General features: G+C 41.5%; 1 protein-coding gene, 4 non-coding genes and 1 pseudogene across 7 annotated transcripts; 2 read left to right on the top strand and 4 right to left on the bottom strand.

Annotated features, from left to right (window-relative positions):
* Positions 1–116851: 116851 nt before the first annotated feature.
* Positions 116852–116954, bottom strand: LOC116280106 (U6 spliceosomal RNA). Its single transcript, XR_004189441.1, has one exon. It is a non-coding gene; the product is annotated as a U6 spliceosomal RNA (small nuclear RNA).
* Positions 116955–157887: 40933 nt separating this feature from the next.
* CTNND2 (catenin delta 2) lies at positions 157888–1033820 on the bottom strand. 3 transcript variants are annotated; one of them, XM_015251739.3, is made up of 23 exons: positions 1033689–1033820; positions 888174–888310; positions 719558–719670; positions 574819–574853; positions 574310–574426; positions 558463–558638; positions 543224–543788; positions 521053–521247; positions 510195–510450; positions 403025–403157; positions 369253–369466; positions 327404–327587; positions 295175–295292; positions 289917–290102; positions 275728–275901; positions 263458–263532; positions 262282–262432; positions 211958–212168; positions 197945–198029; positions 176110–176236; positions 171897–172028; positions 166438–166511; positions 157888–159060 (listed from the first exon to the last, which is right to left on the bottom strand). In XM_015251739.3, exons 1-23 carry the CDS (start codon positions 1033723–1033725, stop codon positions 158800–158802), a joined length of 3756 nt encoding a protein of 1251 aa, XP_015107225.2. In that variant the 5' UTR covers positions 1033726–1033820; the 3' UTR covers positions 157888–158799. The 3 variants fall into 3 exon arrangements, with proteins under 3 accessions (XP_015107225.2, XP_072814949.1, XP_015107229.2); XM_072958848.1 differs by lacking the exon at positions 263458–263532; XM_015251743.3 differs by lacking the exons at positions 263458–263532; positions 888174–888310; positions 1033689–1033820 and adding an exon at positions 747520–747814.
* On the bottom strand, positions 206219–206344 carry LOC116280134 (small nucleolar RNA SNORA77). Its single transcript, XR_004189465.2, has one exon. It is a non-coding gene; the product is annotated as a small nucleolar RNA SNORA77 (small nucleolar RNA).
* LOC116280119 (U6 spliceosomal RNA) lies at positions 450859–450965 on the bottom strand. Its single transcript, XR_004189453.2, has one exon. It is a non-coding gene; the product is annotated as a U6 spliceosomal RNA (small nuclear RNA).
* LOC102542026 (large ribosomal subunit protein eL21-like) lies at positions 807901–808470 on the top strand (annotated as a pseudogene).
* On the top strand, positions 984808–984884 carry TRNAD-AUC (transfer RNA aspartic acid (anticodon AUC)). Its single transcript has one exon. It is a non-coding gene; the product is annotated as a tRNA-Asp (tRNA).
* Positions 1033821–1117981: the final 84161 nt, after the last annotated feature.

Raw genomic sequence — 1117981 nt, 5'->3', positions numbered from 1 at the left:
GCTCATACTTGGGGCGACCAATTAAGTACGGAAGTGAGACCCCGGGACCGACCAGGGGCCCAAGAACAGCAGGGATTTGTTAAAATATGCTACAGATGGAAGAGCCTTCCCCTCTCCCCTCAAGCGGGATGGAAGGACAGCTCAGTGACACCTGGAAACATGCAGAGTTCTTGCAAGGTTGCGTCTGTGCCCCCTCTGCCGTTTCCTTATCACAATCGGTCTTGATTCTGTCCAAAGCTGACCCTTTGGTCTTGCCCTGGATTGCATCCCTCCCGCCTCCTCGAGCGCATTGCTAAATTAGGGTTCAGACATGCTCAATGCCTTTAGAAAAGGAAATTCCACAACCTTTCTTGGGTGTACATCTACCTTTGACAACACAAGTGCTCAAAGAACGTCTCCCCACCTCTCATTCCTCAACCCGGCTGTCATCCAGCTCCGCAGAGGCTGAACCAACCAGGGAAGTCCTTTCGTCAAGGTCATTCGTGACCTCCATGCTGCCCAGTCCAATGGCCACTCTTCCACTCTCACCCTACTTGACCTAGCTGACCATCCGTCTCCTCCTCAGGGATGCCACATCACTGCCCTGACATCCCACGTTTGGGCTGGATGCTTGGCTGCTAACTCAGTCAGGTTGGCTGGCTTCTCTTCTAGATTTCTAAACACTTGGGTATCCCAAGGCTCAGCGCCGGTGCTCTTCTCTGTCTAGCCTGTGTCAGTGGTCACATGCAGGCCGGTGGGTATGAGTATCATCTGTATGTTTAAAGATGCTTAATCTGCAAACCCATTTCTCTACCACTGCCCCTCTGTTAAGCTCCAGACTCACATCGCACCACCCCCTTGACCTCCCTACCTGGGTGTATAACTCAGCGCTGCCCAACTCTTTGCATCATGGCACACATAAAAATATGCATAGTATCCACTGATCTGCGGCTTCCTCCCCACATTTCAGTAGCACTATTAATGGGGTATCTGTTGGCCAGGCGGCAATCATGATATAGTTGTCATTGTCTTACATTCACATCAAAACTTGCAGACAGGTGTCAGCAGGTTAGATGAAAATCTGAAATCAATAGTGAAACACTTTTAAAAGAGGCTCCATCACTATCATTCCTGATAGCACAGAGTGAGGAAATCCACAGACGTTCCTGATTTGGATTCTAAGTAGAAAGAAGCTTTAAGTATACCTAACCAAATTCATTGTCTGAATATTTTTCTTTTTGTGTGTGCTCGGGAGTGCTATATGGCTAAAAACTTATGTCTGAAGTCTAACCATTTATAAGAAGTATGAAATGAAAATTCTAGGTTAGAAAAAGTTGTGTTATAGTTTAATTGGCAGTATTTTTTCCTGAGTGGTACAGAAAGTCACATATTAAGAGTGAGGGCATCTTAGATCTAGTGACCTATGCATTGCTGGGGAACCCAGAGGGTAGAAGAAAGAGCTGTCTGAGGAAGGAATCAATCTACTTAAGGGCCCTGGAGGCTGCACTGAGGCCTGAGAGAATCCATATCTTTGCCTGAGTCCTGTACTGGGGTCACACAGATCAAGACACTCTGGTTTAAGAGCCATGCCTAGTTTTACATGTAAAGCAAAACTGATTCCCTATAGACACCTTCTCATTTAGAGCAGAATCCAAACTGCTCATTACAACGTGGAGTCCCTGCGTAATCAACGGAGAAAACACTGTTGTTTGAAGAACTTAGCTTGAAGAAACAAACCTCTTGGAAAAAAATCTCTTATTTCCCAGCCTCCCTTGCAGCCAGGGGGGTCAAGAGACAGTTCTGACCATTGAAGTGGAAGTGGAATTGGGGTTTCTGGGGGAAATTTCTGTATTCTTGATATGAGGACCACCCTTCCTCCTGGTGACTTCATTGTTCATACCATCTTGAATTCGGACAGAAGGTGGAAGGTAGAGCAATATCATGTTGCATCCAGGAGGCAACCACAGGCGTGAAAGTCATACTCTAAGGATGGCAGAGCAGGAAGATGGAAGGAAGTGGGACTTTGAGGTTCTCTGGGGGCCCTGCAGAGCAGTGGTCCCTGCCTCCAGGTTGCTTGGTTGTGTGGAATACAAACCCCTACTAGATCGGGTCCCTGTGGTTCATGTCTTTACATGCAGCCAAATGTAACCCCTACCATGTCCTGGGTGATGGGCCCAGCCTGCCCCCGCGAACTCATCTCTCACAGCTCCTCTGGCCACACTGGCCTTTCTGATGCTTCTCAGATGGGACAAACAAATCCTTCCCTTTGGGCCTTAACAGTAGCTGTTCCCTTGCCTGACAGCCTCCTCCAGCTTCTTGCATGGCTAACTCCTTCTCATTCTGGAATCAGCTTTGGAAGTGTCTGTTCTAACCACCAGATCTGAGGAAGCCAGCCCGGCACTTGACTCTCATCACTTTGTCTTCATCCTCATTCAAAATTTGTCCTCTCTCTGGGCCTGACTTTTTCTCTTCTAACTAGCAGTGGTTAGGTGTCACCACCACAAGGAGAGAGGTCTCTTCCATCTTGTCCACAGTGTCGCCAGCCCCCAAAACCAGAATGGGCACAGAAGAGGCATTCAGTAGATATTCTACCCCGTAATTGTGGAGCAAAGATACATTTGATTTCTCACAACTGATACGTAAATGAAAAGCAGCAAATGAGGTCTACACAGAGAATGAAAAATATACTCAGTATGTAGGTAACACTACATGGCCACTAATCTTTTCTGATACTTACTTTGACTCATAAGCACGTTCGTGTGTGTGTGTATCCAGCCCCACCGGTCGTAGATTTTTATGCAGACACACACACTCAATAACATTAGAATTGCTGAGTGAATAATCTTATAAACTCACTATAACTCTGGGAGTAAGACAGGTTGACCCATTTTTACCAAGAAAAACAAAAGCCAACAAACAAAAGGGAGGAGAAAGGATGTTAGACTTATGTGGGACACAACTCTGTTCAGAGTGCACACTGGGACCAGAAGCCAGATTTTTAAGCCCCAATCCCGTTTTCCCCCACTACTGGTTGCCTTCTCAAGCAGAGTTTTGGGAGCTGTTTCCCCTTCTCTAAGAAGGCTGTTTTGTAATCTCAAATGATGCTGGGAAAAAAAAAAAGGCACTGAATGAAGACACGACTTGATGTGACTGCTGTAATCTAGAACAAGAATTAAGAAGCAGAAAATGCACATTCGCTTCTCCGTGTGTATGTTTTGTAACCTTGGCTCTGTCCCTGAAACTTTCTGAGCCTCAGTTTCCTTATCTGCAAGCTGGAGATGTGAACAAGGACTTCCCTCGGGACTGGTGTGAGAATCTAGGACCACACGCCCACAGAGCTCTGCATTGCCCCGTCAGCTCTCTATGAGATCCTGAGACACAAGGGCTTCTCTGCCCTCATTGATGGAGGAACTGAGCCTGTAAAAGGCCAAGCACAGAGAATGGTAGCTAATGCGGGGACACCAGCTCTCGCCAGCGTCCTGGTCACACACTGGGAAGTGCTTTGTAAACCATGATATACTATAGAATGTACCGTCATTATTGCAGACTGAGGTTTCATTAGCATTCACGAAATACAAGAGTTGTCCCAGGGTGTATTAAAACAGCTCTGCCTATCAGTCAGTCTGGCGAGCCCTGCTTTCTTATCCTGGGCTGGCCCACATGTTCTGTCTTCTTGTACTGTTGTGTGATGGATGAGAATTTTTATATTCTTCCTCACGACAAGGATTTCTCTTCCATTGTTGATACTGCTCGGAAAGAGAGGGCAGCAGCCATTCTCCACTTTGTAACATCCAGGATGTTTTCTTATGACGTTATGGGAGGTTTAAATAATATTAATTTAAATATAATTTGTTTGACACCCACAAGGACACATACAATATTTGAAGGAGATGTGCGTGTTCCAAAGTCAAATACAAATGATAGACAATACACACACACACACACACACACACTAGGAATCCTTCAGGTTTTTATTGGGCTTCAGCTTGTCAGTCAGTCACAGGGTAACTGAGAAGCATTTTGAGGCATTTTTCAAAAGTAATTCAATAGCTGATAAAGGACATGGGGGTTAATTTTAGTCATATACCAGGTTACCCTTTAGCTAAGGATATTTGAAGGAAAAAAATAACCAGGCTGAATCATGGCAAAATTGTCCTCTTATCTTTATTTGGAAGTTAGAAAATAGAAACTGCAAAAAAGATGAGGGCGCTGCAACCGTGAATACTGATTTCCCACAGAATTGCAAATGCTGCCGGAGTTATTTATGAAAAGTGTATTTCAGCAGAGAAATGGGGGTGGAGGGTAGGGATAATTTTATTTCTGGCTCTTACACTGAGTCGTTACTCGACCTTGTGCAAGCCATTTCCACGTTCTGTGATTATGGTTCCATACTGGAGGCAATAACATGGATCTTACGCAGGAATTCAAATAGTTATTCAATATTGTGTCTTAGCATTTATCTCCTTGTGTAACATTTCTTACAAGGGTATATGAATTGCTATAAGTTTGAAAAATAAACATGACAAAGGAATCAAGAATAAAGATGCTTTTCGCAAGATAAAATCATCTCAAGGGAGTCTGAAGTCAGAAATTGAGGAACAACAAATTTTGGTAGCTATTTTTTTTCTTTCTTTCTTTCTTTCTTTTAAATCTATTAAGGATTCAGTGGTATTAGGACTTTTTTTTTTAAACCCTTCTCCCTGTTAATTTTTGTGTGTGTGTGAAAGGCCCTTCCGATGCGAATATGCGGTACTTAGAGAGCTTAAATGACAGGCGACTAACAGAAGGACATTGAGGTGTTACTCCTGCCTCTTCCGGCCCAGGCGTCTCTGTTCAGCTCTCCACGTGGGGTCAGTCTGAGAAGGGGAATCTATAAATGACTGAGCACTGGTCTTGGGGTCTTTCCACCGAGGTCTCTCGACTCAGCCCGATTACACATTAAATGTGCAACATCGGGGAAGCGCCATTCGCCCCGAGTCCCGGCACCCTCACCTGAAAGTGGGGGTGACAGCCCAGCCTCTAGCTCGTTCACAGGAGGTGTACGTGTGAGCGTTTGAAAACACGTGGTCAACTTTAAAGGAGTAAACACAAGTCTACCCAAAGCACATTCCTTGTTAGAGATTTTAGAGAAGCAGCCAAGTACACGTTTATTTTCAAATACAAGGCAGATGATGAATGTTCTAGAACAGAAAGGAGACTCCCACTGGCTTGTGGGTGGGTAGGAATGGTGGTAATGAGCAGGTTTTCAGGGATGGGGAGTAGGGAATTGAGCCTTTCTGGTTGACAGGAGGTGGGAGGAGGGCGTTCCACACAGAGGAGAAGCAGAGAAGCACAGAAGGACGATAGCAGTTCACGTGCCAAGACAGTGATTTGTCCGCTCTGACTTGGGGGTGGGATATGCGTGGAAAGGTAACAGAGGACTGGAAGGTCAAGTTTAAGGTTTAAGGTCCGGCTGAAGAAAGACAGCTGGATTCTCACCTCTGCCTCTGCATTCAGTCTCTTGCAACATCACATCATGTAGGCTCTGGAAAATTTCCTTGTATGCTTGAGAGAATAAGAGTGGAAAAAAGCAAATAACATTTCAGTATTACTTTAAAAAAAAAGTTTTGACCTCATAGACCGCTTGAATGAGTCTAGAGAATTTCCAGGGTTCACTGGACCACACTTTGACAACTGCCATTCTTTAGACACTTATTTAAGAATAAGAATAAAAAATATTTGGATTAAAAAACAACTACCGCACTGTAGCCAGTGGTGACGTCAGCCTTACAACTGGCTAGGACTGAGATGCCAGGTGGTATTGCCCCAGCGGTGGCCCAGGGCAGCAGGTGGACGCTCAGGGGCTCGCCTCTTCCAGGCTGACTCACTGGCGCTGGGCCAGCTGGGTCAGATGGGAGGGAGGCACGAGGTTGGCCTCCAGAATGACCACAGCAGCCCCCACTGTCTGAGCTTCCCCACTCACCACAGCTGTTTCTGGATCCACAAAGCTTACATGCTGTGCTGTTTGTCTTCAAATAGGCAGTTTGAGCAATTTTAGAGTTTTGATAGTGTTGTTGACATCATTTTTCAAAAGGGCTGCTTTCACAGGCTTAAAAAATTGAGCTGTAATTGATATATAACATTATATGAATTTAAGATATAGAGTGTGTCAATGTCATACATTTATACATGCAATATGATCACCACTTAGCATTAGCTAACATCTCTAACATGCCACATAGTTATCATTTCTTTTTTTGTGGTGAGAACAGTTAAAATCTAGTCTCTTAGCAACTCTGAAGTTTATAGTACAGTATTGTGGACTATAATCACTATCCTGTGCATTAGATCTCTGAGACTTATTTATATACTAGTTTCAAGCTTGTACATTAAACGTCTGTCCCATCCCCTATCCCCCCACTGCCAGCCCCTGGTAACCACCAATTCTACTCTCAGTTTTTATGAGTTCACCTTTTTTTAAAGACCACATATAAGTGATATCATACAGTAATTGTCTTTCTCTGCTTGAATTATCTCACTTAGCATAATGCTTTTCAGATCTATCCTATTCAAAATACCATCAAAAACAATAAAATACTTAGGGATAAATTTAACCAAGGAAGTAAAAGATCTGTACAATGAAAAGTATGAGACTTTCATGAAAGAAATCGAATGACACAAACAAATAGAAAGATATCCCACGTTCATGGATTAGAGGGATCAATATTAAGATGTCCACACTACACGAAGTGATCTGTGGATTCGATGCAATTCCCATCAAAATTGTAATGGCATTTCCAACAGAACTGGAAAACACAATTCACAGGCTTTTAAGTGAGGAACGGCAAAAGTCTCAAACACGAAGTTGTTGGCCATGTTTTTCCTGCCAAAGCTGCACGTTATGCCCTCTCTCGGTAGACCATATGAATGTTTTGACTACTTTCAGGAAATACTTTCTATGAATACAATGTATATACTTTGGAAAACCTAAATAACAGCTTCCCAATAATCCAGCCACCAGCATTAGACTACCACTACTCTTTGTCTGTCCCTCCAGGCTTCCAGAAAAAAATAGATAAGGATTTTTTTTTAAACTATCTCATAGATTGTCCCTCACTTTATGTTTGTCTGATGTTTCTCTCACTGTTAAACAGGGGTTATGGGTCTTGGGAAAGAAGGCTATAGAAGTGAAGTGCCATTTTCATCACATTTTCATCAAGGGTACATGCTATCAATCATCACTGAAGATATTAACTTTGATCACCTCACTGATAGAAGGGGTTTTAAATATGGTTATTTTATTGACTTAAGTTAATTTGTTTGTGAGTTCAGCTCTTCGCTAGGAATCAGTGTGTACACAGGCTACAATTTTGATATCATAACTCTGAAGCTGCCTGATAATTGACAAGAGTCTCTATTAATAAGCACATACCTGGCCATGATGCTGGAAGATAATCTTTGGGCTCTTCCCATCTCAGTTTTATTCTCGCTCACAGCGCTGGGCTTAGAGATGGCAAATAATTTCCTTTACAAATTTAAAGCCTATTTTCCCTGCTGAAATTATCTGGGTTTCTTTTTAAGCCATCGTTTTTTTTTTTCTTGTCCAAGTGATTTCACATAATTGATTAATTATTCCATTCAGGCTGAAGTGTCTGTGTGTGACTTTGCCGCCTATAGAAGGCTGAAAATCATGACTTCAGTCAGCATTCTAGTTCTTACCGTGTTTGCAGAAAAGCCAGCTCTGTTCTTGCTCAATTTTTAGGAAAAGGTCCGAGCTTGGGAAACACGATGGCTGTTAACAAATCCCAAGACCATTTTTCAAGTTTGGAGGGACCCTCTGGGGCGCCATTCAGAGCTGTTCACTAACATAAATTAATAAATTGCCATTGGTCATGGAAAAGATAAAAGAAAATATAGAAGCTTCAGTAGCTTGCTGGAAACTTAGAACATGACTATTCACCTCCTTAACAAAGAACTGTGGAGTATTGGGTAAAGAAAAGCTATGCTTAAGCTGGTCCTTGCAGGGCGCCCAGAAGAGGTAAAACCTGACATGACATGGGACACAATATGGCAGAGGAACCGCCGGGCGGGGCTTGGGTTTGGCTTCTTTACCGCTCCCCTATCTCTTAAGGATGCTATTCTTCCTTCTTCTCCTCTCCTCCCCTCTCCCCAAACTTCTCTCCTCCCCCCACCTTTTTTTTTTCCAGAAAGAGAAACCAGCTTTGAGTATTTATTGGAATATTGCAGAATCCTGGAAGAATTCCTGGAATTAAGGAGAAGGCTCCTGCGGGCTCAGGAAGGAACATGGAGGCTCTAGAAATACCAATAACTGATCTTCTGTCTCTAAAACGCTGCCGGAGGAGGACTCCCTGCCATCATTCATTTCGTGTGTCTTCTTGGCTAGGCCACAGCACCCAGATGTTTCCTCAAACATTCTTCTAGATATTTCTGTGAAGGCATCTTTAAAATGAGGTTACTGTTTAAATCAGTACACTCTGAGCAAAGCAGGTTACCTTCCATAATGTGAATGGGCCTCATCCTACCAGCTGAAGTCCTTAATAGAAAAGAGACTGATCTTGGAAGAAGAAGGAATTCTGCCAGCAGACAGATCACCTTCAAACTTGGACTGTAGTTCTTCCCTGGGTCTCCAGCTTGCTGGTCTACCCTGCAGATTTCTTATTTATAAATATGTGTGGGTATATATATATATGTGTGTGTGTGTGTATGTGTGTGTATATATATAGAGAGAGAGAAATAAAAAATTGCATTTTTTAATAAGTTGGAACCCTGCAGAGTTGTCAGCCCCCATGATTACATGAGCCAGTCCCTTAAAAGAACTCTGTTCCTCTCTCTCTCTCAGTCCATCTAGATAGACTTGGATATGCATATGGATATGGGAATAGATGTAGCTACATCCCCTGTGGGTTCTGTTTCTCTGGAGAACCCTGACTAATACACGAAGCACAGCTGTTCTCAGTCACTGGCTCTCCACCCAAGGTTCGATTCAAGGCGGGTACAGGTAGAGGCTGTGCTTAGCGCACGTGAGGGCCTGGGTTCAATGGGTTAACTTCCGTTAAAAAATAAATAAGTAAACCTAACTGCCTCCCCACCCCACCCCTCAAAAAAAGATTCGATTCAGAGAGCGTGCGACATCCTCAGACCGCTTGAACTTAGGTTCTGTGCTCTTGTTGATGGAAAGCAAAATGCACAGCTTGAGTTGTGAGCTTCAGTTTTATTCAGGGACCTAACTGAGGACTGTGGCCCAAGAACAGCCCCTCAGCAGCTCGGAGGGGACTGCACTGAGGAGATGGGGGAGAAGCCAGTATGCACCTGAGTTTTGGCTGGGGAATACATGCAGTCAAGCACACACTCAGGAAAAGGTAACTGCTCGTCACTGGGAACAGATACCTCAGTTAATGATTTTAGTGCTTTTCTGCATATGAGAAGATGCAAGGAGGGGGGTTCATGAAAATTCTCCCCGAAATATACATCTAACTATCTGAGGGTCTTGTTTTCCTGAAGGACAGGGAGCCTCATCCTGTTTTTTGCCCTGAGTTCCTTTCAAGGGGCTCTGTTGTTCAGTGACTGCAGTGGCTGATGACTTGGTCCTTGTAGAACTGGGTGGTGGGCAACATTCTTTGTTTTACACTCTCAGTGACCTTTCTGGGTGCTGATAAGTCAGCTTGAGTGGATGGGACATTTACAACCAGTGAGCTAAACAAAGGAGGAGCTCTGTTAACTGACTAATCAGGCTGAGAAGATCTCAAGTAGCATAAATTTGACGAGGCTCTGTTATCCATCATACAACGTTACTGATCCTCTCTGTCTGGGTTTTCTGGAATTTGATGACAAGAGATAAGGACACTCCTGTTACCCACTGTTTACTCCCTGGGGAATGTTCTCCTTTAACCTCATCCTTTGTCTAACACCAAGTTGTAAAACATGTTTAAGAGAATTGCATCAGGTCCTAAACCTGCACCCAGTAAGAAACAGTGTTAGTTCAAAAATCATACCTACCGTTTATAACTCAGGCTGCAAAATGACCTCGCTGGCCTTCTATCAATTTAACTCTCTGCCATGGATTGTACATCTTGTAGAAAATCGTTCACTTGTTGGAAGATTCTCAGACCCCGAGGTCTCGTTTTTCTCCTTTCACACTTGCAGACTGCATGTAAATAAAAAGCACCTCCTCTAATGGGTTCATGACACACATGGAAGTTTTGCTCTTCCTCCTTCTCCCCACAGCCACCCCTTTTCTGACACTGCCCTGCCGGCCTTTCTGATGCTGAAATCTGCCTGTCCCACGAGACACAGTGTTCACTCCAGGCTCTCCATCGACTGCCCTAGGCTCTCTGCTTTCTCCCTGGGGCTCTTTCCCAACATTTCCAGCTTTCACGTGCATGGCTGGGGAACTGAGTGGTCCTTGAGAGCCCAGCAGCTGAGAGACAAAAAGGAACCCCATCTTTATCAACCCGTCCCACGAGGTGGTCCTGATAGACGTATGCTGGCCCCAAGCCTCCCTCTTGGAGCCCCTGTCCTTCTTACCACCCTATGGTTATAATGACAGGAGGTCGGAGGCACCGTTAGCTACCCCACTCTGAGGGTCAGTCTAGAAATCTGAAGACTAGGAAGGGGTTAATTAGCTTCAAGACTTTATTTTATTCAATGGATGCTTTTGAGGACCTACCCTGTGCCAGACACTTTTCTAGAAATTGAAGGTAAGTCCTCAGCTTTCTTAGCGCTTTTATTCTAGATGACTGGAGGCTGAGATTGTGTGTGGTGACAAGTGACAGACACAGGCTTCTGATAGTCTCCTCTGAAACAAACTGAAACACAGTCTCACTCCCCAGTTTCTGAAGCTCTGTGATGTTAATACGCTGTGCTGTTTCTGCACAAATACCGAATAAAGAGTTCCTTGGGACACATTTTAAAAGAGAAAATTCAGGTGTCGTGGTATTTCTGGTTCTCTGTTTATGTCAGGCAAGTCCCTTCAGGAAGAAACTTCGCGGCTGGAGGGACTGTCTTGCACGCACTTTATCCCTTTCAGGGGTTGCCCAGACCCCAGGGTCCAGGGCAGGTCTGGTAGAGAGCGTCTTTCCCCCTCTGGAGCAGGGGTGGACAAACTACAGCCCATGAACCAAGTCCAGCCACTGGTTTTTTAAATAAAATTTTACTGACAGGCAGCTACGTGCATTCATCTACGTGTTGTCTGCAATGCTTTCATGCTGCAGTGGCAGACTCAAGTAGCTGCAGCAGATCTGGTAGGGGCTCAGAGCCCAAATATTTATTATTTAACCCTTTACAGAGAGTCGGCAGACTCCTTTAGAACAATGGTTCTCAAAGTGTGGTCCCTGGACCAGTAGCAACTACATCACCTGAGACCTTGGAAAGAAATGGAAGCTCCCTCCCTCCTCTAGATCCACTCGATCAGAAACTCTGGGGTGGGGCAGTTTAGTGAGTTCCCCAGGAGATTCTGATTCACGCTAAAGTTGGAGAACCACTGAACATATAATTTTTTCATGTAATTTTTAGGGAAACTACCAGGAAGTCAGAACCCCGAAGCAGGTTTTGAATTCCTGATGTCTCCTTGTTTTTTCTCGCGATTGCTAGGAAAGTGACAGTTGCCTACTGAGATGCACTGGCTGCGGCATTTTAAGAGAAACTGTGTGTGATGGCATTAATGATTAAGAATTGTGTTCACTGCAGAAAGGATCATTAACTGAGTTTATAACACTTACGGGGGCTAATATTTAGCTCATTGATTTATGAACATCACATCAATGTCCCTTTTAAAAGTTGAATCTCTTTAAATTAATTTTTGATTACAGTTGAGAAGACATTGACTGATCATGTGTATTAGTGCTCTGTGATCACAGGCAGCTCCCCACATCATCCCAAGGAGGCTGTGGATGGGCTGATTTACAGATTCCCCGTGGAAGACACGAGAAAGGGAGGGAGACGGCTGTGCCCCTCCTGCTGCAGGTAAGTTGTGACACCGCCTCTTAGGCTGCTGACTCTTGTCCAGCATCGCCCTCCTCCAGAGAGGAAACAAACCTGCATGTGGGCACACTGAGTTTAAATGTTTGGGATTTCTGAAATGCAGTGCGAATGATGAAATGGAAGGGAGCCTTTAGTCCGCCGTTTGGAATAATGCATTTCCCTGGATACAGGGACGAATTAGGAGCAATGAGATTCCCTCATACATCCTTGAACTTGTGACAGTCCTGATCCTTGCTTCCAGGCACCCACACCTGAAAAATCTTCATGACCCGGCCTCTTCTCTCCCTTCTCTTTAGATTAGTAAGTACTGCCGTGAGCTTTTTCTTTTACTTATGTTACCTGTATCTTCCAAGCAGATGGGATCTCTACAGCCAGCACAATGTTCCTTTGTTGTCTCATCAACTAAAGGACATGAGCGGTATTGCTGTTCTAGCTGATTAGGTGGAAGTTCACGATGAGGGCGGCCAAGGGAAAAGACCAGGTAATTTCAGGTCTTCCTACGCGTATCCCATGGATTCGGAGGCTAGCACGTTGCTCTGGGGCTGGGCAAGACGTTTCAGGTGAGTCCTCACCTATTTTTATGCACAGACCTCATGTCATAGCTCATTGAGGAAAACGGCTTCATGTATATGCACCGGCCAGTGTTTATATAAAACAAAACAGCAGAAAATGCCCGCTTTGTATTGAGCTGCTATTTCTTTCTTTGTAAATGAAACTATGGCGTATCACAAATATGAGTTTGGACTTCGCAAAAATCTACACTTTGCTCCATCTTCACTCGGGGGAGCAGTCCCCGAGCGCTGGCAGCTCCCCGCACCTGCTGTCTGGCCGAGAAGCTGTGAGCAACAGGCCAGGAACAGTTGCAGCTGCCCCAGCGTCGCCCCAGCCGGATCCGCGCAGCCCCACTGCCGCTAGGAACCCCGGCAGCTGCTTGGGTGACCACCTGCTCCAGGGGCCGCTCCATGACTGTCAGCTGGAGCTTCCGGGCAGCGGGGGCGGGACTCTGCTGTCAGGGCTGCTTGGATCTGGAGGGAAGCTGATTCTGGAAAAGACAAACCAGTTCAACTTGTATTCTTTATCTTTCTTCTCTCATTTTCATCTGCAGAATCTTGAAATGAAGATACTTTCTGAATTAGGTCCTACGCTTAGAACAACACAGACACGGACACCTGGACATCCATGCAGACACACTCGTGTGCACACACACCTTCTTTCTCGTGTTTGCTTCATGTGGGTAGTAAACACAGCTAAAGAATGTGTGTGTGTTTTATTATTTTTTTAAATCGAAGTACAGTTGATTTACAATGCTGTGCTAGTTTCAAGTATATAGCAAAGTGATTCAGTTATCCATATCCATCTATATATGTATTATTTTGAGATCATTTTCCATTTTAGGTAAAGAATACTTTGAAGCTTGTCCATCCAGTTGGTCTAAACCAATCATCACTCATATTTTGGGGATGCTTTTAAAAGACAGATTTGGGGTCCTGTCCTGACCTTGTTGAATCCGTCTCTGGTGGCGGCACCCAGGAGTCTGCGTTTATGACAGATAACAGTTTGGTTGTGACCATCGCCACCTCCGACAAGAGGCCACACATGTTCGGTGAGTGGGGACCTGTTTTAGTCTGCCCCATGCTGCTGTAACAAAGTACCCCAAGCTAGGGGGCTTAAAAGACAGGCATTTATTGTCTCAGAGTGCTGAGGCCAGAAGTGCAAAATCAAGAGACCTGCGGGGCTGTTTCCTTCTGAGGGCTGTGCGGAAAGGTCAGTTCCAGGCCTCTCTCCGTGGCTTGTAGGCGACCGTCTTCTCCCTGTGTCTCCCCCCATTGTCTCCCCCCATGTCTGTCTGTTTCCTAATCTCCCTTTTTTATAAAGACATTCTGATGTCATATTGGACTGGGGGCCTCTGTAACGACCTCATTTCAATTTGATTATCTCCATAAAGATGCTGTGTCCAAGTAAAGTCACAGTCTGAGGTTCTGGGGGTCAGGACTCTAACGTATCTCTTTGGGGGGGGAACACAATTCAGCCTCTAACAGGACCCCTTCACGTCATAGGTGGCTATGCTGAGAATATTCCATGAGAATAAAGTGATCGCAGCTGACGTTATTGGGTGCTTATTAAATGTTTGATGTGCGTTATTCAACTTTAACCTTCACAGCAAACTTTGAAGAAGATGCTATTATGTTTCCCAATTTAGAGATGCTAAAACTGAGGCTTCAAGAAATTGGATAAGTTGTCCAGGACCTCACGACTAGCAGATGGCAGGGGAGGGCCCAGCCATGCTTTTCCCTACTATGCATTCGATTGTCATAAAGTTCTAACTGTTACAAGAGCCCCCTCTCATTTATTCAGCATGCTTCCCTAGCTCGTTGGTCTCACTCTGTTGTCCTTTTGTAGCCAGAGTGTCCGTATTCTTTCCTCATCATCAGATGCTTGCAGACGGTTTCTAGGCCTGTTCAAGCCCTCATTTTCCCAGGGTACCCACCCCTGTTCTGTCCTGGGGTGACGTGCCCTGCCTCCTCTGACCACAGTGGCCCATCCCCTCGGACCCTCCAGCTTGCTGATGAGCATCTTAAACGTGCTTTCCTCAGTGTAAACTGGAATTGTACACAAGCCTGCTCTAAACGTGCTGGCCTATTTGCTCAGAGTGAACAAAAATCTCCCAGTTACGTGTGCTTGGTATTCCATCAAGACGGATCATGCAGTTTCTGTTCCTTCCACATAAGTATGTCAGAACAGAGGCTAAGCATACATTGCAGGCCAGAACTCAGTGTGTATGTCAACCTGAAGGACATACTTCCACTGTCTAGCCCAGGGCAAAGCTACACACTGAGGCATGTGAGCCCAGTGTTCCAGGCAGTGCGAGGGCCCTGCTGCTGGGCCCCTGCCTGGGGTTTCCCGCTCACAGGGCGGTGCCAGCCCCACACTCTCCCTTACGCAGGCTGCTCGCAGCGAGCAGGCCGGCAGCTGGGTCTGCCCGTCAGCGTGCTGGTTCCTTCCCCTCCCCTCCGTGTACCTGTAACCAGCAAGGACTTTCCTTCTCTCCGTCTCATCCTCTGACTTTAGTTTATGTAGCTGCCCCATAGGTCACTTTAGAATTCAAGAGATGGTCACTGTCCCGGTCCACGGTTTCATACTCGGCTTATTGACCATGGAGGAAATTGACATCAGCAGACTGTGTGGGGCCATTCCCGCCGGGTTGGCTCAGCATCTGCTATGGGACAAATGCCTCCTCTTGGCCCTCCCTCGCTCCCTCCTTCCCTTGCAAACAGTGATGGGCTCCGGCTCCAAGCATTGTTCTGGATCCTGGGGACCCTGGAGTTGAACAAGACAAAGTTCCTGCTCTCAGGGACGTACGCCTGGTGCCAAACACGTAAATCCATGAAGTATATTCGGGTTGTGATAACTGCAATGATGGAAGTAAAACAGTCTAATGAGGTGTGTGTGTGTATGAGTGTGGGTGTGTGTATGCATGTGTGTCTGTGTGTGTTTGTGTGTTTGTCTCCTTCTCCCAGGTTCCTCCAGAGCTAAACCTTCCAGCTTCTAATCGCGCTTTCTTAGCAGAGCTATGTCCTCCCGACACGGCTGAGGTCAGCACCCGCTCACCTGTCTCATTCTCCATCATTTGCCAGGGGAGGTTCTGCAAACTGAGTTTTGAATTCACTCAAGTGCTGGAATTAAAATTAGTAAATATGCAATCAACCAACTTACAACTACAAGTGCCGATGTCCTTGCTGAGCCAGGCACGACTCTGGACGTGGGATATGGCACGACCTCTCTGAAGCCACCTTTGTTTTGTGAGAGTGGGCGGAAGCACAGCAGAGCCCCAGAGCAAATGTGGGTCGGCCTTTGATTCCTGTTCCCCTGCCCTTTCATCTCCTCAGCCTGCCCCCGTCCACCTTTAGGCCACGTCATCTTGGATTCTCTCCACTGACCAAAACAAGAGAAGAGTGGCTATCATTTATTTATGGTTAGATGGGCAATCAGGGTCAGGGGTACCAGGCCTGGGACCCGCTATCCAGAAATCAACATGGTGTGTTTTTCTGTAGCCTCAACAGTTCTTATCCCTGAGGACCTTGAGCGTGGCCAGGCGAGCTGTAGGTCAGGGGCCCTGCAGGTCATCACACAAGGAAAGAGGAGCCGTGAGGCTAGCCCCGGCCCTGCCTATGTCGGCGAGGCTTGGACGAGGCAGCCAGGGGTGGGATTCATATCAGAATATACACTGTCTTTCCAAGGCTGGCAGAAGGCCCTCAAATCTGGTGAAGAAGCGAAGGCTCTTACCAGGCCCCTTGTTCTCCTGAGGCTTTTCAGACAGACAGAGCTGCCAGCTGTGCTGAATGTCCCAGACCCCCTACTCGAGCTTCAACTAAAGTGAAAATTCTCACAGGCTGGTTCTTTCTTCCTCTTTCTCCCTCCTTCCTTTCCTCCCCCACCCCTTTTTTTAAAAAACATTTTAGGCAATTAATCTCATATTGTGGAGTGGAAGGCTGTCGTCTCTTTAAAGGCTACTTCAGACATGAGCAGACTAATATGCCTGTTTCCTGGACAGGGGGCCGAGGTCTGGTGCTACTCTGAGCCCGGTCTCCAGGTCACCCTGAAATCCTGCTCTGGGCGGAGCAATCCTCAGGGCACCTGCCCAGGCTGCCCCGGAGCAGCCACCGGATGCAGGTCAGGTTACCTTGTGTACCTGCTTCCAGGCTGCCGACCACGGGGCCCAAGCACGGGCGGAGGCATCCAGGTTCCCCCAGCTGCAGCCGCAGGCCCGGGGTCCACCGCTCCTTGGAGTTCTGCCCTGTGAGGGGGCCCCTCCTTCCCGGCTTTCCCCACTGGCTCCTTCCCTTTGCTGCCTTCACAGAAGCTGGGGCTTCGCTCCGTCCCTCCTCCCCTTCCTTTAGCCTGTGTTCTTCCCTCCTTCTGTGCAAAGATTTCCAGCTCTGCAGAGCTCATTTCCTGTGTCCCTCCTGTCCATCTTCTGGACCAAGTCTCTGCCTAGGTTCCTCCATGTACAGTGAGGCAGAGGCGACATCATTCCCGTTGCTTTGGACTTTTGGCCAAAATCGGAAGCAGGAAGCCAGAAGTGGGAAGTGGGAAGAGTTGTTTGTGCTGCTTCAGGATTCCTTCCTTTGGGGTCCAGGAAACTTCAGCCTGGCTGTGGCCAGTGGGACTAGAGATGCGGAGAATCCTGACCTTGGGGCTGAACGGTAGAGAATATTTAGGAAACTTGTTGACCAGGATACTGATTTCAGCTACATTAACAACGTGAAATAAGAAAAAATATCAGGGAGCTGTTGTAGAAATAGTCAATAACCATTATTCAAATGAACGACTTACTATCTATGCCTACTTTTCACAGGATGAACACTTATGCACATTACAAAGAAGTCTGCTTAGCTTTGAGGCAAGTTTTCTTCAATTACAAAGTCAAATCTGGCTCAGACATGTCCCACCTTCCTGGTGTGTTGCTTGGGTAGCATGGTCTACAATCTAACCAGAGGGGAACAAGGTATAGCTCAGTGGAAGAGCACGTGCTTAACGTGCACAGGGTCCTGGGTTCAGTCCCTGGAACCTCCATTAAATATAAACAAACAAACAAACAAACAAAGAACCTGATCCCTCCCCTCTCCACACACACACACACACACAAATCAAATCCAACTAGAGAAACACTGGCCTGTAATGAACACGGAGTGGACACCCTGCTGTGGACTTTTTATGAAACAGGCTATTTGTGTTTCCTCCTTTCCAAAGTTGATGTGTCATGGAAAAATTTGAGCATGAATAAAAATTTCCTGCCGTGTAGTATTTCAAAGGCCCTCTAAGATCCAGCTCTAAAACGTGCTCTCTTAAAGGGGGTGGTACTGCCCTCAGTGGGGTAAAACATCACACTCCGTATACATCATTTATACAGCTTTTATGTACAAAGCACAGATATATACATATAATACATAAGTAGATATACAGTATGTCTTTAATATTAAAATTTCTTTGAGGAGTGATTAGGACAAAAGTGTCTAAAAAGACTTTTTTGGGGGAGTGGGGGGTGATGATGAAAAAAAGGTTGAGAAACACTACTCTAAGTGGATGCTTTTGTGAAGGTTTCTATTTTAAAAGATTACTTCTTAATTAATTTTTAAAATAGAAACCCAGATTTTCAGATCTTGAGCTGCTTAAAGCAAAACAGATCTAGGAAGTCACTTACTGCTAGAAGGCAGCATTCATCCACCTTAGCCCCTGCACAGAGGCCCCCGGGAGAGTCTTCCACTGGGGAAATCCATGCCATGGTATTATAAAATAATAAGGCTGCTTATTGTCCACAGCTTGTAAAAGCAGTCTCATTATAATTTTATAGCCAGATCTCTTTGGTAATAATAGTACTGATAATTACAACACTGTATTTCATCAAACCAGGACTCAGCTGATTGTAAGATGTGCTATTAAAATTTGACACAATGCTAGGATGCTGTAGGCTAGGATGCACTGAAGAAATGTTAAAATGTGCATTGTAGGATCAATGAAATGTGGAAATGATCGCTGACGACCACTGAGCCTTCATCATGTGCCTGGCATATTTCATCGACTACTTTCAACAGTGATGCTATGATATATGATGATACTTAACTCTATTTTTCAAATGAAGACAGCTGAGATTCAGAGAGGTTAAGTTACTTACCAGGGATTGCACAGCTCTAAAATGGTGGAAGAAGGGATCAACTCGAGGACCCCAGGATGCTCATGCCTCAGCCTTCTGAGGACCACGAGGCTTTATCTTTCCCTGTTCTATCTCCTCCATTAACCTGGAAAGGTAGATTCACCTTAGTTCTTTTGATGTACGAGTTGCCAGAAAAGTGCACAAAATAGAATGCTTGTATCTTTCAAATTCATGAAGGAGAAATTCTTTTTAAAGGAATGCTCTGGGAAGAATGCTTTGGTAAGGTGGCATTCCAGTGCCGTCCTGACCTAACTTACCTTGGACTTGGGTTTTGTCCTGACTCCTCCCGACTCCCACGGTGGGACAGTGGCTGGAAGTTCACCTTTCTGGGTCCTGGTGTCCAGGCATCAGTCCTGAAGTTTGTGCCTCATAAATCCAGACTCTGATAGTCCAGCAGTGTCATTAATAAACTCCTGACGGATGAGATAGTAAACACACACTTCCAACAGGTTTATAGATTTCCACTTGGGATTTCTGCCCGTGGTGGTGGTGGGGTCCTGTTTTTATCTTTCCTTTGCCTTTGTTTGAAATGCTCTTCTGTAAGGGATCTTGGCTACCTGGAGTATATTTAGCTCATTCCGCTGGGACACTTCCTTAATGGTATAGAGATAACCAGTTGTATAGTTTATATCGGAATGGAGGATTTTGCCTCCCTCAAGAACATTATAATCTTAACTTACTGTTTGAGGCTCCATTGCTTTTGGGTAAATACAAAAATGTGTTTTCTCTTCCCTATTCCAGCGAGTAATTTTTCAAATGGACTGTAACTGAAGCTTCCTGTGTTTGCATTGCGAGTCATCTCAAGTTTACATTCAGAAAACCTAATAAAAATCGGAGCTGCAAACAATTGGGCAAAAGCAGAGGAATGAAAAGAAGATTTTGAGGGGGATTCTGCCCAACAATGGCACAAGGCTGTCGCTTGCAGAAGGACTTAAGCTTTTTCTCAGGAGGGGGGAGTCTGACTGTGTCCACCCTGAGGAGTCCCTCCAGAGGGTTCAGACGACCCTGAATCCTTCATGCAAAGCTACCCTGTACATCTGAGGCCGAGAATCCTTCCGCCTGACCTTAGGTAGATTGGGGTGCCTTTCCAGTAAGTTCTTCTTTTCTGACTTCATGTGAGATAAAGCTGTTTGAAGTTATTTTAAACCCAAACAGACAAAAATTTCCTAAGAGGTGATGTCTCCCTGAGCTTACTCAGTAATATTTATTCTGCCAATTCCTGGACAGAAAAAAAAAATTCTGCCTACATTCACTATACATTTTGGCAAAAGTCAGTAGAAAGTTTCTTTTTCCCCTACAATTTCTCCTTGGTTTTAGTTTACTTGAGTACATACTGTCAGTTGAACAAATAAACTCTGGCCAGTATCTCGGCTAGCGTTGCAGTGCTGTTTCCTGCTCGGGTTTGGTATCATCGCCTTGTAACTGGGAAGCCATTCCTGTGTTCACAAGACCTGCGATTCCCTGGCACGTGAGCGCCTGAGCTCGCCGCAGCTGATCCTAGACGTCTCTTCCCGACCACGCGTCTAGTGATGTGACATCGGTGCTTGAAACTGGTCTCCACGGAGTACTTACACCACGGACATTGGCAAGCCCTATGGAGCATGGCCTCCCTCTGCTCCCTGGGGCCTTCTGTTGCATGCTTACAGCTCTCCCGTTTCTGTGGCTGTCAAATCTCAGGGGCGCAAGTCCTAGAAGACAAAGAGTCACCATTGAGGGAACCTGGTTTGGGGCGTCACCAACAGATGAGATGGACATGCCTCCTGCCGCTGCCCATGCCGCCGCCCAGCGGACGTTGTGTGTGTGCACACCTCTGTGTGTGTGTGTGCGTGTGTGTGCACACGTGTTAACCAAGTCCAAGCTCATACTGCTCACCACAGGACAGGCCAATAAATCGAGAGACAAGTTGCCGGGGCAAGGAATAGCGACTTTATTTGGAAAACCAGCAGACCAAGAAGATGGTGGACTAGTGTTCCAAAGGACTACCTTGCCTGAGTTAGAGTTCAGGCTTCTTTTACACTAAAAGGGGAGGGAGTAAAGTCAAACATTTCCTGGTTCCAGTCAGTCCCCGGAGGGGATGTGTTAATGTCTCCCTTCCGTCATTCACATGTGGGCCTGGTCAGGATGTTTCCTACGAGCTAAACAAATGTATTTTAGCTTAATGCTCCTTACCTGGGAGGCAGGGTTCCCAGAGATGGGTTATTATGTATAATTTAGGCTTAAAGGCAACATCTTTTTAGAGATGTACAGGCACTAGAATACAAAGGGGAAAGTAAAGAAACAGATCCAGTACGGAGTCCAGTTTGTTCCTCCCCATCACACACGTGCACCCGTGTATGAGCCTCTGTGTGTGTGAGTGGGCAGCCCCTGACCTCCTGCACAGTGTCTCTTTCCTTCTCACTCCCTTTCCCTCCCACTTGGGCCCGTCAGAACTGGTTGGGCATTCATTAGCCATGCAGACGGGCTGCTCAGAGCCAGACATGGCCTTGAAGAATGATTCTCTAGAATATGAGACTGGGGGAAACCCCTGTCACATCCTCCCCCTTCTGTCCTCTGCTCCTTCCTGCCCGTTAAACTGAACATTCAGGGACCTCTAAACAGGAGAAGACGTGCCGGCTGGGAGGCTGGCCGGGAATGAGGGAGGACAAGATCTGATGCCGCCTGTCCTCCGGGCAGCAGAGGGGCGCCTGGTCTGGCCATGTGTCAGAACCTCCGCTTCTCTAGGCTCCTCCTGCGGGGCCTCCTCCTCTTCCTACCACTGAAAACTCAGATTGACCTCAGGCGCCCGAACCTTCATGCAGCTCTTGGCTTTTGTCTGACCTCTGTTGCTGCTGCGTAGGCCATTTGGGGTGGAGATCTGAGTCACCACGCAGAGTGAGAGATGCTGGCCGGAGCCCCAGCCTCCTTTTTGCATCTTGGAGCTGAGCTGCAGCAGCCCTTACAAGCTCTTATGATTTGTCTGCATTTGTCTACGATCCTTGTGCATTAGAGATACCTTAAACCTCACGAGGATCCACTGGGATAGGTCACTCCTATTCCTATTTCATGGGTGGGGTGACTGAGGTTCTAAGACATGAAGTAACTTGTCCAAAATCTCACAGCCAGCAAGTGTCAGAGGCAGAATCAAAGGCAGGCGGAAGTCCCAGACCCTCAGTCTCTAGTATCTCTAGTCCATCTCTCAAGGGCCAGAAGCAGCTCTTCAGTGGATCTGCCAGTTTCTATGGCTCTCTCCTCCACCAGTTTTGTATTTCAGATGTAACCATAGCAATGCTGCTTTCCCAGGCCAGCAGGGGAATCCACTTCTGCAGGGACCTTAGGTCTCCTTGCACTGCACGCCCTGAAGTTGCTGGACCCAGGAGAAGGCTGCCTGCTCAGACTCCTCAAGCAAGGCTGGAGGAGGGGGTCCATCCCTCCATCCGTCCATCCAGCCCCTTGCCCTTTCCCAGGGGGGAAACTGGAGCCCAGCAAGCAGAGATTTGCCCAAGGCAGGGCGTGGACTTCACGCTCAACCAAGCTGGCTCAGGCTGGTCCTGGATGCTTCCTTGACCTCAGGGGCCATTGTGGGCTCTGCTGGGAGGTGGGGGGGTGGGTGCACGAGAACCCTTGGAAGGTGACAGGGGATCACCCACGGCCCCTGGGAGGAGCTATAGAAGAACCTCAGGGCCTGTCTAAGCAGAGACGCAAAAATGTCCCAGGTGAGTGGTGGGGCCACGGAAGGCCACAAAGAGTGGACATTAGTGCTGTGATCACGAAACCCGTGGCTGCTGGGACCCCGCCTTTTGTCCCTGCCACCCACCCCTACCTCGCCACCCCGACCGTAACCTCTCAGAACCATCTCAGGGTTAGAGGGAGATTTTTACTTCCAAGGTGATGCGTTCCTAAGTAGGTGCTCAAAGTGTCTGGTAACCGATGAATGAAGCAAAGAGGAATGAACAATGGCAGTGTTGACGGCGCACCTGCTCCGCGGTCGTCCTTGGCTTCCTTTTCCGGCTCACGCTGCTCCCAGCGAGTGGAACCCCAGCCCTGACCAAACAAAGCCTCAGTCATATCCCTTTTCTTAACTGGAATCGCGTGTTCGTCTGAGCACGGCTGTCAGTGCTGCCTGCCTGGGGGAGGGGACTACGCTGGAATTTTACAAGTTAATGAATTCTATATTTTTTCAATTTTTAGCAGGATCTCCAGGCTGATTCCTGGAGCAACAGTTGTTCTAAAGATAGCCATTTTTATTAAAAAAAAAAACTCTTTATAATGGAAAAATGGCACTGACATCACTGGATTCACAGAGAGGTGTCTGTTTGTCCCACTTGTTTACTGTTGGTAGGTGTGAGATCAAGCTGGCTTGCCACTAGTCCATAAAAAATGTGACTATTGGTATTCAGATAATTACAGAAATATATTCAGAATAACATAGTTCAGATGCTGAATTTTCCCAACAGTTCGTTTTAGTTTTAAATAGAAGAATGTCAAGCTTCAAAATACTCTGTAGTTCTGAGGGGGCTGGTTGGAAATAATGATGCTTTTTGTGTAACAGAACATGTGGAAGAGAGATCCTGTTCTCCTTTGCTTCAGTAGAAGAGGCGTTCTCGAGCAGAACAGCTCAGATGAACCTGCCGTCTGCCCTCTGCATCGGGGTTCTCAAAAGTGTCCTGAATAAAACTCAATAACACATCTCAGAATGTTCTGAGGTGTACTTGTAGGTGTAAGGATGACACACAACAATGTGTGTAAAGCTCCCTCCCCAGGCGAGCGTGATCTGCATCCGGATATGATCACCGTTCCAGACCCCCCAGATAGCATTGCGCCCCGAGGTGCTAATAGCCCTGACCGTGACCGGAGCCATTGTCCTTGGTTTAGTCTTCATTTTTTTAAGTGTAGGGATTGCTACCCTCACTCATGCAGAAATACCCCCTTGACCTGGTCATCGCCACAGATGTCTCAGCGGGCGCTTTTCTATTGATGCCGCCCAGTGTGCATTCATGGGTCTTAGGACCGACCTGTAATTAGTTGTAGGATTAAGGCAATCTTACAAACAGATTTCTCCCAGCCCTCAAAATTCAACCCATGTAAGGATCTCCGTTCTTCACCCCTCCCTCTTCCAAGCCTCTTGCCGTGTGACTTTTCAGTTCTGCTTATCCAAAGGTGACACAGAACCTTGTGGCCCTCGCTGGTGTAAAGAATGCGTGGGTGAGGCCAGGTGGCAGGGCTGCGCTCGGGCCTCTAGAAGCCCCACGCACTTCTGATCCCTCTCACACGTCTCTGTTTTGCTATGAGAACGTGGCTAGGCTAGCGCGTTTGAGGATGAAAGGCCATATGTGGTACAGCCAAGTTGTCCCAGCCCAAGGCCATCCTAGACCAGCCCACCTCAGGCACCCTGCCTGCTACTTGAAGGCACATGAGTGTGGCAAACCAAGGACACTCAAGCTCGGCCCAGCTAAATCAGAAATGACATATGATTGTAGTTTTAAGGCACAAGATTTGGGGGCATTTCTGTAACTGCAGGACCCAATGGGACCTTCCTGGGTTGGACACTCCCCACCCTGCCATGTCCTCCACTTGCTTCCTGTCTGTAGAAAAACTTTAGCCTCCTAGGCCTCCTCAAGTTTCAAAGAATAAATTTGATTAGAGAAGTGAGAAAATGCAGAAAAGAAAAGGTAGTCAAGCAAGACAAAATAATAACAGTTCAGCCATTAAGCCACGTCAAGGGCCTTTAGTTCCTCCGTAAGAGCTAGAGATAATGCTCTGAGCCACATGCTTTGAGCTGTGTTGCAGACCCCCACCAGGTGGGATAAGTGAACTGTGCGCTGCTAGACCCAGAAGTCTGATGATACTGCCTCCCACTGACCTCATCACCAACCAATCAGAAGAATCCACGAGCTGATCACACACCCCACAACCCCCTCCCTCACCTTGTCTTTAAAAACCTTACTCTGGAAGCCACTGGGGAGTTTGGGTCTCTTGAGCACTAGCTGCCCGGACGCCTTGCTTGGCACCTGCAGTGAGTGCTGCGCTTTCCTTCTTCACAACCTGGGGTCAGTAGATTGGCTTTACTGCGTGTGGGCAAGGGGACCGCAGTTTGGTTTGTTACTTGTCAATAACTGATACACCTGGAACACAGTAAGCGTCTGCAAGCATGGCTAACATTTTTAGCTTTTTAAATTCAGCTCATCAGGTAAGTCTTGGCTCCACCATTGAGAGCTGCCCTTCCTGCAGGACCCTCCTCTCCAGCCCTGGTTTGCCGCAGCTCTCGTGCTAAGCACGTGTATCAGTCAGCTTCACAGACAGTGAACAACCTCCACCCCCTGCTTTCACTTCCCAATACAGAGTTCAAGAGAAAAAAAAAAAAAAAACCAAAGGGCTTCCTCCTAGTGGGAGAAAGGGCGGGTATATTAAATTCCCGGAGCCACACTAAATTTACACAAAAATTACAAAATGAGAGGTAACTTGGTTCCAGGTACTGCTGTTTGGCATTAATTTGACCTCCCTTTATTTATTTCTTTTTTTTTAATTTATTATTTTGTTTGTGGGGTCTTTTTTGTTTTGTTTTGTTTTTCTTGGGGGCGGTAATTAGGTTTATTTATTTAGTTAGTTATTTTAATGGAGGGACTGGGGATTGAACCCAGGACCTCCTAAGCATGTGCTCTACCACTGAGCTACACCCACACCCCATTTCTTTTAAGCAGAGGCAGGAACATCAGTCCTCATCCTCACAGTTGTCCCAGGCAAGGCCCCAAACGCTGAGCACAAAGGGAAGACAGAGTGAAAACATGTGAAACAGAATCAAATTAGATGGAGAGCAACTGTCTAATTCGGGGTTTGATTTCTGCTAGTGCCAGATACCTGCCCTTTGACCTCGGCCCAGCAAGTCATCCTGTCTAAATGTGTTTCTTCTGTAAAATAGGAGTCGTTTTGTCTGCTCTACTTATCTCACACCTTGTTGCGAGGACTGAATTAGATGGCCTGTTGAAATGCTTTGTAAACTATGGAGAACTCTGTGGTGCAATGTGAGGCACTGTCGTGGTTGCTCCTGTTTCAGGTCCAGCGGGGAGACCAGATCTGGGAAGACTGGCAGACGGCCCAGGGTGGTGGGGCGGGGAGGCTGACTTGTCTCTTTATCAGCAGATAACGTGGGCAAAGCATTGTGACTCACATTGGAAAAGAAGTCTGGCGAACACAAAGGAAATAGTCTGGAGAGAGCTGACGAGCCCACAGTTGGAATTTTGCTTTGAGGTTTAGAAACATGAGCACCAGGATGCCGAAAGCATTGGAAAGAGTCCAGGGAAAAGCCACATGAGTCGCTCCAGACAGAAGGGCCAGCTTGGGAGGGAGCTGGCATGAGATGTGTGAGCTTTGGCTCCCAGAAAATTGCACTTGTTTTCCCAGGTTCTTCTAAGAGGCGGCTGTTTCAGGGATGTGTAACTTGCTCTGGGGTGGGGAGTGCTGGTGTACAGAGCCCTGCACAGGACGTCCTAACTCCACCCCTCGTCTGGGTGAAGAAGACAGAGACGCACCAGAGGAAGAGGAGCCGATCTTCTCCCACAGGGACCAAAGGGAGTTATGCTAGTTAGGGTACTTTTGGCTGCAATGACAGACAGCTAACCAGGGTAAGGTCATTTCTTACCCTTAAAAAGAGGTCCTGAAATAGCCCAGTACCAGGACTGGTTAAAACAGCAGCTCAGAATCATCTATGACTCAGTTTATTCCACCTTCCCTCTCTGCTACTCTTGGGGGCTTGGCTTGTCCTTTTAAGCTGGCTTTCAAAGAGGGATCCTACGACTATCAGCATGCCGCGAGGTGACAGCGTCTCCACCCCTCTGTGAGAGCAGGAAATAATTTCCCAGATATTTCCCACAGATTCCTCCTCCCAGTGCACTTGTCATGACTGCGTCCTTTTTCCAAACCTAAGTCAGTCACCCACAAGGGGAGTAAAGTGGCAGTGACTGGCTCAGACCAGTCACGATTCTCCCTGGAACTTGAGACAGCCTGGTCCACAGAAGAGCAAGACCTTCCAATCCCTCAGCATCGTTGGGATTCTGATGGCAGGCGAGGAGGCAAGGCCTGCTGGGCATCCGCCAAGGACAGCTGCACCCCTCTGGTCCACGTGACTCATGGATGAGGCTCTTCAAAATGGGACATGTAACAGACAGGACGCTGTCAGTGCGAGAGAACAGCCAACACGTGCCGGGCAGTTGCTCTGCACCAGGTGGGGTGGTCAGCACTTTATAGACGTTATCTCAGTCAGTCATCTCCCCTTTGGGAGAAGAGGACTGGAACTTGAGTAGCCAGATCTCCTTGGAAGTGTCCAAGGTGCATCCTTCTTACATCAAATTGCTCTCTCTAAGCAGCTGTTTTGTTGTCGTTCTGGTACATTTCATCTTCTCTTTCTAGCAGCTGACCTCACCTTTGACCACTGGGATTTCTCCCCTGGGTTGTTTCCTTGGATGTTGTCCTCAAAGTACATGCCCAGGGCTCAGGGAGACAGTCCAATGATATAAAAAGCCAGCCCAGAAGGGAAAGTCCTTTGAGGTTCCACTATTACTTATTATGTTTGATTATTTTGAACTGGCATTTTTTTAAAAAGAATTTTTTTAAAAAGCCACGCAAGATAAAAGCACTGTTGCAAAATGCCTCCAACACTAGTCCCTGCTCAAATCTTCTCTCCCGCCGCTCCATTCTTCCCGGCCTATTTATTGATGAGCTATTATATGCAAAGGTCCACGCAAGTTTCAAGCCGGCTCGTGGAGTTTCATGGTGCTTCACGATGTTACCTGTGGCTCCTTCCTTTCCCACTTCACCAACATCTGTCAGTGCCAAGTCCTAAGTGCCCATCTTCACACAACTTCCTCAGGCCATCCTCCTCTATCCATTCTTTGTTTCTCACTGGACCCATAGTGCTGGCCTCCAGGGGCCTCCCAGTCTCCACTGCCTTCTTGCTCTGTTTGTCTCCATCCTCCCTGAGGGTATTTATTGCGTAGACTACATTATGGGCTAAACTCTGCCCGCCACCCCCATTCCTATGTTGAAGTCCTAACGCGGAGCATCTCTGAATGTGATTGTATTTGAAGATAAGGCCTTTAAAGAGGTGGTTAAGTTAAAATGAAGCCATTAGGGTGGCCATAATCCAATATGACTGCTGTCCTTGTAAGGACGAGAGGAGATTGGGGCACAGACATGTGCACGCAGGGAAGACCTTGTGAAGAAACCTAAGAGAAGATGGCTGTCTGAAGCCAGAGAGGGACCCAGGAAGGAGGACACAGAAGAAACCAACCCTGCTGCCACCCTGATCTTGGACTTCCAGCCTCCAGAAGGGTGAGACAATAAACTCCCGTTGTTTTAGCTGCGTATTGTGTGGTGCTTCCTAAGGAATCCCTAGGAAATGAATACAGACCACCGATGATCAAGTCACTCATTTATTCAAAAACTTTTTAATGGCTTCTAGTTTCTTTTTGTTAGTTTTAATTCTATTTTATTTTTCAGTTTTCAGTTTTATTGGGTGGAATTGTTACAGTTTGACTGCACATATACAGTATATTGCATGTAAATACATATACACAATAAACTGCATCTATTTTTAAGATTTACATCTATGTACTGTTCATTGTTTCTAAGAACGTTTAAAGCTTTAACTTTTTAAACTTAGATAGTTATCAAAGGAAAAAAGCCAACCCCAAATAAGAATTAATTCAAAAAGATACATACACCCTGCCATTAACAGCAACGTTCTTTAAAATGCCACAATATGGAAGCATCCTAAGGGCACATCAATTGAGGAATGGATAAAGAAGACGCAGCATATATATACGGAATGCAATGCAACTCACCCATAAGAAAGAAGGATGTTTTGCCATTTGGAACGGCTTCTAGTTTCTTAACTAAGGCAGACTTCCTCCCTGAGGCCTCATAATCTGAAGCTAACCTGCCTGTACTGTCTTCACTGTTTATCTGTCTGCCCTCTGTGTCTGGCTCACACTGGGCTGGTTTCCAGGCAGTGAACATGGCCTGGGACTTCCTGCCTCTGTGCCTCGAAACACACAGGTTGTTCTCTTCATGAGAAATGTTTCTGCATTCCCATGCCGTGGTCCTCCCACCTCTAATTGTTCAAGTCACGTCCAGTTCTCAAACCCAGCCTGCACGCCAGCTTCTTCATAAAGCCACGTGCTCTCCCAAACCCACAACTCAGTGGGAGCATGCTGTCCCTGCCCTGCACTGCTTTGCAAAATCCTAGAGACAGGCCTCGTCTTCTGCCCCGTGTTCTACTTGGGTGTATTCCTGACCGCCATCCCACGTGACCGTGAAATTCTCAAGCACAGCTTCTACGTCTTGTCCATCTTGTCATCTTCAATCTAGGATGGGTAGACAAGTAGAATAAAGATGAATGAGGGGGGAGAGTATAGCTCGAGTGCTAGAGCACATGCCTAGTATCCTGGGCTCAACCCCCAGGACCTCCTTTAAAAATAAATAAACCTAATTACGCCCCTCCTCTCATCAAACCCCTCCCCCCCCAAAAAAAGATGAATGGGATAAAATGACAGGCCATGTTAAAAAACAGGGTCAAAAGTAGACCAAAAAAATTGAAGACAATACCCATTAAAAAATTAGAAACAGGAAAGAGGAATCCAAGTTGTGTCAGTTCCGGGACGACCCAGAGGAGAACGTGAAACTCTGGGTGGCAGAGACCCTGAGCGGGAGAAAGACTTCACTACTTCACCGGCTTGTGCAGCTGTATTTTAAAATAGAGGCTACTCAGGATGGAATTTAGCCTGAACATTCTGGAATATTTTCTTAAAGAAAAACATTGGATCTCTGGAGACAACTCCACTGAAGCTTTGCGTCGGAAAGCTGGCCGGATGGGGGTGGATTCTGTAGTCTTTTTACTCCGGAGTTAACTTGCTTTTGAGGTGCTTTATAGTGTGTGAGAGCAGGAGCGTTCAGCAGGGAGCAGGCTTCCGAGTGCAGGTCTCCGGCCTTAAAACCATCTGCTATGAACACACACGGAAACCGTTACGTGGGGACCTGCTGAAGTACGCTAAGAGGAAAGGTGATTTACGTCATCTCTCCCTTCCCATTTGCTTTTTGGGCTGTCGTTAGAGTGAGGAACCTAATCAGAGATTAAAAGAAAATAAGAAAAACAAAAATATTACCTCTCCTCCAAAATGCCTGCAAAATAAGGGAAAAAATACTTGCTTCTTATCACTGCAAGAGAAAACTGAGACATGAAACCATTAGCAATGTGAAATCTAGTGGGGAAACGGGTCCTTTTTACCCCTAGTGACTCTCGAAGCAGTAATAGTTCCCCTCTTTTCCTTTTCTTCCTTTTCCCTCTCCTTTGTCGCACACGTGAGGCTTGCTGACGAGGACTGTGAAGAGGCTCTGTAGTGATCCGCAGGCATCCCCAACACGGGGGCACATTAAAATGCATCCAGGAGCCCTGTAAGTGGGGGAGGAGCGTCACGGAGCTTTGTTCCCTCCCTGGGGAATAAAATGTGCTGTTGTTCCTGGGGCTCTGAGTTGTAGCTCAGTGGAGAAGGCGGGGACTTCATGTCCCTGGAGCCTCCCTGATGGTGTTGGATTTCTGGGGTGCCCCAGTGTCCCAGCTGTCAGAGGTTTCAGGGAGGGTGGATGTCAACCTGGAGACATGGAGATGGGCTAGGACCTGCCTCTGTGCTGAGAAGGGGTGGTGGGTACCGGAAGGACCTCCAGCCACCCAGATACTAAGTGTCTTACGTCAGGTGCTAAGTGTCTCACATCAGGCTCCCCAGAAGCAGAGCCTGGGACAGAGACATTATGCTAGGGGTTTATTGAGGCAGGTGTGGAAGGATCAGGAGAGGACGGGTGGGGTGTGTGTGTGTTTGTGGGGAGCAAGTAAGAATGTGGCTCCCTTGGAGACCAGCCTGATTCCACGGGGAGCTCCAGAGCATGAACTGTACCACACAGTTGGTCCCTTTAGAGGCAAGTGGGCTGGACTTCTGTATCATGTGTGGTCACTGATCACTGGTCATGGGGTAGGGACAGGACAACTTCTACTAGGGCAAGAAGAATGCCTTATGAGAGGGGCCAGTGGTGAGTTACCAGCCGTATTAGTCTGCTCAGGCTACTGTGACAAACTCCCACACACCGGGGCTTAAACAACATACATTTATTGTCTCACGCTCTGGAGGCCAGAAGTCCAAAATCATGATGCCAGCAGGGTTGGTTCTGACTGAGGGCTGTGAGGGAGAGTCTGCTCCAGGCCTCTCTCCTTGGCTTGCAGATGCCCTCTTCTCCCCGAGTCCCCTTATCTGTCTTCCCTCCGTGTGCACCTGTGTCCAATCAGGAGGGGGACCTTTCTATGGGAACATCCGTCATACTGGGTTAGCTGCCCTCCACCCTCCATGACTTCATTTTAACTTGATTACCTCTGAACGGACCCTATGTCTAATAGTCAGAAACATGAGGTGCTGGGGGTTAGAACTACACCATAGGAATTTTGGGGGTGGCACAATTCAACCCATAACACCAGCCAGCATTTTTCAGCAGCGGGGAGCTGGGTGCACCTACCAGCTGGGAAAGAGACCAGGGCAGGGCACCACCAGCTTCCACGCCTGAAAAGCAAGCACTCATAACCACTGGTTTCTTCTGGCACCTTCTTCTTCTTGAAGAGGACTAAAGGTTGTAAAGCACCAAGATCTTAGCCCAGATTTGTTCTGGAAAAGCCCCTGTCTGCACAAAGACACTGTGCAACGCAGGAAAGTGGAAAACCTGGAGAGAAGGCAGAAGTGAGGGGAAAGGAGAAAGCTTTTTTGATAAGAAAAACATATATTAAGTTTCATGTCACATTATCAATATTTACAGCAGCAATATATTTACTGAAAACAATTGAAGATTTCTTCGAAGCTGTTTTTGCCTTAGGAGTTGTCAATGGAGAGGTATAGTCGGAAATGTGTTTTAACAACTTTTGAAAGAGTTCCTTTGTGTGGTTATGCTATCAACTGGATACCATTTAAGTTCGCTCTGTTCATTTTAATTTTGATTTTCAGGGATTTTTTAAAAGTTAATTTTGTTTTATAACTAGGTTCTAAAATTAAATCTACAGAATAAGATGTATTAAAGAATACTATCTCCTCTATTCTATTCCTCTTTCTTTCTATAGGCAACCACTAACATGAAAAAAACCTCTTCTATCATTAAACAATTTTTAATCAAATTCCTATATGTATTCACATCCCTTTTTTTCTTAGCCTACCATAATTACTACTATCCACCTTGATTTTTCCATTTGGTCATAAATCCTAGAGATCACTTCATAATGGAAATCTTCATTCATTTTTTTTAATAGCTGCATAGTACCCTAGTATTTTGGAGATGTACCCCAGTTAATTTACCTTTCAGCTACCTGATGGACATTTGGGTTATCCCAAGTTTTGTGCATTCTCACAAATAATGCTGCAATAAATAGCCTTTTGAGTACAGGGTTTCAAGTCTTTGTCAGTCAATCAAAGATTTGAAAACCTGTATTCAAGGGGCCAGTCCTTGAGTTAGGTCCAGAAGTGGGATGGCTAGACAGTGTAAAAGAGAAACACATGGTGTCAAATTTTGGATTTTTACCAATCCATTAATTCATTAGGGATTGCAAAAAGGTGAAATTTAAACTCCATAATTCTTCATGCATTGGCTGGAACAGTTCAGTTAAGAGAAAGTTCCTTTTACCACCTCTTGGATTATACTGAAGGACAGTCCATTTAGGGAAGGTAGGATAGATGCTTGATTCTTCCTTTTTTCTCACTGATTTTCACAATCATGAGTTGGTTTGCAGGCATCTTCCAGAGAGAACAATGAAGACTTTTAATTTCTTGCCTGTATGTTTAATTATGAACATATGGATTTAACTATATTTGATGTGTTTCAGACCAATGGTATCTTGGAAGAATCTTAATTTGCATTTCCCTTATTATAAGTAATCTTTCCATTTGTTTAAAAGTCAGTCCATTTATTTTCCCATAAACCATCTATTCACATTTCCAGATTAATTTCTGGTAGAGTTGTTGGCTTTTTTCTTCTTTATTTTTAGAAACTCCTTCCAAATTAGGTTCATTGCCTGTCTGATGTGTGACATTTTTTCCTTAGTGTCATTTGTCTTTCTACTTTGCTTATGATTTTTTTTGCCATAAAAATGTTTTTCTTGTAATCAAATTAATCTTTTCATTTTTTGCATTTAGATTTCAAGTCACAATTAGGAAAGTTTTACTCACTCTGAGAGTAAAGGGGAATTAACCCATATTCTCTTCTAGCATCTTATAATTTTTTAACATTTAAACATGTATCATTTGCTGATGTACTCCATCAGTAAAGATTCCATTTTACTTTTTCCATGATAGCTATGCAGTTATCCCAATGCCACCTATAAAAAAGTTCATCTTTTCCCTACTGGCTTAAGATGTAGTCTTCACTGTACACAAACTTTTTCATATTCATGTGAATTTATTTCTGGATTTTTTATACTGTACCATGCTTGTCTGTTCATGAACCAATACAAATCCTTTTAAATTAAAGATGCTTTAGGCTCCTGTGATGCAATGGATAGCTCATTGAGCTTCTAAATTAGAGATGATTTATAGTGTGTTTTGGTGTCTGACATCCAGCCACCCTCCCTTCTCCCCTATTCCTGTTATTTTTCAGGATGTTATGCTTGCTTGTTTGTTATTCCAAACGAACTCTACAATCAACCTCTCTGGCCCAGACGAAAAAACAGATTTTAAAGTTTAGCTTGCATTAAATTTATACACTGGCTGAGAAGTGATTCTGATTTTGATCCCGAGTCTTCCAACCCAAGAACGTGGAGCATCCCATTTATTCAAGCCTATTTTTGTGTCTTTCAGGGGTGTTTTAACAATTTTCTTCGTATGGGTTTCAGACACTCCTTTGTAAGACTTATGCCTAAGTGTTTTCTTCTCTTTTTCACAATCATAAATACAACCTTCTTTTATATCTTACTAGTTTTTTGTTTATTGTATATAATGGGTATTTATTTTTCTTTGTTGATTGAAAAAAAATCGCTACCTTATTAAATTCTTCTATTAGCCTAGTAGCTTTTCCTTTTGATTCTTTTGAGTTTTCCGGATATGTAATCATGAAGTGAAGATTTTTTTTTTATATTAGTAACTTTGAAAAAATGTTTGAAATCTGAATCTTTGAGAAAGTATGCCTCTTGGGAAACACTGAGTGGAATAAATGCAGTTACCACAACTTGCTGGTAGGTACTGGGAAAAATACTTGCAAGGGAAGAAAAACAGAGCTTTTCAGGTACTCAGTCTGGCATCTGAGTTGTAAAGCTGGAGACAGCACTGCAGAAATGTGTACTTAACAGTCTTTCTCGCTCTCCTTTCTCTGAAGCTCTTCCTTCTGTCTCCCTTGCTCCACTTCCCTGTGTGTTAACACTTCCCGCAGTGCAGATCCAAGCATCTTTCCACCTTTTAAGGCTCTTCTTGTACCTGCTCTTTACTCCGGGGCCTGTGTCTCTTACTCATTTTATCACTATTTTTTTTTTTGGTTTTAAAAATATTACATAAAATATTTCACTATATACGTTTACAGTTTTGTTCTGAAAAAGACTGATTTTTGTGTCTAATGTAAAGCACACAATACATAGCTTAGCTTTTCTTGACGATCTTGGATAGTAAGAATACAGTCGTTCCTCCGTATCCTCGGAGGGGCTGGTTCCAGGAGCCCCCGAGGGTACCAGAATCCCAGGGTGCTCTAGTTTCTTATATAAAACTGCCCAGTGCAAAGAATAACATTGACCCTCCCTATGTGCGAGTTTTGCATTTGCAGATTCAACACCGTGGAGGGCCGACTGTGATGGTGAAAATCTCCGTCTAGTAGACTGCTCCTATGTGCCAGATACTGTGCCAGGAACTCATCTTTTTACTCAAATGCTTATTAAGTGCCAAGCACCATTCAAAGTGTTGTGGATAAAGTCCATGAATTCTCAGCCCTCACTGAGCTTACGGTCCAGGAGGAAAACAGAAAATAAATGAAGGAAATCAACAAAATATACAGGGCCTATCTCAGCTCTTCTCTACTCAGAAGGAGAGGTTGAGGCTAGAGTGGAGAGAATGTTCTCATAAAGACATTGGCTTTTACCTGGCAGGAGATGGGAAGGCACTGGAGGGGGGTTTTGGGACAGAGGAATGATAGAACCTGATTTATATTTTCACCAGATCACGACAACGCTCCAAGGCAGTAATTCAGGCTCAAGAAATAGGATAATGTCCTGATGGTCATACAGAGCGAAGGTGGTAGAGCCAAAGATTTGCCCCCAGGTGCTGTTGCTCTTAAGTCCTTGCTCAGTCTACTAGGGGTATTTCCTTCTAAATATATTAATTGCAACACTTTTATTCTATGTGCCTTTTTTATGCCTCCTTTATGCCTACACATTTCTGCTTGATGGAGAGTTAAGCTGTGTTGTGTCTGTTTTCTTTCACTCATTCCAAAAATATTTATTTACTCCCCGCTGTGTGCATGGCACCGTATAAATTCTACTGCAGGAAATAAAAGAGGTGGAAGACAAGGTCCATACTCCTGAAAAGTTTACAGACAAGCTCTAAAGAGAAGACAGGTTTGTATTTATTTAAATCCAATGATTTTTACTTTTTGGGGGGGGTCTTATTTTATTTACTCACCTAAAATAACACTGCTATTTCCTTTTAAAGAACAGCCCATCTGAGAACTGGAAGCAGACAAAATATGGGGTTCCCTCTTCGATTTTATAGATTTTTGTCTTCCAGCTTGACTGTTCAGTTAGTACATTAAAGGATGACTCCTTCCCTCTCCAACCCTAAGCCTTGCAAACCTGGTCTGTGATCAGAAGACCCAGCTGTGCACTTGCTATTTGTCGCCTCATTGCCAGGAATAAAGACTCAGCAGTGATCCCTGCTCAACTGGCAATGCTGCCAGTGACACCTGAAGCCAAGTAAAACCCAGCTCTGGGCTACAAAAACATGAGCAATATTGGTGTCAGTTTCTGAAATTTATTCTGAAATAACAGTTATCTTTTATATGAACTAGTTGAAAATTTCCACCCAGAATAAAATACTGGAAACATGCAGAATTTAGCCTGCCACATAGTTTGCACCAATTATGAAAAAATTAGAACTCTTTTTTATTGGTAGTAGTTGAATTTAACTATGGATCTACCAAAAAGTATACAAGCATAAGAATCTAGTTTTTTTCAATTCTCATATCACTTTGTCACTAAAAATATATTTTTACTGTCAATTCCCATTTAGATTCAATTTTGTGTGTGTGCAAAGTGTGTATTCAAAGGAAAGTAGTATAGTAGATTGTGCTACTAGAAGGATGGAGGGTTCGATGGGTAGTCTATTTACTACAACATCTCTTCCAATGAGAAGAGCCCCAGTTCTACCCCAAACCATCACCCACTTTCAGATTTCCTATTACCTCTGTATGTGTGTGTCAGTGGCAAAATAGTAGTGATAGAAGAAACAACAGAGCAGAACTAAATGCAGGGAAAATACCATTTTCCCCATCGCACCACCTTTGAAGTCAAGGTGTTTCTTACATTTGATGTATCTTAGATTTGAGGAAATGTAGTTACCAGTTGCTGGCATGCAAGAGTCTTAATGCCGGCCAGTTGGTTGAATGCATTCATGTCTGTTTCAGCTTGGAATCCCTGCCATCCCAGTAGAGTGTCTAACACACTCATAGCAGGCTCTCAAGTGTTTATTACTGAAGACAAATACTGAAGAAATAACACTGAAGAATTCTGGAAGACCAGGAACTTTAGAGAACACTGGTAGCTAATTTAATCAGTGACAGTGGAGGGCCCCTTTCAAGATTAGATTGCCCCATCCAAATTCTTATTTATCAAATATGGTCTTCCATGCACTGTCTGTGGCCTCTGCATTGAGCAGTGCAGAATCAAAGGTATCCATGAAAGTGTTCCCAAGTCCCCTGCACTCTGAAAGTCTTGCAGTTACTCCCTTTGAGCTTTTGAAAGACCCCAAGTATGATGACCCCTGAGAAACCAGCTGGTTTCCAGGACCACTGACAGTGAGAAGATACCTTGGATTCTATCAAACCTAAGCATGGCATGGAGATGACTCCTAGGGGTCTTCAGGTTGTTGCCTCCCCAAAATATCTTCTGAGTGCCTCTCATGTGCACCAGGGATGCAGTGGTGAGCAAGGCAGATGAGGTCTCTGATCCAATGGAACTGATGTTCTAGACTGCTGGCATTAGTGTGTGTAAAAGTGTTAGTGCAATGGCCGGCATTCAGTAGATGTGCCATGAGTGTTAGTGTCCTGTCTTTCCTGATAGAGTTCACCTGCTAGAAAGGGCAGTGAAGCCCTGCATCTGCCCATCCACACTCTCAACTAGCTCTTCATCCCCTGGTATTGTTTTCTTGCAGCAAAACTTCTGCCTTGGTGAACTAGAAAAAGACATGTGGTTGCTACGAATGGGAGACTAGCTTGAGGAAGCCACAGCAGACGTCCGTGTGTGTTAGAGTCTAGGAAAGTGTTCCCAATCCTTTAAGAAAATCATTACTTGGCTCAGTGCAAGCTAATTGCATTTGTTCAGTCATTGTGAAAATGGATGCAGATGGGATGCAGAAGCTAAGAAATACCCCACTGTTAAATCACAAATAAAGCCACTTGCTCAGGGGACACTGTTGCCCGAGATGAGGTTTTCACCAAGAAGTGGGAAATTGCTCAGTAAATTTCTCTTTTCTGCTTAAGTGACTCTTTTAATTAATTTTCACTGACCTACTCCTCCTTTCACACAAAAGGTGTGAACAGATAAAGCATTGGTCTTGTTGACAGTACCTTCCAAGGTCAAAGAGAAAAAGTGAGAGTGACAAAGTTGTTCTGGCTTCGGTCTGGGACAAAGCTTTGTTGGGATCTGCAGCTTTGATGATGAGTGTGGTGGAGACAATCCTGTCCTATTATCTTCTTATTTCTATGTTGGTGTGATAAGAGCTTACTTTTTAAGTAAAATGCCATGTTGGGGTTAATGACCCCAAAAAATGAGAATCAAATTTGAATGGGAAGAAGTGTACAGCATTATGATAAAAACATGTGCGAACTCTCTATTTAAGGGGGACAGGTTAAAACCCCAGCATAGATCTTCTATCTCTTAAAGCCGTCCTTTCTATTGGTTTGATTAAATGATGCCATCTTGTTCTCTTTTCACTAGTAATTAAACACAAAGGTGTGGTGTCATTTTTGTAATTTGCTTCCATGTGGTAGAAATTCTGATTGGTTTCAGAATTTGGGGACAGACATTAATCCTGATTATTAGAGGAGCAAATGTTCTAGAAAACTTGTTCACTAACCTTATCTCCTCTATGGAAACTTAACAGTGGCCTGAAGGAAAATGTCCTATTGAAGGTCTAAGATTATAGCCTCAAGTTGCCCAATCTCCAGGACACACAAGCATATGGAGATTATTTGAGAAGGATGGGATTAATAGTAGGCAGCTGGGAAGGAATAATATTGAGAGTCAAATATCTGGGCCTAGAGCCCCCTGCCCAACCTGCCAGTTGGCTGGTCGGCCAGTTGGTTAGTCAACCACGTAGGTGAAGGGACTTGCTGGAGTTGCCACAGCCAGTCAGTGCAGTACCGTGTTAAGAATCTAGGTCTCCCAAACTGGCCAGGGCTGTTTCCACCTTTAAGAGGGAACATTATACTCATTCCTCTTAGATATCCTGCAGGTCCTGGAATGAAAGAACCTTGGAAGTCTCGTTAAATCTTACATTTGTTTGCAGGTCAGGTTTTATGAACTACATTCCATCTCTGGTGATTTGGTTTCCAGTTCCAAATAGAAAGTAAGGCAGATGTCAAGCTTCTCATGTTAGGACCAGGGGATCATGGTTTCCTACAGCTTCCTTAAGGCGCCAGGGCCTTCCATCAACAAAAAGAAGGCTCTTTGCTATGATTATAGAGAACGATAAACACGGCAGTGCAGATACTGCAGGCATCCTGTTTTCATTTCTTTTGGATACATACCCAGCAGCAGGATTTCCGACTCATATGGCAGCTCTATTTTTAATTGTTTGAGGGTAATATGGATGGTCCTAGAGGACATGGTGTTAGTGAAATAAATTAGACTGAGAAAGACAAATACTGTATGATGTCACTTACATGTGGAATCTAAAAAAGCCAAACTCATAGAAACAGAATGGAATGGTGGTTACCAGGGGCTGGGGAATGGGAGAAATGGAGGGGATGCTGGTCAAAAAGTGCAGACTTCCGCTTAGAAGATGAGTGAGTTCTGGGGCTCTCATCCACAGCTGTGGTTACAGAAAGCAATGCTGTGCCACTGGCAATACCTGAAAGTTACTAAGAGAGTGGGTCTTAGACGTTCTCATCACAGGGGGAAAAAAGAAATGCCATGATGGAGACATTAGCTCCCACTGTGGGGGGTCACCACATTGCAGTATATAAACGTATCAAATCAACACATTGTATTCCTTAAACTTACACAATGTGTATGTCATTTATATCTCAATAAAGTTGGAAAAAGACTTCATAACAATTTATTGTAGTATCTGAAAGCACTGAGGCTAAGGCTCCTATGACTTGGGTAACTAACCATTCTAGTTTGCCTAGAATGAAGGAATTTCCCAGGAAACTGGAACTTTCCAGTGCTAAAACTGGGAAAATTCTAGACATCCTGGAAGGAGACGCCCAATGGATCTGTGTCAGGAAGGAACTCTATACATTGCAAAGCTGAAACACACACACACACACACACACACACACATAGGATTCACAGGTCTGACCTTGGAATATTTGCCACTTTGTTAGCATCCTGGATCACAAAAAGATAAAAAGCTTTCTTTTCCATGCCGATAGTGGTCATGCAAACATAGCAAACATTCCTAAAACCCGTTGGACTTTCTGCAGAAATGTGGCCAGCACCGACCCCACAGATCAGGATGGGCAAGGATTCTCTGTCTGCCCAGGAAAGCAGCATCATGACGGGAAGCAGAGTAGCTACCACGGGCAGACTAAGTTGATTTTCCATAAAAAAGGCTAAAATTACAAAGAAGATGGTGCTGAGACTTGAATGAGGTGAGCCCAATTGCAGATCTAAGGGAATGCTGGCTAGTAAGAGGTGCGAGCATTTTGAACTGGGAAGAGCTAAGAAGAGAAAGGGCCAAGTGATCCCATTCTAAGCTGCATCTTTTCTTTTATGCTGAAGACAACAAAAGCTTGTGATTATGGTTTTTTTAAAGATAAAAAGATTATAAAAAATATTTTGGCTAAAATCCAATTCGTTTGCATATATATAAATGTCTGTAATATAATTTGAAAATGATGATGGTTTTTGTCCTGTTGACCCCATGAGACGGGCAGCTTCCAAGTTTCTGAAGTGAAATGGAAATTTTGTCATTATTTATGCTTTTCAGTGTCTTTAACGATTCAGCAAAGGGTGATGACAGACTCCCCAGATCGCAGCACGCCTAAAAATTCTTTCTTCCCAAGCAGCAAAGACCATCTGTTTTTAAACTGTGAAGGAGCCGCTGACACTTTATTAAGCTGTTGCTTTACCTAAATTGCAGTTATCTAAAGTGACACTTCCCCTCCACTCCTGCTTCCCAAAGTGCAGAAACCAGAACTCCTCCTTATTTGGCAAATTGCGTGTGGCTGTTCCTCCACTTGATGAGTACACAGAGTCAATATTTTTGTTTCATTTTAAAGCATCACAGAGTGTGGCTGCATTTCTTGGATATTCGCTTTTTCTTCCTCTGTTTTGGGGTTTTTTTTTTTCACTTCTTTCCTGCTGTAAGAAGTGGATACACTGAAAATTCTATTTCTAGCAGGAGGAAGAAACCCATATTTGGAGGAAGACTCATTTACTGGTTATTTTAAATCATTTGTTGATCACACCTGATCATCTGTGGACTTACTGGTTGTTGCAAATCTCAGAATGATACAGACCAAGAGAATCTAGATTTGATTACTTGCCTCTTCAGTAAAGAAAACTCCTTCCTGAAATTGCAGCTCCTTTCTCTTTTTTCTGGCTTTCTGTTTTCCCTGCAGATCAGTCTACTTCGATCGGGGCTGTGACTTTTATCAGCCTCTCGCCTACCCATGTGGATGAACATTTCACATGCAGTGAGAGTTGCTTTAAGCGTCACTGTGTGGCTGAGCCTCTAGATCTAAAAGGAACATCTGTTAGGAACAATTCTCAAAAGAATCATCAGATTCTAGAGTCGGAGTCTCAGTTTCATGTCTTTGGTACTTGTTCATGTGTTTTTATTTGACATCTTTTCTCAGTTTACTTTCAGCCGCTGCGTTCAGAAGAAAAATGAGAGGTGTCAAATAAAGCGGTGCGGGAGGAGCAGAGAAGATAAACACTCTGCGTCTCTAAAGAGTTGGAGACTTCCCTTCTCGACCCTGAGCTTCATTATTTCCTTTTCATCTCTCTACTGGTCAAAGCCCACACTCACTGTGCTGGTGGTGGAGACCTTAACTGTGGTGGCGGTGGGGGATGCCACAGGTAAGACAATGAGCAGGAAGGACGTGGAGGCAGAGTTCTGGGGACCTGGGCATGTGCAGGGTGAGGCTAGGGGTCTGGGACAGAACCCAGGAAATCTCATGGAGCAGAGGACGCAGATTTCCAAGAGAAGGAGAGTGCTGTTGCACACAGAGTGCTTGGGGGTGTAGGAGTGCGGGTGAGCGAGATGCTGGAATTCAGTAGTACAAAGAGCATCAAGACTGTCCGCTGGAGGAACCAGGGGCCAGCAAAGCGAAGAGCCCCCAAACTATCCCAGCCAAGCCAGTGGACTTCTTACTGTTTGTTCCTAATCGTCATGAAGCCTGACTAACTCTTAAGTACAGTAGGTCAGATTTAGCTAGCAGCAAGGTTTACTTGTCTGCAATAGAATAGTCTGCACACACTTAGCACGTGGACGTGCAGAGAGACGTGTGCAGAGCTTCCCAAACGTGTGAACCCCGGGGGATGTACTTTGCAGACTTAGGCTCCAGTGGCAAGAAGATTCTTCACATGTCCAGGTCCCCAGAACTCTGCGCCCATATCCTGTCCTCCTGGGCCTCTCTCTGGGAAGGAATGGGATTAAGAGATGGGAAGCGCAGGGGAGGAGGAGAGGAGGCAGCCCCCTACATTTCCTCTTTTGAGCCAAACTGCCAGACTTTCTGAAATGCTTCCAGCCAGATTGTCCACAGGAGAAGGCACAGCAAGGGCTGAGAGGACATCCTTGTGCACAGCAAACCTCTTCTCTTGGCTTTGTCTGAAACTCCGTTCATCTGGACTGCTGTCCACTCAGAGACCTGCTAAATAACTATAATGGCGGGCAATAGGTTGGTATAAAAGTCTTCCTGACAAGGTGCAAATGATGGAGTCAGACCCATCCTGCTTTAATAAGGGAGAGGAAAATAAAGACGCTGCCCTGACAAAAAGGGGGAGAGGAGAAAAGCTAGAGATTCTAGGGGTCTCTGTTAAACTACAGGGATTTAACTGTTTTCTCTTGATCTGGACTGGTTTATCGAAGTTCAAGGCAAAGGTGACCTGGAAGGTCAGCTAGTTCGATACAGTCACTTCACAAGGGAGGAGCACTTGTCCCCAGAGGTTAACGTCCTGTCACGGGTCATCGAGCCGGTCGATAGGAGAAGTGGGTCTAGGACTAGGTCTCTGGATTTGCAATCCTGAGTTTTTTCATTGAAACAGGTTATTTCCAATGTCCACGAGGGCACAGTGAAAACCGTGGGGCATATTCCCTGCCAAAGCTCTGCGTAGAAGTAACTTAGCAGAGATGAGAGGGTGGAGGGTAATGAGCTGGGAACCTTAAACAAGGACTGGAGAGCAGCCTGGTCCTGTCTCCTATTTCTACCTCCTCCTGCACATCCTCCCCCAGGATCCTGCGTCTGCAGCTCCCCTGGGGGCTCAATGTGACCTTATCTGCAAACTTCCAAGTTTAGTTCTGGTCTAAATTTGATTATTTGGGAGATACTTATTATATTTGAATTTTTTTTAAATTCTGATTTGCTGTGAACAATTGTATTCTGCTTTGTCTTCCCCACTCCTCTTTTTTCTGAGGTTCTTTTGTTAGGACCCATTTTTCAAATTCAGATGGAATCTGAGGGGTAGACTTTGACCGCTGACCTTCTCAAACTCAAACACAGGAAGGGGCCAGGGCTCATTTTGCAGTTTGCAGAATTTCACTGACTCTCTCAGATTTTAGCCTGGCTCTTGCTCAAGTCTGAGCTGGGATCTGCCAAGTCCGGAGCCCACCTATTTTCAATGTACGCACAGAGTTCTCTGCTAGGGAAAGAGCGAGGAACCGGTTCCAACCTTTCCTGACGCAGCCCTTCAGCCAGTTGTGTGTGGAGTTCTATACGCACCCCTGCTCTCAGAGGTACCAGGTCTTTGCAGTGGGAATCAGTCTGCTTTCGGGTTTTGTCACTGTTAGCTTAGGGTTTAGCTTTCTCTGGGTTAAACATTAATTACTAGTATTTTATCACTGCACCCCCTCTCCCATTCCATCCGTCCTTTTGGGTTTCTGCCTCCTTTCCTTTCCTTTCCTTTCCTTTCCTTTCCTTTCCTTTCCTTTCCTTTCCTTTCCTTTCCTTTCCTTTCCTTTCCTTTCCTTTCCTTTCCTTTCCTTTCCTTTCCTTTCCTTTCCTTTCCTTTCCTTTCCTTTCCTTTTTACCACTATCACTTATGGGAAATTTTCAGGAAAGAGGATGACAGATGTTTATATTCAAGGTACCACGTCTAACTAGAAACTCCCTTGAAAAAAATGCCTCGTTGCCTCTCTCTGTGCTACATGTTGGATAATTTGTTTAGATCTAGAGCTTTCAGCTGGCTAATTCTCACATCAGTTTTGTCTAATCTGCTATTTAACCTAATCACCGAGTTTTTAATTTTAACGGACCTATTTTTCTCCTCCACATGTCCAGTGTTAGCTGTTAGAAGGCCCTTCATCTCTCCCTCCCCCGTGTCGTCTTGCTCTTTCATTAGGATCATTTTCCTTGATGTTTCTGTTACTCCTTTTAACAGGCGTCCTTTACAGTCTCTTCATGACTTTGCTAGCCTCTCAAGCCTCTGAGTGGGCTACTTCTGTCTTCTTCCTTTCCTTCTGTGGTTGTGATCATTGAATGCCAGTATGGTGAACCGTTTCCTCTTCTGTTTTTAATTTTTGATAATGAGCTCATGTTTAGTGATTTCTTTCATTCTGCGGGAGGCCCTTGCGCCCCGAGTTAGAGAAGTGTCCCTAAAGAGGGTTTTTGCACCTGCTTCCACCGGGAACCACAGGGGTTCACTTGTTTGGGATATTTTGTTGTTATTTGTTGAGATCCCTGTATTCTTGGCATAGTGTAAGTTCAGAGTCCACATCTATGCTTTGTACAAAATTACTGTTTTGATTTCTCACTGGAAACTTTAATATTGTTTTTCACCCAGATCCCCAGGCAGAGATCAGTCTCCTTGCCACTTTCTTGGGCCAGTAGGAAGATAGTTTTTTTTGCTGTTTCTGCTGGTTATTCAGCCCTGGATTCTCTGCTTTGACCACCTTCTTTCTACACACTAGTTTCTGATGCCAGGGCTGGGATTCTGCAAACCACAGTTCTCTTTTGCCATCTGGCTTTCTCTCAGCTTTTGCCAATAGGGGGCTCAGATTGAGAATGGGAGGCAGAAGGAGAGAGAAGAGACTTCCTGTTTGCTTACTATTCCTGAAGCATCACTTTGGCAACAGTTCATCATCCTAATGATGGCAGTGCCTCTTAATTTCTAGCTTCTTACACCACCAGGGTCAGCCTCACCCCTAGAAACACCAGTACCAGCTGGGTTGCACTCCTTCCTTAGAGCTCTGGGTCTTAGGTCTGCAAGTTCCCTCCTCCAAAGTTCTAGGTTCTAATAGCCCCACTCCTGAGCAAGAACATATGGCCCAGACCAATAACCATGTGTTAAACGGCTTCTAAGGTGGCTCCCAAGCGTCCCTGTCTCCTGGTATTCATGCCCTTGTAGAATTCCCACCCCTTGAGCATGAGCTGGACCTAATAAACAAATAGAATGTAGCAAAAATGGTGGGATGCTATCTGAGTTTGGTTACAGTAAGATTCTGGCTTCCATCTTTCCTACCCTCTCTCACTGTCTCGCTTGCTTCTTGTGATGGAAGCTTGTTGCCGTATCACGAGCTGCCCTAGAGGGTGACCCAGTGGGGCAGATCTGAGGGAGGTCAACAGTGAACTGAAGCCTTCAGGCCAGTGGCTCCTGAGGATCGGAATCCTGCCAACAGCCACACGAGTGAGCTTGGAAGCAAACCCACCCCCCGATGTTACCCTGATTTCAGCCTGAGGAGGGACCCTGAGTCAGAGGGCTCGGCAAAGCCGCATCCAGTTGCCTGACCTGCAGAAGCTGTGAGATAACGAGTGGGTGTTGTTTTAAGCTGAGAGGCTTTGGAGTGATTTGTTACACAGCCATAGATAATTCATCCGGCTCCACTTCCGATAATAACAGTGACTTTTTGATGGAGGCAGAAGGCTTCCAAAGGTGCTGGGTTTATGTAGGCCTAGCAGATCTAGTTACCTCCAGCTCCCCAGGGTCTAAACCGCAACACCTCTCCCCACGTGGGCATTAAAGCCCTGGCCCCCGGCTGGTAGGGCCCTTGTCCAAACGTGCATCTTAAGACATCATCTCTCTGCGTGAGCTCCCTGTTAGTTTCTGCCAGCACCAGAGAATTTCCCCTACGTTTGAACTTGACTATGTACCTTTTAAACAGTTTGTAATATTTGCCCAGGATTTCTCTGTATTTGAGGAAGAAATGGACATCCCCAGTCCTCTCTACTGCCAGAAATCCAAAGTCAAGCGGAAGACTCTGGATATCCACACATAAAATCAGGAAATCTCTGTATTTTAATTCTCCGCATTTAAACAGATTGAGCTTTACCAGTTGCTAAAACACAAACTCTAGTTCATAATATGAATGGTCTCCCAGGATGAATGCCATTAGGGCAATCTGGTAGCTTAATTGCTTCCTCCCTGATGACTTATGGCTTGGAACAGCTAGGAAAGTAGGGTATCAAAACAAATACTTGAAGGCCAAGGATAAAATATGTTAATAATTAGTAACAGCTAGAAGCAAAGTTAATTCTCAGTGGGCCCTTAATGCCAGCTATTTAATGCAAATTAACAAATGGCATTTTAATGTAAAGGACTTGAAAGCTAATATTCTAATTTTCTAAGTAAGATCAATAATTCAACAAACAATAATGTTTGAAGGAAGGAATTTAGAATGAGAGCGATAACTTTATTTCAGAGATAAGTGAAATGCTACGTGAAGTTTATATTTGTGGATCCCAAATTAGACCAAATTAGAGTTCTGTGCCACGTGCATTGGAAGGAAAGGCTCATAAAAGTGAAAAGTGCAAGCAATAGCTGATCAGAAAGTGGTAAAATTGGTCTTATAACACTAGATAATGAAGCCATCTTTTATTTCTTTGAAGGCTTATGAAGGATAATTCTGAATGAAAATGTTGCTGCTTTGAATTCTTCGATCTTGTGTTTTAGATGAAAGTTTAATAAATGAATAGTGAAACAGCATTCTGATTTCTGGTACCCAGTTGCTCTGGATGAATCATTTTGCCTTAAAGTATAAAAACACATCACTGTATTCAGACTGCAGCCTCACTGTGGCCAGGAGTGACATTATTTTTGTGACTAGTTTGTATAAGATGCCGAAAAAAATACCACTCAAGGCCGAGAACCTCCGTGGGTGTAGTCCCTTGCAGTCAACAAACATATTCCTACATTTCCTCTCGTGACCCTTAAAACAAGCTTGTATGATAGCTATTCTTAGCCTCATTTGACAGATGAGGGAATTAGTAAATGATGATTTGCCTGGGGTTGTACAACTTGCAAATGCAGAATTTCTCCCTGGACCTCCAGGTCATCACCATGTTCAGAGTGATGTCCGTTGTGCCCCCTCCCCACGCAGCTCCTTCAAATGTGTCTGCATTTTTACCTCTGTAGTGGCTGGTAAAGCCAAGCAAGCAGCCTCTGTTATCATTCTGCAGTGTTTTAAAGCACGCTGGCCCCTCCAGCTGTCCTGTCCTAGCGTTTGTTTGCAGTGCTTTATTTTGAATTTGTTCTTTATCAGACAGAGTTCTAATGCAACTTTAATGATAGTGGACCGTAAACACCTTCTGTGGCAAGTTCTATACTCTTCTGAGCTGCGTGTAATTTTTTTCACCTCAACTGAAAAAAAGAAAAACTTTTCTTGCCGTATATCATAGTACAGTAAAATTCCACCCAATAAATGTTCAACAATGGAACACAGCCATGTATTCAGGTTTTGAGCAAGGAACAAAAAGCTTCCAGCCCTCCAGAAACCCCTCATGTTTCCACTCACTCCCTCAAAGTTAATCACTCCCTCAGAAGTTAATCACTGGGCTGACTTCTAATGGCATAAATGGGCTTTGCCTATTTTTATGCTTCTTCTGTATGAAATCTCTTGTGTTTCTAGCTCCTCTTCCTCAGGAGTATGTTTGGGAGCCTCATCCATGTTGTAGAATGCAGACGTAGGATGTTCATTCTCAATGCCGCATAATATTCCACCACATGGATTTTTATTATCTTCCTACAATATTATTATATATAAAATATTATAATAGAGTAGGCAACTAATATAATAGACAAATATTCTAGAATAGCTGTATTTATCCATTCTACAGTTGTTGGGCATTTGGGTGGTTTCCAGTTTGGGGCTATTACTAATAGTCTTCATCTAAACATTCTACAATTTTTTTTTGATGAACATAGGTACAAAGTTTCTGGGGAAGATATGACCCAATATTTGAATCACATTTGATATTCTTCCACCAGCAGAAATAAAAATATATACTGAATATAATTTCCCATCTATATGTTTCATGTTGATAATCTAAATCGTAATTCATGGAAAGTCAAGATCTCTGATAGCAAATATATGTCATTCACTTAGACTTCACCAATTTAAAATTTGTAATCATTTAGACTGGAACTCAACTGATATTTCTCTTGTTTAGCAAACATTTTCTTCAAAGTTTATGTTGATATTTCAATACAGAAGGATAACTTTCAAATTCAAACACAATCATCACTCTAGAAACCACATTTTTGCTCATAACTCATAGGGTGATTGCAAATGGGTCTCAGGAAGAAATAAAAGCAAGGTATCCCAGGAAATATTTTTTGCAATAATAAACTTTTTTAGTAGGCCTGAATTGGCGATACTTTAATAGACAATTTCTTGTATAAATAATTCTACATTCTATCATTCCAAATGATCTGACCTAGATGTGGCTCTGCCCTAGGTGAATAAATCTAGCTTGTGTACAATCACAGAACACTTCTCTGCATGTAGAACTTTTCCCCAGTTACTCAAGAAGGGCACAAGTAATAAGGTAGTTCTGATCATGTTGAAATATTCATTGAGCAATTTGTGCCTGGAAGCCCTGGTGTAAACTGTAAAGTGCTCTATCAGGAGTAGTTACTAGTGATTGTTACAGACAGGTCCTCTCCCCTCTGCATCATTCTTTCCTAAATGCTTCTTCTGCAGAGTTACAAAGATGGAGTTGGGTCATTTCTAACTAATCTCCCTAAACTTCCCTTCTTTTTGTCTTTCTTTATTATCCAGCCCCTTGACTTAATTTTTTTTGACTAAGCCAGACTCCCAATACTCCTACCGCCTCCTAAGGATAAAGCTTTTCTCCATCTGCTACACATGAGTTGGGAGACGTGCTTATTGGGGAAAGTACCTGGTGCCCTGGGAGTATAGGAGAGGAGCATTAAAGCTGCTCTGGGGGAAAGCGGAGAGAACCGGGGGGAGGAAGGGCATCGGGGAAGGTATTTCCAGATGGCATGATCTTTAGACCAAGAACCTGAATGGTGGGTATGTGTGAGGTTGTGTGTTTGGAGCAGAAAGAGCTGTGCTTATGACACCTCAGAAGAGCCAGGCAGTGATTCTTCTCATTGGCTGCATGTCGGAATGCCCTGGTATAGCAGATATCTGCAATGACAGTGATGCTGTGTAACAAGTAACCACATAACCACAGTGGTGCACAGCAATTAGTGATGGTTGCCTGTGCCCCTGAGGTGGTTGGAAACAACTCTGCCAGGTATAATTTAGGAAAATTAATCACAGTCTTACAAACCCATGTCCACAGCCAAGGACTACGTGCCCTGCAGGAAGCACAGCAGGGGAGAAGGCTGGCTTTGGAGTCACACACTTGAGTGCAAAGCCTGACTCCCACATCCGGGATGCATGGTCCTGGGCAGGCTATTTACGTACCTTATCTGTGAAATGGGAATAGAAATAACAGCCACCTTGGAGAATTGTTCTGAAGGTTAACTCGAGATAATACATGAGAAAGCTGGGCACACAGCCTGGGCCACAGTTAGCACTCAGTAAGTGGTGGTCTGAGGCTATGCCAAGTTGGAGAGTGAAACTATTCATTGCTCTTTATTAAGCTTTTCTCTGTAAGTTCTTTAGAGAATTGGTCATTGAGAACAGTATCAATAACATCATAAAGAGCATTAAAATTCACAAACTGCCTTCACATACCTTCTTTGATCAACATAATAATCTGGGTGGTAAATAAGGATGAGAAAATTGAGGTTCAGAAATGTTAAAAGTTTCATGCAAAGTTATTCAGCTAATATAGCTCACAGATGGAATCCATCTCCTGGCTGGGTTGTAATCATATGCCAGATGTTCAAATAGCTAAGTTTAGAGAGTGAAACTCCAGAAATGCACATGCTAACTTTCCCTTCAAAATCCCCCACAAAAAAGTGTGGGGTGCAGAATGAGACAAGCTGGGTTCACGTCCTGACTGCCCGAAGGACGTCAGAAGCTCGGAGGAGGTAATGTAGGGGGAATGACTTTCTGTATTGCAATGTACCACGTCATTCATTCTGAAAATGTGGTCCAGCTGTGTTTGTTCTAGTCTTAGCCGACCGACATGACATGGCTTACATCACAACTTTTAACTTCTTAAAGGTTTGCAAAGAAAATTTGAAGTTTCATATATAAAGAAAGATAGACTTAAGAAAAAAACCTATTATTTTATTATATTTTATCCATTACTTTGACTTCTTAAATGTGATTAGTCTTTTTTTATTGCTGTATATTTGATTTACAATGTTGTGTTAGTTTCTCGAGAACAGCAAAGTGATTCAGTTATACACGTATATATTCTCCTTCATATTCTTTTTCATGATGGTTTATTATAATATACAGAATTTTGTTCCCTGTGCTGTACAGTAGGACCCTGCTGTCTGTCTATTCTGTATGTGGTACTTTGTATCTGCTGACCTCAAGCTCCCGATTTATCCCTACTCCCACCTCCCACTTCCCCTTTGGAAACCGCAAGGTTGTTTTCTACATCTGTGAGTTTCTTCCTGTTTTGAAAGGAGCTCGCAGATATAGAAAGGTAGACGTTTTTAATGACATAAGTCAACAAACGTTTGGAAGGAGCCATTTTTCTGGCTCAAGGTATCCTTGCTGAACTATGACAAGTGCTTGCCGCAGTAATTGGGCTTCGTGCCGCTTCAGGTTGGGGTCAGGGTGGAGCCAATTAAAGACTCACATTTTATTAGAAGACTTCCTTTCTTTCTCAAATTATTGAGAGAGAGAGAGTGTACAAGACAGTGAGAGGCCATGCGTCCCTTCCACATTCTGAATTCTAACCTTCCTGCCAGTGGAAGCCCCAGTCCTCCCTCTCTGTCTCACCTCCTCTATTCACTGTAGGCGGCAGGGGTCTTTTCTTCTTACCAACGCCTGTCATTTCCTAGCGGAGCGGCACCTGTGACACTTCCGTGCTAGCACCAGGCAATGAGCAGGCGCTGTATTTTTAGGTAACAGTTACAGTAGTATATTGAGCACTTACTTTATGCCAAGTATTGTCCTAAGCATCTTACTCAAAAAAGCTCATTTAACCTTAAAACGCTCCATTAACTAGGCAAGAATTTGAAAATATAAATGGAAATGTTTTCACTTCCTAACACTATTTTAAAGGGCTTTGAGCCTTACTGTGTTCTTTTGGGGTGGTGAGTGGAGGAGTGATGAGTTGAACCTTGGATGTGTAGGCGTAGGGTAAATGTTTAAAAAAAATTTTTTTTTCTTTTTTGTGGAGGGAGGTAATTAGATTTATTTATTTATTTTTAATGGAGGTACTGGGGATTGACCCCAGGACCTCATGCTTGCTAAGCATAGCACTCTGCCACTGAACTACACCTTCCCCGCTGAGGGTAAGTATTAAGTGATAAATTTACCAAAGAAAGAAAACGTTTCCCATCTTCACCATCCCATTTCATTCACAACATTTTATTATAAAATTTTTCAAATATACAGAAAGTGAGAAGAATGGGGAGAATAGCACAATAGGATCTAAACTTTAAGCTCAACAATTGCAAATATTATATATGTATATATGTGTGTGTGTATACAGATGGTGTTTACTGAATCATTTGAAAGTTAGTTGCCAATATCTTGACATTTCATCCCTAAGTACTACAGCACGCATCTCCTTAAAATGAGGGTAATCACTTACATAACCACAGTACTGCTATCATAGACAAGAAAATTAACAATCACGTTGAATATGGCTTGTCTTTCTCTATTTGACCAACAAAAAGACAATAGAGAAAAACATTCTGAATTTGAATTCTAACAATCTAGTATTCTAGATGATCTGCAAATATTATAGTCTTTCTTCTTCCTTGGAAAGCATTTGATGCTTTGATGGGGAGAAAGACCATTTGTTAATACTTTGAAAATTGGAATTCACTCTTTTAATAAGGCAAATATGGACATGCCCATGGTGTGATTCGGAAAATTAAGACTGAAAGTTATAAATAAATAGTTTTGTGTCTATAGATTAGAACCCTGGTCCCCACCGTCCCCCCGACCTCCACACAGCCCAAGTAAACTTAGGGCCAATCAACGATTCGCAAATGCAGCCTTTAACCAAGGGATTTACCAGTTTAATGAACAAGAAATCATACACAAGTCCAAAATGTAACAGTTAATAGACGGGACTTCAACATCCATTTTTGGACTGTTCACCAGCTAAGGATCCAATTACAGCGGTGAGCTAGTGACAGATTACGGCTTTCTTTTTCCATTTATGAAATAAATCACTATTTTTGCTGACCACAGAAAAGTGTAACTTTAAGAATCTTGAAAAAAATAACTTGTAAACATTGCTTCATATTTATTTCCTCCAAGCCAACGAGCGCTGCAAGTCTTCTCCTGTTTTTTTTTTTTAATTTAATTTTACTTTCTTATTTGTAAGGGGAGATCATTAGGGCTATTTATTTATTCACAATTAGTTTTTTTTTTTAATGGCGGTTCTGGGGTTTGAACCCAGGACCCAGTGCATGCTAAGCAGGTGCTCTACCACTGAGCTATACCCTCCCCAGTGAGACTTCTTTTGTTGATACAGTTTTCTAATATGCTAGAATTTCCTCCAAGTATTTGATTATATTTAAGTTGCCTGACAATTTTGCTTGAACAACAGGAGATTTCTTTTTTTTTATTTTGATAATAATGATTAATATTAGCTTATCTCTGACAGAGGTAATGTTTGCTTCTTTGTTGCTCAGGTATGGAACTGTATTTGGCCATTCCTAGTTATTATGGGTAGAGGAAAATGTTATGTAATATCTTATACAAGAATATATAAGTAAGCAAGAAATATTTAATAATCATATTGTGTTAATATTGGAGAATGTATGAGTTTTTGCTGATGGAGAGATGGGTAGTAATGACAGCAGAAGTGTTCCAAAAGAAAACAACAGTCTTTGCTAAGATGCTTCCATAAGATGTGAAAGTTAGAAAGTAGCAACTAGATTTTAAGTGCTCTTAAAATATCTGATACAAAACCAGGCTGCTATGGGGTGAACTGCGCTCCCTTCCCGGCCAAAATGACATGTTGAAGTTCTAAGCCCAGTATCTGAGAATGTGGTCTTTTTTTTAGAAATAGGGTCTTTACAGAGGTAATTAAGTGAAAATGAGGTCACTAGGATGGATGCTAATAAATTATAGCCAGTGTCCTTATAAAAAGAGACACACACACACACAGGGAGAACGTCATGCAAAGATGAAGGCAGAGATCAAGATGATGCTTCTACAAGCCAAGGGACAGCAAAGATTGACAGCAAGTCACCAGATGCCAGGAGGGAGACCTGGACCAGGTTCTCCCTCACAGCCTCAGAAGCAACCAACTCTACTGGCACCTTGATCTCAGACTTCCAGTCTCTGGAGCTGTGAGACAGTAAGTCTGTTGTTTAAGTCGCCCAGACTGTGGTACTGGGTTACTGCAGCCCTAGGAGACCCATACCCAGGCCAAGTTTGGACTGTGAGGTGTGATGGACATTTATTGTTTTTGCCCCCAGCATTCTCTCCTTGCCCTGTGGGAACCTTTGTCCCGAGTCTCTGATGCTGCATTTCTGAGGCCATCTTATTCCATGTGTAAGCCAATCAGCACATTTCATTCTTCTGAACAGAGTGATTGGCTTCCTGATGGTCACATGGCACCAATCCCACCCATCGTGGCTAAGGGTATTCAATTCCCAGGTTTTTGCTGTTATCAGGGAAGTAGACTTGCTTTTCCTGTTGGCAGAATGTGTGGAAGGATGACGCGGCTGAAACTGGCAGGTATCTTGCGAACACACAGGGTCTGAGCATGGACCCAATATCAAGGAAGCAGCACCAAGAAATCCAGAGATAGCACTTTATCCCGGTGAAATTACTTGATTTGAGCCTGGATCAAACTATACCTGAGGCAAGAGCTCCCTCTGGATTCTTCAGTCTTGTGAGCAAATAAATTCCTTTTCCCTTTCTTAAGCTGATTTGAGTTAAGGTTTTTGTCACTTGCAGCAGAAAGAATCATAACTAATACAGTGATGGAAAGTTGGGTTTGAGGAAAGGTGTCAGGCGATCTATAAGATGAAGAGGCTGAGTTACAAACAGAGACAGGTTCTAAAACTCCAGCAGGTACGCTTTCTCCTTTCTTTGAAATCGTAAAACACTTTGCTTGCACAATTGATATGACATATATCACATGTTGCCTTGAATTGCAATTACACTTCTTGTATGGTGGGTACAAATTTCATAACCATAAAACTCCCGTGTGCAGACGTGAAACTTTCTTTATCGTTTTATAATTGAGCTTAATTTACTCAAAAGCCTTCATTTCTGCTCATGGCAGAGAACTTAATCTTGCCGATTCCAGGCAATTCTGTCAGTTCTACTTGAAAATTCAGTATCTTTTAAGGGGAAATACATGGTTAATTCAGGCTTTCTAATCCCTTTAACCCCCTCCTTTCCCTGGGGTGGGGTATCTATGTTCCAGTAAGCGTGGCCAGGACCTCTGTGACTGACCCAGTGAGCTGGGCTGTCAACACTGCTGGTGCTGTTGTCACCCAGGTCTTAGCTCAGCTTCTGGAAGCTCAGCCTGGCCCTGCATCTAGTCCCCAGCTCGGCGGCCACGGGGTCCCGTATGGCAGGGCACAGTCTTCTCCCCACCACGCATCCTGCCTCTCAATTCTTAGCTCTTCTCGGCTCCCTAGGCCAACTTTGGGGGCTCCCTTTTCTGCGCTCCCAGGACCAGCCCATGTGGCTCAGGACACTTGAGGAGTCAGCTCCCCACTAGATGTTCAGACAAGTCTGCCCTGCTCTGGGGCTGGGACCCTATAGGGGAGGAGGGAGCTTGGTTCAAGAGGGGCCTCAGAGCCACGCCCTCCCCTCCCAGGCTTGCTGTCCCCTCCGGAGCTCCGCGGCCCCTGCCCAGGAAAGGCTGTCTATCCGCTCCTATTCTGGGGACAAGCTCTCTGCTCTGAGTTCCCCCAGGCTGGGCTCTGGATGTTCCTCGGAACAATAACGAAAGCTTTTCCTCCCTCACCTGTCTGGATCTTACAAAGGACACGCGGGGTTTCCAAGACCACGCCTCTGCCCTGGATTCCCAGGGGTTCGCCCCGGAGCTTCCCAAGGCAGAGTCTGGTGACTTGGAAGGGCTACCGTTTTGGGGCTAGCTCTGCCCTGCAGCCTCACAGCCTGGTGTCGGTGGAGGAAGGCTTGCAGGGCCCAAAGAAAACGAAGAGGCAGAACTCCTGGAAAGGAAAAGCGCCTGGGAACTATTTCACAGCGGGATCTGGCGCCGCGAGCATCATGGCTGTTCCTCCAGGCACAAAAGGTGCCTGGACTGGCTCCCCCTGTGGGACAGTCATTGGTTACCGCCCTTGCTGGCACTTTGACACTCTTTCAAGGGCCAAACTCCACCCACTCGACTGAGAAACAGACCAGCAGAAGGAACTTTCCGGGCTGCTTGAATGTTCTTTTTCTTTAGGTCAATTGGCCCATAGTGATGACTGATCTTTCCGTCTTCCAAAGTTGGCTTTAGCACTGTTGGCAACTTCCTGCTCAAGGGAGGGACACTGAATTCCCTGGAGGTTGGCTGGGGGCGTGGTGGCCCCTGCAATATGCTAGCTCAACCTCAGGGTTGTGAGCTGAATTCTGTTCCCCTCAAAAGCTATGTTGAAGTCCTAGCCTTTGACACCTGTGAAAACGACCTTGTTTGGAAATAAAGTCCTTGCAGATGTAAGTAATCAAGGATGGAGATGAATGATATCAGATTAGGGTGCCCCACCCCCACATTCAGTGACTGGTGTCCTTATAGGAAGAGAAGAGGACACAGGCACACAGGGAGAAGGACATGCGTTGATGGTGGCTGAGACTAGAGTGATAGGTCTCCTAACCAGGGAGCACCGAGGGCTGCTGGGTCCAGAACCTAGGAAGAGGCGAGGAAGGATTCGTCCCGAGAGCCTTGGGTGGGAGAACGGCCCTGCCAACACCTTGATCTGGAGCTTCTAGCTTCCAGACTCGGGAGAAAGTTTCTGTTGTTGAAAACACCCAATGTTTGCTCCTTTGTTACAGCAGCCCTGGAAAAGGAGTCCACCCAGGACCCACTGCCGTCACCTCGGGCCTGGGGCCAGACATCCTGAAGGCTTGTGACATTCAGGGAACTGAGGGGGCTAGAGAGAAGTGACCCGTCCTAGGTCCCCTTTGCCACACTGGTTCCCCTGCTGCTCTGAGTCTGGGCTGCCAGTGGCTCAGAACTGCTCTCTTCTCTGAGAATTGTCCCCCTGCCCAGGGAACAGAAGCTGCTGCACGCCAGGAGGCCTGGCCACATCCCTGGTGGGGAGGGCAGCCCACAGCCGCCCGACGACATGCGGACAAAAGCGGCTCTCCCGGCGTCGGGCGGGCCCGGCTCTGGGCATTATTTGTGCTCCCAGTTCTCGGTGGGGTCAGGATGAAGGCTCTGCCGGAGACCACGCCCCTGTTTGCTTCTCTCCCTGGTCCTCCTCCTCTCATCCTTTCTGCAAAGTGTTGCGCCCCTTCCTCCAGGTGCCGTTCTCTGCCTGTTTCAGGCTCGGCTTCCAGGGAGGCTGATCTGAGGCACTTGGATCCTGACTCCTGCGGGGCGGAGACTTCCTTCTCTGGAGGCCCATCCCGGGCTGGACAAGGCACAGACTGGGGCAGGGTCTCACACGCTGGCTCTAGGGACCAGCTCAAGAGCTCATTTAAACACAGCATCCTGGGCCTAACTCCAGAGATTCTGACAGTATGTCTGGGGTGGAGCCTGAGAACCGGCATTTCTAACAGGCTCCCAGGTGCTTGCATTTCTTGCTGGTCAGGGACCACACGCTGAGACTCGCGGGCCTAGGATCGCATCACATTTGGTCGAGACTGATGGCTTGAGAGGGCGAGCGTGCTAGGAGAGGTTTGCAGAAATTAATTTGCACGTGGGATTTTTGAGCCTCGGCAAAGAATGGAAAAAGGTTGTGTGATGGGTTGAGGGCTGAAGAAGCCAATCGAGAGTGTTCCTGAGGGCTGGTCAGCCCCTCTGTCTGGGCGTTGGCTCACAGGAGTGAACAGCTGTGGGCAGAAGCCCTGGGACTGTCGACCTGGAGGTCTTATGGGACAGAGGGCTCCCCAAAGCCATTCTCTTGGGCAGAAGAGACAAAGCTTGGCTCAGAAAAGAGGGGGTCATTCTCTTGTGTGCGCGTATGTCTGAGTGTGCACCTACGTGTGTGTGCGCGCACGTGTGTGTGATACACACGCCGTCACGGCTTGTGGAGTGCTTCTGCTTTGCCTGAGCGAGGCAGAGCCAGCAGCCAGCAGCCAGCAGCGGCTCCCAACACAAGGCCCAGGCCACCCCACCCGACACACACACAGAGCATCATTTCTATTTGAATTCTTCCTTCTTCTGTGCAGCAATCTGCTTCTGTAGGAGAGCCCCCCCCCCCCCCCCGTTTGGGGTTCTGGGCAACTGGGGGGTTGCTGCTTCCAACCTCGCTCTCCCGCCCAGCAGAGCCAGGGTTTCATCCGGCTCTGCCTCTTCCGTGTCGGTTACATGGAGGGAAGTTTTGTGTCTCCTCCGCTTTCGTGTTCTTCTCGCCTCTGTGATCATTTGTTTCTGCGGCTCCAGAGATTCCACTTCGCCGACGGGGGATCTGAATTCCGCTGATTCTTTGTTCGCAGACAAACCTGGGCCCAGAGCAGCCACCCCTCTGCAGCCTACACGTTGTTTGCGCAGCGCCATCTGCCGGCAGGTGGCAGGGTGGCCATCCTTCCCGTTTCATAACAGATTTGAGGAGCGCGGCAAGCGCTGACCCCTCCCGTGCGCCGTCCCCTCGCACAGTCACACAGAGAGGCTTTCGGTTCCGGGGTTGAGTTCATCACATCCCTATTTCCGGCGAGTTCTCATCACTGTCTGAGCTGTTCCTTTTCCACCAGCCCCCTCTCCCCTTTGCTACCTCCAGAGGTGTTTACATCTGCACTAGATGCCAAAGTGCCCCACCTGGACCCCGTCCCAGGTGGTGTGCCTGACCCCCACTGCTGCGTGCTGGCTGCTGACAGCCCCAGCTGCCCTGTCTCCGGATGGTGACACTCGCTTTTACAGCAGGAAGCCTCCTGGATGGGAATTCACACGCCCCCAGGGTGGAGGGACCCCAGCCCAAGACTGTCTGCTAGAGGGTACAGAAGGCCAGCCGCTTGCCCCAAGCTGGGGTCCACGCTGGGATGTGCCTCATACCCCACAGCTCCAGGGCGTTTTTCTAGACTTTCTTTAAGCCCACTCACTCCCTGGCGGAGCTTCTTTCCCTTGCTTTTGTGTGTGTGTGTGTGTGTGTGTGTGTGACTTGCTTTATTGCAGCACCAGCTTTATTGCTCTGGTCTGGAACCAAACTTGCACTGTCTGTGAGGTGTGCTGTACTCTGCTTATTAGCCTTCCTTTGGGAACCAGATAGTTTTATTATCGTTGTTTTTTTTTTTAATTGAAGTATAGTTGATTTACAATATTATATTAGTCTCAAGTGTACAGCATAGTGATTCAGTATTTTTACAGTTTATACTCCATTAAAGTTATTATAAGATAATGACTATAATTCCCTTTGCTAGACAATATATCCTTTTTGCTTATCTATTTTGTACATAGTAGTTTGTATTTCTTAATCCCACACCCCTAAAATGTCCCTCCCAACTTCCCTCTCATCACTTGTAATCACTGGCTTATTTTCGATATCTATGAGTCTGTTTCTGTTTTGCTGTATACATTCATTTTTTTAGATTCCACACATAAGCGATAACATACAATATTTGTTTTTCTGTCTGACTTCTTACTTCATTAAGTATACTATTCTCTAGGTCCATCCATATCATCACAAATGGCAGAATTTCATTCTTTTTTATGGCTGAGTAATTTCATTGTATGTGTACACACACACACACACACACACACACACCCACACCCCCCACATCTTCTTTATCCAGTCATCTGCTAATGGATACTTCAGTTGCTTCCATATTTTGGCTATTGAAAATAGTGCTGCAAAGGAAAATATAAACAAAACAAAAAGACAACCTACAGAATGGGAGAAAATATTTGCAAATGATGTGACTGACAAGGGCTTAAGTTCCAGAGTACTGAATTACTTTGCTGTATGCCAGAAACTAACATAACATTGTAAACCAACTATACTTCAATTAAGAAGTAAATAAATAAAAAATAAAGTAATCTGCAATCAGTGACACCTTTACTTTTTCCTTTCCGGTTTGGATTCCTTTTATTTCTTTTTCTTGTCTGATTGCTGTGGCAAGGACTTTCAATACTGTGTTAAATAGAAGTGGCAAGGGTTGGGCCTGAGATGGCCCTGTCTCCTTTAAGCATTTGTTTTTCCCTTTCTCCACACTGTGACACTTGCCCCAGAAGTGGGGAGTGCTGAAGCAAGTGAGGCCCACGTGGGCTCTTGGCTCCTATCAGCCATGGAGGTCCAGTGCATTGCCTGTGCAGGCATCCACAGCTCTGTTCAGACACAGCCTTGGGTGCAAGTCCCCTTTGTTCCTCACAGCCAATCAGCCTCCAGCCTCTGCTACCCCCATCCTGTTGTGGAATCATTCTGCAGGACAGGTGGAGCCGATGTGGCCTTTCAGCATATATCATGGGGCTGAGCTCTGGTGGAGCAGACACCGTCAGAGATCTGGGTGGCTTTTGAGGTGCTGCTTAAGTAAGTAGCCAACACCATCCTATACAAGCTCCGCTGTGGGACTGGGCCACTTCTGCATCCCATAGTCAGGTCTTTTCCCAGATTCAGTGCTGCAGCATGATGTGGAATGAGCGGGGCTGGAACATTCTCTCGCCAGGGCTGGGTGCCTGGGGAGGTGGTTGCAGGAAACCTGGCAGCCACTAGAGCAGACCTTTCTGCCCTTTCTTGCCCTACCTTGGGGGCAAGTCTTTTTTGTGAGCAGAGTCCAGGTTTTCCAGAGCCATTATATTAGTCCCAGCAGTGCTCCAACCAACCAAGAGTGTTTGTCCAATCTGTGGCTCGAACTGCTCACTCCCCAGGTTGGATCTCCACTCCAGGGTAATCTCCCTTTTCTTCTGCATCCCCTCCCAGGGGCACAGATCCCAATCTAATTGCTTTTCCTCTTTCCATACTTGATTTTGTGTGTATCTTGCTTGCAGCCTTGTTGTACAGAAGTCTCATGTCAGTCACCAGTTTGATTCATTGAATTGTTCCACACATGGATGTATTTTGATGTGTTTGTGGGTGGAATCAAAAATTCCTCATCCTCTTACTCTTCTTTATCTGAATCTCTGCCCTCTTCTGCTTTCTCACCCTCCTTCTCCTGAAAGCCCCTCCTCAAAGCAACAAAGACATATGTTTTTAGTTTTGTTTTTCTTTATTTTTTTTTAATAGAGGTAGTGAGGATTGAACCCAGGATCTTGTGCATGCTAAGCACGTGCTCTACCACTGAGCTATTCCCACCACCCACCAAGCACCATAGACATTGGGCTCTTGTCTCGGGCTCTGCTTCTAGCGGCCTGGATTTAGATGGTGTCTGCACAGAATGTGTGGTGTTGCTGTGTGTGTGTGTGTGTGTGTGTGTGTGTGTGTGTGTGTGTGTGTGTGAGCTGACTTGGAGAGTGTCTCCTACGAACTTGTCCTTTCACCTGGTCTGCTGTCTCGCTCGGCCCTGTGCGCACTCTGCTGTGTGTGCCACCACATTTTCCCGGCCACTTCCCAGCTGAGAATGCTTTGATTGTCTCTTCTTCCACGTGGCCACAGGCAAGACCTTGGTGGACATCCTTGTTCGTGGTCTTGGGATGGGTGCGACCATTTCTCTGGATGGACAGATGGGAGTGGATTCTGAGCCACAGACTCAGCTTCACGGAGTCCTACACACGGCTGCCCTGGGTCTCACTGGTTCCCCAAGAGCTGCCTACACCCGGCAGCAACACACAAGTGTTCCCATCTCCCCGTATCTCCAGCACTGGGGAGGGGCTCCCCTTCCGTCTTTGTCATTCTGATGCCGGTTTGCCATCACTGTTTTGTTTTCCTCTCCACTGCCGGCAGCTTTCAGCACCTCTGCCTGTACTTTGTTGGCTATTGGTGCCCCCGGCACCCCCTCTCCAGCCTTTTTCAAACCATCTACTATATTTTTAATTTAAAGAACTTTGTTGTTTTATACAATTAAACTAGCTTCTCTGAGTGGCCGTCTGTCTCTTTTCCTTGTTTGTGACACCCTTCACCGGGCGAAAGCCCTTAAGTGCTGCTGCCTTACGCTCCCGTTGTCACAGGGAGATTCCGATGAAACAGCTCATCTATATTTGACTTGCTTTTTATTGCAGTCCTCCAACCAGGATGCAGGCATGAGTCCACAGGGACCTGGGTTAAGGGACATTAGAGTTATGGAGGCCTTTTTTCACACAAAATCATGCTCACTTTTCATTCTGAATCCTGATCCAGCCTCGGCACCCTGGCCCTTTCTTCCATGAGCTCCAGATCTTTTTCTGGAGCTTTTCGGTCCCTCGTGAACAAGGACCGCAGTGGGCCACCCCTGAACCCTGGAAATGCCTCGATGCCCTTGAGCTGCACAGAAAACACGCTCACATGCCACCCCGGTCCCCACACTACAACGTAAACAATATAAGCGTGTTCCTCGACAGACCCTCCTGAGAGGACATTTTCATCTTTGTGCATCTCAGTAGGTCCCCAGTCACACACTGTCGCTCTTACAGTAAGCGAACAGCATTACAGCAAATGCTCAGGTGGATACAAAACGCAGAACAGTGTGACCCACATTCCGTGAGCTGAGAAGCAAGGTGTGGGGTCCTTTGGGGACTCCTGGTAGGATCTCAGCAGATGATTAGGTGCCCTGGTAAGTCGATGCTCTGAGGAAGGAGAATTGAAGGGATGACCGTGGCTTCCCTATGAGTACTTACGAGGACCCCGCGGGGTGGGGCCCCGAGGGAGTGTGCACAGATCCGGGGCCTCTTTTGTCTTTGAACAGGTAGTTCTTCTTAAGGCTCAAACCTTAGAAAATGTCCAAAATGTCCCTGAGCTCGGTGCTCTTGAGTTCCAGCTTGTAAGGAAAGTCTCTGCGAGTAGAATATCTCAGGTCATGGAGAGGACCCGCCTGCTGTCCTTGAAACGTGATGACTCCAACCCGATGACACGAAAGTAAAGGCTTCTTCTGGCCTTTCAGCAGCACGTCTCTGGCACGTTGGTCTTTCTGGCCCCGTATCTTCGATCTCCAACTAACGCTTACTCCCATCCCCCCTCTTCCAGGTAGCTGCCCCCACGCCCCGCTGTGTGCTGATTATGACGGTGAATCCCAGTAGGGGTCGTTCCTCTCCTTTTTATATAGTCAAGGTGCATCTGTTTGAAGGCAGGCAAGAATTTGATTACCCATATTAGGACTCCAGTGACGCTTAACAAGGGAAGTCCACAGGTTCTGGGATGCCCCCTTGCTCCTCTGATTCACTGGCATTGTCACTCTCCTGAATTCAACACGGAAAAGAGGTAATTTTGTACCAGTGTGATGCTCCAAATAGTTGAGCACCAACCTATTAGTTGTGTAGGCATGTTTTATAGGTTTCTTAATAAAAATGGGAGTTTGTACCCAACTAAACCACACACTCTTCTAATATTGGAAATTTTAAGTCCACCTTTACCGTAACTGCGTTAGGGTTGGTAAAGGTTAGTAGCCTGGCAGCACTTTTTTTTCAGGGCCACGCTGTTTTTTTTCTTCTACTCTTCTAGGTTGTTGCGGACTGACTCGAGAGTGATTCTCCTCCCAGGGCTGTTCTTAGCAAAGTAAGTAAATTTACACAATCTGAAAGAACCCAGGGCTTCTTGAGGAAAGTGTCTTCTGTAAAACCCAGGAGGTCCGCTAAAATGCAGACCCCTGGGTCTTGGATTTCCTGTGTTGAGGGTGATGTGGAGATCTGCATTTTAGCAAGCATTTCAGGATGGTTTGAGTACAATTAGATCAAAATCTATTAATTCTCTGCTGTGTTCCAAGTTAATTCATGTGTTATCTCATTTAATTCTGTAACTGCCTGTATGGGAGGTATTTCTAACCTTATTTTATAGGTTTGGCAATGAATGTTTATGATCATGAGCTGTCTTGAATCCTGGGGTGCTTGTAAGAGGTGAAACAAACTTTTCAAATCTGTGTCTGTCCATCTTCAAAGCCCTCAGCCTTAAGAATAAAATCTACAGGTGAGTTGGGAAGAAGAGAAGAAGCAGTTTGCTCTTCAAGGCAAGAAGGAGTTTCAGGCATAAGACTGAGTGTTAAGGACAGCTTTGCTTCCTTCACCCGAAAAACTGAGGATTCCCAGAGCAAGAACCTTGCTGATAATCTGTATCTGTCAGGAGAGGCTTAGTTAGCTGCTCTGACAAACACCCCCCCCCACCGCCAGAATAGTGAAATCACAAAGGCTGATTCCTCACTCATGCTCCATGTCCATTGTGGGTTTATAGGGAGGTTTGGCTCAACATAGTCATTCAGGGACCTGCAACATAGCATTGCTGCTCTGGAAAACTTCCATTTACTGTGAGTGAGAGAAAAAAGCACTCAGGAGGGTCTTGAACTGGCAGTCACATGCTCCTGCCCAGACGTGATACTTGTCACTTCTGTTCAGAACCTGTTTATCAGAGGCAGTCACCTGGCCTACTCACGTGCATGTGAGAACCAGGAACCACACCCTACTGTGTTCCCAGAAGCACTAATGACTAGTTATGACCACGCCAGAGCCCCTATTTGGGTAGGGAGTAGGGTGAGGCAGTGAGGTGGAGTCATTAAAATTATAATATTTTATTCATCATGAATTTTTTTTCACATTTGTTTTTATTTTTGAAAAGATTGCATTAAGAAATTAGTTATCTTGATGACTGAGTTTTTTTGGAGCACTCCATGAAATTTTATAGCAAGTCTCATCCTTGATATAAATAGAGGATAAAACATATCAGAATTTTGTTTCCTTTTTTTTTTTTCTTTATCCAATCATCTGTTGATGGACATTTAGGCTGTGGTATATTTATACAATGGAATACTATTCAGCCATAAAAACTGACAACATAACGCCATTTGCAGCAACATGGATGCTCCTGGAGAATGTCATTCTAAGTGAAGTAAACCAGAAAGAGAAAGAAAAATACCATATGAGATCGCTCATATGTGGAATCTAAAGAAAAACCAAGCATAAACACAAAACAGAAACAGACTCATAGACATAGAATACAAACTTGTGGTTGCCAAGGGGGCAGGGACAGACTGGAATTTCAAAAGGTAGAATAGAGAAACAAGATTATACTGTATAGCACAGGGAAATACATACAAGATCTTATGGTAGAAAAAAATGTGACAATGAATATATATATGTTCATGTATAACTGAAAAAGTGTGCTCTGCGCTGGAATTTGACACAACATTGTAAACTGACTATAACTCAATAAAAAAAGTTAAAAAATAAAATAAAATAAAAATTTTGTTTCCACATTAAAGCCCTAGAAAAAAGCAAGATTTATCACTAAATTAAAATGTTTGCAATATTTAGAAGTAAGAGTATAGTTAACATCTACATAAATATTGACAGAGAAAGAAAATAGTGAGAAACACACTCTTAGATTGAAGAGAAAACGCAAAGGTCAGTTGGAGACTGGGGTTTCCAAGGTCCAGGCTCTTTGTCCTCATTGTGTAGAAAATCTTTTTCTGTTCAGTTTCCCCAGTGACCTTCCAAGTACATTATGAAGACGGTTAAATCCCGCATCCCAGAACCTCAAGGTTTTCAGTGATTGGGCTAAGGTTAATCATTGTGAATTGAATGAAACAGCTTATTCAAGTAAAATCGATTGAAATCTTAATGAGCAAAAATGGAAATTTTGGCCACCAGTCTTCACTTTCTTTCCTGAGGAACACTGTTGTGTAAGATTTTTTTGAAATACTACTATAAGCCCATGGAAGTTACTATAAGACGTTAAAGAAACTGATTTTGGTAAAGACCCAGGAAGGATATTTTCCATTTATGGAGCTGTAGACATATAGCAATTTCACTTACTTTGATACTTGGTGTGATTTTTCTTTTAACCAATGTCTTCTAAATTTTGTACCTACGTGGATTTCACATGGATGTGAATCTATAAAATTGACCCGGATTCTCTCTCAGCAGTAGAATTGATCTCCTTTTCCCTCTGTGCCTTGTAAAATACATCTGTGAACTTTCTGATGAAATTGAAAAGAGAACTTCTTCAAAGACCTGAACTATTTGCTAAATGTGTTTCCACTTTGAACAGCAGTAGAATGAACACCTAAATGTGGGGTGAAAGTAAGAGCATCTTCTTGACCGTGACTTTGCTTTAATCTTCGGTATTTCACATTCTGTAGGAAACCCCTTCATTCCTGGAGCATCCCCACAATGGATACGATCGCTACGTAATCATCTATGAAAATAAGAAAAGCCCAGGTGTTTGAGAAGCTCTCTTTACAAGATTCTTGACGCTCAATGTGTCATTCTCTGGAGAACGGTCTTTGTTATCTGAAATCGAGTTTTCTTAAGCACTCATTCCTAGGGTTCTTTTCTGCATCTCCGGAAGATTGCCTTGACAAACAATTTTTTCTACAGCTAGAAGTCGCTTAGCGCTACATTAGTAAGTCACAGCTAGTGGGCTGCCTTTTCCCCATTGCCTCCCTGGCGATAATTAGGGTCACAGACAGATTCATTAATATCCGTTCCCTAGGATCAGACTTACTAACAGGGAGCCCTGAGGGCTTATGGAGAAAAAGTCATTAAAATTGTAATGATGAGTCTTACTCTAGAAGGATATTCCTTCCAGGTAAAGGAAGAGCACAAAAGAATAAGTTCCCGACTTGGGTTACCAGTTATCAGGGAATGTGTCACTGACACCTGGACAGGGTTTTGAAGGATGAGCAGGAGTTCTTTAGGAGGGAGGACCCTCTTCCTGCTCTGTGAGCCCATGATCAGAGACTTGGCATTTCACAGCTAAGGTTAACCTGTGACCTTCAGATGACGGCCCCGGGGCCCTGTTTTCCCTTGTTCTTAAACAGATAGAAATGTTTGGATGTTTATGTCGCCCCTGCTTCCCACAAGGATGGCTCCTAGTACAAAAGCCAGCTTCCTCTGCTAATCGATGGATAAGCCCTAAGGTACAATGTGTGCTTCAGAGCCCCTCTTGGAATCAGATGGAGTCTGGGACGCTACCTGAAATTGCATCTTTGCTTGGCTTCTGCAGCTCCCTGACTCCACCCACCCAATGATGGGCATCTGGGGCAACACACCTCCATGGACCCCTTGTGCCTGAATCCTGGGAGAAGCACGCCTCAGATGGTGTCTAATCAGCTGCTGCTTCAGAGATCATAAATATTAAATCAGATGAATTTGTACTGCACGTGAAAATAATTCCTGAAGCGTAAAGTGTTTGACTGTGTTAGTGATTTCATTATATTCTCACTTTAAAAAAAAAAATTCTCACTCTCTAGTTGTCTTCTAAAGCTGGCCTTGAGAAACCACTGTTAGCATTGCCTTCTCCTCCTACTGGCTCAACAGTCCCCTTAATAACTTTCCACGTGGCGGGAGCAAGGGCACCAACGTGAATAGATTACTCAGATCTACACGACAGACCCTCCCTTTACTGTCTTGGATTCACAGCTTTCACTTGGCCCGTTGGGGTTTCTCTAGGGCTTGTATCTCAGCATTTTGCTCACTACTGCAGGGTTATTCATTTCATAAACCCACCTCCTAAACCCAATAAAACACAATTTCTTCAAAGCAGCCTTTTGTTCTCATTCTGTGAATATGGAAAAAAAAAAAGGTGGGAAATCATGAACTTCTTATCTCGGAGACTTATTTCATCTTTTTAGCTCTGGCGCTCAGAGAGCAGGGGCTGAGTCAGACAGAGCCTCTCTGCTCTTTCTGGAGTCTCCCACCAATTACGTTAACATCCAGGCTGCTGTCGCGTGTGGCTGGGGGCCGGCCACGGGCTTGATTTACTGCTCTCCTTCGCTGAAGCCCATTTGCCCCGGGCTCAATAAGCCATAAAAAATAGCTCCTCTGCCAGCCTGACAGCCCCTGCTCTTGAGGAATAAAGTCAATGGGAAAACCCGCAACAGGATGGTCCATTCGTGTTTGACTCTGTTTATCTGGAGGAATAATCATCAGAATTAGTGACCCATTTTAGGGAAAGGTAGGTAGAAACTCAAGGAATTGATAGAATTTCCCTCGGTTTAACATAACAAATCCCCTAAACTTCCCTCCCTCCCTCCCTTCCTTCTTTCCTTCCTTCCTATCTTGAAACTGATGACAGCTTTGTAATCGGTGGGGAGTTTGGTGTGACTTCAGAAATGAACTTACAAAAATTAAAAAAATAAATTGGCAGCACAACTCCGTCTTTCATAAAAGCTATTCTGTGCCACCGCCTACCTCCTGGGAGGCGGGAGTGCTGAAGGCTCGCGTTTTCCGGAGAGGACCAAAGCGCTGGTCTTTCAACTGCAAACCACCTGACTTTGGGCAAATTGAATCCCGTGCATCTCAGTTGTCTCGGACGCAGATAGGCGCCTAGTGTGCGTCCCATGCTGGGTGGTGGAAAGGAAAGAGATGAGGTTCCAGCGTGGAAACTAGCACATCCCGACTGCTGGATAAATGACTGTCGTGATTGCCACTGTTAGACACACTTGCATACACAAAGCAGCTAGGGCTGGGAAAAGGAAAGAAGAAGGAAATCTTTGGGGGAAAATGGGATTTCTTTAAAAATGTAGTCTTGGAAGAGGCACTGACATGATTTCTTTGAGACTGTGGTTGGAGAGACCTGCATGTGTGGATGTGGGTGGGTGGGGGGGTGGGGGTGACCAGCAAGAGTGAGATCAGAGGGTCTTGATTGTTCTGATGGCCTGTACCACCTCCAGGTGTCATGAGTCAACAGTTCAGGGGTGTTGGGGCGACCCCCCCCTCGGATACATGGACTTCCCCCTAGCGATATGCCCAGCTGAATTGGACCAGGGGGTGGGAGCCAACATTAACAACAGCTGTTTCATCTCAGACACAGCTTCCTCTGCAATTCTGTTCCTCCTCCTCTTCCTTCTCCCTTCCTTTTTGTATAACCCCCTAGTTTAGGGAACTGTTCTATTGTAGAAAGTAGAGTCAGCTAGTGCTCATTGGAGCATGTTAAGCAGGCAGTCTTCCTGAGGCCAAGGATACAAGTTTGTTGCTGTTTGTTTTCTTCTTTTCCTTTCATCTATCTATCTATCTATCTATCTATCTATCTATCTATCTATCTATCTATCTACCTACCTACCTATCTAGTTCTATCCTGTCTGCAGTCAGAGATTGGTACTTGAAAATGCAGATTATGTGACGTGGTCCTGTCTGAGGATTTAGGGTGAGTTTTGTTTGTTTGTTCTTGGTCTTGTTTTTGTTTTATTTATTTATTTTTTTGTGAGTCTTGATGTCTTGAGCTGGAGGCAAGAATAAAGACCTGAAAAGATGAAAGGATACCAGAGAAGGAGCTTTGTTCCTTGACGGAAGCCACGTTAAAATGAAAACTTGTGCCTAAGCATTGTTGACATGTGCATGTTCTGATCCTCGTGCTGGATGCCAGAAGTGAATTACTGGCAGAGTGAATTTCTTGGCAAATTTCTCCCTCTTTAACTCCACCTGACACATACGTCCATACTTCCCTTTTATAAAAATCTGAACCTTTCCAAAAGGGGATGTCATGGAAACTCACAGGTCCTCATTCTTTAGGGAGAATTTTTCAAATATTAAAAACTCAGGAAAGAGAGAGAGAGAGAGATGATTTCAAAATTAATCACCAAGAAAATGGTAAAAATTCACCACTAGAAAGCTAGGAAGTCTGGCTTTTTAAGCCTCTCTCTTTCCTAGATTCAACTTAAAAAAAAGAGGAAAAAAATGGTACTTGGAATCTACAAGCTAAATTGGGAGGGAAATCCTAGAGCATTTACACACCCCACTCGCTGCACTTGAGAGCATATTTTGAATAAATGTAGGTATTGCATCTCTGGATAAATTTACATTAGTGTAAAAGATCATTTAGGGTAACTGTCACCACTGGGCAATCATTAGCACTCCTCCAATTAATCTATTCTATGAAGTTAAGAATCATTTTAGGAATACACACTTGCTTAATTCACACATATGTGAAAATTTTGCCACTTATTTCTCATTAAGTCATAGTGAAAAGGTGATAAACCGAGGAGATCTCAGTGCGAGCCCAGAGGTGATTTTAGTTGATATTAAAAAACAGCCTCTTTAAGACCCGCGTTTACTAACAATCGACTGCATCACAGATGTTAGCGGAGGTCTGATCTGGGGTTACAGCCAGGGTGTGTGTGTTGATTTATGAGCCTGTGTTGGATTGTCTCCTGAGCAGAGCAATTGTATTCAGCTGAAAAATTCAATCTCAAAATTCCAAAACTTCCTACCCAGAGTCCACTAAATGTCACTGGTGGAGGTAATGGGCCATACAAATAAAATTCCTGTGGTGGAAACGTGGGCAAGCCTGGTCCATGACTTTAGTTTACATTAGATGCTTGGGTTCTCCACATGGCAAGGCTCTGTCTGCTGACATAGTCATGTCTAGCCAAGAGTGGACTTTCTCTTTCCCACGTTGGAAAATCTTATGTATTAATTTCCTATAAATGTTGTTAGTCCCACAAATGTGGTGGCTTAAAGTGATGCAAATGTATTCTTTTATTTTTAAATTTATTTTTATTAATTGTTTAATTTTTTATTGACATCTAGCCAGTTCACAATGTTGTGTCAATTTCTGGTGTCCAGTATAATGTTTTATTCATTTGTGTGCATATATATATATATTCCTTTTCATAATGGGTTACTCCAAGATATTGAATATAGTTCCCTGTGCTCTGCAGAAGAAACTTGTTGTTCATCTATTTTATATATAGCAGTGTGTATTCTCTGCTGGGTCTAGAGGCCAGACGTCTGAAATGGGTTTCAGAGGGCTGCAACCGAGGTGTTGGCAGGACTGCACTCCACCTGGGAGTTCCCAGGGGAAGAGTCCGCTTCTTTGCCTTTTTCAGCTTCTAGTGGCCACTTACAGTTCCTCTGCTTGTGGCCTCAAGGCTCCTTCCTTTATCTTCCAAGTGCATCACCAACCCTGCTTCTGCCCAATCTCCCTCTGCTTTTCTCTTTTAAGGAAACGTGTGATTACCTTCAGAGCACACTCAGCTAGTCCAGATCATACCCCATCTCATGATCCTTAACTTAGTCTCTTCTGCTCCTGAAGGTACATTCACAAGGGCCTGGATTAGAAGCTGCCTATCTTTGAGGGCCATTTTTCTGCCCACCACATCTTCTGATGCAAATTATTAAATTTGACGAGAATCACCACTGTATCCTTTTTTTAAAAAAAAAAGTAATTATAGAACATTTTACATCTTATTTAATTAAATCTTTTAAACTAAGAAAATAATATGCTCGTGGTAAAGAAATTCAAGCAGTGCAAAGTGTGCGCAGTGAAATATGAGCTGGCCTTCCACCCCTGGCGAGGGTGGCCTCGGTGGCCAGGTGTCACCTTACTCCTGCCCGAGTCCCTTCCCCAGAGTTAACCATTTACCTGTTTCCACAACGTTTCCACAGATGTACTACACACTTTTAACATACGGAAAATTCTATACATGTTGTTCTGTCCTTGAAGTTTCCGATTCCTTTATCTTGGCATTCTTTCCTCATTAACACACCCAATTTCATTTTATTTCTTTTAACTGTTGTGTGATATTCTGTTGAATGGAGGTAACATAATTTATTTAAGCATTTCTTTTTTAAAACAATTAAACATTTAGATTATTTCCAGGATTCCCTCTGCCATCACAGTGTCATCTACAGTATTGTATGCATATTTCTTTCCATATAGATCAGTGTTGGTTTTTCTTATTGCAGAATAGCATTCCATTGTATAAACATATCACAATTAGCTTATTCTTTTTTTGTTGATAGACATCTGATTGTTTCCACTTTTTGGCTATTATGAATAAAGCTGTGATAAAAATGCGAACATAAACCTTTGTGTGAACATATTTTCGTTTCTCTTTGGAGCATGCTAGGAGTACTGGAATTGTCGCCTTGTGGAGTTTGTGTGTGGCCAACTTCAGTAAATTCCGTTCATGGAAGAAATTTTCCCACATTAAGGTATGGGGAAGTCATTCCGGCTTCTACCTGATTTAACTTGAGCTTTAGGCTAATCAAAACAGCCTGTTTGTGGCCTATTGCATGTGCATTGTACATCTGCTTTAACCATTAAAGAAAAGAATGCATTTAAGACTCAAAATGGAGTAACTGTGGTTCAGGCATTCAAAATGGACTGGGTGGCCACTGTGGACATGGTTTCAGACACATTCCTGTATTACTGAGAACTTGAATTTTCTGAACTGCATCAGACTCAAGGACTCCACCAGCCTTTCTCAAAACACTGTCTGCTCCCAGCTGCCAGCTGCAACCTTATGGTCTCAAAGTCTTCCCTTGTAACGGCAAACACTTTGGACCCCAACAAATCCTTGCTTAGCCAGCCTCCTCACTTCTTGCCAGCTCTAATCCTAACTCGTGACAAACAACTTACGTAACTTTGTGTTTTTTTGCCTGTATAAGCCTCCCGCATTTTTAAGTCTGGTGGGACGCACTTCAAGCGCTTACTGACGCTGCGTCTCCTGAGCTGCAGTCCTCAGTTTGGCTCAGATAAAAGTCTTCTCTGTTGCTCTTATAGATTGTTCATTGACGCTGTCAAATAGTTTTCAGAGGTGGCTGGAATGAATTCACTCACCTCCCAGCGCTGTGTGGGAGTCCCGACCGTTCTACATTCTTGGCGTCCGTGCTGGCCATTCTGGTGGGTGTGTGATAGTATTTTATACTTTCAGTTAGCATTTCCCCCATCACGAATGAGTTTTGAATGACGTTTCATATGTTCACTGGCCGCTTGGTGCTCCTCTTAATGAATGAGTTCGCCTGTTCACATCTTTTTCTTACTGTTCTGTCGGTTCGCCTGTCTGGTCCTCACTGATTCGCAGGAGTTCTTCACACAGTCTGGATACAACTTCTTTATCAGGATCTGCATTGGAAATATTACCTCCCTCTCTGTGAGTTCTTATTCACTCTCTTAATGTTGACCTTCCACAGACCAAAGTTTTTCATTTCAATCTCTTCCAATTTCCCAAACTTTTCCTTGATGGTCAGTGTGTTTTTGTGTTACTTTATGAAATCTTTGCTATTCCGAGATCAGATGAATAATCTCTTACGCGATTTTCTGGGTACACAACCACCTGAAATGGGTTTTCTGTGTGTGTGTATGTAGAGTCTGAGGGCCTAAGATTCATTTTTTAGAAGTATGACTATTCAATTGACCTAGCACCAATTATAGAAAGGATCACCTTTTTCTCATCACTCGACTTCACCTCTGTCATAAATCAAGTGAATGCACATGGGGAAGTCTGCTTCTGTATCTTCTATTCCGTTTCACTGTTTGTCATTTGATTTAGGAAAAATAAAGAATTGTGACTTTTTTTTGCATCTGAGTGCCTTGGAGCAAATGTGTGCCATTAGGAAAATTCTGTTGTGGTCAGAGTATGTGTAAAGTGTATTCTGAGTGCTCTTCTTCCCGTCAGTAAGATCAAGTGCTTAAGTTAATCATAATTAGATTCCCCTATCCTTTTTCCGGGTCTTAGGAGGAAGTAAGCCAGTAACAGGTTAGGGGTAGAAAGTCCCATGAGAGGTTCAGCTGGAGAGAAATTCAGGGGAGCCTGTTTCAGGAAGGATGAACTTCCTCCGGTGGGTGTTGGCCTGTTTCCACAGCATTCCTCTTCCCACTGGGTCTCATCCTGTCTCTCCCCGGCTCAGGATAACCTTGATGTTTCTCCAAGTCCTCTTCAGACCCCATATGCTCATTTCTGTCTGGGCTCCCACCGGGCCCCCTCCCAGGATGGCCTCCCCACTGCTTTTGGTCTTTACAAGGCTTTTCCACAGTCTGATGTCTTTCAGAAAGTCTCTCCTAATCCTATCAGCCCTTCCTGACCTTCCTCGCCTCTGAACCCTGCATCTGCTATTATTTCTGAATCGCTTGTTTTGGCCTTTGTATCATGACTAAATATGACGGAGGTTCTTGTCTCTCAAGCTGGAAGCCCAGCTCTGCGGGAAATCAAAGTCCCTTTTTGACTCAAACCAGGTGCCCAATAACTATTGCATCTGAGATGGAGGGAAGAAGGGGCCTGGAGGGCAGTGCAGTGGAGGGCAGCCGGGAGGGACCTGCCCTGGGATGCTGAGAAGCAGGAGGGCCTGCTGCCTCTAGGGGACTCAGAATCCCCTGCCCCACATTGGATGCCTGGTGGTCCTAGTCCCCAACTGTCCTAAACCCTTGATTCATGTTTCCAAATATTTGAATCAGAAAAGATGCCAGCTCTCACACTGGGCAGAGCGGGTCATGGTCAAGGCATGGGGAAGGACACGTCACTCCTTCTGAGTCAGAACTTTGTTTTGTTTTTTAGCTGAAAACAGAAGCATTGCTGACATTCTCCTTCCCAGCTGAGAGCAAGCCTGCGACCAAGGAGACTGTCAGACTCTGGGGGACAGGCCGACACTGTCTCCGGGCCGCTCACAGCCGCGTCATCCGCATAGACAAACCCGCACACCTGCTGGATGAGACGTCCCCTAAATGGATGTCACGCAGCGTCAGTGTGCTGGGCCTTCGGTGCACCGTCATGATGAACTGCACGTGCCGGCTGACGTACTAGAAGAAGCTGTTGGGTGCCGGTAAAGAGGGACAAATATGGAAAGATGTTCCGGTTGTTTGGGGATTTTTGTTGCTTGCTGGTGACAGGTGTTTTTGGAATATTGTCCCCAGGTCTTGACAGATGTTCTCCACTTAATTTCCCCGAGGCTTCTGGCAGAATGGCAGGAGTGATCTGTAGTCTGTTTTCCCTTCTTTAAAAACATTTCCGGAGACTTGGAAAGTTGAGAAAAATAAATGTTGCCAGCCCAGTCTCCTCTTATTTGGTGACTTCTAACAAGGGTGCAGTCCAAAAAAAAAAAAACCTGATCTGGCTTTGGGGATCCCCTGGGATCATCTGTAGTTGGATGTCTGCTAAGCATGGGTCTGCTGTCTGCTATAGGGACATTCCAAGGAACCCATTAACCATTTTCTCCTCAATGTCCCTTGGGTCCCAAGCAGAAGTGAGTAGGAGAGTCATGTGGCAAAACGCATTTCTGATAACAAACCTCAGGGCTCAATTGTCTGAGCCTCCAGTTCTCCCCAGTGCTCTGTGCATGGGGAGGTACTTCACCCCATGGGGACCCCAGGCTCTGCAGGGCTTCTTTTTTTATTAAAATATAGTTGATTTCCAATGTCTGTTAGTTGCTGGTGTATGGCAAAGTGATTCAGAGATACACTTTTTCATTGTAGATTGTTATAAGCTATTGAATATAGTTCCCTGTGCTGTACAGTAGGACCTTGTTGTTTATCTATTTTATATATAGTAGTTTATATCTGTTAATCCCAAACTCCTAATTTATTCCATCCCACCTTCCCCTTTCATAACCATGAGTTTTATTTTCCATGTTTGTGAGTCTGTTTCCATTTTGTAAATAAGTTCATTTGTATCATTTTTTTAGGTTCCATATATCAGTGACATCATGTGATATTTGTCTTTCTTTGTCTGACTTGTTTCACTTAATATGACCATCTCTAGGTCCATCCATGTTGCTGTAAATGGCATTATTTCATTCTTTTTTATGGCTGAGTAGTATTCCATTGTATATATGTGTGTGTCTATATATCTATATCTATATGTGCATGTATATCCCAGCTTCTTTATCCATCATCTGTCCCTGGACATGCTCAGGGTGGTCTACCAAGTGGTGGCATGAGTATGTGACTAACAAAAGTAGGCCCTCAGAGGATGCTGCCTGTCCTTAAAAGCAGAAAAAGGGGTCTTTCAGGGAAGGGAGAGGCTGATTGGAGTTGGGCCAAATTTGTGATATCACAGTTCCAGAATGGTGGACACAACAAGGTAAGAGGTCTGAAGCAACCTGGGAGAGGAAATGAATGTTCTGTAAGCCCTGCAGATGAACTGCTGTTTCTCCAAGTAAAGGGTTCCTACCTTGGTGAGAACCAGCTGAGAAGTCCATTGTTGGGATTTACGGATTTTCAGGAAGTTCCTGAAACAACAATAGAGTATCTCACAAACTGATCTTCCTGGGCAAGACTTTTCCAGAAAAGTGAAGTCCTGCTAATGTGGAGTGTTGAATAGTAAAGTCGTATTAGTGGGAAGCTCTGGGCTGAAGAGGGTTCCAGGTCTCACATGCTTTTCTTACAATTCTACTATCTAGGGGGAGGGAGGGGTTATTTATCTGGTCCTTGGTTACTTAAGAAACATGGAGGAAGGGAGGAACGGCCAAGGAAGATAGTGGGGATTTGGTATATGGGAAGATAGTGGATTTACGACTCCAGTGAGATGGAGACATGGGCTGACACAAACAAGGCAGTGGGATTTATGACCCTGATAAGGAGGAGACGGGTGCCGAGACAAGGCAGCCTGAGCTGCGGTGAGGCTGGTCCCTCCCCAGGGCTGCCAGCTGTGCTGAGGCAAACACGGCAGGAAAGGGAGTGCTTCCTCTTTTTTGAGGGCTTGCAGGTGGACGTCTGAGAGCCCAGAAATGGGGGTCCCAGGGCCTCAGCAGGCAACAGTTGGCACTGCACTTTACAATCCTTTTCTCATTTTAATTTTCACAGTAACCTTGTAAAACAGATATAATTCCCATCAATTGCTTGAGGAGACTGAGGCTCACTGAGACTCAAAGACAATAAGTCACTTGCACAGCCAGGAAGTGATGGGGCCAGGACAGGATCCCAAGTCCGGTGGGGTCCAGCCCCACATCGGGCGCCATGCAGCCCCTGCTGAGGCATCACAGAGGCCACCCCGCGGGCCAGGCTCCTGCCCTGTGTCCCCAGCACTGCCTGCTGTACTACATCCCTTGGCTCTTCCTGGGGAACGTTGAGAGTCTGTTGGATGAGTGACTTGCTCTCTGGAGCCATTCATCCTGGTATGGCTCACACTGGGTTTCCTTGGCTGGGGTTCTTTTCAAAATCCAGTTTTCAACAAGTCATGCTGCTTGAAAACCCTTCAGAGCTCCCCTCACCCCTGGGCCACGTCCAGAGTCCCCAGCACGATTTGGAATAGAAAGCCGGACGGAGCATGTGGGCGTCTGTGAAGGGATCAGCAGTGGCATAATGGCTTTAAGCCGAAAATGTTTGGGTTGTAGCAAATGCAGAAAGAAACCTTATCTGAACTTCCTTTATGTATTAAATCAGAGATTCCTAAGAATTCAGCTTGCATAAAGCCCCTTCTGAGGCAGTCTCCAGTTGTGTGGACGACTGGCCTTGGACACCGTGATAGCCTAGACAATTATGTAAATGAGCCTCATCAGGATCTTCCATCTTTTCCCACTGAAGCTGTGCCCTCCTCACCCCTGCTTGACCCCCCATTAAGCTGGCATATAAACCCTTACCCCTGGCTGTCTGGGAAGCCACTCCTGCACGCACGTGAAATAATCTTTTCTTGTACTTATCTGTCTGTGGTCATTTAATTTACAGACCCCTGACCACTCGAACATTGGTTGATACGGGAAACGTTTTCCTCCCGACAGAAGGAAATGAAAAATCCACTGGGATGGTATGACAATGACAATATGGTTGTACTGAGGGTAAAAAAACACAGAATTCACTCAGGGAGTGATGGATGTTGCCTGTGAATCGCCCTGTCCTATGCAGACCCTCCATTTTCATTGCCACCATGGACCACTCATCACTCTTTGACTACAAAACTTAACTATGCTTTTTCTCATACTGGTCCCTCTTCTTAAGAAGCTCCAAACCTTTTTCTCTGCTAAGAGATCTCCTCTGACAACATGTGAGGACTTTATCTTGAAGTCTTCTGCATTTGTACTGCCTTCTGCCAGACAGAATCAAGCACTCTTGACTGTGTGCCCTTAACAGTGTAATCATACACTCGCCCAGTCTTTGTGTACTTACCCACCTTCATTCATCTGTTTAGCCATCTCTCCTTTCTTTCATGTATCCATTGGGCCATCCATTTACTTATTTTTCCATTCATCCATACATCTGTTCATCCAACACTCTTTCAGGGGGAGAATATAGCTCAGCGGGAGAGCGCTGTGCTTAGCATCACAAGATCCTGGGTTCAATCCCCAGTACCTCTATTAAGAAATAAATAAGTTACCCCACTCCCCCCAAAAAATTTTTTAAAAATCAACTTCACCCAACACTTTTTCCATTATTCATAGAAGAAATATTTATTTAAATCCCTATATATGCCTAACCTTGGTTCAATCTTTGCATTGAACAGAGAGATTTCATTCTATTCCAAGGCCAAGGAGTAGACAGCCAATTCCAGAAAACACCTAGAAAGGGTGGCTTTTAGTCCCACGCTGGGTTTTCTGTTGGATTGGTGCAACCTGTCCTCATGACCAGCTCAGGTTCCTTGTCTTCTTGACTAAGGTGGAAGCTGAGAGAGAAATGTTCAGTTTGAATTTTGGATTAAGAATCCAGGAATTCTGGGTCCTGCTTCCTCTGGCCTAGAGAACACCCAGCAGAAGTGCAGTGAAGGCAGAGAAAGAGGGTTATAAATGTGGAGCATCCTGTATGTTTCATCACTAAACTGATAGTCAGTTGCCTTTCTTTGTAGTCTCAAGAACAATGGGAGTCTGGTAAGATGGAATGAGAGCCAGAAAACTTTAGAAGTGACACCAAGCAATCAGACATGGAAAAAAACAACCCGGGGGCCTGGGCGTTTCGAACTCGGAGTCCTTCTTTGGCTGTTTTCCATCATGGAGACAAAGAGAGCATGACACGGTTTTCGACTCTGCTTTAAAATTTTTCTATAGGAAGGGGACCCCACTCTAACTCAAAAGGTGACACCCTAACGACTATGCCCCTCATAAAACATTCACTGGCTCCTGTTACCACTGAGCACACCGGGAAGGTCCTGCCGCACAGCAGGACTCGAGTTTCTTTTCCACTCATTTCCCAGCTCCCGGTGGGAACTGGGTCTTCACGGTTATTGAGAATTCAAGGCCCCATCTTCATGGCAACAATTTCAGCCTATATTACCAGACCTCAGCGTTTACTCTAAAAGGCAGGCATTTTTCCTTGTCGAGGAATCAGGATCCTTTCCTCTGCCTCTGGCACCCGGTACTTACAGCCTGCAAACGAGTGATGTACGGCTCATTTTGCCGCCTCCACGGAGGCCGGCTCATCTGACGATTCCATTCATTAGATGTGGAGTGAGAGAAATGCCCACTTCATTTTCTTTGTGTCCGCTACCTTATTTTCCCTCTTTTGGTCTGAAGAGAACCAATAAACCTTCTATCTTCAAATTTTCAGAGGACTGCTTTCCACCTAGCTGCTTCTCAAATGCTTTTAAATGGAAAAAAGAGCTGAAAACAGGCTGCTGTTGGGGTGATCTGCAAGCTCTGAAATTACTGTTTTTCTGCTTCGCAGGCTCAGTGATTGACAGTACCGTCTCCCAGATAGTCAACCAGTTGGCTCTGGCTGGGATGGCACCGTTCACAATTACTTGAGTCTCTTTTCTTTTTTTTGGTCAGTTTTTACTGAATGAAAACTAGAATTAATTTTTCATGGGCTAATGGTTTTGCACAGCTACGGTGTAACTGCCAAGTTTATGGACTCTGCAAATAACATTTACTCTCTCTCTCCCCCTTTTTTAATTCTTCCTTCCCTGGTCTCTCTAGAGTTTTAGTTTTTCATGCTTTTAGCCCTTTCTCATATCTGGTTTATTCTGATAAGAGCAGATTAACTAGCCAGCCTGGAGTAAGAGAAAGCTCTTGGCAGACGAGGTCCAGTGGTCCCAGTAAGTGACTCTGCATTGGCCTGGAGCCACGGTTGGAGCACGATCTCCTCTGTGCCCTAGCTGTGTCCGCAGGAGGAAGCCACTGACCTAAGGCCTCTGTAGTCCATTGTCCCTCCCTGTAGATCATGGCTTCTCAGCCTTGGCTCTCTTGATATTTTGTCCTGAAATAATTCTTTGTTATGGTGGGGCTGGGGATGGAGGCGTGGATGCTATCCTGTTCATTGTAAGATGTTCAGCAGCATTCCTGACTTTCATCCACTGCTTCCCCAGAGGTGACAACCAAAGATGCCTTCAGACATTGCCAGATGTCCCCTGTGGGGGGAGCAGATTGCTCTCAGAACCATGACTATGGATACCCTACCTTGTGCTCCTTGAGTGGAAGTTCCCAGAGAGCGTTGGGATAAACGAGAGAAAAGGAAGAGGAGAAGGGGAGGAATGTGAAAGTAGACGGGCCCCGGGGCACTGCCGTCTCGGCTGAGAACCCAGACTAACGACTTTACTGGTCGCCAACCCTGGCTGCGTGTTAAAATCACCCAGAGAGCTTTAAAAAACACCGTCTGTCTGAGCGCAGCCCCGATCCTGAATCAGTTGGTGTGAGGTTATGCGCAACATCTGTGTCTTCTTCTCAAGTTCCTCGGGCGACTAGCGTGATGCTGAGGCCGAGAACCACGGGGCGGGGCGGGCTCTGCCCTGCGCAGCTGGCTTTACAGTTTGCAGCCCCCAGCGCGTGGCCGCTCTGTGGCTGTGCTGTTGAGACATCTGCTTTGCCTTCCCGATACATGTGCCACCGTCACCAAGCGGGAGACCGAGCATCACAAGTGGCTCGTGTGCCCCACCCGCCCCTCACTCCTCCTTCCCTGCCTAGGGGTCTCCCTTTTGCTCAGATCAAGCACACACAGACTCATCTGCTAGCAAAGAACGTGAAGGAGACCCTCTGGGTAACACAGAAGAAGCCCACTTGGGACAGCACGCGGTTCTGCTGTTTTCACTGGTTTAGCCTTTTTTTTTTTATAGTTAATTGAAAGGGGTCCCTAAGTGGCCCACACGGAACTGGTAATGCCCAAAACTAAATGATACTTACTGAGAAAAATTCAGGGAAAGAAAAAAGAAAGTCACAAAGAATGGGCTGAATGGACAAGGGGTAGAGAAGGCGGGATCCAAGATGGTGGCTTGAAAGTGCAATTCCATGGGGGCATTTCCCTCAAAGAAGAAAGTAAAGAGACATAAACCAGGGCTTCTGGGCAGGGATGAGGAGGCACCCAGTTCCTGTGAAGGAGAAAGCCATGGAGCTGACTCAGCTGGGGCCAGAAGCAGAGGGACGGATCCTGAGTCAGGAAGGGGAGAGGTCACCTCTTTCAGAGGTCCCTAGGAGGCAGAGGCAAGACGTGACTGGACCTAGAAGATGGAGTAGGGGTGGCTGGTGAACAAATACTTGACTTCAGGAGGGAGGGTGTTACCCCCGGAGGTAGGGGACAAACGGAATTTCCTGGAAGGGATGCTCAGCAAAGTTTAAACTTGCTAAGGAAGAGAGACGGATGGAAAACATCCTGTGTTATGGTCTCTGCACAGAACCTAGCAAGTGCTCAGCTGTTTCTCAGGCTGAGAAGCTGAATATGTTAGATGACTACATCATAAAAAGTGTAAATCCCCAAAGTCTGGCACCTGATATGCCTTGTTGTTAGAGCAAGAGGACTGCAAGATTCAGAAAGCAAGAGACAACGAGAGGGACAGGGAGCCAAGAATGACATCGATGATCGTGAAAATACAAAGAGTTCTAATGAGTATTCAATTAACCCCCCCCCCCCCCAGCAAAAATGGGTAAGAAGAAACAGAAGAACTGAAAATAGTTGGGACAAATAGTAAAATGGAAGTTCTGAATCCCATCAGATCTAAAATTATGCTAAGTGGAAATGGATTAAACACTCCAATTAAGAGGGAGAGGTTGTCAGAACAGAGAAAAAAACAAAACCCCACCCAGGATGCAAGATATTCTTTAAACATAAAGATATTGATAGATTGAAAGTGATTGGATGTTAAAAGATGTACTGAGTAAATGGCATAAGCAGACTGGAGTAGCTACATTCATCTCAGATAACAGACATAACAACCAAAAGTATTACCAGAGTTAAAGGGGGATGTTTCATAATGATAAGGGGTTAATTAATCCAGAATGTATATGCCTCCAAACAATCATAAATGTATATGCTCCAAACCACATATCTTCAAACTAAAAATACACTTGACTAATTGAAAGCAAAAATTATATCATGGTATTATGGGATTCACAATGTACATAAATGCAAAATTATGACAACTGTAGCATATAGGAAGGGGGACAGAGATCAATCAACCTCTAAGTTTGCAAGATTCTTTTATTTCACGTGAAGTGGTATAATATTAACAGTAAGTCAGCTGTGAAAGGATAAAGATGCACGATCTGAACCCCATAACACCCACTTAAAAATACAAAGTGCAATAGCTAAAAAAGAAAAACCAATAGCTATATTAAAATGAAATTCTAAAAAATATTTATTCAACCCAGAAATACACACACACTCCCATTCCATGTATATTGCTTTGGGATGATGGAATCTACCTACCTGTGTGAAAGGCCATCTTTCGTGAAGGTTAGTGTTTCCTTAGTTTCTCTGGTTATAAAGTGTTGTCACAATGAGTTGTAATTTTGGCAAATTCGTAGCCATCATAAACCGCTGCTCTCATCCAAGCGTACTTCTTTCTGTAGCTAAGTTAGGAAGTCTTTCCCTGTGTGGCTTGTTCTGGTTTATGGATTTTGTGGGGGTCTAGTTTTATCAAGAAGCATTCAGCTTTCAGATCCAGGTCTTAATAGAAAGTAACCCCATTACCTTCTCCCTTTCCTGAAGATTTCCATAAGAGTTCCTAGAATTCTGAGATTTCCTGGATGAATGTGAGTCCTACCAAAGAGAAATCTAATCACCATTAATATTTTTAATATCAGTAAAAGAAAAAGGAGTCAGGTCCACTGGGGACAAACTATCTCTCTCACACACACATGCACAGTCATTTGATGTCTTTGTGTGATCGTGTCTTTGGATCTGGTCATCATTTCATGAGCATCGTCCTGGGTGGTATGAGATGCAGCCAGATGGAACACGTGTCCCGCTGGCTCGCAGAGACCTCCTTCTGTGAACTCCTATTAACTGTGGGCTCTCTACAGCCTGCATTTGTGCAGTTGACTTCTTTAGACTCAGTCAGGTCTCCACATTTGTCTCATTAATGTCATCTTGCAACTTCCAAGAGCAATTAAAAAAAATAGCTCTTGCCATCTGATAAGTGTGCAGAAAATGATTGCTGAATGAATATTTGAATTGGATTTTTAAAAATCCAAACCATTTAACAAAACCCTTTGGACTGGCCTCTGGATTCAGATAAATATAGCTGAATTTAACAAATATGTGAAGGTATTTGCTGAAAGTGCACCTGGCTGTCCGTATCTGTGGGTTCTGCATTCTCCGATTTAACTAGCCTTGGACTGAAAATATTTGGGGAAAAAAGTTCCAGAAAACTCCAAAAAGCAAAACTTGAATTTGCCATATGCCAGCCAACAATTTGCATAGCATTTACATTGTTATTTACAGCTATTGACAGAGCATTTACATTTTAATAGGTATCATAAGTAATCTAGAAATGATTTAAAGTACACAGGAGGATACCAGTAGGTTATATGCAAATCCCAATCGATTTTATACGATACTTGAGCATTCTCAAAGTGAGGGCTGGTGTTCTGGAACCAGTGTCCCCCAGACACTGAGGGAGGACTGTATCAGGAGAGGCAGGGTCTTCCTGGTCCTGAAGGACACTGTAATTCAATAGGAGTGTGGACATGCGAAAAGGACTAACAGAAAAATAACCATTATAGTTGAGTATTAAGTGAAGGAAACAATTATGAATGGGAAAGCAAAACAGATAGGGGCGGGTGAGGTCTCCCAGGGTAGACAACTCTAGAAGAATGAGTAGCATTTTAACAGAGGGAGTTGGATGAGGTAGAGAAGACAGTATAGTCAAAGTCACAGAGATGAGAACCACAGGAAAGTGGTCCAGGCTCAGTAAGCAGCAGAGCTGGGTCAGTACATGAAGGTCACCTTGGAGATTCACAGGAGGTAAGACCAGAGCAGAGTTTCTGGAGGATTCTGAAAACTGCGTTTGACCTATTTGTATATAATTTGCTCCACAATAAGAAATTATTGGCTATTTTTAAGCTGGGCTGTAGGAAGATGGATCTGGAAGCAGTTTGTGGTGGAGGAATGAAAGACTGGAGGGGTTGAAAACGAAATTGAGGTGTTGTACCTGAGCTGGCTTCTCTTTTGTCCACGTGAAAGGATTTCTGCTTGGAGTGGGGTGATCACGTTTCTTCCTCACCTGGTTTCCTGAGGAGAGGACGTCCACCTTGAATGATGAAAAACAACTTGGAGAGTCAAAAGGTCAGACTCAGCCCTTACCATGTTGAGAGCTTTCAAGAGGTGATAAACACTCAGGAAAGAGAATCTAAATGGTCTGCTTCAGTGAAGGGAACCTCAAATTGTTAATTCCTAAAAAATCACACATTCCCTGTATATACAGTTGCTTCCTTGCTGGTCACCAGTGGGATGGTATATTTTCTCAAGTCTCTTTCTTTCTGTTTTATTCACAAAGATTTATTGAAACTTACCATGTGCCAAACACTGTATCAGAATTTGAGATATTCTATTTAGTCCATTTTTAAAACATCAATTACCTAAGATGATTATTATTACATACTCAATAATATACCCTGTAATTCTTATTATTGTCACTTCACTTGTGAGAAAACTGAGGCTCAGAGATGGTAAGTAACTTTTGCAAAGTCACACAGCCAGAACAAAGCTGAGATCTGGTTTCCAATATCCTGTCTGGGCATATTAAATATACAAAACACCATTTAATATTTTCCAGTTAGCAAGAGATGCTACTTCCTAGAACTTTAGATAAATTGCATCAATTCTCACAACCACCTGTTATTAAGTATCATGCCAAACTGAGGTGCAGAGAGGTGGAATGACTTGCCTAAATTCTCTTAACTAGTAACTGGGGGAGCTGGGTTGAATTCTCAGTCAGTGGGGGAGAGTGGACACTGGAATTTGGGTCTGTCTAATCCAAAGTGCATGTGTTAAATGTGTTTGAAGGGGATTCTGTTGATCCTCACCTCCTCAACAATTCCTCCGAGGCCTTTTGAGCACTTACTATGTGCTAGACACTCTATGTGCTCTCCTATTTAATCCTGAACCCTGGGAGCTAGCATTCTTCTCCTTTCACAGAGTAGGAATCACATCTCAGAGTGAAGAAGTTATTTACCAGGCTTGTTTGCTATTAAGTGATGAGAAGTTTAATATCCAAGTATGTCTGATGCTAAATACTGCTTCGTACAAGAATCCATTTCTCCCTGGAAGACCCATGCTTCCCCAGTGTTCCCCTCAGTTCTGCATTTTATTCCTATGAGCTGGACTCAAGGAGGGGGCTTCCCGGGTGCCTGACTTTCTCCTCAGACCCTCTCCAGCAGCCTCTCCTCACGGAGAACTGTGTGGCAGAGTTCCCATGTTAAATGTACCACGTCGTGGCTAAAATACAAAACCATTGAAACTAAACCTACAGCAACTACATTGTGAAAATGTTTATTCCATAGTGTTAAGTGGGGAAAGCAGGATGAAAAAAGTTCTGCATAAAAATAGAAATGCGTATGCACAGAACTGGGGGGAAGCACACAGACATGAAGAGAGTGAGGACAGTGGCATCATGGGTGATTTTCTTTTCCATTTTTGAAATTGTCTTTAGTGTTGTTGTGTGTTTTTGGAGGGAGGGAGGGAATTTGCTATTGGCATGCCACATACTCACACTGTATCAACCACAAGTGCATGGTGAGTTTTCACAAACTGAGTACGCTGGTGCAGCAAACACCCAGATGGAGAAATGGGTCATTGTCAGGACCCCAGAAGTCCCACTCGTGCTCCCGTTCCATCTCACTCTGTGTTTTCATGTAAAGTTAGGAAAACCTATTCTCTGAGCACATATGGGCCGTTCATGACCATGTACCAAGAAGATCTTGGGAGGTGGCAGAAATCCAAGGAAGAGGTGGGCTGGTCCTCTGAGCCGGTAAGCACTGAGCATCCGTGGGGCTCCCAATTCATCATCATCTTTACTCCAGAAATAGCTGTGGTAAGGATGGGTCATTCAGTTCAGGAACAGGAACTCAGTATCCCACCCAACCAGAAACTGGAAGAGACAGGCTGGCATCTGCCGGGGGATGTTAAGGGGCTCTGAAGAGCATATAGAAATACCCAACTCACTGACGTCTGAGGGTCCACTGGGGTCCAAACTCCAGAGCTGGCAGCGCACAGATGCCGAGGGACCTTCAACCCAGGGAGAAGCGGCTCGAGAACGTGGTTCAGAGAATTTGAACAGACCAGAGAGAAACAGTTGAAGGACAAGGGCACGGCTGTCCAGGGCCTGGAGCCCAGGGGAGTTAGATTCCTCCAGGTGGCGTGATCATACAATACCCAAAAGATTGGGGAAGAAGGGGTTGAGCCCGGGAGACGAGGTCTTGGATTATACAGGAAAGTGTGTGAGAGACATATTGGAACTACCCCCACTCCCCATGAGCAGCACTCTAATTGATAAAGAGCTATTATAGGCTGGATTGTGTCCCCTTCAACATCCATATGTTGAAACCCTAGCCCCCAATGTGACTATATTTGCAATAAGGTCTTTGAAGAGATAATTAAGGTTAAATGAGGTCATAAGTGTGGGGCCCTCATTCACTAGGACTGGTGTCCTTACAAGAAGAGGAAGGGGCAGCAGGGGTCCACCTGCACAGGGGAGAGGCCACGTGAGGACAGAGAGAAGGTGGCCGTCCGCAAGCCAAGGAGGGAGCCCTCAGGGGGATCCAAACCTGTCGACACTTTGATCTTGGGCTTCCAGCCTCCGGCCTGTGAGAAATAAATTTCTGTGGTGCAAGGCCCCCGGTCTGTGGATTTTGTCCTGGCAGTCTGAGCCGACTAACACAGGAGCCCTGTGTATTTTTACTGATGTTTCTAAGAGTCTGTTGTTTGATCTTTGTCCTCTTTGCTTTCACCAGGTACAGACGGTAAACCGAAGGCAGAGTTACTGTATCAATTTTCACACTATCATTTTCATATCTCACTTGTCTGGAAAAATTTTAAAGTAGAGTAAGATTTATTCCCCAAGTAAAAACTTTGCAATACCACAGTCTGGATGTTTACACTGGCTTACTCAGGCAGACACCTGTTTAGACCTTGGATATAATTTTTTAATTGAATAATTGAACCATTGATCTTGAGCAAAAAACATACAAGCTTCAGAGCTGGTTTTTTTTTTTAAACAATAAATGCATTCACATCTCTGTTTTTAAAAACACCATGGCTGTTTGAAAGACTGGAACACCAAATACACACTTATTGGCTGTATGATTTGGGATAAGGCATTCTGAATTTCTCTGAAACCCACTTTTCTGAGCTATCAAATAATAGGTATACTGCAGGGTTGTGATTGAGATGAACAATAATGTGTGTAAAATGTTTGGCAAAGAGCTCAGGGGAGCTGTGGTGTAGCTGGCTACTGCTGTTGCCTTGAGACAGGATGAAAAGGAAGATTTTGCAAGACCTGGGATGCGGGGGAGCTGCCCGGGCTGGGCAGTTCCAGGCTGGGCAGTCCCAGGCCTGGGCCGCTTTCCCTGGGGGCTTTGTCACGCAGCCAGAGAAGCAGAACGAAGCTTGGCTGAAGCCGCCTCTGGTGACTCTGGGCTTGTCTTGTTGGTGCTGCTGGTCAGGGCTATTACTTGTGCTATAAGTTGGTTTGTGGGGGAAACCAGAGGCCAGGAGCCCTCAGCTGCTCCTACAACTAAAAGTGAAAGCAGGGTTGACACGGAGGTGAGCTCGCACACAGCTGTGCGCTAAGGCAGCACTTGCGTGAGCCCGTGGTCATTGCCGATGGCTTTGGCTCTGCTCTGACTTCATCGGCTCAAGAAATGAAGACAGGATGGTTGGGACGGGGCCCTTCTGAGGTGGGCCCAGGGGAGGACGGGTCAGGGTGCCTGGCTCGTGGACTGGCACTGGTTTATGATGGCCCACAGCAGGGACAGGGGTGCTGGGGGAAGAACATGCCTGTTCATGTTGGCCAACAAGGCAAGACTGTTGGTTGTGGCCAGATGACAAAGCAGTATTTTCTGGTTTTGAATCTTGGTAGGCAAGAGCCTAAATGTCCTTCTTGGTGTCCCCAAATTCCTTTGATGCTTGTCCTGTCACTTATTGGAACCGATATAGGGTCCTACCACCAATTCCTGCCGGTGGCACTGTCTTACTCTCTTTTCCTTGTCTTAATCCCTTGGTACAATGCTCCCCTCTTGTCAATGGTCCCCAATCCTGAAGACACAAGGGGTTGCCTGGAGGACTCATTTAAAGTGCCCCTACCTGAGCTCCACCCCAAGAAGACCTGTTTCCGAAGGCCCAGTGGGTGATCATCAACCTTCCTAGAAAACAAAATCTTGCACCAATGAAAACAGTTCACGGATTGGGTGCGGGGTAAGCTGGAGGTCTCAGCCACCATTTTCTGGGCAGTGTGGGAGGGATTCATAGACAAGCCAGACAACGTGGCTCTTTCTCAAGCTCTGTGGATTAAGGCGCTAATCTTTGGGGTAGAGATGGTCCGTCACAGGGACATCCATGATCATTCTTGGGTGTCATTCTGTGTTTGTGCATCATATACCCCACCCCCTACTCCCAGTGGCCCAGGGCACTAGGAAGTAGAAACCCAGGAAAATGTAGTGATAAGATGAAGGATGAAGGACTGGTAACACTCCATCCATTCATTTTGGATGGAAATGAGAGTTAAGAGAAATTCCTTTAAGAGTAAGCTGAGGAAATTCTCATTCATAGTAACAATAATAATTAATAATAATAATAATAATAATAATAATAATAATAAACAGCTTAGTGTTTTCTACTTTACTTTCTGTACTGAGCAGTAAAAGGCAATAGGGAGGCAGTGAAGCATGATTTTGATAATCCTGGCAGCCTCCCCAGCTCCCAAATAGCTCTCCACCTAGCCTGGTATCATCCTAGAAATCCCAATACTAAATACTCTACTGTCATTAACAGTGTCTCTTTATCCACTTAAATAAACCCCTTGTGTGATTTAGGGCAGAAGGACCCCCATGCCAGTGAACTGGCTCCTACAGACCGGTTTCCTCGTCTCCATAAGCGGCAGAAATCCAGGGATCCTAGTATGTGAAATTCCAATTCCAGCTCTCAGACTTCCCCAGCACCTGGAAATAGCTCGAAACCGCAGGTCTTGATTCTATTTTGGAGTCTGTGATTACCACAAAATGATACAAAACAGGATCTGTTCCTAGACATAACCTCCTTTCACAAAGTGAGCGGCTGAAGGTTTCTGCGGCCGCGTCTCGGCCAGGCAGTGTGGGATCTGTGCGCTGCAGGCGTCTTACTTACTCTTGCAGGAGGCCAGTGTGTTTTATTTCATACGACACACGTGACACTCTCCCTTCCTTAACTGAGTCTCCACACCCCCCACACACTGTCTTCTTATTTTTATTTTTTAACTCGAAGGAATACTGTGTTCCCGGCTCTCCTCACAGCCACGCGGGAGGAACGGCAGCACGCTCGAGGACAGAGGTGGCTGTCAATACATTCTGGATAACAAGCACACAGCTCAACCCGGGGCTCCCTCGGGAAAATAGAGGGGTGGAAGCCAAAATACCAGGCTGGGCAGGTTCGAGGAGGGGCAGCTCAGCTCACCCATCACACAGACATTAAAAATAAAATTAGGCTGGATCTCCTGTGATTCCCCAGCTAGGCAGAAGCCAAATAAATGGAACATACTAGCCTTAAGCTCGAATGATCTGTCTCCAAAGAATGGCCTCTCTCCTTCCTCCTGATTGCAGAGTCCTCCCCAAAGGTCCCACTCTCATGTGTTCGGAGCTGAGGCGGGGAGGGTCCGAGCTCCTGTCCCTCGGGCCCCTGTGGACAAGTACAGCAGCCCGTGTGATTGTCCTCAGGCCGTCAGGGCTCCGTCAGGAGGGTCGGTTCCAGGGCTTATTTTGGGAATGGTGCTGGGGAGTTATTGAGCAAGCGCGGGTAATTGCACGTCCAGTGGGGAGGTCGAGCACCGATTTGTGCCTGAGGTCCTAGGATGTCACAGGTAGAGCCTGGCCCTGCCTAGTTTCAAGGTCCAGCCCTGCCACTTACTGACACTCACAACCTCTTGGTACCTCTGCTACTCCAAAAGCGGAGGGGAAAAGACCCCAGTTCTTGTCATACCCGAAATAAAAGAATTCAGACGGGAGACAGAGCGCTGTGCGGCGAAAGATGTTAAAGGTTTTATTCAGCAAAGGGAAAGTACGGCTCCAAGAATGGAGGCAGGCTGATCCCAGGGCAGGGAGCAGTGCTCTTTGTTCGCCTCTTTCTCTCACCCCCTTGCGTAGAGGTGGTCTTTTGATTGATGGCTCTTGCCCCTGGAGGGCTTAGTCATGCTTGTCCCCTTTTGTGCACGTCCTCACCTATGGTGCATACAGAAAAAACTCACGGTGAAGGGGCGCCTAAACCACAATGCTAATTATAGTACAATGAGCATGGGGTCACGTCCAGTTAGATCCTTGTCGCTACCGCGCAGCTGTGACCGACAGGTTCTAACATGTTTCTTGTTGGCACTCATTTAAAGGAAGTAAAACCCCTTTATGCTGACGGTGGACACATCGCCATCTTCTGGACCATCCTGCCTCTTCTCCAGCTTATCTGCCTGGTGCTTACACTTATCTAACTACCTAACACCTCAGTTTGCTCACCTGTAGAATGGGGGTCAGGTAGAATCCACCGTATGGATTCATTGGGAGGCTTAAGGGAGTTAATGCACAGAAAGTCTGAGATGAGACTCTGAGCTGAGCACAGAGATGTCATAACGTTCAGTTGCTAATGTTATGTTGACCATTTTAGAGACCCTGCACCCCATTTTATTGAGAGGTGACATGATTCAGTGAGGTAAGACCCTGGGGATCTGCAGCCCAGCATCCACTCCATCCAGATATTCTGTTATATTCTGTTAAAGTGGAGGCACGTCCCCCAGCCTTCTGGGTCCCATGTTGATCTGTAAGCTGAGGGTGATGATGCCTGGCTTATGTGTGGCTTTCTGTGAAGATAACATTAGATGCAAAATGTCCGTGGTTCTTAGCGGCTCCAACGTGTTATAATTTTTCTACTCTTAGTCTCTGAGTCATCTTTCTTTTCTTCCTGCCAAGTGGATCAAATCCAATTCCGGCATCAAATTGGACTGCAGAAGGTCGAACCCTGAGATGTTTACTCATTGAACTGCACTTCCATCCAGCTCACTGGGCCTAGCATCTTCTGGGTTATTAGAAATCTCGTCAGTTTATTACAGAATCTCATTCTAAGTTGACGTGGTTCCACGTGGCATCTCTGATGTGACATATTATCAAACATCAAATACGTTTCTTGTCACGCTCTGACACAATGTGTGGTTACTTGCTATTTATTGGTGGGTGGTAATACACCTCTCCTCCCTGCTCTGGAGTGGAAACTATTTATTTTAGGGATTTGAGGGGCTGAGGTGGAGAATGGAGTCAGAGCTGGAGATCAGAGCTGCCTTTTCCTGGAGACGGTGGTAGATATCCATGTTTGCAGCAGGACCATTGGCTGAGCCGAGCAAAATGAAGAAAGAGGAAAAAGTGGCATGCTATGCAGACCCCAGCTTACATTATGCCCACGCAGGGGAAGAGAAGCACCCAAAACTGCTGATACAGCCCAGAGTGCCCTGCGCCAACCGTGGGGGGCCGTATTTGCTCAGACTCAGGTTGGTTTGAGCTCATCTGGTGAGGATTACATCCCCCACCAGGGCCAACATAGTGCCTTCTCTCTCTCCTGCGTAGCTAATTCCCTCAGGTCTCTGTCCCTGTCTTGTTTTGTTCAAACTACATCTTTTTCCCTCCTCAGCAAACTAGAGTGGAGTTGACAAGAAGTTCTGATAATTACTCCCTGAACAATAAATCACCCTGCGGCTGAACTGTGTTAAGTCCACATGGGGCGTGAGTGTGTTTCAAGGGAAACTCTCTCAAGACAAATGGCAGCAGGGCTGTGATTACAGCTGAAAAGGACAGGCCGGAGGGGCTGTTTCCAGCCTAGTGCTGACTGCCGGGCTGGCGGGGGTTTTCCAGGACAGCCACTGTGAGGCTGCTGGGCAGAGGGGGGCGTTTGCCCCTCGCTCCGCTCCGTTTGTCCATGGGAGATATAAAGGGAAGAAGCCCAGGAAGGAGGGTTTCCAGTTTTCACTCCTTCCTTCACTCACTGATCTGTCAGACCCACGCTGCCATTCGGGCAGCCCGGCCGCGGTGGGCGACCAGTGTTCACCGCCGGCCTCCGTCTCATGGGTCTGTGTCCACTGCCTGGGCTGAACCAGATGTTCACTACTGTGAACATCGCCCCATTAAGCCAATTTGGCTGAGCATCTGCTATTCTCTGAGCACGATGGAAAGCCCTGGAAATATAAAAATGAATGTCCTGGTGCTTGTCCTCAAGGAATATACAAATGAGTCGGGGAACACAGCTGCTTAAAGGCAAAAAAGACCCCTAAATTTGATATAAGTAGAAGAAGCACCAGGATGCAGTGTCTGAAGAACTGAGGGAGGCTTTCTAGAGCAGGACAGGGTGAGTGGGGCTTTGAGGGAAAGAGAAGGAGACCCCGACTCACCAGAAAGTGTGGTCCATTTGGGACACGGCAGCGTCCGGTGTGGGTACATGGGGGAGGAGCGGAGCCCCTTGAGAAGTGCCTGGAGATGTGGCGAGTAGCCTGAGAGTTGGAACTGATTCTCACAATTCCTTTGCTAACATTTTTAAGCAGCAGTGTGACAAGATCATATTCGTAACTCAGAAAGCCCTCAGTAGCTTGAGAGTAAAATACCAGAAGGGCCAAGAGAGGGAGACCAGTTAGAACACACCACTCACTCATGCATTCGTCCGACAAATAGTTTTGAATGCCTGCTATGTGGCGAGGTGACAAGCCAGAAGCTGGGAAGAGAGTAATGACCCAAACAGCTCACTGTTGAACAGGAGAAGTGGGTTTAAATAAACAGACACCAAAATGAGCATATATTTACAAACCGCAGTAAGCGCTGTGAATGGAATGCCATGGTGCCATATACTAACGTGGGGGAGGGGCTTGGTTTCAATGGGTGATCAAGGGAAGTCCTTCTTCAAGAAGAAGCATTTGTTCTGAGGCCAAGTGGATGAATAGGATTCATTTGGCTACTCTGCAAAGCAAGACTAGGAGCAGGAAAACCTGTTGGAAAGCCAAGTCAGTCATCCCTGGCAGGGAAGAGCTGGTGGCGCGGGAAACGTGGGGAAGAGAGCTGATTTGAGCTGTGTTTTGGAGGTAAAGCCGGCAGGACTGCTTCGGCCTGGGTGAGAAGAGGAAAGACTGTGGATCAGTTCAGCGGGGGGTGTCGCGGTTTTGAAGGAGAAAGGCATCCGCGAGGCCTGATGATGGATGGCGTGGAGGGGGGTCAGGAAGAGTAGCACCTGGGCTGATTTCTGGTTTCTGGCTCAGTAACTTGGATGGACAGAAGCACGAGGAAGCGTAAATGGGAGTGGGGCTGACGATTGCTTCAGCCCTAATGTGAATGAAAAATACTGCTGCCATATCAGTAAACAAAGGATATTGCAGCCTTCAAGCCATCACATTGCAGCCGCCCAAGGGTACAGCCTGAAGGGACTCAGAACAGAGGCTACTGGCCCTCGACAGCTAAGGTGCACAGCAAAGGAATGATGTCAGGGAGCCCAGACTCCTGCATCTCCTTATACAGAGGAAAGCGCTGAATTCCTTCACTTGAGACGTCTGGTTTTCTTTAATTAACAGTAATCTTTCGATGTTCCGACTACCTGATCTTTGTTGCAAAACCTCCTATTTATCTTGGCTCCTCCCCTACCTCTTCAGAGCAGTCCCTTAGAGCGATCTGAGAGGCCGTCTTCCGGGCTAAGTCCTCAGAAAGTTCACAGAATAAAACATAATTCTCAACTTTTTGGTGGTGCATTTTTTCCAGTTGACGCTAAGATGTGTCTGAGATGCCCATGGCACATGCAGAGATATGTCTGCATGTAAGGCCTGGGCCGGAAATTGTAGCGCATATAAAAACGAAAGTAAGAGCGTCGAGGAGTTCAGCCAGAATGTGTGCAGGGTTTGGGCAAAACCACTGCGGACCCAGGCAACTGAAACAGGAACCAGTCCTGTGGTGCTGAGTGCCACCCTTTCATCAAACATGAAGACAAGAGCAAGGCAAGAATGGTGACAAATTAAAACCTGCATCTTGTTTTCTTTCTTTACTCCCCAAGTGACTCAGATTTAGGGGACAGTCTCAATTTAGTGCAATTTCATTTTTTTCGTTGAAGACCCATTACCCAATCAGCCATGGTTATCTCTGGGGAATGAGACTGGGGAGGGATGGTTGAGGAGAAAATTTTTCCTTCTAATGTTATAAAATTCTTTGTTTTTAAAAAACGTTGTTTTGCAGGGACCAAATATTGTTTATTTCTTATATAAACAAGGGGTAATTAGAGGACTTAAAAATACTTGATTACAATATGATTGGGATTCCCCTCATATGTTAAACAAAACTTATCTGCCACAAAACTTAAAAGTGTATACCGCTATTAGACTTTTCATATGAATAAATTCGTATAGAAGAAAAGAAATTGCTTCCCCCCAACATGGGAGGTTCAGTTCCTGGATCAGCCACTACTGGTACTTTGGAGGTGACAGACAGGCAAAGACACTCAGACACTGAACAGCAGCTCTCCAGGGTCCCTGCCCACAGCCCAGCTTGTTTGGGGTCATCCCAGAAATGGATTGGAACTTCTTCTCAATATGTAGAGGGGTTTCTCTTGTTGACAAATGCACAGCCGAGAAGTTGCGAATCATGTTTTATTCGGCAGACTTGCTGAGGACTTAAGCCCAGAAGACAGCCTCTGAGAGCACTCTGAGGGACTGCTCTGAACTGGTAAGGGAGGAACCAGGGGAGATGGGAGATTATGCAGCAAAAGCTTTTCTATGCGCAGGAAGATGCAAGAGTCCGGGCTCCTTGAATTTTTTCCTTTCATATGCACCTCGCCATCCAGGGCCAGTATCCTGTTCTTTCCCCTCCTGAATGCCCTCAGGGTGCAGGGGTCCTGGCGTGTGATTGCAGTGGCTGAGGGCTTGATAGCAGCAGCATCCTTTGTTGATATAGCGGGGGACATCTTTCATCCATACTCTGAAGCCACAGATTACGGAATTCTCTGGGCGACAATGGGTTGAGTGGAAGTAGAGGGGACCAGTGAGAAGTCTTGCAAACAGCTACCACTGCTGGGATGCCGGCTCGTCTTGGACCTGTGCATGTCTGCTGCACACTGATGGTGCATTTGCCAATATTTCCCTGCTGTCTCTGTGTGTGTGAGTGGCCCACTGAGAAACAAGAGAAGGGCCCATGCCCTGCGTATGTCATGGTTTTTTCCCTAATGAAATCTGGGGAACAGCTAGGTCTCTTCTTTAACGCAGGATGATGTTCACGACTCAAGGAAACTTACCTGCCAGACTCATCTCTCTGGCTCTGCTTAGGTTGGTGGTTGTTTTCTGCCTGGGGTCAAGGATTGTTTTGATTCTTTCATTCCTTCTACAAATTAAGGGAGAATGTGACAAGATTGTGGCTGATTACAGAGATCCTTCTGCTATGGTTAACACTCAGTAACATTCTTAGAGAAAGACAAGATGTGCTAACGAGATTCTTTCAAAAAGCGCAATAAAAGGCGTTTTTGCAGAAAGGAACTCAAGAGCTGGGTTCACCATTGAATAAAAGAGGTGAGAGCAGCAGGTGGCGGTCAGCCTGCATTCAACTGGAATCCAGAGTTCTCAGATGTGACTGGTGATGATCCTCTGTTTTAGTTCAATTGTGCGTTTTGTTCTTAAAAAAAAAGGAAAAACCAAAGAAGGCACTTTAAAAGAAGATCAGGGTAAGAGAAAGGAATTGGATCCAATGAGAGCTGGCTTGTCTCTTTGAGACATCTGCTTGTTCTGTCATCCTGCGGTATCCGGCACAACCACCGGACTTGTGGACTAGTAGTGAGAGGAGCACTGATGAAGCAAGTGAGGCAGGAGAAATCCAGGCAGTTGGTTGACTGATTTTTTGTGCATCTGTGCCTTACCCATTCGATTTGTCATCCTTGATGTGCATGAATAAGTTACAAACGTCTCTACCATCTGTGTGGCACCGCACTGGAAAACTGAGGGAGAAAAGGAAAATAAATCAAAGTATATGTTCTTTCCTTCATCTAATAAAGAGATACATTCACCCAAAATAACTTTCAGACACTTCTGAAGCTATTTCAAATGAAGTGAGCTGCTTAGAAATTGAAAGAGGTAAATTTAGAAGAGCAGACAGGGAGAAAACTTAGATTTTCTTTATTTTATGATTGCATGCAAGAGTCAAGCGTTATGCCCTCACTCCTAAGAGACGAGTAGGTTGCATTGGGTAAGGTCAATTGAATGTGTAAAGCATTAATCCCCTATTTCTTATGATCCCATATTAGTGCCACCTTGTGGGATCCTGAATCCACAAAATCTTGCTCAGGGTATCGCCAGCTCTGGAAACCTCAAGGTCCTGGTCTTCTGTGATGACCGATTCCTGGGGCACCAGCCTGGGCGAGCACAGGTCCAGTCATTGCTGCAGACACTTCCTGGGTGTCTTCTGTCTGGCAAGCAATCTGTTGGATGCTGCAGGTTCAGATTTTCCTCCATGCACCCATTTCACTAGACCACGCGAATTTTCTAAATTATACTCACTTAAACTGCTTCTGATTCTGCTCAGTTACAGGAAACTCCATTCTTCTCCCCAAGAACATCTGGGAAGCCCAGGAATTTCTTAGCTTCCCCCCAGTCTTTCTTAATTAGCCACCAGGCTAGCCATCATGTATCTCATGCCCATCATGCAATCTGCCCCGTCCACGGTCTACACTGGTTCTTCCGCAAGTTACCTCCACCTGTCCCGAGAGCTTCTCTCTGGCTACTGCCGCCTTTCCCTCTTCCTCAGTCTCCCACACATTGTGACTTTCAATCAGCCTTTACTGAAGCTGCAGGTGCCAGGCCACTACCCACACATACCCTCTTTTGAGGCCACCACTCAAGTATCCTTCCCTGCCCCCAGGATCTCTGTCATCCAGCTTGGTTGACAGTGGCTACTTCTACTCCCTTCAAAGGAACTCCTCAACCCCGGCCCTTCTTTGAGTGATTTTACCTGATGGTCCCCTAAAAGAAATTTCACTGAAACTTGATAATCCATTATGAACATTTCCCCAAGCCTGAGTTATTTAACCTAAAATGACACCATGAGTAGGACGTCAGCCTGGATGTTTCTCAGCCAAGCCCAGCATGGCCCCCTTTTATAACCTTTCTTTTAGCTTCAGGTGAAGCCTGATCCTGTTCAGATATCCTCAGGCTTGTAGCTCCCAATGGCCAGGAACAGCATACTTGAGCTGGAACACCAGCACGTACTCATATGAGCCCCTCTGCAGGACCAGTGATGGTCAGCTCAAGGAAGTCTGAATCCATGCAGAGGAAGGAACTCTTCCAAAGGAGCAGTAACATCTGCTGAGACTGAGTTCAACTAAAATCACCAACAAACTCACCTCCAAAGAGAGCAGTTGGACATCTCCTTGTAAAGCAGTTGTCATCCAGGACTTCACAGTGATAGGGGACATGCTTTGTGTTTGTATAACCAGAAGATGCTTTGGGAAGGTTGCCCTGGGACAAAGGACTGCAATGTCTCAAAAGTAGATTCATGTTGGGATCTCCTTCAAAACAGAGAATTTCTTAGTCTTCTCATGTCAGCCTCTCAAGAGCCCCGACTATGAATTCTTGGTTAGAGGTTGCAAATGACCGGCCCAGGCAGGGATCCAGTGGGTTCATGTGTTTGACCACTCCCAGCCTGCTTCACCTACCCGCATATCTGGTGTGAACCCTGATCTGGGTGACTAAGTCATAGGTGCTGCCCTCAGGGGTTCTGGGTCAAGGGGGTGGAGTCCCCAGGGAGTGGGCCATCCACTGATGCCCACTGGAGCATTAGCCTCCCATCCTCCAGCAAATGTTGCCAAATCCTCCTCCTTGACTCTTTCTGTTCTGCTTTGGGAGCCATCAAAATAATAGCCCTTATGGTCATGGCCAAGCCTTGGTTGCTTACCCATTGCCATCACCCTTGGCCAAGCACTGACCTTGCCTGGGCAATTGACCTTTGCTGTTGTTGGCACCAGCCCCTCTTTCCCTCTTGCCACTGTGCCACTGTATCCACCTGTGCTGGACTAGGCAGGGCTGCCCCCTTGGCCAAGATGTCCCCGCTCTTCTGAGCACTCCCTTCCCTCCACCAGAACAAGTTACAGAAAGTTGCCCTCCCCACCATTTTAGTATTTTCCCACTTGACCCCCGAGGACCTGGAGCTGGGAAAAGTGGTGGGGTCTGCTCTGAGCCCGGATGAGACAGATCTCAGCCCTGTCCCTTTGGAACTCTTGATACATTTATTTAGAGAATTAGGGAAAATGCCAGCAGAGAGCCACACGGGGGTTCAAGTTGTTCCCATGTTGTATCCTCATCAGCCAACGTATCAGTTGGTGCCTCTTTCAAAGCACGTTGTCATGTTCTGTTTTTGGCAAGATTCTTGCCCGAGTCTTGTGTCATCTCCAAACAGCCTCACGAATCACCTTGTGGCTTTGGTCCCCAGAGCAGTACAAGCTAACTGCTGCATTCTGCGAGAAGCGTGGGGTACAGTATCGGTATTTGGCCTGCCCTTACAGTCCTGGAGTCACTTACTTAGGTACTTTCCCCTGAAGGAGCCCTTATCGTAAATCTGTGCACTAGGCCAAGTGGTAAGGAGGGTGCAAGTAAGTTTGAGACATGGTTCCTATCTTCTTGTAGTTTCTGACCCAGATGGCCAAGTTCACAATGGATGTGCCTCCACCCTCACTAGCTGTGCGACCTTGGGCAAATCTTTGAAAGCCTCTGGGCCTCAGCTTCCTCAGTAAATGGAGACTGAAAACACCTGTCATGTGTGTGTCTGTGAATTACTGGGCTGAGCAGGTTCAGATCAGTCAATATCGAGAGCAGAACTGGACTAAAGAGGGCAACATGTTAGGTTCTCCAGGGCGGTCTCAGGATGGACTTCTTAACCACCCGAGGTGGCCATCACAAGCGTGCTGTCTTGACCTCCAGGGAGCCCACGGCCCTGCAGTCATGCGAGCTCAGTCCTGGTGGGTCTCAGTGGAGCTGCTTCAATGACATCATGGAAGTCACCCTCATCCCCCGAAATGCCATTAAAAAAAAAAAACCAACAGACAAAATGACAATGCAGAGGGGTCCTGGATTTGGGTTGGGCACCTGCTACCTGCAGAGCGCCTTGTGTTCTTCTCAGAAGGGTGGACAGGTGAGGAGGGCACCGTCCCTGTCCTCACTGAGGTGGACTCTTTGTTGAGGATGCATCCCTCATGCGAGGCAGTCAATCAAAAGAGAAAGAAAAGTAGTGAGGGGGTGAGTGGGGGCACCTGGAATCCTAAACTCTGGGCTTCCATCCTGGAGCATGGCTGCTGTGTTCTCCCACATTAGTTTTGGGTTTATGAGAAGAAAAATAATTCTCCTGAGCCTTGGAACAGAGGGGACATGACAGGTGCTCAAGTGAGGGCACTAGACAGGAAGTGCTATCACACTGTGTCCTCAAATTCAAGATATATGGACCCTAGAAAAAATTTTGACCCTCTGGGGTTGACTTTAACTATTTTTATTATAAAGCTATTTAAATATAAATATAAAACAGAGCATAAATTTTTTAGGCTTATAACATAGCATATTTATAAATTATATATGAACTAAACTATGAAATCAATAACACTCACATCTAATTTAATTTTCTTTGATGGGTGATGTTTTCCTGAAATGAAATTACTTACAATGGATTTAAGAATAGATGTTTGGCTCCTCCTTGTCAATTTGTCTTAGGACTTTCTCCAGGATGGGCCTGCATTTGAGTGACTGTCATTGTGAATGGTCTGCTGCATGGTGGTTAAAATCAGGGACGTTAAAGTCTGAGGTAGTGGTCCCTGTCCTTATCTGTAAAATGAGGATGAAATGGTACTGCTTACCTATTAGAGTTTAAAGAATGAAAGGATGTGATGTATGTAACATATCAATAAACGATGTACATAAAGTACTTAGAATAGTGTCTGGTACAGAGTATTAAGTAAATGCACTGTTAGTGTCAATTATGATTTCTAAATATTCCTTTTTAATTACGATCTCATTTTATTTATTTTAATTTTTAAAAATCAAATTTTTAATTTGGAATGATTTTAGGAAAGTTGGAAAGACAAGACAGACTTTCCCATATACCCATTACCTAGTTTCTCTTAGTGTCAGCTTCTTACACTGCCATGTGTTGGAACTAAGAAACCAGCATTGGTACTTTACTAATAACTGAACTCCAGACTTTGTCCATATGGCACCAGTTTTTACACTAATGTCCTTTTTGTTTCCAAGATTCCACATTCCATTCAGACTCCTCTTGTCTATGGCAATTTCTCAGTAGGCATGGAGTATTTAAAAAAAAACATGATTATATGAGCTCACTTTATTTTTTAAATTTTTTTCAATTTTTTAATTGAAGTATAGTCAGTTTGCAATGTTTTGTCAATTTCTGGTGAACAGCATAGTGTTTCAGTCATACATGTACACACATATATTCCTTCTCATATTCTTTTTCACTATAAGTTACTACAAGATACTGAATATTGTTCCCTGTTCTATACAGAAGAAACCTGTTGTTTATCTCTTTTATATACAGTAGTTAGTATCTGCAAATTTCAAACTCCCAATTTGTACCTTCCCATCCCCTTTCCCCCTTGGTAACCATAAGTTTATTCTCTATGTCTGTGAGTCTGTTTCTGTTTGGTAAATTAAGTTCATTTGTGTCTTTTTTTTAGATGTCATATGGTGTTTTTCTTTCTCTTTCTGGCTTACTTCACTTAGAATGATGATCTTCAGTTCCATCCATGTTACTGCGAATGCGGTTATTTTATTTTTTTTGTGGCTGAGTAGTATTCCATTGCATAAATACACCACAACTTCTTTATCCAGTCATCTGTTGATGGACATTTAGGTTGTTTCCATGTCTTGGCTATTGTAAATGGTGTTGCTATGAACACTGGGGTGCATGTATATTTTCAAATTCCAGATATATGCCCAGGAGTGGGATTGCTGGATCATAGGGTAAGTCTATTTTTAGTTTTTCGAGAAATCTCCATACTGTTTCCATAAATGGCTGCACCAACTACATTCTCACCAACAGAGTAGGAGGGTTTGCTTTTCTCCAGACCCTCTCCAGCATTTATATGATCTCATTTTACATCAATGATGCATTATGTTGATAAACCAGTGAACAAAAACAGCCCCCCTAAACATAATGATGAAAATTAAACATATCATTGAGTAAAAAAAGTCATCATTGCACTTTTGCCTCTGTGCTCATTGCCCTGAATTGTCCCAAACGGTGAACCTGACTCGCTTCTCTCCCCATGTGTCTCTGTTTAAACTCCTGTAAAATCTCCACAGTCTGCTGCCGGGGGCTTTGACCTTCACCTTGCACAGACGTAAACACAAAAACAGCTGCACAGCCTGGTAGCGTGTGGTCCTATGTCGTCATCATCCAGATAGTGATAACAGTGCTTTTTAAAAGATGATACATATCTTAAGAACATAAAATTCTATAGAACTTAGACCCTGTTTGAAATGCATTGTCTTAATAAACAACAGACAATGTTGTTTGGAGAAAATAGCCAAGGCCGTTGAAATAGCACCCAAGAGCCATCCCAGTGCCTGGGAGCAAGCTGAGCCCTTGATGAATGGTATTTTTTAACCCTCATAATGTGCCTACTGTGGGGATATCTTTACAGTGGGAAATTGAGGTTTAGAGATTAATTTGCCAAGTGCCACTGAAGGAAATGGAAGAACCATATTCTCCAGGTCGTAGCCTGCAGTGTCCCTGCTCTCACCCATCATGTCTTCCCTGGGAAGGACGTGGAAGAAGGAACACTTGGTTGGGAACAGAGATGATCTTGGGTTTTTATTTAAAAATAATTTACCTTTTAAGCTTTTCTGGGGGAATGGGTGGTAATTAGGTTTATTTGTTTATTTATTTTTTAACTGAGGGACTGGGGATTGAACCCAGGACCTTATGCCTGCTAAACATGTGCTCTACCACTGAGCATACCCTCCCCTCAATCTTAGTTTCAAAGAACAAAGCAAACCTGTAGCCTCTGCCGTTCTGGGCCTTGGCCTGCCGGCAGGTGGGGCACCGTGTTACCCCACAGCACTGGGCAGAAGAAAGCAAACTCTCCGATTTTTTAAAAAACACCTTTCATCCAATCCTTCCTCCTTCCTCCCGCCTCAATCCCCTCCTCTGGTAATCCCAAATCAGACCTCCTTTTCTATGAGTTTGTCTGTCTGTTTTTTGAAGTATAGTTGACCTACAGCATTATGTCAGTCCCTGTTATACAACGTGGTGATTCGACATTTCTGTGTATTACAAAATGATCACCACTGTCAGTCGGTTAGCATCTGTCTTCACCAAACTGATAATCACTGTGCATAGAAATAGATAAAAAACAAAATTCATCCCTACAGCACAGGGAACTATATTCAATGTCTTGTAATAACCTTTAGTAAAAAAGAATATGAAAACGAATATATGTATGTATGTGCATGCCTGGGATATTTTGCTGTACACCAGAAACTGACACATTGTAACTGATGATACTTAATAAAAAAAAAATTAAAAAAAAAAACAAAGGGAGAAGGAGAAGCTGATTATCTTAATGCCGTTATGAGTGCATCTGATACTAATTCAGGCTCAAAGAGGATCACAGTCAGTGTTCCAGAAATACATGTTGAAAAGTGATAATGAACCTCCAGTTACAGGAAGCTGGGATCATGGCATCATTTCTCAGAATTCCTAAAACAGCAAGACAAAGGCTTTTTGTGACTACGGACTGGGAACATTTACAAAGTGATAACAGCCATTGTATTACTGCAAATCAAAGCTGTGTTAAAAACAATATGAGGCTGCTTTAAAAAGTTAAGGATGACTTACATCCGTCTGGCTCCACTAGGGCCTCAAAAGCCGCTGTTCAGAATTTCCCCCAGGTTGACTTTGCTGCTATGACTGAGAAATTGGATATTTTACTCCTCTGCCTCAAACTTTTCCAATGAATAATCTCAATTGACCTCTACTGTCTACCTGAAGACAGGAACTCATCAGTATTAAGAAAGAAATATGAGCTTTGTTCTGGTCGCCTTCTTAAAATTCTGCTGTAAGGAAAACTATTTTTATTTTATCTTTTCTTCCCCTAAAATCTCTCTGTTAGTTCTCCTTTCTTTGCAAGAACGTAGCTAGTCACTCTCAGGCTCTGTGACCGGCTGGAAATACACTGTTAACCTTATCAAGTTTGTCATAACTCAGAAGATTGGCAATTTCTCCTCATTCTGATTTCTTTAACTTGAATAATCATAAAAGGATGGCTGGGAAGTGGTTTTATTTTATTGAGAAAGGGTCTGAAAAAAAATTCTGATTTCCACAAATAAAACACACATCGTGTAGCTGATGGCTGAATATGTCTTCAGTTTATGCAAGAATGATTTTAGCTGCAGCAGGAGAACCGTCTGGCTGTGGGACGCTGTAACTGCAGCGGTTGTAAGACAGTGTCGTCCTTGGATCTTAGTCCTCAAGACGGAAAGAATATCACGGAAAAGGGAAAATTAAGGAAACTGTCAAAGACAAACCCAACACCCCCAACCTCAAAATCCATGCTTTTCTTGGAGAGTTCTTTCCTGTCATGAAGAAACATAATTTGTCGGCTCTATGAATTGTTCTAGAATGAAGCTTCTGTCTTCTTTCCTGATGTTTGTTCAACCTTGTTATTACCAATGGGGAGAACACGTGTGAGAAAATTGGACAACCTGCCTCATTTCAAAACGTGGAGGCAAACACCCTCCACGCACTGTCAGCAGGTAAAACACAGCAGTGTATTTTTTAAAAAATGTCAAAGTTCGGACTCCAGGAATGTAAGCGTGGTCTAATGTGAGAAAAGCTATTAATATAGTACATCCTTTGAATACATTAAATGAGAAAAATTGTATGATTATCTTCATAGGTCAAAAATAATGTTTATACCAGGCCTCAAATTGTCCATAAAATAGATGATAAGACACTTTGTGGTAAGATGTGAGGTATAAAACACAACACACACATTTTATACACACGTGCTAATCACATGTATGTGCACATAACACAGTCACATGTATGTGCGCATCATATTATGCACACGACAGTCACATGTATGGGCAATCAGTTATACACATCAACCATAATTATGTTCACATCATATACACATGCTGATCACGAGTATCTGTACCCTGCATTATACACACACACACACTCACGTGTATGTGTGCCTCGTTTCTCACTTTCAAGTCACACAAGCCTTATCACTGCATCAGAGCAATCGCCAGTATCATGTTTGAAGGTGAACCATTAGAACGGACCACTTTTATCACCATCACTCAGCGTTGTTCTGGAAGTGCTACTTAATGAAATTAGATAGAAATTTTATTTTATTTGTTTTTTATTTATTTTATTTTATTGAAGTATATTTGGTTTACAGTGTTGTGTAGAGACAAATTTTAAGCCAGGGTCTATACCCTGGTCAGACAAAGGCAGTTCTTATTTTCAGGTGCTACGATTATCTACCTGGAAAACCCAGTAAAACCCAGTGGAAAAACTCTTGCAAACAACAAGATAACTGAATAAGCTGTCTGGTTACAAAATGAGCACACAAAAAGCAATGGGATTTTCACTCAGAAATTAGTATAAAATACTGCAGACACAGAAGAGCATGAGAAAACTGCAGAAGCACCTGTGTACCCACCATCTGGCTTCACAGATGAAAAGCTGCTGATACAGTTGAAGTCCTTTGTATTCCCCTCCTGAGCACATCTTTGCCTCAGAGGTAATCTGCATTGTGAATTGGACGTGTGTCATTTTCATACAGTTCTTAATAGCAGCGTAACGTCTTCTGCTGCGCTTTGCAGACACTGGTTTTTACAAAAGGTTTGTGGCAACCCTGTGTCCTCAGATGATGGTTAGCATTTGTAAACAATATTTATTAATTAAGATATAGGTGTTGTTTTTTAGACATAATGCTATCACATGCTTAATAGACTACGGTATAGTATAAGCATAACTTTTATATGCACTGGGAAACCATAAAATTTGTATGACTCATTTGATTGTGGTGGTCTGGAATCATATCCACAATCTCTCTGAGGTAAGCCTATGATTTTATTAAATATATATGTACTTGTAAATTCCATCACTGTTTGATGCCCATCAAAATGGCATCTTACTGATGTCCATTGACAAATGACTGGATAAAGAAGCTGTGGTATATTTATACAATGGAACATTACTCAGCCATAAAAAGAATAAAATAATGTCATTTGCAGCAACGTGGGTGGATCTGGAGATTGTCATTCTAAGTGAAGTAAGCCAGAAAGAGAGAGAAACATGACATCACTTATATGTGGACTCTTAAAAAAAAAGTCAAACAAACTTGTTTATAAAACAGAAACAGCCTCACAGACATAGAAAACAAACTTATGGTTACCAGGAGAGGAAGAGGGTGGAAAGTGATAAATTGGGAGTTTGAGATTTACAGACACTAACTACTGTATATAAAATAGATAAACAAAAATTTCATACTGTATAGCACAGGGAACTATATTCAATATCTTGTAGTAACTTATGGTGAAAAAGAATATGAAAACGAATATATGTATGCTCATGTATGACTGAAGCATTGTGCTATAGACCAGAAATTGACACAACATTGTAAACTGACTATAGCTCAAAAAATGTATATATACAAAATAATGGCATCCTACTGAAAGAGTTCTTCCTCGACTCACCAGTCTGGTCAGTCTCACGTTTGCAGGGCTCACCTGAGTGGGTATGTGGGACTCCCACACACGCGTCTCATTGTTTTGTGTTCTAGCGTATGTACAGAGCTCTCCTTATCTCATCTTTTGCTGTCATGAACATTCGCATACATGTTCCTTTTCACAAACGTGAGTGTTTTTCCAGACCCAGGGGATTTCTAGAGCACATACCAGGAACTGGGTAAATCAATGTCTTCATCTTTTTTAGACAGAACCCAGTTGCACTCAATTCCTTTTTGAACCAGAAGCATATACAAGTTTTCACTGTTTTGTATATCCTTTCAAACATTTCTTTTTATCAATAAATTTTTTTCACTATATCAATGATAAGTAGAAAATATAATGGATATAAAATATCCATTAACAATAACAATGATAAAATTGTTAGGAATAAAATGAACAAGTCATACGGGGCAGGAATTATGTGAAGAAAACTAAAACACTTGTAAACAAGAATACAAAGTCTTGAGTAAATAAAGAGTGATGGATACATCTTCTTTAGCTGCAAAGACCTTAAAGTGGAGAGATGAAATTTTTATCTAAATTATTCTATAAGTTCAAAACCTAAGGTCATTTCTCCCTAGGTATTTAAAAATAATATATATGAGAAAGTAGCCATGGTTTGTCTTAGAAAAGAAATGTGTAAGGAGGTGAAACTAGTCCTGCCAGATTTTAAATTATTTTCTTACACATTTAAAACAGTACAGTGATTGCAGAAAAAGACTCAAGTATGTATGAAAAAATACCATCTCAGTTATTGGAGAAAAGATCTATTTTATAAATGTTAATCGGCATTTTTGGCTAACTAAAAATAAGCAAATGGATCCCCACTTCACAGTTTACACACACACTTCACCTATTGCGTTTTTTCTCAGGTCTGCATGCACTTGAGAATTACCCCGGAGACTTTGAAAAACAACAGTGCCCAGGCACATCTCAGATCATTTATATCAATGCATCGAGCTAAGGGAATTAGGCATCTTTTGCCATATTTCCAGTTCCGCTTTAGAATCACTTTGCATTTGAACATCCCACAGTCAGTGAGAGAGACTGCCCAACAAAGTTTCCCATTTGACGGCTGGTGATACTGGGGAGGGAGGCTAAGTGAGTGTCAGTGTCATTAGTGGCCATTTCATTAGCTGATTTTTATGGGTATTGTTAGTTATGGCATTTACTTTCTTTCAAAATATTTTGATTAGGAGGAATCAGGTAATAAACTTAAGAAATATATATATATATATATATATATATACACACATACACACACACACATATATATATGTAAAATCTGGAAGGCAATGTAGTACATTAATATTAGTTTTTGCTGGGAAAAGGAATAGCTGGTCATATTTTCTTTCTGCTTTTAACAGCTTTTGCCATGAGCATATATAACTTTCACTGCCAGAATAAAACCCAAATGGATCTGTTTTTGTTAAAAAAAAAAAAAAGAGGGTATGGAAAAACAGTACAGCGGTTCCTCAAAAAATTAAAAGTAGAATTACCATACGATCCATCAATTCCTCTTCTGGGTATATATTCAAAAGAATTGAAAGTAGGGTCTCAAAGAGACATTTGTCCCCCCACGTGCACAGCAGCACGATTCATATGGTCAAAAGGAGGAAGCCTCCCAAAGGTCCATCAACAGATGGATAAATAAAATGTGGTCACTGTATGCAATGGAGTATTATTCAACTTAAAAAAAAATTCAGACACGTGCTACCATGTGGATAAACCTTGAGAACCTTACACTCAGTGAAATAAGACAGGACAAAATACGGAATGAGTCGAGTTACGTGAGTTACCTAGAGCAGTCAAACTCACAGAAACTGAAAGTAGGATGGTGTTTGCCTGGGGCTGTTGGCAGGAGGAGTGAGGAAGCCACGTCTAATGGGTACAGAGTTTCAGTTCAGCAAGATAAGAAGTGCTGGAGAGTGCAGCACAGCATGAATGCACCACACTGTGGAACTGTGCACTTAAAAATGGTTGAGATGGTAAATTTTACCTTATGTGCACTCTATCACAATTAAAAATCTGAAAAAGAAAGTAAAAAGGGGAATGCTAGCTAGCTGTGTTTCTGGGAAGTGACTGCCTGAAGGTCGAGCTGACACGGGGACGTGGGGACCCTGCAGATGTCCTCTGAAGGTCACCTTTACCTTTGTGAATCTGTAAAATGTTAGAATTCTTTCCTCACCCTCAAAAAGAATTCAGTGAATTAAAAGGATTTTCATAACATGATTCGTAACTTGTATTTTGAGTTTAAACCAAGGGTACTTCAAGAACCTCATATGAATACAAGTTTTCAGATTTTGGCAAGTTCAGTGAGAAGGAAAAATGGGTTTTTGGATTCATTTTTAATGTAATCTGTTTTTCCAGTCTCTGGTGTACAGTGTGATTCATTTCAAAGGGGCTCTATTTCAGGCAATGTGGCTTTAAGTAGGACTTACACAAGATGAAGCCACTGCATCTAATTTATCATTCGGGAACCCAAACTTTGTAATTATGTGGCCAATCATTTCCAATCATGAGTCAGCTGTGAGTCTAAATAGAGGAGTTCACCCACTGCAATTATGTAAGTTCCTCTTATTGCAAAGGTTGTAATTACTTGGACAGGCCTCATCACTGGCTCCCTTTCAAGTTTCAGAGGAAACTTCTCTTTGAGATATGCAGCCGTACCTCCAGGCTCCACAGTCAGCCTAACTCCGTCATGGGTGGACCCATCAGGACCAGAAGCACGATGGACCTTCCCACCACGACATGAGGATAAGGCTCCTCATCATGGTACCCGGAGTGTAGACAGTATTCAGCTGCAGCTCTTCAAGAAAGGCATCCCCAAGGGGCCAGGCTCCAGTCTGGAGGTTTGGGAGCTTCGTACTAGTCAGGCATAAGCAACCCACGTTTTGTAGATTATAGGTTCATGTTTGTTTGTGTTTTTTTTTTTCAAGTCAGTTACTGAAACTTCAAAAGTAATACATGCTCTTAGTAAAAATTCAACCGCTCCAGAAGAGTCCAAAGTCAAATTAAAACTTTTCCCACCCTTCCTTCTAACTGCCCATGATGCAGTCATCACAAACAATGAGGTGCTTTTTCTCCCATATCTTTTCTTTGCTTCTACAAGCATATATATGAGTATTCATTTTATGTTTATCTTATTATACTAAATGCAGTATTTATTCATTTGCTTTTTCATCTGACCACATCACAGGCATCGCCTATGAACTGAATGTTTGTCTCCCCAAAAACCATATGTTGAAGCCCTAATCACCACTGGGATGCTATTTGGAGATGAGGCCCATTAGAGGTAATTGGGTTTAGATAAGTTCTTGAGGGTGGGGCCCCAGCAATGGGACCAGTGCACTTACAGGGAGATGAAGGGACAAGAGCTTTCTCTTACCAGCACGTGAGGTCACAGAAGGCAGCTGTGTGTGCACCCGGAGGAGGGCCCTCACCATGGACCTGACCATGCTGGCCCCCGATCTCGGACTTCCAACCTCTACAACTCCAGGCAATAAATGTCTAAGCCACTCAGTCTATGGTAATGTGCTATAGCAGTCAGAACCACGACAGCATCCTTTGAGTGTAATATATTTAGTTGATCTTATTCTTAAAAGGTGAACAGTAGCTCCTGGCAGGGAGGTTCCATGGTGCATTGAGCCATTTGGGTTTTGAAGGATTTGTTGGCAGTCTGCCATTTCAGACAACACTGCAACAATGAACTTTTGCCCCCGACACACTCCAAAATTTCCTTAACTAAAAGAAACTTAACTGCTAAACTACAAGAACTCTCACTTGGAGAGTTTAGAGAAATAAAGAAAAATGATGGTGTGGCACGTACTGACAATGATGATGAGGATGGTGCTAACACTGACCCTGACCTACATCTGGGACACACTGCTGTGGCCGTTCAGTTATTCATGGCTGGTGTTCATTCTGACTGCTCAGTGTCTGTGCTAATCTGGTTGTAAAATATTTGTAATATCACCCCTGAAAATATATCTTCCATTTATTTTAATTGGGCACAGTGGTCTCATCTGAGGCTAATAAACTCCAGATAGAAGGCACTGTTATCACTTTCATTTTACAGATAAGGAAACTGAGGCTCAAAGATTGAGTCACTTGCCCAAGTAAGTCACAGGGCAGCCCAGGCTGGTTGACCATATGCCATTGTTTGGTACAGCAGAGGATGTGTTTAGTAGTTAGAAAAACTGCACAGGGAAAAGTGACTTGGAGAACAAGTTTAAATTCTAACAGTAATCCAGGGGACAGGGAGGACATCTCGGGCAGGGACTAGACCAAGCCTCTGTGCTGAGAACGAGAAAGTGCTGCCTAGCTGGTTTTCTTAGTTGAGAAGATAAGTGTGGGGGACTTTGGGACTCTGGTCCAAACCTGCTTCCCTGAACCTATTTCTCACCACTGTACTCAGCCCCGCTGGACTGTAGTGTCCACTGCTCCACATACACACTTAAAACTGCCAACTGAAATAAAATCGCATAATGTGAAGGGTGTGAGTTAGGTTTTATTTGGGCAAAATGAGGACTATGGACCAGGAGACAGCATCTCAGATTGCTCTGAGGAACTGCTCCAAAGAGGTGGGGGGAAGGTCAGTATACACGTGATTTTAGCGAATGGGGGGCACATGCAGTCAAGCACACGTTTAAGCAGAGGCTCGCTGCTAGTCACAAGGAGCAGGTGTCCCCGTGAAGCATTTTAGTGCTTTTCTGCATATGAGGAGACACAAGAATTTGGGCTCATAAAATCTTCTCCTGAAAACATCTATCTGAAGGCCTGTTCTGCCAGCTTTCCCCAGAGCACAGAGCACCTCCTTCCTGACCTCCACCCTGAACGCCTTTCAGGCGAGGTTGCAGGTCAGTGGCTTGTGATTTAATCCTTATAGAGGTAGATGGCAAGTGCCAATGTGATTGAATCCCTGAGGAGGGAAATGGCAAGCGCCAGTTTTTAGTTGGCAACACTTACTATTGTTGGCCACACTGGCCCTTTTTGTAAATGTTTGTCTGCCTACCTTTTAGTCACCTTTCAAAACATATTCAAAACACGGTACCCTGCACAGCGCTCAGAGCATCCTCAGAGCCAGGACCAGGCTCTTCCTCTTGATGCCCTTTCGGTCTGATGTTTGTCCCTCTCCTAAAGCACTGATGATTTTGATCTTACATGACAGTTATCTGTGTCCATGTGTTGGAGCAGGCTAGATAGCTAGATATGAGCAGACAAAGGATGGGCACGGGCTAAATGGCAGGAAACCACACATCTTGTAAACAACAGGGGTCTTTGGGGAGAAAAAGAGAAGCCAGGAACCTCTCGGCTGATAAGAAGTCACATTTTGGGATGACAAGTGCCCTGGAGGCAAAGAAAGGTGGGAAAAAGCAGGAATCTCCAGTGTCTGAATGTAACCTCTTGCTCATTATGCTCTCATCACAATAAAATTTGCCTTGCGGGTTCAAAGTACCATCATGCACCGAGGCCAGAACACTTCCAATCCAGACTAAAACAGACAAAACTCCCTTCTCCCCTTGGGAAGGCGGTGTTGGGATGAAAATCAGGGAATATGACCCCAAGCTCCTCCCTCCCCAGTGACTATCCCACCCATTCATTTTTACACCCTCTGTAACCAGCTTGCCAAAGAAACTCAGGGCAGCCGCTCACCTGAGTCGGCCTGCGCCCCCGTTGAGGGTGTACCATCCAGCCCTTAAAAAATCCTCACTTTACGTGCTTCACCTCTGCGTCCTGTCTCTGAATTCTTTCTGTGATGAAGCAACCTAATTGCCGGCAGCACACATTTTAAGGCACTTACTCTGTTGTGAGCTCCTGTCTTGTTCCTCTTTGTTTCACTCATAGAACGTTAGCCCTCACACACACTGCAAGTTCACAGCAATGACTGGTCTATATATTTCTGAGTAAAGGAAAGTAAGTCTGAAAGGAAATCTCAGACACAAAATGTAGGGGTAGACCCCCCCATCTTTGGACTTAGGCAAACTCCCAGTTACTGGGAGTTACTGTTGCTTTTTAATCAAAGGTAATAAATGCAACTGTCAGTGACGTAATTATTCTGATAGTGGTGCACAAGGTGAATTAAAAAAAAATTCTATTGCCTACATGGAGTTGAGCAATGGGATTAGAGAAGAATCATTGTATTGGAAAGTATTTAGAATATATACGGTTTAGAGAAAGTGACCAGGAGGACTGGGCAAGGGGACTGCCTTCAAGGCAGGAGGCTGAGACCCAGCAGCAGGTTGGAAAGAAGAGAGAAGAGGTGATGACGACTTAAAGTCAGAGTATAGGAAACTGGGACGGAGAAAAGAGGGAGACGGATTCTATGCTTTACATACTACACTGCTAACCCTTGGTGTTGTGTGGAGACATGTGACACATTTTTCTGGGGAGTTTATTTTGAGCAAAGTTTAGGAAAAATACATTTTTATTCTATTAAAGTCATACATACCTTAGGAGCATGAAATGTTAATATAAAATACTAGGCTACAAAAAAAGAACACTAAATTAGAAAAATTCAGAGTTGGGCCATTTTATGTTCCAAACTCAGACACCAGGGATTACAAGTTCACTGTGTTCTGCAGTGAGAGTGTGGGGGGCGGGCAGCATTTGAACATGCCACACTGACCCTGAGTCAAGGCTGAGACGTCCAGGGGGAGATGCCCAGAGCACAGGGGAAATGGGGAAGCAGGAAAAGGCCAGTGGAGGCCCTTTACCAAGAAAGGTGTGTTATTTTGATAAATAAACATATATTTAGTCTTTGTCCGGGTCCCTGGCACAGAGCTCCTAAAACTCGTGGAATTTCCTAAGCTGTGAGAGCTATCAAGGTGTCTTCTGTTATGTTAATGAGGCGACGATGGAGAAGCCTCTGGGTAACCTACTGATGGCTGGTTGCCAGTAGACAACCAGTCCTGTGGCTGGAGGGTTGGAACTTTCAGTCCGCCCTTGACCTCTGCGGAGAGAAGAGGAGGTAGAGATTAAGCTCAATTACCAATGGCCCATGATTTAACCCTTCATGCCTGTGTAATGAAACCACCATAATCCCCAAAAGGACAGGATTTAGAGAGCTTCAAGGTAGGTGAACTCGTGGGGGTGCTGGGAGATCGGTGGCTGGAGAGGGCTTGAAAACGCTGCACCAGCCTCCATCCCAGACATCCATTCCATCTGGCTGTCCCCGAGTTCCTTTTACACCCAACCAGTGATCTAGTAAATCAGATATTCTCCGAGTTCTATGAGCTACTCTAGCAAATTACTCAAACCCAAGGAGGGGAGGTAGGAAACTCTGGACTATGGTTAGTTGATCAGAAGTGCAGGTGACAACCTGGACTTGAGATTGGCATCTCAAGTGCGGGAGGGGACAGTCTTGTAGACCTGAGCTCTTCACCTCTGGGATTTGATGCTGTCTCTAGGTAGATAGTGTCAGAATTGAGTTCATTGTTTGGTGGGGTTGGACAAAACACACTGGAGTGGGTCCAAAGAAACTCTCTCTAATAAAGTCCTCGCATGTTACGCCTGCCCTGGCATCAGCTGCTCAGAGGACCTGAGTGTACATTTCCTTTATTGAGTTCCCCAAAGTCTTGTCTTAGCCAGAATGAGCAGGTCCAATTCCTTCTACAACTCCTCATATTTACTCCTCATGTATCAGTCATTCAACAAATACATAATCGCCAACGTACCAAGCATGGCTGGATTAGCTTGGTTCTTTCCCTGAATGCCACCTGTCTCGACTCCATTGCTCCTAAAAGGTCCGCCTAAAAGCGAACCCAGTCCTCAAGCACAGTCAGGCAGGTCGTGTCAGGAAAGAACACTCACCCTCCTTGTTCAGGATGGATGACTTCCCTTCGGGCATAGTAATGCTGTGTGTGCTCACAGGGTGCTGCCTTTTACTGTGATTTCACTGTTGACTTGAAATCTTGGATTTTTTCTTTCCCACTTGCTCCAGTGGATTCATGTCTTCTTATCCTGCATTTGAGCAATTGCTCTTTTGGAGAGATGGGGCTCATATTTATTCACAGGACAGCCCGTAGGTTAGCCCAGCCTGTGGTCTTATCCTGATGTGGTCCCCTTGGTCCTGACTTGGATATTAAGCTAATGGCTCACACCCACGGGTTGATGAGCAGGCTTTGTATTTCTGCATCCCTGGGCAGGCCTAGTGAAAAGTGGTTGGTAAACTGAGCGGGAAGCACAGTAGAGTCTATCTCCTAATTTTGATTTTTCTATAGGAAACTTGTTTTTCTGTTCATTGCGCCAGCGGCAGTGGGAATGGTTAGACGTCCTGCTGGCAAGAGGTGTTGGGTGAGCTCACTGTGAATTTTTATGAAGACAATGACGTTTTTAGAAGGCTGCAGATGAAACACTGGAGAAATGTGTTCTTTCACAGATGACTGAGTCTGACCATGCTTGTGTGTTTTTTTAAATTCAATACAAGTTTCACAAGGTCATGGGTTCAGTCCCCAATACCTCCACTAAATAAAATAAATAAATAAATAAATAAATAAATAAATAAATAAATAAATAAATAAATAAATAAATCTATCTCTCTATCTAACTATCTTCCCCTCAAAAAATTCAATACAAATTTAAAAATTTTTTAAATTGAATTATAGCCAGTTACAATGTGTCAATTTCTGGTTACAGCATAATGTCCCAGTCATGCATTTACATACATATGTTCGTTTTCATATTTTAAAAGTTCAATTTTTTAATATCTGAATTAAAAATTCTAATCCATTGCCAAAGAGGAAAAAGTTCCCTTACGTTCAGGAAAAGCTAAATAAAGGTCTTTGATGTAGTTATAAGACAGGAGGGAAGCAGGCAGGGCACAGCCACTAAAAGAATGACATAGCAATGAGCACCGAGATGGCGGAAGACCCAACTCCCAATGGACCTTGAGCTTCAATATTCACTCATTGAAATACCATAGCTGCTCAATGCTCCTCCCACAGGTACCCGGACAGTTTTAAGGCTGACCATAAAAGATCAAAGGGTGGGCATGGCCCATTTTCTGGGAATCCCACCACCTTTCCCACGTGGTTGGAGTCATCTTCGCGCTTATTAGCACACGAAGTTACCAAGCCCATAAAAACTAGCAACACCGCGCCCGTGGCCACCGTCCCTTCCGAGTGAGACGGACCGCACGCTATGGAGAGTGTGTCCACTTCTACTTTAAACTGAACACCCAACCCCCGCACCTCCTGGCCTTTCCCTTGCCTTCTGGAGCAGCCTGCACTCTGTGTCTGGAGTATGGATCTCTCTGAATAAATCTACCTTTACTCAACTGTGGCTCGTTCTTCAATTCTTTCCTGCATGAAGCCAAGGACCCACACTTGGCAGAACATGTCCCGGGGACATGGCTATCCTCTCGCCTGCATTTTTTCCTGTATTGGCTATTAACTTATAGGTCTGCTCTATCTCTGAGCTTTAGCAGGGTGTTAGCAAATAGCAACCAACAAGCCATCAGACGATTCTGCCTCATTATGTGGGAGACTGGCACAGCAGAGAGGGTACAGGGAACACATGACATCAAGCAGCCACGTGATCCTGGACAAGCCTCCCTGGGCCTCAGTTTCTCCAGTGGCTCCTTTGTCTATTTCTTAGGGTTGTGGTAAGAATTAAATAACATATTGGATGTAAAAGTACTTTACAAACTGCAACCAGCCATTCAAATGTCAAGCGTTATTTAGAAACTCCAGAAACACCTAACTTATTCAGAGTCCCCACTCCCTCATCCTTAATTGACACCTGGGGTTACAAAAGAGTGTCTTAAATGGCATGTTCAGCTCAGGTAACAGAGAAGACGAAAAGAAGAAAATTCCAATTGAAGACAAAGAAGTGATTGGCAATGGAAAGAAAAAGTGACAAGAATGAACAATCGGAAGCTCTTGGCTTCACCATCTTATGTGTCAGGAATCTGAACGCTGGAAAGTCTCTTTGAAGGTGTTTCGCTGAGACAAAGAGGAAGAGCGTTGGGTAGTAGGGACAATGGCCAGACTTGATGTTTCTCTTCCTGATGTTCAAATAAACTCTGCTGCTTTCCGTTCCCCTTGGACTTGGTTGGTTTATTGTCCCCAAAGCTCACTAATTTAAATTGCTTACTCATTACTTATCCCTGAAACACCTACACGAAACTTTAACAGCTGAAGTGCCTGCAAAGAAAAGGTTCCGGATAAAAGGGGACAAGGCACAGGGTGCATGTAAACAAAGAGATGAAGCTGACACGTAGAGAAGGATCAGGGCCATACGAGCGATTTGCCCGTGGGCCTCTGGCACCCATTGCTCTGCATGAAATGATCATCTGTCCGCAGGCCTGTACTCTCCCACTAGAGACCCCGAGAGTCTGGGAGGAGAGCACAGGAAAAGCATATATTCAATTCAAACGGTGAAAGCTGTAATTTAAGTGTGTCTCTCCCCTTTCTCTAACTGCAGGGAGGATGGAAGAAAAGTGGGACAGGGTGAGTAATAAATACATTCGCAAAGCAAATGCCTTCATCACAACACATATCATATTTTGACAAGTTTTACAGGCTCCGAGCTACGGAATGGTGCAAAGGTCTCATTTGTCATTCTGTTGACTTTAATTAGGCTCACAAGTTTGACAATTTATTGCTATTAACAGTATTATTTTCTAAAGCCACTATTCTTAACAGTTAAGTTCCTCCAAACTCGCCTAGCTCAACTTCACACATTTTGAGAGAAGATACAAGCATATATTTTTGTGACAGTTTCAAGCACCAAGTCATCAGAGTGGCCATAATAAGATAGCGTAGAGTAATATCATATAAAAGGTTCTTTATAAAATGGCTCTTTCAGAAATTCATAAAACATTTGAAAATGAGCCAAAAGGTTTCAGACTATGGAGACAGTTTTTCGAGCTCATTTTTAAGTGGAAATCTCCTTCTTCATGCTTTTGTTTGTTTTTTCTGGGAGTTCTTTCTCATCTTCTTAATGTTTACACATGGATGCTTTTTGGATACGTGGACTTAATACACGATCACTTAACACCCACCGTGTTTTCCCAACTGGGGCCACTGAGCATGTTCAACTGCCGTGAAACAAGACTAGAGTGCCTTGTCACCAACATTGTCTGTTCATGCTGAGCCAGATGGTGTGCAATTCTAATTTAAAAAGGGGTTCAGAATGGGACATGAATAATATCATTAGGAGGGGAATCCAGAGCATAAAATTTCTTCAGATCATGTGAAAAAGAATTCAGCTTTACCATGCTTTGCTTTCAGGTATTGTGACAGTAGAGCTGACATAGGCAGTGGAAAGAAAATTCAATATGTGTCTCCTATTGAAGAATAATCTGATTATTAACAAAGACGACAGGTCGCTGAGAGTAAAGTGAGTCTACTTTCCTATGTCTGTAGATGTCTGATGGAGTTGGAGATGCTAGAAAGGCTGAACTTCCTTCTCCTCTACTGTGTTTCTTATCATGTTGCTAATGCACTGCTTTCTAGGGTACCAGCTGAGACTTACTGGTCTCTCTTACTCTGAACAGTGTCTGTCTTTATACCCTTTTGTGGAATAAGGCGATACACAAGCAAAACATCTGTGGTTTGTTCTGGGAGCTCAGGAGATAGAGAGGTCTGTGCTCCTCTGAGCATGTATGAAGGAACAGCCAGAATCTTGGAAGAGACTGAACTTAGAAGGCACCATGTCATGGGACTGACTGTATTTTTGCCAATTCAAAGATCTTGTTTGGGGAAACTGGTCATAGAAAGAGAATTTCTGCACAGGTTTTGTTTTTTTCTTGTTAGATGAGACCTGTAGGGAATAAACAACAAGGATTCAAATAAATCTTTGGCTGAAGTAGCCAGTTGCCAACATGATGAGATTGGAGGCATTTTTCGGATCCCAGGTCTCCTGTCTGACTCACCACAGGGCCTGCAATCATCTTCGTTCTCCCTCTCTTGGCATAAGTAGTGATTAGCAATCCAGCTTCTACATTGGAGTCATGTGGAGAGAAATTTTGAAAATACTGTTATCTCGGTTCCACCCTGGACTTATTCAATCAGACCTCTACAGGTGAGGGTATAGACATTTTTTTAATTTAAATTTTTAATTGAAGTATAGTCAGTTACAATGTGTCAATTTCTGGGGTACAGCATAATGCCCCAGTCATACATATATATATACATACTCATTTTCATATTCTTTTTCACTAAAGGTTATTACAAGATATTGAATACAGTTCCCTGTGCTATAAAGAAGAAATTTTTTAAAATCTATTTTTATATATAGTAGTTAATATCTGCAAATCTTGAACAAAAATATGGAATGTTTCACGAATTTGCGTGTCATCCTCGCTCAGGGGCCATACTAATCTTCTCTGTGTCGTTCCAATTTTAGTACGTGTGCTGTGAAAGCAAGCATGACATTTGATACTGTTTTTAGAGTACTTTAGGTGATTCTAATGTGCAGACAGGTCTGAGAACTATTAGGTCATTTGCTTAATCTCTTTTGTTAAACAGAACCATTGTCTGGCAGAGGAAACACGTGATGTCACACTAAGTTATCAAAATCATTTGCACCTTTGCTGGAAGCATCCAGCAGGAGATGAGCCTAGGGCTGGGACAGGCGGTTGAGGTTGATGAAAAGTGAACAGGAAAGTGAACAGAGGAAGATGCCAGTGATTCTGGTATGTCAGAGGGGCTAGAACATCAAGGTGAAAATCAGCGCTGATGATAAAGCAGATTTGAAAAGAGAGGGAGAGAAGGCCTGTGGAGACATAATTCATTTATTTCACACTTTTGCTAGGGCCAGCTAAGTACTGGAACAGGAAATGGGGTTGGGGAATGAAGAAAGGAAGATTAATCTAGTACTTCCTGGTTCAGAGGTCAGATGATGCAGTTCATTGCGGAGGCTGAAAAAGCCATGGGCAATTAGTCTCAATTGCTTGTGGTTGTTTGCTTGTGGTTATACCACCTAGAGAAAACCACCCAGGATCTTTTTTTATTTTCAAGGGAATGAGCAGTCATCATTAGTCTACTATAGTCCAGTAGCAAAAAAGAAATTTTCTTTTTGCTTAAAGTAAAGCTCTTCTTAAAAAATGTTTTTTGGAGTATGGTCCTCAATTTTACAGTTCTGTGTAGCTAAACCATTTTAGGAGTCATTCAATGCAGGTTGGCAATTTATTTCACAAAATACAACAGCGCTCAATTGTAATGCCAAGTTGAAATGAAGGGTTCTGTGGACCCTGGTAACAGCTAAAAATCACGAAGTGTAGTCATAAGCAGCATGAAGCCAAAAGCTAAAATATAAAGAGTCCTGTTCTCCTGATGAGGAATTTTAGAAAATTAGGACTGTGTATTTCGATAATGCGTGTGATTGCAGATAAATTTTTTATAATGTCAACTCAACGAGTTCTAGGTTTCATCTGTTTATATTTCTCCAAAATATAGGGTAGGTCATTGAAAGTAGTGATTTAAAAGTGCATCTTTTAAAAATTAGCATCTCTGAAATCAGGATATGTCTTAAAATAAACAGGGTCTTATATTAGAAGAAATAGGGTTGCCCTGCTGGGACTTACCAATCTCCCCTTTGCTCCATGTGCAGGAACCATTATTTCCAAATGCTGTGACATATCCTTTTCATTGACTTCTGGTGGTAGCATTTCTTGGATGCAAGGATGCTGGACCCTGATTCTTCAGAGGATAACAGCTGCCCTGGGTCCTGTGTTCTTGACCTTTGCCTTGATATACATGCCATCCCTTGGTCTTCACGGCACATGTGTGAAGAGTAGCCCTGGACTGAAGATGTCCCCAGGTCATGGCAGGGAGAGACCAGATGACTCTCATGGAAGTGCTCTTCAAAGAATGCAGTTGAACTCCTTTTTATGTTTCAGAAACACTTTACTCTGCCTCAATTTAAAAGTTTAGAATTCTGTTAATGTTGAGGACACAAGATATAAAAGGCTTTCCTGGGAAATTTCCCTTTGTGGCCATCAGCTTCTGTTTGGTCACTATGATGGGACCATTTCTCTTGCTAAGACAGTCTGCCCATTATTTGATAGATAGCAAGTTCTCCCCAAGAAAGCATACATATTATTTAGCTTAAAAGGAGTCTATGTGTTCCCAAGGTTATCGGCTTCCTGGGGGCCATCTTCCTTGCAATTATCAAATGCCCAGAATTCAGGATTTCATGCTGCATGACTGTGGGAGTCCTGTCCCTCCCTTAAATATTGTGGAGGAATCCTGGGAGAGCTTGCTTCCTTTTTGTTTCACTTCTTATTTCCTAGTCCACATGCTTCTGACCACATCCCTTATTTTCCATGTGCTGTCTTGGTGCTCCTCTCCAGGCTGTTGTAGCTCTCTCAGATTCACTCCATCTCACATTTGAACACTGATCCTTCCTTAATCCCCCCGTCAGGGCATCACTGGGGCAGTGGTGTTTAAAAAACCTCACTGAAGCTTTACGGGTGATATAAAGGGATTAGCATTCAGGAAGGACAACTTAAAATTGGATGCCAAGCCTTGCTACTCCTATAGTCCATCAGGCCCCTACAGGCTGTCTCCCTCTTTCTCTCCATGGGCTGCCATTTTGCAAGGCCCAATTCTCCTGCTTAAAGTCCTGTTCATCATTTCCTCTTCTCCCTGAGTCCCCAGGGCCACAGTTACCCCCACTCCCTTCTTCCCCCGACTTGCATCATAAAAGTATCTCAAAGATGTTTACAATGAAGTTAGCATTTCACATAAATAAGCAGAAAAGGTTATCATCTTTGTTTGAAGGATTGCATCCCAAAGTTCAAGGCTAGCACAAGGATGACAAATAGGTACTTGCCTTAAAATTATTCAAAGAAGTCAAGTAGGAAGCTTTTCCCAAGAACAAATTCTATCTTTACCTTTACAAGCAGAGGAAAGACATTTCTGGCATTGTAACCAAATACCAATGTGTTCCCAGTTCAGATTGTCAAAAGTTCAGAAACACTGGGGTCTGGTATGGGGCTTACCAACTGCAGGCTCTGTGTACTTCAATATTATGTTAATATTATCAATATAATTATTATATAATTATATTACTATATCATGTTAACATATTAGTATTTCATTAAATTAATGTGACTATATTTACTATTAGATTAAATTTAAAGAGAGCTCTTATTTTGACTTGAAATAGTCTTCCCATTATTTGCCACATTTTAATTCTAGGTTTGCTTTATGAAATTAGGATTAGAACAAGTCAATCCCTTTTCTACATTAAAATATGATGAGGAGACTCTAGTCTCTTCAAGTCTTTTCAAGAAATTTAACCTAATGCTGTCACACAGGGCTTTGGGCTATTTGACACTTCGGTCACTAATCAAGAAAATGGAAACAGTTCAAATTAGGATTTGGGAATAATCAGAATCTTAGAAGCGAGGTCGTCTGTGGCCAGTTTATTGATATTCCTTTTACAATGTCCTTGAAAATGTAGAACTTTTTGTTAAAAAAAAATTAAAGATCTATTTCCTGAAGAATTCTACTGCAGTCTCGTAAAGCTCATACCACAACCTTTATCCCTTAACTTTGATAAAGGAAAAAAAGAGATGCCTAAACTATAGCTTAGTAAAAGTTATTATAGTGCTTTCACATGATTTTGAACTATCTGAAATTTGTAAGATGTAAATAAAAGATTTTATGATTTTTCCTAGCTTGAAAAAGACTGCAGGTCCATAGGCTTAGGTAAATACACAATAAAAAAGGGATGCCTATGGATCATTTATACATGTGCTTAATGTTTTAAACTGTGGGGTTTTCTATTTATTTTTTGTTTAGTGATTTTTAGCTAAAATTGACCATATATCTTTTAAGTTTGATGTTTTGAATTTTGTTGAGATGTTCTTTATAATACAGCATATGGGCATTTTTGGTAAATATTTCTCACGTGTTTACTACAAAGTTATGAATAATGTAAGATAGTGTAGTGTAGTGTTGTTTATATGACAACTACTTCGTATTTGTTCATCATGTTGTTCCTATCTCTGTATCCTTTGGTCCCCTCATGTGTATTATCCGTACCTAAGAGATGTTGTTAAAAATCTCTATGATTGCACATTTGTTCATTTTTCCTTTTAGTTTTGTCAATTTTTGCTTTATATATTTTGAAGCTATGTTATCAGGTGCATACTATTTGTTTTATCTTCCTGTTGAATTGATCTCTTTTTTCATAAAAATGCCTCTTTTTATCTCTAGTAGCATCTTATTTTAAAAAACTACTTTAGTACTAATATACCAACAACAGCTTTTGGAGTAGGGGTCAATATTTATTTGGTCTGTTTTTTTCTGTCCTTTTCTTTCAACTGTTGTATGTTCCTATGTATCAAGTTAATCTCGTAAACGATATTAGTTAGGTTTTGTTTTCTTAATGCAGTCATAATATTTTTTCATGGAAGTATTTGATCATTTTGCATTTAATATAATTACTGATATATTTTAATTTATGACTACCACTTTCTATTTGTTTTCTATTTGTCCCAGCTGTTTATGTTTCTTTTCCTGTCCTTTCTTGAGTATTTTGAAATTTTCATGTATTTTTATTATTCTGTTATATTCTTTATCAATTTTCTAGTTATATGTTTTCTACTATTATTTTATTCTCACTCTAATGATTACAAGGTGCATCCTTAATTTATTAAAGTCTAAAATAACTTAGTAGTAACAAATTAGTAGTACTGTATTAGTCTACTTCCTGGACAATGAAAGCACATCAGAAAACTTTAACTTTTAACATTTGTGACATAATTATCTTTTGTATTATTGTTATTGTATATTTAATTTTACTTGTATTTTAAACTTTATAAGACCTCATTGTTATTGCTTTATTCAGTTAGTTTTCATTTGTATTTCTTCACATTTTATACTTTTTACCTTTTATTTTTTCCTACATTTCCATACTTTAGGCCAAGATTATATTTCCTCTACCTGAAAAAAAATTCCTTTCAGGTTAATACAAGTCTTTTGGTGAAAAGCATTTATTTTATCCTCAATTTTGAAGGATATTTTCATTGGGTGTTGAATTCTATAGTGAGAATTACTTTCTTTCATTACTTTAAATATGCCACTACATTGTGTTTTGGCTTCAGTCAATTACATTGAGAAGTCAATTGTCCATCTTCTTATTTTGGGAAGATAATATGTTTTTTCCATTCTCTAGCTGCCTTTAAGATTTTTTCATTGTCTTTGGTTTTCAGCTGTGATGTGCTTAAATGTACTTTTCTATGTCTTTTTATTGCTTTTATATATATATTTTAAATCTGTTTGATTTCTTTATCAGCTTCAGAGAACTCTCAGCTATTACTTCTTCAAACATTACTTCTGTCCTATTCTCTCTCTCCTCCATTTCTGAGCTTTGTTATACATATGATAGGCCTTTTCATCTGGTCACATATTTCTAATGTTATTATCCCCTTTTCTGTTATTTTCTCTTTTTTCATCTCTGTGCTTCTGTCTGGACATTTTTTAAATGACATGTCTTCTAAATCACTAATTCTCTTTCTAGCTCTGTGTCATCTTCTGTTGAACTTCATCTGTTTTGATCATAGTTTCAGTTAATGTATTTTTCAGATCTAGAATTTCTATTTGGTTTTTATTTGCATAGATTTCATTTCTCTGATGAAGTTCTCCAAATGATCATCTATTTTCTTGAAACCTGTTAATAACAAAGTCCAGGCATCTTAACTTCCCTTAACTTGGATCACCTGTGGATATATTTCTATTGTATTTTGTTCTCTTTGTCCTGCCTTTCGATATACCCTATCTCATGATATACCTCCTAAATTTTTATTGAGTGATGGAAATTCACATATATTTATACACATTATGAGAAATTGTAGAGGCTCTGGATAATGTTACTTTCCCCTGGAGAGGTTTTCCTTTCACTTCTGATAGGCAATGAGAGTAGGAACACACCACTTTTAGCCAACTGAGGATTGAATTGACTAGTCTAATTGATCAGTCTTTGTAAGGTCTGGTGTATTTCTGGGTATAGTCCATCAGGGATCCCAACTGAATAGTTCCAATATTTTCTAGGACCTCACCACTTTGTCAGGGATTCAGTTCTAATTTTTATCTCCCCAACAGTATATCAATAGCTTTATTCAGTTTCTTACCTTTTGTAAGAGGTTTTGTTTTGTTCTGTATTTTTTGTCATCTTAGTTCCGCACATTTTTTGGCTGCACATCTCACAATCAGAGAATGTTTATTTTGTTTTTTTATCGCCTTAGTTCTGCACAATTTTTGGCTGCACATCTCACAGTGAGAGAATGTTTTGAGGGAAAAGTGGCTCAGACTATTGTGTTTAGTTTCCTTTACTTTCCTTCACTCCAGAATCTTAGTCTCTCAAGTACTGGCTTCTTCAGTAGCCCTGTGTATCAAACCTCCTTCTCCTTCCTCATGTAAAGATGACAGTAACTGAATTTAGGGTCTCCTGTAAATCTAGGATGATCTCATCCTGAGATTCTTAATTACATCTGCAAAGAATTTATTTCCAAATAAGGTCACAGTCACAAGTATGTGGGGTTAGAAATTAGACATATCTTTTAGGGGGATATTCTTCAATCCATTGCACTCACACAAAAGTTTAGCAAATGACAAGACAACTATGTCAACAAATATGCCATCTTGTGCTGTGTTGGAAGAGCATGGTGTGTGCCTAAGAATTCCACCCTCCTCAGATTGTCTATAACAACTTGAAAGTTTCTGATAGGAAATGTGCTAGATAATAGTTCACTTCTTAGCGAGATTAGTTTAACTAGGAGGCTGCTCTCACATCAGCTGGAGGAACGTCTTCAGCCTCATCTGCTGAAGACAGGTGGTTCCTCACAGGGCTGAATGTGTTCCCCCACCTGCTGCACGGAGCAGTGATTTCATCCAAGAGGGAAATACACAGGCAAGCCCCAGGCCTGGCTGAACAGCAAAAGCCAACCTCCTGCTCTATCTCTTATGAACACCTTCTGCTATGGGTTAACCTGCGTCCTTCCAAAATTCTTATGTTGAAATCCTAACCACCAGTACCTGAGAAGGTAACTTTATTCGGAGACAGGATGTTTACAGAGGTAACCAAGTTAAAATGAGTCATTAGGGTGGGCCATAATCCAATATGACTGGTGTCCTTATAAAAAGGGGACATTTGGAGACAGACACGCACACAGGGAGAATAAACAGTGTGTGAAGATGAAGGCAGAGATGGAGGTGATGCTTCTACAAGTCAAGGACCATGAAGGATTGCTAGCAAACCACCAGAAGCTGGGGGAAGGTATGGAATGGATTCTTCCTCAGAGTCCTCATATGAAACCAACCCTGATGACATCTTGATCTTGAACTTTTGGCCTTCAGAGCTGTAAGCCAATAAATTTATGTTGTTTGAACTACCCAATTTGTAGTACAGTTGACCTTTAAATAATGCGAGGGTTAAGGGTGCTGACCCTCCACATATTCGAAAATCCACATATAACTTTAGAATTGGCTTTTCATATCCATAGTTGTACATCTTTGGATTCAACCAGATGCAGGTTGTATAGTACCGCAACATGTATTTACTGAAAAAAATCCACGTATGAGTGGGTTCACAGCAGTTCTCACCATGTTGTTCAAGGGTCAACTGTACTTCACGATGGCAGCTCTGGGAAAGGAATCATACTTACATTTACCTTTTTCTATTTCTAAGAGTAATCCATTTTTTTTTCTCATCAGAATGAATGATACGGCAAAGTAATAAATGTTCAGAAATGTATAGGAAGAGCTGTATTTCCCCCTCTGTACATCTTTCAGTCATTCAGGTTTATTTTTCTGATACAGCAGCATGTTATCATTGTTGACATGATGCTAGGGACTTGCCAGGTGCTATTATTCTACTGACTGTCACCCAAACATGTGGTTCTCACACCTCCCCACAAGGAAGGAAGTGCTTCATGGTGCATTTGTAATTCTGGAGGTTAAGAAATTCTACCAGGTTTGAAATGAGGGAATTTTGCACAGTTCAGGTCATAAATTAAATTACCAAAACACTCCAAAGCAATCTCTTACTGCCAAAGATAGGTTTGCCAGTAGAGAGGTAAATAATTAAAACAATCCAAATCTTGATATGTTATTTATTGAAAATCGGATTCAGGCAAGGCTTGCAGTGGGTTATAGTTGCTCCCAGAATAAATGACAAAGTGAGTGTGCTATCTGTCATTCCTGAAAGTTAATAAACTATAGTTGTGAAAGAGCTGACATGGAGATTCAGAAGAAGGAGGCACAGAACTGGAGATCTACTTGTGACACCATGGTGGAGTTAGAAGTGTACATCACTGCACATGATCAGTTCCTTCATATACAATAAAAAGCTGCAAAGACCTTTCAGGGAGTCTTTTATCTGCACTGAGATTTCAGGACCTGATGTGTCTCTGTTACTTTCAATGATTACCTCAGTTCCAACGTCTGTTTGGAGTATGGACAGCCATGATCAAGGAAAAATCGGAAATTGAGGATCAGGAAGACTGGGAATCAGGGGAAACTTTCCTCTCACTATTTCATTTCCTCTATTTTATTTTATTTTGGGGGGTGGAGAGGGAGGAACTTAATTTTTTTTTAAGTGGACAACAAAAGGACCGTAAGATCATTTTGAGAATTCAGGAGTTAGGGTGTTGGATTATGCCTGATGGGGGTTCCAGAGCCCACTTGCAAATAATGACCAAAAAAGCCTGGTGAAACTATTGGTGCCATACTGACTTGACGAGAAACAAGCCAGTTTCTGAGACCTGAGGGGACTGGACGTGTTGGCACAGCGCTGCCTCAGGCAACAGGGACACTCCCTCAAGAGGGTCGGCTCCGGGACTCCGCCCTGCCTCTCTCCCAAGCTTTTTCTGAAGGAGGTGCGCTTCCCTCTGTGGTGGACACATCTTTCAACTCAAGCACAGAGAACCCAGAACGATATAAAACTGTCCCTCTGTGTCACTCACCCATTCCATCTCCATCTAGATAATGATTTGCTGTAAGCATTTTAACATAATTTCAATCATTACATGTTTTCCTACGTTGTATCTGGTGACGCCGGGCCAGTGGCTAACAATTCCTCGCCGGTCCTTAATCACACCTTTTAGCCGAAGATAGGCTTTGTCTCTCAACTTGCCTTAGGCTAGAGTGCATTTTGCTTGTTCAGTTTCCTCTCATGCTGCTAGTTAGGCTAGGCTGCAAATCCTGACAAATGATATTATTCTAGAAAAAAATGTCTTGAGAGGCAAAACGGAACCTAAGCCTGAAAGCATCCTCGCTGTTAACCATCCTTTACACCTGTGGGTTCCCTGATCTTCAGGAAAGTTAAAACAGAGGACTTGTGTTTACAACTTCAGGGCTCCATCTGAAAGCCCATCGCTAGAACAATGCAAACATCCTGTTCTTATGCTAATTTCTGTGCCCGCACGCGGAGTGGCCCCCATACTAAGTCTGCGGTAACTCCTACATGTCAAAAATATTCTCCATTTAAGTAACAGTTTAAACTGCCATATCAAAAATTATTTGGAATTCAGAACTAAATTGAAAGATCCCCTTTTAGGGAGAGGGTATAGCTCAGTGGTAGAGCACATGCTTAGCATGGACAAGGTCTTAGGTTCAATCCTTAGTACCTCCGTCCAAAAAATTAAATAAATGCATAAACCTAATTATCTCCTCCCCCCAAATACAAAGATGAAAGTAATTTTTAAAAATAAGAAAAAATCCCTTTTTAAGGGTGGTAAAATATTTTTGTTCTTTTTAACTCAAAAGTTGATGAAGTAACTTTTAGATGAGGTTTCTAAGACAAAAACCAAACCAATCATCTTCCAGTCTTTTCATGGTCACCATTTTAAAAATTCTAAAAGTTCTTCCAGACCTTTGTCCATACACATGCCTGTTAACACAACTATAGCCTGTAATCATGGTCTATTTATTTCTTTATAATTTTTCACTTTTTTACTTAATATGATTAAAATTTCACTTAATATGATTAAGTGAAAAACAAACATTTTTCTGTATTTCAAGGTAGGCATCTTAATAACATTTTGTAATCAGGGAAGAATCTGCACATTTCTCCGTGCAGCCGCACCATCATTTACTAGAATGAACATTTCCCATGCTTTTCACCCCAAGCCATCTCTCTCTTGCTTCCAGGGTTGATACTGCTCCACAGAGCCACTTCCCACTGACGTGGCCCCCACCCCACCGCCAGGGAATTGCCTTCGTGGACTGTGCTCCCTGGACTGACGCAGGGGCCTGGGTGTTCCTGGGGGCTCTCTCCGTGTGTTGTCATCTCCCTTTACAAAATGCTGTGTCTGTTTACAACGTACTATGGTGGAAAGTTTTAGCGTGTTTTCTGTCTCTTGTGCGATGGCTCTGTGATGGAATATGTTCTTTCTCTTCCTCTTTTCACTCCATACCTCTTTTTCTCTCCCATATTTGGAAAAACCCCCACTTACCTCTCTGATGACTGCTCTGGATCGAGACCAAAAGGATGCCTGTCCGGGGCAGTGGGGCAGGGGCCAGTGTCCACTGGGATGGGTGGAGGGGGCGAGCCCTCACTTGCATTGTGTGATGCAAAATTCTCAGGCTTCCTGTGGAATCATCAGTAAAATCTCATTGCTCACTAAGTACAGTCACTTTTCTTTTTGAGAAATGTAAGCACTGAATACAACTCTAGGTTGGCACCAGGTGACCCTAAGGGACAACAGCCACATCTGGTCCTGTGGATACATGTCCAGGACCACTAGCCCACTCCAACCCACGACCATTCCAGGGTCAACAGTGCTGGCACCATGGGAGACTCTGTACTTTGAATTTATTATTATTCTCATGAAATATTTCCCTTTGTTTCTCTACTATTTGCTCACATTTAAGTTCATTCAATGGACATTTACTGAGTCCTTGCTGTGCATTAGACACTGAAGGGATGACAAAGAGAAAGGTAACTAATGTCTGTATTTTTCTTTAGAGCTTAAAAATGAAGTCGCATATATTAATTTCTCAGATACAAAATGGGCTCTGTCCTCAAATAAATTATGGCGACATAAGAAAAATACCTTGGGTACCTGAATTCAGGAGTTTGAGCAAAATGAAACAGTGTCAAGGGGTGTAGGTATGAACCTTGCCAGAGAGCAGGCTTTTAAACGAACAGGGGACAGTTGTGCAAAATGGCGGAATGGATTAGTATTCCCAATGCCTGACAATAATGAAGGGATTCCGAATGAATGGCCATGTATTTTTTAATAGACTGAGACAAATAGTCTATTCAGAAAAATGAAGAATCAAAATGACTGGCAGCTTTGCTTGCTTATTTTTGTCCTTTTTAAAATTTACTTCTTTATGGAGAGGAGGGTGGTGATGGCAAACCACAGGAGTGACGGGCGCTTGGGGCCACGGGTCTGCTCTGGGGCTGCCACAGACGCTTCTGTCTGGATTTGCTGCCATGGCCTGCGGCAAAGCAAGTCTGTAATTTTCGCTCTGGAAATAGTGTTCAGTTCAAGGTAAGTGAAAAAAAAAATGTGAGCATCTGTCTCTTCTGAATAAGTTCCGCTTTTGACAAACGTTTCTTCACAATTTTGTTGTTCAGATGCGCTAGGCCTGCAGACGGCTACATAAAAGTCCTTGATGTGAACTCTTACATTAAACCCCTCTGGAAGTTCATGATGAAATGAAGGCAGTCTAGTAAAGGCATCTATTCACTGGTACTTAGGACACAAAGAATTTTTTTTTTTTGGCATCACAAATGAGACAGAACATTCCATGACAATTTTCTGTGTAATTGTGAGAATGCTGTATTTCGATTTTGGAATCTGCACGAGATGCCGGTCGCAGGCTCTCAGACAGAACCCAGGGGAAGCAGACATCCCAGGGAGGGCTTTGGAATTGCTCGGCTGCCTGGAAGTCCACGAAAAATCTTCATCACAACCAGCTCTGGCAATTCACAGAAGATTTTTCAAATTCAGAGAAACTGAATCTGTTGAACATAAAAAAGGAAGAACAAAATTTACTCCTCTGTAGAGGCGATCATGCTCCTATTTACAATGTAAAGGAAATGCCAGTTATGCGTTCTGTGTCAGCCCTTTAGAATTCTTCCAGCTCCACTAAACCAGCGGGGAGAACAATAAAAGCAATCAGCCACGAGGTTTGTTTTGCTAAGTTGTCCCTCCTGCCCCACATCCATGCAGTCACACATCAGCAAAAAGGGACAGTGCCAGATTCCTCGTTAGCATTTGTTTATGTTTGCAAAGCAGCTGACACACAGTCATTGAGCACCAAGGATGCACTGGACACCATGCTGGGGCCACCGTGCTGCCCACAAATGCCAGAGCCTCCGCCTTCACGGAGTCTACAGAGTGACAACCCTTGTCCTGCCTGTAATGGATAATTAAACAACTTCATTTTGTGTGATGAGTTTAATGATCATCTAGGTACCAAGCTCTCCTCTGCTTTTGGCACAGCCAGGTGGGGCACGGAGTGACCAGTGGGCAGGGGCTGCTCTTTCTGGCCAGAGAAACCTCTGGTGGTCTCTCTTTTTTCCATGCATTGCTTGGTGCCATTCAAGTGTCATCATTTCTCTGGGTGTCATGGTATGAGTGTTGGAAAGCACCATGGAGGAGGATGGATCCCTGGAGGAGAGGATGATGAATACAAGTCTTCAAGCTCAAGAAAGAAAATTTTAGGCAGAGGCTAGAGTATATGAGAAAGTATGGAGAGCAGCTGTATTGTGACATCAGGGCAACAGTTAGTGTTTGGTACAGCTGGAGAGAAGGGTGGGGGAAGCAAGGAGGATGGGACAGGTGAGGGCAGAGGCATGAAGAGCTTTGTAAGGTGCTTCATCTCCCTCCCAAAGTCCGGGCAGAGCCCTTGAAAGATCATAAGCAGGGGCATGACTCCATCTGGTCTGCTACAGGGAGGACGTGGAGGATGGGAACGGGCCAGCATGTGAGCTGAGCGAGCATCTTGGGAGGGTTTGTGAAGATCCAGTGGAGACGTGATACAGGCTCCAACCAAAGCAAAACAATTGTTAGTCACAGAATCTTTTGCAAATTGCACAGTGAGCTGTAAAAGCTGACTTTAAAACACGCTGGAGGAGATTTCCTCTTTGAATTGAAGATCTGTAACTACCAATTAGGGCAAATGAATGTATTATTATTGATTCTTAAATTTTAGGCCACAAAGAAATCATGACATGAAGTTATGAGAATTACAGCCAAATTTAAAGAAATCTTCTGTGTTGTTGTTGTTTTTTAATAGGGTGGAATTGGCTCAAAGGAGGATGCATCTCTGAATCTATTTAGAAATTTCTTATATAGATATTGTCAGAGGTGGTTTGACAATAAAACTAGGAGAAAGGAAGAGGTGACCTCATTGTTTCTGCCTTAATTCCTAAAGTGTGATGGTTAATCTCATACCTGGGTATTTGTGCCTCAGCCACCAGCCTCCTAGCTATTTCCCTTCAGTCTTTGGAAACCAGTGATTCCAATGTGACAGACTGAAGTTCATGCATCCCCACTGAGACCCGGTACACTGCCAATGTGCAGACGTGTGTAAAGGCGTTATGTGAAGACTCTTCTGGAACGTTTATGTTCCGAAAGGTAAGGCTTGGGTCACAGTATATTTCATTCTGAACCTTGCTGTAGGAGAATTTTGCTGAGTCCTAGTGAATGTCTCAAATACAAGAAAGCAAATGTCCTTAGTTTGGTAGTATTTGGAATTTTCATGCCCAGTCATGGTACCCAAAGAGGGCTGCCCAAGAAGAGATATTTGGCCTTGACTTTGATGTACGTATTGTCTCACCCATAATAGTGCTTGAAGGGAGTGGTGGTGTGTTCTCTTTAAGAATCACATGGGGTCTCTGGGAATCACATGGGGTCTCTGGGAATCACATGGTGTCAATTCCTCTACGCACAGAGGCTAAAATGGGACTTACTTGAGAAGAGGATGGACGTCGTGACTTAGATATTTTCCAGCCCTATTATTCCATTTTTTCATGAGCCTTTTATTCTGCATCCAATAGAATAAGGTTTTTGAGAATGAGCTTTTGAAATTAATATGTTAGATATTGCTAGAAGCTCTTTGAATAACGAGATGTTTTATTTCAAGAGCCAGGAATGAAGCACTCAGCAGCATATTACTTCCAGGTGAAGTCGCGGCACTACGACAATTGTTACTCTTACAGTAACTTGAAGGCGGTTGTAATTCTGAACTAATTAGACGGTGCAAATGGAGACTTGTCATTTACATTTTTCTCCTGGCACGTATTGCTCATCCTTTTTGGCTTTTGGCATAATCAGTACTTCAGTCACAGTTTAAAGAAAGGGGTACATCTTGGAGGTGGATTAAACCAAGGCTTAGTTTCTTTGCCTCAACAATGAAATGTGCCCTCTTTAAGTGAAACTCATAACCAGTGATGGGGTTTGAAATCGTCTCTGGATCAAGAGGTAAGTGCTAAGTACAGGAATGAGTCAACTCTCATTTGGCTTTTGGGAGATATGCTAATTCTTCCCTGGAGAAAGACATTTTCTCATGGAGACAACTTTGGATGTGGGCTTTGGAGAATTACAGCCGGGGCTGAGGGGGGTGGAAAGAACATCTGTAACAGAGGAAGCAAGAGGGGAAAGAGTGTACAATGTGAGGCTGTTTGATATTTATTTCTTCACCAAAGATTTATTGTGGTCTGTCATATGCCAGATACTCTTCTAAGCTCTGGGCACAGCAGCAATTAAATGGACAAGTTCCCAATTTCCTGGAGGTCCAAAATGTTAGGACAGTGATCACGGGAGAACGGAAACAAATAGAGTGATCTCTACAATGTCTCCAAAATGTTAATCAGTATCACACAGCTGACATTGGACAGGTGGGAGGTGTCATGGGTCCAAAGGAAGAAAGCCATGACACGCTGGGCCAAGGAGCTGGGGCCCTAGTCTGCAGAGCTGGAGCTGACAGGTAATCCCCCCATTAAATGGCACCGTGGCCCTGGCTTTTGTGATAGCAGAATCTCAGTCCTCCAAATGTGCCCAGTTACTGCTGGAAGCAAGGCTCTCGACGTGCCTCTCGTGTGTCTGCACGGGTTTTCCACAGCCCTCGCCATGCCATCTTCACCCTGTTCTTCCTTTCTAGTTATGGCTCGCAGCTGCCCACACCGTGGCCCACCTCGTTCTTAGGAAAGGCTGTTCCCTGGCATCACCTCAGTCTTTGCCGAGATGGGGGAGGAGCCGGGAAGGTGGCAGTCGGGGGCTATGATTGCTCCTGAAGTTTCCATTCATCGGGACATGCCAACAGGGCTGGTTTCCCTGAAGAGGTGGCTCAAGACCCCCGATGCAGAAACTGTTAGCTCCCTTCCCAGATGGCCTCTTTATTTGCCGTTCCAGGACACACTGGTGGAGCCCCATCGGGCACAGCTTGAGAGCTTTCTCTTGGCTTACCTGCACAGGTCAGAAATCCTGGGCATAGGCACCGCAGGGGCATCCCGCAGCCGAAGATGGGTGGGAGTAGAGGATGAATACCCCAGTTTCTTGTCCATGTAAGTATTTTGCTCTGTAAGTTCTAGCAGCTTTGGCTTCCTTGGGCTCCAATCTTGGTCTTCTCAGCTCAGGGAGACTGCTTATTTGGGTTCCCCCTTCCTGGACGGCAGCCCGGACACCCTCCAGGCAGTCAGCTGGCACAGCTGCAGAGATTTCCTCTTCATTTCCCTGCTCCCGTGACCACGGTCCTGAACTGCCTATTGTCCTTGTTTCATTTATGTTGTCCAGTTTCCTACTTACTTAAGAGTAAATCCATTCCCTAGTACTCCATCATGGTTAGCAGCAGAAGTCCTTCGTGTCAGCAGTTAGTGAAGAAAGCATAGTCTTTCAACAGAAGGTGCTGGAACAACGGACTGTCCCCATGGGAAAAGCTGGGCTTTGACTCCTACCTTCCAAGATGAAAAAAAACCCAAACAAACAAAATAAAAAACAAACTCAACTTGATGTGGATCAAACCCCCAAATGTAATAGCTAAAACTATAAAACACTGAGAAGAAACACAGGAGAAAAAATCAACATATCCTTGGAGCAGGCAGAGATTTCCAGAATTTGTAAAGCACTCTTATGACTGAGACAAACAACCTATTAAAATAAAGGTAAAATATTTCATCTGTCTCTTTAAAGAAAGAAAAAAGACACTGTAGGAGGGAAGAAGGACATGAAAAGTTGCTCTCAACATCATTATTCATCAGGGTGAAACAAATTAAAACCACAATGAGATATTACTACGCACACATTAAAAGGCTAAAGTTTGAAAACTGATAGTCTCACGTGTTGGTGAGGATGTGGTACAGTTGGACCTCTCAGATATTTCTGGTAGGTAAGTACACCAGCAACCTTTTAAGAAAACAGTTTGGCAGTTTCTTATAAAGTTCTATATGTACTTATTTTTTAACCTTAGAATTCCACTCCTAGGCATTTACCCAAAAAGAAAGAAGATACGTATTTACCACCTCCCACCAAAATCCCAAGTCTGCAATGTGCATAAATGTCTTCTTCATAATGGCCCCAAAATGGCTTTCAAGAACTGGATGGATAAATAAATCGTGGTGTGTCCTTACAGTAGAACACCACTCAGAACCAGAAGGAATGAAATATATGTACCTGTGTTAAAAAGACAAACAAAGCTAAACAAAGGCCATAGTTCGAAGATATCGCTAAGATAACCACCCTGATTTTCCCAAAAGACTGACTCTGACCTTCACCAGCAAGATGGCGAGCCAGTGGGCAGCTCCTCCCCTTGGAGGGGCGGGACTAGATCTGGCATGTTCTCCAATCCCCACCCCCAACCCCACTCCAGCCCCTGCCTCTGATGCTACCTGCCCCCAAGCTGGGGCAGGGGACAGCAGAAATGTCCTGCAGCATGTGGGCTGGGGTCTCCCCCACACCCATGAGGAACTGAATTTGAATTGAAATTAGTTTAGATGTGGAAACACTGTTACATTTCTTGCACACTGGAGATTATGGACCGAGGTAACTCATCCCTCTATGGCCTGGTGTGCTGGCACCGGGGATTTGGGTGGACTGTGGAAGGACGGGCCTTCTACAGTCACTGTCCTTCTAGTTCTGCAGGAGAAAGTGAGACAGGAGGGCCCTGGCTCCTGGGATGAGTTACAGTATAGACTCTTGTGCGGCTATTTCCAGAGCTCTACACCCCACATCAAGGAGACATGGGAGATCGGGAGGAGGTTCAAGGTCTGGGGAGAGAAGATCAAGACTTCTTTAGCAACCCCCAGGTTGCACAGGGATTATGAATTCTCTCAGACCTGTAAGCTTACTTAGTGCCTAACTAAATGAAAGACACATAGAGGTGTTTTGTAAGTGGGGATCTGACAGGATTTGAACAATACTCCAGTGTCTTTTGGATTGTTTTTCTACATCCAACTTAATTCCCATTCAAAGCTCAGTGTACTTCAAGTCCACAGAGATAGAACTGCTTGCACGAGAATGTTGGCTCAAACTGTTACTATCCCTCTCAAGCCAACATTAGTATCAGAAAATCCAGTTATTTACCTCTGCCCTCCATCTCTCAGCCATCCAGTTGGTATCACCAACAGTGATGGAGGAAGGAAGGCAGTGAAGAGTGAACTGAGGGAGCGGTGAGTACAAAAGTCAAGATTGGAAAGAGGCTGGAATGCCTGTGTAGACAGCCCTTCACAAAACAGACAGACTCTCACACCCATAGAAAACAAACTTATGGTTACCGGGGAGAAAGGGGGTGGGAAGGGGTAAATCAGGAGTTTGAGATTTGCAGATACTAACTAACACACATAAAATAGATAAACAAAAAATTCATACTGTATAGCACAGGGAGCTATATTCAATATTTTGTAGTAATTAATGGTGAAAAAGAATATGAAAATGAATATATGTATGTGTGACTGAAGCATTGTGCTGTATGCCAGAACTTGATACAACATTGTAAACTGACTGTACTTCAATAAAAAATATATATATACACATTTTAAAAAAAGAAAAATTAAGAGGCTGGAATGAAAAAGAAGGTGGGTCTTTCTGGAACTGAGGAAGAGTGAAGATAAAGGCTGCTGGTTTAAGAGGAACTAAATTGTGGTAAATCTTCGGGTCAGTCTCAGAAAGGGTCACATGTTTTCCTCATAGGTGCTTTTCCTGGCCACCCCTCCAATCTAAAACTCATTTTCATGGGGCCATATTCTTTCCTTCCTTCCTTCCTTCCTTCCTCCCTCCCTCCCTCCCTCCCTTCCTTCCTTCTTAAAAAAGAAGAGAAGCATGTCACTCTCCTGCAATGGAAGAGGAAAGAGACAGGGCTGCGGAAGAACTTGGTTTAATTATCAGGCCACGTCAGGTATTTCAATGTTCCTGCATCAGCAATTCTGAGTACGTCGTCGCTTTTCTCACCAGAAGCTATTTTTTAATTAAGTTAAAGCTGTCCGCTGTCTCACTGTTGATTTTCTTTTTTAAAAAGTCGTGCCAGAACTTCCTGTAAGCAGCGTCAGAATAGCCTCTTATCACGTTTAGGGCGGCAGTCATTCGGCAAAGATTTGCTGAGCCTGTGGGACTCTCACAACCAAAATGATCTTAATGGTGTTTTAATGTCTGAACTCCTCTGTTCTTATGTGTGAGGTTACCAACTGGATAAAAGAAATGGCTTTGACATTCTGGTGGTTACTGGAGTTTGGAAAATGCCCCTGAAGGGTGGAAGGTTTGTGAGGTTTTCTGTACCAAATGAGAAACAGTTAAACCACCGAACCTGCATTGATATCCACAATGCATTAGGGCTTTTTTTTTTTGGTCTGTTCATAAATACATTGATACATTGTTGAGTGAATGGTTATGTTAGAAGAAATAAAGATCTTCTGGATCGCCATATCCCAAAAATTAAGAAACAGTTTTAAAAAACTGTTCATAGTTTATAATAAGAGAAATGTGTCTTCAAAGGAAAGGTTTGCATCCCCCAAAGAGAGGCTTAGTAGTATTCTGGGACTATTTGAAAAGACTTCACGTAAGATGTATTTATTATTTTACAGAGTCTTATAAAACACCCTGTTCACAGAATAGAGGTCATTTTTATTGGTATTACCTCTACGTATGATTTCTGATCAATGGTTTGAGTGAAATGGAGAATGAGTCAAAAGAAGTTAACTAAAGTGTTAAATCATCGTTTTTTCAGACTTTTACCTTGCTTAACATCTCTGCTACATCAGGGGCTCAAGAACCATCACCTGGCCAACTTCTCTGTCAAATGCTGCCCCAAATCTCATAAGCTTCCCTTTCAATTAAATAGTAGTACAATTCCTTGCTGGTTAGTTTCTTGGACAAGTCCAAGTCTTTTCTAAGAGTTAGATAATTTCTCTGCAGAGACCCACCTCATTATTTTTGTGTAACCTGTCCATTATTGCAATAACTTCCCTCCTCCTGACAATTATGTAGCACACTTTTGTGTCATCACATTTACTGGGCACCCTCAATTCTGTGCCAGGCAGTGGGTCAGAAGCTCAAGACACTAAAATGCCCAGGGTGGACCTCAAGTTGCCTTTTGTTTTGGAAACAGCAAAGCAAACCCATGATTATGATACACAGTGAGGAAGACATAATAGAGTTAGCAGCAGGTGCTATGAGAAGGGACAGGGGTCCACATCAGATCACAGCATCGTGGAACCCTTCCCCAGGGCAATGGTGTTAAGTCTGAGCCTTAAGGGATTCATGGGAGTTGAACGGTGGCGATGAGCATTCCGGATATGGAGGACAGTGGGTCGTGAAGACTTTGTGTCGTGGCCAACTGTTTCGGGTGGCTGTAAGGACAAGTATGCTAGAATGTTTCAGGACCTACTGCGGAGGCAGTTTCTGATTGGGAAGAGTTTTGACATTCAAATTTGATGCTGAAAGTTCTCAGAAAGGAATTGAAAGGCAGAGCAGCACTATGAGATGATTAACGTTGCAGAGGAATAGATCTGGCCCAAGTGTGGAATTTAGGTTAGAGGGGGCGCATTCTAGAGAAAGGGGAGCCAATGAGGCTGCTGTTTCAGGAGCCCAAGTGAGAAGAAATAAGGGCCTGATAAAAGCAGAAACTGGGGAGGAAAGGAAAGTGTGGAACTGAGGAATATCAAGGCAACTGAACTGGTTAATGATACGAGCAGAGGAGTGAGGCAGAAGGATTTATTTACAATGACCATCACTGCTGCCTGGGGGGTGGGGCCATCCTTTGCACAGGGGGATGTAGACACGGGGAGGCTAATGGAGGTTTGGTGGAGAATGAACCCATGTGTACCTCTGTGAGGTCCACGGGAGAAGTTAGGAAGGCAGTCTCACATTTCAGTCTGGACCTTGGGGCGCTGATCTTGACCAGAGATCTGAACTTGTAGGTACTCAGCAAACAGCTGATGGTTCAGATCATTGATTTACATAAAGGGAGGGCACAGAGCAAGAAGAGGAGACATTGAGGATGATCAGCATTAGGGAGTGAATGGAGGAGGAAGAATCCAAGGCAACACCAGGAAAGGAGCTGTCAGGGAGATGGAGGGAGGGCTGGAATTTTCCAGAACCTTCACTTCTCATCCCAAATGAATTGCCGTGGAGCTGACGTGCCTCTCTCCACCACTGCCAGCTCCATTTTCTTTCCACTTGTGAATTCCTCAAGAAGGGTAGAACTATTTCCTTTCATCATTCAAGTCCCCAGATTCGGCTAAATTCTTACAATGACAGGCCCCGTCTCTCAGGGACCTAATGAATTACTGGGCTCCGTGCTTCACTACTTCTTTTGGTTCTATGTCCTAAAGAAAGGCTACTTCTTTTAAGACTTGGGATATTATTAAAATTCCCTTCTACAGAAACAAACTAAACCTACCAACTTCTGATCACAGATACTTTAAAAGAATGGTGCAAAGTTTAGAGAAAATTTGAATAAATAAAAACACTTGGCTACAGTTAAGATATCTTTCATTAACATATAATTTTTGTCAGTCACTACTCAGCCTATTACATGTTTTCACACAAGTTTATGAAGAACTAATTTACTCTGGTATGATTTTATTCCTCAGCACTTGTCCTTTATTGAAAGACCCTAAATCAGTTTTTCCAAGTCTCAATGCCCCTATAACTTTTCTTTTGCTTTCATTTGCTTCCATTTGCTTCCATTTTTACTGTATCAGGGGAGCTCTGATTACACTGTATTGCAAACTCTTTGAGGTCATTCTCTTTTGTACTTACCCAATTCTTTCTATTGGAAATGACCAATAAATATATAATATGATGATTTGATTGCTTATAACTTATCAGGGGAATGGTCAGTTGGCTCTCCTGAGAGTCCAGCTCTTTCTTTGCTAACTGGTTCATTTTTAGACCCAGCAGTAATGAAATAACAAAATCAGATACTAAGATATGTTGGTTTATAGGAACATCTCAAGAAGGGTCTCTTTTTAATAAAAAAGGAGCTTGACATAAATTTTACTAATAGTTACTTGTTTTTTTCTCTCACTGGCTATTTTAAAAAGTCATGTAATGTTAACCATCATCTTTGAAACCCACTGTTTTTGGATACGCAGAAGGAAACTCACCCTTCAAACACCTTTGACCTGAACAGAATGAATTGAATAAAATTTTAAATAGAGATATAAAAATATCTCCCATTAATAATTAATATATTTTAATATCTTCTAGGTAAATTTTTAGTTGAAATAAGCCTGTAAGAGAAAAGGAGATCTAGTGGGCCCAGACAGGATAGAGTGTGCATTAGCTTCCTGTTGCTACTGTAACAAATGAGCACAAATGGAGTGGGTGAAAATGGCGCAAGTTGACGATCATCTTCCAGTTCTGGAGATGAGATGCCTGCAGCAAGTCCCACAGGGATGGAATGTGTCGGTAGGAGTGCATTCCTTCCAGAGGCTTTAGGGGGGAATCCATTCCCTTCTCTTTTCTAGCTTCTGGAAGCCGAGTGGATTCTCCATGTCTCTCCTCTCATGCCTTGCCCTTTTGCACGTGCCTTATTCTGACTCAGTCGTTTTAAAAGAACCGAAGCAGGAGTGATGATTATATGCCTTTAATATATCAGGGGAATATACAGCCTGTACCTAATAACTTGAGCTCTCAATTCTGGATGAGTTATGAGACAAGATAGGAGACGATACAAGGGATCGTGACAGCCTGAAAAATGCCCCACTGTGCATCGGCAGCGGGCGAGGTAAGTAGCATTACTCTGCGTCTCCCTTGAGGTCCCAGAGCAAATGCATTTTATTGATTTTCATGCTTAAAAGCCTCATCTGTTCAAGTAGCATATTTAGTGTTACAAGTACAACTGAGATCAGTTAAAACTCCCACAGGCAAAATGAGTCCCACAATATATTTTAAAAGTAGTATTAAATTGGGTAGCTCTGCAAGTTTATTTATAAATTAGTTGACTTCTCAGTTACCCTGTTTCTCTCTTGTAGTAAATGATGTAAGTGCTCTGGTCCACTTTCAGGACAATCACTCTTCAAATCCCACAGAAACTTGAGGCTGGAAAATTTTCTTCCCACCGTGATGATTTGGAAGTGTTCATTCATTTGCAAAAGTTCCTATGGAAATGAGAAAAACCTCCATGAATACGTTTTTTAAAAGTCATTTAAATCCAAATTGAGAGATGCTTGTCCCATGACTGATAAATATTTCTAGAACCAGTCAATCTCTATTCATCTGTTATTCCCAAAGATTGTTCCAAGCGCAATGTGACGGGTTCCCCCCATCTCCCCTTTCCTGCTCTTTCTGACTCTGCTTACCCCTATTCCCACTTCATTTGGTGCTCAGTGTTGCTGTGAAGTTCCCTGACCTTCAAAGCCCCCGACACAGAGCCTCACCTGGCTTTCCACCCTTACTGCTCCACTCCCTTCCAGTATCTTCCATGAAGCTTGGGAGATCTTCTCTTGAGAGCAATGTCATCAGTTTCCTTCCAGTTGTCACACTGGTTCTTGTGACAGTATCTTGTTCTGGAATTCTCTCTGGGCTGGCTGGAAACACAGCAGTTTCCCTAGACTCCTTTAGAACACAAGTTTCCTAGCATGTAATAGTTGTCACATGAAAGACATGTTCAGTTGCCAAGTAAACCTTGGAAATTTATAATGCAGGTTGGCATGTATGAAAGCAAAATGCCCCAAATATCTTGGCTAATGTTGTTCAGTCCTTCCCATCATTTAAAATAAAAGATATTTTAAAATGATCTGTCTTCCTCAGGGATGAGCAGGCAGTAAAGCAATTTGGGGAGAATCAGCACAAAATGAAGCAGAAAAGTTACTCAGCTGGGTATCGGGAGAATTTTAACAGCAAGTCCTGGAAAATGTAACTGTGACTTTGGCAGAAGGAGGGAAATTATAGGTTCATTTATTTAAAAACTTAAGATTAGTTTCACCTAATTGTCTATCAACAGATGAATGGATAACAATGTATTATATACATATGATGGAATACTACTCAGCCACAAAAAAGAATAACATTTCTATTTGCAGCAACATTGATGGACTTGGAGGGCATTATGTTAAGTGAAATAAGTCAGACAGTGAAAGACAAATACTATATGATATCACTTATATGTGGAATAAAAAAAATACAACAAACTGGTGAATATAACACAAAAGAAGCAGACTCATAGATCTAGAGAACAAACTAGTGGTTACCAGTGGGGAGAAGGATGAGGGAGGAGCATACATGGGTAGGGGACTAAGAGGTACCAACTATTAGGTATGAAATAAGCTACAAGGCTATATTGTATAACACCGGGAACCTAGCCAATATTTTATAATAACTGTAAATGAAGTATAACCTTTAAAAATTGTGAATCACTGTATTGTTCACCTGTAACTTATATAATAAAGAAAAAAAAAAGGTCAGACTTGCTTCAGGTAGGGTTTGGCCCTTCAACAGCAAGTTACAAGAAAATCATCTCAAACTGAAGCAGAAAAAGGGGGGTTTTTGCTTCACCTACTAAAATTCTCAAGGTGACTTGGCCAAGGCATTCTAACGTGGCCGTTGGAGCCTGGTGTGTCTCCATCTCCTGGCTGAGCCTCTTTGGCTTCATTCTCAGGGCTCCATGTGGTGGCCCCTGACCACAGCTGACTCTTATTCTCATTACTGCTAGGGAGTAGCAGGAAGTCTTTTTGCACATCACTGATTCTGATTTGGTGACGTGATCATTCAGAACCAATCATAGTGACTCAGGAGATACCATACTCTGATTGGTCAGATCTGAGTCCCGGTCCGGGGGAAGGGCCAACTCCCTTCCCAGTGCATAGGTCAGAGGGCGTGGAAGATAGTGGTGCCCAGGGGAAAATTGTGTCATTATTACCCAAAGCAGAATGAGTGGGTACTTAGCCGCCAGAACCCAACAAACATCCCCTGCAACAGAACAGAAAACATCAGCCAGCATGTATCTTGGTCTCTATGTATTTAAAGCAATTCCATTTCACAGATGAGTAGAGTCTTAGGGCTCAGGAGATAGTCAAGATGCCTGCAGTTATCACACAATGCAGGAGAAAGATGTTCCTAGGATGTGGAGCAAAGTTTACCTTCTGAAAACATAACCATCCAAAATGCACCTTATAGAGTGAGTCAGAGATGTGTTCCTTACCAGGCTGACTTCCTTAAGGGTTAAGGACATTATTTCAATCTCCCCACCACTTAGCATAATGCTTGGTGCAGAACGGCTGGGGAGAAGAACGTATCTGACTGAGTTAATTAGTACATTTGTAGAAGGGACTCAAGGGATGATCGTTTTAAAAAGTATGTCCTAGGATGCTTGGGATGCTCTGCCCAGTTAAAAGGTGCACAGTTTTTGGACCACATGGTACAAATTGAGAAAATCTGTAGCCTAAGAGCTATTCCTTAACATGTCTGAAGACTGTGTGAAAATAAGTGTATTGGTCTTGGAGGAGTCTAGGGAGGGAGGACCAGGCAAGAACTTTTAGGATCCATGGGAGACAAGCCCTGTTCAATTTAACTTTGTGCATCTTCCTTCTCTCCTGTATCCAGCCCACAAGTTCACGTACCCTTGGCCTTCCCATTCTTCAGCTCCTCAACTCAGCCAGGTTCTGCTCCCCTCCCTGCTCTGGGCAGTGTGCTGCTGCGCTTCTGGGCTCACCGTGTTTCCTTCCACTCATGGACCAGAATCTTGTGCAGCTCTTTGTCCCAACCTTTGCTGCGTATATTTTGCCTAGTCTTCTAGTTGCTTAAGACGGGAGGGTGAACCTGGCTCCTGTTGCTCCATCTCGGCCTGTGCATTTGAATACTTTGTGTCTGGCTGGGAAGGAGGTCAGGTCTAAGGAGGACACATGGGATGGACAGGAGAAGCGGAGGAGCTGATTGGCTACAGAGTTCTGACTGGATGTCCTCCTCACCTCTCCTCCTGGTTCGCTGATGAAGGAAAATGGGTAGACGTAATTTTTAAAAAATGTAACTATAGTTGATTTACTGCACCGTGTTATATTCAGGTGGACAGCTTCAGATTCTTTTCCATTATAGGTTATTACAAGACACTGAATATATCTCTGTGCTGTATGGTAGGTCCTTATTGTTTATTCGTTTTTTATATAGTGGCTGTTTCTGTTAAGCTCATACTTCTGCTTTATTCCCCATCTCTGCCACCTCTCTGTTTGGTAACCATAAGTTTGTTTTCTATGTCTGTTTTGTAAATAAGTTCATTTGTGTCTTTTTTACATTCCACATACAAGTGATATCATATAATATTTGTCTTTCTCTGCCTGACTTACTTCACTTAGTATGATCATCTCTAGGTCCACCCATGTTGTGTGTATGTATATATCTTCTTTACCCAGTCAGCTGTCAATGGACACTTAGGTTGCTTCCCTGTCTCGGCTGTCGTATATAGTGCTGCCGTGAACACTGGAGCGCATGTATTCCTTCAAATTAGAGTTTTCTCTGGTTACATGCCCAGGAGTGGGATTTCTGGATCATATGGTAACTCTATTTTTAGTTTTTTAAGAGCAGATGTAATTTTAATCCCCAAGGATGTCCTACTGGCGTTTGCCATGTTTTCTGGAACTGCAGCACTGTTAGGGCATCTTCGCTTGGACTGAGTCCAGCCTTCCCCAGGCAGAGACTGGAGCTTTTAGGTTCTGAGCTGTCTTTGAGGCATCACTGCAAAATGTGACCTGAGTTCAACCCACCAGCCGCACCGCTGGGTATTTTTATTAAGAAGTAAGTGGCTCAAGGAGGGAGGCTCTGGGCAGAATCCATTCTTCCAGAGCGGGTGGCTTCACAGCTGTCAGGCAAGATCCCTGCCTGGGATACAGAAGCAGCAGGGGTAGGTGACACCAGGACTGGTCCCTCTGTGCCCAGAGGTAGCGGCAAAATCATGGGTTCCTCATCAGGCAGCCCCATGGCTGGATTTTCTGCGCTGTGTCTGGAGTCTGACCCTCAGTTCTGTTTCACCAGCCCTCCCAGCAATCCTGTAACAATCTCCTTTTTCTCCTCCATCAGCCAGAATCAACTGCCCTTGTTTGGACAACTCATTGTCTTGGTTGTATTATTCTTTGACTGAGTGGAGGATTATAACCAAAGATACTCACAAAAAAATCAGATATCACTTTATCCATAAAAAGGAAAAGCTAAATTCAAATACCTTCTTCCAAGTAGTTCAGAGTCCTTTCTTACAAGCCCTCTATGTGTGTCATGGACCAATCTCCAAGACCAGAAAAAAGTGAAGGCATTACTTACTTCGGGTCTTATCTCTTGCTCTTGTCAACTGTATTAATGTTCCTGTTTGAAGTCAAATCTCCTGGTAGGCCAGTGATTGTTACGAGATATTTTAACACCCTGTGTCCGCCCAACACAAATCATGCATTTTCTGAGCAAGGCTCCAGGCTTTAGCAACATTTCTGTAGATGGTCATTTGTAACCAAGGTATAGGATGTATTCAGTTGACAAATGGCTTTCTCTAACAGGAGATTTAGAAACAGCATCTGGATTCATTAGTTTTATAATTTCACATTCCTTTACATTCATAAGTTAAACATGTACCCACTACACTTGTAATTCATTCTTTTGAAAGATGAGCACACGTGGCGTGGGGCAGAGACGAGGGCCATTTTTATAGATAATTGCCGACGCTTTTAAAGCCGCGTGGGTAGTGGTAGCTGATAGTGGAAATCCTGATAAACTCTTAAGTATGTCAACTGAACCGGGATGCTAGCAGAGAACGCAGCTCCCAGGAGTCAGCTAGGCAAGATGTGGTCACGGAAGACAGGAGATGCTGTTTTAATAAAGTACCATTGACTCTTTGTCTTTTTAACAGAAAATAACCTATTGCTGGCCTGAAATTGAAAACATATCACTTGGAGTTTCTGGTGGGAATTGCTTAGAGCAGAGCTGTACATTCAAATGTCTGAATGGTACACTTCACTCATCTCCAGGAGTGACTTAGAGAGATTTGTGTGGACAGGCAAGAAGCTACATTGCTGTGCAAACCTTTTAAAGGGTATGAGAGAGAATTAAAAAAAAATCAACAAGCAAGTAAATGGATGCGCTGTGGATGGAACAGGTAAAACACTGACTGGCTGTTGTTTAACTTTGCAGGAAATTGAGGGTGTTTTAAAAATAGTGTCTAAATTCAAAACCAAGCCATTATAAGAAATGAAGGCTTTGTTGAGCTTTTGGTTGTGTGGGAAGCAAAACTGTGGATATCAGAGAGTCACTTTGCTGGAAGGGACCTTAGAGGTCCACTTAGTGCAATTCTCCTATTTTGCCATTGGAAGAAACTGAGGCTCTGACAAGAAAGGGGCCTGCCCAAGGTCACTGGTTAGGTAGTAAGACAGTGAAAGTTTAGAAGGCCACATCATAAGGACAGAGCACGGGGCAAGGTTAAGATTAGGATGCTGATACCTTGATAATGTGTCCGTGGTGATGAGTAAAAATCTGGGAGACATTTGCAAGCTAAGGATCCTGGCTCCTCCAAGCTGCAAACAGCAAGCTGAGCAGTGTTTGCCACGGATACAACTGTTGGACTCTGAAAAGTCGTCTCGGTTTCCAGGTTTCCATATCCCCGAAGGGGATCTCACCTACTGAACGTGGGACCTGAATGAAGCCCGGCAAGGTCAGGTTTATGTCCCTGAGAGGCACTCAGTTCCTTCAGTGCCGAATCAAGATGCAAAAAGGCAGGACTGAAACAAACAAGGTGAAATCCGTGTGCGATTAAAAAGATCAAACGCACAGATGCAAAGAGAGAAGTCCTGATGAATGTAACTCACATTTGCAAGAACAAAAACAACAAATAAAGATGACCTAGAATGTTAACGGATTCAAGCTTAGGATGCACCCAGGGTGTGATTTGACTGTTGAATAAACTAAAAGAAAATTTAAGGCTTAGTGTCCAAGAGACCTAGAGGAAGGAGCTTACAGGGGGAATAGACCTAAGTTGAGTTTAGGAGGGAACTTTCTTGCTACTTATTGGGTTAGGTAGGGCTGTCTTAACTTGGTGTGCTTCCCTGGAAGGGTGTGAACATCTGGGTGAACGTTTGTTGGGGATGCTGTAAACAAGGTACTGCTTTGGACTAGATGGCCCTCAAGTCCCACTATATGTGTCCAAAGGCCAGCATAGCTCTCCAAATCCCATCACTTACTGTGTGACCTTGGAGAAGTCATTTAACCTCTCTGAGCCTCTCTTTCCTTGGCTGTAAGATCAAATTTTTTTTAATATTTTAAAGGGCATTTTAATATTAGAATTAAAAAAAAACCAGAGTTTAAGAAATGCATGCTGAAGCTCTTAGTGTGGTGCTTGGTACATGATAATTTTTAAGCAGTTTGTGTCTTCAGAGCTTTCTGTCATTTATCTATAATAACTCATTCAGGGATGAGCATGTGACCCCGTAACGACTAATGAGATATCTTGAGACTGTTGCTGAGGCTTCTTGCAGTTATTCTTGCTTAATGGATTTAAAGCTGAGAAGGTAAACTTTCTGGGGATTTTATGACATCTACACCTGGTTATTACAGCCAGGACAGCTGGAGTCAGAGCTGAGAGAGAGAGGAACAGATCCACGGTGACTTTATCTGACCCCTGAATCCAGCCATGCCTGAAGCCTGCTGACTTCTGGACTTTTCAGTGACGTGAGTAGATTAATTCCACTTTGTTTACTGCAGTCTGGGTCAAGTTTCTGCCACATGCAACCAAAAAATTGTGACAGATGTGGTCCTCGAAAGAGACATCCTCACATTTTTATAAGTTTATTATTACTGCTTAATGTGAACATGCAACCTGGCAGCTACTACTTTCTTCCATGCAGGGAGCTATGGAGCCACTGAAAGCACTGCCTTGCTTGATCATCTCTGCTAAGAGCCCAGTGCAGCTGACTTTGATATGTCAAAGACACGTTGACCTGAAAAGTTTGCTTGTTATTTTTAGCAACTCTTAACTTAGAGTTAGTACCCTTAAAACCACAGCTGCTGCTGCTTTAGTTCCCCGTCTCGCTGCCAAAAGCCTGATCAATAAAGAATACCTAGAATGTCTTCAAACTTAATTTAGCATCTGGCCTGAGGAGGTGAATGCCAAGTCTGGGTCTCACAGCAAGCAAAAGTTGGAACCCAAACAGAAATGCAGAGGAATGCATAGTCACTGTAGATCCACGGGAGCTTGCTTTCTTTCTCTTTCTTTGTCTTCCTTCCTTCCTCCTTCCTCCTTCCTTCCTTCCTTTCTTTTTCTTTTCTTTTCTTTTCTTTTCTTTTCTTTTCTTTTCTTTTCTTTTCTTTTCTTTTCTTTTCTTTTCTTTCTTTCTTTCTTTCTTTCTTTCTTTCTTTCTTTCTTTCCTTCTTTCCTTCTTTCCTTCTTTCTTTCTTTCTTTCTTTCTTTCTTTCTTTCTTTCTTTCTTTCTTTCCTTCTTTCCTTCTTTCTTTCCTTCCTTCTTTCTTTCTTTCTTTCTTTCTTTCTTTCTTTCTTTCTTTCTTTCTTTCTTTCTTTCTTTCTTTCTTTCTTTCTTTTTTTCTTTCTTTCTTTCTTTCTTTCCTTCTTTCTTTCTGTTGCGTTGCTGCCAACATCTGCTTACTAATTAAGTTAACTTTGTTAAAACTTGCTAGAAATTGGGTTAAAGCTGAAATGTCATGACACCAAAACCATGGTGCCAGCATGGACAAGATTGTCGGAGACACTGGCTCTTTCTGATGTCAGCTTATCTTATTGGCCTCTGGAATTGTCATGAACTCAGAGAAAAGAGGTGGATCTGCTGATGAACTGGAATCTGAAGGCTGCTGTCCAAGGTTCTGGAGAAGAGCGTTAGGGTCCTATTGGTTTCTGTAGATGTCAGTCATCCAATGCCGGTATCTTTCCCAGAGGAGAAGCCTCTTCCCTCTTTTGGTGCTGGAGGTAGCGAAGCATGTACGAGGTCCTGGGTTCAATTCCCACTACCTCCATTAAAGTAAATACATAAATAAAACCTAATCCTTCACCACCACCAAATGAATTTGAAATATCAAATGGGTGCTGTCTTTACAGTGATTATACATCTGTGACATCCACTTACATCTACATTATATTCGAGCATGTGTTATGTTGAACTAAAAAGTCTGTGTCCAAATTTTCTCCTGTTTTAAGGACACTGGTCATACCTGATTAGGGTCCACCCTAGTGACCTTGTTTTAATATAATCACCTTTAAACACTCTAGTCTCAAAATAAGATTGCATTTGAAGTACTGGGGTTTGGGGCTTCAATATGTGAATGGCGGGGGCGTATTTCAGCCCCTAACAACCCGTTTCACATTTTGGTGCTGAGTAAGCAAATGATATGCCCTTCTTTGTTGACATATTTCTTTCTCTGAAAGCTCTGGTTATCTTTCAAGGGATGTTTAGACATGAGATAGCAGGGCCATGAGGCAAAGCCAGAAGGAGACCTCAGAATCATGGTTCAGTTCAGAAAGTGTGGACCTGCATGAATGGTTAGGGGGGATTCGTGGGGTGTTGAGGCAAAAGCCTCTTGCCATCCTCCCTTAGAGGATCCCAGTTTGTAGGGATTTCTAGACATTTATGCCTTGACTTCACTTACGCTGGAACGTTCATCCATCTCTGTGATCAGCAGACCAGGTTGCAAATAAGCCTGTCTCTTTGTATGAGACAAAAATATAAGAGGCTTCATTATAATTGTCATTCCAGTTACTGAGCAGAATTTACTATAAACTACATTAATTAACTCAGGAGGAATCCTTTCACAATGTATACGTATATTAAATCTTCACACTGTACACTTTAAATATCTTACAGTTTTGTTAATTATATCCCGGAAAAGCTGGTAAAATATTTAGACATTGATTGACCTTTTGTTACTTGAGGGCTTTCCTTTCCTCCCATTTCCTGTTCCTTTTGTTTTATTTGGATTTAATCTGTTCCTACCCCTCCTACCTCAAGATGCATGAATATTATTAATTAATGTAAATAAATTTAGCAAAAGAAATCTGTTTATTTTAAATCAGAAATAGATATGAGAATTGCCACTGTTCAGGGATTCTGGAGGTGCATAACAATAGGAAATACATGAGTTTAATTCCCCAATTCACCCCACAAAGAATTTAATATAATCTAGATTACTTTAGGGTCTTATTCTAGGAATTTAGATATCAATACAGCAAGAAGATATTTTAAAATTGTGTTTTGTTTGTTTGTTTTTGTTTTCTGCATGAACTCTGACGGTCCTGTAGTGGAAGCCAGATGTTGTAGACAGAATACAGGCCTCCCAAAGATGTCTGCATCCTAATCTCCAGAACAGGTGAATCTGTTACCTTCCATGGCACAATGGACTTCATTGATGTGATTAAGTTAAAGAGCGGGTGATAGGGAGATTTTCAATGTAATCACAAGCATTCTTATAAGGGAAAGAGGGAGGCAGGAGACCGAGATTAAGAGAGGGAGACAGACACAGATCTGAACGAAGATGCTGTCCTTCTGAGTTAAAGATGGTGCCAAGGAATACAGGTGACCTATAGAAGCTGCAAAGAGCAAAGAAACAGAGTTTCCCTTAAAATCCCTAAAAGGATCAAAACTCTGTTGACCCATCTTGGATGTCTGACCTCCAGAAATAATAATTTTCTGTGTTTTTTAAACTACTGCATGTGTGATTTGTTGTAACAGCTGTCCGAACCTAATGCATTAGGGAACTCCACGTACTGAAGCAGCCAGAAGTAACGACGTAACATTACCGCTGGGTAGCGGGGACATGTGCCTCAACACGCCCAAGGTTGGGGACCGTGTTTTACTTCTTCATTTTTCTAAAATAAGACATGCCACAGCTGTCACTTTTATGGCTGCTTTCTCTCCTCTGGGCTGTGGCAGAATCTGACATAAAATGTCCAACAAAATGGGCAACCCAGGTTCTCAGTCTATCCCTGCTCCCGCTGCTGCTGGCCCTGCTCTGGGTGAGGGCAGGGAGATGCTCTCCAATCTATGAATCTCTCTTCTGCACAGCTCTGTGCCCTCCGGGCTTCAGCTTGGAGCCCTTCCCTTCCTCTGTCCTCCACAGAAACTGCAGCCCTGCTGACTGCTCTTCTCCCAACTCAACTGCTCCCACCTGGCACCCCTCCTGTCCATCTCTCCTTCCGGGGCAGGGCATTTGCTCCTACTACCCCTGCTGGACACCTGCAGGGATGACGGCCAGCACTGCCCTCCAGCCCTGGGAAAAGAGTCTCCTTCACTCAGGACTGCCGCCTTAGAAAGTGATCCATGCTCATACACAGCACTGCTTTCCTTGCTGTGTCTGTTTTCCAAGAATTTTTGTATCTCTTATATGGTAACTTCCATCAATGTTGGTGAATGAGTGAACACTAATAACCTACATTTGGACGGCAGAGCACAGTAATAAAAGCAGTCAGAAGTGGTGTGCCGAGTGGGCCTGCATCAGCTCGGAGGCCAGAGGACTGAGCATTCAGGAATTTGCAAGGTGATTGTTAAATATAGCTATTATCAAGTATCAAATTATATAGATACTTAACAATTAAGTGAATTATTTTGAAAATAACAGTAATAAATGCTCAGAACCCATCACAGCCTAATTATTTCACTACATTTCACTGCGACTTAAGCTCTTGAGGTTTTAAAAACTATTTATGTCTATTTTACATGTATCCTGGAAATAATACAGGGGTGTGTTACTGAGCACCACTTTCAACTCTGCATTTAGTCACATCATATTGGCAGCTGGAAATCGGTCATGGTGTGTGCACTTACAGCACAGAAACTGGCAAACGTTATAAATCAAGGAGTTTTTCTTTTGTTTCTACATATAAAAATATAAAACCACACCTATAATAATTAAGATTAAGATAATTTTACCATTATGTATACCACTATATATAACCACTTATATAATAATTAAGATTAATCAAGTAATAAATTCTTGATCCTTTTTACTTTTCTGTAAAGCATTCTTTAGAAAAATAATGGCAGAATAGAAGGTCAAATTGGGGTTGCCAGATAAAATACAAGATGCCCAGTTATATTTTCAGATAATAAAGAAAAAATTGTTAGTGTAAATATGTTCCAAGTATTGCATGGGACATACTTATATTTTTTAAAAAATTGGCTATTTCACTGAAATTTAATTTTAACTGGATGATCTGTATTTTTATTTGCTGAATCTGGTGATCTTAATTAGATATTCTTTCTTTACATATTATCAAAATGGGACGATGCCTTGCCATAGTCTTTGTGAATTATTAAAAAACATAGCTCTGTCTTTCAAACTTACTAGGGTCAAAATTAATTACATAAAAATGCTTATCATGACCCGGTAACTGGACTAGTGACTGCACTCCCAGTGAACTTCCACTCAGAAGGGACTGCCAATCTCCTCTTTGACTTTTTAGACATCTTTGGAATAAAACAAGAGAACCATAAAAAAGCATAGGTTTCCCTGTCCTTTCATATCCATTCCTTAATGCTGTTTACTACTCTTTCCTCCTAGGTCCTCACAGCACACTCCCGGTGCCATAGCACTTCGGGCGCCAGTTCTGTTACTGCCAACAGCTTCTTTTTGACTTGGAGGCATTCCCGTTCTGAAGCTACACACTCCCAAAGACAACCTGGCTCAGAAGAAAGCTGTATCAATCAATATTCAATCCATCAGATCTGTGTTACTCAGGGTTTTCAACCTTTTAATCATCTTTCATTTGTACTCGGATATAGATCATGAGCATATGAAGAAGGTAATGGCTTAAGAGCCTAAAATTACTCCAATATTAGTAGTATATTGAGGCAATAACATGGCTTCAGACCCATTCAGTTATGAATCCACAGTATACATTACAGATAGTAAAAAGAATCAGGTAGGATGGTGACTAGGGAAAGTATTTACAGAATGCCTTGCTGCTTATCAGAATTAGTGTTGGGGCTATGTTCTTTGTAATGTATTTTCCTAAATCTTCAGAAAAGCATGTTCCTATTCTGAGGACACGATGACGTGAATATATAATTCTTTACCTTGAGATTTCTTTCATCAATCCAGCCCTCTGTTACTTCCTAGGAAAAGGCAAAGGAGAGTCTCTAGAATGTGAGTATGAGTGCTTAACAACTGCTCATTTTGGAATATTCTGGGGGAATTAAGTGCTTCTCAAGTGCTTTCAGAAGAGAATGATTTTAGGGCAGCAGAGTACCCTTGTAAGCCAAAGGGAATGTGGCCCGTGCTTATGCACATGGGTTAAAAATAACCCCTTTTACGTGCACAGCATCTCATTAATTTCCTAGTGTTTTATTTGTCCTCTTTGTCCTGCTTGCCACCAGGGAGGCTCATATTATAACCTTCACCTATTTTTAGGATGAGGGGAGTAAGGTGCAGCGACATCACATTGCTAGCAAATGTTGAAAAATTGAGGCTTTTCACCTCTAGACCATAATATGGGATACTTCCTGCAGGAAAGGTGGTTTGAGCTGTGGCTTCAGAGAGGATTAGGAGTCTGCAAAGAAAAGGGGTCTTGGGGAGAGGACAGCAGGATCCCCTAGTATCCACCTTTTACTCTGGACCCGGTGGAACTTCAAGCGCAGCGAGGAGGGGTGTCTGCTGATCCCCAGAGGAGCCTCCTCACCACACGTCTGCCTCTTGCAACATTCTCCCTGGATCTACCCTCAGCATGTGTGACTTAAAGTGTCCACAATGGAGGGGAATTTCTTTGCCAGTAAGATTTTTCTTGCTTCATCTCATTGCTGGGCTTCCAGCCACCCACACTCACATCTCAGAGGGACGTTTAGGCCCCTTCATCATTCCTCGTGCAGCTGCCAATTGCTATGAATTTTACATCTGTACCACTTCACATTAGATTAGTTTTAGCTACAATTCTCCTGGCTCAGATTATTATGTGTTTTCTGGGTCATTATTCTCAAACTTTGATGTTCCTACAAATCACTTAGGAATTATGTGAAAATGCAGATTCTGTATTTTCAATACATTTCTAGGTGATGTTGATGTTTCTGGTCTCCAGATTATATTTTGAACAACAAGGTTCTAGATTATTGAAATGATCTCAGGAGTAATCTTTCTCTAGGCCAGTGGTTCTCCAAGTGTGGTCCCCAGACAAGCAACACCAACATCACTCAGGAACTTGTTAGAAATGCAAACTCTTGTTGAGGGCCAGCCCTGCCTAATCTGAAACTCTATTCTTGAACCAATTGTCCAGGTGATGTGCTCCAGGTGATTCTAGTTGTAAAGTTTGAGAACCACGGAGCTAACGTTTACCTTTACAACCACCATATGCACCCCAGCATTTTAGTAAAGATGCTGTGAATAATCGTCAGTGTTTCCACAATATGGCTGTCAAGGGCCTCAGAATTTCCCGCTAGCCTGACTCCTCTTTCTCTCTACCCTCTTCCTGTTCCTAATTTTAGAGGTATATTTGTTGCATGCTCTTCCCTCTTCATTCCCTATGATTTAACATCAACATTCTTCTTTTTCTTACAGCACCTCCCTTATTGCTCATTGAAAGTCTGTCTGTTCTTTGAGGTCTAGTCAAACACTTTCTCCTCTGAGTTGTGCTCCTAGGCCATCAGCTGGGAGTGCATATCTTTTCTTCCTCATCCTTAGTTGTGGCCAGCACATTGTGCATGGTATTAGAACAATGATTCTCAGCTGGGTCCAGTTTTGCCGCCCACCCCCTGGGGACCTTTGGCAATATCTGGAGGTGGTTTTGATTGTCCCAGATCAGGCGGTAGTGCTGTAGGGATCCAGAGCGCAGAGACCAGGGATGCGGCCCAGAATCCTGCAAAGCACAAGACAGCATGCCATCCCTGCCCCCAAACAAAGAATTACAGAGTTATCCAGCCCCGAAGTCAATAGTGCACTAGGGCGATATGAGACTTGTGTCTTCTCCAGTGGCTGTTGTCAGCAGCGCCCTGGGTCAGGTCTTCCTCGTGAATGCACGTTCGTATGGAGTAGCAGGCACTTGATAAAGCTTTTGTCTTCAGTTTACTGAGGAACCGAGCAGCCAAATATTGTACAGTTTAAAAATCTGTGAAGCTAATGTGGTCATGGTGGAAACTTGGGTCAAGAGTTCCATCGTCTTGATGGAGACTCAAACCCTTGACTTAGAACTCCGCTTTCACTCTTTCCGAACGTGCTCAGGGAGCTGGGAATGGAGAGTTTCCGTCATTGCGTGTTTGTTTTCTACTTCATCCTCAGTGGCTGATGAGACGTTAGGTGCAGCCCAGTTCCTTATTATCAAACTGGTGAAGAGACTGGAGGTCCAGTTCCTGCCTTGCCAGTCATGACCTGAGTGTTTGCCTTAATTCTTTGGTTTGGAAAATAACATGTTTGTTTCTTGGGATTGTTCTAGCTGTCGTTTGTAAGTGACTAGAGATCTCAGTTTCTTGATTTCTTAAGGCCAAGGACTGCCCAGCGTGTCCCAGATTCTCCTTACTGTTTAATTCTTCAGAGTCTAAAGTGGTATGTTTCACTGAGATGAGGTGAGGTGCATAAGGTCCTCTCGCCTGGAGAGCCCTCACGGAGGGAGGGAGACCAGCGTATGAACATCCTGACCTGGGACCACGCCACCTTCCCTTTGAAAAGACAGAATCATTGGGCAGGCAGGAAGTCTGTTCTAAACACACACCAGCTCACTCGTACGATATCCCTGGGGCAAACCAAACTCTGAAGTTCTCAAATTTTAGAAGGTAATTCAGGTGTGCACAGTAAGCTACATTTACCCTGAGCTGCATCTCGGCAGCCCCTGGGGGCCACATGCAGTACGTATGAGAAACAGCTGGGTAGCCACACCAGGCGTGAAAAATAAAGATGCCTGAGGGCGTGACATCAGTTCAGGTTTTGCCATCATGTGAGCCACATCTTTGGTTTAGAGATTTGGGGGTTTTATAGGGACCCAGAGTTGATGATAGGGTAGAGGTCAGTTAGGTCTTTGTTTGTGTGAATGTGCATTTTATTTTATTAACATAAACACTATTTTGCTTGGGTAGGTAGCTAGGAGTCAAACTGCTGCATCACTGTGTATTTAGTTTTAGTAGATACTGCCAAATAGTTTTCCGAGGTGGTTAAATCACTTTGTATTCCACCAGCAAATTATGAGTTTCATTTGCTCCACATCCTTGTCAACACTTGGTATTGTCTTCCTTTTTCATTTTAGCCATGCTGGTAGGTATATGTATTTTTATATTTTGAAATTTTGAAGAAAAAAAATCTAGGCCATTTCAGGAATTTAACATGAGAAACTTAAAAATACAGAGTTAGGTAGCTTCACAGAGGGTTAACTACTAATTCGTAGCCTGATTTATTTATTTCTTAATGAATAAGTCTTGATTTATTTCTGAAAAAAAACTTTTGTTTTTTTTATTTGAAGTATAGTTGATTTACAATGTTGTGTTAGATTCAGGTGTACAGCAAAGTGATTCAGTTATATATATATGTATGTCTATATATTCTTTTTCAGGTTCTTTTCCATTATAGGTTACTACAAGATACTGAATGTAATTCCCTGTGCTGTATAGTAGGTCCTTGTTGTTTATCTATTTTACATACATAGTCTTGATTAGATGGTTGCTCAACATGACTTTGGGTCATAATGTCCTGAACACAGCCTGAAACTCAATGTTCGGGTGCTGAGGAGGGCAGCAGGGCCCAAGGGAACCTCTGGGGGAAAGCCGTGTTGGATGTCAGCAGACACAGGTGCAGGGCTGGCTGCCCTCCTGGGCCTCCTCCATTGCTTCATTTACGATTTTCTTTGTCGTATGGAGGCTCCAGGGTGGACCTGTGGTCTTGAGATAAAGACTAGGCTGGTGAGGTTAGGTTTCCATCAACCACCTGGCCACGGCCTTTCTTTCCCTTGGGCTGTAGAAGGTGGCGGTGAGCTGAGTCATTTCTGGGTTTGGTTGGTGAGACACAGAGAAGCCTGGAAGGAATCACTTGTAAACAGCACTTTCTCAGACAGGAGTCAACTTCCTTGACTCCTTAGTGAAAATACCATGTCTTCAAACAGCCAAACCCTACTTGTCAGGGACACAGCTCTCAGATACAGGGGGACAGTATCAGTCAGTACAGAAAAGCTGCAGTCAGAGGAACAAAGCTGACCAAATAAATGTATATAAATATACTGAATATAAACACTGGCTTTTTTTTCATAGTAGCTTTCTGTAATGCTGGAGTCTTATTAGCAAGAAATGGCTCATCACTCATTCACCTTCACCTAGTTAGCACCAAGTATGATGTGACGTCTTGTGTCACCCTAATTCTTATAAAATTGTCTGATAGCTTATTGTCTAACTCATGACTGACAATGAGGATTACAGTAGTAATGTGTGGTATTAAAATTGAATCAATATTAAAAATCTTATTTAATGTTATTCATAGTGATATAGTTTGTGTTCCTTAAATAGGTCCTGGTGATGGTAGCTCTCAAGTGAAAAAAAAAAGGATCTTTTTTTCATACCTAGTGTTTGAATTTCACACTCTATTAAATGCATTGGGTGTATGTGTGTCCACCATAAAGACTGAGAGGAGAAAGAAATTTTCTCCCCTTTTTCTCTCATCTCCTCTGAAAAACACCATTCCCTTCTCAGTAGACAATCCAAGATCTGGAGGCTCTTGTAGACCCAAGAGGCAGCCACTCAGGGGTCACACCTGGTAACCTTAGCACAATGAAAGCAAAAGCAATGTTTCTTGCCTCTTTGGGCTTCTATCCAATACACTCATGTTGTGAATAAATCATCACCTGCTGATCAAACTTTATTGCCAAGGACGTGTTGAGGGTGGGGGACTTTAAGGCATTCCGCAGTGCAGATTAAACTTCATCTGTCATCTCTCTATTGAACTATCTGTTAGAGCAGGCAGGTAGGTAGATATGAGCAGAGAAAGGGGGACAGGGGCCAAATGGCAGAAAACTACACATCTTGTGAACAATGAGGGGTCCTTGGACAGATCAAGAAAAGCAGAAACCTCCAGACTGATACAAAATCAGACATTCTGGGTTAACAAGCGTCCTGGAGGCAGACAAAGAAAGGTGGGACAAGACAGGGATCTCCACCATCTGAATATAATCTTTTTTGCTCATTATGATGACCTCATCTGACTTCCTGATCAAGACTAAATAAGGACAAAAATTCCCCCCCCACCACTTCCCCCCAGGAAGGTGAAGCTGGGATGAAAATCAGGAAAGATGACCCCAAACCCTTTCCCACCAAGGAATATTCTGCCCATTCATTTTTATAACCATATAACCAGCTTGCCAAAGAAACTTGGGGCAGTGACCCACCTGGGTCTCCCCGCTCTTCCCTTGAGAGTGTATCATCTATCCCTTAATAAATCGTTGCTTTGCTTTCTTGACTTCTGTGTCTTCTTTCTGAATTATTTCTTCAATTAGACAAGAACCTGCTCTCCAACAGCATATCTGTTATCTGTCTGTCTATCTATATCTATCATCTATCATCTGTCATTTCTCTCTCCCTACTTACGTGTGTGTGTGTGTGTGTGTGTGTATGAAAGGATAAAAGGATTGGCTTGAATAACTATGAACACTTTTAATTTACTTTCTTCTAGCTCTACCTCTGACTCCAGTAGCTCCTGGCTGAATTAGTTCACTGCACAATGTGCCCTCTCTCAAAGAATCACAGGCAGAGGAGACATCCTTGGTCTTCAAGGGCTGCAAATGTGAGGCATGCACAGACTCAAAGTCATAGACGAGATATAACATGACTGCTAGGAGAGGGACTTTTTGACACAACCATTAATTTCCCCCTGTACAAGCCAAGCCGGGGAATGAATCTTACTATTGATTTTTGGAAAAATTTACATCAGCTATTCGGTTATAGACAAGTCATGTTGATACCACATCGCTGCCTTGATGAACTTTACCATTTCATTCTATGACAGGAATGAAGTGGAAACATTGTCCATCGATGATACATACTTATCTCTCAGTACTGGGGCTGGAGTGTTCCTCCAGTCCGAGGAATCCGGAAAGGCGTATTCTGATAGTAAATAGTGCAACAAGATCCAACTTGTAAGTAACTGTAGGACAGCTCATATGAAAATTTCTGTCTATTGCTCTGTTCTAGAAATTAGCTTTTCATTTGCACAAATGTGCATGAACAAGAAATCTTCCGATTGTTGTTAAATTTGGAGAAAGAACCATTAATTTTAGACTTTGAGCTGAATTGAACTATGTAGAGTGAAGGGGAGAAAGTTTTAAAGGAAGATGGCAGCCAATTTCTTTTGTTATTGAATTTTTTATTTTTTCAAGAACAGTTAACATTTACTAGGCACCTATTGGCCTCAGTCACTTGCATCTAAAGAGCAAAGCTAATTTACCCACAGCCCGTGTTCTTTTGAATGGTTAGCCTTACTTCTTAGTTCTGTTAACCACTATTCTAACATTAGCTTCAAGTTCAATTTTAATCATCTAATCCATTATTGTTTACTGCTCCCTGCCACATGAACAAAAAAGTTTGGGGGGAGTAAGGCGAGCAGTTTACATTTTCTGTGGATAGTTCAAGTAATTGGCCCCAATGTGAAATTATCCAGTTGGCCATGGTTTCTCATGTTCTGAGGGCATAAAACATGGAAGGAAATGGGCCTACAGAAAGAGTTGGTATCCAAGAATGTGTGAATGGGTGAAGGTCCTATAACTTTACTTCAGCTGGCCTAATATCCTGAGTCACTAGATGGTCAGAAGAATAGATTGAGTACAAAAGCAACAAACTGATGTATATTTATACTAAAAACCAAAAACAAAGTTTGTACAAGATGAACAGCAAATGAAGTCGTTTCTATCAAAATAAGATCTCACACAGGTCATTTTTACACATACAGGGACACACACCCACACACGCACAGACACACGAGCAAGAATGTGTGTTTTGTAAGATAGGTCCTTGGAAACAGACATTCTTAGCAAATATGGATGACAGATCAATTGTAATTTATTTTCTTTTAACACTGTATCATCATAAAGAAAACTGGTATAAATGAAAAAATCTATTTCAAATATCTACATCTAAAATTTTAGGCAGTGAAAAAGCACTTTGTTGACAAGGAGTGTGGAATGATGTATGTTAATTGTCAGAAACTGCTGAATACCTTGCTTAGTTGCCACAAACAAAGTCACATATCAGAACGAACAATACTGCTAAATATTCCTTTTTTTCCCCATTTTTTTTCTGTTAAAACATACTGGGAGAAAGAAAAGAAAGGAAAAAAAACCCTGGAAATCCATACATCTTTCAAAAGTTTGAAATTGAAGCAATATTTAGAACCATAGATGAGGAAACGCCGCGGCATTGGTGTAATATACACAACGCGCTTTTCTTCTTTAATCTGTAATGTACATCAAATACTTTACAACAATGCATTAACAAAAGGCAAGAAACGTCTTGCTGTACAGAGGAACCCCAATGCAACTTGAAGCCTAGAATCACAACGGATGAAGGGAGTAAACAAAGCGTGAGAAGCCGTCCCTCTAAAGTGTGTGAACTACGCTGCCTCTGTGCTTATAACCCTCGCGCCCGTCACCCCGACCGCCTCCTGTGCTGCCTTCAGCCACATTCGGTGTAAAGCACTTTTTAGACTCTACAGCCTGCCCTACAAAAGTGTCGCGTGATGTCAGATTTAGGATCACTTTAGCTTTCTACTGACTTTCAAGTTAACTTTCAATTCATTTAGCATTCTAAAATAGCTCTGAGTATTTCCTTACTGGTTATCATAGCCTTCCTATGGAACAGGCTTTAACAAACTAAATTTGCAGGGAAAAAAAAAAAAAAGCAATGTCTGTGGTCTGCATGCACATGCACTGTTCCCGGCGCCGCGTGCCTCCCTGCTCACACCCAGGAGTCGGGGGAGGCCGGGTAGTGGCTCGTTTCATAGTTCAGTTCACTGTAGGGACGGGCAGCGGAGTAGAAGTCGACGTAGTTGCCGGTGGACTTGAGTCCCAGGTGCATGGTGTACTCGCTGGCGGGAGGGCGGTGGTGGACCTGGTCCTCGAAGAAGGACTCGTCATAGTTTCTCGTGGAATTTGGAAACGGCTGGTAGGTCTCGTAATCTTTTCTGCTGGGCTCCTGGGGGACTGGCTGTGCTGAAACCTGCCCGGGAAGGAAGATCCACCAGGAGTTAGTGTCTTTTCCCTTGATCCTCCCTCCCACTACTGGATGCTCCCAACCCTCCCTTGAAGTCAAGGTGCAGGCAGTCCCCCAGGCATTCACTGGCACCACACTTCTCCGGAGACTGCCAACTGCTCAGTGACTTTCCTTTTTAAAGTTGGTTCCTGAGTCCATGTGCTATCATTCTAGACGATCTTATTTTTTCAATTATTATGGTAACGTATACATAACATAAAATTTACCATTTTGATAATTTTAAGTGTATAATTCAGTGGCATTAAATACCTTCTTCGCACATGCAACTGTCACCACTATCCACACTTTCAGAACTTTTTCACCATCCAAAATAAAAACTCTTGTCTCCCATGAGTAACTCCTCATTCCCCTCTTTTCTCAGATTGTGGCAACCATCATTCTGTTCTCTGTCTCTACAAATTTGACTAGTCTAGGTACCTTATATAAGTGGAATAATACAGTATTCATCCTTTTGTGTCTGGCTTCTTTCATTTCGCATAATGTCCTCAAATCAAGGTTCATCCATGTTGTAGCATGTGACCGATTTTCCTCCCTTTTTAAGGCCGAGTAATATTCCATTGTATGGAGAGACCACATGTGTTTCCGCGCTCGTCCGCTGATGACACTGGGTTGTTCCCACCTTTTGACTATTGTGAATAATGCTGCTATGAACATGGTGCACCAGTATCTGTTTTAGTCCCTGCTTTCAATTTTGGGGGGTTATGTACCAAGAAGTGGAATTGCTGGATCTGATGGGAATTCTACATTTAACTTTTTGAGAAATTGCCAAAGCAGTTGTGACAGCTGAACCATCTGACTAGATAATCTCTTTTAAATTAAAGAGGCGCACACCAGACGCTACAGAACACGAGGAGTTTATATTCACCCTTCCTGCGCCTCCCCATCACATCTAGGTGCTGGAAGCCCAGGCAGAGAGAAAGTGAAGCCGTGCACGGTCCAAGGGCCCTTTGGGTATCTTCCCGCCAGCACAGAGGGAGGGCTGAGATCGATACCTCTCTGCAGGATGGAGGCTTCTGAGTAGTGAGGGCCATCCCATCACACCTGCCCAAGTGACCAGGTACCACAGCCGTAGAAGGATACACAGAGAATCACATAATAAGAATAGGGAACCCTCTCCAAATAGTCTACCCTCTGGAGGACCAAAACGTTTCCTAACTGGGTTCAATTAAGAATAATGTGGGATGTTGAAGCCTTTGGTTAGGGGAGAGGGGTCTTCAGAATTGTCTGATGTCCTCAGCGCACTTCAGTGCTCCCTGTTCTCGCTCCTGTCCTCTGCAGGTTACTGTCTGATGGAGGGGGCCTTGAGGGGCTCAAGGGGTCACAGGAGCCTTCAGGGTACATGAAGTGTAGAATTAGTTCCCTCTGCCTGGCCTGAAGGACAGGAACACAAAGAATGTTCACAGCTGATCATTAGCATTTGTATGTGGGAGCCTGGCTATCCCTCTCTCCCCACTGCCTCCGGGGCCCCTTCCTACACACCACGCCCCGACAGCGAGGACACCCACCAAGGCATGGGGTGAGGGCCATCCCTCTAGACAGTGCGTGGTGACATCCACAGAACTCCTCACGTGCAATGCCTCCGGGCGGGGAGGTCTGCTGGGAGTGATGGAACACTCCTGCATAAGCGCAGTTTGATCGCTTTCCAGCAGATCCGGTAATTCTGTGTTAATGTAACTAAGGTTCAGCGTGGAAACATCTTCTAGTGATTGGTCTGAGTTAACCGATAATGATTTGTAATTAGCACGCTGTGTGTAAATGGACGCATCTAACAGCCTGCCCATAATTCTTCTCTCAAGGGAGTGAAACTCCCTCTTTACTATGTCACTGATGCACCCTCGTCATCGACCTGCTCTTCAAAGAGGTGGTGAGCTTCATCACAGCTGCTGTCCAGGACGTCCCACACTTCCAGTTAGTGGTGGCTGAATGCGTGAGGTTTCTGTCTACCTGTCAAAGTCCACAGAGCGCAAACGTGCGTTAACCATGAGCCCAGGCGTGAGGGGGACACCGAGGGCTGCACTCCAACGTTGCTGAGCCCAGGGCTCCCCGAGTGCTGGGATAGGCTAGAGGGCCCTTTGCCATTCTTTGGAGAACAGAGTGCTCTGTTGAACCTCTCCACTCCAACCGGTGCTGCTACCCACATGAAAAGCACACAGAGGGTGAGAGCTGGGAGGTCTGGAAAAATTACACAGGGAGGGAACTAGAATTTACTGTTTCTATTTCAGTGGGCATTATTATATTTAACATTTAACAAATTCTTTTTTGTCTAATCTGTATATGTCTATATAGGTATGTATCTCTACATATATGTATGTGTGTTTCTGTCTATCTATAGCTATCCATCCATCCATCCATCCATCATCTACTTATTTATCTATCTCCTTCTCTCCCTCCCTCCCTTTCTCTCTTTCTTTCTTCCCATCAATTATCCACCTAGCTCCCACTTTAGAGATGAAGAAACTGAAGGTCAGAGAAGTTAAGACACTTCTGTAGGATGCCACGGCTAGTGGTGGTGTGAGGCTGGGATGTAAATGCAAATCTGGCTGACTCCAAAGTCCACCTTTCCGAGACACGAGCACAGACTCAGTTGAGTGGACTCCAGACTCTGTGATAAGAAGGGAGGCCGGTGGACAAAGGAGACCAAGACGAGATCTTGAGCCCTTCTCTGTGCTGCTCTCGGTGGCCAGAGGAGGCAGTGCCGGAGCTTGGACGGTCTTCTGGGGAAGGTACTTACAAGACTTGTGGTCTCCTCCATGGTGGCTGGTGGCCCTGCTTTGCTTTGCTTTGCTTTGTTTTGGTTTCCTTCCTTCCTTCCTCCCTCCCTCCCTCTCTCTCCCTCCCTCCGTCTCTCTCTCTCTTTCTTTCTTCCTTTCTTCCTTCTTTCTTCCTTTCTTCCTTCCTTTCTTCCTCTCTTTCTTTCTTTCTTTCTCTCTCTCTCTCTCTCTTTCTTTCTTTCTTTCTTTCTTTCTTTCTTTCTTTCTTTCTTTCTTTCTTTCTTTCTTTCTTCCTTCCTTCCTTCCTTCCTTCCTTCCTTCCTTCCTTCCTTCCTTCCTCTCTCTCTCTCTTCCTTCCTTCCTTCTTTCTCTCTCTCTCTTTTTTTTCTTTTTGCACAACCTGTTTCAAATTTCTTACTGTTCTCTCTGGTGGGTGGATGTTTTGGGGTTGGGCACAAGCTTATTTTAGTCTCTTATCTTGGGGAATTGCCTCCTTCAGTTCATCTGTATTGTTCATAAAAGTCCCATATCAACCCCTTCCAAGGCTGAGTTCCGCTGTTCTGGGAGTTTGTGGAAACAAACTACCCAGGATGGGCTGATGGTGGCACAGCTGTGCTTGAAGGAAATAGATTTGCTCGCTGGCCTGGCAGTATGGACACTGGCTGGTAAGATGCATTCATAGTGGAGACATGTTGGGCAGGTTTCATAATTTGCCCTAAGAGAATATCTGACAGTGTTCAAAATTAGGCAAATGAAATGCTCCCAAATACAAGGAGCTAAAATAAATGCATTTTTTCTTAACATGGCACAGAAAACCAGACCTCTGTGAAGGAAGTGGAACAATGCCCCTATACAGCAGTGGTGATTCTGAATCTGAGTGTCCGCTGCGGTCTGGAGAAGCCCTGGCCCATCCGAGGAGCCTGAGGCTGCTGCCTGCTTTGGCTTAAGGCAGCGACCTCTCTGGGAAGGGTGGGTATGACCAGCCGGCTCGCAGCACCATCGCTGGGGTCCGCGATTTTGGTGATTTGTCCTGTGGCACCCGCTCATGTAAAAGTCATCCTTGCTGAACGTTTTCCTCAGTAGTAGAATGTTTAGTTTAAGTTAGGAATGACAGTGCCCCTTCTCCATCTCCCTACTCTGTAGCACAATGACAGAAGACTTCTTTGTGATTCCTCACCAAAGACTCAGGGCGTCACTGTACAATGAAGAAGGCCGTGTGGTCAGGCTTGGTGGTTCTCAAAGTGTGGTCCCCGGCAGGAGCAACCGCGGCTGTTAGAGGTACAAGTTATTGGGCCTCACCCCAGACATACTGAATCACAAATTCTGGGCTTGGGGTCCAGTATTCTGTGTTTAACATCCTTCCTGGGGATTCTGACTCACGCTCGGATAGATCTGAGGACCCTGATACAGAGGAGGGCACGTAGAACGGGAGGGCAGAAGAACCAGGCTGGAGTCTGTCTCTCTAGCTTCTTAAGGTGACTGGGGACAAACCCTCACCCTCCTTGAACCCCGATTTCCCCAGCTCTGGGGCTAATTTTACCCACCCTGCCCCCGACAGCAGGACTGAGGACACCAATGAGGAACTTGAGGTGCTGTTTTTGTTGTCATCAGTAATAATTTGAATACTGGTCAACGAAACACCAATCCCTCTGTTTCAAGATTATGAACAAAAATCCTATTGCCAGCAGGACACCGTTAAATATGCTATTTTTCTTTATCAGTACAGGACGTACTGGTGGCCGTTCAGTAGGCGTTTTGGAGCGTTTAAGTACTTAACTCTTAAAATAATGTCTGTGACCCGCTAACCCCAAACATAAAAACCAAGTATTGCCCAACTAGAAGGGGACCAAATTGCCAACTCTTTTGAACCCTAATTTCCCACTATTGGTTGTTTCTTCTAGGAGTCCTTAAGCTTGAGAATTCATTGAAATTGAGACTCGGGTGGCAGGTAGTCATGCGGAGGGTGTCACAGCTGAGTGGACCCTGGACTGCCTTTCTGCTGAGACAGGGAAAGCCTGGCTCACAGCTCTTGCCCTGGCCACCCTCTTGCTCGGCCGTGCCTCCAGGGCTGTTGCTTTATTTTCAGATCTCTTGTCTTTCACCTTGGCCCAGAGATCCCTCTGAAACTGGTTTCCCTTGGGGAATCACTTCTTCTCTAGAATGAATCTCTATCCATCCTCCTCTGCAAAGCCTAAGGTCCAGCTTTGACACCGAAACTAAATGGACTCCAGGACATCCCTCCTGGTTAAAATTTTCAAGCTGGCCTGATACTGAGAGGCTGTGAGGTGACTTTTGACCCAGGAAAGTTCCAAAAACAAAAGCCACCAGGGACAGCCGAACGTGCTCCCACGGGCAGAGAATCCAGATCACAGAAACTGTTTACAAGGTCGTCTCCAGAACCACTGAACTAGAAGGGGACCAAACTGCCAGCTCTTTTGAAAGGTTAGGATGGTCTTACGTCACTGAATTCCCAAGAGGGAAAGCTGCAGGTAGGGTCAAAGCTTACTCCAATCAGAGTCCCAAATAAGTCAAATGCTTTATCTCTTCTTCCCAAGTCACTGGAGTATTATAATGATTCCGGGGGGATTTTTTTAGGTTAAAAAATTTTCTCTTTGGTGGACATTTAAAAAAAACGTTTCTTGGTATTAGGATGGAGTTGCCTGCCCAGTTGCCCCCTTCCCTTCACTGGACCAGCTCAGGAAATGATGACGGTGCAGAGCTCTGGCCGTGGGGCTCAGCTCTGTCAGGAGCCTGCCTGTAAGGTGTCCCCTGTGCTGACAAGTGGCTCAGAGCTTGTCCTCCATCCAGACTTGGTCTCAGCACATTCGCCTGGGACACTATGGCCTTGATGTTTCACACTGAGGTGGAGCTGAGAACATTCTGGGGCATCCTGGGAAGAAGGCGGTGCTCACCCTCACGGCAGGGAGGCCATCTCAGTGCATTGATTCTAATGTTCTTAAATGCTCAGAATAGGCTGGGGTAAAAAGAATGTGCCTCTTGGAACCATTATGGACTGTCCTTGAAGTCTAGATTGCAAGCAGTCCTTTGGAATCCATTGCAGCCGCACTGTGGGATGCCAGGACCCCTGGGCCACACCAGGGTGCTCCTTCACTGCCAGCAGTAGCGGGATTCCCTGGAGACAGAGACTGATGTAGAACAGGAGGATTCTGGTGATGAGCTTCTCTTAATCTATGGAAACTAAAGACCCCTCTTACACTCTTGGATGCAAAACTAGGGTCCTGTCACATCCTGGCAATGTCTGTAAGAGCTTGAGATGGTTGGCTCCCTGTACGTGATATTTGCTAAAAGAAAACACATCGGTTTCCATGATCAGCGTCGGCATTTCCATTTTCCTTTATGTCTGGCAGGCACGTGGACCTCTGAATAGCTTGGGGCCACCCCCAGGGACCTCCTGTCTGGAGCTCATGCTCCTGTGTATGTATTCACCGGCTTCTCTGCTTTTAGCAAAACACCAGCACTGTGTCCTCCCCCTTCCTCCCTTAGAAATAGTCCTGTACCAGTCATTCCACCTGCTGCAAGGGAGTTTCTTTTCTTTTCAAAGATGCTGCCCTGCTGGGTGGCAAGAACTCTTCAGGAACAGCACATTTCCCTTCTGTGTTTACTTTCATCTGTTCACTGCGATCAAACAAACAGCTTCCAGGTTTATCTTTTCAGTACAACTTTCCGGACGTACGGCGGAAATCTACAGCACCTGCAGAAGCCAGTCCTGGTAACAGTGATCAGGAGTCAACGGTTATAAAGAATGTCAGTCTTTCTGGGATGATTGCCATGGGGAAGGAAAAGCATGAAGTGGTCGATCAATAAAGGAGCAGAGGCTGTGCCCTTTTGCTTTTATGGTTCCTGTAGAACCACAAGGAAAACGAGCCTTCTACGAATATTTGCTAAATAAAACATACACACAAACACAGATCGATTCGTTAAGTATCTACTGGCCGAGGCCCCTCACATGTGAATGTGCACACGAATCACCCAGACAGCTTGATAAAATGCCTCTCTGATGGAGAAGACCCTGAAAGGGTTAGGGTTAGGGTTAGGGGTCAGTGAAACATCTCTTCTGAGTTTCTAACAAGCCCCCAGGTGATTTGGTCGCTGCTGGTTCCACCACTAGCCTGGGCAGCGAGGCACAGCGCGATGCCTTCTATTCTGTAGTTCACGCTGAGCTCGGTGTGTCCGTCTTATTGGTAATTGCCGTGGATAATAAATGCTCTCTTCCGAATGAGGACTAGCTGGGTTACAGGAGCTACTTAATCCATGTTTAGTAATTACACAACTTGTCTAGTAACCAGCATCTTACATTTGTGAATTTGGGGCTTTCTTTCAGGTTTTGCATCCCAGTAGAAAACTTGCTTTCTACCAACAGATAAAGCACATGGTTGTGGTGAAATCAAAGACTGTTGTCAAATTTGAGGCTGCTCTGATGACTGCCACTGACCACGTGTACACTGTGTCACATGTGAGCCAAGAGCAGCAGGCAATGCTATTTTTTCAGGTTTTCACATGTTAAAATAGAAGCCAGCGTGTTTTGTACAGCCCCGAGATATTTCACAAGTCAAAGGGGAACACAGGTGCAAACATGCTGCCTCTCCTTTACCTGGTTGTGTTTGATGTCTTCAGCGGGCGCACCATATGAATTCCTGTACAAAGTGGAAATTCCAGTATTCTGAGCTGAAAGCAAAACGGAAACAAAAGTATCAGCAACGGAAGCAAGACGTCAAGGGAGGAAGGATGGTTCCTGGAGCCTCGTGGACCATGCCACATGGAAGAAATGCCCTGGCCCCGAACACTTCGCTGTACATACAGTGATTAAGAAAGGAGAACAGTTATTCTATAAAATTCCCTGAACGTGTCAGCCTCTTGCAGTAATGTTCAGCCTATAGACAGCGTCAGGGCAGGTGCAGTGGACAGACGGTCATCCTGCCGGCTCCACTGCCTTCTGTGCTGGTGAAAACTGAGGGATAATAAAAGCTTGTCCCCTGCATTGAAGCATGCAGGCATCCAGACTAGCCGCTTAGTTTTTAGCTGGAGAAGGACAAGGATGAAATTTCTAATTTGGGCACACAGAAGTGCTTGATTACCTCTGAGACAGTTCATTTCTCAAAGGCCTGAAGGATGGGCAGGAAGCAGCGCCTGCCTTTGCCCTGCGTGTCTGGGCGGCTGCAGCTCTGGAATCCTGTTCAGCACAGAGACGGAAGCCCCCCACTCTGTCCCGTGACCAGCCCGGGGTCTGGAGGAAAGGAAGAAAGGTCTCCTCTAGTTGCCAGCAGCTTCCAAAGTCCTGGGAAAGGTGCCCGCCTGCCAGCGTTCTCGCCTGTAGCCCTCGAGCCTCCTGCAGTAGGCCCAGAGGGAGGGCCAGGGCAAGACTCCCGCAGAGCTGCTAAAGGGCGTGGTTTAAGAAAGCTCTGGAAAATACTGCCGAGGGTCATCGGGTCTAAAACACTCTAGATATCAAGAAAACTTCTCGTTTGCTTCCAGTATCTATGGGATCATGAAATAGGAGAACACACCAACTATTCTCACACAGATACAGGCCACTCTAGACACCAAGTCAGTATAATCTCTCATTCCACCCATGATTGTTACTAAAAGCACATCATAGCTGGGCAATAAAACTCCTCTTGGGAAATTTTGCTTAGAACGGAGAGCTGAGAGCCCATTTTCCATTTAAAAGACCACTCTTGCAGACTCTGGCTGTAAGCACATCACTTCTGTCTCCGCATTACTGTGGAAACTCCCATCCCTTGCCTGGGCCACCACGGTACCGTCCTCCTCAACAGCCTGGCTTCCACGCTGCCCAACCCCGACCCTGCGTCCATCTCGCTCCCAACAGCTGAGGGATCATCTCACTAGACAGACTGGATTATGCCCCTCCAGCGCCCTGCCCGCCGTGATTATGGTAAAAGTCAAGCGCCCGTTACGGTCCCTGAGGCTCCGTGGGATCGGGCCTCTGCCTGACTTCCTGCGGCATCTCGGGCTCTTCTTCCCTCGTGCAGGGAGCTCTGGCTGTGCTGGCCCTCCTTCCCGGCTTGAGCGTCCACGTTCGCTTCACCGCAGGGACGGTGGACTTGGCTGATTCTTCTGCCTGGAACTTGCTTCCTCGGACTCTGCACTGCCTCTCCTTGCTGGTATTCGAGTTTCAGCTCAAATGTCTCCCCTCTGACCATGTTAGTTAGGGTAACCCCGCCCACCTGGCGCCCTTTACCTCGTTGCCCCGTTTGTTTCCTCCGTCACATTCAACGCCCGGTGCTGTTACCTTCAGCAAGTTTGTTCTATTGTTTACCGTGTGTGTTACCCCCCTTCACCTGCGAGACAAGCAGCTCCACGAGGACAGAGATGGCGTGTCCTGCCGCCTCTGCAGGCTTCCCCAGCACCTGGGACAGTGCCCGGCCTTGGGGGGTGCTCAGAGTGAATGCTTTACTTGCTGAGTGAATGAATGAATGAGTCAGCCTTAGAAAGATCTGCCTTCAGAACTAGAATTCTAATGCTGATGGAAGATGTCACTTCAAGGACAAGGTGAAGTGTTTCCCCCGTTACTCAGAATAACATGCATTTTTTTTGATAGAATGTGATTATAGCCTTGGCCTCCCTCCCCGCCGTGCTTGTGGCTTCTGAGCTAAAAATGTTTCTGCTGGAAGTTTTCTCCTCCTGCTCTTTGGTGCACTTCGCCTATTTAAAGGAGACTGTGGAGCTGAGATTGAACCTGTGGCCTTTGCAGACACAGGAAGCTGATGTCTTCACGGATGCTCTGCCCCCTGTACGTCCGCCCTAAGAGTAGACTCAGAGAAATGCCTTTCTGTTTTTGTCTAGGCCCCAATTTCCGACTGAATCAACATACTGAAGATTAAAATGGCTTTAAAAGGCATAAGAGAGACACTGACAAAGACAGAATAGACCACTGGGTGGAAAGGCATTTGGGAAGCTCAGCTGGGAGGGCAAATTCCCCAGGTGAATTTTCAAGTCAGGCTGTGGAGCCGCCGGGCTCACACGCCCTCCTGTCACACGTGCTTCTGAACACATCGTGTTCCTGAGGATTCACGACCCCCAGAAGCTCTGTAATGGCCCTGCATGCCTGAATGAACAGCTGATGCGGGCTTTCTGAGGGCTCCTCGGCGGCAGAGAAACGCTACGGAGAGAAGACATTTTAAGAGACTCCATCTAAGCTAGAAAGTGAATACAAAAAAGATAGGTGGGGGTGGTGGGGGGGAAGACTGGAATAAAAATCTCAAAAGATCTGTATTTCTAAGAGCTCGAGAAGGAGATTATGACCCAAGCAAGGACCTGCTTTTCACTTCAAAGCTTTTGCAAGTTGCATTCTGAGGGCGAAAGTCTCTCATGGTTTTCCCATAGCAGAGGGAGTGCTTCCTTTGGGGGACACGGTAGGCCATCCTCTGATGCCTGAGAAGCAAGGAAGATGGCAGTTTTTCAGCTATTTTTCAATGTGCTGAACTTTAAGTGTCCCCTGTTTTGGTGAGTGAGGAAAAGTACTGCTTTTGATGCGGAAGTCAGAAGAAATTTGATCTGAGAGTAAACGCTTGTATCATGGGCATTTGCTGAAGTGCTGCAGAGTAGGGGCTGCAATCCATCATTCTCATTCCCATGTGGAATGTCTGCTTCCACTCGGCTTGGCTCCGGACTTGCTCATACTGCCGCAGAAGGGGGCAAACACACCCACCGGTCTCACCGCCAACACCATTATCTCTGCCACCCGCACTCCTAATACCCCTCCCATCACCACCTCCTCCATCACCACCTCCATCACCTCCACCATCACCTCCTCCATTACCACCATCGTCTCCTCCATCACCACCACCATCACCACAATCACCACCACCATCACCTCCATCACCACCACCACCATCGTCTCCTCCATCACCACCACTATCACAATCACCACCACCATCACCTCCATCAGCACCACCATCAATCCACCACCATCATCTCCTCCATCACCAGCACCAGCCCCATCACCAGCACCACCAGCACCATCACTGTGAGAATAACAACTAACTTTTACACGGAACTCGTCGGCTTACAGGGAACCTTCCTGTATAAAAATATTATTCAGTAACAATCTCAATGTTCTTCTAAGCTTGCCACCTGACTGATAGTGGAGTTTTGAATTGTATGTTGAAGTAAGTTAGAGAAAAGCATTTAAACCTCTAAGTAAGTTTGAAAAAATTACACAGATCTCAATATGGGGGCTGTCAAGGTCCCTTCCATTTACTAGGAAGATTAAATATCTGGAAACATGCTAGATTTTATTTTTTATTTTGTGATGCGTGTAGGGCCTGATCATGTAGCATTGGAACTATTTCAGCATAAACACACCCACACTGAAAAGCCTCCTGAATAATTCTACTTGGTAAGAGAGTTACAGAGAAAAGATAAACTTAAATAATAACAATACAGTCTATTTCACAATTACTCTTGTAATTATATTTTCAATTTCTCTTCCCAGCCTGCCGGTGATGTGGCTACCTAGGGCGGTAATAATCGAGAAATGAATGGGTCAGGTGAATTTGGTGTCACCATGGCTCCGGAATAATCAGTACAAATTGGATTCTAAATGGCTCAACACTAGGGACTCGTTATTCAGATTCATAACCTTCTTTGTTCGTGTTCGTCTACAACGGGGGCAACATTTACGGGGGAACTAGAACCCGAGCATGAGAGCCCTAAGGTGTGTCCCACACGATGAGCTCAGCTTTCCCACAGGCATGGGGTGAGGCGTTGCCTGGTGGAGGGAGTGTGCACTGAGCTGGGGGTGGGGACCACAAGCACCTGTTTGCAATGTTTCTCTTTACGCAGCCAGGTAGAGGCACCACGGAAAACACTGCCTCCGAGGTCAACACAGTTACCATTAGAGAAATGTATCGTAGACATCCTGGGCCTGGAAGGCATCTTAATGTATCACCCAGTTTGTCTGTTTTACTTCCCTGCAGGTCTACGTCTAAACAATATCAGAGAAATGCACTTTCTGCCTTTAAGATTCTCCTGATAAGAGGGTCTCAGTGTCGTTAAGGTTTGTACCCCTTATGTACCCCAGTTTTATGAATGCCCTAATCTGGCCCTGTTCTGTTGAAGTCCTCATGGCCTATTTTTCAGGCGGGCCCATCTCCACATCCCTGTGGCAAAGGAGGGTGTGGCGCCCCCCTTCAGAGGTCCTGACAGTTCTGGCAGCGGCTTTCAAGGTGTAATTCCCCCTACATCAACACCGCCAGGCCCTGCTTCTCGGAGGAGGGGCAAGCCAGGATGGGAGGGAGGAGTGTGGGGAGCCTGGAGGGGACGATGACTGTGGACATCGAGCCCCACCCCAAGGAGAGCTGCGGAGAGTGCGAGGAGAGCTGAGGGCAAGGCTGGCTATCAGGCAGGCTGGGCTGGGCACGCTCGGTGGCAAGGGTGCCAGTTTTGGCCTCCATAGAATCCCAGCTGATGAGAGAGGAGAGACAATGGGTGTGTGTGTGTGGAGGGGAGGATGAAGGGCATGAAAGGTCAATGGCTCCTTAGGGAAACTGAGGTCTGCGTTTCTAATGAATCTTCCAGGGAGTTAGTCTGTCAAGGCAAAAGGTTGGTTTCATGTCAAGAGGAGAAAACACCTCAATAGCAGGTCTACGAATCTCCTGAAGCCCTCTTGCCTGGCTCCTCTCCCTTCCTTTTCTCATCCTCTTTCTCTTCCCCCTTCCTAATGGGCAAAGCATGGTTCCATGGCACCTGCTGCCCTGGGTTACGCCAATGAAGACGAAATCTCTGGTGGCCTCTTCCTCTAACTTGAGAGACTGTCATGAGCCGGGCAAGGGAGAAGGAAAGGGGAAGGGAAAGAAAGACTGAGGAGAAAGTGTATGTAGAGAACATTTTCTCTTAGCGATTTCAGGAATAAGACGCTCCACTGTGACACTGCTGGCTTCATCCCCTCATCTCCAGTCCCTGGGCATCTTGGCCGTCAGCCCTACGAGCTGCCAAGCATGGCTGAAGCCCCAGGTGCCAGCCCTCCGCCCTGTCCCAGGACAGGTCACCAGCCCGGAGGAGGACTGACCCGCACACGGCTGAGCTCACCTGTCATGGTGTCTTTCCTGGAAGTGTGTTCTCCTTTAGGTCCGTGGTAAGTGGCGTTGCTGCCAGTGGACTCATAGTCCGTTTTCCTTTCTTTGAGGCTGATCATTTCCCGAGGTGAAGCTGGGGCACTTGCTACGTAAAGAAATCGAAAGGGTGACTTTCAGCATCTCATGCCACAGCACGCGGAGCTTTTCACACAAACAGTAAAGTCAGAAGTGCACCTGGCTCGGCAAATATCACCATGTGCACGCGCACCTGCCAGGTTTCACCTTTGTTCCTTTGTCCCTGGTCTTTCCCCTCCTGCCCTTCCTCCATGTCACCTGGAGCTTTACAGTTAAGGGGACACACACTTGGAGGCAGGGAACTAAGTACGGGCTGTATCCTGGGGCCATCTGCCTTAGACAGACATCCTTGTGGGCATGTGACCCACTCAAGGTGTACGGGACAGTTTTAAGAATGAGATCCATCTTGGTTTCTGTGTTTCTCTTTCTCTCTCTTTTCTTTGCTTTCCCCTCCCTCCCTTTTCTTCCTTCTTTCCTTCTTCCTTCCTTCTTTAAACTTTAGATATGTTTCAGAGGTGCTATTATGGATATCGAAGAACCCCGATTAAAAGAGATGCAGCTTTACTTAAATATTGAGTCTTGCTGAAACTGCCCTAAAGGGAGGCAGAGGAAGCAAGTCTCCCCAGAGAAAGATTTGTGGGACCAAAATCACTCTGTCTGCCAAGGTCTCCCTTAGCCTGCAGGGGGTGGGCCGGGGGCACGCCCTTCTCCTGAGGCATACCCTTGCCCCAGCTCAAATGCCCCAACCGTCTCTCACACACACCTTGCACCCTGGCCACAAGCTGCCTGTCGGACCTGGGGAATGAGCCCGTTCAACCCTGTGTTTTCATTTCTAAAATGATGGGTCGTAATTAGAGGATTCCCCTGGGAATTCCATGATTCTTTAATATACTGGTGCCAGAACAGAGAAAAATCTGAATTTGGAGGTAAGGAAGCAAACAAGAAGAGGTCTGGTTTTCTTAGAAGAGTGGGTGGATCGGGAGCAACTCAACGGCCCTGCCAATGCAGATGTCGGGGGGAGTGGAGGGGAAGCGTGTGTGCGCAGCGGGGCAGCGAGCCGTGCGGCCCTCCCACTGCTGTCCTCACACCGCCCGCCAGGCTCCTCAGGGATGCCACCCACATCCCAAGCTTGGCCAACTGCATCTCTCTCAGTCTGAGCTTGGGCGTGGTTCCCTTCTGCCCAAGCCCTCCCCAGCTTCCGTGCTTCATGAACTTATGTAACCTTTAGACTCATCTGAGAACCTGGGGATTTCAAAATCCCATCCCAGACCATTTGAATCTGAATTTTCAGTGGATGGGCCTCGTAGTCCAAGCATCCTTGGTGATTATTAAGGCTGGGCAATCTCTGGGGAACTCTAATTGTTAGGATAAAGCTCTCTTCCCTTTGTTAGTACCCAAGCCCCCCTCCGATCAAGCCTTGGTTTACCTTTCAGCTCATCACTCACCCCCTTGGCGGGGTCCCCGGCTCCAGCCCCTCGGCCTGCTCACTCCCTGTCTGAGTCACTTGATTCATGTCATCAAACTTAGCATCTTCTATGTGCAGAGCCCCGTGCCAGGCAGCGGGGACAGAAACACGAGTCACAGCACACTTGCTGAACTTGAGAAGCTCTTAATCGGGTGAGGAAATGAAGCCAGAATAAGAGGCAGGTGGCTCAGCGGATGTCACAGCCAAGTGCTGGGATGGTAACAGAGGGGCCTTTGCCCATCCTGTCCTGAAAGGCCCCCTGCCCACCTCTCAGACCTGTCCAGTGAAATCGAGGCTCACTGCTCAGCTCTTGAAACCCTCGGAGGCTTCCAATCCTGGCTGCCCTTCAGAATTAATTACCTGGAATACTTAAAAAATATACTGACGCTTGAACCACACCCCCTCTCTGCTCTAACCAGTTGGACCAGAAACTCTGGGTGTAAATCCAATGGAAAGACAGGGAAGAAATCTGCAGTTGCTCCACGTGACTCAGCTGGGCCTGGCTTCGGTTCCATGTGTTCTCAGAGCATGGGCTGCGCCTCGCTCCCTCCACCCTCTGCCCTGTCTCCTCTCTTGTCTCTTCATCCTCCTCTCCAGAGAAGGTCGCCTCCTGCCCTCGCTCCTCTGCTCCTAGGTCTTCTGTATAGGGCTGGCCCTTTAGGAGTCACTGCCAGGCAATCACGAAGGGACATTTTGGAGCCTCTTGACCAAAGCTGTTAAAGTTAGAACCTAATCTGGCACAGATGGTGGGGCTCACTAAGCTACGTCGCGTGTAGAATTATCTCCTGAGACGTCAAACGTGGGGGTCCGAGTCTCCGGTAAACCAGGACGCTACTCCTGGAAAAATCAAGCCACACAAGAGCCTCAGGTGTCTCTGATGTGCCTCGCCCAGGAACCAGCAGGCAGCGCCCCAGCTGCGTGGCGGGGGTGCTGACAGCCTGAAACGGGGCTACTTCTCCTTCTGGGTGTCCTCCAGCTTTCCATCATTCTGTCTTCCTAACACTGACTGGTTCTTCATAACTGGAGCTTTGAAAAAGACACCATCCTTGTGTTTAACAGACTCACTGCTCTTTATCTTTTTAAGAATTACGGAGATAAGACGTGTAAAGGCCCCTCCACGCCGCTGAGGCAGGTGGAGGTTTCTCCAAGTACTTGGGGGGGTCCTAGTTCTCGTTCAGTGTGGGGCCAAATGTTTCAAGCACCACGCTACAGATAAAAGCTTTCATGGGGCTGGGAGAGTGCCACGTATTTCAGTCAAATATCACCATTCACATTTCATTCCCCCATCGTTCGACAGTAAAGTGTGGTGTCAAGTTTTATGACAAACGTCCTCCAAGGCAGACAGGTCACCCTGCTGGGGCGTCTTCTGTACCATGTCCTCTAAGATGCAGTTCCAGAAAATACTGTTTCCTCTGCAGGAGGAGGACAGCGGGGAGCAAGGAGAAATCTTTCTGAAATCAAAGCCTCTGTCAGTGTGTGTGTGTGTGTGTGTGTGTGTGTGTGTGTGTGTGTGTGGTATACATATATTTATCCATCCTTCCTTCTCATAGTAAAAACCAAAATGCAGACATCAAGAAAAGAGTTTTAAAAACTTACACATTAAATAAAATAACAATAAAATCTATGCCACTTGTGTGCTCAATGACGTGCTCATATTCTGCCTTTCATTATTTGTTTAATCTTTGCTATTACATAATGTGAATGGAAAAGGGCGTAAAAATCAGGTATCTTTACAAATAGATAAGAAAAGTTAGTTCAAAATTTAAGCGTGATGGGGAAGGGTGTAGCTCAAGTGTAGAGTGCGCACGTAGCATGCACAAGGTCCCGGGTTCAACCCCCAGTCCCTCCATTTAAAAATAAATAAATAAACAGACCTAATTACCACCGCCCCCCCAAAATTTTAAGCAATGAGACAAGGGAAGAGGGGCAACATAAGGGCAGGGGGTTAGGAGGTATAAACTATTATGTATAAAATAAGCCACAAGAAAATATTGCACAACACAGAATATAGTTAATATTCTCTAACAACTATTAACGGAGTATGGTCTTTAAAAACTGTGAATCACTATATTGTGCACTTGTAACTTATACAATATTTTACATCAACTATACTTCAATTCAAATTTTTTTAAAGAATGAGAAAAAATTTTAAAAAACGAATTAAATGATTTAAAAGTTACAGCTGGTTGTAATATAAATGCATGAATGATTTATCTGCTGGTGTACAGGTAATAATAAAATGCAAATCAGGTGTGGAACAGAAATGGAAGTCTCAATGACAGGCTTCAAATGTGTGTCATTCACAGGGAGGAAAGGGCACGCCTTCTCTGCCCTGCTGTGTTACCCCAATTATAAACAATAAAACGCAGCCCAGACTATCTTAAGTTGGAGACAACGTCCATGGAAAAGCCTGACTCGCAGTCACTTGGTGGTTTTATGTACTCTTGTGTCTCCCTGAACGCAGGTCCAGGATGCGCATTTGACGCGTAAGACACCTGCTAGACACGTTTAGAAATCTGTTAGAAAGTAGCTCGCTCTGAGTCTGTGTAAACATAACACAAAGTCGCCACCACTACAGAAGGAAAAGACGGCCATCTGATACTTCTAGCAAATGTCCTCTTCTCCGTGGGGTGAGCTAAGGGGCTGGGGAGGGGGGCTTGGACCCAAGGGAGGCGGCACCTCTTACCTGAGCGGTTGTTGGGAGACACGCGCACAGGGGAGATGGAGGGCGTGCGGGAGGAGGAGTAGGGTCTTTGCCGATCCCTCTCGATCGTTGAAGACGAGGCTACGAAGTGATACTGGGACCATCCATCCTGCAACAGACAGCATGCTCCTGTTTAGTGGGGAAGGCAGAGCGATTCCTCGCCTCCTGACGTCGAAGTTCCAAGCATTTGAATTTGCAAAACATTTCTCCAATCTGTCAAGAGAGATCTTGGATCTCTGTTCCGTCATCCAGGTTAACAGCGAGGAGCGCGAATGGAGACCCACCTCCTGCTGCTCCCTCCAGACAGCCTGACAGGGGGTAGACCTGCCTGCCTCCCCAGGTGAGGAATAAATGGTCTCTCTGAAAATCTGCTTTGGCCTGAGGATTTCATTTAAATGAAAATATGATACTCAGAATGACCCTGAAATTGTCTATTTTTGGCCTGCCTGGCTCCAGCTATCTGGACTCTTACTCTTTTGTTCCTGGGACTGATCTGCTAGTGATCATAATGCCGAGAAGCACCCTCCCTTCCACTCTGTTCCCCTTACGTTGTTCCAAGCCTCCTCCTCTGCCTCTAATGCCCCACCCCCACTGGTCCAAGGCCTTCAGCATGACTGTCCCTGAGGATTTGCACCTGGGTTGCCATGTCCCTTAATTTCCCCTGGAATTATATTTTCAATTTAGAGCATATTCAGAACGCATCCTGTTAACTAATCCTCCATTCGCCTTCCCATATCTGCTTAATATATGAAAAGCATATATGCTATTTTTCATTGTGAAAATCACCGAAATAGATTATGGGTCATTTTGCGAATTTAGAAAGCACTGAAAAAAAATAAAAATAGCCAATGAATCCACCCTTCTCCTCCCTGGAGAACTCAGGTTAAGCCGTCACGGAATTTCCTTCCAGTCCTTTTTCTTTTTTAACTCGTTTATTTTTATCAAAGCAACGTGCGAAACAGTACTGACATTATAGCAAGGGAAAGCAGACACCGCCTCGGCCCTAATTCCTGCCTCACAGGGCGGCCGTTTCCAACTCCACAGGCTGCTTCTTTTACTGATAATACCTAGGCTTCTAAGGGACTCAAGGCTCCACAAAGAATCACTACAAATACAAATAGATGAAAGTTAATGAAGAACAAAATTCATACTCATTTCATATTTGTGTCTTTCTTTATCTAATTCTCATTGTTCCTATTCTAGTCGACTGGCAGGATAAAGCCAAGATTAGAAGAAAGCGATTTTAAAAGCTAGTGCTTACTGAATACTTACTATGTGGCAAGATTTTCTTAACAATCCCATGGGCTGGATACTATTATGAGCCCCATTTTACAGAGGAAGCATCTGAGCTTTAGAAAGTAAATGGATCAAAGTCAAACAGTAAACAAGCAAAGAATCATGTTAATACTAAAATGTGGCAGGCTGATGAATACTTGAAGCATAAAGCAAAACGGGGGGACTGAGGGGTGTGGGGGGAGGGGAGACTGTTGGCCTCGCTAGTTGATGGCGTGTGGTTGGGCAAGTGCCCTGGGAACAGTTAATGTTGTGGCAGGGACCCGGCAGACGACGAGAAGCCAGACACTGAAGACACAGGCTAGGGCTCCCAAGTCAAGAGGAGAGCAGATGTGAGGCTGTGGGGTGGGATGGGGCTTGGCTCATGTGGGAGCAACAGAAAGTTCCTGTGACTGAAGACGAGGGGGGACCAGGAAGACAAGGAGCCTTCTGGGTGTCTAGGACAGTTTGGGGACAGTAGAATAGAAACAGGGTGACTGGTTAAGAAGCTATTCTACGAGAGACTGAGGATATGACCCTGGCTTGGGTGGCGGCTGGTGGTGAGTCATGGGCAGATTTGGCATCTCTGTTGCAAGGCCTTGCTGATGTCTCTGCTGTTGGATGCGGGAGAGATGAGGCAGGCCTGACCCTCATGCTGCTGGTGTGACCATGGGGACTGGGGGTGCCATTGACTGACACTGAGGACACTGGAAGATAAGTGTTCCTAGGAAGTGAGATCAATACTGCCACGTGGGACATGTTGGGTTAGAGATGCCTGTTGGCAAAGACGGAGGATAAAGGAGAATCTGAAAATTGGAATTTCAGGAGTGACGTCAGAGCTAGAGGTAAAATTTTGGGAGTTCGGTACACAGACATCATTTAAAGCTAAAAGAAGGGATGGAAGCTTTGCACATGAACACAAATAGAGGAAAGCAGAGGACACAGGGCTAAGCCCTGGGTCACTCCAATATTTAGAGGGTGTGGGGAGCAGGAGAAAATTCAAATGAGACGGAGAAGGAACAGAGTGAGCTGGGAGCAGAACCAGAAGGGTGTGATGTCGGGCGAGATCAGAAAAGGAGATGCATTAGGGAGCAGAAGGCTGAATGATAAGGGGGACCAAGAACAGACCACTGGTCTTGGGAAGATGTTAATCAACGTGAAGGGGACAAGAGTCCTTTCTTTGGTCAGGTTGGTAAATCTCTGACTCAGCTAGGCTCCAAAGATAGCAAGAATTGATAAAGGGGGAATGGTGAGCACAGACAGCCTTTGGCAAAGGCTTATTTATTAAGGGGAGCAGAGAAATGGGGCTTGAAGAGATAGAACAACCGGGAGATGTTTTAATATATCACCGGGAAGAGATTGCGGCATTTTGGATGCTGATGGGAATGACTCAATATAGAGGAGGAAAAACCGGTGATGCAGGAGAAAAAGAAAAATTTCTTAAGAAAGGAGAGGTTGATAGGATTCAGTGAACAGTAGGGTCATTGGCCATGGAAACAGGAGGGAAGGCAGACAGGCTGAACAGCCACAGACGCAGCGAGGAGATGGGTTGATCTGGTGACGGGATGATGAGGACGTCCTGTTCTGTTTTCTTACATTTTTGGGAGGGTGGTGGCGGTGAGAAGTGAGGTCATCTGCTGAGGATGAGACAGAGTTGGAGTTTAGAGGCTGGAAGAGGAGAGAGGAAGGGAGGGAAGGGGAAAGGAGAGAGGAAGAAGAGAAAGTGTGAAACGATTCTTGAGGTAAGTGGGAGCAAGTTGACCTTGGCCAGGTGGTCCAGGGGCCAGGTGCTGAGAGGAGACTGGAGGCTTGTGGCAATGAATTCAAAACGAGAAGGCTGGTCACCAGGGTGGCTTGTATTCCCCCAGCTACATTCAGCTGCTCTGGGGGCAGGAATTGGGTAGATGGAAGTGGTTGGGGTTGGTCAGGGAAATAAGTTGGAAGGAGACAAGGACAAGGGAGTGCAAAGGGCAGGTGGGGGAAACCCACAGAGTCTATGGTGGGCAGAGAGGAAGGTGAAGATGTGGGGAGGGGATGGAGGATCCACAAAGCGTCACAGACTGTGGGGGTGGGGGCACATCACAGATGCTAGGGGTTTCCTCGAGGGAGGAGAGAGGAGAACTTTCTGGAAAGAGCAGAGGAGCAAGGAGGACACCTACTCCACCTCCCAGCCTAGTGAGGTGGGGGAGGGGTGGGAAGCGAACCGGCCACCACTTGAGAGGGCTGCAGGGGGTCGGGGGGGCTGTCCTCAGATGTCAGAGCAACAAGACTAAAAACGAAGGTGTGGGTGGTAGAGATGGGGGATTTAAAGGGGGAGAGGACGGGAGGGAGTAGGGAGAGGTGGACTACTGGGGTAGATTACTGGTCATTTAGAGCCTCTGAGTGAGAAGAGTCCAGAAACAAAGGCCGACCCAGGCGTCTTGGGCAGTTGGTGGTGACGGAGGTGAGGAGGGACTAAGAGCAAACAGCCACCACCTCCTGAGGGGAAGGCGGGAGCCGTGGGAAGAGGCAGGGGCCAGGGCGGGAGGCGAGAACGGACAGTCTCTGCTGGAGCTCTGAGCATCTCCCTTCAGTCCTCCGGGGGCGCGGCCGCGGCAAGGACAGGGGAGGGGCAATCTTCTAAAAGCACGTCTCGCGTTTCCGAAGTGCAAGGACCCGTGACGCAGGTATGGGAACAATTTAAAAAAGTGTTTGAAAAAGATATTCCTTTCTTTTGAAGGGAATGCTCTGTTGACAGCAAAAATCCTTAAATACGACCAAACAGAGGCAGGTCATTTTACGTCTGCCTCACTTGCAGTTTAGAAGGTTTACTTTGGGTGGGTGGGGTTCCAGGCAGTGGCCCAGGAAGTGGCGACTTCTCTGGTCGTGAATGAGTAATGATAATCCGTATGTCATTAAAGGAAGGCAAGGTATTTCACAATAGGAATATCGGCTAATGCCTGATGGGTGTTCTGAGACCCAGGAGACACCAGACGTGAATGAGGCTCGACTCTCAGTCCGGTTTTACTTGGCGAGTAGCGCTGGGTTAGCCAGCATCTCACTCTTACCCAGGTGACCGGAGATGTTTGCTCGGCAGTTCAGGATTCAGGATGCTTAGATTCCGTTGGGACCACGCAAATATTTACATCCCTGGAAGTGTCAGGAGAGTGGATGTAATAATAAAACTGCTTATGAAGGAATGAACTCATAAAAAGCACCAAAAAAAGCTTTCAAATCCTTCATGAGACCCATTTCTGAGAATGCAGACGTGTGACAGAATGAGTCTCTACAGGTGACTTGCCTGTGGGTGGTGGGATTAGCGCACACCTGGGGATGATAAGGAGTGTGTTAGAGGCACCGAGGGGGCTGCCAGGAGCCCGACCCCTCTGCTTCGGGCCAGTGATTACACGCATGCGCACAGGATCTCTGACTGGGGGATGAGGGCGGGGCTTAGGGAACGGCGCAGCGTGGAAACCCAGTTAAGGGTCTGGATTAGAGCAGTTTCCTGAGCCACAGCTTGGGAGATCCTGGAGGAGCAAGGAGAGGTAGCTGGTTATCTCCATCTCTATCCCTCCCTTTATGGACTGATGCACAGTGAAAGGTGTGATGATCAAAACAAAGAACTCCAAAACTGCTACATTCACCTGTGCCTGCAAGGGACCTCAGTTTTAATTCTGACGGCACCTACCTCCAAACATAACCGGGAACAATATAACCTTTTTTCAGTTATGCTGAATAACTACTCGAAGATGGATCTCATGACCGACCCTCTCCATCTTTCGCTGCACTGAAAGTTTTAGTCATTTAACGGAAAAAAAAATGGTTTTCTTTCTAAAGAAGAAGGAACATGAAGGTATATTTTCTCCAGGATAGTTACTGCAACACTCACATTTCTTTTATCCAACTAGCCGTGGACATACTTGTCATCTAGGCAACGTGCAATCAATTTAATTATTCATTTATTACCACTGTCACTCAGAAAGACTTGAAAGTGGCTTACACAAACACACACAATTTGGGTACAGAGTTGTTAAATCATTATTTGCCTCTTTGATCACTATTTTTTCTTCTTGACATTTTAACTCATTATAGACCAGAGGCTCTTCCCTGAATTCTATGCTATTGAGTGCTTAACCGCAGTGCCCCTTCACATCATACCTTTGTCTTCTAGGGGTTAGAGAAGAAAGCTCAGGGAAAGAAACAGAGAGACGAATAGTCACAGGAACTAGGGTAGGGCTGTTAGCCCTTAGATGATAAAGAACTCCTTTAACGTCCATCTTTCACCTCCAGCAGAATGACCGCAAAGCTGTGCCCTTCAGCTCCAGACCCAGCCAAGCTGTCAAAAATGTGATATGAGATCTGCACCTCAAATTGCCTTTTATTTTTAACACATTAAACTTAAAACTGGAGGTTGTTAAATTGTTCCAAGTATAGGGAGATAGACATTCAAGAGAAGAGGAGTTCAAAGTCATTGAACTTTAAATTGCCACCAGAAATAATCTGATTTTCTTTATCTCACCCTCTTACTGTCCTTCTACCAGTTTCAGCTTCTGTGTGAAAGTTTCCGGCGTGTTTCTTTATGAAATTGTTTTATTCCCTAAAGCTACTCTTATCCACATCAGTATTTTCAATGGTCCAGAGAATGTGAGAATCAAGGTCACGTTCTTCACAGCCTCACGACCATTATGGGTCCTCATGGTTTGTCTACTTGGCGGTTGCTCTATTTCCTACAGACCTTCCCCTGAAGTATTTTGAGGTCCCTGAATTTATAACCATCTCCATCATATATATATATTTGTTTATCATCATAGAGATATGTATTTCTATTCTACCATCCCATAAACATCTCCAAGAAGACTGTTACTAGAGAGATTTCCACTAACAGAGCTCAGATGAAGGTCTTTCAGACCAGTCTACACAAGGTTAGTACAACACACACTCGCCCCATAGCCTCTTATTCTGGAAACTCTGCGGGACAGTCCATTCAGATCAGCACGTGCATTTGTTAGGTCTGTGTGCAAAGGATGAGCTAAAGCTATTTGTCAAGGCTCAAAACTGCTTTCACTCTGGGTCTCTGTTGATGGAGAGGTCGAATTAGACAGGTGTCCGAATCAGCCCTTCGCTCCCAGTGAGAACCCAGTCTCTCCCAATGACTGGTAAGCTCTGTCTCAGTTTCTGTCCCATAAATTAAGGGCAAAAAGACTCAGTCACCTTGGGGAATTTACAACAGAGTCCTGCCTGTGCCTCAGGCTCTGAGCTTCTGTTTAAATTGCTCTGAGTAGGGTCTGGGCCTTGGTATTTTCAAAAGCCCCCAGGTGACGCTAGTGAACAGCCTGGCTGGGAACTTGGAGGGTCTCTGCGACAGTGGCTGGCGGGGACTAACAGGGATACAGAATACATTTTAAAGGGCTAAATCCTAGGAGATCCGTCGGTCTCTGACTCTATTTGGGAAAGTCAGATAAGGCATTCTCAAGGCTGATGTCTACAGGAACAAAAAGAGGAGCAACCTCAGAGCAGAGGGACCCTAAACCTACCCCCGCCCCCAACTGAGCCCCAGTCATGCCTGATTACCCAGCCAGCACCACATGATTCGATTTCACAGTCGACACCTTTGACCAGGCAGCTCCATGACCAGACACAGTACCTTCTCTGTTTCTGCCTGTCACATCTTCCTCCTCCTGCTCAGTTTTGTGCTAGGTAAACAGGAGGCAGGCCGCACGTGTTCATTAAGTCACTATTGCTAAATGAATTCTACCTCTGAGGTCTGGGAAAGCTTTCAGCAACGCTGCTACAGTTTTCTTTGTCAGCTATGAACAAAATGCTATGACATCACACTTTGGTCTGTTGCAAGCTTATCTGTCCGCCCAGCTGTGAGGCAGGGCCGGGCTTGTTTAATTCCAAAGCCCTGGTCTCTAGCACCATACCTGCAACACGGAGGTGCCTGATACACACCGGTCAGATTTGATTTAAGATGACTGCATTCATTATTGTAAATGCAACGATAAGCGATGTCATTGTCTTTACTGCTAACTCTACAGTTAACGAACGAAGGTTATCAGAGCCTTACAATTTTTTTTTTCAGTCTAGCTTAGAGCAACCTCACCAGTGTCACCTGCTGCAACTGGTGTATCAGTCCTTTACGACATACTCACTGCTGGGCTGCAGGCAGGGTTAGTTTAGCTAAAATGGCACCTACGAAAAAGAAAAGAAAAAGATAAAAGTAGCCTATGGCTTGCCTGCTCCATTTGAAATGGTAAATTCTCTCAGCTCCCCATGTTTCAATGTGAGGTATACAAAGCTGCCTCCTCTTTAACCAATCTTGTAAATAATCTTGGAGCATCATTCCACCTGCCACATCTGGCCCTGGATCAGCGCTGAGTCCACCCACAGCTCTCGGAGCACGTACCTCGCACACCCCAGCCCTTTCACCAATCTCTACCGCTTCCTGCATCCTGCAGCTCAGGAAACATAAGCACCTGTCCACAGCAGATACACTCACTTCTCCCCAGACATGATCGTTAGCAGAGCCAGGAGAAAAGGAGAAGGGGGAGACAGGTACATTTCTCATTAGATATGCTCCCATCTCCTTTAGGTGGGGTTCAGGGGCCCACACCTGCCACTTGGTGTGGACTGTGCCCACGAGACCGAATGGGCCAGTTTCTGGAGGGGTCATCTTGTGGGAACATCACTGGGCAGGGAACACTGATGAACAGAGTCACTGCTCCGGAGAGGGAGCAGGGTGCCGTGTGTGCCAGCAGGAGGTGTGCAGAGCCTGTGGGTGTGAGGGAATGAAATGGAGCCACGTGGGAGTGTGCCCAGAATTCCTCCTCCCCCGACGGCCAGAGAGCGTCCTGTCACTGCCCGCAGAGCCGGGAGTGAGCCCCGCCCCCCAGGGCTGGATCAGAGGAGCATGGGGAAGGATGTTGCCAGCTGGAAGAGGAGGGAGAAGAGATTAGGGAGAGAACTTGTTCAGTCTGTGTAATAAAGAGCTTAGAGCAGAAGTGGAGAGGAAGAGTAAATATCTCAAGGGCTGTTTGGAGGATCTGGTGACTAGAGAGGCTAGAGAAAAGGGGTTGAGCACCAAACCCTCGTCAACCTGCTTTAGGAGGTGATACTAACAGGGTGTGGGATTTCAGGTTACTGACGCTGTGATCCTGAGCTTGGAAAGAGGCTCCCTTTAGTGACTAGACAACGATGGGGTGGAAAGTGACAACGCCCATGAATATTTATAGCTGTGATGATGAGCTAAATGGTGAGGCTTCCACTTGCAGTTCTGCTTCCAAAGTGAGTTGTGGAAGTTTTATCTTCTATACTTCAAATTTAGATGTAACAAATCTCTTCTAATGATAAGTGACATCTGTGACTTGGACAAAAGTTTCAATAAATAATTAACCTTGAAAATGGAGAATAGTTGTTCCTTCCACTGAGGATATTAGTTGGAACCCAACATATATACAAGGACACCATCCGCCAGTATGTTTTTCCTCCCTTTGAAAACATCTCTGGAACTTCCTTCATTGGATAAGATTAAGTTGGCATCTAAACAAGAATTTCTCAGTAGGCATAAAAAGACTATTTAGTTCTGAAGTAACAAATGCAAGTTTTTTGCGTAAGCTGTCCTTGAAGGCTCTCGGCCCATAAAGCTTGTCAATTCTCATTTGCTGTGAGTGACTTGAGATGCAGAGGAAGCGTGCTGAAAATCCTTGGGGCTTTTAGCAACTCAAGTTCATCCACTTATTCAACCTAGAACACATACAGCTTGTACCTGCCGTCACCACGGGACCGTGTCAGGAACCTGTTTTTCAAAGAAAAGTTAAAACCTGAATTGTTGCCATCCCCTGAACCAGCGAAGACATTGCTCACTTGTGGAAAACCTGATCGCTCAAAATTGTGCCAGTTTTCCAGTCATTTTTTAGTGGAATAAACCTATCGATGTAATCACATGAAGCAGAGACAGAAAAGATTCCACATTAGTGGTAATTATACAAACATCCTCCTTCTTTCAATAATAGGTATTATAGAGAGAAAAAAACGGAAATAGAGTATTCAGCCTGAGTGACGGAAGACAAAGCCCGATTTTGCGTGTCACTGAAACCGCAAGTCCTCTTTGCTACCATAAAACAAGCTTCCATCTCTTTTTAAGGTAAACTGTTTGTTAAAGATTCATTAGAATTAATTCCATCAACAATTCCAAAAGCTATTAGAGTTAAATATTTACACCAAATCTTAAGGGCCAAAGGGGAGTATTTACCATTTAATGCAGAAATAAATACCACCTGGCAGGCCGGTTACTTTCATTAGCTCGTTTCAGCTCCGGTGCGTCTAACGAAATTTAATTGAATTGATTTGGGTACTTAAAGGTACAGTACACGTAAGGGTGAGAGTCTTCTATAGTACTGTCTTTTAAAAGCAAATATTGAGTAAATCCATTTCAGGAATTCAATTTACTGCCATTGGACTAATTCTAAAAAACTGGTATCACTGAGAAGATTTGACAAACTGGAAGCAAACTGATACAATTTGGTTGAAGAAAGTATACCATTGTGAACTACTGGTACCAAACAGAATGCAGAAAACCACTGGGGAAATGGACCTACGACCAGCTCAGGCCTTTTGTTTCCCTGGTGTCACTCTGGTGGCCTTAAGACCAAGCTCTGCAGTGGACGACGTTTAACAATGGCCTCTGTTCTAATCAGTGCTGCAAAGTTAAATTTGGGGTGAAACTGAACCAAGTCCGGTCTTCAGGTTTACAAATCCAAGTCCGGCTTTCAGTACTGAAGACATTCTGACATATGAAAAGCCAGGTATTTTAGATCTATATCCATCAGAGGCCAATAAGTTCAAAGCTCACCCTGGGTCCCAACTGCAAAATCTGCACACCCTACACTGCTTCTGAATGTCTCAGACCATGGAAATGGAAGCAGAACCACTGAATGTGCCCTCTGTTAAGCTTAAACTCTGGGGTGGCTACGTTGTTGGATTTGTTTAATAAACGTTAAAAAGTACCTAGCACTGTGCTGAGCACAGGGCAATGAGAACAGAGAGTCAGGCATGGCTCCTGAGGGGAAGGTAAAGGGGAGATGGGTATTTAAAATAGGATTACATTACCTCACATCACATTTCTGGTAAGAGCCATGAAGCAAATGTACAAGTTATGAAGGATTTTTACTAGCCTTAGAGAGATGGAGAGGCTGGTTTCTTTGAGGAAGTGACAGTTAAACTGAGATGGAAATAACCAGGCTTGGCAGGAGAGAAGGGAAGGCATTCTTGGCTGAGGAATGAACCTTTGCCCGTGCCATGCAAAGGCACTGAGGTTGACACTCTTGTGCCTGCAAGGAAGAGCAGGGGGAACTAGGAGGCCAATGTGGCTGAAACAATGTGATTGAGGGAGGTCAGCTTAGAGAGGTGTGTCGGGCTCTATCTTGAGAGGAATTGGAAGCTAATGAGGAATTTTAATCAGGAGACTGACATGGTTAGATCTGGATTTTTTAAGAGTGTGTTCTGAATGCTTAAGGGAAAAGAGACTGAGGTTGGTGAAGGAGGTTCCGTAAAACCAATCAGGCAGCAATTGCTCTAGGACTAGGGGCAGGTGATGGTGAAAATGAAGATGGGGGAGGAAGCTGGATTTGAGAGATATTCAGACAATAGAATCCACAGGGCTTGGTGCTAAATGGAGTGAGATCAGGAAGAGGGAGGTATGAACTGGGTAACTCCTGGATTTCTGGAAAGAACCACTGGGCGGACTAGGTGCTGTTTACTGAGATGGGCAACAATGGAGGGAGGATGGATTTGGGGGAGATATTGAGAGCTACATGTTAGATGTGTGGGCTGTCAGAGCCTGTGAGCTATTTCAGTGGAGATGTCGCATTGGTGGTTGTGTATGTATAAGCTTAGAGTTCAGGAGTGAGGACCACATAGAGAAGTAAATGCAGATGCCAGTGGCCTTCAAATGTACTTAAAAGCCATAGGGTAGATGAGATCATCTCCACTAGAGGATATAGGGCGAAAAGCAAAGTTGCGTCAGGGAAGACCAGGAGTCTGCAAAGAAGACTGAGATGGAGTCTTGCAAGGTCAGAGAAGACCCGGGGGAGAGCGGTAGCTGAGAAGCCTGGAGGAGATCATGTAAGGGAGGAGGATGTGGCCAGGACTGCTAACTGGTCTCCCAAGTTCATTTCCTTTTCTTCCTGGACACACACCTAGACTACACGTCCCAACTTCCCTCGCAGTTTTGTACGGCCGTGTGATAGAGATCCAGCCAATGGACCAGGAGGTGATGCACTTGTGCTGTTGCCGAGTATGTGGCAGGCGGAGTCACAGCAGAGGAAGGAGTCTGGGTTCCCTGCTGTCTCCGTGGAGAAGAGCTGACCTGCCCGCACGAACACCTGACCATGATGGTTGCAGGAAGATAAACTTCTACTGAGTTGGATCATTTGGTGTTAAGGTCTGCCTGTTACAGCTGGGAGCCCTCCCTGACTAACACAGAGGATGGGAATGGCTGAAACCTGCGGTTAGGAGCAATTTCAAAGGAGGTGTTAGGACAGACACCACATCTGACTGCAGCATGAAATGGAAAGTAGTGCATGAAACTTGAACTTTCTAGAAACTTAACTGTGAAAGGCAGAGCACGTGAGGGCAGAAAGTGGTGGGGCGGGAGATGGAGGAGGATGGCTGGTGGGGGACATTGCTTTTTTCTTCTGTAAGCTAGAAGCACAAAGAGAATGAGTATCTATCGGAAAAGAATGAAAGACCAGTGGGAGAGGCTGAAACAAGAGGAAAACTGATACGGTTAGGTTCTCACTCAAAGAAAATGACTAAACAAGAAACCTGGATGATAAATAGAAAAAAATGTATATTTTAGAATAGAACCAAATATAAGCATAAAATAAAATAATCAAGAAATAACTGTTAAGCAAACAACCCAATCCAAAAATGAGCAGAAGGACCTAAACAAGACATTCTCCAGTGAAGACATATGCTTGGCCAATAAGCACATGAAACCATGCTCAATATTGGTAATGATCAGAGAAATGCAAATCAAAACTACAGTGAGGTATCACCTCACACCAGTCAGAATGGCCATCATTCAAAAGTCCACAAATGATAAATGCTAGAGAGGGTGTGGAGAAAAGGGACCCCTCCTGCACTGCTGGTGGGAATGCAGTTTGGTGCAGCCAATACAGAGAACAGTATGGAGATTCCTCAAAAGTGAGAACAGACTTACCATACAATCCAGCAATCCCACTCCTGGGCATATGCCCAGAGGGAACCTTAATTCAAAAAGACACCTGCACCCCAATGTTCATAGCAGCACTATTTACAACAGCCGAGGCATGGAAACAACCTAAATGTCCATTGACAGATGACTGGATAAAGATGTGGTATATTTATACAATGGAATACTACTCAGCCATAAAAAATTAAAAGATAATGCCATTTGCAGCACCATGGATGAACCTGGAGATGACCATACTAAGTAAGTCAGACAGAGAAAGACAAATATCATGATTATCACTTATATGTGGAATCTAAAAAAGAATATAAATCAACTTATTGACAAAATAGAAATAGACTCACAGACATAGAAAACAAAGATGGTTACCAAAGGGGAAAGGGGCAGAGGAGGGATCAGTTAAAGGTATGGGATTAACAGATACACACTATTATATATAAAATAGATAAACAAGGACCTACTGTACAGCACAGGGAACTATATTTAATATCATGTAATAACCTATAATAGAAAAGAATCTGAAAAAGATATATATATACACATACATATATATAACTGAATCACTTTGCTGTACACTTGAAACTAACACAACATTGTAAATCAAATTATACTTAAAACAAAAAAAGTTTTCTTAGTTTCTGATTCAATCCTTTTCCCCTGCCGTTTGTCTCTGGGGTATTTTTGGAGGTTTTGATTTAAAATGCTACGGGTGAAGCCTCGTGGGAGAGGAACACTTCAGCTGGATGCTGCTCAGCAGGATTCTCCCCCAACTTGGAGATCCAGCTCAACAACAGCTATAACTTAGTCACTTCTTGTTTAGCAACTGCCATGTGCATCGATTTCCACTTTTGTACAATTGATTTTTGCTTCTGTTCTCACTTGTGCCTTTGTTTTCGGACAGATATCATATGATGAGTGTCTGAGACTCGTCTTGGAGAGGTCGAGACCTCTCATAAAGGAAGAGCCGATTTGTCGATACTAAAATCAACGTGCAAACGCCCAGATTTATGGAGGAGACAGTATCATAGCTGAGTTTAACCTCAGCCTTTTTGTTTCCTACCCCAGCTTGACATCCACTGATTTAGAAAAGAAAGAACTCAAGTTGCTACAATTCTAAGTCTCCAGGGCACTGGACTTGGGTTTTTTAAGAGTTTGGCCCAAAGTCTGCACGTCCTTCCAGTCATCTCTTGGCGAAGAATTTTCTGGCACAGCAGAACGATGAATTCATCCCTGGTAAGCAATTTCCTTGATAAAACGACAGCTCTCCATTCAGTCACTTAATTTATTTCTACAGAGGATTTACTGCTTTTCCATCACCCTCTTAGATCCTCGCCAAGTAAAGTAATCTATTAATTCTCAAAATGGCAACATGCTTGCCCTTCTTGCTGCAAAGCTTAGAGATCAAGATTTTGAACTTTGACCCTGTTATATGTTTGTTTCCTCAACAATATTTCAGAATACTGTTCTAGTTCTCACTGTGGTCCAGTGTTGATTTTTCAAGTGTCCAGCAGGTGAGTGAGCAGGACTTCAGGTCAAGGGGTCAGGACTACTGGCTCCTCTCCTCCAGGACAGAGCCAGTCTCCTGGACACAGTAAAAGACAACACAAGGGCTGTGTCCATCCTCTCACCCACTGCTACTTCTCCCACTCCATCTCAGGATGTGTCTGTGCCTCGGAGGATGGAGCAGATTCCTTGTGCCTGATGCTCCACCATTTCCTGTAGAGCCATCACCCTGAGAAGGGTTCCCTCAGTGTCACACAGGATGGCCTGGGATGACTCCAGGTTGCTTTTGTGGCTTTTCTCAGAGCCTTCAAGAGTGGCCTGGAGTTCCTAAGGGCCAGGGCAGAGGGGCCTCACCCGCTGAGCCACTGAGATCCAGAGACTAGCACTTGTCCAAAGGTGTAGATGGGAGCTGGGGAAGGACCAAAAGCTGCTGTCCTGAGCTGGCATGTTCACCCTGGGAGCCTTGGAATGTGTCCTATGTAAGGCAGATGTCATAGGAGTTGGCAGGGGACCTCCCAGCTGGCACCTTGATTGAGGGGCCAACCACGGCCAGGTAGGAATTAATCACCAGCCAGAGCAACGTTCAGACACACTGGTTGTCATTCTTTAGTAAGAAGTTATTTTTCCCCAATGTGAGAGCAAACATGAAGATCTTATTTGCGTTTCTAATAATTAAACATTAACATAGAATTATTTAACTAGAATTGAAGGAAGATTTTGATTCAAAGCCTAAGAATCATGTGCTAAATCTTGTTCCAATGGGCCGCAGTGATAAACACGCTCACACTGTAAGTCACTGCTCTGCAAATAACGTGAAAGCCAGACAGGCCACACAAATTTTAACACCAAAGCCCGTTACGGAATTTGTGTTTAGGAAGCTCCACTTGAATTGATCTTGGAACTAAGGTCTCATGAAGACCAGCAGTGATCTGCACTGGCTGGGACTGAGATCCACTTCAATCTGCCTTGCCATTAAGCTGCATTGAAAGCCCTCACAGACACTGGTAGCCAAGAGGGGAATTTAGAAGTTTGTCAAGCAGAGAAATCAAAGGAACTACGAACTGTAATTTTTAAAAATGTTAAACCATCTCCATTATTTTTGCCAGAGGTATAGATATGCTTTATTTAACTGATTTCATTGACTTCATTTCTCTTTCTTGCACGTCATCACCCAGTCTCTTTCGGGGAGCATTTGTTCATTTTGCATAATATACACTTATGGTTTCCCCTCACTCAGAATCCTGTTCATTAGAAGTACTTATTCATTGTGCTAGAGTTGGAGGCAAGTCTCATTGCAATCTCTAGGAAGAAGTGACATGGAATGTAAGTTTGTTATACTAATCTTCTCCCAGTTAATATCTGAACCAAAAAAGAAAAGTCTTCTATATGAGTAAAAATAAATCTTATCTAGTTATTAAATTTTACAGCACCACTATGCTGCAAAAAGTTTAGCTGTTGGTTCAAGCTATTTATGATACTTAAAAGCCATTCTTTGAAAATTTGAATGTGAAATTTTTACTCATCTAAACCAAACTGCCCTACAATTATTTCTAATTCATAAGGAATGACCTTGATTCAGACCTGGGGAGGAGGCCAGAAAGGTGAATTTCAGGGGAGGTGATATTAAGAAAATGTTCAGGGAGGCAGGTGGGTGGAGGGTGGGATGGCTAGGTACAGCTGGCGGCTGAGTGCAGGCAGACGGATGAAACAGCAAGGCTGAGGCTGCTTCTGAAAGGTCTCGTGGGCTGTGCTAAGACGTTTGGGTTCCTTCCTGAGGGCAACACGAGTCATTGAGAGGTGCAGCTCCAAGGAATCATTTAATCAGATTTGCTTTTTAGAAAGCTCACCCTGGCTGCCCTTTGGCGAAAGGACAGGAGAGGAGGAAGCCCGCAGGTACAGGGCCCAGTTAGGGTCTGTGGCAAAATCCAGAAGATGGAGACAGCTGCTCAAGGCCGTGACCATGGAAAGAAGTGGAGGGAGGCAGGAGTCTGGGGTTTTCTGGTCAGTTGGATGCCGATAATATGAAGGAGAGGAAAGAGCCAGGGGTGGTCCCTGGGGACTGGCTCGGGTGACAGCTGGAGGGCTGTGCTGGTCACTGATCAGAGAGTGCAGGAGGAGGAGCCGAATCCAGGAAAAGTGGGCCCATGTGAGGTGCTATGGGCATCTGAATTGGTTACCTAACTAGTGGCTAGATAATGAAGAGAGGTTGGGGCTAGAGAGAGAGATTCAGGCGACCACCACGTGTGGCTGGTAACTGCACCCAGGGAAGAGTTACAGACACCCCGGAAGAGGCGGTGTGTGAGATGAGAAAGATCTGGACACAGGACCCTGTGGGACAGCAACATTTAGGGAGCGAACAGGAAGACCAGCCCACAAAGGATCGAGAAGGAGCAACCAGAGACCCTGAGGTGACCCAGGGGACGGTGATGTCACGGGAACCCGGAGAAGACTAATTTGGTGAGAGATGCTGTCTTACCACAACATTTTCAGATTATAAACATACAACATACACAACAGGCTTCTTATCGGAGGAACGTGACGTATTTACTAAGCCAGAGCCTGACCTCACATCTTCTTATTCCAATGCTAGACTTCTCCATGATCCTCAACCCAGTGAGCATGTCTTCAGCATCCTCGACCTGCCACGTACACAAATTCTGCACCAAAATGGAATAAAAGCATTCAGACCACTTCCAAAACCATGACGGCTTTCATTGTCACTAACGGCCTTCCGACAAAGCCCTATGTTCGTAGTTTGGTTTACCTAAAACCTGCCCTGCGAAAGTGGTCTCTCCAGGGCTCTGTACACATTGCTGATGGTGCTGACAGACACGGACGCTTAGCAGGAAGACTGGGGGAAGGGGGCACTGGATTAGGTATCAAGCAGCTGGAAGATGGCAGGGTGGAGAAACCAAGAAGAAAGGGAAGTGTGAAAATGTAGGTAGAGGTGGACAACGATGATAATGATAACAAAGTGGAAACTTAGGATCCAGATGTCCCGCTGCCTGTGGACAGGGTGGCAAGGAGCACTTGTAGCCAAACGGCATGAAAAATGCTCTAGAATTAACAGCAGTAACTCCCATTGGTATATGAGTCTCCAGTTGACAAAGCTCTTGGATGACTGATGTCTCATTCGAGATCAAGAGCAACCCAGTGAGGCAAGTGTACGGCGTTGACCTCACTGGTGAGGAAACCAAGGGATGGAGTGGGACTGATGGAGAGATGCCTGCAGTCTCCATGAGAAGGTGTGGAAGTTCTCTGATGCAAGGGCTGAGGAAAGTTGCAGACTCTGCCACACAGAGCAGAAGGAAGGCATCATGAAGACCCACTGCAGACCACTGAGGAGGTGACTCGCTTTTCTGGAGACTCTATGTCAGGAACCTGCTCGTCTGGTTCAGACATCTGGACACAAAATGACCCCGGCAGATCTCTGAGCTTTACCTGTGAGGCCTGGGGAATCAAAGATCTGCCCCTGCCCCTCCAAGGACTGCGCCCCAGGGCTGCCAAAGTCAACTGCTACACCCAGGGCAGAGAGGCTCAAGTGACTTGTCCAAGGTCATGCTGCTGGTAAGTGGCAGGGCTGTGCCTTCACCCTCTGGCCGTTTGAGTCTAAGTCAGATGCTCTTTGTGTGTCACCAAATAGGATGATGAGCGATGCAGGCACTCATCTGCTCCCATGCTCCATGATTTAAGTTGAGTGCCCAGCCCCAGGGACGTTCAGTCTCACCCTCCTTCTTCTCCTTCAAATAAACTTGGAAGACTGTATTCACTTTGGGGTGCTACATTACTGGAGAGAGGTTGACAAATTTGCATGCATGTGGAAAAATATGACAGCAATGGTGAAGGTGGTGGAAACGTTAATATTACAACTGAGCTTGAGTTATAATAATAATAAATGCTGCTATGCCCACAGCTGAGGACGGATGACCTTGCGGAGACATGCTAGCTGACTTCGAAAACAGCAAGGCTGTCACAGAGAAGAGAAATTAGACATCTCAGAATGGGGTTGGAGGGCCGAAGTTGCAGATAAGGAGCTCTTTGTTTAATGTAAGTAAGAAGGTCTGACAAATCACAGCCACCCTACAGTGCAATGATGTGCCCCATGAGGGAGTGACTGCAATGACAGTTAAGATATTTGAACTGAAGGAAATGACTACCGGAGCTGGTATCACCTTTCTTCTTTCAGTAAGACAACTTCCTTCCTCTTGTCACACGTTTTAGCAGGGATCGTGGCTACTCACTTTTCCTATCCTCCCTCGCAGTGGGGTAGCTGAGTGTGGCATATGCCTGAGTTCTTGGTCCTGGGAGGGGAACAGGACTTTGGTACCTTTTGCATCACTCGCTTCAAAAAACGTCACTTGCCCTCACTTTTCCTCTCTCTCGTCTTATGGGCTGGTGTGACAGAGGAAGAGCCAGGGAGCTTTGTCCACACAGGCAAGGACAACACTGTAGCACAAGGCAGAGCAACAAGATGTGCCCCAGGGTCACCTGCTGACCCTGGACCACAAGGCTAACCAGGTACGGTTCCAAGAGGGAAAGAGATACTGGTTTAGCTTGAGCCTCCATAGTTTTGAGTCTCCCTGTTAAGAGTGGTTTAGCCGGTGTCCCAACCAAAATAACTCTCTCTTGGAGATGAACGTATGACTCAGGTATTATATAAGTGTTTGTGAGCAATGATTTCTGTAATCTTATAATTCTGCATCCCCCCAACAAACTTGTCTCCTGTCTTCCAAAACCAGTTGTCCCGACAGTCCCTACCATAGTCAAACATCATCACTCCATTGTGTCCATGACCTCATTTTTATAAAGTACCAAGGTTCAAAAAAGTCAAGAATTGTTGTCTCCCACTTTCTTTTATCCCTTTATCAAGTCTGTTCCCAAGGCTCATCTTCTTTTCCTTTAAAGAAAACATCCTCTGCAAAAATACAGATGATAAAGAAACTTTAAAGTTCTCTTTGTGGTTATTTAAACTTAAAGATTGGTTTAAAAAAAAAGTGATGCATTATTTAGCCTGCGTGTGATAACATTCTCCTGCAATTGTTTATTTTCCCTTAGGGGAGAAAAATCAGAAGCCTGGCCTTACTAAAGTTGAAAGTTTGGATAACAAACGTGTTTTGGCTCAAAAATGCATCAGGAATCCAACATAATTTTGTTATTTGGTCCACACACCCAGCCAGAAGAATATTCTGGTTTATTAAGTGCATCTCTCTCTAAGTATAATAAAGTAGTCAAATTGATGAAATGTGATTCTTGCCTCTGCGCTTGGGTCCTAGGAGGAAATAAGCCAGTGACAGATGGACCTCTAATTCTGTCCCATAGATAGATATGCCATTTTTATTTCAATTTCCATCTCTCCAGCTCGTGTTTTTCCTCTTATTTATAATGCCCTTTCCTCTTACCTCCTAATTCATGCAAACTCTATAGATTCTTCAAGATTTTGCTCTATAATTTTCCTTCTCTTAATTTATCCAGTAAATCTGTCGTATATGACTCTGAACCTAAGGTAGTTGCCAATAACTGGTCCATATTTCATTTTTATCCACAGTAGCTGCTCCATGTCTCATGTTTTCTTTGAAACCCTTCCTTTTCTAGATGTTCAATACACAGATTTGAAGCATGGATAATTAAAAGATACGGATCAGGCATTTTTTCCTAATGATATATAAATTGTCAGTGAAGAGCAAGATAGAAATCTATTGCCCCGCTGATGGGAAGCAATTCATAAGGATGAATGAATTTGGTTTTCCCACCAGAAGACTTTACAAAAAGAAAAGCTTTTGTGAATTTTGAGCTTTGCTATTAGCAGTACTTATACTGAGCATAAAGGTTCTCATTTCATTTCATAACTGCATAATTTGGAAATTACTCAGAACAGCTCTTCCTCAATCTTTTAAAATCAGGGGTCAACTAAAAACATCACCCTTAAGTTTCTCCAGCCTGTCTTTCTTGAATCTCCTCACACGAAACACATTTTAAATCCTTGTTAGCTCTTGAGTTTTAGCTCCATTAAATTTCTGTCAACACATTCTTTTTTTTTTCATGGAAATAGACAATTACAGTTTCTGTACACCACTATCAACACAGAAAAAAAAATGAAGATGGAAAACTACTATTCAACAAATAACTCGTAAAGTCTCTCAAAGCAGTTTCCCTTCAATGCACAGACGTACGAGAAGGCGTATTTCAGCAAAGGAATGCTCCGCGTCCGAGGGAAAGTGGCGTTTATTTGAGGCCGTAATATTTCATCGGGCTTCTGGAGCCACTGATTCAGAACGAACAGCTCCTTTCTAATTTATAGCGTGTTCGTCATGTCTGGCTGCCTGTTTAGCTGAAGGAGCCCGTCCTGGGAGAGAATTCATTTGGCTCCTGGAGGAGTCCAAGGAGGGACTAAGTAGGGATGCTGGGATAGGCACTTCAAGCAAAACAGACTGGAACTCAAACCATCTTAGATCAAGGGCTTATTTTAACCGGCAAGATACTTAGGAAAGGATCTCATCCATCCACAATACTCCTCTAGCCCCTATTTTTGCAGTGCTTCAGCTTACACATACTTCCCCCTAGGAACAGGAAAATCTCAAAAGGGAAATACATGGGCTGCACTTTATAAACTAAAGTGCAAAGTAATGAATGCTTAAGGGAAACAGAGAGGCTTGGGGAAATCGAGAAACAGACTATAACTTAGTGGAATATTTACTGTTTCCCACTGGCTTAGAAAAAGACAAATTTTCCCTCTGGCAAGGTGGATCTCATCCCCTCGGATGTGAGCCTCCTGCTGTGGCCCCACCTCCCCATCCCAAGACTGGTTGGCTGGAGATGAAGGCGGACTGACTTTAGGCTCCCGCTCCTCCTCCGAGCAGGCAGCCAGGGGCTGCAAGGAGGTGCTCTGGGAGGTTGTTGATGGAAGCCCTTTCTGAAGGGCTTTCTGAATTCTTACAGAGAGCGGTGCCTAAGCTGCTCTCTCTGCCCACCAGTGATGTTCTCTGCCCCTAGATGTTATCTTAGATCTCTCCTGGGATCACCCATTGTGTAAACGACTCACAGTTGCTGATCTGAGAACAACAAAAGGACAACTTCTGAGAGACAATATTAAAGAATTCTCCCCTCCCATCCAAGAAAGAAAAGTTACGCATCCTTTTTAGCAGCATTTAGAAATGAAGTGTAGAATTAAAATTTCTAGATGTGACCTTTTTCTCTTAAGGTTTTACTTTTAAATCATTTTGGGGATGAAGTCTCCTTTGAAACATATGATATAAATACCTGCCTGCCTCGGGAGAGTCTACTGGACCAACGCCTGGCCTCTTGCTGTGATCCATGGCATCATTAGGGGCATTGACCCTTCACCCCGGGCAGTAACTAGGTCAGGGTCTCGGGCTAGGGACACGGGTCAGGCCGTCGGGTCTCTCCCAGTGCTTCTGGGCTGTAATATTTCTCAACCTCCTGAGCCGCTTTTTATATTTATTTTGTGTCTCATGTCCACAATTACTTCAATTACTTATTGACTCTTGTTGATGCTTTTCTTGTGTGTGCAAAACCCCTCTGCTCATTAATTGAGACGCTCAGAAGGACAGGCTGATTTTCTGTGGGGTGAGACTGTGATTACAGGTCTGTCCAATCTGGAAAGTTCACAGATCTGAGCTTATATGCACGGGGTGCTTAGTGACCCTTTTCTTCTGCTTCTTCATTTGTTCTTTTGTTTCAGTTGGGTTTCAATTACTCAGACTATTGGGTGAGTGCCTTTCATATCTATGACACAACTTGTTGGGACCAAATGCTGGACCTTTGGGCTCAGAGCCTGTATGTCACTCACAAACCAAGAGGGTAGAGAAACCTTACCTTTTTGTAGAGACTCCTCAGATCTCGGTACTGCCACATGCTGTTTAGGACCTGAGATGCGGCCTTGACCACCTTTGGAGAGTGTCTGATAAAGACAAGACAGGACAGGGAACTGTATTCAATTTCCTGTAATGAGTTATAATGGAAAATAATCTGAAAACATGTATATATATATATATATATATATATATATATATATATATATATATATATATATATACACACACACACACACACAAATGTATGTATGTGGATAACTTGAATTGCTTTGCTGTACACCTGAAACTAACATGGTAAATCGACTACACTTCAAAAAAAAAAGAATTAGCAAAATAAAACAAAATAAAATTTAAAAAAAGACAGGACACGCAAGATGGTGAGTGGGACAGCTGGGCTTCAAATTGACCCTGACTTGTCAGGAAACAGCCAGTATAAAACAAATAAAAGCCTCTTGGCTTTTCTGGCTCTTTTCCTTTGTCCAGCCTGGACAGAGCAGGGGATGGTTGTAACCAGTCTCCAGCCTCATTCTCACACCCCCCACCCCCAGCCCCACGAGGGTAAGAGACAGGAATGCATTACAATTTGGCAAAGAATTTTCAAAGTGCAAACCGAAGAGCATGGCATTGAGTCAGAATGCAGATTTAGTGTTTGACCACAAAATAGAACAGAAAGAAGAGAAAAACAACCAATGACCAGGAAGGGCCAGATTGGGGGTTTTGATGGCAGTGTGGTTTATTTAAGCTGTTCACATCCTCAGATGAAGCACAGGAGTGTGTGCAGTGTTGGCTCCAGGGGCCTGAGGGATCGCAGGGAGCTGCTCTCCACGCCCAAGCACAAGAGATGGCGGGGAAGGCTGACGTGCACACACACCGCACACGTGCCTCTCACGTTCACACACAGGAATGCGCATTGACGAGCATCTATAAATAAAACCCTTCAAACAATTAAAGTTCTGTCCTCTGGGCCATAGTGACAAACTAAAGAGTCGCATAAACCTTTGGACTAGTGTTTATCTTTTTTTTTTTTTTCCCAGGCATGGCTTTGAAATCCCCATGAAACTATAAGTAAGTATCTTTTGGTTAGTGCCAAGCTGCATCACAAAACAGACACCAGGTCAATAAATCTGTGCCAGTTTAATTCGATCAAATTTTTGGAAGTCACTTTGACTCGTGGTGAGGGGAAATATTAACTATCTACAGAGCCTTTGTTTCAATGGGCTGGTTCCAACTGCACAACTCCAGGGCCTGCTGGTGACTTTGGCCTATCTCAAGGGCTGGCACACTTTTTCTATAAAGGGTCAGATAACAAATACTCTTGGATTTGTGGGCCATATGGCCTCGGTCACAGCTACTCAACTCTGCCATTGCAGGACTGGAGGAGTCATAAATAATACATAAATGGATGGGTGGCTGTGTTTTCCATTCCAACGTTATTTCCACGAATGGGTGGGATCTGGCCTGTGGGTTGCAGTTTGCTGACTCCTGGTCTGTGTGGTGACTCCGGGCAGGACATAACCATTCATGAGGACTCCAATGTGAAGTCCACCTCTGAAACTGACCCGTGGTGCAGTGACTCATAGATCCCTTGAAGAGAATATCGGAACTGAGGTCAAAAATGCTTTTGACATAAAACGGCCTTTGAGATGGAAAGTGAGCAGATGGTAGGCTGGGATCAGGCTGACATTGGATTTGAGAGCCAGAGTAAACGGATATGTGAGAACATGAATTCTGTAATGAAATTATGGGATGCTATTACATAGTCAATGAAATGACTGCTAATTTCCTGGGTCTTCACATTTGCAATGTAGATCAACTACATTTAAGGTTTCTTCATCCATTTACTTGCTGGAAACAGCAACAGTCAGTATTACTATTGCTGACTTGGAATTCAATTTGGGCTGTGTTTGAAAACCTGTTAGTTATATCACATACTTTTACAAGAAAAAAATTAAGCATTCTTGTAAATTTCAATTTTTTTCCTCTATGAGAGACAAGCTATATTCAAGTAACATACATATTTTCTTTTACTAAAATGTCAGTTGCTACATGATATCACATTTATGCTGGTATCGTGGTCGAAATGTAATATGAAATTCTTTTGACTTAGAGAATTTTAGGTCATCTCATGGATACAGATCGAGGCACACTTTATTCTTTTTAAAAATTGAATTATAATTGAGCTACAGCACTACGTGAGTTCCTGCTGATCTGATATTTGTATATATTATAACATGACCACAACAATAACTCTAGTTCCGTCTGTCACTATACAGTTATTACAATATTATGGACTCTATTGCACATGCTGTACATTTCAACCCTATGGTTCATTTATTTTGCAACTGGACTTTTCTATCTCTTAACCTCCCTCACCAGTTTAGCTCAACCCCACATCCCTCTCTCCTCTGGCAACCACTTTTTTGTTCCCTGTATCTATGAGTCTCTTTCTGTTTTTTTATGTTTGTTCTTCTGTTTTGTTTTTTAGATTCTGCATCTAAGTGAATATGGTATCTGTCTATCTCTGACATTGCACTTAGCATATCTTCTACATCCATCCATACTGTTGCAAATGCCAGGGTTCTTTTTTATTATTTTTTATGGCCAAGTAATATTCTGTTGTATATATATACCACATCTTCATTATCCATTCATCTATTGATGAGCACTTAGGGTGTTTCCATGTATTTCCTACTGTAAATAATGCTGCAATGAACACTGAAGTGCATTTAAGTTGTTCACATCCTCTAATTAGTGTTTTTGCTTTCTTTGAAAAATATCCAGAACTGGAATTACTGGGTTGTATGGTAGTTCTACTTTTAATTTTTTGAGGAACCTCCATACTGTTTTCCACAGTGACTGTACCAACAGTGCATGAAGGCTCCTTTTTTTCCCCATATCCTTGCTGACACTTGTTATTTCTTGTCCTCTTGATAATAGCCATTCTGACAGGTGGGAGGTGATATCTCACTGTGGTTTTGATTTGCATTTCCCTGATGATTAATTATGTTGAGCATCTTTTCACGTGTCTGTTGGCCATCTGTATGGCTTCTTTGGAAAAATGCCTATTCAGGTCTTATGCCTAGTTTTTAATTGGGTTGAGTTTTTTTTTTTTGATACTGAGTTGTATGAGCTGTTTATATATTTTGGATATAATTCCCTTATTGGTCATATCATTTACAAATATTTTCTTCCATTCAGTAGGTTGCCTTTTCATTTTGTCTGTAGTTTCCTTTGCTGTGTAAAGGCTTTTAGGTTTAATTAGGTCCCATTTGTTTATTTTTGCTTTAGTTTCCTTTGTTTGAGAAGATACAACCCCTAAATATTGCTACTTCTTACAAACAAAGAGTGTTCTGCTTGTGTTTTCTGCTGGTAGTTTTAGGTTTCTGGTCTTGTATTTAGATCTTTAATGAATTTTGAGCTTAGTTTTGTATATGGCATGAAAAAGCAGTCCAGTTTGATTCTTTAGCACATAGCTGTCCAGTCAGTTTTCCTAACACCATTTATGGAAGAGGCTGTCTTTTCCCCATTATATATTCTTGCCTCTCTTGTCGTAGATTAATTGCCCATACGTGCGTGGGTTTATTTTTGGTCTCTCTATTCTGTTCCATTGATTTATGTGTCTTTTTTGCGTCAGTACCATACTGTTTTGATTACTGTGACTTTGTAGTATAGCCTGATGACAGACTGTGTAATACCTCCAGCTTTGTCCTTTATTCTCAAGATTGCTTGGGCTTTGGGGATCTTTTTGTAGCTCCACATAAATTTAAGTATTATTTGTTCTAGTTCTGTTAAAAATATTGTGGGTATTTTCTTAGGGATTGCATTAAATCTGTAGATTGCTTTGTATGAATTCTTCCAATCCATGAACACAAGATATCTTTCGATTTCCTTGTATTATCTTCAATTTCCTTCATCAGTTTTATAAATTTCAGAGCACAGGTCTTTCACCTCAGTTAAGTTTATTCCTAGGTGTTTTATACGTGTTGATGTGATTTTAAATGGGATTATTTTCTTGATTTCTGATATTTCATTATTAGTGTATAGAAAAGCAGCAGATCTGGTATATTAATCCTTATTACTTCTAATAGTTTTGGGGTGGGGCTTTTTAGGGTTTTCTATATATAGTATTATGTCATCTGCAAATAGTGACCATTTACATCTTCCCTTCCAATTTGTATGCTTTCTATTTCTTTTTCTTGTTGAATGCTGTGGCTAAGGCTTCCAATACCAGGTTAAATAGAAGTGGTAAGAGTGGGCATCTTTGTTTTGTTCCTAATTTTAGAGGAAAAATTTTCAGCTTTTCACCATTGAGTATCATATTACCTGTGGGCATATACCCATTTTGATGAACGGTTTTATCATAAATGGATGTTGAATTTTTTCAAATGCTTTTTCTGTGTCTATTGAGGTGATTGTATGCTTTTTATCCTTCATTTTGTTAACATGGTGTATCACGTTGATTAATTTGTTGAACCATTCTTGCATTCCTGTGATAAATCCCACCTGACTGTGGTGTATGATTCTTTTTATATATTGTTGAATTTAGTTTGCTTTATATTTTGTTGAGGATTTCTGCATCTAAATTCATCAGATATATTGGCTAGTAATTTTCTTTCTTTCTTTCTTTCTCTTTCTCTCTCTCTTTTGTTTTTGGTATCTTTTCTGGTTTTGGTATCAGGGTAAGAGTAGCTCACAGAATGAATCTGGGAGTGTTCCATCTTTTTCATGTTTTGGAATAATTTGAGAAGGATAGGTATCAGCTCTTCTTCACATGTTTGGTAGAATTCCACTGTGAAACAGTCCTGGACTGTTGTTTGCTGGGAATTTTTTGATTATTGATTCAGTTTCACTACTAGTGACTGGCCTGTTCAGATGATCTATTTCATACTGATTCAGTTTCAGAAGACTGTATGTTTCCAGGAATTTATGCATTTCTTCTAGGTTTTCCAATTTGTTGGCATATAACTGTTTGTTAGTATTCTCTTATGATTTTCTGTATCTTGATGTCATTGGTTGTACTTTTCCCTCTTTCATTTCTTATTTCGTTTATTTGGCCACTTTCTCTTTCTTAATGGGCCTAGTTAAAGGCTTGTCATTTTATTTATCTTTTCAAAAAACAGCTCTTGGTTTCATTAATCTTTTTTGGTTTTTATTTTATTTATTTCTGCTCTGATCGTCATTATTTCCCTCCTTCTGCTGACTTTGGGCTTTGTTCATTATTCTTTTCTTAGTTCCTTTACATGGTAGGGTAGATTGTTTATTTGATATTATTCTTATTTCTCGAGGTAAGCTTGTATCACTATAAACCTCCCTCTTGGAACTGCTTTTGCTGCATCCCATAGATTTTGGAAGTTGTGCTTTTAAGTTTTTAAGTTCATTTGTCTTGGGATATTTTCTGGTTTCTTTTTTGATTTCTTTCTTGACTGTTTGGCTTTTTAGCAGCATGTTATTTAGTCTCCACGTGTTTGTTTTCCCCATTTTTCTTTCTGCAATTAATTTCTAGTTTCATAGTGTTGTGGTTGGAAGATACTTGATATAATTTCTATCCTTTTAAATATGTTGAGATGTATTTTGTAGCCTAGCATGTAATCTATGTGCACTTGAAAAGAACATTTATTCTGCTGTTTTGGAATTGAATGTCCTGTAGATATCTATTAAGTCCAACTGGTCTAATGTGTCATTTAAGGCCACTCTTACTGATTTTCTGCCTGGATGATCTGTCCATTGATGTAAGTGGGGTGTTAAAGTCCCCGACTATTATTGTATTATTGTCTTTCTCCCTTTAAGTCTAGTAATAATTACTTTATATAATTAGGTGCTCCTATATTGGGTGCATATACGTTAATGAATGTTATATCCTCTTCTTGTATTGATCCCTTTATCATTATATAATGCCCTCCTTTGTCTTTTGTTACAGACATTGTTTTAAAGTCTACTTTGTCTGATATGAGGATTGCTATCCCAGCTTTCCTTTCATTTCCATTTGCAAGGAATATCTTTTCCATCCTCTCACTTTGTCTCTGTGTGCTGTTACCTCTAACGTGAGGTTTTTGTAGGCAGCATATAGATTTTTTTTCTTTAATCCTATCAGCCACTCTGTATCTTTTGATTGGAACAGTCTATTGACATGTAAAGTGATTATTGTTAGGTATGTACTTATTGCCGATTGTTACTTGTTTACTGGTTGTTTTTATAGGTCTTCTGTGTTCTTTTACTCTTCTTGTAGTCACTTCTCTTGTGGTTTAGTGATATTCTTCAGTACTATGTTTGTATTACTTTCTGTCTAGTTTTTGTGTATTTATTGTGGGTTTTTGGTGAGTGGTTACCATGTGCTTCATATATGTTGACCTATAATTATATCTACTTGTTTTAAATTGATATTCACTTAAGCTCAAACACATTCTAAATGATTTACATTTTTTACTCCCTTCATCCATGTTTGATGCTTTTGATGTTATATTTTACATTTTCATGACTGTTCCTTAAATGTTTATTGTAGTTACAGTTGAATTCAAAATTTTTGTCTTTTAATCATTGTACTGGCTTATTTAAGTAGTTGATCCTCAGTCCTTTCTATGTATTTGCCTTTCCTAGTCGGATTTTCCTTTTCCTATAGATTCCAACTTCTTTTCCACTTAGAGAAGACCCTTTATCATTTCTTTTATTATAGGTTTAGTACTGATGAACTCTTTTAGCTTTTGCTTGTCTCAGAAGTTCTTTATCTCTCCTTCTGTCTAAATGATAACTGTGCTGTGCAGAGTATCCTCTGTTGTAGGGTTTTTCCTTTCAGTACTTTAAATATATCATGCTACCTTCCTTCTGGCCTGCAAAGTTTCTGCAGAAAAATCAGCTGATAGCCTTATGGGAGTTCCCTTGTATGTGACTCTTTTTCTCTTGCTGCCTTTAGAATTCTCTTTTTAACTTTTACCACTTTGACTATGGTATGCCTTGGTGTGGGTCCCTTTGGGTTTATCTTGTTTGGGACTCTCTGTGATTCCTGTATTTGGATTTGTTTCTTTCTTCAGCTTTGGGAAGTTTTCAGCCATAGTTTCTTCAAATATATTTTCTACCCCTTTATCTCTCTCCTCCTTCTGGGATCTCTGCAATGCAAATGTTAGTATGCTTGATATTGTCTCACAGGTCACTTAAACTATCCTCATTTAAAAAATTTGTTCTTCTTTTTGCTGTTCTGATTGGGTGATTTCCATTTTTCTATCTTCCAGATCACTTGTGCATTCTTCTGTATCATCTAGTCTACTGTTATTTCCTTCCAGTATATTTTTCATTTCAGTCATTATTTTCCTCACATCTGACTGGTTATTTTTTATATTTTCTAGTTCCTTGTTAAATTTCTTGCTGTGTTCATCTACTCTCTTCCCATGTTCAGTTAGCATTCTTATTAATATTGCTTTGAACTCTTTATATGGTAAATTATTTATCTCTTTTTCATTAGGGTATTTTAAGGGTCTTTTCTTGTGCTTTCACTTGAAACATACTCTTCTGTCTTCGTTTTGTTTAGCTTTCTCTGTCTCTATGAGATTAGATTAAACAGTTACCTTTCCTGGTCTTGGGTGGGAGCATCCCTATGTAATCTGCATGTATTCAGTGGATTTGGTGGGAGAGCTGTATCTGAAGTGAGCATGGATCACTTCTTCCCCTGGGGTGTGCTGGCAGCTACCACCTTGTTGGGAGGTATGGCTGGAGATGGAAGAATCAGAGCCAGAGCCAGGTGTGAACCAGGGCTTCTCCTGTGCTCAGTGGTGGTTTCCACCCTATCAGGGACTGGGCCCAGGCCCCAAAGTTCCATTCCCTCTGAGTGTGCCCACTCTTTGGCAATGGTGGCCTCTGCCCTAGTGGAGAGCAGTGCTGGAGCAAGAGGGACTGGAGCAGGTGGCCAGTATGGGCTGGGGCACACTCTGTGACAGTTCCAGTGAGCTGGTCAGAGCCCCAGATGGTTTTCAATCTGTTGCCTCTGTGTTTATGCTGTTAATGGCTGCGTTTGCTCTGTTCACAGGCAGGGTCAGGTCTGAGCTGGCTCCATTCTAAGTGTGTGTACTCTTCTTGGCAACGGCACCTTCACTCTAGTGGAGAGCAGCACTGGAGCAAGAGGGGCTGGCACAGGTTCCCAGTGTGGGCTGTGGTGGCCTTGGGAAACCAGTAAGAGCCCCAGTTTTCAAGCTGTTTCCGCTAGCTGTTCCCAGGAGTAAGCAAGTTTGTGCATGTGCTGTTTTTCTTTTTTTTCCACTTTTAAATACAAACAATTTTTTTTTTTTTACCCCATGTATCAGGGTTGTTGCATTGCCCTTGAAAGGTCAAAGCAGTCACAGTGCCCTGGAACATTCTTGTGGTAGACAGAAAAATTACCTGCCCAGGACTGTGGCTAGGTGCAGAGTGAGTCTGCGAGTACACAATGCTCTTAACAAGCAAAGTCTCAGTTTCTTACAGCCCTCCTGTAAGTCCCACTAGTGTTCGAACCAGCAAAGGGGACTTGTCTTCCCAGTGTCAGATCCCAGGCCTGGAGTGCCCCATATGTGGCTCAAACCCATCATTCCCCAGAGAGGATCCCTGAGGCTGTGATATCTCTCTCCTCTTCTGTGTCCCTTGCTAAGGGGACAGTTCCTGACCCGATCACATCTCCTCCCTTCCTATCAGACTCTGTGTGCATCTTTCTCTACAGAGTTGGTTGTAAAAGCCTTTCTGCCTGTCTCCAGGTTGTTTTCAGTGAGAGCTGTTCCACATGTAGATGTTTTAATGTGTTTATGGGTGGAGGTGAGTTCAGTGTCTTCCTACTCCACTATCCTTATCTCCCTCCTTCACATTTAGTATTTTTGACTTCGTATTTTATATCTTTTTTGTTTTGTGTATCCCTTAACTACTTATTATGATTTTTACTATCTTTGTTTTTTAACCTTCTTACTAGCTTTATAAGTAGTTTATCTCTACAGTTACTGTATATTTGCCTTTATCAGTGAGATTTTTCCTTCGGCAATGTTCATATTTCTAGCTGTGGTCTTTTCTTTTCCACTTAGAGATGTACTGTTGACATTTCTTATAAAGCCAGTTTAGTAGTGCTGAATTCTTTCGGCTTTTGGCTTTTGGCTTTTGGCTTTAAAACTCTTTCTCTCTCCATCAAATCTGAATGACAGCTTTGGTGGGCAGAGTATTCTTGGTTTGTTGGGTTTTTTCCCTTTCATTGCTTTGAATATATCATGCCACTCCCTTCTAGCCTGAAAAATTTCTGCTGAAAAGTCATCTGAGAGTCTAATGGGAATTCTTTTGCATTTAATTAGTTGCTTTCCCCTGCTGCTTTTAAGATTCTCTTTTTATCCTTAATTTTTGCCATTTTAATTACAGTGTATCTTAGTGTGGACGTCTTGGGGTTCATCTTGTTTGGGACTCTCTTGACTTCCTGGATTAGGATGTCTGTTTTCTTTCCCAGGCTAGGTAAGTTTCAGCTATTATTCCTTCAGATAAGTTTCTCACCCCTTTCTCTCTCCTCTCTTTTCCTTCTGGAAACCTACAATGCGAATGTTAGTATGCTTGATGTTGTTCCAAAGGTATTTTGAACTATCCTCATTTTAAAAATTTCTTTGATCTCTTCAGCTCAGATGATTTCCATTACCCTTTCTTCCAGTTTGCTGATCCACTCTTCTGTATCATCGAATTTACTGTTGATTCTTTCTAGTGTATTTTTTATTTTAGTTACTGTATTCTTCAGGTGTATTTGCTTCTTCTTTATATTTTCTAATGTTTGTTAAAGGTCTCACTGTGTTCATCCATTCTTCTCCTGAGCATCCTTACAATCATTATCTTGAACTTTTTGTTGGGTAGATTGTTTATCTCCACTTAGTTCTTCTTCCGGGGTTTTATTTGGTTCTTTTATTCGGAACATATTCCTCTGTCGTCTCATTTTGCTTACTTCTCTGTTTTCATTTCCATGTATCATGTAGGTCTGTTACATTTCCTGATCTTGGAGGAGTTGCCTTATGTAAGAGATGTCCTGTGGGGCCCAGCAACATACTCTTCCTCTGAACACCAGACCTATATGCTCTAGGGGCACACACTTTGTGAGCCCTTCTTTTCTAGTGGGGCTGACTACTGTGGTGTGTTGGTAGCTGGGGCTGGTCCCTGGCCTGGCTGGCTGCCAGGCTCTGCCTGGTGTGGAGGCTGCTGGCCTGCTGGTGGGTGGGGCTATGCCCTGGCACAGCTGGCTGATCCTCCCAGGACTGGGGCTGACTGGATGGTAGGCAAGTAAGCCTCTGGCACTAATAGACTAAGGGAGGACTCCAAAATCATGCTTGCTAGCTCCAGTGTCCTTGTGGGAGAACTAGCTCCCCCAAATGGCTGCTGCTAGCATCTCTGCCCTCAGGGGGATTCTCAGTTGCCTCTTGCCTCCCTGAGATGCTCTCCAAGATCAGTAAGTGGGTTTGACCCAGGCTCTTCTCAAATGACTGCCTCTGTGCTCAGTTTCGGAGTGCGTGAGATTTTGCGTGAGCCTTTTAAGAGCAGAGTCTGTGTTTCCTACAGCCTCCGGCTCTCCCATCCGGGGGCTTGTCCTCCTGGTGCTGGAGAGCCCAAGGCTCCTTGGGGAGAACCTTTGCAGCTGTGATTATCCTCACATGCTGTTCTTATATAATCAACACTGAACAAAGATTAAATGCTATGTTTCGCTGTGTTTATCACTGCTAGCTAGATATACGTCTATGACAAAAGTCAAGCAACTCTAGAGGAACATATATTAATATTCAGCAACGATAATAGAGTTGAAACATATTTAGTATGCAAAAATTCCTCTGACACAGTGTAATTTTTTTGTACTTCTTGCTTAGTTACAAAATAGAGAGAGACTGTGAATGTGTAATGAATAGCAGCTTTTAACCTCTCAGTTAAAATGCCAATACATCACAGTGTTATAAAAACTTATGAAGGTCAAAGAAACATTACTTTGTTCTTAGACTTTCATTTTGATTCATCCACTAGACCGGTCCCATGCAACGTCTACTTGAAAAACTGTAACTTTTGATTGAAGGACTTGAACAATTGAGTGCTTCTAACGTGACAAGTGTTTATAACCTCAGCCACAAAACACAATTCCTTACTGACAAGTAACAGTTGAGATTGTTAATGGCTTTTCTGTTTTAAGACAAAATACGGTGACACATTCAACCCTGTTTCCTATATAACTATTAAAATTTGAAAAAACACAAATGTACTTTTGAAATAGATGGACATGACAAAATGTTCATAATGGGTGTTTAAAATCATGTGAAAAGAATAAGTTATCAAGACTTCAAACTAGTAAGTATAATACTTCTATGAGTCATGAATGATTACACAATGTCTGATCTTCACCAGAGTTGTCAAACTGGGGGTGGCTGAGAATTTCAGTTGGTGCAATTCACTGTGGGTGTTCAGCAGGGCTATTCCAGCAACAGGATTCAGAACAACAGTTCCAATGGTTGTATTGGCAAGACATAGTGAATTATATGGGTCAAACACACTGTGATTGGCAACTTGCCAGACTGACTCACTATCATGGCTTCTTTAAGCTTGTGTGTATATAGAAATAAAACATATAAATACATAAAATGGAGAATCATAGCTACACATGTTTTTTCATCTGTGTTTTCTCATGCTATTGCAAATTCAAAGTTTGAATAATTTTGGAGGGGGGAAGGCAAGTTTGCAAGCATTTTATAAAGTAACTAGAGCAAACTGATACTCCTCCCTTTTCAATGATTAAATCAACTCCAATTCTGAAAACTCTATTTTCCATAAAGCATTCCTATTTTATTAATATGTCTGGAAGGCCATGGGACTCTCAGTGCTACCAGCATGACAGATTTGAGTGACAAACGGTGAGTTTAGTGCTAAGATCCAGAGAAATTCTTCTGGATTCATTCTGTTTTAAGAGCAGTGCTTTAAGAAAAGCAATAATCACACTGAAGTGTAGGTGGGAGATGAAGATATCCCCAGTCATAAAATATTTGTTTTGATCCCCAAATTAGTCATTATATAGAAAAGAGATAAACCCCATAAAAGAATGGATGAGACTGATGAAGCAGGAGACCTGTATCTGGGAAGATGCTTGACTCAAACCAGTTCAATACTTCTTATTAATAAATACATAAATCCAGATTGTTAACATTGGGGAAAAAAAGATAAAGAAAAAAATGATATGAAAGAAGTAACTATTCCATAAAGAAATTTTCAGTCAATTTAAAGGATTTTTATGAGATTATCTGTAGTGAAAGGAACTTCCCATTAACAGTAATCCAAATGGGAACAGACTTAACAGGACCATGTTTTGGACTGGCAACGTGGATGTATACTATTTCATAGATGGTTTTCTCAAGTGAGTTTTTAATTAGTTTAACCAAATAATTTTCTTTGACCATGGGACTGAAAAAAAAAAACCCAGCTTTTCTCTTTAAGGCTCATTTTGTGATGCTTACTGTAATAGGGACGGTCACACAGTTGGAAGGAATTAATATGTGCCAAGCCACCTCCCAAAGCTCTACAGTCTTACAACTCAGAGAATATACTTTATTCTTTGAACGTCTCATGACTGTAGATAAATATACCAGAGTGTTTTTGTGGATTATAGTTTTATTGTGTGTGCATGTGTGTTTGCTTAAGAAAAGCATCAACATACTAACTCTTAATGCTCAAAACAGGGAAGCATTTCAGTTAGAGATTCCAACAGGTCTTCTCAAGCTATATAAATAAGAAAACTATGTGGTTTCCTGCCTATGTAGAAGAGCATGTTATTGTAAGTACAGTTTTATAAGGTATAATTCTAGCCAACAGTCTACACTGCACAATTATTACATGGGTCCAATGGGGTTTCCCTACTTGATATAGAAAAGTATTCGGATCCCAATACTGAATTGTTGATTGAGCCTATTTGGAGGTCTCAGGGTGCTTAAAAAGAAGCCCTGAGATTCCTTTTGTAATGCAATGGTAATACCCTGAATTAAATGAAATGAGAGTATTTCCAAAAAGTCTCAAAGTGCATCGCTCACAGCCTTTAGTAACAAAAGAAAAATTATTTAGCATTTAGATGTAAAGGAATGAGGGGGGCAGAAAATGAAAAGTCAAGAAGTAGACCCTTGATAACAAAAGGTTTACCCTTTTAATCTTATTTGATTACATTGAGGGACTTCCAGGAGACGAAGTTTAATTAAGGTTAGTGAATGTTTTTGTGAAATTGACAGCTCGCTGATACACTGACACTCTGGCTTGTGAAGATTTGTTCTGGTTGCATACAGTTAAGATAGCACTGATTCTTCAATCAAACCTGGGACATTCCTCTTTGTGGTGGCGCGGTTACTTTGACAGGACCCTCATCTCTCTTTATTCCGTTGGCATAAAAACCCTCCTTCCTCTCTGCCCATCATTCCCTCTGCCTGCGAAATTTCTATTCAGCCTTCAGGGTTTGATTATTACTTGTTCCAGGAAGTATTTTAAGACAGCCCCTCCCTCAGTTTTGGATTGGAAAGCATGGGCATAGTGACTTGTTAAATGATCCGTCCCATACGCACAGGTGGTGAGGGAGGGTGCTGGGTTAGCACCGAGTTCCCTCTGACTCCACACACCCCCTGTGTGATGACTCGCTGGGCAGAACAAAAGGATGTAGATACACCGTCAACACTTGGACTTGTAACCACTGAGGAACAACTGCCACAAAATACCTTCATGTATCCAGGTTGCCTCTCCCACACTGGAGGAACACCCTAGTCACTAGACTGGACGCTGGATTGGCAAGTCTATGTTACCAACATCACAGGAGCCACCAAGTCATGAGTTATTTCTCAAATCAAAATTATCAGTAAAATCAGCTTTCCTTGTGCGGTGGGATGATAGCATCTGCTATTCTCCTTCTCTTGATTATGCAAGGGCTTTCCAGCAGTGTTCAACAGTGTTATCTGTTACCAGGGGACGTCAGGGGCACACTTAGAACCAATTCTACCAAAACCAATTCTATGTGACACGCTGTCACCGGCTGACTTACTTGTCTCCTTTGCTTTTGGAGATGCCGACCAACTTCTCGATGCCGCCGGCATCCCGTAAGGCCTTGGCGTTCTCCATGTTCTTGGTGATCACTTCGTGCAGGGTGCAGCAGACCGCTGTCACCGTGTCGTCCGACATGGCCTTGCTCGCCGCGTTGTTGCTGTTGTTCCCACCCGGGAGCCTGTGGACCAGGTCTCGCATGGCGTACTTGCCTTTGGCAAAGAAAACGAAGGGAAGAGTTGAAGTGTGGCCAAAACGGAGAAAGAGGGCAGAGGGAGAGGTGGGGACGGGAGGCAAAAAGAGAACACAGGAAGCCACGTTAGTGCAGCGCAGTCTGTTCCCCGTCGCTGAATGTTCTCCATGTGGACACACACACAGGGAAGACAGTACTTCCTCCTGGGGGATGCGTGGACTGTTGGTGCTGGGAGGATGCGGGATTGACTCTCCGGGCAAGTTATTTCATGCCTCTAAGCCTCAGCTTTTTAAATTGTAAAACAAGAACGATAATGGTGCCCACCTTACAAGGTTATTGTGAGGATTAAAGGAGTGAATGTGTGGGAAGCATTTAACACATGGTGATGTCCGTGGACTCAAGACCCAGTAGAAGTTAGCTGGAAGTAGGCTCCTGCTTGCTCTTCACCAAAGTCAAGAAAACATACGGTAATTCTAACATCACCTCAAAAATGCCCTGAATGGAGGTATGCTGGGACGTGTATTATTTAACAAATAAAAGTCAAAACACAAAAATGTATGCATGTATGACATCTGCATTCTGGTCCCTATAAAGCAAAGAGAAACTGTTAAAGGAGGGGAGAAAAGCTTGACAAATAATAGATAAAACTAGGGGCCCTCTGACATGGGGTAACTGGATGATCTGCTTGTCTCTCTGATGGGGATGCTATTGAATGATCCTATCATATCACATTTACTAATTTGACGTTTTACTTCCTGTGGGAAAAAATTAAATAAAATACAATTTGTCTCCTTAATTTGCTTTATCCTTATTCATCATGCTACTCCCAATGACAGAGGTGCTTCCAGTGACATCTTTATGGAGTAATGGAGTGCTTTACTTTGCAAAGCAACATAAGCGTTACCAATAACCCTGCAAGACAATTAATCCATCCCACCTGCAGATTCCAATGCTGTTCCATTAATTTACTTCTGGAACTAGGTAAATGAGTGCCTGTAGCAAAGTTGGCTGTTCTTAAATGTTTCGGGTGGAATTGGCACATGTCCAAAGGTAAATTCCTTCCTTGTCTCCCATTCCCCAAGTAGACATATTTAGGTAGCTCCTGAAAGCCATTTGAAATATTTTTCTTCCACACATGTCTCTAAAGGATAACTTCTTTTGCTGTCTAATTCTCTGGCACGTGACACTTGAGGGCCGGAAATGGAGCCCCATGGGCGGAGGCAATGCATCTTGATTCCAGGGAGGAAGAAAGAAAACATAACCTTTGTAATTTTGGTACCTGCTCTTATCCCATGTTTAAGAGGCTTATTTTAGCTTGGACAGAAAAAGAATGCTGATGTCTAAATTACTACAATAAGAGTGTCATCATTCACTTGATGACAGCTGAGAAATGTCTGACAAAAATGCTTTGCCTGAAAACCCCCAAATGTAGCATATTTATTTTCCAATGACAGCATGGAAAACAGACTGGAGATCCTTCGTACAAGAGTAGTCTTCTGAGCAACTTGCTTTATCTATTTATCATTAAATCACACTCAATTCTGGCTAAGAGTTTCGTTTTGTTGAGCTCAGCACACTGGCGACTTAATCATTAAATGCCACAAACCACTGTCAGACACACTTGAATTCATTGATGCGAGAAGACGGGTGGGTCCTTCTTTAGCAGGGAAGTGATGGAGGAAGGAAACAGTAAATCCTTTCAATCATCGTGCACACGGGAGCACTCCCACTCCTTAATGAGCACAGAAGACTGGTTTTGCAACCTTGGATGTTGTCAAGATTGAGAACAAAAACAAGGAGAGGGAGAGAATTCGGCTGCAGCTTTTTTTTTTTTTTAAGATTTTGTTATCTTCCTTAAAAAAAATTATGACAGATATAGTATCACAGCTTCCCAACTCGTGAGCCCTGAATGAGAGACAAGGTGTCTCCACAGGGTCCAGGCGGCAGAAACCACCACTTCCCCAGAGCAGCCTTTTCGACTTGCCCCAGGGCGTGGTACCAATACCATCGTTTTCCACGCGCACCACAGCCTGGAAAAGAGCAGGAGTCACTGTCGTATACACGGGCACAGGGACATGAAAGGTGCCTAGGGCTCGGCGGTGCTTTGGGAGGTGATGGTGTGGGTTGGGATGCTACGTGGATGCAGAGGACATCATAAAAGCACAGGTCTCACCCGACGGTTGAGCCTGGCATGACACTGAAGAGCTTCCCATCACAGGACGAACTGCTGAGGCTTGAGAAAGGGGCAATGGCACCACGGACCACTGCAGACCGGGGACCACTCCCTCTTCCTCTGGATTTAACTTGGTTTAAAAACAAAGTAACTGATCTGACACAGACCAAAAGCCATAGAGTGACTCCTGCTGGTGATACCACCTAGCGGGGTGACTAATATTTCAGGACAAAAACAAGGACTCACGACTGCAAAGAGTTGGCCATGAGGGGACCGGAGGCAGGAGAGCAGCCATGATGGGGAATCTCAGACAAGGCTTGGAGTCCAGTGAAACGCTGGAAAGAGGATTCTGAAATTTCTAGCTGGGACAATGAGGTGGGTAGTGAAAACCAAGTGAATCCTAAAGGTTTAATAATAATGGACATGTTGGGTTTCTATTTTCCTTTTCCACACAAAGAAAAACATGCATAATTAGTAAACATTAGATGGGAGAATCACACTGCAAAAATCTCATGGGAGACAACAAGCAGGTCATCGGGTTCAAAAGACACTTTGATTTGTGAAAACAAAGTGACTGCCTTGCCCTGCCTCCATCTGGAATAGGTATTTTTCCCATTATCCATTCTCACTGCATCCTGTGCTACAACAGAAAAGCACAACGCTCCCTGAGATGAAAACAAAACAAACAACAGCTCCGCCGCCACTACCAACCAAAAAGGTCACCCTGTCTCGCTCAAATTCTCAACGGGAATGAATCCTTGGACCACTTCTTCTAAGTTACTTAGTCTATAAGCAAAACAATTTTACCTCTGACTTTTGCAATTCTGATATAACTACTGGAGATATTGCATTAAAAACCCCTACTGTTTCTATCAATACAGACCAACTGTAACTTTGTGACTTTGCTACCATTCCTCCCCTGTGTGTTTGTAAACTGCACGTAAAAACGATTTTCTCTATATGTTTCTTTTTGGGAGTCTTTACATTTAGAGTTGGGCACAGGAAGGTGTGTGGACAGACTCAGGAGAGCTAACAAACTGTGCTGCCCCAGAAGGGGTCTCCTTGTAGAGTTCTTGTGGGATGCCTGCGCTCGGGTGGCAGCTTGACTCTTGCAGACTACGCCTGTTTCTGTGTTGCTTGTTTATATCTGTTCCGATTTCTATTTCAGGACTAAGCCTATTTCTGGTATTGATTTGTGTGCCGCCACTTGGTTCCCCCATTGGTGGCAGCAATATTGAGTGGCGGTTTTCTGGTCTAACCACCTGTGTGCTCCTGAGTCCCTTCCCATGCTGATGTTACATCACTCTGAATCACTGATACCGTCCTCTGTATAGCTGGCCTTTGCGATGCAACATGGCAAACTCAAGTCTCTCAACCCAGCTTTAGAGAAGAGATATTTAAAAAAAAAAGTGTCAGCTGGGATGGAGAACAGCCCTGCATGAGGAACATTGTGCCTCCTTCATCTGTGAGGCCTTGGTACCTTCTTGGCTTCCCTGTTTCTGGAGCTGTTAAAACTGACCTCTGAGTTTTCGCTAAGATGCTCTAAATTAATTTTTTCCTTTTTTTTATGGTCTTAAAAAAACGCATAGTAGAAATTCACCATCTTATCCATTTGAAGTGGGCAGTTCAGGGATATTAAGTAAACTCATACTGCTGTGCAACCATCACCACCGTGTAGCTCCAGAACTCTTTTCCTCTTGCAAAACTGAAACTCTTTTAAACCATTAAATAACTCCCCGTCCCTCCAGCCCCCTACAACCAACATTCTACTTTCCATCTCTATGATTTTGACTACTCTACCCAACTCCATACAAGTGGAATCATATAGTGTATGTCTTTATTTTGCTTAGCATAATGTCTTCACGTTTCATCCATACTGTAGAAAATACCAGAATTTCCTTGCTTTTTAAGTCTGAATGACATCCCATTGTATGCACATCCATTCATCTACCGGTGGGCACTTGGGTTGCTTCTTCACTTTAGTCATTGTGAATATCTAGTTATTCTATGAACAGAGGGGTACAATATCCTTTCTTTTTCAATCTACGTGTCTTTGGATCTAAAGTGAGTCTCTTGTAGGCAGCATATAGTTGGATTGTGTTTTTTTTTTTCCATTCTGCCAACCTCTGACTTTTGATTGGAGAGCTTAATCCCTTGATATTGAAAATAATTATTTTAAGGAGGAGTTACTTGTGTTGTTTTGCTATTTGTTTTCTAAATGCCTTGTAACATTTTTTGCCCCTCATTTCCTACATTACTGTCTCTTTCGTGTTTGATTTTTTTTAAGTGAAATGTTTCAACTCCCTTCTCATCTCCTTTTGTGTGTATTTTGTAACTATTTTCTTTGTGGTTGCCGTGTGGATTACATTTAATATCCTAAAGTTATGACACTGCAATTTAAATTTACACCAGCTTAACTTCAATAACATACAAAGAACTCTGTTCATTCATAGCTCTACCCCCACCCTTTTAAATTATGGATGTCACAAAATTACATCTTTGTATGTTGTGTTCAAAAAAGATAAAATAATAATTTTTTAATGCATTGGTCTCTTAAAGTATATAGAACAGAAAATATGGAGTTTTAAGCCAAAGGTACAATAATACTAGCTTTTAGACTAATAATTTTTTACAAAGGCATTATTCTCTTGAATCATGTTTAAAAAAAAGGAGAATCACAAACTGTGGTTGCAATAATACTAGCTTTTATAATTACCATACATTTACCTTCACTGAGATCTCTATTTCTTTAATATGACTTCTGGTTACTGTCCTTTATTTCAAATTGCAAGATTACCTTTACTTGCGGGGCAGGTCTAGTGATGCTAAACTCCCCCAGCGTTCGTTTACCTGGGGATGTCTTGATTTCTCCTTTGTTTTTGAAAGACAGTTTGGCCAAATACAGGATTCTTGGTTGACAGTTTTTCTCTTTTAGCGCTTTGAAAAGACAGCCCATTGCTTTCTGGCTTCCAAAGTTTCTGATGAGAAATCTGCTTCTATCTCATTGAGGATCCCTTGTATTTGATGAGTCACTTCTCTTCTGCTGCTTTCAAAGTTCACTCTACCTGTCTTTGGACAGTTTGTCTCAGTGTGGGTCTCTTTGATTTATCCTACTCAGAATCTGTTGAGCTTCTTGAATGTTTATATTCATGTTTTTCATTAAATTTGGGAAGTCTTCAGGCATTATGTCTTCAAATAATCTCTGTCCCTTTCTTTCTTCTGGGACTTCAAGTATGCAGTTTGCCTGATAATGACTCACAGATTCCTTAGGCTCTGTTCATTTTTCTTTAATTTGTTTCCTTTCTATCCCTTGGACGTGATCATTTTAATTGCCCTATTTTCAACTTCACTGATTCTTCTGCCTGCTCAAATCTTCCCTGAAATCCATTAGCGAATTTTTCATTTCAATTATCAAAATTTTCAGCTCTAGAATTTCTGTTTTGTTTTCTTTTAAGTTTCTTATCTCTTTAATGATATTTCCATTTTATTCACACGTTTACTTGCTTAACTTTCTCCATGTCTTCTTTGAGTTCTCGGAGCATCTTTCCAAATGGCATCAGTTCTGCCCTTTGGTCTTTCTCAGGGACAGTTCCTGCTGGTTTATTTTTCTCCTCTGGATGGGCAACACTTCCCTATTTCTTTGTATCCACAGTGATTTTGTTGTTGTTGAAAACTGAACATTGACATCTAACAATGGAGTAACCCTGGAAATCAAATTCTTCCCCCTCTCCTTCCCTGGGTTTGCTAGTTTTTGTTTTTAATTGTCGGAGGATGTCTGTGTGCTAAGGTGAAAACTTAAGGCCTCTTCAGGTCTTTTCTGAAACCCATGCCTCTCCCTGAGCATGCATGGTCATTTTCTAAATTTCCCCATGTATGCATTTACTTTTGAATGTCCTCGTCTTTAAGGTCTGGCTCCCAAAAGGGGGAAAAGAGAACAACGAAAGGGGAGTGAAGGACACCAATCCTTTAACTTCCCTGGAAGTCACTTCAGCCGAAGGGTGAGGGGTTTTCAAGTAGGAGTGTGTGAACAGTGACTGCCTCCACTATCAGTAGCAACAATCTGAACACAGAGCCCCAACATTTGGAAGACAGAGTCCTTACTGCCCACCCTGGTTCCCACCAGCTGCATACAAGCTGCTTGGTGAGCACATGTTTAGCTGCCTGCCAAGGGGCTGGGAGTGAGGAATGGGTAGCTGCTACTGTGCTAAGAGCTGAAAATGACCAAAATTAACCATAATTTACCATCCAAGCTGTCCCTTGACAGTTGCAAGCCTTCATTCGACTCAAGTTTCAAAATAGTTACATTGGACAGATTGGGCCAGTGAGACTGCAGTCTGTGCGGGGGGTCAGATTCCTGAATTCTCTTCCCACTCTGAATTTACACTGATCAGTGGTTGAAGATGTAAAAGCGAGGCACTGATTTTCTCGTGATTGTGTATCTATAGGAAAATGTGAAAAGAGCCTTTAGCTCCTTTGCCCAAGGAAAATCTTTAGTCCTTACTAGCGATCAGCAGTGCAACACTCTGTGCGGAGTCACAGCTCTTTCTGCAATGCTCTTAGCTCCTTTTCCTCATTCCTTTGTCTTTTTGGAAAAGCTTGGAGCTTAATGTTTCATAAAATCTACCACTTTGAGGACATCTAATACAAACAGCTTATCATAAAAGGGGAGAAAGCCTATGCCAAAAAAAAATCTATATTTTAAAACTGGTTTATGTGGCTTTTAGACCAAAGAGGTGACACATTCACTATGGCATTGCTTGGTTATTGAGAAGGTTTGAATGTCTGTTTACATGGGAAAATTTGGAACTAAGCTGCACTCATTTTCTGTCTTTAGGCAATAAGAACTTATATTTTGTGTCCCCTGACAGCCCTTTTTGAAATTGCCTTCTCCAAATCTATACCCCATAGTCAAACTAATAAAACTTTAAAAAATGTTTTACATCTAAACCATCTTTCGTGTTTCCCAGACTGCTGCTGGGTAACATCAAAGAGTTTTTCTTTATCATCTTATGAAATAAGGGATGTTAGGAATAATTAGGTTATGTTTGGTATTCTACAGATTTTTATTTGGTTTATTACTATTGTAAGAGCTGTCCTATTTATCAAGCCTCCAACAACAAAAAAAAGACCTGGCAAATGAAAAAAAGAGAAACTCAACCTCCACTTAATGATGACAAGTCTTGTGATGATGCTCCAGAAGTTACGGATCTTTCAGTTTGGTTGGAAGCAACCTCCCTTTCATGTTAGAGGCTGGCGCAATAACGGCCAAAAGTTTTTAAAAGGAAGATTCCATTTCTAGGCTTAAAAGAGCCTTTTCAGTTGGTGGGAATCCTAACATACTCTTGATGGGATAAATTAAAAGATCCTGGTGAGTTTTCAGTGCCCTCACTGTCTGTAATATATACTTACTATAATGGTAGTCACTGACTACCTTCTCATAAAACTAAACTTGTCTCCATTTGGATATGATTGGTTGTGATGAGTAAATAATCAGAGCAATTCTGCCTTATCATTAACAAGTGGTATCTGATTTTCTCTCCCACTCTCCCAAAGACCCCGCCGGGGCCACAGATCAGTAATTGGGTCTGTTGGAAGAAACATCAAAAGAGCCTGATTAAAGAACTCTAATAGGAACCCTTAACGCTTGGTACAATGGAAAACAGGCTCTTGGTTACAGGCCTCCCTGCAAAGGTGATATCCTTACAGCAAAGGCGCATCTTTCAGACGACCGAGGGATGGCGTCAGGGCTCCAGAACTCATTCACTTTGGGAATCTGCACTGCCAACTAACCCAAGATCAAGAGAGCAAGGATTAATTACTTAGACTTAATGAAACAAATTTACTTGAGGTTAGTTTTCTATTTTGAATTGGGCACGTTACAAAGTCCTTCTTTCCATTGCCTCTGTCTTTAATGCTTGATGTAACAGGTTATGCTTATAACAACGAAGTGAAACATTCTTTAAGTGGAATCTTGTTCTAGTTAATCCTTCAGAACTCAGGAAAAAAGGAAAATTCTTCAAATAGATAAGATAATAAGCTCTCAGGAAAAATTCATCATCATCATCACCATCATCATTATCCTGTTTAACAACATATGTTGCTTGGTCCTCCCTACACAACTTAAAACAGTACTTAAATAATACTAAAAAAAAAAAAAAAAGTCCTGGCTAACCTGTTTATCTTCTTTAACCATAGAATTTTATAGATCGAACTATAGTCTGTCTTCCCTTCTACTAGGACATCACTGAAAAAATTAAATCTGTATCCATGACCATGCCACAGAGGCCACATTTAAAGGCAAATATAGTTTAATTACATATGATAAGCCCATTAAAAAGCAAGGAGACCCTATGTGTGGGACTAGTGCCCACAGCATCCTCCCAGGACACTGGCCTGACTCGTCTTGTGTGGCCTACGGTAGCCTAGCCCTCCAGGCAGCATGGCCAGGAGTATTGAAAGTTGGGGCCCAGAGAGATGGAACAACCCCTGCGTCCCAGGTAACGGACGTGAGGCTGCCAGTGCTGGGTCACTGATCCCAGTAGATGAGGCGAAAGGGAGTAAAATATTTCTATGACACAAAGGAACCAAAATGACCAACCTAGGATCTACAAGCAAAACAAAAGTTAACTTTCGAGCTTTATTATCACATCGGTCTGGTTTTGGTAACCGTGTTCAGAGGACTTTATGAATGAGTTTACCTATGTCTGTATAACTGGTCAAATTTGGAAACCATCAAATTAACAGTCACAAACAAGAAAACTGCTAAACAAACACCAGCGGTTAAAACTGCATCTGAGGGGCAGAACGTCAGCATCAGGAGGGCCCATGAAGGAAAACCGGTACCTTGTTTTGCCTTCTTCCTGACTGCCTGCACATCATGTGCTCATCACAGCCCAGAGTCAGGAAAACAGAACAAAACAAGACAGCAGCCCAGGGAAACAAATCAAGAAAAGAAAAAAACAAAACACAGTCCTAGTCCCAAATAATGAATCTTCGAGTAATCTTCTAGCAGCTACTGACTCCCAAACCAACTTTATCTCTGATGTTTGCAACCCCGATACGTGACAGCCAGCAGATTATCTTGTGAGAAAACTGCCGTTTGTCCCCCATGAACTGACTAACCATGGTGAATTTGTGCTTTTTTATTTTAAATGGGGAAGGCTGTCTCTTCTTAGGTCTGGATCCCTTGCAAAATTTGTAGTAAATATCTCTTTCTCTTGATGCTTCTGTCTGTCTACCTCCCTTTCACAGACTGGAAAATGGCTGTGGTTTGATCATGTCAGCCCCTTCTTCCCAGAATGGGACCCATTCATCTCCACACCTGCCCCTTTGCTTCCGCTGGATTCAAATAAATATTTAATGAGCTGCATTAATTTTTTAAAAAATGAACCTTCTTTTATGTTCCTTCTAGTTGCTTTAATTGATTAATGATTTATCTAAATAGAAAGAGAGAAGGGGAGAGAGAGGGACAGTCAGGGTAAGAAGGGAGGCTGGGAATCAGCGGTTGCTGCGGGCAGAGGCTGACACAAATGCTGGGAGAGACACTCAAGTTCCTTATGCTCCTTCTAATGACCGTGACTTGAAAAAGCACGCACGACCTTATGACACATATCAGAACCTCTCTCACATGCCTGAATTGGTAAGCAGTCGGTCTGAGAAAATGATTCAAACTGTAATTCAACCCTCTGAATAGAAATCATATTGAGGAAAGCAAATCTTACAGGTTCGCGGTATATGCTATTCAGTCCTTCCAAGAGTTACCACGTCCAAATAAATAACCTGTTCCATCTGTTTGGAAGACAAAAGGGATTGTATTTTTCAGCACCTTGAGATCTTACGCAGAAGATTTCACTGAATTACACTCTGAGAAATTCTCACATTGTTGAAGTGTCAAGAAGTAAGGGAATGAGTAGAAATACGGAGGAGAAGGTGGCTAAGATACGCATATTTAATTTGTCTAAGAATCACTCTAAAAATAAAAACCACAGTTAATTAACAGGAGGCTTGCTGAAGCACCTTTTTGAACTGGAAACAAATGGATTTTTGAGAAATATTGAAAATGAGGCAAGTAACTGGTATAATACATTTTAACGGGATTTAAATCACTTGATTAAATATTAACCATGATAGCAAAAAATTATTATCTCAATTCACTGCTTAATTTTAGCAGAAAGGAAGTAAAGGTGAAAATTTAAACACCGATTCCAGCTTCAGGGGAGAAACCTACAAAGGCTTATTATTTTTAGGTCCAGATTGCTATCTAACAAAGATCCAAAACTCCCCTGGGATGAACATTTCAATGGTGTGTCTGAGACAGATGAGGTTGGTATTTCTGTAAGAAAAGTTTGTTTTCAGGGGTAGAATCGGAAATTAGTCCTCTGGCTAGATATCAGCACATCTGGATAATGGTCGTGCACTGATTAATGCAAAGAGTCTGATGAAGAAGTGCAACATTGTATTCCATGTTCTCACTTTCTCAAACTGACCTACCCCTCTGCCAAAATAAAAAGTAGTCTCCACAAAGGGCACAAAGAGAGGGAATCAGCTAGAGGTCTTCTTCATATATTACTACTCATAGTTTACGTTACGGAGTGCTTTACCTTTTTCAAGAAAATTCACTTCTGTTTCAGTTTCTGCTTTGCACCTCCCCAGGGGTACAGAAAAGGCAGGTACCATTTCCAATTTACATACAGACAGATGCAGTCTAAAGAGATTAAATGGTGTGTGTGAGGCTGCAGGACTATCTCTTGGCTTTGGTATCTTTCTGTGAGTCTCTTGGCCAGAAACTTCTCTCTCCCACCAGCCCTCCTCACTCCCACCTCTGAGCTCTTTTCAAAGGTATAATCTGTCCTGCCTGTAAGACACCTACCCCAAAGCTCACTGATTCGGACGACACGTTCACTGAAGTTGCACCTAATCAGCTTGCGTGTGTAACTGATCTTTCCAACAATAATATAAACAGGACAGGATGGCATCTAATAACCTTACACTTCCTGATAAATGAATAAACAATTTACTGAGCTCTCTGACTACACAATGTGAGATGCAACCACAGCGCTGTGATGAGAATGCATTCACATTTATTATCCTGCTGCGGTCGTCACCTACCTCTGTGACAGGTCCCTGGAACACCAGTTCGACAGGATGCTGTATTCTAAGGGTTTCACTGTAGCACGTGTGTGGGAAATGCCGCACTTGACACTCGGAGGCTTACAATGTATGGCAGCAAAGCGAAGGCCCTTCCCAGTCCGACAGTTACACAAAATGCAACCACTTGGTGAACTGAGTTTAACCTCGAGTTTCCCAAATTTATCTGAAAAGAGGACCCTTTCTGGGCATGACACCCATTCTCCTCCCAGAGGACTGGGGTCTGGGGGCCTCACTCGGGGTGGTCCTGCTGGATGAGGGCAGCTGCATTTCTGCTCGTGTTACTATTATTCTTCCATGTCACCGAATACCCACACATCTGTCCCACCAAAGACATCCTAGCTTCACAGCAACCTGACTTACTGTGGATGAAACTCAGAAGTGCTCTGCCCATGCCAAGGACAGCTGGAGAGAATGCATGGTAGGTAGTGCATTTTTAAGCACTGGCTGTTAGGAGTTGCTCACTGTAAACACACCTTGTTCCTAAATGCATCAGGCTTTTTCTGACTTCATACATTCACCCCTTACCCCCATTCTTTGCTCACAGAGGACTTCGTAAACCAGAGAGATAAATGTCACAGAAGAAGGATATATGGTTATCCGCCTATAATTCCACGTTCCTCATCAACCAGTGAGTTGCTTATGGAAGAATCCCCAGGGCAGGTTCTCAAATAGAGGAAGTTCATAGACGGAAATTCACTTAATGTTATGTCCCAAGCTGATTTTCTTCCTAGGACCTGCCAGCCAAGTCAAGTGCTGGTTTCCACTAGGCAGTTCTGATTTATGTTACTGAACTGAGCTTTGGATACCAGTGGGTCTTATCTGGATTTGGGGGACTGGCTCCCCAAGGTCTGATTTTGTTTCTATAAACCCTGGGCATGAAAGATCCACCTTCACAGTTGAAATAAATGTCAGAGAGCAGGTAACTCGAGGTAGTGTGGGGTCGACTGAAGCCATCAATCCATCTAACCTTCTAACACACATCATGGACACTAAATTATATGCCAGGGGCCTGAACTTATTCCATATCTTATAAACCCCCCGTCTCCCTTATGCTGAGGAAATAATCTCCTTCTCTAGATACAAGACGGTGTAGAGCAGTTCTCACTAACAAAAGTGATCATTCCTTTTCTTTAAGAAAAAAATCTTCTCTTCATTTGTCCTACTTTGAGATTGATTTTTAAGTCTTTATTTATATAACTCAATGTCTAGGTCAAAGATTATTTTTTAGTTTCTGTCCATATGTAACTTTTTTTTAGAATAAAGAAATGTGGTATCTTTTATATTTTTGATAGTAGGAAGAATGCCAATTTTGGTTTGAGGTTCCTTATTGGAACCCAAAGATAATGACAAATCATTTTAATAAAAATGGGTTGTGTTTTAGATATTTCTCCAAATTCCCTGGCTAGTGAAAAACACTCCTCCTGTGAACTAAAAAATATATTGGGCTATAGAACATTGCTTGTTTCTTTATTAAGTAACCACAGTGGATCTTTCATATGAAATTGTCAGCATTATTAATGTATCTAGAATTCTACTGTTTATATATTGTAGGTTTCTGTGCGTGTACAACTAAAACTTAAGGGATTTACACTTTTATGAATTTAAAACTCTGGTAAGTGTGTTTGTGCTATACTAAAATAAAATCAACAACTCATAATTATGTGGACAATCCACAAGGTGATAGACAGAAAAAAGATAAGGTATGATGATAATGAATAAAAAGAGGCCAAGTAGATACAAAAGCAGAAGCAAAAAATGAGCCCAGAGAACCAGAAATGGACCAAAGTTGATTTCCACCAGTCCTACTCGATCAAAATGACTAAATATTAGCTCTGAGCCCAGCTGACGACACATTCATTACAAGCAACATTTAATATTGCAAAATTCTAGGAAAAGAAAAAAAAACTGGACAGTCCTTTGGCAGTTTCTTTATTGTAAAGGGATTTCACTTGGAGCAAAGGAGGAAGATACACTGAACAGAAGAGACTGTAAGGAAGATTAAAACAAGGTAGGAAAATATTAGACAGAGTTTTGGTAGATCAGTTGCCCCCAAGCCCAGCAGAACAGCTGGTGGTTGAGTTTTCTTACCTAAAGAGTTGCAGTTTTTGAAAACAGGAAGCATGCACTTGTCTCAGGCAGAAGAGAGAGGGGGTCTGTCTGAGAGTGACCTGCACACTCGAGTGACGGCAGCCTCTGCCCTGCGGGGATCTGACTATCCTGGCTGGCTGCTCTCACCGCGGTGTGGTCTGCTGGTGGGAGGGCCACCTCCTCGGTAGGAATGACTTCTTCCCAGTGTCAACTTCTAGAACGGACACTGCAGGCATAGCCCTGGCGCTCTGTCAAGCTGATTCAGCATGATCGAAAAGAATCACCCAGGAGCCTACACTCTGGTCTACAAACAGTTAATGATTATAATGCAATGATGGTGGTCAGCAACGTCAAAACAAACCCCAAATCTATGCAAATCCAAACCAAGCATCGAGCAAAAACAACTGGGAGTCTTCGCGTGATCGAAATGCTTTCTGCGTGCCGCGTGTAGTCCAGGGTGGCATCTCTGCTACCTTATTTTCAAAGTCAATAGGAACGCAGAGTATGCTTCCAGGAATGTGCGGGCCGTCAGCTCTTCTGAAAGGGTGATGATTCGGTGGTGCTACTCTGGCCTAACTTAGTGCCACTAACTACCTGGAGATCTCACAGCAGCTCCTTTCCTTCCAGGGACAAATGGCAAAGGCCAAGTACAGGAGCTGCAAGGTGGGCGGGGCCTGGAATTAACAGCCTTATTCAAGGAAGGGAAACCGTGACCTGGGAGAGGGCAGAGAGCCATCTGGCGCTCCTGCTCGTCCTCAGGGAAGTCAGGCCAGAGCCCAGCTGGAGAGGAATTCGGGACTTCAGGGAGGTGTCCCCTTAGCCACCGTGGGTGATGCTCAGGTGTCGGAAATCTATTTCTATCAGAAATTTATTTTCTCACAGTTCTTGAGGCCAGAAGTCTGAAATCAAGGTGTTGGCAGGGCCCAGCTCCTTCAAGGCTCCAGGAGAGCCTCTTCCAGCTTCTGGTGGCTCCTGGCATTTACCGACTCATGGCTGCGTCACCCTAGTCTCCGCCTCCATCTTCCCAGGGCCATCTCCTCTGTGTGTCTGTGTCATCTCCAACTCTGCCAAGTGACACTTGTCACTGATTTAGGGCCCGCCTGAGTAGTTGTGATCATCTCATCCCAAGATCCTTTACTTAATTACATCTGCAGAGATTCTTTTTCCAAATAAGGTCACATTCAGACATTGTGAGGATTTGAATGTAGATCTGTATTTTGAGGAGCCACCATTCAACTCACTGCTCCCTCCTTTGCTTCTCCTTGCCCTTTATTTTTCTTGAAGAATATTCTTTCTCTTCTCTGTCATCTCTTCTTTCCTTCCTTCTTTAGTTGGAGACTCGGGACTGTCACCCTTGTGGGTTCTAACCAAGAAAATTAAGTGGCTGACCCCATCCCCATCCTGTGGTGAAGGGCAGATTGGCTGCTTGCTTAGCAGCTAGTGTGGCCATTTTGGGTGGAATGGGGTGAAAATGGGAATGGTGCTGGTTACGAGTGGAACTGTGTATCTATCTCCCCCCACCCCTTGCCCATTCATAAGTTGAGGTCCTAACCCTCCTTTACTCCAGAATGTGGCCTTCTTTGGAGATGGAGTCATTGTAGATGCCATTATTCAAGATGAGGTCATACTGGAACAGGGTAGGTCTCTAATCTGGTGTGACTGGAGTCCTTAGAAAAAGGAGAAATTTGGAGACAGACACACACATAGGGAGAACACTGTGCAAAGATGAAGGCAGACCATTGACAGAGGACAGGATAAAGAAGCTGTGGTATATTTATACAACGGAATACTACTCAGCCATAAAAAATTAAAACAATGCCATTTGCAGCAACCTGGATGGACCTTGAGATGGTCATACTAAGTGAAGTAAGCCAGAAAGAGAAAGAAAAATACCACATGGTATCACTTATATGTGGAATCTTAGAAAGAAAGAAAGAAAGAAAGAAAGAAAGAAAGAAAGAAAGAAAGAAAGAAAGAAAGAAAGAAAGAAAGAGAGAAAGAGAAAGAAAGAAAGAAAGAAAGAAAGAAAGAAAGAAAGAAAGAAAGAGAAAGAAAGAAAGAAAGAAAGAAAGAAAGAAAGAGAAAGAAAGAAAGAAAGAAAGAAAGAAAGAGAAAGAAAGAAAGAAAGAGAGAAAGAGAGAAAGAGAAAGAAAGAAAGAAAGAAAGAAAGAGAGAAAGAGAGAAAGAGAAAGAAAGAAAGAAAGAAAGAAAGAAAGAAAGAAAGAAAGAAAGAAAGAAAGAAAGACAGACACTAAGGAACTTACCTGCAAAACAGAAACAGACTCACAGAAATAGTAAACAAACTATGGTGACTGGAGGGAAAGGGGGTGGGAAGGGATAAATTGGGAGTTCAAGATTTGCAAATACTAATTACTATATATAAAATAGATAAACAACAAGTTTCTACTGTATAGCACAGGGAACTGTATTGAGTATCTCATAGCAACTTATAATGGAAAAGAATATGAAAACAAATATTTCTGTTACAAATAGTTAAAAACATAAAGATGAAGACAGAGATCAAGGTGATGGTTCTACAAGCCAAGAGATGCCTCTGATGGCCAGCAAACACCAGGAGCTAGGGGAGAGACTGGACCACATTCTCCCTCCTGGTCTCAGAAGGAACCAGCCCCGCTGACACCGTCTGGACTCCAGAACCACGAGGCAGTAAATATGTTTTCTTTAATCTCCCAGTTAGCAGCACTTTGTTACAGCAGCCGCAGCAAATGAACCCACTGGGCAACATCTGGGTTTAGGTCCATGTTTGGAGCGGCTTCTTTGAAGAGGAGACCACAAATAACCGTTACCTATCTTTCACTTTATTTGGCAAAATTCATGTTTCCTTCGTCGTATGTGATCCCATGTAATCTGCCACTTCACTGTCAGCACGCTCGGAAACCCCCTTGAAGGACCTCCCCAGCTTCTAGGTCTCTAAGATCGGTGTTTAAGACAAAGTAAGCAAAAGGAAACACACATCCCTTAAATGAAAAGGACGACGTTTCAGCCCGTGTCGTCGGCTGCGATCGTCGCTGTCGTTACCACTGGACTCTGCTTCGTCCGACTTTGTTAGAAGGAAGACTCTCTCTGTGTCCCTCAGAGCCAGCTGTGCAGACCCAGCTCATGGTGCAAAGACAAACTCAAGACCAATTTCTCTAGAAAGTCCTGAACAGCAACAGAAAGCCTGGGTGTTTGCGTGGGGATAACCTCCAACGTTGCCGGGAACAGAGAATCAAGTTGCAATTCTGTCCTAAGCTACTCCTCTCGACGGAGTCTCCTCAGGGATTTCAGGAGCGTTAGGCGGACAGACTGCATTACAGCTAAGACCTCTGTGGGGAAGGCTGTGCTTCTCCTAGGGAAGCAGGTGACTGCAACAAGGCCATTATCCACCAAGGGGTTTCTTGTCTACCTGGTAACAGGTGCAGATCTGGGTATATGGAGAATTTGGGAAGCATACGTCGATACTGTGACTTCGTGCACTGGGAGGTCAGTAAAAACAAAAAACACTGCACTAAGCGACGCACCGTCCAATCTCTCCGTCTAAACAGCAGCCATGAGCAAACCCACCCACCCTCAACCAACGCAAACACCAGCCCCACATCCCAAACCAGCCCTTAAAACTGAAGCCTAAGCTCTTCCCCAAGTGAAGGCAGTTGCTTTCAGAGATTTGAATGATCTCAAATGTTAGTCCTAAATTTAGCGTTATGTTGTTTTATTTTTACCATAAAAATCTTACATGCATGTATTTTTTGGGGAGTAATGCATTTAGTTGCCAGGGAAACTAAAAAGGTCTATGCAGGGTGAGAGAAATGGTTCAGAGAGAACTGGCACAGAAGTGCTTCTGGACTGTTCTCTCATGGTGCAGTCACCTGCCCACGAGTGCTCATCATACCCTCTTGAGCCACGGACCTCCCCACCCTGCACGGCTTCTGGGGTGAGCCTGCAGGCAGAGGAGGGTGTGCTGACTCAAGCATGGATGAGACGACACAGTGCAATCATTAATAGGGGTCGAACCTGTGCTATTTCCAGTTAATGTCATCTGGTACCAAAAGCAGTGCTTTGGTGGGTTTCCTAGTCTTGGTGGTTTTCAGAATTATAAGACAGGAGCTAATAATGCTGCTGGGGAGGGATTGGATGTCTCAGGTTCTCAGGGCTTTGCAGGAGATGTCTGCACTGAACCCAGAGCCAGCATCTTCAGCGTGGGCACTATTACTACTTGGGCTGGACCACGCTTTGTTGTGGGGGGCTGTCCTGTGCGCTGCAGGGTGGCCAGTGGCATCCCTGACTTCCACACACTAGATGCCAGTAGCAAATCCCCTACACCAAAAACAAAATTGTCTCCAGACTTTTCCAAATATTGCTCAGGTGGGAGGGGGAAGCTGTCCCTGGTTGAGAACTGTTGCTCTAGAGTCACAATGAGGGGGTCTCTGTCCTCTTGGCTGCTGTAACAAAATGCCACAGATTTGGTGACTTAAACAATAGGCATTTGTTTCTCACAGAACCTGAGGATGGAAAGTTCAAGATCAAGGTGCTGGGAGACTGGGTTCCTGGTGTTCCAGGCTTGTCGATAGCACTTTCCCTGTGTGCTCACACGGCCTTTTCTAGGTGCACGTGTGTCTTCTTCTCATAAGGGCACTAATCCCACCCGGAGGGGCTCACCCTCCTGACCTCATCCTACACATCACCTTCCAGAGGTCCCGCCTCCAAATACCACCACACTGAGGGTTTTAGAGCTTCACCATATGGACTGGGGGTGCAGTGCCTAAACATTCACCTCATCACACCAGGTAACTACTAGAAATGGGTGAATGTAAGTCACTCTCTGAAAGTCATGAGACAGTTGTATCAAGTTGCTCTTCTTTTCACTGAGGTCTCCCCGAGTCTATTCTGTACTCCTCACTTTGCCGCAGCCACCTCGGAAGCCTCCGGAACATCTTGCCTCATGGACTTTGTGTGATTAGAAGGGCAGACGAGGATATGATTTGGTGTAACTGACATAATACAAATTGCTTGTCAACTTTCCTCTCTCCCTTGTCTGAAGAGTGCAATATAAGAAAAATAAATGTCTAAACATGCATTGGCATGGACGGTGTACTAACTTTCTACCTGATGAATGAAAACGTAAGACTTGTCAAGTGTGTTGGAAGAACCCCCTTGCTCACCAGTGGCAAGGAAATCGTGCCCTCCCCAAGGAGACCGCCGGGAGCCCTTGAGTTTACACCACTCACCAGGCGTATTTACCATCTACCTGTGCATCACGGATGCGGAAGCATGTGCTCATCCTTTATCTACAAGACTGCCTGAAATTCCTGCAAGTCTGCAAATACTTTCCATTTTCCAGACATCCAACCAGTAAACGGCCTGTGTTCAATAAATAACTGGTTTCAAAACCACACGTGCAAAAGTTACGCAAAGAGTGCTTTTTCCTTAAGCAGGAATTACCTTACCGTTTATCTCTCCTGGTACTTAGTTATTTCTCTTTAATATTAAATTTGTAAGCCACAAGCTATTTATTCTCTGTTTTAGTGAAGATACACACTGTTTTTCCCTGTGTGATTACAGACTAGAGTTAACAAATAATAATGGAAGCATTTCCAGTGCCGGGCTCACAGTAGGGCCCAACAAAAGTTCAACGAAAAAATCTAATGTGTTTAAGAAAGCATCTCCTCAGTAATCTCTTCTTAGCGATTTGTTTTGTAAACAGCTTGGACAGTAGAATTCTGTATGTTTTATTAGCCCATGGAGTTTTAACTGAATGCCTTTTTTCCTTCCTTCCCTACTAATCTCTGATCTACTTCTTTCTTCTTTTTCCACCCAGATCTGTTGGTCCCTAGATCTTTTGACCAAAAATTCATGAACACTTCTTTGCAAGAAACATACTTAGGAGTGTCCACCGACTCAGGGCCCAGTGGAAAATAGATCCAAGGAGACAACAAGATATGTTAAATCTTTCCCCCTGGCTAACTCTCTGGTTCTTAGATATTTCTTACAATTAGTGCCCACTGCTGCAGACTGGCCTAAGTGTTTGATATCGAAGGGAGAAAAAAACCTTTTGGTAGATAATTTACTCCATGTTCTCTGGTTATATTTAGCTTTATTCTAACTGTAACTAAAATTTATTTTAAAGTAAGGTATTTTTACAAAACAGAAACAGATTCATAGACATAGAATAGAAACTTGTGGTTGCCAAGGGGGCAGGGGGTGGGAAGGGACAGACTGGGATTTCAAAATGCAGAATAGATAAACAAGAGTAGACTGTGTAGCACAGGGAAATATATACAAGATCTTGTGGTAGCTCACAGAGAAAAAAAATGTGACAATGAATATATATATATATATATATATATATATATATGTTCATATATAACTGAAAAATTGTGCTCTACACTGGAATTTGACACAACATTGTAAAATGCCTATAACTCAATAAAAAGTGTTTTAAAAAAATAAAGTTAAGTAATTTTAAAAATCAGAGCCCTGTTACCTTGTAACTTTTACATATATCCCCACTGAGAGACCAAATATACAAATGGACAGTGGCCAGGCCATGTATAAAAATGGAACCTTGATCCACAACCTGCAGCCACCTTCCCAGGACACCAGCCCCTTATCTACAGTAAACCCAGGAAGCCAGCCTGCTCTAAGTCAGACTTACAGGAAAGTCACATTGTCTCCAGTGACAATCCAGGAAGCTAAATAATAACTTCTGTAACAACTGTCCCCAAATAGCTAGTACTTGATGAATAACTGGCAGCTTCCCTAATTTAAGGACCAACTTAAAACTAACCAGAGAAAGCCAATTGGTTAATGAACCCCTAACCAATCATACAGGATGCCCCACTTCTTTTAGCCCTCCTCCAATTTCCCCAGGCCCACAGACTCCCATCAGGGCCCACCGGAAGCCTCCCCTTTTCTCCACTATGAAGTGCTCCCTCTCCCTTGCCTGCCTGTGAGTCTCTGCTAAACACAAGTGATGGTGGTTGACTCCCCGGATAGAGGGAGCTCAGAACAGACAGCCTCTGCTTTTTCCATTGGGTTGGTCTTTGCTCATTTCTGCACCACCCACCCCACCAGCATGAGCAGGTGTGCATTCTTGAGCAGACTGCCCACACTGGCTGGTGGCCTTCCCTCCCAAAGGTCTCAAGGAGGCTCTTTATTTTAAAAATGCTGCCAACTCTAACAACATCTGCCCAATGGCTATGAGCGCCGGGGGGCATCCCTGAAGAGCAGAATGTGCAGAGAGATACAGGAGCGAACGGAAATGGGAGGGAATTCTGGACGGGACAAAAGCCATCAGCTACACTGCAATTCCGCCAGGACAACGAGCGTGTGAGCAGTGGACCCGTACTCCCTGGTTAACTTCACTCATCACGGTGGGGAGTGGAGCCGAACTGACAAGAACCGTGGCCCTGACGGACGGGAGCTTCAACCACCCAGTGAGCCACTGGTTCAGTCTCCTGCGTTTGGAATTTCTCTTGCATGTCCACCTCTAGTGGAAAGAACATGAGAAACAGAAAAATGCAGGCCTTTGACACTTACAAGTCTGTAGGATATATGAAGATGTTCTGACACTAGGAGATCGGAATTGTGAAAGACGTTTTATGAGAACTGAGACATTGCCCTCTGCTTTTATAGAATTCAAGGTGTTTTTAGCTACAGATTCGGTAATGTCTGTTCTCTATGAATTTAAAGCATGAATACCGATTGTTGGTTCATTCAACAAATATTTATTGACAGTGTGAGATTTTCTTGGCCTTGGATTTTTTTAGAAGGCAAACAGAAGTGTCATGATCAGACCTGTGTCCCAAAGCAACTGACAATAAACTTCTTAATAAATTTTACTTAAAAAACACTCAATTTTTGCTCATTGTTTCTTCCCGACTTAAAGCTGTGCATTTAATAAATCTTGTCACCCCATTACGTTTATTTTCTGTGAACTCCCGCAGCACATAAAGTGTGCATTGTACCTGGATATCTGTGTGAAGTGTGCTTTCTTGAGCCAGGGTTTGGTTTCGAGCTGAAGCAGTCCCACTCCCTGAGAGCAGAGACCCCCATCACACTTTTCATGCCTACTTGGGAGGGAGTAATTGAGTGTGGCGGGAGAGATGAGGACACTGGAGCTCAAAAGCTGTTAAAGTTAAATAAAAATGAATTTTGGATCATTGATAGCTTTGTGTTACCTGAACTTCTATTTCATCTCCATGTCATCTGGCTAACTGTCCACAACGAAAGAGATGCAGGTACCCTTTTGGGCCACAGAGAACCCTCTGCCCCCGACTCTCAACTCCTCGCCATCGCTTCCTGCGCACACATAGCGTGGACAGGGAGAATTCATGTGTGGCTGACTGTCTCATGAATGTCACTTAATTATCTCACTGTTCTCCTAACAGCACCTTGGCTGTTCAACAAGGAAATTCTGGGAAACACCCATGAGGTCTTCCATGGAAAGCATCAACAGTCTGTGCCTGTGAAGCAAGCCCTGAATTCCTGTTTCTACCAATCCCGAGCTGCGGCAAGTCTCAGCATCAAAAGACCGCCTCATCAAGAGCTTCAACTACATCTGACACCTCCTCCCCACCCCAAGGCACTGACAAGGCTGCGCTGAGCGGTGCTGTCCCTTCCCACGATGAGCAATGAACTCAGCTTTGTTTTAGCAGCAGGTTGTGCCTGACTGTGAGATTTGGGGGAGCCAGCACTGACGCCACTGAGGACCATTTTTTTCTCAAGAGAAACTCAAGTGAGAAAGAGCATTTGAAGTAACAAGCCTTGTGTTCTTCTCCTTACTAGATATACTGTAAAGAACTGCTGGGTGACAGTTGAGGTTTGTCCGTTTTCATTAAGAAGGTGGTATTTTTGGTCTGTGCTTGTAACGCTTTCTTTCCCCACCATGAGTTGATTTATTTCTTCTTATTTAGGATAAACCAGCCCCAAGTAGGGCAACAGCTAGTTTAGTTTCAGATTTAATCAGCCTCTTTTAACGATATGACTGAATGTAGGCAGTTTTCTGGAAGTTTCAAAGAGAAATTAGACTAGGAAAAGGATGCTCAGCATGGTTTGCTGTAAGCTGGCTGCCAGGCCAGCTTAATCTCAGATGACTAATCGATTTGGTCTCATTTGAAGCTTAAAGTAAAGGTGCTTTCCTTTTTTTTCTTTTCTAATAATTTCTTTCCAGGCTTTGATGTTTTTGTAAGTGGAGGCAAGCTTATCAGAGAAGTTTCAGAGGGGAAAAAAAAGAAGCCTTAAATGGTGCCAGGAGTGAAATAGACGAATTTCAGTGTCTGTAGGAAGAGGCTGAGCTCTTTGGTACAAAGCGCAGCATACTCCGTACCAAAGAAGGAATTCAGCCACCCTGGATAATGCACTCAGATCCTCCTTGAGAATCCTCATCTCAAAGGATTTGCCTAAAAATGTACTTTTTACCTGAGTTTTTTTTTAACTTTTTATTGAAGTATAGTCAATTTACAATGTTGTGTTAGTTTCTGGGTTACAGCACAGTGATTCAGTTTTATATATATATATATATATATATATATATATATATATATATATATATATATCTCCCCTTTCATATTATTTTTCATTATAGGTTATTACAAGGTATTAAATATAGTTCCCTGCGCTCCACAGTAGGACCTTGTTGTTTATCTATGTTACATATATAAGTTAAATTGGGAGTTTAGAATTTGCAGACACTTGCTGAGATTTTTCTGGCTTCATTGGAGACACCACGCAATGGCCCCTTTTGGTACACGACGTAGACAATTCAGAGACAGTGGCACATCAAAGAGAGGCTCGGACGGAACCCCTTGGAGAGGGTACTTGTGCCAAGTCACAAGTATATTGGATTTGCCACTCTGTCTTCGCGTGTCTGAATCTGAGGCAAGCTTGTTTTGGTAATTAAAGCATGGCCTTCTTGGCAGCTTTTTCCTCTCGAACTTAGGGAATAACAAAGCAGGCTCTTTTTCTTTATCAAACTCCACACATGTGCAGGGCGACATAGTTATGGGTGCTTGGGATTCCAGCTACTTGTGCCGTTTGCAGATTGTTCTTTATTGCCAACACTTTCCCTTAGTTACCAGAGGGCTTCGCAGAAGAATAGAGACATGATGGCCAAATAGAGTCTTAGTGAAAGGAGTACGTTTCTTATTGGGAAAAACAATTTCAAGCATCTGCATAAAGAAGACTTGTGCCGGTAATAAAACGAAAAATGGGGTTTGGAGGAAAGGCCTCATCTCAACAGATCACCTTAAATATACTGAGAGTTTTTAGTCTCTCACAGAACAGAGACACTGGATAAAAACCTTTGCCTGGGAGCCTCCACGGAACCAAGGGAGACCCGCGCCAGAGCAGAACAGGACAGTTACTACTAGCTAGAACTAGCGCTCCTGCTATTGCCATGAGGCATAAGACTGATGATCATCAGTGAACATTAATTCAGGGCCCGCCGAGCTCCAAGCGTGGCTCTGAGTACTCTGTAGGTTTCATTTACATTTCAAGGCTGTTGTATGAGGTCAACGCTATTCTGTCGAACATGAAGCATCAAAGGCACAGAGAAGGTAAGTAACCTGCCCAAGTGCACAGCACCCACCACTGAGCCAGAGGCGAAAGGCCAGCAAGGGGAAAAGATACCAAAAGGAACATCAGAGATGCCAAGGGAGGGGGCACGAGAGACACATCCCACTACGTTCATCAGGGGTTCCCGGCAAACCGCGCCTCATGGTTCCAGCCCACGTGCTTCACCTCTCAGCCCCCAACCTCACCGCTCTTCCCAGTCCTCGCCCCCAACCCCAGGCAGCACACCTTCCTCCCTCTTCCCCTTGAAAAGAGCACTTGCCCTGGCCTGGCGCTGCTGCGGGTGAAGTTGGTAAAATCTGAAGGCTTGCGACACGGTGGACACGTTTCAGGGTCTTCACAACGACTCAGGGTCTTTGCAGGAGGACCACTTACTTTTCCGTATTATAACAACGTCCTCACGAGGAGCTGCTTGCCCCGCGCTAAGAGGTTTCAGATAAGCTCTGTGTTTACATGCATCCAAAGAGTAGTTGTATTTCCCTCCTATAGAATTGCCCGCTTGTTTTCGTTCAGTACTTTTCACGTACTCTCTGATGGCAAACAGCAGACTGAGAGCTTCGACGCGGCTTCCGAGAACAACGCGTGGCTTCCCGACAGCCCTTCGCCGGCTGAAGCTTTAACAAACGGGAACGGTCAGATTTTCCACCTGCCACGTGAGTGCTTGCTTGAGGTCCGGCAAGACCTAAATCACTTCTTTCACATCCTAGGCTTGATTAAGGAATGAACAAAGCAAAAAGTCTGCGAAAAGAGGGTCAAGGACCTCGGAACTCCAGCCACAGAGTGAGGCTTTCTAGACAAATACTCTCGGGATCTTAAAAGGACCCAGCGGAAAGGCATGAAGAGCATTTTAAACCGGAGACGTCTGAGATACAGCAGATGCCGGAAAAAGCCTTTTCTGAGCTCCTCTTATCTGACTAAAGTCAGGGCTTTCTGAGAAGGAAGACGCCACAAATCCTCCGGCCCGGGAGCTTCCAGGCAAGGAGACGGGCCGTCAGCACTGTGAGGAGCAACTGCGTAACCAGACTTCACAGAAGCTGCTCTGCCCTCCAGCTGTCCCCCTGGAAGCCCCGTGCCCCGCTCCTTCCCACTGTTAAGCTGGTACACAAACCACTACCCTTGGCTGTTCGGTGAATCACTCAGATGCTGAGTATCCCGCAGGCATGTGAATAAACTCTGTCTTTTCTCCTGCGACCCTATTGTAACAAGTAACCTGCACCCCCGCCCCCCGCCCCTGCCCACTAAGACTAAGTTAGTAGCAAAAGTGTTCCCCTCAGCAGTCTGATGCGAAGCCAGGAGCTGGGTGTTGCTCCTCTGTCCGGCACATGCACGGCTCCTGGTCGCCGGTGCTGGGTTGTTCCAGAGGTTCGCTGGGCTTGGTGGTATTGTACTAAGTGGCCTTTCGCTTTAGAGGAAGAAAACACATTTAAGGGGGAGCAGAGGTTAGAGAGATTGAGCTGCTGTTGGCCTACACGTGAGAGCATTGTGAATGGTGATGTGTGACGGGGACCATGGTGGGAATGTCACAGCCACCTGGCCAGACACGGTCGGCTAGTGGTGGGATGTCTGTGGATGCTGAAGCCAGAGGAGGCCGACCTGCAGTAGCAAGTTGGCTTTGAGCTGGTTTCCTGGCTGCAGAAAGAGTCGGCTGCCATGGTCACAGCCCACACGGGCTCTTAGATACACCAGCTCTTGTGGATTGAGTCCTAAGCTGGGACCTCAGGCCACAGAGCTGGGGCAGGGCTGTCTTCCATCATTGGGCCTTTGCTAGGTACATGCTGGAATCAAAATTCGATGTTTCAGCAACAAGTTTCCTTTCTGAGAATAAATCTCCCCCGTCTCAATACTATTAGTGAATCTTCTTTTGAGAACCTAAATAAAGGACATCGTGGAATCGCAGTCCCTAGCACGATGCCTTGAAAATGGCAATTACTCAGTGAATGTTCACTGACTGAGTTAACTTCATTGCTAAAGAAATATTGACAGATCAGATGTAGAATAAATATATTTCAATGAACCTGGGAAAAATGTAGTTTTATTCCCAGGTTTAGTGTTATAGAACCTGAAAGAGTTCAGACGACTTATTTCCAAATAATGACGTTTCTCCTCCAAGTTGCTTATGTATCTTAAATTTGTGGGTTCTTTGCGCAATCTTCATGGCCCTTGAGTCTTCTGAAGGTGCTAATACTTTCTGTAAATAATAATTCAGAGTTCTGTAAGAAGTAGCCGAGTGAGAGTGAGAAGGGCAGGATGCGTTCATAGGAGGAAACGCTGGCCTAGTGAGAGCTAGCACAGTACAATGTATTTGATGCTCCACCTTGATCAGTATCAAAATTTCCCATGAAGCTTTGGAGACATAGAGATGCTCAGGCTCCAGGCCAGAGACTCAGACTTACGAGGCCTGGGGTCAAGTCAGGACATGTGCTGTTGTGAGTATTTCCAAAGGTGATTCCACGTTGAGCCTTTTCCACTTAATCGCTGTGTGTGGAATCCCCACCTTGTGCTGTGTTGCTGTGACATATGTGTATCTACATAACCATGACCATCCTTTAACCTGTGTTATAGAAGATCATATGCCTTCACCCATATCCTCCAACTCATGTCCCTAAGTTTGGGGCAGCCTTCCCAGGATGCCAGCAAAACCAGAAAACAGCCTCACTGATGGAGCAGCTAGGAGACCAGAGGAAACTGGAAGCCGACAGGAAGAATACTGATGGTTTCATGGGATGGGTTGTGTGGCTCCTCAGTGCTACACAGCCGGCTCTCAGTTATGAGCAAACAAATACACACGCTCTGCTGGGAATTTGAAAGCAGAACTACCATGATTTTCCATTTCCCGTGAGTCACATCAATCTCTAAAAATGGCCTGGGACAAAAATCACATTGCTTATGAAAACTCTGGTGGCACAGAAAGATCCAGTGACACATAAGATTAAGAAAATCGTTCAGCCATAGCCAACTAAAATTCAAATGAATGGAAAAAAGTATTCAATTTATAAGAAAAAATATTACAGCAAGTCTCTGCTTCCAATATCTATATCTACATCCCTATCTATCTGTCTGTCTATCTGTCTATATCTATCTACCAACAGACTAGTAATTTTGTTGAGCCTTACTTAGGACTGCAAAAGAAGGAGGAAATAAAATATTTTTTTCCTGCAAAATAAGGCAAGCTTATACAAGGTGTCTCTAAGGGTTCTCTATCAATTAGATTTATATCTCCTGGAAGCGTCTCCCTCACTGCAGGCTATCCTCACTTCTAAACGTTTGACAAAGTCTCCTGCCAAGACCTGTACACTGCTGAAAAATGGGAGACAGGTTCACTACCAGAGCACTTGTCTGAGCGATGTCAAGGGAAGGTAGCTACCCCTGCTGTGTTTACAAATGCACCAGCAAAGGAGCGTTTCCATACATTTTCATTATACTATACCCCACAGATAAACAACTTGGCATCTCACATATAGACCCTTAAAAACAATTTCTGCCACATGGAAAACTGAACAAGACAGAGTGACTAAGGGATGCTGTTCTGTTCGTCAGGATCCATCAGTTCCCAGAAGCACTATAATGAGGGATGACTACACACACACACAAGTTACCTGACAGATGAGACTTTCAGTAGTAAAATGTGACTATGCAGCATAATGAGCCTTCAGGAACTGAAAGGAAAACAAATAGCCAACAAGAGAGTCTGGACCGGAGGATGGAAACCCAGACTGCTCATCGACCTCACCTCACTGACCCTCTCCCCACCCCAACGCCATACTGTCTCCTGGGCGGGATCAACAGGAATGACGTAGTGTGTGAATAAGCTGTTGCTCACTTTCCTTAAACCAAGAAAACAAACTTAAAAGTGCTCCACGGTAAGCCCTACAGATAATTCTAAAATCACTGGAACACCTGTGGTCTTACACTTTTTAGTAGCACTCATGAAAGAAACAACATGATGTCTTTCTTGTTTGCTTTATTCATAGGAAAAAAAAAAGAATAAAATTATGTAAGAAACCTATCTTTGGTTAATGAGCCAAGACATGCTTGTCTACCTGTGGCTAGGCATCTGATTTTAAGATTAGGCTTCCTGTCGCTGTCTCTGTATTTAGAGAGTTAAAATAATTGGACCATGACTTTAAATATCTTTTTTTTTCCTCCCACTGATGATGCACCAATTCATACATTAGTCCTGAGCATCAAATCCATTTCTCCCATTTTCTGTTGCACATCTCCTCTTTTGTATGTAACAGACATTTCAAACTTTCAATCCAAAACCGAACTCCTGATTCTATCAGCCTGTGTCCTCTGTCCTTTTACCATTTGTAACATTTTGCACTCCATCCATCAGCAAGTCCTTCAGAAATACCTTTCCCACCCCTTCTGCTACAGCTCTGGGCCAGCAGAGCGGGATCTCCTTCCCAGACTCCTGAAATCACTCACTCACTGACCTTCTTGCTTTCCTGCAGTCTCATCTCCAACTAGCAGCCAGAGGGGACTTCAAGAACTGTGTATCCCATCACGCTCTGCCCAACCCGCATCTTCAGACTCCTCGTCTAGGCTTAAAGTCTTCCCTCACTCACCATCACCATCCCCGACCGTGTCTGCCTCATTAACCAGCAGCAAAACACTGACCTCACCGTTTCAGGCACGCGCCAAGCTGCCTCCTGCTGCAGGGTTTTTGCTTTGCTGCTCCCTTTGCCCAGAAAGCTCTTTCTCCAGAAGGCTTAGCACCTGGCTCTCGTCCACCATTCAGGATTCCACTGGGTGTCAACCCCTCGGAGAAGCCTTTTCTGACCACCCGCCCAACATCCTCCCCACGTTGTTACACTCTCATCCATTAAGTGATTCTATTCACACCCAAATCAGAAAGTGACTATTGTTTGCTTCCTGTTGAAACTGTTTCCATCATTTTATCATATGCTCCAAGACACAGACACTTTCATGCTCTGCTGGGATTAGCACCCACTGGACACTCAATACTCATCAAATTCATGAAAGAAAGAATAAATGTATGCTGTACACCAGAAACTGACACATTGTAACTGGGTAGACTTCAATTAAAAAAAAAAGAATGAATGAATGAGGAGGTAATTAATTCCACATTTTCAAAGTCAACAGACAAGGAGAAAATTATGCTAACCTCTTGAAATATCCAGCTATTTCTTCGTACAAGATCTTGGCAACTGTATTAAACAATCACATTAGACGTTTATGGTATGAGAGCTGAATTGTGGCGCTTCCACTCTGAAAGCAGGACTTCCTTATGTTTAATTAGTCCCTAGGAAGTTTGAAATACTCTGCTCATTGTCTCCATAATGATACTTTCCACATAGATAAGAAATTATGATCTAGCATAAAATTCGCACTGTAGTCTTAATTAGCTTCAAATGTTATCCTTAAATCTTGCCTGGTGTTTCTTACCACACAGTTGGCTGCTTTTCTTTACGTGGTAAAGCTCCCCCGGGCACTGCAGCTCAAAAATGGTACGTGCGGAAACAGCTTGTGCAAACCCAGCTAATGCATCAGAGACGCACATTCAACGAACGTCAACCCCTGGCCACGTGGGAGCAACGGGAAGGTCATCCCGGGAGTTCTGGGGGCAGTGGCCTCCAAACCGGGCCCTGTGTGCCCTGGGACTTCATGAACATTCGCCGAGGGAATGCTGAGCTTGGGGTTTTCAAGGAATCCATTTCCAGAGTCTCAGCTTTCCCATGCCCTCTTACAATAAACCTGATCTGCCTGGAGACCTGTTGTGTGCATATTCGCAGCTTCCCCGTCTCGCTGTACAGAACCCAGTCCACTTCCTCCCTGCTCCCAAGTGGCAGGCGTTCTCTGAGACCAAACCAAGGGTCTTGCACAGGGTTAGTGTCTGCGTTGAAAAGGAAACAACTCTAATGATGGGCAGTTCATCTTTTTTTTTTCCCCAAAGAGGCAAAAATAATATTTTATTCAAAAATAAAACTGACACATCCCTCTTTCAAATATACCTAAGAAATCTGAACACCATAGCGTTTTAATAGCCACCATCATCCTTTTCAATAATATGTAAGTTCTTCATTAATGTTAGAAATATAATTACTGTTGCTTCTTGAACATGTGGCCATTCCACATTCCCCAAGAACTGCACCCTGACTGATGTATTCTGTGCTTAGAAGCCTCTTATTGAACATTCTTTCTGCATCCTTGGCAGCAGTTTATATTCCCAAAGAAGTTTCCCCTTCTTTACCTTCTCCAACATTGAAGGAGAACCTGCTCAGATCATCACCGACAGATAACTAAAAATAACTTCTGATGGTGGATCCCAGTGAGAATTTGAAATAAAACATGTAAGAAGTTGAAATAATCAGGTGGCATTGCTATGAAGAAAGATTTTTTATTCCCTTCACCTTATCTATGTAAGTGATGTTTCTTGGTATTTAAATCTATAAACACACAAAAAGATGACAATAGAATGATACTGAATCTTATTCATTCAAACTGTAAGTAATACTCTTTTTTGAATATTTGAGTTGATTGGGATAAAAGGGCCCATCACCTAAGGAATTCATTTCAAATATAATTTTACTTTTTATATTTAAAAATTTTAATCAAGATGTATGATACAGACGTTTTGATCAATTGTACCTAGGAATAACTACAGTAATAACAATGTGTAAGACAATTTTAACTTAAAGCCTAATATAAGGAATATTTTAACAATAAACTTTAATTTGTATATATTTTGTTTGCAGAAAGAATGTTCAGTAAGAGACGTTTAAGCAAAGAACACCTCGGTCAGGGTGAAATTCGTGGGAAATGTGGAATGGCCACATGTTCGAGAAGCAACAGAAATTGTATGTCATTTTTAACATTAATGAATAACTCACTTTCATGTCATTTAAAAGGATGATGGTAGACATTAAACATTATGGTATTCAGATTTTTTAGGTGTATTTAAAAGAAGGATGTGTCAGTTTTATTTTTGAAATGCCCCACAGGGAACTACATCCTTGGTAACAGTTTACAGGGAACTACATTCTTGGCAACAGTTTATATTTAAAAGTGTGATTCTCTGCAGTAAAATAAACCATCAATGAAATGAATAGGTAACCTACAGAATGGAGGAAAATACTTGCAAATTATGTATCTGATAAGGAGTTGTTATCTAAAATATATAAAGAACTCACACAACAACTAAAAAAAAAAACTCCATACAATCAGATTAAAAATGATCTGAACAGACATTTTTCCAAAGAAGACACCCAAATGGCCAATGGATGCAGGAAAAGATGCTCAACTTCACTAATAATCAGGAAAATGCAAATTAAAACCATAATGAGACATTCCCTCCCACCTGTTAGAATGGTTAGTAACAGAAAGACAAGTGTTGGGGAGGATGTGGAGGAAAAGGGGCCCTGTGCACTGCTGGTGGGAATGTAAACTGGTACAGCCACATGGAAAATGGTATGGAGGTTCCTTAAAAATTAAAAAGATAATTATCATACGATCCAGCAATTCCACTTCTGGCTATTTAAGGGGAAGAAAATCACTGTCTCAGAAAGATACCTGCACCTCCATGGTCATTGCAGCATTATTTATGACAGCCGGTACACAGGAGCAACCTAAGTGTTGGTGGATGAATGGATCAAGAAAATGTGATACACATGATGGAATATTACTCAGCCATAAAAAGAAGCAAATTCTGTCGCATGGATGGACTTTGAGGGCATTACAAAAAGTAAAATCAGTCAGAGAAAGACAATCACTGTATGATCTCACTTACATGTGAAATCTAAAAAAAAAAAACAACCCAGAGAACAGATTGGTGGTTGCCAGAGGTGGGGGCATCGGGGAAATGGATGAAGGGGTCACAAGGTACAAACATCTAGTTATAAGATGAGTAAGTCCTGGAGATATAAAAAAACATGAGAGGGATTAAATAGTTCTCTAAAAAGGAAAAATAAATGGCAGAGCCCTGCATCAGTAGTTCTATTAATAATTTGCAATCACTGATTTATCAATAAACAGACCCCTCCTCCAGCCTGTGTGATCAAACCTGTCAAGGTGATTACCAGGCACGAGAGGAGATCAGACCCAGGAAATGCCAGGAGCAGCGGGAAAACAGAATAAAATGACTTCAGAACTTCAAGGACAAGAGAATAGACTATCCTCATACCCTGTTGCCCCTCCAGGTAATGACCCTGGCTTGATTCAGTTATGGGGCTAATCTTGTATTACTGCTCTTTTTTATTGAGATATGGTTGACGTACAATATTATGTAAGGTACAGGTGTGCAACATAGTGAGTTACAATTTTTAAAGGTCATACTCCATTCACAGTTATTATAAAATATTGGCTGTTGTCCCTGTGTTGTGCAATATATCCTTGTAGCTTATTTATTTTATGGGGCTATCCTTCTGCACGTATTTGAACTCTCTCTTTTCTATGTTTAAAATAAGGAATCTCACAGGTCCCTAAATATAAAAAGAAAACTGAGCAGAGACTAAGTAACTGGCGTAGTTTGTGATAGGCCCTGAACCTGAGATTCCCAAACAAAACAGGCTGGCTCCCACCACCCACGGGTGGGAAGGGAGAAGAGTCCACAGATGAGAAGAGACAGCCTTGACAGGAAGCATGGGGGTCACCAGAAGATGGGTCTCCAGGACGGCAGAGTCCATCCCACAGCCCTGCCCGGCCTTCCTCCGCCTCCCTCCCCATCACACGTGGTGGGGATTCCTGGAATCGGTCACCTGCTCTCTCAGACACGTGACCACAGGGGCCAGTAGCTGCCTGAACCCCCTTCCCCAGGCTTTGTCAGTTCCATTGTTAGGCAGTTAGATAGGAATGAGCACCGGGCAAGGAGAGTGGACTGGGGAGGGAATAATCCAGAAGATAATGGTACACCTGTGCTCAGAATAAGGGGCTTCAGAGAGTTTTACTTTCTCTAAATGAGTGCCAGCAAAGAGAAAACCAGACAGAACCGGACAGCTGCGACTGCGCAGTAGAGAGATGGACCTGAGCTGACCTGACTCATTATGATGTAACTAGCCCCGTGGTTTAGACCGCAGTGGGCTTTTCTATCCACACTGTGCGCAAGGACATGCACAGGAAGGAAAAGGTTATATAACCTACACGTGCCACTCAAATGATGTCAGCTATCAAGTTAGCTTACGGCAGCCCCTAGGCAACCACACAAAAGACACGGGGACTGGGAGGGGCGATGGGGGTCGCTGTTTTCCTCTTTTGGATCAGCCCGCCTTTAGTTCCTGAAGCTGTACTTTTGCTTTGCTAATAAAATCCTTAATTACACAACTCTTTCGTCTCCTGTCTGAATTCTTCTTTTTCGGGCAAGGTAAGAACCGAGGCCTTTTTTCCCTTTCTGCGGTAACACAATGATCTAAAATCAAACTGCTCTTATCAAAGCAAACCAGAGGTGCAGTATTCTTCCTAAAAGTGCAGCAGCATACTTAGAGAGGCAGGTAATGAAGTCATCACGTCAAGAGTCAAGTCTGGATCCATTTCAAATCCACTGGCTGGACTGGCGGATTTGTTGTCTAGTTAGGCTAACCGGCATTCTGGGTAGTTGCTGCTTGTTTACTCCGCATCCAGTTGAACCGGGGCCCTCAGCTGCCTTCCAGAGCCCCTGGGAGCAGGTGGCTTGCAGACGAAGCAGTGGGGCCACACCGCGGGTGCTACTGTCATTAGTACTGTCTCCTGTCGGCAGTTTTCCTCCACTTCCCCAACACTGCTCTCCAAGCATCACTCTCATTCCAAACCCCCATGTCCTCCGCTCCATCCCAGCCTACAGTCAGCCAGCGCAGTTGGGTTGATCACGGTGAGACAGGAGGGAAGTGGGCAGGGCGCAGCCATTCAAGGAATGACAGCAATTAACACCAAAATGGCAGAAGATTCAACCCCCACTGGGCCTTGAGGATTAAGATGGCAGGAGATTTGACTTCTAGTAGACCTTGAGCTTCATTATACGCCCATTATAATATATTAACATGGTGAATAACATGCCCATAGGTGCCATGACAGCTCCAAGGCTAACCACAAAAGGTCAAAGAGTGGGCGGTGGATCGATTCCTGGGAATCCCAGCCCCTGCCCCAGGGTAGCTGCAATATTCCTCCCACTTGTAAGCATGGAGTACCGAGCCCATAAAAACTGGCAACACCACGCCTCGTGGCCACCTTTCTTGTTCCCTCCTCTTCGGAGACAGCCACAGTCTGTCTATGGAGTGTGTACCTACTTTTACTTTAACCTGAGCACCCAACCCCCACACCTCATGGCCTTTCTCTTGCCTTTTGAAGCAGCCCACACTCTATGCAGTATATATCTCTAAATAAATCTGCCTTTACTCAACTGTGGCTTGCTCTTGAGTTCGCTCCTGCGTGAAGCCAAGGACCCACACTTGGCAGGGCACGTCCCAGGGTCTCAACCGAGATCTGGGACACGCCATCCTCATGCCCCATATCCATTTTTCCTGCGTCACTGGGAGCCAGCTGGGAAACCAAAAAGCAGCGTGGCTAGACGTGCTGTCTTCAGTCAACGTGGGAAGAAGACAAAACCTGACTCAGTCTGTCCCTTCCCATCTGCACCTAATCACCATGGATGCAATCATGTTGACTCGTCTGAGGTCACTGACCCGTTTACGATGGGCTTTGTTGCAAGTTGTACTTAATTACTGAATACTCAGCATTCATTGTTTGCTGCTCATAGATCGTTACTATCCAACTGAGCAGCACAGGCACATGCTTACCGTTTAAAATGTTGATCCAGGGAGGCCCTGTACTTTGCAATTCAAATATGTTTAGCTAGTTCTAGTCCTTTGCTTAATGGGAAGTAGGTAGCTGAACAGCTCCTCTATTCCCCCCTGTGATGATGCTTCAGAAACAATACCCTCTTCTTCATTCAACAAATACCTCTGTCAATATTCATCACCGACCCTGCCTCTTTTTATTCACTACCTCTTCTCCCCCAGTCTGGACCAATAGTGAGAACTGGTGAGAACGGGGTACAATTCCAGTACTGCTCCTCTGGGTGAGTGTCACAGCTAAGGTGATGCTTAACGCTAGGATATACAGTATCAGGGCAAGTGAGGAATGTTCAATGAGGCCAACAAAATTACTCCTTGGGTATTCTCACTGTCTGACATTGCTTAGGTCAGTAGATTAGCATCCTGCCAAAAAAAAGGTCATACGTTCGATCCTCAAGGCAATCTCGCTGTAGCCGGTGAAGCCTCCACACCAAACCTCCAGGACTCCAGATTCAGAAGCACCTTAAAGCACACCCCGCCTAGCATCACCTCTGCACACCAAAAACACACTTTTGAAACCATTCAGGCCTAGGTATACGGTAGCAGCGAGAACAGTATATCTGGGAAGTGATAAGTGGCTTTAGTTCAAGAGAAGCAGCTCTCAGAAAGGTAAAGCTAATACCGCCCGCTTCTGTTGAAGGATGGTTGTGAGGCAGGGTTATGTCTCGAAGTATTAACTTGTATATTTTGTTTATTTTGCTTCTGCTTCGCTTGCTCATTGGTACCCTGAGGAATTTTTTTTCCTTCCTTAACCCACACCCAGGAAGAGACACAATCTCAGAGGATCCACGGGCCTGAGTAGTAGCGGGAACATCTGGATGCTGCTTGAAGAATCAGTTTCAGGTTCCAAAGATCAGCTGAGTCCAGAGCCGTGGGAAGGTGTACCGGGGGAGGAGCAGGGCCTCCAGGGCTCCCATCTAAGCCTGCCGGACACTGGCAGGCTTCCCAGGTGCTGGGGAACTCAGCCACCCTGAGTGGGGAAGGACGTGTCAACGGGAAATGCCGCCTCCATCAGAACAATTCAGACGGTCTCAGTAGCCTTCCCAGCACTGAACTCTACTGTCAGTCTTAGACTTGCATTTGATGCTTTCAATAAGCTTTTTATGAGACAGGAGGGAAGGGAGCAGGACACACCACTGAAGGAATGACACAGCCACTGAGGACAGGACAAACTGCTGAGAACCAAGAGGGCAGAAGATTCAACTTCCAGTAGACCTAGAGCCTCAGGGCACACCCACAGGCGCCATGACAGCTCCTAGCTGTCCATAAAAGGTCAAAAAGTAGGCGGGGCCCAATTCCTGGAAGTCCCCACCCCTTCCCCAAAGTAGCTGGAATAAGCCTCTTACTGGTCAGCATATGAAATTACTAGGCCCACAGAAGCTAACAGCCCCGCGTCTCATGGTCGCGCTCTCTCCTGCCTCCTGAGGCAGCCCGCAGGCACTCTGTCTATGGAGTGTGTGTCTCCCGGAATAAACTTACTTTCACTTTACTGTGCCTCACTCTTGAATTCCTTCCTGCACGAGGCAAGAATTTATTTTCTGGCAACATTTACACTCGTCCTCTTGACTAAATTAGTCTTTAAACATAAGGAGCTTTATTAAGTGGACAGGTAAAGTCAGAACCCTTTGCCAGACTGAAGAGACTCAAGACAGCTTCATGAAAGTGTGTGTTATGAAAGATGATTCTTAAACAGGCAGCTAATGCCCACTTGATATTCCTACTATGTATAAATACATTTGCAAGAATTCCTGCTTTGTTTTGACTGTAGATACCAATGCCATTAACGGCAGTGTCAATGGAAATCAGCTGTTTCAAAGTCGTTACCCATCATGTACAATAACGTAAGGAGGAAGTCTGAATCAGAGTGATTTCTGGAGAAAATTTCTGTGTCTGTCGCAATCAAAGAAATGGAATATTTCAGAGAAAAATACTCACAGAAAATAATGACTTCACATTTAGACTGTAGTCATTATAAAAAATTTCAAAATTGGCAGAAGGCAGTTTTCCAGGAGACTAGCAGGCTATTTTTGTTTATGATGGGCCATACAGAGCTCTAAAGCAGCAGTTCTCAACCTTGGCTAGATATTACAGGCCCCCAGGGAGCTTAAAAATAAGTGCTAATAATTGAGCATCTCAGGGGATGGGTTTGGGCAATTCCAATATACAACTGAATCAAGAATCGTGTTCTAAAAAAATGTTTCTCATCTGCTTTGGTTTACATATGAAAAATAAGGCATGGAGCTCTATTTTTAGGGGCGTAGTGGAGGTGGTGTTCAAGGTGAGGAAGGAGGTTGAGGGTAGGTCCGTATATCTCATTTGTCCAACATGCTATGCTATAAGTTATTGCTGCAAACCAATTTTGAATGATTAGGAAAATCTACAAATGACAATGAGAATCTGGTTGCTGAAACCACAATATTATGACTCCAACCTATTGTGCATTCGAATAAAAGCTAGTAAGTATCTGCCAGACGCCAGAACAGCCCCGTTCTGGGGGTTCCAGTGGCAAATGATAAAGACACTTCCCTTGCTCCTCTGGAGCTCAGAACACCTAGCAGAATGGTGCAACACCTCCCCGGGGCTGTCATCACATTCACATGCTGCCAGGCATTCTCAGGATTCTCAAAAGAAGCACAAAAAGAGAAAACAGAGAAAGATGCTTTTCTTGTTCCTAAAGAGCTATCAGCTCGGCCGAGGAGATGACACTATTACATCTGAAGCATCATGCACTCACATGGGTCTTGTATACAGTATTTCTTATGTGCTAAACTTGGGGGGATACATTGATAAATATGAAAGCGTTCGAACAGAGCACAAAGTTAAAGAGTTCTCAGGGAAGCTTTGTAAAAGGGTGGAACCTGAATTTGTCTTGGAGGATGGGTAAGGAGTGGGTAGGAAAGGAGGTGAAAGAGCAACTGTGGGGAGTGCGGGACAGAGCAGCTGAAGTCGGGGGAGAAGGTAAGGGCAGGGACAGCTGGGAAGGCAGCCCAACGGGAAGGACGGCTGTGAACTCAGAAACAGTAAGTATTGCTAAGTATTGAGGCTGGATAGAAACAGTGACAGTAAAATGATTTAAGGTCTGGAAAATGTACATGGTGCAGGGATCTGAACATCTCCTTTGACTCAGAAACTGATCACTGGGCTGTGATGCACAGAGAAATCTCTGGAATCTGTAGGTGCTCAGCTTCCAAGCCCAACTGTAGGTTGAATACTGATCACGCTTGAATTTGAATTCAGGGGTAAAAACTGAATTTAAGTGAAGCCCAGAGAGCTAAAATATGTCCTAGATGGACTCAGCCCTCCACCGTAGCCACCCGATAGAAGAAATGGGGTGTCTTTTTTTGGAGGTATGTCTTATCTACTTCAGTCAATTCTAGTATTTTAACACACAATGTCTAGCATAAATAACAAATCACAAGACATGCAGAGAAGTAGGAAAATGTGGCCAAAAATTAGGAGGAATGATAGTCAATACAGGCAAATTTCACAAGTTATCCAGACATTAAGATAAGCAGACAAGGGTTTTATCTGTGAATATGTGTGTTAAATATCTAGTGGAGAAATGGACAACATGCAAGATGAAAAATGAACAAATTCAGCAGAGAAAGGGACACTATAAGAAGAACCAAATGGAAGTGCAGGACTGGAAAATACAAGGTCAGACACACAGGCTTTATATGATGGGCTTCACAGAAGACTGACCCAGGGCAGAGCCTTGAGGCAGAGTGGAAGAGAAAGAGCCAAGGGAAAGAAAGAGAAGAAGGAAAACTAGGAAAGTTTTAGAAACCAAGATACATGACTACTTCAGATGCTTCTGGACAGTTCCAGTATGATTAGAAGAGAGACCCGCCCTTACTAGGAAGCATGGAGACTCCGGAAGGGGCCTTAATACCAACTGTTTTATTGAAGAAAAAAATCAGGCAGCAGAGTTCATTTTGTGTCATTCACATTATGAAAAACACTGCATATTCCTCAATTGGAGGACTTCACGAAGACCAGGGTGGCAGATTTTGGGGTGGAAGCTCAGGAAGGGTGAGAAGGACAAAGCAACCGGGTAGGAAGCCACGGGCATGACCTGGACCCACCACGCTTCAGGCTGAAACTGAAAAGTGAAACACCCATGGAGAGTAAGGAAGTCAAGAAACTCCCTGAAGAAGTATCAGCAAGACTTTGTGATGGATTGGCTGTCTAAGGATGAAGAAAAGAAAGAAAGAAAAAAACAAACAAAGTGTCTATCCATTTCTGTCACTGGAAAAACGGGGGCAAGTGAAAACCCAGCGTTTGGGTTAATCTTTGGGGAGTGAAAAAGAGGGTAACTTGAAAGTTCAACCTTTGAGTTTCAGATAAAATGACAGAGTGCAGATGACCCTTACTGGGCTGTGCAGGTGGGAGGCCTGTCTTGGGCAGAAGTTCTAAATTGTTTCTTCAGCATGGCACATATAGAAAATCCTAGTACCTGTAATGTGTCCTGGGGGCTACAGATCCAGGTGCTTGCTCCCCAAGCCTTCCTGAGGGCTGAGGGCATCAGAGTTTCAGCACACGTGTGACCCATTTGTGGTACACTGTGTGGGGAACGCTGGTCTAAGGAAGTGAACTGAGGCCTGTTCTCTGCGGTGTGCCCTGTGGACCTGGGACATAGTGGCACTCCATAACTATTTACTCGTGAGAGAAGCCTGTGGGTCATCTCTCACACCCTCTATTCTAACATTTTAAGAGAAATAAGGTCACTAAATAGACATTTCTCCAAAGAAGCTATACAGATGGCCAACAGACACATGAAAAGATGTTCCACATCACTAATTATTAGACAAATGCAAAGCAAAACTACAATGAGGTGTCCCCTCACACTGGTCAGAATGGCCACCATCACAAAGTCTATAAATAATAAATGCTGGAGAGGGTGTGGAGAAAACGGGACCCTTCTACACTGTTGGTGGGAATGTAATTTGGCGCAGCCACCATGGAGAACAGTATGGAGGTTCCTTAAAAAACTAAAAATAGACTTATGATCCAGCAATCCCACTCCTGGGCATATATCCACAAAAGATGAAAACTCTAATTCGAAAAGGCACATGCACTCCAATATTCACAGCAACACCACTTAAAATAGCCAAGACATGGAAGCAGCCTAAATTGCTTGATAAAGATGAATGGATAAAGAAGCTATGTTACATATGTACACACAACACCACTCAGCCATAAGAAAGAATGAAATAATGTCATTTGCAGCAACATAGATGGACCTAGAGATTATCATACTTAGTGAAGTCAATCAGAGAAAGACAACGATTATATGGTATCACTCATGTGTGGAATCTAAAAAATGATACCAATAGACTTACTTACAAAACAGAAACAGACTCACAAGACATAGAAAACAAACTTGCATTTAGCAAAGGGGAAGATGGGGGAGGGATAAATTAGGAATATGGGATTATCAGACACACACGACTGTATATAAAGTAGATTAAAAAACCAGGTCCTACTGTATAGCAAAGAGGACTATATTCAATACCTTATAATAACCTATAATGGGAAAGAATCTGAAAAAAATATATATATAATGGAATCACTTTGCTGTACACCTGAAACGAACACAATATTGTAAACCAGTTGTACTTCAATGAAAAAAACAGATTAGCAAGCTCCCAACCCCCACAAAAACAGCAAGGAGGCCACTTGAAGTAGACCTGCCTCTCACACAGACACTGGGCATTGTCAGTCTGCGGAGGTAATAGTCAGTTCAAAAGTTTAACACTATTTTCCATTTCACAGCTGTGACTTTCCTTTCTGATGGGTAAATTAAATGATTCAGGTCTGCAAGTGAGGACCATGAGAATTTCTTATCGTTCGATCTGTCTTGCACGCTGAATACCGTCTACTGTTGATGCTGGAATATGAGTGACTTAATTAAAAGCAACACGTTGCGCATTACCATGTGCCCGCACCAGCCTGGTCTGTAGGAGCTCCAGTCCAGTGGTCTGCATTAAACAAGAAGGATGAGGCACCTTGGGATTCCAAGGACATTATGTGCTTTAAGAAACAAGTCACTCGTCTTTTTATCATTCTACTCCAAGGCCATTATTTGACCTGACATCATTCAAAGACATTATAATACACAAAACTGAATAGGGAAATTTCATTTTAAATTTGGAAAAAACAGGTTTTTCTCACAGGCAGTACATTTTCAAGAATTTTCTTCGTTATTAAGAGAAGAAATCTCTGAATTTCAGCTAAGCGTCTCCAAAGAACTTGTAGGACACTTTGATGAGAGGCTGCTGGGAACTGCTTGGTTCTTTGCTTCACCTCTCCTCTTTGATCCCAGTCTGGAAGGATGGACAGATGAGCTTTTTCCTTCTCAGAGCATCTCAAGAAGCAGCTTGCTGCTTCTCAAGGGATCTTACTTGTGTCACCTCACAGACTGGCAACCAAGCTCCTGGCTGCAGGCAAAGCCCCTGCTAGTGGGGCTGTACCTCCAGGTCCCCAGCTCTTCTGGGGCTTGCTGTGAACCCCCAGTTCTTCCCTGCCCTGAATTCCCTCAAAATCCAGCATAATAAATGCAATCAAGCAATTCTCCAATGAGGACATATGAGTGACCAATAGGCATATGAAAAAATGCTCAATATCACTAACTATCAGAGAAATGCAAGTCAAAACTACAATGAGGTACTAACTCACACCAGTCAGAACGGCCATCATTCAAAACTGCACAAATGATAAATGCTGGAGAGGCTGTGGAGAAAAGGGAACCCTCCTACACTGTTGGTGGGAATGTAGTTTGGTGCAGCCATTGTGGAAAACAGTATGGGGATTCCTCAAAAGACTAGAAATAGACTTAACATATGACCCAGCAATCCCACTCCTGGGCATATATCCAGACGGAACTCTAATTCAAAAAGACACCTGCACCCCAATGTTTATAGCAACACTATTTACCACAGCCAAGACATGGAAACAACCTAAATGTCCATGGGCAGATGACTGGATAAAGAAGTTGTGGTATATTTATACAATGGAATATTACTCAGCCATAAAAACCGACAACATAATGCCATTTGCAGCAACATGGACGGCCCTGGAGAACATCATTCTAAGTGAAGTTAAGCCAGAAAGAGAAAGAAAAACACCATATGAGATCACTCATATGTAGAATCTAAAAAATAAAAGGACAAATGGACTTATATATAAAACAGAAACAGACTCACAGACATAGAATACAGACTTGTGGCTGCCAGGGGGGAGGGGGGTGGAAAAGGAGAAACTGAGAGTTTGAGATTTGCAGATACTGACAGGTATATATAAAATAGATAAACAAGTTCATACTGTATAGCACAGGGAAATATATTCAATATCTTGTAGTAGCTTATGGTGAAAAAGAATATGAAAATTAATGTATGTATGTTCATGTATGACTAAAGCATTGTGCGGTACACCAGAAATTCACACAACATTGTCAACTGACTACCCCTCAATCAAAAAAGAAAATAAATAAATAAATGCAATCACACAAGAGGCAGAGTGGCTAAAAGAGTATTCATTTTTAAACTTTTAAGCTATTTTCTAATCCATTATTTGTACTTTCAGAAAGCAAAGATAACAATTTATTCCCACATGATTAAAACTACCCCCCACCCCACCTTTGGCAAGCGGAGAACATGACAGTTAACATGTAAAAGGAATACAATTTAAAAAGTATTATCCTGCTAAAATCCTGTACTCTATTTTTTTTTTGATACTCCAAGTCTTTTTTTTTTAATTCTGATTTTTTATTGAAGTGTACTTGACCTACAGTGTTAGTTTCAGGTGTACAGCAAAGCAATTCAGTTATACATATACATACGTGTGTGTGTATATATTATTTTCAATTCCTTTTCCATTACCTTTTTTCTATTTTAGATTCTCAAGATCTGCGGTATCTGAGAGAGCCCTTTCATTTCTTATGCCTTCTCTTCTTTAAAGCTCTTCTTCTGAAACTGTTGGAGCAGGCATCAAAGACATACCTGAACAGACCAAGTAAAGTTAGGTGTTTTCTCTTCCTCTATTTTCTCTGAGGTCTTTAAGCAGAGGTCCTCAAATCCGAGTCAACTGGAAATTTCCTAGTCAGTTTTGCCTTTCCCGCACGTGGAGGATTTCCAAGGGGCGAATCGTTAAGTCTCGTTTAAGAAAATAATTATCGGCTCTTCAACTTATTTACAACTTCCCCTTCCAAGGAATTCTTATCTGCCAGACCCAGCTGCCAACATTCCTCCACAGGTGTCTGAAGTTAATTAACGAGGAACCCACGTCTCCGCTGGGAAGGGAGGCTCTCGGGTCTGGGAGATGAGGGCTCTAAAGCAGGGATCTAATCCGAAGACACCGAGTTCTGGACAAAGCACCCAGCTTTCCGGCTGCCTAGAATTCGGCTTGTGAAATCAAGTTATTAAAGCAAGCCAGCAAAGACTGCGCCAATAAATCACCTTGTCTGGGAAACCAGGCTTCTTTTAAAAATACTAATTGAAATTGCATGTGTTTTAATTAAAACAACAGCTGTCAAGGTCTTGAAGAAACATATTTTGAAACGCTGAGAAGGTATGTCTCCAAAGTGTTCTCAAACTTACTTTAAAAAGTGAGCCTTACACATTCCCAGAAATAAAAATACCAAGTGGCCTCCCCAGGTTGCACTGAGGTTTCCAGGACCTCCAGTCTGGGCATGGCTGGGATTCCCCAGGGTCAAAAACATAGATACAGAAGATGCCCACGGTGCTGTGTGATGAGTGGCTTATGAGACGTCTGCCCTCCAGAATGGGGTACCCACATCCCAGGGGATTTTGCCACATGTAAGCCACCAGCAAGAGATGAGAAAATAATAACACAGCCTGATGGAGGCATCATATGTTTTTAGAACCCTCTGGTCTCCAGTTTTGCTAGGAGACACCGAGTGCAAAGTGATTCCGAAGACAGAGGGGATGATGGCCAGGATGCGCTTCATTCCCACACCAAAGAATTTAGGCAAACGTTGAGGATTGCTCTCCTGCCGAACATTTGGAATACGGCTTCCTGGAAATGCAGACACAGGCTTAGGTATCTGTCTGTTCCCCCAGAGAACACAGTCTCACAGAGAATTGGGTAGAACGTATCCCGAAGTTTGTATGATCAGTGTTGCCAAGTCCAGAATTCCATGGATACACAGCTCAGAAATTCAGCTGTGAGGTCACTAAATAAAAGAGAACAGCCAGGAGAGCAGCCTTTCCCCCGCCAGTTCTCCAAAGGAAAACACATTTCTCACCAAGTAAAGTTCTGGCACAGGGTGGGGGTGGGGGGAAGGGGTGCCTGTCATTCCATTATCATCATCTTTTTCTTTATTCTGCCCTTATTTTCACTAAAAGACAGAACATTTTTATGTCATTCTTTAAATACAACTGGCAACCACTTTCTATAAAGAGTCATTTAAAGACGAATGACCAGATAAAGTCTTTCATCTGAATATTTAAAACAGATCGTGGCAAGAGAAAAAGCTAGGAAGGGAATGCCCTCCCTGTCCACCCCTTCTCCCCAGGATGAATGAAAGTGATGATCTGAAAACCTTGAGAGGGGAGAGAAATAGCATCGGATTTTCCTGGGCAAAAAAACTACCCTTCCTTTGTTCGTGATTTCATGAATACGGGAAAGTACGAGACGTGCACTGCCAGGTGCACCTGGAGATCTGGGGCTCCCTCCTCTTCCGTCTCTCCTGGGGGACAGCTGTGCTTGGGAGCCAGCAGACTTCCCTGGGACACAGCCCTTCCGGGTGCCAGAAAGAGTCGGGTTCTGTCTGGTGCTCCTTTTGAGGCTGGAGTGGGTTGAAAGGGTGTTGCTCGGGTAGAAAAGAAGCTCAGCTGTAAAGAAGGCCAGCCCGATGCCAAGAACGGGTCATATCCTACGAATGTACAAGGTACCAGACAACGATCCTCGCAGATCATTCCCAATATGGTGACCCCACCTCCAGAAGATCACAGAGCACAGGAAGAGGGTCACGTGTGGCAGAGGGGACGTGGCTAAAGGACTGAGATGAGCAGGGGGGGGGCCAGGTTCATGGAGCCGTGGAAGGTCCTTCACTTCAGTCCAGGTTGGGGAGCAGGGTAGCTGGGAGGGTGCTTCCAGCAGCCCAGGCCTGGCTCTCCTGCCAGAAAGTGTGGCGAGCGGCCACCACCCGGGAAAGCGAAGGGAGGGTGCTCTGTGAGCTCTGCCAAAACCACCTGCAGGAGTGCAGTGGCTCTGCCCACCCTTGGCAACTATCGGGGCACATACAGAACACATTACCATTTCCGACCCAATCCCAAACCTCTTCCAAAGTAGCAGCAGAATGAGATTAACTGGAGTCCTGGGTTTCTGGCAGCAACTAAGCTGTCTTTTCTTCCTGTCTTCCCTGGATGCTATGGAAAGAGGCTGAAACAGACACCCCCTCTACTCCCCTCTCCCTGTGCAGGACTCCCCAGACCTCTCCTAGATCTGTTCTCCAGCATAAATAACCCGTGTTACTCACCCATCAGAGAACAGTTCAGCACATGTGTACTGCTAGGCACTGCAGGACATAAAAGCAAACAGGGTACCTGGTTCCTGCCTGTTATCTCACTGAGGGAAGATGCAATACCTCCACACATAAAAGTGAAAGACAACGCAAGAATAACAATACACAATGGGAATCTAAGATACATGAAAAGATTTCTTATCAAGTAGGTACTACCCTCCTCCTGAGTTCAAGGAGCAGCCTTCATCAGGAGGATCACCCTGAGCTGGGCTCTGAATGATGTGTGGGAGGTCAGTAGGTGCAGAGATGGAAGAGCCTGCCAGAGAGGGAGACAGCCTGGGCAAAGGTTTGTGAGTGGGGACCTTGGTGCAAAACCCGGTCTGGCTGAAGAATTCATCAAGAAGAGTGGCGAGAGATAAGAGTTTGGTGACACCACCCAGGGTCTCTCCTGCCCAGTGTGTCTATGTGCTTTAAGTTGTTTATTTTGTTAGAGTTTTTTGTTTGTTTGTTGGCAGAGAGGATGGGAATTTGGCAAAATAAATACCTGCCATCTTCATCAGGAGCTGTCAAGGGCTGAAATGGATGGCATTTTGGTAAACTTATTAGAGCAATACAATATTGTTTGTTCTTTCCTCTGAAGCTAATTACTACCATTAAAAAAAAAAGAAAACCTTTCTGAATGATGAAATAACACTTTACTCAGAAGGATAATTAACATTTTGGGAAGGTTGCAAAGAAATGTATGGATGTGCGTGAATCTGGACCCACTGCACCATGTCGCCTAGAAGGACACGGAGATCCACCTGCAGGGCACTTACCACCTGAATGCAGAGACAAACACAGAGCAGCCCAGGTGGGAGAACAAAGAGAGGCAGAGTCCGTGGCGTTTCTCTTGGTGCTACTGTCTGATCTTCATTAGAGCAGATGGGGTCGAGTAATTGCTGTTCAACAGCTTACTTGGACTTTTCCTTCACAATGTTGTCCAAGGATGACCCATCCCTTTATCACATTGGGGCAGCTGCCCCTCCCACCACCCCTAACTGAAAGAATGATCTAAGAAGAGCTGTAATATAAACTGGACCCTGGACCAGCAAGGGAAACAACTGGATTCCTTCTGAAATTCTGCGTGTCTGCATGCAGCTAGCAAACTGAAGCAGGAAAGTGAACTGGGTTTTTCTCACGATTTTCTTTTTTAAAACAAAGTCCTCCTCTTTAGTGTTTAATTTGCTTACTTACTGTTTTGCTGATTTGGAGTTCATTATAAGATGAGGAACAGGCTAGAAAAAAATTAATTCAGTTATTCATTCAGCATTGAGTCCCCGGTGGGGATCAGATGTCGTTCCAGGTGCGTGATCTACATCAATAAACACACGAGACGGGACTTCCTGCCCTTAATGGGTTGACATTCCAGTGCGTGGAGATGGACCAGAAACAAGATAAGTAATATGTTATACATCAGAAGGTGATTAGTGCTATGGAGAACAATGAAGCAGAAAAGGAGGTAGAATTTTAAGAATGTCACCAGAAAAGGCTGAACTGAGAAAGTAACACTTGAGTAAAGAACTGAAGGTAGGGGAGAACTGACCATCTGGGCATCTGGAGGAAAAGGATTCCAGGCAGAGGGAGCAGCACATTCAAAGGCCCTGAGGCAGGATTGCGGCTCACGTCATAAAGGAACCGCAGTGACCCAGTGGCCACAGAAAACTTAATGCTGGTGAGAAAGGAGGTGAGGTTGGAGAGGGAATGGAGAGCTGGATCGTATAGCACCGTGTCTGCTATGCAAAGACTTAATTTTACACTGAGGAGTGACAAGAGATGTGCTGTTACTAAGGTTTCAACAGGACCACTCTGGCTGCTGCGTTGAGAGGAGATGATAGGGAGTGAGGGTAGAAGCAGGGAGACTAGGGAAGGGCTATGGTCATAACCCACGTGAGAGATGACGGGGTTTGGGGGGACAAGGCAATGAAGATGAGAAGTGTCAGGTTCTGGGAAAATGCAGAAGGAAGACCAGATTCGTTGACGGTTTGGATAGGAGGGTGAAGAACTGCGGGAACGACGAAGTTCTGATCCCGGACCACCGCAAGCACAAGTCGCCGTGGGGAAGACTGCGGAAGGACTGGGTCTGGGGGAGAAGATAAGGAACTCAGTTCCGGAGATGCCTGCTGGACGTCCAGTGGAGGTGCTGGACAGACGGTCAGATGCAGAGATGTGGTACTCACAAGAGGTATCTACAGAAGAGTTTCCAGAATACAGATGATCATTAACACCAGAAAACCATATGAGGTCACCAAAGCTTTGACTGAGAGTTAACCAAAGAGAAAAGTCCAAGTTTAATTTTTTTTTCTTAGTTCAAAGTCATTGCAGCCTTCTTTTCAATATACAAAGTTCTGGAGAGCATCTTCCTATAAAACATCACTACTTGGATATAATATTTAGAGCAAAAGAGTGAGCAAAGGTCACATTTCCTTCCTCCTGGATAGAATAGGCTAGTGTGGTTTTGCTCAATTCTGCTTTTCTCATTCAAGAAAAAAGTTATTGATTCTGTAAAGCCCATGACGTGGATATTTTCACTCCTGTTTTTAAACGGCTGGCTCCGTTTCCTGCCTGGTGACATTTGATAGTAAAGGCTTCATCTGGCATGGGCTCCAAACGTTCCTGTCCTGGAGGGAGCACAAGATAACAGGCTTCCCAGAAAGAAGAGATGCCTGGAAGCCAGAAAAGCAATCAATAGTTCCCTATTTTGTTATATTTTAATCCACCAAGAGAAATAAAACACACAAACGCACAACACCTAGCAGCTCGTGCCCAGGCAGCAGCCTGATTAGCTATTGATTTTTCCTCCATTTATCGTGAAGCCATAGGATTTTATGGGAAGCCCCAGCGCCCTGCTGTCTGAGTCAACTCTGCAAGGAAAAGGAAAGCGGACAGGGAGAGAGCTAATGGCCTAGTTTAAATATACAAAAATCCACTAACAACATTTAAATTAAATTCAAACTAAGTATAAATGTAAAATTGTGAGTTTATTTCATGCCTCCTGACGTACTGCGAGGATCATTAAATGCACACAAATAACTGCATTTATTAGACACAGGTTTGAAATCTGGTCCCTGTGAATAAATAAACGGCTTGGACACCTGCAAATGCTTCGGTTTTTACAGAAGGACAGGACGGGCGCTGTGAGATGGCAGGAGGAAAAGCGGCTGCGCCCCAGACCTCAGGGCTCGGTAGCCACGCTCAGAAATCGACCGCTATCGACGCGTGAAATCCGGCCCCACGCCTGAGATTCCGACTGCCCCAGGAACGGAGTCTGCCTCTTTGCCCACTCGTCCCTGCCTTCTGCAGACCCCCCAGAGGCTGCAGAGCCTGACCCACTGAAGCGGGGTCCAGCTCCTGCTGCCTGACCTCGCTGACGTCCATTACCTGCAGTCAAGCGTGCCAGCCTCCGTGCGCACTGACCAGCCACCCTACTGGAAGCATCTCTTCCGTCCCAGCAGGACACTGGTCTGTGGGGAGGCCTGTGCCTCTCCCAGGGCAGGGCAGGTCCCTGTGGTTCATCGGTTCTCCAGGCATCAATCAGCCTTGGCCTGGGTGGGCATCTTCCCCGCTACAGAGGAAGGAACCAGAAGGCTTCTCTGACCTGGGCTCCCACCATTCAGTCTGCACCGGGCATGTGATGCCACTGGCTTGTTCCCAGGCCCCCTTTTGGAGGTGGAGGGTGGGGGTGCTACCTGCAAAAGGTGCTCCTTCCGCTTAGACGTTCTTCCCCCCCAAACAGCCACATGGCCCATTCGCACCTCCTCCAAGTCTTTGCTCAAATGCCACCCTCCCAACGACTCCCATCGCGACCTTCACTTCTGACTTAAAATCGTAACACCTTATGCTAAGTGAAGGAAGCCAGACACAACGGTTCACACAGTATATGATTCCACTTGTATGAAATATTCAGAATAGGAAAGTCCATGGAACCAAAAGCAGACAGGTGGCTGCCGGGCGCTGGGGGAGGGGGCAAGGGGGGTGACTACTTAATGGAGACAGGGCTTTCCTTAGGGTGAAATGTTCTGGAACTTGACATAGGTGATGGCTGTGCAACATTACAAAAATACTAAATGCCACCAAAACCGTATATTTAAAAATGGTTAATTTTATGTTATGTGAATTTCACCTCAATGGGAAAAATATCACAGCCTCCCCAGATACAGGCTGCCTGACCAGCTCATTTCCCCCACAGAACGTTTCCAACACACCAGGGGATCCACGTGTGTATTTTGCTGGTTGTACATCTCCCCTCTCCAGAGCCTGAACTCCACGAGGGCAAGGCCCCCTGTCTGCTCTGCTCACTGGTGTCATCTCTGGGCCCAGAACAGGCCTGGAAGGAAGTAGGTCATAGACAAACATCTGTTCCATAAACAGACAACGCACGATCTCTTTAATGCTTCATCCCTAAAAGATCTTCCCTGTTTCTTGAATATCAAACCAAAGGGAGATGATTCTTTAAGAAATAGGATTAAGGAGCCAGGATTGTCTAATCCAAAGTAAATTTTAAAACAGAGAGGGGAAGGAAAGTGGCACATAATCCCGTTCGCAACGTGGAAAACAAACAAGCTGCCTGACGGGGACCTAGAGGATCAGGACGACGGTGCCCCGTGCTGAGCACGGTGCTCGTTTTTAATTTGCAAGGATTAGAAACGTCAACAAACATCGCATTTCCCTCTACATTCTAAAAGATGAGTCAGCGCCTTGGATTCACGCTAGACGAACTGGGAAAACAAGGCTCTCACACGAGCACTGCTTCTGCAGGTGCCTCCCTGCTCTGCAGGCGGATTCAACCACAGGAAGTACTTCCATTTAAACGCGGAGGCGCGGGGAGCGGGGGAGAACGTACCGATGAGCTCCTTATTCCTGACGTCCAAGGCCATGTTCCGCAGCGCCGTGGCCACGGCGCACACCACGCGGTCATTATCTATTCGGAGCAGCTCCACAAGGATGGGCAGGCCTTTCTCTTTCCGGACAGCAGCTCGGATATATACTGACCACTGCAAAGAGAGGGAAGGCCAACACCTTAGCAGCTGATGCGGGAACACGCAACGAGCGAACCGCACGGGCGGGCTGTCAGACGGCCGTCCGCGGGAGCCAAGACGCTTGAGTTATCAAGACCTCGTTGTCGGATGGGTTGAGTGGGTTAGACGTGTATTTAAACATTTTAACTTTATTTCTGCCTTCAACACAGGATAAAGGTTTCAGGGTTGATCGGTTAAGCGCATTTCATTTCTCTGATGCCAGCATTCTCGGTCCACGCATTGGAAAGCCATTTGTGTGATGATTATAGTTGATACTTTAAGATACGGAGGTTTGGGACGGGAAGAACTGGTTACTCACAGTAAGAGGAATTTTTTTTAAAAATCCTGGAAAAAGTAGAAAACGATAAAAAGGTAGAATCTTGGTGATTTTTTAAAAAAGAGACTTGAATTTCGGGGGGCGGGGACAGTGATGAGTTGCCAAAAGTACTGTCGGTAAGTTGTTCGCTGAGGAGTTCCGAGGAAATGAGTCATAAAGTGGGAGGGGCGAGGAGATAAATATGACATTGAAAATCAAGAGTGAAAAATTTTTAAAATTTGAAATGTATTATACATAGGGCCATCATTCAATGTCTGCTTTAGAAAGCAAGCAGTTTGGTTTGGGGCTGGCAGTTGTTGGCCTTGGGAGAACACACCTCACGCTTCCTGTGGAAATGGACCTGCGATACCAGGCTGAGAGCGCATCCGGGCTCATTTACCGGGATGCAGGCAGGCTCAGATTTTCCAGGCGCTTGCACACACGCTTTACTCTCTGGTACAGTGCTCCAGGGAAGAGTGTGCACCATAACAGTCAACCAATACGAGGGTCTGAGCTGTTGCAATTTCATGTATGATCTTAGAAAATTAAATTCATAACACGAGGTTCTGGATTCTGTGGCAGAGTCCTCCTGGGGACCAGCAAAGGTGGATTGAGTCCCCACCCCTCCCCCCAAGTCCCTCCCCCCTTCCCCCATTGGGACAGGCACCCCAGAGCTGGCTCTCACCTGTGGCAGGCAGGGAGCCCCCTCTGGCAGTGAACGTAGGGCATACGCCATGCCTGCCACATCCTCAGCCCAGCCCTGCACGAAATATGAGATTAAGAAAACACACAACTTCATCCTGTCCTACGTTTGAAGTCACATTCACATAGTTTCACACCATCAGCTCACACCATATGCCTTTTCTCCTGCCCCCCACTCGGTGCCTTAAGCTCTACGAAGCCTGAGGGGGAGGGGAAGCAGAGGGAACTCATGAGAGCATCTCTTGACGGCAATGAATTATTTCACCGCCCCAATCTCAGGGAGCAAAGAAAGGGATGGTCAGAAAGTCTGAGACGTGGAAAGACCTCAAGGTTTGGAAGCTGCTTATTGAAATTCAGCTGTCTCGATGGGACACCATTTTCTGAGGGAGGTAGCGGCTTCAGGAAGACATTCAAAACCTCTGTCACATCCACTGGAAATTTCACTGGCAACCTGACATGCTGAGACAGGATTTTCATCTACCTCCTCCACTACTTGTGAACCTCTGGTCTCCAGTGCCCAGAAGAAACTAGACACCTGCGCTCCTGCAGCCCATTCATTGTTGGGGTTCTTCCCTAAATCTAAGGAGGGAAGCTAGAAAAAGAAGAAAGTGGAAATTGGAGCGTGGGGTCAACGTTCACATACTGTAAGAGGAACATCAATGATACATTCTCACACTGGGGAACATTTTGGACCTTTTGAGAGACCAGAGGGGATGTTCTTGGGAACTCGGACAGGCTGAAGCATGGGCCCAGAGATGACCTCCTTCCCGGAACCACCTCATCCCAGACCCCAGGTGCTGGCTTGTACAACAGTGATCTCTTCTAATTACCAAATTCCTGGGAAAGCAACATTATTATTCCTACTTTAAAGATGAGGAAGTCTAGACACAAAGGCATTAAACCACCTGCCCACAGGTGTCACCTGTGCTCCTGGCCCCCAGTCCTCTGACCCTGTCTGCTTTCTGTGATGCTGGCAAGATCTCCTCCTCTGCCATCATCTCATTCTCTCTTGTCTCAACCTCTGTGCTCAGTCTCCCAGAAACTGCCTTGCCCTCCCCTGCATCCTTCCACACATGGACTGAGGAGAACCTGCCCGTGTCTGAAATGAACCAAGAAGAGTAGGCGTTCATGTAGGTTTTCCTCCTTACAAGCCTAGCTACTTTTACCCCTCCATGTTGGATGGAAAGATGATTTGGGGTTTGGAAAATGATGAGAATCCTTCTGCTTTGCTGAGAACTGATTTGAGAGTAACAAAAAATGGCTATGCATGGCCAAAAACGTGTAGGAGTTAAAGACACACCTTTCTGGTATGAGCGAATGGCCAACAGTGATGTGTTCTGCCTGAGTGGAAAGTGAAAACCAGATGATGGGTTTGATCTTCTGTTACTGATGCATCCAGAATAACCTTTATTTTGAAACTTCTAGCTGTGGGTGTTTGTGTGTGTATGGAAATCCCCAATATGAGCTCAGACATATGACAATTCAGAATAAATTATTTACATTTCATTCAGAAGACGTGGCAAGTTTCCAATGTTTCCTTGACACGCAAGGATATACAATAGTGATGCTTTTCAAGCGGCAGCCGAGCAGTCTTGGAGTCGGCTTCATGTGACTCACACGTGAACCTGTGCGTAACCCAGCAACAAAGAGTAAAAAGCAGCACAGAGGCTGAAAGAGAGAAAAGCATGATCCAGACAAAGGTGTCTGGGAAATGGGGACTGTGTCCAGGTGCACTCAACACAGGAGCGCGAGGCTCACGTGGAGCTGTTCCCACAGAGACGTGAGTTGCCGTGGAGACCACCGCACCCCCTGGGGAGATCAGCAAAGTCTATGAGTTGCCAAGAGTTCTGTAACTGAAACAAAAGTAGAAGTATTTCTGGCATAAAAGTAGATGAAGAAGAGAGAAAAGTGTACCTGAACTCATCATGCTTGAGGTGGAAATCTTTGGACACAACTTTGTGCAAATAGAATGACAGCACTGTGTACTGAGCCCACCAGCGAGGAGGGAAGGGACAAGCGGGTGTGGACCAGGATGGCTTTAAAAAGAAAGGTCCATGAGCTGAAGACAGGATGATTCATAATTCAAAAGGAGGAGAAGGAAGAGAAGGAAGAGGAATGGGAGGGGTGGTGACAAAGAAGAGACCGAAGAGGAGGAAGAGGAGGAAGGGGAGGAGGAGGATCTGGTCCAGGAGGAAACAGTACAGAAACATAACTCAAATTGTTCCTGGTGAGATGTTTTCCCAGTGAGGACCTCAGGAGAGTTAAGAGACCTCAAAATAACCTCAGCTAAAATACACCTAACACTTCAAGCAAATGTCAGGTGCTGCTCTAATTTCACTATCTGTTCTAACTCATTTAGTCCGCGTCTCAATCCTATTGAGGGGCACTACTGTTACTCCCATTTTACAGATGAGAAAAGGGAGGTGCACTAAGGTTGCACAGCCTGTAGACGCTTAACCAGGCCTTGAACCCAGGGAGCAGTGTCTCAGAGTTGGTGTGGTCGGCCATTATTCTCATATGCCTCTCAGAAAGGCAGTGTAAGCTATGACAATCTCCACTCACAGTGGATCTAAGCCCTTACAAATTCACCAGTTCATCTTGGTATAACAATTCATGCGTTAATCTTCCAGTAAGCCCTGGGGCACTCCTCTAGCCTCCTGAGTTAAAGACCTTTCTAGTTCTGGACGTTTCAATTTGGTCTCGAGAATAATTTGCCAGGATGTAGTAGACCTGAGGTAAGAAGTCTGGAACGGATGGCTTCTATTTGCATGTGACGAGGCAACAATTCAAAACGATAAATCCTATTCCTTTTCCTCCTTGTCCATGGCTCTTCCTGGAGAGAGGCTCCACCACTTCCAAGGAAGGGATGTCAGGATGGGACAGATAAGGAAGCAACAGACGTTCAGTGTTTAGGGCTGGGAGGTACAGACGCAGGTGAAAGGTGGGAGATACTTGAAAGGGGATGAGGACAGAAGACAATATGCCTCCTCCTCTGAGTCCACACAGAGCCTCCAAGCAGCGGACAGAAGCGATCCAGGCTGGAGAAGAAGCAGGAGATGTGTGAGCATGTGGGGGGCTGCCACCCGAAGCGCCCCTGCACACGTCCTCCTCTGTGTGTGAAGGGATGGTGATAAAAATCCCCCTGGAAGATAGAAGAGCAGAGAGTTGACAGAAGCTCCACTGCCCTCCCTGGACACCAGCGCTGGCTGCGCAAGACTCAGAAGTGCCCCGCACCGTCATGGAGTGGGGGCCACACGGTGGGAAGTCATGGCAGCATGACTTGCTGGGCAGAAGAGGATTCCTGTGGCCCCAGTGTGGCACGGGGCAGCCCCTGAGTGTTTCTGTGGTCTTGAGTGGGTGGGCTGTGTGAGTTAGCCAGGAAAAAGGCTGAGGACCCAGAGTGGCAGGAGGGTTCATTGGCCAGGTGGTTGGGACCCATCAGAATGGCGAGTGTGGATTGTGCCTGCCCAGGTTAAGGAGAGGATGTGGCTGTATCTCACCAGAGCTCAATAGTGAGGAAGGCAGGTGTGGATCAGGAGAGCACCTTGGACCAGAAATGGTCCAATCATCAATTGCCCTATTCCAGATGGGAACCCAGTGGGATGAGGAGGCTTGTCCTGGGCAAGAGGCAGCAGAGGAAAGAAATGATTCCAGACAGAAGTGAACCCCCAGTCTCCATCCCCTGCAAGGATGTGCCTGTAAGACAGCCAAGTTTAATACCAACCACCAGGGGCAGGAGAAGATGATGGCTGACCAATATAAATGTGGCCAAGTTTTAAGCCTTGAGGGACTGGGAAATAGCTGAATTTGTTTGAGTTCGCTGGAAAGTGTTTATGTGATTTTTTTTCTTCTTTTCCTTTTTTGCATCAGGCAAAACAAGGGCTCCAAGATGACTTTCAATAGAGGATATTTCTGGTTATGGATCTGCTCTGTTTTCTGCTTCCTGCTGGTGAGTGATGACTAGCTTTGGAAGTCACATCTTGAAGATGGCAGAACAGTTATTAGCCTGGGTGAATTAAGTTATGGAGGGGAGCTTCCTTCCTCACACACCTGATATAGTTATCTGCTGTATCAGAGGAAATAGCTTCTACCTCTCATCTCCTTTGAGTCCTTGTGTATTTGGGGGTCTTTTTGTTATAGCAGCTAGCATTCCTCTAAATAACGAGATATGTTAGTGCGTTAAAGTGAACTCTGATCATTGACTCCCAGAAGGAAGGTTTTAGCTAGTGATCTTGGAAGTAGGCTTCCTCATCCCTAATCTCCTCCTTGTAAAAGTGCCCCCTGGGACACCTTTGTGCCTTGTGTGTATGTATATATATATATATGTATATATATATATATATATATATATATATTCTCAGGTATATACTCCTAGTATAAAATTTATTGTGTTTTTTTTCTTTACTTTTTAGTTACATGTTTATTACACTGGAAGGTACCTGAGGGAAGTTACCAACTCATATTCATCTCTATGTCAACTGTCTTCTAATTTCTGGCTCACAGCTGGAGATTAAAAACGCTAAACTGGCGAAAGGAAATGTCAGGTTGGTTTCGAGTACCAAGTGCATATTATTTAAGAACAACGTTCGCCACTGAAAGGAACGATATATAAAGGATCAAAGCCACTGCAATGAAAGATAGGGCCAGCAAATTCTAACCACTTCCACAAAAGTGCAGTCAGGGTCTGAAGTGGCCACACATTTCTTTGGTCATTTTTCCATAGCCAAACTCATCCCTTAATTCTGTGGTCCCTGTGTGTTGGGACAGAACTTTTGCGCAGGGCTTATGAGTATTTGCTCGTCTTCAGGGCTGGAAGAGCAGAATACTGAGTGGCATGTCCTGGGCCACCATAGCTCTGATCATGTTGGGACAATTAAACTGAAGTTTCGATGTCAGAATTTCTCTGTGACCTACTGCTCAGGTAATTAACCGTGCTAGTTTCCAGGCTAGCCCACGTCTTAAACTGGGCTCAGAAAGGACTTTTTTTTCTACAGATAGTTTTACAGCTGTTCTAGGTATCCTGAAGAGTATCCTGTAAAACAGGTTGTACCTGCTAGACACCAAAGCAAAGTCAACTTTATACATGATTGGGTCCAACAGGTTTAAAGATGCTGCCTCATTGTCTTCTCACTGGCATTGTTGCTGCTGAAAAATCAGCTGTCATCCTTAACTTTATATGGAACTTGTCTTTCTTCTCTGGTTGTTTTTAAGATTTTCTCTTTATTACTAATTTTGAGCTATTTGATTGTGCGGCACTTTGGTGTAGTTTCTTCATATTTCTTTTGCTTGGGGTTCCTTGAGCTGCTTAGATCCGTGAGTTTGCAGTTTTCATTAAACTTGAAAAATCTAAAACCATTTGGAAATTTTTCAACCATTATTTCTTCAAATATGTTTTTTTTCTTGTTATCTTTCTCTTTTCTCTCTCCTCTCCTTTGAGGATTCTAATTGTACATGTATCAGGCCACTTGGGGGTCACTGATGATCTGTAGTTTTTTCCTTCCTTTTTAAAAAAAAATCTGAGTTTCATTTTGTATAGTTTCCATTGCCATCTTTAAATTCATTAATCTTTTCTTCAGCAATGTCTAACCTGCTGTTAATCCCATTCCATATGTTTTTCATTTGACATTTTATTTTCAAATCTAGAAATTTTATTTGTTTTTAAGTATATTTTCCACATTTCTAATGAACTTTTTGAACACATGGAATACAGTTACCATAACTGCTTGTCTTCTCTCTTTGTTGATTCTAAATTGGTTTTGAATGATTGATTTTTCTCATGAATCACATTTTCCTGTGCATTTGCTGGTAGGATTATTTCAATTGGATGCCAGACATTCTTCATTTTAATGTGTAGAGTGATGGGTATTTTCATATCCCTATAGGTATTTTTAAATTTTGTTCGAGGATGCAGTTAATTTACTTGGAAACTGTTGATCCTTCTGGGTCTTACTTTTAAGACTGGATAGGAAAGATTAGTGCATATTTAGTCCAGGGCTAATTACACCTCAGTGCTGAGGCAAGACCCTGCTGAGTACTCTACCCAGTGATTCATGAATGATGAAGTTTTCCTATCTGGGAAACTTGGGAATGTACACTATGCCCATCCCTATGTGAGTGCCAAGTTTCATTTTGTCTAATAATTTTGGGAGGTTTTTTTTGGCCTTGAGTATTTCCTTCACATGCAAGCAGTGAGAGTTCTCTGCTGAGTATTTGAGGGGGATCTACTGCACATTTCTAAGGTTCTGTGTGTGGCTTTCTGCTCTTTGAAGCTCTGTCCTGTGAGCTTTAATCACCTTGGTCTCCCCAGATTCCCAGGTCCATCTCCTTAGCTCAGAGTGTTTTTTTTTTTAAAGAACCTCCTGGGTTCCTAATCCTTGTGCCGTGGTCTGGAAACTCTCAAGGCAGTGAGCTGGGACAGTCATAGAGCTCACCATGCTTATTTCCTGTTTCTCAGGAATCATTGTTCTTGTTTGAATAATGCTTAGTGTTTCACAAACCATTGTTCCGTGTATTTCTCTGGTGTGTTGCTGCTGTTGTCATTGCTACTTAAAGGGTCCTGGTACTCCGTCTTGGCTGGAAGTGGACATCCCTCAGGTTTAGCTATTTCTACAATTTCAGAATATAATTCTGTAACTTAGGGCTCTGTTATTCAATGACAATGATGGAAATAGTGCCGAACTATCCAAAAATGGGCTTACTCTCTTGTCAGTTTGGGTGCACATGACAGTTGTAAGGCAGGGGCAGCCCTAGCTATCAGCCCTGCTTACCAGGGTCTTACAGGAACCACTGAGTATTGTGTGATTAGAACCAGTGACCTGGTTGTGACCTGCTCCTCTCCACCTCCTCCTGAGGCCAGGCCCCTCCTTGCCTGGTCTCAGGCTGGTCATCATGTCTGACTGACTGTACTGACTCCAGGAGCCTGCTGATCGGGCAGAGTCCTCAGATAACCTCTGCGTTTATTCTGGCCCAATTTCTACCCCATTAGGCATGCTGCTTCATGTCCTATTTTCATCATAATCTTTCAGAACTTTGTTTCTTTGCCTTTAAAACTTATACTTTATATCACACTGTTAACTAGGACAGAGATATTTGTCTCAGATGTTAAAACATGATTTTTACTTTTATTTGCTTCATTCCACTAATCTGCCCTGGTCCATTTTTACACGCTACACTAATTGCTAACCTACACTAAATTCAATGCCCTTCTCAAGGCTGTTGTCCCTGTCCCTGGGGACAAGTCTCAAATTTCCCAGTTCTCTTATTTTTTATTCATTGGGGCCACATGGCCAGAGATTCTGTTTCTTTCTTCACTAAATTTATATTGCTATCATGTTGCTTCATTAAATATTAACAGATTAATATCCAAGTATCTCTTTACTCTATCTCACTCTAACATAAATGGGTAAATAATAGACTTTCTGAGAATAGTCACATTTTAGGGAGAAAACTGACTATACAAAGATATTTAAAATGATGGCTTAATAGCAAGTATAGATTTATTTCTAAGATAGTTCAAATCCTGGGTTTTCACACGTTCAATTACAATAAAAATAACCCATAAATGGGAGTTGAAAGAGCATTCATTTCCATTTTGGAAATTTTCAAACTGCTATATCCAACTGTTTTAATATTCTGTGACAAACAAAATCATTGTACTGTTAATGAGAAAAAGGTAACTGAAGTCCGTGTTAGCTATGAAAAACATTTCACTATGCTTCTCCCATTATGTTTTCTGATGCTCATAAACCAAGTAATGAGTGTTTTAAAGTTTAAAAAGTGTTTAGGGCCATTATGATGATCTAGTTTGCTAGTCAATTTGTCACAGAATAAGAGTGTGCATGATCTTCTCATAAAGAAAAGTTATTGTTTGAGACGATGAGGTCTATAAAAAGCTCTCTCCATGCAAAATTCTGGTGTTTTACCTTCACATTTCTGCTTTTGTTTGGGTCATAAAAGTTAAGGACACTTAAAAATGCCACTAAATTTCAACAGTTGCTATACAAACACATTCTTCGGACTCTAGCTTTCAGATGATAACACTGTTCTCGTGAAATTCGATGCCGCTGTGTGTCCTAAGTAAATCTTTTGATTATTTTTTCCCCTTAAGTCATGGTTTTTTAGAGTAAGGATTTCTTTGCTTGGTTTTGGTACAAGTTATTCACAATCTTTAAAAAAATTATAACTATTTATCAGTGTTTGGCTTAATGACATTCCTTTCAAAACTCACTCCTATAGATCATCTATCTTCCCTTTCCACATGTTCTGTTACCTTTTAATATGGTAGATTAATAAATTTTACAAAAGATGATGATAATGTGATTGGCCTTTATGCATGCTTGTGCATTTGTGTTTTGATAAGAAAACTCTTACGTAAGTATATATATTTATAACTATGCACAAATATGCCGTAACAGCTCTCTGCCCTGCCTGAGGGCAATTCCTTTTGTCTAGAGTTATCAGGAAAGCCAGTGCTTCTTGTAAATAAGGTTGACATCCTGTGAGTCAAAATTCTACTGTAACTATTGGGACAAAAGTCTTTCTAAAATGCTTTCTGTCTTCTGAAATTACTAGTAATAATTTAGTATTTTCTTGATGACAGAAGGTCAGCATTATGACAGTCAGTTATCAGAACATATGAAACAGCCGAAACACTGAATGGCCTCCGGTATCTTTTCTTTCTTGCATCCTTGTATTTCCTTTCTCTGACTCTTCTATTTTTTCACTTTGCCATCTATTCTCCCTTCTTATGGCAGATCTGTGGGCCTGCCTACAAGAGTAACTCCTTGCATTCTGTAATTTGTTGCCTGAAGTTTGACGTGGACTGGGAAATCTGATGGTTACACTTTGTCTAGAATACAGAAAAGCTTTTGTGATGTTGATGTCATCCACTGCAGACCTTCTACCTCTTTCTAAGTAGTCTCTACTCTATTAGTAGTAGAAAAATTTACCAAATCAATGCTTCTGGATATATGGGGGTGATTATATACTGAGGATAACTGTGCTGAACTAATGTTCAGGTTTCTGCACTGAAAACAGTCAGCAAGATATTACTGCTAGAAAATACTGAGAATTTTTATCAGACTTCTTCCATAATAACCCAAAACAAGAGAGAATTTTTGAATATCAAAATAGTATAAATTAGTATAAAATAGTATAAATTAAAAATTCATTGTTGAATTACTCCAAACCCCTAAGAACCCAGACATATCTCAGCAGCTCTCCCAGCTGACCTGGTTACCTTGACACAAAGCCTGTGTCTTTAATGACCAATATGAAGAGAAAGTTCAATTTTGCAGAACTGTAGAACTGGGCAAGGTCATCAAAATCTGCAGTGTGCAAAGCATTGATGAGTCTGGAAACTGAAAAGGAAACAGATCTCCCACAACCCCTTTCTATCAATTTTATCTTCTATCGACTACATAGTCCCATCTGAGTCAAAGAACCAAATAATGAATCATAAAACATGACCATCGGAATATGGCCTGGTCATAACAAGCGCTATTAATTGCTTAATGACAGACAGATCATATAGATATAAAAGACTGTTATCTGCAAGAGAGGCCCCTGGACATAGACACTACCAGTTCAGTGTTCATGGTTCATAGTTAAATGCTCGTGCTTGAGCACTATTGCTCAGCCAAGCATAGTGCTGAGCAGTGGGGTACAAAGAAATAAATGGAACTTGGTTTCTGCCCTCAGAGGCCTTACAGTGCAGATTCTTTTTACATTCCTAGTGACTCGACAAGAATTCACATGAATAAGTGAATAATTGTGACACTGATCCTTGAATTTTTTCAAGGATGTGGTATTGAGATGTGATGCACACTTGATACATACATGTCTTCTTTCTTTGGTTGCTTTTGAGATTTTCTCTTTACTACTGATGTTGAGGGATTTGATTATAATGTACCTTGGTATAATTTTTTTCATGTTTCTGGTAGAGTTTCTTGAGTTGCTTAGATGTGTGAGTTTGTGGTTTTCATCACATTTGGAAAGTTTTCAACCATTACTTCTTGAAATAGGTTTTCTCATCTCTTCCCCCTTTTTCTCTCATCTTGTTTGGGGACTCCATTTACACACACATCAGGCCACTTGAAGCTCAATGATGCACTGTTACTTTTTTTTTTCTTTTTTTCTCTGTGTTTCATTTTGTATAGTTTTCAGCTGCTGTCTTTCAGTTCACTAATCTTTTCTTTTGTGATGTCTAATCTGTTAATCCCATTCCTTGGGGCATTTTTCATTTAGACATTGTATTTTAAACTCTAGAAGTTCTATTTGTGTCTTTATAAATTTTCCATGTTTCTAATTATCTTTTTGAACATATAGAATATAGATTTTAACTTTTAAAGCAAAAGTTGAAGACTTACATTCAAAATCTTCTATAGCTCAAAGACATTTTTCCATTTTTAAATTGTTCTAATAGGAATTTAAGTATTTCTCACGGAAAATAATAATTTGTTAAAAACAATAAAAAGATGGCAAACTTGTTTTGCCACCGTCTAGATGGCTTTGCACCTCAAGTCAGACTCAGGACTGAAACCCCGAGCCTACCTTCCCACCCCCTTCTACTTGGTCCTCCAAGGCCAGGGAGCTGGGTGGGGACGTGCAGCATCTTCGTACTGTTGGGTATATACCGTGACAACCCCTTGGCCCATGACATCCTGCTCCCATCTTTGCATCCAGTGTTGTCTCTGATCTGTATGATGTGGGGTGAAGCAGTCATGATCTTCTCTGTTTAAAGATGACACATCTGAGACACACTGAAGGGCTATCATTTTCCCACAAAGCTTAGAAAAGTTAGAGTCAAGGTTTGAATTATGATCAGAGTCAAAGCCTCCTAACTTTCGAGGGAGGTTAATTCTAAGGGCTAGTTCAAGAAAGTGATTTCCGTTACTATCTCTTTCCTAGTTCTGTCAGGCTATAATCTAGGATTCTGCCTGGGAAAACTCTACTTTTGAAGCTCTTCTCTGGTCAAAAGCATGAGACAAACTCACTTCAGGCCCAGCCCAATGTGAATTCTTAAGGCACAACATTAGTGATGCCTCTTGGGTAGCGAGGGAAAGGGATAATTACGTTCATTCCTAAGACTCTCAAGAGAAGGGATGGGCCTGCCATGCGTTAGTAAGTAGCCAGCTCCTGGGAAGTAATGCCAGGGCTGGGCCCCAAGGGCTGGGATGTCACCCTCACCAAAGAAGGCAGTGCTGCAGTGAAGACTGTAGCAATGGAAGGAAGATGGCAGAGAGAGAGAGAAGTGGCAAGGGGCAGATACTGAAAGGTATAAAAGGAAGGGAAGGTACTGTTACATGGCAGTACTGCCCCCAGTATGTGTGGTACCCGTGGTACTGAGCTTCTGAGAATTATCTGTAGCTTTGTGTCTATACTGCTATCATTCTGAAGAAAATGAATGTTATAGAGTGGTTTATGAATATGTCAAACCTCAAGCATTGATATGATATGAATGAGAAATGGCAAGCAGAGGTCCAAATTCCCTCTCAGTATTTCCCCCACATGCCTTCATTCTTCTAAGAGGTTGCACTCCCTTATGCAGTAAGGGATATTAGTTTATGTAACTCTTAGTGATCAAACTCAAGACTTCTTTGCTATCATGAATCCCTTTCCATCCAAAAACATGGCTATAGAAATTTTCGATGAGAACCAATCAGGAACAGTGTGTGTTTCTAAAGACCCCCCCACCCCCCCAGAAAAAGACCTTCCTAATCGCCTTCCCAGTCATATATTTGCTTTACTTTAGCATTTTGCCCCAAAGAACTAATACTACTGTTCTTCTCTGTAAACCCATAATTATAAAATGCAAGAGGTTCTTTTCCTTTGGGGACAGGACCGGCTACAGCATTACAGGATTCACATGGGTTTTCATACGAGATGTTCGGGTATTAGCTCACTTAGCTGTCAATGACAGTGCTTTGAAAAGCCTCAGCATGTCCCAGGGTCCCTTAAAAATGAAGCAGCTCAGTTACACAAACAGCATGGAAAACCTATCACAGCATTTCAATGACTATACGTACATCTATTCTCATGTGACTCATAGTGATCTTTGAGGACCCCTGAGCCCTTAGCTAGAATTTTTAAAAGAAATACCTTTCTAAGTGCAACAGTTCACTGTAACTGGTCTTTCTCTAACATCCTCAGCAACTGTATTAGAATTGTCCTTCTCAAAATTGGACTTCTCTTATTTTCTAAGGACGTTCTCATAATTCCAGATTTCTTTTTTATTGTAACGAACTAGTCATACCTTCCAGCTCCCTGCAGCCAAGTTCTGCAGGGCGCCTGCTGCCCCTTCCAGCGTGTCTGCATTTGAGCACTCAGAGAGCAGTGTGAGGTAGGGTTTGACTATGGATGGGTGCCACAGCATCTGGATCCCTTTTGGTGGTTCTGCACAGTCTGGAAGAGGTCCTACTCCATCCCACTGGTGGAAGAGAAATGAGAGAGTAAACATCTTTAACAACTTTACACTCCCCAATATTGCCTTCTGCAAACATCAAAGACGAAAACAAAAGCAGGGTGTTGTAACATTTGGCGAATGTCTACTGGAGGTAGGGTACTGCCTCAGCAGTCCAGGGACCACCAAAAATGGGAGAGCCATCCCTGCCCACCAGGAGCTTATGATGGAGGGTGGAGAGGGTTGGGGCACATACATAAGTGAGTGTAACTGGTAGTAGAATGGAGAATGATTCTAGCACACTGCTATAGGAAGGAAGAAGGACTGGTTAATTCTGATTAGCTGAAGATCAAGGCAGCATATTTTACAGTTAAATACATTCTATAGGCAGAGCATAGCAGTTACGGTAGTAACTATAACTATCAAATAGTAATGATCAGATGCCTTCACTTCTCATGCATAAGTGTGAACTGTGATAAATTCCTGTATCACTTGCAAAATACATGTTTTGCCATTACATCTATGGGCATCAAACAAATGACTGAATGGACAAAAAAGAGAAAACTGTTATGGTTTATTACATACATTGACATGAGCTATAGGCAAATTTTGATCCTACAGAAATTCTGATGTTTGGTTTGAATTGAATCTAATGAATAATAGGAGACTATGTAACTAAAAATTAATTACACACACATTTTAAATTATGGCTTCTTATTCACAAAGAAGACCTTTAAAAATGATAGTTATAAAGATCACATAGCAATTTGGATAAATATTTAAGATGAAAGTTAAATAAACAAAGCAGGATACAAAGGAGTCTGGGGCTTGTGTTTTATACCAAGTAAAATGCACCATAAAAAAGTCATAATAATAAACATTTATTAATAAAATTGTTTATGGCTTTCACTTTTTCTAAATTTCTTATTTCTTGTTCTATTATTCTTATAATTTAAAGAATATTGAAAGTTTCAATAATGATCCTGATCTTTGATCACACACAGCCTTTTTCCTTCATTAAAAATAAAGGCAATGAGTACACTGAGGGTAGAAATAAAGTAACATGTTTAGAATAAATATTCCCATATCCATTTTTGACAAAAATCATAGTAAAACAAAATAATTACTTTATAATATTAGGATGGGGATATTAAGTTATTTAACTGCTTATTTTTATCTATTAATGATTATGTAAAGTACTGTCTAAATGTCATATATACTAAGCTTTTTCACAGATACTTTACATGCATATATGTACATGTGTGTATGTATATATGTCTGTATACATATGAAAACAAAATTATATTTCAGAATCTGTGTAAGTTTCTTAGTTCTGAAAATTTACCTGGAAGAAAATATAGGCTTATGTCATATCCTTGTAAGAAAAATAAAAGTGTCGATAGAAAATAATGTAAAGTTATTTAACAGTCACAAGTAATTTCAAGAATTTTGTCATTTATTTTCCAAGAGAAAAATTTAAAAAATCTCGTCTTCTTTTTCTCAATTATAATACAGCTTAGCTCAAGTCGAGGCTGAAGCTCAGGGATGGATGACATCCCATGGATGGGTGATGCACGTCCCACAAAAGGTCATTTTCAATGAGAGTGTCACTCAATCTCAACTTTATAACAAGGACACTCAGCGTAGGAATCTTCCTGTTCTTTCAACTGAAGCTACTTCTAAACTGTTCAAAGATGACTTTGCACCTGTGCATGGCCTATCAATGAAACCAGTACATCTCTTTAAAAAAAAAAAAAAAACCCGACGGTTTAAAGTGAACCAGACCCATCACATTGCTCCTGGTTCGTTATTTGAGACTGGCTCACTGCACTGGATAGAAAAACAGCACCAGGAAAAGAGAACAGTCATTGCATGGGTTTGTTGACTTTGATGCTGAAGCAGGAGTAATACTGGTTACTCAGAGGAAACTAGCTTGGGGTACAGACTCTATCTGCTAGTGCAAAGGGAAGTGAAAAGTTACTTCTTTTTTCCAATTTTTTATTTTGTCAACTCCTTAAAATTTTTAAGCTATCATTTTCATATAAAGATTTAGAACCTAACATGGATGAAATTCCCCTCTCATGTAAGAGCCCACATAGCAGTTGGAGGTACAGCGTAGCAGTAGTGGCGTGCCCATTACATGTGACAGACAAACTACAAAAAGAGCAAAAAGAAAAAAAGCTATATTATCATCTGCTGGGTTTCATCTTGTTCTTTTTTCCTTAACCTCTGCGCAGTAAAGCAAGATAAATGGCTAAAGCAGTAGACAATTTTCTTCAGTTTGACATGTGATCTATGTAGCTCTTAAATATCTTTTATTACAATCATTTCTTAGTGGCTACAGAGAGAATCTGAAGGAAATAAAAGGAAAACTGGTGTGAATATGGATAATCTTTGATGACAACAAGAGAAGAAGTTCAAAGGGGATTCTCTGCTATTTCAGAATGTTGATGGCGCCCTGACACGTCAATCCAGAAGAAAAAGAACTGTTTCAAAGCCAGTCACTGTCTTCGCTTTTATCTGAGTACTTTATTCAAACTTCTATTAATAGGGAAAGAAGTAGCAACTATCCATTAAAAAATAGATTTTTATCACCTATGAAAGACCAGAAATCTTCTTTAAGAGTTGTGCCAACACACTTGATGTCACGTTGCCCAATGAATCACGGTCAACAGGAATATAGGGCAACGGTGACACCAGGATGAGACTGACATCATGAAACAGTTCTGCACGTGCAACTTTTGATGCTAACCTCCTTCTAGAGTGAGGATCCACGAGAACTCATGAGATATGCAACTCTTTTACCAAATGGAAATACATCATTTATAAGTTTAAATATAAGGTTCATTTATCCTAAAATTTCTTCAAAACTGGCACGTGGGTTGAAGGGAAGTGACAGCTAAATCTTTAACACAGTCACAACACTGATCACCCAACTATTTGGTCCTAAGAACAAAGAACTAAATTTACAAATAAGCTTTATGCAAACTGTGCTTGTTTTGAATAAATCTTGAGGGCATATTACTAAAAATTCTCTAAGAACTTGAAATATGAAAATAACATGTAAAGAAATAATACCTAAGTGCTATGTCTGGAGAGAGAATTTCCTATGTAATAAAGACAAGGTATAACCCTGGAAATATTTTCAGGAAACCAACAGGGGCAACACTAGCAGAGTATTTTTTGGTTATATTATCTGCATTATTGCCAAGTTGTGATATACAGACACACAAAAATCAGGCAGAAATTAGACAAAAGGGAAGCAAAAGAAAAAGGAGAAAGGCATTTGTGGTTTAAAAAAGTTTTATTCCAGCTTGGGGGGAATTTTTGTGAAAATATCCCTTTCTCCTCACAGTTTTACTCCTCATGCTTGAGAGTTAAATACATGTTCCTTAATTTTGTGCATATTTTAATTTTTTGTCTGTTAAATTTTAACAAATAAAACTTGCAGAAGTTCTAGCAGCTCTTGATACTTAACATTATTAGTTAAATGTTCAAATTATACTTTGTGCCAGTCATTCATGGCTTTAAACAGGAGAAAAACAGCTGATGATTTATTTCTAGCATTAAAACTCCTCTTATTCATTGTTGTATTTATAGGAATTTAGAATTTACACATATATTTAGAGTTCATGAGATTAAGGATAGAGTGGGTTATCCCAGAGGTTTTTTTAGATTTTTTTTTTATTGAATAAATAATTTGCATTGAATGTTTGTGCCTGCCCTGTGAGAGCTTAACCCCTACTGTGATGGTATTCAAAGGTGAAGCCTTTGGGAGGTAACTGGTTTTAGATGAGGTCATGAGGGTGGAGCCCTTTGATGGGATTAGTGCCCTTATAAGGGGATGAAGGGACCAGAGCTTTCTCCTTTTGCCACGTAGAGACACAGCAAAAAGATGGCCATCTGGAAATCAGAAAAGAGGCTGTTAAGGGACACCAACTCTGCTGGTCCCTTGGACTTCCAGCCTCCAGAATTGTGGGAAATAAACGTCTGTTGCATAAGCACCTGGTCTCGGGCATTTTGTTTCAGCGGCCCGAGCTGAGCAAGACGGTAATCACAGTGAACGCTAAGCACATCCCGGGTTAGGAAGACCCTCTGGCTATGCCACGACTTTCCTGCTATGGTGCTCTCCTGAGGGCAGGCTGGCCAGTGTCTGCAGCACAGTTACGTAACAATAGACTGATTTGCCATCCTGAGCAGTGACACACTCAACAACATGTTACCAGCGCTTTTCCTTACTGGCTTCAAGTGTATGACTGTGCGACTCATACCAATAAATCAAATTAGGGAACCGTTTGTATCATTTACTTCCTAAAATTGTTAGAATTGAAAGCTTGTATTCTCTCTCTAAGAAGGTAACACTCAAGTCTCTTTATAAAGGAAGAGAGTAACGTGCTCCCGTGTTGGAAGCCAAGGGGATGCTGAAATTTGGAGGTGATGCTTTTTGACGTGGTCATGTTCAGGGAAGGACACACACTGGCCAGGCTAAGAAATGTCTGCTTAGGAAGGAAATCGCATGGTCGTGGGAATGGACTCAATGTACGGGTTTTTAAAAAAAGCAAAAAAAAAAAAGCCTTTCTTTAGACTTGATTTTAGTACTTTTGCTTCTCCTTATGGTTTGAATTCTATTTAAAAGATTCCTATCTTGGTTTGAGAATGGAATAGTAGAAGCCACTGTTCCTTAGACAAGAAGAGTGTGACTTTGGGATCAAAATCAGAAAGATCAAAAACCAGAGAGTAAAGGTGTTCGGACACTTGACAAAGAGACCGTGTAGTGAGGGTCTTCGAGGGCAGCAGCTCCCAAAACGACTCCAATTACTACATCCTTAAAGCCCCTCCTGAACAAGGCGAGTTAAGGGGGGAATGTCAGCCCCTCCCTCTGATGGAGCTTACAACTGCCCCAGTCTCTGTTTCCAAGGCACTGGGCTGGGTACCATGGAGATGCTAACAAGACGTTCTCACCTACACGGAAGAAGGATTTACACTTTCGGAGGCGTGCTAAAATACCCAGCTCCGTCTCACACGTGTCACACCCGTTCCAGTCTCCATACAGAAAAGAGCTTTCACTGCTCCATCTTTGCAACACAAACAGAAGAGGCCTCTTCACCAGGCCGTGCATCTCTACCGCCAGATTTCTCTACCGATGAGAGAGCAGGAGCGTCACGACGTGAGTGCAGGCCAACTTTGCCTTTTAAGGAATTTCAGTGAAATCGACAACAGGCCAGAGACATTGCAAGAGGAAGGGAGTGGATCTGCAGCGACAGGAGAACGTTCTGATTTTCGCATCCCACCCTTGCCTCCCAACTGAAGCTGCACATCACAAAACGCAAGAAGAGAAGACAGCCCTGAAAGGGCAAACTGTCAGACGTCGGTCCTTCCTGCAGGGCTGGGCTTAACTCGGCCGCAGTGGGTACTAAGTACTTTAAAAAGCAACAACCTAAACACAGTCCATCCACTGTCGGCCACTTTGGCGTGACTTGGTTTGCACAGCAGTTACGAACTGGTTTTCCCCTTTCGGTGCTTCACTATCACTTCCAGCTAACTGGGGGAGGAGGTGGGGAGGAGAGGAGGGGAGGCAGGAAATTGAAATAATGGCTGTTAAAAAAGAAAAACAAGCAACTGTAAAAAGACGAAAGAGAAATTAGTTTCGTGTTGATTCTTGGGAATTTTGAAGAAAAGGGTAGCCTGGGTGGCTAAATTCCCCAGGGAGCTGTTCAGAAGACTGACTAGAGGGCGGCTGAGCCCGCGGGGAGAGCAGGCAGAGGTGACGGACAATGAGCTGCATTCACCTGACGCACGTCTCCAGGCTCTCCTCGTAGAAGACACGGGGAATTCTGCACTTGCGAGATTAGAAAGCTGCATTAAAGGAGAAGCCGGCTGTGGTGTTTTCTGAACAAGGCACAGGACAAAAGCGATTCAGGGGTAGCCTTGCGGACTCACCCCTTGGCTGCGTGGGCACGTGTCCCTCAGGAGGAGGCCAGAGGGAGGCTGGGGACGCTGCCCGCTCCAGAGACTGGCACAAGGAGGCTGCTGTGCCGTGCCCCTCCGAGCAGTGCTCCCGGGGCTGGTCCACATCACCGGGCTCGCCTGCTCCTTCCCCAAGTCGTCCTGATGGAACCAACTTGAACGCCTCTAATGCTTGTGCAGGATCCTTTCTGCTCCTAACTTCTCACCTACGCCTGGGGAAACCTAGGTTTTGACCTGCCCTGTGACCTGCCTTTTAAAGGGGCTCTGTCCCTGACTCGCCAGCCTCCTTCAGGTAGTCCTATAGTATAGCTCCTTTATATCTTTGGTGATACATCCCTCAACGGCAGTCTAATACAGTGGTTTTCAACTGGGGCGATTTTAACCCCCAAGGGGACAACTGGCAATGTCTGGACACACTTTTGGTTGTCACAACCAGGGGAGGGGGTGCCACTGATTGGCATCTTACTGGGTAGAGGCCAGGGATGCTGATAAATTTCCCACAGTGCACAGGACAGCCCCCCACAACAGGAACTTACCCAGCTCAAAATGTCAACAGTGCCAAGGTCGAGAAATCCTGGTCTAGTCCTGTAAGACACAGGGTATCACTGACAGATGGCGTGAAGGACTGAATGCTAAAATGTAAACACCAACTAAATGGGCCACCAAAAATAAGAGTTTTGAAGCCTGTAAACTCACTGAACGTAGAAGAACAGCATTTCTAGGTGCTGGTATGTGTTTTAGGTGGGAGGTGGGGAAGAGGCAGAAGATGCTCTTTCATGGGGCGTGGCAGAGAAGAGCCACCGCACAAAAACGTGCAGCTGCGATCTTCGCGGGCACGTGCGATCTGTGGCTTTGAGGACGTGAAATATCATGTCTTAAGTCACCAAGCTCCTGGCATATGGTGAGGTGAGATCAGAGCGAGACAATACTGCGCCCGCCATGAGGGATGAGCCACAGCTGAAACAAGCAGATGGTTAGAAAGGAGATGGTACTGAGCAGCCAGAGAGAAAGTACGGTTACTAATGAGAAAATGAAAACTGCCTGGAAGAAAGAAAAACAACCTGTGATATTAGGAAATGAGGATTTAAAAGCAGCAAGAATGTCCCAAAGGGCAGATCCATCAAGTGATAATAAACCAAATCAACATGTGCTCTCACTGTCGCCGGCGCCCAGACTGATTAAGACAAATGCTGGCTTCTGTCGCCAAAGCCTTAAAAGTATTCGTTGGTCTTGATATTTTACTTTAAAGAATTTATCCTTGGGAAGTGATTAAGGACGTGGGTGAGATTTAGGCATACAGATGTTTATTGCGATTTAGTTAAACTTTGGAAGCAACCTAATTTTCTGATAATCGGGGACTAGTTCACACAACACAGAGGATCTCCTATGATGGAATTCTTGGTGGCCCTTCTGCATCCTGGTGTCAATGACTATTTACTGGCAAGGAAAGCGGTCACGCAGAGCCAAGTGATACACGGTCTACAGCAGCATGCAGAGTGAGGCCAAGGGGTGTCTGCGCCCACACCTGGGCTTCCCTTCAGTGCTGCACAGTCACCCGGCTGCAGGTCCTCAGGGGCTGCCCAGTCTGCAAAGAATTTGCAAGCAGTGAAGTGAATAAAAGTTGGTCTTTTTTTTTATTACTATGGATAGATAGTTCTAAACAATTCCAGTGATAAAATATCCCTCCTCACAGGGGTGGGGAGCTCCTACTGCACCCCCTTCATAAGCCGCTGTACCCCTTTCCCTTTGGCGAAGAGAATGCCCAAGGTTCACCGAGGGTCATGGTTGTCCAACAAAGGCACTGCATTTCCCAGTGCCCCGTGCAGCTCAGCTGCCAACGTGTCCCGTACACACTGGGGGTGTGTGAGCAAGTGATGGGTGCAGCGTTTAAGGGCATCCTACAGGAAAGGGGACTCCCCTCCACGCTCTGCTCCATTTCTGCTCCTGGGCTGCGGATGTGAAGAGCCGTCTTTGTCCCATGAGGAGGACGGCAGCATCTTAAAGACGAGAGCGTGGATCTAAGGAGCCTCGGGGGACACTTCAGACCAGGGCCGCCAGTGGCACCGACTTTCAGATTAATGGGAAACACACTTATCTACTCGCTCGCTACCAACTTGTTTATTTGATATGGGCCCTAACTCATGCTCTAACCCATGCAGTGTAAGTGTATTTTGAAAAGTTAAACAAAGCTCTGCTTAAATACAGAGAAAGGGCGCTGGAAGGAATCAGACCCAGCTGTAAATGGTTATGCAGTCTGTCTACAGGGAAGGTGGCGGAGGGGAGGGTGTTACTGTCTTCCTGTAGCTTACTGCTATTTTACTCACATTATTTACACGTCACGTGTGTGTGTGTGTGTGTGTGTGTATAAAAATATATATATTTATAATTAACATCTCTTTTGTCTCAAATTAGGAGAAACATTTAAAATTTAAGTAAGTTTAAAATTCAAATCTCCAACGTACTGATTTAAACTAGCAATCAAATTCATTTTTGTGCCCTGGGATTTTGATTGTTATTTAGTCTCAGAGTCTCACGCCCGTGCCAACAGCAACCACGTGACACAGTGTGCAACGTGTGAGGCTCCTCTAGAGGTGACACTCAATACAAAACCCTGAAAACCCAAGGGAAATTTTGGGGGATGGGATTTCATGGCATCTAATCCCATTTCTGTATGTTGTATGCTAACCCCTTCAGAACAAAGCATTTTTCAGTCTGGCATGATCAAAGCACTGCTTCTCCAGGGATACTTTGAGATACACACATACACCCTTGTTCACATGAATTGCAAGCTCGCAGATGATTATCGTGATACAGAATGTGCACCAGGTTTGGCGGCAATAGCAGACTCAGGATGTAATAAAACGCAGCACTGCCGCTGAGAAGCCAGAGAGCAGCTTGAACCATAAATGGAAAGAGAAGGACCATGGAGGATTCTTGGCTCAGGGTGGCCTTTGAAGGCAAAGCGTCACCAAGAAGAAAGTGGCTGAGGCTGGGACCAGTCACAGCTCTGAACACTTACTGGAAACTACCCCCCAGCAAGAGCTAGAGGCCCCTGTGGACCACAGACTGGCCACCACTCAGCACAGCTGGTGCCGGGCGCTGGGCTAGACATCAAAGACAGAAAGAAGACCCACACAGTCCTTCTTAGTAAATTCTCTCTCACGGGAGAGCAATTGATGTGAAAACTCCTGATGTGACAGACGCTAGAGGAGAAGTTTAAATAAAATCATGCGGACGTAGATTAGAGAGGGACTAACTTTCTACTCGGGGGGAATCTCGGAAGGGCGGAGGTGATGTTTTACTTGGCTCTGAAGGGGATTCTCCTAGTAGTGGAAGGAGAGGAGGAGAAGGCCGGGCGGAGGAGTAGCTCGAGGCAAAGTCCAGGGCTGGCCTGCGGGACGCTGGGATGGGCCAGGGAGAGGGCCTGGCGCGTCCGCTAAGACATGTCCATCCTCACGGAAGAAACAGGGGCCTGAAAGCCCATTACTGTTGGTTTCGTGGGTAAAATGCCACGCTGTTTCCCTAAGTGAGACTTCCCACTAACCTGTGCATTTGACATCAACAGTCTAGAAAAGAGTAGTAATACTTGCTCTTAAATTGAGCCCAGGAGAGAGAAAGCCTACCATATAAAAATGCAGACCAGAATCATCTTTGAATTTGGATAGGTTTACGTCCTCACCCACGTGGATACGTGTCTATCCATGCTTGAATGAAAACATTCACGGGGATATTCAAGCAGAAGAGAGATTCTGCGTTCTAGGGGATCCTGCTGGTTTTAGCTCCGTTTTTCTCTGTGGGCTTCTCTGTACACAGTCAGGTTCCCACAGAGTAGGTACTGAAGGCCCAGGTCTGCTTTGGTCAGCAGCCAGTGGTATCCTGCCACTTCACATCCACGTTTAAGCACCACGGATCCCAGGACACCCTCGCAGGAATCTTGGCCATATCCCAAATCGAAAAACAAACCAGCAAAGATGCGTATTTCTACAGAAGGTGGAAAAGTAAATCAATCAAATTTATCTACTTCTGTTTCCCTGGACCTCGCCCTTCAGATTGCCACCGCTGCCGTGCTGCGCCAGGCTGCTGGCCCAAAGCCCTGTGGGGGGCGGGATGGGAGCGCAGTGAGGACCTGCTGGGTGAGATGAGCCTCTTGGCAAGACATGCAGACTGCTCTGGGGGAGGTTCTGCTTGAAAGAGCCAGAGAAACCAGTAATTTCTTATAATTCAGCAGTAGGCACTGAGCACCAAATCAGCAATTAATGAATCTGCAAAGTCCTTTTAGACCAGAGCATGATGCATAGCAGCGCCCGATCCATCCACACACAGGCGTTTACAGCCTGATGGTTCCAGTACCTTTCAATAGCAATCATTTCGTGAAATAAGAGTACGAATGAAGTATATCTTTGTATCATATATTTTCTTGAATTATCCCTATGAAGGATTTAAAAGAAAAAGGTTTTAAGATTTTTATTATAACGAAACCGGACTTGCAGAGTGTTACGGTATTTTCCTCAGGCACGGAATACCAATGCCGAAGGTGGAAGTCAACATAAATTTCTGGATTGCAGCAAGTGCAATCATTAAACCAATTATGATTTTTATGACTTTTGATTCCTGGTAAAATCTCTGGCTCCTCTGTCCTGGGAAGCATCCATTGAGGATTAGGTAACTTTTCATGTTGCATAGCGTCTCATGCCTGTCTCTGAGGCATCTCAAATTTAAGAGAAGAAAATGTATCCACGTGTCTAAACAAACACTGACTTGGTCAGTTAGTAGCTTTTTGAACATTATTTTTTTGAATAATACTTGAAAAGATTACAAATGCAATGCACATTGTAGGAAGTGTGTAAATAGACAAGTACACGAAGCATCAGTCACTGTCTCCTGTCTTTGATCATGCCTACGTCTACATACAGGCCTGTTTTTATATTTCTTTCTTCACCACACTCAGTATCATACACTTTCCCTCATCACCACCCATTCTTTAAAAACCTGACTTTACAAGCAGTAAAGATAACCAGGAGATGGATGGTACCTGACCATTTTCATGGCTGTAAACCTAGAACTCCTCTGTTTACGGCTTCATTAAGCTTGACACTGAATTCCCTGGCACTTCAAAATAGTTTCGTACTATGTTAGAGCACAGCTTGAAACCCTTTTAAAAAAACTATCATTTGGCTGAAATAACTCTGAAGCTCCTTTTAAACAACAAAGTTCCATAGTATTTTAACTGAGGGTAGTTTCAGCAAAACTTTCTTAAAGAAATTCTTCTTTTTCTCTCATAAAAGAGTATTGTAAGAAAGAAATGGGGCAAACAAATCACATAAAGTTTCATTGAGGCTTTTGGTGAAAAATCATAAAATTTTATTTATCACTTTACCTTACTCGACTTAGAAAAGAGTTCATTGATGTCATCAAATTTGATTTGAAGTACAGCGTTCTACGGTGGGAAATCGCTCACCGTGACGTTTCATGGAGGCAGCTAACACCTCGAAAGAAGGGCTATATCATGAATGCTGTCTTCTGATCTGTGACTTCTCTGAACCCAGTCAAATCCTAATCTCACCTGTCATTTAAAAGATTTCAAGCCAGGTCACGCTGCGGCAGAGTTGGAGAAAGGGTTTGGTGTCTGGGCAGATCTCACAAAATGAGACACCAGTGAGACACAGGAGCCATCAGAAGGATGTGTTTCAGGATCCAAGCAACAGACTGGAGAGAAACTCTTGAAATCAGAGTGTATTCATCTAGGTTTCAAGTTTGCCTTTCTTTTCTTTTCTTTCTCCTTCCTTCTCCCTTCCTCCCTCCCTTCTTCCTCCCTCTCTCCCTCTCTCTCTTTCTCTCTCTCCACCTCTCCCTCTCTTTCTTTTTTTGCCAAGGCTAATTTGTATGAATGGAATTTCATGAATCTGCCTTCCAAAGCTGCCTGGGCCCATCACGGAGGCTCTGAGTCCTCAGGTGGCAGGGGAGACTCGGATGATGATCACTAGGCACCACGTTCCCACCCTCAGGCCCGTCTTCCTTCCCACCTCACTGCGCTGGCTCACCTTCCAGGATGAAGCGGTGCAGGGACTGGGCCCCATGGTATAAGCACTGCCAAAGGAGACCATGAGAAGAACCCATGTACCTCTGTTAGGCATCTTTCATTTGTTTGATACTGAGAATGTTTAGAACCCACAATAGTCTGGCGCCCCTAAGGTCCTGAACTTAGGGTGGGAGCACTGAGGTGGTCCAACGCCTGGCACAGAGGAGCTGCTGGCTGACCGAGGCCTTCCTCGGTGGGAGGCTTCTAAGTGGCTGAATTAAGCACCATGGCTCAGTCCTCCGAAAAGGTTCCTGTGATGCAGGGAGAGACGGAAAACATGGAGCACTGCGCCTTGACCAAGAGACAGAGCAGGGCTGGGGATTCACTTCTCAGAGTGGAAGGTCACCGTCCAAGAGACACCAAGCCGGTATCTCCTAAATTCTGGGCGTGTTTAAGCTGGAACACACGGACCCAGAGGCTGAAGAGAGACCTGGAGCAGCCCTCAAGGACCACCTACAGCTCAAGAACCAGAAACCACAAATATGCTACCCGTGGTGTGTTTAGGTCAAACGCAGGAATTATACTTAATTATAATGTATAATGCAGGAATTATACTTAAAGACACATTCCCATAAATCCTTATCCTAAATAAAATAGTTCCTTTAACCGTCCCTCAAAGTAAAGCTATTTCTAAAATAGTTTAGAAAACAAGTGCTCTGTAACCTAAACAGATTGAATTTTGACTTAAAAACCTGGCAAGACAGAGCGCTGGGAACTCCGTCCTGCTTTCTCAGTCGTCCGCTCCGATGACAGTCGGATCTGGGGTCTGTGCGGCCCTCAGCAGTTGGACATACGACCACAGCGGCCAGAGGAAAGCTGGACATATGGCCACAGTGACCAGGGCAAGGCTGGCGGGAGAACCACCGCGCCCAGAGGAGATGGGGAGACCTCAGGAGCGGGGATTCCTGGCAGCGGCAGGGCGGGTGCTTTTTCGCTTTACTCCCTTACCTGGGGGCCTGATGGGTGAGCGGTTCCGCCTCCCAGAGCCTCCCAGGGAGAGGGGTGGAGGCTGCTCTGATTCTGCCAAGGCTGAGCCGCAGCTTCGGGGCCTTCACTGCAGGGCCACCTACTTACAGCTGCTTGAGGTAAAGGCCGCTGCATCGTGAACAGGCCTCTCCGGCGGGACAGCTTTCTGAATTCATCGAACTGTCCCCCAGAGCCAAGCATCTAACGTCATTCTGTTGGAAGGGCTGGGAATTCTCAGACTGCTACCCCCGTTTTCCAACAAGAAGTGCGAGGTCGCATATCCACAAGTTCCAAAACGAGCTATAAAATACGTGTTATTTACAAAACAGAAACAGGCTCACAGACATGGAAAACAGATGTATGGTTACCGGGGGGAAGGGGTGGGAAGGGATCAACTGGGAGTTTGAGATTTGCAGATACTAACTACTTCATACAAAACAGATGAACAATCAAGGCCCTACTGTGGAGCCCAGGGAACTTCACTCAGTATCTTGCAGTAACCTACAGTGACAAGGAATACACGTGCATCCAAGTACGGCTGAAACACGATGCTCTACACCAGAAACTGACAACATTGTAAACTGACTCGACAGGGAAAAAATATACGTGTTGGGTTTCTGTGCCTCTCTCCTCCGTTTCCCCTCTCAGGCCGCACCTATTCTGTGCCTTTGTACCACCTGCAAGGCACCCGCTTGCTCCCCACCGGAACCTCAATAAATGTGAGTCAACACAAAGAATCAGCACCTGCGTCTGACTTGACTGTGAGCTGGCACCCGAGAGCCTGCCGGCGACTCTAGTGGCTCTTTCCTTCTGAAATTTCCTATCTTGGTTTGGCTGTAGAACCAGAGGGGAATCACTGAGTGTTCCACTGTCTCAGCTGTGAAATCCCCACGGAGAAGCTATGCAGACGCATCCCTGCCTTTACGGCGTGTTGGAAAGCCAGAGCCCTGCGCCCGTGTTTGCAGACGGAGCGTTCGCGCAGCTGCGAGGGAAGGGGTAAGTGCATGCAGCTGAGAGTCACCCACGTCACCTGGTCTTGGGATTTCTTCTTCTTCTTCTTCTTGCCCCAGCACCCGGAGCTCTCCGCGTCTTTGCCGTTGGCCTCCCCACAGAGCAGCCCGTCCAGCTCATCCGTGCCCACGTGCTGTCCCTGAGACGTTTCCGCTGCCAGCCGGTACGACAGGTTCCTTAAAATGCACACACAGTTTTCCACGGTCTGGAGAGGCCAGAAAAAAAAAAAAAAGGAAGAGGAATGAATGAAAACTAGCCAGCACTCCTCCACCCGGAAAAGCAATCAATCTTCACGCACACGTTTTTCTCTGGATGCGTTTAGCCGGGGCCCCTAAAGAAGTCTCCCTTGACAGCTGCGGTGGAAAGAGTTTAGAGACGCTTGGAAAAGTCCTGAGACCTTATCTTCCCCTCAAAGAAACTACTTATGAACAATAGTTACTTTTATGAACAGCTGTCACTGTTGACTGAAGTTCACTTGTGAGTGAGGGAGAACCCACAACCACAGGAGGCCCTGGAGGCGGCCCACTCCCGGACCACTGCCGCCTGGGGATGAGGGCTCAACATCACCAAAAGTACGGATAACGGGACTTCCGTCAGCTCTGGGAGGGCGACACTAACGCTGACCGTCTGCCAGGGCACTTTCTGGGAGTAAAATGGGGCAAGGGCGGCAAACCGGGCCGTCCCAGGCAAGCCAGCGTCCGTGGCCACCAGGGATGCTGCGGATCCTCCTTGCCACGGCTGGTGCTCCCGTTTCCTTCGCGTGGGGGCTGAACGGTGGTTAAGGACACACGTCATACAGCTGAACGCCTGTGGAGCCTCAGGCCTCTGACTGCCGCTGTGTGACTCGGACGGCGCTCCCGATGTCTCTGTGCCTGAGTAACGCCCTCTGTAAGGTGACCCTAACAGTGCTCACGTCTTACGATGCTGTGTGGTTTAGGGGATTTAAAGTGTTCACGTGCGGTGGGCAGAATAAAGCTCCCCACCCCAAAGACGTTCACATCTTAATCTCCAGAACCTGTGAATGCGTTAGGTTATGTGGTGGGGGAGAGTTGACCTTCAGATGGCACGGCTGGGAGGGGACCACGCAGTCGGGCCCAGTGGACTGGACGGAGATCCAGATGGGCCCATGTAATCATGAGGGTCCTATAAGCAAAAGGGGGAGGCAGAAGAGTTAGGGTGAAACAGTGTGGGAAGGACACGACCTGCCATTGCTGGCTTTAGAGATGGAAGAAGGGGCCATGAGCCACGGAATGTGGGCGGCCTTCTAGAAGTTGTAAAAGACAAGGAAACAGATGCTTCCTAAGAGCATGCAGAAGGGATGCAGCTCTGTCCACACACAGATTTTAGCCCAGCAAGACCCATTTTGGACTCCCGATCTCCAAAACGGTAAGATAATAAATCTGTGCTTTTAAGTCACCATGTCTGTGGCTATGGAAACTAACCCACTGTGTACATACAAAGCAGAGTGCCCGGCACACAGTAAGTGCTTTACGAGGACACATCGTTAACAGTAGGGGAGGCAGTACCACTGGGAGGGCCAGGGCTTGTGACCTGGAGCTAATCCGTCCGTGATGGAGTCCTGGCTCCTCCATTTAATGAGCTGTGTGACCTTGGCCAAAGTACTAAATCTCTCTGTGCTTCTATTTCCTCCCAAAGACCCCACTGCCAAATTGGAGATTAGCTCTCAACATATGAATTTTGGGGGAAACAAACATTCAGTCCAATGCATCAACCTTTTGATTTTTGCTGGAATTTGAGGAACTGAAGGAAGAAGAAAAAAAAATACCTAACTTTCAAAAAGGATAACATAATGGTGGAAAAAAAAAACTGAACTGAACTAAGTTTTATTTTTAAAAGCACACCAACTTGGCTATCATTTTTAGTGACCAACTGTGCAAACAGCCACCACTCAAGGCAGGGGACATTGTTCCATTTTACAGATGAAGGAAACAAGACTGGAAGCCATCAGAGACTCATAGCAGAATGTACCATTTCTCTCTTGTCCTGGGTTGGGACTGGAAGGGGGTGGGGGCTGCCAGGGTACAGATCCTGCACTGCTCCCACCTACAACTGGAATTTGGTAAAAGGCAGCAGATGTCTTTGACTTGACTCCTGGGGGCATGAAAATCAACCAGAAAAACCAGTTTTCAAGGTATATTTCTGGAGCCTTTGCCGTTCCAGACCTTGTCAGCTTTTCAAGGTTTCATGGGCTGCTAATCCCACAGGCTTTGAGTCAACTTGATTTTCTATTTCAAGCGTCCTCTCGGCATCAAAAAAGAACCGACATGAAAGCAGGTAAGCACAGGACGATGCATGAGACAGAGAAAAGTCTCTCACTGGAAGGAAAATGTTATGGCATAAGTCAGAACGATTTTTAAATCAGCTCAAACTGATTTTTCTTACATCAAAGACTTGGGAGAATAAACTTCTTTCTCATCCTGCTGTTTGTCCTCCCTGGGGGCACATCCATGCCTCTAGTTTAACAAATGACTACTGGGGAACAAATCTGCAGGTTCGAGAAATGCTCTATCATCTACCTGTGGCTGGGGGATGATCTGCAGAGAAGACGGATGGGGAGAGAGAAAGCGGCGGTGGGGGGTCGGGGGAGGAGGAGAAGAGGTGGTTTAGAGGGAAGGATGTGGGGGGGGTGTTCCCAGGAACCGAACTCATCTCTCTCCTTCAGCTTGTTTTAGGAGAATTACCAAGTCAAGCGCTTTTCTCCGAAGGGTACGGAAAAAAAAAAAAAAAAAAAGACCAGCGCCCGTCTTTCGTGGCGACACCAGCAGAAGGCGCATGGCAGCTGTTGGTTTTGGTTTCCATATCCATTGCTGTCACCAGAGCTTTCAGCAGCTCCTCTTGGTCACCAGGGTCATTTTGATTCCTTATTTTCTATTAGAAAGGGCTAATTTGGAAGCTGTCTGTAGAATGTGCCACCATATGTTACCCATTCAACAAACTGTCCCAATTATGGGAGCCGAGCTGAGGGCGTGCACGGCATCCAGGCTCTTTTACTCATTAACTTCGCTGGCCCCGGAGACAGCGTGCACTCACATTCTTCCCGCCTCTAACTTGTCGTCGTGAAAGCTCCGAAGTGGCCGAGCACAGGGCTGAGTGGAAAATAACAGGACAATAATAATACGTTTAAAACTGAACAGCACATTCTGGCCTGCAGAGCACCGCCGGGCGGTTAATCACATTTGGTTCTTTCACCAGCTACGAGGATCCTCCTCGTCTCCAAGGGGAGGTTGCTCGGGTCCTGCCTCTGGTCGCTGGGAGGGGGAGAAAGCACATCTGTCAGCATGGTCCTAATTTTTCCAGTTGACTCTTTGGTGGAAAACGTGGACACTAAGACAGAGGGTCTCCAAGCTCCGCCAAGAGTCTGAGGAGTCTGGTCATCCAAGGCATCAGAAAACAGCATGTGTGCCTCACAGCACTTTGATTTTGGACCACACTCTTGGAGGCTGCCTAACCCACCACACTAGTGGTGCGGGCACTTGGCCAAGGCAAGAGAAAGTTGACTCTTCTTTTATTTTCAACTGCAAGGCCCAGGCAGTATTCTCGCTTGCTTGGTCTCCATCACAGTAAGAGGCTTCAGGTCCCCTGCCTTAGTCTTTACCACTCGGAATATTAAGATCCTTGGCAGCTTCTGTGAAATACGAATTACTTTCAGCAGCTTTTTAAAAACTAAATCCCATGTCTGTTGTGTTAACAGGTATCTGTATATACTCAAGACATCTTCTTGACTGGTTGCCTCTTTAGGGACTTAATTTTCCTGTCAATGATATGAAAAGGTCTACAATGGCTGTTAAGGCTTTTACAAGAGAGGTTGATTCAGTCTTTTATAGAATATTTCACTTTTGCAATTGATAACATGTACACAGTAAATGAATGGATGCGAATGGAACTGAGTGGCAGTGTCAAGATGACAGTGTTCGTAACTGGACTGACCTCGTCTTAAAAGGGCTGGCGTCCCAGCAGAGATCATGGATTCCGATCTTTAGGGAGTACGGCTCAGGAATCAGTAACTTCCTAAACTTTTCAGTCACTCTAATGTGTAGTGAAGATTGAGAAGTGCCATGCGAAATCATCCCCATGCCATTAGCAACTAAATGAATAAAATCAGTCTTGTTTGTTCTTTATCTGACCTGCCAACTCAATTACATTATTCTGTATTCTCGATTGGAGTCCACTGTAAAGCTGGATCTACTAAGGTGGGTTCGCAATCCAAGATGCACATGGAATGACCAGAGGAAATTTCAGAGGAGCAGACATCGGAGACGAGAGTTGGACATTCGGATTCAGGGGGCTGTGGTAGGGGTGGGTCCAGGCATGCGCATTTATTAAATGCTCCAAAGGCAATTCTGATGAAGAGTTGGCATTAAAACTGTGGGATTAAGGCTTTGGTTCACAACCAGGGCCATTTTTTAATTCTTCATGGCACATTTGGCAATGTTTGGAGACATTTTTGTTTGTTACAATGGGGGTGGGGGGCACGGTACTGGCATCTTGTGGGTGGAGGCCAGGAACGCTGCTCAGTATCCAACAGGGCACGGGATCACCCCCAGTAAAGCAATACTCAGCCCAAAATGCCAACACTGTGGCTCTCGAGAAGAGCTTACTAAGGTGTCATGCTCACCACACCTATTACTTTAGAGCATCAGTAAAGTCTGTGTTTATAGGATATTATGAAATTACAGATTCTTATTTAAAGTGAATCAACACGAATCAAAAGACAAATTAAGATAAACAAAACAGCTCAAACACTGGAGAAGCTCACCCAATTCTATTTTGGTTTGTGAAGTAAAACACTGAGTAGACACTAATGATTAACATTTTGACAGCCTCGTTAATTTAGCATTTTGATGGCATTTATTTAGACTTCATCAGGCATTCTTTAAATGGCATTTGATAGAATTAAGCTGTGAAAAAGCTATCTTGTAAGAATACAGGCTTATTCAAATCTCAGGTAGTTTTAATATTTCCTTTTTCTTTTGAAAGTGGATTTTAGAAAATAAAGCTAGAAGACAGTGGGTACCCTGGTGTGTGAAAGTTTATACACTCATCTGGAACACCTGTAGTTTGAGTTACTTTAATTGTCACGTGCTACTAATCAAGAATTAAGTGTCTAGTTCTAGGCTAGGATTGGAAGCCCTGTCGATACAGATTTCAGACTCAAAGTATTAAACTCCGCGCTAACTCCTCATCCTTGTTAGCCGTTGTTTAGTCCCCGGACATCTTTATTCTGTAAGACGCTTCACCTGTGCAAACACAACAGACCTTGCTATCAATCTCACTGCTCCCCAGCGCAGACTGAATCACGTAGAGCAGCGCGTCCGTGAGCCCGTCGCACTCCCGCATCCTCCTGCGGGCTTCCTCTCCGGCCGAACTAACGTTCCTGCAAAGCAAAAAGGGTGTGTCAGCAAATGAATGGATCTCCAAAACAGAAAGAGACACACAGGCATAGAAAGCAAACTTAAGGTTACCCGGGGCAGTGAGGAGGGGGAGAGGAGGAGTAAATTGGGAGTTTGGGATTTGCAGATACACACTACTATGTATAAAATAGATGAATGACAAGGTCTGAGTCTATAGCACAGGGGACTGAATTCCATATCTTGTAATAGCCTAAAATAAAAAGAATATGAAAATGAATATACGTATATAACTGAATCACTATGCCATACACCAGAAATTAACATACCATTGTAAATCGACTATATTTCAATTAAAAAAAAGAGATGTGTCAGCATCCTTCATGGTGGTCATCAAAAGAGCGTTCTTCTGCCCACCTCCTGAGATAGCTTTAATGAAAACACTGCCTTTTCAAAGCATGTACCAAGAATATAGTTTTAATGAGTAGGAATGGCTTCCACAAATGCCTCCTAGAACCGGCTGAATCACAGATGTCTGCAACGGAACACTAGAGAGGGAGAATGCAGAACTCCAAACACGCCATCCCTGACAGTCCTGCGACCGCTAAGGACGGAGACTTTGGAAAAGTCTTCAAGGTCTGCTTCCCTTACATTCGACAAGGGAATCAGAAGCTCTTTGATTCAAAGGATTCCTCTTCTTTGAGAAGGCTGAAATTCCTTTCAAAGACAAAGCTTCCAACTTAGTGAAATATCTTACAGCCCTAAGTTCACCTGCCTCAAAAATATACCTACCTTGGCCCCACCAGAGGTAAACTTCTAAAATTTATCCCAAGAACATAAATAGAGGTTTAGGTGAAAACTGAGTCATCGGAGTGCCCATGGCACCTTTTATGGGTCGGAGAAGCCCAGGCTCCTTCCTGTAACGGCAAAGGGAGCTAAAGCCAACCGAAGGGGCCTCTTGTAATGGACACACAGCTGGGAGGCAGACAGCACGTCTCGACCTACAAGACACGAGACAATCCAGTCGAAGGTGAATCGTCGGGGTGCTTGTCGTCACGTTCTTCGTCTGCTAACCACGGCTAGGATGCACTTCCAGTAGAGACTTTTGCAGTGACTGACTCAGGGACAGCACAGCCTTTTGGAGGGGTGCTGGAGGAGGTGAGTTAACAGAAGGTACCAAGGGACAGAAAGAATTTAGAAACTTGGGGAAGGGTGATGGAAAGAGAGAATGATCTAGGTAGGGCAGTGGCTCTCAAACTATGGCTAGCAAAATAATCACATGGAGGGTGTGTTCCTGTAAATTGCTGGGACCCACCTAGGGAGCACAGGTGGAGTCGGATAATTTGCATATTTGGTGATGCTGACATTGAAAACCACTGCTCTGGCTCTAGTTCTGGTGGGAGGGTTTGGTTGGGGAGGGTAGTGTTCTCTGCTGACTGCTGAGGCCCACCACGTGGCAGATTTCAAGAATCTGTCACCTTGGGCAGAACCCACAGGAGTAGTTGGATAGAACGGATCTCCAAAAACACGCTGTAACTGACAGAGGTATTCTCATTCTGTTTTCCCAACAACCTTCCCCACTATACTTCATTCTGTTCAACATATGAGAAAACGGAGGCTCCGAGAGGTTGTTCAACGCCACATACATAGAAAATAGAGAAGCTGGAACAAAACCCAGGTCGGTGAAGCAGAGGAAAGCAAGGGCTTCAGGCGTGATACACAATATGGACTATATTTTTTTAGGAATTAAATCAAAATAAAATAGGCTCAATGCTAAAGTACTACTGAACATAAATGTTTTCTTTAATGTCTAAAAATTCTGTAGACATATTTACATAGGGTCTATCAGCATTTTCGTGTAACACTGGGGAAGGTTATTCAATTCAAATTAGTATTTTCGGCATTTGCTGATCTTGAAATATAAACAAAACTCCTCAGTTCCTTAGGTAACATAACTGAACAAATAGGAGAAGTGTTTTTAAGTGAAATGTTACAGATTCTGCCTTGGGGGGCCACTCCCCGTTTCTGACAGAATCCTTGGGAGGGAGGAAGGACTCCTCCTGGGAGAGAAACAGTGGTGAGAGGCACGCTGCATTATCCAAACTAGAAGGATGGCCATTTTAAGAGAGTATTTTCAGACCACTCATCCTTGAAATGATTTTCAGCAGGTTGAACTTGGACACTGAGAGAGTAATAGGTTTGACAAAAGTTCTAATCAGATCTCTTTGGTCAGAAGAATGCTGGGTGCAATGTATGATTATGTGTCTTAAATCCTGCCCCTTCATGCTGTGATGAGGTCATGTTTCCAGACAGAAAGATGGAATTTTGACTTGAAAGAACTGAGGGATAGCTCTTGCGCACCTTAGTCTCAAATATCCTCTACACTTTTCCTTCACTGATGAATGCTGTCTTCCCTGTGCAGCGTCACGATGGGGGCAGGCTGCCTCTTGATTCACAAATACACATCATAATGATCAGCCCTATTTTCATTGGTAATCAATGAACAGGCAGGGCCAGCCAAGGGGAACGATCAGGAATTAACAACTCTGTCAACATCGTAAATTTCTGATATCAATTTGAGCATTTTTTCTTTATTCTAGTTCCTGTTCGATTCTAGTCTAATCTCTAAAATTAAAAAAAAGTTACTAACTGGCTACTATATTAAAATGTGTAAGACACTGAGAAATGAAAAAGACTAACAAGTTATATATATTTTTAAGTGAACTGAGGTATGAACATGTCTCTTTTTCAGTGGGTAACGGTGTCCTACAAGCCTTTAGTTTGGTTGGGTTGGGTTGGGTTTCCACTTTTAATCAACTATCCCTGAACAAGTGAATTGTATCACAAGATTATCTTTGGTTTCTCCCTCTGGAGGAGAGGAAGGTTTCCTTTACTCCCTAGCACAAAATTTATTACACTTGTATGTTTCACTGTTTAAAAAGAAAAAGCCCAGTGACCTTGTGTATTGGTCACTGAACAAGTTAATCGTAATTATGGTCCTACGTAAGTGTTTTCACAGAGAGTCAATGCCCAACCTACAAAGTTCTTCCCTGCTGTTGTACTTAAACCATCTTCTGCTCACATTAGGGGAGTGATTTTCATGTCTTGCTAGAAACTGGTACAGCAAAATTCTATGCACAAATGTAGCATTAAAACAAATACTTGTAGCTATTTTTTCAAAAAGCACAATGATGCTATAATTTCTATGCCTTAGAAGTAATTTTTATAATCTTGATGGAATTGTCAGTTGATATGTCACTTGAAAATTTCTGCCTAAAGTGGATTCTATAATCTTTTTATCGAATAGATGAAAAATGAAACAATTTATTTCTATAGCTTACAATTAAAAGATATGACATCTCTTGCCATCATTCTTACTCAAATGTAACTAGCTAAACTGCTTTATTTTCCCTATCTTCAGTGCTGTTTGGCATCTCATTTCTCTGAGCTTCCATCACTCACTATGTTCATTAAAAAAAAATTTAATATACTGTGCTCGTAGGGTCCAAAGTGGAATTTACACGAAAGGCTCCAGTTTGCACGTCTCCACTTCAGATGGTCCGGATATGGGGGATCAAATCACATAGAAAAGCAAGGGATGAAAGTTTGAGTAATCAATCTGTTTGAAATCAGCCTCTCCCTTCTCCATACTCCCTTAGCTCTTTGAATCTTATTGATTGCTTATTGATCACCATTGATTTTGCATTGGCAATATTTAGGCTGTGACCTTATTGCTGCACTGGGACTTTCAAGGGGGCAGAAGGCATGTCATGGTTATTTGTATGCCCAGCGTGCAGCTGAGTGCCCGGTACATCCGAGGTGCTCAATGCGAGCTGGCTATTACATGCGTGCTTAGCTCTTGCAATGGACTGGAATTCACATGGAGTCCGGAACTGAATCACCTCTGTGCTTATTGGATAAGTATCAGATGTCTGTGACACCATCCATGCAGGCTTCTACTGCGATTTCTGTTCTGCCACTACAACCACCATCCTTGTAAACTTGTTCAGCTTGAGATCTGAAGTTTCTTATGATCGTTGATAACACTGATCATACACACTGAGTGCTGGAGCGAACTGCACGTTTGCTGCCGGAGGCCAATCAGGCTCTCCCCGGTGTCACACCCACCTCGCCCACAGGTCTGTAGGAAGAGTTTTCTGGTTCAAGACTACTTTGTCTCCCTGTGCTGTTACCTCCTTTCCTCTCCACCTCACCTGATTCTTGGCTTTTATAATCTGGCCTCCAGTGGGGTCATCTCATACCTGGCCCACGCCCCTTGAGTCCTGGGTTCCAGCCCTGCTAAAACTCCATACCATCCTTCCTATTGGCCCAGCCCTGCATATCTCTGGGCTCCTTGGCCTCATCTCCCAACTTATAATCAGCAGAGCCCAGATGCTGGGTCTCTGCAGGATCTGGGCTGGGTTCCTGAGACTGTAAACATGTGTGAGCGGTGGGACGGGTCAGCCAGAGGGCTTTAGAGAGCAGAGCTGAGGTCGTTTCAAGAAACACAGGTAGTCTGGAGGCAAAGCTGAAATATGAAGCCACCCACTCAGCAAGGCCTTGATGCCAACACATCAGGACAGGCAGGGGAGAGACAGAATCCATCACAGGTGACAGCACAGGGCAGATCTGATGTTCAAGTGGGTCTGTCTTTGCGGGGAGGGGTGGGAAGCATCCTCTTCTTGGTTGTCTGTTCCTTGCTCCCCACTACATAGGACCGAGCAGGAACTCAGTGAATGATTGCCGAATAACATGTTTTCAGGGCTGTCTACTTCTAGCCAGTAGTTCTCAACCATGGTGGTTTTTGCCCCCGGGGAACATTTACTAATGTCTGGGTGCCTTGGAACATTTTGGTTGTCACAGCTGCAGAGGGAAGGGTGTTCCTGGCATCTAGTATCTGCACGTGGTCAGGGCTGCTGCTAAACATCCTGCGATGCCCAGGACCAGCCCCCCAGGGAAGAATGCCGTGTGGAGGCTGAGGACCCTGTGCCGGGTAGCTAGGCTCCCTGAGGGTCTGATCTGCAGGGCTTCAGTACTGAACATTGCTCAGCCCAGTGGTTCTCAAACCTCTGCTGCATCCAAATTGTCTTTGGGACTTGATAAAAATTCAAAGGCTCAGGTCCTCACCCTAGTCCAATAACGCTGGGCCTCAGTATGTTCTGTCAGATTGATGCCAATCCACACCAGGGCTTGAGAATCGCTGTCCTAGCCCACAGCAGGGAATTGGGATATTTGTTGAATGATCCTGTAATCATCCACTGGAGCCACATGATACATGGATTTTTAATACTTGGTCATCTCTTCCCAACAGTAAAACCAAGCAGGACTCCATGCAGCCTTCCTGGGATAACCCTCTCCCCACCACATCCCTCCACCTGCCTTTTATCTGTAGAAAAACTTCAGCCAAAGAATATTTTTAATCAGAGAAGTGAGAAAATGTAGAAGCAAAGGAGATCAGTCAAACAAGACCAAATAATAGCTCACTCATTAAGCAGAGTCAAGAACCTTACGTTCCTCTTCAAGGACTATAGATAATATTCTGAGCCACATCCTTTGGACTGTTATGTAGATACTGAAACTCGAACCAGTGGAAGAAGTTAACTACAGAATGACCAGACTGTAGCCATGCCATAAGCTGCCACAATTCCAAGAACTGGCCTCAAAGAAATGGGAACAAATCACCCTGGAACTAAAGATTAACTGTACTTAAAACAATCACGATGACACTGATCAGACCACTGCGTGAGCAATTTCAAGATGATTGTGGGAGCTGGCTGTGCTGTTCTGCAGTAGCCCCCTCCCTCCACCTGTATACCCCTGAAGCTCCCCTTTAAAAGCTTTGTGCCCTGATTCACAGAGGGGAGTTGGCCTTTGGACATGAGTCCAACTTCTCCCCTGGTCGCTGGTCTCTGAAATAAAGCAACCTTTCCCTTCCTACCAACACTTGTCTCTCAAGTGTTAGCTTTTGAGTAGCAAGCAGCCAGACCTGACTTTGGTAACAACAGGGCAGGGGGCATCGTGGCCCCCACACCAACAGTGATGCATTTAAACCAATCGCCACAGTCTTTTACTTGGCACCCTTTGAAAATCTGGAAACAACACTAAGTTGTGAGGGGAAATCTAAGTAAAACACACATGTGAATCCTCTTTATTTCTTGACCTTGTGACCACCTACTCAGAAACCAATGAAATTAATCTGATCCGTAACATGGGGATGGGAAATTCTACCAATCATGCTCAGGCCTTTCTCCCATGAAGAGGGCTTGCTTTTGCTTTAGCTGGAAGCACCACGTTTTAAAGAGATCTTTCTGTCTATGAATAACTAAATCAGAAGTCAGAGAGTAAATATTATAGGTTTGGGGGCCACATGGGGTCTTTGTTGTTTCTTTTCCTTCTTCTTCTTTTCACAACCTTTTAAAAATGTAAAATTCATTCTTATCTGCAGTCAGAGGACAACAGCTCACTGGTGGGATTTGGCCAGTGGGCCACAGTTTGCCAAGCCCTGACCTAGATTCTCATCTAAAGTCCAGTTAGAGGGTTCAGGAGGGGGTCTCTAAACCCTTGATATTTTGCTCAAAGTTGAGTATACTTCTGTGTGGAACCATTGTAGGAAGAAAAGGTAGCAGAGGTAAGTCAATTCAAACTAACAAAACAACCCACCTTGACTGGGCACCTGCTGTACTCCACACGCTATGCCAAGACTTGGGATAAAGAGAAAAACACCCGGCCCTTGACCCAGGGAGCTCAGAGTCCAAGAAGGTAAGCAGGCACACATTTAATGTGCCTGGATCTGGTCTCATCAACACAAAACTAGCAGCAGGAAGAATCAGGGAAACAGTCTCCTTTGGAAGTGAGGGCCAGGCACTTCCAGTCGTATCTGGATGTTCCTAGAAGCAAATACAGGATGGCATGGATGGACGTTTTACTGCTCACCTTCACTGCAGCTGTAATTAAAACCTTTGCTTAATTATAGATTAAAATTAAAGATTAAAATCTTTGCTTAAATTATGATTCTGTAAACTTGGACATCGATTGTTTTCCTTAACATTTGCAGCAGCAAGTCACGGGTGTGACTTAAGAAGTAAGACCACAGAGTACAATATATATGTTCTTAGCAAGAAGGCAATTTGTGGAAATTTAACAGAAAGCACCTTCAAATTTGAAAGGTGCACATTGGCTTACGGGCAGTTTTAGGTGCCATGACAGTTCCTAGCTGACCATAAAAGATCAAAAGGGGGGCAAGGCCCAATTCCTGGAAATTCTTGCCCCTTCCTCAAAATAGTTGCAATAATTCTTCCTACTTATTAGCATATGAAATTGCAGAGCCCATAAAAACTAACAACCCCACCTCGCAAGGTCACTCTCTCTGTCGTCTTCTGAGATGGCCTGTACTCGTCCATGGAGTTTGTATCTACTTTTACTTTAAACCAAACCCCCCACACCTCTCAGCCTCTCTCCCTCTTGCATTCTGAGATGATCCGAATTCTGCATACGGAGTGTGTATCTCCTAAGCTGCTTTCCCTTCTGAGTGAGATGAATCACACTCTGTCTGTGGAGTGTGCGTCTCCCTGAATAAACTTACTTTCACTTTACTGTGCCTCCCTCTTAAATTCTTTCCTGCCCGAGACAAGAACTTACTCTCTGCCAACATCTTTGGTGAGCCAGCCAGGAGGACTTGGTAAGTCTTGGCCTCTCCCCTCCCTTGCACTTGACAGGCCGGTCTTTCCCTCTCTTTCTCTCCCTGCCTCGTCTCCTTTCTGCATCTCTATCTCACTCTTACTTTTGCAGTTTTGGAATTTTGAGCTGAAGAGATTTAGGACTTTGACTTGAAACCCAGGGATGGGATGAAAATAGGAGTACATGGAGACCTTAGCGGGGACCACAGGGCAGACTGCGGTAGGCCAAATAATGGCGCCCACAGATGTCCATGTGCTAATCCCAGGAAACTGTAAATAGGTTGTCTAACACGAGAAAAGGGACTTTGCAGATGGAATTAAGTAACGGGCTTTAAAATAAGGAGACTGTCCTGGATGATCCCTGTGGTCTCAATTTAATTACATGATCCTTAATATAGCAGAGAACATGCTTTGGCTGGAGTCAGAGAGAAGCAGCAGAAGGGAAGTCAGAGAGATTTCAGCATGAAGATTCAAGTTTCCATTGCTGGTTCTGACCCACAGGGGATGACATGCAAAGATGAGAGAGAGGCTGATGGCTCTCAGCTGACAGTCAGCAAGGAAACAGAGACCTCAGTCCCACCACCACAAGGAACTGGATTTGGGTCACAATCTGAAGGAGACTGGAAGCAGATCCTCCCAAGAGCCATTAGTAACACTTTGATTTTAAGTTGGGGAGACTCACGTCAGAATTCTAACCCACAGAAACTGTAGAATAAACGTGTGTTGTTCTAAGTCACTAAGTCTGCAGTCATTTGTTATAGCACCCATAGGAAACTAATACCCAGGTTTTAGCTTGTTTTACTCAAGGGTAAATGGAATTCTTCCCAACACCATCCCTCAATGTTTCACATCCCACCTTTTCCCTGGAAAACCGTTCATGAGCAGTGGGCTCATGCAAGTTTTAAGAAGATATTTCCAGATGATCAAAAAACTGTATTGGTTTGATCAAGACCAAAATACCCCATATATAAGAAAATAAAAATTCTTCCTAGGGGTGTGTATGTTGGGGGTTGGGGTGAGGTGGAGTCCTCGACTATGCAAGGCCAGACGGTGTTCTGTGTAACTCAGAGCATAAGAAGGCCCCCTGCACAAGAAACACTGATGTGATGCGGTGATGCACCTTTGAAGGCAAAAATATGCTGCTTTAATTTACTTCTCCTCATCTCTGATCTGATTGACCACAAGAGTGCCTCCAGGTAAGCGGGCATCAGCTTGGTCCAGGATGCTCTCCTGATTGACTGACAGCCTTCACTTCTGCCAAGTCCTCTTTCTGGAAGTGCAGAAAGTCCAGTGGTTACTACCCTACACTGTGCGGGAAATAAGTGGGCTGGGTTGTAAGGGAGAGAAATGAGGCAGCCTCTGAGCTCTGCTTGAGTGAAGTCTACAGTGCAACCTCATTACTTTAAGTGAATTCTCAGAATATCATCCGAAACGCCAACCGTGAGTACGAAACGGGTACGGAACAGCATTAGGACCAGCCCTGCCTCCATAAACTTTTACTGGAAGGTTGAGTTTACTCTTGATTTTTCTCTCTACATGTGTGTTTTTAAAGCTGGTACTTCATCATAGCCAAGTCAAAAAAAATTCCAGAGTCATAAATTTCCCTTTCCCTCCCTCCCATCCCTCCTTCCTTCCTGTCTTTCTCTCCCTCTCTCTCTCTTTTTCTTTTTTTTGGTTTAGCACAGTCTTGCAGTTTGGATTCCTGCTATGTACCTTACTGTCTTCTCCCAAGGGAGACAATTTCTTTATAAATCAGGACAGTGATGGCTTGGTAATTGCTTTGCTGAGCTGCAGGGACAGCACGCTTCAGTGATTTAAAGACCAACAGCCCGTCGGGGCGGCCGTGAACACTGCTGCCGCGCTGTCCTCAGAGTGGAAGTCCCTCCGTTGACACCTCCACCCCTACTCATAAATGGAAACCAGGAGAGAGAAACGGAGGAGCTCCTCTGAGGTTGACTATTCAACTCTGCGCCTTTCTAGGGCCGCCTAGACGCGTGCCTTCTGGAGTTAGTCATGCATCACGCACGCTGTTCCAGAGATGCCCAGGGCGGAACCAGAAACACCTGAGTTAAAAGACACCCTATCGCTGTCAAGTACTACCTAGGGTTTCAGCTGCACGATTCCAATTAAAATTGATGGACGCCACAGAGTTAAGTGCTCTATGGAATGTCTGCTGTAAGTTTCCCATTGGGCTAAATTGCAAGGAAGTCACAGGGAAAAAAGCATGAACGCTGCACGGCTAAAACCGTTAACTGTGAACCTAATTGTGCCTGTGGTTCTTTGTGCTCTGAAAACACCCACAATTGTTTCCTGGCTTGGAGCACTGGGGACATGGGCTCTGCTCACTGTGACTTGAGACTTCAGTTACCCGACCACATCGCGCGCTTGGAGCGGTGCCACGTGGCCCACTCCCCTGGCCCATCGATGCCCACCTCCCCTGAATTCCACTAACTTGTGACATATTTCCCTGGCACTTTTGTGGTGGGCTCTTATTTCTACTGTGCCGACAGTATGAGGGTGCATCTCACCTTGGAAGCCCCCACATCTGACCCTGGTCCTGGCACCTTGGTTTCCCATCAAGTCTATGCGCCACCACCTCTGAAGCGAGCACTTCCACAGAACAGAGCTATCTGCTAGCCGTGTCCCCATCACAAATACAACAACAACAAAAACAAAATGCCTTGGGCCAAATGCAAATTAGGTTCAAATAGGAATAAAACCCAGTGTTTTCTTCCTTTCCTGCTAAACTGAATGATTTCTCATCTACCAGACACGATTTAACGTCAACCACAAAACCAGGGCTTTGAAATACATATAATAAATTGATATGCTAGGAAACAGAGAAAGAGAAATGCAATATTCGCTTCACCAAGCCGGCAGCTTCCCGGAAAGAGAGCATGGTGGCTAAATAAACAACGAGCAAGGCTGAGGCCATCCAATTCCATGTATTTTGGGTCCTCTGTCTTCTAAGAAGGCGGAGAACAAAGCTGACTAATAAAGGATTATAGGTAATTGGCTACTTGCCTTTTAAATGTCAGACTGTGGGTTTGAAAAAACTTTCAAGATTTGGCATTATGTTCTGGATTACTAATAGCTATTATGAAAACAACCTTCCTAACTTTCATTTCAATTCATCACCTGATTCCCCATACGCAGTTATGTCATCTTTCAATTTATTTACTCGCAGGAAATTTTAACAAATTGTACTTCAAAGAGTTATTAAAGCTGGGGAATCCACATGATTTTTAAAAGCTCACTCATCTAGATGAAACATTTTCCTTGAGGTCCATTTCTTACTTTCATAATGGCTTTGATCACTCACTGATACCATATTGAGGACCAACAACAACAGTAAAAAAAACTGCAAGTCTCATCAAAGGCAAAGAAGTGCATTTACTCTTGTGTCTTTATCCTTTCCCTCTACTCCTACCCTACTGTCCTCTGCACAGTTCCCCAGCGCCTCCCAAATATGGATTTGTTCTGCGATTTACTGTCAGCCTGCTGCCATCAGCATCTCCCCAAGCTGACCGCTCGTGGTCCTCGCCCAGCATGGGAGGGCAAGTGATTATAAGAGGGAGCCGCCAGATACAGGAGGAGAAAGAAATCCCCTGTAACTCTGCTGCTCCAGGCCAGATGCCTGGTGGTAACTATCCCTCTCTGCTTTTTAAAAGTCTTCTTGCTTTTCTCACATTACCTCCTGGGAAAACATCTCCTTAAATTTGTGGCCAAATCGCTAATAAAAATAGTCCCTGGATCAAAATAACTTAAGTCTCAAAAGGGAAGGAGGTGATTAAATTTTTTTCCTTTAATCTCTTAAAATATACCCATCTCTCCTAATTGCTATTTCATGAATTTAGGCATCTTGACGACTCACTCAGTAATCTTTTATTTGGACCAAAGAACATGATAAATGATGCAGGGAAAATGGGGTGCAGGGGAGGGATAAGTTAGGAGTTTGAGACTAGCAGATACAAACAACCATAAACAGAATAAACAACAAGGTTCTACTTTATAGCACAGGGACCATATTCAATAATTTGTAATAACCTACAATGGAAAAGAATACGAAAAAGAACACACACATGTGTAATTGAATTACTATGCTGTACACTAGAAACTAACACAGCATTATAAATCAACTATACTTCAATTAAAAAAAATGATGGAAAAATCCAGACTCCAGTTACTTTGGCCAGAGATGATTCTACAGTTTTAGCTAAGTGAAACAAACAAAGCCAATCTTGGCCAAAAAAATGAATTAAAACTACAGAAGGTGCCTCTGGACCACTTTCTTTTCTTCCTGTTTTAGAATGGAAATATCTATTTGTGTTCCATCTGTAGGGGTGGCAGATGCCAGGAAGGAGGAGAAACTCTAAGAATATATATATATGTATCCATTGTATAAGAAAAACATAGAGAACTCAGTAAAACTAAGATCATTGGGCCTTTCAATTTTTTTCTGAAAATAGCTTTCATCTCTGGAAAAATTTCTGAAATACTTACTAAAAAAAGTAGGCACCAGCTTCTTAAAGAGGAAAGCCAATGTGATCTTTCAAGTTTATGCATTAGTCTTGATTGCAATTGAGTAATAACATTGGAAAATCGGTATCAGAACTGGCCAAAGAAAGTCACATTTTAAATTCAAGGCTGCTATATACCTATATAGTTTAATTGTTTGCCTCCATTCTTGTTTTGAGTGGACTTTTTCTTTATGGTCATGGTAGGGCAAATTCTAAAGATGTGTCTTCAAGATTGCTGACCCCCCGGTTGTTCAATCAAACACTACTCTACGTACTCTTGTGAAGGAGCTTTGTAGATGAAATTAAGGTCACTAATCAGCTGACTGTAAGACAAGGACGTGATCCTGAATTATCCTCCTGGGCTCAGTGTCATCACATGAGCCCTTAAAAGCAGAAGAGGGAGGCAGACGAGTCAGTCCAAGAGATGCAGCTGAAGAGGGGGTAGGAGAGATGAGGAAAGATGAGGAAAGAGGGCCTGATACTGCTGGCTCTGCAGATGGAGGAAGGGGACCACCAACCAGGGCAGGCGGTGGCCTCTGGAAGCTGAGAGCACCTCCCAGCCCACAGCCAGCAACGAAACCAGGCCCTCAGTCTATAACTACAAGGAACTGAATTTGGCCACCAAGAAAGACCCAGGAAGCAGGCTCTCCCCAGAGCTTCCTGAGAAGAGCCCACTGGCAGACACTTGAGGAACCAGCCAAACCCCCTGTACTGCTGATGGACACCACTCTGAGACAGTAAGTTTGTGTTGTTCTAACCCATGAAGTTTGTGATAATTTGTAATGGCAGTGATGGATCAAACACTCCACTTCCACATCCACAGAAGAAAAAATTTCATCATGATATTATTCATAGATGTTCATTTTAATATTTCTGCTAAAATGTTTCAATACTTTGAGACAAACATTTTGCATCTTCCAATGGAGCCATTTTAGATGCTCTGAATAATAAGATGTCATCGTTAGGATTTCAGATGCCTCTTGTCGCAGAAGTGGTAAGCTGACTGCGTCTCTCACCAGCCCCAGGTAACCTAAACGTGACTTTTCTCGGTTTACTGCCACCAGATGGCTTGCCCTCAACATGAGAACAGGATAATGGCACCACTGGGTGCACAATTTCCTTTTACTGCTTTAGTGGCAAAGGGAGTGATGCTTCAAAAATTCAAGAATTATAATGCTGCAGAGAAAGGTCACACAGCAAAGACAGTTTGAGGAGCCACAGAGTCTCATTAAAAACAGCTCACAAGCTGGCCATGAAGAGGCTGGTTTCAGTGTCTTTCCTCGCCACACCAAATAAGCAGCGGGCTGCTCACCTGTTAGGGTACTTGTGTCATTCTCCCAATCTAGAGAAGTGTTCAGGTTTTATTTAAAAATTGCACACTTAACCAGCTCAGTGTATTCTTAACTACCCTGAGAATAACTGAAAAACAAAAGGCAAGACTTGTGCCCTCCGCCGCCAGCCCAGGGCACACGTGTCTGGCTTTACTGCTCCCTGTAAATGATAACTGGTCTCAGAATTCCGGCACAAGACGCACAAAGCGACTTCACGCGGAAAATGTCCAGGCAACAATGCACCACAGAAATAATCTAGAAAAGGTAATTTGGAGACTCAAGATTTCTCTAACATTCATTTTATTACAATTCCCCTTATTATCAATCCTTTTACATGTGCTAACATGCGAAGCTTTTGATCTGTTAACCAATCAAGGAAAAAAGTTACAGAAATGACAGAGCAGGATGATCGCATTTTTGTGCAGAAGAGAAGCAGGGAGAGGATCCTCACATATTATACAAATTGACCGGCTGTTGGACCAGTAGACCCAGTGACTGAATCCAACGTTTCCCTAAAAAACTCCCCTAGAAACACAATGTACTACTTTACTTTTAATCACAAATATTCACCATTGAATATTTTTATAGAACATGCCAAAAATCAAGTATATAGTTCATTCCAACGCCAAAGAAATTTAGAATTGCTTCAAGTGTAAAGCAACAGTTCCTACTTTTTTTTTCCCCACACGGACGCACCTCAAAGATAGGCGCTCAAGACTGACAGCGTCCCGTCGGCACTGGCCGCTGGTGGTGGGCTGTGGGTTACGAGCAGTTACCAGCCAGCCAGCCAAAGCCTCACTCCTGCTCTCCCTCTGGTCTGCATCCCCGTGTGTGGGCGGAGACATTTATCTCTAAGTTAGTGTGGATGATCTTTTTCTGCTTGGTTTTAATTCTGAATTTCCCTCGCTGTGGAGCCCCTGAATTATATTGGGATGGACAGAACAAGGAGAATGAGGCTGACAAGGAGCCTTTACAAAGTATCTTTGTAGTCACAGAGATCGAGAGAGGTGAATGAGGAGGAAATCTAAAAAGCAAAGACAAAAAAAGAGATAAAAATGCAACGGACAAAAAGAAAAGCAGGGCTAACTGGAACCTGTTTGGGGGCTTCCTTGAAGGTTATTTTGTTGTGCATCAATCACTTTAATTTGCTGGGTAAATATGGCACCACTCACTCTTGAATCCTGTCTTAACCACACACACATCTGCAAGGGCACATCTGTCACCTGCATCTTCAAGCATCTCTAGAATCCTCCTCCAATTTCACTGCCAGGTGCATAACACCAGCAACTCGTGTCTCTTAACTGGTCTCTCTGCCTCTGCCCTCATTCTCCCACCCCTCACGGAAGCTTCAGTGAGTCTTCTAAGATGTACAGGGGAGCACGAGTCCTGCAGCCCAAGACTCTCCTTTGTACTCAGAGTCAAATTCAAAGTCCTGCCCGTGGCACGTGCCGGGACGCCCTTCTTCCTTAGTCACTTGGCTGACTCCTACTCATCTTTCTTGCCTTTTTCGCAGGAAGGCTTCCCTGTTCCCCTGACCAGGTGAGATCACTTTGCTCTACGCTCATTCCTCATACCCTTTCATGATCCTCACCCCACTTCTATCACTTGCTTACTAACCCCCGCATCCAGTCCTCCGACACTCAGATCACAGAGCATCACGCTACTGGGGAAGAGGCAGAGCCTGGGCAGCCGGCCCTCAGGAAGGCAAGCTGCGGGAAGGATGGGTTAGTCAGGCAAGCTGACGAAGTCAAGACCAGCTCTGATGAGGGTCAGGAGAAACCAGACAGCCGCCCCAGGCCCCCTGTATCTGTACTGAGAAGCAGAAGCTGTCAGCAGGCTGCCCTCGACAGTCCCACATCTCCACCCAGGGTGGAATGTGCTCTGTGGCTAAATATGCATGACTGCTTGTCGGCTTGTGATTCATTTCCTTGCTTGTCAAACGGACGAGAACTTTCTAGCATGGGAAGGAGACAGAGGACTAAGCGACAGTAATACTAATGCACTGTAGCCACAGAAAAGACATAAATTTGGAAGCCAGCACTAAGACAGCTTCCTCCACCCGTTCCTTCTCCAGCCCTAGTCCATAGAGAGTTCAGAGACAGACCAGGCGACGTTCTTATCTCAAGTACGTGAAAGGAATTTCAGGCAAGAGACTGCAGCTGAATCAGGGAGTGGAGATTTTTGGGGAGCCAGGGAAAAGGATGCTCACAGGGAGAGAAAACACCAGGAACACTGCCACACCCATCTGTTAGCAGGTCCTGGTTTGTGTCATATAATGTGGGTGAATACTGGCATTGCTTTGTAAAGATAGCAAGTATTTTATGCTCCGAAAGTCAGCCTGGAGGAACAGAAAAGCTTTGGTGTCAAATTTCAACTCGGATATGATCTGCCCTGCCTTGGGTAACACATTCAAACCTTCGGTTTCTCCACCTGCAAAGTGGGCTTGTGTTTTGAGAGGATTAGATGAGGCAAAGTCTGTGAAGTACCGGGAGCCAGAGGAGACCCAATGCTTAGCCCCCAACTCTCCCTTGATCATTCCCGGTAACTTCCACGACTTTCATTACAATTGCATGATGGCTGCAGTCCACAGTCAGCAGCCATCAGTTAAAGTGAGTTTCCTGTGGGCCAGGCCCTAGTGCCAAGCTATTGATGTATATGACGGCAGGGCCCACACAAAGCCAAAGTAAGCGAGGTCTTCATTCAGTGCAAAATTTAAGGGGATGCCAAAAAATTCACTACTCATCAGAAATATTACATATTTTTAAATTGTGGCAAAATAGAAATAACAAAATTTATCACTGTAACCATTTTTTGGGGTACAGTTCAGGAGCATTAAGTGCCTTCACACTGTGTACTAGGTATTATTTTAATGCAATATTTTTTCATCAAAATTAATGAAAACAATCCATGATGAATGATATACCACAACTTTAAATGAAGATGGGGTCCAACCCTGCACAGCTCAGTCTTACCCTCCCCTGCCTCATCTTAGCCCTGATCGGCACCACCACCACCACGGCCATTTACAGACGGAGAGATTGAGGCTCAGAGAGGCTGCCTCGCTTGCCCAAGATCACACAGCTAGTGGGTTTCCAGTCAGATCTGGACTCGAATGCCAGCTCCTCTCGGTTTGGACCCTAAACTTAGAATGACATCCCATAAGAACATCACACCTATCTCAAAGGCCGTGCATCCGAGGCTTCCAGCGCACGGCCTGGACACAGTCGGGCTCAGCAAACAGAGCCAGGGCCATTGCGGTTCCACGGGTCACTCTGCCAGCTCTGCAATCCCTTCCCCTCTGCCTCACCTCTGCCCCTAGTCCATCCTCCTCCTGCGGGCACAGCTGAATCTCAACCGCACGGGAAACACTGTGTCTCTAACCACTTTCTGCTCCCAGGGCTCCCCGTGGGCTGTACAAACAAATATGAGCCCACCATGAAAAGGAATGACGTGCTCACGTGCGGTGCCACATGGATGACCCTTGAAAACATCACGCTAAGGGAAAGAAACCAGACACAAAAGGCCATACGTATTGTGATTCCATTTAAATAAAATACCCAGAATAGGTAAATCCATAAAGGCAGAACACAGGCTGGTGACTTCCAGGGCCTGCAGGAGGGAGAATGGGGAGTCGCTGTGTAACAACGGGTCCAGAGTTTCTTTGGGGCGTCATGAAAATATTTTGGCACTAGATAGAGGTGATTGCACTACATTGTGAAATGCCACTAAATTGTTCACTTCTAAATGGTTAATTTTATGCTAAATGAAAGAAAAATAAGGGTAGGGAAGGAAATGCTGGGGAGGTGGTGGGGGGACTTCATGCTAGAGTCAAAATTGAAGGGGCCCCTTGGGAAAAGAGATGCATTTTTGCTGCTGGTCTGATCGACCCACAGGCCAGGTTAACCTGATCTTTGTGGTTCATTGTGCTTCTTGGCCTTTGGCTTCACGTAGATTAAAGCCTTTGGAGTGTAAGAAATTTCTAAAGAAAGAAGAGGAAGCTTACAGGCCCTGAGCGGTGACAGGTGAGGGCTGCCTTTCTCCAACAGCCTTCCTGTCTCAGTGGCCACTTGGGTGCCCTGGGCCCACAGCTTCGCCTTTCTGCGAGATCGTCCCCTGCCGGCCTCCGGGCGAAGATGCTCAGACATGTGTCTTCTGAAGGCCTGTCTCAGCTAGCAGGGGGTCCTGGCTGGGCACTTGAGGGGACACAGGAGGATAATCATCCCCATCATCTCCCCTCAGACAGGAATGAGCCCTGGAGAATCATAATACACCCCAGCATCAGTTCTTTGTGAGTCTATTACTATGGGTTCTGGCAGAGGACACTTGGCTCCACCTGATTTGGGAGGCACTGGCCTCTTAATCTGTTTCTGTTCCTTGTCAGTGACAAGGGTCAAGGACAAATGCCTTTAATCACGTTTGCTAGTTGGGCTGATGGTGCTGCCTGCAGAGGAGAAATAGGTCAAGTTCCTCTGTGTTCTAGGAAGGAACTTACCAGGACAGCCTGCGTGCCTGCTAAGGAGTAATAGCCCTTCCGGTCCCGTGCAGATTCCAAGAAAAGGCCCGAAACCAGTTTCCTCCAAAAATGCGAGGGAGGACTCACTCCACGCAACAGACCACAGGCTTTACAAGGACATAGAGCTTTTCCTTCTTTGAGTTAATTATTTCTGGCAGTAAGCCTCACTGGCTCCAACCACTTGACCCAAACTTGTGCAAAATAGAGAGCTCTCAGCAGTAAGCGCCAACTGCGATGACAATGCTTCCGTTTGGCAGCGCCTTCATCTGTTTATATAAATTCGCCTGCAGTTACCAATTACACTGCTGGCCCAAAAAAGGCCAGGCCACACGTAAGCCCAGGAAGAACAATGGTCTGGACACGGAAGTCCAGACAGGGCCATTACGGAGAGTTATGGGGGATGATTAATTAGCTGGCCTCTTCCTGGGTATTGCCATTCTCACACAAAATCCCTGTGCTAACACAGCTACTTTCTGGTAATAAGTTACCTTAAAAGAAATGTAATTAGTTGTTGGGATTCATTAGTCCCAGTCTGTGTGTCCACAGTGCAGCATCTCCTTGCTAGCTGAGTACCTGTTATTGGGGAATAATGGTGTATTCGTACCTCTTTGAGATAATAACGAAGGATGTAGGATTAATCTGAAGTCCTGGCATGTTTGTCCTTTTACTAAGCAGACTGAAAAACTAAAAATGAATTTATGATGCAGACAGAAAAGCAGTGTCCTGAAAATCTAGTGTGGAAGGTTGCCAACTCGTTGGCATGCTACTCCTAACTATTGCTTCTTTTGCTTAATCCTTTTGGAGGCAAGAAAATGTAGACCAGGGGTGAAATCTGGACAGGGCTGCCCTCTCTGCGATTTCCTCAGCTGAAGGAAAATATTTCAGCTGGCAATTCTGGAAGCATCTGCCAGCTCAGAACAAGAACTTTCTAAGAAGAGCTAAAGAATAATGATTTTTACTTTCAGCAGCTTCCCCAATTCTATGTGTCCAGAATAAGCAACCTCTATGAGATGATGAAGGACCTGTCACAGAGAGGCAACCTGGAGCCCTAGGATGCAGGGACCCAAGTGGTGGTTCCCTATATTCATCCCAACTGCAGCTCTCCTTTCTATGATCCTGAAGCCACCATGGCTTTCTGAGTTCACAGATCCCATTTCTCACCCCTCCCTATCACAGCTCCAGAGGGTGATGGAGAGGAGCTCAGGGAACTGGACCTCTCACTCAGCTTCACAACTCCCCATGCCACCGCCTCACACTAGCTGGGTGCAGCAGGACTGTACATCTACTCTTCACTCTGAATCCATAAGACAGTGGATAGGAGGCATAATCTCTGCATTAGTGCCTTTGGAAATTCATGGCTCTCATTAGTTATGTCTCTCTTTCCTCCAAGAGCAATCATAACTGAAAGTTGGAATCTTCATAAATGTCACTGAACATGGGCTACCCTGCACAAAGGCTGTGATGTTCTTCTATGAGTTGTACTCATTTCCTTGGTTATTTTGTCCCAAATTTGGTAAATGCTGGCTTTATTTTAAAAGAAATATCACTTTGAAAAGGGAAAGAAAAAATGGTATGAAAATAGATGTTAAAATATTTGAGAGGTTTAGTGTGTAGGCAATAAGTTAAACTGTTTGGCAAGCTCTTTCTTCTTCAATTTATGGTTAATAGACTTGTTTCTTTGATTTTCCTCCAGGGAAGCTACTTCTGATGCAATGCAATATAATTTGGGAGGCAGAGGAGGAAAAATTATATGTTTAATATCAAGAAGTCATGAAAGATTTTAAGAAGGAACCAGCTCTTACAATTTGCTTTTTATTTATTAGGGGGCTAACATTTTATAACCCAGTGGTTTATAGGGGAAAATATTAAACATTATTGTCTACCAATTGGGAATTAACTCATGGAAGATTTGAATATTCATATTCTAATAGGAAGAATGGCTACTTACACTGAAAAGATAAAATTTAATATCTGCTTGTCTTTTTAAAAGAAGCCCATATTTGCAACCAAATTACAGGATAAATAATTAAACACAAGTTTTAGCTAGATCCTGCAAATTTTCATAATTAAGTAGATCATATTTTGCAGAAATAAGTGATGGAAACTTTAAGAAGTAATAACATGATGGGGTATTTTATATTAATCATTTATATTTAAGGTGAAATCATTATACTCTCACGTTTTCTAGCTTAGGGAAATAAAATAATGTTTGGGGGGAAATGAGCTCTATTACTGTTTCATGGAACATAAATGCCAGGAAGAACTTTGTGAAATTACACTTAGTCCTCTTGGGGGCATAGAAAGGTCTTCTGAAAGAACTGAAAAATAAATTTTTTCCAGACATTTCCTAACAGAAAGGAAAAGAGAAATGCAAAATCTTAAAGACATGGAAAGCTTCCAGGCTATAAGATGTCACAACAAACCAATGAAAGGTAAAAAGCCTTTTTATGTAAAAAAATAACGTATCAGTAAGAGGAAGGAAAAAATGAAAATATTGGAAAAAAATGGCTTTCTGAGGCATTATTTAGGACAACACACTTCATTTTGTCCAGTTTTGGGGTAGCCTAAGTGGACTTCAATGCACCAGTCCATTTAATGACATTTTCCATTGCTTTGATGGCCAACGCCACAGACTGTGTGTAGTGTTTGTTCTTCATTATAGCCCTCAGGGGTACCAGGGGGCCCAGCACATAGTAAGGACTCCAAAGAACAGATGTTTACAGAATGAAACTTTCAGTCAATATAACTACCTCCTCTCATTCGGATTCCCTACCACCAATGACTTTCTAATTGAACTGTGGCTTTTTAGTGGCTAACCTGTAGAGAACTAAAGCATTGGTATAAGATTAGACTTAGGGGGCACCCATGAAAATGCTCCCGCTCAAATCTCTGACAGCAGGAGAATCATTGATCGACATCAATTGCCCAGCTGCTGTGCCCTGAAGTCTGTCCCTGTGTTCGCCTTCATGCAGAGGCCTCACCTCCCACAGAGGCTCCCAGCCAGCGACTGAGCTCAGCAGCAGTGAGAAGGCAAGGTGTTCCAGGGAAATGTGGGGTTCTTCTGATGGATGACTTGGCGCCAGAACTCTCCAGCGGTCTCACTGAACTTCTTCAGAGTCTAAGACATGTTCAACCAACCAACCTTCCTTTCTTCCTTCCTTCCACTTGAGGGCAGACCTACTTCATGGTTTCATGGCTCCCAGCTCCTCTGGTTCCCTCCCATTTTTCCTCTTAGGTATTGTTCCTAATGAATTACTGTGCATGGATTCTAATTCCATCTTGTTGAATGCTTCTCAAGGATCCCAACCGAGTCAGCATCCTTTCCTCAGTGTAAATAAACACTTGTATTCTTAAGCAGCTTCTCATCTCTGGCTTACAGAATCTGGTGAAGTTGGAGGAACCCAGATGTGGCATCCTGCCACCTGGGACTCCCTCCTCTTACTAGTTGTATCACTTGGGGCAAGTTACTCTTGCTTTTATGAATAGCAGCTTCTCGATCTGTAAAAAGGGATGGGAACTCCCACCCTACTAGATGATTGGGACAACTGTATGAAACGGCATGATCATGAAAGAAGCACAGCATCACGAGGGGCTTTCAGTAGGTGCCAAAACAAGAGCTACCTTCCTCCTGATGGGCTTGCAGCCCTAAGGTCAAGTCTCTTACCAGGTAAGGCCTAAGGCCAGGCCCTAGAGCCTAAGGGATTCAAAGGTGAGCCTTACTTGTGGATGCCTCCTTTGAGGAGGCCTTATTTGGAGATTCCAACTTGGGGCCAGCTAGCAAATATCTGGACCATGCTTAATTTTTTCCCCCCAACATTTCATCAAGGTCATCTAGGCAATACCTCTCCTTTACAGCCATGGAACTTGAGGCCAAGATAATGTAGCCTAGTTCCCCTCAGGAGAACGGACAACAGAATGTATCAGTGTTAAGGCTCAAATGCAGATCTTCTGATTCCAAATCAAAGACCATCTCACAGATACTAAATAATTAGTATTTAAGATGAACAGGTACAGAGATTTTCTAAGAACCCTCTTTGATTGTTAAATCAAGTTATCGACTGCATCAAAGTACAAGAATTTGATACAGTTAACTATGTAAACCCTAATTCAAGAACAGATTCATTAATTGGCTTTTATAATTCTTACGTTGCTATAACAGAAAATTTTTTGAAGTTCCATTGGTGACTACCTTTCCTCGGAGGTAAGAAAAGGTCAGCCTGTGGCATATTTTTATGATTACTTCCACTTCAAAATTGAGGCAAAAAGCTAACATTAGCTATTTTAGTGGGGGTGGGGCTAGGGAATAAGTATGATTTTGGTTTTATTGTACAATAAATCAAAATATGATTCATACTGGTCAACATAACCTTGCTAGAAGAATGTTTTAATTTATTAAAAATTATTTTCCAAAGTGAGAACAGACAGTGAAAGCCAACTATGATAGAACTATTATGGGCTGAATTATGTCCCTCACAAACTCCTCTGTTAGGTCCTGACCCCCAGTGCCTCAGAATGGCACTGTGCTTAGAAATAGTCTTTAAAGAGTAATTAAGATAAAATGAGGTCTTTAGCATGAGCCCTCATCCAACATGACTGGTGTCTTTAAGGAAGAGGAGATTAGGACTCAGATGCACAGAGAGAAGACCAAGTAGGGACATGGCGAGAACATGGCCATCTGCAGGTCAAGGACAGAGGCCTCTGAGAACCAGCACTGCTGACATCTTGACCTCAGACTTCCACCTTCCAGAACTGTTAGAGGGTAAGCGTCTGTTTTAGCCATCCAGTCTGTGGTGTTTTGTTACAACAGCCTAAGCAAACTAATATAAATCACCATCTCCTTATGATTCAGCAGGAGAAAGTGAGCTAGAAGCTTGGGATGCACTTAGGGAGGCTGGAGCCCTCGTCACCAATGGAGCTGCTGGTGGGCAGCCCAACCATTCTCTCTGATGGGGCTCTGAGACCCCCTACTCCTTCTGCCCGCCCTGGATTCTGTTCCCTTCCTTCAAAGAGGACCATCACTGCTGAGTCATACTCAAGAAAACCATTCACTTTTTATCCATAATAAATACACTGATCAGGACTGGAGAATGGTTCAGGTGGGGAGCATCCCCTGCTTTGGGAGCAGGTGTGGGAAGATGGTGTGAGAGGGGTGAGTGGTGTCATGTCTGTTCACAGCATCCACCTAGACTAGGTCCTTCCCTTTTCGGTACCTGGGTAAGAGTACTCAACTCAGCTGCAACGCAAGCCTGGGATAAATCGAAAGCTCATTAAATAAGTCTTAAAATATTTTTCAAAACATATCCTGTTTATTAGATGCATAATATTGGCAACCAACCGAACCTAACATAAAAATAATAACTCCTCTTCTTTCCTGTGTCCAGTGCAAGAGTAAACCAGATAAAACAGATATCCTAGGAGCCTTCTGGCCAGACTGTGATTATCACTAGTACTCCTTTGTGACGGGGTTTTCTCAAGGTCACTCCAGAATTAGTGGCACCACGGGACCAAGCGCTCATCCATTAAATGGGTTAAAATGACTAATTGAGGGTCTGAGTTTAATTATGCTCATAAGCAAAGGCACACAGCAGCTCCTTGGACAGCCTTAACAATATTCTCACGTACACAAAATAGATGGATAAAATTAGGGTTGTACATTGTTGTCCTTCAGGACAAGATGCTGAAGTGGGAACAGAATAATAAAAATAAATAAGTGACTCCGTGGCACCAGGAAATGAGCTGTGGATGTTACCAAAGCCAGCCTTATGCAAATACTTCAGTCAGAAATCAACTCCAACATACTCATGACTAAATGAAACACAGCCATACAGTGAGGCCAACTGGAGTTGTACTGAGCTGGCAGATTAAAAAGCAAAAAAGGGTACCTACCCATCAAGGTTTTGCCTACAGTTCACATTGAAATGCTGACAATGGCCACAAAGGGATCTTGAGGACATTGATCTGTGATACCTTTTATTGGTGGGGGGTGGCAGTTAGATTCATTTATTTATTTTACTGGAGGTACTGGGGGTTGAACCCAGGACCTCGTGCATGCCAAGCACGTGCTCTGCCACTGAAATACACCCTCCCCTCTTGATCTGTGATACTTTAAATGGGAAAACACAGTCATGTCTCACACGAAATCCAGAAAGCATTCATTCTGTACACAGTGGCTGGGGCCAACTCCTTTCAGTGAGACTGAACTCATACCATGTGCTCTGCTCGAGACCCTAGGATGACTTCTGGCTGTCCACCGTATCCAACAAATTCATATCCCACAGGTCCTCACAACTTTCAGAAGCGAGTTCAGAGTCAGGAGGGAAGGGAGGTCGGCTCATAAATGGGCAGAAAACACGAGCATGGAATCCAATGTGGGGAGATGTTTATTTAACAGCCACCCAGTCAGAGAGGTTGGACTTGAACTTCCTTGGTCAGGCAGCCTCACCTGGGCTGGCAGTCACTCTCGCTCCAGGGGACGGGCTGCCTTGCACCTGAGCTATGGAGGGGCCTGGCCTCGAGCTTAGAGAAAAACGGCTTTCTGTCTGGGTCTTCTGTTCGGTGTGTAGCCACTGTGTGGGGACAGGCTGCTTCTCTGAGTTATTCAGCCCTTTTTTCTCCCTGGGCTGTGTCCCCTCGTGGCTCCTCTGTTTGGCAGGGCTTTCTGGGCTCCTGACTACGGTGGCTGTCCCAGGTTCCCAGGGAGGCCAGAACAAAGTGCCACAAAACAACATGATACTATTCTTTCATAGCTCTGGAGGTCAGGAGCCCCAAATCAAAGTGTCAGCAGGGCCATGTTCCCTCCGCAGGCTCTGGGGAGGAACCCCTCTCCGCCTCTCCCTAACTTCCGGTGGATGCCGGCAGCCCTAGTCATTCCTGGGCTCACGGCGGCATCGCTCCAGCCTCCGCCTGTCTTCACAGGGCCTTCTTCCCCGTGTGTCTCTCTGTGTACCTCCTCTTCTCATAAAGATGCACTCATTAGATTCAGGGGCTACCCTAATTCAGTCTGACCTCATCGCAACTTAACGAATTACACCTATGAAGACCCTGTTTCCAAACAGGGTCACATTCTGAGGTTCCTGGTTGACACAGACTTTGGCAGGGGGGCACTTATTCAGCCTCCTGCAGGGCCCTCAGCCAAAATGAGCCTGTCCACAGGCTGAGCCCGTCCCACCTTCCCTAGGGAGCCTTCAGGCTGGGGTTGGTCAACCCACGTTTTGACTGAAGGTGATGATTATTCCAGCCAAAGGTTCCAGGAAGGTATCTGATTACACGTGGCGCAATGAAACGATCGCAGGTACGCAACGGGGTCCATTTCAAGGGCTAAATCGCCTCACTGAGGCCAGAGGAAAGTGGTCTCCCTGGAGGGATCCTTCACTGTAGAGGAGAAATGACCAACACAATCACTTCATGCATAATTGCATCCTAAGCTGTTCTAACATTTTCCAATTTTTATTTTAGGCCGTATATGTAAATTTTTTACTTAAAAATTAAAGCTTTAGTTGAGCTGAATTGGAACAAAAGACAAAATTAGAAAAGGGGGAGAAAGGAGGAGGAAGGTGAACATCAGTGTGTGTTGAGGGTGGGAGTGGAGGGGGCAGGGGAGGACGGGTGCAGAGACAAAGCCCACCCCTGCTAATCGCCCCCACTGGCAACTCCCACCGTCCCCGCCGGCCACGGCCTCCTGGAGTTCCGCAGTCCAGCTGTCATGGTTCTCATCCACTCGCTCCTCCAACAAAATTTGAGATCTTTTTTTTTTCATATCTATTCTCTTTTCTCAGTGATGGACAGATATTTCAGGAATAGGTCAACTCTTGAAAAATTTCATTTCCTATCCCCAAAACGAATTTTAAATGGAAACGGACTAAGGAACTGACTGTACTTCAATTAAAACAAAACTGAACAAGTATATACATATATGAAACTGAATCACTTTGCTGTACACCAGAAACTAACACAACATCATAAATTAACCATACTTCAATAAAAAATGAAAACAAAGTTTCTTTCTAATTGGAAAGAAAGAAAGAAATAGAAGGACTAAGGGTATTAACTTTTCATTTTATATTTTATGTGTGCTTAAGTTTTTGCTAAGTCAACAGGACATGCCAACTTCCTACAGAGATTCACCATGCCTTTTCAAAGAAGGCAAAGCCAAGAGGCTCTTCTCTTTAGCTCATGCCCCGTGAGCTTCAGGCTGGTGGCACAAACACTGCCGTCGATATTGGTATACTGTATACGGCCAAAGGGAAGGCTCGAGAAACTGGACAGAGTCTTTTAAGACTGCTGAAATTGTCAGAAGACTGAACAGTACGAGTGTTGTAGGTTTTAGCTTACTAAGGCATAGGCCTTTTTTTCTAACTTAAATTTCTCTCTAACAAGCTTTTGAATATTTAAGAGCGGTACAATTTGCATTTATAATCTTTTTTTTTTTTCTGAAAAGTGAAAGGTGTACTTTTTTCAGAATAGTAATTGCTTAAATTCTCAATCTCGGCCTCCTTCCCTGAAATGACATAAACAAGTTTGAATCCTGCAAAGAACAAAAATTAAGAATAATGATCTCTGATAATGATCTGATAATTTACTTTTATCTACCATAAGCTCCTACTGGAGTTATGAGCTACCCTAGGTTAGGAAATACTATCCCAGGAAAAGAGTTTAATTTTCTTTTTCATTTCATTTTCCGCATATATTCTTGAAACTGTAGCTATAGAAACAAGCCAAAAATATTAACTCATTTAAAATCATCAGTAAAAGAATGGAGGAATCTAAGGACTGGAAAAATAATGTCAACTCAACTATCTAGGATATGTCTTAAAATGTAGTCTTACTCTTAAAAATACAGACACTCATCGTTCTGTTTAAATTCAACATGGAAGTAGAGAGAAAGGATTCACATGGGGTTACGTGGCTAACTCTCCAAGTCCCCTGCCATCCATACTTTTTGTCTTAGAAAGAGGAGAAGGGAAAGTAAGAAATAAGAGGGAGGGAGAACACAGCTGGCAATTAAGGGCAAAAGGGATGTTGTCCAAGTAGCTGCTACTCGGTACATGTCGAGAAGCAAATTAAAAGAACCAACACAAAGAGCATGCTGTCCATTTGCTGGTCGGGTGGTTGTCTGTGTTGTTCTAAGTACAGATCTGTCAGTCTCATCTCATACAACGTTATATTTCCCCTGCATGTGGTGTAGTGGGGATGGTCTGGAGCCGGAGTCAGGATGGGGGTGGAAATCCTGGCTTCACGACTTACTACACATGAGCAATTGAACTTATAATAAATATGAGAATAAACGATGTATTTGGAGCAGAACTTCTTGGCCTTGGAAGCCAGGGATTTTATGAATAAAAGTACTCATTTTAATCCTACAGAAAAAAATCATGTCTCTATTGACAATGTATAAAATGATTTAATAAATATCTACTATGTTGCTGGGTCATAACTTGGAATGATTGAACAAATAAACTGTCTCTCCCACCCTACATAAACACACACACACACACACACACACACACACCCCTCCATACTCACACACGCACCCACAACCACACAGCTTCCTTCTTCCATTTCTCTACAATTCTTGAGAAAGGAGACTTCCTATTCCAACTCAGTATTAGGAATAACATCACCTGAGGACAGATCCTGAATCCAAAGTAACGCACATCACTTATGAAATATATTAAACAGTGACCTCACGCTACCTTGGTACTTGTATTCTTTTAAACTTCAAAGTATTGTTTGATAATGAATGGTCATGAGAAAAAATAATCTCAAGACAAATTTAGAACATGTATAATTATGGCAAGGACTGAATTACATTTAACTCCTAGCAAAGGCTGTGGAGAATTCCTGTCAGTCGAAGTACATAAAGGGAAATAATTAAAAAGAACTTGAATGCAACAGGATGGTCCTCAAAAATAACACCTTACTTTTCAAAATGTTTCCCTAATAAAGATCTGAAAAAGGAAGGGAAGTTCAGTAGTAAGAAATATTTTGTAAATATTTTATTATTTTTTAAAAGATACTAATTTTCTTTGCCTTGACAAAGCAGAATAGCCAGAAATCACACCAAGGGAACTGAACTGCTTGCCCGTTGTGACACTGAACCTGGTGTATATCTAATGAGTCATAATCCTCTCCAGAGTTTTGTGTTGAATTCCTTAAGCACACACACACAGACACACACACGGCACATGCACACGGTACACTTTGTAGCACGCACACGCACAGACACACACACGGCACACGCACACACAGGACACACTTTGTAGACCAAGTGTAACTTATTGTTTTCTTTTACCAGATAAACAAGGTCCTAAGTCACACGCTTGTGTTTTAGCCTGATTTTATGGAATATGGTAGCAGTGGCTACAACACATTGGGAAAGATTCATAACATAAAACGGTGGCATTTTTATATAAATTAGGTGACTTTTAAGAGTAAAAAGACAGGCAGACACTGGGAGGAAATGTCTAACGGTGGTTTATCTCGGGGGGGCGGGGACTGTGGGTGACTGTTAATCATTACATTATGTTTTCGGTTATTTGGAGTAGTCAGCAATGAACACGTGTTGCTTGTAAAATTAGTAAGAAAACAATAAATTTCTTTAACAGTGAAAAAAGAGATTAAAGCTATAAATTAATAGACCAGATCAAGGTATACAAATGTTATACAAACTCACTATATAATCTTCTTGTACAAATTCACTGTATCATTTTTATATAAAATATATATTTAGTACACGAAAATGACTAGAGGAATAATTGCTGAGATTTTATTTTCTGCTTTAAGAAGCGCCAAAGAACCGAATTCTTTCTAAATATTGTGATAGAAGAAAAAACGTTCTTTGCAAAGATAGAAGCCCAGGTCTGATTTCTACACTGAGATGATCTGCCTATTAAGCTACATTCTGAGGATTATATTCAAATCATTTCTGCAGTTCCAGGGCACTTTGGCTGGCTCTACTGCATTATCCACAACTTAGCATGGTTACGTGTGTCTGACGTCCTCTCGGTTTTTTGGATTTGATTTTTTAAACCTCAGTTACATACGAATAGTGATTGGTGCCATAAAACTTCTGTAAACAATTTGATAAGATACTGAAACTATCATTTTAATAAGAATAGGATGACTGGAAAGACGAAAAAGTTCCAAGATGAAAAGCAGAATGAAAACGTCAATAGTTAAGGAAATCGTTCCCAGAGCCACCAATCAGTGATAGTTACACTTAATCGAATGGAACAAAGTGTTGATATTTACTGCTGTCTACAGGAGGCACTTTATGAATGAAGCCTGCAGGGCAGCCCGGAAGTTCACAGCTCCACCCTTATTGTCACCGACCCCTCCCCACCTGCCTCCACTCTGTCCTGTACACTTGCTCCCCCACAGAGCTGATCACGTGTTCCCTTGGCCAAAGCTGCTCCATCGCCCCCTACTCCACACAGACAGACTCCAGTCTAGTGTTCTTAGTTCTGCTTTGGAGGCCCTTCATCACCTGAAATGGCACAACTAAGCAAGCGGTATCTTCTAAAGTCTCCTAGGTTTGCTGACTGACTACAGATCCTGGAGTTCTCTCATGTACACAGGGCCTGCCTACCACTCCTTCTGGCCTTAATGCCCATCCAACGCATTGAATGGTGAAGCCCTTTCTCTGCTGAGCCCCAGTCCCACCTGGCTCTTGAAGCCTTTTGTGGCCACACTGGCTGAGTTAGCCACTAGCTCTTCCCAGTCCTTCCTTCTATGCTATCCCAGTCGTAGCTATGTATTATACTGAAATATAATGCTAGGGCCATTGTCCTGCACTGGTTTAGGAGTTTCTGAAGGGCAGGAGAGGCTGCATGTTTATTCCCGCCGCCCTGATCCTTCCCTGGCACACAGCAGGCAATGAACAAATGCTCATGGACGAAACTGCTGAAAGGCAGGGACAGCAGACAAAGTAAGTTCTTTAACGTAAATAAAGATCTAGGCTTTGCTGGAAAAAATTGAGAATGTAAATAACCTTACACACTGAAATCTAAATTTTCCATCATTGTATAAACATGTACGACTCTTTGGGGGGGTTTCCAACATTGCGCCTAAGTAAATGGTAACAGGAGAAATTTTCTGAAACCGTTCATCTGCTGAGTCTTTATTTGAGAAATTCATTTAAGCCCCTTCCCAGGGCTGTTTTCTTCCTCTGTTAGTCCAACTGTTCATTAATGTGGAGTGATTCATGAACACATTCAAATAAGTGAGAAAAAATTGTATTTCTTTCCATAAGAAGGGCAGGAGTTTAATGGATTAAGAGGGAAGTGAAAATATTCACCATATATTGATGAATCTTGCTTTGTGACATAACAAACTCAGAAAAGTGGGAAAACCCTAAACCTGATTTCATCTGGACTAAGAAAAGCTGATGAGGCTACATGAAACTCTAAATCAGATGCCCCTTTCTCCTTCCTATGATGTGGTCCATCCTGGCCAGCAGCCGAAGCAGCTCGGGTCCAGCCTCCGTGTGTGTGAACTTAGCCAGACGACCCACAAAGGGAACCCGGGAACCTACCACGGTCTAGTTTCTTCACCCGGCTTTTCATCAAATGAAGCTGAATGCTCATGACATCAGTGCCCTACATCCTTAAGTCAAACATCATGAATATACAACTATGTTCCTATATTACTCAGAGAGAATTTCAGTTGATGGGACTAAACAGATCTTTACTGACTATACGCCTACAATGGACACCTCCTTCCATGATCTCCATTAGGAATGATCCTTTACCAGCCAAGGATGCCAAGAAAGGAGCCATATGTAATAGTTGCAAATAACTGAAACAGAAAAACCAGGTAAAAAGGGTCAGAAGTGCCTGTAGTTTTAGCTTTGGAAGAGTGATATTTCTTTTGGAGGGGCAGGCGGTTCCTGAAGGATAATAGAATTTAAGAGGTTATAAAATGGACGTCTCAATAGGGTTTTTGGAGAACTGTAAATCTGGCTTATGGCGGAGCCTATCCAGAGAAATCATGCCTAAAGATCATTATTTCGTGACCTTGAGGAAAAGCAAAATTGTCAGAGGGTTTCTTATCCCTGCCCATGAATGTACGTCGATATTTACGGAGGCCAACTCGCTCTGTCTCCCTTTATGCATTCACATGCACACAAACACACACCATCCTCTCAAGACGGGAGGCTGAGAGCGCTGTTCTAAATATTCATGAGATAATTATTATTAACGTCACCGAGGTGATTCTGTTCCTTCTCAGTGGGGACTGGTTCCTCCACCTAGAAACTGATCAAGCATAGGAGGAACGGCAGCTTTGAGGCAGCCCAGATAAAGCAATCACGTACGTTTTCCTTTTGATACGTAGGTTATTTGAGTAGGTATTTTAAATCACTCCCATTCCATCATCAAGTTAACCGGCAGAGATTTCCACCTCTGTTGGAATATGCGACGTTCTTGGGAGCACAGTTTCCAGAGTTTGGAGACAGAAGTGCACCTTGATTATTACATTCTTTTCTAAGAGCAAAAATTAAAGAACACATCCAAAACATCTCAAGAGACTTCTGGGTGATGAGTTTTGTAAAAATGCACGGGGAGATAATTACAACACATTTGCTACTTTTATTATTTAAAAAAGACATTTCACACCATGGGCCTTATTAAAGAGCTGTTTTTGAGAATTACAGGCTCTTGCAGTCACATAGAAAAATAAGAAAAACCAAAATATAAAAATAGCTACTGGTGACAGTTAATTCGATCTCTAGGTGTTCGTCATAGACTCTTCCCACCTGTGGGTCTGCCTGGTTATTCTACATGCGTAATATATCATAACAAGGGAAATTACTGTTAACTATTATTTTCCATCAAAAAACTAATTATTTCTGGTTGGAATAAAAATGTTTATTTTTGGCCCAAGACCTAAGCGAACATGTTAAATAAGTCAGAACACTGGAAGATGCATGTATCTTTTCAGTACCTCACTAGAAATGATTTTTGCTAGCTTCCTTCACTCCATTGCCATATCAGTATTCATCTTTCCAGAACACTCTGACGATTAGCAAAACAGCCATTAAAGTCACAGAAACAGAAAGCGTGTGACGTCAGAAGGAGGCGGCAATGACGCGGGACTCACCTTAGGCATCCAGTGGCATTTCGCAGCACCTGTGAGGAGTGCAGCTGGATCTTCCGATCATCCTGGAGGGGTGAATTTTCCCAGCCTGAGTGGGGGATGATCACCGCGTTGGTCAGCACTGCCAGCGTGTCCTGGATGATGGGCATTTTGAGTGCGTCGCAAGATGAGAGGTTCCAAAGGACTCCTGCAAGAGGGGCAAAACAGAGCTGTCTGACGCCCACTGTTTTCTCTCCTCTCAACACCATCTCCCCCGGTCAAGTTAACAGCGCAGGCAGGAAGGATTAAGAGAGCCTCCGCACATGTCTGAGAGCGTGCTTTCCATTTCAGAACATCTGTGTGAACCCATTACAGAAGTGCTGTGAAACTCCGACAAGGAGGCGGAGGAACCGTGACACGATTATCTCTGTTCCACTGAGGAGAGTAACCAAGGTTGACAGCGCTGATGGAACTGAGGATACCAACCAGGCTTCCATCCACAATTGGCACGATACACCCAAGTACCCAAATTCTAACCAAGACCAAAGAGTTGTGAAAGCTATCTGAAATGGACTAGTAAGGCATCTTTGTTTTATCCAAGTCCTCAGTATGCACCTGTGGTCTATTTACTCGCTTAGCCTCCATGTAGAACCAGCCACCATTGTGCAGGACCTTACAAGAACCCAGGATCAGCTTCGATGATAGTGAGCGCTACAAGAAACTTAAATTTACTGTCCCTTGTGACAATTCTGTTTGCTTTTCTCTGAAAACAATGCTCATGTATGACCTATCATTTGTTCTTCCTCATGCAACAACACACAGAGCAGTAGAAAGTGGAGGGCATGTCAACAAATCACAAAGAGACTTTAAAAAACCTTAGAAAAGCCTTAAAGATTACACACATGTTACAGTATCACTTGAATATGTTTCTAAAATAATTATTCTTTTTGTTGTTCAAAATAGCACACATAAATGTAAGAAAAAACAAAGAATAATATTCTCTTTTCCTATGGAAGAAAGACTGTATTTCCCCCTAAGACTAACCTAAAGAGACCTCATCATGCAGATACTGGGAATAAAAATCATAGCTGTCTTTAGAAACACAACTTCCAGCTTACTTATTTAATACGCTTTCAATAAGTTTTAAAATGAGATTGTGTTTCCTTCATCACCGTATGAGTAAACAGAACTCACTTATTTCTGAAATTTATTAGTTCCTTGCAATGCACCTGTCGAACTATCCAAGAGCATTAACAATAGTCTGAAAGTCAATAATATTTGATTGTTACTAACTAAAAATGACAGCTTAAAATCAGTTCTATAGAAATGTGACTATAGAGACAAACTCTTCAGACTGCCTTTCAAAATAACACTTGCTGGGAATCTTATTTAGGTAAATGCAAAGGAAACAAAATGCTTTTGGTGCCCAGAATGCATAATCAATCCTTCAGTATAGAGGGTTGCCTTGAGGGCAAATCCTGCCAGCCTGTTTTTGTAAATAAAGTTTTATTGGAACACAGCCCTGCCTGTTCGTTTACATTGTCTATCTCTGCTTTCGTCCTATGAGACAAAAGCTGAGATTGTGTGACAGAGACAGCCTAAACAATGTACTATCTGGCCTTTTACAGAAAAATTTTGCCCACTTCTGCCTTAGCACGTGGACCATTTCCTATGCATTTCTGTGTGCATGTTTGCATTGTCATTAGTGTCCTAAATTGAGCATACCAAAAATGCTCATTGGAACACAGAAATGTTCATCTGCTCAAAATACATGCTGACTTTGACAGATGTGAAATGGCAGGAAGAACTTCACATGCATTTATTTTGATTTAAAAAATATATGAAGCTGTTTATTCAACCCATTAAGAAATGTCTTACTGAATTCTGCATAATCAAAATAATCAAAATGAATACTTTGATTCATTTGTAGTCTCACAACAATATTCTTTTTTCTAGTAAAATCATTAGTTTCAGTTTTAAAAAAAAAAGCACATTAAAATGAAATTACTATCTACCCTTGTATTTGGGGATAACTTTTTAAAATATCACATTAAAGGGTTTGTGTCTGTTTTTTAAATTGAAATATAGTTTATTTACAACATTGGATTAGTTTATGGTGTACAGCAAAGTGATTCGGTTGCATTTATATATTTTTTCAGATTATTTTCCATTATAGGCTATTTTGTTTTTCTAAGTGTATATGCACATATACAGACATAAAACATGAGTATTTTTCATTCTTACATCCTGATTTGAAAATACAAATACATGAAAATTGAGGCTTTTAAATGTTTTACAATATGGATGGTATGTTTTGCTATAAAATACATTGCCATGAAACAAATTTAAGACAATCTAAAGGCATTCTATTATAATAGAGCAATTTTTCCTGTTTTTTAACAACTAGAAAAGAGATAGGAAAGGAAAGGGGGAAAGTCAAAGAAAAGGTAAAGGACTAATCTAATATCAGAGGAGAAGAGAGAGGATGAAAAGAAGATGGCATTTCAGATGACTCGTTACCGCGGTGTTCACTCCATCACCTTTCTCTCGAACCAGTGTAACCTAATTTCAAGTCAGGCGTGGACAGAGGTTCCCTACCCACATCCCCTCCACCTTTCCAGGCTGGCTCCATCTGCGCCTCACATGCCAACGAACTTATCACAGCGCTTAACCCAAATCTCTGAACTTTCTGCCCAAGATTATCTCTGCAACCCACACGTGCTTCCCGGACTTCTGAGAACCACAGTGGATCTCTGGTCAGGGACAGCTTAACCACCTCTGCTTGGATGATGACTTGGCAAAGTGCATGTAACAAGGCAGGATTTCTTTTGGGGGAATTCAGCAAACCAGTGTGTTGAAGGGGGCCCTCAAAACTGTGAGCTTTGGTTAGATGATCTGGACACAGAGGCATGCTTGTGTGTAGAATGAGCGGCCTCTGGGGACACTGGGCTAAAGGCTGATGTGTCTGGCAGAAGTCAAAAGTGGGAAGCAGCTGGGAACTCTACATCTGTCTTGCTAGAGACACACACACACACACATTCACGCATACACACATGCACATTCACATCCATTCACAGTCACACACATATACTCACACACACATACACACTCAGACACACAAACACACATCCATTGGTCCCTGATGGAGGGAGAGAGATGAGTGGAGAAAAATGGACATATCCAAGGTTTCTTTGTGAACAAATGAGAAATACTTGTTTTACTCAAATTTCTCTTCACTCCTCTTTCTTCTGCGGTGGTTTTCTGACATTCCCTGCACATGCAGGAGTCCAGTCCTTCACCCATGAGTGTGGCTTGGACATAGTGCCTCGATTCCGATCAACAGAATACTGAGGAGATGACAGAGTGACTCCTGAGACGAGGCCACAGAAAAGGCACTGGGGCTCCCTCCCAGCTCTGTCTTGGATTGTTCATTTGACGGGGAGTCTGCCATCAAGCTGTGAGGATTTTCAAGCAGTACCATGAGGAAGTCCACATGGAAAAGAACCAAGGACTCCAGCCAACAGACATGTGAGCAAGCTGTCCTGGCAACGGATGCTCCAGCCCCAGTCAAGCCTTCAGATAATGCCACATCATCAGCGTGGAACCCTGAGCTAGAACCATGCACACCTGCACTTCTGGGCTCCTGCCACTCGGATACTGGTTGGGATAAACGTTTATTGTTTTAAACTGCAAAACTGAGGGTTGATTTGTTACACAGCAGCAGGAATTAACACCCATTCCTTTTCCTTCCAGCTCCTTTCCCTCTGTCTACTGGACTCACTTTTTTCCCTGTATAACTTTTTTTCTAGTTACATCTCTCATTCTGAGATTCACTTGTTTTATCACTCTCTTCAATTCCTCCATCCTTTTCTAAAGTCTATTGTGAGATTACAGAAGATATAGGAAGCGGAATCCAGCTACATTTTGTAACTAAATTTAAAATGTATCTTAATTTGGATAACAAATGATATTTCACTTTGAAAAATGTATCCTTCTCCATATTTGCAACTTATTAAATGGCCACTGTCTTTAATGTGGAATAATCTTGTATTAGTTCCTGACTACTGCTGTAACAAGTTGCTGCAAATGTAATGCTTAAAACAACACACATTTACCATTTCAGTTCTCCAGGTCTGAAGACTGAAATGGGTCAGCAGGCAGTGCTCCTTCTGGAGACCCTCGTGGAGAATTTCCTTGTCTTTTTAAGCTTCTAAAAGCTGCCCACATTCCATGGCTTGAAGCCAGCACTACTCCGACCTCAGCATCCATGATCACAAACTCTTCTCTGATTGATCTTCCTCCCTCTTTGTTATAAGGACACTTGACACATGGAGCCCGCTGGATAATCCAGGATAATCTCCCCAATTTCAAGATCCTTTACCTAATCCTATCTGCAAAGTCTCTTTTATTACATAAGATAACATTCACAGGCTCTGAGAACTAGGACTGTGGACATCTTCAGGGGGGCCTTTGTTCAGTCTACCACACATCCCTTAAAATATTCTGTTACACTTAAAACAAGACTACATTTCTGATTGTAGTTTCAAGATCAGGCCTTTCCCTGATCCTCTAAATCCATCTTGAATCAGATCCTTTAGTTCATTCATTTACTCAGTCCATGCATATTAAGGACCTCCTGTGCACCAGGCTCTGTTTGATCCAGTCGATACTTAGTGAACAAAACAAAAAGTCCCTGCCCTGGTGGTTCTCCCATCTCTGCAACTCATTACGCTCTCACCATCATTGCCTTATTTCTTTTCCTTGAACAACAAGATTGTTTGTAACTCACGTCTCTTGGACTTACTGCTCTCTCAGTCTGGAACTTTCTTCTCTAGACCTTTCCAAGGCTGATCTGTCTTTCTGCTCACATGTTGCTTAAATGTGCTAAACTCGGAGAAGCTTTCTTGGATCAGTCTAAACAACCTTCCCAGACCCTTGCTACCCGATCTCCTACTTTAATTTTCAGCAGATAACTCATCACTAACTCATATTTCCCATACTTTTTCTTTTTCCCTCCAGTTATACTGAGATATAATTGACATATAGCCCTCTACAAATTTTAAGGTGTATGGCATAACGATTTGACTTACGCACCTCAAGACATGATTATCACGATAGGTTTAGTGAACCTCCATCATCTCATACAGATACAACATTAACAAAAGAGAAAAAATTTTTTTCCTTGTGATGAAAACTTGGAGGATTTAGTCTCTTAACCACTTTCAGATATAATGTTCAGCAGTGTTAACCATATCACGTTGTACATAAACTCCTGGTACTTATTTATCATATAATTGGACTTTTGTACCTTGTGACTGCCTTCATCCAGTTCCTCCTTCTCCTGTCCCCCACTTCCAGTAAGCACTAATCTGATCTCTTTCCCTATGAGTTTGTTTGGTTGTTTTTTTAACATTTTTTATTGATTTATAATCATTTCACAATGTTTTGTCAAATTCCAGTATAGAGCACAATTTTTCAATTATACATGAACATATATATTCATTGTCACATTCCTTTCTCTGTGAGCTACCATAAGATCTTGTATATATTTCCCTGTGCTATACAGTATAACCTTGTTTATCTATTCTATAATTTTGAAATCCCTGTCTATTTGAAGTATAATTGACCTACAACACAGTGCTAGTTCCTTTTACACAACAGAGCAATTTGATATTTTTGTACATTTCAAAATGATCACCGTAAGTCTAGCTACCACTCACCTGTCACCATACAAAGACAGTGCATAATTACTGACTGTGTTCCCCACACTGTACATTTCATACCTATGACTTTTTTGTAACGAAAAGTTTGTATCTCTTACTCTCCCTCACCTATTTCTTTCCTCCCTTCATTCCCCTCCCATGCTTTTTCATTACTTGGTCTTCTGTCATTTGCTCACTGCTCTCCCCTCAAACAAGGGCCCAGTGAAGAAATGAAAGCAAAGACCCTGTGTGAGTGGTCACAGCATGTGGAACACATACAGCACACAGAATATGCTCTGATGTGCATTCAGTGCTCACCAAATGGGTGCTAAATGAATACAGGAATTAACTGGATGATGTGACCCTTAAGGATGATGTGTGCTCCAAGCAGTGACCATTTTTAAAGTATTATACTGCTAGCAAAATGAAGTAATGATCTGACAGAATACAACAGCAGATGCAAGATGTAATATTAAAGATAACAAATCCAAAGGAGAATACAAAAATGTTATTTACATGGGAGTATGACCCTTGACTCTATAGAAATTCTACTTTCAGTGAGTAGAGAAAAAATTTTATCACCAAAAGGCATTAATTAATCTAGTTAGAAGGTTTATTTTTAATGTGTCATTTGGGTAATTTTCTTACATTAATTCCCTGATAATTCTACATTAGCCAAGGTAATACTAAAATTTTAATCAAAAAAAAAAAACTGGAATAAACTGAATTCACAGTGGTATTCAGCAGCCATAACAAAGTAGCCCATTTATTCTTACCTGAAAGTAACATAAAAATATTTTAGTATTTTGGTTGATGGTCAATAGCAAATTTTAATTTATCTGAGGAAAATATTCTAATTTCTTCCCAAATATAATCTGTAATAAAATTATTTTATAGCATCTTTCCCCTAATTATATGTATCTAATAGCTTTCCTTTATCAGGATAAAATTATTGCTGTTCCAAACATAATTTTGACAGTAGGTTTAGTTGAGAAGACATTTAAATAACTAATTATGTATACTAAATATATTTAAAATATAGTTTATTTCAGGCACAGGATGGCTTTTTTCCTTGGGATTATCCATATTCATGAGCAGTAATTGGTTTACTAAAATTTCTTTAATAAAATCTTAATCACTTTCATTGGATCCTTTAGTTTGTTTTAATAGAGGGTAATTATGGGGTTTTCTTCCTAAAAGAGATAAAGACTATCTTAAAAAAAGAACTCACTTGTTAAAAAAAAGTATTTTAATAATTTCAAGTGTTAAATCATGATAAAATCAAACACTGCCTGGTGGATATGCAAGAATTTCCTATGACCCCCTCATTTGCTTTTAGTTTTTAGACCTAAAACACAATCCCTGAACATGGCTCAAAACCAAAGAAAAATTGGGCTGAATTCATTTTAAATGAGTGCTTTAAATTTTCATCTTCAATTAATCAACTAATTAAAAATTACCTTACTGTAAATATAAATATTTATTTTAAACTATTCTGTCACTTATCTTTTTCTTAGAATGAAAATTTGTGCACCTGTGGAAAGTACAGAAGAGAGAAGAATGCGGTAAACAAGTTCATCTTACAAAAATGTCAAGGTCCAGGCCTGGTAGGGGGTGGGAATGGGATAGGCCTGGGGGGCTGCCATCACTACCTTCTCCATCCCCACTCAGTCCCACCTTGAGTCACGGGTGGGTAGAGAGTGGCTGATCAAAGTCTGGAGGCCCATGACACCCTGAGCGTGTACTGTGTGCATTTATGTGTGTGTGGATATGCACACATGCGAGTGTGTGCATGTGTGCCTATATGCATGTATGTACAAGTTGGCAAGTGTGTACATATATGCACAAGCATGTCTGGGTGTGTGTGCACACTGTACATATGAGCATTTAGATGCATCACATAAACACTCTCAACCTGTCCCTGAGAAGTCATGACCCTCAAGGTGTGACTGTAGAATTAGGATTGTTTTGAGAATCCTTCTGGGCAGTATATGGGAGAGCCTCAAATAGATTCAAGCATCCCACTCACTTAATGCTTTTAAAAATAAAAGCATTGATCTGATTTGATGCTAAATTTTACCAAATTAGTTGGTAAAATTAGTTGTTGCTATAATAACGCATAGTTCAAAGCAAGAATCAACAAGTGAGACTACATCGATCTAAAAGCTTCTGAACAACAAAAACAACAAAACGAAAGGGCAACCTATGAAATGGGAGAAGATAGCTGCAAACCATGGACTGGATAAGGGGTTCACATCCACAGTGTACAAGGAAATTATACAACTCAATAACAAAAAATGAATAAACAATCTGATTAAAAAATAAACAGAGTCGAACTGAGTAGACATTTTTCCAAAGAAGACACCCAAATAGACAACAGGTACATAAAAAGATGCTCAGCATCACTAATCATCAGGGAAATGCAAAGTAAAATCACAGTGAATTGCCTCATACCCATTAGAATGGCCATCATCAAGAAGACAAGAGATAACAAGTGTTGGAGAAAAGGAAACTCTTGTGCACTGTTGGCAGGAATGGAAGTTGGTACGGCCACTATCGTGAACAGTATGGAGGTTCCTCAAAAATTCAAAGCAGAACTACCTCTAATTCAGCAGTCCCACCTCTGGGTTCACTGCCAAAGGAAGTGAAAGCAAGAGACAGGAAGGATACCTGCACTTGCATGTTCGTTGCAGTTTCTTCACAGCAGCCAAAATATAGACACAACCTAAGTTTCCATCAACAGATCAACTGATAACAAAGATGTGGTGTGTGTATAAGATAGAATATTATTCGCTCATGAGAAAGAAGGAAATTCTGCCATTTGGACAACACGGATGGACTTCTGAGGGCATCGTGCTAAGTGAGGCAAGTCAGACACAGAAAGACAAATACTGTGTGCTGTCACTCATGTGGAATCTAAAAATACTGGCCTCATAAAAACAGAGAATGGAATGGTGGTTACCTGGGGCTGGGGCTGGAGCTGGGGGACCTGGGGGGATGTTGTTTAAGGATACAAACTTCCAAGCAGTGGTTAAACAAGTTCTGGAGATCTGATGCAGAGCACGGTGCTTACAGCCAACACTGCTGTGTTATGAATTTCAAAGTTGCTAAGAGACTAGATCTTAATTGTTCTCACCACAAAAAAGACAATAATTATGGGATATGGTAGAGGTATTAGCTAGCAGAAAGACAGTAATCAGTACAATATATAAATGTAACAAATCTACACACTGCACACCTTAAACTTACACAATGTTATAGGCCAATTATCTTCAATAAAAATATAAATTATTTTTTAAAAAGTGTGTTATGTAAATGCCATTTTGAGAAGCGTGTTATTTCAGGAAATGGATGTGAAAGCCATTTTGTAATCCATGCAGAAAAGTGTTTGAAGACACATGCAATTAAAAAAAAAAAAACGTAATAAAGATGGTTATGAGTGCATAAAAATAGAAAACATTATTTTAATACTTAGTGCCCTGCAGCATAGGAAACTTTAAAGGGTAATTATATACATTAAGAGTATTGTACATGATTTTGTTCCAGAAAATTAGAATCGAATGATGGATACCGTGACAGAGACTTACTGGATTTTATCAATAAAATGTAAGTATTTCCAGGATATATGGGGTGAAGAAAACTCTATTTGAACTTCTGCCTACTTTGTAAACTTTCTCTCAAGAGCAATTCGTTCTTTGACAATAAGTGATTGCAACACTCAATTGATAAGAAATCTACATTGAGACCATTACAAATAATATAAAAAATTAAAAATTGGTAGTTCCTTAGGCCAAACCTCCTCCAGCTTTCTTTCTGAGGCCCCGGGAGTTGGCTGGCCAGAAGGAATGGCCTCTGAGTTCTCTTTAACATTCCAGGGCAGGAAACTGCAGTGACCTTGGGGCTGAGGTAAAGGTTAATCCTTTTAGAACCTGACCCACCGAATCCTTCGAAGTTGAGAGGCTCGCAGAGATGAAATGAAAGGGCCGCAGGGGCTGGTGAATGCGCGCGAGGAGCGGGTGGGAGAACTGAACCGTCAGAATGAATTATTGCAGACTGTCACCTACCATCATCACTTCTGCGCCACAAACAGAATTCTCTTCAAAATAATCACATAAACACAAATGCTGAGATTCAAGCAGAATTATTCTTGCTCATTTTCAAAATATGTACAGACTTTGGTTAACTCCAGAACCAACAAAGAGCGGGCTTTTCTTTACACTAGAAAGTAAATCAGATCTGTGCTACTACACACTAAATTCTGGTCTAAGCTGATTCATCCACCTGGGCCCCCCATGAAGTTCACAGACAACTTTGTTACAAGATACGGCCATCCACGCTAAGGCGTTGGTTTGGTCCAAAGCCAAAACTGATCCCAATAACACTCTGATATTTAAATTTTAGCACGGGCAGCATACATAAAAAGTTTAGATCCAGCTGGTATAGACTGAGTGTAAGCAAGAGCTCCACATTCACTTAAATTTTTGATGAGTAGCTGAAAAAAATGATCTTGACTGTTGTTTCAGAGTCTGAGCTAATTTAATTTAAAATTAACTAATTTGACAGACAAAAGAAAATGACATTTTTCTGAAGCAGGCTCAAGACTCAGGTGTGTCTATGATCTCTCTTTCCATTCTAAGTGGAGTCTGCAGATCCAAGTTTCTTTAGAATTCTTCTATGAAATGTTCCCAATAATGAAAGATCAGGCCAGATTCCAGGCATGGGAAATGAGGCTTGTTTCCAACTGGGACAAGGCAATGTAGCTCCTGTCCAAGAGTAGAGAAGCTTTTCCCATGGTAATTTTTTGAAAACTAAATCGTAGTTGAAAATAGCTTTGATGTAAAGCGTACTAGAATATGCCACCCCAAAGCATACCTCTTTGGTGCATGCATAATTTTGAGCACCAGCAGAGGCAGGACAAGCTCTCAATGCAGCACAAGTTTTCCTATTGGAAAGGAATTTGTATTTACAAAGGAAATTTCCATTGGTCAAGTCTCCCTCTCTGGTACCAGGAGGAGGAAATTCTTAACAACTCATCAATGGAGAAGGCACTGACTTAACTCTGCACAACAATCCTCAACATACATCCACTGTAACAAATCTTAACATGCAACCTTCGTTTACCACGTTTCCTGGTCTCCTCCTCGTAACTTGTCTCCGCCTCCTGGAAGCCACACCCCTTTTCCTTTGTTAGCCTAAGATGGTATCTAAGCCCAAGGTCTACCCATCTCTTCAGGTTATGCATCACGGGGCATCTCCCACGTGTATGTGTCATGTATGTATTAATAAATTTCTGTTTTGCTCTTATTAATCTGTCTTTTGCCTGCCTAAATTACGGGACCTCAGCTGGAGAATCTAAGATGGGCAAAGGAAAAAACATTTTTTTTCTCCTTTACAGATGTCAACATCTCATAGCAACCATCTGTGAAAGTCATGGGTTCACATCTGATCGCAGCATTTTGTAAATGAACCATGGAATTCTGTATTTTTCAATTCCCAAAGCTCAAGTTAGGAATATAAAATTGTGCTTGCTTGAAACTATAGCCTTCTGCAATGACCTTGGATAGGCCAGAACCTTGAAAAAAGTGTCACCAAGGTACCCAGGCTGAGTTTTGTAATCTCTGGAAACTGGCCCCGGGCCTCTTTTTCCAAAAGAGGCTGCAGTTAAAGATTAAGTCCTTTCTCCTGACAATTGTCATATTCCTACATGTGCCAATAAAAATGAGTTCTTATACTTTGGTTGTGTTTCTTGGCAGTTTTGTGCCACCAGATTACATGTGTCAAATAAAGTAGCTTAAATTTGTGCTTCATAAATGATTGAGGGGAGCGAAAAGGAGGGAGGGAGCAAAAGATAGACAGACAGTATGTATCCGTGTGTCTGTGTGTGTGTGCTTGATTGTGTGTGCGTGCACGTAGGGAGAGCAATTTAAAGACAAATATTTTCATTATATAATGATTAAAAACAAAAGTGTGGGGGTTAAACCACCATAACGTCTCGTCCTGGCTTAGATGACACTGGGATAGACTCATCTAACTGCCTGCTCCAGGAAGTACTTGCCTCTGGGAGTTCAGACTCTGAACTCATCAGCTTATTTACCAAAAGTAATAGCTTGTTCACCAAAACTTACCCCAAGACCCTGGACCCACCATGCCACCAGTCCAGAGCTGTTGTGTTACAAATTCTGCCCAACCCCACTGGCTCCACCTTACAGTACACACCTTCAAATCACCCAGCCAAGGACCTGAGGCCCCATCGATGCTCTGCCCAGTTATTCCTTTGGACACTTGCCAGGTAGCGCTCTCCTTTACTGCAGTACGTCTAAGACACTTAGCTTTCTTTGCTTAATCAACAGGTTTTTCCAGTGGCCTTTGAGGAAGCTGACAGGTGACAAGCCACGCCCATGTACATTACTAAAAAAAATGAGTAGATAGTTAATTTCACCTTCAGTAAACATGGAGGCTGGCAAATGCCTAAGTCTGCAGGGCATCCATGGGCCATAAAGTCACGACTTGATGGGAGTGGACGACAACAGGTGTTACACTGCTTGCAGCTCTATTAAGTACTTACTATAACCCAGAGGTTACACAGCCCATGCTCTTCTTGGTGGCCCCAGGCTGCCATCCCAAATATTCTGGGCTAAGAGTGAGGAGGCAAATATGAAATTATACAGCCTTGTACACAGATAGGGATGACATCGCCTTGGCGATGTTTTTACACTACAGGTAGCGCCTCATTCTCCTATGGGAGGCAACATAAGGACTCAGACTGAGTTGTGGGAACATCCTTAGCTAAGAATCTCTGGAAAGGGGACAGCTGGGGACACTCACCTACACAGAGCCAATTTAAAGCAGAGCCTTGATATGCAGAACAAACTAGTGGTCACCAGTAGGGATAGGGAAGTGGAGAGGGGAGTGCAGGCGTAGCGGAGTACGAGGTACAAACTATTAGCTATAAAATAAGCTATAAGGATACACTGTACAACACGGGGAATACAGCCAATATCTCATAATAACTATAAATGGAGTATAACCTTTAAAAAGTGTGAATCACTATGCTGTACACTGTGACTTATATAACACTGTACATCAACTATAATAAAATTTTTTAAGAAGTCACCCTTAGTTCCTATGACTCTCAAAGAAAAGCAGTCTTGATGAAGACATGGATGGCAGAGTGAAAACAGAGAGCGCTGGGAATCAGAGACTGGAGTTTTCATTCAGCTCTCACACAACTAGGATTAAACAGAATTTAGCTTTTAGGAGGCCCTCAAAAGGGGCATTACTGAATGGATGAATAATCGAAAGAATGAACAAGTACATCAATGAAGTTACTGGGTTGTGGCGGTGCTTAAGCACAAGGATCTCAAATTTTACAGAGCACGGCTGAGCCGGGCATCCCAAACAAGATCACATTGAAAAAGCAATGAGAGTAACAGCCAAAAATATCTGCCACTGTTGAGTTCTTCTTATGTGGTAGGGTCTTTGTTAGTTACCCTGTGTGTTATTAACTCGGGGAAACCCTCAACCAATTGCATTTTACAGATGAGGAAACAGATACAGAGAAGGTGAGTCCCTCTTCTACTGGCACTGCCCTTGAAGGTGAAAGTGAAGGTCAGGCAAGAGTGTGACCGTTATGCATACGAACAATCAGACCAACGTCAGGCACATAAATCTGCTCCTTGAAACTGGAGAGCGGCGATGTGGCTTGCAGTCCTTTGAAGCAGAACACAGGAACACAAGAGAATGTTTTCCTTTTCATCTTTTGCCAGTTTCTTTTTAGCCTCAGGTCATGGAACTTGAGAAATTTCAAGAAGTCATTTGAGTTCACAGAATGAAGAACATTCAGTTTTGAAACAACTTTTACAAATAATTTTTCTTGCAAACACTTAATTCTGCGGACCTCTACTAAAAATATACACAGCTACAATCTTCCATGGAAAATACTGAAGAAAAAAAAAATCAGATTGAGATGAAGGCTAATTTAAAACTCAATCCTTCCTCTGTCCACATCATTAATTTTAAAACTAGGTCTTATTTTCAGTCAAGTCAAAATCGTCTGACATGGTTGCTCCATTGTCATAATACTACTGGTCATCACAAGCCCTCATTTACTGAGCCATTACCAGGTCACGTGGACTGTTTTATTAAATCCTTACCCCAAGCCTGGGACAGAGGTACTGCAATTGATTTCATTTAACAGATTCACAACGAAAGATATAAGAGGTTACAAAAATCCCCCAGGACAGGTAACAAACAAGAGAGACAGAGCTGGAATATAAACACATGCTCTCATGCTCCAAATTATCTTGCTCTTAGAAACATTCCGTTCAGAGGTTATTCTTCATGGAAAACACGATAACAGTGAATTAGAACATTAAGACTCACTTACAATCTCTGATGATCATCCTCATATTTGTATTTCTGTGTTTCATTTCCATAACTCCAAGTTTGAACATTTATTATTGTATTTTTTCCTTCCAACATATTTTCTTCTCTCTCATATTCCTCAAGATAACCTACTACCCAAACCAGAGACTGGGGAAAGTATGCTTTTCTTTGTGTCATTTCTACAGTTTTAATTTTTCAGCAGGCATTCTGAGCGCCTACAAACAAGGTATTGCTAGGCACTATGGACCGTATCTAGTAAATTAATCAGAGTCTACTTGGGGAGATAAAATGTATACTTGCCCAATGAAAAATAAAATTTACATTATACAGTGTTCTGTATGATGACTATGAACTGTCAGAGATGGTGTGCCATGAAAATTCAGGTAACAAAAAATCACCAGGGGAAGGAATCACAGAGAGTATAGTGGGGGTGGCCCTTGAGGGATGAGAACAGGCAGCCAGGTGTCCAGAAAGAAAGAGAAAATCCTTACAGACATGAATGGGTAACAGATGATGATGTCAATGTCCATGGTAGACATCCACTAAAATGTCAGCCAAGTAAAAAAACACATTATTCAGCAATTAAATGGATACTTAATATTTAGACAATCATAGTCTTACATCAGAATAATAGCTGTCATGCTATCCCATGGGGAAATTAAGAAGAACATCCATGCACAGTCTCCATCTTTGGAAAGTCTGATATAAGTGGTCTCACGTGGGCCCTGCACCAGCATTTTTTTTTAAGTAGCCAGAGTGAAGAACCACTGGAAGTTACTGTATCTTTGTCTTGGTGGGTTTAACTGAGTGAAGGTCAGTTTCTCCCATGATGACTTCTCTCTGATGAACACAGAAAAACTACCAGCTATGACTAAAGGAAACTGAATAATGAGTTTCACGAGATGTTTGTACTTTACACCATCGTGACCCAGCAGAGTGATTCACTTCTTTATTTGCTCATTCATTTGATTATTCATTTATTCAATAAACAAAAATATTCTTTGTCCAGGAAGAAATGTTTCGAGCCTTAGAACGAGCAAGGCACCTAAGAATCCAGTTCTACAAACGTTCAGCAGTTTGGGGGCAGTTCCCCTGCAGAGCTGGGGACACAGCGATGAAAATGGGACGGCAGACGTCTCACGTGTCCAGGAGCTTTGGCGGACCTACCGAGACTAGGACGTCAAAAGGCCTCACAAAAGTCAGATCAGACAGAGAGGACATCCCGTTCAGGGAAGACAAGGAAGGTCCGCGTGCCTGGAGAGTTGTGCGGGGCGTGTAAGAGGCGCTCCATTTCCTCCCTCCGCAATGAGTGATTTTCAGAAAGGATGGCATTGTTGATGTCAAGACTCTGAGAGGAGAGTGGGATGTAGGTGCTCTGTGTTTAGGATCCAAGGAAAATCCTAGCGCTTTTGTTTTTTAAGCATCTAGATAGGAACAGTGATGTTCAATTACAAAGTCACTTTCCTATCAGCTCCGTATCTACAGCATTTTGACATCTAACGCTGTCTAGTCAGGACTCACACTGCTGTGTAAAAAAACCAGGATACATCAGGAGTTTGGGATTAGCAGATACAAACTACTATATACAGAACAGATAAACAACAAGGTCCTACCATATAGCACAGGGAAAAATATTCAATAGCTTGTAATAACCTACAATGAAAAAGAAACTACACATGTATAACTGAATCACTATGCTGTACACCAGAAACTAACACAACATTGTAAATCAAGTAAACTTGAATTAAAAAAAAAAAATCAAGTGTGCCCTTGTGTCGAAGCTCCCAAACACTCCTGCCCAGGAACACACAGCCGGGTTCAGCCAATGGAGGAATCTGTGGGAGGCCAGAAGGCACGAGGAGAGAGAGCTGGCGTGTTTCTGCTTCCCCTGCATCCCCTCCTTGGTTCTGCCCATAGGGCTGAGACCCTTAGTGGCTACAGCACCCCCACTCCAAGGCTCCTGATCTTCTGGGATCTAGAAACACCATTTCCTCCCGCTGTTCCTACAGATGACAGCTGCCTGGCCATCCCAGGCTCAGCCCCTTGCCCTGCCCACACCTTGGAAAAGGGTCCCTCCAGGCAAGTCTCTCCAGCATCCTCGTTGAATGGATCCCATGTGTCCTACTGGTGCCCCTGACGAGAGCATGCGGGGAGGGGGCATATACTAAAAAGGGCCTTGGACGCCGTGGTCAGAAGTTTCTGTTTCATCAGTAAGTGCAGAGGGACATCATTTAGCAGGTAACTGTCACAACTAGATCTTTGTTTTTACGTTTCCCTCCTTCTGGTGCATCTACAGCACTAAAAAACAAAGTACAACATAAATTCCCAGTCACTCAGCTACTGGAGTACCTTTTTAAAAAACTTTTTTTAAAATTAGTAAGATGAAAATGACATAACATAAAAGTAACCAGTTTAAAGTATACACATCAGTGGCATTTAGTGCATTCACAATGATGCGCGACCATCACCTTGATCTAGTCCAAAACACTTCCATCACCCCAAAAGGACAGCTGGTTTTTCAAGACCATTCTGGAAGTTTTCAGCACAGAATGGGCTGAAATGAGGTAAGGAGTGAGCAGGCCGGTTAGAAGGCTACTTCGATTCCCAGGGGCGAAATGATCAGGTCAGCAGAGATGGAAGCAGTCAGGTCTGACTTACAATGTCTGGCCTGGCAGATGGACTGGGCATAGGGGCCAATGAAATGGAGAGGTCCTGGCTTTGTGCAACAGAGGTGAGGAGGACTGGAGGAAAAAGAGGAGTGGAGAGAAACTGTGGATTGCAGTCTGGGATGTGTTAACTGTGAGATGCCAATTAGATACCCAACAGAGATGTCAAGAGGCAGCTGGATGCACGAGTCTGGAGCCCAGCCCTCGAGAGATAAATTTAGCGCCGCCTGCGGTTAGATGGTATTTAAAACTGTGGGACTGGATGGAGTCACAGAAATAGAGTTCAGAATAAAGAACCAAAAGCCCAGGGCTGGTCCTAAGCACGCCTGCATTTAGAATCTGGTGGCGAAGGCTTTTTGGCAGGAAGAAGAAAAGCACTACGAAAAACACAGCGGCACAGACTGTTAATGGTGGGAAACGCTTCTCCTGAGTCTGAGCAGATACCTTTTTTTGTTAGTTGCTGAGTTGTTTGTTTGTTTGTTTGTTTTAATGGAGGCACTGGGGATTGAACCAGGACCTCGTGCATGCTAAGCATGCGCTCTGCCACTGAGCTACACCCACTGCCCCGCCCCGTGCTTTTTTTTTTTTTAAATCACAGGGACTCTGAAAGTTCAAGTTCTTTTATTATCCGCATTCATGAAAAACCGAGCTGCCGTTCTCATTTAAAAGCATCTGTTTTAGGCCCATCAGTGGGTTGATTGAGGACAAATGAAAACGAGTTATCCAGCTGATCCTTACAGCATGTATTCAGTGACTATAAGCAGAACAAATGACGTGAGGGGATAAAATCACTTATTTTAGGTATTTCCCGAATCAAAGCAGCAGCCACAGAACCAGAGCGCGGCAAAGCGTGCATAACGGCAAGGCCTCTATTATGATTGGAATGTAAAATGTAATAGGATTTTCAGAAAACAATTTAGGCAAAGTGACAATCTTGCTTACTGAAATGCTATGTGACATTCAGCATTACTCCTTCAGGTAAAATTACAAAATTGATAAAATGACTTTTAGAGCTATTGTTGAATATGCCGCACAAATGTAATGCATTTATCTGTTGACTAAGCCTCAGGTTAGTACAAAAACGACACCGTTTCCTGAGAATTGAAGGCGACTTTCAATGAGTCATTAAGCCAAAACTTGGGATTTTCTACACTTTGTCTGTTTCGAACCAAATTTTAGAATACGTCTATTTTTGTTTGATATTAGCGGTATCTCTGCATGGATACAGAGTAAAAAACTGAACTCCCTTTTACAGGATAGTTAATTTCTATCAGATTTTAATTTCCCCCAAAGTGCATGTTTTGCTATATACTTTTGGTATATAAGGTTTTCTAAGATAATAATAATGTTATTTTTCTGATTATAAAATTAACACAGAATAACCATAAAATCGTCAGTCTATTAAAAAAAGATGAAGGAGAAGTGGGGGGGAAGACAAGAAATCCACGAGAGATAATCATGTTTGAGGGAACACGCTTGGTGTATGTCCTTGTGGGTCACTTTACAGAAACAGGACCACAGTATACACGCTGTTTAATATGTTCTTTATATTCAACGTGTGTCATGGATATATATTGATATCAACAAATATCTAGTTATCAACAAATGCCTATATCTAAATAAAAATATCTTAATTTTTAATGCATGGTAGGGTGTTATCTGACGGACTGTTTTCATCCAGTTGTGGACTGATGGACATTCAGGTAGTTTCTGATTTTTTTTTTTTTTTTTTTGCTGACATTGGCTCCTACTGTGTGCCAGGAAATATTTTACATGCTTTCTGTCTATTAACTCACTTGGCGTTAAGATTTTTCTTAGTAGCTTCTCAGTATAAATTCCTATAACTTGTATGGCTAGGTAAAGAGTCTTTACATTTTAACTGCTGAGGCACGTTGCCAAAATGCTCCCCAGAAACATGGCACTCGTGACGCTTTCACCAGCGATGCCCAGTCTGCTGGCTCCAGCCAATGCTGCAAGCCAGCCATCATTTTGATCTTTGGAGAGCTAACACCAAACACAGTGTCTCTTCCCACTGGCATTCCTTTCAATTAAACCTCTCCTTATAAGCGTATTAGCTGCTTGCATGTTGTTTTCTGAAATGCCAGATCGTAATTTTTATTTTATTTCCCAACTGGGTCATGCTTGGGAATAAACACATACAGAAAGCTACTGAAAGCTGCAAAGCTTGTGAAGACCCAGAAGAATTTAGAGGGTATCAGAACTAGTACTGATGCCCACAATCGTTATTTCTTTTTCCTATCTCTGATCTTCCTCTTTTTTTTTTTTTTAAGTACTGATACCACATTTCACTTGTAATGGTACTTTCGAATTCATTTGTTTTCTATGACTATTCCTTCTTTTTAAAATCCAGGTGGCATCTGTCTTTGCTGTTTGCCACTGACATGATTTGTCTTGTGTCCTTGTGCCCTGCTAGGAGCAAGCTTAAACGATGACAAACAGAATGTGTAAAAAGACTTTGGGGAACCTGCAGCCAATAGACATGTATGTTGTTGACAACGGATGTTAACACTGTTTCAATGGCAAACTCTCTTCCCTGTTGCCAGAGTCTAAGGCTGTAAGGCCCGAGCCATCCTCATTAGGAAGTAGACGCACTGTATTGTGTTTGTAGGTTGAGGGTGGTAGCGTTGATGTGGCTGAAGAGCAGGACGAACTCAACCCCTGGAATGAGCTCCAACTTACCTAACTAGTAATTTCTCCCCCTCTCTCCATAGCACGCTACTCTGGGATGTGCAGCTTCCTTCCCCCAATCTGTAATAATGGGAACTCAGGATCCAGCATCATCCTAATTGGACTCTGTTGTCACAATTCTGATTCATTATTTCTAGCTTAAAATACCACATCATTTTTATCTAGAAATACCACAATAATCTAACTGCTCTCACCACCCCTGTTTATCCCAAACCCGGCTATTTATTCCAATCCATCATGTCACTGCTGTCAGACTAATGTTCCTACCCAGCAGTAGGGATTAGTGTCACTGCCCTACTCAACAATCATCTGTTTGTCCCCACCACCAACAGATTTAAGAAAAAAATGACTTAATAAGAGAGCAAATGACATACTGTAAGAGCAAGGCAGTAGGATTTGCTGATGTGTTATTCATACAAGTTTTTAAAATAAATTCTTAAAGAGAGTTAAGGATAATAGCATTAAAAAAAAACCAAAACTTCTCTTCTGGAGTCTGAGCTAATGAAGTCCAGATACCCAGTCCTCTGACTGAATGTCACAGACAGATGGACTTTATAACACCTGTAAAGTTGGGTGAGTATTACATCTCTTAGCTAAACTTAACAAATCCCCAAACACTTAGATTTTCAGCATGGGGCAAATAAGATCTTAGAGTTCTAAGAAGAGTGGGTTGTAGCTAGTCTGTGTCTTAGACTCAAGAGAAATTCTTGTGCTTTTGCTTCTAGGTGTCCAGACAGGAAAAGCACTGTTCAGATACAAAACTCAAGGCTTATGGCTTTCAGTTTCCTGCCAACTCTACAGCATGGCGACATCTAACAGACTATCTCTGGTCAGGACCTACATCATTACAGAAAAATGAAAAACAGCAAACAAATTCTTGTCTGCTCAAGGATGGAAGGCACTATTTATTTGAGACTCTGGAGTTTTTAAGAGAAAAAATAATCAAAATATATGTAAACAGATATGCACCGCCAATGATTAAGAACAACTTTCACTTGTCATCTCCTACAGGCTAAAAAAATAGGAGAAGTGAGATTCTGGGGGGCATCATTAGATCTATAATATGCCCTCATTAAACTATATTGAGTTAACTCTTAAATAGAAATGTTCATATCATCCATTTAAATTCTGAAAAGTATCTTGCAAAAACAAATTTTGTGACTTTTGATATTGAGTTGTTTTTATGGCAATATTTAGATAGCATTGTCCATTATATTTCCAAGTGCATTATGTTTCATGATAATAAAATATCATTAGATGGAAAGTATCCTCAATTTTATTACATAAAAAATGCATCAATTAATTTAAAACTATGTCAAGTTGTTTATACCAGAAAAGTGTATATAAAGTAACACATTGATTCCTGACAGTTACTGGTATGGTGGTGGTGAAGGTTGTGGTAGTGGTGGTGATGATGATGGTGGGGCAGGTGGTAATGGTGATGACGGTGATGGTGGTGGAGGTGGTGATGGTGGTGGAGGTGGTGATGGTGATGGTTGTGGTGGTGGTGATGGTGGCAAAGGTGGTGATCATGGTTGACGCAGTGATCGTGATGGTAGTGATGGTGGTGGAGGTAGTGATAACAGTGATGGAGGTGGAGGTGGTGATGATGGTGATGGAGGTGGTGAGGAGATGGTGGTGGAAGTGGCAATGGAGATAATAATGAAATAGAAAAGGAAGAATTCAAAAAGACAAAAAGTTAACCTAGAATTCAAGCTGGGTTTATATTATTTGAGGTGAAAAAGACATCGCCCATTCTGGCTCTTGCAATAGTGCCCTGGTATTCTCTACAAAAGTATTAGTGTGCTTTCATCCAGCTAGCTCTGACCCTGAAATCAGAGACAGATGAGCAGTCAGTGAACAGGAGCAAGTCTGCCACTATTCTAATCCTCTCTCTCAGTAACTAAAAGGAGAACAGAACAGTGGTTATTAGCTAGGGAGTATGTCTGAGAGCAGATGTGCAGCTTAATAAGGGTCAAAGTGTGGTAGAGTTTCCAAACACATTAATCCAGGAAGGATTTACTGAACTCAACCGTGTGCTGGGTTGAGCGTCACAGCTACACAGATGACAGTGACACTGTCCCTGCCCTCCAGGAACTTACAGGTTAATGCTCACAAAAGAGGGAGGTGATTTCAAATATCCACCATATATTGTGAACGGAAAATCCGGAAAGCACGTCATAGCCACACTGGTGGTGGGAGGATGATTGACACAGCCTCACAATGGGAGATGCCCCAGCAAAATGAGGAGGAAGGTCAATGAGGAAGCCTGCTATATTTGAGATGAGAGAATTCAGTAAAGCCTTGTAGAATTTTACTATTTTTAAAAGTGTATATAAAATTAGACACTTATAGTATATAAATTTTTGCTATTAAAATTAATTAGACTCAGAGGAATCACAACATCTAATCATTTCAACCTGGAAAAGAATATAATTATCGATATCAATTTAGTGTAGGAGGAAGACAAGTGTATCATGGATCTTCTACTTACATTTAGCTCTTAGAAAGACATGACTTAAAAAGAAGAAAGACCTACGTCTTAGTGTTCTTTCTGAGACTACATGACGACTATATTTCACAGCTCAAACATTCTTATTTAAAACTACCACATGGAGATAATTCATATATTTTACAATTATTTATTAATTATGGAATTGATTGATATGCTCAGTAATAAGCAATTTTTTGTAGCTTGATTAATTTTTCTCAGTTTCAGATGGCCACATTTTCCTTGATGGAGACATCTCGAGATAAATCACATGGACATTTCATTGTAAAGACAAAAGCAGAGCACTGTACTGTGTTTTCTAAAACAAGACTACAATGTAAAATATGGGCTATGCCTTTAAATATATGTGTTTACAGATACATACATACTGATGCTCTATAATTCCTTCAATTCTCTTCACAAAGGGATGTTTAGTTAGCGGTTTTAAAAAATCATATTCTGACCTCCACTCCTAAAAGTTAATGCTTGAGGTCTGAGGACATTTCATCTTATTCATACCCTCCAATTAAAGGTTTAAATTATTCTCAAAATAGGTAAGCCTAGATAATATTTAACTTTATATATATATATGTGTGTGTATGTGTGTGTGTGTGTGTGTGTGTGTGTGTGTGTGTGTATGTATGCGTGTGGCTTGGAGAAAGCATGTATCTGTATTCTAAATTGATTCTCTTTAAATAAGAAAGAATTTTCGGTTTGGGACATACGATGTTAGCCTTTCAATGTTTCCTTCTCATCCCAACACAGGGATAATGACAACGACACACTTTTCACTTGGGGGGAATGATGAATTAAGGACTCTGCTCTTTGAGAAAATAACTTACAACACTGACCTTCATGGCAGGAATTCACTGGGCACTAATTCATAACTAGCAGGAAAAGTAGGATAATGTGGGCTTAAATTGTAACAATTTATTTTGAAGGTAGAATTCTAAGTTGATATTTACAGCATTAAAAAGAAAATCACTGTGATTAGTTGAGAACGCGCTTTAAAATTTCAGACGCTGAATCCTAAGTGATGCTCCTGTGCCTCCCGGGTTGTAGCATCTCGGCGTCGTGGTGCCTGCAGGGAGGTGGGCTGATCTGTTGATGCCCCTGACCCCCAAGGCAGGTAACACCCGTCCTGTCTCCATCTTTGTCCAAGGGCTCAGCTGGGAAAGACTTTTTGGTCCTACTACTCCACAGCAAACATGGAAATGTAAGCTGGCTCCTCAGAGAACCAAACTGAAATATGCACACCTGTCATGATGTAAGCCGGCCATGAAGGACTCACGTGCGGCAGGGATGATGGCTTGAATCCGAGCGGAGAACTTCCGTCCACTGCTGAGTTCAGAAAGGACTGGGCACTCCTGGCAGCCTGAAGACATGGGGCTGGCAGAGTCTGTTAGTATCCAGGCCCAGGAGGCTCAGGGGAAAAACTTAAGCCCTGGGCACGGAGGGGACCCGGATGCATCTGGGGAGCTCAGTCAGGCTAGGCAGTAACTGACAAGAGGGGCGGGAATGCCTCCTAGGAGAGAACTGACTGGAGTGAGAACCAGCCACCAGGTCCCACGAGCAGGATGCAGTAATGGGGAATGTGGACTCGGTAACCAGCGTGGAAACCATGACTTGGATCTGTCCCCAGACCAACAACCAGAAAGGCATGGAGGTAAAGGTGGGAGAAAGCTGAATTTGTCATGTCTGGACCATAAGGAACACTGTTGAGGGATTCCAGAACAAATTATAATGCAAAGGGCAGGAGGCCATTCCTCCTTTCTGGGTCGCCTACTACCTCCTGGGGGCTCCGGGCAGACCTCCATGGGGGCACTTCACCCAGAGAGCAGACGTGAGACCGTGCCCAGCAGCCGAGCAGTGCACGCCGTGCCCAGGGAAGCTGTGGTGACAAGTGGGGGGAACCCACAAAGCCCTGTCGGAGAACTGTGAGCGTCCTGCTAAGGCCAGTGCCCAGAGGAAGCTGGGGACAGCAGTGTTTCTAAGGCAGAACCACGCCTGGCACAGTGGAGGATGTAAACCTGGGGTTCCTCGCACGTGTGCGTGTCAGTGCGTCCCCGTCGGTGTGTGCATGCCAGCATGTGTGTGTCTGTGTGGGTGCATGCCTGTGTAAGCCTGTGCATACCAGCACCTTTTATTTTTGGGAGAAGAGTGATGAATGGGAGACAGTTGGCATTTCAAGCTGATTTGCCTTAACTTCAGCCTCTCTCTTCCCCATCCACGTCTAAGTAACTTTATTCTTCCACACCCTCTCCCCACCAACAGAGCTCTCAAAACTCTGACTGCAGGTGATTCCTTCACCTTACTGCCTTCAGCTGGTGATCTCTCCCAAGGACCCCACAGTAGTTGTATAAAACAAATAGAGCAGAAGAAATTGGGGACAGTTAGATGGGGGACACCATGCCAAGAGGAGCTATGGGCTAGGGTTCTTGCAAATTTCACATGTCAGACAGACTTTCTGCAGCCTAATGATTTTTTTAAAAAGTAATTTGCATAGATACAGCTGTTTCCATAGAAACTCAGAGTGTTACTTTACATCAAGGCCCTCATGGAAGCTTTAGCAAAGCTACCTAGAGATGGCAACGGACTCCCTGCAGGGAAAAAGGACTTTTAATAAGACCTTGATATTTGGAGGTTCGTCAGTGAACTGTGGCGAGGTGTTCCTTTCCTTTCCGATTGTGGGGCTTAATTAATCAGACTTTGCATTTGCTTTTGGGGGAGTTCCCATCCTGGGACCACATGGTCATTTCTTTCTTTTCAATCCCATTTTGATTAGGTTCAAGTTATAAATACCTAGCTGTGCTTAATGTGAAGTTTATCCATGACAATAAAATTTCACATCTGTGTTTACACACTCCAATAACTAAGTTAATAGCCAGGGCAGTTTGGCAGAAAATTATTAAGTTGATAAATTGCTTGAAAATCCTAAATGATCCATGCTCATCTCATAGCCACAACTGTATGTTAAATACAAATTTCTATTTCCTGTTAATTTAACAAAGCATTGGGAAGTCTGCTGGAGATGGGGTGGAAGGTAAAGGAAATTAATAAACCATCCTGCCTATAAATGTCCTTAATGAAGGATACGCGTAATGGGGGGTGTAGAAATGATTACACTTATCAGAAAATACCTCCAGGGTCAAAGGAGGGAGGAGAGTATCTGGGAAAGATATCCCAAAGCTAAGGTGCCACAGCCAAAGGAAAAGAAATGTATTCAGTTTTCTTCTTTTTTAAAAAACTCTTTTCTTTCATTGCCCTGAGCATGCTTGGAACCAATAGAAAATTAAGCATCTGCTCCATCCAGACTATAACATCACTTAAAAAGCAAACAAAGAAGTGAAACAAAACAAAACTGCTCCAGTTAATGTCTGAGATCTCTTTTCATTAATAAAAAATATTTTCTGGCTGCTTTGGAATTCGTTTCCCGGCCTTATATTCCAAGCATGTTGCAATCTCTCACTAACTTTAGAGGAAAATAATTTTTTGAATGAAGAATAAAAACTGGAGGACAATGTTTTTTAATCTAAAAAAAACAAACTCGACATAAAACGTGAATGGAAGTAGCTTCGTATTGCTACTGATACTTAACGAATGTAAAAGAAGGTCCTAGCTGTTAAATAGATCCGGAAATGAGATTAGAGTCCCTGCTCAGGTCTGCTTTTAATCAGTAACTGCAGAGATAAGCTTCGAAGCTCTATTTGTGAACAGAGCAGGTACGCCACTTCAAGATGGAATTGAGTTTGTGAATTAAAATCTATTTTCTCAAAAAAAAAAATCCAACATGCATCAAAGCCAACTGAAATGCAGGGAAAGTGGCTCTTTTGGCTAATGCCTATGATTATTTTAAGTACTAAGTATGTTTGTTATGGGACTGCTCTATGTGACGTACTGAATACGTTTATGCTCAAGTGCCCATGTTTTTAAAATTGTGATTTGAAAAAAAACTTCCAGACTTTTCTGTTGGACAACCGTCATCTGCACAGTAAATTAATTCTGGCTGGCTACTGTGAATTGACAGTAGTAAGAGTACTGATGCACGTTGTCCCTCGTTGAAGAGAACAGTGCGGAGCTTGGGGCTGCCTCGAGCAACATTTGCGTGAAGCAAATCAAGTTATGCAGAGAATTACAAAGGACCAGCCTCATGATGCTCTCCCCCCAGAAGGCTCCTAGGAAAAGTATTAGGTTAAAAGGCAGAGATGGATGGAGAGAGAAGAGCAGAACTGTAAGAAGCAGGCGGCGTTGCAAGGAGGGTGGCGACAGCAGGCACACAGCGGGGACCGACTCCGCGGGAGCCTGTGTGCGGGAGGCCTGCACATGCGCCCCACGCATGCGTGCGGACGACACACTCGGTTCGTCCTTACTAGAGGAAGGGTGATTCCGCGAGCACGTAGGGGAGGCTTCACCCCGCTGGCTTGTGACATGTGTTTGATTCTCTTGCTGCCGTTATCTGAAAGCCAAACTCAAGCCCCGCTCTGAAACCCATTGCACTCGTTCCAAGACGCCCAGTGGATGCCTGAAGCCGCAGATGGCACTGAACTCTATATACAGCATGCTTTTCCCTATACGTATGTACCGATGATAAAGTTTAATTTATAAATTCAGCACCATAAGAGAATATCTGAATTGCCAGCATCACTACTCTTGCACTTAGGGGCTGTTCTTAAGGAAAATAAGGGTGACTCGAACGCAAGCACTGTGACACTGAGGCAGTCCAGCTGACAACTGGGCCGGCTGCTCAGTGGCTAATGGGCAGGACACGCTAGACAAAGGGGTGATTCGCTTCCGGGTGTGATGATTTCACCATGTTACTGAGAAAGGCACACTATTTAAAACTTACCGATTGCCTATTTCTGGAAATGGTAAATATTTTCGGACCGTAGTTGGCTGCAGGTAATGGACACCGCGGAAACGGAAATCTCAGATAAGAGGGACTACTGTACAAACGTTACTTTCTTCAGTGAGTCTTTCCTGATCTCCTCGACTGAGAATTCTCTTTGCTCTTCGAGGCTCTTCTGGGCCCTTTTCAGTGCTGACTTTGTCCATGGGGCCCCTCTCTCATACTTGACTGACAGCTCCTTGGGGACAGAGCTCAAAGTTCCATCATTTTCATATTTTATCTCATCCACTCTGCCTTGCACATAGTGTTGCTCAGATATATATACAGGAGGAAACAGGAAAGAATGTGGACAGGAAAGCCAGCTGCTCAGGACACTTTCCTTATGTCTTTGGGATTACAGATCTCTAGGATCCAGGTCCCTGTGTTAAGAAATCACAGAGATCCTTCCTCTGGGTTTTCCCATGGGAGGGCACCGCGTGGACAGCAGACAGCTGCTGTGATGGCAAATACACCAGCAGTCACGACGGGCAGCCCACTGGAAGAGTGAGTCGCGAAGTTAAGATAGTTTAGCCCATGCAAACCCAAACTGAAGCTTCTCCCCGCCCGGCTGAGTTCTGTCCTCTAAGGGACGACCAGGAAGGAAGTTTGTTTTGAACATGTCATGGAGAATGACAAATAAAAACATCTGCTGGGAAGGAACGCAGGTGTTGGGCAGAGGACGTAGACAGTCTCTAATTCTCTCGTCTCCTCCAGGATCCAGTGGGGATTTCCTTGTTGTGTTCGTTAACACCCGTGAATGTAATTTTTGTGATAATTGTAGAGCAAATAGCGCAAACTCTCAAATATAATTAGGGAAAAGTGCTTCTAATTAACTTGTAACTCGTGGGTTGCAGAGTAGAGCCACAAATCAGTTATGCATTGTCAGACCTAACAAGTAAAACACACTGTACATTTCCGTCTGGGCAAATAAACAAAGCAAGACAAAACGCCCGTGGCAACACTTTCCTTTGAACCTTTACGATGTTCTGGCATGCTCTGAAACTCAGTTGCAGGTAAGCACAGGTACGTCCCTCATCATCAGCACCAATGATCATGGCGATGAAAGATGAAGACAACCTCAGACAGTCTGGGAACATCCAATATGCTACCTCGGCAGCGTGGAAGATGGATGCCACTCAGGCAGTAAGCTCAGATGGCTGCACAGAGGTCCTGATGAAACCCCCAGGTGTTTTGCAGGGAAGCAGAGGACGATGATAGCGACGAGTCTCCTCCCAGTTTACAGAGCCGTCAATAACAGTGGCTTAGCGCTGTCTGTAAGTTAGGGAACTGTTGTGGGTAATTTCTGCAACATTTGTTAAAAGTCACTCCACTGTTTCCGTCTTACATAAGCAAGCACATTAGAGTAAGCGGTAACCTCAAACTCTAATTTGTAAAAAAAAAAAAAAAGATAAATGAGCCACATCTTTTCATAATTTAGTTACTATTAGCAACAAATTATTCTGGCATCTCTCAAAACACATCCAGGCCTCTTAAACCACAGTGGGGACTGATGGCCTGCAGAGATTAGCAAGCGATGTTGCTGAAACATGCAGGGTCATGAGAACTGCCGTAAGGTCTTGTTAAAAATGTGAAGTCCTAGGCTGTTACCAAAGAGATTTGGGGTCCAGAAATTCTGTGTTTGACTGGGGGAATTGCGAAATCACCGGTGTAAAGCAGACAGACTTTGGGTACAGAGCGCCAAGCACGGACCATGGGTCAGCAGTGACACAGAGCAACTCCTTTAAATCCAGGTTCAGGGGACCGCTGGGTGTATTCAGGGAACCCAGAAGGATGACTGGTAGGTGGTGGGTGTTGAGGAATTTTTTAAGACCTTTCTGGGATACAGGAATGCAGAGAATACCTTGATTCTCAGGTCAGGCATATTAGGGAGCAGTAAGAATTTAAAGTAAGGAAATAATGTCATGTATCAGCTTTAGGTACATCCACTGTGTCCTTCTCTGTGACATTTGTAGCAAAGAAAGGTTAAAGACTGATCTACCATCAACAAGTTTTATCTTATGATGACGTAAGCTAACATGAACTCATTTAAAAACACTTTATATCAGAATGGCTTGATACAGAACACAGGTGCTGCCATCATGGTCATTAATAAGAGGACCACACCTTAAAGGAGGAATGGTCCATCCTGGAAGGAGGTGGCATCTGAGGACCACGGGACAGGGCTGTGTTCTCATCCTGGGATGCACCCTCCAGACTTCCATCTTAGTTAGCACACCATTATTTGGGGCATTTTATTCCTTTAAGCTGAGCTTCATTCCAAGTAATAAATTTCCATCACATTCTAACCTCAGCTGGCTTCATTTTTCATCACAGCCTCTGCCGCTCCCTCAAATTAGAGGTTTATTATCTGTCTCGTCCACTGAAATGTAAGCTCTCAGGGGGCAGGTCTCTGAGATTTAAGCTCGAAGCATTCCACATTCCACATTCCACATTCCACAACGGCTCTTTTGATGGATGTTGAAATTACACAAAGTCATGATGTAGTTCACTTCTTCACATGGAAATCAACTGAAATCCAAGGCCCCTCCCAGCTGTGCCCTTTCTTCCTCCCCTCCTCCATCTGGCTCCCTGGAACCCACGCACCACCATCTGGGCCGTTAGGAAGAGCGCCATCCCCTAGGGATGGTCTACGGCTGGTAGGTACCTGGGTATTTACCCCTGTATCCCGAGCACTGAAACCTCACTACCACACAGTAGACACTCAACAAGCGTCTGTTTAATGAATGAACGAATTAGATCCACAGCCTACAAAGCTGCTTCCGTCTCTGGAAACCAAGAGTGGAGGTGGGCAGGGGATTAATGCTGTAAATTTCCTAATTTGATTAGACTCCACCTGTTTGGAGAGGAAATTAGATATCAGAGCCAGTGCTGAGGGTTGTAAGTTTTCCCCCTTTGCGTTTGGACATAACTGGGGTAATGCTATAGAGATTACCCTAAAAATGGTTCAGATGACAGGAGATAAGAACAGAATGTGTGTGACACAAAGGCGGTTAGGAGATGAGCTGGGGTCAAGAGGCAGACCGAGCGCACACTCATCTCTTCTTCCCCTTGGGAAGCACTAATAGCACTAATAGCAACCGGTGGGCAGGGAGTGATCCTTCCCCGGGACTGCTGTTTCCTTCCTGTGGATGGAGCACAATTAATGCAACACAGGCCTCTCCCACCCCCTCACTGGTCCCAACCCGGGGAGTAGGGAGCTTTCTCAAGTCATCAGCGGATCACGGATGGCTTGGCTCAGCTCTGCCCTTCCTCCTTTTGGGAATGAGTGGCCCCAGGGAATCCGCTTTGCCTGGTCTCCGTGGGATGTGTCCTGGGGAGGCAGGGTAGGGTGGAGGCGGGGGAGAAGGCTGCCTCCATCTGCTGCCTGTGACTTGGTGGTACCCCTGCCTAATTCTGAGCTTCTGTATCAACAAACCTGCTTGGCAAAGAGACCTAGGGCCTGGTCGCCAACTTGAGTAAAGAGTTGATGACGTGGCTTCCCTCTTAATTTTGTTCAGAACTTGGTTGATGATGAGAGGGGGCAATAGAGGCTTCTATGAACTACAACCCGGGGGCCAGCCACTTGCTTATATACATACTATTAAACTGAAACACAGCCACGGCCACTGGTTTAGTATCGTCCTATTGTCCTATTGTCACAGAGACTCTGTGCCCTCAAGCTAAGGCAGTTACCTTCTGGTCCCTTACAGAAAAAGTTTGCCAACTCCTGTTCTGGAATCTAGAGGAATGTCAGAAAAGCACGCTGCCACTAAAGCAACGCTTGCAGGTTTGGGAGTGAAGGCAAAGTAAAGGAAGGCAGGACTCAGTTCCAGCAAACTGCTATCCCCACACACACAAGAAAGCAGCGTGTCCAAGTGAAGGAGCCCGTGCAGTAGGTGGAAGCGCCACTGAGCCTCCCTGCGAGAGTGGGGGACGCGCAGAGGGAGACACATCACAGAAGCACGTCCCATCACAGCAGAAGAAGGCAATGAGGGGAAGATGTGGATCTCAGGGCCCAGAACACAAACGAGCAGAGACGGTGACTGGAGGAGCACAGAGCAGAGGGGCTCCTGGGAGTGAAACAGGGAGGAACAAATCCGACTCCAACTCCACGTTGGATCCATTTCTTTTACTTTACACTTTGTGTTCTATTGCTTTTGCTACAAGTTAACCACTAAAGAGATGTTGCCTATAGGCTTCAATTACATATTATAGCCCATCTTCTGGGGACTCTGTCTCCCAGGTGATGAGCGTTAAGCTGAAACACCTTCGTTTAGCTCACAGGAAACGTCCCTACCAGGCCCACCTATGAATGGCTGAGGACAGAAAGACTTTAACACTACCCCTCTGGAGGCTGATCAGAACCAGGAAATGTTTGATTTACTCCCTCCCCTTATAGTATAAAAGGAGCAGGAATTCTAACTCAGGAGAGATGGGTCTTTGGGACACTAGTCCACCATCTTCTCTGTCTGCTGGCTTTCTGAATAAAGTTGCTATTCTTTGCTCTAACAATTTGTCCCTAGATTTATTGGCCTGTCGTGTGGTGAACAGTACGAACTTGGACTGGGTCACAGAAGCATGAGTTTCAGCAAGAACAAGGGCAGCTTCAGTTTGGGAACCTGCAGAGGGCGATTCTGCAGCCTACGTGGTGACAGGTGATTTTGTGACTCTGCGGTACAAAGCGGAGGAACAGCTGATGCAGCACAGGATGGAGGGACATCTGTAAACAGGGAGAGTGTCACCAGATAGCACACACCCTCCGTGTGGCACCACGAAGCCAAGACACCTGATTCTCAAAGAGGAAATTAACAATCAGAGGTTTTAAATATGGAGAAAAGGAAATAAGTCCTCTCTGAAAAGACCCAGAGTGATGGGTGTGTGTGCTGCGTCACCCCAGCTGAGCTGCACTGATGCCTCCCAGAATTCCCTTCGCTGCTCTGTTCCAGGTTGCGGATGTCCCTGGAGAAACCTGCAGGCAAGCTGGCAGGGCCAGGGAAGCAGCAGGCAGTGAGCTCCGAGGGCCGGGGGCACCGGGCGCTGCTGCCACTTGTGTTGCTGGTGGGCTGCTCCAGCTCCTGGGTCAGAGTCCTGCCAGTCCCCACCACGTCTCCTGTTTCAGCTTCCCAGAGTCCTGGCCAGGCACATGTGGAGGGCTGTGGCACAGGGCGCCAGCTTCTGTGTGTCTCCCATGTGGCCAATATGCAGCCAGTGAGAGGGAGGAGAGGGTGCCAGTCTGTCCTCATGGGTGCCTGCTGGTCCTTGCTGCCCCTCCTTCCTGTCCAGGTTGTCTTCCTCATCTCTACCTGGACCTCATCTCTTCAGGCCCCACACCAAAGAGGCAAAGCCTCCCTCAGATTTCCTCACCAGCTCCCACTGGCGCTGATCAGGTTTCATCCCGATCTTAAGTCCCTTTGTCCATATCACTCATACCACACATGCTTCTGTGATCAACCCACAAGCTACATGCCTGGGGACAGTGTCTCAATGTGGCAAGACAGCAGCAATGTTTACAATTCCGCTCTCCCGAAGAGGAGACGCTATGCCTGCCTGGACGCTTAATGCCCAAATTAACCTTGTGCTGGGACTTTTTTCTCCAGATTCAGCTTAAGTTCACCCCCCGTGGACTCTGGAAGCCAGGCGCCACCAGACTGGCCTCACCTGACTCACTAGCTCCAAGACCTCCATTTACTCTTCTTCCCTCCAATACTGTGGTGGGCAGAATAACAGTTCTCAAAAAATGCCCGCATCCTAATCTCCAGAGCCTGTGGGTATGTTGTCTTATATTGCAAAAAGGATGTTGAAGCTGTGATTAATTTAAGGATCTTGAGATGAGGAGATTCTCCTGCAGAGACACCTGGATTACCCAGGTGGGCCCCATCTAATCACATGGGTCCTTAAGAGCAGAGGACCATTCCTGGCAGCAGTCATGGGAGATGTGACTTTGAAAGACTCATCCGAGATGCCATGTTGCTGGCTTTGAAAACAGTGGAAATGGGTCACACCAGTCAAGGAATGTGGGCAGCTTCTTTCTAGACAGGCATTTATTGGGGTATTAGGATGATTTAATTAAAATATGCATGAACGCAATTTTTTTTTAAAAGCTAAAAAGGCTAGAAAAGGCAAGGTCTGTCCCCTAAAGGTCTCCAGAAAGAAACACAGCCCTGATGGCATCTTGATTTTAGCCATTTTAGCCTAGTGAGCATTTCAGACTTTTCACCTCCCGAACTGGAAGATACTAAATTTACATTGTTTCAGATGGCTAAATTTGTGGAAATTTGTCGTAGCAGCCATAGGCAACCCATCCAGACTTTACTGAGTGGCTGCTGCGGTCTTGGCTCGAGCTGGTCCTGGGGATGCACCTGTGTCTGGGACAACAGCTCTTGATGGCTTGGGCCTCTTTTCTAAAGGTGATGGGGATGCACCAGGGTTCACACCTTAGAACAGTGAGACGAGTGGGAGCTGACACTGAAACACTGCATCTTCTGAGGCCCCCAGGAGTAGGTCACCAATTCCAGTGAGAGGGAGCCCTGGATGCTGAAGACCCCAGAGGACCCTTCTGGTAGAGATGATGCAGAGTAAAAAAGCTGGGGAGGATGGTTTTCATACTTAAGCTAACTTAAGAACTGTGGACTTTGAACTTCAACACACAATGGCAAGAGATATGGATTTTTAGCCTTTAATTCCTTTGAACTTTAATGTCTTTGGACTTCAACATGAAAGTGGATTTAAACTTTGATTTTTAATTTCTCCTTGGGAATTTCATATTTGGTGGGGATTACATTAAAATTCGAAGCATCCCTACATCACTGGCATTTCATTACTGGAATGTCTCTGTTCTTTTTTTTTTTTTTTTATCTTCACGATGCTGTTGAATATTCTTGCAGAACCTCTGAAATGCTATGTTGGATAACATGGCTGGACATTATTTGGGATAATATATAAGCCTGGGATTTAATTTTAAATCTTGAGAAGACAGTGACCCTGGATTTGATTTAAATCATGTGCTGTTCTGACCCATTTCAGTACCTCTTGGTGTGATACATAAAAGGTCCACCAGGAGTCCCGGTGATCACCGAAAAGCTCCATGAAGACGGAGAAAAGGCTACCTTGACAAAATGCTTGGCCCCTGCTTTGGAGAGACAAGCCACGCCTCTGGGTGATCATACAAATAAAATAAGAGGTAAAAAAACAGGCTGGAGGACGTTAGTGGGGAAAATGTTTTCCCTCTGTTCTAATGTCTCCTTCCATAAAGGTGTTTATGCCCAGAATTGATTAATGTTATGCACTCCCTGCCTCCCACAACCCAGAGTTCTTTTGAAATCGTAAGCTCATTGGCCAACAAAGTAATGCCTCCAACCTGGCTTCTATTGGCCATAGAGATAATATTTAGTAATATTTACACTTTGTCTTATCTACCAAACAACTCAAAACTTTGGTAGATACAGGGAGGACGTTATTTATTTGGGATATAACGGAGAAAAGAAGAGAACAGAAGGCATAACTCAGCAGGGGAGAAATTTCATCACGTTTCTTTGAGATACAGATAGAGGTGAGTTGGCTGGGGACTTAGAAGGGGAAGGCAGGATAGCACAGAGTAGACCCCGTCCTGATGACCCAATGAGGTGGCTGACGGCCCTGGGGGAATCCTAGACCCCTCTCTCCTGGCCAGAAAAATAAATAAGACAAACAAACAACTCAGAAGAATATTCTCCTAAGAGACTGGTTGCATCGGGGGAGAGCTAAAAAGCTAATGTGGATATCTGAGCCTCAGAGAAAAGCCCCCTTCATCAAGAAACTTAAAGGACACCCCCATCACAACAGCTCACTCCTACCCGCTCACCTAAAGTCAAGCTCACAGTTAACAAGTTTCACTAATGTACACAGAGCTCAGATTAACTCTGCACTCCTTTCATCTTAAAAATGAGCAGAGAATTTAGGACCACATTTAAAATAACTTATGGTTACCAAAGGGAAAAGGGGATGGGAAGGGATAAATCAGGAGTTCAAGATTTGCAGATACTAACTAATATACATAAAATAGATAAACAAGTTTCTACTGTCTAACACAGGAACTATATTCAATATCTTGTAGTAACCTCTAATGAAAAAGAATACAAAAAGGAATGCATGTATGTATGTGGATGACTGAACTGTTATGCAGTACACCAGGAACTGACACAACATTGTAAACTGACTATAGTTCAACTTAAAAAAGCTTATTTGGCAAAATCAATGAGAAAGGCGCCTATCACTGAAGCCACAGCAAAGTGAGATGATTCATGGTAAAGAGACAAAAAAGCCTCAGTTCTAAATAATATCCTTCGAGAAATTCAAGAATAGTTTACATTCATAAAACTAGGCTAGAAATTATTAAAAACCACAAAAGACAGTTTGTAGAACTCAGATACTGCTACTACTACCTCCCTAGACCCCTGCAAAAAGCAAAAACAAAAACAAAACCCCTCATAGACAGGCTGAGGGAAACCTTGGCTATTAGATAAGTTGCTTAGCATGTACGACAAAAAGGCAAAGGGCTTCAGATTATACTAGAAAATATAAGAGGGAGGAAAAATCAAACTAATCTGACCAATAATAACTCCAGAAAGAGAAGAAAAGAAATGAACAAATTAAAAAAGATAACAAGATGATTTTCGGGCACTGAAGGTCATGACTCAATTAAAGGTGACCAATACCAATAAAAAGTTTTAAAAGGCATCACCTAGATACATCATCACAGACTTTTATAGTATCAAGGATAAAACTAAATTCCAGAAAATAATTCCTGAGAAAAATAACTTTCTACCCATCCATGTCTAGTAAATAACAATCATGTATAAGGATTCAGCAGTGACATTTTCAGAAGTTCAGCACCATTTTTTAGGAACTTGTAAGAGAGGAAACCAAAGAAGAGGAGGTCATGGCATCTAGGAGACAGAGCTTCCAACCCAGGAAAGCTACGCAGCAGGTCTAGAGGGCAATCATTTAAATCTGCCCCAAGGATAGAAGATTCAGGTGGTGAGATCTTTGGAAAACCAAGGAATTAATGGTTACTGAAATAACGGACAGTTGAGTTCGTGGGCATCATAGTTGATGGAGGATCCATCCAGATATGATGCTAGAAATGTACTCTGTTGACAGGCATCGTCACTCGGACCCACAGGGAAAAGGTACCACATGGGTCAGCTTTTCCATCATAAGGCAAAGGCTGATCTCCGGCTTTCAGGTTTTTAAATCAGGCTACAGAAAACTTTGGAAGACTGACTACGGTTATGGAAGAAAGTGCAATTCTATTCAACCTTGGCCATTAAAGTCAAGTATGATGCCGGCGGTTGTGAAGGAGAAAGGTGAAGACACAGCACTAATATCCTCATCTTAACAAAACGGGTGATAAGAGAGAGGCTCTGTGTTCGACGGAAGAAATGGAAGTGTAACTGAAGTTACCTAGTGAATCTGCAGAGGAACCGAGGGTAACGACCCCTCCACTTTGGAAAGAAGAAGGCATGAGTGGTGAAAATGCAAAAAATCCCCTTCCATCACGGTGGAAAGTTAGTACAACAAGCCTGTTATACTTGGTTTAGATGCGGAGACGAGCATGTGGTTTACAGACACGGCATAATCACGAGCAAACTGAAGCACAAAGCAAAACAAAGCAAAAATGAAGGCTGAGTGTCTCCGAGGGCACTGGCGGCGGGCAGATGGGGCAGGGGACTGTTGTCTCCATTGTAAGCATTTTTATCCTATTTTATTTTTTGACCATAGCGATTACCTCGATTAAAAGAAGACAAAGCACTTGATTACCAACCTCGCCACGTCCAATCCTTCACAAGCAGTTGTTTTAAGAAGCCGCATTAAGAAATCAGGCCAACAGGGTCTCACTTATTTTAAACGCGGCAACATGATTAATTAAGCCCTCACGGTTCTGCATGTATTGGCATTTCTTTACTTTCCTGACCAAAAAGATATCTGCTCACATCTGAGAGTAGGCGAAGGGCAGCCGGATGCAGGTGTGTATCAGCTTCCTGGGATGGTGGTGACGAAGTCCCATGGACTGAGTGGCTTCAGTAACAGAAACTCATTGACTCGTGGTTCTGGAGGCTAGAAGCCCGTGATCAAGGTGTCACCAGGGCTGGTTCCTTTTGAGGCTGTGAGGAAGACTCTGTTCCATGCCTTTCTCCTGTTGGTCTGCTGGCCATCTTTGGTGTTCTTGGCTTGCAGCATTACCTCTACCTCCGCCTTCATCTTCTCATGGCATTCCCCTGGATGTGTCTGTGTCTAAATTTCTTTTTTCCATAAAGACATCAGCTGTATCAGTTACAGGCCCATCCTATCTTAGTGCCCTAACTTAACTAATTACATCCGAGTCACATTTTGAGGGTCTATGGGTTAGGACCTCAACATATAAATTTTGGGGTCACATAACGACTTTGGAGCCCTTTGGAGACTAAAGCGTTAAATCAATGGTCCTAATGCTAGTGCGTAAAGTAGTCAAACTGAGGCTTGTCTCCTTAATTAAAAGGAAAGACTACCTGGGTGTACGAAGCTTAAGATGAAAGAACACATCTTGCTCTCGGGGAAGTGGAAGTCTTAGGACGCTTGCTTCCGACCGAAACACAACTTATTTATTAGGTCTTATGGTTTAATAAAAATGGCTTTATTATGATTTGGAAGGCATTCTGAAATCTTTAGTTGGGCATTCAAAATTTAGGCTGATTATTTCCGTGTTTAGAGAGAGAGACTTGTATTAGTCAAGCTCAAAGGACATGTGGCATTGCTAATCAAAGTTTATCTGCTTAGAACATTTCAAGCAATGGCTAGCAGATAATAGCTTCAACTGGATTTACATAAAATTCTGATCATCATCTCATGGCAATTATTGCATAGGAAGAAAATTATTTATTGCAAGGCCTAACAGGCCATGGCAAAATTTATTCCACTATGAATAGATACTGCAGTGTAAACAGGCAGCTGTTTTTTCAAGCATGCGTGGTTATGTGTTGAATGTAAATGAATGTAAATACCTCAATTTCTAACGTTCTATTGTTGTTCAAACAGTTTGCCAAGGAATCCTCAGTACATAATTTAAAGCTCTGCAAGATCACTTATTTCTTTTAGTCTTTTATTGTTTATAATTTTTTGCTCCAGATCCTTCTGGATATATGGCCTAAGTGTAATCTAAAGTCTGCTTTATCAACATGCTTTATTTTTTTTTAATTACTAAAATTGTTCTTCTGAGTATTTGTTTATAAAACATCCGAGTTTGTAAACATCTAGGGAGGAATTCAAAGCCTACATCACTCTCCCTTATACTATAATGCTTTTACAACACACACCTGTTTTCAAGAGTTCACTAACGTGCAGGAAGAACACGACACAAAAAACTCTGAGCATGAGAGGGGACCGGAACGTCCCTACTCCTTGCTGAACTCCGTTTTAGGTCTGCTGAAAAGTGAGAAAGGAAGTCAAGGGCACAGTTCCTTGTTTTATTTAATTCATGCACGCATGTCTAACCTAATTCCAGAGAAGGTTTTGAGGACGGTCCTTGTGACAACGAAGTGAACGGATCGGATCCTTTGTCCTCTTACCCTCTACTCCACCCTCTAGAGCCATGGACTCTTTTTCTGCTCGTCTGTCTGGTTAAGTTTCTAAAACATGGACACGTTTGCCAGGGACAATGCTCTTAATGATTTGCAGCCAGTAATGCAAGGGTGTGACAGTTCACAGCGGGGCCCCCAACCATAAGTGGGCGCTGGCGTAAGCATCAAGGCGGCTGTGCCGGGCTGGGTCAGTTGACCGCCAGCCCCCCACGTGCAGATACATGGTCAAGGCTCAGCACACACCTGACACCGCAGACATTCAAAAGCATTTGAGAAACGAGCGACTAAGGAATGAATGAAGGGCCTGGACTCAGTGGAGTAAAAAATTCACTTAGGTGTAGACAAGAGTCTCAGAGGAGAGGAAAGAGACTAGTACATAAGAGAAACGGAGGATTGGATGACCTTGAGGTAAAATCGAGTTCAGTGTGCTGGATTCCTAAAGCCTGCAGGCGCCGACAGGATCCCAGCTTTCATAGCTCGCTCTGGCAGATGAGCGCCGCTGCTGCTGAAGATGAAAACGACTTTCAGGCTCTTGGAGGTGAATCCATTTGCCTCGTTTTACCTCTGCAGCAGGCAGTGGAGTCAGCTTTGGCTAGATCTGCATCCTGATGCTCTGTCGAAAAGGAAGTCGGTAGGGTGTGGCGGGCTCCTCGGCAAGCCCGGGTCCCGCCCGGGTCCCGCCAGTGTGGGCATTTGGAAGGTTCCGTTACTGCAGCCTGGCCCGCAGCGGCGCCCCCTTCCCGTCGGAACGCTCTCCTGCGTGCTCCCTTCCAGTCTCCTCTTCTAGAGTGGTACTTGGCCAAGGTGCTTGCTGTTTTTCTCTCACACGGCACCCATCGTCTAGTTATTCCACCCATAGTATCAGCATGGCGACCCCAGTGACCGTGGGCTTCAGCCAGCCTAAATGCTTTGACCACGTGTTTTCCTTTGAAAAGGTGAAATTCATGTCCGAAGTTCAGCCACGCACAGTAAGAGCCTACCTCTGGCGAGGCAGAACGACACACCCGCTGAAGCAGCAACAGCCACTGTCACCCTGCATCCTTCCCGCTCCGACGGCTCGGATGGCGTCGGAGCAGAAGACGGCGTTTCTTCCAGGAGGGGCGGCGGAGAGCGTCTGGGCCACCCGCTCATGCTGATGAAGAAACAGTGGGCGAAACCTTGGTTCTTCTCAAACGGGGGAGAGTGAGAGGCACCTGCGCTCTCCCTGTAGTAAGTACGAGCATCGTTCCTACAGCCAAAGCTTCGCCAGGAAGGGAAGCTTGCTGACGTTCGGAAGAGTTCATCTGCCTCTGCTGTTTCCTAACGGGGCTCCCAGAGAAGCTCCGGATGTTGCGCAGGTGCACGTGACGGGTGGCGCCCAGCAGCTGTCGGAGCAGCACTGAGGGCAACGGGGTAGCCCGCCGTCAGCTCCCTCATTTCGGCTTCCGATGTCACGCGAAGCACAGGGCGTGCTGTGAGGGAGATGTCATGGGACAGAGGCATTGCTGCCAGCTCCTTTCTAACTGAAGCCGTCCATCACCTCAACCTTTTGCACGTGGCTAAGTTTCTTTGGCAATGAGATAAGCCACCGCAGAGAACGCTTGTAGACAAGGGTTTTGTGTTGGAGAAAATCCAAATTTTAGTAAAATCTAGTTCTTTCACATTATGAACTGGAATAGTATACAGCAGGATGTTCTTTGACTTGTGTTGGCCTCACACGTCCATCGGCAAGGTCTTAACGCACAAAAGCACCATGGTGTTTGTTTTCCATCACACACATTGAGTCCTTTCTCTTCCAGGCACATCCGATTTAAACGCAATCCATGAAAATAAGGACAAGTGCTCTTAACTGTCATGGCAGAGTATGTTTTCAGCTATTTAACTGCCCTCCAAACTATCCTACACATCATATGTGCATAGTAATAGCTTTATCTTCCCTGACTATGTCACCCCACGTTAGTCCAGTGTGAAACATTATTATAACACTGCAACCCTTAACAACTTAATTTTCACCCAGAAAGCCAGTCCTTCACTTAAAGACAAAACAAGAGAAAATGGGGGTCTAGTTCTAATTTAGCTAAGAGTACGAAGAGATGTGACAATCATCTTAAAGGGTATAAATCACAGAAACTATCCTGGGATTCTTGACCCAAGAATGAACAAATATTTATGACTCTAGCTTCTGTCATGTATTTTCTTAAATGAACAAGCTCACATATGTTCATCAGCACGGCTACAAGGAAATATTAGAGTCAAGACAGAAGGTTGGTGGAATCATGGATAATTAAAAGATCCTTTTTCGACAGTCAACTTTGCAATCCACTTGCCAAATACTTGCTGGAAGGGGTACTTTGATGCGCCAAAAGGCAAAGATCACGCAGACCAGTGATTTGTACACAATCAAGAAGAGTCATTTGAAACGCCATGTTGAGGCCCTGACGCCGTTCGGCCTCCAACAAGTAAAACTGCACATTTAAAAAGTGAGGGACGGGGAGGGGAAGGGATAAACTGGGAGTCCGAGATTTGTAAATATTAACTACTATATATAAAAATAGATTAAAAACAGATTTCTTCTGTACAGCACAAGGAACTGTATTCAATATCTTGTACTAACCTATAATGAAAAAGAATATGAAGACGAATATATATGTATGTATATGCATGACGGAAACATGATGCTGCACACCAGAAACTGACACATTGTAACCGACGACACTTCAGCAACACAAAGAAGAACAGCACTAAGAATATTAGAAAAAAATAAAGTAAAATAAAAAGTGAGGGACATAGCCGATGACTAATGTTTCCTATGTCCATACGGATTCCAAGAAAGGTCCGCGCGGAAGGCTTCACACGTTCCCATTCACTCACGGCTCTGGGAGGTAGTTACTATAATTACGTCAGTTTCACAATACTCGAAGGTTCCGCGCTCGTGGAAAGGCTTTCTCTCATGACCACTTTTGAAAAATTCCTTAATATGTAATATTACATAACCTGGGGGCTTCTACTAGGCATCCATATTTTATTCAAGAAATTAACTGCCACGTACAATAAGCTCTCTGCTGTTAGCCGCACTAGAAGCCAGAACACATACCTTATGACCCGTAACCCACGTGCCTTTTCCTTTCTTCAGTTGTTACTGACGTCATTCTGATGATGACCCGCGGGTATTGTTAAGATGTCAACTACTTCTAAATCAGATGACGAAGACTGAAATAGGGTCATAGAATTTTAGGATGGTTCTGTTAATTGCATTCTAATTATTTAAATGACCAGCCTACCAGTGTGACACCTGGTACCCTTGACCCACTTTTGTCATCGGCAAACACGCCTTGGGACTGCTTGTGCTATCAGCCCTCGGAGATGCCCAGCACCGTGATACCCGGTTAGCACCTTGCGGCAGTGATGATGGAAAATTTATCTAGAGAGTCAGTCCTGCGGTTAAGGAAAAAGGCTTCTAACCTGTGACCAGCTCCCGGATCTCCAGGTCGGTGGTCTTGCGGAGCAGCCTCACCAGCGCCGGGATGCCGCCGCAGTTCTTCAGGGCGATCTTGTTGTCATCGTTGGCCTTCCCGTACACCAGGTTTCTCAGGGCGCCACAGGCACTGCGGTGGACTTCCGTCATCCGATGATCCAGCAGGTCCACCAGGAGCTGGATGCCTCCTTGTCGCCTTATCTGAAAGAGCAAAGGACACACCTTTTGCCTTAGAGAGGAAGCGTTCGCTATTTAAACCCAGACAGGTTTTTCATATGAAGGAGTTGCTACAATTAATTGCACTGAATTGAATGAGACCTTTGACAAAGGGCAAAGAAAACAAACTGTGGTTCTCTTTAGATTTTATTGCTTTTACTTGTTTTAATAGCCTACCGATAATAATTCAAATGCCTTTCGTTTAAAGCTGCAGAATTCTGGAAAGGTGAGTTCCACCTCCCATCGGGTGTCTCAGCCACTTCTCTCTATAAAACTACGCCACATACTCATGGCACGAAGGCAACGGAGAGGCAAAAATGCTGCTCGCTCCTAAGACTTATTAAATGTAACCACCGTCTTAAAAGGCTGCAGAATGGATGTACATTTACTAGGGAAATGCTCCCAACCTTTCAAAGGAACCAGAAGCTACATGAGAAACCAGAATTGACAGAGGCTTTTCATCTGAGAAGATCTGGAAAATAAGAACTTCACTCATCATGACAGCTGGTCAGAACCCTGAGACCAAGGTGTGCTGCGCTTAACGGTGGTATTTGATTAATAATAACAACCCAATAATATTAAATTCTGGTATTCTTTTTTTCATTTTTCAGTTTTATTAGGTAGAATTGTTACAATTTGACAGCACATATATAATATATTACATGTAAATACATATACACAATATTCTGAATATATTTTTAAAATTTACATGTATGTACTGTTCATTGTTTCTAAGGACGTTTAGAGCTTTAGATTTTAAACTTACGTAGTTATCAAAGGAATAAAGCCAACCCCAAATAAGAATTAATTCAAAAAGATACACACACCCCGCTATTAACAGCAACGTTCTTTATAATTGCCAAGATATGGAAGCATCCTAAGTGCACATCGATAGATGAATGCATAAAGAAGATGCAGCATATATATGTGATGGGATTCAACTCACCCTTAAGAAAGGACATTTTGCCATTTGCAGCCCTTCATTCACTTTTTTTCTTTTCACTTCAAGACCCAGAAATTCTGGTATTCTTTTTACCCAAAGAAAACGTGGGTGCTTTACAAATAAGTAAGTGAAAAGAAAAACTTGCAGTATGTTTCTAGATGTGTGTTCTTCTTGCTGTCCTTTAATTTTTAGGCTATTTCGAAAATTTAAACTGCAAACAAACTGTCTAGTTACATACAGGCCATTTCATGGCAGTTTTCGTTAGCAGAGTTGTATTTGAATATTTCTGCATTTATTTGGAAAAATAATAGAATTCACGCAGTAATGTTTCTTTCTTTAACTTCAGTGCCCCTCAGGGATTGAAGAATTGTAATTTGGCATGAATGAGTATAATATGGCACCTTCCCTGCTTAGTTTTTTTATTACAGAAAACTCATTCATCCCACAGATATGCAGGGGCGTATGGCTAAATCCCCGGATTCTTTCAAAGGTGCTCAGATGCCGCGTTCTCTATGTGGCTACTCTGACCACACTGTTTAAAATTGCCATCTGAACCACACCCACTCCCCAACCCAGCATTCTGGCATTGCCTTTATCTGTTATAGCATCCTTCAGAGCAATTATTCTGTCCTGACTTCTTTATTATGTTTCTTGTTATTGTCTGTCTTCTGCTAGAACGTATGTTCTTTGAGGGCAAGTCTCCTGGTTTGTTCCCTGATAGATCCCCATTCCTGTTCCAAGAGCAATGCCAGGTACACAGTAGATGCTCAATAGATATTTGGTGAGTAAATGGTGGGGGAGTGCATTACTCGTTCCAGCAGTATTTCTTCCTCAGGTTGGCTAACATCACCTTTTCAAGACTGAGTACTACCCCTCTTCCAAGGGGGAAAAACCCCTTCTGTGAACATCTAACGTCTCCAAGGGGCTACAATGGATCTTCCGGCAGCAGCTGACAAGAAAAAAAAGGGGCACATGCACCACTGACTCAAGGTGGACCATCTCATGATTCAGAATATGCCTGGAGGAATTATTTCCATCTATCAACCAAATGAAAGCAGGAGAAGTTGGAATCCTCACAGAACTTGTGGGCTCTATGTCCCTCATTTACAAAACACAAATGTGGTATTGCACCTGCGGTGAGATCAGGACCAGGGACAGAGGAGAGGAGCCTCCCCCTCTCCCCCAAAAGAGGGACAGGGTTGGGAAGCAAGTCCCTGAGGTGCCCACACCGCCTGCGGTGCCAACAGCAGCAGTGGCAGGTGGCTTAAGGCATTGTTGGGTCAATCAGAAAAAGCTAAGAAAGGATCAGAAAACAACTTCTTCCCAACTTACAGTTTTACCGAGGGCCTGATTGGCACCCACCCAAGAGAGATGAAGTCTCTTGCTAGACACTGTCCCGTACGTACATCTAAGCTATAACACATCCGCTTTATTTCCCTCTGCACAAAAAGGTTAAACTATGAATGTCATTTTCTCTGTGTGTGTATAATCACACGTATGTGCTTTACTTTAAAAATTATCTAGGTTTAATTATTTTAGTAATGATGAAACTATTATAAAAGAAGTAATAAAGCCATTCTTATAGTTAACCGACTGGCTATGTATTAAAAGTAAATGGTATAGTAAATCTATACCTCTCTCTCTCCACTTTAGCTGCTCTGTATAGTATAGTTAATATTCCTAATCTATGATAATATATTTCCCATTCATACAACCTAGTGATTTAAGCTATTAAAATATTATTCCAAAGCTTTAAAAGGGAAAATGAATTCAAAATGAAGGCAGTATCAGTTAATGGTATAATGAGAAAATGATGTTTTCAGTGTGACCCTAATTAATGCCATATATCCAAATTTATAATGAAATCTTAAATTCTATTTTAATCTAGAGTAACTCAAACAAGATGATAAACTTTTTCATTTGCTCTTATTTTGGGGGTCACTAGATTGCCAATACAAAAAATAACCTTTTGTTTTCTTGAGGTTGAATTTTATCTAAGAATATGAGAATCCTACACATTTCCTGAAGGCAAACATCATCCGAGCTGACATTCACAGACGTGAGATGTGATGGTCAGGTCCTTGGTTCTTCCTCCCACAGCCTCCCCTCTCCCAACGGGATCAGAGAGAAAGCTATAGGGTAGACTTGCAGTTCTCTTGCAGAGTTGTTATTCCTTGCAGGGCTCTGGGTGGCAATGGATGGGTCCCCATACTGCCCTCTTCACTTCCCCTCTGCTTTTCTCCCGGACCCTCCTCCCTTCAACTTCTCCTTGCACCCAGTTCTTCTGATTTCTTCTTGTATCCAACTTTAGACTCTTGTAAGGCTCCAAGCAAACTCATTTTAAACGCTCATAAAGCACAACTCTCTTTGAAAGACAATCAGAGGAAACTCTCTTCTTTGACATGGTACCTATACGGCAAGCGACCTATTTTCCATTTATCCTCCCCATCAATCGCTCCACATCCAACAGGCGGGACCCCTGTTTTAGCCCCTACACTATCATTTCAGGCCCATGAACCCTCTTCCCTTACCCTCTTTACCAGTTCATGCAGAATTCTTCAAAAGTCAAGTCTTAAAAGATTCTAGGTGTAATATTATTGAAACAAAGTCAATAAAATACTATATAATGTTATAGCCAATATATATAATACCACAAAATAAAACCCACTAGAAGCATGGCTGTCACAGGGCAGTAAGTTCATGCATATTCATCAGAAATGGTGCAGTGCTGATCATGTGTTAGTTTCCTTCTCTCTCTTTTAAAAAATATTTCATATGGATATTATTTTTTTAGAGCAGTTTTACATTCACAGCAAAATGGAGCAGAAAGTACAGAGGGTTCCCAAATGCCGCTGTCCTCACACATGCACAGCCTCCTCCATTATCAACATTCCCCCCAGGGCTGTACCTGTGTTACAATCCGTGAATCTACATCGATGCCATTATCACCCGAAGCAGAGTTTACATCAGGGTTCACCCGTGGGTGTTGTACATTCTATGAGTCTTGATAAATGCGTGACGAAGTGTATCCACCATTACAGCATCACACAGAAGAATTTCACTGCCCTAAAAACCCTCTATGCTCTGCCTGTTCACCTCCCTCCCCCAATCCCTGACTCCTGGAAACCACTCATCTTTTCACAGTCTCCACGGTTTTGCCTTTTCCCGAATGTCACATAGTTGGAATCATCCAGCAAGTAGCGTTTTCAGATTGGCTGCTTTCACCTAGTAATGTGCATTTAAGATTCCTCCATGTCTTTTCATGGCTTGAAAGCTTGTTTCTTTTTAGTGCTGGATAATTTTCCATTGTCTAGAGGTAACATAGTGTATTTATCCATTCACCTACTAAAAGATATCTTGGTTGCTTCCAAGTTTTGGCAGTTAGGAAGAAAGCTACTGGAAACATCCTTGTGCAGGTTTCCGTGTGGACATAAGTTTTCAACTTCTTTGGGGAAATACCAAGGAGAGCTACTGCTGGATTGTGCAGTGAGAGTATGTTTAGTTTTGCAAGAAACCACCAACCTGTCTTCCAAAGTAGTGGTACCTTTTTGCATTCGCACCGGCAGTCCACATCCTCACCGTCATTTGGTGGCGTTTGTGTTCTGGATTTTGGCCTTTCTGATAGATTGCAGTGGTATCTTATCGTTGGGCCTGCTTCTTTCTTAAGACTGGTTGTGTGATTCCAATTTATTTACATTAATAGAGATGACCGAATAAAAACTATCGATACTGAACTACATAGAGGGAAGCGATGGCTTGAATTCGGTCTGGACTGAACAAATCTTCTATCTGCTAGTTTCCTGAACTTGCTAGGGAATGACTGGAGAGGGCATTTCACACATAACCTGAATAGACAGTCTTAAATTCACTTATTAAACGATTCTTTGATATATGGTCCAGTGTAGTTCCTATGTCAATAGCTCACGTTTATTTTTCTGCTTAGCTCTGAACTTCAGGAATTTAGGAGAGAGCAGTCTATAAAAAGTAAGGAGGATGGAGGCTGATGAACCCTACACCCAGCAGAAATAAAAATACACTAACCAATCAAACAAAGCAAAACTCCCCCAGCTGCCTGTCCTTTTAGCTGGTTTACAAAGAGGACATCCTTAAACCTGATGTAGACAGTCTCTTGGGGATGAAAGCTGGGATGCATGTGCGAAGAATCACTAAAACTTACCCAGTTTTCACCAGGGAAGAATGAAAACGGCTTATATATCTTAGCCATGACAATCCACTGTTTAAAAGAATGTTTACAGAATTTTTACAATTTAAACTCTAGAACTAAAATTATCTAAAAATCATTCTGGAGTAGGATGCAATGGTTTTCCTCCTTGCCCTTTCATGACAAGGCAGAATATCTATCTATCTATCTATCTATCTATCTATCTATCTATCTATCTATCTATATCCCTTTTACATCAGAAAACAGATGGTTGGGTAATTAAATTAAATACAAGAAAAATGCAAGTAATGCAATATTACCCATTGCAAAAAATGGGGCCTCACCACTTAATGGACCTGGTACTCTCAGCATTATCTGTGTTTATTGAGAATAAAATATATTTGCCAAATGAACTAGCTATTATCATTAAATTGACATCAACATCAATGAATAATTTAGGACCTATCCAATTACAGCAATGTTTGTATGTTCATGAAAGTCTTCATAAAATTATAAAGATGAGGATGACGCATGTTGTGTTAAAAAAATTACTTTAACAGGGACCAGAATTCCTCCTGGGAGGCACCTGCCTTCATTTAGAAAAACACTCTGAAAAGTTGCTTGGAGGCTAGCAGACCCTGAGGGCACCGGCTACTGCTCACCCACTCTGCCTTTGAAAGAGAGAAGAATTTGGAGTCTGGCTTGAAAGAGAGAAGAGGCTGCAGCAGCCATTTGCTGACCTCTCGCGGGTGAGACAAGGGCCTCAGAGAGCTACCTGCGTGTAGTGTCCCCACCTCTCTGGGGTCTGTTCCATTCAAAGCAAAACGGATGCCTCTCTGTGCTGGTTTCGTGTGCGAAAAGGAACTAGGCTGGACCTGAGATGCAAAGTAAATTTAAGTAAGAGTCTGCAGGACTGAAAACATGCAGTGCTTCTTCCTCTTGCTCTAGGCACTTAAGCACAATCAAGTCCTCGCGTCCGAGATCTGGTTTATAGAAGGAAGGCTGACTAACAAGAGGTACTACAGACTCAAGGATTTCAGTAAATTTCCAATTAACTGCTACTTTTCAATGGTGTTGGTAAAAAAAAAATAGATTTAGTTGCTTTCTGTTCCTTATTAATGTTTAAAAATTAAGTAAATTTCTCTGCTTAAAAAGCCACTGGAAGATACAGAGTCTGTGGATCTGAAACCAAAAGGCTTAACCAGAGCTGACCGAATCTCACTGTCAACTTTAATGTGGAAATTGTAAAGTTATCACTTTGCCAAATACATATCTTACCTCACTGAACTCCATCCCTCGTCCTTATAGTCAAGCCAGTTAAACAATCAGGGCTTCCAGTATCATCTGCACTGATGTATGTACATGTAGTTGCCTCTGAGTAAAGTAGAAGTGTTTAACAGAGCAAGACCCTATAGGGCCTTCCCCGGACAGAACCTCCCCCACCCCATCCTCTGCTGGAGCTCTTCTCCGAGGTACCCAGATAATAGTATCTGAGGCACATTTCCTGAGTTGTTTTACAGATGCAAAACCCACCACCAAATGACCATGAGCACGTAGCCCCGAGACCTACTGGTTCCTAAGGATTGATGCTGTTAGCCTTTACCACCTCCCCATCAACCAGAGAATTGTGCACGAGCTGATCACATACCCTGGGACTCCGCCTCCCCCACCTTGCCTTTAAAAATGCTTCCCTGAAATCTACTGGGGAGTTCAGGTGTTTTGAGCACCATGACCAGTGAAAGGCATACAATTCAGAGTTACAACTTCATAAATTTCATTTAGTGTATAACCTGTGTATTATTGAATATGTCATCAATCCAGTCTGGCATCTAACTAATGAGATGATATAAGGGATATATTTATTCTAGAATGAACTGTATGAATTGTGTCGATCATTTAAAAAATAATATCTAAATGTGCCGCATCGATATTGCACCCATGAGATGTTTTGCTGGATATATTTCCAAGGCAAGTACAGTGAATTAATTAAGCTATATTTTAAAAAGAACAGAAATGCAATGATTTTTCTTCTTATAGTAACTTAATTGACCAGAAAAAAGGCATTCAAATTAATTGAGGTGATTCTAGTTCTTAGAAAAAGGATTTTTCCCCCCTGAAACAGAATTTGTAGGCAAAAAGAGAGAGAAGGACTATGTTTTGATTTTGTTCACAAATTAGCTTCTAATAAACAGATGAAAAAATGCAACCGTTAGCAAAAGATACAACCAGGAACACACTAAAAGGTCTCAGAAGATTGTAGCCATATGGAGATTTTCCAGGTGCTACTCATTCGCTGTGACAGGATGTGTAAGGGTTTGGTTTTGTCTCTGTGTCCAGTAGAATGCTCGCTGGCTTTTGAAACTGACATGGAAAGAATTTTAAAAGTCTATAAATACATTATTCTTGCTCTTTGATTTCCCTTATTTTTCTAATCCAAAGGTCTTGGATTCCTAGAATCTTTGTCACCCTTGACAGATTTCCAAATCCAGCTGCCACCCCACTGCCCACTGAACATGTCCTCAGCTGGTACTGAAGGCCATGGCAGAGGTAACCACATAAACATAGAGCAAAATGAACATCTTGAAAGGGGAGAATCTAAACTTTTTTTTCTTTTTTTTAACTATCCTCGATTTAAGAGAGGTAGCTGATACGTTCTAGTTCTGTATTAGTAACAGGTTCCTGTCCATGACTCTGGTTAAAGAAAACCAGTTCTCGTATAAATCTCTGAAATGATCTATTTTACAATAGTTTGAACTTTCACATTCTCAACACCCTCATGATCTGATCATTTAAAAAGATAAAAATAAGAGGGGAAAAGCCCTTCATTTTGGTCTGAATGTGAATTGTTGTTCCACTCGGCGATGCATTTCACAAGACACTTTACAAGGAAAAACATACCTGAACCACTGCAAACAAATTACACCCACCACAGTCCTCGGCCCTTTCGATTCCCCGCATGTTAAGTGCGATCATGAGCAGAGAAGTTTTCTCAACGTTCCCCGATCTCAGAATGAAATACAGTCAACCTAAGTAGACAAAATGCAGGCAGCGGATTCTCTACTGAAAACCTTGCTGCCACCAGTGATGCGGGCAGGAGGTGGAAAGGGGCCTCAGAGCTGCCCGCCTGGGGGCTGGGCGCTCACACCCTCCACAAGCCCTCCTTGGCGCTCAGAACTGCTGCGAGTTTCAACATTCCTCTGCCAGAGCACGCAGGGAAAGCCCCCTCATCTCCTTTTTTTTTTTTTTTTTTAAAAAGGAAGAATTTCAAGTGATATCACTCAGACGCACTCAACGTGTTCCCAATAAGCCTAATGGCTTCCATCACATGGCATAAGTTTTGAACTGTCCTTGCGGATACAAAATACAAACTCACTAAGTAGTGACCATTGCAAAGAACCCCTCCAATAGAAGCCTCCCTCACTGTGTTCCAAACTGAACCCAACCCAACACAGTGTGAGTGGCAAAGCAAAATTCATGTACTGTTCAGCATCTCATAAGACAGTTTTAGAGGAACACACACAAATTTTGCATACACAAACCTGTGTAAGGCAGATGTATAACTATTTGAAAAGTATTAAAACATCTCAGAACGTGCATGTAGGAAATCCACAAATTTCACCCCCGAAGCTTTCATTGTTGCACAGGTTAGACAGTCCCCTACGTGGCTGATGGTTATGGTGCCCAGTCTGTTCAGGTGCTGGGCTCAGAGGTGGGGGAGATGGACCAAGCCCTTCCCTTACAGAAATTAGGTAAAGAAACCAGCAAAGAAGCTAATACGATCATTTCAACAGAGAGGAAGAGAGGCAGCTTTACCTGAAGGAGGACCGAGCAATTTTCTAACTATAACTTTGATCCTTAAAGAGGATTCATCAAATTGTACCAGTGTTAAGCCCCTCAATATCCAGATCTTCCCTGGTGGTAAGAACCACAGAGAAGAAATGAGAAGTTAGGAAAAGAGGACAGAGCATTCAGGAAGGTGCTGCACGGGGCTGGTCAGGATACCATGATCAGGGAACATCTGAGCAGAGACCAAGCACATGAGGGAGTGATGGAGGGGCCCGAGGAAGGGCAAGGAGGCCAGCGTGGCTGGGGCACAGTGAAGGCGAGATGAGATGGGGTGACGACAGGATTGTGCAGGCCTGGTCCTGGGGGCTTTTGGCTTCGCTGAGGGCATTGGGTTTACTCCGAAGATGGGAATGAGAGTTGACCTAACATGCTGTTTTAAAGATGGCTGTACATGTCCCATGGGGAACAGAATGTAGGGGCCCAAAGGCTAGATGACGGATGCCAGTTAGGGGCTGCCCAGATTGTCCCAGTGTGAGCAACCTGGTAGCTTTTGATCGGATTGATGGGCACGCAAGTGCTAAGAAATAGTCAAATTCCACATCTGTTTTGCAGGCAGGATGGAAAATACGGGGTCTGATGGGAAGAAAGGAATCACTAGTGACTAAGGGTTTTGGCCTTTTATTTTTAAGAAACAAGCGTGTTGATAATCATCACCGTGGTAGTTTTTGGTTGACTGACAGATGGCACAGTGTTTATGAAAGACACAGCCTCTCATTTAAATTTCTGTTTCATTGGCAGTGTGAAAGCACACATTTTAAAAATTGCAATTCTTTTATTACTGCCAAATGGAAAATAACATCCTTCTAAAATATAAAATTATGCTAAATACAGACATAGCAATAATAGAGAAATTGTTTCGTATCTTAGGTAGCCTATGGTTATAACAAATAACGAATATTAAAGAGAACCTAATATATTCCACCCAAAGGAGTTGACAGATGTGGAGAGAAAACTTTTCTATGCATTCATTTTATTTAAGTTAAATGTCTAAATTTTAAAAAATTTAAACTTTGTCAGGTAAGACTTCTGTTAATATCCATAAAAATTGGATGGAATGTAAAATTTGCTTAATTGTTTTCTTATTATGCATGTGAATGAAAAATACTGCCAGCCGTATCAGTAAGCAAAGGATGCTGCGGCCATCAAGTCATCAGCTGCTACCGCCGCCCCCAACAGTGAACGGAGGGAACTCAGGATGCAGACAAGGAGGCAGCTGGCCTCTGCTGTCACCGGCAGTGGTGCCGCCTGGGGGAGCTCAGGATGGGAAAGAACGGGACACTGGCCCTAGTCAGCTAGGCGCAGATCGAAGGAGTCATTTCATGAGCCCAGACCTTTGCACCTTCCCACACTTAGAAAAGCGCTAAATCCTTTAAGTTGAGATGTCTGGTTTTCTTTAATAAACAGTAATCTTTTAATGTTCTGACTACCTGGTCTTTGTTGTAAAAACTCCTGTACATCCTGGCTCCTCCCCTACCTCTTCAGAGCAGCCCCGCAGAGTGATCTGAGAGGCTGCCATCCCGGGCTGAGTCCTCAGAAAGTCTGCCGAATAAAACATAACTCCCAACTTTTACGTTGTACATTTTATTTCAGCCGACATGCATACGTCTTTTTTCTTTTTTCTATTTTAGGCGATGAAGTTACCAACATGTTCTGAAGATAAATCTGCTCACACGCTCCCTTGTGAGAGTAATAGGCAATATTCACTGCACTAAACATTTGCTGAGAAAAGAATTTTAGTTTTGCTCAGTTCAACTGACGTTTCCTAGGCACTGCTCTGTGATTCTTAAGGATCCCATGGATTAAATAAAAGAAAAATATAGAGGAACAAACAAGGTTTTCTGAAGCCCACAGGATGGGCATGAAACCAGCCTCCTTGGGGAGTGGGGGAACTACTCCTGGAAGAAACGACGGCAGAGTTGACTTTAAGGTGTTTGAAACTGGTGAACCATACAGCGTAGAACATGGTTAAATTCTAACATGTCTGGGGAAGTCTGTGCTTTTTAAAGTAGGGGACATGGATAGTAGAGTTGGGGGAAAGAGTAGGCATCATGGCGGTTCATATTCTTGGCCCTTATATTTACCTGAAGACTGGGGGAATTATTATTTATTATTATTATTATTATTATTATTATTATTATTATTATTATTATTATTATATAATCAGACTTGGACACTTTATGGAGTACTATATAAGATTTGTGGGATTTTAAAGAAAAAACACAGAATGTAAGGGAATGGTATGCTTTCAGAAAGCTCCTCTGGCCAACAGTGCCCAATTCCTGCAGCTCACATGGAGGATGGCTCTCAAGAGGGATCAGCAGTGGGAAGCTGGAGGGGATGGGAGGCGCATGGAGAGGGGCACCTGCTGGCACAGAGCACCTTCCACAGGTGGGACACAGGGACAGCTGTGGATGCCAGCAAGAGACCAGGCTGGGGATGGAACAGAAAACCACATGAACAAGGAAGATGTGAGGTGCTAGCACGTGGAGACCCACCCCTGCTTTTTTGAGCAGAGGAATGATATAGGAAGTTGCGACAATCAGGCAAGAGAATTAACCAGACAGACAGCACCTGTGTGTAGTGTGTGTCGTGCAGAAGTATATCCTAGACTGGAAACATTTTCCAACCATTTTTCTGGCTTCTTGGAATTTATAAAGAGTATCACATGCAGGTGGGGCTTCCCACACTTCTCGGTCATTTATTTAAATTAACTTCGATTTTCTTCTTTTGATAACTCTGTGCTCTGAGCCCAGCAAAGTAACTGGAGACACCCGTTTGGTATTTCTCCACTTAGCTCTGCCCCCCAAGTCAAAGTGGAGGCTGCAGGGGATCCCAGAAGCTGAGCAAAAGGCAAAGCCCTAAGTTCTATCACTCAGAGCTCCTGGGGCTCCCCACTGACGTCTGTCGGGTTCAGCCACTGTGACCAGCTCTTTTGAGAATCCACAAACTGGACCATGTCAGCTTCACCTCCTCACATGTTTCTCTTGAACACGAAGAAAGCTGTTACCAGGGAAATCTGTTTGCAACATGGCAACTGGAAATACGAGTTATTCCATGATACTGCTCAGCTGATGAAATGTTATACACTCTTCATGTGGTCCATCAGCCCAAGCAGAACACTTATATGACACTTGGATCTTGGCATAATAAGAAAACACACGTGTTTGCGGCATCTGTGACCTCTGAAATTTAAAAAATTATGTACTAAGAAATCCCATCAAGTGCAATGCGGTGCATCCTAAACCCGTGTGTCAGCCTTAATGAAGAAAGAGACATTATTCTAGGCATCCTGTGGATGGTTATTGCAAAAATGCTGACAGCACCACAACTGTCCTAGTACTTTTAGTAAGTTAGTGGTGCTAAATCGCACCCACGTCTATAATTTTATATGCATACATACTATCATTTTGCACACATATAATAATATACAATAAATGCATGTACAAATAAGCATATATGTATAAACATCCCTCCCTTTATTGTACTTTGCTTTACTGCAATTCACAGACCTTGCTCTTTTTTTTCCCACAAATTGAAGGTTTATGGCAACCCTGTGTCAAGCAGGTTTATCAGTGCCATTTTTCCAACAGCATTTGCCCATTCTATGTCTGCACCACATTTTGGTAATTCTCACAATATTTCAAACTTTTTCATTATTACTATACTTGTAATGGCGACTTGTGATCAGCGATCTCTGATGTTACTGTTGAAACAAGATTATGACTAGCTGAAGGCTCACATGATGGTTAGCATTGTTTAGCAATAAAGTCTTTTTCTAACTAAGGTATGTACATTTTTTTTAGGTATAATGCTATGGCACACTTAATAGACTATAGTATAGTGTAAACATAACTTTTATCCTCACTGGGAAACCAAAAACGATTGTGTGACTTGCTTTACTTCGAGGCACGATTTACTGCGGCGGTCTGGAACTGAACCCGCAGTATCTCTGAGGGCTGCCTGTAGGGATGTATCTAAAAGGGGCGGCAATTCAGAAATATCTCCTTTCCTTTTCTTTGCCACAATGGGATTCATTCAGCTCCTTCCATTATTTTATTCCAATTTAAATTCTGTAGCATCCATTTTTTCTTGCTCTTACACCCCACTGCTTGTGGGTTCCGAAGACCTGCCGAAATAGGTATTTTACCTTCCAATAAATAGCCACAGAGATTGAAAAGATGGTTATTTCTTTACAGGAATAATTTCAGTTTAAAGATCTTCAGCCCTGGAGTGTGTCAGATTAAACGACTGGAACCCCAATTATAAATAACAAAATGCTCTGATTTTGCTCTGTTTTCAGACTTTAACTCTCTGCATAGTTTATCAATACTGTTTTTAAAAACCTTCAACATATAAAATGCCAGGTGAAAAAAAGTTTCCTTATCTAATTCTGCATTTAAAAGTTACTGGATACATAAAAGCCTTGGTTTGCATTTTAAATTCTTTAAGAATTTACAAACGTGTGTGTTATTGCATACATTTTTTCCCCCAGACTAGAAGGAAAGAGATGGTTGTCCTTGATTTTTAACAGGCTGGTAGATTTGGAGCACTAACAATGAAGCAGGGGCTTAGGCAAGAATTTTGTTTTGTTTTAAAATTCTGCATGTACAGTAGTCAGAATCCACTTGACCTGATAAACCACCCAAAATAGCACATTCACCCCACATCCCGTCCCCTCCTCTTCCAGACCACAACCTTTCTCTGGATTTCTCCTCCGCTCCCATTTACCACCTGATATATTTCATATATATGTTTGATTTTCTGCCCCACTCCCACCCAGAGGGATTTCAGACCATGAGAGCAGAGGTCGTACCTGGTTTACTGAATACTGAATCCCCAGGGCTGAGAGGAGTACCTGGCACACAGCAGGAAATCCATATTATTATATTTTTTGCACCCTTTTTGTAATTGAAGTATAGTCAGTTTACAAGACTGTGTCAATTTCTGGTGTGCAGCATACTGTTTCAGTCTTACATACACATACATAGTTTTGAGGATGAACTTTGAAATTTTGAAATAAAGCCAACTTTCATAATCTATCCTTCAGGAGAAATGTCAGATGCCAAGCAAGTTGGTAATTACAGACAAAGACTTCTGGCGCCTAAGAAGAGATCTCAGAACTTCAGAACATGATACCACCGTGAACATGACGCTGGTCCAGCAAAGGCTATGCACGTTAAAAAATTGTTTCTCTTATAACTTTATCTTTTCATTTCATGAAGTGAGAGTACTTTTACCCACAAGTTAAAAGCCGACATTATGTATAAAACACTTCTGCCCTACATACACCTGCATCTTGTTTATAGGAGCCGATGCTGAATATATTAGCTAATTATAGATATGCAGACATCGTTTTCTTTAATGCAAAAAATATATAAAAGCATGCGAAATAGTGTAGTACTCAGGCCCATGGTTAAATATCCAATTTCCATTAGATGAACTTGTGCTAAATGGTAAAGAGACCTAGAAAAGTCAAACAATAAGGAAGATTATTCATAATTCAAAATTTTCTCATTCTGCTGTCACTTTTCAGGGTTTAAGACACTAAAATGGAAAAATCTACATTGCAAAGCAAATTATCATCTATTGATTCATTTCTTAGGGTGGTTATTGCAGAAAAATTAAATCTAGAGCCTGGAAGGCTAGCAAGAAGGGGAAAATGTTAGCTTTGGAAACTCTGAGAGATAATATGAAAAACTGTGAGATACTTATTAATACGGATACCCATGTTTACAGGGTAGGAGAACTGGCAAATGTGAATGACAAAATTAAAGAAATAATAATTTACTTTAAAGTTTTCCAAAGGGAATTTTCATGACAAGAATGGGAACTGGCCCGACATCTGACCAACGCTCTTGCTTTCGAGACCTTGGGCCGTCAAGATGGAACAGACTGACATGGTAAAGCCAAACGAGCCAAGGGAAAATGCTTTGTCAGTGGGAAGAATCCAGAACCTTATCTGCAGGTGGAGAGCTCCAGGAGCAGGCGGTCACGTGGCCTCCTTCAGTCAGAGGTGTGGCTGCCCAGGGCTTCCTTGCTCTATCAGGTTGTGTGGACAGAATCATGCCCCCAGCCCATCCCAGAGATGCCTGTCTCCTAACCCCTGACACCTGTAAGCATGTACATTACAGGGCACAGGGGAATTCAGGGTGCAGATGCGATTAAGGCTGCTGATTGGCTGACTTTACAATAAAGAGTCTATCCTGGGTTTTCTGGGTGGGTCCGATGTCTTCATGAAGCCCTTTTCCATGTGGAGGAGGGAGACAGAAGGGCAGAATCCCAGAGATGGCAGCATGAGAAAGACTCACCCAGCCACCACTGGTTTTGAAGATCGAAGGGGTCATAAACCAAGGCATATGGAAACCCCTAGAAACTCGAAAAGGTAAGAAAAAAGATTGTCCCCTAGAGCCTCCAGAGAGAAGCACAGCCCTGGCTTTAAGCCCAGGGAGACCAATGGTGGCCTTCTGAGCTCCAGAGCTGTGACACAATACATTTATGTTGTTTTAAGGCACAGAGTTTGAGGTAATTTATTACAGCAGCCATAGGAAGCCCATACACAGGGAGACTCAATCTAGTGTCCACCTATGGCTTGGTCACCAGGCGCTCTCCCTCCAGGCCTCACTGCTTCCATGAGCCCACGTGTGGGAAGCACAGGGCTGCCTGTCCATTCGTTTCCAACGCCCAAGTCACTGTCTCCTTAGTCAGGACCCAGAGATCCCCTCCTGCCTAACCTCCAGGGCTTGTTCTCTGGCTGCTGGCCTAGATCGCCTGGACCAATTGAAGTCTGGTAGGACCAAGGCAACCTCCTAGCTCTCTGTGTATCTGCTCTGTATACAGAAGTACCAAGGACAGGGCGTTGCTCTTTGCCCAATTTCTTGACTCAATGGCTAACTCACTGGCCCCTGTCCACCCGTCTGTGTTACATGATTCTCTTCTCAGATAACTTCAAGGAGGGGAGACAGAAAAAAATCTTCCTAATGGGGCAGACTGCACACTGGATGGTAGACCCTGTCCATACGAGTGATGAATGACTCACTATAACTAGTATCTTTTCAGATGGTCACTCAGAAGAATACAACCCGGCCAACTGGAAGACAAGACCTGGAGTTTTGATTTTGGTTGTTGTCCTGAATATCAAGTTTTTGGAAAGCTAGTTTGGAAGGAGGCAGCCTTCCCAAAGAGTGCCCCCCACCCCCCAACCTCCATCGTTTTAGTGCTCTTGTCGGCAAGTCCTGTTCTTGCTGGACTTATTCTGGTAAGGAGGCCTGGTCTGGGCCTACGATTTCTCTACAGAAGGGGATGAAGCATCAAAAGAGATGAAGCAGGGAACCCGGGTTCTGAGACAACCTGTTCATGTATCTAGTGGATTCCTCTGGTATAACCAAACATAGAAGTTTTTGTGCAAATCCTCGCACTTAATCAGAGAGTTTTTGGACAGACCCCTTCTTATGTCATTTTTTTCTGACATTCTTCAAGGCTTAACAGGAATTTCAGGCCTCAAATGTCCTTTGGAGATGCAAGACATCTCTACTAGCGTCCAGCACTCAGCCGCTGATCATCTTTCACAAAGTAAATGTCTAATGGTGAAATGTGGCAGTCAGTATGTTCAAAACCTTAAGGTTGCCTTTCTGCTGCCCCTACTGGATTTTGCCATAAATTCTAATCTCATTGGTATTTGTGGGTATTTGTCCCTGTTTGAGTAAAGCAGCTTGGATCTCAGGCATCCAAAGTTATGCTTGATAATATTACCCATTGAAGACCCTGGGAATTTCTACTGTTGGGACCATCTTCAAAAGCTACTCTCTTCTTTTTCTTTTTCTTTTTCCCCCTTTTTTCTAATGGGACTTGATAATATCCTGAAATGCAATATGGTTTCTCCAGGACCCAGGGAGTTCTATGCAGGATTACGTTTCTATTTCATTTCAGGGTGGCATCAGGGGAACCTCTTTCATCAATTGAGAAATATCCCTGATTCTTCAAATATTCCCTGTTGAGTCACCCCTTCTAATTCTGCAGAATTTTCAAGCCAGTCTCACCTTGTCATGAGTCCACCCTCGTTTCAAGTCTGTCCACCTGCTCTTTTATCGGCTTGATAATCATTACATCATCAAAGTCATATATCAGAGTATCTTTTATCATCAGTGAGAGTGAGTTCCTTCACAGGAATCTGGGCCACGGGTAAGGGAATTAACGTTTCTTTGTGTGAGACCTGTTACAACAGACTGCTTCGTCTCTCGGGTAAAGGCAAATCAAGATTGGCTTTTTCTCTGAAATTGGAATTGGATGGGGGAAGAATTTTCCAGATCAATGGTAGCACTGAAATCCCTGGTGCCCATTGAGTTTCCTCATTAAGTTGAATCATATTGGATACTGTCAGAGCCCTGAGGAGAACACTCTATTTAGACCCTGTTAATCTATAAAGTCAACCTAGAAAAGCTGACTGCTTTGGTCCAACAAGTCTTTTGTATGAGGAGGTGCTGGGAGCCAGGGGACCAGTCTCTACCACCTCCTTTGTTAATACAGATATTGCCAGCACCTCCCTAGGAAATCTATTTTGTTTTAGTTTCGAGAATGCTGGACCTTGGTTGGCCAAGGGGCTCTCAGTTTATATAATCACAACCGGCTTATGGCACCATTTTTACTATACTCGTTTCCCTCATGTGTTATGGGAGCTTAAACTCACTGTGGTCTGCATGTGTCTGGGCCAGTGGGTATAAAAAATTACTCTTTGTTTTTGAACAGCTACCTTTCCATTCTCTTTCCAAACAACCTTTAATTCTTCAGTATAATGGCCAGCTAAAATTACATTGATTAAGTCCAGAAAATATGGCTTCCCAGTCTCCTGCTAATCAAACAAGCCCCAGTATGTGGCCTCAACTCTCCTGCTGGGAACATCACAAGAATAACCCCACCCCATTCCATGCAGCAGTTTGCTCTAGCAGCCAAAGGAAACTAATATATAACCTAGAGGCAGTGTCCTCGGACAACTGGTTTTCCATTTCTTCCTTTAGTGACCATACAAACACCTCCCAAATCTAGTCTGTCCTAGGCGGCGCTGCCCCATTTTTGTCTAGCCTTTCCACGGCTGTTTGCACCAGCTTAAACACAGAATCCACCTTTACCTTTCATGGTAAGTCAGGCAAGAGTGCCCTACCTTCCTCTTGGACATCTTCAACTAATTCTAAAATTAAGAAATATGGGGTTCCTCTCAGAAAGGGCTCCCCAAATCACTATACCATCCATTATTTGAGCTGAAAAGATATTTGTTCTTATTCGGTTTGGGGCATGGTCACAGATCAATCCAAGTTGGCTTCATCTGTTCATACTGCCACTCTTTAGGGGTAATGATGGGGTTGGAGGTAATAAAGATTATTGTGCCCTTTGGGGTAAGCCTCATCTACCATGTGTTTTACTCAGTTCAGAGGGACATGGCCTCGGATTAGAGGCAAAAGCATTAGGCTGCCTAACCACCACCTCTGATTAATTCTCTTTCTACTTAAACCCTGATATCACCAATACCCACTGGAGGCTACTAGTCTTTGGTTCATGATGTCTTAATACCCCTGGTAATAATTTTTACCTGAATCCTTGCCTATATTCTTTGTGAAAACGTCCCAGTTCTTTCCCCCCCAAATCTCTACAGTCCCATGTCCATGGCTCCCTGGACACGCCTAATAATGACAGATCAGACTAAATGAGACATTACTCTTTGAAGAGAACGTTCTACTCAGAGTAAGTTCTGCCCCACCCACCTACAACACAGATATTGGCGTGCCAAGTTCAGTTTTTACATTTTTTGTGTGTCAGACTTTATATTCCTGTTAAATGCCTCAGATATCTCTGCTTGCTTGGTAAGACCCAGTGGAAGCAACCCTTTGTTTGGATTATATTTTCTATACAATATAAGGTTGCAAATCACCCAGAATCAAGGAGATGATGGTCATATTCCCCTGAAATAGTTTCTTTCCTTTATAGATGCAAAGTCGTATGGTTTCATACTAAGAATGCTCTGGACACCAAGATGGTATTACAGAATCATTTCCATCTCTTTCAGTTTTCATAGGTCCGCCTCAAACCATCTTAACAAAGTCTAGAGTCTGGGTATCCAACCCACTTTGCACACCAATTTACATGACTGATGTTAACAGTGCTGCGTGTTCCCGTGAGAAACTGACAGACTGGGGGCCCTTGGGAACAGTCACCAGCCACTAGAGACAAGGCGGTCTCCTGCTTTGTACAGCCAAGTTTCTCTGCAAATTAGAGACCAAGACAAGGAGTTTGAACCTAAATGGTGTAGTTACTGTTTGTTAGACCTATCTGGACATGCCAAACAAGCTTGGGGGGCAAGATTCCAGAAATTCATCTGCAGGAGGAATTGCGAGAAAGGGGAGCTCGGCAGTTGGATTCAGTAGCAGAGCCGTAATATTTAGGAAGAAGGATAATTCTGGGTAGAGCCTGGTTTTTAACTCTTGGCTCAATCAGCCTCTTTTGGAGTCTGATATGGACTGTACAAAATGCGGAGGCTATAAGTAAAACAGGTGACATCTGCTTTATCTTGCTGCTTTCCCAGTCCATATAAGAAACAGAAACACTAAGTCAGGAGTGGTACAGAGGCATTCTCACCACTTTGACGTTTCTAGACTTTGAAAGATCTACCAGATGCATGGCAGGGGTGACGGTTGACACAAGGACATGGTGGTTCCCACTAGAAGGGGCAACACTGCCTGGCAAGGGCAGCGGGTTGGCAAAATACACTGATGGAGGGAGTCAGAAGTGCTTGGCAGGCCAAACCAGGAACGAGCCATCGGTATAATGATAGCAGTCAAGGACGGCTTGCTTGTAATCACCATCATTGCCTCCTGTGGGCATCAGGTACCCTCTCTGTGCAGCCAACAGCAGCAAGGGAGGAAGGAAATGGTGCCTCTCATCCCATAGCTGACAGGCATGTTTCTGAACAGAGATACCTTCTAGGTGACCAACGGAAATCACCGGGGGTGTCTCTGGTGGGGAAAGGGGTGACTCTGGAGTATCTTTATCAGCAGAAAGAGGAAATATCCCGTGAAACATGTATTCAGGCACATCTTTTACTGAAAGAACTCTGATGACATTTCAGCATCTCTGTTGATAGAGAGTTCTTTCTCTTGTGATCTGATTTCAGTATCTCTTAGAACAGCGTGGAGTTATTGTAGCCTGCTAACAGGGGACCCGGTTCTCACCCCGCCTCCTCAGCTCCACCCTGCTTCTCACCAGGAGTCCCCAGACCAGTTCCATCTTGAAAGGAGAACTCTAGGAGACAATCTGAGGGAAGCATTCTGCCAAATGTGCAAGTCACCAGTTTACCATTCATATGTGACGTTATTTGTGTCACCGAGGTGCAAGAGAAAAATAGAAGGGGGATATTTAAGGGGGAAATATTTTATTCCTGGTATGCTTCCCCATCGCCTGTGAAGGCGGTAAAATCTATATAAAACATCAAAATTGAGAGTATTTGCATTATATATAAAAGAATAGGGGATGCCCAGAAAGAGAACCCTTTTCTCCACTAGTGGACCAGGAAGGGGAGAAACTGGCTTAAATGCTATACATAGAGGTGGTGGCAACAGAAGAGACAGTAGTTAAAGCAGAATGAAATGGAGGAGGTGTCAGGGAATCGGGGAGGTCTGGGGAGGTTCACTGGGATCTAAGGGTAACGCAGAGAGGACCTCCCACTTCACGCATCTTTTTATTTTCCAGCCTCCTAGAATCTGATTTCTAACCCTCATTCCCAGCCTCCCTTCATTCAGTGCACACAATGGAGTCTCAAAACTTATACACCCTTCCCAAAATGACACGGTGACTGTTTCCTCGCTCCCTTTCAAGTGTCTCTCTTTTCCGGGAGCCCCTGCCCCCGACAGCAGATCCCATCGCCTGTGGTTTGTAGCAGGGATGACTCCACTCCTGCCCCAAAATGCACAAGGAAGGTACGGGGAACCTGCATTCTAAGCAGAGTGTTGGAGGTAGGTTCCTGGAATACTTTTGGCCTCTCCCCGGAAATGCAAAGAGACCGGATATTACAGTCTTACTCACCCACTGCTGCAGTTTCACCCACTGCTATAGCTCAGGGACATTTGGGGTTAATGAGGCTCTTGTGAGCTGTCCTGGGGAGGCTGCTCTCCTTATATACCACCGTTCGCAGGGTAAATACATCTCAGCTGTAGGATTCTTTCCTTCAAACAATCTTTGGAAACTGAAGGCAGCCAAAGGAAACGCAGAAATCGTTCCATATGTAAAATTAAATGCTAATAACAAAAGAGTTAATGTCTACTCAGTGTTTTACTTTAATTCAAGAGGCAAATTAATGAAGAAGGATTGTAAATGCAGAAGAGAAATTTGAATTTTGAAGAGCTCTTGACAAAAGAGATTTTTTTTCTTTCACTTACATTATGGGTTTGGTTAAAAAGTGCACTGGGGCTACCAAGCATGAACAGTCATCAAGTAATGATCACCTACAGCTTTCCTCAAAACACTTAAAAAACACTTGTAATAATGAAGTGCACCTAATAAGGAAGACGTGTGAAAAAACACCTCCAGGATAGTCTGGGTATAAAGATACATTTCTTCCAATAAGAATCTGATTCTGAGAAACTGAAATGCGAGCTAGAAACCCACATACACCGAAAATAAGTCAGACAGGCTCTTGTCCTCCACGGTATCTGGCTCTGGTGGTGTTTTCCGCACTTCCAGGATGGCGCACACCAGCACGCAGAAAGCGGGGCCATTAATGAATTTGCAAGTTCCATCAGGGTGAGGAGGTCTGCCACTGGATGTAGAGTGAAATGGAACAACAATCTTGGTGAAGTGATCAGAGGCTCAAAAGAGATGAGAGCAAGATCATTTACTTAGAGTGGATTAATGAAACAGGTCATGGAAATACAGGAGAGCACAGAACTGCAATGAAATCACAAAAGGGAGAAGTGAGTGTCCTAAGGCATGTGTGAGCCTAATGTGATGTGGACGCTCCTTGTGCTGTTTCAGCCCGTAATTTGGTAAAATGTTGTCCCTAGTTCTCTGTGCCAGGAAAACCTAGAGACTGTTTGGAAAGGGAAAAATCAAAAGGATGACAGATAAACAAGAGACCTCTTTCTTGGTTCAATGATTTAGAGGTCTCTCACTCAAAGTCTACTGGTGGTGAATCGGCAGCAATAAGAAGCAAAGTGTTTGCAGAAGGACAGAAGCCAGGTTTTTTCCTGCCATCTCTCTTAAAAGTCAAAGGCAAAAAATATCTTTAATGCCAGCTGAGGAAATTCAGGGTGGATGTGAAGTTGGACTGTGTCCCTGAATAAGGGGTTCGCTCTTCAGGTAGAGGTCTTCTTTTCTAAAATACGACATAGGAAATGTGCCAAGAGAAAAAAAAAGCCTGGTGAGGAATCACTAAGATAGATTGGGGTCCTCTACCTGTGATGCAAATGTAACAGACTGACATTTACACAGGTCATCTGTTTCTTTTGTTAATTATCAGAAAGAACACACACCAATTCAGGCAGCGGGCTGATAAAAAAGATAACTCATTAAAATAGAAGGAGAGCGTGGTCCAAAGAAGAAATAAAGTGAAAGTAACCCAGCAAGGAAACTTCAAAGACTAGAAAAACACCTGCTACGTCATTGTCCCCGAGCCCTGACCCAGTTTTGCAGACTGCTCTCTGACTCACCGGTGTCTTGCAAAGAGAACCTTCTGTACTTGGTGGTTCTAATCAGGACTCTTGCTGCAGGCTGGCTCCACTTCAACGCAGCATCAGCCTGACTGCTTCACACTGCCAATTTTGGTTATTAAGATGGCCTTGTTCCAGCTGCAAAGGCGGACTCCTGACGGTTCTATAACTTCAGTCCCAGTGCCCTGCCCGTCCTCCAACATCCCACCCTCCGGGGTCAGGCTGGACCATGACCTCCAGCCCCTGGTGCTCTTCCCCCCTACTCCTCCCTCCTTGCTCCTTCTCTTCTGCTGTCAGTGGCAGGGGGAGGACGTGTTCCCTCGCACAGAGGCAGTCCCGAGGCTGTCTCTGATGTTGGTCTCCACCAGGGTGGCCATGGCTGGGGAGGCGGTGCAGCCAGGTGGCTGTAGCTCTCTGCTGCCCCACGTAGACGGTCTCACTCTGCATCTTCAGATCCCATCCTGCTCATCCAGAAACGCCCACAGTCCTGCAGGAACATACTACATCCCGACACCGCTGGCCTTGTCTCTCCTGCTGTGGTCCATCTTTCCTGAAGGGAAGGAACCGTGAGGGAACACGGTCCTTGCCATCAGGTCTTACCTCTCTGCTACCGCTCCCCTGTGCTCTGGTGGCACAAGGCAAGTCACCAGCTCGGAAACTGGGCTGATGGTGATGCCAGTCCTCCATTTTCACAGCCACTTACAAACTATGGGCTGTTCTGGTCCATAGGACCATTCTTTCCCCTGCATGGCTTCCTTCTCTCTTCCAGTTCTCCTGTTAAGCTTCTCAACGGAAGAGGCCACCCAGCCACCAAGGTTTCCAGACAAGTCTTCCATCAAGATCTGGGCCCTGTTTGACCTCGGTTCTGGTAAGGACCAACCCGCTTCCTCGTGGGGAGCCGTATCTGCTGGAGTCCCCGTTCAGTGACCTCTGGGGACGGGGGAAGCACCTACTTGTCAATGTCACACAGGTGGTCACACTGATGTCTGATCCCCACTGACTCTGGGGAGGAGAGGCCTCTGCCAGAGGAGCCCTCGGTCTCTTTGGCACCTGGGGAAAGGCACCAAGGCCAGGACAAGCCTCTGGAAGCTTCATGGGCACCACGACAGGCCAGGGTGATGAAGGAAAGGAGAGGGAAGGGCTAAAGGGAGCAGGAGATGGAGGCAGTGGGGCAGAGAGGGGCAGAGCAGAATGTAAAAGAAAGAGACTTGGGGGCAGGGAGGGACAGTGTCACCAGTGTAACCTTTATGTGAAAAAGGCCACCAAGTTACCACTGTCTGGTGTCTCTAGATCCTTTTTTTTCTCTGCTCCTTTCTCCAAATTCCAAAAGCCATGACTCTGACTTCCCCTCCAGGAGTGCAGCTGCCGGGCTGATGGATACCCCAGCGGAGTCAGACCCGCCGTCTTTGGCTGTAATTCTGTCCCAGCCTGTTAGCAATACAGCCTACTCATTACCTCCTCCGCTGAGGATGACTCATGGCCCTGTCGGCTGGAAGTACCGGCCCAATAACTCTCCAGTCTGCCTCTTCCACCCCCTTTCATGTGTGGAGGACCAAGCCTTCACAGAAGCAAAAAATGTATATAAATATATCAGGCCATTTTCTTCATTCATTCAGTTTTAGCTTCTGGCTTCGATGGAGGTCAGCGTGAATCGCATATCACATTCCCCCCGTGTCCATAAAGGTTGTGCTCCCTGAAAAGCCTTAGAGCCAACTCCTCCCCAAGACCCAGAACCCACCTCCCTCCTCCGACCAGGACTCCCGGCCCTGGTCACGCTGGCTACTCTTCCTCCCGCTGCCCCGATGGAATTTAAAAGCGACGAGACCACAGACCGTTTTGGAAACAGGTCTGTTGTGTACCGGCGTGATACGATCTCAAACCCGTCTGTTGATGACTTAGGCGAAGCTATTTTAATGTCAAGATGCCATCATCTCGTCTGTTGTCCTTGATAAGCACTTAGCGGCTCCGGTGCCAAGGGGCCACGCTGGGTGCTTACTGACAAGACCATGTGAAGAAGCAAATACAGCAAGTGGACATTTGGGCTATAAACACCGAGAGTTGGTGACGAATATCCTGAGGGTTTCGGTCTGGGCAGACCCACCCTTTGCGGATCTAGCTCTCCGAAGGTCTGGAGACACCTGCTCCCGCCGTGGCCAGGCTGTTCTGGGCCGGCAGTGGTGTTGACACGTGCAGCAGCCTCTGGAGGAGAAGGGACACTGCTCCTCTCCTGGCAATGCCCTCCCCGGAGGCAGGGGTCCCAGCCGTGCGGGGGTACCTGGAGTGATGACCCTGGGAGCAGGCTGGCCTGCCGCCCGCGCCAGGGCCTTTGTTCCCTAGCAACAGGCCTTAGCAACAAGGGACTTGGGTTTTGTGTTGGCAGCTGGAAGCAAGATCCCCTTTGGTGAAGCTGGCTTTCCTGAGAAACCAAACTCATGTAAAAGGTCCACCTCAGCTTCATCTCGAGTTTATTTCTGTCACCTCTCCTTGCCTGGAACACTAGTGTGGTCGCTCTGTCACTTGCTTGGTTCATTAAGAGGCATCACTCTCTATGCTACTAGCTTGTGAAATTACTACAGATCCTGCGGTGCACCTGCGTTAAATAAATGGCTGGCAAAGACGATTTCAGTCTCTGAGTATGATGTGCTGACCCTCCAGAATAAAACAAGGTCTCACAGCTCTGCTGGTTCAGGTCCCTGCCTTCCTTCCGTTTCTTTACGGGGACCTAACTGGCACCTGATGTCAGCTGTTCCGACTCCTCGCGCTCCCTCCTCTGCCTCTGGGCTCCTGGCCGCTTCTCCACGGGGTCGTCCTGGAAGGTTCCAGTCAGATCCCCTCCCCTCTCCCACGTCCCGAGAGTCTCTCGTTTCTCAGTCTTCTCCTTTACATCAGTCCTTCCAGATCGTCTGTGTCCTCTGACAACCTACCCGCACTTCCCTCAGATCCAGCAGCCACCGTTTTCATCCCACTTCCTCCATCACTCAGCTCACCACCAGCGGCGGCCTGAGCTGACCTCCCTTCCTTTTCTGGCTGCTTCTCAGAGGGGCGCATTGCTGCATTTTCTGGGACAACCCCGCCCACTTCATTTATCCACTGATGGTCTCCTTCGTGCCTCTCCTGTTTCTTCATATCACCAGCTACCCTCTCCTTTGACCACATAAGAGATTCCAAAATCTCCCTGAGTACTCCTTCTTGAAGCAGGCTCCTTTCCAAACCACCCTGCCAAAAAGCAGACCCCAGACTTCTCTTCCCTGAAGGCAAGGACCCTGGCCTGCACAGCAGATGCAGCCCATCCCTGTCACTCACCTCTCTGGTCTCACTCTCTCCCTGCTTGGTTCTGGCCACACTCCTTGTTAGTCATTATTATGGGTTGAATTGTGCCCCTCAAAGTTACACTGAAATCCTAACCGCAGGTATCTCTGAAAGTCAGCTTACTTGCAAACAGGATCTTTGCCGATATAATCTAATTATCATCAGGCCCACTCGGGTGGGCCCTCATCCAGCACGGCGGGCGTCCTATAAGAGGGGAAGAGACAGCAACAGAGACATGTCGGGAGAAAGGTATGTGATGTCAGAGGGAGAAATCAGAGAGATGCACCGATTAGCCAAGGTACACCAAGGGTTGAGGTCCACACTGGAAGCCAGGAAGAGGCCAGGAGTCATCCTACGAGAGTCTCGGAGGGAGCCTGGCCCTGCTGACACCTTGATCTGGGACTCTTGGCCTCTAGAACTGAGGAGAATCAATTGCAGTTGTTTTAAGCCACGTCCCGTGTGTGGTGCTTTGTTCCCGCAGTCCTGGACACAAACAAGCACAGCCCTGCCTCGTGTGTCCTGTGCACGGGAGCCGAGCCTCAGACACTAACTCCACGCTTCTCTCGCCCACTGCCTTCGGGCTCCGCTCAAACGCTGTTGCTCAGAGACGACTTTCCTGACCGTCGGATGTGAACTAGCAGTCGATTCCTGTCCCCACGCCCACCACTGTCTACCCTCATCAGGGTGCTAAGTTTTCCTTGTGGCCAGTATCACCATCTGACATACGACAGATCTAGGTCTTATCTGTTTACTGTCGCCTCCCCACCACTCATCTGGGTCGAGTTTGTTCACTGCTGTATCACTGGGCCAAGAACAGAGCCTGGACCTTAGAGCTGATCAATGAATTTCTGTGGAATGAAAATACTCATTAGTCCCTGACGTCAATGTATTAAGCATGGGAACCTGTCTGTGTGTTCTTTTATGTGGGCACGTGCCAACAGTTCTTTGAGTCTAACCTCCCCCAGGCAGTGGTTGAATCTACCTGTTTCAACAGTGGCTCAGCATGAAGCCACACACCGGAGGCTTTCAATGTGCACTCATGCTGATAATAGATTTCAACATGTGAATCACGAACAATACCAGGAAAGCAGAATACAGACACACATCCTGCCTATAACACTACGAGATCAGCTTTTCAATTAACTGTTAGGGAGAGCGTTCCTTAATTTATATTTTCCACATACACTAACAATAATCCACATTTCTTAACCCACTTACCCTGGCTGGCTGTCTATGTGCATTCTCTCTGCAGTGGTCTGGATTCATTTGACAGCCTGGGAGACTGAGGCTCAGAGAGGTAGAGAAACTTGCCCAAGATCACACAGCTAGAAAGCAGGAGAGAGCTGGGGCTCAAAGGCAGGCAGCCTGGCTCCAAAGCTGTGATGCTGGCTCAGGGGTGTACCATTTACTGACATCCAGAAACTAGTAAGGGCTCTTTTTCAAAAAACTGTGGAACAATTTATGACGAAGGGAAGAGAAGAACTGATTCAAAAGTAATCAGCTGAAAAGATGGATAACACCTTCTCTTGAACTCTATGAGGTAGAAAGAGCCAAGAATAAAACAGAAATTATGAAGCACTTTAAGTGTAGTAGACAGGAACAAGTCTGAATTTTTTTTTATAACCTATGAAATGCTATAAATCAGTCTGAATAAAATAAAAATCATGGGGGAGGGGGCAGTATGCATATTTTTATACACAGAAGTCAATTTCTATGTTCTAGTTAATGTCACTAAGGAAAGGTAATGCTATTGGGGAAAAAAACTAGTGTAAACGGTACACATTTACTGAAGCCATGTGGACATGATCACATACACGCTCCCTCCCCAAACACACACAAACTCCAAAGGACTGATGTCCATAAGCCTAAGCCCTATTCCATCAAGTCTAAGGGAGTATGACTCAGGCTACATTTTTCTGGCAACTGTTAATTTAAAATTCAGTGTTCTCTTCACTGCAGGAAGCAGGAGGGTTTCTCTGACTCCACAAGGCTGAGTTTAACGCATTTTGTAAACACTCTCGCAGGCTGGGGCTCTGCTTTTCCACGGAGCTTAGCACATGGTGTTAAACTGCCCTGTTTAAATACTGCCCGTCCAGGGGGTTGTGGAGTCCTTAAAGGTAGGAGGTATATGTTATTAATATTTGATTCTCCTCCTGTCAATAAACTCTTCTTTCCCCTAGAACTGGAAATTTCATTTCTTTAAAACCAAGAAGTGTTTTATTGGAGACAGGGTGATGGCAATTGGGAAGAATTTTGTTGGGAGTTAGCAAAATAAAATCAGTGCTGATTTCCTAGAGAAATTGTTCTTATCTTCAAACTGTACCCATTTACTGTATCGGATCTTCAAATGCTCTGGTTACGTATCTGATAGCTGAAGACAATTTTTCATATACACAGAGGCCTTCAGGCCGAAACCTAAAATAAATTAGTGGTGGCCCCCAGCCACTCACTCATCACAGGAATGTGACTGTAAGTCATTCTCACGTGTAACATCCTATAATAAAGTTTGAGCTTTGAAAAAGGCACACTATTTAAGTGAATAGTCTTATATTTTAAAAATAACATTTTAAAAATTATTTAAATTTTAAAAATTATTTAAATTTTTAAAATTTAATTTTATTAAATTAATGAAAATGTTTATTAAATTTAATTTACTAATTTATAATGAAATAAAGTATTCAAACAGTTTAAAATGTTAAAATATTCACTTCTTGTCAACTGAAAACATGTAAGTACTTTTTTTATCTCTAGACAACATACTGCTTTGAGCACCACCTTGTAGTGCCCCCATGCATACACATGTCCCTGTTTGGGTATGACTGTCCAGGGGTGAACGTGGGGTGCCCACCTCATGCCTATTCTGTGCATGAGAAGAAATGGGGGGAAACACAGGAGGGAGGAGCATAAATAACCCCAAATCATTACAACTCACGAAAGACTCTTAGTATTATCCTCAAATCAATGAGAGGCTCATAATATTCTTAACTGAGGAGGAGTTTCTGGAAAGAATGAAAAAAGGATTTTTGAAAAAATATTTAAAAGTCAGCAACACTGCGGCACCTCCTCACCTACAGCACCTACAGTACACACACACGAGCCGGTTTTCATGCCTAAAAACGACCTAGATTATCTAAAGCTCACTGCATTGTGACATTCCAGACAATTTAGGAGACAGCGTGGATGGCAGACGTGGTTCCAATATTACTGACATCCATCCACGGCAATCACATGTCTGCCCTTTAAATCAGGGGGACACCCCCCCCACATATCAGCTACTCATCAGCCCATGAAAATGAGCTGCAGTTGGTATGTTTGCTGCAACACCCAGACCCCTCCTAATGCTTTTTCCTTCCCCATCCTCTCTAATTTGCCCTCAACTGCTTTTCTTCAGATCTCGTCTCAGTCTGGCTCTGAACTCTTGTTTGCGTGATACCCTCCCATCCCAGTCTCTGGACACTTGCTGGTCCTCAAAGCATTCATAACTGAATGTCCTGGCCTGGGTCAGGGCCCCCAGGGGACTGAAGGCTTCTCAGTCCCTGGCGGTTGCTGAACTGGCCACGTCCATCCCTCTCCCCTCAGCTCCACCTCCCTACTTGGAGGGAACCAGGGAACCAGCTCAAATCCAAGTTCACTAGACCAGGAGCAAAAGTTAGGGAGCTGGCTTCCGTCTGCTGACTTATGGAAGCGCCTTCTCAACTCTGTACTTATAAGGTCTGGCATCATTTTGAACAAAACTGAATTTCTTGGCTTCATTATATGAAAACTGTACAAGGCACTGTAATAAGGAATGAGAAAGGCGTGATTTCTGACTCTCCACATATAGAAGATTTAATTCTGCCTTTTGCTCAATGGCCTATCCATTGTGCGGGCAAAGTCAATACCAATAATGAATTGTGGACTGAAGGGCTAAATCAATTCAATAAAACGCAAGAGAAAGACGAGAAGGCTGAGTAAATTTAGAAAGTCTGGAGCCTGCAAGATTAGTATTTGGACAACAGGTAATTACAGAAATCAATGCCTATATACGAGAACACGACAGACAGCCATCCGTCACAATGGGAGAGCCGTTACCAATGGCTTGGGCTTGGGCTAGGATGAGAGAAGAGGATAGGTCCATGCAAAATGCCTGTCGGAGGATACACGCTGGGGGGGGGGGTTATGTGTGCGCGCGCCTGTGCCTATGAACACGTGTGTGCGCTCCCTGTGTGCCTGCAGGAGAGAGGAAGGGAGCCTCCAGGCTCCCTCTGTATTTATTTAGGCCTTTCGCATTGCCCTGTTCCTTTGGCTAACTTTCACGAACTCTGATCCCATTCCCTCAACTGGATATCAGGCTGTGACCTACAGCGCCCTTTCCGTCCACGTCCGCCATCCTAGCCTCCCAGGGACTGGGGAAACGTTCTCATGAGGGCCTGCCAGTGTCTGGAGCAGAGGGACGACTTCCATCCGAGCCTCAGCTCTAAGGACCAGCTGTTGGGAGAATCTCCAAGCAGTGAGAGGTGATACAGGCAACCCTGGGGGCACCCACAGCAGAATTTAAAAATGACTCCACGTACACACACAGACATAAACATATATACATAGATAAAATAGTAGCATAAGTGTCTTAACTGTGTTCCTGATCAAATAAAAACATGAACAAATGAATATATCACCACTTAGCAGTGTGCGGACGTTAAGCCATCCGGTTCCTACAGAGACTACAGTGGACGGATCCGCATCTCGTTTTAAACATTAGAGAAGAGGCCTGAAGCACAATCAGCTTGTTCCAGGAGACACAGAGGGTGAACAGGGGAGTGGCACGGGAGGCACCCCTCCAACGACCCTGATGTGTGTGCTGGTCCCCCTTCCTCACACCACCTCTTGTCTGCCACAGGGGACACTCCAAATGTGACCACACGAGTCCATAGTCATGTGCCATGAAGAGGCTTCAAGGCCAGTCCCAGATCACGCCGACAGAGGCAGTTAGACCAGTGACTTTGAACCTGCCCCGGCCATGACGTCTGCACCACCTGACTACATGACGGCACTGTTTGATGTTTGGTTTCGGACAGCTTTTAAGCCTCACCCTCCATCTCTCCCCTCTGTCCACATCTGAGCAAGCGGACAGCAGAGCTCAGATGCCTCCTCCTTTGGCACCAGGAGGAGAGGAGGTTCAACCCACGCGAGTCCCTGTCTTCATAGAAGCGGACCCCGGTGCAGCACGTAACCACTGCAAAATGCCGAGTCGTCCTGTCCTGCGCTCTCTGCCACATGCAGTCCTGCGAGGGAGCCACCCTGCTCACTCCCAGAGCAGACTCAACCGCCTCTCCATCCACACCCTCCTGGGGCGTGGGGAGTGTCCTCAGTCTTGACATCAGGACCAAATTTTGGGCGGGAGTCCGTCCTGCTGTTGCCGGGGCACCGTAACACCTCCGAATGGACTTGAAGCCAGTAATGGAATGAAATGCTCTCATGGCCTTTAGAGAAACCCTCAAAGTCGTCATCTTCAAAAAGTGATGGCATGTGTTCCCTTAATCAGGAATCTGTCCTTCAGTATGAGTGGCTATTTTGTTTTCGACTAAAGGCAGAGAATGATTAAGATAACTGCCATTTGAGACAGGGGCCACGTAAATTTAATTTAATCTTAGATCATTTTAATAGTACTTTTTGACATTTTAAATTTATCTGAGATGGACAATTACTTCTTTGATCTCAGCCTTGGCACTACTGACATTTGAGACCAGATAATTCTTTGTTGTGGAGGCTGCCCTGCACATTCCAGAACATTCTTCAGTGTCCCTTGTAACTGAGCCCGACCCTATGGGGCCTTCCCAGGACAGACACTCCATGTTCTCCGTCTACCTCTTCTTTATAGAAAAACATATAAATTCGATCAATTTATAAATTTGATCAGAGAAATGAGAAGATGTAGAAAGAAAGGGAAACAGTCAAGCAAGACAAAATAATAATAATTTAACCATTAAATAAAAGTCAAGGGCCTTTAGTTCCTCTTCAAGGGCTGGAGATAATATTCTGAGTCATATCCTTTGAGCTGTTTTACAGACTCTGAAACCCCCACCGGGTGGAAGAAGTTAACTTCACGGTGACCAGACTGTAGCCATGACATAAGCTGCTCCATCTTGCACAATTCCGAGCCCTGGCCTCAAGGAAACGGGAACAACCCGACCCCAGAACTGAAGATGAACTGTACTTAAGACAATCAAGATGACACGTGACCAATAATTTCAAGATTCTTGTTGGAGCTGGCTGTGCTGTTCTGCAGGAGCCCCTCCTCTGCCTGTGCCCTGCTGAAACTCCCCTTTAAAGGCTCTTGGCCCCTGATGGGCAGTTGCGAGTTGGTTCTGGAACATGAGTCTGCCTTCTCCCCAGGCTGCCATCCTCCTGAATAAAGCAAACTTTCCTTTCCTACCAACACCTGCCTCTCGAGTATTGTTTTTTGAGTGGCGAGCAGCCAAATCTGAGATCGGTAACACCTTGACTGCTGCCAACCAGATGCTAATGGCACCACCACAACCTTCTCCAGTTCTGACAACCAAAGATGTCTCCAGATGTTGCCAACTGTCCCTTGGGAAGCAAAATCACGTCTGGTTGAGAATCAGTGCCCTGTGTTCATTCCACAAAGACTTTTCTGGTAAGAACAAGCATGGGTCAAGTCCTTTGTAGTTCCAGTGGAAGAGTGACAGAAAAAAAAAAAAAGATGAAAAGCTGCTAGGCCATATACATACCCCTGCAAGCAAGCAAAATCTATAATAAATTGCAATTATATCTTCAGATCTCTTCTTTCCACTCTTAAACTAATTTAGACTCATCCTCAAAATTGCTTACATGCTATGGAGATGACTCTTTATAGCTTATAAAATCTTTTTTAAAAATTTGATTACTCAGCTGCTCACATGCAAATGCTTGCCCCTTGTCTAAGGAAATCAGAGTTAGCTGTGCTGACCGCTGTGATTTTCCAGAAATATCACACACCACAACTTATGCACTTTAAACTGTTCCAAAAACACAGAGCATGTTAACCATTGTTTACATGATGGACACAGACAATAACCTCTTTAATGGAACACATCTATCTGTATTCTATCCATCGGTACCTTTGTAAATGGCTCAGAATGCTTGGTTACGACACAAAGCTGGTTTACTGCCTAAAGTTCCCATTTTACCAATGAGTTTTCCAGGAAGATGATACCATATACTGATGTAGTAATCTTACTGCAATCTGAGGAGACAACAAAAGATGCTTTGTTCTTCTTTAGGATTTAGTAGCAGAGAAGACTCCAGAGATGGAATTAGGAAGAAAAAGACAAATCACACCAAAAGTACAGCTGCTGATAATCTTGTCTCTGTTGATACTAACATACATCCTTGATCCTCTATTCTCTCAGTATTCAAATAATAATGAAAAAGAAGAATGTATGCATAAGCATGCCAAATAATTAGATGAGAAGTGCTCTGCTCCAGTCCTAAGTATGGATCTAAATTTTGATAATGTAACTTTAATTTTCACATTTCTTTCCCCTTTTGACATCACTCTATAGACACCTAAGCGATGATGAATCTGACACCAGTCATTTGGGAATCCAAGTGGTACTCACCTCGGCTTTAATTTTATTGTCTCCAAAGCAGAGGTGCTGTAAGTAGGCCGCCGCATTAGACTGGACCGAAGGAAACTGATGTTGCAACATCTGGATCACTTCTGGCAGTTCCGGGTCTCTCCATCCAAATTCTCTGAACAAAAGGAAGGAAGGCGGGAGAACATGAGAGAGAAATCCTGCAACACTCTTGATGTATGGTTAACTCATTTAGGAGTTCTTGAGAATGTAAGTGGGAATGTTTCACAAGTGATTACTGTGGTTTTTCTACACGTGTACCTACTTAAAAAAGGATTTGAAAAGATTCCCTTGAGTAAATGGTTTGTAAATATACGTATGTGTATACATACGAATATAGGTATGTCCACAGATACATACATAATCTTAAATATATCAACTGATGTTACATATTTATGAAGATTGTGAAAAAAACAACTTAAATTGGCACATGCTTTTATTAATACAGACATTTTTCATGGGGCTTCAGTGGATTATTTATAAGTTCACATTTATTTTCCAATATATTATTTCTACAGTCTTATTCAGGTATAGCATTTAGTTAAATTATCAGACAAGAGAAAATTTAGCGTGATGGGTCCAATCTAAAATGTCATGAAAGCAGTTAATGCCATCTTTATTATTTTTATGACTATGATTATTATTGTCATAGTCTCTTCTTTAAAAATAGGTTCCCCAAATGACTCTCTGGGGATGAAAGCAGAGTAACAAGAAGGCTTTATAAAAGAAAATTATACATTTAAAGAGTTAGGTTTATTTAAACAGTGTTAATAAATTTTATGCATTGTACATTCTTCTCTTGTACCCTCCTGTTTACATCCGAGCTACTCCACGAAGCTGGTTGTTTATTTAACTTTAAGAAACATGCCGTAGGATACTTAAATCCACTCTAAAGTACCAAGTCAATTGTACCATTATGCAAATGAGCATTCTTCTATGAAATCAATCAGCTCAACTGGTCAGAGCACGGAGCTAACAGGGTCGGATGTATGGACTCCATTCCTGTAGCAGGGAGCCAATTTTTAACAAAGAAGTAAAAAAGCAACCTCTGAGACCACAGATAAAAACCTGACCCCGTGAGTCACATAAGGGTGCTATTTATCCGAAGGACAGGGTGGAAGAGAAACGAGACAGCTTAGCAACAACCACTCCACTCCAGCAAAAACAACTCAGAAGCATATATCCTATTGATGCCAGGTCAGTGCTGTCATCTGAGAAGAGGAGCCATGAAAAATGGGACAGAGATGGAGCAGACAAAGGTTAAAAGTTTCCCCGTAGATTCTAACCTGTTCTCTTTATCTCTTCTTTATCACAACTGGTAGAGGTTGTCAAGCAAACCTTCAAGCATGCTGGTGCTTCCTTACAGCCACTGAAGGCAATATGGAATAGGATTCCTTCTGCACTGGCTTAGTTTTTATTGGAAAGATAATGCATTCGCTTGAATGTATGTTAAGTATCTAATAAGTTTACATAAAATCTTAGGCAGGCACACATTTTCAGAAGGGCATATGGTACAGTAACACATTTGCTACAAAACATACTTAAGTGATTGCTGATAATGGACAAACTATTGAATATTCTTTGGCTAAATGATCATAGTAGAAAACAATTCTGGATGAAAACACAGGGAGCCCGTTTTTCTCTTTAATTTCATTTCCTTTCATTGCATGATTGTAAACCGCCTCAATGTGCAACATTCAGATATCACAGTCCTTTTTCTTATAACAGCAGCCTCCTAAAATTATATTCTTTGTTCAAGTTAAATCAAAATCTATAGAATACCTATAAATTAAAATCAGAAGTGTCACCTAAAGACAGTGGATGGCTGAGATGAATACAGGTAAGCCCATGCTACGGGAAGGTGATTAGTAAAGAATTCATTTAGCTTATTTTATTAACCAGATGGTAATTGTTCTATTAGGCTTATACAGCACATATCAAGCTGGACGAAGAAGAGAAGATGAGAAAGAACCATCTACAATTTTCTACAGAAGCCCAGCTCATAACTCTCATTTCTTACTGGGCTTCACTTTAGAAATGTTAATGGAACTGGAGAATATGCAAATGTAACCTTTTCTCCATTAAAATTTGTCACACAGACCAACAATATTGTGACTAAATCCTCACTCTCTTAAGGACTATCTGAGTTGTTAAAATTACAAGGCGCTTAGCACGGAGCTAAATAGCGAACAGTTTGAAATTTGTTACTATGTTATGCTGGCACTGAAAAGCAGAGAGCGGATGTACCATCACAACATTTTCATCAAGTTTACTCCAGCACTGAGAAGAGCCCCAGGACAACCAGGGGCTTCAGGAATTCAAACTGTGATTTTTCAGCAAAGCTTCGTGTGAGGGGGACAGAGCTCACTTTGACTGCAAACTCAATAAACCCCATTCGCGGCTGTATGGACAGCTCAGTCATTTATCGTCTTCTGAACTCTAACTAGAAGTTTTAAAGACCATATTGGCTTGAACTTTTCCATCCAGAGCCATAAGGTGAGCTGTTTTGGTTTCTATCTGGTCTCGTTGAGATGACAGGGTTAGAGGGTGACAGGCACTGATCACAAGAACAAGTTAGATGGAATTTTTTTTTTTATTTTACAAAATGGAGATATTTTTATTCTTGTTGACCAATAAAAACTTATCCGATGATAAACACATGAAAGTAGTAATGTCTTAATTCTCATCCCTGAATAGTCTGTCGCCAAAACAAAAAGCTGCCCTATAGGGTTAATCGTGTTTAAAAAACATATCTTTGCTTTTATATAAACAGTAGCACTGGAATGATGACCACCTAGAAGCAAGCTTGCATGTTACGGTTTTCAGAAAGAAATGGCTCTCTCCAAGCTTCACGTTTGAGAAAGGTAATGTAATGGAGCATTAACTCACTCAGCCACCGTTTCTTGACCTGTCTCAGAATGGAACAGCTGCACGGCTCCCTGTGGGCACACTCAGTTCAAGGGCAACTGGACACTGGGACCACCCAGTTCTTCCCTATTATCAGTGATCTGCTTCTTATCTAAAATCTGTGTGTATATATATGTAAATCTATATTTTTAAACTGAAGTATAGTCGGTTACAATGTGTCAGTTTCTGGTGTACAGCGCATTGTCCCAGTCATGCATATACATATATACACATATACACACACATATACATATATACACATATTAACTTTCATATTCTTTTCCATTAAAGGTTATTACAAGCTATTGAATATAGTTCCCTGTGCTGTACAGAAGAAATCTGGTTTTTATCTATTTTTATATGTAGTGGTTAACATTTGCAAATCTCAGACTCCCAAATTTATCCCTTCTCACCCCTACTCCCCTAGTAACCATACAATTGTTTACTAAGTCTGAGAGTCTGTTTCTGTTTTGTAGATGAGTTCATTAGTGTCCTTTTTTTTCTTTTTTCCCCCCACATTTGAGTGATATCATATGATATAAAATCTGTATGAGTAATTACACCCTCTCTTTGCATGAAATATTGAAGCAACTCACACAGACACATCATGTAGGATGATATGATGGAGCAGAAATGAAAAACCCAGCACAGAAAAGGAGAATTCAAATGTTATGAGCGCAAGGTCAACATAATTACTTCATTTGTTTCCAATGTGACGTTTTCTCTACAAACAGCCCGCTATCGGAGAGGAATTACTAGAGGAGAAGGAGCCGCTCCTGACAAGTGAAAGGACCGAGTCCCCCCACTTCGTGCACGGGGACAACAGGAGGGAAGAATCTGACTCTCTCCATCTGTCTCAGTATTTGCGGCTGGTCTCTGGTTAGGTTATGGTGGTGGACTAAATAACGCCCCGAAGATGTCCAGGTCCTCATCCATGAATGTTACCTTATGTGGCAAAACGAACTTCACAGAGAACAAAAGGTAACAGACCACTGATGTAAGATGCTGTGCTGCTGCTTCTGAGGACGGAGGAGCGGCTGTGAGCCAAGGAAGGCAGGCCTGCAGCAGCAGAAGCTGGAAAGGGCAAGAAAAGGGCTTTCCCCCAGAACCTCTAGAAGCAGCATGGTCCTACTGAAACGGAGCAGGACCCTGTGGGGCCTTCCCAGGACAGACATGCCCCCTCGTGTCCTCTGCCTGCCTCTTGTCAGTGGAAAACCCGTAGTCAAAGAATAAGTTTAATCCGAGAAATAAGAAAGTACAGAAACAAAGAGAAGTAGTCAAGCAAAATAATAATAGTTTTTTCTTTAAACAAAGTCGAGGACCTTTAGTTCCTCCTCAAGGGCTAGTTACAATATTCTGAGCCATGTCCTTTGAGCTGTTTTGTAGACACTGCAACCCCCACCAGGTGGAAGAAGTTAAACAACATGAGGACCAGACCAAGGCCATGACAAAAGCTGCCACAAGTCAGAGAACTGGCCTCAAGGATCTAGGAAGAAACTGACCCTGGAGCTGAAGAAGAACTGTACTTAGAACAGTAAGATGACACATGATCAATCCCAAGACGACCGTCAGGGCCGACTGTGCTGTGCTGCACGTAGCCCCCTCCCTCCACGTACACGACCCTGAAACTCCCTGTCAAAAGCTCTTGCTCACTGACTGTCAGTGGGGCCCTGGCCTCTGGGCACAAGTCCACCCCCTGGACCCCACATTAAAGTAATCTTTCCTTTCTACCAACACATGCCTCTCCTTGTACTGGCTTTCGAGCGGCAAGCAGCCAGACTCAAGTTTCAGTGACACCACTGACACCTTGATTATGGCCCAGGACACCTGACTTCAGACTTCTGGCCTTCAGAACTGTAACAGAATAAACATGTACTGTTTAAGTCATCAACTTTGTGTGAATTTGTCCATCAGCCACAGGAAATGAATGCAGGTGTCCATCTGACCTCAGGATACGGTCCTTTTAAGCCCAGAAGAGACCACCCCATTGGGGTGATTTTAAGGACATTCTGTATCCTTAGAGGAGCTGTTTGGAGCATCTTAAGAGGCACCACCTCCAATTCACGTCTCTGGGAGCCCTCCCTGACTTCTGATTATCGGGTGGATGCCTCTGCTAATTTATTCTGACTTCCCAGTCACCTCCCGTTTATCTGTTTGGAACTGCAGCTTCTCTACAGCTTCAGCGGAGCCAGCGGCCATCACTTCTCGCCATGTTCCCGCCAGCTGCCTGGCCGCCAGCTTCGCCGTAGGATTCAGCCATGAGCTACTCACTCCGCCAGTCAATGTTCACCGAGTGGCCACTGCGTGTCAAGCCACTGGAGATGCAGTGTTGAACCCAGCGACAGTCCCTGTCCTTGGGGAACCATCCAGTGATGACTGGCAATTAAATTTTTTGAACATTTTTTTAATTGAGTTATAGTCATTTTACAATGTGTCAATTTCCACTGTAGAGCACAATTTTTCAGTTATACATGAACATGCATATATTCATTGTCACGTTTTGTTTCGCTGTGAGCTACCACAAGATCTTGCACACACTTCCCTGTGCTACACAGTATAATCTTCTTTATCTATTCTACATAACTGGCAATTAATTATTGAAAGAGCAAAATATATTATTTGCCAGAGAGAGGTAAGTGTGTATAGGGTTGAACAGTGCCCCCACAAATTAAACTTGAGAATATAACCTTACATGAAATAGGTTCCTTGCAGATGTAATGAATGATCAAGATGGGATCTCACTGGATTGGGATGGGACCTACATCTGATGACAGTGTTCTTATAAGAGACACAGAAGGACACACAGAGACAGAGAGAGAAAGGTGATGTAAAGGTGGAGGCAGAGATTGGAGTGAAGTGGCCACAAGCCAAGGGATGCCCAGGATTGCCTGCAACTGTGGGAGGAGGAGGAGGAAGGTGTGGCACGGTTTCTCCTTCAGAGTCCCTAGAAGGGACTGACCCTGCCAACACCGTGGCTTGGGACTTTGGATCTCCTGAACCCTTAGAGTATTTCTATTGTTTTAAGCCACCCAGTTGGTGGTACTCTGTAAAGGGAGCCACAGAAAAGTGATACAAATGTGGTGGGAAAAATAAAGCAGAGCAGACGTGGGCAACACGTGTGTATGCATGTGTGCGGTGTGGGTGGCGTATGTGTGCGTGTGTGCATTGTGGGTGGGGTTTGTTCTTGCAAAGACAGTGGCTGTGGATGACCTCCCTGAGAAGATGACCTGGGCAGAGACCTACAGGTGGTGCCGGGTGGAAGGAGTGCCCCAGGAAGGGAGAAGACGGACAGGACTCCGAGGCAGGAGTGTGCCTGGAGGGTCAGAACAGAGGGGAGAGGGCCAGCGAAGGAGTGAGCCCTGGGGAGTTGCCGAGAGAGGCAACAGGCCCAGATCACATGGCCTTTGTCAGCCTTGGCAGGCCACTGGCTTCTGCTCTGATAGATACAGGAGCCATCTGAGTGTCGTGATCTGGTTCACGTTTCTAAAGGACCACTTTGTCAGTGGTTACATGGATGCACCCATCTGTCAACACTCAAAGTGCAGGCTAAAACGGTGCACTCACTGTATAATAATTATATCTCGGTGAAGCCAGGTTTACCCAGGGCAGCCCTCTGGCTGCAGTGTTGAGAACAGACTCTAGGGGGCAGAATGGAGGCAGAGGATGGATCGGGTGGCTCCTGCAGGGATCCTGGAGAGGGGGATGGTGGCTCGGCAGAAGGTACGGAGAAGTGGCGGGAGTCTGGGTGCTTTGCGAAGGCAGAGCCTTAGCGGTTCCCGATGGGCTGCGTGTGGAGTGTGTGAGGGAAACAGACGCCCAGGGAACCCCTCCCGCAAGCCCCCCGGACTCCCACTTGCTGCTCCCCGTTAACTGGCGACGCCCGACTCCACCTCTCAGGCCCAGCCCGCGGCCAGTGGGGTGGACGGGTCAGGCTAGGACCCCTTTTGGGGACTGGCATCTATTGTTTCAGACTAAGAAGGGGCAGTTTCAACTAGCAAGTTTTCTACTGGCTGCTTAAGTGGAGAGAGACAAACAGTAAAATAATGAGAAAATGATTTCGGAACTCTTGTGGGTTAGGGTGCCTTAAATAAATCTTAGCAGGGCGATGGGCTTTTTCTCAGAAATCAATTTATTAGGAGTTGAGAGCTGAAAATAATGTAAAATGATCAACCAAAATTTATGCTATTATTTATTTTTCATCACATGCATTTTAAGTAGCAGTGATTTTCTGCTTTTGTTGAAGCCTTGTAAAAGTCCATTCGATTACCAAGAATACCATCCATTTTACTGCAATACCTATTCAGTAACAATTAAGTTTAAAATACTATTTATTTATTCATGAATGTAACTAGACTTTTTCAATAAAAATATGCTCCCCAAGGAAAAATTAATTTCATACATAGAAGCATTTAGTTGCCTTGGAAATTCTAATAGGATGTGCTTAGTGATGACAGCATGGGAAAAAATGACAAATTAGTATCTATAAACCTAACCTTGTGGCCCATAATGACTTTATGGAAAATGTTTATATTGTATGACTGTATACCCATTTTCAAATTAACAATCCATGATGCTTGGAAAAATCATCTGGACCTCTGAAACTTCAGTGGCAACAAGAGGAAAGGGATGTGATGACCGAGATCTGGGGTAGGAGCACATGATTCAAGTGTGTTTAAGCAAGTTTTACCTTGTCAGTGTCAGAAGACAATCACGATTTTGCCTCAGGATTAGATCAGAATTTGAGGAAAAAGCCACAAAGGCCTTGACCATCTTCAAAAGGTTTTATTATACTATGTACATGTGTGTGTGTACCAAAGGTAGCTTAATACTAAATAATATTAAATAATGGACTAGAAATATACTGTATATAAATCATAAATGAAGCACACATAAATTAGGTAACCGTATCATCTGACAATTCTCTGTAAAAAAAGTTAAAATAGTGCTTTTAATGATTCTGCTCATGAAAACGTCTGGACTTCTGACAGAAGTTATAATTATATTGAGAGATGTGTTCTAAATGCAAGCACACCATCTCTTAAGATTCCACGGGAGGTTCCATGTTTCTGAAAGTAAGAACCTATCCCATGGCACCTGCCGTGGTGCCTTTACAATGCAAGCTGTGAGCACATGTTGTGAGCTGACTGCTAACCAGAGTCCAGTCTTGGACACAGCAATGACTTTGCCACATTGATTTTAGTCCTGCAAATATCTGAAGCATGCTTCAAACATACAATTTTACCTCTGTCACCTTATTTTAGTTCTTCAAAGGAGGACAGCTCAGTTTATTGCAGATAACATTGAACAGAGATACTTCCTTTAAATAAAACTTTAATAGGATTCTAACAAGATTTGGTCTAGAAGAGGTACGAAGTGAGAAAGTTGTTCCAAGATATGCTTTAAAATCAGGTAACAAATTATTTGAAAATGGCATCTATGCCTTGTCTCCTTCTAGAAGTATTTGATAGGGCTTTGAACAAATCAGGAAAAGTTCTAGGTCCTGGGGATATGAATATTGAGTCCTGACTACACATCACTTAGAGTTCAGTAGGGAAGACAGACTACGAATAAGTAATGATCATACACTGAGTAAGAGACATTATTCATCAATGCAAAATCTGCAGTTAAAGCCCTTCCAGGTGCCCTCTTTTCTTCTGGATGGTGCTGGATTCAAATCAATCTAAACAACGGCAGGAATAGTCATTTCCAACATTAATAAATCATTATACCACCATGAAAACTCATAATAATGGCTTATAATTTTCAGAGCTTCTACATATGCATTCTATTTGAATTTCCTTCCATTTCAGAATGGGAAGGGGCCTTAGCCAGCATTTAGTGTGCTCATGGTGGACAGTGGGAAATTCAGGTCAGACAGTTCAGTGACTGGACCCAAGTCACAAGTAAGTCCAGGCGTAGAACCTGGTGGCCAGCTGTCAAGGCTTGAAGCTTACTCACAGCCAAGATAACCCATCCATCAGTCTGCTCTGCAGTGCACTCAGCCTCCAGTTCCAGACACAGGTTTCTGCCTCTGGACTGTAGTGGTCAATAACATGGGAGCAGAATTATCTAGTAGAAAAAGCATACTTCCTTCTAAGAAGGAAGAGAACACTCATGCTCATGGCTCTGTGGATAACTTCCTGATGCACCTGGGCTCATGTGGTAAAAGGTGGTGGTATTCAGGAAGAGTAAACTTCAAAAAGCAAGTTGTTAGCAGGCTGATGCCACCCAGCCGAGACCACCAGGAGCACACACACCTGTGGCTGAACAAGACTGAGCGTATTGTTCCCAAGAAAGAGCCTACACCACGAGACTGCGGGGCACTTACAGGGTTTGGGCTTGGTGCCTTGGGCAGATTCAAGGGAGCAGAACTTTGCCCTGGATTGGCTGCTGCCAGGATGAGGGGGAAGTTCTGTGACTGAGTATCTTAAAGATTCTCATCCAGAAGGAGGAAAGAGCAGAGCAAGGCTCAAGCCATGACCGGTGAAGAAACAGCAGTCATTCAAATTAGGATAGAGGGCTGTTTTCATCAGTTTCAACATGGCACTCCTCATGTTTCATCTGTGTTCAGACAGGACTATGGGGGTATCCTTGATTTTGTCTTGAACCATCACTGTCAGAGTGGCCTCGTGTGATGCTGATATTCTGTGAAATTGTTTATACACAGAAGAACACCAAGACTTCTCTGTGGATGCCTGGCCAGCTCTTCCTTTTCTTGGCCACAAGGCATGGGCTCCCCAGATCCAAGGGGGTCACAGAAAGGGAAGGGAAGGTGTCAGTGACAAACGTTCCCTTTGACACTGGCTGGCTCTGCAGAGGTGTCATTCTGGGGGTTAAAATGGTGTTCTTAAGCCCTGTCAACATGATACCAAAACTATAAGTGAAAAGACAAGGGAAGAAAAGAGGAAAAATCAGTTGCTCCGTCTCCATGAAGCTACACTCCAACTCTTTTTTCGTATCGTTGACTGGTTATTTTGAAATCTTACAGACAGCAAGTCTGACACCTGACTGTAATTGCTGATGAGTGACTTCAGGTAACATGTCTCTTAGCATTTTGCAGTAGTTGGTGTTGTTACCTCAAATGCATTAGAAACGGGAGGAAAGCTTTTGGGTGTTGTCGTTTATCTGCTACGATATGGGAAAAAAGCCCTCCAAACCACCATTTATTTAGGTCTGTGGTTACCAGCGCCAATGTCAAAAACACACCTATCTGGGCCTATTGTTTCACTTTTCCCTTAAAGGAGTTCTAAAGAGGCTGTGGATATTCTGGGCAAATCCTAATATGAGGGAAAAAAAGGACTATAGTATCCAAGGGGCCGTTCACAATTATTTCTCATAACTAGACATGAGGTACAAAGGAATTCCATCCAGAGATATTTTCTTTGATCATATTTCCCAATATTTTTGCTACAAAACTGTTAATTTACCTCCATTTCTGGATGTTCCTAAATATAAAATATAGAGGATATACCCACCTTTCACTTTGAATAAAATAACCAGCACTGGTTATTTACTAGTAGTTCCTGTGGATGATGGGTGAAAGGGGTAGGGACTAGCCAGCTGTACACCATTATCCTGGAAGCTTCTGTATATGTGTAACCAAATTCATTAAGCCTTCTTTTTTAAACTGCCATAGTGAAAAAAAAAAAAGAAGGTATCTCTTTCAAGATACAAGTGTTCCATTACCTTTAATTCCTTTAGCTTCTACACATTGATGGATCTTAGACCAGGCTTTATTACCTCTGCGTCCACCTAACTCTCAGTGGAATTTATGATTAATTTGAAAATTAATTGAAAAGTTTGCAGTGAGTTTAAAGATACCGTCTCATCGCTGCTATAGACTTTATAATTTAAAACGAGGTAGATATGTGGATAGGAATGATGGACTAGTTTTGAATACAGGAAAAATGAGTAAGTGGCAGATGGAGTTTTCTTTATGCAACTAATAAAGACATATGATATTTCTTTTATGTTTTTCATTCATTAACTATTATGTTTTCTTAATTAACTATTTCTTTATTTACTAGAAAAGCATTATTTTAAATTCAGCAGTGAACTAAAGTCACAAGGAAATAAATAATTTGGATCTTGAAAAAAATAATTTCATATTTAATTGTATCAACTTATTTTTTTAAAACGAGTATTTTTTTCTTTGTGAGAAGTGACTGAACACAATAAATGGGCAGAGCTTGACTTTATGTAATTTCAGAGGTTCAGACTTCCTGGGTCACAGGGCCCTTTGTGTCTGTAAGCTTTTCACATGGTGCCCCTGGGCCAAAAGATGCCTAACTGTTCCATTTGTTAAGGAGTCAGGTCCAAACAACTTAAGAGTTGTCTCTGTCCTGACAAGCTAGCTTCTTCTGCACCACATACAACTTCTCAAACCTTGGCATCAGATGTTGCCCTCTCCAGTTCCTCTCATGCCAATGTTCACATGGAACTTGTTTTTGAGAGAAACCTCTGAAAATCCAGGTCTGCCAAGTTATGACATCATCTGGTGTGGCACAACTGAATTTTGAAATTGAACTATCTCAAGCTCACACTTTACTTGGTGCCCAACAGACATTGTGTTTCCCTCAAAAACTTAAATTTCCCTCAAATTACCCAGGACATTTTTCACAAAACTAGAACAAATAATTATAAAATTTATATTGAATGATAAAAGCCCCAGAATTGCTAAAGCAATCTTGAGGAAAAAGAAGGAAGCTGGAGGCATAATCCTCCCAGACTTCAGACACCACCACAAAGTCACAGTAATCAAAACAGTGTGGTATTGGCCCCAGAAACAGACATATAAATCAATGGAACAGAACAGAGAGCCCAGAAATAAATCCACTCACCTACAGTCAATTAATCTTCGACAAAGGAGGCAAAAATATACAATGGAGAAAAGACAGTCTCTTCACCAAGTCATGCTGGAAAGCTAGACAGCCACATGTATATCAATGAAGTTAGAACACTCTCTCACACCATACACAAAAATAAACTCCAAATGGCTTAAAGACTAAAATATAAGACATGACACCATAAAACTCTTTGAAGAGAACATAGGCAAACCAGTCTCTGACATAAACTGTAATAATGTTTTCTTAGGTGGGTCTCCCAAGGCAAAAGAAATAAAAGCAAAAATAAACAAATGGGACCTAATCAAACCTAAAAGCTTTTGCACAGCAAAGGAAACCACAAACAAAAAGAAAAGACAACCTACAGACCAGGAGAAAATATTTGCACACGATGTGATCGACAAGGACTTAATTTCCAAAATACACCAACAGCGCATACAACTCAATAGCAAAAAGTAAAAAAACCAAAACAAAAAAAACAGTCCAATCAAAAAATGGGCAGAAGACCTAAACAGTCATTTCTGCAAAGAAGACATACAGATGGTCAACAGGCATATGAAAAGATGCTCAACATTGCTAATTATTAGAGAAATGCAAATCAAAGCTACAATGAGGTATCATCGTCTCACAACAGTCAGAATGACCATCATCAAAAGTCTACAAATAATACATGCTGGAGAGGCTGTGGAGAAAAGGGAACCCTCCTACACTGTTGGTGGGAATGTAAACTGGTACAGCCACTATGGAGGACAGTATGGAGGTTCTTTAAAAAACTAAAAATAGAGTTACCGTATGATCCAGCAATCCCACTCCTGGGATTTTCATAGTTTCATCCAGAAAAGATGAAAACTCTAATTTGAAAAGATACATGCACCTCAATGTTCATAACAGCATTATTTCCATTGTGTATATATACATGTATATATATGTATACACACACACACACACACACACACACACACACACAATAGAATTTTACTCAGTCATAAAAAAGAATGAAATAATGCCATTTGTAGCAACTTGGATGGACTTGGAGATGATCATACTAAGTGAAGTAAGTCAGACAAAGACAACTATCATATGAGATCACTTACATGTGGAATCTAAAAAAAGTAATACAAATCAACTTATTTACAAAACAGAAAGAGACTCACCTAGAAAACAAACTTATGGTTACCAAAGGGGAAGGTGAAAGAGGGATAAATTAGGAGTTTGAGATTAGCAGATACACACTATTGTATATAAAACAGATAAACAACAAGGACCTACTGTACAGCACAGGGAATTATGTCCAATATCTTGTAATAATCCATAATGAGAAAGAATATGCAAAAGAATATATATGTATAACTAAATCACTCTGCTGTACACCAGAAACTAATACAACACTGTAAGTCAACTATACCTCAATAAAAGCCAGTAACAAAAAACTAACAACAGTATAAAACCCTTTGATTCTGAGGAGTCCCTCTGAGTTTCCTCTGTGGCCCTGGGGCTCCTTGGAACAGTTTGGGAACAGCAGTAAATGCATGGCCCTTCCGTGAGCTGTAACCTAAACCTAATTAAAGAATTTTAGCATAATGAACAAATACTTAGGGGAAGGGGTGATCATGAACATAAGAATAGGAAGTTTATATTGTAAGTTTAAATTTAGAATTTCAATTAAGTGACACGGTAGGTAAGTTCAATGAACATAAACACTTATCATTTGGGAAAATACTGGTACTCATTTGTAACAATTTTTCCTTTTGTGAGTATTTACAAATGTATTATTTTATAGCCTTTAAAGACCTGAATCATAGCATTCCTTACTGATTCTTCATGTATTTAAAAGGTGCTTGCAACAGAATTTGTGGGAGATACCAACATTCAGAATTGCCTTTTCTCTTTTTCTCCTCTTTTTCTCTCTTGTTTTTTTTAAACCTAGAAAGACTATATGCAGTAAATGGACTCCCAATGCTCACGAAAACATTCCACTTTAGTGGCAGTGGCTTTACTGAAAACATTCATTATATCTGGCTTGCTCTTCACTGTTTTCATCCCTGCACTTGATTTTCAGGGACCTCCTTCATACCCACTTCCTGCCTTTTCTCCAGGGTCTTTGTTGGACGCTGTGCACAATAAGGAATCACGTGAGGGACATGAGAGCCACGGGAAGCAAATGGGGTCAGTGATGTGAAAACTGCTCTCGGGTGAATGGAACAGGCACTCTTTCCCAATCTGACAGCGCTGCACTGATCAGAAATTGCATGAAGATAATGCTTTAACCACCACCTCCAGAGACAATGATAGATTTAATAACCACAGAGACTATCTCCTTACACAACATGACTTTATAATAAGCACTGGCATGACTTCCATTCGCACAAATAGAAGTCAAGGGAGTAAGAGCTGACGTTTACTGAGCACCTCTCGCATGCTCGGATCTGCTCTGGACACCTCACCCTCTCTATGCTCACTGCATTCGTACCAGGGTGGTGCCATTAATAGCCTCATTTTACAGAGGATTTGAGCAATTTGCCTGAAGCCCCAGAGACAGTCAAGTGATGGGGCTGGAATAAAATTCAGGTAGAGTCCGTTCAGAGCCTACACTCTTAACCAGGATGCCCAAAGTTGATAGAAGGAAGCCCCAAGAGTCTCCCTGGGTTTTAAAGAGTCCATACCCTGTGCTCACCGCATGAAGCAGAGCCTAACCCACCCCTGGCTGTGGCTGTCAGGGATGATTAAGAAAACCGGAATCTGTCTGGCCACAAAGGAGTAATTTATTCATAGATGGTGCAAAGAACGCTGTTCTCATTTTGCAAAATAGAACGGAGCACACTCATTTTCTGGTGCTCTTCAGGGAGTGCTCGACTTCTGCCTGAACAAGTATTAGAGGTGCTGGCTGTGCTCAGAGGCGAAATCTCAAAGAAGGCCTTCTTCCACTAGGTCACAGGAGACACACACGTCCTCCAGTTGTGGGAGCACAGACTCACACTACAGTGGGTGTGACGATGAAAAAGCAGAAGACTTGGTCTGGAGTTTTCTGTTTGTCAACCTCACACTTCCTCTGAGTTAGCAGAAGCAGGTGTCATCCTCCTTTGCAGATCTGAAAATACTTACGATTGATTACAATACTACGCTGATTTTGACAGCCCAGACACAACCTGCAGAAGGCACTACTTCAGGTGGAAAACACTGACAGTTCAGCTGAGTATTTCCATTTCTCAGAGTAGTGCCAAGTGGCTGGGGCTGTTGTTACAATTTGAAATTTGTCTTCTGAGTGATGCCAAGGTTTAGGTATAAGTTTTGAACACCCTCCCTTCATCCCCTATTGTGTGTCAGCTACGAGTTTTTCTAAATATGCCTTGGCCTATTTATGTTCTGAGTCTTTGCAATATTGACGACTTTAAGTTGACTGCCTATTGTGTGATTTAATACTTCCTTTGTGCTTAAATAGAAGAAGAGAAAGAGGCTTGAATTAGCAACGGTTGGGGTGGGGTGGCTTTGAGGATGGAACAAAACTAAAATGTGGGCCCTTCCAACTGCAGGAAGGACTCCCAGGTCCAGCTTCTTCCTGCTACAGTCCAGCCTCCAGCTCTATCAGAACATCATCCCCAGAGAGCAGACTCTGCATTTGCAGGTTTTGCACACCCAGCCAGAACTTCAGTGGGGCAAGTATGTGGTGACAAAAGCATCTTTGGATTCTAGCTGTTTTTCTGTTTGTTTAGCAGCTGGGGAGATATCAGGTATTTTTGGAAAAAGACTCTTAGAACTAAGATCACTGCAATTTTATAAAGAAAAATTCAGTCTTGTCTCAACTTGTCTGAAATGTAAAATCCATAAAATTACCATGAACACGACGGTTCCCCAGTCTAGTAAGTAGGATGCGGATGAAAGGACAGGTAGGCACCGCGATCCCAGAAGAACACAAATATTTATAAGGGGCTGTTTCCTGATTAACTGTTGAGGAGAGTATTACCTCAAATAAGAGAGAAGTTATTAAGTTCTTCCCTCTCTCCCAACACGCAGTACCCAATCAGACATGGGAACTGTAAATCCGACTTCCATAACAGCCCCATTGCTGGAGCCGTGGTCCACAGCCTCATTACCTGGAGCCCCAGTCTACCCAGCACACCACCACTGTGTGCTGTAGAAATGGTAGAAGTCCAGTGTTTCTAAAGGCAAACCTGGACATCTCACTGAATGTCTAGAAACTCTCCCATTGCATTCCACAACTCACAGGACTTTGCTCCAGAAAGGCCCCCGTACCCCGGCCCCTGCCGCCTCCCCCTCCTACACTTTGTAGTTCCCTGCTCAGGCCTGGCAGTGTCACTTTTTCCATCGCTAACCTGGCCCATTTCCCACCTGCCTGGCAAACACTACTCTGCATAAGCAATAGCGCCTGTAAAGCCCTCGTCTGAGGACACACAAGTTGACAGCGTCTCCAAGTGACATCGGAGTGTTAGTACAGGTACTGGAAACGTCACCTGTGGGTCACATCTCTATGGGGAGGACAGTCTCCAGTTCTTGCCACCACGGACATTCCCCTGGCTTCTCTTGTGGCAAACGAGCAGAATGTGCAGCACGTGTCGCACTGAAATTTTACGCTCCTCTGTGCAACGGGTTAATGACGGTTTTCTTCCCCAGAGACGTAAACTCCAGTGAGCAGGGGTCGTGGTATTTCTGACTCAGTACGCTCCTCCGGGGCCTGGCACTCTGGCTGACCAGTAGTAGGCACTCAGAGAACAAATGAAACTATTTCAAGGTAGATGCAACTCAAAGAGAAGCAGGGACAATGACGGAAAGCATGGATGCAAACAGCACCGAAGTGCTGGCTTAAGTTGCTCCTGGCTTATCACCAGACCTCCCTGACCCCGTTCCTTCCTTCCTCACTGAATATTTACCGAGTGTCGGCGAGGCAAAGTGAACCCTGTAAGATCACTGGCCCCAAGCTTCTGTCTGCGGGGCTGAGGGTGGAGGTAGGAGGGAGAAGGCACCGGGGTAAGGCCGGATCGCTCCACCTTGGCCCCATGGACTTTCGGGGGTTGGGTAATTCTGGGTTGGAGACGGGAGGGGCTTCCTCGTATTGTAAGGTGTTCTGCAACATCCTTGGCCTCTACCGACTAGATGCCGCTGCTACAGGTACTTCAGCAAGCAGCTGCTGGCTGGAAGGAGGTCTCCGCAGGAGGCCCCTTGGGTCTTGTCACTAACCTTAAACCAGGTGCCCCCAGGCCCTACTCAGCTCTGGCCCAAGCGCACCTTGTAGATCTTTTGATCACACACTACCTTGCCTAACCTGTTGGTGTTTTCTGTAGATCAAAGAAGCAGAAATGGAGAATAAGTAACAGATGACCGGGTCTCTTCCCTGGCCTCCCCCTCAGTAATCCTGCAAACAAACCGTGTGAACAGACAGCATCTACGGAAAATTCACCAGGAACTGACAAGCCTGCCCAGTAGTGGGGGATGACACGGACTCTGACTTCCTATCCCCGTGATTAACTGGGATCACATCCCCATTTCCCCTTTAAAGCCTTCATGGCTGAGCAGAATCTGCAGAGATGGTCTTTGGGGGGCACTGAGTCCACCGCCTCCCCGGATTGCCGGCATTCTGATGAAAAGCAACTTTCCACGCTATCAACATTGTCTCTCGAGTACTGCTTTTTGAGCGTGAGCAGTTGAACCCGAGTTCAGGAACAGTATCTCCCACTTTTCCAAAGTTTGCTTTACACCACTTTGCTTTTAGGAGAGACCTCTGTTAGTATCTGTCTTCACTAACTGAAAGAAATTCGAAGCGGATTTCCCCTTTTACAAAAAAAGGCAAAAGGTGAAAATTGCTTCTTTCCTAATTTACGCCATTTTGGTTTATGAAAGGTTTCATAGGAATACTTTATGTTATGATATTGGGAGAAACATGTAGTATCTCCCTCCAGTTGTGACAACCCCAAGTGTCTCCAGAGATCGCCAAATATCCTGCGGATGGGGGCGCAAAATCGCCCCCTGTTGAGAACCCCTGGTGTAAGGGCTGTTTTTGATGCCATCAGAGAAAGGACACAGGAAACTCATCGGCTTTGGTCATATGACAAAGGCGTCTGCCAACTCCTTTCCTCCTGATAATGTCACCAAAAGACAGTGTAGGTTTCCTGTATTGGGTCTCAGTGAGTTCTGGTCTAGAATTTGGAGGAAAGAATGGCAGAGAGTCTATAATAATTACCTCTTTTAACTTTGATTCAGGCGCCTAAGTAAAGGAATAGCCATCAGCCCTGCAGGAGGCGCAGAGAAACATGTGTGACAGGTGGCAGGTGGAGGAGAGGCTGTGAATGAAAAATACTGCCAGTCACATCAGTAAACAAAGGATGCTGAGGCCATCAAGTCAGCAGCCACTACTGCCACCCCCCAACAGTGCCCCTCTAGGGGAACTCAGGATGAGTAGCTAATGTGCACATCAAAGGAATGATTTCAGTGAGTCCAGACTCTTGCATCTTCCCATACACAGAAAAGCATCCTTAACTTGAGATGTCTGGCTTTCTTTAATTAAGAGTAATCTTCCAATGTTCTGACTACTTGGTCTTTGTTACAAAAACCCCTGTGTATTCTGGCTCCTCCACTGCCTCTTCGGAGAAGTCCCTTAGAGCCATCTGAGAGGCCGCCTCCCGGGCTGAGCCCTCAGGAAGTTTGCCGAAGGAAACAGAGCTCTCACTTTTTAGGTTGTGCATGTTTTTTCAGCGGACAGGACGCTCCAGGAGGTCATCAGCCACCCGAGCAGCAGCCTGATGGCTGACAGGCCGTCTGGAGCACATTGTGCCTTCTTAGTGCTCAATAAAACTGTGGGGTGAAGGGACGGCTACTGTACGCTGGTTCCTTACAGGTACCTCTGTAATCTGCACACATGTTTGCAAGAAAAGTTGTCGAGGAGTCCCTGTCCTAAATCACTCTTCTCATGCATCTTATCATCGTCATTCTCTTGTTACCCTGCCAGACCGTCCTCCATCAAGGAACAGAGCTGGGTAGCATTTTCAATCGTTATATTCCTGGGGGAATAATGCTCTTCAACCGATCTGGTGTCTCAATCACGCTTAGATTTTACTGAAAGTCAGATCCTTTCAGCACCGCGTCCACGGGCACCATGATGGCAGGAAGCCAGCCTGGAACCTCAGGCTTAATGGATTTCCTATAATAAGCCCCAGACATCAGAGCAGCGCAAAGCCCTTCCCATCAGGGATCCTGGCATATGCTGCGTGTAACCAGGCCCACAGGCGCGGCAGACAACAGACACACACGCTCCAGAGGGTCTGCAGGGCGGGGAAAGCCGAAAGCATTTGGAGGGTTGGCTCAGACCCTGCTCTCCTTAACTTTCTCTCCCTGGAAACACAGTGGCTTCCATCTGGTCACCCAAAGCCCTTTAAAACATTAACTTGTCAGCACTGTACAAGAAGCGTCTGCTCACACACTGACTGAGCAGGTGAATTATTCAAGGACACACAGAAAAATCTTAAAGAAGTTGAAAAAGACTTCCATGTTCTAATTCGTCCTCCAAGGCAAGAGAATCTGGTAATCATCTCATCCTTATTAAAATAAAATCACCCAATCTTGGTAAGTTTCACTTTTTATCCACTCTTCACTTTTCACACACACAAATTTTTTTTTTTAATTTTAATTGAAGAGGGTACATGAAACACTGAGTAGTTTTTTTCATCTTTGGAGTTGAAGAAGGTCATTGTATCTGAGGTAAGGAATATAAAAAGAAAGAAAATAATCTTCACCATGATCAAGAGAAAAAGCAGTCATGCTTCTGAAGTTTCGGAAATTCAAAACATAATAAAAAAAAAACCCAAGAATTTTGGTTCTTTTAAACAGCAGTCCTATTTTTAGATTTCATAAGGTTTTGTCCGAGGTGCTTTTAATCAGAAAAGGCCTGTATGCTCTCCATTTTATTTACTGTTTTTCACTTCTGATATAATTCTGAACACAAAAGGCCAGCCAATTAGAAGACTCCTGTGTCTTTCTTCTGTTTTTCGTTTATCTCCACTATCTGAACCACTGTATCCTTTTCATAGACATTGTGAAGGTGAGTGTTTTAAGTCAACCTGGCTCCAGTACCCAGTTACTTTACCTTGAAGATAGTTGATAGACAAGGGTAACATTCACAACCAGTTGACTTTAAGTAAAGGAGATTACCCTTTTTGGGACTCGTGGCAGTTCACCCCAAAATATGCCGAAGTGGCATACTTACTATTTCGAATTAAAATTACTTAAGAAACAGTCAGTGCAGGAAAGACACCTTGACTCTGCCCTCTGTCTCCCTGAAAATAGGAAATAAATCTCCCCATGTAAAGGTTCCCTCTCTGTACTAGAGGTAGAGAGATGTCCTTATCACCAGAGATGGAGAGTTCATGGTCAAGAAGCCTGAATAAACGAGTCTTGTTACTTCTTCACTAATTTACTAACCCAAGCCCAGACTTCTTTGTCATGTCAGCTCTTCACAAACTGATTGTTTCTTTGTCTAGGTAGTACAAACGCTGTCTGCTTTGGCCACGTCTTGGGTTCCGTGATATGTACAAATTAATTTTTGATTTATTTGATTTTGATGTTTCTCTTTCGTTACTCTGTCTTGAGTCAATTTAATTATCTGACCAGCCAAAAGAACTCAAGAATTTCCCCTTTCTGACCGCTGCATGGTCAGCAGGAGACCGGCTGGACCCCCTGACTCCATTCCAGCTGAGAGATCCTGGGACATCTGATAACGAACTGCAGAAGAGAAGACTTCTTACCATGTTGGCCTCCCTGTTCCCTGCCTGCAGGTCCAGTGAAAGAACAGAAATTATGTTTAAAACAAAAAAAATCCAGTGTGCATTCCCCTTCTTAAAAACCGCCCCATCTCCTCAGCAATTCCCCCAGGCCTGCCTACAAATAATCAGGAAATGCACCAGCTGGAAGCCAATACTCCAGGGCTAATAGAAGCACCTGTCTTTGCCTTGCAAATCTCTGCAAAACCAGAAATGAAAGTTTAAAGTGCATCTATCTTCACCAATTCCCAAACCCTGCCTGTGCCTCAGCATGCTTGGGGATATTGTAAAAGTTCAAGATATTGAGAACAAAATTGTCCTTTACCAGGAAAAAAAAAAAGTAATTCCCCTAAGAATTCTGGAAGTAGATAAATATGTTCCAACATTCATAGGAGAAAACATATTTTCTTCCTCTGTCCCTTGATGGTGTAAATCTTACCATGTGTTTAAAAATGTAGAAACAGCTTACAATCACCTGAGAAGGAAAGAAAAAAGGGGGAAAAAGCCTTTTCAAACACAAACTGAACGGCTGAAGTGCTCTCGTGCTCACACTAAACCACAGCCTCCTCGAGACTGCGCGTCAAGGGCAAATACAAATCTGAAGCCTTCTCCACAAATAGTAAAAGAGTTTGGCCATCTCAGTGAGTAAATTTAGTTTATGCCAAGTGTTACTTACAAATAAGTGAATTTCATTTTGTACCTGACTCATGGCTAAACTTTTTAAATGAAAGTTAAGAGATCTCAGGTTGTGTCTGTCCGTGTGTCTACTTCCGTTCATTTGAGGTATGGTATTTTTTCTACCTTCAGATGGTGTTGCCAAAATTATTTTGTAAAAGAGCTTTATTTAATTGGCTTAAAAGCAAAGAAGCACTAAAGGAAAGAGAAACTAACCCAAATATTTGCTTTTCAAGTCCACATGTTCTAAGGTCAATCTTTGGTAAATTGAAGCTAGTTTAAGGAGGTTGGTTTTATTCAAACAGCTATACCTTAAAAATTATCAGCAATGGACGTAATGCAATAGGCGCCTTTTAGGATACTTGAGTTTATTAATCATATAAGTTCACATTACAAAACTGGCCAGCACAAACAGTAACTTGGTATGATGAAGCGTTCATAAGCAATCTAAAGCTAACTGTTGAGGACAAATTAAGTAGATGTAAGAAGGATAAAGATTTTTAGGTGAACTTTTAAAAATGACTGTTTCATGTTTTATTTGGGTGATTATTTTTAAGACTACTTAAGGTTTAAAACTACTTAAAAGTAGTCACCCAAATCTCTTTGACAACTTACACTATTAGACATTTTGATAAGTTAAATTAAATGACAGAATTCCATTGACTATCCAGATCATTTTTTAAAAAGATCAAATACTGAAACATTAATTCCTCAACATAGATTTATCTACTTTTGGCTCCCTCTCACAGAAGAAATAAACATGTTTTGATCTATTGGTAAACATGTTTTATGACACTTAGACTTTTTCCATAAGAAAGGACATGTTTCTACAAATTATAAAGGGTATTTATGTTTGCTAATCCACAGAATGTTAGGGTAAAAGATACTTCATAATTGCTTACTTTTTAATTTTCACTAGAAATTAGAGGTTTTTAAGGGTTAAAAAATTCTAATATATGTCATTAAAGCTCCTAGAAATAATAAGGGAAACAATTCTGTATGCAAGGAAAATAAAATATATTTTGGGATAAGAGAAGGTGTGAGGTAAGTAGATACATTTTGTTGAGCAAAAAGAGAGTAATAAAGCTGGTTATTTTAAGAATGAGAACCTGCAAATCCCGAACTCCCAATTCATTGCTCCACACCTCCCCCTTTCAGCCCTGGTAACCACAAGTTTGTTCTCTACATCTGTGAGTCTGTGTCTGATATTAACTACTATATATAAAATACGTAAATAACAAGGTCCTGCTGTATAGAGCAGGGAACTGTATTCAATACCTTGTAAAAGCCTATAATAAAAAAGAATATAGAAAGGAGTATATATGCATATATGTATAACTGAATCGCTATGCTGTACACCAGAAATTACCACAATGTCGTGAACTGACTATGCATCAATAAAGATAAATATTAAAAAAAAAAGGATGGGAAAAAGAACAAGGGACAAACTAAAAAGACATAGAAAGTTAAAGGTTTATGGAAAAGGAATCTCGGGGAAGGAATTTTATATGTGATCAAGCTGGATAAGATGAAATGAATTTGTTGTAAGGGTTTTAAAAGTAAGTTAGTATCAATAGGTTGTTATGTAAAAGTGGAATTTAATTTTTTCATCTGCAGAAAGGACAAAGTTTGTTCGAACTATTGGTCTGCTCCTGACAAGCAATTATAAAGGTTTTCTTTACCTTTTCATGTAATCTGCCTATGAACAAAACAAAACAAAAACAAAGGTTCTATGTTTTATCAAAATGATTTTCTGTGTTTGTCAGGCCTTTGATTACTTTAGTACCAAGCCTTCTCAATACTAAAAGAGCTAAGGCTTTTTGCAACTATTTAACTTTCTGAATTTTCCTAGGGTGTCTTTGTCACTTTAGTTAATAGATAATAAGCACTGTTTCACAGTCATTTTTGATCCTATTTGACCAAGTGCTTTAAAGCCTTTTGATATTTTGACAAACTTCCCCAAATCAAATTCTAATTTAACTCTTATTGACTTGAAAATAACTGGGTTTTCCAGAGGGCCCCTGGAACATTTAAAAAATTTTGTTTTCTTTCCTTATAATATAAAAAAGTTAGATATATTATAAATAAATAAGGTTTATTTGGCATGTTAAATTACATGGGAAACATTGTCAAGTAAGTGATAATAAACCTTCTTAGATTATACTGTATGGGTAGATGTTGTTAATGTGAATGTTCTATAAATTGTATAAAATTCCTAAAATTTGTATATGTTCTGGTATAATGTTATCATTTATAATTCTAGTCATTATCTTAGATATTGTATGTCATCGAAATAACCACATTTCCTTGTCAATTCCCTCATAAGGAATCAGACCTTTAATAATGGATAGGTTAAAGTCTTTTATCACGTATAATTATCGTTTTGCTGAGATGCTTTTTCAAAAGCTTCTTGTAAATGTATTTCTTCTTCAGAGAAATTCACAAAAATGGATCTAAGAAGTACTCTAGAATACACATTTTTGATAAGTTTCAAATAATACTACTGAACTGGGTAAAAATTCACAAAACCTTAATTTAAAAAAAAAACCTTATGGCTTCATAAAACTTCTAACAAAATAACAAGCAAAAGAAGAATTAATTACATGGGATTGAATGAACTGATGAGGATGATTATAACTTTTTATGTTTTTTTAATTTGAAACTGCTGATTTTGTTTTATTTTGCTTTGTTTTCCCAGATTTAAATAAATTTTCTTCTCTTTTCTCTGAAACTATGACTTAGAGCAATTTGGTAAATTATACCTTTGTAAAAGGAATAGGCACAGTTATCTTTTCCCCCCTATCTGATCCCTCTAAAATTTGGAAAGTCTCAGGGAGTGTTCTTATTTTCTTGGCAATACTGTTACTTACATAAATTCTATAAAAATCCATTCTCCTTAGAACACAGTTGGAGACTGGTTATATTACCAAAGTTTTGACTAGAAAGTCATATTTGAGAGAGATATACATAGATTAAGATATGATCAGACAGCTTCAAGAAATTAAGTCTGGGTTTATGAAACTAATAAAGCCCCTTGCAAAATTGGCCCGGTACCTTGCTTACAGGGTTCCCAGCAGCCTTACTAGGTCACTAGGGAAGGTCACTTCCTGGCAGGCTCAGGAAACTCAGGCTATTTTAGAAACCTCAAGAAGAAAGGAATTCACTCAAATCTGTAGGTATTGCAGGCAAAGTCAGATGGCAAATGTTTGGCTTGATTTCTTACCTTTAAGAGGTTATTAAAAGTTCAACCTAGAGAATCTTTTTGGAAAGTTTTAGCAAAACAAATGTAAAGAGTCTATATGATCAATTGTTATTCGTACTGCACTTATGTAAATAATCAGGCCAAGTGTATTGAATCTCGACTTATTTTGCAAACAAATTGTCTTACATTTGGCTATCTTTGGTAAAAATGGATGTGACTTTAAAGAAAAAAATTATGTTTCAATAGAAACAATAATATACACTTGTGGATATTAGATTCTAGTTCTATTAAACATCTTTGAAATTTTGTTTTCCACCTGTAAACTGGACTGGATCATGAATTCTAGTTTCCTCCAGTATTTGGCTACAACTCTCTAGTTAACATTTCCAGTTTTTTCTCCCATCCTTTCAACCTGGAATCACTGAGAACTAAGACTGCACTTTTTCCTGATGTCCTATAAACGTGAAGCTACATGACTTCATTTAAATCCTCAGAGAAGTTGCCACAATAGCGTATGTGCAAACTCTCTTCTTTGTGCCGGTTGCTACGTGAGCCACTCAGAAGTTTGCCTCGACACCTGATGACATCATCAGAGACATTTCACACTGCAAAAGATGCTTTGATCTTGACATCTAGAAATCTCTTGTCTAGCTGCCTCTTAGGCTCAGAAACTGGAGCAGAGTCTGATTGGAGCTCCAATCATTAACCTTTGTTTTCTTCTGTTTCCACAGTTATGTCGCTATTAAATAACTGATGCTTGTGTAATATATTCGACCTGCATCATCGCCTCCTGAAATGACCTGAACTGACCTACTCTCTAGACTAGGAAGGGGATACAATGAAATAATAGAGCACTGAACTAGCTCAGCTTCAATATGTGGGACTTCCAACAACAGTTCAGAGGAGGAAACTATTGGGGCTCAGGGCAAGCTGCCCCCTAATATGCTAAAGTGGCATATTGATTATTTTGAACTAGAATTACTTAAGAAACAGTGCCAGAAGGACACTCTGACCTTCCCCTCTGTCTCCCTGAAAGTAGGAAATAAACCCCTCTCTCTGCATCAGGGGGTAGAGAGAAAGGGAATTGAGGGCTGAGAAGCCTGTATAAACAAATCTTGTTACTTCTTCACTAATTTACGACCCCAAGCCCAAACTTGTCATTCTTCACAGATTTATTGTTTCTTTGTCTGAAAAATATAAAAGTTGCCTGCTTTGGCCACTTCTTGAGTTCCTTATCTATGAGACTTCCATAGTCCAAATTATTATTTTTTTTCCTCCTGTTACTCTGTCTTGTGTCAATTTAATTACTAGATTAGCCAAAAGAACTGAAGAAGGATAGAAGAAATTTTTCTCCTTTCCAGCACCCTATTCAGTAATGTGGATGGACCTCATTCAGTCAATTCCAAGTCCAATAAGAGTAAAAACTGAGGCTCTCAGAAGTCATTCTGTCTCAGAACTACAGTATTAATCCCTGCCTGATTTCCAGCCTAATGGCCTGTCCTACAAATTTCAGACCTGCTGACTACCATAATCACAGGAGACTGTTTCTTAAAAATCACTTTCTCTCTCTCAATGTATGTGTATTTGTATATACAATGTATACTTGTATCTATACATATGCATATAATATATATGTATGTGTGTATATATATATGTGTATGTTATATATATATGTAATACTGCACATATAATATATATATGCAATATATACATATAAAGATTAAAAGAAAAAATAGGAATTCTCTATCTCAGATCTTGGATGGTAAATATATTTCATGATGCAGGAAGTCAAAAAAGCTCCCAGGCTCCCTCCCTGTCCTGTCCTTACACTTATTCCTCACATCATGAGGTGGAGTCCTTCCCCATGGGTCGGGCTAAGTGATTTGCTTGCATTTATAAGAATATGGCTCTGAGGTCAGGTCATAATAAGCCTTGCAGCTTCCACCTGTGTCTCTTGGGATGTTTACTCTTCAGCAAGTCCTCTTGGGTCCCAGCCACTTTGCTGAGAGAGCCCAAGCCACACGTCATAGGTGTTCCGGCCAACTATCCAGGCTGAGCTTCTAGTCGGCAACCTGCATCAGTTGCCAGCATGAGAGTGCAGCATCTCGGAGGCTGAAGGGTAGCAGAGAGTGCTCCCCCAGAACAGGCTGCCTTGGCATAAGGATTATTTCGAGTCGATTATTTTTGAAAAACGATAGATACAGGAGAAGCTCTGAAAATGGAGCAGAAGTTACCCTTTTGTAATAGACATTTACATTTATAAAGGAAATCTGTATTTGTAAGGGTGTCTCCCTCTCTGTACCAGGAAGAGAAAGATGACTAAATTATAATAAACTGATCAATGGAGAAGGCAAAGACTTAAAATCTACATAACCTTATTTGCCATGCTTTTCCTAGTACCCTCCCACAGCTGACCATCCCCACCCCCCCCACACCATTTTTTGTCTTTCACTGAATATAGTATTTAAGTGGTGGCTTGGGCCCTCTTACTGAGTTACTCATTTTTCCTGGGGATCTTCCATGTAGACATGAAGTATACATGCTAATAAACTTTTTTTTTCTTTTTTTAATCTGTCTTTTATTACCAGGGGTGGGGGCAGTTTCAGCCAATAACTGTAGAGGTTAAATTATTTTTCCTCCTCTACAACATCCAGTCCTGTAAAGCCAATACATTATGGCAGTCCCACCAGCCTCTCACTAAATCCTCATGAAGACATCCAAGAGAAATTCCTACTAAGCCCAGTCTACCCAGAGAACCAAGAGGGTATGATACATTGTTGTTTTAAGCCACTAAATTTTGTGGTAGTTTCTTATAAGGCAACAGGTAGCTACAGCCTGTAAGAAGAGCTTTTGTCATTTTGTTCTTAAGACACTTTGCATTTGTTCTAACCAAGGACACTCTTCACAGGACTTAAAAAAACACCCAGACAACAAAAATTTTGAAACTATCAAGAGGAGAATGCAATATATCCAAACAGCACCTTGATTTTATCAAATTCTTTCCCAATGGACAGAAATAAATTGTCTAGAAAGAACCATTTTGAGATCATCAGTCTGTTATTGAGAACCCAGAAGACAGAGTTAATGGACCAGGCTCCTCTGCACCAAGACTTGGGCCTGGAGGGGAGTTCATTGCTTAGGCTTTTTCATTAATACTTTCAAACACACTGTACTGCATATATTTTAATATATTTATATTAATATATACACATTATGTATTTTAAATATATTAAACCATTTATACTTTGATATTTATATTTATAGTAATTAATACATTAATTAAATTATATAAATATTTTATTGTATATTAATATTTCTATTAAATATACTGTTTTGAATATATCAAAATAAATATTTTACATTTTATAATATACTAGAAAATGTTATGTATTTATTATATAATATATACATGTTATAAAATATATTATAAAATAATAAATATAAAATAAAATAATAAATATATATATTTTTTACCAATACTTTTAAACACACTGTATTACATACATTTTAACCTTCCTGTATGTTATGATGTTTTGACATCTTAGGAAAGCTTCCTGCTGGGGAGAGATTGTCCCTTTTTTGGGCTCCCGGTTCTTAGAGCAGCAAAGGACCCATAAAACCAACCCAGGGTCATACCTCTTCTGTGCGGCCTGTGCCTGCCAGGATGCTGATGTGAAGGCGATAGCCCCCTGCCTTAACCATCCCAGGGCCAGGTGCCCGGCCACTAGGGACCACCCACCCCTCTACTTGAGAGCCCACTGCAATTACTCCCCCCTGGCCAGTCCTGAGCTGGTCACTCCACCCTGCCCTGCTTTCCCACAGAGAACCCAACAGAGGCCGTGGCCAGGGTGCCACCCTTCTGTCCTCTACCTCCTGACCACTCTGGTGTCTCCACACAGCCCTGTGTGCTGGGCCGGGCCTTTTGTACCTCGGACCTGAGAGCAGGACAGAGCCTCTCCTCTGTCTCCTCATGTGGCTGACCACCTCACAAAAGAATGAAAAACACACACTCTTTTAACCCACTTAGAAACTGTCTTAAAATGGAGACACTGCAAATTCTACCGGACTTCTCCACCTCATCTGTGTCTCTCTCCCTGGTACTTGGTTACATTGAGCTGCTTCATTTCAAGAAGAGATGGCCCTTTCTTGAGTGACACGTGCATGTCTAATATTTACTGCTTGAAGCGTGTCAGCAGGAGTGAGGAACAGAAGACAAGAATGAGAAGCAAGAGCACAGCAGGTGTACAAACGGGTTTTACGCAGACAACGACTCACTCGTGCAGAGCGGTGACAAGGACAAAATGATATCTCCTGGTGGTCAGACCTCTCTGGAAGGTCTGGCCCAGAGAGCCATTCAAGTAACAAATGACCACTGTAACTACATAAAATATGACACATTTTAAAAGTGTTACTTCTTCTAATGGCTCTAACTTACAACCTAAAAAGGGGGGCTTGAAAAAACCCCAAGAACTCAAGTGAAAACCCAATGAGAAAGCAAGATAACTAATTTTTTAATATAAGATATTTAAAATATCATGTAATTTGGATTTTTAATGCATAAAAAAAGGATAAGCAATAATCTGAAAAAAAATAATAAACCAGCAAGGTGACAAGGAGTATGATGTTACCGACAACCAGGAAGGAAGTAACATTAAATTTAGTGTTACTGGGAAGTGTAATAGATGAGTCAGTGGGTAAAGAATTAAGCCACATAAAGGCTATTAAATTAATTCTGACACATCCCTAATTACAAGTAGCCTAAGACCAGGGTGCTGAAGATTTGAACTGTCCTTGGCACATACATCTTGGAGGGACGGGCCTGGCTCCGAGAGCAGGTTGATATGGGTGGGGGTGTGTCATTTTCAGTGTGGTACACAGCCATGGTCTTATACTTCACCTTGGCCCAGAGAGGATTTTAGGGTGGTTTCATTTAACAAAAATTTGAAAATTAAAATTATGGATCAAAATATGGAGGCAAACGACCCAGGAAGTACTAGAAGCAAGGCCACAGCCACAGCCACGGCCACGTGTCTGTCCTGGACTTTCACAACCCAGGACGTCTCTAGGCTTTGCCCCAAAGAGAGAGGCGGGGGTGAGGCCTGAGCCTCTTTATATTCTGGGAGTTCCTTCCCCCAGAGCCTGCTGATAGAATGCTTCATGTGTTATTTGTTGTGTGCTGACACTGTGCTTGCGATCTGGCAGGCTACCCAGTGTCCTCCTGGGTGGCTGGCAAGGGAGACTGACAAACACCCACTGGTAAAATCCACCAGCTGAAAAGGCAGTTAACTCTCTCAAGGACAGAGTTACTTAGCATTTTCATTTGGCCTCTGTCTCAGACACTGAAGCAGCCTCTCGGGATCCTGCTGGACAGACCAAGGCCCATTTGCTTCTCCAGCTTTGGGGTGGGACACCCTAAGGACAAACAGACTCTACCTCTAGGCTCTCCCCGCCCCCAAGCCAGATACAGAATGTGCGGGGACCTCCAGTGGGCTTCGGTCTTTCCAACCTGCAACTAGTGTTGGTAAACGGGGAAGAAAGAAGAAGTGTGGCATCTAATGGATTTTGCAGCTACATCTGCAAATGAACTGGCTCACACTTTTCCTCCCTGAAAGCCAAACTAGAGGTAAAATACTAGAATGATACAACATAAAACAACACAGTGACTACCCAGACCAGCGATGGTGGACAACTATTTAAAAGTAAAAAAATCTATGTCAAAGGTCAAAGTTAACCAAGAAATCCAGGTGTGTTAGAACGTACCCCAAGTGCTGATTATATATGTCAGTTCATCTATGAAAGATGGCAAGTTTCAAGGGCCCTTTCTTACATTCACAGGCTGATTTTCCTGATCCCTCCAACTCTTTTCAGCAACAGAGATTAAAAACAAACAAACAAACAAAAACTATTACTTGAAAAAAAGACTTTCCCATATGAGTCATTTTATTTACATATGGTCTGTGATGTTCCAGCAGGAACTTCTGATGGCTTTTCCAAAAACAACATTTCCGAGGTGAAGGAAATCCTGACGCCCATGTAGTCCAACTTCCACTTGATACGTGAAATCAGACTACAGAATAATGTTCAGTGTGTGTGTTTGACAGAGAACACCCCTTCCAGCTGGCCCATTTCCATCTGAGGGTAATTCTGCTCTAAATTTTCTTTTTATATTGACCCCACCTCTGGGTCTAACTCATCTGGTTCTATCTTCAACTTCCAGACGCCTTTCAAGATGTCTAAAATCCCTCTCTCATGCTGGCCCATTTAGTATTTAAAATACAGCAATCCAGGAGGATGGTTAAAGAATGCTGTTACAACCACAGAGCAGACTATTTATAAAGTCATTAAAAGTTATGTTTAAATAATATATGTAATAACATGTAAAAATGCTCATGAAATGATATTCAATGGGAAAAAAAACCAAACAAAAACAAAAGTCTAAACCTATACAGGAGATAGAATCACAAATGTAAGTGTAGGTGCATTGTGTGTGTGTGGATGTATGGGGGCGGGGGGAGTGAAAGAGAAGAGAGAAAGAATGAATAAGAAAACTAAGAGTTGAGAATTGTGGATCCTAACTACTATATATAACATAGATAAACAACAAAATCCTACTGTATAGCACAGGGAATTTTATTCAATACCTATGATAAAGAAGAATATGAAAAGGAATATGTTTATCTCTATGTATAACTGAATCACTCTGCTGTACACCAGAAATTGACACAGCATTGTAAATCGACTATACGTCAATAAAGAAAGAAAAGAAAACTAAGAGAAATTTAAGAACACTGGAGGATAAATGAACACTGCTACTGATGGTGGCATGATGAGTCACTTCTAAAATACTTCTTAGCATTTTCTAATATGAGCCTTGAATTCAGAACTTTGTAATTGTTGCATGCCTCTCTGTTCTCACACCCACTCCATACCCTTCGTATCTACTTACATCAAATTGGGAGTTCGAGATTCGCAGATACTAACTACTATCTGTAACACAGATAAACAACAAGTTCTTTCTGTATAGCACAGGGAACTATATTTACTATCTTGTAGTGACCTATAAACCTATAATGAAAAAGAATATGAAAACAAATACATGTACGTATATGGATGACTGAAACATTATGCTGTACACCAGAAATTGACCCAACATTATAAACTGACTAGACTTCAATTAAAAAACAAATGAAAAAACAAAACCAAGTCTTCCTCATCTGGCGTGATTTTGAGTACTCTCTCCTCTCCTCTGAACACACTCTAATCTGCCTCTTTCAGGAGCTGCCAAAAGCTGGACACAGTGTCCCAGGTGTGATGTTACTGGTGTAGGTGGAGTGGATATGGTCCCCCTTGCCCTGGACAGGGTCTTTCCAGGCATCTGATATCATGTTCCCTCTGGTGGCTTGTCTTCTGAAATCTCATGTTTACCTTTCAATCAACTAAACAGAGATGTTCTTTGTTAAAAATGGGTTGCTAACAGCATTTTTGGTCAGTCCCTATTCTTAGTTCCCCATCACAGAAATGGCTGACTGAAATAGTCCCTTCAATCATTTGTTCTAAAACACAAGGGGAATTATCCATTTTCTAAAGGGTAGTTACTTGATGGCATAGGTTGAATTCTATATTTTTTGTTTTGTTAATACATTGAAGTCTTACCCCCCAGAACCTGTGAGTGTGACCTCATTTGGAAATAGGGTTTTTGCAGACGGAATACCGTTGTGAGGTCATCCTGATTAGGGTGGGCTCTCATTCAATGACTAGTATTATTGTAAGAGAGAAATCTGGACACAGAGAGAAGACCATGTGAGAATGGACACAGGGGACACTATGTGACTACAGAGGCAGCGTTTGTAGTGGTGTGTCTACAAGCCAAGGGACACCAAGGAGTGCAACCACCAGAAGCTGGGATCCTCCCCCAGAGCCTTTGGAGAAAGTATGGCTCTGCTGACACCTTGATCTCAGACTTCCAGCCTCTGAACTGTGAGACAATAAATTTCTGTTTCAAGCCACCCAAGCTGGTGGTAATTTTTTATGGCCATTGTGAGGAAACGACTACATTTGGGAAAATATCATGATATAAATTTTTATAATCAACATCTTCTTAAATGGTAAACAATGTCTTTACTTCAGAAAATATTTTTCCAAGAAAAATATTTAAATTGTGATTATTTTGAGGATTTAATTTAGGTATCTCATCTAATGTCTTCTTCCTGATTTTCTAACAATGAAGTAAAACTGGATTTAACCAAGTAATAATAATACTTAAAACTGTCCACATATACTGAATGCTCATGGTGTGCCAGGCATTATGCTGAAACTTGTATATACGTCCTGCACATGCATATGCACGCACATATGCAGGTCTTACACACACGTTTTTAATATGTCTTTTACACAAAAACACACATTTAATATTCTATCTAGGGAACCAGCAAACCTCTTTGATTAAGAGGCAGATAAATATTTTAGGCTTTGCTGGCCACACAGTTCCCACTGCAATGACTCAACTTTGCAGCTAGAGATCACAAGCAGCCATAGAAAAAATGTACAAAATGGACGTGGCTGTGTCCCAATAAAATTTTATTTATAAAAACAGGTGGCGGCTGGAATTCGCCCTTGGGCTCTAGTTTGCTGACCACTTTGAAGAAGATAATAATGTTTTTATTGGTTCACAGGTGAAAGAACTGAGGCTAAAAGTTAAAAACTTTATGCAGAGTCACACAGTTACAACAGGGGGCGCTCTGGAGTCCCAACCAGGCATCAGACCTTCAGAAATTCCAGTTGTAATTACTCAGTGACACTGCCTCATCTCACAGGCAAGAACAATTCCATACTTCCCTCAAAAGTATATTAATTAAATAACAGACGCTAAGGAACTTTCTGATGACAATATTATCTTGGCAGAAAGAAATGTAACAACATGTTAGAAGCAAAACAAAGACAAGCTAAATACTATCAAATCAAAAAAGAAACTGCTATAAGCGTTCTAAAGAACATATAGATATGTCAGAGAAGATTTAGACAATTTCTATTAAGGTTCTGGGTTATTGATCATTAGTGTCTCAAATAGTCTATACATAAGACCACAGAGCAATAATGTAAATGAGAAAGGAGAGAAAAAAGAAATGTAAGGGAATCTGTAAAAGCGTGATGCACATCTCAACATTTCTGTTGGTTTTCCAGCTGAAAAAAAAAAGCAATTCAAGGGATTTTTTTAAAGTTCAAGAAGACAAAGAAGGAGAAGGAACAGTGAGGTGTGATGCCCCCTCCTTTGACTGGACAGCTGCACCCTCCGTAAAGGACCTCGGTACAGCAAGTCCTCTGAACACTCAGTGCCTGGTAGGTCTTTATTCTCCCAGACTCTAGCAGCGTTCAACCGGGTGTCAAGCCATTCTGCTTAGAAGACACGACAACGTTAAATTTTCCGAAATCAGTGGAAAACTCACTCAGCATCACTATATGTAGTCTCTATGTTAAAAAAGAAAAAAGTACCTTTCCTTTAGCTGGTTCAGGTGGCTCTGATCAAGGAACACGGGAAACCCACCTGACTGATAAGACTTCAGAATGCCTTCTTTATTTAGTTGAAGGGATTAAATGACTGCCTTTTTCTCCTGGTACCCACTGCATGATGATAACATCTCTCAGATCCTTTGAATTGATAGCTTTGGAACAAAAGGCATATGACTGCCACTTGAGCTTGTTTTAATTCTGAGTAGAAAGAATTTATTTCCCAGAATACAGCTTTAGTTGAGCTTGGCAAAACCACACTGGGACGATGGATCCTCGCTTCATTTTCATAATTATCATAAATGCATACAGAAGCATAAATAAAGAATAAAAAATTAACTCCATGCAGATACTTGGGATAGGACATAAAGTGGCCGAGTGTCACCGCATTTAACTCCCTGCTGTAATAAATACCACAGACAAATAGAGTTAAATGGGTTAATTAGCCACCAGTGGCTATTTTAATTGCACTATTGAAAATCAGAGGCAAACACCAGAAGAATTCTCATCATCGGGGTTACCTGGGCTTTTAATGGGAGAGTTCACCTGGGACGGTGGCGTCTCTGAAACATCGTGTAACTGATTACCCCTCCTCCTCTCCTTTACCTTTCATAATTAGCTGCACACTATTAAGTTAATGCACATTTATCTACAACAATTCAATTCAGACTGCGAAGAATCTTTCTAGTCTATAATTACACTCCAGCTTAATTAGCATAATTTGCACTGCACATATTTTAATAGAGAAGCTGCCATTATGGGTTGGCTCCTCATGTGGAAACTCTTCCAGTGAACATCACGAGGAGAAACAAATGCCTCTTGCTCAAGAATTGCCTGGCGCACATGCACTGAGATGCTCTGAATCCTACTTTGGATGGGTGACAAATGCTGGGAAGGGCATCCCTTCCCAGGTTCCCAAGAGGGGACCTGATGGAATCTCTCGCACTGTCATTGCCCACTAAGGGCAGAAGCAGCAGAGGCTCCCCTTCCCTAGTTACCAATTGTCAACTGTGCCCCGTGATGCTGGGGTTCATCCTCAGTCTGTAAATGTCTGGTCTGAGGTGTGAAAACACCTCTATGGTTTATTTCGGATCTGTATCCACGGGCTTCAAATTCACCCACCACTAGGTGTCATCAGTTATTAACTGGGATGCAGATACACAGGGGCTTTAAAAGACTTTCATTAACTTAAAAGAGCCTAAGCAGCTTGGTCCCTCCTCCAAGGCTCCCTTGTCGGAGACCAAATAACCATGCGAGGGGACAGCCTGCTAGCCTGGCACTGAAATGGCAAATACTTAGCTATGTGATTTAATTGGATCACACCTATTCTGCAAATATTACAAACTTGTCTTACTAAGAAGCAAAATCGTCTGATTGAAAGGAACATCTTCAGTTCTAGTAGCCCAGTATATTCTGCATGGATATTTAACTATTAAAATGACTTCACACAGAGGGTGTGCAGTTCTTTTGGTGTTAACATTTTAACCAAGCCTTTCATTGTTTCTATTTGTTACTCCGAGGAAAGAGAGATGCATTTGCATCCTCTGAGTTTGCAACACTGAAAGGGCAGCGAAGGTATCAGAGGAGGGATAAAAGGATGTGCCTGGAGGGGAATGAGACATTGTTGCTGCTGTGCAGGAAAAAACTTTCCAAAAGAGAACTATCGAGGAAGAAGATGGATCAAACCATTAACGGTGAAACCCAAGGAACTCTACCTCTAACGTGAAAGTGCCAAGGGCAGAAGTGCCAGGGATCTTGTATGAAGTGGGGTTTTCAAAGATGCCTGATATCAGTGTAATTTCTGGAAAATCCAGGTAGTTCCATGAGACACAGGACGTGCCTCCTGTATCTCAGATCCTTCCATATTTCCTTTTCCAGATGTGTGTTAGAAACTGAAAGCATATTTTAAAAAATTCTGAATGAACTTAAGAGTCACCTCAGTAAGGTACCTATATACTTTCTCAATTACCAAAGTACAACTTAAAAATAACGAAAGCACGTAAAGTATTATCATGCTATTTACACTAAATGAAAAAAAATTATATAATGAAGGTTTATATACTTATATACACATTGCAATCTGTATTTTTTTATAGTATCACTTTTCAACCAGTTAGAGCTCATATGTCTGATGAAGTTACTTAAATTTGTACTATTTCTTCCAAATTATGGTTATGTTTGTTTGTTTGTTTGTTTGTTTGTTTGTTTTCCAAACAGCAAATGATATGTATGCTGGCCCTTTTCCCAATAGTGTTCTTAAAGGTGTCTGAAGAGGTGTAGGACGTTCCTTAAAGCTAAACTGTCTTGGTTTTGACCACGGCATTAACGCTTCCTCTGAAGGAGGCACAGCAGGGAAAGAGCTCAGAGCAGTGCCCATCCCAGCAAGCGACACTGACTCACTCACCTTTCATCCTTCCCTGGCCTTGAGAAACAGAACAGAACAGCTTTATAACACTTGGGGCCCTATATCTGAATGATCTGAAATCTATTCTGGGCTATAATTAAATGCTAGAAAAAGAAAAAAAGGTTTCTCTGGTTTATTGATCCTGGCCAAAACAGACATCGTCTTCAATTTTAAAAAGAGCACATTGTTTCTTCACTTAAAAATTTCAAGCTAAATTTACATTGCATCCAACTGGACCAGAGCACGTATTGAACTTGTAGTATTGTCAGAGGGCCGAACGAACTGGCACACGTTTACATGTGTAATTAAAGAAACAAGCGCTCTGGTCTCCATGAAGAGTATATGCATGTGAGGTTCATAATTTATGTCTGGCAGAAACATAAATACTTACAAAAAGGGTGCCTCTTTTTGAAACTGCTGCCAGAGTTCCTCTCTAGACTCGCACTTTGGAGCCCTGCAGAATGATTTTTACAGGAGTAAGCCACGCCCGCCCCCTAACCTCAGAATGTGCAGGACGTCATCAATTTTTACATTTACATAGCATAAACCCAAGGCAGAAGTGTTCAGAAAGTTAGACATCTAATGCAGTAGCAATGGAAAATTATAAAACATGGAATCCTGAATTGCATGATTATGCTAATCTTGGGAATATTAATTCTTTTCCAAAAGCTTTCATGTTCATAAAACACTGACATTCACAAACACTGTATTTCATCACCTCTGAGTTCTAAGTCGCAAACAAAAACTTCATGATAAGCTTGAATACAATTTGTATTTAAACTTCAATTACAGGTTCACTTTCCAAAAGGCTGGAATTTACTAGAATTTCTTCCACCTAGAAAAACTTCTCCAAAGTGGGGCTATTTTTATTTTTATTTTGTTCACAAACAAAAAGTGCAACCTGGTAGGGTTTCTGGTAAGGTTTTTGCTCCACACTATTTTTTAAAGTCCTAACAAGCAACTACTAATGTATTTACCTGGAGACCCACACATTAAGTAATGCAGTTAATACACACTGGTTAACACCAACTGGTGAGCGACTGCACGTGACAACTGTGCAACTTACCAGGTACACCGCTGCGTCTCTGTAAGCCTACACTTCATAGGCACTCAAAGGAAAACAATACGGTACTATGGTTAAAAAAAAACAACAGCCACTGTAATATTTGGATTGTGAGAATTCTCACACTTTTGCAGCGTCAGACTTCTGGCTGGACTGATTTTTATTCAACAGGGAGACAATAGATTATGTAACGCTCATAAAAAATACAGGATCCCTGTTTCAACACATGGTGTCATTAGAAGCAGTATTAGTGAGGATCAAGCTCTTTTCTCCCCAAATCAGTGTTCAACATTATACTTCCAGGCTATGTCTCTTAATACTTCCTTTGATTGGTGTTACTGGATTACTGCAACCCAATCCTTAGCCTTAATATCACCAGAAAGCTTAAAACAGCAGATAAGAAGCCTACAATAACCAGCAGATAGAAAAAGCTAACGAAATAATAGTTCGCGTAAATGCCATGTGGAACCAAACATAAAACTATTTATCTAAATTAAATTATAGGATGCATTTCCAGGAAGTAATCTGCTAATTTTTATGCTTTGGCACTGGGCCATAAAAGACAAGGTATCTGGGAGAATAAAAGAAGCATGTTAATCACTGCTATCACTAAGACGTTAGCACTGCTTCTCAGCGTTTCAGCAACGTGCCACATGTGAAATGTCTGCACTGCAACTCAGTCCATCCACACGCAAGCACACGTAAATGCAGGCATGATGAAGCAGGGAAAAGGTATCCTAAGATACACACATTAATTAGGTTCTGTTCTGTTCTGTTCTACTCTGCTCTGTTAAATTCTTTCCAAAACACAGTTCATGATCAAGAAAACTATTTTACTGCCCAATAAGGGTCATAATCTGCAGTTTAAAAATGTGTATACAAACACACATACGTAAACACATGTACGTATGTATCTCTATAAACACACATACACACACATCTATGCACATATGTATATACAATATATGTATTATGCATATGTATACATTCATATGTGAGAGCTAGATAAACAAGCATACACATCACATATAAAGTCCTGCACATAAAACAGTAATTGTTTAATAATTTGGGTAATAATTAACTTCAAAGGCTAAAATTAGACCAGAAGAAAAAGATGATTTTAACTTTATTTAAATTTCTGGTTTATTCGGCATTTTCCCCCTTCCCTTCCTCCACACGTATGAAACACTTTTCAGAGACACATGAGGGTGATGAGAATGACAATGATGGTGACAAAATAACACAGCCCACCTCCAACAGAGCTCTTAGTCCCACTTCTCAGATGGGCTTCGCTGCCCTTCTCAGATACTTTCTATTCAAATGACAAGGGAACACCGGGCTCCCATGATCCATGGGGAAGGACCATGTTGTCCCTGAATATCTCATGTCATCTGCAAATCTGGCTTCAAGTACCAGGTACATCGCCACCAAGGGCTGGCTGAATGACAAGTGAATGGGAGAATGAAATAATGAGACGAGACTTCATGATCTTGAGATACGAACCATCCCACTCAATATAAGGAGAAAGCTTTTATCAGGAAGGAGACAAATTGTGTAAAATACGATGGCCAAGCTGTTTTCAGAATGCAAACTAAAACATTTAAAAACATTTTCCTAACAAGTATAACTTCTATTTTCTAAAAGGACACACAATTATAATTTTTAAAATACCAGTTCCTGACAAACAGAGTGAGAGTTCAGATTATTTTTGCACTCAAATTTGTGAACTGATTCCAAAAACACAGCAATGTGAGATTATTTTTCTGACACAATTATGTCATTTCTTCCTCCAATCACGCACCATCTACTGTGGAAAACACTACTCCATAGGCACTCATATTAATTTATCACCAGTTATGACATGATTCATTAGCATCATGTAGCTGGAGGTATTTGATAATGTTATTGCTGTCAGCATTTGGGGGATTTCTTTTTACTGTGTTATTTTGAGAAAGTAAATATTCTCAGTATTTGCATATATTTTGCATTAAGACTCACAACAAAAATATATCTTAGACTCACAGTCACACACACACACACACACACACACACTCAACTCTGATACTCCTTTTCCAAGATACCAAACCAAACTTTCCCTCGTAGGGGCATTGTAATTATTCTGTTCTAGTTTTTCCTATTCAATCTTTTAAATGCGGGTCAAAACCTTCTAAGATGATTTTACTACTCACTTGTAGGTGGTCCCCAGCTGGAAAATAAAATTGTACTAATTCAATCAGGCCATAGGCTCCTGAATTTTATAAGAGATAGATAGATAAAGGAAATTTTATAGATAGAATGCATCTGTCTCATAAAAACATCACAGATACTCATTTTAATCACTTAAGACTCAAAGGGCCACCTTCCTAAAACATGTTTGGGAAAAGTATTGGCTTTCTATTTCTGAGAAAGAATACTAGAAATTAGACCCACGAGCACATAAAATCAATGATATGGCAGAACAGGGTCAGCTCCTGGGCCGCATCCAGGCTATCTCCTGTGCTAGAAATGGCTTTAACGGATGAACGTTTACAATAAATCTGAGGGTTGGGAACATTAAACTCTGAACCTCAGTCACACAAAATGTTATCTCCTGTCATTTTAAAATTGTTAAATTATTAATCTAGACACCTGTCAACTCAGACAGTGATCTGGCTGCAGCCTTAACCACACTCTGGTGCCCAGGTGAGCACACAAGTGATGCACCAGGTGCCTGACAAGCACAGGGGCCCCCTGGTGCTCTGGATGTGAAATTGTCCCCTTGATTCCTCTAAAGAGGAGACTCTCTGCAGGCAGGGAAACTCAGTTTGTTAAACATAACTTCGCTTTTGTTTTAATAGCTATATGCACAAAGGAAAATCGGGCTTTTCTTTCAATGAAATTGCTTTTCCACCTGATTCCCACGATGTCAAAGAAGGAACACGGAGCGGCAGCCGGAGACATTCCACTTGGTAAGCATCTCAGTGAAATGAGTACTTCCTGTCTTCCTCGCGACAGCAACTGCGCTCTGAATCACGGCCACTTACGGGCCGGGATAAATGGCGTTATTGAGCGATCTCATGTTTATTACATTCAGGAAATTCTCATTTGTTTTTAGTTGGCACGAAGCAGCACGGATGAGCTTCCTCCGTGTGTATATTCCACTAGAAAAATAAAGTTTTACTCTATCCTGATACACAGTTAAGTTTCCCTAAAATGATGTTCTGCTGCTTTGGGCATTGAGATTTTAACATTTAGCACTGGGAAAACACAGCTTGGATGAAGCCATAGATTTTTCTAGGGAATATTTATGTTTTCTGCTTTTAATTTTTGCCATGTTTTTCCTCGACTGTTCCTGCTCCTCTCTCTCTCCTCTCCTAGCATGATAAGTACTTCTCTTTAGAAGATGCTGAAAGGGAAACCTTAATGATCTCCACCAATATTCATTCTTTGTTCTCATCTTAACTAAGGGGGAAGCCAACCTTACTGGTGGAATCACTGATGGTTTTACTTACAGGCAATATTTTACAACTTTATGAGAATCTTACTTAATTTTCATATGACATATATTAATCAAAGCCTTGTTGTTAAGGTCTTTGAGTTTATGTATGTGTGGTATTTGTATGACTGCTTTGGGTCTTTATTAAATTTTTGTTGGTTGTATGTCTGATTTAGCAATAAATAATGGCTTTTTAAGTGAAGCTACCATCTTATCAATTTCCCATTTCATGTGAATGCCCAGTGAAGTTCATTGGTAAAAATGTTAGAGAAACCTATGTATGAAAAAAAACTCCAATGTCAATTACAAACATCTTTTGCAGAGTAATTAGAAAACACACATGTGAAGGAACCCTACTTCAGGATGACACCTGCACCCCAATGTTCATAGCAGCACTATTTACAGTAGCCAAGACATGGAAACAGCCTAAATGTCCATCAATGGATGACTGGATAAAGAAGATGTGGTATATGTATACAATGGAATACTACTCAGCCATAAAAACTGACAACATAATGCCATTTGCAGCAACATGGATGCTCCTGAAGAATGTCATTCTAAGTGAAGCAAGCCAGAAAGAGAAAGAAAAATACCATATGAGATTGCTCATATGAGGAATCTAAAAAAACCAAACAAACAAAGCATAAATACAAAACAGAAATAGACTCACAGACATAGAATACAAACTTGTGGTTGCCAAGGGGGCGTAGGGTGGGAAGGGACAGACTGGGATTTCAAAATGTAGAATAGATAAACAAGATTGTATTGTATAGCACTGGGAAATATACACAAGAACTTATGGTAGCTCACAGAGAAAAAAATGTGACAATGAATATATATATATGTTCATGTATAAATGAAAAATTGTGCTGTACACTGGAATTTGACACAACATTGTAAAATGATTATAAATCAATAGAAAATGTTACATTGTTTAAAAAAAAAAGAAAACACACATGTGAAAACAACTAAAACAATTTCCACAAAAGCTAACTGATACAAAAAGATGTCCACAAAACATTAAAAATTTCCCTGGAACAAGATTTGTTCAAGGTTTAATTAACGTGGTCTTGCCACGTACATTACACTAAATATGATCTATCTGGAAATGGATCATAAACTCAAATAATCAAGTGTAATACAATGATTTTTTTTTCTCACTGCATAAAATGTTATAGTTCATTTTTGCTCTTAAGCCTCTAATGAAAATAATGGCATTTGTTCCAAGTAAAGGTTTTTTGTTGTTGAACAAAGAATTGTTTTTCAATGACAAAGAATTAGAAAGATTTAGAAGTATAGATGTCCGAGAAAGTTCTAAAAAAATACATTAAATATATCTTTGTCAACAGCTGATGCACATTTCATTTCTTAATAATCAAGGTAAAAAACAACCAAAATGAAATTATTTACAATTTTTAACACAAGGATAAAAAAATAAACTCTTATTTTAAATTCACGTATTCCTTTTCAAGTTAGGTCAAGGATCAACACTTAAATAAGCTAACTGAGCAGGTCCATTCTCATAATATCAGATTCTACAACAGTTCTTAAGTAGGCAAATAAACACAGTCTCTTAAAAATTACTTATGCTTTGGGTTCATCCTTGGAAATAAATGTCCTCCAACCACTAAGTTTGTCAGTTACAATCCTTGAAGATTAATACACACCTCATTGTTTTCTGAGAAGGTAATAAACTTGTAACCAAATAAAAAAATAATCTTTGTACTGGAACAACAAAACAACAACAAACAGTACATGTTGGACTCAACCGGCATTTGGTTCCCGTAGGGCGTTCCATAAATTTTAGCAACCTCATGGCGCAGGGCTGGGGAGACTGAAATGGCTGACTCTCACACTCTTTGCATGAACAAATGCAGCCTGGTATGAGGAGCGGGTGGGTAACTGTCCTCAACAGGGCTTCTAAGGGCCAGGCACTGTTGCAAGAGCTTTGTATATAAATCTGTCTGTTTAATCCTCATGTGATCCTCTGATGCTAATATCACCCCCACTTTACAGATGGGGAAACTGAGGCACAGAGGAAGTGATCCAAGGTCACACAGCTAGCAAGTGGCAGGGGCGGGATTCAAACCCTGGCTCTTCTTGACTTCACAGCCCCGCCTCTGGATCAGCACTCAGGTTCAACAGCTGGTTAGCGGCGAAGTCAGACCAGGAACCCAGCTTCCAATTTCTGCTCTGTCTTCCCACTGAAGCCCGTGAGATGAGAGCACTGAGACAGGGACGGGCCGAGGCACCGGGCTCGGATCCTGCCTCTGTGGCTTCCTAGCTGTGTGCTGGGCTGTTTCATGGACACATCCTTGTTCTAAGCCACTTTGACAATGAGACAGTCCACCTCTCTGAGTTGCTCTGATGATGAATGAAAGCACCGTGGCGAGAGTACTTTTAATCAAGCAGATGCTCAACAAACATGCTCCCCTCCCTTTACGCCGCGCATCCTAGTCCCTTCTCTGTTTCTGGCTTATTATGTTCAAGGGAAATAATCCTGGGAAACAACTGGAATTGAAGTTTGACATGACTTCAAATTAATCAGGGTTCTGTTTTGTGCCAATCCATGGAAAATGCACCAAGCAAAATGCATTTCTTCAAAAGACATTTTACTAATTGTGTTTTCTGGTTGATTTACTGTCAGCAAGAGAAACGTACAATTTGTAGATAGCTGAATATCTGATTTTAATTCCCAAGTCATCCATGACTTGCACATGATCGAGAAAATACAGTTAAACACTGGACTTTGTTGTTTCTTTGAAACTCAAAACAGTTTAATTTATTTATATAATTGTTTTAAGTGACACAACTTAACAGGACACAAAATAACAATGAACACAAGAAATACACCACACCTCAAATTACAAAACTACATGTCATGGGTTACAAAGTGGCTCCTAGAAAGATGTGTTCAAGTCCTAGCCTCCAGGACCTGAGGATGGGACTTTATTTGAAATAGGGTCATTGCAGATGTAATTAAGTTAAGGGTCTTGACCCCAAATCATCCTTGACTTAGTGTGGGTCCTCAATCCAATGACTCGTGTCCTTACACGGGAAAGGAGAGAGAAATTTGAGACAAAGACACACAGGGGAGAAGGTGACATGAAGATGGTGGCAGAGATCGGAGGGACGCGGCCACAAGCCACAGAACACCTGGAGCCACTGGGAGCTGGGAGGGGGCGAGGAAGGGTCCTCCCCCAGAGCCTTCGGAGGGAGTCCGGCCTGGCTGGCACCTTGGTTTCAGTTTAGGGGTTCCAGAATTGTGAGAGAATAAAGCCCTACAAAATGAATACACTATATTTTTGAACAGAAAAAGAAACACATGGAGTGAAAATACTCTTTACTGTAGAGAACCACTTGAAAGTGTCCCTTGCCTTTCCACCTTCCTGATGCAGTGGGAGGAAGATTTACAGAATAATCCTAAGGACATAAGCTAAACATAGAACTCAATACATATGTTGATTCTATAAAGTTACTTAAGAAAATGTATTTAAAACTATCATTTTTATTAAGAATAACAGACATTACTCTACCCCCCCCCCGATTTTCTAGTTTCCTTCTTTAGGGAAGAGTAAATAAGTGACTTAGAAAAGAAAACATTTTGAACTCATTTGTTAATGGAGGAAAAAAGACCCTGAGAAGAGCTTTAGTTCTAGAAATCACAAGGGCAGCTTCCAAGTGCTGCTTTGGATGCGGTGTGGCTGCTCTGGGCTTCGATGCTGCGGGACGTGGGAGATGACAGCCCCACAGTGCTCCCCCTCCCCGTGCTCCCCCCAGGCACCCAGCCTCCCCCACGCTCCTCTCCCTCTCTGCGAACTCCCACCTCTGCACCTGTGCTGCGAAGCCTCCCGTCCTCGCCTCCCCTTTCACCTCTTGTCTTACCAGCTTCGCCTCCATCTTCCGTTCTGCCCTGGCCTCTTTTTGAAAAGGCCCCACGTCCGCCACCTGTCCCTGCAACCACGAGGTGCTCTTAACGCCTCACCAGCTCAGCTCTCTTGGCGCCACGCCGCCCCACGTCTCCATCAGTGGTCTGGAGGGACATGCAAACCCAGCGCTTCTCTCCACTCCTCATTCCCCGCAACCTCTTCCCAGCGCCCTTGAGCCTTCCTGCCGTCAGTGTCTGCCTTTGAACTACCTTTGCCTCCCTCCCGCCTCTGACTGCTCACTGGGCCTCCTCCATGGGGTCTGTTTCTTTTTCTGTTGTTCATATATCCTGCACGTACTCACTCATAGGAGCACCTATTATGTGCTGGGCATGGAGACGAGGAAGAAAGAGTCCTTTCCCCATAGAGCTCACACGCTGTGGGGGAGACAAGCCAGAGGGAAGACATCAAAGTACATCTGGCCGTCCCAAGTGCTAAAGAGAACAGGCAGAGACTTGATCCTGGGGAGCCTCTGACGAGGAGGTGACATCTGAGGAAGTGCTATCCTGGCTGCCGCCAGGAGAGGAGGCTGGGGCAGGGGCGGGGACGGAATGAGGGAGGCCAGTTAGGGTGCCCAGGGTGTCACGGGTGAGCCACTGCAACGCAGACGGTAATGAACGCCTTGAGCCTGGATGAGCTCACTGGGAAATGCATGAAGCTGGACAGAGAAGTGGTCCAAGGGCTGGGCCTGGGGCGCCCCTACACTCTCGGGGGTCATACTAACTTCTTGATACACTGTCTTTTGGGACTAGAGGTGGACTAAGGTGATGATATAATTTGTTGTCAAAACTGGGACACCTCTGAGACTGATACGGGGTGATGTAAACAATCGCACTGGGGAAAACAGGCATTGCGTTGTCCGGGGCATATGAGGAAGGATGATTGCTTGATTCCGTATACAATGGCCTCCTGACTTTGCACTGCCAATCCAGAACTCCCTGTCTTCCAGAATTGGCTACCTAGGCCTTGTTGATTCTCCCTTCAGACGTCTATGGGACATTTCACACTTAATGACCAAACTGTGACTGCGAAATTGCCTCCAGAACCGTGCCCCTCACCATCTTCAGCATCTCGGTGTGACAGCTCCAATCTGACAGCAGCCTGGACCCAAAGCCTACGCTGAGATGCCAACAAAGGATGCCTTCAAAATACACCTGTATCCTGAACTCGCCCCACCGCCATCCCTGCACCACACTGGCCCACGCCACCATCCTCTCTACCCCAGATTTCTGCACTGGCCTCCCTAACAGCGGGCCTCCCTGCTTTGAATCTTCCCTCTTGAGTCTACTTGCAAGAAGGCAGCCAGAGTGAGTTCCCCGGAGCTAAGTCAGTCCTGCCGCTCCGGCGCTCACTGTCTCCGGTGCCTCCTCACTTGAGGAAGAGCCCAACACATTCCATTCACTTTAAAGTCTGGTGCCTTCGATTACGCAGCCTGTTCCTGCTTTCTCCTCCCCCTCTTCCCTGTAAGCAGCCTTCACTGCAGATTGCAGACACTTACAATCCAGCATTGCCTTACTGCAGACGGAAAGGGACACAGGCCAGCAGTGTTCATATCAATCTACTAAAAGCTGACCCATATCGTGGGTGGGATAACAGACGTCTTAGCGCTCTCGGGCTGCCATCACAAAGGACCACAGACTCAGTGACATAGACAGTAGACATAATTTGTCACAGTTCTGCAGGCTGGGAAGTCTAAGATCAGGGTTCCAGTGTGACTGGGTTCTAGCAAGAGCTCTCTTCCTGACTGGCAGACGGCTGCCTTCCTGCTCCCTGTATCCTCACAGAGTGAGGCAGAGAGAGAGAGAGAGAGAGAGCGCTCTGATGTCTCTTCCTCTTTTCCATCCCACCAGGGCCCCACCCTTATGACCTTATTTAACCAAATCACCTCTTCAAAAGCTCTATCTCCAGATGCAGTCACATGGGGGTCAGGGCTTCAACATCTGCTTTATGGGGAGACACAATCCATCCCCAGCAACAAGGTGAGGTGTCCACTTGCACGGTTCTCTCCCGCACGCCGCTATAATTATCAAGTGCTTTCAGCTGTGCCCCGGGCCTCTTCCTTCCTCCAGTTTTCCTCTGAAGGTCTCATTCTGCCCCAGCCCTTGAGGAGTCCACTACCCCCCTTCTGGAGCCCCTCAGCCCCCTTCCCTGTGTGTCTTCACCTCCCAGGACACAACAGCGAGCAAGCAGGGAAGGGATGCGGACGTCAGTGGCTGGGGAAAGGCTCACTCCTGACCCAGGTGGGAGCAGCTGCAACAGCTCGGCACTGCCGAGGAGCGGTGGCAAAGAAGCAGCGAGAAAAAGACGGACCCCCGCCGCCAAAATCAGGACTTCTCTCCAACAAAATAGTACATAACATGTTTACCACGTGTGAATTCCTTAAGATAAACGAGAATTAATAAACATGTAGCTAGTTGACTGCAAAAAACACTGTACTGAGCACTTCATCTTTTTAGCCTTTCAACAGCAGCTCTGTGCTCCTTGCAGCAAGCGTTTCCTTCACCTTTCAGAAACGGTAACACGAGGCCAGTGAATTCCCGAGCACCTAAGTTCGGTGAGTGAAAGGGAAGGTCATGTATGTTTACACTGCTGACTGAAAGACGTTCCGGTAAACCATGTTTTAGGAGACGTTCACAAAGTCCATCAGCTTTTGTAAAATGCTCCTTTGACTGACTGACATCGCCCTGTGAACAGTGTTAGTGCTACTGAAATCAGACAGGCCTAGGAAATAGTATCCCATGAAGCAACAGGAAACTAACGGCCCAACAGCAAAACCTTGAAGGACTGTATGGAATAAAGTCAATGCTTGGAGACCGAATCTGGTCTCTTGTTGTGTGTATGAGTCTGCAAGGGCCGGCATAACAAAACAGCCCAGACTGGGCGGCTTAAACAAGACGCATCTGTCTTCTCACAGCTCTGGGCGCTGGAAGTCCAGCCAACACCAAGTTGTCAGCAGATATGGTTTCTTCTTATTTCTTTGTCTAAAATTGAGGTAGCATTGGTTTGTTACATTATAATTTGACTTCTGAATACACTCCAGTGTGCTCATCACCAAAACAATAGGGGCCACTTCACGAATTTGCAGGTCATCCGTGCCCAGGAGCCAGGCTAACCGTCTCTGTATCCGTCCAATTTTAGCGCACGTGCTGCTGAAGCGAGCACAGGGCTGGTCTCTTCTGAGGCCTCTCTCCTTGGCTTGTAGATGGATGTCTCTTCTCCCTGCATCCTCACATGGTCTTTCTTCCTGGCATGAGTCTTGTGTTCAAATTTCCTCTTCTTGCAAGGACACCAGTCCTACTGGATTAGAGCCTGCCCTGAAGTCCCTATTCAGCCACTTCTCAATGACCCTATGTCTATATGTAGTCACACTCTGAAGTCCTGGGGGCTAAGGCTTCAAAACATGAATTCTGGGGGACACAATTCAGGCCATGACAAGCACCTAACTTACTACTCCAAAACTTATAGCTTAAGACACCAGTCCTTTATTTTGCTCAGTGACTTGGGCAGGGCTCAGCAGGGACAGTGCATCTCTGCTCCAGGCTGTTTCATGTGGGGAGCCTCAGCCCTCTCTCCAGACGGCCCATTCCCACGGCTGGCGAGCTGGTATGTGTGTGTGGGAATTAGGGACTAGAGATCTCAGGCCCATCGGCATCAGCAGTCAGCGTTCTTGGGGGTCAAGCCTCTTGCCTGGTGTTTCTAACCTTTCTGCCCCAGCACCCAGGAGGGTGATTGGCATGAAGCAGATGCTAAACAAATACTGATTCTTACATTTTTGCTTCTTAATAGGCTTTATTTTTTAGAGTAGTTTTAGGTTCACTAGCAGAACTGAGTGGAAGGCACAGAGATTTCCTCTAGGTCCCCTGCCCCTACACCTGCATGGCATCCTCTGTTATCAACATCCCCACCAGAGTGGTACATTTGATACAAATGATGGGCCTACGCTGACACACCATGATCACCCAATGTCCACAGTTTACATCAGGGTTCACTCTTGGTGATGTACAGTCTGTGGGTTTGGACAAACATACAGTGATGTGTACTCACCATCACAGTACCCTACTGTGTAGTTTCACTGCCCTAAAAATACTGATTTTTTAAATGAGCAAAGAAGGTACACTTACTAGAGAGACTCAAAAGGGTTGGGTGCTGATGTACTACTGCCCCGTCTAGAAAGAATTCTCTGATTTTAGGGATGTTATGGGCCAAAGAATCATGTGTGCTTTCAAAGAGCACTCTTTTAAAAGCAACTTTTAAAAGGCAGTTCTAATAAGCTTCAAGCCCTCATCAGGATGAACGCTGCGGCTTTGGTTCATGGAGGACCAACAGTGACCACCTGCAATCAGCATTCACAGGTGCCTGCCCGCTTTTATGGTATGACTGTTGCATCCCCTGTAGGTGCTAAGAATGAACGATGGTTTGGGTCACCCAGGTGGGTGTGACTTCATCTCTTTTTTGAATCCATTCATTGTAATAAAAAGTAGGCTTTCATGAGTAAATTTAACACTTATAGAATAAGAAATCATGAGAAAATGCAATCCTTACAAACTATTACTTTTCACAATGTTTAATTGCTATATGGATTGAACCACGACCTTAACTAACAACAATTAATCTCTCTGCTACTGTGCCACTCATGTTATAATATATCTTAGCCGGAGAACGTTTACTCACAGCTCAGGAGACCCAGGTTAAAACTCACTGCAATCCAGCACTTCTTTCTCCTCAGATCTTTTTAAGATGAAAGTGATAAATCAAGGCCCTGGAGCCAACCTAACAAGGTCGCCTGACTTAATCTTCAATTGCTAGTCTTAAAATCCTCCAAAATGCTGCTACCTTAACAATTGTTAATTTTTTTTTCTGCAGCCCTTATACTTTACCATATTTATGTGAGGAATTCTGAGTAATTTTTAACCAAGTTGCTTAATCCATTATTGAACTTTTAGAAAAATCCTGTGATTTTAATATGACACAGATATGGGTTTTGTTCCTCTCCTGTATTGGAATGGACATAGCTTGCCCATGCATAGTGTACAAATAAAGAAACCTTTGGTTTTGTCTATGGTATAAGGAGTGTTATTAACCTGAAGTGGTATATCAATTTCCCAGCCACTGGAAACACAGGAGAAGAAAGAAAGAAAGAAGGGACTCAATAAATTTGAAATTCAAAATAAAGAGGTCATCTGAAAGACATATGTCTTAAACCTGAGATTGACCTACGGGATAATATAAACTGTGCCAGTCTATGTATAATAGGGGTCCCAGAAGGAGAAGAAAGAGAAAAGGGGATCAAATATGTATTTGAAGAAATCAAAAACTTCCCAAACCTAAAGAAGGAAACAGATATCCAGGTACAGGAAGCACAGAAGGTCCCAAACAAAATGAATCCAAACAGATCTACCCCAAGACATAATTAAAATGGCCAAAGTTAAAGATAAAGAGGAGATTGCAAAGACAGCAAGAGAAAAACAAAGAGTTAGTTACAAGAGAACCCTCATAAGGCTATCAGCTCATTTCTCTGCAGAAACACTGCTAGCCAGAAGGGAGTGACAAGATACATTCAGAAGTCCTGAAAGAGAAAACTTGCAACCTAAGATACTCTATCCAGTAAGACCATCATTTAGAACAGAGGTAGAAAGAATTTCTCATACAAGCAAAAACTAAAAGAACACAGCAATACCTTAAACCTTTGGATTTTCTAGAAAATAGAAAATAAATTAAATCATATGTAATACATTCAGGATTGAGTCTTCTTTTTTTTTTTTTTTAATAAAATGAAGGGAAATTAACTCCTCAGAAGAAACTGTGGCGGCCATGCAGTGCTGGCTCCAGGCATCCATTCACCTCCTCTGATTACTATGGAATTGTTTTCCTTGTTCAATATGCTTGTAATAAAGTTTTCAGAACGGAGGCTATTAGGAACCTTCACCATAAAACTGTTCTTCTAACATGGAGGTGGTCAGTGTGCTGGCAGGTTCCCCCTGCTGCAGAGCAGGGCATGCTGGGCCTGAGCCCCACTCTCCTTCCTGTGCGTAATGTCCTTCTGGTACACTCTGGGCATCCTGCAGCACATTTGTATAATTTGATGGTGTAAAGGGCCAGTGCAGAGCTGTTAGCACTGGGGTTCCAACTGCAGGGCAGTGGACTGGTGGCTGCAGAGGTTACACTGGGGAGATCTCACTATTAACCTTCAGCAAGCAGGCACTGATGTGCTCTCAGCTGGAACTCTGCCTCTCTCCCTGACTCAACTGAGAATTGAGGTGGGTGACAGCGCAAAATAGAAGCTTGCTTCTTCTGTGCCACAAAGGTCTATGGCCTGATGAAGACCCTGTCCTTGATTAAACTTTATTCAGGCTCCTCTGAGCCCTCTTCTCAACCAGGTCTTGAATTTGGCCCCTGCGCTTAGTGAGTCTAGTTTGGGCAAGAATCCTGCTAAGTCATTGTGGAGAGAACCCCTAACCTTGAAAACGGATCACTCTTGATATCTGATCCTCATCCCCAGCCACCCCACAGGTGACACCTGATCACACTGGCCGCCTTCAGCAAGAATCCCGTCAAGCCGATTTAGTGAGAAGACCCCCTCCCACCCCTAGAGGACCCCTCTTGGTAATTTCCCACCCACTGACCCCCTCACTCTGTTCCTTGGCTACAAATACTGCTATTCCTTGTAAACAGAATGGTGCTCAGTTCTGTACTGGGGTCTCCTTTCCCCTATTGCAATAATTCCTGAGTAAGATCTGTTTTTGCCACTTTAACTGCTGTCCAGCTCTGGTTCTCTTTGACAGGCCCCAGTCTAAAAGCTTTCCTGAACAAGAACAGAGGAAGACCAAAGCTTACAGGTATACCTGACATCTGATTCTTACTACAGTGCTACCATATGCTAATTAACACATCCTCCCCCGCCCCCCACCATATGTCCATCCTTTCTGTGCCCACCCACGGAATTAGGCAGGAATGCCTTCTATTTGGTGAGCAGTTCTGCAGTTACAGGCTTCACATGTCTGTATCCCCTGAACTTCACAACATTCCTTTGAAAAAGGACTTAACTATTCTCACTAGTATTTCCTTTTGCGTTTAATGCATGTGACAGAAGAAAAAAATTAAATTGGGCCTAAAAACACTGAGGTATAAAGTGGCAGTTGGTACATATGGATTAAACCAGAAGATATCATTTTAGAATTAGTTTGTAATGATTAGAATTAGAAAGCCACATTATATGTAATAATTTTTTTAGTCTATGATTCTGTTATCAAATAAAACCTATATTGTTTCTACTGTTCCTCTCATATGTTTTCTCTGTTGCAATATATTCTTACAAGTGCCATTATTATTTAATTTGCGGGTGACTTGCACTGGCCATCCACAGATTTTGGAAAACATTGGAAATATTAGTACATTTAAGAACTTCAGGAAATATTGAAAAGTAGGGATCGAGAGCATTAGAGAAGAACACAGCTTACACCCTCTGTGCAATGTAAGCTCACAACCACTTTGGGTTTCGAAAGACAGTTTTTGAAGTGAAGTCACCGGTCTGATGGCCAGAGTCCATTCACTGTTAGAAGGGCCCTGACAGAGAAAAAGGCTCTCAGAATTCTAAACAAAACCTTGGCTTTGCAAATCAAACACAAGCCTGATTTAGAGAAGGTACCAAAACCACAGAACTTGGAGGAATACAGGTTAACATCAGGCCAGGAGGAGACCAGAACTCTTTCTGGAGCAGGTAGAAGAGTTCTAGAAAAGACTAGAGGAGGATACAAGAGGATATGGATGCTAGTGTGCGATGTTAGTCCATATTTTCTGCCCCATACATTTAGGGACCCAAAAGGAGAGGAATTTTCCCCTCTGCTCTCTAGAGAGTAGTAGACAGGTGGTCATTCTGCAAGGACCAGGCGTGACAGCAGCAGAACTGGTATCTCTGTGCAGAGAGGGCCTGAGATAAAGCCCCGTCCTCCTGCTCCATCCTTCTCCTCCCCTCCCTTCCCAGCCTGAGTCTTCAGTAGCTCCTCCCAGCCCTGGGGTCTTTCTTCTGTGTCACAAAGGTCTATGGTCTGATGAAGACCCTGTCCTTGATTAAACTTTATTCAGGCTCACAGGAATGGCCACAGGAATGAAGAAGGCAGCTGGGAACTGAAAACCAGGGTACATTTCTGGGAGTAGGGTGAGGTGGGGGGTATCTGCACAAATGTGTTAAACACAACATGATTTTTAAAATCTTTAAGAATACACACCACGATATAATTGTTAATATGATAGCACAGGTGGAAATACATAAATAATGACGCCACATCATAAAGGTAGAGGTAATATTACAAATCAGAGGGGCAAAGATGCTGAAAAATAAGGGCTTTTCTAAAAATTGATATTGATATAAAAATGAAATAAAATTAGATCCCTACTTCACACCATATACAAGTTCAAGACACATTGGAGAACAAATCTGAAGGGTTAAATCTTGAATATTTTAATAAGAAAATAAAGGAGAATTTATTATGAACTTAGCAAAAGCGAGGATTTCTTAAACAGACGTATGAAGAACAAAATTTGAATAGATTAAAATTTTAAAGCCAGAAAACCCCATTAAGGTAAGAGACATGTCACAGATTGGGGGAATACATTAGAATCTAGAGAACATCACGAATGTATAAATATCTCCTACTTGTATTAATAATGGCTTTCATTTACTGAACCAAGCACATTTAGGTACTGTGTGTGTAGTAATTTGCTAAGAACTCACAACAACTCTAACAAGGTAGATAACTGTATTAGTCTCATTTTAAAGGTTAAAAGAAACTATAGATAATCAAGATTAAATTTGTAGAAGATCGCACAACTAGAAAAGTGGGATCTGCACCCAGGTAACCTGGTTGCAGCACCATCACTCCCAGTCCAATAGTAAAGCGGTAAAGGGTATGAATAAGCAATTCTCAGACAACTAACAATTCTGAACATGCTAAACTTCAGGGATAACTGGGGAAATGCAAACTGAAACAACAAACCCATCAAACTGTCCATGATTTAAAAGAATGATAACAGCAAGAGTTGGCACCTATGGGATGAAACAGGAACTGTCCTTAACTGATAGTAAGAACATCAACTGGCACAACCATTTCAGACAACAAATAAAGGTAGCTCTTAAATCTGAAGATGCACATCCTTCTGGTCCAACAATTTCAGTGCCCCACATCTGTCCAAGGACACACATACAAGAACGCTATTTACTTGATAAACGTTCACCAAGAAGAGTGTGGAAACCATCTAACTACTTTCAGAGAACAGATAAATACATTGTGGTCTATGCATGTAAGGAACACTTTACAAAGCAGAAAAATGCATGAAATATGCGTATATACATCCATGTGGACAAATCTCAACAACAATGTTGAGTCATAAAAACAAGTTTCAGGTGGATCTACATCTATACCCATATCTATATCTATGCAGTATGAGGTTATTATAATTACTGTTATGTGTCAAAGTGGTACTCAGATATTTGGTTGGACACTATCCCAGATGTTTCTGTGACAGTATTTTTGAGATGAGATTAACATTTAAATCAGAAGACTTGGAGTAAAGCAGACTGCTCTCCATAATGTGGGTGGGCCTCATCAAATCAGTCGAAGGCATGAATAGAAAAAGACTGACTTTCCAGGAAGGAGAGGGAATTCTGCCAGCAGACTGCCTTAGGATTCAAACCACAACTCTTCCCTGGGTCTCTAGCCTGATGACCTACCCTGCAGATTTTGGCCTTGCTCACACTTCACAATAGTATGAACCAATTCCTGAAATATATCTCTCTCTTTATCTATACACCCTGTTGGCTCTGTTTCTTTGGAGAGGCCTGACTCACAGATATGCTGATAATGTAAATATTGCAAACACACAATTTATGGACACAGTTTATGGACACATATATGTGAATAACATCCCCGGAGCTGTCCAAGGTGGCGTCCTACTTACTTCTCAGTGTAGTGAAGAGTGGGCCATACACAACCTTCCTGTCACTGCAGAAGATGGTTTAAAATCCACTTTAACATGCAAGAAGTACTGGGGGACAGACAGACAATTCTGAGAGTTGCATTTCAAGTGAGTTTCATTTTTCAGGAAAGTGAACAAGCCTCATTTTCTAGCGTAAGAAGAAGACGACTTGATTTTCCTCAATTATCATTTAAATCACTGGACCAGCTCTAAAAACTCCACTGAAGTGTGATATCAGAATAAAAACTCCACATCAATCAGTTGATACAGTCAATGCAAATTATCCATTTTCCTAGGCTGTCGTTTTTATTTTTATTTTGTAACAGAAAATAATTTATATCCTGATGCACATTATAATTTACAATGTGTTTTTTATTATGAATTAGAGAAAAATATGCTGTATTGGTTTCTGGACCATGTCAGATACCACTCAGGTATGACACTTAAATAATTCAGCACATTCTAAGTTATTATGTTACTGGAGGCAGATTCATGGCTGCAGGTTATTTTTCTTTTGCATGAAATATTATGCCAATATTTTAAGGTGATGTGATATGGGAACCACCTGCTGTATATTTAAAGTCCTACAAGATGAGAATTCCAAAAGAAACACACATACTAAATGACACTGATATACTGAAAATCATCTACATTCATGTTCTTGCTTTTGTGTATAAACAGCTCATACTGTTTTCTAGTGTGCCTTCAAGAAAAAAAAACTGCTAATTAATTTTAACACCACGTCAATTATACTAATAAAATTCTAATTAAAATCCTTGTGATGTAAATCAGTCTTTCTTTGTGTGTGGTATGTGTGTACGTGTGTTATTATATGCGCTGTCAGTCATCAGACACATACTAACTTTAAGATAACCTATACGGTGGTCTTGGCTGTATACAGATCTTTTGACATACCTAGTTCTGTCTGCCATAAGCATTGGGCAAATTAGCAGTGATAGCCTAATATTTAAGATACCATGGAGGTAAAGTCATAGATGCACTTTATGGAAATGAAACATCCCCGAAGGCAGAGAGGAACTGAGGGCCAAGAACTAGCTTTGTTAAAAGAATAAGCAACAGTGGATAGGGCAATCTGGACATTATCACATTTCAGGTTGATTCGGTACAATGAAAAATGTCTAAAACTATAGCAACTTCTATTCTGTAAGATATAAGGGCTCCTGGGGGGGTGTCTAAGATAGTGTAGCTTCAGACACTGCTAAAGGCAGACACTCCAGCAAAGCAAGTATGTCCATTTCAGTTCCTACTGCTGGCCTAGCCCAGCGCTAGGTTCTGGGGACACCACTGAACAAAGCAGAGACTCTGCTTTAAATCAGTATGCCTGCCTGTCAGGGACAGGAGCAGTGAGCCAGAAAGAGTACCGCAGAGTGTGTTGGGCTATACAGGGCACCTCATCCAGGCTGCGAACCAAGGAGGGCTTCCTGGAAGAGATGGCATTTGAGCACAGTTCTAAACAGGGGGCAAGAAGACATTTAACATAGGGAGCAGCACTGTCTAAACGCTCCTATGTGAGAGAAAGCAGGTTTACAGGGGTAGGGGGAGTGACATCCACTGTCTGTGGGAGGAGCTTAGCACAGTGGTAAAGGGTCATTAATAAAAGAGAAGGCTGGAAAGAGAAACAGGAATGAGATCATGACTGAGCTTGATGAACACCAAGAAGGGATTTATATTGCAAATTCTCCTCTTTTATTTGCAAGTGAATTTGCAACACAGCAATGGCTCTTGGGTGGCAGAAGAGTAACACTCGGTTTCAAGGTTCTTAAGTTGTCACCCTCATGGTGTAGGAAGAGGGACTGGTGCTTCCAAAAAGCAAACACTTATTTTGATGACCAGGAGTTCCGGTGGATGGCAGGAGTGCTTATTTTTACATCCATAACTGAAATCAGCTCAAGATATCTTCTTGTCATGAGCCCCAGGAGACACAAAGGCTAATTAGGGCAATGAACCCCCCCCACCGCGTCTCCATTACGCATGTGCAGTTAAGTCAATCAATCTATGCCTAAAAAAGTGTGTTCTGCAAAACCACACCTAGCGCAGATTTGCTTACAAATCTGAAAGGTCTATAACTAGGATTTTGTCACTTCTAAATCCCACTGAGGTTAGAAGAAAATGCTGAAATCGAATCAAAGCAGAGGCAGACTCCAAGGCACTAAATCTTCTCTACGTTTTATGGAAACACTTGTGTTTGGATCCTCATGTCATAAGCAGACCAGCCCGATGTACGTGTGCTCCAGGAAAGCTCATCTGAACACGAGCCTCTTCTCCATGAGGGACCAGAGTTCTCGGTGATTTATCCTTCCTGTTGTCAGCATCCGTAATCCCCAGGATGCCTCTACTACTGGATTCCTGAAGCGATGAGAGGCTGGGGATGGAAATGAACCTGCATGTTCAACATTCTTCCAAGAGACGTAAATAATTCATGTGAGACAGCAAGAATGCTTCTTTTGGGTAGAAAACCAGTAACTTTCACTTGTAAATTCAGAGGTTTTTTAATGCTACAAAATGTGGACACTCAAGGGAGTATCCGATAAATTTGTCCAATCAAAGAACAGGTCAGAAAGGTTGCCAAATAAAATCTGTGCTGGTGGCGGGGTGGGACCGTGGGAGGAGCAGGCGGCAGCAGGACTCAGGATCCTGGAGCCCATTCCTGCCTTTGTTATTTCTCGAGATGGACGGTGCCCAAGTCCAAGTGGAGTGCCACACGGGGCAGAGAGGAAGCTTCTTGGCGCCTCCTGGCCCACCTCTAATTGCAGCCACCACTGCAGGGGACGTTCCCCTGGGAGCTCAGGTGACACAGGTGTATCTGCCATGGTCTTGTAGCTTCCTGCCTGGAACCTTCCCCAAACCACGCCAGACCACTTGGCACTAAGTAGGCGCAGCCCAGAAGTGCAGGGCAGTTAACGCCCCCAGACAGCCCGAAACCACTGGAACCTGGAGGGGGCACAGTCCACCTCCCTGGACCACTAGGCAAAGCATTCTGCTTGTTTCCTAGAATTCAGCTCCTCACTCAGCGCCCTCGATGGAAGGGACCCTGATGTCAACCCTTAATATTTTTCCCTCCTTCCTGCCTCAACTCTCCCACTTTTTGGAATCACTTCCTAAACGCACAGCCTGCACCCACGCCTTTGTCTCAGGTGCGGCTTTCAGGGGTCCCAACTTAGTCCAGAGCTAGAGACGAGAGATCACTAGGGCCGGTGGGAATGACCGGGTTGCATGGGGAAAGCAGGGTGGTCAGAGGAGAGAAGGCAGGACAAGCCCGGCCGAGGAAGCAGCCTGGGGGGAGGCTGGCGGTGGGGAGGTGAGCAGCGGGCCTGGGCGGTGACGAGAGGCCGAGAGGCCCACCTGAAGGTGGTCAAGATCCACCATGGCCTGAGCATCAGCCTGCAATCCTGAGACCCCCACTGTTTCCCAAGCAGCTGAGCGGTCGGCTGATCTCACGTCCCCTGGGACACTGGCCCAGCCCACCATTTGTTTTCCATTTTTTTCCTTGCACTCTATGCCAAGAAATATATTGTACTTGGCAGCTAAAGCTTATGCACATGTTCACACACATATACACACACATTCACATTTATTACATATGTACTGAGTATGCAAATAAGCACAAAGGCCATAAAGCTTTATTCTTAGTACAGGTGATGCAATCTGACCTCTTTCACTGTGTCATGGCTTCTTTCTCTCTCTCTGTTTCTCCTTTTACAAACTTGATTTCATAATCCCTACTAACAGGTTGCAACCTGCAGTTCAAAAATCACTCATCTAGACCAGCCTTCCTAGAAAGTTGAAGAAAACATCCTTCCTCTCGACACGATGCCAGGGGTCACCAGGGGTCCACGACAGGAATGAAATGTGTCTTGTCTCTTAAACTTTCACTCAGATGCTCCTTGGGGCCCATATCCTGACCTCAGGCTCTGATGCCATTTCCCAGAGAAAGAGTAACTATTTGGCAGCACGATGAAAACATGCCACACTTTCCGATTAGACTGCATGTGGCATCTTCTCTTACCAAGTTGAATTTAGTCAAAAGAACACCAGTTGAGCATGGGGAAAGTTACCTACTCCCAGCAGAGCACCTTCTCACTCGCAAACAGCGCTCAGCATGACGAGTACAGACATCCTCCTGCAGGTCAAGTTCCGCACTCTGCATTCTTTCGCGTTGAGCAGAATCCTTTGGTTGCAAGTGACAACAATACCAAGAGGAGGAACCAACAAGCGAGCAAAGGAGAGCGGCTCCCCAGGCCTGGGAGCTTGTCTGCCGGCTTCGGGAAGCTCCAGGAGGGCCAGCTCCGAAGGAGCCTCGGGGGCCCTCTCTCCTGGGTCCCCATCACCGCTTCTCTCCACATGCTGGCCCTGATCTCTTCCAAGGACTGCCTTGGCCCCGGCTCCTCACGCTTCACCACCAGAGATAAACATAAATGCACATCATCCTTTTTGGTCCCAAGTCTAAAACTTCTAGGAAAGGGCTCTCACAAGCTCTGCCTGGGCAAGGAGCTGAATCCTAGAGCAGTCAGTCCCTGTCAGCAGAAGGAGGGACACTGTCACTGGTCACTGCTGGAAAAACCACCGTCCTCCTGCAGCCTCGGATAACGGCTGCTCCCCTGGTAACCACATGGATAGAACACAGACAAACACATTTTCCAGAAGAGAAGCAGCTGCTGTTCTGGACACAGATACTGATGGATGTCTACTGCACACTCCTGGAGAGCATCTCCATTTTTACATAGTCTTACGGTATTCATTTGTACCAACTTTCCCCTACTCGTGGGCAAAGATCCACTCTCTTACTACAGAAGTCTAAGCCATTTAAACCAGCATCCTGTCTCAAAATAGCTCTATGAGAACACAGCAGGCTTTTAATGTTGTTTAGAACCACCTGTGAGGGATGTAAGAGGCTGCTCTTGCCCCCCAAAAAGAGCGCCACTAACCACACATGACTGAGGCCTCCTTCTCAGCACTGGGGATTTGCTGCTCACATCATCAACAAAAGGGCATTTCGCACACACCTTTGGTTTCAACAGCAAAGGTGACTGCTTATCTTTGACCATTTGTATTTCCACTACGTCTTTATTCCTTCAAATAATGACCACTTTTATACTGAGAGCTACATTTTAACCATATATGAATGACCTCATTCAAATAAACACCCCCAATTTCATGGCGTCAGATGAACACAGGGTCCTGAATGAAACCATAATTGACCTTCAGAGAGGGCTTTTTAAAAACTATAAAAGGACCACATGAAAGGAAAAGCTTCCCTGAGAACATCTGTTCTACCCATTATCGGTCCTGCCATGGGATCTCCGAAGTCGACCCTCGTGCTCAGATCCCTCTCGTATGTCACAGGACGGAAATCAACACCCGAGTCAAAGAGCTTTACAGGTTTAACCAAAAGTAACCTCAGCTGTTTCTTTAACTTAATAGAGTCAAGTAGGATGTGCTGGGCCCCTGATAAGGGACACTTGATGGCAACCAGTTCTGTGAGCTTTAATTGCACTGTTGATGTTAGCAGAGTCCCAGGGAATTAGCATTTTGTCTGCATTAGGGTCTTGACAGATGAAGTTAAGCTACTGGGGAGACAGAAACTGGAGACACGCAGAGATGCTAAGATAAAGGCGTCAAGTATTAACCGTCCTCAGGGAAGGGCGTGTTCACTGGCTGCTGGTCGGGGGCCTTCCTGACATCACTAGGTCACGCTTCTGGCCCAGGCTCACCTCCGAGCGGGATGCCTCCACCAAAGGCAAGGCGTCCAATCCTGAGAGCGACTTCTTCCCACAGACCCAGTCCTCTCTGAATTTCCCTCCTTCAGTTATTTTTCAGCAATGCCAGGGCTTCTCATTACCCCGGGCAAGAAAGTTTAGAGTGAATTCTGATCGCCTGCTCACCATTTACGCTCAGTCTCCAAATACCAACGTGATTTCCTCCACGAGTTTCCTCCTATTCATTGGTCCCAAGTGTTAGCCCTTTCCTGGGGATGAACTGAATCATCCTTTGAGTTCACTGGGCCAGTGTCCACCACTTCCAATCCAGTCCACAATTACTTCCTGATCAGCCTTCCTAAAATACAGTCTTGTACATGCCAGTTTCCTGCTTAAAGCCCTCAACACTTTCCCATTGCCTTTAGGGGAAAAAAAAAAATTAAACTTAAAGGAAAAAAAAAAGTCAGGTCCTTCTCTACTTAGAGGCTCCAACCTCTCTCCAGATAAATCTCCAGGATTTCCCTGTGGCTGCTGTCGCATTAGTCTATGCAGTTTTCTTCGAACATGTCTCTAGTTTTATGACTTCTCGGTTTCCCCAATCTTCCAAATACCTGATAACCTGGAACAAAAATTACCAGAACGCCTGGTACCAAGTACAAAACAGGCAGTTGGGAATTCCGTCTGTGGAATGAATGAAGGCATACGTATGTAACATACAGACACAACTATTTTCCGAGGGCTGGCGAAAGTGTGTCTTAATCCCATGTTCTCTACAGGACTGCAGTTACAAGTTTTACTTGCTACACCAACCAGATATACAGAATTTTCCTAAATCACACACACACACACACACACACACACACACACACACACATGCACACCCCTGATCCATCCACTCCTCTCTTTCGAGTCTCCATCTCCGTTCATGGCCGGGATGTCTCAATCCAGTCGTCAAAACTAGAACCTTACAGCTGTCCTCAGTTCCAACTTCTGCTCAAATTGAAGAGTTACCCGCATTGCAATATGACAACAGAACAGCAATCACAAAGCCTTCCAGTTAGCAACAGTTTACTAACTGTTACGTGTTGAGCTGTATCTCCCCCAAATTGACATGTTAAAGTCCTGACCCCCCGATACTTCAGAATGTGTCTTTATTCAGGTCACTGTAGACACAGCTAAGATGAAGTCACCCTGGAGAAGGGTGGGCCCCTTATCCAGTATGACCGGTTGGCGTTCCTATAACAAGCGATCTTTTGGGCACTGACGTGCACCCAGGGAGAGCACGGTGTTCAGTGTGGAGCTCCCTGAAGCTACTCGAGACCCCTGCAACAGATCCTCCCTTAGCGTGTTCAGAAGGAGTGCGACTCTGCCAACGGCCTGATCTCAGACTTCCAGCTTCCAGAACCGAGACAGTGAATTTCTATAGTTTAAGCCCATCAGTGTGTGGCACTTTGCTTTGGCAGCCCCCATAAACTAACACACTGAGTCCCAACCAACGTGCAAGAAGGCTTTTCAGGTGTAGAGTTCACAGTAATGCTCACAGTAACCATGGGGTCACCGACAGTTAGGGGTGCACATTTTACAGCTGGAAACAAAAGCTTAGAAAAATGATGTACTGAAGCCATCACCCCGCTTATAAACAGCAGAGCAAACGAAAATGTCTGTGACTCCAAAACTCAAGTTCATAGCTACTCAACTCCTGGCCTCTGGAGGACCTCTCCTGACGCCTTCCCAGGCTGGGACAAGGTCGCATGCAGGTGGCCCTCACGGCCCTCACACCAGCTCTGGTGCACAATATTGCAGAGTTTGCACTTAAGATACTCCTTAAGGTGAACCATGGAAACAGAAACTTGAATAAAACAATGCATTTGATTTCAGACAAGCCCCTGTTCACAGAGAAGGTCCCAAAGGCAATCTTATTTTTATCTCATTTATCAGCCGTGTTATTTAAAACGAAACGAGTCATAAACGAATCGAACATGCTTGGCTGCACATTTTTTACTGTTTCTTTTACAATGCAAACATACCATTAAAATGGTAGCATCACACTGTGCACAAATAATGAAAAAACTGAATTCTGAAAACATTTCAAAGTTTATACTTCATCTTCACACGCAGTGTGTGACTACATGACAAAGCAACTAACAACCCAAACATTTCCTCGCTATTTCAAAGAGAGAATTATGCAAAGTAGTGAATACGGAACATAACTGCCTTTTCTTTAAGCATTAACCATGCTCCTCAAAGAAATGTGTACTGTCTTTTTAAAAAAGATATCCTAGGGCAGAGTTGGGAGTTGTTCTGGAAAACTCTCTTTGTGGGAAAGCTATCCTCAAACCAGCACAGACCAGGGCTAAATCTAAAGAAGCAGTTCTCAAAGTCTGGTCCAGGAACCCCTGGACTCCTTTCCCGGAACCTCTAAGGATAAGACTATTGTCAGATCAATACCAAGGTCTTATTTGGACTTCTGACGTTGTTGACATTCCCCCCGAAGCTGCAGAGGCAATGGTGGGTAAAACTGCTGGTACGTTTGCAGAAATCAAGCCAGCGACATCAAACTGATCCCTGCAGCCATTATATTCGTCACTGTCACATACTGGCAGTTAAAAAAAAAAAGTGCCAGTTCCAATTAAGAATGTCCTTGACACAGCAGTAAAATTGATTAATTTTATTAAATCTTGACCCTTGATTGCACTTCTTTTTAATATTCTAGGTGATAAAATGGAAACAACGCATAAAGCGCTTCTGCTTTATGACGATTCTCTCCTGTAGAAGCACTTGCTTGTGTGCCGAGATGTGAAATGAGCCAGCCGCTCTCTTCATGGGACACTAGTTTTACTCCAAAGAAAGACTGACAGACAAGCTACGGTTACTCAGTCTTGAGTATTTGCAGGCATTTTCTTATGAACCACGATGGACAAAGTGAGCCCCTGTCTTCAAGGAAAGTAACTGACAGTATTCAAACTTCCATGACAATATTAATTAAGCAGTTCTCCAATGAAGACATACAAGAGGCCAACAGGTACATGAAAAAATCCTCAATATCACTAATTATCAGAGAAATGAAAACCAAAACTACAATGAGGTATCACCTCATACCAGTCAGAATGGTCATCATTCAAAAGTCCACAAACAATAAATGCCGGAGAGAGTGTGGAGAAAAGGGAACCCTCCTGCACTGCTGGTGGGAATGTAGTTTGGTGCAGCCTTTACAGAAAACAGTATGGAGATTCCTGAAAAAACTAAAAATAGACCTCCCCTATGACCCAGCAATCCTACTGCTGGGCATATATCCAGTGGGACTAATTTGAAAAGATACACGAACCCCAGTGTTCACAGCAGCACTATATACAATAGCCAAGACATGGAAGCAACCTAAATGTCCATGGACAGATGACTGGATAAAGAAGTTGTGGTATATTTATGTGATGGAATAACTCAGCCATTAAAAAGAATAAAATAATGCCATTTGCAGCAACATGGATGGACCTAGAGATTATCATTCTAAGTGAAGTAAGCCAGAAAGAAAAATACTGTATATCACTCATATGAATCTAAAAAAGAAAAAAAAAAGGAAAAAGTGGACACTAATGAATTCATCTACGAAACAGAAACAGAGTTGCAGATATAGGAAGTAATCTTATGGTTACTGGGGGAAAAGGGAGAAGAAGGGATAAATCTGGGAGTTTGAGATTTGCAAATGATAACCACTATATATAAAAATAGATTAAAAAACAGATTTCTTCTGTATAGCACAGGGAACTATATTCAATATCCTGTAATAAACTTTAAGAAAAAAGAACATGAAAACAAATATATGTATGTACATGCATGACTGGGACATTATGCTGTACACCAGAAACTGACACATTGTAACTGACTATACTTAAATTAAAAAAAAAAAAAGAAAAGAAAAAAGAATATGGGAAACCTTGGACCAGCCACCTTGAATTTAAATATTTCCTAGTATACAAATACTTTCTCATGATATTATTGGTAATACTAACAAACATGACTTTTAAAAATATGTCATTTAATGAAATATATCAACCTTCAGAATGTCAGCACCATCAGCAGTACACAGCAACGTCACACATGGGTAAGAGACCCACTGATGGCAACTGCACCCCAGTGTTCATAGCAGCACTATTTACAATAGCCAAGACATGGAGACAGCCTAAACGTCCATCAACAGGTGACTAGATAAAGAAGAGGTGGTATATTTATACAATGGAATACTACGCAGCCATAAAAACGACAACATAATGCCATTTGCAGCAACATGGATGCTCCTGGAGAATGTCATTCTAAGTGAAGTAAGACTTAGAATGAGTCTTACTTCACTTAGAATGACAAAGAGAAAGAAAGATACCATATGAGATCGCTCATATGTGGAATCTAAAAAAAACAAAAACAAAAACAAAAACAAACAAAGCATAAATACAAAACAGAAACAGACTCATAGACATAGAATACAAACTTGTGGTTGCCAAGGGGGCGGAGGGCGGGAAGGGATAGACTGGAATTTCAAAATTGTAGAATTGATAAACAAGATTATACTGTATAGCATAGGGAAATATATACAAGATCTTACGGTCGCTCACAGAGAAAAAAATGTGACAATGAATATATATATGTTCATGTATAACTGAAAAATTGTGCTCTACACTGGAATTTGACACAATATTGTAAAATTATTATAAATCAATAAAAAATGTTAAAAAAAAAAGAGAGAGAGACCCACTCAGCTAGTCACAATCCATTCAAGACCGAGCAGTGGATTTATGTAACACAGTACAAAAAGTTCATTGCTGCATTTTAAAATTCCTTGTTTCTACTAACTTTTAAGAAACTACAACTTACAGAGTTTTGATGCAATATTAAAGAATAAAATCATCTAAAAATTTATAAGAACATTCCTTCCTTTTCCAACTACATATCTGTGTGAGGCCAGATTTTCCTCACGTATTTCAAACAAAACGTATTACAACAGACTAACCAAAGAAGCAGATATGAGAACATAGCCAGCCAGCAGAGAGATTTTCAAAAATATGCGAGAATGGCATATTTGGAAAAATACTGTTATTTTAAATGAAATACGTACATCAATACATAAGGGTTTAGTATCATGACTTTAAAATGAATTCTCAATGAATACATTAAATCCCATATTTAAACATGTCTCAATTTTGAAACCTGACACACTACATATTAGTAGATGTAACTCACACAGACAAAAGCTCTTTGAGTTCTTCTGCAATTGTTAAGTCTAGAAGAACGAGTGGGAGTCCCATATTTTGAGAACCACTGTCCCCAAGGATTTGAATGGAAGAGCTGGAGACAATGAAATAATAGGCCAAAGGATGCCTGAGTATGGATTTCATTCCAAGATGCAGAAATTTATTCCACTTACCATCATCTGACAGGTTTCCAAGAGACTATATTTTTAATTACTTTCACCTCAAAACTTATAGTGATAGTTGAGACAGGAGGAAAACACCATCCATCCTGATGTTTGAATGTCAGTTAGCACCTTACACTCTGGACAAGCTGGCTGATAAAGGGCTTTGGTGCTGAGCACAGCCTTACAAAGTCACCTTTCTCTACTTCTGCCGAATGACATCACATTTCTAAGTTGGTAAATTGCACCTAAGGAACTATGTCACTGTAATGGCATCCAGTCATCAAAGCTTCATGCCTTACCAAAAGCATGACGATTTTTAAACGATACAAAATCCTTACAAAGTAAATGGTTGTCTCTTGTTCCCTGACCAGATGCTAAAGCTTGGAAAGCAACATCGAAATCTGAAGAGTAAAATTCCTTTCTCCTAAACCCTGTATACTTCGCTTTGAAAATGTCTAAATAATTGGATTATCTCTCATTTAGTTGTGTCTCTCAACAAGCTAGTTCTGTTAATCCCATGATCTTGTTTCTGCTGATTTTATCCACAAACACATTCCTAAAGGAGGATTTTCAAATTGCTCATGCCAGGCTTTTCTGCACAGTCGGTATGGAAGTGAGCCTCACCGGCATGGGCTGCCCCCCATGAACCCAAACTCCATGATATACAGTCTGAATGATGCTGCAAGTGACACGTGTGTCTGCGTCTCAGCTTCTTCAGCTGCGAAACAGGGCCAGGAATAGTCCTCCACAGGGTTTTGTGAGAATTAAAGTGAGCTGTATTTGGTGAACACTTGAGAACAGTGCCTGGTGTATGGTGGCCCCTTACTAAAGTACAGCTGATAAATCTATCAACTTGTGTCATGTTTCCATGACAAGTGTCCAGAAAACCTTGGGTTCCTCTGCTGAGACGGGTCTGACCCCTTGCTGAGGGCACGTCCAGACTGAGACCACCGAGGAAGACAACTGCCCAGTCTCGACAAGCAGAATGCCGGGGCCTTGCCAGCCATGCAGACACCTTGGCACCTGCAGCCAGCTTGGATCCTTACACAGTCACGTATCTTTACACAATCACTTCCAGCACCAGTGCGTCTCATTACTCTGACGCAGCAGGTAAAAGCGGCGGCTGGTTGATGGGTATGAAACATACACATGAAGACATTAGACATGATGCTCTCAAAAGAAATAATCCCATTTCCTGGTTGTTGTCATCCATTTGTTCGCTTCTGAGTTTGATGCTGTAGAGTCTGTGGCCTCTGGGGGAGCAAAGACCCCTTTGCAGGATGGATGATCTTATCGCCCCTGCCCATGGCATCATGAATCAGGCGGATAACACTCAGATTTCCCGAATGGGGAAAACAGAGACGGTTCCCTGCTCTTCTGAGTGGGGTGTAGGTTTGGTCTCTAGCAGATGAGAGTGGGATTGTGGTCCTGGAGGAGCAAATGTGGGTGGGAACTAGCCCCGCCTCCACTGAAAGGCAGGGAAGGCGGATGGAGCAGAAGAGTATATAAAGGCTGAGAATTCTTAAGCAGAGGAAACTATTCTGCCTGGTGACCCGCCGGTCCTTGGTCATCACCGGCAGCCTCAAAGATGCCCACTGTCATGCTTTCCTGGTTCCTCGGGTCCAGGCAGCCTCCCCACCTGCTCCTTCTCCCCTGAAGGTTTCCAGTGTGATGACCAGGCTTGGGGCTTCACTGACTACAGAACCCCCAGTCACCCACACTGCACCCCCCAAGCCCAGACATTTCCAGATTTAGCGAATAAAACTACAGGACACCCAATTCAACTGGAAGTTCAGCCAAACAGCCAGTTTCTAGTGTATGTCCCATGCCATATTTGAAACACAGTTAAACTAAAATGTGTTTGTTTATCTGAAGTTGAATTTTAACTGGACATCCTGTATTTTCTCCGGCAGCCCCAGCCCTGCCCCACTATCTGCGCAGCCTCTCCTCCTCTGAGCAGCCCCCCATCCCCCTCCCATCCTCTCCAGTGTAGCAGGCTTTTGTGAGGGATGCTGTCCTCGGACAGGACGAGTCTGCAGCACAGGCTTCCCCTGGGATTACAGATGGTGGGGGGAGGAATAAAAAAGAACTAAACAGGAATAAGTATCTTCGTATGTGATCCGTCCACATCTGCTTCCTCACCCAGGGTCCAGCAAACAGGAAAAAGGTTTGATCCTCTCAACTGAAGTAGCTGAAATGAACTAGGAGATCAATTAGATTCCAAAGCCTGAGCTTCCAGGACTATGGGTTGAGGTGTGGACCATGAAAGGTCTGCATTATCATTTAAAAAATTTAATGCAAACAGCCATGAACAGCTTGTTCTTAAAGGATTCCCTCAAACTTGATGATTTTTCCCTCGTTTTGCCCCTCTCCAAGACTCTAAAAAATATACAACAATGCATTTTTGTTTCCTGAAGATTCATTCTTAGGAGAGAAAAAAAGCACAATATTTTAGATCCTTAGGAATGATCCTTCACTCAGCACTGCAGTCAAGGGCAATTTGCAAGGACAGGGAATGTGTTAAAACACTTCTGTTTCAACCCTAAAATGTGCATTTTTGTATTAAAATCACATACTACATATTCATTACAAGCACTGGAAGAGCACCCCGTTCCTGTCCCTCCTGTCCCCCGGGAAGAAGAAAAGATGGCTCTTTGCAGACTCAGTTGCTCTGGATTTTCCGCTCATCCTTCCCACAGAGGTGACTTTCTCCAGGAGCGCGCTGACCTTTACTGCCCCGTTATGTTCTAGTCCAGGTAGGTTTCAATTTGAATGACTGAGGGTGTCCTCAGGAAAATGAGTAAATCAGAGGAGGGCAGGGAAGATTCTCAGAAGGAACAGGGCAGCTGGGAGCGCGTGCATCCAGGACAGGTGCGGGAATTAGATCACAGTCCAATCAGAAGCCTACACTAAAGTCGCTTCCCTAGGCTAGTGGTCCGGCTTTTGCTTTCTCATTCATTGGTCTCTGCTCTCTGCGATTTGTGGATAAAATTCTTCCCCCAGAGGTTGGCCTGTTTCATCTGTTCCAAGAGGGAGGGACGGAAGGGGGGCTGTGTTTCTCGGGGTAGGTGGTGCTCTCCTAGTTGGTGGGTGTGACCATCACCCCTAATCAGAGGGAAGGCTGTAGGCAGAGGGAAAGGTCAAGGGAGATGGAGAGGGTGTGGTTCTTACAGAGCCCTCCCTGACCTGGAGATGGTCCTTCTCACCCTCTGGGCTGAAATCTTGGAGATATGTGCTCTGGTTTCAACAAAGGAAGTTGTTCCCTTATACCCCACAGTCCACTCCTAAGCTATTTGTCTGGTGTCGTGGGAGAGAGAATCAGGTGCGAGGCTGGGGGCTGGCAGCAAATCCCATCAATACTGAATGTGAGAAGAACTGGGCTCACCTGCCTCTGGGTGACTTAGAGAAAGGCAGGAAGAAAAGTTTTGCTAAGCTCACCAGCTCTCTACTGACCGTTACTAGAGAGGAGACCATGCTGAAGAGCCACGTCCAACTCCAAAGGCAGCCCCTGCTCCCCAGCTCTGCGAGCTGCCTGGGCGGCTGAGGGCAGCAGGGGGAAACCACCTCCTGGCAAGGCGAGGAGGTGAAAATGCCCAGCATTATGCCCCCCTGCATCCTGGGGCGGCCCCTGGCGGGTTTCCCAAATGCAGAGAGAAGCCAGAGGGCCATTTCAGATGCCCTCTCTCCTCCGGAGACCCCGTCCCTCCTCTTGACCTACGTGCCCCACAGAGTCATCCTCGAGTGCTCACCCTGGGGTGGGCGGTGGGTGGCTAGACCTTGAACCCTACTTGGACTTGCTGGCTTCCTCACCCAATCTTCGGCACGCGGTGCCTCACGTTGCTACGTCACTGTGTTTTCTGTGTGTCTTTCCCTTCAAGACTGTGAACATCCCCAGGTCATGGGCTGCCCCCGAAACTTCACTCCTTTTCTATGCAGTGCTTAGACTATTCCCTGGCATATAGCAGGTTCTTATAAACACAGCCGAACTGAACTGAGTTTGCTACTAGAGATATAAATTGAGGCTCCGGTGGGCAGAAAGACTATCACTCCTGACATCAGGATAAAGCTAATTCCTGCTTACTCAGTCTTGTTACAGTTTGCTCCTGGAATCCAGCAGGCACAGTCCGGTATGGGGGCTACAAGATTCCAGCGCGGGCTTGGGAAGCAGACGGCCTCCCTGAATTCCAGAACTCTTCCCATGAGGTCTGTGGCTCTGGGCAAGTTCCCCCTCAGCTGAAGCCTCAGTTTCCTCCTTTTCTAAAACATGGGTGATAAGATGACGCTTTTTGCTGGGCTGTTGAGAGAACTTAACAATGTAATGATGCTAATTGTTGAAAGGGACGTCTGGCACCGGGGAGAGCGTTCGGCGAACTTCAGCCATTGGTACAGATCTTCCTCGACTTACTATGGGGTTACAGCCCAGTAAAACCACCGGAAGTTGCAAATATCTAAGTCGAAACAAGGTCCTACTGCTAAGCACAGGCGACTCTATTCAATACCTTGTAATAACCTATAATGACAAACAATATGGAAAAATACGTACATGTTACACATGTATTAACTGAACCACCATGCTGTACACCTGAAGCTAACATAACATGGTAAATCAACTACACTTCATCAAAATAAAATGCATTTAATGCACCTAATTTACTGAACATCACAGCTTAGCCCAGCCTATGTTCAACGTGCACAGGACACATAATTCACCTACAACTGGGGTACATCCCCTAACACAAAGCCTATTTTATAATAAAGTGTTAATATCTCATGTAATTGATTGACAACAGGACTGAAAGTGAGAAAGAGAATGGTTGTCTGGGTTCAGTAAGGGTGGTTGACCCTGGTGATGTCGTGGCTGATTGGTTGCTGCGGCTCTGGCCACTGTCCAGCATCACGAGAGGATCACACTGCACATCGCTGCCCAGGAAAGATAAAAATTCAAAACCTCCAGTACAGCATCTACTGAATGCATAGCTCTTCTGCTCCATCACAAAGCTGAATTTCTAAGTCAGTCCTAAGTCAGGGACCACTCGTATTTATCTGCTGGCCACAGTACAGTGATTACCGCTTCTTCTTTGTTCAAGAATATACTCCTGGTCACTGCTTTTCTCCTGGAGCTGCTTAATTCCCATCAGCAGGAAGGGTGAGGCAATGGGAAATCAACCTGTCTTCACCGTCCACTTTCACTGTGCTTAGTCATCACCTCAGGCTAGTTCTTCGGGGTAGCCTGAATCTTGGTGCTCTTTCTAAAATGCGGATAACGGTGCCCAATCTACTGGTTGTTAAGGATTAGTACTTTATTAAAGCAACTTGTTGCACAATGAGCAACTTGATGAGTTTCTCCATTGCCTTTCTCACAGGCGCATGTGTGCGTGTGCACACACGGGCGCCCCATGCACACCTCCTTGCCGTGGCAGTAGCATCCTCCTTCGTGACTACCTCAATGCTGCTTACAGGTGCACTTCTCATCCCCAGAGAACCCAGGATTTTGTGGGCTGGAAACTGATACGATAATTTTGTGTCTCTTTTTATAAAAAACTTAAAAGTACAAATACAAACGTAGGTTTTTTTCTTTAAGGAATACTTATTTTAAATGAGAACAGTGACAAGGAACAGTGGTGGGAGGGAAGGTCCTTCCAAGAGAGGGGTCAGGAATTCAGCTCTAAATCCACCCCCGAATTACTCCCCTTCCTCAACAGGCAGTCCACACATCCCGTGGTTAAGTCTCCCCTTTTCTGCCAGCCCTCCTTGTCCTGACTTGGCTCTGCTCTTGGGCTGTGAGTTCATCTCCTCTGGTTCCCTGAGGTCAGGGATCAGTCACCCTCCTTTCCCTCTTTTTTGACCAGTTTCCTCCGTCCATCCATTCCCTCCACTGGCCAGACGTCTCCATGCATGCCCACCAGCCCACGTCCAATGAGGAGGAGGAGTGAGTTTGGGAACCTCTGTATCCCCAGTTCCTTGCAGCCTGCCGGAGCTGTGTGTTTGCCAAATGAAAATGAATGAATGAATGAATGCGTCTCAGCATCCTGTCCACTCCCTGCTGGCAGTTTAAAGAGCACCTCTGGTTCTGTGATTGCTTCCCCAGGCCACCTCCCTCCCTCACTTCTTCACTCCCTTCCAGAGCTGGTGAATTAACACACGCTGATGTAGCCCTTACCACAGACACAGCCTTATTCTGAGCATCTATCAAACACTGACTCTTTTCATCTTCATAGCCCCCTGATGGGGCAGGCAGCATCACTATCATCTCCGTTTGACAGATGAGGAAACTGGTGCCCACAGCATGTAAGTGGATGCCCCAGGACCTCACAGCGAGGAAGGAGCAGAGGCAGGAGGCAAACACAGCATCCAACCTCCAGTCCTGGCTTTTCACACCTGTGCTCTGCCCCCGTCTCCCTCCCTTGCTCCCTCCCCATTTCCAGGGCCCCAGGAGCTTCCAGGCTTCTCAAGTGTGCTTCCCACCCTTCCCCCTTCTTGATGACATCCCTGTGGCCACTTGGCCAGGCTGGTGCTGGTGGCTCACTGATCACAACTTATTGAATCCTTTATTATTTATGCATCCTTCCCACACTCAGCAGCCTCCCTCCCACTCCTTTTCTTTCATACATGTTTCTCAGTTCCTCCAGGAGCAGGGTACAGGGTTCGGACAGTGAAGCCGTGGCCGTCCCACGCCAGCAAGGCACACTCACACCTGAAGCACACAGCTGCGGACTCGGTGCGCCGCCCAGGGGGAAGGTTAAGGACGCCAGGAAGGCTTTTAATAAAGAATGCGATTTAGACGGGCACGTGGTGGTGACGGATAAGAACGTGCTTCTCTTGTGCACACCTGAGAGCTGAGTAGGGTTGGCCTAGGGAGAACGGTGGGGCGTGTCCAAGGCCGAGGGATGCGCCCCCAGGAAGGCCTCAGATGGAAACGAGGCAGGCCCGTGCACGGCACTGAACAAAGGCCTCCCAGGCTGGCTCAGGATGCTCAGGATGAAGGCGGTTGTGACAGGTGGATGAGATGAGGTCCAGGCAGACAGATCAGGCACACTCTTAGAGGGTATTTTTTGTATGACTTCAGACTTGATCTTATAGGTAATGGGAAGACAATGAAGAAAGGATTTGCACTGGGGAAGAGCAAGTCAACTTCCATAATTAAAAATAAATATTCTGTGTGCTGTGAGAAGAATGCATTAGAAGGGAGCAGGGCAAGATGCACGAAGACGTCAGTGAGGAGGCTGGTTCGCAGTGGTGCAGGCAGGAGCGGGTGCGAGCTCGGCGCAGGGACGTGCAGGTTCAGTTGAACATGACTGAACAGATTTGCACCGAAGTTGGAGGGTAGATATGGGCAAATAGTTGTTCTCAGTAAACATGTGGGTGAATTAAAAAGAATGGTCTCTCTGAAAAGGGAACCCTCCTGCACTGCTGGTGGGAATGTAATTTGTTGCAGTCACTATGAAGAATAGTGTGGAGATTCCTTTGAAAAGTAAAAATAGACTCACCATATGACTCCACCAATCCCTCTCCTGGGCATGTATCTGGAGAAAACTCTAATTTGAAAAGATACATGAACCCCAATGTTCATTGCAGCACTACTTACAACAGCCAAGACATGGAAACAACCTAAATGTCCATTGACAGATGACTGGATAAAAAAGCTGTGGTATATGTATATAATGGAATACGACTCAGCCATAAAAAGGAATGAAATAATGCCATTTGCAGCAACATGGATGGACCTAGAGATGATCATACCAAGTGAAGTAAGCCAGAAAGAGGGAGAGAAGTACCACATGATATCATTTATATACGAAATCTAAAAAATGATACAAATGAATTTACAAAACATAAACCGACTTACAGACATAAAAACAAATTTATGGTTATCAAAGGGGGAAGAGTGGGGGATAAAATAGGATTTTGGGATTAGCAGATACTAACTGCTATATATAAAATAGGTAGACAACAAGGTCCTACCCTATAGCACAGGGAACTATCTGCAGTATCTTCTAATAACCTATAATGAAAAAGAATATGAAAAAGTATGTGTATATATATATATATATAACTGAATCACTATGCTGTAGACCAAAAATTAACACAACTTTATGAATCAATTATACGTCAATAAAAAAGTTTTAAAAGAAAAAAAAAAAAGAATGGACTCTCTGCTTCATCCCTTCCTTCTTTTATTCATCCTGCTCCTAGACGTCTATTTCTAAAATTAAGTCTGATATCACTCTGCCTGCAAGAATAATGCCCACATTTCTGAAAATGGTAATTTCTAAAACCTCAGTGTTCTCTCCAACGTGCCCATCCTTCTTTCCATCACAGGACCAAGCCCCGCAAACGGACCCCTGGCTGCCGTCACTGAGCATCTTTCCCACTCTGTCCGCCAGGGTTGCATTCCCCTCCCTCCACCTCCAAACCCGACTCATCCTTCAAAGCTTGGTGGAAATGTCTGGTCTGTAGTCTTCCTAATTCCCCAGTGGGAGTTAACCACTCTTTCTCTTTTCTCCATCAGCATATTTTCTCAAGCATATATAAACCGAGGAAGGCAGGCACTGGAACCCGTCCCATGCCATTAGTATGACAATGCATTATACATAGTTACCAGATTATCTCCATAGTTTTTTTCTGCCTTGAGTTATCTGGCAATAGATCAGAAGCCAGATGCTTCCATCAACGTTGTTAGGAAAATAGGCTCCCTGGGCCGCGTGGGGTGAAGCAGGGGTGTCTGTTTTTCTATAGCCATTTTTTAATTGAAAAGGTACCAGAATCATCATATCATCCATTGGATGAAGAATCAAGCTATTCATCATTCAGTTGCCTTGGAAACAGGAAGAATTTAGCTTTCTTGATCTGCTATCTTTACAGAACGTACGGGTTCACCTTGGGCCCTGTTATGCAAGGCACAGCTATCTTTAAAATGTAGGGTGTGCTTTTATATCCACACGTATGCACAGGACTGTCTGATGCTTTGATCTTTCACTGTGTTGCTGAGTCAAAATGCCTGAAAGGCTGGGCTTGCGTTGTGCCCAATGAAAAGGTAGAGAGAACCAAGTTTGATCTCAAATTCATACAATCCAGTCTTCATAGTGACAGCTCCACATTCTGCTTCAAAACTGAGGATTACCACCTTCACGGGGACTGCGCTTCCCGTCTGTAGCCCTCTCCGGGACAACACAGTGTCCCGGAGTTCCGGGAGGTGCCCGCCGACGTGACTGCTGTCCCTGACGTGAGTGGGCCCCTGAGGACGCCACGTGCCAGGGAGATGAAGCTACTTTGCTCAAAGTGAGACCTCAAGGCTCTTTTCCTGAACTGCCTCAAGTCACTTATCAGTCCCTGGGGTCAAATTAGTCTCCATGGTTTATCTTGACTCTTCCCACACGCCACACTCAGAAGTGGTTTTATCCTCTCTTTCTCTGCTTTTGAGTCAGTAATGAAGTGAGACGAGATCAGAGTCCATGTCCGTGAGATAATACCCAAACCACAGAGAAGTGTGTGTGTGTGAGCATATGGTTATGGGTGTGCGTGTGTGTGCGCGCATGTGTTCACGGACGCAGAGCACAAAGCAAAGGGGCCAACTGGTGGAGGCAATGTTGAAAGGAGTAACTTCTTATTCTCCCATTAGACTACATGAGGCCCGCTTTGTGATGGACATGTGGTAAAGAGAGTAACGGGCCAAGGAGCTAAGGGTTAGGGTTAGGGTTAGGGTTAGGGTTAGGGTGAGTGTTAGTTTTAGGGTAAGTGTGAGTGTTGCTGAAGCTTTTAAAGTGGAATCCTTTTATGCTCCTCTTAAATGGTGCTCAATAAACAATTTTCTACAGGAAAAAAATCAGTTCCATAAGAAAGCATCAGTACATAGTTTGGTTTAACTACATAAAAAACGTGGATTAGAGAAGATTTTGCAGAATAAAGAAAATTTATCACTTTTAAGTACATTCATTACATTGGACTCACAGTGCTGCCTATTAAAAGCCCTGCTTTAATCACCGCATGTGAAAATGTTGTGTAATTAGTATTTTAAATTGCATGCCTGAGAAACATGACCCTTTACTTAGATTATAATTACATTTTTTTTTAAATCAAGCTGTCAATCTATTGCATTTGCAAACCTGCTTGTAACTTACCACATATTGGTTTAGAAGCAGGGGGTAAGCAATCTTTTTCTGGAAAGATCCAGAAAGATTTGAGGTTTTGTGGGACAGTCTCACACTTACTCAGCTCCTCCTTGTAGTGCAAAAACAGCCACAGACAATACACTAAAAAGAGAGCATGGCTGTGCTATGATAAAACTTTATTTAAAACTCCGGCTGTGGGCCGGATCTGTCAATCTGGATTTAGGGAACGTAGGTTCACAGTCCCGCCCAGGCTCCATTAACCCAAAACTCAAAATTAGTGATGAACTGCAAGCAATGTGAAGTCTCTGTTAATGTTTAAATAGGTGTTAGTTTCTTTTTTAGTTTGAAAAATGAATTTAGCTGCATTCAAGGCAAAAGCAATCAGAAGCAATTAATAATAATGCAAATGCAGGCAACATTTGTAATGGCTTAGATCTTCCGTTTGGATGTACCACAGTCTATCTGCTTCATGTATTAACAAATATTTGAGCTCTTCCAGTGGGCTGGGTGGTGGGTAAAGAGAAGTAAACCCAGCTACCCACTAGCAGGGCTCCTGCTCCCGTGGGGTCTGAAAGCCTTCAGTGCCTTGCTCATTGCAACTCGAGCGCTGAGGCCGCCTGGCGCCTAGGAGGCATTCAAAACACTTCTGTTGACTGACTGAACTGCTGCAGCCTGTCTGACACAGCTGAAGTGCGTCCTTATCTTCCCCTCAGACTTAATTCCTCCTCCTGCCTTCATGGCTTCTATTTATAACTTTGTTTTCTAAGGTTTAAAACCCCGAAGTCATCTCTGGTGACGGCGCCCGGATCCAACCCCTCCCTCCATCCCACACGCTGTAATCACGGTAATCTTCCTACAACTCAGCCCTGATTCTGTCAGTCCTCATTCATAACACCTGGGGAGTCGTCCTTTACTTTCAAAGACAAAGGCCCGCGGCTCTCAGATGCGGACAGCGTCCCGTCCCGGGGCCCAGGTTCCCCTGTGCTCTCCCTCTGACTTGCCCGGTGACTCGCCCCAGCAGGTCCCCCTCTCATGACCCTCTTACCCTGTGAGGCACTGGCACCACTCCCCCCCCTCCCACCCCAGCACCCTGGACAGCTTGGTGTTTTATCCTTCCAGGATAACTTTATCTCCACTTCAAAACACTATTAAAATCAATTTCCACCCCCCTCCACCCTCCTCCTTGTGGAGAATTACAGGACGCCGGCATTGCCTGTGCTCCACAGCTCCCTTCGTCCTGACTGCATCCTGCTGGAGCAGGTGGAAATCTGAACATCACTAATCTTTGGTGCAGAAAAGCGACTGCCTCCTTTTCCTCTCAATAAACACCAGTTGGTTCCAGAGCTTCTCTATTCGCTTGAGTCTGACACTCTCTTCCATCCTGTTCAGAATCTGGTGCTTTTTCAGTTCCAGTCAACTCCGAGAGACATGTCTGATTTTCATCCCTGTCACCCAGAGGAAAAACCTCTTGTTCAGAGTGCTTTCCCCTCCCCCTCTCTCCTCCCTGAGCAGGACATGGGTCATCGGCAGGGAGCAGGGCTGCGGGCTCCACGGTGCCGAGGTCCAAGGGTAGCAGGGACTCCAGCCTCAAGGACAGCACCCCTCTTGGCCTTCCTGGTCCCACTTTCTCCTTCAGGCCCTTGATACTCCGGACCCTTCTGCAGGGATCCTGTGGAAGTGTCTGGAATCCCTGCAGGAGAGGGGAGGTCCCACCGCGCCAGGCTGCTGTCCCACTCTACTTGGGCCCTCCCAGAATTCCACCTGGGACAGCCACCAGCTCCTCTCTGGGGTTTCTGACATGTCACCCCTACCCAACCTGGCTGAACCCCAGGCAGGGGATGGGGCCTGCTGGGTGCCTTCCTGAGGGTCCCAGGCAGTGGCAAACTCCAGACTCACCGCCTCTGAATTTCCGGACCCTCTGACTCCTACCTGATCCTTCAACTTCTTTCCAGAATTCAGGAAGTCTGCTCCGGTGTTCTCTCTGGATTCCTGCCTGCTCTCCGGTCAGCCTCCAGATGTGGTTTGGGGACCCCGTAAGTCTTCTCCCTCTATCTACATCACAGCCTGGCTTCTTAAAATCAAAGAATCTTACTGGCAAACTAAAATTTAGTTAACCACTTTTAAATATCTGTTTGCAGCTTAAAGTTGATCAGCCATCTTCTGGTTCCTGGATCTCTCTCTTGGTGAAGAAGTGAATATCTTGGCTGCAGTGGGGAAGGGGGCAACCAGGTGTGGCTGGTGGCATTGCCAGATACAAAACAGGATGCTCAGTGAAATGTGACTTTCTGGCAAACAACTGACAGATTTTTAGCATAAGTGTGTCCAAAATATTGTGTAGATCATATGGTACTAAATATAAATGACTGTTTATCTGAAATTTGAATTTAACTGGGCGTCACGTATTTTAATTTTGCTCCAGAAATAACTGTTAAATCTAATTTCCCAGTTTCTCTATTCGGTTGTGGTCACAAGAATTCTAAATAGAAACAGGTTTGGCTAGTAGCTGACGATTCGCCAGGAACAAAAGACATTAGTTTAATATTTCCAAAATTATGGTCTTTATACGACATTGAACTATTAAAAGTGGAGCAGATAAAACAATAACCCCATAGGGTGGTCTCTTTAACAGAGGAGTACAGCTTTTTGTTATCATTTTATTAAAGATGCTACAATCTAGAGATTAGTAGAGACCTTAAATTATCTTATACTCCATGTTTCTAAAATATTACGCTAATTTATAAATAATTCTATACTGTTGACTTTTTTTTGCATTTCACCAGCTTTTATTGTAAAATATCAGGGCAGTTTTTATTTTAGAATTGTCATTGTTAGCACAACTTGAAAGAATCACTGGAAAATTACAATGAATAATATTTCGATTTAATATGTATTATCAATATATATATAAATGAGGATATACATTTATGTTAAACACAGGAAATTCAGGGATCAATTGATTTTTGTGACTGGTTAACAGAAATACACAGCATTTCAACTTTTCCCCTCAGTAATTCTGAGAGCTAATTGATTCTGTAGAACATGCTGGAGTTGTTATTAAAAACTTCTATTTTCAGTGTTCTAGTTCAATGGCATACTCATTGGTCCAGGCTGGGCAGGCTTTGCCTTGGCCATGGAAATGGATGGTTAAAATTCCTAGTCTCTGGTTGGTCCTACACAGTAAGCCTCATGGCAGAGTTTGACTTGAGTGAATCTGTAAGTAACACTGGGCTGGAACACTCAGATGTCTTCTAGCCAGTGGACAGAAACTAATTTCAGATAATTCTCGAGCAGTGAATAAAAAAGGCCACTTTTGGCTATTATTCACCTGACTAACGTGCTTCCGGAGACCAAAAGGGAAGAGACATTTGATATCATTCACTATGATTTCTTTTTACAGTTCTTTTTATTATGAAGACTTCTAAAGGTTAAAACTGATTCCAGACCTCAACTAAAAGGTTATAGCCAAGAAAAAAATACTATCTCCAGAATATCTAATTGGCCACATTTTTTTTAAGTTGAAAATCAGGATCAACACGACCATTTATTAGACTCTCATTAGCTGCCAGATATATTCTAAGTACTTAAGATCCAATTAGCTTTTTTAATCCTTAAAAGAGCTCCACGAGGGAGGCAGTACTGCTTTATCCCCATGTGACAGACCAAGAAACTGAATTTATTAAGGTTTATCACCTAGCTTAGGGTCACACAGCCAGTTAGCAAATGGGGACTTGCACCCATTTACCATAGATTCTGCAGTTTCATCTGCCGTACGCCATTTACTGTATCCTCTCTTCCCTGATAACAGCTTCTGGGTGCCTCTGGCAGCATTGTCAGCTAGAAAAATAAGACTTTAATTCCCAGAAAGCACACTTAGGAACATTCTTGCATAATTTCTAAATCTTATTACTTCTTGTCTCATTTTTTGCCTGTAATATATAATAGATTCCAAATGATGCCCTGGATTGAATTTTGAACATCTCACAAACCTTTATGCCTTCCTATATTGTACTCTGTCCTTTTAAAGTATAGTTCTTGAGCTAATCATTAGTCATTTGTAATTATCTTTTCACTTGAACTAATTCCTTTCAGCCAAGAGCGTATCTTCTACACACAAGGTGCTTTCAAATTCTGAATATCACCATTCCTTTACATTCAAGTGATGATTATTATTTTATGTAATATATAACGTAGAATTTTAAAGCAGCACTTCTCAACCTGGAGTTCCCAGACCTCTGGATGGAATTCCCTAGCCCTCAAGTTAACAGTGGAATTCTAGATGGAATGTTGCCAATATGTGAATAAAGACAAAGTTGGTACTGTGAAGATGTGCACAGCTTTCACTAGATTTCTTTTTCTTTTTTTGGAGTCCACGACTTCAGATGTAGTACCAAAGCATTAAGGTACTAAAATAATACCTGGATTTTGACTCTACTTTGTACTGGAGCTCCTGCCAAAGCTGAGCAGAGTCCTCAGGTTAAGAGTCCAGGGGCAGGTGTGGTGTCCCAGAGGTGCTCAGAGGTGCCCAGGAACCTTTTGTCTCCCGGGTGATCTTCAGGATTTGAGTTTCAGACTCCTGACTTTGACAGACTCAGGGAATCTTACTATTTCTTTGAAAACACAAGGAGGCCTTCAACATGCAGACCCTCTCACTTTCCACTATCCATCACCTACGTGGCGCTGTCCCCGGCAGCCAACACAGAGCCTAGCTGCGTCCACCTCGTGTTCCTCTGTCCCTCCACTGTCACCTGGCAGAATGCATAGGCTGGTGACATCTGGCTGGCTGTCTACTCTGCCTTGGGTCGTGCATATCACTGAAGATGACCCCTAAGCCAAGCCACGGGGCCTCTCTTTAGCCTTTGACCTCTCACCTCAAGTGGGCTCTCAGTCCTGCCCCGAAATCCCGCCTCTGTTCTGCAGTCCATGCACCCTCCAGCTCCCTGCGATGTGAGCTCACACCTGCTGCCTGATCCCCCAGCTCCCAAGGCCCCCACCAAGCTCCACTGAGAACCTGGCTCTTATCTTCGCTAGAAAACAAAAGCAGGCCCCCTCTCTTCACCAGACCTTGCAATGCAACTATGTCTGCACCAATCTCCTCTGCCTTTCCTTTTCTTCAAATTAATAAACCGTCCCCCTACCCTTTGGTGCCACTAAATCCACTCTCCCAGATGCAAGGTCCTTACCTACAATTCTTCCTCTCTCCTGCATCACTAATCTGTAATCCTTCTTCTGGGGCATTCCCACCAGCATTAAAACATGCTGTAAAATCTCGTCTGAAATAAAACCAAGCAAGCATGTGCGTGCACACACACGCGCGCGCGCACGCGCACTCTTGACCCTACACATACCTCTAGGTACTGCACTATTTTCCTTTCTCTGCTCTCTTCAGGAAAAAAAAATTCCTACTAATGTCTAAATTGATAATAGTACCAAAAAGAAAATACTCATAATGATAGCAAACACCTACGTAATGCCAAACCCTGTTTTAATTATTTTGCACATCTTATCTGGTTACTCCACCCAACAATCCTATTGCTGTTAACAAGCAGGCAAGGGCTGTTACCATCCTTATTCTACATGTGAAACCAGATTGAGTCACAAAGAGGTTAAATGACTAGTCCAAGGTCACATCAGCCAGGACCCAGATGAGCTAAGATGCAAACCAAGGTAGCTCACATTTTCAACTGCAGACTCTACTGTCTCTGTGAATATTATCCATATTTGATGTCTACATTTCCTTACCTGTACTCTGCTGGATCCAGTAAATTCAGGGCTGAGCACCCTGCCCCCTAAAACCTCATGCTGTGAAATCCAATGACTAATTCTCAGTCCTCATTGTCCTAGTCCTGTCAGCAGCAGTGGCAACCCGGATTACTTCCTCTTTCCCTGGCTGCTGTCTTCTAGATGCCAGAACACAGCATTGCCCTTGGTCTCCTAGCTCACTCCGTTTTCCCTGTGAGATCCTCCGCTCTTCCAAGCCTTTACAGCTGTGAGGGCCCCTGCGTATCTTCTCTTGTTTCTCGGTTTGGGATTTACATGCTGCTAATTCCCAAAGTTTTCTCTCACCTACCCCCTCAAGCTCCAATTGCCAGGCTCCACTTGGATATAAAATAGTATCTCAAAAAAAAAAAAAATGGACTAGCCTCAACCTGTTTCCACCTACCCCCTTCCTCCGGCCTCCCAACCTGGGTATCTCCTGGAATTGCCCATCTTAGGAAGCGGAATCCCCGTTCTTTCTGCCACTCAGGATAGAACCACAGCAGTTGTCCTTACTTCCTCCTTGTTTCTAAAACTCTAAATTCAATTCTCCAGTCCATCCTTGGGGCTCCAACTTCAACATACTTTAATTCACAAGCACCAACCAGGTCTGTGCCTCAGGGCCCTTGCACTGACTGCTGCCAGCAGCTCAAATGCTCTTCTCCCAGATGTCAGCTCTTACTTGTCTCTATTCAAATGTCACTCCCATAGAAAACCTTTCCCTACTGCCTTGTGTAAAGCAGCACCCCACTTAATTCTCCAGCACCTTATCTTGTTTTATTTTCTTCAGAACACTTTATCTACTTGTGATTGTAGTTCTTTGTTTAATGTCCCTTTCCTCTGACTACTACGTAAGCTCCAACAGAGTAGAAACAGTGTCTGTTTCCCAATACTGGGAACAGTGCCCGGTCCCCGGATGATGCTCTGATGCTCATGTAAGCATTTGTCAAATAAAGAATGTTAAGTGCCTACACCATGATTTTTTTGCAATATAGATATCTTTAGGATTACACAAAAGAAATATTTCTAAATTTAAAAATGTACGTTCAACGAACATCCTAGTTAAAGTAATTCTGTCAAATCATTTGCAAAATTTTTTGCATGACAAATCATAGGGTATGTCCGCAGTTCTAGTCAGTGTTTCGTATTTGGAGTTTCTATAAACGACGGTCAGAATATTTTAGTACATCCTACTTTACTCCAAAACGGGTCTTGTATTTCCTGTTGCCATGAAGCCATCGTGCCCGCGGCCTCACCAAAGCAGCTGAAGAAGCCCATGCACTGACCCGGTATTTGAGAACAGTGATCACACCTGAAAGGGAAATAATGCCCAGCGGTCTGTGCCATCCTACACGGAGTTCACCTGTGAGCTCACTGGTCACAGGCACTGCTAACTCACACTCAACTGGCACAGTCTACTTACGGGAGAAGAAACCATCAGAAGGAAATTAAGTTGATGCTCAAATACATTTTGCGCAACTCTCTTTTTTCTTTAGGTTTTGTCAATTCAGTCGACAGGTTTTGGCAGGAAAGAGTTCTTTAGGAATATTAACATAGTTTGCTTTCACTCATATAAGTAAAGTTGCTTCAGTTTTTTTTTTTCACTAGGTTTTCTGTTTATCTAAATATTGGTGCCCTCAGACAAACCACTGACTAAATTATGGTTTAAAAAAAAAAACTTCTGTGGGTGAAGAAATAGTTCTGAATATTAAATATTTAATCAGCCCACAAAATGAAAACGAAAAGTACCTTAAAGCAGAACTAAAAAAAAATACTCTTTCATCTTCAAAAACTCTGGAAAGTAACACCAATTCTTAAGATTCAGGAAACAGAATTTAACATAGCTTTATGAAACCTATTATCCAGCTTGATAAATATGTTGTCCTCAAAATATTATGCAATAAATTATATCTACTATGTTAAAAATTCACACACATTATCCTTTCTCAAATAAATGCAAAGCTTCACAATGCATTGTAAAAATCAGCTTATCACCTTTCTGCAACATGTAACATAAAACAAAAGTGGGATCAGATCCACCGCCAGGCAATTCAAACAGTTTGGGCTATCAGAAAAATTGACATAAAGATAGATAATATTTTGTGAAATAATCATCTTCTATACATGCACATTGCTGCACCAAAAAGATTTACTTTTCCATTTTTGTCACTTGCAGATGTGTATGCTAATAAAAATGATCAGGTCAAATCAGTACTACATTCCAGAGGTCACCCGCTGTGTTCTGCAGTATGACTGCTGGCCCACCGTTCTGGGGGCATCTCCCCACTCTGCCCAGGTGACAGCAGTAACTGGAGACAGGTTTAAAGCTCCAGAGGACAGTCATCAAGCCAGAGACAAGTGGCCGTGACTCACTGCTAACATTACAGTATTTTTCATCACGCCTGCGCATACTGCACTGAAGACGCAGTGTAATCACTGTAAAACTCTTCCCAAATTATGGCCCTATCATTATAAGATATTTTGATAATGACGTAATAAAAGTCTAAAGTTGGGATTCTGAGAAGTTCATAAAAGAGAGAAAGTAACAGTAGAAAGAAAAAGATGGGAGTCGCATGAGGGAACAGACTGCCGGTGCTGGAGAGACTGGAGAAGTACAGGACCAGCCACGCCCACGCACGCAAATGCCGCGAACTGGTGCTGGGTCAGGGTGTGGTCCTGGGGGGAGAGCCTTTGAACACGGAAGACTGGCTCAGAGCACTGTCCCTCCACGTCTGATCCTAACGCAGAGGCCAGCTTCGAAGTCCGGCCCCACTTCTCCACCCCGTACGGCTTTGATTTGAGACACACGGAAATCTGATGACACCGTCTCCCAGCTCAAAGTCCTCCAGAACAACACGAAGGCTCACAGCACTGCATCCCCTAGTCGTGTTCCGTCCCTCCGCCCCTCCATACATCTGTCTGCCAAGCTGGACTTCTGCTCCCTGCATGCGCCATCCTTTCCCTTTCACGTGAAACTCATCATCAGCCTGACTTAGGAATGGCCTCTTCTCCAAACACCTCCTGCAGTTTGCCCTGGAAAGCTTTCCCCACCTTTAAATATCCCTGCTCCGACTTCCGTCGCTAAGCGTTTTCACAGCACGTGTTACAGAACAGGAACGGAAGCTCTGCCATTTTCCACAGACATCCCAAAGCTTCTTGAAAACATAGGGACATCTTAGTCATCTGTGTAATTTTAATGAGATCACAGTATCTGCTGCAGAGAATCTCGGATGACATAAGGAAGGCATAATTGCCCAAGAATATGTAATAAGCATTTGTGAATTGCCTCCAAAAAGATTAGCAACATAAATGTGCTATCCCACATAAAAGTTTCACTGAAAGTGTCGTTTCTGTATATAAAATAGAAGCAAAGTTCCATTGGGGTAATTCATGTTTTCAGTATTTTGTGGAATTGCACAATAATATATATTCTGAGTGGCCTCTTGAATGCATTTACTGGGCAACCTCTTTTCATTTGGACAGCTACAGGATAAAAAGTTATTTTGTTACAAGCAAGAGACTTAAATAACGTGTATGGTATAGAATGAAACTTACATTCAAAGTCAAAATAAATTTCTGTCAAAGTGTGGCTGTTCTCCTTCGGCAGGTAACCAAGCACAGGTTATGTTTTTTTTCTAATGCATTTAATACTTTCGAAAGGCTTCTATGTGTACCTCCTCTGTACGGAGAGATCTCGCCTCCAGGGAACGCTACAGGGCATTTCATTGAACGATATGTGTAAAGTTAGCGGTCAGAGGGAAAAAGTAACACGGTCTTCCATTCCGTGGGCAGATACGATCATTTTTCAACAGTCCGTGTCCACAGCGTGGTTAATTTTATGAAGACGTGAGACACTACTTTAGCACATGTGATATAGTTCTGATTTCTATCCACACACTCTAACTCATATTCAAAGCATCTTGAAAGTCAGGGAGTCACACGATCTATGAAGACAAACTCGTGGAGAAAGGTAACTGATCAGTCTGTCATCAGTTAGGAATCAGTCTGCCCTCCTCCCTCCTTGTTTTTGACTTTGCACCCCCCACCCCCACCCCTGCCAAGGAGCATCACATCCTGACAACTTCCTGAGGGCAACTGACAAGGCTCGGGGTTGCTACCCTCATTTCACATTTCTTCCAAATACTTCACACTTTATGTTTACTTTCTCCTAATCTCTAGGGTAGTTTTAAAAGATGGTGGACAACAAAGGCAATGCTCTTCGGATTCAAAGGCTGTAAAATCAGCCCTCGTTTCTCTCCTCCACTAGAAATACCTGCTTCAAAGAGGTCTCTTTGGCAACTTTGACTTAGAAGGTAAGATTCTGCCACGTCCTTCCAACACCCCATACCCAGTAACCATGGTCAGTTTGGGGAAGAGACTCACACTTTCTCTGTATTATTCCAGTGCTAAAAATTATGAATGTTGTCAAATGAAATATAAGTAAAAGTGAAAGAAGAAAAGACCTATAAAGTGAACTGTACTATTAGTAAACGGACTCAGACAGTGGCATGAAATAAGTTCCTGCAGGAGACCTACGACCTGCAGGGGGTTTAAAACACACCACAGAGACTCTCGAATGACCTCACCGGGTAATCAGCTAGGGTATCAGCTTCTTTACGGTAACAGAAGAAACTTTTGCAAGGGTTTTTTTGAAATAAATATATGTCATATCTACAAAAGCCCCTAATGTTTAAATCTAATAACTTTATTAAAAACCTAAATTGACATTAGCTTGCCATTACTCAGTCTCCATTAAAATATAGTGGTCTTTCATGGTCCTTACTTTCTTTTCAATGTGCTGACATATATTTTAATTAATGTTTTCCTGATTTTTTTTCCCTAAAAGATGACTCTCAGGCACACCGATCACTAGTGTCCAGAATTAAACTCTGTGTGTGTGTGTGTGTGTGTGTGTGTGAAAACTGGGTATCTGCCAAGGTTCAACTCCTCTGCAACATCTTTTTGACTTCAAGATTTCTCAAATTATGTAGGCTCTGAGTTGGTTTTTTTTCTGCCCTCTTTTCTATCCCCTTTTCCCTTCCCTTCCCTTCTTTAGATAAATCTGCAGGTTTCTGTAGACCCTCCAGGGGGAGCACAGAGAGAGGCAAAAGAGATCATACCAGAAACTGGAACAAGGTTTCGAATTTTCCAGCAGTAAAAGGGGAAAAGGTCTTCAGGTTGAGAAAAGGGCATGTGTAAAAGCAGCCTCGAAGGTCATGAAATTCCCCATAAAGGCAGCGTTCTGATCACACGGACGGCGGAACACAAGAGAAGGGCAGAGACAGGCTCTGAGACTCCAGGTGGTAAGAAGTTGCAGAGCCTTTTATTTTAGAGCATGCATTTGTATCTAGTCTGCAGGCAACAGAGAAGGAGTGAAAACTACTAAGAAGGGGAGAGATGGGCTCAAGGTAGTTTCGACCATGGTGATTTTGGTGGCAGGGAGGAGGATGCCTTGAACCAGAGAGCTGGGGTCAGTGGGACCGGGTGAAAGGCTTTGCATCTTTCCAGGTAGTGATGACAAGGGTCTGCATTAGCGGGAAGGCTGTGGGGCTGCAGCGGGAGGCCAGATGAGGAGGGTGTGTCAGGGATGAAGCCGACGGCCAATTCTGTCATTTGTGAGGAGGGGGACTTGAGGTCCCTGCTGAGGCTTTTAGCTTAGAAGTAGAAGTCTGCACAGGGCACAGACTCGAGGAACCAAAACAGATTTAGGGACTGCGGAGATAAGACAAGGCTTTTGAGGGGTCAGGAACAATTATCCAATATATGCAAACATGGCGCCCGGGAGAGAAGGGGACATAAGCTGGGCAGGCGGGCAGTGGGCAGGTAAGCAGATGGCAGCAGGCAATCCTGACCAGCAAGGAGCAAGGTCCTCACCCAGGACGGGAGTGCAGCCTCCACGAAGCGACAGGAATCATCAGAGCAGAGCAAGCACCTTGCCTTCGGGGTGTTGAGATAAGGTGCTGCGTTTTCAAGGTGAGCTCAAGCCCTTGATTCAACCTGATGTTGAATCTTATGCAATGGACGGCCGCCGTCTTCATGGTTTCTGACTAGTCTGGGTTGATCCCAGTGCCTGGCGGGGCGAAGCCTGCCGGTGGGGGCAGGAGGCATTCTGGACAAGCCCAGGGAACCCGTTTTTTATGGTTCTGTGCCGAATACCAACATGATCCAAAACAGCAATAAAGAACAATGCTCAACCCCTTCACGGGTCTGTTCCCCATCGGGTCGAAATCCTGCCACACAGCACCTACACAACACTCCTCCCTGCACGCAGTGTTTCCCAGCTTAAAGCCTACCTAACTCGCACCACGTGTAACCACTTGAAACCCAGCCAGGGACCCCTGAAATGGCGCGTATCTGAAGGCGATCACGTGCTCTTCTGGTTGTTGAGCTTTACTAAGGAGACTTTTCCCATCGATTGCGGTAACCATGGGAAGAAAATACGCTCTCTGCTTGCACTCACCATCTAAGAAGCGTTTGAGAATATCTCCTTTTGCTTCTCTTTTCCTGATCATGATGAAAAAACTAAATGGTGTCTATCCTAACACGGTCGGGGGCACATCAGGTTACTGGCAGCGGAGAGTTCTGGCTTTTTTGAAAAGATGAAATCCCCAGGGCTTCTCAGCCTGAGGGCAGCCTGCCATTGGCCGCCACAGTGTGCCATTGACCGTGGAGAGGGTAACAGAATGGGAAAAAGTATAGTTGGTCCATTGTTTAAAAGGGACTCCAGACATCCTCATTGGCTGGGTGTTAATTGAAAGAAACCGTTTGTTTTGTGGTTAAAGTAGTTTGCTTCTGAAATTTGCTCAGAAATGGGGGCTGATTTCTCAGAAAACTGAAAGCCAAGTGTAATTTTTCCAGCCTTCAACCTCAGGACACATTACCCTTCTTCTTCTTCATTTTTTTTTTTTTTCCTAAAGAGCGAAAGCCTTAAATTGAAATCAAAGTCTGAAGCAGAAGAACGAGCCCCTTTGCCTCGCTGGTGCTTAGCAAGAGCCCACACCGCGCGCTTCCTTTCTTCTGAGAAACTGGTTCAAAGGTCAAGCCTAATGCAAATCTTCAGAAGTTTTATTTTCCTTTGCAGGCTTGATGAAAGGCTCAGAGCTTGACCCAATAAAATCTAGATTATGATGTAATCTCAGTTGTTGAGGGAACCGCCATGGTTTTTCCCTTTAAAATAATCATCTGTCTGCAGGAGATCAAAAGGCAGTGCCTTGATATTTCATTACAACAATGGATCAACAAATCCATGTATATATACATACACACACACACATCTTTATATCCTTTATTTCCTATGACCTTAAAGATCCAAATATAAATTTTTTCTTTAGGTTTGAGCTATCATCATGGGTAATAGTACTCAACAATCAAAACACAGGATTAATGAAGAATACAGTATTTGATGTGCCACTATTAAACATAAAACGTAATTTTATTTAAAACACATTCTTTAATGAGATGGATGTGGGGTTTAAAACATTAGTTTATGACTCTATGAATGAATGTTATTTTTTGCTAGAATGCGACAGATCACTACCAATCTTTCTATTTTTGGCTTTTACAGATGCGACTTTTGGGAAACTGTTCACGCAAGTATGCATTGAGGCTCAGGATGCGTGCAAGGTTGGCCCTTCTTTGTAAAGAAGGCAGGGAGAGCTGAAAGAGAGGTGGGAAGGAGAATGCGTGGAGGGCAGCGAGATGCTGGCGAAGGCGATTATCTTGAAACTGACTGTCCTGGAACGCCCCGAGGTCCTCACCCGGGGACACAGCACCTTTGCCTGAGAGCAGCCGGCCCAGGATGTAGGGGCTGCAACTCCTATTATTCCAAACCTCAGAAAGCATGAGGCCAGCAGAGACGGTGTTGCTGCTGCCTTCAGGGTGTGTCTTAGTTTCTTGCTCCTGCCTCCCAAAGGCTCCAATTAGCTGTGCGGCCCCACGCCTCAGATACCCCGTGCTTCCTGACAGCTTAGCCCCAGACTCTCCATCAGGGGTGCAAACTCCACAACAACATATGAGACATAGCAAGGCCTTTCCTTAATGAGCCAGAAACGAGGATGGCTGAGCAACACGGACCTTCAGATCACTGACCTTCTTAACTTAAGTGCAAAATGCATCACCAGGGATCTTGTTAAAATGCAGACTGTGGTCAGTAGGTCTGGGGTGGGGGCTGGGACTCTGCATTTCTAAAGGACTTCCCTTGGGAGGCAATCTGGTGGAGAGAATGGTCTTACATCCAGCTCATCTTGGACCAGGGGTGCGAGGCAGATGTACTGAGGAGGGCCACCTGATTTACCAGGAGCAGTGCACAAGGCGTGACTGCATCACAAAAGAGCAGGAAATGCCTGCCTCCGTGATGAGAGGGCTCAAGCGAAAGGGGGATGCTACGGGCTGAAACTAATCCGAGAGACTGGATGTGGCTGAGTATGACCCCGGGGCTGGTGGAGGTCAAGGGCAGTCAGGGAAGGGAAAAGAGAGGGGAAATAATAAGGATCCGAGCAAATCCAAGCGAGTCTGGCACGATTCACTCAGATGACCTGAGCTCGCTGAGGAAGGCTCTGGGGGAGAAAAAAGAGACACTAGGAGGATCTGGCTGGGATTAGGGAAGAGGGAGGAACAGCTGGGTATCTCTGAAAGGCAAGCTGAAAATGTTGACAGTTTTAAAGGGGATAACATCATCTCGTAAACTCCAATATTTGGAGACTAAATCAGAGAAAAGGGTTCCCTGGAAAGAGCAGTTGAAAACAATCCATGAGGGGATGGTTAAGTAAACTGGGGTCCAACAGAGACTATGGACGCAGCGATTAACTGAATAAAAGCAGTCTATATATTCTGACAGAAAAGATGACCAAGACATATTATGTGAATAAAAGAAAGTCGTGAATAATAAAGATATGATACAATTATTGCAGAAATTTAAGGAAGGAATTAGTGTGAGAAAACTTTTAAAAAGTAAATTACATCTTCACAAATCCACGCTGTGACATTTTGAAAAGTGAATTTAAATTCTTTTGATCCTATCATCAATGATATTGAACACCTGGATTCCTCAAGTCAGACTTTTCATCAAATGAAAGAAAACTCTAAGGCAGCAAAACTCAAAAGATCTTCGTGCCTGATTATGCCACCACTACAATACAAAGAAAAGCACACTTGCAAGGTCAAATATGATTAACGTCTTAATGTCAAAACTTGATTTCTAACTTCTGCAATAAACCAGATGTGGTATTTGAGAGAAGTTTCTCACTACAGATCAGTGACTCAGACTTTAATGTGCGTAGAAATCACTTGGTGTCTTGTTAAAATGCAGATCCTTACACAGTAAATGCATTTCTTACTGGCACCCAGGTCCTGGACTGCCGTTTGGATAACAAGGCTCTAGAGAAGGAGCTGAAAAGTTTACATTCGGGTCATTTTAGCGTTTGTAATTTTTTAAGTATAAAGATACATTCTAATATAAAATTCAAGACGTGGTGGATTGGATACTTTATTTCAGTGATTTTAAAACTAGAGAAATGAAAGGGGAAAAAGTCAGTGATTCTTATTTTGTAGAAATCACACATCTCCATAAGTGGGTTATGTCCAATTTTTCAAAGCACTACTGATTCACTGTGTTGGGTTGATTCAGTTGTATGTCCAGTGATTTATGTGTAAAACCAGTACAACGACTCTTTTATTTCAAATCTCACTTTCCATAAACCTATACAAACCTTTACAAATTTAGAGAGAATAAACAGATGTTGACTTGCATGCTCTATTTTAAATGTTATACAAAATTCATCTTCAGAAAAGGTACATCTTTTTGCTTTTGGAGGGGGGAGGTAATTAGGTCGGTTTGTTTGTTTATTCATTTTAATGGAGGTGCTGGGGATTGAACCTGGGGCCTTGTGCATGCTAAGCACGCGCTCTACCACTGAGCCACACCCTACCTCTCTCCCACTTAGAAAAGGTACAACCAAAATGCCCAGATAAACTTTTCTCTTGGGCCTTCTAAGAGTGACGAGTATACCCCTAAAGGCCCTCCTCTGGGGACACACGTGCATAGATGACACAGAATCTCACCACAGCTGAATGCCTTTGGGGTTCCTGCTGCCCTGAGGGCAGCCCTGCCTGCGAGCTCTGCCTAGTGTGTTTCATCACGGACACTCACCCGCTCCCTGGTGGCTCCAAACACAGCCTCTTGGGTTAGTCTCCTGGGGCCAAGATAACAAAAACCACAGGCTGGGAACTGATTTTCTCACAGTTCTGGAGGCTAGAAATCCAAGATCAAGGCGCAGGCAGGTTCGGTTTCCCCCAAGGCCTCTCTCCTTGGCTTCCAGATGGCCGCTCTCCCCCTGTGTCCTCATGTGACCTTTTCTCTTGTAAGGACACCAGTCCTTAGTGGATGAGGGTCCTACCCTGATGGCTTCATTTTAACTCAGTCACCTCTTTAAAAACCACCTCTCTATACTACCGTCACGTTCTGAGGTCCTGGGGGCTGGGACTTCAACACAGGAATCTGGGGAGACACATGTCAGCCCACAACAGCTCTCTTGAGCAAGTCTGCATTCAAGGCACCACAGAGTGACCCACAGTTGAAGGAAACACAGAGAAGAGGACAGGGGCAGCCCTGACAGCCAGTGCTAAGAGACAGGACGGGAAAGGGGTCAGAGTTCCCTCCCTGGCTGAGGCCCCGCACCCCAGAGCTCTGCGCCAGGGCCCAGCAAACGCCGACTTTTCCGCGCCATCCACGCTCAGGGCTCCTGCCACGGCCCCAAAGCAGCTTTTGTATCCAGAACCGTGACCTGGGTTTCAATGAGACCTGCCTGGCTGGGGCTGCTGCGACGGCTTCCTGTCTCTTTCATGCCCCTCTGGAAACTTACAACAAGCTCCTATTGACGGAGATAACCACAGCGCATTTTCATCCCTTGCAATTTGAAAGTGCTTACTGCAGCGAGTGAGCTAATGCTGGATGGTACCTATCAGCGCTTCAGGAGACAGTGTGGCTTGAACGAGATGCACCTTCTATGGGGATGTATGTAAGGGTCTTGCTATATGTCATTGCTTTGCCTTCATTTTCAAAAAAAATTTATTAAAGCAATAGCGTAGGTAATCAAACAGAAACTCCTTTCCTTTTTAACGGATACAAATGAAAATCTATAGTCATCAAGGGTCCGCAGCTACTTAAACAGAGCAGGACTAGCCTGTGTGTGCGTATACACTGCTTAGCAGACACGCCCAGATTCCAAGTTACCACCGCTTTCACAATATTAGCAATACTACCTGTTACTTTCACGCTGATTTATGGTAAATTTAAGCCTGTTAATGTTTCAGTAATCTTCAAAACAAAGCCCAGCACGAATCTGGTGAGGCCCCCTGCAGAAACATTTCAGTTCATCTAAGAGAGTCCATGTTTTACATTTTCTTCTTTAAAGTCAGAAGCATTTTTACTGCAGTATAGGCGTTAACTGCCACTTATCTTAATGATTTCTTTTCTAATATAAAATAGCCTGGCTTGAAATACAGCAGACTTCTTTGTCAGGAAGAGATAGGGACAGGAGTTCTGCTGGTTCCTGGGAGAAATGGGATGCTTTTTCTTTTCGATCTATTTTTTTTGTGTGTTGGTTGAAAGCTTTCTGATTTAGGGCCTTTGAGGTATGAGCTGCCTTCATCTTCAGTGTGAGGGAAAAACCCCAGCAGAAGTCACAGAACAGAACTTTGGCTCTGAAAGCAAAAGCCACAACAGGAGCTCCTGAGGCTCTGAAAACAGAATTATGGGTAGCTGGCAGAACCAGTTCCTAAGGGCAATTTTTAAATAAAAATGTAGCAGATACTTTTTGTTTACATTTGACTTATTTTTAAGTTCATATGATTTTTAAATATTATTTCTTATTTATTTCTTAGTTAATATTTCTACCTCTTCTCTCCTATCCCAAAGTTTCTAGTGTCCAGAACGGTGCTGGCTGGCTGTTGGGACTCAATAAATATTTGTTAAATGACTGAATGGATTTCTGAAAGAGAATATTTTAAACTTATCACCATTCGGCAATATATTTCAAATAATAATAATAGCTATTTTTATCCTGTGGAATAATACTGTGCCATCTAATTGAAAAAGCTACCTCACATTTATGAGTTTAACTGTGTTACAGCTCATATACTAGGTAATATATGATTGCAATATATTATTATTTTTATTTTATCATAATAAAATGTGGGCAAGAGATTAAAGAGCTTACTTAAGTAAGTAAGCATTTGGGAAGTAATAAATGGCATGAGCCACTGTAAGTTCTCCTTAAAAACGGGCTTTCGAGCTTCTCACAAAGTGGCGGAAGGCACTGTTTGCAAAGGGGTCAGGCTCAAGGTCAACGCAGATCAGTGACTTCTATTTATTCTTCCTCCCTGTGGTCCTATCTGTGGCTCCTCCCTTGGTTTCCATCACTAGGGCCTGGGCAACATTTAGCTGGCTGTTTCATTTTCTTTCCTTTTTTATTGCAGTAAAATAAACATAATATAAAATTTACCATTTTCACCGTTCTTATGTCTACAGTTCAGTGTATGCTGCCGTGCAGCCATCAGCACCATCCCTGGGAGGAACTTTTTCATCATCCCAAACAGAAACGCTATCCCTTAAACATCAGTCTGCCAACTCCTCCTCCTCACCCCTGGTCACCACTACTCAAACTTCTGTCTCTATGTTTCTGACTACTCTGGGGACCTCACACAAGTGGAATCACACAGGGTCAGTCTTTTCATGTCTGGCTTATTTCACTTAGCGTGATGTCTCTACGATTCATCTGTGTTGTAACACGTGTCAGGATTTCCTCCCTTTTTAAGGCTGAATAATATTCCATCATGTATATAGATCACATTCTGTTAATCCATTCATTCTTAGATGGATGCTTGGGTTTAAACAAGAAAAGCTGAAAGGGGGGTTCTCAGAAGGTATTGGAAGGAAGTTTGACAACCTTGGTGAGATGACCAGTCAGATTAGGCATCACAAATCATCCTACAACTCAATGGCTGAGAACAATCATCATCATTAATTATCTCATGGTTTCTTTTGCAGTAATTCAAGACAGAGAACAGGAACATCTGCTCCATGATGTCTGGGATCTAAGCTGGAAGACCCAAAGGCATGACTGGCATTGGGGGATTTGCTCTGCAAGTGGCTCACATGGTGGGAAGCTGGTTCCTCCCATGTTGGCCTCTCCACTGGGATGCTTGAGGGCCCTAGGAAGCTGAACTGGCCTCCCTACCTGCAGGAGTCACACAGTGCCACCCCTGCAGTACACCACTGGTCACAGAGGCCAGCCCTGACTCAGTGTGGGAGAGGCCACACAAAAGGGTGAGCGGCAGGAGACAGGGTGCTTGGGGCCATCTTGGATACTGGCTACTGCAAACCTTATTACTGTTAATTATATAAAGTATGCTAATTATTTGGAGATCTTTTCAGAAATGATTAATATTTTAGAATACCGCTCCTTTGAAAACCTTGAAAATATTCAGAAGAAATATATAAGTCTAGTCATTCAGCAAATACATTCAAAAAAGTATATACAGGCAAAGATAATGAGGCAAAAGGCCAGGATTTTTTTTTTTTTTACATTCACTGGGATAATAACGAGCATCACAAGCTAATTTTACATTACCTGTTTGTTCAGAGAAATGATTTCTGCTGTATTGTGGTTCTAAGCCAGTGGTTTCCAAACATTTGTCTGAAACCAACTCCGATATTTTTTCATAGGGGCCCTGTTATACAATTGAAAAGACTGTCCTGTCTTCCAAGATTACTTCCTGTCTGCCTTTCCTGAGTGTCAAAAAGTGACTGGAGGAGGCTGTTTGCAAAGTGAAAGTCTGGCCACCGTAGGCTGGCACCCACGTGTCTTTTGGAATGTACTCAGTGTATGGATTCCAGAAATGTTGGGAATCACTGCACTGCACGTCACAGTCACGGGGAACCACCCTGGGGCTCACTGTTGCATGCCAGTACAGAGCAGCTGAGGGCAGACTCAGATCCTCACTTTGGGGGCCTCTATTGCAAACGGCCCAGTCATCAAACACAATCAGTTTTCTTGGTGTGGTGGCTTCAGCTCTAAAGAGGCCTCCAAAACTGGTGGCCCAAGGGCCACGTTCTAAGTAAGGGCCACGTTAAGGTAGTTGAACGTGATTTCAGTAGATGAAAGAATTTAAGTTACTAGATTTGTAACGTATCATGAACAATGGAAATACCAGTTCAGAATGTACTTGTCTTACTATAAAATGCTCGTCTCCAGATGTTAGTACCTCTGAATTAATGAGCACTATTAGCTGCAAAACATCTCAAGAAGCAACGGAAATTAATTTCCATTAGTTACAGACTAACAATCAGCTACCACTGGCCTTGTAAGACAGTAAAGTTTTGAAGACTCCATTTTTGTCCTCAATTAAATGTTCAAAGTCAGATGGTGGAAGAAAAGTGACTTACGACATCCAGAAAAATGTTAAAACTGGTCTGCATGTGAAATGACCCAAGAGGATTTCAGATTTTCATCTGTGGTGGGATAAACCGGGAGGGCTTTGCGGATGGGTTAATTGAGGCATAGGCATAAGCCAACTCATAAAGAATGGAAATTCTTTTAATTACGATGGTCAAGTTCTCTGAGAAGTACGGAGCCCTTTAAAATAGCACATGATTTCAAAAGGCTGAGCAGTTATGTGGGATTAACTACGTAAACAAACAGCCACGATGTACTTTCCGATATTCTCACAGCTACCGTGATGAATGCACGTTTCAGTAAGGAAAACAAACCTTGCGTGTCTCCAGTTGGGTGAGTTTATATTTTTAGTTTTCAACATTCTATCAACATTGACTTAAAGAATGGGACATGTTTAGAATGATTTTTTTTTTTAAGTGGTAAAACAAAATAAAAGCAAAGCACAAGGGCTGGGGAAGCAGACTGATGAATAAACAGACAAGAAACAAGATCAATACCTCGTTACCGTGAGTCTTTGGTCACATTAATAATCATGTGTTTATGTAAGTTTTGCAGGTCTCATCTCTGGATAAGTGTGTGCAGTGCCAGGAAACAAATAGATAATTTATGTATATCTACATGTGCACACGTAATATATGTGTATATATACAGTCTGTCTACATATATGTATACACATAATCTATGTGGCAGATCTGTAGCTGTCACTTAATACAACCAAACCTAGGGCTGTCCGGGTTCCCCCTTGAAGAAGACAGGCCTTGAGGAATGACTGACCAAGTCAGCCAGTTCCATCACCCTGAGTTGTCCTGGTGTCTCTTTTCCTGGGGGGGGGGTTCTGCTCATCGGAACCCACCTTGTGGAAGACGGATGCTGTCATCCATGTTTATAATCTTATTCAATACCGGACCCACAAAACTCTTCTCTGAGTCTTTTTCAAGCACAAACCATTCTTTTGATTCCTTCGCACCACCTCCCAGAATTCTAAAAAGTATCAGGAGGGGAGTGAGCGGGGAGCAGTCAGATGTGAAATGAAGGCAGCGACACCAAGAGGGAGCCTTGGGACTCTGGAGCTTCCATCCCGGGTCTGCAGATCCCTCGAAGTCCCCCTGAGGTTCCAGGGAAGGAGGCGCCCTCACTTTTGGTTCTCAGCTTGTTTCTAATATTCACTGTTTTTAATATTCACACTCCTTTGGGCTCCTAAATGTCTGATCGTTTCTTTCACGATGAAGATAGAGATACTTCCTCTCTCTCACCCGTAGCTTCCTGTGTTGGAGTTCTGCTTCATCGTAAAGAACCGGTAAAGGAATGACTTCACCTGCCAAGATTCTACTTTTCAGTGTGAGGATCTAAATCCAGTAGATAACACATGTACACAAAGACAGAGACCCGGTTATCAGTGAGACAACAGAGATTAACTTTAAAGCAGGAAGTAATATGAATTACTAGCTAAAGTAATAAACTGAGAGCATCACAATAACACTGCAAATGAACACTTTTACTTAGGATTTCAATAACCAATGCCTTGAAACCATCAATTATCTTAATGCTATCACTGTACTCAATCACTGTGGAGGGAGGGGGCTTAAAAATTAAGACTACGGATGCTTGATGTTTCTCAGAGCTCTGACTTCTACGGACCCAAGGTTCCCTGGTGCTGGATAGTGTCATCAGAATTAATCTGCCGTCTAAACCTATTTGGTAAAGACTCCATGATAATTTAACTACTGAATGGGACTTCTCAGCTACTTTGAATCAGGGGAAAAATAATCCTTCTGTTTCTGAACAGGGCGTGTGGTTAGCTTTAGGTAGAGGGGGTAAAGGCAAGTTCTGGAAAGACTGCGTCAGGACATGTGGTCTGGTAAATCATCAGAGATACAAGTTAGTGACCAAAGACAAATATTCCTGGCTTCATAATAGAGACCAAATCTAGGACCAGCAGGGTCAACTCCAGAGAGGAGGGGCATGGGAGGAGGAACTCTACTGGGAAGGAGGGGAGGGTGGACACTTGCTTTTGCTCCTGTGGTTGGCTCTAGCCAGCTTGCATTTGGCGTTTGGCCCGAAATGAGGCAGGAAAAGTCCAGAATGCATGAAGCCCATGTTAGAGAGCAGAGACTTGAGTTTCTCCGACTTCTCCGCACACCTGGAGGCCTGGCTAGTGGGTGGGGGCCCCAGTGAGTGGTTGGCTCTTGGACCAGGTGTGAACTCTATGCTCACCTTCTAAACTTGGAGTAGAGTCTGTTTTACCAAAAGCCACGTGCACTGAGGGGAAGGAGAGGACTGGTTCTCAAGAGGAGAGTCTGTAGAGCCACCAGAAAAACGCAGGACAGAGATTTCCACCGTCACAACTGATGACGTATCTGCTCACGACTAATTAACTAATTAGTCCTCTGGGTATAATTACTCATCAGTTACGACTGCCTGTGTGCCGTCACTCTTCACGACGGGATGCCGTGAGGTCCCTGTGACAGACCCGCTCCAGCAGAAATGAAGCAGGGGTGTAGGATGAGAAACGAGTCACTGTTTTAGGAACACGATCATTCCTCCTACACGTGATTCTGAAGACAGAAGGCAAAATGAATATTCTGGGCTATGGGAAAATCAATATTGGCACAGACAAGTATTATGTGTTGTAAACACTGCTTTCCTTTCGACTGATAAAAGGAGCCCTGAAAAGGAGGCTTTCGGCAAACAAATAAACAAAATCCGTCTGCAGTGAGGTCTTCCCTTCCATCTTCCAATTCTGCTTCCTGGCCGTGAGGGTCTCAAGCATCCTTCCTTCCTGCCTCCACGGCCTGGGCTCCAGCCTCACTGGATCCCCTCCCACCTCTGGCTTCCCAGCAGGGCGTCCTCCTAGGATCTGCTCTTTTGTCTTTCCTACCAGACATGGCCTCTCTGCCTTCACCCATTTCCCCCACATCTCTGACTCCCAAGTGCCATTCTCAGCCCACGCCTCCATCCACGGGTGCTGCTGATGGCAGGAGCAGGGCTCGCAGCCGGGAGGCGGTGGTGATAACTACAGCTAACAGCCGGCCCCTCCCTGTAACGTGAAATGGTCCAAAGACCTTAAGGGCTTAACATATTTCATCTCACAACAACCTTGCAAGGAAGGCGTTTTTATGATTTCCGTTCTACACACAGGGACACCGAGGGCAGGGCAAATGAACACCACGCCGGGAATCCTGATTTGCTAAAAATCCTTTTCTCCTTGGATTAGGTGCTCTTTACAACCCAGACCTCCTCTCCTCTCCCCGTGCGGGGCGAGGGCACACACCGCAGGGCTGCACAAGATCACCATCCACTGGGCTGAGTGGAGAATGTCTGAATTTCTATTCATTTTTTTAACCAAACAAAATAAAACAGTGAAGAACTATCATATTTACTCTGCGGACTGGCACTGGGGCACTGGCCATCTCACTGGACCCACACTTCAGATGACGGTGTACATTTTTTATTGAAAGCTACAACATGGCATGAGTGACAGTGACATCCTTGCTTGTTCGAGTACTTCACCTGGGGCTCCTCACTGCTGCTGATGTGTGGTGGTCCTTGCGAAGTTTTGTATTATATTATCTAGCTTTAAACTAACCCTCGCAGCAGGAACAAGACAGCGCTACTAATTCAAGCATGTCGAAAAGCTGAGGAAACAGCTGTGCTCGCCCATCCACCCACCGTGTTACTCAGCAAACCAGTGATGATGCACTCAGACCTAACAGATTCCACCGTGCTGGTCTTTCTGAATGAAGGCTTTGATGATTACCGATGGGAGCTGAACATGGAGACAACCTAAGTGTCCATCAATGGATGCATGGAGAAACAAAATGATTATATATATATATATATATATATATATATATATATATATACATACACACACACACACACAATAAATGTTATTCAGCCATGAAAAAGAAGGAAATCTTGCCATTTGCAACAACATGGATGGACCCTGACTGCATTATGCTAAATGAAATAAGTCAGACAGAGAAAGACCAAGACTGTAAGATTTCACTTACATGTGAAATCTGAAAAACAAAAACAAAAACAAACCCTACAGGAAAAGAGATCAGATTTGTGGTTACTGTAAGTAGGAGGTTGGGGTGGGGGGAGTAGGAATTGGATGAAGGTGGTCAAAAGGTCCAAATTTCCAGTTATAAGAGAAATGAGAACTATGGATGCAACACACATGATGACTATAGTTAACACTGTTGTGTGTTATATGTGAAAATTGGTTAAGAGAGTAGATCCTAAGAGTTCTCATCACAAGTTTAAATTTCTTTTTTCTTTTCTGTGTGTGTGTCTGAGATGATGGATGTTAACTAAACTTAACTGTGGTAATCATTTCACAATATATGTAAGCCAAATAATTATACTGCACATCTTGAACTCAGAGAGAGTTGTATGTCAATTACATTTTAATAAAACTGGAAAAAATTGGACTAAAATGAAAAAAAATTATACTGCTTAGAAAAAAATGTAAGCTGAAATAAAAACTTTTCATTGTGGTGTTTTATCTTTAACATACCCTGTTTCAAGTTCTGTCTTCAGTATACAGAGTTTATTCGTGTAAACAGTCTTAATAGCAAACATGCAGTTAGTTGAGCAGCACGCCCCCCTCAAACTCGTATCTATTAAGAAGCTCAGAATGTGGCCTTATTTGGAAATAGTGTCTTTGTTGATGTAATTACGGGAAGATGAGTCCTTCTGGATTAGAGTGGACCCGAAATACAATGACAGGTGTCTTCATAAGAGGGCGGGAGACACAGAGACAGAGAGGAAGGCCACGCGAAGATGGAGAAAGAGACTGAAGCCGTGCAGCCGCAGCCAAGGAGCGGCTGGACCAGCACAAGGTGGAGTGGGCAAGGACGGGTCCTCCTCCCCCCGATCCGCAGAGGGAGCCGGCCCTGCCCACACCGTGATGTTCAGACTTCTGGCGTTCACCTTCACTGTAAGAGGATACATCTGTGTCGGCTTAAGTCACCCGGTTTGTGGCAATCTGCATGGTAGGGCAGCCCTAGGGTATTAATATACTACCTGCATAATCTGTAAGTAAAACACCCGCGTGTGGGGGTGTAAGCTGACGTCTCTGGTTGGGGCGGGGGGGGGGTGACAGGATCATGCAGAGACAGCCGTGCTCACATCCCAGCCCAGCCAGCCTTGGGTGCTTCAAAGAGGCCCTGCCCCCTCATTTCTAGCCGTCTTTTATTTTTCACTGTTTTCTCTGCCTAGAAAGCTTTCTCTCCCATTTTTCCTTACATCAATATCAGCTATTGCTCAAGGTTCGTGCCAACCACCCAGTTTCTCCTTCCTATAACTTTAAAGCTCCTTCAGGAATGAGGCTGACTTCACGCCATCATCACGCCTGCAGCACTCACCATAGAACAGTCCACAGAAAAGTCACCTAGAACACAGGTGCCTTCAGACAGACCCAGAAGGAGGAGTTTAAAGGAACGAAAGCTACCGGGCTCCGACCTGGGTCGGCTCTGGCCGCATCTTGATAAAACCTGGCCGAGGACACACATGGAGGCCTTTCCTGGTCCCACGTGGCAGGAGCAGTGAGTTACAGAAGTCGTCCTGGGTAATAAAACTGGGGCACAGAGAAGCCTTCTGAACTCTCACATAATGGAATCACCTAACAAGAAGTGAATGCACAGCCTCTCACTGAAATTAAAAGGAAACTAAAAATTCAAGGCAAGGGGAGTTAATTCATAGCTTTGCAGAAGTCACATGTGAAAAGCCATGGCATTCTGATTGTCCAGTTAATAGTGGTATTAATATTTACAATAGTTAGAAACACAGGATTAGAAGTTGGTTTTTAGTTCTCTCACCCTCAGCTTCCCCATGTGTAAAATGGGGACCATAAACAGTCCTGGCAGACGAATCTAGGCAGGACTGAATTAAATAATGTATATGAAAGGATTAACACTGAGCATGGAAAATGCATTACTCAATTCATTTTAATGAGCACTGTTATCATCATTGCTGTTACAAACATCTTCTCATCTTGCTGTCAGGAAAACCTACTCTGACCCCAGGTTGCCCCAAGGTAGCCTTGTTCCCTCCCTGCACTTCTGATGATTTGGACGGACAGGACGGGGAGGGAAACTGGCCACAGCAGGACTCCCAGAGGAGAGCAGGGAAGGAGGGCAGCTGGCACAGGAGCAGGAGGCCCGGCGCTCAGGGAAGAGTGGCACTTGTCCTCGGGGCTGTCTTTGAAGAAGGACAGCATATTCTCATGTGATTAAAAAGGTCAGAAACAAGATCAGGGAATGAACTTACGAGGGGCGCTGATTTCAATACAAAATTAGTTTACAAGGCTTGAATTATTCAAGGGATTAATAAAACGCTTCTAGAGATGGTGAGTAGCCCGTTGCTGGAGGCATTCAAGTGGGGACTGAATGGCCCATTGTCGGGCTTGCTTTTGGTCTAACTAAATAAAGGACTTTCAAGTGCTCTTCACACTCTGAGGGTCTTTAAACTGCAGATGCGGTATCTTTCCCCTCTGCCATTTCCCCAGTTAAATAAATGATTATTGAGCATTTGAAACGAAAAGCCAACTTCCCAGAGCTTCACTACCTGAGAACTGGATGAGGAAGAACATGCTATGACCGTTTCATTGCAAACACATCAGCCATGTTACTTAAGTTATATAATAATGGTGCTTTAAACTTTACTAAAGATTTTTAAAATATTTTTTAAATCTGCACCTTTTAAAAAAGCACCATGGTCTATATTTTGTTTCCCGAGCATTCCTTCCACCATATGCTATGGGTGGTTTGTAGTGGGCAGGCCAGTCATGAACAAACAGCATTTGGAAAACATTCTTCACCTAGGTTACCTACTGAGATTTATAGGCAGTATTATTTGATAATATCTACTGATATAATACCCAATAAAATAATTTTAGTAATATAGTAAGTCATTCCTTACAAGTGCATATTTTTATATTATTGGTCAAATATTGTGGCTTAAAATAAAACAAGGGGTATAAGTTTGATAGAACCAACAGAAAATGCAGTTGCTAACTGGGGCTCAGATTCAGCACTGAAGATGTATCCTTGTATTTATTTCTCTACTGCACTGAATAACAAAAGAAGAGTTTTCCTGTAAATCATGTTTAGAATAAGTTAGATTCCTTTAGCATGCTTGCAAAACTGTTTCTGAGACAGCGTACATCAAAGATTGCAATGTCTTGGAAACGGATTAATCAAACTTGATTAAAAGCTGCCATTCCTGCTGCAACCTACACATTAAGTTACGTCAGTAAATTTCTTAGCCATAAGTTTTCTTCTTTTATAGACAAGAACATTTATAGCACCAGTCTTGCTTTTTCTCCTGGTTATTTCATCAGTCACGTTTTCTAAATAAGGAAGCTATGGCTTGTCACTCCCAACATCACTGAATCCTTTCATATAATTTAATTTTAAGATTTATACTTGACCTACATGCTTAAAAACAACAGTGTATAGAAGTCAATTATTTGGTTTAGTGCCAGTAATATATTAGCTACGACAACAATTTCTTAGAAATTCACATTTTATGGACGATAACATGAAATTAACAAATGCAAAGTTCTAAGCAAATGTGGCTGTAAAGTAAGCTTTATATATATGCAGTGAGACTTCAAAAAGAAATTAGATGTTACTACCTCTTTATATAAAAGGTCTCTGTGCCTTCTTCACTGGAGTACACAATGGGGGCAGGTAAAAGTGAAAATTCCAAAGTTTTGCCCTGATCTATATGATTCAGCCAAGCAATCTAGAAAAACACAATCCTTTAGAACCAATCCTTTCATATCCTATGACTTAGGAAAATTAAAAGATAAGGAGTCTCTGGTTTCAAGTCTAACAGCCGAGTAGGGGCTATGGATTTCAAATCTTTATTTTTAAATGGACAATTTGCCTGAAAACTCACTGAATAATACTAAAACTCTTTAATAGAGAAAAGGCACTGGTCTACAGTAAAACAAATAAGGCAGAGATGAGGAAAGAAAAAAAAAAAGAAATGAAAAGCAAAACAAAGACCACACATCCCATAGGCAATTATCAGAGAGACCAGACCTCTTCAGTTTGTATCACATCCTTCATTCCTTCATTCATTCCCACACACAGAAAACTTCCATTCTCTCATCCTCCAAAAAAATCATAAAATATGGCAGTATATTCTTTCCTTTTCCTTTCTATTTTTTATAAAGAAATAAAAATGTCCACGCAAATATGTGCCACATGTCCTAAAGTGTGGATCCTAGCCCGCGTACCCACCGCCCAGCAATGTGATCCTCAGTGAGTCATTTCTCCACTGACTTACGGCACGAAATATGGGGTATCAGTTTCCTCCCACAAAGGAGAATTACATCAAAGATGTAAACAAAATTGCTTTGAGAACTGTAATGCACTAGAAACATATGTCTGCAATGGTAAAGAGCCTTACATAGTCTGGTACTAAACGATAAATAAAACTTCAGCAAATTCTCTTAAAAATATATGTATAAAAGCTTAAAGGAAGTCCAGAAGCTGGAAAAGTTTAAATCATAAGTTTTAATCCGGAAACAAACAACTGTGAACCCTAGAAGTTAAAGATACTGGTTTTTAGTAATATTCACTTAGGAAGAATCAAAATTTATTATTCACAGTAAGATGAAAAAATATTCTCATAAAAGAAGCATGAGGGAGATAAATTAGGAGTTGGGGATTAGCAGATACAAACTACTGTGTACAAAATAGACAAGCAACAAGGTCCTACTGTACAGCACAGGGAATTGTAGTCAATAGCTTGTAATGACCTATAATGAAAAAGATTATGCAGTGGGAGACATATAACTGAATCACTATGCTGTGCACCAGAAACCAACACAACATTGTAAATCAACTAGACATCAATAAAAAAAAAGAAGCATTTGATTTGGGACTTGAATTTTAGATTTGGGATGTCTCAAATCTGAACTCTCTAACATTTTTTTAAAATTTATTTAAAAAATAAAACACAACTCTACAAGAAAGGCATTATTATATTTTATACTCCACCCATTTTTCACGATGCCAGGTTATTAGTTCCTTTTACGTTCAGCCATAGCAACTCAGCTCTGGTTCTAGAACTGGCTCTCTTTGTTTTGCTTGTGTCTCTCACCTTAGGATGCTGGTATATGATTGTTTTCTTCAGAATTAACATACATTTAAAGCCAACGCTTAGCATTCTTGAAAATAACATGGTGCGCTTGTAATTCACCTAACACTGGTTTGCATGTTTCTTTACACAGACACTCTTACTCATTCTAACATTTCCTACTGGTGTCTCTCTTTTTTTGGTTTATAGTGGGCACCGAGTAAATACACGGGACATAATCCATAACTTGAAAAGGTAACGGCCACGGCAATATGCTGAAAGAAGAAAAAAGGCTACAAAAGTGACAGCAATACAAAATGGAAAGGATATGCCATTTAATAAAACAAAATGCATCTAATACGCAGCATAAAATAAAGACTCCAAGCTGTAGCTAGGGAAATACAAATTTGCTTTCCTAGTAAGTCAAATTCCCCCAATATGAACATTTAAAACCTTTCCCCTGGAGATTAAATGTTTATCCGCAGTTTAACTACACAATGTTTAGGGAAGCAATGCTGATTCAGTTACGTATTTTCCTATTTAGGATCTCCTGAGAGTTTACTCTTGTTGTTTCCTCGTGTTTTCAATAGCATGTCAAGAAAAATCATTTAACAACAGAGAGCGTTGAGGGGTTATCTGAAGAACACTCTACACACACATGCCAAGAATACTGAAGGATTTGGCAGATTTCAGGACCAAGACAATAGAGATCCCTGTGAATGAAAACCTATGGGAGCAAGATGTTGAACAACGTAAATGGAAGAATTGTTCTTATGTCCAGCAGTTAACAGTTAGCACTTATCACAATTCATCTTTACGGTGGAGGGTCTACCAAATATAATATCTAACATGAACCCTCCAAGCAGGCTTGAATTGTGCTAAAGAAGCTATCTCAAAGAATACCGTAAAATGGACCCATTCCGCCTTTTATCTCTGTACAAGTGATTTCTTTTTAGAAAAGAATCTATGCACCCCGCCTCAATACAAGACATGTGTACTTGTGTCCTCTAATGGAGAAAATTTCGAGAATTCCTTGAGACGAATTTTAAGCACACAGCCAGAGTTAAGTCACATGCCCCGCTATAAAGACAGACCAGGAATGTGACATATCTACAGTATTCACAGATGCAGACATATATTTATGGGACTCCATCAGCAGAAATCAAATGCCTACGAATAAAACATCATTTAACTCTACAGGAATTCAATTCCCATTTGAGAAGTAGCGCATCACCAAATCCCTTGCCACTGGTGAGAAAAGCAAAGCCAAAAAGAAACACTTCTCAATAAAAACAATTTCTAACATTACATTCAAGCTTTTAATCAGTGTCCAAACAACTTCAGCCTAATGTTCATTTTCAGACACAGAAAAAAATGAAGGTAATAAGGATTTTCTAAATTTTCAACTTTTAGCATAGCCTGGTAGGTGGACCACTTTACACTTGGATGAACGGAAACGCCAGGGCGACAAAGCATGCTTCTACTGAGGCAAGAAAACACCGAGACCATGGTATTTGAAGTCAAGTGACCTAATCCGCTGTCCTCAGTTCCTACTGCAATCAAGAGAGCTGCCCGAGATCTTATCAAAGAGCTGAAACCTCACGCGACGACAAATGTTCTGATCAAAAGATCATCTTTGCTGCTGAACCAAAGAAGATGTCAGGGATCCTGGATCAATATCCATATTCCAAATCAAACAGAAGATTATAAAACCCAAAGAAAGTCAGCCTTCTCATACTCAGCCAGTGACATGAATGCAATCATGTGATGCAAAATAATAATAATAATAAAAATAATAATAATAATAATAATAATACAGGAACAAGGCCTGGTTAGAAGACCTCTTTAGCAGCGAGAGCGAAGAGAGAAAGGCTGGTACCCACCTGGGATCTTTCTGGATGCTGTCGATGGACGGCGATCTGGCCAGGGTGCCTTCGGGCGGGAGGGCAGGGCCGGACTTGCTGTAGGGCGACTCCACAGAAGGACAATACTGCAGCTGTCGGTAGGGGTCGGCGTAGTTGGAGGCCGGGCCGGCGGCGTAGCTGGCCCTCTGGAAGGTGGCCGCGGTGGCGCTCTGCGGGCCATGCTGGCTGCCTGTGCGCTGCAAGGGGACGGAGTCGACACCGGGGGAAGATGGGGCTAGGACAGGAAAGTGGGGACAAAGTAAAAAATTGAGGACCTGCTCACAGAAACGGTTAACCAGGTCTAGGCAGGGGGGGAAATTACACACAGAAAACAAAAAACAAGGGTTTGAAAGAATAAAAAAAAAAATAATCTGTCATAGTTGAACTAAGACATTCAATGTTACCCAGCAACGCAATCACGAGCATGCTGTTTCAGAAATGCACCTGTCAGCCTAGGCAGGCAAACGCGTGTGAGGTGTGCTTCCTGCTCACCCGCATCCCAGAGAAGGTTTGTTAATCTAACCTCTGCGCGGAGCTAAAACCCAGGAGAAAGAAGGAAATTTTTCTAAAGAATCATAGACCATTAGTTCTTTATTGTTCAGGTTGAGGTAATTCAGAAAGCGTTCATTCAGGTGATGTCATGTTTACTTTATTAGGGGCGTGAAACAAATTTACAAAGGTGGTTCATTTTCCTGAATAAATGAAAACACAAAAAAGTGAGGTGTGTAGGCGTGGGGGTGGAGGAGGACACAGGTGGGGCTCCTGTTCCCATAATTAGTACTACAGCATGAAATGCAGGACTGGTCTAGTTTTTGTAAAGTAACACCCACAAGGTTTTTATACGCCTCTTTTTCAACTCAGGCTGTCACGGTAACACACACATTTGATGAGGGGCAGGCACGCCAGGGAAGATAGAGCCCCGCCCAGCTGCAGCAAAGACAAAATAATGAGCTGACTTGGCTCTTCTAGAATTATTTGCATCTTTTCAATACGCTTACACTGTTTTGGGAAGATTTCGCACCAGTTACTAACATAGGTTTGACTGGTTTCAAACTGAATTTGTGTTTTGTTTCCTTCCTGGGCTCTTCTGAGCTCGTTTCAGGTCATTATTTTTACCTGGTTCTCAAGAATACTTGACGTCTAAGGTTGAGCTGACATACACAATGAAAACAGCATCTTTCGTATTAATAGAACACGACCTGTTATTAACTGCTGCGATCGTTAACCATGTTCAATACTAGACAGCGCATTTACTTTCCAGCATTGTAGATCACACTATATCCAAATATAGCCAGGGTCTAGATATGGCCATTTATACCATGGGAGCTCTATACGGAATTACATTACAACTCTGAGTCACACCCACAACGCGGACTTTCTGAGCATTTCTTAGTGGCTGGTGATAGAACTTATGTTATCCCTTCTCACATTCAGGGACATATGCAAAATCAAACACAAAAGAAATTATGTCAATGAGAAAACAGTATTAATGTTAAAAGAATGTGAGGATATCGCGTCAAAATGACAAAAAAGTTGCAGAGTGACTTGGAGGAATTGAATGTATTCTAACAGGAGAACTGATTTTAATTAAGAGCTTCTCATTTCCAATGAGCTTTTAATACTTATTCTTATAAGAACCAAAATTAGAAGAGGCACCCATGACATGGTGAAGACTAGAAAAATAGATAAGAAAAACTTTCTAAGCAAAGAGTATGTATATTCCCAGAGAAGCAGTATTTTGAAATGAGGAGGGCTGCCCTGAAGGACTGAGTTTCAAAGTCGTTAGATTAGACAGATAAACATGAAGTTCACAGCCAGAAAAATCTGTTTTCTATCTTCATGCAATTCCTGAAGCATTTATATTTTCTCCAAAATTTTATAAACATGTCTACTTGAAATTCACATTTTAAAATTTATGAATAATGCACTTTATGTTACGCGGGCAGGGGTTTAAAAATTTAGGCCAGGCATAACCACGCTCGTGGAAGAACAAAGGCACAGTGGTGAACAAAATTTCATTTTCTAGAAGAGTTGTGAAGAGTCAGCCAGTACATGAAGGGCAAAAGGGAAAACCAACCACACCTGACATTTTTCAGCTAAATGATTTTTTTTTCCATTCAGGAACTAAATGTCAGCACTTAAGCTTGCTGAGGATGGTTACTAACATCAGCAAAAATCGTTCGGTATATAGAACTATTTGTTATTATTACATGAAATACAGTGATTAACAGGAAGGGAGAGCAAAATGGGAGAGACCAAGATTTAATACTGAAACGTAAACATTCTTGCTTTAAAAAAAATGATAATAATATAGGTAAGGGGAACAATCCGACCAGTCACACCAAAAAACTCTCCAAGGACCTCAAATTTTAAAAGAATATAATATGAGGACTTTAAGAAAAACCCTCCCAGCAGCAGTAAAAAAAAAAAGAAAGAAAGAAAATTATGCAGACTTTAAGGAAGATCGGGCCAAAGTGTGAAAACAGAGTGTGAAATACAATTAACTTAGCAGAAACAAGAAGGCAGCATCTCAGCATATGAGGAGGAAGAAAAGGTGAAGGAAAGTTTACGAATATTACTAGGCTCAGATTTCTATTTTGCTGTGGCCTTCTTGAGGGGAGAGTCAGGGAACTCATTTGGGGCTTGGCTTCTGAAGTGGGACAATCAGGTCCACATCCAGGCCATTAGGCCCATTCTTGGTTTGGGGCAAGGTCCTGGGTTCTCTAAGTTCTAGTTTCCTGGTTGTAAAGCGAAGAAAGGAAAAGGGCCTCATGGGATCATTACTTGCTTTAAGTGAATGAAAAGTGTTAACTGCCTCATACGCACAAAATGTTAAACAAATAAACTCTTATTATTACTTAACAAAGCTGAAATCAGCTCCCGTTAGAAAACGAGTTTGCACAGAAGGCACAGAGTGAATGGCCCTCACCACTGGGCATCGGACTTTATAGCTCCTGTTAAGTGTTTCTTTTGTCGACTCGCATTTTCTCCAACAACTCCACCCGAGAATTAATGCGGCATTCTTCACTTCACAGGTGGGAAACCGAGGAACAGAGAGAGGACAGAATTTGCCCGAGTCTGCCTTATATTTAGTAGAGAAGGAATTCGAGCCCTTGCACCCTGCTTCTGGAGTTTATGCCTACTATCACCAGGTTTATAAACTGGATTGGGTTTATAACCTCAAATATGTGTATTATTGAATGTCTAACATGGTGAGAAAAATTGGGAAAACGTTATGAAAGGCCTAAAATTAAGGGGAACGTCTACCAAAAGTACAGAGAAGAGCCAAGTTTGTAATAGGAATCAACAGCTTGAATATTATATTGAAAAAAATTATTCCACCTTGGTGTGTTAACTCATTTACAATATTTCTCATTTAATTGAATTGATTGAGATATGCAGAAAAATCCAACTTTGTTCATTTCTAGGAAAATCAAAAATAGGATACATATAGTTATCTTTTATTGTAAAGAGCTTTCCAGTCTTAATTTAATCAGGAATGTTACCATATGAAGAAAAAAGAGGGGGGACTGGAAATCTAAGATGGGTAAATACCCTGCAGAACGATCATGTTTTAAAAAATCACAGTCACGTTCATGGTACTTGACAAATGGCCTTTTGGAAGTCTCATTCCTGAATCGGTAGTTTAAACTTCTTCTAGGTCACAATAAATAGGGTACTGATGAGAATTTCAAATATAAGATCAGAATTCAAATTGGAACCGCCACGCGCAAATCAATTAGAGACTGATCAGTGCGAGGGAAATAACGCAAAGCAGCAACAGAAATGGGAGAAAAACACACTACGTTAAAGGGGAGGTTATGTGATCACATAGAAGGAAATGCATGAGAATTGAATCGATCTCAAACCGACCATCAGTGACGAAATAATATAATGCCTTAGAATTTTTTAAGCATTTTTAAAATTGAATTCTCCCTTTTCGCCCTGCCTGTTCAGACCATGGTGTGGCTTACGCAGACTGTGGCTCTCCATTGATACAGATAAGCAGATACTGATCACACACTATGAAGAGTTTTCTCTAATACCATTTTCCCTTTAACTTCTGTCCTGTTATACATCTTCTCTCGTTTGAGTTTTAGAGCTCAGCTAACCAAATCACCACCTTGGAGAATTACTCTGTTCAACTGAACCTTCTTACAGCAAACATTTGAAGTGGACAGTGCTTTCTCAGCTCTGTAAACACTCCTCTCCCTTCTCACCTGCTCTGCAAACACCCCCTTCTCCTCTCAGTAAGCTCTTAAAACTCAATGAACCACACTGCTGGTCTCTTTGGGGAGATTTTTAAAGTAGCCTCTTCAGCAGTTGACTTGAGACTTCACCCAACATCTACGCTGTTCATGAAATTATCTGTTTTCCAGAGAGCTACAAAAATAAAGGTCTTGTTAAAAAAAAATGAAAGAGGTGCTCTATGTGTTGTATTTCTTTAAAAGAAGGAAAGGGAGATCCTTTTAAATAAATCATTCTGTTCTTATGATGATAGACAGTTACATGCATTATTTACTGACAATGGAAGAAAGGGAGAATGGAATAAAATACAAGAATGTGGGACATGGAGAAATTCAGGGCAGTAGAATACAAAGTGGGGCTCAGCAGAAGGAAGAAAAAACATTAATTTTTGTTTTTGTATTATTTATCTTTGCTTTTATGTATATTCGTATATAAAGAAATATGAAAACATAAAATACACTTACACATGTTATATAATACAAAGCAAAGAAACAATAAGCTAATTAAATGATCTTCCTTCTGCAAGCTCACAAAATAAAGATGGCTTAGGTGACAATGGGTCCAAGAATGTGGTCTATAAACTTTTAAAGCTATTCTTTAGCTAACAATAACTATTATTTCAAGATGAGGAATCTTTACCACCCAATCCATCATATTCCTAAAAGTATTGTCACCTGAGCTGAACTCCCAATTTTCTGCACTCTACACAGGTTAATCCAAGCTAAGCTTGATGGAAAAACATTCAAATGTAAATGTAACAAAATCTTTTAACTTCATACATCATTATTTTTCTGGGGGAGAGGCATTCAGTGCAGGGGTTTTAGTAGCAGGAGAACCATTAGCATTGGCGTTGATTATCGGTGTGTTGGTGTTTCTGAATTTTACCAACTAGTCTACCAGCAAACACTGTTTTCCTCCAGCTGTAACCAGTCTTTGTATTTATACAATTTAAGGGGAGTTGATACAGGCAAGCATCCGGAAGCTCTTCCTGGTTTTAAGATTATATTTATCATTGGGCTTATTAAAAATTTCCAGTTGGGTAATAATGGGCCCCTGATTTTTTTTTTTTTTTGACTTCAAAGAAGTAAAAATTTTAACTAAGAGATTATGGTGGATCTAATTTGACTTGCTTTAACGAGAAGTGATCACTTTTATAATTTGAAGTCACAGCACTTAATAAGTAATAAACTGTTAATATTGCACCTCTTGTGGACTGAAATGGTGATTTTAATTGAAATATTATATTTTATTGAAGAAGAGTAAAAAAGTTTTATGAACATGCAGTTCTATGTACTCCCTCTATGGCTTTATTGGTAGTGGCTCCTACTTCAGAGAATTGAGTTTTTAAAAAATGCTTTCTCCATATTGGCAAATATTTTCATCACGTTTTTATTTCTTTTTATGTTCCAATATTTGTCAACTTCATAAGGCTATTTAGCAGGTTTTCTCCTGGCAACGGACCTGCGATAAATTCATTCTTTGCAACAAGCTGATACACAGCACAGAAAGCTTGTTTTCTCCACTCAGGACCCCATTTACCCAAAAGGAAATTCACGTGACGCTCATCCCAGCAGACGTTGGTCATTGTCACTAGTTTAGAAAGATGTGTTTGGGGCAGGTGTCAGAGTTAAGTGTCTGTGTTAATCAAATGACTCCAAAGTTGATAGTCATTGATAGGTTTGAGTTTGAAATAAAAAATGTGTGTTATTCTGTTTTAGCTCAATAGACTTTCTCATAAGGAAATCCATGAGATCACATATTCCTTCTCTGGCTCTGCCTTATTGCATAAGCTGTGCTTTGTACAAGTCTTATCCCAGACAAAGGTATGTTTTATTTAAACAGACTCCCTAGTTAAAACTGTGCCTCTTTAAATTTTCATTGTGCAAGAAATGAAGCCTCAGACACTGGGGGGACAGTCACATCACGTCTGTCCCACTCACGGCTCACTAGCCTGGCTTTTCTGCAGCAGGTCACAGGATTCCTGCCCAGGGAGGGAGCATGATGTGTGCCTGGTGAGAGGGTCCTCCTCTCCGGGGAGCCCCGCTGCACGGGGGGACCACTGCTGATTCAGAAAGTGGCCCTCTTGCTCTCTTATGCTGCCAGACCTCTGGGGCCACCCTGCTGGCTTCTGTCTCAGTCCTGTCCTGGGGCGGGCGGGCAGGCAGCTGCTCTGTTCTGTCTCCACCTCCCTACAAAGAGCATCATCTGGGGGCAGGGAGGCCGGTGGGCCATCCACTGAACGCACTCCCTTCTGCGCGGACTGAGCTGGGGCGAGGTCTGCGGTCCCTGCCCAGCACTGGCTGGCATACCTGAGCGTGAAGGGTCAGAGATAGGTCTGTGGTTAGGGGCAGAAGACCCTCTTCAGACCGCCTTCTCTGGCATAGCCATGGCTGATGGAGTGTCTGCCAGCTCAGCTAAATAAAATCACACTGACTTTTTGGTGTGAGGCATGACTCCCATTGTACGCTTCACCATCTGCCAGCCTGGAGCAGAAGAGAGGTGAGAAGTAGGGTTTACAAAGCCTGATCCTCTAATGTACACAAATGTTTACACTTGCATGTATGTAAGTCTCCAGCTTTTTGGTTTAGGAAAGCCTAGAGGACCTCTTTGAACCCCCAAAGGTAGACTGTGGTCCTTGGTGGAGTTGGTGTCTGGGATCTACACCGGTCTTCATAATAAAGTAACAGGGGTGAGAGGCTAACTCTGGCAGCTGAGAAAGAGAGATGGAGAAGGAAGGTGGAGAGGAGGGACGGGAAAAGATGGTGGTAGTCTGGGTGTAGCGGGAAAAGCTAACTGAGAAATCCCCTTTGGTGGGTCGTTCAGGGAACTTGACCCTGTTTCATCTTCAGTGACTACAGCTGTTTCCCGTTCTCCTCTGCACCTCTCAGATCTAGCACAGCCTGTAACTCAGGATGGCCCGAGTGGTATTTGGAGTAAGGGAGGCCCAGGGATGGGGTCAGCAGGTGGTGTCTGGGAACCCAAGTGACCGAGGGTGGACACCTTCCCTCACCCCCACCCCTGCCGAGAAACTAGAGGAGGAATGTCTTAGGAGAGGGTGAGCTTGTGCACAGGGCAATCGTGAGCTGCATGTTATCTAGGAAAGAGAAGACAGTGTGTGTTTAGTGCATCATTGATTCTTTGTCTTCAATGTTGTCTGGAATATTCATGTCACCTTTAATATACTTCCTTCAGTTGCCAGTTATTTATTTCATATTTTAAGTCCTTCTCTGGAACTAAAATTGACCGTGCGTGAGGACACATAGAATTAAGCTTCTCTGGATCTGCAAGCCCATCTAGCTCGCGGTTCGTCTTCAACAGACATTATCTGACAAGCAGGAGATAGACGACCATGAAGCTCTCTAGGTGAAAATGGTGTATGTTTATTTTGGTTTTAAATGATGAGTTTTACAGATGCAGGATCAACCAAGATGACTCTTAAGAGCCCAGGTTCCAGGGCAAGACTGCCTGGGTGTGAAGGTTTACAGACTGGCTCCATACAACCTGTGTGACCTCGGGCAGATCACTGAACATCTCTGTGCCTCAGTATTCTAATCTGTAAAATGAGGATTGTAATAGCACCTCCTTCACAGGGTGGTTCTGGGGATTCGTAGGTATGCTCCACGCACTTAGAATGGCCCCCGACAGTGGCAACGTGCTATCTGCTTTGTCATCTGTCTCACCTGCCTGATGCTCTGGAACTATCTAGTAATTTCCTAGTTGGTTACGCAAGTGCATTTGTCTTCGTTCCCAAATGTTGACTCCTTGAAGAGGGGCAGCTGGCCTTCAGTTCCCCTGCCCCTCTTTCCCTGAAGGATCATCTGGAAATGCTTTGGGGGGCACTGAAGGACCCCCAGCCAGTGGCCTTACTTAACAGCAGAGACATAAGGCTGGGAAGTCATCTCAGCGACCAACTGGAGCCAAAAGCTAGTGGCCCCTGGACACTTCAGGTCCAACAGGCCTCAGAAGAACGTGTCCTCTTCTCTCAAGGAATCAGGGTGTTTGCTCTGACTCTGGAAGCCACTTAAAAGTCTGCTCCAGTGGCCTCCAGGATGGGGTGTATAAAGTACAGGGGATGTGAAAAATGAGACCCTGGACATGGGAAGGCACCTTAAACTGTTTCTTTATGAAAGTTCATCCTTGATCTTTACTAGATATACTTTAATAATACTGCAGTAATAGGTGTGTGATCTCTATGTGAGATATATACCCGGAATAAAGGCTTTTTCTCAAACGTGGGTTCTCACAGAGGCAGTTCCTGGAGTTGTCGGGTGAGCTGGGCAAGGTAAGGACTTGAAATAAAATGAATTCAGTGTAGAAAGAGACAGGAGGCTGAGCAGGTCTGAGGGAGAGAGGGCTGTGGCCTGATGCTTAGGAGCTGGAGAGGGGTGGCTTCTCCCCGCCTGTCCCCAAGAGACCATCCACGTACTTCTGGGAATCTCTGTAGTGTTGTGTAATCAGCGTATTTCCTTGAAAGTGCAAGTTTAAAGCTGCAGGCTGGAATGGGGTCTCGGGCACCTGGTTGTCACAGCTCAGCGATCTCGGCCAGGACAGAGATCACTGTCACTGGGAGAAGGCCAGGCAACCAGAGTTTCCCACATGAAGCCCTCGGAGGACGCTGCTGCCTTCCCTCACAGGAGGGACCGGAGAAAACACCTGCTCCTTCATTCAGCCTAGTTCTCCACTGACGGCGTGGCGCAGAGGTCGGCACACTTTTCTGGGAGGGGCCAGAGAGTGAGTGTGCTCAGCTTCAGCAACCACGTGGCCTGTCACAACCACTCAGCTCGGCCGCTGCGGGTGACAGTAGCCAGAAGCCACAGCTGACAGGGCACCAAGTGGGCGGGGCTGGATTCCAATGACCATTGATGGACTCTGAAATCCGGATTTCATACAATTTCTACACGCCACAAAATAGTATCCATCTTTGGATTGCAAACCATTAAAAATGTAGTCATCATTCTAAACTCATGAGCACTGTTAAGCAGCTGGCCGGCTGGGCTCAGCCCGTGAGCCGTAGTTTGCCAACCCCGGGCTCAGAGACGACGCTAGCTTTGCTGCTGTCCCTGTTCTTTTTTTTTTAAGTGTGAACATCTTTCCCTGTTTTTAATTAGCAATCGATGAATAGAGTATTTTTTTCCTATTGCAGCTAATTTTTCATTAACCTCCCAGAAGTTTATCAACAAGAGATAATTCTAAGAACATATGAATATGGAACAGAGACTCAATATAATCCTTTTTGTTGTCAGGTTCTCTTCAAATTAGACATTGAATGTCACTGAGATGATCTTTATCTTTTATAAGAGGTGTGTGGAAATAAAATTACCTTAATTAATAATGTGCAACAAAAGAAATGCTACAATAGCCCAACCCCAGACAGACTGGAGTGGATTTAACAGGTTGAAGGTGAGGGAAATTCTGACAGAAAAATAAATGGGGATGCTTTCTGTCTGAACTGAGATGTGCATCATGAACCCTGGATGACATTTACAATGTCAAAAGTAAAATAAAGAGCACTTTGTGCCTTTCTTCCTATGATGCACTGCAATATTCAAATGTAAATATCAATAATCAACTCTAAAAGCGACACGGCTTGCCTGGCTTCCAAAACGTGTAATTTAGTATCATACTGCAGTTTAACGAAATTGCTACTCTCTCCTTCATGGCAACTGGAAGTTCCAAGAGTCTGAAGACGCAGAGCCCTGGGTGCCAAGTCCCCATGTCTCAGCCCCCGTGCAGGGTCACGTGTCTCATCAGAAATGAAGGACAAAGCTCTACTGACTGCAAACCAGAGGCATAATATTTTTCTAAGTTTATTTAGCCACGTGAGGCTTTGGAGTAAGTGAGATTCTATCTTCTCAATTACACTGATTTGCTAGTTCAGAGAAGTGTTCTTTAACACACTTAATCATGCCATTTGACCAGCTGTTTCACAAACAGCTTCCTTTTCTGGAAAACACTTGTCTTTCTTCGTGTGACTTGTGGCTGTGTTCAACTCAAAATATGTATTTAATCCAGGAGAGCCAAAGAGTTGAACCATATGCAATCACCAATACCCGACCTTTAAATAATGACTTCATATGATTCTACTTGATAGTGTGTATGAAATAAATTCTCAGTGCCTTACAAAAATACATCACATGTTTAGAAAATATGTGTTTCCACCGCAAGCTTGCCAAATAAGTAGACTGTACGATTAAGAAACACTCACCAGCTTTAGGCACGTGCCTTTACATGTCCTGGATAATAATGACTGTGCTTTCTTAAAGTGGTTATACTCATTAAATATATTACTAATGATGCACCAAAACTTAGTAGTGTTTCCTTCCATTTCCCTGTTTGAGAAGCTTACAGCCCCCATGGGACTTCTTTCATTTGCCACAGACTCAGGGAGCTAAACTGGAGTCTCACTGGGTTTCCATCATCATGATCACAGGCATGAATGTGAGAAGCAGGGGGCATCACAGTGCTTCTCAGCAGACGGTGCACGCGCGCGCACACGCACACGCACACTCCTTTCACGAGGGAGTGTTATTTAAGCCCCCAGGTAGACCCACCCCCTGGGGACAGTCCACCCGGGGCCCTGAGTACACACCTGTGCTCGTGCGGTACGTGCCGGTGTGTGCTGGCGGCAGAGGGTCCCCCTGGCTCTGGCTGAGACTCCTCATGGGAGGCTTCTGATAGACGCGGTCTTCATAGATGGGGTCTATGTGGTGCTCTGGGGACTGCAGGGCCCGCAGCTCCGGGCCCAGGTGGCCGTGCTGGCTGCTGTATGAGGCCCGGGACCCAGCTGAAATAAAAGAACAAGGGGACGTTAAGATCCGACCAACATGCAGACAGATCTTGTTTGATCAAAGACATGTTTGAATTTGGGGGCACGACGGAAACACTGCAATCGGCAGAAAAGCTAATGGATAGCATGGGATGACAGCAACAGGTCAAGCTAGTCAGCTTCTCAGCATCACCCAGCTACCATGCTCTGCCCCTAGACCTCATCTCCCTAGAAGGATGCTAAAGATCCTGAGAAAAATCCACAGTGATCCGGGCCAGTGGAACAGCATTTTTCTCAGCCTAACCAATGGAGCAGGCTTCTTCCCTGGAGAAGAAACCAGGCAGACAGTCAAACCTAAAAACCTCTTATTATACCACAGTCCTTGCCCCTGAAGTTTTACAATGGGAAATTATTATTTAAAATGATAAGTGAATGAATAAGCTGTGATGGCAAGCCATCTTGGTGCTGCCCCTGAAAAGTGGGCCAGAATCTGTTCTCATCAGCAGTGCGTTCCTGGACAATGAATGAACCAAATGTTCAGATGTAACAACAGCCTAAGTCCCTGAGAACAGCAGATCTGAAAGGAGAAGGTTTTCAATACATTTTCCTTTACCCTTACCCTCCAAACTGAAGCACGTGCATTTAGTCTATCTTGCTCTGAAATGGCCGGACACATACACATGGTGCCACTAACTGGTTTAATTTACAAATTGAGGCTGCACATCCTTCGCCTGGTAGGAGACGTAAATCCTTACTGGTGTCACTTGCTTGTTGGGTTTTCTGCATTGCATGGGAAGAGACGTGGCTTTAAAGCAGTGCTGTGAACCAGGGAACCTCTGCACCAAAGGAAACAGAGTTTAATGAGGGCTAAGAGCTTGAGTGGACATGTGAAAAAGAAGATGCTGACTGAGAGTAAAAGTTTCATCCAAGGTACAGCAAGAATCACAGGAGCAGACACGCCAGGAGAGCCACGATCCCAGGGACAGATGGAGTGGAGGACCTCTAGGGACAGAGAAGGACGTGGGGCATCGTGAGTACGGAACTCAAACAAGAACCAAATGAGACTATGGATGACTTTAGCAATGACCCTTCAGCTAAATCTCCAAGGCTAATACCCGCATGGAATGCTAGCATTTAAGTGTCAACTTCCTTTGAACAGTCCCAGCTGGAAGCCCTCCATTCCAGCTTAAAGCAAGAGGGAGTTGGAACTCCCTGATTGGTGATGTTTGCGCACAGCTCTACCTGTCCAAGTTCTCGGCCGGTGGCCACTTTACAGCCAACATCTTCAATGTTCAAGGGCTACTTCCTCAGGATCATCTAACCCTAAAGATTTTTAATATTCTTGTCTAGTATATTTGGAGACCAAGCCATTCAAAAGCTTTGAAATTGCCAGCAGATCGATGTTTTCCTGGTGTATTTTCACACGGGCTGCTTTACTTTTAACTAAGCGCAAAGCAGAGCAGTTCTAAATGACTGGGGCAGTGCTGAGACTCCTACGAATTCAGTGTTAATAAAAAAAATCACTGAATGATTGGATGAAAGGGAAAGGAATAAAGTAGGCAGGTTCCTTACCTTTCCCTCTGCTAGTAATTAAATAAATTCTGATTTAGATAGCATTCAGCTGAGTGATAGATTCAAAATTACTGTTTTGCATAATTCAGTTCATTGCATCTGATTTATCAAATGCCAACATCACACTGAATATTATCTCATGCTCAAATTTTCCAGGAATATATTTAAGTTATGATATGCTTTGAGTTCCTGCTGTCAATTCTTCCTACTTCTGAAGCTTTTGATAAAATTGCCAAGGACTTACAAGTGTGAAAACAAGGGAACAGTCATCAGATCCAAAAGCCACAGAGTTAAATAAAAGTTCTCCATCACTGGCAGATTTATAGTTGTAACCCATATCATCATTCCTTGATGGTAAGCAGCTGGAAACATCCAACGATGAGCAAGGATTCGCTGGCCTTTTAAGTGGTGGCGTGATCTGAGGGCAGGTGTGAAAAGCCTCTTTTTGTAAGCATTTACTGGGCATTAGGAAATTGTTATTACTATCATGAATCAGAAGTTAATGACCAAAGGTCCTAGGCAAGAAGCAAGAATCTTAAGATGAGGTAGATTATCAGAAATTCTATGTGCTGGTATTAAGACAAAGACAAAGTAAAATTATTAAATAGTTGAATAATATACCATCCTTTTTTAATTAGCATGCTTTTGATAGAACCGTAAGTTCACAGTGTTTCCCTGTAGAAACATCTGTGCAAAAGACACCTGCATATTTCAGCATTATGCATAGCAATGAGATAAGGCATTTTAAAAGGAGCGTTGTTGACACTCCTTTGCATCCATTGTGAGTCAGGTTCCAGTTGCTCATGGGTGGGCACAGTTACTGGCAAGAGAGACAGAGAGAAGTCAGAGGAAAAAGAGATGCAAGGAATTAAAGGTTAAAAGTGCAGCTTCTGGAATTCATGCCTTCTACCACTCTTGTTTAAGAAAGAACGTATCAGATCCATATTAACAAGGCCTATTTTATTTGGGGCAATTTTGAGAAAAAAATTCTCCCACAGCCTCTTCTGGGAGTATGCTCCAAAATTTCATGAGATGGTGAACATACTTGCCAATTCAAAGAAAATGCACTTGTCTTTAGTAATAATTTCCTTTCACCATTATGGTTTATTTGACAGTGAGCCCTCAGTATTACACTGGACTCAAAACACCACTGGCAAACATTTGTATCTTTGCCAGGAACCAGAACAATGTGAACATAACAAGAAAAGAATGCTGGAGAAACAGACTTTGTCGCAATGTCACGGATGTCAAGGCCAATTATGTTGGTGGAGAACAATTCTGAGAACTTCACCTTGACCAAGCGGACGGTTCAGAACTGCAGGGTGACAAAGGGCCATGGAAACAGATGAGCCAAAGAGAAAAGGCAACGCGGACTCCATGGCCCAGACCAAGTGCATCACCTTCCCCCGCCAGCACAGACATCGGCTGTGTGAATGTAATGAGTGTAATATCCGTGTCCAGACAGCACTTTGTGACCAAGTTCTGCAACGATGCTTACCTCATCCTACACTAAGATTTCAACGCTATCACATGCTTTACTCTTCCTTCTCCTCTTCACAAGACAAAGTTTGGGTCTAGAGAGCTCAGGCCCTGATAATTTTCCTATCTGATGTTTCTGAAATCAGTGGGTTTGAAGGCGCCCATCTGAAACACGAATGCTCAGCTTACAGGCTAAGACAGTTTGTGATGCAGGAGGGCTGAAGGGTGAAGGGCACTGTAATAGACCCACGGGTGCTCTGGGCCTCCTGCAGGTCCCAGAGGACTGGGAACCTGCAAACTGATATAGGACCGCACCTGGGACAGTTGCTACACAAGAGTTTGCATCTGCCCCAGGACCTCAGTCACCAGCTCACTGCTGACTCAAAGGGATGCTCAGATGGCCCAGAACCTGGTCCCTCCTGGCCACTCGGCTCTGGCACTGCTGGTGGGAGGAGAGAGGAGAGGTTCAGTTCTGCGCAGAGACGGAGGTAAGGGCACCCAGGGCTCAGAGGGGTGGGCACCCTGGACCCCTGGAGAGTGGCGGGGCCCTAGGCCTTCACTCCAGCACCACCACTTACATGAGCAACTCCTGTGCAGAAGCTTGAACACATGGCTCACCTTCCAACCCTGCACATGAAAGGGGGCCTCGGGAGGGAAGATGCGTAATATCCAAAGGTGTGAAGTAAACAGAAGCAGCATCTAAACCAGTCCATCTACTGCTCTTCCTTGTGTCAATTTTGCCCAAACAACCTGAAGTGGGAAGATACGATTTGGGCCCCAGATCTGTGTTTAACCAGCAGGGCAACTCAAGACTAGTCACTGGACCTCTCTGAGCCCTGGTTTCTTCAAGCATAAAAATGCAGATAGTAATACATGCGTCTGTGTGGCACACGATTGTGGGAGGATCAAGGAGAGAGAAATCGGGTGTGAAGGGCTCTGCAACTGATAAAGCGACATTGAAAAAAGGACTCTCACGCCACTCGATCTTAGAGTCAAGAAATGATGCGATCTCGTGAAAATACCTCTTTGGATTTAAGCAAACAATCAAACACTACTTACACTAGCAAAATATCAAAAACAACTTAAGAGATTTAATTCTGAAATATTATAAATGAAAAAAATGGATAATTTTGTGAAGTACCACTGCAAGATGTAAATCTTATAGTTTGATTTTTTCTTGAAAAAGCATTAGTGATGCTTTTTAATGGATAGCTGCAAAGAATGAGGGAATGAATGACGTTCAAAAGGGAAAGAAATACGGACATGACCGAGGGAAGGTGGAATCCTTTTTAGGAAGGGATACGGCAAAAATGAAACCTGCAAAGCGAAGATGACAGACACCCGCTAGCCCAGGAGGAGGCAGGAGTGGATGCCTAGGGAGTGCTTGACGTGGAAAATAAGTACGGAGCAAAAAGGGTAAAGTTTCCTTGCTGCCTGGCTTGTCTCTCTCCTCCACCCACACTTCCCTTGGGTCAGAGAGTCCCACAGGCTCAGTTCCATCTGACCAGTGATACGAAACAGTTATCACTTTTAAACTGACTTGCAAATAAATTTCCAGGGCCTAGAGTTTACACACAGTGTTTACATGTACCAGTTAATCCGTACTGATTGATGTATTCATTCACTCAACACATATTTGCTGAGTGAGCGACTCTGAGGAGTTGCGGACACCACGGTGCTTAAGGCAGACAAGGTTCCTGCCTTGAAAATAAGTAAGTCATCACATTCAAGCCGGTACAGAGATAAAGGTACTGAAGGAGATAAAGTACGGTGGGGCAAGAAGACACCGTCAGAGGGTACACTGTTTGATAGGATGGTCAAGAAAGTTCTTTTTGAGCATCTGACATTTCAGCAGACACTTTCACCAGGGCAGAGAAGGAGCCGTGCTGGAGGAAGAGCCAGGTGTTTCTCGGACAGGGGACCAGCAGTGAGAGCAAAGGCCCTCTGCAGGAGACTCATTTCAGAATCTTTATAGAAGTGATTTTATTAATATCTATTTAATCCATATTGTCTTTTAAAAGAAATGCCAATTCGCATAAGAACTCTTTATGAGTTCATACTACAATTGACTATAAAAAAGGAACAGATTTTTTTAAAACTCAGTAATCTAGAGAAGCAGATTTCCCCTTGCACATCCTCACTGCACCTCCTTCCTTGCTGAATGCTCTGATTTCAGGAGTATGTTTCCGGCCGACACGTTGGTATCACTAAGCAACGTGTCCAAGCAGCATGGCTGTGTGGGCAGGGAGCCTTCCCGTGGTGATGGCTGATGGCTTTGAACCAGTTCTTTTGTGGACTTTGAACTTCCTAAAAAGTCTGGCTTGATATCTGTTATCATTAAACTCCAGGGTGAAAAACAACCTCAGCAAAAAAGCTCTTTTAGAAATAATAAAAAAAGATCACATAATTTTGGTTAATTTCATCATATCATAACTGTATGCTAAGTAAATTGCTGAGGGAGGCAAATATGCCGCTGCAGATCTCGTGATAATAAGGATTTATTTGTTCTATTCTTGATTTTTGTTTTTGACTCAAATCAAAATTCCAAAATCTAATTCCCTACTCCTATGCCAATTCACAAAATAATTTAGCATTTTATAGGACCCCAAACGATTTCCTGTGTATCTTGAGTCAAGTCCATGCACTAAATTCTACCTGCAAATGATCATTCACTCATTGACTTAGCTTGACATTGTATCTCATGTTATTATAAATGTTAAAATATACAAACACATTTCTTGTACTATAGGCTAAGAGCCATATTTCAGACTGTTACCTGGAAGGGAGATTATGAATTCACATGTATTCAATGACAAAACTGCACTGAAGCCTCATAATTTTAATGTAACAGGCCATCTAATGATATAAAAGGTTAGTCTGCTTTGGAAAATGCCCTCCTGTTTCATCTTCTCCATAAACCCTAGATTTTCACACATTATGCTAACGTCATACAACTTTGCCGCTATCACAAAGAACTTGAATGCTCACAGGTCCCTGACAAGGTACAAAATGCTGAAGCATTCTCGATAAAGTTTCCAGTACAACTTACTGTAATTATGAGGCCTCCCCTCACCTTTCACCGAACACTGTGATCTACTGGGACTCAAAGATTTCCCCGTGAGAATAATTTAGCATGTTGATTGCCACATCACCCAAATCTGGGTGACAGTTGTGTTTCCTTAGAGGCCGCATCACCCAGATATGGGTGAGGCTTTCCTTCCTCCAATTTTGCAGAATTTATTCTGAATTTATTCCATTCAGAAGAGTAACAAGAAGAAGCAAAATTGTAAACAGGCTGAAAACTGCAAAGAAGAAAAAGGGATTTTCTTTTTAAGACAGTTCCAACTTGGAAAAACAAACAGATGAATTATGAGCACATACAGTTAGTGCGTCACACTGCGGTCAGGTGTGAACTGGGGCCCTGCGGGAAACACACACGATCCGCAGCGGGTGACCAGCGTGTTGAGCAAAGTCAAGGCCAGGCTCCAGCAGCAAGTGTGCCCCTGCGATCTCATCCCTGTGGCAGCAGATGACCCTGGGTCTGGCCTTTCCTCCCTAACCACCAGCACTTCTTCCCAGGCAGTTAGAAACACAGGCCTCTTTTGTTCAGTTCCTTTTGTGACAGGCAGGCACCTGGAAAGTGACAAGACACGACTCGTGAAGTATGAGGAACGTGGCATCTGACATCTTTGCAATCTTAGGACGGACCATTTCCGTTTTTATTTTCAGTCCAGGGTCTCAGGGCTCCGCGTCCTCAGTGAGGCGGACGGTGTCCTGTGTCATCACAACTCCATCTGGCTCCAAGTCTACTTGTCTAAGAATGTTCTAGTTCTAGTGAAACACACAAGACGAACAGCGGTGGGCCAGCACCTGTCTGCTTTTGGTTTCTTATCTCGGGGTAGGTGGAGAGGAGCTGAGCAGGCGAGCTGTGTATTTCAGTATTTCTCAAAACGCCACGTGCGTATGAGTCCCCTGACTAACATTCGGGTTCTGACTCAACAGGTTTGGGGGAGCGCCTGAGGTTCTAAATTTTTCTCAAGTTCTTGGCAATGCAGGTGTCACTGGTCCATAGACCACCCTTGGAGAAGCCGGGACACACTGATTTAGCTACGGCTGCATCTTGGTTGCTAGCTGACTTCAACTCCGGCATCCTTGTGGGGCCCTGGAGGCAGGCACAGCGATGCCTTTTGTCCCCTCTGCCTTATTAAACAGATACGAGTGCCTCAACAAAGGCACAGGCCAAGGTCATAGTGAGACAGTGGCCGCGCTGATGGCACCTCAGCAGGTGCCGCTAACCCTGGTCCAGCATGTGGCAGTGCTGGCCACCACGTGTGAGCGTCGTCTGGGCTGCCACGGGCTGCCCCAGCCCAGGGGTCAGGTGTCAGCCTGCAGGCTGCTGCAGGAGTGACTGACCTTAGCTCTAGGTGGTCAGGCCCCACCAGACACCCAGGGGCACACAAAGGCATCTGTGAGCAGGCCAGCTGGGGCAAGAGTCCCTGCTGGGGACAACCACCAGAGCATCCTTCCAGCTACAGGACCAACTTCTCAGGCACAGGTGGACTGGGATGCATCTGCTGCCGTCACTGAGCTTCTCGGCTGATTCTGGGAAAACAAGTATCTGGGTTACCTGCGTTACGACAGGGCACCCCCATGTAAAGGATTCAGCGCGGTGCTTCTCAACCCCAGGAGAACGTACATGGTGCTCACCTGGACGAGTGGACTTTAAAACACCTGGACTGTTGTATACACTGCTGATGCTGGGGCCCACTCCAGACCACTGAGTCAGGACCTCAGGGGATGGGCCGGGGAACAGACGAGTCCAAACACTCCCCATGTGTCTCTAAGGAGGGACCTATCTCTGGATGGTTAGGGTCAGGCCTAGTAGACCCGGGGCCCGTGTGAGGCCCTGAGGCACGCAGGTCAGGGTTTGGTGCTCCGCAGGCCCCCTTGGGCTGGATGGTCACAGCACCCACAGAAGCATCCGTTCTCAGATGTGGGGGGAGGGGGGTAACCTCCTCTTGGCGTGGGTGTAGTTTCTGAACTTTGCAGGAAGGCAGCGATACCTCTGAGGGTAGGCAAAGTCGAAGATGGTTTTTGCCTTGGGGAAGGTGGTCGCTGCCCCAGGTGTGCCGGCCACCACGCTGCAATTAGTCTCTTTTTGGGACATTCCCCCAAGTTCATAGATTGTGTGCTTTTCACGCGTTTCCGCCCAGGATGGGCATTCTATTTACTGTCTGCTTCCAACCCAGGCTCCTATCCGGGAGCCGCTTTCGGCAGCAGCCTCCCGGGTGGTTGGACCAGGAGCTGGGTTCACTGCCACCTTCAACTGTCCTGGTTAACTACTGATGTCGCGGCGTCTAACAGCTGGGGCTTTATGAATGCGTCAGTCACCAGGGTTTTTAATGGCCAGTCCCTTATCCACACAGGTACTCTTCTTTACCAATAAGTTAGATAAAATTGAGTGAGTGTCATTTTAGTTCTCCACAGCTGCTTCTCAATACCCCATCCGTGCAACCCTGGAACAGAACATCTGGAGGCTGGCTTCCAGACCTAGTTGCTATGGATAATTATGAGTCTTTCCAGGAAGAGAATCCACAACAACATGCTCCTGACCCACATTTTCTGTTTTATCAAAAAGACGAACTTTGCAAGGGACGGGAAGTCTTCACTGTGCTTTCCAAAGTGCTGGCTGCTGAGGGGACGAAAGCTCAGTTTTCATTTTTGTGCATGTGGTTTTTGCCCATCGAAGGGCACAGATGAAATTCTCAACGTATACACAAGAAGGGCTGTGTCAGATAAAAGCAAGCAATTTTCTTCATAAATCGCTTTAAATATTTTGAAAAAAACATCTGAACCAGGATGCTTTTGCATCTCAGGATCTTGAACAGGCCTTTTACTCAGATTGTGCTTCACATATCATAGATAGCTGTGCAAACTTCTTTTCAAAAATTAGATCTTTAGCTGCAAAAACTCAGCCTTAAAATGTATTCTCCTTGTATCTGTTTTCTAATGCTGTCCATGCTTCACCAGTACCCACAGGACGGGCTTACTGATAATTCCAGAAGAAAAAGGCACCATAAACTTCTCAACATAATTTATAGGACAAAGATGGCAAATAAACTGCTTCACAGATTAGTCACTCTCTATACTTACCATTTATAACGTCTTTACAGCAACACTTGTTAAAAGCTTTATTATTTTACTCACCATAATCCTTGGCACATGAAAAAAGAGTTTGAAAAGAGAGGAAATATGCTGCGTAATACACAGTTCTGCAGACTAAAATTTTTCCTTGATTCTCTTCTGATTAAAAGCTTTCATATTTGTATGTGTGTGTTTTGGAATCCAGTTAGTCACTGAATTATGTGTGAAGAATTATTAGGTGAACACCAGTATATTAAAGCAGTCATTCCCTAAAAAATGCATGATCGATGAGATCCATGTTCAGTTACAATTCTCCCGCCCAGTTTTTGTCTGTTGTCTTATCCAAAGAAGTTGCTACTAAACCACCAGTTGGTGTGGGACGGTAGTGATGTTAGCGGTGCTTCTCTAGCACAGAAATCTGTATTGACTCTTCCAGCGCAAAACAAATACAACGTATTTGCTAGAAGGCTGTCAAGGGGAAGGGGTCTGTTTGTGGAAGTGTCAGCCACAACAACCAGTTACTGACTGAGCCATGAAGAGGACTGTGGCCTGATCTGCCTCCAATCGGCTGAGCTCGAGACCTAAATGAACACCTGTGTGCGTGCGTGTGTGTGTGCGTGTGTGTGTACTTATTCATTCTAGAGAAATGTATACAGACTTCCCTTTCCTACGTCAATTATTGAAACACAGCTTGTGTCCTACGGGAGGTTTTGACTCCTTTAACAGGTCGCCAGTCCATCCAAGGAGAGCTAAGGTTGAAGCCAGAAACACCAGGAAGCGCACGTATCATCTGAGGTCAGGATGGGCTCGCCCTCTTTAAGAAGGCACAGCACCTGTGGGCCCGCGCACCGTCGGGGCAGCTGAACAGGGAAAATCAGTGCTACCAAGTCTGGGTGAAGACATTTATAAGCAAACAGAAATTGGAGGGGCTGCTCAAGTCCGCTCCGTCAGCACCATGAACGGTTTTCCTCGGGTTCTTTTTGCTGCCCAGCCTCCGCCCGCGGGTCCCTGGACAGGCCCTCACTGCATGCAGACACCACAGAAGAGGCCTCGTCTGCTCTTCTGATCTCCGTCTCCAGGCTCACACACAGGGAGCTGCTGGCTCTCCAGGGGAGCCCGACATGCCACGGGCTGCTGTCCCGGGCCTCTGTCAGTCCTGCGACTGACACCTACACCCACAGAACCGAGGAAGCCTCTTCCCAAAGCGTCGGGAAACTCCGAGGTTAGGGAACAGGCATCTGATCTACAGATTTTCAATACCTATTGAGCCAAGTTTTTCTGTCAGCTGTCAGTGATTTTTTAAGGTTTCACTCACTTGGAGGAGAACCTGGTATCTTTGTGTTCATGCTTCGCTCTGTGCTAAGGATGGTTTCCAGTTACCCACGGGACGGAACACTTTCACTGGCCGGCGACCTTTCTGACAGTTCGTTGAAAACACCTGCTGAATATCTACTAGATGAAGTGGGGTGAGGAGTTCAGAAATACGCAGGGGGCGCAGCTGCCCTCCGGGAGCCCTTCTGTCCACTTATTTAAATGCTCTGCCTCTTCTGATTATTTGCAGGAAAGCTCAGAACACTTTCTTCTTTGTATCAACGTCGGTGCTTTTGTAATACACAGCACAAGAAACACACACAGGTCCGTTTGGGAGTAGCTTTTAGAGACTTTGGGTATTTTACTTTAGTTACTCTACAGAAAATGCAAAGCATTGCACAAATACAAAAATACATATATGCACATACATGGATATGTGTATGACATGTACATATACATAGGTGTGTGCAGTGATTTCTGCCATATATTTAGAATACATATAAGTAGAAACTATTATTATATATATGTTCTGTGTAACATAGACTACATATATGACAAATTTTTAAAAATTTCAAAATGCAAGTTGGTTAAATACAGTAGTAGGAGGGCTTCTGATGTGGGCATGGTTGCAAATTAACTCAATTATGAAAGATTTTAAGTTATTAATTATTTCAGGTTATTTGCACATCTACTAAAACAGTTGGTCTTCCCATAATCTCTCCTGCTTGGGTAAAAAGAAAAATGTTTCAAAGCAGCATCATATTTATTAAGGCAGAGATGCTGGTGAACTAGAATCATTGAACTGAGGCTGACACTTAAAGTGAGGGGCCAGCACAGGCGTCTGTTTGCCCAAATTAACCCATACCCATGACCTAAACTGCGTAAGCCCTGCGAAGAGACCCAGGAATTATTTTATCATCGATGCGCCGCTGACACTAAGTTCAGAGGCACGGAGGCTGGGGAGGGGAGCTCACAGCACGGGGCAGACAGGAGCTAGGCAAGCCACGGTGCAGGTGACCAGCAAATGCAGGGCTGCGTGTGTCTCCCTCTCTATTCCCACCCTGTCCTTTCCTTCTGATTCGACATCGTACCTAAGAGCATTTTGCCAGGAGATGCCTCTTTCTAACAGCCATCTATGTGATCCATAGCATGGAAGAAAGAAGACAGATTCCCAGGATTCAGGGCCAGAGGAACATTTGGCTGCAATTACCTGCCCCGGTTCTCGAGGGAAAGGGGAATTGTCCTGGGAGTTGACTCAACGCTGGGGCCCCCAAACGAGTCCCATTTTAATCTGTTCCTCTTCAGATCTCTAGAACGTTCACTTTACCTCCAACCTCTAACGTCTCGTCTCAGGTATTCATTTACATACTTCCTGGGGTTCTAATCCCAAGTGAAAAGAAGCTTGTAAGGTGTTCTAGTTAATTTATTATTAAAAAAATCTCACGGACCCTTATTAAAAAAAAAAGTGGGGTAAAAATCCCTCCTCAGGGAACCATCACCAGGTCCCCAGTGCCTCCCGAATGTGGTCACACCTCCTGAGAGTCAGTTTAGGAGAGCAGACCTCAGACCACGAGCAGCCTTCATCTCATGTGCATCCCCGGTGCCTGCCCTAAGCTGCACCTTATCCACCCCAGGACTCATGGCATCACCGGACACTTGCTCATAACTGACGTGTTACGCTCCCCTCCCTAGCCAGACGCCTCTTCTCCTATGTGCACCTGTCCAGGTGCACTTTCTAAACCCAACCTCAGATGCTGTCTCCTTCAAGAGCCCTTTTCTGATCCTCCTACCTGGACGTGCCTCTCCCTACAAGGATGCCCCCAGCCTGGCCCTCTCTCTGCTCTGGGCATGACTAGCTACTTCTGAACCGATGTCACTTCTACCCCCTTCCAGGCAAGGCAGACCCCTGGCGTCATGACTTCCATCTTATTTATATGAGAATGCCCGGCAGAGCTGGGCTGACAAGATTCTCCCTAGTCACAGCAGTCATAATTTACTGGGCCCTTTTAACAAGCAGGCTTGCTAATAAGTAATTGACAGGCACGACCGCAGCCTCATATGGTCCTCATGATGACTCTATAATGGCTGCGGGAGTGCTGTCCCCACTAGAGGATGTGCGAACAATCTCAGAGAAGCATGACTTCACCGCAGGACCCTTGCACTAGCTGTTCCCTCTGCCTGGTACATTCTTCCCCAGATATCCATCCACAGTGGCTCCCTGCTTCAGGTGTCTGCTCAGTGGAGACCTCGTCGTGGAGAGCTCGGCCACCCTGCCCGATGACAGCCCTCCTTGCCTGACTCTTCTCACCATCTAAAAACCGATCAGTAGCAGACCATTACCTCTAAGCGGACAGGGGCTGTGGCTTCCGTTGTTCACAGGTGGGCGTCCAGCACCTAGAAGAGGGTCCAGCACAAAAGAGGTGCCCAGGAAACACCTGCTGAACTGCACCCCACTACCCAAGGTCACACCGCTCGTAAGTAATGAAACCAAGACATGCACCACGTCTGCCCAGCCCCCCATCCGTGCTGTTAACCACCGTCTCCTGTATCTGTCAAACTCAACTGCATGAACAATGATTTCTTCTCCATCTGCAATTAAGTCCAACTGTCTTACTCATGTTTCTACTTGTTCTGTCCTTAAATATTAGAATTACTCAGGCTCCTTTGGAACTTCCCCAACGTTCCGTTGATGACGGTCAGCATTCTTGTGTGGAGCCCCACCTTCCCTTCTTGCTGGCCTGCTGCCCAGCTGCGCCCGCCCGCAGGGACTTCACTGCCCCCCAAGTCAGTATCCATTGTTTCCTGGGTACCATGTTTCCCTCTTGTTTGATGCCTTTATTCAGCTAGAGTACATCCTTCAATTGCAGTAACTTTCCAGGAAAGAGTGCGTAGGAGTTAGATTTTTATGAGTACCTACAAGTCTGAAAATACCTGATACTTTCTTGTAGATGGTGGATAATCTGGCTCCGTGTGGATTTCAGGCGGAAACTTATTTTCCCTCAGAACTTTGAGGGCATCACCTAATTGCTCCTCATCCTCTACTATTACTACTGCAAGTCGGGTGGCATCTGTTTTATTCCTCCCAGAGGTTTTAGGGTCTTTTTACATTGGTGCTATGAAATTTCACGATGCAGAATATAAAATATTTTCTATTCCAAGCACAGGGTGCTTCCTAGGAAGACACAGGTCCCCCGGCTCTAAGAAATCATTCTGTACTGCTTCCTGGATAATTTGCTTCCCCCCATTTTCATCCTGAGACTGCAGTCATATGTCAGATCTCCTGGATTTGCCCTTTATGGCTCTTTCTGCTTTATTCTCATTTTCTGTCTCCTTCCCTTTATGTTCTGCCTTCCCAGTCATCTCTGTACCTATTTCCCACTCATGCTACCACATTTTTTATGTGGGTAGTTATATTTCTACAGCCTAAAAAGATTTTCTTGTTCTTTGATCCTTTCACCCATCAATCCAGCTCTTACTTAATAAACAGAAGATCTTAACTCCTTCTCAGTACTGAACCTAAAGTTTTGGCTTGTTTCTTTTAATCTCCTTTTTCTCCCCCTGTAAATCATCGGTTTCTACTGACAGCTCATGTTTTCTGGTTTTTTTTTTTTTTTCTTGCCACTAATTCACGCAAATGCCTCAGTAATCCGGCTAATTTGAGAAAGAGAAACTCAGGGGCAGCTTCCTCTGCTACAATATAAATAGAAGTGTCTCCCACTGCGTGTCCCTGTGTTAGAATTTCTGATGAGGGCAGGGCACATGGGCTGGTGGTCTTCCTTCAGGAGAGGCTGGCGGGCAGCTCTGAGCACCCCCTGCCAGCCCACCAGCCAACATGCCTGTATGAAATGGACTTCACCTGGGCCTCGAGCAGCCATAACTGAAGTCTAACTTGCCAGGTAGTGTGTTCAGTTTCTTCAAAGCACACTCCTGGTCTTCACCTTGGAGTGAGCACTGGCCACTGGGTCACCGACTTGGAGGGAGGGAGAGGAGGCAGTAGGAGGGGGAGCCAACTTAAGATTGTCTCGAGTGCTGACTTTCAATGAACCTCTCACTTCTCTTCCCACTCCCAGCTCAACTCTGATGGCTGAGCCTGTGCAAGCACTCACTGAAGACAGCCAGTCCACCTCCGCCAGGCTGATGGAGCAAATTCTTGGGAGAAACGTCTGCATTTCCATTGCTTATCACTCCTACCTACTTTGCTTTCTAGAAAAATGTTAATATGGCTTGCTTATTGGTGACACCCACCCACTGGCCTCTGTTTTCTTGTCTTATCTGTGGATTTATTTTCCATTTTAACTCTCAACTTGTTTTCAGAAAGTTAAGTTTTGGAGGGTCTGAGACATAGGGGAGACAAATGAGTGAAGAGAGTATGTAATTTTAACTGTTGTCTAGGATACACTGTTATTTTTCAAATTTACATTTTCCCAGTTAAATTATAGCATGACCAAAATCATATAAGTATCAATAATATGGGAAAGGCTTGCACATAAAGATGCCACTCTCCTACAAAAAGAATAAAAAAGACCTGTTTACCCCATTTTAACCAGCAAGGTCACCATGTAGCAGGGACAGAAGGGAAGATATTAATTTCTGTGAATCAATAAAAAAGAAAGACATCAGGAAAGCCTTTTAGGCCCCTACCATCCCAAACATTTAGTTCCAGATCCAGCTACTAACTTACAGAAACTGAATTTTAAACCAACACTCTCCTTGCTGTCTGACACGGATGGACATCAACTGGACAGAAATCAGATACCAGCATAAGAGTGACCAGAAGCTGCATGAAGAGATTTTAAAAGGAAGGTCTGATCACCTTTCTGTGAGTCCTGGGTCCTTAGGCAGATGGAGGCTGTCAAATGGGACCAAGGACAGACAAGGTTTGCTAAAGAGATTTTAGTACCTGCCCTCCCTGGAGAGAATGCATGGAGAGGGTGGGTTTCCATGAGACCACTCAGGTGCGGGCACTTTGTGGGTGGAAGCCGGAGAGAGTCAATGTGTGGGTTTCAGCCCCCCCTCCACAAGTGTGCTGGGGTGCAGGATGGCAGAGTGCACGGTGCAGGAGAGAGAGCTACTTCACATTCTGAGCAGGAGATGCCTGGGCTCAGAGAGCAAGAGCTTCACAGGAGGGGCTGGGGCTGCGGGCATGGCCAGCGGGGACGCAATGGGTGAAACGCTGGAGGGCTCTCCAGTGAGGCCTCATTCCAAAGAACCCCCGGACATTCCGGTGGACAGTCAGCTGTAGCCATTTTTGAAAGAAGAGTAAAGTGTTGATTGGTATCACAGGCTGATCACATTCTAATTAGTAAATCTAAACTATGTTGTTTTTTTTTAAGTTAAGGGCGAGCCAGAAGGTTCATGTGAATTGTTCAAGTGTTTGTCCCCAGGCAGGGAAGAATCACCTTCAGGAAATGCAGTGTAAAGGGGCAGAAGCAGCCAGATATCACGTTGCATTCCGACCACATCCCAAGGGCTCCGTGATAAGCAAACTCCCTCACTCATTACCTGAGCAGACTTCACGTTTCCTTTGAGAACCTGACAGCAGAGACTTGCAAAGCTTTTATCTAGGATTAGGCTTTTTTTCCCCTTTTCTTTCTTACAACAGGTCCACCTGGAAGCATTAACAAACCAGGGAAGGGACCTGAGATCTCCAAATACGCGGAATGTGGGGTTGATAGTGTGTGATCCCCTCCAAATAATGAGTCTGATATCTGTCTGGCAGGGGAACAGGATGCACGCGACTGGACCAAATTCCTCTCTGTGTTCGATCAATGTTGATTACAATCATTGATTAAGAATCTTCACTTAATTCATTTCATTTTTACCTAAAAGTAAGCTTCTGGTGTTTGACTTAACTTTAATACATATTTACAACTCAGATTTCTATTTTTAACAGGATTCACTTTGCTCTAAACCAGAAAATGAAAGGATTACGTTATCATCTTTACAAAATTGAACAAAAATTGGTACTGGTGGTCATATTCAATTGGATGTTGACACATTTTTGAGATATTTTTGCTTCTTCAAAATTACTAGTCATTTAAATAAGTTGAAAACTTACATTGTATTCCTACATCCTTGGTGTTTTTCTTCAATACACAAAATATATCGCCTCTATCCAAATATCACATATATTTAAAAGTAGAGAGATGCTGGATTCAAGGTGATCTAGGTTCAAATCACTTCCCTGTCATTTCCAGCCAAAGAAACCTTCAGCAAGGAACTTATCATTGATAAGCCTCAGTTTCCAAATCTGTAGAATGGGGGTAAAAATCACAGCTCCCTCATTAAGTTGTTGGAAATGACAAGAGACATAGGTTGCCAACTATCTAGAAAATTGCCTGGCATGTAGCAAATGTTTTATATTGCAATCTTTTTTTTACATAATTTTAGTCATCATGCATAAAGTGAATATATTTCACTTTTAAATCAGAAAATATAAAATTAAGCAACCTGTCAGGAGAAAAACGTAAAAACAAGTTATGCCATTTATTTAAATTTCTTCTTCCTCTACCTTTTTTTTTTTTTTCTCTTCCTCTACCTTTTAGAAGTGACAATTTTCAGGCTGCCCCATTTCAAAACAAGTGGGGGAAAGTTTTGACACCTGGATCTGCGAGCGGGTAAGGACTACTCCAATGCCTTCCGAAATGTTTCCCTGCCAACTTTTTCTTTATAAATCCATCCTCCACACAAGTCCTAGAATGGAATTTTTAACATCCCTACATGATCATGTCATCCCTTCCGTTGGAGGATGAAATTCCCAGCCCTTGCCTCTCCTCCCCTGCATCTTCCACTGTCCGGCACCATCCAGTTCTTGCCAGGAAATGCTGATCTGCGGGCAGTCTCCACCCCTTCCCACCCCCACTCCTCACCACACCCCTTCTCTATGCTTCGCCCCAGCTGTGCTTTCTCACCAGTTCCGTCTACACCGCACTTCTCGTTAGTTCCGTCTATACTGCTTAGGTTTGGAGTCCCTGCACCAAGGAAGCACGCGTGGCACACATCTGACCCCTGCTGCGGGACACTCCTCTAGTGTATTTCCTCGGTAACCAACTTCTGTCTCGCTCTAATGCTGGGTCTGAAACTGTCAACTCTTGTATCTGCTCCCAAACTAGCCCTCCTGAGGGCAAAGATCACCCCTCACACATTTCCGTAGGCCCAACACTGAAAACTGGTGTGTCTGGGGACGCAAAATTGCTGCTTTGTGTCTGAAGCTAGAATGAACGACTTCTTTCTTGTACATCCAGGTTAGTACGGTTGGTATCATTAGGTGATATGAGTGAAATTTTATTGCACAGAAAATGTGCTCATACTTTAAATACATTATCTTACTTACACCTGAAGTAATGAGAGAAGAGAGACACTACTGAGAACCCCGCGATGAGAGAACAATTTCTAACAGGTGAGCCATGCCCATCACCTCAGGGACCTCTGACAAGGCAGAGGTGGGTTTCCGCTCAGCCACCACCGTATGCTGAGAAAAGAAATGGTTTTAAAAAAGAAGAAGAAGAAAGAAAAAGTTCTAAGAGCTCTCTGGGCTCTGATGCCATAATATCTGAGAAATGACACTGTTCTAGGTTTAATCTGAATTATGTTTCCCCAGATAGGTGGAACTCAGAAAGCCCTGGCCAGACTTTATAAAGTTTGGCCACTTAGAAGATCTGGAGCAAAATGTGGATGTGTGCTCCTTAACAAGTGCCCGCAAAGACTGATGACCTGAAGTCCTCAAGACGGAACTTCTAAATTCCTGCAAATGTTTTATAGCTAAAGAGGAAAAGCTTCTGGAAAACAATACACATGTTTTCAGTCTCTAGTTTTTCTCCTCTGCTCTCTCTTGGATGCCATTCCCTCTTTTCAGTAGGATTTTACCACCACCCTTCACTGAAACTGCTCCTTCAAGGCCATCAGTGAGCATACACTGCTAAACCAAGGTCACAGATCAGTCTTCCTCTGTCTTGACTTGTTAATCGCATTGGACATAGTTGATTGATCTCCTACCTTGAGATACACTCTTCTCTTGGCTTCTAAGAAATGACACTGACCTACACTTCTGACTTATCTCTTTCTTTTGCTGGTTACTGCTCAAATTCCTAAGCCTTTACATTTGTGGGGGGCATGTGGCTGGACCTCACCTCTCTAGGCCTACTTCCTAGGGAACATCTTCTAGACTCACGGTTTCAAATACCATCTACTTGCCAATGACTCCCTAATTTTTACCTCCAGCCTGGGCTTCTCCCTTGAACTCCAACCTGTGTATCCAACTGTCTACTGCACCTGTGCATTCCGACAGATATCACATGTTAAAACCAAGATCTTAACCAGCAATGTCCCCAAAACCAACCAGATCCCTCTGCATTCTGCCCCATCTCAGTCGATGGCAACTCCATTCTTCTGGTTGTTGAGTTGGTGGCATCTTTGAGTCCTCTTTCTCTTTCGATCATCACTTATGAGAAAGCCAGGTCAGCTCTACCACATATACAGAATCAGAATTACACTACTTTTCATAACCTCCAGTGCTACCATCCTGGCCCAAGCCGTCCTCATCTCTTGCTTACATTACCGTAATTACCTCCCAACCCGTCCTCTCGCTTTCGCCCTTGATCTCCTACAGTGTATACTGGACACAGCAGCCAGTGACCCTGTAATAAACTCAGATTGTGCCACTCCTCTGCTCAAATCCTCAGTAGCTCCTGTGGATAGGGTAGAGCCAGCACCCTCAAGTCTTAATCAAGACTTTTGAGGCCCTCTCTGGTCTCACTTTCCGCCCCTACTTTGCTGGTCACTGACTTCGTTTCATTTCTCTGCTCTCTTGCTCTCTGATCCAGCCCTGCTAGTCTTCTTGCTGCTCTGCAAACATATTAGACACCCTCCATTTACCAGCCTTTGAACTTGCTGTTCCTTGTGTTCAGAACGGCCTTCCCCTACATATTCAAATGGCCAGCCACCTCACTTCCATCATGATTGACTCAAAAGTCACCTTCTAATTAAAGCTTTCCCTGGCCTCTTGGCCAAAAACTCTTGTGATTTTTGTCTTCTCCAGCTGAAATGAGGCCAGGGACTTTGGATCATATTGATCAATTATGTATTCTCAGGGTCTAAGTCAGTGCCAGTACATAAAAGGTGCTTGCTTAATATATAATTAAAGGAATTAATTAATTCAATAGTGAAAGTCACCGCCTATCCCGTCTTCACACTTCCTAGTTATCAATGACAAATCTCCAAAATCACAACCCTGAAAACGCAAAAGCTGTTTTTCAGTCTTGACTTTAACTGTGCTTTCAATTAACAAACCAGGTGGCTCCGAACTTGACGACGCCTGGAACGGTATCAAGCACACAGACTTAGGTATGGAATCCAGAAACTCCAAAATTCCCGATCTCTCACAAACGTTAGAATCTGTCCCCACACTTCTCCTGGGCCAAAGTTTGCTAATTTCTAAATAGGGCCAACGATCTGATGCAACCCAAGTATTTATGCAGAGTGACAGAATAATTTTAAACTCCAAAACTTCCAGCAGCAATTTGCATGAAAAAAACTTTGAATATTTAAAAGTATGCATTTTAAACAAAGTAATTCCAACACCAAAAGTGCTCACTGTAGCTCAAAAATTAAGACCCTTCAATGGCACGTTGATTTTTTTGTTTTCCCCCACCAGGTAGCCAAAATGAAATACTGGTCAGAGAATTTAAACAGATGGAAATGAGGAGGGATGAGAAAACACGTGGGATTGTGCTGATCAACTGAAGTTCTCTCGTTTCTGGCCAAAGTTTCCCTTCTGCTAAACACACACACACACGCCACATCATATCCTCAGAAACATTATTCCAGATATTAGAGTAAAAGCGATTTTCACAACATATTCACTTGTAAAGCTCTTCCTAATCCAATGATATAAGGAGCTGCCAGGCTCTTTCCCTGCCTCACTCATACTCCCCCAACCTCCCCACCAGACCCACACTCCCTATTTTTACTAAAGCGATGCTGTGGCACATGTACAAGTGTATCATGTGTGACCCCTGGGAGAAAGACCTAGGAGCTAGGACTCCTGGTTTCTTTCCTCAGGTATGTGCAGGAAATGGAATGGCCTTTGGCAAGTCACCCAGACTCTCTGTGACTCAGTTTCCTCTTCTCTCAGGTGGCTGGGAAGGTGTCAGGCTTGAGCCTGCCACTAGCTGAGTTGCCAGGATCTAGTAACTTAGTTTACAAACTTCTATAACAAAGCTACAGAAACAAAGTTGCCAAGTATGTGTCCTGGCCCCTTCTTCCAACATAATAGCTATATTAATACTGTCCTTGGGTTAGCACCAATGACTGTTCCTTCCGCAATTCTATTAAAGAGAGGGGAAGAGTGAGTGAGAGTAAACACACCAGCATAATTTGGGGGCAGCAGAATTCCAGCCTGCATCCTGTCACACCAGGCCAGTCCACACGGGCAATTACTGTGCTGAATTTAAAAAGCCCTTGGACACCTGCCTCCCGTATGCAACAAGTTCCTTTTTTCACCCTGTTTATCTCCACGGTCATCTATCTGTGTCACGAAGGGAACCATATGAGTGCAGCATCTGTTACTAGACTGACACAATTACCAAATACTTTCATAAGAGGAAAAAAATAACCGACAATAAATCCAGATTCGCTGTCAGGTGTTTTAGGAGACAAAACATCAGTCTTTCAATCACAGTGTATCGTTTAAGCTGAACATATGGTGCCACCAGCAGAGAATCACCAGCTCAGCTCGGTCTTTGACGGGCATAATGACCACAGAAATGTCATCTCCTCTGAATTGGCAGAGAAAAGCAGGCTTCTCACAGCCCCAGTCCAGCCCCTGAGTCCCCATAATAAGCAGGCAACAAACTCAAGAGACTTTCTCATTGGTTCCTTTTCCCCCATTGTTGGAATCTACGTAAATTCAATGACAGGTAGGGGAGCGTCCTTTACTTCTCAGACTTAGACAAAATATCATAAATTCAAGCCACAATGAAGTCATAAAAATTCAAGGCAATTTTTCATCATTGGTTACTTTTCCACTCCTATTAAAACTTATGTAAATTGAACGCCTGCTTTGGGAATACGCCGTATTTTTTCTACACCTAAATGTAGATAACTATCCGTGATCATAGAAATACTGTGCTATTTATTCTCTTCGCTCTTTTTCCGGATACAATCAACAGGTCTGTGTGATTCTTTATTCAACTGGACTTAAAGGATGGGTGTCTTAGTTTTCAGATGGAAGGGAGGGAGGGAGAGAGAGAGGGAGAAAGAAACACTAGAGTTTGAGAGATTGCAGTACTTCCAAAAAGAACCGGCAGGTTCGAATTCAGAGGCTAACCCAGCCTACCTGGGGACGCCCTGGCATCCCCTACTTTGGGCAGATGCTAAACACGGGCCCGCAGACACGCCCCGCTGGAACTCCCTCCAGCCCAGCCGCGGGCCTCCATCCTGCGCGGTACCCCACCACGCGCCCAGGCGCCCCCGGGGCAGAGCCGTTTACCTGCCAGGCTGCCCGGCCTCTGGAGGGTGGCCGTGGCATACAGCTCCTGCGAGTGCTTGCTGTAGGGCTCGGACGCGTGGACCAGGCGCTTGGTGGGCGACAGGGTGGCGTACGTGCCGATGGTGGAGCTCAGCTGGTGGATGGGCGAGGAGGAGATGGTGGACTGCACGGTGGGGGGCGAGGTCACGCGGATCGGGGACAGGCCGGCCGAGGACACGACGATGTTGATGGGCGAGCTGGTGCTGTAGGACTTGGCCAGGCGGCTGGGCGACTGCTTGGGCGAGGAGCCGCGCGGCGCGGCGTAGGCGGCGCCCTCGGGGGCCGAGCCTCCGCGCTGCAGCTTGGTGGGCGAGCCGCCCTGGGGCGCGGTCAGCGGGGAGCCCCCGCGCGGCGGCGCGGGCAGCGTGGAGCTCGAGTAGTAGAGCGCGGCGGCGGCGGCGGCGGGCGGCGCGTCGGGCAGGTGGAAGGCGCTGCCCAGGCTGGGCGCGAACGGCTCCCGCGGCGGCGGCGGCGGCGGCGGCGCGGGCTCGGGCCCCGCCAGGTGGCCCGCGCGGCTCGTGGTGCCCTGTGCGCGGGAGAGCAGAGAACACGCGCTCTTAGCCAGCCGGCAGCGGACCCACCCTACCGCCCCCCGCGCGCCGCCCGGGACCCCGGGAAGCTCGGGCGCGCGGGGCACCAGGACGCACGCCCCTCGAGCTCCTCGGGAGGGGCTCTCCCCCACCCCAGGAAAACCCGGGTCGCCCAGGCTGACCCGGGGAGGGGATCCCGTCCGGCGAACGGGACACGGGTTCTGCTCACACACCTCAGAGGGGGGGTAAGAGCAAATCTGGAAGAGCCGAGTCCCCGAAAGAGTTTAAAAGCCCCCTCCCCGCCCCCCTGCAGGGCCATCGTGATCGCAATCACGATCTGGTAGCTTTCATGAGAAATTCAGACACTCAGTCTTTTCTCCCCCCGCCCCGGCCCCCACCCGCACGGGCATTTCATTGGATACAGTTTCTGCCTCTGACATTGGCTAAGATGCATACTTATCTGGAGAACATAAGAAATAAACATACTTCGTGGAGTTTATTCTGTAGCTATTGCCCCGTTGATTCTTCTTTGTGGATGAGGAAAGTTAAAAGGAGGGAAAAAATATCAAGTCGGAAGAAATACGCTGGGTCTTTCAGTATTTAGAAAAAGCATTTCCAGAGGAGGCAGAGCAACTGTAAATGAAAGGCTTCCCTTTTCTAGATTCACCGCTGGCCTCCAAGTCTTTCAGCCTCTCTCTCTCTCTAGCTCGCTTTTAAGAGCCCCCTGCAGCTGTGTCTTCAAACTGAAAGCCAGTTGCCTCTCATTTATTTACAAGAACACAAAAGACAACAAGGGCTGGGGTGGAGCCAGAGAGACAGTTGGAGGGGAAAGCACTCCCCTTGAATCTGATCCAGAGACAAATCTGCATTCGAATGAAAACACTGCATTGTCAACCACTTCTGTGCAGGAGGTCTGGGATCTTCCAGGCTTTCCCGGAGGAGCAGAAAAGTTTTTGAGAACAGGCTGGTGTGAAAAGGGGGTAGGATTGTACGCAGAAAAAGGGAGAAGCTGGGGAAGACAGGTTTTGAAATGAGGGGTGGGAACTGGGTAGGGTGGAGGAAATGGGTGAGCCGGAGGGAAGGGGGAGAGAGAGAGACCGAAACAGACGTTCTCTATTAAAAGTTTCAATTATGCCTCTCCACCCGTTCTGGAATGGCAATTGGCAAATGACAGACTGGGCACTTTCAGCAACGCGCACGCAGCATTCCAAAATTTATCTGGAATGTTAGGTTCGTGTGACCATCTGAGGGAGTTAATTGAACAACATCAAAATCCTCTGTGAAGAGCAGTCTGGATGGAGAGGGAGATACATTGTGGAAGGACGTTGTGTGTGAGGTGTGTGTTTATGTATGATGTATATATTTCATATATTTGTATACATGTATGTGTATATATATATATATATATATATATATATATACACATACATATAAATGTATTTTTATCAATCCACTGACAAAGATTCTCTTTCACCAAGCTCTAGTCGGGCTCCTCTGAACTCTCTTCTCAACAAGGCCGTGTGTTGTCCAGTTTTAGCAAGAATCCTGCTAAGTCTGTTTAACCAGCACCCCCACCCCACTCTCAATGTCTGACTGCCCTCCATGTCTGTTCTAGTTCCTCACCCTTCACCAGCCCCCAGGTGACATCTCATCACTCCAGCCTGTCTTCAGCAAGAATCCCATTAGAATCCTCTTTCCATGATGTTTCCTCTTAGTAATCTTTCAACCACCGACCCCCAACCTATTCCTCGGCCGTATATTCCCACTTTTCCTCACTGTATTCTATACCATTCTATACCGACACTTCTCCTCCTCTATTGCAATAGTTCTTTTTTTTTTTTCTAAATAAAATCTGTATTCGTTGCTTTAACTGCTGTCCAGTTCTGGTTTTTCTTTAGCATTACAAAGCAATTATTTTGAGTTCAATAGTAGGAGTGAAAGTAAAATGTAAGCTCCACGATTCTATTCAGTGATATGTCTCCAGCACCTAGAGGAAGGAGTGTTCACAGCAGAGCTACCACCATCGTTTGTGGGATTGTTAGAGCAGGCAGGTAGCTAGACATGAGCAGAGAAAGAGGGACATGGGCCAAAGAGCAGAAAACCATACATCTTGTGGACAACAGGGGTCCTTGGACAGACCAAGAAGAACAGGATCCTGGGGACTGATAAGAAACCAAACACTCGGGGTTGACAAGTGTCCTGGAGGCAAAACAGGTGGGACAAGACAGGAATCCCCACCATCTGAATGTAACCTTTTGATCATTATGACCTCATCTGAATGTAACTTTCACTTATGATGCCCCTCACCTGAATGTAACCTTTTGTTCATCATGACCTCAACTAACTCCCTGGTCAAGACTAAATGAGGGGGAAGGGTATAGCTCAAGAGGTAGAGCACATGCTTAGCATACACAAGGTCCTGGATTCAATCTCCAGTACCTGTATTAAAAAACAAAACAAAACAAAACAAAAACTAGTAATAAATAGATCTAATGACCATCCCCGGAAAGAAACAAAAAGAATTTTTTTTAGTATTTTTAAAAGTCTAAAAAAAAAGAGGGAGGGTATAACTCAGTGGAAGAGTGCGTGCTTAGCATGCATGAGGTCTTGAGTTCAATCCCCAGTACTTCTATCAAAAAAAAAAAAATACATAAACCTAATTACCTCCCTCCAAAGCAACAACACATAAAGAAAAACAAAAATATATTTTTAAAAAGACTAAACAAGGACAAGGAATCCCTCTTCCCTAGCTGGGAAGGTGGAGCTCGGATGAAGATCAGGGAAGAGGACCCCAAACCCCTCCCTGCCAATGAATATTCTGCCCATTCATTTTTACATCCATATAACTAGCTTGCCAAAGAAGCTCAGGGCAGCAAACCACCTGGGTCTGCCTGCCTTCCCTTGACAGGGTACTACCTATTCCTTAATAAATCCTTGCTTCACTTTCTTGACCTCCGTGTCTTGTTTCCGAATTCTTTCTGCGACAAGACAAGAACCTTCTTGCTGACAACAGAATGAATGAAGGAATGGTTAGTATAGCTGATCCCAAGGCTGTGGCATGAGGGCCTCCACGTAGGGAAGCTAGTGGAGAAGCTCTACAGAGCTGGCGTGCTCACTCTGGACCCCAGAGACACAATCCAGCATCATCCAGAGTCATGGGGGCGCTGCCTGGGTCCAGCTTTGCTTCTCTCATAGTAGAAGTTCTGAGCATCAGATATACAGACTGAGCTTCTCAAGACCTAACCGCGTATTATAATTGCCAGGGGAGCTTTTGGAAAACAACTCAGTACCCAGGCAGTATCCACCAGCTGTTTATTTCAGAATCTCCAGAGGTGGGACTCAAACATCAGGCTTTTGGGAAGTTCACAAGGTAGTCCCAATGCACAACCTCAGTACCCAGGCAGTATCCACCAGCTGTTTATTTCAGAATCTCCAGAGGTGGGACTCAAACATCAGGCTTTTGGGAAGTTCACAAGGTAGTCCCAATGCACAACCAAAGATGAGAACAAGTCATTCCCAGCGCAAGGGTTGTTTTCCAAGCGTGGTCCCCACGCCAGCAGCCAGCATCACAATCAGTATTGGCATCACCCCACCATCCCTAAGTGGGAAACTCTGGGGCAGGGGCCCCCGGGATCAGCCTCAACAAGTTCTCATTAAGTTTACAAGCCTCTGATGTAGAGGAGATTCTGATTCGGGGCTCTGGAGTGGACCTGAGAGCCTGCATTTCTAGCAACCTCCCAGGGGAGGGAGATGCCACTGGCCTGAGAACTACCACTAAGCTGCAGAGAGTGACTGTCTTTCCTTATTTTTCTCTGGAAGCTCTCCTGGGGCCTGAGCAGCGACACTCGGCCCTCAGCTATGCAGAACCCAGCTGGCTAGTAACAGAAAAGCCTCCAACAGGAATTTCTGTGAGCGATTCCCACAGGGTCATGAGAAGGAAAAAGAACCCCAGAGGGTCGACTGAGAGTCCCTTGCTTACAAAGAACAAATACTTTTTGTTATGTCTTGGATATATAACATGACATTACAGATCCTATTAGCAAGTAGCATAGTTTTTAATAAAATAAATACTACAGTATACCACTAGAAATTAAAATGCTACATCGCATTCTAGTATTTAAGTATTAGAATAAAGTGGATCCTAGGGAAACCTTAAATAAACCTTGCAAACACTTTGTTTTCCTTTTAATACGCTGAAACTTCCAGCTGCAGAAGTGCTAACTCTGTTGAGTATTATTCATAAGGTTTCTTAAAGGGTCCCCCCAAATCTGTAAAAGCTTTGAGAACTGCCACACTAATTCCAGGTATTCTGACAGGCTACAGCTGCCAGTTCAAAAACTTTTTAAAAATATTGTAGGATCTTGGTGAAATTTTGCCAGTAACTTTTTTACTCGAAAAAGAGAAAAACATAAACAATAAAATGTTATAGGCTTTTTAAGATGGCTATTGTCTATGCTGGAAATGTTCTATGTCTATACTGTCCAATATGGTAGCCACTAGACACATGGGCCCTAGATATACGCACTGGATTTTAACACATGTTTAATTTGAATTTAAATAGCCAAATGTGTCTCGTGGCTACCTTGCTGGACTGCGCAGTTATATAAGTCCTTCTGCAGTTTTTAATAAATAATCCAAGGATATTATACTCCATTCCAATAGCCTCCACAATAAGAAGTGCCTAAGAACAGTTCTTCGGCTAAATAGAAAAATCTGGGTTTTTTGCATCAGCTGGACAAAAGCAGGCATCTTTTGGGAGCTTGTTTCCTCTCTCGGGTGTACATTTTGTTCCATATGTAACTTCATTTAGCAGCAATTGGTGAGGAGTACAATTCAAGCCTGCTGCACAACTCATGAGATGGTTTATGACTACCTAGGTCATCGGATTAAAAACAATATAAGCAAAATTCAACACACAGAGAATTTCATCCACTTGACTGTCATGGAAGCTCAATTCCACCTTAAAAGTATGGTGGCACTATAAATAAAACTGTAAATCCAATTTTAAAGTTGAAGTTTCAAAACTTCACATTTTTAACTCATAATTACTACATCCTTCTTCCCCACATATTTGGAAATGTGTGTGCACAAGCAATGGGAATTGAAATCACTTTGTTGATACTGAGACCCTCAAAAATGATGATATAAAATTTTGTAGAAATATTTGGAGATAATTGAACCCCAATACTGTCCTGGATCACACAGTGGCTAATGACCAGGATAATTCTTGTTGGTATCTCCATTTCCTGCTCTTTGAATCGGTCTCAACCTAAAGGATTACTTTCTTTCCCATCCCGCCAAAACGCGGCACCTGTCTATGTGAAATCGCCAAGGAAGCAGAACATTGTTAAGTAGATGGTCTGATTAAATAGTTTCCAATAGGCAGAGTTCGGTGCACATTACATGTCATCCCTTCTTGCTTCCAACTATGGGAAAGCCATCAAGAGACAAATAAAATATTACTTCTAATTCCTATGGACACTTTATGGAGATTATGTCTCATGCAAAAAAAGAAAATGTGGGGTTTTGTTAATGAGACATGAGTAATACATGTAATTTACCAAAGATCTTATAAATTAAATATTTCATCTGCATTATAATTTACATACAAGTTTCACATGGGCCCAATTTAGGATATACTGTGGTTGTGATTTTCATATTATATGTCCACATGTATTTGTTGCATGTGTGTACTTGGTACACTGACGCCTTCTGTGTAATTATGGAGTGAATTTACACCTATTTTATAGAAGCATTTAAGGGGAGAATATATTTTCAAACTGTAGTAGAAAGAACATTGAAATGGGAATTTAGGCAATCTATACATCGTGTCCATTAACTAAGAGTATTCAAGCTTTAGGCATCAATTCGCTCATTATCTCAATAAACCACTAACAAGAGCCTACTGTACTGCAGGTACAAACGTGAAGTTTGTTCTTGAAAGTCTGTCTGTAGTCCTCTCACATGAAGTATTTTATCTTGACATTACTTTGGAAATCTAAAGTTGCTGTGTTTTTGTTGTTAACAGAATACTATCTGGCTCACAACCGTGGCGTTGTTTTTTATTGGGAAGTTCCAGTCCCTGAAAATATGGCGCTCTTGGACCAGGACATGGCATAGGCCTTAATACTGAGCATCGCTGTTTCTTGCTCATTTCAGGTTGTATCTTCTGTAAAGGAGGGAGAGATGGCATAAGGTTGATAAGGGGGAAAAAACTCTCCAAACTTGGAAACTTTCTTAAGCCTCATTCCTTGGGGATTTGGCAGTTTGCAAAACAAACAAACAAACAAACAAAAAAAAAAACAAGACAAAACCCCAATGCTTACAGCCAGTTAACAAGGGACGCGACAGCCTGAACTCTCTGAGGAATCTTGACTTCAAATCATGAGTACGGAGTGTCACTGAGCGAAACCACATTTTATAAAACAGGTCCATGATTTACAGGCAGTCCTTGTGAGGATGCATTTAGACCTGCCAAGTTTCCTGGAATCGTCAGCAAGGCTCCTGACGCTGGATCAGGAGGGATATTTGTCCAGAATGCTGGGCAGCCGGGCTGACGATGTCAGGAATGGGGAACTGGAGCCCCTGTTCTGTGGCTTCCCAGACGGGAGCCCGATGACCTGGGATGGGCAGTCCGCTCCCCCCGCAGCCGCATTCAGCACTCGCGTTTTACTGGGTTTGCCTTCGGACCTGTGAACCTCGTAGTTTCTCCCCTTGGCCCGTAATCCTGGTTGTGGTGACTAAGGGCACTGCTGGGAGTCATGCTCTTGGGCAACAGCAGTGTCACAAGAGGCAGAGCTGGAAAGTACATTTGAAAGGAAGGCAGAGGCATCAGGGCCGGGGTCACAGAAGAGCCAAACACCCGAATGTAGCATTGGATTTGGTGGGAAGCAGTTGGCTGGTGTTTGCAATTGCAGAGAAAATTAAATGATGAGAAAACACAAGCAACAGTTGAAGAATATTCTTTGGATGAGTTAAGCCTGAATAACTTTTGGGGAAACAAAAATCGAAAAACAAAAACAGGACATGGCTTAAAGATGACATCTTTGAAGAAATCCATTTCTGTACCCGAGCAATCTGGTCACGTGATTTAGTAACATCACCTACGTGCGGCTGACGAAAATGTCTGAGAATGTGCTGAACTTCCCAGGGGCAGTGTGCACAGGGCTCTAGGCTTGAACAGGGAGATGGACAAAGCCATGTATTCTCACAACTTAGAAACAAGAAGGAAGCAGCAATTCCAAAATGCAAACAGTCTTATTTTGGTATTAGATGAAGTGTCCCCGTCATACGGTGCAATTACGATGAAGCTGCGCCCCCCAAAGTCAGTCTGGTGCCCCTGTACTCCCTGAGACGAAATAAATTTGCTTGAACACAACTACCACGGCTTCCCAAATCTGGATCATTGCTCCTTTGACACCATCTTCAAAAGAAAGGCCACTCTCTGAAATAATTCCCCAGATAGAAAATCCTAGTACTATGAGAAAGGCTTAATTTCAGGAATAGCCAAATAAAATCATCAAACGCCTTGTCGAGCCATTCCTTGGAGGAGTGCTGGTTTGGGTGAAAACGGATATGGTACATAAAATGAAGAGACAGCTTCTGGGCCCAGTTCCCCCTGGGATCCCTGAAGTCATCACCACAGAGATCAGGCAACGAAAGGAAGGCTGGGTTTACCCAGTGGTGATGTCAGACTAACATGGGAAAGTGGTACCTAGGCCCAATTAAACTCAAGTAATTGAAAAATTAAGGCAGTTGAAGAAAAAAAAAAAATTCCTGCCCCAGATGAGAACATCTCAATTAAAAGGACCAGATGAGCTATAATTTTTGAGATAATCATGGAGACCATCCTCACTGCTTTCTCTTTGCCTAAGGGTCTCAAAACTAAGGGGAGAGGGAAGGAGGAAGGGGACAGACAGAGAGACAGAGAGAGAAGGCGATGGGAGAGAGAGATCTTGCAAACCACGCTGTCCCTGTCACTACAGGCAGCCAGAAAGAGGTGGTGGCGGTTCACTTCCCAGGGCCTTAAGCCACCAGTATAAACAAGACACTGCAAACTTCTGCACCCTGGGTACTTGGCTGTTCCTTCCCTCTGACCTCCCTATGATTAAAGCATGATTAAGGTCATTATCAATAACTGTTCTCAAAAGTATTTCATGTGACCATTTCTATGGTATATCAGTGGAAAGAAAATAGGGAAGAAAAAAACAATAACTGAAGTGTCTAATTTAAATTTATCCCACAAAGGGATTTCTTGATGGCAACTCTTTCTAAAACGACATGAGTGTTGGCCAAAATAGGCCACATGAAACTTTTATTTCAGGAAGAGGCTCATTTAGTATAATTTTAATAAGCCAAACATCTGCTTAAAAGAAGAACTGTTATTGTAAAACACGTACACACCCTCTCTGCGATGAGCAAAGTTTCAATTATTGAAGCCAGATTAAATATATTTATACTGGAAAAAGAAAATGGAGGGAGAAGATTTTAAAGCAGAGCAATGAGAAGGGATTTCCAACAGGTAATCACCTGAAAGTGATCTTAAAAACAAGTAGACTGCCGGCTTCGCAAAGACGTGTCAGAGAGGGTACAGAGAATGACATGACTTCTCCTCTACATGTAGCATGATGTAGACATTCTACACTAAACACATCTCAGCAATTTGGGGTTTTGCAAGCTTTTAAGTGATTTTTCTCTTTACAGGTGCTACCAAGCAATGGTTTCTTTCATAATTCAGCAAACTGGAGTGAGGTCACACGAGTTGTCTCCATCACGTTTCCATTCGATAATCAATAAGCAGGTGTTTACTGGGGGATTAGTTCTTCCTCTGAACCCTGTATGTCTTGGTGTCCTTCCCACCACCAAACACAGAGTTCCCCATCCCTTTGACCTTGACATCTACCTGATGAGAAAGAGCAGCAATAGGCCACATTCCAAACTCAAAATACACATTGGCCTCTGGCAGAAGGGAGCAGATGGTATATTTATCATTATTATATGGTACAAATGAGGACTTTTAAGACATAAACATCAGTGCAACATTAGACAGGCCAGCTCAAAAAGACATGGCAATTTGCTTCTTGAAAAGCTCATTGCTTTTTTAGAGTGTCCACTATTGTTCAAGTTTTATTTTCCAGAACTATCATGCAATTCTTAATTTCCCGCAGTAAGCAGGCACTTCCCCAGGATTGTGAATACGCACAGACTTACTTCAGTTCAGCAGGAGAACATAAAAGGGGTTTTAAAATCTTTAGGTTCCTGCACTCCTTTGCCAGGGTTCTGTGTACAGATGTAGACGCTCATATTTCTTGCAAATTTTGTCTCTTTGAGGAATGGAAGACTTGATGAGACGAGTTTGTGTTTGGACATGGGGAGAAACCAACATTTTTAGAGTGACTCTTCTGTGCCAGAAGTTTTATATTCAGCATTTCATATAATCCATAGGAAATTGGATGCGAGTGGAAGCTGACGAAACCTGGAGAAGACCCAACTTCTCCATCCTCACCACCCACAGTCTCTGTGGTGTGATTATAAAGGAGAGGCTGGGGCGTGAGGAACGTGAGGAACACTTGCTGAACCCCAGGCCAGTCACTCGAAAAGTGGAGATGAATTTCGTATGGTTTCCACTCCTGTGACAAGGCCATCTCATAGGAAGAAACAGACTCGTCAGCCACTTACGACAGGGGGGTGTATGTGGTGTGAGAGAGCGATGCTATCAGCAGTAAGTCGTGGCCGTGTTGTGCCTCTGCTCAAAATTCTCTGCCAGATCCTCATTCCACTCCAAGCCAAAGACAAGATCCTCACAGCAGTCCACTGGGTCTCCCGTCCACTTGCAAACTCCTGCTCCCCACTCTGCCTACCTGAGCCTCCTTGATGTCCTGCCAACATGCCCGGCCACCTCATCGAGGAGCCACTGCCTCTGCCGTCCCCCAGACAGCCCCTCTTCTCCTCCGTGCCTTTGCCTAAGCATCATGGCACCTGCTCCACAAGCCCCATGTGCCACCAGCACCCCCGACCCCCGCCAAGAACTCTGGATCCTGCTTCTCCTGTTGTGCACTCATTTCCCCTTCCTGGAATTCACCTTCTAACAAATTATACAATTTACCTATTCACTGTGTTGATTTTCATTTTCTTTTTTTTTCTCCTAATTTTTAATTTTTGTTTTTTGGGGTGGAGGGGAGATAATTAGGTTTATTGATTTATTTATTTTAATGGAGGTGCTGGGGGGTGAACCCAGGACCTTGTGTGTGCTGAGCACGCGCCCTGCCCCTTGAGCCGCCCCCTCGTGCTGATTTTCTGAGTCCCCATCACTGCAGCTAGAATATACACTCCTTGAGGACAGGGATCATTCATGTCTGTTCTCTTTCCTTCTCCATCCCAAGCACGTGTAACAGCTCATGGCAGGCATGGAGCACAGAATAACATCTTGACGGTGTCAAAGACTAACCTAGAGCTATAGGCATGTAAATGGAGGAGCAGCTCTGTTTTGACCGAGGCACCTCGCCAGAGCGACACAAAGGCCGAGGCTGACTCGGAGGAGGGAGAGAGGCACGGGGGGTGGGTAGTCTACACAGCCTGTTTGGAGGCTAGGGCTGGGAGCGTGCAGGGCAGCTGAGCAAGCACTGGTGTGAAGAAAGGACCAACTATGACCGGCTCACGTGCCTTTCTGGGAAGGCCTTGGGTCTGAGGCGAAGCATCTCACGCTCTCTCTGCTCCAGCTCGGTCCCATGATCTTAGCGTCTGGACAGAATGCCTTTCAAGGATTTTAATGAGGGTAATGCCAGAGAACTAATATTCTATGGCGATTTTTTGTGACTAGGGGTTCTTTCAGACTGACAGGGTGGGGCAAGGCAGGCTGTGGCCCAGGGCCTGGTGAGAGCCCAGGGGAGGCCACCCAACAAATACTGATTATGTTAAACAAACTAGAGTTTGTCAAAAATTGAAATTAGCATCTTTGAACATTTGTGATACGCCCTTGAAATTGTGCTCTGACATGATTTATGAGCCAGATAGAAAACCATGTGCTTTACTTTAAAATCATACATTTTTTAGACCAAAAAAAAAAAAAAGAAGTGTTTTTGTGTTCCTGGATTGTTGACCTTATTAACTCGGTCTCGCATCTGTCAACCATTATTTGAGCTTGACTAGCCCTTTTGGCGCTCTGTGACTACAAAATATTCCAAAAATGAATCCAGGCTTGAAGGAATGAACTTTAACGCCTTTCAAAATAGTGAAAGAACGTGTCACAGGGCCCTGCAAAACCACTGGCAGAGAGGGACTCCCAGGAGAATGTGAACAGAGATGTCATGAGAATAGGATGTGGTCTCCCTGCCTTCAAGGATCTAACACTAAACACTGAGCAAAATGCTGGCTTACTGTTCGGCATTCCTCGAACAAGATTTTAAAGTCACAGTAAAACATGCCTTTCGCACTGCAGCACACCGAGGCTGAAAGTAGATCCGGGACCCAGATCCGCCACTTCACTGCGGTAAGTAACACTCCGATATCCACCAGCAGCCTCCATCCTGTTAATCAGGTGGATCGGAACAAGCCTCTCCCCTGCCAGTTTGCATACTCAGACTTCATCCACCCACCTGTCAGGTAAACGAGTGCACACCAGTAACCTCGGGTTCAAACTTAAGTTATCGCCGTGAACAGGCACACTTATAGACGCCTTCGAATAGACAGCTTTGCTCTCTCTGCAACTTAGTACACTTTCTGATTAAACTTGAAAGCGGATTTTTGATGTGATGCTCAATCTTGCCGTTCGAGCTTCTACTGTTTTACTCCCACGGCGACTGGTGGATGCTGGAATTTAGCCCAGCAAGGGGAACTCTGACGACATGGGAGTAGACGCATCACTGCATTGCTTGTCCACTGTGTAGAGCTCTCAGTAGGCTCAAGCTGTAGATGTCTTTAATTGAAAGTCAATCTAGAACAGGAAACCTACAAAACACTCTCTCAAAGGGATCAGACTTCAACTCAGTCAAGATTCTTTTCCCATTCTTATTGCTGCTGCCTTAAAACGGTGCCTGACAACTTCTCTCGATGTATTGTTTGAGGTTTTTCATCTTTAAAATGTAAACGCTAATACAGCCCTGTAGGGGGATTAAATAAGAGGATGACTGTAAAGTAGATTACTTCTGGTGCTCAATAGATGGTAATTATGAATTTTAGAATCAAGAAAGCTTTGATTTAACAACTAGTCCTTACATACATGGGTGTGAACTGAGCTTACGAGCAGCTCACGTGTTAAGCTGAAAAGCTGACTGAGTTTTCATTTGACACAGATATGTCTGTTTTCCATGATGATCAGCTATGGGACTGCTGATTTTTAAAAAAATCTGACAATGTTTTCAACTCAAATTGCAGGAGTCTTAGATATTTATGAGGAAAAGTCAAGCATGAGTATTAAATGAGTTCAAGATAAAAATTTTTAAAAAGGCAGAACTATTTTGTTTTATGAGCTGCATGTCTTAGAAGTTCTAGGAAACTGGTAAAAACTAAATTCATAGCTTTCATAGGTTAATTTGAATAAAAAATATTATTCATTTCTGAATATTTCTGGCCCCTTGGACTTAGAAGTGTGAACAGATAGAAGGTAAAAAAAAGGGGCTGTAATCCACTTGTTTGCTTCCAGAGAATTCGAAATTACATATATTCTACCATGATCAGTGTATCGCGGTCAAAGAGGGTCAGTATAGATGGGAAGAAGAAAAATAATTCTTTTTCAGGATGGGATGCTTTTGAGAGGAAAAAAACAATCTAAACCTAGCGAAGGAAATCATATAGCTTCCATATAATCTTTTAATAAAATAAAATTAGATTAAAAAATCTTAAAGTATTTACTATGCAAATAACATCACTCAACATTGTCAATATTATTTGATGTGCTTATGTAAGTAAACAATATGGATAATTTTGTACATATGATAAATGTATGTATATTTGGATATATAAGATAATTTTTTCTAATAAATTAAAAACCTTTTTTTAGACATTCGCTCCTGCATCCCATCACATTTCTGCAAGGGAGGTGGAACAGACCAGTGCCTTTAAAGAGCAGTGATCCTGGAGCTGGGAAATAGCACACTGCCCGGGTCGGCCTCTGCGTGCGTGGACCTGGACTCAGTGACCAAGGGGTCCTTCTGTTCTCCAGCGCCACATACCTCCAGTTCTCCATCCACATGGGACGCTGCCTGAACTGGGGTCACACTGGACCACTGCAGGGGGACCAGCCCATCTCGGTGGAATGTTTTATTTATCTCTCCCTTTTATCCACACAACCCTGGCATCACAACAATGTGAAGGTTACAAAGCCACTGATGCACAAGGGTATTGCCTGAAGAAGACAATCATATTTTTAATAGATATCTGGGACAGCATTTACCCTTAATCATTGAAATGCACTGAGACTTTTCAGCTTACACTTCATTTACGCCCAGATCACCTAAAATAAGCATCTTACGGTGACCATATGATGTCATTCTAACTTGTTCTGCTTCCTCTGTCTGCAGACACTTCTTAGGAGCCAGGTGGAGGGTGAGGGGCTGCTGGATAAAAACTGAAAATGGCTCTGCCCTCAAGGAGCTCTCAGTTTAGTTGCAAAGACTCATCGATGAGTAATAACAGTAAATTGGGGACAGAGATGGGTTTGGTTGTCACAGGAGCCTGGGGTACGTGGCGTGCCTGGGGACGGACTTCTGGCAGAGGTACCACCCAGTAAATGCAGAAAGGCTGAAATTAAGCTCGCCAGCCTAAGGGGTGCTTTTGGGGGTTCTGGGCTCCTCATTCCAGGAGCAAAAGCACAGAGATTGAAAAGGTCTCATGCTACTGAAAATAAGCATATAGCTTAAAACAAGATAGCCCTCTAATATATTAATTCTGGAGACTTGATTGAATATAGTCTGTGCCCCAAAATTATCAAAACCAAAATATTTGGTGAATTTTTTAATATATATATACATACATCATCCATTACACACACACACACACACACACACAAAACAACAACATTAATATCTTTCTTGAAAAAAAACTCCAGTTGGTAACTACTTCTTTTTACCAAAAGCTGGTTTTAACTGCAGCTAATAAATATGTACAGTGGAGCTGTGAGGACAAGGACACACCTTAAAGAAACAATTAAGGGCACATTTCAAAATCACACTTGACAAAGTATAACTATTCCTACACTAATCACAATTGTCTTCACAATACTTCTGTATACTTGATGGTGCATTTACACTATATTCCTTTATACAATTAACCCCAAGGAATAATTTCATGTTTTTTTAAGATGAAAAAATGTGTTTCAGGTATAGTCTCAAACTCAGAATGTATGTATGTCACATTTAGATCCCATATGGACACAGAAATAGTACCTAGACACATGCTTGCATATTCACACAGGTAAGTATATATAAGTTAGATACAGCACAAGTGATTCGCAGACATTCCTGCAGAAAATACGCTCGTAATTCAGAGTTACTCTATAAGTGTATTGTATTATTCACTTCCTTCAATCACAGCACTCAGGGCGTCTTTCCAAAGTTGGAGGGCACCCCCAAAAAAGGCAGGAGGGGCCATCATGGCCATTTCACACTCCTGCTTCCCACCGGGTCCCTTGGAGCCCACGGAGCAACAGAGCAGAGGGCCCGTTCCCCCACATACCTGGCTGAAACTCTGGCCCGCACCTCGGGCTTGTGTGCTGCGGGCGGGGAGCTGCGACGTCGGGGCCGTCTCCCCCAGGGCCAGGGTCTGGTTGCTATGGTAGCTGGCTGGATACTGGAAGGACCCTTCAGGTTTGGAATTGAGCTGAAGTGCACTCTGGGAGAGCAGGCTGGGCCCTGCATTGAAAGTCATTTAGAGCAGTAAGTGACAGTCTCAGTGAAGCAGAAATGACATGTATTATTTATTGAGAGTAGCCTAGAATTATCACACGCACATGATTCCAGCCATCTATGCTTTGAATTCTCAGAACTAAAATGACCATATAATTCGACTCTAGCTCTTAAATGAGTTTTTTTCTTTTTTTTTTTTTTTGGTGGTTTCAAAGTTCTCCAAAAGAGTAGATTTTTTTCAGATGATCTCATCCTGACCTACATAGAGACATTTCTTAGGAGACAAATTAGTTAATCGTGTAGTTAATTTTAGATTAGATAATATCAGAAACATTTGAAATAATCTGAAAGGCTACTTTTTCGTACATGTTAATTGCGTTAATATAATCATTTCTCCTATTTAGTTATCAAGATGCTAAAATATTTGAAACCTTCCAATCAGTGACAAACTCTATTGTATAGTCATGTAATATCTCAATGCCTGAAGGGTAGACAGTGTTTAAAATATTAACAGCTCTCATACAACGTAGAGTTCTCCCTGATCCTCACATGGTCTCCGACAGTTACTTATCTTCGCCATCACAGTGATGCACAGTCAGAAGACAAAGAGAAAATACACTGTTTAAATCGGTGCAGCCAATGTGGCTGATACTACAAGTGAGGGAGGAAGAGGATCAGTTCCTGGCCTTATTATTTAATTATCCTCTGGGTTAAGGAAATGTGGTTTATTTTCTTACTTTCCTTTTTGATGGGAGCTTTGCAACAGTTTGCTTATTTCCTTTGTTAAGTAGATTTTTTCTTTAATCAAATTTCATACTCACTTTGGGAATGAAAAGAAGTATGGGGGGGAGGCTAAAGCTCAGCGGTAGAGCATGTGCGTAGCATGCACGAGGTCCTGGGTTCAATGCCCAGCACCGCCATTAAACAAATAAATAAATAAGTAAACGTCATTACCTCTCCCCAACCCCACAAAAAAAAAAAAAAACTTAAAAAGAAAGGAATTTAAAAAGAAATACAGAAGAGCGGAAGTGTACTACTATTTTCTATTGTGTGTGTTTGAGAGGGAATCGAGGTAAGTAGAGTGAGTTAGGGGGTAGGAACTTGGCAAGATAAGTCTTCTCATGTTAACCGTATTATAACGTGATTTCTTTTTTGATGGAGGAGAATTTGACACACATGGATTACGGTATAATCATTGTGTCATCCTTCATCTCCCTCTTTGGCTGTTTAAGGCAATAGTATCATTTCTAATAACCTTAAGCAAATTTTAAGTTCCTTACTTCTTTGTTTTTAAGACTAGAACATGACTTTTTATTTCAAATAAGAACACAGATTTGCTATGACAGGGGTCTTCTTTTGTATGAACATAATGTCTTCTCTTAAAAAGTATTGGTTCACATAATATTTGCATTTAAGACCATCCTCTCCCCTCTGATTCCCTGATGGAACTTCTAAACGATGCAACAATACTTCTTCATCATTGGACACTGAATACTAGGCTGATTAGCTAATACAGGTAAGACTTGGCATTTTGGAATGTATAGAGTTTCTGAAAAAAAGTCAAGCAAGAAAATAAAACCATTTCCATCCAGTCCCAATTTCATCGTAAAGGGCATAACAAAAGTACAATTGTAATCCTTTTTCCTTGTAATTTAGAAAATAGTGTCCCAAGGAAATCGTGTATACCAGATGGTGAAGTTTGCAATAGCTTGCAAAAAGAATCCTTTGATCCATACTGATGGTATTACAGGGCTAGTCACCAGAAGTACAATGCATCTATGGGGAGTGCATTCCGAGTTTCATTCTGGATGCCAGGAACATACTGCCCCCATGGTGGCTGTCGAAACTGTCAGGCACAGAAACAGATTCAACGGGTGGTCTCCGAGATACGGGGGAGCCTCTGGAAGGGCAGAGGGACTGGTGACGGGGCAGAGGCAGATGGAAACTAATTCCAAAAACAGGAGGAAGAGGTGGGTCCTGGGAGGACAGTGATGACCTGTAGCCAAGGCTTTCCCCCTAGGTCCCTACCCTCCTGAAGGTCACTGCTCCATGGAGGAGAGTGAGCTATGGTGGAAGAACAGAGGCCCTTTAAGATTAGTGGTCACCATTCTAACTAACAATGGGCTGCTTTCCACAGAGACTTCCTTTGGTTATTTCTTTCAGGACAGTCTACTCTGACATAATGACTTGCACCGTGCATATATATTCCTTTCTACACAGTAACGTATTTCCAGGGCAATGAAAGTTGAAACAGACAAAATACCGCACAGAGTTTTGGAAATGTCAATAAAAAAAAAGAATCTTTAATTTCATGTAAATAAATTAAAAATCCATAAAGTAAAAGAGTTGTGGGTCCCGGTTATTTGACTTTTTTAAGGGACTGTGACTTTGCTCTGATGAACTTACTTGCATATGTAGTTAGCAAATCAAACAAACTTGTCAATTCTGAATAGACTCATAAAAATTAGCTCCAGAAATCTCCAAATGCTCTCCATGCAGGATCTAACCATGACAATTTAAGGTCCCTTTTCATAGCAATTTCAATTAAATGTATGATTTATGTGCTCCTGAAATATCCATATGAAATAATCAAATCTGCTCATCTTTTATCGAATCAGTTGTGTATTTGATCAATACTCAAGGAAAACAAACCAAGATTCTCTGTCTCGTTACTTTGTTCACACATCTGAAGCATGAAACCTAGATATGCCCTGACAAAGGTAATTGCAACAATGAGCAATATATCATAATCTCACAGCCCTGTCATGTCACCTGGCAAGGACAAAGCAGTCGGGACAATAGCCAAAACACCACATGCATTTTAGAATGATTTTTCCATTGCTCAGTAGGTTTCAAATGAATGGCATTTATTCCCTCCAGTTTTAGAGGACACAGATATATAAGAATATGGAAAAGGTTAAAATGATAAGACATAATTCTTAATTACTTTCTAATAAAAATGAGATTTATGTATAATTAACCCCTGAGTAGCTTTATTACCATTACTGTGCACTGAGGAAGAAAATACAAATTTTCCAGAGATTTCAAAAGCATTTATAGTTTTGGGCTTTAAATTATGATTTTTCTCTCTCAAGAACTTTTGACTTTCCATCAAATCTTGCTTGAGCAAGAGGTCAGATTGGGTTGCATCCCTGAAGAAATGAAGGGTTTCCACTGGGGGATGGGGACAACAGAAGAGGATTTCTTGGGGTGCTGGGGGGAGAGGAAGAGACTGGGCTTTAAATTTCCACCTAGGGGAATAGAATGTTGCATTGCTCCAGAAGAAACTGGAACTGTAAGCGACAGCAGATGACAATGTCCTAGCAGTTCACCAAAAGCAGAAGCCACCCTCTGGTATGTTTGCTTCCAAGACATTGATCAAAGGGGTCACAGTGACGTCTCTGATCATTCTGGATCCTTTCCATCATGGGACAATCTTCAAAGCTCAGGCTAGGGGTCTGTTCCAAATCTCAGCCCTGGGGGCTAGGAAGAAGAGGTGAAACAATTTCTGATAAACTGATAAAACAATAAAGAAGCTGTGATATATTTATACAATGGAATACTACTCAGCCATAAAAAAGAATAAAATAATGCCATTTGCAGCAACATGAATGGATCTGGAGATTGTCATTCTAAGTGAAATAAGCCAGAAAGAGAAAGAAAAATACCATATGATATCTCTCATATGTAGAATCTCAGAAAAAAGAAGATACAAATGAACTTATTTACAAAACAGAAACAGGCTCACAGACATAGAAAACAAACTTACGATTACCAGGGGGAAAAGGGGGTGGGGAGGGGTAAATTGGAAGTTTGGGATTTGCAGATACTAACTACTATATATAAAATAGATAAACAATAAGGTCTAATATATAGCACAGGGAACTATATTCAATACTTTGTAATAGCCTAGAATGAAAAAGAACACGAAAAGGAACATATGTGTATATATATGTAGACTCAAATCACTATGCAGTATACCAGAAATTGACACAACATTGTAAATCGACTACACTTCAATTAAAAAATAAATGCAAGACAGTATGTATCCTTGACCTGATCAAGACACACTAGATCCAACTAAACAGAGGGGAGAAATTCCAAGGGAGCTGAGGGACACGGGACCTGCCACTGATCCTAGGAAAGCAGAGCATCTTGAGTGTAATACCAACATCTCAATGTGTCTTCAAATGTATGAATTGACTAGAGACCAAATAGCAACCTGTGGAAAAAAGATGCCTTTGCCTCTTTGTCATTATTCTGAGAAGTGCAAGCAGGACTGTGGAGAGGTTAAGAAGTCAGGCAGAGTCGTACACTTAGTAAAATGAAGGTGAGACACCATTCTTGTCTTCTGTTCTCCAACTCCAGGAGATGTGGTTGCTTAACATAAAAGCACCATTTAAATCACATTACACACATCAACATTTTAAGGTTAAAAAATTCTTTTGGAAATAGAAATCAACTTATTTGCAGGGGAAATCTTCCTGCTTCAGATTGTGGTACTGATTCCCCAGTGATCCCCTCCTTAGAGGGTCCAGGTGTGGCTGGGGGAAGCCTGCTGTCCACCAGAAATGGGACGGAAGTCAGCCTCAGCAGGTGGGAAGGTTGAAATGCTCATTTCTTGCATAAAAATTCAGATTCACTTATAGGTTGTATTAACATAAAACACTAAAATCTATAGAGTCAGTTTCTTCTTATATTAACTAGATATTTGAGAATTTTCATGATCACGTGCATTCATTGTCTTTGCACAGATTTAAAATGACTTCATCTGGGTCCTAGAGATGATCACACTAAGTAAAGTAAGTCAGACAGAGAAAGACAAATATATGAGATCACTTATATGTGGAATCTAAAAAAATGATGCAAATCAACTTACCTACAAAACAGAAGTGGACTCACAGACATAGAAAACACACTTATGGTTACCAAAGGGGAAAGTGGGAGGTGGGATAAATTAGAAATTTGCGATTAACAGACACACACTACTATATATACAATAGATAAACAACAGAGTCCTAATATATAGCACAGGGAACTATATTCAATAGCTTGTAATAACTGATAATGAAAAAGAATATGAAAAAGAATATATATACATGTGTGTATAACTGAATCACTATGCTGCACACCAGAAATTAACACAATATTGCAAACCGTTAAACTTCAATAATAAATAAATGAATAAATAAAGTTAAAACATTAAAACAAAATAAAGACTTCATCTGAAATTGCTAATTTTTGTCTGCTTTAGCTAAATATTGGTCCCAGGAAACAGTAAACCCTTAATTAAACTACACAGTTTGTAATTGCAAAGAAAAGGCCAGAGGTCTACAAAAGGGTACTCTCATGTTATTATTTAAGTTACAGTCATGCCAATGGAGTGGGCGTGTGTCGGAAAAAAATCCAGGGCTGGAACCAGCTGACCTGGCGGACACTAGCCCATCTTCACATATATGGAGGCACAGGTGGTCCTGCTGGAGGGGACAGCACTGCCAGCCAGCCTCCACGGAACACTTACGAAGTTCCAGGGACTGCTCTGAGCAGCTTCTATCTGCTAACCCATCGAGTCTTAACAAGATCCAGGGAAGATGCCATCATCTCCATTTGTGTTGACGAAATGGAGGGTCCCGCTGACTGAGACCACACAGCGGTCCTGATGAGCCCGGTGCCACCAAGACAGTCCAGCTTTGGAGCAGAGCTCTTCCCACGCTTCGTTATACATTCTCTATGGATTTTAATCTCTGTGAATTTGAGCACCTAATGAGATAATGGATGTGAAAGTGCTTGGAGAAATATAAACTATTATACAAATGTCAGCTATTAGTATTATTATCTAATTATCTAATTACTTAGCCGCATGGTCTGAGAATAAAACCCTGATTGGAATGTGTCCTGAAAACCCTGTCACAGCACTGTGACACATATCGCTTCCTGCTTTCTTTCATTTTTCAAAGGAGACATATGAGGCTTAGATCATTAAAATGGCTTGAAATTAAAAACCAAACCAAACCAAACCTAGTGTCAGAGCCAAGAAATGAGAAAGAGAAAGTTCTCTCTTAGCCTGAAATTCCTTTCTCTGGCAACCTCAAAGCTCATTCGCAAACTTGAAGTGTGGTTGAAATGTCACCTCCTCCATGCAGCCTGCCCTGATGCCTGATTGCCTTGGAAAATTAATCCTACCCCCATCATGCTACCTTAACACATTGCAAGACCAGACTCTGAGCAATTTCAACAGAGAAATGTGTACAGTATTACACAGCAACAGGTTTTCTGGGAGGAGAGTAACAGGATAAAAGCAGAGTCTGAACCTTTATGTGAAGGTAGCAGGACCCTGTGTTTCACTAGTTGGAGACACTAGAGACCAGGAATTTCCTGGAGTGCAGAGAAAGGAAATCTTAATAACGGAGCAACTCAAAGTAAAGTAGTGACCACATTAGGGAAGAAGAAAAGAGTGTGTATTTAAGAGAACTTTTTTTCGCAAAAGCTCCCTGGTACTTGGGGACTGTGCAGACAGAAAGGGAAGGAGAGCCAACGTGACTGGACACTCTTGAGCCGATCACTGGAAGGACATCGCTGACCCTGCAATCGGTGCTTGGGGGTTTTCTGCAGCGCAAAGTCCATCTAAGAAAACTGAGCAGACAGTACGGCACTCTGACGACCAGGCACACACCTTCTGTTTCTCCAAGTTTTAAGGTGATTTATTGGCAGTTGCTAATTCTGGTCTACTTCAGTTGACCACCTGTCCCAGAACACAACTAATACTCAACAAGTGAGTGTGAAAAAGAAGAAACTCCCCTCATGTGTTGTTCCTCAGGGATGGACTGGCAGGAGATGTGTGTTGGGAAGTCGATGTTTTGCAGAAGGACAGGCTTAATTTTTAAATTATAGCGTTGATGGAGATGGTGAAAATTGACGGGAGTTAGAAAAAGAATCTGGGCTTGATTTTAACACTGGCTCTAACAGACCTGACTATCTTTCTAGACCTTAAATAATTTCCAAGATCAAAGTTTGGTTATACATAAATGTGATTTTTAGGACAGAGATGTAGCTATTCAAGTCATGAATGGTAGAAGCTGAAGCCACAAGAGCAAGACAAGGTCTCTAAGGGCTAATAAAGATATCAGTTTAATTCCAAAGGATGATTTTACCATCGAAGGAAAGAGTTATTAACAAGAATGCACTAAAATAAATAGCTGTGAGATCGGCCACCGTCTCAAACAGGTGCTCAATGAATGTTTTGTTAGGCTTTTAATTCAGGACAGTCAGGAATAATGAACACACAAACTGTGACAGACAAGTTCAGGGCTCAATACTTGACCGTGGCAGCTTTGTTTAGATATCCTTTTGTCAGAAAGTTTATAAACATTCTTTACTTACTCTTAGGTTAAACTAATTCTTTCTAAATGATGTAAAATCTTATCTTTACATAGACCATGAAAAATAAAGCCATCTAGATTCACATGTATCTTTAACTGTTAGAAAATTTGCATTCATTCCCAGCCCTCTTGTTATCCAATCTTTGCAGAAGGTTAAGAATAAGTTGAAGGTTAAGTAGTATTTTATTTTAAATGAGAGTTAATTCTTAGAGCAACATCAAATAAAGAGAAAGGGGAAATTGTTTAACAGAAAATATTGAGTAAGAATAAAGGGGAAAAACAGTGGAAGTTATATGCATACAAAAGGGCTATTATCAATTACAAAATCAATGAGAAAAATATCAATTATTTGTAAGAATATTAAACTGATTTAAATTCAGCTCAAAGCACTGCAGTCATATCTAACCACAAATTAACTGTACAGATTAAAAACACTGACTGGCTTAAACTGCATTATCAATCCGTTTCATTGAAAGTAGCAGTTTCTTCTCTATGGGCTCTGGATACACTTGTCAGTTTACAAACTTGCTTGGAATAAGAGGTAGCTCATAGAGATAAACTGGTTGTGTTCTCCTGATATTTGCTAGTAACTTGAAAAGCTCAGATGTAGGAGTCTCACTGAGGCATTTCCCTGAAAATAGTAAATCAGCCCATCTACTGTTCCTAAAATTAACTGAAAGAAAAAGCTTGGGGGGGGGGAGGGGGCTCGTTATGCAAGGAAGCTTAGGGTCCATGTGGCTATTCTCTGGGCAGATATATTTCTAAGCTTCATTTCTAAGTCTCTCTGCCCAGAATATCGATTTCATCTGGTCAACTGCTTGCAATGTATAACGGTTTACATGAAAATTAAAACTTTCATGGTCCCAAGGAAGGGAAAGTACTCATTCGGTTTTTAAACTGATTTGGATTCAACCAATATCATTAATTAGTATGCTTTTTGACGTTTGACTATCATATATGAATCGTATATGAATAAAGAGAAGGCTGGTAAAGCTTTTCACACTACACAATAACTCAGTTTCTTTACAACTGTATACAGTGGAGGGAAATGAGCAAAGTGACATTTATCACAAAAAATAAATTTCATATATGTAACTTCAGTTTAAAATGCACAGCTCAAGAATTTGATTGTGCATGAGATTTTGCATGATATTATCATCATAGAATGGTATTTTTATAACTCACTCTAGTCCCTAACAATTTCCTTGTAAAGTTTTGTCTTCTGATTATTTACTGTTCAAAAAAAAATGTGGCACAAAATGAAGAAAAGCATTACATATATTTCCTTATAAATTAACAGTCTAAAGATAACAGATGCATATCTCTCATAGTCGATAATTGTGAAAAGAAATAGAAAAAAAATACAAATCAGTTTAGAAAAAAACAAGATTTAAAAGCTAAATCCTGAGAGCATTACAATGTTCCATAATTGGCATTACACTAGCTTAAAGAACCAGTTTTTAATTTGCCATGAATCATAGACTTTCCCTAGATATCTGCATGGTTTGCTCCTGTATTCATTCAGGGCCCTGATCGTGCATCTTCTCGCAAAGGATGACTTCTGGTCCTCTGATCATTCTCTCAAAACCAGAGTGGCTCTCAAACTTGCCAGTCTCATAACCCTTCCATGCTTAAAAATTACTGAGGACCCCAAAGAGCTTTTATTTACTAAGTGGTAGAGAATGCTATTTATGATATTAACACTGGGAAGTGTTTACAAGCGAAGGATGCGTTGCACATTTTCCGTGAGCTGTCAGAACAAGGATCCAGCCTCGGGGATGTGCCACTGAACTCTCATTCCGCGAGACTCCATTCTCAAACTCCAACCCTCCCCGCGTGAGAGTGAGCACGGAAGGGCAAACAGCGTGGTGGGAGGGCTATGAAAACGGGTGCCTTTGCAGGCCCCCTGAAAGGGTCTCAAGGACCCCCAGGAATCCCAAGTACACGGTGCACTCTGGGAGGCACTGCCCTCCTCTGTGCCCCACCAGCTTTGTCACTGCTGGTAGCAATCACCTACCTGAACTTACGCTCTTTATGGAGTGCTTGATTTCAGCCTTTCCTGCCTGGAATGTGAATGCCACAAGGACAGAGACCCTCTGTGCTGCTGCTAGTAAGTGCTTAACACAGACATTCAAAAAAAGAATGTATCAGCTACCTGCGCCTATAGTGACATAGTAAAAACTCAGTATATTAAGATCTGACTTCATCAGTTGCTGCTGAAGTGACTTATTGTTTGATCAGTGGCAGTTTTTATGTTTTAACGTCTGGGGGAATCCCGTAAGACATCTCCATAAGGTATCACCAGGAGACCCCTCCTTCCACTGTGCCCCGGGCAAAAGTCTGCTTATTCTGACTTTGTCACGGGCGCTTTCTGCCTCTTTACTTTTGCTCACTTCCAGAGCTTTCATCTGACACTCGTGTTTGTGTGTTGGGTACCTATGGTGCCCTGACAATTTCAAAACCCAATTATACTTTCATTAAAAATTTCAGCCAGGCTTTAAACTTTGTGCTTGATTCCAGGAGACCCTGATAACACAGATGAGAATGATGCTTTCACTGAGAAATTTGCACTGCTTTCTCTTACTTAGGGAATGGATAAGGAGCACTTGGTATTTTATGTCTTTGCTTGTCCCTTTAATTCCTAGGTCTGCCGCTGAGCCAGTGACCTCTTTGGAGAAGGTATAACATGCTTCTTAAATGTCTGTGAGATAAAAGGAAATCTAAGAAAAGGAAACTGAATGTTAGCTGAAAACCACCAGGTAGCAGTACAGTCTGGAGGGAAAGATAAGGACAGCTTCCTGGAGGAGATGACCTCACCCTGCGTGCTACCTGGGTGTTTACCCTCAACTTCTGCTCACACCTTTCACGGCTAACTTCCTGTTGGCTCTGTAACACCACAGGGAGCTGGGGAGGTAAGTGTGAGTGAATCTGGAAAAGAAACAAAAGGATGCATGCAGAATCAGACAACACCACGTCTGGAACCATGACAAACTTCTAGAGAAGAGACTGTCTTGTTTATGTTTCAAAAACTTGGCCCAGAGAGTGTATGATGAAGTAATTTCACAAGGAATGAACAATTCAAGGATGTCATCAACTAATGTGAATAAATTCATGTCTAGGAAAGGACTTGGGGTCTCCAGAGTCCACGTGACAGTCCCCAACCCCTGGTGGAGTGAGAGGAACAGCAGGACTTGGATCCAGGTCTTAGGGCTTCAGGGGCAGGATGGGTGACCTTGAACCCACATCCAGAGGCTCTCCATCCTGTCAGGTCTGACTGAAGACCTGGTTTCCACCATAATAGAGACTAAAACAAACCAGTCCTCTTTCCCTGAGCATCACATCAATACTGTGAGCCACAGTATTAGTATATTTCTCACTTTGATTATTCTAATTACTATGAAAAATCTTATACTCTTACACCACATTAGAATCTGCTGTTGCCATGCTTGCCAGGAGTTATGAAAATATTCACATGACAACGATGTCTCTTACCTTTACTACGATTACATAAGAATATATGGGATTGTATTTTATAGCATTTTAATAACCTCATCTCTCAACAATTATCTTGCCATATAGAATTAAGTATATTCACAGTAATTAGATGAAAATGACAGACTGTAAATCAAGAGCAAGTAATTCACTTCTGTCAAACTGCATATGATCATTCTATTTGGATTTTATAGTAACTTATATGATTCTTGATTTTTTGAATGTTCTGATTTGAGAACTCAATAAGATAACCTTCCTTTGCCATAATAAGCAGAATATATTAAGCTCCTAAAATTTTCTCCCTATGGAACATTGGGATTTTCTAAAATATGGTGGAATTTCAATTTCTCAATGTGCAACAAAAGGAAATAATTGCTATTTCAAAATATAATATTTAAGCAAATTAACAATCTTTATAAACATATGAACCGTTTTCCCCCAAGCTGTCTATTGTCTTTCTGATTTTGACTGACAAATATTTTTATCAAGCTTTGGCTAAGACGTAATGAGTTTGTGTCTCCAAGGATGCGAGGATTGAATAAGGTACCTGGTCTATGGCAGTTTGGGTCAAGCTGTATGTTGTGTGAGAAGCTAATGACCCTGAGCTTCAGTCGACAATTTTTTTTTTCCCCAGTAAAGCAACAGCAATTCCCCTAGTGACTCCGTGACACACACTTGTTAGAATTGAAATGACACAGCCGGCAGCCACACAATAGTGGTGGGGTGACGGTTTACACACTGTTTAGGACAGCACGTCTTAAACAATGCAAAGTGTTGGAAAACTGGTCACTGTGTGAGGCTAGAGTCAGTCAGTACACTGGAGCAGTTATTGCTCGCCTTAGGGTCAAGAGTAAGGGTTTATTTACTAAGATCCAAATTTTACTTTAATCAGACCTTGGAAAAGAAAATAACAAAAGCTTGGAAACACAACAAATGAAGTACGATGTGCTTAGGGGTTGAGATTGATCGCCACTGCTGTAATTTTTCAAGCTGATTTTAGACTGTGTTTAGTGTTGTTTTAGTCTCTTCTGAGTCAGGACTGAGACGCTGGCTCTCAAGGTCAGCCTGCCAGGCCCAGCTTAGCCTTAGCCATTTCACGTCTGCTCTAGCCAATGAGTCCACTGATTGAACAATCACGAAAACAAGGGGCGAGCAGAATCTGATGGGTGTGTGCTAATTATATGAAAGGTGTCAAAGAGCCCCTGGATACTGACGTGTTACGTTCATATATCATGACTATAAACAAGGTATATTGTTCTAGTATTTTGCAGAATGTTGTGTGGATCATTTTCTTTGCTCCCCCATTCATTCTCTGTCTCAGAGGCTGTATCCCAAGGGTCCCCTGGCATTTGGTTTTATGACTGGACTTGGCCAGTGGGAGGCATGACAAGGACATCAGAAGGCAGGAGGAGAGAGAGGCTGGGCTATTTATTCCTCTGCTCCCACCAGCCATGCCTCTTGACTCTGCTGGCACCAATTCACCGACGTTTCCTCCGGGACTAAGGGTGGCCAGGGTTTCCATCTGTTGCTGCTCCCTCAGTACCTCTGCAGGCATTGACTGTTCCCTTAATCTTGCTCACTCCTTTGTAAATAGTCCCTTAATTAAATTCTTTTCACTTAAACTCTTTTTGAGTAGAATCCGTTTCCCATCTGGACCTTGTTACAAAAATACAAACAGCAATTGAGACTTTCATGTTACGATATTCTAAGTACTTAAAATTAGCAATAATTGATCCCCCAAATGATAGTTATCTAGTCAATATTTTAATATTAATTCCCTAAATTTTACTCAGTTGGTTCAGTCTAAAACTGACTCTGAAAATACTAAAAACAAATAAACGTTTCTTAAGAACAACAACATTCCATATTTCACTGTGGTTCAGATCCGTTGGCACAAAACTTTCCAGTGGCACTTCCGTCACCTGTGGTTCTTGTTTGGTTTTTTTGGTTTTTTGTTTTGTCGTTTTTTGCTTTAGTTCTTTTCCTGTCTTCAAACAAGGAAACTTTTCTTCCAAAAGAACAATTAACTAAAAGTCTAGGAGTCTTCAAAAAAGTAATTCAATACATGACAACATTAACGAATCCTTCTGAAAACCAAAAATTCAGCAATTAGCAAATATATCTCAAAGAAACTTTAACTGGAGTATTTTATTTTCCTGTAATAAAGATACATCTTTTGTAAGTAATCTTTGAAAACATTTGCAGAAATACAAAAGCGATCACTAAAAATTATTTCTGTATCTCCTGTGTGTAGAATGTCTCAATTTAGAAAGTTCTGGGTTATTAGTTGACTTAAAGATGTTAAAAAGTTCATGTATTTATTCTTTCTGTTATTTTGTTTACCTCTTCTAGTATTCATTTCTTTCTTCTACTCTTTTGTTTTATGTTACTTTATTTCTGCATTGCTTTTATTATTTCCATTTTCTTGGCTGCTTCTGGTTTTTTTAGCTGCTTTTAAGGTGTTCCAATAATGAGTATAATATCCTTTTATTTTGTCTTTTATCTTTAATAATAAGATTATGATTTCCTCTCAGTGTAGTTTTTTTTAACCATACCCTATGTTTTCATATAAAATATAGCTATTTTATTTGTTTTGTAAACAGTACATAATTTTCTTTTTTACTTCCATTTGATTCAGTAGCTCCAAAAGTGTTTCTTGATTTTAATGTGATTACATTTTACTTATCATTTTATTATTTACTTTTAATTTTTACTGCATTATTATCAAAGAATTGGGCCTTTTTATACTTTTTAATTATTAGAATTATCTTTACAGTCTAGTAGCTGACCAGTATTTGTGAATTTTCCAGATATATATAACAAATGTTTATTATTATTCAAAAAAGGTAACTTTTACAATTTACTTAAGGCATTAACTTGTTATTTATTCCAAATTTCTGTGGCCTTTCCTTCTAGTATTTAGTCTGATTCTGAGAAATGTCCACAATGTACTTCATCAACTTCTTTCATTTTTAATAATTTTTAATATTCAGATGTTACATTGCTTGGTGCACACATGTTCACCGTATTTTACCACACAATGGTAAGTTATTTCACTATGTAATTCCTTTTTGACCCTGCATAATGCTCCTGCATTAAATTCCACTCCATCTCACATTATTCTTCCCAGTTCCACTCTTCGTGGTCATTGTATTGCTGTCACTAACTTGTCAATTCCTTTAATTTCAACATTTAGCTCATTAACATAAGTGTGTATATTAAACATAACATCACTATTTTATCCTCGTTTACTACAAACTTGAATTTTTATTCTCTTTCAAAAAATTCAGTGCGCTTACAGGTAGTGCTAGATTGATATACTTGACTTATCACTTCTATTTTAATTTGTTTGCTCCTTAATTTACTCTTTTCTTCCTTCTTTTTTTTTTGTACTTCCTATGAATTAAAGGTTATCCCTCTGCTAAAATCATAATAAAATATATTTCTCCATTATAATATAAAAATAAGATAGCCAAAATCATCCCTCCCCCAGATACACTATTTTTATCTCTGCTTTTCTTACTCGCTAGAAAATGAGTACATGTGCCTCAGTATTAAGTAAACATAGTTCTAACTACAGCTGCTCCTACAAAAGAAATGTATCTATAGACTTTGAGAAAGAAGAGGTAATAATTTTACATTTTAACATATGAAATACAGAGAACAAGTATAATACAAATCATGCAGCTCACTTTAGGAGTTTTATTGAGGGGATGCGTAAGGGTTAAAACAAATCTGGACATTCATGATGGTGTTATCCTAAGATTAGTGGGTGTCATAAAGATCACAGAGAAAATGAACTCACATGCCAATTAAATGGTTTTAAGATCACTATGCTATCTTATTCTTATATCTTCCTTTTACATAGCAAAAATACATGGGTATTTAAGGAAATTCTATTTTTTAAAATCAAGGAATAAAATGCTCCACTGATTTCTGATGTAGAAATTATCAGGGTAATGTATTTTTTAGTGATTTAATTTTTAGCTTTTTGTGGGATTTTATTTAAATAGGTCAAGAGAATTTTATGATTTATTAAAGTGAGGTTTGTTTCAACCCATAGAACTTTTATTTCTAAGCCTCAACCACTCTGGTTGAAAAATATATAATTATGCAGAAAGAAAGACATCTTTAAATATTCTCTTGAGAGTAAGACGGCCATGCAAGATAGCTAAATACAGAAATGTAAGGAGTTCCTGCATGGTACCATAGCATAGTACTAAGTAGTACTGCACAGACTGCATGACTTTTTCTATTTTGTTATATAATTGCTCTTTTGTTTAAGATCCCTACCAACAATAATCTGTAGGAATAAAGCACTGAGTGTTAATTTTAAAGGAGACACTGTTGATTAAACAACTGTATGATGAGTTCACACAATGTGCTAGTTTAGGTGCCAAAAAGGGTATCAGAGAATTGGTGAGAATCACCAACATGTCAATAATTGGTGAGAACTCCAGAAGCCAATTACTTACTTAAGAGAGTTTGACTATACTTCAGTAACATATATATACATATATATATATATATATAGAGAGAGAGAGAGAGGGAGGGAGGGAGGGAGGGAGAGAGAGAGTTTATAATCAACTGTGAGTCAATGTCAGGTAATGCAAGAGTGGAGTAGATGAGAGTGGAGTGAAATGGCTAAAACATGTATAATCACATCTGGAAGTCCTACAAGATATGGCTCATGATATTAGTTATATTAATATTATAATTAGTTGTAGTAATATGATAAAATTAACATTAATGGTGTAATACACTTACACTTCAATTGTCTTCAAGCTTAACTGTCATTTGACTTACTTTCACTTGTTGAATAGTCTTGTGGGTCAAGTATTCCTGATTCCTGCAGGGATCTAATACAGGAGTCCACCAGTTCAAGACCTGTTGTGAGCTCATCTTCGATATCTTTTTGACCATCTGAAATATAGTATTTTAAAGTGATGAGCAAACACCTGGTAATGTCAATATTAAAGCTCAAGACTATCATTTAATAATCAAGAGTAACCTAACCAAAGACAGTACTTTTATGAAGTTCTCATTAGATATCACATTGTAGTCCTTGGTCAACCACTATTAAACACCAAGGCCAGCCAATTCTATGTATCCATAAAGAACAAAAAATTACTAGGGAATTGGAAGAACTTAACTGCCATGAACTCTTGAGCTATTACAACAACTTCACTTAATTGTCATGTCATGATGTTGTCATATTCACTTTCACAAGTGTCTTTTTAAAATTCACATGAAAGTGAATCAATGAAATATATGTAGAAGCAAGTATAAATGTTCATCAAGAAGCTACACTTTACCTTGTGATTGCCAGTGAAACTGCTCTTCTGTTGAACTGTAAAAAAGAGAATACAAAGGTATAACACACTGGTTAGACACAGAAGAACCTAGACTATGAGACACAAAGGCACATTCGGGCAGTGGTGATGGCTCCATGGCACTCCTTTTAATTTTCTACTGAGAAAAGGGATCCCATTTTGATGCAATCTCAACTTTAATCCCATTTGATATACACCTCTTTTGATTCACAGATATTAGCATGTTATCAATGGACATCGTTTAGTAATTTTCAGAAGAACAGCTCATTTTTTACAAATCCCAACCTATTATACTCAGTCCTTAACCATTGTTTCTACATCCATGCAGTTCTATCCAATTTTAGTTATTTTAAAATACAAGTCTGAATAGATTCACGTAGATTTTGTAAGATATTCCAATAAAGAAATAACTTTCTCCATCTTCATTATAAAGAGATAAAATAAATCTATACCTTATTCAAGACATATAAGCACTTCCTTTCATTCATTATGCTTTAAATTAAGGAATTTTAAAATTGTAACACTTTATCACCAACTGAATATACAGTTCCCAAATTCTCACTTTACAGATACATCTCATAAAACGACCCAAGCAGAGAGGGTTACTCATGTAAATGTTATGCCAAAGATACTGCGCAGATTTTATCTTTGCAGGCACAAAAATTTATTTTGAATAAGTTATTAAAATACATAAATAAATTTAAATTTTCTAAATATAAACAACTCTTTCATTATATATGCAAATACTTCCAACATACTCTTTTTTACACGCCAATAATTGGTGAGAAATCTAGATGCCAATTATTGACATGTATCATTTTGAGAATGATTTTCTATACTGATTTCACTAAATCTTTTACTCTGATCAAGCAGCTCCTATGAATAGCTCATCAGTCTCACAAGAGCAAGTAGGTTTTAGAACTTTAATCTGCACTGTAGAGATGGCTTCTGAATACATTTGTGGGGGTAGGAGGAGGGAATTCTGGTAGAAATCAGTGTTCAGAATAGCCATGATTGATATATAGGAAGATAAGAGTAGTCCCTTAAGAGCCATATGACTTTTTTTAGGGTATCTTGCTCCTCAGCTAATCCATTTTAGCCAAGTGGAAATGGTTTTACAATGATGAGAGCTACAGACAGTTGATGATACATGAAATGGTAACATTACAAATTCAGTCCAATGCAACTTTTCCTAGCACCAATTAGGTGTAGCATTATATAGTAGTAACATCTAACAGTAAAATTTAACACTTAAAACAGAAATTTAACCCTGTAATTAATATTTTAGAAAGTACAAAGCATGTTCACTTAGTAAGTGGCATTTAACATAAGGAGAAAATGCTTTCATATTTGTGGTGGGTTGAATGGTGCCCTTTTCCCCCGAGAAATATATCCACACCAAATCCCTAGAAATTGTGAATGCTTATTTATTGGAAAAGAGTTAAAGATCTTCAGATGAGATCATTCTAAATGCAGTGACAAATGTCCTTATAAAAGACAGTAGAGGAGAAGGACTGCCATTGAAGATGAAGGCAGAGATTGGAGTTATGCATCTGTAAACCAAGGAATGCCTGAGGCCATCAGAACCTGGAGTCAAGAAAAGATCCTCCCTTTTAGCCTTCCTAGGGAACAGCCCTGTCGACCAACCTTGATTTTGAACTTTTGGCCTCCCAAACTGTGAGGTAATAGTTTTTTTAAGCCACTCAGTTGTGGTAATCTGTAATTGCAGCCACAGGAAACCAATACAGTATTTTTCAGATTCAATGAAAATGCTCTCAATGTTCTATCCTTCAGGATTGACTACTGTCTCTGCTTTACACTCCTTTTACCAGTTCAGCCCTTTGCAAAGTACTTATGGTACATCAGTAATTCACAACAGTCACAAATCTCTTTGGTAGATGGGAAATAGCTGGCTTATTAATGTTAAATAACTTGACCACATGCATCATAAGGAACACCGCAGAGATTTAAACTAGTCTGTCCAACTCCAAAACTCATGGAACAGAGCTGGAGGAGTCATGCTCCCTGACTTCAGACTATACTAAAGGCTACAGAAATCAAAACAGTATGTATGGTACTGGTACAAAAAACAGACACACAGATCAATGGAAGAGAACAGAGAGCCCAGAAATAAACCCACACACTGTGGTCAATTAACCTATGACAAAAGAGGCAGGAATACACAGTGAGGAAAAGACAATCTCTTCGATAAATGAATCCCATGGGAAAACAGGACAGCTCCGTGTAGAAGGATGAAATTAGAACACTCTCCAACACCATATACATAAGTAGACTCAAAATAGATAAAAGACCTTAATGTAAGACACTGTAAAGCTCCTAGTGGAAAACTCCTACTCCTTCTGTAGGCGGAACACTCTGTGACATAAATTGCAGTAGTATTTTTTTTTTTTGGATCTGTCTCCCAAACCAAAGGAAACAACAGCAAAAATAAACAAATAGGAATTAATTAAACTTAAAAGCTTTTGCACAACAGAGGAAACAGTCAAAAAAATGAAAAGACAATCTACTGAATGGGAAAAGATATGACTGATAAGGGGTTAGTACCCAACATACACAATCAGCTCATACAACTCAATAATAATAAATTTTAAAAATCTGATTAAAGAATGTGCAGAAGAGCTAAATAGAGATTTTTCCAAAGAGAAAATGCAGATGGCCACTGGGCACAAGACAAGATGCTGAACATCACTAATCATCAGGGAAATGCAAATCAAAACCACAAGGAGATACCACCTTACACCTATCAGAATGGCTGTCATCAAAAAGAACACAAATGTTGGCAAGGATGTGGAGAAAAGGAAACCCTTGTAGGCTGCTGGTGAGAATGTAAATTGGTGCAGTCACTGTGGACAGCAGGATGGGGGTTTCCCAAAAAAGTAAAAATAGAACTACCATATGACCCAGCAATTCCACTCCTGGGTATATATATGAAAAAAAAAACCAAAAACACTACCTCAAAAAGATACATGCAGCTTGATGTTCATAGAAGCATCATTTACAATTGCCTAGGTGTGGAAGCAACGTAAATGAAATGGACAGATGACTGGACAGAGAAGTTGTAGCATATGTACACAACAGAACATTACTCAGCTTAAAAAAAGAATAAAATTTTGCCATTTGCAGCAACATGGATGAACTTGGAGAACGTTATGCTAAGTGAAATAGGTCAGACAGACAAAGACAAATACTGTACAATACCACCTGTATGTGGAATCTAAACAAATACAACAAACTAGTGAATAAAACAAAAAAGAAGCAGACTCACAGACATAGATAGAGAACAAACTATTGTTACCAGTAGGGAGTGGGGAGGAGTGAGGGGAAAGATAGGAGTAGGGAGGAAAAAAAGGGTTATTATGGGGTTATGCGAAGCCACGTGTGTGAAACTTTTGAAAATTGTAAAGCACTACAGAATTTAAAGGGTGGGAAGGGATAAATTCAGGACTTCAAGATTTGCAAATATTAACCACTATGTATAAAAATAGATAAAAAACCAAATTTCTTCTGTATAGAACAGGAAACTATATTCAATATCTTGTAATAACCTCCTATTAAAAAGAATATGAAAATGAATATATGTATGCATGTGTATGGACTGGGTCATTATGCTGTAGACCAGAGACTGACACATTGTAACTGAATACACTTCAATAAAAAAATTAAAAATTTAAAAAATAAATAATCTTTCATTCAATAAAAAAAAAAGTCACGGAGGGAGACACACTTGTTGCTTCCCACCTGAAGCAGGAAGAGTGAGCAGGTCACTGGGAGCTTCTCCACTGCTCACCAGAGTCCCGCTCTCCTCTCCTTGCAGGCACACTGAGGACCACACGTTCCTGCCCCCTTCCATGTAGATAGGTTACGTGGAAGTCCCTGAGAGGAAGGGACAGATGCCACCACCTGCCCCGAGCACAGAAGGGCAGGCACAAGATTTCATCCACTCTCCTTGCGAAGCCCTGTGTTGAGGTGGGTCTCCAAGTAGCCATGCGAAGGGGGAGGTTTCTGCCAACCCAGAGAAGGCACAGCCCTAGTGAGAAATAAACCACTGTTTTGTTAAAACTCTGAAGTTGGAGAGTTGTTTGTTTCGGTAGAATGAATGTTACACTGAATAATCGAGAAACATGCCAATATTTGAGTTCATAAGGCATTTCTTGCTTCTCCATCTGTCATTTCCATAGTATGGAGCTGGAAGAAAGTATCTCGGGTCACCCCAGCACAAATAAGATGGTGCCTCGCTCTTACTCATCCTTTGAGATTTATCCGCTTATCTACAATAATGGGTGATGTTATGTGTAGGACTACACATCACACTATTACACAATATTTACTTTCTGTTTATCTCCTTCAAAAGTGTCTCAATTTTATGGTGCAACAGAAACGAGAAGAAACATTTTTTATTACAATTGGGAAAAATACCATTGGCAGTGAATATAAAACTATCTTCTCAAAGCAGACACCCTCCTTCGGGCAGACAAAGAGCATTAATCACTAAAATGGTTCCCTGATTTCTTTAGCACAGTTAAAATGCATTGAAAGTATGACTGATCACGGAAAATAGAAGTCCCAAGAGAAACTGGCTTTGGATTTTATTTCCTTTAAGTGCACACGTCACTCTGTTAGGGGATCCTATGCAATGGCGTTTTTTATGTACTTGATTCTTTCTCTTAAAAATTGCTCTAAGGTGGATGCTTTTTAAGAAAGCAAACTATTTATTCATTCAATAAACACAAATTATGCTCATGTCTCAGACACTCTTATTTCAGGTTTTTAGGAATTACTCATGGTGCACCTTCTCCCAATTAGATCATTAAATTTAGTATAATAAACAAGCAATTTTTGAAGCTGTTATAACTTCCCATGCATGTTCAGTTTCAGAATATAAAGTTTGCTTTCATCATCGAAATGTTATTTCTTAAAATAGAAATAATTTCTAAATAATTAAATGTAATAAAAATGTAGATGTAATTTAATCAGTCTATATATTTAAATGTAACTTTGTATAAGCTCCAGAACCCAATTATTGTGAAAATATATATATATATATATTTATAACAAAGAATATTATTAGTAACATTAGTAACAAGCTTTTAAACATATACATAATATGTACATAAATTGTTAATGTTAGGAAAGAATTATCTAAACCACAAATAGATAGCTCTCACTTTATACCAGGCGATAATTCTAACTGATTTATAGTTAATCTTCATGACAAAACTTTCGAGAGAGGTGATATTTTCCCATTTTATAGATAAGAAATTGAGGAAGTTCCTAAGGAGCTTGCTGGAGGTTCCCCTGTCAGCAAGTAATGAAGCCAAGATTTCGACCCTGGCCATTTGGTTCCAGAGGTCACATTCTGAACTATGCAACTGAACTCCTATGTGATTAAAAAAAAACAAAAACATAAACATCATAAACAAAGTTGAAAAAACAAGCCACATCCAGGGAGAAAATAATTGCAATGCATATAGCTTACAAAAGGTTAGTTTCCAGAACATATAAATAACTCCTACAAATCAATGAGATAGAGATTCAAAGATCAAATAGAAGAGAGGTCAACAGATACATGTACAGCTTATGCAGAGCAGAGAAATCAAGAAAGTGTGGCCACTGAACACACTAAAAGATACTCAACCCTATTAGGAACTGAAAAAATAGAAATTGAAAGAATACCTCTTTCTAACTTCACAGGTTGTAAAACAATTAGAAAGTCTGACTGTACCAAGTGTTGGAGAGGAGATGAGGAAACGTGAGCTGCCATACACCGTACGTGGGAGAGTAAACCAGTGAAACACTTGGGTGAGCTATGAGTCAACACCTGATATGGTTTTTGGGGCCAATAATAAATCACGCAGTGATTCCGCCTCTAGGTAGAGCCCCCAGGGAAACCCGTTCACCTGTGCTCAGGGGACTTGTACAGGACTGTTCATGCCTACATGCTGGCAGTAGCAAAGCAAAGAAACAACCTAAGAGGTCACCATTAGAGGAGTGAAAAAATATGATAATATGATTCCATATCATATATGACATGTATTTGGAATAAATACTATTTGGCGGCTAAAACAAATTAGCCAGATACACAATGTATCAACATGGGAAGGTCTCAAAAGCAAAATACAGAGTGAAAAATGCAAATTGCATGTAAGATGTGTATTGCACGACCCCAATTAAGTAAAATTTTAAAACATCCATTAGTCAGTATTGTATACAAATACATACATACACACATACATAAACATATATATACACAAGGGTTATTCTTTGGCTTAAACTTATATATACGTATATATATTCACATACACAGAGAAAGATATTATGTATGTGGATTAAACTGATACACTGAAATTCACGATGGTGGTGGCCTCTGGGGGAGAACAATGAGAAATAACTCTGAGAAGGAGTAAAAAGGGAATTTCAATTTTACCTCAAATGTTTTACATTACGAAAAATGAGGAAAAAATGTTAACGTTATTTTAAGAATGTCTTTGATACTTGAAATAGGGGAATCATGATTCTTACGTTTAGAAACACGTTAGTTAAATGCTTTCATAAATCCTCGTAATCCTTCTATGTCATATTCTCATCATTGCTGGAATCTCTCACAGTTGAAATTCAAATGATGCAAAACAGTTCTGAAACATATGAGTATACAGAATGGAGGGAAATAACAGTTTAGAATATAATTACGTATTTCTCCGTGCTGCACATGAGGAAAATGATAGTGCCACTTTTACTGTGGTTCAGGTTTGACATAGCTGGAACATCCTAAGTGAAAAGACATTAACGTTCAAGTTCTGAGGGCGTGAGGTGGGGGTGGGCTGGGAAACTAGTTGAAACCAAAGGATAACCTTTGGGTTCCTTGACAAGTGTTTCCATCCTCATCATTTCTAGCATGATAGTTTCTTTATCGACCTCTGGGCCATTTCTAATTTAAAAAGAATACGAAAGTTCAGAGAGTTTTCTCAATGTCAGGAAAGACACAGAGCAAGCCATCACTACAGCTACTCTGTCTGTTGTGGACCTGCTCAAATACATTTTCTCATTTTCTTTTTCAACTTTTCAGTGCCCAAAGCATCATCCCTGCACTGCATTGTGTGGCGTATTGCTGCTCACAGTATCGTTCAAAAGGAAATAAAGGAAAGGAATGATGAGTTTTTGGTTATTTTGCTTTCAAGTTAAGCAATTGTACCTAAAACATAAGCCAGAGAAACTATGGTGAAGTAAATTGCTTCAGAAATGACATTTGAGTCCAGCCCACAGGGACAAAGGGCCTTATATGTACGAAGTCCACGTGACCTAAAACTGCATTCTGACATAAAGTCTTCTTTGGTATATAGCTTTGCATGCAGCCACACCGTAAGAACAGGCACTGGCTGCAGAATAAAATGACCTTGGTCAACAGTCCTGAATATCGTGGAAATAAAGCATAGTCAGAAAAAAACAGTGAGAAGTGGTACCCATGGAGCATCGTTTAGGCTGTTGTTGCCCTGGCACGTTAGTGCTCGGTATCCAGGCCTTATTAGTGTGGTTGGCAAGTCACCCTGCTTCCCCCAGAACTTTCTGCACAGCTGATCTCCTTTCAGTGTATTGTCTTGTGGTCTCTGTAAGTATCTGTGGTATATCCCCAGATGAATGTTGTAGTATCTCCCCTGGGCAGTTAGAATGTTCCTTTCTTTCTTAGATCACACATCTTCTATCTGCTTTAACCATTTTCAATGTAATTTTACAGCTATGATAATAATGTTTACAGGAATACAGTGGACAGCTATCTGACCACAAAGCTCCTAAGCTAGGAGACCATGTGCGTAGTGTCCAGGCACGTGAAAGCCACATTCCCTGAGACTGGAGCTCAGTTCTATCAGTATAGGACACTTTAGGCAAATTACTTAAACTCTCTGGACCCAAGAGGAGACAATTTTAGGGTTAAATAAATTAGTTTATATCAAGTGATCATTGCCTGGCACATCTGGAGTAAGTATATCATGTTTCCTATTTTATGATACATTGTTAAAATGGTTTATATGAGTATGACCCATGCCTTAGAGTACACTGCAGTCCATTGTGGGAGGGTCAAAATGGGGGCAGACATGGAGAAATAGGGACAGGGGACATTAAGAAAATAGCCAGGAATGGTGTGACCCTGTCTAGGCTCTCAGTCACAACCAGTCCTGGAGAAAATGGTAAAACAGCATCACCGCAGACTCTTGGTGACTGGTCCCCATGGCTCTGGACATGCAGAACAGAGATGCAAAGCCAGCTTCCCACGACTTGGTACAGTCACGGGACCTGGGAAAGGAAACACACAGAACTGGAAAGACCGTTGCATAGAGAGGTGTGTTCAAAGCACCACTGCACACAGGACCATGGGAGCTTGAGCACGACACTTATTCTAAGCTTCAGTCTTCCCATGTGTAAAATGGGGCTATTACTAGCAATGTTCCCATAGGGATCTTGTGGAAGTTAAATGTGTAATGTATGTAAGACTCACAAAACAGTGCTGGGAACGTAGGAGGCATTACAAACAAAGCAAGCTAATTAGAATTTTCTCCAGATATATGCCCAGGAGTGGGATTGCTGGATCATATGGTAAGTCCAGTTTTAGTGTTTTAAGGAGTCTCCATACAGTTTTCCATAGTGGCTGCACCAAACCACATTCCCACCAACAGTGTAGGAGGGTTCCCTTTTCTCCCCACCCTCTCCAGCATTTATTGTTTTGACAGTATAGAGAAGATGTGGTGTATATATACAATGAGATACTGCTCAGCCATAAAAAAGAATGAAATCATGCCATTTGCAGCAACATGGATGGACCTAGAGATGATCACACTAAGTGAAGTAAATCAGAAACAGAAAGACAAATATCACATGATCACTTAATGTAAAATCTAAAAAAGAGTGATACAAATGAACTTATTGACAACTAGAAAGAAACTCACAAAGAAAACAAAATTATGGTTACCAAAGGGGAAAGGAGGCGGGAGGGATAAATTAGCAGTTTGGAATTAGCGGATACAAACTACTACATATAAAATAGATAAACAACGAGGTCCTACTGTACAGCACAGGGAACTATATTCAATATCTTATAATAATCTGTAATGTAAAAGGATATGAGAAAGAATACACATATGTCTAACTGAATCACTATGCTGTACACAGAAATTAACACAACATTGCATATCAAGTATACTTCAATTAAAAAAGGAAAAAAAAAACCCAATAAAACAAAGTGAGCTCTCATCATCACATGCAGAAGAGTGGAGACCTGAGAGAAAGTCTAACAGGTCAACCATCCAGAATTCCACTCATCCTTGCTGAGGACCAATTAATATTATCACACAAATACGTTACAGGTTTTGCAGAATTTAAATTGTCTTTTTTTTTTCTCCCATGCTAAACTGGGGAAGGGAAAAAGGCAGACTGTAATTTGCAAAGAGAAATGATTTACTTTTTAAACCATAAGTTTTCCAATCAGTCCTACACCGGATGCCTCCCCGGACAACACTACTGTTCTTGCCGTAGCAGAAACCTTAAAGAAGAAAGGAAATAAATCAGACCCAAATTGCTAGTATTGGTTCCTTTAGTCTGAGGCAGGGGAAATTCATATTCCTAAGCTAATTTTATTGGAGTTGGTGTCTGACAAATTATCCAGGCAATTGATATCGCAAAGAGATAGGCTCTCAGGCCTGGACACATGTGGATCCATCGTATCTCAGAGGACCACGGCAAGGTCAGGTCTGCGAGCTGGCCAGCTAAAGCGAGACAGGCGGGCACAAACAGCAATTCTGCTTTGTCTTAATTCCTTCAAAATACAAACTCCAGTTTCTAGCAACCGTAAAGAATTCGCCCTAGGCTCAATCACCCTAAATGTACAATCTACCCAAAGCCAAGCTCTTACCGTGGGAAAGACACACAGTCAAGTTTCTGAAATGCTTTTATAGTTTTGGAGTTGGTTGCAGTTATATTACAACAGACATATTATGTGTAAAAATTCCACACCAGAAGAAGGAAAAAAATGGTATATTATAAACCACCAAACCCCACACTGTATTTCCCACCCTAGCTTTTTCGGGAGACTTCGCACACATGGGTGAGGTCATTTTTTAAAATGCTTCCACTAGTACACGAGAATTTTACAGCATTCGAAGCAAAATTTCTGACGGCCAGCCACACTAGGCAATAAACTGCCATAATACTGTGGATTCCATAAATTAGAATGCATACATTGCTATTGCAGATGACCAGACAGACTGTTAATCAAATGATTCTGAGAGCTTACAGTATTTTGAAATGCTTTCCAAACCATCAAAAATTGACTAGTTTGTGTGGTTTATGTGCTAAGTGTTGACCACTGCATTATACACTGCCATATTCATAACCTCCCTGGGTGTTCGTCGTAGCTCACAGTAGCTCACGGTTAGATCTCTGATTAACTTGAACGCTTTATCCACTGATCCTGAGGGTGAACAGAGAGCTTGCTGTATTTTGCAGGTTGATGATTAATAACAGATTCCTTAGACAAGAGAAGGTTAGTCGGTGTGTTTGCTGGAGGAGGCGGAGCCTATATCAAGGTCCTCAGGTGTCCAAGGTTTGGCCTTTTGCATTCAATACCCCGGAATTACGCCCATCGTTAGGGTCCTCTCAGTGAAGGGCGCGCCTTAAACCTGGGGGCATCGCTGGCTAAAAGAAGGGGTCAAGTTTATGTTTTTCCGCTTTCCTGTGATTGTGTGTGCCTGTGAGTGGGTGAGAACTGCGCTTACGTGTGTGAATGTGTGTGAACTTGCGTGTGGGGTGTGGGTGCACCTCACCCTTCTGTTCTGCTAAAACACACTGACTTGCTTACATCTTTTCTTTACCTGCTCTTGCTTCAGAAGTGTGGGGTCCACTACCAGATATTTCAAACCCTGGGCATTAAGTTTGACTGGAATGGATAAGGCTTTTATCAATATAAATGAAGCTAACACCTCTTCGATAGCTTAAGGGAAATTTATGCAAATCACCATTGCCTGTTTTGCAGGAAAGACAAAACTGGGTCTTCTTTTTGGGGTTTTGAGTACCAACAAATGATTTGTGAAAACAAATCTCCATTTTAGTGCCCTCATGGGGCAGAAACCATGTAATATTCATGAAAGACTCTCATGGTCTTACAGATCTTTACTTCCTTACGAGCATTAGAGAGTAGTCTTTAAACCATTTGGAGGTTCAGTTCAAATGTTTAATGGGTGCACACATGTTCACAGTCTATTAATAATTTTCAAAATCTAGAAACAACCAAACGTCCTGCAACATGTGAGTGGTTAAACAAGCTGATGTATCTATAACGAGGAGATGTACGTAGCAATAAAAAGGAACCTATTACTGATATATGCAACAAGCAGCAACTTGGAGAGACCTCAAGGTCATGATGTTCAGTGAAAAGGATAAATAACATTCCTGAAATTACAAAATTATGGAAGTGGAGAACAGATTAGCAGTTGTCAGGGCTCTGGGATGGGGGATGAAGGTGGGAGTGGCTATAATGGGGTAGCAGGAAGGGGCCTTGTAGTGATGGAATGGTTCTGAATCTTTGTTGTGGTTACAAGAGCTACTTATGTAATTAAATGGCACTGAACTAAACACACACATACATACACATGTACACACACAGAAGGGCATGTAAAACTGGGGAAATCTGTGGACTGTACCAATGCCAATTTCCCGGTCTATACGTGCCCAGTGTGGCCACTGGCGGGAACTGGGAAAAGTTACAGGGCACTTCTCTGTGTCTTTTATTTTGCAACTTCCTATGAATCTATGATCATTTCAAAATAAAAAGGTAAAAATCAATTCAGTGGGGTATGGCTTGGTGCCACTTTGTTTCCTCGCTGTAAACTTATTTTTCTATGTGCAATAAGCTACTCAGTGATTCTCTTGTAATAATTAAACTAGAATTAAAAGAAGATTGGAAATAGTGGAGTAAAGAGGAAGGGAGGAATGGACGAAAGATCACCTTGTGATCACCTTTTCTGTTCTTCACCCTTAGCGGGCAGAGCTCAGGTGACCCTGCCCTGGGCTCATTTCTGCTTTGTTCCATAAATGAAGGCATTATTCCTGGAGCATAACATACCAATCATCCTGCCCACTGCCAGCCACATGCAAGGCACTGTGCTGCTTCTGGATGAAAGCTCATTCGTTCTACCCCAGCTTCCTGCTCGGCAGGCTCCCGTATTCACCTCCATCTCCGCATGTCTTCTAGGAAGATTTAAGATAGTATTTTGGCTTAGACTCCTAGGGCAACACAAATGTCTTAACGGGTTCTACGTGAGTCTGAGCGACCTCAAGCGACAGCACCCACTGGGTCACTGGAAGCATATTCAGTACAGTCAGACTTTCACCTGGTGGATGCGCTCCTCTCCTCCTGCTGATTCGCAGGGGAGCTACCGCAGTGCCAGTCGACTTCTGAAACCATCTCGCCGCACCATCCCAGCTCTTGGAAACTGGTCTACTTGATGACATCTGTCCCTTTCTTTCCATATTTATTGCAGTGGGAAACAAATTATACATGAACAAAATCACTTTCTTTCCAACATTTAACGTCAGATTTTAGGAACTGAGAAGCTGGGTCAGCCCCTTCCCTTCTCCCATCTTACCGCCATCGCCCGGCCGCTGTGTCTGCCCTGAGTTCTCTTCCTCAGGAAGAAACGCGGATTTGAACAGGAGGCCTCACTAACCCGCTGCGCTGCCTGCCAAATGGAGGGAATCATTTCAAAGCCAAGGGGTGGAAATATCAACTGACGCTCTTGAAATGTTTAAAACTTTTCTTCCTCCAAGTCATTTTCAAGATCCTTAGCCTCTATCCATTCTCCACTGTAAACATCCCTTGGAACTCACTGTCTGTTATCTCTTGCCTGACGCAACAAAGGGATAATATAAAGTGAGTTCTCCACGCCTGGAGTAAAGGAGTCACTCTTCCCCCGGACAACGTTGTCTCCTTGGTTAGGATCTTCTGGGCTCTCTTTCCGACTTGCCCCAATCTTGAGCTCTCATGCTCCTCTCTGTAGTCTCCTTCTAACAAGAAACTTGCTAAACCAGGTTAACCAGAATCACCAATACTCAAGATCTAATCACCTTCGATATCTGCTCTGGTTTCTCATCCTCCGCCATTCCCCCAGGTGACATCTGATCACCTGGCCTGCATTCAGCAAGAATCCTGTTGGGTCTCCCTTACTCCTGATATTTCATTTTAGTCATTTTCCCTCCACTGCCCGCCCCCTGCTGCTTGGCTACAAATTCCCATTGTTTCCTCGTATTTGGAGTTGAACCCCATCTCTCCTCCTCCTACAAAACCACATTGGGGTAGCCGCCTTGAATAAAGTCTGCCTTACTGTTCTTTAACAAGCATTATTGAATAGTTTTTTTCTTTAACACCATCGCAAACTCCTTTCTGCCCAACAGGAACATGGACAAAGTCGCATGCCCTCTCTAACCTCAGTCTCCTCGTCTGCGCAGAGATAACGTTATTAGACCCAGCTTCACGGCGGTGAGACCTGTGCCGTTGTCCAGGTCCCCAAGCTCAGAGAGTCCTAAGCTTGGTTTAGTGCTGTACCACTGCCATCATGGAATGCATAATAAATAATTCTACCTCTGAACTCAAACTTGTTTTGCAAGCGAAATCCAACACAGCATTGAAACAGGTGCCTGAGTGGAGTCCTCTCTTCCCACTGCCTCATGCTCATGTAGCGCTTGGAATATGCTTTGAAGGAAGAAGGCAATGATGTTCTAAGACGCATAAATGAATAAGGTACCCAATCATAGCCTTTCTTCCTCATATTCTTCACCTAGGTCAGCCAACTATTTATGCTAAGAATAATGACCCAGATGGAAAGGGAAGTTATGTCAACCCATGGTCCTGTTTCCTTTCAGTCCTCCCTCCCTCTCCAGGAAGAGAATGCTAGTCGACCATGTGCATAGTGAGAAGCAAAACAAAAACATCTGAGGTAGATTCGTGCAGTGTTTCCACTATTTGGGTAAGAACAAAATACTTAGGTATGTACAGACTATAAAACATGAATTGTATAATTTCTGTAATTCTGCAGACAAGTTAAGCTCTTCTATTTGCCTTTAAATCTGGCACTATGGTAATAGAAAGACAAATGGTAAATTTCATGCAAATGATTTGAAATTTTAATTTTTCTTCACTTAAGACTAAATAGTAAATAAAACCCATCAAGATAAGTTGAGAGACAGACCATGGAAGAAAGAAAAAAGCTTTAGTATCTTTTTAGTACTCTTAACGGCATTTCCCTTCCTGCTTTTTGAACGACAAGCTTGAAATACTCCTTTTGAAGCGGGCGTTGCAGATTACACAGCCAGCTCTAAACATGAGCTACCCCAGCTTGCTGTCGTGGGAGTCAGTGATAACGCCTGTGGAGGTCCCGGCACACATAGAATATCGACCAATCCCCTGACTTCTCCCCCATTCACTCCACCCAACTGCCTCTCTCCTCCTCTTCACGCCTGCAGCTTATTCTTGCTCCTGTCAATTACCCGCCATGTCACTGAAATCAACATTGTAAAGCAGAAATCTAATCACGGCCATCTCTAGTTCAAAAGCCTTCCGTGGTCTCTCATTGTCTGTGAGACCAAACCCAAGCTCCTTGGCAGAGCATGCTTGGTCTGTGAGGACCAGCCTGGCCCACCTGGAGGGGCCCGTGTCAGCCTCCAGCCTTAGACGTCTAGGCTGGTGGAGGCCCTGAGACCCCAGAGCAGGTCTATCGTTTATCAGAACATGCCACGACGATTTGCATCTTCATATTGGTCTTTGCCAGACTGTCAGCTCCCAGAGGACAGAGACTGAATAGCGTTCTCATCTCCGCATTTCACAGTATGAAGCTCCGTGCCTGGGACTCATACTAACGTGTTCACTGAAGCACAGTGAGTAAAATGCTGGACTTTCGCTTCATGTTCTAAGTGTGCCCCTTATTTCCCTGAATTTTGTCTTCCTTAAAACTGCACTGTGACGAAAAGGAACTCTAACCCTTTGATTCTACGTCTGCCATAAAGCATCACTGGGAGAAGTAAGCAACCTACGGAGTCAGTGTTTTGATTTGTACAACCTCACTCGGAATAAAAACATTCACTAATCAGCTGCTAAGCTGTAAGTCATCCCATTTATAAAATACTTCAAGAGCACATATTAGAGTTTGGGGTTTCTGAACATGAGCCACCCGTCCTCCTCGCTCAGCCCTGCAATAAACCTTTCTCTGCTCCAAAAAAACAAACAAAACAAAAACAAAAACCAGAACAACAACAAAAAGCACATATTATTTAACGTTGCACCGAGACAAATCCTGTTATAAAAATAATGAAACTGTAATTAAATGTTTACACATCTAAACAGACAGGTAACCACTTTTTTTCTTAAACTCAGTGCATATCTTGATTCAAGAGAAGGCCACAGCGGGGAAAATTTTTCCTCTGTTGGGGAGGGGTGAGGGTGATGTCCACACACATAAACAAAACCCATCCTTTTCCAACAGCACTGTTTTTTACACCACTGTGTGGTAATCTTTCCTTTTTTTAACTGTTAAATTCTGCTCCTCCTATAGACTTGAACAAACTAATTTTCCTCTCCTTAATTAAGACCACTGCCGTATTTCAGTCACTCAAGCTTCCTGTTAAATGAAACATTATTTTCACTTATAAATGTTCCATGATGTGTTCCTAGTGGTTGCTAATTGGGGACAATTACATGAAGATAAATCAGAACTCATCAGTGGCAGCTGTCATTAGAACGTCTCTGTTCTGCTTCTGATGCCGATATGTTGGTTTAAGGCAATAGGGCAAATCAGGACCCCAGAGGGAGCCTTGATGAAGCAGCTCAGGAAATTCGCAGGCAATGAGGGCATCCTTCATTTTTAATTTGTTGGTTTAATCTGGCTGGAGAGGAGCTGACAAAATCATCACCTAATGTGCTTAATGGTCTAAAGGAAATGAGTTGGTGGTGTTGGTTTAGTTCCTACTGGACCCATTTCTAAGTCATGCAAGCCCCAGATAAATTACTCTAATGAACCCGCCTCACAGAAAATGTACCATGGAAACTAGACCTTGGCGGCTTGTACATAATCTTCTAAAAGCATCAAAAAAGTGAAATGAAAGAGTCTGCAGGAAGTGGGTTATTGTGCCCCTCAAAGCGCAGGTCACTGCCAGCCTAGGAGATAATGACACCCCAGGCTGGAGGGGAGATTTTCTGCATTTTCTTTTCCTGTTCAGAATGCGATAACTAAGAACACGAATATAATTTTTGTTTTGATTTACTAGTTATTGGAGAGACTGAACTGCATTTCTACTACTGAAAAGTAAAGTGACAACTTTTTACTCTTACGAATTAATATGAAATATACGTATGAAATGGAGTAAAATGTTGGAATGGAGCATATAGAATAAACCAATTCCTCCGAAGTTAGAGAAGACATACTTCTTTTTCTTTATCGTATAAACGTTAATAGTTTAAAAATAATACCTCAAGGGTATTATGCTAAGTGAAAGACAGAGAAAGAAAAATACCATATGATTTCATTTATGTGTGGAATCTAAAAAACAGAACAAATGAACTAAGAACTAAACAGAAACGGAGTTATAGGTACAGAGAACAAACAGGTTGTTGCCTGAGGGGCGGGGGTGGCGAGGAGAGAAACAGATTGAGAGGAAAAAGCTTTCAGTTACAAGACAAATGAGTCAGGGGCGTGACATGTACAGTGTGGGGAACATAGTCAATAATTATGTAATATCTATGTAGTGGCAGTTGGCAACTAGACTTACCATGGTGATCATTTTGAAATGTATAGGAATGTTGAATCACTACGCTGTGTACCAGGAACTAATATAGCGTTGTAGGTCAATTATATTTCAAAAGCAAATGAACAAACAAACTCATAGAAAAAGTGATCAGATTTGCAGCTACCACAGGTGGGGGTATGATGTAGGGAAACTGGACGAAGGCAGTTAAAAGGTACAAACATGATAAATATAATTTAAACTCCTATACAATACATATGAAAACTCAAGAGAGCAAATCCTAAGGGTTCTCACCATGAGAACAAATTTATTGTTTTACTATTTCTTTGACTTTGTATCTATATGAGATGATAAATGTTCACTAAATTTATTGTGGTCATTATTTCATGATATACGTTTAAGTCAAATCTTGATGCTGTAGCCCTTGTGCAGTGCTGTTTACCAACCATCAATAAAACTGGAAGAAAAATAAATAATTACGTAGGTAAGAACAATTTGATTTTTTAAAGTCTTAAGGTCAAAACAAAAATAAAAATAAGAATTCCTTTCCTTTGTCCTTTTTGACCTTCAAGATAGAGGTGAAGACCAAAAAACTCCCCTGAACTTGGAATTTTATACACTACCCTGGGAAGTGATTCAGTTTTCCCCATGGTGACTAGACGAGCTAGACTCGGAGTGTCAATTTAGTAAACTGATGAAAGTAGGTGTTTCTTTATTCTGCCATCATCTACTTAGACTTTCTTTCCTCTTGCTGTCGACTTACAACCTCCTGTGCACACACACAGACACACCTCTCACTACCGTCATCACCAACAGCAACAAGAATCTTTTCATCCAAATTTGGAAGCTGGAATGGTACTTTGTGTCAGAGAATAGAGAAGAGAAGTGCCAGCATTTAACCTTAAAGTCAACATAAGGAAAATGACCAGTTTATATAAAACAAACTAAGCATAGGGGTCATACTTTATAGCTCCCCTTTCTCCTGCTTTTCAGAGATCCAATAAAGATCTAGCCTGTTGTGTCAAAAATTTAAGCTGCGGATTTCTAAGGGGTGGACCAGTTCAACATGCCTGGGTCCTCAGAAGGTATCATCACTGTTTGAGGGAAAAAATAAAAGCATATACTCCCTCCTGAGAATCTGTCAGTAGAGATACCTTTATACAAAATAAGGTAGTATCAGGTAGCTCTTTGCTGAGGTTGTGTCACTCACTAGAGGACTTTCATGAAGTTTCTTCATCTTTTTCCCAAGCCCTCTGCTGGTGGAGGAGTCATGTTGCTGCCATGCCCCAAGCCTGTGTTCTCCACGTTGAGGTGGAAGATGACAATCTCGGGGGGTTCAGCTAAAACCACAGTAAGTCCACAGAGAGGTCAGAAAATCAACCCACAGCTTTCAGACTAACACTGTCCAGCTCCAATGCAGCAGCTGATCCTGGTTGAGCAAGTCCAGGTAAGCTGAGTCGGGAACGCGAGTGACGGATTAAAGCCAGCTGCAGATTCTTTCCACTGCATCCACTGCATCCACTGAGGAGTGACTTCTATCCCCCACCCACCGCCCCTTGATTCTGAGCTGGTCCTGACTTGCTGAGACCACTGAAACACAGTGGAAGTGACGCTCGGTAGCCTTCTGACTTCTCAGAGATAAACAGCTGAGATCCCCTCACGACAGAATGTTCCTTTTGGAAGCCAGCCTCTACATAAGAGGTTTGACTGCCTGGTAGCAACCATGATGCGAGGAAGCCCAGGGTAGCCACATAGAGACAGAGGGGGCACGTGAAGGAGCACGGGGGTGCCAGACGCATGGTGAAAGGGAGGTACTCCTTGGACTTTCCTTCTGAGCCCAGACAGGAGAGCAGATGACCTCAGTTCCCGCCACACACAAGAGAAGACCTAGTCAGATGAGCCCCGCCCGGATTCCCTACCCACAGGATCCTGCGCAGGCAAAATGGGATTTGATGTTAAAGCCACCAGGATTTGGGTTAGTTTATTAAAGGCAACAGGTAACCAAAACAATGTGCCCAGCACAGAACAACCCTTGGTAGCCAACAGTAGTAAAGAACACTGCTCTCATGAGTGATTTTATAATTTACAAGGGATAATGGATTTCTGCATTTTGTTTTGAAGAGAAAAATACTTGCAGAAATACAGAGTTCAGCATTTAACTATCTGCTTCATTGTATCCTGAGTAAATCCGTCTCCTACATTACTCAATTTCACAATGAAAATGTGAATACACACTAGATGTACCCATACGATAAGTATCTGGACTTAAGATTTTAAAAAAATGTAAAACACTCAAGGCCTGTTACCATGAGGAAAACTACAGCGTGAAATGGAAATGATGTCTAAAATCATAAATTAATAGCGAATAACATACAAAGTGTTGTAACTTGGCTGACATGGGGCACATGACCACACAGACTAAGGGGAAAAAAAAGTGAAATTCACCAGGGAAGCTATCTGGGCAGAAATGTGGTTTAAACCAGATCTTGGGGAAAAAAAAAAAAGGATAGGCTAAAATTAGACGGGAGAGTGGAGGGGAAATTCAAGGGAGTATTGATGTGGCAGATTTCCAATATGAGCTAAAGATGAAAGAAAAATAAAAAATCAATAACTTATTTAAGTCCGTTTAATGTTTCTTGACAACACCCTAGCTCAGCTCTGCAGAATGTAATTCAGCCTGGGAAATATTTCTTCTAAAACTATTGCAGTTGTGAAAGGGAAGCGTGGGAGGAGACTGGCCATTTCAACTGAGCGCTGATGTTTGGGGTCTATGAGAAGGAGAAAGAGTGTGGGAACATGAGCCAAATAAAATGACAAGCAGAAACAAACAAAAACCCCAACCAACCAACCAACCAACCAACAAATAAAAACAACACACAAAGGACTGAGGAATTACTAGAGGGGCACCTTTAGGCTAATTACTGTTATTCTGTGTTTGTTTGTATATATTTTGCAACAGCAAACTTTTTAATATTTTAGGTGTCTCAGAAAGAAGGCGGTTAAAGTTAGTTATGTAATGAAATTTTATAGGAAAGAATGCTGTAAAAAAAAAAAAAAGAAGAAAGTGTGGGTGTATTTTCCCTGCATCGAGTTTTTCATAGTTTTAAGATTTAAGACTGCTATACTAGCAGTAAATACGTACGGTAAAATTATCTGCAATAAAATTTTAAAATGCTCAATATAATTGGTCACAAGGGAAGTGCAAAATAAAACTCAAATGAGATACTGCTTCATACCACTTGCATGGCTACTTTTAAAATACTGACACTGCCAAATGTTGGAAAGGCTGTGAAGCAACTGAAACTCTGATACATTTTTGTGGGTAGTTTCTCATAGAACTAAATATACAGCTACCCAATGACCCAGAGATTCCAATCCTAGAGTTTTTTTCCCCTGAGAAACAGAAAACATATATATACAAAAAGATTTGTATGAGAGTGTTCTTGGCAGCTTTATTTATAATGGCCCCAAACTGGAAAGAGCCCAGATGCTCAACAACAGAAGAATGGATAAATGACTTGTGGTCCATTTATACAGTGGAAGGCTGATAAGTAATGAAAGGGAAAGAAATACTGACACCTATAGCAGCATGGATGAATCCAAAAGCTTCAAGCTTAATAAAAGAAGATTTAGGCAAAATAACACATACCCTCGGTTCCAACAGGCAAAACTAACTGATGGCAGGAAAACAAAAAGCAGAGCAGTGGATGCCTTTGAGAGAGTGGAGTAGGGGTTCACTGGGGAGGGGTATGAATCAACTTCCTGGGGTGACGGGCGATGTCTACATCCTGACGGAGGCTTGGGTCGCACATCTGTGTTATTTATAAAAACTTGATGAATGGTACACTTAAAATTTGTACATTTCTTTGCACATAAATGGTACCTCAAAGAAAAAAAATAGAAGCTGGAAATGTATATCAAATTCTAGTTGTTGATATCCATGCTAAACTATTTTGGGGGAAATATACTTAGGTCTGTGATTTTTTTTTTGAAATGAATCTACAATAGCATTTGTTATATAACAAACAGCATTTGAATAGAGAGAAGGGTAGATGAATACATGGGTAATAAATCAAACATATCAAACTGTTAGTGGTAGGATGTAAGCGGTGGGTTTATGCATGATCACTGTAAAAGTCATTCAACTATTCTGTATGCTTAATTTTTTTTCCTAATTAAATGTTGGAAAACAATTGGGAAAAAAATGCATCAAATAGTCCTGGCTCAAATATGTGTGGTACATCTGGAAGAAAAAAAGCAAATTCTCCAAGTAAAGAACATATCTACAAATTACTATATATAAAATGGATAAACAAGGACCAGCTGTAGAGTATAGGGAACTGTATTCAGTTTCTTATAATAACATATAATGAAAAAGAATCTGAAGAGAAAATATATATACGTATGTATATGTATAACTGAATCGCTTTGCTGTACACTTGAAACTAACATTGTAAATCAACTACACTTCAATAAAAAATAAAATTTAAAAAAAAGAGCATATCTAATCTAATCTAACTGGACAACTGTGTAGAAAAACAGCATGCACCAGTGATACGCACACCCACAATCATCAACAACATGCCTGAAATGGTTTCTCCCCAGTCCTACTCCAATTAAAATACTCTAATTTACTGCAGAAATATCGGAGCTACTGAGGGTTAGGAGAAGGATGTCTGTTTTGGTTGGCAGTCTATTCAGGGATAAAGGGCAGATGTTTTAGGCTCTCTAGGCCAAAGGTCTGCATGGCAGTGACCGGACTCCTGTGTTGCAGTGCAGACGCCACCACAGACAGCACCTAGATAGATGGGTGCGGCTGTGGTCCCATAAAGTTTACTTACAAAACAGGCCGCAGGCTGGATTTGGCCCTCGGGCTGCAGTTTGCCAACTCCTGTTCTGTTTGAAGAGTATTCATAATTGAATTATGAATTCAATTCTGCAACCTCTCATCACAGATTTTATAGTACTTATAATACATTCAACTAGTATGTCAACTTTATTTCTTTACTTATTTTTATTTTTTCCAGTCTTCTAATTCAAATAACTTTAGGGACACGGTTCTAATATCTGACAAGGCTTTCACAGGACATTTTTCTGGTTGGGTGTGCTTTGGAGGGCCAGGGCTTGCTTTCCAGTTCACAGGGTGCCAAATGTTCACATCTCCCGGTTCCCTGAGTGCACACTAGTAGGGGTTTTATTATTTATGCATAATGAGGAGGATGAAATAACAGTTTTGAATATAATGAGGAGTGTTGAGAGACTTGGAGTGGGGGAAAGAAGATCTGTCTGCATAGAGTAAGTGCCTTCAAGGACTTGTCCCTGCAGGTGAGAGCTGACTCGCCCTCCTTTCTGGGTTCCTAGCCGGTGCTGGCAAGTGAGCAGGGAGAACCAGCCTCTCTCAACACAGTGCCTGCCCTTTGGGAACTTACACTGTGGGTTAACCTGTGGGAATAGGACAATGGCCCACAGGTGAACAGAAGAAGAATTCATGCATTATAAAGACCTTCCTATAATGAGAGATATCTGAGTTGAGTGTAATACTTGGAGACACAGGAAGCGCACCATCCCTGGAAGTAATCAAGCAGAAGCAAATGACCCCCAGTCAGGCTGCCGGTTAGAACAACGCCTCAGTTAGAAGGACTAAGTCCAGAACCTGACGCAGAAGGTCACTATTTACAAATATAATTTGTTACCAGAAGAGAGAAACTATTAGACTGAACAGAGCCTTGTTACTCATTGTGCACAATACTTTAAAACATTTTTACCTGTGTCAACTTTTTCTCTATCTAAAATTCAGCAGGCTGAAATGATCAGTCTATTTCCAAAGATGTTCATTAAATTTTCCTTAGGTTTGGCTGATTTATAAAAAAGAATGAAACATTTGTAAACCGTCTCCCCCGCTATCTCAGATTAGGGGTTAAAGCAGGATATTTTATTCAGAAAATAAAACAAATTTCATCCTTTTAGCTTTTGCTGACATTTTCAAAATGACACAGATGAGACCAGTTGCTCTTAATCTCTTTTAGTTTCCTGATTTTGATTCCCTTATGAATCAAAAAGTAAAAGTAATGGAAATATATAAAATAGATAAACAATAAGGTCCTACTGGAAACTATACTCAATACTTTGTAGTAACCTATAATGAAAAAGAACGTGAAAAGGAATATATATATATATACAATATATATATATGTATGTATAACTGAATCAGCACACTGTACAACAGAAATTAACACAACATTGTAAACAGACTATACTTCACTAAAAAAAAGTAATGGAAATTTAATAACTATAACACCTCGATTAACTGACATTGTCTTTTCTTTGTTAGTTCATTTGTCATGCCTTAAACTGTTAATTTACAAGTGAAAAATCATGGGTACCTAAAACCCACCCATGTTTGAAGCCATTCATTCATTCTCCTAATAATTTGAAATAAACTCGCCATTTGAAAAAAATATTCTGGAGTACCAACTGGAAATACTGAAGCGCTCTAAAAACTCAATAATGCACTTGTCGATATTTGCAAGTGCAAAATTTACTGCATTATTATTAGGCATTTTAGCCCTTTTAAGACTGAGCCCATTAAACTGCTTCCTTATGTTTGTTTCATAGGACTCTGAAGTTCAGGACAGCAGTTCTTGACTCCTTGGACAAGAAATCAAGTGGGATGTAGAGATGTGTGACTTGCTCCCGAGAGAGTATTTACCGAAGAGGGAACACGTAAGAGTTCAGATCTGCTGGCATCATTTTAACAAGCCTCCTCGGGGCCCGTCCCTGTGCCAGGCCCTGGAGGGAAAGACAACAAACAGCAGTCCTTCCCTCACGGTGCTTGCGATTCGGCAGCAAGGACAAGCTTGGCGGCACCACGTCTCGGTTATGGTGGCACCAGGATCACAGTGTCGGGAAGGATTTTGTGTGAAGGAGGAAACAGCAGGAGTGTCAAAGGAGAGATGGCGCGGGAGCCGGAAAGCAACGAGGGGATTTTTGATGACCAGGGAGTGGGAGTGTGATCACAGCTGGGACTGGGGGCAGTGAGGGACGGAGCACGTTGGGATAAACAAAGACCTGTGTGTCAACCTGAAGGGTACGTGTGGGCACAGACAACATCCCGGTGTCCCTGGAGCAAAGGAGACTTTGAGAAGGAAAAGAAGGGTGTAATAGGAGATGGCCCCAGATAAGACATTGGAGCCGGTTTGTGGGAAACCCCAAATGCCAATGTTCGGCATTTATTCTGCCATGGAAAGTTCTGAGCAATCAAATGGACTCCTTAAAGAAGATGGTGGGAAGAATGTCCCACAAGCACCTTCACACAGGCATCACCAGCTTAGGGGTGGCTGGGCTTCGTCTGAGGTACTGGACCTCAAAATCAGTACCTGTGTGGCTCACTGCAGATTCAGGATAGGTTGTTCCACGGTGTCTCAACTTAGCAATCTCAGGGTGTGTGTGCGGTGTGTGCGGCAACACGGGGGGAGACTCCGTAGTCTGACCGTAATGATGGTGATGAGTTTTGTTTGGGGAGGAAGGCTAAGCGGATCTCAAAGGTACACAAAAGTGGCCGGCTGCTTAATGCCGGGCTGGGTGTACAAAACTGGGAGACCCACACCTTATAAAGGGCCTGCAGTACCAGGACAGTAAAGGCATCCCGTAGCGAATACACGATTACCAGAGTACATGCACTCATGTGTTCTTTTTTCACTTCATTCATTCATTCAGTCAACAAACGTGGTCCATAATGCACCAGGTGCTTTTGGAGGCCAAGAATTCAACGACGAACAGACAAGGAGGTGCCACTGTGCATAATCAACATGGACTGTTGATTCTGGAGAAGGTTCTGGGAGTAGGCAGGGAGTTTCCAACTTCTAATATACGAACTACCCACGGCGTTGAGAAAAACATACGGTCCCGTATTAAAAATGTGCACCTAATTTCACAATCACACTGGATAAAAGGTTCTGAGTTATAAGGTTTAAAGAATGTAAGAAGAAGCAAACTGTTAAGAATGAACACGATACTAGTCAACCTTAGTGACCTATGGTTTAGAAAAGGAGAGCATTTGGACGGTTTCACATACAAGATAAATGATTTCTTTGCATTTTCCTTATTACACAGCCCAGTTGAGATCAGATGATTTAATCAGTCTCTGCAGAAACATGATTGACTTCTTTCCAAAAGACATGCTTCAATTTTAACTTTATGAGAAATACAGTACATTGCCCTGCTTAAGGGACTTGCTTCTTTTATGGAAAATCTAATCTACACATAATTCTCCTCTCTCTTCTTTATGTCTTTTCCCAGAGCAAGTGAACATAGCTGCTAAAAAGTGGTTACACTTAAAAGTTACACAAGTTCAATAACATGAAATAGCTTTTAAGGTAATATCGGATGTTGACTTTGAGATGTAAATTACACCACCGTGATTGGCATGTACTTCCAGCTCGCGGTCGACACGCCTTCTCCCACAGAGGGAAGGTACCTGGCAGAGAGGGCAGTCAGCTCGATAATGAGGTCTAATGGGGTCTCAATTCTTAAGTGAGCCAAGCTTGGGACTCAAAGGATCGGCTTGTCAGTGTTCTGCGATCAGCCGCACATTTTCACACTGTTGAACTTCAAATTCAAGCCACGTGATGCTTTGCTCAGACACCATTTCGTATGCTTAACTTGGCACCCGATCATTCCTTAGGCAAATAATGCCTAGACTGCACACAGGATTCCCTGGGGATGACTCGAGAGATAGGGTCCCCAAAAAGAGTGGGTCTTCCACCCATGAGTTATCCAGAAGCTCTGTGGCACCCTCATTAGCCAAAAAGGGGAAGTCAAACACTCTTTCCCTTTTATTCCTTGAATTTCTTGTTAATATGCTCCAGGGAAAAAGATGAGATCAATGAAGGTGAATAGTAGAAACTATTACTAACAGTAGGACCAAACTGGGACAGTTTTTCCAGAAGAAAAGACTACAGGGCAGGTTTATTAATACTTACGCCAAGACACTGGCATAAACCAGCCTGTTCTAGACAAATCAGAAATAGGGTCATCTCCCCATAATTAACCAGAAATTTTAAGATTTCATTGTTAATATTCAAGTAAAAATATTATTTAGAAGACGATCTGCTCAATCTAACATACTCCCCTTCATCACTGCATACTCTTTCAGGAGCTTTAGTGTACACTAAACAGCCACTTAGCAATGATTCCAGTTCATGGAGAAACTCAGTTCACCCCTTGCATCAAAATTCTCGGCAATCAGTGCTTGATCTTATCTCAGACTTAGAAAGAAATTATGTAGGTTTTTATTTTCTTCCAGCTCCATTTCTACTTTCCAGTCAACTGGCAGTACAGGGCTGTGATACGTTATAATCCTAGGGTGCGGTGTCTTCAAAACTATTTTATTAAAATAAATAAGACCCGCAATTTACCTGAAGAATATTGGAATTCCTATGGAAAGCTCTGAGCAAATAAAACGTATTTCCAAATTCCTAGGTCCTACTATTGGATAAGACCATGTTGACTGCAGAAAATCCCCAAATGAGAAATACTGGGAAATAATCTAGCCTTATATTCAGAAATCGAGAAGGCTAAAGTCTGTTTTGAAAAGTAAGTACTACACGGAAATGCTCATAATTATAGCGTTATAAAATATACATACCAGTATTCAATTCTAACATGATGTTAGATGTATGTTTTTACATATTTGTGATAAAGTTGAGTACATGTTGGAAAAACATTACGCAAAACAGATATATCCCCTTCCCCTCAAAAAATTTAACTTCCAGATAGCACAGATAAAGTTATTCCTGAAGATCTATTATCTATAAACTTGTCAACCATCTTTTAGCTTTTATATGCTGAGTACACTAGTTTGCAAACAAATATAATCTGAATATAATCATGTATATATTTGTCAGTGCCTGACTGTCCCTCACGAAATGATATAACCTGTACAGAAAACACAGTGGTCAGAAAGACAGGATTTTTGGATTTAGAAGAATATATTTTTGTTCGTCTAAACAGCTGAAAACATAATGTATTACAATTATATTGATTTTTTTTAAAGGATAATAGTTTTTCAGTGAGGCAAAGTTTAAAAAAATACTACATACATTAAGATCACTGTTGGTATTTAATTGTGTTTGTTACTGAAATGTGTCATAGCATTAATAACAAAGAAACTAGAGGTATTTTAGAATTTTCTTGCAACTGTGTATAATCTTGTATAATTTCAGGTGCACAGAGTAGAGCTGATATAAGTGTAAAAACTGCTCATCAAGCCATTTTATTATTGAGCTCATTATATTCACAATTAAAACCAAAGAAAATTGTTCAGCTCTCTAACAAGGGATGGGAGCCATCTCGAACTGAACTCGGGGAAGTGGCAGGGCGACTGCTCAGCTCCGTGGCCGTGTCTGGGACAACGTCTATCAGTCAAACTGTCTTCTCCCTTAATCATCAGTTACTGTGACTATTAACAAGATATTTTCTCCAATATGTGCTTCCATTAGCATAATTCTGGGCCCTAATTACCTTATGCTTTTTTTCATCTTTAAATATCTGACATTAAAAATCGCAGCAGCAAACAGGCCCATGTGGCTTTCTAATCTAGTCTTTTTCCAAACTTGTCAGGGATGATGTTCTTTTATGTGCCTTTGAGTCCAGTTTCTTTGGATTACTTCTTAAGACTTTGAAAGATTAAAAGTACTACACATGTATGGTTTAAAAGCTAGAAATTCAGTAAAGTTAAAAAAAAATTAGAATCACTTCTATGCCCATAAATCAAAGACAATAATTGTGAACATTTCATTGCATTTTCTTCCCCTATTATCCATTAATGTCTATTTATTTTTTATTTTATACTCTATAAAGTTAAAATCATACTACTTTTTTTACTTGCCCCTGTTTTATTAGTATTTCTCCCAGTCTTCACTCCTTAAAGAAATAATTCGTAATGGCAATGTACCCAGCTATGATGGACGTACTAAAACATTTTAAAGTTACTTTATTTTTAATGTGAAAACGGGTATATGTGTGTATATGTGGGACTGGAACATTGTTCTGCACACCAGAAATTGACACATTGTAATTGACTGTACTTCAATTAAAAATAAAATAAGATAATAAAATAAAAAATAAAGTGACCTTATTTTTGATCATTTAGTTTATTTTCAATTTATTTTGGTAAATACTTTGGCTATATCATTGTATACGTATAAATAAATGTAAAATATATATGGCTATAATAAATTGTAAAATTCTTATTGTTTTCCTTAATCAGATTTTTAGAGGTGGCATTGTGAGGACAAATAATAAAACTATTTGTGTTCTTAATTAATTTTACAAATTCTTTTCCAAAAAATACTTAGTTAGTTTGACAAAAGTTCAAGTATAAGTCATATAAGCCTTTTTAAAAAATCTAAATGTAAAATTAAGATTTAACTGCAGAGTCAAATACAAACTGGAAATTCTCAGTAAGTCAACTTCCTAGTTTCATAGAATACAGGAATATATAAGATCAATAAATTATACACACGCTAAGTCCAAGTAGATTAGAATGTTGGAAAAAAGACCACTCCGCCCTTTATAAAGTGCACAGGACATCTACTTACACGTCATCCCTACTTTCCTTAAAAGAACTGTAACTGCAATTCTCTCCAATAGTAAAACTCCACACGCTTTTATGTAATCGGCTTAACTTGTTTTGTTCTGATCAAATTCAACTTAATTTAGCAAGAGAGAACAAGCGGGATTTTCGCTGGGTTATGGTTTCTTTCATCACACTGCTCACAGGTAAACACCTGACGCAGGGCCAATAATTGTTCATTCTTTTATATTTTTATAATGACAGTATCTCAAATTGGAATCTAGAGTTTATGAGATGTAAGACTCCCATCAGTTTCTTCCTTTATTTAACAATAGCTCAATATTTCTTTATTCTACTGAAGAGACATTCATGCAGTACTCCACTGGAGCTTCCAGGAAATAGCCATGAAAAAGGCACACTATACACACACCCAACAGAGACGTTCTATCTGGGCACCAGGACTTCTGTTACATAGAATGTGGAAGCAAAACACGTGCATGTCATTAAAGTGGTTTGTGTATTGATATTTTTCTCTTTTTTTGTATAAAAGTATATAACTAAAGATAGATATATATTAGATAGATTGACAGATTAAAGTTTCTTATGCAAATACCAAAGAGATAGCTAATTAGTCTGTTAAAAGATTTGGCTTAGTGACTCTTTATTATCAAAATAAAACTAACATTGACACGGAACAAGTAAGCACAGAAAATCAACTATATTAGCTGATTAGAAACATATGACATAATATCCAAGCAATTACCCATTCACCCTTGGTAGAGGAAAGAATCGTTAGTTTGAAGAAACTTCACGATTTCCTTATCGTGTGTCCCAAACAGTTTTGGGAAATGTGTTTCTCTTTGCTGAAGACTTAGTGCTCAAGGGGCGAACACAGGGTAGATTCAGATGTGTTGTGTTCTGGCTTTGAACCTAAACTACTTCTGAGGTTTATGGAAAGAAAAGGACTTGAATCGGCACAATAGGAAGGAGGAACTGTCTTGTGGGATTGCAGTCGTGATGCATGCCGTGAAGTATATAGTCCAAGTATGTACTGATTTATACCTGCATGTGAAGAAAAGCCACTGACGTGACCCAATGAAAATACACTGGCACTGTGGCGCTGGCATCCAACACAGGCCACTCTTGCTTTACAACAACAAATCCAGATTTTGACTTCAGTCTCCAAATATATACTATTATTCTATAGTATCCAATATATAATAAATACTCAAACACAAGCAGATAGCAATGGATTAAATTCTCTAATTAAAAATTCTTTTCTAAATTTTTATCTTTATTTTCCTCTGTTTTGATGATCTATTCTCTCACTTGTCCTTGCATTCTTTTAAGTTATATGCCCTTACCTCTATGAAAAATTAAACCAAATATGACATTTACTAACACTCTAAATAATGAGAATGAGAAAACCTCATAACAGAGGAAACATTTTTCATTTGGAAATCACAGAAAATCAGATTTGAATTCCATTTGTTATTTCTCAACAGCATAAACTTGAGCAAGATTTTTAAACACTCTGAGTTTCAGGTTTCTTTTCCAAGATAGCATCATAATATCAACTTAGTTGGTGGGCTTAGCAAAAAGTATGCACTGGATAAACGTTAGTTTCCTTCCACTTAATCCATTTATTCCACACTGACACCAACTGTTTACCAGGTGCTTAGCCATGGCAAGTTTTCATTTACACATGTGGATAAGTAAAGTGATTAATTACTCTCCATCAGTGGTGCAGAATATTGGCTTTGTTTCACTCCGTTCAGAAACGGTAACTAGAAAAAGCTAACTTATGTACCCTGACATTGACTTCATGCCAGAATTCAGGAGAATTAAGACACTTAGAAGTCAGGAAGGGACAACTCAACAACTGCCCTAACACACTGTGGAAGTGATATGGGCCCTAAATGAACGACTGGGCTACTGGAATGCTAGTATCACCTAATATCTTTTGGGGTTCTGTAGAAAATACACAAAGCATTTTCTATCTTTTAGAACCATATATGCTGAAAAGTATTCACAAAAATATGAATTTGTCTACAATTGCCTTAAATGACTCAAGTCAAAAACAGGAGAAAATTGTATATCCTTATACAGACAAAGCAATTCTCTCAAACACAGGTCACTGAAATGCCCCAAAAGTATTCAGTTCAGTTCCTCTAAGGCACCAGTGGCTGTGCTAAGAGCAATGGGAAAATTATGGAAGTATTAGACGGTGCCAGTCCATGTATCTGCAACAGTAATTGTCAGTAACTGACCAGTTCTGGGAACCTGGTGGCCTGTAGGGCCTCGCTATCATCCTCTCCTGTTCAAGGTGGCCACTGGGACCTGCGGACAGCCATGTGTGGGTAGAGCCTTGAGCTGCACTGAGGTCCTGTGGACGGCGCTGGTACCCAGGAGCATGGATGGGGTGTCTAAATGTGGGGAGAACTGCCAAGAAGGGATCTACTCGGGGTAGGGGAGACCCATTCAACCCCAAGTGAGCGTGAGGGGTCTACTTGCCAAAGAAAGCCAAGAGGAGCCGTCTTGGCTTCCTAGGGCTCACGTAAAACAGTGTCCCAAAGTGGGGGGCTTATGATGACAGAAATTTATTTTCTGAGGGCTCTGGAGGCCAGCAGTGTTAGGTCAAGGTGTCAGAAGGACACATTCTCTCAGAATATTCTAGAAGGGATCCTTTCTTTCCTCTTCCAGTTTCTGGTTGTTGCTGGCAATGCTTGGCAGTCTTTGGTTTCTAGAGGCATCACTTCGACTTTTGCCTCCTGTTATCATACGGCATTCCCCTGCGTGGTGTGTCCCCGTGTCCACACTGCCTGTGTGTGTGTGTGTGTGTGTATTCCAATCATATTGGAGTATGGCCTGTCTTCATCCAGGGTGACTTCATCCTACCCTGATTTCATCTACAAAGACCCTATTCCCAAATAAAGTCAACATACAGTTTTCAACACGTCGTAACAAGGACTCAGTGGCCAGCTGTGCCTCCCCTTCCCTTACGTCTGTGAGGGTTGGGGGTGGGGTGGTCCCAAGAGCAAAGAGGCTTCTCGTAGGTGCCTCAGCAGGGACTGGTGGTCTGGCTTTGCCACACAGGCTGTGTGCCTTTCTCCACCCACGCCTAGGGTCCCCATGCTGATGATACTCAAACCATAAGACAACTCCAGAGTGAACCAACAAAAACAATCCCTAATATTAATAAAGGTCCATTTATAGAAGCCTTGAGGTCAAAGGGAGGGAATTTTGGCAAAACAAACATAGAGCTGGTGAGGCCGAAATGCTGGGAGGCAGAACTGGAAACGAGAAAGGACGTGTTCTGCAATGCACGCAGATTTTTGTTGTTGTTGTTAGGCAGCAAATTCTATAAATAGTAACATGGAAACCAACTTTCTAAAATAAAATGTCAGTTTGCAATGCATTCTTTCTCAACAATTAAATGTAAATGTAAACATAACAGAGTATTTAAATGGAAGTTTGGACACAGACATGAAACAGCACGGATCAGATAGCAAAACAAGGTACAGACTTCCAAGCAGGTTTTCAGTGAACCCAGCTCCGTGACTTGTGCTAATCACCCGTGGTGCTGACAAGTATTCCAGTCTGCCTCCCAGACACCAGCGAGGACTGGCATTTAACCCAGCCCAACAGGGTTCAAAGCAGTCATGTGACTTCCTCTGGCCAAGGACACGGGGCTAGGGCTGCCGTCTGCCACCGGAGGAAGCTTTAGAGCTGGTACGCTACCTGCCATGCTCACAGTCCATCAAGAAGATGCTTCTGCGTGCCTTTAAGCCTGTGGTGACTATTAGAGGGGAAACAAGAGATTCATACCCTGACTCTGAACTGGAAAAGCTAAAAAGGGCAAGAGAGGGGCTGTCTGGCTGCGGAGTGATGGTCTGAAGGAGAGGTGACTGCAGAGGAGGCAGCTGCCCAAGAGCGCAGGTGGGGAAAGGGGTGTGCATTCCTTGGACCGGATGTGGGTTACAAGAGAGTGGGTCAGGGATAACGGGCATCTTGACAGGCAGAGTCCACAGGGAGAGTCCAGAGGCTGCCGGAGAGCACATATCTGCAGCAAGGGAACCGCAGGTGGGAGGCTCTTCAGAGGGAGGGTGCTGACGTCAGGAAGCTGGAACTCACACCAGTGCCAGCTGTGAAAGGACTTCCTGCACCTCTCAGCTCTCTGGGGCCCTCTCCTCTCTATTTCCCCACCATGATCACACACATACCTACATACACACACGCACACATGCCCCTCTGGAGGGGCCATCATTCCCCTCCCCGGTGACCCAAAGGAAACCCTTCCTCCTGCAGGACACCTCCCCTGGAGGGCGACTGAAGAGCCATAACTTTGAATGGAAGAGAAAGCTTTCTTTTTGTTTTTGAAACTGGAAGATTCGACTATCATAAGAGGGTAGGTATTACAAATATCAAATTGAGACTACATTTTAAAAATTAAAGTAACTTTTAAACATATTTATTAACCAAATATTCGAAACAGTTAACAACCAGTACGGCACGGGCACCCATCTCTGAGAATGGGCACCAATGATGTTGGGGCAGAGTCTTGGGGGCCATTTGTTGTGCTTTTTAGCTGCTGAGACATGGAGAATTGGGTGGGAGGTGGTTACAGGGGGGAAGTCAGGACGGCCTGTGGCGGCTGGCGGTGGATGGGTGAGGTATACTCAAGGCAGTTGGCTGCTACCAACCCTCACACAAGTGGGGTGGTATTTTAACAGCCCACTTGGCTGACAAGGGCTGCCTGAAAACCACGGGCCAAGGAAGGAGTTTCCTACTGAATATATTTTAAAGGGATAGTGGGACCTAAATAAAGTTACTTGTAATTGCATCTCATGAATCTTGATTGTTTGAAATACTAGTTATTTACACTAACTAAGCAAGCTGCTTAGGGATGGTCTGATATACACAACCATGTCACACTCAATTTTCCTAAGGGTGAGATTATAGAAATTGGGAGGTAAAACCGACCCCTAAATCAGGTCCTGAAAAACTGTTCTGGGAAGCAAGAGATGGAAGAGAGAGGAAGAATCTTCTGAATCGTGGTTGTAAAAATAAGGTGATGTATTAGTCCCTGTGTGGAATTACTAAATTGTCATTTTATCCCAACTGTGCACATTCAAGGATTAGCTGTGCCATTTAGTTGTTACTGCTGTTAACATCATTTGTACCGAATGATTTATAACAGCCCCAACAGTGACACGTAACTCTAATAACGACTGATATGTGATCTAGAAACGCATCAGTTTGAACACTGAGTTTATGGATTTCGGTGCTAGGCTTATGGAATAACTTGTTCAAATTATAAAAAAATTCAGTTAATAATATTAAAAAAAAAATCAGTAGGCAACAGGTGGGCTACATCCCTCCTTACCCAGTAGCCAAGAAAACAAAACCAAACAAAACAGAATATTATCCTGATATTTCAAAAACTTCAGAGATGTTAGATTTGCTTGCCTTATTAATGTTTTATGAATGTGTTTAATTTTGTTTTGTTTTTGTTTCTTAACAAACGAAAAGAATCAGGTTCTGGTTCTACAGGTGCTACTATAAGAATGCAGGAAAAAGGATCTAATTTAAAATGTCTAAGTTTTTATTTCACATACTAAAGTGCCTTTATAAGGTAGAAAATGCTCATCCACCATTCTTATCTTGACTGAAATATATTTTTTAATCCTAGAATTTGGGCTCTGATGCTAATCAACCCAAGGAATGAAAAAGAAAAACAATTGTCTAGGTGTCTAAACGCTTCACTTAATATTAATTCTAATCAAAATGCAAACAATTCGTTGTTCTTGCTTATCATGAGGTCAAATAAATAAATGCTTTTAATGCTGTTAGAAAAATACCATTTGCTTATTTTAAGGTTGTTTATAGATATAATATGATTGTTTATAAGACAAAGCTAAGCTTTTGTCTCATGAGGATTTCATTGCCCCTGTATTTGAAGGCAAATTAACTGATCGACTGTTTCAAATGCATAGTGAACTGGTGGAAAACTCAGCCTTATCGGGCTTTGTCAGTGAGCACATGCAGCTACAACATCCCAGCCAAAACCTACATCGTTGTGATGCCAACCAGATTTGGATCAGCTCTTCACCAAGAAGCTAGTCTCTGCCAACTCACAGCAGCAAATAGCAGGTGACATTATAGAGGCCGGGAACCCACTGAGGACTGTGAAGTGGAGGTAGAGGCTGTGCATCCACAGGATAAAGACACATGGAGCTCAGAAAAGCAGACTCTGAAATCATCTGGTCCCTTCTGACTCCATTGAGTCACAACCAACCCTAACTGTCACTTCATGAGAAGTGAGATGCTAAATTAATTTGTTAGATTGGTTGGTTTCTCTGTTACAGGCAGCTGATAGCATCCTAACTGATAAAATATTACTATTTTTTAGATGGCCTTTAGTGCAATATGAAATTATATTATCCATTGCTCAGTTATCTATCATCTGTCTCCTTCACTGGAATACACTTTCTTTGCAAATGAAGATAGTTTCCATCTCATTCTCTGCTGTATCCCCACTATCCCCAATGTCTGGCACACAGACACTGAATAAATGTTGACTTAACATAAGGCAGCTTTTGTTGGATCCAATGAATATAACATCAGTCCAAGGAATTCACCATCTTTACAGTTGCCAGATAGCATGATCTAATGCAGTTTTATTCCAAGAGATTTGGAAAGATCCCTTCTTTTCATAGAATTAGCATAAGCCAAGTGATGGAAAAATCCTTCTCAGACTTAGCAAAGAGCTGGTCTGTCTACACTGAACTGCACATCTCTTTATCCCACACTCCTTGCCTTCTGAAGATCTTGGCTTCAACAGGCTCTCAACCTAACATCGTTTTTATAAAATGAGTTACTGCTTACATTTCTATAATACATATAGTAAATTTCACTTGGAAGATTCTTTCCTTGGGCCGCCATATATGTCAAAATCTGGATCAGTCAAAGGTGCTACTGGCAAATTCTATCATAAAAACTGCACATGTCATGTCATCCTAAAAATTTCTAGGACTAGAGTGTTGGGCTGCTTGTCACACTGTGCAATGGAACAGTCATGCCTCCAGTGATGGTGTCAGTGGGTAAAAACTTCAAGCTCTTAAAAATGACTAACACCACTGGAGAGAGTTGTATTGTCAATTATCACATCCATTCGTCCAATATGTTAGTACTGGGAAGCGAAGCCAACAGCTCCCCAGGTTTGCTCCACTAATGCCCCGCTCACAGCAGGCTTCTTCTAAAGGTCTCGTATTATCAAAGCTTCAAGACAAAGCATGACTTTCTGGAAAGACACTGATTTAAAAATACGTTCCAAAGTAGGCCTCTATGCAAGTTCTCTCATATTTCTGAACAAAAAAATGAGTTCAATCACTAACCACTAATAGAGAGTGAACTGTGTCCCGGCTGTCTCCCTTCTACAGATTATCAGGTCAATATATGTTACCACTGAAATTCTTGAAACAGTAGATTTATATTTAAGATAAAAATGAACCATGTTCCACAGCTAGAGATAGAAACATAAAATTACACTAATATGCAATGTAACCAAAGGTATCCTGTTATTCACAAGTGTATTATAATTGGCATACGTGACATTGTCCCTATTGTCAATTTTTTCCTATATTATCTCATTAAAAATTAACGGCTGATACCTCACTATAGTTTTGATTTACATTTCTCTGATGATTAGCAATATTGAGCATTTTTTCATGTGCCTATTGGCCATTTGTATGTCTTCAGCAACATACATGGACCTGGAGATTGTCAGTCTAAGTGAAGTAAGCCAGAAAGAGAAAGAAAAATACCATACGATATCACTTATATGTGGAATCTTAAAAAAAAGACAAATGAACTTATTTACAAAACAGAAACAGACTCACAGACATAAGAAACAAACTTACGGTTACCAGGGGGTAAGGGGGTGGGAAGGGATAAATTAAGAGTTCAAGATTTGCAGATACTGACTGGCATATATAAAGTAAACAAACAACAAGTTTGCACTGTATAGCACAGGGAACTATATTTGATATCTTGTAGTAACTTATGGTATAAAAGAATATGAAAATGAATATATGTATGTTCATGTATGACTGCAGCATTGTGCTGTACACCAGAATCTGACACAACACTGAAGACTTACTATGCGTCAACATATATATATATAAAATTAATGACTGAATAATGATCTAATCAATGAATGCACTGCGATTTTTTAAAAAAACTATTCATCTTTTATTGAGGGTTACTTTGTGTTTTTCTTGTTAAATTATAACTAAACTTTTATGCATATCTTTTTTTTCTATTTCCTTAGGACTGATTTCTGCACACTGAATTAAAGGGTCAGTGTTTATAACTGTTTTTAAGGATGGCAGACACGGCGCCACTTAAAAAATTGTGAGACTATCTTCTGTCCCTGTCTGCAGTATATAAGTGCCATAGGGGTCGCCACAATCAAGCTAGCACTGGGGATTACAAAATGTGTATTTCTCAATTTTGTAGGTAAAAGTGGTGTATCTTCTGGTTTTAGTCTGCTTGGGCTGCTAAAACAATATCAGAGACTAGGTACCTTCTAAGTAACAGACATTCACTTTCTGCAGTTCTAGAGACTGGAAACCAGAGACCAGGGGTGCAACATGATCTGCTCTAGTGAGGACCCTCCTCTGGCTGCAGAGTTGTTTTCTTACACCCTTCGATGGCAGACAGAGGGCTGGAGAGCTCTCTGGGTCTCTTTTATTAGAGCAGTGATCTCATTCATAAAGGTTCCACCACCCCCTCACCCCACCCATCACATTGGGGGTTAGAATTTCAATCTATGAATTTAGGGGGACACAAACATCAGCCCATAACACTTCTTTTGACTTTGGTTTCTTTGATTTTTTTTTTAAGCTTGACCCCATTTTTATTTATCTTGTAAATATGTCTGGGTAATTTTCTGGGTAATTTTCTGTTCTTGACTTTGCACATTTTTCCATTAGAATTTTTTTAAAAATTTTTCTGTTGTTATTTGAAAGTACTCTTCCTTTATTCATAATACTAACAATCCATTATTCTCAATTCAAGTGTTTAGTGTCTCTTAATACACTCTTCTCCTTGCTACAAGCTATCATAGAGGGTAGACCTTAGAAGGGAATAGGGGAGCAGTCTTCAACACACAGAAGTACTTTACTGTGGCAACATTTCTGTGGTTTAGAAAGACTTAAAAAAAAAAAAGGACATAAATATTAACTTTAGGACCAGAGTCTCTTATAATGCATGTTAGGCTTACATATATGATACGTATCCATTTCTGATTTAGAAATACACCTTATGTGTAATAATCTGAATTTTGAAGTACTATATAAGCTTTTAACCTGGACAAAAAGAGGCTTTGTAGATCAGCTAATAGAGAAACCATATTTTATATAAGAGTCGAAGGCTGGAGGCACCATATTTCCCTAAGCTCACCCTACTTTTGTTGCAGAGTCAGAGTTAGAACCAGGGGCTTTAGAACCATACCAAGCAGCGTAAACTTCTTCTCCCCCCAGTTGCGTGTGCCAGCGACACACACAAGCCTTGTATTCTTTGAAAACACTCCATCAGAATTCTCTTAGGAATGGCAATATTACAATACCATCAGGCCGAAATGCTAAATTCTAATGGCACATTATTTATTATGAAAGATTTTCAACTTTTACTTATATCATTCACACATTTTTAACTTATATCAGTATAATAATCACACATTAAAGATGTAATATGTTTGCCTAAATTCTATGATATGCCTATTTTAAATTTGTAACAGAAAACTAGGACTTATTCAAATTAAACAATACATGTGAATAATACATTCTTTCATTTTAAAAGAAATAAATGCAATGGCATCTCCTGCTTCGCATTATCTTTTAGTTATTTATACCCAAATAAGTACAACGGGCAAAGCGTAGCGTTCCCCATATTGCCTCTCTCTGTTGTTTGCCCTAGAGTGATACTTTCCATGGTGATTACAAGGATAATCCCAGGCATAATTGTAAATTCTAAGGCTAAGCATGCTTCAGAAAGAAACTTTAAAAACAACGGATTAGCTTATTTTAATGATGCTACATGTTTGCGTGGATAAGAGCTATTACATCCCTCAGGGCTAAGCACCCAATGCTGGCCCAGACAGGATGCAAAGCCAGGCTACAGAACATCAATAAAAAGAGCAAACGGAATTCAATATTTGCCTTTTTCTAACCTAGTCTTCCAACTATTATGGCTGATACAGTTTTTTGGCAAGTCTCTGAATTAATGAAGAGACTATACTGGTAAACAGAAATGCATTTCATGCTCTACAACGGGACACTGGGTTTCTATGGAAAGATACACCCGAAAATAATAACAAAATTTTATGGTTTTTCTAAAAAAAAAAAATCAAAATCAAAAACCCAATTTAATTTAAACTTTTTAAAATTCCAGGAAGTCTCAAGGTTTTTAGAAATGCAAATACTTTACATCATACAATTTCACAAATCTAATACAGAATTCCAAATATACGTGTATATATATGTGACTGAAAGCACTGGTGTTTAGGGAGGAGTTGGGAAATTGTTGTAAAACCGCTCCTTCTCACAGGAAACTCACTTTCTACAACTCACTCTGCTGAAATTTTAAAGATTTTGTTTTGGGGCTCAATGATGGATGCTTTCATTGAACAGTATCTAAAACTTTGTTGATTTTTATTTTTATTTCATTGAGGGATTGTCCGTTTACCATGTGTTAATTTCTGGTGTACGCACAGTGATTCAGTTATATGTATATGTTCCTTTGTATATTCTTTTCCATTATAGGCTATAACAAGCTATTGAATACAGTTCCCTGTGCTGTCCAGTAGGATATTTTTTTAAGAAGCAAAATACAGTGAGGTGCTGAGTGACGAGATTCCTGAAGTTTCTATTAGTTCCGTCTACCCTCTGTGGCCTGCTACAAGCCAACAAGCCTTCAGACCTGTGTCCAATCATTTATACAAGATCGGTTGTTTTCGGGAAGAAAAGAAGCTCAGACGCGAAAACTAAACTTCTCTGGAAATACTTCATTTAAATGAAAAGCTGAAGAATTTTGTGCTTTGCAGACCATGTGCACACGCTTGTTTGAAGTGCAAGTGTTTGAAACCCATCATAATATATGTATATTACATTGATCAACATTAGGTTGAAGAAGGAAATTCCTGGAGAAAAATCTATCTCATCAGCAGCTACCAGTGATGAGTTTGATGAGTCCCTGCCTGTTTCGGGGGCTTTACACATGCAACTGCGACCATGTCCCTGTCCTGAAAAGCAAGTGGCATCATCTCCATTTTTCAGGCTTGGGAACTGAAGTGACCTGCCAAAGGCCACAGAGCGAGAAAGTGACAAAGGAAGCTGGAGTTTAATCCCAGATTTCAGCAACTTCAAAACCTGTGCCGTCTCCACAACGCCCCTCTCCTAAAACAGTGCTTCTTACTTATCACGGACACAACTACTGTACCCGTAAGTCTTCAACACCATCGTAAGTTAGCGGGTCAACGTCGGTGAGAGCTAGTATCAGAGGCTGATTTCTAAGATCTAAAATCGTGTAATCAAGAGTGATGTCAGGGATTTGCAAGTACAAACGACTACGTATAAAATAGATAAGCAACAAGTTCCTACAGTCCAGCACAGGGAACGATATTCAATAGCTTGTAATAGCCTACAATGAAAAAGAATCTATATATATATAATTGAATCATTATGCTGCACACCAGAAATTAACACAACATTGTAAACCAAATATACTTCAATAAAAAAAAAGAGTGAAATCAGCAGCCACTATCAGCTGCCCCAGTGTTTTGCAAAACATTTTAGCTCTCTCTGGAGAGAGGCCCCTTAAGAACATGAACTATGTCACATTTCTAGAGACCTAAATCATAATCTCTCTCCCATTGTCCTGCAATGCTCTAATCACTGGAAAACTTGTCATTGCTTATTGTAAGTCATATGGAGTTGGAACAAAAATGACTGGACTCAGAATTATTTATGACAAACAGGGAGAGCCTGCCATCTAGGCAAGTCTCTATTCTGGTTCCAGCACACTGAGAAAGTATATAACCCAGTAACGCCAGCCATGATGTAGCGCTCCCCTCAAAAAAACCCTCTAAAAACAAATTCAAAATCGCATTCATGTAACTGAAGCATTTTGTTTTTCATCAGGTAAAGATATAGCGTGATTCTCTCTTTTTTTCCTTCCATACCTACTTGTATTCTTCCTTTGGAAGATCATTTTATTTGTTTTTGCTAGATTTATATCACTCTGCTTGAAAGTCGTTTCATATTTGATGGCAAGTAACTTTTTAAAAATAAGAAAGAGGCTTGATTTATGGAGAACTGAGACTCATTCTCTTATGGAGTACTGTTAACTATAAAAATTTACCTTATCAACATTAACACTGCATAAGCTTTAACATATTTAAAAGGAGACACAGGCTGAAGTAATTGTTAAGTAGCAAATTATTTACTTTGATCCCCTCCATAGAGGTTGTCCTATATTCTCTGTGACACGTCTGTGACGGTATTAGGATTCTACTTATTAAAATATAATAAAGAAATAAATATATAAAGAAAGGAATAAAGAAAGAAATAGATGAGGGTAATTAAGAGATACGAACTTTCAGCTGCAAAATAAATGAGTCACTGGTATGAAATGTACAGTGTGGGGAATATAATCAATAACTAAGTAATATCTTTGTGATGACTCATCAAGATAACTAGGCTGATCTGGGTGATCATTTTGAAATGCACAGAAAAAAATCACTATGTTGTGTAACAGGAACTAACATAGTGTTGTAGGTTGATTATACCTCAAAAATAAACCACCATACAAACAAACTCACAGAAAAAGGGATCAGATCTGTGATTACCAGAGACAGGGGTGGGGGAAGGAGGAACTGGATGAAGCCAATCAAAAGATACAAACTTCCAGTTACAAGATGAATGAGTGCTGGGGATGTAGTACACAACATGATAAACATAATTAACACTGCTGTACGTTGTACATGAAAGTTAAGAGAGTGAATCCTAAGAGTTCTCATCATACACACATTTTTTTCTCTATTTGTTTCATTTCATTTTTATATGGGATGATGGATGATCACTGAATTTACTGTGATAATCATTTCATGATGTATGTAAGTCAAATCAATTTTCTGTATACCTTAAACTTGTACAGGGTTGTATATCAATTATCTCAATAAAACTGGAAGGAAAAAATAAGATTAGCATTGTATCACTTTGTTTTTTTTATGTTCTAAATCAATTTTAGTTATAGTCAAATCAAATGTAATTTTTGTTTAGAGAATTCTGCTGATTTCTTCATGCTATGCACTCTTAAGATATAATAGAATATCCATAACAGAAAGTGTTTTTTTTGAGAAAAGTAACAAAGTTTTTTTTTTTGAGAAAAGTAATCTTTTGGATTCTTTCTTACAAATAAGAGAAATTTTCTGAGTACCACGAAACTGAATGCTGGCAAATGATTTAACTCCTTTGCATCATGACATTGAAGTTGGAAGTACTTAATGCTTTCCAGGTCTAAGCTGGACAAGATAGAGATGAACATCTGTTTTTGTTGTTTTTTTTCAGTATATTTAGGAAGAACGTATAGCGCCAGTTTCTGTACATCACTCAAGCATTAGTAGTAAAATATTAATGTACAAAAATCAGTTGCATTTCTATACACTAACAACAAATATCAGAAAAAGAAATTAAGGAAACAATCCCATTTACCATCACATCAAAAAGAATAAAACACTTAGGAATAAACTTACCTAAGGAAGCAAAGGACTTATCTCCAAAAACTATGACATTGATGAAAGAAATTGAAGATGACAAAAACATATGGAAAAATATACCATGTTATTGGTTTGGAAGAATAAATATTGCTAAAATTGTTTTACTATCCAGGGCAATATATGGATTCAATGCAATCCCTGTCAAATTACCAATGACATTTTTCACTGAATAGGAACAAAAAATGTTAAAATTTGTGAGGAAACACAAAAGACCACAAACAGCCTAAACAATCTTGAGAAAGAAGAATGGAGCTGGGAGAATCATGTGCTCTGACTTCAGACTATGCTACAAAGTTACAATAATCAAAACAGTGTGGCACTGGCACAAAAACAGACACATGGATCAAAGGAACAGGATACAAAGTTCAGAAATTAATCCACTCACTTATGGTCAATTAATCTACAACAAAGGAGGCAAGAACATACAATGGAAAAAGACAATCTCTTCAATAAGTGGTGCTGGGAAAACTGGACAGCTACATGTGAAATAATGAAATTAGAACATTCTCTAACACTATATACAAAAATAAACTCAAAATGGATTAAAGACCTAAATATAAGACCAGATACTATAAAATTTCTAGAGGAAAACATAGGCAGAACATTCTTTGACATAAATCACAGCAATATTTTTTCTGAACCAGCTCTAAGAGTAATGGAAATAAAAGCAAAAAGAAACAAATGGGATCTAATTAAACTTAAAAGCATTAGCACAGCTAAGGATACCATCAACAAAACAAAAAGACAATCTACGGAATGGGAGAAAATACTTGCAAACGATGTGACTGACAAGGAACTAATTTCCAAAATACACAAAGAGCTCATACAGCTTAATACCACAAAACCAAGCAACCTTATCAAAAAATGGGCAGAAAACCTAAATAGACATTTCTCCAAAGAAGACATCCAGATGGACAACAGGCACATGAAAAGATGCTCAATATTATTAATTATTAGAGAAATGCAAATCAAAACTACAATGAGATATAACCTCACCCAGTCAGAATGGCCATCAATAAAAAGTCTACAAATAGTAAATGTTGGAGAGGGTGTGAAGAAAAATGAATCCTCCTACACTGTTGGTGAAAATGTAAATTGGTGCAGCCACCACGGAGCACAGTACGGAAGTTCCTTAAAAAACTAAAAATACACTTACTATATGACCCAGCAATCCCACTCCTGGGCATATATCTGGAGAAAACTAGTTTGAAAAGACGCATGTACCCAAATGTTCACAGCAGTGCTATTTACAATAGCCAAGTCATGGAAACAACATAAATGTCCATCCACAGATGACTAGATAAAGAAGGTGTGTGTGTGTGTGAGTGCGAGTGTGTGTGTGTGTGTGTGTGTGTGTGTGTGTGTGTGTGTGTGTGATGGAATATTACTCAGCCATAGAAAAGAATGAAATAATGCCATTTTCAGTAACATGGATGGACCTAGAGACTAAGTGAAGTAAGTCAAAGACAAATACCATATGATGCCATTTACATGTGGAAGCTAAAAAAGAATACATATTTTATTTACAAACCAGAAATAGACTTATGGACATAGAAAATAAACTGGTTACCAGGTGGGAAGGGATGGGGAGGGATAGATTAGGATTTGGGATTAACAGACACATATTACTATACATAAAATAGATAAATAACAAGGACCTACTGTATAGCACAGGGAACTATATTCAACTTCTTGTAATGAGCTGTAAAGGAAAAGAATCTAATATATATATATATATATACACACACACATACATATATATATGTATATATATATACATGTATGTAAATGCATAACTGAATCACTTTGCTATACACAAGAAACCAACATTGTAAATTGACTACACTTCAATAAATAATAAGAATTACAAAAAAAGGCCAAGAGTAGGACTGAAATGTGGAGCTGACATAGACTTTAAAAGCTGCTTTACTGAGATGCAGAAGAGAAGGAAAAGAAAATCAGTATTATTCTCCCTGTTTGCTTCCAAGGTGAAGCATGGTACAAAGAACTCTGTTTCGCCAGATAAGAGTAATAATAACACTGTTTGCTGGACCGCCTTCTAATTTTTTTCCAGGTCACTTTATCACAAGTTATGACCGTGAACCTCCCACTGTTGGTGCAAATAATGTGTCCAAACACGTATGTTTGTGTGACGCAAACTGTGTGACACAGAGATGGCACACCCCTACTGTCTTATGATGAGACTGGTCTGGGTTTAGATCTCTAAGTATCCACCAAAAATTTCAAATTAAATGGCAAGAGGTGACCTTTAGAGTCTCTTTCAGAGACAGCTTAGAGAGTTCTGTGGGAATCCTTCCCTCCTCCTTCCTTCCTCCTTTGTGCCTTTCAGTTTTTGATGCGTTAGTTTAAGAATCAATCATCTTGTCATTCAAGAAGTGATCCTCCATTTCGAACAGGAGAGAAAAATAAGGGCATGAGAAAAAAACGACTTTCCACTTTAAATAATGGTAACTAATGCTTATCAAGGAAGGTTTGTTCCGCTCAGAATTAAAGTGATCACATATAATAGGAGTTTAGCATTTTGCTTTCCATCCAAACCAAGACTGCTTGCTCAAGCGCCTTTGCGAAACAACACAAGATTACTTAAATGCTACCAGATTCTGTCAGCATAAACCTTCCCCATTGGCAATGGGACTTTATTTATCTAGGGGAAAAAATGAAACTCTCTGTAGGCCAGGAAAATGAATGCCACTAAATTAATACAGTGAAAGGCAATGGAACTTTTACCCACTGTTATGAACTGGTCTTTGCACAGTACAGCATCCACAAGACTGCAAATTCTATTTCTGTCTTTAACCACTTGGCCAAATGCGCACTTACTACCATCACTCATTTGGAATCTAATTCAATCATCCGGGCAATAGATTTTAATGGGTTCTGTTCTGCTTGATATGCCCCACGGGAAGAAGGATTGTGTTTGGTGTTCTTCCGTGCATCAAGGAGACAGCGTTGTTGGTTTGACCCACGTGTAAGAATAGGCTCGCTCTGCACGTTTGCTGCACAAACTAGGGCGTGGCAGGCGTGTAACAGAGACCCGTTTTAGGGAAACCCTCCAGTTTTTCCCAATATTCTCTTTATAGCAACAGGAAGTGATGCTCAGATTTATGGTTTCACATCTGGGGTTACTAGACACAGGTGCCGTGAGCCAGCAGAGAGCCGAGTCACACGTGAGTAGAGAAAATTCTTCCCGAGCACTTAGTTGCACATTTCTACATTTGAACCCTAATACCTGGGAAGGGAAAGCAGCCTTCATTAGTCTCTGTTATTTAAAAATTTTATCACAGGCTACTTTTCCCCAAGAGTATTACCTAGAATAAAGGTCTAGGAGAACTTTAGTACAGATAATGCCAAAACTTAAAATTTTCCAGAAGTGGCATTGCTATGTATATATCAGCTCCCCGATGGAGAAGCAAGATTAACTCACATTATATTTGCATGACAGTGGGCATGTCATTAATTCATAGGACATCCTTCATAGTATTATGCACATTTCTAAGATCAAAAGAAATGATATCATTTGTTCAAGGTCACAGAGCTGGTCAGTGGTGGTACCAGGGCTCTTGACTCCACAGTTGGCACTCTTTCCACATTCTCTTCTTAAGAAATTAGAATACTCATGATTCTTCGTTGATAAAGAAGAGATGATTTACCCTTAAGAGACGCTTTAGCTCCTAAGGGTCATAATTGGTTATTCTCCAAATGCAGGCTCTTTTGGCCACCTTGCAATTCCGTCACAGGAATTCAGGCACATTCACAGCCTCCCTTAGAAAAGACCCTTGCCAACATTTTTGGTGACTCCAAGATCCGAAAACATGACCCTTCATCTCCTTATCTGTCTCCACTGCTAAGACATCTGCTTCCAACCCATTTCATCTGCCCCCTGGAGTCTGCGGTCATCTCTCTGACTGGAGCCCCTTAGAAATGTAATCACGGTAGCTGAGAAGAGGCGAAACAGCACCGTGTTACTTGCTCTGGAATCCGACCCCCAGGCTGCAACCCTGTTCGAATTCTGTAGTTTACTAGCTGGGCAAGTTTTAATGTCATAGTCCTCAAAGAGCTGGTAAAATTAAACAAGCTAATAACACACATAAAGAGGCAAACAATCTGGTATTTAGTTGGTGCTGAATAAACAGCATCTTGTTATGCCCTTCAACCTTTGACCCCATAGTTTTCTCCCATCTGCACCAATGTGTACACTTGGGGAAATCCCTGAGAATTTTCTTACTTCAAAGTTCAAAAATATGACAGTGGATCTGCAAAGGAATGGAAACCTATCAGCTAAGTTCCATGAGAGAGTGGTTCCTAGCCCAACACAGACGCATGGAAGGAAGCATGGACGGTCGAGTTTACAGACACAGGGACGGCAGAGAAGTCCAAACTAGCTGGGGGATTCTGAGTAACAGGAGAAAAATGGGAACACTGTGACCCCAGAAAGTATGAGCAGGGATGAGTTGTCTAAAGTGCATTTCCACGTGGCCCTGATGGCTGGGGGGCTTCCAGGTGCATGTGTGAATGTGAAACTCCCTTAATGCAAACTTCAGCATCTGAGCAGACACGGGTGAAAAGACGGGGAAGTGAATCAGAGAGCCAGCGAATCCTACGTCTTAGTTCATCATTTCCCTGACTGTGACCAGTGTTCTGCAAGACATGAATAGCTGCTCTGTAACATGGCCATGGGTCTTGGGGACTCAGAAGGCACGCTTAGCATTCCTGCTGCAAACCAGTGGGCTTAACTGAGTTGCAGACCAGTTCTGCTCCTAACTTTTATCTTATTTTCATCTCCACCCCAGTCCAGGAGATCAGATGTGGATCTTCACTGTGGAAAGAATAAAGGATGTGATAAAAGACCATGTTTAAAAAAAAAAAAAACTACCATAGTGCACAATTCTAGAAACTTCAGTTTCACAGAGATCATTTGAATTTAGTGATTCATATGCATAACAGCAAAGCATTGGGTTTCTTGATTCCAAAAACTAGCTCTTCAGGCAAACACTGTGTCCTTAACTGAGCCATGTCGCTTTGTTCAACTTTGTTCATTTATGTGGTAGAGATTACTGGTCTGACTCAAACATTTGTTATAAAAAAGAAAGAAGGTAAAAGTTAAATGAGACAATACATGGGAAGTGCTTAGCAGAGGGCTTGACACGGATGAAGTAGATCTTACAAGGTTTGTTTTTATTATTGTTACCTTCCTACTTGGTTTACAGAGTTAAAAAGTGTCAACTATTTAGAGAACAGAAATGCTGCCAGTGAGAAAAAACTTTGTCTTCCAAACATGACGACCAGAGTCCTAAGATGTTCATTTAAATCTTATCTCTGGAAACAGTCATAAATTTGCCACTTTAGAAAAAATAAGCAATGTCTTAAGTTCTACTTGGCAGCAGTCAATGGAAAGTTATCACTTTGTCTAATTAACTACAATATATTGCAAAATAATGATATTCATCTTTTTTGCACTTTTTCAAAGCCAAGAAGAAAAACAACAGATAAGCTGATAGACTCAAAACTGCCTGACCTTCCTGTCCTTCGTGGGCATATACTGTGAGATACCTCTGCTCTCAGAATGGAACATGTTTCCAGACAGTTCTTTTCTTCCTCCACCAGGCAAGGAAAGCACCTCTTCTGCACATACCATAAGTCCCCATACTTGCAGACAGACATTAGAAGAGATTTCATTTAAAACTTCAAAACAAATGACAATGACAGTAAAATCATTCTAATATAATTTCTAAGCCACACAGGAGTTGTGTGCACACTTGCCAGAGTGTAGGTGGTCAACATTGTGTTTCTGTTTAATATTTTATGGCTTCACATATACATTTAGGTGAATATCATGTTGCAAATCCCCTCAAATGAATTCAGATTCTGCATTCTATTCCTCACCTTGCACAAACCTTGTGGCCTGCGTACAAAGGGCCTGATGGTTAATACCTCAAGCAATCTCAGAAGATGATATTGCAATATTGCAAAGTTTATGCTCTGAATTTTGATGCAGCTGAAGCTTTCTCAAACAATAATATTTACCCATCATTTCGACAAGAATCACCCATCATTTTGACAAGATCACCCAACTGGAATGGACAAGGCTCTTAGGCCCCTCTGACGACAGATTTAACTGTCTTGCTTCCAGTACCTCCTGCCCCCAAAAGTCCACTCTACAAATACGGTCGGAGGGTGCCTCCAACATGGGTGAGACGCATTCCTCACTCACAGCCTGATAAAAGCTCTTCATCTCACTCAGAGCATAGCGCTGTCTCAGGAAACAATACTCTAAGAAGGAGCAGAAAACAGATGACCTGGGGAAGGAAGTCAGTGGAAGAAAGCAAAGAAGAAAGCTTGGAATTTATGGCTAATATTTGCCACGTGTTTTCTTAATTGCCCAGCCAAAGTCTGAGCTTGATTTACATCAGAATAACCTAAATGTTGAGACATGGATTTTATTCATGTTTTAATGCTGAGAAATGCATGTATGAGAACCCAAAATACACATTTTCTACTGTTTTCTACTATGCTGCCCCCATTAATTGACTAATGTTCTACCCCCAGAAGTGCCTTGATGCGTTTCTCTAGCTGTTCCTAAATCTGGCCCTCACTCCAGCCAAGCTGGTCTCCAGTAAGTGCCTCAGGGCCTTTGCACTTGCTAGAACTTTTCCCTCAGACACAGCTCACTCGCTCTCTTCGCCCTGTAGGGCTCTGATCAAATATCATTTCACCTTAGTTGACTCTTCTATATAAAATAGCACCCCTCCCTTCACTCTTTCCCCCTGGTTCTGCTTCATTGTTCTTTACCGGCTCTTCAATTTTCTTTCTCCCCTGGCTAGGTGTGAACTTCATGAAGTCAGGAACTTTGCTTGTTTTGTTTACTGCTGAATCTCAGATCCTAGAAGTTTATGGCACAAAAGTGCCACTAAACAAATATGTGTTGGATCGACATGCATGAATCAATAAAGTGAAGGATTTTCAAATCTCATCTGCGTGAGGTCGAATATGCATGCAAAGTGCATGTTGTGCATAAGGCACAAGAGTCCCAATCTCAGGCCAAACCCAGCCCTTTCACAAGAACTTGAGACTAAATGTAAAAATAAATCCAAAGAGTGGGAAACAGGACCGGCAGGAGGACATCCACCAGGACTTAAAAGTCAGAGGCGATTCGTCAACCTCTCAGCTACTAGATCTAGGAGTGTCTCTGCTAGTCTGGCTTCAGGAATTCTGGGATTGACTTTTCCCAGGGGTGGACTAAGCATGGAGACAAGGGGTCAAGGTCGCCGTGGAGTCTGTTCCCCTGCCCTTTCAATGTGGCTGACCTAACTCACCTCGAGCATGCTCTAGCCCCCATGAACCTGTATAATAAAATCACTGAATTTCAAAACTGGAATGGACTTTTGCCCATTGAGCCAACAGCTAGTAAGGAAACAAGAGAGTGATGCTCTAAAGCATTCAAATACTTGCACTCAAGAATTATTCTCCAAGAAATAATTTTAGATGAGAAAGAAAGAAGGACTGTGTCGTTGCTTCTGAGAGATGCTGTGTAGCATCTACACGAATTCATGGAAAAGCTTTAAAATTTGCAGAAGAGTAAAAGGATATCAGTATCAGTGTTTCATTGTTATTTGCTACTCTGGTTACACTGAGTCCTGAGGTCTGGGCCGAACTAACAAGTGGTAACAGAGGAAGACAAGGGCAGGAGGTAACTGACATCCCAGGAGGGTGACTAGATCATGGTGGTGTCTTAGTCCATTGGGGCTGCTGGAACAAACATACCACAGACAGTGTGGCTTATAAACAACAGAGATCTATTTCCCAGAGTGCTGGAGGGTAGAAGTCTGAGGTCAGGCTGCCAGCGTGGTCGGGTCGGACTTCTCATGTGTCATAAAGCAGAAGGGATGCGGGAGCTCCCTGCGGTCTCTTTATGAGGGCACTAATCCCACTCCTGTGGGCTCCATCCGCATGACCTCAGTGGATCCCAAAGGCCCCACCTCCAAATCTCCTCATACTATCATATTGGGGGTTTCAATTTCAACTTATGAATTTGGGGGGAGACACCAACATTCAGACCATAGCAAGTGGCTTCAAGACCTCCACAGCGGGTCACTGAAATTTGGCCTTGCTGACAAACACCCTGCTCCTCACTGTAACCCAGGGACGTCTAAACCCACTTCTGCAAGTTGTGCCCACTCACACAAAACAGAAAGCATGATTCTAGGCCAAGAGCAGAGACGTGAGGGCTAGAGAGAGCACAGTCCTCACTGTAAAGTCCAGGCTACTCAAACCTCGCTTTCAACGACGTCTTGGGCAGAGGGCGACGGTGCTCTGCCTTCCCTCCTCCAGGCAGGCGTGGCTTCCTGGCGCTCAGTCTGGATTTGATCTATTACAAAGCACTGATATCTGCCAAACTTCTCTCAGCATGATCCTTGGCCTCGGCTCGCCTGGCTTCCCTGTCCCTCACTGCCCACTTTCTGGCATGGCAGTGGGCAATCTTCACCATCTGCGGTCTTAGGATAGCAGAGATGTATTTATGGAAGAAACATACTATTTAATTCTTTTCCTTCAGAATAATAAGCTGGATATTGAAATAGGCTACAATGAGGGAAAGACATGTCAACGTGAAAACTGAAGCAAAAAAAAAAATCAAACAAAAAAAAAATGAAGTTAGAAATAGAAATGGGAAACAGATTCCATTACTGGGTCTTGGAAACGTAACTGACTTTTATATCATGAAGCATTTTGTTTAAATAATTACAGATGTCATCAAAGAAATGAGCTGCTACAATTCCAATCTATGTGTTTCTTAACTTTGGTCTACAGCAAATAAACGACCACAGTGTAAGGAAACAAGCCAAAGGACAACAAAATTAACTACCTAGAAACTGCCCGGGTTCCATGTGGACTCTGCATGGATCTCCCCCTCTCGGTGTTTGCCTGCTCTTCAGTCTTGATACCAAGTGTGGACTATCCATCAATCTTAGTCCTACATTTAAATCTCATTAAAAATCTGTTTGCCATTCCTCACAAAGATTAATCGTACAAGTCCAACATAATAGCTTTGCCAATTTAAATGCTCCCACTTCGCCGTTTCATTTCAAGTGTACTGTAATTATGTTATATTGCTTCTGGCCAAGTTAGAAAATTTATTCAAATAATAACCCTATTTTTGGTCGATGGTACACTCCTAGGGTGATTTCTCATGTTAATTATGCACAAAACTTGAAAATGTACTTATAAGTGTCTGAAGAAGTAAGAGACTATCCATCCATCCATCCCTTAAACCGTGTGGTTATGTAAATATCCTTAAATCTATTAAGAAAGAAGAAAGGCTTATTATTTACTTTTTAGGTGTTTTGGCTTTTGGTACAACCACTTTTTGTATCTTTCACCTGTATTTTTATAAGAAATTTACACCAAAAATCTCATTTGTTTGCTCAGGCTTATAAACAAGTTCCCAGTTATGTGTTTCGAGAAATCACTGGTGCTCACTCAATCCTAGCAAGTTAGAGAGAGAAGCAATTCTTGGCATCGTTCTCATCTTCCACTTTCTGACGTATCCTTTTCCAGCATTAAGTCAGAATACAAACCCTTTGCATAGCTGTACTACATACTCAAGAAAGCATATACAGATGTGTTTACAATATTAAAAAAATTAATTTTAAGGATACTTTTTTTTCTTTGTCATGCAAATAGCCAACATTGACTCAATTTCTTTTCTCTTTGTTTTTTTAACGAATTGGAAAGCACTGAGCAAAGGAGGTAGATGTTTATGAACTACAAGTCAAGCTAAGCTTCAGCAACCAGAAAAGTTCCCTTATAATTTTATTTGTAAATGAGACAGACCGATTTCCGGTTTTCTTTTCCATCCTAAATTGATGGGTGAGGCAAGCTCTACAGAGATGGCCAAAATTAATTAGAATCAATTTTAATTAATTATTTTGAGTCAATTTTTGTTAAGTAGAGGTGACTCAGAACTAAAATTCACTTCTGAGACTATATCTCGGTAAATGATTGAAAAACTAAACTGTAAAATATGGTGGATTTTTCATTCATTCATCAGATATTTATTGATTCCCAACAATGTGCCCAGGCCTCTTTTAAGGTATCGGGAAATTCAGTAGTGAACCAGACAGAAATTCCTTCATGTGTAGTTGAGAGAAAAAGATAATAACTAAGTAAATAAATATACAATGTGCTAGAAGATGATGACAAGGAAACAGGAGGATGTAGCATCGATCCAGTTCTAAATAAAGTACTGTTGGGTCTTCACTGAGCACATGGTGAGAGGGAGCAGGCGATGAGACATGAGGAGAGCCCCAGGCAGACAGAAGAGCATCTTTAGTGTCCCTGAGGGTAGAGAGCACCCTGAGGGCCGCGTGCCTACAGCTCAGGGAGGGGCTGAGCATCAGAAGCTGAGCTCAGTGGAGCAACCGTGTTCCAGCCAGGTGGAGCATGGTCCATCACTGCAGGAACTTTGATGTTTACTCTGAGTATCCTGAAGGGCATTAGCCGTATTCAAACTAGGTAGTGAAGTGATCTAACTTATGCTTTTAAGGATCAGGATGACTTTGGCGTTGAGAAGAGACTGCTGGGGAACTGAAGCTGGGAGGCTGGGAATGGGGCAAAGGTAACAGTTTATGTGCAATGGGGTCATGGACCAGGCAGGTAAGGAGGTGGTGAGAGATGACTATTCCCGGCTAGATTATGTAAGTAAGATGGCAGGATTGGTAATTGGCTAGAATATGAGGTTTAAGAGAGAAAAAGAGTCAAGATTGACTCATATGCTTTATTAACTAAAATTATAGGAATATTCAATCATGGGTTTGATGTAGGTGTTCATTCATCGTGACTATATTTACTATGAATTCCTAATAACATGAAAGAAGGAAGTCTTTCTTTAATTACCTTGACTACAGGTGGGGATCCCAAGATGATTTCTCCTTGTATGCTTTGCTTCCCCTCATTAAAAAGATATTTCTCTCTTTTTCCTCCCAAAATATTTCCCTTAGACTTCATAATCATCTCAACAGATCTTTTTTGTCTTTTAGAGGATATATTTTTCTTAAATAATTATGTTAAAAATTACTAAATACATTTCACATTTTCACATAATTACTGTTAACAATGTTGTTAGTCTGCATAATGCATACTTTTAATCCTATTCTATGAACTAAATTTAATCTTCCCGTTAAGCTGTAAAATATTCTTAAAAAAAAAACTCTTTCACTATGTGTGCTCACTCAGAGTTTTTCTTGAAATAGTAGAAAATACTCCAAATCCCAGATTGTTCTTTTTTTTGCATTCTTTTCCCGTCTGCGTTGTTACTTTCACAAAGTAAATACAGTTAATGGGCTGTTCTCAATTAGTATGGATGGATATGCATATTTTAGCAAATGGTAAAAATTTGAAACATAATCAATGTAGCAACTGTGCACCTGGACATTCTCACATGATCTGTGTCCCAATTTTCAAATGCAAGGATTAAGCACACAGAAATGAGACAGCTTTCCTGTCACCTTTATTTTTGCCAAACTGACTCAAACGAAGATCACTTTTGACTATGTGGTTCCTGATCTGTAATTATTTCAGTAGCGGCTCCCAAAAAACTCAGAGCTATCACACAACATCTGTTTCTCCTTCCAGAATCATTCAGACTCTGAAAATATTAAAACCGATTAAAGTGATTAAATAAAATTTAGCAGGCTGGTCCAGTTGAGCCTCTTCAAAAATATTGGAGAGAAGATGACCAAACCCATCTGGCATTTGTTCATGTTTCTTGGAATTTCATTATTAAAATGTGGGTGCTGTGGTGGCATATGGTGGCTTCCTCACAGAATGTGGTCGAAGATAGCAGTCAACTTCAATGCACAAGTGCAGATGGCCGTGTTTGAGTACACTTTCCCTAATGGCAGACTTTATGGAAACAGTTTAAGAGCACCACTAAAAATGAACTTGTGGAACATCTATTCTCTAATTTCAAAAGATAAAACAATTTTTAAAAAGAGACTGTCCTGTCCTACAGCCATTCACCTGGAAGGTAGCTCATTGGAAGAGAGACTATCACAGAGCTCCGGACCTTTTATCAGGATCCTGTATCCTGATGCTCGCCGTCAGTTCACTCAGGAGTTCCTTCAGGTCCACTGTCTTCGAAAAATAAATTGAAGAAAACTTGGCAAATCAGACAGACTAGTTAATATCTTCCAAAATCTGCAATCCAATCATCACCAGATTATGACACAACACACTTAGAGGAAGGTCTACAGACCCAAATGCAAAAATCACTAAGAACAATCAGAAAATTTCATCTCCTTTCTCTTCCTTTTCCAAAATGTTAAAATTATCAGCTACCGTCTTTCATTCTAATTTGAAAGCACTTTAAAAAATCATGCCTCTGACAACGACGGTTAAACAATTACTTGCTAAAGAGCATACCTACCCGTAGCTTCCCAAGCTCCTGACAAGATGACACTGCCAAGGCCCTTGTTGGTGGCGGTTCTGTGAGACCAGCAGTATGACAGTGACCGATGCCTTCTCATCCACCTGCTTTCCCCCATCAACCAACCAATTTCTTGTGACAGCCTCTTTTTTTTTCCCCCAGGAAATTATATTCCATGTGATAGGTTTCCACACACTGCAGCAGAAATGGTGCACAGATAGAGTGAACAATGAAAGAAAACGGTGCTACAATCTTTCTGGGGTCTAGGAATCCTGAGTGTGGTCATGAAGTAAGGCTGGATATAGCAAGAGTACAAAGCAGACAAAAAGACCCCGCTGTCCAGACTCAACGATGGTATTACTCACAAGGGCACAGACTGAAGCCATCCAAAGAGCGCGGGCATAAGCTAATCCACAGGGCTGGTGCTCCGCCATCGCCTGTAGGAGGTCCGAACCATGGCCCCGATGCGCAGGAAGTGTCTGCGGATCCAGCAAGGGTATGGACTCCATCAAAGCGTGAGGAGAGGCTCTCCAGGCTTACCTGCTCCCACTCCAGACAGAAGGTCACTGAGATCATGCGATCGCCTCCTCCTTTACCTTGCACCTTCCTTTTCCTGCGTGGCTTCTACTTATCCTGGCTTTGTTTGGGACGGGCCAGCCTTGAGAAGCCTCTCTCTCTGTCTGCCTCACTGGGGCCAGTCTTAGGACACGCCCAGGGCTGAGGACAGTCCTGACGTGTGTGAGGGTTTCTGGGGGAAACGGCTGTTGTTTCAGCTCCTGTTCACAGAGTTGGACCAGTGTCTGACACTACCGACGGTACGTGGCTTGTAATACGTTCTGGCCTTTGCAATAGTATTTGGCTTGTTTTCTCTGTGTGTGTGTGTACAGAAATGAGTAAGTAGAATAAACAAATAAGTATGTTTTTACTAGATTTTTTTTAATAACGTGATTGGGTTCCTGGGAGAATCTTTACTTACAGAGATGTTAAACGTATTTAAGCCGTAGTTTTTGGGAATTTAGCTCCACTGAATTCTGACCAATTTGTTGTCTTGTCCAACCAACATTCCATTTTTTTTCAGATATGCAGAAGCATTTAAAACTTTTAATAAGTACCTTTAAGCATCTAACACATACATGGTGCTTTTATGGGGCATAAAGACGAATAAGAAAAACTTCCTGCCTTTAAATTTAATTCATAAAAAGAACAGGATTAAAAGTACGTGTTAGCTCTTAGTGATTCCATGCCCCTCTTCTTATTTTAACTAAAGTATTTGTAAATTTATTCTTTTATTAATTCCAATTTAGAGTTGAAAATGTCTCAGTGTAAAACGCCAAGGTGGAGTTGTTAATCTACACCAAGAAATGGCAAAGGCAACACAGGGAGAATGAAATGCAAGGCTCAGCGCCCAACAGGAGAAAACTGCACTGCTCTGGTGTCCCCCAGGTGCCAGGCATCCTACAGTCAGGGTGGTCCCCCACCCCTGCAGAGGAGGAAGTCAGAGCAACCCAACACGCAGTTAATCCTCTGAAATCAGAGTTTGTTGAGTATCAACCAGGTCTTCTGGCCAGTGGAGGTCAAGGCGAAAGGAAAAATGTAATTTCATCATTGTGGGTCATAAAATAGATAGTCATTCAGATGAATATTAAATCCACTGATGACACTCTTGGTGTTAAAAAGGGGATTATGAGGGACGTTTCAATCAAAATTAACTCACTCAGGATTAAAAACTGGGGGAGAATGAAGCCATTTCCATGGTTCCATGGTGTAAACCACAGAAGAGATGACCTATCAAAAGAACAGCAAGATTGCAGATCACTGTCCAGACACAGGATCCACGCTGTCTGTCAGGTTGACCTGCTGTCCTGAAACGTCCAAGGGGCACACGGACAGCACCTGAGTCAGTCAAACGTTTCCACAAAGCTTTCATTTTAGTGATGATATTTCTTCATTTCTAGAAATTCAATTTGATCCTTTCAAAAATTTTATTGTCTCTTATTTTATTGTTTCTTTCGGCTTGCTCTAGTCACTCAGATTCCTGGACTGCTCATCGTTTTGTTTGTTGAAACTGCTGACTCCTTCACGGTGATTCACGGGTCTCGTCACTGGCATTTTTAACAACAGAAACTTCTTTCTCATAGCTCTGGAGGCTAGAAGTCTGAGATCAGGGTGCCAGCATGGCTGGAGGCTGGTAAGGGCCCGCTTCCTGGCAGATGGCCACCTTTCTGCTGTGTCCCCATGTAGGAGAAGGGAGAGGGGTCTCTCTGGGGCCTCTTTCATAAGGGCACTAATCCTATTCATGAGGGCTCCACCCTCACCCTCAAGGGGCCTTTAGTCCCCGAAGGCCTCACTTCTAAATACCATCACCTTGGGGAATAGCTTTCAACATATGAATTTCCTGGGGTGGAGGCGCTGGGGGGACAGAAACATTCAGTCTACGGTAGTGGGCCTTTGGCATCTGTCCCCTTTCCTCTTGGGTTATATCTGGATCTTAAACTCTAGGTGTTGAGTTTAAGCTGCATCCGCTTCAAGTTCTCCTTTTCTGGTACCTGATGTCCCTTTCTTTCGTCGGAGACAAGCTGTGTGTTGTATCTTCTGGTCATATGTACTGATGATTTCTAAGAGTTTCCGGAACCCAGGAAGAAGGCCAGCCAGCATCAGCTGGGTCAGCCACGTCACTGGAAGTCGGACAAATGGACTGAAGTAAGCCCACGGAACCAGGACCCCCTTCGCTCACTATCAGCACAGACAGGGATGGGGCTGCCGCATGTATTGGAACAACAGGGCACTGAAACCTGGATGTGTCTTCAGAGAAGTCAGCCCGTCCACTGACACTGCCCGCTACAAACAGAAACGATCGTGCGGCTGACACAAGACAGCCTCCTAAGGACTGTGTGGTTAAGACCAGAAAACCCACAGCTGCACGTTCAGGGCCAGCTGCTTGGAAAATGCTCTGCCTCTGTATCTTTCCACTCGTGACTTTCTCATCAGATTCTTTTTTTTCCCTTAGTGTCTTATATACTTAATTAAACTGTTTTCCTTTCTTTTGTAAACTTTCCCAACATTCCATTTTCAACTTGAAAACCCCTGCAGTGGACCATCCCCTGCTTTCACTACCTCACCCCATTTAACCAGGGATTAAGCACTATTCATTCCCCTGCTTTAGAGTCTTTCTTTCTGCCTCCTTTTCACTCTCACCGCTACTCCCCGGCCCAGGCACTCAGCCGTGTCTCCTCTGGCTTCTTAAATCCCCTCCCTGCTCCTTCTGCACATGAGCCTTCACAGGGCTCCTAAGATTTATATTTTTCAACTCCATCCTTCAGAGGCTCCCAAAGACCATCCAAGTATCCTCCAAATTGCTTAGTGCAGCATATAATAATTTTGTGTTACCCAACTCTGTGCTTGCCCCTGCTTATTTATTACACTAGACTTTTGAGAATAGTTTTTGCTTTACAGAAAAATTGAGAAAATAGTACAGAGAGTCCCCACATACCCCGCATCCAGTTTTTTCCCTTATTATTAACATCTAATATTAGCATAGCCCATTTCTCACAATCATTAAACCAATATTGATACATTAGCAGTAACTAAAGTCCAAAGTTTATCCAAGTTTCCTTGGTTTTCCTCTAATGTCTTTTTTCTGTCCCAGGAACACATCCACCAGGATCCACACTGCACTTAGCTGTCGTGTCGCCTGGGCTCCTCTTGGCTGGGACAGTTTCTCAGACTTTTCTTTTTTTGGATGACCTTGGCAGTTTTGATGAGCGCTGGCCTGGTGCTTTGTAGAATGTCCATTATCAGGATTTATCTTACTGTTTTCTCATGATAAGACTAAGATTGTAGGTTTGGGGGAGAAAGACCCCAGAAGGGAAGGGACCATTTCATCACATCAGAACAAGGGTCCACACCATGAGCCTGACTTAGGACTGCGGCGTTGATCTTCACCACTCGGCTAAGGTAGTGTTTGTTTGGGTTCTTCTTTTCAGGACTCCTGGTGTGTCCATTCGTCACCTGCATCTTGGTCACACATTAGTTCATGGCACACACATGGCCTTGTGCAAGGTCCTTCTTTTGTTCAATTTCGCTTTATTATTTTTTCCCTTTCATCTTCTACCCCCACACCCATCCCTGCCACACTTGCCTCAATCTATCCTCTCTAACATATTAAATATATACCCATCTTATTTATCTTCTCTATTAGATAAAAGGTGGAATTTCTGCGTGTATAATCTTAAAAACACAGACATGTTATAATACACCTTTAAAGAAACTTTCTTCAAATAACATTATGTTTTGGGGAACCATCCAGTTCATTACTTCCAGCCACTTCCTAATGGTTCTCTGGGTACATCAACCACATTTTCCTTTATCCGTGACTCAAATGATGGAGACCAGAATACTTTCAGCTCCCGTGTCCACACCAAATGCTTGACTTAATTCCTGGGATGAGCCTCTTCACGGTCCTGTGGGAGAAGGCCTCCCTTGTCGACACCCCGGGGGTGAAACGCTGGGTCCTGGCGCTATCTGCACTCTGGCTCCAAAGGGTCTGCACCTGTTTAAAAGGCACGTGAGTGCCTCTTTGCCCACATCCTTGCCAGGATTTAATATTATTTGACTTTCAAGTATCCCCCGTGTAGACGGGTATAAAGCAGCATATCCTTACTGCTCTCATTAGTATTTTTGACTATTAGTGTATTGATCAGGGTTCTCTCAACCCAGGGCCAGTCAAGTTGACACATAAAATGCTAGTAAGGTGTACCTTACTTTTACAAGTCTTAGCATCTGTTTTCCCCCTACGAATTGCCTACTCACCTCCTTTGTCCATTTTTATTTTGCATTTTGTTTTTTCTGCCCTCCTAGTGGATGTACAAAACTCCCTTGCATACTCTGGATGTGAGTCTTGCATCAGTTTTACATGCTGCAATTACCCTGTGCCAGATCTCGCCTTTGTTCATGGTGTCCTTACTCGGAGTAGCGATCTTTTATTTTGTTGTAGTCAAATACATCCAATTCTCAACTTACAGTTTGGTCTTTGTGGATCTCGTTTAAGAAAGATTTATCTTCCTCATGTTATTCAATATACTATTCTAGATTATGAATTGACAGAATTTGATACTGAGATAAAACTAATTTTTCTCCAAATAGGGAGCCAGTTTTCAACATCGTGCACTAAACGTCACCTTTTAGCCTGTGACTTACGATGCCAAGATCACCAAATACAAAATTCCCTTAAGTACCCAGATCTGCTATTGGATTCCAGTTTGTTTGCTGTTTATCCATTTTTCTGTTAACCCATAAATATTCATCATTCTCAATGCCCCTAATAAAAGATATGATTATATAAGTTATAGTTAAATGAGCTTATGTTTTTCTCTTATCCTTATATCTATACTTTATTTGTCTTTCAAAATCCAACCTGTGGATTCTTCTTAAACAGCCATTTCATTTAGTTGTTTAATTCACTGAATGTTCAAATCCCCTACCTCCCTTGTTAACTCTGAACCCCAAAAGAGCCCAAAACAGAGAGAAAAGGGTAAGGACTCTTATCTCAGACACCTGGGCTACTTCTTTGTCCCATTCTAGCTGCATGACCACCGGCCAGTCACACAGGCTATTAGAGCCATGGTTTCCTCTTCTTACGGGGCAAATAAACAATGGGACGAATGAACATTTCTCGCATGCCCTACTGCATAGCCCTAGGAAGTAGCAAAGATTGCCATCATTTTATGGACAGAAATTTGAAGTGTGTCCAAACGTGCACAGCTAATAAGTAACTGGTGGAGAAGAGGTTTGGACGCAGGATGCCTAAAGACAAAAAAAAGTGCTCTTAATTTTACACTCTGTTCCCTTATTTGGGCCAGAGACAAGGTTACGTCTCTGAGGTGTCAACTTCAATGACCAGTAATTACTGTTTTCCCAGCTCCTGAACTCTGGGCTAGAGCAGACCCTCTCAGAACCTCAGCTTGCCCCCGTGGCTTTACGACAGTTAACACAGAAGGAACACTCCGATGGGAAACTGAAAATTCATTGTCTTTATCTGAACAAAGGCATAAAAATTATAATGGCTCCCAGGTACTAAGGGCTGACACCTTTTGCAGAGTCCTGGGCTAAGCACTTGGATTCTTTAGCTTATTTAATGCTCATCCTGTTCTGATGGTAGATACTTGTAACCCCAATAAGAGAGGTTTGGCTGAGCCAAAAAGCTTCCTCAAATTACACCACTAGTATGGGCAGATCTGGGCTTCAACCCAGAGTTCCCAGTCTCCAAATCCTTTAGTTTTAACTATTTGCTACAAACTCTCTAATTTTAATGCATTTTCTAGCTGTTAATTTAGTTTTGTTTTCTTTTTATACCATTTTAATACATATTTTGTAGTATAAGAAATAAAATTAAACACATTTGAATGTTTCTCTACTGAAATAAAGTTTTTTCCATTTTTTTTCTTTTAACAAAGAGAAACAAGGACTGATTATACTCAGGGTTTATTGTTTCCTGCTGTCTTAAAGCACAGTTAGCGATATTGTCAATGTCTGTAAATAAATTCCAGGAAGAGAACATTGCTTTTGATGAAGGTATTTACTGACAGTAAGTGCTAAAGAAATCAGGAGCAGACTACTAATTACTGTGTCCCTCTCAGTCTGACAGACACGTATTGACCATGACTTTTAAAAGCCCAGACAGTTGATTCTATAAGGACCAAAAACGAGTCCATTAAATATTGTGCCAAAATCATGCTGAGAAAAACTGATAGGGGAACTTCCTGTCATGATAAAGACTTCATTTCCAAGTAGGAGTTACCAATGACAAAGAGAATAAACCTAACTGTCAGGAAGAAATAGGAATTAGATTTAATATAACATTAGTTCCCACAGTAAAGCCACAAGGCATTCAAATCTGGTACTATTTAAATATTAAAATCATTAAGGTGAATAAATCTATGTTTGGTTCCATTTTGTCCACAGTACAGGCTGGTGAAACCATTGGTCCTTCCTGCGACCATACGTGGAATGATTCAGTCTTCGTTTTCAGGAGCAAAATATTTTAACACCCAAAGCTATCCCAAAATCCTATTTAATTTTTTGTCTTTAAAATTAAGTACCAAAGAACAAAAGGTATCACTGTGTGAGGCTCTCCCCTTCCATGAGCACTTACTCATCCTGGGCTTTTTTAGGGTAGATTGCCATTTAATCTTGACAATTGTTGGAAACCATTGAACTTAACAGAACTCTTACCTAATGTGTGGATCCTCACTGTACAGCTGGTGGGATAACCAGTAATATCTTCCAGCCCAATTCTCTCACGATTTCCCATAGCTTTGTATAAAATGCTTGGTACCAGTATCATAGAGCTCTAATTATTCTAGCCTTTTTTTTCATAATTAAAAATAAATTTTGCCTCTTCTTGTGCTTTTCCTAAGTTTTTTAGCTTCATTCATTGCTTTTTTCCAGGTAAACTTTATATTAATTTTTATTTCCTATATTATGCCTCATCCCTAACAAATTATTTTTTAACTGGGATTGTAGTCAATCTATAAGTGTACTGGGGAAGAACACCTTTTAAATGTGCAGTATTTACATAAAGTCAATAGATTACACTTTTATCACTTCTATAAGTTTCTACATTTAGATTTCAAGTAGTTTTGGTTAAAATAACTTTCAAGAATGCTACGGTTTTGCAGCTGCTGAATTTGAGATCTTGTACTGTTAAATTTTCAAACAGGCTTTTACAGAAAGAACTGCTATTGATTTTTATATTACAGTATATTTTCTAATTTGTAAAGATGTACAGTGTGAAAGTGTTAGATTGACCAGCAATTATCTGACATCAAATTCAGTACGGAGAGCAAAATGGCTAAAACAGAAATGTTTCCCAGACTAAGATGAGCACCCTTTACTGATTAAATTTTAGCAGTGTCACCTGTTAACGAAATTCAGTGTCGGGTCAAAAACCTTCAGCAGAAAATACAAAATAGATTGCCAGATCTCAAGAGCTAAAGTAACGGAATTCATTTTATAGCCAGAACCTCGGAGTACAGGAATTGAGGAGAATAGGTGACAATCACATTCTCAAAGATTTTATGGCACACAACAGACACACGCCAATAGCAGGAGACAGGGAGGAGAGAAAATGCAAAATCAATAAGAAGCAACTGTGACTCGTAGCATCTTCTAGCCCACTCCTGGCATTGACTGTTCACATAGTTTATTGTAAGTAATAAGCTTTCTCTAGACCAAGCAATAAAGATATAATCAACACCTGGCACCCCACGGGCATCCACTCATTTGAGATGGGAATACTGGGTTGTGGATGGGGCAGCACTGACCGTGGCTTTCCAGAGCAAGGGAGGGAGCCCAAGCAGGTTTATTCTCACTGTCACTGGGGAGAATTCACTGGTACACTCAGCAGCAGGAGCGGGAATGGCTCCGTCATCTCTCCCAGGGAAGATGTTCGTATCAGGGGACAGTTAAAAACCTCTCCTGATGCACAACAGAAAGGACACAGCAGGTATATGCACAGTCAAAATGCTGCCAGAACACCACCTGTTGAGTCAGGAACTCAGGACTCAGCTAGGACAGTCATGAATAGCAGGACAAGGGCTGGGGTCAGGGTATCTAAGGAGAGTCTCTGTAAGATCCACAGCTGTTCCAACAAGGGTGCTGGGCCTGACCCTCAGGATGCAGTGGAGTCACAAGTTTGGCTGTATCCCTCATCCGTCTTATAATGTTAAGTCTGCAAGAGCATGTGACCAAGTCTGGCTAGAATTAAAGGTCCCTTTCTTCTTTGGGAAGCAGAAAACACAAGAGCCTTAAGAAAAGCATCCGCACTGTTTGGAGCCGAGAGCAAACAAATGAGGGAGCTATCTGTATATGACCATTTGGTTTCCATTACAATTTGTCTACAGAAAAATTGAATCTTTGTAACTGCAGATTTTTGCATTCTGGCCATGTGAAATTGGGGTAAAAAAAAAACCCAACATGATTTGTATGGTTAAGAGTTTGATTAATTATTTAGATAATTATCATTCATATATGTAATAATTAAATTCACTATTAGCCCCTACTCTATGCATTGGGTAAGATAGTGAGTTCTCCTCCCGTCCCCTCAAAATAAGCAAGACTTATCAAAGATCTTCCAGTCTATCCAGAGGGAACACTTAAACATTGCAATACAAAAAAAAAAGGGGTTTATAACAGTGAAAATCAAGTTTCAGAAATGATACTAGGAGAGCCCAGAAGGAAGGGAGAACAAGATTTGTTCCCCTTTCCCTCCCTTCCCAGTGGCATCAGGCGGTCAGCATGCCCAGAGGAGCATGATGAAGTCATGAGGGTGGCGCCCCCATGAATGGGATTACTGCCCTCATAAGAGTCACAAGACCATTTGCTTTCTCTCTCTGCTCTCTGCCACGTGTTGGCAGTCTGCAACCCGAAAGAGCACTCTCAGCAGACTCAGACCATGCTGGTACCTTGATCTCGGATTTCAGCTCCTAGAACTGTGAGCAGTAAGTTTATGTTGTTTTTAAGCCCCCCAGGCTGTGGCACTTTTACGAGAGCAGCCTTAACAGACCAAGACAGAAGTTAATCAAGAAGTGAGAATCAACAATCTACCTTAGAGAAAGTAGTTTTTGATCTTGGCCTTGGACGCGCAGTAGCTTTCAAAAGACAGGTGGAGATGAGAGCTTCTTGGAGGGAAAGTCAGAAAGACGGCACCAAGACAGCAGAGGCCCTGCATGTGCCTACTCAAAGATCATGGCTTGGCTTGAAAAGTACCACTGCGAATCTGGATGGGAATTTTTTTTTTTTTATCATGAAAGTATCTCTGAAGACCAGGATAACGTAAATTCTCAGTCCTGATGTCGTATGTGTTCAAACTGAGCCCCTTAGAAGAGTCCCATTCGTTGAGCAAGTTACCTACGGTTGTTTCCCAGCTCTTGCTCTCATTATATTACAAAGTACCTTCCATGGTCCCCTCAAAGTGTCCGCAGCCCTTGTACGTGCCCCCCACTGGCTCTGTGTGCTAGCCCCACGCTTCTGGGGCATCTCCTTGTCCCCTGTTTGCATTTGCCCAGCAAAGCTGTGATGTGAGCATCAAAGCTGGGCTGCGTCCGCAGGGATAATTTTTTTAACCAGCATCAGACGTCTATGGAAAGTCTAAGGTAGAGGTTATAAATTAAGCAAGTCTCACATATTACCACCATTCTCTCTTCACACTGCGAACAAGACAATTTGACCCACGAAGTTTATTTCACAAATACAGGCTGTGTGAGCCATCCTGGATACTGGCAGAAAGTGAGAGAATGTAGACTCGATGACAGTTTTTTGTTTTTCGGTTTTTTTTTTGTCCAGTAAGACCCAGGGTTAAATGACTTACCAAAGTTTACTCAAGAAGCCATGTTGCCAGAAATTAAATTTAGGATTCCAGATACTCAAGCAGCAGTGGATGGCTAATTCTTACTGCCTTCTCTCTACCCTAGAACCTAAAAGTGAACAACTAATGGCATAAAAATTCCCAGTACACTATTTTGAATCAGTTTGGGTCCAAGAGCATGTATTATCACGCCCAATTTGAGTGCGCAGAACACTTGGTTAGCTCTTGCTCTCAAGGAATTTAGGGAAGACAGTCACATATACAGTGAATTCTAATCAGGACACAAGGAATGTCCAAACTTGGTGTGTTAAGATTCCCCAGTGCTAGCACAGTAAACTGAGAACCTGAGTATTGTAATACATGCAGAGAGTCAACTGATCCAGGAAGGCAGAGGCTGAAACAATGAAACCTACTTTCCATATTTAAATGCAAGGTTGCTTCGAGCATCTTATGTCCTATATCCACACAAAGGAAAGATAACTTCCTGTTGCTAAACCTAGATGGACTCAAACCAGAGAATTTGGGAAACTAATTAACTTGGATTATCCACTTAAGGACTTGTAACTCTATCAATAGTTTTACATTATTAATGACTTTTCAGAATTTCAGGATGTCTTTAAATTCCCACCGGACTATTCTGTGCTCAGCTATAATTGCCAATAAAAGTTATTACTTGGATGATTTTCTAGGTGCCAAAGTGCTACGTGAGTTACATGCACAGCTTCACTCAAACTTCTCAGTAATAATGAGAATAAGTATTATTACTCATGCTTTTCAGGTGAGGCAATGTGGGGACCAGATGGATAAGGAAATTTTCCAGTGATCCTATTGCCATATGAGGGCAAAACTGAACATAACCCCAGCTGATTCTGCACCACCTTCACATATTTAAAACTCCACACACCCACACATCCAATGGTCTTCCCTGTAACAGCTTCGCACAAGCTTCTTTTTCTGTAAATAGTAACATCCATTCCCCGTCCAGTATGGGGACATGTCCAGGGGGCATTAGTTCTGGGTAACACTTGAGATAATACACTAAATTTACATGAATACTGTTAGAATTAAATTAGAGGATTGCCCCAAACACTTAAAAACTGCAAACTGTTATATAAATGTAAGGTTTTAGTACTCTTTATCATTAAAAATAGTAAAGAGTTGTGTAACACTGAAGTGACAGTTGTGTTACTAGAGATATTTCTGTGTTTTGTCTTCCTTCCATCTAAATTATAACAGTGTACAGAATGGAATGGGTCTTAGATAACTTTGAATGACCTGAAATGAAACATTCCTCCCAACTTTTTAAAACTGAAGTATAGTTGATTTACAATGTTGTGTTAGTTTCTGGTGTACAGCATAATGATTCAGTTTTATATATATATAGATATATATATGTATATATATATGCTCTTTCCATATTCTTTTTCAATATGTTTTATTACAAGATATTGAATATAGTTCCCTGTGATATGCAGTAAGACCTTGTTGTTTATCTATTTTAGATACAGTAGTTTGTATTTGCAAATCCCAGGTTTGTAACTTATCCCTCTACCCTTCCCCCTTTGGTTACCATAAGTTTGTTTTCTATGTCTGTGAGTCTGTTTCTGGTTTATAAATAAATTCACTTGTATCATTGTTTTTAGATTCAACATATAAGAGATATCATATGATATTTGTCTCTGACTGTACTCAGTATGATCACCTCTAGGTCCATCCATGTTCCTGCACATGGCATTATTTCACTCTTTTTATGGCTAAGTAGTATTCCTCTGAGTGTGTGTGTGTGTGTGTGTGTGTGTGTGTGTGTGTGAGACAACTTCTTTATCCAATCATCTGTTGAAGGACATTTAGGTTGCTTCCATGGACACTGGGAAACATTCCCCTTTCCATGTAAGGGTCTCATTTTGACACAGAAAATTGGCAGATTCACATTTAAGAATATTTGACTAAGGAGAGAATTGGCCCTTAGTCATGTTTTTTTCTGCCTTGACTAGACTCATTTGAATGCCAAGAAGAATGAGAAGTGTGTTGAAAGACTTACGTGGAGCCAGTCCCACAGCTTTACAGGTAGATCTTTTATGTCTCACTGTTGCAGTAGCAGGTCATGACTTAACACCACAATTACTCTGGCAACCAACTCTCCCCTCTAAAGGAACTGCTTCTTGAAAAGCAAGTTATTTTTGTTTTTTTAACAACTATATGAGGGCAATCTTAGACAGAGTAAATGCATACCTATTAGGGAGGAAGACTTAACCCACCAACAAACGTTTATGAGTTGATACACATTTCCTATCTTGTCACTATCACAAAACCACTGCCTCCAAGTTTCTCCTTCTACTGTAGTTACAATGGTCTATGAAGAATTTCTTATTATTGGGTAATGATTTTCACTTTTCCTTATAAGAGCTGGGTAGAGGCTAAGAAAACACTAGCATAAATGGTGAACCTCTGGCCATTAATTCTTTGTATTCTTGTGCTGTCTGGGTTTCAGGGATTTCTGATGAAGCAAATAAATTTGCCTGATGTCAAATAGTGAGGCGTTACCTTAAATCATCCGACCTTGGGTGAAAGAGTTTTATCTCAAATTAACTCAAAGAGCCAACATGACTTTGGTAAAAATTAACCTGCCTGTTGTCAACAAGTCTATTATAATGATTCTTAATTACCCACTGACATTAGATTTCACACTGGACTTTCTCTCTCATATGTATGGATGGTGAGATAGAGGAATGTGTGTGCACATGGGTTTTTTTTTTTGTTTTGTTTTTCTTCTATTACACAGAAGATCGCATTTTCTCTTAAATTCCTCCCCCACCATTTTATCAATTTGTATCCATCGTCTCGTGAGCCCACTGCCTTTGCTGTGCTTGGCTGCCCTCTGAACTTACGTCTATTTTACCAAAGCAGTCTTTATAACATAGCTGATTGAATGTAAAATCCTGCATTTTACCCACGGCTCTGCAATTGCCCACATCCCTTGCACTGTCATAAACTGCTTCCATATCCTGCGTGAACCTGGGAAACCTGGCAGTGTGGCTCTTAGAAGCTGGAAATTGCTGGAGTGGTGACTTTTCAGCCTTTTAAGCACAGCATCTTTAGAGTACTTTGTCAAAACACATCATACCAGCCACATGTGTTCATTTATCTGAACCAGAGAAAACAGCTTCTCTTCTAAGATTGTCTTAAATCAGGCATATTGCTGCTGCTTGACTATTTCCCAGAGGTACATCACTGTTCCCCTTGACAGGCTGAACTTCTCATTGGCCTATATAATTATGCATTTTATTCCACAGTCCTAAGAAATCTGCACTGGTCCTTGAGTCCTCTGGCTCCCTGAAAACAATGACAGTCATCTCCACTGCAGTTAAGAACTTGGAACTGTTTATTAACACAGTGGATCTACTAAGCTCAAACCTGAACATCAAGAAACGCAGGTAGGATTAGATCAAGGTTAGGAGACATTAGATGGAAACTGTATCCTCTCTGATGCCCTTGCTTGAAATCTCGTTGTCAAAACAAGTTTAACAATAACATTAAAAAAAACACTGGATGACATTCTATTACACTAAATATGGTCCAACGTAAAGAATAAAATAATGTAAGGACGCCCACCAGTGTAGGGTCATAAAACAAAACTGCCCGCCTGTATTTAAAATCTCCATGACATTTTGATGGATTGCCTGCCTTATTCTGGGTTTTAAAAAATACTGCCTTGAAATGCTGTTTGTCTTTATTCACTTGGTTTTTGGTTCCCCCTTGAGTTCCCTGCCTTTGGGGAGTTCCTCCCCTGCCTTACCCTCACCCTGCTCCATCAGCCAGCATAAAGAAAAAAAGTAATAATAAAATGAAAGGGACCAAAAGAGGAATTATCTGGGTGCATCATCCATAGCAAGCTTTTGTTATTTTTTATTTTTAAAAGTCATATTTGTGTGGACACGTTTGGGCCATAAAATGTGCAACTTTTTGCAGTCACCGCCAAGCAGGTTGGAAAGCCACCGGCAGGCCGAGGGAGGCCAAACCCTCCTGGGAATCTCCCTGGAATCTCCCAGAATCTCCGACACCGGCAGCCTGCACAAGCCTCACTGTTTGGGAAGTTTTAAGTCATGCCGTTTCCTTCTGAATTCCTTTGCACGGTCTTTTGACTGAGGGCCAAAGAACAGCAAACAGCCTGGGGGCTGGAGGGAGTGCCTGACCCCCCGCTATTGCTTCCCTGGGTCCGAGGATCACCTCTTTGTACCAGTTCAAAAATCACAGTTCAAAAGCCTAACTCGTTCCCACCACTGAAGCCCCGCCTCATACATGAACTTGATTTTACGCTGGCCTCTCTGGCACTGACCTCAATATTGTAGGAATCAGAGTTTTGTGGTTTCCCGGGGCCCTTCCTCTGCACCATCCTATACTTCACATCTTTCTGGCAGCTCCTCAGTCTGGAGTTTGTAACCCCAGGACATCATGTTTTTATGGCTAGGAGTCTGGAGAGCAAGGCCCCTTTGCCAAATACTCCCAGGTTACTCCCTACACACCATTGAAATGATAAAGTATCCTGAGCGCTGACTCTCAACAATACTCAAGATTCAGATAATAGAGATCTTCCTGAATGCATTCATTTATTCATTCTTTAAACAAAGAAATGGTGAATGCCTTTTATGTGCCTGACACCTTTCTAGATGCTGTGAATGAAGCGCTGAACAAAAGGACCAAAAATCCCTGCCCTCAACCCACTCCTGCCCTCAACCCTCCTACCCTGCTGGTGGGAATGTAGTTTGCTGCAGCCACTATGGAGAACAGTATGGAGGCTCCTTAAAAAACTCAAAATAGAGTGACCATGGGATCCAGCAATCCCACTCCTGGGCATTTATCTGGACAAAACTCTAACTCAAAAAGATACATTCACCCCAGTGTTCGTAGCACTATTTAGCAGCCAAGACATGGAAGCAACCTAAATGTCCATTGACAAATGACTGGATAAAGAAAGTGTGGTATATGTGCGTGTGTGTGTTTGTGTGTGTGTGTGTGTGTGTGTATATATATATATATAAAACGAAATACTAATCAGCAATAAAAAAATGGAATAATGTCATTTGCAGCAACACGGATGGACCTAGAGATTAATTCTCATATTAGGTAAAGTAAGTCAGACAGAGAAAGAGAAGTATCATATGAGATCACTTATATATGGAATCTAAAAAAATGAAAGAAATGAACTTATTTACAAAACAGAAACGGACTCACAGACATCGAAAACAAACTTATGGTTACCAGGAGGGAAGGGGGGAGGGATAAATTAGGAGTCTGGGATTGGCAGATACAGACTACTAAATATAAAGTACATAAAGAATAAGGTCCTATGGTATAGCATAAGGAACTATATTCAATACCTTATAATAACCTATAATGAAAAAGAATATATATATATAATGATTGAATCACCATGCTGTACGCCAGAAACTAACACAACATTGTAAATCAACTATACCTCAATTAAAAAAAAAAAAGAAATCTGCCCTCAAGGTGCTGACATTAAGGTGGGGACAGGTTGCCCATAAACAGATACACGAGTAGAACAGATGGTAAGTCAGAGAGAGAGAGAGACGTGCCAGGGAGGAAAACGAAGCAGGGATGGCATAGAGACCACGCAGGGTCGGTGGATGTCATTTTACGTAGGTTGGTCGTAACAAAAAGTCCCACTGAGAATTCACTGAGAAGGTGACATTTGAACAAAGACTTGAATCAGGTGAGGTGGCAAGTGGAGAAATAGTGGGTTGGGGAGAAGTTCTAGCAAATGCTACATCCTTAATGCAAAAGCTTGGCTGGAAGCCTCATTATCAGCGAGGAGACCAGTGTTGGAACAGAAAGGGGTGAGTGGGTGGGGGCAGGAGTGGGGGTGGTGTGGGAGAGAGGAGTTGTGGGAAGAGGGGGAAAGCAGACGGTATGTGGGGTCTTTTAGGCCACTGTAAGGACCTAGACTTTTCTCTGAGATGGGAAAGCTTAGAGGGGTATAGGTCGGGGGAAATGGCTTGAATTATGTTTACAGCCTCCCTCTGGCTGCTACTGAAATGAGTTTGCCTGGGGACAAAGATGGAGATTAGGTGGAGGACAACGGTGGCTGGACAAAAGTGACAGCAGAGGAGCAGAAAGAGTTGTCTGAATTCTGGATAATTTTTAAAGTTAGTCAGTGGGTCTAATGAGTTGAATACTTGAGCTGGTAGAAGGTGAGAGTCAGAGATAACAGCTGAGTTTTCATATCTGAGCAGCTGGAAGTGACGGAACTGCTGTTTGCTGACCTGGAGAAGACGGTGCAGAGAGTGCAGGTTTGGGATGGGTGAGAGCAGAAGGCCACTTTCCACCACGGTGGGTGTGAGCTGCCCATTATACACCCAAGGGGCCGTGAGAGTTGAGAGCTTGAAGTTCATGCAATTTGTAGTTCAAGAGAGAATTCTGGGCTGGCAGTAGAGAGTTTGGCAGTTGGCAGAGAACAGATGGCATTTAAAGCTGGAGAGGACCCAACTGGCAGACCTCGTTCATTGTGCTGTTCGTTGTCTTAAAGGAGAATTGGTGTGCCGTTAGATGGAGCCTGTACCCCCGGATTTTCTGTGCTCGCATCACTCTCTCTGGCCATCAGTCTCTTTTGCTTTATGCCTGTCCCCCTCCACTCATGTATGATGCCTGGGGTCCCCTGTAAGCTCCTCACGAATGAGCAGGGATCTTCTCTTTATGGTTCAGTGATGCACATTCTTGGCACGGAGCTGATTCTCAGGAAATGTCTGGCAAACAAGTGAATGATTTCTGGTACAGAATATTGAAAGCACTCAACTAAGTATAAAGGAAAGTCAATGCCTAGGAGTATATAGGAGGTTTAGAAAGTGAGGTAGGAAACAGACTCAGAGGGAAAAAAATGGACCTTTCACCGGCAGGCAGACCCAGGCGATGGAAAAGGGGATTGCTCATACAAGCGAATCAAGAGGGAGCCACTCAGAACAGCGGTTAAAGACGGGCACAGAACTAGAGATCAGAACCAGCCTGGGTCAGCAGCGTGGCCCTTGTCTGTCGGCACCACACCCTGGCCCTCCCCAGCCTTTTGCCAGCTGCATCTCAGCCACACTCTTGATGTTCTAGGAGCTCAGCGGAGGGCCCCTCCATGCTCTACAGACGCACCAAGCGGATTCACATCTCTTCGATCACAATCTGCTCCAGGCCCTCGCTACTGTTCAGTCTGTGGACTCTCACGCAACATTCAGAGCTCTCACCAGGAGTTTTGCTTTTGAGGCAACATCTCCCATCACTACTTGCTATAAACTTCAGAGTTTGTCCCGCGGTGTTGTGCAGAGTTGACTTCGGGCTGAATCGGGCATCTGCTCATGTGCACAGAGTGCACACGGCACACTGTCGAGGCAGCAGCACAGGCCCATGGAAGGGCCAGGAGGCGTGTGTAGCAGCTGATGGGGCACCAAATCTAGAGGCAGTGGACAAATAAGAAGGGGACAGTCTTCCGAGGGAATGTGTGACATCAAAGGCGACCAACATTTACTCAGTAGTCCAGGCAGCATCCATGTCCGTGGAGAGTAGTCCTTGGATCTCAAACACGCTGAGATATGTCACCCCAGACCAGCTCTTTCCCACCTCCATGTTTGATGCGGCTTTATTTTTGAATTCCATGATCACAAAGCACTCCTTTGATGCTTAATTTAACTTTTCATACCTGACACTGCAAAGTAATGAACTTTGAGTGAGGATGAATATTTGGTGATAAATACACTCCTCATTTCTAAAAGGCATTTAAGACATTTTCAGCAACGGTTTAACGTTAGCTTCCTGGTTTGGGTTAGGATGGTAGAGTTCACCAGAGTCTACCGATATTTGGTGAATAAATAAAATGTGTTGTACCAGCAAAATTAAGACTCATAACGCATAAGAAAAAGAAGTGAGGAAAAAGAGAATAGGAAAGTTCTGAAATTAAATCTAATTCAGAACATTAAAACTGATGGATACGGAACAGCAGGCCAGACTAGTCACGTGTTGGGGGAGGGTATTACCAAAGAGACACGTGAGAGTAGCTCAGAAATCGGGTATTATTGTCGCCTGCACTTTAGGGACCATGAAATGGCCACCTGAAGAGACCAGGTAGACTGCACCAGGTCAAACTGGGAGTCGGCGGCTGACCTGAAACTGGAGCCAAGATCTGCTTCCGAACCACATGCTCTTAACCATGGCCTTGTAGTTTACCAAGGAAATTCCACATTCTAGGCACTTTAGTTTTCCAGGATAATTCTACATGTTACATTCTGGTATGTTAACTATTCCAGAGCACAGAGAATGATGGAGTACCTGTATGTATTTCTATGGGGCAAGCATGAACTCGGAAAAGTCAGAAAATAAATACTATCCTGTTTATGAAAAGAAAAGCAAAGATTCTAGTTAAAATGGTAGCAAGCCAAACAGAGCAGTGTTCTAAGTGAGGAGCACAATGTCTACTGGAGGTACGCTCACAGTCGGCCACCCTGACCTTCACCAGGGCACCCAACCCTGCCCTGGACCGCCTGCCAACACCTTCTAAAAGAAGCACAATAGGAAAGATACCAGCCCCTCTCCGCTGGAGGCAAACTCAGTGGTAGAGTGTTTGACTGCAAAATCCTCTCCACTGACATTTGATTTTATCATACAGCTAGAAGGATCAAAAAAACCAACTGAAAAATATCCTGAATTACCACTCCTCCAAAAAGGAAATCAGTTCAATGGCAGGTTATATACAGAAAACTCAATAGCTTCTTGAGATGTTGGCAAAAGCACAAGGTACAATTCTTTGGGGAAAAAAAAATCACTATAGAATCAAATTATAAAATGCCCAAAAAGAAATTTAACAGAAAAAGTGAAAGAAATATAAAAATAAAATCATAAAATTTCATTGAAGGAGTGAAAACTAAATGAAACCCTTTCATGTAATTGGAAAAAAGTCATATTCCTAGGTGGAGATATTTTTAAAGTGTCACTGCTCACCAGAACATATATATATATATATATATATATATATATTTATCTTCAGTGCAATCCCCCCAGAATCAATTTGGGTCCTTTCTTTACTTAAAATGTCAAAGTCGATTCATATGAAAGAACACCTATAGAAAACCAGTAAACTCAGCTTTGAAAAAGATCTATCATTATCAAAATGTATTCTCAAATGGCAATAACTCAAATAGCTTGTTATTTACTAAATAATGTCATCTTTTTTTCAGAAACAAACTACTGTGTTTACTGTCACTTAAAATCTGTCTGCATGGTCATTTCCTTATAACCTTTTCTTCCTTATTGAATAAAATCTAAAAAGCTCATTATCTTTAAGAATACTAACCTGCTCAGAATTTCCTAAATTTCAGTTCTCTTGGCTATCTTTGAGCTACTTTTAAACAACATTATCCCTGATGTCATGGGTCTCACATGTTATTCGTGTTTTTAAGTACCCATAGAAAGAAATATGTAACTGTTAAAATGAAAATGTTCAGCCCTGAGCCGCCTGCAGCCACCCCACAGGCCACCACTTCACTCCTCCGACTGAGAAAGTGCTACCTAGATGAATGTATTTCTATTTCATGAAGTTAATAAAGAACATGTGAACACAAAGTATAATTTCATTACTTATTAAAGTTTTGAAATTGTCATTGATTTGGCCTTTCCCATGTGTGACTTTAGCTTCTTAACGCATTTTTATTAAAAGTACGCTAACCTGCAATTTAAAATATTTTGAATTATTATTCAATGAAACTGGCACTTTTTTCTTGTGGTCCATAGTTTTGTGAATTTCAACACATTGATAGATTCTTGTGACTAGCAGCATACTCAGCATATAGAACGGTCCTGTTGCCCTAGAAACTTCCCTCGTGTAATCAATCCCTTTATACACTCCTTCCTCCACCTATAGATAATCACTGATATGTCTTCCATCTTTATGACTTTGTCTTTGGAGAATGTCATGACTTTTCTCACTTAGCAAATGTCTTTGGATTCATTAAAGTTGTTGCAGGTGTCAATCGTTTGCTCTTTTATACTGCTGAGTGGTATTCTGTTTGTGGATGTACCATACTTAGTTTCAGCATTCATCTGTTGAAAGAGATTTAGGTTGTTTCGAGCTTTGAGTATTACAAATAAAGTTAATATGAACACTCATATACAGTCTTGGTACAAACATAAGTTTTCATTTCTCTAGGGTAAGTACCTAGATATTTGATCCTGGGTTATATGGTGACTGTATATTTAACCTTCTAAGAAAATACCAGTTTTCCAGCATCTATAGCATTTTGCATTCCTTCCAGCAATGTGTAAGAGTTTCAGTTCCTCTGTGTTCCTGATATGTCAAGTTGGGTTTTTTTTTTTTTGATGTGTTTGTTATTAAATTTTAGCCATTCTAATCAGTGTGCAGGAATATCTCATTGTGGTTCACATCTGCATTCTCCCAGTGGTTAATGATGGAAAATATCCTCCCCAGTGCTCACTTGCTCTCCTTATAACTTCCTGATGAAGTATCTGTTCATGTCCTCTGCTTACTCTTCATTTTAAGCTACAGAGATAATTCTTCTTCGTCATTTTTCTAGATAAAATCTATAGGTTATTAAAAATATGGCTAGATTAGGCAATCCTTTTAAATTTCATATGCTGTCAACTCACTTTCCTTTTATAAGTTCCATACAATGTGCTCTCAAAATCACTGAATGGAAATAAACATGTGAAAAGAGGAGCTTTTCAACACACAGTTTTACTTCCTTCGAGTGAAATGAGAACAGAATGAGCTGGGAGATGCGTTCTGGATAATGTAACCAAATATGCAAAGAAGAGCAAAGTTAATGGAGTAATAATGCAGCGAGTGGCACACAGCTGCCTGTGTAAGTTTTACATTCGCATAAATGTATTCTCTGCGCGCGCTCATTGAGGTCTTCTAACACACGTTCAATTGTTATTCACCTTATTTATGGGTTTTTGTTTTTTAAACTAGATTTGCTGTTAGGAAAGCATTTTTCTCATCTGCAGGCATAGCTGTGTCTGAAACGACAACTTAGCGAACGCATACGAGGCAGTCTCTACAAAGTTTGCTCTAGGTTTACTGTGTTGATCCCAATGCATCCTGGCTCCACTGCCCTGTGATGGCTCAGATTCACAGTCTAGAAAGCGCTTCCCAGACAGCCCAGTATCAACCCCAGTCCCACACTAAAGGTGCACAAATTTCCTGATGTGAATTCATGCTGGTGGTGGAAGAGGCAAACCTCAAAGCAGCGCCTAACCCTCTACCTAGAGTCTCGCTTTCTACATTCATCGTGTTCACATTTGACTTTTTTGCTCCCCAGAGCCTGCAACAGCATATTTTAAAACTCCAGTCTCTGAGATTTTCAAAATTTGCACGTGAAAAAATGAATGATGCGCACATTTTTGAAGCCGGATGTTAAAAGTCAAAGAACGAGAAAATGGTTCACAATTGTGTTTTACCTGTTAAAAATGGTAAGACCTTTCCAGAAGTATGCAGAGTTTTATTCCTTATGTTCTATTTATAAGACATAATCATTAAAACAAAATACAGACCAAGTTGCCATAGCTCTCAGTTCTTATTTATAGCTTTTGAAATTCAATGCATATTTATCACACGCATACTCTTGGGCAAAAAGGGCCAAAAGATTTAAAAGATCCACAAAATGCCAGACAAATTGAATGAGGACTGTTTAAATATCCCAAGCCTTTTCATTTAAAACTTTATATTCCATTTATATTTTACATTCCAGTTTTTATGCCTGACAACAAATGTTGGCTTTAAGAAACAAAATAGAACATATATGTGTCTAGACACACACACACACACACACACTCTATGTTTTAATTTTGTTTTTTTCATTGCTTAGATAATCTGCAACCTCACACTCTTCAATGTTAATAAATATATCAGGATGCACGATCGCAGTTCATCACAGGTCTTGAGTAACTCAGAGTAAACTCCCTCCTTGAAACGAAATACTCTGAAGAACACACTTCAATATCAAAACACGAGAGGTATGGCTTATGATGGAAACTGTAACCATTATTAGGAAATCAAAAAGGAAGATGAATGTGATTATTAATTTCCAAATTTTTGAAAAGGTAGAAAGAGTGAATTTTTAAAAGGCCTGCAGCTTTTTAAATCCTACGCTACTACACAATTATGACAATGATTACTGCCTAGGATCCACCCGTCCTGATGGTACACAGCTTCCCTGGTGATGCAGGGCCCTCTCCAGGCCCTTGGGGAGGCCTCCATTTTCACCTTAATGACAGGATTTGGAATGTGTAATGGGACAAACCATTTATTATGACATTGCAAACAGTTAAATAGCACTGACTGGGTGGACCCCAGCCACTGTTCAAAGGGCTTTCCACATAACATCTCAATCACCTTCTCAACCACACTTGGAGATTTGGACATTATTAATACCATCTCCAATATATGCAGGAGCAAACTAAGGCACTGAAAAGTTAAGTTTTTTTCAAAGTGGGGGAGGGTATAGCTCAGAGGTAGAGTGTGGATGCCCGAGGTCCTGGGTTCCATCCCCAGTACCTCCGTTAAAAAACAAACAAACAAACAATTCATAAATAAACCTAAATCACTCCCCTCAGTCCCTTAAAAAAAAAAAAGCTTTGGGAGAGAAAAAAAAAGATCTAGGCTCTTGTAGGGGAAGCTATAGTTCAGTGGTAGAGCGTATGCTTAGCATGCACGAGGTCCTGGGGATTGAACCCAACTACATAAAAAAATAAATAAACTTAATTAACCCACCTCCCCCCAAAAAATGGTTTCTCTGGTTCCCAGCACTAGGAAGAAACAGAGCTGGAATTCCAACTCAGGCAGTCTGGCTTGGGAATCCACAATCTTAATCCTCCCTGCTTCCTAGGGAGACAGAAATGCAGAACATCCTCCTGGGAATTACAGATGCCACTTCTACGCGGGATGCTCTCCCCCACTGTTGCCGCGATAACGTCCTCCTCTTTTCTAGGGCACCAGTTCCCTTTCAGAGCAGGGGCTCTTGAAACCGTTGCCGATGCCAAAATGGAAAGCTGCTTCAGTGATAAGCCTGATTTCCAAGTAGATACCCAGTCAGTGTTTTAAATAACATATTTTAGAAAGAATCCAGCAACTCAGCAACCACTTGTGACGCATTCTTTCTAATTACCATCGAACATTTGGTTCTCTGTAGACACTTTGCTGTCACCAAAATACTGCTATTTCATGCATGAGAACTTGCTTAGCAAAAATATTTTCAAAAAGAACCAGGACAGCTGTCAAAAATGATCATAACCTTTGCGATGTGAAGAATCCTGAAATAAGCTGTTGGGTATCTTTACGTGCGAAATGGAAGTCGGGTACAGCACTGGGATACTTAAAGCACATCTCATAACACAAAATACTATCTTGCACACACCCACACGCTGCTGTATAATGTCAGCAAAAACGCACTGCCTGTGTTATTTCGCATGATCGCGACAACCCCCATGGAGGGTAGCTAAGTAGGTATTTTTACTCGCTTTCTCTCAGAAACGTTCTTCAAGGCTTGAACAGGTTTAAACAAGAATCTTGTATCACTATCAGGTGGCAAACTAGCTCCTGGACTAGTTCCCTCTAGAGAATCCTGTCCATTCTTCGTTTCTTGATGTCTCAGTGGTAGGAAGACTTTACGCAACGGTGTAGATGTGTCTGACCCGCATTTACAAGGATATGTAAATATCAGAAACTGTATATACATGTATGCAGTAGTCTATACACACGATGTATGGTGTGAATTGATGCGAACTGATGTTCTGATATCTGTATCTACATCTACTTAGCTACACTTACATCTAGATCTAGATTTTTTCTCTCTCCCACCAGCCTTTTTTTGTGCGAAAAAATGGACTAATATGAAATATAGCCAAATAAAGAGAAATATATCTTTTCACTCAGACAATTATTTTCACAGTTACTGGGTTTGAATTGCGGGCCTCCATGGCTTTGAACCACCTGCTTAGGGAACTGAAGCCTGACTTGCCATTTGGAAAACAGAGGGATTTGGTTAAGGCGTTGGGTGACATCAGCGCCTTTCAACCTAAGGTCTGCAGAGTCCTCAAGTTTCAAGTCTCGGGGTGACTGGGGTTCACGGGGAGGAGGTGAGATTCTAGGCATCAAGCAACTTAAAATGCCACCTCTCCGGGCTCAGATATAGACTGGACTTCTGAGGAAGATTTCACTAGAAATTCAAGATCAAAACACATGTGAAAGTCTCTGATCCTTAAGGCCACTTACAGTACTTGTAGTATTTTGTTGCCATTTAATGCCTTAAAGGGACACATTGATATTCACATTTACTGTGATCTTACACAGAATGACATCTTCACTCTCCACGCATCCGTATGAAATACAGAAAAGTAGTGTGTCACAGCTTTAATGGAGCTGACAATCTAATTGCCTAGAAGTCATTGTTGCCTAACCATAATGTATATATATGTACAAGCAAGACTCTGACATAGCTGTTGCCCTACTTAGCTTAATTTAGGTTAACAATAAGTGCTCCACAGCAATGAAATTTCATTTAACAAAATACTAATCTTCTGACTTTATTCATCTGAATCAATGAGGTTTTACATAACATCTTATTTCAGAAGAGCAAACTACTATCTTAAGAATAATTTCGAATTTGGCTTGGCTAATTTTCTCTGTAAGCCTTCAGTATATGGAAAATGTTAAGGATCTGAAAAACATTAACCTAGGATAAATGCAGATTTGTAGTTGAGATAATTTAGATTTATAAATGTCTGAATTATTTTTTAAAAAACAATTAAAAATACATAACATATAAAGAGTGTCAAATATCACAGTGATTCACATTTTTTATAACAAAGTTTGATGCAATTTGTGCTTAAAGAAAAATATTTAGATTTAAAGGGTTGTTAATTCAATGTCCACCCTTCAGGAACAAAAGATCTATTTGTGGTTTTTAAGAATATATTCGTTTTCATAACATCCCGACAAGGAAGATGCCAAACCTTCCAGCTGGTAATCAATAGTCATTGTTAATGATTAGGTGACTCCATGAATATTTTCTGACTCTGAAGAAGATGTGGGTTTGTTGCTACGTCACCAAACATCATGGACCATCTGGCTAAAGAAAAGGACAAGTCTTCATTAGAAGCGAACATTTCTGAAAATCCATTTTACCAACAGCTATGAGTGCATTCATCTCATTTGCAAAAGAAGGGAGCTTTCTGATCTGTAAATGCCTATTCTACCTCGTCTCAACCATGTGGGAGTGGTATTTTCAAAAGAAACGTGGATATGAAACAAATACAAAGAATTTTCAAAGAGATGCTGCCACCTTTTGGTTGCACTTCCATGAAGCTGACACTCACTCCTGAAAGCTTGCGAAGTCAGAAAAAGTCTCACTGAAATGATGGCAAACGTTTCAGAATCATAAGCAATTCCATGGTGGCCGTTTCCATTTCTTATTTAGAATGGCTCCCATTATTTTGGAAAGTTTCAGAAAGACTCATTGATAGGAAGTTATGTCTCCAAATGTTAATACAGCAGTAGAAAAGATCCACTTTAGAAATGGAGAAATGCTCCTTGTTTTATTGAGGTCAGACATATTAATGCTGTGCCATCATACCCATTGAGGCGATAAAAAGGAATTTTTATTCTACTGAAGGAAAGACCAGGAAAGATCACTTAATGCTTTCTGCGCTAGCATTCCATCGAGACTCCACGTCTCATTTCGTCAGTGGTTAGTTCTCATACTTGTGAAGATCTTTTTTACTAATCCCACTCTCCAAATAGAGTAGGGATCAAATCTCTCTTTTTTTTACAAGTGCTTCACAATTTCTTTCATTCTTCAGGAGTTAATTTGTTTTCAGGCTGAAGCAGCACCTACTCCTAAGGAAAGAGTTTACCTCCTGGAGTCTAATCAATAATTACAAGAATAGGCCCCATGGTTTTTTAATGACTTCATTTAACTGACTCTGACTTGAAATCAGAAACCTTCTTTGAGTCTGATGGTTATATTTATTATTTATCAAAATATTTTAACAAGTTGAAATATTAATCATGGTATACTGAGTGTTCATTCTTTCACTTTAAAAACTGAACCGTTGTCTTAAGGAATATTCAATAGCACTGTTGGTATTTACTGTCTTTTTTTGATTCCTTTGAAGTAATTATTCAAATCACTGACTTTGCATGCCAAAGATCTGAAGGGTTTCCAAACGCACCTGCAACCTAAAGGAACAGTACCCAACCACGTAAGCCATGGGCTAATTCCAAAGGACTCAAGGAAACTGAGATTTAGTCCAGTTTTACAATACCATCATTGACCTTGAACTGCCCTTCAGTGTACAGCCCAGAAGCAAGCTGAGACCATCACTGCCCCTTGCGGTCTGCAACACAGTGCTTCAGATCCTCTCACGGCACAGTGATGGGTGGATGCCCCAGGATGTCCCAGCCCCTCACTGGCTACTGCAGGTGCCAGGAGTCCGGGCAGAGCTTACACCCCTGGTTTCTGGACTTCTCTGAGTTCCTACTGCCACCTCTCTTCTGACTCACATAGACCAAGTCAGGAAGCTCAGCCCTAAAGTGACTTCTGCAATAGAATCTCATTCAAGTTCTAACTTCAGCCTCCCTTACTGAGGCCTGAAGAGGGCGGAGACACACAGAGCCCACTCCTAGCTCCTCCTCCGCCCTTCCTCCTCCACACATCTATTCCTCTGCCCCTCAACCCAATGGCCCCAAAATGCTTCTCCCCCAAGAGGAGCCATGAGGCCAACAATATCTCAAATCCTTTCCTATGACGTTATTATAATTCCTCTCCTCTCCTCACTCCCCATCCTGCTTCATGGGCCCTCCTTACTCCCGTTATCAGGATTATTCCGAATTGAGAGCATTATATGAAACATCCTCACAATGCCTCCTTGTCTGTCTCTCCTTTCCGAGATGACAACAGCTCCATGACTAATCTGCCAAGGCTAATTTTTAAAGTTTATGTATCTATTGCTGCTGTTGTAAGGCATGAAAAAATAGCAGGGACCGTGAAAGTGTGTGTGTTAACCTCAGGTCCATGAGGAACGAATAGGTTTCCGACACCCAGGTCCGGTTCAGCAGTCTTATTTCCCTAGCCGGCAGGTACTGCCCATGCCCGGTTATCAAATAGGTCCGGTTAGAACTGCTGAGCGTATGTTTGGTTTTCATGCTAGCCCTGACTCAGGTCATCAGTGTTTTACTGTAGGATTTCTTCATGGGGCCAGAACCATCAGAGCTGTTCTTTCGCCCCATGATGCATAAAATAGGGTTGTCCTGTGGAAGCAGCCGCTGGCTATGCTGCATTCCATCAGAAAATGCATTCAGGGTTTTCAGAGTCTCCCACCCCCAACCCCTAAGTTAGGAACTTAGCTGAGCTTCAGATCTGCATGATACACGTGGGAGAGGTCTATGCAGACTGGGAGGACACGGAATTCTCTGACTACTGTCAGTAAAGGGAACTCACCACAGACAGAAGCCTCTGTTTAGGTGCTAGAGTCCTCTGCTCAGCCAGTTGTTCCGAATTCCAAACTCATTTTCCCGCAGAGACGGTGCCATGCCTGACCATGAGCTCCGTGCCCCACCCACAGCATCACTGTCCCCCTGTCTAAGCGCACTGTCTGGACTGCCCTAAGCAGAAGGAGTGACACGGGCTCTAGGATGCTGGCCAGGGCTGGAGAGCGGGCAGGGGAGAGGACAGACCGCCGCCCTGTGCTGGACGCCTGAGCTGGACCCCTCGAGCACTGCGCCCAATCCTTCGCATCCACTCCTCCAACGCGGTCAGAGTGAGGGAGCACAGACGTGGTAAACACATACCCGGAGGAGCCAAGGGGGAAGGACGGAGAGCTGGGGCTCACTTGTGCTTGTCTGCCTATGTCTCTAAACTTGTGAACCCAGTACCTTTGAAAAGAGGGACGTCCCCCTCCAGGTTTGAATTCTTTTCGCTCACTCATTAGAAAACTAGCTTTTTTCAGTCACAGGCTGAGTGCTTCCAATGCAAAGGAGAACAAAGATGTCACTTCTGCTTCAATGACACTTTTTATCTAATGTGAAAGGTCAGATCACATAAAGAACTATGTAGATAAAAATTATGATGGGATATGAAGGAAGTGGTTGGGTGCCCCGAGCTTAAGGAGGGCTGTGTTAGAGTAGGTGGTCAGTGAAGGCCACTGTGGGAGTAACATTTAAGCTGAGACAGGAAGGATAAGTAGATGCCCAGGAGACGGGGAACTATGGGTAGCGTAGAGGGTACGGTGTGTACAAAGGCCGTGAGGCACAAGAGAACTTGGTGCATTTTAGAAGATGGGAAGATCTGCTAGAGGCAGAGAGTGGGGCAGGAATGGCAAGGGGAAAGTCTGTAAAAGCAGGCAGGGGTAAGCGAAGGAGTATCTTGAAAGGGCAGAGGAAATTTTTATTAGGAAGTAAGATAGGTGACCCGTGCTAGATCTATGGGTGGTATATTTTAGACATTGATTTGTGTGTGTGAATTACCCATAAATCTACTTTTATATCTGAAACCACCCATAAATCGAGCAAGAAAAATGAATGACACACTTGTATAATATTATAAGAAAATGGTTTGATGATAAATTAGATTATCTTCCAGCAAATCGGAGGCCCTCCCACCCTCCTGCAGTGGAGCAGGCTTCGCGCCCCGCTGACTTCGAGCGAGGCTGAGGGACTCGATTCAGTTGATGGGATGGAACCAAACGGTATGGGATGTGAGCATCAGAGGGAGGGGGGATCCCATGAGAGAAGGTCACGCCCCTTCATCCTGGGCCCAGAATGACCACACACCACTCTGATCTGCCAGCAAACTGCACACACCCTACTTCACGAGTTACGTGCACAACAGTAAGTGTGCAAATAAATGCTTGGCATTATCGGACACTGGGCTCTGGGGTGGTTCATTATGCAGTTTTGTGGCAGCAATAGAAAACATTAAAAAGAGCCTTAACATTAAAAATTGCTCTCATCACTCCCCCAAACATACAGGCACACTTGCACTTGCAAACACACAGAAACACACACACACGCACACACACAGATTTGCTAGGCACCAGACTTGACTATAGAAGAAGCAACAGAGAAATGATGTCTAGGAGGCTAAGCAGATGTGAGCCATCATTCTTGACTCTACCGCTAAATGATGGCTGGTGAGGCCATGACTTTGAGTTAAACCCGCCTGCTACTACCAGCTCTGCTCTGGGCTTCATTATAAACCCACTGTATAGAATATTTCAGATTTTCAGCAATTTTTTTTTCACTCAAGAAAGGAAGGATATCAGTGAAATGCAACGGCAAAGGAGGACCGCATTGAGCAGCTGCACATACATGATCTCAGTTTCCAGCTTAGGGAAATCTCCGTCTTTTCTAGCATGTGTCTTTACAGCCAATAAGATGCTTGCACTTAAAGCTATTACACTGCTCCCTTGAGTATAGTTGGGGGATTTTTATGTTGCTATAATGCTTCCCGCCTCTTAAGGGTTTTTTGAAGCAAATCTTTTAACCGTGAACTTTTACTGCATAGACTCCAGGAGGACATTGAAAGGCACCTAAAAGAGAGAAAACTGCATTGATATATTTGGTCATTGCATTAATTGCTGCACCAGTCTAAGTTCTAGATGTGATTTTTTCTTAATTATCTGATGGCTCTTAAACATTCTCATATCCTAAGAAGGTAAATACATTAAAATACAGAATTCATGAAATCTGGAGTCCTTTCCACTGTGCTGGGAGTTCTTCAAACAGGACAGTTAAATTTCTTGTTCTCAGATACATGGGTTTGCAGAACATTAGAGTTGAAATAGGCTTCAGAACTCCTCTAACCTAGTGCAAATTTTGTGGGTCATCCTTTGAGGATCTAGTGAAACCAATGAAATGCCTCCCCAGAAAAAATTTCAAATGAAAATGTGATACATACTTACAGGGAGTTCAGACTATTCTAAAACCCATCTATGGACAGACACCTCGTGACTTCACGGTCTCCAGAATAAGAGCTCTGACCTTGTCTATATTCTAGATGAGAATCATTTTTCCTGTCCTCTCCATCTAGATCTCCGCTGCCCTGCAGTGACGGCCCAAAGCCTGGAGAGAGGTTGGATCACTGCAGGACTACTGTTCACCAACTTGCTTCTCATCTACTTGAAACTTTCGGAAGCATTTGGAGAGGAAAGGATTATGCTGTGGTGTAGCCATCACCCACCTTTCAAAAACTGTCAACATCTGGTCACCCTGTTTCATCTGTTCCCCCTCCTTCACTTTTTCAGCTGAAGCGTTTTAAAACAAACCCATGGCATCTTACTGTTTCATCCATGAAATCTGTAATGCGCGTGTCCAGACAGTAAGGATATACCATTACCCTGATTCGTAGAAATTCCCAGATCCAACAGCAACCTCTCTTATCATCTGATTCCAAATTCATATTAAAATTTCTCATCCTGAAGATTTTTTAAACAGTTGGTTTGTTCAAATCAGGATCCAAAATATTTGCATATTTAATTTGCTTGTTCTATCTCTTAAATGTCTTGTATTTTAATAGCCCCTTCCTGAGTTCTCTTTTTATTGATTTCTTTTAAAAAAGAATTTTTTTTTTCTTGAAGAATCTCCCACATTCTGGATTTGGCCACTAACTCCCTTATACTCCCACTGAATTTGTTCTATCATCCTGCAGTGGATGCCCTAAAATTAGAAAGAGGTGATCTTTATTTTTTGCTTTATTCTGTTTAACCTCAAAGGGAGCAATAGTCTATGAGAATCCTGTTAGTCTGTGGAGAGTCGGAATTATGGAAGACGTGTTTTCATCTTTCAATCTGAACTTCCCTCCTCTCTTTTCTAATATAAGTGCTTTCATTATTTCTCTGAGTCATTACTCTTCTAAGAAACAGACCTTTCCTGATAAAGCAGCTCTCTTTTTCCTGCATGGATTCTGTCTGAAGAGCAGGGAGGTTGTAATCAAGTGTATTCCAAATCTCGCACTGAGACAATACGCATGGAAGTGTCTGGTACAGTTCCCAACAAATGGCCAGATCTTAAATGTTGGTTGAAGCTAAATTGAAATAAAACTCATTGATCAGTCCCAATAACTATACATCAGTTATTAAAATAAATCATCAGTTTCTGGATTGAGGAAAACAACGCATCATACATAAACCAAGATATTCTCTGTATTGACAATGGAATAAAAATACCCCTTCCCATTCTTCGTTAGGGTGTCAACTTCTAGGGAGTTCTGTGCTTATCTGGTATCAAAAACTGATGCTCAAACCAAATAAACAATTTAAAAAATACCCTGAAACGTCTGAATACTCAATAAACTTAGGTAGGCAAAAAAGTATCCTAAGTCAGTTCATATCTTACCGTTGCAGGAAAAATGAAAACTCCACATACTTGTCACCAGTCACTGCAAATATCACCTGGCTTACTCCTCCAAGAGCTGCATATTCTAACATAAACATTGAACACCAGGTGGTGAAGTATGTGGTGTGAAACGCATCTCAAAGTAGACTATGTTCTTATCTGAAGAACATAAACAGAATTGATTTTTTTTTTTGGTACTCTCCCAGGTAGACTTAAAATCTGCTACTCAGAGAAAACTAAGGGTTATTATTATAACTTACATAAACAAAACCTAATGAGCCCTGATGTGAGGATGGCATCTAGCAGAACACAAGCAGGTCAGCCTTCAGCACCTCTTAATTTGCAATTAATCAACCACTGCCTTCTAATATCTCTTCCACTGAATTTTCTTGTTGTTCACCTTTTTTGCACACCCCAAGCATATTTCGAAACTCCTGAAAAGCAGAGGCTACTCCAGCAGAGCCACTGAAGGAAACAAGTTTACCCGATCATTCATTCTTTCATTAGACAACTTGTTAAAACACCATGGTTACATGCTCAGCCAATGTGACAGGAAAGAATAAAACAAAAATCATAGTTCTTGTCCTCAATAGACTGACTTCTTTGAAGCCCTCTTCAACCCATTCCTGGGAACCGGGGAGAAGCCCCAGAGCTTCCTGTACAAGGCAGGGTCCTCCATGATGGACTCTTCCCTGAGAAGACCCCCTGCTGCCCCAGAAGGAGAACGAGCTTTCCCATCTGTGCTTCTGGCAAGAGCCCCCACTCCTTGCCAGTAAAGAGTGACTGCCAGGCCTCTCACCTGACCAAGGACCATTCAAGAACAGCAAAAGCAGAAACCACGGAAGCCCTGTCTCTGAACACAGACAGAGCCTTAGAACCCAATTTGAAAGTCACCGTTACACTCATGGGTTCCATAATTCAACAAATACTTGTTACACAACTGCCATGTGCTGGGCAGTCCTTTAGGTGCTAGCCAGCCAGGGCGGAACAAACTGACACCTTTCTTCAAAGAAAGTGAACTCAAGGAGTCTTGCGGGGGAAGCCGAGTCTTACACAAGCCATAATAAACCAGTAGCGCTGGCGGACGGCTGCTTTGAACTAGGGGATAGAAGACTGGTCAAGGGATGTAGTAACAGCTGTGCTGGCTGTGGGACCTGAACAGTGGCTGGACTAGCTACTCAGCTACTGCATGAAGCGGTACAGACCATTCGTGGCTGTGGATGACTTATAAACCAAACACGGATGAGATACAAATAAATCATATGTATGTACAATGAGACTCTTCAAAAAAAAAATACTCCATCCTTGCCTCCCACATCCTCCAGGCCAGCACTCCCAGCCTCACTACCACCATCCACCTTCATGACCATGTGGGGTAACCTCTGTGTGCTTCCATCCCTGTTCACACCAGTCACCACGGGAAGCCCAGGAACCCGGGTCCCCATCAGCTCCCAGACCATCATCCTCAGGAGGCTTTGCACATCTTTTAGTCTAAGTCCATCTTCCACCCTCATCAACCCCTGGAACCTTTCCACTGTGTTCTCTGCCACTGTGTCTTGTCTTCGTGGAGGGACAAAGAAGGAAGCTCTCAGTCCCAAAGGAGCATATTTTAAAAATCATGAAAGAGGAGGCCTTGAAATATTGACAGAAATTTCACCGTCAGAAATTGAGGCAGCATGTTGGCAATTATAAAAAATGTTGCTGTTAATATCAGGTGTATGTATCTTTTTTGAGTTAATTCTTCTTTTGTGGTTGGCTTTATTCCTTTGATAACTATGTAAGTTTAAAAAGCCAAAACCCTAAATGTTCTTGGAAACAATGAGCAGTACACAGACGCAAATTAAAAAATGCGTGCAGTATATTGTGTGTATGTATTTACAGGCAATATATTGTATATGTGCAGTCAAATTGTAACAATTCTGCCTTACAAAACTGCTAAACGAAAAAAAAAAAAAGAAATTGAGGCAGCATGCTTCTCACACAAAGGAAATTCAACAAATCGAGGGCAGAAGTGCCTGATCTGTATTTTAACATCAAACATGAGCCCTAATAAAAGCTTCAGTAATGTTGGTAGTTAAGCGTATGAAAATTTAATTGTCATCTAGATTATTATATTCACATTAGAAACAGTATCATTGAATGAAATGGTATATAGCCACAGAAACAAGCCTAAAGATTGCAGTGGGGGAGTATTTATGACTTCAGAGGGGTCAGCTTGCATCTGGGCCCTCAGCATTTTCGGACAGCCGTCTGTCCCTGCAGCAGTCACACAAAGGCAGCCTGCAAATTCACGTGCCACGCAGGGAGAGCACAGCTCACCGCCTTATCACCTCTCCTAGACTGTGAGTACCCGCACAAGGTAAGGGGAGGTTTTCATGCTTCATGAGAGCTGTCAGTCTTAGTTTCTTGCCTTATACTACTTGACAAAAACACGCTGTGGCTCTCAGCTCTTTACATCTGGGCTGTTACATTTCCCTGGGGAATACTGCCTTCAATTGAGAGATCAATTGCCGAAGTGACCCCAAACTGTCATAGGTGACTTCTTTAAGATTTTTATATTATTACTCTAAATTTCTGTTTTCTGGCTTTGCTTTTGGGTGAATTTAAAAGCTGTCAACCACGTGGTAATATGATTCCAAAAATAAACAAATAATTTATGCATCTTTGTTAGAAATTCAAATGGCACCAGGAAGTACCTGACGATGTTGTTCGTATTCAAAAGCAACAGATCCCAGCTGGTTTATTAACCTCACACAAAGACAGCTTTAGTCATGAGAGCCAAGACACAAAAAGCTTTCTTCCAAACTCCAGACAAGCCAGAGAGAGTTGAAGATCTCAACATATTTTGCAAACAGTTTCGGCATTATTTTTCTTTCCGTAAACTGACTTTATAGGTGCTTGTACCTCCACAATGCCTGTCCATGTCTTGTGACAATTACTTATGGAACAAGTATGGATGCTATCATGAATAGAACCTAAGTACGTTCTTCTCTACCTCCTTTTCCAAACTCTGATCCTGGGAGTGGGAGCCATTGAGAGAGTAACACAATGTGGAAATCACTCACAGAGAAAAAATTCTGCCTGAATTACATCAAATCAGTATTTCCATTTAAATGCCTTTACTATTATTTCATCCTGAAAGATAGTTATCAAAGCACAAAAGGTATGAATGAGAGTACAAGAGAATCATTACATTTACACCTGACATTCCCTGGAAGGTAAATGTTTGGTCGCCATTCGTAACTTTTACGTGTGAACAGGATTAACTACAGAGAGTGCAGACAGAGCATGTGCTTCTCCCACAGCAACTCCCACCCTCTCTGCGGGACCATTTCCACTCCTTGGATAAAATCACAGGTGGGTGGTCCCTGTCATCTCCTCCTCCTCCTCCTCTTCCTACTCATTCTCATTCCTAGGTCTATCCTTTTTCTTATCCTTATGTTGATTATTCAGATGATAATTTTAGAAGTCCTATTGAGACAGGAAGGAAGGGGGGCAGGGCATAACCATGGAAAGAATGACATGGTCATTGAGGAAAAACAGGATAGAACAAAGACTGATCAGAACCAACTAGGACCAAGATGGTGGAAGATCTGACTTTCTGTAACCTTGAGCCTCATTACACGCTCATTGTAATACATCAGCATGCTAAATGGCACACCCACAGGTGCTCTGAGAGGTCCAAGGCTGACCATTAAAGGCCAGAAAGTGAGCGGCAGCCCAATTCCTGGGAATCCCCGCCCCTTCCCCAAAATGGTTGGAATAACCCTCCCACTTGTTAGCACAAGAAATGACCCAGCCCATAAACACCATACCCCCTCCACACCCCCCGCGGCTGCTCTCACTTTCCGACATGATCTGCGTTTTGGCTATGGGACGGGTATCTCTCTCAATAAAACTACTTTCGTTTTACTTTTGCTCGGTCTCGAGTTCTTCCCTACATGAAGCCAAGGATGCTCACTCGGTGGTCCATTCCAGGGGCTCACGCACACCCGCCTGGGACATGGTATTCCCTCCTCCTGCAACACTGTGTGTCATAAAAGCAAGATAATTTCAGTAATTAAACTGTCCGGTTTCTTGTAAGAGTCAAAATTCCAAAGTACATATAAAGGTTCATCAAGAGCCTTCCCGCTTTGAGCCTGCTTCAGTTGGGAAGCCTCCAGTAGTAAAGCGCAGATGTGTCTGAGCCCTCCCTGAGTCCCTGATCTTGAACTTCTCTGGCTTCACACCCGAGCTTGCTGGCTGGGGCTTCCCACTCGTTCAAGAGTCGACACGGGTGGGGCGAGCACTGAGGATGGGAGAGTCCGACTTGAGGAGAAAGTTCATGGACCAGCTGTGATGCTCGGTGGTGTGGACATCCGCTGGGAGCTGACTCCTTCCCCCTGTGGAAAAGAGGTTCAGGAGGGGACATCTGAAGGTCACTGCCTGGAACGTGGGCAATACCTCTCCACTGTTCTTCCACTAACATCCACCCCAAGCCCAGTGCTACACCTGACAGTGTCCTTGTAGCCTTCTTTGCTAAAGGTTCCCGCTCCTGGTAAGCTTCCAGAGTGGGGTTCTTTCCCCAGTGACCCAGCAAGGCTCCTGTCCCAGGGTCCACATCTGGTCCCCTCATCACCCCATGGTCCAAAGGGCAATTTTCTCTCCTGTGGCTCCCCGCTCTGCTGCCATGGGCCACTCCAGCCGGCTTCTGCCTGGAGGCTGGGGAGGCTTGAGTCATAGTATAAACTGGTGAAATATTTCTATAAAAGAGAGTTGATGTGTCTAAGAAAACTAGGTGGAATGCTCTGGGAAGGCATTATCCCAAGTTACTGAAAAACTGATGAGAAAAAAAGGCAAAAAATGAAAAGAATCATAAAATACAACTTAAAACATTAGTCAAGAAGATCTCTGTATTCCAACTACTTCACAAGTAACTCTAAGTGCCCTCCTTTTTGAAGACACTAGGACCTGGAAGGGGCAGGGCTGCATGAGGGGTGAAGTTTGTACCCAATGGACAGGAGGCAACACAAGAAAAGGCCCAGCTCCTCAGCAGAAAGTTAGCAAAGGACTCAACATTTGCACAGTTTATGTTAAACAAATGCCTAATGGATGCATGCGTCATCTTTTTGACTTTCTCTTTGAACCAGGTTTTTCAACTGCCTGACCCTCTCCCACCATCACTGACTTGGTAAGAAGAGAGAGTTTCCATCCTGCCATATTGTCTCCTCTCCTCAGGCTGTGGAGTCAGAAAACAAAAGGGAAACCCCCACAAATCTGAGGCAGAAAACAAAAACAAAAGCTTTTCGGGTTTTGAGCCCCCCTCCCATATCTGTTTTTTCATTCATGCCTCCAATTCTAAGTATATTAGTCCTCTTATGTCTCCACATCTGACTGCATAATCCCTCAAAAAGGCACCACAGGCAGGTTTCCATGAAGGGAATTCCTTATCCTGCAAATTAAAACTCAACAGCTCCTCACCGTCTTCCTCCGTGGAGTTACTCTCTGGAGCACTGACACAGGCGTCCACCTGCTTCCTGTGCTGTTGGGTTGGGTTTTCCTCCTATTTCTCTGACTACTTATTTTTCCCCTTCTTCAGTGCTACTCTCATTGGCACAACCCAAGGTTTGTCTTCCCCTCACTCACAACTCCTTGACTCAAGCCTGTTATTTCAACTCACACATCTAGGATGGCACCAGTGGTGTCTGGATGCCCACAGCTCTGAGCACTGCTCTTGACCACTGGCAGGGGCTCAACAAAAGTGGTGAATGAATGGGCAACTTCCAAATCTACCTTGTTAGCCTTGACGTCTTCCCAGGTTCCAAATCTACATTCCCAGGGTCATCACTGGGCAGTGCCCAACAGGGACAGTTACTTAATTGAGACTCTTTCCCTTTATCTAGCACCCAGAAGTGATAATAAAATATCAGCGATGATGATAAAATGATAAACATTGTATTATAAACAACGATGCATGCCAAGGACTTACAAAGTGCTGGGAACACACCAAGCCCTCCGTACGCAGTAGCTTTGTTTCATGACGTATTAGGTATCGCCTTTCCGATGTCATCTCGTATTTGTCTAAAACTCAATCCATTACCTTAAACCTAAAAAGTGGTTCTCGTCCTCTGTGCCTTGCTTCAGTGACTCGATTACCACAGCTTTAGTCACTGAGACTAGTCATCTATTTCTGAATCATTTTCTACTCCCTTCTCAATCTTTACCTCCAATAAATTACCAAATGCTGCCCATTTCCCCAACCTCACCTCCAAAAAAAAATCTACAAAGCTAAGAATATTAAAGCTGAACCGTGTTCCTCTTTCTGTTCCCACAGTCACTGACCTACTTTGGGCCCTCGTCATCTTTCATCTGGACCGTGCAGGAGGCCCCTTCCTGGGCTATTGTACATGGATGCCTTATACAGCCCCAGCCCGTAATAGTCCCCCTCTGCTTCTGAAACACTCTGAGACGGATGCCAGTTATATGCCTACATAATTATGTTTTTAAATGGCTTGGAAGCTTTCAATGGCTCCTTACTACTTGAAGAATCAATCCATGCTTCTAAGCACAAAACGATCTGCCCCCAACCCACCTTTCCAATCTCCTCTCCCAGGTGCAGGTAGGCAGGCCCCTGTGGTTCGCTGCCCGGGGCACTTTCTCAGATTTCCGGTGCATTCCCTTGCTGTAGAAAAGATTCCACTTCCATTTCTGAGCATCAAAACCTTACTTGTACTTCAAAGCCCTTCACTTTCCGGATGTTCTTCTGTATCAACTGTTTTTTGGGAATTAAGACCTTCTTTCTCCATTTTTCTGTGATGTTTCCTCAAAACTGTTATAAGCCATGTATTCTGTCTGTGTTCAATAATAATTTATACACATGCAGCCATTATATACAAATGTATTTGGACATCTATGTGTTATAGACTAACAGGTTGTATGCTTGTGGAGGATTTTATTTATCTCGACTTGACTTAACACAGCGGTGGAAGGGTTCAAAACATGAATGAATAAATGTATAAACATATCCTACTCCACATAAATCTAACTGTGAGCACTGGCATTTTGAAATGTGTTATAAAATATGTGGCAGGAAACACACATTTTTTTCTAAATTATATAAAATAATTCCCCAAAGTTGTTCGTCAACTCTGGCTTATTTATTATCTGTTATAAATTTAGTACAATCTAAAAAAAACTTTTGGTTGAACAATCAAGACCAGACTTCAGATCAGTTTGACCCAGGCTCACTTACTGCTGCATTATTTACATATTCCTGTGACAGGGGCTGAAATCCTATAACCTACCCTGGCGCCTACCAGAGAATGATTCTATGTCCCTCCATCTCTCTACTTTGAGCATCCGCTGTCTTATGACTTCCGGTCCTATTGGGTTTCTGGCAGTTTCTTCCACTCTGGGTAAGCCCTTCGGGTACACAGTCTGGAGACGGCCCGCTGGGCATTACTGGCTTTTCCTTTAGATCTATCTGTCCCCTTGCCTCCATGTGCCGCACTCCTGGGACAAGCAAATTGTGCCAACCCAAACTTCCAAAGAGGCCAGACTCTCTCCTGGAACTTGCTGTTCTCTCCTTACCAGCTGCCTGGAGCCTGCCAACCTGATATAAACCTCTGGTAAGAGACTCAATGCCCTGACGTTGGGGAATGATCTCCCATTTGTAAACAATAAGGAGCAATTGGATAGAAAGTCACTCTGAGAAGAAAATTAAAGCTAAGCAATGTTTAGATTATTTTCTTACCAAAAGCCATGAAGAAAAGAAGCGTCAAAAGTCTCACTGAAAAGAGATCCCTGCAGAAAGATGTGACTATAATTTGTGTCCCTGGTTCAGTAAACACTCAATGCCTTCGTAGGTTATAAGGAGGTACAATGTTTAGATTCTCCACCTCTACCCATTCTCTTTACGCATACCCCTGTGTCACGACGTCAGCATGGTGCCACCTGGAGGACTTCTGCCTCTAACACTCAGCTCAGACATCGGTCTTCCCGAGGCCAGCCCCAGCCTGTCCTGACGCCCCCCCTCCCTGTGCTTGCCTTCACACCTGCATTCTAGCATTCATCACCTCGTCACGCATTAAACATCCAACTCCCGCCACCACTAGGACACTTGAGTGCTTAGAGGAGAGATGCTATTTTAATTTTAACTGTGTTTCTTCTACTGCTATTCACATCCCCAACAGTCATCAGCACTTAAACGTTTGTGGAATGAACAAGCCTGAAAGAATGAAAGGGTTGATTCCACCTAAATGACGCCACTCCAAGTTGGAAAACAACGGCTTACTCTTCACCCTGACAATTGCCCCAGAACCCCCAAGTGGCTGACTCGTGTTTGGGGAACACGTTAGATGCCTTTGGCAGATGCAGTCATTCTCCTGCCAAGGCTCTCTGATATCCTGAGCCAATTACGACGTTCTGGTTCCAGGCTGATGGAGGTGCCGCTGGGTAAAGGATCTTGGAATTTATGAAGCCGAAAAGGTGCTGTTTCAAGTAGTGCGGGTCCTGCATTTGATAATGACAGATGGAATTTAACTTTGCGGTACACGTCCCTTCTGGGGGACATCACTTTAGGGAGCCCTTTCAGTCATGCAGATGGTAGGCAAGTGTGACCCCAGCACGGGCTTCAGCCCGGGACTTTTAGTGTGGTATAGTAATACGAAGTGGGTATATTTTTAGCTAGGTTACTCCTATGAAGAGGAAGAAAGTGTCCTATGCCTGTGCTTGAGACACGCCCATAATGACTCCACACAGTTCTCAGAAATCCTGGGGGTGGCGGCTGGGAGCGGGTATCGGGGTGGTCTAATCTCTCCTAAACTCTCCTTGAAGAAGAACCTGTGACTAGAAATCAGACTGGGTTTGGTCCCCTATACTTGTATTGTTGGGAGTCTCATGCAGTTAAGATGAGGATGGTCCAAATGGAAAATATCACTGTGTATTGTGACGGTCTCTGCAGCAGACTGAATGTGTGTGTGTCCCAGCCTCACCCCCACCCCCACCCCCACCTAAATTCATCCGTTGAAATCCCAGCCCTCCAGTGTGATGGTGTTAGGAGGCGGGGCCTTCGGAAGGTGGCCAGGTCATGAGGGTGAAGCCCTGCAACGGGATTAGTCCCTCTTAGGGATCCCAGGGAACTCTCTCGCCCTCTCTCTGCTGTGTGAGGGCACAGCAAGAAGGCGGCCGTCAGCAAATCAGGAAGAGAGGCCTCCCCAGAACCTGACCATGCTGCATCCTGATCTTGGACTTCAGCCTCCAGAGCTGTGAGAAATAAGTTGCTTTTTCTTATTTGTCAGTGAAATTTTGTGAGAGCAGCCCAAACAGACTAGGATGGTCTTACTCAGGGGCCAGGGTGTGTCCTGTAGAGGGGGGCAGGGGGTTCTGCTCAGAAAAGGGACTGTCCCTTCTCCATCATCCAGAGGCAGAAAAAGAGCTGGCCTTCAGAGTGGGGAGGGGGTTCCTATTCCTCCGTGGCTCCAGGGGTTGCCACGTGGTCTTGGAGGATGCGGCAGTCAGGCACAAGGTGCCCCCCACAAGGCTGCTGAGGCCTGTCATGGGCTCATGCATGGCCAGCACCTGGATCTGAGAGCAGGTGGACATCCTTTCCTCGTGGGCTTTCCCAAATTTTTACAGTGATCAGTGCTATGGGAACCAGAGTGGTGGTGGTGGTTGGGGGAGTCCTGTCCATATGAAATGCTCAGAATACTGAGAATAACTCTGCGTGGGCTGACCTCCAGCAAATAAGGAGACAGAAATCATCTGACAAGATGCACTGGACAGAGAAAGCAGAAGAATTTTATTTTGTCAGCATTAGCTACCTATGAAGGTGGCAGTCTTTACTCTATCTCTGTCTTCAGTCCCTCTATGTTATGGCTGCTAGGATTTAGAATTACTTAAAGTATATGAAATAATACTCTAATCTCCAATGAGTTATTCTAAGGAAATAATTCAGCTACTAGAAATTGCTGGTCTCTCCTCAGGCCAGAAAATTTTTGCTTACAAACATTTCCTTTTTTTAGGCACAAAACCAGGAGCCTGTATTGTAGCCAAAGTTCTCTTCGTCCACATAAGCGTTTAAATGCACTGTTTTAGGCTAAAGTGGATCCAGACATTTTTCCTTGCATTTCTGTTGATGGTTGGCTAGGCAAACAATTACTGCGTTCTTCAGACTTCAGGCTGAATCAACAGATGTCCTGCTGGAGAGGAAGGTGTTTCCCTTCTGTCTCTGATAATGACAATGCAAAGGAGGAAACTGGTTTTCTTTAATGTAGCCCCAAACACCATATATCAACACATTATCAAGTGAAATAATCTCTTTTATGCTGTACTCGAAAAAATTTTAATATTCATGTGAAATAAAAAACGCTTAGAGGTAGAAAAAAATTAATGTAACATAAAAAATGTCTCCAGGATGCAACACCATTTCCAAGTCATCATGAAAATGACAAAACAGGTACTACTGAGGTTAGAACTGAAGAGAATCACTAGAAATACTAAGTTGAGCTGACATTAACACGATACTAACACCAGATACTAACACCGTTTGCCTTTAGCGTAGGCAACTTATTGATAGCTCTGAATTCTTTTTAAAAGACAAAAACCAATCAACTGTTTTAAAATACAAGAGTACCATGAAGATCAGATAACTAAGCGTTAAGGCAAAAAGACCACATTTCTAGTAACTCTATAAAGCCTGACATTCTGTTGGTTTCCCTAAGGCACTGCATCAGTGAACAGATTTGGGTTTTATTGGCTAGAGGGAACGATTCTCTGTAAATACAGGCATTTAGACTTATAAAAGGCACTTATAAAACGGATAGAGGATGCCAGAAATTATACACATTGTGGAACTATAAAAAAATACTGTTAAAAAAGCCGCCTTGTAGGAGGTTCTATAACATTTATCTAGTTGGAACCAGCTTTGTATTTTCCCTGATTCTCCCATCTAACAGTAGACTTTGTGGGGTGGGGGAAGAAAAGAAAGTAAATAATGAAAAAACGTAAGAAAAGTATGAGGGTTAAAGAGTGGCTCATGGAAGAGAGAGGAGCTTGAAATCAGGAGAGTATTTACAATTGTAGGGAAGAGCAATTGAGCAGTAGAGAAAGGAGCCACAGAGAGTTTCAAAGTAAAATAAAAGGTAAATGAGTAAGAAATGAGTGCTTGGTTTGCTTATTTTTTTAAAAGGTACAACTCACAAAAAATCTCTGAGGTAGGAAACAGACTGCAGGTCGATGCAGTGGTCTCTTTTTCTCCTTCCCTTTCTTTAGCGAGAAATGCATTAAATGAGAGCAGACACAGCTCTTCCAAACAGGCTTTACTGGGGAGCGGGTTTAAATTTCTCACCTTTTCAAGAAAGGGCTCCTCCACCCCACCTTACTAAGGCAAAAATGCTTGTTGTAACTTTTAGGAACAGAATCCAGTCTTCACAAGATACAAACAAGATAATTAAAAAAAAAAAAAAAGCCCTGCATTTTCACCAAGACCGAAAACCTTTGCTACTTAAGTGGGGTCTTTGTTCCTTACAACATGGGAGACATCTAAGAGCTCGTTACAAATGCCAAATCTCAGGCTCCATCCTCAAATAACTCAGTCTGAACCTGCATTTAGCAAGATGCTTGATTTCTATGATCATTAAAGCTGCACTAGATAAATAACTGTTGTAAGAGAGAAATTGAGTTTGTTGAGGTATCATTTATGACAACTTTACCTTGTGATTATGTTTGTGTAATCAAATGACCTTAATTTGTACTTTCTCCTTATTAATTATTACTGACTCTAATTGTACATACTTGTGAATGGCATTAAAAATTATGTAGTACACCAGAAATTAACACAGCATTGTAGATCAACTATACTTCTATTAAAAAAATTATGTAAGAAACAGAATTCAAAGTCATGAAAAAGTAAATAGACTCGCATTAAAATGTATTTGAATAGAAATTCTGTCTCTGGCTTTCATCATCACTTCATAAAAGGGGAGCACGTTGCAGAGTTTCTACATGACTAAACAGGAAACTTTGTTAATACGGTACTATGCCCAAGAATCTGAACTTTATGATAATAAGGCCTTGCACAGTAAAAACTCCATGGCATTTCACTTTGTCTTGCTGAGAGCTGATTGGAATTATTCTTTAAAGGAATCGTTATTTTCAGCATTTCTATCGTGTTTTCTCAGAAAATGTTAAAGGTCATTTCACTTTCCTAAGAAAAAAATAGCTAACATTTAATGAATCAGAGACATATCATTCTATTTGGTTTCTGTCTGTAGTAGGCAAAGATCAAAACCAAAGTTTTAACCCAGGCTGTGTTGGGGAATTGGAATAACTGATCCCGAACCACAGTTGCAGGGGAGATCAGACATGGCAGGAATCCTACATTAGAGCCGAGATGGTTTCAAGGAGGAAGGTCAATGATGGAGCCAAGGGTAGCAAGTGGGAAGCCAAGACAGAAAGCCAAGAGCCCTAACTTCCAGGATTTCCCATTCCATCCAGTTTTCCCCAAATTTAGAGGGTGATGAATAAGCCCTTTGGGGGACACTCAGTAGATAAATCATCTGATTTGGAGAAATGTAGTGAAACCTTCCATCTTATCTCAAATAATTATTTCATCTCCCATTTTTCTCCTGCCCATTCATTTTCTCTTTGTAGGCCAAGCACCGAGCTTGAGGCTGGGATGCTGAGATGAAAAGACACCCTAAGAACTCCTCCCCCATTCTGAATCTCGGTGTTCCACAGGCTTCTGCAACTGGGTCACCTGTACCCTTATTCCAGTTTCCTGACAGTCTCCCCACCTCCTAATACTACGCTCTTTACTCAGGATTCCACCTCTCTTCTGAGCTCTGTATTCATACTTCTGATGCCCTCAGATGTTACCATGGAAATTTTCTGAAATCAGCTCAAAATCATCAGGACAAATCTACTTTGCATTCTCGTGAAGCAGATTTTCTTTCTGAATTCGACTCTCATTTAATGGGCTAAGGGCACCACGTTCACCCATTCAAACAAAAACACAAAAGTGTCCTGGATTTATTCTTGGATTTATCTCGCCTCTCAGATGCTGGGTTAGTCCCCAGCCAGGGGGGCTTCGTGGGCACGCAAGCTGGGCAGTCACAGGGTCCTGTGCTCAAAAGAGCCCCGTGCTTCGTATAACGCTCTGCCTTTGCTATCTTAAAATCCTTCACCACTTTTAAACAACAGGCATCACGTTTTCATTTTGAATTGGGTTCTGTGAACTGTATGACTGGCCAGGTCCCTGAGTCCTATAAATTCCATCCTTAGTCCCATCTCTCTATAATCTGTCCCTACACATTGCTGTTGGAATTATTTTCCTAAATCAAATCTAGGCAGTGATAGGCAGTGAGCACCTCCACTACCTTTTTTTTTTTAAAGACTAAAATTCTGCTATCAATTTCCCAAAGCGTAAAGTTAAAATAAGTGTCTTCGGGCCTTGACTGCAATTAATTCACCAGCATAAATTCCCACGGGGGGCTCCAGCCCTGCCTTTCGTGTGTGTGCATGTCAAAAGGAATTGAAGTCGCTACCACCTATATTCGACAACTCTACCCATCCTTCAAGAGTCAGTCTCACTCACGTAGTGCATGGCTCTTCGTTGGTTTCCATCACCATCTCTGGGTGGGCCCCCCACCCTGGAGTGTTGCAAGGGAAAAGATTACCAGCTAACTTACACAGGACTCCGGGGGGGATGAGGAATGACTCTCTTTCAGTCCCTGGTTTCTCTGGGCAAGAACAGGTGAGAAAACTTGAGCATGTAACTAATGACACTGGTTCTGACCAAAGTCAGAGGGAGAAAAACACATATGCCCCCAAACCACATCTTCACTCCAGTGCTCCGGTTTAAGCTGGTCTATTCCTACAAACCCCAAATCCTTCCTTTCTTGACTTCATTCCTTCTCTGCAGTCCAAGACTCTCCTGTACTTCTTTCCAGATCTTTCTGAACATCCATCCACTTCAAACCATGGGCTGCTTTATCTTCAAGGATGTTATCTTGCTCTGTGCATGACCTGACTCACCCCATCCCATCCATGGGCTGCAGGACTGTCAACAGTCCTAAATTCCCTCTCCTTCTTTTCTATTTCTCTCTGTAAAGGAATAAGGGACCAGAACACATGTCCCCGAATTCATAACCTAACACCATGCTTGTTCTATAAACTTGTCCCATCTAATAACAAACAGTGAAATCCCTGACAGCAAGGGCCATCTCTGATTATTTCCGAATCTTTTCACATTGATTTCATAAGAGAGGATGCAAAATGTTTGGCCAGTGGGATGGAGAAAAGATTAGCATTCACTTATATGCCTATGTTTTCACCCTCACCTAACTTCACCCAACTTCTCTGCATCTCACCGTTTCACTTTAAAAATTACAATTTTCACTGTAACATTAAAAACCATCTCTATCAGAGAAAAAAAAATAGAAGGTAGATGAAAACATGTAATTGAAGATCACTAAACACATATAAGTGATTTAAATATCTTTTTGCAACTCAGTTCTATAGTTTTTTAAATCTCCTCAAGTATATCGATTTTCAAATACGTCTAACTGTAAGTTGAATCATTTAACAGACATTTATTTATTAAGCCCATGCTACTAACTGTGCTTAGCCCAGAAACATACAACTCAGTAACCTAAGAAGGGAGAGAGAGATATTAGCAAAAACATTGTAAGATAATAGAAAGTATGTATAAGAATCAAATACCCCAAAGACAAGCATGCCTTTGACCCAGCAACTCCATTTCCATGTACTTATGATGAAATAATTTAAGAAGTGAACCACTATTCAGCTATAAGGATTTTGACTGACATATATTAAAAGATTTAAGATAAAACCTCCTACCTGGCTATACATGTAAGATAATCTAGCCATTAAAAATGATGTTGTATAAATGCATCTTGTTCTGGAAAGTTAGTTACATTCTTTCCCTCCCAGCTGGCTGTATTCACATGATCCATGTCAAGGTACTAATATGTTTAAGAATATGAATATAATACAAATATTTAAAAATTGTTTTCTCTATATAATCACACAACATTTCAAGGATGATCAGCTTCAAGCTTATTTTACCGTGTCCTTTAAACTCTCTACAATATAAAAACTTTCTCGTCTTTAAATGTCACAGTGTGACCTCAAAAAGCAACGCTGCATGAATGTGCAGTGACAGTTACGCACAGGAGTTGGCATTTTAGGCATATGCACAGGAAATATTAAAACAAACCTCTAAAGTACCCACTTGCTTAGACTCTGACCTCACTTCTGCATAAATGCAAACACACGCGCACACATGCACAGATGCCTCAAAAATCATCTGCAGTGATAATTCTACAGAAAACATTCAAATACTTTCTGCATTGTGCTAATGAAAAAAATGCACTCTAATGTTTGTGTCACATAATGAGAATGTGATAATAAACCAAGCAAATTTCCTTAAAACAGCACAAACACACAAATAAACAAACAAAAAACATGCATTCCGTTAATTCACACCAACAAAATTGATGGAGTGGAAAGAGGATGCTTTCCTTTGCTGGAGCACTGTGGTCACCACACTCTGAAAGTGTATTTCCTCAGCATGGGGAATACTGCAGTGCCTTGCCCTCAAATATGAGTCCATTTATTTTCCTCGTATAATAAAAATGACACTGGAAGGTTAATGATGTGAAACTCTGCAGAAGAAATGAAGTTACTATCCTCTTTCTGCTGACAAGACCACAGTAATGCAATGTGAAAAATTAGAAAAGAGAGGAAGAGTCTCAGATGGAAATTCAGTTGATGATGCATTTTCACCAGCAGGGGCTCCACTTTACTAGGCAGCAGCATGTAGACATACATGCAGTTATTTAATTGATGGTTAAGAGGATTCTAGATGTTATAATCAAGGGGCAGACTAGATTGAGTTACACCATATTCTGTACACAATGTATCTTTGAATTCCTTTGTATCTGGTAATCCTAGACATAAAAGTGAAACACAAATACGTGATTACACAATTTCCAAACTGCAAAGTATGTCTTTTTATGTATACAGCAAGCACCACACTGGGCTTTAAAATAACTCTCATGTTTGAATTTCAGCACAAGTGCATGTGTTAATTACATGGAAAATGACATATTCAAAGATAAAATTTTCTGTTAAAAAGCTCTAAAATAGTTACAAAGTCTATAATAAATTATTTTAGTATAGTTAATAGAAAACTAGTTAGAAAAAAAGAGGACACTAATGAACTCATTTACAAAACAGAAACAAACTTGCAGACATAGTAAACAATCTTATGGCTACCAGGGGAAAGGGGGAGGGAATGGATAAATTTGGGAATTTGAGATTTGCAAATGATAACCACTATATATAAAAATAGGAACCAAATTTCTTCTCTATAGCACAGGGAACTAAATTCAATATCTTGTAATAACTTTTAATGGAAAAGAATATGAAAATGAATATATGTATATATGCATGACTGGGACATTATGCTGCACATTAGAAATTGACATACTGTAACAGTATATACACCAATTAAAAAAAGAAAAAAAAACTTATTGATAGTTTGATTCAGGTCAAAAATAATTTATTAAGTACAATAATTTCATTATTATTAAACAAGAAAGTAAAGAAGAGTATTTGAAATTTCAGAGTCACTACCAATATATTTCATTATAAGTTACATCTTAAAACAAATTATAACCCCTAAAATCAGGAAAAGACAAGGATGCTCACTATTGCTACTTCTACTCAATATGCTAATGGAAGTCCTGGCCAAGGTAATTAGGCATGAAAAAGAAATAAGAGGCATATAGATTGGAAAGGAAGAAATAAGACTATCTCTGTTCATAGATGATATGATCTTGGCTAAAGAAAATCCTGAGAATCCAGACAACAACTTTTAGAACGGATAATCAAGTTCAGTAAGGTTGCAGGACACAAGATCAATATGAGAAAATTATCTGCACTTCTACATACTAGCAATGGATGATCTGAACCAATTAAGAACAACATTCCACTTACAATAGCATCAAAAAATAAAACATTTAGAAATAAATTCAGTAAAACAAGTGTAAAACTTACACTGTGAAAAGTTTTGTGGTTTTTTTTTAATGCTGAGAGAAATCAAAAAAGATCTAAATAATGTAAAGACATTCCATGTTCACAGATTGGAAACATTAATATTGTTAAGATGGCAGCAGTCTCCAAATCAGTCTACAGATTCAAAAAAAATTCTATCAAAATCTCAGCTGTTTTTCTTGGAGAAACTAATAAGCTGGTCCTAAAAGTCATATGAAAATGCAAGGACACTGAATAGTCAAACAAACTTAAAAAGAAAGAACAAATACAGAAAAATCATTTTTCCCAATTTCAAAATTTACTGAAAGGCTGCAGTAATCATGACAGTGACATACTGACATAGTGGTAGATATGTAAGTCAATGGGATAGAATTGAGAATCCAGAAATAAATCCTTAGATTTATAGCTAACTGATTTCTTCAATGGTGACAAGACAACTTAATGGAAAAATGACAGTGTTTTCAACAAATACATAGCCACATGCAAAAGAATGAAATTGGACCTCTAGCTTCATACTTTATTCAAAAATTAACTCAAAACAGATCATAGACCTATATGTAAAAGCGAAAACTTTAACACTCTTAGAAGAAAATGCAGGAAAAAATATTCATAACCTTGGTGAAGGCAATGGTTTCTTAGATATGACACAAAAAACGTAAGTATCAAAAAATAAAACTAGATAAATTGGACTTCACCAAAATTAAAAATATTTGTGCTTCAAAGGATACCATTAAGAATGTGAAATGACAAACCACTGAATCATAGGCAACATTTGCAACTCAACAATATGAAGATAAACCAATTTAAAAATGGGCACAGGATCTGATACAGAGAACATATAAAAATGGCCAATAAGCAAATGAAAAGTTCTTCAATATTGTTAGTCATTTGGGGAAATACAAATCAAAACCACAATGAGATACCACTTCACACCTACTAGGATGCTAAAATAAAACAAAAAGATAGATGCTAACAAGTGTTGGCCAGAATACTGAGAAATCTGAATCATCATTCATTTGGTGTTGGGAATGTAAAATGGTGCTATTACTTTGGAAACCAGTCTGGCAGTTCCTCAAATTATTAAAGATAGAGTTACCATATGACCTAGAAATTCAACTCTTAGAGACATACTTATGATAGATGAAAGCACATGTCCACACAAAACTTGTATATGAATGTTCTTGTAGTATTATCGGTAAGAGCCAAAAAGTGAAAACAAACCAAATGTCCATCAGCTGACCAATGGATAAACAATCTGTGGTATATCCATACAATGGAATATTATTCTGCCATAAAAAGGAATGAAGGATCAATACATGTTACAAAATGAATGAATCTTGAAAACGCTATGCTAAGATAAAGTTAGTTACAAAAGGTGATAAATTGTATGAGTCAATTTATATGAAAGATCTAGAAGAGGCAAATACAGAGACACAAAAAGTAGATTCATGATTAAAAGTCAATTTTCCTCCTATTCCTCCTAATAGGAGGAGAGGAGAATGAGGTGTGACAGATCATGAGTACAGAATTTCTTTGGGGGTTAATGAAAATGTTCTAATATCAGATAGTGGCAATAATTGCACAACTGTGTGAATAAACTAAAACTCACTGAAGTGTACATTTTAAAATGTGGACTTCATGGCATGTGGACTTCATGGCATGTGAACTGAATCTCAACAAAACTGTTATTAAAAAATCTTTACAGCAACAGAACCACTTCTTTGGCATGGAGAATGTGAAACTATAGTTAAAATACTTTCTGTGCATTGAAGAACTGTATAAATTCAGTCAGAGATGTTTTGACTGCCATTAAAAAGTGTTTCGAATGAAGTCCAATGACTCCCACAATGGTGTGAGCTGTGTTTCACATTTTCTTGATTGGGATGTATCAATCTAATTAGGCTGGTGTTTCACTCAGTAAGAAAGCACCATGCTGACCATCAGGCCTTGCTTTGAACTATCTATCTGCTGCCAGATGCTCATATCAAGTGACTTAAGACTTTCTGTTAGGAAAGCAGGGATTTTCTTTTACCATTCCTTCCTCAAATGGATGTTATAAATTGAAAACAAGATCTACTCAGAGGCATTGGACTCATAAATACAGTAACTATAGTTATTAATGGTAATAACTATGGCAGGTGTCAGTGCTTATCTCGTTAACTACCATCTACAATGAATCTTGCATGTGAAATATAGATTTCTTGGGCATGTATATTATAACAATTACTTTCCAATATCAAAAGGAATTTCAATATTCCAGAGATCAGGAAGTTCTAGTTTCTGAATAGGTAACACCTGACCATTGTTAAGTTCCATATGAGAACCGTGGCGTATACACTGCTAAGTACCCAGCACAAATGCACAGATACACTCAAAACATGTGCTTACCTTCCTATCCCTGGAATCATAGGCTTAAGTTGATCTTCCATAATTTCACATCGACTTTAACTACTCTAAAATATATACTTACTAATAAATCTAAGAAGAATATAAAACAGTCAAACCTTTATATCTATCCCCACCAAAACTAAATTACTTGCATAAAAAAGTCAAGTTACAGTAAACTCAATGTCTAAAATCTTAACTATACTTCAATTAAAAATTATATATATAAATCTTTAAAGATAGGAGAACATGAATTTAAGTAATTATATTACTTAAGCAATTTTAAGATAATATAATTTTACCCTGCAAACAGCTACTGTTTGTTCTTTATTCGATACCCTCCCCCTACCTCCAAACACACATACAAATGTAAGAACACTGACGAAAAAAAACAATGGCGCCCCATGTGTTCTTCCTTAATAGGCATTATTAAAATCATTATTAAAATCATTATACAGATGAAGTAGCGGAGGCTCATGAAAGCTAAACGACCAGTCCACTGCACACGGCTCACAATGGAGCCAGAACTTCGTTCAACCTAATTTGACAGGCCATACACTTGATCATTACATTCTTATTTTTTTAGCTTTTTATTTTTTGAACATTACATTCTTAATAGCAATCATTTAGTGCTTCTTTTTACAGCAAAACTTTCAAAAGCTTCCACTTCTTCGTGTACTATTCACCGACTAAAAACTTTCATGCCTACCATTTCACTGAAATTGGTCTTGCCAAGGTCACCAATGGCTTCCATGTTAGCCTACCCAATAGTTCCTAACCCTGAATCATCTTCCACATCGTCTAGCAGCACAGAAATCCTCTCTTCTTGGCATCTCTGACTTAAAGGCTCTTATGCTTTGCTTTTCATTCTCTTTTGTGGGCTCTTTCCTTCTGCTCAGCTGTTAAATATTAGGGTGGTTCAGTTCTAAACCATTGGCACCTTGGCTTCTGCATCTGCACTTTCAGCGGTGGGCACAACATACTCGTTGAAATTACCTGGATTTTATTTTCTTGTTTACTGGTTTATTGTCTCCCCCGACTAGTACTTAAGACCCATGAGTCATGAGACACAGGAAGAATTTAGTTAAATGTTTTCTAGATCAAAGGATGGATAGATGAATGGATGGATGAATGGATGGATGGAGGGAAGGAAGGAGGGAAGGAAGAGAGTGTGGTGTGTGTGTAAACTTTATTCTTCCCGGAAAAACCATGACTTGACCTGGTAAAGAATGACTATAGATTATCTCTATATTAGGACCCTCTTTTCTAGTAAAACTTGGATCGGCTTTGTCTGCATTCCATTCCCTTGGCCAATCTGCATTAGAATTGTTGATTCCAAGTATTAAACAGAAGGATCAGGTCCATCTGTAATACATGGTATGAGTGTAAGTTCTCCAGAAGGGAACTGTCACGCTGGATTTAACCACCCTCCCACCAAGTAGGAATGCCAAAAATCACCACGGCAGAGTGAAGCCTGTGCTAGGTCTAAAGTGAGTAAGCTCTAGTAGCAGAATTCCTTCTACTGTTGCTTCTGAGAAACCTACAGTTTAGCTTCAGGCCTTGATTTCAGTCGTAGCAACTTCTCACTTGTAGGACTCTCCAAGGCTTTATTTAGTTTCCTTAGAGTCTTGCCTGATGCTGTCTAGACTGACCTCAAAGGATAGCCCTTCCAGCTTTGACTGCCTTCAGCCAGTGCCTCCTCACCCACCATCATGCCTCCCGCTTTCCCCATCAGACGGGCAGCCCCACTCTCCTGCTGATCTTGAGAGCTTTTGTGGGGAAACTGTGCTACTTCATCTGCCATCTCCCATAGCTCAGCACCTAGCAGTCTGCAACAAATAGACTTAATACAGTCAGGATTCCTCTTTATGAGAAATGCTAATGACGGTAGCCACTTGCATTTCACAACAGAACAGTGTGATTCTGTGAACCGAAAGAAACAAGTGAAAAGAAATGACGACTTTGCACTATTTGGTTTATACTTTATACTTGATGTAATTGTCATTGTTTTCCTCATTTCTGTACTTCCTATTTTAATTCATGGAGGAGTAGAGGAGTGATTTGAATGCTCACACAGGTGGTGTACTTATTATGAGTTAAAAATACAATAAATATCCATATCAAAGGGAAAATGACACATCAAAGATGCTTTTTTCAAAATTAAGATGGCCATATTTTTTAAGGCTATTTACCTTTCAACAGCACTTTTAATTTTGCCTCCTTCCCCCACAATCACATGTCAAATAAATCCTATTTTAACACCAAGAACCTTATCAGAGGACCCTTCTGTCTAGTTGAGCCTTCCTTGATCATTCTCAAGCAGTTTTTGTCATCTATCTAAGTCTCTATTTCTTCACCATCACACTTACGAAGGAATAATGACAGCTCTGATCTTAAACGGTTATTCTGAAAATTGAATTAAATAATCCAGGTCAAACATGTATCATACGCTCAGTTCACGGTACATGCTCAGTGCACTCCGGCATCATCATCCTCCCCACCATCACCACTCAACACATACTTAATCATCATCTACTTTGAATTTCCTTAGCACTCTTCAAAGTCATCTGCCACACGTTACTAGTCTTCTGATCCTAACACAGTATCTGGCAGAAATTAAGCATTTAGTAAATGTATATTGAGTGTTGGTCAAGTCTTAGCCTCTTGTTAGTTTTACTTATACAAAGATTATGTTGCGTCCCTTCTGAGGCTGGATAGAGTGTTACGGATGTAGCAAACCCAGTGGATGCTCGCTGACCGAACAGCGCATGGCCAGTGTTAAACATCCATTAGGAAATGATGCAGAGAGCTCGGTATCCCAGTACAACGATGAGCGATACCAGATCCCCTCCCAACAGGAATGATTTATAAACGCTTCTCTCTCGCCCTTTATGGATAACTGATTACGTGTAGAAAGAACACTGCTGTAACCTACGCAGCAGTGTGCGACTAGCCTCACGTGGTGACGTTAAAGCCCAGGGAAGAAAGAGACCCGTCTCAAATCAATCAGGCACACTGTGTGGCTACTGGCTATTCGTTCTGGCATCAAAGAGTGGGAGAATTTAAAATATTAAATAGGTAGGGAAATGTTAAATAGAGAGTAATCTATTTAATACTGTCACTTAAACAGAGTTTTGAGTGCATCGGAATAAAGATCGTAAATTTTGCATGAAAGACATGATGAAGGTACAATTTATTACTCAGCCTCTGGACGGGGTGGTTTAGTGGACGCAGCCTTGGACAGGAAGTCATAGAGATCCAGCTGCAGAGTCTCAACTTCCTGATTTCGGACAAATCACCTTTCATGCGGGACTTAGTTTTCATCTGAAGCCTGTCCCTTCCCTTCCAGTTGTAAAACTCCAAGTTTCAAGTAATAACCCCATCACCACAATCCGGCTTTTGTTTAGCATGTGCCTCTAGAAGCATTGCCACAGACGACAGTCAATTCTCTTCTCCACGTTAGAATTCAACATCCTATCCTGGCTCTATCTGCAGGGAGATAGTACCAAATCAGTGGTCACAGTGAGGACGTGCCGCAGTGGCCAGCTGTTTCCCCAGGTGAACGAGGGTCTCACACAGTCCAGGGATATCACAGACCAGTACTTCCCATTCATTCTGGTCCCAGCCTACTCAGGACAAGATGGTAGACAGGGCCACAGCAGGTATCAGACCACATTATTCAAGACTCATTAAATCCCATTATTCCGTATAGGAATACACCATTCACTGTACACAGGCACCGTTCTTGGATAATAAATGAACCTCCTAGAAGAAAATATAGGCAAAACATTATCTGACACACATCTCAAAAATGTTCTCCTAGGGCAGTCTACCCAAGCAATAGAAATATAAGCAAGAATAAACAAATGGGACCTAATCAAACTTACAAGCTTCTGCATGCAAAGGAAACCATAAGTAAAACAAAAAGACAACCTACAGAATGGGAGAAGATTTTTGCAAATGAAACCAACAGAGGCTTGATCTCCAGAATATATAAGCAGCTCCTATAACTTAGTAAGAAAAAAACAAACAACCCAATCCAAAAATGGGCAGAAGACCTAAACAAGCAATTCTCCAAGGAACAAATACAAATGATCAATAGGCAGATGAGAAAATGCTCAATATCACTAATTAGCAGAGAAATGCAAATCAAAACTACAATGAGGCATCACCTCACACCAGTCAGAATGGCCATCATTCAAAAGTCCACAAATGACAAATGCTGGAGAGACTGTGGATAAAAGGGAACCCTCCTACACTGCCGGTGGGAATCCAGTTTGGTGTAGCCATTGTGGAAAAGAGTATGGAGAGTCCTCAAAAGACTAGGAATAGACTTACCGTATGACCCAGGAATCCCGCTCCTGGGCATATATTCAGAAGGAACCCTACTTCAAAATGACACCTGCACCCCAATGTTCATAGCAGCACTATTTACAATAGCCAAGACATGAAAACAGCCTAAGTGCCCATCAACAGATGACTGGATAAAGAAGAGGTGGTATATTTCTACGATGGAATACTATTCAGCCATAAAAATGACAACATAACGCCATTTGCAGCAACATGGATGTTCCTGGAGAATGTCATTCTAAATGAAGTAAGCCAAAAAGAGAAAGAAAAATACCATATGAGATCGCTCATATGTGGAATCTAAAAAAAACAAAACAAAACAAAACATAAATACCAAACAGAAACAGACTCATAGACATAGAATACAAACTTATGGTTCAAGGGGGCGGGGAGTAGGAAGGGACAGACTGGGATTTCAAAATGTAGAATAGATAAACAAGATTATACCGTATAGCACAGGGAAATATACAAGATCTTGTGCTTAGAGCGCTAAGCACACGCTCTACCACTGAGCTATACTCTCCCCTTCACTTTTAAAAATCAAGTTTCTGTGGGAAACAAGGACATTTTCAACATATCTTGCCTAATATTTCTGATATCAAGAACTTGCAGTGGAGCTATCTGACATGATTATATGCAACAGGCAGGCTTCCCGTGTCATTTGCCATTGAACATGTAGATTTTTTAAATTCCGTAACTGGCACTAATTTCACACATAATCCACAAATACTGGTCATGTTCAAAGCTTAATACAGAACAAAATTATGAAGGATAACAATTAGGTTTTCTTCAAGGCTTGTTCCAGCTCTAAAGCACATCATTTTATAATATCCGGAGTGATCACGCAGATGTGTAACAGAGCTATTTTTAAATCACGTAAGATTACTTTCGATATGGTTTCTATTTTGGAGGTGTTTTTACGCCTTTGAAAAATAACTTCCCAGTAGACATAAATGCACAGAGTACATGTACTGAGGCACAGGTGCATAACCAGCAGTCCCTCAACAGTTAATGACCTTGAACTTCAGCACCCAGAGCGGAAACCGCCAATCCTCTTTTTATGTTATCACTCTATACCAGGATAATCTCAGTCCTACAAAAGGACATTTCTCTGGTGTCCATCGGTTTGGTGGTTCAGGTGCAAAGTACCTAGGCTGGAGTCCACACCTCTTGAGATAGAAACTTTGGGTGGATACAGAACACATGATCGTGAGAACGGCAGGGCCCCGCGGAGAGGAACACAGTGAGAAGAACGGACTGGTTTATTCACTGGTGCCTGAAAGAGCTAACGCGTGGGGGCTTCCCGGCATCTGCTCTCTCTCTCTCCTGCCCCTCCCTCTCCCCCCACCCCCAGCTGGAATGCCGCCTGGTTGCATATCCAAATCCCGCCCACCTTTCTCTACTAAGTCCACTAACTCCTCTATTGATGAGCCCTCCTTGGCCCTGGTCAGCACACACTGACCTCTCCTTGCTGTGAATCGGGGGCTGGGGGTGGGGTGGGGTGGGGTGGGGTGGAGTTCAGACTGCCCACACCTCCCATCTTCCTTTTCACCAGGCACTGTCTGGTCTCCAGGCCTCCCCCTAAGGCCCTGGGTTCTGGCGCTTTATCTGTTATTGTCACAGCGATTCTTTAGCTAATTAATCCCCTGGTTATACAAGTTCAGCCATGTTCAAAAAGCGATCCTCATAAATCATGATGGGCAGAAATGCTTGTTCAGAAGGAAAAAAAAAAATCCCTTAAGGGCCAGCTCCTTCTGGAATTGTCTCTGTTGAAGGTAAGATGATAGACGGGAGGAACCCTAATCCCGCCAGCGCCCTGGCTCCCCACCCCGATGCGCCCCGCGCAGGGTCTCGGGCTCCCCCCGCCCCGCCCCGGCCCAGCCCCCGCCCGCGCCAGGCACAACTGCGCACTTCACCTCCTGACAAAACAGCGATCTGAGCGGTCTCCTTGACTTGTAACACCCCGACTTCAACACAACCCCTCTCAAGCATTAAACCCAAAGTAGTCTGGTTCTAATTTTCGGAATGAAAGGCTTTTGTCCTTTGGCTAACAGGATTTCAAGCATCAGCAAACAGAGTGGTTTGATTGTTGCTTTGAGTCTAGAAGGACCAGGGAAGCGACACTCCGGTCCTTGGTGCTTTAATGGTAGGGGAGGCCGTGACAGTGACATGGCATGAACAGAGAACCCAGTGTTCACACAGTTTCTTTCCCCAACAAAGCCCTCTCTCCATGAGGATTTTAGGTAATTGGAAGATTGGTACTAGAGACAAAGGGGCGGGAGGCGGGGGGTATAGCTTCTAGCTCTTCCTTAAGAAATTCCTTTCTCTAAAAGAGTCTACCTTTTCTATTTTTAACAAAGCATCTAGACACTTCAACACAATTATTGCTCAGAACAAAATAAATGTAGTATGAACGTTCTCTGGTGGCAATATACACTGGGACTTACATCATACATCAAATTGCGTACGAAGAGTTCACTCACTATGCAAAGCTTATCTTTGTTTCCCGTTATGCGAAGCAAGCAAACACACACACACACAAAGACTATAATGGTGTCCTTTTACTTGAGTCCTTGAACTAGCATCCCTTATCTGCTGTGTTCATTGATCCATAGCTTATTCATAATTCTTTGCATGATATGATCTGACACAGGAATTTAAGCAGAATATGTAACTAACGTTACCTAACTCGGAGAAGCAGCTTGTGTAAAGAAGCTGAAAGTGGGTTTTGTGTTCATCATAGATGGTCCTTCCCGAGAGTGAGAGGAAACGCACCAGTGAGCGCCTCAGTGCTTTTAAACATGGTCAAACGTCCACACTGGAATTACCAATGGAGATTTTTTATGCTCAGCCCAACCCACAGAACTTAGAGCACAGTTATCAACAAGAAATGGTTACAGAATTATTAGTCATCAACAATTGCTGAAGTGGCAACAGGAAACCTCCTCTCTGGGTACCCTCTTTGGCCAGGAGGCTCTTGCAACACACATGATGCTTCAGAGTTAAACTTACAGACACTTACTTACAGACTGTGCACAAATAGAAACGCTGTCTTTTATATTATGAATAAAATGTTCAAACTAAAAGCATATAATCATACTTGATTTTCCCAAAGAATTTAGGAAGCGTTTCAATGCAAACATTTTGATTTAAGTTCTCTGGCTTTGTAGGTAAAGATCTCCAATTTTCCATCACCTGCTGTGAGACACCAGAAACATCAAAATCTGGAGGAAGAGCAGTGCTGTCACCTCCTTCCACAACAATCCACTAGGCATCTCTGGGACTTTTTTTTTTTTTAATCATTACTCCAGTTAGAGTTTCTCACCAGGAATTCAGTTATTGGATAACACTCTTCCAAGCGACAATGTCGCTATATTTAACATTTCATATACACCTGTCTTCTAAATTTTACTGTGTCCTCTTAAAGAAGAGAGGGTGATCTTAAGCCTTATTTTCCCCGCGGCACTTGACAGAGAACAGCGGGCAGAGAGACACACAATCAACATTTGTATAACGAATGTCTCCCTAAACCGATACCCTAGGGTGTCTTCTAAAAAAGGTCAAACAGTTTGTGACTTGGCTACTGAGATGTATTCGAGGTCTAGAGCATTTTCTAACTAGAAGTAAACAGATTTCTCTAGAAAAGCAAGTAAACTAGAATAATATCATAGTCACATAATAGTATTAACAGGTTCAGTTGAAAAAGAAACCACGCGGTACTAGCATCCATGTAAAGAGAGGCACATTTAAAAGCTCCCTGGGGGCTTATCCATCAATGTCATTTTCACAATCGGTCTCATCTACGGCTCAGGAAGAATGAACATATTGTTACTCCTGCAATTGTACTTGGTGTCAAATGACACCGCCATCCATCAAGGAGGCATCGTGGTAAATTCAAGCGAAGTCTGCCTTGGGCTGTATGCACAGAGGCTTTTGGGAACACCGATTATTCTCAGAGCTTCAAAACCATGCTCTGAAGGAACGAAAGGGCAGCTTTTCATTTGTACGCTTACTTCAGGTTCATCAAGTAAAGCACAGCAACCCACGGGGATGAAGATGCATTCCCCACGATCCACTTTAACATGAAGTTTCTCATTAAACATATTCCGGAGTTAGTCCTCCATTGGCGGTTTTATACAGTCAAAGTAACTGGAAGGTATCAGAGGGGCTGGGACAGCCCTGAGTAGAACAGGAATCAAGCTTCCTTGGAAACCACCAAAAGGGAGTTGCGGGATCTGGGGCTGGTACCAGACTTCTGAGTGGAGTCAAGGTTTCCCAAAACTCTGTCCCAAATGTCCAGATACATACTGATGCCAAACCTGGCCCAACTCAGCCTGACCTTGCCTCAGGGACGACGGCCATTCCCAGCTGGACGTCTGGGGCAGGGTTTGGACCAGGCTCAAAGGACGGGAGCATCGATACACTTGCTGAATAGAAAAAAGCACCTGGGTGTGGCAGGCATTTCTCTGAATTAATCTCTGTCAGCCCTGATTGCAGTGGGGGCATCAAGCTGCTTCGTACCCTCAGCACGGAGGTGGTCCCCTGGCTGCTGGGGCCAGGCAGAGCTGCCCTGGGGCGGACAGTTTATGTCACTGGCTTCGGGGGGCACACCTGCGTTTCTGATCCTCTAACAGGAGGATGCAGACCTGCGCTGACATCACTGGGTGATGAAAACACTTGGGAAGAGAAGCCCCAGGCGCACACTGCACTAACCTTGGCACATGAATGCTTGCAGCAGATGGCAGAGAACAGACCAAGGATGCTTGGGCATACCTGCTGTCACTTGCTGTGAGATCTGGAGAAGTAAAAGCTGCTTATTCCTGGCCAAAAGGTGATGAAAATCAAGGACTCACCCAAGGTAGGACTTTTTTTATCCTACTGAGGGGGTCTTCCCAAATCAAAGTGGGAATCCTAGATTATGTACACACGGCCAAATGAGGGAACAATGCTAGCCTGAATGTTCTATCAGATGCATAAAAACAGTTTTTTATAGGACTTTTAAAAATTCTATAAAGCATTTTTATTGGTCTGTGTTTTTGGGGGTGGGGTGCGGGGAACGGTAGTTAGGCTTGCTTTTTTTTTTTTTTAATGGAGGTGCTGGGGATTGAACGAAGGACCTTGTGCATGCTAGGCGTGCACTCCACCCCTGAGATACATCCTCCTCTAAAAACAGGGGTGGGGGTTGTTGTTTTTTTTTTCCTTTTAAACAGAGCTATTGTTACGTTTGGGAATGCTAATAAATTGATTATCTAATTTCTGTTAAAAAAAAAAAAAAGGAAATGCTCCGTAAAGCCGCAGCCTTCTTTCGAGGAGGTACATTTTCTTTGTAGATATTCAGAAAAGCTGACAATAACGAATAGAAACTCTTCTATAGTTCATAAATAAGAAATATACATTATGGTTCTACATACCTTGAGCCATCTCTGAGGTATTTTTAACTCTGCTTTAGTGCTCAAGAGAAACTCACAGAAAAAAAAAAAAAGATTCAATGAAAAGCAATATCCTCACGGGAGCATAATCAAATAAAGCTTAGTTTGGAAATGGGTTTTGTAGTCTCCTAAATACAATGCATGCTACGGATTTACTCGATCTTTAACCAAACCATGAATATGAATGGGAACTTCCAAGTAACCCAGGATTATGCAGATCACTTCAGCTTTAGTTAGAGTAAAATTTCAAATAGATGTAGAAATATTTTCATAAAAAAGGGCTGTAAAGAGATTAATCGTATCTCAAACAATCTAAAATCATGGCTTTGAAAGATCTTGCTTTGGTTTATTGTCTTTAAAAATTACTCAGAACAATATGCTTTTAGGTACCTAGAACGGAATTATCAAAATCCTTTTGTATTGGTAACTCCATCATCCCTACGTTATTTAGAAACAATAATTTATCTTGAAATTACACACTATCGGCCATAAGATTGCTTTTTAAGCTGTATTCTTTCCAGAGCTTTAAGCTATACTGTGCCCTGAAGTTAGCTTAGTTTCAGATACCAAAATGCTTCTATCAAATGCGCAGCCTAGATTCTCCTCGAGTACAGTATCTCCATTGGTTTTAACTCCCTGTGTGCCCACCTCAAACTTTTCAGTATCAAGGAAGTTGTAACAATTCCAGCTGGGAAGCAAGTGTGAAGTGAGGATTCCAGAATGGCTTCTAATATCTAAATACATAATGAAAATACCAATTGAAGGATTATTTTGGTAAGTATCAATAGAAATGGATGGGAGAGGAATAATCCTGTCCCAACCATGTGGTTTGAGAGAATCCAGCGTTAAACCCATTTTGGCATCATTGCCCAGCAGACACAAAGGTCGCCCAGCCTGCGTTTGTGGCACGGGGGAGCCCCCCTCTCTGCTTTTAGGTGCTGGGGCCAGCAACTTCCCAGAAGAAAGCTGAAGTTCACTCCAAGAATAATAAAGCAGCATTTCCCTGGCAGGAATGGCCAGTCTCCACTCAGTCCAGGAGACTGAATCTTCTGGACCTGGAGAGTAGTGAGATCCACAGGACTTCAGTCCTCAAGCCCTGAGCCCTGTACCCAGAGTTCCAGAGTGCAGAACTTTCCAGAATCTGACACCTGTCACACAACGGTGGTAGGGCCCTGCCATCTCTAACCACATATATACCTTCACACAGCTCATCTCACCCATGACTGCATGTCTCGGGCAGCCCTTCTGCATTGGCAGAATCCAGTGGTGTAGATTTTGGTACCCATTTTTGAAGGGCCCAGTGACCATGCCTCGATTATGAACTCCTGATTGGGATTCTTAACTGCTAATCATCCATGCCTAGGGTGAAAAAATCTCACCTTGCAAACACATACATTTTATACCATTTACACTAAAGTAGCTTTAAAATAAATTCTTCTATGCACAATCTAACACATCTTGCAGACATAACCATCATTATAGGCTTACTCCACTGGTGGGACAGGAAGTGATGGAAAATATCGACACCTTGTTAGAATTATCTATTCTGAATTTACAAAAGAAGGCCAAATCCAGTGTGAGCAGGCTAAAGTAGATGACACAATTGTTCCCAAAAAAAGCAGGGTTGGCCAACGAAACTAGGAATAGTAGGGCCACGGCAACATGTGAAATATAGGAACAAAAGCAAACAAGAGGGGACTAATCAAGGAATGAAATCTATGTAGGTGAGGGATGAGGAGGTGGAGGGCAGACAGAAGCCCTTGGCTCCTGGGGGTAAACTAAACATGTTAGGGTGAAAGAGACTCACAAACATAGAGAACAAACTTATGCTTACCAGTGGGGAAGAGGGTGGGAAGTGGCAAACTGGGAGTTCAAAGATTTGCGGACACTAACTACTATATATAAAACAGGTAAACAGCAAGGTACTACTGCATAGCACAGGAAGCTACATTCAGTATCTTATAGTAAACTGCAATAAACAAGGATTTGAAAATAAATTATATGTATATGTATGACTGAAACACACTGTAAACTAGAAAAAAATAAATAAAATTAAAAAAAAAAGAATGACAACAACAATAAAAAATTAAGGTGAGTTACTGACATGGGGGATTTTCACCATAAGGTAGTAAATATTAATTATTAAAGGGGGACATCTCAGAAAAGAGTAAGAAACAAAATTAAAGCCACCCAAAGACAACACTCGTTCTTTTGTTTTGTGATTTTCCAGGCTTCTTTTCTGTAAACACTTTACACAGTTGAAACACCTCACATAGGAATTTATAGTCTGCTGCCTTCACCAAAGATGACATTGTCATTTAACAATGATTTTGCTCACTGATTTGCTTGTCTGCTAAATAAAGTCCAGTGACATTATTATAGGAGATAGTAACTGTGGTGGAGGCTGTGACGCTCTGCCCCGATCTCTCTCAGGAAGGAAGGATCTATTCCTCCAGCTGCAAGACAATCCTCAGCTGTCAGCTCCCTGGAAGCAGCTCAGCCGGAGAATCAGCTCCCCGCTCTTCTCCTGGAGCCCACAACCCGGGAAGGTAGAATGTGAGCACATGCAGGCCTCGCCCCCTTTCCCCTTCCGTAGGTGGGTGGGGCCTTTGCTGTGACTGCATCAGCCCACCTTCTCCCTCTGCCCCTCCCAGTGTCCTGGTCCCTTCCCTTGCGCAATGTTGATCCCAAGAGACCCCCCACAAACCTCCTGGATGCTACTCTTCATATCGGTCCGCTTCCTGGGGAACCTGGCCTGAAAGATGAGCTTTTATTAGAAACATAAGATATTTAATCTTTTGTTTTTGAGACAGCATTCTACAAGGCAATTTCAATTTCAGAATTTTAAAATATTCACTCACCTAGTCAAAAGGCGATTTAAGACCTTGGAACTATAAAGCAAATTTTACTGAGCTATGAGCACCTACTGTAGGGCACCTCCTTGCCAGGGGCTGAAAAGAATAAAACAAACATAATCTTTGATGTGGAGATTCTATGGAGATAACTGACGTGTGTGTTTGCATGACTGTGTGTGTGCTGAGTGCAGTGTGTTGAGTGTGGTGTGTTGTGTGTATTGTATGTACATGTGTGAGCTGGGGTGAACACTCTACAGAGAACAGAACTATCGAAAATACGGTATGAAATTGATGAAATTACCAGGAAATGAGAAATCCACTGTGTCTAAAACTATTTTGTTCTATCATTTCAAATTATTTCTACAGTCTCAAAATAGTAAAAAAAAAAAAAAAATCCTGCTAGCTCAGGAAATAGACTTCAAGCACTATTTCAGAGAATAAATGTTGACGTTATCAGGAAGAGTTGGATGCTGACTTCTCACAGCCACCCAACGTTTGCTTATTTTCTAGTGATGGAAAAAAAAAGTGGGGAAGGGGATGGAAAAGCATTTGAAGGAGTCATTTTGCATAAAAGGAGCACGCAATTCAGAGAAAAGGGGAAATTATGTAAGCAATTAATGCCTCTTTATGAAATGATAAGGCAATTAGTGGAAACTTTAACACCAGTGCTAGTATTCCCGTGAAGTGTAGCCCCAGGGGGCTGAGGAGGGGAGAAGTGGAAATGGAGGTTCACAAAGACTCCTGGAGCCAAGAGCAGTCAAGGAGAGCTCACGCTCACGTGCATAAGAGGTCGCCATCTTTGCTAAAAATATTGAACTTATATTTATTCTTGCATCAAAACGCAAGACTTTTAATGCCTAAATGGATAAGTACTTTTAATAGGAAATAACAGGATAGGCTGTGCTTTTATTTTTGAGTCATCAGTTAACGGCTCTCAGCAGCCCTGCAAAAATCATACTTGGGGACAGTCTCTGAAATCCTAAAGAGGTGTGACCTTAGGATTCCTTCCACCTGGGAAGGGACTTTGTGGTCCACAGATGCCCTGGGGAGAATACGTGTTTCCAGCAGATCCCCTGGGGATCATGAGCAGCTGGGACTTCAGGCAGCCAGCATCCTTCAGCCCTGACCACACAGAGCCCCAGCTGAGTCCTGACTTCCAGAACAACTCCGCCTCTTCCGGTGGCCCAGGAAGCTTCCTTTCCAGCAATAGTACCCACCCCCACTTCAACATCAACATCCTCACCTAAGGCAGTTCCGTCTCTGGCTTCATAGAGACACCAGTGCTACAATCAGGGGGCCACTCAGCGCAGCTTCTTTCAAACCCTGATGTATACTGAAATCACCCCGGAGTCTGGAGATTCTGTGTGTCTAACAAGCTCCCAAGGGATGACATTCCTGGGCCTTCCTGGCACCTCACATTGAAAGTCAGGGCTTAGTGATGCAGACTGTGAGGGAGGGGAAGCTTGCCCATCCTCACGAAGAGCTGCCTGCATTCGCGATGCTGGCAAGACTGAAGGCATCCACAGCACCCCTGCTCTGCACAGCAGTGAATTTTACAGGATCACTTAATGCAAACAGTTCCTCCCGTTAGGGCCCTCCCCACATCAACATCCATCCTTTTCTTCTCCAATGGCAGGAATATAAAAACAGCCTTATCTCCCCAAATTTTATACTATTTCTATTTTGCAAACCATTTCACCTCCCTTAATTACTCTGAGTAGGAACATCTTGTGGAAAAATTGAAAACCCCAAGGTTGTTGCAAATAACTGCAACTCCCATACTTCCCCAGGCTTGGGAGGCACAAGAGTCTCGTGTTCTTGGCAGGAGCTGGGGACAGTCAGTAGCTCACACAGGGGCAGGAGGCCGAGACCCTAGGGCTGATTCTCTGACACGGGGTCGGGCAAGACGCATTTAAAATGAGTCACGGGCTCCTCGTCTGGAAAGGGGAGTGATGCCTTCCTCTTCACTAGGTTGTTATCAGAGTAAAATGAATTGAAGCACGGGGATCTGCTTGTGGGCTAAATACTCTAAGAGACGAATAAACTCTTTCCGTCCAAGACTTTTCTGACAACCCATTCTCTCTAATCTAACTTTTGTTCTTGAAACACTTAAAATGAAGTAAAAACAACTCTGTCTACTTCTCACGGTACATTAATCTGCACCAATTTAAAATCCAAAAGAAATTCCAATAAAACGATTCACTTTCTCACTCTACTTAATTCTACTGCCTTGTCAAAGAAACAACCTGCAACATGGTCTAAAATGTGCTTCAAAATACCCCAACTAACGCACATCGATGCTCTCCTGTGTGTGTGTTAGCCTCATGGTGTACCTTCTTCTCAAATTTGTTTGATTGCGGTACATAATTTTTCCCCATAGGCAGGATCATGCTGAGCACAAAATTTCTTGCCCTGCTTTCATTATTCTCCATTATAACATGAGCATTTTTTACAAGTGTAAACTTGTTAGAGGCAGCTTTTTTCCTTGTTTATTCCATGAGTAGTTACAGACTGAAGGGAAATGAAAAGAATTACTACATCTGTAATCTCACAGAATATTATCGAAAAACATGGTATTTCCATGCTTGACACATCTCAGGAAAAAATGGAATTGGTAGAATATGGAACTGTGTGTAGCGGGAAAATTATACAATTAGTAAGCTATATGAAAGGGTTGCCTTACAAGGATCATTTTCCCCTAGTGTTAAAGCATGAACTCTGGACCTTCATTACCGGGTTCAAATCCCAGATCTGCCATTTACTGGTTTGGTGACTTAGGAAAGTATCTTGAACTCTGTGACCCTCCATTTCCCCATCTATAAAACAGGGCTAGCCCAGAATCTCCTTCTTAGGCTTGTTGTAAGAATTAAATGCAATTCTATATGCAAAGGGCTTACAAGAGCCCTTGATCCCTAGTAAGGACTCAATAAATACAGTGCTTACTATTTCAAAATGCATTTAATAGGTGGGAGCAGTGGTTCCCAAAGTATGGTCCTCAGACCTGTGTTATCACCACCTGAGAACTTAGAAATACAAATGCCTGGGCCTGACGTAAGTCCAACTCAATCAGAAAAGAAGAGGACAGCAATCAGTCTTTAATAAGCTCCTGGTCATTCTGATGCGCTCGCAAGTTTGCAAACCCCCGGGACAAAGGCAGACTATACCACTGACCCTATTTATAGATACGAATTCTCAACGGCTTTCCAATTTTATGTCTTAATGAATTTGAGGTGGCGAGGGAAAGGTGGGTTAACAGCTATGAAGTCCTACTTAGAGACAGCCCAGGTATCGACATTAATGCATGACCTCTATGAATCTTAGGCATTCTGAAACAAAGTTCACCCTCAGATTAATAAACTAAATATCTAAAATAAAATGCTAAATTGTCCCTTTGTTGTAATATAATACTACACAAAATTAAGAGCAAATACTGGTACTAAAAACTTTAATCCAAAAATTACAGGGTTGAATAGAATTTATATATATGTACAGCTCGTGGTTTTGAAAATCCATTCATTCTTAGATATTAAATGATTCTTTTGAGTTAGGCATTAGCATCCTGTAGACCCAGAGGAAATAGTTACCTTAAAAATGCTTTTTTTCATTCTGCATTGACATGTAGAAGAAAGGCAATGACCAAATGATCAAGGGTACCGGGGGAATGCGAACCCTTGTGATGTGGGATACAGGAAGGTGCTCTTCCCAAAAGCAAGAAGAAAGGTGGGATATATATTGAAAGTGTGATACTACCTTTAATAAATAACATTATAAAAAACGTATCTTAACACCCTATATAAAAATAGAGGAAAAGCAAGCTGTTTAAAATACATATTCATAAACTTTTCTAAATGTTTCTTCATTATATTCTCCTGGAAAATAATATTGTAGAGGGTGGAGTCAGAGGTGCTACTTTTGAGCTCATTACTCACCAACTTAAGACACTACTTTCACCCACAATGTTCATAGAATATTCTGAAGCCATCCTCAGAGCCTACACATCATTTTTTGGATTCACCGTGAACTGAATCAGAAGAAACTCCCTGCACGAGCACCATGTTGGAGCAGAGGATCCCTGCTCTGCTCAGGCTGGTTTACTCCAAACAGCAAAGTCACCTACAATGCTCATTCAAAGCAAGCACAGCTATATCCTAAACTCACTTTAATCAGCCTAAAAGTTTTGCTCATTCGACCAGTGGCCACTGTCTTTAACAGCATTCTCAGCAGATCAAAGTAAAGGATGCTGTGTAAATAGGGCAAAGAGATTTATTATAATAATTTTTTCCTGATCTTAATTTCAAAGATTAATTGCTGCCTTTAATGCTGCTGCTTCTACCATTTTCATAACACTTTCTGGAAGCTAAGAAATCCAGTAACTTGGCAACTGAGCAATTTTGTTCCGTATATCCTGTCATTACTCAGTGGCACTCTGCTTGAGATATAGATGCTTAACGAAGAGAATCGTACGCAATCTGTTTCTTGGTGTCTTGTTAGCTATTTTTTGTGAAGAGCTCTTTCCTAATCAGACTGGCTGGGAGCACTTAGGCCGACGCACTCTGCTTTGTGGAGCTCTCCGACAATGCACAGGATGCCATTTTTAATGATGAAGCTCTCATACACAATTCTCAACAGGTTTCCAGCAGACTAGTCAGATTTTTCACCTGGCTGCCTATAATAAGAGTTAAACGGACTAAAAAACAAACCCATAATTATTTCTTATAAAATAATGTACAGCCTGTATACTCAGTTAAAAAAATCCCTGTTGTTATTAATATTAATTAAAATTATTGCTTATAACATTAATTGTTGCTTCCTAGATGCATAGGGTATACTTCAAGTCAATTCAACTGGTAAGCATACAATGTTCTTTGATGTCCTAGATTCCAACTGGGGGGAGTCCGAGGTGGAAGTATCAGGGTCACTGCTCTCCAGGGGTGCCCCATGGCAGATGTGAGATGCAAGATTTGCCCAACACTGTGTACACATGGAGACTATTCTTTGATTTGGAAGTTATTCTGTTTGACTGCAGAGTGTATCCACATTGAAGAGAACTTCCTTTCCCGGTGTCTCGTACCTTGGAAAAGAGCTCACCCATCTCTGAGGCCCAGGGCCCAGCCAACGACCGGCCTTATTGGCTCAGTTCTGTTAAGTCTTGAGAGCTCTCAGCCCTAATGAGGCACTGACCCCACCTCTCTTCTGATCACCTAGTTTAACTTGCCAATTACAAAGGGCTTAGTGACTTCTGAGTCACTCTGTACTGTTGCTGTTTGGGGGCCATCAGTACAGGTCCATGGTCTAGAGGCTTTTAAGTTATTTAAGTGCAAGAATTGCCCTGATGTAACACTGCTGTAATCAGCAAGCCATGGATGACACCGATGGCCAGTGGAGGTCTCAGCCCTTCTCCAGCTGAGGCTATCCAGTCGTTGTCCACAGGGAGTCTCATGGCACGGTCACCTGCCAGTCTCTCTACCAGGATCACTCCCCCACCCCCAAAGGTTGAACCATGTGGAGCAAAGGGTTAGATTTTAGTAATTTCCTACATTTGACCTAACACTTCTACAGATACACAGCACCCTGTATAACATGGCTCCAGTTTAGAATGAACTGCCTTCGAAGTCTAGGGACTTGCTGCCCACATCAGCTACAGGAAATCTCTCCCTGCTCTGAAGTTCCTCTTTAGGGCACTTTTAAGTTGTCAGCATCGCCCTTTATGGCGCATACCTCGCCGTTAGGTTGTGGAGCAGGGGTCCTCCAGAGGGCTGTGCAGGCTCTCTTCACCTCTGCCTCCTACAGACCACCTTGCTCCCTGGAAGTAACTGCTTAAAAATGCTCTGCAAGAATTCAATGGAAATCTCAGAGAAAGCAGAGAAGATGGTTATGACCTGGGCCTGCGGTTATAATGTCCATTTTTAAAGCCCAGCATAATTCCTTCCTGCTGATTGACTCCTACGGCCAATGGAAATAATCATAGTCTATACTTACCTATGAGAATTAAACAAATTGGAGAACTAAATAAGTTCAATTCCAAAAATATGCTTAGACTAGGCAAGGGCTCAATGGATATTAGTTTATTATTATTATTATTAATTATTATTATTATTATTTCAAAATGACAAGTTCTGCCAACTCGTTTCCTGTAGACTCAGGGATACCAAAGACTAGATTGCAAAGTATGAAGCTGTTGGTCTGATTCAAAGCCCAGCGTGTCCAGCGCTGGACATCATCAGTGAAGGACAGAGGCTGCTTTAGAACACAGCTCAGACGACAATGCCCGTCTGTTCATGGGGTTCACCTGGGGCACCTTAAAACTATGGATTTCCAGGCTCTTCCACAGGCTAGTGAAATCAGCTGGGGCCCCAGCATCTGTGTTTTTCAAAGCCTCCCAGGTGCCTCTTACAGCACAGCCAGTCTTGAGAATGCTAATATAAAACACTCCAGGGCCACACTTCACCATTACTTTGCGCACTTTGGTACTAGTTCCTGGATAATTGTAAATAATCATAAAAAAAAGTCATTCAAAGTCAAAGTCCTTTTCCAAGGTTGTCACGCCCCAATTAGGAAAGAATTGCCATTTCTGTTTCTTTTATTTCCTACAATCACGGCCGCCACAATAAAAGGACATCAAAGAACACAACACATTTCCCAAATGTGACAAGAGTTTAGGGATCAGGGAAAAAGCGTAACTAAGCTTCGAGCCTTAGAGAATTACAAACATGCCCGCATTTTTCTATAAAAGTTACAGATAAGGGACAGGAAATAGTTTCCTTATCTTTGGTAAGGGGACATTTGGATACGACACCTAAACCAAATTGATTTTACTGTTTGACTACAATAAATTTTTTCCCAGGGCATATGAACCCAAATACATATCAGGCCCCAATACTTGAATTTTATATAAGAAAGATCACCAGATCTTCATATGCTATATTTTTCTCCCTTTGTTAAAAAAATTAGGGGGGCCTTAAGGAGTCTTTTTTGGACTTTATTCCCAAATCACCCCCACCCATGCAATTTTAACACCACAGATACACCATGTGTCTGTTTATGCACTGTGGCCTTCGGAGGACCACAAACCACTGTAATATCTAAGGGGTTTTGCCCTCTCCCACGAAAAACAATTTTTGCCCCCTTGGGGACCTCATCGCCGCCCTGTTGAGAATGCTTTCTACGACTGAAATGGCTGCCTCAGCCCCGAGCCTGCACTGGGAGGGGCTGCTCTAGAGGGAACCCAAGGGGATCCTCTAGAATCTCGGAATCTCGGAATTGTGAATACAATCAGCAATGAGTTGTGTCAGGTTCTAACCCCTGGCCCGTACCACGCTGCACAGACCCACCGTCTGATGAAGGCAGCACACTTCTGGGGGGACGGTAAAGCAACGGGTCATCGTAACATAAAGAATGACTGTACTTATCCACGGTCTTCAACGTCCTTTTTAATAGTCCAGATTTTTCCACTCATTTTCAGAGTAACCTCTCAGAATGAGAATGCTGAGTATTAACTTTGTTTAATTTTAGAATAAACAACGTAATGGTTACAGCTGCCAACATACAGGGTTGACCTCCAGCAGCAAGGAAAGCAGAATATGTCATCACTGTCTGTAACAACTTCCATTTGCATCGTATTTTACCATTTAAAAACGCTTTTGCTATATATTCTTATTTAAACTCTGGAAAAGTGGTGAAATGACTACGTACTGAAGAATAAACTTAAGAAGGCATATAATCCAGTCAAGTTATTAGAATTGCACTTTTAAAAGAAATGAAAAAGTCACCTTGTAACTCTTAGGCAATTTCTCAATAAACTTATGAAAAATGATGGCTTCCATTTTCACTCTTTACTCATGGGCGGCTCAAAACCCATGCCTTTTCCTGAAAATACCAAAGCCTTAATAAGGCATCACCCTACCTCCAATTCATGTGAGTCCTGCAAAACCCCAAACGATGAGGAACAGAGGCTAAAGGTTTGGGGTGGGGCTCAGGCCCTCCCTGTCCTTTATTTCTGAATTCTAGTATTCTCATTTATTGATACTGGCTTTTCATATCAAAATCTCAGGAGAGGCAAGATGTGGAACTGTCTGGCATCTGTGGAACTCGACTAAACACGTGTATCCCCCTCTAACTGTGCTCTGGGGCTGCAAACAGGTATTGCAAGTCAGTGCAATCCACTTTTGCCTATGCGACCGCTCAGTCAAGTGCAGTCAAGTCACTGAGTTTTTCCCAGGTCTCACTCTGAAAACTATTCAGGGGCAGCCAACACGGCAGGGTCCTCCTATTATTTTCTGTGTAGATTAAGTCTGCAAATATTCCAGGCTCACAAAAATGTTTCTTTATGTTGAAATATAACAGGGATTGATCAGAATGGGGATGAGGTGTACTTTTCACTCAAGGTACACTTGCCCCGCATACAGGTGTTGTGTGATGTAAGGAAGATGCGCCTGTACAATGGGGTTTGGACAGGTGATACTTCCACTTCCTGTAACTGAACACTTACAATTAGAAACTGTCCTGTACTACTGAAACCTGCAGGGCCCTCCTGGGTACAAAAGCCTTTCTGTGTCCCCCATTTCTTACTCGTAGGAAAAAGGGTTGAGCCTCCTGAACCTTCCCTGACTTCCAAAGGGCAGATTCAAACAACCGCTAAGTAGAGGAGTGAGGGAATGCAGAAACAAAGGAAAAGCAGTCGAGAGTGTAGCAGAGTCCTGGCTCCTTCCTCCTCAAGGGATACACATGACAATCTGATACACATCTCTGAGCTCTTCTACAGGAACTGAGGCTCCTACCCAGGGGGAGGACTAACTTCAGACTGAGCACAAGCATATAGACCCCAGACTGGTTGGAACCAGTTAATAACTGAGATTCCTGGAATGCTACCTTGTTACCTCACCTCCAACCAATCAGAAGAAGGTCACACACCCTGCAGCCCTCCCCCTAAATTTGCCTTTAAAAACTCTTCCCTGAAACCCACTGGGGAGTGCAGGTCTTTTGAGGATGAGCTGCCCATACTCCTTGCTTGACCCTTGTAATAAACCTTTCTCTGCTCTAAACGCTGATATTTCGGTTTATTTGGCACACAAACTTGGCGTTGACAACGTTACTTGTACAATTCATGCAACAACAAAATAGTATGAGAGTTTAGTATTGTCTTGTATTGCTTTGTTTTATTTTGCAGTGTTTTATTCATTCATTGATAAAAAGATAATGATGCCAACAACTTTTGCTTAAAGCCACCAGTATGTGCTGGGGCAATTGAGACAAGTTTGATACACATCCTGTATCAGCTCAGCCTAAACCCAGAGGAGAATCACAGGCATTACAAAATAGAAAAGCCATTACTCAGCTGTGTTTAATGCCATATGCATACTGCTGGTGATGCTGTCTCCAAACTGAGGCGAATAATTTAAAGTCATTTAAGTCACCAGGGCTGTCCCATATTTGGCAGAAGAAATGACACATCTGCCTTGGAAGACCACACTTTAAATTCAAATCTCAAACAATTCCCACACATAACCCACAATCAGAAGTCTCAAACACAAGAGAGAGTAAGTCTTTATGAGCAAGACTAACTAGAAGCAATAAAAAGAAGAATAAAATCCACAAAGATTTGAAGATTGTGGAATTATCGGGTTCAGAATATGAAAAAAAAATCTATGGAATATGTTAAAGATACAAAGGGGACTTGGAAATTAAAATTTAGAAGAGATCATCCAATATTCCAAAGCAAATGTGAATAAGAACAAATTGAACTTAGAGAAATGAAAAAACACAAATTAACATATTAGAAATAGCTTAATAGAACCCTCGCATGCTGCTGATAGTATTAGAAATGGTACAGCCACTTTGGGAAACAGTTTGGCATTCTCTTGAAAAGTTAAACACACATCTGCCATATTACCCAGCCATTCTGCATGTAGCTATTTACTCAAATGAGAAAAAAGTATACTGCCACAAGTCTTTGTTCATAGCAGCTTCACTTGTAAATAGCAAAAACTGCAAACAACCCAGATGCCCCCAACAGATGAATGAACACACCAGTTGTGGGACATTCATACAACGGAATACTGCTCAGCAACAACAATGAATGAGCTATTAATACCGAAGCAATTAAAAATTAGTATAACAAAACACTTGGCAAATCAGGAATTAAAAGAAGTGATGCTAACTAGATAAAATGAGTCTATTTTTTTTAAAACTGCATTGAACACAGCACCACTCAGCAATTCCACTTTTAGCTGGACACCCAAGAGAAATGAAAACATGTGCACACAAAATCTTGTATGTGAATGTTCAGAGCAGCACTGTTAGTAATGTCCACAAAGAGGAAACAACCTAAAGATCCAACAACTGAATAATGGATAAAGTCTGTTATGTCCATGCAATTAAATATTATTGGGTAATAAAAAGAAGTGAAATACAGAAATGTGGTACAACATGGATGAACTCTGAAAACATCACACTACATCAAAGGGCCAATCACAAAAACCCGATCTTGTATGATTCCATTTATATGAAACATCTAGAAAAAGCAAATCTATACGAAAGGGTATGAAGCTTCTTTTGGGGGTGATGAAAATGTTCGAAAATTGTGGTAATGGTTGTAAAACCTTATGAATATACTAAAAACTATTAACTTTTACACTTTAAATGAGTTAATTAAGTGGTATATGAATTATATGTCAATAAAGTTGTAATTTTAAAAACCTGCAGCAGTTCTTATAATGAGAAAGGAATTCCATTAAATAAAAAAGGTTACCTAGTTTTCCCCCACTTCTTACAGTACAAAAAGAAAACAAAACAAAATGAGAGTTAAAAGATTTTAATAAAAAAAAATAATAATCCTCACAGATTAGTCACATAAAAACCCTGAAGGAATCTGCAAACAAATTACAGAAGTACTTAAATAGTTTTTAGCAAGTTTGCTTGGTGTCAGATCAAGACATAAAAATCAACTGCATTCCTATATAAAAAAGAAACTCTTAGCAGATGCACCTTATAAAAGAGATAACATTTCCAAGAGCAATGAACACTCTAAGGAAGCACAAATGAAACACAGAACAGGGCAAAGCCTTTAAGAAGAAGTTCATGGGAGGGAGGATATAGCTCAGTGGTAGAGTTCCTGCTTAGCATACTTGATGTCTTGGGTTCAATTCCCAGTATCTCCTCTAACAAATACATAAATAAACCTAATTACCTTCCTCCAAAAATTTTGAAAAATGAAGAAAAACAAGAAGAACTGTATAAACAGTAGACAAAATAGACAGCAAGTTCATTAGTAGAAAGACTCAAAATAATAAAGCTGTGATTCTCTGATTTCCCAGAAGTAGACCACACATTTGTGAAAAATTGACACATGATACAGATGACATTGTAAGCTGATGGAACAAATGACAATCAGTTATTTACATGAAAAATAAATTGAATCTCTACCTTTTCCATGCCAAAAAAAAAAAAAGAAAAGAAAAGAAAAAAGAAATCAATTACAAAGGAATTAAAGACTTTAATGTAAAAAGGTATAATTTCACAATTATTTAAAGAAAATATAGGAGATTGTTTTAATGTTGTTTTACTAGGTAAGATTTCTTAAACAAGACTCCAAAAAGTATGAATCCTAAAGAATACAGACTGACTGGTGGAGGATATAGCTCAGTGGTAAGAGTTCATGCTTAGCACACACAAGGTCCTGGGTTCAATCCCCAGTACCTCCATTAAAATAAAAAAAAAATTAAACAAATAAACATAGTTACCTCCTCAAGAAAGAAAGAAAGAAAGAAAGAAAGAAAGAAAGAAAGAAAGAAAGAAAACAGACTGATCAACTTAACAAAAATATAAACCTCTCTGTTCATCAGAGGACACCATAAGAAAGTGAAAAAACCCAAACTGGAAGAACATAGTGGTCAACACATTCAACTAAGATTAGTGTCTCGATATACTGAGATTTAAAATAACTAAGAAAAAAGGAAAACCACTGATAGAAAAATGTGTGAAAGGCATGAATAGACATTTAATGGAAAAATGAACATGAATATCTAGTAAATATGTAAAAAGTTCTATTAGTGCAGAAGTCAGGGAGATGCAAGCTTCAAAGCCACTAGATTTGCAACAATAGCGCCAAAGAACACCTGGAAGATAGCAAGTTTTGCTGAGTATATGGTGCAGTGGAGTATTCGTTGCCAACAGGAATTTAAATTTGCACAACGAGGTCTGAAAACTCTTTGGCATGATAAAGGAAGTTGAAGATGTTCAAATCCTCAAGGCTGCCAGCACTCCTCTGTGCGTGCCCAAGAGAGACGCGTGTGCATCTGCACCAGGAGTCCCACATAACTATGTCCCAAGCCATATGTTTCCAAAAGCAAAACCTGCCAACTCTGCAAATGTTCTTCTCAGGAGAAAGGATAAATGCATTCTGGCAATTTTCACACGATGAACTAGGAGGCATCAGTGAAAAAAATGCAAGCACCTGCATCAACATGAATAAATCTGAAAAACATACAGCTGAGTGAAAAAAAGCACGTTGCAAAGAATATGTAACATAATTACGTAAGAGTCAAAAACAGACCAACCAAATGATATTCTGCATATTTGGAAGTTTACATATAGGAAAATATAAAGAAATCCAAGGAATGAATAAACACAAAATTCAGTCAAGTGTCCATCTCTGAGACAGTGAGAGAGGCAATTAAAAAAAGGCAGAGGAGGGGAGGGTAGAGCTCAGTGGTAGAGCACGTGCTCAGCATGCATGAGGTCCTGGGTTCAGTTCGCAGCACCTCCATTAAAAGAAACAAATAAATAAACCTAATTACCTCCCCCCCAGATCAAAGAATAAAAGAAAGGCAGAGAAGTGTCTCCAACAACCATTGGTCAAACTCTATTTCCTCAGCAGAGCTGTGGCATTTTTGAAACCATGCATATAAATGTATCACATATTCTCCACTGTACAAATCACATATTTCACTATACTCTGTACACCACTGTCTTAAAATATAAGATTTATTTTTGAAAATTGTTTGTATAGCATAATCTCAAAAAATTCTCTTCATAACTAAAGCCCTATGAATAATGATAATATTTAAAAATTAAGCTATCACTCCATTTTAAAAGAATTTTTTAAATATTTTTTATTGAGTTATAGTCATTTTACAATGTTGTGTCAAATTCCAGTGTAGAGCACAATTTTTCAGTTATACATAAACACATATACATTCATTGTCACATCCTCTTTCACTGTGAGCCACCACAAGATCCTGTATATATTTCCCTGTGCTACAGAGTACAATCTTGTTTATCTATTCTACATTTTGAATTCCCAGTCTGTCCCTTCCCACCCCCCGTCCCCTTGGCAACCACAAATTTGTATTCTATGTCTATGAGTCTGTTTCTGTTTTGTATTTATTTATTTAAAAAAATTTTCTTTTAGATTCCACATATGAGCGATCCCATATGGTATTTTTCTTTCTCTTTCTGGCTTACTTCACTTAGAATGACATTCTCTAGGAGCATCCATGTTGCTGCAAATGGCGTTATGTTGTCGGTTTTTATGGCTGAGTAGTATTCCATTGTATAAATATACCACATCTTCTTTATCCAGTCACCTATTGATGGACATTTAGGCTGTTTCTATGTTTTGGCTATTGTAAATACTGCTGCTATGAACCATTTTAATAGAATTTTTTATTTGGGCATCTTATATTATCATTGTATTCAATTAGCATCTCAGAGTTCTATTTGATTGTGTACTTTTCTGACTTAAAGTGAAAGAATTCTCCCTGGGAATAATGATGCAAGTTAACTCTTTTTTGAAAAATGATGAATCCAATCCCCTGGCAGAAATACTGCCAGTTCCTTTATATCTTACTTCTGAAAATTCACTTATTTTTAAGTTTTTAATATTTGTTTAAACATTTTCAAATATTATACGGAAGCTTTATTTCTTCATTAGTTTATTTTTCCTTTGTTCTGATTCCATGAGTTGCACAAGAAACTAAGTTCTGATTAGTTTAGCCCCTCTGGAATGCTGTTCATTAGCTAAATATAATAAGTGTTCGAAACGGTCAGGTTGAAGCTTAAAATACACCTCTGTACCATCCCAAAGGGCAGTTTAAATAGAATCGAGCTAATTTAATTCTTGAATTTCACTCTTGCGTCTGCTGTGTTATCTTAGTGTTAAGTGGTTGACCACACACATGAAGGATGGCTTGATAGACATTTTGTTATAGACTCGAAGGAGAGCAGGTTTAACCAGAGAAAGAACTTGTTATTATCTTTACTAAGTAAAATAAGATCCCCAAGACAGCATGCAGACCCGGTCCCTTGAGGGCAGGCAATTTACTTTCCTCATCCAGAGCTGGACTCCCAGTGTCTATTACACTGTGTGACACATAGTAGAGCCATGATTTATATGTGCTGAACGAAGAAATGAATGAATAGATGGATGAGATCTTGTACACCTTCCTGTCATAACAGAGGACTTTACAAACCCACGTTCTTAGAGATTTGTCCTTGTTTTACTGACCCTAGCAACCTACTCACATGACTGTGAGCAATGCTTCTCTGAATTAGGAACCAGTTAGGAAGACTCAGCTTTTAGACCCAAGTCCCAGAGGGATGTTATTAAGTTCCATAATCCCTCAAAGATCCCAAAAGGCTTTAAAAGGATGCTAACAAATCCAGTGTTTCGGTAACACTGAAGAATTTCTCTATTCCGGTCTTCAACTCTTTGGTAAAATTCTTTTCTACTACCAGGTTACAAAGGCATTTAATGAAGCTTAGTAATAATAGTAGAACACAGACACTCAAAATTACAGTGACCTTGAACAACCGTCAATCTGAGGCAGGTACAATTTTATGGTGATGAGACTGTCTCAAACAGTGTGATGTTTCAGTGCAGCGTGGCTATATTATTGCATATATATTACTCACGCATTAATTTAAGAACATCACCACACTGTGGTGTCCCTAGCAGAGGATGGTGACAGAATACTCAGTCTTCAGCTAATTTTTGTAACATTGCAAGCACTCAGTAAATAAAGCAAAAAGAAGGAAAAGTATAAATAAATAATATTGCTCTACAAAGAGGAGGGTATTTCCTACCTACTCATGCATGTGACAAGTGAGTCATAAGTATAATTTATCAAGATTAACCAAGAGGACCAGCCCACATATATCGAATATTTTCTCAGTGACAAACACTGCCGTTTGTTTTAAACACTTTTTCACATTTGATCCTTATAGCAAACATCTCAGATAAGTATGATTCTCCCCAGTCTACAGATAGCGAAATGGAGTTTTTAAAGAACTAGGCTATTTCCCAACACCATGCAATCAGGAAAATACAAAGCTGAGATTCAAGTCCAAAACTTACCGGTTCCAAACTCCATTGCCTTAAACACCACTGTGCCACCTCCTAATATTAGAGCATCAATATCTGTTGGGTATTTATGACATGACAGGAGATACCTGAGTCCCAAAAGACAGAATGAAGCTCTTTACCTTAAATGAGGAGTGTCGAAATGACGAGTCTCAACAGGTGGAGACCATCACATTAGAGAGAGAAGGTTAATTGCTAAATTTGGAGTAAAGCATGCAGTCACTTCCTTGGACAGATCTTTTCAATAAAATCTTGCTGACAGTTACATTCTCAAGTAAGTGCCTGAGACTAAGCAACAATGTGTGACAATTTTTAAACTTCCTTCAGCTCTGGAGGTACTAAACAAACAGATGTTTCAGAAGACTGGGGCTTATGAATTCCACTTTACTGTCAACAAATTAGGCAACATCTTTGCTGCCTGCTGCTAACGCAGCAAACTCTTAAATTTAAAATTCTATGATAGTTTCTCCTTGGTAAAAGGGAATTAGCATACATTCACATACCATGAAATAAAAACAGCAAGGGTTTCTTGTTGAAAATAGGCAATGCTCGTGGTAAAGCTAAGCTCACAGTGTTGGCGTAGCCTACCACATTTGAAGTTTAAAAAAAATTAGTAATTTTGCAATCCTACTGTGTCTCCTTTGACACAAGTGAGTCCCCAGACCTTCCCAACACTGACTCTGAAATGCTCCAGGTGCTCACAACCTTGGTTTAAGCGTTATGACCCATCTCCTGCACTGAGGCTGCCATCTCTAACTTATGTGGCTGTCACCGGCCCCCACGTGCTTCAGTCCATTCTCCATGCTGCTGGCAGGACCAATGCTTCCTTCCAGGACATCACTTCCTTGGGTAAAACTGTCTTCCATGCTCTGTTGCCCACTCAGTGAAACCCCGAACCTCTAGCCTGACCAATATGGCCGCTCACAGAATGGTCATGCCTGTCTGCCCCCTTACCCAACGCCAGTCCACCTATGGGCTCACTATGCCAACCACACTGGTGTCAAATTCACTCCTGTCTTTCTGACTTCGTACTTTCTGAGCAGTGCCTTGGTTCCATTTATTTCCCTGCGAATGTTTGACATCCCTGACACATAAATGTCCCTCTGTGAAACTGTACCTGGTACTGCTTCCCATTGTCTCACGGCACCGACACATTTTACCACATTTGGCCTGCTTATGGGCCTCTGTCTGCATTTGGTGGTAAATCCCCGGAGACCAGGAGCTGCATCATAGTCACCTGTGATGCACAAGGGGCACCACTAACATGCTGGGCCCTCTGAGACGTTCACAAGCAGTTTTTTTTTAATGCAACCCATGATAATTTCTTAAAAGTTCCAGCCCACCTCGTCTCTCAGTGTGAAAATCTCTGTTCCAGCTCCCTATCTTCTCCCCAATTTTTATCCAATCAAGAAAACACCCAGACCATTTGAGGTGGTATACAATATATTTACAAATTTCTTTCTGACTGCGTTTTCCCAAAATATAAAGTCCATCCCATGACCTAACTGGAGATTCCTATATTGAAAAAAAGCTATGCACATGAACATGCACACATCTATCTGCCCTCCTCTGCAGCACCAAATCTATGTGGTAACATCTTGCTAGTCTTATTATTTAATTACTTAGATCTGTTATTCAAGTTCAAGTAATGTCTCCTTATTAAAATATTCACACAGGCTCATGGCCTGTCATGAAAGGTCTGAATAAGAGGAAGAGCACAGAGTGGGAGAGTGAGGGCTGGGACAGACCCAGGTGCTCACTGTCTCCTATTTTGCAGGTGAGGAAACGGAGGCCCAGAAAACCCAAATGATTTGTCCCAAGTCACAGCTTGAGTATTTGGTGCCAAGACCAGGATCTTCCTGCTCTGCCCCAATTGTCTTTCCATCTTAATAATTTGAACACACACGGTTCACGGTGTTCAGGGAGCCACTGTCATCCAGTGTTGACACTGAAGTTCTTTCTTCTTAACTGGGTCAAATGCTCATTGCGTTTTTTGGTCAGCTGAAATATCACTGGTTTCCAATCGTCTGTCATGAGCATAAATAAACATAAATTTAAATAACTTAGTAAAAGCTTTCGGCCCCTTGGCATCTGAGCGACAGCAGAATGGACATGAAGGACACACAAATGCCTTCATCAACAGACACTCCTACTTCTCATCCCAGGTACATGTTTAGACATCCAGGGAGACTAGTGAACAAGCATTTTGGTCAATGCATTCATCTTTTGAGCTCCCTGACTGAAAAACATCTATTCAAAGAGTCACTGGCTTCTATACCTTAATTTACTGAGCATTTCCTGTCATTCGTATGTTATCCCTGCATTATTTATTGCTCTTCTTTTGACAACTACACGGTATCAAAAGTTCCACCTCCAGCTCCAGCTCTGGATCCAGAGACACATTCAGCTGTGCCCTATGAAGGGGAAACTGACTCAAGCTTTCTTCCACTTCATCGTGTCAATTTCTGTGCCATTGTTTAGTCTGTGTTATGAAAGAGGCAAATATGGTGCCATCCTGGTATGCCGTTTTAGCCCCTGGTGAGAGAAACCATTTTATAATCTTTTGTAGGAAAATTAGGAAGGAGATTTCAACAAAAAGATTATCTGTATGTTCATCAAGAGCAAAAAATATATACGATTCACTCATCACAGTACGCAAGATGGTGTGTGAGATGTTTTACTTACATTTCTCATCTATTCCTTTACAAAATTACTGAAGAGCATTATCACCATTTGTGCAGATGAGAAAAATGAAATTCAGAGAAATTAGCAAAGCTAGGCAATACCATAAAAACATAATGACGAAATTTAGCTCCAGTTTACGAAGCTACAAACTTCACCTTTCAAATCTATGAGTTAAAAAAAAAATGTTGTAAGGATGAAAGAAAACATGAAGAATCTTCCAGACTAATTAAACTTATGAAGAGTTTCAGTTTTCTACCAATTGGAGTATTAAATTTCAAAACATATTAGAATTAGTTCTCCTTAACAATCTATTTTATAATGTAAAACCTCTAAATAAAATTTGGTATATTAATTATTTTTAAACGTAAAATTAGTGTTAGTTTTTTGATATATCACTTTGGAAAGAAGTTAGGCTTCAAATTTGATACAAAAGTGTTGATATAGTAGTTGACCTAAGACATATATCAGATAATTATAAGTTAAATATTCAACCTTTTTTTGGGACCTACATAAAATCCTCAGGACAGTTGACGATTTGTTATCCCACAGAAATCTAGAACAATGTGTTTCACTGTGCGTAGAATGAATGTTTGTGCCCCCCCAGATTCATGTTATACAGTGAAATCTAATTCTTAATGTGATGGGACTGAGAGCGGAGGCCTTTGGGAGGTGACGTCATGAGGAGGGATTAGTGCCTTCATAAAGGAGACTCTGAAGATTTCCCTTGTCCCTTCCACTATGTGAAGACACAGCACAAAGACCAGGAACCAAGAAGCAGGCTCTCACCAACCACTGAATTTGTTTGTGCCTCGACCATGGACATCCCAGCCTCCAGAAATGTGAGAAAACTTTATGTTGTCTATAAGCCACCCAGTCTATGGCATTCTTTTATAGCAGCCCAAACAAACTGAGATGTGATAAATAGTATTTTAGATGTAAGCATTAGTAATTATAATTTGTCCATCGGGAATTTGCAAGAGAATACTAAACAGTTACTCTGGACGCATTTAAAAGCAAGGATATCATATTCTATTAACACTCTTTACCTCATTTGTGTAAGAATAAAATCAGAAACAGATGAAGAATTTCAAAATAGCTATAATCATTGTGGGGTGGGGAGGGAGAAGGAAGAAACAGAAAATCAGTCCAAAAATATTTGTATCCTTAGGGTGAAAAGGGACTGGAGACATTCAGATGGTAATTTACAACCTAATTCAAGACACTATTTAAGACTGAATAGCAGCATTATAGCAAGGTATTTTAAATATATACTTGGGGAGTAAAGATGCCTGGGTCCAAAAGTCAATGTCTGGTATGATATCGTTATATGCGGAGTCTAAAAAATATGACAAATTAGTGAATATAACATTAAAGAAGTAGACTCAAAGATATAGAGTACAAACTAGTGGTTCCCAGTGGGGGGGGGCAATATAGAGGTGGGGCAGGGCATGTAAGTGTTGGGTGTAAGACAGAGTCAAGGATATGTTATATAACACAGCAAATACAGCCAATATTTTTTTTAATAACTGTGAATGGAAATTTTAAAAATTAAAAAAAATTACAAATCCAATCAAAAAAAAAATCAATGCTGGACCCTGGGAAAGTGAATTTCTCATTCTGAATCTCCGTGTTCTCATCTACAAAATGAAATACCAGTAAGATTTACTAACTCATTGGGTTAACTGGGGGTAAATGGCATGATCTGTATAAACCAATTAATACTGCGCTCAGCCTATGAAAACTGCTCCATAAACACTACCATTATTATCGTGAAAACTATCGCTGTTATTACTACTATTACCACTATTATCACCATCTTAAGATCAGAGTGAAAGTATGAGACTAGATCAGCCACAGTTCCACACCACAGAGTACATCAAACCAACAGGCCCTGGATTCCAAGGTACGATTTTAACATGGAAACTGACTAGAATGAATACTGAAATGTAATATCCTGATCAGGCAAGATCAGACTAATATATAACATTTGATATGTAATATATATTATATATATAAATAATAGATTCTGGGATGTATAAAGATGAAACTATGTATAGATTAGTAAGACTGGTGATTTTGCTAAAAAATAGCAATGAGAAAAGAAGAGCAATATTGTATACTTATTCATCATTTATCCAACCAGCACTGACCGAACAGTTACCGTGGGCTGGCCGCTGCTGCGTCATATACTCCAAGGCTCTGCCCTTGGGGAATGGCTTAGAGACCAGGGGACAAAACCGAGGAGACACAGTAGGAACTGTCTACTGGCTGAGAAAGCTCATGAAGCCTCAGTGTAGGGGAGGAAGAGGCAGCAGCTTTAGTTCATGTTTTTGAAATAAAAACTACACTAATGAAAAAATTAGGTTCTTAAAAATTAAAAGTTATTCTAAAGCTATCTTTTTTGTCTTTCAATGACAAATACATATTCACTGGTGGTAAGGATCTAGAATCTTATGACTTTGAGTGATTTTTACCTTTGGCCAAATGACTGTTTAGGAATGTGTGTATGTGTAGAAATATCTATCCACATAACTTTTAAAACTTCATTTTAAAAAATTTAAGTAAGCATTTAATATTGTCTGGTTTCCAAATTAAAATATTTTGGCAAATTTCTTCCTTCTTTATTTAAAAAGAATAAATGTAACTATCTACTTATTTCAGTATCATATCTTGAAGGATAATGAAAAATGCACACTATGTCTTACTCTGGGAAACAATTATATTCGTGTATGACTTATTTCCTTAAGAAAATTCACTGATTATGCTGACTTACGCTGTATTTAAATAAATACATTTCATTCTGACAAAAAGTACCTAACCACTTAAGTTTCTTCACTACTAATTTAACCAGGTCAGCATTTTCTCAAAAATAAACCGGACTTCTTCGTAGGTATGGAAAAGATTTTCAAACCCTTTTTACAGAACTGTTGGCATCTGGGCTCACAGAAGTTAGTTAATAAAGAGAATGACCTTTGATAACATTTATAACATTAATTCCTCTTGTATTCCACTCTCTAAAATATGGCAGGCTTTTGAGGAAACTTGTTTGGAAGAAATTCAATAGTTCATCTGGTGGAAAGAAAAGGGCATCTTTTTCTGTGGAGCAAGCAATTCTATATATATATATATATTACATTTTGTCTTTTTAAATATATAGATAACTCCAATCAGGTCTTGGGTATCTATATCATAAAAAAGGCAAAGCTAAAGATGACCCCTTCCGTTGTCCTTACTCTATAGTAAATAACGACCCCCCTCCAAATCCAGATCCCTCTATTTCTTAGAATCAAAGTTACAGATCATTTTAATATGTGAATCCAAATGAATGCATTTAAGATGCATGAAAAATAAAATTGGCTACAGACATTAAACTCTTAAATGGAATACAGATGGTCACAGAGTAAAATTTATTTCCTCTAAAAACTTTTCAGCTTGTTATAATATATATCAAATACAACCAGTTGAAAAGCACTGTATTCACTTTCCATTACTGCAGAACTAATTACCACCAACAGAATAGTTTAGAACAACATACAGTTTTTTTTAGCTAACAGTTTTCTAAGTTTTGGCACGTTCAGGCGTGGCACGCTTGGGTTCTCTGTTCAGGGTCCTACAAGGTTACTGTCATTGTTTCTGCTGGGCTACTCTCCTTTCTGGAGGTTCCGGGGAATAAAGTGCTCCCAAGTTCACTCCAACTATTTGTGAGCTGAATTAAACTCCCTTTGGTCCTAAGACTGAGATCCTTGCTGGCTGTCAGCTGGGGATTGCTCTCAGTATCTAGAAGCTATATGCATTGCTAGCCACATCTTTAGCTTCATCTTTAAGCCACCAAAGAAGAATTTATCATGTATCGAATCTCTCTAGCTTTGAATCTTTGACATCCTTTGTCTCTGAGCTTTAGACCATTGTCATAAATCATCATCATCATCATCATCATCATCATCATCATCATCATGTCTTCCAAGAGTCAGGTCTCCTTTAGGAAGAGTTCATAAGATAGGTCCAGCTGTTATTTGAATTCAATTTCTCTCTCATTATATTCCTGTTGCCCATGAAGATCAAGGATATAAGTAGACATCTATTTTGTTGTCTTTAACTTTCAGTAGCACCTGAGAAAATCCCCAATGTCCTTTGACTGAAGGTTAAAACCTCCTGTGGCAAGGAACTTCTAGAAGGGTCAGTAGAGTCCCATCCCCAAAACTCTGTTAAGTTCTAAGTACTCCCCAGGAAGGGAGGACACCTGGACCAATTTGAACAGATCAAGAAGACAATCAGAAGAATGTGAGCCCTGAGCGGGGCAGCTGGATCCATAGGGGGAGGTGACCAGAAGAAAGGGGAGGATAGTCTAGATGGAAGGGGCCGCATGCCCATGACCATGTGAGACGGGAAAGAGTAGCGTATTGATGGAATTGCAGAGGAGGGAATGGGTCCTTCGCAGACACGTTTCTGATTTATGTGGCACGCAGCCGAAGCCCACACAGGTGGAGGATGGGTTTGGGCAGAACGTAGGCAAAAGATGAGGCAGGATGCTGTTCGAGGGGTCTGTGGGGAATATGACAAGGGCATGGGCACAGGCAGGTCCTGTGGGACTTAGAAGAGCCTAGTCTGGGAGAGGACCGGGTAACTCCCAGGGCTGCCAGACCGAGACCTCCTTGACAGGTCTTCGCCCGAGGAACGGATGTGACCCCATTAGTAGGCACCTGGCCAGAGGGCGGACGTGGGCTGTCAGCAAGAGGGGTGTGGCCATGGCCTAAATAAGGGGCCTCTTCTATACCAATAATCTTCCTGACTCAGGCCTGGATGGTTCTGAGGAATCAGGCGGAAGGTATGGAACCAAACTCTCTAGTTGTAGGAGGGAGACGGACCCAAGAGCTTGGAAAGGTTTGACCTGAAATCAGTGCGGACAGTCAAGATAGGAAGGTGAGAAGGCACACAGTGAAAGTGTAGCTGCAGTAAGAAGCACCGATAATTCTATTCTAGAGGACTGACATTAGCATTTAGACAGCCACTAACTGATCTGAATTCTGCAAGCTACGATAATGAATTTGGATGCTTAGAAAAGTCTGTGAAGGGTTTAAGAGATCACAGTGTTCCTATGTGCAGCTACTTTTCCCCTAGATACGTGGACGCAGAAGCTGATACGCTACAATAATAGATATCTCCAGATTCTCCCTTCTCCAAATTCTCAGCATCCTCTCTTATGATTTGATTGACTATGATAAATCTGGCTGTTACAAATGCATACTAGTAATATCTTTTTATTAACTTTAAACTGTCAATGTAACTCCAGGAAACAGGAGCAATTTCCTAATGCCAATAAAGGCAGAGGAAAGCCAAATTACATCTATTAGTCATTTTTATCATTTATATAAAAAAAACTGAAAAATATTTTATTTTGTTTCATGTCCTCTAGGAAACTCTCTCACCTCTCCTTAAGAAGTACGAAACGACATCTAAATCATCACTCTTTATCTGTTCTCCTTTTTCAAAAATTGTTTACATTTCTATTTTTTCTTTTAATTTTTAAATACCCCCTTTTCATGTGCTAACTAGGTTAGTCTATCACCCTTGATATAGACTTGAATTTCCAAACGTGCATTTCTGAAGCTGAGCAAACAACTAGGTTATGACAAAAAAAAGAACAGTGGAAGTCATGTATCAGGATTTTCTGCAGTGAAATATCAGTAAATCGCTTGTATTATTCAACTGTAGATTCATACATTCAATACTTCCAAAATACAAAGTAATGAAGCTTGATGCAAGACATATTATACAGCTACATGGAAAAGGGAAATAATTAGGCAGTCATCCACACTCAGGACTGTATTTAATATATATTTAATACAGAATTATTGATTATGTATCATGGGCTGTGAGCTAGGAATACAAAATATAGTGTAAATAATCAGAAGTTGACATGGGATAATTTTCCTGTCGAATTTGGTAGTTAACAGATGTGTTCTATTCATGAAACACTGGACCTAAGAAAAGAAATCAACTCAAATTTTAAGAATTCCAAAGGTAATCTCATAGATGCAACATCTAAATGCAGCCAGACCTAGTGACAACTATACTGGTCTCTGACTTTCAGGAATCACAGAGTCTCTCTCTATTGGACTGCCCTCTGTCACCACAGAGTCCTCCACCAGCACCCAATCCACATGGCCACCATCTCCTAGCACCCACCATTGGATGTCACAGATTTGGGGCACTTATTTCACATTCCCAAGAGTACAAAACTAATTTCTTGCAGGCCAGTCACTGGATGAATCACCCTTGGGTTAGATATCCATCTCTGATCCAATCAGAAGTTGCGAACTGAGGCACAGGATATAGAATGGTCCCCTAGACGTGCTGTTACCAAGAGCCGGAGGTGGGTGAAACAAAACAAAAGATGTAGAGTATGCAAAAGTATCACCCAGAAAGATTAGGAATATGAATTGAAAACGTAATCTGACCAACAGGGAAACAATGGGTTTCAAAGCAAAATACTATAGTTCTAAATTCAACAGTGTTTATGGACCTAAAAAACCTTACAGACTTCGCTTCTTAGGTGATGTTCACGATTAAAAAAAGCTCTTCAAATATGAACAACCACATGTACAAAATCGAATACACACTTATAAATACTATTTTCTCTATACATTAGTCTCATCACCTTCAACCAGAACCTTCTGATAACAATTTCAAGTAGACATAATTCATTTTGCCTTTTTCTTGTCCATCCTGCTCTAGTTAATTTGGGTGTTCAGACAAGCCTATGATGCATTTAAGAGATCACAATGTACCTATTTGCAACTATGTATAGCCTGGGTACTTGGATGCAGAAGCAGATACACTTTTGTGTACCTAAAATAAGGCTTTACAATTGAAAATGCTATTCCATCCAAGAAATTTAGACTCACAAGAGGCGCAATGATTCCCATTTAAAGGTTATCACCATTGGACGATGTAAAGAACCATGTTAAAAGACGAATGGCAGGTGGCTCCACTAGAAACATTCCAACTACAAATTAATCCCACAGCAATAAAATATCTTAGAGCAATGGATACAAGGATTTTTTAATTATTTTGTGGCAGCAGTTGGTTAGAGAGTACCAAACTCATGTCCCCGCTTCCTGGGCAGAGTGACTACAGACCTCAAGACTAGGAATCCCTGCCCCACTTCCATCTATGGGAGGGCATGTGACTACATTTCACCAATGGACTATGGCTGCAGTGATGTAATTGATGATGCAATTGATGATGAGGCCATAGGGGATGGCAGGGCTCTCAAGAGAGAAGCTGGGTCATTAATTACTGCATGGAAGGGCAGCAGGGAAGCAGCCCCCTGACCAGCATCCACCTCTTCTATCTGTTGCATGAATGAGAAACAAATCGCTCTTGTGTCAAGCCACTATAACATGGGAGTTTATTTGCCACAGCAATCATTGTTCCTTAAAAATGCACAATGTCAAACACATTACAGAACAAAATGACAGGAAATTCCAATGCATCTTTGAGAAATAAAAATTGTCTCATAGAGCTTTATGTTTCTTCCACACTCACACTCATACTCATACACACTTATATTTTTACAAATGAAAACATGGTCTTTAGGCAGATAACTTATTTTTTGGTCAAGTGATTAAGTTTTGTTTTTAAATACTTCATAATCTCAAGTCAAGCCTTAACTGAATAATCATTCTACGTATGGATTTGAAATGTCTTCACACACGGAAACTGCACGTGTGGCTGGTATTTGAGGAGCAATTTTATAATGTAGCATCAGATATTAGCAAACAATGCAAGTAAATGTCAAAACGTCAAACTCTTTCATTTCCAGAATCTGCAACTCTGGATCATTTAGAAAAAAGAACCAAACTGAGAGACTGACATGGCATCTCCTCATCTCCAGGAAGCTGACTAAATGCAAAGCTTCCGTTTTGTGTAAAATTATGCATAATTTGTATTCAGGGCAGGCATACATTTTGTGAAAGGTGTCTCCAGTACAAATCAGGCCATTTCAGACACCTTCTGAACATCTTAAATCAGGTCGGTTACAGTTCCTTCCCAACATCTGACTGAATGTTCCAGCTCCACTGCCAGGTTTGTCAGGAGAAGATAAACAGCACCATTTACTTCCACTGCACGAGGAAGCCCAGCCTGAGAAAGCCCAGCCCCGAGGAGCAGCGCGCCCAGTACCTGACGCTGCTCATGCTGCCGGTCTCCGATCCGAGCTTGCATCGCTCCAGCTGGCTGGCGACGATCTGGCGTTCTGCCTCCAGCTCTCGGGTCAGCCTTTCAAACTGTAATTCCTGAAACAAAACCACCAAAAAGATTAATTCTCCCAGCTATACGGAAAGTGGAATTCAGACCAAAAAGACAGGATGGCCCAGGGGAAAAACAGGATTTCTCAAGACGTCAGATTTGAGAAGCAGAGGTTGCTGATGTGAACTCATGGCTGAGACTTTCAGACAGACCTGAGTTCTCATCATAGTCCTGGGACCTGATAAGTTATTCAGTCTTTCTAAGGATCAGTTTCAGTACCTGCAAAATGGGTTTACAATACTCATTAGGTTGAGGTGAGGATTAAATGAGACACCAAGAAGAATAAGCCTGTGTTATGTTTGGCAAATGGCCAGCACTCAACAGAGATCAATACTCCTGTCACCAAAAGTGAAAGGCTTAGTAAACTACGTTTATGTGACTTGGAGCATGTGTTTAAGTCGCTCCTGGCCATCTAGCTGCTTTTATACACTAATTTGGTATTTAAATTATTTATATATTGTAGCTTGAAGAAAATAATGCTTTAAACCTACATTTTTCATGCTTTAAGTTCCAGCAGAACAAGGACACTGATTCCATACAGTCTAATTACAAAGAGAATAACCACTATATTTCACTTGTCACTTAAAAAACAGCCAACTGGACCAACGAAGAACGCTTCTACAAAGCTACCAAAAATCCACTGCTAAAGGATTAACTTTAATAAAAAATAAGATTCAATTAGTATGCCAAGGACCTTAGCTGTTCCAACCACAGGGACTTCTGTACTATTTTTTAATCTTTACATTTTATTTTTCTATACACTTAAGTTTTTTTTAACAGACATAATTATAGTAAATCATGTATTTTAACTAAAAAATTAAGAAAAAGTTTTTACAATATCACAGCTAACTTCTTTTAAAAATGAATGATTTGCACAGTTGTGTTTTGGAGATGGGAAGACCTCTAAGAAAGCTGTAAAAATAGTGTGGGGGTAACTTGGGAGATACAGTTGATACACAGCACTGTATAAAGTTTAAGGTGCACAGCAGAATGATTTGACTTACATACATCACAAAATAATTATTACATCACAGGGATATGTCTTCCCAGAAAAGATGAGTTTATTTTATTTGCTACCCTGTGATGTTCCAGGGTGAGATCTTTAAAAAGTAGTGGCAGCCTCTGCATATGTGAAAAACACCCTTGCTTTTTTCCAAAGGGCAGATTTTTATGTTGACATTATTTCAGGGATCTCAGCAAGGGACACTGTACAAATGAGAGCTCAGCTTTTCCCTTTATGGTGAAACATATTGTTGAAGCTTAAGTTTTTCTTCTCCTCTATGAAGGGCAGCAAGGATTATTTGGAAGCAATGAATACTAAGATCTCTGCTGACTGCATCTTGTGTATCTAACCTCTCCTTCTCCCTGAAAGTTCTGCTGCTTTTCTGGGGGAGTTCCTTTCCATAAACACATGCAAGTTCTAGAAGATGTTCTTTTCCAGCCTTTATAATACACAAGCATGCCTCAGAGACACTGCAGGCTTGGTTCCAGACCATCATAATACGGGCATCATCACAGAGAAGTGAGTTCCACAAGGTTTTGTTTTCCCAGTTCATACAAAAGTTATGTTTACACTAGACTGTAGTCTGTTAAGTGTTCAATAACCTTATGTCTAAAAAAAGTACATATCTTAATTTATAAATCTTCATTGCTAAAATATTAACCATCATCTGAGCCTTCACCAAGTCATAATCTTTTTGCAATAGTTAACGTCAAAGATCACTGAATACAGATCACCTTAACAAATATAATAATAGTGAAAAAGTCTGAAATATTGTGAGAATTACCAAAATATGACACAGAGACATGACACAGTAAATGATGTTGGAAAAATGGCGCCAATAGACTTGCTCAATGCAGGGTTACCCCAGACCTTCAATTTGTAAAAAATGCAGTATCTGTGTGTGAAGCACCATAAAACAAGGTATGTCGGTATATTTTATCTCAAATATGTCTGCGTAACAGGAAACCAGCTCATACCTTTGAGTTGATAATGCCTTAAAAACATTAATAGTTACAGATTATACAGAACTCCTCATAGGTAAGTAGAAATTCATTGTTTGTATTATCCGAATTAGTTTAATTCGCTGCATGTTTGCATATGTTACCAGCAGTCCAGTATGGCGAGACGGTGAAGCAATCCAAGTCAGGACATAAGAACCTTCTTGGGCTCCTGCTAGGACAGACGCTGCCCTGGGGTGCGCTTGCTGAAGGCTCTGGCTTCACATTTCCTTCACATCAGTTTTATAGAGCTTACGAGTGCTCTACGCCAGGTCTCAGGAATTACGGCGTTTCCCAGCTTGGCTGAGGGGATGCAAACACATATCCTTGGCGCTGGCGTGAGCACCAGGGACTGTTTCCTCCCATCCTTCCCGAGAGATCTTTCACTGCTCCCTGGCAGTCTCCTGATATACACGGGCTGCTCAGTTCTCTGCTGAACAGTCGAAGGGGACCCTCTGCAGCTCTCAAGGGTTCGCCTTCTGAGCAGCAATCACCTTTCTTCTTTTTTGCCCTGCAAATTCCAGCCTCCTTTACCTCCCGGACTCTCAGCGCTGTCTCCATCTCAGGGAGTGCTCTGGGCTCTGCCTGGGTCCTCCCTTCTCCACTGTGCTGGGGAGACTCTCTCAGGGCGGCAAGCTGGGGCAGCCGTAGGGCTCACCGCACCTGCTTTGTATCTCATTAGAATCACTGTCCTTCATCGCCTGAAGTTCTTCTGCTGTCATCGTTCTTGCTGTTTTTTGTTTGTTTTGGGGTGGAGGAAAGTGCAGCATTTATTGTAAAGGCACCAGTCCAAGGGGGACGGGTGGCTTGTGCTCTGAGACCCCCAGCTCCCAGAGGGTTTCAGCAAGGCATTTTTAAAGAGCAGGTGAGGGAGGGCAGCGTGTCGCTGGGTACGTGATCAGCTTGTGCACAGTTCTCTGACTGGTTGATGGTGAGATCATAGGGCAGGTAACGTGACCAATCCTTAGGCGCCAGTAGGTCTGGGGGCTCATGATCGTCAAGGAGTTAATTTCGTCCATTCAGCGGTGGTTTTAGCATCTGTAAAACAGCTCGGGAAGTTTGCACCAGATCCTCTGATCTGGGTACTTCGGAGAGGGGCTACAGCAGAGGATACGGGGAAGGGTCTGTCCTGGGAAAGCCCCACAGAGTCCTGCTCGGTTACATTTTCTGTAACTGGTCTGAGAAGGTTCCATTTGTGGGACTGCTTCCGCCAACCTGCACCGTCATCAGCAACCACATCAAGAAGACGACTTGATCTTCCGGAATTCAGGTGTTTTTTGCTGCCACCTCGCATGTCTACAAAACTGCTATTTCCTATTTTTATATTTATTTTTTTGTCACTGTTATTGTTTCAGGTGGGAAGGTATTTCTGGGCATCGTTCCTCTCTTAGCTGAAAGCTGAAAGGTTTGTAAGAATTAGCTATTTCTCCCCCAAGCTAGATTTGTAAATACTTATTTTCCACTGTATTTAAAAATTCATACTAAATGTACTACTAAAGAGCGAAGTACTTAAGTTTTCATCTGTTTCCTTTAATTTTGTTTACTATTATAGTATCAAAAATAGAAGCTAATTTGGGTTACTTGTTTCTTTTGTTTGCACAATGAGTTTTTAATTGAATCAGCATTTCTTTATAAAGGAAGCTGAATCAATGTGTTTTTAAAATGTCCATTCAATAAATGTTTACTTAGTCATCACATATATGACACAAGCAATTAATTAAGTGAATGTTCCCTCTAAGCTTTGCTAAGGAGTACACAGTAAATGTCAAGGAGCAAGAATGTTTGTCCTTTGCATCTAATAACCTATAGTTTATTAATAAAATAACACAAAACACAAGAATAAAGTTGGAGGCAGAAATATTTATTGAGCACTTACTACTGAGTGTGTAACTACTAGGACAGCATGTAAGGAGGAAACAATCCTGCTGGGTTGTCACTGGTTTCTAGAACACTCCTGGCACACAGTAGGTGCTCAATAAATATCTATTAAATAAATGCATCCACACTAAGTGCTTTACACATGTTGCCTTGCATAAACACCATAAAACTGCTATTTCTTCAGTTCTGTTTTTTTTTTCCCTTACTTTACAAAAATGTTAAGGTAATTACACTGAAAGGATTGGCCTTGGCCAGGGAAGAAACTCTTCCTTCAAAGTAGAAGAGAGAATGAGATCAAGGATGATGTTTTAGGCGATCTGGACATAAGGATGGAAATGCTGAAGGCACTAATATTAGATGGACTAACTATTCCCAGTACTGTCGATTTTTTTGCTCCAGAGCCCACAGCAATCCAGTAATGTAGAGACATCTGATGTCAGCGCAAACTATGAAGTTCATTAACATTCATATTAAGACTCATCATTTAAATGATTTTTACTTGTATGAACTCTAAGGATGGGGTTCTGAAATGCCTTAGTGCACTGTCACTCCTGTTATAGTCATTTTTACCTTACCTCAACCCAAGGGCCTAGGACTCATAGGGAGGGCTGTTTTTGCCGCAGCACATCACTGGGGCTGGGAACTCAAAGGACCTAAGCTGGTCTTATGCTTGGAATTGAAACTGACCTTAGAATTGGGAAATAGAGAAGCTGCAACTGAGAGTATTCCAAAGGGAGACACTTAAACTGTGGTTTGAGTAGAGAGAGAACCTTGCCCATTTCTCACTTTGATGTTTGCAGGGAGAACAGACCTCTCAGGACTGAATAATTCCTGAGCATCTTAGACACTTTGGGATGAAAGGGCATTCAAGGAAGGGATGTCGCTAATAAGGCCAGCTGGGTACCCAAGAAATCAGTCAGAAAAATAAAACGATGGAGATACATTTAGTGAAATTTGTAGTACTGGTTGTAAGTGAATATGTGCTATTAAATTAATTCAGTGAATATGAGACTATAAAGAGAGATGAGAAGAAGAGTGAAGAAATATCTTTGAAGGTTATCTGGATTGGAGGATAGAAAGAACAAGAGAAGCCAGCAAGATAAATACAAGAATGATCATGAGGCAGAAGACCACTAATATAGCTTCCCCTGGACAGTTTCAGTGAAGTGATGCTATAAATTACTGATGATATAAAAAGTGATATGACACCAAAAATACAGGAAACACAAGGAAAGACAGACAAGTAGGACTACATCAGACTAAAAAGCTTCCTTTCCTTTCAGCAAAGGAAACAGCCAACAGAGCGAAAAGGCAACCTATGGAGTGGAAGAAAATATTCAAAGGGGTTAATTTCTAAAACAGATATGGAACTCGTATAACTCAAAAGTGAAAAAACAAAAAGAAATCAATTAAAAGTGGTAAAGTACTTGAATAGACATTTCTCCAAAGAAGGCATATAAATGGCCAACAAGTATATAAAAAAGGTGCTCAACACCACTAATTATCAAGGAAATGCAAAACCAAACGGCAACCTGGTCTCACCTAAATACCTCTTAGGATGGTTATTATTAAAAGAGCAAAAGATAGCAAGTATTAGCGAGGATGTGGAGAAATTGTACACTGTTGATGGAAATGTAAAATGGTGCAGCCACTATGTAAACCAGTACGGAGGTTCCTTAAAAAGTTAAAAATAGAACTACTATATGATCTGGTAATCCCACGCCTGGGTATACGTCCAGAAGAACCGAAGTCAGAATCTAGAGGAGGTATCTACACTCCCATGCTCACTGCAGCATAATTCACAATAGCCAAGATATGTACAAAATTAAACAACTGGATAAAGAACCTATGGCATACACCATGAAATATGACTCAGCCTTAGAAAAGGAAAAAACTGAACTATTTGCGACAACACGGATGGACCTGGAAGACGTTATGCTAAGTGAAATAAGTCAGTTACAGTAAGACAAAAATTGCAATTCTGCTTATTTAACAGTATCTAAAATTGTCAAACCTCTAGAAGCAGAAAAGAGAATGGCGGTTGCCAGGGGACAGGGAGTGGGTAAAGGGCGGAGTCGTAGTTCAAGGGTATAAAGTTTCAGTTATTTACAAGATGAAGAAGTCTTGAGATCTGCGGTATAACACAGTGCCTGTATTTACCAATAGTGCTGTACGTGTGAATTTTTCTTAAGAGGGTATATTTCATATTAAGTTTTCCTATCACCAAAGGGGAAAAAAAGAGGCAAAGGGACACAGGGAAACTTTTGGAGCAGATGATTATGCTTGTATGTATATTACTTTGATTGTGGTGATAGAATCCTGGGTGTATGTATGTGTCCAGACTCATCAAATTGTATACATTAAATATAGGCAGGGTTGGGGTTTTTTTTTTGTACAACAATTATACTAAATAAAATTGTTCAAAAAAACCAAGAAGAACACAAAAATGTGATTTAGAAACTGTCCAGAGAAATTGGGATTCCATAAGAACAGTGAGTGGTTTAGAGAGGGCATCCTATGGTAAAGTTTTAAGAAAAAGCAAGTGGTGTCAGAGAACCTAACCCTCCATACTTGGTGGCAATTACCTTGTTTAGAGATCATAGAAATGTACAGAAGTAGTGGATGGATGATACCAAAATTCATTAAACGTTACGAAGAGTCAGATGTAAATGATTTTCACCCTTAGAATAGCACATTGTTGAGTCACATAATATATTAGGATTATTATAAGAAAAATTATCATATAGTTTGATAACATTTTCTTAAAGAGTCTAAATTAATAATTAATTTGACTTAATTAAGTGGAATTTATTAAACATTTTTAAGTAGATTAAAAACATCTAAAGTCCCTTGAGGGGGCTTAGCTCACTCAGTATGAAAACTGAAATCAAAACACATGTACTCATAGCTTCATTAATTCCTTCAATAAATATTTTATTTAACCTTGTGGCACGGCATCAGTTGGGACCACACACGCTAGGTTTGAGAAAGTGGGAAAATTTAGATTGAACAGAGAATTAAGTAAAACTAGATTTGCCATGATTTCACTCATACAAGAAAATGGAAAAGAGACTGAAGTGGAGAATGGAGAGGATGGATGAGATGCTGGATGGTGTGAGATAGACGTTTCCTACCACATAGAGCTGGTCACTGGAACCCCAGGACTCAAGATTCAAAGTGCACAAGCCAGCCGGCCACAGTGGGAAGGGGGACCCGAAACATATCCCGAGACGGGCTGTGTGGACAGTACGTGCTCGGACATCGAGGTTGCTCCCCTCCGGTCGGAGAAAGAGCACTGAGGGTGTCAGCACCCCCCCAGACACACAACCGCGGTCCTGTGCTAAGCCCTCGCGTTTGATAATGAAACGATGGTGAGCACGAGGGTGAGGTGCAGAAAGGGGCGTGAGATCGGATAGGAGGAATCACCGCAGTGGCGGCTCCAGGGTTCTCTTCAAAGAGCCCTTGAGGAAAACTTGCTCCGCCTGTCGAATCAAGTTAGGTGAGAAAGGAAAACCTATTAGTGAGCAACAGAGGGTGCTGGTCCTGTTCAAGGTGCTAGTCCTGTGAGAACACTAAAAGGCTGAAATCTGACAGTTCAAGATTCAGTCAACTTTCCTGCTGCAGCCTCTATTTCTTCAATTTGGGTCCATACCTAGTTTTATTTTGCGCAAATTCCTGGGTCAGTAATAAAGACAGCAACCATTCTCCAGGCTTGGGGACTGTATGGGGCCATCTTGTTAATGACTCAGACTTCTAGGGGACTGATGCTCTGCCTGTGTGTGCTATTTCTGTGTCTTCTGTGGGCTTCATTTGATGGTCCCTTGGCCTGTCTAATGAGCCCTTCGCTCAGTAAATACCTCTGCTTTCCCCTGACTTCTTCCATCCTCCCCGTCTAAGACTGTCCATGGCCTAATATCTCCCTGTCTCCTGCTGGAGTCTCAGCACATTGCCCATTTCATCCAGAGGCTCACTACAGCCTCCATATTTCACTTCCCCTATATCCTGCCCATCTTATCCGCAGATAAGATCTAGTTTTTAGAAGCAGCAATGTCACAGAAATAGAACAACTCATAATAAAATTTATATGGAACCACAAAAGACCTAGAATTGCCAAAGCATTACTGAAGAAAAAGAAAGAGACTGGAGAATAACTCTCCCAGACTTCAGACAATACTATAGAGCTACAGTCATCAAAACAACATGGTATTGGTACAAAAACAGACATATAGACCAATGGAACAGAATAGAGAGTCCAGAAATGAACCCACAAACTTTCAGTCAACTAATCTTCAACAAAGGAAGCAAGAACTTACAACGGAATAAAGACAGTCTCTTAAACAAATGGCGTTGGGAAAACTGGACAGCAGCATGTAAATCAATGAAGCTAGAACACTCCCTTACACCATACACAAAAATAAACTCAAAATGGATCAACTTAAAATATATCAGACTTAAACATAAGACAAGATACAATAAATCTCCTAGAAGAAAATATAGGTAAAACATTATCTCACATACATCTCAAAAATGTTCTCCTAGGGCAGTCTATCCAAGCAATAGAAATAAAAGCAAGAATAAACAAATGGAACCTAATGAAACTTACAAGTTTCTGGACAGCAAAGGAAACCATTAGTAAAACAAAATGACAATCTACAGAATGGGAGAAAATTTTTGCAAACGATGAAACCAACAAAGGCTTGATATCCAGAATATATAAGCAGCTCATACGACATAAGAAAAAAAATAAACAACCCAAACCCAAAAATGGGCAGAAGACCTAAACAAGCAATTCTCCAAGGAAGAAATACAAATGATCAATAGCACATGAAAAAATGTGCAATCACTATCAGAGAAATGCAAATCAAAACTACAATGAGGCATCACCTCACACCAGTCAGAATGGCCATCATTCAAAAGTCCACAAATGACAAACACTGGAGAGGCTGTGGATAAAAGGGAACCCTCCTACACTGCTAGTGGGAATGCAGTTTGGTGCAGTCACTGTGGAAAACAGTATGGAGATTCCTCGAAAGACTAGGAATAGACTTACCATATGACCCAGGAATTCCGCTCCTGGGCATATATCCAGAAGGAACCTTACTTCAAAAAGACACTTGCACCCCAACGTTCATAGCAGCACTATTTACAATAGCCAAGACATGAAAATAGCCTAAATGTCCATCAACAGATGACTGGATAAAGAAGTGGTATATTTATACAATGGAATACTATTCAGCCGTGAAAACTGACAATATAATGCCATTTTCAGCAACATGGATGACCCTGGAGAATGTCATTCTAAGTGAAGTAAGCCAAAAAGAGAAAGAAAAAAAATCATATGAGATCACTCATATGTGGAATCTAAAACAAAAGAACATAAATACAAAACAGAAACAGACTCATAGACATAGAATACAAACTTGTGGTTGCCAAGGGGGCAGGGGGTGGGAAGGGATAGACTGAGATTTCAAAATTGTAGAATAGATAAATAAGATTATACTGTATAGCACAGGGAAATATATACAAGATCTTGTGGTAGCTCACAGCGAAAAACAAATGTGACAATGAATATATGTATGTTCATGTATAACTGAAAAATTGTGCTCTACACTGGAATTTGACACAACATTTAAAAATAACTAAAACTCAATAAAAAAAATTAAAAAAAAAAACACCAATATCAACACAATCACCTTCGTTCTATGTAAAAGGAGATGATGGAAGATCACTGCTATTTCTCTTCAGGCTCTAAGAGTCAATGATTTTAGAGAATCTGACTTAGTGGCTCTGCTTGCAATAGTGGAGCAAAATGAATGTTCAAGTGTTTGAAATACTATATTAGAAAACGATTTATTGTCATTGTCATTGTATAAATGTTGTCCTCAGACGTTCCTCTACCTGGGAGAGGATCAGAGTCCAGGACTTGTTCTCTGTCCTCTAGTTTGAATCTCTGCAGGAAAGATGAGAGACTAGTTTTGCACCGTGGAGATGAGTTTTTGCTACTTGATTCTTTTATCTCTGCATCCATCAAGGATTCGTACTATCAAGGGATCCTGGGTGACCTTTCTTCTCGCATCACTTTTAATTCCCATTTCACATGAATGAGTTGACTTCATAGCCACACACTCTTGGCGATGTTAATTTCATCCCACTGAGACAGGTGTGAAGCCAAATCTGAAGGGAAGGTGGCACAGGTGACAGGGTAATAATAGGACGCCTATAGCAAAGCATCCGACAAATCGGGGAAGAACAAGCCATGATGTGGAGACAGAATGGAACAAATCAATGTCAACTGTAAAGCTATGTAAACCTCATCGACAAGTCAAAAACTATGGCAAAGAGCTGTCTGCGAAAGTTTACAAAACTGACAGATTAATGTTTTAAACAACCACGATGTCAGCCTGGTCACCTAGCAAGACAGCAGATGACAGGAATCAGCGCCCCGAAGCGGAATCATAGGCATCTTTCCGGAATAATTGCAGTGAAATAAAACAAAACACCTCTTTCCGACCAACTCCTTCAATCTGTAGGATTCCACCTGCTTTGTTCTAGCCAAATCCCTTGATATCCAAATAAAACATGTTGATCAGAGTTTACTTAATCAACTAAACGGCAGGACTCCATGAAATAAAGAAGGCCGTGTTTCTTGGTAGTTTAAGATGATGTTAGAATCCATTAGGTTTGATGCAAAATTTATGATACTACTATACTGGTGACTCTTACCTATAATCTCTAGAAGTTTTTTTAATGCCTGGTACATAACCCAGAGGGACTGAATAAAAATTTATAGGTAATGGGGCCCTGATGTGTATTTTGAAAATTTTCTACTAGTGATTTTTATGCCCATACCTACTTTGGAATAAATTTTATTTATGACATAGCCCATAATAATGGCAGTCAATATTTTAAATATTTACTTACCCTGTATCATACTCCACTAAATGCTTTACATGCATTAACTTTTTTTGTTTTCACATTGACCCAATAAGGAAGGCATTTTATTTTCTAAATCGTCTCAAATTTAAAAATGTTAACTAACTGCCTCAAAGATTAGCTGGGACTAGAAGTTTATCTCAGACTAACTGTTCAGAACCCCACCTCAAAACTCTTGAGTATTTATTCACATTGTTTTAATAGAGGCTATAGAACCAGGAACAGCAAAACAATAACACAAATTCCCTTAATGAGGAATGACTACAGTTGACTTAGTTTTTCTTGCCTTCCTAGATATAAAATATTGGAATTATTATGTCCAACCACAGGAAGAATTGTACTCATTGTACTGTTGAAGTTCACACCACAGTTGACATGTTACCTTCTAAATAAAGGCCTTTAACTTTTAAGGGGGCCACTGCCAAGTTCAGATATACCCAGAGGAGGCAAAGAGAATGCTGAGGAGTTTTGCACCAGTTTCCTTGTCTGTATCACACCATAATGGAGAAACCAGCCTTCCAATGTATAAAGGATGAAAGAGGAAGTACCAGAACCCCAGGCTTAGCCAAGGTCAGTGACTTGCAGTCCCTCAAATGAACGCTGAACGTGCTCACTCTGTGCCCACTGCTCCAAATATCCACTTCCTCTACCCCCGTCTTCTCCTCTTGTAAGTCTAGGGACAATGTCTTTGCTTTTCAGTTTTATGGTACTGAATTGCAGCATCAACTTATTTAATTACTACCTGTTCTGTAAGAGTACATACCTGCTCTCACCCTCAATCCTTGCACAAGAGAAAAAAAACGACCACGACTTTCACAGCGCCAACAGTGCTTTACTAGATTCACTTAACTACATGCTTGTCTTCTTAGAACATACATGTCTTGTTGGCAGGGACCATTCCTTTGCGTTATCATCTTCTCATCTAGCCTAGAGTGTACTCAGTGCACGATGAATGGATGGATGGCTGACTTAACGTACACCCCCAATAATGTTTGGGTCAATATAAGACAATATGCCACAGTGCATACGCACAGAGCAAACTTACTAATGTGTCTGAGAAAATGCAGAACATGAGGATACGTTACTTTCGTGGCACTTCCAATCCAAGATTTCTATCATCTTTTTTGTGAATTTCTCTCTCTCTCTCATTGTATGCCTTTTGTATAACTTGAATTATAGGATAAGAATTATAAGAATAATTCTATTCAGAACAGAAATGCTTGAGGGACAAAAGGCCAATATTTATCCTTTCTCACTCAATGCTCTTTGCTGAAATTTAAACAGCTAAATATTGATACCAGTGGAATAATTATATATATTCTCATTTCTAAAGAACATCAGTATTTTACTTGACCTACTGTTAGCACTTCACTTTGTTGCCTTTCCGTCCTTCCCCAAACACACTCTTATGGTTTTCAATAGGCCCCTCAGCTGCTCTCTTCCCACCTCTCTGACTGCCCTGATTCTCAGTGGCTATCTCTTACTTCCTTCAGCAAGCATTCTCCCTGGAATGCATTTAAATTTCTATTCTCTTACACTTTCTCTGAATCATCTCATCCACTCTCACAGCTTCAGTAACCAAATAATGGTGTATCTCCAACTGTCTATTGACATTCATTCTGGAAAACCCAGAGGCTCATGTCCAAAACTGAAACCACAGCCAGTCTGCAAACCTGCTGTTACTCCTTTGTTTTCCTATTTCAGTAAATGGCACCATCCTTTACCCAAGCTGCCTAACCTCCACACTTGGGTATCATTCTGGACTTTGTCCTCTTCAAATATACATAACAAATCATTAAGTACCAGTGTGACTTGTGATTTATAATAAAAAGTGTAACTTTGGACTTCATCCCTATTTCTGTCACAGGGTTCCTAAAACCTTGGAATTTTCCAAGTGATGAGTGTGACAAAGGAGTCTTGTTATGTTAATGAGGTGACTTTTGGACCACATCTAAGGATGGGGGCTGGTTGTCAAGGGAACCAAAATGTAATTAAAAGGTTGCTATTTTCAGTTCCAGGCCCTTGACCTCTGGGAAGGGAAGGGGGCTGGTGATTGAGTTCAATTGCCAATGGCCAGTGATTCAATCAACCATACCTATGCAATAAAGCCGTCATAAAAATCCACAAGGATGTGTTTCAGAGATTTCCTGGGGTGGAGAACATGTGGAGATTTGGGGAGAGCAGCCCACTCTGGAGAGCCCTGGGCCCTTTCCTCATACTTTGCTCTATGCCTCTCTTCCATTTGGCTGTTTCTGAATTATACCCTTTTACAACAAACTCTCTGAGTTCTATGAGCCCCTCTCGCCAACTAATTGAATCCATGAAGAAGGTTGTTGGAACACCCACTCTACAGATGGTGAGTTGATTAGAAGAACAAGTGACAACTTAGACTTGCCAGTGGCATCTAAAGTGTGCTGGGTACGGGGCAGGGGGGAGGGGGTGTGAATCTTACAGGACTGAACCCTTAGCCTGTGGAATCTGATGCCTGTTTTCAAGCAGATAGTGTCAGAATTGAGTCGAATTGTAGGGTACCCAGCAGGTACCCAAGAATTGCTTGGTAGGGGACAAAACCCATGCTGAAACTGACAGCAGAGTCACCAGCACCAATTCCATCTCTCTAATCTGCCGACTAGCCCCACTGACACCACTCTAACCCTGGCCACCGATATCTCTTGCCCAGACACCTAAACTCATTATCCTAATTAGCATGTCTGTCTCTTGTTCATACCTGCTTTCAATCTGTTCTCCATAGTACAGCTAAAAACTATCTTTAAAAGTTTAACAAATACAATTCTCTTATTCATCTACTTTGAACCTTTCAATGACTCCTCATTTCCTAAGGATAAAAATGGATACTTCTTAACATTCAACCCTCCAACGGCTGAACACTTTATAACAGTAAAGGAAATACTCTTTCCCGCAAGCATCATGATGTCTCTGTTAAGTCTAGATATTAATTTGATGAATTGAAGGTATTGAACAAATTTGACTGGTTGTTCTTATTCACATTTTTCTTTGGTTTACACAAAAACAGATTTTTGCAAGTTAATAATATTATTACTAATTTGAAAATATAGACATAACCTAAAAAACTAACCAAAACTTAATCTTCTCATCACATTTTCTCCCAAACTTTACTACTGTTTAATTATAATCAAACAATTAATTTGTGAGGTAATTACAACCCATTCACAGTTACATGTTCAAAGATATTCTCCCTTTGTTTGGCCACCAAGAAATGTACTAATTTTCAGAGCAAGAAAGGACACTTCTTGATTCTGAGAAAAGCATTAGCAGATACTTGTTGTTTACCGATGAGCCTGGAAAGTTCTCTTGCCAGATTGTGAAATCCATATTAAAAAAAAAAATCCTCAATTGTAAACCTGACATTATCATTTACTTTGATGCTGTATCATTTGTGAGGCAGAATAATCAATTTTCCCATGATTTGCTATCTTCCTGACATAAAATCCACTAGTGAAGTTTACTGGTGGCTCTTTGAAGTTTACCGAGTTCCTGCCATTATTTCACAATGAGGAGATATGTCAGGTCTCTTCAGTGGCTCCAAAATCCCCAGGAAGTTCTCTCATTAGCTCCCTGGAAATCAAAACATGTCTCCAGTAATCTGGTGATGCTGCTGCTTAAGTTCTCTTCACTACTGCAATGTCAGATGTCTCCAGTACATAAATGAAATGCAAAAGTAACACTGTCTTCTCAGTACCAGCCACCACGGGGACTGAGCCATCACCGCCTACCCACTTACCGGGGAGCAAACCACAAGTTCCAGTTATTTTACAGCTATTATTCTTAGGACTGACTTCAAGGCAAGAACAATGCTACCTTTTTGATTCAAATCTCTAATACCCACCAAATACGCTAAGTAAACACTTACGGAATGAATGAATTTAAAAAAAGCAGTACGGCAACAGATACGCACGTGTAAAGCATTCTGCAAGGTGCTGAATGACACAAACAGGAAAGACGCGGGTACAAAGTTAGTCCATGTACAGATCATGTGACGGTTAATTTCGTGTGTCAACTTGACCTGGCTAAAGGATGCCCAGACGGCTGGTAAAACATGATTTCTTGGTGTGTCTCTGAGGATGTTTCTGGGAGAGTTTGGCATTTGAAACAGAAGACGAAGTATAGAGGACCACTCTCACCAGTGCAGGTAGGCATCATTCAAGATGGTGCTAACTACAATATTAAAACCAAGAACACTCTTCTATTAACTTGTTTAAATACAAATGGAACAAGTGAGTCGGTACTATTTTTCATTTCTTTTCATACTGTGCAGTTGATTAAAAAAATTCCTCCTTATACTAAAGTAGCTTCATGACTTGAACATTTCACTGTGGTCCTTTCTAATACAGATCCTGCTGGTTTGTCTAGGAAGAGTGACATCTTTTTCAACTCTCTGAAACTACAGCACTAACTAGAGTACAAAATAAAATACCAGGTTGCAGTGAGAGAGATGCAAATGAATTTCAGAGACAACCTCCACCTAGGGAGATGGAAGGGGCAGGAAGAATGAAGAAACCCAGGACAACAGCCCAGGCTTAGAAGGTGGCATCTGAGATGGACAGTGGGAGGTGACTACCTGACCATGTGAAGGGCTAGAGGAAAAGCCTTACAGATGGAACAGCATGAATCAGGCACAGAAACAGGCAAACATTAAATATGTGCCTGTGTGTTTCAGGGAGTGATGAATTCAATTAGACTGGCATGTAGGGCTAGACTGAATATCACGCAAATTAGCTTGAAAGTTTTGACTCAGGCAAAAAGTTGTATGAAGCAATCATCCTGATGTTTACTATTTATTAAGTGTGAGGCACCATCTCATTTATCTCCAAGCTCCATGTAAAAAACCCTTTGAAATTTTCCTGAGCTCATCTGTTTCATCGATAAGAAAATAATTAATGAAACTTAACTTTGTTTTTTTGCTTTTGTTTGTTTTACATCGGAAGGTAAACAGTGTTAAGACAGACCCTGTACTGCATTATAAGGATATTGCACTGCAAGGATGTTCGTTGGCCTGCCCCTCAATGTCTCTGTCAGCTGCAGAGCTTTTTCATAATTAGGTGGACACAGGAAGGTCCTCTGGGGTTGTGGACACAGACGGCTATTGGCTCCTCCACCCAGAGAAACAGTCTCATTTCTCTTTGCTTCATTTATACTGTTGACATTTTCTTTCCAGTGATTTTGTGTGTGTGTATCTTTCAGAGCGCCTGTTCCTCGTTGCCTCCAGAGTGGTTTTTAATTGCTACTGTCACATCGCCTGCTGATTAAGGAGCCCGAGGTGACCACAGGGCCGACATCACGTAAGAGGGAGTTATTATTATAATTGTACCCTGATACAGTAGTAAAATGGTTGTACTATTTGTATAATAACAGTTGTACTGTTAACTCTAATTATTTTATCTTGAAATGACCCAGTGAATGATTAAGGATATGAAATATAATCCATTTATGTAAAAAGGAGGGGCTGGCCATCAGAATGGCTAAGTGAATAATTCAACATTACCCAGTCAGTGGAACAGCAGAGACACTGACACAGTGACAGCCAGCCCGATGGCCTTTCTGATTCTTGACAAGGTATGTAATATGCAAATACCTATCAGCTCTTCTGCTTCACCTGTGAAATATCACTTCCCCACTGCTCTGGTAGTGATATGCTCAAAACATGAACATTCTTATAGTAACTTGTTTAAATACAAATGCAACAATCAGATCTGATCCAACTTTTCACTCCTTACCACACACTACACAGCTGATTAACAAAAAAACCCTCTTTACTAGAGCAGCTTTATGACTTGAACATTTCACTGTGATCCTTTCTTAAGTCAACTTCAAAAGCCTGAACTTAACCCTGTCTTCAAGCTGTGAAAGTCTAAGTTTCTTTTCCTTTTATTTATTTTTCCTTTTGGAAATTTCTCCACTGCGAATGAACCAAGTATACTCTAACAAGGAATATGCCCACATTCGCACCCTGAACCTCAGACAAGAACTTGTAGGAATGTAGTGCTGATGGATGTACCACTGTTGGGATAGTTTATACACCACTGCTGAAGCAAGACGAGCTGTGACCGATGCATTTTTTCCATAGTCGTCATCCTTCCACATCTCCCCAATATGGGGAAGTGTCTTAATGGATGTGCATTAGCAAGTTTGCAGGCTTATTTTCAGTCATAAAGAGGAGTGTACCAGATGCTCGTGGTACACTGAATTTGTCACACTGTAGACAGGCTAATATCATTACGTGAGACCACAGGGGAAAAAGTAAAAGATTCACATTTAATCCATATTAACTACCGGGAGACCCATCAAGGCAGTTGGGCTGGCTCATGATACAGCAGCTTCCAGCAAATTAGCAGCCCATAACAACTTAGTTATAATGAGCTGCAAGATCTTACACCATAAGCTCCTCTCCATTAAAGTGAATTCAAGTACATGAATTCATGTACAGAGTATAACCTTAACATCTGTCTGTGCTTAGCCAATATTTTGTTTATGCCTTTTTGGGAACAGCCAAATGATCCCCTTGTCCCCTGAAATGAGGGACTGTAATTTCCAGCAACGGCAGTTTTTACGGGATGGAGGGCAGAGCTGATCCACGTCGGCCGCCTCGGCCCCCGAACTGGGCAGCAGGCCGCTCGTGATGCCGCCGCCGTCTCGCACACGGTGGGCCAGCCTCCTCCCCAGCCATTTCCCCTTGCCAGTCAAGTGGGGAAAGTCATCGTCTAGTCGTAAACTAAGTAGGCAACAAGACACATGAAGCTATAAATCCTGTAAATGCATATTTAGTTAAGCAAAACGACTTAAATCATATCCTACTCAACTCAGCATGGAGAACCTAGCTATTTTAATTAATTTAGGTCATTGTTTTCCCTGTAAAAGCAATGTCCTTCTCCTCTTCGTATAGTGGAATGAATGCCCTTTAGAGATTCAGGGAATAATAATATAATACTATCACTATTATAATAATTATTGTTTCTGTTTTACAGCTGAGGAAACAGAGGAATAGGTTACCCATGGTTAACTAGTGGCTAAGTTAAGGGAACAGACATTTTATATACAGTTCAAGGTATCTTCAAAGAGTTTTACGTATAGGATGAATAAATACTTACATAAATAATAGAACTTCCCTATTCTTAGTCTGTCTTAAACAGTGGGTGTACATGAATCACTTGGGCAATGTTTTCAACATTTATGTCCTTCCTTCTGCCTCCAGAAACCTTAGCATGTTGAAAAGTGGGTATTGCAAATATCAGTGTGGGCTTTCTAGATCTTTCCACACCCAAACTGCATCTAGTTCTAATCGACCTAGACATAACGTCTTAAAACGTCTTAGATGGAGGGGATCTAGAAGGTCATTCAGTTCATCACCCATCCTTCTTAAAGACTCAGCCTCTCAGACAGTCACTGCCTGAAATTTAGCTACCGGGGACGACAGCTCAAACTCAGATGCACACCACTCCACCGAAGGACAGCTCTGGGTGTCAAAATCACACTATGCCTTCCTGTAAAAATCTAATAATTGATTCTGACCCTGACTTCTGTTCTGGTTCTGTCCGCTGATTCACCAAAGCACGACACTGACTTTTTCATTGACGCGATAGACCGGCCAATGTTTGAAAACCACACCTTCTCTTCTGTGATTTAAATAAGGGGGCCGTTCAGAATTCTCATCATTGTTCTTGCAAGTTTCATCATTCTGGCCACAGCTCTGAATACTGTTTCTCTTGTTAGTAGATCCCCTCTACCCTTAATTCGTAATATCCAACATTGCACGTAGTATTCCAAATACACTCTGAAAAGTGTCAAGCACTTAAGTGTCACTGCCTTGCAGCACTGAAACTGAACTTCCATTAATGTAACCTAACATTACGTTAGCTTTCTTAATCTTGTGAAATAGTTGCCTTGTATGAAATTTGAATTCAACTAAACCTCTAGTTCTTTATCCAAAATTGCTGCCGAGTTAGGTTTCCATACACGATGTGCCTCTGCGTTTGATACCTTTGTACCTGTGGACAGGGCTGGACATATATCCAAGTTTTCAACTTTTTGTTTTTAATCTCCTTTTTTTTCCCCCAGCATTTTAGGTTCTTCTTGAAATCTAATTCTGTATCAAATGTATTTACATTTTCTTAGCCTTTATAATCTTCAAATTCTATAAACTTGCTTTGAAGACATTGGCTTAATTCTGTGATTAAAGTTTTGAATAGAAAGGTCAGTGTTTCTCCACTGCAGGCTTTTTATGAAGTTTCTACTCAACAGTGTGTCCAAAGGGATATATAAACACATGTCTAATACATGTCATCAGTACACAAAGCTCAGCACAGGCCTTGGGTTGCTCTCTAGTCCCTAGATGGAGGGGACCGTGATCTGCACGCTGTCTTACTGTCCACCTCCCCATCTGCAGAACGTCTGCTGCTTATCATGCACTTGTTCGCAAATGATGAATAATCATTCACAACTGTATGACAGTCTTCATCAGTCACCCCCAAATCTGGTTATAATCACGCCAGAGGGTCTTAGCAAGAGAGATGGCTGAGCTTTATAAATATACTTATTTCTCATATCTCAGGCTTTGAATTCAAATTTGATCATTAACTTCCAAACACTGCTGAGCTGTGTAGCTCAGATGTGGCAGCAACTGTGTCTAAAGCGGGGTGCACAAGATAATCCACTGGGGTAGGGGAAGCAAAGGTTTGAACTACATTTTAAATTACTGTGATTTTTAAAATGACATTTTTGTATTTTCTGACATACAAGTTTCGAGACAGTTGAACATTTGCATCATGCACAAATAAAAAAGCACCTAATGGATGTTCTTGCTCAAAAAACGTTTACTGTTTGAGGAGTGAAACTGACAAAGGCTGCAGACCTTTGGGTGACAGATGCACACAGGCTGGGCTGGGGACCCAGGTAAGACCTGACCCTGTGAGCAGCTCTTTGCAGGAAGCAGCCCTTTGCAGGAGGCCCTTTGTCTTGTTAATTTAGCAAAGCTATATTTTAACTAACCTTTACACCAGGTGCCCGCGTGTTTAACTAACCTCAGGCCCAAGCACACCTTTCAAATCTTTTGATCACACAATGCCTTGCCTAACATGTTGATTCTTAGGTTAAAGGAGAAATTAAGAGTAAGTAATTAACAGATAACCAGATCTTTTCTGCAGCTTCCCCTTCAATAATCCTATGAGCAAACTGTGTGAACAAAACAGCATCTAAAGAAAGATCACAAGGAGTCAGCAAGTCTGCACACAGTGAAAGATGACGAAGACTTTGACCTCTTCCCCAAATGATTAACTGTGACCAGCTTCCCCATTTCCCTTTAAAATCTTTAACAATCAAGCAGAATCTTCAGAGCTGGTTTTCAGACACGAGTCTGCCTTCTCCCCAGGTTGCCAGACTCCTAAGTAAAGCAATCTTTCCTTTCCTCCCAACCCTTGCCTCTCACGAGTATTGGCTTTTGAGCGGCGAGCAGCCAAACCTGAGTTTGGTAACAACCTTAGCCAATCTGTTCTGCTCCACAGCTAAATGGTGATGACTCAACACTGGGAAGGCCCTGCCCGGGAGACAAGAAAATCCTATTCATTTGGAAGAGATCACAGAATGGAAGCCTTTAATTTTGCAGGTACAGAATCTGTGGTGCAGAGGAATTAAGTGACTAGACTGAGAGACTCAGAGCCCTTTGGGGACATACTGGGAGAAGAAAATGAAATGAAATAAGGTTAATACCAGAGCTAGACCTGATTTCGCTCCATTGCTCTTTCTCCAAATATATTACCCCAATAAGGAAGTAAACAAACAAACCAAAAGCCAAAAACAATAAAAAAAGAAAGAAAAGAAACAAAAGGAATTGGAGGAGATAGCCACTTAACTACATCTTTTGGCCCCACCCTTCCACTGACTGATGTGAGGGGACAGCATTAGGCCCAGTGGATGACACCAGCTGTGAACTTTCTGAACACCTGCTCACTCCTCGGTGAGCAGAGTCTTCTTCTAACTTTAAACCCCTTTAGAATTGTGCCTTTGAAAGTTGTGAACATCCACATTGTTCTAAGATGAGTAACACGTTGCCAAAAACTAAATCAAGGGGATAACAGCAGGGGAACATCCACTCGTAACCTTGGTCCAGTAAAATGTTCCTGCACAGCTAGAAGAGGAAATTATCATGTACTTTATAAACACCATCACCTTGCTCCTGACCACGAGAAGAATGTCACTGTTCTCATGGAAAGAAAGTTAGGCCCTAAGTATGTCCGTGTTTTCTTAAAATCCAACAACTGGAATACACTGGGGCCTACAGAGGAAACAAAGACTCTGGTTTTCCTCCAGCCCCGTGGTTTTCCTAATACATCACAGCCAAGCAGACTACTTCACACCTGATTAAATTTACCATGAATTTTGTCTCCAATGAAAGCATAGTCTCAAAGTTGTCCCAATACATCAATGATCCCTGCAAACAAAGATGATTTAAAAAAAAAAAACTTGCCCTGGCTTCCTTTTAAAAGTGGAAGTTAAGAGTAAGGTCTTACAGAACACTGATAGTGATAAACTCATTAGGATGGACGTAGCCTTTGTGTCACTGTAACATACTCTCTTCCTAGATTGTGGTGCTTTGGAAAGGAAGCGGAGGGGTGATAATAATAATAGCCACTGACTCATCTTCTGGCCCCCACTAGCATGACAGCTCCATGAAGGCAGTGGCTTCGCCTCTCTTTATTCCAAACTTTTAGAAGAGGGACTGGCAAGTACCAGAACTCAGTAAATAGGGTTGTAATAACAACTGTGCTATGCCATTCAGCTTAAGTCATCCTTATGAGATGCTTTGGCTTCTGTAGACCTATTGAAACGAATGAAAATGATACACAAGGCTGCACAATAAAACAAACAACACAATTATCATGAAACAGACTGAGAAATGGGGACAACATTCTAAGATCAGGCCTTGACCACATGTCTAGCATCCACCTTCTTAGCTCTGAGCAGCCCAGCTGGTATCCACATGAACAGAACTTTCCCTTCTGTCTGTCTGTCTCCCTCTTTATTTCACACATGCATGCACCAATACAGCCTGGCAGACAGTGGGCCTGGAAAGAGACAAGATTTGGATTAATCACATGCTGATGACCCTGCCAATCTCATATCGCCTTGAATCTGTCACTTGCATGCATCTCCAAGGTGGCAGATAGGACTGTTCCAATCTCTATCCTGCCCCCAAATCTCTGCAGAGAACTCTCAGACCGCCCTTGAACTTGTCCCTCCACCTCCCATACAGCCAGTTTCTGCCTATCTGTGAAATCAGACAGGTAGTTCTCAAAAGCTCCTGGGTCTAGCAGTTTTCTAGGGAATCTATGAAAAATGCAGATGTCCAAGGCCAGCCTCTGAGATGCTGAGTCAGGAAGCCGCCTTTATGATAGTTGCTCCAGCCGGTTCTGATGTGGGAGGGTGTCCGGCAGCACCTCATCACCAGCCCCAGAGCTCCAGGCCCAGCAGGATTTCAAACAGGAATATGCTGACTGGGCGAGTGAAACAGAGTGAAGCAGGCAGGCAGGAGGGAACTAGTAACGAAAAACAAAGGGAGAATTATGCAGTGGGCGGGGAGGCGGGGGCTGGATATCTATGAAGAGGCAAAAATCAATGAAGATTTTCCAGAATCTAAGTGAGATGATTAAACTGAGCAGCGCTGTTGGCTAGAAGGCTGAGAGTGAGCTGCAGAGTTCAGCAGACATGGATTCTAAACTTCGCACTAATTTATCTCTGTGACACGCCACGTAACGGAGTCAATTCTCTGGTTAATGTTTCTGATCCACAGCTCAGGGATATGATCTAACATATAAGGCCTTTGCGGGGACTTAGTGAGATCCTGGAAGTAAACATGGAATCAAGAGCCCTGGATGAGCTCAATAGGTGTATCAATGATTCTTTCAGAGCAATAACAAAATAAAATGGTCAAGTTCATCAGTTTTTACATGAACAAACCCAAACATGCTGAGAGAGTAAGTCCCTGCATGGGAAATGAATGCTATTTGACAAATATCCGTGTACAACATTTGCCAAATATATGACGGCCTGCAAACAGCATCAGGTCCAAGGCAGGTCTGGGCCACAACGCAGCTACCTGTGCTGGAAACCGCGAGGGAGCATCACGGCCAAATGGCCCAACCACCAGGGGCCTGGGATGACGCAGACATAGCTCCCAGTGCACTCCAAGTTCCCCTCTATAAGTTTTTTCATCCTCCCCTCTGTATTGATGGTTTCTATTTTTTGGCAGAAGTGCTCTGTGATCATGTAGGTGCAATTAATCCCCAACCCTGGCACCTAAATTTAATTACTTTTAACATTTCAACACTGAATATAAGTATCTCCTGCAGAAACTTGCTTAACGCCAATGAAAACAATCAGAAATTGGTTCAGAGGAGCAGGAGGGCTTGAAATGAACTGAAGAGGGCACATGTGAACAATGTGGAGGCTATGCAATTATCTCATTCTGTGTTCTCATTGGAGGAAAACCTATTCAGATACTACACTCGACATGCAAACAGCAGCTAAGGCTTATGGGATACAGAAAGGTTCTAATAACCTGTTTGTCTTATACTGAAACAATCAGACACTTGACCAACACTTAAAATTGGCTTTTCTTCAAAAGTGAGCTGGTACCTTTGGAAGCCACAGTCTAACTCAACAGTTTTACTCCTAGAGGAAGTGATCCTCACAGCCCTGAAAAATACATTAGAGAAGATCACTATAAAGTTAGCCGCTCTGTAGTGTCTGTTAAATTCCTAGAGTTTGCAGAGTTTATTTTTAAAAACACAAGTGCGGAGCTTAAACTTGTCAAATGTAGGATGAACTTGATGAAACAAATGTAGGTGATTTGATCCACAAATAAAATACATCCAATGTCATTATGCTTTCCAGGTAAGCCAGCATTAGATACAGCCACACTATACAAGATACTGCTATGAATATGATGAATATTGACTAGTAATTCTTAGGACCCTAAGAATGTATTTTGTTTTTTGAGTAGCATTTTGTTCAACAGAGCTGCTAACTGAATATGATCACATGAATAATCCAGCCCATTGAATCTCTTGCTCAGGATAATGGACATTAGAAACATGAAGAAATATATGATTTAACATTTTAGAGACTGTATATGCTTCTTTGTGTGTTTCTTATAAAGAATACTGTGGAGACCATGCAGATAAATCACAGAATCTTAGGGAGAGCTGGAATGTTAGTGACGGCCACACCTTTTACAGTGGAAGCAGCTGATGACTATGGAAGCTGAAGGCACTGGTCAAGTTTCCACAGCTAGAGGGTGGGAAGAAGGGAGAAGAAGCTGGGTGTTCTTACCAAAGAGTCCATCTGATGTCACAGACCACGCCACAGAAGGGACACTCCCCCTCCTACTCTGTGACAACACAGGAGTCTGGGCTAGGAGTGCTGGTGCATAAGCCATGAGGAATCTTCTGCTTGTATTTGACCACTTTCTCTTGCATTCAAGCTAGAATAATGGGTTTCAAGTGGTAACTTTCAATGATCTCTATTTTTAAAAATCTGAAACAACAACCACAAAGTAGAATACTATATATTTGGTGTCATCCCTCAGTATCCTTGAGGAATTTGTTCCAGGATACTCAGGGAATACCAAAATCCACAGATGCTCAAGTCCCTTGTATTAGATGCTGTAGTGTTCACATATAACCTATGCATATCCTCCCATATACATTCAGTCATCTCTAGATTACTTGTAATACCTTATACAATGCAAATGCTATGTAAATAGCTGTAAAAAAAAAACAATGTAAATACTCAGTAAATAGTTGCCAGGGCACACCAAATTCATTTTGCCTTTTTGAACGTTCTGGAATTTTTTCCCCCCAAGTATTTCGATCTGCAGTTGGTTGAACTATGGATGCAGGACTCACCAATATAAAAAAGCCAACTGTATTCAGATCTTCATTTGTTCATTCAGTAAGTAAGGCAGGCATGGGTCCAGATGCTGAGAAGGCATCAAGGCAAAAATCAGACCAAAAGCCCTGCCCTTGTGGAGGTGATGTTCTAGTGGAGAAAATGAACATTGAGCAAAATGGACAAGTGGATGACACAGGGCACTATCTTTTTTAAAGGCAATGGAGGATAACAGGGCAGGAAAAGATGGGGGGCCATTTAAGTAGAGTTATCAGAAACGAACTCATTGACAAGGCGTCATCAGAGCAAAGATCTAAAGAGCTGAAGGAGCGGGGCATGTGTCTGTCTGGGCTGGATTTGGGGCGGAGGGGGCTGTTTCACTGTGTTAAGCAGAAGTCAACGGCAAATGCAAAAGCCTTGTGTTGGGAGTACGTTCCTGGAGAAGCAAGAAGTTTTCTATGCTGGAGCCAAGTGAGCAAGAGGAAGATGCAGGAGACGTGGGAGAGACTGGGCTGGCAGGTAGCAGATCGCGCAGGGGCCTGTTGGCCCTTTGACTTCTACTCTACATACAGTAGTCACACGGTAGGATTTACACTTTCGTAGGATTTCTCTGGCAACTACACGGAAATAATCTTTATAAGTCACTCAGTAACAGGAATTTCGTACAATAATTTAACTTTTTTCCATCCCGGGTTGGGAGGGTCAAATAAACATATTTGAATATACTGCATAAACTTCATTGCTGTTTCCTGCTCTCTTTGGCCACGCCTCCTTTAGCACAATTATTTGACTGCATTACAGTTACTAGTGCTCATGTGGGCATCTTCACCAGATTTTTTAGTTCTTGAAACCTTGAAAATATCTCTTTCCAGTTTTGTACCTGGCACCTCATGCAATGTTACCACATTGGAGGGACTCAACAAAGATTTGGTGAATATAAGGTATTGCAAAATACAAGAATTATAAACAAGCTATAAAGCAGAGCTCTAAATCAGAATTCACATGTTAATAAGCTACTTGTAGAAACACAAACACAAATCTTTGTTCCAAAACCATTCCAATCAGAACTATTGGTTTTTTAATTGAAGTTCTGCAACTTGACAATATAATCAGCTGAGCTGGACCAAATCTGGAATTGCCTGGGTAAATATGGTTTCTAAAACAACTGAAACTAGTTTTCTTAATTGTGCGCATAAAACTTAAGAGTGAAATAGCCCAGAAAGGATTTTGCCACTTCGCCTTTAGAAATCCTCAGATTGTGTATTTCTTTTAATTCATATCTGGTTTGACTCTCTGCTTATGTTTTAGAATGTCACCTAAAGGATCTATTTAGTATGTTTACAGATACAGCTACATGATATAAATTCTGGATTTAAAAAATAAGTTACTTAAAAATAATTTAAACTTAAAAACAGTTTAAATACCCTTCCCATAAAAAATATTTATACTTGGCAATATGGGTAAAGAGCATCTATACATGTCAGTTAACTTTTATTTTTTAAAAAACTATTTGGATAACATGCATACACAATGCCCTATAGTTTAAAGGCTCACTGTCACTTGGACCCATTACCTTGATGTTACACAAAGTGGTTGCCTAGACGCTATATTCCTAAAGTGAAGCTTAATACTTGTTTACCTTTATATTTAGGCAGTATTATTAAATAAGTCCATCTGTGGAAAATACTTTCAAAGATCAAAGTCTTCTTAAATTACCATCTTTAATCTACACCACTGAGGTTTACTTCCATTCCTTAAAAATGAAAAGATTTCTTCGCCATAATATTACTTACATAAACTTTTAAAACTTCAATTAATGGAAATAAAACATTTCTTAAGAGGTACCCCCCCCCAGAGTATATGCAAGCCATCTTTTGTTAGCTTCTTTAAAATAAAATTTATTCATGCTAGGCAATTAACATTCTACAACATGTGACAGTATGTTTCTGATAAAAATAAGTCAGTTCATGTTAACATGGTCATTATTTGTACTTAGTATCTGAGTTACAAAATCATTCAAATTTCAAATAATACTAATCACGTAAAATGTTAATTTGTGATTTTCATAGTGGAAAGTCATTCTCTGTTGCTAATATTATCCATTTGAAAACACTCAGCTTTAGAGATAAAAACCTAAAGACTTTCTAAAGCATTCCATTTTACTATACTCACAATTCTACAATGCACACCTGTCCTACAGATATACAGAAATCTAATATACAATTCCCATAGACTGTCATCTTGTTAAATTACCAGCATTCTAAAATCAATTTGTTTCTTTAATCTCTTGAGTATCAAAGTATTTTAAGTCGAGCAGTGACACAGGTGAAATCTATGAAGTCATTGTAAATTTTGGCCAGTGATTCTCTCAATGAGTTATCTGAACAAAAGCAATCTGCAAACAGTTATCTGGTAAAGGTTTTCTATAATTATGGAATATCTGTGTCCCATTTACACCTGCACAATTTAGAATGAGCAAAACATGTAATTATTGCATTCTAATTTTAACATAAAGCCCACCACTGAGAACTAAATTATCTCTATAAGAAAGACAGATGTAATGCAACAAGTTAGGTGTCCAATATATTGAATTTTTACAGTTACTTTGTATAGTGACACTGGTTGGGCGATTTTTATGCCTTTACACTCTGACGTATAATTTTTTTTCCTGGGTGAGGTTATTCATTTAATCATACTGGAGAGGAACAAAAAAGACCCACAATTTCCAAATCAAGTTTTAATTACTAGATAATTCTCACTTAATTATAAATGGCTATTTACGTGGATAATCATAACTTTCATAAAATCTGAAGTATGTAGCTATGACACACCAAGTTCTACTAAAAACTATTATTAAGCAGTTATAATGGTTAGTTGACAGGGAAACAGCACAAATTCGGTTATCTGGCTCTTACAATTTCAACATTAACGCGCTGAACAAACTGATCACCGTGAGGCCGGCAAGCAATTCTATCCATGTTTTCTACACATACCACTCAACCTGCAGTTTTCAAACTTCGGTTAAAACCATCACAAAAAAAAAACATTCATAATGAAAGCATTTAAAAATCAAATACGTTCAGTTTTCACTTTTTCTCTATTACCTTTGGAAACAAACGGTCCTTAAATACTTCAAAACTGTAGTCGAGACAAACAAGGCGACTAGTCACAAAGATGAGGGGTTACTTTTCCCTCCTTCCCGGGCAGCGGTGCGGGCGGTTCCTGGCGATCTCCCATCCGCTCCTCCCTCCCCGCACCAGGAACCCCCGAGGAGCTCAGAAATCACGAACGGCGTGGAAAAACAGCCTCAAAAAAGTCAGGACGCCGAATTATCATAGTTTTATTCCTGCTTTCAGTTGCAAACAGTTTAAGAGAAAGCAAAACAAGAAGCTTCAAGACACCGCAAGCCTAGTGGTTGCCGTCTTAAAAGAGAAAAGAATTGAGTTCAGCCAGGCACAAAGGTCTCCATGGCAACAGTGAATTTAGACCCCCATCGGCATTATTTATGCAACATTTCATCACAAAAGGACCCTCCCACTGGCCTGCCTAGCAAATTCTAGTTTTCTAATCTTCCATTCCTCTGCCCCGAATTTGTATCTGGATCCCCAATTATCTGTCTCTCACATAAAAAAAAAAAAATAGTCCCCACAGAACCATAAAATTATTCTCATACTGAATCTAGACTTTGTTTCATTGGTGAATTCAAAGGCAGGAGATAGATTCAAGACGGTTTAGAGTTCGTATTCAAAGCCAGTCTAGTTTTATTTCAAAGATGGGCAGAGCCACCAACACAAGTTTATTCGAATTTTTTTTTTCATTTTTTGAAATGCAATTGTAATTTAAAAGAAGTATAAAATGGGGCAAAGTTTAACCAACCCAAAGGGCTCACAGAAGAGAGAACTTGTCTAGATGCTGACTTTAAAGCTAAATTTTATTTCCTGATATCCAGTCCCATCCGCCCTCCTCCGGCTATTACAGTAGCTCAAACACTCCTTTGAGTCTTTTTACCTGATTTTCCCTCTTTTAGCTAGGACTTCCAGAAACATGGATTGAATAATGTATTTTAAACACTTTATTGAACTGTGTGCCAAAATGGACTCAGGTCACGTAAAAACTAGATGACCTAGGGCGCGTTATTTAAAACAGAGATAACACCTGCGGTGTAAGTAGGTAACTGTGAGTATTAACAGGTTGATAACTTATTAAGGAAATACTTTCTTCAATTCTAAAAGTTTATACAACTACAATTGTTAGGATAATATTTGATGACGTTGAAAGGAAAGACTACTAGTATTTGGTATTACCTCCAATAAGAACTAAACAGGGTGATTTAAAATTAGGTTTTGATTATTTTTCAAACAATACAAGCGGTTATTGATTATTAAAAATTCAAACAGTACGTACTTTTGTAAAGTCAAGGGTAGTTCTTATTCCACATACCCCAATAGCCACCGCACCCTCCCTTAAGACAGCTGTATGTCCGGCCCTAAATCATGCACCTGGATCTAGGTCTTGACCGACAGTGTTGTCTCTAAGACAGTTTTGCAACGATGGTTCATCGGTGCCTGTGTTTCCTGCTGGTGCAGATTTGATAAGATCCTCTGTTGCTGGCAAAATGGGTCATTCTCCCTAGGGTGTAACTGCATGTGGTGTTTGTGATGCCTGCAGAGCACAGCTCACCCTCATTTCTATGAAGATGCCCCTGAAACTGGGCAACTCATGGCCTTACTTCGAAATTCTCTGATGTTTTGTAAATGAATCATTCAGGTCTCTTCTGACACTGAAAACTGAAGAAGAGAATTAAGAGCCAGGGTGACAGTCTCACCTGTAAGAAAATTACTTTCCCAGGTGAGAACCACCACCACTCATACATCCGCATTAGTTCCCAGCTCTCTCCCTTCCATATCTATTGCCTTCTGTTTTGGTTGCTTTATGAGGTTTTTTCCCATCTTCCGCTTTATTTCCCTCTACCAGTCCCCTCTCTTTATTTCTGCACTATTCTTGAGCCTTCTAATGTCTAATGTGGCTTCATTTCAGAAAGTGGCTTTATTTTTTTTCCTATTTTTTCATGAGCGTTGCCAATTCATTGTTATTCCTTTCACGTCTTTTTTGACTTATCATGATCTCTTTGATTTCATTTCTCCTCCATCATTTTAAATGTCTTCAGGCTATTAAAGAATACGGCCAACTGTCTCTTACGTTTTCTGAGGGTAATTTTATTTTCTGGAGTCATACTTTCTCTGCCTTTTGTGTATTATTGTGTTACTTTTTTCTCTTTCCGATTTATTTGTTACTTTTTTGGATAGTGTTAACCCTCTGTTTTATATTTAAACCCTCCAGTTTATTACTTATTTTTGAATGATGGCAACTTTATCTTGGCCTGACTTTTGCTTAGTAACAGATTGGGAAGGAGAGGGGTGCTGAGCGCGAGAGAAGTGAAAACTAATAATGTAGTTCTTGTAATACTTCCCTCAAGATTATTCTCTCTTGTTGGAGTTTGCCCTCCATGGGGCTTTTGGTCTCTCCCGTGTCCCCCATGAGCCCAGTGTTCCAATGAAGGATGCTGAGTCATGACCCTTCCTTCCTTCCATCCATCTTTCCCTTCTCCCTTCTTTTTTTAAATGAAATGTACATATTGAATGTCTAGAAAGCAGTGTTTAAACTCTGCATACCCTCTTTTTTGGGGGTGGGGGTGGTCAAGTTTATTTATTTATTTATTAAATGGAGATACCAGGGATGGAACCCAGGACCTCATGCATGCCAAGCACATGCTCTACCACTGAGCTATACCCTCCCTTACTGCCTACTCTCTTTATATGGGTTTGTGGTTCATTCTTTTCCTAGTATTATTGTAAGTGGAACTGTAATCCTAATTCTTTTGTATGCTTGGTTGATTTTAGTGTTTCCAGGAAAGAAGTAGAAAGAGCTGAACCTTGCGGAATATCCATAATAATGGTTTAAACTCGATCCTAAAAAAAAGCGTTTAAGTATTTGTTTTTCAAAAGATCCAACAGTCACTTATAATTTAAAAGACTATCTTTGCAAATAAGGCCTGGAGAGAAATCCCCTCAATTGGATAATGAAAAAAATTTCAGAGTTAAATACTGAAAACTTCTCCTTAAATATGAGTAAGAAGGTATCATCCACTGCTATCATCACTCACTCTTCTTAACATTGTACCGGAGGTCTTAGGCAAGAAAGTAAAAACAAAAAGAAACATGGACAAAGATCAATTTTCCTTATGTATATTAACAGCAAAGAAATTAAAACAATAGTAGTATTTATAAATATCATAGAAAAACATCCAATGCTTAGGAACAAATCTGTGAACGTGGTATAAGACCTCCACACCAAACACTACACAATCCTGTTGACATTAAAGCAGACACAGCGATTGGAGGGAAATACCACGTTTATGGATGGACAGGTTTAATATTACAAAGGTTGCAATCTCCTTGGGTTAACTGACAGATTTAACACAATTCCAATCCAAATCTCAACGTGCTGTTTTTTTTCAGGGGTGGGAGAGGCTGAAGTAATAGGTAATAGATTCTAAAATGCATATGAAAACGCACAGTGCCAAGACGAGCAAGCAGTCTTGAGGGACAGAAACAAACCTGGAAGGCAGAACCTAACAGATGAGAAGGCACGTTACAAAGCTGCAGCAAGTAAGACCATGTGGTGTCCATGGAAGGAGACACAGAAGGGTGGGATGAGAGAGAACCTGGACACCAAGCCACACACAGACCTAACTCATGAGGCTCCTAAAACTGCCTTGTATGGGAAAGACGGTGCTTCCACCTGCTTATCTATATGGTGAAAAATGCACCCTGACTCCCATCTCAAAAATACACAAAAATCAATTCCATATAAAGTGCTGGTCTGTAGGCGGAAGATTAAACAGTAAAGCTTTGAAAGTAAAATATGGAACACACGCATGACCTTAGAGTAGCCAAGGCTTTCGTTAGCAGGACACAAAAAGTGCTAACCATGAAAGGAATACAAAAGGTGTAAATTGGTTCATATTAATTGGAAAATTCTGTTTATCAAAGACTCCACTGAGAAAGTGAAGGAGCAGTAGTGGGAGAAATTTTTCTCTGAGTGTGTGTGTATATGTGTGTGTGTGTGTGTGTGTGTGTGTGTATATATTTATGTGTGTGTGTATACACATATATACATTTCAAAATAATTGAACAAGCACTTTATAAAACAGGATATCCACACAGCCAATAAACAAATGAAAAGATGTACAACTTCATCACTCACAAAGGATATGCACATTTCAACTTCCATGGGATGTCACTACGTACCCATCAGAAGGGTTAACATAGAAAAGAGAGAGGAGAGAAAATGCCAAATATTGGCAAGTATTGGGTTTTATTAGAACTTTCACAAACACTGAGTGGGGATATAAAATGGTAAAAGAAACTTGATGTGTGCTAATCTCTTTTAAAGCCCTTTATATGCAAACTCTATGTCCCAGAAATTCTGCTCCCAGGTGTACACTCACTAGAAACGAGCTTAAGTGCATCAGAAGACATCACCTGTGATGCTCACATCAGCAGTGTTCACATCATTCCCCACTGGACAGCCCTGAAATGCCCAGTATGAGAATGGACATATACAGTGTATGTGCTCGATGAAACGCTATTCAGCAAAGAAAATAAACCGATAACTAAAACGCAATATTGTGGCCACCTCTTTCACATTACCTTGAGCAAGCTGCACCTGACGGCATTTGCACTTGTTTGTATGTATGTTACACTTAAAAGAGAAAGCCCTAAATTATTTTCACTCCTAGATTTTGGACGTCATAACAGGCATGCATGAAAACAGGAGCATTATTTACCTTCCAATGGTCTTGATTTTCTTTTACAAATCATTTTAACTTTAGAGGCTTCCAGCAATAGCCTTACCAATTTTGTTTTAAAAGAAAATAAAAGATTTTTAAGTCTTACAAAATAAAAGTAGAACCCAAGGATGAAGGAATCACTATTTAATGTGGTATCATCGATTTAAAAATAATTCACTATGTTGTCCTTCTGGACAAATAATCCAATTTCTCTGACCAAATATAAAGAAAGAAATGACATTTTTAATGTCTTGGTCATTTTTGTCTCCTAACACTGACAGCCGGGTAGAAGACTAAGTAGCACTAATACAGGAAAGTTTGAACGTTATAAATAAGTGACAGATTTTGAAGTGGCTTGAAATAAGTTTAATGTGAATGGTTTGCTTTTTCTTAATTTTAATAAAACCTGATCTTTCAAAGGAACGTATTAAGGACTCTTCCGGAAATTCTGGCTTTTCATTTTCTGAGAATCAGCATTCCAGTGGAGAGCTCTAATTCTATTTATTACCCCTCCAGACTCTAAGGTAGAAAATTACAAATGATTGACAGTCAAATTACTGAATGTGCTTTCGGAGGGGCATGGCAAAGCGCCAGCACAAAGACTTCTCCGCAATTAAACAGTTGCAAGGGGTAATATTTCCAGGGCCAGCTCGTCTCTTCATTTGCAGTCTGCACTCATCTCTGCTGTCCACGGCCAGAATGGATCGCAGGACGTGGGAGAGGAAAGAAAAGGAGAAAAGGAAGAGGAAGGAAGTCAAACCAACAACGCTGGCCTTTTGCCCAGGGCCTGGTGGTGACAAGGACTCATATAAAACTAAAACCCTCATGCTGCCTGCTGCTGCTAAACGCTGGGGACCTGGTGTGGGACACAGTCAGAAACGGGACCTTCAGTACTTGGAGGCTGGAAATACGTGACTTCACACACCGGCTCGTATTTGTGAATCAGTGTAAATCGGACCCTTCCAACTAGGAGTGTAGGCTTTATATACTAAAACCCCCATGAATAAAACATACGTTGGTTCTCATTTGCCCTATTGGGGTCAAAAGCTCTTATTTGGGACCTACTGGGGCAAGACACACATCTTACTTTCTCTATGCCTTAATGAACGCTCATGCAATGACAAATTAAGATGAAAGCATTTCATTGCTCTGCTGTGGCATGAAATTCAGTTCAGTGTATTCAAAGCACCCTTGGTTTCTCAAACAGGATGGGTAGCTGACCATCCGGTTACAGTTCCGCAAACCCCCGGCATCCCTGATGTTGTAAACTGTCCATCCATGAAATTCATACAAATGTATATTTCGAGCACAAACAAAGCTTGAAGGCAGGAATCTCCAGTTAGTGAACACACGATTGCAAAGACTGCCAGAGAGTGAATTTAGAACACATTTTTAAATGCATTAATTAATGACAGGTAGAAACACATCTGCTCTATAAACTACTCCTAAAATGCCACGCAGTGCAGTGGTTTTACAATGAATGTATGCTCTTTCCAAGGGCTAGTGACAACGAATGCAGAATTCCTCATCTTTAAAGTTCTCTCTCTCTCTCTCTCTCTCTCACACACACATACACACACACCCCTTGGCAGAATGCAACATTTTAAATTACAGAGGAGAGTTTCCTTCTGGTAGAACACAGATGGAAGGTGTCTATCTTATTTTACCCTTTTTTCACATCTCAAGCATGTATGTGAGGCAGTATCTCCTAAGAGAGAACTCAGTGTATCTGACAGCTAAGATTACTGCATCTTAGTCTCCCAGTATTAAAAGCAGCATTTGTTTCGATTTTTTGCATAATTAGCTCATGTCTTTATCTGATATTCTTTAACATTTATGTAAAGGGGTGATCATGAATAATACTCTGTCAAAACAGAGTGGGCCCTGTCCCTGCGGCCGGACTTAGGTATTATGTCATTGCTCTAGGCGGAGGCACAGAAGGAATACCAAGTAGAAAGCGCACATGACTAAGCATTTTAAGTTCTTCCCCCAAGAACTGTGTTTGGCTAAGACACAAGCCAGAGAGAATACTTTAAAAATATTTCTTTGCAAAAAAAAAGACTAAAGTTCCAAGAAATCAGAGGGGTGCGTTTAAAACAAACATGAGTAAATTCTGGAAAACGTACATTTCAATACATCAAACGCTACCTCTGCAAATATTCTGGTATCATGACTTTTTGTGGAACGCATGCTCCTTGGATATTAGCACAGTTTTTTACACTTAGCCGGGAACGGTCTGTCCTCTCACTTTTAAGATTTAACTGCGTCTTGGGAAGTTACGATGCAGAGGACCGTGGCTACTGATGCTCTGTCAGGAGGTGGGAATCACACATGGGTCAACGGGCTCAATATGGCCAGCATCCCTGTGATTCTAGTACTTGAGCATTGTTTTTGTGTTTTTTATTTGCTTCTCAGCGTTTTTTTTTTTAATTGAGAGCAGTATTTAAATATCTGGTCAGCAGTCTTTCACGAAATGTAGTGTATTTGTTCCACATCTTCTTGAATGCCTGAGAACAACCTCTAAGTGCGTCCTCTGTCCTGCAGCGGGGTTGGTGGTGTGTGGAGCAGGGTTAGGGAGCTAACCCAAACAAGTCCAAACTGATCTTGAATCGAAGGACTCGGTAGGTATTGTAACACTGTATATTAAAAAGATGTCAGTCACTACAGGATCAGTGACGTAGCATTTGTGGAAATGTTACACTCTCTTTTGAGAATTTTGAAGGATTTTTTACAAGATGTTTTGAACACACCTCTATTTCTGAACGTTGCCCAAGTAGGAAAAAACGGAGGCGTCTGACTGTATGACACAGCTTCAGCTGGTTCTGGAATTCACACTGCACAACTGAAATAAGTGTGAGGATGCCTACAGCCTGGCTTACAGCTCTTCAGAGCTCCTAAAAACTGAATTTGTGCTTCATTAACTGCAGCCCATCTAGAATGATGTGATTCCTTGGCATTTTCAAGACTTCTCAGGTCATCCAATGGACTGGATGCAAATTAAGGCTCACTTAACTCTGTAGATTTGTGCTGTTTCCTGTTTCTTGCTCTAAATTCACAATTTGGCCTCCACCAATGCTGTGCTTCTTTTAATTCGCACTTGAGCACTCTGGGCTGAGGGATATTAAGAAAACATAATGAAGACGAGAAGAGCTGGCATTTTATGAGGAGGTGACTCCCCACTGGATAACAAGGGGAACTCACTTCCCACTCTCCTGAAACTGCCTCTGTTCAAACCCTCCTGCCATGAGGAATAGCCACCTTTTTTGTTGTAGTAAATAAGCCACTTAAGCACAGAGTGGAATTTTAGCATTGTTTCTGCACACATTCAAATGGAACAAGTCATTCTCTCATTTTAGAGACGAGAAAAGAGATTCAGAAAGATTAAATATTTTGCCCCAAATCACACAGATCTTAAGTAGGTGACACTTGTTACAAGAACTTGAGCAGCTGGACTTCAGAACTGGCGATCTTCACCACCAGATACCCCTACCGTCATTTACAAGGCTTTACGTGTGTCTCCTGGAGTCATGCCTAAAAATCACGACAGCATCATTTCTTATGGGGTTTTTGCACAGCAATGAAGAATCAGATTACCCATTCCTCTACCCCTCACCAAGGAAAAAAATTCTGAGGAGGAGAAATTCCAGCCCCATAAGAACCAGCCAGGTTCCTAAGGGAGTCAGCACCCCAGGGCTGTCCCCCAACCAGTCTACTTACTAAGTAATCCTTCACCAACTATGGCTTTGCCTACCCCTTTGAAGGCCATTAAGGTCGATGTCATATTCAGAAATTCAAAAATCCTTTATTCACTTATACTGGAATGATTTAGTTGCACCTCCTTAAACAGAAGGAAATACATTTTGCTCTCCCCTTTATTAGCCTCCTAGCGGGAGGTTTACAAGTTGAGGCGAGAGAGGAAGTGTCTATTACTTACAGCCTTTTAACATATGGTTTAAAGATGAAGAGCTGAAAAAAACACATCTTCAGTCACCAAAAAAAATGTATGAAAAGTGCAGGACTTAAGCAAAACATATTATCAATAAAGGCAAGTGTAAAATGTTAATATTCATTAAAGTTCATGCTCATTAAGGATTGGCTTAGAAACATCAAACAGAAGTACTGTGCCTATAATAAGAGCGGAAATGAATGGGACAATCTGCCTTGTTAGGTCATGATACCACAGCGACGTTTCCTGGAAAACCGAAAGAAAGAAACCGTGGTAAAGGAGAAAAGTTACAGATCATAGCAAGGTTTATCTCAAACAGGTGTTTTATTTCTAATAGAACTTTTTAGAAGCTTGTGGCTTCCAGAACTTTTTTGTAGGTATTGACACATAGGTACTTCTTTAATGAAATTTTTGGAATTTTTTTCATTCTCCCCAATCGTGTATGAAATCTTGAACTTGTCAACAGTAGTTTTTACCCAAATATAGTATTTTTCCCCAAATGTGACATCCACAGCTGGCAAAAGATTTTTTGCACTTCGTTTTCTTTTTGCTGGTTCTGAAAATCAAAAAAGTCTGGAAGCTCTACTTCTTTATGAGGCTAACATGGATCAAATAGGAGAATTATCCCCTGGGAGTGCAGTTCTGTGAGGAATCAGGGAAAGGGGACTAATGAACACAATTTAGACTTTCTACTGGGGTTCATAGGCCATAAAGTTTACTGTTCTGATGAGAAATAGCACACGAATTTGACTACCCAGTCTCTTGGAGTCTTAACGTACGTATACATGGGACTCCCAAAGGTACAGGTTTCTTCCAATACACTGATGGCATTCTTTTGCAATCGAATGGGTACCTGAGTTACACGCTGAGGAATTCTGAAGTTAAGTAGCTCAAAAAATGCATCAATATACCTACTTTCAGGAAATCCCAAATATGGGGACCATAAATGTTCATTATCTAATACTGACACACAGATATGAATATGAATCTGAAGGGTAAATGACTCATGATTAAAACATGTGACTCAAACTCCCACTTCTCCACCGGTCATCTATGTTTTCCTCATCAGACACTGTTGGATGTTCACGGCAATCACTGAGGTATTTATCTATTTAGAGGATTACACAATGACAGTAAAATATCAATACGAGGGCACACTGATTTTTGTATCAGTGTGTGAAAACCATTTGCTGACACCTAAATTCAAAGCAATATTTAGGACACTCTAAAAAAGCAATAAAAAAAAAAAACCCTATCTATATATAATATGTACCCTGTATTTTCTACAGGTATAGTAAGTACATTGTGTTTTATATTTCTAAGTTGAAAAAATATGTCAACAATTAAACCAATAGATGTGCATATCTTTTAAAATGAAGACTAGCACAGGAAAGTATATCGCAGAATTATTAGACAGCACATTTCCAGACAATAATGTTGGTAATGAATGGTCTGATCTGGAAAGAAATGTCAACAATTAACTCAGCAGTAGCAGCACTGAAGTCGAACGTAATGAGCATTTTGGTAACAAAAATGCAGCAGGAACAACATTGTGTAGGCGTCCATGTCTCCTGGTGAGACTGAAGGCTCACAGATAAATGAGTGAATTAAATGAATAGAATGTGAGGAATTCTAAATCCAACAAATACTGTAATTAAGCTAGTGTAAAGCAGTAAGGGCATTTCTTAATGAAGGATATGCTCTTTTAGTGATACCATACATGGATGCAGATGTATTTTAGAATATCTTATCTCTGACATGAAAGAATGAGGAATATGTGAATATTTGTAGTGACATACGTGCGAACAAGAACACGCAGACATATGTTTCACATATACGTGATGGGGGCCACACGTTTTGAGAACCATAGAAAAGCCAGGATTGCGCACATTTTTTTCGTTCCATGGTATAATTTTCACCTTTATTCTGATTGGGACCTAATTAAAAAGATCAGATCCTTCTCCTCCCCTTTCTGCACAGACCTTTTTTCCCAACACTGTGGAAAACGGTACATTGTTATATATGAATTTTATTTTCTTCTGCAGAAAACGGCCCTGAAAGGAAGAGGCAACCTAATAAAGCCATAAATAATTGGTACAGATTTAATTCAGGTCATTTCAAACAAAATTTAGATCTCTAGATTCCAGTGTAGCCTGTTTGAAAATCTTTAGTCATTGTGAATTTATTGAAATTATTTTATTAGATTTGCCGATAATTGTTCACTGCTCACAACTCATTAAGATTTTAATAACTCATTCTTTTCTAAATGAGAATTATATTATGATAAGTACATAAATATACCTTATTGTTTACAAAATGGATTTACATAAATTATAACTTTTGATCTTCTTAATAATACTTTGAATTATATATTAATATTTAAAACCAGAAAGGTATAATGAATTTAATTATGAATTAGAGAGCTAATTTATATCAAAATTCTTGGGGAGGGGTATAGTTCAAGTGGTAGAGGGCACGCTTAGCATGCACAAGGTCCTAGGTTCAATCCCCAGCACCTCCTCTAAAAATAAAACGAGTAAATGAACTTAATTACCTCCCCCTAAAAAAAAAGACAAAAAAAATCTTATTTGGGAAGTTAAATTACCAAGCTAATTATAAAAAAAATACTCAGGCACATATTAAAATATACTTAGGTACCACGTATTAAAGAAAGTACTTAGATAGTGCTAAGTTTCAAACCACTCACCAGAATCCTTTCAAGCCCCATCTCTCCTGACCCCTCACTCACTAGAAGTTTCTGTCAACTAACAAAAAAACGATTCCCTCCCTACTGCCCTTTGTTCCCAAGGCTCAGGCAGAACAGCTCTCCAAGGGTGTGGTATCTAACTCCCTCAATAATTAAGGAGTATAAAGCAGAACGAGATTCAGTTTCTCTTTTTATGTAAATTAATGACAGAATTTTTTAAAAATCTACTTTATCATCGTAAAATACACCATCGGAATAATTTTGTCTTTAACATGGTAAATGGCTCAGACCAATACCTTAGCCTCACTTCAATATTAATTTTATCTCAATTAGGAAATTTTAGGTAGAGATGTAGCAGAGCATTTTTTTTTTCATTGTTGGAACCAAGAATAACTCCACGATTTTTTTGTCATCTGGGAAGATTTCAGAAGCAACACAAGTGAATATTTCTTTTCAGGCAAGTTCCCCGTGGACATGTGTCAGTATGCATAACAAATACGACGACATTAGATAGCACTATTCAAACACTTTCTTGGCAGTTGCAGCAAGAAACAAGGGCACTGCCCTTTGGCCACGGAGACCAGAGCATCTCATCCAGTGTCTGCCCAGACGGAAGACTGACACCGTGAGCCAGTGGGGGCACTAATGGAATAACCTTACAAAAGTCAGGTTTGGAAAAGACAGAAAGCAAGAGACGGCTTCATGTTCTCTTTAAATATTAACACACAGAAAAATCAACGATCTAAAATACTGCTTTTCATTTTCTAAGCCAATAATATTAATATATAATGGTACAGTGAAGCAATCCCTTTTCTAGAATTCTCCCGTGCCAGTGGCAGCCTAAAATCAATGAGGGGAGAAATCCACTACAAAACTGTGAGATGATTTATTAAAATATTTTGATAAGTATAAACTAATTGTTTATTAATTTAAAAGTATAGATGCTTCTTGGGTTATGCTCTATCCCACGACAGAGTAAAGAGGCATTTAGAAGAGAGTTCTTCACAACGGGCATCTTAACAACGGAACAAACTGTTGATTCTTTATCCCTTTCCCTCCAAAATGCAGCATGTACCCATCAGCAGTAGCATGTACCCATCAGCAGCAGCATATAAGCAGAAATGCCCTAGATTCATAAATCTATTAAGCCAACTTTCAACTGCACTTAGTATATTTAAAAAGTAGCCACCTACACTTGCAATATGAAAGTGGTCAAGTTTTAAGACAGATTTTAAGAATATGCATTTAATATGAACCATACCGTGAAACAAACATAGTTAGTTTATCCACGTTATAATTTTAAATGTCACAGTCGCAGCAGCCGATGGTTTTCAACTTTGTTATCCCTTGTGATGTTATTATTAGGAATTCATGGGCTGCACTAGGACTTCTGAAAAACCTCGCCTGACCTTCAGCAACCAAGATTACTTGCCAAGTAAGTGCTTTGAAACGGGATTGAAATTGAAATAGACTGGAGGCCCCCAAGGAATCCATCCTTAATGGCTAATTACAGAGGTCCTATATTCTGCTTTATAATTATATGATCTTAATGTAAAATGTAAAACTCAGGAAGCTTATTTTCCTTACAAATAAAAGCCAACATAGATAGACAGAGGTTGAGTTTATGACAGATGACAAATATTGCAGAAAATTCTATTACATAGCTCAAGAAAGTTGAGAAGTCTTTTAGTTTGAGAAGCCTCTTGTTTTGATTTTCATTCATTCATTCATTCATTCCCTCAACAAACAGTTATTAAACACCTATTTTGTTCCAGGCAATGTTCCAAAGAGCAGTGAAATACACAGGTGTGGCCTCACCCTCACAGAGCTTACAGTCCTCCTTCATTTCAGAAATACTCAGTATCTGGCAATCTGCACCTGCTTCTTCTAGAAACCCAGTTTTAGTTCTTTTAAACATACCAGTTTACTTATTCCTACAGTGCCTTGCACATAATAAGCATTTCTTCATGGCCTGACAGATTGAGCAGTACTTTTCTTTGTAATTCATAAATGGATAACACCAAGGCCTATTCCAAACCTTCAAAGTTGTAACTTGCTTTACTATCACACCTAGAGGGTGGAAATAAGAACAGAAGCTTACCAGTGCGTGTTTGGTGAGCATCCGTATTCATAGGCTGGTTCTGCTTTTACCACTGAGGTCACAATCGCTGGAACGTGGTCTAGGTGGGGTCAGAGTTTGGAATAAAGGATATATTTCATGTAAGTAGCACTTGGCTGAGGCAACTTGTGCCCCAGTGTCTCCACAGCTGTCTGGCCCTGGGAGACCTAGAAAATCTCTACTCATTACCGTGAACTGGACGGTAACCATGATCTAGAAATGGTGCAAAGTTCTTTATCCATATCAATAACAGCTTCCACCGCTGCAAATAAAGTGCTCTTCTCCCCTTTCAAAGATGAGAGAGATTCAAAAATGAGGGTGATTGGTGTCAGCCCCCAAGCTGGCATGTGGCGGAGCATGAGTCTCAGCGCAAGCCTTGCGTTTCCATTTGTAGCCCCAAGTTTCACAAGTTCCCCCTCCTCCCTGTACGCAGTCTTGTTCTCCAGTTCCCTGTTCTCTGGGCTTCCCCAATCTCAGTTCTTCCTCTCTCCCCTAGAAAGCCCAGGACTCACCTTCTCCAGATATGTCCAGGGCTGTAATATGACCCAGACCCCACCTCAACACTCATGTTCCAAGATCCCAGGAAGTCCCTCACCAACAGTTTCTTTGGTCTTATCATATTGATTGGGAAATTAAATGACACATTTATAATCTCAAGTATAGCAGTGGAGGAATGAGAAGGAGATTTTCATGAGATTTTTGGTCAGCTTTTGGTTTTAGAGTTTGGAGACCTACTTGTACACATTTGTTACCCCAGGGACTAGGAAATGGATAACAGGAAATCTGGATGACACAGCCAGGCTTGGGTTCCAAGCAGTAAAGGAATGACCAGTCTTAGCTGTCGACCCCAACTCCCTGAGCAGACCATCTCCCCTTTCTCACCTTCCTTCTTTCTGGCTCTGGAAAAATGTTATTTTGTATGGCTTACTTGCCAGTTATTTTCAGGCATCCTCCATGGAATTTCACGTTAGAGTAAGAAAAATGCCAAGAGAGAAGACGTTAAACATTAACATGAAGATATATATTCACTTCTGAAAAAAAATGAATAATTAATTCATTTACCTGCACATCAGGGAAGTTGGGATAAATTAAATTGCATTGTTGGTACGATTCAGAAAGGAACCCGGAGCAGGAACACCTGCTCGGAATTCTAGTCACGGCGCCAGGTTTCCCTGGAGAAGTCACTTGGCTTCTCTTCAATGAAGTCCCTTTATTTATACTATCAGAATAAGACCTGTACAGCCTGGTTCAATAAAGGTTACAGAAATGAAATGAGATTGAAGCTACAAGTTTTGGGGGGTCAGGGTTTTGTCTCATACAGACAAACACAGTGTCTAGGGGAACTCCTCAGCCAGAAAGAGTTGCTTTGGCCATTCCGAGGAGGGCGCCCAGCACAGGGACACCCTCACAGCAGACGGGCACATGCTATGGAATAATGAATATATAAGAAAGCGACTTAAATCCTACAGGGACACAAACATGTGGGATGAGCCCAATGTCAACGTACTGTAGGAGCTGAAGGTCCGATGCTGAGGAAATAGACAAGGGTCTCACGTTCTAATGGGAGAAGCACAGAAAATTAACACCTACAAGAGATGACAAAGATGGCTTCTTCCAGTGATAATTACGTGAAGAAAATTTGGTAAAGGGATCAGGCCTTCAGAGGAGGAGCCAAGGCCTTGTAGGCCATTTTAAGGCTTGTATTTTATTCTAAAGGAGCCACTGGAGGGACTTCAGTGACATGAGGTGACTGGCAGTTTTTGAAAGAAGATCAACTTACCATATGTTAATGTGAAACAAGGTATTAAGTTGCTGTGAAACAACCTGGAACAGTTCAAATTATGAAGAAACAGTCCCACTTGGATCTGATAAACCATGATTCATAGAAATCATGTGGGGTGACCAGTGAGGAGGGTATGGTGATAACCCAGAAACAGGGATGGGGGTTGAGAATATGGTTACAGTGATGAAAGCAGAAAAGCAAAAGTGCCCTAAAATGGAGCCAACAGGACATGGCAGCTGTGACAGGAAAAATTCTAAAGGTGTATCCCTCCCTGCAAGATCCCTGTCCTCTGGTTATTCAATCAGTCACTGAAGTCTACTGTGGAGGGACTTTGAAGATAAAGTTACACAAGAGTTGACCTAAAAATATGGAGCTCACCCTGGATCTAGGTGGGGCCAAATCAATCACCTGAGCCATTAAAAGGCCAGAATTTTCTCCAGTGAGAACCAGAGAAATAAAGCAGAAGAGGCAAGAGATGTGGCAGAAAAGAAGGTCAGAGAGATTCAAAGCCATGTTGCTGGCTTTGAAGAGGAAGGAAAGGAATCCTGAGCCAAGGAATACAGGTGGACTCGAGAGGCTGAGAATGACACGTGGCCACCAGCCCATAAAGAAATGGAAACCTCAATGCCAGGACTGCATGGACGTGAATCTGGCCAACAATTTGAATCAACTTGGAAAAGTAGATTTGGCCCCAGGACCTGCTGACACCTTGATTTTGGCCCAAAAAGACCCACGTTGGACTTCTGAGCCTGTGAGATAAATAAAGTGATGTCCTTTTAAGCCACTCAGTTGTGGTAGTTTGTCATAGCATCAACAGGGAACCACTACAGCAAAGGAATAGATACTACAATGGAATAAGGCAAAGAGACATGTCAGGATGACTCAGCTCCTTGGACAGAGTTTAGGGGAATGGAGAGGGCATGGACGGAGGTGGAAAGGAATGATGGAAGAACACTTGAGAATGGGGACAGAAAACAAAACTTTTGTTTTGAATATGTTAAGCTTGAGATGTTTATCATTCAGCCCATTAGCAGTGACAAGAAGACAGGCATAAATACATATTTGGATCTCAGAGAAGTGGCCAGGGACGGAGATGTATGCTGGCTTCATAAATGTGTCATACACATGTAAATGGGGCTACATGTGTGTTCCTAGGGAGTTACACAGATAAAGTTAGAAAATCCCCACGATTTGTTCATTACCAACATCTAAGGAAAATCAGGAATGTTAGGAAGTAAAGGAGACGACATACTCTTTTGCGTTGAATTGTAAAGACATACTGACCTCCTGATCCCCAGAACAAGTGACTGTGACCATAACTGGATTCGGTGTCTTTAAAAATGTAATCAAGTTAAAATGAAGTCATTAGGTTGGTCCCTAATCCAAAATGACTGGCGTCCTTATGAAAAAGGGAAATTTGGACAGAGACGTGAACAGAGAGGAAACATCATCAAAGATAGAGGCAGACATAAGGGTGATGCTTCCTCAAGCCAAGGAAAACCAAACAGGGCCAGCAAACCGCCAGGAGCCCGGGCGAGCATGGGCAGATACCCCCACCCCCCACAACCTCAGGAACCCACACCTTGATCTTGGGTCTTTAGTCTACAGAACAAAGAGGCAATAAATGTCTGCTGTTTAAGCCACTGAGACGGTGACACTTTGTTACAGGAACCCTAACTAATTCACAGAGAAAATATTATGAATTTGACCCCTGAGGTAGCTGTACAGATATATTTTGTGCAGTACAGTCTCCATATTTGGCAAATATAAAATTATTACCCATTTTAAAATAAATAAAATCACTGAAAATATGGCAAGGAAAAATGACCTATTAAAACAATTGCAACAGCAATCATATGATTTTAAGTATTCCATTTTTTAAGAAACAGCAAACATATATTAATTATCAAGCATAAATTCACTTAGAAGTTAAAGTTTCTTTCATTAGATGATATTAAAATCAACTGCAATTCAATTGATATAAATTACTATTATTTAACTATTAATCCCATGAAAAATTATGGAAAGGTGGTACTCGACAGCCTTCATTATGAACCCACTTCTCCATGATAATCCTCATGTTTATTCAAATCCTGTTTTATTTCACTTAGACCTGTTAAAAGTGTCAAACTGTCAATAACCCAAGTGGAAGAAACTCAAAACTTGGGCTGAATGTCTATGAACACAGCAGTCATCAAATCTCCTGCAATTTTAAAAGGAACATACCTTCTGCTATAAGCAGAAATTTATACATAATTAGGTCCTCTGCAAGCAATGCGCTTAAGGTTGGCACTATCCAGTATAAAAAATTCTCAAGTTCATTAACAAGCGTAAGAAAAGAACTCGGGTACTTTATAAAATATAACACTGTGAATTCTACCAACAATTTGCAACAACCTAGTAATAGAAGCTGCCAACTTCATGTATTACGCTAAATATAATGTGAACTTACTCAGAGCAATGGAAGCTGGTAAATTCTAGAATATTATGGGTCATAGAAACCCAGGAAACAAATGACTGGAAGGAGAAAATTCATACAGTTTCACCTGGTCCAGGCCCCAGGCATTAGGCATCACCTATATGCTGATGCTTCTCAATCTCCATCTCTGCCCTCACTGAGCTCTAGGCAAATCTGTGTACCTCCCATTTCCACTGGGTATTTGTTGATCTTGCTTCTCTTAAGTTCACACATCCAGAGTAGAATATTTTTTTATTTCTCCCATTATCCCTGTCCCATTACTCCCATTACTCCCAACCTTTCCTCATCTTTGTAAATGGGACCATCATCAACCTCATCCTTGGGGACAAAAACATCAAAGAGATTCTGGACCAGACTCTTTTCCTGATACCTCACAAAAGATACAGGGGCAAATTTCTGTTTTTTCTGCTCGCTTGTAAACTATATCTGAACTCCTCCATTTCATATAATCCCTACTGATGCCAACTAGTCCACCATCTCTATCCTGCGTTTCTGCAACTGCATCTTACTTGATTTCCCTTTTCCCCTTCTTGTCTGAACTCCCGCTACCTCTAGAATCTTATTTTTTTTTTACAGAGCAGCCAGAGGATTGTTCTAATTTTTAATCACATCATTTCACTTCTCTGCTTAAAACGTTCAAATGACCATTTCCACGATCAGCAGCAGCATCCTCATCTTCACCTCATCACCAACATGAGCGGCAGCATCCTCATCCTCACTCTCATCACCAACATCAGCGGCAGCATCCTCTCGTTCACAGAGCACCTGGATTTGACCCCTGCCTACCTCTCCGACTTCACCTGCTTCCACACTTCCCTCTTTTCACCAAGCTGCAAGCATACGGCATTTTTCTTCCTTAGACCCCTAGAGCAATTTCTTTAGCCTGGACCTTTCTTTTCCTAGACCCTCACCTGGCTGCTCCTGCTCTTCCTGAGCCTTAGCACTTACCGGAGAAGTGTCCCCACACCTAATTCTGCCCAGTTTCCCCCACTCACCCTCAGCTTCATTGTCCTGTGTGTGTGTCATTGTCTTCATACCACTGACCACTACCTGAAACTGCATACATTACTTATTTATTTTTTACCTTTGGTTGTTGTTTTACTTATAAATTTACTGTTTGTACATAGCTTAGCTTCTCTGTTTACTTTTCACAAAACATGACGTTCTTTTCTTTTCGATGACTTATGAATAGTTGACCTAAGGTTACAGTTACAATTTTTCCTACTGAACACAGAAAATGTGTGCTCTTTAAGTGTATACATTTTCCTTCCAAATCAGTGGATCTCAGGTGACCCTCTGTCACTGTGATAGTCAGTCTTAATTGAGGGAGAATTGTTAATCACTGACACCCTAATGGGAGAATGACATGTCTTAAACCACTGGGCGAACAATGGTCTATTTTATAATACTGATGATGGACACAATTTTGAAACTTATTTTTTGGTCCAGTAGAGATGGGTAATGGCCAACAGTGACCAGTAAGATAATAGGAAGGAATGTCCTTGTCTGAAGGTCTGACTGTGTTCTAGTCCTGGGAGGACGTGTCTAGACAACGCCTGGTCTAGATCTAGGAGCCCTTAGGTTTGAAGCCACGTGCCTAGGGAAGGCTTGGCCCTGAAAGCCCCCCTTGCCCCACCTCTGCCTGCAGGCCTGGGATCTTGATCTCACAATCTCACAACTTGGCGATGATAAAGTTCTTCCCCTTGGCCAGACTCCATTAACCTTTCGTCATTATAGTTTCTTCCTAACAAAATCACATTGAGAATCTTTTAACCTACACAATGACCTCCTTTAACATGAAATTTAGAACTGATTTATTTGACAGCAATTTGGTTTGAGTCCTAGTATTTGTTACGCTGATTTATGATAACAATATAAGTCGCCAATGACAAAGAGTTTTATGACTGGTTCCGGACACAATGTAGGACTTTAGATCCCCATACACCAAGTTCCCTCTAAATGCACAGACTAAAGTCCTGGGCCATTCCACGGGAGTGCAGCTGAGTAATGACCTTCAGCAGTGGAAAAACATTGATGAAGCAAAACCAAAAACCCAATGCCTTGTGTAGGGTGGGAAGGACAAATACTTGGTTTCTACCATCAAGGAAATGACATTCAAAAACTCTGTACAGTGTTTTGTACATTGTAGTTCAAAACACTCAAGGTTTTAAACTGCTTAGTTGAAAAGATGTTGAAGAGTGTATTTATGAGACTAGTTGAATATTCCAAAACACTTTAAAAGATAAGCCTGCGATAATCTGATGTGATGTGCACTACAACCCCGTAAACCATAAGAAAGAGTGGTAGTATTTCTCAGAAGTGAGAAGTGAAGTGCGTTTTCCAGGTTTATAAACGACATGACATTTTCATGCCAGAGGGCTGTCTTGAGCTTTACTCTCAGCCCCGGGCGCCCCACCTTCCAATAAATCACTTTCCTTCCTCTGCTTATGAAAGCAAACCCTTTGGGTTCTAGCTGATGGTCTGTAACTTTTTAAGCAATAGACTATTATTACCATGTATGTTGTCTGAATCAATCATAGCAACAATATATTGATCCTAAATTATCATCCAGAGTTCTGCTTATGTCAAAGAAATGTGATGAATTCATATTTCTAATATGAATGACATATTATAGATTTGGCTTACACTGTAGCCTTATTGAACTTTAGCTGCATGTATGTTTAGGGGGAAGAAAAAACCTCTATTACAGGCTGTCAAAGGAAGTTCTTGTCTGCTGAAAGACACTGTACCTAAGACAAATGGATTAGAGACGGACTCTAATTTGGGGCCAAGAGTTCGGATGCAAACTTAGGGGCTAAGTCAGTAGAAAAATTCTCTCAACAGCAAAACCTATCAATTCTAAAACGTTCAAACTTTCATTTTAAGCAAAATTTAGATCCTTGTTAACCTACATTTCATCATGGAGTCTACGGCTTTTCACTTGAGACCATGTTGATTAGGACGCAATGAGAAAAGTCTTCTTGAACCCAGTACAGCTGAGGTGGATGCCTCGACCAGATCTCCTCTTCCTGTGCTCTTCTCTGTGCACAGGCCTTGCGTGTCCAGATGTCTCCATGACGACAGACGGCATCACTCGCGTGAACACTCAGTCCCGCTTCACAGGCCCTCGCAGGTTCCGTTCCTTCAGCCAGAATCCTCTACCAATCGCCAGTCCAGTCTGGCAGACCTTAGCTCATGTCCAGTTCAGAGGTCAACTGGCATACAAAGCTCTGCTTCTCCTCCCAAGGAGAGCGACCACCACCTGCTCACATGTGCCAGGCAGATGTGCTTTCCCAACTGTCACTCCAATGTCTGACAGACACTTGTCTCTGACCATCAGTCCTCTCCAGACTCTGCGCTCTTTGAAGGCAAGACTGTACCTAATTCCGATTGTGTTCCTAATACACATAAGTGATCAAGGCATATTTGATATTAAAAGCAAAACCTCATGTCCTCATATCCCTTTCATTTCTACTGACGTACGTCCCAATTCTAGGTATTCACCAAGCCTAGACTGTAAAGGAACGGCACCAAAGATAGAGACACAGAGCTTTAAACTTAATCCTGTGTATATGAGCATTGCTGACAGGAAACCCCACATACCAGAGTGGGCGCTCTGTTCTAGCACGTAAATGGTGTTGACTTTGGACATGAAGAGATGTGATTTTACAAAAGGAACATTTGAAAGTGAATTTTTTTGTTTGATTATAATCCCTTATCTTTCAATATATTATTACTCATGCCTTCTGAGTTGGAAGTCTTGGTTTTTTTTTTTTTTAGAAGGAATAGCTAATCATCTTAAAAAATAGTATTAAACAATTCAGTACTTCTAAAATCGATTTAAATTATTAATGACCTAAATTAGCAGATTTATGCCAAGATACAATAAATCCCAGCTATGTATTTTCCTATTTTTTCATGGTACACGATACATGGTAAATTTGAATATAAAGAAAAACTCTTGCACAGGGAAATATACACAAAATGTTATGATAAATCACAGAGAAAAAAATGTGACAATGAGTGTGTATATGTCCATGTATGACTGAAAAATTGTACTGAACACTGGAATTTGACACAACACTGTAAAATGATTATGAATCAATAAAAATGTAAAAAAAAAAAAAACTCTTCATAGAAAGCACGGCTTCAAGGTTACATTGCTTATTAAGACTAACTGCTTCCTATTTCTGAAAACAAAAACAAATATAAAAAACTTTCAGTGTTTCCTAAGGGCCAGTTACCAATCACTTAACAATACTTTCCATGCTTAATAGTCACAGATTTCCTGTCGTGAGTATGGCATGTTTCTTGAGCCCGCCTGTTCCCTTTGGAACTGAATGATGCTGTCAGTGAGATGCACGTGGAGTGTGGTACCAGACTGCTTCTTGGTGACATTTTCTACTAAATGTTTGCCAATGTCAAGATCTCTTCATCAAAATCCATTTTGCTTTGGAGTTGTTTTTGGTTTAATGTCAAGATGGCATTCATATAGCAATTATGCTGTTTAAAGTCGCCTGTAGAAGTAATGAAATTACAGACTGGCTTGCTTCTTCCCCACAACTGTGTAGACATAGGCACGTCTGTGTGTCTAAGTCATTTATTGAAGCTTAAGTTAAAATAATCTTTTTTAAAGTCCTTCTTATTCAAATGTCCTCTGTCATTTATGAAAGACATAAGCAAGCCCTGATACTTCCTTCAAAATGATAAGAAAATATCACCAAGACCACCATGGAATACAGAATCCAGAAGATAAACCACTGTGAGGAGCAGAACAGCTAGCCAAACCTGAGTTCCAATCAGGGCATTCAGAGACAGCATCACTGACATGAGCAGAATTTAATTTTTATACATTACTTTCATCTCTCTGCTTCAGGCAACTTATTGCTTCCAGGTTGAATTAAATACTACATGCACACACTTCCAGAGATAACCGTACATGAACAGCTCAAAGAATTAGACTCTGTTGCCCATGGATGTCTCTGTTCCCCTATTTTTCACAGTTGGGACAGGGCTTGGATTAAGATTAGACATGAATCTGTGTTTCTTTAATAGTTAGTGCATATCTGTAGCTTAATCACAACTCATCTGTGTACTATAACTTTTGCAACCCCATCTCTTCCTCCGGCTTGCCAACAAAATCCCCATTTCCACTTTATTAGATGTATCATTGCCTTTAAATCTCTAAATCTAATTCATCTTTGTATCTACAGTGACAAGTCAGACTGTCCATAAAATATAGATGAATTTATGTATAGAAAAACAATATGAGTGCCAGTTTAAAAAAGTTTTATTATTTCAATCCAAAATTTAATTTCTTGCTTGATAATGTATCTTTTTCCTATACTGTTGTTTTCAATTACTTTGAAGGTACAATTATTCTTCTGATTATTTGCATGCCATTCATATTTTTAGCTAATTTATACTGAATGCCTATTATGCCTATTATGCAACTGTGTTTAACACATTAAATATCTTTCATTTATAAAACGTTCATAATAATGTTCATAAAGGTTAAAAATTGTGCCTGAGGTATGTATTCTGATAAGTCTAAAGAAACAAGATTTCAGCATTTGTCATTTGTGGACTTTTGAATGATGGCCTTTCTGGCTGGTGTGAGGTGATACCTCATTGTAGTTTTGATTTGCATTTCTCTGGTAATTAGTGATATTGAGCATTTTTTCATGTGCCTATTGATCATTTGTATTTCTTCCTTGGAGAATTGCTTGTTTAGGTCTTCTGCCCATTTTTGGATTGGGTTGTTTGTTTTTTTCTTATTAAGTCGTATGAGCTGCTTATATATTCTGGAGATCAAGCCTTTGTCGGTTTCATCTTTTGCAAAAATTTTCTCCCATTCCATAGGTTGTTGTATTGTTTTGCTTATGGTTCCCTTTGCTGTGCAGAAGCTTGTAAGTTTCATTAGGTCCCACTTGTTTATTCTTGCTTTTATTTGTATTGCCTTGGGAGACTGACCTAGGAGAACATTGCTAGGGTTATGTCATGACTTTTACTTACATGCACCATACACTTAAACTTCAAAATGGAAACAATTCAAAATATATTCTCCGTATTTTTCCCTTCCTTTCCCTTGCCTGTGAGTGGTCTGAAAGTAAGCCAATTTGTGGTCCTGGTGGGTTATTTATTATTTATAAATAATAAAATATTCTTTCAATCCTATGTCCAAGAGTCTCTGCTGATCAGAACCTGTATGCACTTTCAACGGAGGTCATGATTTATTTTAAATTTCTGAACTTGTTTCCATGACAATAGAGTTAAGATAAACATTTCAAACAGAAGGTGTAAGCATTTGGGTTTAGATGAATATATAAACATGATATATTAAAATATCCCAGTTTCTTACTGTTACATAAGGAATTGAGAATCTCCGATTCACTTACTTATCTCAGAGTCTTAACCCCTCACCATTAACTACTGGTGCCATCTGTTGGTACTCAAGGAACGGGCATCCCGTTGGAAGGTATCTGGATATTTCCCCAAAGAAAATCCACAAGTTGTCTTATTATTTGAATTCTGAAGCTATCATCGTACTTTGTGTCTCCGTTTTTCACATTTCTATACTGTCTTACAAGGCACGACTCATTTCCTGTTAGTGCCTCTATTTGGTGAGACAGCTCATTTCTAGTTTACACGAAGAATTTGAGGCCAAACACTATGCTTCAAATATGCTTTCAAAAATATTAAAGAAAATGAATTAGATGCATTGTAATATCAGCAAAAAGAAAATGTTAATCAAGGTTTTTTGCATTTCTAGATTTAAAAAATTTCCTACATCTTAAATTAAAATTTTGAAAATAGTAGCTTCTATCATAACTGTTGTGATTCTTCCCAAGAGTGGTAGGTATCATAGGGGTATGTTTTATCTTCCGTAATTCTGGTGCTTTGACACCCCGGGACTTGCTGACTGCCCTGGAGAGACTGCCCTCCCAGGGATAGCCAGTCCCAGAGACAGAAAATGACCGTCCAGGACCATGCCTTTCACAAGCAAACAGACCAATGCAGAGCCCAGCCCCTCACCACCTCCTCCCTCAGGCTCTTGCCCTCAGAGCCAGAGTTCCCTTGCCTCAGTCACCCCAGGGCCGGGAACCAGACAACAGGGGCAGCCCCATCACCCAGAACCCCTGATATTACTGTAGAAGCCAGTCACTCCTCCGCCCGCTGGCCCTGCCCCACCTGGTGAGGCCCTTGCCCACATTTACCTCCGTCCTCCCTCTGCCTCCTCAGAGACCCTAGCCACTCCCCGGAAGGCCCCTCACCGTGTGACACATCCCTGCCGCTCTGGAACTGTGACTTTTCAGTGACAGCCATCTCCTAATCTGCTGGTTACCTGAATAATTAGAAAATTTCCATTTTAAAACGATACATCACCGGGCCCAGGTCTTACTCTCTGTGTCTCTGTCACCTGTGAATCCCCGCCCCCCTATATCTGGAGCCTGGAATTCTGCCAGGTTCCAGATGACACTCAGCCCAGTGGCTCTGATGTGCACTCCAGCACCTCCTAATGCCAAATGCCTGCACGGTCCATCCGGTGCTCAGGGCACAGCAAGCCCAGGATGGTCCGGATGAGCTGCTTATGGCTACAGAAAACAAAACCTATTAGCCAGCGTTCGGCCTGCTTGACACCGTCTCGTGCCGGAGATGAAGGCCAGCTCTAAGTCGTGGTTCAGCGCTATTCATCCAGCCACCCCAGGAGCTCTGGGATGAGTGCCTGCCTGCGGGTAGATGTGCACACGTTCACGTACACCTGTGTCGACTTGAATGTATCTTTCTAAAATAATTCTACTGTATATAAACAATGAAAAATTAATGGTAAGGAAACTACGTAAAGTAAGTATCAGATTTTGGAGTACCATATTTGCATTTCTTAGAAAATAACATACTATGTGTGTATGTATATGTATAGACACGCATTGGCAGGTAGTTACTGATAATTATATTTTGGCAATGGAAATAATCTGTAAAAAATAAATTTCCCATTGATTATATTAATCATTGTTTTGTTTGTACTATAAGGTTTGAATTATAATTCAAATGTAAATATTTTATTTTCCAATAGCCTGCTTGCAGATTTCACAACTGAGAATTAATGTGGCGCTTGTTCCAGATTTTCATTTATATTTTTAGAGATTATCACTAGATAATAGCAGATTTTCTGGAACCAAGAATTTATGTTACTTTTTTTTGAGAAAAAAAAAATCTGTGCAAACAACATCCATGTATAGTTTACATGAACATGCTTACATAATGTACAAGCATGACACATATCTTTCAAACACAATGTGGTACAGCTTATTTTATTCAGATGTGTAGGGAGAACATGGTAAAAAGTCCGACTCAGAACAGGAAGCAGCTTTAGCATTAATGTTGGGGAAAGACTCTACTAAAATTGCTCTGTGCTGTTTCCCATCCCCCAGGGACCCAGGCTATTCCCTATATTAAAGACTGCTTCATTAAATATATGAAAGTTTGCCTGCTGTAGTTGGCTTGTTCCGTAAGCTGCCTTTAATCACCTTTCCTTCTCTTATCCCAAAGCCTCTGTGCCTTGTATATGTAATCTACAGACAAAAATACACTATTTTAAAAGTGAAATAGTCATCATTATTTCAAAATAAAATTAAATTCGAAGTCCTCAAATGGATCCTTTAAAATCCAATAGCCTCTAAATATGAGTAACTGGGCCCCGCATACTGGGTTTAAATTATAACACTCACTTAGAGAAAAAAATAAAATCCTTGTGCCTTCTTGCAGATTTACTGATAATTATCTACCATAAAACTTTGGTTAACGGATCATGAACTTGCCCCTCTAACTCTCAATATACTTTAAAATGATGATTTCATATAGAAATTTATACTGAATACATTCTACTTTCCAAGTGAAGATTTACATCAAATGACCAAAAAATTAGATGAACTTACTTTCTTACCAACATTAAAACACAATGAATATACTATGCACTGGGGATAAAAGACTAGCCAGCTTAATATCAAACACCAATAGAAAGCAAATACATCTAAAGAATTTTGCAGTAAACACAACAATAATAATATAAGATGATTCCAACTATTTTCTTGAAAAGAGACCTTGTCAATAAACAGAGATCTCAGTTATATTCTTATCGGCTCCTGAAATGAACAGTTTTAGTCGATTTTGTCTTAGTCCAACCATCCTTAATGGTACAATTGATTGGATTGATCATGCAGTTAAAATGGCTAAGATGGTAACACTGACTGCGGTTCTGTCCAGTGCTTTCTTGACAGTGGCAGTACTATCACCACAAAAGCAGAGCCCTGGAAGCTTTCCCACACTCAGACAACCGTATCTTCTTAAGCATTTCTTTATATCCCGTCTACTCCAAAAAGGGATTGAGACAGTTATCAAGGAGTTGAGATCATGGAGAAAAAGATCTAGGGCAAAAAAAAAAAAAAAAAAAAAAAGAACAAACTAGCAAATAACATTTGTATTTTTCGCATTTACTTCAGAATGATTGAAATGGCCATTCTACTACAAAACATGTAAGATTTTCACTTCTTAAAATCTGTTTTCTCGTTGTTAATATTTTCCATCTACTGTGACTATGTCCTTCAAAGTAACATGAACGAAATGACAGGCTGATTTTTGGCACCATAAGGAGAATATTTCCTGGCAAACTGCTCCCACTGAATGAGAATGAGAAACTTAAATTACCCTGTTGGTCCCTGAAAATTTTCCAGTGTAAATATTCCTTCCTCCAGGCAGTGTGTGGGACTTTTAACCTCCAGGCAGACTGCTCTTTCTTTTATAGGAAAAAATGCCAAATCAGGAGAAGGATGCATTCAGGAACTTGCAGTGGATTATTTTTACTTCTTGATAAGCTGGTAAAGAAGTGAAAAGTAAGGGCACCCAACCCTTTGTGCATTGAGTGTTTACTGTGTGTTAGATTCAGAGCCAGAGGCTTTAAGGTAAGATCTCATGGAGCCTCAGAGAAGGTCTACAGTTCTTCTTTTTACAGACAAAGATGGTGCAGTTCAGCAACTGTACATGTCTTCATTTCTAATTCGTTAATTAATATCTACTAAACCTCTACAAGGTATCTGGCACACCTCTGTGGTGAGGATACAAATCAGGAAAGACAGAAATGGTCCCTCCCTGCCTTCCCTTTCATTGGAAGAGACAGAGAATAAGAGTTAAATACAGATTTAGAATTACACATTTGAGTCACTGCATGGAGGAATTCATTAAGTCACAAGGATCTTTTAAAGAGTTAGCATTTAAGCCTGGATTTAAAAGCAAAGGGGGAAATAGATTGTTCATTCCCACTAGCCTAGAACTGGATGAGTTCTCATGGTGCAGAATTGTGTTTACTCTTGCATGTGTATGTCTGTGTGTCTGTGTCTGTGTGTACAAGGATAATCTAGAGGAGAATATAATAATGAATTGGGTTCAGGTATGAATTCAAACAAACATAACAAACAGAGAACCTTGACAGTCAGGAGAGTGAAAGAAAATATAACAAGCAGTAATAAAAAGTGTATATATTTGGTATACAATAGCCAAGACGTGGAAGCAATCTGAATGTCCATCGACAGATAACTGGATAAAGAAGTTGTGGTACATTTATACAATGGAATACTACTCAGCCATAAAAAAGAATAAAATAATGCCATTTGCAGCAGCATGGATGGACCTAGAGATTGTCATTCTAAATGAAATAAGCCAGAAAGAGAAAGAAAAATACTGTATGATATCACTCATGTGGAATCTAAAAAAAGAGAAAAAAAGGACACTATGAACTCATCTACAAAACAGAAACAGATCTGCAGACATAGTAAACAATCTTACAGTTACCAAGGAAAGGTGGTGGGAAGGGATAAATTTGGGAGTTTGAGATTTGCAATGTTAGCTACTATACATAAAAATAGATATTAAAAAAAGACAAATTTCTTCTGTATAGTACAGGGAACTATATTCAATATCTTGTAATAATCTTTAATGAAGATGAATACATGTATGTATATGCATGACTGGGACATTGCACTGTACACCAGAAATTGATACACTGTAGCTGACTGTACTCCAATTTTTTTTAAAGTCTATATATTTGGAATAAAATCTTATGAAAATTAGGTAGGAATGGTTGGAGCATACTATATTAGCAATTCTTAGGACAAGAAAAAAGATTATGCCTTGACCAAGACTGAACACTCAGAAAACAAGAACTCGCAGGCCAACTCCTTAATTCTAAAGAAGCAGCTCACGTGGATTGGCTTGTTGGCAGGAAAGAGGTACAAACATGAAATCTATCTCTACAGATGGGTACAAATACTGAACGACATTACATAAGACAACATGGAATTCCTTGTAACAGTGACAATCCTTTCATTTCATTCACTGACAAAATATATTGTGTAGGTTGCATTTCATTAAGGCGATTTAATTTCAGGTGAAAGTTTACTAAACAGGTTTAATCTCAGATGCAACTTTGTTGAATATAATTTCAAATATAAAATTAAAAAGAGACATAAGAAATGGAGTAATAATGCTCAGAAAAATTTATATTTATTAAGAGTAATTTTTAGGGGGGTGGGAAGGGATAGACTGGGATTTCAAAATTGTAGAATAGATAAACAAGATTATACTGTATAGCACAAGGAAATATACACAAAATCTTATGGTAGCTCACAGAGAAAAAAATGTGACAATGAATATATATATGTTCATGTATAACTGAAAAATTGTGCTGTACACTGGAATTTGACACAACATTGTACAATGATTATAAATCAATAAAAAATGTTAAAAAAAGTAATTTTTAAAAGTGTTTTCATGATTTTGGTTTAGAAGACATTAGAAAAGGAAAATAAAACAAAATGATTCTTCTCCAGTTAAGGAAAATTAACAGGAGGAAATTTGCAATGATAGCTGACTTCTCTCCCCCAGTATTGCAGGTGTTTCAAATTTTTACAAAAAAAAAAATTCCAAAATAAAATTCAGAGATCTAATTACCATGGCTAAATCTGTAACTGTCAATTGAATATTCATTCAACAGACATCTATTAAGAGTCTATATTCATGCCAGGTGCTGCACTTAAAAGTGCATGTATTCTACTAATTTTCTATTTTTAGAAGCAAAATCAAACAAAAAATCCAGCCATAATAACAGCAACAACAAAAAACAAAGCTACAATCAACTTTAGCAAAATGCATTAAAAATAGCATGCAGATAAACGAGCACATGGCTGAAATCATTACAACATAAAAGGAGATAAAAATATGTAATCAATGACACTTACAAAATGGCTATGAATCAGTATGTCCTTTGTTTCTTACTTCTAATATTCATAGGAAAGGGATTTTGTCCTCAAAAATTCCACCAACTTTTTTGTTAGGATGATTTGGGGAAAATATTTGTCTAAAACTTATAATAGAAGGCCACATATTTGTAAATGGTCAATTGATTTTCAACAGAGGGTCACTTCAATTCAATGGGGAAAAGATAATGTTTTCAACAAATGGTGCTGGAACAACTGGGAGACAACATGCAAAAATAAAAAAGGAAAAATAATAAATCTCAATCCTACCATTGTATCACACCATTAAAAATTAATTAAATGAACCATAGAGTTAAATATGAAACCTAAAACTATAAAACTTGTACAGAAAAATATGAGAAAAATTTTGTGACTAAGGGTTAGACAAAGATTTCTTTACAATGACATATACAAATGAACTACACAATAAAATATGCATATATTGGAATTCATCAAAAGTACAAGCTTTTGCTCTTCAAAAGACTTTGTTAAAAAATGAAAAGGGGAATCACAGAATGACAAAACGTATTTGCAAGACACGGATCTAATACAGGACTTGTCTCTAGGATATATGAAGAACTCTTATGACAATCATAATAACACAAACAACTCAGTTTATAAGATGAGCAAGTGATTTGGCTGAGCATTTCAAAAAAAATAAGATATATGGATGATAAATGTATTTACGAAAAGATTAAAAAATATTTAATCTTTGGAGAAATGCAAATTAAAATCACAATGAGATACTAAAACAATCCTCTAGATTTGCTTAACTGTAAAAGACTGATATATTAAGTGTAGAAGGAGAGCAGTGGATGCTCCCAAGCTACCAGGGGGAGAGCAAAAGTGGACAGCCACTTGGAAACAGTTTGGTGGTTCCCTAAAACAAACAACAAACAAACAAACAAACATACTTAACGTATGACCCAGCAGTTCAACCTCTACGTATCTGCCCAAGACAGCGGAAACATGTCCACACTAAGACCTGTTCTTGGATGTTCATACAGCTTTATTCACAATCACAAAAAAATGGAAATAACTGGTGATTGGATAAACAAATACAAAAGGATAACTGGTGGGAAAAAAGGGAACATGTCATTGATACACTCAATTGTATGGATGAATCTCAAAAGTATCATGCTAACTAAAAGAAATCATACACGGAAGACTAAATACTCTGGGTCTATTTTCATGAAAAGACACAACTACAGTGACAGAAGACAGATCAAAGGGTGCCAGGGGTAAGGGGGTGGTGGGAAGGGGCACAGGGAACTTTTCAGGGTGATGAGAAGGTTTCCTGTCATGACTGTGGTGGTGGTTACATGACTGAATACAGCTGCCAAAGCTCCTCAAATTAGATCCTTAAGATAGTTCGCTTTTATGATTTGTTAATTATACTTCAATAAATCCAACAAAACATTTAACAGCATAGATGTTTGCAACCGAGTTTAGAGTCTAGATATAGGTTTAATTTTTTGGATACTAATTTGGACACAGAATTAATTTTTTCCACCTTAAAATTACAAGAATATTATTTTTACCCCAAATATATATTCCAGAGGAATGCAGCTGAATACAATTCTAAGTAAAATGCTATCATTTGAGTGAACATAAGCATGATCATCTATCCTCTCCCAGAATGTATGTTTCCCTTGTGACCATCCTCTAGCCAGTCAGCTACTGCCAAAGAAAGGAAGGCAACGTGGAAGTTAATGCAGCTTCTTTCAGCAATATAAAATACAAGGGGAAAAATATTAGGAAGATGAGGAATCAGGTTCCTTAAAGTAATGAGGCGCAGATTTATGGTCCAGCAGTAGCACAGGAGAGATGGGTATGAGTACATTGACCACCTGAAAATCAGTTAGACTCACCCCAATGCAGGGTGAAGGTCAGCAGCAAGGTCCCAGGCCAGGGCATGAAAGGTGGTTTCTGTGATGATGTGGGATGAGGAGGACCAACAATGAGGATGTTGCAAAGACTGATGAGATAACCTCAGGGATGAGCTCTAAAAAAAAATCTACAACAAGAACTTACTAGTCTCTTCAGTTAATATCAACTAATTGCATTGGTGTCCATCCCTCTTTAATTTTTCCAATTTTTTTAAAATTGAAGTATAGTCAGTTTACAATGCTGTGTCAATTTCTGGTGTACAACATAATGTTTCAGTCACACATATACTTGAATACATATATTCATTTTCATATTCCTTTTCACTACAGGTTACTACAAGATATCGAACATAGTTGCCTGTGCTATACAGTATAAACTTGTGTTTATCTATTTTATATATAGTAGTTGGTATCTGCAATCTTGAGCTCCTAATTTATCCCTCCCACCTCCTCTCCCGCTGATAACCATAAGTTTGTTTCCTACAACTGTGAGTCTGTTTCTGTTTTGTAGATAAGTTCATCGCTGTCTTCTTTTTTCTTTTTTTAGATTGATGAGATATTATATGGTATTTTTCTTTCTCTTCCTGACTTACTTCACTTAGGATGATGATCTCCAGATCCATCCATATTGCTGCAAATGGCATTATTTTATTCTTTTTTATGGCTGACTAGGGTTCCATTGTATAAATATACCACAACTTCTTTATCCAATCATCTGTCGATGGACATTTAGGTTATTTCTATGTCTTGGCTATTGTAAATAGTGCTGCTATGAACATTGGGGTGCACGTGTCTTTTTGAATTAGAGTTCCCTCCAGGTGTATGCCCAGGAGTGGGATTGCTGGATCATATGGTAAGTCTATTTTTAGTTTTTTCCATACTGTTTTCCACAATGGCTGCACCAAACAACATTCCCATCAACCGTGTAGGAGGGTTCCTTTTCTCCACACCCTCTCAGCGTTTAGGTGTCCATCTCTTGGCTGGTCTGCTCAAAGACTCGGCATCTCCAGTTTTCTACCGTTAGAGTTCAAGGTCTTGCCCACGACATCATGAAGGAAGAACTGTCTTCATCTTTGCCGGGGAGGGTCAGTCTGTCTGTCTCCAACTCTCTTCACTTGAGGAAGCTTCCACTGCAGCAAGCAACCAATCAGCCCAGGAAACTTGTGAAATAAGATAAACTGATTCTATCTGAGGATGTTTGCGACCAGCCCACTGTGCTGCAAACGTTATTGGAATCAGATTCAAAATCCTAGATATGGTACAAAAGTACTGAGCATTCAAAAAGGATCTCACAAGTGTCTAATCATGAATCATAAGTAGACCTTAGACCAGTCATGACACACCCCCTCCCGCCATCTACACCTCAGACCCGTGCTACAAACAACCAGGGGATTATGGTCATTGGCACATATCAAGAAGTGAGAACAAATACGAGTGTAAAGCCAAAATCTAGTAGCATAGAACAAGGTGAAGGCAAATAACATCCAGACAAATACCATATATATATATTTTTTTAACTTTAATATTCTACTGACCAATATAGAATGGTATTATCAGCCTCTTTAAAAGACTGAATACAAAGTGGTATCAGAAACCTAACATGAAATAAACCTTGATGCCATAATGCAAATGAAACCCAACTACAATCTAAAACACATTGGTTATGGGGCTGTTCTACTGCCAATGCAGCAAAAGGACACTTTTCTTCCACCCAAGTCTTTTGTTACGTGTTGATACCAACTTGCCTGCCTTCCCCCAAACATTCAGTGCTGTTTATCTCTTATTCCGCATGATTGCATATTTCAGGCTGACTGCTTGTTGCAGCCTCCTGATTATCGCATCTAAAGGTTTTAATTGCATTGTCTTCAAAAGTGAACACTATAGCATGTGTGATATTTAGTAATTAGGTAAAAACTAAAATATCAGCTTACAGGTAAGCCATTTACATAATTCATTGAGATTACATAAAACACTATCATATTAGGAATGTACACATTGCTAATTACAAAATGACATTCCATCAACCACCAGAAATTGAAGAGTCAGGGTATTTAAGACACTTAACATGTTGTTATGTGGTTGGGTCTTGGAACATGGTTGCGGTTTTGCTAGACACTCTGACTTTGTCTCTGGTGGCGCTGCCACTTTAGAGTTACCGTTGTCTCTTTAGGGTAGCAAGGCAGCCAGATGAGCACGACCTCAGATACAGGAAGTGCTGACATTGCATGTCACCCACAAAAATACACTGGCTTGTGCTGTTTATAAAATGAAATATTTGCTCTGGACTATGCATTAAGCTTTACATGCAAATAGAAAAGTAAAAGCATGGTTAAGTTTCTCTCTCTCTCTCTTTCTCTCACATACACACACACAAACAACACCCATTGGTGTTTTTATCTAAAAGTCATGCAAAATTGTTCTTCTCCTTATTAGGTATGCTGGAAGATCTTTCACTATTTCTGTTAAGCCAGGAACCTGTTTTATCCATTTTTAGCTGCCAGACAGAGGATAGATGGTGAATAAAATGTGCATTAATTTGCAGAGGTGTTTGGAAAGCATTTGAAAAATTACTGGTGATCACCAGGCTCCAGAATTGGGTCATGAAGAGCAAGTCCCATAATGCAGCTCTTTTGTCTTTTTGATGGATGTATTAGCATTGGAAGAACTAGGGAATTCTGGGAAGACGGTGCTTCTGGACTTAGGCAGCTGAGAAGTCTGTTCATTGTTTCCTGGAGTGCCCATCTCACTCTCATCATTTCTGATCATTCTTCAAGACCTGTCCAGACGCCGCCAACTCTGCAAAGCAGACCCTTGCTAATCTAGGTAGAGTCCCCCGCAGCGGTTCAGTCGTTCCTGAGAACAGGTGTTCTCCATCGTGTCGTCTTATCAGGTGTGGGCCTGAGTGCTTTTCATAATTTGTTTTAACACCAGCCTCCTCTACTAGAACGTGATCCATAATAGAAGGTTTGGCCCACATTAAGGTATCAGAAGATATTTATAGACAGCTGTAGCTGAATTCTCTATACAACATTTTTTTTAGTTTACTATGGTCACAGTAGATACAGGCTGATACTTAACACCAACATGGAAATGATATCTACTATTTCAAATGACAGGGAGTACCTTACAGCATCCAACTGACTTTCTTATTAACTTGTGACTTGGCTCAGGATAGCAATTAAATTCTAAAAGATGAAATTTAATCAGGATAAATGAAAAAGTCCTAATTTCAGGGTAAAATATTTTATGGTCCAGGATCAAGATACTGAAGCTTAATATCATAACATGCATAGAATACTACAAATTAGTGGGAAATAGTCATTGAGCACTTTTTCTACGTTAGTTTAAGAGCTAAGCATTTTACAAGCATCACTTAGCTTGATCTTCGTAACACTAAAGTAGTAGTATTAGAACCTGAAAGTAAATGTTGAGGCAGTGAAACTGGGAGGGCTTAAGGAACCCACCCATCGTCACACAATGTGTGACACAACGTGAAGTGGGATCCTTGGCTCTCCAGGTCCAAAGCCCACATTCTTGATCAACATGCTGTACTAATTCTCAAAGAAGTCTAGGTGTGACATGACCTCTAAAAATATTATAACTTTATGCTATGCTAATAGACAGACTAAGAAGAGTGATTGTTCTTCACTACTTTTTGTACATTATAGAATTATGGTTATCCAAGTTACAGTGTCTCTGTGATGGTAAAGTATCTAAAAAAAAAAAAAATGGTTACAACTTTAGAGAAAACTTGGAAGGACATGACCGCCATCTTGAAAGAGCTGGAGCTCTGGCCTTTGCAATGGGACTTTTTAGTTTCAGTACAACTCCAGAAGGTGGGACACGAACCAACTGGAAAAACTACTTAGCAATTACAAGTGCCCCAAAACAGAACAGGCTGATTTGTGGAATGGGAAACTCCTCTACCCAGGAGAGTATTCCTTTGGAAGGTAGACGGTGCAGGTTCAAAGGGCTGCACCTGCACAACAGATATGACCACGTGACCCTAGAGTCCCCCGCCACGCTAAGTGTCTGTCATTCTATGTGCATCGATGACCCAGTCAGCAGAACAAATGGAAATGTTACAGCTAGGGTTCAAACACTAGTTTCCATGTCAGTATTTTTGAAAAATGCCTGTCAAGCATTTCTTTGAATTACTGAACAGCAGCTATACTCTCATTGCCTAACCTAGAAAAGTTAGAAAGGAAAAAAAAAAACAACCCTATACACAAGTCAATACGCCTGAAGTCAAAAAAGATAGAGAAGATGGGACAGATCTCTCTGGTGCACAATGGGACAGCTGTTCTCCACAGGGGGTACAAGAACTCCAGGCACGTCTTTAAAATTCTCCAGGCTGCTCATCTCCCTCAGAGTGATAATGGTACCTGTGTGGAAGTAACAGAAGTATCTCCACCTCTAAAACAGAACAGTTTGAATTTATCAGAAAGCGAAAAACAAACCCCAAAAAACAAGCAGCCTTTAAAGGAGATCATGACAAGAACTGAGTAATAGCACTGGCTGGTTTTGCCTGTTCACAGTGTTAGCTATTTTATATTTTATTTGAAGGCACAAGCTGTTTACACCTGAACACCTGTTTAATTTATTTTTTTAATGCAGAGTCAGTCCCCAAATCAAACAGGCTATGATATGTCATACTATCATTTCACTGTTTAAAAAGAGACTAAATTAATTGAAAGTTAAAATATTTTAGTTTTTATAGAAGAAAATGTAGAATGTATCTGCATATTTTCCCCTCCGTTAAACTCTTATTGTTGGTCTATGAAAGGTCACTGGTTTTTTGTGTGTGTGTGTTTGTGTGCGTGTGTGTGTGTCTGTGCCCTGGTCATCCTCCTCTTCATCTTCTCTACTTGATTCAACCCCCATTCCCTCACAGTGACTCACCCAAGTGTAATTAATCTACATTCTTCTAATTCATTCTCCATATGGTTATCTACTTCTATGTGTATCTTTGAAAAAGATATATTATGTCTTTTAATTCTGTTTCCTCTTTTTTCACCTAACATTATGCTTCTAAGTCCAAAGAGACTTAACTCATTTCTTGGCGTCCATGCAGAGTTCTCCATGCAGTGCTTTCCTGTTCCTTGAGGCATCTCTCTTGCTCTTTGCTACCCAACGATGCTGTGATGCCTGTTATGCGTGGCTCCTTGTACGCTAGGATAATGTTCCTGGTAATATCTGCCCGAGGGGACAGCAGAACACTGGGTAACACACAGAACGAATTTCATCCAGCTCAGTTCCACTGGCTTCTGGAGGGGCTGAGCAGCACATCCCATCCAGGACTGCAGGTGGGATTCTGTTTTCCCTATTCTTGACAGCAGTTGATATCATCTGCATTTTTCCAAACTGACTGGTATAAAGAGACAATGTTTTAAAATTTTTAAATCGCATGCACAAATTACTAAGAAGAGTTTCTCGTTTCTACTTCAGCAACTTGTTCAGTTAAATGCTTTGCCCATTTTTCCACAAGGATAAGCTCCTTTTAAAAATGTATTTACATTGTTTCCCTATATATAGTAGGTATTAATTCTCTTCTAGCAAAGCTACCTGCCTTCTCTCAGTCTCTCAGATATAAGAGATTTCATACATCTCTTAAATTATTTCTCCACATTCTTCTTCACTGAATAGAAATATTAATTCTGATACAGTCATAGGATGTCAAGTCTTTTCCCTTATGATTTTTGCTTTTCAGAAAAAGAAAAACTTGTTGAAGAAAGCTTTTCCTATCCTGATGTCATTAAGATACTCTCCACATTTTATTCTGCACGTTACAGGATTATCTGTCACATTTAGGTCTTAAAACGTCAGAGCTTTTATACTCCCTTCCCATTGTCAGAGAAGTTTCCCTGAAGTTATATTACTTTTATCATATATCAAAATCGCATATATTAAGGGGATCCTTTCTGGACCCTTCTGCAGCAGTGATCTGTTTTTTCTCTTCCTAACATGCAGACATGGATTTTATCACTATGAAATTGTTCTCATTATATGGTAAAAAAAAAAAAAGCCTTAATATTTTAATATGTTGAAGATACTTAATTTTAAAACATTCCATTCTCTATTTTACAACATCAAATAAAAACATTTCCGTTCTTGATAATATTCAAACTAATTAAGGGACACATTGTTAAGTTATTACAAAGACATCCGCATATTTTTATCGATAAGGACTCTGTTCACCATATTTCCTCTGAAGCATAAATGTTTATTTTTAATATAAGGGGATGTTTTATAAGGTTTGAGATTTTTAAAACTGAAATCTGATGCCAAGGCACGGTTTTCACATTTCTAAAAGAAAACGAATGGACAACATGATGCTGAAAGTCTGTTTAAGCTCTTAAAACTTTATGAGCCTATAAAAATCACCCAAAGAGAAATTTCAGTGAAGAAAGACAATTCCCATGTCTCTATTTCTGGACAAGTTTCCTAGAAGGTAGGCTTTTCTCAGGCATTCACCTTCATGCTTCGTCTCAAGCCTAAGATCATATGCAGACTAGCTGAGGGTATAAAACACCCTTCGCTCCAAAGTTGGTTGATGAAAAATGAAATTGCTAAAACAACACAGAACAATGAAATTTTCTGTTAAATTAATATCAACTAACGTTACATGCTGCTAGACTGAGGACAAGCAATTTAATAAAATAAGAGCCAAAAGACTTAGGCATACTTTATCAAATCAAATATGTATATCTAAAATGGTACTGTCTAAATATATTCTTAGGAATCAAATGTATGCAGGGACAAAAAGATACCCTCCTGTGTCTAAACACAATAGAGCATTTTATTGAAATATTTCCTTGTGAGATCTCAGGAAGAAAATAGTACATGACTTTTAGTGCATATTATTTTATATTATTTCAAAAATATTACATGTAATATAACTTATGATAATAGTGGTAACTTATAATTATGCCAGTTTTCCCTTCAGACAAAACTGAGTTTCTTCAGATATTTTAGAGGAAATTTATAGTAATTTTCAAAAAATATAAAAATTTTACTTAGGGGCATTAAAATAACTATTTCCTTACCACAATGTCAAAATGAGGCAACATTACACACGCTCCAGAATAGGTGCAGTAAAGACAGATAATAACAAATGTTGTCTAGGATGTGGAAAAACCGTAACGTTCATATATTGCTGGTGGGATAGTAACTTTGAAAACAACTTGGCAGTTTCTTTAAAGTTAAACATAAACTCATCATACTCAGAAATTATACTCCTAAGAAGATATTCATGAAAAATGAAAACTTATGTCCATATGAAGAAATGCTTGCAAATGTTTATAGAAGCATTATTCATAACCTACCCACACTGAAAACAATACCAATGTTTGTCAACTGAGAAATGGGTAAACAAAAGGTGGAATGTCTATACAATGGAATACTATTCAGCAAGTAAAAAGAACGAACTACTGATACATGCTAAAATATGCATGACTCTCAAAACCATTATGAAAAATGAAAGAAGCCAGAAGCAAAAGATTACATACTTATGCTGTCATTTTAATGTAATATTTAGAAAAGGCAAAGCTATGCAGTCAGAAAGTAAGTTAATAGTTGCCTGAAGCTGAGGTTGAGAATGGTGATTAACTGAAAAACAGAAATGAGGGAATACTTTAGGGTAATGGAGATTTGAAAACTGGATTGTGGTAGTGTTACTAGACTCCAGCTTGGATGCTCATTGCTCAAAAGCCAATACTTGAGAGATAAGTGTTAGTAAAAAGGAAAGGTTGCTTTATTCCAGAGAAAGACAACCAGGGGAGAAGGTGGACTCATGTACAAAGGCCAACTCTCCAATGCCAGTCAGGGGGAAAGAGCTTTTAAAGGGGAGTTTCAGGGGTGTATAGGAGGAGGGAAAGGACTAGATGCAGAACAGCACAGACAGCTTTAAGAATCATCTTGAAATTAGTAATATGGTGGTCCAATCAGTGTCATCTTGATTGTTTTAAGTACAGTTAGGGTTGTTTTTTTCCCGTACCTTTGAGACCCGTTCTTGGAATTGTGGCAGCCTATGTCATGACTGCAGTCTGGTCATCATGTAGTTAACTTTTCCACCTAGTGGGGGTTTCAGTATCTACAAAATAGCTCAAAGGATATGGCTCAGAATGTCATCTATAGCCCTGGCAGGAGAACTAAAGGTCCTTAACTTTGTCTAATGACTAGACTATTATTATTTGGTCCTGTTTGACTGCTTTCCTTTTGCTTCTGCACTTCCTCACTTCTCTGATTAAATTTATTCTTTGACTAAAGTTTTTCTCCAGACAAAATATAGGCTGAAGATGAGGAAGGCCGCAGAGGGTCCTGCTCCATTTCAGCAGGGAAGCACTTCCAAGAATAAAGGTGTGACAAGCATCAGGGACCCTTTCCCCAATGAAACAAACATAACTGCTCATATTGACTTTTAAAAAAAGCAACAACCATTTAAAGTCTCTGGAAATTATTTTAAGGGCGTACAACAAATGGAGAACTTTTTACTCAAGATAATCAACTAAATCTTGGTAAGAAGAGAGTCTGTGGCATTTGAACCATAGCACACTCCCCTCCTTGCTGGGAAATGGGATGAGAGCCCTACTCTGAGTGGCTGGAACAAGAAGGCAGGGTTCCCTCTCTCACCACCCCCAGGTCTAGGCCTGTAGTTTCTTCTCAGGAAGGGCAATCTCCCAGCACTACGTCTCCCCTGCAGCCCCATCTTGCAGAAGCTCTATTTCAGGCCACATGGCTGTGAGGTCTAGAGCAGTCATCTCTCCCCCAGCCCAATTTATACAGAGGAAGCTCTGTCTCAGCTGCAGCAAGCTGACAATGCTTGGCTCTAACTGGTCTTCCCCTAGCTTGCTTGTAAGGAGATGGTTCCATGCCCAGAGAGGCAATCTGAGAAGACCAGGAACTACCATCCCAGCTCAGTACCCTGCTCACAGAGCGGGAGTGTTGCCCCCCCAGAAGCCATGTTCTGGCCCCCACCTCCAGAGCAGTGGTGCAGATGCTCTGCACAAAGGGGGCAGCAAGGTATAAGGACAGAGAGCTCCAGTCCTCTCCCTAATGTAACTGACTGAATTTGAAATGGAGCAGAGGGAATTTCAAGACTAAGGATTTACTGAAAACAAGGAAGATCTTAGTGGCAAGCAATTAAGAGAAGGCTGGCAGCTGCATGCATGCAAGCAATTAATGACATGGCAGACCAGCTAGAAGTTTACCAACAGAGAATCCAGGAAAGAGACAACTATGAAGACAGGTCCAGGGGTTGCAGTAAATCTCAAAGATTCAGGAGATCAAAGAATGAGACAGTGAAAGAGAGCCTGGCTAAACCAAAGTCAACCATGTAGTGAGGGAGGGCATGGAGTGAGCCTGTGGATATGCCTAAGGATGGACCCTTTGGGGAACATCATCAGGTACTGACCAGGGAAAACAGACCCCATGGAACCAGTCCAGCCAGGTTACTGAAAAATAAATGAGCAAACAGAACAACAAGCCCAGGCATGTGTGCTGGAGAAGGGATCAGTATTTAGAATTTCGGCTATATATTATCTGTACTTTCTAAAATGTCATGGTTTCAACCAAAAAGTTAAGAGACATACAAAGAAATGGGAAAGCATGACCCATAAAAAGGACAAAAAAAAAAAAATACTCAGACATTAGAAAGTGCTGTTGAAGGGGCCCAGACAGTAGGCTTAGCAGACAAAGATTTCAAAGCAGTTATTATAAATATGTCCAGAGAACTAAAGAAAATCATGTCTAAAGAATAAAAGGAATGTGTGAACAATGACTAATCAAACACAGAATATCAATAGATAGAAATTATCAAAGCGAACCAAGTAGAAATTCTGGAGTCGAAAAGTACAATAACTAAAATGAAAAATTCACTAGAGAGGATCCACGGTAGGTCTTAGTTGGCAACCGAAAAATGCAGTAAACTTGAAGATGGAACAATAGAAATTATGCAGCCTGAAAGTCTGAGAAGAAAGGAAGAAAACTGAACAGAGCCTCAGGGGAAGGTGGAACACCATTATGATTTCACTATACATATAAAAGTGTAAAAGGAGTACCAGAAGGATAAGAGAGAGAGAAAGAGACAGAAGAAAAAAATCAAATAAATAATGATGGTAAACTTCTCCAATTCAATAGAAAACATTCATCTACACATCCAGGAAGCTTGATAAACTTCAAGTAGGATAAACACAGAGAGATTCACACCCAGACACACCATAGTTAAAATGCTGAAAAGACAATAAGAAATCTTGAAAGCAGATAAAGAAAAATGACTCCTTATTCACAAGAGAACACAAGTAACATGAACAGTTGATTTCTCCCCTGGAACAGTGAAGGCAAGAAATCGGTGGGATGAAATAGTCAAAGTACTGACAGAAAAATAAACTGTCAGCCAAGAATCTTATATTCAACAAAACCATCTTTCTAAAGTAAAGGTGAAATAAATATATTCTTAAATAAACAAAAACCAAGGGATTTGTTGCTAGCACACACATCTTACAGGAAGCACTAAGGAAACGTCTTCAGGCTGCAAGTATATGACACCAGACATTAACTGAAATCAGCATGAAAAAACAAAGAGCACCATTCAAGGTAGTTTGGACTCACAAAAGACAGGGTACGTGTTTATTTCTTCCCCTTTCATCTCTTACCTAATTTTAAAAGCAACTGAATAAAACAATATGTGTATACCATTGTAATATTCCTCCTATAGCACATATAAATACATTCAACAAAAATGCCACAAGGGAAGTAGATGGGAGGAAAGCATGATTGGGTTAAGAAATTACACCAGACCATAAACAGAATCCTCAGAAACAAATGGAAAGAACCAAAAATGGTTTAAAAAAATTCTGTAAATATATTCCTGATCTCCTTTCTCCTCTCAGTTTCTTTTAAAGACACAAAGGTATACAAAGTACAACTGTAACGATACGTATTTGGTTTTGTAATGGAACACGGATAGATGTAACACTATAACCATAAAAGCACAAAAAATAGGGAGAAGGAAATAAGCCATCGTAGGATAACTTTTCTATAGCACCCTGGAGTTAAGTTACTATAAATCTGATGAATTAGTTTGTATATTGAGTCCCTAAAGCAGCCATAGTCAGCCCTCCATATCCACGGATTCCACATCAGTAGATTCAACCAAACGGGTTGAAAATATTTGGGGGAAAAATTCCAGAAAAGTTTTCCCAAAAGCAAAACTTACACTGGCTGTGCACTAGCAAATATTTACATGGCATTTACATTGTATTTACAACATTTACATCGTACTTACATTGTACAAGGCAAAGTAAGCAATCTAGAGATGACTTAAAGCGTACAGGAGAATACACGTAGGTTATATGCAAGCCCCGTTTTACACAAGGGACTTGAGCATTTGTGGATTTTGATATCTTGGAACCAATTCCTTGTGGGACAACTGCACTAAGAAAACAATGAACAAATGTAGTTTAAAAGCATTAGAAGGCTTAAAATACTACACTAGAAAATATTCACTCAATTCAAGAGAAAACAAGCAGATGAATAGAGGAACCAAAAAAGATACGAGACATACAGACAACAAAAAGAACGGCAGACATAAATTCAACTACTGCAAACATTGACGTATATGAATTAAATCATCCAATCAAAAGCACAGACTGTCATACTGGACAACAAGAAAAAAATCCCACAAAAACCACAACGTCTAACTGTATGCTATCCAGAGAAGACACCCTTTAGATTCAAAGAAATAAACAGATTGAAAATAAATGGATGGGAAAAGGTATTCTGTGCAAACAGGAAAAAAAAATAAGAGAGGACCTGAATGGCTATTTCAATATTAGACAAAATAAACTTCAAACAAAAAAATTTTACTGAAGATAAAGAGGGATTTTTTTTAATAATAAAAGGGTCAATCCAACCAGAAGATGTCATACATACAATGAGACTACTGAACCCCAAAATACACAGGGAAAAAACGGATAGAATTAAAGGAAGATATGGAAAAGTCAGCAGTTTTAGTTGGAGATTGAAATGTTCCCTTTACAGTAATGAATAGAAAAACTTGGCAGAAACATAGATCAGTGGGATAGAATTGAAAGTCTACAAGTAAACTTGCATGTATACGGTTAGCACTGAAATTCTTCATAGCCCCCTTTTCTGTTGGATACGGACTTTCTTAACACATTCCAGTCTGATTCCATAACTCTGTCGTTGTACTAGGTTATTAAAAACAATGTCCAGGGCATTGTAATATTTAAGGGAAAAATGGGAGAAAATGAGCCAGTGATTGAAATAAGAAGAATTTTAGAAAAGAGAACAAGAAAACCGGTGCTAGAAAATTCAGGATGAAAACAGTTTCCTACATGCGCGGCAGAGCATCACATGCTATGAAGATGTCAATAGGTTAAGAAACCAAAAGAGGCTATTATCTTGGCAACCTGAAGCCCACGACCTTTAGGGCAATTTTAATGTCATATTGTGGGCAGAAGATTTAGCCAGTTGGTTGAAAGATCAACAGGAAATGAGGAACAAGAGGCAAAGGGCATACAGTACCCTTTCAAGGCATCTGATGGTGACAGCAAGGGAGGGACAGCTTGGAAAGAGGGGGGAAAAGGGTCAGATTTCTTCCCCGTAAATCTAGGATGGAGGCAATGGTTTGGGCATGCTTTTAGGCGAAGAATGTGGAGCAGTGGGACGAGTGTTACTAACAATTTGAGAAGTAATAGGTTACGAAGATTCAGAAGAATGTGGACAGAAAAGAGTGGAGGCATGGTTAAACATCACGTTTAGGAAGAGGCATCACCCCCGAGAAAGGGGTAACGGTTGGACAGAAGGGGCGAAACTGGAGTCTTCAAGGCACCTCCTGAGCACGAGGGAAACGAAAGAGGGGAGGAAGCCTGAGGGAGGCAGGGCACGGAGGGGCAGACCTGGGGCTCGCCACAAGCTTGTTTATTGAACACTGAACTAATTCCACAGGCTTTTCAAGAGTCGAGATTGGCAGGATGGATCTCTCATCATTTCTGAAGGGACGTTAGGGTTATTTCTGTTATTAATGTCTACAGTTCTCCAAATTGCTCCAAATTCTTTTCCAGAATTACCGCATCTCCTCAGCCACATCTCAGAACTCTAATAGGCACATCTCATTTCTAACATTCATTTTTGTTTGTTTGGTTTTACGACTGTCCTTTAGTAAATCAGCCCTTTACACTCCTCATAGGAGAGCGCTTACGTTCTCTTCTTATATGGTAGATAGGCTATTTTTTTTAACCCCTCGTTTCCAGAGTCCTTTCCAGTCTTGCCTTGCAGACCTGCTGCCTGGGACTGGGAGCATCTCTGGGTTCTGTCAGCAGATCAGCTCCCAGCCCTCCCTAGTCCTCTACACCAGCCAGCTTTTCTGCCTGGGTTCTGAATTCCTCTTTCCTTTCCTTTACATCATAAATCAAAGCCCCTCCATTAACTTGAGGTCTTCTAGAAATGGGTTCAAATTCTTCATGTTTTAAAGCCCTTTCAGCATCAACAGTTTAATCCCAATGCATTCATGATTCTACTATCACTTGAATGGAGTTTTAGAGGAGATGAAAGAAAAACTGAGAAAAACCTGCCCCTTAAATGAACACTACAAATGATCCATTGATATATAACCCATTTAGCCTGTATATTACGCTTCCAGTGGAAATGAAACACACACACATACATGCACACAAACTGTTTATAAAGTTAGCTATGGAATATTCTGTAGCTGTAACTACTGCCAGTTTCAAATCGATTTTTGCCCCAGGATCATTCTAAAGGAAATATCAGCTTTGTCTTCCCCTTCCTCCTGTTCTGGGATGAAATAGCTATTAAAGTAGGAAGTAATTTTTGTGAAGGAGTATACCGCTTTGCCATATCCACCCAGATAGAGGTTATAGCAGAGATTTCCTGTCCTCAGTAACTATGGAAATAAAAGTTTTACCAGAAAGAGAATATAGACCTGGGGTGGGAGAAGTTGCGCAAATGACTCATATACACCAATAAGAGGCAGTTGTGATCGTGCAGGCAACCTTCAGTGAGTTATTCCTACTTCCCTCCTGCTTATTTCCCACTCTCCGGTACAACTTGGCAAGCCACCTCTACCACTTGAGAAAGTGGAACTATCTTAATCAAAGAAAATCAAGTCCAATGTTCGAGTTTGGAAGACACTTCTGAAACATTATCAGCTGTGTCATCTTGGCAACCAGCTGGAGGGCAACCATTTGGAGCAGATCTATTTATCAATACACACAGAGAGCAAGCTTAAGACTTGCACATTGGTGCTGAATGGAGCATGAAGAAAGCGCAGGGGAGACCACATAAATATTAAGCAATGACCTTCTGTTTGGAAGTTGGAGGCAATTCCTCACATGGACTTTTATGCATTTAGAATTTATTTCTCTGGGTTCCAAGGTGCAGGCAGATTGCACAAGGAATAAATAATATCATGATCCAGAAAACCATGCGGGAAGAAAGGGCTACTGGGAGAAAAAGGAGTCACTACCTCAAATAGATTGGCAATTTCAGAATAACAATACAGCCATTTCATTTCGGAGCTGAAAAGTTTTAAAAGAAAAACAACACCTTCAAAATACAATCATGACCTTGGAAAATATACACTTATTTTTTTTTTAATATTTCTAAGTGCCCTCTGAATATTTAAATAACTAATAGAGGAAAAGTGTATGTCCCCGAGTAGACTGAGCTCTTGCCAATGAACCATTCTAACAGAACACACAACTCAGGGGTATAGAGATATATTAAAAGACTGTCTTGCTAACAGCTCCCTGGAAAAAATGAATGCAGATGCCCAAAGCAGTTGAAAAGTTGGCTTTTGCTCAAACATAATGTGCGTCAGAAATATTTTCATCTTGAGAATATGCATATCAATACCTAGCTCTTAATTTTCCCCCAACTACCTTTCCTTCAAATTTTTATGAGACAAGTTGCTCTTATTTGAATTGCTTCTTATTTGTTTATGAAAATCTCTTAGTATAGAATTCCAGCTCTTTAGCCTCAGAACGACCTACTCCAAATTGGCACACACCAATATTCCGCAGTATCAATTTCTAACTCACACGAACGTCTCAGCCCTTATTTTGAAAATTACAATAATGATCTTTATATTCTGTTAACAATATAAAAAATGATATACGTTAAAGACCAGCCCAACCATCTATTCACCAAATAATAACTTTTAATAAAATACACACGTTTTGGCTTTTTTTTTAATTATTATCTATGATTCATTTTCCAAACCTACTTTGGTTTCTCCTCTCTCCATTCAAAAGTTACCAAAACATATTATCCTGAAACTGGAGGAGACGTTAGAGATTATCTAATCGAAAGCCTCACTTTTTAGGTAAAGACATTGGGGCCCAGAGAAGCAACATATAGAAGGATATAGGTTAATCTGCTTAAGAAAAGTAATACTTTATAACAAGTTATCAGTAAAACCTAATGTAAAGAACTAGTCTCCAAAGTCTTTGATTTTAATGGAAAAAGATAATAGCCTCTTCCATTCTCTCTTTTTTTTTTAAGTCAAATGAATCAGTTCCAGACTTTTAAAAGTTTTGTTAATATATTCTCAGAACTTTAGATTAGATGAGGGGATGCTGTTTTGCCCCTCCTGAAGACTAATGGCTCACGTCCAGGCTTGGCTGTGGCATATCTCTTCTCTATGGGCCTATAAAGAATCTGCCTCCCGTTCCTTAAAAAAACTAGTTACCATGTGATCCAGCAATACTCCTCCCAGACACATCCAGGAAAGATGAAAGTTCTGATTCGAAAAGATACATGTACCCCATTGTTCATAGTGGCACTATTTATTCCACCAAAATGTGGAAGCAACCTACATGTCTATCAACAGATGACTGGAGAAAGTAGCTGTGGTATATATAAATGATAGAATACTACTCAGCCATTAAAAAGAATGAAAGAATGCCACTGCAGCAACATGGATGGACCTAAAGATCATCATATCAAGTGAAGTCAGACAGAGAAAGACAAATAACATGTGATACCACTTATATGTGAAACCTAAAAAATAGTACAAATGAACTTATTTACAGAATAGGACGAGACTCACAGACATAGAAAGCAAACTTATGCTTGCCAAAGTGGAAAAGGGGGAGAGGTGAGAGCTAAATTATGAGTTCAGGATTAGCAAATACAAACTACTGTATATAAAATGGATAAACAACAAAGTCCTACTGTACAGCACAGGGAACTACAGTCAATAGCTTGTAATAAACTATAATGGAAAAGAATCAAAGAAAGAATATATATATATATATATATATATATATATATATATATATATATCTGAAAATAACACAATATTGTAAACCAACTATACTTCAATTTAAAAAATGATAGTAAAAAATTTTTTTAAAAAGAATATGCCTCCAGACTAAGTAATCCATTCCTAAAAGTTCTGCCAAGGGTTCTGTTGCTAGAGAATCCAGTCCCTCAGAAAGTTAGCAATGCTTATCTTTGGTATTTTATATTATGTTTCCTAATCTTTCATTTATGCCTTAATCCTACTGTCAATTCAAAAAACATTAGCAAGCAGCACCAGCACTAAGGCACAATTGCTACTCTTCCAACAGACTGGATGCCTTAATTCTCATTGTTAGCTCAGCACAAGCCCTGAAGTTTTCTGAATCCCATTTAATTGTCCAATTCTAGAGTGTCCCTTTGAATCACAAGTATGCTCCCTGGAAAAAAGTCATTACGTGCACACCAACGGTGTCTATAACTGAACAGAACACGGGTGCCCACTAGTCTCTTCCTAGTAACCCCAATTTCGGAACAAGGCTAGCTAGATTCTTACTGCTTCATAAAAAAGCATTCCATAACTGAGGACAATTCAACTATCCTTCTGGTTTTGGCCAATCATTTCCATTGGAACTGAAAAGAACTAACTTGAGAACTCAAAGAGACAGGACATCTCAGTACAAACCGTCTTCGTCAGTGGCTTTCCAAAGGGGGCGGTTCTGCCTCCAAGGAGTATCTGATGATGTCGAGGGATGTCTTTGATAGTTCAAACTGGGGCGAGGAGGTGCTGCCTGATGCCACATAGTCATCTAGTGGGAGAGGCCAGCAATGCCACTGAACATCCTGCAAAGCACAGGACAGCACACACGGCAAGGACGTCCGAAACATCAGAAGCCAGGGGCCAGAGCCCTGCCCTGAGTTCTCGCCGCTGAGTGTTGTCCTCATATCGGCAGCTTTGCGCTCTTCTAGGAGCTTCTTAGGAACTCGAGTCCCACCACAGGCTACTCAATCAGTCTACGTTAGCAAGCTCACCAGGTGACTCAGGCAGATTGTCAAGCTTGAGAAGCACGGATAATACAATACTTAGTCAGTCCTTAAGTGCTTTAAAACATCATCTGTCTTGTAGCCCAAAAGAATACCTTGAACTTAAATAATGGGCTTGCTGTGACAGCATCCTGGCTTTAACACAGTATTACCATAGTTATCTCTAGTTCCACTGGACATTAGTAATTGTTACACACACCAAAAACCCATTGCTCAATAGTATGAAAAGTTCTAAGAGAGCAAACTTAAATGTACTGGAATGTCTAATAGGCTAATGCACCTTAATCACCTCCAAGAAAGCGCTGCCATAGGTCCATTTCCCCAAATTACTGAACTATGGGATCTGTTTTCCCTCGGAGCATTTAATAGACCTAAGGTTTTGCAGAACCCATTTTCTTTTTCTCAGCATGGGAACTGAAGAGAAACTGATTAAAGTTCAGACCTCTCTCAATAGAGTCTTGAATTAGTTATTACCTAAGATACTACATGTTGCTTCAACAAAAGACAAAACTCAAGGAGAATCTCTTGGGTCCTGTTGCAGGTTGAAAGGACAAACAAACCTGAAGGCGAAATCTCCTTGTTCAGAAAACGTATTACAAAGACGCATGCTTCTCTCAAATTATCTGACTGCTCTAGTGATATAATTTCTTCAGAATGTAACAGAAAAAAAAAATCATTTCACAAGCAATTCTTGGGCACAAATTGCAAACTAGAAGGTAAAAAAACTTAAGTAATTGCATGCCAATGGTGACTTATTATGCACATAAATTATGTGGAGTCACAGACTGTCTCTTTTCATCATTAATGTTATTAAGGTTTATTTAAGATTCACTTAATGAATAGAATCACTATACCTTTGCAAAAACCATGGACATTTCCTTAGCAATTAACAATCCCTTATGTATGCAACAGACTAAGTCTGAACCCCTGGCATTTAATATTGATATGCAGTTACCTATAAATAAACAGTGTCACACTACAGGGAAAAAAAAAAGCGTACCTTTATAACTATAAATAATGGTGAAAAGACAGAATCTGGAGTCACATATCTGGGTTCAAACCTCAACAGCTCCCCATATTAAGGTCTGAATTCCCCATGCCTGGTGTCCCTGGCCCCATAAAAGGACAGGGCTATAGCTTCCTCATTAAACTCCTGCATGAATGTGGCAGAAGAGATACAGGCCTTGAGAGCACAGAGTCTTGTACATAACAAGGGATCACTCTGCCAGCAATTACTATCATTACATTTAAAAAAATTGCATTTTTAAGGCTTCTTATCTACCCAGACATTGTTGGGTGGAAAACAATTGTTTCCATTTATCAAATTCATTCTCTTCAACAGAGCTCCTGAAGGAAAAAAGAGCCCGATCACCTCTGACAATCAGTGGTGAGATAAAGGGTTAATGAGGCAACTCCATCCTACTGGTCAGTGGAGCGAGACACGCCGGAGCCACAAGCTCTAAGCGCAACCCTGAACAGTACCTCCCTTTTACTAAGCGTCGCATTCACGCGGGATAAAAAAAACAAAATCAAGTGTCTACTATGAGGCGCACAGGGAGTTCAAGGCATTGGGCAGAGGTTTTTCTCAAGGGCTCCAAGTGCGTCTTTGAGGTCATTTTGAGTACAGGTGCTGGATTCTGGAGAAGGTGAGCCATTCTTCCCTTTCCAGATTCCACGTGAAATGACTGAACAGTGTGATTCTTTCACAGAACAGTCAACAGAGAGGTACGTCTGCATGCTCTCCGACATTCTGCTCTAACGCGCACAACGTGAGAGGTCAGGGCATACGCTGCAAACATCACTGGTCCAGGAACAAGGCGAGCCCACCTCCAACCTCAGTTCTGCTGTGCCTGTCCAGGTCCTATTAGAAAAGTCATTTAGTCTCGTTTGGCATCTGTTTCCTTCTCAGAACAAGAGTAAAAAGAAATGTTTTGTTTTGTTGTTTTGCTCCACTCACAAGGTTCTTGAAATAATTCATTTAGGTAATATAAAATAATTCACATGTTTAAAACGATAAAGCTGTTCATTGATTCCATTACACTCCCTTTTCTTTATGGGGCATGACATAATCACATCTTTCTCTCATAAGGCTGAAGGTGATTGCTGTTGGTTCTTCTCAGTGGATATTAAATTGTACTTGACATGGAAGATCAGGGAAAATTTGTCTCAAAAGTGAAAAAAAGACACAAAGACTTGAAAACAACTGTGTACCCCAATTACACATAGTTAAAAGTCAAGGTACAGCTATTCACTGGAGATTGCTGGAGCATCATCGTGTGTCAGATGCTGCCCAGGTGTTTGGACATCAGTGATGAAACTACAAAAACCCCTGTCCTCATGGAATTCAGATTCTAGCAGATGGAGGCAGAAAGTAAATAATGATTATTATAAAAAATTATATATTCTGTTGAAAGACGCTACTCGTGTATTTAAAAAAAAAAAGAATAGTAGAAGAGGGGATAGGAGATAGGGAGGCTGCAAGTGAAAACAGGACAGTCAAAGTGGTGTCCTAGGGACGGTGACACCGGCCTAAGAGCTGGAGGTAAGGAAGCCAGTCACGTGGACTTCTGAGGGATGAGCTTTCCAGGCAGAGGAAAGAGCAGTGCAAAGGCCCTGAGGTTAAGCAAAACCTGTGTGCCCAGGCCTGAAGTGGAGCTCAGCAAGGTGGGCGGAGCTGGGGCAGCCAAGAAGTGATAGGAGGCTGGCCATCACCGTCAGGTCCTAATGGAAGAGGAAGCAGGGTTCCCATGGGTGGGACCTTGGGGACAGAGTGCCCAGGTGCAGGCAATAAGGGTGCACTTCATCTGTGGAGAATTTAATGATAATAATAAACCATCTGGAATTCACTCTGCTTTTCTTTTACATCACGTGCCAGCAACTTGGAGTAATGTCACAGATAAAGCACTCCTCATCCCCTAAATTATCTGTTGGTCTAAGTTCTAAATAACGGCTGTGGTTACTGTGAAATTTTAACTGTGCGTATTACATATAATGTAACTTCCTGCTATTAGTCAGCCCCTACAAGCTGGGGACTCAGCTGCATGGATTCATTGCAGGGGGAAGTTTGCAATGACCTAGGATTGTTTGAACTTGTTTTGATTGCAGTTTGTGTCTCCAACTCTTGTGGTCCTACAGGGTCCTGCCTTCACAGTCAAAGTCAGGAGAGAACAGTGGTGATAAAAGCAAACAAACCGATCTTTGAGTAATAGTCTGTGTAAGGCTCTAGCATCTGACTTGTGTTTCAAATTTAAAACAACAAAACAGACTGCAGACCATAAGTATAATTTTGTGTGTGTCTGTGCAAATTTCAGTTCACACATGGACTATTTTACTAGTTTACAATAGTAACTTGAGAAAATTACTTGTAAATTCTTCTTCTGCTTGTATTATTATAACTTCTTATTAAAGTGTAATGTTATTTATTACTATGAGACACCAAAAAGTAACATATTTCTTTTCTAATTTTCTCCTCAAAAATGCACTCATGTAACTAGGAAATAAGAAGCAATTACTAATTTCACTTTTATGTTATATTTCTTTGTTTTTCCCAGCCTGAATATATATACTAAGTACAATCAAAGAAAACTTCAGTTTCACCTTTCCTCTGATCATTATTATTCATTTGACTTCATAATTGTCATTGAAAACAACTTTTTTGTCTAGAGAAGAGAAAGTTAAAAAATGAGCCCCTCCAGGTGTCAAATACACAAGGAAGCCAGTGACTGGAAGCAGCCCTTGGTTTTGTTACTTAAATATTCAGTGCACAGAGTACAAGAGAATTCCTTAGTCTAGAGGCCAACTGTATTACTTCCGGCCATCTTCTCCACAGTGGGAAAGGGTCGTTAATAGTTCAATCAATAAATGGATCAATAAGAAGTGAGAACAACCCAGGTAACAGGACGCGAAAAGCGGACGCGAACACATGACGCCAGATAGGGGACGTGGATACCAGCGAGTCACTTTGTGTAATCTGTACGGCAATAAAGTAATTTATTTTCTTGCTTTAACTACCTAGAACACGTAGACAACAGTAATCGATACTTCGAACTACAGAGACAATTACATCGTGTGAGTGATATCCAGAAATGCCCTCGCCTTTTTTTTTTTTAAATTCTGCTGGTTTTATAAATACATAATAACAGAGGAAATCAGTCGTGATTGCCCACCACTGTATTGGCCCTTCATGAGTAAAGTTAGACAACTGATACCTGTCACCTTTAAATCAAACTGAGGATAGATTCGCCAAACTCATTTTAATGGATACTTTCAAGTAGAGGTATGAAAGAAGTGATTTAGTTCGATGGCAAGAAACCTTCTTGTTGTAAAGCCATCAAGAAGCAAATTATTAATCTTCTCTGATATACAAACTGCAAACTATAATGACTCCATCCACATATTTATCACATCATGGCCCCCTGGGTAGGGCACAGGTGTGCATAACACAAAACGATATCCCTGGAATTTTGCTCATCTTCACAGCACTTTTGAAGACACTAAAATCATTTTCTGTAGTTATCTCTGTGAAATTAAACCAAGCATTAACCATTCTTTCTTGAGATACCTGAAGATGTCAATAATCATTGTACGGGGACTCGCTCAGTGCAATGATTAAGAAACGGTCAACAGCCCTTCCAGACACATCTTCTGTATTATGTGTTCAATTGTAGTTTTTCTTTTCTTTTCAGAAATAGAAAAATAAAAATTTACTGTGCTTACTGATCATCTAAGTATTATCTCCTTACTATAAAATATTCAGAAAAATAACATTAGGAAGAAAATACTTACCATATCTTATGAAAATAACATAGTAAAACTTCATCTGTACTTGTACTTATCATTTTATAAAAATTAACAATGTTCAAATTTTTAAAAAATAGGATAATAATATTATTTGTTTAGTTTCATAATCTGCTTTTGGAAAATGAAAAAGCCCTATTTTCCACAACTCTTCTTGTCCATATGCATAAATGCATAATACAGTATTTATCAATATACTATATTTTATTTCACCAGTTAGCCCTGAAGGATTTCTTGTCTTCCCTTCCTTTCCCTTCCCTCCTTTTTCTCAGTTCTCTCCTCTCCTCCCACTCTGCTTTTTTTTTCAAGCATGATTACAATCAACTGAGCACTTACTAAGTGATGTCCCAGCTTCCGTGTTCAGAATTTTACGTCTATAATCAAAGTTCTCCTCAAAACTTTCTGAGTCAGCTCTACTAATGCACCCATTTTACAGATAATGACAATTGAGAACGGGAGAGCTAGAGGAATTGCCCAAGGTCATCAGAACAGAAGAGGGCAAAGCTGAGACCCAAATCCAGGGGCATCAGTTTCTACAGCCCTCCCTTAACCGTTTCCCTGAAACAGACCCTGAAGCACATATTCTTAAGTATGAGGCTCATTCGCTTGCCTGCACATTTTTCTTAGAATAAACGTCTAGCAGTGAAACTATTTATGTGCGTATTTAAAACTTGTGACACATATTTTCAGACGATCTTCAGTTCATATTGCACAAAAGATGCATGAAAATTTTTAGCATTCTACTTCCTGGGACCCAATTTTGTTTATTCAATATTCAGTAACATTTTTTTGGTTCAGTTTGTCTTTTGGGGTGTTCCGATATGCTAAGGTGAGAATATTCTCCCCCACCCCAGGCTTCCTGGGCACCAGCAGGACAAGCCACTGAGCCGCCTTCCCGGGGATGTCTGAGCAGAGTGAGCGTCCCTAACCTGCCTGAGCTCCTACTGCAGCCAAACCGCAGGTGCAGACAGTGCGCCCTGGTCCCGGGTGCTGTCCTTCAGTGCTCACAAAGCTGGTGACACTTGGGGTCTCTTGGGCCCCCACGCACCTGGGGTGCTCTCCTCCTTAGAACTGACCATCTCTCTGATCTGCCTCCCGGTATCTCCTGGATGCCAGCGCAGCGCAGTGTGTGCCCAGATCACAGCCAAGGGCATCCTCGTAAAATCAGCCTTCTCCTGTCCTGTCTTCTATTCCACTTCAGCCTTCTATTCTTCCGGCACTTCCAGTCCATTATGTCTAGTAAAATCATTCCGATACTCGTGGGCCACTCGACCCGTGGTGGCCTCCCCACTACAGTCACCGCTTCTGCCCGTCCAGTGATCTCTAGGGCTCCTCACTCCCGTTGCTCCTCAGATGAACTCCAGGCTGTACTAAAAACCTCCGCCAGCTCTCCTCAAGGACCTCTAACTCCTTTGTCCATTTTCCTTTTATTACTAGTCTGGCAAAACACCCAATGAGGCTGTCCGCCTTCTCCATGTCTGAGTTCCAACTCAATGATTCCTGCTGGAAAAATAGCCCAACCGCACAGACTGCCGGTCCTGAGACGCCACGCCGCGGGCAACCCAACCTCACCTCTCCCCGCAGCACTTCTGAGTCCCTGGTCTCCGGCCCGCTTCGCGCCACCCACCACCCTGCCCACGGCAGCCTGGCCTCCACGTGAGCCCCTCTGCACGCCACACCAGCTTTCTGCTCAGCAGTGATGCTCTGACATCACCTCCCCTGTAAGACCAAAACCATCTTCCCCTGGTTTCCAGGACACCTCACTCTTCTGTATGCTTTTCTTCCCTTTCTAACTAGACTTTCTGGGTTTCTCTGTCTGGTCCAGAACTGCTGGGGAGCCCCAGGGCGCTGCACGAGGGCTGTGCTAACTCTTCCTTCTGTCCCTTGACAGTCTCTCCTCACGTGTTTTCCATCACTAGCTGCTTGCTTGATGTCTCAGTTCTCCCCATCCAGGCACTCTTGCTCCTGATTCTAGGGCTATGCACTGTTATTTGCCTATTTCCTTAAAAGTCCAGGTTTCTGTCTTCACTACCTGGATAAAATATAGCTGTGTTCACAAACAGACGCAGGAAGAGGAGCTGGCATGCTTGGCTGCATCCTCCTTAACCTTCAGATCTTAGCTCAGATACTGTTTTCTCTGGGAAATCTTCTGGAAGTGCTAAATCTGAATTAATCATCCTCCAGCACCCTGAATTTCTACCATAGCACGTAGCACCCTGCATTATCATTTCTTAAGATTTTTTCGTCTCTCGCAGTTAACTGTAAACCGGCTCCAGGAGGGCAGCGAAAGCACTGACTGTTTTCCACACGGTATCTGCAACACTACACAGTGCACACAGCAGTGAGATGCACTGAACTGGATGGAATCAGACTCTGCCTGGGTTTTCTCTCCATACACAGGCCACCAAGGCTGGCAGTTTTGTCCTGCCCTGGTGATCTCCACGCCTCAGCTGTCACCTTGTAGGGATGGCTGCACAAACATCTTCCTCAAAAGTGCCTTTCTCCAAGCTTATCAGTTCTTGCTAATTGATGCCAATGAAGCCACTGACCCATTCATTTTTGAGAAGAGGGATCTGCAGACCCACCTGGGTTCAGCTTTACACCTTGCTACACTTTGGAATGATTATTTCTCCCAAGTTATTTAGATTTATTTAGCATATTGAAATCTTTAATGAACCTGGAATTTCTCTCCCTAGAAAGTAAACATATATATACATTCCCAGGGGGTTAGTTACCCTGGCACTATGTATTGAATTCTTTCAATATTCTCCCACGATCTAAAGTTTCAACTCTACCGCACAGTAAAATCTCCTGGTGTGGTGGAGAAGGCTGTGGACTCCACCGCCAGCTGCCCAGACCCAGCACCCTCACTAGACTTGGGGCAACTCACTTGCCCTCCCTAAGCCTCTGTAATTCGGGGGTAGCAACAGTGTTGTGGTTAATTTACATGCAAAATGCTCCAGGGAGTACTGGTACACGGCAGATCTTACTGGGCTACTGCACATTATCACTGTCATCTGTTTAGACACTTTATCTTCAGCTCTGATCACCTTCTCATGGTTGAGCCGGTGCCACCACGTTCTCCCTGCTGAAGAAGGAGAACACATTCTCTTGTCTAGGAGAACAGTCCCCCTGAGTCATCACCTCTTTCCCTCCTTCCCTTTAGTTAAAAAAAATTACTTTTCCACTCTGGCACAATTATTTCCTTAGTAAAACACTTTTTCCCCAAAGATATTAATGACAGCCAACTATTACTCGTGAATTGCTTTCCCTGGATCAGGCACTGGGTCAGAGGCTTTACTGACGTGGATAATCAAGCTTAATCACATGAGGTACACTTCATTACTATTTCCACTTTACAGATCAGGAGAATAAAGATTAGAACCATTAAAGAAAGAGCCCCTGATTCTAGAACTCATACCCTATATAACCACCGTGCTCCTCTTTCATTATAAAACCTCTTGAGATTGGGCTCAGATTTGGGTGAAATCTACAGATTCATTTGGGAAGACTGACAGTACTGAACGCTAAGTCTTCCTATCCAGTATTATGATTATTCTTTACCCAATAGTTTATTTATAGTCTTCATTAAAATTTTATGCTGTTAATATAAGTAATCTTTACGGAGTATGGACCACCTTGTAGGCACTGTTTAAATGCTTTCCAAATACTAACTAATTGCATTCTCACCATGACCCTATGGCGTTGGCGTTATCATTATTTCCATTTCGCAGATAGGGATCCAAGGCACTTGGATGGTTCTTCATATTAAATGACTTCATATCACAAAGCTGGTATTCGTATCATGCTGTCTTGGCTCCAGAACTCATAATTCTGGTTACCAAGCTCTCAAATTTACCTCTCAGATCATGGATAAAGTATATTTCTACCTGTTGATATACTGTTGATGCTTATGAGTGAAAACTGTTACTTTACTTTTATCTTGTTACTGCTAGTCTCCAGGAAAGCACTGGTTTGTGTATATTATCTTGCTAACTTGTTGGAAAGTTATATTTCAGTCATTTAATATTTGCCTACCTTGGTTTATTTAGGGAGGTCATTAAAATAAAGCTGGGTTTTGTTTCTCAACATTCAGCTTGTATCATTTTATATTCCTTTTAAAAATTGTTTTGCTTAGCATTTCCCCCCAAATTTTAAATAGATTTTGCATTAGACATCTTTTTCTTATATTCCACTTCAGCAGTAATGCCTCTAATTTTTTACTTGTAAAAGAACTTCTACCTTTTTTTTTTTAAGATGGGTGCTGTCTAACCTATTAAAAACGATGGACACTGAGAGTCGTACATTCAGTCAGTTAGTGACTATCATTTCCTGTATCTTTCATTATTAAAGGGTACCAAGGCAGAATAGGGCTGTACATCCTGCAGAACAGGGCTGTACATTCAATTGAGAAGAAAGCTACATATCACCCAGGAGAACTCTGCTTTCCACAATATCGATAGGTAGCAAGTGGTATTTGCAAATAAAGAGGGGAGGTGAGAGGAGAAATTTAGTACTCCGATTCACATCATGATTAATCCTTTCAAGTTTACTTAAAATCGTTCTATAATAGATCATATTAATAGGTAACTTTAAAGGAAAACATTGATTATTCAGCTCAAGGTTATGTATTTTGGGTTGAGAGAAATCACAATCCAGTTGGCAGAAAGCTTTGCCTGCATCGAATCATAGTTTTCATTCAGGGCGTAGGAATCACACCGGATCGATCCACACGCACGAGCAGCAGCCCTGAGTAGCTCTCGTCTATTTCGTGTGTGGTTACCCAGGAAGTACACACCACACACACTTCTGGTTTCAGTAACTAAAATGGCTGCTAATGGGGCTCCAAGGTTGCCAAGTTCCTCGTGTTTTTTTTTTCTTTCAGTGACAACACATTCATTTCATTTTTAATTTGGAAGGCACCAAGTTGACGATCTTTGACTGACTCACGTAACAAAATTGTAAAGGTTGTACCTGCAGCAGGTTACTCTTCGACTCTTTGATTCTTTGGTTAAAAATTAAGCATTTTAGCCTTAAAGTAGCTCTGAATAATTTCATTCCAAGCCTTTTTCAGGATTTTGGAATTTAGATACAGTTACACACACTGTGAACACCTGTAAATCAGCATGACCCTATGGACTGAAGTCAAAGAAGACAGACACATCAAGCGAGACGAATCTGGACCTTTTAAATCTTTATTTACATATGCTTTTTTCAGTTTTAATTCATGCACACCTTATGCAGAAATATAGCCAATAAGTGGTTTTAGGTCTCTGCTCGTCCCATAATTCTGTTTGCAATGTCATCCTTTTCAGTGGGCTTACAAAACTCTCAATTAGGTCAGAGCAGTGAGGGTCTTGAGAGATCTTCCATTGAAGCTTGCTCTATAAAATCTCTTTCTCGGACCATCCCTACATCTCTGCCTCTGTGCTTTCTGCTGGGCACTGCCAGAGAGGAATGACGTACTAACGTGGGCTAGAGCCACTGCTCACCCCATTTTGGTCCTCAGAGTATGGGCTGAAGGTTCTCTGCGTCCTGGATTTTCTGTCCCAATCACCGCAGAGGTTATTCCAAACCTACAAAATGCTGTCACTGCCAATGAACCCACCAGCTCTCCATCTCAACACATAACGTTGGCTCCCACTGACCCATGAACAACAGAAACCTAGAGATAGGAGAGCCTTCAGCCTCTCTGCTCCTACACAGATAAGCTTTAAAGCTGAAACCTCCCCCATAAGATCAACAATTGATGTCTTTGACTTTAGCTGCAGAAGCTCAATAAGAGTGACAAAAAAAAGTGAACGATAAAATCGCACATTCAAACAATCCTGAGATGCACGCTTTTCACATTTTAACGTCTCTGAATCAGAATACACCTCATAGCCAGTAGCTGCTAACCATCACTTTCGGCCAGATGGTGGCCACGGCACAGTTCTCCAGTCCTGCACATGTGGGAACTTGGCCTTGCTGTGTTTCATTCAAAAAACTCTTGAAGGACTTTGAGGAAGAATTATCAGTTCTAACTATTACTGAAAACTTACGGCTGACATATTCTGGTGAGATCAAGAAAACCAAAACTTGCAGAATATGTCACAACATCTAGAAAGACAATCACAGGGGCAACTGTGAAAGACTCCTTAAAAACGTTCTGTATTCTTGCCCCTTTTAATGTCACTGAGGATGGCAGTGCATGGAAAACTAAGATGCTGATGACAGAGCATCAAAAGTGAATCAAAACCTTTTGGCTGGAAATGCCATCTTCCAGAAAATCTCCAAAATGATCAACACAAAGGGAAAAAGGAGAGGTACCCACTATCTGTTCCCTAGGCCTTTGAGAAAACATGGAATTGTTCCTTTGGCGATCTTCAAGCAAGCTGATACTGCAGACATCAAGAGAATGGGCATTGTTCAGAAAGTAATGCCCCCCCAATGTTACCATGGCAACACTGGAGGAGTCTACATTGGTACCCAGTATGCTGTTGGCACTGTTGTAAACAAACAAAGGTAAGATTCTTGCCAAGAGAATTAATGTGAGTACTGAGCACATTAAGCACTCTAAGAGCTGAGATAGTTTCCTGAAACATGTGAAGGAAAATGATCAGAAAAAGAAGTAAGACAAAGGTACTTGGGTTCAACTGAAGCACGAGTCTGCTCCACCCAGAGAAGCCCACTTCATGAGAACCAACGGAAGGAGCCTGAGCTGTTGGAAGCCATTCCCTACGAATTCATGGCGTGATAGGTACAAAGAAAATAAAGGACCTGGACCGTACAAATGTTTCTCCTCGTTGACTGGAAATGTGATGTCCCCGCCCTCAAAGAAACATTTAAAACAAATTTTAATTGTGTCCTTAAGGAAAAAAAATGACTTACAAGAGAAAGACTATGGAAAAGTTTTGGGACTACTCAACCAACTTACTGAACTTATATTTTTGTTTTTAAGAATGTACAATAATTAATAACCAAAAAAAACTACCTCTGGATGAATCTAAAAGTGCTTTTCCAATAGGAATAAACAAAATTTTAAGTTACAAAATAGCTTTATGTCCTAGTTTGCATCCTAATTTTCTTTCTCTTTCTCTCTTCCTTCCCTCCCTCCTCCTCCCCTCCCCCTCCCCTCCCCTCCCCCTTTCCCTTCCTTTATTCTGCTGTTTCTTTTTCCTTCCTTCTGTTCCCTCCTCATCCCCTTTTCCTTTCTCTCTTAGTAGTATATAAAATAATGGTGCATCTTAACTTTAAAGTGTCTCACATGTTAGGAAATTTGGCAATAATTTAAATAATGCTAGAGATCTGACAATTAGTCACGCAATTAGTGACAATGAATTTAAAGACTGATAATACAAAAAGCAGTTTTCTGATTAATACATGTTTTTACAAGTACATTTTAAATGGCACACTCACCAAAATGTATTTGAAAGTATTTTTGATAACCCTATTGAACATAAAATTCAAGCATTCATGAATGTGATGCTTTACATTTTAAATGCCATAAATACCTACGTTGCTTTTTATCAGCTCCGCGACTTTTGCCACACAGGTGTTTACAACATTTAAAGTTGATGACAATCTTCTTCTCAAAATCATCATTCCAGAGAATGTGGTTTAATTTTATTTTTAAGTCCAATTTTTCTTTTTCACAGAATTACTGCATTCAGCTTTTTATTTGCCAGTTAACATGACAAACGTATTCTAAATGTCTACATCCACAAGTTAGAGTAAACGTTCTTTTCAAGTTTTATGAAGAAGGTGAAACTGGTGTTATGTCTTTTTCATCAAATGAGAAAAACACATATTTCCTGAAAACATCCTATATGTGTATGTGTGAGTGTTCATAGTGACACACGTCTTCACTGCATGCGCTTCGCTCAACAAACCTTCCAGATAACAAAGAATATAATCACTGCAAGCAGAGGTCAAGAGCAAGAGCAAAAAGAAGAAAGAAAGAAGCAGGCTTTAAGCAGAGCCCGGCCGAACATCAGGCGCTTCGCAGCAGCTCGAGGATGGCGGTGCACTCGGGTCCGTCTGCTGTCCTAGCGTGGATCAGAGGGAGTCAAGTCAAATTACCCACAACCAACAAATAAACGGCACCCATTACTGCAAAGCTCTTGCTTCCTGTCTCCCGATGCTCTTCTGAACTGCTGTGTTCTGGGGGAAACTCACTAAACCGAAAAAAACCTGACATCCCTCATCTTTGTCAAGGCCCTAAAAACATTACAGTCAACGTCTTGAAGCCACTCAAGCCCTCTGGCTCTGCGCACTCGGCTCTCCGCAAATGGCGGCTGCTTGCTGATGGGAGCAAGTGACAAATGAGTGCATTAAAAATTTACACGGCGCTGTATGAATACATTTCCTGGCAATTAGCATTATTGGCTGTTAAAATGTGTTTTGGCAAGAGGTACGGAACTTAAAATTTTCTAAATTGTGTAAGTTCTGCATAATAAAACCAAGTCATGGTTTCATTTAAATTACAGAGAATAAGTGAAAAGAATTTACAGAGTAAATATTATCATTAAATGGTGAGCCTAACTAGACAGCATCGAAGAATCATTTCACATTTTCATAAAAGTTTAAAAAACTCATATTGGTAGATTGTGCACAATTGGTAGGCCATTTCTTTGCAAACATTCTTAATATAGTACACGCTCTTAGAATGGATTAATTCCTGCAGAAGAATACGCTTAGAAGTGGAACCTAGAGATCCAGGCGGAATTCTTGCATAAAGCTAGCGCATTACAGCATCCCAGTCTTTGCAGGTCCACTAAGGCAAGAGCACCAGCCCGCAAGCGGCCCTACAGCTACAGCCGGAACAGGGAACATGGGAATGAGGCCTCGTGATGCCTGGCGGCGGACTCTCTCTGCACAGGTGCAACGGACCCTCTAAAATATCAAGCTTAGGACATGTGACGGCCAAACGCAGCTGTGATCGAGGCCATCACTTCCTGAATTGAACGTGATGTTTTCGTGCTTTTTTACCCTTCTCTCTCTCGGATGTTTGTTTCTTCTCACTGTCATCCTGAAATAGCGGCTGCCTGACTCCATCAGTTTGACTCTGTGCTGCCGTTTCCACTCTCATCCTAGGGTTCAGTCTCACTAGAATCGAACTAAATTGTTCAGTTTCGTAAGTGCATCGTATTCTGTTTTCTTTGGGAGCTTTTTCACATGTCCCTCTCTTGCCAGAAACACTGCTCTTGCAGATATTAGCTTGAGTCACATGTAATTGCCATTTCTGTAGGTCAAAAATAGTGGAATCTCAGCAATACTGTAAGGTTGTAAGGTTTACTCTAATATTCTTCCTTCAAGTCTCAATTTAATCATCCTTCCCTCCAGGGCATTTCCCTAGTCTTCTTCTTTTAACCTTATAGAGCTTTAGGTACATGCCTAAATTTTTGTAATTCCTTATTCAGTTGTTTGGCTGGAACGTTAACTGTGCGATTCTTGAAGTCATAAGCCATATTTTATGGGACATCATTGTTATCCTTAATGCCTAGGAATGTTTTATCGAGTGCAGTAGGTAATACTTTCGTTTTTATAAAATAAATGTTGAGGATTAAATGCTATTAAGAGCTTCATTCAGTGAACAAGATCATTCAAAGTAAAAACAGCCTTGAAGATCAAGCCAGTATCTTCTTAGATTCTAAAACACTCAGCCCCCAAAGTCTGGTTCAATCATTTCTTCTTGAATGAACAGCTGTATTATCTGCCTTTGGCAGTTACCTTTCTGTTTGCTGAGATATCACTGACACAAATAACTGTGAGGAACAATAATCTCTGGGAGCTGCTACAGGAACACACACACCTATATCCAGCATAATTCCCAGAAAAAACATCTGAAATGGGCTTGGAGGACTGGTAGTATTTAAATGGAAGAAAATAAATTGGAAAGAATGTTAAAAGTCAGAAAAGAGGGAGTTCAGAGGCATTTTTTCTCATTCCTTTGTTTTTTCCAGGTCAGACTGGATTTCTAAAAGTAGTTATTCATCTTTTTGAAATGGAGATAATTTTGCCTAAAGTGAAATGCACAGATCTTAAGTTACTAAATACACACAACCAGGTAATTCACACTTGAGTCAAGAGACAGGACATTTCCATCACATCTAAAAGTAGCCTCAGGCCCCTTTTACTCATGCCTCAATCACTGTCTGATATCTGTCACCACAGACAAGTTTTGCTTCTTCTTCTTTTTTTTTTTTTAATGATCAGTTTATTTCCCCAAGGTTTTTAATTAATTAATTTTTTTTTTAAATGGAGGTACTGGGGATTGAACCAGGACCTCATGCATGCTACGCATGTGCTTTACCACTGAGTTTTGCTTGTTCTTGAATTTTATATAAATGGAATCATAAATAAATTGTATTCTGGCTTTTTACCAAGCAAAATGATTTCTGGAGATTCACCCATGTTGTATGTTTCAGCAACATATATAGATATTTTTATTGATGAGTGATATTCCAATCTATGGTTCTAGCACTATGTGCTTATCATTACAGTCATTTTGTTGTCTTCAGCTTGGGGCTATTATTATAAAGCTACTACAACAATCTGGTACAAATCTCTTTTTAGATATAAGTTCCCGTTTCTTTTGGATAAATTTCTAGAAGTAGAATTTCTGGGTCATGTGGTAGATATATGGTTAAGTGTATAACAAACTACCAAAATTTTCTCTAAAATGGTAATACCACCTTATTCTCCCACTAGTAATATATGAAAAGTCCAGTTGCTGCATTAACCGTGTTATAAGGGAATGTTTTTGCAATCTAGACGTAGGGAAGAATATTTTAGAGAGAATAGAAAAGCTCTAAATATAAATTTTTTGAAACTCAATTTACATTTAATTAAATTTTAAAAATCTGCATGCAGGAAACCTTGAAGACACTGTAAGTTCTGTCCAGACCACTGCAGTAAAGCAAACATCACAACAAAGTGAGTCATATAAATTTGGTTTCCCAGTGCTTATAAAAGTTACGTTTACACTATACTGTAGTGCGTTGAGTGTGAATAGCATTATGTCTAAAAACTGTACATTTCATAATTAAAAATACTTTATTGATAAAAATGCTAACCATCATCTGAATCTTCAGTGAGTCATAATCTTCTTGCAAGGGCAACAGATCACCATAAAAAATATAATGATGAAAAAGTTTGAAATAGCACAAAAATTACCAAAATGTGACACAAAGACAGGAAGGGCATAGATGCTGTTGGAAAAGTAGCACCAACAGACTTGCTTCAGGCAGGGTTGCCACAAACTTCAATTTGTAAAAAACGCAGTCTCTGCGAAGCACAATAAAAAGAAGTGCAATAAAACAAGTTGTGTCCGTAAACTTTTTCAAAACATTTTCAAAATATCTGTGACTTTATTATATTTCAAGTGCACCTCTTGTAGACATCATATTTGAGTCTGTTTCTACACAATATTATAATTTCTACCCTTAAAATGGAATGTTTAGTCCATTTATATTTACTGTAATTTTTAATAAAGGTTGGATTTAATCTACTGTACTTCTCTATTTGTTAATGGTTCATCATGGGTTATGTTGTTCCCTGTAAAGTACGTTAACTTTTTCTCTGACAGATAGCTGAATTACAAGTGGAACACCTTGAGCCTTTCAGTATGGTGTAACAGGAAATATAAACTTGTTTTTCATCTCAGGTTCTTGGCACAGAGCTCCTAAATAAAACCCTTGGAGTTTCCTGAGTAATAAGGTGATAGGTGTGCCTTTTTTTCTAATGAGGGAATCCTTGGCCAGCTCCTAGATAGCTTCAGGATGGGGACTGATTGTCAGAGAGACCAAGACTTGATTAGAAGCTTGGAATTTTAGCCCCAGCCCCCAACCTTGGGGTGGGGGAGGGGGACAGGTATGGAGAGGTGCTGGAGATTGAGTTAATAAGCAACAGTAGCCATTGATTTACTCAATCATGCCTCTGTAATGAAATCTCCATAAACACCCTCAAACCCCCAAATATTGGGGTTCAGAGAGCTCCTGGGTTGGTGAACTCACTGGTGGCGGGAGGGTGGGGCACCCAGAGAGGAAACTCTGTACCGCTCCCCCGAAGATGTACCTTGTCCTGTGCATCTTTTCCCTTTGGCTGTTCCTGAGCTGTATCCTCCACAATAAATGAGTAACAGTACATGAAGTGTTTTCCTGATTTCTGTGATTTGTTCTAGCAAATTATTAAACCCCAGGAAAGCGTTATAGAAACCCTCAGTTTACAGCTGGTTGGCCAGAAGCACAGGTGGCCCCTGGGACTTGTAATGGGCATCTGAACCGAGGACAGTCTTGCAGGACTGGGGCCTTAACTGTGAGATCCATGCTAACTCTGGGGACCTAGCGTTAGAATTGAGTTGTTGAACACCCAGCTGGTACCCCGAGAATCAGAAAACTGGTTTGCTGGGGTTAGAAAACATCACAGCATCGGAACTGGTTTTTCGCCTTAATGGAGTCAGTGTATTCTGTTTTTCTTCTTAGTACCAGGACATCACTTTGACTCTCAGTGATGGTTCTTGCAAAATGTGGCTTTTCTGGGGGCTCAGTTGAACGTCTGCTGTGCTCAGCGAGGCTGTTTCATTCTGACTGGACCAGAACTCCAGCACCACTCAGCGCCACACGGCCTCTGGCACCTCCGTTCAGCTCTTTCTTCCACAGAAGCTGTTCTACCCGAAGCCTCTGGGAGTCTCACCTCGGACATGGGCACTCAGCCCTTGGCCAGGGACCGAGTATGAACGAAAACTACTGCAAAGCATCTCAATAAACAAAGAATGCCGAAGCCATCAAGTCATCAGCGGCTGCCGCCACCCCCCAGTGAAGACAAGCCTGCAGGCCGGCCTCTGCAGCCACTCGCAATGGTGCACCCTGAGGGGACTCAGAGTAAAAAAGGACAGGACACTGGCCCTAGATGGCTAGGTGCTTGTCAAAGGAATGAATTCAATGAGCCCAAATATTGGCTCCCTCCCATACACAGAAAGGCACTAAATTCTGTAACTTGAGACGCCTGGTTTTCTTTAGTTAACAAGTAAGCTTTTAATGTTTCAGCTACCTGGTCTTTGTTGTAAAGCTCCTGTATATCCCAGCTCCTCCCCTACCTCTTCGGAGCAGTCCCTCAGAGCCATCTGAGAGGCCGTCATCCCGGGCTGAGGCCTCAGAATTGTCCATCGAATAAAACATAACCCTCAACTTTTAGGTTGTGCGTTTATTTTAGCCGACAGGAGCGACCATCCTACGCAACTCTCACACTTTCCTCTTCTCTGCTACCCTGCTGTTCAAATCCCAGTGTTTTCAGCAGCATCAAACTCTGGTGCCTGCTCCTTCGCTCACGAAGCTCCACTTTCTCTCCTTGTGTCAGTGATGGGAAGCCACCCCGCGGCTAAAAGCTGGGAAAGAGGTGAGACACCTCACATGCTTCTTTTCCCCCAAGAATCAAGTCCTGCACAACCTGTTGTCCAAAGCCTGAAGACAACTGCCCCCTACACCTGTTCTGTGTTGCAGCTGCTTATGCCACGTGCCCATCTTCGACTAATCTTTACGACCAGAAGCAGAATCCCAGTCAAGTACTTGTTAAGAATATCGCTACTATTACTTGTAGTAATAGTATTTAAGGGCCATAATGAACACTTTCCGGTCAAGAGTAAACACTAAACGGGTTAGAATAGTGGGTACTCATACTGCAGTAACAAAAAGATAGTTGGAATCGGATTTTGGACTTCTTCAGCTGGGATAAAGGGTACTTCCTCCATTAGATTGGCAGAAGGGAAGCTTTGAAGAATTCTCAGCCGGTGGGATGAGATCATGCATCCAGCTCAGCTTTAGCAGGAACAGGAAATGGGGTGAGATCTGCACAGGGAGACCAGGGAAGACGGTGCTACCTGAGGTGGTGAGGCTGTGAGGAGGATGGAGGCAGGGATGAACTGAACGCAAGGGGACTAGGAAGTGTCGTTCCCCATGGCTACTCCTGGATTATTGTGCTGCAAGAAAAGTAGAAGCCAAAGCTTTTGAGCCTGCCTGATTTGAGGGTGCGGGAAAGCACAGTCACCAGAAATAAGGAATTTGGGGAAGGTAGCTAATTTTAAGAATTCTACCATTTTGAGTGTGAAAGCTGGTAAGATAGCACACATTGAAAAAGAAGATACCCAGGTAGAAATGACCAGCAGACAACTGAAAATATTGGTCTAGAGCCTCCAGACAGGACTGAATTCCAATATTAATTTGAGAATATTTGTATGTATTGGGAGATGACTGAGTTTACACAGGAGAGAAAAATGAATCATTAGCATAAGATAGAATCTGGGGAAAAACTCCAAATTGGGAAAGAGAACATGGCAATACTTACATTGTTTCAATTATTCTTACTTTGAGAACTTCAGAATCTTTGCATTTAGAGTATTAATCTAGCTTGTGTGTGTGTGTGTGTGTGTGTGTGTGTGTGTGTGTTCCAAATTGACATATAAACCTTACAACTGTTTTAGTGTTGTAATGACACAAAATTATCCAGGTGATAAGAAAGTAAAACACAGTTAAAGCACACAAATCTATGCAGGATGGATATCACTAAAAGCAAAACTGAATTTTAAAATCTGGAGAAGAAATAATAAATAGAAAATTGTTAATTGTGGCTGAATTTCAGAAACATGTGTAATCAACTCCTGGATTAAAGAATTATTCAAGTAACAGTTAGTCACTAACCATGATAACTTTGACCATGACACATATAAAATAAGAACACATAAAAGTAAGTCTATTATATCTGAAAAATAAACTCTTAGCGATAGCAATACAAGTGTATGATGATTGGTCGTTTTTTTTTTTTTCCTGTTGAACCCAAATAAAGCAGTTGCAACAAGTTACTAGGAAATCCATAATTTAAAAAAGATACTATAATTATAATGAGTTAGAATGAGCAGAAGTCTCTAGACTTGAAAAGAGTACTGGATAAAGGCAAAAATACTTTCTACTTTGGCACATAAACCCTGAGATGTCACTCAGAAGACATCTTAGAGATCGCTTTTTCTAGAGAAGAAAATGTGAGGTTCAGAAAGGTGAGAAGATTTTACAAAAGTTTGCATGAAAAAAAAGCAAAACCGAAACTACAATTCTAACTTTTTACTGCCTCTTAAGACCCTTTAGAAACTGAGTTCCTGATTTGTGAAGTAAAGGCACTGGTTCTTATGGAATCCATCACCAGAGTATTCCTCCTGAAATGCCAACTTCTTCAAGTCTTGTGACTTTCTTTAATGTGCTCTCCTCAGAGGATGATATTTCTCAGAATTAAATTTCCCAAAACATGACTAAATCATCTCAAAATTATTTTAATACATTGTTAAAATACACAGACCAGAGACTTTTATAAAAAGGCATGTATCTAAAGTTGCTGGCAAATTTTATCTTCGCTAGGACATTGAGAAAGCCACTCATGTGGATACTAAAACTGGAAAGAGGGCCATTTCCTCCCTCTTCAGAAAGAAATTACTTCTTTCTGACTGGAAAGATCAAATAAGAAAGGATTTTAGATTTCTAGTTTAGAGATGCAAATGTGTAGTCTTTCTTTCCTTACTACCTTTTGGAGACAGAAACAAGTTTAGAGTAAAGAGTAGGTCCTTCTAATTTGATGTAAAAAGTAAGAAAAACAAATGAAGGCTTCTGCTTCAATTCATTCTGTGAAACTAAACATGATTACTAGGCAGTTAGTTGCTCAGACAACAGCCACCAGGGAACAGATAAAGTGGCCAAAATACTTCCAGTCGCACTCACCTGAGAAAGAAAGGACCAGAGCACCACGTCAGGAGCAGGGCTGCATTAAGTCATGAGCTAAAGGGAGTTTTGGGAGTGACGAAGGGACTGAATGGTTCCTAGCTATTTTTAAGATTTTCATTTTAAAGAAATGCTTCTCATCTAGGTCTTAATGAAGGTAAGACTCAAACACAGCTCTCACTGAGTCACTGCAGATGACCTTTCTTGCATTTGGACTTTCTGGAGAAAAAGCGACCATGGCTTTTTGTAGAAAAATATGTCTGCATAACTGATGTGAAATATAAACTTTAAATAAAAATCAGATTATTTTAATGTTCTCCACTATCCTCATGTTCTCTGTCCATAGATTGATGCACAATTAAAAGAGAGCCAAAGTTTTCCAATAAAGATGAAATATTCAACCATGAACTTGAGTTTCCACTCCTACCTGCAACTGATATTTTAATATATACAGCCTGTCCATGTATTCAATGGAAAATAGTCAAGTTAACTATTAAGATGCTTAATGAGTAGGATGGAGATATTCCTGGAAGAAAAGATATCTGTTCCTGGAAAATAAAATGGTTTTTTTCTTGACACTAACAGGCAGAAAAAACACTGAAGTATGATGTACTCCTAAAACCATGAATTAGTATTATACGTGTGTATGTAGAGAATGTATGTGTTTTCAGTTAACATAGGATAAAAATTCTTCTCAATTAGTTACCATTCTAAATACTATTTTCTAGTGCAGTATTTATAATTGGGAAATCAATGAAGCCAAATTTTAAACTCTCAGACATTCTTAAAACATGTGAAATTCAATTCACAGACAGAATAAATAAAGGATTATTTCTAATCAAATAATTCAGAAAGGAGTCAGAATTTGACCTAGGAAGACTAAGAAAATAATTATAAGATATTAGATAGGTAAAATTAAAATATTAAAAGACATTCTTTATTTTACCACTGTATTCATAGCTAATAGCATTAAATAACTCTAAGCTATGTCCTTGAATTATGTTAGTTTGTGGAATTAATTTTAATGATGGTGGAAGGCATTTGACTGGCAACATTTCAAAGCAGCATTTCCTACTGAGCCAAGAAGGTAGAAACCATCTCAAGACCAGATGCTATTCCATCTTCAAATTCCACTAGCTGCCAACAGATCTCAAAGCTACAGGGGAGTTAATTAAAAAGATTTCATTTTAAAATTCATTCAGATCTGAATGCCTCAGCTAAGGCTGCTAATGAAAATGCTGTTCCATGCTAAAAAGAAATTGGTTGCTAACATTGATATCTTTATTCAAAATGTCACACGTCGATCAAACCGTATCACTGTCAAAACAGCATTTGAAAAAAAGATCACTGCTGGGTGAAAAAAAACCGGGGGGAAAAATTTTAAAAAGAATTTCCAGGACTGATTGTATCAAGGAGACTTTTAAAAATTAAAATAGCTACCTTAGCTTCATAACATAAACTCATGAACAAATTAAAATATCACAGAAAAACATGTGTTCATTTCCTGAGTCTCAGATGGCTGAAATCATTTCCATCCAAATGATCAGCTCTAATTCATCTGCCATGCTGTTTCCCCCCATGGATACTTACCAAGGAAACCTGGAATTGACGACTTAGTGGTTTTCCACCCGCCACAGAATGAACTGCTCCAATACATCTATTTCAGGGAATGAAGTATGAAGTTGTTCTTCACTGCAGGATTAAGCATGCAATTGTAGGAAGAAGGCACATTAATTGTGTTGTGAAGTCACTGCTTTGAAGGAAGAACCCCAGTTAAAGGAGTGGCTCCTCTGAGTGGGAAATCACTGAAACGTCTGTCTTTGGTGTCACCTAGTTTTCTGCTACTCAAGGTGCTGGCCCTCTTTAAATAATAAGCATGACCCTGAACTGGAAATTAATTTCCCAACCAGATTTCCACTGGACAACTAAAGTCACGCCTGAGTTCACAGGTAATCTGTGATTGATACACAGTGTGTCTCGGCAGTGAAATTACGTAGTTCACAGATGTGGTGATGACTACAAAGGTCTGGCTGGGAGCTGAGCCTGTGAATCTCAGCTCCGCTCCTCAGTAGCTATGAGATAGTGAGCAAGTTCATGTGAGTCGCTTCATGGCTGGAACTGGGATAACGACACTTACATTTAAGAGTTGTTGTTGGAAACAGCCTAAATGTCCATCAACAGGTGACTGGATAAAGAAGAGGTGGTATATTTATACAATGGAATACTACTCAGCCATAAAAACTGACAACGTAATGCCATTTGCAGCAACATGGATGCTCCTGGAGAATGTCATTCTAAGCAAAGTAAGCCAGAAAGAGAAAGAAAAGTACCATATGAGATTGCTCATATGTGGAATCTAAAATAAAAAAGAACATAAATACAAAACAGAAACAGACTCACAGACATAGAATACAAATTTGTGGTTGCCAAGGGGGCCAGTGGTGGGAAGGCACAGGCTGGGAGTTTGAAATTTGTGGAGACTGATAGGCATATAGAGAATAGATAAACAAGATTGTACTGTGTAGCACGGGGAAATATATAAAAGACCTTGTGATAGCTCGCAGTGAAAAAAACGTGACAATGAACATATGTATGTTCATGTATAACTGAAAAATTGTGCTCTACACTGGAATCTGACTATAACTCAATAAAATGAGTATAACTCTTAGAGTAAAATGACCATAACTCAATAAAAAAAAGGTTAAAAAAAGAGTTGTTGTACAGGTTGATACAAATTGCTCTGCACAGTATTCAGTTTTAGCATACGGCAGGCTATTTAATACAAACGGAACTTGTGAGATCTGCATGTGATTATCATCACATTTCCAAAGACACAAGGCTCCCATCGTTAGGGATGTCCCCTGAGGGAAAATGGCCTAAGTGACATAAGGGCGTTCTCTCTATCCAGGTGCTATCACTGGTTTTATATCTCAGTGCTTTACGGGATAGTGCATCAAGCATGGCTATTTCCTGGAGAGTTTTAACATTCCATAATGGCAGATTCACATAACTGCACGTAAATTAAATAAAATATATCAGCTTCTTCTATCTTAAAATATTGATGTGGACTTGAGAACTGAGTAAGATGTGTCTTCGGGACCAGCTAAGTGACAAGAAAGGACTCTTGGCAGTCCCTGCCCTCAGTCACACCCGCCTCACCCTGTCTGAATTCCTTCACTTCATCCAAATGGGCCGTGAAGCCTCCTGCTTCACAGATAGTATCATGCTTAAGATGTGCTGCAGAAATATGTCAGAAGAAAACAAAATGCAGCATATTTTTTTAGATAAACATCACTCAGGAATCATATGCATTGTGGGCAAAGAAATACAAACAATTTCCAAAGACCTGAGCTCTTTGCCAGACCTTGGTGCGGTGAGCAAACGATTATTAAATGTATTTCACACAAACTGGATTTGTACTATAGAAGGATGGAGAAGAAAGATGAGACAATTCCGACACCTTAGTCTAAGGGGGATAAAGGCACGTACACAAATTGCAACCTGAGATAAAATCATGGCCTACAGGTTCAGTTGCACAGTTTGTGCACTGCCCAAAATAGTCCCTGGAGGGAGAGGAAACTAGAGGCTGAAATCTGACCCTCACTACCCTGGCTAAACTATGCCCCCTTGTCCAGGCCTAGGTCTTCCTAGAAGGAACACCCCGAGTCAACAGGCTTATAGCAGCAGCTCAGAGGGGAAACGAAACCTTACAGACCTAGAACTGAACTTTAAGAAAAGGACAAAGACTAAACAAAGAATTGCTTTTGCCTAGAAAGATCTTTGCACCCTTCAGAGAGGAAGTTTTAAAAAAGAGTTTTCGTAGATGAGATGATCTCAATAGTCAGAAATGACAAAATAAAAAAGTTTCCCCACGTTAAGTTGGAGGAATACATTAGGGTAAAAAATGAAAGTGCAACTGTTGCGTGATCATTAAACGGAACTAATTGTGCCTCATCACGAATTGTTCTCTTTGTGCATCTGAGCAGGAGGCACAGAGCCGGCTGCCTGGCCCGTCTGGGTACTGGACAACGGAAGGTAAGTACTGGAGAGTCCTAACCACTCCTGTGTGATGTGAAGCGAAGGAATGATTCTGTGTTTCAAATGGAGAGAATCTGACTTCTATGAAACTGAAAACGAAGTCCACACAGTTGGGATACAAATCAGGCAAATCTCTTCTAATGTTTTAAGTAATGTTTACAGGTTACAAAGTCAGGAAGTCCAAGACCGCCACTTCGGACACACATCACTCCTGAGTTTTCCAGAAAGTCTGGAACTAATGCCATGCTTAGGGGAGATCAATGTGATTTCCCCACCCAAGCAGGGAACAGCAGGAGGGCAGTAACTGCTTGCTGCGGATTTCACTTCCTGTAGCCCTCTCGTTGTATTCACCTTTCCATCTGTTTAGAGATACAGCTCTCACTGTTTATATATCTGAGCAGGAGATATAGATATATATAGATATATAGATAGATAGATACAGATATAAATGCCACTGTACAAATGCATGTTTGTGGTTTTGCAATTCTTTTTTTTTAAGCTGCTTCAAACATTGAGCAAAGACATTTCAAATTGCAGTAAATAATTATGCAGATGCTTTGGTCTGTATGAGTTAAAATTAACTTGGGATGCTGTTGCTTTATTTGTGAATTCAGTCTCACCTTAATTTTTTCTCATATTTGAAAATCTTATTCTGAAGGCTGTGTTTTATCGTTCTGGAAGTTTTGCGGTGGCCTCCAGCCAAAAGCATTAAGGATTCGAGTTGATGTTAGTTATTCAGGACCAGACGCAACTGATTTTTACATTAACAGTGATGTGACATTTTAGGCAGGATTTGATTCATAACATTTTAGGCAGGACTTGATTTATAACTTCAGATAGGAGAGAGAATGGGATACAAAATTGAAGAAAAAATATATATACATTGATGTTAGTTGGAGGCTCAGTCATTGATGAACAAGTCCTAAATCAGAACCACAGAAAGAGGAAAGGGACTCAGGTTTCGGCACTGGAGCAGGTTTTTGATTTGAGCATCTCCCCCAGACCATAATTATGACTGAATGCATTCAAGATCTAGGGAAGTCAATTCCGCTTAAACCATATTGACCAGACCTGGGCACATTCATCTCCTTACAAAAAGGAAGCCATATATACACACAGAGGTCTGGGAAATAGATCTCAGTATCTAATTATCAGAAAAAGTCAGCCATAAATTCAAATTAGTAAATGTGATGATGTTTTGGATCCCAAACAAGTATATAGTGGGGTTAGTGAAGGTATTGACCGCTTGAGCGGCTTTTGAATGCCAAATACAAGGCACACCCGCAGATCTTAAAGTAAAATAATATCTAGTTTTTTTTTTCTTCATGAAATAATCCCCTGGCTTTCAAAATGAGAGTTTTAATGAGTCTATTTGATAAAACATGTGCCAGGTTTCATTCAACAATTTATAACCTACTTAGGGAAAGCAGAATTATTGAGTCGATTCAAATATTCACAGTAAGATGGCAGAAGGAATTATTCGGAAAGGCGCAAAACTAAAGAAAGTATAGCAGTTGCCCAAAAAACAAAACAAACAAACAAAAAAAACCCAGTCACAACAGAAGAACACCTGACATGCCATACATACACTTACAATGGGAAATGAACCAATCAGTGTAGAAACGTGTCTTCTATACCACCTACTCCAACTCCTGTTTTAATTCTGTAATCTCATTTTTGAAACACCCACTGGCACGGCCAACAGAGATTTATCTAAAGAGAATGTGTGCTCCTCCAGGCAAGTACAGACATTCTGAATCCATGTGGAGATGGACAGCCTCTGGTCAGGAACTGCACTGGAGTGGGAGAGAGGGGACCATGAGGCGTTGGACAGGACCTGGAGAAGCTGGACAGGACCAGTTCTTGACCCTCTCAGAACCCCATCTTCTTTCACTACCTCTGTGTAACCCTACCCTCACCTCTCTTTATCTCTTTTTAATTCTTCCTTTCTCTCCTGCATTTGACTTTGTCAGTCCTTCAAATTGTGATGTAGGAACAGTCAAAAATATTTCCTTGAATGAAATACTCGTATATTCACTAAATATGACTTTTGTAAAAGAATGGAAGTCCTGCCTCTACATAACATTTTGCAATCGTTTACGTATAATTTCCCTTTTTTCCGCTACTGCCTTTCAGGGATAAAGACAGCTCTGGACAGCGGCTTGCTTTCTAAAGAGGGAGGCCCTGTTCGATGTGGTAAGAAAGTCTGCATCAGAGCTTCACAGTCATGATGGCTGTGCCCCTCTCAACGGGGTGGCAATTATGGAGAAAAGAGGTGGGAAATTCTTGAAGAGCCATAAAACGTGGCGGTGAAATAAATGTTTCACACATCTGCAGTCCTGTCAACCCGGGGTTGGAGCTCAATTTATGGGGAGAAAAGTTAGGGAGGGGAGTCCGGTGAAATTCAGTGATTAAATACAGTAGGGAGAAGCTCGCAAACTGGAAGCGAATGAGTATTTATGAGTGATGCAAATCTCCGAAGTTTTACAGTAGCAATTAGAATACTAAACTTAGTCCAAATGGTCTTTGGATGCTCACAACAGTTAAAGAAAACAAGATGCACATCTTCCAAATTTCTCACAGCTGTTTTTTTTCAATACCTGAAGAAGTCTCTTAACCCCAAATCTGTGCCGTATTTTATCATTCCTTCACAGAGATTTTTTATCTCCAGAGAAGAAAGTCATTGAGCCATTCCTAATTGGTGCAGATAAACTGCATTCTATGTTTATTAAGATTTCCTGCTATTCTTTTTGACTTCTAATTCTTAATCTCAGGACATTTCTTATGGAAGGCACTACTCCAATTAATACTGAATCTGTTCCCTCTTTGGGTAAATTAGTATATTATCAGTAAATGATACTATTTATCAAACATTTCATTTTTTCAAAATTATCTCACCCTCTCTAAAAGAAAATCTAAAACTTCGTTCTCAATTGGTTACTTCGATTATAAACCAATCATTTTCTACTGGCTTGCTTAATCGATTCTCTGCTGACTTTTTGGTTCTAAGTGGTTTTCCAGTAAAGTGACACCAGAAAGACTATTATAGTGATCGACCTTCTATAGATTAGAGGTTAATATGGAGACAAATTAAGAGGCAGAAAAGGAACTTGTTTCCAGAAGAAATATTTAAAACTCTGGTGTATAATCATGTATTTAAGAAACGTGGGCAACTGAAATATGTTCATACGGTCTTAGGCAAACTCTGCATTAATTTTTTTTTCCCTCCAATCACTGCTGTTCAAAATGTCAACGTGGATATTATGAGTAAATTCTATTTTCATCATAGGTAGGTATCATTTCCTTACAAAATACCTAGATTTTGTCAGTGCTTGTCCGAGACATTGCTAACAAGAAGTCCAGATTTGTGGCAAAGGTCAGGTTAATCCGATCCAGGAGGTGTCAAGCAGAACACGGCAGGGGTCCTATTTATGTTGGAAATGTTTCTTTTCCCTCATTTTCTACACTCGCAAAATGTTACTCTGGTCCAACATTCCACAAATCGCTAAGAGAGAGAAAAGATTCCTTCATCAGAGCAGGAAAACCATCCGCTCCATCATAAATCACTGATGAGTAATAAAATACCGGACCAGAACTTGGACAACAAGCAAGGGAACATTACAACAGGTCATGTCAGAATTCCTCTCACTGCTAGGAAGATAGTCTCGATAGGTTTTTCAGAAAACTAACGAATCAGATCAATCCTCTGTGCGCCAACCTGGAGTCAGCTCCTAACTCTGACAGAAATGTGCTTTCAGGTACGATTCAAATAGCTGCAGCTTCACGAAAAACCCAAAGTCTAACAGGGGAGACGAGGCTTTCAGAGCAGTGACTTCAGAATTCCGGGGCTGTATTTTACATTAAGCGACTTGGCTAGAGCTATGGGCCGCTACCGAGTCACGAGTCAAAATAAAACCCCAGCCAGCACTCCATCATCTGGACAGCTCAGGAGGCCACAATGCACATGGCAGAGTCTACCAAAGATTTCAAATGAAGTAAGATGGATTAGTTAACGCTATACCAACCATCAGCCTCGGTTAGGAAGTTCAATATTGCTAAGGCACAGCCCTCTAGCCCTGCTGAACACTGATATGAGCCGTGGATTAAGTCTGACGTGAGGTTCTGCAGGCTTTGGTCCAGCAAAAAATTAATCTGCTAAAATAACGTAAGCCATGCAGGCCACAAGAAGACTTAAGGCTAGTCTTCCTTCAGTAAAAAGTTACCAACACAATCCTAATGTACCGGGTTAAGATTGTGGTAAGTTAGAGATTATATTTAAAAAATAAAAAACAGTTTCTGGCACAGCTGGTTCCAGCAATCAAGCAGAGATGACTCTGCGATCCTTCTCGCCCCTGGTCCCTCACTACCGTTCCTCTTCTTTACTGGCCCGTGCCTGCTCACACTGACAGATGCACACGTTCCACATGGTGTCAAGATGGACACCACTGGTTCTGGGCTTACATCATTTTGAGAGTTGGAGATAGCAGAGACCAAGAGGGCGTCTGCATCCACTCAGGATGCTGTGACAAAACACCACAGAATGGGCGGCTTCTAAGGAAAAGAAATTTATTCCTCATAGTTCTGGAGGCTGGGAAATCTAAGACCAAGGTTTGGCAGATGCAGGGTCTGGGGAGACCTGTTTCCTGGGCCAGAGATGGCCGCCTTCTCACTGGTCCCCACAAGGCAGAAGGAACAAGGAAGGTCGCTGGGGTCTTTATATGTAAGGGCACTGATCCCATTTATGGGAGCTCCACCCTCATGGCCTAACTAGTTTCCAAAGGTCCCATCTCCAAATGCTATCCCACAGAGCATTAGGTTTCAACATAACAAGTTTGAGGGGGATACATTTAGTTTCTCAGCATCCTAATACCCATATTCCATGGAGGGACACTGGCCCTTCGTGGGATGATGTCCACCCAGAAGCTAACCGCTGTGATTAGCAGCTGAATTCCTTGACTGGCCAGTCGTGAGTCACACCCCTTTCATGACAACTGGAATCAACCCGTCTAACAGAACCACATGGAATGAGTCTAGTACAGAGGTTTTCTTTTTTTTTTTTTTCAGTCCATATGGATACTATTTATTGAGTATCTAGTATGGACCAAGCCTTGTGCTACGTAAGCTCTATAAAGCCAGAAACATGGGGATTAAAACCGACGCTGCCGTCCATTTCTATCATAAAACACTGTCATAAATTGAAGTCTCATTTTTATACCATCTTTACATCCATTAGGCTGGATCATATTCTTAGCAGGTATCTCTACAAACGAAGTCCAAAACACAGTCTGCAATAAAGTCAGGGAACTTTCATCCAGGCTGGGTCTCATTTTCTCAGATGCCAGTTACATTAACCACAGCCCAGAGCTTCAGGGCTAGACTTTGAAACAATTGCTTCACTGGCTGCGATCCAGTGGGCTCATTCAGTGGTCCCTTTTTTCCACCACTCTCATCAGCTTCCTTATTTTCTGGACCTAGATATGCTCAAGACTCTTACATACCACCTCCTTAAACAGGTCAACAAACAGGCAAACCAACGCCATGAAATACACCTTTCTAAGATATTGTCGTATGTCTTTCAATCTTGCCTTCAGTGTCAAACATTTTGAACCAAGAGTGAATCTTCACTGTTCTCAAGATCTTGCCTCTTTAACCTGATGCATTGTCCCTACCTATTCACTGAAATTTCCCCGCTACTGGAACCAGTAACCATCTTAGCGCTTTACCTTGCACCATTCCCATGGCATCTGGTATTGCTGAACAGCTTTTTGAAACTCTCCTTTCCCGTCTTATTGGATGAAGCGGTGTCTGTGTGTTATTCTGAATTGACTTTTCTTTCCATACTTGCCTGATTTGTTGCTCTTCCTCCACGCCCTTCCTAAATCTCACCACGCCCTGAGCAGACAATACTGGTATACCTTCCAGACGCCCCTTCCTTCCCAGGACCAGGATTTGGTCAGGAGTCTACTTTTCATCCACGTGGTCCGTGTGCATTGAAGGGAGCAGTCAGAAAGGCGAAGGAGGGAGATCACAAAGGGTCTACCAAGCAAATCATGGCCTTTCTGGTTACTCTTGACAGTGCCTGGTGCAGGGGTGCACCAGTTTGAAACCAGAGAGCAGACAACGTGAGGGGTGGGTGATGCTTCTGTGATACGATGTCTTGTTGCTAAGGAAGAGACTTTTGAAGAGCTAGCCTCTTCTCTGTCTGGAAATTATCATTTCTGAGATGCCCAGCAGCCTGCTTCCCATCTGCTCGAATTCTGAGTGCACAAGCAGAGGAGAGCAGGGCTATAGGAACGGCAGACAGGTGAGACGTAGGATCCAACCTGCCTCACCTGTCGTGCTTGGGAAATAACACGTTATCGTGGGGTTTAAGCCAGTTTGAGGTGAGATTCTTCTGTTTCTTGGAGCCTAACGCATCCTGTAACTTGCCCTAAACCCACAGGGCTGCTATTTTTGCTCCTTTTCACAGCCCCGCCCTCTTGGCAATGTCACCCTGGCTCCAGGGTTTCACCTATTAAATGGATGCAGGTCTCCGGGCTGTGGCTCTCTGAACAGGAGTTGCCCTTTCATACTTACACGTGGACCTCTGCACCCACACGTCCCACCATAAGCCCCAAATTCATTCAGCACTCACCAGGGTAACCCCAAACGAGCTCCTTTCTCGGACACCCTCAGTTCTCATATGGAAATCCCCATTTTTGTAGTTGTTGTTCTCCTGACCTTCCATTGCATTGTTGTGGTTCCCGCTTCCAGAATGTCTCTCAAGATGTTCCTTTGGTTTTTATTCCCTCTGCTGCCACCCTTAGTCGTGGCCTAGTTATCTCTAACCTAGCTGGTAAGACACCTACTTTGTTTTTCTGCCCTTAGCCTCTTTCTAACCAAGCACATGTTACACCGTGCACCAAAGCCTCCTTTCTAAAGCAGAACTCTACCATCTCATGCCCTGGTCAAAAACTTCAGTCACTTCTCAGGGGCTACTGAACAATGAGACTAACGGGACAGCTTCAGTCAAGATCCTTTGTCATCTGTCCCAGCCCACCTTACCAAATGCACGTCACTGAGTGAATTTCAGTTAATTTCAATGCTTTCAACACTCCAGGTGAATTGACCTTTTCCCAAATGCACTTCATACGTTCCATCCTTCCCTCCTGCAAGCTGTTTCTGTTGCCTGAACTTTCCTCACATTGTCCCTGTTCATCCGAACACCATGTGGCCTTTGAACCCTCTCAAACTGCAAACGCTCTAATAAGCCTTTCTCGATCTTTCTAGCAGAATGCTGCCAATCCTTCCTTTGCCCCAGAACAGCATACTCTTTGTAGCTCAATTATGTCCATTTATCTTGTCCTATAATTATGTGTATTTTTAAACTTAGATGATAAAGTATTTGATGCCAAAAACTATCTTCTCTCTGTAAGATTCTGTCACCACTAGAACTTGGCCTTGATGTGCTAGTTGTTACTGCTGCTCTAATAAATCAGCAGCGACTCAGGGGCTTAATGTACTACCAGCTCTGGAGATCTTAATTCCAAAATCAGCTTCAATCAGCTAATGTCAGGGAAGACTTTATTTCACCGCTTTTTCTTGTTTCTAAAGGCTGCCTGCACTCCTTGGCTCGTGGCCCCTTCCTCCGTCTTCACAGACAACAGTCTAAGCTCTTTCTTCCATTATCCTACTGCCTTCTCCTGCAGTCAGGTCTCCCTCTGCCTCCTTCTTTAAGGACACTTGGTGATAATGCAGATAATCCAGGACAATCTCTCAAGATCCTTAATTGAATCGCGTCTGTAAAGTCTTTTTTGCCATATAAGGTAATACTCATGGCTGTGTAAGGGTAGGGGTGCTACTGACATCTCATAGGTAGAGACCAGGGATGATGCTAAACGTCCTACAGTGCACAGGACGGCCCCACAGCAAACAGCTGTCTGGCTTGAATGTCAGTACTGCTGAGGTTGAGAAACCCTGCCTTCCTTAAAACAATGAGAAGACCTAGAAAGGCTTTAGGCAGAGAAGCGTCATGTTAAAATATGCACGATACGTACTTAAAAAAAAAAAAGAAAAGAAACAATGAAACTTCTACTAGGAAAATAAATAGGAAAGCAAGAGTAGACGTAGGGAGGAAAAACGGGGAAACCACTCAGGAGGGCAGGACAGAAAGGATGACACATATCTGTGGAGGTGAACAGCGTGAGCGAATTCAAGAAATGTCATGGAGCAAACCCAGCGGGCTTGTTCCTAATCAGCCATGGGGAACACGGAAAGAGAAGGTTCCAAGAATGATTCCCATGGTTTTAGCTTTGCAACTGGGCAGATATAGAATCTGTTCATCAACAAGGGGGAGAGGGGTTGCAGAAAAAAGAAAAACACACTCAGTTTGGATGTTTGAGGTGCCTCTGAAGCCTTCAAGTGGACATTGAGAGGAAGCAGGGAAGGCTGGGCTGTTGTTAATCACAGACGTCAGTGACGGACACGAATGAGATCGTCTAGGAAGACGAGGAGGAGATGCACAGAAAAGCTCCCGCTGAGCCTTGTGGTCCACATTTCAAAGGTTGGGGGAAGGATAAGTTGGCAAAAGAAATGGAAGGAGTAACCAGACGGTAAAGAGGAAACCCAGAGAAGAATATTTTGTACTCAACAACAACAAAAACAGCATTTAAAGAACAATGAAGTGTTCAACAGGACAGCACAACCTGGAGATGAAGTACGTACGACAAGAACAGACCATGTCTACAGCTGACACTCAAGAAATATTCAAATTAATGAATCTGGCTGCAAATTCAGGATCTTGGAACTTAATAAAAACTTTACTTTTTGTAAAAGCAAAAGCTTGCGGCCGTGCCAACATAGTCTCGCCTTTTGAGATTATCTTTTTTTTTCTTTTCCCCTCTTCCAGCTTTACTGAGATATAACTGAGTGTCAACAATGTGTAAGTTTAAGGTGTATAATGTGTTTATTTGATACACTTATGTCCTGCAAAATGACCACCGCCCTAGTGTTAGCTGTCTACATCGTCACATAATTACAGACGGTACCTGACTTATGATGGTCTAACTTAACGATTTTTTGACCTTACGATGGTGCAACAGTAAAAAGAATACTTCAGATTTTTAATTTCCATTTTTCCCAGGTTAGGGCAGTGGCAGTGAGTCTCAGCTCCTATTCAGCCACATGATCACCAGGGTCAAAACCCAACACACTTACAGCCACTCTGTACCCAGACAGCCACTCTGTTTTTCACTTTCAGTACAGTATTCAATACATTACATGGACTATCCAATTCTTTATTACAAAATGGGCTTTGTGTTGGATAATTTTTGTGCCACTGTAGGCGAGTGTAAGTGTTCAGAGCACGTTTATGGTGGGCTGGGCTGAGCTATGGTGTTCAGTGAGTTATGTGTATTAAATGCATTTTCAATTGAAGGTATTTTCAACTTACGGTGGGTTTATTGGGGTGTAACCCCACCATACATCTAGGAAGATCAATAACATTTATTTTTTGTGGTGAGAACATTTAAGGTCTACTCTCTTAACGTCTTTCTAGTACAGCATTATTAACTGTAATCATTATGCTTCTCCATGAGATCCCCAGGATTTACTCATCTTCTAGTTGGAAGTTTGGACTCTTTGATTGACATCTCCCATTATTCCTTGGCCCCTCCCCCAGACTCCGGTGACCGCCATTCTAATCTCTGTTTCTACGTATGGGTCTTTCTTTAGATTCTTCATACAAGTGATATCATCAGTTTGGTTTCACTAGCAAACCTGACCACGCTACCTGTTCCACGGGGCCTCTACTGGGCACCTGCTAAAGGGTTCTCTAAGCAATCCTGGGTCTTGAGTAAACAAAGCATTCTTTTTCCATTTCCAACAGGACAAGTTAACGAAGGGAGAATACATACAACAGAAAGTATAAAGGCTAATTTATAAGCCAACACTTCTCATTACTACACAGTAATCTTAATTACAGAGTCATTTATCACAAGGTAATTATCGCTGACTATTCCATGAGACACATTACAATTTTATGCATAATTCTTCAAAAAAAAAAAAAGTCGGCTTACACCCATCAGAAAGGCAGATCTTGCCAGCTACCTGCGAGTGGACTAATTACCTGTTAGGAAAACCTCCTGACCTGTCAGGAAGGGGTTAATTTTTCTCAGCAGCGCTCCCTGGCCAGCTCTCGGAGTAATTATCACAAGGTAGCAGGAAACAGACAAGCCGTCTGCAGGTGAACTGACTGGAACAGCTTGCTGTCCTTCTGTGCAGGTAAATACGCCACTCGTTCCTCCCCAGGCACCTGGGAGCAGCACGCTGGCCTGTCTGTACCTTCCTGCCACTGAGTCACAGCACACAGTCATGTAGCATCAGACTTCTCTCCCGTCTCGAGGGTGCAGACACACAGAGGTGGCACTCTGCTTTCACGCACAGCAGTCTCACGGCCTCTTATTAGACAAGCAGATCTTTATACTAAAGTTACCCTCTGTGCCTGAAGCCCACAGCACTTCGACTGGGCTGGTGACGATATTTATTAGAAACCAACAGATGGAAACAGGATGACAGAGATGGGCCCAGGTGCTGAGGACTGCTCTTGAGCCCTGACACACAATATTCCATCGATGATCCAAACACAATTTACTCAGCACCACTGGCACATTATACCGGTGACATCTGGACACACTTATAAAATGTGAGCATGTCTAGAAGGTCAAGGTGTTCAAAACCAAAGGATTCCATTGCATGTATACCAGGACATTTCTTTGAGGAAATCTGGAGGAAAAGAATAAGGATCCTCCTTTCATGTCTTTCTTAACAATTCTCTTGCTATATTTATAATGGTCAACAAACAGCCCTACGTAAACCCAAACACACTGCACGACAAACAGAAGGTGAACAGTAGGTGGAGACCCTTATGGCCCCAGCCCCAGCTCCCAGTGCACTGTGCATGTTCCGTGATTAAGTGCAGGTAATACTAAGGGTCCTTAGTCTTAGATGGAAATGCAGCAAATAATCAGACCAAAAAGCTAAATACGAAGGCACGTATTCTGCTGTTCAGAATGGGATTGAAAAATCACAGTAACAGAAACAACTCTGCCACTTGAAATATCACAACATAAACGCCTATGAATGAGGAGGAAAAGAAAGGGAGTGGGAATTAGAATTTACAAACTAAACACGTGGAAAACATAATAATTAAATAAAGATAATTATTCACTTTCTTAGAACAGAATATGTGGCCCCACAATGCAACTTAAATCCCATTTTCCACATCATTTTTTGCCCATCAATCATGCATCAATTTATAATATCACCTGTATTGTCTGAAGTTTCAGTTTGCACTGCTAACTCACCACGTGCTTACGGCTCGCTCTCTAACTGGTTTCTAACATGTCTCACTCACCCTTCTGTGTATCTCACTTGGAAATCCACAGACACACAGTGGAGACTCCAGACATTTAATTATTCTTTTAAATGCAGTGCATTAACCAGAATATTGAGCTTCCATGTCTGAATGTAAACTCCAATGAGGTGGTAAAAATTTCAGCAAAACAACTTTAAGCATTTGCAGCACTGCACAAGCGGTGTGTCAAACAGCAGCAGAAAATGAGTGTGCTTCATTTGCTGACACTTCCTTTCTCCTAAGTCACATATTTAAACTTTGACTTCTAATCGATGATAAACTCATCAGCAGAATACTCATAACCCAGTATAAAGACAGTGATTTTTTTTCCAAAACCTGTATTTAGCTTTTCTCAATGGTTCATAGATGACCTAACTTTATGAGCCTGTAATTATGGAAGACTGCCTTTCCATTTAAATGGTACTTTGCCAATAATTAGTATTCTTCATTTCTTTTCTACAGGACTGCTCTTTATAAAGTGCTCAAAGAGAAAAGGAATGCATATCTTCTTAAACTTCTAAGTGAAGGTGAATCTATTCTGGGACATAGAATTATCGTGGCTAAAATGGTCCAAGGGGACAGATCACCCCAATCAGCTGCAATGAGTTTCCAATCTTGCTCCTTTAAAACACCCCTTGAAATCACACAAAGAAAACTAGAAATCTCCGTTGAAACCCCACGGAGAAACAACATACAGAGCTCCAGGCAAGATGATGGCGTATTTCCATCATGATGACTGAGCGACAGACTCTAGTTCAAAAGCTCCAAGTCGCTGTATCCGGCCTGCGTCTCCACTTCCTTGTGTGCAACACGAAGGGCTTGGGGGAAGTAAACCCTGAGCTCTCAGCAGTTCTAAAGCGTTTCGACAGTAAGATCGCCAGGACTGCATGATTTCGGGGAAGAGAGTGATACATTTTTGAAAGATTTCTGCAGCTGTGCCACATCTGGAAAAAGACTGCCTGTGTGTGTTTGATGGTTTCACATCGACCTGCATTCAACAGGGTCACAAGCGTGTCCCCAGGGATGACAGGCTTTTCGTGGCAGTTTTTTGGGTTTTTTTTCCACAGAGAAGTTGTGATCTCAGAGTCTGTGCCTGATGCCAACAGAACTTTAATTCTTAGGAGTATGTTCCCCCCAAGAAAGGTCTTTTCTAATTAGAAACATCGAGATGGCTTTCCAGACCACAGTTACGGCTGCTACACTGACAACTTTTTTATAGGTTGCCAGTTTTGATGTTGCTGCAGGAGGATGGAATGAAGATTGGAAGAGAACCCCCAGGAAAGAACCAAAACTTCTTAAAGACTAAAAGGAAGGAAGGACGCATCAGGCTGATTATAAATATCCAGTAAAAGCACAATAAAGTGGACTGTAAAAAGGCCTGAGGTTGCGGATGGAGTATAACAGCGCTGTGGTGCTTTGTTACTGTTGTACTTTGTTACTGTGGTGCTTTGTTACAGTGGTGCTTTGTTACTGTAGTACTTTTGTTACTGCGGTGCTTTGTACTGTGGTGCTTTGTTACAGTGGTATTTTGTTACTGTGGTGCTTTGTTACTGTGGTGCTTTGTTGCTGTGGTGCTTTGTTACTGCGGCACTTTGTTACTGTTGTACTTTTGTTACTGCAGTGCTTTGTTGGTGTGATGCTTTGTTACAGTGGTACTTTGATACTGTGGTGCTTTGTTACCGTAGTACTCTGTTACTCTGGTGCTTTGTTGATGCGGTACTTTGTTATTGTGGTGCTTTGTTACTGCAGCACTTTTGTTACTGCGGTCCTTTGTTACTGCGGTGCTTTGTTGCTGTGGTGCTTTGTCACTGTGGTACTTTGTTACTGTAGTGCTCTTAGGTGACCCCCCTGGGTGCTCCTTTAATGACTGTGTGCTTGGACAAACACGCTGGTAAGGCATCTCACTCATCTTTCTCAAGATCTGTATGTGAATCATCTCCTTCTTTAACTGTTTTAAAGACAAGATCTTCCCCATTTCTGAAACTCCTTGGAACATTTTCTATCACCTGTAGTCAGACAAGCAGGAACAAGGCGTGATCCACTCCATCCTTCCTCTTCCCTGTTAAATGTCGACCTACTGATCACCCTCTGAAACTATCATTAGACTGATGTTTTGCAGCTTAATAACTTCATCTCCTCAGTGATAAAACCTGATAAAAGTGCCATTTTGTGGGTCTAAAACAGTCTAGGATCAGCAATCCCATATGGTTCAGCATAAGTAGATTGTTACTAAATTTTAGAAAAGTAGATGATTACACAAACCAGCTGACAGCATATAGGAGTATCTGTGCCACGCTGACCCCCGGGACACTCTTCTTCACTACACCTGGGGCCGCACACTCAAACGAGGGCAGCAGGTGAAGTGTTTGTGTGAAGCTGACGAGAATGAGAACTAAGGGAGGCATAAGGACCAAAGTGACTGAGGAAACTATGTTCTGGAAAATGAGTTCAATTTTTTAAAAAATGAAACGAAAATGGCAGCCATCGTAATAAACACATGGACAATTCACAATCTCACCTTTCATGACTTTCTCCCAACAAATCTGAGTTTTCTGGTTATTTGAGTGCAAGATAATATTCAATTGTAGGTGAACAATCAGACTAGGATCATATGGTTACTGCAAGATAGATTCTCGGTGTTAGATGTAAGAATCTACATAAAGCAATTTCTTTGAACCATGACTTACTTTATGAAACAAAATTATTTTCTTAAACCCAACCTTTTACTTCGTAATACAGAAACACTCAAGACAGCAAGTCTTTGCATGTAGATACAGAAAGGTTTTTCTAGGTTAAATTACATCAATAAACAATACAATAATCATTTTAATGATAAAACCAATCCTACTGCTACTCATGGCCATTTGATGAACACTTGCAATATTATTGATCTCTGTTCTGAGAAACTCTACAAACATTATCTCAGGTAATTTCCACACATCAGACCTACATGGGAGTTATTCTTCCTAAGTTTTAGAGATGAGACAATGAAGATTAGAGGCATTTATCCTTCAATCCTCACAGTTTCTTAAAAGAAGTTCCCTTAAGATTCACGTCTGTTATGTAAACAAGCTTAATAAATTTTACTTATTTATTTATTTATTTATTTTTACTGAAGTACAGTCAGTTACAATGTGTCAATTTCTGGTGCACAGCAAATGTCCTAGTCATATATATATATGTACACACACACACACACACACATATTCGTTTTCATACTCTTTTCCATTAAAGTAAATTTTAAAAACATCGTATGAAGCATTGTACTTTGGAAAATTCTTTTGCAGTACAAAAGATATAGTAATAAAGAGACTGTGGATAACTTTGCCAGGTACAGAGGAAGAACCCACCAACAGAAGCCACCACACTGGGTATCACCAACAGCCTCCATCCATAGCCTGTCATCTTTCTTTTCCAGGCAGAGGTAGGGAAGCACCCACTGGAGTAAGCTTAGTTGAGGGGGGGGGTGGAGGGGATGGATGTGTTATTAAATTACATAATAATAATGATGATGATAACACTACTACTAATGAATAAAGTATATGTATTTATTTATATTTTATAAACTATGTAAACTATAAGTTATAAACTATATAAATTATATAGTTATATAGGAAGTAATAGATATAATATTCAATGTTGTATAATAATGTATTACCTATAATCATTATATAAACTATAGTAATATACTTTTTAATATAAAGAAAAGTAGAAAATTTGGTCAAGAAGGTAAGAAAATGGAACCTTCATCTTCCATCCCTTCCAGGAATATGTCACCCAAGACTCTCTCTCATAGGCTCTCTGTATCTACTTTCACTACAATTCAGTCTATTTTGCCCTCAAAACATCTTTTGAATTCACCCTCTGTCTCCATGTCCACTGCCATTCACCTGCTTACGGTCTTCGTCCATTTTTTGTCTGGGCTACTCTGATAACCTCCTACCTAGCTTCCCAAACACTGATTGCTTCCAATTTATTCCTAGCTTAGCTGGAGTGATCGTCCTGAAACACAAGTCTGATCACGTCATCCCCCACTGAGCCTCCTTCAGTAACGGTCACCTATGAAAAACGAACTGCATCATGGAGCCAACACAGGGCCTTTACCATGGCTTCCTGCCGGCTTCACCGTCTCAGTTCCTGGAGCTCCCCACCCACAGCCATCCCACCAGTGCCCCCAGTACACAGGGCTCTCTTTCCTGTCTAGATCCTGGGGTCCAGATTCAGCATGTGGGCTCCACCAACATTCAAAACCTACTTCTGCTGCTCGCTGGTGAGGCCTGGGGCAGCTGCCCTCCTCTCGAAGCTGTGGTTTCTGCTGTAACACGAAGGAGCTAACCGGACCTAACTCTGAGCTTAGCTTTAAGGATCAAAGGAGACAATGCATGTAAAGCTTTCCATGCAGTGCTTGGCTCAAGCACTTTTAATACTTACAGGGCCCGATTCTGAGAGCTGAGAATCCATTAACTTCACAGAACGAGGCAGGGGAGACCCTGGCCTCAGAGAACACGTATTCCAGTGGAGACAGACAATTTAAAAAACTGATGAATATTTTCTGCACCATGCTGAAGTAAGACCTCTTATGAAGAAAACTAAAGCAGATGAGAAGTGTCATTTTATTTTTTTAAACTTTTTAATATTTTGTTTATTTATTATTGTATTATTTAATTATTTTATTGGGGGGGTTAAGGTTTATTTATTTTTAAAGGAGGTACTGAGGACTGAACCCAGGACCTCTTGCATGCTAAGCACGTGCTCTACCATTTGAGCTACACCCTCCCCCACAAGTGTCATTTTAAGCAGGGCAGGCAAGGGGCGACCTTATCCAGAAAGTGGCATCTGATCACAGTTGTGAAGGGGGTGAGGAGGTGGGCCATTGGACATCTGGGGAAGAACACTCAGGCAGAGGAAAGAGCAGGGCAAAGACCCTGGGGTGGGAATGTGCCGGCGAGTCTGGGGACGGCTGAAGACCAGTAAGGCTGAAGCCAAGTGGGCCTGGGTGACGAAGAGGAAAATCAGAAACGTCCCGGTGAGGCCAACTGCGCTGTGGTTTGGGGGCCATTTTAAGGCTGTGGGTTTTGACCCAACTGCTGGCTATTACCACTTACTCATCTTTGTGGGAAATTTTGCCCAGATCTTCCAAGCTGGGTCAGAAGCCCTTCGTCTCTGCCACCAGAGGCAACTTCACCGTGGGGGGACATTTAAACAGCAGCCCTCCCAAATCCCCAACTAAACAAGGCTCAGCTACTCATCTCAAGGCCCCCAGGGATTTTCGGGGTGCTCAGCTTGCAAGAATGGTTCAATAAAGAAAGAATGAACACACGTTGAAGAAACAAATGAAAAGCAAGCAACATATTTTCAGAAGGTCAACAAAAGTGTCCCTGCCACAGTGAGATGAGTGAACTACAGAACATTCTGAAAATAGTGATGGAGAACAGGCACGTATCTTCCACTGATACTACATTTAAATTTGTAGCAATTTCCGCAATGAGGTTCAGAGACACTAGACTACTTTGCTAAAATTATTCTGTTTTATAATTTTCAAAATTCTTGCACATGTTCTCTAAATCTGTCTCAAAAATAACCCTGTGCTTTTCAGATTTAGGTATCTCCATTTTTCAAAAATGAATTTGAGGCCGGAAATAACAAGTGACTAGAGACAAACTCAGTGCTCGAACTCAGGAACCCGCGTCCTGTGACAAGGGCCCTGACGCTTGTATTGCATAGCGCTTGTGGGAGAGCATCCTTATCAGAACAGCTGCGGCAGAGGGAGCTGAGATGAGGCAGCAGAAAAACCGTAACAACAGTCTGAGACAATGAAGCAGGACTTGGCCGCGAGGGGCCGAATGTGAGCAGGAAGTAATTCCCTTCTGCGCTCACTCATCGTAGATGCAGTCACCCTTTCTGTGAATGAGACGGCGGAGACCACAAAATCAGAGGTGCTACCGAGAGCTGACACGGTGACTTGACCCAACAGCATTTACACCAAAGTTACTGCCGATGGTGTCTACTGCTGCTTTATGATAATGCATTTTTGTCAGATTCTAAAGCTTACGTAGCAGCACCATGAGAAACATACAATGGAGAGCAACCGTAGCACTAATCAAAGACCAGTGAGCACTGTGCTTGGACTCAGGAGACACTCTGCACTTACCACCTATGAGATTTGTGACATGCCTATTTATTATAATCCTGGGACTCAGTTTTTTCATCTGTAAAATGGGGGTGATAATATCTACTTAAAGGTTTGTTACAGGACAAGTAATACGGTGAAATATTAAAAAGGTTACATGTTCTATGAAGGTAAGTGATAATAAAAATCTCTCTCTCCATGTATATTTATGGATTAATTGTGTTGCCTTAAAATTACATGACATTTTACTAAGAATTTAGTTTATTATAATTATAAAATATACATGAAAGAAATTTTCTACCATGAAGGTAACTAGCAGAACCTAAAACCAGCATCACACTCCACTCCCATTCATATCTTTTGAGTAAATAAATCAATTTGTGAATGCCATTGTAGAAAAGAGAGACACACTCTTTTCACATATAATGTGCCACATTTTCATGAAGTTAATAATCACTGAATTGCAGAAATTGTCTAACAGGAGGGTAATTCAGCAATATGACGTCTGTATTTTATTATGGTAATATTGTGACATTTGACAAGGAATACTTATAAAAGTTTGTGATCATAAAGACTTATAAGCAGAGAACTATAAAACACTGATTAAAGGAAATGCAAGATGATTTAAAGAAATGAAAAGATGTCCCATGCTCTGGACTGGAAGAATTAATATTGTTAAAATGGCCATACTACCGAAAGCAATCTACAGATTTAATGCGATCCGTACCCAGGACATTTTTCACAGAACTAGAACAAATAATCCTAAAATTTATATGGAATCACAAAAGAACCAGAATTGCCAAAGCAATACTGAAGAAAAAGAACAAAGCAGGAAGAATAACTCTCGCAGACTTCAGACAATGCTACAGAGCGACAGTCATCAAAACAGCATAGTATGGCACAAAACCAGACATACGGATCAATGGCACAGAATAGAGAGCCCAGAAATGAACCCACAGATTTACAGTCAATTAATCTTTGACAAAGGAGGCAAGATTATACAATGGAGAAAAGTCAGTCTCTTCAGCAAGTGGTGTTGGAAAAGTTAGACAGCCGCATGTAAATCAATGAAGTTGGAATACTCCCTCACACCTTACACAAAAATAAACTCAAAATGGCTTAAAGACTTAAACCTCCTAGAAGAAAACACAGGCAAAACCTTCTCTGACATGAATCTTAGCAATGTTCTCCTAGGGCAGTCTACCCAGGCAATACAAATAGAAGCAAAAATAAACAAACGGGACCTAATTAAACTTAGAAGCTTCTGCACAGCAAATTATAACAAAACAAAAAGACAACCTACAGAATGGCAGAAAATATCTGCACATGCGACTGACAAGGGCTTAATTTCCAGAATACACAAACAACCCATACAACTCAATAACAAAAAAACAAACAACCCAATCCTAAAATGGGCAGAAGACCTAAACAAGCAATTTTCCAATGAAGACATACAAATGGCCAACAGGCATATGACAAAAATGTTTAATATCGCTAACTATCAGAGAAATGCCAATCAAAACTACAAGGTATCACTTCACACCAGTCAGAATGGCCATCATTAAAAAATACCCAAATGATAAATGCTGGAGAGGGTGTGGAAAAAACGGTAATCGCCTATACTGTTGGTGGGAATGTAGTTTGGTGCAGCCAGTATGAAAAACAGTACGAGATTCCTTTAAAAACTAAAAGCAGAGTAGTCATATGATCCAGCAATCCCACTCCTGGGCATATATCAGGAAGAAACTCAAATTTGAAAAGATACATGTACCCAAATGTTCAAAGCAGCACTATTTACAACAGCCAAGACATGGAAGCAACCTAAATGTCCACTGACAGATGATTGGATAAAAAAAAGTTGTGGTATATTTATGCAATGGAATACTATTCAGCTATAAAAAGAATGAAATGTCATTTGCAGCAACATGGATGCATCTGGAGTCATACTAAGTGAAGCAAGACAGAAAGAGAAAGAAAAATACCATATGACAATCACTTATATGGAGAATCTAAAAAATGAGACAAATGGACTTATTTACAAAACAGAAACAGACTCGTAGACATAGAAAACAAAATCGTGGTTGCCAGAGGAGAAAGGAGGGGGTGGTGGAAAGACAAATTGGGAGTTTGGGATCTGCGGATATTATTATATATAAAACAGATCAACAGCAAGGCCCTACTGTATACCACAGGAGCCATATTCAATACTTTGTAATAGCCTATAATGAAAAAGAATATAAAAAAGAAATACATTTATATATACATATATATGTGTGTGTACATATATATAAAACTGAATCACTATGCTGTACACCAGAAATTGACACAACATTGTAAACTGAGTATACTTCAATTTTAAAAAAAATAGAATAAACATTTCTGATCATAAAGAAATAAGGAATGAGTTAACATCAAAATACTTGAAAAGCTAGAGTAAGGAAATTAATTTCCTCCAACTTAATAGAAGGATCTATCATCTCTTTTCAATAGCGTACTCTATAATACAGTAGAAGTCACTTTGTCACGGCAATACTAGCCGGAAGGACAGCAAAGGTACAGTACGAAGGAATCACCATTCTTCTCTCTTCCTGCACAAAACTGTGAAGAATATTGAGCACTATTCAACCATCAGGGAGAAATCTATCGTGTTCTTTTAAATATAAAATGTATAAGTTTTAAAAGATAATCATTCCAAGTTTGGCAATTTTCAAATTGCCGAGATTGTAATATGACTTGAATGAAAGTGACAAAGTCAAAGAAAACTGCTCTTGGATGGGGAAATAAAATCAGCGCCAGGAGTGAGCTAGAAGAGATTGGAACCCAATGAATCAGCTCACAGGCACATCACTTCAAAACTGTGGAACTGATGACAAATTCTTACTCCACAACACAGCAGCTTAAATATACAACTAAACATTAAAAAAAGAAAAAAAAATCTGTCAAACAATGTTACAAACGAATAAGGAAGTGTATTTATTGAAAGCCATATGGTCCTCAAACGCTGCTTCATTTTTACAATAACAACCAAGAACTGAAACAAAATTAAAAAGCACAAAAACCCCACAGACCTTCTTACTCAAGGCAAGGAGGTGGGGGGAGCAGGAAGCTATGGCTTAAGAAATCTCTGCTTTCAACAATACACTCTCTTTCCTAAACAATACGCTTGATTGTTTACAATCACCATATAAAACCCTGCTGTACACACTATGAGTTAAATGAAATTAACAATTCCACAGAGAAGAATGAATCAGGCACACTAACCTGAAGACACACTGAAAAGGAAAGGTACACCTTTAGTTAATATAATGATTCTAACCATGTCAACAGCCTCATTGTTTCGATTTAAAAAAAAAAAAAGATCCATCAGACAGGGAGTCTCCACAAGGTAGAGACAAAGGAATGTGAATGAAGTAAATATCTTGACAGAAATGATATGTTTGGTTAATAGGTCACAGAATGTGGTATTTAGGGCGAGTTTTGAAAATTATACTTTCCCCAAACACACATGCACTCAACAGATGCATCAATGCTTTGAAAAGTGACTTAAAGACACAAAATTCAGATAAAATTTTTACCATTTCTGAAGGAAAATTTAATTACACAATAAAGAAAATTAAGAAATACTCTGGTTCCCAATTATTCAACTGTATCTTTTAAATGTGCTCAATGCCTTTTTCCATGCAAAATGCTAACATTTTCTTTGAAGTGTTTCTCTATAATCTATAAAGGTTATGCAGCTAATAATTTTAAAGTCTACAGCTGAAGCTGTAGTTACAAAAGTTCACTCTACACAGTATCTCAAAAACATCATAAATGCATTTTTGAATGATTATGCTATCATTAAAACACTGTGTTTTAGCAGATGAATATTTAATAATTTTGAAACATGACTACAATATATTTTTTCATTTTAATCTTGGTTACGATTGAACATATAATTACTGGGGATTTTAATTTTCTGCCTTTTACTCTGCCTTTTTCCTAAACTCTCCAGCCAAAAAAAAAAAAAAAAAAAAAAAAAGGAAAGAAAAGAACTATTTTTAAAATAAGGGTGTATGATTCCTAAGCCATCTTAAAAATATAAAACTTGACCTGGAAAAATATTGACAAAGAATAAGGTGTTAAAATGAAATGAGCCAGAGGCACAGTGAGACAGATTCGGTTTTGTTGAAATCTCGTGGTCTAGATTTTGTCTTATCGGGTAGCAACGAACAAATGCTGGTGAGAGGACATAAGGACTGAGGAGGGTCCTGAGGCTGGAGTATGAGAGAGAAAAGACGATGACGCTGAGATGATAAATATAGTATGAAATTTACAAAACTAGGCCGGCATTGATAAAAGATCTTTCGGAGTTTATCTGTGAGATGTTTGATAAAATCTCTTCTTCTTATGGCCCGAAAGCTATAGAAAAAAAATCTCCATCCCTCTTCAAAGCTTAATCCTAAAAAGCACCTGGGCTGTCCATCTTCATATATTGCCACATGTAAACTCAGCCGAACCAAGAACATGTAAAAGAGGTAACTCCAGTTTCTAAAGAAGAACAAGATGGAAAGGATCTACACCAAAGACAAAACAAAATTAGTACCATGAAGTCATACTCACTTAAATTACTGAATCTGAAGATATGCTATTCTGTAGCATTTAACATATGAAACTTAAATATTCAGAAGTCATGTGGATTTTCTATGACTATATTCTTAGTATGTTGTTTTAGGTCATTTAAAAATAAATGGGGAGGTGAGGGTATAGCTCAAGTGGTAGAGTGCATGCTTAGTACGCACAGAGTCCTGGGTTCAATCCCCAGGACCTCCTCCAAAAATAAACAAACAAACAAATACATAAATCTAATTACCCTCACCAAACAACAACAAAAAACCTAAAAAAGTTAATAAACAAAAGGTCACCTAGAAAGTGTAAAGAAAAAGAAATAGTTTTAAAAATAGTAAAATAAATAAGTAAATGGTGGCACAGTATTTAAGAGCACAGATTTCAGATCAAGTCAACTTGGGATTGAAACTCAGCTTTGGAAGGCACTCCCTTTTACCTTAGGCAGCTTACTTATTTGAATCACACCTTCCTTTCTTTAAGATGAGGTAAAAAATTCCTGCATCATAGAATTGTTGAAGGGACGATATGACACACATGACGCGCTTGACACAGACCCTTAGAAATCGATCCGTCTTAACTGTGATGGAAGGACAATGGGGCAGGAGCATCTGGCTTTTGATCTCTGCTGTTCACCCAGAGCACAGACGTGCTCAATAACTATCTGTTGAATGACTAAATAACTATTGTTATTATCAGTAATTATCTTAAGGATAGTCCCTAAACTCAGGTACCAGCCTAAGCATAATGTAGCATATTCTCTTATATTCTACAAAGTCAGTACAAACATTGAATTAGTGACAAACGAACCACTCTTCCCAGGGGAAATAAAGGGGTCAGTTCCTGCAAGCCTCTGGTCACAATGTTTTCAACAACCTAGCAATAAGTAACCATGTTTTATGTGAGTTTCTGTTTAAAGACACCTTTTTCAATACATATTGTTGATTCACTAACATTGAACTCATGGCCAACGCCCCGTGTCTCATGCCTGAGTGAAGCTTACCTAATAAACGAATTTTCTCCATAAGGCTCATCACAGCCTTCTTGCACTTAGGATCACGAGACAGCACTTAAGCACCATGCCTGAGGGCATTGAAACAGCAAAACAAATACAAAAAAAAGCACAAAAGTCGAAAAAAAAGGGCACTAAGTAGATTGCAGAAAGAACACTCGTTCACAGTATGAGAGCTGAAGAAAAAGGTAGAGTGTGACCTTGTTTGACCTCAGCTGGGAACATGCATGCCAGGTGGCTGAAATGTTTCCCCACCCTGTGCAAGTCTTGGGGACAACTGACGACAAAAGAAACACTGATAATGATTTTGGGGTTACAGACAAACTTAAGCAAGCAGGCAAATTTCACAAACATGAAATTTGCAAATAACGAGGACTGAGAGTATATCTAAGAGGGAATATAAGAGACCCCTATAAGGATTACATTTGCTGATTTTATATATCTCCCCCTTTTCCCCTTCTCTCTGTTCCACAGTACCCTGAATACTGCTTTTCAAGCAGTAAACAGCCAATACTAATAGGAAATAGGTGCTTGCTAAATAGAAAAATGAACACATGTCTAGGAAATTTTAAGTTCAATGGAAATTAAATACACAACAGGACTAAGAACCTCTCAACTTGGCTTCTCTTCGTAAATAGGTAGAGTTATCATCCAGAAACATTATACACAGCAAGTCATTTTGAAAGATGTTACCGACAGAAGTACGGCCTTAAGTGAACATTCCTGGGTTGTGGAACAGTTCGAAGAAACCGCAGTCTGTTAGCTGAGGTTGAGAAAGTTGATACAAAATCACTAGCTTCAGGGACTACAGAAGTTACCATCGTGTAAGGTCAGTTCAGGAAGAGGCAGCCTGGAAGAAGAGGGCTCGCACGAAGGAAGAAGCTGTTTTAAATACTATATTATTAAAAATGATTCTGTCACATCCTGGCGCATCGCTTACTGTTCAGGACAAAGGCTAGCAACTGGCTTTAGAGGAAATTAATCCCCTATTATAATCTATCCAAGCTATTGTTCACGGCAAGCGATGAGTGGAAAAGATGTTCTGTCCTGACGGCTCTGTGTCATGTGCTGGTTTAGGGCTTCTCACGCCACAGGAGCTTGGGAGCAGAAATATGACCAGAGATGATTCTTAATGATTTAGGAACGAGAGAGAGAGGACCCACCAAGTCTCTTTCCTCTCTTCTAAGGGAAAGGACAAATAACTCAGAGATGTTTTCCTGTTTATATCTTTAACTATGCTTTCCCATCTCTGGAGAGTAAATGAAGTATTTTTATTCCCTAAAAATGCGACAGTCACGTTTACTTCATTCACAGAGAAGACTATGCAGGACTTCCTTTTTCTTTGCTTGGGTGCGAGTTTGATGTTTTTCTGCATTATGTAGTCTTATTATTTTAAAACGGATGCAGGCTTATTTACAATAAACAGAGGTTTATTTAGGCCATAAATACAGAAAAGTAAAATACTGCTATCCATAATCCCTTAATCTGCTCCCTTTCTTTTTCATTATAAATGTATACAATATTACACATACATATATTAATATTAAAATCGTTATCATTATATATGTAGTCTTGCATAATTTTGAATATTTAATACATAATGAGCATTGTCCAGTGTCATTAAACAGTCTTCCAAATCAGTTCACATTACTGGTAATGTCTGAATTATTTAAATATCTGCCACCCTTATTATAAGTATTTGTACACTCTTCACAGATATCTATAACGCTTTAACATCCTGAGCATGGACAGTGTGCTTCTGCCCCTGCCTGTTAGTGTAAGCCAGGATCAACAACCTCCTTCTATAAAGCTGTAACCCAGCAGGACTCTAGAGGGCCTTCCTGGGACAGATCCCTCCCCCCATGTGCTCTGCCTGCCTCCTGTTTGTGGAAAAGCCACAGTCTCCCAGGCCTCCCCTGAGTCACAAAAAACTGGCTCAAGAATTAATGATTGAAAAGATGTGAACATGTAGTGACAAAAACAGCATCTGAGTCAAGAGAACTGGTAAGAATTTAAATAGTAAGTCAGCCATATGGCCATTTAGTTGCTCCCTGAAGTACCTGTATAATGGTATCTGATGCTCATTTCCTGAGTTGTTTTACAGATGCTAAAACCCCCACCCGATGGGAGAATTGTTAACTATTTGATGACCATGAGCAAGTAGCCCCCAGACCTACTGGGGCCTAAGGAGAGCCAATGTTAATCCCTGTGACCCCGCCCTGTGACCTCACCATCAACCAGTCAGAGAACGGTGCACAAGCTGATCACACACCCTGTGACTTCCCTCCCTCACTTTGCCTTTAAAAGTGCTTTCCTGAAACCCGTCGGGGAGTTTGGGTTTTCTGAGCACTAGCTGCCTGGGACTCCTTGTCTGGCGCCTGCTTACAATAAATGCTGCACTTTCCTTCACTGCAACCTGGTGTCGGTGGATTGGCTTTACTGCATAAGGGCAAGAGGAACCAAGTTTGCATCATGTAACAAAGGTACAAACAGTAAATATTTTTGGATTTCTGGGTCACAAGGTATCCGTCCCAGCTACTCACCTAAGTCACAGCAATCCAAAGCTGTGATACCCAGTGCACATGAACAAAGGCGTTCTGCTGAAACGTTACCTATGGATGCTAAAACCTGAATTTTTACATAACGTTCACATGTCACGGAATATTATTTTTCTTTTGATTTTCTCCCAACTGTTTAAAAATATGAAAAATCATTCTTCACATACAGGCCATAAAAAACCGGCAGCAGGCTGGACGTGGCCCCCAGGCCACAGTCTGCAGGGGCCTAGTTTAAGCCACACTGCACTTTCAGTCAGTTGCCCTAAGGAAATTTCAAGCTCCCAGGACTGGTCCACTCCCTTCCTAATCAGAAGCCCCTTGCTCCAGAAGGTGGCTACTTCCAGGGCGTTACCTATCTTTAATATCTGATCAATAGCAACTATTCTTAATAATTTGCATCAGGATGAGTTTTCATGGGCGAAACCGGTAGCTCGTTAGCATAACAGATGTTAGAAATAAGCTCCCATTGTTGAAATCAGTGGTATTCAGTTCCAGCTTTTAACTGTTTTGGGGGGCATTTCAGCATGAGCTCCTGCAGATTTTTTTTTAATTTAAAGAATGGCCCATGGTAGCTTTACTTGTAGTAGCCAGTAACTGCGAACAACAAACCTCAAAAGGAGACAAGATAGATAAACAAATCCATATCATGCAGTGAAAAAGGACAAAGCACTCACAGATGTGACACCTGAAGAATCTCAAAAGATTGGAAGTGAAAGAAGCCGGATGCAAAAGGCTGATTGAACGACTCTATGCAGGTGAATTTTGGGAAGAGGCAAGATTAATCCAGGCTGATGGAAATCACAACAGTGGTCATCTGAGTTGGGGCAGGGGTGGGCATTGGCAAAAAATAGTTGAGAGGCCACTTTCCAGAGGGATGTAAATTCTCTACATCTTGACTGAGGTAGTGATGATGAGACAGGATGGGGGCAGGGCACCGCCATTCAAGGAATGATACAGCAATTAACATCAAAATGGAGATTCAACCCCTAGTTGGCCTTGAGGCTCAAGGTGGTGGGAGATTTGACTTCTAGTAGACCTTGAGCTTCACTATATGCCTATTGTAATGTATTAGCATGGTGAATAACATGCCCACAGGCACCGTGGCAGTCCCAAGGCTAGCCACGAAGGTCACAGAGTGGGAAGTGGCCAACTTCCTAGGAATCCCAGCCCCAGGCTAGTTAGACTGGTCCTTCCACTAATTCGCACATGAAGCCACTGAGTCCATAAAAACTGGGCCACACGGTGCCTGTTGGCCGCCTCTCTCTCTCTGCCTGTCTCTGTCTCTATCTCTGTCTCTGTCTCTGTCTCTCTCTCTGTCTCTCTCTCTCTCTCTCGCCTCTCTCCCTTTGGAGACGGCCTGCACTCTGTCTGTGGAGTGGGTACCTACTTTTACTATAATCTGAGCACCCACCCCCCACAACTCATGGCTTTCTCTTGCCTTTCAATGTATCTCTCTGAATAAATCTAACTTTACTCAACTGTGGCTCGCTCTTGAATTCTTTCCTGTGCAAAGCCAAGGACCCACACTTGGCGGGGCACGTCCCAGGGGCTCAACCGAAGCCTGGGAAATGGCCCTTCTCATGCCCCACATCGGTTTTTCCTGCATCAGTAACAAGGGTGTAGACAATTGTCAAAAGGCACTGAAGCACTTAAGGATCTGTCCATTTTATTTTACATTAAAAAAAAAAAAAAAACAGCTCAGGTAATTTCCTTCTTCGATTTCCAAAGGCATTGCCTAGACCTCCAAAGAGGTCAGTTTCACCCCCAGTGACGTGGAATGGAGTGTCCAGGCCAGAGGAACTGAAGGAGCTCCTGCAGATTTTAAGGGAGGTCAGAGGAACTCTGAGAACCAGACAGGAATCATATACTAACCAGCATGAACTACAAGTATTCAACAACCGATAAGGCTGTGCACTGGCACAGCCCTGCCGAAAAGGACTCTCTGATCTCACAGACTGGGGGACGCCTCTTTTTGCGCCCCCGTGAGGATCAGTGTCTGTCTTGCTAATGTCTGCAGGCTTCGCAGAATTGGTTTTGAGAACTGCTTCCACTTTTTGCTGTTAAAAAAACAAGTTGGGTCTCAGCAGTAGGGTTTCACGTCATTTACAAAGGCGTGATCTAAACCCACAGTTCTTCAATAAAATATTTGCTGAGGTTCTCCTACGTGCAGGAATGACTGGGGACACAGCGGGAGAAAAAGGCAGGTCTGGTCCCTGCCATGACATTGTTATTATAGAAGAGGGAATAACAAGCAAGCAATTAAAATGTATTAAACATTCTTTTCTATGTTATAAGATAATAACAGCGTACTAAAATAATCACTGTAGTCCCATAATTTCCATTATAATGGAAATCACAGGACAGATTTCTCTGTGCCAAGCATTGGCCTCAGTGTGACATAGATCAACCCCATTATATATACCTTTTAGAGCAAGCAGATAGCTGAATATGAGCACGGACCAAACGGCAGGAAACTACATCATGTGAAAAATGGGGGTCCTTGGTCACACTAAGCAGGATTCATAAGACATCCAGATTGATAAGACATCACACATTCGGGCTGACGAGTGTGCTGGAGGCTGACAAAGAAAGGTGGGAAAGGGCAGGAATCTCCAGTGTCCGAATGTAACCTTTAGCTCATCACAATAAAATTAGCCTTTCAGATGAGAAGTGCCCATCATGCACTGATGCCATGACACTTTCAATCCAGACTAAATGAGGACAAATCTCCCTCCTTCCCTCGGGAAGGTGGAGCTGGGATGGAAATCAGGGAATATGACCCCAAACCCCTCCCTCTCCAATGAATATCCCACCCATTCATTTTTACACTCTATGTGAACAACTTGCTAAAGAAACTCAGTGCAGCTGCTCACCTGAGCCTGCCCGCTCTCCCCTTGAGAGCGTACTATCCACCCTTAATAAATCCTCACTTTGCTTTGTTGACGTCTGTGTCTTGTCTCTGAATTCTGAGACAAGAACCTACTCTCCGGCAACATTTTCAAAATTTCAATCTTATCAGGTAAGTTATCCCTGACATCATTATCCCCATCTTTCAGATGAGGAAGCTGAAGGACACCTTCAAGACTTAAGGAATCTCTTGACATAATAAAAACTTAAGATGGTGGTTTTAGATTCTAACCTGGGCTGCTGGAGGCCAGGTCTGTGCTCTTCACCTCTGCACTCCCAGGTGTGGTGGGGCAGCTCTGAACTGGGGCAGCTGCTTACTGGGCCTTTAGGGGATAATTTAAGCTGAAGTCTAAAGGATGGGAAGGAATCATCCATGAAAAGAGGCAAGCAATCCAAACAGCAGGTCTGACATCCTGAGTCTAGAAGAAGATTTCTCTGTTCCTGGAACAGAAAGGAAGCTGACGAGCCTGGAACACTGGAAGCCCTGGCTGGGAGCTTGGCTTCTGAAAGTCAATGCAGGGTTGAAAGCAGGAGAGTCACAGACCAGATTTAACTTTAAAACTCACTCTGGTGGCTGTGCAGAAACTGGGTAATGGAGATTAGGGACAAGAATATAAAAGGTAAGACAAGCTAGTGGTTGTCTAAGATCAGAAACACTAGCGGTTAAAATCAGGATAAATGCTGTAGAGAAAGAGAGACTGTCAGATCCCATTTAGGAAGCTGTTCAAAAGCTCCCAATGACCCCCAGCCTAACTCTCTATGAAATCAACTTGATGCCGAGGATTAATCATCGTACCTCTTACATTAAAAGAATACATTATTCTAAACCAAATTACACACTTCTTTTTGTGTTGGGCTTGCATTTCCCTCTCCACGGAGCACTGGAAATAAGGGGCTGAATTTAAATAGGAAGACCTTTTTCTTTCTCATCCAGCTGAATCCTACATAAACACATTCAAAACATTTCACAAGCTGACAAATGGACCTAGTTATCACAGCAAAGTTTATAGTAAGAACAGTCAAATGCAACCCATTATGGAGATTATTTTTGGAAAATTAAAGTTTTAGTGAGTTTATAAATATAGTCTTGTCATGTATTCTAAACTATAAATATGACAATTATTCAAGCATAATTCGTATCAACAGACACATTCCTATCTTTCACCTATTGCCAAAATATTAGCATGCTATTATTAAAAGTAATTAAACTAGACTTATCGTGGTGATCACTTTGAAATGTACAGAAATATCAAGTCACTATGTTGTGCACCAGGAACTAACACAGTGTTGCAGGTCAATTATATTTCAATTAAACTTCAAAAATAAACACACAAACTCATAGAAAAAGAGACCAGATTTATGATTGCCAAAGGCTGGGAGTAGAGAGAGGGGGAACTGGATGAAGGTAGTCAAAAGTCACAAATTTCCAGTTATAAGATAAATAAGTACTATGGATATAATATACATCATAAACACAATAAGCAGTGCTGTATGTTATACATAAAAGTTATTAAGAGGATAAATCCTAAGCATTCTCATCACAAGGAAATTATTTTTTATTTCTTTAATTTTGTACCTATAGGAGATGATGGATGTTCCCTAACCGTACTGTGGTCATCATTTCATGATATCTGTAAGTCTGAATCATTACGCTGCAGCCCTTAAACTTACACAGCGCTGCACGTTAGTTACAGCTCAATAAAACTAAAAGAAAAAAATTAAAAAATAACACTGGAAAAACGTGGTTAAATATACTATAATTTATGCTTTAGTTAACTACATATATAATTTCTACAGATACATACACACATATATAATGATCTCTAGCTAGCTAGCTAATCACCCTTTTATCTTTTATTTTTTAAGACTTCATGTTCAAAGAGCAGTTTTAGATTTACAACAAAGTTGAGAGGAAGGGCCACAGATTTTTCCATATACCCTCTACCACTGCACATCCTTCATTATCAAATCACTCGCTAGAATGGTCCATTCTTTACCAAGGATGAACCTATGCTGACAAGCCACGGTCACCCAGACTCCACAGCTTACATTACTACCCACCATTGGTGGTATCCATTCCATGCGTTCAGACAAAAGTGTAAGGACAGAGTTTCATCACTATAGTATCATTCAGAGTATTTTCGCTTCCCTAAAAACTCCCTGTGGTCTCCTTGTTCTTCTCTCTCCAGCCCTTGTCCCAAGCAACCACTGAGCTTCATATTGTCTCTACAGGTTTGCTTTTTCCAGGAGGTCATATAGTTAGAAATCACACAGTACAGCCTTCTCAGGTTGGCCTCTTTCACTTGGAAACAGGCATTTAAGTTTCCTCCTTGTCTTTTCATGGCTTGACAGCTAAATTCTTTTTAGTGCTGAATAATAATACTCCACTGTCTGGATGTACCACAGCTTATCTATCCACTCACCTGTGAAGGACAGTTTGATGCATCCAGTTTTGGCAATTATGAATAAAGGTACAATAAACATGCATGTTTAGCTTTATTTGTGTGGACATAAGTTTTCAGCACTTCTGGGTAAATGCCAAGAAGTGTGACTGCTGGCTTCTATGGTAAGAGTGTGTTTAGTTTTGTAAGAAATTATCAAAATGCCTTCCAAAGAAGCTGTCCCATTTTGTGACCCTGCTAGCAATGTACAAGAGGTCCTGTTGCTCCACATCCTTGCCAGCATTTGGTGTCATCAGTGTCCCAGGCTTTGGCCATTCCGATAGGTGTGTAGCAGTAGCTCGTTGTCATTTTAATTTGCACAAATGACACATGTTGTGGGGCACCTTTTCATATGCTGTTCCCCATTTGTACGTCTTCTTAGGTGAAGGGTCTATTGTTTTTGGCCCATTTCTTAAATTGGACTATTTGGCTTCTTACTCTTGAGTTTATAAGCGTTCTTTGAATATTTTGGAGAACAATCCTTTACCAGACACATCTCTTGCAAATAGGTTCTTCCAGTCTGTAGCTTGTCTTTAAATTCTCTTGATAATGTTTATCGCAGAACAGAAGTTTTAAATTTTAATGAAGTCTAGCTTATCAATCATTCTTTCATGGATCGTGTCTTTGGTGTTGTATCTAAAAAGCAAAGTTATCCTGGTTTTCTATGTTATCTTGAGGAGTTTTATAGCTGGCATTTTACATTTAGGTCTCTGAGCCATTTTGAGTAAATTTTTGTGAAGAGTGTAAGGTGTGTATCTTGATTTTTTTTTTTTTGCACGTGGGTATCTAGTTGTTCCAGCAGCATTTGCTGAAGAAACTATTTTTGCTTCCTCGTGTTGCCTCTGCTTCTCTTAAAGATCAGCTGACTCTATCTATGAGGGTCTATTTCTGGGCTCTCTATTCTGATCCACTGATCTGTCTGTCTGTTTTTCCACTAATACGACACTGTCTTGATTACAATAGCTTTATGGTAAGTCTTGAATTCAGATAGTGTCAGTCTTCCAACTTCGTTCTTCTGCAATACTGTGTTGGTTCTTCTGGTCTTTTGTCTCTCCTTATAAAGTGTAGAATCAGTTTGTCAATAACCACAAAATAACTTAGTCCGGTTTAGACTGAGATTGAATCAAATCTACCTGTCAAGTTGGGAACAGCTGACATCTCGACAATATTGAGTCTTCCTATCCATGAACAGGGACTACCTCTCCACTTATTTACTTCTTTGATTTTGCTCATCAGGTTTTGTGGTTTTCTTCATCTAGATGATGCACATATTTTGTCAGACTTATACCTAAGCATTTCTTTCTGTCTGGGTGCTAATGGAGATGGCGCTGTGTTTTACATTTCTAATTCCACTTTGTTGCTGTTCCTATACAGGAAAGCAGTTGACTCTTATATGTGAACCTGTATCCTGAAACCTTACTATAATCACTTTTGAGTTCCAGGAGATTTTTTTGTGGATTCTTCCAGATTTTCTACATGCATGATCATGTCACTTGTGAACAAAGACATTTTTACCAATCTGTCTACCTTTTATTTCCTTTTCTTGCCTTATTGAGTTAGCAAGGGCTTCTAGTACAATGTTCAAAAGGAGTGGTGAGAGCAGGCATCCTTGTCTTGTATCTAGTATCTAGTATCTAGTGGGGAAGCTTCCAGTTTCTCACTATTAACTATGATGTAAGTTGCAGGGTTTTTGTGGACAGGCTTTATCAATTTGAGTAAGTTCTCTTCTACTCCTAAGTTACTGATAGTTTCTTATGAATGGGTGTTGGATTTTGTCAAATGCTTTGTCTGTATCTATTGATATAATTTTCCTTTTCAGTCTGTTAATGTAATAGACTACATTAATTGATTTTCTAATGCTGAACCAGCTTGCATAATTGGGATGAATTCCACTTGGCCATGGTGTATGATCCTTTACATACTTTTATGGAATATCGCTAATATTTTGCTAAGTATTTTTACATCTGTTCATGAGAGATCATGGTCTTTTCTGCCAAATTTGGCAGTTTTCTTTTCCTGTAATGTCTTTGTCTGCTTATGGTATTTGAACAATGCTGGCTTCATAGAATGAGAAAGTATTCCTTCTGCTTCTACCCTTTGAAAAAGATCAGAGATAATTACTACAATTTCTTCCTTAAATACTTGGTAGAATTCACCAATGAACCCATCTGGGTCTGGCATTTCTGTTTTGAAAGGTTACTTGTTATCAGTTCACTTCTTTAATAGACGTAAGCCTGTCTGGTTCTTCTTTTTCTTCTTGTGAGATTTGGTACGTTGAGTCTTTCAAGGAATTGGTCCATTTCATCCAGGTTATCAGATTTGGGGGCACAGAGTTGTCCACAGTATTCTTTTATTATCATTTTTATTTCTGTCGGATTTGTAGAGATGTCCCCTCTTTCATTTCTGGTATTAGCAGTTTGTATCCTTTCTCTTTTTTTCTTAGTTATTCTGGCTAGAGGCATACTGGTGTTACTGAACTTTACAAAGAACACCAGTTTTGGTTTTGTTGATTTTTTTCTACTGATTTCCTGTTTTTAACTTTATTGATTTTTGTTCTAATTCTTACTATTTATTTTATTTTGCTGACTTTGATCTAATTTGTTCTTTTTATAGTTTCCTTAGGTAGAAACTTAGATTACTTATTTTAGATCTTTCTTCACTTCTAATGTATGCTTTCAATGCTATAAATTTCCCTCAAAGCACTACTTTTGCCGCATCTCATAAATTTTCGTCAGTTGTGTTTTCATTTTCATTTAGTTAAAAATCCTTTAAAAATTTTCTTGAGATTTCTTCTTTGACCCATGTTTCATTTAGAAGTGTGTAGTTATTATTTTAAAAAGAGAACAAACTTTAAAAAACTGCCACTGATCATGTCAATACTTATCAATGAATATCTCTGAATAGGTTTGTCACACTCAATCGTAATATCAAGAACCAGGATGATACTGTCAGGTTTGCATTTCAGAAACATGGCTCCGTCACTGCATGGACAGGTTGGAATAAATCAGAGTAGAGGCCAAAGCCCATCAGGAAACAAAGTAGAAAGCAGGGAGTCACAAAAGCACGAACTACGTAGAGACAGGGATGGAGGGGAGCAGATATTAGAGGTAAGAGAGAAGAATGAGGGCTTGGTAATTAATTGGCTGTGTGCAAAGAAGGCACATGGCATGGCCCTGGGGCTTTTGCTAGAGAACAGGCAGGATGACTGAGTTATTTGAGGATTTAGATTGAGGATGACAAGAGAAGATTAGGTTGAGGGGAAAATGAGATTAGTTACAGACCTGTCCATCTCAAGATGTCCCTGGGGCATAAGCAGTTGAACAAAATAGTCTAAATCACAGAAGAAAAGTACCTGGCAAAACATTTGCAAATTGGGGAAGGGTATAGCTCAAGCGGTAGAGCACATGGTTAGCATGCATGAGGTCCTGGGTTCAATCCCCAGTCCCTCCTCTAAAAATAAACAAATAAACCTAATTACCTCCCTGTCCTCCCCCCCAAAATTGCAAATTTTCAGTAATGTAAGCAAAAACAAGGGGAAGGAAAATATTCTTCAAAGATACAGTGCAAGAGACAGAAAAGGGCCAAGAGAAAAATAAAATATTAAAAAGACAAGAGGAGAAGGAAGAGCCTCCCAAAAAATAAATTGGCCCTCTTCTCCTTTCTCTTGTTGGCATCTCTATAAATTCGTGCCACATGAACTTAACATATAGCCCACAAGCTTCTTTCCAAAATAAAAATACTTTCTTAAATAAAAATTTAATTAGTTCTTTGTGAAGTTAGAAATTATGAGTGAGTATGAAATGAGTAAAATGCACCAGACCATAAATTTAATCAAATTCCTAGAGAAAGGTTTCCCTCTTTGGTCTAGTTTCATTCTGTTATGCCCCAGAGAGTTAGGTGCTTCTGTAGAAACCCCATTTTACTGATCTCAGAGGCTCTGTTCAAATCACTTATATGCTGGGTTTAAAAATGTTTGAGTATGTGTACATGTATCTATATTTACAATCACTTCAATATTTACTGAAAATTAATTTTTGATCAAAGATTTGATTACTGAAGGTGATGGCCCCTGACATTAAGGAGCTTACAGTTTATTGTGAGATGAATGACTTACGAATTAAACCCTCATTTGGTTTCTATTAAGTGTGACTTGGGAAATAACCTATGATAAAAATTTGTCACATAGTGATGCACTTCTAGGTTGCACGACACAGTTGTATTTTGTGTCCTCCTCTTGCACTGGCATCCTTTTCCTGTTACCTGTCCACTCACTGAGGTCAACAGTCAATGCAGACGCCAGCTGAGCAGAAAATTACACTAGAGAGAATACGCTCAGATATCATGAATTTCTAAAATATTCAACAGAAAGCTTAAAAAAAAAAGGAGATAGATCCTGAAATAGGAGTCTTAATGAACAATGAGCTAAAGAGAAAGAAAGGCCTTTTTAAAACAAGTGGTTTACCTGTTGTTAAAAAAAAGTTGATCTACTTAGAGGACTGAGGCTACAATATAAGTTTACTCTGTTGAAGGAATACTTAAGGCAGAATCGGTGTGAATTCTGGATTACTCTCAAAAACTATCTTTGTTTCCTTAATATCATACTTAATCAAGTAGCAGTTGCTTCATTCAAGAGGTGTTCATTTTGGTTAAATATTCCATGATCACCCAAGACCATTCTGCATAGAATAATCATCTATGGTGCCTAGCTGAGCTGTCAAAATTCTGAAAGGGGGCTTCTAAGATAAACTTGAGCCACAAGTAGATATTTCTCCTCTTTATTTGAAGGCACAACAGGCCTTCTGAGTGTCTATTTCTTCTTTAATAAGAGCTTCCTCTCCATGAACAAATCTCCTAAGATTTTCCCCCTAGCTGTATACTATTAGCTAGGAATTTTCTATGTGAGGATTTCCATTATCGGAGGTCAGAGATGATGGCAGCATTTCAACCAGTACGCTGGATAGACATAGGGAACTGGTAGCTAAATGTTCAAGATAAAACTGTGTGAAGTATAAATAAATCCAAACTGAACTTAATTGACAGCTTAATGATAATATCAAAGTCAGCCAACAGGCATCATGCACAAAAGTAATTACTTAAATGTCTCAAAGGATTTCTATACAGTCAATATTTATATTTATTTTACTTTAAACTAAACTGCTGGAATTATGAGACACTGAATTGCTACTGGTAAGTTTTATATGTGACTATATCTGTGATGACAAAGTTTAAGGACACAATTTTACCCACTTCACTTACTACAACATAATCTGCGTATTAAAATTCATCTTAAAAAAACCTGTACATGAATATAAAGATGAAAGAATAAGAAAGCACAAGAGAGGAAGGAGTGTTTTGGCATACTCCTTTATATAAGTCCCCTACAGTACCAGTATAGAATTTCCATCAGAAAGTCTGGTAAAATGTATAAACATACATATCTGTCATTTGTATATTTTTCATCCATCACATAAAACTAATGTCAGGAAAATATCTAATAATTTCATCAGTCAAGGTAGATGGGGGGGGGGTTATGCTACAGTAAGGACATCCTAAAAAACTTAGCAGCTTAAATTAACAGAAATTTAAGGAGAATAAATTTTGCAGTGCCCTTCCACTCTTCCCTGGGCTTGGCCTGCCTCTGGAGTTTTGTGGTTGTTTGTTACACAGCATTATTTTGGTAATGGATAACTGACATAGCTCTCAGTCTCCTGGGGTCTGAATGTAGCTCCCAGTTTATTTTCTTGTTTTGATGGACACTATTTAAAATCAGTTTCAAGCTCACATCTATACATTGGCTTCCCCAATCCACAAAGCAAGAGTTACATAAAATACAAGGAGGCATCAGACAGTACTTGTTTTACTGTATTTCTTGCCAAGATGCTAGGTGTTAACATGAGCTATTCTCTGTGACCAGCTGAGCTCTACTGTTTCCACATCACTCGATGCTTCTACCCACCACCTCTGTCACTTCTCTTCTCGTCCTCCTTCCACACATACCTGCAAAGATAACTTCATGTCATCATCCCCAAGCCACTCTCCTAAGGTCAGGGACTGCTGTATTGGATCCCGGAGGTGACAATTCAAGGGGAAGGCTTCCTCTGACTTCTGCTTAGATGTGACTATAATCCCTTCATACAGGGAGGCCTTTCCTTGGGCACTCTTCAAATACACCAGGTGGTTAACTGAGTTTCTCTCTCTCTAACTCAGAGGTACTGAATCCCTCTTTCCTGGGTTTACTTTCTTCCATTTCTTCTTGCTCTGCTCTCTGCAGATGCAAAGGAGACCTGACTGATGACCCACATGAGCCAGACAACCAGGCTCCCTACTTATGTCAGAGGAGAGGCTGGGTACCTGATCATGTCAACTTCAGTCACAAAGTTACCTCCAAAACGTGGCAACAGGAGAAACGTGCCACAGACAAATTTAGGCTGAAGCATTCAAGGACAATAAAGGCAAATTCCTATGAGAGTGGGCAGGTAGTACATATGACTGCGGTAGGCTGGCTGGAGCCAGAGGTGGCTAAAATCTGCTAGCTCCATCCAATGGGGATAAGAGATAGTCAAGCTATAGTCAATCACTCCTAAGAAAAATGTTTCAATTTTCCGTATGCTTAAAAGAAAAAAAAAATCTGTAAAAAAATAGTAGTTGGCAACTAATTTTTAAAGAAAATCTTAACCTGCTCCAAACAAAATACATAATTTGTGCTATCATTTTGCTACCTTTGAATCAGGGGATGGCAACTAACCAAAGGGGTTTGATCTGTTGGGTGGATTTCTCCAGCAGGAAAACAGTGTCTTTGCAATCAGAAAACCTGAGAGGTTCCTGGACCACACTGTTTACTGGAAGCAACACCCTCGCACCTTGCCTGAGTTTTGTAGAGTCAGCGTTTCACACAGAGACCACACAGACAATTCCGTGTGGCACTGTCAAGTTACAGCTCCTGCCAACATCAAGCATATATTGAAACAAAATCTTCCCCCTTGTTCTAATGTTTATTGAGCAGTTGCTACGCTCAAGGTTCATTTTTGTTGGCTCAAGTATTTAGAGTAGAATAAAACATTGTTTCTATCCTCTGTTTTCTGTAGGTTGAAAAATGCACAGAAATGTTTAGCAAATAAATAAACATGACTTCCAGTGTTTTGTGTCTGAAAAAGGTAATTTTTAGAAAAAAAAACTGGCTTTGAATTATGTATCTGAATATCTTGTCTATTTGCCAAAGAATTAGACTTTGGAATAAAGCTATAAAGTACACTTTGATTAAAACCAAGTTGTCTTTGATCAGAACCAATTAGTAACTGAAATAGTTAAGAAGCAGTGAAGGAATATTTTTCTGGAGAGAGAAAATTAAAAGAATCATCTCTTGTCTGAGGGATTCTTGTAGAATCTTAAAAGACAATATATAGTATCTTAGTACTTGTACTGGAATCTTTATCTCAAATCTTCATTAGCCCACAAACCTACAGTTTTTGCATTTTTCATGAGGAGGAGAGAAAAGAAGAAAGAAAATGATTTCTGAATCAAAAATTTCAACATATTGTTTTAATAGCAATGACTCAAAGACTAGATGTCGTCAAACGTCTTTGAAATTAATTATCTAAGAAGTCTCAGGAGCATCCATCCTGTCAATCTTGTTCGGGCTTGACCTCAAAAGGCCACCTACAAAGTGTGAAGAAAGCTCACACTTCAGAACGATTCCATGCATGGCCTTGGCCGACACTCACTACATGAAGATTAATTAAGAAGGTTTCTCAGAATACAGATGCTACCTAATGAGAACTGAAGTGACACACACCATTTTTCACTTAGGTCAAGAAACAGATGACAGAGTAGCAGATGGTTAACTTGAACATGGGTCTGATGAAAATATGAATGAGTGTCCCTCAGTTCTCATGCGATAGCGTGCGGAAGGCACACAGTCACGCAGAGATGCAGAGGGATCCTGGACCCCAGCCCTGAGCATCAGGGATGCAGCTCAAGTTCTGGCTTCCAGAGAGCAGCACACATTAGCGGAGGCCACTGAGGTTTAGAACGGAATGTGCTGGTGTTAGAGAAGTCCATTTAGATCAGCTCTAATGGATGCATCCTAGCCTTTAACCTATAATAAGACAAATGCACTCAAGCTCACTTCTGAATGAATATACATTCAGCTTATTCCTTTGAGACCTCCTGTCCAGCCTAATTACAATACAGGTTTTGCAGTTTAGTTGCGGCTCAGAGTTAGGAAAGGGGGAAAGGCTGCCTACGTAAAGTGTATCTCCTTGATCCCCTTCACTGGAACCTGCTGGAATGACGGAAAATAACTGATAGAATCACACAGACTAAAAATGGAAAATACCTAAACCAGCAGCGCAAACCAGTGAAACTCAACTGAAGACACACAAAGCCAACGTGTTTCTCTCCGGAGCTAGAGCAGAAGGCAGACTTCTCTGGAATTAAATAAGAGAATCCCCAGTGTCTCAACCAACGATCTCCTTTCTGACAATGAACCTAGAGAAACTGGAGATGAAGCCAGAGGGGAAAGAAAAAGAAAATTACAAAAGCATTTGAAGATCTGACATTTGTCAATGGTACAGAAATTAACCGTATCCAAATAGCCAGTCAAATGCCTGTAAGGGGAAAATCCCACACCGGCCCTCTGCCAGCATGGTCCCCTCCCTCACCTGGAGCTGCGTCTCCAGTCCAGAGGATGCTGTATGGACAAAGAGAAGGTATCTGAGCAGCACACCAGCCAAAATTACTTCCCCCACCCAATTTCACTCTTGAGCAAATTGTGGGCAAGATCTCTACTCAAAGAATATTAAGAATATCATTAGAAAAAGAAGAGATGAAACAGCATAAAACAGAAAAAGAAAAAGGCAAATGAGACGGATAATTCAATACGCTGCAAAACTGTTAATGTAGCCTTATCCCATTTATAGAAATGTGTCATATAAAGAAACTATCCACATGAAACATCTGAAAATGTAAACACTTATCTGAGTAGCGAGCTAGAGGAATGAACGTGGAGCTTCTACTCTATTCATACAGGTATATTTTGATTCTCTTGAAATACCATTTTAAAAAGATCTGAGTTGAGCTTTGTCTCTGGAAAGAGTAGACGTCTCTCCAGGGAAGTGCGGCAGTGCTGTGTCACACCTGACCTTTACCCCATCCATCTCGTACTCCCCTCTTGCTCATGGACAGCACATGTGACTTGCTTCCAGCCAACAGAACAGGGCAAAGGGAAGGGATGCCGTATCTGTGATCACATGACTTTACTAAGACTCTCTTTTGCTAACAGACTTGGTCAAGGGACCCTCCTGGCTGGCTTGATGAGATAAGCAGGCACACTGGGAAAGCCCACAGGGCTCAGAACTGTGGGCAGTTTCAAGGAACCAGGGGCAGCCTCTGAGAGCTGAGGGCAGCCTCCGGCCTCTCACTGGCTGGCAAGTAGCCTGGACCCTCAGACCCACAGGCAGGAGGAAATGAATTCTGCCAATGACCTGAGTGAACATGGAGGCAGAGTCTTCCTCAGCGGAGCCCTCAGCTGAGAGCCCAGCCCAGCGGACAGCTCTGTAACAGCCGTGCGGAAGTGTGAGCGGAGGGCCCGTCAAGCCGTGCACGGACTTCTGACCCGCAGAAACTGTGAGCGCGTACGTGCGTGCGGTTTTAGGCCACAAGCAAAATAAAAAGCAAAATTCTGAAACTGAAACTATTTCCGTTGCTATGATCTGAATCACGGTGACAAAACATGGGCAGGCCAGGGGCTAGAGATGAGGAGGGTGCATCCTCAAGGCCTGTGTTCTCCAAACACTTTTTAAAAGTCAAGTGTACTGATACAAAATTTACATTCAGTAAAATTCACCATTTTTGGTACAAAGCTGAAGAAATTTTAACAAACGTACAGAGTTGTGTAAGCACCACCATGATCAAGATGTCAAATACTTTTATCCTCCCAGAGGGAATTCTCCTGCCTCTTTGTCACCAGCCCCCTGTCACCAATGCTGAGATATCCACTACATGACTTCTGTCTACATTTTTGTCTTTTGGTGAATGCATAGTAAGTGGAATCATATATTACGTAGCTTCATATGTCTGTCTTCTTTCACTTAACATAATGCTTTTGAGATTCAGTTGTTGTATAGATTTACTAACTCACTTCTTTTTATTTTTGAAGTTATTCACCAGGACAGCTACTATGATAAGAGGGTGAGAAGCAGGCGTTCCATCACTGTGACCTTTGACAACGTGTGACATCAGAAACAGAGCAGGTTCGCTAGACCCCCCCTGCTCTTGATTCGCACAAACCCAGCAAAGTCCTGCGGAAAATCCCCCAGCTCCACACAGAGGCGGGATGACGACTCCCATCTCACCTCTGCCTTCCCAGTGTCACGTAACTGACCCAACTGGTAAACACCTCCAAAAAATCCGGAATTCTAAACGAAAAGCAGTCTGGAAAATGTACTTTTATCTTTCCAGCCTCTGTAGTCCAGGAAGACATCCCTTCTCTTTTTATCTTTGCCTCAAATACGGACCAGGGCCCCAAACTGGGAGCAAAGGGTCTGTGACTGACACAGTACATGATAAATGTTAAAAGGTCAAAAATTTGTTAGATCAAACTTAAATATAAATAGAAGTTTTAATGCTCTCTTTCCATGCTCTCTGTTACGGAAATCACATTTTATAAGCCAGTATTTTTAGACTAGCAGCAACTTATGATAACAAAGTCTATAAATTAAAAAGGGACTCTCCCTAAAAATAAAAAAAAAAAGAAAAAGAACAATAGCTTCATAAAAGCCCTGAAGGTCTTCAAATGCCTTCACTGTCTGATTCCCATTAACCTCTTGGAATCTCCACTTCCACACCTTCAAAGTAAAGAGACAGAGTTAAATATTTCTAAGGACTTTCCAACTCTAAATTTCTGTATTTCACTCGTTCTAGAACATTAGTTATGACACTACATGATAACTCTTATATCTGCAGAGAAAATATATTAACATGATTAAAAATATGTTTTAACAGGTGATTTTTTTTTTTAACCTAAGGGAAGTTGAGTAGATTCACCAGTGATAAAACGTGAAAATATTCAGGGGAGAGTAATCAGCTGTATTTCATTTCTGGAATAATGTGCCTCAGCTTATTAAGGAAGGAAAGCCATGAAGCATTACCAACAGAGGCTGAAAAATCTCCTACAGTGAAAAGCTTAAGAAAAGATTACATCTTTCTGCAAGAGTTTAATTGTGGTTCTCCCCAGATACTAGAGAGATTCAAGTATTTCTAATAATTATAATAACACGAACAATGACTTTTATTTACATATTGTTGTATCTGCTGGGATGTGCCCATCTGTTCAGTCTGAGTAACAATGTCTAAACGCTAGAGGTTTATTTTTCTTGCATGATGAGTCTGGAGGTATTTACTTCTATGCCGTGGTTCAAGGACGCTGAAGACGCAAGCTTCTCCCTCCTGGCATGTCGCTGGCCAACTTAGGGCCATGAGTGGCTGCTGCAGTACCAGGCACTGGTCCACATTTGAGGCCAGGACAGTGGGGAAGGACAGTGCAGTTCCATTATCAGGAAAGCAAGAACTGTCTCAAAAAACTCAGTAGCTTTATGCTTTTATTCGTCAGATCTGTGCCTCAGGGTACACCTCACTACAGAAGAGGCTGGAAGATACAATTCAGCTTTTCCATTTTCATAGCAGAGTTGGAAAGGGAGAAGGTGATTGAACCTGGCCAATCTGCAGAGTCTGGCAGAGACTTTAAAAGTTCAAAGAGCTTTTACAGTGTTACATTTTTAAAGACATCCCCAGCTAGAGTTAACTCCCAGGCCCAGTTATATACAGGCATGAAGCATCTCGCATCGAGTGGCCATTGACTGAGAAAATTCTCCACTACACTGTGCCGTGGTAGGTCTGTGTTTCTTAGTATAATTTAATCATGTAAAAGCTTCTCTTTTCTCTGATCTGTTAAGACACTTGTCAAAACAGCAGATAAAATAAGATGATGAACAAACACTGTATTCTAAAATTGTACACAACGCCAAACACTTTCTGAGTTATTTTCATTTTTTTCCTGCTTACTAAGACCATAAAGTGAACAGCAAAAAACCATGTAGAAAGTTAAAACTTAAGCAGAAAGCAGAAAGAGCAGCAGAGAAAACCGTCTCCATCATTTCTGAAATGGCAAAGTATTCAGATGATGTAAAAGAACACAATTGTCAATTGATATGAACGGGCTCCTATTAATGCAGAGATTTTGTAAAAAACAATATTTTAATATTGAATTCATATTTTGTTAGCTAAAACATCCCATAGTAAAAGAGTCATTTAAGTATTTTAAAAAGAAAAACAGAAAATATGCTCATTTAAATAAAATTAAGTGGAGATACTATAAAAATCATAATGGTAGATTATTATCAAGAGATGCTTATTTAGGAAAATAACCTGTAGTTTTTCCTTTAAAATCCATGGATGCTATGTATTCTGTGAAACACGGGCCATAACAAGCATTTTCACTGTAGAGATTAACCTAAATGCACCGGGATCTTTCAATCCAGGGAGAGAGAAGAGATATACACAGATAACTCTAAGACCAGTCAGGAAATACGATGGGTCCCAAGAGAGGTGCAGGCGAAGGAGAGATGACTGTCCCTTGGGGAGGCTTTGGGGAGCAAAGAACAATTAATTTGGATCTCCACCTGCTTCTCTCTGTCTCCATGTCCTGAATCATCTGAAGGTTTAGGCTAAAAGGATGCACTAAGTCTTCCCGGCGACTGTCGACATCCAACCAGTGACCAAACCCCGCAGCCTTCAGCTCTCTCATATCCCACTCCAGCCCCAGGCTACCTCCTGGGGACAGGGTATGGTTTTCACTCTCCTGGAGTCTTGCCAAACTCCTAGCCTTTTGATCTGATTCTCAACAAGGTCCCTAGGGGTCACTTTTTCCCCAAAGGAAAATCTGGTTATAGTACTGCCCTGCTTTCAAACACAACCCCTGCCACCCTAACCACCACCTCCACCTCCAATTGTGATTTTTTTCACTGTCTACAGAACAAAAGGTTAAAATCCCTCAGTCTGAACAATCTTACACTATCACCAGGGAAATGGCCTGATTCTCAGGCTGGACTGATAGAAAGGATGACACAGAAAGACACAAACAAGGGTTGGGCAGCGGTCCTGAGCCCTCTGTTCCTGGGTAATCTCATCTCCCTGGTCCCCGAGTCTGCCTGTGACATCATGCAGCACTTCGTGACATCATCTGGCCCCAGAATTCCTCTGATGCAAAGAGCAAAGCCCCCTATTGTGCCTGCACTGAAGCCTTAATGACTGGACAGCAACAAGAAAACAGGATATTTGGAGAAACTTTCATAGTCAACCGATTCTACTTCAGGGGGACATTATCTACCAGCGACACATGTGGCTTTATTGTTAGTTCACTTATAAGTAAAAGTAATAATACCTTCTCTTCGAATTGTATTGTTAGGAGTACTTCTTTGATTTCAGCAAACCCATACAGAAGGAAACCCAGTCTACATGATCTGGATGGCGAGTAGAGGGGAAACAAATTAGGAAGGTAACGTGGCAACCGTGTTCCTCGTCTTCCCTTACTTTTTACTTCTCCCAAGTCCTCAAGGCCCGGATTCCGTGACGTCACTCTCTTCTCATCTATCCAGGCTACTTTTAACCAGTTTCCACAATGTCACAGAGCACATTTGTCATCATTTTTAATCCTACAGTGTTGTCAGCCGTTACATACTTTCCTCCTCTACTATTACAGACTTCTGGAAGGAGGCACATACTGTCATTAATCTTTCCAGTCTGCCACCTAAGAGCTCAATAAATGCTTGCTGACTGGTTGAATCCATATATAGCTGAGTGAACAAATGAATGAATCCTCTCAAGACCCTACCATACACCTCTCTTGCTGCTTCTTTTCCTCTCGGATGTAAATGAGCTCATGCAGCACGTCCCTCACAAAGCTCCTCCACTGATGTTCCCAAAATCCCAGCCCAGTAAGTCTAAAGAGCTGTAGGAGTTAAGTCTAATTTTAACTGGGTGAAGCCTTCAACAGTTCGAAGGAATTTATTTCCCAGCTTTGAGATGTGACTCCAAGGCTGTGTTTATGTGATAAACTAAATACTTCTTGGCAGTTAAAAAAAAATGGAGTCGATGGCTAAATAGTTATAAAGAAGCCTAAAATAGTTTTCCCGTAAACTGATCTCAGATAGAGCAAAAGCAACTTGAAGGATGTCTAAACTTTCTCCTTTGTTGGCTTGTACATGGAAATCCTCTAGGGTGGATCTGGGGAAAAGGAGATGAAGAAGACTGATCATAAACTTTAACTCTTTTCATGAAATCCCTTACCCTGCTCCCTCCTCCAGCATCTGCAACTGCAGCTCAGGACAGGGGCCACCGTCACAGCAGAGTCAGTGGACAGAAGGGTAGGGCTGAGCTGACTGTTAGCAGCAAGGTTTTTGCTAAGTGACTCTCTTATTCTTTGTCATGGCGAAACAAAACACATTGCAATCTGATCCCCTGCCTGTGAACTTTAAACATATGAAGGAAAACAAGTTTTACTCACCTGTCACTCCACAGAATCCATCCAGATAACTACTCTTTACTTTCAAATGTCTTTCTTACTGACCTAGTTATCAAAGGGGTATCACTGACATTCACATTCTTTTAACCCATGACTGGTCCGATTTGATGACATTGTTTTTAATTTAATTGGCTTAGTCCTAATTTTATTAGGGCATTTTTATTACTTGCCATGTACATATGGAAATGTATTTCTGTCAATTTTAATTGATTTAACACCAAGCTATATTACATTAAGTGTTCAGGGTTTACTATTGCCTTTTAAATTAAAAAAAAAAAGCAGATATTCTTAGGCTAATGTCCCATAAAAATAATAACATATTTATTGTGTTTACTGCACATTGCACACTGTTTTAAGCTCTTTACATATATTAACTTTGAAAGTCTCACAACCCTATGAGGTAGATAGAATTATTAACCTTATATTAACAGATGAGGAAACTAAAACATAGAGAGGTTAAATAATGTAATAAAATAACAGTTTATAACATTTTCAGTTATGGATAACTTTTACATCTTGAGTATCCATGCTTTGCCACATGGCATTAGGCAAGATACCTTATCTCATTAAACCTCACCTGTCGAATGGGCATTATAATTGTCTATGCTTGCAGATGGAGAGGATTAATAAGATCATGTGTGAGGCACAATGCCCCAGAGTAAGTCCTCACTGATTTTTAGTTAATATTATTATTACTAGCAATTCAAACATTGATTTCTAGTCTTGGATCTGGAGCTAGTATATTGTGTAATGTTGGAGAAGACACTTAAGCCCCAAGTTTCCCGAATTTCTTTACCTATGGAGGGAGATGAGTGCAATGTGTAGCAAGATTGTAGCAATGTTTGCAGAAGCGGCCGGTCAGCTGTAAGGAACTATACACATACAAACTATCACTTTTATGACATCAACTGGGAGAAAATTGCTTTGACCTTTTATTCCACAATTACCACTTCAGAAAGTCTCAGGGTTCCTGAGCTCACACAGCTAAATGTTTTCATTAATTTTTTTTTTTATGGCAAAGTTGTAGATGATTTAAAAAAAGAAAAGAAAAAAAAAAGAAAAACAGCTTTCAGGAATATATTCAACAAAGCAACTGTCTGAGGTTGTCTTGGGACATAAGTCTGTTGCTGCAAAGTTTCACAGCCCTTGCTTCTACAATTATGGGTGAAATCTAGTGGACTTAGAATTCCCACAAACAATATCAAGGCATCAAAAAAATGCTGGAACGTTTTCCGTATTTGCTCTTAATTCAGTAAAGGAAATAGAGCAATGTTAATACAGAAATAATTTTATAAGATAATTTAAATAAAAATATTATAGTGCTGACAAAGATCAGATTCTAATTAAATGTAAATTCTATTTCTTTTAAACTCATTTTCCAATGATGTTGACTAAATGGGTATAATTTAAATAATCTTTTTATAAATTGGAGATATAAACAATGCTTTTGCATATAGTAAACAGAGAGTAAAAAAACCACTGAGCAGTCATTCCTTCTAGAAATTAGAGTTTAGTAACCTCCCACAGTTGCCATCCTCAGTGGCTTAAAATAGGTTAAAAATAAAACAAAACAGATATACTGGCTTGAGAAGAAAAGATTATATAAGGTTAACTTTTGATTAATTATATGCATAGTAAAAATGGGGAAATGGTACTGAAACAGCATATGAAAGTAGGATGATTTCTTGATAATAAAATCTTCTATATGAGCCTGAGGTAATGCTAAAGATGAGTAAAAACAAAGCTATAATTTTAGTCAATGCAAAAGTGGTATGTATACCCTGTGGCAAATTAGATTAAAAGAAGGAAGAAATGAGAGCTTCAGATCTTATATCTTCCTGTGAAAAATAAATATTGAATATGACCAGACGGAAATGGTAAATAAAGTTAGTGTTTTATTTTCTTATTTTAGGATGAAGAAAATGAACATGAATGGGATATATCAGTAACACCATTTGCTGTTTCTGCTATTATGATGAAGGCTGAGTTTAAAATTATTTACTCTTTGTAGAGGTATTTAGCACCTCGATACGTAAGAAATGCAAATACTCACTTACCAAGAACAGTTCTTTTCCTAGTGCTTTCATCAGGAAGATAAGGCTTCTATACCAAAACTTCAGTTACAATCAGAATATTTAAAAAGCAGCTTCAATTTAATAGGAAGAAATAAAGAAATAAAGCAGAGCTACAATTGTGCATCTTTCTTAGGGTATAAATTAGAAGAAAATGTGTGATGGATTTGAAGACTAAAATGAGTCGTCTGAAAAACTCAATCAATAAAATTAAACTTGCCATCTTGACCTACTATTCTCCGGGAGAGGAGACCCAGGGGCACCCCAAGGATCCCAAGTGACACCCATCCAAACAGATCAGGTCTGTGACAAGACTGTAGGTCTGACAGCAAGTTAAATATTACCTTAGTTGTAAATTACCCTCTGTATTTCATTTCGTTACATAGAGAGTATATGCTTGCTGTGAGTGATGGCTTAATTTATTTTTAAAGAGAACTTGAAAGATTTTTCATATGATTATATGTGAAAACAAAGTGAAGGAACCTGATGGAAAGAGTGCTCCCGCAGAGCTAAAACTGGTAGAAAATGAAAAAACAGAAACCCCAACAAAATGGACTGGAGTTGACCTCCCAGGTAGAGAAACAAATGCCTCAACAAATCTTTCAATGTTTTTAACTTCCTAGCAATAATGACAGTTGGGTTTTGGTTTTTTTTTTATGAAAAACTGTATTTTTAAAGACCACTGCCTGAATTTCTCTCTCCCCTCTAACATATCATTCAGGTAAAGTTACAGAGCCTAACACTTGTTGCCTGGACAACTTACTTGATTTAAATACATTATATAGCAGTGTGGAAGCAAACTCACTTCCAAGGTAAAGGAAATTTAGATTCAAATCCATTCTGAAACTGAACAGATTAACGTTAGCAACTTTAGCTATTAGTTAGTAGCAAGTTGCTAAATCTGCCCTTCTCACCTTCATTTCAACATGGGGACAATGCAACCTTCCTCCTAGGTAAGTTGTAAGGATTCAGAAACACAATGAATGAAAACTTATTTGCATTATAGCACTTAATCCTTATTAAAAGCAACAATAATAGCCATGCAAAAATAAAATATTATTTTTATGTTTATCATTATTAAAAGCAATATGATAGCTGTGCAAAATAAAATATCTGAAGCTTTTGGGAGACAAGATTTCTGTCTTAGGTTGAATTTCCCTCTGTTGCTCTAGGTCCGAGGAGACAGGATTTAAAAAAAAAAAAAAAGTGCCCCAGTTTAATATCCAGTATTCTCTGGGCAAGAGTTTATTTCCACAGCCAGTGCAGATGTGAACTGTACCGTCATGCACAAACACTTCATTTCCTCATTTTACCCAAGAACATCACAAGAGACGGTCAGAGGCTTTATTGCAATTAGGAAGCATTGCATCTTCAGATTGTCACTGCTCTTATCTCTAAGGTAATCCATTTTTTTTTATAAAAAGAAAAATGAAAAAAAAAACCCAACAAGGCAGTTTCTAAAGCCTCCTCTTAATGAACCCTGATTGGCTCCTTGTCATGACTTTTTTTACAAATATTCACAAATAACTGGCCTAACAGTTAATTCTAGAACTCTTTTGTTAGTCAGTCGAGTCTTTTAACCCAAGGAGAAGATCCTTTAACCAACTACAAAATATTATCCAAGTCATAGCTGCATGTGGACAGCAGATTTCTTATCTTGCTCTTTACTGGGGATTCAGTTTTTAGAGGTCTTGCCAGTAGTCAATATTCTGGAATGCTTTGACTCATTAATAGCTTTTTAAAAGCATCTTTTATGTGTCTTAAAACAGAGGAGAAAAAGTGATGGGTCTGCCTTTAAAAAGCTTACCCATCAATTTTCAAATACATGATTTAGCCAGGACTCATTTGGTTGTAAGTAACAGAAGCTCAATTTGAACTAGTTTAAGTAAAAAACAGTGACAAAAAACAAGCAAAAAATATTTTTTTGAAAGATACTGGGATATCTCATCAAATCTTTCAAAAAGCTGAATAACCAAGCATTCTGTCTTTCTTCACAGGTCAAAACCAAGGCCTCCAATTATCCTGATATGTTTGACCATCAGACTCTACTCAGTGCACACTGCTGGGACAAAAAGACTCAGAGAGGTGTGCTAATGTGTCCACATCTGTTCGAGTCACTACTCAGAGGCCAGCAATACACTGTGTCAGCACAAATACTTGGTAACTGGGACTGGACCCCAAGTAGGGGCTTAGGGTGACCCTGGCAGCCCCTCTAAGCCATCTTGTCTCCAGTAGTAAACTTCTGGATTCCTTCCTACCAGGCGTAAAGTGATACTGTGTCATTATAAAGTCATAATGCTTTTAAAAAAAAATGTAAATCCTAGCAACGAAAAGAATAGCAGCTTAGCTTTTCACACAGCAAAATAGTTTAAAAAATGAAATCATAAATGAGGGAAGTTAACAAGGTGAAAATGTGATTTCTCATTCATTCTTTATGTGCACGTTATCCAAAAGGTAAAATTTAAGCAAATACCCAGATATATCACATTATTGTGAATAAAGAAGACACTTCACTTGGTTAAGTGAGGTACTATTGCTATTGAAATAGTCACATCATGATCATGCAACTCCTAACTCTATCTAAAACGATTAAATTTCATCCACTTATTCTCTTTCTACATATAATTTTTAACAGTTGTTATTTATTTAATTATTAATTCATTCACTCCACCAAAAACTGAATCATCACCAGTTATGAAGTTATAAAGTACTAGTGTTGATGCTAGGAATTTTGTTATCAAATAAAAATTTTTGGAAAAGGCATAAAATGCATTTCACCAAATTCGCTTGTTAACAGTTTCTTAATTTTCCCAATAATTTGAATGAACTAAGTGGACTCACTTCACTTCTATAAAACAGCCTGACAGCAATAAAACATCAGAATTCCTGGAATGAATTTTACACAATCAATTCAACCTTCATGGTTATAAAAGAAATGTATTACTACTCTTATTACTCATATAATTAATGAAATAATGTCAATTTTCTTAATTGTAACCACTGTGCAAAGAGCAGTTTCCATAAACCAGGCATGATCAAAGACCCTCCTCGAGAACAAATCAAAGAAGACAAATGCACTTTTCTGGGCATAATTCAAATCGTGCTCATATCCTTGAGATTTAAGTAGAACCACTTGGGGCTCCAGATCTCATTTTGTGAGCATCCCCACTGGCCCAAGATTTACGCAAACCTTAGGGCCTAACCTCCTTCTTGTCTTCTTTGGCTCTGAGCTCCTCCTTCTACAGGACTGATCTCTGTCTTCTCTCATATACAACAACTGTCCCATGTGCTGAGCAAGATGAGGAACACAACTTGCTTTCTTTGATTTTCCCCAGACCCCTTGATATCAGAGACTGGCCTGTGCTGGGACTTCTACATGCCTGCGGTTTCAGAGGATTTTAAATCACAGCAACGCACATGACCTGGTTATCAAGGGATGTGGACACATGCTTCTTTATTTCTTTACGAAGACTTTAATTAAGAAAAGTGAGAGAAGGAATATTGTCCCAGAAAGCTGAAATTTAACATAGTTAAGTGTAATCAAAGAGCTTCAAAACACCTCCCACACTCTCCCTTCAACATTATATTTATAGACAAACTCATGTAATAATCTGACAATAAGTAAAACTTTAAAAGCTAATTTATTATGATTTTTTTTTTCTCAGCCAAACATCCTCTTCTCTCCCAATTCCCTAAGTAACTAAAGAAACTCCATGAAACTTGGGTTTCATAAACTCATCCAAAGTTTGAGATTGTGTATGTTTAACTGCCTAAGAAAGACTGTAGAATAGCAATTCACTAAGCTGATATATACTAATTAAGGAACATAGATTTCCATGAGATCATAATAAATTAATTAACATGTGTTTGTATAAGTTATGTTATAATTTGCATACATTTCGTCCTAAGATAATCAACTAGATAATCAAATTTAGTTTTGAAGAGATGTTACATACCTTAACCAAAGCTATTCAATAAGAAAACACTAGGAAGAATTTGACTCAAATCTACTGATGCCAAATATATTATTTTTCCCACTGTTCTAAATTTTAGCTCATACCCCATATCTATTTGGAAATAAGTCCTTAAAACAGGATAACACACTTTATCTTCAGGAGCCACTACGAGCTTACTTTCTGCCATGGCAGAAGCCCTGAAAATTTAGCTTGTCCTTGAAACTGGAAGAAATGTTTTCAGCCCAGTAATTATGCCTTTCCCCCTAATTATCAAAGAAAATCAAATATCTTAGCTTAAGTCTTTAACTGGACTTGCTATGGAGGCAACAGTTTCTAATGCTACATGATAGTAATTGGTCTGCTGACAGATACCAAATATTTAGAAATTATGAATATCTTAGACCACTCATTCAGACTATCTTTGCTTAATGCTAATAATCAGGAATTCAGTATTTCTTTCTTTGAAATTATGGGAAGTCTAATTTTTTTGGGGGGGAGAGGTTAGGTAATGCTACAGCACACATCCTTCTCAACTTTCTTCATATCCTAGTATCCTAGAAGTTCCATATCCTAGTCAGAAAAAGAACAATGCTTTTTGAGCATCTCGTGGAAAAGCAATGGATGAAGCTGGCAGCAAAAGGCCCCACCTAGGGCTGCAGGGATCACTTACCAGCATGTTTATAGGCACCTATGCTACATTTCTGTGCTGCCACCCACTGGCCAAAAGGTCTACCATTGATCCTTGCTTGTTAGTGAATTTCCTGAAGAGACAGCAGGAACCAGTTGTATGTTTTGGTAATTTCCTAAATTTGTCATTTGCCAGCATCCTTGAGGACATTCCTCCCATTTTTGAAAATCATCACCCTTTGAACCCCTCCCCAAGGTAGACTTGCAATTAAACTGTCCATCATCCTTAGCAATATGAACCCCAAACCTGACTATTGGGACCTTCCAAATATTTCATGAGTTACCTATGTCTTTGAGTTATTCCTTTTCAGCTTAACGTCACCTAAGTTTGCAAGTAAGAATCATGTCCGATACAAAACTGAGACCTACCTACTCCAGATGTGGATCCTTTGTCCTAATTCTCTTAGTGGTACAGCATTTGTCCAACAGGCATTTACTTCTTCTTTTCCACCACAAATATTTGACGGCAGCTCTTACAGATCTCCTCCCCAACTTATCCTATCCCTCCCACCTTACCGCTGTAGTCTGCAAGACAAACATCATTGGCTCTTCCATCTGAGACTCACATAACTTGCCTTCTGGCAGGAATACTGAGGCTTACAACAACTCATGTTTGGGAACTTACTTTGTCTACAGCATAAATATACTGATCAATTTTTTAATATAATATTTAAATATTTTAAACATATTATCGATCTGCCATAGGATTGTTTGGTGTATGTCCTCAGCCTCTGGTCTAGCAGTTCACTTCAGAAAGATGCCTCAGCCCATGAGGACAGCTATAATAAATTAGACAGACATGGAGAGGTATAGGCAAGGATGTGAAGCAACTGGAGCCCTAACAGGTACAGCCTCTTTGCAAAATAGTTTGGCAGTTTCTCAAAACGTTGAGCTTAGAGTTATCAGATGGCCAGCATTTCCATTTCTAGGTATTTTCTCAAGAGAAGCAAAAACATATGTTCACACAAGACCTTATACACACCTATTCATAGCAACATTATCCCCTGTGACCAAAAAGTAGAAACAACCCAAAAGTCCAACAACAGATGAATGGGTAAGTGAAATAAGATTTATCCATACAATGGAACATTATTTGGAAATAAAAAGGAATGAAATAATGATGCATACTACAACCTCGATGACCCTTAAAACATTATGAAAGGTAAAAGAAGCCAGTCACAGAAGACCATCTATTTATTCTTTCATTTATATGAAATGGCCAGAATAGAAAAATCTATAAAGACTGAAAGTTGTTTTCCTCGGGCTGTGAGGTTTGGGAGAATGAGGAGTGACTATTAATAGGAACGAGATTTCTCACTGAGGGGACAAAAGCATTTCAAACTTAGATTGGGCTGATGGTTGCGCAATCCTGTAAATATACTGAAAACCACTGAAATGGGTGAACTGGAGAGTATGTGAGCTACGTTTCACTAAGCTTACCTTTTAAAATTATCTCAGGATGTACAGAAACGTAAGACTTACAATTAGAGAAAAGTATAGGGATGGTCTAAGTATAGGGAGGATTTTTATAAGCATGGAAAACAAGTGGATCAGTTACCTGCAACTGCTATAAAGCAAGTCACCTCAAAACTTACTGGCTTAAAATTACAATCGTTCATCTTGGTCATCAATCTCCAAGTGTTAATGGGATCAGCTGGGGCTACTTGACTGGGGACTCGACTGTAGATGGCTCTTTGGAAAGGTTGTCAATTTGGGGCTGGTGTCGGCTGAGAGTTGAGATGGTGCAAACTGAGCATCTTTCCATATAGCCCCCTCCACTTCATGGAGGCTGGATTCTAAGAATGAGCACCCTAAGGGAACCAGAGAGGAGGCATACTCTTTTCCTGCTCTAGTCTTAAAAGTCAGACAGTGTCACTTCTGCCGTAGTCTCAAGCCCACGTTAAGTGAAGGAGAGGGAACAGTGAGTCCGTCCATCAATGGAAGAGTGTCAGACTCACATCAGGAGAAGGTCACAAGAGACGCAAAATAACATTCTGGCTGCTTTTCAACAACACCAGCTGGCATAGAGAGTATTAGGGTGACTACTGTTCACCATGTGCCAACATTTACATGGGGTCCACGTTTCTAACAAAAACTACCTGTTCCCTTCCAGTGTTCAGATTTTAGCTTTTAGTGGAGTGGCTTTCTGTGAACAGCTGTTTTAAAGCCATCTTCACTTTGTAGAGTTTTATCCTGAGAAAACGCTGCAAGATAGACCCTCAAACGAGCTGACACAGGCTTTGCTACAACAGCAATTATAATTATTCAACAGAAATCCTTGTAACAATTTTATATGAAGACTCTACTTCCCATAACCTGTGGATAAGACTGAAATTATCCTTGTATACAGTTGGGGAGAAGTTAAGATTTCCAAGTGTCCAGAAGCTTCCACACAAAGATGCTCACGATATATCTTGCACTAATACATTTAAAAAAGCCGACAATAACCAAAAAACCCATATACATATGCAAGACATACAGTGTGCCACCATTAAACAAACATACAAATAAACAACAACTACAGAGAAAGACATGTTTCAGCATCTGTAATAATTAGAAGATTTTAATATGACAATACGTTGTTTCATCAAGTGCAAATAGGTGAGAAACCTCCCAAACACAAAGGAAATAAAAGATAACAATAATAATAATAGTAATAATAGTAATAATAATAACAGTTGGATTGCTCTGAGCTCTAGGGAAGAGTATGTCTTCAAAGAATAGTTGGAAATTATTGAAAGACATAGTCAACAAATATGGTAAATTTGGTGTAACTGTATAGAAACAAAAGGAACTGGGTATTTGTCTCTCTTATGTGTGAAGTTGCTGATTCATGTACTAACACGGGAGTTCATTTTTTTCTTTACTTTTAGCTGAAATAAGGCACATCAGTCTAGTTCAAGAACAAAAGATACCTGTCTATATATTTTATTAGTGAAGGGTATGTTTCAGTTAATAGGCCTCATTTTAAGCTGAAACTATCTCATTCCACCTGATTAAGTGACTTTCGATTGGGGTGTTTACGGAGGAAATTGCAATTTGGGGGCCTGGGATTCATCAAAGTGAATGGGCTGTTCTGAAACAATACCCAGGTAGCCCACAGAGGAAGCGACAGATACAATACAGCCATTAACATCAGGGGAAAAGGATACGATTGTTGTAACGGAGATGAGACCCTTGTGCCACACAGCTGAACCAGGGCCTTTCATCACAATCAGACACAGCATTTCCTTTTGCACTACAGTCAAATAGGAAAACACAACGCTCCTTCGTAAACTCACACCCTCCACAAAATATACTGAACCTGTCCTCTGTGCCTGGCACTCATCTGGGGGCCGGTGACACAACAGTGACCTGGTCACAACCTGATTCCACACATTAACCAATAAACCTAGATGTTTTTCAGAAAATAAGCACTATTATTAATTATCACTACTAGAAATAATAGTAGTGTATATCTAGTACTAAAATGTTCATTTATTGGGAGCTCGGGATTTGCAAATACTAACTACTACATATAAAAGAGATAAACAACATGAAATCTACTTCAGGATGACACCTGCACTCCAATGTTCATAGCAGCACTATTTACAATAGCCAAAACATGGAAACAGCCTAAATGTCCATCAATAGGTGACTGGATAAAGAAGATGTGGTATATTTATACAATGGAATACTACTCAGCCATAAAAACCGACAACATAACGCCATTTGCAGCAACATGGATGCTCCTAGAGAATGTCATTCTAAGTGAAGTAAGCCAGAAAGAGAAAGAAAAATACCATATGGGATCGCTCATATGTGGAATCTAAAGACTCATGGACAGAGAATACAGACTTGTGGTTACCAGGGGGGTAGAGGGTGGGAAGGGATAGACTGGGATTTCAAAATTGTAGAATAGATAAACAAGATTACACTGTATAGCACAGGGAAATATACACAAAATGTTATGATAAATCACAGAGAAAAAAATGTGACAATGAGTGTGTATATGTCCATGAAGGACTGAAAAATTGTGCTGAAGACTGGAATTTGACACAACATTGTAAAATGATTATAAATCAATAAAAAATGTTAAAAAAAAAAGAGATAAACAACACGGTCCTACTGTACATACAGCACAGGGAACTATATTCAATACCTTGTCATAGTCTATGATGAAAAAGAATATATATAATATGTAAAACTGAATCACTATGCTGTACACCAGAAACTAACACAACACTGTAAAATGACTAATCTCAATGATAAAAAATGTCTTAAAAGATAAAATGTTTCATTTATATTAAATCAAGTGACAACAGTGTAGGAAAGGTTGTCAGTATCAGGCTTCCACACAATCCAGAGAAGCTCCCAGTATGGTAACTTCTTATCTCTACTCTCCAGAAAGGTGGGGTCATCGCATTACTGCAGCATTATTGAAACCACATTCTTGGAAGGCATTACTGTGGAGAACTGACTGGCTCCTCCTGATAGGAGCAGAGCTCCCAAAATGGTGAAATTTATACTCTAGATTGTTAATTTTAAGAATAAGCTGCCTCTGACTTTTGGCAGGTTTACAGCAGGCAACTTCAGGTCCCTGACAAGTGGCTGGAGTGAAAGGTATTATTTAACAAAAGGGTCTGCGCTAGCTGGCAGGTGGGCTGGCTACAGAAGCTGATCTTTTGTTTGGGTGGAGGGCTTCTCTGTTCTGGAGGTGGTGGGCGCAAGTGCTGGCCAGCAGAGCTACGGCTGTCCTTCAAATCAACTGCAAATCAGCTGCAAATCAACTCAAACACCCTTCGTTCATACCTCAGAGTTCTACCTCCCAGAACACAAGAGATGGCCATGTCAAACGGGGCATGGACTTGCTTGGACTTGCCAGCGACCATGGGAACGATGATCTTAGATGGACTTTTATGTAACTTAGTTTTTCATCTTGGACATAACGTCCATCCCAGATAACTAAATCTACTGACCAGGTGACCAGAGCTATTTGGTATTCGTTACCTAAATACTGAAGACCCTTTGTCAAACGCGATTTCGGTCTGTCTGTTTCGGTCTGGTTGATATTATGTCCTTTCCCCTGTTTATTAGGCAAGTAGATCAGCTGCTTCCAGAGGCGGGGAGTAGAATGTGAAAGTCAGAACCTGTCATCAGTGAAAAAGGAGGTGCTGGCCCTCACTTTTCTAGGCAGCATTACTCTGGCCGGCTCCTTTAGAGCCCAGGGCATGAACCTGCTGCCTCCTCTAGTGACTGCAGCTGAATAACAGCAACTTGAACAAGATCAATGGGTTGCCCTGGGGCATGTTTACCTGTGTGGCTGATGCACGCCAGAGATAAGTGCGTCCAAACCACTGGCTCTCAGAAGCAGGAATGCTCCAGGAAAGCAGTTTTGTGGTACTTAACCCGCATCTTCTCTACAGACATTAACTAACACAGGGCTGTGTACATTCACTGAATTCTGTTTGGAATCTTATTAACGATTCCTTCCGATTCCAAAATCATGCTGCAGATCAAATTGATGTGAAATGACCCATCTCCCTTTTCCAAGTTAAATAAGAGCAAGACAGGCAGGGACACCAGCAAAACCTTGGCCACAGAGAAAAACAAGCTAGTGTCTCATTTCAATTCTCTAGCAGTTTCTGATACGGTAGATAAACTGAGTATTTTTTAAAGTTTGAGTTTCTCTGGTCATAAATTGAAAATATGGAACAAAATAATCACTACAGGAAAAAAAGTCATTATTTAATTATATGTATGATGAAATAAGTTTTCTATAGAGATTTTGAAAGAAATACATCATATGTATTGTACTAAAATATGTAAAATTGAAAGAAATTTAACAGCTGTCCTTTTAAAACCTGTTTCTGTTATTTTAAGATATTATTTAACATTGTTTCCCTGTCCTGTGGTAAGTCCTGTGTTTATCTTGCCCACTTCTACCATATTTGCTTCAGTTGCTCTGAATGCTAAACATGCTTTTCCCCATTTACTCCCTCTAGAACATTCCATTTGTTTATTTCCTGTTGTGTCCAAACCACTGCACAGGGCACTGCCTATTAGACCCCAGGAGTTCCTGCTTCATGTGTCGTGCCTGTGGTTCTTATCAGTAATTAATTATGACATTGTTGCTCAGAGAGTTTGTAAGGGTCTTTAAACGCTGTCTCGAAATTTTGCTCCAGGCAGCCTCTGTCAAAGTAGACCCAGTGATTTATGCACGAGGAAGTATGACATGAACTTTTTTTTTTAATCTGAGAAAACTGAATCACCCTAAGAGCTCGACTAAGATGGAAACGTTCAATAAAAGTATAATATTAAATAATTCACTATATATATATTTATAAAGTCATTTGAAAAATGTCTTAAAATAGTATTTAGTGACATAAAAGATACTCTTGATATAATGTTAAATGTTAAAATAAAATATAAAGGTAAATAAAAATTTGTACAAATAATTAAGTAGTCATAGGAAATCTTACCAAATACTTGCAACGATCTCCAGCTGCAGTGTTATTCTCAAATAAAATCTGCATCTTTATTCCTTTCTGAGTTTTTTTTTAAACTTTGCACAATGTGCATGAATCATTTTACAAGGGAAAATTCATTGAAAAATATTAAAACATCGCATGTAAAACATTCAATGTGATTTCACATATTAATATTTAGTCATGAATCCTACTGATAAACAGGAGACACTAAAAATGCACTATAATGTCATATTACAAACCCCACAAGCCTACCTTCTAATTTTGCATAGAAAAGGTTCCTCCACTTTTATTTTTCCCATGATAGCCGTCAGTCTCCCCAAAACTGAACAACTAAAACCTTCAAAGGGATAGAGCAGACAGCAAGTAAGCGAATTAATTCTTAGAATAGAGTCTGAGGCGTTATTAAAAAAGATGTGTCTTGTGATGAGTTACAAAGTAAAATGTGAAGGGAAAAAATTAAGTTTGGGGAAAGCGTCAAAATAACTTACAGGCAAGAACAGAATACACAAGACGCAGTGTGGCGGGGGGTGGAGTGGAGGAAGAGAAGGGGGTGCTCTGTCCTCACTTCCAGAATTATTCAGCCCTGACCAGAACTCCTAGCACGGATTCCCCAAATCTTACACAGACAGCTTATGACCCTTGCTGTTCCTTGATCTCTAGTTTCAACCATCATTATTGTGATGCAAAAGATCCATGATCCACAAAGAAACAAACTCACTTCAAACCCAGGGTCCCACCAGCCCGCTGTCACAGGACCATCCCTTTCCATCCTCCTGGGAACTTCGTTACCCTACATACCCACCCCACGTTTGCTTTCCTTGCCCCGCGGAAGTCTAACACCCAGTCTGGTCACTATCTATCTCCACCTCCCAGCCTGTGTGCATGATATTTACACGGCTTTCTGATTCTTGCTGACTCTGGCTCTGCTCTCACCCTGTTAAATACCATCCACCAGGACCCAGGTCTACAGATTCCTGGTTTGTGCTTTCCTATCTTCATCCACATGCCGAAACATTGCACTGCTCCTAACACAGTCCATGTTCTAGCAATGAAAATGAGGGGGAAATTATGCTTTTTTTTTCCCACTGCCAATCTCTATCTGGTTTCAAACAAGCAATACATTTTCAAATCATCAATCAATTCTCATTTTAATTTTGATACGTAGAGAAAGTTCAACTTGAGGCACTATCATCTAATTCTCTTCTCCTCTAACTAAACGAACGCAAGGCTCGCTAGTCTTGGCAGATAATCCTTCTCTATCTTCTTGACCTCTCCTAAAGATGTTTTAATTTCCTCTTTCTCATGAATGATAATTTTGTCATTACTTTCCAAAAATGCTTTCCCAAAATACAGTTTGGAAACAGATTAGTTTCGTAGGTCATTTTCCACGTTGTATTATCAGAAACTATTGTTGCACATTGTGTAACACTAATAATACTGAAAGATTTCACAGTGACATGTGGCACTGGGAAAACACCAATTAAAGGAGCATTTTATAATGTGCTCCTTCCCAATAACATTTTTGTTATACAGAGCTATGCAATTTTAAAATTATAACTGTAGACAGTTTATAAAAATAAAGGCATGCTGTCCTCACACGAATCAGTGTAAATGATCCCATTTTTTTTAGATTTTATGTAAGATGAATCTCTTAAAATTACTTTTAAATGCTTTCTTATTATCTTCATATGGTTCAAACACTCTGTGCTATAGTTTTGCCCATAATGGGAGCTCAAAAATTCCTTTACTCCTATTTCCCTATATTAAGTATAATAACAAGAATGATTAATGGAAGAGAATTCTGTTTTACTACATCATTGATATCCTGAATAATAGTACTAAAAATTCCCTCTAAAATCAAGATTATAATTTCCAATCCTTGCAGAATTTATAGAACAAGAGAAATTACTCTAGTAATAGAGTATCTAAGGTTATAAACACTATCAGTTTTCAGGAATGTTTTTACTAGTATAAATCATTTGGAGTTTTGTAATAAATTGACAGGAGGGTTTCCTTAAAATTTCACCTACAACTTCTGAATAATTTATACCTTTTCATACAGGTTTGTCCTATATTTTTAACTTCATTCCTAAGTACTTGCAAGCAAACTCCAAATCTGTGTATCTCCCAGGGGAAGCCCAATTTTGACACACTTTAGATATATGACAATTACTACTGAATAAATGAAACAAAATGACACATTTGTATATACAGTTATACACCAAGAAATTTCTATTTAATCTATTCAATATTAAATGTACTTGGCTGGTAGAACCATTACAAAAAACCACATTTATCTGAGCTATAATATTTTACAAACATCAATGAACTCTATGAACTCTAAAGGTTTTAAAAGGTCGCCATAACTCTTCTAGCTCATGTAAGAAGATCCTTTAGATGCCAAATTCGGAAGTACGTGACGATCAGATGAAAAAACATTGATCAACTGAAGGAAAAGAAATACATTTCAAAACAAGTACATTTTTAGGAAAGTCGTGGTTTTCTTAAGAGCAAAGCAGTACACATAGTGATTTCAGATAAAATACAAAGATCAGCATTACACAGTGTGAGTGAATGTAAATTCTTGTCTAATAGTACAGACCAACACGGTAACACTTCAAAAAAAAATGACAGCATGAAAAAAAGACCAGGATGGTTACTCTCAGGCGAATCATAAGCAATGTGATTGAATTTCCTGCGGTCAGGAGGCCGCCTTGGGTCTCTCCTCTCTGGTAATGGGGGATTTGAGCCACTGCCCACTCTCTTACTGCTGCCCTGTTCTCATCCTCAGGGCAACTTTCGTAGTCAACTGTCAGCCCACTCTCTCCTTTCTTGTTTGATCTTATTTCCAGAGTCATCACCTAGGTCTCGACATTAGCAATAACTACCTTCAGATTCTCACTGTAAGCAGATGATTCTCATGCCATCACCATCGGTAGTTATTCACTCTGTGACTCCACAGTCCCTACCCATTTTTCTGGGTTCTACCCCATTTCACTCAGCATCTATTCCAAGATCCATCAGTATCATCACTTTCTTGCATCCATCATATCCAGTGCCTTCCCCTCCCCCTCGGCTCAGCCCAACTCTCCACAGACCCCCAACCAGGCTCCAACTCAAAACAAGCTGCCTGTGCCCACCTGAGGACAGCCAAAGAGAAACACACACATTTCCAGAACCACGCTGGCAGCCTACCTGCAACCATGCACTCTGCCTCCCTCCTGTTCTCCTGGATGAACTGTCTCTGTTTCAAAAACCATTCCCTCCGCTGGAGCACCAGATCCCCTCACTCTCACGACCTAAAACGACGCCTGCTCTCTCAAGCATCATTCACTTGTCCTCTAATGGGTCACTGCTATCATCACAGCAAGATTCCCCCGTCCTTAAAAATGAATCGCTCCCTCAACCCTTCTCTTCCCTTGAGCTAACACATCATTTTGGCTCGTCTTTGTGATGGATAGTTATCAGTCTCCTCTCTCCATTATTTGTTCAAATGACATGACCAGAATAACCACAGGCCCAATCTCTGCACCCTCTTCCTCTTCTGGTGAAGGGCAGTCACAGCCAGGAGAGGAAGTGGGGACTGGGCGCCTCCCTCTTAGAGTCCCACAGGACGGGAGACTTTGTAACTGTTGGAAAAGAGACATGAGTCTGAAATACAGAAAATTACCCAAAGGGAGAGCATAAAGCATGGCTCTATTTATGTTCATATTAAAGTATAAAATACCCCAGTTTAAAAGCATTCAAGACGGGAAATTAGAACTAAGGAAAAAAGTCAACGAACACCTTTTCACTGAGCAATCCATGGCTGCCGTGTTCATGCACTTTGGGGCTCAGCTTACAAATGTCTCAGGCACACCAGACACACTATGTGGGACGTGTTTCATGGTTCAGGATTTGCCACAGCTGGCTGTAAACTAGAATTTATGTCTATGCAATGTCAACTATCAGCCTAAGAACTTGTGTTCTTAGTCTCATCAACAACTTACTCCAAGGAACTCCTATTAGACTGAGTTTTCTTTAGAGATGTATCTCCATTATTACCCTTTATTGTGATTTGCCTATATAAGGTGCCCTGTATGTTTAATGACTGAGTAATTAAATGATATAACCTACTACATGGCAGTCAGCTCAGAAGATATGCCTGCTATGATAAAAGAATCACTTCTTTCCTGTGGAACTGACCTCCAAGGAGCCAGGACTAGAGTGCATGTAAGTGTGATGCTATAAAAAACTTTTGCTTGAATCTAAATTAATAAATAGGATTTTTACTCAAGAAAAGTAGTTCTCATTAGCACCTAAAGAGGATCAGGGGCAAACTATATTCTTTAGGTGAAAGATTTATAAATGTATCATGCAGATAATTATTAAGAATCATGGTATTAATTTTTAAAGTCACTTTTTCTTAATCTCAGCTAATTTAAAAAAATACATATTTAACTTAGTTTTAACTCCATAAAGGAGAGTCTATACCCGAGAAAAAGTGGAGAATAAAGTTTTAAGACTAATTTAGAACACAAATTTCCCAGTGAAGGAAGAGATCGGTAGCTGGGACGAGGCTACACCAAGGAAGCGCGGGGACCTGGCTGCTTGTTGATTTCTGCCTTCAAACTGGTGACAACACACATGGGCCCTGATACCTGCATCTCTGATTTGAGCCTCCCACCCTCAGCTTCCCAAGAGATTTTCATTCCTCCTCACATTCCTTATCTGCCACAAAGAATCTCACCTTTGCTATCCAAAGGATGATCAATGAATTTATTTTAATAATTGAAAAAAAAAACTCTTCACAATAAGTTTCTATCAAATTCTCATCAAAGATTCCGTGGGATCATTTTATTCACAGTAATGCATTTTTTCTTTAAGTAGCTTATCAACTCTCTCAACTCCAGACACCACTGTTTCAGCTGAAGGACTATTTCCTACGATCCAAACCCAACTAACATGTATTCCAGTCTCCCAATTATTTTTCCCGTTTTTGCTACTTTCCTTCATCCTCTACGCCCTCTGTTCACTCCCACCTCTGTCTAATTGTAGACACAGATGGTACCCAATCTAAAAGTTTGACTTATTTCCTTCTACACTTTTCTAGAGACTCAGAAAAATGTGCAAAGAAAAAACAGATTTACTACTTTGTTTTTTAAAAACAGGATAATACAATACTATGTCATCTCCTTTCTAAAATCTTCATGGATTTTTTTTAAAGTTTAGCTATATAGCTCCAACTCATTTTTATTAATAACTGCTTAGAAAGGATATAGCTTTTATATGAAGGATTTTATAGAAAGGATATACCAGTTTTACAAGTCTTCTTCAATCAGTATTGTTCCTTCAATTTTTCTATTTCAAATAATCCTGCACTAAATACTTATATACATGAAATCTCATATTCTAGGCCATTCATTTCTACAGAACATAATGCCTAAGAATGACTAACCAAAGGCTATGGAACTTTCAAACATTCACAGCAACACATCATTTTACAAAAAGATTATAGGAATGCACATTCCTATTTGGAATGAAAAAGAATGTGAATTTCCTCAAAATTTAGCTATAGCAAGCTTACAATTGGTGTTATTTTTTAATGTTCGTCTATTTTGTATATTAAAGAAAATCATGCCTCATTTTGAACTTTATGTCCTTGATGAGTACGTTAGGGCAAAAAGTATTTGCATACATTTACTGGTTGTTTGCATTTTTTCTTCTTTGAGTTGCCCGTTGATATATATATAGATATATATTTTTGCCTAGTTTTCGATTCTTTTATTCCTCTTTTTCTCAACATTAGGAAGTCTTAATATATTAATTATATCAACATTTTGTCACACTTGTGGCACATATTTCCTCTTGGCCTACTCCAGACTTTTTTATGCTGAATTAGTCCTTGCTGTTATTGTTGGTGTTCACACGGCCAACGGCGCCGACCATTCATGTATGTCTTCTGCATTTCCCAAAAGCCTTTTGAGAAGGTTCTCAAAAGCCTTCTCCACCTCGAGTTCATCTGAATATTTTCCCAGTGTTTTTCCTAATGTGTCTATAGTTTTCTTTTTACAGTTACCTGCTCTCCCTCTGAGGTTTATTTCTGAATATATTGTGAGTTAAGGGCCTTAATTTTCTTCCAGATCGTTAGGCAGCTATGCTGACACCATTCCAACCACCGCTTTGTGCTGAACTGAAGTACTTAACATGAACTGGGCTCCTATATATATCTGGATCTGTTCTGAATCTTCAATAATGTCCTAGAGAGATCATTCTTTCTATTTAGGGCCCACTTGGCACCACTATAATTAGTGTGTTTGGTAAGGTCAACTATTTCTATAAAAATTTTCCCTGCAATTCTCATATATTTAATAATGCTTCCATATGATCAATCTTGAAAGTAGTTTGATCCAGTTCGCCAAAGAAATAATCAGCCCCAGAATTCTGATTACAACAGCCTACATTTTATATTAAATTGGGGGAGAGTGATATTGTTATGATATCAAGCTTTCCTACACAGGACCATGGCATCCTGTCCTTTATTCCGAATTCTTTAATGTACTTTAATAAAATATTATAGTTTTCATCAGACAAGTCTGGTTGTCTCAGTATATTTACTCCTCCTGACTTCATTTTGCCACTGCTCTAAAGCCAGTAGCCTGGGAAGATTTTCAGACCATGCCAGGATAAAAAATCATGACCCAACCCAGCCATATAACAAAGCAGTATCTGGAGTGGGGAGAGTGGCTGGAACTTCTGCTCCTTTCCATTTCCCCTTAGAAATAGTCAGAAAACTCCTAGGTAAGCTTTAGGAAGCAAACCAATCAAGCAATACAGCCTAGGCCTCGACCCAATTGCCTGCTTACTTATCACTTTCACAAACTAGATTATCCAGCCAATCTACCCAACTCTCCTTCACGCACCTATTTGGCTCCACCCCTTCGGACCCGGCGGCACACTTCAGACTGATACCTCCCTTGATCCTTTCTGTCAATGGATCCTCCCTTAGCTACTCTTCATTACTTGACCGCCCATCTTTACCTAAATCAGTCTCCATCTACTAAACAGAACCAGTGTCCTCTAGGAAGCCTGGAGCATTTCTCCTGTTTGAGAACTTAATCGCCCCATTTCATCTATTGCTTCTGTTGAGATGTTCCTGGAGTCAAGGAAGTTATGTCACTCCCACCCCCACCACTGTTGCTGATTCAGCATCCTTTATCGTATAACTCAAACACAAGATGCTTCTGCACTACAAAAAAAAATGAATACTAATTTTATATTCCAGCACATGATAAGAAAAAGAAATGAATTTTAAAATCTTGATTTTCCAGCTTTTAAAAATTATTTACCACCTTTTATTTACAAGAAACATGAATTACATAAAAAAATTACTTTTAAATCTAAGACTTCAGATTTTATTTACTTCTCCATTTTTACAGCAAAAAAAAGGGGGGGGTGTATGGCGGAAGAATCATTCAGACATTAATTAGCTTTACAGGAAAAGTTCTGACATGAATTCTTCCAGGACCATCTCAGAAACACTGGGGAAACCAATATGCTTTGTCCCAGCACAATACTCATCTGCCCCCACTCACACTAATTTTTTAGCATCATGGATATATTTTGAAATTTTATTAGACTCTAGATTTTCTAAAGACCATATATTTGGATTACACATTGAGCAGTATTAAGTGTCAGGTCCATCAATGAATTGGCCAAAACTTCACCTATAAGAATTTTGATTGCAATTTTTGGTTTTGTTCCTTTAGAATATTTTTTCAAGGAAAACTGCCTAAATCTTGAATAAAACCTGGAGTCAAAAGCTATTGTAATCCTATTTTGATAGTACTTTTATAATGAATACCAACACTCTGCTAGAAAATCATGATTTTCCTTCCAACAGTATTGAATCACCATCTTTCATCCAGAAAGAAGAGGTTTTAAAATGTCCTCACACGTATGTCATGAAAGTGGACTGTTTCTACCTGTTCTTTGACCGAGGCGAGGATGGCGGAGGTGGTTTCCGTTTCCGAGCCGTCTCCATTGGAGGTGGGGAGGCCAGGGCTGACGGAGCTGGTCTTGTCGGAGGCTGACGAAGGCTGGTCTGGGACAGGCATAGCTCCTGCAAAGCGAGAGGACACACTCAATGCAGTTGGGTGTTGTCACCGAAAACACTCATAAGTACCAGGCAACTCTAAGCAAGACACTTCAGCAAAGGGATAAGTGTCACCTACAAAGAGAGGACATGACATCACTGAGGAAGGGGAAACAAGCAAATAGACGGTTTCTCCTCTATCCACCCCGACCAAGTGGAGGAAGAAACGATGAGATGGAAAAGGCCAGTTAGGCTATAAGAGCGTAAAAAGATAAAGACATATGGGTCTAAAAACAGGCCAGTCAAACGACACTCTGTATCTTTTAGATAAATGTATTACTTGTGCATTGATCCATTTTCACCTGAAACAAACAAACAAAAAACCTACTGACAACCCCCTTTATTTGGAAATCACACAAAGTAATTGATCAATAAATTACAAGTAATTTAGAAATCCCATAGTCGACCTAAGAAGCTCAGCTGGGATGTAAAATGTAGTAACTGGCGAGCCTACTGCGCAAATATTTGCCAGGTTCTTACTCTGTGACCAACAGCAGACAAAAGGTCCTTACAGCTGACAAGACTCACTTGTCACAGTTTATTCTGTCCGAGTTCATTTAGGAAAGAAAGGAGAAACTCAAATAACACCAGCCTCGTTCATCAATGGCCACACACACACGGGTTAAAAGCAGGGCTCTCGAATGTATCTTTGGCTCTATGTGCTTGTCTTTCTCACACAAATAAGGAAGGCTGGAGCCGTTGTTACATACATTACCCAGCAGTGGTCATCAGCAGAGGTAATGATTAACTGAGGGCAGTTTTTCCAAGGCACGAGAAAACCACTATTCAAATAAAAGGCTGGAAGTAAATAAAGGCTATTCTCTTGCCTTAAGCTATTATTGTACACATCCTTTCAGGAACCAGCGCTGTGTGAACGTTAAAAGGTATTTCCTATCATACTGGATCTGCGCATCCTGGGTTTCACCCAAAGCAACATAATTCTTTTAGCAGCCCTTTTATTATGTTATTAGCTACATTTAGTTAATCACTTAGGGATATGGAAACCCAAAGGTTTCTAGTACACAATTTCCCTTAAAATGTGTGACAAAAAGTGGCTATGGGAAATATACACAAAACGTTATGATAAATCACAGAGAAAAAAATGTGACAATGAGTGTGTATATGTCCATGAATGAGTGAAAAATTGTGCTGAACACTGGAATTTGACACAACACTGTAAAATGATTATGAATCAATAAAAAATGTAAAAAGAAAAGAAAACAAAACAAAACAAAAAAAAAAAACAACAGCAACAAAAAAAAAGTGGCTATGGCTACCTAATGCTCTCATTGGACTTTACAACTGAGTTTTGATTTGTTTTTATTTTTTGAAGTAAGTTCCTCATAAGATGGGGATGAGAATATCATTGAAAAAAATAAATCTGTTACAAACAGAATATATCAGAGGGTTTGGCGGAATTACCTTAGCAAGCCGAATGTGGGCAAAGAATAAGGATCAAGTTGAATATAATTGGGCAAAATGCGACATGGCTAACAAGCTGAAAGTATATTTAGGTGATGGATACCAACAGGACCAAAGAAGGAGGTCTAGGTAATTATGGAGTTGGGGTTGGGAAGTTAAAAATAAACTGCATTTGTGTATTCGATGTACTTTCATATGTGGTTTTCTTATTTGATCAAAGCCTGTAATTACAAGGATGTAGGTCCACAGATCAACAAATGCTGTGCCAGGTAACTAGCCTGAAAGCCGCGTCTTTCTACTGAGAGGAGGTCTGGGAGATGGGAGAAGTGGATGGGGCAGAAAGAAAGAAGAAAGGAAAATGGCAGCTCTTGGGTGCAAGGTCATCTCTGGTCAGAGGGAGACCCCCTTGATCTTGCGTCCCCACCCGTCTCCACTGCAGTGGCTTCCAAAGGGAACGCTACATAAGAATAGCCTTAAGCTGAGAAAGGATGCTTACATCTCTCAAATTATTCTTTTCACTTCGTGTTTTCTAAATTTTATTGGGCCGACTAGAATTCAAGCTCTGGGTCCGTGTTATTATCAACATAATTTTTTGACAGAGAAATTGTGTAAGACCACAAAGGTATTAAGCACCAGAAATGAGCCTAGAACTCAAGCTTTCTTCCTTTTATTCCTATTTCAGTGTGCTTTGCTGTGTCAGCCTCTTTCCCGTAAGTATTGCCTTCTAAATGCTGTCCACACATCAATGTTTATCAAATGTAACTCTTAAAAAATATGACAGTAACCTGTCATAATAAAATATGGGATCGAATAGGCAATGAAACAAGATCTATCCTTAGGCACTTGACAACTTTGACCCACAAAGTATAAGGAATAATTCGGTCTGTTTACCCCCCTTTCTTCTTACAGCAATAATAAGAGAAGTGAAATCTTCAAGGCTCACCCCACCACACAGAGCAAGTGCCACCCACGGCAACCCCTCTGTTCTAGTGAAAATGATTTGGAATAATTTCCGTGGTTCATCATTTCTAACGTCCAGATTTAACTTCACCATTGGTCATCACCATGTATGGATGCTAAAGACTGTCAGCTTCCACTCCTAACCATCTTAGCTCAGAGCTTCCAGAGCAGAGGGAGAGCTGCGTAGACACTGCCAGAACCAAGCTCTGGGTTGCTGAACGGATGGATGGTATGCATAAAGGCATGCATACAAGGCCTTTGGCCTTCTGACTCTGCAGTCTGTGGTTAAGTACTTTAGTCTTAAATAGAGCTAATCCATTAAAAATCACTAGTTAATCTGTGCTAAATCCAGGAAATCTGGGAAATGGAGAGACTCAAAAAGAAAAAAAAGAAAAAAAAAAGGAAAAGCAATGTTAGAAATTCCACTCTCCCAGGTAAGTATATTAACTTTGGCACTTGGGGTTTCTGCTGCAATTTTTTTTCTCCTGATTTAACTCATTTTGCATGACGAATTTTGCATAATGGAGTATTAATGTCATGCTTTTGATTTAAAAAATTTTTTTGCTCAGAAACACACTGTGAACTATTTCTTAGGCAGCAAAAAGTGTTTCATGTTTTCAACAGTATTATGTTAAATAATAAAATTTTATTAAACATTATTATATCTATATTATTAAACATAATATAATATAACATATTAATATAATATTTTAAACATAGTATAAAGTTAGTATTCAATAATTGAAGGCATCAGAATTCACCTATCTTTTGTTTGTAATTTTACCCCATTTTTGACATTTTTAACAGATAAATTCATAGAAGTGTTATTTGATAGAATGAGAAACCAACCCATGTTTCTGACTGTTGAGAGCCAACGCCAAACTTGCTGCCAGGCTGGTCCAACCTATCTGCCCATTAGCAGTGTCACAGGAATGTCCCCTCCCACAAGGATAAGAATACTGGTCCTTCTTATCCTCTCCTGCTGTCACCAACTTGACGTAGAAAGCCTCATCTCTTTGACTTCGTTTTTATTTTACGACAAGTACCAGGGATATTTTGCCGTAGAAAATGTGTGTTCACCCTACGTACAGCACCTCTTCAGACCCTGCACACAATTACTGTGTAAGAAGTCTTTCCTTACATACTTAAATAAGCTACAAACACCCGAACAGCATGGTTCGCAGACGCAACTTCAACATGAGGAAAAGAGACAACACGAGGGAAGATTAGGGTCAAATTTTAGGTGGCTCATTCCTTAGCAGAACCGGCTACTAACGGGTTCTAGGTCCAGAAAACACAGAGCAACCCAGTCAGCCTTTCCTGGGCCCGTGTCACGCCGCCTACGCACTCACACCCAGGAGCAGAGAGATGGGGGACTGTACCCCGCTCCCTCACCGCACCCCAGCCCCCAAATCCACGGGCCCAAACTCCCAACGTGACTGCATTTGGAGATGGGGCCTTTGGGGAGGTAATTAATGTTACACGAGGTCACAGGAGTGGAGTCCCAATCCGGCAGGACTGGTGTCTTTCCAAGAAGAGGAAGACACACCAGAGCTTCTTCCCTCTACCCTGTGAGGACACAGAGAAAAGGCCGGCCACCAAGAAGAGGGTTCTCACCAAAAACCACTGCCAGCACCTTGACCGTGGACTTCTGGGCTCCAGAACTGTGAAGAAACAAATGTCCGTTGTTTAAGCCACCCAGTCTGTGATGTCTTGTCCTGGCAGCCCGAACAGACGGAGACAAACAAGCTCAGACTGCTCTCCCCCTCCATCCCTTTAATCCCCACGGGGTGCACGGGAGGCTCGGGGACCGAACGCAGCGGGACGGTGCTGTTTAGTGGCGCTCTCGGCCAACGCGGTCATCGCAGATGGGCCACAGGTGTCAGGGCGAGGCACGTGCTGCTTCAAGTCGGCACACCTGGCTAAACCAGTGCCGACAGAGACGTGCCCCGCCGCTCAGAAATAAGCCCGGAGAACAAAGCACTAACTGAAGAGCATCCGCAGCAGCACGATTTTCACAGACAGTGTAATAAGGAACTCAGGAAAACCTGGCTCAGACGACACCCACACACAGAGACTCTTTTTCAGCGTGAACTCTTCTATCCATAGGTAGTAAGATTTGATGAGGTCCCAATGAATATTCTAAACTTTTATTTCCCAAACGTGAGTCCCTATGATTCTATGGTATACTTGGTAACACGTGAAAATCAACTTGGCATTTAGGAAGGCTGAGTTCTCTTGCTCTCAATTCAAGGACCACATTCAACGTTCTATTTTATTCACCTCGGTCACGCAGAAGGAAAATAAATTCTTACTTTATTTTGTAATTTGAACGTGTTCCTTCCTTAACCACTTCTGCCCAGCAACTGATGACTCTGACATCAAAATAAGGCTATCTTCAAAAAATAACTGATGAGCTCCTGTGTGATACGATCATCCAGTTCGGTGACCCGCCCGGAATTCTGGTGCCACCATTACTTGAACTCCTTCTCTCCGATTCAGCAGGAAATTCGTTTGGCCATGAATGGTCTCTCCTCCTCCTGAGCTGCCTACCCTCAATCTGTGGTCCACGACTTCTCATCCTTTCGTCTCTCCTCCCGTTCCGTGACTCCAAAGGCCCTCATGCTCTGCTATCACGGAGATCCGCTGCTTCTTCCTCCCAAGACAGCAAGTCCCACCTGCTTCGAATTCCAGACTCTCCAAAGCCCTTGCACACCGTGAGTCTCCCCAAGTATTTTGTTAGCTAGACTCGCACGGATCAGTGTTGGAGCTCCTGGCAACATGTGGCTATTTAGATTTTAATAGGATTAAAAAAGCCAGTTCAGTAGTTGCACTATTCACATTTCAAGTGCTCAACAGCCACATGTGGCCAAGTGGCTACTGTACTGGACACGGAAAATACAGAAGATTTCAATGACTGCAGAATGTTCTATGAATGGTCTTGCTCTACACCCAGTAGTCAATGATTTCATGTAATCTTTCATCTTCAAGTTTAATTCTGGGTAACAGGATGGGAGAAGAGGTCAAGTTATAATTATATTTTGAAGTGAGAACTGCCAGGATTTCTGACAGATTGCATAGATGGTACATAAGACAGAGGAGTCCAGATGATTCCAGGATTTGGTCTGAGCAGCCATCAGCCAAGATGTTGACACTGGAGGTGGGGCAGATTTGGGGCAGGGGAAGGTGACCTGGTCTGACAATGTATAACCCGAAATACATTGACCTGTGACTCTTCCTCGCTACTGACATGCGGGCAGGGGACAGCAGCTCTAGCCAGAAGCCACACCCTGGTGTGAATTAGGGAACGCAACGACCGGTGACTTCTAAATACCACATGTCAAGTCTTTGTTCCCCCTTCTGGTCGTGGTCTCTTTTCATTTTTTACTTTGCAGTTGCTAGAAACTTCTAGAACTTAACTCTTCTTCCCTTGAGCCGATGACTTCAATTCCAGACTCTCTGATGCTAACTTTCTTGACTTCTTAAAGTTCACACCAAATGATCAAGCAAGGGAGCCAGGACACCAGGACTGAAACCCTCTGTTTTACACTTTCAGCTTTACCCCCATCATTAGGCATCACTTTCATAATTCACCATCACCTTAGGCCCCAAGTAAATAATGAAATTTGCTACTAGAATACTCCAAATATTATCATATATACATATATATAATGCATATGCAACTTAATGTTTTCAAATGAAATATAACTTAACATCCTGCATTTTTATAACCTTCCACTCCACAGGCAACGTTTAAAAGATTATGGTTCTGCAAAATTGAACAACAGCCATAAACATCTTATTAACATTATCATGCAGAGAATGTGTGTATCAGTATAAACTAGTGACCTGAATAACAATACTGAACATCTCATCTGTGTAATCAATCTCGTCATCAAAATTGCAGTTCTTTATTTGTAACTGACGTGTCACTACCAAGAGAAACAGGCATAGCATCATTGTCTCTCAGATGCACTTTGCACACATAAAAATATACCCATCCTTGCTTCTTCCCTTTAAAGAGAAATGAAAAACCACAGCTTGTCCTAATGATATAGATAATATCATCATTAATGTTTGTCAAAACTCAATACAATTAGGGCAGAAACTCAATCTGTCTTAGTCTATGTTCAATTTCCAACATTTAGCTCAGTATCTAATACACAGCAGCCAGTTAATAAATATTTGTTGAGTTAATGCATGAACTATGCACATAAAGTCAATAGTGGTTGCTTACCAGAGCATGTAACATAAGTAAAATGGGCTTTAAATTAGGAGAATTTCTCTAAATGACATCTGCAATGACATCTTTTTATTTTGACTCAAGAAAGCTGCTTTTCCAAAATCCTAGGACTAGTGCAAGGCTTTTGCCTCAGTCCACTGCCCGAGAATGTACACTCTGGGTTGCTGGCTTCTAAGGTATAATCAGTGATTGAGCAGGCTCAGGGGCCTCTGAGACTTGATACTTTTAACTCGCAACTTGGAAACAGAATCTGGCAAAACTTAGGGAGAGCATGACGCAAGGACGGGAAGAAGCACGGAAAGCCATACTCAGACCATGCGACTACTGGGGCACCAGCCGGCAAAGCCAGGAGGTGGAGGAAAGTCCAGTTCCACCTGCTAAGCTGGGGGTAGTGTGTCAGACGCCCAGGAAGTCAGGGACACAGGGCACTTGTTGCCAGGGGGGGAAGACATGATGGCAGGGGCAGAGCTGCCGGGATCTGAGCACTGAGTCCACCTGCCAAGCACGAGGGGTCTGTTCCACCTCCGCTCAGAGAAGCGGGAACGGTAGGAGGTGGAAACTTACACGGGGGGGGGGAGTGGGGGGGGGGGAGGAAATCTGTTGCTAATAATTGCTGAGGAGGTTGGGACCAAGCTAAATATCACCACAGATGTAAGGCCCACCCGAACTATTATTCTTAACGACAAATTACGTCAGAAGGTAAAAAAGCTTCTCTGGAGACGACGGAGCAAGGGGGAAGAGCCGCGCTCACACGTGGGAGAGGCACATGCGCAGACGAGTTCCAGCAGAGTGAGGTCACTGAGGACAGACGGGGGTCTGCTCCTGGCTGTCTTCTCTTGGTAACTCACTGTCCTGACTTCTCAAGCATCATCTCAAGCATCTTCATCTAGTCTTAATGAACATATGTCTTAAAAAAGTGTGGAGAAGGTGGCACCTGTGAACCACAAGTCAGCAGACGAGGGTGAGAGGCTGTCCCTCCTCAGCCCTGCCCCAGCCGAGTTTGTGACCTGAGATGCCGGAGCCCACACAGCAGTGCAGCCAGGGACAGGGGCCTCAGCCACCTGGAGGGGTGTCTCCCGGCAGGTAAGAGTGTGAAGGTGAGATCTGACAGATCCCTCAGCGGGAAGCAGGGTCCCCATAGAACCGACCCAGTGAGAAGAAAAGCTGAAGGGAGGTGGGGGTTTGACTAGTGAAAGCAGAGGAAAGGGTCAGAATAAATCTATAAAGTGAAGGAGGAAGGGGGAACTGCGCTGGGAGTCAGGCAGCATCTGGGCTGAGCCTGGAAACTCAGAGAGGGCGGGAAACTGGGGGTAGCTGCTATGCTGGAAGAAAATGGTAAGAAATTTGGCGATGATCTGGAATTTGTTAACAATCTTGATCTTAAACTTGGTGATTTAATCAAATAAATGGTTTGCAGCATTTATTCCATTAATAACAAATGACTTGAGACATTCTCTACAACTGTTCGTGGAACCCCAGGGGGCCAGGACACCAAGATTGAAAGCCTCTGTTTTACATGTGAGTTTCTAAGCATTCCCCCTCTGCTGTTTTTGTCTCACGTAACACCATCCACATCTCTCCTTGGCAGAGCCAGGCACACCTGAGACTGAGTGTGCAAATAATGACTCAGACGTTTACCTCTTGCTGGGATTCCACACCTAACATCAAAATATCCCACTATCTATTACAAATGTCTCCCTGAAAACCCCACAAATGCACTAAATTCAGCGTGACCCCTCATCTCTTGCCTGGACAGTCACAGAAACTGTCCAAACTGCCTCTCTTGCCAGCAATAAATCGTGCCTTCCTGCAATGAACTCTCTGCTCTGTTTATTGGGGGAGTCAATTTTCTCACCAGCAGTCTGATTATGACATGCCCTTCTTTTTAAATTTATTTGAGTGGGTCCCAATACCTGGAACAGAGGTTTCCAAAAGTCTTTTGAGATAGGAAATGTATTTTCTATCATGACTCACACATCTTAACGGAAACACGATTTCAGGGACTATAAAGCCTTAAAACAGATGATGCACTTTTTTTCTCTTCTATTTTACTCAATTTCATTAAAAAAAAAATTCTGAGTGGTTACCCACTAAATTGATGGAGACAAAAGAGCTTGGAGACCAGTGACCTGGAGGCAGGAGTGGCACCTCCCCTGCATGATGTCTGAGACTGTCTCTGCTCTGGCCAGCGCACACACATCCATGCTCAAGCCCTGTGGCTTCTGCCCTCACACCTCACACTGAGATGCACCAAGCTTCGTACAGTTCCAAAGACGTCTGATCCCACCAAACCGCACACACAGATTTCTCTTCCTGTGTGCTCTCATCATCTCAACCTCTTTTCCTCTTTCCTAGCCCCCCACCTGCCTTTCTTCCTCTGCAGCCATTCGGAAACACTCCACCACCTGAATCACTTCCTCAAGCAGTGCATTTATCACAATGAGCCGTCAGGGATCTTACCTCTTCTGGGATTTTTAAAAGCTTTGAATGTTTTTAAAATTGGGATGCTTCTTTACACGACTGCTGGCACCCTTTTCCTTTATGTCACTGGGGATGGGTTTTGTGTCACTTGCAACTGAGAGTGTCATTAAATCAAGGACATACTTGCTCAACATTCTAGATTTCTGGAAACACCATATATTTCACAGTATACTTCTCCTAATTAGACCATGAATTCTTTGAGCACAGAAAGTGTTTTATTCATATTTATAACCTCAGTGCCTAGAACAGTGCCAAGTGAAGAGCTGGCATCATTAAATGCTTATTGAATAAGTTATAATGAAAACCATTTAGTATGCAGCAATTTATAATGCATCATCAGCTCTATTTAAAATTGCCAAGGAATCTTACGGTTACAACAGCAACTGGTACACAAATGTCCTATAAATCTTCATGGGTTTATAAAACAGAAATATTAAAATTAATGAGTTTGGGCAATATACAATATTAAAGTCACCAAACCATGTATATTTCTACTAATCACACCTGTGTCTACATTTAAGTGGAAATACACCTGGATGAAATTAATGATTATAATAAAAACAATATAAAACTTTAGGGCTCATCTTTACCAAAAAAACAGATAGTGACCCACTTCTGGAATCAGTAACCATCCTAGCTCTCCTAGACACACCAAAAATACGTGCTAACTGCTGTCATGGGTTTACTGGGCTACACAGACATTCCTCTTTATACCAGAGAAATAGTCTCAGACTCTGCAATTTACAGATCCATCACGGTAAGCTCAACAGAAACTGAAACAGACACGGTGTCTTACATTTGACTCCCCCAATAGGAGGGGAAGTTCTAATGCATTCCACAATAAAGAGAATGTACATAATATAATATATATTCATTAAATAATAATTGTATTATTATGTAGCTATGTAATATAATATATCTATAAAATAATACAACCATTTCGGCTGAAATTTCAGAGAAATATGCCTAGCACAGCTCGTAATTCAGTGCTCGTCACACACACTGGCTTCCCAGAACATGAGGTCACTGCCAATGTCCCAGGCACTGGAGTTCCCCGCAGCAGTTTCTAAAGACTTAACCATCCATCCACCTCCTACACTGTATCTGTGCAAGAGTCTAAACAGCAGTGTCTAAGCTTGTAAACAAAAACAACCTGTCTTCCAAAAGAGTCTCCCTAATAACATTTAAAACAAATTTCCATTTTGTATTTCTCTATTTAATCACAGATTGACACGATAAAATCTGATACAAAAAAAAAAAAATCATGCTCCAAAGCCGGTCCACAACAACTTACAAGTTGTCAAGTCCCAACTGTCACAGTCTACTAAAGAGAAAGTCCCCAAACACCAGCCACATGCTGGCCTGCAACAAGGTCTCACTTCATAGCACATGAAAGTGTCCACTCAAATAATGGCAATTTGCCTCCATATTGATTCCAAATACGCATCTGCCACTTCTTCACAACTTCTCAAGATACTGGAGCTCAACCACACACTTTGTTTTCCAGAATTACCATCAATGAGCAGTCAAGGACAGAATTTCACCCTGTAAATAGATATCTGTTTTCCTTAGCCAGTATTTTAACCCATCACAGCATGGAAACTGTCATCAGTGTTCTAAATTTAAGTAGAGAACACAGAGTTTCAACTATCCTTATACAATTTTAATTGTTAGCACGAACTTGGAAATTTCAAAAATAAATCTCTTTCCTGGCCCTTAAAAGAACAAAAATAAAACAAAAACTGAAGAGAGCCATGATAACTTTGGGAAGTTGCCAAGGTATGTTGTCATTTTTATAGCCACAGACAAGAAATTTCTCATTTGTAAGTGACATAATTAGACAATACACAATCTCAAGAGAAAAGTAAAACTTTGCTTAGAGTTAAATTTAAATTATACATGTGCAAGAGGTTTTCATTTACTCGTGGAGGTTAAACAGCTAAGAACTTTTCTTTTTTTTATTTATATATTCATTAAATATTACACCTTGGTCGTTTAAATATTCTGCTATGCGATCAAAGAATATTTTAAACAGATGAATGAAAAAGTGATTATCAATCCCTAACCCTACTTTTGTCAATTCTTCTGTTTTCCAGGCTCTGTTTCTATGATTTGGGTTTCTTTTTTTTAGATTCCACATGTAAGTGATATCACACAGCGTTTGTTTTTGTCACTTAGCGTAATACTCTCATCTATGTTGTTGCAATGGTAAGATTCTCTTCTTTTTCATGGCTGAGTAATATTCCATTGTATGTATGGACCACATCTTCTTTATCCATTCATCTGTTGATGGGCACTTAGGTTGTCTTCTCATCTTGGCTACTGTGAATAATGCTTCAGTGAACAAGGGAGAGCAGATATCTCTTCAATCTCATTTTCATTTCCTGATAAATACCCAGAACTGGGATTGCCGGATCATAAGGTAGTTCTATTTTTAACTTTCTGAGGACTGTCCATACTGCTTTCCATAGTGGCTGCACCACATTCTACTCCCACCAGCAGTGCACAAGAATTCCCTTTTCCCCACATCCTCACCTGTACTTATCATCTCTTGTCTCTTTGATGAAGGCCATTCTGACAGTGGGGAGTGCTACCTTGGGGTTTTGGTTTACATTTCCCAGGTGACTGGGGGTGTCTTGCACCTTTTCATGTACTTGTTGGCTATTTATATGTCTTCTTTGGGAAAAATTACCTATTCAGTGTCTGTGCCCATAAAATTATACTTTAAACTGTGGAATAAATCCATCAGACAAAAAGAGGTTCCAACCACAGAGAAACATGAGTCATCTTTCACTCTGTAGCTTTCTGCATGGTGTTACTATTTCTCTTACAGTACTTTATCCATTGTACCAAGATTACAGATAGAAACCCCTACCCTCACAGCAAGTGCATACAGTAATTACTAATAATTTCATTTCATAAGTGGAGAACAAGGAGACTCAGAAACAATAAACTGCAAGTCCAGTCTCAGAGGCCAGAAGTCAACAGCGGCCGAGGATTTTAACCCAAATATTTGGCATCTTGTCATTTATCCTTTTGATGAGACCTCAGGATTCTCAATGTTTGAACGTAATATTTACATTACAGATCTGATTACAAAAAACACTCATCAGTTTCAGGGAAGTTTTTTTTCTTTTTTTTTTTTTGGAATTTTAAATAAATCCTCAGCTTTTGTCACTAAGAGTCTAGTTACTCTTGAGATCTTGAAAATAGGATGTCATTTTTTTTAAAGTCACCATTATGCCAACATTTTTTAATGTTATAAAGTCTATCATGTTCTAAGAGACTAATAAGCTTGGTTCAAATCTCCAAGGGCAAATTTTAGCAAAGCTGTTTGAAAAGAAATTTATCTATGTGTTTGTTATTGTATGTGATCACAGTATATTTTAAATCTCAGATATGAGTAAATAAATAGGTTTGGTACAGCTCTGACACGCTGCCGATCTAAAAATGATAATACTTAACATTTTAAAATTCATTTGTACCACTTTTCTAACTTATTTTTAAAACTAACTTCTTTCGCAGTTAATTCCTTCTATGTATGAGAAAGTCTCTTTCTAGCATTAGGCGTCCCACTTTCTACTTTTTTCTTTCTTCTTTTCCTAAATATTTACAGTATCTCCCATGACCAGTAGTTACCACTCTCTGACATACAAATTATTCCTGAAAAATACCAAATGTGTTAATACTTGTTACAAAATTAGTCAATTATAGGAGTTCAAATACATAAACAAATTTAAAGAAAATGAACATAACATAAAAAGAAACTGTGGTTTTTATGTCCAGAAAGAAAAATAAAATTTCTATTACTTAGGTAGAAATTTTGTATCTTTTATGTGGCAATATTTTGGTGTTTTTATTGGTCTTTCTGGAGGGAGAGATCTAAGAGTAAACTTGATTATAATCTGCCTTTTTATGTCTCTATATTATTGACAAACTTTCACTATCTCCAAACGATGATTGACAGATGAATATTCAATCAAGGACATTATTTTTAAAAGGGAAAAGAAGGGTTTTAAGTTCTAGCTAATGTCAAAACCTTATTAACCTGCAGCGGTTATTAAAAGCATAGTAACAAGCACTCGAAATTTAATTTTTTATATACAAATGTCCAAAAGATTAAAAAAAAAACACTACCCAAAGATAAACCAACATGATAGTTATTAAAAAATCTCAATTATGTAAACACTGTAGGTACATGAATTTTGGTTAGAAAAACCATAAATATTCAACTACAAAAATTTTCTTTTATATTTGTCTTTCCTACAATAAAGTTTCTATCAATTAATTTCTGTGTTTCTTAGATGAAAAAGCAATTAAAAATGTATATCAGTGTCATACTTATCCTACCAGGTACACAAAAGAATATTATCTATAAACGGATGGTTATGAAAATGAGGAAATAGCTATGAAGTTATAGTTAAAACTGTGAGTTACAATTAAACAAATATTTTTATAAGACAGTATCATTATGATATTAAAGCATACTGTGTACCAGACACTCTTCTAAGCTCTTCACCAGTATTGACTGACTCAATTAACACAACAACCCTTTTCGGCACTTCCATTATTAACCCCATTTCCCAGATGATGAAACTGAGGTCCCGAGAGATTACCTCCCTAAGGGATCAAGGGAAGAGCTATTGTGTAAAGCCATACAGCCTATGGTTCCCAACCACAATACTGTCCTACAAATCTGTAGGATGCCTCAATGCTGATAACAATTTAAAAACTAGTTCATTAATTTAAAAATAATTAACTGATCAAAAAATGTGCCACGTCTAAGTACTAGGTATTGAGTATTGGACACAAAAGACAAATAGGAAATGGTCTCTTCCCACTTTGGAGATGCCTCAGGGGAAAATGATGAATGTAGAGATTGGATTTACAAAGTGTGGATCTTTGCCGTAAAGAGGGAAGGTTTACAAGTCAGAATGCCGTCAGCGTGCTTATTATTTTAGTGTCCCAGTGCCTAGCACAATGGCCAGGACATATTCTAGATGCTCTTTTAACTGGCTCTATTCTGCAACCCTTGCTGACTGGTCCCTTCTGCACTTGCGGTCAGTTTTCCACTCCAAAGCCCCCTGGGGCCCTCAGCCTTCACCGGCTGGGGAGGAACTCACCAGCAGGTAGCTGTGCTGTTTTCCAAACTCATTCATTCCATTTTATCTTGTGATTATGTTCTTTAATCAAACATATATAAACTGATGAGTATAACTGAATCAAGAATAAAAGGCTTTTTTTAATGATTGCTTTGGTGAAACCCCTTTAAGATAATCCATCTACAGATGCTGTGGAATTAATTTTAGATGTGATGACTATAAAGGGCTAGGGATAAATGATAAACATCTAGAAGGATTCTTCTTTCAAAATGCTCCACAAGTATCTTAGATTTTTTTTCATTTACTTTAAATAACCGGCAATTGGAAATCGTAAATGATGCAATGTGGGGAGACTGGGTGAGGGAGGGGTCTGCAAGAATGCTCATCTAACACTCCTTCGAGCCGACCCATATTTAAATAAATAACTAAGTCCTAAAAGATTAGTGAACACAGTACAAATACATCAGAATCATTTATTTTCAAAATGACTCTCTAATTTTTAATGATTTCTCTTACTGACTGGCCCTGATGCCTTGGTTAAGAGTTTTTCTTACTAACCAGTGTCTCAATACTTCTTTGTTGAAAGAATGAATGAATGAAGTAGCAAGTGAATTGATAATGTTTAACCTATTCTGTCTGTTATGTGGTTACTGAGTTGGTCTTGTCATTGTGTGAGCGTTTGTTTTGCCGGAATCATTGACTTACCAGATCAATTAGTCATTTATTAAGTTAATTAAGAAACAAGTGGCTACTGGTACTTGTTGATGTCAATAATTCCACCGAAGACAACGATGCCGGGGTTTGTAAGAATCTTTTGTTTGCATGGATTCAGCCCCTGTTCCCCTGTGACTTTCTGCCTGTGCATGGCTTCTGCATGAGGAAATGCCGCCTGATAGACTGCTTTTATGAAACAGTAATTACTCTCAGAATGATGCTAAATTTAAATTGTACAAGTGACTGAATTTCAATTTAGAATAACAAATCTACACATCATCTTATTGGAAAATCATTATCTAATTTCTGTGTACCACACATATAATTTGCACAATTGAGAAAAAAGAAGTCTCTTAATTAACTGTTCTCTTTTTTTAAATCTCTCTGAACTTTGAACATAGGATTAAAGTTTCATTGAACAAATAGGATGAAGAATATTAATCAGAAATTAATTTATAGGTTTTATTTTCAAGAGTGCATATACCTGGTCATGATTTAATCACTGTGTAAGTACCTAGAGAAAACTGAATAATGTCTTGAATTCTGATTTTATATATTTCAATCTGTATCACGCTGCACAGATACATCATTAAATTAAAGTTGTTATAGTTACTACAGAACGATTTAGGAATAAACAAGCTCAGAATAGATGATGAGCCTAATCTGGGTGCAAGAAACCCGCCTTCGCCACCTAAGACTTCACCTCTTGCCATTAAGCCTGAACAAGATTTAAAACCAATGTCTTCAACACACAGGATTTCATGCAAAAAAACAAACAAAAAAAAGTATGGCTTATATTGGTCACCAAAAAAACTTCCAATTTAAAATTTTAATTGACCACATCAGTTAACATATTAGGCAAATTTGAAAACTGGAGTCTCTAATAATTAGAAGAATGTGGGACTTGAAAAACCAAGGGACTGAGTCACGTGTAAAGTAAGTGTTACTGGCCGAATTAGTATGAGGAAAAACTGTTAATCCACATACATATATGATTTCTAATGTGCTCAGTTAGTTATGTGAAAGATAAATTGTACCTTTCAATAGGAAAAATATATATATATTTTTTTGGTACAACCAGGGGAAGCTTCCACCTGGAGTCCCCTGCAATGCTGCCACTGATTCTGTTTCTTCTTGGCACGAAGCAAAAAGTTCAGAAGCACACGAGCAGCCCTGGAGCGAGCAGCCTGGGCGCGCCAGGACTCTATGCCGATCTGTTTTATAAATGGGAGGGTAATGAGGCATAAAGGAATTAAGTAATATTTTCAAGGTCATTCCCTGAGTCTTTAATAGAGCAGAGAATAAAACCATAAGTTTTGTCTATTAGATACATACTGTGGTGTCGAGAGCAAGCTTCCAATCCTGCACTCCCGCACAGTGAACCAAAAGGAGGAGCCTGGCACTGGACAACTGGCTTAAGTGTGACATGAAACGCGTGCTTATCCAACAACGGAAATGATCCAAAAAAGAATTATTCCAAAAAGTACATGAAAGATGAAATAAAATGGGATTACAATTTCCAAATGAGACCTTACCTTAAGATGAATGACCGTGTTCAAACATATCTCTCCTGTGCTTGTTTTGAGCCATATGCTTTGCAATGACCTTGTAAATTTAATCTAGGGCATCACAAGTTAGGAGCTTATAACGGCCAAGAGCAGCTCCATACAGGAAAGACATTTTCCACAGGGGCCAGCCAACCCCAAACACTGGCCTGGGTCCTGTTTTCTTCTGCTTACCTGCGAGTTTGATTCTGAAACCACACATTTGACTTTGCGAAAGAAAGAGAACTCACCCATGGAATCCTGCCTGTATGACTGCTCTTAACCTAGGGTACAGAGTCCCTTTCCACTTGCTGTCAAGGCTCACAAAAGGCAACAGAAATGGTAGAAACACACTTTTACTCAGAACTAGTACATTCTGCCCAAGTACCCAAGCCAACACTGTCCTATGAAAACACGGACACTGATTAAAACTCCTTGAGGCCGTGTCATTGTAGGACGGGGACCCTTTCTGTAGCAGTCATTTGGCTTAGCACTGTCTCACCCGACGACGGATCGGCGGACCAAGGCAAGTTTTCTGTAGAAGAAACGCTGACTTGGCTTTAATTGTCTGCCCAACAGCCAACAGGCATTACAAGAGCTTCCGATGCAAGGAAACAAGAGGGAAATGACTTACATAGCATTTATATGCTATTTGAGACATTTCATGTCAAATTTCCTCATCTAGCTTCAGATTTCATCACCTACTTTGAGATATCCTCCTCACGGCAAGGAGAAACATCTTTAGTAGGCACTTTTCACACTAAAATTGGACAATACAAACTTCAACGTGTGCAGTGGAAATCTGTTGGTGGTGTGTGATACGTAGCCCTTCTCCCTGCTTTGGTTGGTTGAATCTCGATTCTTCCTGGAGGGAATTATCCACTGAGGCTGGCATGAAGCTGCCTATGTTCACAATCAAGCATTGCTATCTCCGGGAGGCAGAATAATGGTCCCCAGAGATGTCCATGTCCCCAGTCCCCAGAACTTGTGACTATGTTATGTTACCTGGCAAGAGGGAATTAGCACAGATGGAAGTAACACTGCAAATTAGCTGCTCTCAATTGAGACGATCCTCCTGGATTATCTGGGTGGACCCAGTGTCATCACAAGGATCCTTAGTAGTGGAAAAGGGAGGCAGGAGGGTTGACGTCAGAGGAGACATGACAGTGGAACAAGATGGAGGAGATGTGATACTGGCTTTGAAGATGGGAAGTGGGCCACAAGCCAAGGAATGCAGGCAGCCTCTCAAAGTTGGAAAAGGCAAGGAACCAAATTCTCCTCTAAAGCCTTCAGAAGCAATGCAGCCCTCTTACTGCCTTGACTTTCGACTAGTGAGGACCACTTCAGGCTCCTGACTTCCACAATTAGAACACAATAAATCTGTGTAGTTTTAGGCCACTGAATTTGTGGCACGTTGTTACAGCAGACACAGGAAACTAATGCACCATGCTTTCCTGGCCAGTTGTGAGCATGGCTTTTATCCAGTGGGCTCTGCATAGGCTCTGGACCTTAAGGAGAGCAACGCAATGATTAAAAAAAAAAGTTGAATCTGATTCTGCCGATGGAGACACCCCAAAGTCACATCTACTCATCCCTGCTGCCTGTATCTTCTGGGTCCTGCCCCTCCTAATCCCCGGCTTTTGGACATTTCTTTTTCTTTCATGAGCATTTCAGATTGTTCCAACAGATAACCTTCCCCCCTTAAGAGAATCAGTGGTTCTCTGACTTGTAACCAAAGACCCAACCTGTTACAGTTAATTTAGTCCAACTACTAACCTGGCTGCAGTGATACCCACTGGTCAACTGTGCCATTAAAATTGTATTTTCTAAGGGCCAGGCACTGTGCTAGACACCGAGAGTCAAGACATTAACAGGAAAAGCAGTTTCTACTACAAAGCGTTTCCAATTTAGTAGCCAGTACTGCAGATCCAATTCACAGGAATAATTGTTATACCAAGAAAAACACGTCTTGATGAAAAGCAAAGAACATCATCTAAGTGGCACAAACACAGACTGCAAATCTGTCAGGATTCTGTTGGCCACAGGGAGCTGTGGATATTATAAGATCAGTCCTCAAGAAGGGAGTTAATAAATCTCTCTTCAGGTAGGGCTTTTCCTTCCTTCCATCCTTCCTTCCTTCCTTCCTTCCATCCTCCCTTCCTTCCTCCTTTCCTTTCCTCTTTCTTCCTGCCTTCAATTTTCAGGTGTTCATGAAACCCCTATTTAATGCGCTGAGCTCAGGGAACCCCAGGCAAAGAAGCAAAGCAAAGAATCTTGCAGTTCAGTGGTCCTGAGTGGGTGGCAGATGAATAAGGAGACAGTTGCTCAGTGAGACAAATGTTCTGAGAGGGCCAGGCAGGGACGGCAAGGTCAGGAACACTCCTGGGGAACAGGACGCTGAGCTGAGTCCTGCAGGACAGGCAAAGTCGGTCAGCAGGGGGGACAGGGAGGAGAGAGTTCCGGTCACAGGGAGCACGCGTGCTGGTCTGAGGCAGTAATACGTACGGCGAGTCTCCAGGCTGCAAATGAATCAGGAAAGTAGAGTGAAGGCCCAAAGAAAAGAATCTTAAGATGTAAGAGGAAAGAAAGGAAGGTCCAGGCCAGAGAATTTGCATTCTTTAGAGATTTGGAAGAACCTGGCCATGAAATAAAGAGATTTCATCCATGGGTTAAGAACCTTCGAGATAAGATTTTAATATTTTGAAACTTTCTCTCCTAAATGCAGCCTGAAAATTATTTTGAAAGAAGGTGTAGGACTTGAGGGAGAGCCCAGTTCTAAGGGCCCTGGGGCCATCGGTGTGTACAGCAGGCTCAAATAATGAGGTAGAAAGAAGGGCAGAGACAAGAGATGTCAGGACATCTCTTGAAGCTCATTTGATGGACATGGGTTTTCAAAATGGCTCAAAAGGGTTAGATCATGACTTTTATTAATAATAAGTTATTAAATATTTCAACTAAAAACAATTCCTGAGACAGCAAAATGTGATTTGTTCATTGCATCAGAATAGATCCACTATACATTGTGGATTCTGCATGGTTTCTTGAAAACTAGAATCATCTTAGAGATAGAAAACAAAGACTTAGGTTTTCTAACAAACTTATGGTTACTGAGGGGGAAGAGTGGGGATAAATTAGGAGTTTAGGATTTGCAGATACTAACTACTGTATACAAAAACAGATAAACAACAAGGTCCTACTGCTCAGCACAGGGAAATGTATTCAACGTCTTATAATAACATATAACGACAAGGAATATGAACAAGAATATGTGCATATGCATAACTGAATCAATATAAATCAATATACTGCACACCAGAAACAACACTGTAAGTCAACTATACTACAATAAAAAATAAAAATTAAAAAAGTGAAAGACTTGGCTTTTCTAAAAGATGTACCAAGAAGCTAGCACCATCCTATCCAATTTGGGGAAATCTTGTAGCAGTTAAGCAGGCATTTCAGCTACTTCTCTCCTGTAATGAGAACTCAAGCTACACATTTTTATTTTTCCATTACATTTCCATTAAATAATTAAATCATATTCCACTGATAAATTATTTACACATACTTGTGTACTCAACACGTCACTGGCTGGTTGAGTGAAAGCACATCCCACAGGGAGAATGTCGAAAACATTACATCGGGATAATGCCAGTTACCATGGTATTAGTGTCAGTGGCTTAGAGGATGTTGAGGTTGGTAGCCTGGGGGACGCTGAGTTGACCCTCGGTTTGGTCCAGGGTGTCGCTGGCAGCCCCACACTAGCCATGGAGGGAAGCTCTTTAGTCTTGTCTCCCATGAACATCTCTTCATCTCTCCTCGAAAGCTCAGTAAACGTAAAATCTCAAAACTGCCGGGCAACATGTGTGCATCAGGAAGATGCACAGTAATATGCCCCCAAGGTAAGGAGAACCAAGAAACTGGCCAATCTCCGGAACAGGCAGCTGTGGCCAGGAGCGCGGTGTTTTACTGCAAGTCTAACTCAGCCCCAGGGCTGCCCAACCACACAGATCTGGGAGGTGGCGGACCATCCACACGGCTACCTGGGTATTCGCTACTCGGTGTGGCCAGTCCACCAGCAGCATGGGCTACCACCTGGGAGCTGGAAGGAATGAGCACTGTAACAAGATCATAAGCACACGGGAGGAGCACAGACGACGTAGATGAGTAACATCCCCTGTAGTCCCGCAGTGGACGACCCGTGCAGCTGTACGTGGCAGCCCCGAGACCAGCACTGCTGCAATACTGCTTGAGCACCTCTGTCTCTAAGACAAAAGACCGCTGAGTATACGCAACGCTCAAGAGATGACTTAGAAGTGAGCCTCTAACAAGAACGACATCCCTTCCACAGTGAGTCAGATGAACGCCCATTTTTATCTTACTGTCTTCTGGCAAACCTCCAGCGTGTTTTCAGCCTCTCTTTCAACATACCGAAAATGGGCTCATCAGGGATGCCCACCACGGCAGGCTGCCACAAGGCTCAGTTCTCCCTGAGTCTATTATGGTTCCCTGCTGACCAGGCACTGATAAGCACGTTCAAAGGCACATGAAGCAAGCTGGTCATTTGGCAAGCAACTGACAAACAGCACTGTGAGTTCTCTTGCCAGAATCCTCGTTGCTACCCCCCACCCGGCTCCTTCACTGTACATGCTTTGGATAACATTTGCCGAATTAAGTCAAAAGAAAAACATATGACAGATACAAGTATTATGCCTAAGAAACTGCCCACAGTCTTACTGGTCAATTAAGAGGATATTCCAATAACGTCAGACTAAATTCTTCACTTGAAATACAAAAAAATCTAGGTTGGCATTACACACTTCTTTTCTACTAATAACCCCAAATGGGGGTGGACATATCTTGTCACACCACATTTTTTTTTCTAATTACAGAATTAAGCGTGAACAAGCCCTGGCACAGAACTTCACAAAAACTAAGTGAACCCGGTTTTCCGTGGTCCCTCGCTCAGCCTACTGCCTTTCTGACAACCACCTCTATTACGGACATGTTGCACTACATCACGGGCAGTGAGGGCCACCCGAAACCCAAAGAGCCTCCTTCCAATCAGGATGTTAATGAAGGACCAAAGAATCTGGGGCCCTAAGAATTTCCCAAGTTCGTATAACCACTGAGTGACAAGTCAGACCCTGACTGGGCATTTCATGTTCTCAGCAGCATGCCACTCTGCATCGTGCAAACACACACCACCTGCAGCTGACCGACAAAAACGACCTGTAGTCGTTTCTGAGGACAAACCAGCGAGTACTAGAGATGAATCGCTGAGATGTTCCCAAGAGAAGCAGATCCAAAAGGCTCCGAGCCCCTGTGTCTTCAGGATCCTAGGCTCCTTCTCTGTCTTTCAGATGTTTGGAGAATTCAGTGATGGAAAGTTGCATGGATGTATTCTGCCCAGATTTATGTTTCTGCAGGAAAGAGCTCACTCTGCTCACATAATAAAGTCAGTTTCTCTTAAAGGGGAAAGAAGAGTGTTTTTTCTATGCTTGGATTTCCATATATTATATAATGGATGTATTTCCCATCTGAATCAAATCAGTGTTCTCAAATTTCAGTAGGTAACAGAATCAACTGGGGACCTTGGTAAAAATGTAGAATTCTAGACAGCATACCAGAAAATCAGATTTATAAGTTCCAAATTCCTTCAGAGATCCAGGCCTGGGTTACTGCAGAGGCCACCTGCCCTGAACCTCACCTTGAAAATCCAGACACAGAAACTGCAGTGAGGTGGTTTCTGTGGCAACTTTGTGGGGGAGGCATACTGGGGCTCCAGAGTACCTCTCTGAAGGCTGATATCACCCCGACCCAATGGTACTAGGAGAAAATTACATGGAAAACGCACATTTATAATGAACTACAATAAAAACACATCATTAGGAGACAATCCTTTCACATTCACGACTGTAAAACGAAATCCTTAAAGGAACTTGGTTTCGTCTTGGTTTGAACAATTCACACAACGTACTTACAGTGTATATTACACATTAATATTAAAACACTGTAAAGCATAGCATTCTTCTAGAGCTTAAAAGTGGCAATTTATTTTACTAATCATTTTGCGTAATAGCTATTTGCTGTAGTGCTGAAGCCAACACTTAATTCTCTAAAATCTGAATTCTAGTTGAAAAACCAAACGAGATACTACCTAGAGACACCACACAGTATATAGCATATACATGTAAATCCACACACATGTAAAATGCACGCCCCAGAGTAAGGCATTCGCTTGAAATCATTGCCTTATAAATGACTGATAATTATATTTTCAAATTCCAGTAATAAGATGATTTGGCCATTCATAAATATGTATAATTTTCCTGTACCAACACCATCGACACATAATTTGTTTTCCAACCCCACTGATTTTCTCCAAGCAGATGTATCATTTTCCAATTATGAAATTAAACATTTGATTTGAAAATATGTTGGCAGTCTAATTCCAGGTTTAATAACTTTCTGTGTATTTTTAGGGCTATATTCTGCTAGAACTCCAGGGAAAATTATGAAATTCACAATAGCTAAATTTCAAAGAATGTAATCAGCCTGTGAGAACTAGTCAAGTAAATTACCACCATGGGTTAAATTGTTAAGAACAGCCTACTGTTTTGAGGTCGGGAAAGTCTTTGGAGAGGAGAAGCCGCAGTTATGTGTTACAGAGGAACAGAGACTCCCTGCAGCTTAGGAGACCTCACCAGCATCACAGAACTGGGAAGCACTGAAATCTGGTCTCTGTATTTCTCAAAACATGGAACTAGTGTTCATGGAAGATGACAGCAATTTATTATTCTAATCTTAACCTGAATGTTCAGTACTTCATCAAGGAAACATAATGAGAATGTATCAGAATCATGAAGGACTAGTGAAGATTCAGACTGAGCTTGTCAGGCATTCTGCAAAAGGGAAAAAAAGACTGTTCAGTATGGTGAATACACTTTCAACTTGGTTCAATTTTTCCCAATACTCAAGGAACCACTCATGCATGCACTGCAATCCACAGGGAGCAGGAGGGAGCTGACATGTTCTCAGACCACACTGCGTCCCGCCCCCTAGAGCCAACTGCCCGCCATGGGCATCAGACTCAGGCTGCCACACACACACACAGAGCCCGACCTGGGATCGCTGGCTTTGGGCCCCGGGGTGGGGGGTGGCATAGTTACCCCATTTTTCTCCAATGACCACAGCACTAAGACTGTAAAGTTTCAAAGCGATGAGTGTTCACATTTCACACCATGTAGACCAGAAAGGCAAAGAGAGATGCAGAGGGGAAGAGACAGAGAGAGAGAAAGTGAGTGTATGTGTGTGTGAAAGAGAGGGAAAGAGAAGGAGAAGGGAGTGGAGGCCTGGCAAGTGCCCAGGAAGGAGAAGAAAGAGAGTTGATGAGTTTCATTTGTTTCCTGAAACGGCCACATTCCTCTTCTTGGGTAACGTGAGACAAAACTATATGCTTACAAAACAAAACAAAAACCACTTCTTTTCTTAAACGTGTGTGACCTGAATTCTGTCAGAATCAAATGTCCCTACCAATATACTCATAAAATCACTATATATATAAACAAATATATGCATGTGAATAGAACTATATATATGAAATCACATATATACGTATATCTGTGGAATTAAAAGCTTTACAATATAAAAAAGAAAAGAGTCTGAATTTCTTACCGTCTTGGAAATAACTACATTTTTCATAGAGCCACATCTTTCAGCATTACTTTTTAGAATTTGATATGAACTTTCTTAAATTTAAAAATTATCCCATTAGTGCAGGATTACAATAGAAAACAGAGAATACGGGGTAAGCAACAGAATTTTAAAAACAGAGTTAAAATACTTAAATACCACCATTTAGAGAAAACAATTATTAATATATACAGACATACATACCTGATATTTTTCATAGATACACACAGAATTCTATAGTTACTTTGTGATATGCAGCCTTCAATTAATATCTTCTCCTGACCGCTTTCTGTATCAGTAATCACTTTATGCAGGATCATTTTAATGACTCCATCATATCTAATTAACTGATGCATTACAATGCATCTACTCCATCTGCTGTTTTGAATATTTAAGTTGTCTCCAGGTTTCCACTAGTAAAAGAGGTTGCAACATAACCCTTTGCTTGCCTGTCCATTTTCTTAAATTCTTTAGGATAGGATTATTGACTCAAGCCTTAGCCCATTTTAGGGCTTCAGAAACATGGAAAAGTTTCACTCCAGACAGCTTGTTTGACTTATGGGCTCAGTGGGTACATAAGAATGCTATGCTGGGTGCAGGGATTTTTTATCAAGCTTGCTGATCTAAAGGACAGTTATCTCATAGTTTTAATTACTAGGGAAAATGACTATTTCCCCCGCTTGACCATTTTTATTCTCATTTTACAATTTGCACATTCATTGTCTTTATCCATTTTTCTACCATGGTGACACTGATTTTCTTACAGATTGTTCCTAATACAGGAGAGAGGTGAACCCTCTAACTAGCGTATGTATGTACTGATTTTGTTACTTAGAAATCTGAAGTTTCAATCTTGATTCAATATTTGACTCTATTATTTCTGCCTTTGATTTTCTGGTATTCTATAAACACATCTTCTCGACTATTTCTGCAAGTTTAGTTTTAGACTTCAAATTACATTTCTATTGAATTCATTTTGATAAGTGGTAGGGTCTTTCGGCTCAGGTGTTCCGGTGGTAGAATGAATAATGATAATATAAAACTTAGATTAGGAGTCCTTAACCTGGGGCCAAGACTCCCAGGGCTTACAGGAGACTTGGAATATTTTAAATTGTCTCTGAAAAGCTGGATGCCTGTGCACTTGTGAATTTTACTAAGCAGTCTCTAAGCTTATATAGAATTCTCAAAGACATATATGAACTCTAAGTGGTGAAGAACTTGGCATTAAAGAGTACAGTATAGATTAAACACACAGTGGTCTTTTTCTTTAGAAAGGTGGTAAAACTTGCTTAATTTCAGAAGAGCAGACATAGCCATGGTCTGATCTTTTGGCCACTAAATCCTTTGTTCCCATGAAATGCCACACAGAGCCCAACAGATACAGCAAAGTCCTTCTGCTAAAAGCAGGAGGCAGAGAGCCTGGAAATCTGGAGCAGAATTTGAAAATACTGTATTGGAATATGGTTCAAGGGGCCAAATATGTGTTATACGAGTTCATCTTCTACCTCTTCAAGTGGAAGTTCTCTAAATGACACACCATAGCTCAAATTTGTGACAGTTATAAAATCTGAAATAAATTATGTAGCAGACTAGTTAAAAGAGACGTACCCCCTACCTCAAAGAGCTGCATACAAGGTGCCCCAAGTCACCATCCTGTTATCAGACCGTCTGGCGTTAATGAAAAGCTAGATTGACAGTTACCACAGAGGGAGGTTTTTGTGCTGAGCAGTGATTGCCTACCATGAGATCAGCCTCAAACACCAGCAGAGGCTACTGAAAACCCGCAGCTTCCTGTCAGTAATCTGCTAGGGTTCACTTACTCCTTTGTGAGAAAGTAACAGGAAAAAATGTAACCACATGTAAATTTAAATATGTCATTAAGCCCACGCAAATGTAATCATTTTTTCAAGCAGTAAAATTCAGGTTTTTAAAGCTTTTCTATTTGGTGCAATATTGATAATATTACTAAAAACAGTTTATTTTTATTTGATGAATAATATTTCCAATTGATTTAGAAACTATTGTGATACAGGATGAGTCACATCAAACTTAGCCTTCGCCCTAGATGCTGTTTAAGGAGAGAACTCTCATAATTTTGATTTGCTTTACAACCAGTTTCCATGTATCAGGACCTAATAAAAAAGCAAATGAAAAACATGCAAATTTATACCCAATCAATTTTCAAAGGAAATCATCATGTAGAAGCCATTAAATTCTTTTTTTAATACTAAGAGAAGGAACAATAGGGTTGATGCATAGACATTATCTTTTACGTCTTGTACTTTTCTGTTCTGAACAATTTGTTAAAGAAGATAAAATACTGAACATGTCAGGCAAGAAGAGACAGTACGTTAATCTGTAGGACTGAAACTGGTTATCAAATAATACTGAACAGAAGGAAACTCAAGTACAACTTAAAAAAGAACTGAATAAACTTTAATGTTACTGTGTCATTAATTTTTCAATAAATATACAGAATAGTTCACTGGAATACATTTCAAGCCGAAATCAATTTGCTTATTTTTTGATGGAGAACAAAACAGTGCTAGCTTTTGTCTGAAACTGATTTCTAGGCTAGCCATGTTGATTATATTATTACAGTCACTTAAATTCTCATTTGCAAAGTGGAAATAATATATATCTATCTATCTCCATCTTGACCTAAGGAGTGTATTTTTTCAACTGTAAAATACTACTCTTTTTGTGTTACCTTACAGCCTTTTCCGCGTACAGGAGAGACAGTCCTTAACAACTAACTTCAAATGCTGGCAATTTTGCAACTACAACACTGTTCAGCTGGAAATGCGGCCAGCAGCGCCTCACTTCTTACATCCAAACACAGCCTAGTTTTCCTTCTGTCCCGCAAAATGTCCATCTTGTCTGACTTTAAAGGAGCAGTCAGAAAGGGTTTTTATCAGACAGCAAAACAAAGAGGATGAAGATGCCACGTGTGGATATTAAATCCCTCTGTTAAAAGGTGGGGAAAAGGGCAGTTTTTACCACGTTGTCTTTTCAGGGATTATTACACCATTCTGATTTCACGTAAGAAAAGATGACAGAAATTCAGTGGGCAGTTAAAAGAGAAAAAGACATAGCCTAAAGTCTTGAAGAGCAGGCAAGAACTTGGATACTTGAGTTGGAGGAAATTGGACATAAAATTTCCTCTGCCATGTATCTGCTGTAGGACCTTGCAGAAGTCATGTAACTTACAGATATAAATCATGTAACTTACATATCAGTTTCCCCATCGTAGACTTGAGAACTCTAAGTGCTAGCCTGAGACAAGCAGAGCCGAGCACAGGAAGGTTTAGGTCATCCTGCCAGGCAACATCAGTAACTACAAGTGTTCCTCCACCTCATTTTCCCCCAACTCTCTTGATATTTGACATCACTTTCTCACGGAGAATACCTCCCCATGGGGGACTTACAGCTTGCGCTATTTTACCTAATGAGCTGATGTGGATCATGTCACAAGGAGAATGTGGCCTCTTTCCTTCCTACAGGATTTCATGGAGGGCTATGGAATGTTCCTTATGGAGGGTTCTGCTGTTTGCAGAGGAGTCCAAGGGGCAAACCACATGAGACACCCTGGTTTCCAGAAAGGACTAGGGACGGAGCACGTGTCTGATGCCTTGGTGAACCGGCTTGAATGCTGTCCCCCATAATTTATGTCAACCGGAACCTGTGAACATGATCTTATTTGCAAACAGGGTCTTTGCAGATGTCCTCAACGTAAGATGAGGTCTTACTGGATTGGGTTGGGAGTACTTCTAAGGGGAAAATTTGGACACAGACACACAGAGAGGGAAAACAGCCACATGATGATGAAGGTGAAGACTGGGGGATGCTGCCACCAGCCAAGGAACACCAAGCCAGCAACCAACCGAAGTGAGAAGAGTCAAGGAAGAAACCTCCCCTAGAGCCTTAAAAGGGGAGCATGGCTGGCCCTTCTGACACACTGATTTAAGACTTCAGGCCTCCAGAATTATGATAGAATAAATGTTGATTGCTTTATACCACTCAGTTATAATTTGGTATATAATTTGGTAATTTGTTATGGTGGCCTTAGGAAACAAGTCCACCTGGGGAGGGGAAAGGTGCCCAAATCCTGGTTTAGCTGTGGTCATGAGAAAGCAGGGCCAAACGTCCACCTCATCAGCCAGTGAGCAAGATGAAGGATGCTGAAAACACTGGGACTTGAAATTGTCAGCTCCCAATCCACCAACAATGCTTTCTAAAGAATGTCTTGATATAATTTAACTCCTAATCATAAGCCTCTGCTGAGCATGCAAACCTGTCTGTATGGACAGGGATGGGGAAAAGCAATAGATGTAATATATGAGACTCTAAAAGAACCACCATTATTTAAATATATACTATATGATAGGCTTAATACGTATGTTCTTTTTATCCACAGAATCAGAAATGCAATACTGAAAATCTCAAGTATTTCATAGATGGGAAAACTGAGACTTAGAAAGATTAATTAACATATTCCACCTCACCAACAGTGGATGAGTGACTGATCTGGGATTTCCACACAAAATATATCTGATTGTAGCTGTTACATGATGCTTTATCCTAGCGTATTCCCAAATTAATCATGCAGCAAGTAAAACTTGCAAGTTCCTTAAAAAAAAAAAGATACATTCTTGAATACTAAAGGATAGAAATATTTTACTTTTAAACGTTTTGTGGTTACAAGTCCTTAATAATAATGATCAAAATAACTGAATACCTGAGAACTAGGAAGCATCCTGTAATAAAAAATTAGGTAAGTTATATACTAGTGGCTATTGGTGTTTGCAATAAAAACAGTATTTTAAATCCAGATTTTTAAAAAGGACAATCTAGGGGATAATTATTTGTTAAAAAAGCATTCACCTTCATTAAGTGAGTCTCAACAAATATGTAACATTCATGACATATATGGGTGGGGTAAAATTTTTGCTATTTCCAAAAAAATTGTATAAACACATTTCAATTGTATTCACTGTATAAGCTCACTTTCAATTACCTTGTTTTAATACACTCAATGAATTGTTTAAATAAATTATCATAATTGACCTTCACTTGAGCAAAATGTCAAGAAACATCTCTTGGCACATGAGTTTGCCTCCCAGCTACAAACGAATCACCTTTCTCTTCAATAAGCAGGGTCTTTGTACACAATTGCTCTAACAAGAGCCATCCATCATTAGTCCAAAGATGGCATTCTGCCTGTAACTAGACAATCAGTTCATCGACTATTGATTACAAAACACTCCTTCAGTCAGGTTTACCTTGACATTTCATATGTCAACGTTCAATACACTGAATGTGTTAGACGCAAAGTTTATATTCGTTTTTTCCCATTCAGTATGCTTAACTCCAGTGAATGAGGTTGACTTGGTTCTTGTTTCCAGCCCTAGATCAAGTTCTGAGCCCAGGAACATAGAGTTGGCTGATTGGCCAAGCACAGGTCAGAGCCTCACTTGTGAATCTCAGACAGAGGCCACCATAAAAACTAGGAAGAGTGAACTTCTCTAGTAAGTATTAGGGACTGTGCCCAAAGTAGGGAACTGGATGCTGGATTGGAATAAAAAAAAAAAAAACAACACCAAGAATCTTCCATATCAAAGTTATCCTACATCCAACATTTTTATTTTTAGTTCTCAACCATCGGTCATTCAGAATTCACCTGAAAAACTTAGTAAAAAATACAAAAGCCCAGGCCCCGACTCTTTCAGTAACCCTTGGCCACCATGGTTCCTTTATTAGCTCTCCCAGGTGGGGATTCTGATACACCTGAGTATTTGAGAAGCACTGATCTAAGGCACAAGCTTGCAGGTTGCAGCAGCAGGTATTTGGTTCTAAGTCAGTCCCAGGATAAAACAATTTCAGAGCCCAAAGATAATGCATTTACTGCCTTGCCAGTCCTTGCACCATTGGTATCAACCACCTGTCACTGATACTTTACATTTTTGAACCCAAATCTGCAGGCCAAAGGATGTGAATGGTCAGTGAGTCCTCCAGAGGACTCTCAGCCCGGGGATCAAGGTCAGCATCAATGGAGATGTCATGTTGACAGGAGGTAACCTCAACAGGACGTGATGGGAATGAGTACTTTATCCCTGTGGTCTTCCTTCCAAACCCCATGCCCCCGGTCTATCATGAGAAAAACATCAGATAAGTCCCAGCAGAGGGATGTTCTAAAAAACACCTGACCAAGACTCCTGAAAACTGTCCAGATCCTCAAAAATAAGGAAAGTCGTAAAAACGGCCCAGCTAAGAGCCTAAGGGGACGTGACTATGAAACATTAACATGGAATCCTGGATAGGACCCTGGAACAGGAAGACATTAGGAAAAATCAGAAGAAATCTGAATAAACTATGGACTTAAGTCAGTAATAACATATTAATATTGGTTCACTCATAGTGACAAACATAATATAAGAATGTACAACATTAATAATAGGAAAAATTGGGTGTGAAGCATACAGAAACTCTCTCTATATCTTCACAAGAGTTCTATAAATCTAAAAGTGTTCTCAAATAAGAACGTTTACTTTAAAAAATGCCCCAAAAATCAGTTACTATAAAAAAATACAGAAATAGATGCATCTCTTAATTTTTTTAGCCTAGAATGTAATATACACTTTATCTCCCATCTTTGTATGGAAGAACAGGCCATTCTGGGGTCTGGGTCTCAGATCCAAAAGCCACGTCATCCTCAGCCATGATACATGATGCATGGTGCGTCCTCTACAAGCGTAAATTTCAGTTAATTGCAAATGCAGGGGGGTGATTAAAAAACAAAACTGTGAAACAGATTGAGTGCAGACCAATTTTGAATTTTTTTGATTTTTTTAACCATATCTTTTACTGGTTTCTCACACTCCTTAAAACAACAGTCATCCTTTCATTCTCACCTTCCAGCATTCGTCTTGCTTCCATTGAAGCAGCAGCGTTCACTCCGCCCTTCCACTCCATTGGTTTACATGCTATTTAGCTAAATTACCAATTTATGGACACAAGGGACACAAACAAGCCCTGGGGTGGGGGGGGGAATTGTAGGCTGCCCTGTACAGAAAGGCCCCAAAAAGCTGCTGACACCAGTCTGTATATACCATGGGTTGTAACACAGTTGCGATATGGCTTGTAACATTGGTAATGAGTCGGTGGACCCAGTAAATCACTTAGATGGAGATCAACTGTTATCACAGCTTTTTCTGGACTTAAAATATCTACCTCAGTTATATGAGAATTTGTCAGTTGTTGATGTATAAATATCAAATGGTTTTATTCCAGTCACTTCTACCTGCTGTGATTTGTCAATCTGCCCTTTCCTGTGGGGTGGCTGCTTTCCTTCAAGATAGCTCAGTCCAATTTATCAAATTTTCATTGACTTGGTTATTAAAACAGCCTTGTTTCATTTCATAGGACTTAACGCTTGTCGATTCTAAGACTCTAACATCATTCTCAAGTCAATCGTCTGTTTTCTAGTGGACAGAGGGGAGAGGCGACCCCTTGCAATCTATCTCTTCTCTCTTCCTTGTCTAGGATTTGCGAAAGGACAAGAGGAGGATTAAAAAAGGGGACCTTCCTGTGACTGTCCCTGTTGAGTGTGACATCTTTCTGGAAGGGGACCCACTCGTCTAGCCCCTGGAAACACGAAGTTCTCCTATCAAGTCACATGCCTGGGAGCACCACACCACTGTGTCCCCTGGGAAGCCGAGAGCTCCCATCTCATCTGCCTTCTGCAGCCCAATTCTGAGCCCCCATGCACGGGTTGGGCCCACCCTTCACACCTCTCAGAAATCAAAATTCAGTGCAATGCCAGTCACCCACCACAACACTTCTCCACCGTCAACTTCAGCAAGCCCGGGGGAGGAGCTGCCATGGCGATGTCATCCTCCACTCGTGTTGGCATCCCCCACCTCTGCCAGTGGCCGTCATGACCCCAGGAAGGGACCACCCTCCAGTCTCCCCTCTGCCTCCCCTCCACCTGGAGAAGACAGGATGGGGCTCTCTGCCCACCCTGCATGGCCCCCCAAGGCCACCACAAGCCCTCCCTCTGCCGTCCCAACGGGGGAGAGCCGAGGCTTTGGGGACTATCCCGTGACAGGGCACCTCTCGTCACCCCTGCATGAGAGCCCGTGGCTGGAAAAACTCTGAAGGCAAAAAGTGACCAAATCCCTGGACCCCCATCCCAAGTTCAGAGAAGAGAAGATCCCACCTAGCACGTCCACCCCAGTTACACAGATAGATGATCTCTCACTGCGTCCTACAAGGAGAGGGACCAGGAGATGGCCAGGGGCTGCACAGACAGATGATCTCTCACTGCGTCCTACAAGGAGAGGGACCAGGAGGTGGCCAGGGGCTGGCAGGGGCTTTTCAGTGGTGCAATGAAGGGGCCACAGAAAGCTGAAGCTGGGAGTGGGGGTATATCCGGCAGTAGAGCGTGTGCGTAGCATTCACAAGGTCCTGGGTTCAATCCCCAGTATCTCTATTTAAACAAAGGGAAGAAAATAGAACAGAAAGCTGGAGATGCTTAAAACAGGCGGTACTTTCCTTCCCTACCACTTCCCCAAGGCCAGCCCTGCGAGAAGACAGGGCAGGGACATCACCGGGGATCCAAGGAGCCCACCCCCTGTTGGCCAGTCATTTCCACACTGAGTGGAGGACAAGGAACGGAAAATCGCTGAGGCCACGGATTTCTACAAGGATTTCTTTAACCAATTAAGGGCTCTCTATTTCCCTCAGATTTAAAAGTGATAACCTCCTTAACCTTTGTTCCAAGCAGATGACTTTATTCCCTTTTTATAGGCACTGCTTTATCTAAATACACTGGTAATAAACTGTTTTCAAGACAGGTATGGAAAAGGAACTATGTTAACATACAATTACCATGGCGGTCCCTGAGTGTTCTACAAATACTCTCTCTGGTCACCTTCCTGGCAAGCTGATAAGGTACAGAACACAAATTCCATTTCCAGAGGAGGGAATTAAGTACAACCTAGCTTGAGGTCCACCCAGCTGAGTAAAAAAAAGCCCTTGCCCTTCCAACTCCAAGCTGCCCGTTCCCACTGCGTCATTCTAATTCATAAGTTCCCTACTGTGATCACCTGCCAAGGACTGAGTGTTTAACGGAGCCACAACCAAGCATTAAGGATTCTGAGGAAAGCAGAGAAATAAACACTACCTGGCCCTGCCCTCTGGGAGCCTCTAATCAAAGGCTGAGGGTCTCTTTCCTTCAAGGTCTTGCTTTTTTTTTTTTTTTTTTTTTTTTTTTTTGCTTTTGATTGCACTTCAACAGTCTTTTTGCAGTAAGTTTTATAATGCAGAGAATATTCAATAAAGCTGCAGGGTGCTTTCTGAACACAACCTACGTTAAGACAGGTTTTGAAATGAAGGGTAATGGACAAGAGCAAGCATCTGCTTTTCTCTGAAACATACTTAACACTTTCCACAATAGATCATTTACATGGGCTGATTTATCATTTGTGCAAAAAAAAAAAATTATTCACAGTCTCTTTTCCTCTGAGTTTCACCATGGGGAGTGACACTCACAGTGCACCCCAAAGATCACATCTGATCACATGGCCATGTATTTGGTAGCCACTGTCTCTCTGATTTCTAAACACCGATTGTTCAGATGTACCACTTTTAAATTACTGCTACAGTGGTTCTTAGACTTGTCTGTACTTTGGGATCATCTGGATTTAAATATATATATACTGATACCTGGGTCCCTGTGTCCAAGAGATTCTGATGGGATTGGGCTGGAATGTGGACTGGATTTGGAGAGGAAACTTTAAAAATGCGTAGCAGTGTTTGAAAACTACTGTGCTACTAAGTGTTAAATATGAAAAAAATGTCTTTTGTAAACTTACCGTATTTAGAATTTTCTTTTTAAGGAATCAGATTGAAGACTAACCCCAAGTCATCCACTGACAAGGCAACAGGATGACTAAAGTAGACCCATTATCTAGACTCTTTACTCAGTCATATCTGGGGGCCACATGGAGGCATTAAAAACAAGCCTATATAAATGTAAGTTTTCCATATATTTCATCCTTTGTTATCTACTGCTGGAATAGTTTAATCATGGTTGCATAACATTACCAAAAATATACTTCAAGAAGCATGCCAAAAAGAATCATTTGCTTGCGCCTAACTTAACCTTTTTCCTTCTTTTTTTTTTTTAACCTTTTCATTTTTGAACCACTTAGGTTTACCATGAAATGTACAAGATTTTTCACATATTTAGTATTTCTTTATGATATTGGGATTTTATTTCTCTTCTACATGTTGATCATTCGTATGATTATAAACCAGTTCCCCAACACCTATGATGTTACCATTTTAGGCAGCTGAGTAAATTGCACTCATGTTTAGTGCTCAGGTTTAGAACCAAGGAAGAGACTAATGCAAGATTCAGGCAAATGGACAGAGAAAATTCACCTGCAGTGCTGGTGGACTTTGGTGACTGTGGCCTATAGCTGCGGGTCAGAGGGAATCCTAACACTAAAGCATCTGCAGAGTCAGACCGACGAGGCTGCCTATGGCCAACCTGCTCACTTATGAAGCACAGCAATGGAGGGGCAGATTCCCAAGAGAAGAGAGAGGGTGGGGTGGGGTCACACATGCCTGGCTCCCAGGCTCCCCGGTCACCCACGGGGATTGCTGAGAGAAGGCAGGATGATTTCTCTAGTTGCTGTGCCTCCAAGTGGCAAGAGAAATCTGGGCAACAGAAGTTTCTCCCCTCTTGCATTATATGTAATTACTAGTGGACACTTAGACCCAGTCATGACGTCTACAACTGTCAAATAGGTGCTACCCTTTCATCCCATTTGCCACCTACAATTACATCACCTGCTCTAGTTCTAGAAAACACACTACCCTGCCCTACTGCTCAGGGGATTCCTAGCTTCCTTCCCAGGGCCACCAGGGGGAATGAAGGCCATGGTCACCTGCTCCATAGTCCCACTCCCCAGAATTTCCTGGGTGACGGCTCTCCGTGTTGCCCTGGGGTAAGAACCCTCAGCAGAGAAGCTAGGAGAGTCAGGGAGGAGACCGTGAACCCACCTACACAGCAGGGCGTCACAGCCACGTTCAGCAGCCGGACTACACACCACACCCACAAAGCTGCAGCTGCAAAACAGAGCGAAATGAAAACAGCAACAGTTTACAAAAATCACTAAAGAGTAAGCAGACTTTCTGCTGGGATCAGGGGACAAACACGGAGCTGATACAGTAAAATTCATCGGTGCCTTGTTGAAAATGACACAACCTATGGCAAAGTGACAACAATAGTTGACACTAGGAAATGTAAAGGGCATGGAACAAATGTTCCGGGAAGTCAAATGGACAGTGGGAAATAAAAGAGAAATTTTAAATGTGTCACATTAAAAATTCTTGTGAAACCAACTTGATTTTAAATGCTGAAGAAATGATAAGAATACAGGTTCTGCCATAAACCAGTAACTCCAAGAATGTCACTGGTAACTGAATTGGGGAGGTGTTTCTTGGGAAGGGGGATGTGGTAGGGAGAACTCTAAAACGACCCCTAATACCCCAGACCTTGTGTTACGCCCTCCTTTTCAATGTGGGCAAGACTTGTAAATATGGTATGAATATCACTCCAGTGGTTAGGCTACATTACATGACAAAAACCAAGGGATCTTTTTTTTTTTCATGTAGAATTAAGGTTGCTAATCCACTGACCTCCAATCAAAAGAGAAAGTATCCTGGTGGGCCTGACCTCATCAGGCGAGCTCTTTAAAAGCAGGTCTAGAGATGAGAAACTAGAGACAGTAGACCACCTTTCTCTGTTCCTGGCTATGGAGAAGCAAGCCTCGTGAATTCTACAACCAAAAAGAAATGACTTCTGCAAGCAATACGAAAGACTTGGAAATGGCTCATTCCCTAGTGAAGCCTGCAGATGAGACAGCAGCCCAGCTAGAGCCTTGATTTCAGCCTGGTGACATCATGCTGAGCTGAGGACCAGTTAAGCCACACCTGGACCTCTGACCTACAGACGTTACATGAGACAAGGGATGGTGCTGTTCTAAGCCACTAACTTTGTGGTAATTTGCTATGCAGTAATAGACAACTAATCAGGCATAACTTGTACCACATTATGATAGTCTGTGGGTTGAAAATAATCACTAACAATTTTGCAAGCCATCTGGTCAGAAGTAGGATGAAGTAGAGATTTTTTAAAGAAACCATTAATAATGATGGCTGAAGTAAAGAAAGGTTAATCAATCCGTTTTTTTTTTTAACAAGACTTTAAAACACTTCTCAGTAACTTGAACATCAAATATTAAAAGCTATTTTGTATTTATTTAAGTTCCAGTTTTCAATGAATAAGGTGTGAATTGGTTGCTTAATGCATGTTCTATCAAAATAAATCTACACTCTTTAACATAGTCAAAAGAAGTGACATGAAAATATGCCAATCACATATTGTTGACAGAAAAAAGGTAACTGCAAAATAGAACGTATAATAAGGCCCCAAACTCGCAGGTAACACAGTGAAAAAACAAACAAAAAGTAACCACCTTAGTAGCTAGGATCAGAATTTATCTTGCAGAAGAAAGTGCCTTGGTTGAATTGGGGGGATGCGCTAACTTTCTCAAGAGGGGACAAGACCTCCTTCGCACCCCCCCTCCCACAGCAGAAGGAGCGACATGCTGGGAAGACCAGGACAGCGTGTTTGGACTTGAGCCCCCTCCTGGCCCTCCACTCCCAGACATGGAGCAGAGCGTGAACAGCCTCTCAAGTTGGACAGTGAGGTGCTCTGGGCAGTCATGGGTGGCTGTCATGCTAATGTCGCCCTTAACAACTGCGCTCCCTAGAGCATCTCCCGCGTATCCAGCTCAGGGGCTGCACGCCTGGCCCGCCTCACCTTGCTTAACCAGGATGGCCCAGAAGTACTGAGAGCATCAGGCAAGTACCAGGTGGAGCCCTGGGCACCAGGACAGCGCCTAGACCACAGGGGTGCTTTTCCTTTTCCAATCATCACGAACCACCCACACAGCTGTCCTAATTCTATTCTAGAAAAGTGTAAGACAGCCCTCTCAGAAGGGAATTCTTCAATTTGCATATTTCCAGGAGACTTCTTTCTGTTACTCTATTAATTTATTAACACTTTTTAAAGTGATGTGGCTTCCCAGGGCGCTCTCACTTCGATAAATCATTGAAGTGGTTATAAATAAAGCATTACACCTGAAGTCCCTCGGTACCCAGCCCAGAAACATAAATGCTACTGGTTTTCCAGAGAGATGTTATGAAAATTAATTGATGTTGAAAATTCACTTCTTTTCTTAAATGAGGAAAGGCTGAAGCAAGATACAGATTAAATATTTTCAGATGCTAGGCAGAACCAAAATGAAATGGCAAAGGCCGTATGTAACTATCCTAGGACGATTAAAGCAAATCAGTTTATTTTGGATTAAAGAAACTGAAGTAAAAAAATGAACCTTTCTTCAAAATCTCTCTCCTCTGAAGTTTCGCATTTTTTTTCCTTAATAACTCTCATGAATAAACGCTTCAATTGTCCAAAGTTTTGACGTTATGATTGCTAATATACTGAGTTTGTAATTCCAGGGATATTTTAGGGTTTATCCACACTTATTTTATTTTATTATTGTCCAATACTTTCATTTTTTTCCTAAGTATTAGAGTAGAATCAAGGGCCAGAAGTCAGATCATGATAATGCCAGAGGAAGGAAATCTTTATCTTCCTAACACTTGGCCACCACAAAGATGCAAAATTGGTTAAACAATAAAGTCACATCATAGCAACAACTTAGACGTCCTCCAGAGCTGAAATCAGCTACCCATTTGTGAGATGTTATGGACAGAATGATCCCATGATCTTGATGTAGGACTGGGCTATGCAACAGTGGGCAACTTATTTGAGATGTTGAAAAAAATTTTTTAATGGGAGTCTTTATTATTACTAATAACTTTTCTTAACTTAATGCTATCTTTACACACTTTTCTGGTTAAATAGAACTAAGCAAAATTGTTATGCATACATACACCTAGATTGAAAAGTCTGCTCATAAGACATACAAAATGTTTCCAACTGCATTAGCAACTCAGAAACAGATCTGAGAGTGAACATACATCACAGGCCAAATAAATGCAACAATACCAATAGTCATAATTCATGATTTATTAAACACTGTATTTCTGCCACTTTTCTAGGGACTCACGTGTATGCCATTTGGCCACCACAGCTACACTGTGAAATAGGTTCTCCAGTTATGACTACTCTAATCTCATCTGCAATCGATCTAATTACGTAGAGCATTTATGAAGCTTAGTTTTTATTTCTCGGTAGGCTGGATTTGGTGCATTTCAAAAATTTTAATTAACAGAAAGGAGGACTGAAACTCCATTGGAAAATTTTGGCTGTTTATAGCAGAAAGCATTGGATTTGCACAAATTCCCAGCATTCTTAGTATATGTGTACACATATCTGTGCGTGTGCATGCCTGAAGAACACAGACGCTGGTTTCAAGATGCGTCAGGAAGGATTATTTCTTTGAAGATTATTTCATACGGCTCTTTTTGGAGTTTCAGTAAGGAAGGTGAAAGTAAATCACAAAATACAGTTGCATTTTGTTGGGAGAATATCTCTACTTCCTATTGAGAACATGTCCCATTTCTAATGCACTTATACAGGGAAGTGTAAAGAAATTAATATGTATTGACAGGGCTCTATGAATTAATGACCAATTTCCCAACAAATACACAGCAGATATTCATCTGTAGAACGCTGCTTCCTTTGAGTTTACTGTGTTTGGAGAAAATATGCTGAAAATCCAACTACATTTCTCTTGTTCAAACCCAATTTAAAAGTATTTTCAGGAGATTTTAAGCTGAAGTCAGTATCTGATGGCCACATCTAATTTTTGACTCCAGGTGGTTTTGCTCAGTTTGATTATCCACTTTTTTCATCAATTTACATTTTAAATATCTTAGCATGGAATTCAGGACTTTCACGGTCTGGCTATTAATTCCTGCACATTCAATCAGACTAATAACTTTATGCTCAAGACAGTACTAACGATCTTTAATACTCTGCTCAAATCATACGAGTACTGCCTTCAAGTCCAGCAAAAACCAAGGTCTGAAAACAACTAACTCAAGAATGCAGTAGAAAAAGAAGATGTGGTATATACATACAATAGCATATTACTCAGCCATAAAAAAGAATGAAATAATGCCATTTGCAGCAACATGGGTGGACCTAGAAACGATCATATTAAGTGAAGTCAGACAGAGAAAGACAAATATCATATGATACCACTTTTATGTGGAATCTTTAAAAAAAGAAACAAATTTTGTTTACAAATCAGAAACAGACTCATGGACATGGAAACAAACTATGGTTACCAAAGGGGAAGTCAGGGGGGAGGGATAAATTAGGAGTTTGGGATTAACATATACACACTACTACATATAAAATAGATAAACAACAAGGACCTACTGTATAGCACAGGGAACTATATTCAATTTCTTATAATAAACTATAATGGAAAAGAATTTGAAAATATGTGTGTGTGTAATATATATATATATATATCCGAAATGCTTTGCCATACACCTGAAACTAACACTGTAAATCAACAACACTTCAATAAAAAAAAAATTAAAAAACCAGAGTGCAGTGGATACCTGCTGAAATAAATAAACGTTAATGTAAGGAGGCCATGCAACATCAAAAGAGCATTAAATTCAGACACCCTATAGACAAATTTCTCAGGCCCTCGGAGTTAACTAATCTTGTAAAAATCCAGTGCCTGGGCCCCCCACCTGAGTTTCGGATTCAGTGGTGTTGGGGTTGGGTCCCAGCCAGGGCTGAGAACCACAGGGTTAGAAGGTAGTCGTAAAAACTGCCTAACACCAGGAGGTTTCATCAAGTGCTGGTCGCTTTCTACCAGAGCAGGGAAAACGGCAGCCTCTTCGCTGGAAGCTTCACTGTTTTTTCCTCTCTTGCCTTTGTATGTTCCTAGAACGTCCTCCGTTTCCAACTGGCCAGTTCTACTTCTCCTGGAAGCCTTCCTTGATGCCTCCTCCCAGTGGGTCACATAAGCCATATGGTCCCAGATTCCCCCAACAACTAAGTTTACTGCCATTGCATTAACTGTCTCCTCCCAAGGTCGCCAGTTCTTTGCGGGAAGGAATTATATTTTGTCCATCCTAGGTATGCCGGTCCCCAGTAGATGTCTGTGTTTGCTGAAAATCTGAATGAATGGAATAAACTTCATAAAAAATGATCATAGCATCCTACAGCACATGCACATGACTGAAGCCCTGGCAGGGGACCACAGTGGCTGTGAACCAAGGCTTACGCACAAAACCCATGCCCTGTCAACAACTACCATAACGTCAGCCCAAGTGAGAGAACATGAGGAGGACAGACAGGAAAGGAGAAGGACACTTTTGGAAGGCTTGATGTAGAATTATTAGACATCAGCACTGAAGACAGTAGCAGAGAGAGGTAAACTCAGAGATGGGGCGCTCCTTCCTGCATATGCTTGCTCAATTACATTTGCAACTGACTAAAGTTAACTATTATTTATTATGATCAATGTATAGTTTGTTGAACTTGAAGTAGTGGTGTTTTCATTCCCACTCCTGTCATCCAATTGTTCAGCTGTCTCACATCAAAAATTTTGAACCAGTGGGTCCAAAGTACAAATAAAATTGTGTTTGAATACTCCCAAATGTTTAGAACATTTATTTTTCAAGTTTGGTTAAGTAAGCAAACATGAAAAAATATATATGATGGCTTACACGATTTTAGCAATAAAATCATGCAACGATCAAACATTCCAAATTCTTTCAAACATTCAAAATGCTCTTTCTAGAGGAATAATGCACTTATAAAAGCAGCTAACTTACTCTTCACTTTTTAAAGGCCACTTGTAAATATCCAGTGTTTTAAATGGGTTTTCTTTTCAAATAGGCAGCATATTGCTTACAGCCACCTGTCATCATAGAAAAATTCAGGGCAACTTGAAGCTTTTTCTTTGGGAATTATGAAGTTTGGAACTTTGTCCATCAGTGATAGTTTAACCTGTGATCATACAATATACAATTACAATATGCAATTTTTTTACCCTCACTAGCAATTGCAAAGTATCATCAAGTTTCTGAGATATCAAAAGAACATGTTCCATTAAACCTTTTAAACCGAATAAGCCCAAGGCAGTGAACAACCACTGAGGCACGTCACTTCACTGTGGAATTCCAACTCTTCCCTCGTCCATCGTGCCTGCTCCAAAAAGCCTGCAACCATCTGATGCATAGGGCCAGCAAAGGCCCCTTTGTCAGCGCACAGTTAAAATCTACAAAGTTCATTTTTTTTCTTGTCTGAGGGCACAAAAACTGTACATTTAAGCAGAACATCTAATATTGTCTCCAAGAGCCCAACAAGTACTCTTTGGAATGGGCACACCCCAATTTGGAGACCATTCCAGACATGGTCCAGTTGGAAAAACAGTGGTTCTATTTGGTCTACACTGGGCTAGTCACTCTCAGTAAGGCCTTCTGTTGTTCATTTTAATTACGTACATGATACGTAATATTTTCTCCTTTATAACGAATGGAATCATTTCAGGTTAAGATTCAAGTCTTACCAGAACCACTTACACAAATGGCTATTCCTCATGCCCTGGTCTATAGCCTGCTTTGTGGGAAACAATATATCTTGGCACAGCAAGGCATGAAGATCTATGCCATATTTTCTTAATTGTAGTATCTAGTGGGCTCTGTCAGCCCTTATTATGTCCCTAATAATGGCCATAATAGTGTTCATCAAATTTTGGCAGGACCTGCCGAACCATTAATTACTGACTGGGTATACCCAGGGTGGAGCTGGACACTGCATTTCTAACGTTATCCCAAGTGGTCCTGATGCTGCCAGAATGGGGCTACACTTAGAATGACTGATCTAGGGAAGAGATAAAGACGTCGAATTGCTGGAGGATGAGTGATGCAGATGTCAAATTTAGAATCCTCTTGCCAAAGTGTCCTCCCACGTGGCTGTTCTGCACCTAGAGTCCCTGGAGTTCCCACACCTGCAGCTGATCTTTGTATTTTCCAACACCAACTACTGTCAACTCGATGGCTGAAAACAGTATTTCCTTCTAATCTGCACTTTCAGAACGCAAGCAAGGCTGAGCATCTCTTCTTACATGTGCCGTCCATCTCTGTTTCCTTTTTATTAGTATGTGTGACTTTTGAAAATTCATTCATGGGAGTCCTTTACATACTCGTGGTATTCATTCTTTGCTTTTATAAGTATATATTCCCATCAGTCCCTTTTTTTTAAATTAAGAGTCAATGTTTTTAGAGAAGTTTAAGGTTCATAGCAAATGTGAGGGGAAAGAACAAAGATCTGCAATACATCCCCTGTACCTACACACGCAGTCTCCCCATTCTAGCATCCTCCCGCAAAGTGGTACATTTGTTACAATGGCTGGATCGACACTGGCACATCAGAATCAGCCAATGTCCACAGTTCACCTTACGGTTTTCTCTTGGTGTTACACATTCTCTGGATTTGGACACATATGTCATTATATGTATCCACTATCATGGGATCAAACAAAGTATTTCCACTGCCCTGAGAATCCTCTGTGCTCCACCTACTCATTGCTCCCTCCCGGACCCCCTAGCAACCACTGATCTTTTTACTGCCTCCATAGTGTTGCCTTTTCTAGAATGTCACATAGTTGGAATCATAAAATACAGCCTTTTCAGGTTGCCTTCTTTCACTAAGTAATACACATTTGTATCCTCCCCATGTCTTTTTATGGCTTGACAGGTCATTTCTTTTTAGCGCTGAATAATATTCCACTGCCTGGATGCACTACACTTAATTTATCCGTTCACCTACTGAAGGACGTCTTGGCAGTCTCCAGGTTTGGGCAATTATGCATACAGCTGCACACATCCACATGCAGGGTTTTGTGTGGACGTGTTTTCAGCTCCTTTGGGTAAACACCACGGAGCACAGCTGCTCGGTCGCACGGTAAGAGTATGCTTGGCTTTGTAACAAAAGGACAAACTGTCTTCCAAAGTGGCTGTGCCCTTTTGCATCTGCACCAGCAACAAAAAAGCGCTCCTGTTGCTCCACATCCTCACCAGGATTTGGTGTCACCAGTATTCTGGATTTGGGCCATTCTACTAGATGAGCAGCAGTATCTCACTGTTGTTTTAATTTGCATGTCCCCTTGACTTTTAACCTCACTTATGAAAATGTTTCTTTCTCTCTCTCTCTAGAAGATCTAAGGATGGATATGGTTGGATTTCTCAGTACTTAAATGTGTTGTTCGTTTCATGTTTAATGCCATAAGGATATTAAATATGCAAAGTTAATAAACATTTCCATAACTTTACCTAATATTTTAACCACTTAAATCATTTAGGCCTTTAATCAAGCCGGAATTTATGTTTGTTCATAGTGTGCAGGTAGAAGTCTACTTTTACTTCATTTATCCATACAGACAGCCAACGACACAACATTCAGACAGAAGCACTGACCGAAAAAGTCTCTTTTTCTGTCCCTCCCATAAATGAAATTCTCATACATGTAGAAGTCTATTTCTCATCTTTATATTATTCTTTTAAGGACATAATAAGGTAATTAATGGAAAAAACTAGCACAGTACCTGCTCATGTTTTCCTCTTATTCTGATTTTTTGTCTTGGATTGTTTTGTTCATTTATATTTACATGTGATTTTTTTTTTGAATCAATATTTTGCCATTCCCGAAAAACCTTAGAGCTTTTGAATGGAAGAGCATAGAATCTGTATATCAGAAAGAATTCTCTTTTATATGCAAGGATTTTAGAGTGAGCCTTGTCATTCATAAACTTGACACATATACCCTTTCCTCTGGTCTTTGCTATGAACGACTATGAAATTCAATATTTATCTCCCCCAAAATTTTGCAGAACTTTTTTGGTTAGGGTTGTGTCACCTAAGATATGTGCATCCTATGTTTTATTGTTTTTGTAGAAGAGACTTCGTTTTACAGTTTCTAGTTATTTATGGCTGGTATACAAGAAAGCTATTGATTTCTGTGTTTTGAGATTGGATCTGGAAATCTTACTGGACTCACTTTGTTAGTTATAGCAGCTTGTTGGTTATTTCCTTGTGTTTTCTGGGTATATGATGATGAAGTCTATAAACAATGGCATGTCTCTTGCTTCCCCACCCTCTGACCTTCTACGTTTAGGATTGCCTAATACCTGAAGGATAATGTTGACTATCACAGGGATATAAGGCATAGTAGTCCAGATTTGCATGGAAGTGCTTCTAATATGGCACTCCTAAATATGAAATTCTTGACTGTTAACTGCTCAGGAAGTTAAAGAATTTTCCTGCCAGGTTACTCTGCTCAAATAATTATTTTTTAATTATGACTGGGTATCATATTTCATCAAATGTAAAGGCATCTGTAGAGATGGCCACAGGCTTTTCTTCTGATTAATATTCATATACACTAGATCTCATTAGTTTTCTAATACTGAGCCATCCTTGCATCTGAAAGAAAACTCACTTCACTGTGATCATTTTACATTTATATGACTGAATCTTATTTAGGGTTTTTTTCGCTCCAATGCTTAAAAGTGAAGTTGAGTTACCATTTCACTCACTGTTTTCCATTCCTGGCTTGGGCATTGGGGTCCTGTATAGCTTCCCATAAAATTCAATTTCTCTAAAATAACCTTATAACCTTCACTAGGTTAGCCAACTCGAATCGCACAGTGTCACCAGCTTGATGCCCTCTGCACCCCCCACCCCTACACTATGTTTCACTCACATAGTGCCCACCAGATGCTCACCACTGCTTTTTTAAAGGTCATTTTAATATGCAGTCCTGGCGCCCCTCGGGGTTGAGTGGCTGTGTCATTCAGCTGCAGAATGAACACCGGCTTTTGAATCAGATCTGAAGTGGCCCATTACTGTGTGAATGAGACTTACCCCACTCTGGAAAAGGAACATACATCCTCTGTGTGCTGCTGAAAGGACTGAGCAAGGTAATCCTCCCAGAGCACCTGGTGCATACAAGATTCTCCGTAAATCGTGATGTGATGATTCTTTCTGATGAACGTGGACAAAGCATTTGTCTCTTTGCATGTGGTGGCCTTGACCTCTGCATGTCAAGTGATGCATACAGTTTACAAAGGAAATGTACAAATACCACTCACAAAAGTGATATTTGGGTTAAACTGTGTCCCCCAAGATGATATGTTGAGGGCCACCCCCTCTGCAATGATTGTGAATGTGACTTATTTGGAAATAGAACCTTTGCAGACATAATTAGTTAGGGTGAGTTCACACTGGAGTAAGGTGGGCTCTTAATTCAATAGGACAGGCGTCCTTATAAAAGAAGGAAGGTGAAGTGAAGACAATGGCACACAGGGAGACACCAGGTGATGACAGAGGCAGAGACTGGTGTGATGCATCTACAAGCCAAGGACATCTGAGGTCACCAGACACCAGAAGAGGCAAGGAAGGAGCCTCCTTTAGAGGCTCAGGAGGGAGCATGGCTCTGCCAACACCTTGATTTCAGACTTCCTGCCTCCAGAACTCTAAGGTAACACATTTCGGTTGTTTTAAGCCACCCAGTTGGAGTTACCTTGTTATGGCAGCCCTAGGGTGTCTTGTGGACCAGAACCAAGGAATGGTGTGGAGATACTGGTTGTCAACGGAATAAACCAAGAGGAAGATGGTGCAGTGCCAGCAACAAGAAAATACTGACGTTAAGTCAAATGTAATTTGAGCAAGTTTGAAAATAGAAACCTGTTCTGAACTGAGCACCAAGCACAACACATGGGGAAATGGCTGGAAGGGGACAGAGAAATGTGGTCACGTATGGTATAATGGTGAATGGTGGTAAAGCGTTATTAAAATTATATCAGATGCTCATTCAGTCATTGGGTAATGGGTGTAATGTTATCTGCTAGAATCTATCTGATAATGTTTTTAGCAAATGTTGCCATAGAAGCACAATTTCTTGGGGGCACAGTAACACTAGGCAAGTCATAATCTCCAAAGTAATTCTGCCAAGAAAGCAGTTCATGGAAAAGCACCTTGGGTACTGAGATTCCTGCCTGCCTGGTATCTCACATTTATGCTACCAATTCATTCCTGCTAAAACTTGGGATCTGCACCTTTCTTGACTAATGCCAATCTCAACCTTCAGAATTGCATCTGCCTCATCACTCCCTATTTTCTGACTGAAGAGTACAGCTAAGTTCATCACCATATAATACAGATCTGATCTGACAGACTAGGCAAGCAAAATGCAGTCATGCTGGTTTCACTCTGGTCAAACAGGATCAAAGATATCACGCCAAGAAAGTGGGTGACTGCATTTAACATTCTACAAATAGAATTAATTGACTTGCTCTCCAAGTCATATGATGGAACTATTCTAAATCTGGGAATGAAACCAGAATTCCTCACCATCAATTCTCTTTTCTCTTCTCCAGACCATGCAGTCTCAAAGGTTTTATTCTCCTCTGATAATCAATTTAAATGAGAGCCCTCCTGCCAAACTCGGGGATCTAATTACATAGTTAGGAAGGACAGATAATAGTTATTGCAATGTTCCACCCTCAAAAATTGTTGAGCAATGCTGATGGCTATAGATACCAAGATCCAATTTTCTTTAAAACATATATCCACATATTTTTCAATTGTCTAAATGTGGCTATATTAAAATCCATCATTAATGATTATCGGCACAAAAATGTGTTACTAACAAATTAGCTCTGATGCTTATGTTTTGCTTTCTATTTTCATAGAATTCAAAAATATTGGTTAACTCAAAGAATACATGAATATTTTACTCTTACATGGTCTGCTACTGTGAGAGAGAGAGAGAAAGTCCTGAAACCCTTCTTCCCTCTCTCTTTCTGTATGAGTGTGAAAGCTTTCCGGAATTTAAAAATGATTACAGCAGGGGTCTAAGAGGAAGCGTATCAAGGCCAGTGAATTGAGTGTTCACGATGCTATTCATGCTCGACATGGCTTTTTATAAAATCCTCACTTCTTGTCGCCTGGAATTTTGCTTATTCTTTCTTTTAATTGTCAAATTCCATGGTTACTTCCACCAATAAAACAACAATGTCCTCTTAAAAGAAAAATACCCTAGCAGTGCACAATGCCTCTATTCTGTTTCCACTTCCTCATTCCCCAAGGAAAGCTTCCTTGCCAGAGCCCGCTCACAGCCAATAAACTCTTGCCAACAAAGACTTGAAATGATAAACTAAGAAAGGGAGAAAGTGCATAAGCTACATTTATTTAGGAAAAAAAAACCACAGCCCACATTTGCAAAACTCTTTAATACATACAATGATTAACCCTTGATGCACATTAAGAAAAATCTTGAATGCTTGGGATACTTAAAAATTATCTTCTGCAATCAATATAATTTCCCCCACACATTACTGACATTCATTTCCAGAGACAGAGAATTAAATAACTACTTCATCCTTTACTATTTTACTGGTTTATGGGACCCCTGACCTTCACTCTAAACATACACTCTTTACATGGACCCGTTAATATCAATCTCTGGGGCCCCACATCTGATTTTCCCCTTCCACCTCCTCCCAGTCTTCTCTTTCCCATCAAAGGGCAATTCCATTCTTCCAGTCGCCTCATTATTGACTCTTTATTTTCACACACTGTATTGGTTATGGGTTAAATGGTGTCCTCCCCCAAACTCACACGTTCAGTCCTAACCCAATATGTCAGACAGTGACTTTATTTGGAAATAGGGTCACGGCAGATGTAATTAATCAAGAGAAGGTCATACTGAAGTAGGGTGAGCCCCGCCCCCGCCCCACCCATTCCGAGATGATGGGCGTCCTCACGAAAAGGAGAAACTGGACACAGACACACACAGCAAGAATGCCAGGTGAACACTGGGGTTGTGCTGCCACCAGCCCAGAAACCACCAGGGGCTGGGAGAGGGGCCTGGAACAGATCCTTTCCTTCTGCCTTCAGAGAGGGCACGGCTTGATTTCACACTTCTGGCTTCCAAAACTGTGAAAAAATAAATTTCTGTTGTTCGAAGCCACCTAGCGTGCAGTACTTTGTTACGGCAGCCTAGCAAACTAATACGGAGTATCCAGTCCATCAGTCAGTCCTACTGTTTCTCCACACCTGTATTATCTCGCCAGCGTTTGCCTTCCAACACTAGGGCTATTCCTAGGTTTCACTTCCCCCAAGAAAGCTTTCACTGAAATAGCATTAGTTCCATCCTGACTCCAATACTCATGGCGTGACATTATTTTAAATTGATTGATAAGAAATACAGCGAGAGGTGTGAGGCTCACTGTTTTGTGGTTTCCTCCACGCTCGCTGGCTGAGCACGGGGAAGCCTGCCCACCTGCTGCAAGTCAACCTGCCGGGTGACGCCCACCTGCGGGCGGCTGAGCCTTCATCTGTTCTATTCAAGATTCGTCCCACTTTTATTCACAGTCAAGCTTTCAAAATTAATTCTGTTTCCCAAAGCATTTTTCTTCTGGAGAAAGGATGAGTAAAAAAGCCAACTGAGGTCCTCAAAATTACTAAGCACCATCATTTCTCACTGCATTTTAATACATCCATTGGGTTTCTAGTTTTTCAATCAGTCTGCTGAAAACACAGTTAGTATGTGAGCTAAACTGAGAAAAAAAATAGTTTGTGAGCCTGAAATGCAACAGCTACTGATACAAGGCGCTGTGTAATCAGGGCTAAATTGTGCACGGAGATGCTCTGCGCTGGAAGGGATCAGAGGAGCCTCAGATCAATGAGAGGACTGGAGTCTTGCTGTGAGAATGTGTCTTTCTTTCTCGCTTCGGTTTGCTTTGTCATCTGTACGCTCATCTCTGTTTCGACTATTTTTTAAGTACTTAGAATTAATTTACAATATGAAAACATACTTAAACATCTTCGCCCGCAAGGAATGCTGATTTTTCAACAGAATGGAAAAGATGGTAACTTGTAAACCAGGAGGGAGAGCGAGAATCATAAACTTCAGTCATTCACAAAATTAGATGTTATACCATCTTTTCTCCAGTGAATGAGTGACAGGAAATGAAATAAACACTTAGGATCCAAGCAGATGGGTTTCCCCCGCTGCCGTGTGCCTCCATGTCTTTCTGGGTAAGGAATATTTATTTGGATGCCTTTTTGCATCTGTAATGGTTTAAACTTCTGTACTCATTATTAGAAGGTACAATACAGGATAACTCATTAGCCCCACAGAAAGCAAATTTGCTGTCATTCTTTCCCCAAATACTACTGTATATTTGTACTTACCAGTCTCACATTTTCTGATGTGTTTTTGCCTTCGCTCTTTCAGCAACCTCATGCAATTGCGTGAAAAGTCAGTAAATTAAAATATGCATCAAGGTAATAAATATCCATTTGTTCATTCATTCAATGTGGAAACAAATACAGAGCGACCTTATCGTGCGGGACAATTCACGGGTGGCTGTGAATCCACGGATGCCCAGGTAAACCTAAATACCCATCCCGTGCAGACTTAGCCAGAGGTAACAGGTGCCAAGTTCACCCTAATTAAGAAGATCAAAGAAGGTCTCTGGAGGAAGTGACATTGAAGTGCAGGACCAAAGAAATAAGAGGAGTCACCAAACTAATGGGTGAGGATACAAACCACAGAGAGGAAATGAAAGACTGAGAGCAGGATCTATTGTGTTGTGAAAGATGCAATTTTATCTATGAGGAATGCGAACTCACTGAGAAGTTTTCACTAAAGAGAACTGACAAGGTCAAGTCTGACTTAGGGCTCGTGACTCCAGATTGAATGGGTGAGAGAAGGCAAGAGTGAAACGGGATCATGGAGACCAGCGAGGAGGTGGCTTCCAGATCTGGGTTCTGAGAGGAAGGGTACGGACAGAAGGAGAGCAAAGGGGATGGCAAAGGACCAGACTGATCTGAGACAGACTCGGAAGGTGGATGGCCAGAAAATAGGGGCTGATGGCTGAAAAGGAAGGAGACCAAGAGGTCTCAAGAAGAAAAATATGATTTCTTAAAATTCAAAAGGTTATTCCTTTACGAGAAGGAACCATTCCACGTGAAAGCTGACATGCCCAGCTTACCGTTCAGTGTTTGATTACCAATGGGAATCTTTACCCCAGACTCCGTGGCTTCAAACACCACATGGTTATCACTTTACAGTTTGTTAGGGCAGAAGCTCAATACAGGTCTTGGCAGGCTAAGCCAAAGTGCCAACAGGGCTGTGGCATTTTCTGGAAGCTTGGGAGAATCTGGTTCCCTGCCCTCCCCAGGACCTAGAGGTTGCCCATGTTCCTTGGTTCATGGCCTCTTCCTTCATCTTCAAAGCCTACAAGGGCAGGTGGAGTCCTTCTCTGATGTTTCTTTCACTGTCACCTTCCCCTCTGACAACAGCCAGGACCAGTTCTCATCCTCAGGCCCACCAGGTAATCCAGGTTCACTGTCCCCTCTCAAGGGCAGTTCTTTCCTCCCACGATCACGATCGGCTGGTCAACAACACTGATCGTAACCCTTAACCCCCTTTGCCACGTGTGACATCACATACTGAGAGTTTCCGAGGTTCACGACGTGGGCCTCTCGGGGGGTCACTCTTCTGCCTGCTCATGCCAGTTCCAGCCCAGTCCAATTACTTTCTTTGAAATTATTTTTACACTATTTTGTTCTGGACAGAGCGCACTGTGGGCCATGTTCCTCCCCTCCAGCCTGACGCAGAGGGCTTGCGTTCGCGGTAGTATTTCAGCATAATCCCTCCCCAAAAGAATTCCCAGGTAACAGGCAGTTTGTTCCTCTGTCATCAAGACAGCACGAAAACCCGTCTCAAACCGTGAACCACTTACGTTACTTCTGACAGCTTTCCTTCAACAGCATTTTTAAGCATAAACGTTGGCCAGTTTTCAAGGTGATGAGACCAACTTTTTATTGTTTTAATTTACTTTTAAAAATTGATTTAAAATAATGTACTTAAAATCATATGTATTAGGATCGTCAGGAGGATGGCTTAATTCTACGAACAGTCAAGAGAAACAAAAATCCACGTGAAAACTAAACACTGATTTATACAGTGCATTTACTTACATTTTTGTAACAAAATAGTTCATTAGTAAAACAAGTGATTGCTAAAGTAGCTATAGAAATCACCAAAAACTCCTAGCAAGAATAGATTACGTGACACTGCAGCTGGTAAAAGTCAAAAAGCAAACTATAAAAGACAAGCATGTAATTATTACCAATTTTTGTCTTTGACTTAGCACCGGACTAAGGTTCTTTACAGAACCCACGCCCACGTACACTGGATTGTGTCTGCATTTATCTCATTGCTAATTGTAGTCAAAAAGCAAATAAAGCAGAAAAAGGAGTCATTAAAGATCCTTTAAAAAAAAGGCCAAATTAACTGAGAAGAAATTTTTAGTACAGATTGATGCTGCAAATATTTTTCTGAAATGAGCGCTCCTGATGAAACCACTGTGAAAAGACTCAAAAGTCCCCTCAGTTCACTCCTGCAATTGAGAAAATGACTGTTGATCACTTTGGTGCCAGTAGCCTGACACGAGGAACACTTTGCATTCATTCCTGTCACCCTCACAGCCCTGCACCCGGACTGTGTCTCACTCGGGCTGGAGAAGGTCCTGGTCCCCAGCCAGTGCTACCAGAATGGGGCAAGGAGACGGAGGATTAATTTTTCCTTCATTTTGAAAGTATTTCATGATTTAGGGTTCAGTGGTATCACTTATCACAGGACAAATTTACGATCAAATATAAAATGCATAAATATTTTATTTAATAATCACTTGTAAGCACAGCATCCCAAATTAAAGTGTTCAGCATTAAATACGCTATTCTCAAGTAACTCGTCTCTAAACTTAACGTCTCCACATTATTTACCTGATTAAATATAAATGTCCACAGTTATATTTCTGCATGTGAAGTTTTCTAAAACTATTCATGAAAACAGACTGCTTCAAAATATGCCTGGCAATAAGTATTTGCCAGTACCTTAGAAATTTAAGATTATGTCATTTTTTAATTTAAATTTTAATTATTTTCCTGCATCTATTCATTTTAATAGTTTAACTTATAGCACAGTTGCTAGAGTTTACTCATAAAAAGATAGTCTCATGAGTTGCCTTTCCCCATCTGTAACCATGCAATAATGCAATATTTTATGTTTTCTGTATGTTTCTCAGTAACTTTTATTACAGGCATGGATGTATTTTAAATGTACCACAGAGCAAAAGTGAAAATAGAAAGTGTTTTTAATGGCTTATGTTTCTTCAAACCAAGATATTAATTTACTTCTTTAAATATTTTAATATATCTTCCTTTTACTAGGAACTATTTGCTTGTATATTAGAATCTTTCTCTTCTGATAACCACTGGTTTGTGAGTGTGTATGAGTGTGTGTGTGTTTAAAGTAATATCACATGCTTTAACAACATTTTCTAAAATGTAGATAATTGATATGGTAGCAGACATCTTTCTGCAACAAGTATGCAGTAGGAAAAGTTTCGTTTTAAAAGTTTTTGCATTAAAACATACTGAATACATTCTATGCAGCATATATAACATAGTATAAATCATGGTTAGAAAATGCTCATACCTCTCATGGCATAAATAATCTTCATTTCAGAATTTAAGGGAGGTTGCAGGCAGTTTTGCTCATAAATAAGAATGCTATCTCGGAATTCTGAAATACCTGAGATGAATCTTGTTTTTTCAATATTTTTTCCTTGTTGAATATTCCTTAAGCAAGTTAACCTTTATAAACCTTAATTTACTCATTTGTAAAATCATCAATGTACTAGCATTTGTTTGTAAATTATAATAATGTAAAACCATTCCAAGGGAGCTTTTCTGAGTAATATGAATTATAAAATACATTATCCTAATATATTCAATTAAATGGAAAATTATGTTTGTAATTCAATATTTTCATGAAATAATACATCTTAAATATGCACACTAATTAGAATATCACTAACAAATATGAGCTACCAAATTTTGTATGCAAGTTCAAATGGCAAATGAGTAGGCTATAAAATAAATTATTTACCCAGAAGAATCTGAAGAAGATATTTATTTTTAAATATAGGATTTTAGAGAGTAACTCAGAAGAGATCAAATTAACAAAATACTTTTCTTCCATAAAATCCAATAGAAGTTGTCTTAAATTTACGACAGATATTCCTGAGTAATTGGACAATATATTTTCAAACTTGCTTCTATTTTAGAAATGCTACAGAAAAAATTTACCCTCAAAAAAGTTATTTTTAAAACCAATATACTGTTAAATCATTGAGAAACCATTAAAATATTAATAGCAGCATTCAAATCTAAGTTTGTTAGCTTCTCCTCATACATTTTATTTTTATCCTTCTTCCCTGAGGAACCTAGCAGTATACCCACTGAATCTATCACCGCACATTTCAAGTTGATTACACTAAGGGTGAATGATGCAATTCTTCCCTAAGAAACAAGCTTTGGGGTCAACACAACTCATGTTTTAAAATTTAAATATGTGAGCTCTCCATTTCGTATCACTTTCCTAAAGAGAGATACTTACAATTGCTATCATTATTATCAAGAAGGATAATTCACTAGCAACTATAAGAACTAGTTCTTGAATTAAGTAAGTGTGTGCTGCCAGCAAATGTGTTCCAAGGAACTCAAAGATGGATGAACCCAGAATGGTCTCCAGAAATGGTCTCCAGAGGAGAGATGGGTCTTGATTCAGAGCCTCCATTCATACAGTCAAGAAATATTTCCTGAACACTATATTCTACTTTTCCTTCAAGGTGCAAAACAGGTTGGGTACTAACTCTAATGGTACAGGTCACCAGGAAAACATTACTGGATGAAAAAAGATTACACTTATTTCCAAATAAAACTCCTTAGTTTTCTTTGCGTAGATCACATATCCCACTGGGTTAAAGTTTCTACCACGTCCTTCATACTTTAGTCACTTAGGAATGAGTCGCCTTCCCTTCTTTTGTAGATCACAGCTCTTGTAATTTACCATGTGACTTTATAGTTAATTAAGGAGAAGAAGTTGGTTTGTTTTATGCCATCATCATAACCCTTTCGGTGACTTAGTCAGTTAAGGCTACTGCAACAAAACACCAAAGACCGAGTGACTTAAACAACAAACGTTTACTGGATACAGTTCAGGAGGCTGGAAGTCTAAGATCAAGGTCCCAGGAGATCTGCTGCCTGGTAGGAGGGCACTTCCTGGGGTACAGATGGTGTCTTCTCAAACAAGGCAGAGAGCAAAAAGCCCCAGGTCTCCAGCCACTCTAGTCCTTGCAAGAGACCTATGACCTCATCTAGTTCTAATCACTGCCCAAAGGGATCACCTCCTAATACCATCACCTTAGTGGGGGTGGGGAGGTGGGGGGTGTTCAACATATGGATTTGGGGAGGACACATTCAGACCATAACCGTAACATGTTGAATTTTCACTTTTTTTTTAGTTATAGTGAGACTGACCTACTGTTGAGCATTAACATTTAAGATAACTGCTAAATTACATTTTCATCTTCTTTAACAGTATTTCATTTGTCCCCTCCAGTGCTTATGTAATAAACGGTATCTTTATAAAAGTTGTCCAGATCACGAATTGCCATAATTCATACGTTTCCACGACAAACCACAGCCTTCCGTTCGAAAATAAAAGTGACCCCAAATCCGTGGAGAAACATTTAGATGACTTTTTCATTTCTATACCATCGATTTATTTCAGTAAAATGAATTGGAAATATATAAATGTGTATATGTGTATACCTGTAACTTATATATTCATGTATATATCACTTAGTGAAATACATACATATTTATAGTCATATATATATATATCTCATGACCTTCAGTTAATAGGGAAAACATCTAAATAAGAGCTGATGTATGCACAATGCACATTTTTCAATTTACATCATATACTAATGTTCCTCTAAAGTTCATAAACTTCATAAAGAATTCTCTTTGTATTAGTTTGCGTTTCTTACCCTTCGCTTGGGAGTCTAACATGGCTCTCAAGTTGAAATCTCAATTCTTCTTTCCACTTGGGAATATTCAGCTTTTAGTATGTGATATGTGTTCTGTCACTCTGGAAACCAGTACACCCAGTTTGGGCTTCTGTACTTTTTCCTTTGGATCCTGCATTATCTGTCACATACAACTTCATCTTTTTAACAAGTGTCCCCACATTCTCCAGTTGTGTCATGACTTTGTTTTCTGCTTCACTGATACACCTTCTCATTCTGTCACTTTAATGTTCAGTGTAGTTTTATTTCACTGGTGATGTTGTTTTAATCCTGTATCATTCTTCTTTACTATATGCTTTGTTCTTTTTACCTCTTGGAGTGAAGATCTGGCTTCTTTGCTGGTTTCAATGTCTTTGCTTTGAGGCAGAATTTCATGGCTTAATTTCTTCACATTTACTACTCTGCCCTCTTTTGAGATGTCTGTGTGTTTTCAAAACATTGGATCATCCAACATTGCTTTGTATGAACTTCTACCTCTCCTTTAAAGTTACTTTATTTTCAATGCACTTATTTTCTTTCAGGCAATTTACAGACATTTACGTAGAATTTAACGGAAGAAGGCATGAGATGTTACTGTACTACTACTTGAAAAACCTTCCCTTTCTCTGCCCAAATCTCTATTTGGATAAAGAAGAAGGGGCTGTTTGATGATGTATATGCGTTAGCAATACTTCATAAAGAAACAGTGTTCCAACAGGACAGTTGGTACTGGATGCAAGGTTTGCAGATGAAGAAAACGAGGCGGAAAAGTTTATGTAATGTACTGCAAATCAAAACCACAATGAAGTATCACCTCAACCAGTCAGAATGGCTATCATTAAAAACTCCACAAACGATTAACTGCTAAGGTGTAGAGAAAAGGGAACCCTCCTACACCGTTGGTGGGAATGTAGTTTGGTGACGTCATTATGGAAAACAGAATGGAGATTCCTTAAAAAACTAAAACTAGACTTACCCTATGATCCAGCAATCCCACGCCTGCGCATATATCCAGAGGGAACACTAACTTGAAAAGATACATGCACCCTAGTGTTCATAGCAGCAATATGTACAATAGCCAAGACGTGGAAACGACCTAAATGTCCACTGACACATGACTGGATAAAGAAGTTGTGGTATATTTATACAATGGAATGCTACTCAGCCATAAGAAAGAATAAATTAATGCCATTTGCAGTAACATGGATGGACCTGGAGATTGTCATTCTAAGTGAAATAAGCCAGAAAGAGAAAGAAAAATACCGTATGATATCACTCGTGTGGAATCTAAAAAAAGAAAAAAGAAGACATTAATGAACTTATCTACAAAACAGAAACAGACTCACAGACATAATAAACTTATGGTTATGGGGGGGATGGGGGTGAGAAGGGATAAATTGGGCATTTGAAATTTGCAAATGCTAACTACTATGTATAAACTAGATAAACAACAATGTTTTTCTGTATAGCACAGGGAACTATATTCAGTATCTTGTAGTAGTCTATAATGAAAAAGAATATGAAAAGGAATATATCTAGGTATATGTATGACTGAAACGTTATGCTGTGCACTAGAAATTGACACATTGTAACTAATTATACTTTAATCAAAAATTAAAAGTTAATGTAATTTACTCAATGTCAGAGAATGAACAAACAGCAAAGCAGGGATTCAGATTCCTGTCACAACACTGCACAGATTTTTTTTATTACACCAAACTCCCTCTAAAATTATCTCAGGGAAGAACAGCCTAGGGTGGCAGAGGTGGATGGTGCAGGATCTCGAACTGGCTGCCCACTCAGCTCCTTACTATGTGAACTGAATTATTGCTGTTAACCTCAGTGATACTTTCCCCAACATCTGAGTGATAATATCAACTTCAGGGGGCACTGAAGCAGCTAAATGAAATCAAATATGTGAAAAGGCCTGATACATTATAGAAGTTGAGTAAATGTTGCTGACTGGAATTTAATTCAAATAATTAGGCACAACACTCCCTATGTAACCATCTATCAGCAGATATAAAGAACACTTGGAAAGAGCTGAAGACAAGGATACTCAGCATGGTACGGCATAAAGATATCTGGGCCCTCAACACTGAATACTGTCCGTGTGATTGAAAATGCTTAATGAAACACCTGGAGACATACACTTCAAATTTCAATACAGATATACTATAAACTCAGTACTGTAGTCAAGAAATCCCATGACACATATTAAGAATGATACTGATCCTCATGATCTAATAAGCAGAGCTTATTAACAGGAGAAGTGACCAGCAAACATTCCTTAATTTATTTATCCATGCGTCACACTGGTGGTCCTACTGTGTGCCAGACATTCTGCTGGGTACCTGCGTTACAGTGGAAAAATGGCCAATCCTTCAGTCCGCTAAAAAAGCTTTTATAACAATATTCCCATTTGACTCTTCAATATGTGAAACAGTGATTGATAAAAATGGACTCAATTGAGATAATCAGGCAGCAACAGTATCATTTAGCATAATAACAGCATTTTGACAGAATAGCTCCGGCCAAGGGAAAGCCTGGTCATTCTCATTTAAAACTGGATATAACATTTACAGCCTGAAAATCGAGCAGTAGACACTTTACAATATTTGTAACTCATAACATACATTTTGTCATTCTCTTCTCATACTTTCACAGCTTCCAGAAAAGACTGCTGTTGGCTCATAGTAACACTAATTACCTAACGGGGAGGTGCAGACCGTGTTTCCTGGCTGTTCCTCCTGAGGGTGTCCTCCGCAACTGCCAGTCCTCAAAGAAAGAAGGTATTTGAGAAGCTAATTTCCTACAGGAATAATATATGGTTTGGACACTTTCGGGGGTGTTCTTCCATAATTGCCTTTTACAATGTTATCTTCCAAAATGAACACGTTCTTTTGTTGACGTTGCTCCCTGAGTTAAACAGCACACTGGCAAAATGTCTTGCTGGCTGGTAGGTACCAGAAAGCATGGCGCTTTTGTGTTAGTTTATGCAGTGCTTTCATTTCTGAGCCAACACTGAACAAACGTGATAATGAGCAAAATCTTACTCACATAGGGTGAGTAACAGTGATAGCTGCATGTACTAAGTACAAAGCATCAAGCTGATGATACAGTTGCTTTTGGTTCTCTTTCAACTCTCACATCTGCTTTTGGCCTCATGTTTAATAACAAAATCTACGATTTCGCTCAGTTGTGAATGACCTAATTTGAGTAGGCACAGAGATGTGTGAAGTCAGCACTGGCTTTCTCTTACCTATGATAATTCAGCAATTATCGTTTCCATTTTTTGCAATGCTGCTGGGGGAACACTGTATCTAACAGCATTTAAAATGAGAACAGCTAGAACATTCCAGGTATATAATTGGGAAATCTCCATAGGCAGCAATTGTTTTTTTGTGTGTGTGGCTTTTTTTCACTTTTTTGGGTTTTGTATCTGCTTATATACCCTTGGCAATATTGTGTTATTTAAAATTGGAACTTTTATTTGAAGTGCCTAAGCATAAAGCTAGCACTTCTCATTTGTCAAAGCTAAAAGTAATCCGATGATATCAAATCACTAAACTATCAGTTGAGCATAGTGATCAAAATAACAAAATACATTTTATAGTCAATTTTGAAAAACTAAACAATTCCATGATTAATCACAGAATATTTGGAAAACATAAGAATGGTACAAAAAAGAAAATAATCTTGACACTGAAGAGATGTTAATGTGATAATGTTTTCATATGCTTTTTCCAGACTCATCTCTAAGCCCACATGTGTCTGATATTGGAATCATACTATATAAAGAGCTTTATTTGTTTGCTGAACTGCATGTACTTTACAAGGTTGGATACAGGCCAAATACAATTTTAATAGTACATAGTAGTCCACTATATGGCTCTACCTAATTTATTTAATAATTTCCTACATTAGCTATTTGAGAAGTTTTACTTTTTATTATTAATTGCATTATAATGAACATTATTTTATCAAATATGTATTCATTCAACTAACACTCTTTAAGCCCTTTGTATAAACAGTTACATAATAAAATCAGTCTTTGCTCTCAAAAACTTGTAGTCTAGTGATCTAGATTTTTCCTGAAACACCAAATAACAGGGACCCTGACCTTAAAAAAAAGAAGAGAGTATCTAGATGTATAAAAGGTTTATTAAGAAAGAATGAGTTCACGTAAGGCTTTTAACCAAATTAAGAAGTTTCAACATTCACAGGAAGAGGAACCATGGAGACATTAACTTTGTGTTTTGAAAGACTATTTTGGTTCCAATGGGGAAAATGGGACTAAAGTGGACAAAACTGAGGAGAATGGGCTGCCGCCATCATCCAGTTATGACTGGATGATATAAATTAGGAGGACATCCCAGGACTCACAAAATTTTATATCATTCCTCCTAGAACTCAGTGCTTTATTGCCAGCGTCCACACGTCCCTATATCTGGTCCTGCTGTACTGATATGATTTTTACTTTTTTCACTCATTTTTTTTTCTGCTCTAACTGAAAGAAAGAAAGGAAGGAACGAAGGAAGAAAGGAAGGAAGGAAAGAAAAGGAAAAGAAAAGAAAGAAAAGGAAAAGAAAAGATGGAAGGAAGGAAGAAAGGAAGGAAGGAAGGAAGGAAGGAAGGAAGGAAGGAAGGAAGGAAGAAAGAAAGAAAGAAAGAAAGAAAGAAAGAAAGAAAGAAAGAAAGAGAGAAAGAGAGAAAGAGAGAAAGAGAGAAAGAAAGAAAGAAAGAAAGAAAGAAAGAAAGAAAGAAAGAAAGAAAGAAAGAAAAGAGAGAGAGAAAGAGAGAAAGAAAGAAAGAAAGAAAGAAAGAGAGAGAGAGAAAGAAAGAAAGAGAGAAAGAGAGAAAGAGAGAAAGAGAGAGAGAAAGAAAGAAAGAAAGAAAGAAAGAAAGAAAGAAAGAAAGAAAGAAAGAAAGAAAGAAAGAAAGAGAAAAGAGAAAAGAAAAAGAGATCTCACTGTTTTAACTGCTGGCCTTTATTCTGAGGATCACATGAGTTCTCCAGTGTCGAGAAAGATTTGCAAAGACTCTAATTCAGGGATTTCCAGGGACTTCTTGATGCAATTTTACGCAGAAGCCATGGTTTCTTTTAGAAAATACATTATGCATTAAAACAATAAGGTGCCACTATACATACATTAGAATGGCTAAAAAGAACTATAATAAACCCGACTACTAATTACTGCAAAGGATTCAGAACAACTCAACTCTCATTCATTGCTGACGGGAACGTACCACAGGACAGGCACCTGGGAAGACAATCTGGCAGCTAAATACAGTCTTCCTATACTATCGAGCAATTAACACTCCCCAGTATTTACCCAGCTTTCACCACTTTATATACATTAGATATATACATAAATAGATATGCGTATCACAGTATTATATATCGATTAAATCTCAATAAATCTGGAGGGAATGTGAATGTTTGCAGTAGCTTTATTCATTATCAAAACTGGAAGCAACCAAGATTTCCTTCAGCAGGTGAATGGAAAAGCTGCAGTAAACCCACAGAATAAAATATTATTCAGCAATGAAAAGAAGTGAGCTATCATGCCATGAAAAGACTTGGGTGAATCTTCAATGCCAACTGTTAAGTGAAAGAAGGGAGTCTGAAAAGGCTACACACTGTATGATTCTAAATATAGAATATTCAGGAAAAGCAAAACTACAGGGGTGGTAAAAAGACCAGTGGTTGCCAGGGACTCAGAGGGAGGGAAGAAAGGGCTGAAGAGTGAGGCACAGGGGATATTTTAGGGCAGTGAAACTATTCTGTACGAAACTATAATGGTGGATACACAACACTATGCATTTTCCAAAATCCACTGAACTTTACAGGACAAGTGTGAAGCTTATTAATGTATGTAAATCTTAAAAATCACGTAGGAGATCAGGGAATCTGAGGGTGGAATGCAGAATGTGACAGAACAATCTAATTGCATTACCAGCACATGAAATGACCTCACTGAGCGGGGCGGGTAAAGAGATGTGACCTCAGGAACTTCAGAAAGGAGGAGTCTGCAGGACTGAAGGGGAAGCAAACTGTTCTTAACCTTAAGCACTGTCCTCTAGTCGGTGCTGTTTCCCATGAGGGTACCGGTTAGCAATTTTGCTGCTATATGTGTAAACTGTATGGCAGAAGGTTTGAACCAGGTTCCTCATATTTAGAGTGGGAAGTTCCATATAAGCAAGCAGAGAAGGTTAGAATGATTCTCGTGGTAAGGGAACAGAGTCGGAGACATCAAGTGAACTCAGGGATAGCTTCCTACAGATACAGATTGTTTCGCACAGGGACACTGATGTGTGACTACACTCAGTACATATTTCATTGGTGTGTCAGCTGAGAGGGTCCAAAAACAAGGACCCACCCCTCCAGGAACAATGAGCCCACCAACTGCTCCTGGTTTCTAACACAACTCTCCAATAAAAGGAACCAGGGATCCTTGGAGACACAGCTCATTCTAGAATTACAACAGGGAAAATGCAAGATGAGCTTGGAGCATCCTGTAGTGCCAGAAAGTAAGGAATTGCTTAAAAAAAAAAAAAAGGAGTATGTCAAAGGGATGCAGGAACACCTTTGATCAAAGCTGGAACAACCTGAGCAACAAAATAAAGCAATATGAGACTATAACCCAAAGTATAAAATAAACATCCACGTGTCCATACTAATATAAATAAGGATTGAATGAATAAATAAGTAAACGAGGGATAAAAGGGAAATCTCCCATTCAAAAGAATTCCAAATAATTCACAGACACACCAGCTTCAAAAAAGGTTGAGCATAACTCCCCCTTCCTTGAGTGTGGGCTGCCCAGTGACTGGCAGGGGACAGACAGGGGAAAAGGGTTACTTTACACTGAAGAAATCTGACAGACGCTACCTCAGCCAGGCTATCAGGTCAACATCACCAATGGGAAACCGCATTAACATGTACACTAAGGCTAGTCTACGGACGAGATAAATATCAGACAATTTCAGTAGGGGTCACCCTATGGTACACCTGACCAGCACTCTTCAAAACTGTCAACATCGACAAAAACAAGACAAGTCTTTAAGTCACTTAGAGTTTATTTTTGTGATACCATTCATATGTGGAATCTAAAAGAAAGAAAACAAAAAAGGACACTATGAATTTATTGACAAAACAGAAACAGATTTGCAGACATAGTAAACAATCTTATGGTTACCAGGGAAAGGAGGTGGGAAGGGAGAAATTTGGGAGTTTGAGATTTGCAAATGTTAGCCACTATATAGAAAAATAGATTTAAAAAAAAAACCAAGTTTCTTCTGTATAACACAGGGAACTATATTCAATATCTTATAATAACCTTTAATGAAAAAGAATATGAAAACAAATACATGTATGTATATGCATGACTGGGACAATGTGCTGTACACCAGAAACTGATACATTGTAACTGACTATACTTCAATTAAAAAAAAAAAAAGTTTATAGGAGGAAACCAAAAAAAAAAAAAAGACAAGTCTGAGAAACATCTACAGGCAAGAGGAGTCTAAATGGTACCCTGGATGGGAACTTGGAGTAGAAGAAAAGCACTAGGTAAAATCTAAGAAAATGTGAATAAAGCACAGACTTCAGTTATTAATAATGTATCAATAGTGACTTTTCAGTTGTACTAAATATGCCATATTAATGTAAGAAATGTGTAGTGGGGGAGCTGGTTGTTGGGCACACTGCAACTCTTTGTATTATCTATAGAAATGAAACTGTTCTAAATTTTTTAGTGTATTTCAAAAAATGCATTACATTTCTAACAATTTACTGCAAATAAAAGCAACAGGAATTGATAACCAGAGTCTACATTAGACTCTTAACACAGAACGAATACCGAAAGGAATTTTAAAGGAGTAAAGATATCTTAATACCTAATCTGTATTTCACGAGGTAGAACATTATTCAGTCCAAATTTGGTTGACAGTGTTTTATCACTCCTGTTTACTCACTGCCAGGGTTCACTTCCTGAGTCTGCCATCTACTAGTGACATGTCTTGGGTAAGTTCTTCACACTCTGGGTTTGGCTTACCTCATCTCTAACATGGAGAGTGTAAAAGCACTTAACCTTCATGTGGTGCTGGGGAAATAATGTATGCAAACCACTTAAGAGGATACTTACCATAAACAACAAGTATTAGTTATCATGACGATGTTTATTATCATGAAGAAGTTATCATTATAAATGATCAGTAATTACTCTATAATTCCGTTTTTATTAAGCAATCTGTATGTTGGGGGGGGCATTGCTAGGATACACACCACACTGCTAGCAGCAATCACCTTTGAGTGGACGGATCACAGATGATTTTATTTTTCTTCATGCTCTTCCATATTTCTCCAACTGCTCATGAATATGTATTAACTTGTAATGAAAATATTTAAAATCCTGAATCAATTTGATACATTAGGCCCATGCTTCTATCACCTCTTTTTAAATGTTATAGTATTAAAATAATACATGCACATACTTAAATAGTTCAGGGAGGTTGATACTGAAAAGCGACTCTCTCCTTCCTCATCTTCCTCCACATTCATTTCCTTCATTAGTGCTGGTGACTTTGGCATTTTTCTATTTGTGCTTCTCCTCCTGGTCACTCCCACATCTCTAAATGACATATCAAGAATGCCTGTCATATTCTAAACAAGCAATTCTCCAAGGAAGACATACAAATGATCAAAAGGCACAGGAAAAAATGCTCAATATCACTAATTATCAGAGAAATGCAAATCAAAACTACAATGAGGTATCACCTCACACCAGTCAGAATGGCCATCGTTCAAAAATCTACACATGACAAGACCTGGAGAGGCTGTAGAGAAAGGGGAACCCTCCTACACTGTTGGTGGGAATGCAGTTTGGTGCAGCCACTGTGGAAAACAGTATGGAGATTCCTCAAAAGACTAGGAATAGACTTACCATATGACCCAGGAATCCCACTCCTGGACTTGTATCCAGAAGGAAATCTACTTCAGGATGACACCTGCACCCCAATGTTCATAGCAGCACTATTTACAATAGCCAAGACATGGAAACAGCCTAAATGTCCATCAACGGATGACTGGATAAAGTAGATGTGGTATATTTATACAGTGGAATAGTACTCAGCCATAAAAACTGACAACATAACGCCATTTGCAGCAACATGAATGCTCCTGGAGGATGTCATTCTAAGTGAAGTAAGCCAGAAAGAGAAAGAAAAATACTATATGAGATCGCTCATATGTGGAATCTAAAAAACAAAAACAAAAACAAAAACAAAAAAACAAAGCATAAATACAAAACAGAAATAGACTCATAGACATAGAATACAAACTTGTGGTTGCCAAGGGGGCAGAGGATGGGAGGGGATAGACGGGATTTCAAAGTTGTAGAATAGATAAACAAGATTATACTGTAAAGCACAGCATAATATACACAAGATCTTATGGTAGCGCACAGGGAAAAAAATGTGACAATGAATATATATATGTTCATGTATAAATGAAAAATTGTGCTGTACACTGGAATTTGACACAACATTGTAAAATGATTATAAATCAATAAAAAATGTTAAAAAAAAAAAAAAGAATGCCTGTCATATTGAATTAGGCATTGTCTTTGACTTCCTACTTTAACAAATGAGAATTTAGCTCATTGAAACGATCCCTATTATTGTCTGCATCCCAATTTTTGGTGCTTAGAAGTTTATGTCCCTGTATTGGTTAGGTTTTTTTTTAACATTTTTTATTGATTTATAATCATTTTACAATGTTGTGTCAAATTCCAGTGTTCAGCACAATTTTTCAGTCAGTCATTCATGGACATATACACACTCATTGTCACATTTTTTTCTCTGTGATTTATCATAACATTTTGTGTATATTTCCCTGTGCTATACAGTGTAATCTTGTTTATCTATTCTACAATTTTGAAATCCCAGTCTATCCCTTCCCACCCTCTACCCCCCTGGTAACCACAAGTCTGTATTCTCTGTCCATGAGTCTTTAGATTCCACATATGAGCGATCCCATATGGTATTTTTCTTTCTCTTTCTGGCTTACTTCACTTAGAATGACATTCTCTAGGAGCATCCATGTTGCTGCAAATGGCGTTATGTTGTCGGTTTTTATGGCTGAGTAGTATTCCATTGTATAAATATACCACATCTTCTTTATCCAGTCACCTATTGATGGACATTTAGGCTGTTTCTATGTTTTGGCTATTGTAAATAGTGCTGCTATGAACATTGGAGTGCAGGTGTCATCCTGAAGTAGATTTCCTTCTGGATACAATGGTTAGGTTTTTTTTAATGTACAGAATATTCATAAGCCTCTATTTCTGCTTCCATCAATGTTCCCCAGTATTACTTCAGCAATTAGGTACCAAGGTCACCAAAGCCAGAGGAATGAGGGCATATAACCATACAGTACAGAGCTGTGATCTACATGGCAGAATTTATGAGAAATTCAGGAAAACAGACTTAATTTCTAATATTAATTTCAAACTGTTCACTGTGTGATTGTTATAGATTTGAATGTGCAAAGCCAACAATATAACACATTTGTATATTTCTTCTCTGTACTTTGTCTGCAATTTGCACGCCCAGAGACCGATGAATGGAGGCATCTGCATGTTCCATAGGCTTACTTAAACAAAAGGAAATGCATGCCACGGTTTTTCTACCAAATGTATATTAAAGCAGCCATTATTATTAGAACTGCTAAGCCTATACACTAACTGGTATTATTCATGACTGTGTTTGAGAAAGTTATGTGCTGTTTTCTATGGTGGTCCTCACCCTTATTTCTTACTTTGGTACAAAGGGAAAACAGGAGCTGTTCTACCAGTAATAGTGCCTCCTTACAATGGAAATTCTCATCAGATGCAGGATATCAGGATATATCAGAATTTGGATAGGATGGTATGAGCACTGTAGTTTGAAAATAAGTACCACTTTTCTGTCCAAAAAGGTTCTAGAAGCTTATGGCCACTCTCTTCCCTCTCCTCTGCTCCACTACACCACATTAAACATCACAGATTTAAAACATAACGTGCAGACTCACAGTCATTGGAGCTTAACTAAACGCACTTCATTCACTGATTGCCAAATATTTCATGAACACCCACCACCTGGCAGGCCACGTGCGGGGAGCTGAGAACCCCTCCCCCAACAACACAGAGACCACGACCATCAGAGCTTACAGTCCAGAGAGGGGTACAGGGATCTAAACAAGCAATAACGATGCAGTGCAATAAGTGCTAAGCTCAGTCATTACTTAAACTAACCCTGCCTTTCACGGGGAATTCTTTAATTTAGACTCAGATCCTCCTGGGGCTTTTCTGTAGCTCTGGGCCTTCGAGCAGTTTCATGCCAACTGTTTTGTGGTGCTTTTCATAGCTGCCAGAAGCTGACTTCTGTTACAGCTAGACAGTTTATATTTTAATATTTTTTTTCCTTCTAATTGGTCTGTTCACCACCTTAGATTCAGTGGCATCCAGTTCTTTCATCTACTACAGGCAGTGATGCTATGGAAATATACACAACACAGGCATTCACCACAGAGTGAGCGACGTGCACCAAGGTTTCTGCATCTTCCTGGACTCAGCCACCCTTCTCTACCCGGATCATGACTCCATTCACTTCTTAGAAAACACAATTATTAATCATCTTTTTCAGGCTCCTCAGTTGCTTATCTAAATCTTTGGAATCACAAGTGTTTCCATACTCAGATTCTTTTGGATTTAGAAAGATGCATCTACTGTTTTTAGGTAACATTCCCAGCAGGGTCTGGGACAATGCAACCAAATATGTTACTATTTCTGAGACAAAAATATGAGTATCCACATCAAGTGGGATAAACTATGACTGCATGTAACTGTGCATCTGTCCGGGTTACACGTTGCCCCAGTGGCTTTTCCACGAACACATTGAAGACTTCTTGGTTTTCCAAGCCTTTTGTGTCTCTAAATCACAGGTAAGGCATTGAACACTTGCACTAGCCACACTAGTTGACCCTTGAACAATCATCCACACATGCCAAATCTGATACCAAGATTTCTTCTTTCAAATAATTTTATCTTCCTTTAGTTATTCATTCTAATCCATCAGAACATGGTTTAAAACTATTACAGCAGAAAGGATCTGCACTGAAATACAGAGCACATTTTAGTCTCAAGATTCATGTGACCAGAAGCTCGGTGGTTACACATAAATTTCACTGTATGCATTATTACAAAAGATTCTGGAAGTGGAAATGAGAGTATTGACAATGACCAGCAACACATCCAAGGCGATACTAATGAAACTAACTTGGGCCACTAATGGTACAAATCCAATAAGAGGGGAAGATTGCTAGAATTATCAACCGTGAGGCTGCTGGGGGCTACTTGAATCTGTGGGTGTAATAGAAGGGGGAGTTCCCAGAACTGACCTCCCTGGGAATGATGCAGGCAGAGCACTGAGCTAGAGTCTAAACATTTACACAAAACATGAAAGCACAAACCTTTCTGTGATAAGGATGGAGAACCTGGATGTTTTCCTAATCAGGTTTTCGACTATGGCAGCCTTACTTTAAGCCTCTCAGTACAACTGAATTCTAAATGGGCTATCCATTTATTCCAGCATTCCATGTAATGACACCACTTTCAAAGTGATATAAAGCCGTGCATAACCCAAGAGAACACAAAAGATGAATTCTGAGAATTTTCACACTTCAAATTCACAAAGTATATTGTGTCACAATAAATTGGCAGGGTTTGAACTTACTCACCTTTTCTTAGACCATATACTGAGAAGGTTATTTAAAAAACCAAGGAATATGCATGTATTACCTAACTCTGAATTTATTCACCATGACTGGATACCTTTAAAGCAGGAATTAAGCAAATGGTAAAGAAAGAGGGAGTCCTGGAAGAAAGTCATGTGTGTGGCCAGGAAAGGAATAATTGAGTCAGAGCAGACTCACAGGTCTCCCAAGTCAAGTGGTACTTCCTCAGCACCATCAAATGATGATTTATCACCAGCCGTATGCAGAAACAAGGTACAGCTCTGCTTTACACCAGGATACAGGACAGGGCCACAGCTCGCAGAAGGGTCACAATTTAGCTGGGGGAAACCAAAAGAAAACAAAAACAAAAAAACTGTGAAGAACAATTAATGGTGTCTTCCGTCAAACGCATGGTGCAATCAATAACAGTTAAATGGTGCACGGTATGAGGGGAGTCGCTGGTACCCTACCGTGAAAAGTCATCGTCTGAAGAGGGAGGACTTGTACCAATTCTCAATGGATGAGTAGAACTTAAGAAACTGTATCAGCAATAATTGCTGGCATTACGACCCAGTAAATGCAGCAAAGAAAATGTCAGTCTCAAAAGCATGGAACCTGACAGAACTCTACCTTTCAAACACTGAGAAAATCATGTGCCCAGAAAAACTTGGTTCCCTAAACATAAGAACTGAATTTAAGGCCACATGGACCCAACTTGAAATCCATATTCTTGAATATATGAAATATTTTGCATATAACATGCTATGCGTTATACAGAAAATCCGTATCTGGCATCCAGCACAGTGATTTTAAATGGTGTTAAGTACATTTCCCAGGCATTTGTGAAAGTTGCCATCTGAGCTATTATGGTAATTTCAGTTAAACTGCTAAGATTATGACACAAGCTTAAAAGGCAATTAACAATAACCATGACACTGATGATGAAAAAGAAGAAAGGCCTCCATTAAGGATGGTTGTAGAGTTTGGGATGATAATCATAATTTTTTAAAGGGTTTACTACAGCAAATTAATTTTTTAGTGTAATTTTGAAAAGCAAATCTGATAAATTATAAGAAATGCCAAACCACTGCCTGAAGCAACGTTTTGAAAATTAAATGTGCATTGCATTGAATGTTTAAATGTGGATTACTACTTTTAACAAATGCTGATTTCTACATTAAAAATGAGCATATTTTCTACTTATTAAAAATATAAGTTGCAATTACATCAATTGTGTTGTGCTAGAAAAATCATTAATGTGAAAAACAACCTTGTTTCTCAGGCTTATTATAAGGCATGATTGTAATTTAAAGAGCAAATTACTAGGGTGTGTATGTGGGTGTATGTGTGTATACATGTATGCTACTGATTAAAATGAAAAGCAATGAACCTCTTAAGTCAGCTAATTAAGTATTGTCATACCATTTTAGATGCGAGTTTAAAAACCTCAGGGTAAATTAATCAACACCTGAAGTCAGCACTTAAGGACTTAGTTTTAAAGAAAGACATACTCTGTGACACGCTGGTGAAAACGCTTCATATATCGGTATCTGTAAGGCTACACGTTATACGGATCATCTGAACTTTACTACGGTTTGTGTCATGAATTAGAAATGCTCGTTATACTTTAAGCCATAAGAAACCATCTTGTAAGTTTTGTATTCAAAACACATTACTAGAAATATATAAGGATTTTTCATTCGGCCAACAAATACTTGGCGGACTTCCTAGGAGCCAGGCACTCTGGGGGTCTGTAACGGGGATACTGAGTCTGACGGAACTGATGGCATCACGCCGCCTCACACCGCTTGCAGCTGAGCCAAAATCTGACCTTGGCCTTCCAATTCCAAATGCCCTGCTCTCTCCAGAGCACAACACTGCTACTTAATTGAGAACTGGGTAGAGAGTGGTAACTACCGAGAAGGTGGCTGAGCACCGCCTTGGGAACGTACAACACCAGCTCCAGCTCTCAGCTTAATGGGCTGGGAAAACTGCCGACGGGCTTGGGCTGGTATTGCCGTCTTAACTGCCCTGATGTGTGCACACATGTAACACAACTGACAGACCCCAGATCGGATTTCTGTAAAAGACCGGCAGGAAATAAGATGATGCATTAACACAAATAAATCCAACAGGCTTTCAGAAGTTCTCTTTGGATAAGTCAAGATGGAGGGTGGCAAAAGTTTCCATTCTGTGCATTGAAAAGCTAGAGCCAGCCAATTTCAGCCGGGTCCAACTGATGTCCTAGTTTTATATTCTGCACTGATAAAAAGTGAATTAAGCTTCGGATCTGTTTTCATTTTGGCATTTAAAGATAAAAAGGAGCAGCTACTGAGGATTTTCCCACTTCAATAATGGGAGGATCTGATTAGAAAAGTCACATGATACTGGCTTCACTGTCAGGCCATAATTTAAGGCTTGGTAGCCCAGCCCCTTTCTAGACACCAGATCTACAGATAAACTGTCTGCTACGGATTAAATGTCTCTGCTCTACCCTCTTCCCCTCCCTGCAAATTCACAGCTTGAAACCCCAGCCCTAGTGTGGTTGTGTTTGGAGAAAAGAAGTAATTAAGGTTAAATGAGGTCATAAGAATGGGACCCTGACTTGATGGGATGGGTGCCCTTGTAAGAAGTAATGCTCATGCACCCCCTCTCCCCCTCCTCCTCCATCCCTCCCCCTTCTTCTCTCTCCCTACAAGTTGGAAAGAATCTCCTCACCAGTAAGTGAACTGGCCACAACCTCCATCTTGGACTTCTTGCCTCCAGAACTGTAACTAAATAAATCTCTGCTCTATGAGCTCCCCAGTCTCTGGTTATTTTGTTATGGCAGCTGAAGCTAATACACTCTCCTTGGCTGAACAGAGGGAAGCTGGCAATGTCTTAGGTTAGGAACAGCATCAGACAGGGCATCCTGAGAAAGATACGTGAGTGCTTTTCTATTCAATTATCTTCTTTAAAAATCGTTATGAAAATGGCCAACCTCATAAACATCGAGTGTTGCTGTGATGCAGTAAAAGGACACATGAAATGGATTCATCAAGTACTTATTAAACACCTCCTAAGAGGAGCGCTAGTCCACTCAATGTTGAAGAGTCCAAAATCCCTGTTCTCGTGGAACTTACCTTCTAGAGGAGAGAACTACACACCACACACAGGTGACTCAGTGCATTGCTGACGTCCAGTGTGCAGGGCAAACCAAGCAGAGAACCTAAGTGGGGACTGTGGGGTGAGATGCTGCTTTTTAAATGGAGCAGATCAAGGTGCTCGCGGAGAACACAGTATCCGAATAAAAACTAGAAGGCACCTGAGGGGCAGGAGTCAAGCTAAGGACATTAATTACAGTATCATTACCATCATTCTGCGTCTGCAGTCCTTGCTATTCTAGTCCCATGTTTATTCCTGGGTTATATTCGTTTTTGTTTTTGTTTTTTAAATTCTGTGAAAACCATACTCTGGTTAAGAGGTCATTTTAGAAGCAGGTTCAGATCCCTTCGGGCCTTTTGTAACTACAAGCCTCGAAACAATCCTGAGGCTGACATGACAAGGCCCCTATCTTATCCTTCCAATTTCTTATTTCACATTCTTCCCAAGAGCAGACACTACAGAGTCTTCCCGGTATTTCTTGCTTTCCTAGACCATTTTTCAGTGGTCATGGTTTCTGCTTTGAATTGACTTGATCAGCACACTGACCTCAGATGTACGCAAAATCTAAGATGGAAAATAATAACAGAAAAAGCTTCTTTTGGTGATAAAGAAGAAGGTTCCTTTCTCTGGCTGATGTATTTGGAAATGTGATGCAAAGAAGTATTGTAGCCTTTGTTGTGTGAAAATGAAATACACCCTGGAATCAAGCTGCTTCTTCAGAGAGGACTAAGCAAAGGCAATAATGTAGACACATTATGGAGCCTTGATCAAACCATGCCTGAAGTTCACATACCAGCAGACTTTTCAGATATGTTAGCAATAAATCCCTATGCTTATTTAATTTTTTTTTTTGCTCTTTATGGACCAAAGCAATCTGAACTACCACCCCTGTAAACACACACAAAAATGTAAACACATTCTCAAATATATACCTTCATGAACCCACATAATTGGGCTTTTTCAGAATCTTATTTGTATCACATTCTTCCAGAATGAAGTGAAACAGCATTGCTCTGCCTCAGCCAGCTGAACCCTGGAATGTCTTCACAATCTAAAGTGTTCTCTGCTAATTTATAATTTTTATAGCCTGAATAACTCTCACCCTCCATCACTTGTTATAAACGTATATTCACTATTTCTGCTCTTAATTGGGTCTTGTATGAACTGACATGTACATCCAGATGTTTCCCAAGCAGCCAATAGTTTTACTGATACATATAGCTCACTTTATGTCAGCATCCACTTTCTAAAACAGCTCATAACGGTTTTAGAACAAATATTTTAATAAGCATTTTAACTGAAATGTTACCCAGGCTTTAAAATGAAGCTGTGATTTCCATACTTTACTAAAAGTCATTGGTGAGCACACTTACTGCCCCAGGCAAATCCTGTAAGAATCTGATTAATTATTTGAGAAGTATAATCTATTACAGCCACCATAAAATTGCTGGAAGAATTATGCTACTGTTGTAATAAATTCTGGAGTTTTTAATTTATGCCTGCTTGTGTACCTAATAATATTTTCATCACCTATGTATTTTATTTACTGTATAGATCGATGATTTCCAGCAGATGTTATTTTGATATTGATGAAATTCAAATATTTCAAAGTTCAGTTAGGTGGTACCCAAAGTATTTTTTTTTAATTGAGGTATAGTCAGTTACAATGTGTCAATTTCCAGTGTACAGCATAATGTCCCAGTCATGCATATACACACATATATTCGTTTTCATATTCTTTTTCATTAAAGATTATTACAAGATATTGAATATCGTTCCCTGTGTTTTACAGAAGAAAGATATTTCACATTCTTTTCTCACTAAGTCTTTGTAGTTAGGTTGTATTTTATGCTTACAGAACATCTTAATTTGGACTAGCTTCATTTTATTTTATTTGTTTTTTTCATTAAAGGTTATACAAGATATTGAACATAGTTCCCTGTGCTATACGGAAGAAATTTGTTTTTTTTAATCAATTTTTATATATAGTGGCTAACATTTGCAAATCTCAAACTCCCAAATTTATCCCTTCCCACCCACCTTTCCCCAGGTAACCGTAAGATTGTTTACTATGTCTGCAAGTCTGTTTCTGTTTTGTAGATGAGTTCATTAGTGTCAAATCATGCCAATGCAGACTTTAAAATGAGTTTTAAATGTGTCCATACTTTGAAACAGAACACAGTTTTGTGTACCTGTGGAGAGCAATCCAGAATCTCATACATAAGAGGGAAAACATCTTGATGTTGCAAAACACTGAGTTCCCAGTGCGCACCCATCTAATTAAAAGACTTGGTAGACAAGGGCAGTTCACGTCCACGTGGGTGGGATATCACTGACGGATGTATTAACACTGTAGTGGGCGGCTAATTTAAACAGCTCTGTGACAGAAAGGCAGATCTGTCTAAAATGAACCTCAAAGTGTGAAAGCAACAGTGACAGCACATGGGTTGATGGGACGGAGGGCTGCACAAGGCATGTGAAAAACCAAGTGGATGGCATGTGGCCAGGGGAAAAAAGAAAGCCATACAGCAAATGATGAGCTCCTGTCGGTGAGGGCTAAGTTACCCTGAATTGTATCCAAGCTGCAGTTTTAATGGGCAAATGTCAAGGATCTTGCCAGCAATTCCCAGGTCTCAGTCTGAAAAGGACTCTGCAATGTCACTCAAATATAGAGCACTTCCCTCCTTGATCAAAATAAAATGAAACATCGAATAGAAGCATAGCAGAAATAACAGACTTAGTGTTACAATACTTACAGTGTTACAACACAGTGGAGGTTACAATACAGATTTATGGTTAAGATTTCTTAATGAGGTAAGTGAGCTGGTGTGTCCATTATTATGATGAAATGGAGCTAAGTTACAACTGACCAGAGCAGATTTAATAGATCTAGATTATAAAAGGTAAACACTTTTCAAAGAATTTATCTTTAAGCTCTTCTCTCATTCTGTAGGAGTCTCATTAATGAGAGTTTTATGGATGCCAGGATCTTACCTGTTAAAGGAATTATATCTACAAATTATATCTAAAACCCAAATCCCTACAAAATGCAGGTTCATTAAGAGGACAGATATCATTAGGGAGTGATGTACAGCCAAATATAGAAATAACATGAAGATAGCCATGAATGAAATGAAAATGAAAACAAAGAAACTGAAATTATTTCAAAACCATAGAAAAATGTGAAGTTTCTGTACCAATGAATTGAAATTAAAGTTAACATTAAATGTTAATTAAAACCAACATTAAAGTAGAACTTTTACCTGTATTATTTTACTTTACATACTGAACTTGGAACAAAGAGTACCACCAAGATGCCTCCCTTCATAATTAAACAATAGTAAAGGCTTTAATGAGAGATGTCACTTGACAAATTGTTTCAAGCGACTGACAGCTACTGATCACTTTTATAAAACCCCTATGAGACTCTAACTGAGTTATTCTGATTACAGAGGAGTTAGTTGCACTTTGCGCTGTGTAACAAACACTGCCTGGATTACGATGCCCAATTTTTTAAATCTAATTATGTTTAAATGGTAAATACCTTACATGTAAGCCAGTGGTCATTAGTGATCAATTCGATCATTCCAGTAATAGGGCTTGTGCCAGCCATTTCTTAGTCTAACAGGATAAGGAGTGGAATCCTTCCTGGTGCCTGGGCATTTCAGCAGAAGCCCAAAGCAGGTTCTCACTCTATGAGTGAGAACAGCTGAGATGAACTGCAGTCAACCTCTTTCTTGCTAAGAGGTGGGGAGTCTGGTTCTAACTTCAGGAGAACAAAGAGGAAGGCTCTACCTCCGCCCCTCATGCCACTGGTGGGGTCTCCAAGATACCCAGTGAGATGTAACAGAACGCCTGTGAGGAGAGGAGATGGCTTCCCCTCATTCCAGTGGATTCAGGGTTCTGTAGCTGTCAGGCAGCAGCAACTATTTATTAAGATTTCCTCTCCACTTGGGTCTTCCTGAAGACATACGGAGGAATGGGGAGAAAAAGACATGAGGAATTCAAAAAGGTTTTCCTTGTTTCTTGTGGACTTTAGTTATACCAGCTACAGTTTTTATTGCAAAGCAATAAATACACTTTAGAATAATTTTACTACAAAAATGACAAAGTAACAAAAGAAAGGACACAAATGAGCTTCTTTACAAAACATAGGCTCACAGACAGAAAACAAACATGAGGGGGGAGGGTATAGCTCAAGTGGTAGAATGCATGCTTAGTATGTGTGGGGTCCTGGGTTCAATCCCTGGTATCTGCTCTAAGAACAAATAAATAAACCTATTTACCTCCTCCCCACCAAAAAAACCCAAAACCCTAAAAAAAAAAACCAAAAAAAATCATGGTTACCAGTGGAGAATGGGGGTGGGGAGGGATAAACATGGAGTTTGGGATTTGCAGATACTAACTACGATACAAAAAAAACAGATCAACAAGGTCCTACTGTATAGCACAAGGAACTATACTCAATGCCCTGTAATGGCCTATGATGAAAAAGAATATGAAAAGGAACATACATATATGTATAAAAGAATCACTGTGCTGTACGTAAAAAATTAACACAACATTGTAAATCAACTATACTTCAATTGAAAAAAATGACAAAGTAAGAAAAATACTAGAGTGGAGTCTCAGATGACCACTCACACATGCCAACATAAAGAAAAAAAAATCTCCCATTTCTCCATAACAATTTTGATTTTTATGAGCCTAATCCACCAGTTGGTGGAAAATTAAATTTCACCGCAGTGAGGTGATTCAGGCAAGACTAAATAACTTAAACCATCTAACACGGGCTTTACCTGTACGTCTGGGATCAACACCCAGGATTTCAGAGTCTGGCCTTCCCCTTTCTTTTCTTTGATGGTGCCCAATGGGAACGTGAGCGCATAGCTGGGGGTGGGCTCTGAGAACTCCGGACGTCCTCTGTTCTGGGTTGTTGGCCACCCGGGGAGTGGAGGGGTTCTCTGTCGGCCTCTGCTACAAGTGCTGGGGCTGGGAAAATGCCCCAGTCTGCTCTCATGCTCTGGGCTGGGCAAGGTCAAGTCGGCGTCCCCTGGACTCAGGTGGGCCAACAGGTGCTCTCAGTCCTCTTGAGGTTTGGATGAATCCAAGCCAAAGCAACCTTTGCAGCATCCTTGACTGCATGGTCCCTCTTTCTGGCCATGGCAACATCCCTGGCCAACTCTTCAGGAGGAGCCTCAGCAGACTCCTGGGCCCTGTCCTGGCAGCTGGTGACCTTGTCCCTGGCAAGAGGACTTCAGGGGGACACAGGAGAGCTAGACAGCCCTGCACTCTGAAAAAGCCCTGAAATTTACTTTGATGAGTCTGCTCTTACTCGGTAGCATGCAAAGTGAACTCTTCTCTGACTGCTAAATGAAGAGCCCTCAACAGCCCATAGCTTTTGGCTTTCTTCTACATTCATCCAACACGCCTCCTTTTTTCAGAACTTCTGTTTGGAAGAGGGGTGACAGGACCACATGTCTGACTACCTGCTTCCCCTGCTTTTGCCTCGTTCCTTCCCAACACTCACATGTGATCAGGACTCAGAAGTGAACCCTATAGTCTAACTTGTCAATTCTGGTTATTGATATGGTAAATGGGATTCAGGAAATATGGACAATCCTTCTGTGTGCATACATCACAAGGCATTCGTGATAGACATGTTAAAAAGTTAAAGGCTGGGGGGAGGAAGTTTAGTGGTAGAGCAAGTGCTTAGCATGCACAAGGTCCCTGAGTTCAATCCACAGTACTTCCATCAGTCAATCAATAAATAAACCTAATTACCTCCTCCACAACCCCACCCCTCAAAAAAGTTAGAGTCAAATTGTGATTAAAGTTGCCTCTCCACACTAGGCAACATCTGTCTCCTTCCCCAGATGATAAACCTTAAGGCCCAAATGCAGAATGGAAACAGTGCAATAAACAAGTCTGCACATAGAAATTTAAATGCATTACTTCAATATTTGCAAAATATTATCCATACTACATTAGTTTCTACTCCAAATCTAATCACACAGCCTGTATTCACATAACTCTATGGTAAATTAATATAATGACAACAGTACCAATTCTCAAACTAAGACATGCTCATAAAAAGTTTTACATATTCAAGTGAAATTCTTTTGGCCATTTATCCTACATACAAGATTTAATTTCTCGCAATTTACAAAATTCCTCCAACTCAGGCTTTTTCTAGATGGTCTGGAAATTAATGTGTTACTTTGAAATAAGGTCTTCTGTCAACGGGGCTAAGATAGTTGCTTAGAGCACTAAGATAGTTGCTCTATTTCTATTACATAGTTGAGCAAATTTCCTCGAAACTTCAGGCGTTCCATGAAGTGGGTTTTAAAGGACGCTCTCTGTCTCTACACTTGCAGTAAATGCCAGGTTTAGTTCATGCCACAGGCTAATTGGCAGTAGTCTGACAGCCCCAGGATTCTCACAGTAACAGGAATTATCCTCAAAGGTAAATTAAGCTTGCTGAGGGATTTAGAATTTATAAATTAACCACCATTTATTGGTCAAACTACTAATGTCCACAGTATTCACTAACAATGTCTCCCCACATACTATAAAAATAAAATCTCCATTTATAACTTTAATTCATATGATTTTTTTGTAGATAATATAACTTTGACCAGTGTTCAAACTACATTCTGTTTTTTTACACTGATTATTTTTTAACATATATCACATATAAACTAAGGTTGAAAATCCATCTGTCAGGACTTAGGGAATGGAACACTTGAGTTTACTCAAGCCATTTTATGTAAGGTTTACCTGAGAAAAAATCATAAAGAAATACTGAGCTCTGATTCATGGTCTGCAACATCAAACACTAGTTGACAAGGATTTAACTATATAGTGAATATAGTGCACTTAAGGTCCACAACTTACTTTTGTATTGCAAATTGATTTATTACTTTCCTTTGTCTCCATTCAGGGTAATGAATTTTAGGGAAGATGATTATGTCTAAGGTAAAGTTTCTCTTGTTCTATATATGCCTCTTTTTGTGGTAAGAACAATTTAACTCTGCTCACTTCATAAATTTCAAGTATACAACACATTACTATTAACTACAGTCACCACACTGTGCTATACACTGTCTCTCCCGAAGCTCATCTTCTTACTGAAAATCAGTTCTCTCTGACCAGCAGCCACTGATCGATTGCTTCCTCTCTCCAGCTTCTAGAAACCACCATTCTACTCTCGTTGTCTATGAGTTCAATTTTTTTGGATTCCGTATATAAGTGAGATCACGCCCTATTTGTGTCTGACTCCTTTCACTCAGCATAGTGTCCTCTAGTTGTCACAAATGGCAGGATTTCCTTATTTCTGTAAGACTGAAGAATATTCCTCTGTTTGTATGTCTTGTGTGTGTGTGTGTGTGTGTGTGTGTGTGTGTGTGTGTGTATCACACTTTCTTTATCCATTCATCTGTTGATGGACATTTAGGTTGTTTCCATATCTTGGCTGTCATGAAAAATGTTTCAATGAACATGGGAGTGAAGCTATCTCTTCAAGGTATGGATTTCATTTATTTCCTTTACCCATAATACCCAGAGAAGCGGCATTTCTGGATCATACAGCAATGCTGTCTTTGGTGTTTTCAGGAAACTCCATATTGTTTTCCATAGTGGCTGCACCAATTCACAGTTACACCAACAGTATGCAGTGGTTCCCTTTTCTCCACATCAACACTCACTATTTTTTGACTTTTTAAAAAGACCCATCTTAACAGACATGAGGCAATATCTCCTTGTGGGTTGATATGCTTCTTCGGATAATGAGTGATGTTGAGCATCTTTCCATGTATCTGTTGGCCATTTTTATATCCTCTATGTAAAACTGGCTATTCAAGCCCTTTGCCCATTTTTAAAATCAGGTCTTTTTTTTTTTAATATTGGATTGTCTAAGTTCCTTATATATTTTGGCTATTTGCTCCCTATCATGGTTTGCAATATGGTTTGATACATGGTTTGCAAATATTTTCTTCCATTCTATGGATCGCCTTTTCATTCTGGTGTTCCCTTTGCAGTGCAGAAGCTTTTCAGTTTGATGTGGTCCCACTTGTTAATTTTTGCTTTTGTGGCCTGTGCTTTTTGTGCCATTCTCAAAAAGTTATTACCAAGACCAATGTCAAAGAGCATTTTCCCTGTTTTCTTTTAGGAGTTTTATGGTTTCAGGTCTTAAATTGAAGGCTATAACCCATTCTGAGTTGATCTTTGTGAATGGTGTAAGACAGGGTCTAATTTCATTCTTTTGCATTTCGCTGTCCAGTTTTTCCAACACTATTTATTGAAGAGACTGCCCTTTCCCCATTGTGTATTCTTGGTGTCTTAGTCAAAGATTAGTTGACTTTATGTGCATTAATTTATCTCTGGGCCCTCTACTCTGTTCCAGTTATCTATCGGTTCTTTTTTAATGTCTGTACCATACCGGTTTGATTACTAAAGCTTTACAATATAGTTTGAAAATCAGGCAGTGTGATGCTTCCTTCTTTTTTTTTTTTTTCTCCATATTGCTTTGGCTGTTTGAAGTCTTTTGTGGTTTTACACACATTTCAGGGGGTTTTTTGTCTGTGAAAAATGCCATTGGTATTTTGATAGGGATTGAATCAAATCTGCCAGTCATGTCAGCAAGCATGGACATTTTAACAATATTAAATTTGGATATATGAACATAGTAATTGATTTGTGGAAACTCAGTAAGACGTGGCTCCTCTGTAGTCTATAATTCAGTAACTAATTAATAGTTAATTATTTTAATTCTATTTCACTTAAATACAACTTTAAATAAATAATCACACCAGCAAAAGTGTCCCAAAATAAGCAAACAGCTTCAGTTTAGTAAAGATGAGTTAACAGGTTTTCACTAATAGAATTCCACATTCTTTAAGTAATGGCATGCATAATACTGATAAAGCCCACTTATGCAGCGATCGATGTGCACCAGTACTATAGCAAGTGCCTTATTTTTATTATCTTATGTTAAACTGTAACAACTGTCAAATAAGATGGCATTATTATCTCCATTTGAAAAAGAAGAAATGAGTCTTAGAGATATGTAGAAAATGGCAAGAAAAGAATTTGAATAAAATAATATCTTGACTTCTATGTTACACCCTTCCATCAAGTTCCTAACTACTGTCTTGGTTTGTATTTCCAGCACTGTGTTTTGGAGGGTTGTCATAAATGATGGTACAATTTGAATTCAGAAAAAAATTGGGGGAGAAGAAATTTTGGTGACATGGTAAACAAAAAAGGAACAGTGTTTATGAGTTTCAAACTCTCCAAAGCAACTGAATACTAGGATAAAGAATTTCAGTTACTCTAACCAAAGATTCAAATACCTGGCTTGTGTAACAAGTGATTATTTCAGTATGGTAGGAAGTCTGTAAGAGGGACCTCAGTGAACCCCACATCTGGTATTAATGGCCTTGTGTGATCCCTTCCCCATGAATAACTTCCCTCTAACCAGTAACAGGCAATGGTGATGGGATGTCATTAGGTGAAACAGATCAGGTAAAGAGTGTGACTTCATATTGCTAGTAAACTATTGCTTCTTGGCTGTCGTACTGCAATGAAGCCAGATGCCACACTGGAGACATCCGTATGGCAAGGAACCGAGGGAAGTGTCTGGTGAAAAGCCACTGAGGATACGAAGACCTCATTCTGACAACCTGCAAGGAGCTCAAGGCTACTAACTACTAAGGGAGCCTGGAACTGGACCCTTCCCCAAGCAAGCCTTCAGATGAGACTGTACATCTTGTTCCAGGGCTTGTGAGAGACTATGAAACAGGACCCATCTGAGGGCATTTCTTAACCACAGAAGCCACACAATGATGAACGCATATTGTCTTAAGCTGTTTTGTTTGCAGTTTTTTTTTTGTTAGAAAACAACAGATAATGATACATTTAATATGGCTGTTTTAAAGTGATTCAATTATTCTAACCACTGATCATTTATATTTAGTTCTACTTTCCTTGAATCCATATTCTGAGCCTAATTTTAATGCCTGTGTCAACAATTTAAATATATATTGAGTTGAATGAATAGGAAGTATGTTCAGAAGTAAAACACGGATTAAAATGAGAAGAATTAAAGAGCTACACATGGTGAAGATTTCAAAGTTTGACGCTTACTGCCCTCTAAGAAGATGAACAAAAGATCAAGTTAAGGAAAACCACTAATGATGTACGCAGTTGTTCTCAGTTACTGTGTTTTTGAGTTTGGGCTGGCTGCACTGAGTTGATTATTATAGTCTATCAGGAATGTTATCGACTCGATTTCGTTCTCAAATATTTTCAAGGAAAATACCTCAATATTTTTTAGCTTGACGCAAAAAGCATTACTGTCACAGTTACAGGAGCACACCAGCGGCCTGCCCAAATCATTAATCACAGAGGACATTTTCATATCTGAATATAATGACAATGAAGGTATAAATATGAGTCATCATAAAAGCACTGAGTTTTTTAGCTGTTAAGCAGCTCATTTTCATTAACCACATTGACGTTAAGTATTTTCTTTACATGATAAAAATTTTCTAAGGTAAAACAATGCTCTCATATTAGTGAATAACTGGGAGAAAGGTGTTATTTATGATGATCTGTAAAAGGTTTCTAGGCTATTAAGTACCACTTTAGTGCCTATTATACAGTTTTACTTTAAAAATTATATCTTCATTAGGAATTGTGAATGGCATCCAGGGAAATGTTTGCGTGACAAGTATAATACACAATACGAGGCACTTTTAATCCCCAAACTCCAAAGACTAGATTGCAATGCTCTGTCACCAGCATCCTTACCACAGGTCCTTGATTTGTACGGATACACACGTGAGCATAAAGTTCAACAATCTAAGAAGAGCAAAGATAATTTTTCTCTCTCTCTCTCAAACACTCCGCAAAAAACCACCAACAGCAAAATAACAAAGCATTACTGGTAATTTAAATAAATTTGGAAATCGTCAAAAAGAAAGCAGCCATCAAGCATTCCTGTTTCAACCTGCGTACCTGACAGAAACAAGCTCAATGTATCGAGTCCTCTACTTGACACATTTACAGAGGCATTAGTGAGCTTTTTGTCGGTACTGTTTGATTGTTTGCTTGTTTAGTTAATTGATGATTTGTAACTGTGATCGCTGAGTATAAGAAATAGGACTGAATAAATCGATTTCAATAATTCTTATAATGATAGAAATTTTCTAAAGGTTGATTATGTTGATAGGGAAATACATGAAAGTATTAAAAGCTACTGCATTAGAGAAGTACAAAATGCGCCAGGTTAGCTTGGTGGAGGGTTTAGAATAGGTAAGGAAGAGAACAAAAGAGCATCACTTCAAGGAAGAGATTACACTGCTCTGACAGACAGGGAAGTAGGGATGCTGTGGTGATCAATGCCATTTCACTGGAAGTTTTTACTACCTTTCAAAATAATTGTAATGTCACAATTTATATATGTATGTATATATGTGTGTGTGTGTGTATATATATATAGGAATTTTAGAAAATATTTGTAAATACTGATTAAATTTTTTAGATTAAAAAGATATTAGACTTTATTCCCAGGTCCCTCATAATCTATCCAGACTTGAAAAGAAGTGGGTTAAATATCGTTTCTGCCAATGAGAAGTCATTTCATAAATGTCCGTAGTACACAGTTAAAAATTCAACTAACAGGCATAAAACACAGCCCTCATCCCCAGACACTTCTCATGTAGGAAGAAAAGCATTGAAGGAAGGTCAGCAAATGCATTCACTCCAGTCCTGACGGAGGAGGCAGGAAGGGGGGGGCAGAAGCGCAAGCGTTCATCGCCAGGGGTGAGGAGGTAGCCTCCATCCTACCTCCACAGGAAGAAAAAGCACTTAACCAAATTCAACATCCTAATAAAAACTCTCTGCAACCTAAGTAGGAGTACAAGGGAACAATCCCAACCTGGAAAAGAGCTAGGAAAAAACTAACACCTAAAATCATTCTTAGTAACAAAAAGCTTAACAATTTCCCCTAAGAATGAATGTGCAGTAAGAATGTATACTCTTGTCACCTTTATTTAACATTGTACTAGAGATTCCAGCCAGTAAAATGAAAGAAAGTGAATAAAAGATACATCATCTGTTAAGATAGAAATGAAACAGTAATTATTCACAGACCACATAATTGGTTACGTACTGATTCCCAAAGAATCTACATAAAGGTTACTAAAACTAACAAGCTCCCTTAACAAGACTGCAGGACACAGATCAACATGGAAAATTAATTTTTTTATGTATGTACTTGCAAGGAACAATTGGAAACTGAAATAAAACAATTCTATTTAGAGTATCAAAATATGTAGAGATAAATGTCATAAAATAACAAGATTTATGCAGTAAAAATAAGGACAGGAATTTATTTCATGGGTTGGGACACTCAATATTATTACTAAGATGTCTCCAAATTATATTTAAATTTGATGAAATCCTAATCAAAATTTCAGCAGTCATTTCTGTAAAAATTGACAGGTTGATAGAAAATTTTGCATTTAGAGAAAAACCAAGAAAAAAAATTTGAAAAAGAATAAATTTAAAAGACTTATATTACCTCATTCAAGATGTAACATGAAGCCAGAGTGTCCAGGCAGTGTCTTGTTGACAGAAAAACAGACATACAGAATGAAGGAATAGAAGAGATTTCAGAAATATGCCCCCTCACAGGGGAGTCAATTGGTTTTTGACAAATGTACCAACATAATTTCACCAGAGACGGGAAAGTCTTCTCAACAACTGATCCTATAACCGGACATATTTTTGGATATATACATAAAAAGGACCTAATACCACAGATTAAAAAATCAACATAAAAAGATCATAGACCTAATGTAAAACTTAATGTGTAAAAATCCTCAGAGAAAGCATTTAGAGTTAGACAAAGACTTTATGTGTATTATACAAAAGTTAGGAATCATCAAGGAGAAAAATTACAAAACAGAACTTCATTAAGATCTAAAACTTCTGCTCTTTGAAATAAAGTGGACCCCCAAACAACATAGGGGTGAATCCACATACAATTTTTTTTAATTGAAGCACAGTCAGTTACAATCTGTCGATTTCTGGTGTACAGCACACTGTCCCAGTCATGCATACACACAGGTACAATTTATAAAGGGCCCTCCATATCGATGGCTCCTCCACACCCACAGTTCTTCTGCATCCGCGGATTGAGCCCACCATGGACTGCGGTACTATAGTATTTACACTTGACCACAGAAGCAATACAGAGGGCAAAAAAGGACATTTAAAATGCTCAACATTAGTGGCTATTAAGGAAATGCAAAGTAAACCCAGAATGAAATCCCACCACCCACCTACTAAAATGGACAAAATAGAAATATATTGAAACCACAGAGTGCTGAGCAGGAACACGGACGCTTCTGCACTGGTGGTGGGAATGGAAAAGCACACAGCAATTCGGGGTGAATCTGATGGGTTTTAAAAAGTGAAAACATACATGGAAGAATGTGACCCAGCAGTCCCACTCCTGGGCATTCTACCTGAGAAATAAAAACCTATGTCTGACATCTGTCAGCAAATGGTTACAGCAACTTTATTCATAGTAACTGATAACTGGAAACAGTGGAAATGCCCATTACTGGTGAATGGACAAACAAACGGAGACAAACAGCCATACAGAATACTACGTAATTTTTTATTGCAGTGTTGATGTAAGACACAACATCGTACAAGTCAAATACGTGGCGATGAGTGAAGAAGCCAGACCCGAAAGGCTACACACAGCATGAATCTCGTATGTGACGTCCTGAAAAAGGCTAAACTCCAAGGACAGAAATCAGACGGGGTTGCCAAGCATTGAAGACAGAAAGAGGGGATGACCCCAGCGGGGCAAGACAGGGCTTGGTGGAATGAGAGAACTGTTCCGTATTTTTCTCTGGGTGGTGGTTACAAAACTGTACACATCTGTCAAAAGTCATTGGATTTAAACCTAAAACTTTGAGTTTTATTATATGTATATCCTGAAGCATACCTGAATTTTTAAAAACACGAATCACGTTGACAGAGCTCCGAAGGACCAACGCCAGGACAAATTCAACATGTGTGGGCGAGGCAGGTGGCGCTGGGGGAGGGAGGGAGCGGCGTGCTCTGGGAGCAGCCAGGCAATGGCTAGAGGTAAAAATCAAAGAAAAAGGGGACTTTGGAGCACAAAATGTAAGTGCAGACCCAGTGACAAAGAGCTAACACTCTCAGCACCTGCACCATCAAAATGCTTGCGGAAGTGCTGCGTAAACCTCGTCATTTGAAAATAAATGCTTTACGGACGAATCATGATCGCTTCCTCTGCTTCTCTCTCCCGCTCCACCCGTGGTTACCTTCATCTGCAACACCCGCACCAATGGCAGCCGCAGACCTTTCCTCTGCCTTCTAACTTTGCTTCCCCAGATAGCGTCAGAAGCCAAAACAAGCACTTGTATGGTGTGGACTTTTGAACAGGAGACAAAAGGCGATCTGAGAGCACTCAGGTAAACTGGAACACAGAACACCGGTACCCTGCAAGGCCTTGGGTCGGATGCCATGACGAGTGGCCTTTCATTGCATCACAGATACAGTAACAAATTCTGACTCCCACGCCAGAGAAGCCAGAACTACAAACACAAGTAGCAAGACTTCCAAATCTCATTTCACAGGCCTCTCAACTTGCCTCCTTTGACAGTAAGATGCCTCGTAGGAAACAGGACGACAAAACTTAAGTGAGTGGATGAGGAAGGAAAGAGAACAGAAGAACTGAAAAATGGTGCTCTACACTGGAATTTGACACAACATTGTAAAATGATCATAAATCAATAAACAATGTTAAAAAAGTTTTAAAAAATAAAAAATAAAAATAAAAAAAAGAAAGAGAACAGAAGAGTACTGAGTGCCTGCTCTGAACGAGGCTGTCGGCTTACCCATGACTATGTTCTCCAAAGCAGCTGTAATACTGAAGGAGTCTACTCAAGACATGGTATGTTCTAAACTTAATAAATGGCCATTTAATAATGGAAACAGATGATAATAAAAAGATACCACCACCACCAGAAGATAAATTGATTTACCTGTTTAAGACAATTCCTTTCCAACCAATTGTTCTAACAAGAGTGTCTAACAGGGGCCCATTTAATTAAGTGAAGTTAACGTAATATGTAAGATAGAAACCCATGATGAATAGCTTGTGTATTTGTAGATGTAAAGTCAAAGCCGGTTGCTAGAATTTCTGCAGTGCTTCCTATACATCCTGTTTTAACCAGCACATGATAAGGAAGGGATGACTAGTCGAGGGCAGGAGGGACTAGTCCCTGTAAGACGTGGCAGCTGGAATCACAATCCATAGCTGGGGAGTTAGGCCACTGCCCCAGCGGCTGGGTTTGAAGTCACTGCACTGGACCTGCCCGTGTTTTTCAGCTTATTCTATAGTTGGAGTATCTCTGGGGAGCAAAGAGATCCTTTGGACAAGAAGTGTGAAGTTTTTGTTTTTGATTGTCCTGACCCAAAGCCTTTTAATTTTCTCCTGAATCTGTTTCTTCAGCTCAAAGACTTGAGAACATGTTCTAGAGTGAGAAAAACATGTACACGATATCCGGTCATGAATATGCACAAACCGGTTGGTCACTGAAACTTGGGGTGGTATTCTGGAAACAAACCAATACTGGAAAGAGCCAAATGCACACACTTTTGCTCTGATTAATACTTGCAGGCCCTCCACGCTGCTCCGTGACCGCAGCCGACAGCCTATGACCAGCTGGCACTGCCTTCTGCACAGACCAGGCGCCTGCCCTGGGTTCTCCGGGCTCCGGTCCTCACCGTGCTGGGACGTGTTTACACACAGCTTCTGTTCCGAAAACCCCACTTGTGTTCTTCGTGCTTTCTTTCCTTTTTACCCTCACATTCCCTCCTGAGATACCTGCCCTCCCCGGCATCCCAGACCGAGCCTCACATCTCGGACTTCCCTCTGCCCAGAAAGGAGGTTCCAGGCTCTCCACAAATCACTCCCTTCGCTTCCACCAAACGTGACGATTCCTGGGGTTCCCTTGTGCTTCTTGGGGTTCCTTCCCTTCCAGCCCTGCATGTTTAGATTTCCCTCGCTGCCCTTTAAGGATCTCAAAATCATCAGGCACATTTATTTTGCATTTTCTGTGCCAGATGTGAATATACGTGTATTCCAGGTAACGGTTCTCAAACTTCAGGGTGCGTCAGAGTCGGGTGGAGATGAAAAAATACAGAAGCCGAAGCCTCTCCTTAAGTGGAGGTCAGCCTTCTTGAAGTTCATTAGCCCTCTCAGTCAGGATTCTACTCCACATGGAAGTCTGAAACAGACTGCTGTGGATTCAGGGCAATGTGACTCAGCTGCCCCAGAACAGGCTCCGTTCTGAGTACCTGACTGCCTACATTCTCTGTTTTAGAATGAAAGCCAGGCCCGTGAAAACAGACTCATCCAACTCAAGCAATACTCCGTGAAGCCTATCTTGAAATGTATGTTTTAGTTTTTAATATTCTTTGCTAGAATATGAGAGTATCAATATTAAATACCTTGCATCCACTTATGAGATACACTTTTTTCACATTTTAATGTCTTTCACATTGGAGGTTTCAAAATCCGCATCTTAAAAATGTCCGTCAGCATCTTTCCTGTCACATTAGCCCCTAACACAATGGTGCAACTCACAATCAACATTTAAAGAAAGTCCTCCACTAACTGGAAGTTAAGAGAGAATCTGTAACCAAACAATTCAAATACTATGACGGAAATAAAGATGGCAGAACGATGCGATATTGAAATGACTAATTTAGTTCCGTCTAGGACATTTAAATATAAAAGTATAAGAGGGAAATTGATATGGTGTTCCAATATCCAATCATCAAGAAAGCTGAAGTCTTCCCTTTCAAGAGTTGAGTTGTTCTGTCAGGAGCCATGAAAGGGCGGGGTGTGGATTTCATTCTGAATTTCTTGACTTGGGGGTCAACAAACTCAGGTTTGTCATGAGACCCTTCCAGAAAATAGTGTTCCAGAGTCACCAATTTATGCATAACCAACTACCTCAGGCTCGGTGGTATAGAACAATGACAACTTTAAAAAGTATTGCCATCTATCGTGGACGGCTCCAAAGGTTACTTGGTGTCAGCTAAGTGGGGTTCACTGGGGTCCTGCGTGTGGCTGCAGTCAGAACGTGAGTGACTAACGGCTGGAGGCATCTCACAGACCAGATGCCTGGGATGGAAAGACACAAACAGCTGGGGCTGGGACATCTGGGCCCCTTGGGCATCCCTTGTGGTCTCTATTTCCAGGATGCTGCCTTCTGGTTGTCACATTTTTTACATTCAGGCTCAGGGCTCCGAAGGTGAGTGTCTCCAGAGAGAGAAAGAGAAAGAAAGAGACAGAGGCACAGACAGGGACAGAGATGGAGACAGAGTCTGTGGAAATTACTCAGCTCTTTATGACCAGGGGAGGTAGTCCTGAGCCCTCCGCATAGTAGTTATTAGAATCGAATCACTAAATCCAGTCTATATTCAAGGGGAAGATAATTAAATTTATGGATATGTTTTAAAACTGCCACAGAGAGGTATTTTAAATATAAGCCATTATTCTCTGAATACTAGAGTCAAGCCTTCCATTTTAAATAATCCGTACTGAGAAAATTAATCATGGAAAAATCTGATACTTTTTATTCTTAAAAACATTATAAAAGTTACTGCAATATTTTTGACTAGTAGGGAAAAAAATCATAACTTCACGTAAGTATTCTGAGCCAAACAGAACTCTAAACAACCTAAAAAAAATTCACAGACCAACAAGCATGCCCTTCCTAAATACAAACTGGATCAATACAAAATCTCTCGACAAAGTTGCTTAAAATACCATAAATAATGTTTCTTTATGAAATATTCATTGTTTACTACCATGTGTTGAAGATCATTTTCAAAATGTACTATGAGGGGATCTGTGCCCCTCAGAATTAATCATCTCAGGTTAGGGGAAGATTTTATTTCTTATCTATGGCATCCAGAGAAATGTGAGGCCCAGTGACATGAATATTCAAAACAATAAAAATGCTCCACACGCTTTATATGTTTCAATGAAATAAACATGAAGTGGGCAATGGCCACTCTCCACGATGTAGACGCAACTTTTAAAACCTGCACAATCGGATTCAAATGCAGCAAACTGAGCCCCCACCCCAAATAATTTTGGGTTATTTTGTGTTATTTGAGATCATGAGTATGGGTGAATAGGAATCCCCACTGTTCAGGATAAAAAGTCTCTAGAGTTACCATTCTGAGGTTTATTTTCAATGAGAAGTAGGTTCAAGGGGAAATCATAGCTGTAATTACTAGGAGGTAATGTTGGTCACTAAGGTTTTCAACTTTAAAACCGTGAACACCCCAAATCTATTTGTTCGTGTACTATGGATGAAAGTGACTGAGAAACTCCACTTTTTCATGTACAGACTTATTCTAAAAAGCAGTTATTGACAAAGTTTAAAAATTATGTTTCAATGTAATAGAGAAATCGATGACACAAATTATTTAAATTAAGATATTTTCGTGATAATGGTACTAATGAAACAAATTTTATTTTAAACATCACCTTGAGTGGCCGAAATACGTTATTTCATTGAATTCTCACCACAAACAGGCCTATGATATCTCTCAGTTTTAGATCTGAGAAATCTATGGTACAAATCAGCCAATTTTCTGCAAATGCTCAAGGAATCCCTTCAGCTCTTCACAAAGAACAGTAATGAAAGTGGAAGCAAAGTGACCTTCCAACAGGCAATCCTCACCCTCTCTTTTCTTGCCAGCCCATTTTAGAAATCCCTTTTTTTTTGTATGCTAGTCTCTTACAGAACGACTACCATCAGCCTTACAGGACCTCTAACTCCCAGATCAGCAATCGATTAACCCCAGACAAAATAAACAACAACAAAAAACAAATGAGACACTGGGTCCCCAGGAGCCCTAAGTCACTGCAGCTAAAGGATTAATTAAACTTGGAACATGATCACTGAATTTAAGCCTTAAATTGATTAAGTCAGTAGAAATCTTTACTCACCACACACTCTGTGCCGGGCATCAGAATAAAACAGGTAAAACAACAAATGGCTATTCCCCTGAAGTTTCCACTCTAGAAGGTAAGGCAGACAAAAAAGAAACAGCACGGCAAAGACGTGGAGGTAAGAAACAAACATGAAGCAGGGCAAGGCATACAGAGTGACCCTGGCTGGGATAGCCTCTCTGGGGTGTGGACATTTCAGCAGAGGGGACATTATAGATCATAGCTTGTCTAGAAACTGGCCAGCTTTTCCTGGACAAATCACATAACCTGGTAACCACAAGTCTGTTTTCTATGTCTGTGAGTCTGTCTCTGTTTTGTAAATAAGTTCATTTGTGTCTTTTTTTTTTAAGATTCCACATGTAAATCATATCATCTGGTATTTTTCTTTCTCTTTCTGGCTTATTTCACTTAGAATGATGATCTCTAGGCCCATCCATGTTGTTGCAAATGACATTATTTTATTCTTTTTTATGGCTGAGTAGTACTTCATTGTATATACACGCATAATCTTTTTATGTCCAAGCTTCCTGATCTGTAAAATTAGGGATTAGACTAGAATGGCACTTAATGGACTTTCAAGCTCTGAAGTTCTATGACTCTGAGACCTTTCATTCAAAAGAAAGCCTTACAATGAAGAGCTTGCTCTATGAATTTATCTAAAGACCCTCTGATTCCAATGGAACCAACTTCATCAATCTACCGCCAAACTGCATTTCCTTACGAACCTTTCCTGCCTAGAGGCAAGGTTATATATGTCATATATATATATATATATATCCCACATTTTTCTTTATCCATTCATCCACTGATGGACACTTAGGCTGCTTCTATATCTTGGCAACTGTAAATAATGCTGCAATGAACATGGGAGTACAGATATCTTTTTGAATTAGTGTTTTTATTCTCTTCAAATAAATACCCAGAGATGAAATTGGTGAATTATATGATAGTTCTATTTTTAATTTTTTGAAGAAACTCCATACTGTTTTCCATGGTGGGTGCACCAATTTACCATCCCACCAACAGTGCACAAGGGTTCCCTTTTCTGCATATCCACACCAGCATTTATCTCTTGTCTTTTTGGTGGTGCCCATTCTAACAGGTGTGAGCTGATATCTCACTGAGGTTCTGATTTGCATTTCCTGATAATTAGTGACGTTGAGCATCTTTTCATGTGCCTATTGGCCATCTTTATGTCTTCTCTGGAAAATATCTATTAAGATCTTCTGCCCATTCTATAATCAGATAGTTCTTTTTTTTTTTTTTTGCAATTGAGTAGTATGAGTTCTTTATATATTTTAGATATTAACCCCTTATTGAATATACAATTTGCAAATATTTTCCCCCAGTCCATAGGCTGCCTTTTTATTTTTGTTAGTGATTTCCTCTCCTTTGCAAAGCTTTTTAGCTTCATGTAGTCCCACCTGTTTATTTCTTGCTTTGTTGCCTTTGCTTTTGGAGTCAGATCCAAAAAATTCTCACCAACACCAATGTCAAGGAGCTTACTGCCAAAGTTTTCTTCTAGGAAGTTTATGGTTTCAGGTCTTGCATTCAAGTCTTTAATCAAATTAGTTAAGTTCTGTGCATGATGTAAGATGGTGGTCCAGTTTCATTCTTTTGCATGTGGCTGTCTAGCTTCCCGACATCATTTATTGAAGAGACCCAACAAGCACAGTATCTCTGAAAATTAGCAAAGAATTTTCAGGATTCCATACGGTCTATCTGGTTCACCAGGTATCTAATTTGCTCAAGTATTTACTGCCCAAATTCTTATAACCTGAAAAATACTAATTAATGAAATCAACTTCAATGCAGAAATCCTGACTTTTTTCATGATATGAAAGATGATACTGAGTACACGGTATCGGGAGTAGGGCTTACACAAAGGGAGGAGGCAACTGTGAATATACTGAAGAGCTTGGATCCACGATGACCTCTTCAGTCCAGTTGGACAGGCTGACTCCTGTAAGCTGTACCAGGAACAAATGCAAACCTCCACACGAAGGATTAGAAGACCACAGGAACAAGAGCGGCATGGAAAAGCGAGGTAGAAACATATATGAACAACATCTCCTTAGGGGTTGTAGCAGTAGTAAGTATAAGTTGGAATGACCTATAATAAGAGATTCCTGCAAACAGATGCCCTAGGCTCTTGCTACCTAAAGTGTGGTCTCTGGACCAGCATTGTCACTATTACCTGGGGGCTAATTAGAAATGCAGAATCTTGGGATCCGCTCCAGACATACATACATAATCAGACTTCGCAGATTGGAAAGATCCCCAGGTGATTTTGTATGCACATCAAACTTTGGGAGGCACCACCCCAGGCTCTTAACCAGGTCAGACAAGGTGCAACTCCAGTCTAGCCTCAAGAAAACACACCTGCAATACAAAAGCATCTGTAACCACATATCAATGAGCTATAAATCAGTTAGACCATGACAGAAGACAAGCTCAAACCTCTATAACTACCAGGATTATTCAAAGGCACCGGGGATATTCAGTTCTGAATGTGCTCTCCAATACACAGTATCCACTAGCTAATGACATGCAAATATTTAGCACTTAAAATGAAGCTAGTCCAAATTAAGATGTTCTGTAAGCATAAAATACAACCTAACTACACAGACTTGGTGAGAAAAGAATGTGAAATATCTCTGTAATGATTTCTATATTGAATATGTTAAAACAATATGTTGGATGTGTTGGGTTAATGCAAATGTATCACTAAAATTAATTTCAGCTCTTTCTGTTTGCATTTTCCAACATGGCTTCCTAGAGAATTTTAAGTTCCCTGTGTGGTTCCCATTTGGTTTCGGCTGGACAGCGCTGCTTTACAGACAACCAGGAGCAGGCGTGGGAGTTCTTCTCAAACACGTGGAGCACCACTGTACGTAAGAAAGGTTAACCTGGCTCAGTCTGAACCAAGGATTAGAACCAGGACTTCATGTTGTGATATGATCCGGAGCAGGTAAAGAGCCTTCCCTTATTTTCCAAAAATGCCCGGGAGGTAATGTCATCACTCCCAGAGACTGATTACTGAATCTGAGAGTCAGCAAAAGCTTGCATTTCTTGTCTTACAAAATAATCTGAAAAGACAGCAATGAAAAAGAAACAAGAAAACCTACCTACCTATCAACAAACACTGCCTCCTGAGCAATTGCTAATACACACTCTCTTTTCCTCCAGAGAAGACTTACAGAAACTCGTTTTATTTTCTCCTTAGAGAAGGACCACTGGAGAGAGAGGCAGGCTGGAGCATCATTAGAGGAACTGACATCCACGCTTACAGGCAGACATTTTCCTGAAGATGCCACAGACCCTCACTAAATGTCTTGGTGGATAAATTACACTTCATCTATTAGAACAAATATTGTTGTGCTGAGACTGTCAAGCGTCCCAGCCAGCCTGCGTCACTACTGCAGGAGGAGAAAATAAATAAAGGAATACAGCCTCCCTGTTTCCATAAACCTGATCAACAATACGTAATGAAGACTGACAACAGAGCTTAGCAAGAAGTATCCGCCTCACTGCTATGATGCTCAAGATAATGCCAAAAAAATAAAGAAAGAACTCTCTTAGCTTGAGCCTGAGACAAAGCTACACAATTCTGGCTCATATTTCAGATTTAAGTAATTCATCTTCTAGCTGCCTATTCAAAATGCTAAGTGACTATTTCTGGTCCCACGAGACTGACTCTGATCCTGTCTGGATCAATGAAATCTCAAGAAGTAAATGTTTTCAAGGGCCACATGTTTAGTTTTAACAGACCATGCTTTTAAAGAGAATATAAAGTATATTATTTGATCTGGTCCAGAGAAGCTGAAGATTAGCTGGATCTATTTTTGAATTATCAATTATCAGTAGCCCAAAGTAGTTCAAACACTGCTGTCTGATTCGGATTTAGATTCAAGGGAATTTGGTATGAGTCCTAGTTCTTATCGTGGTGAAATTATGAGAGTTTCATTCGCTTGGCGCTTGATGACAGCGTTGGCGGCTGCCCTACCGTTTCTCCCAGCTCCACTCTCCACAGTCCATATTTCTGTGTAATGGAAGGAAAACAGGGCTTCCTTTGTAACCCCAGAAAACCCATATTTACCCAAATAAAGCTTATGTGATCTTTAAGAATGAATAACCTTACAGAAACAATTTAATACATATTTCAAAGAAGGATGTATAATAGCTCCCCAAAGACTTTTTAAAATTTATAAAGCCAACTCTCTCGAATGCATTATGAACACTCCTAAGTAAGGGATAGATAGACTAAAATACACACACACAAAGAGACACAAAAACATTCCTTGCCAGATTCTGAAGTCTAATGTTGCAACTCCTGAAGCAAATTAGGACATGTGTTCGCAGATTCCCGTTAAAATGAAAGCAATCTCCCAGCTATGATTATTCCACAGATTCTGCAAATGGAGAAAGCTGTTAGCAGCGTAAAGCAGCGTAGCCCAGAACGTCTATGTCACTCTGTTCTTAATTGCCGAGCTGCTGGATTCATGGAGCACCTGTTGTTTACTGTAACCTCCACTCTAATTTTAGAGATGCCATGTTTATCCTGTCGCCAGCTTTTTGATGCACTGATGGTTCTTCAAAAATCTCAATATCTGAGTCCTTGTAATCACTATATTCACTGGAAGACCACTCTTTTACTACTAAACCTCATGAATGGTGTAAGTCTTGTTAGTGTCTTTATCAAGCTTCGTGGGAAGTGACTAAGATGAATCTGCACGTCGCAGACTTGCTCTAAGTAAAGCAGGAAGGTGAAGGTCAGGGAGTTATCCTGTAACTGCCTGGGTGCCACTGTCCTCACATACAGGGGCTGAAGTGTGGCCAGAACAGGGTCACGTAATGGGACACAGCACAGGACCTGACTGTCCAGTGGCTTAATGACCAAGGACTAACCAGGGAGCCACAGCTAGTTCCAAAGTAGAAAGCAGCTTTTTTGTTGTTGTTGTTCTTAACTTGAAGGGCGTGGAATAGCCAGGGATACCATGAGCACGACTGATTCGTCGGTTTCACAAAATCAGGACCTTAACATGCTAATTTTTGCTTAATAATTCTGAACTACTTTTCCCTAGCACAGTGCCACCATTTAGTAAGAACATAAAAAACATGTGTTCAGTGAATAAATCAATCTCATCCACTATATAGTACCTGTTAGAGATTGAATTGTCTCCCCAGAAAATCACTTCTTTTTGTTTGTTTTTTCTGTGTTTTTTATTGAAGTACCATCAGTTACAATGTGTCAATTTCTTGTGTACAGCACAACGTCTTAGTCATGCACATGCATACACATATTTCTCCTCATATGTTTTTTTCATTAAACGTTATTACAAGATATTGACCACAGTTCCCAGTGCTATACAGCAGAAACTTGTTTTTTTAATCTATTTTTATATATAGTGGCTAACATCTGTAAATCTCAAATGAAATCCACTTGTTGAGTCCTAACCCTTAGTGCCTCAAAATGTGACCTTATTTGAAAGTACAGTTGTTGCAGGATGTAATTAATCAAGATGAGATCACTCTGGAGTAGGGTGAGCCTCTAATCCAATGTGACTGGTGTCCTTTGCAAAGGAGCACCATTTGAAGAGGTGGCAAGCACACAGGGAGAACACCAAGTGAAGATGAAGACAGAGATTGGGGTGACACAGTAGAAGCCAAGGAATGCCAAGGTTGCCAGGAACCACCGGTAAATAGGAGAGATGCAGGACAGATTCTCCCGTGAAGCCCTGAGCAGGATACCCTCGATCATGGACTTCTGCTTCCAAAAGTCCGGGATAATAAATTTCTATTATTTAAGCTACCTGGTGTGCAGTAGTTTCTTACAACAGCGCTAGAAAACTAATATGGTAAGTAAGACAAACTATGACTTGATATTTATAAACAAAAGTGGAAAGTTTAAATCTGAGTAAAATCAATAGTATATAAAAGCTAAGAAAAAAAGATTTTCAAGGGGGTGTTTATCACTATGTTTAATGTTTAGATCCCTTAAAATTGCACCTCATCTACAAAAGCATAAACAGAAAAACTAAATGCAATCAGAGCATCTTAAAAAAAAGCCCTTTGAAAAAAGAGATTTTGATTTTATACACTGATTTACCCTTAGTACCTAAAATACAGTGTAGCACAGTATGGCCATAAACCACCATGATTTGTTGAAAGAATGAATGAATGGCCAACAGAGAGATGTGTAATTCAAAATGCAGGAGCATGGGGGAGGGTATAGCTCAGTGGTAGAGCGTGTGCCTATCATGCACAAGGTCCTGGTTTCAATACCCAGTACGTACCTCCATTAAAAGGTAAATAAATAAATAACCTAATTACTATTCCCCACCAAAAAAAATTTTTTTAAAAAGCCAATGCTTAAATAAGGCTAACTTAACAAAATGCAAGAGCAAACTGGTGAACATGCTTAATCAAACATTAAAAACTAAAAATTCAAACCAGGAATAGGCTATATAAAAAGTGTTTGTCATTTCTACCAGAAGAATTTTGCTGTGTTTTAAAATCAAGTATATGTCAGTCATTGAGAAAGAAATCCTAGTGGAAAAATTAGAAATATGCCATATGTTGTCAGCCTGAAGAAAACACAAGTACAGTGACATTTTCCACATTTCAAAGAACTATTTATCAAATGTTTGCCTCTTGCTGTGCAGATGGCAAAGTCGCTGTGCTTTGAAAGGGTGATTAGAAATAAACAATCTGGAAATAGATTCTGCAAATTTTAATGAATAGTGTATATGTATGTGGCAATGTATACACAGACACGCCCCTTAATGAATTACTTGCGGGTTACACTGTCAAATAGTAGATTAAAAAAATCTTTCCACCACAGTAGTGATTATGCAAAAAGCTGGCCATTGTTTAGAATTCTGTTAAAAAAGAAAAAGTGAATCAATGCTAACAGATACACATTACTATATACAAAACAGATAAACAACAAGGACCTACTGTATAGCACAGGGAACTATATTCAATTTCTTGTAATAACATATAATGGAAAAGAATCTAAAAACCAAAGTACATATTTGTCTGACTGAATCACTTTGCTATGCACCTGAAACTAACACTGAAAATCATCTACACTTCAATAAAAAATATTTTTTTTAAAAAAAATGAGTTAAGGCCAACAACAATTAAAAAAAAAAACTGCTGTAATTATTTCTGACTTACTCCAGGCCACCCTGCTGAATGAAAAGTAAACAAAAACAAAAACATGGCAAAAAAAAAGTGAGTCAGTGCTTATGTTTACTGTATTTTAAGATATCAATGAGAATCAAGATTATTATAGTGATGAAAACTTTTCCTTGGCTTCTACACAGAACTTCCACAGATTTCACCCTGTGCAAGGCAAAATTTTGCCTTCTGTTCCTTCTACTTGAACAGTAAACTATTTACCAAATTGCTTCCTTATGTTCAAACACTGTTAGGTTCTGCAGGAGAGAAAAAAACCTAACCTGGTCTGAAATGGTATGTCTTTCAAGAAAAAAAAAAAAAAGAGCATCCAGTTTCCTAGTACATTTTTGAAAAGTCACCTAAGAACAGACATACCAATCAATATGCAACGAGGTTCTTAAATTGACAGCAATTACACATGGACATTTTAAAGTGATAAAATAAATATAAATTATAAAATAAATAAAATTCAAATTAACAGCATCAGTATAGACTGTGTGATGATCTTGTTTAGAAAAAAAAAGAACTTGGAAGTAACTGGTGGGGTGTGACTCTGAGTTTTATGTGTCACAGGATGACTCCATCTCCCTCCCACTTTGTTTACCGATGGCCAAACTGACCTCCTACAGACAGGACAGCCTTCACCCGACATAAACTCTCTGTGGACTTGCTAAGCTCATCCTCGTTCCTTCCTAGAATGAATGCAACTGCAGCAGTGATTACAAACCCTGATAAGGACAGAGGGCGTGAATTCCTGCTTGGCCCCCTTCTACCTGGGTCCCCCCCCCGTATTCCACCAGCACGACTTCTGCTGGTGACACGGGTCAGCACCATGCCAGTAAATCCACTGTGCACAAGTTAACCCGCTCCATGTCCCACCGGCAGCAATAGATGCCCCTAAAATGCTCCTTTTGAAACCCTCAGCTTCAAGAGCACGCCCCACCCCATCCTACTGGTTTCCCTCCCCTTCCTCTCTGGTCTTCTTGTCTTATTCTTTGTGAGCTTATCCTTCCCCACCTGATCCTTGAGCACTGAACCACCTCAGTCCTATTGCCTGCGTGCTCCATGCTCTCTGCTCAGCCATCTCTTCTACACCCAAAGCTGCTACTGCGAACAGCTTCCACATCTGTGTCTCTACTGTAAAGGTTCCGGGCGCTGTGAGGGACCTCTGGTACATGCAGTGGGTGTGTCGTGTGACTGAATCCTGAACCAAGTCTGCTTGGTCAGAATATTTCAGCCTCATGGCCAGGATTGCTCCCAGGAGACCTGAGCTGGACCAAGCAGCTCGATTCTTACAGAGTCTTCAGCAACCACTAGGAAGAAGCGCACACTCTCCTTAGAGTGCTCAACTCCCAGAGCGTGAAGTTGGGATCCCCCACTGGCATATTGACACTACGTGTAAAGAGCCTGCTGGAGACAATAAAGGAGAGAGCAGAATTAAGTGGTGGACAGAGAGAGACGTGTCATGAGCAGCAGAGTGCCTGGATGAGTCAAAACCGTAGCATTTTTACTTGTAAGAGTCAATAAACCCCATCAATTCCCCCATTAAGCCAATTTAAGTCGGCTTGCTGTGATTTGCAAAGGGAGTCCCAACTAATCAGAAACCTGCTCCCAGTCGTCAGGGATGCCTAGAAACAGACCTGGGTGATCTGTGGGGGGTGTGTATGTATTGAGGATGCTTTGTGTTTGACCAGAAAGGAAGGTACTCACTCACTCTTTGTAGCAAGACAGCTGTCAAACTCCTGTCTGCGTGCTTCAGACCTCGGGCTGGCGGTTCAGATGACTTGGTCAGGTAGGGCAGTGGGGCGGGGGGTTGCCAGATGCTTCTTGTAGCCTTTAGTAAAGTCCTTCAAGGAAGAGGCAATAATATGTCCAGACTGGTGCATCAGGAAATAGAGAAGAAAATAAACTATGACCCCAGGACCACTTTCCATCCATGGCCAGCAACCCAGGATGGCGAGGCAGAAAACCAAGACCCTGCGGGGTTGGAACAGCCAAACTAGACTGTCACATCTCTCTCTCTCTCCAGAAGTCTGGTGATAAGATATAAGCTATAAAATACACCGAGCTGCTCAGGGGGAGGATACAGGTACAAAGATTAGCTAAGAATTTTCACTCATATTCTACATTCAAAAATAAGAGATCATTAACATGGAGGAGGTTTCACTTCACTTTGCCGAAAACTCCAAGGAAATGAGAAACATAAAGTGGAAAATGTAGGCTTCAATTTTATGTCAAATTAAAAATGATGAACATATTTTGTTTTGTAAAGACAAACATATTTCCTAGATATGAAATTCTAAGGTAGTAGATTGGCAGTAAGACAGCTACTGACAATCAGCTTCTCATTCATGCAGAAAGCACAGTTTCACCTGCATTATTTCTACCAAATATCCAACTCTACGTCCTTTATGAATACTGGTGCTATCCTGCTGTACATTTTAAGTAATTAAATTGACAGAAGAAACGGGGCTGGGGAATGAGAAAGGAGGCCAACATTATTAATGTAAAAACATAATTTTTTTCTAAAAATAATGGTAGTTCTTTTGTTCAAATCTGTTCCGCTACTGAGCACTGATAAAGAACAGCACATGGGTACAAATCTAAGATTACAGTATTTCACTCACATACATTTGCCTCGTATTTCAGAAGAATGAAAGTTTCTCTTTGAAAGGTATAATCCTTTGTACTATCTGAGATAGATTTCCTTAAATACAGTTGAAAGATACTGCTTATTTATAAACTAAATAAATACCTCAAGCTTCCTTGTTTACGTGAAGCAAACAGTCTGAAGACAGATGGGGAAGAGGGTCCAGCCTGACCTGGCTGGCACTCTCAGCTTGGACTTCCAGCCTCCAAAACTGAGAGAAATCAATTTGTTTACCCAGTCGGTGGTGATCTGTCAGAGCAGACCAAGTGGTCTAAGACAGCGACATCAATTCTCACCTAAATTTTCAAGCTGCCAACTTGCTCACATGAGCCAATGCCTTACATGAAATCTCTCCAGAGAGACAGATAGACATGTATCTCTAGAGATAGACAGACAGACAGACAGAGCTCTCTAGAGATGTGTAAATATGTATGTTTCTATAGATAGATGTGTATAAACAGAATCCTCACTGACATAGTTCCCAATGAAAATGAAATCTTCAAGGATAAACTGTAACAGATTATCTGTACACATGGCTCATCATGGAGTTGATTCCTTTTATTAGAATGACACTTAAATGTCATCAAAAAGATCTTGGCCTAAACTCTACCTTTCTGGAGAAGAAGAGTCTTTACTCTGCATATTTGAAAGATCTGGCCCTCTGTTTTCTCAGCTCTAGTTCTTCCTCAAGGGAATTTCCTGAGTCTGCTCTGGAGCCTGATGGTAGCTGGTCCCAACCGTCCACAGTCAACAGGAGCAGCTGGCTCTCTGCTGCCTTGTTCATCAACACAGAGCCTGTTGGGTGATCCTACTGTTAAAGTCATTCAACAGAGTCTAACCAGGACATCCTCACATGACTGAATTCCTCCTGCAGTTCTGAATCAACCTGCCAGAGCGTGTATATTTCTGGGAGTTTGCTTGGCCTCTCTGTTGCTGCCAGCTCTCCATTTTGGCAATGAACAATTCCATTTGTGATTTTGGTAAACACAATATGTTTCAGACGGTGCTGATGGTAAAAGTAATCTCAAAAAAAAAAAAAAAAGAAAAAGTCGAAGTCTCAATATCCAAAAACCTAGCCAGAACAAGCTATTTATACTTTTAGTCAGTGGTAGATGCATTGGTTAGGTCGGAGGGCAGTTGAATGCAGGGTTTGCTTTCCAGAAAAGGTTAAGTAAAAGCTTCTGAGTATGATTTTCTAGTCAGTCATGGTACATTTTCTCCTTCTACCTCAAGTCAGCCACAAACTTTTCCCTCTCCATCTCCATCTTTTCCCCCTCCCCACAATGAGAATTAGCTTACAGATCTTTGCCTTGCTCCCTCCCTCACTGTGTCCAGTGTTATTCATTGCCTGTTCTTCCTTTCCTCTGCCTTTTTCCTTCATTAGCTTTCAGTTATTCACTTCACATTTTTCAGTGCCCACCGTGGGCAACGGTCCTGTGCCCAGCCCCAAGAACGTTGCCCAGCAACTGACCTCAAAATGCTCCCTGCAAAGCCATTCGTTATAATCAAAGGTGGTATTTAAAAGCCTAAAAGCAGTTAAAGAGAAAAGGACATTTCTTCAAATTAGAAAAAAAATAATATTGGTGTCCCTGTTCAATAATGACAGATAAAAGTTGATCCGTACAACTCTAAACAATTATTTTCTTCCCTCGACAGTAGCGATGGTCTAATGGCTAAACAGATAATAAGAAGAATCGATAGAAAACTGAGGGAGATACTGTTAGGAAACCCGCTTGAGTAAACGCGGGGCACCTCCGTGTGTAGCGCATCACACCAAGGAAACCGCTGATGGCCCCCTTTTCTGAACAGAGACCATGGCAATTTCACGAGTCAGAGAAACTAACATTAGATGCTCCACGCACCACCAAGGTGACCCAGATAGTTCCAAGTTAAACATACATATCTAGTGAGAAGATACGACACTTAAATTTTTAAACCTCAAAACTTTTATTTAAATGGGGTTTGCCAACAGTCTTTCCTATTTCTTGGAATTCCACTGACCCTTTGGAAATGGCTTATGGTATACATCGGAAGCTGAAGCAGGTGACAAAAGTAATGGAAGGCTACAAACCTGTATCTGAATTACCTGTTCACAGAAGCCCCAACTGCTATTCATCAGGAAGAAACAGGGGGCTGGAGATGAACAAGAGGAAACTGATTTGATAATGTGTCTGCCCTTGTGCACTTTCACAGCTGAAAATCCCACCCTGCTCCTGTGGTCTTTCTGAGAGTCACTCTTTCTGTTACTTTCTTCTTTTCTTTCTCTGTTTCTTGTCTGTTTCTCTATATCTATCTTTCAATGTCTTTTGTGTTCTTTTTGAATCTCCCCCAGATAATCAAATCACACTCCAATCTGGGAACCCGATTCAAGGCATCTCCAAATTGGAAACAGAGAAAACAAGCTCTGAGGAGCATCCACCTGCGCCCGCACCTCCGCTCCGTCTCCCGTTCTATGGGAAACACCGCATTCAGCTTTGCTCCCATCACTCCACCAAAACCACTTTGGCCAGGGGCCCCGGTGACCATCCCTTTGCTAAGCTCACAGTCAGTGCTCAGGCCTGCTTTCTTTCATCTGCCAACAGTGTCTTCAGGTTTCATCACAACTGAGGTCTTGACTGATCTTGCTCAGGGACATCAGACTCCACTGGCTTTCCTCCCACCTCACTGGCCACTCCCTGTCACCCTTCTGCTGTTCCCTCCTCTCCCCGACCTTCCAATAGCACCTGCCCCCAGGCTCGCCGGTCCTACGTCCTCTTCTCCATTTACACCCACTTCCTGGGGGAATCTCATCCAGTCTAGTGGCTTGAAATATCATGTACATGCTGGTTATCACCATCTCCGGCCTGGATCCCTTGAAGAATGTCTTCAACTTCCCAGAGACTCAGTTCCTTCTTTGTCAAATCAGGATAACGTTTCACAGTTTTGTTTTGTTTTGTTTTGTTTAATGTTTAAGACCAAATACAATGATGCATGTAAAACACAATAAATTCAAAAGTGCAAGATCACACGATAAGAAGACCCACTATTCCCTCTGCACTGGGCCGTTTGCCGTGTGCTGTCATTTTTCATAAACCAAGTGATAAAAATGCACTGTAATTGTAATGTGCAGCTGCACTCACAAACCAAATAAATCTGATTAAGACACAGTTCCTTAAAGAGTGATGATTACTTGGGTTTCCCCATTCGAGCATAAAAATCCTATGATGCCCAGAAGGCAGCCTTAAATGAGGGATTAACTGGAGATGCCAAAAGGATCTGAGGAGAAGGCATCAAGCCCCAGGCTGAGACAAGGACAACGGCATCGTGTTTTACCTGGAAAGAGGCCAGAGGAGAGGGCTGAGATGCCCGGGCTCAGGAGCGAGACATCCTGGGTTCAACCCCCAGTTCACCTACCTTCACTGTGTACACGGGCTTGGACCAATTGCCTGACCTGCCCTCATCTGAAAAATGGAGACAATCCCTTGGTTTATCGTGAGGATTAAATGAGCCACCACCCATGGAGCTCTGAGAAGACCTGTGCTCGACCAAGGAATTCTCCTGGGCAACCACGCGTGGGGAAACAAACAGAACAAAGTTCAATGTATGCATCCAACGAGGGAAAGCATTTTCCTGCCAATTAAGTAAAGGCCAGAGGAGAGGAGGTGGGGGAGCAGCTTCTTATCAGGAGGAGAAACAAAGAAAATCTAAAGCAGGGGGTATGTTGAAATATGCATGCGATATACATGACTGGACACTCTGCTGTTAAGATTATCCACAGAGTGAGCATTCTCTGACTCAGTAACTTCAGGACAGAGTGACAGCGGTTCCTGGTCACCCCGACCCTGAGGTCCTCTCAGGGAGGTTCTGGGACAGCAGCATTTACATCAGCTGGCAGCCTGGAGGACGTGCACATTCTTGGGCCTCAGCCCAGATCTAATGAATCAGAAACTGTGGGTCTGGGACTCAGCAATCTGAGTTATAACGAGCCCCCAGATGACAGGGACATGCGCCAAAGTCTGACAGCCACTGCCCTAAGCCAGCAACTCCCAAAAGAGAAGAAAAGATACTGATGGAGGATCGAACTTGACTTTCCACTGCTTTATCTAGGCGACTAGTTTGTAGTGTTTGGTTGCAAGCAAATGTCTTTAGAAAACACTGCGTGTAAGTAGTATTCATGGGAAAATTGCATGTGGTTTGGCAGCACACAAACTCTTCAACTCACCGATATCTACCCGGCCAAAGCTATGTGTCACCCTGTGAACCAGGAGAGACGAGAAGAATAAAATGTGGGCCTGTCCCCTGGGGGGTTATAACATTATGAGCTACAGATGCAAAAAGACTAACAAAAATACAAAAGCCAAAGAAGCTCCCGCTGTCTCAACTAAGAAGGGGCTGAGGAAGGTTCTGGAAGATTAAACATGCAAGGAATGATGACAAGCGCAGTTGGTCAGGTGTGGCGGGAGGGCAGAGGGAGCAAGGATGTTCTTGGAGAGGAGGCTGGACGTGCCGCTGGGACTTGAGTGTCATCCTGAAGGGTCTGGTCTTTAGTTTTCTCAGCACCAAGTTGTTGAAGGCTTTCGGCAAAGGCTGTGTTTCTCTATATCCACCAAACTCAGCTCAGGATGATAGTTTAGGAGCAACCTGAGGTGCAGAGAGGAAAGGGGCTGGACACAGATTTGACGAATAGACTACTGTGAAGGAAAAGGGAAGAGATGAGGATGAAATGGAAGTAAAAACCACGAAGCACAGTTAGGGCAGAGGATACGAGGGCGTCAGGGACTGGATCCACAGGGTGAAGTACTGTGTGAGTCAAATATGGTCCCAGATTTACTGACAATGCAGCTGAAACTGAGCTATGTATAAAACATCTAAAATGTACACTCAGACTGGAATAAATTTGATCTCTTATGAGTTACTTGCACAAGAAACAAAACCAAAATCTCAGCACTTTAGAGTCAAACCAAAGTGGAAACACGATTATGGGAACCCCTTTAATATTATGTAAGATGGTTTATTCTCAAATTTATCAAATTCCCAAACAATCCGTTTATACAGTTGAAATTACAGTGATAAAGCCACGTCCAGTTAGTTGACTTGAGAATGTGCGTTTTAAAATGTCCACATCCTTTTTTAGATATCTGTACTTAAACATCACCCCCATGATGTCTAAGCCCTACCAACAGCAGGGTTGGATTCCTAAATTCTAAAGTTCACTCTAAACATTAAAAACATATGTGTTTGTATTTCAATGTTCTCTACTCTCGTATGATTAATTTAAATTGTCTATAAGAAAACAGATATAGAAATGAGCTCCCCTGTGGAGGAGATTTCTGAAGAGCCCAAGATAAGGACAAGCCAGCCATATCAAGGTGTGACGTTCCGTCAAGATGTTTGTGAAGGCACGTGCAGCAGATGCAAAGGCACAGGGGCAGGAAAATACTTGATCTGAGAGGGAGACGGAGATGCAGGTGTACGTGGGGGACAGCAGTCAGGGCAGCATGCCCTTGCCGGCCACAGAAAAGGGACTCTTCCTGGTGCGTGGAGTTGCCGGGGAGGATGGTGCACAGAAGAATCCTATGATCCGATTACCCTTTGCCAGTGACTTTATATTTATGTTCTAATGAGCAATGCAAATCTTGTCATCTGGACCCAGAATAACATATAATAAAAGCTCTTGACTCATAAGAGTATCTTTAGGGTCAATAAGCATAAGAACTAATATACATGTAAGTATAGGTTAACACACTTAGTGTCATATTCAATAAATCTGAGCTAAGCCACAAATGTGCGTATTTAATCACTGACTACCTATGCTGTTCGAGAAAGAACATCATCTCCATCCAAGGGAAATGACACCAGTCAGCTCTCTTACGTGCTTTGACACAGTACATAAGTGCCTAGGAAAAGGAAGAAGACACACTGTAACGGGTTACAGTTTCCACATAAACCTTCCGCGTGGGCTCCACAGAAGGCTGCCAAGGCCCTTCTACTCGCGGCCAGCACAAGGCCGGAGGGCACAGAACTTTCTGATGGGACACATGTGGACTCCTGAGGAGCACGTGTTTGCTTGGGGCCCACACCAAGTCTGGGACTCCCTGTGGCTTGCTCTGGGTGGCTGGACTTACAGCCTCAAAGCAACGTGACAACGAAATTACAGACACTGTGGCTCAAACCCAGCTACGCACCCTTGTCTAAAGCAGCGTTATACAAGATGTGCTCCTCCTTGTTGCCCACTCTTGTTTCCCTCGAGTTTTTTTTTTCTCTTTTCATGTTCCTTTTCATTTTAGGCCATTACAAGGTATTGAATACAGTTCCCTGTGCTACACAGAAGGACCTTGTTGTTCATCTATTGTATATGTAGTAGTGTGTATCTACAAATCCCGAACTCCCAATTTATCTCTCCCCATCCACCCTTTGCTCCCTGGTAACCATAGGTTTCTTTTCTATGTCTGTGTATCTGTCTCTGTTTTGCAAATAAGTTCATTTGTCTCCCTTCAATTTTAATTAGATCTTCCTTGTTACTAATTTATCCATAAAAGCCTTCTTAAATGTTTTCTAGAACGAGCCTGGATACTATACAATAATGACATAAACAGGCGGCATGGTTGGTTTTATTGAATACTTCCCTACAATTGTAACAGGGAAGAAGAAATCTGACTCTGTACTGGATCTGTTTCTTTTACTTTAACCTTTGCATTCTGTGGCTTTTGCTACAAGTTAATCACTAAAGGGGGGTTGGGTTGCCTATAGCTTGAAGTATATATAATGGCCCATCTCCAGGAACCCTGTCTCCCAAGCCTGAGTGTTAAGCCAAAATATCTTTACTTCAGTTCACAGGACACATCTTGACCAGGGACACCTGTAAATGACTGCAGGAAAGAAAAAATTAACACATCCCCTCTGGAGTCTGGCCAGAACCAGGAAATATTTGTAACAACTTAACACCTTTTTCACTTTACCTCCTCACCTCCTACTCTTTGCTCTATAAAAGACACTAGCATCCCATTCCAGGCAAGGTGATTCTTTGAGACACTAGTCCACCATCTTCTTGATTTGCTGGCTTTCTGAATAAAGTCACTATTCCTTGCCCCAACAACTTGTTCCTCAATTTACTGGCCTGTCGTGCAGTGAGCAGTACTATCTTGGACTCAGTAACACGATGACGTCAACGCAGGTGCCCACAAAGTAATCCCCACAACCCTACAGGTAGTTAAATACACAGTTGACAGAAGTGGAGTGAGGGGACTGACACTTGTGTGATAGTGAAAACCTGAAGTGTTTGTTGAGAGAATAAACCCAGAGTCGCCAAGTGTAAGGTTTCAATATAAAAAATAAAATATCAAAATGTGTCCTATATTTTTCTCATCTTCCCTACTAGAAGGCCTCTACAGGAATTCTGTACCCAGTTTCTTGATCTATTTAGCATGGATGCCTGTTCTTAGCATCAAAGCATTAATTACTCTGTGCCTGTCCCCCCTTCTTGCTGCCAACTTAATCAAATAACAATAAAAGAAAAACAGCAGAGCAGCAACAGTAACAATGGCTGATACTCCAGCAAGCTTAGTTGCATACGCTGTCCCCTGGGTTAAATGCTTTACAAGCACTGCCTTGTTTATTTGAAACACTTAATGAAGCAGACTCAGTGATGGTCTCCGTTTCACAGTTAAGACTTGAGTGTCTCCAAGGTTACAAAGCTAATCGGTGTTGGAATCCAGCCTGACCCCAGACCCACACTCTGGACCCCTGCAAGAGCATCTCCCTTAGGACTGTCTGCTCAGACACAGCCCAAGCTCCACGCCGGTATGGAATCTTCACATTTCTTTAGCACAGATGTCTCCTCCCTCAAGTAACTGAAGCAGCTCAATTCTGTGCCATAGGTATTATACTTCACCCACGGGGCGGGGTACTATGTAGTTCACACTATCTCTGCATGAGTTAAGTCCCACATGTGTATCTTCCTACAGCTACAAGTCCGGAAAAACAAAAGAGAAAAAGATGTACCAAACAACAATGACAATAATAATCAACACGTCTTTCCATCAGTCATCAGATCCAGTGACCATTCATGGAATTATTACAGGAAGAATAAATTACCAGTTCCCAGAAGAAATCAAGTTCTCACACGACCTGGCCCCCTCCACATCTCTCCACAGACCTGGAGGGTGTCCACTGGTTCCCATTCTGCTTCTCACTGGCCTTCTTTCAATTCACAGAAAGGTCCATGCATTTTCTTGCCCCAGGGTCTTTGCACATGCTCTCCCCCAGAAGTCTCTATCTCCCACTCTTACCCTTGATAACTACTGCTCATTCTGCAGACGCACCTATATGTCTGTTCCTTAAGTGGGCCTCATACAACAACAGCCTTTGTCCAATATTCTCTCTCCCAGCATCCTGCTTTTTTCCCCACTTTGCCTTTACCTCAGCAGCAAACCTGCCTCCCCTTAAGAGCAAACACCATGAGGGCAGATGATATAACTATTTTGTATTAAATACTCTGTCCTCAATATCTTCCCTTACCACAGTATAAGCACAATGTAGTTACTACCAGAAACAGACAGGCAGATTCTCCCCAAGTCTTTTATTTGCCATCTATGCAAGGAATTATCACAATAAGAAAAAAAATAAGTGTAGTTTAAATTGTACCTCTTTATTTATGCAGAAGTCAATCATGCACTGGTTCATCTTATGAATCAAAATCAATCAGGTTAAATCTCGAAACTTTTTCTAACTCAACTGGTTTATGCTATGATAAAAAAATGTAAAAACTCAACAACTTTGTTGGACAGTAAATTTGAGGTGCAGCTTCATTCAGAAGCTGGACTCCGCTTTATACCTCCTGGGTTTCTTCTAATCTGCTAGGAAATGCCCGAGGAACAGTGGTTCTCTCAGTATTTCAGCATCTCCGCTTCAACTTCCCACGAAAACAGAAACTGCAGAAGTACTGAGAATGAAACAAATTGCTACTTCTTGCAACCAATTCTGGCTGTAAAGCTTATTTTTTAAGCAGTGTTCTTACTCTACTGTATTTGCTCACTCACACTGGCATTAACCAGCGAGTGATTTCATTAAGTATTCTACAGTACTGGGGTGCTTCTGAATCCTTACCGAATATGAATGCATAGATGGTGTATTCGTAATAATACACAATTTTTTTTTAAACAGGGATGCTTTGTAAGCAAGGTTTACTGGCTATAAAAATGTTTTCATCTAATGTTCGATTCTTCTGTTGAGAAGCATTATATATTCTAAACCAAACAGCACTCACACTTCCTTCTCTGCAACTGCTTTCTGCAGATTTACTAATGTTTCAACCGCTCGTCAATCATGTAATTTCCTTCACTGGGCAATTCCATTCTCAGCGAATTTGAGAGAACGGCTGTGAATGCTATTGTTTTAAAAATAACATTCTGTAGCATTTCAAAAGACACATGATCAGTAATCAGTTTAACAATTCTTTTTCAGAACTAAGTACTTTTAAGGTCATCTGTAAATGTTACCGTTTTAGAATTTAAATTGGATTTCTGGTAATTATATACAAAATTCTATGATGTACATAAGGTGTGCTCCGTTTACACAGTACGAAAAAGTAGAAAGCATACATAACTTTACTGCTTGTAACAGTTACATCCTATGGAAGCCAGAGGTCAGTTGGTTGTTTTTTATTTATTTTAACAAGTGCTATGGTTTACCTAATAACACATTTATAAAGAAGCTAACCAGGTAATTTAGATATCAATTAAATTTTTAATTTGGTTTAGTTCAAGCAGTAACCTCACCTACAGTGATGTGACATTTAAATATAATAGTTCTTGAAGAAGACTGGCAAATTCCATTAATCCAAGATCTCATGTAAAACATTACATCCCCGTAAGTATTGTAAATATGGAGCACAGCACAAAGACTGCCTAAATTTTCCTGTAAAACTAGACTTTCTCTCAATAAAACGTAAGTTTTTTTTTACTGATAAAGTTTAAAGACAGTGTCTTCAGAAATTTCTCCACTGCAAATCACAATCTAAATAGCATTGTTTGAAATACTACTCAGCCATAAAAAATAATCTAATAATGCCATTTGCAGCAACATGGATGGACCTGGAGATTGTCATTCTAAGTGAAGTAAGCCAGAAAGAGAAAGAAAAATACCATATTATCATATCATATCACTTATAAGTAGAATCTTAAAAAAAAGGGACACAAATGAACTTATCTACAAAACAGAAACAGACTCACAGATATAGAGAACAAATTTATAGTTACCAGGGGGTAAAGGGGGTGGGAAAGGATAAACTGGGAGCTCGAAATTTGTACCTCTTGGGAAGTGATGGAAACGTTAGCTATCTTGATCGTGGTAGTGGTTTCACTGGTGTCTACATGAATCAAAATTTATGAAAGTGTACATCTGAAATCTGTGTAGTTTACAGGTATCATACCATAATAAAGGTGTTTAAAAAAAAGTTTTAATGAATTATCTTCTAATCCTAAAAAGCTGACATTCTGAAGAGTTACTAAAAATAAAAGAATCATATTCCTGCTACTTCATGTTCTTTCTCACTCCCCACCCTTCTGCCCAAAAGGAGTCTTCATTTTATCATAATTATTGGAAGTGTTCCTTGGTTACACTTCAATCCATTCCCTTTGACAAGGCCAACTCTCCAATTTTTAGTCTCCTTAATGGTTCTGAAACTCCTTTATATTTATTATCAGTCCATTTTTTAATACACAGAAGGTGATAAAAACAAGGCTGTTAAATTGAATATCAAAATTGAATACAAATGAAGTAGAGCGAATATCATTTGAAGACACAGGCCAAAAAAAAAAAAGTCTTCTCTATCCCATTCATAAGAAAAATTCGGGCTAAAATATGAAGACTAGTTAGACGTCAAGGCTCAGTTGTGCAACTCAGACATGATATGGAAGCTCTGTATTGTCCACCACTTCCGATTTTAGCAATGCAACCTGATTCTATCTATTTTCACATTTCTTCTTTAACCCTGAAACTGACAAAAAAAAAGTTCACATGTTTAAAATGTATCTTTCTAATGAAGTTGAACACTTTCTCTTAAAAAGAATAGATTATATATTGATGTCCAGGCACATTCTTCATGGTACCCAGCACACTGTTAGGCAAATAAATATTCAATAATAAAACTGTTGATTGCCAAACACTTGATGTTTCTTAGCCTAAATGGTATATCCTGGAAAATATTCTCTTTCAGAGCCTGAGAGCTGTCGATCTCAAAGGATTTTACTCAATGGGAATAAATCAAATTAGGGAGCCAGACCTATCACAGCAGGATCTCAAGCACAATGGCCTTCCTAGCTTCCAAACCAATTATTTTTCATGGTAAAAGCACTACATGGAAGGATACTACCATTGACAGTGGAATTATTAAAAACTTCCAGCAGTAAATTCAATTATAAGGACAATAGGCGCTTGTGAATGTGTCACAGGGCGAAGCAGGAGGGAGGGAAGCTCTTTCTTTCTAGTGCTGATTTTTTATGAAAATAATAAAATCTGAGCACTGGAAGCTCAACTTAACAACTGCTCTGATTTTTGGCCTCCTTAATGGTTCTGAAACTCCTTTATAAATATCGTCAGTCCATTTTTTAAAACTTAGAAGGTGATACATACAAGGCTGATACTAAATTGAACATCAAAGAGCTAGAAGCACATAATCAGCATAAAATTGTTATCACCATCCATACTTCGCTTCTTCCATCAAAGCACCACTTCCATCCAAACTAAATCTGAGAATATTATAATCACATCTCTGATGGCAACATGTTATATAGAAGATAACACACAATGAACGATAGTTTTGATTTACAGTTGTCTGGGACAAAAGATGGTTTTACACTTCCAAATTCTAGAATTCCCTCCAACATTCTCTAAGAAACACGAATGATGATTATCTGAGATCACAGAAGTACACCGAGGGCTAACCCACTTATCTAAGGTCTAACGTGTGGTCCACATAGATCAGAACTCTGATTTCTTTCCATAGTTTGCGTCTTCTGCATTGGTTTATCATAACAGGATCATAAATACTGGCTATTTTTTATTGCACTGCTCAGGTCAGCATTTCCACCTCTTAGTTATTCCTTGACTTGATTTGCCTTCATGAATCACAGGAAGACATTCCTCCCAAATGAAGGGTATGGCCCCAAGAGCTGATGCCACCACCAAGGGCCTTTGTTGACATTCAGCTCAGGAAAGAAAGATTTAGTCCACAGAAGCAAACAGTCATTTAATTTTAAAGTCAGACAAGTGATGCTGCTCTTCTTTACAATGTCTACTGTAGTCATATGGTAGAAACCATCACTGTGCTACCAAGAAATGGAGTGCAGCCATGGTGAACACAGGCAGAGCACTGGACTTTTGGATATTACAAGTCCTCTAAATATGATTCATAGGAAACAAATACGTCAATCTTATAACCAGGAAAAGTTGAAAGTTTATCTAAAAGTGCATTTTTTCTTCCCTGCAAAGAGAGCTCAGCTTACAGGACTCAGCCCCTACTTGGCTGTCTGGCAGACCTGGCACTGGCGCTCGGGCCCTTTCCTAGATCCACCATGCACCCACACGGTCTTCAGCAGTTTCTCAACTATGGGACTACTAACCTCGTGGTCAGATAACGCCTTGCTGTGGGGTTGGGGGCCCTCCTGTGCACTGAAGGATGTTAACAGCATCCCTTGACTTTATAAACTAGATGCCAGTGGCTCCACCCCACCTGCCCTAGTTGTGACAAACATTTCCAGTCAGTGCCAAGTGTCCCCTGTGGGCAAAATCATCCCCAGATGAGAATCACTAACCTGCCCTGTCCCAGTTGTTGTTGATAATCTGTAAAATGGGCTAATATGATGTGAAGAGAAGCATGTTCACAAAGGCTTCTCTCAGGATGAATATTCTATTGCTCTGAAGTCCCTTTTTTTTTTTTTTTTTTTTTTTTGGTAGCCCATCTGTGACTGGGAGGCGAGTTAAGGGGCCTGAGATGGGAAGAATTCTCTGGTTTAAGAAAGGAGGGAAATTTACCAATAACTCCAGAGAGAAAGAGAGACAGAGGGGTTATACTCATCCACTTCTTCAGCCTCTGATAAAGTGAATAAACTCCTGCTATGATTGAGATAAACAGCTACTAACAGGGACAAGAGTCGAGGCAGATGTTTACTTCCAGGTGGAAGCACCACGGGAGGCAAGGCGCCAGCGCTCGGAGATGTCTGCGCCCTGATCCCTGCCGCCGGTGAATGTTTTCTGTCACACGCAAAATGCAGTTAAGGTTGCAGGTAGGACTGTGGTTGCTAATCAGCTGACCTTTAAACAGAGAGAGTATCCTGGACTATTCCAGTGAACTCACAAGGGTCCTAAAAAGTGAACAAAGGAGGCAGAAGAGGAGGCTGAGGGGATGTCACATGAGAAGGACTCCCCCTCCCGTTGCTGGACTTGAAGCTGGAGGAAGAGGCTACAAGCCAGAGAATGCAGGCGGCCCCCAGAAGCCAGAGAGGCAAGAAACTGTCTCCCCTAGAGCCTCCAAGAGGAACGCAGCCCTACTGACACCTTGATCTTAGCTTAGCCCAGTGAGACCCAGACCACACTTCTAAGCCAAGAACTGCCAGAGAAGAGATGTGTTGCTTTAAGCCACTCAAGTTCCAGCAACCTGTTACAGCATCGACAGCAAGCTGCTACAGTCAGCCCCAAGCCACCGAGCCTGCGGGGACGCAGCCCTCGGCTCTGGGGAAGCCTTAGCAAGTCAACCAGCGGGAATGTTCGGTGGAAGGTGACCACATCTCAACAGCATGGGCCACAGTTAATCACCTGTGACAACCAGGAGGCCCGAGCTGACGTCTGGGATACAGGAAACGAGAAAAAGAAGCCCGACTCAGAGACGCATGGGGAGAATTTAGGGACATTTTGTACATAAGGTGTGCAGTACAGTGCCTGGCATGCTCTAAGTGCTCAATAAATGTTTACCACGGATATTCGACTGCACTTGCCCTGTGGACAGATGGAAATGCTTTGGCCACAAAGGGATCATCTTTCCTGGGCCAGCCTGGTACCAAGCTACACTTCTGCTCATGCAAAATGCTCAGGGAGAGAGAGAGAGAGCACATGCCACCAGGCCTCTCTCCAATCCCTCAGAGTGATCAATAACTGCATGCTTTTCTGTGCGGTCCCGATCCATACATGATTCCAGTCATCATGAACTCACTCCAAGTTGTTGCCTCCCTGACATCTTATCGGGAGCAGCAGATAAGCAGTAACCATTTTCCTGGCTATCCGCGAGCACCTCTATCATTGTGACAGACGCTTGATGTGGCATTCTATTTTCCCTGCCCAGCCTTGCTTTATATCACAAGCTTGCATGTCATTGAGATTCAAGCTCGCATCTGAACGCCTTCTAGACTGTCAAGGCATAATGACCTTGCCGAGAATGTCCAGCTGGTTAACTGATGCCAAATATCCGGTGAAGCCAGGGATAGTTTCAGCAAATGAAGTTACGCCAGAGAAGCAGGCACTTGTGAGAGGCTGCAGTGATAATTTTAGTCATGTTGATCCTAGCCAGGAAAACTGCCCCTTCGCTCAGACTCTGTACTGATTTCAGAAAGAAACGTCCACTAATTATTTGAGGCAAGAAATAATTGCTGTTTCTGTTTTTATTTGGGAGGAGAAAATACAGAATCACAGAAGACATTACAGACGAAGAGGAACATCTCAGATTACTATAATCAGCCAATCGGAACTTTAATGATTGTTTAAGATTTTCTCTCTCCTCCTCCATAGAGATAGCAGTTCTGTTCCAGCAATGGGATGCTCTGTTGCACCAGCAGGAAACTTAGAGGTTACTGTTCAAGAGATGAAGAGTCATCACTTTAAGAATTATTGTGTATTAGAGCTGAGAGTAACTTGAAAGACCAATCACTTTTACCCTCGGTGACAGACGGGGAGAGTCCTCATTTACTCACTCATTTAACAATAATATCTATGCTCTATAAGGCCTGTACAGATCTCGAATGGTCAAACTCGGACCCCTGCATCACTCAGCAAATCAGTGGCAGAGTCGTGATCTTAAGCCAGAACAATCAATATGCCTATTAAAATGCCAACTTACATTGTAACCAAGGAAAATACTCTGCTATTCACAAATTGTAAGAATATATTAAAAACAGAAGTAGAATCTACACAGAGCTGGAGATATAAACTTTCTTCTTTTTTCATGTCATAGGCAGGGCCTCAGTGTCACTTTTGATCATCCAAGAGAAAGCAGCCGTGCAGAAGGAGGGACAGCAGGCACAAAGTCCCAGTGTGGGGACTGGCTGTGACATGGATGACCACGTGTGACCTCTGGCAAGTCGCTCCCCCATTCTTATCCTCATCCTTCTCACTGACATTATAGATAGATTTTCCATGCCCACAGGGTCCCTGGATAGTTTCACTGGGTTTTTATATTTTCAAACTCTGATAGCTTCACATTTATGAGCAATGATTAGGATGAACCTCCATTTTAGTCAGTTTTCACCGTAAAATGGAAAGTGTATCCTATGATTCATGTCAAGACCTCCCATGCTGTTCTGTGCACCATCACAGAAAACTGGGTTCCAGGCAGAGAGAGGATGCTGGTATAAACCCTAACAAATAAACAAAGGCTCGAGGCCAAGCGCAGGCGCAGCCACGGTGAGATGGGATGCCTGCGTGGCAGGTGCTCCTGGGCCCCCTCACAGCCACTCTCCCTGCAGGGCTGCACACTGACCACAACTAAGATGTGGGGCTGGACTCCACGTCAGGACAGCCTTCATGTGTTCCTGTGTGATCTGATTTTGGTGTGAATTCCCACCTCAGGGCAGTCACACACGGGAACCGTTAACATTAGGACAGAGGACCAGTTCAAGTGAGGGAGGAAACCCATATAAACTGAAAAGATCAAACTAATAGGGCCTTTGATGTTAAATAACTGGAGAGTCAGAGTCAAGAAGCCCATGGAGTCCATCTGTTCTTTGAAAGCATCCAATTCAAGAACGACAACTACAAAAATGGGGAAAAAGACATGAATAGGCATTTATCCAAAGAAGACATACAAATGGCCAATAAGCACAAGAAAAGATGCTCAAACTTCATGAGTCATCAGGGAAATGCAAATTAAAGCCACAGAGAGATACAGCTTCACATCCATTAGGATGGCTACAATTTTTTTCAATGGAAAATAAGTGTTGGAGAGAATGTCAAGAAATGTTACCCCTCATGAAATACTGGTGGGAACGTAAAATGGTGTGACTACCATGGAAAACACAGAGCAGTTCCTCCAAAAGAAACAGAACTGCCAAATGATCCAGCAATTCCACACCCAGTACAGACCCAAAGGACCCGAAGGAAAGGACTTCCTCACAGAGATTTACCCCCGTGTCACAGCAACATCATTCACAACAGCCAAAAGGTGCCAACAGCCCAAGTGTCCGTCAACAGACGAATGAATAAACAAAATACAGTCTATACATGTAAAGGAATATTCAGCTATACACATCATGCTACGGACACAAAAGGACAGACGCTGTATGATTCCACTTGCAGACTGACTGTGCCTAGAATAGCCAAGTTCACAGAGACAGGAAGTAGGATGGCTGCTGGTGGCAGGGCCGGTTGGGGGAGGCAGGGGATGCGGATGATTGTTTCACGGGTACAGGACTTCTCTTCAGAAGGAAGAAAAAGTTCTGAAAACAGATAGCGCTCATAGTCCTACAACACTGCGAATGGACAGAATGCCATTTTAACTGCAGATTTTAAAATAGTTTAAAAGGTAGATTTTTATATTATATATGTGTGGCCACAATAGAAAAGTATTTTTTAAAAAGCTTTTGCTCAAGAGGTGCACCACAGGGTGAAGAGACAAAGCAATCTGGGCCAGCTGCAAGCATATTCTTTTTTCTAGTGCTGAAATAGAGATACTGAGGTATTAGAAACAAAATGAGAAAAAAATTAGGAAATAGGCTACATAGTCAAATTCCTTTGACACAGCAGTTAATCGGCATAAAGTATCTCAGGATGCCGGGACTTGGGGATCGCTGGGGAGACCTTGCCGGGGCCTGAGACCACCTGGCAGGTGCTCACAGGCAGAACGACTGTGAGTGGAAAAGAGGTCACGGTCGAGTTCACCACAACTATCATGACGGCCCCGGTGAGAAAGTCAGAGAGGAAAGTGTGGAGCTGCTGGTGGGTTGGGTCCAGTAAAAGCCTCCTTTGATCAACATCGCGGTTCTCATCCACGGGTGATCCCTCAGCCCGACCCCCAGGAGACACTTGGCAATCTCGAGAGGCATGGCTGTGACCATTGGGGGGTGGGTACTACTGGCATCTGGTGCGCAGAGGCCAGGGACATCGCTAAACATCCCACCGCGCACAGGACGGCTCTTCACACCCGAGAGCTATCCAGCCCGGAACACCACTGGGGCTTAGTGGGGACACACGGCTCCATGAGAAAGCTGGCCCCGCTCGGTGACCAGTCCAGCCATTAAAGTGGAAAGACAGTGACACTGGAGATGTGGAGGCAGAGGTACCTGCAGACCCAGGTCCACTAAGCGCGAACATGCTTTTGCAAAGTTCCCTGACTTCCGTAAATTCATGACAAAGAAAGCTGCCTGAGCTCGATTCCTTGTAAAAAAAAACAAGGTGCTGAAACCACCTCAAGTGCTAGGCTGGCTTTGGCAGGACAGACCAAAAAACCCGGTCATCCCTGCCTCTCTGAGGAGCAGGGGACGCTTCCCTGCCTGTGCGCCCCTACCCCTCCCCTGACTCCATTTGGTCGTGGAGAGCCGGACCCAGGACATGCTGGGGAAAGACCAGGCAGGAAAATGGAAGCTGGGGCCAGGGGGGGGAACTCGCACAAATTCCAAATCAGGGACAGAGGTCACATTTACGACTGCCATATCAAGCCATCGACTTGTGGAAAACCAACCTTTGGTCTAGACGCAGGAATGAGGTTTCCATTTAAGCCACCTACAATGGACGGAAAGTTTGTGTCCCCCCAAAATGCGCATGTTGAAATCCTGACTTCTAATGTGATGGTATTTGGAGGTGGGACCTTTAGGAGATAACTAGGGCAACTGAGGGTGGAGATGTCATGAACGGGGCTTATAAAAGACACCCCAGAGAGCCCCCTCACCGCTTTGGCCATGTGAGAACACAGCGAAAAGGTGGCCGTCTGTGAATCAGGAAACTAGCTCTCATCAGACACAGGATCTGATAGCACCTTGATCTTAAACTTGCCAAACTCCAGAACTGTGAGGAATAAATTACCTGTTTACGGTAATTTGTTACAGCAGCCTGAACTCTGAGCCACCACCTCCCGTGTGTATATAGCTTGGTCTGTAGCAGACATCACACAGAGGCAGACACACTGCTTAACCTCTCTGTACCTCAGTTTCCTCATCTGTAAAATGGACAAAATCAGTACCTACTTCATAGGTTGTTTCAGGGAGTTAATTATGTGTCAGAATAATACCTGGTACATCAAAAGTGCTACACCTATACTGATAAAATAAAGACTGCAATACCACGTGATGTTAGAGGCCAGCTGCACCATTTTTTGAGAGAAGGAATTGGAGGCCCAGGGACGTCAAATGTGATGCCCAAATTCCCACAGATTATTCACAGCTGATATGATATTAAAAGGGAAATGTTGGTAGTTAGAAACTGAATACTTGATACCACTTTCAAAGTGCTCTTGCCAAGAAGAAAAACAGTATTTGGGGATCTGGGGGGAGGAAATATTTTAACATTAAAAATGTTCTTCACTTTGCATCAAAATATTAATGTTGCGTGTAATATACAAGCAGAGGTAAGCCCACGGTAATCTGAAATAATTCACTAGACAGTGTCAGGCAAATCTCTCTCAAGTTTGTGGCCAAATAATAGTTCTTATTCTCAAATTCACAAGGAGAGTGGGTGTGGCATTATAAAGTAATAGGGCCAGGTCAGTCATTCAGTTGTGCCGTTGGCTTCACGACTGGTGACATTTTTTCATTCAAAACATCGAAACAGCTCATTTCCTAAATTGCTCTGAAGCAAACCTACAGAATGCTGGCTTATCTCCTAGACTCCCTCCTTTCTCTTTACTGTTTCATTTCCTTCAGAGCTATCAGATTGATAATAATCCAAAATTTTTTTAAAAAGAAAAACATGGTGAAATCTTCTGAAGCCAGACTTTCAGTTTACCAAGTTCTCAGAAGCCGTACCGAAGACAGACTTTCTGGCACCCTCTACAGGCTTTACTTGTGTCTCTAAATGACCTCCACTGAGCATGTAGTTCCTCCTTGTGTCGTTGGTAACACTTCAGTAATTTAAAGTGAAGCAACTCTGCACAATTCATGTTGAGACCTGAGTCGGGAGGAAAATAAGAGACAACTGAGGCAGGAAGAGTTTCCACTGGCCAATTTCCTATTTTGTTATTGGGGAGAAGAAATGATTAACCATTTAGAGGGAGGGTGTGTAAAGAAGTAATATGATTTGTTGTGATGACTTCTGGATATTTCCTGCAGAAAACCTATTCACTCCTAAATAGCTATTTAATAGTCTCTTGCACATCTGTCCAAAACTCCTACACCTTAACAAAAAAACGCAAAAGGTAGTTTCAAGGTGTTTACAGTTGCTTAAGGTAGAGCACACACATGCACAAGTATTTAAAGTTAACCACTGTCGTGATGCCACCTGAAATGACCTGAATTGACACCTGACATGGAAACAGTCGCTCCAAAAGTTACTCTTCCAAACCAAACAAGGCAGCCAGTGGCAGGTGAATGACGGTGTGTCTGTTTCCACAACCAGGGTATGGACAGAGATGATTCATTCCACTAACCCCTATATATTTATCTTTCAAGGTAAATCGGGTCACGAGGAGATTTTATTGACTGTCTATGAGTTTACCGCTTTATCATAAAGTTAAAATCAATATTAACATGTTGCCTGTAAGTTACCTCTCCATCCTGAACCAACTAGAAAGGAGTACATGGAATTTTAAACAGAGCATCTACTTTTTTGCTAGCAGAGCTGAATCGTCAGCTTGGACTGGAGCCCAAAGCAGCCACTCCACAATGTCCCTTTCTGAGTGGAATCTTCCCAGCTGGGCGAGGAGTTGGAACTGAGGCTACGCCCAAGCCACCGGCCCGAGAAGGAGAGTATGTGCACTTGGAGAGCAGCCTTGCGCTGACCTTCAACACACTCATTCCACCAACAGAAGGACCAGTTGGGGTAACGAAGAAGACAAGCGAGAAAGAGCCCAGAAGAGATCACCTAATGTTACCATCCCCAGGGAGTGCAGGGGATGGGAAAACTGGCATAAGATATTCTTTCTTTATTAAAGCTTATTTGGAAGATTTCTAGAGAAATACCTCACTGATTTAGATTCAAGAATATGAAGCGTTTTAAATTATTTTTGACGGAGTGTGTGTGACATGTGGGGAAGCACCATGGTAACATGTCTGGACTCTAAAAGTGGAGATCTGGGTTAAAATCTTACAATAGAGATTTGATGGCAGTATTTTAAATTAAGATGTATATGAAATCACTTTTATTATCTATATTTCACACATGTTTTCGTAACTTCACAGCTTCACGTCTGCTAACACCCAAGGTGCACACTGTTTGTTACTCAAGTTAATTACCTCCCATCTCACTTTCCGTCTGCACACCCCATCATTTTGTGACCATGCAACAAGACTTGTCCCTTTACAGGAAGCATTTTCATAGCTCATGTGTAAGGACACAGAAAAGATTCCACGTTTCTCATTTCATTTGGCATTGCAATTTTCTTCTAAATATGAAAGATGGGGGGAGATTGCCAACATGGCGGAGTAGAAGGACACACAGCTCGTCCTCCCCCACAAATACACCTAGAATTACAACTATGGAGTGGTCAGCTCGCACAACAAACAGGCTACCTACATTTTCGTTTCTGACATCTGTGACCCAAAGAGAACAACTGTGGGACATGTAAGTTTGGTTACACCACCATGTTGGTGCATAAATGAATATATTTTCCATTTTCTTTACGGCCGTATCATGACTATTAGAGACTTTCAAGCCCTACTAGTCCACGGGGGACAGAAATGTTGATCATTTTTGTTGCAGGCTTGCTTTAAAGGAAAAGGGGGGAAAGCAAGCTCTGAAGCCCTATCCTGGTTCTGTATTAAAACGGCAACCTTTAATGATAAAACTCTCATTCTTATGAATTCATTCTTGTGAAAAACTTATCATAACCTCCACACTGCACAAAACATGGTATTAAAATCAAATGTCATTGAATCACCGATGTGTAACAACATTTACGTTGGGAAATGAGCACAACCAAGAGTTACCCAGCCCTCACCCAGACCACCTGTACTTGGGCAACGTAAACCTCATCACTGATCTTCAGAGGGGAACACAACCCAGACACCCTGCATGACAGATATCAAGGAACGCGTATGTCCTGGCGATTAAGTTGTTACTTTCCCTTTTGAAAAAATTAAATTATCTAATCCCACATTGGTGTGTACAAATGGAAAACAAATAAACCTTCAACCTCTTAGACGATTCACGGCCACATCCTCCATTTCGGGGGGTAATTCAGAAATAACTTTCCTATAGAACTGCCAAGTCTTTATTCATTTAGGAACAAAGGTTTCTAAACTATTACATCATTCTGGTAGAAACCCGTGTTCTACTGAGTTTCAAACACTAGCTATTAGTCTATTGGGCTATCCTGTTCGCCAGCTTCATGTAGTCACTCCCCACAGCCTCACTTTTTGCCTCCTAGCACCCTAAATCCACCATTCAGCTGATGCAAGTACACTGCTTCTATGGTTGTTACTCTCAGATACATAACTCAACCAAAAATCTTCACACCCTGGCGAAGACAAAATGCTGCCCAAAGCACCTTAGCACTTGGTATTCGAATCTGGGTTTTACTAGAAAGATCTGCTACTAGTACAGGGGGTTCCCAATTCATGAACAGTGGAAAGAAAGTAATGAAAGCCAAATGCTGGCTCTCCATCAGGAATGCTACTGTTTCCACAACAGGCTTAACGGAGCATCCTTGATAAGGAATTAAATAGACTAAATCATGAAGAAAGCATACAAATTCTCCATTTTTACACCAACTGTGTCACGATGGGATCAGATTACATAAGATAATTAACCTGGTGCTACTCCCATGAAGAAGCAGAACACAAGGTCCACTCCTATCCCTACTCCCTTGAAAGAATGAAAATAGTATGTCATGTGTATGATTATACATTTATACCTATTTATAGATAGAAAATCTTTCAACAAGGTGACTTGGGCAACACTTAATCGCAGAGCTAAAATCAATATAATCGTATTCTTCCAACAAACTGTGTGTGTGTGTGTGTATACACACACATACTTATGAAAATGCATATAAGTGTTTAAACAAAATGGAAAGATAACTTCGCATGGAAAGTGAAGCTGAGAGAAACAGTCCAAGAGCCTAATCTGAATTATCTTAAAAACATAATCCCTATTCCTGAGCATTTAATAATGCTATGAATTGAAGTAAGTGTTCAAAGCTAGTATTGTTTTGCTCTGTACTTTTGCCATTTTAATTGGCACTGAGTCGTAAATATTTTCTAAAGTTTATTATGTCTCAAAGTTAACTTTTAAAAGTAAAATTATCTGAACTATCACTATTAATACGCTAAATTTGACATGTTGACATTTTAAACTTGCTGAATTCTCTTTGTAATTTTGCAAGTTAATCCTTAGAAGACTCCTTTGGGATTTGTATATAAACACTCATATTATCTGCAAATCAGTTTTAAACGTGTTTCTTCTTTTCTAATCCTTTGCCTCTTCTGTCTTTTCTTGTCTTATTGTGATGTCTGAGGTCAAAGAAGTGATGAGAGCAGATATTTTGTTTCTGTGATTAAAATGGTCCTATAAACTAAGAATTTCAGTATTATTTAGATGACTTAGGTTAAGAATACTCCCTTTATTTCCTAGTTTACTGAGGTTTGTTAACTATGACCTTGTGCGAAATGTATCATTTTTAAGACACTGATTGGAATGCTCATTGATTTCTCTCCATCTGTTAGTGCAGTGAATTACTCATTGTTGGCTGTCCCCTGCTTGTGTCCTCAGATCCACCCCTCCACCTTGCTGGCTGTGCCCTGCCTCCTAGCACCACCCTGCAGTTTTCTGTGCTTCTGTAACAGCAGGCTTCCAGCTGAGTTCAGCCAACAGGAGGTCCTGGCAGGAGGCTGGATGGGAGTAGGGAGGAGGCAGAACATCACTCTCCCTTCCTCTAGCTTCCCACGGCCTCTCTGACAGTGGCTGCATCCCCACTATGGCTCTAGGTCCTGCTAGAGAAGCCTGCCCTTCTGAGAAATCCAAGCCTTAACATGCTGGCAGCACTACCTCTGCCTATCTCTCAAGGCGATGGTTTATCAATCTGAGCACTAATGACATTTTGGGGCCAGATAATTCTCCACTGTCAGGGCAGTCCTGTGCATTATAGAATGTTCAGCAGCATCCTTCCTTGGCCTCTACACACTAGATACCAGTAGCATACCCTCCCGGTCATGACAATCAAAATGTGTCCAAAGTTGCTCTTGGTGGGGAGAGGAAGCCACAGTCCCTGGTTGGGAAACCCTGCTCCTGGCTAATGGGCGTCATGCCTCCTGAGGCCAGTCTCTGAGCTACTTCTCTGCCTCCTTGTTTGATTTCTCAGCTTTTCTCTTAACTAGTGTAACCAATCTCCTGCATTAAATTCCCTCTGCTGTAAATACTGAAGTGGTCTGTGACTCAGAAAACAAATTTCGCTTACTAAAGCATACCTGGAAATTTAGGGAAAACTGTAGGCTTATATATTTTGTAATAGTTGACTATTACTTGCTTTCTTTCATTTTACTCTGTTGCCTTTTATTTATTTATTTTTTGAGACAAACACTCAGCTCATTATCAATTCCTCTTCTGATATATGTAGTGAATGCTGAAAGTAAGTCTGTTTGTGCTACATTAGGTACATTCTTTGAATTTTGCTATTTGCTGTTATAACTGGCATTTGGTTACATTTCCTAAAATTCATCATGATGTCTCAAAGTTAACTTTCAAAAATAATTCTGAAGTATCATTATAAATCAAGCATATAAGAAACAGACCATATTTAATTTATAAAAGAGGCATTTTTCAAAAGGAAATACTTTTTAAAGTGCATCACCAATATTTGAGTATGTTTGGAGATAATCCCCAAGGTTTAAGGTATCCATTCTTGAGAAGTTTTTATTTCGTATTATTGCCCAATCCACAGCTGGAAAATAAGAGATTTGGGGGAAAAAGTTCTCACACTTTCAATATCATCCCCATCGTCATCATCCTCTTCTGTTTGAGGTACCACTGATCTTTAGTACAAAGACATAAGGGAAGCAAATGTGAAAGACAAATGCTTTATTGCACTGAGGAAGAAGTGCTACAGTACAAACAGAAGCAAAAAGACGATTTCAAGTTATAAACATCGAATTCTATAAAACTATATATAAATTCACCTAGTAAGTAATAACATGTAAGCACCAGAGAGCAGCATGCAAAATTTGGAACTTTCTATGCGACAGAACCAAATAAATGAAACTTGCATATGAGAAAAGAAATGCAGAAGACAATTACCTTCTATTCAAGATTGCCTTTTTTGAAAGTGCTTTACAGAATGGCTTAACGATGGCGTACACACAGAGGCACACACAAAGGAAGGGAAGATTTGCAAGCAATCAAGAGACCTCGTCAAAAGTGAGATTATCTTTTTTCTGAATTGTTTCTCACTTCATAGATCATTGAAAAACTACCTAGTATGTAATAACAAACATGGTGTAACACGTAACCGAGTTATATATATATATATTTTAAAACCTCTATTATAGAGGCTGCACATTTTCTTCAGTCTGTTCCCTGAAGAATTTCTTCTCTGTTTTCTTCGCTCTCTCTGCTCACCATTCTGTGTCATGTCTTGTCAAAGTCTGCTCGCTTGTCGCCAGGATGAGCTCCCCAGGGTAAAAGTCAAGGCCAAGTGAGGCAGGGTTCAAGGGAATCCAAAAAACAAACGGTGTTTTTACTGCTCTTCACTTCCATCTTCATGATACATAACAGAGAAAACAGGGGAAGCACATGTCAGGCAGTGTCCTATCAGCTAGAACTCGAACTGGGTACAACTACATCAGGAAACTCCTCTAAAGCTTGAAGAGCTGCGAAAGTAGCTAGAAGTTATTTATTTGCAGAACCCTGAGCCGAAGTAACTTCAGATCCACAGACCACGAAAGACCTGTGTCTACATCTTGTTCGGCTTATTATTTCGTAAGAGCCATGCCTGTGAACAGCTGCTCAGCCTGGACTCTGCCCTCCCCAGATTTCCTGAGAGACCACTGGCTCAGGGGAGCGGGAAGCGCGAAGCGCGTGGACATGGGAGCATCACATCCACAAGGTGCGAGGAGAGCCGGGGCCTCCTGGGAGCTTCGTCTGGCTGTCTCAGATTAGTAACATTTTTCATTCCTGTCTCCACAATTACACTGGCAGCTTTTTCCAGGGCTCCTCAAGGCCTCCTCGCTCTTCGATTGCCTCTGCCAGCTCCAGCCGCCCCGCGCCGCAGAGCAGCCCGCTGAGCAGCCTGCGGTTGCCATGGAGACGGTGCCCGCACGGAGGCGGACCGCGAGGCAGACGCCAAGTGGAGCAGCAGAACCGGACCGCCGCTCCGACGGCTCCCGAGGTCCTCGGGACAGACACATTAGCAACAGGGACAGGGAGGTCGGGGAGAGATGACAAGGCAGGAGACAAACCCAGATGAGAAAGAGAGACATTTAGAATTGGCCAGCGTCTCTGGACATGATACACTGCTTCTACCAAAATAAAACGCAAAAATCAGGTCTTCGAGTTTATTTTAAAAAAGCTATATATGCATGCATATGCATGTGTGTGTATATATAGGAGAAGTCTGATCTGCCTTTTCTCAACATCTGGGAACAGCACGCCTGGAAGTTCATTTTCATGGAAACATCAAGAAGTAGCCAGAGGGCTTTGGAGTACGCTACCATTTCATGTGAGCACGTGTTCATAATATTTATTTCCGATCATGATTCACACCCTAGTCTGTGCCATTAATGAGACTTTGACATTTATCTTCTCCTACTTTTCTAAAACCCTCAGTTTTTATTTTATGTATAAGAATTCTGAAGCAAAATTTGCTTCCCTAATAAAAACTGTAGGCTTACAAAGGCTAACTCCTAATAAAGCATATGGAAGCTGTCCAACTCTCATTCAAGGATTCCACCAACATTTTTTTTTCCTATGATACTTTCCTAAGACTGTTCACCAGTATCCCAGTTCTCCTCATCCTCCAAGCGTATAGTAGGACTGGGCTTCCTTCTGATACATGACTCGGTCCTCCAGCTCCCTTTCCCTACCTCAATGACTGTGGAAGAATCCACAAAGATGTAGGAGCCGCTGGCGGGAGTCCCAGTGTGACAAAGAAGATTATCCAAGTCTTCATTTCTACTTTTTACCGACCCAAGCTGAAAATGAACCAGCTTTTACCCTTTTAAGCTGCTGAATTTTAGGGGCTGTTTGTTAAAGCAGCATAATCTAGCTTATCCTAGTGGGTACACAACCTCTTTGTTCAATTGGAAAATACTGTAATTAAGACATTATGTTCATTTGTATGAGATGCCCAGAGAATTATAATAGATTCTTTCTTAGACATCAAGGTCTGCCAAGTTAGCAGGTGACTGATATAAAAGGCAATATATGAAGTACTCCATAGTAAATAGAAAATAAAATTTCTGTAGCAGTTCACTTTGGGCTGAAGTTAAGACTAAAAAGGCTTGTAAACTGACTATACTTCAATAAAAATATCTATAAAAAATTAATAAAAGTAATGAGTAACTTTGGAAAAAAAAGACTAAAACCCTTAGCATAAGAAAGTGGCATTTAAGGTAATGATGTTGAACAACGAATAAACCCAAGAAGGCCTTTTACCACAAGTGAGACATGGCAGTCTGTGACACACAATAATGGCTCAACAACCACTATTATTATTATTATTATTATTATTATTATTATTATTATTATTATTATTAAAGCCAGAGAACTGCAGGTCCTTCTTGTGTTCAAAAGACTATGCATGGTAGGTCCAGCTGAATTTCAATTACAGAAAAACAACAATTTTTTTTTTTAGTATAAATGTGTCCCATGCAATATCTGGGACATAATATACTGAGGGGAAAAAAAAACCCTACTGTTTATCTGTAATTCAAATTTAACTAGCTGTCTTATGTTTTCACTTGCTAAATCTAGTAACCTCACTATTGGTACATCCTAGGAATTTCACAGATTGCCTAAGAGGGCTAGTAAGACATTAAAAGTTACCAGTAAAGAAATTCATAAAGACTAATTAGATTATTTTGTTTTGTAAACGGAAGGAAGTGAAGATTCCCACTCTTATTTGCTAAAATGTTTTCAAAACAAATAATGGCAATGCCCTTGGCTTCTATAAAAGGTACACATCAAACAAAATATATTAAGTGAGACAAAATTTTACAAATTTTGAGTTATCCACATCTTATGATTGTAAGCCATCATCAAAAAAAGGAGGGTTTTATTTTTATTTTTTGGTAATTTTAAGAAATTATATTCCCTTAAACTTACAAGCTTCTGCACACCAAAGGAAACCATAAGTAAAACGAAATGACAACCTACGGAATGGGAGAAAATTTTTGCAAATGAAACCAACAAAGGCTTGATCTCCAGAATATATAAGCAGCTCGTATGGCTTAATAAGAAAAAAACAAACAATCCAATCCAAAAATGGGCAGAAGACCTAAACAAGCAATTCTCCAAGGAACAAATACAAATGATCAATAGGCACATGAAAAAATGCTCAATATCACTAATTATCAGAGAAATGCAAATCAAAACTATGATGAAGTATCACCTCACACCAGTCAGAATGGCCATCATTCAAAAGTCCACAAATGACAAATGCTGGAGATGCTGTGGAAAAAAGGGAACCCTCCTACACTGCTGGTGGGAATGCAGTTTGGTGCAGCCACTGTGGAAAACAGTAGGAGATTCCTCAAAAGACTAGGAATAGACTTACTATATGACCCAGGAATCCTGCTCCTGGGCATATATCCAGAAGGAACCCTACTTCAAAAAGACACCTGCACACCAATGTTCATAGCAGCACTATTTACAATAGCCAAGACATGGAAACAGCCTAAATATCCATCAACAGATGACTGGATAAAGAAGAGGTGGTATATTTATACAACAGAATACTACTCAGCCATAAAAACCAACAACATAACACCATTTGCAGCAACATGGATGTCCCTGGAGAATTAAGTGAAGTAAGCCAGAAAGAGAAAGAAAAATACCATATGAGATCGCTCATATGTGGAATCTAAAAAAAAAAAAAAGAACATAAATACAAAACAGAAACAGACTCATAGACATAGAATACAAACTTCTGGTTGCCAAGGGGGCGGAGGGTAGGAAGGAATAGACTGGGAGTTCAAAATCTGTAGATACTGACAGGCATGTGTAGAATAGATAAACAAGATTATACTATATAGCACAGGGAAATAGTTACAAGATCTTGTGGTAACTCACAGCGAAAAAAAAAAAGCGACAATGACAATGTATGTTCATGTATAACTGAAAAATTGTGCTCTACACTGGAATTTGACACAACATTGTAAAATGACTATAACTCAATAAAAAATGTTTATAAAAAAAGAAATTATATTCCCTTCCATTATACTAACCATAAATCCAGGAGGTGGATGATAAAAACATAGTTTATGCTGATATACTATTGAATAATTAATAAATCCATTTGAATAACAGTTCTAAAATATCAGGACACAGTCCAAGCCTACTGAAATCAAACAAAATGTCCTTTCCTTTACTGAGATCTTTAAAAACTTTGAGAAGGCTTTTTTTTTTTGGCTGTTATTTTATTTTATTGTTGTATTGAAGTATAGTCAGTTTACAATGTTGCATCAATTTCAATTACAGCATAATGTTTTAGCCACACATATACATACATACATTCCTTTTCATATTCTTTTTCAGTATAGGTTACTACAAAATACATATACATATTTTTTGATTTACACTGTATTCATTTCTGGTATACAGAGTAGTGATTCATGTTTTTTCCTTACAGGTTACAAGCCATTGGATATAGCTCCCTATACTATATACAGCAGGACCTTGTTGTTTATCTATTCTGTACATAGTAGTCTGTATCAGCCAATCTATATCCCCAGCTTAGCATTATCAACATATCCAGCCTGAACGTTTGGACAAGACTCAGACGCTTCAATTATATACATGAATGGTATTCTAATACGGATTTTAACATCATATGAAATGATCACATGACATTTTAAAGAGCAAAAGCAAGAAATCTCTGAAACTTAGAAAGGTCGCATGAAACTATTAGAACATTACATTTATTTATCCATCAAATAAATCCTATATAGCTTAAAGACCAAAGGCACAACCTTATGTAGCTAGGCTAAAAAAAAAACCAGAATGGGGATGGGGATAAGAGTAGCTGTAGCAGAGTGACAGCTACAGTCCATCCCCCTCCCCCAGGGCCAAACATACCAGCTGACAGCTCTGGAAGTTTCTCAGGGACTTAATTCTTTCCAGCCCTGCCAACCTTAATCCAATCAATGGTTCCCCCATGACCCAAGGCTTGGCATATCTCCCTCAGTACTTTAAAACACAAGAGAATTTGAATCTCTTCTTTGTTATTAATTCACCAAATGGTGAATTTCAAGGAGAAAAATGCATAAATGTTATTTTGCAGTTACTAATTAGCTCCTCAATTAATGAAATTAACGATTACGTTTCAACTGCCATTTTCACAGGTCAAATTGAGCTGCCTGTCAGTGATTTCACGTAGTCCTACTTTATACCTGCAACAATATAGTGATGTAGGCCAAGATCTGTATTTTTCAAAATCTCAGAATGACTCTTAAATAAACACCTTTTCAAACCACATACTACCCTTGGTAAACAACCAGCTGAAGGTCCCACTTCCCTCTTTGTGTAATACTGGACGCCAAGTACTGAAATTATGAGACAGCATTCAAACGTCAACGGTGCAGTTAATACTGTGAGAAGGGCCAGGACAGCCCTCCGCCAGGCTCACGAGGTGCCTGGCATCTGGGCATGCACACTGATGACGCACTTCCAGTTACAAACCCTCAAAATGCTCTCCAAGACCCGACTGTGTCAGTGATTTTAACACAGGATTTACAGACATATTCAAAAGCTAAAGACTCAAGAAATGTAAAGCCGATACAATGCTCTAAGAAAGAAACAACTTAATTCACATTATTATTTGAGTGAATTAGCAACAATTTAAACATCAAAGGAAACCACGTTAAAACACTCTTGTCACATATGAGGACCCTCCTCAACCCAGGGATACTGGTTTTATAACTTAAAGCATTTTCTATTTGCAGGTGTTACATTTTAAAGTCATAATCTGACAAAAGGCATAGCTAATTTAAATAAAAAGGGGATTTTTGGATGGCAGAGTCCGAACATAAGATATGAAAGTTTATAAAAGCAAATATTTCTTTTTCTGTTAATATTAACATTGAGATATAGGCACTTCTTGTATGAGATGAAATAAAAGCCAACAGGAAACCACTAAAATACCACTCTTGAAGTCACATAAACTGGCTTCTGGTATTTTATTATGTAGCATTAAAAAAAAAAAACCTCCACATCCCTGACACATTAACATTTATTCTCTATAATAAAACAAATCACAAAATTTCCAACATACATCATTCAAGGTCTTATGCCAAGATTAGCATTTGGATAATTTTATTGTCATTTAAAATACTTGATTTTCCTTTCAGTTGACAGTATTTCAAATCATAGATGGTATATCTTCAATTTAAATATAATAGGAAATGTAATAAGTTCACCTTAAAAAGATAAATCTTCTCCTGATCACTGCACATGATGATTATTCCCAACTCTGCCATTATGCAGCTGTACTTAACAACGTCTTGATAAAAGAATATCCTGAAAGTTCTCATCTAAATCAACATTTCCCTGTTTGATAGTTCACTACTTGTCTTTGAGTTTTTTGTTCTGAAAGTAAGTTTAACATCCTCCTGCTGTAAAATTCCTCACATACTGGTGTTCCATTTACTATGAGATAACCTGCTTTAAAAAACACCCTGGTATGCATGAAGATGCCAGGAAATCACACAACAGCTGACTTGACAGGCGAAAGCATTACATTAGACCTGCACGTGGAAACACAGAAGCTCTTACTAATTGTCATATTGATCTCTGACATCCTTTCAGGGATAGACTATCTGTCTTCTATCTCATCTTCCTCATTCAACATATATCTGTGATAGGATTCAATGATTATTATGCATTAAAAATTTATCCTCCATAAGACATCTGCATAGAAGCCAGGTGTGCATTAATGCTTGTGAGTTCCTATTTGCCCTACATCAGTACAGGATGAACTTTTTTTTATAATGGAGGTGCTGGGAATTGAAGCCAGGACCTCAAGCATGCTAAGCACACACTCTACCACTGAACTACACCCTCCCTCCAGGATGAATGTCAAAGCCATTTTAACGACCAACCTTCAAGAAGGTTGCATTCAAATGGGACCAGACATGAAAATAAACTTGCAAACCAATAAATAAGTGAGATGATTTCTGGTTCTCATACATGTTGTAAAGAAGATCAGATAGGTTAATTGTGAGGAGGGAAACTGAGAGGGGATCAGCTTTAGCAGGAAGATCAGGAGAGGCAGAAAGATGGCCAGAGAGACTACAGCCTAAACAACCAGGAGTGGGGAGAGAGAGGGAGCTGGGACAGGACAGGAAAAGGCTGGATTTCTTCCTGTTTGTCACTGCCCGGGTTCTATGCAAAGACAAGATGCGAGTGGATGTATAGGGACCCTCTCAGGCTGTGAGGGGGTCACCAGCTGAAGGGAAGCAGAGCGAAGGGAGGGTGGCTGGCCAGCGGCCAACTGCCGAATTCCTGGTGAGAGAGGATGGTGGCCTGGGATCAGCGTGATAAGAAGCGAGAGTTCAGCCAAGGTGAGAAGCAGCCATGCAATTTTGAAAAAACGTCTATAAAAAGAATCTGGAATACCCGAAGTTGGTTATACAGAAATGTGTCTCCAGCCTTCCACCTAGAGCATCATTCTGCATGTCAGATTCTATACATTTTCTAAATCAAGGCAAAACATTGTATGTTTACCAAAGAATAATTTAAAATACCTTAAAGAATGACCCATATTATCCATCAGTAATTCTTACTCATTTAGGGACTAATTCAATACCAAACACCCCAAATCTGCCTTCCTCAGCACTGGGACGTTGCTGATTTTGCCTTGCGGCTTCTATTAGGGATGAATGTTTGTGCCTCCCCAAAATGCACATGTTGCTGCCCTAACTGCTAACATGATGCTACACAGAGGTGGGGCCTTTGGAAGGTAACTGGGGTCAGGTGAGGTCATGAGGATGAGGTTCTCACAAAGGGATTAGTGGCTTTATAAGAAGAAAGAGAGAGAGAGAGAGATGCTTGCACCAAGGAAAGGCCACGTGAAGACACGGAAAGAGGGCAGCTGTCTGCAAGGCAGGAAGACAGCCCTCACCAGGAACTGAGTTGGCTGCACCTTGACCTTGGACTTCACAGTCATCAGAACTGTGAAATAAATGTCTGTTGTTTAAGCCACCCAGTGGCAGCCAAAGCAGACTAAGATGGTCTCTTACAATGTTTTCATTTAGTGAAGTCCTCCCAGAGCCAGGCTGCACCATCACAAGCATGCCCCCGGACATGTGGTCCCCAACTTCCATGGCTGAGTGGACAGGCGTGTTCTCACTTTTGGATTGAGGCAGAATTTTTGCCACTTAGCAAAAGGTACTCAATTATCCACTTAACATTACAGGAGAGTCTATTCATCAGCTGTCACAATGTTCTACCGTCTTCTCCTGGTGATCTGCAAACAACTTCACAGACTCCTCTGACGTCATGATATCCTCTATAACGCTGCACATCTGCACATCCCAGTACTTGACATCTTACTTTGCATCTATATTTTTAGCTTAATATGTACGTGCAGCTTAGCTTCTCGCTATGATGACGGCAAACTTTCTGACGTGCCAATGACATCACTGTAAAGGGTTGAGTACCACGTGGATATACTGGGCTGAACTGCCTGCCTTGACTGTCCTCCTCAATGCCTCAAAATGAATGTAGAAGCAGCCTTACCTTTTGCCAGATGCCCAGTGAGACCTATCTTCAAAGATACATTAGCAGCAAATGTGTAGGTTAACAATGATCTACTTACATGAAAAACATGCAGTAGAAAGACTGAAATTACTCCTGTAGCACACGAGTAGCTTTTTTAAGTAAATCACAGACATACATACTGAAAACTAATAAGGTACGACAAATAAGAAATATAATTTTCCCTGACAGCCCACAAAGCAATTTGTTCTAAAAAGTTAAGAAGAGAAGACAATAGGCACCAAACAGAGCTGGGTAAGCGTAACGTTAAGACACTGAGAGAAACTGTGACACCAACTCTGAGCTTAACAGCATCTTCTCTGAGTCAGAGCTAAAAATCTCTTCAAGCCACCGAACATTGAACCCACCACATCCCGAAGAGCTAAAATGATGCACAGCTGCAAGAACAGCATGTGTATTTAAACTCAGATATAAGTCACCTAAGGAGCTTCTGAGACTAAGCGAAAATGACAAAAATCTACTCTTGGTTCCAAAATCTGTTATGTTGCTTTTGAAATTCTTATCCTCACTTTCAAAAGATAAAATATGGGAAAGCACTTGTAATGATTAACATGCTGTAAAACTCAAAGGAATAATTGCTTACATTTCCTCCCACACCCTGTTCAACCCAAGATAGCACTTGATCAGGCTGTCCCCCAGCTGTCCCACTGGCAGGTCTGTATCACCTGCCAGTCTGCAGGTATCACCGCTATTATAAACTGCATAATTGTCTGGGCCGCCGGGAAGCCACATTAACTCATATTATTACACTGTGTAAATGGAAAGTATTTCTGTTGAGCACTGAAAGATCCTGAGGCTGAGTAGCAATGGATGCATTTTAAACAGAACGGGCACACACGAGCAAGGGAGGGATTTCAGAGAAGTGATGGGAAACCGGGCAGCATGGCCACCTGAATCTGAAATCCAAGTTTGAAAAGGACAGTAGTAGCTACTCTTCAACTAGAGAAAATAGCTGAACTACTCAAAGAGGGGCCGATTCTCTGGCTCTGGAATAACATGCTGTTTGCCAGTATTTTATAACTTACTGCTTCTTCAAAACTCATATTCAGCCCAGTCTGCTGACTGAATGGATTAATCAATGACCATTGACCAGCCCGTTAAAACTAATTTAGCTGCCTGCTCCTTCTTGCTTAAAATGTCCACACTTCTTCCCAGGTGTTGACCAAATTCCCATCCCATCTATCGAAGCTCTCCAGAACATACTCAGTCCTAAGAGTCCACAAGCTGTATTTGTGGAGGAAGATGGGATGTCACCAAGGGTCAATTTCCCCCTACCATCCTCTTGTCCCTCCCCCGGACACTTTACCTCTTTCTAGGCTTCCTATGTACAAGCTAAAAGAATTCCAAGAATCCTCTCAATTGCAGACACAGGAAATATGAAATCCCTATACAATTTGTCATGCCACTTGCCCTCAGTTGCAGAAAGAAGGTTTTAGATTTATAAGAAAAAAGAGCCGTACGTGAAACTGCTATAAGCAGCGAGTAAAACCGTAATTAGCATCTCCTCCTGAGTGCCTAAAACTTTGATACTCACTACTAAACATTCTCAGCGAGGCATATTAACTCCTCTTCCTTCAAAAGTTATTAGAACAGGGAACATACGAAAGGTTTATTCCCCCCTGTAACTTACACATGATGTCTTCCTATTGGCAGCCTACAGTTACAGTGATAAGAATTCTCTGAAATTGTGTTCCAAGTATTTAAGGAAACATGCTCAAAAAATGGAAGCCAGCTACGGTTCACACTTCTAAAACTGTTCTGATGAAGCCTTCCAGGCGCCAGACTCGGCAGCCCACCAGGAGAGAAAATAATATTCTGGGGACATGTCTACAGACTTCAATCTCTGAGGAACATAGGGCTCCTTCCAGCTTTCCTTTTGAGCAGCAAATATCTGTGCAAAACAGAAAAAAAAACAGAGGGAACTTTTTTTTTTTTGGAGCCAATTTGGTCTAACATACAATTTTTGAAGTCGTATAAAGAAATAACAGAAATTACTTCCACTGATGGATGAAGGAGAATGCTTCCTTTAGGCAACATCCAATGAACGGCATGGAAACTACGACCATTAGAGAAATGGCATTTTTAACCCTATGAGTGATGGAGGTTGGAGATTTAGTTTCGCAGACAGGAAAATCTTTTGATTCCAACTCACGCAAAAAAAAAAAAAAATTGCCCTATTTTTGAAGCATGTCAAAAGTTCTAGGAAGTATATTTTATACTTTAATGCTTGCTATGGTTAGGCCTTCTAAAGCATTTCATACAAATTATCATATCACATTCACAAAATCTCCGTGAATTTTGATCACAATGAGGAAGAAAATCAAAACAGGCCCAGTCACAAGGGCACAAGAGAAAGCTGGCACCAAGCATCATCTGGATGCCGGGGCGCAGAACTTGAATCCAGTCCTCCTTTCAGAGCCGCAGTGCCCAGTAGCCAACACGAACCAAAGCAAACAATTCTGAGATCATGCATCACTTCTGACAATGAAAATAAAAATGTACGTGTAGCTCACAATGATTAACTGAGTGTTCACCATGTGCCAACTACTGTCCGAGGATTTTAGGATCAATGATAAAAAGGGACAGACTACCAGTATGGGGCGGGGGCGGGGAGAAGCACGGTCCTCTATGACTGTGTAGATGATGCACATAGATATCTACGCACCTGTATGTGTGACATAGAAAGCCATGATTTCCTGAGAGGGGCATCCTGACTCACTCTTCCCAACGCACCTGAACCACGCAGAGAAGTGAAGGCTGCACACCCAGCAGAGCTCCCACCCGTGAGCCCCAGAGTGTCGCAAACACCCTGCCTCTCGCACAGACGTCCCTGAGCCTGTGCAGGCACGTCAGTGATTAAGCTGCATGTGGGGGAAGCAGAGGACAGAATTCAAGAAGAAGATGCGTCCTGTTTAGCATTTAACAGTAGAAGTAGCTAAAGCTATGAAAGAGGGTCACCAGTAGACCAGGTGCTCTGCTATGTATTTTAGGTCTGTACTCTCTGAGTTTGTCCACACAGCCACCTGAAGACACAGGGGTTATTACCTCCCCTCCATCAACTATGACACTCAGAAGTAGCTTATCCACATGCTAAAAAAAAAAAAAAAAAGGAAACGCTGAGCTGAGAACGCCGTCCTGTTGAGATACAACCACGAAGCCATCCCTCTGTGTGGTCCACCGGCGCCTTTACTACCGGGACACACGGAATCAGGGAGCAACAGAACGTCTCCTTAAAGAAGAAATCCCACCAAAAAATGGGGACATACTGAACTACAAGCTTTAGAATTCTGCTTTACACATAAGAACTGATCAAATGAGGAATAAACTGGTAAAACATGGCAAAGGGTAACGTAAGTACCACAGACAAATAATACCAATCAAGAGCAAGGCAAACGGACCAACTGAGAAACGTGCAGAAGATACAAAAAGACCATTCACCAAAGAATTAGGAGTTCATCTCCTAAATATATGGTATTCAACCTCAGCCATATTCAGTGAGAAGCGAATTAAATGAAGGAAAACACAGTATTTCTCCTATTTAATTGGAATTCGTTGTTTTGTTTTAACTATAATACCCAGTGTTACCAAGATCATGGGGAAACTGGCACACTCCTGCCTTACCTGAAGAAATACAAATTACAGAAACTTTCTGGAGGACAATTTGACAGCATATATCTACAGCCTTGAAAACATCCAGTTCTAGGAAGTAATCCAGAGAAAATAATCTGAAGAAAATGATTTAGCTTTAATCACAGCATCATATTATACCACCCCCAAATGAAAATGCCATCCAGCTCCCAAAACAGCAAGTTGTTTAAGTGACTGATGTTATAGAAAGGTATGGAAAACAGACACAAAAGTGAAAACTAACTCTATGAGAAAAGCTGTCTTACATGCTAAAAGGTAACACAACAGAGGACTCTTCTAAACTTGAAGATGGGTATGGATTCGCATTTCTGCTGCAAATATACTCACTCATTTCAGGAGCTTCCGATCATGCATGAACCTTAGCTTCTTTGAGTCAATTCTCCACTGTCCAAATTTTTAATCATAGTGCGTTATTTTTGAAACCGGAAAAAATTACAAAGGTTTATTTGAAAAAGAGAAAAATATTTCACTACTGTGCTACAGAGTTCTCAAGAAGACAGCAACTTGATAAAACTACTCAATACATCTCTCAAATTTAAAAGCAGAGAAAATATAGGCGTGGCACTGATCAGAATATACATAAGATACACTCCACGAAGAACGAAACCTGTTAACTTTCAGTCAGGCGTTCAGCTAATGAATGAAACGTATTCCAAAGCAAATAGATCACATCCTTTTCAAAAATGTAAAGGCATGATTTTTTTTCCCTGTGTGGTGATATATTCTATATCAAACTATGATCTATTTAGTGGAAAGATAATATATAAAGAACAAAACACTTGAAACTCTGCCATAAATACTATGTTCTTGTGTTTGCATGGCAACGTGAGTGGGTGTGTATGCTGGGTGTCATATTCAGTACAGTTTTTTGCTTTATTTTCTTCTTAACTTCAGTACCATGAATACTTCCTATATAATCAACTATTCTCTAAAAAGATAACTCACAGCTACACAATATTCTCTTGGACAGAGGTGCCACTGTATGTCTATACAAGTACACGCATTTAACTATATACTAGTTTTATTCTAAGATTTTTCATGTAGCATGAATCCTGATGAACAAGAACTGGGTATTACAATCAATATGGAAAGCGATTTAGCTTGAAACAGGCTCTCTCTGGATGAATCCGTAGGTGTTTAGTAAAGCAAATGTGCTACCTGAGGACCTTTTCAGTGTTACCTTTTCCAACCCGACTCAAGCCAAACAGTTTCATCTAAACACTACAAGCCCCAGGCTTCCTGGACCACCCTTCATGTCCTGGGTAAATGTGACACGAACCCTACTGTCTCTGAGACCATCTACACGATGCCCATTTCACGTGTCTGCCCTTCTGGAGAACTCCTCCACCTCCTCAACCAGAGATTCCAAAAATACCATGTTCAGCACCAGTGAAGACAGTGCTAGAGACAAGAGACTGAATTGTGGCTCTTTTATATTTGGAAGACTTGGTTTGCTGCCAAAGAAATTGCTCTTCCTGGAAATTAAATTATTCTGTGTTACTGAAGGTAATGACCGCTATGTTACTCTAATGTTTGAAAGTCCAAATAAAATATTTGAGAGAGAAGAATAAGATAAATTTTAAGAAGTGAGCCTTTTTTTTTTTAGGTTGAGTAGTCATGCTCGGAGTCAAAGCAAACATCACATCTATTTGGTAATTCAGTTTTGTTTTGATGGTGTCCACTACTGCTCTTACTCAAAGTTAAAACATTAACAACCGCCAAACTCTAATTATCCACACTGAGGTAGAAAGTTCCATGGATAACAGCCAGCATAGATCATCATTTTTATGTAGTTAGGGAAGTCAGATTTTGACACTGTCTTTCTTATGCTCAATTGTCACCACTTACGGGGCCATCCAATTACTGGCAGTCAAAGTCTAACATGGGGAGTTGGGAAGAAATGAGTTATTTTTAAGTTGGCAATATATAAATCAGCTGAATCTCATGGACCATATTCTCTATAAATCAGACAGGGCTTTAGACACTCCCCTGGTAATTCCTGATATCGTGTCAAAATACCATAAAATATTTAAAGAGCTCAGCAAAGCAAACTCCTTTAAAGCTACTATATCCGGAATTCTACGACCAGAATTCTTTATAAACCCTGTCAATGAGGAACACTTCTTCCCTACTTGCGATATTTCCTTCCAGGTGAAGGGAACCTAATTAATGTAACACTCTGGCCTCTCCCTGCCCTTTGCTTCCTCTGCCTTTGAAGAATAAAGGCGGCAGCGTGGCCAGCTCCTTCCTTCCTCTGGAGACCCTGCTGCCTGCAGAGGGCAAGGCTTGGGCTCTGGGGCTCAGAGGCAGCTCTGTCCCTTGGTGGGGGGGTGCGGGGAGGGGGGATAGGAAGGGAGGGAGGCTGAGGTCCTGGGACGTCCTCTGACATCACAACAGCTAATCAAAATGGACATTTCCTCCCATGGTGGCCACTTTTTTTTATCTTTTTTTCCTTCCGACATCCCACCTTTTGTCAGGGAGGGTTGGAAAGGAGGATTGGTATCTATCTGGCTCCTTAAAGGCACCATCAACCCAAATTTCTGCACATTTTTTAATTGAAGGTAAACATATACCTGCCTGTGATTTATGCCATGGCATATTTAAATAAGAAAAGATTACAATAAGCACTATACGATTATGAAGATGCTTCTAAACCAAAAGAATAAAGTATTTAAAACGTGAACAAAATGCATCTTCCTTAATACATGTACATCAAATCAATCATTTAATGACAGTTGTGATAATGACATCATGCAAAAAAAGGTCACTAATGAAAAAACTCCAGTCTTCACCTATGCAGGATAAATATAATAACAAATGTCAATGATAGAATTAACTGTTCCCCATCATCAAATGCTATAAACTAAATACCCTATTTACAAATACATTTTATTTCATTTCAAACTTAGAGAAATTTTGACACTGACAGTTATTTAACCAAACATCATGGGTTCACCTGCTTATTTTGGTCCTCAAACCAGAAAGGTCTTTTATTATAACATGTGTCTTACTCTTATAATTGGCAGTTCCCACAATAGCATATAAATTTAAATATAAATGCCCACATTTATTGCCAGAATGTTTTTCTGACTGAAGATAAGTTAGTCTCCTGTTCTATAGGTCACAATCTGTAACAATTTCTAAAATGCATCCAAGCATTATTATTGTTATAATTATGTTGAAGATCTGAGTGTTACCTTGCAGGGGCTGGGCACTTCACTGAAGCAACTAAGAGTGAAAGGGCAAGTGAAGATGACCGTTTATTTTTGAAAAGGTACCAATGAACACACATGTTTTTTTCCCAAGAACTTGAATTTAATTGGGGGTGGGGTGGGTCTTCTCTTTAAGTAATAAATTTAGCTGTTTCCGTTTCTGTTTTCTTTGGCACAACAATATTGTGGTTCAGGGCTCTGTGGTTCTAAAAAGAGCAGCTGTTTAATATTTGACCTCACAGAGAGTGATGCTTATAAAACTGTCTATAATATTCTTTCTACATTATTCAGCTTTGTAGAAAACGTGATCTTAGGTGAATAATGTAACACTAATAGGGAGTATCAAAGGTTTGCAATTTCTGACTGTTAGATTAGAATCTGTTTTTTTAATAATGCTGCTGGGAGATACAAAGGGCTTCTCTTTTATCTCAACTATTATATATTTTAATATGTAAAGGAGTGGCATGTTGCACAGTAGAAAACATTTTATATGGAAATCTACATAATAAAGTAATAATACAATAGGAGTGGGGGAGAATATATCTATTTAATAGCCTTTGTTAGAGATAGTGGTGGCTTTTATAACATATTTAGTAAGACATAAGTGAAGCCGAAGTACTCCTCTTAATATGTAGATATACATCGCTCGTGTTTGTACAAACATTTATCATTACAAGGCACTTATGCACTTCTTTCCTTTTTCCTGAAACCAATCTTTTCAGACTTTCTTACTGTACTCATTCTTTTTAAAGTAAACCAAGCTGGGGGTTGGGTACAGCTCAAGTGGTAGAGTGCATGGGTTAGCATGCACAAGGTCCTGGGTTCAATCCCCCACACCTCCTCCAATAAATAAATAAATAAATAAAGCTAATTACTTCCCACACACAAAATAAAATAAATCATGTAAGATACTACATTATTATTATTGACTATATTCCCTATGCTGTACATTTCATCCTTGTGACTCATTCAGTTTGCTTATTTTTTAAATTTATTTTAGAGTACATATTTATTTATGATACCCATTTTACAGCTGAAAACATTGAGGTCAAAACAGCCTCACATAAATTGCCAAGGACACACAGGCTTAACAGAGACAAAGCTGGGATCCATTCAAAGCCAGTGCTTCTCTCATCTCTGCATCTATCTGAAGCAGAATCCAAAACAGCATTACACTGGGATATACATCCTAATATTACATATAAATATATTAAATATTTAAAAATATGAAATATGTATATATATTCATTCTAGGGAAAAACCCAAGTTTTTCCTCTAGAGATATATTTCTGTCCTGAAATGACAGTTAATGGAATCATAGGTTTCACTATATGTCATTCATTTCACAGATAACTTTTCAGGAATCTTACCAAGGGACACAGGAGAGGCATTTTAGGAAGCACTGTTTCACTTATTTAGTCATTATTTGCAATTTGTCAAAAACTAATTGATACAGAGTCTAACTTCAATATCCTAATACAGCTAAGACATTTCCTACAAATCAATTAACCATGATACTAAGCTTGAAATTACGCTCAGCTGCTATGTGATCAAAAGATAAACAACTGGGGGTGTCATAACCACACACTTTTGTTATGAGTTTTAACATTTTTAATGACCTAGAAGAACAGTATGATAAAATATTTCCATGAGTCTCCTGTGTTGAAGAACTGTTTGTGAATATAATTGCATTCATTAAAGCCAACTAGGCAGTTTATTAATCAGTAGGCTAGATTGGCAAAGAATGTGAAAGAAATTATTTATCCATGACATGTTTAATATTTTCCATTAATATAAAAAGCTGTTGCTTTGGCATATAATCAGATAAACTTGAAGCCAGCAACAAGTATCATCAACTGTTTTAGCCAAAAAAAACTTTTCATCCACATCCACATAACATTTATCACAAAGTCATCAAGGTACCAAAGCTCTGAGAACACCTTTGGAATATGGTTGATGTAAACCATCATGGAAGTCAACTGACGAATTTGACCTACAGGTGTATTTCCGCAAGCAAATAGTCACTGTACCACAGCTTCAATGGAAGTACTGGATTTAAAAATACCTGCTCATCTTCTCTCGGTATTTGGTCAACTTCTGAATTATGGTGTTCAAGTTTAAGCACTCTCAAGAATGTAGCATCTTTTAAAAATAAAAACCTTTATGAAAAATAAAAACTTTTAGGAATAGTAATCCCAGCATAACCAATTCTCCACTAGCTAAATTAAAGTTCACACAGAGAAACAACCATAATGGGTATTCATATCTTCTGGGGATAATCATCAGGAAAAGCAAGAAAGAAAAAAAAAGAATACTCTTGGCAGCTCAAAATGCCAATAATTCCTATTTTAGTTCAATTGCCTTGTTACAACCAGATACACTGGCCTATATAAACTATGTCTGACTTTATGAACAAATTACAGTAAGTTATTTTAAATGTAACTTTAATTTCTTACATAAGGACACCCTGATGCGATTACTCTGGAGAACTCTTCAACAATTCCACATAAAAGCATACCATATAAAAGAGAACTGTGGAAAAGCACAGCAGAAACTAGCAAGTTCCATACCACTGTCAGGGAGAGGACTGCATATTCATTTATCTGTCAAAAGTACAGAATACCATAACTTCATTTGTAATTTTAGGGGTCACTGTGAATGTGATATTATCCTTTTAAGTTATTTAACAAAATTCTAAATTGCATTTTCCAGCTAATATCATTTGAATTCCATGCTTCTCTTTGATGAACTATTTCAGTGGAGAAAGAATTGGCTTGTGTTCTATCTCGAAAGATGTGAAGTTGATGGAAATACTGTAATGTGACAGTGCATGACTTTTATTACGAACAATGAAAACATTAGCGACATCTACAATGATTAGGTCACAGAACTGCACAAACGTACACCAAATGAAGTAACACCTTTCCACAAGACGACGACAATTTTATTAGAGCAGCAACCTCCTGTGCTCACTGCAATTGCCATTCAATCAAGTGCTATCACTTTCAAGCCATAATATAACATAAAACTCACACATCCAATACACGTAGCTTTTCCCCCACCCACCGTCTGCCCTGACGTACACACACAGGCACCGAGTAGCATCGACAAGTCCTCTAAGAATTCTGTTTATAATGGAAAGAGTAGATTCAAAAGGAAAAGTCAAAAGAAGCAAACGAATGTCTACTTCTCCTGTTGCCTCTTTTTGCAAGAAATCTGACATTAGAACAATGCAACAAGCGCCAAGAGTATATTCCAAGTGCTGTTAGAAAGTTTTCTGAATGTGAGTAAGGGGAAAGCACAGCAATATTGGTAAAACTGACCACACTCTTCAGTTAACTCGAGCCACACAGACCTCGCTAGTCTCTCCGTGACGCCAAGACTTCTTAGCTGCATAATCACAGGCCTCCCAAATTTCTGCATCTAACTCCAAACGCAATCATCTTCATCCAAGCTCTGCGGCCCGCACAGACCAGTGACGATGCCGCTTAACACTTTCCCCAAAACATGAAAAATGGATTCTGCGTGTAGCAAAGAGATTTTACGGCAGACTAAAGCACCGAGTCCATATTTGAGGACGCCCGTCCCCCTACCTGTCATACTTCCCCTTGAGAGAGCCCCCAAAACCATGCACAGGTTCAGCCCTGTAATTCCATGTGAGTCACATCACTTTCCCAAGGGAATTTAAAAGTGGTGCAGCTCCAAAGCCTTTTAATCCTGTAGGTGAAACTGCTAACAGCAAAGACATGAACTGAACTACCGTCAGTAGCTGATGAGACTTTAAAGCTGCTGATGGAAGGATGCACAATGAGATAACTCTTAGGTAGTTTCAGCACCTCCCTCTTTTCATGCAAGTCGCTGCAGAAAATTCCAAGCATCTTAAATACCTGCCACATAGTTCCTAAAAGTGAAAATAGATGTGTATCAAGCCTGATACTGTGGTTATAACATATCCCTTTTCTAAACCAACATATTTGCTTGGGAACGTTAGGCAAGCATGTTAAAAACACCTTTCAGAGCCAAAGCAAATCAGATCGGTTCAACTGACGCACGCAAGAGGAAAAAAACACCTTGGAACCACAACCTGCCCTCCTTTTTCTTTTTCCACACTCTGCACCACCCCAACATTTACAGCGAAGCACAACTTTAGGCATTTTTAGAACTAACTGCTCATTGTGGGAACCACATACACACCCCAAAATCTCTCAGACTGTTTTCCTACCACACAGACCAGGGAAGCCGCACCATCTCTCTAGTGACTTAATTCTGAACGTGGTGGCTGGAGCCAGCTGAGCAGCAATCGATGCAAACACATTACACACCAGAATAAGAGGAAGGTCGGCAAAAAAGAAAAGCAGCTTTGCTTTCGGCCATTAATTACGGATCACCCAAATAATCGCATCGCAACCTCCCACGCACATGCACCGGGTTCCAAACCTGGGTTTCAGGCGGCGCTTTCCGGAGCCTCGCTGTCTATTGTCAGGACGCAGAAGCCCCCGAAACCTGTGAATCGAGCTGAAAACGCTTCCTCTGAAACAGCTAAATATAGACCAAAGGGGCCCCGGGTCTGGCGAGCCGCGGGAGAGTGAAGAAACAGCCATGGACGCATATGACTAAGTATTTCCATTTTGTTCTAGCCAAACATCGTAATGACATTGAACATAAGGGCAGAAGACTGGAGGGAAGTCCTCCCCACCCCCACCCGCCTTCTCCCGTATATTAGGGACGTCATGAATGCAACGGGTATGTTCTGGAGGGTGGCGGGGAGCAGTATTGTTGGTGTTGCCCTATATACGCCTCCTCCGGGGGAGATGGGTGGCAGGGAGGGGGAGCACGCAGAGAAGCCACTTGGTAACCGCTCCAAGAAAGGCACTAACCCCGGCCCCCGTTCCAGGCAGAGCCGTCTTCCGAGAGGGGACCCGGCGCGTCCGCGGTCCTCCCCCGGCTGGCAGGACCGCGCAGCAGCCGCCGCCACCGCCGCCCGCCGGCCGGGAGCCGAGGACCAACCCCCACTGGCGGCGAGGAGGAGGGCGAGGAGGAGGACGACGCTGAGGAGGATGCGCCTGGCCCCAGCAGCCCGGCGCAGGCAACTCACCGAACGGCGCGGCGCCCGACTGCCTCCTCGTGAACATGCACCCGCCACCAGCGACAGCTCCTCAGTCCAGCGAAAGGCGTGCGCGCCGCCGCCTGGCTTCAGGGCAAGGTCCTGACCTTGCCCAACTGCAGCATCTTCCGCTTTTGTTGTCTGAGCGCGGCCGCGGGACAAGTGATGCCGGCGGGGAGCAGGGGCGAGCGCCGCGGGGGAGAGAGGCGGCTCCCGACGCGAGTGCGCGGCGCCCGGCCCGGCGGCCCCTCCGAGCGCAGCGAGCGCAGCGCCCCCTGCCCGGCTTCCGCGGGCTCCGCGGGCTCCGCGGGCTCCGCGGGCTCGGGGCTCTTGCGGGCTCCTGCGGGCTCCGGGCGCCGCCGCCGCCGCCGCCGCGCCCGCCGCTCCGCTCGGCCGGCTGCAGCCGCGGGCGCGAGCCTGGGGCCGCCGCGGCTCCCGGCGCCGAGCGCTCCCGTGCTGCGCCCCGCGCGCGGCCCGCGCCACCTGTGCCGCCGCCGCCGCCGCCGCCGAGGGCGAGGCTCCTCCCGCGGCGCGCGGCTGCCTCAGCCTCCACCTATGCCTCGGCGGCCGGCTCGGGCGCCCGGCTAGTGAGGGAGCGTCCGCCCCGCCGCCCAAACCTGCCCTGGGTGCCGAGCATGCCCAGTGCCGCCGCCAGAGCGCCGCGCTTCGCCGTGCGCATTCCACTTCTCCTGGTTTTCGCGGCAGCAGCAGGAGAGAGGGGAGGAGGCCGCGGGCTGGGAGAGAGCCGAGCATCCTGGGGAACGCACACCCCGGCCCTCAGATGGGTGGATGCTCGCGAACCAGGAGAAAGCTGGAAAGGACCGGAGGAAAGCCTGGAACCCTGGGCTGGACCAGTCCTCAAAGGGCTGGTTCCTTCATTTACTTGCAAGATGCTGGCAGTTTATTGTGGTCGGGCAGATGTCAGCCTGCAAACAAAGGGCAGGGGTGGAGGGGGTTCTAAGCTAGCGTGTGTGCGCTTTGAGGCAGGGGCAGGCTAAATGTACCTGTTGCTGGGTACAGGTGGGGCCTCTCAAATCCTGTGGTTCTAGAGCAAAGAAGGCAGGACATCCCTCTCTGGTCTTCCCAAACAGCGTCTGTCCATTCTCACCGTCACTCCCAGTGCTTAGATTTAACGTGCTTTTCGCGGGTGGAGAGACTTTCTCCTTAAACGGAATGCCGCCGGTTTTGTACCTGAAATGTATGTAAACTTCCTGCAAGAAAGACCCTTGTCTAGTCTGGAACTTGAGCGCAATGCTAAATACCCCTCCTCCTCCGCCGCCCCCTCTTCTCTTTTCCAACTGCTGCACCTCTGCCACCTTCTCTTCCTTCTCCCCTTCCTCCTCGTCTTCCTCCTCTTCCAGGCTAAGATGAAAACCCTCACTTGTTCCTTACCCCATAGGCTTCCTATACCTCCTGCATTGTTCCCGTCATTTTCAGATGAGTTTTCTGTGTCACCTCCTGGTTTGACAGCTCACTGACTCCATGGGGACCTCTCTATGCCTCCCTTGCTGTGAAATACAGCAGGGAACAGTGAAAAGTCTTGTTAGAAAACAAGACCCTTGTCTTGTGCCAGAGAAGTCCTCTGGGCCTTCACCCGTGTCCCTCTGTTTGGGAAGTCATGACGGGTCTCGCCCCTACCGCAATTACAAGCCTTGAGCGGGCAGAGCGGGGCGTGCCCGGGGACCAGGGCAATGCCCTTCCGAATGATGCCACAGCTCACCATCCCTGACACTGCAGATCCCAGACTGTCTAAGGTGGTAATTTTCCCCACTTCTCCCCTCCCCAGAGCTGGTGTCTGAGACACAGATAAGCATGACAGCGTGAGGAAATTGTAATCAGAGGGATTCGAGGGGCTGGTAATTCTCAGTAACCAAGTGCTTCTCTTTTATGTCAGAAGAGATTATCCAACAAAGTTAAATGCCTTGAATATTTATCCGGGGCTATCCTCTATTATACTTCGGAGGAAGTTAAAATATAGTTTGAAGGAAGAGCAAAGGAGGAACGTTTAGACAGGTTAAACAGGTAGAAATAAATGCTAAAAACAGCAGATTAAGCAAGGACTTTTCACAACGGTGCAAATGTTCATTATCCATCCTCCTCCGTTGGGGCTGCTCCTGCCTCGATAGGCTTGGTCGCACCTCGAAGAGTAGTTTGCCAGCCTGGCTCCCAGTTTTGAAGCTGGCTGCTTCTTAAAATACTTCAGACTCCTCTGAAGGAAGACACTTCAGGGCCACTTTTCAGCAGCTGTGAACTGTATTTTTTCTTTTTTTTTTTAATTCTCAGAAAGACAGTTCCATTACTGTGGAGTATTTGGTACAAGACGAATTAGCAGTGCTGTGTCCATTAGGCCACATTATATTTTAAAGGATGTTCTCTGTTTTCACTGTAGCTTTGGTTAGATTTTTGAAAAACGATGTTTAACATGTACTCCTGTTTGCAGCCTTTGACTCAGGAAGTCATGGGTGGGGCGTTGGGGGGTTGGGGAGGTGGGAACGCAGACTCTGAGGGTAGGTCGGCTACACTTTGGATTAACTTTAAAGCAGGTAAAATAATATCCACAGCAAATAGATGTGTCTTTTATGCCTATATAAATGTAAGTTAAGAAAATAATTTTCAAAGTTTTTTAGGGTTATTTTTGAGAAAAGCGGCTATAGCAAACCCTACTGATTAACTACATGCCTTGGAAAGGACCCCCCGCAGGCAGTCCCCTATAGACGTCTTTAGAGGGAAGATGATTTCTGTTCTTGTAAAATAACTCATAACTTAGGATATTATTAAAAGCAAAATTTGATAATATTGAAGAATAAAATAAAATGATCATGGGTGGTGTTAGATCTTGGAACGACTCACTGCTGCCATCTTTTGCCTCCTGCTTCTGACAGTTCCTATAAAACGGCATATTGTGAATTCCCTAGGTCACGAGAAGACCAGAAAATTGATGACTTATTATTTTCAAATTATATTACTCAATGCTAAAAGAGAAATCATTATTGTTTCTTCTGTTTGTATACCCAAAGAGTCATGTGGTACAGAAATCACACCTAAATACTACGTGTTGTACCTCTTGACTTTTCAAATCACTTTTCCAAAGTTGAAGAAAATATATTTTTATGGGAATTTTACTTAATTTTTTTTTAGGAATAAGACCTGATAGTTAAAATATTTTTATCAATTAATGCATCATATTTTATAGTTCAAAATATGCCAGTTTTAGAAGAGTGACACTTTTGTTTGATTTGAAGCGATTTAAATATAGCATTGTATCTTACCATTCAGGTTCAAGTAGAAGATAATATTACTGTAATTTTTAAAGTGAATTACCCATGCACAAACAAATGGAAATTTCTCAAATTGGAAAATTAAACAATTGAGCGATTGTTGTTGCTGTCGGGCACTTAATCAGGGAAAGTAATGACAGTTCTTAAAAATGTACAATTTAAATTTTAAGTCAAATTCTCTAGAATAGGAATATAATTATGTATATATTTATATTTATATATTTAATATATATATATATATATTTAAACACTGTTACCAGTCATAAAAATACACTGGAAAATATTACTCTGTTTTTAAAGATGTTTAAAGTAATTTACCTAATTTGAAATTAACCATTATAATTAAGATCAGTGTGTAGGTCATTTCACTATTTGATTTGAAACTTCACACTTTCACACAAACTACCTTTTACTACTGCCATGACTCATGATGGTATCATTCATTCATTCATTCATTCACCAGCAAATGTTATTGGCTATCTGCTGTGGTTCAGACATTGGACAAAATTTGGTGAATCAATAGCACACAATAGACAAGAAAACAAAATCCCTGTCCTCATGGTATTTAATCCTAAATTGGGGCTATTAGGCAATAGAAGAAAGAAAAACACGCTGAGGAAGTAACCACACTCTAATATCCGTATTTCTTTCTAATTGTCACTATGCTTGTGGTGTTGATTCTTTTATTCAATGTCCTTCTTTCCATGTTTTCTCGTTGTTTTGCCTCTTCCGGGGGTTTTGTTTTTCATGCCCAAACATGGGTAACATGGCGAGGAAACAGTATCGAAAGTACTGAAGCAAAGCAAGGAAAGGGGTACAGAGAGTGTGCTCAGTAAAAATGGCTGCGGTTCTCCAAGGCACGGTGGACCCAGGAGTGGACTTAAGGAAGGAATCAGAGCAGTGAGGTGTCTAGTGAAGGCTCCTACATGTGTCATAAGTCACAACCATTTAGGCTTAAATGTCTAAATCCAATGTAGGCTAGTCAAGGCATCGAGGATGTGAGGCATTATTGATTAGAAGTGGACAGTGGGTCAAAAGCCTAGGTCAACAGGCATGGGTGAATTGCATATACAGAAAGAAGACATCACATTATGGAATATGAAACTGGGCACAGAATCTTAATAACAGATATTGGCAGCAAGGAGAAATAAGTGTTATGCTATGATTTATCAGCAATGCTTATAGATTTGATGGGCTTCTAGAGGATGAAGGAATTGACTCCCCAGATTGGCTGGCTTGACACCTACGGACAAGAATGAGAAGGAGCAACCTATAAAATGAGATCCAAAGGGTGGAACAGGGAAGCTCTCATCAAGGTTCATCCAGGCTTTCTCGATAAATTTTAAGGCAGAGTTGATTGAGTATAAAAATTTCATCAACAAAATTGCAGGTTTTATACCAAGCATCTAGGTCAATGGTTCTTACTGGAAGAATTACTGCCTCCCCAGGAGGTATTTTAGAAATGTGTAAGAGGGTATTTTCTTATTGTCACTAGTTTTTAGTGGTCACAAGCCACACATTTTAAACATTATGTGATACATGTGACAATCCCACAGGAGGAAGGGTAGCCTGTATCCTTCACAACTTTTCATCTGTGGTTGTTAAGAACCTGTTCACACCTTTCTAAGCCTACCACATTTCTCCATATTACACAGAAGCAAAAAGCACTTTTGCATGGTTTTAAGGTGCATTGAATTTTGCAAGAATGCTACTAAGATATAAATGATGGAAATAATTAACATTGTTTTGTTCAGAAATTGACCAACATCTGTTCATAAGATTAAGAACAGCATTACCAGTAGTATATATCTCATCAAAAGAAGGCTCCTGGACCAGTCTATTTTTATAGCCATCATCATTACAGTGATGCTACACGGACAGGTACCTGAGTGTTCGATTAGCTCTTCTAGCCTAGTTGTAACCAAGCATCTACATAAAGGAAACAGTAATATTTTATTTTGAATAACTTTCCTTTTGTTTCTTCTTTATGTGAGACTACTGTGTATGTCCTTAAAAATCAATTAATATCTGTGAATTTCTTTTCAAAATAGCAATGTAACCATTACACAATATTTATTAACAATACATTAAAATTTGTAAACATTTGTTAAAAATTAGGTCTTTGGGTTTCATAGGTTTGAGAATGAAATACCAAAATGATTCACTTAAGAAAACCAACAGCATGTATTAGGATCATGTATATTGCAGCCCCAGGAAGAGAAGCTGGGTTTGTTAACAAGTTTGGACCCCACCAATGTGTTAATTATCATTATATGATTTTTATCATATGAACTAATAATAATTACTGACTAATCACATACACAGGCCTCAAAAGTGGCCTGCATGCATAGGAAGAATCTACAAATTAATCCTGATCTCTTTTCAGTCTTACAGCCTCAGATTCAGCTTTTTTACTTGATCCCAAATATTTGTCCACATCCCCATTTACTGTGTTGTCTTGTTTTAGAACTTTGATTTGGCCATTCAGATTTATCTATCCTCGACTTTCTCAATTCACTCCTCTAATTAAGCGAAAATAGTCTAATTCAGTCCAAATCACTGCTGGTGGCTTTCCCAGTGTCTACCTGCCCCATCTTCCTTTTGCACAGGACCCAGATTTTGTTTGGAGCCACATGTGACCACCTATAAAACAATGCTTCTCAGTTTCGATTGCTGTTGCGTGTAATCTGGCAGGGAGACGAACGGGAGAGTCTGAGGGAGCGTTCAGAGAGCAGTGTGCTTCTGTGGAAAGGGAACCTCCCCGATTCTGCCTCTTCTTCATTCTTCCTAAAGTTTGGCATGCAGACTGCAGGCTGGACTTGGAACCGCCACACTGCATCTAGGACTTGTCCTTGACAGTTGGAGTCAGAGACCAAAGGTGGTGGAGCCTAAGATGGAAGGATGCTGAAAGTTTCCTGAAGCTGCTGTACCAGCATGCACTTGTGCCCCTGGGCTTCCAATTATGGGAGAGAAATTAACCTTTCTTTCCTTAAGCCATGGTGATTGGTTTCTGTCACGCATAGCCAAATGCAGTCTCTGATGTATATGTTCTGTAATCTCTGCCCTCTGCTCACTACAGCTGTTATCACTCTAAGTATTTCCCTTGCAATATATTTTCTATGAAATTAAAAATTTTTTCGATTAAATGAGTACATGAATATGGTCTGAAATTATATGTTTAGAAGCTAAGTCAATGAATGACATGAGATTTTTGTCACTGACCAATGAATGAAGCCATATTCAAAGTTTTGCACAATGAGTCCACTCTACATAACCCAGTGATTTTTACACTATCTCCCAAAAGGAGTAACTCATTTTTCATTCCTGGGTCTCCTTAATGGTTGTCACCATTCCAGTGTTACTCTCCAGGTCGTGTAGAGTGCACATTCTGAAATCAATGTACTCACTAAAATCTTTGACGGTCCCATTTTACTACCTATAAAATAAACAGAATCTTGCTTCTTAGAATATGGTGAGAATTACATGAATGAATCAGTCTATGGTAAACAAATGGCACTATACCTGGTACATAGTAAGCAACTAGTAAATTATGGCTAATATTAGTGATGACATTAAAATGTCCTTTTACTCCCGCTGTTTTAGCTGCTGTACCAGAGCACACTTATTATCTGATTGCACATCTTATTCACTCATCAAGACACAGAGGCGATACCACCTTGTCAATGAATGCTTTTCATAAATTCATTTTTCCTAATAAGCGTTAACTGCATTTCTCCCACATGCAGATAATTACATCCTGCAGACTAATGATGAGAGCTTACAGTGATCTTCATTTTGTAAACTGGCTGGTTTACCTCTTTCACAGAATTTTCAGGAATCCACAAATGCATAACACTCAGACCAGAGTCAAGTAGCTTCCCTGTTTATTATATTTCATGATAGTATATATCTCGTATGCTCTTATTGGCTCTTCCATACAATTTATCACTGTAGTGTATCTGTTGATAATAATGTTATCAAATAGTTCCCATATTCTCTAAGATGTTATCTGTGTATGTGGAAGTACATGGCTGGTTAGATGTTGTATTTTTTGTAGTCATAACCACCATCCTTGCAGAATTGCTGGGGATGATTTTGAATAATTGAACATGAAGTTTGTGTAAAATTTTGCTTATTCTAAAGGTAACAAGTTCTCATCATAAATAAATTAGAAATTTTTTTAAATAATGAAAAAGGAAAAAAATCATTATCTCATGACCCAGAACTAAGGCAGTTCGGTTTAATTATCGTCCACAAAGTTACATCTTCTTATTCAGCCAAAATTAAATTCCTGTACTTTTCCCATTTCATTTTGTATGGCTGCACTTTCCTGTTATGAGGTTTGATGATTCTTTATATAGCCAATTGTCTGGTTTATACATTTTGGCTGTTATTACATGATTTCTCCCGTGATAATAAACTTTCACCTAAGACTGTTTTCTCAAACTGTTGGAAATGATAAACATCCCAATTGAAAAAGAGACCAAACTTCAATTTCTGGATAAGGTAGAATCACTTGTGGCAGTACCGTGCTTCTACTGAAAATAATTATAATTCTTGAATAAAAACCAAAAACTATTTCTCTAAAGCATCAGAAATCTGCTGAAGCAAAATGACCAGATGATCCAAGATTTCAGGCAGGAGAGGATGTGGAGGGTGGAATGGATGCTGTGTTTGCTTCTTGCCTGAAACTTTTGCCAATTCTGGATGCAGTGAAAGAGGCTGAGCTTTGAGTCTTTTCCGGGGCAGAGGGCCTCTGTCTGAGATACAGATGCAAACTGAGGTTTTGCTGGTCTCATAGGGCTTCAAATTAAAATTAATAAAGATTCCATTGAGAAGGTGGAACAAAGTACTGAGGCTGAAACATGACTGATTTTCCCTTCAAAACTTTTGCTAATTTCTGAAACTGCATAGGGCCAAAAAGCAAAAAAAAGGGAAAAAAAGCCTCTGAAAATCGGAATATAAATTTCACAGTCTCGCTGTGTAGAAAAGAAGAGATTTACATTCAAGGCCTTCCTGAGACAGTGGCCTTGGGAAACTCAAGTTCTCAGTTAAAATCCCTAGAGGTCTGCTTTCTGAGATCTGAGAATAACAGAGGTAGGTGGACACTTACAAATATTCTGGCCCCACTCAATTCAGCAAAGTCCCTGATTAGATTAGAGGCGGCCAGTTCATCTATCTGACTAACAGAGAAAAGAATGAACTTTCAAGCAAAATTTCACAATTTTTATTATACAATGTCCAGTATTCATTAAAATTTATTATACAGGGCAGGAATAAATGATCAATAACAAATTAACAAATATATAATAGAAATATAACCATAGGTGACTCAGATATTGGCATTAGCAGGCAAAATATTTAAAAGAATAATGATCAATATGTTTAAGAAAATGTAGGAGTGTAGGAAAAGATGGAGGAAAAAATGCAAAGATGGATAAATTCACAGAGAATTGGAATCCATGAGAAAGAATCCAATGGGAATTCCAAAACTTAAAAAGAAAATAACTGACATTCATTTCAATAAAAAATTTTATTTAACCCATTATATACAAAATATTATTATCAAATGCACATGTAACATTTGACAAAATCAACCATATGCAAGTCACAAGTTTGAAATATTTGGAACCATCCAGAGTATATTCTCAGACAAGAGAGACATTAAGTTAGAAATCAGTAACTATTGTGGTGATCATTTCATAATGTATACAAATATCAAATCACTATATTGTACAGGTGAAACTAATATAACATTGTATGTTAATTATAATTCTACTTAAAAAAGAAATAGAAGGGAGACCTTTCTCCCTGATAGGAACTTTATACTTCTTCAAAATCAATTTACTTAAGAAAGTTATATTCACATAAACGATAAACAGCATATGTGTGTCATAACCTGTAAGATGCAACCAGAACATCTTTATAGCATCTCTAAAACCTGTTATGTCATGTACAAAATGTATGCACTGCAGCAAGTTGTAGGTGTTTGACAGCAGCCAACGTGAGGCTGATATCCTTGAAAGAGAGGAGGCAGGCAAAGGATGCCCGGCTTTTATGCACGTTGTCTTCCTGGAAAAATTTTCTGGAGTGTGATGCATTTATATAGAATGCGAGCCAGAGCAGTGGTTTCACTGGACAGAGAATGGAGAGATTAGAGTGGGGTGGGGGGTCACTGCAGAGGCTGTGATTTAGGACAGAATGTACTGCAAAAGGGGGAACCATGGAGAGGAAAATCCAGAAGTTTCCATAGGGATCCCTCTTGGGTGTCTTGATCAAATCTTGGACTCATGACAGTAGAACAAGACTCCTAGAGGCCAGGCAGGGAGCAACCACTGGGGGCAGCAAGCCAAGCGGGGAGGCTGGCAGTTATTTTGTATTCTGGAGACTCGGACAGTCAGGCCCAGCGAGAGTGGAAAATCTTTATGAGCAAGTCAAAGATTGAGCTGAGGTATTAGAAAGGCCATCTGATAAGAGTGTGTGGACTGAATTCTGTTCCTCCAAAATTCATATGTTGAAACTCTAACCCCTACTGTGGCTGTATGCAAAGATGTGACCTTTAAAGAAGTAATTAACTTTAAATGAGTTTATAGGGATTGGGCTGTAATTCAATAGGTCTGGTGTCCTTATAAGCAGAGAAAGAGAGACTAGAGGTGTGTCCACACAGACAAAAGGCCACGTGAGGATGTAACGAGAAGGTGGCCATCTGCAAGCCAAGGAGAGGGATCTCAGAGAAACCCATCCTGCTGACACCTTGATCTTGGACTTCCAGCTTTCAGAACTGCGAGAAAATTAATTTCTGTTGTTTAAGTCACCCAATCTGTGAGATTTTGTTTTGGCCGCACTAACAAACTAGTATAAAAAGTAAGGCTGTCTACACTTCAGGACTGAGGGCTACAATCTAGCAGTAAGGGGAAAAAAAGAACTGTAAGAGACCTCCTTGAAGAAAGCCTAAAATCAGTGCCTAACACTAAAATATTCCTTTGGTGTTTACTGCCTGCCAACTTAAACGCAGTACTTTCTGAGGAAGAATAATGTAAACCAGTGCCTCTTCAAGATAGTCTTTGAAATTTTCAGACTATAATGAAAATACATTAGATATGGAAAGAAAAAGGGAAAATAAAGAAGGGAAAGAACTCATTACAATAAATCTGTTGAAAACGAATAAAATGTAAAAACACTAACTGCAGTTAGAAAGAAAAAAAACAATGCATTCATATAGGAAACTAACCATTGGGGAAAAGCATAGATTTCTCAAAAGAGGTTTGGAAACAGAAAACAATGGAACAAAATCTTTTTAAAAACAGGAAGAAAAGAATATCAACCCAGTATCTGAAATTCATTGCAAATATTCTTCAGGCTTGATGGCAAAATAAAGGCATCCTCAAATAAAAGGAAACAAGTAAAATTTATTGCTAGCAGTCTTGCTGTAATAGAAAAGCTAAAGAAAATTCTTCAGGCTGTTAGGAAATGATCCCAGAGGAAAATCTTGCACTTTAGGCAGTAAGGAAGAGCAGCAGAAATAGTGGAAGAAATGGTAATGTCTCGGTAAATATAAAAGATTATTCTCTTAAGTTTGGTTAGATACATATGACTATTCAAAACAAAAATTTTAACGTTTTCTGATGTGTCTTTTGATTTTACATAAATGGAACACATTTAGCAACTATAACATTAATGTCAGGTGGCAGTAAGGTAAAAAGAGTTACTTTTACATTTGCAAGGCTTCTATGAGTGTATGAAAGTGATGCTTTATTTCCTCTTGCAACCAATAATAAAAATGATATAAGGAGATATATCTAGGAAAATAGTAGACATATTAAAATACAATATTAAAAATATTCAAGTAAGCAAAGCAAGACAGGCAAAGGGAAACAATGGAACCAAAAAGGAAGAAACAAGTAGAAAAAGAAAAAAAAATGGTATATCTAAATTCAGCCATATTAATAATTATGTTAAATGTTAATGGTTCAAACACTCCATTTAAAAGGCAGAGATTGACAGTGAGTAACAAGGAAGCTCCTACTGTCTGATGCCCACTAGAGGCTAAATACAAAGGCAGCAATATATTGAAAGTAAAGGATGAAAAAAAAAGATCTACCACATAGTAGGAAGCAAAAGAATGCTAGAGTGTCTATATTTATATCAGATAAAATAAACTTTAAGACAAAGAAGATTTACTGACATAAAGAGAAACATTCATAAAGATAAAAAAGATTAGGATTAAGTGAGTGATATGCCTTTCTTTTGTATGATTGGCAAAGAGGGAAATTTGGAAAGGGGAGTAGGAAAGAAAGTTTTCCTTTATACAACAATCATACTGTGGGGTTATAAACATGTTTAAAGAACAGATAGAAATTGATTGACTTCCTGAAACTGAATGGTGCCCTAGGAAAATCAGTGTGTACCACTAGAAGTAAAAGTACCTGGACATAATCTTAGAACTATTGATTGTGCATGTGGTTACGGAATATTTATAATACCCACATATAGCTGTGTAAAATACATAAAAATATGAAAATGTAATCATTGAAATGAATTTAGTAATAATAGAGATAACAATTAAACCAGCTTTACAGTGCCAACATACCCCTATGAAATTTGCCAAATGTTCTTCACTGATAACATTCAGTGTTGGTTAGAATGGAGAAAGGCTAATAAAATGCACACTGCCGTAACGGTTTTAGTGGTTATTTTGCAATATGTGACGAGATTCTGAAAAACATTTCAGGCTTAGTCTGTGTCATGTAAAATGTTTTGGAATAACATATTTTCTTTTTATAAAGCAGAGTACGGTAAACAGTGAAACCTCTCTATGACTCCTGAGAGCAATCATTTAAATGTTAATGCGTTAAGATACCGTGATAGTCTCAAGTGTCATTGTGCCTCTTGCCCCAGCTAAATGATCCTGAACAGTTAGCCATAACCAAGCAAGAACTTATCTATATAGGTTACTTGAGTGCATCTTTCATGCTACACACACACACACAGACACACTCACGCAAGTATGCAAAATCAAGATACCTATCTCCTATTGTCACAGAGTCCCTGCACTAGTAGAGATCAGGAGTCTTCCTTAAGACTTTTCTTTCTTTTACAGGACATAGAATAAAACATTGTGCAAAACCCTTCCAGACAAAAAAGAATGGAAAAGTACCTAGCAGGGTGACTTCACCGTGAAATGGGTTTCTAGGGTTGTTCAGTGGGCAGATGTCAATCTGAAAAGCAATCTCTTAGTGATTTGCAAGTGACCTCGCCTTGTTTCGTAGTGTCAGCTGATAAATGTAAATGGAGGCACACAAAGCATAATATCGGGTTGGCCATGCAGAAAAGAAAGTCAGAGGATTGAAGGACAGCCTAAAGTTTCAGAACCTATTTCAGGAGATGAACATAGCAGTCTGAAATTAACAAAATGAAACTCACTGCAGAGAAACATAAAGTCTTTTTCCTTAGGTTAAAACAGTAGTATGAACAAATCCAGCTCGGGAGGTCATAGACTCTGGACAGTCACCTCCAGTGCCGGACCTGCACTGGCTGCTCCCAGTTCTTGGAAACATGAGCGTTCATAGAACCAACTGACACTGACTCCATTTGATCTGTTCAGGGAAATCTCTTTCCAGTGCCTTCAAGGGATTGAGTTTCCTACCTATTACAAACTGCTGCTGATTCCATTCAGAGGTGAGCATCAATGACGCCAGCTAATGCAATTCCCCACCTGCCTGGAAAGCAGTCTTCATCCTAGCATGGATGTGAAAACTGAGCACCGGTCACAGTCTGCTGTACCTATCAGCCCTCTGACACCACCTGGATCCTAGGGTCACTCAGTTGTGACTGTCAGCACTGCCATCGCCAGCTGCCACGTAAGTTCAACCCCTCTTGTCACTTTGCTTCTCATTAATTGTCACCTCACAATTCTGTGTACTCCTTTGGAATTTTTGGCGTAACACAATTCATTAGTTTTAAATTTATTATTAAAATTCGGTAATTTGTACCAATTTTTAAGAGACCTTTTTTCAGAATGACCTGTATCCATTAAGTTCAAGTGTCATAATTCTCAGTCTTTCCATGTGATTTAACATTGTCTTTCATTAAGCATGAATCACTCTTACTTATTTGCATTAACTATCAATATACTAAAGTCTTAGGAAGAACTAAATTTCACCTTTAATAGATAAATTTACAGCAGCTGTTGCTCTAAATCAGGAATAATCAACCAAATTGTGCTTACTTACCTCAGTTTTCTTTATTTAAAGCTAAAATCTGTTCTTGTTCCCAGCAAAATTTAACAATAGGTAATCCTTATGCCTTTTACTTAGAAACTTATTTTACACGTATTTCTTGATAAAAATTTTGTCAGAAATTTGATTTTCCTAACTTGTTAAAAAGTTTTTCAGGCTAGACTTAACATTTTGAATCCATTGGCTTAATATACAATCTTCATTTTCCTTCCTCTATTTTTACTGTGTTCACCCCTGTGTTTCTAAATAAGTTTCTCCACTACTGATTCTCGGCTCATCCAATTTAGCTACCATTTATTGACTGCTTGTAATGGTAGTTGAGGGTTTAGTTCTCTCTTACTCAGTCACCCCTTTAGCTTCACTCTCTGGGACCGACCATTCATTCATTCATTCATTCATCAGTTCATCAAATACTTACTAAATACCAATTCAGTGACAGTCCATGTTCTGGGTACCGAGGAAACAACAATATTTCTTCTCTTGTAGGACTGCTATTTTGGGGTGGGAGAAAGACAGTAAACACAGAAATTTATTTTTCCATATTATTTCATCAGATTGTAAGTGGTCTTTCTCTGAGGAAAAATAGAGAATGAAATGGTGCTAGGGATTTAAAGAGCAATGCTTTTTTTTTTCCTCTTCCCTGGAGATTTATTTGTTTGTAACAACAGCAAAGGGGACTGTATCTGTCAATTATGCCACTGTTTCTTATATATAAATATATATATATATATTTTATTGAAGTATAGTCAGTTTACAATGTTGTGTCAATTTCTGGTGTACAGCACAATGCTTCAGTCATACATGAACATACATATATTTGTTTTCATGTACTTTTTCACCATAAGTTACCACAAGATATTGAATATAGTTCCCCGTGCTATACAGTATAAACTTCTTGCTTATCTATTTTATATATATATTAATTAGTATCTGCAAATCTCAAACTCCCAATTTTAAATAGCACTACTTTTGATTTTCTAAGTAGATAACTGCATTGCTAACAAATCATCACAATGTGGTGTCTTGCCTTTTGAAATTTTATGCATTTTTTCTTTATTTCATTACACTAAGTTTTAATGAGTCTAAATTTTTATGATAAAGTACGATGTTCCATATAAGATTTTCCTATCAAAATGGACAAGTTGGACTGAATGCATTGCACATTTTTATAATAATAAATAAAACAATAAACATTTACACAAAAATGTTTTCCTATTGGATTCTGCATTATGGGGTCCACATTTTCTGAGTCTTTTCCCCATAATTTCTCTTTGTGTAGAATGCTTCTTCTCAACTCAGTCTCTCTTTCATCCAGTTTCGTTGCCTGGACCAACACCTCTGATTCTTTAGGATCCAGGCCAAAGTTATATTTTATTTTTATTTTTTTCTTTCATCAATGTGTTTCTTGACTCTTTGGAAAAAATCCTACATTTGACAAATTAGAAATTATAATTAGTTTTTCATATACTCATTTAGGATTTTCAGCAATATGCTCCACGTACTTATATTTGTGTCCATGACATCTCAGCATGTTCCAGCAATCAATAAACAACCTGCCTTTGCCTGTTGAGCGCAGGTAATGAGGAACTTGCACACAGCATTGAGTCTTGGCAGTGAGGCTTACGATACTCAGGGCAATTATTTCACGACGTTGCTGGATTTTCCACTTCAAAGTGAACAGGATTTTGAGATATGACCTTGGTTTGGGGGTCTTATTTGGTTTTTGTTTATTTGCATTTCTCTTTTGGATGTGAAAAAAAGCACTATGGATTTTCAGAGTTGAAAGAGGAAAAAAAAAAAAAAAGCCTGTGCATTCTCTGCGAACCACTTACTCTCTTACACTTTTTCTACAAAATTGTTTTAAAGAAACTTCGCCCTTCAAACCTTGGTCCTACCGGGTCCTGGTGAGTGACACAGAGGGGGCGAGACTGCTTGGACAGCCCGTAGGAGTGACTGCTTATGAGACTGACTTGTAGGGGAACTGGTTCCAGGGGTCGGCAATGGGAGGGCTTTTGTTTCAAGCAGACACTGAAGACCGTCACATCACTAACATGACCAGTGCCGGAGTAGACTCCCACTTTTTGAAGACATTGGGGTCAGGCAACTCGTCCACAGCGCTCCTGTTTGCAAGCAAAGGGGAGTGTGTCTGTGACATCCGGGCTCATGGCTGTGCCGATGTACGAGGATGCGCATCTAACGTTATCCCTTATCTTGGGAAGAAATATGATCCCGAGGGCTGGCCTCACGTGCGGATGCGTTTTTAACACCGATTCTCTGTAATTTGGAGAATCACTTTTGCAGGTTCACCAGTATGAAATCTGAGGCTCCTGCCTTGAAATGCTTTGTGCTGCTGTAGTAAACAGCACATGGGTTACAGAGATGATTTAGGACAGGGTTGTGTTTCCCTTATATGATCCTGGGTGTTGGCTCTTCCTTTGAGCTAACAGATTTTTCCAGTGACTTTGTGACAACGTGTAGATCAGTCTCCCCAAAATTAAGTTTACTGAATGTAAACTATACCTTAATAGAAAAAACACAGAGTCAAATATATCTGAGAAAATGTCAATATTAACAACATATTAATAAAACCATAGATTATGTATTTAGAGATTTCCTTATATTTGTTGCCTTCCTCTCTATCCCTGTTGTGTGAAATACTTACTCTTCTAATGATCAAAGTCAGTGGCCTCTGCTAGGATGTGACTCCTTGTAGTGGATGGTGAATAGTTTCCCCAGATAGTCACGTCCCCCTGGATGCTCAGAACGTGACTTTATTTGGAAACGGTGCCTTGGCAGAGGTAAACAATGCACTTAAGATGAAGTCAGATTGGGTTAGAGTGGCCACTAAATCCAATCCTGGGGTCTTTATAAGAGCAAAGGACACACAGACACAGACACAAGGAAGAAGACCTTGGGAAGACAGAGGCAGAGAGTAGAGATGCAGCCACGATCTCAGGATGGCATGGAGGCATGGGAAGCTAGGAGGGGGCAAAGCGAGATTCTTCCCTGGAACCCTCAAAAGGAGCAAAGCCCTGCTGACACCTTGTTTTCAGACTTCCGGACTTCAGAACAGTGAGAGGATACCTTTCTGATGTGTTTGAGCCCCTGCCCCCACCCAATATGTGGTCATCTGTCATGGCAAACCCAGGAGATGAATACACTTCTCTTTTCTTGCCCAAAGAACCTGGAGGACACTCTGTGACCTGGTGACCACTGCCTGTGTCCTTGGTGGAAGTGTTCCTTCTTTGGGGACCAGGACCTTTAAACCCCCAGAGCCCAGCATCACAGGGACAGAAAGCACAAGTCCTAAAATGAGACTACCCTGCTTATACCCCTTGATTCCTGACCCAGGTATTCTTCTCAGAGACACAACAATATACAAAGGCCTTTGAGTTAAGGTGTGTGCATTGTGCAGGGAGGGCAGCACCCATTCTCCGGGCGTGTCACCCCTGAGCTGGCACCCCGGCTGTGTCCCTAGCAGACCATTCCAGGACTCTCTCTGACCAGCCACCTCCGGGTGGTGATGAATGTGAGCAGTCTAGTTGATCCCATGGAAATGGACCTCTTCCTACGCCTCTTTCTGCTGTAACGCGGACCCCTAGTGGGAAGCTACGTCGTGTGGGATCGCAGGCTGCCACCACAGCACTAGCAATGCAGTGCAATCGAAGAAGTGAAGCATTTCTGTGGAAATTTTCTTTTTGATTACTAATAATTTAAATGAAACAATACTATTTTTATAAAGTGTTTGTGTTCACTAACATTGAACAACAGGTACAAAGCGTGTATCTTATGACTTTCTCTGTCATTATGTTGTGTCTATGTTTACTCTCCCCCCTTAATAAGGGCTCAGTATTAGAAATAGCATCTTTATGGTCATGATCATTATTCAACAGTTTTATCTGATTATGGTATGTGGGGGGTTCCCTAGTCTGTGCTTGTGACTTGCAATTTGTTTTACCGCAAGTCAGTCAACAGTTATTAAGTATCAATGGTACCGAGGGGGTGTCCTTTTTAAATGTTCTATCACTGAAGAATTTTAAAAGTTGAGTTAGTTATCTTTTTTCTGTATAACAAATTGCCGCAATGGTAATTCTTTATTGACCTGCTGGTTTCTGCAGGTGAGGAATTGAAGGGGACACGGTGAGGACAGCCATCCTGTGCTCCATCACCGAGCCTCTGCCGGAAGGCGTGAAGGCCGTGAGCTCGGACCATTTGATTCTAGCCTGCCTGTGAACCTGGGTTTGATGCTGGCTGTTGGCTGAAACCCTAGCTGGCACCTTCAGCGGGGACACCTCCATGTGGTCTCCCTGTGTGGACTGGGCTTCCTCACAAGATGGCAGCTGCTTCCCTGTGAGCGTGAGAGTGGGAACCCCGAGCCAGTGAGGGGGGACGAGTCAGACAGCCAGGAAGATCTGTGTTCTTTGAATGACCTTGCCGCGGAAGGTTGATGGCATCACTTCAACTGACTCCACTGGTCAGTGTGAACGAGCATCGGTCCTCCCCTGCCCCCTCCCAGTTTCACTGTCTGTGGGAAGAGTGCCTGTCCCAGTTTAAGAAGAACCGTGGGATAGGATGAAGGATGTGTGTGGCCATTTTGGAAAATAAACTGTCAGCAGGATGAAGGAACCCACATCAGTGCGCACTTGCTCTGCCCGATACTGTATGAATATTTTACCCACATTTGTCATGGAATCCTGCCAGCCTCTCCATGAGACAAACACTAACTCACTTTCCCCCCCTGTATTTAGGCAAAATCACATGTAAGGGCATAGTTGCATAAAAATGTCTAATATCGCTGAATATTTTACCCTCTAAGTTTTTACCTAAGGCTGGTAATAAGGGGGCCGCTAAGAGCCTCATCCCGCCCCAATCCCCGTTCACATCACAAGGGGGAAGACACAGTGCAAATGTGTTCCTGACCAACCGTTACTTTTCTGTGTGGCAGTGCCAATTTTATTAACTTCAATATACGTGTATGTGTTGAGTGATTGTGTTCACTATTTTGGGGGAGGGGGGAAGAATACAGGGGTTGAATTAAAAAATCACATTTATTTCAGGGATGCTACTAGATGGAAGTCTTTTTAATCTGGGTCTGATTAAAATGTTTGTTGCCTGAAAGAAATTAGCTTTTTTCTTTCACACGATTATCATAGAATGTCTCATCTTAAGAGGATATTATTAATCATTTGAGTAAACTCCCTCATCTCACATCTGAAGCCTGAAGAAGATAAGTTATTTGTCCAAGGTCACAAGTGTGAGGATGAAATATCAGACCCAAGGTTATGTTTTAATTATAACCTATTTTTAATTTAAAAATGTTTGATGACCGGAAGTGTGCTTTAAAAATAGAATGTGGATATTGACATGCCTCTTATCATTTTATGGATTCATCATTGAATGATGGAGAACACTTGTTGAATAACATTATCTCACACCAGTAGAAATGATTATGCAAAATTTTAAAATGTGATAATGGCAGAAGGTTACTATGAAAATAGTATTTGCTGTTAATATTATAAATTTCAGCCTGAAATTTGATGTATCAACATTGTACTTAAAAACCAGGATGCCACTGGAAGTTCTGTATCTAGTAAGTTGTCCAATTTTGCTGGAAAAAGGGAAGTACATACGTACACAGATTCTAAATATTGGTGGCAGCTTTCCCAGAGCTAGTTCTTCTTTTCATCTTTGATTATTAAGCCACAGTTGAATGGACATTTTCTGCATATCAGACATGATTTATCTTTGCAAACATAATTTTTTTCCACAAGGCAAGGAAACTTCTAGTGGTCATTTTTATTATCCATAGCAAAAAAAAAGTAAAATAACTACACATTGATTGCAGTTCTGAACAACAAGCAGTATAAAAACAGTCAAATACGTATACGCTTCGTACACAAGGTACAAATATCAGACACCAGGGGATTTTATTGGGACACACAACTGCATGAGAGAACAGCCTTGCAAGACTGGCATGTTATTTAAAAAATTCAAAATTAATGCTAGTGATGGAAATACTCTTTATTTGTCTTATTTATTTATTTTGTATAATTGACAAATAAAAATTCCGTATATTTAATGTGGTGATTCAATACATGCACACATTGTAAAATGATTACCATACTCAAGTTAATTAACATATCCATCACCTCACACAGGTTCCTTTTTCTGTGTGTGGTGAGCAGACTTGACGTCTACTGCCCCAGCACATTCCAAGTACACAATCCTGTAACATTAACTATATTCACCATGTTGCGCATTAGATCCACAGGACCTATGCATCTGACAAATGAAAATTTGTGCCCTTTAACCCATATCTCCCCATTTCCTCTACCCCTCAGCCCCTGCCAACCACTGTTCTACTCTGTAGTTCTGAGTTTGGTTTTCCTAGATTTCATATATAAGTGGTATTATCCAGTATCTCTTTCTGTGTCGGGCTGATTTCACTGAGCCTAATGTTCTTCAGGCTCATCTGTGCTGCCAAACATGACAGGATTTCCTTTTTGTGGTTGAATAATATTCCGCTGATTCCATTTTGTGTGTATGTATCACGTTTTGTTTATCCATTCATCTGCTGATGGACACTTAGGTTGTTTCCATATCTTGGCTATAGTGAATAATGTTACAATGAACATGGGAGTGCAAATACGTCTTTGAGATACTGATTTCATTTCCTTTGGATGTATACACAGCAGTGGGATTGCTACATCATATGGTAGATCTATTTTCCATTTCTTGAGGAAACTTCATAATGCTTCCTATTCTTGGTTTTTTGAGGAATCTCTGTGCTGTGTTCCATGGTGGCTGCACCAGTTTACATTCCTGCAACAGTGCATGACATTTCCCTTTTCTCTACATGCCTGTCTGCACTTGTCATCCCTTATCTTTTTGGTAACAGCCATCTTAACGGGTATGAAGTGACGTCTCAAGGTGTGTTTGATTTGCTTTTTCTTTATGGTTATTAATGCTGAGCACCTTTTCATTTGACTTTTTTTGGAAAATATCTATTCAGGTCCTTTACTCATTTTTCAATCAGGATACCTTTTATTTTGGCCATTAAGTTGTATGAGTTTCTTGTATATTCTGGCTATTAACCTCTTCTCAGATGTATGGCTTGCAAACATTTTTTTCCCATTTTGTAGGTTGCCTTTTAATTCTGTTGATTGTTTCCTTTGCTGTGCAGAAATTTTAGTTTCATAATGTCCCAAAACTCTCTCTCGTAAACCTATTCAACCATATCTGATGTGGAACACAAAAGATGTAAAAGATTTTTTTCAATTCTATCTTATAATTTGTTAAAAATCAGTTTATATTATTTTAATTGAACTATGAATAAAATCCTGGCTTTAAAGATTAGAATGGATTACCAGGCAATGCTGATAGTGGCTTATGAATATTAATGTAGCAGCATAAATGGACGTCTCAATTAGATAGCCAGCACATAGCTAGAAAGTGTAGAATGTGTGGTTAGCATAACTACAGTGTTTAGCTCTGATATTATATAATCATAAGTTTGAAAACTCACAACTATATTCATGTTTAATTACCCAGAACTTCCTGGGTTTTGTTATGGACTGTGCCCCGCACCACTTCAATTCATACATTGAAGCCCTAAGCCCCTTGTGATGTCTTTGGATGGGTAGAGTTTTAGGGAGGTTATGGTTAAATGAGGTCATAAGTGTGGGGCCTTGATCTGATGGGACTGCTGTTCTTGTAAGAGGAGGAGATACCAGAGAGCTCTCTCTTTCTCTCTCTCTCTCTCTCCCCTTCTCGCTTCTCTTGTGTTTGTGCACACCTGCATCTGAACCCAAAAGGTCATGAGAATACATAGCGAGCAACTGTCCATCTGTAAGCCAGGAAGAGAGTTCTCACTGGAAACCGACTCCTCTGGACCGTGACCTGGGACTTCCAGTCACCTGAACTGTGACAAAATGAATTTCTGTTTTTTAAGGCACCCAGCCTGTGGTATTGTGTTATGTTAGCCCAAGGAAACTAACACGGCTCTCTCATCAGTCAGAATAAATGTGTTATTGCACCAATAATTTCTCAATTATGAGGGAAATATCAGTCTTTTTTAAGTACAATTTTTCATGCTTAGAGTTTATGGATCCCATTCATATATTATGTAACAATAACTGGAAAATATGGGTGGTTGAAACAGGAATGATAAAAAGTCAATGGTGAACAGAAATAGGGTTTTGCAGCACAGCGTAGGAGAGAGGAAGTTTGGTTAAAATCGTCAGAGACTTGGAGTTGCATTTTCAACTAACAGGTAGTGAAGGGAGAGAAAAGAGGAGCTTATCGTTGAAAAACCTGCCTTTGATGCTGGAAATTCACATTGGATGGTGCTGTTATATAGTCTATTTGTTGATGTGCTAAATGTTGATGTAGTAAATTTACTGACATATTAACTCATCCTACTAATTCCTCCTCTGTGATCTAATCACCTTCCATTCTCCAACAGTTTTTAAATGGATTTATTTTCACGTAAAATTCTTTTCAGTTTTATGGTTCTAATACACATTGATAAAAGTAGTCACAATAAAGTGCTTGGTGATGCAGTATCTTCCATAAGAGATTTGTGCAATCTTTACTACCAGTGAACAGTAAATGATAAAAATTCACACTTATATAATGTCCACTGGATAACTGCCAAGCCACAGGCTTTTTACTAAATAAGCTGCCAAGGTCAACAGGATACTTATGTTATAAACCCATATTTAAAGTTCATTTATTAGTATAAAGATAATAGTTTTTAAATATTGTAATGCTAGGGTTTTTGAGTTTTTTTTTTTTTTTGGCAAAAATGTGTCTGATTCCAGCTTATCTTTTACATCTCACTAGGGAATATTCACCAGAGAGTCATTTTCCTTTATTCGAACTTCCTGTGCTGATTGAAACCCTGACTCTTTTGAAATCCTCAGTGTAGAGCTTCACTTTTTCCTATTTAAACCAAGAAGTTTGCGTGAATTGCAAAGGCCTGACTGATGAATCAGCAGTAAGAATTATCGGGACAGAAAGTTCATAAGAACATGTGCTATTTAGGTGCATCTATGTTGTCTTAGGCAATTTATTGAGAGTTCTTGATTTTACATTAAAAAAAAAAAAGCACAGAGGCCCAGGGAGGGAAGGAACTGTCTTAAAGACAAGGAGGTAGTTAGTGGGACAACTCTGAGGTCCTGGACTCAAGCACATTGCCTTTCTGCCCTCCTGTCTTATGAAAGCCCACAGTCTAGATAGGAAACGTTGTGGAGAAGAACACAGAGGTCAAGCCACCAGCTATTTTGTCTCCTAAAAGCAGAAACATTATTGAAGTAAAGAAAATTAATATGACATTAAATTTTATATTATATATGTACTATAATGTGTATTGTAAATTACATAGAATATACAATCGATGTATTATATATTCTCTAAATCTAATAAATTTAACTGCATATAAATATATTTATATATTACATCTAAACGTTCTATTATATAATTATAATTTTTATCTTATTTGTATATTGTGAGTAACTCAAGCAGAATAAAGACTTTTTTAATTGAACTATAGTCGATTTACAACATTGTGTTACAGCATAGTGATTCATTTGTACATATATATATATATAGCTGTTCATATTATTTTTCCTTATAGGTTATTACAAGGTATTGAATATAGTTCCTTGTGCTGAACAGTAGAACCTTGTTGTTGAATCTATTTTATGGAATAAAGACTTCTTGTGTGGCATGCACCATGATACAGAGAACCAATATACGTTGATCATGCAAGACATTACCTCTTCCTGGCTATAACGATCAGCATGTAATTAAACCAAATGACACTGCTAAATCAAAGAGTTTTATTTTTTTAAACGACAAGTTTTTGACGTTCCTGAAAAGTTAACAATATTAGAAAAATTATCATTCATTTGTTTTTTATATCTTAAATTCCTCAAAAAAAAATGGTGACAAAATGAGAGACACCCGAAGTTAGCTATACAGAAGCACAAAATGTAAAAATGGAGAAGGCTGTGACTTGAGTTCCAAAGCAATGACACTAAACATGATGCCACATACTTAAGTGGATTCTAGAGCCAGACCATCTCGGTGCAAATCTTGACCTCATTAGTTACTAGCAGCATGAACTTGGATATAGTTAAGCTCTCTTTGTCTCAGAAAAGGAGGATTATAATAGTACCTGTCTCACACGGTTTTGTGAAGATGAATCAGTTTACACACACACACACACACACACACTCTATAGAGCTGTGGCAATCCTGAAACTGTTGCTCTCACTGCCCCAACAAGAAACACCACAGACTGGGTGACTTAAACAACAGAAATTTATTTCTCACAATTTTGATACCTGGAATTCCACCATCAAGGTGAGATGGGAAGCCCAGGCAGGGCCACTACTTTCCTGCCAGCACCATCCAGTTCCCTGGCCCAGTGGCATTATCTCACTTTTTAAACTCTGGAACTGCTTACTTCTAGGAAAGCAAAACTTACCCCTAAGATTCTATTGGTTCCCTGAGCTAACTCTTCATTGGTCCATTTGTAATGCTTCATTCACATGGAGCTCACTCCTGATTGGTCCATTTCTACAAAGCTTATTCCTAATTAGTCACCTTTGTTATACCTTATTTGCATATGATGTTGCAAAATGTTGCAAAGTCTAGACTGGTAGCCTATAAAAGCCTGTGTAAACCTACAGACGGGGTCCAGAGCTTGGAGTGTTAACTCCTCTGGGCCCGCTGGTGTAATAAACCTGAGTTCTCCAACCCTCCAAGTGCTGCTAGGTCTCTCACCCGAATCCAGGTTGCTGTAACACTGAGCTGTAACACACTTTGCTGCAACAAAAGTGTCCTCAACTTTGGTTTCTGCCACCTTCTCGCTGAGTCCTCACATGACTTTTCCTCTGGGCACGTGCATCCATGGTGTGTCTTCTTTTTATAAAGACAGTGGTTGCATGGGAAGAGGGCTCTATACTAATGGCCTCACCCTGACCCCTTTAATGGCCCTATCTCCAAATATGATTACATTCTAAGGTCCTGGGGGTTGGGACTTCAACAAGAATTGAGGGTAGACACAATTCAGCCCATAACCAGCCTCTGGAACCTTCTGCCTTGTGGAATGTAACTGGCCAAAGGCCCATCTGCTGCTCTCTGAGATCCACAATGCCCTTACTCTGAGGCCACACCCCTCACCAGCAGCTCCTCCTGGCCATTGGCCAAGCCTGACAGAAATACCGAAGGCCGTGGCTTCAAGACTTGAGCACTCGCCTTGGCTTTATAGAAATTTTCTTAGAACTGCACTCCCGGCCGCATTCTCAGTTCTCTGTCTCCTCCTCCATCCCTTCCTTCCTTTCTTCCCAGGGGCCAGCCCAGCATCACTGAGAGCTCTCCCAACCCTCCCCAGCTCCCTTCCCATGTTCCTATATGGATTCCACCCCTAGTAAATCTCTTTCATGTCTGAATCCATTTTGCTTCTCAGAGGACCTGGATCAACTCAGGGCATAAAATAATGCCAGGCCCGTGGTACACACTCCGCATGTTGGAGAGACTCAAAGTCAGTGGTGGGGAGAGGGAAAGCTATAGAGCTGTAAATGGAAGTCTTTGGGTGAGCTCTTATTGGAGACGCAGGCATGGAGAGGCTGGAGGTGAGCCGGCTAGAAGGACCTGGCCTGACTTGAAGGTGCTGAGAGAACACAGGGAAGCTGGCAGGGGCTGAACAAGTCCTCACTGCTCTGGCTGACTGCTTCAGACACTGTGGTTTGGCTTCCTGGGCTGGCAGCTACAGAACCCGTGGTTAGAGCTCCACTGTTACATATGGCCTAGTCGTTGTCTCTTTGTCTGTGCATACACCCATTTGTATATTCAAACCTTAATCCCCATTTTGGTTGCCCTCTTGTCCATGGGAAGTTGACTAGGTCAGGGAGCCACAAGATCTAGCTCTGTACTGCTTGGGGGTTGTGGTAATTCTCCTTAGTCAACTGTACTTTGAGATCTTCTTGACCTTTTTGTTGTTGCGTTGTCATGGAGATCGTCTGGCAAGAGAGCAACTTCATAAAAGAATCGAAGATTCTGGGATAGAATGCATCAGACCACCATCAGGACCATCATGACAAAAGCAGGAGAATAAACAACATTCCCTGTGAGATGCTTTGGAACCATCAACCCCAGTCGCCCAATTCAGGCCAAGAGAGCAAATCCCATACAGCATGAGGATCAGCCTCAGAGAGCCAGGTAATTTTTTTTCCCTTAAGGCATTGTGTAGCCCATCATACCTCATCCATTTCACTGATCCAAATGCAACACAAAGTCTTAGCGATGGCACAGAAACCACCCTGACTCGCCAACAAGAAATCTAGAGCAGAGTAATTATCTATCATGACTTTTACCAAGTTGAGACTGATCTAGATTCCATTTATGACAAAAGGGTTATCATTAATAATATTTGTCAAAGGTAGTGAAGAGTTTATTACAGTCTTTTCTGTTTGTATAATTCCCCTCCACTGGGAACACCGCCCTGATTGTGCACATAAACAGTGAGTCAGTATTTCTCCCTGGTAGATTGCCTGCGAAATCAAAAATGCCCTTGTTTTGAAGCTCATGTCTGGTTTGGAATCGCCTGCCTTGGTTATTTATGGGATTAGTGTCTCTGTGTACAGAGAAGTTTTGAAATACCACCTTAAAGTGCAGGAGGCTTTGGTCTGAGACAAGCAGGTCCAGGTATCTTGACCACAAAGGAAGTCATATCTGGTAGCGGCACATGGTGATCTGGGAGAACAGATGTTTATTACACCAGGTTCAAACCATGACTTTAAATAATCTGGGTTACATATTTGGATCCCTAGCAGTATCTTCTCGGTGGCAAGGAGTTAGCTTATTAATGTCCTGTAAAGGTTGCTGAATTCAAATTTAGAATTACCTAAGGTCTAACAAACAGACTGTAATAATCGGCTCTTTTTCTGGTCATGGGTGGATTTGTTTAAGTAAGGTCATTTGCCCCTGGAGCTGCAGGTGGAAATACCATCAGTTGTAGTTTTGTAAGGTTTCGTTTGATGAGACCAGAACTGCCCAGAGGGGAGGTACTGTGGGAGTCTGGTGATGGGTGGCTCTCCAGCAGCCTGCGAGACTGAAGGCGGTGGGTCTCTGAGAATCCTTGGCATGGGATCCCCCTTGGAATCGTCTTCAAATTGTGTGGAATTCTGAGTTGATTCTTTCATTGTGAAATGTGAACCTAAGTATCGACTCTTTAGAATTTCATTGCTGTATCTGTTGTGGGCAGTACCTGATAAGATCCAGTCAGAAAAACACATTCAAATCCCCTGGAGAGTAGGAGGTGAATAAAATCCGTCTGATGGTGTTTTAAGGTCCCTTTCAATGTAGTTCAAGATGTGCCCTCTGACACACGGAATCTTCTGGTTGAATATTATGGAGAGACTGTTCAGGAAGGTGTTACGGGAAGGTGACCCTAACCTGTTGGTGATAGGGCTGGATAGAGCATGTGAGTCCCTTGGATCATTTTGAGAAGTCTTCATGCAGGAGAGAAGTAAGAAGGTGAGATTCCTAAAGGCATCAGTCTTCCAGCTACTGGTTCACAAGGAGATAACAGATGCAGCGCTAAGGGAGTGAACCACGTGGCTGTGAAGGCCAGGGGGGCGTTCCCGGAAGAGGGAGCTCAAGGGTTTCTGAAAGCTTTGCTAGTTCTAATGTAAGGATGTCCTTGGTTCTTTCAACCTTCCCATAAGATTGCAGGTAATAACAGCAGTGTAGATTTTGAGTAAGTGTTTATTAAAAATGTTAAGAGTTTTTAAAAATCACGGGTCCTGTAAAGTGCATGTCTCAGTCCCTTTATAAAAAAGTTGGAAACAAAATCAAGCAGCTTTTTAGCAACTGTAATTGCTATAGATCTTCAGAAACGAAAACTTTCAGCCCCATTCTGAAAATAGATACATAATTACTAAACATATTCAAATCCCATGAAGAAGGGACCCTGAATAAAAATCCATCTCACTGGGTTCAAAGGGACTTTAGAATCTTTGGCTGTGGGTGATCTATACAGTTACGTTGTTGACATATGCCGTGAAAATACGTCAGCTGTCTTTTTAAATTTTCCCCATGAAGGTTGATTTAAGACAAGCAGTCAGTTTGTCTGTATCATCGTGAGCAGTTTCATGGAGAATTTAGCTGTCTCCAGTTAAAATCATCTGGTACCACCAAGGGTCTATCTTGGGAGAGCCAGAGATGATCTGAATGCAGGGCACAACCAAATGGTTTCACTCTTTTTTCATAATCAGAAACTAAACGCTGTGTTTTATAATGGCCTTTTTGAATCCCTCCGGAGATTTACCCTTTGAGGCTGTAGATAGAATTGTAACTGGTCAGGAAGACTACCTGCTTGGCTGGAGAATTTCTTTTAGTTTCCATACTATCTTTTTACATGGGCTTAAAGCTTCATAATAGCCATCTCTCTAGAAACAAGGGTACACCTAAAGGTTTCTTAACTTGTGGTCTATTTTTCTTTTCAGTGGGTGTTCCAGTTAATGAGAAAATGTTTTGTTTCCCAAGCACCCCAAAGTCACGCACTCCTTCAAAAGCACACCTGCTGTCAGTAAGGATGTGCGCTCCGAACTGTGGAGACTCAGATAGGAGTGGGGGAGGTTTGTCGTGCAAAAGGAGAAGGCTTCAGATTTGCTTGTACTGGAGACTGTTGACGTGGGGAAGCTGGAGGCAGGGAACTGGAAGTGGGGCATCTCCTGTGATTGGTTTGAAGAACATATGTGACTTTCTTTAGTTGGTCCTGCTTCTTAGCAGGGGCAAAAATGAAAAAGCTGGCAGTCCTTGGCCATGTCCTGACCTCTCTGGGTCTAAAATCTTCAGAGGCTGGTGTGTGGCTTCCTTAGCTGCTTGCTAAGAGGTTGTGAGTCAGAATTCTCTTGTCATCCACAGCCTGATCAAAGCCTATTTGTCTATTTAGCCTCTCAGTCCATCATTAGGAGTAATATTATCAATAAGATATTATATTGCAAAGAAAGAAATGTTGTTGCAAAGAAACAAGCAAATATTAGAGCAGAAAATTAATCTACTCAATCTACTTAAGCACTTAATCTACTCCTCTTAATTTGCCTTATAAAAATGTACATAAAATCCTTGGCAGAGATTCTGGAATGGTTAAATATCACAAACATATTTTGAAAGTCTGCCTTTAAATTTTCTTGAAAGTCAATACAGTATGTCCCTGCCATCCATCAGGGCAGCCCAGGGGTAATCATAGCCTACTATCAATTTCCTTGATAGATAAGATAAGATAGATAAGAATCACCCTCTTAAGGGAAGGGTGTCTTCAGCCCAGTTTGTCTGTTTTTCTATATATCTTCCCAGAAGTTTCATTAGACCATTCTTTCACATACTTCTAGGTGGATTTTAAAATTCCTGCTCAGGTTTTGTAACAGAATTATGTGCATGTCTCCTAAAATGTGGATGCGTGTCTTACTAACCTTCATTCTTGACTGTCCCGTCTGAAATTGCCTTCTTTTCCAGGCTAGGTTTCACTTCATGTATGTTTGAATCCTTTTCTCACAAACCTTCCAGTCGTGCAGTTCCCCAAAACATTGATTCCTACCCCTGCCTCCGATATCTCATCCCCAGTGTCTGCATGGAGCTAAAAGTACCTTTAAAACTGACCTTGGCTCTATTTCTCTCTCTCTTTTCTTTCACTGACACCTCCCTAATTTAGGTTCTCATTAAATTTCACGTAGCACAGTGCTCTCCCACATTCTAGCCATCCTCAGTCTGATTCAACATAACCATTGCTGCCAGCTTAATTTTCCTGACGGCTGTACCGGACCATGGAATTCTGCTGTTGAAAAAATTCAGATCCCAAACAGCTTAGCCATGGGGTTCTCTGCGCTCTCCATCACCATCCTCTGATACTCCCCTTTTCCCTGTTTATGAGTTCCTACAACTCTTAATTGGAGCCTCTCATGTTCATTACTTCATATTCTCAGCTCTGCGTCAAAAACATCTGTGTACACGATTGATTTCTTGAATATGTGTGAGCACATGTGACTGTCCTTTATGACAGGATTACTGCATTCTGTTGATTCTTATTTTGTAGTCGGCCTTATTCCTTTGCTAACTATGTAAGTTTAAAAAGCTAAAGCTCTAAACTGTTCTTAGAAACAATAAACAGTACATAGATGGAAATTTTTAAAAATACATGCAGTATGTTATATAGATGTATTTACATGCATACGTGCAGTCAAATTGTAACAATTCTACCTAACAAAACAAAACTGCAAACTAGAAAAAATAAAAACCAAAAAAAAAATCTATATACGAGTCTAAAATTTCACTTTAACAGAAAGTTTGGAGATAGCATATTCAAGTCTGACACATTTTTCTTTTACAGAGTTTAGAATAATGACAGCATTTATTAAATAACAAATTGAATAATTGAGTCAATAAACAAATATATATGTTGAAATCACAAAAAAATGCAATGATAGTGGCCAAATGTAAACTTTGATAAATGCTATAATTGTGGCAAAATTAGATGCTCTAGTGTCATAGTGGTTAATTTTTACAGTGAACAGTTTGGATTTGAGATGAATCTGGAATGAATTATAGGATTTTCTCCACAGGGATAAGAGCAAACACCATGCTCACAACTGGGAATAACTTCAGGAAGGTTTTGATATCAGTTACAGTGAGCATCTTGATCTAGTTTGAAAATAGGGAAGCTTGAGTATCATTGTATAAATATCTATCCCTCCACCCCCACCCCTGCATTTGTTTCCTTCTAAAATATTGAAATGGGTATGGAAAAAAAATGGTGTGGATAATAAATTATAAATTAAGTGGCACAATAAGTTGAACATGTGATTTAAATTGAAATATTTTGCACTATGATAAACATTAGTAATTAAAGTTGTAAAAAATAGCTTTAACTCTGCCGTGGCAGAAAGAGAACAAAACAGGATCTAAGACACATATTTCTTCTCGACCTGATTTCAAGAAGAAACACTGGTTTATGGTGGAAAGTATTGTAAGGAAGAGCTTTGAAGTTATCACGTTAGAGACTTTCTGATGAGATCTGTGTTTTATCTCAGCATAAACAAAATACATATGCAAGATTGGTTCCTTCTTTTTTCTTCTTTAATTTAGTTAAGAAGGAAATCTTCCAAAGGGTTCTTGAACTAAATCTTGATTAACCAGAATATTCCTTTGTAAAGCAAATGGGAAAGCTTGCTATTACTATGAAGATGAGAGAATTTTCAGCCTTCTTAACAAAGCTCGCTTTCTCTCGAATGCTGGGAACCATCATTACCTCCCCCTGTAAAGATTTTGCTCACAGGTAGCCTGAGGAGGGATGAGAGCCCATTGGATCAATAATCTGGAGAGGAAGCTCTTGGGTAAAAACAATATGCATAGCTGTGAGATCTCGGATTGCTTTTCCATCTTGGGAATTTTTAACCAGTGGAATCACATTCCACGAAATGTGGAAATGGCTAAGACTCACGTGAACCCAGACAACATTGACCCAGGTGACTCCATTTGTTTTATGAGAATGTTTTCTCTTTTCCCAGAGGTCAGAAGTGATTCTAAGCCAGGGAAGTTCAAATCATTCTCACCTTTGTCTCAAGGAGGATCAACTAACAGCATGATCTTTTGGCCTTTGCCAACCGAAGGATACCATGCTATTTACCACCGTTCACCTTCTGGCTTGAGGTACATCCCTCTTAGGATTAATGTCCCCATACTCTTCCCAAATAGCCTGGGATGGGGGGGTGTACTGGTCTTAGGGATGCCTTTCCACCTTGCCCTGGATCAGAAAATGCAGTGGCGTGAGCTTAACTCGTCCAGATATCTTTGAGATTACCCCAGAAAGGATAAATGTCAGATGAAGTGCTCCTTTTTTAAATTAAATGTTCCCTGGCTACTCCATCCAGGAGTGATTTAAGTGTCTATAACTGTCCAGCATGGTTTGCCCTGCTTATAGGACGTTAATCACATTTCACCTTGAAGCCTTTACCTGTCAGACCTTCTCACTAAATCTCATGGTAGGTAGGGTTCTTCTACAGCGCCAGCCCCCAGGAGAGCTTTGCATACGGTAAGCAGTCGTTGTGGTTTTTATGCCTGGATCACCAAATCTTAGTTCTTGCCATTTCTCTCGCAGCTCTAGAGAATACCATTTATACTGACATCATCAGTACATCTTTGGTTATATTTCATGGTGTGTATTTTCAGAATGGAAATTTTACATATACAGGATGTTATTAATTTTACATATTTACTTGAACATTCTGAGGCAACCTGCCATGTGTGCTTCCTATTTCATGATTGGCTGTTGCTAAGCTGTCTTTATTATGTGATGGCTATTCCTTACGGTTGAGAGCACATGTGTTTAAGGAGGTCCAAGATCATGAACAGTCCTCAGGGGGAAAATGGGATAATGGACCGATAATTGCTGCTGATTGCGAAAATAGATTTTCACCATTTCCTGAGATAAAAGAGAGTGTTGTTTAATTGCTGTAAATGTGTCCTATCCCTTCGGGAACTGAATTCAGGAGATAGTGCAGTGTTACACCTGGGAATCTAAATACAGCTTTGGGCTGATTGCTGATTATTATTTTTAGATCTCTGTAACCTCCAGTCTTAATGTGCTACTCTATGAATACTGTGATAATGCCGTGAAACAATCCCATTAATTCTATTAATGTTGTGCCAGTGTTCGAGAAAGGGGTCAGTGTGTTTGGTGCACTTAAAATTTTTATTTTAAAGAAAGGTTACACAGTTTGGGAAGCATAAAAAGGAGTTCTCAAATAAATTGAGACAGAAGTTTATTCTAACGGTCTTTGCATCTACTATTACACTCAACCTTAATAAAACAACAATGCAACCCATGGACAGCAAATTTGGGAAATGAGCTTCTTGCACAGTGGAGATGTTAAAGAAAGAAATAATTTTACAGACAGTAACACTGTCTTACAGGTAGCTTAGAACTGAATTTCTTTTCAAGAGATGTAAGTTGTAATTCTGGCTTGAATCTTTCCTTGAGTTTCTCCCCGTCTTATTTTTTCTCTCCATCTCTAACATTAGACAATCTACATTTCATTTCAAAGATGATTGTGAAGTGCCTTGAAGCAAAACCAATACAAAAGGGAAATAGCATCAAACAAATTATTAAGACTATTCTCACTCATACATATAAACCAATACCAAAATAGCAGATGTTTCACTGGTAGGATACATTTGATCATTGAACAATAAAGCAAACCTTGTATTAGAAATTTATTACATTTTATTCTCCATAAGTAGCTCTCCGGGTGCAAGTTCAAGTCATTTAGTATCTCTGTGCTTCAGTTGTCTTATCACTAAAATAATGGTTTTAGATTATTTTGAGGGCAAAACTTAGACCCATGAAACTGTAAGTATGGTGTTTGTATGCAAATATGTGTATGTTTAATAAAAAAAAATCAAAGCTGATAGCAAATAATTTGCTTGGTTATGTCTTTCGCTGAAAGGACAGTTCTTTAAAAAAAAAAAGTCATCCTGCAATTAAAATAAACAAGTGAAAAATACCCTAAACAAATATCAGAGAATTTTTGTCTTTAGAAGTGAAGAGCATTTTCTGTTTAGGGATCATAATGAAAAATGTTAGAAAAGAAATTTCTGAAAAGTAATTCATATATTTTGCATATGGTTCTGGAACTTTTCTCATTATGTTACTTCCTCTTAACAGAATTTAAAAAAAAAAAGTTTCCCTGCAAATATTATTAAAGATGAAATTTTAATACTGCTAAAATTCACACTTTCTTACAAAGGAAAAGATCAGTACTTAGATAATTCCCCAATCATAATCCATTATTTGTGTGAATAGTGTTAATTTTTTGAAGAACGGAGTCCAAATAACACAAAATTTACATGTGAAATGTGTCATGCTTTTCCACACGGGAGCCAGAGTTTGCTTTATTTTGGTGATTTCACCTTTGGCATCTAATTCGGTGAGAAAATGGCCTTTATTTATGCTTCTTCCTTTCTTAATAAAGGAGAGTGTAGAGCGTAGGCCAAATTTCATTGAAGGGAAAGGGGAAAATTGCTGAAAAACTGCCCTGGGACAGAAATGTCAGACACTTGCAAGCCTAACGCTATTTGGTTCTCAGATTAAATTCTCTCACAGGAAAGCCTGTACAAGAAGTTTTTTTGATAGCTTCCTTCTATTGCCGCTGCTCACAGGAAGGAAACAAATATATAAATCTCACACCCAAGCTCTCAATAGAAAGATGCTTCACCACCTCCATTTCATTTCATTTCACAAAAAAAGCAGGAGGGAAAACACTAAAAATCTGAGCTTCATACTCTTACACGTTGTCCTTTTTTTCCCTCCTCCAATGCCTTTTTTTGATGCTTCACATTATAAATACCTCATGAGAAGAAGATTTTCTAAGACTGGATTTGAATACAATTATTGAGAAAATTAACTGTATACTTGAAATGAGGGAGGCTTTTACACTCAAATTCTTTCTCAGACTGGCTTCAAATACATCACTTCCAAAGAGACAAGAACATTTCTCATGATAGCATCCTTCAAGAAAACCAAGAATTTAGACTGCTTTTTCACAGAGGAGAATAGATCAATTAACTCGTAATCACTGAAGCAGCGTAAGTTTTGGAAAGCAAAAGGAGGCACTCCTTTCTGTGTGTCAATAAATTGATTCCTCTTTTTGAGTTGTAACAAAGCAACTCTTGACTTTCAGAGATGCCCGCGGGTCACAAAGAGATTGCCCATCCCAAACAATCAGCCAGTACAGACGGTGAATTTGAATCTGAATCTAATATAGCATCATGTATTAAGACCTGGGGGCACCATGTCACTTTGTTCTGGAAAGCTAACCCTGTTACGGAAATGACAGGCCAGTCAAGAAACAGGCACCACTCGGAGGGTTGGAGTACTCAGATGTATTACGCCGGCGGGCTCAGAGGGGCTTCTGCTCCGAAGCTCTGAGCACCTTCAAGATGTGCACATGAGGTTTTATAGGGTGAAGTACAAGCTTGGGGTATTCGGCCAATAGGCATGGAACAGCTTTAGCAGCATCATCATCACAAAAGTGGAGGCAGGGAGGCAGCAAACCAACGTTCCAAAGCCAGATATGTATCTTTGAAAATCCAGCTGGCTAGCAAAAAACATGAACAGCAAACCAACACTAGTTAACTTAGATTTACAAGTTAGTCTAGCAGAACTCAGATCAGTATTCCAATACTTAGATTTGTGATTTATCTTGTTAGCCCAGCCCAGCTTTTCCTTCACAACCCAAGTAAAATTGTAGTTCTCATTTTAGCATGATTTATAGGTAACTTTTTACTATAGTATTCTAGAGATGCTAATTTGTTAAGTTCTGTAATATCATCAAACCATAACATACTCCATGATTTAAAAAATGTGAGCCAGCTTCTCTCCCCAGAGCTTGTCTTTCTCTTTATTTTATAATCTCTCAGCTCATTTATGAGAATCCTATATGTATTTATTTCTATACTGTTGTTACGCAAAAATACTGTCATTAAGAAAATAATACCTGTCCTTAGCTTTATTGTACCATTTAGTGGAACCAAGGAATAGAATTTTGTGTTTTACAATCAAAATTGTTCATGTCTTTGTAAATAACGTTATGGATTGAATATTTTATTTTTGAAAATTTCCAGAGCTATTTGAACATAATTCTGCACAGACATGAGAAGATTAATGAATGGTCCATAAAATAATTAGATCACTGAGACAAATCACCATTTTTTGACAGGCGAATAAAGATTTTTCTTCATATTCCTCATATGAAGATTCATGAAAAATTCCTCACAAGATTCTTGGAGATTGAAGACTGAAAAACTTCACAAGATTTATTTTCTTCGAAATCACCTATGTATATAATACTCCACCACCTTTTAATATATCTTTCACCTCATTGCAACTGTTTTGAATGAATATTCTAGAAACCTGCATGCTTCCCTTTGAATGAGTTCCATGTTGTTTCAATGTTTGCACAGCATGGCCAACTCCACTGGATTGCATTACACAATGGGGAGCAGGGGTGTGTGTTACCATTTTGAGATTTCTGAGATTTGAATGTTCTGAATTTTAAGATTTATGGTTCATAAAAATATCTTAGAATATTTTCTTTTCACTGTCATAAAAAGGTCACATGTAACAAACAGAATAGAATATAGCATAAGTATCATCTTATCTCAAAAGAATATTTTCATTTATTTCCTTTTTTAAGAATTATTTCCTTTTTTAAGTTTTAAGAAACTAAAAATATCAGAGGATGATAAAACCAATAAAGTAAATACAAACTGACTAAAATTGTTTGTAAAGTATGAATCTTTGATGACATTTTGTTCTCACTATTATTTCAGGTTTTCTTTGGAGGAAAAAATAAATCATTTAAGAAGAAATTATTTGTTTCCATGGCTTCAAAAATAATATTCACAACATTAAGAAGACTGAACATAAAAATAATTAGTAATGCCATTATATCATTTGTAAACTTTTGAGCGAGGGCATTTGAGACTAATGAACTCTGGTTCAAATTAGCATCAAATATGTTATTTAGCATCATTTATTCCTCCACCAGAGGAAGATAATCAAAGAGTCTTAAAAAGTAATTTATGTAAACATAAAAGTCAATCATCAGAACTCTTTCTTGAACATTCACCACCATGAACACTTTTTTGAAAGCTTTTTTTTTTGAGACCTCATTTTTTGAGAGACCTCTTTGTTCAAAAAATTTGGATGTAATAATGATAGAGTGAATTTGTTCTCCTCTAGAAACAACAAGAAAATCACTCTTACTATAAATGACTATTCTTTTCAAAGACATTCAAAATTGGTCTGAAACAATTTCAAAATATCCTGCCTTACCTCATAAAATTTTCATGATCCCTCAGTGTCAAGAGCTGTGTTAATATTCATGTGAGTGAATAAATGTATCTATACCCAATCTTTGTTTTCTATTTTACATTGTATTTTAGTCTGCATTCATTAATTTTGTATTTGGTAGAATTACAAGTATGTAAACCTGTGAAAATCCCCGTTCCAATGAAAGAGTTCCTGGATTTTTATTAAAATGTTGAATGAACTGTTGAAAACTGGGGACGTCAGTGGTCTAAAAATGCACATATATTATTTTTTCTTTAGAGTTCTTTTGTGTCCGTTTCTACTGTTCCATACTGTTTATGATTAGCCAGTCAAATAGGGTATCCATTTCTTTTTAGTTAATTTGAATGAGAAATGTTGCAAGGGAGCAGAAACAGAGGCTGAGGAACCATTTTCTTGGGAGACTTCCCCTAGATAAATGGTTGCAGACCTCAGCAAGTCCTGGTAGTGAACGTGCCTCAAGGGGTGTTATCTGTCCTTCATCTCCTCCAAAACTTCCTGTAGCTGAAGCCGGTGCTCTGAATATTTCAATCATCCAGAAGGGGAAGAAAATGAATATGGGCGTCAATCTTGGGATGGACTTTACTTTAGATATTTTAATTCTTCAATAAACTATTTTAGTTCAAGTTGACTTCTGACCTAACAATATGGCAGTTCTGTATGGATGCCTGAGTTCTTCCTGTAACAAAGTACCATTTTACAAATAAACCTTGGTTTCAATGAAATACAAAGATTTAAGCAAATTATTAAATTTAAAAATCAATGAAAACTCTAAAATAATGTATTTAAAAAGTTATGCTCAGCAGAAGTGGAGAATTTCTTTCTTGCTTTCAACAGGAAGCACTCCAAAAATATTTGTTGATCTGAAGTGACATTACTTATCCAAAGTATTGTCCTTTTTAAAGTGGCCTCCTCTGAACCTGTGCTTTTAGTCCAACAGTTAAAGCCTCTTTGGGTACAGTTTCCTTGCAAATTGTCTTTAAAGCCTAACTGCTTAGGACTGGTGAGATTTTGCTCATTAAATGAGAAATTCAATTTGGAGACAGTAGTTCTTCAGAGAAAAGGTTGTGAAGTCCCACAGAGTAGTAGCCAATCTGCCAACCGCCACACCCTGGGCAAATCTTTAGTTCTTGAGTTTTGTTTTAAACAAAAAAGAAAGAAAAAGGAAAAGCAATACAAAGAAAAAAAATTTTAAAAGAAGCAGGACAGAATTATGGACACTCCAATTATACGCTGGAATTAAACCCAACATCATAAGAGATATCAGCATCATCAGTCTGGTCCAGAAAATTCAGGAGTTCGAGCCTGAAGGGCAAGTGAAATTAGTGCGGGGGGTAGGGGGTTGCCTGTTAGTGAAAAAGACAGTTTTCAGAGTCTTTGAGCCATGCCACCTGTCAATTAAGTAACACATTTCATTTTTAAATCTATACATTAAATACATTTTACACCTATATTATCTAATTTGTTACCCTGAGAATACTGCTCTTATTTTCAATATTGGAATGGAATTGATTTCAAATGTTTCGTGGGTAATTGCGAAGAAGTTACACAGAGAAATACAAATAGAGTAGTTAATATAAATACAGCAATTAGATTTGCCTAATTTTTTCACGTGGCTTATTTGTTTTTCCCCACTGAATCTGTGCTAATAAAGATAATATAACACAACATTGTAAATCAATTATACTGTAATAAAACAGAAAAAAGGAATGATACAAAATTTCTTAATCTCTTTATACTTCCTAAAATTTCTACTTCATGAAAAAATAATGGAAAATAATATCCAACTTAATAAATAATAGTCATTTCTGTTAGATTTTCATTATACAGCTTCATATTTATCATTGTAAGATTTATTTCCATGCTGTTCAGCCCCTTTGTGCTGCATATAAGCTCAGCTAATATTAATATGCCCCCACCCCCACTTTCTTAGGGAAAGAAGAAGTTGTCCCAAGAATATGACACTTTTCATTCTCTACAGTTACTTTCATCAACACATCACTTCCAAGTATATCATTGTAGTCCAGAAAAAGGAGAGGTCTTCTTGGCTCACTGTGGAATATGTTAATCCTCCTTCTGTGTGTGTGTGTGTGTGTGTGTGTGGCAATGGAGCCGTCTTAAGCTAACCCAACGTATCAGCCACAAGAACCCAGTTTCCCTTTCCACCTGGCGACATCAAAAAAAATTTTTGAGTGCAATATTTGCCTGTTTCTCATTCACATCCACGTCCCCAATTCCTGGTTAGAGTCTGTGAGCTACTGCAGAGAATACCTGTCCAAGGGCTTAGTTCCATAGTTTTAAGTGACATCGAAATTAAGAGACTAAGAGCCTAGCGTGGTTTATTCATATACTCACCTTATTATGATTGGGTGCTGGGAAGACTTCAAAATTAAAAATTAACAGTGTTTCCTAGTTACCTCTAGTCTCTCCTTCTCTACTCAGCAAGCTCTTTGTTGCTTTCCTTTGTTTCAGAGAGGCGTTTCCAACATTTTATGAAGAGGTCACGATGATGGAGATAAATGGGTCTAAAAATGAACAGTCTACAGAGTCATTTGCACAAGATTTTTTCCACATACAAAAATTAAGTAACGTGCTTACTAAATATTCAGTGATGAGGGAATATTCTGTTGAATATTATGTGCTCCATGATTTAAAGACAATTCAAAATTTTGAATTAATAAAATGTCTTAAAATAGGGGATTGTAAATATCACAAGAATAAATTTAGAACAATAAATATTTTATTATAAAAGATAAAACTGAACATATATTGCCAAAATACTTTGGTATTTTCACAGTTGTTTGAAGTTGAGAATAAAATGTAATACAATAGACTATAATAGTAAATCCATAACAGTTTATAATCTATACTGTAAATTGATACTCATCTCTCTCTTTCTCTATCAATCTAAGAAAATGTCACATACATATTTATAAATGAAGTCAATGATTTACTAATTTGCACACTATCTGATGAAATATATTACCAAATTACTAATTAGGGATATGTCTCACATTTTTATTCGTATTTTATTGATTTCACAGACACAATCTCATATTTACCACGTTTGACTGAAAAACCACAAATGCACTTTCAGCTGAATATTACATCATTTCAATAATATCTTTCAGATTTTTCTTTTATAATTCACTTTAAACTTCAAATTTAGCCAATGTGTAAGTAATCAATATTTATACACTTTATAGATGTTAATATCAATTTAATAAAAATTATACCCACTTATATCATTTTGCACACAAAAGTGGCACTAATTTATAATCACTTATTTGTTTCCAGGAATGCATAACTTCTTAATTGACAATTGTTGAAATTACAGTATCTTTTATTTATTTTCCAAGTAGCTGGAATAGAGCTTGAATTTAGTAAAGTTTGATACTAAAGCACAGTGAACCCGTTGTACTATTTTAATATCTGAATATTCATGGGAAAAGGACAGGAGATCATTTCTTTTTATTAGAAGAAAACAATAGTGATGATAAATTTATGATGACTGCTGAAACACTTTTGTATTTGAAGATAAAGAGACAATTCAGGGTTATCTATTTCAAATAATTGTAATTCTTGCATATATTCTAAACATTTGGGAGGAAGGGGGAAGTCTGTTCAACTGTAATTTTATATAGATTGTATCATATTTACTTATGTTGACTTAGAGTTTGAAATAATTCAGGCTCAACTTGAGAACTAAACACTAAAGCACCGTCAAAGCCCTTCTCGCCTACAGAGAACCAGTTCCTGTATTTGGTATTTATTCTACATGTATACCAAATGTTTGTTTTTTTGCCCATTTTAAACTTTAGAGAAAGTTTTTTTTTTCTGTGTTCTCCCTTTTCTTCCTCCCAAATTACATTTGTGTGAGTGCATATAGCTGTAAGTATTAATTTTCAGTGTGTGCTATTATTTTGCAAGGCTACACCACAATTTACTACCTATTTCCCTGCTGATGAGCTTTAACATTGTTTCGGATATTTTCCTAAGACAACCGGTGCTGTTATGAGCAATTAGATACATGTCACTTGTTCACCTGGCTGAGAGATTCTTTAGGACATAACAATGTCTGGAATTTCAGAGTTATCATGTATTTTTTCCCCCAAATTTCTACTATTATCAAATGGTCCTCAAAGATCATGTACAATTACCCCTTCCAACAGAAGATACAAAGCATTAATTTGTAACGCTCTCCAGATTTAATTTGCTTGTCTTTGGTTACTAAGAGGTGGAACAATGATTTTTCAAATGTTTATTGGCCATCTGGATTGCCTCTTCTGCAAATTACCCAATTATATATTTTGTCTATTGGTTCTTCCACTGGAATGCCTCTACTGTTTCATTTTTTGTTTTGGAGTTCTTTATTCTTTTCAGAAATAATTATTTGTTGAAGCAAACATAAATATCTTAATCTGAAAGTAACTTTTCCACATTTTTCAAGAAGCTCCTTTTTCACAGTAAAAAAATTATTTTTTTTAGCCAAAGCTGCTTTAATTTTATTGGTATTGTTCATGTTTTGCCTGTGTCTTCTTTAAAAAAACATCATTTCCTAACTAAAAATATTATCTGTATCTATTAAGTTTATCAGAAATTTGGCTATAATTATGAATCAATTTTTTCTTGACTGACATCTTAACAAATGCTAATGTTCCAATCTGTGTACACAGAGATCTTTCAGTTTACTTAGTGCTTTAAAAATATGTGACTTGTCTCTGTGAAATTCATGTAAATCTTTTGTTATGTTTATTTCCGGATATTTTTTCATTGCTGTTGTAAGTGGTGTTCTAACAACTTGGTTTTGCATTTCTTCTAAACAATTATATTATTTTTATGCTTTTCTAATTTTTATTCCAGGTTATGGATCTGCCACTACTTTTAGCATATTTGTCTTATAACCAACAACCTTGCTCAATTATCTTGTTGATTTTAATTATTTTGGGAAATGATTTTATTTTCTGTGGAGACAGTCTTATTGTCAAACATGTGCAAATAATGGTAATTCATTGCTTTAGTTTTTCTTTAAATTGATGTCGAGTCAGTTTATGTTGCTTTAGTTTTATTTTTCTAACTTTAATTTCATTTCTTTTACCTTTTAATTTACACTTCTAAGAACTTAAAAACAGAGCTGAATTGAGTTGTGATAATGGGTACTTTCAAAATTTGAGAAATAATTACTTGTTGAAGCAAACATAGAATAGCTTTTACCACTCTACTTTTATGTTATTCTCAGCAGAAGCCAAGAATAGAGATGTGGTTATACATGCAGAGGCACTGCCAGTTGGAAATTTAAGGGACAGAGGAAGTGGAACAAAATGAAGGAAGATTGTTGGACATCTCGGATTCTACAAGATGCGGCCATTGATCCGTTGGGCTATGATCTCTGCTCCTCAAGAAAAGGGAAGAAAGATGCTAAGGTGATTCCCAGACCATCAGGTCTGCCATTCCTAGCGCAGGCCCAGGGCAGGTCTGGCTCTTGGTTGATTTCAAAGGGTGGAGCTGCTCCTCTGGTTCTGGGACTTGCGTGAGGCCCTCCTTGCCTAGTGCTGCATCAGGAGCAAGGTCACCACAGAAAGACCCAGGAGTTACACCCCGGTGAGCTGAAGGGACAGGGCAGTCCTGCAGAGCTGTCGCAGATATGCTGCTTCTCCAGGGGGCCTGGAGGACAGGGCATTGAACCGAAGAGGCTTATCCTTGAACATTAAGTTCTAACAGAATTTGCCTTGCTAGGTTTTGAACTTGCTTGGAACCCATCACCCTCTTCCTTTCATACATCTGCCTTTTGGAATGGGATTATCTGTCCGATGTCTGACCCATTAATACACATTGGGAGCACATGACTTGCCGGAGAGAAATTTTTCCTCAGGGTGTATCCTACCTCAAGTCCCACCCCTACCTCATTTAGATGCTGTTGAGATGCAGTTTTGGACTTTGGACTTTCTAGTTGATGCTAGAATTAGTTAAACACCATAGCAAATATTTGCTCAATTTTTCACAAATCCAATAAGATGCTTTTCTTTTTACCTTCTTTCATTCCTGTTTTTTATTTAAAAAATACTTTCCATATTTACTTGACCTTGAATGACTGCAAATTTCATCATCTATAGTGTTGGTGGAGGGATGTCTGATTCTATCCTTTATTGTTTCTCCTGATTTTCCTTAACAGCTTATTTTATTTTGCTTTTATAATTTTGTGTGTGGGATCGTAGATTCAGTGGGGTTTCATCTGTAGGAACCCTAGAGCTTCTTGCAATTAAAGTTCATTTTAAATTAATGTCAATGTACTATGAGGAAAATACTTTGAAAGGGCTTCCCTGTTTTCATGTAGTAATATTGTTTCTTAAAATCAGGAGTGTTGATTTTATGCCTACCCCATTTTTCATTATATTTTAGCTACCAAATAAATCTTTGAAAATGTTAACTGTAGAAGAAAGTAAGATGATTACTGCATAGATTTTGGGAATTACAGAAAAATTGTGTAAAGTTTTGAAGTATCTGTAAATTGCTTAACTTTATGTGGCTTTCTATTTTGACTCTAGCTAAATATTTTACCTTAAGTGTGTATATTACCTTAAGTATGTGCATTTTTATACTGTTAAATTCAGTCAGTCCCCTTAATAATTAATTGAATCTGTATCCCTTAGTCACTAAGAATATTCTATAAATGAAACAATTTTAAATGTAGCTAAAAATCTCTACTTAATACTATGTACTGTAGCCAGGTGAGCCCACACAATCGAGCAGAGAATTGATGTCCAGGCTGGGACTGTCCACAAGAAGAAAGAGTTTCAGACACAGTTTTTTATTTTTTTCATTTGTTTGATATTGTAGTGCTGCTGAAAACAGGTTTTTAAAAACATATACCATCCTACAGTTCCTTCTGTAACTGTATCCTCTAGATATGATGCCAGATTTCAGTGTTTGGCATTCTAAAATGTGGGTGTGTTTATTTTTATAAAATCCTCATCAAAAATACCATATATAGAAATCTAAAGTTATATAGAGCATGGTACTTATTATTAGCTTAAAAAGCAAAATCTGTACTTTAGAATTAATGTAAATTGACAGTTAAAAGTAGAGCATTTATTCAGTTTTTTTAAATTATTATTATATGGATTATTACCCCAAATGCCTGGATTACAACTGCCAGCAGTGGCTAAATATGTTATATTTAATAATTGTTTTAACGTGACTGAGTCTGGAAGAATAAAAGAATAGTTTAAAAGAAATTTATCTGAACGAGACTCCCTGTATTTCAGCAGCGCACATCAAGTCTTCCGTCACTTTTAATGTCAGATCATATAAAATGTCCCCAAATAAACTTCATTCTTGCATTTTACTGTAGATATGAAGATTCAATTCTATGAGATGTGCTTTAGTCTTTTTTTCTTTGACAAATAGAATCGAGCAGTTGGGTCTTCTGGACATGCAGGTGGGTGGAAGTGGGGAATGGAAGGAGATGTTTCAGGGTGGGGGCTGGGAGTGGGAGGCACGTCTTCCCAGGACTGGACCACTGACTGGTGGAGCGGCCGCCACGGATGCTTCTGAGGAAGAGCTGGTCCTGGACCACATCCAGTCTGAGCACAGGTGGGCCTCCAAAAAGGCAAGGGAGAAGGAAATCAGTAGTGGCATCTGCTACGTTCGTGGGGCACAGCCTGGCTTGCACCTGCGTCTGACTCTCACCCCTCCTCACTCCCTCCCTCCATCGTCCCCACAAGGTAGTCACAGACACTTTAGGGAATTGACCAGGAAAGGACATGAGCAGGGCTTGGACAGAGGAAGGCTGGCTGCCCTGGCCCCTCCAGGCACTCCCCGCTGCAGACTCCCGAGGCTGGGAGAGAGAGGGAGTTGCAAATGGGTGAAGGGTGTGGAATCAGCTCAGTATGACTTTGGTCTGGGGATTTTAAATCAGAAACAACAGTGCCACTGGTCTGAACATAACCTGAAGCCTTTTTATTAACTGTGAGTGGCCAGGAAAGTTACGAAGACCTGTTCAAGTTTTTATTCAAATATTGAGGATGAAATAGCCCCCATTATAGGTTGAAGGGGCAATATAAAGAAAACAAAAAATGCTATTGAGGCACACTACTGAGTTAAGCTTTTTCAATAAATGGTTAATAGACTGCTCTACATTTGCCTTGTAGGTCTAGGAGATCAGATGTACAGATCTTTTTCATTAAAATAGTAAAACAAAACAAAACTTCTGTGTTCTACTATATAAGGTACCACAGATTATTTAATGGACATTTGTTTTTAACTTTTGCTACACGAACACTGCTATTCAAAAAATGATTAATTGCTTTGTTCATTGATAAATTGATTCCATAAAAACACTGAATACTGAATATGTGCCAGATTCTTCTAGAATCTCAACAGAGAATAGACAGATAATCCTTTTGCTCATGGAATTTCTGCTCTCAGGTAATAAATCCAAAGAGCACTGCTGACAGTAGAAAATATTGTAAATTCCTAGCAAGGAAATTGTTGAAAGACCGAGTGCATGCCTTAAAAATGCAGCCAAATACCATTAAACAAATCTCCCAAATGGTCATTTCTGTTGAAAAACCTATCAGTCACGCAAGGGATTGCCTGTTCCCAGCACCTCATTCACGCTGTGATTTACACAATCGTCCCTCAGTAGCCATGAGGTGTTGGTTCCAGGATCCGCTCTGTTACCAAAATCTTTGAAGTTCAAGTCTCATGTAAAATGGATAAAATTTGTATATAACCTGCACACATCCTCCCATATACTTTAAATCATCTCTAAACTACTTATAGTACCTAGGACAATGTAAATGCTCTGTAAGCAGTTGCCAGAGTGCATCAAGTTCAAGTTTTGCTTTTTTGGAACTTTCTGGAATGTCTTCTTTTTGAATTCTTCTGATCTATAGTTGGTTGAATTTGTGAATGTGAAACCTGAGGGTATGGAGTGCCAACTTAACACCTTTTTAAAATCTGGCCAATTTCATTCCTAAAACTAACATTATTTTAATTTGCCCTTAATTATGAGTGAATTGAGACACTATTTCATGAACTTATTTGCCATGTAGTTCTGTGATAGTCCTACTTATAGCCTCTGGCCTTATATTTATATTTTATTGGGCTATTCTTCTTTTTTTTCCTAATAGTCTATCATTAGACTTATTTATTTTCCACATTTTCTGTTTTAAATTTCTGTCCTGCTCAGAAAGGCCTTCTCCATCTCATGCTTATAAATACTTCTTATAATTACAGTTATTTTTATAAGTTTAAATCCTGTGGTAATTAATCCTTTTTTCCCTTAATAAATAGCAAGTGCATCTTCTAAACACCATGAAATAATCATTTTTCTCACCGATCTGAATAGGCATTTTCATCACAGTCTCAATTTCCATTTGTGTTTGAGTTTGTTTCCATTTCACTGTTCTCTCTGCTGCTTCTTACCTAGTTCAAAGTGTAAATACATTGTAGCCTCATAGTATTTGTATGCATATTTTTCTCCCAACATTGTTTTCAAAATTAGTTGTTTTCAAATTTCTTTATCTTAATTCCAGACTCACAGAAAGTTACAAAAATAATACAAAGCCTTCCTTATACTCTTCACCTAGCTTTCTCAAATGTTAAAATCTTAATCTAACCATAGTACAATTAATAAGGCCAGGAAACCGACATTGACACAATCCTTCTAACTAATCTGTATACTTTAAGTTCTGACATTGTCCCACTTGTGTAGCTTCCCTGGTCCAGAGTCCTGTCAAGGGCTATTTTACATACCTCATGTAAGTGCAGTTGTGCAATATTTGTCCTTCTGTAACTGACCTATTTCACTTAGCACAATGGCCTCAGAGTATATCCCTGTTGTCTCATAAGACAGGATTTCCTTCTTTCTTGTGACTGAATAATATTCCATTGTATGTATATGTCGCATTATCTTTATCCATTTATCCATCCACAGACATTTAGCTTGTTTCCACATCTTGGCTATGTGAATAATGCTGCAATGGACACAGAGTACAGATACCTCTTTGGGATCCTGATTTAAATTCTTTTGGATAAATACTCAAAAGTGGGATTGTTGGATCATATGGTAGTTTCGTATTTATTATTTGGGGGAACTCCGTATCGTTTTCCATAGTAGTTGCACCATTTCTAATTATTTTATACCCACCAACAGTGCACAAGGATTCCGATTTCTCCATATCATTGATAGCACTTGCCTTCTTTTTTGATAATGGCATCCTAACAGGTAGGAGATGATATCTCATTGTCGTTTTGACACACATTCCCTGATGATTTATGATGCTGAGGACTTTTTCATATATTTCTTGGCAATGGAAAAATATTCAAGCTCTTTGTCCATGGTTTAATTGGGTTATTTGTTTTTTTTGTTTTTTGGGTTTTTTTTTTGTTTTTTGCTTTTGAGTTTTATGAGTTCCTTATATTTTTGGATGTTAAACCCTGAGCTCTTTGATTATGCCTCTCATCATGTGCAGCTCAGTCAGTTTACACAGGTTTAGATCACTGAGTGACATAATGCAGAGATGTTCTCAGTGTGCATCATTGTCTTTTTATATTTTGATCTTCTCATACAACAACAGTGATGAAGAAAAGAACAGAATCTGGGAATATTGTTTGTGCTGCAATTCTGTTTGCTGGCAAACCTATGCCAGAAGCAGTTGGATTTCAGATTGCATGAATAATATATATAAAAAATCTCAATAGGTTTGTAGGATTATGTCAATGACATCTTCAAAAGACCATTTTATTTTTTTGGCAATAAATCATCATTGATAAGAGTAGTTTGATATAAAAACTGATTTGGAAATCTGGAATTATTTGGGAGTTAAATATATTTTTCCATTTATGTACATGTGGCTAGTGCATTGCTCTCAGATTTCAGCATCTAATTCCTATATTCAAATTTTCAGGTAGAACCTTGGTGATCTCTTTCTTCCATTTTAGAAGTGGATTTTAGATTGAAAAATAATTGAGAATCTCATGTTCTGAAAAACTTACCACTGTTCAAAAATATGCCAACCACTCTTCCCTGTATCTACAATAGGCAGATGAAAAAAGTTATGAACTTTTAGATCTGTCATCTGTACAATTTCCTTGTGCTTTATTGGCTTAAAAAAATCTGGTAGGCAGCAGTTGCCAGTCTGAAACTTAAATACACATTTCAAATCTAATTATCTGTCAAAGCAACTTTGCAAAAATGTTATTTTTTGAACAGCATCCAAAATCTTCTGTCTAGAATACATTTCTCTTAAAATTTAACTGATATAAAAGACAAGTATGGGTACATTTTGTAGAATATTATGCAAAGAGAAAGAAAATGAGATATTTAGACTGATGAAATAAAAGAATAAGCAATTAACAATCATATAGACCTTGAATTGTCTTAAAAAAAAAACCTTAAATAATTTTCTATGACTTCTTTCCAATCCTTCCACATAAAGTAATCTAGTTTTTAATCACAACCTTAATGTGGCATATTTGAGTATTCTGTTAAAATAAGAAGTGTGTTAGTGTTTTATTTTTTGCGCAATTGACCTGATACCTCTATAAATAATCTAGTATTTGGAATAGTTCTTAATTTTTTCTTGGTCCCTGTGGAGCCAAGTCCACTTGCCTCATTACAGAAATGCAGCACGAATGAGACTTAAGCCTTTCATGTGTTAATGGACTATTTTGGGTTTCTTTGTTACAAGAGGATCAGCTTAGACTTTCCTAATTAACACAGCTACTACATTTTTTTCTCTTCTCTGCTATCATGACTTGCTTTCCCTAGACTAGCTAGCCAGAAATAGGGCTGCTGTATATTTTAGGTCCGACATTTTGCTAGGATGCTTTGAAACAAAAGGTACAGGGATTCACAGTCACACAAATAAACACCCTTGTATAAAATGTGATTCATTCACTTAGTGAACTATTAAAGCTCCTATAAAAAGCAAAGATTTAGGTTAGGAGTTCTCAAATGTTTTGTCCCATGATTGCCTTATAGTTTTAGAAAGTATGGAGAACCCCAAGAACTTTTATTTAAATGGGTTCTATCTATCAATGTTTACCATGGAAGCAATCAATACTGAAGATACATCAAAATCAGTATGTTTTAATTTATTTTAAAATGATGATAGTTAATTCATTACATTAAGATAAATCATATTTTCACTGAAAACAACTATGTCTTCTAAAATGAAAAATAATAGCAAAAAGAGTGGTATTGGTTTCATTTTGAACATCTTTTTCATGCCTGCCTTAATAGAAGATGTCTGGGTTGCCTTAGCGGCCTCTATATTCAATCTGTTGTGATAGCAAAACTTGCGTAGCTTCAGGAAAACTGCACTGTGTACTTGTGAGAGAATGAGAGTATAGAAAGCAACCAAAGCCTCAGTGTTAGTATGAAAATATTTTTGACCTTGCTGTCAATTACTCACAAAACTTAGAGAACTACGGACTTAGATTATTAGCTATGAACATGCGGGAATGACCAGGCTGCAAAAAATGAGGAAATGATTCTTAGAGATACATTTAAGAGCAATTAAATACATATGTTTATTTATATAATTTTAGAGTGCATTGCCATATATATGTATACATGTGTTCATGTGTATATATGTATATATGTACACCAATAATCTCTTGCTTACTTACTCTGATGGAGTCAGTTCCCATCCTGTGAGTTTACTGATGTGGTGTTCCACAGATGAGGAGACCTTCAGTCAGCAGCCAGTGACAAACTGAGACACTTAGTATAAAACTCAAAAGAAAATCCAAAACATGATCTCCTTCAGTTATGTGACTGAGTTTAGAAGTGGATCCTCCCCCAGCTGAACTTTCAGATGGGACTGCAGCCCTGGCTAACAGCTCCACTGCAGCCTTGTCTCAGAACCTAAGTCAGTGGTACCCAGATGGCTTGTGCAGATTCCTGAGCCACAGAAGCAGTGATACAAGAAGTATTTGTTGCTTTAGGCTGCTAAGTTTTTATGATAACTTGTTATGCAGCAATAGCTAACTATCACAGGTGAAAAGAACACAACATTACTGTAAAATGGAGCAATAATCATGGTGTATAATTAAGCATGAATGTAGATTATGCCATGTAACTGACAATATTGTGGAACAATGAATACAAATTTGTGCAATGACTCAAAGTTCACCTGGACAATGAACATTTATAAAACATAATTGTGTTGGGTATAAAATAAACAATGAGAACATATTGCATAACACAGGGAATAAAGCCTATATTTTGTAATAACTATAAATGGAGTATAATTTTAAAATTGTGAATCAGTATCTTATACCTTGGTAACCTATATAATATCATACATCAACTATACTTCAATAAGAATATATTACAACTAAAAAAAAACCAGAACTAAAACAACACAAAAAACTCCATAATTTTGTAAAGAAATTCCGGTTATATGATGACAGATGGTATAGGAATACTGATCTGTGTTCCACTGTCTAAACTGGACCAAATATTTTCATGTACTCACCTACACAATGGCTGACCACTATTGTCAATGCAGAGCATCAAGAAAGGACAGGATGCCCCAAATCTGAAACAGGCAATGCACCTGGAGTGGAAATGTCACTGTCAGCACAGAAGAAAAGATGAGAAAATATACTTAGTGTGGAGGTGGGGATGAGGAATGTGTAGGCATGGAAGAATTGTAAAAGCAAAGATACGTGTACTTACGCTTTAGTTGCTGACAATTGGCAACCTGAACATTAAGGATGGTATTCTCTACTATGAATATATACAAGTTTTATTTCCTGACATGCGGAACTCACATGATTGGATAATACAGTCATAAATTTCTCTTCAGATTCATCAGCGCAAAATTAATAAACATGGCTACACGGTGCCTTGTATATATTCCGTACATCTTTCTTCCTGAAAATGCTGAGGGGAGTTCTTTTCTTTTTCTCTTTTTTCTTTAAAAGTTTGTATTGTGTAGTGAAATCTAGAATTAAATGTCTAACTTGAGATTGGATTTAATAAAAAAAAGAGTAGCAGTGTTTCAGATAGACTCAAACGTGTGTTAAAATTTTTTATTTTATTAGCTTGTGTATAGCTGTATCTTATGAAACCTGACTTTTTAAAAATTAAACTCAGATTCCAAACTATGAAACTATACACAGCAAATTTTCTTTCTCCGCTTCTTTGCTTCTATTACTCCCCAGGGCGATCTTTTTCTCTTCCCCAGTAAGCCAACTTCCATTGCTGGCCAAAATATGATCCATCAAAATTTACCGTCTTTCTGTGTTACTGCTTAGCTTCATTGCTCTGTTCATTTTCTCAAGCTCCCGCCAAACCCGCCTCTTTTTATATTTTTTATACTTTTTTCTCCAGAGGCTACTTTCTCTCTTTCCTATATCTTGCACTGAGGTTTTATTTTGGGGGAAAAAAAAAAAGCATGTTCTGCCTTTTTACCCATCAGGAGGAAGATGGAACTTCAATGTATATTTTGAAGTGTTGCCAATTCACTTTACTAATCTCTGAAAACCATCCACTCATTGTCACCCGGACAGTGAGATCACTGACATGCTTTTTCTGATAACACTCAGTATTCGATGGTTTAATTAGATTGTGGCTTTCTCCTGAGACCCTTTGTTAGCTTCAGAAGTTTAGACGTAGAAGTACACCGTTAGAGTTGGGCGCCATTTTGTATTTCCCTCTCTAATGTCTGTGCGATGACTGCTTTCCCTGTGGTCTTATTTTCTTCTAATGTTGGTACTCGCCCCAGGGTTTCATGTGGGATCTACGCAACCTTAATACTCATTGGGTCTGAAAGTCTTGGCTATAGGCATGATCCAAACTATTTGGTGCCACATATTTGGAAAGACCTTGATTCTTGTAGTGAAGGTCGTTAAATGCTAGGAGATGACAAGCAGTTTGGAGAGAAATTTCCAGCACAACAGACAGATATTGTGGAGGCAAGCAGATTGATTCTCTCTCTTGTAACTCTCTTCCAAATGACACTGTGTCTCTCACCCAAGAATAATGATTTCTAGGTGTTTATGGCTTGAAAAGGAGGATAAGTTGATGATGATTGTCGGTGTATTTAACTACATGCACTGATTAGGTGAGTTTGGGGCCTCCAAGTGAGCAAAATAACACCTTTAAGTTACTGTCAGACCATTGATCTGAAGTCTTCCGTTTTGCAGATAATTCCGAACTCTCCCGACTGTGACTTTGGAAAGAAGGATCCTGGAAAGAGTAACAGGTAATTATGTTTTGCCAGGTGTGCTTTGGAATGTAACTATTTTAATTCTTATGACTGATTGAAGCTATGGCTCAATACAGAGTGACTGATTTTCTTGTTTATTTCCCTCATTTCTTCTTTGTATACAGACCAAGCAGCGGGACCCACACCTGACCACACTGCTGATTTAAACTGGACCGAGAAGTGAGCGCTCTGCCCTGAAGGAACCTGCTCATATTGCATACTATCTTGACAGTTAAGTGCTAATACAGGGCCATATTATGAAAGGCAACTGAAAAATGACACATGACAAGCTTCCTAGTGCAGCTGTCGCGGAGCAGCTCCTGATCGGGTTTGGGAAGGAGCAGAGAGGTGACAAACAGAGAGAGCTATCTATGTGTCTACATACCTTGCGGTGCAGACCTTTTATTCACATGAGAAAGGAAAATCCAAGTGATGTGTATGTCAGGTTTTAAGAACACAGTGACTCTTATGGAAAACATAATATGAAAAGTTAAGACTTAAAAAGAAAACTCTACAGTAAAGATGTAAATAAATGGTTCTGTTTTGGGACAAACTGAAGAGGATTCCCAGTTCAGTGAAATTAGGAGCTGATGGATGCTGTGTGATTAAAGTTCCACTATGGGTAATAATTTAGAAATAAAGCATGATTTCCACTACTTTATAAACTCTAATCGTCATGGGACGCCTTGGCTCATAATGTACATCAAAGTATGGAAAAGTAGAAAGTATTTTAAGGGGAAAATCCTTCTCATTATTAATATGAAGAGGATGGTGACCAATGAATCTTTGGAAGAAAAATGTTCATTATCTACGTATTTCATCTGCTGCTTTAAGTAGCAGGACTTCCTCAGGAGAGGAAGGTAAGGCCACGGGCAATTCAGGACACAGGAAAAATAAAATAAGACAATTTCTCAGATCAGATTTATCAAAGGATGATGTATTCTTGCCTCTGTAGGAAAACATGCGTTTTCTTGTACTTGGTGGGCTGACTTGGGGAATCAGAAGTAAGGTGGCTGCTAAAAACAAGTATGATGTTCCATGGGACCAATTCTGCATGTCCCTGTGCAGTGAGCAACAAGCAGCCCCAGGAGAAGCTCAGACATGGCAAGTCACAGCTGCAGGATGGAAGGAGCAGTTGAGGGAATACCTATATAGAATTTGAGCAAATAGCCAATTTCTAAATCCGTAAAGTATGAAAATCAGACAAAAGAGTTTAGTCCAGGCTCCAGACAATGAGAAACAACTGATTTTTTTTCTACAGAGAAATTATTTATTTTTAATATGTTTCAGAATATTAATTCACAAGAGGGGGGTTCTCGAAATGATAACAATGACCTGATATCATGTCACAAGTAATTTGTTATTAACAATATAAGAAGCCATAATATTAACAGGTAATATTTTAATAAATCAGTGGAATCAAGAGAGTTCCAAAAGTTTGGCGATATTTGTGGAAGGGGCAACACAAATGTGGAGTTTGTGTGTAATTTTGCAAGGTTTGTGTCCATGGAAGTGTGTAGTATAGGTTGACATTGCATGTCACGTGTCCTACAGAAGCTAAGTGAACAAGTTTACAAATTCCTACATTCGGGGAGTGGGAATAATAGCATATTAAAATTATGCACCAGTGAGGTTTTGAGAGCTAAGAAGACAGGAACCTTTGTGAGAATAGAGATGAAATGTATCTAAGGGAAATACAGGTGTTGGTATTTCTGAACGGTGCGTGCGAAGAGGAAGAGACATGGCTGTGCATTTAAAGGGAAGAAGAAATTGCCCGCTCCTTTCCTCCTTTGTCCCCTCCTGTGTGCTGAACTGACATGGCACTGGTCAACCTTGAATCATGGGGATGACTCTAAAGACTGCCAAACACTTTTCTGGGTCAGAAGAGACCAGGATCCTTCGATGACCTGATAAAGCAGAACTGCTGTGTCACACTGGACCTCAAGATTAAAGTTGGAGACAGGTACATACGGTTCTACCTAGTTTAAACCATTGCGAATTTGGGTTCTTGTTATAGTAGCATCTTATGCCTTAACTAATGTGGCATTTATCTCTTAAACAATTCCAAGATTCTGTCTTTTTCTAAATTTATAGCTTTCCTGAGGACCCAGGTTATAGAGAGAAGGCTTTCATCCAGCTGTTGGCAGCTTTATTGTTCTCTTATCGCTAGCTGACATCATGCAAGAAGGTAAAAAAAAAAAAAAAAAAAAAAAAAAGGCCAAGGAAAGACCAAAATCCTTCAAAAATTCAATTCCCTCATCCAGCTACTCTTTGGTAGCCCTGTTTTGTATCACCATGGAAATTCCAGTGAAAATAAATGGAATATTATTGAAGACACTTGAAGATGGATGTGGCAAATGTAAATCTGAGCCAACGTGAGCATGAAAGGAGGCTCAGTGGATAGGCATACAGGAAGTAGGAGGTCCACATTGTAGGGGGACTGCAAATCTCTGAGATGGGCTGAGCTTTCTAAGCAGATACCAAGGAGAGAAGAGCACATGGAGGGGTGAGCCCTTCAGACTGTACTGAATTTTCAGACAGAAGAAAAAAGAAAAGTTAATCCAGAGGTAAGAGGTTGTCAAAAATTCAGTAAAAATTAAAACGAGACCAGGAAAATAGTATTTAGTAAGAGTTTATTGTGCATAAAAGAACAGCTCAAGAACTGGGAGTTTTCAGATTCAAAACTGAGATGAAGCTCAGGGCATGACATTACAGGACGGCTTATAAAGTGAAAGTAAGGAAGTTGCTGAACTTTATTATGATCTGATAATAGGAACTTCCAGAAAGCAGGGGATTAGTTAAAAGTAATTATACCATTTTAGGAAGATGACGTAAGTTCTGTTGTGGTTATCAGAGGCATTTACAATAAACAACCTATGTTAAGTTTTGCTTGTGTTCATGAAATAAGTTAGATATAGTTTCACTCACGTGACTTAAATGGTTTTGTCTGCTTGGGGATCTTCAAACCTGGTCTATATTTTGTTTTATTTTAACAGGGTATATTAGTGTGTTCTGGTATCACACAATCAGGGAAAAAAATTGAAGAATGAGTAGCACAGAAAGAAAGGAGAAAGAAATGAATAAAAAGACTATAAAGCTAGTAAAACATGATGACTTTACGAAAAGGATCAGCCTGTGTGAAATTAATCATGTTCAGCAATGTGTGCACCTAGTGTCCAGATCTTGGTTTCTAAAGACCCTTTTCTAATACAAGAGGGAAGAGCTTCTTGGAGAGACAAGGATGAGGGAAGGAAAATATAATTGAGTCTAGAGTGTCTTGTGGTATCAGAAAGAAAGAATGTGCTTTCATAAAAGGGGGGGAGGGGAGTGAGAAAGGAGACAATAAAGATGGGCATGTCCAAAGAACGTAAGAAAATGCCTGAAAGGAAAAACAATGGGCTAAGCCTGGAAGCAAAATAATGATAGTATTTGGATTTTAGCCCTCAAAATAAAATAAATATTCCTGAATGTATTCTGATATAAATTAATGATTGAATGAATAAATAAGGAAATAAATAGTACAAAAGGAATAGCTCTTCCTCACCAGAGAATCCATTCAATAAACGTAGAAAGAATAAGAGAAACAGAAGTCGTGAGAATATCATGATAGTTGTGGCAGGGAGGACCTCCTAATGAATGCGAAGATTACTAGGCTAAATTTTAGTGAGAAACAGAATGTTTGTATAGACTCAGAGGAGCTTCCACAAAATATTTATTCATTATGTGATGGTTTTAATATATGCCACTTTTTTTCTACATCAAATATTCTATTAGTAGCGAAACTTACTTTAGTAATCAAGCAAAATTAAGATAATTCTATCTTTAAATTCACTATGAATAATAGTTTAAAAGCATGTAACAAATGGAAAAAATGTGAAAATGGGTATATGTGTGTATATGCAGGACTGGGACGTTGTGCTGTACACCAGCAATTGACACATTGTAACTGACTGTACTTTAACAAAATAAATTTAAAAATTTTAAACAAGCATATAACACATTTTCCTGTGCAACTCTGTATGTCCAACTGATTATTTTTAGTCTATCATTCCCAAACAAAATCACTGTGGAAAAATCTATCTTGTGTCTGTGACAGAGCAAGTGGAGATTTCACATTTCAAGTAAAAATCATGTTATGTTGGAATAATTCAATTAATTAGTTCATTTCTTTTGCTACACCAAAGCAGACCTCTTTTTTATTTTTACATTGAAAAATACTCATAGTGTGCTTTCTTTAAAAACATCTGTTGGATATATTTTTGAAAGTTAAGTGGCTTCAGTCAGTTATATATATGCCACTTGCTTTATTCTTTTCAAGGAATTAGATGACTCAGAAAAAAATCTACTGACTCACATGTGAGCCGGGTATAAAAAGCTCAGCGCTTTAACAAATACTGAATAGAAAGTTATGTGGTTAAATGTAATGAGTGCTTATGAATTTCTATTGCTTGATCACATGCTCTTTTCAATATAAGAATAAAAGATGCAGAACTAATTTTGTAATAAGAAAAAACACTTTATCCCATATAACTAGAGTGCTTTTTGCTGAAGAGTTATATGTAGGCACACATATCATTTAGCACATTGAATACAAACTGTCCAATTTTACGCACTTCATTTATAGATCTGAGAAACGATAGATATTTAAGATGTCGTAAAATAGATTAAAGTGATGCTCTAGAATCATGATACTTTAAAAAAGTGGCCAAAGAAACTTAGGGCTCATTTAGTTTACTTAAAAATTGTAAATTGTACTAATGAGGATATCTGAGCCTGCAAGAAAAAAGGAGATGAAATGGAAGAGATGTTTAAAGTCGTGTCGAGAGTTTATATGTGTAAAATGTGTGGCCTTCTAGCTTTTGTCTCTTTTCATCACACTCTTCAGTCATTCCTAACGTACTAACTATTCCCAATAGTACATATTTTTTTAAAGGGTGTGTGTTTCAATGGCAGTTTATAACACACTGGTGCTGACTCTCCATGAAAATATATGATCTACTCTTAGTGAAAGGACTTGGCTAGATACCAATCTGAAATAACAGAACAAGGTCTATGTATCTATAACATTCAAGCTATGCTACTTTAAAAATACACAAAGTGGACACAAGTACATAAATACATGTATAATAAAATATTTCACTACTGCTTTTACATCGATTATTAAAATACCAACAACTATTTAGCTTTATTAATAAATACTATTTATACATTTTCAAATAATAAAAAATAAGATTTTATTTTTTTTCTCTTTATATTAGCAAGACATAAAACCAATCACATCACTGGAAAAATAAATATACACAGTTCTGGTGTCAGATGGTAGAAAAGCTTCTATGAATTTGCTATAATTGAATTTTATTTTTATTTTGGAGGTAGGTAATTAAGTTTATTTATTTTTAGTGGAGGTACTGGGGGAATTTTATAATAGGTTATGCAAGGCTGCAACCACCACCCAGTTCGCTGACTGTAGGTGAACCTCAGTAAAGAGTGATTTTTTTCTTTTCTACTGTTGTGACACCATCGCTTACAAGTAACTTCAAGTATGTTTACCGGTTACACTGCTTTCTATTCTTCCATCGTCTTTTTGAAGCGATACGCAGTAGAGCTTGTCTGTGACGTCATTGTCAGAGACGCAAATCTTGGGGGAGTCTTGCTGGGCTTAGGACCCAGCTGCGCTCTGCTTAATTGAATCAGGAACTTACAAATGTATGCAGTTAATTGGGGCATGGAAAGAGAGGCACGTCTTTTTGTCTGCAACCTGTGTAAGTAAATCTTGAGCTATGAAAATATTTTTGAATGGCTGGCTTTGCTCCACCACAAACTCCCCAGCATCTGTGGCCTCATAAGATGGAGGCAAAGAGAACAAGCAGGAGAGACCAGAAGGAAAAGAAAACAGATGAAAGAAAAGGAACATGTTCAAGAGAAGACTCTTCTTGTTCAGGGGAGGAGCAAAATTTGCCAGAAGTAATTTAGATTTCTCTCCACACCTACTGCCTTGAAGTCATAAATTAAAAAGCAAACAAAATAATAGTTTTGGGTTAGTTTGCCTTTTATGGTTGATTCAAGGTTACCCAGTATTGGATGTTAAACAGATCTGTTCATATGCTCATGAATTTAAGGAGAATTTAGACATATTGGAAATATTTACAAAGCTCCAAAATGAATCCAAAATCATTTCCATAAATAATTTTTATGTAAAGTATATAAATGGCATTTGGTCCAGGCCAAATTGTGATACTGTGTCACTTGTCCCCTTGGTCTGGATTCTTGATCTTTGACAAGGATAATTCTGGGAAGGCTGTGGATGGGAATGATTGACATCAGTAAGCATTCTAGCATCTGTGATTCATTAAAATTTCCAAACAAACAATAGAACATCCTTATGAGTGTGTTTTTGGGAGAGGTAAGGGTAAAGTCTTCAGAGAATGACCGGTTTTAGGTATAATTCCCCCCAAATACTTAAGGAGTAAGACATGTGGATCCTTGAATGTAGAGATTCATTTGCTGGGTTGCTATGTGCTTCATTATGTTGCTCTTGATTGGTTCTGTAGGGGTTAATTTTGAGGTCAGACATCTGCCGAGCATTGGTTTTCCTGGCATTAACATGCTCCTTCATGGTATAACTGAGTTGATGCTAAGAAGTTGCCTTGTCAAAATACTAACCCTTACCTCTTTTTCTATCATTGTTGCTTCATTCCTTTGGGTTGTCAAGTCTAAACCATCTTCAAAAATCTCCTCATTAAAATACACTCTTGGGAGGTGCTTAACTGTCAACTAAATTGGCAGTTAGCTAACTGGAATACTTAAAAAAATAGACTGCTAGGCAGAGAAAAGTCTATTAAGAGGAAGGAAAAAGATGAAAAAAAAAATGAACAAAGAGCATCCTTGCTTGCTTCGGTTTTCTGAAGTAGCAGTGTGTCAGGTGACTTTCCCCGGAAAGCAGGTTCTGAGATAAAGTACCAGCTGGCAAGAGAGCAAGGGGCTTGTTAGGGAGTGGCTTCAGCTTCAGCATCCCCGGCGGCAGGGGAAGGAAGCAGGGCTGGGCAGAGGGAGACGTACAGGTGCAAAGGAGACTGGCAGAAGCGTGACCCCCGGCACAGGCCCCTCTGGGGCTGCAGCGGCCTGAAGAGTTGTCCACCTTGGATGAAATGATCGAGCCTTTATAGCCCCACCTCATAAGTCTCTGGATACAGGTCTGCCCACAAAGGCCAAAACCCTGGGACGGGCAGCCCTGCCGCTGAGGCAGTCCTTGGAGCGCCTCTCAGCTTTGCCAAATCAGTGTCCTTCCTTGTTGGGGAGTCTGGATGGCACCTCAGCATGTCCCACCACGAGCACAGAAGTTACTTTCCTTGTGTCCTGATAAGTTTCAAAATCTTGAAAACACAGTAAATATTCAAAAATTATTGCAGGGGTGGCGGGGATCGTTCAGTGGTGGAGCGTGTGCTTGCCGTGCACGAGGTCCTGGGTTCAAGTGCCTCCATTAAGGGAAAAAAAAGTATGGCAAAATGGTTGATTGCTGAAGGAAATGAGGTATAAATGGATGTTCTTGGAAGACTGGGTCAGGGATCGAGAGAGAAATCCAAGGTGGCCAGCTACATTGGGAACTTTCCACGCCCGGAAGGCACAACGGTGACACCTCACTGTGAGACAGGAAGGAGGCCACGAATGTAGTTATTCTGTACAACTGGGCTATTTCTTCTCAAACATTAGTGGATTCTGTGTTATCGTCCAGTTTCCAAGTGGCTCATGTTCAATAAGAGTCTATTTCCTTTGACCATGAATCTTGAATCCTGTTCCCCAGGAAGAAGCACAGTTAAATCCACTCACTGTTTACATGCATCTGTTCTGAGCAGTTACAGTGGACAATACAGATTCAATTCTGTTTTCAAATGTATATCTTTCATCATTTTCACCTGCATTTTTCAGTTTTTTTCTTATGATGAAAAGCTAGTGTTTGTTTCTGATCTGATGAATCATTGTTCCTTCAAGAAAAATATTCTTTTAAAAAATATACTTTTTCCTAATGCTACATGTGCAGCTAGAGGAAAAAAATCCTCATTTTAGGTCTCCTGGTTAAATAATAGGGGTGTGTGTCTGTGTGTGTGTGCGCATGTGCATACATCTTATTTTTTAATAACTTGCTGAGTATGGCTTTTAAACTTTAATCAATGGAATTAAAAAAGTGGAAGTTACTGCTTCAGGGTTTGCTTATCCACTCATTTCTTCATGAGCTGCTCAGAACTTTGACATCATAGTCAATAAATATTGCTACAGAGGAATAATACAAATTTACATCTAATTTTATTTCAGAAAGCGTCACCATCTTGCCTTATCTCGTATCCGAAGGTATTCTATATTTAATCATTTTATTCATATTCCTGGAAAGCAGTACTGCTAAAAATGTTTTTGGCAGGAAATCACAGAGTCAAAATTTTCGTAGAACGGTATTGCATCATTTACTTTACGAACTTTGCATTACAAAGTTCAGGATCATTTTGGATTTCTTTGAAGATCATGCAAACACTTCTACTATTTCTAAGTACCTTTTAAGTTAATAAATATATTACAATATCCATTTAAGTTGCAAAATTGGATGATGAACTGAAGTGCTTTGCCAACGTCAGTTTTCCTCTAGCCATCTCTTCCTCTCTCGTTTCTCATTTCAGGAGTCTAACCGAGATGCTATTGCTAATTAATAACATGCAGTCCGTGTTCCCTCGTGACCTGCTGCTTCTACTTTCTTCCCTGCCCCCAAGATAAACACAGATTTTCATGGATTTTTAAGTTACAAAATGGAACTAAAAAGAAACAAGACGTGTTTTGTTTTGGCAATTCCAGAATCACATCTCTTGGAACCTAGAGAGACTTCCTTCATGGGTTTAATATAATAAATAATGACTTACGATAAGTAGTGTCTGTGTCTAATTAGACCCAGAAGATGCACTGTTTACTGGCAATAGAGAGGGTATCGCTATTCTTTTGGTTTTTTTCCTTCCTTCCTCTCTCTCTCTCTGTTTTGTTTTGATCTTGGCAAGTTGACTAATGTTTGGGGAACGTTGTGCAAAGTATACAGGTGAGAAGAGGGTTTTGCTGTAGGAAGTACGTGACAATTGTGGAATACTACACTGAAGAATGTCCAGATCCCCAAAAGATACTGTTGAAAGGAAGAGTCTGATTTAGTGATTTTGGAGTGGGGCTGGAGGGTCTGCATTTCCACTAAGTCCCCAGATGACACAGGTGCTTTGTGGAGAAAGGCCACAGAAAATGGGGAGTGGGACCAGGTATCCTCTAAGAGAGGGGTTCTTGGTTATTAAAAAAAATGAATCATGGGCTCCTTTGACAGGTTAATGAAGCCTATGGACTTTTCTCAAAATAATGTAATAAAATTCAAAAAGTAAATAAAGTTAGAAAAGGAGCAATTATAAACACTAGTATCAAGCTATTTTAAAACAGCTTGCTATATATACATTAATATATGTGCCTCGTTATTAACACGTTAAATACCAAGGCCTGACATTGGATCTGATAACTTCTATAAATTCAAAATATTTTGAAATGTTTGAAGTCCATAGCAGGGTACGGCAGTATTTGTGATTGCTATTTGTGACAATCATGAGTACTGCTGAGGCCACTGAGGTATATTGCCCACTTACATAATTGAAGGAAAAGGCATATTTTACTTAGTGCTTAGTGAAAATTAATATGTTAATTTCTTCTAAGCAAGTGATCCAAGTTCCTTCCCTGCAGTGAAATTTCACGACTTGTAACCAACACAAACATCTGATTCTCTTTATATAATAATTTATAAATTACTAAATACAGAAGGCAAAGCTCAACCTACTTATCATCTCATCAACGGCTCTTCACTCCTGCTGTTCTATCTTTTCATAATTCATTTCTGTAAATTTTTATTGAACATATGACTATGACTTTTTAAATGTAAGTGTCACACGTGGGATATGAAGGCATTAGAACACACGTGACATTTAAAAATGTTTAGAGGAGATTCATGCTTAAAAGAACTACTTATAAAACACTAGCCATCTGTTTTTGTAAGTTTTAATTGCTGGAAGGTCTGTGACTAATCAAAGTAAAATCGATACTAATAAAATTGACTGCCAATCTATAGCTCACCTTCACACATGATCTCATTTGATTTTCTAAACCACACTGGGGAGGAGAAAGGGCAGGATCACGGCTCTCACCTCACAAATGAGAAAATTCAAATTTGCATATTTGATAATTAATTCACATGTGTAGTTGTGAAGTCAGGGTTCAAATGCAGGACATTTTTATACACCTAATTAGCAACTATTCCTTGCTAGCCCCAGCAAAAAAAGACAAACACATGCAAAAGGGCTCGTGGTCTTAGTGGACCCCGTCCTGGTGGAGCAGAGACAGAGACGGGATCGTTACTGCACGTGTTGGTGTATTTACTAGGTGCCGGGCCCTCAGCCAGCCTGCTGGAGCAGGTGGAGGGATCAGACGCAGTGGCTCTAAATCATCCAGAACAGGGGCGGGCTTGTGCTTTGGGAATTAACTTTATAGTTAATTTAAGAAAATTGTTCTATGCAGGCTTGACTGGGTCTGTACCATCTTTCAAACTCCTTGTGTTAATCTTCTTCATCCTCAGAATAAACAGCTCTTCAGCACCAGCTGAGCAAAATGTCCTAGCATAAGAATCAACCTGAGCATTTGGTATCCCAAATCACTCCTCGTCTTATGCAAAGAATGGAGCGAGCTGAGAAATTAGCTTTCTACTTATTTGGGCTTTCTTTAATGTCATTCAATAAAATTTTATCTTCTCTACAAAGTTCTTCAGCACCTTTTATTAAGTTTACCCCTAGTGTCCTTTCTTTGTTATTATTAAGTAAATACCGTAGCTCCTTTTTAATCAGTAGGGAAATTTCTTTGTTTCTATTTTCTGGAAGATTTTAAAAAAATGTTTCATTTTGTTTTGTTTGTCATTATAAAAGAATTTCTGCTCAGCAATTTCGGGTGTGAAAAAATAATGGAGGAGGGTTTAAAATTCTGAAGGGAAGAAAGTATGACTACCAAAGTATTCTATCCAGCCAAGACAAAGTAAAGATGGAAATTTTTATCTTTTTCAAGGCAAGGTGTTAATCAGACATAATGTATGCATTAAGCAGATGTTTTGAAACATGAGACAGACTATCAATGGACTCTCTATGGCACCACAAAGAGCCCCCCCCCAAAAGCAATGTTAACCACAATAACAAAAAAATTCTATTGATTGTAACATCCACCATTTAGAAGTTATTTTTTAAAAAATTTAGAGTCAATAAATCATGGTGGGAGAGCACTAAATTTATTTAAATACACAAATTAAACAACTATGAAAATTATGGCTTCAGGAGAGAATTTAAATGTAGTAAACTTTGACAGTGATATCATTGTGTACAGCTGTGTGTCTCATGATTGTTACACAATCATGCACACACATGTTTAAAACAACTTATTTCTAGGCATATTGATAAATCATTCCAAAGACAATTCCAATGTATCTAATCCTTTATTTGTTTAGTTCCAGTTATACTGCTAGCCTGGGTTGAGTTTTATGTAGAACTTAAAAGGACAAAGTGAAAATCTGTTTTAAACCTACACCTTACGGTAGCTAAAAAAATAGGCAATGAACAAATCATCCTTGTGTAAAATAGCTTAATAAATCCAAGTGAACAGAATCTGCCCAAAATAATAAACAAAAACTAGAAGTGTGCATGATTATAAAGGATGACTGGGCTACAATTAGCATTTTACAGTCACCATTGAAAAATCCTCTCCTTTTTCTTTCTGTTGAAATGTATACTGTAATTATTTTTCATCAATGTGTTAGGCTTATCAGTAGTCTGGATGTGAAATAACATGAGAGGAAAATGAAATGATATTTCTTTAAAATGGGTAATATCATCATTTTATAATTTAAAGTTTGGACGTCATTTAAAAGTTCAAATTTCTTTCACTTGACTTTGGTTCATTCATCTGCAAAAATAGACAATTTATCTCAGTTCAATGAATGCTAATTCTAAAATGGACAATTTAAGAAATGAAAAGATAAGGAAGCCCCACTCTGGGTCTAAAATTTCAGCAGTGATAATACACTTTTTATTCTACTTTATAAGAAATTGGCATGTCTTCAAATTGCCCCTGAAAAATTTATGCTACATCTTGGAATTTTTTATTTATTCCTAAAAAAGTTTTTAAATTGACAGTAACCCTGATGTCACAAGTATATTTTACTATTTTTTAAAGTGTTAGCTACATATATTATAAATTTCAGCCTATAAAATGTACAACCTGGTGAGTTTTTAAAATTTTTTTAGTATAATCACAGGTATGTAATGATTACTAGTCTCTGATTTCAGAACATTTTCAACACCCAAAAAGGAAATTCATATTCATTAAATAACAGTCACTTCATTTCCCACTATACTCGGTCTGGGAGAACCACTAACTATATTCTCTCTAAAGATTTGCTTTCTCTGGACATTTCATCCAAAAGGAGTCATACAGTGTGTGGTCTTCTGTGATTGGCTTCATTCACATAGCACGGTGTTCTTGAGGCTCCTTTGTTTAGCATGTAACAGTACTTTATTTTTTTTTCATTGCCAAATAATAATCCAATGTACGGATATAGTACATTTTGTTTAACAATTTATCAGCTGATGGACATTTGGACCATTTCATAATTTTTGGTTATTATGAATAATGTTGCTGTGAATAATTATACATGTATTTTTTGCATGGACATATTTATTAAGTTCTCTTGGGTATATACATATCTGGGAGTAGGATTGCTGGGTCATGTGGTAACTCTATGTTTAGCACTTTGAGAAACTACCAAATGTTTCCCCAAGCGCCTTCACCAGCTTACATTCCCATCAGTAATATACGAGCATTATAATTTCTCCTCAACTTGGCAACACTTATTATTTTCTATCTTTTTATTTTAGCCACCCTAGAGGGTGTTAAGTGGTTTCTCATAGTTGTTTTGATTGGCATTTCTCTAGTGACTAAAGATATTGAGCAAATTTTCTGTGGTTATTAGCATTTCTAGATCTTATATGGAAAAAAGTCTATTCAAATCTTCTGCCCAATTATAAATGGCTTATTTGGTTTTTTACTGTTGAATTGTAGGAGCCCTTCATATATTCTGGATCTAAGTTCCTAATACGATATATGACTTGCAAATATATCTTGCCATTAAGTGGTTGCTTTTCGTTCAGGATAACATGCTTTGGAGAACCAAATGTTTTTATGATTTCTTTGAAAAATTTTGTCATTTTGGCTCTTTTATTTGATGATCCATTTGTGTTAATTTGTGTATGACATAAAAAGGGGTTCAGCTTCATTCTTTCTCATGTGAGTATTCAGTTGCCCAAGACTATTTGTTGAACAACTATTCCTTCCCCATTGGAAGGTCTTGGCATCTTGTCAAAAATCACTTGGTCAAATACAAAAGGTTTTATTTTTGGATTCTCAATTCTATTCTTAAGTCTAGACTTATGCTGGTATCATAATCTCTTGATTTACTGTAGCTTGGTGGTAAGTTTTCAAATTGGGAGTTGTGAGTTTTTCAACTTTGTTCTTCGTTTTCAAGATTGTGTTGGTTATTCTGGTCCCTTGCATTTCCGTATGAATTTTATGATCACCTTGTCCGTTTACATAAAAAAGAAAGCCAGGTTTTTGATACATACTGTTTTAAACTGTAGGTTTGTTTTAAACTGTAGGTCAGTTTGGTAAGTATTGCCATCTTAATATTCTATTTCCCAATCCATGAATATGGTATATAGTTTCGTGCTGGCCTCAGCCTATCGACAGCCAATGTTGTGGTCGGACCAGCCCTTGTGGTCCTTACTGTAATTGTGAGATGCCCTTCAGCAATAACCGTCCGGAAACTTTGGAAACAATAAAGGCTTATTACGTACAGGACCTGGAAATTACACAGCACACCTGGGCTATACTGCGAGGGTGCCAGTAGAGAGAGAGGACAGGCAGGCCTGGGGTTCTGCTTTTATTTGGGTAGAGGATGGGGGCCTAGAGCTTCACAGGCACACTCTGTGTTGGTGAATTTAAAACACTAGAGCTGGAATTTAAAGCATGGGAAGTAAAAACAGAAGGTCCCAAATGGTCAGTTATTGAAATCCAACAAGATCTCTAAGACAAAGAACCCTGTCTGCGGCCTGGCCCTTTATCCAGTCCTGTGGCTGGTCCTGTGTTTGTTCTGGAAGCAGGTGCCTCTTTGAAGTGGATGCTTCAGCAATTAAAGCTTAAGTCAGGCGCTGGCGTCACAGATAGAAAAAAGCAGTCAGGGTTAACACTGCAGGCATTTTCCCACTTATTTAGGCATTGTTTATTTATTTCTTTCAACAGTATTTTATAGATTTTTAGTGTAGAAGTTTTGCAATTTTTTGGTTAAATTTAGCCCTAATAGTTTATTCTTTTTAATGCTTTTTAATTTTTTAAATGGATTTTTAAAAAAATTTATTTTTGAATTGTTCATTGGGAGTGCATCGAAGCACAACTGGCTTTCCTGTATTGGTCTTGTTTCCTGCAGCCTTACTAAACTTGATTAGTGGTCCTAATAACGTGTATGTGCGTGTGTGTGTGTGTGTGTATGGATTCCACAGGTATCTCCTCTGTGTCTGTCTGTCTCTCTCTCTATATATATGTATATATGTGTGTATTTTGCTTTTTTCTTTAAATACACGTGTCATCCTTCATGAATTTTTAAAGAGTTTTTGGTAACTTTTGTTAGAATTCTGCATGGATTTTTGCAATTCATCCATATTAATATATGCAGTGGAATTTATTTTCACTGTTGTATTGAAAATACAGCTGTTTAGTTTTCCTTGTTGATGGAATGTGGGTTTTTCAACACTTTTAAGATGACAAAAATGCTACACTGGACATTTTTGTATAGGTCTTTCAGTCTACAACTGTTGGTTCCTCCCTCCCTCTCTTCCTTCCTTCCATCCTCTGTTCCTCCCTTTTTACTAATATAGAGTTAGGAATAAAATCTTTGAGTTATAAGTTTTTATATACATTCCTTTTTTTTAAAAAGAGGATGCCAAACTGTTTTCCAAGTAGTTGAACAATTTACATTTCAACCTATAATATACTAGTAACATTCCTCCCTCTTTTATTTTTCAATCTGGCTCAAGTAAAATGCTATATAATTGATGTCTTATCTCTATTTTTCTAATTGCTAATGAATTTGAGTAACTTGTTTGTACGTATTGGGAATTTTTTTTTTTTTTGCTTCTGATCGTAGCATGTTTATGTCTTTCACTCATTTTTTCCCCATTATTTGTATTTTTCTTAATAATTTATATGATTTTTAATATATTCTGGATGCTAACCTTAATCAGTTATCTGTGTTGAAAATATCATCTCCTACAATGAAGGTTATCTTTTTCCTTTTTTTTTTACAGTGTTCCAAGTGGAAAAAACATTTTTTAAATTAATGTAGTCAAAATATATTATCATTTTACTTTATGGTTAATGATTTTCAGTATTATTTTAAAAAGTCTTAGCCTAACCTATGAACATAAATACCTTCCTACAGTCTTTTCTATAAAATCTCATTTCACCTTTGAGCATTTAAGTCTAATCCAATGGAGCTTAATTTTTATTTGTGGAAATGGTCCTAGCACTGTTCACTGCATATTCCTTCACTGTCTCATGTATTTGCAATACTGGATCTCTCTTATATCAAGTTGCCCTAGTTCACGTTTCCTTTCTGTCCTCTATGTTATTATCTGTTTATCCCTGTGCTACAAGACTACGGCATGTCTTAGTGCCTGGCAGACATATCCAACTATCTTGCTTTCCTTAAGAGTAACTAGACCATTTGTGGGGCTTTTAAATATTTATACTCATTTTTAGAACTTTCTATTCATGTTTCAGTTCAGACTTGAGTTGAAATTGCTTTCAATCCGCAGATCATAATGGTTAACACATTTTGAGCCTTATTTTAAAGATCTCAATCTAATCTCTGATCTTAAAGACACTTTTTTTTTCCAGTCTTTTAAAATTCATTGTACGGAATTCTTGGCCAACTTCCATCTGATTTCTCTTAAGAATACTGTTTGTTTGTTGCTAGAGTAAAAGTGCCTTCTTAATTAGATTCTCTGTTTATTACTTTGTTAATACCATTTTTCTATTGATAGTCTATTCAGCCACCATTATTTATAATACTTTATGGGCAGATTCTCTTGGATTTTCTATGTAAGGAGTCATTTTTATCTGCATATAAAACAGTTTTGTTTTTCCAGGCTTTTCCTTTTTACTTTCGTTTTTATTTTTCCTGCAGTTCACTGGTTGGAAGAAGTCAGGTTGTTTGTACGATGAACTACCATAATCGGGATTTGCCTGTGATTTTGTATAGCTTGTTCTTCTGTCTCCTGAATTTCCTATCTCTAGATTACTAGTTAAATCTAGAGACTTGATCAGACCTTCCTTCCTTTCTTCCTTCCTTCCTTTCTCTTTCTTTCTTTCTTTCTTTCTTTCTTTCTTTCTTTCTTTCTTTCTTTCTTTCTTTCTTTCTTTCTTTCTTTCTCTCTCTCTCTCTCTTTCTTTCTCTCTCTCTCTCTCTCTCTTCCTTCCTTCCTTTTGCATATTTATTGGGTGGTTTTGTGTACTTCCAACAGGAGACCTGTAAATGTGTATTTGTTTCATTTTTTAAGCTGTTAGCCATATTTCATGATCATTGCTTAGAACTAACTGATAGATTTCAAAATATGGTCACAAATTCTTCTCACCTCATTATCCCTGCTCTCTCTGCAACGGACTTTTCCACTCTTACCATTAAGATATAGGATTCACTTCCCACTCTCTTGACTCTGGGCTGACATTGTGACTTACTGTGATTGACATAATTTAGTGGATGTAAATTTGAGGGTTTGAAGCCTAGGGCCCAAGAGAGAACTTTTTGCCTTCTTACTGTCCCATAACCATTAGTTGAAGAGGTTTAGGGCAGCCTCTTAAGTATGAAAAATGATGGGAAGAGATAGAGGCTGATCTGGTAGTCCCAGCTGACAGATGTGTGAGTGAAACTCTCTCTATTGGCATGTCTGACTAGTTCCATGTACACGATTCAGGAGAAGCAAGCAGGAGACCTGACTGTTTAAGTCCTTACATTCCCAGAATTGCTCCTCCAAAGAATTGTAAGCTAACACATGACCGTTCTTTTAAACGACTATTTTTGGGAAGATTTATTACAGATTAATGGATAACTGATACAATCTTTTAATTAATTCCAGATTATGAAATGGTGATATTCTAATTCTATCAGTACTTTCTTATAATCTGCAATACTTCTATAATAAGGAACTTTCCTACATCAACTATTTTGTTACCTTAAGGTACAGTTCATTTAGGGAGAAAAATACAGAAAACTAAATTAATTCCATCACTTTATCTACCAGTTTTGAAATTAATTAGTTGGTTTCTTAATACACTTTAAAGATATGCAATGCATTTCTCCCCTATCATTACAAACTCATGGATTTAAACATATTGAATGCATCTGTACTTAAAGAGATAGCCCAATTTTTTATTAGTTGAAGTTGTAGATAGGATCTTGCAGCTCTTGATTTCCATTTTTCCAACAATTTTTTTTTGTAACAGAAATTGACCTCAAAGAATCACAGATGTCAAACTTGTTTCTCTGATAACGCAGAGTTTAAAGAACAATTTGCCTTAATTAAAATACTTTGTTGTCCAAGACATACCCAAACACTGATTTCAGAAAACTGTGGCCACTTTCTACCTGTGTGGTCTAGAGCAAGTCTTGATTTTTTCTGAGCCTCACTTTATTCACCTTTAAATGGGGATAATTTTACTCAATAAAATATTTATAAAAATTAAGTTAGACCTCATGTGGAAAGGTTCCTTCTGGGGTTTCTGGTCCATAGTAGGCACTCAGAAAACTTTAAGTCTTTTTATTTTTTAGCTTCTTTTCTACCCCCTTCTATGTGGCAGAAATTGCTGCAAATTCCTTTATGGTACCAGACTACTTGATTTGACCAACATTCAAATATCATTCCAGAAGAGAAGAGATAGGGTGTATTTTAATTCCTCTTCAATTTTTGACATGTCCTAATCATATCGAACTATTTGTAATTGAATATGTTCCCAGTGACCAGTTGAACGTGTTATATACAAATTTAAAAAATTTTATATGTGAAAAGCGTATTTGAATGATACATATTTAGCTGCCAAATTTACTTTGTTAATTAAACATTCTTGAGCACAGTCATTATATTTTTGATCTAATTAAAAAGCTTAAAGAATTTAAAAGAACTGCTGCTCCCTTTCACTCTCCTCCCTTGCCCGCAAACTGTGCCCTTTCAATAATCCTGAGTGTCATACCAGGCAGTGACAAGTGGCAAGAGAGACCATGGAGGTCAAACCACTAATTCCACTGCTCTGTTTTAGAGCCGGCTTCACTTTCAAAATGAAAGAAATTTAAAATACTGGCTTAAATGAGACCTCATGAGTATCTCTAGGTTTCTATTATCTCCGATTTCATAGTAATGCTCTAAATTTTCAGTGGGAAAAAAAGGAAGAAAAATAACCCTCTGGTTCTTTCCTGGCTCCCAAAGTTCCCTTAGATCTTCTAGATCTAGTTAACATGTTAGACATTTAGAAACCACCCTGGAAAAATTCTCTCTGGGTTAGCAGCTGAGAATACCATCAGACCCTTTTGTGATTAAATACAGAAGTTCTGAAAAGACTAGAGAAAGAGCAAAGATATGAACCAAACATGTGAAGCAATGCAAGATGGAATCTGACACAGCCTGGGCACGCAAGATACATCTCACATAGGGCTAATGCTGGTCAGTCTCCTCCTTGGCCTCCAACAGTCCTTGGATTTTAGTTTCCCATTTTTGTAGAGTGTCCTTCCCTTCTAATCTCCTCTCGTAACATTTCTATTTCTGCGGGAAATGGCAATATCTTCCTATCCCATAGACGCTCTATGTTTTTCCCATTTCGCTTTCTACATGGAACAACCCACTGAGTAGAAGAATTGCAATTTCAAAAATATATGCCCTGTTGGGACTTTGCAATCTGGTTTACAAATTTCCCAACCCTCATCTAGTCACAAATTCTCCTCTTTCTGATTTTGTTGTTGTTGTTGCTGTTGTTACAACTCACGCAAAGAAAATGGACTCACAAAACCTGTGATATTACATTGCACCAAAGCCTGATACACAACAAGTAATAAACAGATACTTCTGAATGACTAAAACTAACGTGCTTACTGTAGGTTAACATGCCTAAGCGACTTCATCTGTTGCTCTAATTTATTTTGTGCATTTCCAAGTACTTTAATCTGGGTACATGTTACAATCAAAGACCTAACCAGTTAAATATGCTTTCATCGGGGAAAAAATAAAGATTTGTGCTTTGAAATTTATACATAAGCAAGTTATAACATGAAATATGTTTTGATTTCACTTTCTGTCTTTAAATTTCACAACATAAAGCTGAACTCAATCAATCACCTTTTATTAAGCTTTAATTTAAGCTAATTCAATTTATACTGGGGATTAAATTATAAATAGTTTCCTACTTTACTTCTCTAGGTATTTTACCTTAAACTTCCTGCCATCTCGTTGAACTCCTCAAGAAGGTCTGAATTTTTGTTACAGTAATAATAACAACCAATGTCTCAATTTCCTCATTGCAAAAAAAAGACACTTTGTGAGGTTTAATTGTGACATAGCATTTGCTATAGAAAACAACAGATAAATAACAGCTAGGATTACTTACAGAATATATTTTCACAAGGAAACAATATATAGTTAGGCATTAAATTATTTATCTTCAGAAGAAGGAACAGATGCTAATTAATGTTGAATTTCTTTTTCCACAGGAAGAGAGACCCTCTTGAGCTAAATCAAGAAAAATGAGGAGGAGGCTTATTCCAAGGATTCCATAGCAACCTGGGTCATAGACGTCAAGAAAGGAAGGAGAGTGTTGCCGGGCCTGAGGCCTGGGATCCTGGGCTTAAGGCAGCTTTCTCTGATCATGAGCACACTGATGATCTCTTTGAATTTTTCTTGTTTGTGATGCTCATTGTGTTGTTGTTGTTGTTAGGCCCAGATTTCTCTGATGCTCAAAGAGTACAGAGGCACCTCTCTGACTCTTGGAAAAGGTGAATGAAGAAGTACCTATGAAGACACGGCTCCAGGCAGCTGAGGCATTAGCAGTTTTTCTCTGAGTATCTTTTACTCATGACTTCTTTTCTCTGTGCGCCTGCTGCTTTTTGTTAGTGTCTTACCGGCTGTGTCTGGATATTTACAGTTCTACCCACTTCCCTGTGTCCTTTGCTCCATGGAGCGTGGTCCAGTCTCAGAGCCCCATGACCTGTCTTCCCAAGACTTCATCCTCAGATTGTCTTCTCCGTGGATGCAGATTGCTGAGAGAGAGACTATAAGGAAAGATGTCAGCTTAACTCTGCGAAAGCGTCCATTGCTGATGGGCAGTTCTTGGCCCAACTAATTCACTGAGCCTTGGTGGTTCACAGAGTACTGCCCAGGCCATTCTGTGGGCAGACTCCCAGAGCGAGCAAGGGATACACCTAGAGGAAGACATGAGAAGGGTAAGGAGTGACTGGTACGCCAGGTAGAAGGAAGTGTGGATCCTAATTTCCAAGGAAAGTCATCACACTACCTTGGATAAATTCTTCAAAAATATTAAAACATGAAAATCTTTTGAAATGATGTAAAATAGAGTTAACTATCAGTGGGCAAATTTTTTTTTGAGCCACTGCCAAGAGGTTTTGTGTTTATTTTGGCACATAGAAGAAATACTGTGAATCCCCAAAACGTGGAGCAATTCTTTTCATCGGGAATATGTGATTAAGTGAGCCGGCCTAAAATAGTTCTGGTCTTTAAAGAAAGTCTCCCTCTAACAGGAGCACTGAAGCAGAAGCGTAAATCATAAATAAAACCGAGAACAGCGCTGGGAAGGCATAAGCATGGGCGTAAGGTTCCATTTCCTTCTCTTGTTTATTATCTCCTCTTATTTCCTTTTAGAAAAGGCAGCACTGGAGAGCCAAAGATCGCCACCCTGAACATCTATTTTTCAACCCTTTCCCTCCACTCGCCAAATCCCCGTTCACTTTATGAGGTCTGTGGCCCCACTTCCTGGCTTCTTCCATCATTAGTGTTTTGCTTCCTCCCACTCGCCAAGAAGGGGTAGAAGGGGAGCACATTACAAAGCTGGGTTTCCACATTGTGGAATTTAACTGTCGCATTTGTCACCAAAGAACACAGCCCTGAAGTGTCTCTGTCAAGCATAATCCTCGGATGATTTGAGAGACCTTGTAATTATGGATGACTGTGGAAGACCAAGCTGAGTCTCTAGCCATCGGATTTCATCATTAATTAAGGCAGATCACCTGAGCATTGCATCTGGGGACCACTTGGTTCTGAAAACGTGCAGAATTGCAGTTGCATTGGGGCAGTTTCCCACTGACACCCACGAAAGGCTGCGGCAGGAAACAGCAGGAAGACTGAATGACCTGCAGGGAAGCATATCAGTGTGTCCTATGCTCCCCACCCCTCCCGCCCAGATGTCCTCTGTGAGACCCACTGAGAGCAGTTACTACAGATAATATCCGGGCGGAGTTCTGCTGCTTGAAGATGATATTTTTTCTTCCGTGACAATGAGAATTAAATGGATAACCATCCGCAGCTCTGTTAATCAAAGAAGGAAATGCAGTCAGGAAACTCCCAGCCAAAATCTGGACTTTTCTCAGGTTCTCCTTCCTCCAGCCCTGCCCTGTCATACACACTGGACATCAGGTGCCTCCCCTCAGGGGAAAAAAAGAAAAAAAAGAAAAAAAAAGGAAAAGAAGAAAAGAAAAAGGTAAAAAGAAGAAAAGGAAAAAAGTTTTTAAAAAATAAAAAAAAAAGAAAAAGAAAGAAACAAAGAGAAAGAGCACCTCCAGGTAGGGACATCCTGAGGTGCAGCGACCCTGCGACTTTGCACCTGTCTCCCAGTCAGTTCACGTGTGATAAAGCCCACGCTGTTACCACAAGTGTCTAAGCCACATCTAGCTCTTCCTTCACATATGTGACTTCAGAATCCAGACACATCAGACATCTGAGTGAAATTTACCACATGTGAGACTTTTATAAAAAAACAACATCATTAAATAAACTTGATGCTTCCCGTCTGTGCTAAACCTCTCCCGTCCAGGACCGCTGGGGCCACAGGGGGCCGTTCTCCGCCCTGAGCCCAGCCCTTCGCAGAGGGGACTGAGCCTGGATCCACCGAGCATTTCCCTCAGGCAGTCGGCTCGTCAACATCAGTGACTGTGGCAATGGAGAGAACATTGGTTTCTCTCTTTCATACGGCAGGGAAAAAAAAAGACGCCGGCCTGATGAGGGAGGAGATTCACTAAACAGAAGTGAGATGAGCTGGGTGAGGAGGAAGAAAATCAGAAGGGAATCCAGTGCCCGCCTCCAGTCCCTTCCGGAGGCCGGGCCTGCCTCCCTCCTGCTGGTCCAGGAGCCCCCAGTCTCCTCTTGGTCTGCTCCCCACCCCCTTCCTGTGGTCCGGGGGGCCTGAGATCACTGCATACTTGTTGCCTTGCTTTGATTTTAATTGGATTATAATTAGATTCAATCTCAGACATACACACCTAGAATGTAGGTTTTTATTTTAAAATGATCAGAATCTTGCACATTACTATGTACACAGTGGGTTCTCTCTCTCTTAACATAATATATATAATTCCATAAATTAAGAATTAACGTATTCATTCTTGTGGCCTTGGTTTCTGTCCATATCCCAAGGGTCTCATAAATCATTAACTGTCCCCTATCTCCTGGAGTCTGGGCACGTGAAATGGTCCTCCATCCTCACGTTGTCTGCAGCCTGGGTCCCACACCGCCTCTCCACCTGAGTCCCACGTGGACCTGTTCCACAGGTAACACCCCGACCTGCCGCCGGTCTCTGCAGCTGGACCGGTTCTGCCCTTCCTGCTGCTACTGCACCAGACGCAGGGCATCTGCCCCTCCTCCCGCATCGGCTCTCCCTGTCACTTAGGCTGTCTCTGGCCACAGTCCCATCACCAGCTCTGGGTCGACACCTCACATGGCAGGACTTAGCTCTGAATCTTCCAGAACACAGCCGGAGCCCCTGCCCCTCCTCCTCCTCCCCCCAGATTACTGCCAGCTTCATCTCAGCCCCACCGTTAGGGCCCAGAGAAACTTACCTTACTTTCTTTTTTTTTAACTTCACATACTTTTTTATTATTAAATGAGAAAATCTCATTTGTTACATCATCACATGGGTAGTCAGAGAGATGCTGCGGTGATGAAGAAAGTCCATGTGGGGTCAACCAAAGTCCTCCTTCCTGCAACATTTGCTTACAAAAGAATGCTCAACACAGCCCAACACAACATTCTTGGTTGTCTTCATATTGAAGTCCCCCCTCCAAATCGTCTTCTATTGGGGTGTTTTACTACATAAATTATAGTTCTTCATTTTCACAATTCACCCCAAACTCTATGAGAGATGCAGCACTCTCACATTTCTAAAGCTCTTAGGAACTCCTCCCCACATCACGGTCATCTGCTGTATCCCTGCTACTTGTCCCTGTGTTGTCATTCTTAATAGTGGGTTTGAAAGGGCTGGTTTTTCAAGATCCAAAATCGAAGTCACAGATTGGACCATTTCTCAAAATAATTCTTACGTAGAACTGTCTAAGCAAAAGCAACAGTACTCTGCATGCAAGACATTTGTGAAGATCAAACTGAACAAGTAACTGGATGTGAATGTATTTATTTTAGAAAACATAACATGTAATGTTGGCATATATTGTGATACAAGTTTTAAAAATGTAGGCTAGGGTGTACAAATCAATCTTTCAGTAAAATTTAGCCCAGAGAGTGATGGCGAAGCATAAGTAATGGGCCAGTTTAGACAAGAAAATATTAAGAATTTTGCCAAAGGGAGAAAAAATATGAATATTCTTAACAAGTCAGATAATATTTGAAAAGATAAAAGGTGTTCCCAGCACAAGATGTTAATTTTGGTTCCTGTGCACGGTGAGAAATAAAACGAATCTGACATATCTTTTTCTTTCTTAGGCAGTGCTGTTTGTTCCCTAGGACTCTGCTCTCAGCCAGGTGTTTTAAAACTGACATTTTAAATTCAAATTTCTTGTGCACAAGTATATAAATAAGTTGAGCTTTCTAGTGCATACAGCATCAACCCCCCTCCCTCCTTTCAACTAGAATTACTGCATTGACTCTTCTACAATTCTAGGTACCTTGCCCACCTTTCCAATTCTTAAAATTATAACTTGAAGCCTTGCAGTGACTTTTGTCAATATCTTAAGTACCTTATTAATTGGGTTTGAAAAACTGTATCTAGACTGGACATTCAATTCATAATTAAAATTAATGAGTATCTATGAAGCTGCTAGTTCAGAGTTGAGTTCTTGCCAACCCATCTCTAACCAAAAGTAAAATTTTCTTCCTTTGGACAGTGTCTGTCCTATCAGCAAATGATTATAGAGCTTTTCCCCATTGCCAGTGATTACTCAACACCATCCCACCTTTCCCCACTGTTATCCCGTGGAATAGGTGCAAAGACGTACAGTAACCATTTCTTGGTCATAGATTTGACACATAGGATGCTATGTATATTTCACGGAGCCATGATGCCCATCCCTCTGCAGACAATGAATTATTTCTCGGCTGCCTGGAAAGATTCATTTGAAATTATGGGAAATACATGTTTGAAAACCAATGTTTAAAAGGATAGAACAGAGAATGGAATTCTGGAAATTTTTGTTGTTGTTTCTCTTTTTGATATTCTTTAGAATCTAATCCACATCATTTAGAAATTATTTCTGTGGTTCCAACTGAAGACATGGTTGTACTAGAGGGAACATATTGAAAGAAAATAATTTAATTCTGACTATTAATAATGCAATCATAATGTTATTGAATTCTTAGCTGTCTAAGTAATAATGATTTTCTACTCTTACTTGGCATAGCAACCATATGAGCTTCAAGGGGGTATAAATGAATTTTTAAAAAGAAAAAAAATATGTATACCATGGCGTTCTCCTTACTAGATTGTAAGATGACTTAAGCATCAGGACTGTGTTTTATATATATATATAGTTGTTTTTCTTCCTCCTAATGCTTCTATTTTAATACTTTTCACCTGAATGTTGGCCATTCAAATATTACTAAAATAAAATAAAATAAAATAAAATAAAATAATTGAGGTAGAATTCACCATTACACCTATGGATTAAAACTCACAAAAGCGAAGGTATTCCCATCCCAGAAATTCTGAATGCCGCCGATTTAAAGTACATCAAGACAGGTAGACATTTTAGACTGTAGCTCGTCCTGGAGCTGACTCTATAACCAAAATGGAATCGTTATGGGCGCAGTTGGGGGAATGCCATTTATCACATTAGTCTAGAATTCCTTCTATTCTGAAACAAATACCCAGACATTATTTTTAGCTTTTATGCTACATAACTTGCAAAGAGCTGTACTTGGATAGCTACCAAACCAAAAATGTAAGCATGACTATAGAAACACTTTCTGCTTCTGAAGAATAAAGGCATGGCATCAAAATTAAATAGAATTACATGGTTTTAATGAATTATGGTTTAATTAGCAGAAGCAGTTTTTGTAGAACAAGGGTTTCTACTTCACCTCATTTTAAAATATCCTGGAAAAAATACATAACAGATGCTAATAAGCCTTTGTAATATTTGGTATAAAATTTGGTGAAAAAGAAGTTGACCAGTCCCACTCGGATCCTTAAAGTGCTTGGTCACCTGAAACAAAGCACTGAGCCCTCTGGCTCTGAGCTGACTTTCCATGGTTTATATCCTAAGATATTTTTATTCTATCTTTTTCAGGTGTCATCATGACATTATTTTCAGTTGGTTAAATAAACATTAAGATAACTAAACGAGCACCTAATTAGCTGTATGAGAAAATGTGTATGATTTCACAGTGGGAAGAATCTTCCAGGCAGTATTATTTCTGCATCTTTTTTTTTATAATCATCCTCTGTTACCACCTCCTCTCATGTATACAGACCATTTGAAACTCCCAAGTCACCTCTCCTTTTCCAGTGAGCAACTTTCAATGTCCTTACGCTTCCCAACACTGTTTTAAAAATTCTCGGCAGAATGTAGTTATTTTTTTCCGTATCATTTCCCCACTGTTGCCAGACTCTCCTACGTCTGCGTGGATTGGATGCTGTTCCATGCAGCGTCCACTAGCTGCTGTTGAGAATCTCACTGTTTCTCAGCTCTTCCACCTCTTTTCTACTTACTAGCCCTAAAACAGCCCCATACTACCTTTTCCTTTTGAAAATGAGACACTATAACCTGAAACGCTTGCCAAACTGAATTTCTGCTTCTCTCCTTAAAATGCACATTCCTCCCAACTTTATCCAGCAATACTTACTGGGCATCTGTGACAGGCGTACACTGTGCAAGAGTCTCTAGGTGCAGTAATGAGAAAATAGACACCAGCCCTGCTGTTTATGTGGCCTCCAGTTGAGTGGGAAAGACACACTGATAGGCATTGCCATACGATGTGTGTTTACAGATAGGTAACCTAAGGGAATTGTCTCAGTTCTATGACTGCCCATCCAAAAAGAGCTTGACTTCGACTCAGGGAGGTTTCATTCCAGGCTGAGCAAGCAGTTCTGTGGCTGGAAGTAGCACAGTGCATTCTAGGAACTGGAAAAAAAAAGAGAATTTGTAGGTATGAAAAAGGAGGAACTATAAGATACTTGTGTATGAAAGTATGATGCTCTGAGTGATTCATTAGGCAGCTGGAGGTACTGTGGGATCTGATGTCTAGTTATGTGTCTATTGAGACAACAATTCAAGCATGTCTCTAACGTTACCCTTAGCTGAGGCACTTCCTCATCAGGTTAGACAACGAATCTCTCCGGCTCCTCATTCGTTCTTATGAATATGGACCATTAGAGGAGTAAGCCACCACCACTTATTGAGATAAAGCCTTTGGCTTGGCAATTCCACAAGTTTCAAGTATCTATCTATTGTCTGTCTGTCTATCTGTCTGTCTGTCTGCCTATCTATCTATCTATCTATCATCTATCTATCTATCTATCTAAATTTTAGTGTGATGTGATGTGTGTGTGTAGGAGGTTAAAGAATCCTGGATTAAATGAGTAGATAAATTAGGTCTTACCAATATCTTCACAACTACTAATAGTGTTTGTTTAAGCATAGAAACGGTCTTTTCCTATCTCTGAGGAAGACAGGTAGGAGTAGGTGCTCAGAGGACACCGGGGAGCCATGGTCGTCTGGGGCAAGAGGTACTGAAATGAGTTAAAGGCTATTCAACACTGCTTTTCTACAGTGGTCCTCAGGATGGACTTAGCTCTTGATGACGCTTGTCCTGGAAGAGAGGGATGTAAGACTGGTGTTCCACGTTTGCACTGCTTTGCTCAGAGACTCTAGATTTAAGGCATCCATGTCCTCAGCTTCTTAAGGAACTCCCCAGTAAGAGATGTAGGCAGTAATTCTGAATATAAATCCTTGTAATATTGGACAGATTTTTCTTATCAGTAGGTTTGAAGAAATAAAATTTCCCTTGAGTGACAATGCGAAACTCACTTATTTACAAAATAAAATTTATCTTAGAATGGTAAATGTAAATGTCTTTTGGGAGTCTTCTACTTTATACATATGTAGTCAACACTGTTAGTTCCAACCCACTAAACCAATCCATCCATGTTCAGGCAAAACTCTGAAACATGTAAACATAATTTCCACAAAACAAACACAAATTATAATGGTGCTGTAAATAACGTTCCTTCAAAATGATCTTTCTAACAATTTTTCCAGAAGATGGTGTAAGCAAAAGAGCTTTTCTTATGCCAGCCTTAATTCCTGTATATATTCCCAATTAATTACATATCCTAATATTTATACAGCCCTTCATCACTTGCAAAGTGTTTTCACACTTGCACAATTATTACCTCATTTCAAATTAACAACACTCCTTGGCAAGCTAGGTGGGCATTATAATTTCAATTTGAGGGATGAAGAAGAGATTCAAAGAAGTTAATCATTTGCCCACCATCAGATAAAACGTGATTTGCGGAGCTAATAAGAGTCATCAGCATTTACTAAGCACCAAAGAGCCTGGTCATGAAGATAAGTGCCCTAGATGCATCTTCCTGTAGTGCCAGCGTCAACCTTCCAAAGGAGGCAACGTTGCTACCAATTAACTGATAGGAAAACTGAGGTTAACCGAGCGAAGGAAGTGGCAGAGTCTGGAACTGAACTAAGAGCATTTCACTGTGAGTCATAAAATGGTTTTCCCTCATTTATATTAGTTTCTTTTAATAGCTCCTATCAATGAATTTTTTATGATAGCAGAATAATTTGGGTCCATATTTTTCAGGTCAAATGATTAACTATAGAATAATTTATAGTTGTTTCTTGGAGGTTTCTGTAGCCAGTGTCTTTTTTTTTTAAGTAACTATTTTGAATAGTAATTTTCTGTCAAATTACCAATTTCTTCTCCTCCCTGCAGACTGCTTTAATAGTAGAGTCAGCACATGGCACTGTTGATTTAGACGCTGCCACACAAGCTAGCTGGAAATGTCTAAGTCATACTCCTGCTTATTTAAACCTTTTTTCAGACATTCCTTTTACTCAAGATTTAAATAATGGACTAGCAGAGAAATCCCATGGAAGCTGCATCACCCCCCTGCCCCTCCCACCATCATCATCCTCATCTTCATGGAACATTTATTTCTGCTTCTTTACAAAATAAAGAAGACACAGTTCTTTCTTCCTAAATCTAAAATCTGAAAAGAGGGCAATCTAAGGATAATCGTCCAGAGTGAAGTCGTTTTCAATAATTAATAACATCTACATTTTAAAAAATCACAGAAGTTTTAAAGGAATGATTCAAATGAAAAAATGTGGAAATGTTTGAAGGCAAAAATTCTACCCAGGGTGATATGTACAATGCTGTAAACTGACGAACTAGCATAGCAATTTTTAGGAGCTGGTTTGATATGTACATTGAGCAAAAATAAACAAAACTATATATAGTAGAAAGGAGTAGGTGTTGTTTTCCCCTAAGGATCAAACACTCAAAACACCTCCTGGTTTTTGAAAGCAAGGTGCTCAAATGCTGAAAAAAAAATCATTTTGTATTATTTCAGTATCTTTGAAAAGAAGGTCTATTAGGAAATATTACTTCAATTTTTGGTGCTAGGATGTTGATGTCATCATAAGATAACGTAGTGAAGTAAAACTGGATTGTGAATTTGGGATTTTTGATTCAAAAGAATGAATCACTCACTTTGGAGGTCCAAGTAGAGCAAAAAACTTCAATAGCCAGAATTTACATCATGCCAAATTATGACATCATCCAGAACATTATTCTTCAATGACTTTTGTGAGCTTAATTCTACTAAGCAAGAGGAATATGGAAGATGATTTATCTATTTCTAATACTCTTGAAAGTTAATTCTGAAAACTGTCTAATTTCTGACTCTCATGTTAGTATCTATTTGATCCATTGTGAGAAAACGCCTCTATAATTCACTTTAAACAATAAAACCTGTGTTAGCAATGCTTCCCAGCTTTGCAGTTACTGCTTAGCTATGTGTACCTTTTACTTCTCTGTCTCTTGCCACTTATTTCCTTTAGATTTGATTCTCTGTTTCGAGAAACACAATTAAGTAATTCCAGGCATGGGAGTTAATGGGGTCATTCATTCACAAACTCCAGAAGAACCTAGCAATGTATTGGTTTCCAATTGTAGCACTGCCCTCTACTGGGTAAAGAAAAATCTGATATTATTAATGGATTTCTAATTACTTAAGACCAGAGACTATATGAAAAGCTAATTCAAATCTAACTACCTTGGTATTTTTTTAAACTGAAGGGGCTGAGGAATATATCATGGAATATAAAAATCTTTGACTTCTCCATGTAGACATTTTTACTTCTCTAAGTTCTTGTTTTGAATAAATGTATTCTTTGATTTGAATATACATTCTTTGACTTGAATATAAGAAGCTTTCGATGTGACCTTAGATCCTTTGGGGGCTTACATACATGAGCGATAACTGGTATATTGTAATATAGACAAGCTAAGTGATGAGGAAATTAGAGTCAGAATGGCATTGATTTCAAGGATTTTTTTAATCTGAGCTGGTACTTGAGGAAGGTAGACAGTGATATTATCTTCTATTGTATTTATAACTTCGTTTTGTTGATAACTTTAGCTATATTTATGTTCAGTTTATATTTGGATGGTGACACAATATTGTTTGCTTTTAGGTATCTTTTCTGTACGATATCAAGGAGGAAATGTGAAGTACATTTTTTCTTTCTCTCCTCACCCTGTTACAATGTAGGGAAGGGGTTTTAGAAATTAATACCATGCAAGATTATGTTAATTACCCCTTAACCCAACAGACAAATGTCCAGTATCATAAGAAAAATAGTTTTCTATGTACATGATCTAAAATCTTATAAAGTTCATGTCTTTATTAATCTCACATATCATATTAATATTAATATGTTTTTATTGGGTACAGAACTGGCTACCAGTATCATCCCATATTCCCTTACAGTTACTTATAATAATATTTCATGGTACTTGTTAAGTACTGAACAAATTTTTAGAAATTAGTTGAACTAAGGTGGAATTGACACCCCTCTATGGAAACTGAGGCTGTAACAAAAATATTTGCCACCTAGGAACAAAGAGGGATCTGAGATCAGGGCCAAGATTCTTTTCTGAAAATAGTTTTTGTTGACTTTCTCTTTGACTAAATAAATGTTCTAACGTGAAGCTGGAAAGCCTCACAGATAGCTTTCAGTGAGGAATTTTTTGCTGCAAGAATATTTTACTGAAAAACAATTTCAAATAATGTCAATCCAGTAAAATTGTATCATAAGAGGAGCTATGTTCATAAAACTTCCAAAGAGATTGGACTACTAATTGTACCAGTTTTTTTTTAAAGTCATATGACTGGTAGGGGTGTAGTGGAAATGTTTTAAATTTTTATCTGGAGAAAATCCCATCTACTGTGCTTTTCCTGGGACTATTGATCATTTATTGTACCTTCAGAGACCTTTCTAAAAATAAAGAATCCACCATGACATTACACACACACACACATAGTCACTCACATCCAATGACTGAAACATATCAAACTGCTTTCTATTTCTCTAGAGCAGGAATTCTTTATGGTTCATGGGGGCCGTGAAGAGAACTTAAGATGATAGAACATATGTATACTTACATGATAGAACATATGTATATCCTATTTTCTGAAATTTAGCATTTTATTTATTTATAAATCTAAGTGGAAAACCACGTGAATAATGAGAATTTATCACCAATAGGAATCTTCTTTCTTTCTTATCATGCTTGCTGCAGATACTCAAGTCATCACTAATACTCATCATTACTTTAAAATCACAGTTGTTGTTAAAGCCAATACTTAATCTTGCTATTAAAGCGTTAGTAATAAAGCACATACTTCACCATATCATAGTCTTTAAATTATTTGACAATTGGATTTATGACAGATTTTCTTTGCTGTCAAATTTTTTTATGTCATGCATTAAAAATGTTAATATTTAATTAATTTAATTAATATTTTAACTCTTTAAAAATTGAGTTGGCCTTTATTCCAGTCCAGAATAAGAGTTGAGATAGGGAAAAGATTTATGGCTGCCTGAAGCTGATGGTGGGAACAAGATGGCCACACATAGCATGAGATTTCTTTTTGGAACGATGGAAATGTTTCATGTTAGATAGCAGTGATGGTTGTACAATTCTGTCATTTGATGAAAATTATTGAGTTGTACATATACAATGAGGGAATTTTGTGGTATGTAAATTACCCCTCAATAAAGCTGTTTACAAAAGAGATGAGCTTAGGGGTCTAAAAACACATGAACAAAAAAATTATGTATATATTGTTATCAACAAGGATATGGGAAAAAACCCCAAATCTAACAGCATGTCACATTTGACAATAACATCTCAAAAAAGAAATACAGAACTAATCCACATCACTTTTGAGTAGTCTCTACCTTCAGTCATATACACTCTGGGGGAAATGTATTCTAAAGAAAGAGAAAAAAATAGAAAACTTTGGAACTTATTCAGTAAATTTTTATTATTAATGAGATAGAAGTAGAAATTCTTAAACAACATAACTGTGGAGTAGAATTAAACACACGAGTAACTACACAAATGTTTGAGAACCAGAGTTCTCAGCAGGGTGGAAGGGAAGGAGTTCATGTACATGGACTGATTATATGTGTTGCCCTGTATTGGAATTAGACACATTCATATATACGTTTGTGGTTTAGTTGTTTAACTGTTTTTCTGATTGTTAAGATGCAGTGACACTCATCCTAGATTTGTGCATCTTACATGGAAGGAGTTTCCCAAAGGGCTTATTTTAAAGATGTTGTTGCCAAGTGTGAAGAAAAAGTCCTTATATGCAGAAATGCAGAGAGAAGCAGAACAGGAAGTGGGAAAATGACACCATGGCCACCATATTGCTTTGTTACCTAA

This window comes from Vicugna pacos, chromosome 3 (genome assembly GCF_048564905.1).
Source record: "Vicugna pacos chromosome 3, VicPac4, whole genome shotgun sequence".
Lineage (NCBI taxonomy): Eukaryota > Metazoa > Chordata > Mammalia > Artiodactyla > Camelidae > Vicugna > Vicugna pacos.
Note: the sequence above shows the minus strand (reverse complement) of the source record. Positions and strands in the feature narration are given on the sequence as shown.

Bases quoted from the DNA above. Each gene is read 5' to 3' on its own strand.
- CTNND2 (XM_015251739.3), bottom strand. From the start codon at position 1,033,725: ATGTTCACGAGGAGGCAGTCGGGCGCCGCGCCGTTCG. The intron at 543,789-558,462 runs GTATGTGGGGGA...TCCCGCGCACAG, and splicing joins CGGGCCAGAGTTTCAGCCAG to GGCACCACGAGCCGCGCGGG. The intron at 172,029-176,109 runs GTAAGAGGTGCC...TTCTTTACGTAG, and splicing joins GTCTCCCAACAACCGCTCAG to CAAGTGCCCCAGCTTCACCT.